We start from the raw sequence: 1153433 nt of genomic DNA, 5'->3' as shown, positions 1-1153433 counted from the left end.
GCATTCTGAAAATCGGCCCTCATTAACTCTGCTTTCTTTTATTTACACTGTCTCCTACCTATAAACTCATCCACACTCAGCAGTTCAACCATTGGGATGATTTAAGGTTCCTATCTGTAGGCAAGACCCATCTCCTGAATTTCAGCCCTGGATCACCTACTGGCCAGTTACATTTGGTTGCACCCCTTCATCTCAAACTGAGAATATCTAAATTAGAAATAATTCTCTTTCTCTGGCCCCTAAATTGACTCATCTTCCTATTTCTGTACTTCTGATAGGATTTTTATCATTATGCTTGATGCCAGGCTATCCAAAATGTCAGATTTTTGTGTGTCTCCATTTCTCTTTCTGTCCATATCACTTAGATCTCTTCTTTTTCAGTCTTACGGTGTCCAATATTGCTCATAACTTGACTTACCGTGCCTGGTTTGTTGCCTTAAACTCTTAAGCAAAAGCCCTAATCTACAACTTCTTTTTGTATCAAAATGCACTTGAAAACTGAGAAGATCCTAATTTTCTTACAGTAACACTTTTATCCCAAAACAAGCTCTTCTCAAAAAGAATGCATGGCTTCCTTATGGCGTGCACAGTAAACATCTCAAAGTCTTTGAATGACAGATAAAAAAAAATATGGGAATATTTTTAGGGGTCTTTATTTGGGAAGCTATGTAAAAATAATGAAGAATAAAAAATTAATTTTCTTAAAGTATATTTTGGTGGACGGGTTAGTAAGATTGAGGCAGGAATACCATTTGGGAGTTAAATAATCCTCAAATTAAGTGATGGATAAGAACTTAAAATGATATAGTGAAAAGACCAACTTAAGAGAGGAGAAATCATCTAGTGTTAAAGATTGATGTACGAGTTGTGAGGATGAGGGAAAGGAAAAAAAAAACTAGAAATAACTGCCAGTTTCAAGGATGGTGATGTGTAAAATGTGGGAAAATTAAATATATAGGAAAGTAGGAAAATAGAACGGTATGGGGACAGAGAGAGTTTGTGATTTCCATTTTAAATATATGGTGTTACTGATACTCTCAAGTAATATGTCAAACAGACAACCTGAGATATGTTAGGAACTTTTAAACATAGGATTCCTTCTCTGAGCAATTCTCATGGTTTTTCCTAAAAGGAAAGATCATAGAACCATATATGGATAATAGTCCTTTAAGCTTGAGAGGGTGTTCTGCCACTTTAGAGCGAGTAGGCCCTACAGATTTCAATCATACATCATGGTCAGAAAGAATAATCACATACAATAAATTATTGGAATTAAGATAAATATAAAAAAAGATTCCTTTATGCATGACCGTATTCCTATCTTGTTTCTTCCGGAGTCCATCAAGGAGGTGAGGAAAAAAGAGGAGCTATTAATTCATTCTCATTATTTATGTTCCAAGAAGTGTCAGTTGATGTTTTTTGTTTGTATGATGTTCACACTTACTACCCTTTCCAACTGCTAATTCATTTATTACTCCCCTGTTCACTTTATCTTTATTGGTATTGGAGTTTCAATCATGACTTTTTTTTTTAAAGCAATGTTTTTGCTAAGAAACACACACACACTCTGAACACCATCACCTCCATGCAAAGCTGCCACTCTGGCTTTATGTACCCCTTCAAAATTAGTTACTGTTTTTATAAGTAAAATTTCAACAATTTTATACCTGCCCAACTCAAGCATACTGGTTCCTATCTAGGCCTCAGAATTTCAGCCCAAGATCTAGGCAAAGAAAACGATTACAAATGTGAAAAAAAGCACATAATAGAAATTTAGAGTGGATGGGAAAAGAGTAAGAGACAGAACCCAGGCTCTTAGGCCAATATTAAACATCCCACTGCACAGGAAGCTCCCGAGCAGAACCTGAGTCCTATGAGACTGGTCCTCCAGCCTAGGACACACTTTAGGATAGACTGAGACACAAACCTGGTAACTTCAAGGCTCAAACATTTTCACTTCTAGGAAGTCGACTCCTTATTGGGAGCAGGACTTAGAAGGTTTCTAAGTGCCCAAATAGCTTCAGTAAGGCCATCACTTATCCTGCTGTTCAAAGTAGGGTTTCTATAAAAAATGTCTCTTTCTGGTCACCAACATTTGCCCAACTTCAGTGAAATGGCACAGAAAGTTGCTTGGAGACTTATATGCTCATGCCTCTAAGTGTAGATGTAGATATATGTGTGATCCCACACCTCACACACGGTATTTTTCGCCTCCTTCAAGTCGTGACTTTACTTCTTTATCATTCTATACTCTGCTTTCTGACAACAGCTACCTAGACTCTTTTGCATCTTACTGTATATGAAGGATAAAGATGCAAGAATTAATATGTTCCAACAGAAGTCACACTTCAATCTACACAAACTCATCCAAATGTCCAAAGAGGAAAAAACAATCTGGAAATGCAATCAGAGATTCAGCATAAGGTACAATTCTTCCTTATTGCTTTGGGCTTGCCTTCAACAAGATTAAACATTATGTACCCTCTGAACCTCCCTAAACTTTTCCCTCCCTGAAACATCACTGTTCTTTGTCCCATCTTTTGGGATTCAACTAATACAGTTACATAATAGCTAGCTAATAATCACTTTATATTTTAACCTTTAAAAACTGTATTTTCCATTTTAGGTAAGAGATCTTATTGTCTTAATTAATGAAATCAATATTATATATGTATGGGTTGTCACTAAAAATATTAGGTACAAAGGCCATAAATTCCTTTCAATTTACTCAAATGCTCCTAATATATCAGTTTTATAAATGGTATTGACCTTCTTAAAGAAGAAGGTCATCTTCTGGCCTTCTTTAAGAAGAAGAAGAAAGAAACATCTTCTGGCTGCCCTGATTTTTTTTCTATTAGTTTTCTCTTTTCTATTCGATTGGTATCTTCTCGGTTCTTCAAATATAGGTGGCCTCCTCCACCTACATTTAAGTGAGATTGTGCATTTGAAATGTTAAGTCCATAGCTCATGCTTGTACCACCAAATACCTCTCCACTAGACTAGCAGATAATGTGAACAAATACAAATATTAATATGAACACAACTGTATGGATAAAAGTTGATCAAAACAAGTAGTTCTTGAGCCTGCCTGTCCCCTCCAATTCACTTTATTTACCTTTTCCTCTAACAAACTGGGGAACTTTCAAATATGCCCATGAAAGACAAAAGGCTATACTACCTCTTTTCCTAGAGGTTGTGCAAAAAGTATTTCACTGTACCCAGATAAGAAAATGGGTTTCTGCACATTCTTTCCTGTGTCTGTGTTATTGACTTGGTGAACTTTGCTGTGGAAGTGAAGGCAACAACCGGATAAGCATAGTCTTACCTCTCCCTTTGGACAGCCAACAAGATTTCAAATTACAGCAAGGTCCCTCCAGGGTCAAGTTCAGCATCATTTCAAATGAAGTTGCAGGCCCCTTCCCTTCAAGTTGAATGAACAAAAAATGTCAACTTCAGATTATTGCTCAGCATCTTTTAAAGAACAAACATTAATTACATGCCTATTATGTGTCAGGTACTGCCCTAACCAGATGCATTATTCCTCCAATGTTCACTACTTTGGTGGGGGAGGTTGACTCATCGGGACCCACTTTCCATTGTCAAGGCAATTTGTGATCTTAGTAATTTAAAAAAAAAAAAAAGACCAACGTACCTAGAAATAACTCCGGAGGTTTATATTCTGTGAATAGCCAAAGAATTACATGGGAGGCTGTCAATGCAGATTTTAATAAGGCTTAGATACACCACAAAAACCCCTTCCTGTAGCAAAGCATTACTCAGACCTTTCCAATTTCAGCTCTTTGCCAAGACAACATCATAACCACCCACAGCATATGACAGGGGCTGGAGGGATTACCAGGAGAGACAGGTCAAATCACATGCCACTGCTCCATTTTTCTGCTAGGGGAAAGATGCTGGATCTTCATGTTGTGATTTCTTAACATTTCTGACACGTTTTACAAGACACTGTAGCACCTGTGTCTCTCCCAAAGCCCTCCTCAATTGATACAAATGTTCAGAACCACTAGATCCTACTTATTGAATATGTGAAAGGCAAAAAGAATTGTAAGACCAAATAGGAGTATAGACTACCAACAGAGGCCTTTAGTGAATGGTAAAGAAAAATAGAGGAATATACTATTGCTCAAACCAAAAAGGCAGGAATCCGAAATGTTGTTTAAACCCAGAACAGCAAAGATTCCAGACTCCCACTGCTTAAATGGGAAGCACAAAATATACCCTTAACTCTGATGCAGGCCCTTGAAATCTTACTTCAACTACTTTTACTATGACTATAAATGCTTACTATAATGATAAAAATTCATGCAATTTATTTCTAAACCATCAAGTGGAATTTTGCCCTAAAGGATGAAAGCTCCATTTCTGGGTAAGGACTCTCTCTCAGTGAACACTTTCCCTCATACAGAGTTTCACACTAAATCTCATTCTGAATTTCAGATTCATCTTGCATAAAATTTTTCTTAATGAATCTCTTTCTTTTATTGCAAGTGCAAACCCTAGAATTCTTGCCTAAACCTTTGTTGTCTTTCTCCAGAAAGCACCACTGTATACCTGGGATAACCTGATTTTAAATACTCATTTGACTCAGTGAGTGAGAACTTTGTGGAGAAAAATCTCACCAATTGCAGAAAATTTTTACATTTTTCTTCCACTTCCTGTGGTATCTTTGAAAATGGTTTTCTCCTCTAGCTTAAGAAATGAGTTTTAGAAGAATGAGGACAGTTCCAAGGACCTTTTATTTATATTACACATTTGCCCTGAGCTGGATATAAAGTGACAATCCCCAGCTCTATTTTCTCCTTTATAGAACTTTGGAATTGTTTCTTTTGAAAAAACAAAACAAAATAAAACAAAACAGATAAAACTCAGTTGAGCTTCTTCATCTGGGGCCTGTCCATAGGGGATATAAATTTCAGGATCTGAGTACGAGAAATAAGTTGCCTTACATCCAGTGTTCCAATCAAGGGAAAGTTATAAGTGGCAGGTTTTCTGTGTTGTTGGGATTTGTAGACACATAATTTCTGTTTACTTACAGAAAATAATTTGTTAAAAATGAAGAGAATGTTGTTTACAGTTTTGGCTTAAAAAAATAGAAGCACCTGTTGGAGAGTGAAATTCTACTCATAAGATAATCAGTGACCCTAATACAATCGACTATTTCCCTAATATCCTGAAAACGGAAATCTGGGATTTCCAACTGAAGTATTTTTTCTCAAATTTATCATATGCTTGATGAAATTAATGTATGTCTGGATATTATTAAAGAGATAATAGGATTATAGATCTTACCAGGCCTCTCCCTTGACTAGGTAGGTAAAGAAGACTGTGTTTTCTTTGTGTCTCCAGTTACAAGAGTTTATTAAAAGCTTCCTATAGAATATTGGGTAAGAACACTATGAACCTCCCAGAGGCCCTGAGTGTCGTGTTCGCTTTTGGATGCCCAGCACCTAGCACATTGCCTGACACAAAAAGACTACTTAGGGATGTTCTTTTAAACTGCTTTGGGACAGCTGAGAAGAAAAGAAGATTTCTTTCACTGAGTTTATAATCTTACTGAATACATTTAACATGCACAAAACAAAGAGTTTAAGAAAAATTACCAGGAATAAGGTAATCCTAACTGTAGAAAATGGCCAATCTCAAAGTTTAAAAGAAGTTGAGCAAATCGACTCTCCTTCTGTAGATCAAGTCCTGCTGTTCCTATATTTAAAAGTGAGCCTTGGGGCCCCTGGGTGGCTCCATCGTTTAAGTGTCTGACTCTTGATTTTGTCTCAGGTCATGATCTCAGGGTCATGGGGTGGAGCCCCATGATGGGCTCCACACTCAGTGAGGGAGTCTGCTTGAGATTCTTTCTCTCCCTCTTCCTCTGCCCCTCCCCTGCTTGCTCACTCTTTCAAATAAATAAATCTTTAAAAAATAATAATAAAAATCAATTTACCTGAGCCTCTAGAAAGATATCTCTAAATGGTTTGGGAACAGAACCACGTCAGAATTTTAACACTACAACCAAGATGTAAAGATCTTTCAAGAAAACAAACACATTACTGCTTTCTGGTAAATTAATGTATTTGAAGTGTCAATAGTAAACAAAATGAAGGGAGGAGGTAACATTTATCACTGACCTGGAAAAACATCCAAGAGTTTGCAGTTATCTTTTTTTTTTTTAAGATTTTATTTATTTTTTTGACCGAAGGAGAGAAAGAGCACAAAAGCAGGGGGAGCAGCAGAGGGAGGAGGGAGAAGCAGGCTCCCCACTGAGCAGGGAGCCCGATGCGGGGCACCATCCCATAACCCTGGAATCATGACCCGAGTCAAAGGCAGATGCTTAACAGACTGAGCCACCTAGGCACTCCATAGCTCATTATCTCTTAAAAGCTATTATTCCTTTGTTTTGGTGAACAAGAGCTTTTTCATGAAGTATCCAGGCTATCAAATTCCAGTGGCACTGAGTATTTCTCGAGAAATTTCAGGAGGTAAAAGGGGCTAGCAGATTAGACATTAAATATCTTGTTAGACTGAGGACTTCCAAAGAGAAAGAAGTTGAATATGGTAGCATTAAACAATACACATAAAGCAATACAAATGCCCAGAAATGATCTAACACAACCCTGAGACAAATCCCTTAAAATTACTTAAATGCCTTGGCTTTTTATAACAATGCATTTAATTAGATGCTATTTACTTAGGTTTATTAATTCATACAAGTAGCACAAAATTTTTAAAAGTTCAGTCTTCCTCACATCCTGGTATTCCAGAAGTGCCATCACCTTCCCCAGGTTTGTGGATCCTTCCAAAATATTCTACGCATACCTAAGCACATTTATATATGTATATGGTACATACAAATGCAGATATACACATATTTCTCTAATTTTAAAATTTTCTTTAAAACCTGAAATATTTCAAGTATACAGAAATTGCATAATATAGTACATAGCGTGTACTTAACACCTAGACTTTTTAAAGCTTAACATTTTTGTGATTTTTGTTTCAAATATAATTTTTTAAAGAAATAGGATGCTGGAGATACACAGCTGAATCCACCAATAACCCAGTTGTTTTTTTTTCCTTCCCTGAGGCTAACATTCCCTGAAATCAATGTGTATGCATGCTGTGGTGAAAGAGTTGACCAAATACTTCTCAAGTCTGTTGCTGTACAAGCACCAGATTATTATGATTCCCTGGTTGTTCTTTGATGACTTTAGCAAAGTATTACCAAAAAATGGAGAGGAGTTCAGGCAAGAATGGACTTTGTTTCAAAGGCCAGCTAAGAAATTTTTATTGAACGGAAATAAAGCTGGGACAAACATAAAATTAAGGGTATTGTCTTCCTACCCAAGCTTAATGTTTTAGGTGCTCTTAATCCAACACCACTATATGAGGGGGAGGGCAAGTAAAGCAAGTTTCTCTGGGAAATTGGGAGATGTGGAAGCTTTATGCCTTGGTGGAGGAGTATATTTTTATCACTGACAATGTTTAGAAATGTTGGGGCATGCAGGAAATAAATAGGGGCCCATCTTTTGGTCTACCATTGCTTTTAAATTTTCTACAGACTCATAGCTTCTACCCTGGTCAGACATTCCTGTTGCCTCCTCTCCTTTGGTGTGTCACTGGACCAAAAAGTTAGGAAATAAAAGAGGTAAAGTTTAAGAACCACATCCATAAAGAATTTTGAATGTGGGTCGGCGGAGAAGGTGGCGGAGGACTAGGAGACCTGGATTTCGTCTGGTCTCAGGAATTCAGCTGGTTAGGAATCAAACCATTCTGAACACCTACGAACTCAACAGGAGATCGAAGAGGGGAGTAGCAACAACTCTCTGAACAGAAAAGCGACCACTTACTGGAAGGTAGGACGTGCGGAGAAGTGAATCCCAGGCGATATTCGGGAGGATAGACGGCGGGGGAGGGGGCCTCCGTCGGCGCTTCTGGCAAGTGCTAGAGCCGCGGAGCACAAAATCGGACCTTTTAGAAGTCGGCTCCGCGGAGGGACGTCGCTCCAGTGGCTAAGCGGGGGGTGGAACCCTCGCGGGACAATGTGGTCTCAGGACCCTTGGGGTCACAGAAAGACCGGGGGTGCCTGAGTGCGGCAGAGCTCCCAGGGATCGGAGCGGGGAAGCCGGCTGCAGAGACGGAGCCGAGGCGCGGGCGCTCAACTCGGGATGGCCATAAACTGTGATCCGCGGCCCAGTCGGGCCACTGCTCCTCCAGCAGGGACCCAACAAGCGGCAGAGCCGGGGACACTCCCCTTCCTCCCCCGGGGAGGAGCGGCGCGGGAGCGCATCGCAGGGATCTGCTGGGTTTGGAGACTCCACACGGGGTCGGGTGCCAGACATAGAAACGCTCGGTCACAGGCCGGGTGAGCACGGAGTGCGGCCGGAGACCGGGGACACGGGAGTGACTGCTTTTCTCTGGGGGCGCACTGAGGAGTGGGGGCCCGAGTTCTCAGCTCCTCCGGGTGGAGATTAGGAGGCCACCATTTTCACCCTGGTCCTCCAAAGCTGTACCGAGAGCTTGCAGGGAACAAGAGCTCCTGAGAGCAAACCCGAGCAGCTTGCTTAGCCCAGACCGACAAGGGCGGGGCAATTCCGCCTCCGGCAAAGACATTTGGGAACCACGGCAACAGGCCCTTCCCCCAGAAGATCAGCACGAACAGCCAGCAAGCCAAGACCAAGTTTACCGATCAAGGAGAACGGAGAACTCCAGCGCTAGGGGAATACTGCACATAAAATTCATGGCTTTTTTTTACTATGATTCATTAGTTTTTCAAAGTTAATTTTTTAACTGTTTTTTTTATTTTTCTTTTTCCCTTTTTCAACCAACATCTTATCAATCCCCTTTTAAAAAAACATTTTTTATTTTTCATTTTTAGAGTCATATTTTATCCCTTCATAGTAGTTACCCTTATTTTTGGCATATATATATAAGTTGTTCTTTCTTTAAAATTTTAAGATACAGTTTCTTCTAACAGATCAAAATATACCCTAAATCACTAGTGTATGGCTTTGTTCTAGTCTCCTGCCTGATCACATTCTCTCCCTTTTTATTTCTTTTTTTTTTAATCTTCTTCTTTCTTTTTTCAAACAACTTCTTATCTTATCAATTCCTTTTATAAAATCTTTTGTAATTTTCATCTTTACAGTCATCTTCCATCCCTCCATTGTATCAACCCTTATTATGTACATATATGTCTTTCTTCCTTTAAAATTTTAGGTGGCACTTTTTTCTAAGAGACCAAAATATGCCTAAAATCTAGTGTGTGGCACTGATCTATACACTAGCCTGATCATATTTGATAATATTCTGTTTTTTTTGTATTGTTCTGTTTTAGTTTCTATCTTTTGTTTTTGTGGTTTTTTTTTTCTCTTTCTTTTTTCTTTCTTTCCCTTTCTTTTCCCCAGGTTTCAGGTCTTTTCTGATTTGTATAGAGTATATTTCCTGGGGGACATTGTTAACCTGTTAGCATTTCGTTCCCTTATTCATCTATTCTCCTCTGGACAAAATGACAAGACGAAAAAAATCACCTCAGCAAAAAGAACAAGAGGTGGTACCGTCAGCAGGGACATACTCAATACGGACATTAGTATGATGTCAGACCTAGAGTTCAGAATCATGACTTTAAAGATACTAGCTGGGCTTGAAAAAAGGGTGGAAGTTATTAGAGAAACCCTTTCTGGAGAAATAAAAGAACTAAAATCTAACCAAGTCAAAATCAAAAAGGCTATTGATGAGGTGCAATCAAAAATGGGGGCACTAACTGCTAGGATAAACGAGGCAGAAGAGAGAATCAGCAATATAGAAGACCAAATGATGGAAAATAAAGAGGCTGAGAAAAAGAGAGAGAAACAACTACAGGATTACAAGGGCAGAATTCTAGAGATAAGCAATACGATAAGACGAAACAACATTGGAATAATTGGGATCCCAGAAGAAGAAGAAAGAGAGAGAGGGGCAGAAGGTATATTGCAGCAAATAATAGCAGAGAACTTCCCTAATGTGGGGAAGGAAACAGGCATCAAAATCCAGGAGGCACAGAGAACCCCTATCTAAATCAATACAAATAGGTCAACACCCCAACATCTAATAGTAAAACTTACGATTCTCAGAGACAAAGAGAAAATCCTGAAAGCAGCTCGGGAGAAGAGATATGTAACCTACAATGGTAGAAATATTAGATTGCCAACAGACCTATCCACAAAGACCTGGAAGGCCAGAAAGGACTGGCATGAGATCTTCAGAGCACTAAACGAGAAAAATATGCAGCCAAGAATGCTATATCCAGCTAGGCTCTCATTGAAAATGGAAAGAGAGATAAAAAGCTTCCAGGACAAACAAAAACTAAAGGAATTTGCAAACACAAAACCAGACCTCCAAGAAATATTGAAAGGGGTCCTCTAAGCAAAGAGAGAGCCTAAAAGCAGCATAGATCAGAAAGGAACACAGACAATATACAGTAACAGTCACCTACAGGCTATACAAGGGCACTAAATTCATACCTTTCAATAGTTACCCTGAATGAAAATGGGCTCAATGCCCCAATCAAAAGACACAGGCTATCAGATTGGATTAAAAAACAAGACCCATCAATATGCTGTCTGCAAGAGACTCGCTTTAGACCCAAAGACACCCCCAGATTGAAAATGAGGGCGTGGAAAACCATTTACCATGCTAATGGACACCAAAAGAAAGCTGGGGTGGCAATCCTTATATCAGACAAATTAGATTTTAAAACAAAGACTGTAATAAGAGATGAAGGACACTATATCCTACTTAAAGGGTGTATCCAACAAGAAGATCTAACAATTGTAAATATCTATGCCCCTAACATGGGAGCAGCCAATTTTATAAGGCAATTAATAACCAAAGCGAAGAAACACATTGACAACAATACAATAAGAGTGGGGGACTTTAACACCACCCTGACTTAATGGACAGATCATCTAAGCAAAAGATCAACAAGGAAATAAAGACTTTAAAGGACACACTGGACCACATGGACTTCACAGACATATTCAGAACATTCCATCCCAAAGCAACGGAATACACATTCTTCTCTAGTGCCATTGGAACATTCTCCAGAATGGATCACATCCTAGGTCACAAATCAGGTCTCAACCAGTACCAAAAGATTGGGATCATTCCCTGCATATTTTCAGACCACAATGCTTTGAAACTAGAACTCAATCAGAAGAGGAAAGTCGGAAAGAACTCAAATACATGGAGCCAAAGAGCATCCGACTAAAGAGTGAATGGGTCAACCAGGAAATTAAAGAAGAATTAAAAAAATTCATGGAAACCAATGAAAATGAAAACACAACTGTTCAAAATTTTTGGGATACGGCAAAGGCAGTCCTGAGAGGAAAGTATATAGCAATAAAAGCCTTTCTCAAGAAACAAGAAAGTTCTCAAATACACAACCTAACCCTACACCTAAAGGAGCTAGAGAAAGAACAGCAAATAAAGCCTAAACCCAGCAGGGGAAGAGAAATCATAAAGATCAGAGCAGAAATCAATGAAATAGAAACGAGAAGAACAGTAGAACAGATCAATGAAACTAGGAGCTTGTTCTTTGAAAGAATTAACAAGATTGATAAACCCCTGGCCAGACTTATCAAAAAGAAAAGAGAAATGACCCAAATCAACAAAATCATGAATGAAAGAGGAGAGATCACAACCAACTCCAAAGAAATACAAACAATTATAAGAACATACTATGAGCAACTCTATGCCAGCAAATTAGAAACCTGGAAGAAATGGGTGCATTCCTAGAGTTGTATCAACTACCAAAATTGAACCAGGAAGAAATAGAAAACCTGAACAGATCTATAACCACTGAGGAAATTGAAGCTGTCATCAAAAATCTCCCCACAAACAAAAGCCCAGGGCCAGATGGCTTCCCAGGGGAATTCTATCAGACATTTAAAGAGGAATTAATACCTATTCTTCTGAAACTGTTCCAAAAAATAGAGATGGAAGAAAACTTCCAAACTCATTTTATGAGGCCAGCATTACCTTGATCCCAAAACCAGACAAAGACCCAATCAAAAAGGAGAATTACAGACCAATATCCTTGATGAACATGGATGCAAAAATTCTCACCAAAATACTAGCCAATAGGATCCAACAGTACATTAAAAGGATTATTCACCATGACCAAGTGGGATTTATCCCTGGACTGCAAGGATGGTTCAACATCCGCAAATCAAGCAACGTGATACAATACATTAACAAAAGAAAGAACAAGAATCATATGATCCTCTCAATAGATGCAGAAAAAGCATTTGACAAAGTACAGCAACCTTTCTTGATCAAAACTCTTCAGAGTATAGGGCTAGAGGGTCCATACCTCAACATCATAAAAGCTACCTATGAAAAACCTACAGCGAATATCATTCTCAATGGGGAAAAGCTGAGAGCGTCAGGAACACGGCAGGGATGTCCACTGTCACCACTGCTATTCAACATAGTATTAGAAATCCTAGGCACAGCAATCAGACAACAAAAAGCAATCAAAGGCATCCAAATCGGCAAAGAGGAAGTCAAACTCTCACTCTTTGCAGATGATATGATACTGTATGTGGAAAACCCAAAAGACTCCACCCCAAACTGCTAGAACTCATACAGGAATTCAGGAAAGTAGCAGGATATAAAATCAATGCACAGAAATCAGTGGCATTCCTATACACCAACAACAAGACAGAAGAGAGACAAATCAAGGAGTCGATCCCATTTACAATTGCACCCAAAACCATAAGATACCTAGGAATAAATCTAACCAAAGAGGCAAAGGATCTGTACTCAGAAAACTATAAAATACTCATGAAAGAAATTGAAGAAGACACAAAGAAATGGAAAAACGTTCCATGCTGATGGATTGGAAGAAGCAACATTGTGAAGATGTCAATGCTACCTAGAGCAATCTACACATTCAATGCAATCCCCATCAAAATACCTTCCACCTTTTTCAAAGAAATGGAACAAATAATCCTAAAATTTGTATGGAACCAGAAGAGACCCCGAATAGCCAGAAGAATGTTGAAAAAGAAAACCAAAGCTGGCGGCATCACAATTCCGGACTTCAAGTTCTATTACAAAACAGTCATCATCAAGACAGTATGGTACTGGCACAAAAACAGACACATAGATCAATGGAACAGAATCGAGAGCCCAGAAATGGACCCTCAACTCTATGGTCAACTCATCTTCAACAAAGCAGGAAAGAATGTCTAATGGAAAAAAGACAGTCTCTTCAACAAATGGTGTTGGGAAAATTGGACAGCCACATGCAGCAGAATGAAACTGGACCATTTCCTTACACCACACACAAAAATAGACTCCAAATGGTTGAAAGACCTAAACGTGAGACAGGAGTCCATCAAAATCCTAAAGGAGAACACAGGCAGCAACCTCTTTGACCTCAGATGCAGCAACTTCTTCCTAGAAACATCGCCAAAGGCAAGGGAAGCAAGGGCAAAAATGAACTGTTGGGATTTCATCCAGATAAAAAGCTTTTGCACAGCAAAAGAAACAGTCCACAAAACCAAAAGACAACTGACAGAATGGGAGAAGATATTTGCAAATGACATATCAGATAAAGGGCTAGTATCCAAAATCTATAAAGAACTTATCAAACTCAACATCCAAAGAACAAATAATCCAATCAAGAAGTGGGCAGAAGACATGAACAGACATTTTTCCAAAGAAGACATCCAAATGGCCAACAGACACATGAAAAAGTGCTCAACATCGCTCGGCATCAGGGAAATCCAAATCAAAACCTCACTGAGATACCACCTCACACCCGTCCGAATGGCTAAAATTAACAAGTCAGGAAACGACAGATGTTGGCGGGGATGCGGAGAAAGGGGAACCCTCCTGCACTGTTGGTGGGAATGCAAGCTGGTGCAGCCACTCTCAAAAACAGTATGGAGGTTCCTCAAAAAGTTGAAGATAGAACTACCCTACAACCCAGCTATTGCACTACTGTGTATTTACCCCAAAGATACAAATGTAGGGACCTGAAGGGGTACGTGCACCCCAATGTTTATAGCAGCAATGTCCACAATAGCCAAACTTTGGAAAGAGCCAAGATGTCCATTGACAGATGAATGGATAAAGAAGAGGTGGTATGTATACACAATGGAATATTATGCAGCCATCAAAAGGAATGAGATCTTGCCATTTGCAACGACGTTGATGGAACTGGAGGGTGTTATGCTGAGTGAAATAAGTCAATGAGAGAAAGACATGTATCATATGACCTCACTGATATGAGGAATTCTTAATCTCAGGAAACAAACTGAGGGTTGCTGGAGTGGGGGGGTGGGAGGGATGGGGTGGCTGGGTGATAGACATTGGGGAGGGTATGTGCTATGGTGAGCACTGTGAATTGTGCAAGACTGTTGAATCACAGATCTGTACTTCTGAAACAAATAATGCAACATATGTTAAGAAAAAAGAAAAAGAAGAAGATAGCAGGAGGGGAAGAATGAAGGGGAGTAAGTCGGATGGGGAGACGAACCATGAGAAACGATGGACTCTGAAAAACAAACTGAGGGTTCTAGAGGGGAGGGGGGTGGGGGGATGGGTTAGCCTGGTGATGGGTATTAAAGAGGGTACGTTCTGCGTGGAGCCCTGGGTGTTATGCACAAACAATGAATCATGGAACACTACATCAAAAACTAATGATGTAATGTATGGTGATTAACATAACAATAAAAAAATTTAAAAAAAAAGAATTTTGAATGTGGCTAATGGGACAAGAATTGGACAGGATGTAAACAGATTTAGCTTACACAAAATTCTTCAAAGAATTGTACTATCAAAAAATCCAAACTCTAACTCGCAAAATTCTCTGATTGTTTCACCCATGAAGTCCCCAAGAATGGTTTAATCTTGAGCACAAACACCCTCCTCAGATGTGTCCCAAAGTGAATGGACAAAAAAGAAATTCTTAGAGGGTAAGACAGGGACCACAAAAAAAACAAAAACAAAAACAAGGAAGTTACCCTAAGAAGCCAATGTAGACAGATTGGCAAAGCAAGGAACTTACTTCTCTGTCTGGGCGAGGAGTGTCTCTGATTACTGAGCATCAATGTTTGGTGACTTCTATGGATCACTGAATGGGGGGGGTGTTATTGCAGTTCTTCCTTCTTGCATTCTGGATTTGTCTATGTCATAGTGTAGGAGGGTGCATGGGCCACAACCTGTTTTCAGAAATGGCTAGACCGTGGAAAGATACGTCCAGACCTAATGGAGACAACCACATCTAGCCGAGAAATTTTGGCCAGTTGTTTGCCATACTGTCTGGAACTTTAAATCGTCTATCTTGTGAGGTGAGTGTTATATGGGAGAGAAGAAATGTGTCTAGAGATATTTGGGTGGCCAGTAGGAAAAAGTGAGTCACATTGTTGGTTGTGTGCCGAAATCCACTCTGGTCTTCCTCCCAAGGTTATACCTGTCCAGTGAGAGACTTCATTTCCCATCTCTAATGTAACTAAGGTTTTAGAATGCTAGCAGAAATGAGTAGAACTCCCTCTTACTTTCTTAAAAGGAAATGGCTACTCTATTCCTCTTTTCTCTTTCCCCAGCATTTGGTATATGATCTTGCTCATGACCCAGCTTTGATCATACAGATGAGTACAGGAAGGGCAAACCAAATGACAGAAGGAGCCTGAAATCCTGGAAGACAGATGTACCTCCACTCACTGGACTGATCACACAGACTGCTCCATAAGAAAGCAATGAACTTCCATGGTATTTAAGCCACAGAATTTTGGGTTCTCATTGTTAGAGCAGCTTGGTATTTACCCCTACCAGTGTAATATGCATAGTTCCAGTTCATTCATTTTAACTGTCCTAGAATATACCCAAATATATTTATATATTTCCTTATTTATGACCAGTTACAATTATTTCTAGCTTTTAGCTCCTGCAGCAAATGCAGAATTGAACATCTTTCTGTCTATGTCCTATGAGATTTTTCTAAGGCCATGTTGTCCAAGGTAATAGTCACTAGCCACATGCTTTAATTCAATTTAAATTATTTAAATATTAAATATTTATTTTCTCACACTAGCCACATTTTAAGTACCCATTATCCATATTAGTCACTTTCTGGGCTATGGCTACCATATTGGACAGTATGAATATAAGTCATTTCTGTCATCACAAAAAATTCTTCTGAACAGCATTGTTTAAGGACAAACCTAGTAGAAAGACTTCTAGGTTACAGAATTTGCACATCTTCAATGTTATTAGATAGTGTCAAATAACACATCAACCTGATTAGGACCATTTATAGTAGTTCATAAGAATTTTTATTTGCTGACATCCTCACCTAAACTTTATATTCTCAAAAATTTTAACTTTTGCTATGCTAGAGGTGGGTGGTATAACTGAGCAACTCTCCTTGTTCTAAATTTTCCATGACATTTACTCTATCTGTGCCCGTTATTCTATTACATGTTTTGGCGCTTTCTTAAATATTCCAAGAGTTCTTGTTATATTCTGGATACTAATCCTTGTTGGTTGTATGATCTGCAAACATCTTTTCTCCATATATGGCTTAGATTGCTTGCCAATTGCAATAACATGTATGGATCTAGGGAGTATAATGCTAAGTGAGATAAGTCAGAGGAAGACAAATACTACATAAATTCACTCGTGGAATTTAAGAAAAAAAAAAACAAAGAAAAAAGGGACCAAAAAAATCAGAGTCTTAGAGAAAAAAGTGGTGATTGCCAGAGGGGAGGGGGGTCAGGGGTTGGATAAAAAAGGTAATGGGGATTAAGAGTACACTTATCATGATGTGCACTGAGAAATGTATGGAATTGTTGAATCACTATACTGTACACCTTAAACTAAGATAACATTATATATTAATTATATTGGAATTAAAAAAATTAAAATTAAAAGACTACACTGAAACTTTTGTTACTGGTGTTTGGCTTTGAACCAAAGCAGTTTATAATTTTAATATAATTGCCTATCTCATTTTTATCCCTTAGGTATGTTATTTCATTTCTTAATTAAATAATCCTACCTTATATCAAGTTCATTAAGATATTTTCATATAAAAAAGTTTTGCTTTTAGGCGCCTGGGTGGCTCAGATGGTTAAGCGTCTGCCTTCGGCTCAGGTCATGATCCCAGAGTCCTGGGATCAAGTCCCGCATCAGGCTCCCTGCTCCTTGGGAGTCTGCTTCTCCCTCTGCCTCTCTCTCTCTCTCTGTCTCTCATGAATAAATAAATAAAATCTTAAAAAAAAAGTTTTGCTTTTAACACTGAGATCTTTAGCAGAAAGTTTCTGTATCATGTTGAGTAATTTAGTTTTAATTTCTATCTTATGGATAGTTAATTGTCTAAATATCATAAATTTAAATAATCCATCTTTCACACTTTGACATGTAATGCCAATTCTATTACATGCCAAATTCCCTTATCTTCCTGGGTCACTTTCAGAGCTGTCTATTGCACGTCATTAGTCTATGTGTCTATTCTACTAATAACATGACGTTTCATTTCTTAAAGATTATTGAAATGAGATTATCTTAGATCATTGAATCAGTGAACCCTCAATGTAATCATGGATCCTCATTAGAGAAGCAGAAGGAAATTTGCATGTGTGTGTGTGTGTGCGCACGCACACACACACACACACACACACACACACACAGAAGAATGTGATATGAAGGCAGAGCCAGATATTGGAGTGATGCGCCCACACACCAAGGAATAACATGAGGTAAGGAATGGATTCTCTCCCTGAGTGTATAGGAAAATAGCTTTGTTAACACCTTGATTTCAGCCCAGTGATACTGATTTTGGACTTCCAGAGTCCAGAACTTCTGCTGTTTTAAGCCACCAATATTGCAATAATTTGTTACATCTTCTACAGAAAACTAATTCAGATTTTGATACCTAGAAGAGATCCTTCTGGAATAAGTAATCAAATATGTGGAAGTGGCTTTGGACTTGGATAATGGAAATGGATAATGGTACAGATTGTTGTAGTGAATAGAAGGGGCCTCAATTGCCTTAAACAAACTGTTGGTAAAATATGGGTGTTAAAGGAGCTGTTGGTGAAGACACAGAAGGAAATGAAAAGCACAGTAGTAAAAATCTATGTCATCTGATAGAAAACACATCATCATAAACAGAATGTTTGTAGACATATGAATGCTAAAAGCAGTGCTTGTGAAGATTCATAAGGAAATAAGGAGAGTGTTATTGGAAAGAGGAAGAAAGATGCTCCTTGTTTCAGAGGGGCAGAAAATTTAGCCAAAGTGTGTTCTACCAAATAGAAGTCCAAATTTATGGCTATTCAACCTTTGTTAGTGCTGAAGACATTGGATACATGACTCATGGATTGCCTCAAACATCTCATCAGAAGCCAGGAATGGAGACGGGATTATCCATCAAAGATCTGTGAAGGTCCCACTTGTCTGGTGGTGTGAATGCCTGTGACATACACAAGGTTCCCTAGAGAAAAAAAAAAAAAAGAATAAGGAATTCATTCATGTGATTATATAGAAAGGCAAGTCCAAAATCTGCAGGGTAGGTCAGCAGGAGAGAGACCCAGAATAAGCCTATGTTACATGTCAAGTCCCAAATCCCTCTTCTGCAGAATTCCTTTTGCTCGGGGTGAAGGTCAGCCTTTTGGTCTTAGGCAAGACTTCAACTGATTAGGCAAGGCCCACCCACATTATAGAGAGTAATCTGCTTCACTTATTTTTTTTAACTAAAGTATAATTGATGTCTATTAGTTTCAGGGGTATTACACAGTGATTAAACAACTATATACATTACAAAATGCTCACCATGAGAAATATAATTACCATGCCTCACTACACAAAATTACTACAATATTATTGACTCTATTTTCTACGCTATGCTTTTTATCCCCATCTTATTTTATAACTGGAAGTTAGTACTTCTTAACCCCTTCATCTATTTTGCCTATCCTCCTACTCCTCTACCTCTGGCAACCACTCACTTGTTCTCTATGAATCTGTTTCTCTGTTGTTGTTTGTTTTGTTAGATTCTACATATAAATGAAGTCATATGGTATTTGTCTTTCTCCGTCTGACTTATTTCACTTCACATAATACACTCTAGTTAGATCCGTCCACGTCTGTTTCACTGATTTAAATGTTAATCTCATGCAAAAACACCCTCACAGAAAGACCCAGAATAATGTTTGACTATCTGGGCATCATGGCCCAGCCAAGTTGACACATAAAATTAACCATCATAATATTATCCCCGAGGAAACAACCTGGACTAAAAGCAACAGACACAGGACAAAATGAAAGAAGGTTTTCAGTCTCTCAATATTCAATAGGCTGGAGAAAGGCTGATAAAACTACTAAGCAGCAAAGAAATGCTGCCTTTCAAGAAAAAGGGAGGATGACCCTGAGAGCACAGCCTTGAACTCAGAGGCTGAAGCTGCAGGTGCAGAGGCATAGACCAGAGTCTCAAGCCCCAGAGACTTGAAACCTAATGGAGTTTCCCCCACCGGACTGAAAAATTGTCTAGGATTAGTGACCTCTTAATTCCTTCCATTTTCTACCTTTTGGAATGTATGTCTAAAATTAGTATATTACACTTGTCCCATCACTGTATTTTTAAAACAGGTAAGTTGTTTTCTATTTTCACAAGTCCAGTGGTGGCGGCAAATTCTGGACCAGGATGGATCAAAACCAGAGTCTCATCCATACCAGATTTATCTAAAGGATGAGACTTGGGAATGATGATAATTAGATGAAAGTTTGGACTTGAGTTGATGCTATAATGGGCTCAGACTCTTGGGTATGTTGGGATTCTCATGTGGGAAGAACATGAATCTTTGAGGGCCAGAAAATGGTCCCCACAAAAGACATTCAAACTGTAACTCCTGGAACCTGTGAATGTTATCTTATTGGAAAAAAGGGTCTATGTCATTATGATTAGGTTAAAAATCTTGAGAAAGGGAGGATTAACCACATGGTCCCTAAATACAATCCCACAAATTCTTATTAGAGAAGACAGGGGTATTTGAACACACACACACACACACACACACACACACACACACACACACACACACACACAATTCAAATAAAGATGGAGGTAGAGAACAGAGGAATACAGCCACAAGCCAAAGAAAGGGGGCAGCCAACAAGGAACAGATTCTTACCTAAAGTCCACCAGGAGTACAGCCTTGCCAACACCCTGATTTCAGCCCAGTGATACAGATTTTGACTGGTAACCTCCAGAACTCTGAGAAAAATTTTTATTGTTTAAGCCAAAAACTGTGATAATTTGTTACTGAATCCAGGGAAAACTAATAAATATATTTTTAGAATTTCACTGAATTTAGAAATTAATTTGTGGATCATTTTTGTATCTTCCCATCTGTCATCATGCATATACCAATCATTTTTTTTGATCTTCGCTTACATCCCTTAAGTTAAAAATTTTTCTTGCTAAAGGTCATGCGCATCTGTTGTTTGAGCTATTTCCTACAATTACTTACAGCAATTACAAATTACAGTATTTGTTGCTATTGTGAAGTGGATCCTTTTAGCATTATTATTACATTTTCTATTTATTACTCTTTGTGCCTATTGATTTTAGCATATCAGTATCATTTATCCAATCTACTCTAAAAAACTCATTTTTTCTATGAGTTTATAGACTTTTCTGGATTTCCTATCTAGAGAAGAATTTAATATGCAAATGGCAAGATTTTAGGATTCTTTTTATTCTTATTTCTATTTTTTTTTCTTCTTTAGAACAAGATAGAAGCACTACCTAAGACTGCCATGACTTTGTGGAACAGTCATGGTAATAGAAAATATCCTGTTCCCCCCCCACCTGCTGCTTATTTTAAAGAGACCATTTCTGTTTCACCATGAAATATGATATTTCCGTACACTTATGATGGGTACCTATTATCAATTAAGGGATTCTCTTTTATTCTTTTTTTTTTTTTACTGTGTTTACTAGGAGTTTTTTTCATGATTGGGTTGAGATCTATCAAATTATTTTTTTCTGCTTGGAATTAAGTTGTTATTTATTTATTTTAGGGGGTGGGGCAAAGGGAGAGGAAGAGAGAGAATCTTAGGCAGGCTCCATACCCAGCCCTGAGCCCAAAGCAGGGCTCAATCTCCTCTCTGACCCTGAAATCATGACCTGAGCTGAAATCAAGAGTTGGATGCTTAACTGACTGAGCCACCCAGGCAGCCCCATGTTATGTAAATAAATATTTACCATGCTTGGGGTTCTTAGGAGTCCTTGAAACTGTGGCCTGATGTCTTCCATCAGTTTGGAAAAATCCTCCACTATATAAGGTCTTCAACTGCTGCTTCTCTCTTCTCTCCTAGAGATTTCCCATACTCTAGACTTTCTCTACATATTCTCTACATCTTGCACCCGTTATTCTATTATTTTCCATCAGATTTTCTATGCTTCATTCTTCATGTATTTTTGTAAGCTGTCATCTAGTTCATCAGCTCTAATCTATTATTACAACCACTTAGCTCCGTCCATTTAGTCAACCCATCATTTCTGTTCTAGACTTCCCATTTTTTTAAAGATTTTATTTGTCAGATAGAGAGAGAGCGTGCACCTGAGTGCACAAGCAGGGGGAGTGGCAGGCAGAGAGAGAAGCAGGCTCCCTGCTAAGCAAGGAGCCCGATGAGAGGCTTGATCCTAGGACCCTGGGATCATGACCTGAGCCAAAGGCAGGTGCTTAACCAAATGAGCCACCCAGGCATCCCTAGACTTTCCATTTTTAATAGTTTCCAATTCTCTGCCCCAAATCTCAGTTTCTTATCTCTTTTAACAGCTACTCATTTAATCTTTTAAAGATTTATTTATTTGAAAGAGAGAGAGCATGCAAGTGGAGGGAGGGGCAAAGAGAGGGAGAAGCAGACTCCCCTGTGAGCACAGAGCCTGACACAGGGCTCCATCTCAGGACCCTGAGATCGTGAACTGAGCCTAAATCAAGAGTTGGACCCTTAAATGACTGGGCCACCCAGGCACCCCTACTCATTTAATCTTTTGAAACATATTTTACTGTCTCAAGTTTTTTCAAAAATTTTAGGCTGTGTTCATCTTATTTTCTCTATTATTTAAAGTCCTATATGTATTATTTCCTTCTTTTTACTTTCTTTGGGTTTACTGTATTATTTTATTAAAGTCTTGAGTTAAACACTTAGGGCATTCATTTTCCATCTTATCTTCTAATATAAATTTCCTAAATTTGCTTAAATATTATTATACATTATTTGCTATGTAATATATTCTTTATTTCGTTCTGACAGCTTTATTTTTTTCTCAGATCTTCCAGTTGCAGGTTTTTAAATTTTCAAAGGTATGATGTTTCAGATATCTTTTTATTAATTTCTTTTTTCTTTCTATTAACTTCTAAATTTTTTTTTACTATGGTCAATAATGTGTTCTAAATTACATTCTTTTCTATTGTTGAAACTTTGTTGATAGTCTAGTAGATGATTATTTACCATAAATGTCCCTTGTCCTTTAGAAGAATATATATTTATAGTGGAGGTTCTACATGAGTCTGTTGATGGTATTATCAGATACTGGTTCATTAATAATTTTTGGTGTCCTTGCCCTAAAAATTACTGAGACAGGTATGTTAAAATCTCCCATTTTGATTTAGGTTTGTTTCATGTGCTTTAAGACTATGTTTTGAGAGGCATACAAAATTACTTATAATGACTCCTTTATCTTTAAAATGTGTTTTGTTGTTCATTTTGTTTTGCTCTATTTTCTACTTTGCCTGATCTTAATAGTCCTACACACTATTATCCCATTCTGTGTGTACTGGCATCTTTTTCCATCTCTACTTTTTTTATCCCTTTACTTTTTAAAATAAAAAAAAAGTAGGCAATGCTGTTTAAAGAGGTACATCTAAATCTCTTTCTTTTGGCAAGTGAATCTGTGCGCATTTACTGTGATTACTAATATAGTTAAATTCATTTTGTGCCTTCTTTTTATCATGTCCCTTCTCCCCCAGTTTGCCATGATAATGATTAAGTTCTCTGTCTGCCTTTGGTGAGATGCAACTTCACTATGATGGTCTCAATGTAGATTTTTATTTAGCATACTCTTCCATTCCAAGTCAGGGCATTCTGCAATTCTGTGACTCTCTGTCATTGTGTCTTTCCCCCATGAGTTCTATTCTGTGTTTGGGGAACTTCTATCACTCAATCTTCCATGGCTCCTAACCATTTTTAAGGGCTGCATTCTGTATAATATCCTCTAATATATACCCCAATTTACCCATTCTTGTAAAATTATATCTCAACCACATTGTGAAAGCTTCTTCTATTCAATGGCTCATATAACATCCAGCATTCTCTGTTACTTCCAGTCTTGTCAAAGTACTTTAGTCTATCACTGAGGTTTTAGTTATACTTTCTTAATATCCTGAAGATTTTTAAATCTTTAAATTTTTCATCTGACTGTTCTCTTTTCTCAGGTTCTTGGGATGTTAACCCTCTTTGTTTTCAAAGTGGCTATGTCTGAGGGAGTACCTGATTTTCTGGGTTATGGGACTGTCCCCAAAGAGTGGTTTTACATATGCTTCTGTCAGCTGCCCTACAAAGTTCACTGGTTCAGCTTCCTTTATATGCTCACTTCTTGGCTTGAAATTTCTGAACTCCAAGGTCACTATAAATTCAAACTCCGCATCTGCATATGCCATCTGCTTGGGGTTTCAACTATTAAGACACTTCTATATTTCTATCTATAATCTTAAAGGCAACATTTCTGATTCTCTAATTTAAAGATTATAATCTCCTAGTCCCAAAGAGGCACCAGTTCTAAGATTATTGAAGGGATATCATGCCAGTTTATTGACTTGGAAGCTTAAGGCAATATTGCCTATCCTCACATTGTCATTAAGACTTTAGACCCACGTCCTTAAAGCCTATTGTTATGTCCACTACTCCCATGGATCATGGCAGCTTTCTCAGTTTCTGAGACTCGTAACTTGATTTCTATTCCATCTTAATTTCTAGCACCTGGGCTTTTTTTTCTTTCTTTTTTGAGCTTGCTATGTATAGAAAGCAATTATGGTTACTATATTTTATTCACCATTTCTATGTGTTTGGAGTGAGAAAGGAGTCAGTTTTACCTAAATATGCCTTGTTTTTAAGTTCTTATTCCTTAACATAGTCACACGCTCTTTTGTACCTTACTTTTTTCACCTAATAATCTTGCTATTAATCTCTATCAATACCTCTAAGTTGCTTTTGTCTCTGAATGGCTGCATAGTATCCCATTGTAATTATGCGGAATATTTATGTAACTAGACACTATTTGCAATATTTTTAAACAAAACATTTCCACTGCACAAGATGTGGAAAAGATAGAACACAGGTGTATGTTTCTAGCTCTTTTCCTTCCAGGTATAATTTTTATGTCTAAACATATGACTTGGTAACCTACACTATGATTTAAAAATACTGAGCACACTTTGATCTTTGATATTCCTTAAATGCTCTTCAGTAATTGCCATGACTATCTAGTAATATATTTAATTATTTAAATGTATATTTGTATATTAAAGTTGTTCCAAACTATTCACTAATATTAATGTCATAATGCCCATTATTACATATAAATATTTTTAGGTCTCATTATTACTGCTGATTTAGAATTACTGTAATGGATAGTCAGTTCTTAGGTATAAATATTTTTCTTTTGATACATATTATGAAATTGCCTTCTAAAATTGTATTCTAAATTGCCTGAAGTCCCTCCAAAAGAGTATAAGTGACTATTTCCTCATATTCTTTTCCATGTTTTCACATTTTTCCAATTTTTGCTGAAATGGTGGGCAAAAAGTTGGCATTTCTTTGTTTTAATTTACATTTACTTAGTGGAGCTAGGGATCTCTTCATATGTTTACTTTTGTTTCCTCAGTGAATTGCCTGTTTATCCTTTTACCCATTTTTCTATTGGAATATTTTTTCTTTGTCATATTCATCATTTGGTTGTCTACTACACCATATTTTCTGGAAGAGCACATAGGTGTTTCCTTATGACTCCTTGATTCCTTAGAATATCTTTCTATTTTTATTTTGCATGATTGACAATTTGCTTGGTATGTAATTCTTAGGTTCCATAGTGAAGCAAGAAAAGTCTTCCAGATTTCTCTGCTTCGGCTTTTCCACTTGTCAGGTAAATGTGTGCTCCCTGAATTCCCTCACAAAGCACATCCATTTGCACTTATCAACTGCCTTTGAGTCTTAAAATGCCAAGCTGATTAATGTAATTTTTAGTGAAGTCTTCACTTGGCTTGTATAACTATGGATAAAGCCTGCAATGTGAGTGCCCCAAGCAGAGGAATCCTATCTTGGAGCTGTTTTTCCTTCATGATTGTTATCAAGCAAAACTGTTGGGCTGGTGCTCAAAATTTTGCCTGGGCCCCCATGGTATCACTTCACACATCTTTACTGGAATGGTACTTTGTCTACCTGTCATGATACCCTCATGCACAATTAACCTTCCATGAGCCATCACCAAGAAAACCCAGGCTTCTCCATGTGCGTGTGGTTAGAATGCAACTTATCCAAAGTGGTAGACCAGATTTCACATCTTATATTCTGGTATCAACTTGCCCCCTGCCCCCCATGTCAGTGAATATTAGTGGAGCTCTGCTATGACTTTTTTCCCCTTACTCACCCTAAAACTGTACTGCTTTCTCTAGATGCTGAGAGGTCTAACACATCTTGCTTCACCATGTGTCATTTGCACAATATCTCACAACAATTCCTAGAAATTTTTGGCATAGGACTGACACCTTTCTCATTTTCCCATCTTGGGTTCACGTTTTGTTTTGTTTTAAGATAAACTTCTGATTTTCTTTTAAAGATTTGATTTATTTATTTGACAAACAGAGGGAGACAGCGAGAAAGGGAACACAAGCAGGGGGAGTGGAAGAGGGAGAAGCAGGCTTCCTGCAGAGCAGGGAGCCCAATTCGGGGCTCGATCCAGGAACCTGGGATTATGACCTGAGCTGAATGCAGATGCTTTGCTGACTGAGCCACCCAGGCACCCCCAGATTTTTAATTCTTTACTCCTTTGGTCATTTACTTAAAGATTTGAAAGGATGAGGTAGAATTCAGACAACGAATTTTATCATCTCACCAAGTGCAGAGTTTGACTTTTTGAAGTAAAGTACTGTGACTTTCAAACTTTGATGTGTACAGAAATTACCAGAGGTAATTATGTACAAAGGAGACCTCCAGAGATTCAGACTGAGTATCTCTAAGATGCACACAATAATCTTTATTTCTAATAAACTGCCCTTCCAGGTGATTCCAATATAGGCCCCACCACTGTTTAAGAAACCCCAAAATAAACAAAAAAGAATTAAACCAGTGGTTTTCCAAGCATGGGCCACAAATTGGTGAGTAACGCCTACAGATTAGTTTCTCCTGGGAACTTGTTTGGAAGGTAAAATTCTAGGCCTCAACCCATGAGAAACACTCTGGAGGTGGTGCCCAGTGATCTGTGCTTAGTCCTCCAGGAGTTTCTAATGCACACTCAATTCTGAGAACTGCTAAACTAGTGAGTCAGAAATCCCACCCACGTTCTAATCTGAGCTCTGTCTTTAGATAGCTTGGTGACCAGAGAAAAGTAATTCACTCTCTTTGGACCTCAACTTCTCTACTTAAAATATAAAGATGAGAGGCTAAGTATCTCCAAGGGTTTTTAAGGCTTAATCTCAAACTATTTTGTAGTACCTTATATATATTTATTTTTCATGAAATAAATTGTATACGATTGAGCCTTAAGTACTATTGTTTATAATACATAGGGAATACCCAGGATCCAACAGCATATATTTCCACAGAGCTAATCATTCAAGTCCAGAAAATTCAAAATACAGGTATAAACATTAATGATAATTCTGAAGGTGGATTGCCTACAAATATTCAGAGTAGTCCATTAGGAAATAGTTGTTTTTCTTCCCCCCATTTTTTTTAATATAAAAAGGCTGGGTTCCCTTGGCATGTGGTTCACCAGCTCATTTTCTTCATCTGGCTCCTTTGATCTTAATTACTAGGGCTAGTTCTTGAATTGCAGCAGCTTGTTTTAAGGAGTATATGGCAGAAGGTGCTAAGCACAGGCAGCAGACAATGTGTTACTAAAAGGAGAAGAAATTTTCCTTTACATAAGAAGCCATATGCAGTCCAAATTTATCCATACTGTATCACTGAAGTGTGTATTTTAAAACTTCATGTATGATTTTTCACAGGTATTGGTTTCATCCTTTGCATATTCAACATAGACCCTGTAAAGAACAGGCAAAGATTTTGAAAGAGTCCATTTCAAAACATGCCCAGATTGTTCCTATGACTAACATTAGAGACCACCATCCAATGCCTACTCTTGAAAGGTTTTGTTGAAAATCTAACACAATCCTAGGGCATCCTTCTTCCCACACCATCCTCACTCTTCAGGTCTCAAAATGGTCTTGATGTCAAGGTGCTCCATCCTTGAAAGCAGCTGAACTGTGAAAGTTGCCACACTCCTACTTTTCAAGAAAGGAAAGCAAAGAGTTGGCTCTTTCTCTCTGTCCTGACTCCTTTGTCTCTCAGTGAGAGACAGTGGGTCTCTGGAGCTTCTTTTTACACCTTAGAGAACACCTGTGAAGCATCAAAGCTGCAAAACATGGCAGAGTGCCAGCCATCTGAATGTGGCCTTCTGCAAATTTTCTTTATCAACATACTTCTCCATTGAAATCTTGTCTCAAACACTGCATCCCTTTCCCCCTCACCTGGTTTCATTTGCTGTCACCCTTACTCAGCAATAGACCTCTGAGGGCACACATTAGACACTCAGTCTTTACTGAGATTTTCTTTTACAACAACTGCTCTGTCTCATAATCATCCTTGGAGCTTTAGATTCCCAACTGTGGCACCTCCAAAATCTAATTGCTTGGCACCACATTTCTGACATCACAGTCTGTTGCCATGGAAAGTGCCACTAATTCAGCATGATGACTTCCCTGCCAGAAGGAGAGGATGCAGGGAGAAGGAGACAACATTTGTTTAAGCATAAATATCTTTGATATTTAGCAAAGAGGCAAGAGACTATATGGAAGACAACAGAGAAGGCAAAAATTCCAATTTATATGAGGCTTTGAATTCAGGGATCTTCTCTGGTAAAAGGCCTCAACTTTCTTGAGGTCTTCACATTGTACAAGAACTTCAAGGTGATTATTTCTGTGACTTTTGGGTTCATTGGGAGTAATACTGGAATGTGAAAACATTTAGAGTTTGAAAAGCATAATGTCCCTTCAAATGCTACATCTGCTTTTTTGTGTTGCAATCAGAGGATTATCTCGGTGAAAAGATGAGCATCACCCATTCTAAATAGCATTGCTCCTCTCAGCACAGCCCTTCCAGTGAAGCCAGTTTACAGACAATTGAACTTAACTTCTCCCTCCCTCATTTCTGCTAAGATGTGGGCCCTCACCTCTGCCAGGAATAAACCCTCCTAATAATGTCTACTGTTGATTTTACAGAGCTTCCATGAACAGTTTTTGCAAGGGCCTTGCCAAAACTCAAAATCTGCTCTTATGGCATAGATATAACTTAAGAACACTGTGTCTGGAAACTTATGAAATTTATAGTCTGGTTTTTACCATGATCTAATGGTACACCTCATAATTTGCTACTTAGGATTCTGTGTGAAAAAGCAAATTTGCATGCAGGTGCCTACCTCTCCTGTCCTTTTCTTAGATTCCTATGGAAATGGAATTTTTAAAAAGAAGAACTGCATTATTTGCTTGACATTAGAAACTCCAGATCTACATCAAGAACAGAGAAATTTCTGCAAATGGAACTGGATGGAAGACTAAGACTATCCTGATCCTCCACTGCCTGCATGAGAAGTAACAACGTGCCTTAGAGGCCCTCTGGTGGAATTCCACTAACACCCCTGAAGTTCAGGCAAAAGTTGTGCACAGGGTGGGCTATGGGTCGATCAGGAAGTTCCTCTCAGTTTCAGTAAGCATGAGAATGCACCAGACACTACAGGACATACCTAAAGGGAAGGCCAAAGTGATGCTTACTCAATTTTCATTTGTAGATGAGGTTCCTTCTGGCAAGTTATAGGGGCCCTGAAAGGCAAGTGGGTTGGGTAAAGACTATCAGCTGGAACGTCAAATATGGGGGGAGGGGGAAGCTTGAGGAGAGAGGGGAAACACTTGCTTGCAAATCTCTTACTTCTTACTCCTTCTTGTAAGTTGTTTGGATATCTGAAGGATTACACAACACAACAGTAAGCCCACAATTCCTCTCTCCCTTGGTCTACTAAGTCCCAAGTCTTCAAACAGGGGTCACAAATTCTGGGAGAAACCACACTGGGTGGCAATACTAACCATGGATATATCTTCCCCAATAAGGATTCAAGAACGGTAACGGTTTATGTGAAAAAGTACTCAAGTTCAAAGGCAAGAAACATGCTGAAGAATCAGCACAAAAGTCTTCTGGGAAATAGTTAATGCAGGAAACAAGAACAATTCAGAGGTATTCTAATTCACTTTTTCAAGAAAATCCAAGAGAACATATCATGTAATGTCAGGCAATGTAGAGGAATGGTTAAGAAGGGCTTTGATAAGTTCAAATCAAAGCTCTGCTACTTGTAAACTACTTAATATCATTGATCTAAAACTATCTTGTCTCAACTTTCCCATTTGTAGAGTGGAGTGGTAATAGTATTTACCTGGGGGAGGTGGTCCAAGATGGCGATATAAGAAGACCCTGAACTCATCTCCTCCCCAGAACAGACTGAAACTATACCTAGATACAGAGCAATTCCTCCTGAAGAAGAAATGAGGGCTGACTGAGCAACTCCTGCACAGCAAATAGTAGAGGGACCACATAAAAAAGGGTACAAAAAGACAAAGAGACACAATAAAAATGTGAACACTATCCCTGATGTGGTGACCTGCAGTAGGGAGGAATATCACTAAGGGGTTCACAGGCAGACTCATCCATCTTGGTGCACAGCAAAAAAGCAGCAGTTTTAAGGGCAATGAGACTATAAATGAAGGAAATCTCTACTAACCATGGAGAATTCACTGAATGGGCAGGTAACTGATTGAGTTCTGTCTGGGTCAGAGAAATGCAAACACCATTTTTTAAGTTTCCCTTCCACCTTAATAGTGCAGACAGGGGCAGGGTCCAGGCACATTAACAGGTCTCCTTGGGTCAGCCAAGCAAATCCCAGACCCTTGGTCCACTCCAGCTCCAGCTGTACCACCTGTGTGGCCCCAGCATGGCCCACCCTAGGACCCTTCTGGGCAATGCTTACTCTAATTCCAACCATCCACCAGAGCAGCCCTGGTGAGGGTGCTCTGGGATAGCTCCAGCCCATGCCCATTCCACCCACTGCTATGCCACCAAAGTGGCCTAGGTACAACAGCCCTGGGACAACACCCACAAGCCCCAACCATAGTGGTCCTCAGTAGAGCATGTTCCAAGACCCCAATGACATTTGCCTGACTTTAGCTGCCCCACTAAGGCAGCCCAGGTACACCCTGGTATTCCAAAGACTGTACCTGTTCTACTTCCACCATCTCACCAGGGCAGCACTGAGCTATACCAACACCGATTCCAGCTAACCTAAGCAATATGTATTGTAGGACACTCTAGCCAGTACCTACTCCAGTTCCAGCCATTCTATTAAGGCAACCCGAGGGAGTACACCCTGGGACTGCCTGGCCCATGCCCACTTCAGCTGCAGCCAGGCTTTGAAAGTCACTACTCATTTGCAGTCTACACAGGAGATGCTCCTACACAAGGTCATTCCTTCAACACTAGGATAGGTAGCTGTTGTGAACTCACAGAAATCAACACAGAGAGTAAAACAAAATGAGAGCCACAGGAATATGTTCCAAACAAAAGAACAAGATGAAACTTTGGGGGACAGAGGACAATAAAATGGAAGCAAGTAATTTCCCTGACAAGTGATTGAAAGTAATAGTCATAAAAGGGTTGCCTGGGTGGCTCAGTCAGATAAATGTTTGCCTTTGGCTCAAGTCATAATCCCAGGGTCCTGGGATCGAGCCCCAAGTCGGGTTCCCTGCTTAGTGTGGAATGTGCTTCTCCCTTTCCCTCTGGCCCTCCCCACTGCTCACACTTGTGCTCTCTCTTGCACGCACCCTCTCTCTCTCAAACAAGTAAATAAAATCTTTTTAAAAAGTAATAGTCATAAAGATGCTCATAGATTGGGAGCAAGATGGTGGAGGAGTAAGAGACCCGGATTTCGTTTGGTCCCAGGAATTCAGCTGGATAAGGATCAAACCATTCTGAACACCTACGAACTCAACAGGAGATTGAGGAGAAGAACAGCAACAACTCTCTGAACAGAAAAGCCACGACTTTCTGGAAGGTAGGACGTGCAGAGAAGTGAATCTGAGGTGATATTCAGGAGGACAGACGATGGGGGAGGGGGCCTCTGCCGGTCATTTCTGGCAAGTGTTAGAGCCGCGGAGCACAAAATCGGAACTTTTAGAAGTCGGCTCCGCTGAGGGACGTCGCTCCAGTGGCTAAGCAGGGGGTGGAACCCTCGCGGGACAGTGTGGTCTCAGGACCCTTGGGGTCACAGAAAGACCGGGGGTGCCTGAGTGTGGCAGAGCTCCCAGGTATCGGAGCGGGGAAGCTGGCTGCAGAGACAGAAGTTGAGAGGTGGGCTCTCAGTTCGGGGTTGCCATAAACCGTGATCCACAGCACAGTCGGGCCACTGCTCCTCCAGCAGGGACCCAACAAGCGGCAGATCCAGGGAGACTCCCCTTCCTCCCCCGGGAGGAGCGGCGCGGGAGTGCACCACAGGGATCTGCTGGGTTTGGAAACTCCACACCCAGTTGGGTGCCAGAGATAAACACTTGGTCACAGGCCGGGTGAGCACGGAGTGGGGCTGGAGACCGGGGAGATGGGAGTGACTGACTGCTTTTCTCTGGAGGCGCACTGAGGAGCGGGGCCCCAAGTTCTCAGCTCCTCTGGGGCAGAGATTGGGAGGCTGCCATTTTCACTCTCTTCCTCCAAAGCCGAACGGAAAGCTTGCAGGGAACAGAAGCTCCTGAGAACAAATCCGAACAGATTACTTAGCCCAGACCGACGAGGGTGGGGCAATTCCATCTCCAGCAAAGACATCTGAGAACTACAGCAACAGTCCCCTCCCCCAGAAGATAAGCAAGAAAAGCCAGCCAAGACCAAGTTTACCGATCAATGAGAAAGGCAGAACTGCAGTGCTAGGGGAATACTTCACATAGAATCCATGGCTTTTTTACCATAATTCTTTAGTCTTTCCAAGTTAATTTTTTTAACTGTCTTTTTTTTTTTAATTTTTCTTTTTCCCTTTTTCAACCAATATCTTATCAATCCCTTTTTTTTAAAGACTTTATTTATTTCAGAGAGAGAGAGAATGAGAGATAGAAAGCATGAGAGGGAAGAGGGTCAGAGAGAGAAGCAGACTCCCTGCTGAGCAGGAAGCCTGATGTGGGACTCAATGCCAGGACTCCAGGATCATGACCTGAGCCGAAGGCAGTCGCTTAACCAACTGAGCCACCCAGGCGCCCTATCAATCCCTTTTTTAAAAAAATCTTTTTTATTTTTCATTTTAAGAGTCATATTCTATCCCTTCATAGTAGTTACCCTTATTTTTGGCATATATATAAGTTGTTCTCTCTTTAAAATTTTGAGATACAGTTTCTTCTAAGAGATCAAAATATACCCTAAATCTCTAGTGCATGGCTTTGTTCTAGTCTCCTGCCTAATCACATTCTCTCCCTTTTTTTTAAATCCTCTTTTTTCTTTTTTCAACCAATTTCTTATCAATTCCTTTTATAAAATCTTTTATAATTTTCATCTTTACAGTCATATTCCATCCCTTCATTGTATTAACCTTTATACATATATAAGTTTTTCTTTCTTTAAAATTTTGGGAGGCACTTTCTCCTAAGAGACCAAAATACTCCCAAAACCTAGTGTGTGGCATTGATCTATGCATGAGCTTGATCATATTTTATCATATTCTGTATTTTTTGTTGTTTGTTATCTTTTCCTTTTTCTTTTTTCTTTTTTCCCTTTCTTCTCTCCAGTTTCAGGTCTTTTCTAATTTGTTTAGAGTATATTTTCTGGGGACATTGTTACCCTGTTAGCATTTTGTTCACTCATTCATCTATTCTCCTCTGGACAAAATGACAAGATGGAAAAAAAATCACCTCAACAAAAAGAACAAGAGGCAGTACTGACTGCCAGGGACCTACTCAATATAGACATTAGTACGATGTCAGAACTAGAGTTCAGAATGATGATTTTAAAGATACTAGCTGGGCTTGAGAAAAGCATGGAAGTTATTAGAGAAACCCCTTCTAGAGAAATAAAAGAAATAAAATCTAACCAAGTCGAAATCAAAAAGGCTATTAATGAGCAATCGAAAATGGGGGCACTAATTGCTAAGGTAAATGAGGCAGAAGAGAGAATAAGCGATAGAGAAGACCAAAGGAAGGAAAATAAAGAAGCTGAGAAAAAGAGAGAGAAACAACTACTGGATCACGAGGGCAGAATTTGAGAGATAAGCGATACCATAAGACAAAACAACATTAGAATAATTGGGATCCCAGAAGAAGAAGAAAGAGAGAGGGGCAGAAGGTATATTGGAGCAAATTATAGCAGAGAACTTCCCTAATTTGGGGAAGGAAACAGGCATCAAAATCCAGGAGGCACAGAGAACCCCTCTCAAAATCAATAAAAATAGGTCAACACCCCGACACCTAATAGTAACACTTACGAGTCTCAGAGACAAAGAGAAAATCCTGAAAGCAGCTCAGGAGAAGATCCGTAACCTACAATGGTAGAAACATTAGACTGGCAACAAACCTATCCACAGAGACCTGGCAGGCCAGAAAGGACTGGCAGGATATCTTCAGAGCACTAAATGGGAAAAATATGCAGCCAAGAATATTATATCCAGCTAGGCTGTCATTGAAAATAGAAGGAGAGATAAAAAGTTTCCAGGACAAACAAAAACTAAAGGAATTTGCAAACACAAAACCAGCCCTACAAGAAATATTGAAAGGGGTCCTCTAAGCAAAGAGAGAGCCTAAAAGCAGCATAGATCAGAAAGGAACAGAGACTATATACAGTAACAGTCACCTTACAGACAATAAAATGGCACTAAATTCATATCTTTCAATAGTTACCCTGATTGTAAATGGGCTCAATGCCCAAATCAAAAGACACACGGTATCATATTGGATTAAAAAGCAAGACCCATCAATATGCTGTCTGCAAGAGACTCATTTTAGATCCAAAGACACCCCCAGATTGAAAGTGAGGGGGTAGAAAACAATTCACCATGCTAATGGACACCAAAGGAAAGCTGGGGTGGCAATCCTTATATCAGACAAAAGAGATTTTGAAACAAAGACTGTAATAAGAGATGAGGAAGGATACTATATCCTACTTAAAGGGTCTACCCAACAAGACCTAACAATTGTAAATATCTATGCCCCTAACATGGGAGCAGCCAATTATATAAGGCGATTAATAACAAAAGCAAAGAAACACATCCACAACAATACAGTAATAGTGGGGGACGTTAACACTCCCCTCACTGAAATGGACAGATCATCTAAGCAAAAGATCAACAAGGAAATAAAGACTTTAAATGACACCCTGGACCTAATGGACTTCACAGATATATTCAGAACATTCCATCCCAAAGTAGCAGAATACACATTCTTCTCTAGTGCCCACAGAACATTCTCCAGAATAGATCACATCCTAGGTACCAAAAGATTGGGATCATTCCCTGCATATTTTCAGACCACAATGCTTTGAAACTAGAACTCAATCAGAAGAGGAAAGTTGGAAAGAACTCAAATACATGGAGGCTAAAGAGCATCCTACTAAAGAATGAATGGGTCAACCAGGAAATGAAAGAAGAATTTAAAAAAAAACTCACGGAAACCAATGAAAATGAAAACACAACTGTTCAAAATCCTTGGGATGTAGCCAAGGTAGTCCTAAGAGGAAAGTATATAGCAATACGAACCTTTCTTAAGAAACAAGAAAGGTTCCCAAATACACAACCTAACTCTACACCTAAAGGAGCTGGAGAAAGAACAGCAAATAAAGCCTAAACCCAGCAGAACAAGAGAAATTATAAAGATCAGAGCAGAAATCAATGAAATAAAAACCAAAAGAACAGAACAGATCTACAAAACTAGGAGCTGGTTCTTTGAAAGAATTAACAAGATTGATAAACCCCTGGCCAGACTTATCAAAAAGAAAAATGATCCAAATCAACAAAGTCATGAAAGAAAGAGGAGAGCTCACAACCAACACCAAAGAAATACAAACAATTCTAAGAACATATCATGAGCAACTCTATGCCAGCAAATTAGATAATCTGGAAGAAACGGATGCATTCCTAGAGATGTATCAACTACCAAAATTGAACCAGGAAGAAATAGAAAAACTGAACAGACCTATAACCACTAAGGAAATTGAAGCAGCCATCAGAAATCTCCCACCAATCAAGACCCCAGGGCCAGATGGCTTCCCAGGGGAATTCTACCAAACATTTAAAGAAGAGTTAATACCTGTTCTTCTGAAACTGTTCCAAAAAAATAGAAATGGAAAGAAAACTTCCAAACTCATTTTATGAGGACAGCATTACCTTCATCTCAAAATCAGACAAAGACACCATCAAAAAGGAGAATTACTGACCAATATCCCTGATGAACATGGATGCAAAAATTCTCACTAAATACTAGCCAGTAGGATCCAACAGTACATTAAAAGGATTATTCACCACAACCAAGTGGGATTTACCCCTGGGCTGCAAGGTTGGTTCAACATCCACAAATCAATCAATGTGATACAATACATAAACAAAAAAAAGAACAAGAACCATATGATCCTCTCAATAGATGCAGAAAAAGCATTTGACAAAGTACAGCATCCTTTCTTGATCAAAACTCTTCAGAGTATAGGGATAGAGGGTACATATCTCAAGATCATAAAAGCCATCTATGAAAAACCCACAGCAAATATCATTCTCAATGGGGAAAAACTGAGAGCTTTCTCCTGAAGGTCAGGAATGCCTGAGATATGTCCACTATCACCACTGCTATTTAACATAGTATTAGAAGTCCTAGCCACAGCAATCAGACAACAAAAAGAAATCAAAGGCATCCAAATCCGCAAAGAAGTCAAACTCTCACTGTTTGCAGATGATATGATACTTTATGTGGAAAACCCAAAAGACTCCACCCCAAAACTGCTAGAACTCATACAGGAATTCAGTAAAGAGGCAGGATATAAAATCAATGCACAGAAATCAGTGGCATTCCTATACACCACCACCAAGACAGAAGAAAAGAGAAATTAAGGAGTCAATCCCATTTACAATGGCACCCAAAACCATAAGATACCTAGGAATAAATCTAAACAAAGAGGCAAAGGATCTGTACTTGGAAAACTATAAAACACTCATGAATGAAATTGAAGAAGACACAAAGAAATGGAAAAGCATTCTATGCTCATGGATTGGAAGAACAAGTATTGTGAAGATGTCAATGCTACCTAGAGCAATCTACACATTCAATGCAATCCCCATCAAAATACCTTCCACTTTTTTCAAAGAAATGGAACAAATAATCCTAAAATTTATATGGAACCAGAAAAGACCCCAGATAGCCAGAGGAATGTTGAAAAAGAAAAAGAAAGCTGGCGGCATCACAATTCTGGACTTCCAGCTCTATTACAAAGCAGTCATCATCAAGACAGTATGGTACTGGCACAAAAACAGACACGTAGATCAATGGAACAGAATAGAGAGCCCAGAAATGGACCCTCAACTCTATGGTCAACTAATATTCGACAAAGCAGGAAAGAATGTCCAAAGGAAAAAAAGACAGTCTCTTCAACAAATGGTGTTGGGAAAATTGGATAGCCACATGCAGACAAATGAAACTGGTGTATTTCCAACACCACACATAAAAATAGACTCAAAAGGGATGAAAGACCTAAATGTGAGACAGGAGTCCATCAAAACCCTAAAGGAGAACACAGGCAGCAACCTCTTTGACCTCAGACGCAGCAACTTCTTCCTAGAAACATCACCAAAGGCAAGGGAATCAAGGGCAAAAATGAACTATTGGGACTTCATGAAGATAAAAAGCTTTTGCACGGCAAAAGAAACAGTCCACAAAACCAAAAGACAACTGACAGAATGGGAGAAGCTACTGCAAATGACATATCAGATAAGAGGCTAGTATCAAAATCTATAAAGAACTTCTTAAACTCAACACCCAAAGAACAAATGATCCAATCAAGAAATGGGCAGAAGACATGAACAGACATTTTTCCAAAGAAGACATCCACATGGCCAACAGACACATGAAAAAGTGTTCAACATCGCTCGGCATCAGGGAAATCCAAATCAAAACCTCAATGAGATATCACCTCACACCAGTTAGAATGGCTAAAATTAACAAGTCAGGAAACGACAGATCTGGCGAGGATGTGGAGAAACGGGAACCCTCCTACACTGTTGGTGGGAATGCAAGCTGGTGCAGCCACTCTGGAAAACAGTCTGGAGGTTCCTCAAAAAGTTGAAAATAGAGCTACTGTACTACCCAGCAATTGCACTACTGGGTATTTACCCCAAAGATACAAATGTAGGGATCTGAAGGGGTATGTGCACCCCAATGTTTATTGCAGCAATGTCCACAATAGTGAAACTGTGGAAAGAGCCAAGATGTCCATAGACAGATGAATGGATAAAGAAGTGTAAAGAATATGTATACCACATTGTATACACATACATATACAATGGAATATTATGCAGCCATCAAAAGGAATGAGAGCTTGCCATTTGCAACGATGTTGATGGAACTAGTGGGTATAATGCTAAGCGAATTAAGTCAATCAGAGAAAGACATGTATCATATTATCTCACTGATATGAGGAATTCTTAATCTCAGGAAACAAACTGAGGGTTTCTGGAGTGGTGGGGGGTGGGAGGGATGGGGTGGCTGGGTGATAGAGGTATGTGCTATGGTGAGTGCTGTGAATTGTCTAAGACTGATGAGTCACAGACCAGTACCTTTGAAACAAATAATACATTATATTTTTAAAAAAATATTAGGAAGGGAAAACTGAATGGGGGGAAATCAGAGGTGGAGACGAACCATGAGAGACTATGGACTCTGAGAAACAACCTGTGTTCTAGAGGGGAGGATGGTGGGAAGATGGGTTAACCTGGTGATGGGCGTTAAAGAGGGCATGTATTAAATGGAGCACTGGGTGTTATACGCAAACAATGAATCATGGAACACTACATCAAAAACTAATGATGTGATGTATGGTGATTAACATAACATAATAAAAAAAAAGAATCTCTTTCTTGGTTTGCCTATTTCCCCTCCCTGCTTCACCTGTTTTGTTTCTTAAATTTCACATGAGTGAGACCCTATGGTATTTGTTTTTCTCTGACTCACTTATTTTGCTTAGCATCATACACTCTAGCTCCATCCACATCATTGCAAATGGCAAGATTTCATTATTTTTTTATGGCTGAGTAATAGTCCATTGTGTGTGTGTGTGTGTGTGTGTGTGTGTGTGTATAAAACATCTTTATCCATTCATCAGTTGATGGACATTTTAGCTCTTTACATAATGTGGCTATTCTTGATAATGCTGCCAAAAATATGGAGGTGTGTGTATCCCTTCAAATCAGTATTTTTGTATCCTGTGAGTAAGTACCTAGTAGTGCAATTGCTGTGTTGAAGGGTAGTTCTATTTTTAACTTTTTGAGGAGACTCCATACTGTTTTCCAGAGTGGCTACAACAGTTTGTTTTCCCACCAATAGTGCAAGAGGGTTCCCCTTTCTCTGCCTCCTTGCTAACACCTGTTTTTTCCTGTGTTGATTTTTGTCATTCTGACAGGTGTGAGGTGAAATCTCTTTGTAGTTTTGATGTGTATTTCCCTGATGATGAGTATGCAGAGTCTTGATCAGAAGTTATATTTTTAAATAATTTATTTGTTAAGTGTTTTCTGTTTGCTATCTCTTCATCAGAGTGGTTCTTATATGATATATTTGGATCACCTTTTTAGTGATTATTGCATCACCTTTTTCATGATTTAAATAAATTCATCATTTTATTGTTTTTGTGAATTTCTCTAAATTTTGGAAAGAATTCTACCACTTGTTATCTAATTTACAACTCTGTTTCACATAGTATTCAATCTGCTGTTTCCTCTCTTTCTTATTTTTTAATGCAGCAATTGTGGTTATCTCTTGCTGTCTCTTCTGATTTTCAATGGCTTATTTCTGATTGCTCTATTTTCCTAATAATAGTTAATTTTATTGCATAATATATGTCACATATTTTTTCCAGTGTATAAATAATGTAAAATGCACAATAACACTTCTGGATAAATATTTTTTTATTGAACTATAACTGACCTACAATACCTTGTTAGCTTCAGGTATACAACATAATGATTCAATATTTTCATATATTATGAAATCCCTACAGTAAGTCTAGTTACTCTGTCACCATATAAAGTTAGTATAATATTGTTGACTGTATTCCCTATGCTGTACATTACTTTTCCATGACTTATTTTATAACTGAAACTTTGTACCTCTTAATCCTCTTCACCTATTTTTCTCACCCCCCAACTGCTCCTCTGTCTGGTAACCAACAGTTTGTTTCCTGTGTCTGTAAGTCTACAATTTTGTACATTTCTCAGTGCTCATCAAGATAAATATACCCTCAATCCCCTTTGTCTATTTCATCCATTCCTCCCTCCCACCATACCTCAAGCAACCACCAGTTTGTTCTCTGTATTTTGTCTGTTGTCTCTTTTTTATTTGTTCATTTGGGTTTTTTCTTAAATACTACATATAGTGAAATCATATTATATTTATATTTCTTTGGATTATTTTCCTTAGCATTATACCGTCTAGATGCATCTGTGTTGCAAATGGCAAATTTCATTCTTTTTTATGGATGAGTAATATTTATTGTATATACATACATACATACGTATATCACATCTTTTTTATCCTTTCATCTATTGATGGACACTTGATTTCTTCCATATCTTGGCTATTGTAAGTAATGCTGCAATAAACAGGGGTGCATATATCTTTTCAAATTAGTGTTTTCACTTTCTTTACATAAACAGTAGTGGAATTATTGGCTCATAAGGCATTTATTTATTTAATTTTTTGAGCAACCTCTCTACTGTTTTCCACAGTGGCTGCACCAACTTGCATTCCCGCCAACAGTGCACAAAGGTTCCTTATTTTTAATCTTTTTGATACTGCTCAGTCTGACAGATGTGAAGTAATATTGTGGTTTTGATTTACATTAGTAATGTCGAGAATCCCTATGTGCCTGTGCCTTTGTCTCTGTCTTTGGGAAAATGTCTATGCAGGTCTTCTGCACATTTTTAAATAGGTTATATTATTTTTGGTGTTGTTTTATGAGTTCTTTATATATTTCAGATAATAATGCTTTATCAAATAAATCACTTCCAAATATCCTCTTCCTTTTAGTAGGTTTTGCCTTTTAGGTTTGTTGATGGTTTCCTTAGCTTTGCAAAGCATTTTAGTTTAGCGTAGTCTCAATTGTTTATTTTTGCTTTTTTTCTCCTTGCTTGAGGAAACTGATCAAAAAAAAAATTGCAAAGTTGGATGTCCAAAGTTTACTGTCTGTTTTCTTCTCTGAGTTTTATGGTTTCACATCCTACATTTAGGTCTTTAATCCATTTTGAGTTAATGTTTGTTTATGGTGTAAAAAAGTGGTCCAGTTTTGTTATTTTGCATGTAGCTATCGAGTTTTCTCAACACCATTTGTTGAAGAGTCTTTTTTTTTTTTAAAGATCTTTTTGTTTATTGATTTGAGAGTGAGAGAGAGAGAGCACAAGCAGGGGCAGCAGTAAGTGGAGGGAGAGGGAGAAGCAGACTCCCTGCTGAGGAGGGAGCCCGATGCAGGGTTCAATTCCAGGACCCTGGGATCAAGACCTGAGCTGAAGGCAGACACTTAACTGACCGAGCCACCCAGAAGTCCCTGGAGCCTATCTTTTCTTCATGTAACTTTCTTGTCTCCTAATCTCCTCTTAGATTAATTGACCATGTAAGCGGGGGTTTATTTCCAGGCTTTAGACATTTTAATAATCTTCCAATCTTAGAGCATGAAAATATTTTTCCATTCATTTTTGACTACCTCAGTTTTTTTCATCAGTGTTTTGCAGTTCTGAATGCAAAGGATTTCACCTTCTTGATTAAATTTATTCCTAAGCATTTTATTAATTTTGATACAATTGTAGATGGGATTATTTTCTTAATTTTTCTTCCTTGTAGCTCATTATTAGTGTGTAGAAACACAACCGATCTTTATATGTTAATTTTGTCTTCTGCAACTTTAATTCATTTATTCTAAAAGTTTTTTGGTGGAGTTCTTAGGGTTTCTCTATATAAAGTATCATATCATCTGTAAGAAGTTACAGTTGTACTTCTTCCTTTCCAATTGTATGCCTCTTATTTCTTTTTCTTGCCTAATTGCTCTCACTTAGAACCTTCAGCTTTATGTTGACTAAAAACTGTGATTATGAGCATCCTTGTCTTGTTCTTGAGCTTAGAGGAGAAGCTTTCCAGTGTATAAGTTTTTCACTTTTAAGTATGATGTTAGGTATGGGTTTGTTATGTGTGATCTTTATTATGTTGAGGTAGGTCCCTTCTGTACCTATTTTGTTGAGAGTTTTTACTATAAATGGCTATTGAAGTTTATCAGATGCTTTTTCTGCAAATCCTAAGATGATTATATGATTTTTGTCTATGTTTTATTAATGTGGTATATCATGTGATTCTTTTGTGAATGTTGAACCATCCTTTCATCTTAAGAATAAATCCCACTTAGGGTGTATGCTCCCTTTAATTTATTGTTGAATTTGTTTTGCTATTTTGTTGAAATACTTGCATTTATGTTCATAACAGATATTGTTTTGGCTTTTTTTGTTTTGTTTTTGTTTTGTTTTGGTGTGTATGTCTTTGTTTGGTTTAGGTATCAGGATAATTCTATCATAAATGAGTTTGGAACTATTTTTTTCCCCTTCATTCTTTTTGAATAATTTGAGAAGGATAGGTACTAACTCTTTTTATATATTTGGTAAAATTTACCAGTCAAGGCATCTGGTCCTGGACCTACATTTCATGGGAGTTTTTAAATTACCGATTTAATTTCATTACTTATAACAGTCTATTCAGATTTTCTCATCATCTTGATTCCGTCTTAAAAGGTTGTGTGTTTCTAGGAGTTTTTCCTTTTTATTTTCCCTAGGCTTTCAAATTTATTGGCATATAATTGTAATAGTCTCTTTTAACTTTCATTTTTGTGATGTTGTCAGTTGTAACTTGTCTTTATTTTTTTCCTGATTTTATTTGTGACCTTTTTTTTCTTGATGAGTTTGGCTATAGGTTTATTGATTTTGTTGATCTTTTCAAAGAAACAGCATTTAATTCCATTGATTCTTGTTTTTAAGTTTCTATTCCTTTTATTTGCACTAGGAACTTTGTTCTTTTTCTAGCTCTTTTACGTCTACAGTTAGGTTGTTTATTTGAGATTTTGTGTATATCTTGAGGCAGGCCTGTATCACAGTGAATTTCCTTCTTAAAATTGCTTTTGTTGTGTTTTATAGATTTGGGAATGTTGTGTTCCATTTTCATTTGTCTCTATGTATTTTTCTATTTCTTCTTTGATTTCTTCATTGACTCTTTTGTTGGTTAGCCTTCACCTGTTTGTATTTTCTGTTTGTGTTTTTTCCATTTTTCTTGTAATTGATTTCCAGTTTCATACCATGGTTGTCATAAAAGGTGTTTAATATGACTTCAGTATGTTTTAATTTATTGAGACCTGTTTTGCGGCCTAACGCGATCGCTCCTGGGGAATGTTCCATCTACACTTCAAAAGAACTGTATGTTCTGCTTTTTTTTTTTTTTTAATAGAATGCTTTGTGTATATCTATTAAGTCTATCTGGCCTAAAGTGTCGTTTAATGCTGTTTCCTTGTTGATTTTCTGTCTAGATGATCTACCCATTGATATAAGTGAGGTGTTAAAATACCCTATTCTTATTTTATTACTGTCAATTTCTCTCTTTATATCTGTTAATATTTATATATTTACATGCCCCTATGTTGGGTACATAATTATTTACAGTTGTTACATTCTCTTGTTGGGTAGATCCCTTTACCACTGTGTAATGCCTTTTGTTTTTTATTAGTTTTTTTTCAATAATATATTTTGCGTGACAGTCCAGCTTTCTTTTTTCCATTTATATGTAATATCTTTTTCCATCCCTTCAATTTTACTCTGTAAGTGTCTTTAGATCTGAAGTGAGTCTCTTGTAGGCAGCATATAGATAGGTCTTTTTTCTTTTCTCCCTTCAGCCCCCTAGGTCTTTTGAGGGAGCATATAGTCCATTCACATTTAAAGTAATTATTGGTAGGCATACACTAATTGCCACTTGGCTCGTTGTTCTCTGATTGTTTTTGTAATCTGCTCCTTTTGTTTTGCTTGGTCTCTTCCTTTGTGGTTTGATGTTTTCTTTAGTGTTATGTTTTCATTTATTTTTCTTTTCATTTTCTTTTGTATTTATTATAGATTTTTATTTCTAATTACCATGAAGTTCATATATATTGACATATATATATTTATACACACATATACATGTGTATGTGTATGTTTAGCACCTTGCTTTAAGCTGATAGTTGTTTAAGGTTGAGTGCATTCTAAAAGCACTACATTGTTACTCTCCCTCTCCTCATGTTTTATGCTTTGATGTTATATTTTATATCTTTTAATTTTGTCTCTTGTGTACTTATTTTAGTTACAGTTTATTTTACTCTTTTTTGTCTTTTAACCCACATGCTAGCTTTTTCATTGGCTAATACTCTACCTTTACTCTTGCCTTTACCAGTTATTTTTTCTTTCATATACTTTCTTATTTCTAGTTATGGTCTTTTTTTCTGCTTTAAGAATACCCTTTAACATTTTTTGTAAGGCCAGGTTAGTGGTGATGAACTTCTTTTGTTTTTTGTTGTCTGGGAAACTCTTTAACTCTCTTTTAATTCTGAATAATAATCTTCCTGGGTAGAGTAATTTTGATTTTGAGTTTTTCCCTTTTGACATTTTAAATATATCCTGCTAATCACTTGAAGCCATAGAGTATTATGGGGTTTCCCTCATATGTGATTATTTGTATTTCTCTGGCTGCTTTTAAGATTCTTTATCTTTAATTTTTTGTCATTTTAATTTTATGTCTTGGTGTGGATCTCTTTGGATTCATCTTGCTTGGGACTCTCTGTGCTTTCTGAACATGGATGTCAGTCACCTTCCCCAGGTAGTAGATATTTTCGGCCATTATTTCTCTAATAAGTTTTCTGTCTTGTTATCTCTTTTCCTTCTTAGACCCCTATAATGTGAATGTTTTTCCACCTGAGGTTGTTCTAGAGATTTCTTAAGCTATATTTTCAAAAATTCTTTTTTCTTTTTGCCGGTCTTATTAGGTGATTTCCACTATTCTATTTTCCTTATTTCTGATCCATTCTTCTGTATATTTTAATATGCTGTTGATTTCTCCTCATGTATTTTTGATTTCAGTTTTTTGTATTCTTCAGCTTTGATGTTTCTTCCTTATATTTTTTATTTGTTAAAGTTCTTACTGTGTTCCTACCTTCTTCTCCCTAGTTTGGTGAGCATCTTTTCCTTTAAAAATTTTTTTATTGTTATGTTAATCACTATATATTACATCATTAGTTTTTCATGTAGTGTTCCATGATTCATTGTTTGTGTATAACACCCAGGGCTCCGTGCAGAACGTGCCCTCTTTAATACCCATCACCAGGCTAACACATCCTCCCACTCCCTCCCCTCTAGAACCCTCAGTTTGTTTTTCAGAGTCCATCGTCTGTCATGGTTCATCTCCCCCTCCAATTTCCACTCCTTCATTCTTCCCTTCCTGCTATCTTCTTCTTCTTCTTTTTTTCTTTTTAACATATATTGTATTATTTGTTTCAGAGGTACAGATCTGTGATTCAACAGTGTTGCGCAAATCACAGTGCTCACCATAGAACATACCCTCCCCAATGTCTATCACCCAGCCACCCCATCCCTCCCACCCCCCACCAGTCCAGCAACCCTCAGTTTGTTTCCTGAGATTAAGAATTCCTCCTATCAGTAAGATCATATGATACATGTCTTTCTCATATTGACTTTTTTCACTCAGCATAACACCCTCCAGTTCCATACACGTCGTTGCAAATGGCAAGCTCTCACTCCTTTTGATGGCTGCATAATATTCCATTGTATATATATATATCACCTCTTCTCTATCCATTCATCTGTCGATGGACATCTTGGCTCTTTCCATAGTTTGGCTATTGTGGACATTGCTGCTACAAACATTGGGGTGCACGTACCCCTTCGGATCCTTACATTTGTATCTTTGGGGTAAATACCCAGTAGTGCAGTTCCTGGATCATATGGTAGCTCTATTTTCAACTTTTTAAGGAACCTCCATACTGTTTTCGAGAGTAGCTGCACCAGCTTGCATTCCCATCAACAGTGTAGGAGGGTCCCCCTTTCTCCACATTCCCGCCAACATCTGTTGTTTCCTGACTGGTTAATTTTAGCCATTCTGACTGGTGAGGTGATATCTCTTTGAAGTTTTGATTTGGATTTCCCTGATGCTGAGCGATGTTGAGCACTTTTTCAGGTGTCTGTTGGCCATTTGGATGTCTTCTTTGGAAAAATGTCTGTTCATGTCTTCTGCCCATTTCTTGATTGGATCATTTGTTCTTTGGGTGTTGAGTTTAAGAAGTTCTTTATAGATTTTGATACTAGCCTCTTATCTGATATGTCATTTGCAGTAGCTTCTCCCATTCTGTCAGTTGTCTTTTGGTTTTGTGGACTGTTTCTTTTGCCGTGCAAAAGCTTTTTATCTTCATGAAGTCCCAATAGTTCATTTTTGCCCTTGATTCCCTTGCCTTTGGTGATGTTTCTAGGAAGAAGTTGCTGCGTCTGAGGTCAAAGAGGTTGCTGCCTGTGTTCTCCTTTAGGGTTTTGATGGACTCCTGTCTCACATTTAGGTCTTTCATCCCTTTTGAGTCTATTTTTATGTGTGGTGTTGGAAATACACCAGTTTCATTTGTCTGCATGTGGCTATCCAATTTTCCCAACACCATTTGTTGAAGAGACTGTCTTTTTTTCCTTTGGACATTCTTTCCTGCTTTGTCGAATATTAGTTGACCATAGAGTTGAGGGTCCATTTCTGGGCTCTCTATTCTGTTCCATTGATCTACGTGTCTGTTTTTGTGCCAGTACCATACTGTCTTGATGATGACTGCTTTGTAATAGAGCTGGAAGTCCAGAATTGTGATGCCGCCAGCTTTCTTTTTCTTTTTCAACATTCCTCTGGCTATCTGGGGTCTTTTCTGGTTCCATATAAATTTTAGGATTATTTGTTCCATTTCTTTGAAAAAAGTGGAAGGTATTTTGATGGGGATTGCATTGAATGTGTAGATTGCTCTAGGTAGCATTGACATCTTCACAATACTTGTTCTTCCAATCCATGAGCATAGAATGCTTTTCCATTTCTTTGTGTCTTCTTCAATTTCATTCATGAGTGTTTTATAGTTTTCCAAGTACAGATCCTTTGCCTCTTTGTTTAGATTTATTCCTAGGTATCTTATGGTTTTGGGTGCCATTGTAAATGGGATTGACTCCTTAATTTCTCTTTTCTTCTGTCTTGGTGGTGGTGTATAGGAATGCCACTGATTTCTGTGCATTGATTTTATATCCTGCCTCTTTACTGAATTCCTGTATGAGTTCTAGCAGTTTTGGGGTGGAGTCTTTTGGGTTTTCCACATAAAGTATCATATCATCTGCAAACAGTGAGAGTTTGACTTCTTTGCGGATTTGGATGCCTTTGATTTCTTTTTGTTGTCTGATTGCTGTGGCTAGGACTTCTAATACTATGTTAAATAGCAGTGGTGATAGTGGACATATCTCAGGCATTCCTGACCTTCAGGAGAAAGCTCTCAGTTTTTCCCCATTGAGAATGATATTTGCTGTGGGTTTTTCATAGATGGCTTTTATGATCTTGAGATATGTACCCTCTATCCCTATACTCTGAAGAGTTTTGATCAAGAAAGGATGCTGTACTTTGTCAAATGCTTTTTCTGCATCTATTGAGAGGATCATATGGTTCTTGTTCTTTTTTTTGTTTATGTATTGTATCACATTGATTGATTTGTGGATGTTGAACCAACCTTGCAGCCCAGGGGTAAATCCCACTTGGTTGTGGTGAATAATCCTTTTAATGTACTGTTGGATCCTACTGGCTAGTATTTAGTGAGAATTTTTGCATCCATGTTCATCAGGGATATTGGTCAGTAATTCTCCTTTTTGATGGTGTCTTTGTCTGATTTTGAGATGAAGGTAATGCTGTCCTCATAAAATGAGTTTGGAAGTTTTCTTTCCATTTCTATTTTTTTGGAACAGTTTCAGAAGAACAGGTATTAACTCTTCTTTAAATGTTTGGTAGAATTCCCCTGGGAAGCCATCTGGCCCTGGGGTCTTGATTGGTGGGAGATTTCTGATGGCTGCTTCAATTTCCTTAGTGGTTATAGGTCTGTTCAGTTTTTCTATTTCTTCCTGGTTCAATTTTGGTAGTTGATACATCTCTAGGAATGCATCCGTTTCTTCCAGATTATCTAATTTGCTGGCATAGAGTTGCTCATGATATGTTCTTAGAATTGTTTGTATTTCTTTGGTGTTGGTTGTAAGCTCTCCTCTTTCATTCATGATTTTATTTATTTGGGTCGTTTCTCTTTTTTTTTTTGATAAGTCTGGCCAGGGGTTTATCAATCTTGTTAATTCTTTCAAAGAACCAGCTCCTGGTTTCGTTGATCTGTTCTACTGTTCTTTTGGTTTCTATTTCATTGATTTCTGCTCTGATCTTTATGATTTCTCTTCCCCTGCTAGGCTTAGGCTTTATTTGCAGTTCTTTCTCCAGCTCCTTTAGGTGTAGGGTTAGGTTGTGTATTTGGGAACCTTTCCTGTTTCCTGAGAAAGGCTTGTATTGTTATATTCTTTCCTCTTAGGACTGCCTTTGCTGCATCCCAAAGATTTTGAACAGTTGTGTTTTCATTTTCCTTGGTTTCCATGCATTTTTTAAATTCTTCTTTAATTTCCTGGTTGACCCATTCATTCTTTAGTAGGATGCTTTTTAGCCTCCATGTATTTGAGTTCTTTCCGACTTTCCTCTTGTGATTGAGTTCTAGTTTCAAAGCATTGTGGTCTGAAAACGTGCAGGGAATGATCCCAATCTTTTGGTACCAGTTGAGACCTGATTTGTGACCCAGGATGTAATCTATTCTGGAGACTGTTCCCCGGGCACCAGAGAAAATGTGTATTTTGTTGCTTTGGGATGGAATATTCTGAACATATCTTTGAAGTCCATTTGGTCCAGAGTGTCATTTAAAGTCTTTATTTCCTTGTTGATCTTTTGCTTAGATGATCTGTCCATTTCAGTGAGGGGGATGTTAAATCCCCTACTATTATTGTATTGTTGTCAATGTGTTTCTTTGCTTTTGTTATTAATTGGCTTCCATGTTAGGGGCATAGATATTTACAATTGTTAGATCTTCTTGTTGGATAGACCCTTTAAGTAGGATATAGTGTCCTTCCTCATCTCTTATTATAGTCTTTGGTTTAAAATCTAATTTGTCTGATATAAGGATTGCCACCCCAGCTTTCTTTTGGTGTCCATGAGCATGGTAAATGGTTTTCCACCCCCTCAGTTTCAATCTGGAAGTGTCTTTGGGTCTAAAATAAGTCTTTTGCAGACAGCATATTGATAGGTCTTGTTTTTTTTATCCAATCTGATATGCTGTGTCTTTTGATTGGGGCATTTAGCCCATTTACGTTCAGAGTAACCATTCGAAAGATATGCATTTAGTGCCATTGTATTGCCTGTACGGTGATTATTACTGTATATTCTCTGTTCCTTTCTGATCTATGTTGCTTTTAGGCTCTCTCTTTGCTTAGAGGACCCCTTTCAATATTTCTTGTAGGGCTGGTTTCATGTTTGCAAATTCCTTTAGTTTTTGTTTGTCTTGGAAGCTGTTTATTTCTCCTATTTTCAATGACAACCTAGCTGGATATAGTATTCTTGGCTGCATATTTTTCTCATTTAGTGCTCTGAATATATCCTGCCAGTCCTTTCTGGCCTGCCAGGTCTCTGTGGATAGGTCTGTTGCCAGTCTAATGTTTCTACCATTGTAGGTTACAGATCTCTTCTCCTGAGCTGCTTTCAGGATTTTCTCTTTGTCTCTGAGACTCGTAAATGTTACTATTACATTTCGGGGTGTTGACCTATTTTTATTGATTTTGAGTGGGGTTCTCTGTGCCTCCTGGATTTTGATGCCTGTTTCCTTCCCCACATTAGGGCAGTTCTCTGCTATAATTTGCTCCAATATACCTTCTGCCCCTCTCTCTTTCTTCTTCTGGGATCCCAATTATTCTAATGTTGTTTTGTCTTATGGTATCGCTTATCTCTCGAATTCTGCCCTCGTGTTCCAGTAGTTGTTGATCTCTTTTTCTCAGCTTCTTTATTTTCTATCATTTGGTCTTCTCTATCACTAATTCTCTCTTCTGCCTCATTTATCCTAGCAGTTAGAGCCTCCATTTTTTATTGCAGCTCATTAATAGCCTTTTTTATTTCAACTTGATTAGATTTTATTTCTTTTATTTCTCCAGAAAGGGTTTCTCTAGTATCTCCCATGCTTTTTTCAAGCCCAGCTAGTATCTTTATAATCATCATTCTGAACTCTAGTTCTAACAGCTTACTAATGTCCATATTTTTATGTCCCTGGCAGTCAATACTGACTCTTGTTCTTTTTGTTGAGGTGATTTTTTTCCATCTTGTCATTTTGTCTAGAGGAGAATAGATGAATGAGAGAACTAAATGCTAACAGGGTAACAATGACCCCAGAAAAATATACACTAAACAAATCAGAAGAGATCTGAAACCAGGGAAAAAGAAAGGGAAAGAATGAAACAGAAGAAGAAAAAGAAAAAAAAAAGAATATGATCAAATATGATCAGGCCGGTGAGTAGATCAGTGCCACACATTAGATTTTGGGTGTATTTTGGTCTGTTAGAAGAAATTGCCTCCCGAAATTTTAAAGAAAGAAAAACTTACACATGTACAAATTAAGGGTAAATACAATAAATGGATAGAATACGACTGTAAAATGAAAATTATAAAGGATTTTATAAAAGGAATTGATAAGTTGGTTGAAAAGGAAGGAAGAGAAATTTAAAAAACAAAAGGAAGAGAATGTGATCAAGCAGGAGACTAGAACAAAGCCATACACGACAGATTTAGAGTATGTTTTGGTTGGTTAGAAGAAACTGTATCCCAAAATTTTAAAGAGAGAACAACTTATATATATACCAAAAATAAGGTTAACTACAATGAAGGGATTGAATATGACTCTTCCAGAAAGTGGTTGCTTTTCTGTTCAGCGAGTTGCTGCTATTCTTTTCTTGATCTCCTGTTGAGTTCATAGGAGTTCAGAATGGTTTGATACCTATCTAGCTGAATGCCTGGCACCAGAAGAAATTTAGGTCTCCTCCTCCTCCACCACCTTGCTTCTCCCCGCCCCCCCGAAACAGATCCTTAATTACAGAGAACTGAGGGTTGTGGAGGGTAGGTGGGAAGGGGGATGGGTTAAATGGGCAACAGGTATTAAGGAGAGCACTTGTTGTGATGACCACTGGGTGTTGTATGTAAGTGATGAAGCACTAAATTCCACACACCTGAAATTAATATTACACTGTATGTTAACTAACTGGAATTTAAACAAAACCTTGAAACTATAATACATACATACATACCTAAGTTTTATGGGGAAAGAAAGAATGAAGAAATTTTATGCTATATGCACTCCCCCTTTAAACACCAAAGAAAAAAAATAACAAGAAAAAAACAAATACATACATATATATATATATATATATATATATATATATATATATATATAGGTGGCACTGAAAATCTAGACAAATAGCTAAATGAACACCAAATAGAATAGAAATATTGTGTAAGTCTATGTTAAAAGCAGGTAGTAGAAACTGAGATGCACGTCCTGAAGAATAAAGGGAAATAAATGTATACCATTCAAGATGGAGAAAATTTATTCTTTCAACCCTCATCAACTATCCAGTGCACATGCAGGACTATTTTGACTACTGGATAGGAGGAAGAAGAAGAAACAACTAATAGGTTTTGGCAATATTATCATTCACAATTTAAGGAGAGATCAAGAGTTTTCCAGACAAAATTCAATGGAGTTCATCACCACCAAAGCAGCCCTACAAGAAATGTTGAAGAGAATTCTTAAGTGTAAGAAAAGGCCATAAATTGAAGAAATTATGAAAGGAAAATATTTCACAGGTAAATGCAAACATATAGTAAAGATAGTAGACTACTTAAAAAGCCAGTATGAAGGTGAAAACACAAAAGTAGCAAAACCAATTATATCTATAATAATTAGTCAAGGGACAAATTTTATTTTGCACAAAATAAAAAGATGTAAAATATGATATCACATACATAAAATGTGAGGGGGTAAAAATTTACTGCTCTTAGAGTGTGTTCAAACTTAAGCAACCATGAACTTAACATAGACTGCTATACACATAAGATGTTATGTGTGAACCCAGTGAAACCACAAAATCAAAAGCCTGTAATAAATACATAAAAAATAAAGAAAAAGGAATGTAAACATAACACCAAAGAGAGCCATCAAACCACAAGAGATGAGAGCAAAAGAACAGAGAAGAACAACAAAAACATCTAGAAAACAATGACCAAAATAGTAGTAAGTACATACCTATTGATAATTACTTTAAATGTAAATGAACTAAATGCTCTAATCAAAAGACATAGGATGACTAAGTAGATTAAAAAACAATGGTCAGAGGACCTGAATCAACCTGAATTTTCCCAAAGAAGACATACAGATGACCATCAGACACATGATAAGATGTTTAATATCACTAACCACGAGGGAAGTACAAATCAAAACCACAATGAAATACCAAATGAGACATCACCTCAGTAAGAATGGCTAGAATCAAAAACAGAAGAAATAACAAGTGTTGGTGAGGATGTGGAGAAAATGGAACCTTCATATGCTATTAGTAGGAATGTAAATTGATGCAACCACTGTGGGAAAACTTCACCTTTAAGGAATGAAGTTTCCTTACCAAGTTAAAAATAGAAATACCATACAATCCAATTAATTTCACTACCGGTATTTACCCCCAAAAAACCAAAACATTAATTCAAAAAGATACATGCACTCCTATGTTTATTGCAGCTTTATTTACAATAGCCAACATATGGAAGCAACCCAGGTGTTCACTGATAGATGAATGGATAAAGAAAATGTAGTGTGTATGTGTACACACACACACACACACACACACACACAAATGGAATATTACTCAGACATAAAAAATGAGATCTTGCCATTTGCAGCAGCATGGATGGACCTAAAGAATATTATGCTAAAGGATATAAGTCGGACAAAGGCAAATACTGTGTGATTTCACTTATATCTGGTATCTAAAAAACAAATAGACAAACAAAACAGTCTCACAAATACAAGAAAAAATTGATGGTTGCCAGAGGATAGTGAGTGGGAGGATAGGCCAAATCGGTTAAGAGAATTAAGAGATATAAACTTCCAGTTATACAACTATATTTCAATAATGTTTTTTAAAAAACTAAATGTTTGGTTCAGTATATGGATACAAGCCACAAGCATACAGTACCTCCTGTAAAGCTGTTGTCTTAACTGAGTGAAGCAATGGACTGTTGAGAGCACAGTGAGATGTCGTTTTAGAAACAATACCCTAAGAAGGGCACCAGGATGTGGTATACGCTCAAAATCAATGATTATTGCATGATTCTATGTCCCAATAGGTAGAAAATATGGGTTGAGGAACAATGGAGTGTAAGGAGTAGTCTGGCTTATCATCACTTCCAGTGACCCATTGAGAATATGGACTTTGTCCACACAATTCTGGCCTCTACAGATATAGAAGACCTGGTTCTCAAAGGAAGGCCCAGCTTCTCATACAAGTGACATCAAGTGTATCACTGAGCTTTAACTTATAGCAGCTACCTAAGTACTTTGGGCTTCTCATGCCAAGGAATGAACTGGCAAGAAGAGAAGTCAAAATCTTGGCAGCAGTAACTCACTGGGATCATCAGAAGATCCTTGATAAAATAAAACAAAGGAAAGGGTCTAAATATATCAGTAACAACAGTAATAGAAATAGAGTAAATTTATCTGCTGAAAGAGAGATTCTCAGGATAGATTTAAGAGCAAAAAAAGATATCTGCTGTTCTGAAGAGATACACCTAAATCAAAACTATAGCCACAAGTTCAAATAAATAAATACTGGTGAGACAGGGAAATCACTTCAATGGCTCAAATCTTCTGAAAAGATATCCAACTGAAAAATAACAAAATGCCAAATGAATTCTGACAAAGATATTGAATGTTGTGTTGTAGCATTCTCAAAAATCTAAGAAAAAAATATCCCGAGGATTAAAACAAAACAAATCACAATATCATCAAACCAGATTGATAAAAGATCTTGGAAAACAGTAATACTCAGAGTGAATGCCAGAATAAAATTTTAAAAATTCAGAGATTAGTATGCAGTGGGACAGAAGATGTGGCATTGAGCCCTTGCAAGGAAGGTACGTGAACTTGATACCTCTGCATAAAGCTGGGAACTTCAAATGAAAGAAATTCACCTCCTATAAAGAAACTGGACTGGGGGGTGAGGTGGGGGTGGAGTCTTCATGAGGGAAACAAGAACCTCTCTCTCTGACATAGTTCCAAAAGACAAGGAAGTTTCTTCTGAGAAGCTATAACCACTGGCTGTTCTCACACATATCTAGTTTCATATTTATACTTCCTATAAGGCCCAGGACACCTCAGAATAACTAAAGTAGTCCTCAATATTTGAAAATCAATGTGATTCACTGTATTAACAGACTAAAGAAAAAATGTAGGAAATGATCTTAAATCAGGAAAAACATTTGACAAAATTTGCATTATTTCAAGAAAAACTCTCAGAAACCTAGGAATAGAAATTACCTAACCTGATGAGAAACATTATTAAAAAAAAAATGACAGCTAATCTCAACCTTAATGGTGAAAGAATGAAGACTTTTCCATAATATAACAAGCCAAGGATGTTCTTATTCTTAACTACTATTCAAGATTGTACTGGAATTTTAGATAGTGCACCCACATCCAAAAGGAATAAATAAAAAGTCTTTATTCACAGATGATATGACTTTCTATGTAGAAAATCTGTAATAATCTACAAAAAGCTTCTAAAACAATAAGTGATTCATCAGTTCTCAGGACAAAAGGTCAATATGGAAACAGCTTATTGTAATTCTGTATATTGGCAATGAAAAATTGGCATTTGAAAAAAATTTTAAAGTACCATTTAAATGTCACCCAGAAAAAAAAAATCTTAGGTACAAACATAACAAAATATGTGTGAAGTATGTATATTAAAAACTATAAAAATCCATTAAATAAATCAGAGACCCTAATAAATTAAAAGATTTAGCATGTTCATGAAATAGACAACTCAATATTAAGAAATTAAGACTCCCCAAATTTATCTATATATTCGGTGCAATCTCAGCAAAAAGACCAGCAGAATTTTTTGTGGATAAAGAGATCCCAAAATTTCTATGAAGTGGAAAAGTAACTAAAATAGCCAAAATGATTTGGAAATTTAAGGATAAAGTTGGAGGACTCATGCTACCTCATTTCAATACTTACTATAAAATTACAGTATACAAGACATGGTGAACTTGGCAAATGGACACATAGATCAGTAGAACAAAATAGAGTCCAGAAATAGACCCACACAAATATAGTCAACTGATTTTTGACAAAGTTATCAAAAACAATTAAATGAAGATAGTCTTTTCAATAAGTGATACTAAAAACGATGGATTTTCATATGAAAAAGAAAAAAAAATCAACCTCCATCATATCTTATACAACAATTAACTCAAAACTGACCAAATGTAAAACATAGAAGTATAATCATTCCAGAAGAAAAATTCATTGAAAATCTTGTCAACTTGTGTTTGGCAAAAGATTTTTAGATATAACACCTGAATAACCATTTGTAAAAGAAAAATGTAGTAATTTGGACTTTATTAAAATTTAGGACTTTTCTTACTGTTGAGACTAAATAATCACGCTACAGATGGGGAGAATATATCTGCAAATTACATTTATGATGAGGGACTTGTAGCCGGAATACATAAAGAACTGTCAGAACTCAACAATAAGAAAACAAACAATATAATTCTTTTTTTTTTTAAGGGTAACTTCTGCCAAGATTAAAAATGGGAACCAGATGCATCTTCCCACAAGAAATTACAAAAACAAAAAAAAAAAAAAGAAAAAGAAAGAAAGAAAGAAAGAAGAAAAGAATATCTGAAATAATGGTTTTCAAAACATTGGATCTCAGTAAAAACAAAAACAAACAAACAAACAAAAAAAGAAATTCCTAAGTAATGAAAACAAAGTGAGCCCTATGATTGTCCAGCTTACTACTCTGAGAATTTCCTGGCAGCAGTGCAGGGAGGGAGAACACAGGTGGAGCTCATCAGACTCTTGATTTGGCACATGCCAGAAAATCCAGGGAGACAGAAGCCCTTACAGTTTGCAGGATAGAGTACCAAAGAAGAAAGAACTATACAGAGAAGAAACACAGAGGTGTGCTTAGGATCCCCCTTGAGTATTCTTCAGAGTGCTAATTAGTGTGTGTGCAAAAAGACACTCCTGGAGGCTGGAAGAAAAACGATCTACAAGGATTAGAGTTAGCAGTAGAACTCAGAAGACCTGGCTGGAATAGTGCCTGTTCCCACAAGCCAGACTGGAAAATCTAACCATCCATGGTGCACTGAGTATGGTACTCTGATGGGTAATGCCTCAGTAGTAGAGAATTAGCCATACACTACATCAGCTGCTATGGTCTCATCTAATGAATCTTCAAACCAAGACCCAGAATGATGGAGCTGTTTCCAAATAACTCAACTGCATGACAGGTCAATGTTCAAATATTTTTATAGGAATTCAAAAAATATAAGCCCTCCCCAAAATAAAATTCTCAGTGTTTTCATCCAATTAGAGATTATCAAGCAAGTAAGAGTCAGGAAAATATGACCTGTAATAAGGAGAAAAATTAATAAATAGAAACCAACCCAGAACTGATATGTTAGACTTATCATATGAGGACATTAAAATATTATTATACCTATATTCCATGTTCAAAGAAGAAAAAAGCATAACAAATATTCAAAATACAAAAATAGACAAACATATATACAGCAAAGATGACAAAAATAAGGAGAATGTGATGAAAAACGTGAAAAAAATCTGAATTTAACACAAATTTCTAGAAAAAATAAGGCTTTTAAAATGGAATCAAGAGGAAGTAGAATACTTTTGCACATTATATCATAGTAGCTAAATGTGCAGACTCTGAAAAAGATTACCTGAATTCAAATTCTGGTTCTACAACTATATCTGTGTGACCTTGGACAACTTAAAATTTCTATGCCTTGGTCTTTTCATTCTAAAATGTGGATGGTAAATAGTACTTACCTCACAGAGTTATTCTGACAGGTTAAATGAGTCTATATAGGTTCAGTATTTAGAATAAGGCCTAGCACATAGTAAGGACTATGTAAGGACTAGGTCCTTAATAATATTACTATCGAAGGTCATCATGCCTATTACAAGGAACTCCATTTCTCGGTATAAAGCCTAGAGAAACTCACCTGTGTACCAGAAGACAGAAAAATGAATATTCATTGTGGCATTAATTTATATTTGTAAAAATTTGGCAAATACCGAAATCTCCATCAACATAAAAATGGATAAATTAATGATTAAATTTACATAACTGTATGAGGCAGTACATTAAAATGAAAAGAAGAGAGCAGCAGCTATCATAGACAAGTGTCAAAAACAACATGGGTCAATGGAAAAAATAAGGTTCAGAAATATATATGTAATATGATTCCATAATATCTAAAGTCAGAAAATGCAAAATAACATGTATGTGAACTCATGTATACACATTATAGAGAAATGTATAAGAAAGATGGACACAAAAATCAGAATAGTGTTTACATTTAGGCTTCAAGGGGAATGGAACAGTGGAAGGACACACAAGAAATTTCAACTGTAGCTGTAAAATTTAGTTGTGGCATCCGTAGCAAACTATTACAATTTACTAAAACTTTGTGATTGATATAGGGGTATACATTTTAAGTATTTTATTCTTTTTTTCTTGTGTTTTGTTTTGTGATAAAAAAAATTTCTGACTGGAAGGAACAGTTGAGTAATAAAATGGAACGAGGTCAAGAGCTACAAACAAAATTAGAGAGGAGACAAACATTTAGACATACATTGATGAAATTTTTGAAATCAAGGATAAAGAATATTGGAACCATCCAGGCATAAAAAGTCTACCAACTAAGGAAAGAAAAATATCTTAGGGGACTACAAACAGCTCTGCAACACTAAATGGCAAAAGTCACAGGGCAAAGTCTACAGAGTTTTGAAGAGAGACTGAGTACAAGAATTTCATGTTCACATCAGCTGATGATTATGTGTAAGGTAACAAGGATATTCTTAGTCACTGAAGAACTCAAATTATACATGAATTCTTCCCGAAGTATTTACTAAAATACATCTCAGCTGACCAAGAAATCAATCCAGATAAGAAAACCTGTAAGTCATGGTATAAAAGAACTGAAGATGAACAATGTATGTAGTCTGTAAAACATAGTTAAAGCTAACTAATTATGGACAAAACTTAATACATTATCAGTAGTAACATTTGACAAATGGATCCATATTCTAAAAATGCAATAATCTTATAGGATCTAAACTCACAGTTTGAATCAACAAAAAGTATAAAAATGGGAAGAGCGAGATAATGCAATTTGGAGTTTCTTATATAGTAGGGAGAAAAGAGAAACTTTCATTTTCATCTGTTGTAGTTTATTTTTCTTAAATTTTTAATTCTCAGTAAAGAGAATGACTTCAAATATAACCAAAACTTCTGGTTTTGACTCTAATATGTAAACATTTTAGAAATCATTAATCCCATTCTTACAAGAAAAAGTTGGACAAACTCAAAGTTAATGCCTGTTCCTGTACCTATCAGAGAACTGAATTTGTAAGTCAAACTGATGCCTTAGAATCTGGAAAGATAGGTGAATCCTGAGTTGTAACCCAGACATGCCTAACTGGAGCAGAAGCCAATGGAGTTAAAAGTGGTAGGAACACTAAAATGGTCATTTGGAAAAATTCCTGAAGGCTGAGTGTTGACTAGCCCAAGTGTGAGAAACTCCTAGGGCTTCAGTCCTAGAGAAACCTCCACATTTCCTGGGCTTTTCCTTGAGGAACCCCACCAGACAGGGAAGATTGGAAAAAGAGCCATTTGTGGCTCTGGCAGGGGAAAGGGAAGAGTAAAGCTTATGAAATATGCCCTGAATTTTCTCAAAAAGAATGACCTACTCTCCAGGAGGAAAGAATTTACCATAGCCTTGTTCAAGCCATCGGGGAGGGCACTGATCTCATTCCAGCCTCCTTTCATGTAAGGGAAACAGCAGTAATCTATATGTTATGGGCTGAATTGTGTCCCCTTAAAATTTCTGTGAAGTCCTAACCCCTAGTACCTCAGAATATGACTGATTTTGGAGGTAGGGTCTTTGAAGAAGTAATTAAGTTCAAATGAGCTCATTAGAGTGGGCCCTAATTCAACAAGATTGGTTTTCCTATAAGAGGAGATTAGCACAAGACACACAGAGGGAAGAGCTCGGGAGAAGACTGCTAACTACAAGTCAAGGAGAGAGGCTTCACAAGAAACCAAGCCTGTAGACATCTTGATCGATTTCTAGCCCTCAGAATTGTGAGAAAGTAAATTTCTGTTGCTTAAACCCCCTAGTCTGTAGCACTTTGTTATGGCAGCCTTAGCAAACTAATACATTACCCAAACAATACTTCCTTGTGGAAATCATAGGTCAGAGACATTGGCCAACTCAAAGATTGAGATTTAAGTGGAAGTTCATAGAATCCCCTCCTTATAGCTTATCCCCACAGCCACAAGGACACAATTTAATAATAGTAGATTACAGCCACAAGAGTTTTAAGAGAGTCTCTCTGAGGAAGAATACTTAGGGATCCCCAAAGTTAAAAGGGGAAAAAAGGACACTAGAGGAATTTGAAATATCTAGTACATACCCCTAAAGAGAGCATGAGACAAAACCAACCTCCTAAGTAGAGGGACATAAAACTCACACTAGAAATCTATTTACCTCAATTCCTATTACACAATTCAGGTCCAGCTTTCCATCAAAAATTAAAAACATGCTAAAAGGCAAGAAAAAACACAATAGGAAGAGAAGAGGCAAACATCAGAATCAGACTCAGCTATGACACAAATTGTGGAATTACCAGGCAGCAAATTGAAAATGGCTATGATTTATATGTTAAGGGCTCTAATAGAAAAAGTAGGCAATAGGCAAAAACAGATAATATAAGCAAAGACATGGAAGTTCTGAGAAAAGAATCAAAAGGAAATACTAGAAATTAAATACATTGTAGCTGAAATGAAGAATGCTTTTTATAGGGTTTCTGGCAGACCCAACAGGCTAAGGAAAGAATTGGTGTGCTTGAGCACAGGTCAATAGAAACTTTGAGAACTGAAATGCAAATGAAATAAGAATGAAAGAATAGAATACTATACCCAAAAACAAAGGGACAAATTCAAAAGATGTAACATGTGCATAATTAGAATACTAGAAGAAAGAGAAAGGAGCAAAATAATTTTTGAAGTAATAATAGCTGAGAATTTTCAAAAAAGTAATGATGGACATCAAACCATAGATCCAAATATAGTTTAAAAAAACCTATATGTAGACATATTATACCATAACTGCAGGAAACCAAAGATAAAAATAAAGCTTGAAATAAGCCTTTGCCTGTAGAGAACAATACATTTTGCCTATAGAGGAACAGGGTAAGATTTACAGAAGTTCTCTTATCAGAAACCATGCAAGCAAGAAGAAAGTGGAAGGAAATATTAAATGTATTGAAAGAAAAAAAGAAATGCTCAACTAGAATTTTATCAAAATTCTATTTGAAAAGTGAAGGAAAAGTAGTCTTTCTCAGTCAGAAAAAGAAGTCATCTCCAGCAGGCCCACCCGGCAAGAAATGGGAAGAGATTTTCTTCATGTAGGAGGAAAATTATATATATATATATATATATATATATATATATATATATATATATGTATGTATGTATATATATATATATATAAAAATTTGGATATATCTAAAAAAGGAAGAGCATCAGAGAAGGAATAAAAGTAAAATAAAACCTTGTACTTTTCTTATTACTAACTAAAATAAAATGTAACTGTTTAAAGTACTAATAGTAATTATGGATTGGGTTATTATAGCATATTAGTAAAAGAAATGAACGACAGAATTGTCACAAGAAGCAGGAGAGAGGAATTAGTAATGCTCTATTAGAAGGCACCTGCACTGCACTTGAAACAACAGTGTCATTGAAAGTGACCTTACATTAATTAAATTTAAATATTTTAAACTCTAGAGAAACCATTAAAAGTATATATTCTTAAAAGTGTGACTGATATGCTTAAAAAGGGGATAAGATCATTTAAAATGTCCATATGAAACCAGAGAAAGCAGAAAAGAAGCCTTTGGCAATAAATACAAAACAATTACAAACATAATCGCTATTAACTCAAATATATCAGTAATCATTTAAACATGAATGGAGTAAAGATGCTAAATAAAAGATGGAAGCAGATAAAGGGGAACACTCTTATAGTGTTGGTTAGAATGCAAATTGGTGCAGCCACTCTTGAAAACAGTATGGAGGTTTCTCAAAAAGTTAAAACTAGAACTATCCTATGATCCAGAAATTGCACTCCTAGGTATTTACTCAAAGGATACAAAACTAATTTGAAGGGATACATGCACCCCCATGTTTATAGCATGGGGTATAGCAATATCCAAATTATGGAAGGAGACCAAATGTTCAACGACCGATGAATGAATAAAGAAGTTGTGGGGTGTGTGTGCAGGTGTTTACGTATATATAGGAATCTTATTCAGCCATCGACAAGAATGAAATCTTGCCATTTGCAATGACATGGATGGAACTAGTGAGTAGTATGCTAAGTGAAATATCAGTCAGAGAAAGACAAATACACGATTTCACTCGTATGTGGAATTTAAGAAAGAAACCAATGAACATGGGGGGTGCGAAAGAGAGAGACAAACCAAGAAACAGACTCTCAACTATAGAAAACAAACTGATTGTTACCAGAGGGGAGGTGGAGGTGGAGGAGAAATGAGTGAAATAGGTAATAGGGATTAAGGAGGACACTTGTCATGGTGATCACCAGAGGTTGTATCTAAGTTTTAAACCTTTCATTTCTACACCTGAAACTAACATCACACTGTAGGTTGACTAACTGGAATTTAAATAAAACTTGAAGAAAAAAAAAATCCAAGATGGAGATTGTGAAAGTAGTTTAAAAAACGAAAAGACAAAGCTCTCTTATTTGTAAAAAAAAACCCACTTTAAATATGGACAGGTTAAGGGGCGCCTGGATGGCTCAGTCGTTGGGTGTCTGCCTTCGGCTTGGGTCATGATCCCAGGGTCCTGGGATTGAACCCCGCATGGGGCTCCCTACTCCACGGGAAGCCTGCTTCTCCCTCTCCCACTCCCCCTGCTTGTGTTCCTGTTCTGTCTCTGTCAAATAAATAAATAAATCTTTAAACAAATATATGGACAGGTTAAGAGCAAAAGGAGAGCTACACCACGCTAACGGTAAAAAAGGTTGAAGTAGCTATATTAATTTCATACAAAGTAGATGTAGCAGTCCTAACCATGTATGCACATAACAATAGAGGAACAACAGTGAAACGAAAACTAATAGAACTGAAAGAAAAAAATAGACATATTCACTATTATAGAGACTTCAACACCTCCTGTCAGTACTTAATAGATCAAACAAGGAAAAACCAATGAGGATATAGTTAAGCTAAGCAACACTTATCAATCAACTTGAATTAACTGACAATTTCAGAATACTCCTTTCAAAGAAATGATCACTTCACAGTGATCACTTCACAGTATATATATCAAATCATTATGTTGTACCCCTGAAACTAATATGTTATGTCAGTTATATCTCAAAGAAAAGGGTAAGCAAACACACACACACACATACACACACACACACACACACACACACACACACATACACACAGCAGAATGAACAATCTTCTCAAATTCTTATGGAACTATCACCAAGACAGACCATATTCTGGGCCACAGAACACACTTAACAAATTTAAAAGAAAGAAATCATACAAAATATGTTCTCAGATCACAATGGAATAAAACTAGAAATCAGTAAAAGAGAGATAGCTGGAAAACCTCCAAATATTTGAAAATAAAGAATACACTTCAAATAAGACATGGATCAAAGAAGTCTCAAACATAAAAATTTTGTGAGCTAAATGGAAGCTGAATGCAAATTACCAAATTTCTGAGATGCAGCAAAAGTAGCGGTGTGAAGGAAATGTATGGCATTAAACACATAAATTATAAAAAGAATAACAACCTAAAATCAATAACCAAAACATCCAAATAGGGAAACTAAAGAAAGAAGAACAATTTAAACATAAAGCAAACACAAGAAAAGAAATAACCAAAATTAGAGAATATGGCAATGAAACTGAGAATGGGAAAATAGGTAAATTCAATAAAAATCAAACCTTATTTATTTAAGTGATTAATAAAACTGACAAACTTTTAGCTAACAAACAGAGCATATGTAAATCAGAATTGAAAGAGGGGCCAATGCCTACTAATCCCGTGGACATTAAAAAGATAATAAAAAACTGTAAAAAAAAACTCTACACCCATAAATTTGATAATTTACATGAAATGGACCAATTTCTTGAGAGATGCAAACTAGCAAAACACACAAGGAGAAAGAGATAACCTAAATACCCCTACATTTAGTAAAGACATTGAATCAGTAATTCTTAACCTTCAAAAAAGAGGAAAAAAAAAAAAAAAGACCAGGCCCAGATGGATTCATTGGTGATTTCTACCAAATATTTATGGAAACAATTATACTAATTCTTCACCATATTTTCCAGAAAATAGAAGCAAAGAGAACACTTCTTAACTTACTCTGTGAGGCCAGCATTTCCCTAACACCAAAACCAGAGGAAAAAAAAAAAACATTACAAGAAAGGAAAACCACAGACTAATACCTTTTATGAACATATGCATAAAATTACCACAAATTATTAGTAAATAGATTCCAACAATGTATAAAAACAATTATATATTATGACCAAGTATGGTTTATTCTAGGTATACAAATGTGGTTTAACAAAATCAATGTAATCCATTACGTAAACAGACTAAACAAGAAAAATTACGTTTCTATAAATTGACACAGAAAAAATTTTTTGACAAAACCAAACACCCATTCATGATTTTAAAAAAATGAAAAACTCTTAGCAAACTAGGAATAGAGAGAAACTTATCAGCTTGATAGATAATATATAAAAGAAAATCTGCTGACATCAAACTTAATGATGAAAAATTGGATGCTTTCCCCCTAAGATGAGGAATAACACAAGGAAGTCTCCTCTCACCACTCCTATTCAACACTGTACTGGAAAGACCTACTAGTGCAATAAAAAAATAAAAGAAACACTAACTGGGAAGGTAGAAATAGAAGTATATTTCTTCACAGATGACATGATTACCTATGTTAGAAAATCTAAAGACTCAACCACCCAAAAAAATCAGCTGGAACTAATAAGTGATTACAACATGGCTTCAAGGTACAAGGTACCTACAACAAATAATTGGAATTTGAAATTAAAAACAATACCATTTTAGTAGCCCCCAAAATTATTTATTTAGGTATGAATCTAACAAAAGATGTACAAGATCCATAAGCAGAAAACCAAAAAACTTAAAGACTTATGAAGATCTACATAAGTGGATACTTTTTGTTCTTGGATTGAAAGACAGTACTGTAAAGATGTTTATTTTTCCCAGTTAGACCTATAATTTCAATTTCAGCCCCAGCAAAATCTTAGCAGTCTCATTTGTAGATCTCAACAAATTGATCCTAACATTCATTGGGACTATCGAGGACTTAGAATAGCCAACACAGTGCTTAAGAAGAACGAATTTAGAAGACTCACAATACTTGATTTCAAGATAGCTTTAAGTCTACAGTAATCTAGACAGTGTTATATTGGTGAAAGAATGGGCATATAGATACATGCAACAGAATAGACTCACATGAACACCATCAACTGATTTTTGAGAAAAGGAACAAAGGCAGTTTGATGGAGAAAGAAGTCTTTTCGACAAAGACACTAGAACAATTGGATGTCCACATGCAAAAAAATAAAAGAATCTAGACACAAACCTCATACCTTATACATAATTAACTCCAAATGGATCACAGACCAAAATCTAGAATGGCAGTCCATAAAACTTCTTGGGGAAAAAAAACATGGGAGAAAATCTACATGACCTTAGATTTGGTGATGTATTTAAAAATATAACACCAATACCATTTGGGGAAAAAATTATGGATAGCAGAAATTGGGATGCAGGACTCTAGAGGTTGCTACGGGAGGTTACAGATAAGGTGGGGAGGTCGGCTAGAATGCTCCAGTGGTGATGGATTAGAGACATCAGTATGAACTCATATTTAGCTTTATACAGACACGAATGGTCACATACAGAAATATTTGCAGATATGTATACAAACCACCTAGGATAGTATACACACCTATTTCCTCGCTCTGGCCACTGAGGGGGCCTTAGAAGAATGCCACAGTAACAATGAGCACACCTGGCAGGCAGGTCTTGATTTCTAAATACTGTGTTCCAGTAAAACCAGTAAAAGGAACCCAGGCTCCTTGGAGAAACGGCTGGTTCTCAGACTGAGGCAGGAAATGTACAAGATAACTCTGGAGCATTTTATAATGCTGAAAAGTGAGAAAATACTAAGAAGTGGCACATAAAATGATGGAAGTGCCACAGAAGCCAACTGAAAGAGTTCCCAATGGCCAAAGCTGGAACAACTTAGCATCCAAAAAAAAAAAAAAAAAGAAAGAAAGAAAAAAAGCAAGTTAGTACTGGATTACAACCCAAAGTATAAATAAATATGTATGTATTCATACTGAGATGATTAAATAAGAAACTGAGACAGTAGACAAAGCACCTGTGCAGAAGAATTCAAAATAATTTCTGTAACTACTCCACACTTAAGGAGGTACAGCATAATTTCTTACTCCTTTTGTGTGGTCTGTGCATAGTGACTTCCTTTTTGAGTATAATATGGAAAGGAAGAAAGAGAAGAGTAGCTTTATAATAGAAAAAATAGACACTACTTTAACCAAATGATCAAGCTTAACCTCACCAGTAATAAATCCTACTGATAGTACACATTCTTTTTATGATGTGATGAGAATGGCATTTTACTTCCGTGATCTTCCTCCCCCAAACACATTACCCCGCCTCATCTTGAGAAAAACAGCAGACAAATCTCAACTAAGGGACATTCCATACAAAACCAGTACTTCTGAAAACCTTCAAGGGCGTCAAAAACATTGAAAGTCAGAGAAACTGTCACAGCCAAAAGGAGCCCAAGCAAATACGGTTAATGAATGCAATGTGGTACCTTGGATGACATCCAGGAACAGAAAATGGACATTAGGGGAAAACTGAGGAAATCGGAATAAAATATGAGCTTTAGTTTATTTCTTAGTAATGTGTCAGTATTGATTCATAAATTGTGGCAATGTACCATACTAACGTAGGATGTTCATAATAGGGAAAACTAAGTATGGGATATATTGCAAGTCTCTACACTTGTCTGAAATAATTCTGCAAATCTAAAATTATTCAAAAGTAAAAATTTTAAAAATATGTAAATATAAATATATAAAAGCATGTTTTTTTGTATTGTTTTTAAAAAGGCTAGTAACACCCAATCTCGGCAAGGAACATTCTTATTTTGCTGATGGGAATGTAAAATGGTACAACTTATTTATACAGTCTTTTTATTCTTATGAAATTTTCCAGGAGTGAAAAAAACATAGGACTACCAATAGGCTGGTGCAAGAATGTTCACAGCAACTTTATTCATAATAGCCAGAAGTTGGAAATAGTCAAATGTCCCTCAACAGGAAAATGAATAATTTATGGTATCTTCATACAACAGGAGATACTTAGTATTAAAAGATACTTTACATCCATCTCAAAAATATGGATGAATCTCAATACCTCCATTGAGAAAAGCAGCCAGACAGAAAAGAGTATACACTGTAGGATTCCATTTATATGAATTTCTAAAACAGGAAAAGAACTCTACAGTGAAAGCATTCACAAAAGCTTTGTCTGAGGAGGGGTTGACTTAAAAAGGCCCAAGGGAAATTTCTTGGGTAAAAGAACTGTTCTACATCTTAATAGGGGTATAGCCTACATGAGTATATACATTGTCAAAATTCACTGAGCTGTACACAAGATTTGTACATTTCACTCAATGTAAATTTTAACTTTAGAGGGAACTGTAAATACACAGGAAAAGCAAAGTCAATGTATCCATCTTGGTTCATCCTTAAAATAATGACCCCCCAACCATATTTTGATTGTCTCATTAATGTCATACTTGCTTCCAAATATGATTTATGATTTAGATTAAGTTGCAGATTTTTTTAAAGGTTTCATTTATTTATTTGACAGAGACAGAGAAAGCACAAGCAGAGGGAGCAGCAGGGAGAGGGGGGAGCAGCAGGGAGAGGGAGAAGCAGACTCCCCACTGAGCAAGGAGCCTGATGTGGGGCTCGATCCCAGGACTCTGGGATCATGACCTGAGCCAAAGGCAGACACTTAACTGACTGAGCCACCCAGGCACCCCTAAGTTGCAGATTGAAAGAATAATTTAAAATTTATTTCTTCCAGGTTGCTTAATTTATTGGCATATAGTTGTTGATAATAATTTCTAATAATTGTTTCTATTTCCTTAGTGTTAGTCATGATCTCTTCCCTTTCATCCATAATTTTATTAATTTGGGTCCTTTCTCTTTTCTTTTGGATAAGTCTGGCCAGTGGTTTATTGATCTTATTAATTCTTTCAAAGAACCAGCTTCTACTTTTGTTGATCTGCTCTACTGTATTTCTGGTTTCTAATTCATTGATCTCTGCTCCAATCTTATTTCTCTTCTAATGTGTGGCTTAGGCATCATTTGTTGTTTTTTGTCCAACATCTTTAAGGTGTAAAGTTAGTTGGTGAATTCGGGATTTTTCTATCTTTTTTTGAGTGAGGCTTGGATGGCTATGTATTTCCCCCTTAGGACCACCTTTCCAGTATTGCATAGGTTTTGGACCGATGTGTTTTCATTCTCATTGGTTTCCATGAATTGTTTAAGTTCTTCTTTGATTTCCTGGTTGACCCAAACATTCTTGAGCAGAGTGGTCTTTAGCTTCCAAGTGTTTGAATTTCTGCCAATTTTTTTCCTGTGATTGGGTTCCAGTTTTAAAGCATTAAGGTCTGAGAATATGCAGAGAATAATCTCAATCTTTTGGTATCAGTTGAGACCTGATTTGTGACCCAGTATGTGGTCTATTCTGGAGAAAGTTCCATGTGCACTGGAGAAGAATTAGTATTCTGTTGTTTTAAGGTGGAATGTTCTGTATATATCTATGAGGTCCATCTGGTCCAGTGTGTCATTCAAAGCTCTTGTTTCTTTGTTGATTTTCTGCTTAGATGATCTGTCTATTGCTGAGAGTGGAGTAACCAAAGAGGTAAAGGGTCCATATTCTAGGAACTACAGAACACTCATGAAAGACATTGAAGACACAAAAAGATGGAAAAGCATTCCATGCTCATGAATCGAAAGAATAAACATTATTAAAATGTCTATGCTGCCCAGAGCAATCTATAGCTTCAACGCCATCCTGATCAAAATACCAATAACATTTTTCAAAGTGCTAGAACAAACAATCCTAAAATTTATATGGAATTAGAAAAGACCCCAAATCGCCAAGGAAATGTTGAAAAAGAAAAAACAAAGCTGGGGGCATCACGTTGCCTGATCTCAAGCTATATTACAAAGCAGTGATCACCAAGACAGCATGGTACTGGCACAAAAACGGACCTATAGACCAATGGAACAGAACAGAGAACCCAGATATGGACCCTCAACTCTATGGTCAAACAATCTTCGACAAAGTAGGAAAAAATATGCAATGGAAAAAAGACAGTCTCTTCAATAAATGGTGCTGGGAAAATTGGACAGCTATATACAGAAGAATGAAAATCAACCATTCTCTTACACCATATACAAAGGTAAACTCAAAATGGATGAAAGACCTCAATGTGAGACAGGAATTCATTAAAATCCTAGAGGAGAACATAGGCAGTAACCTCTATGACATCGGCCACAGCAACTTTTTCAAGACACGTCTCCAATGGCAAGGGAAACAAAAGTGAAAATGAACTTTTGGGACTTCATCAAGATAAAAAGCTTCTGCACAGCAAAGGAAACAGTCAACAAAACAAAGAGGGAGCCCATGGAATGGGGAGATTTTTACAAATGACACTACAGACAAAGGACTGATATCCAAGATCTATAAAGAACTTCTCAAACTCAACACCCAAAAAACAAATAATCAAGTCAAAAAATGGGTAGAAGACATGAACGGCCATTTCTCCAAAGAGGACATACAAATGGCTAACAGACACATGAAAAAATGTTCATCATCATTGGCGATCAGGGAAATTCGAATCAAAACCACATTGAGATACCACCTTACACCAGTTAGAATGGCAAAAATGGACAAGTAAGAAACAACAAATGTTGGCGAGGTTGTGGAGAAAGGGGAACCCTCTTACACTGTTGGTGGGAATTCAATAATTAGCATTTTTGGTTTTTGAGGTTTTAAAAAAAATGTTTTGAGTACAGCTGACACACAATGTTACATTAGTTTCAGGTGTACAACATAGTGACTCCACTTCTCTATACATAATGCTCTGCTCACGACAAGTGTAGCTACCATCTGTCACCATACAACCCTATAATTAGCATGTTTAAATGTTTACTATGAATCATCACTGGAGCAAAACACCTCTGAAAAAATAATTATTGCCCACTTCACAGATGAGTCAATTAGGGCTCAGACAGAAAGGGGAACTTGTTCAAGATTACTCAGAACGGAGAGGAGTAAATTCCATGGACCACCAGTATCTTTGGGGCTTGCTATTAACCAGATGTGGGTAGGGGGGTAGTAAAAGCCAAGGTTAATAATGTAATTGAATAGTGAATTCAGCTGAGTTTCCAGGACTTCGGGGGGGAAAACCAACATGAAAATGAGATGTGGAGTTTTATTGCCTGATAGAAGGAATTAAAGTAGCTCACCAGGAGAAGCAAGTGTTTTTCTGACACTAAATTCAAAGAGGATTGTAGAACTCCATCCAGAAGTCCTTGTGTAAGAACTGGAGAACAGTATCATGCACAATGTATCAAGTAAGTAGCAGTTTTACAGAGCATGCAGACACCTTCTCCATCTTTCTCACCCTGATGTCCCACAAAAACCGAAAACCGGCTTTAGGGGTCTTGCTCTGCTAACAGCTTTACCTTTAGTATGGCCCACCTAGGAGCTCAATTCCAACACATCCTATTTCATTCAATGTGGCCTGCACTAATCAGCCTATTAGTAATCATGCTAATTGAACTATTTGTTGTGAGTTCAGTCTGATCTGCTACTGAGGAAAATAAACATCTTGGTTTATCCATGGCATGTGTTCTCAAGAAATGCTTCACTTAGCACCCAGCTGTAAATCTGAATAAAATTGAGAAGAGAAATTTCCACAGACAAATGTTTTGGCTAACCGTCTCCTATGGCATTTCAACTGAAATCTTCTCTTTAAAAAATATAGCTGCCATTTGAACCAATATTTCTTCAGTTTATTCCATTTCCAATTAGTGGCTCAGCTTTGCGTTGGCATTTCTGTTTTAGCAGTGTCAATGAAATCAATGGGCCAAATTCTGTCTCCCCCTTTTGCCTACATTGCCACTTCTACTGATACACACAGGCAGAGCACAAGGACCAGGGGGCAAAAGCTGGCCTAGAATAGCAACTGTCCTATTCATTAATGCCTCAAAGAGTCAATGACAGCAGAATTCAGTCAGATGTTTTCTGAAAAACATAAATAACTGTGCTTATGGCTCAAATGGAGGGTCTTATTTAAAAGCAAAAGGGTTATTAAAAGCAACCACACACCCTCAACTAGAGGGAGGAATATGCTTTCTTGCCTCCCAGTATCAAGAAACTGTGTCTCATAATAAATATAGTCCTATTACAGGAAAATTTGAGGACTACATTTTACGAACACACATTGAATCTATTTAGTAAGCATCTCTCAAGGAGAGACTCAGCGCCGGGCTAATCCTACAGGTGTTAATCAGAAGCAAAAGCAGTGATGGTAGAAATACTTGCAATGACTAGATTTTCAGAAGAAATGGAGTGAAGCCCTCAAGAGCAAGGGGCATGGCTTTTGCCCAAGGGCTTGAGCCACTGTTCTGTCCTTCAGATGCCTTTCTTTCCCACTTGAAAGTGCGAGGTTTATTCAGAGCATTTAGTTAACGACTGCAGAATAATTCTAGTCTGGGGATGGAGGGAGATGACTGTTGTTTTTTCTTCAGATAGGAGGGTATATGAATCCTTAAAAGTAACTTCAGCCCTCCACAGTGTGCTGTCCAATATGGTAGCCATCAGACAGATGTAGCGTAGTCAATTGAAATTGAAAAATAAAAAATTCAATTCCTTACTTGCACTAGTCACATTTCAAGTGCTTTGACAGCAAGAAATAGACCGTTTCCATCATCATTGCGAGTCTTATTGGATAACCCTACTCCACGTTAAGTGAAAAGGCTCCTGAAGTCACTGCTATAGACGATTCTGGTTGAATTCAAGATTCTCCCATTATAGAAGACCTTGATACATGACAGAGGCTTTCCATCTGACTGCAAACCCACTGATGCTTAAATGGGGGGGAGTTCCTACCAGTCACAGTCCCACCGTGACTAAATGCAAGATCACATTCAAAAGCAGCAGTGTGCTGGGAACTTGAAACTTGACCTCAGGAAGCTTACAACTGAAGACCTTTCTTCCTGCCTTTCTTGTCCTCTCCCTTTGTCCATGTACGTCTCCCTCGGTGTCACCTACCCTCCCTCTTTCTGATTGTCTTTTGCCTTGCCTACTCATTAAGGAAAGAACTCTAGGCTCATTTATGTCCTGGAAAATTAATGATTTAATATGAGAAGACTGGTTGCTAGGTTTGAAGACAAGCTTTTGACACCCTAAGTCTGCTTCTGAGTGACTTCTTTGCATATTATTATAAAAATATTTCCATTTCCCTTTGAGAACCAATGGCATCCACCAGGATACAGTGAAACCTGTGGGTATGCGGCAGTGCGTCTTGCCAGACGGATGAACTGGTAACTGTCCGGGCTTATCAAAATGCTATTGTGATGTCAAGACAGCTGCAAGGCTGTTTCCAGAGAGCCTAATTACAGTGGCTGGGAGATGAGCTCGAAAGGAGAAAATGCTGTCCCTAAGTAAGATAAGCAAGTGGAACTTTACAAATGTATATTCTCGTCTTCCTTGTCTCCTCTGTTGCCAACAGGCAGCCAAAAAGCCAGTGGGGTTCTTTCAAGGGCTGTCTTTCCATTAGGACTTCAGTGGCATTGGCGATAAAAGGTGAGACAGAAGGGCATGCAAAATGGAGCCGAATGCCACCCTGGAACCACGTTTATTATGCTGCAAACATACTTGTTGCTATGCTAATGGGACAGGATTCTATTTCTCTGACTATTTAAAATTTTCCAGCACAAATGAGGCAGTGTAGTGGGGCTGTTACATCATGTAGCTTCTCAAAGGGCTGATGGCTCCTCTCCATTTACACCTCCTCCTCTTGCACATGGCCCCCTTTCCTGGTGAGAAGATGCTTTTGCTTTTTACAAAGTGGTCTCATTTGCTTGGAAAACATCATGAGACTCACTTAGGATTCATAACAGCCAGATTTCATCAGGACTTCACAAAGGTAAGGATGTCTTGGCCATGTTCCAAATGTGTTCAAGTCCTCCTTCTACCTCTCACCCCTGATAGCTGTTCCACCAAAAAACGGCAACAAAAAAGAAATGGACCATTCAGCTGAAAAGAAGCATCAGAGTTTCAAAGGTTCGGTTTAGGTGTTTTTTCCCTTTCCCAAATTGGGTTCCACCATGTGGATAAGACAACAACAGCAAAGGAAGGTAAAACCAGGGGGAAAAGAAAGGGGAAGAAAAAATAAACTTGTGTTGGAGAAGTTTGTCCTTTATCGGGGATAAAGCTTAAAATCAGTGGAGAACATAAAGTGCCTAAAACAAAGAGTAACTCGAAACGAAAATGTATACCTTTGTGCCCCCCAACCCCGTCTGTCCCCTTGTCTTAATTACCACGACCAGCCTAATCTAAGCCAGCATCTTCCTGCAACTGGAGTCGATGGTCTCCCAACCCGTCCGCTGGTTCAGGCGCTCTTGCTTGGCTCCAATGAATTCATTCTCCTCCCTGTAGGCAGAGTGGTGTTTGAACTTCTGCTTAAGTATCCCTAATAGTCTGTAGTGCTTTTAACATAAAGGCAACCTTCCTTGACATGGTTTACGGGTTCTATAAACCCCAGCGCCTCCCCACCCCTCTGAGAAGCCCCAGCTCACTCTGCTATCATAGGCTTTCACGGCCATAGGCTTCCCTCAGTGTCCCTCAAGTATCATTACTTCAGCCAGTTTCCAGATATTCATATATACACCTGTTTCCTCTGTCTGGGACCCTCTTTCTTCCTCTCTTTACCTATGTAACTCCGATTTCACCGTCATTTCTCAGTCTGATAGATCCTTCCGTGACCTTCACCAGAAAGCCTTCTCCAACCTCACTAGGCAAGAAGCCTTGAATATACTGTGTTTTCTTTGTATTCTGCCTTTACCTTCGTAATTGTTACTGAGGTTTCATTTTCACATTCATTGTATGCATATTTAATTGCTTTTATTTCCCCCCACCTAGCTTTGTGACGTCAGGGAACAGGTCTTTCTTGCTTATAATTATATTCTTGGGACGATGCTGGCACCTGGCACTAAATGGTACCTCAAAATTATTTGAGGGACTAAGAAAGGAAGGAGGGAGGGACTTATCCAGACATAATACAATACATTCCCTGAAGGCATGTGACTGAGCCTATGACTGTTTGTGTCAACTTCTTGATGAATAATTGGTGCTTTATCTAAAGCGGTTAGCAATGATTGAGCAAAGGGTTAGGTAGAGTAGGAACTTTTCCTAGGTACAGCAAAGAGCACATCTAGGGGGAGAGAAGTACACATGTGATGTCTAGCCTGGATGTGTCTTTCCTTGATTTGGTGGCTTTCCTTGAGCCAGACTTAATGTGTTCTAAGACATACGGCCAAAGTCAATTGTAAACCCTTTCCTTTGAGGAAATGGACCTTGCTGAACTTGCTTTCATCAGACCCTGGAGGCAAAAGGACTCATAGCATCTGCCAAGCCCTCAGATCCCAAATCAAATTACACAAGCGTTACCAGTGAGTTTACGGAAGGGCCAGTTGGAGAGTGTTCAAAACCTTGTAAAAATTAGACAAAATAGGATATTGACTCTATGGTTATCTTTCCAAATGCAGAAATTTTAGCTCACCAACTAGGGTAAGTAGTCTATAAAAGACCCTAACACACTGCCTGGTATGCTATTATTTCATGATAATTAATTTTTATTCAATCTGGTACATATTATATAACGGTATTCTGTTTGGTATTTGCTGAACCTTAATAGCAGCTTTCCAAACATTCCTGTTAGGTCAGCCTGGACCTCCACCCAAATCCTAGCACTCTCTTTACAATATTCAACTTGTATTTGGGGATGTGTCCTCCTGTGTATTGTTGGAAGCTTTAGTGACTTCAAGTTCCTGATAAGATGGATGTTAACTTGTTCCACCTAGACACTGTGCTGAATGGCACATTTCTGTATTGTCAAGTTGTCATTTCTAAATTGTATGAGCCCAACAAAGATCAACAAAATTTTAACTGACAATGCTAAATCCATTATTACTCTTCCTTATTACAGCCCAGGGGCTAAGGCAAAAAAAAAAAAAAAAATGAATATAGAAAATTTAACAAAATTCATGTCTGTATGTTCCATTTCAATTCTGGCATTTAGCCAGGAATATTGAATATTCATGAATACTGTTAAATAAAATTTTCTATATCAGCTACATGCAAAAGAATGAAACTGGACCATTTTCTTACATCTTACACAAAAATAAACGCAAAATGGATTAAAGACCTAAATGTAAGACCTGAAACCATAGAAATTCTAAAAGGAAACAAGAAACTCTTGAACATCAGTTTTAGCAGTATTTTTTTGGCCCTGTCTCAGGCAAGGGCAACAAAAGCAAAACTAAGCAATCGTGACTACATCAAACTAAAAAACTTTTGCAGTGAAGGAAGCTGCCAACAAAACAAAAGGGCAACTTACTGAATGGAGAAGATACTTGAAATGATCAATAAGGGGTTAATGTCCAAAACACTTAAAGATCTCATTCCATTAAATACCAAAAAACCCCCACAAACAATTTGATTACAAATGGGCAGAGAACCTGAGTAGACATTTTTCCAAAGAAGACATACAGATGGCCAGCAGACACATGAAAAAATGCTCAATGTCACTCATTATCAGGGAAATGCAAATCCAAGCCACAATGAGATGTTACCTCAAACCTGTCAGAATAGCTAGTGTCCAAAAGACAAGAAATAATGAGTGTTGGTGAGGATGTGGAGAAAAGGGATCTGTTGAGCAGTGTTGGTGGGAATGTAAATTGGTGCAGCCTCTATGGACAACAGTATGGAGGTTTCTCAGGCAACTAATAGAACTACCATATGACCCAGCAATTATACTTCTCAGTATTTACCCAAAGAAAACGAAAACACTAATTTGAAAAGATATATGCAACCTGTGTTCATTGCAGCAGCATTTACAATAGCCAGGATAGGGAAGCAACCTAAATGGCTATCAAGAGATGAATGGATAAAGATGTGGCATGTATGTGCAATGGAATATTGCTCAACCATAATAAGAAATGAAATCTTGCCATTTATAATATGGATGGACCTAGAGGGCATTATGGTAAGTGAAATAAGTCAAAGAAAGACAGATATCATATGATTTCACTTATACGTGGAATCAAAACAAAACAAAACAAATGAACAAACAAAACAGAAACACTTATTAAGGGAACTGGTGGTTGCTAGGGGTAGCGGGATGGGGGATGGATGAAACAGGTAAAGGGGATTAAGAAGTATTAACTTGCAGTTATAAAAATAATCAAGGGGATGTAAAGTACAGCACAGGGAATATAATCAATAATATTGTAATAACTTCGTTTGGTGACAGATGAGAACTACAATGATTGTGGAAGACATTTCATAATGTATATTAATGTCGAATTGCTTTGTTGTACACCTGAAGGCAATATAATATTGTATGCCAACTATACTCCAAGAGAAAAAATTCTGGCATTCAGATACCGGATTTAATGAACGATTTTGTAAGTAAAGTTGTCTGAGTTAAGAAGGACTCTAATTTATTATATTCTTGATTTTTATTTAGCAATTTCATAAAAACATGAAAAAATAAAGAGATGTTCAGATTTGTTTCCATCATCCTTAGGTGATTAATTATAGTATGAACACCATGATTTTCTATACTGAAATAGAAAAAAAAAATCCTTAGAGACATGTTTAATCATTTGGATCTAGTAGTGCAGTGTTTATTCATTCATTTTGAGTCCATTAGAGTGTAAATTAGATTTGATTTGCTTGCTCTGATTGGCTTAATTGCCCCAGTTACAGCTGAAGTACAAATAAAATTGTAATAAATTGAACAGATGTTTAACCTACTCTACCAAGATCCTTAATAGTCAATTCCAATTGCAATTTACATTCAGCAATTTAACAAGACCCTTAGGAAACGTATTTGATTATTAAAACAAGCTATTTGTTTCTATGTGTGATGGAAACAAGACCATGGTGTCACATGTTTTGGCCTGATTCAATTCTTTTGTATTATTTAATTTTGTTTATCTCTTGTTAGAGGGAAACACACACACACACACACACACACACGCACAGACACACACACATGCAATGAATGCATGGCTTCAGAAGTTAGTTTGCCAGCTTGAAAAAAAATGGACACCACATTTGAAATGATGCTGGAAGAGAAATTTTACACATTATGAAATATTTTATAAAGAAACAATCCTATCACATTTTCCATAAGCATCTTCACCATTAGCTGTTTTTTATAGCCAATGGGAGAAACTCACCTTAAGTAAAGCATCAATTAGAAAACAAATAACCAATTCCATTATTTAGATTCTGCAGGTCATTCATCCACAACTCATGTAGAAATAAAAAAATACCCTTACAAAACACACATGGCATTGCATTGTCTTCTACAATGCTTTCACTTTAATTTAATGTGACTGTTAAGATACTGTATAACTTCTGTGTGATCTGTTCTTAAGAATGCTTGGCAGAAACTGGCACATTGCAGCTCTTGTATTTCCTCAGAAAGGAATTCAGGATGGATTTTATGTCTAGTTCTATAAATTTATAATGTGAACTTCCAAAGAGATTTCCAGTTATTATACACTGAGGCCATGTTTCAATAATAGGAAAGTTAGTTTACCAGGAAGATAAGCTTATAGTATGGATAAAGAATCACTCAATTGAAAACCAAATAAACATTAAGAATCAGCTAATCCTGGAGCCAAAATTCAAATGCCTACAAGAATCAGGTAAACAGCCTGAATGAGTGAAGCTCCCAGTAGGCACAATGGTGAACTGAAAGGGCCATCTTCTCTAAAGGGACTGACACACTCAGCTCTAGCCAATCACTGTGGTGATAGAATGCAAGCCAGGGATGACAGAGATTCTGAGTTTTCATGAAACATTCAGAATGCAGATTTTTGTAAAAACTCTCTTGATTAAAAAATTTGTAATTACTTCAAAAAGTTTTTTTTAATATTTTTCATGTTCAACAGCAACAACAAAAATTTGTGAACCAAGTACACTCCCAGTTTACATAATGCTGTTTACTCACTGATCTATCCAATCCCAACATTTATAATTGATGACAATAAGGTCCTGATAATTCAAGTGATCATTATATCTTAATGGTAAAACTATAAACTAGAACCACTTCTTCAGTAAGTAACAGGTTCAGATACTGATTATGGCCCAATGTAGCTATACAACCTTGAACAAATTACTTAATCTCTCAAATCCTCAGTTTTCCAATTAATAAAATAGAGGTAGTAAGGGTATCTATAGCACAAACTTGTTGAGAGAATAAAGTGAGATAATATGCAAAGAGCACTGGGCGCCTGGGTGGCTCAGTTGGTTAAGCAACTGCCTTCGGCTCAGGTCATGATCCTGGAGTCCCGGGATCGAGTCCCACATCCGGCTCCCTGCTCAGTGGGGAGTCTGCTTCTCCCTCTGACCCTCTTCCCTCTCATGTGCTCTCTCTCTCTCTCTCTCTCTCATTCTCTCTCTCAAATAAATAAATAAAATCTTAAAAAAAATATGCAAAGAGCACTTAGCAGGGTCCCTATTATCTGGTAAATATTCAATAAATGGAAATTATGATTACTGTCATCAGCATTATCATTCTAGATCTTTCTGAAAGAAAAAGGAAATATTAAAAACACATTTCAGATAGGAAACCATAAAATTCCTATAAAAAACATAGAATAAAACTTCTTAACATGGTTCTTGTCAATGACTTTTTGAATAGGACACTTAAAGCGCAAGCAACAAAATAAAAAATAAACAAGTAGGACTACAAACTAAAAAGATTCTGCATGACAAAAGAAATCATCAACAAAAAGAAAAGGCAACCTACTGAATAGGAGAAAATATTTGCAAATCAGATTACCTGAAAAGGAGTTCATATCCAAAATGTATAAAAATCTCATACAACTCAATAGGGAAAAAATGATTAAAAAATGGGCAAAAGACCTGAATAGACTTTTTTCCAAAGAAGGTATATGAATGCTCAACAGGTACATGAAAAGGTGCTCAACATCACTAAGTATAAGGGAAATGCAAATCAAAACTGCAACAATATACCACCTTCATACCTATTAGAAAGACTATTTTCAAAAAGGTAAGCGACAACAAATGTTGGTGAGGATGTAGAGAAAAGGTAACACTGTGTCCTGTTGATGGGAGTATAAGTTGGTACAACCGACATAAAAAACAGTATAGAGGTTACTCAAAAATTTTAAAACAGAACATATGATCAAGCAATTCCGTTCTGGGGAATATAGTCAAAGGAAATGAAACACTGTGTCAAAGAGCTATCGGCACTCCCATGTTCACAGTAGCATTATTCACAATATCCAAACTTGGCAACAACCTAAGCATCCATCAACAGATAAATGGATAAAAAGAAGGTGTGGTATGTATATGCAATGGAGTATTATTCAACCATAAAAAGGAAAAAAATTCTGCCATTTGTGACAACATGGATAGACCCTGAGGGCATTATGTTAAGTAAAATAAGCCCGAAAGACAAATACTGTATGATCTCACTTATAAGTGGAATCTAAAAAATTCATATAAAAAATAAAAACTAAATCCAAACTCATAGAAAAAGAGACCAGATTTGTGGTTACCAGAAGGGGCAGGAGAATTGGAAGAAAGCAGTCAAAGGTACAAACTTCCAGTTATAAGTACTGCGGTTGGAATGTACACCACGATGGCTATAACTAACACTGCTGTATGGTATATGTGAAAGTTGTTAAGAGAGTAGATCCTAAGAGTTCTCATCACAAGGCAACATTTTTCTTTTTTCTTTATTTTTTGTATCTACCGGAGATGATGGATGTTAATAAACTTACTGTGGGAATCATTTCAGAACATATATAAGTCAGATCATGACACTGTACACCTTAAACTTTCACAGTGCTTTATGTCAATTTTGTCTCAATAAAATGGGAAAAGTGTATCCCGAACTGTTAGAAGACAGGATACTAAGGAAATACCTCCATAGTCTCCATTTCTCTGTCAGAAGTTAAAGAAGTGGTATAAAAGAACATAAATGGAAAAGAGAAGCCAAGGAGATGTCCCTGAGAAGGACTGTATTCACAGACTACCTCAAGAACCTCACTTCCAGTAGACTTGGGGGCCTTGACCAAGCAGTACCTCCCCCCACCCAACCCTCGACATCTTTGAAAAAGATCATAACAAAGAACTACTAATTCAGAGGGAAAATGTTTTTCTTACTAGGTGTTTGTGTTCACCATTATGAGGCCAAGTGAAAACCAAAACATGAATAAAAAATCTTGTCAACTGTTTATTTGGAACCTGTTTAAATTAATGATGTCCTTTTATTTCATCTAATTGCACAGTGACATAACACTTACGGAACCTGCCTTCATTACAGAGGACTGTTTTTTTGATATCTGCTATGTAAATAGGACAATTTCTTGCCAATGTTTAAGCTACATAGCCCAGAAGTTATTTCCCAATTATACCATTCCAATCAAAGGAAAGGAAAAATGATATGCTTCTAACTGGAATATCAAGTATGATCTTTTGGTTATTTTCCACATGATCAAAAAAGAGGAGGTTTCAGTAAATGTGAAAATTTGCAAGAGGAGAAAAATACAGAGGGTATTGGGATATTACACAGCAAAACTCTCTTCACTGAAAGCCCTGTTAAAAATTCAGCTGAGCATTAATTGTGTTACGCCATAGTTAAAAATGGTGAAAATTATGTACAAAGTTTAAATCTGTGTGAGTTTTAAAAATAATTTTATCTTTTCTCATTAGAAGTGAAATATTTATGAAAATTGCAGCACTTTTGCAAATAATATCCTACGCTTAAAAAAATACTTACAGAAGGTATTTGCAAGTAATTCCCTTTGTTTGGTTTCACTATATAGTGAAATGAGCCAATAACCTCACACAATGACACTTAAGATGCAATTTTTGGCATGATCCTTGGCAGAGGAAGGCTCTGTTGACTTACATTAATAAGGAAGCATACGTTCCCCTGGTAGCCCACAAGGAATAGTTAAAAAATAAAGCAACTAAAGAGTTAAATCACACCCTGAGCAAGTAAGCTAGAAATTCACGAGATTTTTCCTAGCTCCCACATAAAAATTCCTTTAAGTAAAACTTGAAGTTATAAATGATACAGTTATTTTATAATACCAAGGGATGAAATTTTGGTGAAATAACTGAATTGTTCTCTTTTTTTCAGAAAAATGTGTTGGGAACCCTCTCATACCTAAAATTCCATATTAGTGAAAAGATTGCCAAGAACCATCTAATTGTGCTCAGTATTTTTGGCACCTTTCGACTCTAGAACACCCTACACAGGACAGTTGCAGGGAATGTGACAGTCTTTCTGTTATTAAGAGGATTCCACAAGGCCTTCTCTGTGGATTCAGGGCAAAACAGTCTGGCACCTCTAGATCTTCCCCAAAAGACCATCTGTTCTTTTCAGGTTAGCCATGTGTATCTAGATACCATTAATAAGTCCTTTTAAAAGGCTTCTCTACCCTCTTGTTCCAAATGAGCTTTTAATCTATTTCCATTCTTCTTCTAACACTCTGTCTTCTACTTCAACTTCTGGAAATGCGAACTCAAGATGGACAGGAAATATTTTGCCTCTGTGGCAAAAAAGCCCATTTGAAGATTTCCAGATATCCTTCACCTTGACACTAAAATAGTACATACCTGTTCCTCTGGATAGCTACACAAAGCTGAATCCTGTGTGGTATCCTTAGACAAATCTTTTAAGCCTAAAGTTCAATAGAAAAGACAAGGGGCAATTATGAAGGTCTGTGCCTGAATTACTTGAAGTAGTGAATCATTAAGCATTTATCAGAAAAGCATCCTAAAATGATCAGTTCCTTAGAAATTAAGGAACTACTTATACACTCCTCCCAACCTAAGTCAATTTACAAAAAAATCGAAAGTAGTTGTCAGTCTGCAAGAATTCCCAAAGCTTCTTGGAACGGAAATCTGCAGGGGCCAGGATGTGTACAGGTCTACAAGCATTCACACAATAGAGTAGGCAGAGTGGTGGGGCCCAGCACGTATTCTTTAATGCAGCCATATATTATGTTAGCCTATCAATAATGATGAATCCGCCACGTGGAGAATAGGTTTTAAAACTAATGAGAATGTTGTATTAGCTTCCTACTGCAGTTGTGACAAATTACCTCAAATTCAGTGGCTTAAAACAATACAAATTTATTATCTTAAAATTCTGCAGTCAAAAGTCTCATGGGGCTTAAAGTGTCAATAGGCCTGAATTTCTTCTGGAGTCTATAAGCCTATAAGGTGTTATTAAATGAATGTGGTCCCTTAAATTTCCTGTGTTGAAGCCCTAACCCCTCCCCATGTAGCTGTATTTGGAGATACTATCTTTAAGGAGATAATTAAGGTCAAATGAAGTCACAGAGGTGTAGCTCTGATCTGAAGGGACTGTGACTTTGTAAGAGGAGGAAGAGACACCAAAGATCTCTCTCCATGCATGCACAGAGCAATGATGAGAAAGCTGTTGTCTATAAGCCAGTAATAGTGACTAATTTTAGATTGCACCACCTCATGTTTATTAGCACCGACTCTCCATTTCTCCCTAATCCCTCAAGCCCTTGGCAACCACTAGTCTATTTTCTGTCTATAGATTTGACTATTACGGACCTTCTATATAAACGAAATCATAAGTATGTGATTTTTTGGGGGACTGGTTCCCTTCATTTAGCATAACATTTTCAAGGTTCATCAATGCTGTACTATGCTATTAGTACCTTATCCCTTTTTATTGCCAAATAATATTCCATTGTATAGATATACCACCTTTATCAGTAGATACACATTTTGGAAAATTTCTACTTTTGAGCTACTGTGAATAAATGCTTCTATGAATATTCATGTTTTATTCATTTTATTGTGGACCTATGTTTTCATTTCTAATGGCTCTATAACCACTAAGGATGAAATTGCTGGGTCATATATTAACTTTATGTCTCACCTTTTGATAAACTGTCAGATTCTCTTCCAAATAATCTACATCATTTTATATTCCCATCAGTGGTATATAGAAATTCTACTTTCTCCCCGACACTATTGTCCGTCTTTTTGACTATAGCTATCTTAGTGGGTGTCAAGCAGTATCTCACTGTGGTTCCGATTCACATTTCCTTAATGACCACTGGTGTGCATTTTGCCAATGTGCTTACTGACCTTATCTATTCAAATCCTTTGCCCATTTTTAATTAGGTTCTTTGTCTTGTTATTGTCCTAAGAGTTTTTACATATGCTAGATACAAGTCCCTTATTAGGTATACAATTTACAAATATTTTCTACCATTCTGTGGGGTGTTCCTTCACTTTTGTGACAGTGTCCTTTGAAGCACAAAGCTTTTATTTTGATGAAGTCAAATTTATCAATCTTTCTTTTGTTCTGTGCTTTTGGTGTCACATCCAAGAAACCATTGCCTAATCCAAGGTCATGAAGATATGGGTCTATCATTTCTTGTAAGATTTTTGTAGTTTTAACTATTATCTTTTTGACCCATTTTAGTTAATTTTTATGTTCAGTATGAGGTAGGGGTGCAACTTCATTCTTACAGGACCATTTGTTGAAGAAACTATTCTTCCTCCCATTAAATTTGTCTTGCCACCCTCCTTAAAAATCAATAGATGGGAAACTTAAGAGTTTGTTTCTTGACTCAATTCTGTTCCATTGGTATATCAGTTTATCCTTATGCCATAGTTAGTGTATGAATCTCTTTCACAGAAATCATAGTTCAGGGAAACAGTTCAGTATTTTAAACTAACACTACCACTAATAAACAAAATAAACAAAAAATCCAGACAGAATGTTTGCCATGATTCCTACTTTACACAACAGTAAATGAGTTGGAAGTACTAAGTGACTGCCTATATCCTGAAAATGGTGAAACTAAAGCAAGAAAGACACTCAGTAATTGCTACATCCTGGCTACCTGGTCTACAGATAATGAACTATTGCCTGCATGTGAGTTATTTTCACCTAATCATCATAGCAAATTGCTCTTAGTCATTAAAATCGGTGCTTATCATAAATTAGGTAAAAATATTAAAACCAATACAGAATCTAAATTCAAACATATAGAGAATAGTAAAAATTCTAGAGCGTATCATACTGAAAGGATCAAAATAACAAGCATTTATAATGAACCAGACATTCTACCAGCATTGCTGCATTTAATCATAATAATCCCATGATCCAGGTAAAAGGAACTGCCCAATTTATAGGAGACAAAAGTAAAGGTAAAGTTTGTTTCTCAACATCACAGAAGTAGTTGTGGACAGGTGGGGATTTGAGTCCGGATTAGTCGAAACTCAAGAGACTTGATAACAATTACACTTCTTTTTCAAGTCTCCAAGTCCAAGGGCTCCGTAATTGTTCAGCCCAATGGTTGAGATGCTTTGGATGACCATTTCCCAACTTCTCAGCTCCAAAGTTCTTCTCTTCACCGCTCAGTGAGGCAGCTTTTGTCTTCTACTTTTTCCCCTAACTACCATTCCAACCCAGCCTATTTTCTGTGACTTTCATGCTCAATAAGTGCTTGGTTCTTCTCTTTTGCTGACTTAACCCTCCAGCCAAAACACAAAAGGAAAACACCTGTAATGAAAGGTAACTCACTAAGTTGCCATCATACTTCTTATATTCAAAATGATGTATATGTTAGTCTCTCTCTGCCTTTAGCTCTGAAACTCAAAGCTAATTTTTAAGCTTTATTCTAACAAATGTTAAAATAGCCACTTTAACAAAGTTCTTTGCCTTCTGGAGTCATTTTGTTCTATTCAGTTTTTGGTAGACAAAAAAAAAGTGTCTTGCTTAAGAGTCTAGGTTTGTGTGCCTATGTAGGATATAAATTTAAAAATCAAACAAAGTTCATGGTATTTCTTTATCGATTCACAAAGATTCAAGAAAAACCCAAACTCTGTCATTTCTGCTTCTCTTGTAAACATAGTTAACTTATATTATTTTTTAATCACCAACTTGCCTGTGGGCATATTATTTCCATTAAGTCACTTTTGTATCAGAATCAAAACATAAGACATAACAACTAGCTCTTAACTTAGACGTTCAGTTGCCTTTCCACAGTTTTGAACTTCATTCTAAAATCTTCTGCATACCAGGTAATACCACTTTAAAAAGAAGCAAGCATTTTATTAAAGTGAGATTCCTACACATGGGGAACAACATGGTAAGCTGTGATCTGAGACGACAGTTGGTTTACTCTTACCATTTGATCACAAAATTTCTATGCCATCTGTGGGAAGCCACACAGGCAAATGTGTCATCACATCTAATAATGAAAAGAAAAAACAGACAGAACGTGCTGGAGAAACAGACTGCTTTAATTACCCCCTCACAATGCTCCTTGAGAATTTGGAAAAAAAGCATTGTACAGACAAGTCTTTATATAAAGAAGTAGCCAGTGCTAAAGATTAAAAAAAAAAAATCAGGATGAATGCCCTAATGTCAGGATGTCCAGTTGAGAGTGGAAAACAATGTGTGGTCAAGGTTGAGGGGAAATCTTGTAAAGAACAAACCTGCCAGGAAAATAAATAGTCTGATTACTGTCGACAGTCCACTATTTCTATGCTGAAATTTCAAAATTATATTCCTTTAACTAGAATATATCCTTACCACAGTTCTACAGTGGGAGTACAGGTGAAGACTGCTCCAAGACACAGGGATCTGACCTGCCCAACATCTAATGGTGATATTCATTAGCCTCCAAAAATCACCCTCTCTTCTTTCAAGCTTAGACCAGTGATCCACATTGAAATAGTGTTCTTAATCTCTCTATCACAGGTGTTCTCAGAAACAAAGGAAAGCACTGGGGTCTTTTCCTTTCTTTAAGAGCAATAGGAGTTGTGTCCTGGGCAGGTAAAAAAAAAAATAATGGGAAAGATGGAGTGACTCACTGACTTGACCCTTGTCAGTGCAACTACTGTAACTCAAGACAATTATAATCACTTATCATTTTTCACTCTGAGATTGGTACAAGTTATAGTTCCCTAAGCAAAAAAAGAACCATTGTATTTCTGCCCACTTTCCAGTCAATTTGTGTTCATTTTCCATTTTATTTCTGCTCATGTTTACCCCAGTTGTCTTTACACTTCCACTAACCGTCACCTCCTACCTCTCACCAGTCCAGTAATTTCTATGCTCAGCAAGGGACAAATCTGCTCAAGACCACATTTCCAACTGATATTGGGACTGTAGCATTGAAATGAACAAAGAGTTCACAGTAGACTGGGGAAGTGACTAATGAGAGACCTCTGGACACAGTGACAGAAGTGCAGTCAGACATTAGGCTTATAGCAAAGGTATCAGAGGGTAGCCTTGTGGCTCTGTGCCCTGGGAATTCATTCTCACACTAACTCATGTTGGCCCGCTCTGAAACTTTATCATTTATTCATTCAATAACTATTTTTGAGCATCAACAATGAGCCGAGTTCTAGCAGCACTAGAGAAACAAAGAAAAAAATGTTATGAATAAGTAGCATCAACCACAAAAAGTCACAGTCTAAAGACAAACATTACAACACACACTTTTCCTAGTTTTTTTCCCCGTTTGTTACACTTCGAAAGCAATATATAACACTATAAACTCCCACAAAGATGGTAATATAAAAATACGTATAAATATTAAAGATGGCAAATGATACACAATTGTGTCTGAGTAGAAAACGTTTCCTGCTAGATCAGTATATTTAAAAAATATTATGAAGTTATAACATTTTCAAAAATATATACTGAACACCTGCTAAAGGCCAGATGCTGTTCTAGGTACCATGGATACAATAGTGCATGTGACAGAGAAGATCCCGGCCCCGCTGGAGTTTATACTCTGGTAAGTTAGACAGATAATAAAATTTTTAAGTAAAATGTATAGTAGATAAGAGAGTGGAAAGTGCTAAGAAGAAACTAAACCATGGAAAGACAACTGGAGGAGGGACGGCAGGGCATGTCTTGCAATTTAAATTTGAGTGGTCAGAAAGCCCTCACTGTAAATGTGACTTTTGAGTAAAGACCTGGATTAAATCATGTAGCTACCTGGAAAAAAAAAAAGAAAATCAATAACATTCAAACTAAGTACAGATAAATTTTGACTTGTTTTCCATTTAACACATGGCACAAGTGTTTCATTTTACTTTAAATTTCCCAAGAAAAAGCATTATCTGTCAACACATACATTTAATTATGACAAGTTTGGTTTGAGAACATATATTAAAATGCAATATAAAATTTAACTAAATGGTAAACACTATTTAAAAAGGCAAAATTGTTTTCACCATCTTATACCCAATAGTTTTGCATTTTGTGCTTAAAAAAAAACAAAACAGGTTTCAGACTCCTATTTGCAAGTACATTTCTGTAAATAACATATTGTGAGTGGGGATAGTCTTAATTCCCAATAAATAAAAATCAAATTGGAAATAGTCATCACTATAGCTTCTCCTTTTTAACACTGGAATTTGGGGTATTGGTTTTTGTTGAAAGTTCAGTGTAAAACACTTGATCACATGAGTGTGATTAATGGCTCTGATAAAGTTTATGTTGAGGCAAATTTGTAGATGTCACATCATTTGTATCTCCCTGTTAATTTATTGGATTTTGAAACCAGGTTTCTTTGTATTCCATATAATTTATCAAGCCTGTTAAATGGATTTAAATTAAACAATATACAGCCTATCCTAACAAAAGCACATAATTTAGAGTTGTATAATGGTTATTACCACAAGGTGGGTAGTAGGGTTTGGCCGAATTCTAAAACATCCGAATTGGTCATGGTTACTGATCAGGAACTGCCTCTCTTGATCATCAATCCTCGGAAACTCTCTAATGAATCAGTTTTAAAGGAAAGAAAAAGCTTAGATAATTATTTTACTGTTTGACAGCTTAAATAATTATTTTATTGCTGAATGGACACCATTACTCTCTTGAACAGTCAGAATTGTCTGTGGTATTTTGGGGAAACATAAGTTGGGAAATACTGCAATTTGGCAACTTGGTCACAAAGAAAGAGCCAGAATGGAGGGGAATGCTCAGCCCAGTGGGGGCAGAGAGAGAGGACCCACACTCATTGAAGCCTTCTAAGAAGAGTTCCTCTGAACATTAAGTAGCAAATAGGCAGTGGAAGAAGAGGAAAGAACTTCCACACAAAGGCATAGAGACATAAAGGGGCTCAGTAGGTTTACAAACAGCCTGGGGTTCAGTGTGATGAGGCCAGATGTGAATGAAAGGAAGAAGTTGAGGGAAGAAGTCTGCGGACTAGAAGGGCCTTACACCACACACAAAGAAGTTTGGACTTTACCCTGAGGGAGTGGGGAGCCATCTAAGTGTTTTATAATGGAGATAAAGTATTCTAATTAGCATGATAGGAAGATCTTGGGTCTGTGGGGCCGGTAAGGATGAGATACCAGTAGGACCTTGCTTTTATTCTGACACCTAGGCTAAAGGACTTAAGCAATTTAAGATCAAGAGAAACCTTGCTTAAGTACTATCTTCTTCCTTTTCTTCTACCCTCTGATATATTCCAGTTAGAGGAATATTGTTCTCATGCATTCTTGGTTGAAAATCACTAAACTTACCAGTGTGGGACAGTAAGAGTTATTAGTTTTAAGTGTTTTATGGACTATTTTTTTCCTAGAGCAAAGAGAAGCCAGTGCGTTAGAGGTGAAGGACAGTTTTCAGAGGCTTGGTGGTGAGTAGCCTATCCCGGGTAAATTATTGGTCTTTTGAAGTCAGGAGAAAACAGGTGGTCTAGAATTTCTAGATGTACTAGAACAAGAAAAAAAGATGCAAAGGCAAGAAATTGAGGGAGGTGGGAAATTAGGGCTGGACGTGGTAAAACAAAAAGAATATAGGCCAAGAGTTTAGAATCTTGAGTTCTAGTTCTGGCCACCAGTGGATGGCAGCAACTGTGAAGGCCCTAAGATTCCACCCTATGTGCAAGCTAACAAGTTAATCTCCCACAATCTCAAGGAAGCTGCCAGAAGACACAAGACTTCTGGATTAGAGACAAAGGGCAACGTTTTACTAACAACAACACCTACAGTATCATCATTGTTTTGCCCCAGTTCCTCAACCCCCAGTTCCTATAGTGCAATACAAAAAGGTCTAAGCATACCTCTATGTGCTGACTTATGGGAGAGGGACCCTGAGCTTAGCAAACTCCAGTCTTTCACAATAAGGCGGCAAAGAAATTGTCCAACTTTTGCTCTGGAAGGAGATGTTGTCTGCCTGCCATTACAGTATCTTTGAAAAGATGGTCCAGAACAAAAGACTCTGTCTACAGCACGTGCAAAAATGCTAGATCCACGAAGAGTTGTCTCCCAATAGCATAACCCTAAATTCTTGATCAGGTTATTTCTCTTTACTGTGTTTGTGTCCTTATCAATAAAATGAGGAGATCATTACTCAGTTCATGAGAGAGTCTGAAATAAAATATCATTCCAAACTCAAAGAGCCAAAATGATGAGTACTTAACTTTTTGTTATGTTGTAGCATTTTCTGATAGCCCTGCTGAAAATGTAATTCTGCTACTATATATTGTACTAATATTCCACAGCTAATGAAAACACAGCTAATTCTAATCCAATAAAACTAAAGGGTAACGTCTGAAATTGGAAAGATGTAGAAAGTTAACTAATGGTTTATCTAATTTAGCAATTGTACTTGCAGAAACCTCTTCTGTCTTCACAAATCCCTTTTCCTAAAACATTCTTTTTTTTTTTAATTTTATTTATTTGTTCGACAGAGAGAGTAGTACAAGCAGGGTGAGCAGTAGAGGGAGAAGCAGGCTTCCCGCTGAGCAGGGAGCCTGATGCAGGGCTTGATCCCAAGGCCCTGAGATCGTGACCTGAGCCGAAGGTAGACGCTTAACCATCTGAGCCACCCAGGTACCCCCCTAAAACATTCTTTGAACCTGCTCTTTTGTCTTCTTACTGGTTGCCTCAGTAGGTAATTTAAAAATTTTATGAATGCTGGGCGCCTGGGTGGCTCAGTCGTTAAGTGTCTGCCTTCGGCTCAGGTCATGATCCCAGGGTCCTGGGATCGAGTCCCACATCGGGCTCCCTGCTCGGCAGGAAGCCTGCTTCTCCCTCTCCCACACCCCCTGCTTGTGTTCCTGCTCTCGCTATCTCTCTCTCTGTCAAATAAATAAATAAAAAACAATAAAAAATAAAAAAATAAAAATAAAAATAAAAATTTTATGAATGCTAACAAATAGGTTTTAAAAGTTTGTAAGTTTCATTAGGGGGTTAAATGAGATAATATAAATAACCATCTGAAGTTATCCAGAGCATACCAGGCATTCAATAAATATTAGTTCTTTCCTTTCACAGTTCTAACATTCTAGGATTTGAAGGCACTGAGAATAAATCATACCAAATTTATTATTTTGAAAGCTATATTGTTTACTAATAGTTTTAAAATAATGACCGTTTTCCCTGCTTGCCATATATTTTCAGAATCAACGAATTTTGATTGCATCTACTGCTGAAAAATGGTATTTAAATGCCTCTATTAGCTAAAACACATTTGTAACAGGAGCATTACTTTTAATTATCTCCCATTTCATGTTCCTTTACAGTAATCCGGTTTCTCTCTCCCCCAAATCAGTCTATCACTTTAGTTTCAGAAATGGAGGGAGAGAAGACATAATTCTAGAAGAGGGTGGATACTATTTAGGGAATTAGCCCACCCAGGCCAAAAGAGGAAGGTAAAAATGTCTGCCCCTCCCTTCCAGTTGTTAGCAGGAAGAAAAAGAGCAACAGAGTTAAGAGTGGAATGCAGGCAGACACAGGCTTTGGTATCTGCAGGGCAGGGCTGGAAACCCAGGCCTGAGGACATCAGTTACACTGGTTAAGAGCAACATGGAAGGCAGATGAGCCCTTTTCCAGTTCCCTCTCTGGTGGAAGCCTTGGAACAAAGGACTCTGAGCTCATTTCAGATGCCTTCGACATACCCAAGTGGGCATGGCCAGGAAAACTGAAGACGAAGTTTACTAATAGTTCTGTTTCTTGTAAGGCATGGGCATTAACGCAAAAGGCAGGGAGGTTGTTATGGAGCCCACCGTGGGCAAGGTAACCCCACAGCAGAGGCTTTGGGGTGGTCAGCATGACTGAGGGGCCCAATGATAGATATAGCAGTGACTCAAAGGAGTCTTCAAAATGGATGAAGTTTTACAGGAGGCTTAGTCATCAGAGAGAGTTTTCTAAAGTTCTGAGACCCTGAAAAACCATATATTGTGTATTTATACACCAAAGACATAAATAACAGATATCAACAGATTACCTAGGATCAGGCCTTGCTGGGTAGAATCATAATGGAGCTAAGTTGACATTAGTTATCACACCCACCCACCTTTCCCAGTTCCGCTGTCTTGTGGTCCCTGACTCATACCCTTGGCTGCCATCTGTTTTTCTCCTCTACCCAACAGATAGCCACTTGACAAGAAAGATCAGTGTAAGTACATTTGTGACCTGATTACATATTTTTTGCGCTGTTCAAACACTTTCCATTATTACTGGGGGTGGAAGCAGTTAGAGGAGGCTCAGAGTAACAGAGGAGCAGTCTTGAGTTTTGCTTTTTTTAGGATGTCAAACTCTGGTATTGTGTTATTTTTTCATACGTCAACTGTAATAGCTTTAGAGTGCAAAGTTATAACATTAAATAAAAAGAACCATGAGTAGCTGTACAAATTGCTCATTAGAGTTGATCACTTTTTTTTATGCCAGTAAAGCTCTGTAGACTAGAGAATAACCCAGCTGAAAATGTACAAGTGATGTTGTCCACAGCATGAAAAGACTGGTAAATACAGCCTTCAGCCTGTCAGCTAATAGCATCAACCTCATCCAAATCAGGTAAGTAAAAATTGCATCTGACTTATGAGTAATGCAAAGCACGGCTCTTGGAAAAATGGAAAGGTTTGTAGTGATTTAGAACCTGGTCATTTGAAAACTTGATTATAAAGTAAAATATGCAGAAGCTCTAAGAAAGGTATAAAAATGTCATGCAAATAGAGGAGCAGTCAGGGAAGAGCTCAGATCAAATAAAATTTTCTCATAAGGTGTGCCACTTTATTTTCGTGCACTGAGAGACCATCTATTGTGACAGTGAAGGGCGCAGGTCCAGATGCCAGCTTGCCTGGCCTTGAATCCTGCTCTGCCCCTTACTGACCTTCAAACAGTCACTCAACCTCACAGTGCCTGGGTTTGCTCACTTGTAAATAGATGATAAGAGTACTGGCTTCACTGGTTGTTGAGAACTGAGTGTTAATGTGTGTCCAGTGCTTACAAGAGTGCCTAGGACACAGCCAACTATGTAAATCTTAGCTGTCATTACCATGGTAAATAGCAACATTATTACAAGGACACCACATTAGTCTGTGTGGGGCATGGGGAGCAGAACTCCTGCCCTCCCAGAGCTTGCAGTCTTACACCTGGCGTGGATTAGACTCACCAACAGCCTTGGATGACTTCCAGTTAACAGATCAATAGGTTGTAACAAAAACATGAATTGCACTTTAAGTGTAAAGTGCAACATGTGTTGAGAACACTGAAAATTACTACAAAGTGGTTTTCAAATGGTCTTCTGAGAAGCCATGGGGTTTGAGTGTTGATTCTTCTAAGGGGAGAGCGATAAGAGAGAAAGATGAAGGAAGGAGACAATAAAGCTTACTGTATCTTTTTCAAGATCAACTGTCTTTTCACAGATTGGCAATCAACAAATAAGGTGTATCAGTAAACACATGGCAAGGGACATATATCTGTGTCTAAAAGTGCTTGGAAAATTGAAAATCTTACCTAGCTTAAGAATTATCCTTCTGCTCTCGCTATTAACACAATTAACAAACCATTTGGATTTTTTTTTAATTAATTTATTTATTTGACACAGAGAGAGAGTGTGTGCTCACAAGCAGGGGGTGTGGTAGGGCAGAGGGAGAGGGAGAAGCAGACTCCCCGCTGAGCAGGGAGCCCGACGCGGGGCTCCATCCCAGGACGCTGGGATCATGACCTGAGCCAAAGGCAGATGCTTAACCGACTGAGCCACCCAGGTGCCCCCAAACCATTTGGATCTTAAGACAAATAACAAGTTCAAACTGGCTCTTCTATTATTACAAATTCCTGAGATCAAATGTAATTATATTTGATCCAACAGCAATGGTCCAAAAATACATCTTTTGAGAGGTAGATTGGGGTATTCCATTTTTCAAAAAAAGAAAAATCAAATAATGGAGGTGATGTAAGAAACTTCTGTATCAAAATCTCTCTCCTTTAAGTGCTTTTTCCCGTAAGATTTTCTTTAGTCATTGGTGCCTATGACTGCTAACAAGTGGTAATAGAATTAAATCAATAAATAAGCAGTGAATCAAAGTTAACGAAAAGCCTGGTAGCTGATTGGGTTTGCTTATTTTCAGAGACTTGGACTATGAATTTGTAGAGCATATTACATTGTTCGCTTTTTCTTTCCAGTCCACTGGCAGAATTGCCCATGTCTGTTTGTGATGGAGTCCTCACACCCCCTAACTTTCAGGAGCTCATGCATCTAAAGGAACCTGAAATCACCATGGGACATGGTCTTAGAGCTTTAATACAATCTAACAGAGAACCTAAATTTTCACACCCAAGGGCTCTCATGCCAAACCTACAGGCTATTTGAGAAGCTGCAGGGTGATAAGCAACCATTAACATCAGCTGTGCTATTCTGTGATCCATAGCGACTCATCCACAGGGAACAGGACTGAGAACACTGCATCCTTCGTCTCCAAATGAACAGCAGTTTGATTTGACTACAAAGCATAATGGAAGAATTTGGAAAAGCATTTTGTAGCTTTAATTCCATGGAGCCTGTCCACCTTCCCAACACCGGTTTAATTATTAGGAAGGACGTACCACGTTGTAGGAGAGATCACATGGCACCTCAGGAGAAAAGGCTTACATCCCAAGACTGTTTTGTGACCTTGGGGAAATTACAAAACCGTACTCAGTCAAGGGGGAGTTGATAACAAGGCCTTTCCCAAACATACTGGAGAGGAATTAGGGGAAGAAGGAGGAAACTTTATCTACACCAAAAATCTCCTGCCTCAGCAGCCTGTAACAACAAAACAAGGTTATACTTCCTCATTTCCAGAAATTTGCTCACCTCAAAGAATTCCCGCAAATTTCTGGAGCATCTTCCAGGGAATCTTTCTCTTGTGTGCCTAGGAACCAGCCCCTCAGAGCTCTTCAATTCCCTTCTCTTGCTGTTGACTTGCAAGATACCACCTCCACACTACAAGGCTCCTGGTCTGTAATGACCCAGCAGCAAAGCCCGGACCAAGTTACGGTTTTTACCACAAATTTCCCAAAGTCAGGGAATCATTTAAAAGTGCTTTGCGAACCAGCTACTCAAACAGCCTACAGAAACAAACTGGCCTTGGGTGCTGTTTGGATCCCACTCACTGGTTCCAGCTATCCTGCTTCTCTGAACGTTTTCCTTTCTTCTCCTGAACTAGGAGTTAATGAGGGCCTCTTAAAGTGCCAACGTACAATTTATTTCTCAGAGCTTCCAGAAACTGGAAACCTTGAGTGTATGCACTACGAAGTCAAACTAAATGGGATACATTATTCATAAATGCATTTTAAAGTATGAGAGAGAGAAAAAGAGAGAGAGGGAGAATTATAGGCCTGTACCTATTTCTAAACAGTGTCCCACATGTAATATGTTTTTGAACATTCAGGAAACCTAAGGGACATTCACAGGCCCACTCAGTCTTCTCATGAACTTCTGATCTTTACAGTCTTTCCCAAGACCATAGCTGTGTAAATGCAGATTCTGCAATCTGAAAGTGCCAGGGTTATCCGGATCTCAAACTCAAGGCCAATTTACATGACACAACAAGATCTGCAGCTTGAGTTTCAGAAAGTGATGTGGGAATAAGAAAAGATTTCTAATGTGTGTGATTCACTCACAGAGCTTTGCATTTTAGAATTTTTAACATTTTTTGTGTGTTTCTTTATTGTCTGTCTCACTCACATTAAACTCTAAGCTCTTGGAAGAAAGAAAATACCATGATTTTGCTTATTAATTTAAACCCAGAAATTAGGTCCATCACCTAGTTTGCACTCAAAAAAAATATTACTGAAAAGACTAAGAGGGTGCTCAGTAAACCAGGTGATGGGTGGGCAAGCACAGGGCAGGTCCCCATTCTGTGACCAGTCCACTCAGGTAACAAGGTAATGACAGAGAGGGGAGAGACAGCTTGGGCAGGAGAAATTGGGAATTATAGAATGTCGTAGTCGAAAGGGATAGGAGATAAGCTTAGTGACTTTTCCGTGCTCGCAAAACCAGGTAGTAGCCAATTTAGGGGAGAATCCAGACTTCCTAACTCCTGGTTTTAAGTGCCATATTCTCTCAAGCAGTGGCTGCAAATGGAGGGATAGGAATGTCAGAATACGCTGGAGCTCCTGGCAATGGACCTGCCAGGCTTCTTGTACCGCCTATAGATAGATACAGTGGCCTCCTGTTCCAAAGACTCAATTTACAGGATTGAAAAGAGGCAAAATTTGCAGTTGATCCCTGAGCTGACCAAAGGCAAGAGAGGTTTGGGGGAAGATAGTGTCAGGGGACTGGTGAAGAGGGAGTGTGCCCAGGGTGCAGTTGGTGGGTTGTCAGGGAGGGTGGTGGGGGAAGGTTCTGGGCTTTGAGGAGCAGTGCACACACAGAGGGAGTACTGTGCTGTGTTGTTACAGTGGCATCTGGCAAGTGTGGGAGGGTGTAAAGAGATCACAGAGGGGGAGCTGTGGGAATCACAGCGGCAGAGAGAAGCCACTGTCCTCCATCTTCAAGCTCTTGACTGTTCAGCAGGGTGGTGGGTCTCCAGGCCCTGGGAGTCTCCCCCACCACCCCACTGGGCAGTCTCCAGTCAAGAGATCCGGGCTCCTGAGACTCTGCCCCTCTGTGTTAGGGCCGAGTGGATATTCCTGCTTCTCCCATGTCAGAAGCTGGTCCTCTCAGGGGCCCTTCACCCCATTTTCTCAGAAATCTAACTCAGACATCTGTTCACAATGTTGAATTTCTAACTCCAAAAGTTGAAAGGCTTCACACCCACTGCTTCTTCTAGTCTAACACTTGCTGTTTAACCTGAAGCCAGATAACTGTGCAGTGACAAGTACAGAACTTTCCTTATGTTTAAGAAAAATAAAAATTGGTCACAAAGTCCGTAAAATATAATGGTGAGCAAAGGGGACATTTCCACTGACTTAGCTTATACTTGCCCTGTGACAGCATGATCCTGCTAATCTAACTTTTAAGCTACAATTTCAACTTGCAAAGTGATTTGTAACCACCTTTGCAAACCTGATGGTGACAGTCTGGAAATGCAGCTGGATTCTGTGGTTACAAATAAGCTATCTCTGTGCACGTGGCTCTATGCTTTGACATTTGCTCTCCTTTGTAATCTGCACCAGTACGATCTCTACTAACACCTTGGATTTATCTGGTACTATTCTTCAGAAATACCTCAAGATGCTTTTCACAAATACCATTTCTTTATTCTTTCGGGACTCTCATTGAAAAGATGCTTAGAGGCAGGCATAAAATAAGAAAACCATTCTTTCCTTCAAGAGAGCTCTCTTGCCCATTTTCTACTTCAGCGAGCTTCTCTTCGCATTTACACATATTCTTCTTACCTTTCATGTCTGGGATTCTTCTCTTCAGACTTCTACCCGCACTCCCTGTTGTAAGCTTATTTGCTCTTGGGACTGTCACCTTTTTGGTTCCCTGGATCTCACCATCACCACCCCCTTGCCATGTTCTCCCCATTCTTTTTCTTTGCCTGAATAATATCAGGTGGAGAAGATTTCATTACATATTCTTTCCTCTGGTGTTTTTTGTTTGTTTATTTGTTTTGTTTTGTTTTTGGCCTTCTTCACTTTCTGAAAGCCAAGTTCTGAAAATAATGTAATTCCAAAGTGAACCCCTAGACTAATTTTTCAAAGCCAGTCACTGCGAGTTAGCTGGTCCAACGTTTTAAACACATTACGTTATTTCAGAAAAGCAAGCATAACTTCAGCAGGGAGGGCACACAGTTGCTTAGTATAATTTTTAAAATCAGACTTAAAACTGTGTGATGAGTCATATGTTGCACTACATGGATTAATGTTCTTTTTTTCTTTCTTTTTCATGCTCATCTCCAAATTCTTAGTGAGAGTCATGCTGTGTAGGTAGCAACAACCCAGTTAATAACAAGTTTAGGGGATTTCCTGGCTACAAAGAGTTTACAATCTAGTCAGCTACCTCGAACCTCTGTGGAAGTACTATCATCTTTTTCTTAATAAACACACATGCATCCATTCTTTGTATTCATATAACAAAAAAAAAAAAAATATGTGTTAACACCTACCGTATTCAAGGACAGTGCTAAAAGCTGGTAATAGGCTGGTAACCAAGCCATTCAGTCTTACTGTTTCCTCATAGGAGACTAATCTACTAGTTACACTTTTAAATCTGAAACTACAAACTGAGAGAAACACTCAAAAGGTAAGAGACAGGGCTCGCTCTAGGAGGTCATGGAACAAGGAGGCAAGACCTAAAATAGGGGCAGGTGGGAATCAGACAAAGTGTCACCAAAGAATAACACTCGACTATGATCAATATGCTGTGCATTCGATCTCTAGGACTTATATGTCTTCTAGTTGAAGTCTGTGCCCTTGAACAGTATTTCCCCGATTCCCCGATGCCCCAGCCCTTGTGGTTGAGCATCTTTTCATGCACTGGTTGGCCATTTGGATGTCTTTGGAAAAAATGTCTATTCGTGATTTCTAAGACACTAGATTGTAAATGTTCTCACCACAAAAAAAGAAATGATAATTATGTGATGTGATAAAGGCGTTAGCTAAGGTTATAGTGGTAATCATACTGCAATATATAAAAGTATCAAATCAACACGCTGTATACTTTAAACTTACATGACGTTATATGTAAGTTATCTCAGTAAAAAAAGAAAGAATTATATTTGACTTGAAATTTGTCAGAATGGGAAGGGGTTAAATAGGAGAGTGTAGGGGAGGAAGGTCTGGTCTGATAGAATGGCTCATATTAAATCCATAGTGTCAAGGGAAGTACTCTGACATTTTGAAGAAAAAAGGCAGTATGTCTAGACATGGAGAGTTAAGATGATCAAGCTTGAGGGGCCAATCCACAGAAGCAATGGAGAAGTTTTTCTGGTTTTTTTTGTTTGTTTGTTTTGTTTTTAGTTGTTGGGCCCTTGGGGTTCAATTATTTTTGCTGATGGGACAGGTGTTTCATTGGTGGGGTGAGGTTTATATTTTGGAAACACCCTGGATGCAGAATGGAGAAAACAATCAAGGTGGTCTAGAATAGGTGAGTGGAGATCTGTTAAAAAAATCTATTAGAAATCTAGGAAAATAAAGACAGTAACATCATTATGATGATTATAGTTGAGCTACAAAGCATTGGATTACTGTTATAAATGTGTAGAAGCTAAATTTGAGAAACTGGTAATGGATTGGACTTCAGAGTAAGAGGGAAGGAAGCATCAAGGATGGCATGTAAGTCTTAAGTTTTCACAATTAACAACTGGTGCCAGATTGGGGAAATGGGAATGTCACGGGTTTTAATTTGAAGAACCTGAATTTTTGTATTTTTTTGAGATAACTAAGAGGAGATATAGAATTGACAGTTCGATGAAAGCGTCTAGAGTTCAGAGAAGTCTGGGATAGAAATATAAATTTGGAAGTCATCAGTATGCAGGTATGATTGAAGTTCAGCCCTTGTTGAAGTTCCCTAGGAGAGAGTACTTAGGGAGAAGGAAAGATAAACTATTACAAAATGGTGAGAATATTCAACATTTAAAAATACAGGAGAATCAGAAAAAAAAATACTGGAAAGGACCATGTGGAGGGTCAAGAGGAAATGAGAAAGATGTGGTTTCCTGAAAGCCAGGGTAAGAGGATTTTTCAAGAATAATAGAGTCCCCTACCTCATATCATATATAAGAATTAACTAAGATTATGTCTAAGACCTAAATATTAGAGTTAAAATTATAAACCTCTTAAAAGAAAACACAGGAGTATATCTTCATGACCTTGGATTGGGCTATAGTTTCTAGATAGGATAGAAAAAGCACAAGCCACAACAACACCAAAATAGATAAATGGGACATAATCAAAATTAAAAAATCTTGTGCTTCAAAGGACACCATTCACAAAGTCAACCCATCGAATGTAAGACATTTTTTACACATCATATATTTGATAGAGAACTTACATTTATAATACATAAAGAATTTCTATGATTCAATAATAAAAACCAAATAACCTAATTAAAAAGTGGCAAATAATCTAAATAGATTTTCTGCAAAGAGGTTTTACAAATGACCAATAAGCACATAAAAGAGTTCCAACATTAGACATCAGAAAAATGTAAATCAAAACTGAAATGGCAGGACACCTCCCAGCAAGTATCCACTCCAGCCCTAGCTCTCCCAATAAGGCAGCCTCAGCATGACATGCCCTGAGACTCCTCCCAGCCTGGGTCCATCCCAGCTGCCCTGTCAAGGCAGCCATGGCACAGCATGCTCCAGGCTCCCCCAGCCTTTGCCTGCTCCAACTCCAGCCATCCCTTCAAAGTGGTCTCAGCATGGTACATCCTGAGACCCCACTGCCCACGTCCACCACAGGTCCAGCCAGCCTGCCAAGGCTACCAGGTAAACCCAGTCTATAATATTCTTAATGGAAATAGCTGTAAAAATCCTCAATACAATATTAGCAAACCAAAGTCAACAATACATCAAAAAGAGCATACACCACAATTAAGTTGAATTTATTTCAGGAATGCAAGGATGATTCAATGTCTGCAAATCAAACAACATTAACTAAATGAAGGATAAAAATCATGATTATCTCAATAGATGCAGAAAAAGCATTTGGCAAAATTCAAGGTCCATTTTGATTAAAACTTTGAACAAAGTGAATATAAAAGGAATGGACTTCAACATAATAAAGTCCATATATAACTAGCCTACAGCTAACATGATGGTCGATGTTGATAAGCTGAAAGCTTTTCCTCTAAGATCATAAATAAGGGTGTCCACTCATGTCGCTTTTATTCAAATAGCATTAGAAGTCCTAGCCACAGCAATTAGGCAGGAAAAAGAAATAAAAGACATCCAAATTCAAAAGAAGAGGTAAAACTGTCATTATTTGCAGATGACAGGGCACTGTATATAGAAAACCCTAAAGACTCTATCAAAAGTCTGTTAGAACTAATAAGTGAATTTAGTAAGTCACAGAATACAAAGCATACAAAAATTGTTTGGATTTCTATACCCTAATAACAAGCTATCAGAAAGAGAAAATAAGAAAATAATCCCATTTACAATTGCTTACAAAAAAATTAAATACCTAGGAATAAATTTAACTTAGGAGGTGAAAGACTATAAGACACTGATGAAGAATTAGAAGAATAAGACACTGAAGAAGGATTAGAAGAGCAAACATTGTTAAAATGTCCATGCAACACAAAGCTATCTACAATTCAGTCTAATTCCCATCAAAATACCAGTGACAGGGCACCTGGGTGGCTCAGTTGGTTAAGTGACTGCCTTCGGCTCAGGTCATGATTCCAGGGCCCTGGGATCAAACCCTGTGTCAGGCTCCCTGCTTAGCAGGGGAGTCTGTTTCTCCCCCTCCCCCTGCTCAGGTTCTCTGTCTCTCACTCGCTCAATCTCTCTCTTTCAAATAAATAAATAAAATCTTTTAAAAAAATACCAATGACATTTTCACAGAACTAGAACAAAGAATCCTAACATTTGTATGGAACCACAAAAGACCCCAAATAGCTAAATAATCTTGAGAAAGAACAAAGCTGGCAGTACCAAATTCCCAAATTTTAAACTTAATACAAAGCTACAGTAATCAAAACATGATGGTACTGGCACAAAAACAGACAATAGATCAATGGGATAGAGAGCCCAGACATAAATCCTTGCATATATGGTCAGTTAACCTATGACAAAAGAGGCAAGAGTATACAGTGGGGGAAGAACAGTCTCTTCAATGGGTGGTATTGGGAGAAGTAGAAGCAACATGCAGAGGAGTGAGGCTGGACCACTCTTACACCGTATAACAGGTGAATTCAGGGTAGATTGAAGACTTGATTATAGAACCTGGAACTGTGGGATTTCTGGAGAAAGGCACGGGTGGTGAGCTCTTTGACATCTGGGCAATATTGTTTTGGACTGCTCTCCTCAGGTAAGGGAAACAGGAATTAGGAAGGACAAGCGGGATCATATCAAACTGCGAAACTTTTGCACAGTGAAGGAAACCAAAAATAAACAAGATGGTAAGGCCACCTACTGAATGGGAGAAGATATTTGCTGATCATGCATTTCATGAGGGGTTAATACACAAAATGTGTGAAGAATTTACACAACTTACTATCAAAAAAACAACAACCCCAACTTTAAAATGGGCAGTGGACTTGAATGGACATTTTTCCAGTGAGGAAATGCAGATCAAAGCCACAGTCACATATCACCTCACACCTGTCAGATTGGCTATTATCAGGGAGACAAAAGGTAACAAGAGTTGGTGCGGATGTAGAGAAAAGGGAACCCTTGAGCACTGTTGGTGGGAATGTGAACTGCTACAGCTGTTGTTGAGGGCCATGTGGAGTTTCCTCAAAAAATTGGAAATTGACCTACTCTATGATCCAGGAGTTCCCCTTCTTGGCGTTTATCCATAGAAAGTGAAAACACCAATTTGAAGAGGTATATGCACCCCTATGTTCATTGCAGCATTATGGCGGCTGGTATATGGAAACAACCTAAGTGTCCATTGATAGATGGATGTATAAAAGAAGATAGGGTATATATATACAGTGAAATGTTACTTAGCTATGGAAGAGCATAAAAATCTTGCCACTTTCAATAACATGGATGGGCATGGAGGGTATTGTGTTGGGTGAAATGGGCCCAAGATACCATGTGATTTCACTTATATGTGGAATCTAAACAACAAAACAAATGAACAAACAAAACAGAAGCAGGCTCCTAGATATGGGAAGCAATCTATTGGTTGCCAGAGCAGGGAGCAGTAGGAGGATGGGCAAACTGGACAAAAGGGATTAGAAGGTACAAACTTCCAGGTATAAGAGGGGTAAGTCATAGGGATGTAATGTACAGCAGGGGGCATGTAGTCAATAATATTATAATAGCTCTGTAAAATGACAGATGGTAACTAGACTTATCATGGTGATCATTTCATAATATATAACAATACTGAATCTCTATCATGTACACCTATAAATAGGGGATAGCATGTCAATTATACTTCTGTTTAAAAATTAAAAGAGCTTAAAAACTGAAATGAGATACCACTACACAACTATCACGATGGCTAGAATCAAAAAGTCAGATAATCACACATGTGGAAAAATCAGAACTCTCATCCACTGTTGGTGGGGTTGTAAAATGGTGTAGCCTCTTAGGAAAACATTCTGCAGCTCCTCTAATAGTTAAAACACAGAGTTACCATATGGCTCAACAATTCCATTCCTAGATATAAACTCAAGAGAAATAAAAACATATGTCTACACAAAAACTTGTGCACAAATGTTTATAGCAGAATTATTCATAATAGCCAAAAAGTGGAAACAACCCAAATATCCATCAACTGATGAATGGACAAATAAAATATGGTCTATCCTTGCAGTGGAGTATTATTCGACAATAAAAAGGAATGAGGTATTGATATATGCTGCACTGTGGATGAACCTCGAAAACATTATGCTAAGTTGAAGAAGCCAGTCACAAAGGACCTCATATAGTATGGTTCCATTTACACGAAATGTCCATAATAGGCAAATGCACAGAGACGGAAAATAAGCTGATGGTTGCCCAAGGTTGGCAGTTTGGGGATAAGTGGGGGTGACTGCTAAAGGGCATGTTCTAAAATTGTTTTAGAACGACGTTCTAAACAGAAACTGTTCTAAAACTGATTGTAGTGATGTTTGCAAAACTCTTTGAAAATGCCAAAAAGCCACTGAATTTTACACTTTAAGTGAGTGAATTGTATGGTATATGAACTATCTCTAAATAAAGCTTTTCATTAATAAATAATCACCAAGAAAGTTAAGTTAAACACTGCAAAAAGCCCTTTGAATCTTGGGCACAGGCATCCGTGATGACCTTACTGAGAGTTATGTTGATTGCTAAATTCGTGGGGGTGTGGGATCCAGATTGGAGTGAGTGGGATTACTGAATGGAAGACGAAAAACTGAATGCAACAAATACAAAAAGTGTTCATTCACGAAATTTGGCTGTTAAAAAGAAACAGAGGGTGTTGGACAAAATGAGAGATCAATAAGAGCAATGGAAGACATGTGGGTATGTTTGAGGTTGATGGGAATGACTCGGATGAGAGGGAACGGTTGATTAAGCAAGGTATAGAAAGGATAGTTGTATTGTCACTTTCCTAAAAGGCAGTATAGTGTTTTTGTTACCAGGCTGCCAGGAATTAAAACCTGCCTCTACCAGTTCCTAGCTGGGTTACCTTGGACAAGTTATACAATCACTCTATGCCTCAGTTTCCTCATATGAAGCATGGGAGCAATTATGGGATTAATTCCTAGGATTGTTGAGAGTATTATGAGTAAAGTACGTTGAGCAAGGGCTAGCATATGGGGAGCACATAGTGTTCAGATGATCATGATTAGAAGCCAAAAGAGAGGTGGACAAACATGTCTTGTAAAGGAGGAGGGACACCCCTTCTAAAGCAACTGGAGTAAAGAAGAAAAAAGAGGGCACACGTCACTGGTGTGCATGATTAACTGTAGATGACTTTTTAAATGATGACTTCAATTCTTCCTGAGGAAGAAATGAAGCCAACTGACAAAAATGAGAAGCAGGCATGTTTATGAGTAAGGATGGTGGGGCATACACAGAGTGAGGCTGAAGTTGAGAATAAGTAGGAAGTTCGAAATGAGTGTCGTGGATCAAGGGAGCAAGTTGACCAAATACATGTACCAGGAATTGATTATTTGGTTTTTTTTGGGGGGGCGTTGAGTTTGAGAAGTTCTTTAGAGATCTTGGATACCAGCCCTTTATCTGTAGTGTCATTTGCAAATATCTTCTCCCATTCTGTGGGTTGCCTCTTTGTTTTGTTGACTGCTTCCTTCACAGTGCAGAAGCTTTTTATCTTGATGAAGTCTCAAAAATTCATTTTTGCTTTTGTTTCACTAGCCTTTGGAGATGTATCTGAAAGAAGTTGCTGTGGCCGATGTCAAAGAGGTTACTGCCTATGTTCTCCTCTAGGATTCTGATGGATTCCTGTCTCACATTGAGGTCTTTCATCCATTTTAAGTTTATCTTTGTGTATGGTGTTAGAGAATGGTCGAGTTTCAGTCTTCTGTCCAATTTTCCCAGCACCATTTATTGAAGAGACTGTCTTTTTTCCATTGCATATTTTTTCCTACACTGTCGAAGATTATTTGACCATAGAGTTGAGGGTCCATATCTGGGCTCTCTATTCTGTTCCATTGGTCTATATGTCTGTTTTTGTGCCAGTACCGTGCTGTCTTGGTGATCACTGCTTTGTAAGATAGCTTGAAATCAGGCAACGTGATGCCCCCAGCTTTGTTTTTCTTTTTCAACATTTCCCTGGTGATTCAGGGTCTTTTCTGATTCCATACAAATTTTAGGATTGTTTGTTCCAGCACCTTGAAAAATGTCATTGGAATTTGGATCAGGATGGTGTTGAAGGTATAGATTGCTGCGGGCAGCATAGACATTTTAACAATGTTTATTCTTTCGATCCATGAGCATGGAATGCTTTTCCATCTTTTTGTGTCTTCTTCAATTTCTTTCATGAGTGTTCTGTAGTTCCTAGAGTATAGATCCTTTACCTCTTTGGTTAGGTTTATTCCGAGGCATCTTACGGTTTTTGGTGCTATGTTAAGTGGATACATTTCTCTAATTTCTCTTTCTACAGTTGCATTGTTAGTGTATAAGAAAGCAACTGATTTCTGTGCATTGATTTTGTATCCTGCCACATTACTGAATTGCTGTATGAGTTCTAGTACTTTGGGGGGTGGAATCTTTAGGATTTTCCACATAAAGTGTCATGTCATCTGCAAAGAGAGAGAGTTTGACTTCTTCTTTGCCAATTTGAATACCTTTTATTTTTTGTTGTCTGATTGCTGTTGCTAGGACTTCTAGAACTATGTTGAACAATAATGGCGAGAGTGGGCATCCTTGTCGTGTTCCTGATCTTAAGGGAAAGGCTCTCAGCTTTTCCCCACTGAGAATGATACTTGCTGTGGGTTTTTCATAGAGAGGTTTTATGAACTTGAGGAATATTCCCTCTATCCCTATACTCTGAAGAGTTTTAATCAGGAAAAAATTGGACAGCTATATACGGAAGAATGAAGCTCAACCATTCTCTTACACCACACACAAAGATAAACTCAAAATGGATGAAAGACCTCAGTGTGAGACAGAATTCATCAAAATCCTAGAGGAGAACATAAGCAGTAACCTCTTTGACGTCGGCCACAGCAACTTCTTTCAATACACATCTCCAAGGGCAAGGGAAACAAAAGTGAAAATGAACTTTGGGGACTTCATCAAGATAAAAAGCTTCTGCACAGCAAAGGAAACAGTCAACGAAACAAAGAGGGAGCCCACAGGATGGGAGAAGATTTTTACAAATGACACTACAGACAAAGGGCTGGTATCCAAGATCTATAAAGAACTTCTCAAACACCCAAAAAACAAATAATAGTCAAAAAAAATTGGCAGAAGACATGAACAGACACTTCTCCAAAGAGGACATACAAATGGCTAACAGACACATGAAAAAATGTTCATCATCATTAGCCATCAGGGAAATTCAAATCAAAACAACAATGAGATACCACCTTATACCAGTTAGAATGACAAAAATTGACAAGGCAAGAAACAATAAGTGTTGGAGAGGTTGTGGAGACAGGGGAACCCTCTTACACTGTTGGTGGGAATGCAAGTTGGTACAGCCATTTTGGAAAACAGAGTGGAGGTACCTCAAAAAATTAAAAATAGAGCTACCCTATGACCCAGCAATTGCACTTCTGGGTATTCACCCCAAAGACACAGATGTAGTGAAAAGAAGAGCCGTATGCACCCCAATGTTCATAGCAGCAATGTCCACAATAGCCAAACTGTGGAAAGAGCCGAGATGCCCTTCAACAGATGAATGGATAAAGAAGATGTGGTCCATATATACAACGGAATATTACTCAGCCATCAGAAAGGATGAATACCCAACTTTTACATCCACATGGATGGGACTGGAGAAGATTATGCTAAGTGAGATAAGTCAAGCAGAGAAAGTCAATTATCATATGGTTTCACTTATTTGTGGAACATAAGGAATAGCAGGGAGGACATTAGGAGAAGGAAGGGGAAAATGAAGGGGGGAGAATCGGAGGGGGAGACAAACCATGAGAGACTATGGACTCTGGGAAACAGACTGAGGGTTGCAGAGGGGAGGGGGGTGGGGGGATGGGTTAGGCCGGTGATGGGTATTAAGGAGGGCACGTACTGCATGGAGCACTGGGTGTTATACGAAAACAATGAATCGTGGATCACTACATCAAAAACTGATGATGGTGACTAACATAACATGATACAATTAAATTAAATTTAAAAAGATACATGTAACAGGAATATTACGCAGCATGTGAGACATGCTTTAAAAATCATAAATATTAATGGTACTTACCTGCCATGTGTTGCAAACTTCTCCAGCAAGGCTCAGCTGGTCATGTACAGATGAAGGAAAATCAGTAAGACTTTTACAAGGTAAGTAGTACAAAAAGGAAATCAAGAGGCTTATTCACAAGATTGTTGCTGAAAGGCCAGATCTAGGAATCTCTTTGGTATAGAAGGGGAAAAAAAAAAGGCTGGCAAAGTGTAGAGGTCTCTCCACTGATTGGGGGTTCCACTAGACTGAAGAATAATCATAGTGGAAATAGCCTAACAAGTAGACTGGAAGAAGGGGGCACTGATGTCCAAAAGTGGGATGTTTGAATTGGTGACTGCAGAGGTGGAGCCGTTTCCGATGGCAGAGGACCTGGTGTGACTACTGGAATAAGCGGCTGTATAAATGTGAGGGCCCTTGGACATGACAATGACATGGAACTGAGAGACCAGGATTTTGGAAGGATCATCCACACGTTGGAGTCCTGCAGGATGGTGGTAGGTCTTGGGATGAAGAAGACGACTAAACCAACTGCCCGTCTTAGAGGAATGAAGGAGGGTCCATGGAGGCTGGTGAATGACCACAAGCCCAGAGTGGCAAGACTTTTTTCTCTTCCTCTTTCTCCTTCCTTTCCTCCCTCCCTTATTTTCTTGTCCTTTCCTTTCTTTTTCTTTTTCAAAGAAAGTTCAAAGAGAAGGAAACCCCCCCCAAAATTAATCCATTTCCAGAATTTAGAGTCCCAGGTAACCTTAAAGATGTTGGAAACAACCCCATGTAGATTGAGGTAAACATCCCCTCACCTCTATCTTAAGATACAGTTAATACATTTGGTGAATTTGGCTCCAATATCCACCTGTAATTTCCATATTGCCTTTTTACATATGCAGATTTTTATGTCTTTTCTTGTCTTCCTTTCATTTTTGCATCAATTCTAATAGTAATTACAATAGTAGTATGAAGAGATTTAATCAGTATTTTGGTTTTCTTGTGTGTACTATACTGATATTACATCTAGGAACGGATCCTGCATAATCGTCTACTGGATCTAGAAATGAAAGTCTGGACTCTTAGCCAAAAATAACTTGGATTTATATGGTATTTTTCCAACAAAAGAAAGAATTATCAGAGTAAAGATCATTGGTTTAATGTTTTATGTGCAAATAAATCATTATTGTTAACTTGTTTGTTATGGCCCATGTTTATTATTTGGCTCCACTACTAGCAAATAAACTCTACAAAGGCAGGAATCTTTGTCCATTCTCCTCATAGATATGTTACAAGCAGTAATAAGAATGTCTAACACATAGTAGTCACATAATAAGTATTTGTTGAGTGAACAAATAAGTTATTCTAAGTGGCAATCAATTGTTGAGTCCCTGCCTTTAACAATGCACTGAAATTGTCATGGGTAAACTTATGGTCTAATTAGAGAGACAGAACTTGCACACACAGAAGAATATTAGAAAATTCACGGGGCACCTGGGTAGCTCAGTCGGTATGCGACTGCCTTCAGCTCAGGTCATGATCCCAGTGTGCTGGGATCGAGCCCCACATCAGGCTCCCTGCTCTGCGGGAAGCCTGTTTCTCCCGCTCCCACTCGCACTGCTTATGTTCCCTCTCTCACTGTCTCTCTCTCTCTGTCAAATAAATAAATAAAATCTTAAAAAAAAAAAAGAAAATTCACAAAACAACAAGGCAATCTACTTGAGCTTCACACAATAAGAGTATGACACAACCTGCCAGAGAAAGCAAGAAAAAGGAAGGGGTGGAATTTAGTCCAGTAATCTTCTTACCAGGAGAGCAAAAATAAAGACCAGAGAAATAATGGAGCAGGTGCATACAGGTATTACATATGGTGTAGTATAGCAATTCCCAAAGTACCATATTTCAATACTAAATCTTATGAGAACGCTGGTCAGTCGAGTGAATTCATGGAAAGATGTTAATGGGATTTCAGGTTTCTTCCAGGAAAGCCTAGCTATAGGAAGTTGTAAGAAAGTGGGAGTAAGAAGAAAGAAGACATGATACATAGTATCCATGGGGAAATAAAGAGACCCACAAAATGGCAGCTTTCCCTGTCCACCCCACCATGCATGCATTTTCAGCTCAGCTCAAACTTCCCCTCGATCATGATTTTCCTCTCATTTCCCCATGGTTAGGAATGTATTGTCTAGTTAAGGTGGTATGACATGCATATGGATAACCATACAACACCCTTTGTATCAGTCTCAAGTCTGATTACTATACAGATCTCAAATTACAAGAGGAAAAATTTACCTAAGTTCCGTAAGAAGACCGCACACCCTTGCAGATGCAGTAAGATACAGGTTAACTTAGAAAACTAAGTTCTTAGGAGTGGCAACAGCAAGATGGTCGAATAGGGATTTTTAGCTGTCATTCCCCACAGCATCATCAATTTTGACAATTGTCAAATTGTCACATCAAATTGACAAATTGTCAAATTGACACAGCTAAGAGTACCTTTGTGGGATCTTGGGAGTCCAGTAGAGAAGCCCCAGGACCCTGTTAGAGCAAAAAGTCTGAGAATAAACACACTGAAGAGAGTAAGAATTACAGTTTAACCTTATCTGCATCACCACGTGTCCAAGGCAGCACAGCTCAGGGCCAAGAGAGACCTCTTCAGACTGACTTCTCCCACATGGGAAAGTGAGGAAATGTGAATGGGTACCTGATTTCCCCAGTGGTGTAGGACGCTGCTCAAGATGCCCAGTTTTTTCTGGAACAAGACAGGGATACCCACTCTTGACTCTTCTATTCAACGTAATACTGGAAGTCCTCGTCAGAAGGGAGGGAGGGAGGAAGAAATAGGAAAAAGGAAGGAAGGAAAGAAGGAAGGAAGGAAGGAGAATAAAAGGCATCCAAATCAGAAAGTAACTGAAATTTTTCTCTGGAAATAACCTGATTTACACATAGAAAATCCAAAACACTCCACCAAAAAACTGTTAGAATTAATAAGTGATTTCAGGAAAGTTGAGGATATGAAACTAACCTACAGCCATATATCATTTTATTGAGCTTCACCTTGTTGCTCTTCACAGATTTGTTTTCACAAACTGAAGTTTTGTAGTAACCCTGTGTCAATCAAATCAAGTCTATTGGCCCCATTTTCCCAACAGCATTTGTTGTTCATGTCTCTTCATGTCTCTGTCACTTTTTGGTAATTCTTGCAATATTTCAAGTTTTTTTATTATTATATTTGAATTGCTGCAATCTTATGATAAAACTTCAATGGATGATGAGTTACTTCTAATGAATGAGCAAAGAAAGTGATGGAGTGAAATCTTGAGATGGAATCTACTGTCGAAAATGCTGTGAAGACTGTTGAAATGACAACAAATGATTTAGAATATTACATTAACTTAGTTGAAAGAAGTTCTACTGTGGGTAAAAGGCTATCAAAGAGCATAACATGCTACAGAGAAATCACTGGGGAAAGGAAGTCAATTGATGTAGCAAACTTCATTGTTGTCTTATTTTAAGAAACTGCCACAGCCATCCCAATATTTAGCAATCACCACCCTGATTAGTCAGTATCCATCAACATCAAGACAAGACCCTCCACTTAAAAAAGATTATGACTCACTGAAAGCTTGATGATGGTTAGCATTTTTTAGCAATAAAGTGTTTTTTAAGGTACATAGATTTTTCTAGACTTATGCTTTTGTGTACAAAGCATAAATAATATACTATAATAGAGTATAAACCTAACTTTTATATACACTGTGAAACAATGATTCATTTGACTGGTTTATCATGATATTTGCTTTATCATAGTGGTGTGAAACCCACTCAAACTCACAATACCCTCGAGGTATGCCTGTACAAAAATCAGTTCTGCAGTTTTCCTAACATCATTTATTGAAGAGATTGTATATTATTGTCTCCTTTGTCATAGGTTAATTGATTATATAATTGGGTTTGTTTCTTGGCTCTTAATTTTGTCCTGTTGTTCTATGTTTTTTTTTTTTTTTTTTTGGCCAGTATCATACTTTTTTGAATACTATAGCTTTGTAATATAGTTTGAAATCTGGGATTATGATACTCCTAGCTTTGTTTTGTTTTGTTTTTTTCAAGAATGCTTTGACTATTCAGAGTCTTTTGTGGCTCCATACAAATTTTAGGACTTTTTGTTGTACTTCTGTGAAAAATGTTATTGGTATTTTTATAGGGATTTCACTGAATCTGTAGGATGCTTTGGGTAGTATGGACATTTTAACATTAATTCTTCTAACCCATGAGCATAAAACACCTCCCTTTGTGTCATCTTCATTTTCTTTCATCCATATCTTATAGTTCTCAGAGTACTGATCTTTCACCTCCTTGGTTAAATTTATTCTTAAGTATTTTATTCTTTCTGATGCACTTGTAAATGGGGTTGTTTTCTTACTTTCCCTTTCTATTTTGTTATTAGTATACAGAAATTCAACAGATTTCTGTACATTGATTTTGTATACTGCAACTTCACTGAATTCATTTATCAGTTCTAGTAGTTTTTGGGAGGAGTCTTTGGGGTTTTCTATATAGAGTGTCATGTCATCTGCAGTACTTCCAGTACTATGGTGAATAAAAGTAGTGAGAAAGGACATCCTTGTCTTGCTTTGGTCTTAGAGGGAAAACTTTTACTTTTTCCCCATTAAGTTTTATGTTAGCTGTGAGTTTGTCATATATGGCTTTATTATGTTGAGATATATTTCTTATATTGTATTGTTGAGAGTTTTTATCATGAATAAATCTTGAATTCGGTGAAAGGCTTTTCGGTCATCTATTGACATAATCATATTCCTCATTTTGTTAATGTGGTATATCTTACTGATTTGTATATACTGAACCATCCTTGCATCCCTGAAATAAATCCCACTTGACTGTGGACAGCTGCATGCAAAAGAATGAAACTGGACTACTTTCATACACATACACAAAAATAAACTCAAAATTGATTGAAGAACTAATGCAAAACATGAAACCATAAATCTCCTTAAAGAAAACTTGGGCAGTATGGGGTGCCTCGGTGGCTCAGTCTGTTAAGCGTCCAACTCTTGATTTCAGCTCAAGTCATGATGTCAGGATTGTGAGATTGAGCCCCACATTGCACTCCATGCTGGGCGGGGAGCCTGCTTAAGATTCTCTCTCTCTCTCCCTCTGCCCCACCCCAAACAACTTGTGCACCCGTGCATGAACATGCACTCTTGAAAGAAAGAAAGAAAGAAAGAAAGAAAGAAAGAAAGAAAGAAAGAAAGAAAGAAAGAAAGAAAGAAAGAAAGAAAGAAAGAAAGAAGAAAGGAAGGAAGGAAGGAAGGAAGGAAGGAAGGAAGGAAGGAAGGAAGGAAGGAAGAAAGAGAAAAAAAGAAAGACAGACGTAGACAGTAAAATAATGGATGTCAGCCTTAGCAATATTTTTCTGGGTATTTCTCCCTAGGCAAGAAAAACAAAAGGAAAAATAAACAATCAGGAGTACATCAAACTGAAAAGCTTTTTTACAATGAAGGAAACCACCACCAAAACAAAAAGGCAATCTAGTGGATGGGAAAAGATATTTGCAAATGATATATCTGATAAGGAGTTAATACTCAAAATATATAAAGAACCCATTACTCAATAGCAATAATAACAATAATAATTATCTGATTTAAAAAATGGGCAGACAACCTGAAATCGACATTTTTCCAAAGAAGACATATTGATGGTTAATTGGCACAAGAAAAGATGCTCAACATCACTAATCATCAGGGAAATGCAAATCCAAACTAAAGTATCACCTCATACCTGTCAGAATGGCTAGTATCAAAAGATAAGAAATAACAAGTATTGGGGGTGATGTGGAGAAAAGGGAACCCTTGTGCACTGTTGGTAGAAATATGATTGGAACAGATGCTGTGGAAAACAGTATGGAGGTTCCTCAAAAACTAAAATAGAAATACCATATGATCTAGCAATTATACTTTTGGGTATTTATCCAAAGAAAATGAAAATACTAATTTGAAAATTTATATGCATCCCATTGTTTATTGCAGCATTATTTCCCATACCCAAGATAGGGAAGCAACCTAAGTGCCCATCTATAGATAAATGGATAAAGAAGTCGTGGTATATTTACACAATGATATATTACTTAGCCATAAAAAAAAATGAAGTCTTGACATTCTCAACAGCACGGATGGACCTAGAGGGTATTATGCTAAGTGAAACAAGTCAGACAGAGAAACACAAATACCAAATGATTTCATTTATATCTGGAATCTTAAAAGCAAACAAACAGCAACAACAAAATAGAAACAGACTCATAGGTATAAAGAACTGATGGTTGCCAGAGGGGAAAGGGGTGGAGGGATAGGCAAAGCAGGTAAAGGGGATTAAGAGGTACAAACTTCCACTTATAAAATAAGTCATGGGGATGTAATGTACAGCATAGGGAAGACAGTAATAATATTGTAGTAATTTTATACAGTGACAGATGGCAACTACACTTATCATGGCAGGCATTTCATAACGTATGTAATTACTGATCACTATATTGTACACCTGAAACTAATATTTTGTGTCTACTATACCACAATTTAAAGTGGTCAGATGTGTTTCTATATACTAATAACAACATGACAAATAAATTAAGCAAACAATCCCATTTATAAAAGCATCAAAAGCACAAAACACCTAGGAATAAATTTGACCAAGGAGCTCAGCCATCTGGATTACAATCAACTGGGTGACTCTTCTGCTAGTGTCACCTGAAGTCACTCATGGGGCTGCACATGGGGAAGTCACACCTGAAGTCACTCAACTGGCAGTATAGGACTAGATAATTTGGTCTAAGGACCTCCTTTATATGTCTGATAGTTGGTTTTGGCTGTTGGCTGGAAGCCTCCACTCTCTTCCATGTGGCCCTTCCTTCTCCTTTCAATAGGACCAGCGCAGACTTCCTTACATGGTAATGTTCAGGCAACGTTCCACAAGAGTGAGAAGGGGAGCTGCACTACCCCTTAAAGCCTAGGTTCCGGGGCTTACATGATGTGAGCTGCCACATTCTCCTGGCTGAAGCAACTCAAAAGCCCAGCCCAGATTTAAGGAGAGGGGAAACAGACTGCACCCTTTATGGAAAGAGCAGTGAAGTCACACAGGAAAGAGCCCTGTGTACAGACATGGAGGATTATTGCATCCATCTCGACAAGCAGTCTATCAGAGATGTGTTAACTTCACTGTCCGACTGTTGGGTTTGATCTGCTATCACTACCCTGTGAGACCTAGAGCTGGTCAGAGTCATGTTTGCTCCCTATCTTTCTCATATTATAGAGCCCTGTTTCTTCTCTTCTAAGTTCCTTTCTCAGCTGGAAGTTATAGACTGGCGAGTGTGATTACTAGAGGAATTTCTCTCCACCTTGGAAACAGAGACTAGTTGTTTGTTTTTACTCACTCTTTTATCACCAGTACTTACACTGTTCATATAACATAATGGCCACTGAATAAATTCTGTTGAATTACTGAATAAATAAATGAATGAATGTCAAAGTTATGACAGTGGTAATACGTAAGCTGTATTTTGAAGGATTGCTTTGATTGCGTTAGCCAGAGAAGAGTCGATGAGTATACTAATTCATATGAAAGAAACAATGTGCAGAACACTAAATGGCTAAGATTTCAACATGAATTCCATTCAAAATCTTTTAAAAATGATAATTGGGTACAATCATTTTAATACTTTAACATAATGTACTAGAACTAACAGAAAGTTATTATAATAGACAAAATTAAATAACTTCTTAAAAGAGAAAATTATGAAGCATTAATGATAATTACATACATAAGAAAAGATATTAATAATATACTGTAATGCAATATATAACATACAAAGTGAACAAGCTGAAATATACATTTTTAAACTACAAGCATATATCAAAAAGGGAATCTACCATAGAAATAAAGAGGAATAAAATTATTCTATTAAAATATGTATCATGGAAAATATCTTGAGAAAATACATAAAGATCATCACAAATTATACCATTACATATTAACGTATTTGTAACAGCTATGTAAAAATTGTAAATGCCAGCAACTAGGCAGACAGGAACTTTGTTTCATAATTACTCTGCATGTAATATGCAAATACAGGGAAAATACTCCAGGATATACGGAAAAAACAAACAACTGTTCGTATTTCTCTCTTAAAGAAACTCTTATGAAGATTCTACCCAAAGAAATTCCAACAGAAAATCCCAATAACATTAAGGATATCTTTAGCTCCAAAATATATTGTCATGCTGGAATCTAAGAATATAGCTATCAATACATGTATGGATATTTTTTCATCCTCAGGGGGAAATATGCTACACAAAGGAAAAAGAGATGTGACAATTTTATTGAAATCTGGAATCCTATTTACAACATAATGGAAAATAAAAGTTTAGATTAATGGCACAGAAAGAAATAATACTCTCATAGATAGGTAAAAGATTGTTTTTAATTCCTTTTGGCTAGGATAAATAAAATCAGAGAAATACTGTAAGCAGCATCTTTAAAATAACTACATACACACGTGTATGTGCTCTAAGTTAATAAGAAGAGAAGACCCAGAAGCAGAACCATCTTTTACATTTGTGGGACTCAGGGCAAACTGAAAAATGGAGGCCCATATAATACATGGATATATTTGAAAATTACAAATCATGGTAACAAACCATTAAATAAGTTATTTCTATCTATTTACCTTGACAAAGTTTCCATTTTGATTCTGTGATTCCTCTGAACTCCACATCAGATCATGACCTACCTGTAACCCACACCCTTGGGGACTTTCTACTGCCAGCTCTATGGGACACTACAGGCACCTCACATACATGCAGGTCAATGCCCTGGCTCAGCTGTCACATTCATTCCATTCACATCCTCTCCAGGTACTATTTCTTGGCCACCCTTTGAGCCTAACGGCATGCATTCCAAAAAAAAAAAAGAACAGACCTGGGAAAGACACCTGCAGAGTTCCTGGAATCAGACATGGGGCAGACCAAGCAGATAACTTAAGATGGACCAGAAGGGGGCTGTGCAGGCTCAGAGTGAGCATCTGCCCCCAACCCCACACCGGCTCCATGGACTTCTCACCTTACTGAAAGGACATCACCACAGTAGGGCCAGAGCAGGGCACTGTCTCACCCAATTTAAGGTGGAACTAAGCAAAAGGAAAGCTGGGTCACCAATAAATGCTATGGAATCATGCAAAGAATGTTCTTGATTCTCACTACATCAATTTTTCACTTGGGTTTTATACTATTTAAACTTAATTTTAAGTCTTAGAATTTCTGAGGTTTAAAGATTTAATATGGAAAATATCTGATAATCCAATCCAATTCAAAAATATTGATGGTAGAAGATTGTGCCAGTCGCTAGAAGTGAATACATTACTCCTGCTTCAAGGATGAGTAATTTGGCACACAGACTGTCATATGCCTTCAATTCACCATAATAAAATGTTGTAACAGCAACAGAATTCATGTGAAATAGTGAAACTACATGATGTCCCATAATTTGAATGTGACCTCTACTGTGCTGGAGACTGTCCCATTTGTTAGCTGCTTTATATAGGCAGCGAACTAATACCTGTCCAAAGTAGGTGGTCAATAAATATTTGTTGATTGAGTGAAGGAAGGGGAAAGAGTGAATACCGAACATCTGCTATGTCTCAGGAACTTACATAAATCACAGTGGCTATTATCCCTATTTTGCAGATAAGGAACAGGTGACATAAAGAAGTAACATCCCTGAATTCCAAAAACTGGTAAATGGTGGAGACCATTCTAGAATCCAGATATGACCTCAAAGCTCCTGCTCTTTCCACCTCATCCATATCAGACCCAATGCTCTCTTTCTATAATAATTATTTGTAATATCTCCTTTATTGTCCTGCAATGAAATTCACAGACAATATATATTTGCCTGTACAAGTCCAGAAAAATCAGTGCTGTCACCTGATTGCAAAATAAAGAAGGAATAAAAGGAATGTAAGTTATGATAAAATAAAACACACTTAATAAGACAGACATCATAGACATAATAAAACAGATACTTGTCCCTCTACATAGGTTCTCCTTGACTGCAAAAATTACAAGTGCAGAATGAGAAAGAAGACAGGTATTGGCAGCTCAAATACCACAATTGGTGCTGCCATTGACTCAGTAACATTTCAAATGAAACAATGTGCAGTCTTCACTCAATTTACATGGCAGCTGAACTCTTAGAAAATCCACCGTACGTTAAAATTATGCAGAAATGCTGGACACAGAATACGTCTTTATTGTATGAAACCAGCTCCTACCAACTAAATGCCAACAGTGCCTGCTGTCACCCAACAAAAACTCCTCAAAGATTTCCAAAATGCCCTATAGAAGGCAGCACCACCTCCCAGGGAACACTACCTTGCTGGTCCTCTATAAAGAGCTATGAGAGCCCAAGGAGAGAGACTTTGACTCTACCTTGCCCAGCCTGGGCTGTGGAGGTCAGCAAAGTTTCACAGTGAAGGCAAAATATAAGGTGGGGCTTACCAACTGAGGACTTCTCCAGGCTAAGACCCTGGGAGTACTTTCCAAAGAAAACCTACAGAAAAGTCTCAGGCAGACCTCCCACCTCCCCAGTGAATACAATACAAAGCTCCAGGCTATTGTCAAGTTTGTGTGGGGAAAATGTAATTGTTAACTTGAATACATTTTAATGACCTCAGCAGGAACTAGGGAAGTCATATTCTTCCCCTAGAGCAGTACAAGGGTATTAGCAAGTGTATTCCATATAAACTTGGGGGCGGGGATGATGTTCTTTAAGTCTCCTTATCAAGCTCTTCAGTAATATAGTTCCTTGGTAACATTATGAGCACCAAGCTTACTAAGCTACAGGTTTAGAAAGAGAAGCATGACTGACTGTCCATGAGGACTGTGTTTTTTCTCTATGTGCTGGGTACTGTGTTCTCATATTTCTGGAACACAGTCTCAGTTCTGTGATACCTTGGGCATATCTTAATCATGATGCTATGCTTAATAAATGTCTCTGTTTGATTTGAAGTCTCATCTACTGTATTGAATCAACATAGCCCTGCATTTGTGCCTGCATGTGTTGGAGATGCTGTTCAAGCATCTGTCCAAATTAGCACACTTAGCTTCATTTCCTTCCTTGGGGGAATCCTGTAATTTTTCTGACTCTAGAGTTTTTAAAGAGGCCCTAATTGTTTATATTTCTTGTTGTGAATGAGTCCCTTGGAGCTGCTAACAAATGACTCATAATAAGTTGGACTCGATGATCTCTAAAATTCCCTCCTGGTTCCAACATTCTATGATTTTATAAGTTGTCCATTAATTTCCCTAATTTCTCAAGAACTCAAATATCATAGGTAGATATTGGGAATATAAAGTGACTCTTGGTGAACTGTCACATACTCGCACAATTTGAATACCTGGGAAGGGTGTTAAGGGACAAAGGAACTGCTTTAGGTTATTAGATCAGGGTAGTGTTTGAAAAGATTTCAGAGTAGGATTATCTATTAAATGTTCAGAGCAGGAAAGACCATCATGTATTGGCAAAGAGGCTTAAGGAAGCTCTACTGGAAAAGCAGAATGACATAAAAGGGAAAAAGAGAGTACAAAACAGAGACAATGGAGAGGTGAAGTTATAGATTTATGTAGCAGAGACCATGGACTCCGGGAAACAAACTGAGGGTTTTAGAGGGAAGGGGGGTGGGGGGGATAGGTTAGCCCAGTAATGGGGAGTAAGGAGGGCACGTATTGCATGGAGCACTGGGTATTATACCCAAACAATGAATCATGGAACACTACATCAAAAACTAATAATGTACTGTATGGTGACTAACACAATTAAAAAAAAAATTATGTAGCGGACATTGGCAATTGAACTCCAAAAGTAACTTTGTTTCAGCTCCAGTAATTTACATGTAAACAAACAAAGAAAACAGACAAACAAAAGCCACTTCAGATTGTTTCCAACTCTCCCATAGTGGGACTAGCTGCTAATAAATGCATCAAAGACCCTGCCACTGTCATTTTAGGATGATTTGCCTGCTCTATAGAAGATGACCATGTTTGGGGAGAGGCCCCATTTGTCACAATTTTGCCATTTTCTATTTTCACGAAACATATAAAGTGGTCTAAGTTACTTTGATTTTTATTATTGTTATTGGAAAATAGAACTATTTCCACCTATTTTTGTGGAATATATATATATACTAATTATATTTATATTTGCTGGTTTCACAGAGCTATTCTTTCCTCATTTCTGAGACCTTCATTTTTACCAGATCTTTCATTCCAAAGCAAATAAGTAATGAAAATTTACATCTATTTTTTTGATTAGGACATTATTCTCCAGTCCATTGACCGATCTTCATTGGATTTCTATATTTCTTCATTTCAGCTGCATTTTCAATTTTTATGCTATGTTCATCTTTTGTCCTGTATGTTTCTGAGATTTTCTTAAATGAACATTGGCTCATTCTGTTTCATACTTTGTCATTCACCTAAAACAATCTTCTTTTCCATGTTTTCATTATTTTTATAAACATTCCATTTGGGGAGGTGTGTCTTATTGGCTCTCCCACTGGCTTTTTATTTCAGGATCAGCCACATCTCTTCTCTGTCCTTCTGTGCCACTAGTTTACTCAAGGAGTTTTTCTTTTTTCTTTTTTTAATTTTTAAAAATATTTTATTTATTTATTTGAGAGAGAGTGTGTGTGAGAGAGAGAGAGAGCATGAGCAGGGGAGAGGGAGAAGCAGGCTCCCCGCTGAGCAGGGAGCCCCACGTAGGGCTTGATCCCAGGACCCTGGGATCATGACCTGAGCCAAAGGCAGACGACCAACTGACTGAGACACCCAGGTGCCTTTACTCAAGGAGTTTTTCATCTCATTTGGGTTTATGATGTTGTTTCCTTCTCAATAACCCCTTGCTGATATCCTCCCCCCCTCACTAATTCTTTCTCTGTCTCTACACACACACACACACACACACACACACACACACACACACACACACACACACAGAGCGTGGCTACCACCACCTGCATGTTCCTCTCTGCCATTCCCTTTGTGACTCAGGTCCATTTGCTACCCCAACGTCCGTATGTAAATTCTTCCTTCTTACTCCAGTTCCCCAATTTAACTCTCATCTCTCCTCCTCTCCTATAATCGAACTCCAGATTTGCAGCTCTTCCCCTGTCGAGAGATCATTTCAGTAGTGTTTATGAGAGCAGACATTTTATTTACCCCTTGGGTGAAAACAAAACCCCCTGAACAACAATTCAAAAATTAAGACACAAAATTGAGTAGAATGTACTTCTTCATTTAACAAGTATGTGCTGAGTATAGCATTGACCTAGCTCTGGCTTTGGGGCAGAGAATTACCAGACTTGACACCTACCCTCAAGGAACTCTCTGCTTTCTTATAAATCATAAAATCACAAACTAAACATGATTGCTCTAAAATGTCTGAAATTGGGGAGCTTGAGGTCTGAGCTCTCTGTCTTGTGAATGTTAAAGTATTTGAGACAGAGGAAACTTCCCTTGGCAAGTGGGAGTTTTCATTAAAGATGCAAATTGGTATTATGAATCTCTGAATGAAGTCACTGCAGACTGAAAAGGAATCCAAGTAGGATGGTAGGGAGAAATAATGTAGCTTTTAGGAAAAAAACTAAAATGCAAAAATGGAGTATTTTTGAAGATAAAGCAACATACCCAGAATGTACTGATTTAAAACAAAAGGGAAAGTTCAGTAATTATAGATGAAGAGGTTTTGAGAACCCTATTTGCTAAATCAGAGTAGCCAGCCATACCTCTTTAATGTTACGGCTCTCCATTCTTCAGAGGCTCTGCCAAGGAGAAAATGTGTTTCCTGGATTAGCCTCTAGGGGGCCAGTGTGACCTATCAGAACTGCCAGTTATTTACCATTATACCTGCCCTTCTTCCTACAGGACTTCAACCCACACACACACTCTTTTTACTAGTGAACTAGTTTCTGGAGGAGGGGGTAACATCATTGTCCAAATTAATAGCTGCAAGGTCATTACTTGAGAGAGTCTAGACATGATTTTCAAAGTCTGTGAAGTAGAACCCCATGAGCTCCCAGGCCAGAGCTCTGACCTGATCACAGATTAATTGGGTGTCTTGGAAGAAAAACACTTCCTGTCAATGGAAGGTTTTAAGCACATGGGGAATGATTGCTTGATAGGGATACTCTAAAAGGCATTCAGGCCTTGCCTAAGAGATTAATATAAATGACTTCCAGGGGAATTTGTAGAATTTTATTCTTTTCATTGAAATCTCAGCTTTTCTGATTTTATAGAATGAATCTAGGTAAGTTTATTAGGTACTTATTCTCTTATCTTCTTGAAAAGTCATTTTGCTTGTCTGTGAAATGGGAATATAATACTTATTTTATAGTTACATGGATTACTGAGAAAAGCGCCTCCTAGAGAGTCAATCATAGTCAATAATTGACATTTTCCTTGACTCTGAGCTTTGCATAGTGATGATTCTAATGTATATGAAGTAAAAGATTATTCATAAAATAAAACTCTGTGCTTCAAAAGGATTTTCAATAGGATTCATTTGGTAGAACACAGTTACATTTTATACCTGGCAAGAAAAGCAGGCAAAACTGAAAATTAGCTATAAAAAGAGATTTCTAGTAAAACACAGATAAAACCTTACAGAAACTAAGTTTTCTTTTCCAGAGTTCCCATGGCTCTGGGTTTCTTCTTGTTTTTTTGTTGCTGTTACTGAAAATTTGTTTCAATAAACCATCAATCATCAGATCTTATAGGAAGATTCTCACAATAAAAAATCTGTGAGTAGAAGTACCGTATACTCTGTTAACATTCTTTCACTGCAAGTGAGAAAATAGAAAATGTGGAATCCATGAAAAGAATCTGCAATATCAAAAAATTAGAACACTGTGCTGAGATAAAAAGAAAAAATTACATTTGAGAGAATTATGAGAGGAAATAGAAGCAAACTGCATGTGATGTGTCCCTTCAAGAAAAAACAAAGCTATGCCATTAAATAAGAGATGAAATATGCAATGATGAGATAATTAGTAACAGGGACAGGGAAGAAATGGTTATGAAGCAGGTAGGAATAAAAAGGAAGCAGAATGAGACAAGGAAGAAATGTGATGTGAAGGACAAGCTTGAGTCACTAGGCTAGAATGCAGCAAAAAAGAACATTGAATTCTCTCTGAATCAACATCACACTTTTAATTATTACAACTTTAGAACAAGCTTTAATATCTGGTTCAGTTATTCATCTTTCCATCTTCTTTTATAACACTTAGAAATATTTTCATATGTTCTTCGTTTTGATAGGATTTTTCAAGATCTAACAAAATCACTGCTGTAATTTTATGCAAGCAAAACACATATTAATTCGAAGAGAACTTGCATAGAGTCAATTTGCTGTCTCCATTTATTTAAATCTTATTTTTTATCCACTAACTAAATGGTATACCTTTTTTTCATGTAGCTACAACACATTTTTATTAAGTTTATGCCTATGTATTACAATTGTTTACCTAAATAAGGACTCTAAAACAACTCACTTGTAAAGGTGAATCACTGGGATTATTCAGGCAAATGTCAAAATGGCTTCATCATCTTTATAGTAAACACCAATTTAGAAATTTTATCCAATAAACTTAGACTTCTAAAAACCAGTGCAAGAAAAAAAAGCAGTGCAAGTATAAATACTTAAAATAACAAAAAATATTTATAATGAGTAGGTTCATGGAATTATACCTTCAGGAAAATCAACTCAAACTTACTATAACTAATATAAGAGGTTTTTTTCAGACGGTAAATTGCAACAGGATTAAATGAAATTATAGATATAAAGTTCTTGGAACAAAGAGCAATGTTCAATCTTTGTTAGTTTTTAATACTATTTTCTTTAGCTAGTAAAAAGTATGTTTATCTGCTACAAAAGCGGATATTTGGAAGAATGCCTTGATATGGCTAAAATAGGAATTCACAAGCCATAGACCATGCGTGTTTTCAACCTGACTGGATATTGACCAATGGCTTACTGGTTTACACTCCCACCAGTTTTTCATGTATTTTAAATAAATCAAGTGACACACTAATCTTTAAGATCCTATTACTCCCAAAAAGAGAGACACACCATTCTGCTACACTAGCAGTTGAGTACTTTAATAGAATTCTCAATTTATTTATTATTTTAAAAGATTTTATTTATTTATTTGAGAGAGAGAGGGTGAGTGGGAGATCACGAGCAAGGAGGGGTGGTTAGAGGGAGAAGCAGAATCCCTGCTGAGCAGGGAGCCTGATGCGGGACTCCATCCCAGGACCCTGGGATCATGACCTGAGCTGAAAGCAGATGTTTAACTGACTGAGCCACCCGGGTGCCCTAGAATTCTCTATTTAAACATAACTTTTTAACAAAGAAAGGTATACTAACTCTTCTATCAAAGATGAAAATGTATCAGTGTCCAGCCTGACTCAATTGAAGAATAACTGAAAAATACTAAAACTCATACATTTTCTTGTTGAGTCTATTCCAACTCATTAATACTAAAACATATTGAGTTCTATATGTTATATATATATAGTTCCATATATAAGACTATATATGGTCTTTTCTCATTTTTATGTACTTTGCTCATTTAGAAGCAGAGTATAAATTGAAGATTAAAGTTCAGAATTGCCATAACAATTGCGTGGGGAGAGAAAATACAGGAACAAATAGGAGGGACTAACTTATGAGATCATCAAGAAGGGAGAATATCATTCCCATCAATATTTTAGTGAAGAAACCATATATACTATAGAGGCAATAGAGAAATATGGAAAATCCTAACCTGGAAGTTGATTAAAATGGTGACTAAGAAGCCCAAAACTTTGTACACAATTTAAGTAATATAATAGTCCACTTAAAAGCACAACAAATGGAAATTCATTCTCTTTTCTGAAATGGAAGAAAATTTATCTCAGTGTCTTCCATAAGACCTTTGAGTTTTACTATATAGCATCTCAGGATTGAAACTGATTAATGTGAAACTAAACCTGGGACCTGCAGCAGTTATATAGAGTTTTTAGGTTGGAAAGTGCCCACACTGGAGTACTGTTTTTCCTTGCATTTGGAGCAAGCAGTGTGATAGTCTAGTTGGAGACATGGGTGGCTGGTAAGGAAGAGCAGAGCCTGGGAGAAGGGGTTCAGGAACCTATGGTTAGGATGAGTAAACCATGTTTGGAAGAAAAGGTAAAGATAATTGTGGGCAAAGGAGAGCTTCTCAGTTAACTAGAAGCACAGCCCAGGTCAGAACCTATGTTCCCAATTGCCACCGCAATGCCTTTTTATCTCCATGCTTGAAGTGAGGCTTAGTGAATGATTGGATATAGAGTCTGGGAAGAAAGAAGAATTAAAGATAACTCTGAGATTTGAAATTGGAAGAACCATGGTACCGCTCTCATATAATTATGAATATCAGGAGGTAGTCCTTCCTAGGGTTCCTTGGTGAGAAGGTTTAGCTTTCACTGGGGAGGGAGCAGGCTCAGATCTTAGAGAAGGGATTTGTCTGTGCCTGGGGCAAACTGGCTTTAAAGTTTATGAATCAGAGTGTAGGGATTGCTGGAATGTTGGTGAGCAAGTCTGTGCAGGTATTGGTAAGCCCACATAGAAGAAATACACAGAATGATTAGACCATTCTATAAGAAGCAAACTCTGTGAAAAAAAAAATCAGAGTGAAAAGTGCTGTTGAGAACATTATGGTGAATGTATAACATTTAATGAGAATGGTTATGGATAATTTCTGGGACATAAAGCAGTAATTTAGAATTCTTTTTTGTTCCAGTAAATAAAAGTACTGCTATTAAAATATACTGCTGGATCATTAGCAGAAATCAATTATTACCATGGCATAAGTAGCAGGGTGAGAACAAGTTACAAATTATAGGCAGAATGTGATCCCATAAGAGCAAGCAGATAAGAATTGGAGTGGTTTAAACACATATGAGGCCCTTTCCTATCATTACTGCAAAGTAGCTGTCAAATTACTTAAACTCTTCCAGCAAGAATGGTACAAAGCATAATTGACAAGAAAAGTGGAGGTGAGGAGGAGGAGCAAGATGGCGGAGGGGTAGGAGACCTGGGTTTCGTCTGGTCCAAGGATTTCAGCTGGATAGGGATCAAACCATTCTGAACACCTACGAACTCAACAGGAGATCGAAGAGAATAGCAGCAACTCTCTGAAGAGAAAAGTGACCACTTTCTGGAAGGTAGGACGTGTGGAGAAGTGAATCCGAGGCAATATTGGGAGGATAGATGGCGGGGGAAGGGGCCTCCATCGGCCGCTTTTGGCAAGAGGAGCATAAAATCGGAACTTTTAGAAGGCTGCTTCACCGAAGGACGTCCCTCCAGTGGCTAAGCGGGGGGGGGGGGGGGGGGGTACCCTCACGGGACAGTGTGGTCTCAGGACCCTCGGGGTCACAGGAAGACCAGGGGTGCCTGAGTGCAGCAGAGCTCCCAGGTGTCGGAGTGGGGAAGCCCGCCGCAGAGACAGAGTTGAGGCATGCGCTCTCAGCTCGGGGTGGCCATAAACCGTGATCCGCGGCCCAGTCGGGACACTGCTCTTCCAGCAGGGACCCAACAAGCGGCAGATCCGGGGAGACTCCCCTTCCTCCCCTGGGAGGAGCGGCGCAGGAGCGCACCGCAGGGATCTGCTGGGTTTGGAGACTCCACACAGGGTCGTGTGGCAGAGATAGAAATGCTCGGTCACAGGCCGGGTGAGCACGGAGTGCGGCCGGAGACCGGGGAGACGGGAGTGATTGACTGCTTTTCTCTGGGGGCGCACTGAGGAGCAGGGCTGTGAGTTCTCGATTCCTCTGGGTGGAGATTGGGAGGCCGCCATTTTCACTCTTGTCCTCCAAAGCTGTATGGAAGCGTGCAGGGAACAAAAGCTCCTGAGAGCAAACCCGAGCAGAGTACTTAGCCCAGACCAACAAGGGCGGGGCAATTCCGCCTCTGGCAAAGACATTTGGGAACGATGGCAACAGGCCCCTCCCCCAGAAGATCAGCACGAACAGCCAGCCAAGACCCAGTATACCCATCAATGTGAATGGCAGAACTCTAGCACTAGGGGAATATACCAAATAGAATTCATGGACTTTTCCCCCCTGATTCTTTAGTTAATTTTTTTAATTTTCTTTTTTTTACTTTTTCTATTTTTGGTATTTTTTTTTTAATTTTTCTTTTTCCCTTTTTCAACCAACCTCTTATCAATCCTTTTTTAAAAATCTTTTTTATTTTTCATTTTTACAGTCATATTCTATTCCTTCATAGTAGTTAACCTTTTTTGGTATATATATAAGTTGTTCTCTCTTTAAAATTTTGGGATACAATTGCTTCCAACGAACCAAAATATACCCTAAATCTCTAGTGTATGGCTTTGTTCTAGTCTCCTGACTGACCACATTCTCTCCCTTTTTCATTTTTTTAATTTCTCTTCTTTCTTTTTTCAACAAATTTCTTATGAATTCCTTTTATAAAATCTTTTATAATTTTCATCTTTATAGTCATATTCCATCCCTTCATCATATTTACCCTTATTTTTGTACATATAAAGGTTTTCTTTCTTTAAAATTTTGGGAGACACTTTCTTCTAACAGACCAAAATACACACAAAATCTAGTGTGTGGCACTGATCTATTCACCAGACCAATCATATATGATATTCTTTATTTTTAACTTTTTCTTTTACATTTTTTTTCTTTTTTCTTTCTTTCCCTTTCTTTTCCCCCGGTTTTAGGTCTCTTCTGCTTTGTTTAGTGTATTTTTTTCTAGGGACGTTGTTACCCTGTTAGCATTTTGTTCTCTCATTCATCTATTCTCCTCTGGACAAAATGACAAGATGAAAAAATCACCTCAACAAAAAGAACAAGAGGCAGTACCGACTACCAGGGACCTAATCAATACGGACATTAGTACCATGTAGGAATTAGAGTTCAGAAAGACGATTTTAAAGATACTAGCTGGGCTTGAAAAAAGCAAGGAAGATATTAGGGAAACCATTTCTGGAGAAATAAAAGAACTAAAATCTAACCAAGTCGAAATCAAAAAGGCTATTAATGAGGTGCAATCAAAAATGGAGGCTCTAACTGCTAGGCTAAATGAGGCAGAAGAGAGAATTAGTGATATAAACCACTATATCACTACATATATAGATATAAAAAGACCAAATGATGGAAAATAAAGAAGCTGAGAAAAAGAGAGATAAACAACTACAGGATCAGGAGGGCAGAATTCGAGAGATTAGTGATACCATAAGACAAAACAACATTAGAATAATTGGGATCCCAGAAGAAGAAGAAAGAGAGAGAGGGGCAGAAGGTATAAGGAGCAAATTATAACAGAGAACATCCCTAATGGGGGGAAGGAAACAGGCATCAAAATCCAGGAGGCACAGAGAACTCCCCTCAAAATCAATAAAAATAGGTCAACACACCGACATCTAATAGTAACACTTACGAGTCTCAGAGACAAAGAGAAAATCCTGAAAGCAGCTCGGGACAAGAGATCTGTAACCTACAATGGTAGAAACATTAGACTGGCAACAGACCTATCCACAGAGACCTGGCAAGCCAGAAAGGACTGGCAGGATATATCCAGAGCCCTAAATGGGAAAAATATGCAGACAAGAATACTATATCCAGCTAGGCTGTCACTGAAAATAGAAGGAGAGATAAAAAGCTTCCAGGACAAACAAATACTAAAGGAATTTGCAAACACGAAACCAGTTCTACAAGAAATATTGAAAGGGGTCCTCTAAGCAAAGAGAGAGCCTAAAAGTAACATAGACCAGAAAGGAACACAGACAAAATACAGTAACAGTCACCTTATAGGCAATACAATGGCACTAAATTCATATCTTTCAATAGTTACCCTGAATGTAAATAGGCTAAATGCCCCAACCAAAAGACAAAGGGTATCAGGTTGGATAAAAAAAAAAAAAAAAAAAAACAAGACCCATCAATATGTTGTCTGCAAGAGACTCATTTTAGATGTAAAGACACCTCCAGATTGAAAGTGAGGGGCTGGAAAACAATTTACCATGCTAATGGACAACAAAAGAAAGCTGGGGTTGCAATCCTTATATCAGACAAATTAGATTTTAAACCAAAGACTGTAATAAGAGATGAGGAAGGACACTATATCCTACTTGGAGGGTCTATCCAACAAGAAGATCTAACAACTGTAAATATCTATGCTCCTAACATGGGAGCAGCCAGTTATATAAAGCAATTAATAACAAAAGCAAAGAAACACATCAACAACAATACAGTAATAGTGGGGAACTTTAACACCTCCTCACCGAAATGGACAGATCATCTAAGCAAAACATCAACAAGGAAATAAACACTTTAACTGACACACTGGACCAAATGGAGTTCACAGATATATTCAGAACACTCCATCCCAAAGCAACAGAATATTCTTCTCTAGTGCCCATAGAACATTCTCCAGAATAGATCACATCCTAGGTCACAAATCATGTCTCAACCAGTACGAAAAGATTGGGATCATTCCCTGCATATTTTCAGACCACAATGCTTTGAAACTAGAGCTCAATCACAAGAGGAAAGTCAGAAAGAACTCAAATACATGGAGGCTAAAAAGCATCCTACTAAAGAATAAATGGGTCAACCAGGAAATTAAAGAAGAATTAAAAAAAATTCATGGAAACCAATGAAAATGAAAACACAACTGTTCAAAATCTTTGGGATGCAGCAAAGGCAGTTCTAAGAGGAAAGTATATAGCAATACAAGCCTTTCTCAAGAAACAAGAAACTCTCAAATATACAAACTAACCCTATGCCTAAAGGAGCTGGAGAAAGAACAGCAAATAAAGCCTAAACCGAGCAGGAGAAGAGAAATCATAAAGATCAGAGCAGAAATCAATGAAATAGAACCAAAAGAACAGAAGAACAGATCAACGAAACTAGGAGCTGGTTCTTTGAAAGAATTAACAAGATTGATAAACCTCTGACCAGACTTATCAAAAAGAGAAATGACCCAAATAAATAAAGTCATGAATGAAAGGAGGGAGCTCACAACCAACACCAAAGAAATAGAAACAATTATAGGAACACATTAAGAGCAACTCTAAGCCAGCAAATTAGATAATCTGGAAGAAATAGATGCATTCCTAGATATGTATCAACTACCAAAACTGAACCAGGAAGAAATAGAAAACCTGAACAGACCTATAACCACTAAGGAAATTGAAGCAGTCATCAAAAATCTCCCAACAAACAAAAGCCCAGGGCCAGATGGCTTCCCAGGGGAATCCTACCAAACATTTGAAGAAGAATTCATACCTATTCTTCTGAAACTGTTCCAAAAAATAGAAATGGAAGGAAAACTTCCAAACTCATTTTATGAGGCCACCATTACCTTGATCCCAAAACCAGACAAAGACCTCATCAAAAAGAATTAGAGACCAATATCCCTGATGAACATGGATGCAAAAATTCTCACCAAAATACTAGCCAGTAGGATCCAACAGTACATTAAAAGGATTATTCACCACGATGAGGTGGGATTTATCCCTGGGCTGCAAGGTTGGTCCAATATCCACAAATCAATCAATGTGATACAATACATTAATCCAAGAAAGAACAAGAACCATAGGATCCTCTCAATAGATGCAGAAAAACCATTTGACAAAGTACAGTATACTTTCTTGATCAAAACTCTTCAGAGTATAGGGATAGAGGGCACATATCTCAATATCATAAAAGCCATCTAGGAAAACCCTCAGCAAATATCATTTTCAATGGGGAAAAACTGAGAGCTTTCCCCCAAAGGTCAGGAACACGGCAGGGATGTCCACTCTCACCACTGCTAATCAACATAGTATTAGAAGTCCTAGCCACAGCAGTCAGACAACAAAAAGAAATAAAAGGCATCCAAATCGCCAAAGAAAAAGTCAAACTCTCACTCTTTGCAGATGATATGATTCTTTATGTGGAAAACCCAAAACACTCCACCCCAAAACTGCTAGAACTCATACAGGAATTCAGTAAAGTGGCAGGATATAAAATCCATGCACAGAAATCAGTGGCATTCGTATACACCACCAACAAGACAGAAGAAAGAGAAATTAAGGAGTCGATCCCATTTACAACTGCACCCAAAACCATAAGATACCTAGGAATAAATCTAACCAGAGGCAAAGAATCTGTACTCAGAAAACTCTAAAATCCTCATGAAAGAAATTGAAGAAGACACAAAGAAATGGAAAAACATTCCATGCTCATGGATTGGAAGAACAAACATTGTGAAGATGTCAATGCTACCTAGAGCAATCTACACATTTAATGCAATCCCCATCAAAATACCATCCACTTTTTTCAAAGAAATGGAACAAATAATCCCAAACTTGTATGGAACCGGAAAAGACCCCGAATAGCCAGAAGAATGTTGAAAAAGAAAAGAAAAGTTGGTGGCATCACAATTCCGGACATCCAGCTCTATTACAAAGCTGTCATCATCAAGACAGTATGGAACTGGCGCAAAAACAGACACATAGATCAGTGGAACAGAATAGAGAGCCTAGAAATGGACCCTCAACTCTATGGTCAACTAATCTTCGATAAAGCAGGAAAGAATCTCCAATGGAAAAAAGACAGTCTCTTCAACAAATGGTGTTCAGAAAATTGGACAGCCACATGCAGAAGAATGAAACTGGACCATTTCCTTACACCACACACAAAAATAGACTCAAAGTGAATGAAAGACCTCAATGTGAGACAGGAGTCCATCAGCATCCTAAAGGAGAACACAGGCAGCAACCTCTTCGACCTCAGCCTCAGCACCTTCTTCCTAGAAACATCGCCAACGGCAAGGGAAACAAGGACAAAAATGAACTATTGGGACTTCATCAAGATTAAAAGCTTTTGCACAGGAAAGGAAACAATCCATAAAACCAAAAGACAACCGACAGAATGGGAGAAGATATTTGCAAATGACATATCAGATAAAGGGCTAGTATCCAAAAATCTATAAAGAACTTATCAAACTCAACACCCAAAGAACAAATGATCCAATCAAGAAATTGGCAGAAGACATGAACAGACATTTTTCCAAAGAAGACATCCACATGGCCAACAGACACATGAAAAAGTGCTGAACATCGCTTGGCATCAGGGAAATCCAAATCAAAACCTCAATGAGATACCACCTCACATCAGTCAGAATGGCTAAATTAACAAGTCAGGAAATGACAGATGTTGGCGGGGATGCGGAGAAAGGTGAACCCTCCTACACTGTTGGTGGGAATGCAAGCTGGTGCAGCCACTCTGGAAAACAGTATAGAGGTTTCCTCAAACAGTTGAAAATAGAGCTACCCTACCACCCAGCAATTGCACTACTGGGTATTTATCCCAAAAATACAAATGTAGGGATCCAAAGGGGTACGTGCACCCCGATGTTTATAGCAGCAATGTTCACAATAGCCAAACTGTGGAAAGAGCCACGATGTCCATCAACAGAGGCATGGATAAAGAAGAGGTGGCATATATATATATATGCGCGCGCACACACACACACACACACACACACACAATGGAATATTATGCAGCCATCAAAAAAATACAACAAAATCTTGCCATTTCCAACAACGTGGATGGAACTAGAGGTTATTATGCTAAGAAAAATAAGTTAATCAGAGAAATATAAGTATCATATGACCTCACTGATATGTGGAATTCCTAATCTCAGGAAACAAACTGAGGGTTGCTGGAGTGGTGGGGGGTGGGAGGGATGGGGTGGCTGGGTTATGGATTCGGGAGGTTATGGGCTATGGTGAGCACTGTGAATTGTATAGGACTGTTGAATCACAGACCTGTACCTCTGAAACAAATAATGCAACATATGTTAAAAAAGAAAAAAGAAGAAGAAGATGGTAGGAAGGGAAAAATGAAGGTGGGGGGAATAAGAGGAAGACACAAACCATGAGAGACGATGGACTCTGAGAAACAAACTGAGGATTCTAGAGGGGAGGGGGGTGGGGAGATGGGTTAGCCTGGTGATGGGTATTAAAGAGGGCATGTATTAAATGGAGCACTGGGTGTTATATGCAAACAATGAATCGTGGAACACTACATCAAAAACTAATGATGTGATATATGGTGATTAACATAACATAATAAAATTAAATTAAAAGTAAAGAAAAGTGGAGGTGAGGGGAGGGGATGGACAAATTAATTAAAAAGGAATAATTAGAAGGAAGTTTTGGGGGGTAATTATTTGAGGTATATTCAAGATATCTAAATCAGATGTGTGATTAAAACCCAGAAAGGATCCTTCAGATATCTTTGTTTAACGCAAGGACTCAGAAAGCAGAAAAGTCCCCTAGACTGTAGGAATCCAGTGAAGCTGGATTCAGCAGCAAGTACACACGTCAGGTGTCTATGGTCAGACCATGCTGGGTTGTCTCAGTGCTGAGAGGCTCAAACAAAATGCTTCTATGGTCCTCTAGTCAGTGTCTAGCCCTATCTACAAAGTTATGCTGACTTCTATAAGGAAAAACACAGCAGCAATGATCAGAACTACACACTCTCTTAGGAACATGATCAGGAGTATACATGGAAATTAGTTACAAATACTTCCGGAATTTTTCAAAATTTAGGAGGACTGAAGAGGGTCAGCTTTGTGAATCATTAAAAGCACCTATGAATCTAGTTATCCAGGACAAATCCAAAGGCAAAATTAAATAATTATCCTTAACAGTTTGAAAATTAAATTAGATCCCAGAAAAGTGGGAAAAATGAAATGTTTGGTCTCTTGAGATTAAATAAATATAATAAAAATGGATTTTCCCTGGAATTTAATGTCTATCTCACAAATCTGTTAGAAAAATATCATTTGTTTCAAGAGAAAATAATAAACTCAAGAAGGAAGGAATAAAAACAAATGGAACTTTATTAAATATTTCAATGGATTTTAAAATCCTACAACTTTTCAATTCACAAAAACTACCATAACAGATCATAAATCAAATTAAAGGAACCCTAACTTGCGTCTGCATAGGGGAAGAACTCACAAAATCAAGCCACATATATTTGCTTATAGAAGAGCATTCTAAAAATTTCACCCTCGAAATACTGGAGCTCTTAACCAGATAACACAAATGTCAGCAATTACTCTATGTTATATTGCTTTGAATATTCTTTATATTAATATCACTTAAACATATTTCAGGGAATAGTGAATCTTCACATCCAAAAATTTGATAAGGATTTTAGAAATCACTGTATACTTTCCTTTTCCACTCTTCAAAAAAGTCATATTACAATATCTGATTCCAGTGATTGGAATCTGTGACCAAAAAATAAATAAAATAATAACAGAAGTCAAAAAACATAAATTTCATAAAAGATTTTCTTTTGACTTTGAAATTAGCCATTCCCCAACATGCAGAGTGTGAATCATGGGTCCCATAGAAAGGATGCTTGAGACATTATTTTGTAGTAGGCTCTTTAAAGATAGAAAGCTGCGTAAGCACTTCTACGTAAAGACAAAAGAAAAAGCACGATTTCAACAGTGACAGAAGCTTTCTAAATTATTCTGAACATAATCACTCACCAACTTATACCATAGGGTTTTCTTCAAGAGGTTAAAACACTGATCATTTCTGTGCTTTTGATAATCAGAATAGTATATAGAAGAATTTAGCTGATTGGGTCTTTTGAAAGTATTGGTAAAAAAAAATGAATATGGTTCACATGAAACAGTTTGGTGGACAAGGGCTATGTGGAAATAGCCATTAGTGTGGTGAAAATTAGATTCAAAATTAAATCAATTCAATTCAGCAAATGTTTGTTAGCTTTATATGTAAGGCTAGAGAGATGTCCTAAATTAGAAAGATACAGAGATGAATAAGACAAGTTTCTTTCTTTCAAAGTCTTCACAGCTTAGAGTTGAAGCCAGATATGTAAACTCGGTAACAAAGGCCTAAACCACAATGCTATAACAACAGACTTAAAATCCTTGGAAGAAATTTCCTATTGACTAGGAGATCTTTAGGGAGAAGAAGACCTCTAGGGGCAGTAAAATCGGAAAGAGATGAGAAAGAAAGAAAAGTGCAAGTGTGTTCTTGGAATGGCAGATATGCAAATGGGATGGACACAGATGGATGGCAGGGGACATAAGTCTGACCAGAATGCTTGGGGATATTTGTGTAGGGCCATTAAGCCCTAAGCCAAGCTCTGGCACATTGTTCTGTAGGCAACAAGGAGACAGCATAGTTTTTTGAGTAGAACAACATGATTAGATCTATATTTCAAGCCAAGCATTCACACAGCCCTATGTGGAGTGGATGGCAGCCAGAAGTGACATCCTCAGGAGGCCAGCTCCAGAGACTCTTGCAAGACTCTAGGTAAGAGGATATGAAAGCAAGCAGGAACAGTAAGTGGGGTATGGCCAGAGGGAAATGAAATGAGGCAATGGGTACAAAGTCAGATGACAAACTGAAACAACTGAACTTGTGATCCTATTAGCTTATAGGGATTAGAAGAAGGGGTAGAAGTGAAGATGCCTGACATTACTGCCTTTACTTATTTGGAAGTGATTTCATGCTTACAAAAGGTTATAAAAATTAATTTAAAGAATGTTTATGGCTTCTCACCCAGATTGCCCAAATGTTACATTTTATCATTTTTCCTTTTTCTCTCCCTCACACACATCACTATATTATTTTTCTGGAAAAAAAAAGTCCTTGGCTTCTAAATGCTGAACATATCTGAACTTCTGAGCTTTGAGGTATTAGAACACTTGTGACAACAATAACCTAGAGTGTGGGAATATGGAAGGTCAGGATGGACTGTGGACCACACAGTGCTAAGAGACTAGGAAAGAGCACAAAAATGCTCTACAAATGCTTTCTCCTCATGTTTACCTCACCAGTGGGTGTTCCTGTCTCTGACTAGAAAGTTTATCCTTTTCTAGCAAGTGTACAACTCTGAAAGGATCACAGTTAGAGCAGTAACTGAGGAGGGGCACTCACCTGTGCAGTTTAGCCAAATGCAATCTGGTGATCAGATATAGCATATCAAACTAGACATTATACTAGATCAGTCTTCTCCCCAACTCTGAATCTTTCATTTATTCAGCCACTCAACAAATAGTTATTAAGGGCTTAATATGCCAGGCACTCTTCTACACACTGGAAATTCAGCTATGAACAAAACAAAAATCCCTTGCTCTAATGAAACTTATAAGCCTAGTGGGGAGAAAGAGACAATAAAGAAATAGATATGCATCATGAGATAATAAGGACTATACAGAACAACTGAGCTAGATTAAAAAATAGTAACAAACCAAGTTAAGGCAGCCATCTTAATTAGGAGGTCAGGAAAGGCTTCTCTGATAAAGTGGTATTTGGACAGAGACTAAATGAAATCAGAGAGTGAACCACGTAGATATCTGCATAAGGAGAGCAGAGGAACAGAGAAAAATGGCACTGGACTGGGAGCATGTTTAGTAGGTCTTGAAACATCAAGAAGACTTCTATTAAATTGGATATATGTCTAAAACAACCACAAAACAACAAAATTAAGAATTACAATTAATAAGCTAACAAAGGAAATTAAATGAAACCATAACAAATCCTCAATCCCAAAGAAAGCAGAATAAGAGGAAAAGGGAAACAATGAATAAATATCACAAATAGAAAACAAAGAGTAAGATAATAATCTCAAACATAATCACATCAATAATTACATTAAACATGAATGGTCTAAACACCCAAGTAAAAGGCAGAGATTATTGAGAGGCAGGATCAAGATAGTACAGTAGCAAGTTCCCAAGCTCACTCCCTCCCACAGATAAAATAAATATTTTTTTATCAGAGAACAAAGGGTCTCTCCCTCCTCCCCACTCATATGCTCTCTCTCTCTGTCAAATAAATAAAATAGTTTTAAAAAACAGTATGTGCAAAATGCAATAAAGTGCAGTAAAGTGAGTTATGCCTATAAAGAAAAAGCCACATCAAGATGGTTAGGAGTGGGGAGACATGGTTTAGTTAGAAACCACAACTCCTTCATGGGTAGCCAATAAGCAGGAAGAATATCACAACCACAGAGGCACTCTCATGGGAACAAAGGGTCTGAATCCCCCATTGGTCTTCCCAGCCCAGGAACACAAGCACCCAAAACTACAACTATATATAGAACAACTATCTATGAGAACAAATTGAAGACTAGCAGAATAGACTTTACATAACTAAGGATATACAGGTAAACCTCAGAGATAATGCATTTCTGTTCCAGACCACTGAAATAAAGCAAATATCACAATGAATTGAGTCAAATGAAGTTTTTGGTTTCCAAGCGCATATGAGAGTTATGTTTATACTACATTGTAGTCTACTGAGAGTGCAATAGTATTATGTCTTTATAAAACAATGTATATAACTTAATTAAAAAATATTGCTAAAAATTGCTAGCCATTATCTAAGCTTTCAACAAATTGTAATCAGTGATCATAGATCATCATAACAAATATAATGAGAATGAAAAATATTGAAGTATTGATAGAATTACCCAAATGTGACACAGAAACACAAAGTGAGCAAGTGTTGGGAAAAATGACAATGACACCAACAGATTTGTTTGACGTAGTTGCCACAAACCTTCAGTTTACAAAAACCGGAGTGCCCGGGTGGCTCAGTCTGTTACGTGTCTGCCTTTGGCTCAGGTCATGATCCCAGAGTCCTGGGATCAAGCCCCACGGGGAGCCTGCTTCTCCCTCTCTTTCTCTCCCTGTCAAATAAATAAATAAAATATAAAAAAAAAAAAACAGTACCTGCTAAGTGCAATAAAGTGCAGTAAAGTGAGTTATTGCCTATAAAGAAAAATCCACATCAAGATGGATAGGAGCAGGGAGACATGGTTTAGTTAGAAACCACGACTCCTGCATGGGGTAACCAATAAGCAGGAAGAATATCACAACCACAGAGGCACTCTCATGGGAACAAAGGGCCTGAACCCCACATTGGGCTTCCCAGCCCAGGAACACAAGCACCCATAACGTCTGGTTTGGAAACCAGCAGGACTTATGTCTGAAAGAGCCAGAGGGCAATAGGAAACCAAGACTTTGCTCTCAAAGGGTGCACACAAATCCCACTCACTGAGTCCCAGTGCAGAGGCAGTAGTTTGAAAAGTGCCTGGGTTACATGTGAGAGATTCATTGACTAATTTTAGGGCATGTTCCAGAGGGACAGAGATTTGTTGGAATGTTTTCCAGAGACAGAAGTGCTGGCAGCCACTGTTGTTTTTTATACCCCTCTCTACAAAGCTGGCCCAATTGCTGGTCGAAGCCATTTCTGACATTCTCCATCTAATGTGCTAGCACTGTGCACCCTGCCTCAGCATTCCCTTGCAGATTCCCCAAACCAACCTGCCAACTGTGGCCAGGACCCCTCCCAAGCAATCTGCTCACCCCACCACACTCAGTGAGTGGCCTCACACTCACACCAAAGCAATCCAAAAGTGATTCCCTGCACACTAGCATGCTTGCAACACTTGAAGCTGAGCATCTCAGCCAGACAGGTTAGGGGGTCAACAATTCTCATCAGTGCATCCATAGCAGGCATGGCCAGGCTCAAAGACAACCACGTTAGGAGGGAGTCTTGAACATCAGTGAGTCCACACAAGCCCAACCATAATAGGGGATACATGCAGCTCACAAAGGAGACACCTCTGGGGAATCTGGCTTGGCTCACCAGGGGGATTTTTTCTATGGGACCCCACAGGACAACTTTTACATAAGCCACTGCTTCAAAACCAGGAGATGTAACTAATCTACCTAATACACTGGAACAAACACAGAGAGTCAGGCAAAATGCAGCGACAGAGGAATATGTTCCAAGTGAAAGAACAAGACAAACCTCAGAAAAAGAACTAGAAGAAAGAGAGATAAGCAATCTACCACATAAAGAGTTCAAAGTCATGGTCATAATGACTTTGCTTATCAAACTTGAGAAAAGAGTGGTTGAATTCAGTGAGAACTTCGATAAAGAGATACAAAATATTTAAAAGGAACCAGTTGGAGGTGAAGAATACAGTAACTGCAATGAAAACTACACTAGAGGAAATAACAGCAGATTAGATGATGCAGAAGAATGGATCAGCAGTCTGGAAGACAGGTAGTGGAAATCACTCAGTTGGAACAGAAAAAGAAAGAATTAAAATAAATGAGAATAGTTTAAGGGACCTCTGAGACAACATCAAGGATATTAACATCTATATTATAAGGGTTCTAGAATGAGAAGAACTAGAGAAGGGGACATAAAATCTATTTGAAGAAATAATAGCGAAAAACTTATTTAACCTAGCAAAGGAAACAGACATCCAAGTCCAGGAAGCACAGAATCCAAATAAGGAGAAATCAAGAAGAGCTACACCAAGATATATTAAAATCAAAGTGTCAACATTAAAGATAAAGAAAGAATCTCAAAAGTGGCAAGAGAAAAACAACTAGTTATGTACAAGGGACCTCCATAACGTTATTGGCTGATTTTTCAGTAGAAAGTTTGCAGGCCAGAAGGGAGTAGCAGGTATATTCAAAGTGCTAAAAGGAAAAGACTTACAACCAAGAATACTCTACCCAGCAAGGTGTACCCAAATCAAGAGATTAGCTCATCACCACCAAATTATTCTTCCAAGAAATGTTAAAGGGAATTCTTTAAATGAAAAAAAAAAGGACCAAAACTAAAAGTAAGAAAATTATGAAAGGAAAAATCTCATTGGTAAAGGTAAACATATAGTAAAGGTAGTGGCTCAACCACTTACATAGCCAGTATGAAGGTGAAAAAACAAATGTAGTAAAATAATACAGACCTATGATTATTAGTCAAGGGATACACAAAAGAATAAGATGTTAAATATGATGCTAAAAACACAAAAAGTAAAAAAGAAGTAAAAATGTACTGCTTTTAAAAAAGTTTGAACTTAAACAACCATCAACTTAAAATAGACTGCTTTATACATTGCATGTTATATAGACCTCATGGTGAACACAAACAAAATATAGATACCCAAGAAAAGCAAAATGAAGAGAAAAGAATATAAACATAACATTAAGGAGAATCACCAAATCACAAGGGAAGAAAGCAAGAGAAGAAGAAAGGAACCGAAAAGATCTACAAAAACAACCAGAAAAAAAATCAACAAAATGGCATATCTAGCAATAATTACTTTAAATTTAAATGGACTAAATGCTCCAGTCAAAAGACAAAGGGTGACTGAATGGATGAAAATACAAGACCCATCTACATGCTGCCTACAAGAGACTCATTTCAGTTCTAATGACACTTACAGACTGAAAGTGAAGGTATAGAAAAAGATGCTCCTTGCAAGTCTAAATGAAGAGAAATCTGAGGTAGAAATGTTTATATCAGTCAAAACAGACTTTAAACAAAGACTGTAATGAGAAAGAAAGGCATTATATGATTAATGATAAAAGAATCATTCCAACAAGAGGATGTAACACTTATTAATATCTAGGCCCCCCACATAGGGACCTAAATGCATACAGCAAATATTAAGAGACATAAAGGGAGAAATGGATAGTAAAAGGCATGCTAGGGGACTTTAACACCCCCTATATCGTAGGATAGATCATCCAGATGGAAAGAATAAACTAAGAATACATGGCTTTAAATGACATGTTGGAACAGATGGACTTAATTGAAATATACTGAGCATTCCATCCCCAAACAGCAGAATACACATTCTTTTCAAGTGCCCATGGAACATTCTCCAGGAGAGATTACATCAAAGTCAAAATCAATTCTCAGGGGAGGAGCAAGACGGCAGAGGACTAGAAAACCTAAATTTCGTCTGGTCCCAGGAATTCAGCTAGATAGCGATCAAACCATTCTGAACACCTATGAACTCAACAGGAGATAGAAAAAAAAGAATAGCAGCAACTCTCTGAACAGAAAAGTGACCACCTTCTGGAAGGTCTCTTCTGATTTGTTTACTGTATATTTTTCTGGGGACATTGTTACCCTGTTAGCATTTTGTTCTCTCATTCATCTATTCTTCTCTGGACAAAATGAGAAGATGGAAAAAAATCACCTCAAAAAGAAAAAAAGAACAAGAGGCAGTACCGACTGTCAGGGACCTAATCAATACGGACATTAGTAAGGTGTTGGAACTAGAGTTCAGAATGACGATTTTAAAGATACTAGCTGGGCTTGAAAAAAGCATGGAAGTTATTTGGAAAACCCTTTCTGGAGAAATAAAAGAACTAAAATCTAACCAAGTCGAAATCAAAAAGGCTATTAATGAGGTGCAATCAAAAATGGAGGCTCTAACTGCTAGGCTAAATGAGGCAGAAGAGAGAACTAGTGACATAGAAGACCAAATGATGGAAAATAAAGAAGCTGAGAAAAAGAGAGATAAACAACTACAGGATCAGGAGGGCAGAATTCGAGAGATTAGTGATACCATAAGACAAAACAACATTAGAATAATTGGGATCCCAGAAGAAGAAGAAAGAGAGAGAGGGGCAGAAGGTATATTGGAGTAAATTATAACAGAGAACTTCCCTAATGGGGGGAAGGAAACAGGCATGAAAATCCAGGAGGCACAGAGAACTCCCCTCAAAATCAATAAAAATAGGTCAACACACCGACATCTAATAGTAACACCTACGAGTCTCAGAGACAAAGAGAAAATCTTGAAAGCAGTTTGGGACAAGAGATCTGTAACCTACAATAGTAGAAACATTAGACTGGCAACAGACCTATCCACAGAGACCTGGCAGGCCAGAAAGGACTGGCAGATTATATCCAGAGCCCTAAATGGGAAAAATATGAAGACAAGAAAACTATATCCAGCTAGGCTGTCACTGAAAATAGAAGGAGAGATAAAAAGCTTCCAGGACAAACAAATACTAAAGGAATTTGCAAACACGAAAGCAGCCCTCCAAGAAATATTGAAAGGGGTCCTCTAAGCAAAGAGAGAGCCTAAAGTAACACAAACCAGAAAGGAACACAGACAAAATACAGTAACAGTCACCTTATAGGCAAAACAAGGGCACTAAATTCATATCTTTCAATAGTTACCCAGAATGTAAATAGGCTAAATGCTCCAATCAAAAGACACAGGGTGTCAGATTGGATAAAAAAAAAACAAGACCCATTGATACGCTGTCTGCAAGAGACTCATTTTAGACCCAAAGACACCCCCAGATTGAAAGTCAGGGGGTGGAAAATCATTTACCATGGTAATGGACACCAAAAAAAGCTGGGGTGGCAATCCTTATATCAGACAAATTAGATTTTAAAACAAAGACTGTAATAAGAGATGAAGAAGGACACTATATCCTACTTAAAGGATCTATCCAACAAGAAGATCTAACAATTGTAAATATCTATGCCCCTAACATGGGAGCAGCCAATTATATAAGGCAATTCATAACAAAAGCAAAGAAATACATTGACAACAATACAATAATAGTGGGGGACTTTAACAACCCCCTCACTGAAATGGACAGATCATCTAAGCAAAAGATCAACAAGGAAATAGAGACTTTAAATGACACACTGGACCAAATGGACTTCACAGACATATTCAGAACATTCCATCCCAAAGCAATGGAATACACATTCTTCTCCAGTGTCCATGGAACATTCTCCAGAATTGATCACATCCTAGGTCACAAATCAGGTCTCAACCGGTACCAAAAGTTTGGGATCATTCCCTGCATATTTTCAGACCACAATGCTTTGAAACTAGAACTCAATCACAAGAGGAAAGTTGGAAAGAACTCAAATACATGGAGGCTAAAGAGCATCCGACTAAAGAATGAATGGGTCAACCAGGAAATTAAAGAAGAATTTAAAAAATTCATGGAAACCAATGAAAATGAAAACACAACTGTTCAAAATCTTTGGGATGCAGCAAAGGCAGTCCTGAGAGGAAAGTATATAGCAATACAAGCCTTTTTCAAGAAACAAGAAAGGTCTCAAATACACAACCTATCCCTACACCTAAGAGCTGGAGAAAGAACAGCAAATAAAGCCTAAACCCAGCAGGAGAAGAGAAATAATAAAGATCAGAGCAGAAATCAATGAACTAGAAACCAAAAGAACAGTAGAACAGATCAACAAAACTAGGAGCTGGTTCTTTGAAAGAATTAACAAGATTGATAAACCCTGGCCAGACTTACCAAAAAGAAAAGAGAAATGACCCAAATCAACAAAATCGTGAATGAAAGAGGAGAGCTCACAACCAATACCAAAGAAATAAAAACAATTATAAGAACATATTATGAGCAAATCTATGCCAGCAAATTAGATAACCTGGAAGAAATGGGTGCATTCCTAGAGATGTATCAAGTACCAAAATAGAACCAGGAAGAAATAGAAAACCTGAACAGACCTATAGCCACTAAGGAAATTGAAGCAGTCATCAAAAATCTCCCAACCAACAAAAGCCCAGGGCCAGAGGGCCTCCCAGGGGAATTCCATCAGACATTTAAAGAAGAATTAATACCTATTCTCCTGAAACTCTTCCAAAAAATAGAAATGGAAGGAAAACTTCCAAACTCATTTTATGAGGCCACCATTACATTGATCCCAAAACCAGACAAAGACCTCATCAAAAAGGAGAATTACAGACCAATATCCTTGATGAACATGGATGCAAAAATTCTCACCAAAATACTAGCCAATAGGATCCAAGAGTACATTAAAAGGATTATTCACCATGACCAAGTGGGATTTATCCCTGGGCTGCAAGGTTGGTTCAAAATCCACAAATCAATCAAAATGATGCAATATATTAACAAAAGAAAGAACAAGAATCATATGATCCTCTCAATAGATGCAGAAAAAGCATTTCACAAAGTATAGCACCCTTTCTTGACCAAAACTCTTCAGAGTATAGGGATAGAGGGTACATACCTCAACATCATAAAAGCCATCTATGAAAACCCTACAGCGAATATCATTCTCAATGGGGAAAGGCTGAGAGCTTTTCCCCTAAGGTCAGGAACGCGGCAGGGATGTCCACTATCACCACTGCTATTCAACAGAGTATTAGAAGTCCTAGCCAAAGCAATCAGACAACAAAAAGAAATCAAAGGCATCCAAATTGGCAAAGAGGAAGTCAAACTCTCACTCTTTGCAGATGATATGATACTGTATGTGGAAAACCCAAAAGACTCCACCCCAAAACTGCTAGAACTCAGAGGAATTTAGTAAAGTAGCAGGATATAAAATCAATGCATAGAAATCAGTGGCATTCCTATACACCAACAACAAGACAGAAGAGAGACAAATCAAGGAGTCGATCCCATTTAAAACTGCACCCAAAACGATAAGATAACTAGGAATAAATTTAACTAAAGAGACAAAGGATCTGTACTCAGAAAACTCTAAAATCCTCATCAAAGAAATTGAAGAAGACACAAAGAAATGGAAAAACATTCCATGCTCATGGATTGGAAGAACAAACATTGTGAAGATGTCAATGCTACCTAGAGCAATCTACACATTCAATGCAATCCCCATCAAAATACCTTACACTTTTTTCAAAGAAATGGAACAAATAATCCTAGAATTTGTATGGAACCAGAGGAGACCCCGAATAGCCAAAGGAATGTTGAAAAAGAAAAGCAAAGCTGGTGGCATCACATTTCCGGACTTCCAGCTCTATTACAAAGCTGTCATCATCAAGATAGTATGGTACTGGCACAAAAACAGATGCATAGATCAGTGGAACAGAATAGAGAGCCTAGAAAAGGACCCTCAACTCTATGGTCAACTAATCTTCAACAAAGCAGGAAAGAATGTCCAATGGAAAAAGGACAGTCTCTTCAACAAATGGTGTTGGGAAAATTGGACAGCCACATGCAGAAGAATGAAACTGGACCATTTCCTTACACCACACACAAAAATAGACTCCAAATGGTTGAAAGATCTAAACGTGAGACAGGAGTCCATCAAAATCCTGAAGGAGAACACAGGCAGCATCCTCTTCGACCTCAGCCACAGCAATTTCTTCCCAGAAACATCGCCAAAGACAAGGGAAGCAAGGGCAAAAATGAACTATTGGGACTTCATCAAGATAAAAAGCTTTTGCACAGCAAAAGAAACAGTCCACAAAACCAAAAGACAACCGACAGAATGGGAGAAAATATTTGCAAATGATATATCAGATAAAGGGATAGTATCCAACATCTATAAAGAACTTATCAAACTCAATACCCAAAGAACAAATAATCCAATCAAGAAATGGGCAGAAGACATGAACAAACATTTTTCCAAAGAAGACATCCAAATGGCCAACAGACACCTGAAAAAGTGCTCAACATCACTCGGCATCAGGGAAATCCAAATGAAAACCTCAATGAGATACCACCTCACACCCGTCAGAATGGCTAAAATTAACAAGTCAGGAAATGACAGATGTTGGCGGGGATGTGGAGAAAGGGGAACCCTCCTACACTGTTGGTGGGAATGCAAGCTGGTTCAACCACTCTGGAAAACAGTATGGAGGTTCCTCAAATAGTTGAAAATAGAGATACCATACGATCCAGCAATTGCACTACTGGGTATTTACCACAAAGATACAAATGTAGGGATCTGAAGGGGTACGTGCACCCCGATGTTTATAGCAGTAATGCCCACAATAGCCAAACTGTGGAAAGCGCCAAGATGTCCATCAACAGATGAATGGATAAAGAAGAAGTGGTATATATACACAATGGAATATAATGCAGCCATCAAAAGGAATGAGATCTTGCCATTTGCAATGACGCGGATGGAACTGGAGGGTGTTATGCTGAGTGAAATAAGTCAATATCAGAGAAAGACATGTATCATATGACCTCACTGATATGAGGAATTCTTAATCTCAGGAAACAAACTGAGGGTTGCTGGAGGGGTGGGGGGTGGGAGAGAGGGGGTGGCTGGGTGATAGAGTTTGGGTAGGGTATGTGCTATGGTGAGCGCTGTGAATTGTGCAAGACTGTTGAATCACAGATCTGTACTTCTGAAACAAATAATGCAACATATGTTAAGAAAAAAGAAAAATAAGAAGATAGTACGAGGGGAAGAATGAAGGGGAGTAAGTCAGACGGGGAGACGAACCATGAGAGACGTTGGACTCTGAAAAACAAACTGAGGGTTCTAGAGGGGAGGAGGGTGGGGGGATGGGTTAGCCTGGTGATGGGTATTAAAGAGGGCACGTTCTGTGTGGAGCACTGGGTGTTATGAACAAACAATGAATCATGGAACACTACATCAAAAACTAATGATGTAATGTATGGTGATTAACATAACAATAAAAAATCCTAGTATAAAAAAAAAAAGACAGTATGGTACCTACACAAAAACAGACACATAGATCAATGGAACCGAACAGAGAGCCCAGAAATGGACCCTCAACTCTATGGTCAACTAATCTTCAACAAAGCAGGAAAGAATGTTCAATGGAAAAAAGACAGTCTCTTCAACAAATGGTGTTGGGAAAATTGGACAGCCACATGCAGAAAAATGAAACTGGACCATTTCCTTACACCACACACAAAAATAGACTCAAAATTGTTGAAAGACCTCAATGTGAGACAGGAGTCCATCAACATCCTAAAGGAGAACACAGGCAGCAACCTCTTCAACCTCAGCCTCAGCACCTTCTTCATAGGAATATCGCCAATGGCAAGGGAAACAAGGACAAAAATGAACTATTGGGACTTCATCAAGATTAAAAGCTTTTGCACAGGAAAGGAAACAGTCCACAAAACCAAAAGACAACCAACAGAATGGGAGAAGATATTTGCAAATGACATATCAGATAAAGGGCTAGTATCCAAAAATCTATAAAGAACTTATCAAACTCAACACCCAAAGAATAAATGATCCAATCAAGAAATTGGCAGAAGACATGAACAGACATTTTTCCAAAGAAGACATCCAAATGGCCAACAGACACCTGAAAAAGTGCTCAACATCACTCGGCATCAGGGAAATCCAAATGAAAACCTCAATGAGGTACCACCTCACACCAGTCAGAATGGCTAAAATTAACAAGTCAGGAAATGACAGATGTTGGCGGGGATGCGGAGAAAGGTGAACCCTCCTACACTGTTGGTGGGGATGCTTGGTGGGAATGCAAGCTGGTGCAGCCACTCTGGAAAACAGTATGGATGTTCCTCAAAAAGTTGAAAATAGAGCTACCATATGATCCAGCAATTGCACTACTGGGTATTTATCCCTAAGATACAAACGTAGGGATCCCAAGGGGTATGTGCACCCCGATGTTTATAGCAGCAATGTCCACAATAGCCAAACTGTGGAAAGAGCCAAGATGTCCATCGACAGATGAATGCATAAAGAGGTGGTATACACACACACACACACACACACACACACACACACACACACACACACACACACAATGGAATATTATGCAGCCATAAAAAGGAATGAAATCTTGCCACTTGCAATGACATGGATGGAACTGGAGGGTATTATGCTGAGTGAAATAAGTCAATCAGAGAAAGACGTGTATCATATGACCTCAGTGATAGGAGGAATTCTTAATATCAGGAAACAAACTGAGGGTTGCTGGAGTGGTGGGGGGTGGAAGCGATGGGGTGGCTGGGTGATAGACTATGGTGAGTGCTGTGAATTGTGTAGGACTGTTGAATCACAGACCTGTACCTCTGAAACAAATAATACATTACATGTTAAAAAAAAAAGAAGATAGCAGGAACGGAACTCCTACTGTTTTCCAGAGGGGCTGCACTAGTTTGCATTCCCACCAATAGTGCAAGAGCGTTCCTCTTTCTCCTCATACTCACCAACATCTGTTGTTTTGTGTGTTGTGTGTGAAGGGGGGAATCAGAGGGGGAGACGAACCATGAGCTACTGTGGACTCTGAGAAACAAACTGAGGGTTCTAGAGGGGAAGGGGGTGGGGGGATGGGTTAGCCTGGTGATGGGTATTGAGGAGGGCACGTATTGAATGGAGCACTGGGTGTTATATGCAAACAATGAATCATGGAACACTACTTCAAAAACTAATGATGTAATGTATGGTGATTGACATAATATAATAATAAAAAAAGGTGATATATATATCATGTATATATACATCACAATTATATGTGATGTGTATACACATACACAAGAAAAAGAAAGCTGGAGTGGCTACATTAATATCAAAGTAGATTCCAGAATACAGTTTATTTTATGGGAGAAAGAGCATCTTTTCATAAAGAGTAAAGGGTAAGGGATCATTTCATTGAAAAGACATAGTAATCCTAAATGTTTAGTCCTCTAACAACAGCTTCACAACCCCTGAAGCAAAAACTGATAGAACTGCAAAAAGAAATAGAGAAATTCGTGATATAATTATATATTTTAATACCCCTCTCTCAATAATTGTTTCAATAAGTACTGTGTTGAACAAAAACACAGTAGATTTGAATACCACCATCTAATTTGACTTATTTTTTTCTTTAAATTTTTATCTAAATTCTAGTTAGATACAGTGCAATATTCGTTTCAGGAGTAGAGTTCAGTGATTCATCACTTACATACAACACCTAGTGTTCAGCACAAGTGTCTTCCATAATACCCATCACCCATCTAGCCCATCCCCCACCAACATCCCTCCATCAACCCTCAGTTTGTTCTCTATCTTTAAGAGTTTCTTATGGTTTGTTTCCCTCTCTCTCTTTCTCCCCTCATATAGTTATTTCACTTAGCATAATACACTCTAGTTCCATCCACACTGTTGCAAATGGCAAGATGTTATTCTTTTTGATGGCTGAGTAATATTCCTTCGTGTATATATACCACATCTTCTTTACCTATTCATTGGTCAAAGGACATTTGGGCTCTTTCCATAGTTTGGCTATTGTTGATAATGCTTCTATGAACATCGGAGTTCATGTGCCCCTTTAAATCTGTATTTTTGTATCATTTGGGTAAATACTTAGTAGGGTAATTTCTGGATTATAAGGTAGATCTAGTTTTAAATTTTTGAGGAAACTCCATACTGTTTTCCAGAGGGGCTGCACTAGTTTGCATTCCCACCAAAAGTGCAAGACGGTTCCTCTTTCTCCGCATCCTCACCAACATCTGTTGTTTTGTGTGTTGTTAATTTTAGCCACTCTGACAGGTGTGAGGTGTTATCATTGTAGTTTTGATTTGTATTTCCCTGATGATGAGTGATGTTGAACATCTTTTCATGTGTCTGTTACCCATCTGGATGTCTTCTTTGGAAAAGTGTCTATTCATATCTTCTGCCCATTTCTTAACTGGATTATTTGGTTCTTGGGTGTTGAATTTAATAAGTTCTTTATAGATTTTGGATACTAGCCCTTTATCTGATATGTCATTTGCAAATATCTTCTCCCATTCCATAGGCTGCCTTTTAGTTTTATTGATTGTTTCCTTTGCTGTGCCAAAGTTTTTTATCTTGATGAAGTCCTAATAGTTCATTTTTTCCTGTTTCCCTTTCCTCTGGTGCCATGTCTAGTAAGAAGTTGCTATTGCCAAGGTCAAAGAGGTTGCTGCGTATGTTCTTCTCAAGGATTTTGACAATTTCCTGTCTCATATTTTGGTCTTCCAATGATTTTGAATTTATTTTTCTGTATGGTGTCAGAAAGTGGTCCATTTCCCAACACCATTTGCTGAAGAGACTATGTTTTTTCCATTGGATTTTCTTTCCTGCTTTGTCAAAGATTAGTTGACCATACAGTTGTGGATCCATTTCTGGGTTCTCTATTCTGTTCCATTGATCTATGCGTCTATTTTTGTGCTGATACCATACTGTCTTGATGACTACAGCTTTGTAATATAGCTTGAAGTCTGGAATTGTAATACCTCCAGCTTTGCTTTTCTTTTTCAGAATTGCTTTAGCTATCGAGGTCTTTTGTGTAAAATACAAATTTTAGGATTCTTTGTTCTAGCTCTGTGAAAAATGCTGGTGGTATTTTGATAGGAATTGCATTAAATGTTAGATTGCTTTGGCTAGTATAGACATTTTAACAATGTTTGCTCTTCCAATCCATGAACATGGAATGTTTTTCCATTTCTTTGTGTCTTCTTCAATTTCTTTCATAAGTGTTCTATAGTTTTCAGAGTACAGCTCTTTTACCTCTTTGGTTAGGCTTATTCCTAGGCATCTTATGGTTTTGGGTGCAATTGTAAATGGGATTGATTCCTTGATTTCTTTTTCTGTTGTTTCATTATTGGTTTATGGAAAAGCAACAGATTTCTGTATATTGATTTTATACCTTGTGACTTTGCTGAATTTGTGTATTAATTCCAGCAATTTTTTGGTGGAGTCTTTTGGGTTTTCTACATAGAGTATTGTCAACTACAAATAGTGCAAGTTTGACTTCTTCCTTGCTGATATGGATTCTTTTATTTTAAGATTTTTATTTATTTATTTGACAGAGAGAGTGAGACAGCACAAGCAGGGAGAACAGTAGAGGGAGAGAGAGAAGCAGGCTCCCCACCAAGCAGGGAGCTGATGCGGGGCTCCATCCCAGGACCCTGTGATCATTACCTGAGCTGACGATCAATGTTTAACCATCTGAGCCACCCAGGCACCCATCTCAGCCACCCAGGCACCCCTGGATTCTTTTCATTTCTTTTTTTGTCTGGTTGCTGAGGTTAAGACTTCCAGTACTATGTTAAATAGTAATGATGAAAGTGGACATCCCCATCTTGTTCCTGACCATAGAGGAAAAGCTCTGTTTTTCCCCATTGAGGATGATGTTAGCTGTGGGTTTTTTGTATATGGCCTTTAAGCTGTTGAGGTATGCTCCCTCTGTCCCTACTTTGTTGAGAGTTTTTATCAAGAATAGATCCTGTATTTTGTCAAATGCTTTTTCTGCATCTTTTGAGAGGATCATATGATTCCTATCTTTTCTTTTATTAACGTGGTATATCACTTTGATTGATTTGCAAATATTAAATCACCCTGCAGCCCAGGAATAAATCCCACTTGATCATGGTGAATGATTTTTTTAATGTACTGTTGGATTCAATTTGCTAGTATCTTGTTGAGACCTACTAACTTGAGTTAATTGACATTTAAGAGTAGTCTATGCAAACGCAGCATAACACATATTCTTCTTGAGTGACACAGAACATTTACCAAAACTGGATACATATCTCATTTCCATCACTCCAAGCAAGAGCATTGATCTATATGGTACCCTCCCCACCCTGGCTAATGGGGAGCCACATAACTTCTTATGTGTTCTTTTATTTTTTTTAATTTCATAGATAAAAACAAATACAACCACAAAGTTCTTTAAACAGTTACAATCACAAAGTTCCCATTCTGTTAAAAAAAAGTCTGTAGTCCAGAGCAAACCTATAGATAAGTCCACACATCTTATTCTCCTTGTCTGCTTTGTTTGGTCAGCCAACAAAACTGAACTCTACTTCTTCACTCTAAAGTGTGACAGTCACTCTTAAATCATTAACTTCCTCTAAGTTAAACTCTGAGTTTGCCCTTAATTGCTGTGCTTGAGGAATTTTCAGTATTCAGTACTATGGAGTTCCAATAGTCACCATACATTTGAAACAATCACATTTAACACCATCAAATTAGTGAAAATACCATCTAGATGTAGAGTTGCCAGATTTAGGAAATAAGAATACAGAACAGATGCCCAGTTACATGTGAATTTCAGATAAACAGTAAGTAATTTTTTAGTGTAGGTATGTCCCAAATATTGCATGGGGCCTATTATTTTCGATGATCACTTGGAAACAGCAGTTGAGGGCCACATGGTAAATTCTTAGGGTGGTGAATTAGAAGGCCATAGTGCCTATATGTGTCAGGGAAGTGAGTAACTAAGGGATCTAAAACAAAACCAACAGGACAGAGGGATGATCAGAAGCACAGAATCAGAGCCACCAATATGTGACACAGGAATAACCTCTGTGACTTTCCACAAAAGGTGGCCATTTGGCCCCAGCGTGAACACTGGTACAATTAGCCAGAGTGCAGCCCTTAAAGCCTACAATCTACAGTGCTGTATTTGTCTTGAATTTTTCTTATGCTTTTACATGCATTAATTAAAATAATGCTGTTACTGCTATTTTTATGGATGTATATTGCTCTGAGTTTCAAAATGAAAGCTTTAATCTATAATCACACACCAAGGCTCTTGAGCAAAGGATACAGTCTTTATTCATAAAACCATTCCCTCAAGTAACCACTCTGCATGGGTTAGATTAAGGGAGAGAGGAAAAGGAGGGGGACAAAGGAGGAGGAAGCAAGTGAGGAAATATGAATAAAATTGCTTTTGCTAATAATGAACTCGTAGTTCTAGGAGGCAAGGAAAATGGATATGCTTTAAGAATTCCTCGGGGCTAAAGCAATCGTTATTTTTACATTTTCAACCTCTAATTTGAGATCTTTCTTATAAAAAGAATAAAGCCGTGCAGTCTTAGAATAGTAGTAGGCTTATATAGCATTGAACACACTACATTGACTGCAACAGCGAAACCTTTTGAAAACAGAGACATCAAAACACCATTTGGTCCTCTATCTTCAGACAGGACTGTTCCGATATCACTCAGGCCAAAGAGAATTGATTCTAATTTGGGGGGAGGGACAGGAAAAACTCTTAGGTGAACAAGATCGTACATATTCTTCACTTAATTATTTTAGTCTTTCCTACCAAAAGAGTCAGGAAGTTTTTTTCTCATAACTCACCCCAATAACTCCTATTGTAGTTCAGGTTGACATCCTTTGAGATCTATTAATATATTCATTCCCTGGAGAGAAAGAACAGCTCGTTACTATCTTCTGGACAGTCCTCATTCAGGCACTGAAAAATCCTAACTAAATAATTCCATCAGCCTTCTCCTAGATTTAATTATTTCAGTTCTTGTAACCTTTGTTATTAAGTCCTATTTTTCAAGGCTTTGTTCATTTTTAATCATTAGTTACACCGTTGCATAAAGATCAGTGCATAAACCCTTTGAAAAAGTGAAAAATTCAAATAATTCATTCCAACAAATGAAATGCTAATGCTGTTGCTATGTAGCAACGCTAGGTTCATTAGATGCCTTTGCTCGGCATACCATCTGCAGATCTCCTTCTTTTATCCCACCAGCCTTGGAACATTTTAAAGGGTGGAATGTGTCATAACCCATTTATTTTGACTAAATACCAAATCACATCTCTGTTTTCTATAAGACAAAATGAAGCTTGTCACACTTGGACTAATAGTTCCTAATGAGGATTATGTTCTTTATCATTATTTTTTAACATTCTCCTAAGAGAGACATTTTCAATTTGAGTAATTGTTTAATTAATGGCTATAAAGCAATTTGATGAAACACAAATAGCATGTAGCACAAATTCTAAATAACTATGATGCTATTTTGAGCCAAATGGGCTGAATTTTCATTGCATGAGGCATGTCAATAAAATAATTTCTTGTAAGCCTCAACAAGACTCTGGGCAAACTTATGAAATAAAGTAAGCAAGTGAACGTCCTATTAGACTCACATTATTATTATTATTATTATTATTATTATTATTATTATTATTTTACCTGTATCTTCTCTCCTCACCCTCTGAACTGTGTCCTCCAACCCATTATAGGCACTCAAAGCTCTTCTGCCCCTTCTGAGTGACAGGACTGCTCCAACTGCACACTCTATCACTACCCTATCATCACCCCATGCCTGACATAGCCCATTCTGGGTCAGTGACCCAGATATTTGCCAAATCTACCCCTCCTCTAATTTATTTGCCAAAGACTCTTCTCTGCTCAATTTTGTATAACTAGTCCCGTAAATTTACCTGCTCTAGTGACAAAAAAAAATCTCTAAAAGAAAAAATTACAAACTGAGAAAATAATGTCAATGGGGGAAGCATCCCTTAACCATTTATAGAAACATTTGGGGCCATGCTTTTCTAACTCAACTCATGAATACACAAATTTTTCTGTATGTCCATATTTTCCATTGTTTCATCATACACTCCAGATATTACTCTAGCATTTTTTCAGAGTGGATTTACACACAGATAGACAAATTTCTTCTTCCTTTTGCTGGAGGTACTGTATTGTTGATTCATTAACACTGAACTCACAGCCAACACACCAACTCATGCCTTAATAAAGTATATGTAACAAACATTTTTCTTTGTAAGGTATATCACAACCTTCTTACACTTAGGAACTCTAGATAGCACTACAGCATTATACTTAGTGGCCATTTTAAACAGCAAAATCACCAAAAAAACACACACACACATTTTTGTGTTCTTGAGAACACACAGGCACAAAAATATGGAAATATTTGGCACTCAATGGACCAGAAAAGAACATTTGTTTATAGTATGAGAGCTGAAAAAGGAAGGTAGAGTGTTGCCTGGCTCAACCTCAGCTGGAGGGGAATGGGTGCATTAGGCAACTCATATTATTTGTAGCTCTGTGGTCTCAAAACCTCACAAGCACTGATTTTGGGGTAATATGCATCAAAAAGAATAAAATATTTAGACATAATTTAACCAAGAAGGTAATGGATCTACATACCAAAAACTATCAAACATTGGTGAGAGAAATTAAAGCAAACAAATATATGGGAAGATACTCAGTGCTCATGGACTAACAGACAATAGTGTTAGGGCACCTGGGTGGCTCAGTCAGTTGAGCATCCAATTCTTGATTTTGGCTCAGGGCATGACCTCAGGGTCCTGAGATGGAGCCCTGTGTCAGGCTCCCCACTCAGTGGGGAGTCTGCTTGAGGATTCTTTCTCCCTCTCCATCTGCCCCTCCTGCTGCTCACATTCTCTCTTTCTCTCTCTCTCTCTCTCAAGTAAATAAATAAATCTTTTTAAAAAAAGATAATATTCTTAAAATGTCCATACTACCCCAAAAATTCTACAGATTCAACACAATCTCTATCCCAATCCCAATGGCATTTTTCACAGAAATAGAAAAAACAATCTTAAAGCAATCTTGAGCAAGAAGAAGAAAACTCGATTTCATATCATATCACAAAGCTAAAGCAATCAAAACAATGTGGTACTGGTATGCAGACATATAGACAGATGAAACAGAATAGAAAGCCTAGAAATAAACATATACATAGATGGTCAATTAATTTTTGACAAGGGTCCCAAGAATGCACAATGGAGATAAGATAGTCTTCTCAACAAATGGTGCTGGGGAAACTGGATTCCAGATGCAAAAGAAAGAAACTGGACTTTTACCTTACACCATACAAAAGAAATCAATTCAAAATGGGTCAAAGACTTGAACTAAAGACCTGAAACCATAAAACTAGATGAAAACATAGGAGAAATCTCCATGACAGTTGTGTTAGCAATGGATGTGGCACCAAAGCACAGAAAACAAAAGCAAAATAAACAAGTAGGATTACCTCAAAATAAAAAGCCTCTGTACATGAGAAGAAACAATCAACAAAATGAAATGGCAACATGCAAAATAGGAGAAAATATTTGCAAACCACATATCTGACAAGAGGTTAATATTCAAAATATACAAGGAACTCATATGACTCTAGCAAGAAAACCCAAATAATCTGATTAAAAATGGGCAAAGGATCCAAACAGACATTTCTCAAAAGATATAGAAAGGGCAACAAGTGCATGAAAAGATACTCAACATCAGTAATCATCAGATAACTGTAAATCAAAATCACAGTGTTATATTACCTCACACCTATTAAGGTGGCCATTATTAAAAGAAAAAGATGGGGCACCTGGGTGGCTCAGTCATTAAGCGTCTGCCTTCAGTTCAGGTCATGATCCCAGGGTCCTGGGATCAAGCCCCACATCCGGCTCCCCGCTCAGTGGGAAGCCTACTTCTCCCTCTCTCACTCCCTTTGCTTATGTTCCCTCTCTCGCTGTGTCTCTCTCTGTCAAATAAATAAATAAAATCTTAAAAAAAAAAAGGAGAGAGAGAGATAACAAGTGTTAGCAAGGAAGTAGGGAAAAGGAAGTTCTTACACATTGTTGGTAGGAATGTAAATTGGTACAGCCATGATAGACAACACTAGGGAGTTTCCTCAAAAAGTTGAAAATACAACAACAATATGAACCAGCAATCCCACTCCTGGGTATATATCCAAAGGAACTGAAATCAGGATCTCTAAGAGATATCTGCAGTGCTATGTTTATTGCAACATTATTTATAATAGCCAAGATAGAGAAATAGCCTAAGTGTCCATCAATGAATGAATGGATAAAGAAATTTTGGTATATACATACAACAAAATATTACTGAGCCTTAAAAAAAAGAAGGAAATCCTGCCATTTGCAACAACATGAATGGACCTGGAGGACATTATATTCTGTGAAATAAGACAGACAGAAAGACAAATTCTATATGATCTCACTTTTATACAGAATCTAAAATCAACACTCATAGAAGAGAGCAGAATGATGGTTGCCAGGGGCTGGGGAAATGAGGAGGTGATGGATAAAAGGCAGAAGGTTTCAGTGCTACAAGATAAGTAAGTTCTGGAGATTTACTATACACCACAGTGCTAACAGCTAACAGTGCTGTACTGTATACTTAAAACTGCTAAGAAGGCATACCCTGCCTTGCATTAAAATAACAAGGCAATAGCTCTGGAAAGCAGTATGGAGGTTCCTCAAAAAGTTGAAAATAGAGCTACCCTACCACCCAGCAATTGCACTACTGGGTATTTACCCCAAAGATACAAATGTAGTGATCTGAAGGGGTATGTGCACCCCGATGTTTATAGCAGCAATGTCCACAATAACCAAACTATGGAAAGAGCCAAGATGTCCATCAACAGATGAATGGATAAAGAAGAGGTGGTATATATATACAATGGAATATTATGCAGCCATCAAAAGGAATGAGATCTTGCCATTTGCAACGATGTGGATGGAACTGGAGGGTATTATGCTGAGCAAAATAAGTCAATCAGAGAAAGACAAATATCATATGATCTCACTGATACGAGGAATTCTTAATCTCAGGAAACAAATTGAGGGTTGCTGCAGTGGTGGGGGGTGGGAGGGATGGGGTGGTTGAGTGATAGACACTGGGGGGGATATGGGCTGTGGTCAGCACTGTGAATTGTGTAGGACTGATGAATCACAGACCTGTACCTCTGAAACAAATAATACATTATATGTTAAAAAAAAATAAAAGAAGAAGATAGTAGGAAGGGAAAAATGAAGGGGGGGAGTTGGAGGGGGAGATGAACCATGAGAGACTATGGACTCTGAGAAACAAATTGAGGGTTCTAGGGGGGGATGGGTTAGCCTGGTGATGGGTATTAAAGACGGCACGTTCTGCATGGAGCACTGGGTGTTATATGCAAACAATGAATCATGGAACACTACATCAAAAACTAATGATGTAATGTATGGTGATTAACATAACATAATAAAATAAAATTTAAAAAAACAAATAAATAAGAAGGCGACGGTAACAATAATGAGGGTAGGAAGAAACTTTGGGGGATGATGGATATGTTTTTGTCCCAGTGATGGTTTCACAGGTGTATACTTGTCCCCAAACTCATCTAGGTATATGCAGTAATACGAACAGCTTTTTATACATTAATCATACCTCAAAAATGGTTTCAAAACACAAATTAGTGAGTACACAAATTTGGAAGTTGAGAATCCATGAATAATGAGGATTGACTATCTTATCTTCATTGTACAGATGTGGAAACAGAGTTAAACATGTAAATAATTTGCTTAAGGTTACCTAGGCAGGAAAAAAGTGGAAGTCCATTTCTAAAACTTTCTGGATCCAAATCCTATAAGCTATTATGCCACAATGCTTTCCATATGGGTTTCATCATTGTTACACAGTCCTATTGCATGACATCCTTTGTCTGGTCTTGGTGAAAAGTAAAAACAAGCATGGGATATCCCCAAGCTTTATATATCACAGAACAGTAATCTCGTCACTTAGAGATATATTCTAACCCCGTTTCTTCTCTGTGACAGAGGAAACCTGTCTTCTGATGAATGCACATTCCTGACAGTAAGTTCAGAGCTGGTGTTGCAATGAATTAAGGGTTTCGGAGTCACACATTTGATTTTTTTAAATCAGCTCTTCTCACACTAGTTATGTGAACCTAAAGATCTCATGTATCCTCAGAACAGGAATTGTAATGTTGATTTTATAGGATTATCCTGAAGATTAAATCAGATAGCTAGTGTAAGGAATCTAGCTCATAGTAAGTGCTTGAAAATTCGCATGTATTACTCTTCAGTATTTGTTCTTCCAGGGCCTCCCAGAACATATTCAACAAAGGGACTTTGCATCACTTGGTTTCTGCATACAGGCTTTTAAAAATCAAAAGTAGAAACAATTGTCGCTTCTACCATGACTATGATAATAACAGCCACATTGCTTTGCAAAACCCTACAGTTCAGCTGAAGCTATGCGCCCCTCTTTGTCAAGGGCAATATAGATGTGTATACTACATATATAGTAGCTCAAGGGTGGAGATTCCAATATTCCATCATCAAACATGGCTTGAAAACAAACCCTAACCCCCTTAGAATTAAAGCTAAGTCTGCCATGAACAGTTGTTTCTAAACTTCCACCTCTTTAAAAAGCACTGTGTTTTGATTTTCAATTCTAGTTCAGAAATCACTCCATCTGGCCTGGCCAATCAGGATGCACAAGAAGCACTGAATTTAGTTTATTTTATTTATATATATAATACCAGAGGATGTGTTAATGTAAAAATGAAACCAGGTTTGCAATAATGCTGGGGAAAAGATGGAAAGATTTCATGAACATTTCTCTAAACCCAGAGGGTTTGGTTAAGATGGGAGACTCGGGTGATTTCAAAAGGAAGACCACAAGAGCTTCTTAAGGTGATGTCCAAAAAAAATTTTAATTCATGGCTGGCAAGATTAAAAATAAGAATGACAATGCTGTTTTAAAGTATGAACTAACCACACAGGGAGAGGTACCTAGATCATCTGTTTTATCCACATATTCTGCATAATGGAAAGATCATTTTGGGTTTGAATTGCCACTCTTTTACTTAGTTTGTCACCTGTGCAAGTTACTTGATCTCACTGAACCAACAGTTTTCTTTATAAAAATGGTGGCAATAATATCACCCTCACATCATTGTTGCCAGAATTGAAGTTAGAAAATATATGTGAAATTTCCTACAACAGAGGTCTTAATAAATCTCAATTTTGTTCTTTAAAAATGAAGAAATTATTGACTGGCAATAAAGACTTGAGAGGAATTTTTTTCATCAAAATATTTCAATCATTTATTCAAGTTTTACTGACCTCTTGTGTGTGCCAGACAATGTTCTAAATCCTGAAAGTCAGAAATCCTTGCGTTTTGTGGGGGGGGGGGGGGGGGGGGGCAGGAGGGGAGTGGGTGTTGGTGGAGAAGGAACATGATACTATCTGTGGATGTCTCTTCAGAGATGTATAAATCTTATTCTTTTATGTACCATGAACTTGACATATTAGCAAGGACTCTACTCTTACAATAATCCCAAAAGGGGATTAAATGTTACTTCTACCATTAAACTTTTCCCCTCAACATTCCAAGCGAAGCAACCACCTTATATTCTAAGTTCTTATTATATCTTGCTTTTTCATTTAATAAGACTTAATATACTCAGTTTTTCATTTGATAAATATTTACTAGACTTGTCCTGTAGGTGAAACATGAAACAGACACCATGAAGAAACAGTATACCTCATATTACTTCTTGTCCTCATTCAGTAGGGCAATTAAGTGTCACCATTCGGTAGGGTAATTAAGATATACACACAAATAAATATTTTAATTCTACAAAAGCAGTATATAGTGCCATGAAGCTATAAAAGGGGAAAAGATCTCTTCTCAGCAGGATCAAAGGAGACTTCTTAGAGGATGGGCTTTAAAGGATGGATGGTATTTTGCTAAAGAGCCCAGAATAAGACAGGAAAACACAAGTTCTTTTGATTTCAGCAGAGACTAGTTAAGTATGGCCTTGTGTTGTTCATTATCTATTTATTTTCACATTTTATCTCCTCATCTACTTGACAGCCACAGAGACTGAGTTTAACCTTCTGTTACTCCCATATCACATGACACACAAGGTCGTATGTACATGTATCAAGTGGTTGAATTTGAGGTCCAGATTGTACTAGCTTACTGCAAAGAATACTGCAGGTAAGAATCTATTCTGCTTTCCAATATTCAGGGAAGGGAGCCCTATGATGCCTTCAAAGTCAAAGCATTTCTGTTAGGGTCCTACAGTTACCTCCAAATCCCAAAGAATTGAGTCACCAGTTATGACACGTCTGCATGCTGATACCAGAATATGTTCATGTCAAACATGTGATATGTGCCTCTTCTCATATTCTATTTTTCTTTGTGGCTTCTCCTTTCTCAAGTTTGACAAGATGCTTCAAAGGGATGTTGTCCATCCCTGGCCAGGAGATGGAGTCCTGGGCTTTAATACAGGCAGCACCATTTACCTTCTTTGTTAGAATTTGCTCAGAGGGTTCAGTTCAAACTCTGTTTCAGGGCTCACTTCATTTCTAAGGCAGTATCAAGTTATGAAGTTACTACAGTACTGAATTAGCATAAGCTGTTGCAATTTTTTGGCATGAACACAGTTTTTATGTAGTTAGAAAAGGTTATTACTATGGTTTTTGGAAGGGAAAAATAAATGGTTGGGGAAATAGATATGATATCATTTTTTCAAAAAATATACGTGTTCCAAATTCCCGGCACCTATCTCAGCCCAGAAAATATGGCCCTGAATTTTAATGCATTTTGGACAAGGGCCCCCAGCTCTCTGTGTATCAGCAGTCTTAATGTCACATCATGTATGAACTAGATGATGTGTTAAGAGAATTGGAAAATACTTTTCACTTCTGGAGATACTCTAGGATTGTTTTTGTTTTATTATTTTCACACTATCACATTGCTTTTTTGGTTTCTACTGGGGAGCCTGGAGATGAAAACTGATTCCTAAGCCTTGAAAATCTTTTATTATGGAGTACAAACCAGTCCCTTATTATGTCAATGGCATGTTCTGGTTTTAAGCAAAGGTACAATGATCTCACTGAATAAATGCAGACCAAGATTCTAGCAAAGTCAATGTAGGTCAATAGATAGGTTGCATAGGAAAACCTCATAGGTCAGAGTCAATGTAACCACTATTTTTGGTCCCGTAAATGTATCACCACAACTCTTGACTGTAATGTGTTACAGGTAGTATTGGAAAGATATCAGTACACGGTGGTCCTAAGTTTTGAAACTTTTCTACTGAAATCATAAGTGAATAACAGAAATTCTGGTCCTCTTTCAGAGGACTAGAATTTAAAATGTTTCCTTTACCCATGAAAATAATTACTGTCTGTCCGAGTTAGAAGAAAATTCAGAGTTTGGCTGGAACAATTCTTGCTTTCTCAAAGTCTCAGGGCTGGTTGGTGATGGAGGAGCTCTCAGAATTCACACTTTCTAATTTAAAGTCCCTGAACTCCTTGGTAATATTCTTTACCATGTCTCTGTGTTTGTGTAGTGACAGAAGCATAATGCTTGGTTTTATAGAGTTGCAACCACTCTGTAATATCAAGCTTTATCTATAGGCAGAATAATGGCCCCAAAGGAGTAAAATTCCTAGTCTCCAGAAACTGTGAAAACATTATGTTAAATGGCAAGGGCAGATTAAGGTTGCAGATGGAATTAAGGTTGGCAATCAGCTAGCCTGAGGCTTGGTAGAGTATCCTAGATTATCCAGGTGAGCAAATGTAACCACAAGTGTCTTTATAAATAAAATAGGAAGCATGAGAGTAGAGTCAGAGTGAAGATATGTGAGAAACATAGTGAATCTATGTTGGCTTTGAAGATGGAAGGGGGCCATGAACCAAAGATGTGGCACCTTCTGGAGGCTGGAAAAGACAGGAAGATGGTTTTTCTCCTAGAATTCTCAAAGGAACACAGCCATGCTGACATGTTAATTTTAGCCCAGTGAGACCCATTTTGTATTTTTTATTTCCAGAACTCTAAGATAATAAATTTGTGTTGTTTTAAGTCACTTAAGTTTGTGGTAGTTTTTTATAACAACAATAGGAAACTAATACACTGTTCAAGGCTATATTCAGTTTAATTTCCTTCTTAGCATACAGGAAGACACCAAATTTCCTTCCTCCTGCTAGGCACAGAGGAGAAAAACTCCCATCAATTATTTCCCCCAGCAAATACTCTGTGGAGCTCAACAAAATTGGTACTTAGGATATAAGACCCATCTAACTCCATTAGTTGCTCAGTGTCTCTGCACCCACCCTAAGCAGCATCGCACCCAAATAAAAGGTACAAACCACTCTGTATCAGTCAGCGGTGTAACAGGGAACAGATGGCTCCTTCAAAAAGAGTAGTTGAAGAGAGAATATTAAAATGGTTATTTGCAAAAGAGTAGGCAGAGTTAAAAGTAGTAGTAAAGAAGGGACGATAAAGCATCTAAGGAGGAGCAACAAAGAGAAACCAAACCTCGGACTAAAAGGGCAAGGCATGGGAGCCATTCCCAAAACTCAGGGAGACCTAATGCTGTACAGGGGAGACCTAATGCAGTAGCTGTAGGCTCTGATAGACAAATGGAGCTCTTGCCAACCTCAGACCATGGAGAGAGGATGCCAGGGGAATAAATACCTTGACCTTTCTTTCTTCCTACACTCTGATTTCAAACTAGTCCCTCCCATTGGCTGAAACCTAATGGAAGTCAGAAGGCAAGCAAGAGTTGTTGATGTAGTCAACAAATGTCCACTCTCCAGGGCACAGACCTGAGAAAAAAGGGAGAGGCATGAATCTAGAAGCCCAAAGAAATAGAACATCTACTTCCCAACTCAATAGACCCTTCTCCCCTTTCCATGATATGAGAGGTCAAACAGGCTTGCTATTATCTGTCTATCTATCTATCTATCATCTATCATCTATCTATCTATATAGTGGAATGATAGTGTGTGATGGGAAAATGAAAAACTATTTCAGGAGCATTTAGATTAAGCTCTTTCCACTGTTATCAATACATAATATGATTTCAGAAAAAGTAAATAGTAACACAACTTAAGTTAAAAATATTTTGGCACATTTGAGATCGGCTTAATAAAAGGGCACCACATTGCACTCTCCTCAAAAACTGTTGGTCAGAATCACCAAGGCCAAAGATAAGATGCTGGCTGGATGCACCATTAGTACAACCCAGCACACCATTTCTTACAGTGCTACATACAATTTATGGGATTATAATTTTTTGGCCGAGAAACAACAAAATATTTACTAAAATTTGTTTACATGGCCTTCTGATGTAGTAAGACAGATTTCCATGGACTTTTCCGTTATACTTACAGAAAATAAAAGATAGAGAATGAACTCGCCTAAAGATCAAGAATGAATCCAAGGAAGTAAGCTTAATGCATTTACTAGCATTCTTAAACTGACTAGAAGATATTTACCCTTCCTAAAAAAATAATAATAATAATTTAGACTTCTCTGTAGTCAAAAGTGCCATTGGTCTAAAGAGACTGTTCAACTTCTGACCAGCACTTCTGGGTTAGTAGATGCCAGGTCACAATATAGAGAGTCACTAAACTTGGAGTCATCTTAGACTTGTAATCCCATTGAATATGCTGGATTCCTTCCGCATTACTGACCTGCATAAAGAAAAGCTCAAGGGGTGGGAATGTGAAATCTGTACACACAATACCATCATGCTGAAACATGAACCCTGGATTGTAGTCCTTTCTACTTCAGCTACTGGATGAAAGCAGGAAGCTCTGCTGCCTTCAATCCCATCACTCAGCCCTTCCTAAGTGTTAATAAACACAAGAGAGAAGCAGCATTAAGATCAGCATGAGCCCTGAAATCCTGGAGGTCTTTCATCATCCAGTGGCGATGGTGATGAGTGAAGCCATGTCTCATAATGTGTGAAACCCCTGTGGGTTGCAGCCAGTGAAAATAAGTCATAGGCTTTGGGCCCGTGCAAGTTACCCTCCAGTTTTCTAGTAGTTATTCATGTCCTCGGTGTTAGAGGTTGGACATAGCCTAAGGTACATTTACACGTAGTAGCAAAGGACCCAGTTCTGATGGCAAAAATTGTGTAGGGTGTCAATGAGGACAGAAGTTGGCTTTGTATCAAACATGTACAAAGAGCCAAGTTTACCTATATTCAGTTTCCTAATTATCATTTGTTTCCAAATTGGCTGTATTCTTTTCATTCTGCCTTTCCAATTAGAAGAATCAATAATATTTATTATCATATAAATGCTACTTCTAACATCACTAAATTTTCTTCAAACTTTGATGTGACAATTCCACAAGATTTTAAATAATATCCAATACTTTGTAGAATGTTTGCATTTCCCATTGCCAAAATATTTGGGGATGATACTCCTATCCAAATATACAGCAGAGTAAATAAGGCAGAAAAGAATGTTTTTGTATTTAATACATAAGGTGATATTAACATTAATATGTTCTGAAGGCGTTTGGACCTTCACTTTCTCCCACACACATTGGCATAATTTCAGATAGAAAAACTTTTGACATTTAATCTACTTAGCAAAAATCTTAATTTCCTACTAAAGTCTTGGTAGTCATTAGTGCTAGTCACATGTATTTATAGTTTTCTTCATCCCTGGTACATGGCAGGCTACGTGTCCCCCTTGAAGTCAGATAAAACCATCTGACTTTCTTTAGCTACTGAAGAGTGAGTAGAACTACTGTGTATCAATTCTGGGCTGAAGCCTATAAGATGTATGCATGATCTGCTTTGTTCCCACGTCCCTGCCATAGGTATGAATGATATTCTAGAGGTTGGATCTCCCTCAATCTGGGGCCTCGGAGTGAGGACAATATGAAGAAGGGCCCCTGCTACTCTAAGATGAATGTGCAGAATGAGTAAGGACCCTCCTACATGCACTAGGCCTACCCTCTCTGCTCTCTCTGGAAATGACTAAACTTTTCACACAATCACACACATACACACAAATGCCCACATGGCCCTAAGGTCTAAACACTCTTTCACAGGTGTGCTCTATTTCACAGCCCACACTGGCATTTAAGATACTTGAAATTATTGGGGTTATTACCAAACACAGCCATGCCTCTCCTGATAGAAAAAAGATAACTTTAACCTTGCCACAATTTACATCTCTCACAACAAAGGGTCAATGAGAGTAAAGACAGTGTATTTGGGTAAAGGAAGCATGAGTTTTGTAGTCACCTTGATCTGGTTGAAGTAGAGGGTTCAGCACTTACAGCTCTATGATCTTACAAAGCCACTTAGTTCAAACAATTTACTTTTCTCATCCGTGAGATGAGATAATACTATGTCTTTTGCAGAATGCTATGAAGGATAAATGAGATAACTAATCTCAAGTAACTAGCTCAGGATAAGTAGTGACCATCAGTGTCTATTTTTTTCTTCCACTCTGATCCCTCCTGATAATGAAGTATCAGAAGAACGAACTGACAAGACCAGGGGTGGACAAATTATAGCCAACAGATCAAATTTGGCCTGCTGCCTGTTTTTGTAAAGAAGATTTTATACGATCACTACCACATTCATTCATTTATGAAATGTCTATGGTTTCTTTCGTACTACAAATGCAGAGCTGAGTAGCTGTAACAGAAACTGTACGGACCACAAACCCTAAAATATTTAGAATTCGGATTTTTTCAGAAAAAGTTTGCTGACCTCTGGACTAGATTCATTTATAACGTGGGCAACTCAATTTCTCATACAAATCTAGTCCTGGACTTATTTTCCCAGGACAGCTCAATATTGCGTTGTGTACTAGTTGTAGGTTACGGAAGATTGGGGTCAAATGATCACTGCCTGGTGTGTGACATTACCCAAGATTTTACAGTGAGTCATGAAGCATACTAAAGGGCAACCAAAAGGGATGCTCTAAGTTTACTTCTTTAATGTCCTAAATTAGCACTTGTGTTTTCACTTAATAATTTATTTCACAAGTATGTGTTTAAATGCCAGCTATATGCCAATGAACTATGTTAAACACTAAGGATATGAAGATAATTAAGGTACAGTGTTGCAATCCAGAAGCTCCTAGTCTAACAGAGTGGGAAATACATAAATAAATAAATAAATAGTTACAATTCAATGAGATAACAGCTAATAAATACATAAGCATACACACATAAGCAAACTAGAGCAAGGAGATGAAAGAAGGTGGTATCTGAGCAGAATATACCAGATTCCTTGACATAAAGCATCCCACAGTGAGAACCTCTGCCTATGAGCATGTGGAAGCAAAAACTAGCTGGAGCATCAAGGCACTAAGCAGACCCCAGGATAGATGGAGCGTGCACATGCCATAATCTTATTAGAGATTTCAGATAGTACCTTGATCTGGATCCTATTTGGTTCCCCAGCTTTCATTTCTGGGGAATGTCTTGTGACATTTCTCTTGACATCAGCTTTGGCACTTCAATATCACCACCACAATTTATTCTTTGTTAGACCTAACTTGGTTCTTGTTGCCTAGATCTGGACTTGCTCAGAGCCATAATGACTTTTTCATTTGGCTCAGAAACCTCACCCCGAGCTTTAGATCTTCTCTTACTGGCCCTAATATGCTCACTCCCTTACTCACTTCTGACCTAGATGTGCCAGTGAACTTTGCCCTTCTCCTACTATTACAATCCCAATTTGATTCTGTTGAGTGGAGTGTTATCAAAAAGAAAGATTTTTTTCCAAGGAGCCAATACAGACAGTTCTTACAGTTGCATGGGACATAACATTTAAAGTTACAGAGGTGTGAAAAAGTAAGGTGCGTTTAGTTACTCAAATAAATCTGATATAGATAGTGTATACTAAAGAACAAAGAGTGACAGAAGATTAAACTAAAAAATAGTCAAGAGCCAGATTGCGGAAGACCTGGGAAATCATGTAAAGGAACATGTCCTTCATTCTGTGGCTAGTCAAGAATCACTGTCAGATTTTAAACAGAGAGACATGTGATAATATTTGTGTCTTAAAATATTGCTCTGGAAACAATATGGTTTGTAATTGCAAGAAGAGCATAGAAGTCTTAAGAGAAAGAAAGTAGTTACCTAGCAGTTGTCATAAGCCAGGTAAGAAATGAGCGATATATTTGAGAAGGAACTGCAGAACTGATGCATATTTGGATAGGTGGTGAGGAGAAAAAAGCAGTCTAGAACAGTGCTTCTCAAACTATCTTAATCAAGTTCAATTTATAAAATTCATAGCCACTGAGGAGCAATACTTTTGTAAAATAAAACAAAAGAAAATGATCATGTGCTTGGATGTGGCAGAAATGTCAAACCGCTATAAAAGTTTCTAATGCTTACTTTCAATTTGTGTATTTATCATGCCACAGTGTAATCTGTGGTGCAACACTCATCCACAGACCACACTTTGAGTAGAACTGTGCTAGAAGGCCTCCAGGGTTTCTGGTTTGGATGACTAGATGGATGGAGTGGACGTTAGCCAACTTAAGGAACAGAGGGAAAGTGGATTTAAAGGTTGAGGATGAGTTTCATTTTAGATATGTTATTCTTGATGTCCCAGTGGAACACAGATGGAGAAATCCATGAGGTTGCTGGCAATTCAGCTTGTATGCGTTTCATTTGTAGAGAATGTCTCACATATGGTAAGTATTTAGTAAGGTTTTTTTAAATGCATAAATGGAAGCAAACTTCCCATTTAATTGTCTGCAAGGTAAGTACACTGTGCCTATTAGAACAAGCAAGACAGGATATTGGAATAAATATCATCTAATGATAGCATTCTAATATCAGACTTCTGTGATTACACCACAATCTGAAAATCTGAAAAAGAAGACCATTAAAACAGTTCATGACAAGAAAAGTTGACTTCCTGCACTAAGGAAAAATGGTATAAGGCCGTCATTTTTTTCTCTCTACTTTATTTATTCATTACCAGTAGCATACTTCATTTGTCTGCTACATGATATTTGACTAGATCCAAGTTTACCGAGGAATCACAGAAGTTGGCCAAGTTGTTTTGGTAGAAGGTACAAATCTCAGTCCACACAACTCAAGTGCACAAGGCATGTAATGTTTTCTGTATGTGATACTACTTTCATTTGTAACCCATATTCTGCCAGGAGAAGAATAATTAATCTGCCTTTTACCCAAAGTTGCATCTATATAACTATAGAGTGCTGGCATGGTGTGGGCTGTCTGATTGTGGGTGGCCAACACCATCTGATCTCTCCCTGCCTTTCACTCAGTTACTTCAACAACCCTCATTCTTTGGGTCCCCATCCCTGATCCACAGCATTCACTGCTGTGATATCCCCTGCGCTGACTTCACAATCTCTCAGCCATTTCTTAGTCCTCCTCCATGCCTCCCTGGTCAGGAAACTTCATGGGACTAAGACCTTCCACTACTATTGTGCTTTTACATGCTTGAGAAATCATTTGACTGCTTCCTACACTGTACTTTGAAGGAATTCATTCAACAATCTCTACTGGCAAGTATCTTCTGAGCTTGAGGATGAGTTTCATTTTGTTCCAGGCCCCTTTCTAGACTCTTGGGGTACTTCAGTGAGCAAAACTGACTAAAACTTCTGGCTTCGTGAAGGATGCATTCTAGGATGAGGAAATAAATGATAAATAATAAGCATAATAAATAAGTTTAATAACATAGTATGTTGGAAGTTGATTAAGTTATGGAATAAAGCAGAGCAGGGTAAAGAAGGTTTAGGAGTGCAGGCTAGGGGTCGTGGTTTGGATTTTTCAATAGGCTTGTCAGAATGGAGCTCACTGAGAAGGTAATATGTGAGCAGAGGAGAGAAGTGAAAAAGTTTGTCAAGGGGTAGTTAGGGAAAGGTCATTCCAGGCAGAGGGAAGAGCAGGGTGCAAAGGCTTGGGGATAGGAGTAAATCTCCTCAGGGAATAGCAAGGAGGTCACTGTGGCACAGTGAGCAAGGGTGAGAAAAGCAAGAGACACATTCAGAAAGGGAATTGGATGGGCTTTTACTCTGGGTGAAATGGGGAATTCATGGAGAGTTTTGAGCAGAAGAGTGACATAACCTGACTTAGGTCATCAAGGGACTGCTCTGGTTGTATGTTGAGAACACACTACAGAAGGAAGGTTGGAGCAAGGGGATGCATTTTAGTAGCAATGGAGGTGGGGTGAAGTTTTTGCTTCTGGATGTATTTTGAAGGTAGAGCCAACAGAATCTCTTATTGGATTGGATATAGGGTGTGAGAAGATGAGTCAAAAATGATGTCAAGGTTTTATCCTGAACACTGGAGGAATGAATTACCATCAGCCTGGCAGGGCAAACTGTGGACAAAAAGTTTTGTTGAACAGTATCAGGCCCTACACTTTTGCTCTTAGGCCATGTTTCTACACATTGGTATTCCCATTGCTAAATACAGTGCCTACCACTGGGTAAGCAGAAAAATACATGCTGAGTGGGCAAATGAGTGAATGGATAATTAAATACATTCCCCACAGGGCAGGCAACCTGAGGTCTTGCTGCTTTTTTGGGTAGTACCCAGGAAGCACAGGGCAAAATTACTCTCTGCTTGCGGATTCCTAAAAACCGTCTGAAGTTCTTTGACCCTCTTTCATTCCCATCCAGGGACCGTCAGTCTGGTAGAGTGGGAGAGTACCAGGTCCATTTGCTGAGACATAAATCTCAGCTCCCTTGCTTCCATTACAGCTATCCTTCCCCATCTACCAGTCTAGACAACTTTTATCTATTTCCAGGAAAAAAAAAAACACCTAATTGTATATATCCTCCAAATCCAAAGATTTTATCCTCGGGTTTCAGCTTTGAAAACACCAGAGTTAAGAATCATAATCTCAGAGCACCTGGCTGGCTCATTTGGTAGAGCATATGACCCTCGATCTCGGGGTTATAAGTTTGAGCCCCATGTTGGGTGAAGAGGTTACTTAAAAATAAAATCTTTAAAAAACAAAAAAGAATTGTACTCTTATTCCCTGAATTTAAATCAATTGATCTAAATGTGGCAGGATAAATATTTTAATGCATTAACCGGTGGCATGTCACTGATTGAAATGGGGAAAGGCAAGAGGCTCAAGGGAATGCCAGGAATGAAATACACCAGTTAATATATCAAATATTATGCTATTATTTTTTGATCATTTAGATGAAACAGATTTGCCCCCAGAATAGGCTCTGTCTGCACAATCATCTTGTAATTGTTATCAGCTTGCCCATTGATCCAGAGTAAATTAGCCTGATGGTATTTAAGTAAAACAGATTCTGTCCACGAAATTATGCAAAACATAACAGTGTTGACACTGGTCATACTGTGCAAGCTAATAATTAGACATTGTGTATTTCATTTTCTGAACTTTCAGAGAGAACATTAAACAGCAAGGCATTTGTTAATGGTAGAACATTTCCAAGGGAAAATGGCTGGCAGGAGAATTGAGGGGCAGAGATCAACAGTGCGCAGTGAGGAGAGTGAAATGTGAAGGGGGCTGAGGAAAGAGCAGAGAAATAGATCCTTCAACAACAGGACAGAGCATCCCCTACCTTCACATTCCGCCAGTGCTACCATCCTATCTAATTACTTCTTTTTTATAGGTTAATCTCTACCTCTTGTTTATGAAGATGCCAACTTCTTGTGCACTCATTAAACAAAAACAGATTCTTTAACTCATGAGGGAGAGTTTCTGAAACCCTTGAAAATCACAAATTCATAAAGATCACCATTATACATCATTTTCTCTATACAATGTAGTTTCACCTAACTGCAAAAGTATATGTAAATGATCCAACTCTCACTTGATGATCAGCTTCTGTCCTGGCTGCAAACACTTACTGAATTCATTTCACAAATCTTGCTTTTTATAATTTTCCTAAAGAACATATGGTTAGCTTGTTTCTATCATAGCTTCTAGTCACCAAGGAATTTAAGATTTCACTCTTAATCCAAAAGGTCTATTTTCTGGCGAAAAACTAATAATACTTTTTTTTAGTCTCCTTCAACTACCTTATCATTCTAGAAGTTGTTTTTATTTCAAGCAACATTTATAATATTCTCTTACAGAAGAAAAATATTTTCATACACACACAAGATTATAAGTTGAGCCCCACCCCATCCCCAAATGCACACATCCTGGGCTGCACCCTGGCTTCTGGCCACATTAGTCTCTAAGAAAGTGAGTCTTGTTCACCAACTTCTAGGATTCAAATTAATCTCTCAGCAAAATTGCAAATTATTTCACGTCATGAACTTATGCATTACCTGCAAAGAGACAACCACAAATGTTAAATTCATGAAGACAAAGGTTTTACTCTTATTTCTTTTGAAAATAGAGCAATTTATTTGAAGTGAGCTTATACAAAATCATAGTAGCACAGGCTAAATTTGAAGAGCTCTTCATTCATAGAACAAAAATCTAACATAATCTCTTAGGTACTATGAATCATGCAGAGATGATTCTCTTTTGGCCCCTGCCCCCAAAGAGCATATAGTCTGCCTTGAAATTTAACCACTCATTCAACAAATGTTTGTTGAGCAGCTGCTATGTCCCAATCACTCTCATAGGTACTAGGCATAGAGCAGTGAACAAGATAGGCAATGTTCCCACTCTACTGCAGGAAGATAAACAATTAATAAACAAACAAATAAAATTGTAGGTAGTGATAAGTGCTATGGTAAAAATATAGCAGGACATTGTAATCAAGAATGACCAGAGAAGGGTGCCTGGGTGGCTCAGTTGGTTAAGCAACTGCCTTCGGCTCAGGTCATGATCCCGGAGTCCCAGGATCAAGTCCCACATCGGGCTCCCTGCTCAGCAGGGAGTCTGCTTCTCCCTTTGACCCTACCCCGTCTTGTGCTCAATCTCTCTCACTCTCTCTCAAATAAATAAAATTAAAAAAAAAAACTAAAAACATTATTTAAAAAAAAAAAAGAATGACCAGAGAATCTTCTTTAAATTAAATCAGAGATCAGGCAAACTATGGTCTGTGCCAAATCCTGTCTGCCATCTTGTCTCTGTATGGCCCATGAGCTAAAAACAGTTCTCACATTTCTAAATGTAAAAAAAGATCATTGGTTTTCCATGAGAACAGTTGCTCAAGCATTGAAGGCATTGCATGTTGGCCTGCAGAGCCTACATGTTTCACTGTCTGGCCCTTTACCAGAAAAAGTTTGCAGACCCCCAGATTAGGTGACCAGGATAGGACTTTCTGTGGAGGAGATGTTCAAACTGAGAATTGAATGGCAAGGAAGAGTCAGCCATGGAGAGATATGGGGAGAAAAAATGCCAATACAAAGATCTCAAGGTGGAAATGGGATTGACATATTCCAAGAAGATAAAGAAAGCTAGTGTAGCTGGAGGGTAGGCAATGGAAGAGCTCAGAGATACAGTGGAGCTGGGGTGGGGAGGGGAGCTACACAGTACAAACCAGGCCTGAGTGAATAGGGATAATTCAATTTAAAATACTCAAGGATTGGAAATGGCAATCCTTGATGGCTGCATAGTACTTCATTATGTGGTTGTTTCCTGATTTTATTCTTTTCAATGGATGGTATTTCAGCTATTTCCAGATTTTCTAATTTATTGACAAAGTTTCTGTAAGCCCCATGTAAGTATCTTGACAAATTTTTGGAAGTAAATCAGCGAGGTAAATTCTTGGTAGTCAGTCAAATGCCACAGACATTTAAGAATTTGATAGCAAAGTGGGTATCATGGATCAGTTGGGAGTAGGGAAAGAGGAGGGCATTTGTAGTAAAAATGATGCAAGCAAAGGTTGGGAGTAGGAACCTCACTGACATGCATGAGACCGAGTGCCATCACTGGGTGGGCTAGAGCAAAGAAAGTGTAATTTAACTGGGAAAAGGGTAACGTAGATTTATAGAACATAGAGAAGATCCTGATATCCATGGATCCAGATAGAGTAGGATGGAGAACCATAATGCTTACATGTTCCCTGCTTCTGTGACTGATCTGAGATTAAGAGGGAAGAAAACATAGTTGTTCTTTTGGGTCTCCTGATGCTGCTCTTAAGAGTTGTCTTATCTTCAGAAGATGTGGACTGATGGTAGTGGGGGAAAATGGAAACTGCTCTGAGTAAAAGACCAAGTGGAAAGTGCCTAGACTGGTTATGTAAACTTAAATGATGACCTTCCTTGACTCTTGTCTTCCTCAACTTCCACAGTTTAGCTCACATGTGTTGAGCTTCTGTTGTGATGTGAAACTGAGAGTTCCAAAGAGAGGAAGGAAAATAAATTGAGCTGCTGCCCTCAGTGAGCTTCTATTCTAGTTGATTTCCACAGGAAGAGCTAAAGGCTTTCTTCTTGGTGGGGTTTCAGCCCATCTGTACCCCTCTGTCACAGCACTTCTCACACATATTTTATAACTAATTGTTCAGCAGATCACCCCCACTGTGAGCATCTACAGGGTACTAATTCCATCTTACATATATCCTCAGTACCATACCTAGTTGTTGCTACCTACAAGGTGGAAGGTACATATTTGATTGAATAAATGAACAAGCCAGTGATTAAATATGATCTCATTCAATAGAGGCCATAGGGAACACACACACACACACACACACTCTCGTTTCCTATCAATCTCTGGCTTTCAGGTGACAATAAAACAACCTGTCAATTCAGTTAATCCTGTACAGGCCAGGGGTACGGGGCAGGGATCAGTTCATTAAACTTGTCAAAGTGGATCAATCTCTCCTTTTAAACTGTGATTCTAGTTTCACCAGAAGATAAATCTCTCTGGGCTCCAGATTCTCATCCTGAGAAGCCCCACAAGCGGTCAGAATAGCAAACGTTGGGGAGCCAGCTAGCCAGCACTGTGAATGTCAGCCCCACCATTACTTTAGGCAGCTTTCTCTGTGCCTCAGTTCTTAAGTAAAACGAGAATAAAAACATCAGCCTCACAGAACTGTCTGGAATAAAGGAGACTATGATTAACTCAGAATCTAGAACATAGGAGATGTTGAGTATATACTTAGTGTGGATCATTTTCATACTCAGTATGTATGCCCTTCTCCATTTCTTAACTAGATTGGAAGCTCCTTGAAGGCAGAGCCCATGTATTAGAACTCTGTATCCTGCCTTGATTCATAGCGCAGGGAAGATGGTAGCAACTTGGTAAATATTTGCTGAATGGTTTGAAGAAAGGATTTCAATAAGCTAAAGAATTATTTGTACATTTCTTTCAGAAAATGGAATTTACTAATTATAAAAGTAATGTATGATCATTGTAGGTAATTTTTAAAATACAGAGAAGTATACAGAATTAAAATCATTCATTATCCCAAATAAGAAATAGAAATAATATCTGAAAATGTTTTGGTCTATTCACTTCCAGTCTTGTTTTTTTTCTATACACTTTATGTATGCACATTTTTTTCTTAAAAAAATAGACTGATACTGTCCCTATTGACTTGTAACCTGTTTTTATTTCTCTGCTTTGCAATGAATTATAAGTATCTTCAAACGGCTCTGTTTTTTGAAAAACATAATAAGGGGGTAATAATATTCTCTTGTACCATAAATCATTTACCATTTTCAATGGTTAGACATTTATGTTGTTTCTAATTTTTCACTATTTGAAATAATGCTAAGATGACTAAACTTGTACATAAATATTTAACCACATCTCTGATTATTCTGTGACATTTACACATTCCTGGGAGGCCATCTAGCATAGCAGTAAAAAAAAAAAAAAAATCCAGATTATGAAGACACCCTATCCTAAGTTAAAACCTGAGCTTTACTATTAACTATAGCTATGTGTCCCGAGGCAATTACTTAACCTTTCTGAGCCTCAAAAATGTATAAAAGGAGAAGTCATTTCTATATATGCTTATTTGTGAGTACAAGTTTACAATTGTGTGATATAATTAAATAGAGTGAATAGATCATGTCTACACAGATTATGTCTATATATGCACTCTATACCAGTGCACCTATTCTTAGTGCAGCTGAAACAAGTTAGGTACACATTCTAGGGTTTTAGACACTTTCTAATGTGACTATTGTTTATGTGTTCAAATAGATGAGTAAAGGTGAGAAACAAGTGCTATATTTCACTGAGTGCTGTTAATTGAGTGATTTTGCTAATTAATATACTACATCCTAACTGTGAATAGATAGAGATGTTAATTGTCTTCTTTATTACAAAGATGGAGTTAATGCCAAGGATTTGAGACAAATAGCACTTAACTCCCTGAACTCTGGATGAAGAGGGAGATGGATGTTTGCTTTTGATCACTCCAGTTTTTTCATGATCTGAATCAACAAGTACTCCTTATAGCTTTGAGTCATGGTTCTAATTAGTAGTTCTCCTGGTCCTGGTTTACAAAGTAAAATATAAATCAAAAGATTATTTGTAAATTCCAACAAGCTTTCTGGGCTCACGCCATCTTCATAAAATAGTTTAAATGCCACCCGCTTGTTAAAAATGCTTTCCCTATGCCAAAATATTTATACTAGTGAATTCAAATTACATTTAAAAGGAATGGGTATTTTAAAGCTATGGATGTATTACGTAATGCTTTCACAAATAATGGGGTATATGATAAGTAAGTTCATACCTAAATAGAGAAAATGTATTCATATATGTTAAGAACTTCAAAGCAAAAATTAATAGGAGAGTGTGATGATTATGAAAGGATCGTGTAGGTGGCATGTCTAATCCAGAAAAAAATATTCAGAGGAATTTTCACCCACAAAAATCCCTTGCTTTGCCAAGGTACAGAAATCAAAACATAGCAAAGTGAACATTGGCCCTGAGTTTTGCCCAAACATCTAAAATTAAAAAAAAAAATTAAAGGGAACATTTTATTCCAAAACTGTGAACTCCTTTATATGAAATAGAGGAGTCTATACCATATGTAGGGTTAGGTAGGAATCTATCCTTTGCCTGTGAAAGGTGGGTGAGATATTTGAATTGTAGATTAACAGTTCAGTTTAAGAATTGCCAATTCTCCATACCAGGTATAACCACAGTGCCTACTCAGTGTGCTACTTGAATGAGTCATTCATATCTTTAATTGGTTATTTGGTGTATTGTAGGGATTATCCCAGCCTCACTAGACCATCAGCATCATGGGAGCAGGGACAGGTCCTCCCCACTACCTCTGTAGCTTCAGCATGTGGAGCAGAGTACGTTCTCAGTGCATATATGTTGCATGAATGAATAAATGCATGAATGAGTTGGTGTGTGTCTTTCTTTCACCCTCCCTCCTGGTTAAGTCAGTGAGAAGATAACTTCTATTTCCTGTCTCTTGAAGTTTGCAGATTTAGATTCCTATTTTCTGAAACTGCCTCCTGTGTTTGCCCTAGTACTACCCCATTTTGTAATGGACCTGCAATCTGCTTCTGAATAGGAGTCACAGAAGGGGTCAAAATGATTGCTCCACAGTCACAAAGTTGTTTGTTTGTTTGTTTTTTAACAATATTAGTGTAGCACACTGTATTTGTAGTACCTGATATGAATATCACAATATTATATGCAAGTACACACATATGTGGTTGAACACAAATAACCTAACAATCCAATACAAACTATTAGTATCTTATGTTTTTCTGGTATCCAAAGTGAAGACTCTAGGTTTCTACGGCATCTTAAATTCCTACAAATTACTGAGTGCTGCCCCCTCCCCAAGTGAGAGATTTTCTCAGGAACAGGCACTACGTATCTACTCTTACCTGATTTGTGGCTCTGGAGGCCTAGGAGGGATCAACTGAATGGATGTTTAAGTCAGGAAGATTGAATGAGTTGGCTCCATGGCATTCCTAGAGTTGCACAAAGCCTAGAGGGAAACTCCAGGCTCCTCTTTAAAAAAGAAATCCAAGCCACTACCACTTTAGCAGCAACATATTTGCTTCACATTCCTCATAGTCTTTAACCTCTTATACTGAACAAGCAGAATAATGTGAACCCTAGCACAATAAAAATTATCATGTAAGCATAGGCATTTCTTTTCTTCCCTTCTCTTGTGTCATAGAGACTCACTTACTGTTATGATTATTTTGATATCTTTCCAAATGTGTTTTCGTTGTCCAAAACAATTATTCATAAATATCCACTGATTTTACTTTTTTAATTTTTTAAACTTTATCACTCACAAAGAAATTGCAATATTGCATTAGTTTGAAGTAAGGACCTGATAGGAATCCTTAGCTTCAACAGGGAGAACAATGGTTTCTTGGACTCAGGGTGGTAGGGAGTGTTACTGCGTTTATTCTTATTTCTCATTTTAATGTTCACCATGAAATAGCATATTGCAAAATCATTGCATTCCTTTGTATCTTAGTCTCACTACCTCTTAAATGAAAATGAGATTATTCCCACTTGTGTCACAAGGACAAGAGGGACTCTGGGAAGACTTAAACAGCCTCTAGAAAAGTCTCTCAAAAGACCACTTTTTGCCTCTGAAAGGCACACTGTAGCCTCATGGCCAATGAAGGTGCAGGACTGAAGAGTACAGCAAATTAAACTCAAGTTTTTGCAACTGTCCCACCTCCCACTCCTCACCTTCTCTCCAGTTTTGGAAATCTCTGGCTCTGTTGGCTCTGTCTGATCCTAACCTTAAAGCTCTCAACTTCAGTTTATTATGCAGGGGGGCTCAATAGCCTAGGTTTCAGAGTTAGCCAGCCCATGTTCAAATCCCTATTCCTCAATGCTTAGCTTATGGTGTTACTAAACAAATAACCAATCAAAACCTCAGCTTCCTCATCTGTTAAATGAGGCTGCTCATACCCAGAGGAGTAGAGTAATTACTCAATAAATGATAACAATATTAATATCCCTTAGCTAAGGGACCTGGGCATAAATTATCTAAATATTGTTGGGATAATGAAGGGTAAATGGAAGGCAGGTTTCTCACTACATGGGCACATGTATAAACAAGTATCCTACGTGAGTAGAAACAACTATATGATACACCAGTCCAAGTTAAAGTCAACAACAATGGAATAATTAAAACTGCAACCTATAACTAAAAGTAAGGGTCCTATTTTTTTCTCCCCTACTTTTTAAATAGTCTGGACCACTATCAGTTACATGTTGAATATCTATATGCTATCCTGCTGCCATGGTAACTGTAATAAAGAAACAGAAAATGGTATAAGGAGTTTCCCAAAAGGAGCAGATAAGAATGATACACATCAAATAATTAGAGAAAAATATAGCACCTACAATAAGGTGGCTAAGACTTTAGAACAAACTATATTAGATGGAAAGGACTTTTGGGTGTAAACTTGACCACAAATGGGGTCAGAGTGAACAAAAAAGGAGAAAGAGTATCTTTAGCAAAAAGAACATCATAACCAAAGATTGGAGAGAAACAGCAACATGAAATATTTTGGGACATAGTTTGGCGGAGGGTGCGATGCTGACTGTATGCAAACTGAAGGTGTGTTGCAAGGTTGTAGGCACCACACTTAGGTAAGTGGGCTAGGGCAGCACCATGGAGAGCACAATGCCTGCAGTTGGTGCACCATTCATTAAGAATAGGAAGCAAGAGAATAAGCAAGTGTTGTAAGAATTCCTCATTCGCACAATGGGATAGCAGCAGAAGAAGTGAAAAGTGGGAAGAGTCAGTTGTAGGGCTGCATTTTTCGCACTCATAACTCATATGCAGAAAAACTGTACCCCTAAATTGGTCTTTAATTAATTTGGCCTCTTTACACCTGCACATCAGTGAAGCAAAGATAAACTGAATGCCTAATCTGGTTTAAAACATTGTCCTATCTAATAACCATCTACACAGTCCTTCTATCTCTCGCTGAGTATCTCTTGGACAATGGCACTCAGTCTCTAAGAGCATCTCCATCTCCCCTTCTTTTCTAAGATGATGTTCAGGTGTATGAAGGGAAGAGGGTGACTTCTGTGTCTTCATGGACTTGGGGAAGAGGGAAAGGGCTTTGTGTTGGTCCTTGGGTGAGAACTGGCCTGCATCCACTGACCTCAGCCCTAAAGTCTTTTCCCTAAAATGTCACTTTCCCAGCTAGACTTGCAGGGGCAATCTCCCTTTTATGTGCCTTGTAATCTGATCTCTCTCAGTGTATCCAGAACTTGGGAAAACACCCCAGCTGACCTGGCCTCACTTTTTACTTACTCCAGCCACACACAGTGTTGCACCATCTACCAATCTACCTGCCCAGTGATCTGTCTCTAACCTCTGCTGTCAGCCCCTCTCCCTGCCATGCGGTGCCCAGTCGCAGGGTTTGAACCAGGCCAAAACTGAGAATGCCTATGGACAGACTATGGAAAAGCATGAGAACACTACAATGCAGATCCCACCTCTCTCTGATATGTTGTGCCCCCTAGTTTAATTTGCTGGGGCTGCACTCCAGGTTGACACATGGCAGCTCTGCCTGCTCTTGTTAGAACCTAAACTAGAGAAGAAAAAAATCTGGACTTCAGTTATTTTTTTAATGGAGAACCTTATAAAACTTTATTGTGTGACATTAAAGACAACCAGATAAATGGCACAATATACCATATTCATGGATTGGGAGACAATACCATAAAGGTATTATTGCTTAACTGTTTTGTATGTAAAATGCAATCAAAATCCAAATATAGCAATTATTTTCTGAAACTTAGCAAGCTCATTCTAAAATTAAATCATCAATGAGATTTCACCACAATCAACAAATTAGCTAAAATCAAGATGTCTGACAGTAATAAATATTGGAGAAGGTATGGAGAAATGCAGTCTCTCAAACACCATGGTGGCAGTGTAAATTGGCACAACAATTTTGGAAAATACTTTGGCCTTATCTACTAAAAGTAGATAAATACATGTTGTCGGTTGAATGGTATGCCCTAAAAAGATAAGTTCAAATCCTACCCCTGAGCATTTGTGAATGTGAACTTATTTGGAAATAGTATCTTTGCAAAGGTAATTAAGTTAAAATGAGGTCATACAAGATAAGAATGGCCCCTAATCCAATGGCTGATACCTGTGTAAGAGGAAGGAGAGAGGGTTTAGAGAAAGGCAGAGACCCAGGCACACAGGGAAGGTTAAGTGAAAATGGAAACAGATTGTTATGCTGCCACAAGCCAAAGGTTTCTGATGACCATGAGAAGCTAATAGAGCTAAGGAAGGCTTCTTCCCTAGGATCTTCAGGGGGAGCAGGGCTGTGATGACACCTTGATTTCAGACTTCTAGTCTCTAGACTGTGAATAAATAAATTTCTGTTGGCTTAAATTGTCCAGTTTGTGGTACTTTGTTATGGCAACCACAGGAAACTAATACAATAGGCACACCCTATGACCCAGCAACTCCACTCTTTGGATATACTGTATAGAACATACACATATAGATATACCATGTGTTACACATGTGGTCATGTGTAAAATTATATTTATAGCAATTTTTCATAACATTGAGCTAGAAATAACTCAAATGTTCATCAATAGTAAATGGATAAATTTTATTCATTCAACACTGTGCATGGAGTGCTTACTATACATTAAGCACTGTTCTAGTCCTTTGTGGAATTTATATTCCAATTGGAGAAGACAGATGATAAAAAATATAGAGGTATAGATCAAATTACCTGATAGAAACAGATCAGAGCTGTGGAAATAAAAATGTACAACAAGGTAACGGGGATTGGAAGTACCAGGTTGGTGTAAATTTCAACATTACATCAGGGGTCAGGTGTTGTGGACTGAATTGTGGTATCCCTAGATTCATATGCTGAAGTTCTAACACCCAATACCTTAGAATGTGACTATATTTGGAGATAGAGCCTTTAGAGAAAAAATTTTAAATGAGGTCCTTAGGGTAGACCCTAACCCAATCTGATTGGTGTCCTTATAAGAAGGGGAGATTAGGACACACAGAGAGACATCAGGGACATGCATGTGCAGAGAAAAGACCATGTGAGGACACAGTAAGGAGTGGCCATCTATAAGCAAGAAGAAATCAAACCTGCTGACACCTTGATCTTGGACTTCCAGTCTCCAGCACCGTGAGAAAATAGTTCTATTGTTGAAACCATTCAGTCTGTGATATTATTTTATTATGGCAGCCCAAGCAAACCAATGCATCAGGTTAGGCCTCACTATGATGAGATTTGCACAGATTTTTGTAGGAGAATCTGAGGGAAGAATGTTTGAAGCAGAGGAAACAGCCACAGTAAAGAATACTGAATCAGGAGCTTGCCTTATATATTTGAGGAGCAGCAAGGAAATCAAGTGTCTGAAGGAAAGCTAGAGTATGAAGTGGGTTGGAGGACATTAGAAAGAGTTGAAGAAACAGGGTGATGAGAAACAGTAAGTGGGGCATAGAATATTATTATGGGGACTTTGGCCTTTACTCTGAAGGGGATAGGAAGGCATTTCAGGAGGCTATGGAAGAATGAGATGCTTCATAAACTGCTAAAGGCAATGCAAATTGTACAACCATTTTGGTCAGACTTAGATTTCAAAACAATCATTCTTTTCTTCTTCTTTCCCCCCTTCCTAAACAATTTAATCCAAAAGCCATCTGGTAGCATAAGCAAGGGAGGCATCCATACCAGCAAAATGGAGGGATGGGGCCATGGTGACCCAGAATGGGTGTCAGACCCTAAGTGAAGTGAGAAGGACAGCCACACAGGAAGCCTGCCTAGCACAGGGTGTCAGACACCGAGCAGGGTAAGGAGAGCATCTATGTGGAGGACTGGCCGGACAAGAGTCCTGGAGCCCAAGCAGGAAGAGGAGAATCACCACAGGGGAGACCCGGTATGAAGAATCAGAGTCTGAGGGTCTGTAGAAGGCACTTCTACAGTGAGGTGGTTTGGTGTGGGAATTGAAGCATCTGTGTGTGGGAAGCGTGGGGTGCAGCCCAGAGAGTGCTATTACAGCCCAAGTTGGGTGAGGAGGGTGTCTATGCTAGAGAGCGGGTGGTGGTACAGATGGAATAGTGGTTACAAATAGTGAAATATATTAGAAATAACGGGAGCCAAGTTTTTCATGGTTACAGAAGGGAGTTATAAATATGAAGGGGAGAAAATCAGAGTAAACCCTGTGGTGTTGGAAGGTAATTGGTAAAAAACAAAATAAAACAAAAAACAAAAGAAAACAAAAACCTCTTGTTTTTCAGTACACACACATACATACATATACACTTATGAAAATAATCTAGATGTGCATATATGTGTATACACAAGCACACACACACACACACGTACACACCCATTCCCTAACTCTGCCCACTGAGAGGACTGGTAAAAATGATACCCCAACAGCAATGAGCACTTTTAGCACCCAAATCATGGCTTCTAAATGTTGTATTTCACTATAAGGAAGGTAGGGGTCCTTGGAGAAGTAGCTGATTCCAAACCCAGTGCAAGCAATGCATATGATGAGTCAGGGACATCTCCTTGTACTAGAAATCACAGAAGTATTAAAAGAATATGTTAAAAGGACACAGAGGTTAGCTTGAAGGGGTTGCCACCAGCCAAATATGTGGCAATGTGAGCATGATAATAATACAAACCAATTAGAACTCATTAAATAACATAGGAAATCATAAGTCCATACATTAAATTAAATAGCTGTAAAGTGTGAGGATAAATGAAATATTTACACAGTTTCAAAGAACCTCCTCCCTGCAAAATTCTTGGTAATTACAAATAGGTAAAGAGTACACACTACCAGCAGTTGATCATGTATCAACTGAGAGGACACAGTACTATTTCTATCATATCCCTGACCAAGATATATAATCTGATTCTAATCATGAGGAAACCTTAGACACTCTAAACTGAGGGACGTTCTAAGAAATCACCTGCCTATAATCTTCAAAAGTGTTAGGTAAGTCAAAGACAAAGGAACTATTTCAGACTAAAGACTCTAAAAAAGACATGACAACTAAATACAACACACAATTCTGCACTGAATCCTTTTGCCATAAAGGACATTATTAGGACAACTGGCAAAATTTGAGCGAGGTCTGAGGACTAGATGGTTGTAATGTATCAATTCTAGTGGTAGTGTTACTTAGAGGGCTATCCCTGTTTGTAGGAAATACATGCTTAGGTAATAAGGACAGCAACACACTTTCAAATGACTCAGGAAAAATGTCTTTTGTACTGTTCTTTTTAAAAGATTTTATTTATTTATTTATTTATTTATTTATTTATTTATTTATTTATTTGTCAGAGAGAGAGAGAGAGCACAAGCAGGGGGAGCAGAGGGAGAGGGAGAAGCAGCCTCTCTGCTGAGCAAGGAGCCTGACTGGGGACTCCATCCCAGGGCTAAGGATCATGACCTGAGCCAAAGGCAGATGCTCAACCGACTGAGCTACCCAGGTGTCCCTTTTGTACTGTTCTTGAACATTTCTATAAGTTTGTAGTTATTTCAATTTCTTTTGCTCTTTTTTAATTTAAATTCAATTAATTAACATATAGTGTATTATTAGCTTAAGAGGTAGAATTTAGTGATTCATCAGTTTCCTATAACACCCAGTGTTCATTATATCATGTGCCCTCCTTAAGGCGCATCACCCCGTTACCCCATCTGCCTTCCCCCCTCCCCTCCAGCAATCCTCAGTTTGTTTTCTACAGTTAAGAGTCTCTTATGGTTTGTCTCCCTCTCTGGTTTCATTTTACTTTATTTTTCCCTCTCTTCCCCTATGATCATCTGTTTTGTTTCTTAAATTCCACATATGAGTGCAATCATATGATAATTGCCTTTCTCTGATTGACTTATTTTGCTTAGCATAATTCCCTCAAAATTGTAAAACAATTAAAAATAAGAATTAAAAACAGGCACTCAAACAAATACTTGCTCACAAACATTCATAGCAGCACTATACACAAATGCTAGAAACAAACCAATGCCCATCTATGGATAAACTGATAAATAAAATGTGTTGTATACAATGGGGTATTATTCAACCATAAAAAGAAATGAAATACGGATACATGCTATACCTGGATGAAACTTGTAAATAGTATAAGTGAAGAAAGTCACAAAAGGTCACATATTGTATCATTCCATTTATATAAAATACCCAGAATAAGTAAAACCATAGAGACAGGGGGTAGAAGGAACAAGGAGAGTGATTGTTTAATGGGTATGGGGCTTTCTTTTGGGATGACGGACATGTTTTGAAACTTAATAAATGTGGTAGTTACAGAACATCATGAATGTACTACATGGCACTGAATTGTACACATTAAAATGTGTTTTATGTTAGCTTCACCCAAATAAAAAATATTAATCTCATTCTTAAAAAGATCATTCCAACTGCTATATTGAAAAAATTCTGTATAGTGGGGTATAAACTCCAATTAGCACCCTAAGGCAGAAAGCCAGTTTGAGTAGTAGAAATGGAGGTGGTAAGGGGCCTCTGGGTGGTACAGTCAGGGAAGTATTTGACTCCTGAGTTTGGCTCAGGTCATGAGCTCAGGGTCGTGAGATCAAGCCCCATGTTGGCTCCGGCTCAGCGTGGAGACTTCTAAATTTTTCTCTCCCTCTCCCTCTGCCCCTCCCTGTGCTCAGGGCTTGTGCTCTCTTTCTCTAAAATAAATAAATCTTAAAAAAAAGAAAAGAAAAGAAAAGAAAAGAAATGGAGGTGGTAAGAAGCAGTTAGATTCTGAGTGTATTTTGAAGGTAGAGCCAACAGAAATTCCCTCGGGATTAGATGTGAGGTGTGAAATATAGAAAGGAATCTCTAATAATTCCGAGGATTTGGGACTTAGCAAGTGAAAGAATATAGTTGCCTTCAATTAATATGGAAAGGCTGCAGCAGAGGCTGAATAATTAGAGTTTAGTTTTGACCAAGTTGAGTTTAAGATAAGATAACTGAGTAGAGATTTGAATAGGCATTTGGATGTACAAGTCTGGAATTTGAGAGAGAAATTCAGGCTGTAGATATAAGAGTTGGTAGTTATTACTGTAGTGATATTTAAAACTGTTACAGAGGATGAGAACATCGCTGAAGACCCAGAAAAGAAGAGGAACAGGGACTGAACCCTAAGACACGTCCATATTCAGGAGTATGAGGGAAGAGAAGTTCACAAAAAGGTACTGAAGTTATTAACATAAGAAGTATTAACCCATGGAAAACCATGAGAATGTTGTCCTGGAAGCTATGCGAAGAAGATATCAGGGAGGAATGTGTGATAGTTTGTGTCAAATCCTGCTAATATCTCTCATAAAACGACAGAGCTTTTTAAAGCTACATATTAGATGCAAACTCATTTGAGATCGTTATTGGTTTTTTAATGAAATTACCCTTTTATATTTTTGAAATGTCCTTCTTTACTTCTGATAAGGCTCTTTATCTTGAATTATATTGTCCGATATTAATGGAGCCACATCAGCTTTTTTTATAGTGTTTGCATAGTATAACTTTTTAAATCATTTTACTTTCAGCCTATCAGTGTCTTTATATGTAAAGTGTGTCTTTTCTAAACAGCACATAGTTGGATCTTGCTTTGTTATTCAGACAAAACAGAAATTGACAACAGAGTATTCATTCCTTTTGCATCTAATGCAATTACTGATATGATGGAAGTCTATGAGCTAACTAATCTCTAGTTGTCCCTGTCCTTAGTTCAAACTTCTCTGCCTTCCTTTCAACAAAAATTTTATTTTTTCATTTTAGTTCTTCTTTTTAACTATATACTTCTGTATTTTGTTCAGTGGTTACTCTTGACATTATTATATGTATATGTATATGCAACATTTTCAGTTTACTTTGAATTGTTCTGTTGCTTCACGTATAGGAACCTTACAAATTAAATTTCATTAACCCCTCCTATCCTTTGAGCTAGTTTTATCATTTTACTTTTACGTATGTTACAAAGTACATCAATAGAAAATATTCAAAAGCCTTCAGAATTACTTCTTATGTTACTCTTCATTTCTATAGATCTATTCCTCAATTTGGGAATATTTCTCCTTTAGCCTGACAATTTTTCTGTATTATTTCTTATAGTATCAGATCATCTCAACCTATGCTTATTAGAAAACACCTCTGTTAGCTTCATTTTTTGTCTATCTTTTTTATTATGTTCAGTTAGCCACTGTATAGTACATCATTAGTTTTTGATGTAGTGTTCAATGATTCATTAGTTACGTATAACACCCAGTGCACATCATAACACCTTATAAAGTTTATTTTTGCTGGTAGAGAATTCTAGTTGAACATATTTTTTACTCAGTACTCTAAACAAATCATGCCATAATATTCTGGCTTCCACTGTTTCTGACTAAAAGTCAATCTCATTTATTTGTTGTTCCCCTGAATATAATGTGTCTTTTACCCTTTGGCCGCTTTTAAGATTTTCTCTTATTCTTTGCTGTTCAACAATTTGACTATGATATGCCAGGATGTAAGCTTTCCTTGTATTTTTCCACATTGGAGTTTGATAATATTGAACCTGTAGGTTGAGATTTATTATCAATTTTAGGAAATTTTCAGCCATTCTCTCTTGAAATATTCATTCTGTCTCATTTTCTCTTCTCCTTCAGGGTTTCAAATCGCAACTATTAGAGCATTTGTAATTGTCCTTCATGTCACAAATGCTATTTTTTCTCCATTCTTTTTCACCCTCTATTTCAGTTTAAATCATTTCTATTCATCTTCACACTTACTGGTCCTTTTGTTGTGTCCAGTTGGTCATTAAGCGCACCTGGTGAATTTTCAACTTCAGGTATTGTATTTTTCAGTCCTATATTGTCAGTTTGGTTTCTCCATAGCATTTCATTGTTCTTTATAAAATTCTCCATCCTTTCATTGATTTTTCCTATTTTTCATGTATTTCTTTAAAAGAATCATAATGGTTGAAGTCTTTAATCTGTTCTTTCCAATATCTGAGTCATCCATGGGTCAGCTTCTTTTAACTATTTTTCCTCTTGGTTATTTTCTCATAATTGTTAGCATGCCTCATACTATTTTTACTGTATGTCAGGTATTCTGATAAAAGAACTGTAGAAACTGGAGGAAGTAGTGTTTGCCACCAGAGAGGAAATACAATTTCTTGTGCCTGACAACTAGTGTGAGTAACTGATTATCTTGATCCAAGCAGGAATAGCACTGGGTTGAAGCTGAGTTGCTCCATTAGTTTTGGTTCACTTCTGGTTTCAAATGTTTTGAAGGCAAGATCTGCTCCATGTGTATTGATCCCTCTCTGCTTCCTAGCTCCACCTTCAGCTTCCAACATCTACTGTGCTCAGCAAAATGCTAAAAAGATGTACAATAAGCAGGAATTAGGGAGAATGAGTACTGAATTTGAGGTAGCTCCAGGTTCCAATCTGTCACCGGATGGCTTAAAGTTCTGTTGGCCTCTCTTTACCCCAGAATGTCCATCTTCCTGTAGCAGACTCTGCTATATATAATTGTCTTGCCCATGTTCAGACATGACAATTTGCCCCTCAGATGAAATTGGCTTTACTCACTTAGGAAAGGTTCACCCTTTTCTGGAATGTATTTCCTTTATATTTCTTTGCATCTATAGCTCTCTACTAGCTTTAAAATATATAGAGATTTTATAGCTACTTATTCTATTATGGCAGGAGTAATGGTTTGTCATGTACTTTTGATCCTAGCTACAAGCTAAATTTTTGACCTTTATCTTATTTCACTTTCCTCCCTTTCTCTCCCAATTTCCTTCCCACAACCCAGGAAACAGAGGTGTTTTTATATACCTCCTTCTTTCCAATTCCAAATGGCTGCCTACGCATTAATTACAAATACTCATGTTTGTATATATTTTGAGCGTGTTCTATGACCTGATTTAGCAATTTATATGCCAAAATGTAGGGGGATTAGTGCAAAAATACTCTATTAAATTCCTTTTCAACTAAATAGATAGGCGTACAAGATAATTATCTTGGCTGCAAAGATGTATTTTGAATGTCGAAAGCTGACATTATTTCTATACCTGTAACAAATCCTAACCCCCAACTCCCACAACCAGGAGATGGATGTCCCAAACCAATTAGGGTCAATTTTGTGGACTTGAGAAAGAAAAAAAAAATTGGATTACACGTTTAAAAATATTAGTTTTGTACATTAGAGCCTTATATAGGGCAATAACAATGAGAATAAAAAAAAAGAGAGCAAATACAAAAGACTGCTTTAGTGGCAGATTCTTTAGGAAAGTGCAAACTTACTTTATTTCTTCCTTTTTACAAAACATGAATTTCTATTTATAGTCATACCTAGTTGAACAGTGTCCCCCCAAAATTCATGTCTGCCAAGAAGCCCAGAATATGACCTTATTTGAAAAGAGATTCTTTGTAGATGTAACCAAGTTGAGATGAGGTCATACTAGATTAGGATGGGCTCCAAATCCAATGACTGGTGTCCTTAGAAGGAGAGGGAGATTTGAAGGTGCCCAGAGACACAGAGGAGACACACAGGGAAGAAGGCCTTGCAAAGAAGAAGGCAGAGATTGGAGTGATAGAGATATTAGCCAAGGGATGTCAGGGACTGTTGGCAACCACCAGAAGCTAGAAGAGAGACATGAGGCAGACTCTTTGCGAGTCCCCAGAAGGAACCAACCTGGAAACACTTTGATATTGGACTTCTAGACGCTAGAATAAATTTCTGCTTTTTTCAAGCCACCCGGCTTATGGCAATTTGTTAAGGTAGCCCTAGGAAACTAATAACAGTTGCCAAATCTTTTAAAACAAACATTGGGGGAAAAATAAGACAAATTTCCGTTTTTTTTTTTTCTTTTGTTTTTCTGTCTGATATTGTTAATAATTTGCAGTATGGGGAAAGAATTATTTGTATATCTGTTTATCACATGGATCTATAAAGGACAATCAAATTTCTCACTATGAAAATAAAAATAAATAGGGGCAGAGCAAGATGGTGGAGGAAGGAGTAGGAGACCTGGATTTTTTCTGGTCTCAGGATTTCAGCTGGATAGGGATCAAACCATTCTGAACACCTACGAACTCAACAGGAGATTGAAGAGGAGAGTAGCAACAACTGAACAGAAAAGCAACCACTTTCTGGAAGGTAGGATGTGCGGAGAAGTGCATCTGAGGCGATATTCGGGAGGATAGACGGCGGGGAGGGGGCCTCCGCCGGCCGCTTCTGGCAAGTGCTAGAGCCGCGGAGCACAAAATCGGACCTTTTAGAAGTTGGCTCCACTGAGGGACGTCGCTCCAGTGGCTAAGCGGGGGGTGGAACCCTCGCGGGACAGTGTGGTCTCAGGACCCTCGGGGTCACAGAAAGACCGGGGGTGCCTGAGTGCGGCAGAGCTTCCAGGGATCGGAGCGGGGAAGCCGGCTGCAGAGACGGAGCCGAGGCGCGGGCTCTCAGCTCGGGGTGGCCATAAACTGTGATCTGCGGCACAGTCGGGGCATGGCTCCTGCAGCAGGGACCCAACAAGCAGCAGAGCCGGGGAGACTCCCCTCCCTCCCCCGGGAGGAGCGGCGCGGGAGCGCACCGCAGGGATCTGCTGGGTTTGGAGACTCCACACGGGGTCGGGGGCCAGAGATACAAACACTCGGTCACAGGCCGGGTGAGCACGGAGTGCGGCCGGAGACCGGGGACATGGGAGTGACTGCTTTTCTCTGGGGCCGCACTGAGGAGCGGGGCCCTGAGTTCTTGGCTCCTCCAGGCAGAGATTGGGAGGCCACCATTTTCACTCTGGTCCTCCAAAGCTGAACGGAAAGCTTGCAGGGAACAAAAGCTCCTGAGAGCAAACCGGAGCAGATTACATAGCCCTGACCGACAAGGGCGGGGCAATTCTGCCTCCGGCAAAGACATTTGGGAACCACGGCAACAGGCCCCTGCCCCAGAAGATCAGCAAGAACAGCCAGCAAGCCAAGACCAAGTTTACCGATCAAGGAGAACAGGAGAACTCCAGCGCTAGGGGAATACTGCACATAGAATTCATGACTTTTTTACCATGATTCATTAGTCTTTCAAAGTTAATTTTTTTAACTGTTTTTTTTTTGAATTTTTCTTTTTCCCTTTTTCAACCAACATCTTATCAATCCGTTTTTTTAAAAAAACATTTTTATTTTTCATTTTTAGAGCCATATTCTATCCCTTCATAGTAGTTACCCTTATTTTTGGCATATATATATATATATAAGTTGTTCTCTCTTTAAAATTTTGAGATACAGTTTCTTCTAACAGATCAAAATATACCCTAAATCTCTCGTATATGGCTTTGTTCTAGTCTCCTGCCTTATCACATTCTGTCCCCTTTTTTCTTTCTTTCTTTCCTTTTTTTAAATCCTCTTTTTTTCAAACATCTTCTTATCAATTCCATTTTTAAAATTTTTTATAATTTTCATCTTTACAGTCATATTCCATCCCTTCATCATATCAACCCTTATTTTGTACATATATGTCTTTCTTTCTTTAAAATTTTAGGAGGCACTTTCTTCTAACAGACCAAAATACACCCAAAATCTAGTGTGTGGCACTGATCTACGCACCAGCCTGATCATATTTGATCATATTTGATCATATTCTTGTTTTTTTTTGTTTTGTTCTGTTTTGGTCTGTTTTCATCTTCTTTTTTTTTTTCTCTTTCTTTTTTCTTCCTTTCCCTTTCTTTTACCCTGGTTTCAGGTCTTTCCTAATTTGATTAGAGTATATTTTCTGGGGACATTGTTAACCTGTTAGCATTTGGTTCTCTCATTCATCTATTCTCCTCTGGACAAAATGACAAGACGAAAAACATCACCTCAGCAAAAAGAACAAGAGGTAGTACCATCTGCCAGGGACCTACTCAATACGGACATTAGTACGATGTTGGACCTAGAGTTCAGAATCATGACTTTAAAGATACTAGCTGGGCTTGAAAAAGCATGGAAGTTATTATAGAAACCCTTCCTGGAGAAATAAAAGAACTAAAATCGAACCAAGTCAAAATCAAAAAGGCTATTAATGAGGTGCAATAAAAAATAGGGACACTAACTGCTAGGATAAATGAGCCAGAAGAGAGAATCAGCAATATAGAAGACCAAATGATGGAAAATAACGAAGCTGAGAAAAAGAGAGAGAAACAACTACTGGATCACGAGGGCAGAATTTGAGAGATAAGCAATACCATAAGATGAAACAACATTAAAATAATTGGGATCCCAGAAGAAGAAGAAAGAGAGACAGGGGCAGAAGGTATATTGGAGCAAATTATAGCAGAGAACTTCCCTAATGTGGGGAAGGAAACAGGCCTCAAAATCCAGGAGGCACAGAGAACCACTCTCTAAATCAATAAAAATAGGTCAAGACCCTGACATCTAATAGTAACACGAGTCTCAGAGACAAAGCGAAAATCCTGAAAGGAGCTCGGGATAAGAGACATGTAACCTATAATGGTAGAAACATTAGATTGGCAAGAGACCTATCCACAGAGACCTGGCAGGCCAGAAAGGACTGGCATGAGATCTTCAGAGCACTAAATGAGAAAAATATGCAGCCAAGAATGCTATATCCAGCTAGGCTCTCATTGAAAATGGAAAGAGAGATAAAAAGCTTCCAGGACAAACAAAAACTAAAGGAATTTGCAAACACGAAACCAGCCTTCCAAGAAATATTGAAAGGGGTCCTCTAAGCAAAGAGAGAGTCTAAAAGCAGCAAAGACCAGAAAGGAACAGAGACAATATACAGTAACAGTCACCTTACAGGCAATACAATGGCACTAAATTCATATCTTTCAATAGTTACCCGGAATGTAAACGGGCTAATTGCCCCAATCAAAAGACACAGGCTATCAGACTGGATTAAAAAACAAGACCCATCGATATGCTGTCTGCAAGAGACTCATTTTAGACACAAAGACATCCCCCATTGAAAGTGAAGGGGTGGAAAACCATTTACCATGCTAATGGACACCAAAAGAAAGCTGGGGTGGCAATCCTTATATCAGACAAATTAGATTTTAAAACAAAGACTGTAATAAGAGATGAAGAAGGACACTATATCCTACTTAAAGGGTCTATCCAACAAGAAGATCTAACAATTGTAAATATCTATGCCCCTAACATGGGAGCAGCCAATTATATAAGGCAATTCATAACAAAAGCAAAGAAACACATTGACAACCATACAATAATAGTGGGGGACTTTAACACCCCCCTGACTGAAATGGACAGATCTACTAAGCAAAAGATCAACAAGGAAATAAAGACTTTAAATGACACACTGGACCAAATGGACTTCACAGACATATTCAGAACATTCCATCGCAAAGCAACGGAATACACATTCTTCTCTAGTGCCCATGGAACATTCTCCAGAATTGATCACATCCTAGGTCACAAATCAGGTCTCAACCGGTACCAAAAGACTGGGATCATTCCCTGCATATTTTCAGACCACAATGCTTTGAAACTAGAACTCAATCACAAGAGGAAAGTCAGAAAGAACTCAAATACATGGAGGCTAAAGAACATCCGACTAAAGAATGAATGGGTCAATCAGGAAATTAAAGAAGAATTTAAAAAATTCACGGAAACCAATGAAAATGAAAACACAACTGTTCAAAATCTTTGGGATGCAGCCAAGGCAGTCCTAAGAGGAAAGTATATAGCAATACAAGCCTTTCTCAAGAAACAGGAAAGGTCTCAAATACACAACCTAACCCTACACCTACAGGAGCTGGAGAAAGAACAGCAAGTAAAGCCTAAAACCAGCAGGAGAAGAGAAATAATAAAGATCAGAGCAGAAATCAATGAAATAGAAACCAAAATAACAGTAGAACAGATCAATGAAACTAGGAACTGGTTCCTTGAAAGATTTAACAAGATTGATAAACCCCTGGCCAGACTTACCAAAAAGAAAAGAGAAATGACCCAAATCAACAAAATCATGAATGAAAGAGGAGAGATCATAACAAACACCAAAGAAATACAAACAATTATAAGAACATACTATGAGCAACTCTATGCCAGCAAATTAGATAACCTGGAAGAAATGGATGCATTCCTAGAGATGTATCAACTACCAAAAGTGAAGCAGGGAAGAAATAGAAAACTTGAACAGACCTATAACAACTAAGGAAATTGAAGAGTCATCAAAAATCTCCCCACAAACAAAAGCCCAGGGCCAGATGGCTTCCCAGGGGAATTCTACCAAACATTTAAAGAAGAATTAATACCTATTCTCCTGAAACTGTTCCAAAAAATAGAAAAGGAAGGAAAACTTCCAAACTCATTTTATGAGGCCACCATTACCTTGATCCCCAAAACAGGCCAAGACCCCATCAAAACGGAGAATTACAGACCACTCTCCTTGATGAACATGGATGCAAAAATTCTCACCAAAATAATAGCCAATAGGATCCAACAGTACATTAAAAGGATTATTCACCATGACCAAGTGGGATTTATCCCTGGGCTGCAAGGCTGGTTCAACATCCTCAAATCAATCAACGTGATACAATACATTAACAAAAGAAAGAACAAGAATCACATATATGATCCTCTCAATAGATGCAGAAAAAGCATTTGACAAAGTACAGCATCCTTTCTTGATCAAAACTCTTCAGAGTATTGGGATAGAGGGTACATACCTCAATATTATAAAAGACATCTATGAAAAACCTATAGCGAATATCATTCTCAATGGGGAAAACCTGAGAGCTTTCCCCCTAAGGTCAGGAACGCGGCAGGGATGTCCACTATCACCACTGCTATTCAACATAGTATTAAGTGTCCTAGCCAAAGCAATCAGACAACAAAAAGAAATCAAAGGCATCCAAATCAGCAAAGAAGAAGTCAAACTCTCACTGTTTGCAGATGATATGATACTTTATGTGGAAAACCCAAAAGACTCCACCCCAAAACTGCTAGAACTCATACAGGAATTCAGTAAAGTGGCAGGATATAAAATCAATGCACAGAAATCAGTGGCTTTCCTATACACCAACAACAAGACAGAAGAGAGAGAAATTAAGTAGTCGATCCCATTACAATTGCACCCAAAACCATAAGATACCTAGGAATAATTCTAACCAAAGAGGCAAAGGATCTGTACTCAGAAAACTACAAAATACTCATGAAAGTAATTGAAGAAGACACAAAGAAATGGAAAAACATTCCATGCTCATGGATTGGAAGAACAAACATTGTGAAGATGTCAATGCTACCTAGAGCAATCGACACATTCAATGCAATCCCTATCAAAATACCATCCACTTTTTTCAAAGAAATGGAACAAAGAATCCTAAAATTTGTATGGAACCAGAAAAGAGCCCCAATAGCCAGAGAAATGTTGAAAAAGAAAAGCAAAGCTGGTGGCATCACAATTCCGGACTTCCAGCTCTATTACAAAGCTGTCATCATCAAGACAGTATGGTACTGGCACAAAAACAGACACATAGATCAATGGAACTGAACAGAGAGCCCAGAAATGGACCCTCAACTCTATGGTCAACTTATCTTTGACAAAGAGGAAAGAATGTTCAATGGAAAAAAGACAGTCTCTTCAACAAATGGTGTTGGGAAAATTGGACAGCCACATGCAGAAGAATGAAACTGGACCATTTCCTTACACCACACACAAAAATAGACTCCAAATGGTTGAAAGACCTAAATGTGAGATAGGAGTCCATCAAAATCCCAAAGGAGAACACAGGCAGCATCCTCTTCGACCTTAGCCGCAGCAACTTCTTCCTAGAAACATCGCCTAAGGCAAGGGAAGCAAGGGTAAAAATGAACTATTGGGATTTCATCAAGATAAAAAGCTTTTGCACAGCAAAAGAAACAGTCCACAAAACCAAAAGACAACCGACAGAATGGGAGAAAATATTTGCAAATGACATATCAGATAAAGGGCTAGTATCCAAAATCTATAAAGAACTTATCAAACTCAACACCCAAAGAACAAATAATCCAATCAAGAAATGGGCAGAAGACATGAACAAACATTTTTCCAAAGAAGACATCCAAATGGCCAACAGACACATGAAAAGGTGCTCAATATCGCTCAGCATCAGGGAAATCGAAATCAAAACCTCAATGAGATACCACCTCACACCCGTCAGAATGGCTAAAATTAACAAGTCAGGAAACGACAGATGTTGGCGAGGATGTGGAGAAAGGGAAACCCTCCTACACCGTTGGTGGGAATGGAAGCTGGTGCAACCACTCTGGAAAACAATCTGGAGGTTCCTCAAAAAGTTCAGAATAGAGCTACCATACAATCCAGCAATTGCACTACTGGGTATTTACCACAAAGATACAAATGTAGGGATCGGAAGGGGTACGTGCACCCCAATGTTTATAGCAGCAATGTCCACAATAGCCAAGCTGTGGAAAGAGCCAAGATGTCCATCGACAGATGAATGGATAAAGGAGAAGTGGTATATATACACAATGGAATATTATGCAGCCATCAAAAGGAATGAGATCTTGCCATTTGCAATGACGCGGATGGAACTGGAGGGTGTTATGCTGAGTGAAATAAGTCAATCAGAGAAAGACACGTATGATATGACCTCACTGATATGAGGAATTCTTAATCCCAGGAAACAAACTGAGGTTTGCTGGAGTGTTGGGGGGTGGAAGGGAGGGGGTGGCTGGGTGATAGACATTGGGGAGGGTATGTGTTATGGTGAGGGCTGTGAATTGTGCAAGACTGTTGAATCACAGATCTGTACCTCTGAAACAAATAATTCAATATATGTTAAGAGAAATAAAATAAGAAGATAGCAGGAGAGGAAAATGAACGGGGGGAATTGGAGGGGGCGATGAACCATGAGAGACGATGGACTCTGAGAAACAAACTGAGGGTTCTAGAGGGGAGGGGGTGGGGGGATGGGTTAGCCTGGTGATGGGTATTAAGGAGGGCACGTTCTGCATGGAGCACTGGGTGTTACACGCAAACAATGAATCATGGAACACTACATCAAAAACTAATGATGTAATGTATGGTGATTAACATAACAATAAAAATGTAAAGATAAAAAAATTAAATAAATAAATAATAAAGAGTCAAAGGTGATACCACGTTGCTTGGCTGAAATACTAGTGACAATAAGAAAATATTCCCAAAATATTAGGTAAACGAAACTATCTGACAAATTAGCAGGTTGATGAATGCATCAGGTCTGAGAGAACAACATGAAGTCAAGTGAAGAAATTGTACAGGTAGTTAAAAATAACACAAATCCAAATTACTACTAATTACAATGGCACCACTTATTGAGAACTACTCCATACTCTGCTAATTGCTTTACATCATCTAATTGGAGAAAAAATCCTATATAGTAGATATTATGATCCCAATATTCAAATGACAAAAACTGAAGCTCTAAAAGTTTACCTTGCATTCCACACAGGCAACCCCAGGTTTTGAATTTCAAGTCTGTAGGATTAGAAAATCTTGGCTCCAAATCTTAGCTTCTGTTCTCTACTATCTCATTTCAGGGCAGGGGGACTTTTTTTCTAGGGTATTGGTTTAGATGGAAATTCGGATTCTTCTGATTTTCTTTGGAGAATATTATAAATGATTTATATGATCCTTCCCTAAATCTTTCCTGAAGCCATTTTTGACTTGATATTTGCTTTTTAACTTCTAATTCTCTTACAGAAAGAGAAACCTTTACTTATTATGGTGCATACTCAGAGGGCTTGATGGGTCCATTCATAAAAATAATTAGGCTGAGTGAAGCTTCTCTGGGTAAGTTAAGTGAGTACTGACAAACTGATATAATCCAGCATTTTATAACTCTATCTTTTCATCAGAGAGAAGTTTTGCAAGAAGCTGCAATGTTTGAAGGCAAGGGAAGACATTAATTAAAACTCAGTTGCAAAGCAGCAATTCCAAATAACCTATTAGTTTGGAAATCAGATATTCTCGCTAATCGATTTTCTTATTTGGCCTGAAAAGGAAAAATATGGAAGGGCTTATTTTGGGTTCCTTTAAATATTCTCATCCTTTTCAAAGCAGAAATATCCTTTCAAGTTGTACAAATTACAGAATGCAATTATGTATCTTTTCACCGAGTGTAAGACCTTCTTCTGTCTGCTGAGGATATCCCCCAGATGGCTATCATGACAGATTGTCAGTCACAAGCCCCGCCTGTACTGATTCAGCGCCTCAATTGACCAGACATTGTAACCTGCCACCATCCAGCTCTTTCAAAGAGAGATAAATAGCTGAGTGCGGTCAGTGAGCTGATGATTCCAGTGTCAACATTTCCTCATTTCTTGAGTGGTATCATAGCACATTTAACAGGAAAGATGGCTGGCAATGGATCCCCTGTGCTCTCACAGAGATAGAGCCCTCTAGATCAGAAATACCATTGCCAAATGTTATAGTATCCAATTATCTGGGGCACTTTCTCCAGAGTTGCTATTGCCGTGATACCTAAGCAATTAAGCAATTCTGTTGGCGTGGAGTTCTACCATCCTTCTTGTGCTTAAATAGATGACAGAATTGATTGTCTGAGGTCACATGTAAGGTCAGTACTCAACAATCACTACACAAATACTTGATGGTGTTTGTGATGAAGTCAAGTGAGGAACAAATTGAAGACTTACAAATCTCTGTCTGTCTTACGCTTTGCTTAGACTCAGACAGACTTCTAATGCAACCCTTCTCCCTGCAAGCACAGAATGAGAAATACAGCTCCAGACAATTAAAATAATAGTCATTGAATCTACAGTTATGTAACAGTTAAAAATTAATTTTAAAAAGATAATACTGCGGCCCCTTTTTTGTCACTGCTTGCTATATTGCTGTTTTGGTCGTTTGAAACTGCTAATCAATACTTTATTTCACTTTTTGCATTCTTATCTGTTCATTTGACATTTATTGCTGTTGATGTTAAAGATGTTTGAAAAATAGTACACGGTTGGTCTGCTTTATGGTTATTTATATTTCTAAGAAATCACTATACTGTAAAAGCAAAGAATGGCCACATAAAATGTTAGGTCAAAATGATATGGCTGATTATCAACTATTAATTCGTATTACATGCATTTTAATGTGTCCATGAATTAGTTAATGATTATAAGTGAAAGGTTTAGGATTAAGAAGAACACATTTTAAAAAGGCCACATCTTCCTATTACAATAGTACCATTAATTTTTGTTGAGTTTTATTTAGAATAAAATTCCTTCTATACTGGTCATTTAGGACACTTTCAGCTGCATTAAAGAAAAGGCAATTCAGAATAGCACAAACAATAAAGATATTCATTGCAATAATTAAAGTCCAGAGGTAGGTCTTTTGAAGAGTTGGCTAATGTGACAGCTAAATTATATCAGCAAAGACCCAACCATTTCTTTTCTAAGGTGATGAGCTTGTCCCAGTTTGCCTGGGACAATCCTGGTTTTAGTATTTAAAGCTCAGCATCCTGGAAACACCCTCAGTCCTGGACAAATGGGATGGTTTGTCACCCTATTAACTCCCCCCACTCTTAGAGTGTTAGCTTTAGTCCTCAGGCTGTACTTTTGTTCCTAAAAATGATTATATCAGCTCTAATTTTCCTCATCCAAATATGTTCAGAGACAGAAAAGAACAAGTCTCTCTCCTTGGCTCTATGTAAGAGCAAATGAACTCTTAGAACCTGTCCAACAGACTTCACCAACATCCCATCAGTCAAAACTCTTTGACATCCCCTTTCTTCAACCAGTCAATGGCAAAGGAAATGGAATTGGCATGATGGGCCTAAGCTAATCAAGATTTAGCCCCCTGGGGCTGGGAAGCCATCTTCTCAAAGCACAGTAATAAGGAAAACAAGGAAGAAAGGTACAGGGTGCTGATGGATTTGGGTTGTGTCTGTGCAGCGGGTATTACTGGATACCTGTGGATTTTATTTTTTTAATTTATGCCTGCCTCTCTACCCCTATAGATTCCTTGGAGCAAGGAGATCTCCTCCCCATCCACATTTTAGAATATTGGGAGAGGGAAGAAGTGGGACCTTCCTAGGTGATTCCAAGGCTCCTTCTCTCCTCTGCATTGTAATTAGAAGCCATAGCAATACAAGCTGGACCTCCATGACTCCAGACGAGTGGTGCCAGTGTGTTTAGTGTTGCCACACTCCAGGAAAATCAGCCTCCAGGATGAAGGCCCTTTCTAAAGGATTGCTTGTTTCTTTACATTGTACCCCCGTATTTTCATAGTGAATAGCATCATTACCCTTATCTATCATTAAAAGGTTGAAATGTCACCCTTTAATATGGCATCAGGGGCAGAGAAGCCATGTGGAGCGGAAGTAGGTCACGGGTCTTTCACATGATGTAGTGTTTCTTTGAGGAGCTACCTTAATGTTTGTATCATAGAAAGCTAGTCAATAAAAGGCTCACTAGTAGAACCATCAATTTATGTATAAAATATCCCTCAGCTGGAGGGAATGTCCTGCCTTTTCTTCCACAGCCAGCAACACTCATTTAGAATTCATTTTCAATTTTTTTCCCAGATTCTCCATAGCCAAAACATTGGATTTAAGCCTCAATGCTGTTTAGCTGTAGCATTTCAAAAAGGTAGACTGAAGTAGCACCTAAGTTACAGGTTAAAAAAAAAAATTTTAAACACCAAAGGTGTCAAACATTAAAGTAAGCCATTTTTCTGCCTAAACTGGTAGATATCTTTGTGAGATGTAAAAATGACTAAAGTAACACCTCCAGTATTTTCAATGAACTGCAATACAATGACCCTGTTAGTTGCTTTTTCAGAATGTCTGTGCTGAGGATTTCTATCTACACTAATTCTCCCTCCACAGAGGACCTGATATGCCACATCTGCCATATCACATCAACAGTAGTGAATGTCCTTTGCAAATGCAAATATTTGTAAAATATTCTCAGAGTGGGTGGGGCCAGAGTTCGCCGATAGTTTCAAATAATTAAATGGACTCCATGGGCAAATGTCAAAATAGAAAAAATTTAACAGAAAATGAAGCAAAGTGACAATACAAATGGCCAGATCTCCCTATTATCACTTGCTGTACATCTCACAAGACAGCTGATTCCCCGCTCTGTATGGGTTCCAGCATCCAGTGATTTATTGGGTAATTCAGTATTTGCCAGTATGTCTTGTGCTAATTAAATGCATCGCACTCTATTCAGAAATGTCACAATTGATTTGTCTTCTGCAAGCACTGACTTTATTTCAATCTTCTGAAAAAGATTTTATGAGCCCCAGATAACTTATCCTGGCACATTCATCTCCCAGGGTAGCTTCTGTGTGTGAGGGCAGTAAGAGAGGAAGCCCTCCATGAACATTCAATACAAATACATTCACAGACATCTTATTTATCTGTTATGTGCCACATATCTGAGAAATAGCATAGGTAGAATAAAATTACAAACTGCCCCATTAGCCTATAAAAGCATTTAAACATGACAGAAGTTAATGTAAAATGATATTGGCAGATCTTATTGGATGATGTTAGATCAATCCAAAAAAGATGCACTTTGAAAGTGTGTTATTTATTACAAGGTGTTTACTTACTCACAAATTGATTTTGACTGAACTTAGCTATTAACTAACTTGCATACAAGAGGAAATCACATAATATCATTTCAGGGGCAAGAAGAGAAAAGGAGAAAATGCAGTGTAGTGGAGTTTTTTAGGAGATGTAACACATCTCACTCATGTAGAGTAACAAAGGTGGATGACTGACTAGTCACCCTTATTTAATTCCAGGTAGGTTTCCCCACTGCACTCCACCCTCTGAATCCAGATACAGCCTCCATGTTCAGTGTCTTCATTGAGGATGAACCACTGGGAAAATACCTGGCTTATGGTCCAAGGGAAATAAAAATTCAGTCCCAAACAGTCATTGCTTACGAGTTGATAATCTGTGCCAAAGAAAAAGAAAGAAGGCCATGTATGTCTGATTGGAAAAGAACAATCACTGCATCTATGTGACAAGGAAAAGGTTATTCAAAGAAAAGACCCTATCCCATCTTTATAGCAAGAAAGTTTTAGAGGGCATTTTTCTGGAAATGAGTAACTCACTAACTTGTATTATTCCATTTTTTTTCCTTGTTTATATTAACATTTGGGTTTGGATACAAAAATGTATGACTGAATAGTAAAAATATCAACTTTCAGAGTTCATTTGCTCTTCTAGTAAAGACAGTCTCTTTTTTTGAAACTGAATGTAATGCTAATCCTTAGGACAGAGCTCTTTATGGGGTTCAAGTAGGTGCTCTATTGAAAAGTCCATTGTCTTTTAGCTTCTAGCTATTTTAGGGAAAGTTAAGTCTATGTGAAACTAATTTATTCAGAGGTCCTTATAATTAACCATTTTACCCTGCTTCTAAAATAGTGCAGCCAAATATTTTTAAGATTTTATTTATTTATTTATTTGAGAGAAAGAGAGAGCATGCATGAATGGGAGAGAGCTAGAGGGAGAGGGAGAGAATAAGAAGACTCTGCACTGAGCGTGGAGCCAATGTGGGGCTAGATCTCATGACTCTGAGATCATGACCTTAGCCAAAACCAAGAGTCAGATGCTTAACTGACTGAGCCACCCAGGAGCCCCATATTTTTAAAGTCACTCCATGGGAATGGGTTTGTAAATAGATAAAGTAAATCTGCAAATTACTACAGAACAAAAAGTTCTTCAGCAAAAACACAAAAGGAATGTATAATGTAGCAGTTTGCCAACAAATTTCTTATGCTTTTAAAATTTAAGATACAGAGTTGATCCTTGAAAAACATGGGGGTTAAGGGCACCCACCTCCCACACAGTCAAAATTCTGTGTATAACTTTTAATTCACCTGAAACTTAACTCCTAATAGTCTACTGTTGACTGGAAGCCTTACCGATAATATAAACTGTGGATTGACACATATTTTCTATCCTATATGTATTATATATTGTATTCCTATAATAAAGTAAGCCAGAAAAAAGAAAATGTTAAGAAAACCCAAAGGAAAAGAAAATACATTTACAGTACTGTACTACACTTATTGAAAAAAATCTGCATATAAGTAGACCTGCTCAGTTCAAGCCCATGTTGTTCAAGAGTCAACAGTATGATTCTTCTCATTGACTACAATAGGAAATTGAGATGCAGATTCCTTAAGTGACCCTCCTTACAAGTATACAAAGAGCTGCAAAATGGCAGAACCACAATCAAAAACAGCCTTCTCTATCCAAATTCCAACTCTTTCTATCATAGCACATCATAGTACAGTTGAACCTGTGTTGCAGGGCACTATATAAACAAAATGAAAACATTATCAAAGAAGATGGATGGACTGACCCAGGTCTAAATCATTTGGTTTAATATCATATTTTCTTAAGCACAGAACCATAGTGGATGTTCTGGTGTGCTGTCCAGGTCTCCCCTTCAGGATTGAGGTCCTCATTCCCCAGATGCCGGAAATACTGGTGACTGGATTCTTAGCTTGGTCCCTCTCCAGGAACTGCCATGAGTCCAAGGTCATGTGCCCTTCCAGAGGGAAGCCCATATCCAGTAACTGGCCCAGAGATGACTTATAAAATCAACCACTTGCCTTGAGATGAGAAGACTCTGAAGACCATTTCAGTCATAGAAATTCCTGTGGAAATCACTGAGGCCTCAGAGATGACATGAACAAATGAAAAGGTATTCCATGCTCATGGAATAGAAGGGTATTATTAAAATGTTCATAATACCCAAAGCAATCTACATGTTCAATGCAATCTCTAGCAAAATACCAATAACATTTTTCATAGACTAGAAAAAAGAATCCTAAAATTTGTATGGAACCACAAAACCCCAGAAGAGACAAAGCAATCTCAAGAAAGAAGAATAAAGCTAGAGGTATCATAATCCCAGATTTCAAGATATACTTCAAAGCTATAATAATCAAAACACCATAGTATGAGCACAAAAACAGACAAATATATCAATAGAACTAAGATAGCCCACAAATAAACCCATGTTTATATGGTCAAATAATCTATGGCAAAGAGGGCAAGAGCATACCATGGGGAAAAGACAACCTTTTCAATAAATGGTGCTGGGAAAATGGACAGCTACCTACAAAAGAATGAAACTGGACCACTTTATCACACCACACACAAAAAGAAACTCAAAATGGATTGAAGACCTAAATGTAAAACATGAGACCATAGAACTCCTAGAAGAAAACATAGGCAGTATTCTCTTTGACATCAGCCTTAGCAATATTTTTCTACCTGTGTCTCCTTGGGCAAAGGAAACAAAAGCATAAATAAACTATTAGGAATACACCAAAATAAAAAGCTTTTGCCCAGTGAGGGAAAATACCAACAAAACAAAAAAGCAACCCATTGAAACTATTTAGAAATGATATATCCCAAAAAAGAAATTATATATCCAACAAGGGGTTAATATCTAAATACATCAAGAACCTATACAATTCAACACCAAAAAACAATTCAACACCAAAAAACAATCCAATTAAAAAGTGGGCAGAGGACCTGAGTAGGCACTTCTCCAAAGAAGGCACAAAGATGGCCAAAAGACACATGAAAAGACACTCAACATCACTCATCATCAGAGAAATGCAAATCAAAACCACAATGAGATAGGACCTCACACCTGTCAGAATAGCTACTATCAAAAAGACAAGGGGTGCCTGGCTGGCTTAGCTGGAGGAGCACATGACTCTTGGTCTTGGGGTCATGAGTGGAAGCCCCACATTGGGTGTAGAGATTACTTAAATAAATAAAACTTTTTTAAAAAATTTTTTATTGTTATGTTAATCACCATATATTACATCATTTGTTTTGGCGTACTGTTCCATGATTCATTGTTTGTTCATAACACCCAGTGCTCCATGCAGAATGTGCCCTCTTTAATACCCATCGCCAGGCTAACCCATCCCCCTACCCTCCTCCCCTCTAGAACCCTCAGTTTGTTTTTCAGAGTCCATCATCTCTCATGGTTAGTCTCCCCTCCGACTTACTCCCCTTCATTCTTCCTCTCCTGCTATCTTCTTCTTTTTCTTTTTTCTTAAAATATGTTGCGTTATTTGTTTCAGAAGTACAGACCTGTGATTCAACAGTCTTGCACAATTCACAGCGCTCACCGTAGCACATACCCTCCCCAATGTCCATCACCCAGCCACCCCATTCCTCCCACCCCCAACCACTCCAGTAACACTCAGTTTGTTCCTGAGATTAAGAATTCCTCATATCAGTGAGGTCATATGATACATGTCTTTCTCTGATTGACTTATTTCACTAAGCATAAATAAAACTTTTTAAAAAGGCAAGAAAAGCAAGGGTTGGCCAGGATGGAGAAAAAGGAACCCTCATGCACTGTTGGTGGGAATGTAGCTTGGTGCAGGCATTGTGGAAAACAGTATTGAAGTTCCTCAAAAAGTTAAAAATAGAACTACCATATGATCAAATAATTCTACCACTAGGGATATATCCAAAGAAAACAAAAAATAATAATTTGAAAAGATATATGCACCCCTAAGTTTCTTGCAGCATTATTTAAAATAGTCAAGATATAGAAGCAATTTAAACACCCATAGATAGATATATGAATAAAGATTATATGGTATATATGTACAGTGGAATGTTACTCAGCCATAAAAAAGAATTAGATCTTGTATTTGAAATAACATGGATGGACCTAGAGGGTATTATGCTAAGTGAAATAAGTCAGGAAAAGACAAATACTATATGATTTTACTTATATGTGGAATCTAAAAAAACAAAACAAACAAACAAAGGCAAAAACAGATCCCTAAAGCAGAGAATAAACTGGTGGTTTCCAGAGGGAGGAAGGAAGAAGGGATAAGCAAAAAGGTGTGAAGGAGAATGGGAGGTCCAGGCTTCCACTTATAAATGAATAAGTCAGGCGGATGAAAAGTACAGCATAGGGAATACAGTCAACGGTATTATAACAAAAGTGTTGTATATTGACAGATGGTTGCTACACTTGTGAGCCTACCATCATTATACACTTGTCACATCACTATGTTGTACCTCTGAAACTAATGTAACATTGTATGTCAACTATATTTCAATAATAAAAGAGAAGAAAATCACTGAGGTGTCTGTTATAACTGCATTACACTCGGAATTCTCCATTGATCCATTTGACTTCCCTCCCTCCTTCACAGGTAAGGTTTATAATAAACCTCTGGCAATCTAATCTCCACTTCAAAGCCTGTTTATGAGGGAATGTGGCCTATGACAATAAGCATCAAATTGATCCCAAAGGTCATCAACAATTTTACATTTTGAGTGCCTAAGAACTAGCAATGTAGATATATGTTTTCGAAAGATCATTATTGCCAATTATTTCCCTCCTTTCAGTCACATATAGTTCACACTTATTTTGTTAGCTTTATTTGTTCTAAAATTGCATACAATCATTATTTGAGTTTTACACACAAATTTATTTGTGTTATTTCACAGGAAATAACACAACTCATACAGACTGTAACAGATTAAAAATGCAAGTAGTTCTGAGAGTTTAAACATGTTTTGGGGTATTTCCCATAAAAAGAGTAAGTGGTTTTAATCAGCTTATAAAAGTTATAAAATGTGAATTGAATAAACATACTTTTTTGTTGTTGTTTTTACTCAGACTATCAAGATAACGGGGTTTTTCAGAGGTTTGGGGGAAATATGCAAAAAAACAAAAAAAAGAAAACATCAAACTAAACTATCCAAGTGATGGTACAGTAAGAAAATAAAAGCATAGGTTATTAAAAAATTAATGAGTGTGCAAATAACAAATCTATAAAAAGTGACAGAGAGATAAACATCTAAGTAAGTTCCAAAAAAGCACTTGTGAAAAATGTAGCACTCATTCATGACAACAAAGAAACACTTAAAAGGTAAGAATAGAAAGGACTTCTCTAACCTAACAAGAACGTCTCCCCCAAATCCATATTTAACTGTGAAGTATGCAAGCCTTTCTCAAATTGGCAAAAAGACAAGGATGCCTGTTAATAATTCTATTTAAAATCATATAGTTCTAACCAGTGTGATAAGGCAAGAAAAAAAAAAAGCCTAAGAATTAGAAAGCAAGGAATAAGTGTTCATTGTTTGCAGTTAACACAATTTTTGCACATAGAAAATACAAAAGAAAATAAAACTATTAGAACTAGCCAGTAAATTCAGCAAAGTTGCTCGTTCCAAGGTCAATTTTTTTTAAGTTTCTAAAGATCTGCAACAAAAAATGGAATTTTAAAAATTATACCATTTACAACAGCATCACCAAACACAAAGTTGGAGTTAAAAGTATGCAAGGGTATGCAAGATTTCTACTCTGAAGACTATCAAAAATTACAGGGAGAAATTAAACAAGATTTAAATAAGTGGATAAATATGTTACATTTATGAATTATAAGAGCAATATTAAAAAGATGTCAGTTAATAAAGTGGAACATATACCTGCCCTGTAATTCAGCAATTCCACTCAGATATTTATACTCAAGAGAAATGAAAACAAATATCCACAAAAAAATCCAGTTATGTTTATACCATCTTTATTCATAATAGCCAAAATTGGAAATAATTCAATCCATTAATAGCAGAATGGATAAACAAATTGTGTTACACTTATATATTAAAATACTGCTTAGCAATAAAAAGAGAACAAACCACTGACAGACACAACAACATGGATGCATCCTGAAAGCATTATGATGAGTGGGAAAACAGACACAAGATTATATACTGTATATTTCCATTTATCTAAAACTCTACAAGGCAAAACTATTCTGTAGTGACAAAAAGTACATTGGTTTTTATCTAGGGTTGAAGTAGGGAAGAAACAGACTGGAAAGGGACACAGAGAACTTTTTGGTGTGATCAAAATGTTCTTTAACTTGATTGTTGGGGTAATTAGACAGGTATATACTTTTTTCCAAAACTCAAGCTGTACACTTAAAATGGGTGTGATAATTTTTTTTCAAAAGTCAAAATTAAATTGAATTAGTGTTTTTGTATTTTAATTTTATTTTATTATGTTATGTTAATTACCATACATTACATCATTAGTTTTTGTTGTTGTTTTTAATTTTTTTTATTTTATTTTATTATGTTAATCACCATACATTATATCATTAGTTTTTGATGTAGTGTTCCATGATTCATTGTTTGCATATAACACCCAAAAAAAAAAATACAAAAATACTAATTCAAAGGGATACATGTACCCCTGTTTACAGCAACATTATTTACAATACCCCAATTATGGAAGTAGCCCAAGCATCCATTGATAGATGAATGGAGAAATAAGATGTAGTATATCGTGTGTGTGTATACACACACACACACACACACACACACACACTGGAACATTATTCAACCAAAAAAAATGAAATCTTGCCATTTGCAACAACATGGATGGAGATAGAGAGTATAAGGCTAAGCAAATCAGAAAGACAAATACCACATGATTTCACTCATACATGGAATTTAAGAAACAAACAAAAAAAATGAGCAAAGGAAGAGAGAAAGAGAGAGAGAGAGAGAGAGAGAGAGAGAAACCAAGAAACACTCTTAACTATAGAGAACAAATTGACAGTTACCAAAGGGGAGATGGGTGAGACCATAGGGATTAAGGAGTGCACTTGTGATGAGCACTGGGTGATTATGAAACTGTGGAATCACTATACCATATACCTGAAACTCATATATCACTGTATGTTAACTATACCGATATTTAAAATAGAGTAAAATAAAAATAAAATAAAAAATAAAAAAGTACTCTACTAATACTAAAAAAAAAGTAAAAAATAAAAAAATCGCTAGCTACAACCATATACAGAATGAGAACTCATTCTAAATAAACTCAGTGTATTCATAAGATACATAGCAATGGGCTATCTCCAGGAACAAAGAGATTCTGCAACTCTTAGATGAATATTTTGAACTCCATATCGGGATTCCAGCAAAAGACATGACACATTCAGATAATCTAAGGACAATTTAATAAGAGAATTTATTATTAAATAAAATAACTATTTAAGATACATGGGCAGAGGGGTGCCTGTGTGGCTCAGTCAGTTAAGCGTCTACCTTCGGCTCAGGTCATGATCCCAGGGTCCTGGGATCGAGCCCCACATCGGGCTCCCTGCTCAGTGGGGGGTCTGATTCTCCCTCTCCCTCTGCCCTCCCCCCCCACTTGTTCTCTCTCTCTCTCAAATAAATAAAATCTTTAAATAAATAAATAAAAGACATGGGCAGATATAAAGAAACTGTAAGAGAAAGTGCAGTAATCCAGAGGGTTATCACCTTAAGACCAAAGGGACAAAGGTTTTCAGGACAGAGAAGAGACTCTTATGGAGAGTTTGACTTGACTGGACCTTCAGGAGGGAGGTCACCAGCTAGAAAAATCCTATAGGGAGGGATGTGTTGAGTAGGTGGGGGTGGGGAATGAATTCCCAGACTCCCCCTCCTTCTTCCTTCCTGTCTCCTTCTAGGGTCCCCCTTTGTTGAATACGTCTGGAAGCCAGAAGGCAATGGTGCTCAGTAATGTTTGTACAGAGCAGGGATGTGGAGAGGCAAATGGAACACATGTAGCATAATTTCCAAGTCCCCCGATCCTTCTCACTGCCCCTCACTTTTTATCTGGTAGGTTAATAATAGGCCCAGGAAGTTGAGTTTTTTAAAGCCCTACAGGTGATCCTGATGACTAGGAAGTGCTTGGATCACTTTACAAAACTACCTCTCTGCATTGATTATCAACACATAAAATTTATAATGCAGGCAAGACTCAAATTTCAGGGGCCACCTGTAATTATACTCATTTTTTAATACCGATTTGTAGGTTCCATTCACTTCAGAATGTAAAAAGGTACTGAATATTTATAAGGCACACTTATTATTATTCTGGGAGTCTGAAGAAACCAATACCACAAGCAAAAGTCACTTCAATGACTATCAGAAAATTCAAGTATTGAAGCTGGGACACCGGAATTAAGCTCCTCCTTCTCTGGGAGGAGGAGCATACTCTCTAGGAGCTAAGGAGCTTACTACTCGGGTCCTTACCCTTGATGCTTCCCGGAGGACAGCCCTGAAACATAAAAAACACAAGAAACATTAAAAAATCAGCAATGTCAAGCTATTCAACTGTTGAAGAGATAAAAATGATATAGTCATCAGATAGTCATGGGCAGGGATGTCTTCCAGAAAGGCAGCAGCTGTTGGGTGTAAGGAATCAGTTTCGCTCAGTCATCCTTTACTTATTTTTGCCTGGGGAAGTAGGGTGTCCAGGAATAACTAAGACAAGTCAACTCACTTTCCTGGGTTGTTCAACTCCACCTTCACTCTAAGCCTTTCTATAGAATGAGAGAAACCAAGAGGGAGGAGAGAAGGGCACTTGCTCTTAGGTGCTAGGCAGAAAAACTCAAAGATTTTGCCTAATGGCACGTCACATGGCCTGCACTTAGGACTCTCCAGATTAATTTCACTGACAGAATAGAGTAAGGTGAGAAAAAGTCAGCAAAATTCAACATCAGCACAGACAGTCACTTTTTCACAGATGTATTTTTTTGGTAATATAAAAATCTCTGTTTAAAGTACTTCAAAGGAAAAAAAACAGAACTGAAATTATAATATAAATTCTGTAAAGAACGATCTTTGAATATATTTTTCAGTATGATGCATACCTCATATGAGAAGACAGTTACTAATGCATCTACAATGCTTCCTTTTTCATTTAAATACCACAGTAAATAGATGCATAACGTTTTTGTATAGGCATAGTACATAAATACGTCATCCCCAAAATGACACAAAATGTAAGCATGATATTAGGTAAAATGATTCTTTTTAAGTGTTTCTGATTTTTCCCACAATAAGACATCAATTCTTTTAGAAGAGTGGGTATTATTAATTCCATGCTCTAATTTCTTTTTGTTCTCTAGATCTGTGTTTGACATAATTCTACTAGCAAAGGAACTGTTTCTATAGACAAAGGCTGGGAGATAAAGAGGGGCGGCTATAGAGATTTCTGAGATCAAAGAGCTTGAATATGGGACCACAATTAACTGACACAGAGGGATGCATGAGTCAGCTTCGAGGTAAGTATTGAGTGATTTGTGTGTGTCCATAAAAGTCATTTCTGGAAGTCATCTCTAGAACTCAGGAAGGGAATGAAAGTTATCATTTCCCTGTAGGTGTTCCACTCTGCTTCAGTAGAGACCCACCCTTAACATTTGCAGGATGGGGGTTAAAGATGACAAATGGAGACATAAATTTGTCTGAATATTTACATATTAAAAATTAGGTTAATAACTAGGAAATAAAATAGGTTCTACCACCTTAACAAGTATACCTTTTTGTAACAAAATGGAAAAATGCATACAAAGCTCTGACTTTTATAAAACTGAAAATCAGAAAAATAGCAAATGACTAAATTTATTTTTGTATATATCAGGATATTTTGTTGATATACAAGTGAGTAATAAGATAAAGACATTTTACACATAAACAATAATTCCATAAAATTTTTCTAATTGTCCTTTCTACAAATCAATAATTATGTTGTTATAATGAAGATATTCATATAATTTTTGTCAGTAATCACCTTAAGAATTGTTTACTGTAGTGATTTTCAGTGATAAAATTTGAATATGTTTTCATGTAATGTGTAAATTAATGTAAATGTAAAATATCCAAAGGCATTTTTCATATACTTTTTAAAATATATTTTTTCAATAACATTAATTAAAATAAAGGGAAAATTTAGAATACATTAATGTATAGAAACATTTTTATTTGATCAATTTAACTGAAATATTTAAGCAAAATTATTTAAACATTTATTTTTTGAAAATGTAAATCTCATTAAACATATTTATAAAAAATAAAACTATTTGTAATTTTAGGGTTCACAGTTCATCTAATTGCCATTGTAAAGAATTGCTATCATGCTTCACACACCTAGACTTACATATATACAAAAGTAAGAGTGGTCTGAACTATTTAATATCACAAAATATTCCTCTGCCAACAGCTGAAACTATTGTGAATATTATAAAACTGTGCATAAATCCAAAACCATGGGTTAGAAAAGAAAGGAAAGCAGAAAACTGTAGGTTCTACTGGTAAATTACATTTATGTGAGAATCTATTCGATTCATTCCATCTTAAAAGAAAGATTTGGTATTTAACTAATTTGGCTTTCCTTTAATTAAGCATTTCTATTCAAAGCCTACACCCAGCCCCCAGCCCATTCTGCAACCCAGCATTCCAAAGTCAGCAAACCCCAAAACCCTTGAGGGCATACAATATCACCTTTTGTTTGGAGGTCAAAGAGCAGGAAATACAGATACACTTTCCCTGGGACCTGAAGGGTGTGAGTCACAACAGCAGATGTTTCAGATTATGGATGAGCTGTGCCCATGCTGAGCACCAGCATTTACTCATGGTAGGTATTTGGGTATTTGCAATTACATGGGGTCCCCTAAAGTTCAGGGCTGGAATTTAACTACAACCCCATTACAACCCTCTCCACACACGCATCAAAAAAAACAAACTGATTGGTTTCACTCAATACACTATTTTTGTATGAGATCAGGGATTGGAGAAATATGGGAAGAGGGTGAAAGGTAACACAGTAAGAATGTTGGAGCCTGTTACAAACTAGAAAGATCATGCCTACCTAAAGGCATTTAAATTCAAAAGCTATTTGTAAACATTTTAGTGTAAATCTTTTGTTCTCAGCACACACACACAAATGGTAACTAAGTGAGGGGGTGGATATATAATTAACTTGAATGTGGTAAGCATTTCACAATGAATGCATTTATGAAATCATCACATCATATAGCTTATAAAAACACTTGGTACTCCCTAAATATATACAATTTTTGTCAATCATACTTCAATAAACCTGGAAAAACAAATAACCTGGCCAAATTGGGCTCTTGGCAGCAGGTTTGAGAGACCACAGTGATCCATCCTATGCGACTGTTACTGAATCATACAAAAGAATTTTCTTTACAATAACAAATCTGTATGTCACATATTTGATGTAATATAAGATGTAATACTTACAGGTGCTACTCAGGAAATAACTCCCATTTTCCTGTCTCAAGTGAAAAAACACAATTCAACCAATATATATACTTCCAGAAAAAAAATGGTGAATGTTTTTAATCACTCTATAAATTTGAGTTTTCAAAGATATTGCCCAGAGGCCATTACTTCTCATTGTCACTGCCCCTGAAATTCAGTAATGTTACTATCAGGTGGGCAATAATGCCCAGTTAATGACATCATATTCCAAACAGCTCAACAAAGCTAATATAAGATCTTTTTGAATATCAACTCTCCTACAGGTAAGCTTACATAGAAGGCACTATCTAATATGATATATTATTTGGCTAAGATTTAAATAAATTTAAAAATATCCCTTTGGACTATTATCAATTTCAGTTTATATTGACTCTGCTTATATTTCCAGATTAGGAAAACATCCCTTTATTTACTCTAAAACTTCTTTATTCAAGACTAATCAGTATTTAGCTTAGGTTAAATTTCACTTAGAGTCAATGAAAAATGGTGCTTCGGGGCACCTGGGTGGCTCACTTGTTAAGCGTCTGCCTTCGGCTCCGGTCATGATCCCAGGGTCCTGGGATCGAGCCCCACATCGGGCTCCCTGCTCCGCGGGAGCCCTGCTTCTCCCTCTCCCACTCCCCCTGCTAGTGTTCCCTCTCTCGCTGTGTCTCTCTCTGTCAAATAAATAGATAAAAAAATCTTAAAAAAAAAAAAGAAAAATGGTGCTTCCTATAGAGTTTTAGGACTGAGTTTTAACTATTACTTTTTTCCTCTAAATGTGGGAAGATCTTGAGTAATAGCCTCGACTCCTAATAAGCATTCTAAACAATCAAGAGACTTTCGTCTATATTTTAAACTTACATAAAAGCAGAGCATGAAAAATAACCCTCCCTCAAATAAAATCTTTAGTAATGCTATGTGCCGAGCACCCTCTTAAAATGCTTTATTCATTTATTCCTCAGAACCACCCTACAAAGTCTACGAAGTATTATCACCTTCATTTCACAGGCAAGAAGGACAAAGCAGAGTAGTTGACTGTCTTGTCCAGAGTCATGTAGCTCTTAAGTGGCTTAACCAAGTCTCCTGACAATGCTAGATTTCAGAGCTCATCCTCCTTATCTTCTGCCTTTTGGCTTGCAGGACATACCTGTGTCTCACTCCATTTCTGTTTCAACTGTTTCTCCATCCAAATTACGCTTTTTGTCATTTTTAACTTGAGTATAATGTTTGAACCTATCTATCAAACCAATATGGCCTCCTCTGATACAGATTCTTAAAAAAAAAAAATGAACTTTTTTCTACATCCTAACATTTTCGACATATTTCAATAGAAATTAACAAGGAATTTAAAGAGATATAAACATATTTCTCCACAGAGAAGAACTCATAACGATAGTTAATATCTCCTAAGATCAAGGAATGACTCGGAAGATTAATGGAATTAACTTTAAAAAGTGATGAAATTTTCATTAAGTGGAGATTCTCATAAGGTATAAAACAAACTTAAGTATGATTTAATGAATTATTAGAAGCAAAACTTCAGGGCTATCTGAAACTACCCTTAGTCCAAAGAATCCTTTGACAAAGAACTAGAAAGGTACATTAAAAGAAAACATTTACTGAGGAGTGCAAAGGTCAAGGACCACTGTAAAGTAATTTTTACTACATTGCTAATCTACTTTTTGACCTGTACATTACTTTCTGCAAGGTGACTCAACCAGTGATTTAACTCAGACCAAATGGTTGACCTTTACTTGAAAAGTAAATAATCATTTACCAGAAGTTCTTGATTCAGAGATGACCCACTGGTGACTGCTATCCATGAGCACTGTCCCATATGGATGGACATCTGCTTCATGATTAACCTCTGCTATGGGCTCAGTTGACTTGGATACTGAGCAAATGATTAATGAGTGAAAAATTTGTTTTTTTCCTCTGCTACTTATAGTGTCAGCACCAAGGGAGAATGCTATGGCAACCAGAATATAGAGAAGTGGTGGCAGGATGTTGCTGAGTGATGACAAAAGCATTTTGCAGGAAGTACTAAAGCTATGGGAAAATGAATATCAAATAGAAATTAAGTCTTAGGAAGGAAACAATAAAGATAAAATGAAAGGAGAGAAAAGAACTCAAGAAAGCTGGACCTTCAGGAGAAAGAATAAAACTTTACAGACATTAAACAAAATGAAAAGAAATTTCTGAATAACACAGAATAAGTAATAGCAATGAAATCCACAATTCAAGGAGTTTTGAGGCCATCAGCTAAAATTAGGTATTTTTTCAATCATATTTGAACAGGTGTGATTTGCTAACCGAATGTCATAAACCATCACCATCATTTTCCAGAAGGGTCTAGTAAATGTCAGTTGTGCATGACTGGTGAGATTTTGTGGTTTTTGCAAGAAAATTTCATATACTTAGTTTTTACCTAGGATGTCACTTTGGTACACATTAGGAGCACAATAATTTGCTAGTTGTTTCATTAGACAAAGATTATCGTATATAGGAATATAAAATAATCAGAAATGGTCCGAAATATATCACTGAGTAGTTACTCAAATGAATGCCTCTTGGCAACATAAACTAAGGCATATGTATGTAAGGAAGATGGCATCAAGCGAAGTAGCCACTAAGTTTAACATGCTCATTGTGAGGGGAAATGGTGAGCTCTATGTTCATGTCTGGGGACCCTGAAGAGAGGAGGGAATTCAAGAGCATTTTAGTGGTTGGGTGAAAGAGGAACAGTGCAGTGTCCTGGAGGAGAGAGAGAGCTCAAGGCAGGGCATCAGCCAGCTGAAGTAGGTGTGTGAATGACCGACCCTCCACACACATACCTGAGATAAGTGGTGGCCATAACTGGTGTCTGGGAAGATATTGGGGAAAATAGAGGTAGAACTATATCAACTACAAAAATCCACATGAGAGGCGGGGCTTTGGCACTGTGGATTAGAATCTTCCAGAATGTGATGCCCCTCTTCTTTGCTGACAATCTTATTTTCTTTTGGCATGGAAATCCCAGTAGGAGAAAAGCATTTGGACTTAGGGGTCAGCATAGTTGGGACAATTTCAGGCGAGCCCAATCCATACTAAAGTTGGAATATCTGAGCAGAAAAGAAGAGCAATCAAGGCTCATGGAATCTTGTGACCCTCAAGGGCATCTGGCTTAAGCCAAAAGACCATTAATACTAGGCTTAAAGCCATTCTCCAATTGTCTGTATGACCACTCAGGCCAAGTCACTGATGGTTTTTCCCTCGGGGCCTAAAAATACAGCCTAGGACAGCATGCACAGAATGGCAGAGAAACTGGGCATCCACCTAAGCTCTCATTAACAGCATAAGTATTCACCCAGAAATCACCATAAACTGCAGCAAGAGCGCTGTGGTATTCAAACCCATGATGGATTTTCTGGTAGCAGAGCAGGGTTGATTAGGTAATGCGTGCGAAGATAGGGGTGAGGTTCTCAAGGTTCAAAATGGTGCTCAGGAATGGCTAGTGCTCTGTGGCAGAATCTCAGCCGGAACAGAGGACGGAGGGAATGTGGTCTCCAGCTGGGCTGATGTCTAGTAATTGTGTCTAAGAAGCAACAATTACTTTTCAGGTGTCCTGTCAATGAAGACCTAAATACATGCTGTACTCTAAAAATTTCCCAACTATTTGTTATCTGCAAATCCATTACTTGAAAATAGCCTATAACTTTAGGCCCTGAAACATGAAGATTCACCTCCTTCCTGCTAAATATCTAAAAAGGGAAGAAAACGACAATGGAGCAGAATATGACTAGCCCATCAGTCAGGTCACTTCTGAGACTATTTGTGCAGACCCTTTGTCCTCTCTCAGTCAGTACTAACTATACAGTCCAATTAAACCTAGTGCTGGTTGCCCACAGGGATTCCTTTCATACAAAAATTCAATTCTCTCCAAGATTCTTGGCATTACCTAATGGCCTGCATAGAATCAGTGTGATGGTCTCCGGCTGGTTCCCGGGCGACAAATTGATCACCATGGCAATAATCAGAGGCTCTCACCCTATAGAGGGGCAAAGTAAAATCCACAGCACCATAGGGGAAGCTTATCTGATTATCTCAGAAGGGCTGTCTCTTTAGAGGGGCTGCTACTGCCGATTAGGCTATTCTATCTATGCAGGCCTGTGGGGCCCATGCCAGAGCGTGGAATGAGGCATATGGCTGGAGATTGAGGAGGGAAAACATGCCAACTTCTGATGCAGCCCAGCTGCCTCTGCTCAGGTGGTCTAGGTCAGTATTCTGTGAGTAAGACTTACTCAAGCCCCAGGAAAGGGTACCGATGGATACTTGCAAAAACACACCTGGACTTAAATCAGTCAACCACGTTGCTAGCAATATAGGAGGAAGACAATCCAGGAAAAACATGAGCCTACAGAAATGTCACAGAAAGTAATGGGAGCTTAACTGTGATTATAAACTGTCAGGTTTTATAATACTGAGACCCTAACTACTAAGGGAGGAACTATACCTAAGTATTTCTCCTTCTATATTGCCCCCAAATAGGTTTGTGACTTTTCTTTGGGACATCCTCTGACAAGAATTAGTAATTACAGAAATATAGACGAGGAGAGGAAATATATAAGAAAATATATATCTGTATTATATAATCTTGGTTGCATAATAAATGCCCAGGGTGCCAAACAAGACCAAAAATCTAGTTTGCTACTCCTGTGTGAAGTTGGTGTGTTCACACTATACAACAAGCTGGGGTAAAATTGTTCCAGGCAGAAGTTAATGTATGCATTGTAAGGCACATACATACTTCTCTTTATTACTCTACACATTCAAAGGCCTTCAAAGGATGTACTCACAAGGGTTACTTTTAGTGTTGAGAACAATCCAGGGACAGTTCTCTATAGATAAACAAGGGGGAAAAATATTTTCTAAGCCCTCATGGAAAGTTCCCACCCTCGGAAGGTCTGAGGCTGACATGGAGCCCCAGATGACAGAAAGACATGGACTAGCAGTCAGAACGCTTCTCAGGGAGAACTGCAGGCAATCAGTTCTGGCTGGAGACATGGTCCCTTACAGGACTTTAATGAGCTTACTGAAAATCACACTGAACCCAAACACCAAATGATTTCACAATTAGAAGTTGGAGTTGTCTATTCTTTTGCTTTTCTGTCATATTTTTGTACTGGGTGTTAATAGGTCCTTCAAACTCCTTTTAACTAACCTCTTAAATAGACTGCAATTAAAGAATTTCAACCATGCTGTACCATATAGGATAAATCATATTTCGTCTCTGAAAATAAAATTCATCTTCTTTTTTTCTTTTTCCCAAAACCACTAGCTTGTGTTAGATTAATTTGTATTAAAATGAATGTGGATTTGACATGGTGTTTTGTAGAAATTTTCTTTTTTTAAACTGCTGCCATTTAAAATAAATAGCAGCCTCTTCTTTGCTGCAATAGTAGTATAGATTTAATGTATTTACTTAATCTCTCAGTCTCGATTCCCTCAATCATTGAAGAAACAGATTTGTGTGTTTATCCCGGGGGTTCACAGTAAGGATTACATGCTCAGCATGTAATAGTTTCTCAAAAAATATGAGTTACCTCTCTTTCCTATTCACTAACGATCTTTTTGTCCAGACTTTGTTAAATATCTTTAAATAATAAAATTCCATTTCAGTTCTATTTGCTATTTCATGAACATAACGTATAAAAAAAAAGGAGTATTTAAATCTTTGGACTCGTAGTGAATCTTTGGGAGATTGATGAAAGGGACTGAGAGAGAACCATACCCATTTATGAACCTCATCAAAGACATAACTTCCTTCTACATCAACCAAATGTCCTTTCTCACTTCAGATTTCTTCATTCTTCTTCATCCTCAATTCAGGGTGTGTGGGGACATCTTAAAACAAGTTGCCACCAAAATCAACAGCAACTGGGAGCCATGGGCATCTTTCGTGTGAAGAGGTCCATTGTTACATGGGGGTTATAACCTTCAAAGTGAGGCGGGTCTGGGTTCAAATCCCTGTTCTACCGTAGCTGGCTGGGTGATCCCTGGCAAGGTGTTCAAACTAGCTGAGTCTCAGTTTTCTCAGTTGTACCATGAGCTATACACATCTCTCTCTTAGCATTGTTGGAGACCCTCAATTTGCAGTGGAGCTGAAGAAGCTTCGTCTTCAGGGCTGCTCACTTGCATGGGTCTGTTCCAGGCTCCACACCTAATACTGTATTTGGACTTGTTATTCCTTGCCCTAAAGAGAACTTCTCAACTTCAGGCCCCACAAATTTTGGCTCTACCCTTGTACGATGATTAAACATAATAAATAAATAATAAATAAAAGATAACTGGCCCATAGCAATTGTCCAATAAATGGTATTATTCTCACCGGACTCACAGGCCATATACTTGGATCTGGCATTAAATAAATGCAGAGAAGCCTACTACACAGCGGTATTGTTGGCAGGTTATACAGAGGTTAACCCTTCTTAAAATATGCCACACTGAAGCCTAGTGAGATGTGTGAACCAACCAAATGCAATATATTTGGCTTCAACCTTAATAGTAAATGTGTAACCATATTTGGTATATTAGAAAGGCTCTAAACAAATGCATCACAGGATGGGTCAAGAAAGAAAGAAGTGCAGAAGTCAAGAGCAAAGGAAGACATCTGCAAGCATCCCAAGGGTGGCGGGGGGTGGGGGCAGTCCTGGAGAGTATGGGAGAGATAATGAACAAAAGCCAAGATTGATGCTCTCCATGGTCTTAGTAGACACTATTTGTCCAAATACAGCTTGTCATCCATCTACATTAGAACCACCTAAGGAACCTCAATGAAAGCACAATTTCCTCCACTCTATGCCAGCCCACTGAATCAGGACATCTGGAGGTAGGGCCCAGGATTCTACCCCCAACTAGGTGATTCTGAATTCCATTTAGTCTAAGAACCTCTGCTTATAATTGAACCTGAAACTACTGATTGGGTATCTCTCAGGACTGCACATGTTTCTGCCTGTCTTAGAAGTCCAGTTTTCTACAATCCTTCCTTTCCACACTTAGAGGTGAGATCTGATTTGTACATTTTCTTACTTGATCGGTCTACTCCAATTATTAAGAGCATGCTGTTCAGGGGCGTCTGGGTGGCTCAGTTGGTTAAGCGACTGCCTTCGGGTCAGGTCATGATCCTGGAGTCCCAGGATCGAGTCCCACATCAGGCTCCCTGCTCAGCAGGGAGTCTGCTTCTCCCTCTGACCCTCTTCCCTCTCGTGCTCTCTATCTCTCATTCTCTCTCTCTCTCAAATAAATAAATAAAATCTTTAAAAAAAAAAAGAGCATGCTGTTCAGACACATATGTCACTTTTATCATGATTTCAGCAAGATCAGGTGTCTCTTTATATACTTGGGGATAAAATAGTTTAATGTTAGCTGAAATGGAGATGCCACTGGAAGCTTGAAACAAAGTTTCCAGTGGAAAGACAAAATGCTTGCTCTCTGGCTGTCCTGGTCAACCTTGTTATTATTAACTTGGATGGAAATTTAGGAAGCCTGCTTACAAATATGTAGATTATGCAAAACATGGAAGGAATAAATGCTCAGAAAAAGATAACAATCAAGCTACAAAGTAATCCCAACAACAGGTTGAAATGAGAATCAAGAATAAAAAAGATCATAGAGTCTATGGAAGCATGAGTGAAAAGAAAAAGTCAGAACTGCTTCAAAAAGGTATCATTAATACAAGTTTTATTTGAACAATAAAATACTGTTTAATACTGTTCCTGCTACCCTTACCCATACATTTTTTTTCTACTCTATTCTGTGCTGGTCAAACTGTATATATTTTTTTGGAACAGAGGCATTTTTGAGCATGACATTTTAAGAGAAGTCATTCTCAAACTACCATGCATCCAAAAGGGGATTGCTAGCACAGTGAGGAGTCTGCAAACTAACATAGACTGTCTGTGATAACATGGGGGGTTTGGGGGGAAGGATTTGTCTTTCTTCAAATAATGGATTGTCTGTAGACTTACATTGTTGGTGCTAGGCAAAACCCTAAGTATGTGATAACTGTAAGAAGGTGTATTAAGTTAACTATAAGACAATGAAACAGTGAAATAGCTCCAAAAATGCAATGGAGAATTGAGAATGGAAGTGAGCTCCCCAATGTGAAGGTCATCAAACACTAAGTAACGTCATGGTCAGAATCGCTACAAAATAGATTGTCTCTACTGAGATTTTTGGGAAAGGGTAGTTATAAATCGGAAATGCTTTCAACTCCAAAGAAAGGTTTCTGTGATTTGTTTTGTCTTAGCTAGCTCAGGGTTCTAGCAGCGAGCTGCAGCAGAAGAATGTGCAGAAATCAACCATGAGCAGAAAGGGAAAACCAAAAAGGGAATATGGACCCTCAGTGAATGCGTATGGAGCACATACTCTGTGCCAAATGCTATTCTAGGCACTGGGGATGCAGCAGGGGACAAGAACCCAACCCCACTCTCTGTCTTCATAGAGCCTATATTCTACCAGGAGACAATTATGAGAGGAGTTTTGGCAATTTCCTCACTATGAGAACACAGAAAAAAGTGAAAGGGGACGTTGGGAGTGAAAAGGAAGCATAATTGTGCCAAGGAGGACTTATTTGAATAAATACTTTTCAGTCTAAATAAATCCCAAGATTGCTTATCCATGAAATCACTCCATATTAATATTTCACTGGCTTCTCCAAAGCATTGCAGTCTATCCATATAGAGAGCACATTTTCTGGCCCCATCCCCCTTTTAAACATCCCCAAGTGACCATCTAACTCTAACAATATTGACTTCTTCACAGGAGGTCACCACTTATCAGATGTTACATCCATCACTGCAAACAACTTCCCTTTGACATATTGATTACTTCATTTTTCTTGTCTTTTGGCCAGCACCTCCTTTCCAATTAATTTATTGTTGGTGCTGCTGGTGTGTACATCTTTGATGTTCCCAAAACCAGACTGTCCACCTGAATCACATATCCAGCTGCTTAACTCACACAGGTACTGTTTCCTTTCTTTGACAAGATGATCTTCAACACCGGCTGTTTACCTTGCTTGAGGAAAACTTCGAACAACTTGCCAAATCTCAACTCCAGTATTGCATCAGTTTACACTTGTATCTTGTAAGGTAGACTATCCCTTCCATGCCCACAGGCATCTGACAGAGAATGCTCTAGTCTGAGTCATACAAAATCAGATCAACTCTTTCCTTTCTCTCTGCTTTTATTTCTGGTTTCTGCTAATTTCTGTTCACCTCCAGGAACAGAGTTGGGCTCTGGAGGTCAACCGGGAGGGTGTTGGAGTTAATAACCTCGGCAAGCTACTATGCATTGATCTCCAGTCTCCTCGTGCACTCATATTTCTCTCCCTGCGATTAGATGCTCAGCTATCTGCCAGGGCACCTCTTCCCAGACAGTCTCTGATTTGAACTATCTGAGGGCTCCTCATCAAGCTGTTATGGGAGACTAACAACCCACATAGCTCATGCTATGTACTCCACTCTTGGTGAAGGGCGCTGCATGCTTGCCAAGCAATCAAACCAATACCTCAGTCATAGAAGATTAATGTCCCTTTGCTTATATCCTTGAAGCAGAGAAATGGCTAATGCGACTCTCTCCTTCATAAAGGCTTCTATGCAGTAAGTGGCTGGGATTAAATTATACAATCACGTCATCTATCTGTTGGAAAGGCTGTCACCCTTACGCTGCATTTGCCAACTTGTCCCTTCAGCAGAGGGGCTCAGTACTGCGAGAAGTGGAAAACGGAGCATTATGATGCTGGCTAATATAATTCTAAATACCATCAAGGCCATAAAATGGGAAGTAAGTGATAAATAATTTATATTTATCAGAATGACTGGATCTTATTAAAAGTGCAGTAATATGATATCCTCTCATACAGCACAGACATGGATGGGGAAAGAGATCAGAATTTCAATGGTTGCTAGAGTTGGTTTGAATTCCTGTTTAAAGTCCTGTGAACCTGGTGTGAACCTCATATTTTTTTCACCAGTCCCTAGAAAAGAGAGTTCCATTCTTTTTTTTTTTAAGTTTTTTATTTATTTATTGAGAGAGATAGAGAATGGTAGAGAGAGAGCATGAGAGGGAGGAAGGTCAGAGGGAGAAGCAGACTCCCTGCTGAGCAGGGAGCCCAATGTGGGACTCGATCCTGGGACTCTAGGATCATGACCTGAGCCGAAGGCAGTCACTTAACCAACTGAGCCACCCAGGCACCTGAGAATTCCATTCTTTAGGAAGGGAGTAAGCAAGAGGAAAAAAGAAATCCAATTCAATAAAAACAGTTTGGAAAAGATAAGAAAATACGGCCATAAGCAACAGGGCCAAAATGCTATCATCGTTTCTGTTCTTTTCTCCATTCCAACTCTACCAACATAAAGCAGAAAAATCCACCCATTCATTTATTTTATTTTTTAAGATTTTTAAGTAATCTCTACACCCAACGCTGGGCTCAAACTCACAACCCTGAGATCAAAAGTCGCATGCTCCACTGACTAAGACAGTCAGGTGCCCCACCATTCATTTATCCTTAATTTATTTCTTCATTCCTCATTAATCGTCAAACACCTAGAGTGTGTAAGATACTATATTAGGAACTATGAAAGAACAATGAAGAATAGATAGGATCCTCACCTTCAAGTCGTTTACACTCAAATACAGTACACTGGAATTTCAACTTTGGTAAGCGTAACTCCAGCTTTATAAAAGAAAACTGAGCATCTGTCCAAGGGAAACACTAATGAATTTTCTTTTTCTTCATCTTCCTATTTTACTGCATATGTCTAAGTCAGAGCTATTCCCACTTGAAAATGCTGTCCTGGGACCACATCCCTGGTAGGAAATGCAGAAATTCAAAGCCCCTTTCATTTCCTAAATAGTATAACCGGAGAAAAGTCATTTCTCAAATGATCAATTAGACTTTACCCCATTTTTTATGATGGACACAGAAATAACCAATGATCAGAGAAGCATATCTTTCTGAAACAAACATACTTCTATACACATGACCAAAACTTTAGGTTGCCTTTTTATGACAGGATGCATGCTGCATGAGCACAGTGTAAGGTATTCAGTTATATTTAGTAACTATCTGATAATGTGTTCGATTAGAAACATAGACACCTTGGTGATGGGGCACTTCCGCAAAGATGGCGGCCGCTGTGGCAAGAGGCGCTTGGCTGGCGGCCTTGGGCAGAAGACCGCGGCGTGGGATCGCTGCCGGTCGGCGAGCTTGGCCCGGCCCCGGCCCCTTGACCACGGCAGTAGCCAGTGTGGCCCTGGCAGGCACAGGAGTGGCACGGTACCATGGCCGCTTGAATGTCGTGGCACCCGAGGGCAGCCTCACCGTCTTAGCACAGGAAAATGTTGACTCTGGAGAGATGGGAGAAAAACTGTCCCTTCGTAAACAGCGCTTCATGCAGTTTTCTTCACTGGAACATGAAGGAGAATATTATACGACACCACAAGACTTCCTCTTTTCAGTAATGTTTGACCAAATGGAACGTAAAACTTCAGTGAAGAAGCTGACAAAAAAGGATATCGAGGAGATACTGGCAGGAATCCAACCAGCTCGTTGTGGATCAACCTTTTTTAGAGACCGTGGCGATAAAGGACTAATTTCGTATACTGAGTATCTTTTCTTGCTTACAATCCTCACTAAACCTCATACTGGGTTTCATGTTGCTTTTAAAATGCTGGATGCAGATGGTAATGAGATGGTTGAGAAAAAGGAATTTTTTAAGCTACAGAAGATCATAAGTAAACAAGATGACTTGAAGACAACGATAGCTAATGAAACGGAAAGCCAGGAATCAACAGTGAAAGAACCTGAAATTACCACAACCCTTCAGATACATTTCTTTGGAAAAAGAGGAGAAAGAAAACTTCATTATTGGGAATTTCGAAGATTTATGGAGAATTTACAAACAGAGGTCCAAGAAATGGAATTCCTTCAGTTTTCTAAAGGTTTGAGTTTCATGAGAAAAGAAGACTTTGTAGAGTGGCTACTTTTCTTCACTGACACTGAAAATAAAGACATCTATTGGAAAAATGTAAGAGAGAAGTTGTCAGCAGGAGAGAGCATTAGTTTGGATGAGTTCAAGTCATTTTGTCACTTTATGACCCACTTGGAAGACTTTGTTATTGCTATGCAAATGTTCAGTTTAGCTCATCGTCCTGTCAGACTGGTGGAGTTTAAGAGGGCCATGAAAGTAGCAACAGGACAGGAGCTCTCAAACAATATTTTGGACACCGTCTTCAAGATCTTTGATGTGGATGGTGATGAATGTCTTAGTCATGGAGAGTTTCTCGGGGTTTTAAAAAACAGGATGCATCAAGGTCTATGGGTACCACAACAACAATGTGTACAGGAATACTGGAAATGTGTGAAAAGAGAAAGCATTAAAGGAGTAAAAGAAGTCTGGAAACAAGCTGGAAGAAATCTCTTTTAGAAAAAGATAATCTGGGAGTCATACTGCTCCAAATGTCAGAATTTGGAATTTGTTTAAAATACTAGATTTTTGTCTTCTTGGTTTTCTTTGTAATATAAAGATGGCTTGTATTTACTTTCTGAATCAATAGTTTCTTACTAAAATTTCATTAAAGAACTTAGTAAAAATAGATACATTCTGTCAGAGGGCCTAGAATTGAAGTAATGCTTTGTACTTTGATAAGATGGAAAACCTAGTTATTCACTGATTTCTTAGACACCGTAGTACAACGTGCTCTTTGGAAGGGTGTCAGCTAGTACTTACAGAAAAAAGTATTTGATATACAAGGCCAGTATCAAGTCCAGAAGTCCTGATGTTCCCAGTAGGGCAAATTAAATTAAAAACTTCTCAGGTTTTCTCATCTGTATCTCATAACTCATAAAGCTTCTTGTGTATTTTATTTCAGTTAGCTGTATATTAGTTGTCTTAAAAATAATGTGTAAATTTCAACATCCTCTGTAGAAACAGAATAAAGTATTTACACAGAAAAAAAAGAAAGAAACATAGACGCCTTTTCTGCTTAAGGGTCAGAGATCTGCTTTGAGCAACGTAATAATGTAGTTTAGCATGTGACCGCTCCCCCAGCACCTGGCTATCTTTTCTCTTAGAGTTTAGTTTTGGGTCCAAAAGAGTTTAGTCAATAAATTAGCACTAGAATCAGAATACACTTTTTGCAACATTTCTCCCCAGCCCTGCTGCTGCAAGCTGCCCTTGAGGGGCGACCAAGCTGGGAAGACAAAGGATCATAGCACAGCCCCCAGCTACTGAATTTCAGCAACAGTGAGCAGAGGGGCTGGGTTGGTCCCCTTTTCTGCAGCCATGACATTGAGAGCTTTGGGGCATATGAGAGAAGGGCATATCACTTTTCCACCACAGTAGCTTACAAATGTATCCCCTGCCTCGCCACACACATCCTACTTCATTCTTTCTCCAGAACCCTGCTTGAATAGAACTTTGTGTTCAATCAGCCAGTGAGTTAGCAAATTTCCCCACATTGCCCAGACACACCAAGCTCTTCATGTCTCCAACTCTGTTTTTGCACACTTGCCTTCCCCACCCCTCTTCTGCCTCCAGAACACTAAAGTGATCTTTTCAAAAGCCAGGGCAGGAACCACCTCCCCAAGATCCTTTCCGTGTCCCACCCCACCTGAGAGGAATGGACTCTTCCCCCAGTTGGCTTCCGGTTGCAGCTCTAACAAATTACAATACATTCAGTGACTTACCGCAACCCAAACACTATCTTAACGGTTCTGGGGGTCAGAAGTCCTAAAATCAAGGTGTCAGTAGGACTGTGCTTCTTCTGGAGACCACAGGGGACACTTTGTTTCCTTGCTTTGCCCATTTTCTGGAAGCAGCCTGCATTTCCTGGCTCATGACCTCTCCCTCAAATCACTCTGACCTCTGCTTCCCTCCCCTTCACAGACCCTCCCGCCTCCTTCTTTCCCTCATTAGGACCTTTCCAGTGACATTGGGTCCACCTGGCTAAATCCAGAGTAAGCTGCCCATCTCAAGATCCTTAAATGAATCACATCGGCAGAGTCCCTTTTGCATGTAAGGTAAAACATATTCCCAGGTTCTCTGGATCAGGACATAGGCTGCTTTGGTCAAGGGTGCATTATTCTATCTCCCACACCTCCTTTTTTTTTCCTTTAAGACTTTATTTATCTATTTTTGAGAGAGAGCGCACACATGCAAGTGAGAGTGGGGGGAGGGGCAGAGGGAGAGAGAATCCTAAGCGGATTCCATACCCAGCACAGAGCCTGAGGCAGGGTTGGATATCACATCCCTGAGATCATGACCTGAGCTGAAATCAAGACCAGATGCTTAATGGACTGAGCCCCTACCGCACCTCCTTTTGAAGCCCCATCCTCCTTTGTCAAATGTCCACACCAGCCGCATGACGCTCACATGTATTTCGTTTATAATACCCATTCTACAGGCTACTGTGTCCCAGAAGAAGATACTTTGAGTCTTTAAGTTATTTCTCCAGTGCCAAGAATTCTGCTTATGACTCAGCAGTTGTTCAATAAATCCAAATAAATGTTTGCGGGTAAGAAACTCAGGGGAAAAGAAAAACAGCAAGGACAACTTAACTGTAAGGCTATTATCTGACAATGAAGTATAATAAATGAAATTTTATACGCCAAAACCAATGGTTGGAAAAACAACCAAATTCAGCATTTTTGACATAATGTTTCATAGAACAACAAAATCCAGCTGGTCTAGATCAGGGGCCGGCAAACTACAGCCCGTGACCCCGTTTTTGTAAATAAAGCTTCATTGAACACAGCTGTATCCATGTGTTTCCATATTGGCTGTGGAAGCTGTTGTGTTTCAGTGGCAGAGTCGGGTAGTCACAACAGAGACTATATGCCCTGCAAGCCTAAAATATTTCCTACTTGGCCCTTTACATAAAACACTTGCTGACTCCTCGTCTAGAAAACAAAAAATCTTAAACCAGAATTTTGTCCCAGACAGGTTGGATGAACCATTCTGAAAGCTGAATTCACATACTTAACCATCATGGCAGCTGAACCCCCAACTATATAGCTGGGCTCCCTCCTACCTCTTGGGTGAGTAGGCTGGTATTCTAATCCAGTTATGAAATTATAAAGCTGGTCAGCTGATTTATTTTGAGCGTCTAAATGATGACAGATAAGATAGTGGTGTGTCCAATTTTTTATGCAGTGATCAAACTTCAAATCTCCTCACTCCTTCCTTATGATTATGAACCAAGAGTCATCTGGTCTAATCCCTAGAAAATTATTTCAGCGTTCAAGATGCGTCATTTTTACTTCCTACTTGCCTCTCTGAATGCATTCACAGATACTAGGGAGAAATAGCTTCTCAATTCTCCTAGTAGAAATTGACCTATTTGTAAGAGGAAATAAAATGAAGATGAGAAGAAAAGTCAGGAAGTAAAACAAAAAAAAATCTGAAATATTACCTTTTAACAAAGATGGCTTTGTAAGCTAAAAAAAAAGGAAAAAGAAAAGAAAAAGGAAAAAAACAAAAGCCATTATTTTGATATTTCCATGAACTCAGAACATTTAGTATGTCTGGTCTGAGAGAAAAATAATTCTTGGTCAAATCATTTTGGATGTACCATTTTAAACAATACCCCTTTAATTTTAAAAAATGTAAGAATGACCGTCAGAAACTGCTTTTATAAAACTCACATTTAACCTATCTTCTAATTCCCAAGAATTGAAATTAAAAGCCTCGGGTCCCAATTCCAGTTTTGCCACTGGACTTGCCATGTGAACTACAAGTCACATTTCTGTGGCCTCAATTTCCCCATATGTGAAATTCTTCTAACAGTATCTTCCTCGCCTAATTCACACTACTGCTGTTATGATGAAATGTGATCATGTTTGTGAATTTGTGCAAGCACTATACCAGTGAAAGATAGGATTTTCTGATTGTCGCCTTAACGTCTTCCCAAATTGTCTATGGCATTAAAAATGTTTGGTCATAAACATCTACAAATGCTCCACCATTGACTATGAAATTGTCCTTTGTGAATTCCATGGTTTAGATTTTATTTTGATGTAATAAACGAGCATAATTAACTTTTATTGCATGCATTATTTGTGGGAATGTTTGAACACGTTAAGTAAAGCCATCTATCTCAGCATTACACAAGGATTAGCAAACTGAGAAGTGCTATCTTTAAAAATGGGGTGATTTCATTTGGAGATTTGAGTTTGGTTTTATTGCCGAAATTAATAAAATGTTTCTGTTTAAAATGAAACTTTTTTTTTCCAGTACTTCATATTTTTGCTTGGTTAAAGAAACAGCAATAACATGATTAGATGTCAGTAATTAAATATCTTTGTGGAACAGTAACTTAATAGCATATATTTAGAACACAGCCATACCAAAAACATTCAATTACATAGATTCAGCTTTAATATTTAACAGCTTGTTTCTTAACTACCATCCTTCTGGTGAACTGATGTTGACTACACATAAAAGAAAGCAAGCAGCTTAGTGTCAAATTAGGAGAAGTAGAATATATTATAATGGTACGTTTTATGTTTTGCTATTCTCACATTCAGCCAAATATAATGTTTTTATTTAATCCGTTTAACTGTCGATTCATCTCTCTTATTTTTAGCAACAGGGGCTTTCAATTTTCTCTAAGCAAAATGAAGGTTTAACCAGGGACCAAAGAAGGAAAAAAAAAAAGTCACTCCACTTAAGCATCGTGGGAAAACAAACATGTAAGAAGCAATACACAGTAACCCGGCACCCCCCCACCCTGAATCCCAGAAAGTAAAATGTGGAAATCACTGAAAGACATCTCAGAAAGTGGAGAAGAGAGTGATCTCATACCTCTCTCTCAGAGACGGGAATAGCAAGAAAGCCAGGCTCCCGTCAGGAGCCCCTGTGTTCTGCTTTTACTTAAGTATGAGTTTGTAAATAAATGGAATTATCCCTAATTTCTTCATGGGTGCACTCTGTTTTTGAAAAGAACTCAACATTTTCCCCAAATTTTAATTTTGATTCCAGTTTCATGACTCCTTACTATAAGTCAGGGCTCGGTTCTTTTCACTAGAAAAATGATTCCATTCAGTACTGTTTAAGTAGAGTGACCTTCAACAGTCCATGAGGGAACAGATGTGGCTCATAGTATGTCTAGGTCCCTGTAGTGATAAGGACCAGGATGAGTTTGAGAGCAAGAGGTTCATCAAGTACAGATTCATTTCTCTGGTTGTGGGAGCATAAATAAAGCAGTCTGAGAAGACGCAACTGAGTCTGAAGTTAAATCACAGGTTGTCCAGGTATAGCGCCACCAGTTTCTCCCTGTGACCCCAGGCAAGTCACTAACTATTCCAAATTTAAGTCTCTTACCTATGAGATGAGAGCTAATAATAGCACTTCTTTTCTGGAAATGTCATAACGTTTAAGCCGAGTAGGCAATTAGTGCTCAATGAGTATTAAGAGGAAGAAAGGGGAGACATTGCTACAGAACAATCAAGCAAAGGGGCAGCATTCTATGGAGAGAGAGTGCCTGTTCGGATTAGAGCAGGTCTTTTGCGGGTAGGTGGATAGGAGGGAGATGTCACACAGAAGAGCAACGAGACAGAACCTCACGAGCAGGTCTGGCTCCCTCAGATCAGCTTTGGTTCACAGGGTTCCCCGGAAATGAAAAGTTTCTGACCTCAGGGCGATGTAGTTCCTCTTGACCTTTGATCCTTAAAATAGTTTTCACACCTTCCAGCCTTTTGAACTTAGTTATGGCAATAACAATGGGGCAGATCTGGAGCAAACCATGTCCTTTGCCTGTGAACCGTCGGGCACAATCCTCATGACTCTGCTCATTAGTGAACGCTTGATAAATATTTACTGAAAAGCTAGTTGATCTTCCTGACAGCCTTGTAGCTATTGCACACTATTATCTGCGGGGCAATCAAGCACCTGCTATAGCAATGGAGGAGGCCGGAGGGACTGCTCACGTCCCTTCTGGCCGATGAGGACATGGAGGCCCCCAGTGACACGCCACTAGGTGACTCTGCTTTGTGAAGGCGGCAGCTTGTCAGAGGGAAAATGAACAATGCATACGAGAACCGCCCCCTCCGTCCTTCTGCTCTATTCTCCACCCAAGATCATAATCAATATCCTTAAGCACCGAATGTCTATCAATGGCTGACATGGGGGAAAAAAAAAAACAAAATAAAACTTTATTTCTGTTCCATCTTTCAAGAACTCCAGAGGAGGGGATTTTGATAAGGAAGAGTGGCAAACATTCTCCGCGCTGGGGAGCTGAGCAAGGACAAACACTGCCTTCCTTCAATCTGTTAGGATGGGAACTAAAGCTTCACCGAAGAAGCAATATTTCTATGAAATCCTCCCTGATCATTTCCACCAGGGTCTGCCCAGCTTAAAAGCCACACTATTTAAAAAGAAATAAGAGCAGGTATTGCTATGAATAATGTGAGCATGTAAAGGGAAAAGCACAGGAGAGTAAGTCAGAGAGATAGCATTAAAATGCCTTTTCATATGCGACACAGAGGAAACCTTATCTTCAAAAAAAAATCTGATGAATATATGAGCTGCTAATACTCTGCTCTAAGATTCCATCTTGGAGGGAAAAGCAATGATTTCATTGTGGTGTTTTGAAAAGAAACCCACAGAGAATGAAGAGGAAGTGTCTCCGCTTAAAGATTGGATATCTTTATCTTTAAGTGTGATATCAGGTTCTGAGAAGCTGTCTCTTGTCACCAGCCAAAATAGCATCCCGGATTTCTATAGGATTCGACACAAACAGAAGACGGGGTGCAAAGAAGCACTTTTTTTTTTTTACCTCTGCTTTAAAAACAATGGCAAGAGTGGGGATGTTCTCTCCATCATAGACAAAGCTGAGTGCTCTTTTTAAGTTAGTAGTTACTTCAAAGTCATGAGAGTCAAAGAACATCGAGAGAAGATAGATTACTGAAGACTTTCTGTCTGTAGCATAATAGTGAATCAGCTAACAACCCTTTAGAAATGAACAAGCTGAAAATTGCTTCATTCATTTTGAAATAATTTAAATCCAACTCATTGAACATAATTAAGTGAAAACAGTTGGCCCCACAAAGAAAAGATCAGTGTAGTGAAATGGACCATATTGAAGCAATATTCTCCCACTCTGACACCTTCAAGTCACCCCAACCTGGGTTTTCTAGCTATTGACATCTGGGGCCAGAGCATTTTTTTGTTGGGGTGGGGGGACTATCCTGTGCATTGTAGGACATTTAGCTGCATCCCTGGCCTCTAACCACTAAGATGCTAGGACCACCAGCCTGAGTCGTGACAACCAAAAACGTCTCTAGACATTGCCAATGTTCCTGGGTGGGGGGAGGGGTGAATGCAAAATCACTCCCAGTGGAGAAGTGCTGCCCCAAACCCTACCTTGCTTTCCATTGATCTGCAGTCTGTTGTCCACTCAGATACCCAATGAGATTCATCTGACATCATCACCAACTTCTCAGATATCTCAGGCCTCTCCTCCAAAATGTGTTCATCCATTCTATCCTTGGCTACTCGCTCCTTACTTCCCCTTAGATGGTCCCTGTGCAGACCATTTTGCTTTCCTAGGCACTGGGCTGATAACTCCGCCAAGGTCTCTATCTAGAGGGTGTGGCCCAGGGAGAAAAGGGGGAGAGGACTCATTGCAAAGTTTGCTGGCCCAAGTTTCAAATCCTGCCTCTGTCACTGAGAAGCTATGAGAACCTTTAGGCAAGTCATTTTCTTTTCTGAATCTTGGCTTGAGAATAATTATATCTACTCTATAGCAGCGCTGCTGATTAAATATTATATGTAAAGTCCCTGTCAGCATCTGGAGGCACTTATTTCCTGATAGCTTATGAAATTGGAAATATATTGCTTAGACACTAAAGAAACAATTTGAGGCTAACAACAGGAGGTCCGTTAGAGCTGAAATAGTATTTGATCAGTTAGGGCAAGAATCAAACTCAGCAGTACTGGGAAAGAAGGGGTGGTCAGGAAAGATAGGCAGGAACACAGACAGATACAGATTCCCCGGGCATTTGCCAGCAGGTTGATGATTACGATGGCTGGGGCCAGGAAATACCAAATTATGGCAAACCAAGCTGGGAACAGAAATAGCTGATGTTGAGAGAAAACACTGACCTGTGCCTACGTTAGACACAATGGCATCAAGGGGCAGATTGCTGATCCATCCTTTTTGTTTGTTGGTTTCATTGTAACTATTTTGATCCTTTTTGTTTGTTGGTTTCATTGTAACTATTTTGATCGCATTGATGTTCTTGCTCCTTTTGTAAAAGACCTCCTTATTTCCTTCAGGTTAATTCATACCTGCTCAGTGTTTATCTGATTGGTTCATCACTTCAAAATCAAAACAAGTTATTGATGAAATGTAACATTTCTATAGCACCTATTTTTGTAATACATGCAAAAAAAAGTGCCTGAAAATGTCTCAGTCACACATAGTCATTCCAGCCTATGTATTTTTTTAAAGACTTATTTATTGGGGGCGCCTGGGTGGCTCAGTCGTTAAGCGTCTGCCTTTGGCTCAGGTCATGATCCCAGGACCCTGGGATCAAGCCCCGCATCAGGCTCCCTGCTTGGCCTGCTTCTCTCTCTCCCACTCCCCCTGCTTATGTTCTCTCTCTCGCTGTCTCTCTCTGTCAAATAAATAAATAAAATCTTTAAAAAAAAAAGACTTATTTATTTTAGAGAGACAGAGCATGGTGGGGAGGGGCAGAGGGAGAGGGAGAGAGAATCTTAAGCAGACTCCATGCTGAGCACGGAGCCTGATGCGGGGCTCCATCTCACGACCCCGAGATCATGACCTGAGATCATGACCAAAGCAGAAACCAAGACTTGGATGTTTAACCGGCTGCACCACCCAAGCGCCCCCATTCTGGTCTATATTTTTAAAGGGCAGGTAAGTATTAAATACCCAACAGGAATTAGATTTCAGAAAAATAATACAAAAGGCATTGCATTGTTCAATCCATTTCTAAAATGGATTTCTTTTGTTCAATCCATTTCTAAAATGGTTTAGAATAGTACACTAATGACAATCAGGTAGGTTTGGAAGATAAATGCGTTTGCAATCTTCCCTTTAAATCCGATATTAGTATAAAATTTCACTGTTGCTTAATTAGGAGCAGAGATAGAAGGCCAATATATCCTTTTATGTAACAACAGCTATGAGAGAAATTATTGTATAGCATCAAAATAATAAAGCACTAGCTGACAACTGCATTTTTCTATCAGAGGCATTCCTAATAGCACTACACAATCACTATTATACCAAGCCTCAGTGAGGAGTGTCAGGAAAATTAAAACAGACAGGCACCTCTTTAAGGCACTTGGTACAATTTAGTTTGACTTAATAGGGTCTCTCTTTGGGAGTCTGAAGAGAAATATAAGCAATTCCACCCAAATTTTCAGGTCTTATTTGTGTTAGAAATGCCAGCTGCTTTGGATTATGTTGATGATGGGGCCCTTTAATTGGACTTGTACATAAGGCTGGGCTCCTACAAGATATTATCTTGTTTCTCTACGCACTTAACTGTTTCTCTGCCTTCATTTTAGTGCAAACAAATGGATATCTGGTAATAACCCACCAAATTAGGAGGTTCCTCAAGTCGGGGTTCCACACACGTCTCTTCAGATGTGCGTCTTCAGTTGCTATGTATGTCTTCACATCCATTTTTAGGCATCATGTATGTTAGCTCTTTTATCACCCTATTTTTGAACAACTACAAAAAAGACCTTGCCTTCATAAAAATTATGAATGGAGAAAACTTATTTTCCATCTTAATAGAAGAGCAAACTTTTAAATTTTACCAGTAAATGCTACCTCTGTTTTAAGTGTTTAGAACAATGATGAATTTCACTTTTATTGCATTGTCTATTCCATTTTTGAAAACAGTTTAGGGTGCATATCCAGACTGTGAAACCTTCCATAGCAACAAGATATAAGAAAGGATATGGCTTTCTTTTGCATTTTCTAGGATAAACAGCTATGAGCTACTTTGATTTTTGCCTTTTAAATGCATTTCCATAGCATTCACAGATAGAACAAGCCCCAAAATCCATTGCGCGTCTCTCAAAAAGAGCTGAGTAAATTTCTATTTGTAACTACATCTTTAATTGTGACCTGTGTTAGATGCCGAATTTCAAGGAAGCAAAATTCTGGTGCTGTGCACTTACATGAGATATGAGATTATTTTCTTTATATATGATCTGGGGAATGGAGAAGTTAGACATGCTTAAGGAAGCCGATCTCTCTCCTTTGCCATCTCCCTCCATCTCTCCCCTCCCCTACCACACACACACACAGCTGTGTGATCTCCAGGATCTGAATCATGGCTGGGATTTAGTGAAGGAGGGAGTGCGGTGGAGTGTGTTCGCATGTTGGGGAACATGGTGGTCACGGTTGGTGGCGTTTAGCCTTGGGGGAAAGTTCACCAGATCTAAAATCTTGGACCTTGCGCTGTTTTGTTTCCTCTACCTCAGAAGACATTTTATCTCCTATGAGCTGAGAATCCTGGCCAACTTCAGTAAAGGGGCATGATGACTAATTTAGCATTTTCCAAAGCTGCAAAATCACTGATCTACCAGTGGGAGACTCCTGGGTTCAACAGTGTGGCCAAGAAATCCAGACTCAACATTCACACAACCTGGTGTTCTTTTGAAGAACAGTTCTTGCAAAGCAGTGTCTGGATAATGATATTTAAAAATGAATCATTGCATTTATGACCAAGGGGATGGGGAAGAATAAGCCATAATTTTTAATGTGAATAAAAGGAACTTGCGCTATTCAAATGGAAGGAGCTAATAATAGCTCTAGAGGACGATGCTCTGGAAACCTGGCACCAAATTTCTCTGTTTGCAGAAATGCATGCCTTACACAATCCGTGTTTATACAATTCTAGTTTACTTCAGCAAAGGTACCTGTTACATATTTGTTGATGTTCTCTTACCTTGTGTTGTTTTTATATGAAGAACTTCCAAAGTACAGGGTTCTGTTTTATGTTTCTCATGAAAGATCTATTTACTTAAACATGGAAGTCTGTAAAGAAATAGAGTAACAGCACAGAAATGCACACAATAGAGGAGAAAAATTTACTATCAAAATATGATATGTTCCTGACTTATTTTTGTTTTCATTAGAAACTGATTGGATACAAAAGAACAATTACAACATGCATATAAGGTATGATGAGTTACAGTAAAATTGACGACCATGAAACCACTGCCCAGGGTAAGAGATAGAGTGTTCTGGGCACCTCTGAGGGCCCCCATGTGCCACTCCATCATGTCATGGGGCTTCTCCCTAGAGAAAACCATGACCCTGACTTTTGGGTTGTCATTCCCTTGCTTTTCTTTGTAGTCTGGCACATATGTTGATATGTTCAAACAATGTGCAGTTGAATGTTTTGAGCTGATATAAATGGAATCCCTGAATTCTTCTGCAACTTGATTTTCTTCCCCTCAGTATTATTTCCTGAGATGTATCCAACTGGATGTGTATCTTATTCTTTTTCACCACTGTATGCTATTTTTACATCATTTATTTATTTTTTATTTTTTTATTATGTTATGTTAATCACCATACATTACATCATTAGTTTTTGATGTAGTGTTCCATGATTCATTGTTTGCGTATAACACCCAGTGCTCCATGCAGTATGTGCCCTCTTTAACATCCATCACCAGGCTAACCCATCCCCCTACCCCCTCCAAAAAAAATGTAAGAAGGAAAACTATCCATGAAGCACACAGCTTCAGTATTTGCTGTTTAAGGGAATTTCTACCTTCATTTCCATTTTCATCTTTCGGTTCGGCTTTATGCTTTCCCTGGTGAAGAAGAATGATATGTTGTTTATTAGTGCTCAAAGGGAACTAAGAGATTATTTGGCTCAATGGTGTATGAAGTACCTGAGACCTAGGGAAAGGAAGAGACCCATCCAAAGTTACAAAACAGTCATGTCTTTGGGCATCTAGTTCTTGTCTACATCTCACATCTTCTCAAAAGAAAGAGGGGCTCACCCTCTGTCAATCTCTTGTACCTTCTCTTTCCTTCAGGAATGATTCATCAAGATACTGAAAGAGAGACTATGTCTAGACTCACTTCAAAGTAACCACAGGTCCTGATATTTAGAAAAAAAAATACAAGGACTTGATTGTATAATGCATGTTGATACTCTTAAGCACTTGTTCCATTTTCTGCCATCTAGAACATAGGCTCTTTGTGGATTGCAAAGTTTTCTTTTCCCATTTGCAATAAAAGAAACTAGGGAGAAAAGTAAGTTAAAAAAATTAAGTAGCTCTCAAACTTTAGTACGCACAAGAATCTTCTGGAAATTCAGATTCTGAGGCCACACTCAGAAACACTGATACAGAAGGACTACAGAAGGGTCCGGAGATCTTTGCTTTTAACAAGCACCCAGATGATTGACATGGCCATCCAGTAACCTTGAGAAAATATATAAAAGGAATGAGCTTGTGCGCTATACTGGAAAATAGGCTGCCAAGAATATTCTTGGTTCCCATCAATAGAATAAAAAAAAAAAAATACAGAGAAGCAAAAATGGAAGTAATAGGAGCAATTAGAAGCTTGATTTCAGCAAATTATGGAAGAAGGATGGGGAATAGTGAGAGTGTAAAAAGCTATTATTTTCTTTTTTTAATTGAGGTATAATTGACATATAGCATTATATTAGTTTCAGGTGTACTATGTAATGATCCGATATTTGTATACATTGTGAAATGATCACCCAATAGGTCTAGTTAACACCCATAAACACATAGTTACAGATATTTTTTCCTGTGATGAGAAATTTTAAGATCTACTCTCTTAGCAATGTGCAAATATGCAATATAGTATTATCAATTATAGTAAACATGCCGTACATTATATCCCCATGATTTACTTATTTTATAACTGGAAATTTGTACCTTTTGACCACCTGCACCCATTTTGCCCACCCCCTATACCACAGCCTCTAGCAACCACCAATCTGTTCTCTGTATTTATGAGCTCATTTGGTTTTATTTTTTAGATTCCACATATAAGTGAGATCATATGGTATTTGTCTGTCTCATTTCACTTAGCATAATGCCCTCAAGTTCCCTCCGTGTCGTTGCAAATGGCAAAATTTCCTTCTCTTGTGCAGCCGAATAACATTTCATTTTATATATACCACATTTTCTTTATCCATTTATCTGTGGGGGGACACTTAGGCTGTTTCCATGTCTCGGTTCTTGGAAAGAATGCTGCAGTGGGGTCAGAGACTTCTGCAAGTCAGCAGTGTAGGAAGATCCTGAACTCACGTCCTCCCACGGACACACCAAATGCACAGCTCCAGCTCTGAAAAAGATCTGAAAACTAGATGAATTGCTTCTCCGCAGCAAAGGGTAGAAAGACCACATCCAGACAGGCAGGAGAGGCAGAGATATGGTCTCACCAAAAACCCCAGCCGTGGAGTGGCAACACACAACAGGGTTCGGTGACCCACATAAGGTACCCCAACTCCTGGGATCTGCACTGGAGACATGAGCCCCCAAAATGTCTGGCTTGGAAAACCAACAGGGCTGATGTCTAGAGGAAGCAGAGTACTATAGAAAACTGAGATTTCCCCTTTTAAAGGGCTCAAGTGAGGTCTCACTTGCCTTGAGACCCAGTGAAAAAATAGCAGTTGGAAAAGCACCTAGACTGTATGTAGAAGGCACTGGATGGATTGAAATGTGCTGGCATGGGAATGTGGTTTTGTCTTATCATGTTCTTCTAAATAGAATAGCTTGCTTTCTTAGAACTTTCCCTTAAAAGCAATTTGAATTATAATGATAGTAACTTTATCTGCTTAGTATTTTTCTGTTATAAAGTACTTTCACATTCTTATAACCCATGAAATTCTATGTCCAGTCTATAGTCCCTTTTACAGAGGGGTAAACTGAGACTCAGAGGAATTCATCAAAGCTATTGGTTAGTTGAGTACTATACATTTTTATTTTTATTTTTGTTTTTTAAAGATTTTATTTATTTGACAGAGAGAGATACAGCGAGGGAGGGAACACAAGTAGGGGGAGTGGGAGAGGGAGAAACAGGCTTCGTGCTGAGCAGGGAGCCCGATGCGGGGCTCCATCCCAGGACCCTGGGATCATGACCTGAGCTGAAGGCAGATGCTTAACGACTAAGCCACCCAGGTGCCCCGAGTACTATACATTTTAAAATTTATATGTAAAATTAAAAAATTTTTAAACTACATTTTTAAAAATTAAGCATTTTCTCTAATCTGCTTTCATGAGTCATGTTAGAAATCTCTGAGCAATATTTTTTAAAAATCCTGTTAAAGCTAGGGAAATGTAGGGCATCTGGGTGGCTCAGTTGGTTAAGCATCTGCCTTTGGCTCAGGTTGTGATCCCTCGGTCCAGGGATTGAGCCCTGCTAGGGTGCCCTGCTCAGCGGGGAGTCTGCTTCTCCCTCTCTCCCAGGCCCTCCCTCCCCCCACCCCCTGCTCATGTTCACTCTCTCTCAAATAAATAAATAAAATCTTACAAAAAAATAAATAAAGGTAAGGAAATGTAGACAAATACACCTTTTTTCATTGTTTTAGGACAAACTAAGATTCTAATATATCTTTTTCTCCAATTCTTGTTTGTTTTTAATTTGTTTTAGCTTTGGGCTGCTTTTGGAGAACAACATCTTCCCCTATAAATTATCAAATGATGCTTTAATGGACAAATTTTCCTTTTTTTTCTTAGAGCATTATTTTCTTTACAAAGCCGTGCATTCCACTTACTTTTCAACAAGAAATTATGCATCCTACAGTAGTTTCCACTGAGAGCATTTATGCTTCCCTTAATGTTCCTCTTTCCAACGTCCCTCCAACTTAACTTATAGAGAAAGGAAATGATTGAAGACATCACCAAGAAGGTTTGGCTTCACCAGGTGACACGAATCCCCGAGGTAAAGAGGTGGAGCACATTCCAGAGTTGCTGATGGGATAGTACCAACGCATGACCAGTGAAACGTCTGTTTCAGTTTTCTGCATGATGACAACGATCAATCGCTGGTCCTGCGGGATTTGATGTGGTGGGAATTACGCGCTCGCAGCAACGACCCTTAATATCACAGACTCCCTCTGCCAGGTGGAGAGAAATGTCGAAATTCGGCGGGAAGAATCAAGATAAGGCCTTTGTAGACAGAAAATACACACTTTCTTTGTGCGAAGCAATATGCGCTGCTTTTCTTGCACGAGCTGCTGAAGAGAACTTCAACCTCAAGGATGACGTCAAGAACAGGTGAATGATTCATTTACATAAAGTTACGACCGGAATTGATCAGACATTACAGTGAACTGGATAAGAAAGTCAAATACTCATAGGTGGAGGAGACAACTATCACACAGTGTGACTTTAGAAGAATTGAAAGACAATCTAAAACTCCAAAATGCTTACTCAAGGTGCCACCACGGTATCTGAAATTCACACTGTCGGACAAATCCCTACTTTGGAATAATGAAGTATATCTCTCAGTGTGTTCTCCATGGAACATTAATAGTTGTTATACTAAGGGAAAAAAAAACCAGACAGACAGATATGTTCGTTAGTGCTCATAGATTTGGGGAAAATCTCAGGTTTAAACAAATAGCTCTCTTTACTGTGGAACTTACCTGTGCTCGGAAAAACTACAAAGTGTTATGAATCTCCAATAACAGACTATACATATGGGGTTTTTCTAAACTTGATTGGCCATAAGAGACCCTTTTTTTTAAACAATATATCTTACCAAATTTTTAGGTTTTTCTAAGTTTAGAAAATGCGTCTTTCCCAGATGACACCCAATAGTATGCAAATGTCCTAACAAGATGGACAAGTCATGGACTTATATATCATTCATGATATATGTGCATGATATATGTGCAACAAAAAGCATGGCTTTTTGTTTTTTTCCATCAAAATAAGTAGCTTCAGAGAAGAGAAACTTGCAGCCACAAGGCATGTACGTTTGGACGTGAAAGAGAATGAGTGTTGGAGGGGGCTGGCGGGGGTGAGGAGGATTGCCCGGCAGGTGGACTCAAGTATAGCAGACTAAGAACTACTACCCCTCTCAGAGCGAGGAGAAAGTGCATAATGGGGAGTCCAGAGAACATGAGAGAATCACCAAACAGACCAGAATGGAAGTGAACAGGGGAAATGGACAGAGCCGTTAAAGGCAAGTTTTGTTCATGGAAATCTTTTGGTGCAGACTACTTTAACCAGGAGAAAAATTCACTATTTCTTATTTCCAGGGGCAGCCAGCCATTACAGCCCACCCTGCTTCAGAGTCCTCCAAATGTCATTCTTTCTGCGGTCAAACATACAGGAGTATGATTACGGTGTGCAAAATGGGGGAAGCCTCCAGCAATGCAAAGTTAATGCCTAACATACCATATAGTGTGACCCTCCAGTGCTCTGAACACCAGATACATTCAAACTCCTCCTTTGTTTTACAGAAAATGGGTTCATTTCACTCTTTTAAAACCATTACTCAGAACCATAGAATTTTTATAGGATTTCACTCATACGTCGAATTTAAGAAGCAAAACAAAGGAACTAAGGGGAAAAAAAGAGACAAACCAAAAAACAGACTCTTAATATAGAGAAGAAACATGGTTACCAGAGGGGAGGTGGGTGGGGAGGGTGGTAGGGGAAACAGGTGATGCGGATGAAGGAGGGCACTTGTTGTGATGAGCACCGAGTGATGTGTGGAAGTGCTGAATCACTATTTTATACACCTGAAACTAATACAACACTGTATGTTAACTTCACTGGAATTAAATTTTTAAAACATATATATAGAAAAAAAAGGGCATGAGTTAAAAATGTATATACAGCTTAGCTGGAAAAAAAACCCCACAATTTTTAATTCTGTATTTTGCATGTATTCTTGTGAGGAGAGTTTTAGATTCTACTCCTAGGGATATTAATTATACTGCATGAGATATTAATTTCTCCTGCATGAGATATTAATTTCTCCTGCAAAGTGAAGTTTTAGTCAATTTTAGTCAATTTTAAAATTAAAGTTCTCATATCTCAAAGGATTAGGGCTTCACTTAAACCTAAAAGCAACTTTTGTGCATTGCCTCTCATTATAGCTGAATATGGTTCGAAAGTGGTGACAGAGGTTCTATTTTGGGAGATAAGCACGTCAGCACCGTAATTCAATGAAGGCATGATACACGTGTGGACTGTTACTTTGAACTGATCCTTTCCCAACGGAAGGAAAAATGTGTCTTGCCACAGCAAGAGAATTTTTTTCCCTTCTTCCCACTTTAAGTCATGTTTTCCACCTTAATACATTCGATGAAATATTTTCATGTGAGGTTTCTACCACCTGTCAAAAGGCCCAATCTGCCTGTCATGTGATGTGCTAAGACATTTGTACTATAACTACTGTTAATTAGAGTGACGGCCTGCAAGTTCTATCTTTTTTTTAAATTTAGTGCAGCTCTTGGCATCTAGGCTTAGGTTAAAAGTGCAGGCTGACATAACTACTCTCCTTTTCCACTTACCCCATGTTCTCTGAGTGCTGACAGAAATATTTTTTATGCTGATAAGTCAGGCTGTCTTGTTATCTGAAAGAGGAAAGAAGGCAAGCAAAAAAATTAGGGAAATAAACATTTCCATGACTTCACCCATGCCAGAAGGAAAGTAATAATCCCACCTCTGAGAGGTCTAAGTGATATCTTATTCCTACATGATTTATTTTAAAATAATGAATTTGTCTGACGTTAAAAAAAATAGTATGTTGTTTTCTATGACCATAATCAGTGATGTGAGTTAAGAATAGCTTGTCCTTTTAAGTCCCTGATTAATCTCAAATCCTGTATCTTCCACCTTTTTTCCTCTCTACCTTTCTGTCTATCCCCCTGCCCCACCCCCACCCCCAACCTATTACAAAGTCATTTTCAAATAAAGCTGGTTGAGGATCACGAATCTGAGCCACAGGAATGACTCAGGGCAGGTACATCTGCAAAGTCAGGCATGAGCAATGAAGAGTCAGACTAGGTTTTCGTGCAATTCACCGGCAAGAGACAGACAAGGCAAAGGGACTTCTATCCACTCTGCTGATCAAGTAGAGGAATTTTATGGCACAGTCTCAATAGCACATGGCTGCTTTTAAACTAAGCCCAGCATAAATAGATGTCCACCGGCAACTCTGGTCTGAAAGCCTGGCCAGTGCCATCACTGAACATTGTTTCCAGAGCACACAACCAAAGGCACCTAGAAATGCACCAAGATTTGTTGCAAAGTAAGATACCACCAACATGACACGTCAGATCAATGATACCAAATACTGCTCCAATCAAAATAGTGAAGCAAGTTAGTTAACATCATTGCCTTTTGTTTGTTTTGAGCAAAAACAAAGCCAGCAGTTCCTTGCATGGTCTTCTCTACTCCACTGGCTGACAAAGTCACATGTGCCTTCCTATTTCAAATAATCATTGGCTCCAGGGCTCTGGTTACCAGGTGTCTTTCTGTTTAATGACCGGGTCAGAATGTTTAGTAGGGAAAGGCCAAGCAGAGTGGAGATGGAGTCCCTACCATCGGTGGTATTCCTGGGACACCGTGGAGTTGACCAAGGTCCAGCATGACCTGCCTTGGAAGTGAGTCCTTCCGGTGCCCCTCCAGGCTCAGGCTCTCCAGATCTGCCCCTGTCCTAATTCTAGCAGGGAAGCCAGTGAGGCCAGCCCTAATGCTACCAACTTACGCTGCTCCCCGCATCAATTTCCTCACCCCACACCACACGGATAAGGGGGAGAGGGGTCTTTGTGAGAAGTGTCACACAGTGTCTCACCAGGAAATGCTTCGGATCCCGATTTAAGAAGAGCAAGCTGGGGGACCTTCCTCTTCACCCCGAATCTGCCAAGTACAATTCAGCCTTTCTCACAAACACATATTTTACGACTTTGTTAAGCCTCTGTCTGTATACTCATGTTCTGGACATTATAGGATTTTGAGTATTAACGTTACAATAGTCTTCTCAATATTGGGGTGCCTGGGTGGCTCCGTCATTAAGTGTCTGCCTTCAGCTCAGGTCATGGTTCCAGGGTCCTGGGATCGAGCCCCGCATCGGGCTCCCTGTTCCAGTGAGCGTGCTTCTCCCTCTGCCACTCCCCCACTTGTGTTCCCTCTCTTGCTGTCTCTCTCTCTGTTAAATAAATAAATAAAATCTTAAAAAAAATAGTCTTCTCAATATGTACCTGTTGCAGACATTCCTTGGGGAATTGTAATCCCTTATTATAAGGCTGAGACCAAGTTAAGTTTATTCATTTGTTGTGGAATTTAACTTGCATCCTATGTGCTTAATTCTGTTGTGAGAGAAGTTTTATAAGTCACTTCTACCTTATTTTTTATGTCTCTGAGAAGTACTATCATTAGCTAATTTTTAAGACAAGTTAAATTTGGCAAAACTGTGTTAAGAAGTATGGCATTTGCTGTCACTCTGCAAGTCTGATTTATAACAGTAATACTTTCCCTACTCTTTGGAATCCTGCATCCAGGATGTGGTGTGGTGGTGCTGCCTGAAATACTGAAATACTGGATGTCTTAATAGTAGGAGAGTGGCTGCCTCTGGAGGGGGCAGGGGGTGGGTGGGTAATGAGACCAGAGAGGAGAGAGTGCTTGGGGGTGTTTATGGTATTGGTAGTGTTGGGTGGTGGGTTCACAGATGTTTATTTATTTTATATCCATAACATTCATTGAATATATTCTTCTGTATCAATTAAAAATACCATGTGCCTGGGGGGGTGCCTGGGTGGCTCAGTCCGCTAAGCATCCAACTCTTGATTTTGGCTCAGGTCATGATCTCAGGGTCTTGAGATCAAGCCCTATGGTGGGCTCCACGCTGGGTATGGAGGCTGCTTAAGATTCTCTCTCCCTCTCCCTCTGCCCCTCCCTCCCTCTCTAAAAAAATAAAAAATAAAAAAATACCATGTGCCTGATATTCAATAGGACTATCTGTTAAAGCTTCCACAAATTTATGCACCTAACGTTAAAAAAGATAGTTCTGTATTAAAATGACCACATCATCTTCACATCCTATTACCATGAAAACATCAGAATAATAAAATGCTCTATTTTAAGGAACTTTAAGAAAAGAATGCCAAAATCTAATATAGATGTTTTCCTATTACATCTGTTACTATTAACGCAAATTCTAACCTTAATCTCACACATATGCCACGATTATGGAGTGCTTTCTGACTCACTCACTCTGTTTCTCTGAAGTTAAAAACCTTTCTCTGGGACCTCAGATTCTTTGAGTTAAAAGCCCTTTTGAGTTTGCTTATTTCTCAGCGGTCGGTGATTTTTAAAAATCCCAGCAAATGTCCTTTGCCTCCTTCTGAGAGAAGAGAGTTGGATACTAGATTGTTTTTAAGATCTTCTTCTGACTCTAAAAATCTGATTCTGTGACAATACAGGAAAGTGTTAACCTGCCTTTCCAGCTTCCCTGTTCTCAAAGCATCTGGTTCCTTCTTTACACAACTGAAGATAAAAAAGAATGCAGGGAATCAGGAACTATTTTGCTCCCTGACTTCTCACTTCTTTACTTTTCAGTGAGAATCACCAGCTGAACACCTCCTATGTCGTCCCACCTCTGCTGCGCGTGCGTCTGCACACACACACACACACACACACACACACACACACACACACACACACACACGTACGCATGCACACACACACAGTATACAGGGAGCCTGGCCTCACGGAGTCTACGGCTTAGGTCTAATCTTGCTCCTGCTGATGTGTGCCAGATACTCACTCTCTTGTCTAGATCATAACAGCTAACATTTCTTTTTTTTAAAGATTTTATTTATTTACTTATTTGTCAGAGAGAGAGAGAGAGAGAGACGGCATAAGCAGGGGGAGCAGGCAGAGGGAGAAGCAAACTGCCTGCTGAGCAACGAGCCCGATGTGGGACTCGATCCCAGGACCCGGGGATCATGACCTGAGCCAAAAGCAGACACTTAACTGAGTGAGCCACCCAGGCATCCCACACCAAATGTTTCTTGATCTCTTTTCTATGTCCTGTGCTAAGCACTCAACTTGGATTACTGGGTCATTATTTCTTAGCATTTGGGTTTTGGAGTCAACCAGTCCTAGATTTCCATCTCAGGTTAGCCCTTTATCAGCTATGAAACCTTGAGCAAAAAGAATTCACATCTCTGAGCCTCAGTTTTCACATCTGTAAAATGGGGGATTATGTAAATATAAAATCTTAAAAATGTTGACAAAGGGCTACTAGAATAGAGACTGGCACACAGACTGTCATAAATGTAAAAAATGTTATTTGTTGTTATTATTATTAGCATTATTACCAGCACCACCACACTGACCAATATTCCTAAATCCTTGATTTAGGAATTGCCCACAGCTCTGATACTTGATTTTCTTGCCCCTAGCCTGGGTATCAGATCCCTTCTCCTGACCTTCTGGACCCTGGGGTCTTCACAGGGGAGAATCCTTAGAGTGCTGCACCCTGAGGCCCACCTACTCTTTTCACACTGTTGACTTTGTTCTATTGCTATATTTGACTTCTCTGTACCTAAATCCTCATCACGCCTCCTGCCTAGCACACTCCCCCAGCACTGTTCTGAAGACTCTAGATAAGACACTCGCAGAGCCCTCACACTTAACCCACACAAAAACCCTATGAAGATTTTTCTGCCATCCTCAACATACAAATTCCATCTCTGGTCCCAAGACAGCCCCTTCAATTCCTATCACCTCCCAGCCGGATGGAGCACGTATCAAACCTGCTAAGTCACGTGGCTATGCCTAGCTGCCAGAGAGGCTGCGAAGGGTGTATCTTGAACAGGGTGGCCATGAATCCTGGGGAATTATTAGTGTGAAAGCAAAGAAGAACAGATTTTCAGGACAGCCAACAAGCTGCCAGAGACAAGTCATAGTATTTTTATTTCACAGGTAATTGTATTTTCATTTCCCATGACTCAGGGAAATGAAGAGGTCCCACAGCCTGAAAGTCAAGGAGCCAGGAACTGAAGTCCGGTCTTTCAGACTCTGGAGCTAAGTCTGAAGGTACCTGTTGGTGCTGCCTGGTTCCCTGTGTTTGCTGGGAATGTAGCTTCGTCTGGCACCCTCTGTCAGGAGATTTGTGTCTGATTCCCACCCCCATTCTACCTGGAAGATTGAAGCAAACTCTTCTCTTTGATTATTTTAGCTACAACATGGTTTTTATATACTACAATTTTAGATGTCCCAGTATATTGTTACTTCTCTTAATATTTACTAAGTGACACAATCAAGCCAACTATTCACACAGAAGAATTCTTTAAGAACTAAGGTTGCAAAGGCTGTGTTCCTCACATAGTACAAAATATTGCAAACCATTATTTCAACCAGGTCTCTGAGGAGCAATTTAAACTAATTTCGCGAGGGAAAAAAATCACACACACACACAATCAAAAAAATATCCTGAAATGATAACAAGGAAATTACCCATATTACTTAAAAAGAGTCGAATTATTTGAATTATAAATTCAAGCCATCGCTTTAACGCTTGCTTCAAGTCCACATTGCTTTGTTTTTCAACACGGAGACAACGACTATTTGGTATTCTTCACAGACACATATGCCTGGGCTTAAAGTTAATGAATAGCTTCCCTGCTGACTTTTTTGGGTTTAATTTCATTCTGTTTCACTTAGCTCTCAACACTGTATTTATTAGAGATCAATAATCGCATTATTTTGTGCTAACAGATGCCTCTAACACTTAAATAATTCTCTCAAGGATTTGGGAAGCCATTTAATATTAGTTATTAATATTAGCTGGCTAAAGGTCGGTGGTTTTCAAGCAGCATCCGGAACCACCCAGTTCTCTTACCAGGACAATACCATATTAATCAGGGTCGACTATCTGCTGTAACAAATGATCCCCACATCTCAGCGGCTTAAGACAATAAGAGTAAATTTTTCAATCACATTTTCTCACAGTTAGGGTTGGTAGGCGGGCGTTCTGCTCCACGTCCCGTTCAAATACAGCCGGCTTCTCTCCCATGGCTCCATTTTCCAGGTTCTAGGCATTCTCTCCATCCTACCCATGAATGGAGAAAGAGTGGAGGATGCTGGGTGGGTGGGAGGTTTTCGGATGGGCCTTCTGGGTGTCACTTCTACCATATCCTATTGGCTGGCACCCAGTGGTAGACCACACGTGACTGCAAGGGAGGCTGGGAAGTAGCAGAGCTATGTGCCCAGGAGAAGGAGGAAATGGCTTTTGTGAGCACCTAGCCACCAAATAAAATTGAGTCTCTGCCACAAATGCCAAAACCGCTAGGCAAGAACAAATAATAGGATCAATTTAAAAGGTTTTTTTTTAAATTAATGATATAATTAAAAATTATGACCTCTTATGTATACTAGCCAATCTAGTGAGAGTAACAGGTGTTTTAAATTCATGTCCACTTTTTACAAGTTATTTACAAGCAGCTAAGGGCAAAATTTTTTTATGATGATAAAATATTCATAAAATAAAGTTTAACATTTTAACTCTTTTTAAGTGTAGAGTTCAACCACATTCAGTACTCTCACACTGCTGGGCAACGGTCATCACTGCCCACCTCCACACATCGAAACTCTGTACCTATTAAACACTTAACCCCTCATTCTCCCTCCCCTCAGTCTCTGGGAAGAACCATCTACTTTGTGTCTTTATGAATTTGACCATTTTTAGGCATTTCCTGTAAGTGAAATCATACAGCATGTGTCCTTTTGCGTCTGGTTTATTTCACTTAGCATAATGCCTTCAAAGCTCATCATCCGTGTTGTAGCATTATCAACATTCCCTTTAAAGCTGAATAATACTCCATTGTATGCATCTACCACATTTTATTTATCCATTCGTCTGCCAATGGGCCCTTGGCTTGTTGGCACCTTTTGTCTATTGTGAGTAATGCTGTTATGAACACAGGTGTACAAATATCTGTTCAAGTCCCTGCTTTCACCTTTTGGGGCTATATACCCAGAAGTGGAGTTGCCGGATCATTAGGCAATTCTGTGTTTAATTTTTTGAGGAGCTGCTCTACTGTTTTCCACAGTGGCTGTGAAAGTCAGAACAGCTCTGGAGACAAACTTGTAATTGGCTTCAACAAAAGGTTGTAAATGACTCATTTGTAAAGGTACAGTCCCCATTAAAAAGTTTCCCAAATTGGGGGACTATGTGTTTTCAATATAGCTCTGTAAGAACTAGAAAAGTTTTAATTTCATCTTTCCTTTGCCTTTAAGTGAAGTGATAAAATATACTGAGTAATTAGTTGTATTCCCTGGGAGGCATAAAGAAGAGGAATTTGATCGAAACATGTGTTGAAGGCTCTGTCCTAGCCCTCTCGTGACATTGGTATCTAATAGATTTCCTGGAAATGATGGGACTACTTTGTCATACTACGACTAAAAATTAAACCAAGAAAATCTCGGCAGCACGGTCAATTTTAACTTCCAATTAACAATGAAAACCTGACAGCCCACCATTTACCAACTGATATCTTCTGTGCTTTGTGTCTGCTGCTCATCTGATAATTATCTGGATTACTTCATATTTTGACCTCTTCGGATTTTTTTCCCCACAGACTATTTTTGTGTAAATATTTAAAACAACCAACTAGAGTGATGAAAACCTGAGTGCTTTCCAGAAGTTTCATCCAAACAGCGAGGGGTTTTGGATGTTTGGTTTTGATTTCATTCTCTCTGCCAATTTCAGGTTTCTGAGTACAAGTGCTGTCAAAATTCAAAGATACTATAAAAATGAAAAGCAGGTACTGTGGAAATGAGAGCACATTTGAACTAAACCCTTCTCTGACAGATTGATTTGGAAACCTTTGGTTCCTTAATAATATGATTTTTAACTTGGCTATTTCATCACAGGCGTATAGCAGTACATTGATATTCTAGGTTTCAAAAAATATCCCCAAGTTCAGCTTTTCCAGGACGAAAGGCTGAAAAATGAAGTTGGGCACAAGGTTTGATACCAGATTATCATTCTTGACGGCAGAACATCATAAAAGACCCCTTTTATCCATTCTTGTCTGAGTATCCCCAGGGCTAGCGGATATTGGGGGCCAGTCCTGGAGAATGCTTATTTTAATTATTTTTCAATAAGATAGCATTTGGTGCTTAACCAACGGTGGTGCTTAAATCACTTACGATGTGAAATGGAATTATACAGTATATACTCCATGCCACCAATACCGTATGCCACCAACATTTTTCACTGGATTTGCATGGATTTCTCTCCCCTTGTTTGAGCACATGTGCTCATGATAGTTTCATAAAGCTCCTGCTCTAAGACACCTACCTTATTAATTTGAAGTTTCTTTGAAGGTATTTCTTTCAAAGAGAAATAAAATCTAGACTACTTTCTCTTTAACACTATCTTTTAAGGAGTAAAGCCAAAGAAAGTAAGAGCCTGCATTTGAAATCTATCACAAATCTTGCACCAATGGGTGCAACAGGAGTAGTGGAGAATTTAGTAACTTCCATAAAGAAAAGCTGATGTCATTTTTAAACATGGATCTTGTGTCTAATTTCACATCTGGCAGTACGGACTAGCAAAATGCGTAGCATAATAAATAATGGACTTTTAGGTCTCTCCACAACCACTGTCAGGTACACATTTATATGGCTTCATGGTTGCAGCATGAACAAAGTGTTAGCCAGCACTGAAATCACTCTAGAAGCTTCCCTCGATTCATCTCTTCATTATATAATCTCAGGATGAGCCCCAGTGATATATAGTTCTCTCAATACTCATCCCTCCAGAGTTCTTAACCTCTACATTTATTCTTGTCTCTCCTCCTGTCAGACCCTATTTTTACCCCCTTCCCTGTTCCAGGATTTGAGGAGCCGCCATCCTTAAGGCATCCTTAAGGACCATTGGTCTCCTTCAGTTCTGTCACCCTGCCTAGCCTTTACCAACCAACTTCTCATAGTTTTACCCTCCTTAAAAAATGAACACACGCACGCGCAACTTCATTTCCTTTTCTCTTCTTTTTCTGACTTAAATAAATCAATTGATTACCAAGCCTCCTATCAAAGTGCCCTGCTCTCCACTAAGAAGGTGTGGTGTACTGACATCGACCAAAGTGGATTCTAGTCCTGGCCGGGCACAAGGTACTTCTCTCTCTGGATCTGTTTCCTCATCTGGAATTGGAGGAGACAATGATCCTACCACATGTAGGTTGTTCTAAAAATTAAGCAAGATAAGATACACGCATCACCTAGAGTAGCAGCATTGGCCTCAGGAAACTCTACCCATTATCATCATCGTCATCATCATTATTAAGGGTTTACCTTCCTTTCAGACGGCACCTGGAGATTCTTCCCATTTGAGTCACCATCCTCTTTTTTCCCAGAATTCAGGATAAAATGACTTGAATACAGTGTACTACTTAAAGGAATTACTCTGTATCACGACAACTGTTCCTAGCGCTGTTTTTGTGGACAGATGCCCTCACTGTGACTAAGCCAGCTGCTACAGGAGGTGCTAAGGCCAGTTCAAGCGCTACTCTTCCGTACAGACTCTGGAAAGATGAGAAACCTCAGGCCCAGGGACCTGAAACAGTGGAGAAACAAACCCAAAGTTGCTTTGTATTCAGAATGATGATCCAAATCCTGTTCGAGATACTAAATTGCCAGTGCAGCCCTCTGATGAGTAATCCTTGGAGAAAACTAAAATCGCTACTAAAGCCTCCATGTTCCAGGCTTTTCTGTAAGACCTGCGATCCTGGGGAAATGCAGCCGCTTCCTTTCCCCTTGGGGGATCTAGCCCCTAGTCCTTTTCCTGCCAGGACATTTGGGGGGTACCTACAATAGACTCTTACGCAGAGAAAGTGGGCTCCCAGCTCAGCCGCTGAACGGATGCTGCAGCTACCAGCTCTTTGCCCGCTCCAAGGTTAGGGCAGGCCAGGAGCCGGACGGCTTGCGGACTTGGCCTGGAGGCGGGCTGGGCGGGTCCTGGGCCCCGCTGGGTGTGGCGTAGGGCCAGATGGGGCGTGGCATCACGCAGGGCGTGACCTAGGGCTGGCTGGGGCGTGGCCCGGGCCCTGCGGAACTTGGCCCAGCGACCCCGGGGCGGGGAATAAACTAAGCCAGAGGGTGAAGGGGGAGGAGAGTGGGGGGACGTTGAAGGCCCGGCAAGCTGGCCCTGCTGAGGGTCCCGGGGAAGAAGGCTGCGCGCGGCGAGCGGAGGGAAGGTGCGCGGGAGCCGGAGCGGGCGCTGGAGCCGTGGGCAGGGTAGGAAGAGCGAGGTCCGCGAGGAGCCGCTGCGGCCGGGGTCCTTTCGCATTAATAATCCCTGCGGAGGGCCCCCGCAGAGGTGCCCCTGGGGAAGGGAGGTTTGGCAAGCTGCTGCGTTTCCCCCAGATGTGCAGGGGAAGCTGCAAAGACCGGGATCGCGAGGCCGCGCGAAGCCCAGGAGCCTGGCCTGGGCTTAGAAGCAGCTGGTAGCCCCAAAGTCTAAAGTCCAGCGAAGCCTGGCCTGAAACCTGAGGCCGAGAGTCCCGCGCGGAGCGAGGCCCGAGGGCCCTGCGTGGCGCGAGCTCAGTGTTGCTCGACAGAAATGCGCCGAAGTTGTTCTCCGGCAGCTGCGCTGGGCTGGGGGCTTCTCTTGCATATTCATTCTCCTTTGATAAGCTTTGAAGTCATACCTCTCAGCTTTGGGCCTCGGCCTTGCCCTTTATTTTACCGTCTCATGGTTCTTCTATCATAACGATACTCCAAACACACTTAGGTGCGCCTGCCTTGTGGGTAAGAGCGCAGTATTTACAGCCTCAGTTTTGTGATATTTGTGAAGATGCCTCGGGTGCAATGACACCTCCGAGGGGGACACACTTATAGAGAGGAGAGCTTCTGCAGCAGGGGTGTACAGCAGTTATCCTAAAGGCCTGATGTAGTTCTGGAAATAATAAACTCCCTTTAAAAAGAAATCTCCGTGCGCACTGCAAAGAAAAAGAGATTAGACAACTTGCACTTGATAGCAAGGCAGCAACTTAATTTTGAAGAGGATAAATCGAACACAAAATTCACAGCTTGCTACTTTATGAAATTATGTTTTTCATTTGTGGAGCCTAGATGTCTTATGGTTATAAAAGTTCCTAAAATATCTGTAATATAGATTTGGGGCATAAAAGAGCAAAATGCATTTTATTTCCATTCCTTGATCTCAGAGTCATAATAGGAATACCCAAACCTATGTGTGTGTGTGTGTGTGTGTGTGTGTGTGTGTGTGTGTGTGTGTATTTATGCCAGTTAGTAAAAGCAAATCACCAGGGGTCTTCTTTGAGCTCTGTGCACCCTAACACTGCTCTATGACAGTTCTAGTGTTACAGAGGGGGAAGGTAAGGCACAGAAGGGTAAGCCACACTGTTGGGAAATTTAGAAAAAAATTCATGTCTAACTCCAAAACCTGTGCTCTGACCACTTAGCCACCCTGTATTTGTGTTTTTCACAAGTCTGCCCCTGTCCTACAGGAACTAAAGGTACTCTGGTAGAGGGGGGCAGGAAGCAAGGTGGCTGGCTTAAAGAACTCTGAGGACCCATGAGTGGAACCTAATTCTGTTTCTGATTCCAGGTCTGCGACTTTGTACAAGTTCCTTATCTTTTCTGGCACATAAGAGTAATTGATCTCTAGGTCTCTACTACATCGAAAAACCTATAGATTTGTGAAAACAAGATTCTGCTTCTACCATTTAATGATATTTTTGGTTACACTTGGTGTCAAAATTACAGGGTGGTCAGGAAAGATTGGCTTATCCATTCAACAAATGTGTATTGTATAGCTGGACATGCACTGGGCCTGCTATGATACAGAACAGGACAGATGAGGATTCTAGCCTCTAGGAGTCTATATTCTGGTTGGAGGCAGAAACAAAGAAACAACCAACAAACTAATTAATTAACCAACAGCTACAACTTGTAAACAGAGGGCTGTGATAAAGGAAAATGGAGTAGGCGGGGGCGCGGCCCTTTGCCTGTGGTGGCAAAAAGGAGTCCTCACCAAGACCTTCTGATTTAGAAGGATGAGAAGGACCTGGTGATGTTCATTACTTTCAGTGGGACCTGCTTGGGCAATGGAGCCATGAAGGACCTTAGCATGTTCTAGAAGTTGCCAGAACGTCTTTGTGACTGGAGCTTGGGCGACTGGTTCAAGATGAAGTTGGAAGACAGGGTGGCACCAGGTCATGCAGGGCTTTGTGCAGCCTGGTAAGCTCTCCAGATTGTCATCTAACAGCAATGGGAAGCCCCTGAAGGGTTGTGGGCAGGGGAGCGCCATGGAGGTGGCTATGATGTAGCCCAGACGAAAGATGGTGGGAACTCAGGCTCAGGTAGCGGCGGTAGAGCCAGAGAATGTGGAATCTTCAACTGCCACTTTACCAGTTGGGCCTTCCTGACAACCATAGTTAAAATAACATTCTAACACCCCTCGAACCCCCTGGCATTCCCATCCTTCCATTCCTTTCGTTCTCCTGCATACAACTTATTCCCATATGACGTACTATATATTTTGTTTATGAATTCTTTACTCCTTCCTGTAAGAATGTCAACTACATGAGGGTGGGGTTGGCATATTTTATTTATCGCTGTTTCTCCAGCACCTGATGCTGTGCCTTATGCAAAGTGGGCTCTTAATCCATTTTGTTGTAGGGATGGATTTGATAAATGCTTTGGATTTTGATTCTGTAGAACTTGCTGATGAATGGGAGGTTGTAGTGAAAGATAAGGAGAAGCCAAGGATGTTTCTCAGGATGCTGGCTCAGAAACTGGGCAGATGTAGATGTTAATTAAGAAGAGGAAGGCCAGGGAAAGAACAAATTGGGAATTGGGGTAGGGGAGATGGAAATTTCCATTTGGTGCATTTTAAATCTGTGATGTGTGGAATAGTTACCTATTACCACATTTAAAGAATTACCCTAACATTTAGCAGATTAAAACAACAGCCATTTGTTATTTCAGTTTCTGTGGGTCTGGAATTTGGGCATGGCATGGTTGGGTTTGTTCTGGCTCAGAGTCTCTCATAATGTTACAGTCAACCCATCAGCCAGGGCTATGCTCATCTCAAGGCTTGACTGGAGCCCGCTTCTTCACATGGCTGTTGACAGATTTCAGCTGGCTGTTGGCCAGAGACTTCAGTTCCTTACCATATGGACCTCTCCATAGGGCTACTCATGATGTGGCTTCCCCCAGGGCAAATGTTCCAAGAGGGAAAGAGAACCCAAGGTAGAAGCCAGTCTTTTTAAAAAAAAAAAACTGATCTCAGAAGTAGCATACTGTCACTTCTGTTGTTTGCTCTTGATTACAAAGACCAACCCTGGTGCAGTGTGTGTGGGGGGGGCGGGGGGCAGGGAGGGGAACAACACAGGGGTGTGAATACCAGGAAGGATGGAGTTTTTGGGTGCCATTGTAGCATCTGCCTTACCCCAAGGTCTATGGGATGTTCAAGGGGAAATGTCATATAGGCTGGTGAGTATATTCTACTGCAGCTCACGGAGAGATCTGGGCTACAGATAATTACTGGGGAGTCGTTAATGACATATATGAAACTGTTGCAAGTGTATAACAGGACCCGGGGAGAGAATATAGGTAGAGACGGGCAGAGGAACCTGGACCCAGGACCCAAGAGCCCAATGCTTAGAGGTCAGTGGAGGAAGACCCAGCAATGGAGGATGGCCAGTGAGTGGCAAGAGAGCCGGCACAGTGTGCGGTCTGGGTGTGACGGAACTGAAGGTCAGATTTCACTGGGCAAGTTTCCCCTTCTTCATGTAGGGCAGAAAATAACTTGAATATGGCTGAAGGGAAAAGAGTTTCTGAAAAAAAAAAAATGCAATTTAATGTAGTTTGAAGTGTGAGTAGTTAAATTTTGACCCAGATAAGAACAGAGGAAAGGAGAACACATATATAGGTTAGAACATTTAGTCTTGAGAACTCTACATCTACATCCTCAGTGTCCTCTCGGTCTAGTATTATCGTTGGTAGAGAGCCCTAAGTAAGAATTTTAGAGGTCACTCTCGGAATTAAGCTTGAAGACAAAATAATGAACTGTATAACATAGGAAGAACTACCCACCTTGGAAAATGCCCATTCTTCCTTCCATATGCTTATAGCGTTTACCATATGAGGAGTCTTTCTCCTCAAATGTCTTAAATAGCCCAGTGAGCCATCCAGTAACAATGGGAGAATCAATGCCTTGTGTCCTGCTCAGTAGCCCTACGAACTTCACTGGTAATAGAAGGACCTACGATGGTTGAATATATTTTTTACACACCAAATGTTCTCTAGGGTATATTTTCAGTAGTCCAAGGTTTTCTAAAAAGACTTTCATTTTTTCTAAAAAAGCCTCTCATCCGTAGACATCCTCCCTCACTTTAAAATAAATAAATAAATAAAGGAAGAAGGAGAAAAATAAAATACCTGCTCCCACCTGGCCACCTGGCCTAAACTGGCTCTGTGGTTCTGAGCGCCCATTCGTGAAGCAGTATCTGCCTGAGTCCACATGCTTCTGCCTGCTCTGCATGGGAGTTGCGAGTCATATCCGTCTCTCTGTCCCTTTCCAGCGAGGCATGGCCATGTGACTTGCTTTGGCCAACGAAATGTAAGTGGAGTGACATGTCGCTTCTGAGTAGATGCTTTAAGAGCCAGTGAGAGATCTGTCACACTTTCTTTCCCTCCGCGACAGTGACCACCAATTTTCTAGATAGTGTCTGTTCTGTCAGCTTGGACGTGACAGGAGGACGTGGAGCAGTGCCCCCTGTTGACCTGTGTTAGGCAGGTAGTGAGAGCTAGAAATAAGCTTTTGTTATGTTTATGCCCCAAGATTTGGTTGATTTGTTTGTTACCACAGCAGAAACTAGCCTATCCTGACTATCGGACTCAGGTAAGAGCTGAGCCACATGTGTCCAGAGATTACTGATCTCCAGTTTACCAGACACCATGGAAGCCTAAGAGGGAAGGCTTGCTGTAGTGAGTAATGCTCCCCTTGCTGTTGGGGAGACAGCAGGCATACTTGTTTCCACAATGCTCAACTCAGCTTCATGATTTTAATCAAAGGGGGCAAAATGGCATTCAGGTGTTTAATTACACCCTGTAAGGGCAGCCATTGTTAAAATGTAAAATACAAAAAGGCTCAGTGCTGGGGTGCCTGAGTGGCCCAGTCAGGCAAGCATCTGCCTTCGGTTCAGGTCATGATACTGGGGTCCTGGGATCGAGCCCCACATCGGGCTCCCTGCTGAGCGGGGAGTCTGCTTCTCCCTCTCCCTCTGCCCCTCCCCCTGCTCATGCTCTCTCTCTCTCTCCAATAAATAAATAAAATCTTAAAAAAAAAAAGATGATGATGATTCTTCCCAAATGTGATTATCCATGGATGCATTTCAGAAATGATCTTGTCACCAAAGGGCATTTGAAATGTGTCATCCATAAGCATTTTTTTAAAGCAGCTTCGATGATTTTAAATATGGTTTCCTGGCTATCTTATTTTTGAGCTAAGAGCATTAGACCTAGGTTTTGCTCTGAATGTCCCGGAGGCAATGTGTTCACACTTCTACTCTGAATTAAACAGAAGCGAAGCACGGAACATTTTGCTTTGGGCAGAGCCATGCTGCATTCTTAGGGATGTTGGCTATAAATCCATTCTCCCTAGAGGTTAACAATCAAAGTTCTCCCCCTCTCTTACTCAGATGAGTGATATGATGATGATAAATTGCTTGGACATGACTGCCCCAAGCACCAGTGTGATGAATTATGTTGTTGAGGGCATGACCACAGATTCTCCATTGTCAGTCTGCAACATTGAATATTGGCAGGATTCATAAATAGCCTTCTGCCAATTTTGGTCATCGCTTTGCATATTAAGTTCTCTGTTTTCACGGTCATGGTTCTTAGTTCTTAATCAACTCTGTCTTTCCCTGAATTCACTTAACTAATCAACCTTTTGTCTTTTTTCTGTTCCCTACTCACTAAATGGATGGGGTGTTCTCATAGTTGTGTTCGGTAAACATTGAGACTTTCTTCACAGAAACTGTTAAAATAGTAATTATTAGTCCTTTTCACTAAATCCAGAGTAATAACAGCTTATCTTTCAGTGGCTTAATTGGGTAATTATTTAGTGTTTGAAAAGCACTTTGAGGAGAATATTGGTAAATGTTGTTGTGAATATAATGCTCCTTTGTGTAATTCCAAGTCCACTGCAACCAAAAACCCCTTAGTATTACTGTGTAGCGACAATGATTTCTTAATATGGCTTACTATTTTCAAAATTATATATGTACTGATTTTTTTTTTTTTTGAGAGAGAGAGAGAGAGAGAGCCTGGGCGAGGGGCAGAGGGAGATGAAGAGAGAGAGAATCTTAAGCAGGCTCCACTCCTGGTGTGGAGCCGGATGCGGGACTTGAACTCACGACCCTGAGATCATGACCTGAGCTAAAATCAAGAATCAGATGCTTAACTGACTGAGCCATGCAGGTGCCCCCTGATTTTTGAAATATTTAAATTATTTTCATAAGCTCAAGTTATCATGTTTATAATGTCACATTTCTACATGTCTTGTCTATTATATTCGTTATATATCTGAAAAGTTCGATGTTATTAGTCTTGCTCTCTAAGGTTTGGAGGAAATATAAAGCCCAGCCCCCAGTTCAGGGGTATTTCACATGATACACCTGCTACAACATCTTTGTGTGGTATCTGCTTAACTTTTTAGCAAGCTACCTATTATACCCTGACAAATAACTGAAATAAATATCTCTTGTTCATACACCTGATTGTCATCAGAATTTGTCACAAAGCATCAGATTGAATCATATATGCCTGGCCAGCCCTTTCAACAAAGTTTCTACTCTGTAGACCCAGATCCCCCCAGGTGTAATTAAAGGCCACCTCTGTAGCTTGGATTAGGCGACCTCCATTACTGATGGTATTAGTTTGCTAGGGTTGCCATAACAAAATATCACCAGCTGGGTGACTTAGACAACAGATACTTATTTTCTCACAATTCTGGAAGCTGAAAGACCAAGATCAAAGTGTTGGTAAATTTGGTCTCTTATGAGGCCTCTCTTGGCTTGCCGGTAGCTGGCTCCTCCGTGTGTCCTCCCATGGACTTCCCTTTGTCTGTGTTTCCTAATCTCTGCTCATAACTACATAATGTAGTTAATGTAATTACCTCTTTAAAGGCCTTATGTCCATACCCAGTTACATGCTGAGGTACTGGAGGTTAAGACTCCAACATATAAGGGGGGGGGGACACAATTCAGTCCATACTACTGAACTGTAATAATAATGGTCTCTGGAAACTACCAGTTTTGGAATTATTTTCATTGATTATCAAATTTGAGCAACCAAGTGATGACTACAAGTCTTTGGAGGGTCTACTCAGCCTAGGAACTTCTTAACATTACTTGGAGGAGAGCTTTCTGCTTGTGACTTAAAACAATGAAGTAATTAGATAAAAATTGTAGCAACATGATTACATGAATCCTATGTACTTTATTAAGTGGTTAACATAAAATATACATAATTAAGTATACCTTGCCATCTGAACTACCACCATCCAGATATTTGTTATAACTCACCAATATTTTTCCTCAGAATTTCCTCTTTGAACCAACAACTTGCTAATATCAGTCCACATATTGTGCCATCAAAAAGGGCAAGAGCACGTAGAGGACACTGTGGTCCTATAGCTCAGCTCTCCCCCCTAGAGGGCAACATCTTGTGCTCACATTGTTAAATGTGTTGCACATTGTTGCCTTCATGTCATCAACTGAAAATGTCTAAGAGAGATGATGAGCATAAGAAGCTAGTAAAGCTCTTATATTAGAAAAAATATTGGGAATGTGAAAGCATCCAATACCTCAGTTTGACTATCACCTGTCTACATCTACTGTGGGTCCTAGAGTTGTTTCTGGAAAGCTTTACAGTATGCCTTCAGAATAGAATAATTGTGTTTTTTTTTAATTCTAAAAAATGTCTTTTGCAGTTAATTAATTGCCAGAAATCCTTAGAAGATTGTTATATGGGTCATAAGAATATATTAGTAATATTTGGAATAACTGGTTGGTGGTTTTGAATGAGCTGTGAAACATTAATTTTCCCCTTAAAAACTTCTTTTATTGGAATCTATTGTTGAACCTGGGTGATAGATACCTAGAGGTTCATTATACTATTCTCTCCACATATGCAAGCTTTTGAAAATGCAGACATTAAAAGTTAAAATGAAATAACTAAAAAAAAAAAAAAAAAACGAATGTAATACATAACCTCCTGCAATGCAAACTTTGGTACCCATCATGTTTTCAGGGAGAAATTACATTTGAATAATGAGCTATGCATGCATATGTAAGACAATACATGTGTAAGTAGAGTGTGGTTTTTACTACCAATCACTCCATAGAAAAGTATTGTTGACACTCTTATCCAGAAAGGCTACAAGAGAGTCTTTGCTAATTTTGACCTAGATAATTTGACACGTTTTCATTTATCACTCCCTGGTGTATGGCATATCTATCACTTCATGAGTCTGCCTTTCTACAAGTCATAGAGCTGCTCAGGCTGCATTTTCTCCAAGTTGAGTCTTTAACTTCAGACACTTTCCATTTACAGTTGCACAAGTCCATTTCACACGCAAATTCAAGAAGAGGGTGCTGGCTTCCAATGCACCATGCCTGGTGAATGCCCTCTGCCTAGTACTTTCTATAAAAATGTCCTCTGCTACCGCAGGAAGGGTCTTTCCAGGTTGCCACTAGGCAAGAAAACATCTCTGCTGAGTGTACTTCACGGACTGTTACTCCAAAGCCCTGTCTCCATCCTGCCACTGCCATTGCCCATCCAAGTTCCTGAAGCTTCCACAGGTAGGATTAGGGACTGACCTGGGCCTCTCTCTCGAGTCTCACTCACATTTCTGCATAAGTCAAAGACCTGACATTGATTCCCTTTGGCTTCTGGGTTGCTTTGAACTTGCCCCCCCCCCCATGTTTTCATTCAGAGAGGTTCATCTTTAAGGTGTTCCTCTTTGTCCTATATAAATACTTTGGAACAGCTTAGGGTATTAGAAGTAAAGAATCTGCTGTTTTTAGCACTGACATTACTGAGCCTTTGACCTTACAGCCATATTTGATCTGGTGGGTGTTCCAGGGGGTGGGGGGGGTGGAGTTTCCTGCAACCTGCATTGCAGTGCCCCTTTTTCCCTTTTTGACATAAGTCATTCCTCCCACACATTCTTTTTTCACTTTTTGTTTATCAGTGTATTTCAGTAGAAAGACCAAAATATTTCAAGCTAAGAGATCCAGGTTTAAAATGATCTTTGTGAAGATTCTATATAGTTTATTTTTTGTCTATTGAATTTCATTTCATTGTTAGATTTAAAATGTATAAAAGAACATATACAGTTTCCAGCATTAGGGACACTTCCTGGACCTTTGCTACTACTTATTCTTGCTACGGTGATGTCAAAAGGATTAATTTCTAAATTCCTTTGCTTTTTGATAGACTAAATCAGAGTTGTAAAAGGTTTTGTTATATGGAATTTGCACAATGCGTTATGTAGGGATGATGTAGTTTTTTGTGAACCTGTTTTCACTTATTTACTTTTATCTTTGTGTTAGGAATACCTCGGTAAAATAAGTTTTCATTAATTATTCTTATATAATGTAATGATTTTTATAGCATTAGCAGAAAGGAAAGTTTCTTTATCTATATGCATTTCTATACGAAGAATGATGTATTCAACCTCAGAGTTTTATTGTATTAAAATTGGAGAACTTCCTCAGTAGCTGTACCATGTCTGACCATAATGTCTCCATCTATATTCTTGACACCACATTATCATATTTATTTAAAGATTTTACTTATTTAATTGAGAGAGAGTGTGGCAGAGGGAGAGGGAGAAGCAGACTCCCCGCTGAGCAGGGAGCCCGATATGGGGCTCGATCCCAGGATCCCGGGATCATGACCTGAGCCAAAAGCAGACGCCCAACCAACTGAGCCACCCAGGTGCCCTGACACCATATATCATATTCATATCTTTAAATCAACATCATTTAAAGTGACGTCAACAATTATAGGACCAACAAAAAGGTCTGAGAGTTAAAATTGGATGACAGCTTTCTCTGCCTAATTAGAAGTCATGATTATATTTCTGATGAGTTAGGAGGATGTTACCCCCAGACCAGGAGTTAGCTCTTTAATAGGCCAGAGAAAATAAATGTGTTACAAGATATTGTAGAGATGTTAAATGCCTTTTAATTTTCACAAATTCAGCATAATATTTATCAGAATGAAAGAATTCATCACTCATTAATATTTATCAAATTGTTCAAATTTGATTCATTCTCCTATCGTTTTTAAAGCATGTTTGCAGGGCTCCTGGGTGGCTCAGTTGGTGCTGGGATCGAGCCCCTCTTTGGGCTTCCTGCTCAGTGGGGAGTCTGCTTCTTCCTCTCCCACTGCCCCTCCACACCACTCGCGCGCTCTCTCTCTCTCTCAAATAAATAAATAAAATCTTAAAAAAAATAAAATAAAGCATGTTTGCTATGCCCAGGTACTACCTTTTCTAATTACTTAATATTTTTCTTTAAACCCACTTTTTTACTTAAGCTTCATCCTAAACAATAATATCCATAAAATCAGAGGCTTGCAACATTTATTACTTTTATTCTAAAACACATTAAAATAAATACGTGTTGGGCGCCTGGGTGGCTCAGTTGGTTAAGCGACTGCCTTCGGCTCAGGTCATGATCCTGGAGTCCTGGGATCGAGTCCCACATCGGGCTCCCTGCTCAGCAGGGGGTCTGCCTCTCCCTCTGACCCTCTTCCCTCTCATGCTCTCTGTCTCTCATTCTCTCTCTCACAAATAAATAAATAAAATCTTTAAAAAAAAATAAAATAAAATAAATACGTGTTTAAGACATCTTAAATGCCCATATATCACCTAAAATTGGTCTGAACCACCAGTGGGCTATATATCACACCTTCTCAAAACACTGACAAAAAAACTTTTTTTTTTTTACTTACCTCACTGTCCACTAAGACATAAAATGATTCTTGGCTGTAAAGTTGGCACAAAACAATTTTCAGAATAGTCTCTGTACTTGCACGCTGATAATTAGACAGTGAACACTGGATATGTATGTGTATAAGTATATATATATATATATATATACATATACACATATATGCACATAATGGATCATTTTAGCTGTTCTTTGGGAAATAGCTGAGAGTTTTCAGTTGCTTAGACACTCAGCGTCATTTATTTGAGGGCTAATAGAGCCGGGATTATTTTATTCTAGCCTCTATTTTAGTCATAAGCAGTATAGAGAGCAATAATAAAAAAAAGTCATAATATGGGTTGTGAGGTATTTTTATTTCATTCATCTGTTAGTAATAATCTGAAGTTTATAGTAAAGTAAATACTGTCATATAGTTTGTTCGAGAATGGTTCAGAAAAAGAATTAGAACAGTATCAATAGGTTTCTCGTTTCTTGTATAGAAATGTTCTGCCTGATTTTCTCCTACCTTAATATCCCCATTTATCTAATGTCTAAACAAGGTGAACTCATGGGGAGCCACTGCAGAGGTCGGTTAGAGGTCATTTACTGCCTTCTTGCCTAGAATCATGGAATTTGTATCTGGAAAGAACTTTGGCGATCACCTTGTTGAACTCCTTTGTTTTATCTGGGAGGAAGCTGAGGCTCACATGCTACGTTGGCCCAAAGACCCACTTTGGTCATATCAACTTTTTGAAACCTTTATGCTGTTGGTGAAGTGGTAGCATTTCTCCCTGTCGGGGAAATAGTGACGTGTTCATAAGAGCACTCTGTGGTCCCATCTGTGTGCATTCTTCCATTTTTGAAATATAGCAGTTCAGCGTTAATGTTTGGTGGCACTCCAGATATTAAATAGCTCCTGACTATTGTTTATATCAAATAAAAGATTAACCCTATTGAACATTATCAGGACTGTTTTCTGTTGCCTTTTAAAACATTTGAATGAGAGAGGGAAACGAGGACATTTTTCCAAGCAGTCTCAAGATATATTTTGCAAAATAAATAAAACTTGTATTCTTAGGGGGAGGACATTTGGATTTAAACATCCCATCCCTGATTTTTTGACTTTTCCTCTGTATGTCTAATGACAAAGCAAATAATAATAAACACTGGTAATCAAAGGCAATAAAAGTAAATTTTGATATCACTTCAGAATGGCAGATGTCACTGTGAAGAATGAGCTGGAAGAGTTTATAATTACATAGGATGCCTGAACAAGAACTCAAGGAAGAATAGGGTAGCAGGTGCCATAGACTTTACCTAAGAAATTAAAAATAACTTCTAAAGGAAGGACAGCTAATTTTGTTTATGTAATAAGTTTATATTGCTCCAGAGCTTGTTGGTAAAAGTCGTTTTGAGCACTTCGAGAGCAATCTTTACCCTCATTGTGTTCCAATTAAAAAGCAGTATTACTTCTTTTCGGAAACGGAGCCACTGAGTAGTTCTGAGATCTCCGAGGCCCACACGATTTAAGAAAAGGGCAATGAGCAACCATTACTCCTCCGAATGCTCAGGATCTACCAGAACCAGAAGGCAAGCAAGTCTTGAATAATACAAGAGACATTGCCAGTTGTGAATTCCTCCTCTGTTAGTGCTATCGGAACGGACGTAGCCCCCAGCAGACCCACGGCAGCTCTGAAGCCTGCGCGCTCCTTCCAGTCATATGAATTTCCTCAGCCATCCATCCCGAGCGCTTAGCCGGTGCACGCCATGGGCCCCGCAGGGTGCTGAATGCGGGCTGGGACGTCTGACCCTGAGGATTTAGACTCGCTTTAGACTCTGAAGGATTTCTTGAGAGTTAGGATCCTCCGTTTGCAGTTCTCCCGTGGTGTCCCCAGACAGTACCAGAGCATTAGAGGCCCCTCACGGGAACACAATACCCTGTCCGTCTCTGCAGCGTGTGCCATTTGTCAGTGACACAACGGAGCCGTTTTACACGGTGGCTTCGACCCAGAGAGAGTATTAGGGGGTAGGCGGTGCTTTTCTGAGCAGGCGTTTCCTTTTGCTGGCCCTCGATCTGATGCTTCGGTAGATGGTCTCTGCTTACTCTCTGCGCCATAAACAACAAGGTCCGGCTTCCACTCTCCCCCTCAAAGCCGGAGAGATGCGTGCCGACCAGGCACTTCTGGTCAGTCACCTGTGCTTTCTGCTTGCTCCGTGGGCTGGGGCTGGGGCTGCGTCCGTGTCCACGACTGGTGACTAAGTGGCCCTCCTGCGCAGGCTCAGTGACGACGAAGACGCCTGCCAGACTCTTGTGAACCCTGATAACGTGCGTTCGGTTTCTGCCGCACAGTCCTTCTGTTTTAATAGGTTCAACCCTTTATAATTATCAACCACGTCTCTGCAGGAACACCTTGTGTGGTTTGCTCTCACATCTGCTTCATGCCAGTTACCTGCAAGTACTTTGCTAATCCCGACGGTATTAATTGCTTCGACCTATATGCTGTATATAACTGGTTGCAAACCTGATTAAATTGTTAACTCCTTGAGGACAGGGACTACGGCTGTTTCTTTCTCTAGCACAAACTAACTGATGACTGTTAGTTTGAATCCTAAGCAAACAAGAAGAAAAACAGACCAAAACAAAACAAAAAAAAAATGTCCATGGTGTGGAAGGGCGTCTCTTCAATGAAGGGTGGTGTCACAAACCTTAGTGCAAAATGTAGTGACCTTTGGAAAAGTGAAATGCTTTATTGCTGAGCATCATCTTATTTTTTTTTTTTTTTAGGCTTTCATACCACAATTAATCTTATATGGTAATGCAGTGACAATGAGATGATTTCTCTGGAGAATCTCTGCTAATACTATTAAAATGCTCTTACAATGTCAAAATGATTGCAGTGGAGGCATGTGGAGACTGTGCTTATGTGATTATGATATTATAGTGATGGGCGATTACCATAGGAAACTACTAATTCAACCCTATAGGGACTTGCATTATGAAGCCATTATAACATGAGATTATAATGACACAATAACTTGCATGCACACTTGTGATGCGAAAACTAAAAGCTAATTTGAATGCGAGTAGTATTTCCATTAAATTGTAATTAAACACCGAAAGCAATGCTTGTTTAAATTTAAGACGGAGACCTACCATCCAGAAATGGAAATCGTGGCTAAAGGATGCATGCCAGGCAAGAGCTGAGGATGGCGAGAAACCATTCCCAACTCTGCCCTTCAGTCCTTCCTGGGTGTGGGAAGCTCACAGCAAAGTGGCCTCTCCAGACTTTCTCCGTGTGTGCTGGCTCTCGTTACCCAAAACCACTATCAGGACATGAGGACGGCGGGTCCCACCAGTTTTCTAGCAAGACCACCACTTCACATTGCAAGCCTTCCTGTTTCAGTCTTGAAGTGGGCATGATAGTCCCTCACTGCCTCCCCACAAGAGACTCCAGCATTTTTTTCCATTAAAAGTAACCTCTTAAAAAATACAACAAAATTAATTCATGTTCTAAAACAGAACATGAAGGAGAAAAGAAAAAGGAATGTTTTAAAATTCCGTCCCCTAGAAATGACCCGTATCAGTATCTTCGGGTATTTTCTTTCCGATTATTCTCTCTGCAAAGTAGATACATTTTCTTCTACAAAAATTTGTGTTATACAATGCTTTTCAAGCCTACTTATTCATTCTTTCTATCCCTCCCGGTTGCAAGATCTATTTTTTATCCAAGAGAATCTGGTTGATAAGTTTTTATTTGTCTTTTAAAGGTCAGCTCAGGCTGGATGATTTTACGTGTCACCCAGGAAAGGATATTTTATTGTGAGGGAATAGTATTTGGTAGGGTTTATACTCTGCATATATCAGTTACAGGATGATTCTATAGTAAAACTTTCTGATTCTGTTAGCCACACTGCAGGTAGTTTGTTAACACTTCTCTCTGTTAGGAAAGTGGTGCATTTCAGAAGTCAAAGATTTCTCGTTTATTCTCAACTAATAATTACTATCTGGCTTAGGTCCACATAGAGAAAGATTATGAAAAACTAGAAGCTACTGAACTTGTTAGATATACCCTTGCATTAGCTTGTTCAGATGTTATAAGGACACACAACAGCTAATATATCCCCCTCCTAATTACGACTAAAAGTGGTTATTACTCCTTGGTTTAAATATAGTGAAGATGAGTTTTTGCTATTAAGTATTTCGTTTGCACTTAGATATGCTGTATGCTTTAGAGTTATTTTTATTACTACTTATTGCAATAACCAATTTAAGTAGGGAAGTCTAAATTACTGGAGCCCTTATTTTTCTAATTAGGAAGAGGAAAGCTGCTGTACAATTAAATGGCTTGCTTGATGTCATCCAATCAACAGTGGAGTTGGGATAGGATTTTCTGGTCCTAGATAATTGTAGCTTCTTCCTTAGGCCAGTGAGTGATGTCACCTCTGAATAGTACTTCCACACTAAGTGACACAGGATAATGTAATGTGATGTTTATAGTAAATATCTGCATGGTTAAAGAAAAGAAATATTTGCCTGACAAGTTGGGAGACTGGTTCTAGTCTGGGCTGTCTGCCTTCAAAAGATCAAGCATTAGTGTTTGCAGCTAAAAATGAAGTCATCAAATTTGATGATCTCCATGGTCTCTTTCTGCTCAAAAATTCTGAGATCAAATAGCATTTAACATTAACTGAAATTTATATATGTTAATTAAAGATATTTGTTATAATATTTAATAAATTATTGATTTTACTTTAAAGCTATTATCTAAATTCAAAACTGTACCTTATTTAGGGGCACTTCGGTGGCTCAGGCTGTTAAGTGTCCGACTGTTGATCTCAGCTCAGGTCTCGATCTAAGGGTCATGAGTTCAAGCCTGGTGTTGGGCTCCTCAGTGGGCATGGAGCCTACTAAACAACAAAACAAAACAAAAGAAAAACAAAAAACCTGTACCTTATTTAGATGCATTTCATAATTTGATGTGTTTTAAAAAGCAGATTTGTAATTTGACTTAAAAATGTCTTTTTTATTTAGAGAACTTCTTGAAATTATTAAAGCTACAAATATAAATCTATCAAAAGAAGAGATTAAGATTATAGTCCTTTGGTACACTGGCAATATTATTAAAATAGGTCAGAACTGCAGTAAAAGGAAACTTTTGCTTCCATAACTGTAAATAAATACATAGATAAATACTTGTGTTGGATAATATTTAAAAGACATGCTTTCTGTGAATTCTTAGGAAGCAGGTGACAGTAATGATTGAGATGCCAAATTAAAATATAGTATTGGGGTGCCTGGGTGGGTCACTTGGTTAAGCGCGGGACTCTTGATTTTGGCTCCGGTCATGATCTCAAGGTCATGAGATTGGCGCCTCGTTGGGCTCCCCATTGGGCGTGGAGCCTGCTTAAGATTCTCTCTCTCCCTCTGTCCCCCAACCCCACTCATGCACACGCATGTACTCTCTCTCTAAAATAAAGATAAAGGGCGCCTGGGTGGCTCAGTTGGTTAAGCGACTGCCTTCGGCTCAGGTCATGATCCTGGAGTCCCGGGATCGAGTCTCACATCGGGCTCCCTGCTCAGCAGGGAGTCTGCTTCTCCCTCTGACCCTCCCTGCTCTCATGTGCTCTCTCTCTCTCATTCTCTCTCTCAAATAAAATAAATAAAATCTTTAAAAAAATAAAAAAAATAAAAAAGTAAAATAAAGATAAAAATAAATAAAAAATAAAATAAACTTCAAAAATATAGCACTAGACAAACCTTTCTAGATCTTTTAGGGCACCTTATTTTTAATGGGGAAAATACATAAGCAGTTACATTCCCTTTATATTTAAATACAGATATGTGACTAGGGATTGGTTAATTAAAAATGTGATGTTTGGCTATAGAGAATTTTCCTAATTTGGTGAGTCTTTTAATCTAGAGAATTCCATTAGAGCATTTTTCCCCCTGCCATTTCAAAGATTGGGAAGGAGAGATTATTGCTCTATGACCCATGAAGTTACTAGATTTGCCCTTGATCCCATTGTAGTAAATCTGCTTTCCGGAGTAGAACTAAGCCATTTATTATTCTATTTTTAGTACATCGAATACTAGTCTTCCCAAAAAAGAGGTTTCTGTGTCAGGTGCCAGACTTTTTTAGGACTAGGCAAAATTTGTCATCTTGCCTTCTTCCCTAGTTCCATTTAAAAAGGCTGTCTTTTAGAGACATTTTCCCCCAACTTGAGAGTCCACAGTTCTCATCAAAATTTTTGATTTTCCCTTTTCATTTTTATGAGAAACAAAACAATTTTAAGCATAGTCTGGATCAATATAACCATCTTACAACCAAATATTGCCATAGGATTTCATTATTCATATTTTCATTTGTTTTTAAGACCTCCGTGATATGAAATTATTGCCTAAAACAACAGCATTTACCTTTTTCATGACTTTTTTTTTTTTTTCAAACTGGGATTTCTGTTTTGGAGCCATGACTGCATTTCTGGGATGTCAGGAGGTGGTTAGATTGAGACAGTGGCATCATGTTTTGGTAAAGTGGCATGAGCCCTTTCATTTCCTTTATTAGAAGTGGAGTTGGTTTATAAACAAGATCCTATATGATAACTACATGCATGTTTGCTTTTCACCCTCTTGGGTTTTGAATCTATACCACTATCCTAAGGGTAGAACCAAGAGTCAGGACTTGCTCTGTTTTCTACTCTTTTCAATTTTGTCTAGCTCTGCAATTTGTACTGTGCCTTCAACCCAACCAGATCTACTCCCAGTATTACCTCCTAAAGACCAGTGCCCACTCTTCTTTCTCTTGTTGCCTGGGAAGCTTGGGGATATAGAGAAGGGAGCTATGGAAAGAACTTAGCTGAACTACTGGTCAACCAGTCCATTAAAGCTAAGAGATTATATGTCATGATAAATTGGGATCCTTGTCTTGTGTTATTTTGAAAGAAAGTAAGGGGCAATGTGTATTCTCTTTGGTGCACATTTTAGGTATTGATTAATAAATGTTGGTTGGCTCTCAAAGGAGGAACCTCAGAGGTCATGATTCTTGTACTATTTTTAAAGGTCTCCCAGCAATTGCTTACAGAGCCTAGAGCAGTGTATTTTGCCTTTAGTGAAAATGGAGGATAGCTCATCTTCCTTCTCTGAATAATAATTCCATTTCCTCATTGGTGAAATGGGAACAATAGTAATAAAAGTGGGTTTCACCTAAAAGTAGGTCCTCTGGTCCAGTCTTCTAGTTGGCTACTTTTCGATGACTCACCTTCTGCGGATCCCTTGCCAACTTCGCAAGGACATTAGGAGATTTAATTAAAGTATGTACAGTGCCTGAAGCTCTTCAGAGAAACACACAGCATTATTATTGTAGATAATACTTTTGATATTCCATAATTTCTTGAAGGTAATGAAACCAGCAATATAGAAAGCTAGGGCTTCAAAACAGTCAGAGTTTTATGAAGACCTTCCTACGATGTTTTATTAATCGTGGTCATCTTGTGGCTTCGAGAGTGCAGAGTTCAAATTACTGTGAACTTTCTAATTGCAAATATTTTGATTTAATGTTTTCCCACCAATAAATAACACATTTTGATAGGTCGAAAATTACTCAAGTCATGCTGTTTATAGTCCACTTTTAAGACTTTACTTTTTTTTCAACATTTTGTTTTATAGTATGATTATGAAGAGTACTTTACACTGCTACCATGGGAATATTTTTGGAAGTTGGGGGTGGGGGAGCGTGTTCTTCCAGGCTTCCTTTGCCCTGAAATGTGGTTCGCTGGCTCTTAAAATCCCCAAGGAACAATGAAAATTGCTTTAGTTTCCTAACTCCTCCCCTGGCCTCTTGTCTCCAGCATTCAGCCTATCCTCACACTGCCCATTTAATTACCATCCTAACACAGGTCTCTTCCTCTGGGCCCAGTGCATGCGTCGTGCTTTCACTGTGGACCTGCCATGCATCCTGTGTATGAACCTCTACAGTCTGCTTACAAATCCTAAAACAGGCCCTTCGTCGCCCATGCCACCGGGATGCTTCCTTGTAAAAATCTTCTTTCTGCAGCCTTGCCTAAATGCTACCTCCTCCAGAAAGCCCTCCCAGCACTTCCAGTACCGGTGAATGTTATCCAGATGCATCTTCCCAGAACATTTGCTTTGTACCTCTTTTCCAACATTATTGCATTCACTTTAATATCATAGGTGTCCCACCAATATATAAAAAATATCAACCCCTCCATTGAATGCTTACCATGTGCCAGGCACCGTGTTGGGGGCTCTTCAGCTTCCTGTGAAAAGATTATTCCTTTTTTATCTTTGTTTCTCATAGTATCCTCCTTTGGACTTACTAGATCCTTAGCAACTATTTGCCACATTGAAATGAAATGTCCTCAGGTGAAATTTCCAGATGCCTGGAAAGTAAATATCTTTATGTTACCTTCCTAGGCTCTGAGAATTTAAAGTCCAAGCTCTCCCCTCAAACCTATAAAAGTGGCTCTTCTTAATATTTCAAGGAGAATAACAATAGCTGGTCACAAGCCTGTAAAGAGGCCATGATGCTCATGAAGATATCAGAGGCTGATATCTTCATGATATTTTGGCTGACGTTGCATTTCATCAGTGTGGAATTGAAGGTGGATAGAACAAAAACTGTTCATGGGCTGAACAGACACTTACCGAGCCTTTACTTCTTGCCAGTTGCTCATGTCGCACAGTTGGTACCGACTTGTCCGTGTGTGGGGGTGGAATTGGAGAAGTTATCAAAACAGAAGCTCATTACATCTATGCCTCTCCTTTTCATCAAGCATGGCATGGCCTTTCTCATACAGCAGATCATGTTCCGGAAGTCACTAGACCAAGACAAGGTGGGCCAGAATCAGGCTCGCTCTCCTTGCAGTGGCTCTCAGCTCGTCCCGCATATCCTTTTTTTACACCAAACAGGCAAGGCCTGACAACGTGAAAGGACATACACAGAACTGATTCTTCGTAACTCTGAATTAGCCAAGCAGGGTGGTGAAAGGCATGTCTAAACGGGTCTACTGTGTGGTCTTCAAAATAAAGGACCTGAGGTGATTTTGTGGGAAACACCTTGTAGATACATATTGACTCATGCAACTGAAAAGCTCTCTGTAATTCAAGGAAAAGTGTTTTAAAATTAAACTGCCTTAAAAAGAAATTAGTGTGGAGAGTCGATATATTCGAAAAATTAGCCTTACGAGTCATCATCCAGTTTTACTCCTTGTAAAGAGCTACTGCCATGAATCACCTGTACTAATTTTACCAAGTGCTTTTAGTTTTCTGATTTATAATTGGCTTCTACCAGTTGAAATAGGAAATGTCCTTTAAGATAAAATTGCTTGCTGTTGTATTTATGTGCTCAAGAATCTTGCCCTGGGGTGCTTGGTTGGCTCAGTCGGTGGAGCGTGCAACTCCTGATCTCTGGGTTGTAAGTTCGAGCCTTACACTGGGTGTAGAGATTACTTAAAAAACAAAAACAAAAACAAAAAAAAAGTTAAAAAAAAAAGAATCTTGCCCTTATTAGTAAGGGAAAGTTAAAAACAAACAAACTTATGTATTCCTAGGTAGTATTGTGCTGGGTACAGAAGAATATGCGAAAATGGCATGTTCCCTATCTTCTGAGAGCTTGGCGTGCAAAAATAAAGGGAAAGTTGTAAAAAACAAACATGGCTTCAAAATCCCAAACCCAAAAACCTTCGGGAAACCATTTTCCATGCTTTTTAATAATACTTTTTAGCCGTTTTGATTTAGGGAAATAATGTGATGGGCCCTAAAAGGGGTGTGCTATGATCTCAGAATTATCTGTAGTCAGAAATTGATTAAATAAATATCCCAGGACAGGGGCGCCTGGGTGGCTCAGTCGTTAAGTGTCTGCCTTCAGCTCAGGTCATGATCCCAGGGTCCTGGGATTGAGCCCCGCCTCGGGCTCCCTGCTCAGCGGGAAGCCTGCTTCTCCCTCTCCCACTCCCCCTGCTTGTGTTCCTGCTCTCACTATCTCTCTCTGTCAAATAAATAAATTAAATATTTTTTTAAAAAAATAATAAAATAAATAAATAAATATCCCAGGACAATTTGTTTAGCCCTTTGCCAACAACTATTAACCTGTTCCTCCTTTCTGGTCCTTATTCTACTTTGATTTATAATTTCCTTGCTCCGGCTTTAATATTTTTTTTCTTCACTCTATGTGTCTTTTGTGCGAGTTCCCTGAAATGCTTTGCTGAAGAAGGCTGGCTCAAAACAAGCAAGCATATGAATGTTAATTAAGTACTAACCATGGGCCAGGCACAGTGGATGGCTGAGGACTGGCAGAGGAGTCATGGACTCTGCCCTCAAGGAGGGCAGAGTGTGAGGGAGGGACATGAACCATTAATATAGGAAGTGAGTTTCAAAGTAAAAGTCTGAGGGCTAGAAGAGAACCTAGAATCGGCATGTGACCCAGACTGCTTGGGCAACAAGGAAGAGCATCAGGAAAAGCTTCTCGTGATGCCAAAAGCTTCCCCCCCACCCCGACCCCGCCATTGCCCAGCAGAAGTTAGCCAGGACAGGAAAAGGGTATAGTGGATTGGGTTTGTAAGCGCAGGAAAAAGAGGCAGAGGCACATTCAAGGATCTCGAGACATGTGAACATGCTGAGCCCAGAGAAGGGCAGGCGGCTGAACATGGCCAGAGCAGAGTGGCTTCAGAGGGCTCTTCCAGGTTCCAGGTTCAGATTTGTTTCTAAAGATTGGAAGGATGACTCCAGGGGAGACTTATTTGAATCTGTGTTTTAGAAGGAACACTCTGGGGGCACCTGGGTGGCTCAGTCGGTTAGGCATCTGCCTTTGGCTCTGGTCAGGATCCCAGGGTCCTGGATTGAGCCCCTGCTCAGCAGGGAGCCTGCCTCTCCCTCTGCCCCTGCTCCTCCCCCTGCTCGTGTGCTCGCTCACTCTCTCTCTCTCTCTCTCTCTCTTCCTCTGTGCTGTCTCTCAAATAAATAAATAAAAATCTTAAAAAAAAAAGACAAAAAGACATAAAGAAAGAGGCTTAGTGAAGGCAGAGCTGACTGGCATGAAGACCAGGTTAGAAGCTCTTACTGTGATCCCCCTGAGAGAGGTTGGTGGTGGTTGCACTCAGGTGTGGCTTTGAGGATAAAGAGCTGGACAGGAGGCAGGAAGGAGCTGGTAAAGTGGTGGTGTTTACGGCATTTGGAAACCAAGTCCCTGTGGGTGAGGGGGAATCTGGGATGACCCTTGGGTTTTTGTTGTTGTTGTTGTTTTGGTTTTACCTAGATAGTTGGATAGATGTGGTGTTGGAGAGAATGTAGACGAGCAGACCTCTAAATTCTGCCCGAGGACTACGTATGCTTGGCATGTAGTAATCATCCAAGTAGGGTAGCTATCATTGTAATCATAGGCTAAACTCTTCTGCTTAATTCTAACAGAACTCTCTAGGAAGTGCTGTTCAAATATCATGATCAATATTTGGCATTCTCTAAGCAGACTGGTTCAAATCGCAACTTTTCAGCTCTATGACTTTAAGTGTCTTCACTTTTCTTGGCCTCACCTTCCTCCTATGTATCAACCCCGGCAGCGATTTAGCGAGAACCTGAGATAAGAGATTTTAAGGGCTTCGCGTGACACCTGATGCATAGTCAGCTTAGTGAATGAATGAAGGCATCACTGTTGCTTCGCAGCCTCCAAGTGAGGGTGGGGTTCTCTCTTATTGAGAGCACAGGGTCTTACACTTAATGGATGGCCAATAAATATTTATTGAATCTTTAATAATGCTATTTCATCTTTTCTGATTGTCTTTCTCCTAACCTGCCAGACGTTGTTAACCTTCTTTTAAAAAGGTTCTTTTTATGGTTTTGTCCTTGCGTGGTTTATCTTTACTTAAACCTTATTTCATTTGATCCCCCTTTTTCGCTTATAAATGACGACCCACATTTCATAATTTCTGACAGTTTCCTACAAAATGTCTCCTTGGCAATCCTCCATCTGCACGCCTAACCTCACACAAGAGTGTATTCGATAGTGGGATTTGGGTCCTTGTGTGACTGGACTTCGATAAGAATTACTCGGAGTGCTGAACCTTTTCCAAAATTCTCATTGGGCTCCAGGACTTCAGCTAGCAAAGATCAGTCCATTAAGGACTTGGTGAAACAGCTTGAATTCAATCAAAGTGGACCATAGTCACTGCAAAGACATGTAATTTGGTCAGAAATATTTGCACACGAACCTATCAATTCTAGGCATGACGGGAAATTAGCAACTCTGTGATAATAAAGAAGAATTTGAAATAACTCTTGAGTTCATGAGTCTTTGCCTGTCTGTGTGTTTTAGTTGGAGGATTCAAAATATATATTCTATTATTTTACATGTGGCATTAGTATAAGCCTTGGATAAGTTTATACTGGTATCATTGATCTTTTCCCATTTTACTCCCTTTTACTGGTTATAAATGAAAATAGATAAGCATAAAAAAAAAAAACCCAGAAATTTGCCCTGGAAAATACATTAAATTGTAACAAAGAAAAAAAATCATCTATTTTGGCTCCTTCTACCACCCAAAGACACACATAACATTTTAGTATTTTGAGTTAAGCTCTACCTATATGTAGATAAATGCGCTCTCCATAAAATTTATAGTACTTACAATACACTTTCATATTTTGCTTTTTCAGAAGTTATAATAAGAGCATTTTCCTGTGTCATTAGTCTTTGAAAGTAGAACTTGAACGCTTGCATAATTGTTCCATTATACATGTAAACTTTCCCATACTCTGAGATATTTTGGTTGCTAGTCCCAATAATGCCATAATGAAATCTTTGTGCAAAAATTTTACGTCTCTAAATATTTCCTTAAGACAGATCCCCAGCCGCAAAGTAACATTTTGAGACTCTAGATACATACTGTTAAACTGCTTTTCAGAAAAGTGTAGCGAATTTGCACTTTGGCCAGTGTTGTGTCTCGGCTGGTCACTGAATCACCCCTCACTATGATCTATCTGATTTTTCACAAACCAGACAGTGCACTGGTTGGTCAGATTTGTTTTAACTGCCTCCCAGGTGATACTTTCTATCCTATCCCCACAATGTGACTTTTGGACACTTTTAGGACTAACTTGCCATTTAAAGGGGAAAGCTTTTTTTCCTGAAGCGTAAAGCTAGATTTCTATTCATGAGAAATTTCAAATGGTTGTTTGATGTTTACAGTGTTGCAAGTTAAGTTCCTTAAACGTGGCATCCATTTTAAATGTTTTTATTATTTAGCACCCTTCACACAAAACTAAAATCAAGCATCCCTCTTCCCCACCGTGTTTGGGGGCTTATGTAGCAGCAGTAATTCCAAATAAATATCCCAGTTAGTTGATCCTTGGATGTTTGGACAGCTATTTGAAATCTGGGCAGTTTTCCATTATGTTGCACCTTCTGAAAATTATTTTTAAAAAATACATCATGCTTTAGTTTTAGTTTGTAGACATGAGAATTTTATGTATGTAGCCACTGCTTTCTTCATTTATCACTAAAAATATTTTATTTTTAAGATTTTATTTATCTATTTACAGAGAGAGAAACAGCGAGAGGGAACACAAGCAGGGGGAGTGAGAGAGGGAGAAGCAGGCTTCCCGCTGAGCAGGGAGCCCGATGCGGGGCTCGATCCAGGACGCTGGGATCATGACCTGAGCCGAAGGCAGACGCTTAGCGACTGAGCCACCCAAGCGCCCCTCATTCTTAAATAAGGCATAAATGAATTACTTTCTTTCTCTCTACTCAGTTCAGTTCAAGTTCACAGATGAAAACCAAATGCTAGATACTATGTAAGCACAAGGGACATGCGAACACACACACGCACACAGAACATAGTCAAACAGAGAGAGATCTCTTACCGGATCCATGCGGTACAATGTGACATGTGCTGGAACATACTTTTGATCACCTTGCATGATATACTCACTACGAGAGTCCCTTCCCCCAGTGAACAGGTTCCTCAGATAAACCACATCTGTGCTCTTAGGAACTGATCATTCGACAACCAGTTTCCATTCAAGCATTGCTATTTCCCCATGTGAATTTCTGGGCCTGCCTCGCATCTCAGCATCTTTTTCTTCATGTCTGTCTGGTGGTTGTTAATATTGGTAAATATCAAGAAATGTGATCCAAGTAGATTGCAAAGTAAAACTGAAAACCTTAAAAAAAAAAAAAAAGATGCAGTTGTCGTGAAGTTGATGAAAGTGATATTGGAACAAAGCTAAAGTTACCTACGGAGCCCCGTGAGGATGTGATAGAGTGAGAACCTTAACACAAGAGGAGAAACTGACACAGATAGTGCATCAGGATAAGTGCTTCACAAAAGAATAGGTTTGCATAACAGCTGCTTTTAGAGGACCTTGGTAAAAAATGATAAAGCCCTCAGAAACATTTTTGCAAAAATAACCTTTTACGCCACCAGGGTGCAAAAGTCAAGTGATGATGTCATATCACAAAATTTTGTCACTGCAAAATCCAACATTCAATTGTTCTAGAATTAGGGCATGTTTATAACTATGACTTATTTTTTAAATGATGACTTATTTTTATACTACTTATTTTATTTTCTAATTTGAAATCTTAAGTCCTTTAATATAACTTATCACTTGATGTTGCTCTCTGTATATTCAGTTATCTATTGTTGTGTAATAAGCCAGCCCAAACCTCAGGTTTCAAACAACCATTTTATTATGTCCCATAAGTCTTTGGGTTGGCCAACTTTTACACCAACATGGGTGGGACTGGAGGAGATTATGCTAAGTGAAATAAGTCAAGCAGAGAAAGTCAATTATCATACGGTTTCACTTATTCATGGAGCATAAGGAATAGCAGGGAGGACATTAGGAGAAGGAAGGGAAAAATGAAGGGGGGAATCGGAGGGGGAGACGAACCATGAGAGACTATGGACTCCGGGAAACAGACTGAAGGTTCTGGGGTGGGGGGGGATGGGTTAGCCTGGTGATGGGTATTAACGAGGGCACGTTCTGCATGGAGCACTGGGTGTTATATGCAAACAGTGAATTGTGGAACACTACATCAAAAACTAATGGTGTATTGTATGGTGACTAACGTAACATAACAACAACAAAAAAAAATTCTGCGGGTTGGCCAGATTCTACTTGGTTGGCTGTAGCTGGGCTTGCAGTCATGTGGGATCTTGGCTGGGTTAGAATGTTCAAGATGACTCACTCATTCATCTGGTACCTTCTCAGGGACAGCTGCAAGGCTGAGCTCAGGAGGGATGCTGGGTGACTGGCTCTTATGTTCCCCATGTGATCTGAGGGCCTCTCCTTCTCCACATGAGGGGTAGTGAGACTTCTTACATTACAGCTCAGGTTTCCCAGAAACACAAAAGCAGAAGCTACTTCTAAATACTTGGGTCCCAAACACATGGTGTCACTTCCACCACATACTATTGGTTCGATTGAGTCATGGGTCAGCTCGGCTTCCGCGTGGAAGGGGGTTGCACACAGATGTGAATATTGGAAGGCAGGGTTCACTGAAAGCCATCTATGGACGCCAGCGAACACACTGTATTGAGCGCATTCATTTAAAAAGGCATTTCCAGTACTAGTTACCCATGGAAAATGAGGAACCCCTAGAGCTGCAATCGCTTCAGTGGGTCATTTCCAAAAGCCTAATGAGCTGTGATGTCAATCGCCAATAGTCAGCCTACTTTTAAGAATCACAGGTCTCAAGCGAAGGAATTCATTTATAAGCAGATTACAGCCTCGGTTTGATTCATAAACTTCAGCCCCTTACTGTTAGATTTATGAAAGAACAAGTTTAGGCGTATTTGCCTAGGGATACTCAGCAAATGTTTGGAAAATAATTTAACGTTTGGTGTATAAGAATAATTTTGAACATTTGTATGTGCTTTATAATTTAGGTAGTGCTTTTAGGTATTACCTTATTTACTTTTCATTTCAAATCTTACATGGTCAATCAGGCAGATAGGATTCCCGTTTTCAAGTGAGGAAACTAACTCAAGGTAAATTTTAAATTTTTTAAAATGTGTAAATTTTTCAGTTACACAAGTAGGAAACATTGGACCCAGAACTCCAAGTTCAGGGTTCTTTCAAACCAGCTGTCCCTCCTAGGGTTCTTTCAAACTGAGAAGGATCTCAGACTGAAACCCATTCATTCTCTCTCCATGTACATGTGTGTTATGTATTCACAGGTATATAAACTGTATGTTAAAAACATTCTTAATAAGTACAGCCTTCACTGATAGGTAATGGATGAAATTCATTCTTATTACATATTTATGTATGCACACGGATATAAAATATACATTTTAAAGTACACCATTGATAAATGAATATTCTTCATTGAATGATCTTTAGAAGGTCATTAATATCCATTTCAAGCTAAAGAATATTACAGAACCATGAATGTCTTCTGGAAGTCATCTGGTCCAACCCATTCATTTCACAGATGGGAAAAGAGGCTCAGAGTGGTTAAGTTACTTGCCCCAAATCACACAGCTATTTAGTGGAAGAGCCAAGACTGAACCTACTGTTCTTGCAACTAAATCAAGCCACCTCAAGAATAGCCTTCCAAATGAAATTGTGTGAGGAACATGATACTTTATATGTTTAAAAAATTAACCTGCGATTCACCTGGAATTCAAAGTAACACAAATTGTAACTCTTTAAGTGACTAAAGGCAGTTAAGGACCAGCTGTGCAATTTGCTGGAAATACTGGTGTTTCTGCAAGATAGCCTAGTGCTAAGAATCCATGGAAGAGAAAAGCTGAGAACTAGCTTCAGTGTAGAGAGTTCTTCAGGAGGAAAAAGAAACCATAATCGTTGTATCCAATAACTTGTTCCATGTTCCACTGCGAGGATTATGTTAGTAGCAAAATCAAGGAATTTACATCAAACGGTCTCACAGAAGTGAGTGTGGAAACTTTTTCTGAGAATGAGGGGTTGAGATGAGCTAAATCTTGTTTTGTTTTGTTTTGTTTTTCAAATGAAAAAACTCCCATAAAGGTCAGTTCTGTAGACAGCATTTTGACAACATTGCACTTGTTCCAGCTCCAATGTTACTGTGACAAGTAGTGAGTAATGTTGCTTTTTGACCTGAATAGAGATCCAGGGCTTTTCTTCCCTTTCCCTCATCCTTTCCCTCCTTCGAATTCCCCTCCCTCCCTTTTTCTACTAAGGAGAAAATGTTTTCAATTTGTTAACTAAACAGATACATTCCAGAAGCCAGTCTTAATATTAGTAGTATTTACCAAAGTCCTAGTGTATGTGACTTTAAGAGCTGACCATTTAGCACGTGTTTGACTAAAGAGTCAACTTAAAAATGGGCCGAGGACCTGCACAGAATTTTTTCCGAAGAAGACATACAGATGGCCAACAGATGCATGAAGAGATGTGCAGTATCACTAATCATCAAGAAAAGGCAAACTGAAATGAGAATGAGATCCCCTTACACCTGCCACAATGGCTAGTACCAAAAAGACAAGAAATGACAAGTGTTGGCAAGGATGTAGAGCAAAGGGAACCCTTCCTCACTGTTGGGGGGGAATGTAAGTTGATGCAGCCACTATGAAAAACAGTATGGAAGGTTCCTCAGACAACTAAAAATAGAAATGTTATACAATCTAGCAATTACACTTGTAGGTGTTTACCAAAGAACACGAAAACACTAATCAAGAAAGACATATGCAGCCCCATGCTTACTGCAGCATTACTTACACTAGCCAGTTAGAGGAGCAATCCAAGTGTCCATCCATAGATGAATGGCCAAAGAAGATGAGGTACAATGGAATATTACTCAGCCATAAAAAAGAAGGAAATCTTGCCATTTACAAATAGATGGACCTAGAGGGCATTATGCTAAGTAAATAAGTCAGACAAAGACAAACACCATATGATTTCACTTATTCTGGAATCTAAGAAACAAACACAACCAGAAACAGACTCATAGATACAGAGAACAAACTGGTGGTTGCCAGAGGGGAGGCAGTGGGAGAATGGGCAAAATAGACAAAGGCCATTCAGAGGTACCAACTTCTAGCTATAAATCACAGGGATGAAAAGTACAGCATAAGGAACATAGTCAACAATATTGTAATAATTGTATGGTGACAGGTGGTAAGTAACTACACTTATCATGGCAAGCATTTCATAATGTATATAATTGTTGAATCACTAGGTTGGACACCTGAAACAATATAATATTGTACATCAACTGTACTTCAATTAAGAATAAAAAATTTTTAAACAAAGTCAATTAAGCTACAAGCTCCATCCCAACAGTTGAGCAGCCCAACGTGATTTCTGACTTGAGTAATTACTGGACTGAACTGATCTATCATTTTAGATGAACTGTTCACATCAAGCTGCTCAGGACCGGGAAGGCCTGAGCCAACCCAGGGGAAGGGACCTTTCCCAGGTCCACCCATTTGTCAATGCCTTTTTCGAGGAGTGTCAGTCACTTCCTAGGTACATCTTCATCACCATCTTCATATCTGTTATTTGGAATTTGGAAATATCCTCAGATGTCTCTCCAACTTCCTTAGTCAAATGGGGAAAAAAGGCTAAAAAAAAAAAAAAAAAGGCAACCCCCCCCAAAAAAAAACCCTTGGGAATGAAAGCCACATTTTCCTCTGAATACAAGAATCATGATGCTCATTTATATCTCTGAGTGGTTTTGTTTTATTTATGTCACTGTTTGAAGAACTTGCTGGGTCCCATTATTGTTCTGAAGTGGTCGGATTTCCTCCTCCTTATTCGGGCATGGCTATTGATTTTTTTGACAACGCTTAATAGGAAAAGTCATAAATCTCCATGCAGCAGAGCCATAGTATCCGGGCAAGTGGGCATGTGCTGGTTGTGAGGAGGAAATCTTGTGTCACCATTGTTCAGCCACCAGACCGATGCTGTCGGAGAGAAGACATGTCACAGGCTTGAACCTGCACATGGTCGAAGTATTCAAACAAGCTTTAAGAAATATTATGTGGTTTTAAAAATATTTTAGTCACAAATCAAATGTCAGCTCTAAGGGCAGTGTTTATAGAGTACTGCTGCTCTGTGTGATACAGCCCCATAAAAAGATAGAAGTGCCTGCATATTTGCACCAGAAGGCACTTTTTTCTTAGGAGCCCATTATTTGGGGGATACTTTTATAGCATCAGCAAGTCCAATTAGAAACTTCCAGTACTTCTTACTGCTTCTGCTTTCTCACCATCTCCACTGGTGTCCTCTCAGACCAAGCCACCACCTGATTTTTTTTTCCAGGTTCTAGCAACACCCCACTGCAGGTGCACTGGCCACCCCCTTCATCCATTCTCCATGAGACTGCTAGTTATTCAGTTCATATCTTGTCCTGCATAAAACTCTGAAATGCTTTCCCAATTTTTTCATCAGGTAGAGTTTGATCAGGGAAAGAAAACAGCTAGAGGTGAAATGGAACAAGGATTTAGTATAGAGATTCGAACTTCAGCAGTTCTTGGGGAAGTGAGCTGAAAATCAATTCACCCAACATCAACTTGCCAATTTGACCCCTGCATCTAAAATTGCAGAGCAGGTACCTTCAGCCAGGTCCAGGACCAGGTGTGACAGAGGCAGGGGCAGGAAAAGGGCATGAGTCTGTGAAATCCAGGAGGACACTCATTCGTATGTAAAATTTTCAGGAAGTTCTATCCTCTGAAATGTGAAATGTAACCGAAATGAATATTCAACTCAGGGAGACAGAAAAATCTTAAGCATAACGGCCTGAGTGAAATAACTGGCAAAATCTCGGGGAAGCAAAACGAAAATTGCCCCCCAAACTCCCCACCCACCACCAAATCTCTAACATCTTGGCAAATTTGCTCTATATTTTATAAAAGTTAATTTGTGCATGTATTTTCAAAAATGACACATCCTACATATTGTCTCTGGTTTCCAGCTCAACCCTATAGTACTGGTTCTCTTCTCTTGTCTTTTTTTTTTCTTTGAGGTGTGCTTCTATACACATTGGGGTTAGAAGTATTGTTTCCTTTGACCAGGCTTGTACCAGTAATTGCAGACTAGCCTCCGTGTCTCTGACTGCTCAGATTTCACATTTGAAGTACAACAAAGCTTTTGGCAACTGCATTTATAGCTCCGCTCTTTTCCCACTACCTTCTGTGGCAGGTGTGTGCAGTGCCGAAGCTTGCCATGGATACTCTGGAAAATGCCGGAAGCCTGCTTTTTTTGGTGCGGGTCACTCCTGTCTGTACACCAGCAGCTCTCATTGTCCATTACCCTCCTCCGTATTCTGTGAACTCTTCACTCTGTGGTGGATGGCCAATGGTAGCCCCTTGCCTATACAGCTTTCGGGCTGAATGTGGGTGAAAGAGCCATACAGGAACCGCACATAACCATGCAGGAACCGTGAGCGTTATATACATATTTTATTGCACTAAAAGACACATTCCAGCTTAGAGCAATGTCGGCTACAGTTTGTTCTTTCATCCTTTCTTATCCTTTAAGTGTGAGTTACATTGTTTGTGATCATAGGAAGCAGCAACTCGCTCTGCCTGAGGAATTTCCCAGGAGAGATGACATTTAAGTGTTTTTTTTTTTTTTTTTTTTAACAGATTCACAGGTTGTGAGCTTGCAACTTACTAACATTGCTCTTTCAAATCTGTATCAATTAACCAGGCAGTTTGGTACTTTTCTAGTAAAAGTGCTACTGCTGTTGGTTTGATTTTTTTTTTTCCTTTTTAAAAAATTGAAGCCTAGTTGACATGCAATGGTAGTGATAGTGTTTCATCAGTTTATCCAAGTTTCTGGGCCCCATCAGCCAAAAGGAAGGAAAGAACAAATTAATCCCTATGGAAGATTGAATCGATCATTAATGAACTGTGATTTTTGTCACCAGAAAGAACTAGCTACGTATTCCTTGCTCTCAGTAACAGGGAATAAGTCAATGAAGAGTGAAGTCCTAGACATCATCAAGGAAAATCATTGTCCTGTGCGGTGACCGGCAGGCACACGGCGACTCTCTAAACAGACACCGGCTTCTGTCACCATGTGAATTATTTAGATGATGGAAGCTTGGCTTGCAGAAGAGCACTACCAACCAAAAGCTAATGGCCGTGCTAGCCACAAGACCTACAGTTGTCTATCAAACCGTCGAAATCAATTATTTACACATTATGGGCCAATGCATATCAAACTTCTCAGTTCCAGATAATTGCAGTGGATTGATGTAAAACTGCCTTGGGCTCAGTGCTCCTTTCTCCCCAACCCTGGTCTCTTTTCCCCTTGTCTCTTGAATGTACCGCTGTGAATCATCCTCTACCTGACGCTCCCCCAAATGATCTCCTCTCTAACCAGACACTTCCTCTGGAAAAAAAAAAAAAAAAACTAATAACCACCTAGGGAATACATAGTAGTTCCACTGTAGCCGAAAAGAACAGAACTATCATTTGTTAACCAAGTGCTGTGTGCTTTGATACTTGGTAGCTCATTTCACTGAATGCCTAGGACAACATAGGAAATGTGCTTTTGTTATTCTAATTTACGAATAAGAAAACTGATGCTTAGAAGTTCAGGGATTTCAGAATGTCTTTAAGGAACAGCTTGAGAGCTTCAGAGGCATGTTCTTTTACCTGGTTCCCAATTTGTCAGCATCCTCCGAATGTATGCAGCTAGCACTCCGTGTAGACCACTGTTTCTGGCAGGGGTTTCACTCTTGGCCGCGAAGGTGTTTGTCTTCACGCTTTCAGTCGTGGCTTCTTTCCAAGAGAATCCCTTCATTGAGGAAACATACGGACGCATGAACACTCTGGAGCTGGGGTTCTTGTCAGTGATGGAAACTTGGTGAATACTTAGTATGTGTTACAAATGAAAATAAATAGGATAAATAGAGAGGTTTTTACTCTTTGGAGACAGCAAATTTCAGTTTCAAGTAAGTTATAGTCGCTTTCATTATAACAAAGTTTTCATTATAACTTCTTTTTTAAGATTTATTTATTTATTTGAGAGAACGTGCATGTGCCTGCTCTCGTAGGGCGGAAGGGCAGAGGGAGAGAGAGAATCTTCAAGCAGACTCTCCGCTGAGCACGGACCCCTTCACTCCTGACACAGGGATCAATCCCAGGACCCCAAGATCATGACTTGAGCCAAAACCAAGAGTCGGATGCTTAATCAACTGTGCCACCCAGGCGCCCTGGATTTTTGCTTTTAATGATTTTTGAAGTCTTTCTGACTATGTGCCCTAGACAAAAGAAAACATCTAGAGCAAGAGAGGTTTTTATTCTTGTCTTTTTATTATTAAATCTAGGCGTGCCCCCCCCAGTTGTTTTTTGGGGGAATAATCTGTGAAATAATCAAGGTCAAAGATTTTTGTCCTACGTGTATTTATATCTACAATTTCTGGCACATGATGGACCTTTCAACAGAATTTTTTTCACTTGGATAGTGAATGAGTAATGGAATGATCAGTAGCCTCAGTATATTTAATTTATTTGGGAAAATGACAAATGAAAAAGTTCTGATACAAGGCTGGTTTTGACATAAGTTATTGATTATGAGGTTTTTTTTTTTAATGGAAATTATTGTTGAATTAACCAAGGAAGTATAGCCATGACTAATGAGATAAAATTAAGCAAAAGGAAACTGTGAACTGAATACCAAGAAATATTTTCAGTAGATGAGGCTGGGATTAAGTCAGGCAAAGAAGTTCCAGTGGAAGTGGCCGGAGGACATCTAACACCATGCACGTCACTTAAGGCTGCAGTGAACTTCCACAATTTACTAGAGACTGACTCTGGCTTTGGCAGGATGCTAAGTGGGATCATATCTCTAATTTAATTGATTCTCTTTCTTACACAGGTGTACATTCGCAGCCTCCTATCCCCGATGGATGGAATTTATGGGTGTGTTAAATTTTCTGATTATAGTTTTCTTTTCTTTTTTTTCCAGAAAACACTCTTTTCAGAGCATCTCCTGGTATCACCAGAAATGTCTTCCTTAAGTGGGAAAGTCCAAACGGTTTTGGGCCCCGTGGAGCCCAGCAAACTGGGCCGTACTCTGACCCACGAACATCTGACAATGACCTTTGACCACTGTTACTACCCACCTCCTCCATGTCATGAAGCTGCCTCTCAGGAACCTATTATGATGAAAAACTTATTCTGGATTCAAAAAAACCCGTATTCCCATAAAGAGAATCTTTGGCTGAATCAGGAGACGGAAGCTGTAAGGGAAGAACTGTTGTATTTTAAAGCCAACGGTGGAGGGGCTCTGGTGGAGAACACAACTGTTGGAATTAGCCGAGACGTGAAGACTCTGAGGTGGCTGGCAGAGGAGACGGGCGTCCATATCATATCTGGAGCTGGGTTTTACGTGGAGGCAACTCACTCTCCGGAGACCAGAGCCATGTCAGTGGAGCAGGTGAGGAGCCCTGAGGACTTGAACAATATTTGCGTGTCAATTCAGAAAGGCCAGAACCTCAGACATTGGATTTTCCCTCTGTGCCATCTCCATTGGGGAATGTCACTGACTCAGAGGTAGCTGGGCATTGCTACAGAAATGTGCTAGCTAGCAATGACATCTGCCAGTGGGGACCCAAATTAGGAACATTTCGTCTCATAAAGAAAAAAGCATCGAGGGAGGAGAGCTTAACCCACTAGTCACTGAAAAATTCCAAGTGTTAACACTTAGATTTGGATATGTGGTATTCCTGCTCCATAGTGGTGGTACAGCCTGTTTGTAAACCTCATTTTCCCATTATAAACTGCAGTTATGTAACCTCGATTTTCTTTCTGGATTTTATAATAACCAGCAATAAAAATTTACTGTAGGGTGAGACTTGGCAGGCAGAGACTTGGCACACGGGCGGATATGTTTCCTTCTTTTACAAAACAGGAAGGGTGGAAGAAAATCCATTCCTGTTTTTGTTATCATATGATCTTAAGGAAGAATGGGCAGAAGGAAGGAAATCTTTCAGAGAGAAACAGAAAGAATTAGCCACAAAGCTTCTTGGCATATATATGTGCTCTCCTTCTGAACATGTCTGTGTGTGTTTATACATGTTTATACCTATTGGCTATATTTATATGTGTCATCCATTGCCTACTTGAAAGGCATAGCATGTCAGCTGCAGTCTTTGCAATGATTCAGTTAGTCATTAAAATCTTTGTATTGCAAAACTTTATCTGCATCATTTTCCAATCAGACCTTTACCTTTTTATATGCTTATATTATTTGAAGACTATCCTGAAGTCAGCCATTACATATTCTTCCAACCACTCTTAGTAGTAATATACATAGGAATCAAAAAATGTCATATTAGTATTGTGTGTTGTGAATATTCTATGCTGTATGGGGTTAAGCACTGCATAAATAAGGGAGAATTAAAGGATTAGTTGATACAGTTGATGTATGTTCAAGGGCAGTCTTTTTATGTTCTAGATGTTTCTCAGGTTAAATTATAGATTTTTTTTTCTCATCTGAATGTACTTTCATGAAGTCACCTTTTTTTCCCCTATAGCTTCCTAAAGCCACAAATTTCTTGTTAAATAATCACAGTAAGATATTATTGAATCTTTGATTTAGAATAACTTGTTGAATTTGAGATTTGGCCTTTCTCATTGACCCATACTAATTGAATGGATGGTGAATACATTCTTAAAAGAACGAATGGCTGAAGGAATAAATCCATTCACATACTGTGGCGACTCTGGGTTGATAAATTCCAGCCTACAGAATGTTTTCTTTCCTGCTCTTCCTTAGCTTACTGATGTCCTCATTCATGAAATTCTCCATGGGGCCAATGGAACGACTATCAAGTGTGGCGTCATCGGAGAAATTGGTTGCTCCTGGCCTCTGGCTGAGAATGAAAGGAAAGTTCTTCAAGCAACTGCTCATGCTCAGGCTCAGCTAGGCTGTCCTGTTATTATTCATCCGGGGAGGAATCCAAGTGCACCATTTCAGATCATCCGAGTGTTGCAAGAAGCAGGTGTAGACATCTCCAAAACAGTTATGTCTCACATCGATAGGTAAGCAGACTCTCTTCAAATTAGTTCAAGTCACCAGATGATTATGGATGATCAAATAAATAATATCAGATTGATGAAACGCTAATCACCTAGAGAAAACCACTAACTACCTGGATGACAATATTTTATAAGAGACATTCGTAAAAGTCAATGCTGCCTTTTCTGTGTCCTGAAAATGCAATTATAAAACATAATACTGGGGCATAAGCCTGGGTGGTTCACTCAGTTGAGCATCCGACTATTGATTTCAGCTCAGGTCGTGATCTCAGGGTCGTGAGATAGAGCCCTACGTGGGGCTCCGGGCTCCACACTGAGCCCGGAGTCTGCTTGAGATTCTCTCTCCCTCTCCTTCTGCCCCTCCCTTCCACTTCCACTCCCTCTCCCTCTCTCTCAAATAAATAAATCTTAAAAAAAAAAAACATAATAGAAATGGGTATATTATTTGTTTGGTAGTATTCTTAGTTTCCAGGGGCTACTATAACAAATTATAAGAAACTAGGTGGCTTAAAACAAGATATTTCTTTCTCACAGCTCTGGAGGCCTGAGCTGCACTTCCTCCAAAGGCTCTAGGGGAAAATCCTACCTTGTTTCTTCCATTGTCTGGTTTCCTTGGCTTGTGGCTACATAACTTCAGCTTCTGCCCTTTTCTTTACATGGCCCCCTCCTGTCTGTCTGTGTCTTCTCCTCTTCTGTTTCTTAGAAGGGCACATCATTAGATTGAGCATCCACTCACACAACCCAGAATGATCTCCTCTTGAGATCCTTAACGTCATCACAGCTGCAGACTCTTTTCCCAAATAGGGTCACTTTCAGAGGTTCAGAGGGTTAACACATGGACATATCTTTGTGGAGCTCACTGCTCAACCCCAACACATTATATTAGATGTGTAGGGGCCTGCAAAATAAGTGACTATTTGAACAGATGTTGGCTGCAGTTCATTTTATGAAGAAGCCTAACAGTATTGCAAAGGCTAGACACTGGCCTTCAGATGAAGTTGATTAAGGAATTAACACAGGAAAAATGAGACTAATAATACATTACGATTATTTCTATCTTGCATATTGGAGTAAAGCCACATTAACAGACCGGTAGCTCCTCATCGTCGCACCTGGCATTCTGCTATTTAATAAACTAACAGTCCTACAGAATGTATTGATAAAATGCTTCTACTTAATAGAAATATTATAAAATCCTGGGCTGAAAAGAAATTAAAAGTTATAATTGTGGCAGAATGGAGAAGGCGATATTAATGGAGAGACTGAGAACATCAAGGTAAAGGCAGTTTTCCTGGCAACTGGGTTGGTACCAAGATCAACACATGCCTATTTTCAAGATCTTCTGGTTGTACTGATAAAGTAGAGGGATGCTTCTAGATCCCCAGTAGTGTGTCCTAGTATGAAGAATAGAATCTTTGGACCCAGAGGACTCCTGATTTTACATCGTGACCCTACCATTTCCTGTGAGATCTGGGGTAAGTTCATATGAATTTAAAATAATGTATTTGATAATGTTACCTTGTATGATTTAGAACGTATGTAGCATCTGTAATCCAGAAGGATGATTCTTTAATACTTTTTAAACAGTCTGAAGTATGTCATGCAAGTGAGTAAGATAATATGTATTTTTAAATTTTATAAATATTTCTTGGGTTTTTGGAAACATTGTATTCTGCTGTTATTATGCTCTCTATAGGTCCATTAGACTACAGTTAGTAACCAGGTTCAAATATTCTATATTCTTGCTGACTTTGTGTCTGCTCAATCTATTGTTACCAAAAAAAAAAAAAAGAAGTATGTTAAAAATCTATTATGGTGGATTTTTAAATTTCTTTTTGTACATATTTCAAGTTTTTTCTTTATATATTTTGAAGCTATGCCATCACATGCATACAAGTTGTTTCACTTCCCTGGAGAACTGAAACTTATTTCAACATATATTGAACTGCCTTATCTCTAGTAATTTGAGTAATTCTTTTTGTTTTAAAGGCGGTTTCATCTGATATTAATGTGACTAACCTGATCTTTCTGTGTTGGTTTTATAATCTAGAGATGTCTTACACACACCCAGCACGTGACTGGGTTTTGGGTTTTATCCAGTCTCTTTTTCTAGATGAAAACTTCAGTTTTTTTACATTGACTATGTTTACTAAAATGTTTGTTCCCACTTTTTTTCTTAAGATTTTATTTATTTAACATTTATTTGAGAGAGAGAGAGCATGTGTGTGTGGGTGGGGGGGAGGGGTAGAGGCAGAAAATCTCAAGCCAACTCCTTGCTGAGCATGGAGCCCAAAGCAGGGCTCAATCTCAGGAGCCCAAGATGATGATGACCTGAGTCAAAACCAAGAGTTGGACGCTTAACCAACTGAACTATCCAGGCACCCCCCTCCCACTTTTTCTTTTGGTCATAGTTAATGTCATCCTTTCTTGATGTCTTTTATTGATTTTTTTCACCTTCTTATTTTATCTTTCCCCTTTAATACTTTGGAAGGCATCTATACTATTTCTATCCTATCAGTGGTTATAATAGGAAATGTAACATGTATATTTAACATATCACATTTTAAATATAATATTTTACCAACCTTCCTGGTAATACAAGGACCTTAGAATCCCTCGACTTCAATCATTTACCATCTGACTTACATACTATTATTTTTCCAGGATGGGTGTCTATTTTCCTTTTTATAATCCCAGTGATTAGACATTATCTTACTATTATAAAACATATAGATGGTCAATGTATATTTAGATTAGCCTTTCTGTTTCCTATTTTCTTTGCTTACCATTCCCTCTTCATCTCAGGTCTTTATCCTTGAATTTCCTAAGGTACATCATTTGAAGTTCCTTCGGTGTGTGTCTGTTTTGGTAATACATACTTAGTATGTATGTATGTATCTGAAAATGACTTCATTCCTTCATTCATAAGAGATAATTAAATAGGATACATGATTTACAATAATTACTTAAAGTAGACAATTCTACCTAAAAGTTATTTTTTCTAAGTGCTTTAAAGATATTCAATTTTCAACTGACATTCATTATTGCTGTTCATAAGTCAGCTGAACCTAATTATGCTTCCTTGGAAGTAACCTGCCTTTTCTTTCTGTTTTTAACATCTTTATCTCTGGGAGTCTATATCTGCACTACGATCTCTCTCAGTGTGAATTTCTTTTTATCATGTATGCTTGGGATTCCTGGATATGAAGATGTATTTTTTCATTTGTTTCTGGAAAACTTCAGCCATTGTCTCTTCAAATAGTGCTTCATCCATATCTTCTTATTTTCATCATAAACTCCAGTTTCAAATACGTAGGATCTGATGACCTGTCCTGCAGATTTCTTAACATCTCGTTCATTTTTCCATCCATTTGCATATTGGACCTAGTTTCTTAAAGTTCTTTCTTCCTATTTACTACTTCTCTCTCCAGCAAAATCAATCTGCTGCCTAATCTATCAATTTGGTTTATAATATTAAGAAACAGAAAACTTAAAACCATAGTCCTTTTAAAAAAATTTCTATAAATTCTATTTACTTTTTTAAAAGATTTATTTATTTATTTTGGCAGGGGAAGAGCGAGTAGGCGTGGGGGGTGGGGCAGAGGGAGAGAATCTCAAGCAGACTCTCTGCTGAGCATGGAGCCATCATGGGGCTCCATCTCTGCACCCAAGACATCATGACCTGAGCCTAAATCATGAGTCGGTTTTTAACTGACTGAGCCTCTCGGGCACCCCTCTATTTGTTTACTTTTTTCTTTAAGGTTTTAACATTCTTTATTTTAGACATTTAGATTTAAGGTGTTGAAACCTACTTGGTTTTGTGGGAAGGAGACCCTGACTGGCAATGTATTATGGAAAATCTAGCTGTAACTGACAAGAGGCTCTCTAGTAAACCAATGGGCATATAATTTGGATGAGGGTATAATGTTTTAGAGAAAGATAGTGCAAGTGAGAGCTAGCATGGGGGAAGGGGTAGGTGGGAAGGAGTAGAGAGAGAGAGAGATTCTTTAAGCAGACTCAGAACTCAGAGCAAGGAGCCCAACACAGAGCTCGATCCTACAACCCTGAGATCATGACCTGAGCCAAAATCAAGAATCAAACACTTAACTGACTGAGCCACCCAGGGGCCCCTATTTGTTTACTTTTTAATTCTGCTTGGTTAATTTTGATAATTTATTTTTCCTTCAGTATGTTTTCAGTTCAATCTTTAAAAAATATTAAACAAATATTTATCTTTGATTAATAAATCTAATTTCTAATGTCTTTCTCCCCGATTTTATTGTTTGTTGGTTCTTTGGGCTCTCATTCATGTGAGATTATTTTCTTGTATTAAAAAAATGTTATTATGATCTTGGATTCCTTGGAAATTATTATGAGTCCTAGGCTGGAGGAATTTTTCCCCCATTCATTTGTTGGTTTGTTTTGTTTACTTCTTGTAGGCAGTTAGAGGGCACCATCAATCTGGGACTACTTTAAACTCAATTTCTAAAAATTAAAAAAATTATTTATTTGTGGTAAAACAGTCATAAAATTTACCATCTTACATCCATTTTGAAGTATAAAATTCAATAGTGTTAAATACATCCACATTGTTGTGCAACCAAACTGCAGAACTCTTCATCTTGCAAAACTGAAACTGTCTACTCACTGAACAGCTCCCTACTCCCCCTCCCCACTGGCCAAGGCAACCACCATTCTGTTGTTCACCTCCAAGAATCTGACAACTCTAGGTACTTCATACAAGTGGAATCATACAGGATTTGGTTTTTTTGTGACTATTTTTTAAAAGATTTTTATTTATTTGAGAGAGAGAGAGAGAGAGTGAGCAGGAGGGAGAGGGAGAGAGAACCTGAAGCAGACTCCACGTTGAGTGTAGAACCCAACGTGGGGCTCAATCTCACGACCCGGAGATCATGACCTGAGCCAGTACCAAGAGTCGGACACTCAACCAACCGAGCCACCCAGGCACCCCCTTTTGTGGCTCTTTAAACTTTTGACTTGAGGGGTTTAAAACCACACAAGTGAATTCCGTCTCCTAAACTCAGTGAATAGCAGGCTTGCAGCTATGGATTCTTACTGGAGATGGTTTTTCTCACTCTGCTTCCTTTTCACCAGAAAACAAGACTGAGAAAGGCATATAATCTCCAAAGATTCCATCTGTGGACCAGGTTTTTCCTCCTCCTCCGCCCCCATGGGTGTTGTCTGGGATGAGGGAGCACTCCCTTTATGTGCTGATGGGAACTGTGTCTCCAGTTTACCTCCTAATTACCCAGGCTGGGCTCTGTCTCACTTTGGCCCATTAACGTACCCCCCACCCACCAGGCAAATGGGTGCTCTAGGTCTCCCCTTACCTCTCACCTTCTCTGCTCTCTTGTTTCTGCACCATGAGCAAGTCCTTTACTTCCCCACCAGCCTAACCAAGCATTTAAAAATAGGATTTTTTTCCCCTTTCATTTTATTCAGTATTTTGCATGCACTATGTAGGACAGGCTTTCTGTGAACATTTCATCTACCATACTGCTTGAACTGGCCCATGATGATTCTTAAAGAAGAATCTTTCTAATTCTCTGTATAGTTAGACATGTTGGTAAGTTAGAAGATTATGCTTGTAAAAACTAACGATGTAATGTATGGTGATTAACATAACATAATAAAATAAAATTAAAAAAATAAAGTAAACTTTTGTTGGAAATTGTGAAATAAATCTTAACTCAAGTACAGTAGAACATCCTTGTTCATAAAATCAAACAACATATATATTGTACACATATGTGTATTTTCTTTTAAATAACAAAGCTACATTGTCTGATTTTTCAGTGCCTCCCTCTAGAATGGCTCAGGATGGAACTGAGAGGTTGGCCTGACATCAGACAAATTCAGAGCATCCTGGGAAATCCTGAGACCATTTCTAGAGCATCCCACCCATTCGGTACCTCTATTAAGGACGATGCAGGGTTCCAGTGTCTGAAAAAGAAATACATAGAAGTAGGAACATTTCAGGGTAGAGGCAACTAGGCAAAATGGCTTCAGAAGAAAAGTAGTGCATTTGGAAAAACAAATGAAATAAAGTAACAGAAAAAAAAATACTCAGGGAGGCAGATGCAGGCAACTTTGGCCTTTTGATGTGGGTGTTCACAGCAAGACAGTCGCCAGGCAGAAGTGTGACTAGGTCAGCCTTTCACAGACTCCTGAGGTCTCCTGGGCTGCACACACACAATCTGATCTGTATTGAAAGGGCAAGGATTTCAGCTTTTATAATGGGGACAAATCACAAAAGGGCATGTATTTTGTGCAACAAAATACACAGACACCACACAAAAAGTAGAGCATTCTGAAAACAAGACCTCCAGGAAAACCAAACCAAACAAAGCACAGAGCCATTCGTTTCTCCTGCCATGCCTTTTTAGGCATCCAGGAGAAGGCTCTGAACCAAGGGGCTGTTGTGATTGCAAGGTGACAAGTCAAGGCGCTAACTCTGCCCTGCAGCTGCTTTTACAACACTGGGCTCTCTACCAGGACCTACGCTCAGCCTTGACTACCTATCAGATTGGTGCTTTTAACCCCTTGAAGGTAGGACTTCTATCATTTGAGAATACAAAATAAAATACTCCAGGATGTCCACAATCATGTTAAAGCAATGAAATATTTTGAAGGTATATAAATCTTCACTAGCATTCATGCATAAGGCATTTTCTCTTAAAATACATGCACATGCACACACACACACACACACACACACACACACACACACACACACACACACACCCCATAGCAACAAGAGCAAAACTGCTACCCACCGATCCAAAAGGAGCAACTGGGACACTGAGAGGGAAGAGTTAATGAATGGCGGCCACCTCAGGACACCTCTGAACCACATTGTTGGCATGTGACCACTTGTGACCTGCTTAAGGTCGTTTACCTGGAGATAGCAACCTTGACAAGATAAATCTGCTTCTGTGTCTAGGCCCTCCCCTAACCATCTGTTCTCTTTAAGAAATATGGGCCTGTGGACGTGCCTGTGGACAGCAGTGAATTTAGCCCCAGGGAACACTGTGGGGGCAGGGGGGGGGGGTGGGCTGCCCTTCACAGTTATAGCCACCCAAAGTCAACAGTTATTAGAAAATAACACCAGCCCTTAGGCATCCCTGTTTGGGTTGTTAATCCACAAAGGCTTTATGCCTTTTAATCATTTAGTATAATTTTACTACCTGTTAAAACTCTATCTCCATTTCCAGTTGGTGTAGAATCACAGCACTGTCTCTGCCCCCGGTCTAATACAGGGTGTGTGGGATTCGAGAAGATACCCCACGGATGGTCTTTTTGCAATTCATCTCCAAGGAAATTTTATCCGTCATGTACTAGAGAGGAGCTATAGGTATTTTTGTGACAATACGATTATTTTGTCACCAGTGAAAGCTGGGTAAAATGGCAGGGCTGGGAGGCATTGGGGTACTAACTATTTCCTGATTAAGTTTTGAGTCTCAGAGAGGGCCAAAGACAGGGGCTATGCCTCCATCTTTTTTCTACTTGGTTATCTATCTAACAAAGCATGGGGCTTTGATGGAAATCCAGGGCCTAGAGTTTGATGAGGGGCACAATAATGATTAGGTGCCGGAATATAGCCCACCTCTCTCTTTGAAAATCGCTCCCTGTAGAGGGCAGAATTTGACCCAAGGGTTTTGAAAGAGAAGTGAGAACACAAGGGATGGGCTAATAACCCATTTTATTCTCTGTACCACTGATTATTCATGCCAAATTCACCTGACTCTTTAAAGGATACAATTTTGATACATGTTTTTTCATGCTTTTAATTAGATGAAGCTAGAGGGTGGAATATTACTTCATTCATTCATTTATTCATTCATTCAACAAATATTTATTCAGTGCCTCATGGACCAGACACTGGGATATAGCAGGGAACACAACACATTCTCTGCCTTCAAACTGATGATTGAATTATCATTATGTGACTTTTAACCTTACAGTTGTCTTTAAAAAGCCACAAAAATGTTATTATCTGGTATCCTCGGAACTGCACCTTTTTAATTCCTATACTAGTGAATTAACGTGAAATCACTCAAACTCAATTCCAGGCAAATGTTTGGCAAACTTAAACTCTTCAAAACATCTTTATATACTCAAGTAGTATGGTAGGATTTTAAAGAAAGAACAGTTGGTATGTCATGCACATGCAATGGTTCATAACATCTAGAATCCTGTGTGTACAATGCAGTAGTTCTTAACACTTTATTATTAGCATTATGCATATGCATGCATTATGTGCATAAGTAGCGTATGCCTGAGAGGAATGAGTACACATTGTGAGTATATACATGGTGCACATTATTTATAGTAAAGACAACTTATTTAGTCATATTGGCTCAGATCCTACCATGGAGTGAAAAACTAAAGAAATCAGTTCAGGCAACAAAGTAGAGGCCTGATAAGCAAGTGAGAGTCTTTAAAAGAAAATATGTAGTAAGAACACTCCCTTTTTTAAATTTACTAATGTCTACTGACATTTCTTCTGCTATCGCTATGGCAGATGATAGGAAAGAAAAACTAGGGGAAAAAAAAGAGCCTAGATGCTTTTAAAAATGTCATTATGGCCGCTTGTCTGTAACTTGTCACACTGTGGCCAAATTTTATATAAAGATCTACGTAGGTTTGTAGAGAGTACTCACTGACATAGAAACACAAACTCTGAATACATTTAAGGTTAAAACTGTGTGATGACATTGGCAGGAGCTATTCCTTCATCAATGCAAGGTATATCCCTTCTGTGTATGTTCTATGCATGGGACGATGGAGAAACGGGGTGCTGGAGTCATGTTGCTTAATTTCTGGTTCTGACACCAGCACTTTTGTGTGATCTTGAACAAGTCACTTAAGCCTTCCTGCCCTTTGCTCATCTGTCAAAAGGGGTTAAGAAAAATTACTTCTAACCCTTAAAGCATTATGTGGATTTCCCCCCTATTATTGTCTACCATGGATTTCCTTTCATTGCAGGACCTATGTAATAAGAAAAAAAAAAGGGGGCGCCTGGGTGGCTCAGTTGGTTAAGCGACTGCCTTCGGCTCAGGTCATGATCCTGGAGTCCCGGGATCGAGTCCCGCATCGGGCTCCCTGCTCAGCGGGGAGTCTGCTTCTCCCTCTGACCCTCTTCCCTCTCGTGCTTTCTATCTCATTCTCTCTCTCTCTCAAATAAATAAATAAAATCTTTAAAAAAAAAAAAGTCCAGACAAACGTGTGACAAACTGAAAGATAGCAGAACATCTTAAAATACAGAAATAATGCCAAATAAAATGCAATTAATTTATGCTGATAATTGATATTTGTGGAGAATCCCGGATTGTCCTCTTTAACAGACATTTGGGCAGACCAGCCCATGTCGGGGCCAAAGAAGGTGCTGGTCAGGTATTCTCTCCTGTACATTATACCCTCCCAAACCTTCTACCAGTAATTTTCTTTCCCTAAAGCAATTTTTCATGACTCTGACACCATTCCCATGAAATGTGACATTTTAACAAATAGGAGTGCCATGTCTATGAGATTTATCTTCACTCTTCTCAATACCATCATTCCCTGAACTGTGTACCGCCTTACATGAGAAATGCAACCTCTTTTGTGCTATGTGGCAGCTGGAAAGTTCATATGGTAAAAAGCTCTTCCTAGGGTATACAAACTGTGAAATGTATTTTAAAATAAAGTTTTAATTACCCTTCGCAATTCAGAGCCAGCTTCTGGTTTTAGTCTAATTTAAACAGGGCTTTTCTCTCTGGCAGCCATCTGTTCCTTTTGCGTAAGCCTACACTTAAGTCATAATATTGAAACTGTGACATCATTCCTTCTATGATGTCATTAAATATATCTGTAAGGTGGGGACCTGTGTAGTCAGGGAAGTGAATAATGTAGGAGAAAGATGCTTGTTCAACTGTAGATAATGGGAAATACAATGAATACAGAAGGACCTGAATTATTTTTCTATTGCTTTTCATTCCCAATTATTTTCTCATGTTGAAAAGACTGTTCCATAAAAGTAATGCCTTAATACAGAAAGATAAATGAAGCTTTAAAATGCTTACGTATATGGAATAAACGAGCATGGTCATGTGAATGTACCATTCTAATTGCAGGTCTGACTTTGTGTGAAACCAAAGTTTCTGGGCGATATTTAATTGAAATAACAAGTTATGCTTTCTAACCATAGGCGATGTTTAGACCACACTTTAAGAACCAGGTTTATTCAGGGGGAGGCTGGGAAGATGACAGAGTAAGAGGACCCTAAGCTCGCCTTGTCCCACAAATACAACACAATAATGCATCAGTGTGAATGACCCAATGACTACCAGAACAAACTCGACCACTGAAAGCAGAGAAGAGGCCACATCAAAGAGGGCACAAAGGGCGGAGATGCAGTGTGGACAGTGTGGAGATAAATGGCCGTCCTTGGGGGATGGGGCAGCCTTGGGTGAGGAAAGGAGAGAGAAATAGACTAATACCGGGGGAAGGCTGCACAGGGAAGACGACTCTCCAGAACATTTGGCTTTGAAAGCATGAGAGGCCAAATTTTGTGAGTTCTTATCAGAACCTAACCAGAGGGACCTCAAGCCTGGAATTTTAAAAACTGGAGGGCTCAGTTCTGGTAAAGCCCAGAGTGGAATAAGAAGCTGAATTCCTGCCCTTAAGGAGACAGCACAACAAACAGCCCACAGAGATACAGCCCAGAAGCAGCAGTTTGAAAAACGTCTGGGGTATGTGGGAGAGAAAGCTATTTACTCATCTCAGAGCATGTCTGGAGGGGAGGGATCATTGGAAGACCCCTTCAGGAACAAATGAGCTGTCAGATGTCATCTTCCTCCCTTGCTTCTCAGCATAAACACACAGCCACCTGTAGGAACCAGCAGGGCACTGCCATCCACTACCTAACTTGTTTACACCAAGCCTCACTTACCTAGGCTTCAGTGGATCTGTTCAGAGGTCCATACCAAGACACATAGTAAAAATAATAAAAAGTACTGATTAAAAAAAAAAAATCTTAAGGGCCCCAAAGGGGGGCACTGGGTGGCTCAGTTGGTTGAGCTTCCAACTCTTGATTTCAGCTCAGGTCATGATCTCAGGGTCCTGGGATCAAGGCCCGTGCCAGGCTCTGTGCTCAGCGGGGAGGAGTCTGCTTGAGATTCTCTCGCTCCCTCTCCTTCTGCCCCTCCCCCTTCCCTGAAATAAATAAATTAGTTTTTTAAAAAAGCAGCAAAAGAAGACAGTTACATACAGGGGAAACCGCATAAGGCTACCAGCAGATTTTTCAACAGAAACTTTGTCAGTCCGAAAGGAGTGGCATGATCTATTCAAAGTGCTGACAGGAAAAAATCTGCAGCCAAAAGTACTCTACCCAGCAAGGCTATCATTCAGAATAGAAGGAGAAATAGAGTTTCTCAGACAAGCAAAAGGTAAGGAGTTCATGACCACTAAACCAGCCCTACAAGAAACATATAGGAGACTTTTTGAGTAGAAAAGAAACACCATAAGAGTAAGAAAAGTAGGAAACATAAAAGCAGTAACAGTAAGTATATCTGTAACAATCAGTCAAGGGATTCACAAAATAAAAGGATGTAAAATATGACACCATATAACTAAAACATGGGGTAGGAGGGAGAGGAGCAAAAAATGGGTTCAAACCATCAACTTAATATAGACTGCTATATGCAGAAGATGTTATATACAAACCTAATAGTAACCACAAATCAAAAACCAGTCATAGATATGCAAAGAGAAAGAGAAAGGAACCCAAGTATATCACTAAAGGAAGGCAGCCAACCATGAGAGAGCAAGAGAAGAAAGGATCAGAGAAAATCTACAGAAACAGCCACAAAACAAGTAACAAAATGGCAATAAATACACATCTATCAATAATTACTTTGAATATAAATGACCTAAATGCTCCAATCAAAAGACATAGGGTGACAGAATGGATAAAAAACCAAGACCCATCTACATGCTGCCTACAAGAGACTTATTTTAGACCTAAATACACGTGCAGATTGAAAGTAAGGGAATGGAGAAACATCATGGAAATGGATGTCAAAAGAAAGCTGGTAGAGCATTACTTATATTGGACAAAATGGACTTTAAAACAAAGACTGTAATAAAAGACAAAGAAGAACACTGTATAATAATAAAGGGGACAATCCAACAAGAAGATATAACAATCGTAAATACTCGTGCACCCAACATGGAAGCACCCAAATGCATAAAGTTATTATTAACAAACATAAAGGAAATAATCAATAGTAACACAATAATAGTAAGGGGCTTTAACATCCCACTTACATCAATGGGCAGATCATCCAAACAGAAAATCAATAAGGGAACAATGGCTTTGAATGACACACTGGACCAGATGCATCTAACAGATATAGTCAGAACATTCCATACTAAAACAGCAGAAGACACATTCTTTTCAAGTGCACATGGAACATTCTCCAGAATAGATCACATATTAGGCCACAAGACAAATCTCAACAAATCCAAAAAGGTTGAAGTCATACCATGCATCTTGTCTGACCACAACACTATGAAACTAAATCAACCACAAGAAAATATCTGGAAAGAGCACAAATACATGGAGGTTAAATAACATGCTACTAAGCAATGAACAGGTCAACTAAGAAATCAAAGGAGTCAAAAATTACATGGAAATGAAATTGAAAACACAACAGTCCAAACTCTTTGGGATGCAGTAAAAGCAGTTCTAAGAGGAGAGTATGTAGCAATACATCTATCTCAAAAAGCAAGAAAAATCTCAATTAGGCAACATAACCTTACACCTAAAGGAGCTAGAAAAAGAAGAACAAACAAAACAGGAAACCAGCAGAAGGAAGGAAATAATAAAAATTAGGGCAGAAATAAATGACCTCAAAACTAAAAAAGCAATAGAACAGATCAATGAAACCAGGGGCTGGTTCTTTGAAAAGATCAACAAAATTGATAAACCTCTAGCCAGACTCATCACAAAAAAAGGGGGGGGGGGAGAAAAGATTCAAATAAATAAAATCAGTAATGACAGAGGCAAAATCACAAACCAACATCACAGAAATAAAATGATTGTAAGAGAACAGTATGAAAAACTATGCCAACAAACTGGAAAACCTAGAAACATATAACCTACCAAAACTCAAACAGGAAAAAAAATAGAAAACTTTAACAGACCAATTACCATCAATGAAATTATATCATTCATCAAAAAATTATCAACAAACAAAAGTCCAGGACTGGATGGCCTCACAGGTGAATTCTACCAAACACTTAAAGAACAGCTAGTACCCATTCTTCTCAAACTATTCTAAAAAAAATAGAAGAGGAAGAAAAACTTCCAAATTCATTCTATGAGGCCAGCATTACCCATAAACCAGATAAAGATACCGCAAAAAAGGAGAACCACAGGACAGTATCTCTGATGAACCCAGATGCAAAAATCCTCCCCCAAAATATTAGGAAACCGAATCCAACAATACATTAAAAAAATCATTCACAACAATCACATGGAATTTATTCCTGGGATGCAAAGGTGGTTCAATATTCCCAAATCAATCAATTTGATATATCACATCAATAAGAAAAAGGACAAAAACTATATGATCAGTTCAATAGATGCAGAAAAAGCATTTAACAAAGTACAACATCCATTCATGATAAAAACACTCAACAATAAGGGTTAGAGAGAACATACCTCAACATAATAAAGGCCTTATATGAAAACCCCACAGCTAGCATCATACTCACTGGGGAAAAACTGAATGCTTTTCCCTTAAGGTCAGGAATAAGACAAAGATGTCCACTCTCACCATTTTTATTCAACATAGTACTGGAAGTCCTAGCCACGGCAATCAGACAAGAAAAAGAAATAGAAGTCATCCAAATTGGTAAGGAAGAAGCAAAACTGTCACTATTTGCAAATGACATGATACTGTATCTAGAAAATACTAAAGACTTCACCAAAAAACTATTAGAACTGATAAATGAATTCAGTAAGGTTGCAGGATACAAAATCAATATACAGAAATCCATAGCATTTCTATACACTAATAATGAAGCAGCAGGAAGAAATATTAAGAAAACAATCCCATTTACAATTGCACCAAAAATAATAAAATACCCAGGAATAAACTTAGCCAAAGAGGTGAAAGACCTGTACTCTGAAAACTATAAAACACTGATGAAAGAAATTGAGGACAACACAAATGGAAAGATATTCCATGATCATGGATTGGAAGAGCAAATACTGTTAAAATGTTCATACTATCCAAAGCAATCCACAGGTTTAATGCAATCCCTATCATAATACCAACAGCATTTTTCACAGAACCAGAATAAGCAATTCTAAAATTTGTATGGAACCAAAAAAAAAAAAAAAAAAAAAACCCTTAATAGCCAAAGCTGTTGACCTCTGAAAGTCGTGGACCTGGGGCAGCAAAGGAACTGAGAAAGACAGATGACAGTAAAGCGAAGCACAGGGGACCCCGAGTTAACAGTCCGAGGTCCCGAGGTTTATTTTCCATAATCTAATATACCTTCTACAATGACATAGATCTATAATGATTTACAGCAAGGGTTTAATAGGGCACATTCTTCCACGTACATGGGTTAGTCAAGTGAAGCAATGGGAGTGGAGAAGGAATAAAGAAATTTGTAACTGGCTGTGATCAATTAATTGTAAACACCATTGTACTCAGACCTTAACACAGGATAAAAGAACAAAGAAGGGAATGCACAGTGTGCTTTTTACAGCTGGCTTCCTATCTGCAAAACATCTTCTGCTGCGTATTTTAGAACAGACCACACACTTCCCAAGGGCATTTCACTCTGATCCTTTTGGGTTATTTTTAACCCCGTAATCTCGAGTTTTCTCAGAGATCTTGGAGTCGGAATGAATATGCACCAGTGGTCGTTGTGGCGTTCTGTTTCCCACACAAAGCAATCTTGAAAAAGAAAAACAAAACTGAAGGTATTAAATTCCAGATTTCATGTTATATTACAAAGTTGTAGTATTCAAAACAGTATGGTACTGGCACAAAAACAGACACATAGATCAGTGGAACAGAATAGAAAGCCCAGAAATAAGCCCACAATTATCTGGTCAATTCATCTTTGACAAAGGATAAAGAACATGCCGTGGGAAAAAAACAGTCTCTTTAACAAAGGATGTTAAGAAAACTGGACAGCTACATGCAAAAGAATGAAACTGGGCCACTCTCTTACACCATACATAAAAATAAACTCAAAATGGGTCAAGTACCTAAATGTGAGACCTGAAACCATAAAAATCCTAGAAAAGAGCACAAGCAGTGATTTCTCTGACATTGGTCATAGCAACATCTTTCTAGATATGTCTCCTGAGACAAGGGAAATAAAAGCAAAAATAAAACACTGGGACTACATCAAAATAAAAACTTCTGCACAGCAAAGGAAACAACCAGCAAAACTAAAAGACAACCTACTGAATGGGAAAAGATATTTGCAAATGAGGTATCTGATAAAGTTAGTATCCAAAATATATAGAGCTTACACAACTTAACACACACACACACACACACACACACACACACATCCAATTACAAGATAGGCAGAAGAAATGAACGGACCTTTCTCCAAAGAAGACATCCAATGGCCAACAGACACATGAAAAGATGCTCAACATCACTCAATCATTAGGGAAATGCAAATCAAAACCACAATGAGATACCACCTCGCAACTGTCAGAATGGCTAAAATCCAAAAAGTCAAGAAACAACAAGTGTTGGTGAGGATGTGGAGAAAAAGGAACTCTCGTGCACTGTTGGTGAGAATGCAAACTGGTGCAGTCACTGTGGAAGATTATGGAGTTTCCTCAAAAAATTAAAAATAGAACTACCCTACATTCCAAGAATCACACTAGTGGATATTTACCCAAAGAATACAAAAACACTAATTCGAAGGGATGTATGCATCCTTATGTTTATTGCAGCATTATTTATAATAGCCAAACTATGGAAGCCACCCCAGTGCCCATCAATAGATAAACGGGTAAAGAAAAAGTGGTGTATATATATATATATTCAGACCTAAAAAAGACCCTACAAAATCTTGCCATCTGTAACAACATGGGTAGATTTAGAGAGTATAATGCTAAGTGAAATAAGCCAGTCAGAGAAAGACAAATACCATATGACTTCACTCATATGTGGAATTTAAGAAACAAAACAAACAAACAATGGAAAAAAACAAGGGAGACACAACCAAAAAAAGAGACTCTTAATTAGAGAACCAACAGATGGTCACCAGAGGGGAGGTAGATGGGGAGGATGAGCGAAATAGGTTAAGGGGATTAAGGGCATACTTATCTTGTGAGCACTGAGTAATATATGGAACTGTTGAATCACTACATTGTACATCAGAAACTAATATAACACTGTATGTTAACCACACTGGAATTAAAATAAAAAAAAAGAAACAACTTGCCTCATTCTATTTAGTTTCTATTTTGGCATTAAAAATAAATTAATTGAAATTTATCAATTAAGAATTTTTCAGATTTATAAGGTGCAACTGCTATTAGCAATATAGTAATATATGTGAATAGTGTTTTAGAAAGAATTATATTAATATTGAATTTATTAGATTATAGTAATTTACATCTTAATTTCTTTGAAACATTCCATGATAAATATTTAAAGATTCATGGGTTATTACACGGATAGTTAGTTCTAGGTGAGCTTAGTAATTCTCTTAATTCTCTTAGTAATTCTCTTAAGTAATTCTCTCTTATAATTGTTGAAAAACTCCCGTAAAATAATAAAGAATCTCACATAACACTATCTGTACAAATATCCATTGGTTTTAAACTGAAGAATTCAGTGAGGAGAGAGACAAAGAGGTTTTTTTTTTTTTAATTACTTTGTGATAAATAATTTTAAAAAGAATCAGTCTTTGAAATTCAACGTTGTTTTTAATAAATCAGTTGTATACACATCCATTTATTATTGTATTTCTATGCCAACTCTAAAAAAACCACTTGGTCAAGTTCATTAGTTTTAGCATTGACTCTATCCTGTGCTTCTCTCTGTGTCAGGCCCTGAGCTAGTCTGATCTCAAATTAGTGCTGCTAAGTCATGGTGCTAAATCTCTAGGCCCAGGAATTTACAGATTGTAATGGCTAATGGATTACTGCACAGTCACAGTGCAGTGTAATGGAAAGTGCACTAGGAAAGGAGTAGGAATACCTGGGGTTTTGATCACTTAAAAGATCCAAGCTTTAGTTCCTTCATCGAGGCAATAATGATAATATGTGGCATAATTATTTCACCAGTGGACTGTGAGTTTCAGAACCGGCTCCTCCCACGCTCTTGGTATCATTTAATGACACCAACATCTATAATCAACTGCCCAAGGCAGGCCCTTGATTCTCCTTCTCCATCGCTGTCTCTATGGGGATAGTGACTCATCACTTACTCTTCCTGCTGATTGCCCTGTTCTTGGCAATGTCAGCATTATTCATCCAGACGTTAAATTCCACCCTTCCCTGCACCCTCACATGATGAAACCTGTCTACCTCACTAAGATCTCTAAATACGACCCCTCCTATCCAGTCCTCTGTTGTTAACTTAAGTCAGGCCCTCATCTTCATCCGAACCACTGTAATAGTCTCCAAACAGGAATTGCTCCCTTAGCTTTACCCATGTGGCCACCATTTTGATCTTTCCAAGGGAAAATTGTATTACATTCCTCAACCGTAACTTATGGCTCTTTAAGGACCCCTTCACCTTCAGCACAAAATCCAGACATCTTGGTCATCTGGTCTGCACCCATCCCTCCACCTCATCTCCCATTATCTCTAGCACAGGCACCAAATTTGGGCTAATGCCACATGGACTGTGATGCTGAGTGCCCCATGCTCGTTGTTCTTACATGCTTCTTACACAAGGTAGTCCCTCTGCTGTTAAGAATCCATTCTCCCTTATCTACTTGGCAGAGTCTTTCTTCAATCTGCAGCTCATGAGAGGTTGTCTTCTTTACAAAGCTTTTCCTGAACAAGCCAAGCAGGGTCTGTTATCTCTTTCTCTGAGCCAGCCCAGTTCCTAGCAGTACTTTTATTATTACACTCAGTAGGTCTGTAAAACAATTATTTGTTTCCATGTCTCTTTTTTCTAATAGACACTGAACTTCTTGAAGAATGGGACAGTATGTTATTTGTCTTTGTTTATCCAGATAACATCTCATACTATAAGTTGATGATCAATAATTTCTTATAGGTGGATGGATAGGTGGGTGGATGGACAGATGGATGGTTGCTTCTACCCTCATGCACCTTAGTTCTGATAATCACAGCTTCCTCTTCAGTAACAACAAGATTCTTTTTCTTCCCCCCCCAACAGGTGTTCTTCTTTATCATCCATCCCTCAACACCTGAACCCCACCAACCTTTCTCTGAATAGTCTTCTATTCAATAGACTCCACTCAAATGAGTTACTCCTTTCATTGTTCTTTCATAACACTTCGTATAGTTGTACTAAAAAAAAAGCTTTCAACACTTTTAATTGTAATTATTAGTTTAAATACCTATACCCTTCCCTTAGACTTTACATTCCTTAAGACAGCATCTCAAATTTCTTCCTCATATCTTTATTCCCAGGAGAGGCTAGCACAAGGTAGGTGATAGTACAAGATAGTAGGTGCTTGCTGAATTAATTCATAAAGGTGTGCCTGAATGTATGAAATGAAATAATGTATTTGAGAGTTCTTTGTAACTGGAAAGCCCAAGACAAATGTTAGATAGTTATCATCTTGATCACGCCCACGAATCATATCCTTTCCTCTGCTCCTTACTTCTTTCTACCTAGACAGCCCACAGACCCTCATCTAAATTATCACTTCACACAGATTCCCTTGCTCCCACTCAGAATGCATTTTGACATTAAACCAAACCCCTCAGCACTTGGATAAGATCTAGAATATAAAGAGGCTTGAAAAACAGAATCAACTCTCTTGCGATTTAGTACCAGCCTTAAAACGCTAGTAAATGATAACCATATTCTGAAAATGAAGATTGCCAGATCATTTTAGGTACCATTTTTTTTGGCTAATGGCAGTATATTTGTCCTAAATTTGTGCCTGTTCCTTATATAGAGAGAATTAGTTTATTAGTTAGGGAACAAAAGTATAAAACATGCAACAGAAGAAATTATATATATATATATAATTATTATATTATATTATATATAAATTATATATATATATATATATATGAATGATAAGAACAAATACTTGATACAAAAATTTCAACTTCTTCCCAGGAAATCCCAGGATATTTTATGAATGACCTTGCAATCACTTCATCCACCTTGAAGAAGGGACCTTCTCCAGTGTGAAAGGCAGTAGCCTCTTTGTATCTCAAAATCACTCCACTGCCTATTACGGCAAGAGGTGAAAAATACCTTAAAGTCTGGGGAAGATTGGAATAAGAAAGAAGATAATTTTCATGGATATAGAATATGGAATGAGCAGAGTTGACATCTCCACTTATATAAGAAGTGCTATGAGATCACTGATGACTGAGAGGGGCAGGACCTCTGCTAATCCTCATCTGGAAGACGTCAACAGAGTACATTTTCCCATGATACCATTCTGACATTTGGGGTCAATCCTTTCTCCAAGTGAAAAAAAGTCACTTGCATAAATGCAACTTCAGTAGCACCTTGACAGTCCTTGGAAGTCATCCAAATGAATGCCAATTTAATGTGGTGAAGTCACCTTGTTAGACATTTATGGTGCAGGGTTGCTCCAAGATGTCTTTGTGGTGGGGTGCACTACTCATAGTTGAGTGCTGGTGAGAAGTACGTGAGTGATGCTCCCATCACAGAACAAGCAGCATGGCCTAAGAACATGGCTTCTGAGATAAACACAGTCTGGCTTTATTCTCAATCTGTCATTTTGGAAGTCGAGTTACTTAGCTTTTTTGTGTCTTAGTTTCCTCATCTATGAAATGGGGATGATCATACCTTCCTCATACAGTTTTTGCAAGGATTAAATGAGATAGGGCTGTTTTAAATACCTGATGATTATTATGTGGGGTTTTTTTTTTTTTTTTTTTTGGCTTCCTCTCTCTCTCCCATCCTATCCCCCATTAACATCTCATACCAAACTCTGGGGTTTTTTTTTAGGACTTTCCTTTGAAAATTGTGCATGATCACTGACGCTATTTTTTCCCGCATGGATTTTGCACATCAGTAAGGAGAATGAAGATGAAATCATTTCTCAGTTTCCTTCACACTAATGTTCAGTTATCCAGAGGGTGTCATATCACCAAATGTCAGTAAAAATAATAATATATAATGCATAATATATAGTATGTAATATATAATATATGATTTCATCTATCTCCTGGGTTTTTAATGATAGCAAATTTGTCAGCTTCATTATTTAACTGCATTTTCCAAATGTCCAAAATATCAGCTTTTGCTCCTCTTCTGAAGCAATCCTCTCCTCTCCATGTGACTATGAAATTTTTAAAAGGACCATACCTCCCCCTGCCCCACCCAAATCATACTCCTTTCTATGTGCTATTCTACAGAATAAGAATTCCCAGGGGTTACTTTCGAAACTTACATGTGCTGATGAATCTTATTAAACACGTTCTCCTTCCTCTAGAAAGATATCTACATCTATGGTGATATTCTTCAGATAACATTTATAAGATAGGAAGCATTTATATAAAATTTACCTCTGGAGAATTGGGTCCCTACATTCCCCATTCCTCTCTTAGATGAGGCTGTTATAAGACCACATCAGAGGGATCACACATGGCCTCATGGGTCACTGCAAGGCCTTGGCTTTTTCTCTGAGGGAAATGGGAAGTCAGTGGTGAGTTTTGAGCACATGAGAAACCTAATCTGACTTAGTGGTGCTGATAGCGCTTTTGTCACTATATCTGAATAGACTGTAGTAGAGCAAAGGCAGAAAAGAGAGAAGAGAAGTTGAGAAGGAGATGGTGGTGATTTGGACCAGGAGGGTAGCAGGAGAGATGGTGACATGTCCAGATTCTGGTCCCATTTTGAAAGTCGAACCAAAAAGCTGTCCCAGTAGGCTGGATGTGTAGTGTGAGATGAAGAAAGCAGTCAAGGATGATTATAAGGTTCTTAGCCTCAGCAAATGGATAGATGGAGTTGCCATCAGCTCAGAGAGGGAAGGGTGTCAGAACAGCTGGTTTAGGGTGGTAGATGAGGGCTCTAGTTTGAGACATGTTAAGCTTGAGCTGTCTATTAGACATCCAAGTGGAGAAGGCAAACAGGCAATTAGAGATGCAATTTTGGACTACAGGAGAGAGGTCTGGTCTGGTGATAGAAGACCCTTAAGGGTGCCTGGGTGGCTCAGTCGTTAAGCGTCTGCCTTCAGCTCAGGTCATGATCCCAGGGTCCTGGGATCGAGCCCCGCATCGGGCTCCCTGCTCAGCGGGAGGCCTGCCTCTCTCTCTCTCCCACTCCCCCTGCTTGTGTTCCTGCTCTCACGCTCTCTCTCTCTGTCAAATTAATAAATAAAATCTTTAAAAAAAAAAGAAGACCCTTAATATGTGCCCCTTAATATTTGTAAGAGGCTTAACGCAATATCCGGTTCCTAGTAAGAAAGTAAGCAATGGTCATCATTAATATAATTCCTCTCCTCCTTTAACCATGTCATTCGAATTGTCCAATATAACTACTGCCTACTGTATGTGTTTATACTCTGAGCTAACAATTAAATTTACAAAGCAATCCTTTCTTACTTTTCAGGTTTATCACTGCCTTGTCCCCATGCTACCCTTTGATGGGAAATTCCCCATTTTTCAAGTGCATTTTGTGGGGAGGGCATTAAAGTTCAAAATAAAGATTAAAACAATACTATGTGTGCTATAGTCAGTATAATTCTGGACAATGTCCTTTGAGCACAAAATGTTTGGCAGTAGGAGAAGTCATATAGAATGATGGTTAAGATAGCTGATTCTAGCATTGAAATTAACTCATATTCTAAAACATCACTTTGAATAAGTTTCTAATGTCTCACTTCTCCAATTCTCCATCTGTAAAATTGAGATCTGTGGAATTATGGAGAATATGAAATGGGGTGATAGATATAAAGTGCTTAGCACAATGCCAGACACAAGTAAGTTCTTATAATTTTCAGCTATTATGATGATAAGCAACTTTACTTTTTGTTTTCAGTTGTAACTAAGACTAAAATCTCTCCTATGGCTTTTCATTTACCACAGACTTTTCATTGAATACCTATTTCAATACATCACTTAAAATTTACAAGACTTAGGGCTCCTGGGTGGCTCAGTTGGTTAAGCGACTGCCTTCGGCTCAGGTCATGATCCCGGAGTCCTGGGATCGAGTCCCACATTGGGCTCCCCCTTCTCTGTGGGGAGCCTGCTTCTCCCTCTGCCTCTGCCTGCCACTCCCTCTGCTTGTGCTCTCTCTATCTCTCTCTCTCTATGTCAAATAAATAAAAATAAAATCTTTAAAAAAAATTTACAAGACTTAGTCTCAAGGCATTAGGCCAAAGGAAAGAAAAAGACATTACGAGCAGAAATAGGAGTCTGATCCAACATGTTATTGGCACCTTCATCCCCTGCTTGTCTCCCTGCTCACCCCCAGCACCTTGCCCATATTGGTAATTAAACTGAAGGAACTGACTTAAAAGAAACACACTAAACTTCCCTCTTCCCTCTTATGTTATTTTAATTGTGTATATTTTGTTTTTAAGCATGGTTCTTTGGGGGAAAACACAATGTGTCTACTATAGAAAAACACATATTCTTTTAGGCAAGTAATTTTAGAAGCAAAAGACGGTCTCCAGGGTAAGAAGATGGAAAAGTAGTGGTATTAGCAGAAGATGGCACAGAACAAATGCACATTTTATAGTGTAAAAGAAAGATATTTTAGCCTCCCTGCCTAAAACAACACTTTGCACTATCAGTTATGCTGAATTGTTGAATAGAATAAAACAGAACCAGCTACAATATGACTGCTTAGAGTGAAAGTCAATAGTCAACTCCTAGGGAGCATCTCGCACTCATGACACACAGCGGCTTAATTGGTCTTCCTATGGTTTGGAAGAAAGGCCTTGAAAATAATTCTGACCTCTTTGAAGCAAATTTATAGACATATAACAGTGCTTTAATCCTTGCATCCTGGAATTGCCAAGGTAATAGAGTAGCAGTGGATAAAATCCTAGTAAGACAATGATCATCTGATATTCCAACTCTGTGCCAGGCCAATTTGGGATTTCAGTCATTTCCATTCTCTGCACCCTGAACTCCCTTCACACAATGTCTAAAGGGTATATTTTTCCTTCACATTTTTTTCCATATTGTCTCCTGATTTATTTCTTTTCTTTTTCTTTCTTTCTTTCTTTCTTTCTTTCTTTCTTTCTTTCTTTCTTTCTTTCTTTCTTTCTCTGTTCTTTCTTTCTTTCTTTCTTTCTTTCTTTCTTTCTTTCTTTCTTTCTTTTTCTTTCTTTCCTTCCTTCCTTCCTTCCTTCTTCCTTCCTTCCTTCCTTCCTTCCTTCCTCCTTCCTTCCTTCCTTCCTTCCTTCCTTCCTTTCTTTCTTTCTTTCTTTCTTTCTTTCTTTCTTTCTTTCTTTCTTTCTTTCTTTCTTTCTTTCTTTCTTTCTTTCTTTCTTTCCTTCCTTCCTTCCTTCCTTCCTTCCTTCCTTCCTTCCTTCCTTCCTTCCTTTCTCCTCTATGTGTCTGAATCTCTACCATGGTATTTTGGGGGTTAACTTCATGCATCCCTTTTTACTTGTTATGATCTAAATTTCTTGAGATCATCTCCTCTTGCTCTGGACTCTGTTTCACCCTCTGTAGCTGGTGCTTCTCTTATACACCTCTCTTTTCCTGTTCATTTACATAGTCTTACATCATCAAACAGTGCTATTCTTACTAAGATCTCTAAAGAAATGAGAAGACATCCATAAAAATTATCACAAAATGATAAATTCTATTTAAAAACTAGGCATGCCAGAACACAAATATCTGTAGGAGTGTTGCCCCTTTTTGAAAAGTTGCAGTGATATTCACAAATGATGATATATCCGAAAATGACATTGGAATTAATTTTGGAACTGGTTTACGATCTTCACAAGAAAATCGCCATATTACCTTACCTTAGCTTCATATTTTACCCAGATTAGTATTACTCACCTAATTCACCAGACTGATGCCAAATTCCCTTTGATAGCTTCCAGAGTTCATAGCCTTACCACTTCTGTGAAGGATTTTCAAAAGGAACATATCCTGAAGACAAGTCTGAAGGAGAATTACAAAATTGTTTTTGAGTAATGGAAGCATAATTAAAATGTCTTAGTTCCCAAGTACTTTAGAAGGGAAAACTCCCTTTTAGATAAGGGTAAATTCCCTTATTTCTGGTAACACATTGCATTTACTATTTTATAGTTACATCATAAGAGCCAACTCAAAAGTTCTGTTACTTTAATTATGTTTCAGTACACAGTGCACTTAGAACTTTTAATCTGTATATGTGGAAGATACACTCTTGATAATAACAATGTGTCTGTCTTATTGTCTCTAGGACTATACTTGATAAAAAGGAACTACTAGAGTTTGCTCAACTTGGCTGTTACTTGGAATATGATCTCTTTGGGACCGAACTCCTTCATTACCAATTCAACCCGGATATCGACATGCCCGATGATAATAAAAGAATCAGAAGGTAAATATGATGAAATCTCTGATAGCATTCCCTTTTACCAGCCCTTTTTGATTCATATCTGGGCGGGTATTAGCAAAGATTCAGAAAACAGTATGCAGGCGGAACCAGAGACTTGCAGAAAAAAAGTATCAATGCTGTTGCAGGCAGAAAATCTCTATATATTATTTCAAGAAGCAAATGAGTCATCCTAAGTAGGCAAAAGCTTAGCAGAGCCTTAGAAGTTCAGTGCAGATGGGCAGCTGACAAGAAACAGATAATACTTAACCCCTGCCATGACAATAAGAGAACAAAGATGTTTTCCTCTTTTTATCCTTAATCAAGTAAGCTGTTTCTTCCCCATGTTGCCCACACTGAAGCCCTCACCTCCTACAATGAATTTCTGAAATGCTTTATAAAAAATATTCACTACAGAGATGATTGAAACTTAAATGCTGTAAGTCGAATGTCTAAAGATGAAACATCATAGAAGATCTAACCCCTCAAAACTGTCTAAGCGAATAATTATACGAGTCATTCTCTGCAACCAAGTGGAAAATTTGGGGGGTCAATGGTGGATGGCTACCAGTTTGTCTTGGTTACATGGCGATGTGAACCCTGAATGCACCAAGTTAGGGAATCTGAGAGGAGAAACAGATTTGGGATTAACAAGGATGCCTGGTTTGGGAGCATCTAAGAGTTGCTATCCAGTGAAGCCATGGATAAGGGCATGAAGCTCAGGGCAGAGATCTGGACTCAGACATAAAAGTGGGCATCTTCGGTCTGTATGTCATGTTTGGCAGCATGGGAATGAATGAGATCACTCAGAGAAGACAATGAAGACAGAACCCTGGGGAACACTGATATTTAAGGAATGGACTCAGGAAGAGTCACTCAAGGACAGATTGAAAAGTTTTCAAAGTGAGAAGAATATCAGGGAAATGTGTTGTGGTGGGAGTCGGTGTGGGACAATGCTTAAAGCAGAAGGGCTTGGACACCTGAGAGGTGGCAGGCATCAAGTGAGGTAAAGGCTGAAAGTGTCCACTGGATTTCATAGGCTGGAGATTCTCTTGCACAGTCAGGAAGTACAGTCTCCATAGACAAGGCTTGAGGAGTAAGGAGGGGGTACGGAAGAGGAGAGAGAATGTGGAGGGTACTCTTTCAAGAAGCTTGGTAGTAAAGGGAAGCAGAAGTATAGGGCCAAACAGGAAGCCACGGCAGGATCAAGGGAAGGTTTTGTTAAGAGTTGAGCAATGTTTATGTGCCTGAGAGCAAAAGCAGAGAGACAGAGACAGAGGCAGAGACAAATCCCGGGAAGCAGTACTCATTCTACAGCGCTGTTATGGAATTTATATGAAATAAAGTATGCAGAGTTTTTATGTGAGTGTCTGGTGCAGAATATGAAAATAGTCAATCGATGCTAACTTAAAACAATCTGCAGAGAGGAGCTACAGAGCAAGGCTTCTAAGGAGACAAACAGATGGAATCTGAGAAGCAAGCAGAAAGTCGGTTGAAAGGGATAAGGCAAGCAATGGGGTGAATGCAGAGAGATGTCGTGGTGAGAACAGGAAACTGAGGACATATGGCCACCCATGTTCGGTAGTGTCCCTGTGAAGTAGACCTGGTTATCTTCTGAGAAGGAAGGCTCAGATTCAGGGCAGGACCTCATAGAAGAGGAGGGAGGCTGGGAATGGATGCTGAGGCAATGCGAGAGACACTGATAGGACGTGTCATGTGTGAGACCCACGTGAGGCTCAAGGTCATGACTGCATGACTGCACGGTGGCACCGATGCACATGATGTGGTGATTATTTCCACCCAAAATGTTGTGTATCTTGGTAGTAAGACCAAGGAAGCTTTGAGGAGAAGCAGAAAATGTCAACAGTTAGAGAGAGGGCTGGGATTCTGTCTCCGAAAACATGGCTGACAACTGGGGGAACAGGGGTGGGGTTGAGTGAGGGTCACGAGGTCCAAGATGGAGGAAAGAAGGCATAGAGAAAAATGGGAAGATACAGGAATAATATAGCTTGAGTGAAGTGGGAGAATGTATACAGAAGGAGGTGAGTGAAAAGGTAGAAGGATGTAACCTGGGGTTACATCCCCACACAGAGTGGGGAACTGAAGATCGAGATTTCAGAGAGGAAGTAGTCTTCTGTGATGACAAGGCCCAGAAAGTGGTTATGGGTGTAGAAAACCATTTGGAATACGAGTAAAGAAAACTGGCCTACAGAAGGGATGTCCAGAAACCGAGGCTCAAGCAGCAATAGTAGGACATATATACACACACGGGAGTTGAGGGAAAGGTCTAGAGCCGGTGGCCACAGTTGGGACAGCCTTCAGCTCTTACCCTGGGCAGTCAACCTTTACATCTGTGTGCCTTCTGCTGTCCCTGTGTATGGTCACGCCTCCTTGATGCTTCGAGTTTCATATCCTCAGGGAGAGCTAGCTGATCCGTGTAACTCTAGCTATGTCAATATGGAGATGCTCGCCTGTAGGTGAGAACTGACCTGACCAGTGAAGCTAGGGCTTTTAAAATTTTTTTTACACCACTGAAATCAGTTCTTTGATACACTGATTTATTGTTTCTTTTTTGTTTGTTCATTTTGTGTTATGATTTTAACTTATGTGCCCTAGGAGCACCATTCAGTAGAGGCAAACACGTGTCCCTTTGGCCCCTGTACCATACTCAGAGGTGAATATTCTCTGGAATTTAAAGTGGGCGGTGTTTTCTCATCTTTCTCATCTTTCATGATCTCAAAACCATGGTTTCCTGAGGAATGCCCTCAGTACATGTTTTATAATTCATCTTAGAAATAGGAAGTTTCCTTTTACGGCCTGCTTCCTTTTCCTAAGCCCCTTTGTGGCAGTGAGCTGTATCTTTGGTATCTTTAGAAGGAACCCTATGCCATCCATGAGGCTCCTGGACCTTGAATAAGGAGAGGGGGGTCTGCAGAGGGGTCTAGGAAGGAAGTATGGGGGGGAAGGACAACCGACACCTCATCTCATATTCCTTCTTAGCAACTTTTGGCTATTAATTCAAGAACAAGAATTTCATTCTGATCAGCTTTCCTTGAACCAAATGTAAACATTCCAGATTTATTTCTATACAACAAAATATATATGTAATATATGTGTGTTTATGTCTGTCTATGTATGTATATATACTTAATTGTCCTTAAATGAAAATCATGCATTAGGTCACTTGACTTAAGTCCAGCTCACGGTAATTACTGAATTAACTTTCGGGACGGGGTGTGCTCTGGTACCCCCCTGCCTCCCCTCCTTTGGGCACCTGATTTTCATCATCCATTGGCAGTCCTTTTCTGAGCCTTAGTCATCTTATAGCTCTGAACTCCAAGAACATAGAAGCACGCTTCTGCCTACCTCTGGTTTTCAGCACCAGAAATTCTGTGTCTAACACCTGTTTTCAATCTTATGCTCCATTTCTCAAATCTTATTATATCTCTGCCTTTTCACACTTTGTAGTCTCTCTCTAATATTTGTTTGCAAAACAGTAACTCATTTGTATTTCTATAATTACTGTCATATTTGTCTTCTCATCTACAGTGGTTCCTTCCTTTTGCCGGCATCTCTGGAACTACTGTTCTTCCATACAATGGCACAGCACAAGAGAGGAGCTTTTATTCTAAGAGTGGCCAAGCTAGGGCACCTGGGTGGCTCAGTCGGTTGGGCATCTGCCTTCAGCTCAGGTCATGATTGCACGGTCCTAGGATCACGTCTCATATCCGGCTCCCTGCTCAGCGGGAGTTTGCTTCTCCCTCTCCCTCTGCCCGTCCCCTCTGCTCATGCTCTCTCTCTCTCTCTCTCTCTCAAATAAATAAATCTTAAAAAAAAAAAACTCTTTAAAAAAAAAAGAATGGCCAAGTTATATCTTGATAGTCAGGAGGTCATTATGTTTGCAGCACCATGGCAGTAGCTTTCTCATGAGAGAACTAGTCTCCACATGCTTGACTTAATGAGTTCTAAGGGTTCTCCTTTTTCAATGAGTATCTTATCCATTACACTCTTTCCTTACTACTTCACATTTCGATAACTTTGGGTTTCAGGGTATGGCACGAGGCCACATATGGGAATTTGTTTATCCATCTGTAATAACGTGACATCATTTTTTTTTTTTACTCAGACAAGGAAAAGAGACAAAAACTTTGGGAAATGCTCAGAAAATAAAGGGGGGGGGAGGTGTACCCTAAAATTCCCGGGAATGTGATACTCCTTTTCAGTTGGTGATCAGGGTTTGTTAAACTAAGTTCCAGCAATGCGTATGCATTCTGTCAAATGTTCCTCTTTTTTCATACATGATGATATAACTCACTTAGAGCATTCCCTTAAGGAGAGTCTGTTCCAAAAGTAACGTCAGATCAGAGCTTTTGGACACTATACAAATTTTAAAGAGGTAAATATCCATGGCAGAACAAACAGAAGTCCAAGTACTTACAGGACACACGCGGGTACACGTTACATGAACACAGATTTCTAGACAAAAAGGCTCAGGGTGGCTTTTCTCTGGCACTTGCTTTCCTCTGATCTACAAACACAAGATCTCATCTTCAATTATAATTTTATTTTAAAATGTATGTTCTCGGAGGGCAAAGCTTTGTGCTTGAGGTTTTTGTGCAGTGGCCCACAATGTGCTTATTTTAGTCATTATTAAATATGACTCATGCACTGGATGGAAAGAAATGTCACAGAAACAAAAAGGATACCTTTTAAATAATTAGCCCTTGGAAGAAGGTGCTGTCCAACCATCTAGATTCATTTGGGAATCCAGAGACTGACAAGACTGTGTAGAGAATGCCAGAGAAAAGCATTGTCTCCAAGTTGCACCTCCTGCCATCAGCGACTGGTGGAAGTCACGACGGACAGTGCCCAGAGTCCAGACACACACAGATGGTAGCTGTCAGGAGGTGACTCACACTGTAGATTACAGCATTTAACAAAGCAAAGAGGACTAGATGTTTAGACAGAAGTGGGAAAGCCATTCTCTAGGCAACTGGCTATAAATTTAAAGGAACAGCTCAATATTTATAACAATCTTGTTGAGATAGAAGGAAGATAGAGTCAATTGTTGTTGGTTGATTTAATCCAATGCTCCAAGACGACTCCTAAGTCAAAATTCCCATAGACTTCGAAGGGACCAAATACCTCAAGATACAGAGGTACCTTTGCTGACCTTTTTAAAATGACCATCTAGCTGATCATATGCCCTTCACTTTCAAACCAACAGATTTTACTCTCAGAATGTCTTACTTGTACGAAGATTCCTTTTGCTTCCCTGTTTTAATCACAAATTGCCATTGATTGTATTTGCTAGAAGAAAGGGAAGAGAGACAGAGAAAGACACAGAGAGAATGGGATCTGGAAAATGGGTCCACTAAGAGAGGTATTTTAGAGCGGAGAGCTGGATACAAATCCAGAACAAAGTTACTCTGGGAAATGCCAAAGCGGCTGTTCATTCAGACTGCCTATTAGAAGCTGTTTTTAATGCAGTATTGCAGGCATTGTCATAAATACCACAAGCTAGAAATTTCTGTGTGCATGGAATAAGGATCAGGTTCCTACTAGGATGCAATACTATCTTTATCATCACCACGCAATATTAAGGGTCTCCCACTACACGTGCCATAGCGGAAGGCAGTATGAGTAAAACGTTTAAAGCACCCTGATAATTTTAAATGTGAGACCAATGCCATATAATGAGTCAACATTTTTCACAGAGTGCGTCTTCTGGTGGATGAGGGCTATGAAGATCGAATTCTGATGGCGCATGACATACATACAAAGCATCGACTAATGAAATATGGAGGTCACGGCTATTCTCATATACTTACCAACATTGTTCCTAAAATGTTGCTTAGAGGTATCACTGAGAATGCACTTGATAAGATACTAATAGAGAACCCTAAGCGATGGCTAACTTTCAAATAGGATGGTTGTTTATGAATTCACACCTTGAGCATAAAGCTTGCAAAGAACATTTTCCAGTGATTTCAAACCCACTGTGAGATATTAATCAGACCTCTCTGTAGGACTAATGGCAGGTCATTTCCGTTTTATGAGAATTAAAAGAGTTTTGCCTTCTCAGAAACCACTATTACCTCTGTACCTTTAGGAAATTACTGACCTAATTGAGCCCTATTGTTCTGCCTTCACATAATAAATACAGAAATATCTATTTCCAAACAGGGACTTACAGTCTGTATCCCCTTAGGGGAGTTTTGTTTTGTTTTGTTTTCTTAATCTATCAGCTGCACTACTTGAGAAAATTTAAAGTGTTTCTAGTTAAATTACCCCCTTCTGGAGCAATCTAATGTTTCTTGTAATATTGATGATCCTACTAATTATCCTGCTGTTCTTTAATTAATGCTTAATGAATAATACGGTACTTTAAAATAGCTTCAGCAGCAAGGGAAGTTAAATTTTGAGGCTTTTTTTTCCCAAAGGATACTGTAATACAATTACCAATTCACAATGGTAAAAAGATTGTGTAAGCTTAATTATATGCTGTCTACTTTATCTATATTTACTGATAATAAATCAGTTTTGTTGCCTGTGGCTTCCCAGTATCCATTTTTGCTATAAAACTTTGTTGTTTTAAAAAAATTGTATAAGGGAGCATGAACACATAATAGTGATTTATAAAAATTCAATCATAAAAGTCAAAATATATTACATAATATAGTTTAATGAATCATTACATTTATAATAACAAAGGCCACAGTTTAATTAATAATATATAATGCAAAAAAAAGAGAAATGTTTGCCTTATCTATATTCCCTTTATTTCCTTTACGTTTTGTTTTTCCTTGGGCCTAAACAGAGAAAATAATGCTTAGTTATCTGAAGAAAAGGTCAGATCTATTAGAAATGACATTCGGATTCTAGAGTCTACTCTTCAAAAGGTACCCAGCCCTGATGTTTGGTGTAAATAAAGCCTTTTTAAAACCCACAGAAGATGTGCACTGCTGTTTACAAATTAATTTTTTGGTTGATTCCTCATTATGCTATTTGTTACCTCCCCCCTCCCCCCAAAAATCTCCAAACCCTTGCTACCAATTCCTCTTTGATAAATATATATTGTTAAACAGAAACAAACCCATTGCAACTCCTTTATGAGTTATCCAACATATTAGAAAGGCCAAACAGAATTAGTCACTCTTCTTGATGAATGGGCTAAGTGTTTTTAATCATAAAAATCATGACAGTTACTCAGACCAAGGCATTTAAACCAAGTCAACAGCACCTTCAGATGGGAACACCATGCGTAACTCTTTTGGAAAGTTAGGGTTTTCTAAATACAAGATATTTCCGTGGATCAAAGGTGATCAAGCTTTCTGTGTATTAGAACAGAAAGTACCCAAGAGGGACAAGCCAGGAGAACAAACTAATTCCTTTCAATGAAAAAATGCAAATGTCCTTCACCAGTAAAACAAGCAGATTCTTAAATCCCCGTTTTTCAAATCTACTTGTTCAAAGAGTCTTCAAAGGCAACTGAGAGGGGGGACAGATTTTTCATTGTAACAGTGCAAGCTGTCTGATAGTTAGGATCTATTAACATGCATTTTTAACCCTTTTCTTAGATTAAAGAGGTGACTTTGGGCAGTGTATTTTAACCAGAGGGAAATGATTTGCACTACTCTCAGCATCTACTTTCCTGTCAGCTTTAATCCACCTGAGAAAAAAGAAAAAAATGGATAATTCAAGTGCATATAATTCATAAACATTGCAAAAGAGAGCCACTTTGTGTCTGCAGTCCTAATATTAACAGTCTGCCACAGAATGCAGTGCAAGTATTGATTGGCATATGGTAATAAAGAAGCCATAGGCTTAATTTACAGACCTGTGATGTATAGAGCATTTTAACCTAATAAAATTTAATTTTCTGGGTAACTCTTAAAAGAGAAATCACTTAAATTATTTTGGTATTCCATATACTTTTGTAATCCAAAATATATTTCGATCCAAAATAATTCAAATAATTTATGCGTGGTGTGTGAATATATACACACACTTTTTTTTTTAAATTAAATTTTTGAGGCTATACAGCCACTGTGCCTATGGTCTGAAGCCATAGGTATGTATATCTGAAGCCATATGTATATATTATATTTGATTTAACATGTGTGTGTGTGTACACACAAATACATGTATATGTAGCAAGTATTGGTATAAAATATATACACTTTGTTGTCTTATTGGTTGTATGTGAAATTGTTCATTTTGAAATAACCTCGGGCCACGACTCGTAGCAACTATTTGAAGGCCTTACTTAGTGTCCCCTTGGTGACTCATGCAGTAGCTCAAATTAAACCATTGTGCATTGGGTTATGAATAACCTTTTGTTCCAAAGAAGGCAAAAGCCTCAGTCTGATTTAACACCAAAGAATAAATTTCTCTGACTTTCTAAGTAAATCTAAACGCATTCTATTGACAAAATGGACACACGGGGGATTTTCTAAATACCATACATAATTACACATTTTCACACTTAGAGGGTAATCCTATGATACAATTTCAATCTCTATTTTTAAAGACTATCACCAGAAAAGAGAGAAAAGAAAACTCGTAAGAAAAAGAAAATGTGAAAATGATCATAGGCTTGGGAATTCCCTCAAATCCAGAAAATTCCAGGTTAAGGCTTGAAGTTGAATCATTCCCAGGACTAGCTCTAAAGTTAACAAAAGTACAAGGCAAACAATTTCTTTGGGGACAAGCAGCATTATTTCAATCAGACCTTCTCCTGCAGGGTAAAATCATCCTTCCCACACTGTGAATGGACTCCAAGTATCATAATAAGCAGGTGAACTCACAAGAACCAAAGCTGACATATGGATAAAAGCAGCAAGATCACAGTACACCAAAGTATCATATATATTGGAGAAATAATTCAGTGTCTTAGATTTTTCTATAAAAATTTGTGATCTATATAGGACTTCATTCACATGGACACTAACGATAAGGAGGAGTATTTGCTTTGGCGGTAGTGGATAACACATCTGCTTATCTTGCTTTTAATATTTTTTTTTTTACATAATGTTTCTGAGTATACAGATGTGAGTCAGGTAGCATTTGAATTCCCCACATATACACAACCGAGGTGCCCCGCAACCGGCATCCCCTGGGATCCTTGATTCACTGACGTTAGCCATCCGAATCCAGTGTCCAAACTCAGAATAATAAGCTTAGTTTCTGCGTTATCAGTCAGCGTAAATAATAAATCCAGAAAACGTGCTGTATTTGTTGTTATTCCCTCCGTGGGCTTTCCCGCCATCTAATTTGATGTACACTTCGTCTCCTGGCTCCAAATGAAGAACGACACTGTTACTGGCGTAGTCGTAATTCTGATCAGCGTCTTGGGCGATGGCGCTGGCTCGCACCTATGTGAAACAAACAAGAATTAGAACCTGTAGGAGACAACTCTCGGGTTGTCCTTGCTGCCATTCACACAGCATCGGAAGCCGACCTGTGCTGTGGCACGGAATTCGGCATGGGCGTCGGAGCTCCGGGAGGATATCTTTCTGAGAGTCTCATCTGCGTCGCTGGAAAGGAGCAGAAAGATTGTAAGGTGCTATGGCGAGGGTCGGTCCAGCAGCCTTCTCCTACTGTGTGCTGTAAACAGCGCACATCACGCTATCCCCTTCCTACATCAGCACTTTTTCGCATTCCTTGAATCTCTAGGCCCAATCACTTCTTGAAATGGAAATAAGGGTAACTTTTGTGCATTTCAATTTAAGCCAATTAGCAATATTCTAAGCAGCTGTTTACGAGGACAGAGGTTCAATCTGAACTTCAGCTGGGTCCCCACGCTTATTAGAAAATGGAGATCCTTGGCAGTTGAGACTCAGAGAAATAACATGACTCCAACTCTACTATATAGGGAGGGAAAAAAAAAAGAAGAAGAAGAAAGCCTTTTGATTTGGGGCTTTCGAAATCTAATTCAGGTAAAGCCGTTTTTTTTTTTGCCAGAAACCCCCGTTTAAAATGTCATCTAAGTTTGCAGGGTTCATTTTGTTATTTGTGCCTTTTTATTACTTACCTGTGATGTGTGCACTTAAATAAATTATTTAATTTTGACATATCTAAAAGTTATAGTAGGAACTAAGCTTTGAGGCCTCTAAAATTTCTAACATTTTTTAATGATGTGATTGAATACCCTTTTCCATTTAGGTGATTCTGAAAATGTGTGGTTTGCTTTGAGGATGGAAGTTGCCTATAATCCACTCGTGCTGAGCCTGTGATCTTATTAGCGGGTTGATAGACATTTGCAAACAGTCAATTTGCCTATCATTTCAAGTAATATGGACATTCTGTCACATCCTCAACTCAAATTAGGCTTCAGATTCATTTAGCTATATTTTGATTCTGCCTTGAAAAAAAATTTCAATAGGCACACTTGTATTTGATTTACTTCAGTAAAACATCTTCTACTTTGTGGCTTGTTCCTATTCTACTATAACGGTATTTCCCCAAATAACATAGCAAGTGATTTAGTGGTTTTGTAAACCTGCATTATGTAATAATGCATGACTTGGGGTACAATATGCTGGATGGATTTTATCACTTGGCAAAATGAGGGAAATGAGACATGTGAAGAATTTCCATGCATTTCTTTCAAAACTTAAATGATAGGTTTTCAAGTTAAATTTTCATGTGGTATGCTCTCACATTAATGCTGGAATGTTAAAAAGGGAGAAGGCTCTTTGACACTGCTGAACTTGTAAAGTAATTTGAGTAGTATTTTAAAAATTTCTTTCTGGATATTGTATAGCAGAAGGAGAAAGGGGCTTAAAGGATTTAGAATTGCTTAACACTGTGCTGACATTAATACAGTGAATGCAATATACCAGGCAATTAGGCTCTGAAACACTGACTCAAATATATACACCAATTCAATGAGGTGATCTGTTTGGACCGTTAAGTAATAATAGAATTTAATGATATAATACTTCCTAGAAATTAATCAGAAGTTTGTAGGAGTTGAGTGCTTTGATTCATTAATTTCATCTAGTCATTAATTCCCTGGGAAAAAAATCTACAAGGAGGATAGCGTTGTTATGACCTCACCTTTTTTTTTTTTTTAACACGTGGACTTCTAATGGGTGAGAAAAATTAAAATACAAATTAGTAATTAGCTATGTCAGTAATATATTAATTAATTAGCAATCCATAAATATGCTTTTCAGCTATTATTAATAAGCAGACACATTTTATTTAGTGCTTTAGGTATTTAATATATGCTCTATGGGTATTGTGCTGTAACACTGTTTTCTATATAAAGGCATTTGGGAACCAGTCCTCATTAAAATCCCTTGATTTAGAAACAATAGTCTTAAATATATATATGATGCAGTTTTGATTCTACAGGGTATAAGCAAAAAAATCATGTAAATGTGACCATTTTTATTCTGTAGGTACGACCACAAAAACTTACAAATGCATTAGTGTGATTCCACAGACTAGAAGGTTACCTTATGGTTTTTCACTTCCTTTGTTGTCTGATTGCTTTTTAATGAAAGTTATTCTCTTAAGATTTTAACCTATCCTGTACCATGAGACTTTCCCAATTAAATAACTGCCATACTCCAGTGTACTTTGCATGATTTTAGTATGCCTGCTCACCTGATCCTACTCTAAAGGTATAACGGAACTTGAAATTTCAGGCTCTAGTAATCAGCTTGGTGACTTCCAACAATTCTCCCTTTAAGCCATCAAACTACTGAGGAAGGTAATGCATCCACCTTGGAGACTATTTTCAGGTTCCTAAATGTACACCGATTTCAGCATTTTCTCCGGGACTATGATGCATCCTTTCCTTAGCCTGATATTTCTGCCTAAATGTACTCTACTATCTTTTCATATTATAAGTTAACTATTTAGATCCTGCTTGATCTGTAGTGTGTGTTTCACCGCTTTTAAAAAGATAATGTTAATTTGACATTTTGTTAATCTCGCTAATGAATGAATATCAACCCACAAACTATTGTTTCCAACATATCTCATGTTCATTGATGCTATAAGTAATTAATGCATTCTTAGAATAAAACCGGGTCTTTAATTATTTTATAGTTCTAATCTCGAGCCACTTTTAGCTTTTATTATAGTGGCTTGTTATAGTGGTATTACAGTGACTGTATTCACATAGCAATTTTTGAATTCAGGTTTTCTGCTACAGGTATACAAACACATTAAAATTATATTTCCTGTCTCTCTGTAAAGCCATCCGAGTCCAACTTTTACCTTTCATATGCACTGTCATGGGCTCTCAACAAATGGTATGATTAATTTTGGGTTGATGGTTTCAGGCAGAATATGAGAACTGTGATCCTTTTAGTGGCATGTTTGTGAGAACATAGGAGCTCGTGTGGCTTTAGCATTATCTTATTAAGGAGGGTTTATCATTAGAGACAATATTTATGGTAACATTTGCTAATTTAACTAATTGCTACTGGTGCTCTCATAATTTCATTTTCATTGTACTTCTGTGGAATCATAAACAAAAGGTTAAGTGGTGCATCAGGTTAATTTACTGGCCTTTGATGTTTCCATCTGTGATCCTGCATTCAACACAAAGCATAAATAAAATGGTTCTCATATGGTTACAGTCCAGAGGCATTCCTCTATCCTAGAGTAAACTGCATTTTTAGTTTAATTTTTGTGCTTCTCAAATCCACCTAATCCATTGAACATTACACTGACACGGATCTCTGAGTTTCTGTTTTATGAAAACAAATTAGGTCTGCTCAGGGGGGGAAACTGCCATTCTAAGAAGTGATCAGATAAGAACATTAACTGAAAATCACTGATAAACTATTTATTTAATATTAATAAAATAAACTTTATAAAATATTTCTCATTTGCAGCTGTCTACAGATCAGACTTTACAAAATTATTCTAAGGATAAAATTCCTTCACATTAATATTTTAATAACGATTTTCCAAAATAGTCCATGCTGAAGTTGAAAATATATTGTTTGCTGCTACATATATTTTTCTGAATTGCTTGTTGCACACCTTTTGAAGAAGTAACAGCTTAATAATGCCAATGGAGAGCTTTATACATGATAAGGTCAGCTGGTTTGCCTTATTTTTTTTCCTGGTCCTCAGAGAATGTGCATGCTAGGATGATACAAAGGAGCATTCTACTCTGCAAACAATGAAATAATTTTAAAAACAAAATGCACCTAGAACATGTACATAAAATGGTTTTCTTGGAATCAGTTCCATATACCTGGGCTCAGCAGTTGAGATAGCAACCTTTAAGCTAATTTAAATGTTTCATTCCCTGATTTTTCATGCAATTGAAATTTCCAGATATTTAAAGATGTGTTTTTATTCAGTGGCTGATAAAACTCGAATATTATTCCATCTTAATTAAAACCTCTAAAAACAATCCTTCAGCCTGACAGTATTTTCCAGACCTAACCTTTGAGTCAGAAGAGAGCCAATTTGTAAATAAATGGGTGCCGCATAGCTGTCTGCTAAGGGGCTTTTCAGAAACCATTTTGTAAACGTGATACAATAGCTCTATTTTGGCACAATGAGTCATGCCCTTTTTAGCCATTCCCCTATAACTATCTCACTGCTCTGTAAATAATTTTTCTTTATCTTAATATTATTTTTGTGCATAATAACTATCATAAACAACCCTGTCAGTGCCTCCTGGTGGCCATTTCCCCCCTCCTTTTTTTTTTTCTTTTGGTTCTACCTGTCCTGTGGGGTCCTTGAGCTATTTATTTCTAAATTCTTTTAGAAATGAGGGGTAGGAGGAGCGGGGAGGGACAGGATTTTTTTTGTCCTTTCCTTCTTATACATTTAGAATATTTGTCTTTCACTTTTTGAGAAAAAAAAAAAACTGATACTGAATTGGGTCTTTGGAAGAAATCCTGCCTTAATGCTGCTTAATAGAAACCTGGGTTGTAACTGAAAAGGCCTGAATTCAAGGGGCGCCTGACCTGAGCCCAGTAGCCCTCGTTAAAACTAAGTTGGCCATTCCCTGTGCCACCCAATAGGCGAAATTAAAGCCAGAGAACTCAGCCCAGACTGCAGGCTGCGGGTCGCAAGGCCTCGCCCAGAGCGCGGCTGCTGATTCAGCGCGAGCCTCAGGTCCGGTGACACTTTCCGGTAGTTACAAATACTATTTTCCTCCTCTAAGAGACCAGACACACTTTGGTTTTGCAGTGACCGCGAGTTTCTTAAGCAAGCGGTAAAGTGGCCGCAGCATAAACCTGCAGACCCATGGACCTAGTGGCAGAGCCGACCAGCCCAAGAGAGCAAGCCCAAGGGCTCAGGGCTAATCTGAGGCGAGTGCACAGTCAAGGCCAAGGCAACTGCCTTGTGAGAAGGCAGGGTTGGAAAGACCCTCACGCAGGCGGCCCAGGGGCTCCCTGACGGTGAGGCCCATCGCCCCGGGGCCGGCTCGGCCTCTGGCCCTCCTAGCCTCTGCCTGTGCAGCCTCCTACTCCAGCCAGTGGAGTCTGGGTTCTGTGTTTGGGTGCGTGTTTTGCTGAGTACACCCATGAGTCTCAACTTTCTCTTTTGTTATCAGCACTCATTACTTCTCCCCCTTGTTCTCCTTGAGCTGAAATCTAAACCGCGGTTTGTGCCTTGAATTTGACGGTATGCTTGTTTCCCGGGTCTGGGACGCCGCAGGGGCCTTGCGACCGCGAGTCCCCGGTCCCTCTTCGGCCCTGGACGCGCCACACTTGAACTCTTTCCTTCGGGTCCCTTCTTTCTCCCGCGGGCCCCTTTCTCCCCCGAGTTTGTCACCCTGGCACGCCCATTTCGGGGCTGCCCCAGCCCTCCTATTCCAGGCAAAGCCTGAGAGCGACCCCACGCCGCTGAGGATCCCACAGCCGGGGGTCGCCTCCTGGTGCACAAGCTGTCCAGGGGACCGAGCTCCTGGCTTCCCTACCCTCGAGGGTCGCGCTCACACTCGCGCGCTCTGGGTGCAGGTCCTAGCTTGGGAACCGCCCTCTCCAGGCCTCCGGGCACCCGCTTTGGCTCACGACCCCCGCCTCCCCAGGGAGTAATAGCCTCCCCTCAGCTCCGCGCCCGGGAGCCCGGCTGCCTTGCCCTTCCTCCGCGGGCTCCCACCCCCATTTCCGGGGTCTCCTCCCTCTTGCCTGCACCTTCCCGCGCTCCCTCCCCGCCCACCCCGCTGCCTGCCGGCGCTCACCTGGTTGTTTTTGCAGAGATCAGCCCACATGCTGGTGCCGTCCCCTCCGCGCATCAGGACGTGGTAGGTGAAGAAGTAGATGCCCGGGATAGAGCAGGTGAACTTGCCCGTGGTGGGATCGTAGTGGTTACCGAGGTTGGTGACCACGTCGTCGAACTTGAGCACCTCGTAGCCTTCGTGCTGCCGCTTGAGGCCGGCGTAGAAGGCGATCTTGGGCACCGTGCTGTAGGTGGCGGCACTGATGGCCCCGGCCGCATTCAGGCCGGGCGCCCCGGGCGGGCCCGGCAGGCCTTGGCGGCCGGGCTCGCCCTTCTCGCCCGGAGGGCCCACGGGACCCGGCGGCCCGGGCTCACCGGGGGGCCCACGCGGGCCCGCCTTCCCCGGCCTGCCGGCCTCGCCTTTGGGGCCCTGGATGAAGGTGGGCAGGGACTGCATGAGGCCGCGGTCGGGCGTGGCGGCGGTGCTGGGCGCCTTCGTGCCCCCATAGGGGTCGCAGACCATGCGGCAGGTGCCCAGCATCTCGTAGTGCGCCGACGTGCCGGCCGAGCTCACCAGCACCGGGATGAGGATGACCAGCAGCAGCACCATCACCACCCCCAGCGCCCCGGCGGCGATCAGGCGCCTCCTGCTGCCCACCAGCCGGCTCAGCGCGGGGCGATCCTCTTGTCTGCTTTTGGACAAAATTTTGAAGGTTGGGCGGGGACCTCCTCAGAGCCGAAAACAACCCCCTGCGAACCCCAACTCCCCTGGGCGGGCGCGCGCCGGCCGCTCCCCGCCTGCTCCCGCTCCTGCTCCCCCTGCTGAAGCTGCGGCTGGGGAGGGAGCTCGGACGCCAAGTGACTTGAGCTGAAGTCCCGGGCTGGGGGGTGGGGGCTGGGGGAGGGGTGCGCAGGGCGCCCTCTCGCCTCCCGCGAGCCCCTTCGCACCTGTGGCTGCCGCCGGCGCCGGCGCGGCCACCCGGAGGGCAGAGCCTGCCGCCGCCTCTCGTGCTGGCCCGGGCAGCTCACACTTTTATGCAGCCGCTGCCTGCGATCGACTTTTCCGTTTTTGCCGACTGCGCCAGTTCGCACCAACTTTCCGTCTGAAGTTGCCTTTTTCTGCCTCCTTCTTTCCTTCTTTCGCTTGCTCCGTTCGCCCTTCCACTGCCTTTCTCCCCCTCCTTTGCCACCACCACAACTCTAATAGATGCGCACCCCCAACGACCGGCGCTGGCCGCGAGGACTCGGGCCAGCCGCCCCCCGGGTGCGCGGAGCCGCGGCGGCGGGCACGGTCAGCTCGGCAAGGCTCCGGGCTGGAGCGGAGGAGCTAGCGAGCAGCGGCGAGCGCCTCGCCGCCGGGAGCGGAGCGAGAGAGACACTGAACGCAGAATTCTGCCTGGGTACCACCTGCCAGGAGAAGAGGAGGCTGACAAACGCGCGCCGGAGCAATTTATAGGCACCCAAGGCACAGAGGAAGGGGAGCCGCTTTGGCATCTCACTGTAGCATCTGCTCTGCTCATCCCACTCAGAGAGAGTTTGGCATTACTCTGACAATGTGGGATTTTTTTTCCCCCCCAGCCTCTCTTTTTTTTTTTTTTTTCCCTCTGCACATGGATGAACAGTGAGATCGTGAATACTCCCTTGCTGAACCCAGGTGATGGCAGCGCTCTCGCTGGACATACCTGGGGGTGAGGGAGACAGATGTGCAACAGCCTTGGGCACTCCAAGGTCACACCTAAGCCCTCTATTTCCCCAAGGCCGGCAACGCCAGTTGGAGGGTGGAAGTGAAGGTTGAAAAGAGGGTGGCTCGGTCGACAGTATTTCCCTGCTGGCTCACCCACAATCAACCGGTGCTTCAGGTGTTTTTTGAAATGCCACTTTTAACATCAGAAGGGCCCTTTAGAATTTTCCAGATGGGGTTTTTTTTTTTAACCTTATGGTTTTCCTCACCAGCCTTCTAAAATGAAGATGTTACCCAGAGAACAGTAAGGTGCGTTGAAAAGCCAAAGGAGGTTTTGAATGATTATGAATGAACAGGCCCACCACATAATGGGAGGGGGGGGGTTCTTTTAACAAATGCTGCAGATGGTGAGTATATACTCCGTTCTCTACTTACAGGATTACTGTTCTAGCTAACTATCTGGAGTTAGTGCCATTGGACCTGAAGTTGCACTACACGAATGAGAAATAATCACTTGTTCAAAATGTCTTTAAAAGTCTTAAGACAAACCAAGCAGCCTTTACAAAAGTCCTGGGGCAAGATCTTTTCCTAAGATATGGAAAGTGTCCTCTAGGCTTCACAGCACATTTCCTACACGTACATTGAAGCATGGGGCAAAAAAGGGGAAAAAAAAAAAAACATGAGAAAGAAGAGCCCCATTTGCAGTGGGAGAGCGGGAGAAGGAAAAGCGTGGTTTTGTAATATTAATGTAAAAAACCCCAGAGTAGATATTAGGCAAGTTATCTCACTAACAAATACATAAGACACACAAGAACAGCTTTAAATAAGCAAGTGGAATTGATTTGTAAATCATACTTTTGTATTCAGGAGCAATGGATGTCAATCAAACGCGGATGACATTTCCTTGTCAATACGGGGATGATGGCTGGGAAGATGGTGACTTATTAAACCAGGGTGAGAATCTGAAATGAGAAGCAAGAACAAATAAGACTACAGCAAGCAAACAATAACATCCCTGGGATCCTGTCTGGGGCCTCCACAGCACAAGCATTTCCTTGTCTGTTCCTTCTGCCTAACTTCCAGGCCACGCCAATTTAGTTCTTTCTTTCCTTCTTCTCTGTTTCAAAACGAAATAAGGTCAAATGAGCAGTCAGAAGAAAACCAAGATTCACTGATTCATTTAAGAGAAATGTCAGCAGTTCTTTTAGGTCTTTCCAGGGAGAATCAAGAGTGAGGCCCAGGGTCTCGGTATTTTCTCTCCCTTTGGCTGCAACTGGATGAGAATCCTTCCCACTCCTCAAACCTTTACCTTTTAGGGTAGTGGTTTCAGAAATGTGTGTCTATGTCTTGGGCGTAAGACTTTGGTTCACAGGAGGTACCTTATTTTCCTCTTTTTGAGTGGCAGACACATAGAAAGTTCTCCCCCGGCCACAATACCTATTTTCTTAGCACACCATGTGGGTTGCTTCTCAAAAGTCACCTTTCTTTTGGGGGACAAAATAGTAAAGGGTGGGAACGGCCATGAAGGTTAATGTGTTAATCAAACTCTTTTCCAATGCACCAAGTTATCAAAATTCATAAGATCTCATTGCTAAAGAGAGTCCAGTGGAGGATAAAAGGGGCATTTTTAAAAGGGTAGAGTTGAATAAATAAATTCTCATTGAAAACCTCAAGATATACTTCCATTGAAGACAGCTCATCTTAACAGAGGAAGCCAGTGAGGATACCATGAAATGGTAGAGCCGGAATGAATGCTAGAAAGCTCTTCAGTACCTGCTCACTTTCACGGATGGTAAGTGTGAGACACAGCTCTGAGCAGGAGAAAGGCCGCCCAGTGTGTGCTATTACACTCTCCTCTACACCGCAATCTCAGACCTCTGGGACAGGCCCTAGTAATGGAGGCATTTCTCTTTCCACCATCTCTAATGCTAAAGCACAGCTTGGTTTTACAAGCGAGGGCACCAACATCTTAAAGGTCTGCTGAGATATGGAAAAGTGCTCTGTAGGCATCATTCACAATGCAGGCAACATTTCCCAGGTCACATGGCTGACCCATTTTTCCAGTGAGTGCACAAACCCAGGTGGCGCTTGGACAGTTGGCTTTTGAGTGAAGTCAGTTTACATTATCGATCTCCTCCCTTTTCTCTAGAGGTGTCCCACCACGTGCTTTGGGAGAAATTTTTGTTGTTGTTGTTCAGGGATGACTGGGTAGTAGATGAACTAATGGCTGGTGGCTGCCACTTTCCACTGCTTGAATTTCTCAGAAGGTTCTCTGGAAAGTTACTCACGCTTCAGCCCTTATTCTGACAGTTTGAATAAGCCATCTGATGGCATATTACTCATCATCTCTATATGTATATAATAATAGAAAATGTGTCAATTAAAAAAAATATTTGATTCTCTTCATCCCTCATCAGAGAAGCAAGTTTTCTCTCAAAGTTGATATTAATCTTGGAAGCAAGCCCTGGGATCTAATTTTCCCAATCGTGTCTCAAGAAAACACAAGGCTCTATGTTCCCATTTCCTTCTGCACCTGTGCCTTCGTGACCATTCAGATCATAAAGTCCAATACAGAAACCCAGGATCTGGGTTGGATGATGATCCAGTAATTTTCATCTCCCCACCTCATTTCTGTCTCTTTCGGAGAACCGAGCAGATCCGAAGCCACATGACTCCCACACAGACCCGCACCACCATCCATTAATCTTTATTGAGTGCCCACGGGCAGCACCGCCCTACACTGGGCTCTTACTAGTCAAACAAATCTTTAGTCATGAGAATGATTTCCAAATCCAGCAGTACTTAACCAGAAATAGCATTTATAAGAGGAAAATAACATGTTAACAAACCCAAAGACTATCTACAGAAATAGAAATACAAAGAGTAAAAAAAAAACAATCAGACTGGGATCAGCTATTTACCTTTGCTTCCTGGATCTCCAAATTATAGTTCAGAACATACACTCCTTTGACTGAAGAGTTATAGATTTCTAGCCAGAAAGGGTCTCCCTGGAGTAATGTAGGGAAGTAGTATATCCTTATGGCTCTGGAATCAGATGGGTCTTAATTTGGATCCTGGTTTCCTCATTTAGTTGCTATGAAAGTTACTTAACCTCCCTGAGGCTTAATTCCCTTTTCTCTAAAATGGGAATAACACGAATACCTAACACTAATGTTGTGAAGACTGAGCGAGTTAATGCATATAATTACAATGATACCCAACTCAAAGCCAGAGCCCAATAAATGTCAACTTCCATGTTCATTTGTTGGACTGCTGAGTAGTGGGTGGGCATGTGGGCTGGATAGTCGAACACAGGCTTAGTAAAGGAAGCTAAAGGGTCAGACTTAAGACAGATGACATCAGATGGATACTAAATGTCATAGATTTAGACAAAATTAGAACACCCAAGTTCCCCAGGAGAGTTGCCTGTGTGTACTATTGTATAATATCAAAAGAAGTAAGACAAAACTCAACACAAGGATCCTTTCACCCTTCTCCAAAGTAAGAGGAAAAAAAGTTTTATAGCAAGATAATGTAATTCACTGCAGTTTGACAGACCAAGATTTTTGGATTTACAACCTAGTAGGAAGCATTAAAACGTGTTTTCCCCTGCTCTGGAAAGTTCCCCAAGTCAACAAGTTGCACGTATATTTAAAAATCACTGATAGTTACTCAGGAACTATTCCTGTGGATGATGATCCTCAAGAAAAAGTGAACATATGAGAGAGGGCTGCTTTAAGTTAGCCAGAAAAGCAATCACTCTGAAGGACACCTAAGTCATAACCACAGACAATAGGGAATTTTCAACAAAAAACTCTCTACGGGGGATAGTGAGTTGGAAAATTAGCTTGGCAAGTCTATTGTCAGAAAATTATTGAATAGCCAGAAGGAGAGATGGTAACCAGCACTGTACCTAAGGCTTGGTTACAATGTATGGCTTCAAATTGGTCTCAAATTCTTGCCATATCAATCAAGACAAGGATGGAATCTCTAGAATGGATATGATATTTTATACTTGCTTTTCATGGGTGGAATGTTCAGTCCCTAAGACCCTATTTGATGTAGAACTGAAGGAAAAGTTACCAAGAATGAAGTCTAAGGGGGTCAGCCAGTCTTCCCAAGGGACAGTCATGATACCTCAGCCATACAAGGAAGATGGGTGAATTCAGGAAACTAAACACAGCTGCCATTAGAGCACAGGGAATTTCAGGCAGAAAATACATCATAGGAACACAGCTGTGCAGCACACAGACCGACCAGGTAGGCACCGGTAAAAACTGGGGTCGTCTTATTGTTTTGTTTCTTTTGTTTTGTTTTAAAATTCTAAAGCATCATGAATCCTGAGAGGACTTACAGAGAACAACCGACAGAGCCAGACCTTGCCAAGAGCAGCTGATCTTCTAGAATATCCTAGAATCGGGCTCTGAGAGAAAGTGGGCTGGAGTTGATATGAATATCAAGGGAAGGTGCATTTGGCCCCACTCCTACATGGGTGTGACCCCAGAGCAACTCACCTTCAAATATGAACAATCTGTCCTGTGAATAAATACTGCATTCCTTGGGTATTTGTATGTGAATAGACATATCAGCTTTTCCCTAATTCAGGCAACCTCTTGGGGAAAGTCTTAAACCATACAAAAATAGGTACAATTTGAAACCATAATCCTAAAAATAAATTGCCAAGGTAGTTTAGATCTGTAATAAGCTGGAGGGGAAAAAAATGAGGGGGTTGTACGTTGACTATAAGTAGTTGTATATTTCAGTGTTGCCCACTGAAAGTAGTTGTAAACATTCATAATTTATTTTTCTAAAGATTTATTTATTTATTTGAGAGATAGAGACAGTGAGTGAGCATGTGTGGGGAGGGGCAGAGGGAGAGGGAGAGAATGACAAGCAGACTCCCCCCATGAGCATGGAGCCCGATGTGGGGCTCAATCTCAGGACCCCAAGATCATGCCCTGAGCCGAAATCAAGAGTCGGTTGCTTAACTGGCTGAGCCTCCCAGGCGCCCTGTAACAATTCATAATTTTATTAATTACTTTATCTTTGGCTCTGGAAAGTGGAAAAAGCCAGTAAAAGCTGGTGCTATGTAGTACATAGATGAGGGTTTGGTGTGTTTTTCTTTTGCCCGGAGAGTCCAAGATACAAGGGGCAATCTTCCCACTCTTCAAATATCTGCAAAGGTTCTCTGGCTTCACTCAGGCTTCTAAGACTCATCAGCACATGGAAGTATTCCGAATGCAAGCTGCTCCACAGATGCTTATCATTCTGGGTCTTTTAGCCTTTTATTGTCTGCTGCTGTCTTGTTTGGACAATTCCAGCAGGCTAGCAACTTCACAGGGGCAGGAGCAGAGGCAAAATGGTTCATTTCATTACCAATGGCTGCTTTTGTAAAAGAAAGTTCAAAACTGTTTGCTAAATTGAGGATTCCCTGAGCACGTCTATTATCCAGTAGCTGCCATCATGCATTTATATACGTATGTGTGTATATCTGCAATCACAGACATATGATTTCTTTGCATTTACTCTTCAGGATTTGTTTTTGTGGGTGGGCAGAAGGTCACAGGAGTTGGATAATGAGAGCCAGAAGTGGACTACCCATGATGGATTCTCTTAGTGAAAGCCCCATAACATGATTCCAGCACCCCAGTACACATGAACATTTGTTCTAGCATTACACAGACCACTGAAAGACCCTCTTTGCTCATTTTCCCCAGAGCTGAGAGTGGCATGGGCTTTTTTTTACAGAAGGCCTTGAATAGAAAAGAGAAAAAAAGGAGCTAATTAAAAGGAATTTTAGACATGTGGTTTTCAGATATAATCATGCATTAGGTCTAAACTACACAATTAACTTTTCCTTCAGAAATTCAGAACAAGCTCAGAAGGCCCTAATGTAATGTTTTATCCAGTGTTTGACTGTACTAGTTAGCATGAATTCTCTGGATAAGTCATTTCTATTATCTTCTCATTAATGTGTTCAATGTAATTGAATTAAACGGAGTTAAAACCCACAAGAACTGCGCTCTGCTGTCCATTTCCTCCTCCTGAAGCTTCTCCCATCACCAGCCAGCCTCTCGCTCGCATTTGCAGTGATCTGCCTTCAGCACCTGCTCAGTGCGTCCCCACTCTGCCCAGAAACAGTAACTTCCTCATCGTCCGCATGGCAGGAAAGTCCAACTACTTAAGCTCGGAGTGCCAGGCTCTTCAGAAATTGCCACAAGGCCTCTTTGCCTTCCCAGCCTTTCATACCTGGCCCCCTTGTTTAACCATTCTCTGGTTATTATTGGTTCATCACACCGGAAGTGCTCATTAATCTCACCGGAAGGGGTATTGTCATTTCCCACTTTGTCCTTGTCTTCTCCTTTACTCTGGCCACCAACTTCCTCCCTCTCCTCTTTCCTCTTCCCGGTATTATCCCTTTTTCAAACCCCCTGCCCCCCAGCTCCAAAGCCACCTCCTCCTTCATCCCTCCCCCTACTGGCTCCCACCCTGCACCTGCACTCACTTGTCCCCTGCCTCTCTGGTGCCTCCAGCGCCTGTGGCATGTCCTTCTCTCACTGTGCTTCCCTCCTGCTGCTTTGTTGGGGGATGGGGTAGAACTTGTCCCAGCTCTTGTGACTGAGAGAAATGCCAGGACTTTTCATCTTTAGGCCCTACCCCTTGCACAGGCCCTAAAGACATACTGACTGGGGGCTAAATGGGTTGTTTGTTGATTGGAATTGTTAAATTGGGATTGGACAGCATAGCTTTCAAAAGAACTTTGTAAGATTTAAGAAATCTGGATGTAGTGAACAGGACTGTACTGGAAATTAGATATTTCCAAGGACCAGACTTCTGTAAAAGACACAAAACTCTTCAACTGCCAAAAATGTTGGATTAAGAACCAGATTAGTATAATAACCTGTACAAGAATCAGAGTTAGAAATGGATTAGGGTGGGGGTGCCTGGGTGGCGTAGTCACTTAAGGGTCTGACTCTTGATTTCGGCTCAGGTCCTGATCTCAGGGTCATGAGATCTAGCCTGGTATCTAGCTCTGTGCTCAGTGGGGAGTCTGCGTGCTCTCTCTCTCTCTCTCTCTCTCTCGCCCTCTGCCCATTCCCCACCCCCCATACCCCCCCACAAATAAATAAATAAATAAATCTTTAAAAAAAAATGCACTGGGGCCTGAGATGTCATACCTAATGTGTGTTCATCTCCCAGAAGGGATACTTGCAGACCTGGTTCTAATAGTTGAAACCAGCGGTTAGATTTGTTTACTGTATTTTCAAAATGCCTCATAGCATGCTCCCTGTGGTGGGGAGCAAAAATTCACCTGTGATTACTGAAAAAGAACATGAATTCCTCAGGAATTCTGGCCCAAGAGGATGGCCATATGAAGCACCCAAACTATAGGTCCCAGTGGATCTCCTCTGGGCTTCTTCCCTTCATTTCTTCAGGATTCATGGGAAGGTTTCTGCCTATCCTCCATCTGCCATCAAGAAATGGGGCGCCCAGGTGGCTCAGTCGTTAAGCGTCTGCCTTCGGCTCAGGTCATGGTCCCAGGGTCCTGGGATCGAGCCCCGCATTGGGCTCCCTGCTCAGCGGGGAGTCTGCTTCTCCCTCTCCCACTCCCCCTGCTTGTGTTCCCTCTCTCGCTCTGTCTCTCTCTGTCAAATAAATAAATAAAATCTTTAAAAAAAAATAGAAATGGAGGCAATATATTTCTTCTAAAATACAGAACGATCATTTTAATTCTTTTAAACTTCACCGAGTTCCAAAGAAATATTTGACATTTCTAACAAGAAAAACACAAAATAGCTCCTGAAAAATCAAAACAAGGGAACTACAGTGAGGTGACAGAAAGAAAGGCTGGGGACTAGGGAGAAAGAATCGCACAGAGGTGTTACATCAAGGATGGTGACTGCTATATAGAAAATAGAATACTTCTGGGTTCCCCAAAAGCCAAGGCAAAAAGGGAAATGTCGTGGGTTATCTTCATTTTATGATTTATTAAGAGAAACAATTCAACATTCAGGAGAATCAGATTTTTTTATTATCAAATTCTAAGCATTTATTGAGGTATGAAACTGTATCATGAATAACAGTGAAAGACGGCTTCCCAGAAAATGAAGAAATGTTCCCCAGTGAGAAACAGAAGCAGCCCAAATCTAATTCAGCTTACCAACTCTAGTACATCTTGAAATTCATTCAAAGAAAGCTGACATGCTGAACAAGCAGCAAGCCGTACTCCCAGAGAAAACACAATTATCAAGAGCAGAATGAATAGGATGAAGAGCAGAGGGTGCAGTTTAAACCAGAAGGGGTGACGACTCATTTTCAAATAAAAATCAGAAGTCTAGTAAGTGCTATCATCAGAGTGACGAAGCTCCAGGGAGGGGGTGGGGAAACAAATGCAAGTAAATTCCACATTTCTGTTTCTTTTTAGTATGTAATTTGAGGAGACCAGTCAAATGTGACTAGCCACAGAAGAAAAGAGAAGAAGTTAAACCATTTGGCAGATCTGTTCCCAAGGCATGACTACAATATTTTGACCCATGAATTACTAGTGATATGAAAGAGTTACTACGTATATTATAAAAATACCACCGTGAGCAGATAGGGAGTTAACTAAATCACACCTAAGTGTTCAATTTTGAAAACAAAATGATTGCATATTCTATCTGATAACAATATTCATAAACACCAGGAACTAGGCATATAAAATACTGCCAACCCTATGCACCTCTGTGAACTGAAAGCATGAACTACTTACCGCAAATACAAAAATCACTTTTCTCCCTTCACATTGAATTGGTTACTTATAATTAAGAGTATTTATGTCAACCCTAGTAATGCCTTAATGAAGCCTGTACTAAGCCACTCGATATTTACTCACAATCTCTAAAATACAGATGCGTGTATGCAAGGTAACAGCACCTCAGTACTCCCGACACAGCTGATAAATTTTCTGAAGATTTTTGAGCATGCAGAATAGTAGGAATTTTAATGGTTTTCAGCTCCTCTTAGATCTACACACAGATATAGAAATATGTATTGTGAAATGCAAATGAACTTGAAATGGGTTCAGTGGATGGTAATGCCATCCCCATGATGGGCGAATTCATACCCAGGACCAGAAACCACTCAAAAGGTAACAGTCTCCCATCAGCAAAGGATAAAAGGCAAACTGCTCTTACAAAGCGATAAACAGTGCAAAATACAAAGGGGGGAAATAAATACTCTCTCATGACACAAAAGGGAACAGAGCCAGGGAGATAAAAAATGTGAGAATAAATATAGGTGGTTTAAACTAGTAAAGGGGAATCTGAATGAGAGAGGAAAATGACTTGCTGATTTTCTTTCTTTGAGGGTGTTACAGACCGGCTTTCTCTGAATAACTCAAACTTCAAATATGGCAGCACGTTTTAGTTCAGCGCTTACGGTTCGTCATGGTCACGGACAGATTTTGAAGCAATGTGAGCCTATCTAAAGAATTGGAATCCCTCTGAAATGACAATTATGCTATTATCAGTGCAATTGTAAATAAACAATAGGGAGCAAGGAGAGGAACAGTGAAGAATCACCATACCGGTGTCTGCCATTTCCTCTGACCAATTCCAAGTCCATGGACGTCCTTAGGGCTCTGGTGGCATGATAAACCATGCTCCTTCGTATTCATCAGGACTTGATGGATGTGCGCTATGAATGGCTAGCTGGGAGTAGAGCACCTCCAAATTAAAATCTTCACTGTTTTGTTGGCCTGGAGATTCATTTTTTTGCTGTCATCCACTCAATATACTCCTCCCTTTGTTTTCCGACTATTAATTTTGGAATCATTAGTGATTTAATTTTTTTATCCACAACTGCCATTATTTTAATGATTCATTTGTGTAATATTTTTTAATTGAAAGTAGGAGACAGTTCAATCTCAACTGAGTTCTCTGAAATGAAGTGGCCTCTTTACGGTAGACAGCATATTTTAAAAGGATTTGAAGTCTTTGTGTGGAATTTAACTGCAATCACAGAGCTCAGTGTCACAGGATGATTGAGGCATATGTACGCTGACTTAAATAAAATGTACAAGATTCAAGTCGGAAAACTCTTTTTGGGTGAACTATTCATGAAAGTGGAAAATTACAGGATTTTCCTCACTAACAGAAGTATGGGCTTTGGCAAGATGTCACTATAGTTGATCTTGGCAATCAGAACCGGTTAAAGTAAATGGGGTGGTTGCCTGGGAAGGAAGGTTTGAGGGTTTCTTGTGTATTTTGTATAATTTTTCATAGCGATGAAGCAGCAAAAGAATACAAATATTTATTAAGGTTGGGAAAGGATGGGGCAAAGAATCCAGTGAAACTAGCCTCCTAATCAGTTCCCAGATTATTCAGTTTTGTATAGAACAAGTTTCTATTAGGGGATGAGATATATTTTTAACAAAACATACCTTATTCCCTTTTATATCTCCCCTAGCATCTATATCAGCACCTGCGCACCAAGCAAGCCCTCCGTAAATATTTGTCAAAATAGGTAAAGGAAACCAACATGCTTGCTGCTTTCATCCTACAAAAAGTAAAGATCGAAGCACACACAATGCTGACTATGCAATGGAAGGCTCTGGATCAACCACTAAAGAGATATTTTATTTATCCGGAACAGTGCCCTAATCGAGGTGGTAGCTCCACTCACAGTGACTCCTTGTTCTTCGGTATTGAGAAGACACCAGGGTGGACATCCTGTGGCCATTTCGTCCTTTAGTGCCCTGTTGCCATATCTTTCTCAGTTTCACCTGGCCGAGTAGACTCTTGTCTCAAAATGGGCCACTCAGCTTCTCTTTCCTGATTTTTGAGATACTGCACAGAAAAATGTAGACATGGATAGCTCCGTAGAGGAAAGGCCCACAAAAGCCTACTGTCCAAGTCCTTGGAGCTGCCCTTGGTTCTTTCAACTGTCCTTCTGGTCCTGTGGGATATTTGATATTTCCCAGTAAGACCCACCACCACCTTCCTATCCCATTTTTTAAACCTTAGTCTACCAATAGTGAGTTTATGTTGCTTACACTAGAGAGAACCCTAATAAATACAACAGGTTGGGCTTTAAGGAAAGGTTAAGCTTTCTTCTACACCAGTGCTGTCCAGTACAATGTTCTGTGATAACAGAGATGTTCTATCTACGTGCTGTCTAATAGGGTGGTCACTAGTTACACGTGGCTACTGAGTACTTGAAATGTGGCTGGTGCTGGAGAAACTGAATTTTTAATTGTATTTAATTTTAATTGAGTTAAGTTTAAATAACCACAGGTGACTAGTGGCTAGGTATTGGATGAGGCAGCATGATGAAGATGATGGAACTCTTTTCCTCTGTTTATGGATAGAACCAGAGAAACTGGACTTAAAGTGAAGTAAGGAGGCTAAACATTGGCTGTACGCAAAACATGAGAAAAAGATGATGAAGGGAGGTTTCTGGAACTCTCAGGCATGCTCAGAAGTGGCCATCAGAACAGAATGATGGATTAGTTTGCTAGGCTGCTGTAGCGAAGTACCACAGACTGGGGCGCTTAAACAACAGAAATTTTTTGCCTCACTGTTCTGGAGGCTGGAAGTCCGAGATGAACATGTCGGCAAGACGGTTTCTTCTGAGGCCTCTCTTTTTGGCTTATAGATAGATGGCTGTCTTCTTGCTGTGTCCTCACATGGTCTTCCCTCATGCACCTGTCTGCTTCCTAATCTCTTTTTCATAAGGACACCAGTCATATTGCATTAGGGTCCACCCCAATGACCTCATTTTACCTTAATTACCTCCTTAAATACCCTGTCTCCAAGTACCACCATACTCTGAGGTAGTTGGGAGTTTAGACTTTAAAGTACGAATTTTGGGAGGACACAGTCCTACCCGTACCTAATGGTCTTGGTGTGGACATGGCTGAGAGACAAAGGCGTGATGAAAATCCCAACTGCTCGCCTGGCCAGGAGCCAGCCATCCCTTGAGCCTGGAGACCTGCTCAGCATTTCCAATCCAAGTTTGACTGCATTTTCTGCCTTTTAATTGCAGCAGCAGACGAACCATAGATATGGGCATAGCTCTACTCCAGGTAACCATTTCCAGGGAGTTTAATGAATATGACTTATTTCATGTAACTCACAGATTTGAATGCTGATTTTGACTCGGTGGATTCTTCCTTTAAAGTGATTCCCTGGCCTCCAGCCGGTCCCACTTCTCATTCAATCTACTTACTGAGTTTAGATTCTTCTTCCCAAGAGACCGTGTTCATGGTTCCTACTGTTTTCCTGGGATCTTCAAAGGACTCTCAACCTAGTTGTTTCAAGATAAATCCCAAATTCCTAACCTCAAGCTAAGTGTAATGTATCACCTCACTACATCCTGAGGATGACTCTGATTTCTAGTACTCCTGAAAAAAACTCCCTGAGTCCCCCCAGATTTCCTCACTTCACGCTGACATATCTCATACACACTCCATGCCCAACCCCTCGCTCCTGTTACCCCACCTGGAATGTCTTCAAAGGCCTTACTATTCATTAAAATAAAACTTGTATTCAAATTTTACCTCTTTGGAAATGTCTTCCCTGTCTAAAACAGTGTTCTATCCATCAAAACTCTCTAACCCTGCTTTGATTTTCCTGATGGTGCTGTTAGGGGCCTAAGTGTGTCTCCTCACCCCAAGTCCATATGTTGAAGTCCTAACCAGGACTCAGTCTCAGGACCTCAGAACATGACTGTATTTGGAGATAGGATCTTTAGAGATGTGATTCAGTTGAAATAAGGTCACTCGGGTGGGCCCTAGCCAAATGTGACTGGTGTCCTTATAAAAGATTAAGACAGAGTGAAGACCAAGTGAAGACACAAGAGAGAAGTCAGCCATCTGCAAGGCCAGGAGAGAAGCTTGGGATCGATCCTACCCTCACGGCTCTCGGAAGAAACGAGCCTCGCCAACACCTTGATCTCAGATTTCCAGCCTCTAGAACCGTCAGAAAATTAACTTGTTTTCAAAGCCACTTGGACTGTGGTACTTCATAATGGCAGCGCCAGCAGACCCATAAAGGTGTATATACCATCACCTTTTGTTGTTGTTGTTGTCGGTTTCTCCCCACTAGAAAGTCAAGTTCATAAGGGCAGAAACTTAATTTTGTTCCCTGCTATATCTCCATATCTAGAGCAGTGCCTGGTATATAGTAGGTGTTTAATACATGGAGTTTGGAATACCAGTCCATGTGCTTGGCTCCACCAATGTCTGCCTAATTCTGTGGTTTAGCAAAGAAAGCCCATTTAACTGCAGATAAAAAAACTGCCTCCCCCAACCCAGCCTTTATTGGTAATAAAGGCAGCACTTGGGTCTCTTCTGGCTTCATATTATTTCTCAGTGGGTTTAGAATTTGGACAAGGAGGGGGCAGCTAGTTACCCTTGCCCCCTAATGACCCGCAGTATCTCGTACATGGCAGGTACCCAATAAATATTTCATCCCAAAATGTCCTATTTGCATGTTGCCCGACAGTTTCCATATGTGCATATTTTTCTTCCCAGCTTCTAGAGGGCAGGAGTTGTCTTCAATGCCAGCAAGTCTGCGCTTTTGTAGGGGTGGCTCCATAAATTGTTAATGGATGGATGATGATCCTGCACACACTGTGGGGCTCTGGGGAACATCAATGCAGCTCCCAGCAACTCCCCTTCGCTCTTTCTCTCACTTCCCCAGCCTTCATTCCACTTCCACTATGGACAGAACACAGAGGTGAAAGTCAGTGTGTCCTGTGCGTCTCTCTCCTCTGCCCCTTGGCCACAGATGGACATGGTGCCACTAACATGACTTCTCCCAGGAACATGGATTGAGACTGAGACTCGGTGACAGCCTCCACGGGCGCGACACTTATATTTTCTATACTTAGGTGACGGAAGGAGGGTGACTGGTGCTCTCGTGGCCCAGAGAAGGAAGGGCAGTTCACACCGAAAGCGAAGGAGTGTGTAGTCAGGCAGAGAAGAGCCGAGACAGGGAGCCCTGAGGGCTTTCCAGGAGCTTCCTAAAGCCAGCTTCCATTTCTGCTCTTCATTTCCATGGCACCCCTCTGTCCCCTGTCATCAATGCCCTCTTGTTTGCTTCAGCTGGTTTGAGTTTGTTTCTGTTGTTTGCAAAACAAAACACACAAAGAAAACAAAACAAATAAAAAAAAAAAAAAAAACCAAACCATGAACTCATTCATGCCTGTGACCATTTTTGGAAAGAAAGAGGGGTCTTTCCCTTCAGGAAAAGAGGCATAAAAATCCCTGGCCCCACCCTCTACCTCTCAAATCTCCCACTGAAGCCCATTTACTTTGGGGTAAGTGAGGAGCTGTTGCCTGGCTAACATACAACGTTGGACCGCATTTCTTTGTGATTCTTTCCAAGTAGAAGAAAGTACACCTGTGCTCCAAAATCTACCAGGAACACTCAGTGTTTTTAAATCTTTTTCTAAATTGCCTCATCGATTCTCACTGCTCTCAGGATCACCTTTCTCAACTATACCAGCTGAGATTAACTCAGGTGGTTACCCTAACAGTTCCAAGATGTGAAATCTTAAATGCTAAACAAAGATCTTTGTGGGAAGAAGGGCATTCTTTCTTCTTTGTTTCCCCCTTGTGTTTACAGCTCTGCTGTTCAAGAGAAAAAGGTGGGAGGCGGGGAATCCTTGCGTATGAAATGAAATCCAGAACTGGCCGAAAAGGACCCAATTGTTGGAATCATCCTCAAGGATCGCACTCATCTTCATTTGTATCTTATTGATAACCGGTTAGGAGTCTGCTGCAATTGATCAGGTCAGAGGGCGGCTTGGGCCAGGTGGCCTCAGAGTCAGGGAGGACTCAGTGAGAACAAGACCCCGGGAGCAGAAAAGAAACAAACAGATCACAGACACAGAAATAAAACCTAGAAAGCAAGGATAAAATAAATGCAGGGGGATGGGACAGTGCTCTGTGGGCTCCCGTAGGTAAAGCAGTCAGGAAGGACTTCCCTGAGGAGGTGACGTGTACACTGAGAGCCAGAAAACCAGGGAAGGAAGAAAGAATCCAGGCTGAGGAAACACTAAGCAAAAGCCCCTCCAATGTGAACCAGATTGACATGCTCTAGAACCACAAGGAAGGTCAGTGTGGCTGGAACAGAGTGAAGCCAGGGGCAGAGGAGGTCAGAGATGCAGAAAGGGGGCAGCTCCTCATAGTATCTGGTAATGTGCAGCCATTTGAGGGGTCTTTTTTTTTAATGTTTATATAGGATTTGTCCTTTAAAAAAAAAAAGTAGCCTTTTTTTTTTTCCTAGAGAGGTTTTAGGTTTACCAAAACATACAGCACAAAGCACAGAGTTCCTCTGTAGCCCCCACCCCCACCACATACAGTTTCTCCTATAATTAACATCTTTGCATTAGTGCGGTGCATTTGCTACCAACTATTAACTGAAGCCCACAGTTTACTTTAGGGTTCACTCTTTCATTCAAGGGGCCTCAACGTAGGCAGGGGAATGGAATGGACATGGTCTGATTTACAATTCTGGAAGACTCAGCTTCACAAAGCTGTTGTTTTGGTTGAATTTTTTCCTTCCCCCAAATTCCTATGTTGAAATTCTAGCCCCGAGTGCCTCAGAAGGTGACTGTATTGGAGACAGAGTCTTTAAAAGGGCAGTTAAGGTAAAATGAGGTCCTCAGGGTGGGTGCTAATGCAATGTAACTACTGTAGTATCCTTTTTTAAAAAAAAAAAAAGATTTTTATTTATTTAACAGAGAGAGAGAGAGAGAGAGAGAGAGCGCACAAGTAGGCAGAGTGGCAGACAGAGGGAGAGGCAGAAGCAAGCTCTCCGCTCAGCAGGGAGCCCGATGCGGGGCTCGATCCCAGGACCCTGGGATCATGACCCGAGCCGAAGGCAGCCGCTTAACCGACTGAGCCACCCAGGCGCCCCACTACTGTAGTATCCTTACAAGACGAGGAGGTTAGAACACGGACACACACAGAGGGGAGACCATGTGAGGACACAGGGAGGGGACTGCCGTCTGCAAGCCCAAGGAGAGAGGCCTCAGAAGAAACAACCCTGCCCACACCTTGAGCTTGGACTTCCAGCCTCTAGACCGGTGACATGATAAATTTCTGTTGAAGCCCCCTAAACCTGTGGCACTTTGTTAGGGCAGCCCAAGCAAAGGAATACAGCTGTGAACACATGCTTTATGAAAACCTGCTTGATTTCATTCAACCAAGTATTTTCCAACACTTAATACCAGAGCACCCCTTTCTACTACTGACTACTGACCCTCCACAGACTAGCATTTTGTAGGTCGCACTTTGGGACAGCCTGAACTCGAATGTAAGTGTGAGGGCGGGGACTTTGTTCTCCGCACTGCGATAAAATCCCCAGCACCTGCAAGAGTGTCTGGAATTCAGTACATACTTGTTTGAATAAATGACCTCAGCACGTGAGTTTATGCTGTTCCATGTATATTTATCTCCTGTCCAAGTTCTACTCCGGGTTCTCTTTACAAATCTTGGTACCACTTGCCCTCAGGTTAAAGGTGAGATCTGCTTCACAGCTGTCCTTCACTTTCTATGAACAATTCATAGGAATGGGGGGCCATACCATCCCAACCAGTGCCTATATTAGTGCCTGTATGTTCCACAGGATTGAAAGATGTCACACACTCCCTGATGTTTCCTTTTCATCTAAATTTTATAATTTTTCTATTCATATTTTCTCCAGTGTTAAAAAAAATTAAAAAAAAGAAAAAAAACTAAGTGAAAGGGACAGCCATAAGGGAACAGATGGGACTTTTTCCTCACCATTTGCACCAGCGAAGTCTCTAGGGACCCCTGGTTCTCCAGGTGGTGTGACCAGGTAACTATATTCTCTGGAGGTCTGCTTAATTGCTGAACGCTGGTACAGCAGAAATACTCTCTTCCTAGACATCAAGTCTAGTTAGTACCAAGTGACCATGAAAATAGTGGTCATCTTTGTCCTACATAAGTTTACGAGTACATTTATGAAATATTCAAGAGTAACATCAATATCTATTCTGGGAATTAAATTAGGCTATTTAGAGTAGTCTATGGTAGTAGAAACTATAGTAGTAGCTGTGGTACTGGCGTAATTTTGAAAGAAGGAACAGGGCTCACTTCAGTAACTGAAGTAAAAGGGTGTGTATCATCAAAACACACACACAAACCATGGGAAAGCAAGAGGTCTTCAAAGACTGGCTTGAATTTCTAGTATCTATGTTCTCTCGTAAACATCCATTCTTGTTTTCCGGATTTTCTCTGTAAGTGGGCTCTGTGCTCCTCTAAATCCCAAATGACCATTCCATTATGTGTTCTCAGATTCTGGGGGGACTTAGTCTTCTTTGGTTAGTTGACAACCACAGTGGTTTTGGGCAGAGTCCCTCATAGGAGGCCACGTCAGGTCACTAAATGGACTCATGGCCGGGCTGCCCACAACCATCTCATAGGGCTCTGCAGGTTATGCACAGGGACTGTGAGGGCTGCCCGTGGGCCATGTGCACACCACCGGTCCAGAGTCCCCTCTTTCGGAAAGAACACTTGGAGTGTCTGTGACCATGACAGGCTTGTCCACAATGGCTTAATTTTACATCCTGTTCACTTGAATCTCGGTTGCCACCAAAGCTCTACTTTAAGGCTCACAGTCTGCAGTGGTTTATAAGGGCTGGACCGAAGCTTAAGATCACAATGATCATCTCTTTACTGGTTGTTTTCGTATCTATTAACTTTATTTAATTTACTTTGAGAATTGTAATTCATTTGCCCATAGCTAGGATACACAAACCCCAATCTTGTTTAAAAACCTCAAATATATCTTCACTTGGATGTGAAATCTTGAGGGCAATTTTTCAATATATCTCCTAAGTGGTAAATAGAAGCCCGATAGCCAATATAAAATGTGACAGTAAATACACGGTTCAAACACTGCCAGGTAAATAATGTTTTAAGAAGCTGACAATGAAAACTGACGTGTCTGTTTCCCTTGCCACCTAAGTCAGGGCAAGATATTGGCTCACGTGATGTGAGGAAAAGGCCGTTTCCAGCAACAGTGAGCATAACCCTCTGCCCCGCCATAGCTCTCTCAACTGAAGAAGGACACACTGTCATTACACCTCAGAGAAATGCCCTCATCCCAGTCCCTTGGCTTCATCTGAAGGTAGGTGAGGGAGGAAAGATTATCTCCTGAACAACAAGTTCTGAAGGTTCCCAAGATCATTTCAAAGAACCTAATTTATTTTCCAGCAACCCCTCACAAACCCGAGGGCTGCACGGATCTCAGTAAAAATGAAAGTTACTGCACAAGCCAAAGCATCGGGATAAAAAAAAAAAATTATAAAAACATTTAGTCATTAAAAAACATTAGGTAGTACTTTATAGATATATAAATATCTCATAGAAAATCTTCTTGGTTATTGGAAAGGAAAGAAGTGCCAAACCTGAAAATGGCAGCTTCCACCAAATGCGTGAACAGGGAGAAAAGCTGGTTTGTTTCTCACAGTCTTTGTGAATCCTGTTTTCCCTGGGAAAAGGCTGGCTGGCCTGTTTCTCCTTTCACTACACACTTAGCAGCTCTGCAGCCAGATTTCTTTGAGAGGAACGAGGGGAGATTGGTGAGAAGCGAAGCATGGGTTTTCCAGACATTTGGTTGGCACCATGCTTTTTACAATGGGTGATACCACTTTGGATTTCCCCAGAACCCCAAATCATCTATTTAAAAAGAAAGGATGATAAAGACAGCAATCAAGTGGGTTTATTTTTCCCCCCAAAAGGATACCAATAACAAGTAGCTGTTTTACATTTTACCTTGATCTTTGATAACTGAACTTCGATCTTAAATGTCCATTTAAATTTTCTAAAAAACGGCTCATATAAACTAGGAGTCATGTTTTTGCCTCTTCCTTTCTTTCCTGTTCAGCCTGGATCCCTTTGGCACGCATTTTTCTATTTCCCTTGGCTCGCGTGGCAACATACGCCCGCTACAGTGTCTCCTCCATACTTCTGGTTGTCAGAAGCCACGTTGGTAGACAGCATCTTCGAACATGAGCGTGCTGTTAAGGGAAAGGGTTGCTGAAGGCAAAAAAAGGAAGCTCCCTCTGCCGGTTGTGGGCTGCCTCTGCAGAAATAAGTGTCTGACTATCCATTAAGACGCTGGCTCCTTCATCTGGCCCCGCCATGAAAACCTTTCTCACACCTGAGGTGAAGAGCATTGGCGAATCAGGGAGCTCGGAGAGCCCGACAGACAAATGCTGGAGTGGGGCCCTCTGAGGATTCTCTCTGAGGTCTTACATGGAAAACCCGGGATCGTGGATGGCGTTAAATTATCAGTTTTATAACTCTGAAAGGGACAGACAGCAGACCTACCCTGAAATAGCTTTTTTGGAAAAGTAACACATGGTAAATTGCATTAATTGCAATCATCGCTTTTTACGCCTTGGTAAAAACTGGCAAAGATCTTCTCGTCATGGCAAATTAGCACAGCTCCCCTTCTTAGTGACAAGAGCCCGAGGGCGGTGGCTTTGGTTTCTGCTCAGAGCCTGAGGGGACTGAGTGAGTGAAAGAGATGGGCAGGGGAGGCCCTGGATATATAGACAAGCTAGGGAATGATCTCGTCCCATTTGGGGCCAGGTGGTTGGTATTTCTTGTAAGCCCATATTTGGTTAATTTAATAGGCACGGCACAGGAGGATTTGGAGAAGTTCCTCCCGTAGCATCTACTGAAGGAGAGGGTTATGCTGGTGTCACGGTTTCCTTCCCTTCAAACTCAGAGGATGAGGGGAAGGAGGTGGAGGGCAGCATTTCCTACAGTGCAACTGTATTTTCCTTCTGCTATTGAACTAACCATATAACTCAAGGAGAATTTCCATTATTTATCAAAAGCTTTCCAGTTTCCTCTTTTCTATTATTTCCATGAAGACTTTCTGTCATCGCTTTATTGCCCCTCTGTAAGTAAGCTGAGTCAAACTTCTGCTTTGTGCGTGGAATCAGTCAACGACTCTGGGTATTTTCCATTATTTTAATCTCCCAGGAGTATCTGTGTCTTTTTTTCTTCATTCACTCCTTACATATGCGAGAAACCTTTATGGAGAACGCCCTGGATATCAGGCACTCCACCAGTGTGGGCCACTTTAATGGCCCATGGGATACAAAGGTTTCTTACAGCTGAGATTTTGTGTTCCACGTGTTATTTGGAGCATTTTCTCATATCTTGCTTAATCCTCACTGCAACCCTGTGGGGCTGTTATCATCATCCCTGTTTTGCCCGTGAGAAACTGGAGGCCCAGCCCGATGAGGGGATTTTCTCAAAGTCACACAGCTCATAAATGGGAGAGCTGACACCTGAAACCAGGCCGTCCACCTGCGGAACCTGGGTTGTTCCCGGTCTATACTTCAAACGACTAAGATTGTGATGATCTGAGCAGACAAATTGGTAAGTAAGCAAAACGAGTCTCGTCCAGGATGTCAAGAGCCCTTCTTGACATATGCAAATTTCTTAGGGCAGGGGTCAGCAAACCTCCTGTCATGGGTTAGATAACGAACACGTAGGCTTGGCCTATCCTACCGTTTCTGTTGCAACAATTCAAGTCCACTGTCGGGCAAGAAAGCAGCTGTAGACAATATGTAAACAAATGAGGTGGCCGTGTTCCAATAAAACTTTATAAAAACAGTGACGGGCTGGATTTGACCCACAAGAGTGTAGTCTGCCAACCTCCATGCTCTGTGTTAGGGGATTACAAGAATCAAGTACCAATGCTGCCCACAGGGAAGAGGTAGACATTTGAGTCAAGCCTTGGCTGTCAGGCAACAAAGGGGGAGAAAGGCGTGCCCAGCAGACAGAAATGTGTCTGAGAACTGGGGGCATCTGCTGGAAAGCGGATATTTGGGAAAGATGTGAAATTGTGAGTGACAAGAGGTGTATAAGATGATGGCGGAGAACACGTTCGGGAAGGAGGATCTGAGCCTCTGTTAGAAATAGTTTATGGTCAAATAACAGCTAAGTTGTGGTTTATTTTATACCTTTGTGTGGGTTTTTGTTGGTTTGTTTTACTGTGTGAACAACATGTTTCTCTTCCCCTGATACAAGGTGGATATTTTCTTTTTAATTTGTAGCATGGAAAATGTCTTCATGTGCAATTTTGTCAGCGAAAGAGGAAGAAGAAAAATCATAGAGGGGGGCGCCTGGGTGGCTCGGTTGGTCAAGCGACTGCCTTCGGCTCAGGTCATGATCCTGGAGTCCCGGGATCGAGTCCCACATCGGGCTCCCTGCTCGGCGGGGAGTCTGCTTCTCCCTCTGACCCTCTTCCCTCTCGTGCTCTCTGGCTCTCATTCTCTCTCTCAAATAAATAAACAAAATCTTAAAAAAAAAATCATAGAGGGTATACCATCTACACGAAGGTACATATGGTCCAAGACACATGGTATCCCAGAGATGCTGGACTGACATATTCTAGGAGATATTCACAAAGAAGATGAGGACAAATTTTTGTCTTTTGTGAAACCCGATGGGTATAATTTTGCCATTAGTCGAGATGGATGTTTCAGTGTTGAGACATGAGAAATCTTTGAAACACCAACGGCATAACAAGAATGCTGCAGGGAAACAAAGTTGATTCCATCCATTTTCTTGGGCTGTAAGTCAGCCAAAGTTGCTTATGACAGCTTGCTGATGAAACATGATTTATAATGTTCACAGACACTTGTCCAAGTTATTAAGTTTATTAGAATTACTGCATAGGTCTGAAAGCTGTTGAGTATGGTGTTGGATTCTAGTCTCTAAAATCAAATGCTCTTCCCAGGAGTCTATCTGGGACAGATCCTCCCAGCACCTGAGTCTCTCTGTGGGAGAAAAAAGTGGGGGCTGGAAGATAGATCAGTTTCCCTTGAAACGTGGGTATGTTTGCTCTATGCAATCAGGGGATTCCCTTGATTTAAGATTCCCCATCTCAAAAAAATAACTTAAAGTTTCAACTGAAGCCCTGGGTTAATGAGATGATATTCCTATATCGGGTGCCAGGCCAAGATGTTAAGCTTTCCCAAAAGAGAAAACTGAAAAGTATTACATGATTTTTTAAGACCCTACCCACATCTAAGGAATAAAAGGGTATAAAAGAGAGCTATTAGGGTGCCTGAAGCCTCACTTCACCACACCCACCCAGGGGAGCAAGGTGGAGGGGCTATGCCCTGCACTTCAAGCCTAGTGGGGCTTCATCAGGACACCCCCCCCTCCCGCCACCCCAACTAGAATGACATGATGGGGCCCAGTGGACTGGTATCTGGCTCCTATTCCTAAAGATTGGGAAGTACGCTGTCTTGCGAAAGGAAGGTGGCTAAGCTGGGAATCACCCTGCCTGTGCGTTTGTCAGACAGAAAGATGCACCAGTGTCTCTCATAGGCTGGAAATAGGTTGTGTGGAAGAGAGGTGACAGGTGATAGTCTTAATCCATTGTACCATGACCACATAGCAGATGAAAGGATGTGAATGGAAAGAGGGCCGAGGTGAATCCAGCTTCACAGAAGGTGAGGAAAGAGCCTCAGAGACCTGCGGGAAGAGAGATTCATTCTCCCTCATCAAGGGACTACGGGTGGGACAGCCCTGAAGATGTCTTCAAAGAACACAGAGAAGCATCCACAAGAAAGTGTTCAACATCTGCCAGGCCCGAAAGCATGAAGTCAGCTTTGATAGGCCCAAATAAGAACTCTCCTACCTACCTTCCACCCTCACTTTGTGGCCCCTCCCTCCCCTCTGCTCCAATGGTGGGGTGTCAAAATGTGCACTTAGCAACATAGGGGAGAGGAGAAGATTAAAGTCAGGTAACAGAGCACAGAAACCCACCACACCATCTTCCCCCAAGGCAACTTCTGGCCTCCATTGTTGCGAGAAGGCCAAGTACCAACTCTGATCAACTTTAAAGTATTGACTCTTACTGGAAACTGGACATTGGCATCACTAAATTGACATGGTGTGTTATGACCTAAGAGTGTTGAGAAGTTTTGAGGTCTGCTAACATTTTCATCCAAGGTTAGCAATTAAGGAACCTCACTAAGGAAATTTAATCAAAGGGCAAATAACGTTGCTTTGATTTTGCATTTGTACTGGCCCTAGGCCTGGTTGCCCCCAGGGCCATTTTTTCCGCCTTCTTCCATTTTGTTGAGCATCTCAGAATTCCAAAATGGCCGTCAAATCTCCAACCACTGGTATATACACTCTCTACTATCTCCTTCCCCTGAATGGGAGTGGATTGGTCCTGTTGTAGGAGACTCTGCCTTAGCAGATGGGAGGGGGTCTCTCCTGCTGGCCTGCAAGAAGGAAGCTACCATGCTGGGAGGGCCGGATGTCTAGGGCCTGAGTGCTACTTCAAGGGGCCTTTTTAAAGTCCAAAGTGGGTGAGAAAACTCAGTCCCACAACCACAGGAGATTAATTCTGTCCACAACCTGAATGGGTATGGAAGAGGATCAGAGCCTCCCATAAGACCACAGCCCCAGCCAACACCCTGATTTCAACAAGCGAGACCCCGAGAGAAAGACCCAGCTAATCCATGCCTGGACTCTTACCCAGGGAAAGGATGACATAATAAAAATGCATTGTTTTAAGCTTCTAAGTTTATGGTAACATCTTACACAGGTATAGAAAATTAACATACGAGAGGTATATTTCTGGGAAGCTGGTCGCCTAGGCTCCCATACCAGCTGGGCTCTGGCAGGGTTCAGTCAGTGGGAAGGGCTGCAGAGAGATGGAGGTGGGGGGGAGGGGTGGGCAGCAAGAAACCAGGCTGTTTTCCCAGCCTCTCTGCCATGCCTGGCCTCTGGGGTAGTCACTACATTGCCTTAGTGGTTCCAGCTGCTATCAGGTGACCAGTCAGATAAGAACTGGTTTTGCCCAGCCCACATTACCCCCTCTTTCTTTTCCTTTCTGATGTTAGAGATGTCAGAAACTGCTATCAGCAAGATGGAGAAAGGAAGTTGAAAAATCAAAGAGTGGGAATAGAGAAAGAGCTCATTACACCTTCCCCTGCCTGCAGGCTCCAGAAATTCCACCTCTTCTCTATGCCCCCCTTGCTCCCTGATGTTGCCATTCTCTGGCTCATCTCACTGTACATACATCACTGAGCATCTCAGCAACTCCACACTTGCTTAACACACTCTTGACCCAGGAAGGCCCACAAAGGCCGTCTTTTTAAGAAACTCAAATGTTTTCTGATTCCTGGTTAGACCTCAAAGGCCCTCTTTTCTTAAACACACTCTTGACCCAGGAAGGGCCTCAAAGGCCCTCTTTTTAAGAAATTCAAATGTTTTTTGATTCCTGGTTAGACCCTGACTGATAAAGCATCCCATAAGTCATGTCTGTCTGTCTGTCTATCCATCCATCCTTGTATAGAGGTATATATATGTGTATACATATATAAATACATAGGCATACGTGTGAATTTTTTTTTTTGGTAGAAGAATGAGCCAAAGCAGATTCAACAGATTACCACCAAATGCTTTCAGGTTGGTAATAAACTTCGAAAAGAATACACATGTTTGCATTTAGTAAAATCGTTGAAGGCTTTCACAGATCTTTGATCTAACTGGGAATCCCAAGTCCAGCCTTGCCAACTAATCTATGACATCACTAATCTTTGGGCATCTTCAGTCTTCCGTACTAGAAGTGGAGCCAATTCCAGGGACTCTGAAGAAAAATTCTACCTCCTCCTCCACCCCAACATTTTCTAATACCTTCAGTATGAATTTGCATCACTGGCCTAAATCCATAAAGCCCAGAATTTACAAGCACTGGAACCAAGGACACCCAGGGTATCCTAGTCATTCAACAACAGATTTCATCTAAAGTCAAATAAGATGTTTCAGAAACCTACTCATTTGGTCGTGCTGACAAATTTGCTATAAAGTAGAAATACTTCCTCAAAGGGGTGAATTCTCAGACCCTTATTAAAATTTCAACTTTCTTGCCCCTTTGATGGCATGCCATTTATCGCTTAAATTTACAAAAAAAAAAAAAAAAGAAAGTTAAGAGAGGAAGGGACACTCAGATGCAAAGGCTCTGTGACCGAACAGAAGTGAAGTTGCTGCACCATCCCATCAGTTAACATTTGCACGTGTACTGAAAGGCCAGTCAGGGGTCTGGACTGTGGATTAGCGCTCCACATGGGCTCTCAGAGGTAAAACTGTTGCATGAATGCTGACTCAATCTCTCAACCTACCCAGATGTCTCACCCATCAGTAGCCCAAAGGTAGCATCAGAGAAGGAGAGAATGATTTATGCGACCTAACTCTTAACGGAGGATCAGCGTAGCCACCTCCTGCTGAGCACGTCTTATTTTATACTGGCCGGCCTACCAGGATGGCTAGGGAGAATCACTGACCCCAGTGTGTCAATCAGTTTCGCCATTAGCCACCTTGGGCCATGAAGAGATGCCCACGTGAGATGTTTGGTTACAAATCAACAGGCAGTGCAGAGCACTTGCCTTCTGACCTTTGATTTTGAGCTCACAGTGATGCTGTGGACAGGGAAAACCAACGACAATGGGTTCACACGTGGAATGATTATTTCTGCAGGATGCTTTTGTTGACTTTTTGATGAATTCTTGTGTTTGGAGCCAAGTTATGGTTGCAAATGATAAATGAGTGGAGTTTTGACATGAATGTTGGTTGACATTTTCATTTACGTTAATGAGTAAGAGGAAAGTGGAACAACGGAGAAGACATATGTTGGAATTTCACTCATTTGTCAATGACATGAGTGACTTCTTTGCTGAATCAGGTAATAATTCTTGAATACTAGAATACTGCCTCCATATTTTGTGCTACACAATAGAAGAGCTACAAACTCAAAAAATGTTTAAATTTAATCTGCGGGGTTAACGTTTTCTGTGTCACTTAAGTCTAGAAAATCAACAACACCATAAATCTAGTGTACATCTATGGTGCTCACCAATTTCTGTGGTGTAAATTTCAGTACGTAGGCCTCAAGTTTCCATCGCTAAGCTGAAAGCTTGAGGAGGCCAACACAGAACCTCATCTGCTGTGCTTAATGCTGCATCCCCAGGACTTTGTACAGTTCATGGCACATGGCAGGTGCTCAAAGGAGACTCCCTGAAAGAATGAGTAAGTCCTCTCTGCCTTCCTGTGAAATAAAGAGAAAATAGAAGCTTCTCCCATTTGTGGAGTTATTTTATTAAAATTCCTTGTTTTAAAGAGTTTCTAGTTGCTCTTGGTTCCCAACTTGTGACTGAGATCTGGCGATCCCAAGAGAGGCTCAAGGGTACCTTTCAAGATCTTTCCCTTCCTGGGTCAAGAACAGGGATGGTTGAAGGAAAGAAGTGAGTCTGAAGATCCAAATCACATTCCTGGCTCCTTTGTTGGGTATAAATTACTGGTTGAACTAGGACTTGTGTAATGAGGAAGAGATTAGTGATCTATTCTAAACTTACCTTCTTCTTCTCCATATTTGTATCAGTTACAGTTTTTCTTTCCCCCTTACTATCTCCATTCTGGTCCCAAGTGAATATTGCCTCCTTCAGGTGTTTTCTGAAATGCCACTCTGCTAGTAAAGTCTAGTAATAAGTTACTATATATATATATATTTTTCCCCCTAAAATACTCTACTTACTATATATGTTTACTCGTTCATTTTCTGCCTCCCCCACCAGAATGTAGTTTTCATAAGGATAGGGATTAAAAAATTTTTTGGGTCTGTTTTACTTATTGCTATGTCTCCAACTTCTCAAACCATTAATATTTGTTAACTAAATTAACAATTATAGTGAGCACCTATTTGGGGCTATAAATTGCACTAGGAGATATGTCACCACTATCATAAGACAGTCATGATTCTTATCCTTAAATTTTATATTGTCTAGGAAGACACACAGGAAGAAGTGTAAGTGCTAATTCCCTCATCTTTTGTAGCAAGGAGTAAGCAGATTCTGTTAAAATCAAAATATGTACTTAAAAATTCATAATGTGTTGTTTGTTTTCTTGAGTTTTGAGAGATTTTCTATATCCTGAATACAAATCTTTTATCAGTTATGTGATTTGCAAAGATCTTGACCTAGTCCGTGGCTCCTTTTGCATTCTCTGTTAATTTATTTTGAAGGGCACAAGTTTTACATCTTAAAATTCAATTTATAATTCTGGTAGCTTCAAATTGGAAAAAAACCCAAATGCCCATCCACAGGTAGTGATAAACAAATTGTGCTATATACATCCCATGGAATACGATGCAGCAATAAAAGGAAAGAGACTACTGATGTACACAGCAACACAGAGGAATCTCAAAGTAATTATGCTGAGTGAAAGAAGGCAGACAGAAAAGAGTAAAGACTATGTCTGCACTTAAAGAAGACGCTAGAACATTCAAACCCACGGATGTGAGAGAAAACAGATCCCTTTGACTGGGGAAGGGAGGCAGAGAGGGTTAAGGGAAGGGATTTCCAAAGGGTGAGCAGAAACTACAGAGGTGAAAAGTATGCACACAATCGTGAGTATGGTCATGCTTTCCTAGGTGCATATACATGTGCAACTTACCCAGTTGTACACTCAAGTATGTGTAGATTGTTGTGTGTCAATTATAGTTCAATTAAGTTGTTACAAAACAACGCTTCTGTTGTTATTTTGTGTTTCTGTTAACTTTAGAGGGGTTTTCTAGGAAGTCACATATTAGTTATGGCGGAAAAACCTTTATCTGCAGTTCAGCTCTTCTTTCAGTTTCCTTTCAGTTTCTTTTTATTTATTTTTAGAAATTCAAACAAATGTGAAACTTTTTTTTAAAAAGATTTTATTATTATTTTTAAAGTCATCTTACACCCAACGTGGGGCTCGAACTTATAACCTCGAGATCAAGAGTCACATGCTCCACTGACCCTGCCAGCCAGGCGCTCGAAATATAAAACTTTTAACTTAAAATACTGTGTGTAATGTAGTATAATCCCGTTTTAATAAAGTTTTAAGAAGCTATCCTGTCATTTGTGTAAAAATACACACGAAGTACATTTTACTTGTGCGTGTACATATGTTATGTCTAATGTATGTCGATATGTGTGTGTATATATATACATACATACAACACAGGCATATATATTTTTATATGTGTGTTTGAAATGAAGTTAAACGTGAATGACGTTTTTTAACGGTGGGTTAATTTAAAAAAAAAATTTTTTAGCGGTGGGTTAATTTAAAAAAAAAATTACATTTTGAACTTCACTGTATTGCCTGAGTTTATTTCAGGCATGTATACTTTTTTTGTAAACAAATATAGTTATGATGTTATTATGAAGAGGAAGGGGGGGTGAGGAAAGAGGTAGGAAGGGGGTCAACTAGACACGAGCGGCACCGTTCGCCGCCATGGGAGCACTCCGGGGACTAGCCCAGTTGGGGTGAAAACAAACAAACACAAAATGGAGCACGAGGGTGTGGCCAGAGATGAGATGAGGACAGAGAGAGATCCTGATTGTAGGACCCTGCAGGGGGCTTCAACGATTGAGGACTTTATCCAAGTTTGGAGCAGGGAAGCACGCTGAGATTTGTAAAATGAAAGGATCACCCTTTAAAAACCTACCCAGGTGGTTGCTGTTTTACGGAGGATTAATAATGGAAAATAATCATTGCTAGCAAACTTTAATTTAAAAGAAAAAAAATAGGGCGCCTGGGTGCCTCAGTTGGTTAAGCGACTGCCTTCAGCTCAGGTCATGATCCTGGAGTCCCGGGATCGAGTCCCGCATCGGGCTCCCTGCTTGGCGGGGAGTCTGCTGCTCCCTCTGACCCTCTTCCCTCTCCTGCTATCTCTCATTCTCTCTCTCTCTCAAATAAATAAATAAAATCTTTAAAAAAAAATTTAAAAAAAAATAAATAAATAAAAGCCAGAACGTATCAGCAGTTTCACCGGAAATGAGGTGAATTTTTTCAGTCCTACTTGACTGGTCTATGCAGTCAGCGAGCGTTTCTACTCTGACTGGGGCATCCATGGCTCTGAAGTAAGTTCTGGTTTTTGCTTTTGGTTCTACCAGCATCGGGAGATGACACAGATATAATCAAATATGTGTGTTCCTGCACAACAGAAAAATCAGCCTTTGATTCGTTATAAAAGGGGAGTTCCTCAGTTAAGACTGGCAGAGAGAGAGAGAGGGAGGGGTGGGGGGGAGGGAGAGGAGAAGAAAGGGAGGTAGAAAGAGCTGCAAAACTAAGGACAGCGGATGGAACACATAATGGAGCTGAAGGCAGAAAAAGAGAGGGCAAAAAAAAAAAAAAAAGGAAAAGAAGGAAGGGCTGGAGGGTGGAGAAAGAAAAGAAACAAAATAAAATGGAAAGAATCAATACCAGCAGATGTGGGTTGATCCCTTCAGGCCCTGGCCTTGCTGTAATTATTTAGCTCAATGGGTTTGGGTGCCAGGAGGTGGACCCCAAAGGGCTTGGATTGGACCCATCACTGTGATCAATTAGTTTCACTGCATTCCCTGCTCTGCCTCAGCCACTTTTCTTCACCTCGGGTCATGTACTTCACTTTTTCACACCTCAGACTATTTTTCTATGGGAGCAGCGATATTTTTTTCTACCTCCCAGGACTGCTTTAAAAAATTTGCATAACTTATTTGAAGGAAGCCAGAATGTCAATATTTAAAATAGAATTCTTGATTCAGAGCTAATGTTTTGGCTTTTCTCAGTTTGTCAATAAACAGACAGGCACTAAGGGACTACTTTTGTGTTTAAAAAGCTCTATTCGGAATTCAAAGCTGTGGAGGAGACAAGAGTAGGTGTTGAAAAGAGTCCTTTTTCATCAAAATTCACAACTTTTGGTCTTCAAATGACAATGTTAAGAAAATGAAAAAGGAAGCCACAGACTGCAGAAAATATCTGTCATATATATATATGTATATATGTGTGTATATATACACACACACACATATATATATGACAAGAGACTATATCTAAATATATATATAAAGAACTTTAAGATGAACAATCCAACTTCAAAAAGTGAGCTAAAGATATGAATAGACCTTCACAAGGAAAGATATATGCATGGCCAATAAGCACATGAAATGATGCTCAACATCATTAGTCATCACTCATAATTAGATATCACTACATACCCACTATAATTACCAAAATTAAGAAGACCCGCTAATAACAAATATTGACAAACATATGGAACAATGGTGGTAGGGATATAAAATTGTTCAGCCCCTCTTGAAAACAGTTTGACAGTTTTCTTCCATAGTTAAATACACACTTATTATGCATCCTACCGTATTACTACTGCATTTTTTTAAGATGTAAGACTTTTCTTTATTCATAGATGACATGATCTCCAATATAGGAAATCCTACAGTCTACAAAAAAGTCATTAGAACTAATAAGTGAGTGTAACTACTACTGCATATTTACCCAAAATAAATAAAATCATATGTTCACACAAAGACTTACTCATGAATATATAAAGCAGTTTCATTTATGATAACCAACAAGTAGAAACAAACTAAAGAATGGATACACTTGTGTGCTACTTTCACATAATGGAACACAAACAAACAAGAAAATAATGAATCCTGATACATGCAACGATGTGGATGAATTTCAAAAGCAGTACACTGAGTGAAAGAAGTCAGACACAAAATACCACACTCTGTGAGATTTGATTTATATAAAACTCTAGAAAAGACAAATCCAATCTATAGAGACAGAAAATAATTTAACAGTTGTCTAGGGCTGAAGAGGAGGAGAGGTGACTGGCAGGAGACAAAAGAGAAATTTGGGGTGATGAAAACATTCTATACCGTGATTGTGGAGTGGTTATATCAGTATATAAATTTGTCAAAACGCACTGAAATGTATTCTTGAAATGGGTGCATATATATATATATATATATATATATATATATATATATATAAAGTACACCTCAAAAGTTGATTAACTTTCTAAAGACAAGAAACAACGACTCCTTACACCAAAGGGCTTTCAGTCTAAGAAGCACCGTATCCTTAGGGCACTTTATTCCAAATTATATCATTTTGAGGAGGGGGAGAATTTTCTAGTGAGGGACCTTAAAGCCTGTTCTAATATTAACATACTTTCTATATTAATGATACCATCAATCATATCTCAATCTACAAAGTGACAACGATGCTAAGTAAATCAAGTAGCATAGTAACTCCCTCTACTGACATCGTGACTATCCTTTATAATGTCATCTGCCTTCAAACAAATCAAATTTTGTCCTAAGAGGTACTATTCATAATATTTGTGCCATCAGTTTTACACTTACTGTGCATACTGGCTAATAACAAGGTTTTTTAAGCTTAAGAGACTTCAGTGACATTTGAAAAATATCTGAGATGAAAAATACAGTAGATGAATAATTTCCTTAATCAGTATAATCTCCAACAAATTGATTATCAACCGTTTATAACTGGTGCATGGGAAAATTTTTAAAGTCTTGGACTACTGTCAAAATAAATGTGTTACAAATGATCATTTATATTATAAAAAGAGAATTAATAATAAAAAGCTACTTTTTCATATCACTTCTCCTTAAATTATTTCCAATTACTGTCACTCATTCTTTTGTGGAATTTCTTGCCATTACCTTTCCATGACAAGGCTGAGCTCTGGTGTATCCACAGAGATTTTTGTGCTACTGCAGAGAGCGCTGGTTACAGCAAAATAAGAGACTTCAGTTACCCAAGAATGACAACATTTCCTTGCTGCCTTAAACCTCTCAGCGTTCCTTTCCTGGTTCACTAAAGGTGCTGATCAGAACCCTGCCAAACAACTTGTGATGACATTGTCCCCCTTTGTCCCAAGCTACAATAGGTTGCAGTGTGGGGTGGCAGTGGGTGGGGGGGAGTGAATGCAGGGACCTCACTTTCTCTTTTGTTTTTATTTGCAGCCATGAAGGAACCTGAATGATAGGGATAAACTGAAAGTCTTCTAGAGTTCACCAACACCAAAACCCCACCTGATGTGGAAAATAGGATTTTTGGTCTGGCATCTACCCCTGGCATCTCTTTTGGTATCATATTCAGTAACAGACTTCATTCTTGCTTGAGTCACATTCATGACTCCCTTAAAGCGAACCAACAAGTGCCTATTCTTTGCTAGATGCTAGAGGAGGAGTTTTAATTTAATCCTCTGAACCTCTCTACAAAGTAGTCTTAATGGTTATTTTTTCCATTTTTGCATACAAGAAAACTGAGACTCAGACTGGTTATATAATTTCCCCCAAGGACACACAGCTAATAATTAGAGGAGGAAGGAGTCAAATGTAATCTATCCGACTCCAAAGTCACCAAGGCACAAGACTTTCTTATTGGGGAATTTGGTGGCTACTTATTCAGACACCAAGGACAGTCCGATCACGTTCAATGGGAGAGAGATTTTGCACAGAGAATATGAATAGACTCATACAAAATCTAAAAGTCAATCTGAGATATAGTTTTGACCTTGCAATATACTGCAAAGATATTAAAATAAGAATAGGATTTATATATATTCATCCTCCACTAAAACTCAACTAATTTATAAGGTTGATAAAATAAATTCATTATTTTAAGACCTAATTAGTAAATATTTTGGAGGGTAGAGTGGCAGTATCTAAAAAAGTTTAGACTATATTTTTTGGACTTAGCATTTCTATTTCTAGGATCTGTCTTATGGTAAAACTTGCATTAGTATTGAAATATACGTATATATATCGACAAAACCATTATTTGGAAAGGTGCTTGTAGGAGCAAAAATTGAAACAATCCAAGAAGCCATCACTGGGGACCAGTTTAAAGGGTTTTGCTGCATTTATTCAATTGCACTACCATGTAGGTTTAAAAGAAAGAGGTAGATTTACATGATGTGGGAGGTTATCCAAAATATATTAGGTAGAAACATATGTTGCATAACAATATGTATACTATTTTTATAAAAGTAAGAAGATATATATTTGTATATGAATAGAAAAATCTGGAAGGATACATGTTAATTGTTACCAGTGGTTATCCCTGTGGGAAAATATTGATAAGAAGGGAGAGGAATCTTTTGTCATCTTTGGAACTCCTAGATGTGTGCAATGAGTGTGTGTGTGTGTGTGTGTGTGTGTGTGTATGTTTAAACAGAAGTATTTGAATTTATATTGCTCTTTAATATATTCATATATATATATATATATATATATATATATATATATATATATCTCCATTAAAACACCTGAATAGATCAAAATGTTAACAATGGTTCTCTCTGGATGATAGGGCTAAGATTTCCTTTAGTTTTGTGCTCTATATATTTTTATACTTTAAAGAATGTATTAATTTTATAATCATAACAAATTGTTGAGTCCCTGGAGAGACATCCTTCTCTCTGGAATTTGGCTCTATCAGCCAGCCCAAATGGGTTAGCCTGAAAGAGTAGGATGTCCTTTACCTCATTAGGCAAAACAACACATTCTCAACATTTAGCCTGACAAAGCAGAGTGTTGTAGTTTACTGAGCATACACAGACACACTCTTCTGTCTCAGGGGGCTTGACAGTGTTTGGGACTATGATCATCCAATGAATCAACAGAGACTTCTTAGGCATTTTTTTTTAAAGATTTTATTTATTTATTTGAGAGAGAGAGAGACAGCGAGAGAGGGAACACAAGCAGGGGGAGTGGCAGAGGGAGAAGCAGGCTTCCCACGGAGCAGGGAGCCCGATGCGGGGCTTGATCCCAGGACCCTGGGATCATGACCCGAGCCGAAGGCAGACGCTTAACGACTGAGCCACCCAGGCGCCCCAACATTTGTTGCACTCAGTAGGCAAGGTGCTGCAGGGGAATGCAAGAATGAGACATGGTCCTCATTTTCAAGGTAAGGAGCAGGATCTAACTGAGCAAGAAATACCCATCCAAGAAACAGCAGACAATCTCCGACACATAATCTGAAGGTTTAAACTGTGTAGCGCAGATCGACAAGCATTATAGGCATTAGGAGGAGTCACAGGGGGTGCAAGGGTTCATGGCATTGTGGCCCACTTCCCTCATTTGACATGTGACATGCATCAGCCTCAGGGAGCTAACGGACGTTACCAGCAGAGCTCAGACTGACTTCTGTTCCTTGTGTGTCTTCTACTACTTTCTTAATCTTGGTCCTACTAACATTTTGGCCCAGTTATTCTTTGTTGTGAGAGGCTGTCCTGTGTTCTGCAGAATGTTTAGCAGCATCCCTGGGCCCGACATGCTAGTGAAACTCTGTTGCCTACTTCTAACAGTCAAGAATGTCATTGCCAAAAATCATCCCCAGTCAGGAACCAGGGTGCTTTTTTTATAGATTATGAGAAAAGAAGGAGCATTTAAGACAGGGAATGAGATGGTCAAATATGCCATCCATTTCGGGGGGTGGGCTATGCTCAGGAAATGAGACCGTCTGAGAGAACTCATGTGTATTAGTGACTAGTGGAAAATGTGGCTACATAGGCAAAGTAGGATAAGACTCTGGAAATAGAGATGTACCAAGACATCAAAGGAAATATAAGGCCATTGTGAAGTGTGAATAGGGAAACGTTATGATGAAATAATATTTAAGGAAGACTGGCTTGTGTGCAATATAAGGATAGATTTTACGGAGAACAGACTGGATTCGGGAAAACAAGTTGTGAACAAATAACAATATGCTTGGCAGCTAAGTGAGCGGAATTGGGGGGCTGCCAATGGTCACAGGAAGGGATGCTAATAGATTCAATATATCTTAAAGGGAATATGAACAGGGCTTGGTCTGATAAGGAAGGTGAAGAAGAGCAATGAATCAAAGATGATGAAGTTTTTGATGCTGCATGACCACAAGGATGAGGCGAAAGTGACAGATATGAAAGTCAAGAAAGGAAGTCAACTTCCATTCATCAGTGATCTGGAGTGTTTTCATGATTGGAAGAAATTAAAGCCACAATGAGACATCCAAACAGACATGACCATTAGACAACTGGAGATAGAGAGCAGAGTGTGAAGATCCTCACTCTACATTTACCAGTCTCAAGTGTGGAGACAGGATCCCCAAATGGTGAGACCAATTTTGTGGATGGCTTGTAGGTTTGCAAATCTCTCTCTCTCTCTCTCTCTTTTTTTTTTTTTTGCAAAGTTACAGAAAATATAAAGAACCTGAACTCACAAACTTAAACCAAACCAAACCAGAAAAACCACCTATAAGGCCCATTTTGTACCAGAGGTACAAAATGTTTCCAATCCTATTCATTTCTCATTTAGCCATTCCCTCCTGAAGAGCATATTGGATGCAGGCTGAGAAGACAAGATTATTTCTCTCGGGAGTTCACCTTATGTTTTCAGATATCATCAGCATCCACAGGGATTTATTTACTGCCAAATTAAATTGGAGCTATATCAGGTACTGAACAAAGATAATAATACAGATGTGGTCCCTGGCTTCTAGTCTTACTTATGCAAATAGGTATAGTATTTACAGATCAAATAAATTCTAAACAATGCAGAAATAGGAAATATGCACATTGGGTGTAAGTTGAAAGCACTGGAGAAGAAAGTGGTATTGAGGAAAGTATTTCATAATCATACAAAACAGTACCAAGGGCAATTTGGTGTAAAAATGAGGGGGTCAGGGGCCCCTGCCACCTCAATGAGTCATGGATTCATTCCATGATCTTCAGCAAATCAGTTCAATTCTCTCTATCTATTAAATGCTACTGATATTATCTGTTTGAGGGTACTTTCATCTATTTGCTTATTCAACAAACACTGATTGAATTTTACCTCCATATGCTGGCCTCTGCGGGTAGTTCTAGAAATGTAAAAATGAAAGCAACATAACACTTATCTTCAGAGGAAGTAGGTAAACTAACATATGGTAGGAGGGAATTGTATCAGTTAGGATGCTCTTGACTACAAGTAACAAAAGATCCAACAAAGTGTTGCTTAAATAGAAAAGATAACTCTCTCACACCAAAAAAAGCCTCAACATAGGGTTGGTTAATTCAGTTAACCAGTGTCATCAAGAAGGACCCAGGTAGTTTCTGCCTTTCTACTCTGACGTCCTCAGAATTTTGCTTTCAGTACTTAGGCTTGTCCTTATTCATGGATACAAGCAGCTGCCACAGCTCCAGGCATCACGTCCTGAGGCAACTGATATTGAAACTGTGAGGTCTAAGAGAAGCAATGCATACGTAATGCACAGGTCCTGGCACATAGAAATTGTTCAATGGATGTTAGCTATTATTATTTTTGGAATAATGTGATACTATTTAGCTCCTGAGAAACTGCTTGTATTAGTTTGCTAATACAAAGTATCACACTGAGTGGCTTCAATAACAGAAGTTTATTGTATCACAGTTCTGGAGGCTAGAAGGTTGCAGTCAAGGTGTCAGCAGGATTGGTTCTTTGTGAGGGAAGGGTCTGTTCCAACCTCTTCCCTTGGCTTGCAGATGCTCACTTCTCTCTTGGTCTCTCCACATTAACTTTTCTTTTTTAAAGTAGATTCTACACATAGCACAAAGCCCAACTCAGGGCTTGAACTCACGACCCTGAGAATGAGACCTGAGCTGAGATCAAGAGTCCGTGGCTTACCGACTGAGGCACCCAAGCGCCCCCACATTATCTTATTTCTTTGTGTGTCTTTCTCTCCGGTGGCATTCTTTTTGTTAGGACTCCAGTCATAGTGGATTAGGGGCTCATCCTATCCCAGTACTAACTGCATCCGATATGACCCAATTTCCAAATAATCTCCATTCAGAGGTACAGGAGGTTAGGCCTTCAACATATGGTGTTTTGGGGGGAACATATCAATGTGCATATCAATGTGCTTTAGTTTAGGTGTCTTCATTTACTAGTGCTTTAAAAAAGACTGTCTTAAAAGAGAGGAAATATTTCCACTTTAAGAGAGAGGAAATAAGTGGGGAAATCGGAATTTGGCTAAGCGTTCCATGTATCAGATCTCCTTTCTAGTTAGCAAATTCTCTTAACACATGAGTGGATTTATTATCCACTCGGAGGTAAAAGCATTGTGGGAAATTTTCCATAAACTGAGCTCTTTTTATAAAGAATTATGGAATCTTCCTCTGGTTTTATTTCCTTTACTCCTTTCCCCTCCAACTTCATCTCAATTATTTCCTTGTTCTTTCTAAGAAAAACAAAAAATCCTGTTTTGTTTATTTGCATTTCTTCCCCACATGGGGGAGAAACCTAATGGACTGTGCTTGGAATTTAGACCGCAAAAGCATAATACTTTTTTACCAATTTATATATTCTCCTGGGCGCGAGAAGAATTGGTAAGCTATTAAAAGTTGAGTGAGTGTTCTCAGCTGCTTGAGGGAAACCCCGAGACTGTCTGCATGGTCTGTCCTTCTTTCATCTGGGGACACAGCAACCCTGTCCTTGGCCTGGAGGGAAGACGGATGGATGAGAGCCCTGGGTTTCATTTCTGGAGAGAGGGAGAAGCTAAGAGGGGACCTAGCAGGGACTGCCCCTCCTGCTCCTCAGCAGGACCAGAGTCTTCTTCATTACACCAAGCTGAGAGGCAGTCTGGTCTCCGCTCCTTCCCCTAGCTACCCCTGGCTACATCCCTCTTCCTTCCCCTTTCTTTCCCACCAGACCTACAAGTGTTTGCGAAGCAGAGCTTTTTAATTTTCTAAATCTGAGCCACCCGACCCAGAGCTGCTTCCTCTAGTGCATTCCCTGGTTTGGTGAAATGAAGGGCTGGGCACTTGCCCTGTTACTCAATTAAAACAGTCAGGTTAGCTGATTGTAATTGCTCACAGATGCCTTATTCACACCTCTATAAGTACAATTTTTAATTTCAAGCAAAGCTTTCTTCTGAAAACCAAATTAAATACTTTTTCTTTCTTTTTTAATGCTTACCATTAATATTTTGTAAGGAGAAATGAAAAAAGTTTTAGCATCTCCAACAGTGTGTTCCATGAGTTTCCTGGTGGGAGGTGATAAAGGCATTTTTTTTAACTGACTAAAAATGGTTAGCCACAGCACCATGAAAATATCTCAGAATGTTTTAAAATGAAAAAAAAAATTCTGTGACATGGAAATAGCAATTTAGAGGGGGTCCAGGGTTCGTTGGCAGCTTTGAATGGCTGATTTTAGTCTTCTCCGGACCTCCCTCATGATTTCCACACCAATTTCCATCTACATCAAAAAAAAAAAAAAAAAAAAAAAAAAAAAAAAAAAAAACAAGCCTCCCGAGGTACAGAGGGGAAAAAGTATGGGACCATTTGTTATTTTGGACACAGATGATTCCAACTGAGGGAGGACATTAAAATGTTTCAAGAAACATAGCCTTTGAAATACAGCAATAGATTCACATCTATAACAGACTCTTCCGTAATATAAACCCCCTCAATGGAGTGCAAAACCCTTTTGTGACTTCTCTATGCTTCAGATCCCACCCCCTAGGCACCTTTTTAAGTCCTGGAATTTAGTTATAGCCTTTACTGATGCTTAACAACCACTTGCGCCACACTCAGATCGAGGCGTAAAATTATGGTAGACAACATCATTCTAAAAACTTCTGCCATTTTCAACTTTCTGGAAATCCAGTGCTTTGCTATCTATTCCCAGAGGAGGATTAACACCGCACTTGTAAAGTGCTTTGCGTCCCTTAACAGGAGGGTTGCGGGTGATGTGGCTGGAAACCAAAAATAATGTAACCTAATTTGCAGGTCCAGAAAGGAGGGGTGATGAAGGAGACTTAATTATTATTTACTGTTACTTCAAATAATACTGAATGAAAATGAAGATGCCAGGTACTAATTACCCAAATTATTTTGTTAATATGCGGGTTTTTCATGACCATCTCTCTGCCACCCTTGTCTCTCTCTCTCTCATTTTTTATTCTAGTAGTGCTAGGCTTCTCATGCCCACAAGCCAGCCTCCTCAACAGTTTCCACTGGAACATCTTTCTAGATGCTTATTCATTCTCGTCGCTCTTTATTTTCCATTTACTTCTGCTCCCCCTTACTTAGGAAGAGCTGCTCAGGGCTGGTAACCTTCTCTTGGAGGAGAGGGAGGGTGCCAAGGGCTGGGGGAGAGCACAGGAGAGGCAGGGCTAGAATAAGATGTATTTCAGCTAGGTCTAAGGTTTAGGCCATCCTGCAATGAAAAAAGAGCAATGAGCTGAGATAGGCAAACCTACCACTGAGCACTACCATAGTATGCTGGGATGACTTAAATCTAGGCAAAACAACACACAAAGATCCAGGCACTATTAGGCGCCTGGTAAAATGAGAGACAGTCCCCTGTGTCTTCAGGAAGTTAATCTCGTCCCGACATAAACAGGCTGGCCTCGAGAGATCTGCTGACAGTATGTGCCTCTGTGAAATTGGGTTAGATAGATGTTTACTCAAATATAGTTCTCTGCTTTAGGCAGTCTTCAAAATGTGTACGAAACCACCAGTTCCATTTCCCCAGTGCTTGATTGTACTTGATCTTTCTCTACATTTTTCCAACCAACCATGCTCATCTTTGGAAGAGATTGGCTCATTTTTCTCAGATCACTAAGGAAGGGAGTTTATTGTTGCTTTTTGGAGTTATCCCACCCTTGCCCCCAACAAATCTCTGGGATTATGCAAATACATACTGTTACATCATATTCCAGATATGGGGGCTTTTGCCACGTGACCTTTGAGCCAGCTGTGATTTGACCTGTGGAGTTTACCTCCGGATGTGGTGTGGCACTGAGTTTTGTAGTATGACAGAGTCAGCTGCTACATCACGTTCTTAGGCTACTGACGATTTGCCTTTGGTAACTCTAAGCACTGCGCATACATCGGAGTCCTAAATCACTCCATCATGCTCACTCTTTAGAAGAGAGGCGTGAGGGGTACTTATGTGTGGTGATTATGCAGTTTTTGTGGACAGACCACATTAGCACATTTTCTGTCAGTTTGTGTCTAGTCTTCTTTTTTCGTATTTTATTTCATGATCCCTGAATTATGTCTGGACGTCCAGATTCTTGTGCTGATTTGGCAGCTAATTTGCTGCAAGACTTGAATTTCCGGGGTCAATTGACTTCTCTAGGTTTCACTTTTGTCACCTGCCAAATGCAGGGGTTGGACAAGATGGTCTCCAAAAATTCAAATTCATTGCCTGAATGAGTCCTCCAAGGTTCTCTGACATCCTGTTTTCATGCTATGATTTTTTTTTTTTTTTTAAGAGGAGGGGGCATACAGATTAGATGGCAATATTTTATTTCCCAAAAGCTTTGATCAAACTAAGTCGGCTGAGCGAGGAACTGGTATCTCTCCACTCTTTTCTCCATATAAAATGGCATAAGTTGCTAACTATATGCAAGGAAGCATTTCTTGAGAAAATGTGAAAAATGTAAATGGGGTTAGAACTCTTTTACGATGCATACATATGATCTCTACTTTATAAAGTTGGTGATCTCTGTTCTCTTGCAGCCAGAAATCATCAAGAAAAAAAAAAAAAGTCAATGAGCAGCTAGAAGGGTTGTGATGGTGATCTTTGAGGAGTATAATGGCAAAAAGTTACAACAGAAATATCATTAATTGATTGAGGGTGAGTATTTGGTGCCTAGCCTTGTTCTGGTGTCATTATATAGCCCTGAGTTACGCCAGTTTGCTAAATGATGGTGCAATGGAAAAACCTAATTTGTGCTAATTGCTCTTCACGGCAAAATAAAGTTTATTTAAAGTTATTTAAAAGTGAGTGGTCAAAACAATCAGGTTCAATACCACCTTCTCAACTTTGGGTTTCCTATTAAAGACTTTTTCAGAATGGAAAATGGAATGGAATAGAATGGCTGCCATTTTGCTAAGACCAGCAAAATAAATATTGGTATTGTTAACCTCTGGCATCCACATAGCAAAGTGGCCGGATAAAGCTCATCACCCAGGTACTGCTGTGCCAACGCAGTCTGTTACATCTATTTTCCACTTTTCCAAAGTGGTCTTCTAAATATCTACATCAGGTCATATGAATTCTCTACTTCAAATCCTTCTATGGATTCCCTTTGGGCTCATAATGAAATAAACACCCCATAAGATGGTTGAAAACTCCCTGTGTTTATTTACTGCTGTGTTTCCAGTGCTGGGACAGTATAAGGCATATAGTATATATTTGATGAACATTTGCTGAATGAAAAGCCTGTGTGATCTGGTCCCTGTTCATTTCTCCTACCTCTTTGTTCATCTCCAGCCACTGTGGCCTTCCTAGAGTCTGAGAAATGTACCGAGTCCCTGTTCTGCACAAGGCTTCACCTTGAGCCCCCTTTCCTTTGTCTGGTTAAATTCTACCTTCTTCCAGATAAAACATCATTCTTTCAGGTTTTTGGTAATCTTATTTGGCCCCTTGTATTATTGTTTCTTATAGCACCAAATTTTTCTATTTCAGAGGATTATCAAGTTTCTAATTATATAATTATTTGTGTGAATATTAATTTATAATTTCTCCCATTAGACTCAATGATTAATTTCCAGGGATTGTGTCTGCATTAAAACTGTATATTCTATAACTAATACAGTCTATACATAATGCATGCCCAATAAATCCTCATTTTAAAACTTATTTTAGAGAAACCATTGGCATGTTAAAATTAAATTTTTATTTACTTATTCTAAATATTTAATACATGTAGATAGTTTTTTAAAAAGAGTAGACAGTGAAAAGGAAGTCCTCAGTTTCTATCCCCAGAGGTGACCTCTGCTATGTTTTATATATATCTCCCTCCAGAGATAATCTATGAGAATGAGCACATATTCCACATATATCCAATAAATGTCCTTTGAGGAATGAATTAATGAATCACTTCTATTATCACAAACCCGTTGTGAAAGTTTTTTAGGGTGAGAGCTTTTCATTCTGTGCATAAAACTATATTAAATAAGCCTCACCTAGGCAACAAAGAAAAAAATAATTTAGCCAGCTCAGAAAAAAACCTTTTCATATTGATTCTTTTTGTCTTTGTTTATAGCTCTGGATTAGAAAATAAGCAAGAATACAGAATGTCACCCAACACCTATAAAGAAACGAGATTTCTTTAATGAGGTAACCAAAAAAGTTTTCCTTTCCTCAAAAGAGATAATGGTATTTTTAGCCTTTTTTGCAGCAGTAAAAGCTACCTGATGAAACAGGAATCGCTCAGCTCCTTAATTGGGGAACTGGATGCACAGTCAGGAATGAGGTAAGGAGTCTCCCTAAAGCACTCCCGGGACTCGTAGTCAGGCTGATACCTAGACCCTACGATGTTGGCCACACCTAGTTCTGGGTCAGCCAACAATGGAATGAATACCACACACAGTCCTGGTTTGCTCTGGTTTCTCCATTCCTATCAGTGGGGCAATCGCTGCTGGCCTCACATTCTCTTCTCTGGTCCTCAGTGGCCTCTTCCAGAAAAGCAGCTCAGGTCTGTTCTGAGCTGGTTCCAGACACCTACATTCATTTCCTAGGCTGCTGCAGCAAAATGCCACCCACTCGGTGGCTTAAACCAACATAATCCGCTCTCCCACCCTTCTGGAGGTAAGAAGTCCAAAATCAAGGTGTCAGCAGGGCCACATGCCATCTGAAGGCTCTAGGGAACATTCCTTCCTCACCTTTTCCAGTTTTTGATGCAAGCCAAGGGATGCCGGCAATCCTTGGCATCCTTTGCCTTGCAGCTGATCACTCCCATCTCTGCCTCCATCGTCACGTGGCCTTTGCCCATGTATATCCCCTCCAGGGTCATTACATGGCTTTTTCATAAGGACACCATTGGATTTAGGGCACACCTACCTCATCTAGTAGGACTTCATTTTAACTTAATTACATCTGCAAAGGCTGTATTTCCAAATACGGTCACACTATAAAGTTCTAGGTGGACATGGATCTTTGGGGGGATACTCTACAATCCAGCTTAGTACCCAAGGCAGATGACCTGTGACCGAGGGTATCTGAAGCCAGTGCCCAAAGGACAAATATGGTGGCTCCCTCTGACCGCAGCTTCTTCCCAGCCCACGGAACCTGAGCTTCTTCATGCGTGTCCCCCACGCACCTACAATTGAAATCACCACATTCTCACACTGCTTATTTTTAGATCAAGTGTGGTTTTTACTGTCTTTCACCCAAATCTTTTCCATTGCTGATCCTTACAAAACGGCAACAGCAAAGCTTCATCCTACACTGGAGTTTTAAATGGTTGGACAATCTTGGAGCTAAGACCTCGTCTCTAAGCAGGGCCTCCCGTGATGGAAACATTGGTCTCGCACTGCATTGTGATTTAAGAAGTGGCTCTTTGTTAAAATCCTCGTTGCACAAGTGACAAATACAGCAGCCCACACAAGCAGTGAGACTGCCCGCCTGGGATGGCAGGGATATTTTGGGTGGTACTCTGGGGGAGTTATGAATGGATTGGGCTGCTTTCCCTACTTTCGATTGTTCGCCAGTGGAAGCCGCTTTCCTCCTGGGGCAAGAACGAACCAGTTTTGCTGACAACACTCGTACACAGGAAACACCAATTTCAGAGCACCAGCGGGCAGTAGAAGCATCAAGAAGACGGCACATCTGGAGACAGATCAAGCTGGTCCTGTGTATGTGCACACTGGGATGCTTCCTGAGGTGGGAGAGCAGAATCCCTGACCTCAAGGAGCCGTGTGTCCTGTCAGCTGCATAACCAACAGCTTGTTCCACTCTTATACGAGGCGCTGCCGTGATCTGTAAGTAGTAGGTAATGAGCAACTTTCCTAAGTAGATGCCTTTCCTGATAGCACTACATTCTTACCCAGCGCTGTTCCCTTCATTCTCTCCCAGTTGCTGGCCCTGCAAACTTATGAGACGTATTGCCTGATTCTTCAGAAAGTCTCTAAATATCCCATTATGAGACATGACCTCTCCATGTAAAAAATTAGTATAAAAGCTTACATAAAACAGCCACAAGCTGTTTGAACTATCCCCGTGGAAATAGCACTCATTCGTCCAGCAATATCTGAATGCCCAAGAGGCTCTAGGTCCTCTGCTAGGTAGGAGGGCAACAAGGTGAATGGGGGGGGGGGTCGCTCCTCAGTGTCTGAGCTGCTACAAAGGCACAGGGGCTCTGATCATGCCAGGCCAAAACTGCTTGAAAATGAAGCCCAAAGAAACTTGCCACCTATTTCAGGAGGGAATGCTCCTTGGATGTGTCATGGGAGAGAATCCCCTTTGGCGTAAACTAGTTCCTCAGGGAACAGTATGTGAAATGCTGCTTTTCTGGACGAGATAAGAAAAGGCGAGAGCTGTTCTCAGGAGTGGGGCTTATCTGTTTCGGTCAATACCTCTCTTGGCCAACAGAGAGATGCTGTCACCTTACTAAGCACGGAGAACAGAGGGAGTGGAAACCGAAAGTCAGCATTTAGAGGAGTGGGGTAGCACTTCACTAAACTTGCTGGCATCATGTTCTCACTTCAATGTGTTAATGAAATGACCATTTCAAGAAACCAAAAGCAGACATTCCAATCTGAGGGATGAGGTGAAGGCAAACCATTGCCTTTTAGAGAGACTAAAGGAATCTCGCTTGACAGCAGAGTGGTGACGTCAGATGGAGAAAGGGATGTCTGCTCTAGGAATCAAAAAAAAGAATCTTGTCCTACATCCTTGCTCCTTTAGGAAAGCGCGCTCGTTTCTCTGAGGTTACATTTCCTATAGCATGACATATCCAGTGAGTAAGAGTGAAACAACAAAACAAACCAAACCAAACCACAGTGTCCGAGACATGGAAAGCCCTCAGGAAATAAGTGCTAATAGTCACATAAAATAAATTCAGGAGGAAACCAGGCAATGGCAACTTACCACATTCTATTATGTATGAAATGGGCATGAGGTAAGAGGCGATGCCACCAAGAATTTATATGCAGTACTAATACAAATCTGACATTTCTAAAGACCACAGGGGTCTCCTATTGTTATTGACGGAATGAGGAATGACACACATCCGCATATATGCATTTTATATATATGTATATACACACATATGTATATGTAGATATATGTGTGTATATAAAGAGCAATGACACACATAGACTAAATGTACATACGTACACATATAGTATAATCTTATGATATTAGGGATGAAGAAATATACACATGAATGATTAATGCCTATGTTGAGGTCACAAAGTGTCCAGGATACAACAGAGACCAGTAGTACTTTGCCTGCTGGTTCTGCTGTCTTTAAACGTCCCTTCCCAGAGAAGTGTATTTGGATGAGCAACCACAGGTTCTTTTGAAATTGACTCACATTGACCAGAGCACTTGGATTTTGCTTCGGGGCCTTCCCTCCGGGTGTCTTAACAGGCAAATTAAATGTAAAGTCGTAACAGGATGCCCTTCTGGTTCAAGCTGCTACAGAAGAAATCGATGGTTATTTGAAGAAGGTTTTAAATAATCAAGTATGTAACAGTTGGGTCCTCACAAGAGAACCCAAAAATTCAGGTAAAACTTTAACTTCTACAGGGTTGAATAAAGTCTCACTATAGGGATTCAGAGATTATTTTTCTCTTATGCAAATTTGAGAAAAATAAATAAAATGGACTCAAAGTATGAAATAGAAAACTCTACAGGAATGTATAAGATTATTCCCTTCCTTCTTCCTTAGTGTTAGCTTTATATGATCCAAATGACAACAGTATTGAATTCAGTTAAACACTTACAGAGCTCCTAATGTATACCAGGCCATTGGGCTAAGTGCTGGGGATATAACAGCTAATGGAAAAACCAGGGGACCTTTTTGTGATGGGCTACAGAGTGAATATATTTGGCTTTTGTCACAACTGGCGAGCTTGGCTGTAGCAGCACAAAAGCAGCCTCATGGAGGCTGAGCAGGGAGTCTGCCCTGGAGATCATGACCCGAGCCGAAAGCAGATGCTTAATCGGCTGAGGCATCCAGGTGCCCCAAAATAAACTGCAATTCAAAACAGGGTGATCTGGGCGCCTGGGGTGGCTCAGATGGTTAAGCGTCTGCCTTCGGCTCAGGGCACGGTCCCAGGGTCCTGGGATCGAGTCCCGCCTCGGGCTCCCTGCTCCTTGGGAGCCTGCTTCTCCCTCTGCCTCTCTCTCTGTGTCTCTTTCTCTCATGAATAAATAAATAAAATCTTTAAAAAAAAAATTAAAATTAAAAAAAAATAAAAAAGGGTGATCAAAGCAGGCCTTACTGAGAAGGTGACTTTTTAATAAAGATTTAAAGTTGGTGAAAGAGTTATAACTGGGAGAACATTCTGGGAAAAAGATGGAAAGCACAAGAGCCCTCAAGTGAGAAGAACCTGGAGGCCAGGGAGGCTGGAATAAAGCAAGTGAGAAAAGTAGACGAGGAAAGGCAGATCACACATGGTCTTGCAGACCGTGCTTATTGGGAGACACCCAGGGAATATTCTGAGCAGAACGGTGTTCTGATTTCTGTGTCAAAAGGATCACTGCTGAACAGAACTTGTCAGAGAGCAAGAGCAAAAGCAGGGAGCCCAACTGGAGGATATTGTAATAATCCAGGTGAGAAGTCGCAGTACCTGGACCAGGGTGGAGGAAGATGCTGTGAAGTCTGCAGTTCTGGTTATATTTTGAGGGCAGGGCCCAGAACAATTTCTGAAGCATACATGTGGGATATTTTGATTATAAAGGTTGGTTGGAAACTTCACTGTTAGAAACTTACCTTGCAATTCAGTACAACAAACAAGTTATTTCATACATAAACATGAGTATAAGTAAATGTAAAAACATAGAAAGTTAGGGTTAACTTCTGTTCTATATTTCCAGCAATTAACAGTGACACAATGACTAAGAAAACCCAATTCCTCCTAGAGTCATATAATTTTCCTTCTATAGCTATTCCAAATTATCATGGTGAGGCTTCACCTATGTTAAGTGGTTTCTAAGTAGTGTCTATTCAACAGAGTAAATGGGATGTGACTCCAGGCCAGTTGCTTGATCCTACAGAGAATACAACTCAACATGAGTCCCACCCATTGTAAGTGTGGTGCCATGCTTAATGGAAAAGCGGTTCTGTGTCAAATGTCCCTGCATACCTTAGCTCCTTCTCAGAGATTCAAAGTGTACCGTAGGAGGGTCAAGTCTCTGTAACCCTGAAGGAAAAAAACTTCTTTAACCACGAATCTCTCTTCGACCCTATCCCTTTCTGCCTGCTTTCACCTTTTCTACTTGTTCCTATCTTAACCAGAAAAAAAAAAAAAATTCAGTGGACTCATGATACACAGAACATTTAACTTCTAGCCAAGAAAGAGAAACACGTCTCTTCTAGATCAAAGATTCGTTATACGACTTATTCCTAAACACTCCTGTCTTGCTTGTCTCACAAAGTAGCTGCAAGGACCAAATGCAATTACATACATTTTGCACACTACCTAAGATATCCAGTGCACGGCAAAAGAGAAGTCAAAGGAACGACATTTCAAACAATAATAATAAAAAAAAAAATCCATGGGTTCCCATACAGTCTTTACAGTATTGAAGTAGAGACTACCTTGAGAGACTGCGAGGCATTTCCCAGTGACAAGTAATCTCACCGTTGCACTAAAAGGGTCAGGTTATTTTTGTTAAAAAGCTACCTTTTGGGGAGACTGACATCACCAAGATGGCAATATAGATTGTTCCTGACACTGCTCCCCTTCACAAGAACAACTACTATTCCTGTACAAGATACCAGAGAGAAAACCCAAGAGCAGAGAAAATTGACTTTAAACTAAAAATGGTAAAAAGAGAGAAAAAATAAGTCATCATAATATTATAAAGGGGTCAATCCATCACAAAGTTTTAACAAATGTAAACATCTGTACACCCAACAATGGAGCACCTAAATATATAAAGCAAAAACTAACAGAGCTAAAAGGAAAAAGAAACAGCAGTACAATAATATTTGGGGATTTTAATACTGCACTCTTAACAATGGCTAGATCATTCAGACAGAATCAATAAGGTAACAGCAGGTTTGAACGATACTATAAACCAAATGGACCTAAAAAACATATACGGAACATTTTATCAGTCAACAGCAGAGTACACATTCTTCCTAAGTGCACATGGAACATTTTCTAGGATAAACCACGTGTTAGGCAACCAAAAAAAAAGTCTCAAGTCTTAGCAAATTAAAGAAGACTAAAATCATACCAATTATCTTCTCTGACCATAATGGTATGAAATTAGAACTAACAGGAAAACTGGGGAAACGCATATGTAAATGGAAGTTAAACAACACTCTCCTAAACAATTGATGGGTCAAAGGGGAAATAAAGTATTTTGAGACAAATGAAAATGGAAACACAACATACCAAAATTTATGAGATGCTGCAAAACAAGACCTAAGAGGGAAGTACCTAGAAATAAATGCCTACATTGAGAAAGATCTCAAATAAAGCACCTAACTCTATACCTCAAGGAACTAGAAAAACAAGAACTAATCCCAAGTTAGCAGAAGAAAGGAAATAATAAAGATTAGAGCAGAAATAAATGAAATATAGAGCAGGAGAGCAATAGAAAAAATAAACTTACAGTTAAAAAAAACAAACCCTAGAGTCGGTTCTTTGTAAAGATAAATTTGATAAACCTGTAGCTAGATAACCAGGAAAAACCAAAGAACCCAAATCAGCAAAATTGTAAATGAAAGAGACATTGCAACTGAAACCACAAAAATACAAAAGATCATAAGGAGCTACTACAAACTATATGCCAACAAATTAGACAACTTAGAAGAAATGGAAAAATTCTCAGAAAAATGCAGCCTTACCACGACTGAATCAGGAAGAAACAGAAAACCCAGAGAGACCAATTACTAGCAAGGAGATTGAATCAGTAATCAAAAATCTCACAAAGAAGGGATGCCTGGGTGGCTTAGTTGGTTAAGCATCTGCCTTTGGCTCAGGTCATGATTCCAGGGTCCAGGGATCGAGTCTTGCATCAGGCTCAGCGGGGAGCCTGCTTCTCCCTCTGCCTGCAGCTCCCCCTGCTTGTGCTCTCTCTCTCTCTCTCTGACAAATAAATAAATCTTTAAAAAAAAAAAAAAACTCACAAAGAAAAGTCCAAGACCTGATAGCTTTGCTGGTGAATTTTACCAAACACTTAAAGAATTAACACCAATCCTTCTCAAACTCTTCCAAAAAGTCAAAGAGGAGGGAGTACTCTCAAACTCATTTTACTAGGCCAGCAATACCCTGATAACAAAGCCAGAAAGGACACTACAAGAAAACTATAAGCCCCTATCTCTGGATGAAAATGGATGAAAAAATTCTCAATAAAATACTAGCAAACTAAATTCAGCTGCACATTAAAAGGATCAAGTGGGATATATCCTCGGGATGCCAGGATGGTTCAACATACACAAATCAATAAATAGATATTAATAGAATGAAAGAAAAAATATAATCATCTCAATAGACACAAAAAAAAGCATTTGACAAGATTCAATATCCAATCATGATAAAAATTAACAAATTACGTATAGAAAGAACGTACTCAACATAATAATGGGCATATATGAAAAACCTACAACTAACATCATACTCAGTGGTAGAAGGTTAAAAGCTTTTTCTCTAAGATTAAGAACAAGTCAGGTGTACCCACTCTTACCACTTACATTCAACATAGTACTGGAAGTCCTAGTCAGAGCAATCAGGCAAAAGAAATAAAAGGCATCAATATTGAAAAGGAAGAAGTAAAACTGGCTCTCGTCATAGATGACATGACTTTCTATATAGAAATCCCTAAAAACTTATCCAAAATACTATTAGTTCCAATCAATGAATTCAGTGAGGTTGAAGGATACAAAATTAACATGCAAAATCAGTCCTGTTTTTATACTCTAACAACAAATTTTCTGAAAAAAAATTAAAGATATTGATCCCATTTACAATAGCATCAAAAACGATACTAAGGAATAAATTTAACTAAGGGATATGAAACATTTCGACTCTGAAAACTACAAGACATTGAAGAAAAAAATCTAAGACACAGATAAATGTAAAAGTATCTCCTGTTCATGGACTGAAATAATTTTTATTGTTAAAATGTCCATACTACCAAAAGCCATCTATAGATTCAATGAAATTCCTATCAGGATTCCAAGGACATTTTTTACGGAAGCAGAAAAAAAAAATCCTAAAATATATATGGCACCACAAGACCCCAAGAGCTAAAGCAATCCTGAGAAAGAACAAAGTGGGAGGCATCATACATCCTGATTTCAAGCTGTATTAGAAAGTTAGTAAAAATATAAGCTATAGTGATCAAAACAGTATGGTACTCACAAAAAAACAGATACATAGACCAATGGAACAGAGTCAAGAGCCCAGAAATAAACCCATGCACATATGGTCAACTGATATTTGACCAGGGAGACAAGAACACCCAGTAGGAAAGAGATGTTCTCTTCAGTAAATGGTGCCGGGAAAAGTGGATATCCACATGTAAAATAATAAAACTAGACCCCTATCTTACACTACTCGAAAAGAATTAAAGACTTAAATGTAAGGCAGGAAACACTGAAACTCCTAGAAGAAAATATAGGAAAAAAAGCTTCCTGACATGGGCTTTGGCGATTATTTTTTGGATATGATGCCTAAAGCACAAGCCACAAAATTAAAAATATATGGAACTACATCAAACTAAAACACTTCTGAATAGCCTAAGAAACAATCAACAAAATGAAAAGACAACCTACAGAAAAAATATTTGCAAACTATATATCTGATGAGAGGTTAATATCCAAAATACATAAATAATTCATATAACTCAAGAGCAAAAACATAATCCAATTAAAAAATGGGCAAAGAACCTGAAGGGACATTTTTTCCAAAGAAGATGCACAAATGGCCAACACATGAAAAGATGCTCAACATCACTAACCAGTAGAGAAATACCAATCAAAACCACAATATCATCTCACACCTGTCAGAATGGCTATCACCAAAAAGGTAAGCAATAACAAACACTGGCAGGGAAGTGGAGAAAAGGAACCATCGTGCACTGTTGGTGAGAATATAAATTGGTGCAGCTACTATGGAGAACAGTATGGAGGTTCCTCAAAAAATTAAAAACAGAACCACCATATATCCATAGAACATGAAAACATTATGTTGAAGAGATATCGGTACCCCCTTGTTCACAGCAGCATTACTTCCAATAGCCAAGACATGAAAGTAACCTAAGTGTCCATTGATAGATGAATGGACAGAGAAGATGTGATTAGAAAATAAATAAAATAAAACTACACAGTGCTGTATGTTAGTTATATCTCAGTAAAACTGGGTAACAAAAACTACCTTTTTTTTTTTCAAAGGATTTTATTTATCTGACAGAAAGAGAGACAGTGAGAGAGGGAACACAAGCAGGGGCAGAGGGAGAGGGAGAGGCAGGCTTCCCACCGAGCAGGGAGCCCGAGGCGGGGCTCGATCCCAGGACCCTGGGATCATGACCTGAGCCGAAGGCAGATGCTTAATAACCGAGCCACCCAGGTGCCCCAAAACTACCTTTTGAACTGTGAATAAAATGTTAATCAGGGTACCAAATAACCGAAAAGTGTATGAGAACATGCAAAAAAACCCACTTTAGTGACAAAGAAAAAAACACCCTGAGATTTTATGCTTGAATTCAAATATATATTACTTTCTGGACTGCACAGTACACCCATTTAATTTGAAAACAAATACTTAATATTTTCTGATTACAAAAGTACACATGATCACTACAGAAAATTTAAAGTACAGAATAAGTATTTCAAATTTAAAAAAATAGGTGAAGGGGATTAAGAGCACACTTATCCAGATGAACACTGAGTAATGCACAGAACTGCTGAATTACTACATTGTACACCCGAAACTAATACAACACTCTACGTTAACTACACTGGAATTAAGATCGAAAACTTAATAAAAAAATAATAAAAGAAGACATGAAAAAAAAAGTTAAAAACAATCTTAACCCACCACAGAGAGAGAATTTATCAGCCATAAAATCCTCGTCCATTTGATTTTTCTGCACATACATATTACAAACAAAATTTCCTTTTCACATAGCTAGGACCAGATAGCTTTTTAAATTTTACTTTTTTACTTAACTGGAGGATAGGATTATCTCCCTTTGTCCTTAGATATTGTTCTGTAAGTTTCAACGTCTTCATAAAAGTTTGCCATGTGAACACACTGATGCTAACCATTCTTCCGTGGGTGGGCGTTTGCCTTCCCCCATGTTCCCACTGTGTAAAAAGCTATAAGGGCAATTTTCAAATATAGCTCTTCATGTGCATCTCTGATAATGTCCTCAGGATAAATACCTAGAAAGAAAACTTCTGGGTCGGAGTACACAATTTTAAGGTTTTGCTACATACTGTCAAATTGTTACCACCTTCCTGGAGAGAAATTTATATTCCCAATAGCAGTGTATAAGAATGTTTATCTCATGTTCCTCCCCACCACTAACTACTGCCTTAAAAAAAATATTTGCATTGTTACACATTTTTATTTTTGGTTTGATTTGTATTTTTTTGATTACTTGTGAGTCTGGACGTTTTTTCATATTCCTCAGAGATACTCCCTCTCTGTGAATTTACGTGTATTGCCCATATTTCTATGGAGAGCGTTCATCTTTTAAAAAAATTATTCCTAAGAGTATATTGTGATATTTTTACTAATGCTTTGTTGCTAGTTCAATTTTAGACAAAGTCCTTCCAATCAACAACAGCAGAGGCATTGCTCTTCCTGCAATTTCATGAGCTGAAAAACCAACTTAAAAAATTCAGGCTGAGGCAAATACTGCATCCAGAAAAATTAAGTCGACCCTAACCCCAAACAGGAGGTGGCACCGGGGGATTCCTTAGCCCACAGGAATGGTCTATCAGGAAGTTTTCCCAGAAACAGTAAGGTAATCTTGAACAGTGGTCTTTCTGATTCAAATGCAAAGTCCGTCTCCCACGTAAATCAGGAATTTTTTGGGTTGTGTTTTGATTCCGGCTTTTTCCATGTCCCAGTGGTCCTGGTTCTTGGGGGGGTTCCACTGTGAAACTGAACTGGGGGGAGACAGGGGTAGACACACCACAATCTGTCTGAGAGGGTTACGTCTTCACACTCCTTTTGTTTCAAGGTACTGGGTGTTGGCAGCCCTCTTAGTGCAAGGTTGCTGCTTGGGTTTACTTTCACTTACATCCGTATACCTGTTGGTAAGAACAAAGCTGCCTATCACAGAAGCTATACAATTGGTTGTTGATTGACCCTGCAGCTGCAGTTTCTACCCTGGGAGTGGGGTGGGGTGTGCACATTCACACAACTTTGTTGACACCATCAGAGACATGCAGAAGAATGCTCTGCCATGAGCAGATTTTCTGCAGTGACAAGAAACATACTTGAGTTTTTCTTTCTCCGTTTCACAACTTTTGTCTACCAGCCACTGGCAGAAGTCACCATTTCTTCAGCTAAGAAATGCTGCTTTCCAAAATCCTTTGGCAGAGTCTCCCAGAGATTTTTTTTCTGCTCCTTCCTAATTTAGAAACAGTCTTCAAAGGGAAAAAAACAAAACAAAACAAAACCCAAAAAACCACCTGACAAATCAATCTGAGAAGAAACCAACTCTGATGTAATTTTACATGTCTTTCCCGGAACGTTTCAGAGTTTACCATCTACAACCAATACAATTCGGATGGGATCATTTGGGGGGGAAAAAAAAATAAGCAAAGATGTGCATACCCTAAGATCAGACCATTCTTTATTCAAGAAGCAACATGTGATACAAATTCAAGATTTTATTAAAAATTATTTGTGATTTAACATAATATCTCGATGGTTACAGCTTTTAACAAGCTTTTAACAAAGCAAACTAATGAGTTATGTGAATAAACAGAAGAGTGAACGGTGTTAGCTGTGACATTTAAAGGATCACATGGTTTTAATTATTCTTTTGATAACACGCAACTTAGTGAACATCTATTCAAGGGACTGAACTCCGTGCCTACTATAGAATTTGCAGTTGAATTAGAGCTTTGTTTCCTGCCTTTGGCAGTTTTAAGCAAACAAATGGAAATGGTTTTAAGAATTTATAAAAATCTACCACCTACCAAAAACATTTAAAAGGTAAAGTGATAAGCTCTAGAAAGAGAAAAAAAACAACACATACACATGTATTTATTTGTGGGATACAGTAACAGAGAACAGAAGTCATAATGAAGGAAGCAACCAGAAGTTCAGCCCATGCCAACCCTTTATTTGTTCTTGGCTGTCAGGGGCTTCCGGCTGATCTTTTTCGATTTGTCATTATTTTTCTTCGGTGGTTCTGGGTTTGCCTGCATGTGTCTGCCGTAGAGGCTGAAAAGAGAGAGGGAGAAAGGGTGAGACCCACCTTGCCAACACAGGACCAGCTTTTATTGGGAGGGCTTGAAAGAACAGATTAATCTCCGGGAATGTTCAGGAAGCCAAAGAAAACTAAAAGATCACTTCTACTTGGTCTGGGTCAGACGTTTTGTTTAAGATTATAAAATTCTCTTACACTCACACACACACACACACACACACACACACACACACACACACAAAATACACTATGAGGTCAGTTCTGGACAAGTGTCCTGCAATTTCACACTCACTGGGCCGAGTGTGAAAACACCCAAGGAAGAGGGATCTGGGGCCGTGAGAATGGAAGATGCTCAGCCCACCTGTTCGAGAATGAAGCTCGAACGGCTGTGAGTGCGGAAGTCGACAATGACAAAAACCGGGTTGCACTGAAGAGACAGAGTGTCCATCGAGTGAAAAGTGAACATCACGCCTGGCCAGCAGAGCCCAGGGGCTGCATAGTGTGACAGAGAGCAATGGTGTCCAAGCCTGCTTTGGCTCCCCGCCCATGATTTATAGTGCTGCGACGGCGGCCACATATCAATGCCACGTTAATAAGTACCGTTGATTAAATGCTGACAAAGTACCCTACAATTACAGTGGTGGCATTCGTCACAGAGCGTAGCTCGCTTACGGCTGAGAGGATTGAACCCAACACAGCAGATAGTAATTAATTGATAATTTATGAGTAATTCTGATTAAACAAAATTAAAAGCCACCCTCAAATAAATACGGCTCCACCTTAACTGCCCTTATGGATAAAAGTGTGGCCCAGAGAGAGCCCACTGTGTGTGTCTCCGTTCCTCCAGAGGAAAGGCAACGCGTGATCTGCTTGTGGCAACTGCCTTGTGCCACGTGAATGGGGAAGGACACCGAGACTGACCTCCCGGTGCAAGGTGTCCCTTGTTCTAAAGTCCACTCAAGGAGCTGATACTCTCTTGATGCTTGCACCTTGCCAGGCAGACTGGTGACATGGACTGATGATGCTCTTGAGGACACAGACACCGCGGTTGGCGGGCCAAAGGACGGACCTCGCGCACAGAGCTGGCCAGCTGATGGAGTAATGAGGGAAAGGTGATAGGTGACAGTGTGGTCTGTCTTCTCAGAGGTTTCCAAGTGTCTCCCCAGAAGGGCTACGAGCAGCTTCCACCAGCACTGGCCATGAAGAGAGGTCTCCGCTCCCAAGGAGCTCAGAATGCAGAGTCTGGACCTGGTGGCACTGACCCACAAGCCGGAGGATGTACATCCAGCCTGGGGCTGGGAATGTCTCCAGGTAAAGCGGGGGACCGTCTCCCCATTTAGGTGGATCTTTAAATCCACCTAAGGCCCCTGCGCCCTACACTTTAAAAAGGGCCACTGATGCCCCTGCAGTCTATGTCATGGACACCAGGGGCCCTGGATCCCGGGAAAGGAACCACTGGTTTTGACAGGAAATTTCAGGCAGGCCAGCTGTACTGCTCTTGCCGCCCCAACCCCACTGATGTCCCTGTCCCAATCCCGGGAATTTGTGACTGTCCCCTTACACGGCCAAAGGGGCTCTGCAGAGATGATTAAGGATCTTGTAATGGATCTATTATCTGGAGACCCCCCTCCCTCACCCCTGTAGCATCTCTCCCAGAGGCATCAAACAGGTTAAAGAAGTAGCCAAAGTAGACTTCTCCATTACATTCCTCAGCTTTAGCAACACATACCCTGAAACATACATTTTCCTCTAGCAGGCCCGGCCCCTCCCCTCCTCCTAGGACACAGCTTTCTTCACACTCACACAGCAGGGTGGTGTCCCCAGAGGCCTCTGCGCTCCAAGCTCCTCTCGCCCCGCACACAGAAAAGGCCTGACTCTGGTCTGTGCATTCCTCGCTTCCTTCCGGCCTCATGTACCTCTCCTCTCTTTCCCAACCCTTACCCCCAGAAGGGAAAAAAATATCCCTGTTCTTACTCACAGAGAGCATTCAATTTTAAGGGTTACATAGCGCATGAGCTGGGAAATCCGGCAGGAGTGACACAAGGAAGATGTCAGAGGAGGGAAAAGATCTGACAAGGGCCCACGTGTCACGTCCTGAAGGAGTAAGAGCTGAGGTGGGCACGGAGGGCTTCCCGGAAGAGGTGGGGGTTTTGCTGGGCCTGACCGTGGTGATCCAGCAAAATTATCTCAGAAGGGGTTGCAAAAGTTGTTTGGAACTCAGCAAGGCTCCTTTTGTTAGGAAGAAACTAGAATGTTCCAACGTTCCAATGTCTGCCTTTTTTAGTCAGACCCCACTGCGCTTGGCCCTCCTGGGGCTACACAGCAAGTCACTACCTAGGGCCAGATCAGAGAGAGCATTCCCTGAGCTTGATGTTTAAATCCTCCTCTTGCGACTTACTAGCTGTGGACTCTGGGCAAAGGATTGGCACCCCCACAGCCCTCACTCACCATGCCTCAGCTTCTCCATCTGTAAAAAAATGCTGTGTTCAGAGTATGGTGGTAAAATGAGCCCAGTACCTGGTTCGTTTACTGGAAGTGGTCAGTGGATGCTTGCTGAAAAACATGACTGACATGGGGTTGTAGTTGGAAGGATTTAATAAAGATAATATGATTACTTCTTTAGGGCTTTTTCCTTTGAAAAAAAAAAAAAACATAACGGTATTTTCAATCAACGCCAAATCCCCAAGCATCTCTGGGAGAAAGGTTTTAATCCTCTTTGAAGAAAGCAACTAAGGTAGAGCTAAATGCATGCCCCCACTTCCTCAGTGAGTCACTGGCAACGCAGGGATGCTGCTGCGTCCTCCGCCTCATCTCTGACTCCTCCAGCTGCATGGGCAGACCAGACACATGGAGACATCACTGGGGTAGAGCAGTAATGACAAGCATCTGAGGGTCCGAAGTCTAGGGTTCCACTCCTGGCTCCAGCAGGGATTAGCCATGGGGTTTCCCTTTGGTTAGTCAGTGTGGTGGGCAGAATAATGCCCCCCACCCCCAAAATACTGACATTCTGACCCCTGAAACCTGTGAACATATTCTATCATAAAGGGACTCTATGGAGGTGATTAATTAAGGATCTTGGGCTGGGAAGATTAGCCTGCATTTTCTGGGTGGGCTCAGTGTAATCATAAGGGTCTTCTGACCTTCCCGAAGGTCAGAGCCAGAGAGATTTGAACATGTTACACTGCTGACTTTGAAGATGGAGGAAAGGGGCTCCCAGCAAGAAACACAGGCAGCCTCTAGAAACGAGAAAGGCAAAGAAGGGCATTCTCCCTGGGAGCCTCCAGAAGGACACAACCCTGCGGACACTTTGATTTCAGACTTCTGACCTCTGGAACTGTAAAAGGATCTATCTGCTTTGTTTGCAGGCACCAAGTTTGTGGTACTTTTTTACAACAACAGGGAACTAATGCAGTAAATGGGCCTTTCTGGGCCTGATAGGGCAGCCTAGAAGTGAGGTGTTTGCTTACCTTCAGCAGAAGAAAAACAGGAGACTTTCTGGGGGTAGCAGGTCATTGAAAAGAAAGAAAAGTTAAAAAACTAAGTTTCGAGAAGGGCAAAGGATGCCCCAAAGGAAAAAATGGGTTCTGTTTCTACCAGAAAAAGAGGGAACAGGTAAGCAAAGTGTCTCCTCTCTACTCTGAAGCTAACACCCTGATCCATGTTTTGAATGTACCCAGGATTTCACTTCTAGAGGTGGCTCAGTGAGACATGGAGAGGCCAACGCCATTGGATGAAGTTTCCCAAGAGGAGGGGGCATGCCATGCCACACAAAGCCACATGGGGAAGTGCCAGGGTTGGTGAGGAGGCAGAAGGAACAAAGCAGGGAGCAGGACTCCGTCCTTTATGGTGGTTCCACGGGAAGGAATGGGTGGGTTTGAGTGAATTTACGGGTGGACCTTTGGAATAATTTCCAGGTGCTCGGGGCTATCAGGCTGGCCTCCAGCTGTATGGTACTAGGACAGGGGAAATACTGGCTTGCTATGCGGGAGTTCCATGAAGGAGGTGGTCGAGGTGTTAGCTTTGGATTGGTTTGGTTGGTTTACGTATCAGAGACAACCTGGCAGATAAGCTGGTTGCTCTCTCTAGGAATTAAGCTCGCCCTGGAAAGGGCAGTCTCTCCCCCAGCCTGCAAGACCTCCGAGATGTCAAAACAGCATAAAAGATAGCGAATAAGAAACATGACTAATTCATACAATCACAGTCTCCTGGCCCCACACCCCCACTGCATGACATACTTTGCCCTTGGCCTTAGCGAGCGGCCTTAGCTTCTCTGACTCCACATGCTCCTTCTCCCTCCTCCACCTGGGAAAACCACAATCATCCCTGGGACCCTGGCACAAGGCACTACCCAAACCGGCGTATCTCCTTAGCGCTCTGCTCAGGTGGCACCTGTCCCGCCCTCCTGGAGCCCACGGCACCCTGCCCTGGGGATCCGCAGACCACAGGCCTGGGGCTTCACTCCCCTCTGCCTTTGTGCACCCTACTCACTCTCAATGACAGGTGACTCTGGGCAAGTGGCTCACCTGCCACAGTCGAAGCCTGTATCTGCAACCTGACGATGAACACTCCTAGCTACCTTGTAGGGCTTGGGCAAAGATTAAACCGGACCCGGGAAAGGTCTTGTCTGTGCAGGGACTCAGCAGACGTTCCAGAACGGCAGCTGACATCTTTGACCTCTCGCAAAGGTCCAAGACTCAGGCTGAGCCGGCCAGTTCCTCCCACCTGACATGTTGCCTGTGAGCACATAACAGAGCCAGGAATGTGACCTTGTCATTATGTGCCTTCAGAGGGAGGAGGCTTCCAGTGGGCACTGAAATCGGGCCAGCAGCTTGAGAGCGGCGACAGAGGGAGCCTGGCTCAAGGTCACCAACAGGACAGCAGCCGCTGGGGGACAAAATGTTCAAGCCCTAGAGCGGAGGGACCCGATGCCACAGAGTCTTAGAAAGTCCCCTCTCCCCCTGACGTGTGAGGTGGACAGAGGATAATTGAAAGGTGAGTAAGGAGTGGAAAAAAACCACCAAAGAACAATCCAAAGTGACAGGAAAGGTTCCATTGTGCACAGGAGTCTGATGAGCATGCTTCCGTCACTGAAGAGAACCTCAAAGGCGGGGGGCCTCCGGCTGCTCTCCGGCGCCGCTCAGCCCCCTCCTGGGTCTTTCTGTTCTCATCCGTGTGGGACTGGCCCTGCCCTGAGCAGCCACCTGCTGAATTCCTGCCGACGACCACCTCTGGAGGAATCCCTGGGAAAGGGTCCCATGGGCAGCTGGGGGCATCTGACGGATCACTTCAGATGCATCCGGTTAAAGCAGCCTGCACACAGGCCATCTGAAGCAACGGAACCCCACACTGATGGCTGGGACTGCAGCAACAAACTCCGGTCTGCCCGCATCAGAAGAGAGTTTGCACCTCATCGTAAGGATGAGGTATGCATGGTTTTCTATTACTGGTATCCAAATTTTACTGAATATGGGCAGTCTCACTGTGGAAAAAAATCCACAGGAGTCTTCTCGTCTCTTCCAGACCATCAACCCCTTCAGGGCTACAGCAGAAGACCACGGTGGGCCCACCCCATTCCTTGTGAAAATTCCCTCTCTTGGCTGCAGTGCACCACCTTGGTTCTTAGTCTCTCCTTTGGACGCTTCGGTCCTTTAGTTTCTGCTTTTACCTTTGTTTTCTCTTCCCTAGAAAGGACATCTCACTTAGCAGTCAGTGACTACCTCTGAGCAGCACACCCCACGTCCCCCCCCCCACCAAGCCACCGCCATCTTCAGCCCCTGCTGTGCCTGCCTTACTCCCACTTGGACACTGAGCTATTATATCCAACCAAAGCACAGAACAGTTCCCTACCCCGACTTCCACAGGTCTGTCCCTCTAGGTCTCCAGACCTTGAGGATCAAAACACAGAAGTCGCTTTGACATCTGCCTCTTCTTTTGGTGATCACGTAAATCAAGTTTGATTGGCACTTCCTCTGAAATTCTTAGCCTGGGAACGCGTGGGTGGCTCAGTCATTAAGCGTCTGCCTTCGACTCAGGTCATGGTCCCAGGGTCCTGGAATCGGGCCCCACATCGGGCTCCCTGCTCAGCGGGAAGCCTGCTTCTCCCTCTCCCACTCCCCCTGCTTGTGTTCCCTCTCTCGCTGTCTCTCTGTCAAAAAAAAAAAAAAAATCTTAAAAAAAAAAAATGAAATTCTTAGCCTGGGACCAGGGAAGTATCTAAAACTCCAAGCCAAGCTCTAGGTGCTTTTTCCAGCAGGAGGAGAACACAGCTTTCAACAGCTTCTCAAAAGGGTCATAACCCAGTGGATTTATTAGGCTCTTTAGGGTGCTTAGTCTGATTTTCATCAACCTATGATTTTTATCCATTCTTTTCCTCTGCCCTAACTTAGGCCCCATCATATGGTCATTAGACTATTATAATGGGTCCCTTCCCTCCTTCAGTGTGTCCTACACCTGGCAGAATCATCTCTCCCTGGTTCACGCACGGAAAACAGCCTCCACTGCTCACCAGGTCATGTACCCAGCCTGGTACGTGACATAAAGCAGCCACAGAACGTGTCATGTAATGCTGAACTCAACCACTTCCTCTCTCTGTCCTCTAGCGCACCTGAGCACAGGAAGGCTGGTCTGGAGGAAGGCAGTGTGGCGGACAGTCAAGAGAACCTGGGGGTGAGCCCTGCCACCTCGCACCTGTTAACCTCAGAATCCTCTCTCTTTCCAGAATATCTGCTACCTTCACCGGAAAATGGGATTATGTGCACACTGTCTACCTCGCAAGTGCTCTGGCAGCCAGACCGGCTTGGGCTCCTCCGTGTGTTTGAAAAATAAGATGGTGCTAAATCGATCTGAGCCCTGGCAGTAGCCCTTCCTGCCAGGCAGCAGTCCTTTTGGTCTGTTTCTTGCTGATCTGTGTTAACTACCATCTGGAATGTCTGCCTGGGTCCTGTTCCGCAATTCGGATCCCATCCATGTTTTTAGGCTTTTCAGGGCTTTCGCCCCCCTGCCCCAATTTCTGCCTTCATAGAACACTATGGGATTTATCGGGATTTCACCAACAAGTCCTTGATGGTACACAGGTCCCTGCTCTCGGCTTGTCGTTCTGAAGTCCCGGCAGTCCTGTGATTACGACACATCGCAGTTACGCCTACTAGACATTCGGCCCCCACTGTCACAACAATCCAGGGAAGAACGGGCTTTTCCTCATTTTTCGAAGGAGGAAACCGAGGCTTAGCAAGTTTAGGCCCAGATCAAACCCAGGCAGTTACTCCCAAGTTCAAACTCTGATGCGGGGCTTGATCCCAGGACCCTGGGATCATGACCTGAGCCGAGGGCAGATACTTAACCCATTGAGCCACCCAGGTGCCCCCCAAGTTCGAACTCTTAATGCACTGAATTATCTTATCTCCCATCTTCTTTAGATTTCTCAGATTTGTCTTAATAAGCCTACCGTTTTCTTGAGGGTGGGGACTGCAGAGTTCACTTCTTTTGTATTCTGTATATTCAAGGCACAGCTAGAAGCACATTGTGTGCTGTGTAAATATTGTGTTTCAGAATGCCAGGTATATGAGAGGTACAATATGCTGTTCTTAAGTCATTTGCTCATGTCATATGCCTCCCTCCTGTTGTTTTGGGTGTTTCCATGGAAAGTCCTCATACAGACCAAGAAAAGAACCAATCTGAAAATCCAAGTTATATGGCCGGTGACAATAACGGAGAGAAATAACTCTGTTTATAATCTATAATCTTATGGTGGGATGCTAAATTTAAAGTCTCTACAAATAAATCTGTGGACAAAGTGTGAAGCCTAGATTATTAATAAGCATTTTGCAATATCTTTATTTATCCTATCTAACAGCTATGAGGGACTGGTGACAGAACCTTAGCACAGAAATTGCTGAGTCTTAAAGAAGAAAAAAAAAATTAATAGTTACCATATCCCCAGGAGAAATCTCATTAATTCAAAAGGCAATGATTTTTTGAGATCAAACCTCCAAGAGATGGTTCCATGCAGCTCCCTAATGGCAGTCTGTCTTTCCCGCTTTTCTCCATTACAACCCTCGCACCTCTGCATCCCCAACACACAGGGTAAATCAAAGTATAAACATGCATTTTGAAATCCATGGAAATAGCCAAAAGGAATTCACAGATGGCCTAAAATGGATATTAAGCTATACAAAAATATAAAATATAAAGCAGATTTTAAAATACCCCCATACATTCTGGGCTCACTATCTGCCCCACTGGAGGGGAGAAATGAGGATTCTGGTATAGCAAAACTAACAATCTCGTGCACAAAAGATGCTCATTAAACTTCATCATCCTGTCTACTCTAATGATGCTTTTACTTAATAAAAATTCCCCGAGCAGTTGCAAGGATATTAGGCAAGGTCTTTGGTTATGTATCAGAGGTCTGAACTGTCACCAGCAAACATGCAGTTCAGGGAGTAGGTTCCCTGGGGAAGGAGCAAATCCAGCTTTCACGGAATACATGCAGAGAAAAATCAATAACTGCAACTTGCTTCCCCGCTTAAGCATTTAAGAAAATAGGTAATCCTTTTAAATTAAACTGTGAAGTGCTAAATGTTGCAATTTCCAGAATAAACTAAAAGGCAAGAGGAAACAAGTCTAAGGGCATTTGTAAGTTTCCCAAACAAGCTTCCTTAACAGACTTCATACTCGGCCTGAATATTTTTTATGAACAGAATTATTTTTTGATCTAGTACTTAACATTTGCAGAGATTAAAAAAGAGACATCTAACCATACACGCGTGTGTTAGTGGTACACACTTAGATATACAAACTTAACCATAAATACCAGGGAGTGAGGAATTCTTTTTATATGTGCAATCTGCCCCCTTCAAAAATTATTCTTAAAAAACACTACTGTTAAAATTCACTAAATTGAATCTGGCTCTCAAAAGCCAGATTCAATAAAGTAATTCTCTTAACAGATCCCTTAACATGGACAACTGGATATTAATGCTACGTAACCATAAATTACTTGTTGCAATTGTATAACCTACTTAAAATTTCACATCCTGCCAAACAGACTTGACTGGAGAGATTACTTCAGTTGAGGCAAGAGAGAGGCGCCACCCCAAACCGTGAATTTAAAGGCAGTAAGACCATCCGGCTACGTGTTCAGTGATACCACTGACACAAAGTGGATCAAAGCATCAACAGGAAAAGTCACCCTGAGTAACACCAGCTCAACTCCGAGGCAGTGGGTCTTGGCAGTAAGCTGACCGACGGTATTAACAAAGCTGGACAGAGATTCTGTGCCTCACAAGTGTCGGTCTTGGTCAGTGGTACAAACGATGGGGTAAATGTTGGCAGTGGGCATTGAAGCACCGCCCCCCGCCCCAGAAAGGTGGTGAGGACCCAGGCTGGGAGTCCCGTGTGCCTGTGCATGTCCTGCTAGCGTCATGTCTCTAAGAGGAAGCAGAGAAGACAAACATGGTTTGCTGCCCCAACCCTTCCAACTCTCCCCTCTTCCACCTCCCACCTCCCACTCCCAGCCCCCAGCATGTGGGCAAACATGTCAGGCCCTTGCCCACTTCTGAGATTTGTGCTTGCCATTTACTCTGCCTGGAGTGTTCTCTTGGCATCCCGGAGACAGGCATGATCACCATCTCCATCTTACAGATGAGGGTATGGACGCCCAGAGAGATTCCATGCCTCGGAGGTGAATGGCTATACTGCCTCCATTTTAGTGTCAAAACTCGGCTCAGTCTGAAACTGTTCCCTTTGCCCAAGGGGCACAATGACTAGTTCATACATGAGCCTGTGGTCAATTTGAGCCAACTAAAGAAAGACCTATGATCTTTGCTCAAGCCGTCGGGAAGACAAGTTCTTTGTTTTCCAGTGATTTCAGTGAGGAGCCCAGGTGTACTGTCAGCCATGTTGACATCTTGTTTAGAGAGCCTGCAGAGAGAAACCAGCCCCCTTCTGCATGAAGCTTCTATGGCATTTTCCATCTATCAACTCATTTAAACCTGAGGAAATATCACATGAATGAAAGAAGCCATGTGGCTCCAGATATAAGTGATATCGCAAATGAAGAGGTAATGTCACAGAACTAGGAAAGTTAGTGTCTAAACAGAGAAGCTTTGCTTTTTCTTGTTTTTCAGATAAAGACAAATAGTTAAAAGCATATTTAGAGATTATTATTCCTCCCACGCCTAACCCTCTTCCTCTTTGTGGCTAACCATTGGGAATCTCTGTTCCTGAGACTGCTCCTTCCTCAGTTTCTCTCTGTCCAGGTGGCTTGGTGATTTGACCATGGCAGGGGACTCATGGCCAGGTCAGTGGAAAGCTAGCCATCTCTTTAAATTTAAGTACAAGCCTATAGGTTCCCGAGGCAGGGCAAATAACACTTGAACTGGATTCAGAAGCCTTCGGAATTAATCTGGTATCTGGATAATCTGCTTCCCTAGACAGAAGATGGGGCGTTTGGACCTATATAGGGGCAGTAACTGTCTGGTCTGCACCCTGTCACACCCCTCACAGGATGACTGGGTGCTGCATGAGACAGTACCCTAACCCTGCAATCGTCCAGGCAATGGCTTGAACCCTGTAAGAGTTGGACATCTGGAGGCGGAGCAAGATGGCTGAGGAGTAGGAGACCTAGATTTCGTCTGGTCTCAGGAATTCAGCTGAATAGGAATCAAACCATTCTGAACACCTACAAACTCAACAGGAGATCGAACAGGAGAGTAGCAACAACTCTCTGAACAGAGAAGCGACCACTTACTGGAAGGTAGGACGTGCGGAGAAGTGAATCCGAGGCGATATTTGGGAGGATAGACGGCGGGGGAGGGGCCTCCGCCGGCCGCTTCTAGCAAGTGCTAGAGCCGCGGAGCACAAAATCGGACCTTTTAGAAGTTGGCTCCGCAGAGGGACATCGCTGCAGTGGCTAAGCGGGGGGTGGAATCCTCCCGGGACAGTGTGGTCTCAGGACCCTTGGGGTCACAGAGAGACCGGGGGTGCCTGAGTGCGCCAGAGCTCCCAGGTATCAGAGCGGGGAAGCCAGCTGCAGAGACAGAGCGGAGGCGCGGGCTCTCAGCTCGGGGTGGCCATAAACTGTGATCTGCGGCACAGTCGGGGCACGGCTCCCCCAGCAGGGACCCAACAAGCAGCAGATCCGGGGAGACTCCCCTTCCTTCCCGGGGAGGAGCGGTGCGGGAGCGCACTGCAGGGATCTGCTGGGTTTGGAGACTCCGCGCGGGGTCGGGTGCCAGAGATAGCAACGCTCGGTCACAGGCCGGGTGAGCACGGAGTGCGGCCGGAGACCGGGGACACGGAAGTGACTGCTTTTCTCTGGGGGCGCACTGAGGAGCGGGGCCCCGGGTTCTCAGCTCCTCCGAGTGGAGATTGGGAGGCCACCATTTCTGCCCTGGTCCTCTAAAGCTGTACCGAGAGCTTGCAGGGAACAAAAGCTCCTGAGGGCAAACCGGAGCAGCTTCCTTAGCCCGGACCGACAAGGGCGGGGCAATTCCGCCTCCGGCAAAGACATCTGGAAACCACAGCAACAGGCCCCTCCCCCAGAAGATCAGCACAAACAGCCAGCAAGCCAAGACCAAGTTGATCGATCAAGGAGAATAGGAGAACTCCAGCGCTAGGGGAATACTGCACATAGATTCATGGCTTTTTTTTTTTTTTTTTAACCATGATTCATTATTTCATCAAAGTTAATTTTTGTTGACTGTTTTTTTTTCATTTTTATTTTTCCCTTTTTCAACCAACATCTTATAAATCCCTTTTTTTAAAAAAAAAAAACCAAACATTTTTTATTTTTCATTTTTAGAGTCATATTTTATCCCTTCATAGTAGTTACCCTTATTTTTGGCATATATATATAAGTTGTTCTCTCTTTAAAATTTTGAGGTACACTTTCTTCTAACAGATCAAAATATACCCTAAATCACTAGTGTATGGCTTTGTTCTAGTCTCCTGCCTGATCACATTCTCTCCCTTTTTCCTTTTTTTTTTTTCTTAAATCTTCTTTCTTTTTTCAAACAACTTATCTTACCAAGTCCTTTTATAAAATCTTTTATAATTTTCATCTTTAAAGTCATCTTCCATCCCTTCATTGTATCAACCCTTATTTTGTACATATATGTCTTTCTTCCTTTAAAATTTTAGGAGGCACTTTTTTCTAACAGACCAAAATACGCCCAAAATCTAGTGTGTGGCACTGATCTATGCACTAGCCTGATCATATTTGATCATATTCTGCCTTTTTTGTATTGTTTTGTTTTTGTTTTTATCTTTTTTTTTCCTTTTTTTTTTCTCTTTCTTTTTTCTTTCTTTCCCTTTCTTTTCCCCTGGTTTCAGGTCTTTTCTGATTTGTATACAGTATATTTGCTGGGGACGTTGTAAACCTGTTAGCATTTTGTTCTCTCATTCATCTATTCTCCTCTGGACAAAATGACAAGACGAAAGAAATCACCTCAGCAAAAAGAACAAGAGGTAGTACCGTCAGCCAGGGACCTACTCAATATGGACATTAGTACGATGTCGGACCTAGAGTTCAGAATCATGACTTTAAAGATACTAGCTGGGCTTGAAAAAAGCGTGGAAGTTATTAGAGAAACCCTTTCTGGAGAAATAAAAGAACTAAAATCTAACCAAATCGAAATCAAAAAGGCTATTGATGAGGTGCAATCAAAAATGGGGGCACTAAATGCTAGGATAAATGAGGCAGAAGAGAGAATCAGCGATATAGAAGACCAAATGATGGAAAATAAAGAGACTGGGAAAAAGAGAGAGAAACAACTACAGGATCACGAGGGCAGAATTTGAGAGATAAGTGATACGATAAGACAAAACAACATTAGAATAATTGGGATCCCAGAAGAAGAAGAGAGAGAGAGAGGGGCAGAAGGTATACTGGAGCAAATTATAGCAGAGAACTTCCCTAATGTGAGGAAGGAAACAGGCATTAAAATCCAGGAGGCACAGAGAACCCCTCTCAAAATCAATAATAATAGGTCAACACCCCAACATCTAATAGTAAAACTTACGAGTCTCAGAGACAAAGAGAAAATCCTGAAAGCAGCTCGGGATAAGAGATATGTAACCTACAATGGTAGAAACATTAGATTGGCAACAGACCTATCCACAGAGACCTGGCAGGCCAGAAAGGACTGGCAAGATATCTTCAGAGCACTAAACGAGAAAAATATGCAGCCAAGAATACTATTATCCAGCTAGGCTATCATTGAAAATAGAAGGAGAGATAAAAAGCTTCCAGAACAAACAAAAACTAAAGGAATTTGCAAACACGAAACCAGCCCTCCAAGAAATATTGAGAGGGGTCCTCTAAGCAAAGAGAGAACCTAAAAGCAGCAAAGAGCAGAAACGAACACAGACAACAGACAGTTAACAGTCACCTTACAGGTAATACAATGGCACTAAATTCATACCTTTCAATAGTTACCCTGAATGTAAATGGGCTAAATGCCCCAATCAAAAGACACAGGCTATCAGATTGGATTAAAAAACAAGACCCATCAATATGCTGTCTGCAAGAGACTCATTTTACACCCAAAGACACCCCCAGGTTGAAAGTGAGGGGGTGGAAAACCATTTACCATGCTAATGGACACCAAAAGAAAGCTGGGGTGGCAATCCTTATATCAGACAAACTAGATTTTAAAACAAAGACTGTAATAAGAGATGAGGAAGGACACTATATCCTACTTAAAGGGTCTATCCAACAAGAAGATCTAACAATTGTAAATATCTATGCCCCGAACATGGGAGCAGCCAATTATATAAGGCAATTAATAACAAAAGCAAAGAAACACATTGACAACAATACAATAATAGTGGGGGACTTTAACACCCCCCTGACTGAAATGGACAGATCATCTAAGCAAAAGATCAACAAGGAAATAAAGACTTTAAATGACACACTGGACCAAATGGACTTCACAGACATATTCAGAACATTCCATCCCAAAGCAACGGAATACACATTCTTCTCTAGTGCCCATGGAACATTCTCCAGAATTGATCACATCCTAGGTCACAAATCAGGTCTCAATCGGTACCAAAAGATTGGGATCATTCCCTGCATATTTTCAGACCACAATGCTTTGAAACTAGAATTCAACCACAAGAGGAAAGTCGGAAAGAACTCAAATACATGGAGGCTGAAGAGCATCCTACTAAAGAATGAATGGGTCAACCAGGAAATTAAAGAAGAATTAAAAAAATTCATGGAAACCAATGAAAATGAAAACACAACTCTTCAAAATCTTTGGGATGCAGCAAAGGCAGTCCTGAGAGGAAAGTATATAGCAATACAAGCCTTTCTCAAGAAACAAGAAAGGTCTCAAATACACAACCTAACCCTACACCTAAAGGAGCTGGAGAAAGAACAGCAAATAAAGCCTAAACCCAGCAGGAGAAGAGAAATCATAAAGATCAGAGCAGAAATCAATGAACTAGAAACCAAAAGAACAGTAGAACAGATCAACGAAACTAGGAGCTGGTTCTTTGAAAGAATTAACAAGATTGATAAACCCCTGGCCAGACTTATCAAGAAGAAAAGAGAAATGACCCAAATCAACAAAATCATGAATGAAAGAGGAGAGATCACAACCAACACCAAAGAAATACAAACAATTATAAGAACATATTATGAGCAACTCTATGCCAGCAAATTAGATAACCTGGAAGAAATGGGTGCATTCCTAGAAATGTATCAACTACCAAAATTGAACCAGGAAGAAAGAGAAAACCTGAACAGACCTATAACCACTAAGGAAATTGAAACAATCATCAAAAATCTCCCAAGAAACAAAAGCCCAGGGCCAGATGGCTTCCCAGGGGAATTCTATCAGACATTTCAAGAAGAATTAATACCTATTCTCCTGAAACTGTTCCAAAAAATAGAAATGGAAGGGAAACTTCCAAACTCATTTTATGAGGCCACCATTACCTTGATCCCAAAACCAGACAAAGACCCCATCAAAAAAGAGAATTACAGACCAATATCCTTGATGAACATGGATGCAAAAATTCTCACCAAAATACTAGCCAATAGGATCCAACAGTACATTAAAAGGATTATTCACCAGGACCAAGTGGGATTTATTCCTGGGCTGCAAGGCTGGTTCAACATCCGCAAATCAATCAACGTGATACAATACATTAACAAAAGAAAGAGCAAGAATCATATGATCCTCTCAATAGATGCAGAAAAAGCATTTGACAAAGTACAACATCCTTTCTTGATCAAAACTCTTCAGAGTATAGGGATAGAGGGTACATACCTCAATATCATAAAAGCCATCTATGAAAAACCTACAGCGAATATCATTCTCAATGGGGAAAGGCTGAGAGCTTTTCCCCTAAGGTCAGGAACGCGGCAGGGATGTCCACTCTCACCACTGCTATTCAACATAGTATTAGAAGTCTTAGCCACAGCAATCAGACAACAAAAAGAAATCAAAGGCATCCAAATCGGCAAAGAGGAAGTCAAACTCTCACTCTTTGCAGATGATATGATACTGTATGTGGAAAACCCAAAAGACTCCACCCCAAAACTGCTAGAACTCATACAGGAATTCAGTAAAGTAGAAGGATACAAAATCAATGCACAGAAATCAGTGGCATTCCTATACACCAACAACAAGACAGAAGAGAGACAAATCAAGGAGTCGATCCCATTTACAATTGCACCCAAAACCATTAGATACCTAGGAATAAATCTAACCAAAGAGGCAAAGGATCTGTACTCAGAAAACTATAAAATACTCATGAAAGCAACTGAAGAAGACACAAAGAAATGGAAAAACGTTCCATACGCATGGATTGGGAGAATCAACATTGTGAAGATGTCAATGCTACCTAGAGCAATCTACACATTCAATGCAATCCCCATCAAAATACCATCCACTTTTTTCACAGAAATGGAACAAATAATCCTAAAATTTGTATGGAACCAGAAGAGACCCAGAATAGCCAGAGGAATACTGAAAAAGAAAAGCAAAGCTGGCGGCATCACAATTCCGGACTTCCAGCTCTATTACAAAGCTGTCATCATCAAGACAGTATGGTACTGGCACAAAAACAGACACATTGATCAATGGAACAGAATCGAGAGCCCAGAAATGGACCCTCAACTCTATGGTCAACTTATCTTTGACAAAGCAGGAAAGAATGTCCAATGGCAAAAAGACAGTCTCTTCAACAAATGGTGTTGGGAAAATTGGACAGCCACATGCAGAAGAATGAAACTGGACCATTTCCTTACACCACACACAAAAATAGACTCCAAATGGTTGAAAGACCTAAACGTGAGACAGGAGTCCATCAAAATCCTAAAGGAGAACACAGGTAGCAACCTTTTCGACCTTAGCCGCAGCAACTTCTTCCTAGAAACATCGCCAAAGGCACGGGAAGCCAGGGCAAAAATGAACTATTGGGATTTCATCAAGATAAAAAGCTTTTGCACAGCAAAAGAAACAGTCCACAAAACCAAAAGACAACCGACAGAATGGGAGAAAATATTTGCAAATGACATATCAGATAAAGGGCTAGTATCCAAAATCTATAAAGAACTTATCAAACTCAACACCCAAAGAACAAATAATCCAATCAAGAAATGGGCAGAAGACATGAACAGACATTTCTCCAAAGAAGACATCCAAATGGCCAACAGACACATGAAAAAGTGCTCCACATCGCTCGGCATCAGGGAAATCAAAATCAAAACCTCAATGAGATACCACCTCACACCCGTCAGAATGGCTAAAATTAACAAGTCAGGGAACGACAGATGTTGGCGGGGATGTGGAGAAAGGGGAACCCTCCTACACTGTTGGTGGGAATGCAAGCTAGTGCAACCCCTCTGGAAAACAGTATGGAGGTTCCTCAAACAGTTGAAATTAGAGCTACCGTTCGATCCAGCAATTGCACTACTGGGTATTTACCCCAAAGATACAAATGTAGGGACCCGAAGGGGTACGTGTACCCCAATGTTTATAGCAGCAATGTCCACCATAGCCAAACTGTGGAAAGAGCCAAGATGCCCACCGACAGATGAATGGATAAAGAAGATGTGGTATATATACACAATGGAATATTATGCAGCCATCAAAAGGAATGAGATCTTGCCATTTGCAACGACGTGGATGGAACTGGAGGGTGTTATGCTGAGTGAAATAAGTCAATCAGAAAAAGACATGTATCATATGACCTCACTGATATGAGGAATTCTTAATATCAGGAAAGAAACTGAGTGTTACTGGAGTGGTTGGGGGTGGGAGGGATGGGGTGGCTGGGTGATAGACATTGGGGAGGGTATGTGCTACGGTGAGTGCTGTGAATTGTGCAAGACTGTTGAATCACAGTTCTGTACTTCTGAAACAAATAACGCAACATATTTTAAGAAAAAAGAAAAAGAAGAAGATAACAGGAGAGGAAGAAAAGGGGAGTATGTCAGAGGGGGAGACGAACCATGAGAGATGATGGACTCTGAATAACAAACTGAGGGTTCTAGAGGGGAGGGGGGTAGGGGGATGGGTTAGCCTGGTGATGGGTATTGAGGAGGGCACGTTCTGCATGGAGCACTGGGTGTTATGAACAAACAATGAATCATGGAACACTGCACCAAAAACTAATGATGTAATATATGGTGATTAACATAACAATAAAAAAAAAAAGAGTTGGACATCTGAATGGAACTGGCCAACTTTACACATGAAGCTTGTGTAAGCACTCTGCTTTTATTAACTTGTCTAACCCCCAAGGAAAATCATGTTAAATGAAACCTTACAGGGCTCACCTCTCCAACGTTCCTTTTATGTTCAGGTCAGATTAAGGCATGATGCTTGCACCCTTACATAGCATTGTATTATGTGCCCCCCTTTTCTGTGAGGCGAGTCATGTTCCACTTAAAAAAATTGAAAAATAAAAACTTAAACACCAGAAAGCAACCATCTACATACAGGTGGACTTATGCACACAGTGCTTTATCTAGGAGGCTCTCTCTCACCAAGGGGAACTTCAGGAAGCGGCAGCTACAGACCACTAAACTACCCATTACTCCAGGCCATCTCCCTGGCAAAGCGGAATCCCCCCCCATGTAAACAGCTCTCTCTAAAGTGGGGAACCCCACTCCTGGAACATGGCCTATCAAGTTGAACTGTGCTTCTCATCCATTCCTGATACCAATCTTTGAACTCCTGGCCAAGAGTAAGGAAAGGCCAGCAGGAGGGGAGGAGATCAGCTTTTGGTAGCTATGAAACAAAGTGGTATTTGGGAACAAGCCAGCAACTGTTGAAAAGAATATGGACTCCCACGTATGGGAGCTGAACAGGAGACAAGCCTTTAGATTCCACCCTTCTTTGGTTACACATTCATGTTTCTGGGTTTTGTGGAGAAAACATACTCCACAAAGGAATGGGGCGTTTAAAAACTACTTTTAGCCTGAGATATTGAGCAGATTTCATATATGTCATCCACTCCCTTCTAGATTTTTAAGAGTCTCGGGGAAATTTATGGTCTTCAAGTGCAAAAAGGTTAGAAACGAAGGTGTTTGTGAGTTTATGCTTGATGTTAAGAAGCATCTCCTGGAGGACCCATGCACTAGCAATAAATCTGAGTGAGGACCCCGGGAACACATCAAGAAGAGGATAGGACTCTCCCCTGGGGCTCAAGCTTTATTGTTGGATGCCCCCAGCAGGCCCTGTCGACTCAGAGCAAAACTGTGGCCGTGGGTGGGGAGGGAAGAGCTCACGCTTGTCACAACAGACCTCATCCAAGAACCTCAAGTGTTTCATCTAGGAATCTCACCCACAACACACTCCTGGAAGGTGCGAGAGCATTCTAAATACAGATGGTGAAAGTCAGAGCAGGAGGTGCAGAAGCCAGAGGGCCAGGATATCTGTGGAACACCACCCCGGGCTGCTCTTTTCTTCCGGTTTCCAGGATAGGATATTGTGGTCATGATGTGGCCAGGAGGATGACAGCTGGGTGAAAAATGACGAAGAAATGCGTGCACAAGAGTTATTTCAAATACTGACAAACCGTGTTCTGCATCCACTGATTCAAAGGGACCCATGTTCTCAGGGAAAAATATTCATCCGCGAAGAGCTTCTCATCAAGATTTCTGCCCAATAGATGTCCCCCGGAATGGCCAAAGCCCCTCTTAGTCAGCAGTACTTGCTAAACTGAATCACTACAGGGAGTTAATTTTTCCCCTTGTCAATATTTCAGAAAGCTATTTTTAAAATCTTATTTTTAAACACATATTAGTACTTCTAATTGGTAGAGACAAACTCGATACTCAGATCTACAGAAGAGCTCTGTCCAAAACACAAAATTCACAAATACAACTTCCAATTTTCTAGGAGCCCCTTAAGAAAGTAAAAGTAAACAAATGAAATCAACCTTCATGTATTTTATTTATTTAACCCAATATATCTAAAATATGATTTCAACATGTAATCAATATAAACATTTGATTAATGATCTACGTTACCCTTAATTTAAAGACAAATGACTTAGGAAATATATCATGTAAGTTTAATGTTTTTGTTTTTGTTTTTGTTTTGTACTAAGTGTCTTTGAAATCTGCGGAGTATTTTTCAGCACATCCCAATCAGAATGCTATAATCCAACAGCTCAAGAGCCGCACACTGTGGTTACCGTGATACACAACACACACACACCATGTGAATATGGGGGAGTCGAGCCATTTCTTGTACTAAAGGCATTCTGAGAGCTGAGGGACTCTTTCTTGGCACTTGGTTTTTGCGCTTCAGAAAAAGGAACGATGGACGGACACGTGGACACACACATACACATACCCAGAGTATTTTTTTTAAAAGTAATCCCACTTAGCTAGAGGTTCTTCCACTACCTTTAATTATTTATAACAGTTCTCAGTATGAGCCTGGAAAAGTCTTCAGGCCAATATAAATAACTCCCAAAGCTCATGAACACTACTTGGTTGAAGAAAAGTGTAGTCAGTCCTCTTTCCCCAAAACAAGAAAACATAAACCCAGCTGTAAGAGCTGAAGGTCCTCAACTCATAGCCGACCAAGCTGCACTCTCTGCAAGGCCTCCACTAGGAGGGGCTCAAGAAGAAGCAGCTGCCGGCCACGAGCACTCACAGGGTTTGGCCATTTCACAAGCAAGCTGGACTTCCTCACTAAGCTGGGCTCCTTGTGAAGTGGCAAATACCAATTCTAGCCTCAGGCACTTCACCCTGCCCCATCTCCCTATTCGTCTCTGACTTCTGGGCCAGGTAGTCTGGGGGATGAGCCTCACTGCCAATGGTCACGAGGCAGGGCTTTCCCACTCGTGCATGTAATAAAGGAGAAAACTGAGTGCTTAGAAGAGATTGGGGACAAATAGTAAATCTGCTGGCTATCCCATGGCTAACAGTATTTTTAAATTCGCCATTCCTCACCAAAGTATTTTTTCCATAAAATTCAGCAGTAAGAAACTGAAAACTAAAGGAAGGGTGGGACCCAAAGACTTGTCTATTACTGAGCTTCCAGAGATGCCTTCACTATTCTTTTGACAGCTGTTGACTTGTTCCCAAATGCCACTTTGCTTCCTTCCTTGTAACGGTTACACAGCCCCTCACCCACTAGCCTCTTTGGGTTTCCTCGCTCTGCTTCTGCCTCCCATGTTACCTGGGGGCTGTCACTCTTGCCTCTGGCTAATACTGTTGGTGACCCTCTCTTATGGGGGGCACTTGACAGGGTTGACTTTGAAACTGCCCACAATGAGCCATGTAATACTGGCTGAACATGAAGGTTCTGGACAGACTTAGCAGCTATGCAGCCTGGACCACTCCAAGCCTCAGTTCTGCAATCTATAAAACAGACCTATGCTGCCCACAGTTTTGAGGAATGAATGAGGAAATCATGCAAAAAGCTTATGACCATGCATTAAACACGAACTCTTTTTGCATTACAACCACTCTTAGGAGATGGTAGGTCAGTTCTGCAGGATTTCTCACAAATGAAAAAGGAAGGGTCCAAGCCCTGATATGTCTGATTTCCAAATCCAGCCAAGTTTTCCAGAGAGAGAGAGAGAGAGAGAGAGAGAGAGAGAGAGAGAAAGGGTATCTTTCTCGGTGCTCAGCATTGATGGGGGAGTTAAAACATCTGGCACACTGTTAGACCTGGTTTTGAAGTTCATCTCTAACAGACAGCAGCTGGGTAACCTTGGCAAACTTACCTAACGTCTCTGAACATGCTTTCTCATCTGGAAAGTGGGAATGAGAGGAACAGTACATATCTCACAGGGTCACTAAGAGGATGAAATAACAAGGTGTTTAGCAGATACCACACAGGTGCTCAGTAAACCAAGGCTGTTACGTACTCTGTGCTCTGAATTGGGGCTGTCCATTCTAACCCTGGCTGAATCCAGAGCTGCAAACGCTCTTGGGTTGTGTGCTGAAAGTTTTACACAAAACACAGTTTCTTTCCAAAGAGATGTTTTTTAAAGTGCTGTAACATGCATGCTTGAGGAAAACAGCAAATGGCAAAGAACATCAGGTAAGGATCTTAAATATGAAACTACTAACAAGCTGGAACTCAGGCAGTTAAGCGTCTCTTGGTTTCGGCGCAGGTCACAATCTCCGGGTGGTGGGGCCAAGCCCCATGTCCAGCTCCACGCTCAGTGCAGAGTCTACTTGGCATTCTCTCTCTCCCTCTGCCCCTTCCCCCAACACACACACTCTCTCTCAAATAAATAAATAAATCTTAAAAAAAAAAGAAAACCTTAGTCACTTTCTGAGCCCGGTCTTCACTGAGTATAACATATAACCATGCTAGTCAAGGAGAATCATGGAGAATCTTCCTGCAAGGAGGTTCACCGGCTTTTGCTCTGTCCGTGGTTCTGAACGGGCAGCTCTCCAGAACAAAGTGAAGAAATGAATAAAGGTATCCAGTACATCATTGTCCTCCTCTGGCTCCAGCCCTCTCATTCACAGGCTGAGCTGTTCTCAGATCTATTCAGATGGGAACCATATTATGTAAGAGTCAATAATCTTTATGGTAACTCTGCAGTGAAAGTGTCATTTGTTGTAATGAACACTGATCATAAGTTAAGCCCCTAGCTACTCTCTCTGTTATTTTTCATTATTCTGTTCCTTGCTCTGTTATATTTCAGGAGTACTGAGGGAATTCATCCAACTATGTTCGCTAGTCAGCTCTTCGTTACTCAGATTAGATTCTGCTAAGATGCAACGAAGCAATTTGCAAACACACTGATTCTTAAGGAAATGCATCAGACGCTGGTTATACGTTCTCCTCGCGGATGCCAGTGTGCGCCCGCCCCTCCCTGGTTATTTGTCCCCCTTAATTTGCTATTTTCCTCTCTATTTATCTTCCACTCAATTCACAGTATGGTTCTCTGGGCCCAAATCCGAGAGACTATTAAAGTGTTTCTGGGTATTTTTTTCCTCCAGTAATGATTCTTTGTTCAATTCGACACCCAGAATAATGTTTCCAAAATCATCATTGCCTTTCACATAGCTCTCACTTGCAAACACCACTCTGCTTACATTACAGTCATACCCCCTCCGGCTGCTTTAAAGGGCACTAACTCCAAAAGGCACACCAGTGAGGGAGAACTGGAAGTTTTCCATTTCTTCAAAACCCAGTATGAAAAATTCATTTTGCATGTTGGTATATTAAGCTCGAGAGTGGAATTTCCATATGCCTCTGTGCTTCATGCTCTTGGACTTACTTGCTTACAAGCAGGGTGGGAGTCCTCAGAGAGCCCACGTCACTGCCAGGCCTCAGGGGTCACCAGCACAAAGGCATGGAGACTGCGTGGGCTGGATTTTCGGCCACCAACACTTGTGGGCTTTACTGCTCTTCCTGATTCTGACGCTTCAGTCCATCCTCCTCTGAGACTGGGCACCTTCCCTGTTCATTAGGCCATTATGTTTCATCGTGAGAATAATTTAAAACATTAAGAATGAAAAAAAAATGGCATGTGCAGGCACCAAAGTTCTGGGTTTGCCACCCTGCATATCTTTTTAGGGCAGACTTGGCTGGAAATGTTCCTTTTCCGGAGAAATCTAGCTCAATGAGCTGAAATATATTCAGATAGGCAGGCTAGAGTAATGCCGTGTTCTCTTTTACTGTATGTTCTCCTGATACACATCAGACAAAAGCCGAGAAGCAGCTTTGATTAAAATGTCTACAGCTCTTTAAAAATATTAAAACCTTTCTTTTCCAGACATGATCCAGTGCTTCTGGTGAGTGCAGATGCACGTGAAGATCACGTGTACTGTGAACATACGTCAAGCAATCCCACGCCAGGTCATGCTCCTTGGAAATTTTGTAGTTGTGGGGAGGGTGGGCAGAGAATTGGGGCCAAAAAAATAAGAGTTCAAGATACGGGTTAGGAGGTTAATTCCTTTAAAGTTGAGATGAGCCATATGTACGCTAACATTAGCAACAAGAAGGACAAAATTGGTAAACGAAGCTCCCCTGTACTTGAGGGAAATAATCACGCTGAGTAGTTAATTAACCCAAATCTCAGTTTCACATTAGGTGCAACACATGGAAACAGTAAACAAGCAAAAGCATCAGAAAATTTTAGCAGATATTAAATTAGGAAACATCTAGCATTTGACAAGTACACCTACACACACCAGAAGCTCAAAAGAGGCTCGCTAACGATGGTCTGATCGATTAACCCCCCATTCAAGAGGAATCACCAAGGAATACATCGCCATACAGAACCTGTCTGAGCCTCAGTTCACTCCTATGTGAAACAGGCATTCTCCATGCCACCTGAGAGCGTGAGTTATGAGGACCAAGCATCAGGTACTTGGCACCTGAACGTGGTTCTCCCTGAACATGCAAGGAAAAACTACCCAAAGAATCCATTCAAAGCGCACCTATCTGTTATCACATAGTAAGACATTAAGAATGAATGGAAGCACATAGATGGAAGGGTGTTGCAATGAAAATAATACGTGAGACAACACTTGTGTCGTTTCAAAACATGTTCTACGCAGGCTGCCGGCAAACCATTATCGACCTGGCTTATGTAGCCGGGCCAGCCATGTCTTTCCTTCACGGTCTTGCCGATCTGGTCCGGGTTACAAGTCCCCACTAGTGAAAAAGTTGGTGGTGACATGGTCCATTGTGAATTACCCTTCTGTGACATCAGGAGCCGCTGTCGCCGAGAGAGAACTACTCTAGGCCTGTGGCAAGTCCCCTGCCCTCTCCTCTCGCAGGAAAGGCTTCCCCTCATCCCAGATGCACTCGTATTAAGAAAGAAACAGTTAACGACAAATGAAGGGAGGAGTAGCCCCACTGCCTGTTTCCGTCAGTACGTACTTCTGCTGGGTACACCATGGCAATGTCCTGCATGTTTCCTTCAGCAAAAGGTGGCAGGCCAGACCTCCGCTCCAAGGTACAGCAAATCAGCTCGGAAAGACCGCCGACCCCAGATGCAGGGGCACACAGACATTTATTTGTAATGTGCCAAACATGGACGCTCCCTGGCTAGAAGTGGAGAGAGAAACTTAACTCTGACAGTAATCCCAGCTACATCTGCCTTCATTTTTAGCTTCCAAATTTCATTTCCAAAAGAAAAAGAAATACATTACAACCCATTTAGAAATCGGAACTGGGCTAAAAGGAAAACTGCCAGAAGTCTCCTACCTCAGCATAATTTCTACCAGCATTTTTGTAAATCTAAGTTTTCATCCAAAGTATTTTTTTAAATAGTAAGCATACTTTATGTTGTAATTAGGTTTGTACTTTTTTTATTTTTTTAAGATTTTTTTACTTTTGGGTAATCTCTACACCCAACGTGGGGCTCGAACTCACAACCCCGAGACCCAGAGTCACAGTCTCTACTGACTGAGCCAGTGGGGTGTCCCTAGGTTTGTTTGTTTGTTTATTTATTTATTAAAGATTTTATTTATTTATTTGACAGAGAGAGACAGCGAGAGAGGGAACACAAGCAGGGGGAGTGGGAGAGGGAGAAGCAGGCTCCCCACTGAGCAGGGAGCCCGATGTGGGGCTCGATCCCAGGACCCTGGGATCATGACCTGAGCCGAAGGCAGATGCTTAACGACTGAGCCACCCAGGCGCCCCCCCCCCCAGGTTTATTATTTTAAAAAGATGTTACTGCATCAGCAGTTGCCGCAAATAATAAACACAATCACTGACAGGCTACCTGTGAATCCATACTGCATTTCAACATTAAGGCAAATATTTCTTTGTTTTGGGGACAGATTGTTTCCAATACTCTGTTTTAACATAATAGCATCTTTAGCAATGTGGTTTTGGGCAAGCCACCTGACCTAGCTAAGCTTCAGTTTTTCTCAATGGGGAAAAAAAAGAGATAAATGATATTAAGCAGCATCATTACAGACTTTTGTTAAAGTTAAAGAGATCATACATTTAAAACAGTATCTCACAAAAATGTAGGCCTCTGCTGATGTGGTAACACAAGAAGTCACGTTCCATAATGAAGCGTATCTGCACGTAAGTCAGAAACACACGAGGAGGGAAAGGAAGATCTAGTCTTTCGTTCACCAAGAAGAGCCCTTGAGGAAGTGACAACCACTGGGGAGAGCCAACGTGCCCTTACAGAGAAAGGACTGTCAGGTGTGTCCCGAGCAGGTCTCAAGAGAGGCCAGGGCCACTTCCATTTGGGGGATAAGGGAGTTACGTGCGCAGTCACAAAAATGCTAAAACATGGTCTCAAAAATTGCAGTATCTTTTAAATATGCATACCTAACAGTGACAATTTAACACAATAACGACAACAAGGACAGTAAAAGCAACATGATGGCTTATATGTAAACACAGTGGTACTCGACCAGGCCTGATTTCCCCCTCCACCAAGGGTCTTTTTGGCAATGTCTAGAAACATCTTTGGTTGTCCCAGCTGGTGGTGGAGGGTGGGGTGGGGCTGGCATCTAGTGGCTAGAGGCCAGGGATGCTGCTAACCGTCCTACAACACACAAGACAGTCTCCAACAAAAAATTATCTAGCCCAAAAGTCAATTATTGAGGTTGAAAAATCCTGATGTAAACAAAACTTATAAGTAAAATTAAACCTGAACCTTCCTTAATATTAAAGCCAGGAAGAAGTGGGTCTGTTTCCCTGACCCCACCTCAGCCCCTTGGATACAACATCTTTCCCCCAAGTTATGTCTCTCAAAGGTGTTCTGAGAGAGGACTGCACATGTACACACACAAGCTTCAAATTTTAATCACTATGTACGTATTTTTATTAATTGTAAGTGATGCCAATGTATCATCTAGAATACTGCTAAACTGTTTCATTTAAAAATAAAGTTAAGAATGTGAATTGATTTAAGGAAAACCACTAAACCTTATAACAACTTAGGTGCTATCTGGATATGGCAAAAGTCACTCTCCTAGAGAACAGTGTTTCCGTACACATTATTCTTTGTACAGATTCCATTCGAGGCTGACACTGACGTGAGGTTAGTAAAATTCCCTGAGTTACGTAACGGAAAGAAAAACACAGACCTACTATTTCCAAAGTTTCTTTTTCTCTGAAGGGAACTGAGCTTTTAGTAATAATCAGAGATTTCGGAACCAGGCTATCGGGGCAGCGTTCCAAAGACAGGAACTGATCAGGAATTTACCAAAAGCAGCAGGTAGGATTCTGGAAAATGCCCCGTGAAAGAGTTTCTTAGTTGGGAAGAGGACTGTTCTGGATACCTGGGTGTAGAGAAAAAGGCTGTTTATAAACTAGGTCTAGAGAGAGTTCACACACACACACACACACGCAGGTGTGACCTGGATGGAAATTAGCACTCAGAAGAGATGTAAAACCTCCAAGTTCAATGGCTTAGTGTGAGGAGAGAGAAGCATACGTTACTCAGCCCCCTAGAGAGGAGTTCACATCTACAGAGAATAAGCCCTCCTCAGTGACCATGTGTCAGGCTCAGAGTTAAGGATTCTAGCCCGAGAGCTCTCTGTGGATCCTGCGAAGGAAGGGCTCCCCAAGAAAGTCAGTGAAGTGGGGTGGAGACTTGCAGATTTCTGCATTGGGAAGGCTGCAGCTGCCACAGCGCTAGGTCAGGTGCTTTCACGAAGGTGTCATGACAGTTTAACTGCAGATTCAACTCAGCAATCTGAATTTCTAGGTATGAAATGAAGAGAGAATTGCAAATTGAACTACAATTCGAGCTTGACAAAAAAAAAAAAAAAAACACTGCAAAAATTAACACTGTCAGGAAAGTCAAAAGAAAGCCCATTACAACTTAATCTTCATAAAATCCTTCCTCAATTGCTAGTGACGCAAGGAACTAGAATTCAATGGATATTAACACATCAATGTCAAAAGAGACTTAGAATGCAGACACAGGGCCAGAGATTTTGAGGTGCTTTCCATTAAGCCCCTTGTTCCAGGTACCATTTTATTAAGGAGCTGAGTGGTCACGCCAGGAACACACAGCGCACCGAGTCTCTGCTCCAACTGCCGCCCCTGCCCTTGCGCTCGGGGTACCAGGAATCCGCCGGAGGCCACGCTTGAGCGTGTGTGCAGGCGGAAGCAGCTCCAAGGGCATCACTCCTGCACCAGCTGGTGGACAGGCTAGGCACTGATGAGCTGGAGTGCATGTACCAGGGTGATGCCCAGGACTCCCCTTTCTGGTCCAGCCGGCCTGCTCCCTTTCCTTTCTCCTCTGGGGCTGCCCAGGGCTCCGTAACCATTGGAAATCGTCTACTCCTCTTCAGAGCCCAGCTGTAGCCCTCCGATTGCTACCCAGGACTGCTGCCTGACAGCCTGTCCTCAACCTTTTGGTCCACGCCACTGTACCTGGGGACATGATGCTCTCCCAGAGCTCACACTGGCTTGCCCCTGAGAACCCAGCAGGGGCGGGGCACTGCGTGGTTTGAAAAATCTCCCTCCCACCGCACTGTGGCCATCCCGTTCTACCTAGATACCCTCTGGGGCATTTGACTTCACGGTCCTGACACTGGCTCGACGCTGGTGCACACTCCTCGAACCAGTGGAGACCCGGAAGGCCAAGACGGTATCTTATAAATCTCTGTCCACATAGCCTGGTCCTGTATCCACAAAGTATACTTAACTACATAATTGCTCGTGTGCTGATTGATTAAAAGAGGCTCAGATTTACTCCCTTCCCAGGTTCCTAAGAAGAAATATACCATGAAACTGAAGGATACAGCTGGCTTCCTAATTAATATTAGTCACCTGGCAGTTCTTAATTAAGAACTCTAAAATAAAGACCCACCTTTCTACCATGCCAAGTAGATACCACCCTCATTAGTATTTAAGAGCTGTAACCAAGGCTTCATTTTTATGCTCTTTTCTCTGCCCTGCCAGATGGGAACATTAGCTGCATAGTATTTATTAATATAATAAACAAAGACAAGTGCAAAAGCTTGGGGGAAATTCAGGCAGAATTCGTCACTGTACTCCTTGAGCACAAGCTCTACGTGTAAGCGGAAGGAAGACTTCTCTTGTCCTGCTCCCAAGAAGGAGACAAGGCTCCCTACAGGAAGCAGCTCTCTGCCCCCGTCACCACCTACAAAGAGCTTCTGTCCCCTGCGGGTCCAGTGGAGGGTCCCCAGGCCTGCCCCTGGGGTTTCATGACATTCTGAGGGGCAACCCTTGCCTGTCCATACCTACTGTGGCTTGGAAAGGCTGGGATGCTGACTTTTTAAACTGGAAAAGATCTCAAAAGAGAAAAGGTACTGTCCCTTTCAAGACGGTCACACGGTCACTGTGGGCAGCAAAGCAGAGTTCCGGTGAGAAGAGAGACCCCAGTGTGTTCTGTCTGGGCAGCACACGACATTGTCTAGCTCTGTGTGTGTGATCATCAGGAATGAACTGGTGAGCGTTCCTTTTTTCCTGTCCCTCCAAGGGGGAACCACTGAGTGACCCACATCCGTGTCCTAGTATAACGGTGTCTGCTTTCACTCTCAAAAGTGGCCTCTTCTGGCCAATCAACTATTTGGTCACCTTATTTATCAGGTAATGAGAAAGTAAAAGGATGTCTGGAAGAGATGGGTGAATGGTAACAACAGGTTATACATGCTCCCTATTCCTGATGGCCCAGCTCTAAGAAGTAGGGGCAGGAGCCTGCTCTTTGAAGTCAAAATGAATGTGAAATCCAGTTTCTCATAGGCCGAGCAACCTTGGGGAAGAGGCTCAGACTCAAGCTTCCCAATTAGAGTTAAGGGAATAGACAGAATTACATGGCAGGTTTGTTGTGAACATTCGATCATGCATCAAAACACCTGGACACAGGAGATAGTCAGCAGGGGGTTTTCACTAAAACTCACGTCACAATTCTGAGAAATGACCCAGAAAGCCTACCTGTGTTTCAACATGGGTTAAATGCAAGGACTCTGGAGTCAAGGGGCATAGTCTAGATCCCAACTATACTATTTCCTGGCTATGTGCCTTTGGGAAAACTACTGAGTTTCAGTTGCCACATGTGAAAGACAAGAGTTGAAAGCAGGGTATCCTTCCCTCCTGGAGTGGCCATGACCCCTTGGAGACTTTCCAGAAATCGGTGGGGGTGTTTGTGGTTGTCCTAATGACTGGAGGGCTATAGTGGCATCTACTGGATGAAGGTTCAGGATGCCATGTCTTTCAATAGAGCCAGACCTGCTCCCTTTATAGAATGGTCTCCAGCATTACAGGAGTTCTCAATGTCCACAGGACATTTGTGTGGGTGGAAACCCTAGAACCGAAATTTGTCTTGTGGAGGAACACGAAGTATTTTCTGTCCAGGATCAATGTATACTCGACACTCCAGCAATGCAATTTTTGTGCAAATCGAGATGAGGCTGTATTTTGCTATAGTTTTAGAGCTTTGTTGAGAACTGTTCACCATCTTGGAAAGCCATGTCGCTGACATCGAGACCTCCGCAAGCACGTGAGTAGCTAGTCTGTCATAACTCTATCAGCCTGCCGTCAGAGCTGCCAAAGTCACAGAGAGGACTTCCATGCACAGGTGCAAACATCTGACTACTACTCCCCATCCTCTAGGGTAGCCAGGAGCGAGCATTTATATATTGAAGGTATTCAGTAATAAACCATACTCCTTTTATTTCTCCATTATGTGACAGTAGGAAAATGAGAATGACTTCTTAAAAGACGACACGTGTAGGTTATGAAAGATTTGAGAAATGGTGCTGTTTCTCGTAGGGCTGCCGTGAAGTTAAACGTGGTACTGGAATCAGAGCCCAGCATGGAGTAAATGCTCAAGAAACGGTAGCTACTTTTAATATTGTTTTTTTGTTTTGTTTTGTTTTTTATTTGCATTTATTCTGTGCAGAATTTACTCCCGGGCCCTAAGTTTTTGTTTCTTCAGTTTCTTCTGGGGTATCTTTTTCTTCTGTGCAACCTCCTCTTCTGGTTTAGGAACAATCTGCTCTTTTTCAGTAAGGATCATCTCAGTGTGGCTGGGAGAGCTCATGTATGGGTTAATCCGACCACGGGCCCTGTACGTTCTATGCCGCATCCTGGGGGCTTTGTTCACCGGGATGTGCTCAATGACCAGAGAATCAACATCTAAATCCTTAAGTTCAGCATTACTCTCTGCATTTTTAAGCATGTGCGGTAAAAATTCAGCAGTCTTCTTGGGCCACCGACCCTGTGTCCAGCCCCACTGTTTGGTCTGGGCACACCTACCAACTCCTCCACTGTAGCGATGAAATGGCACACACTGCTTCTGTAAAGTGACGTCTTTCAGATACTTGGTGGCTTTTTGGATACGCATACCCTTGATGGCCCGGGCAGTTTCACGTACATTCTTAAAGTGAACACAAAGATTTGAACCTCTTGATTTACATGATTTCGTAGGGTTTTCTGGGTCAAGTGAATAGCGAACCATTTTCAGAGGTCACCTCAGGCCACTTAGGGGAAGGGGAAGAGCAGTGGCTCCTGGGAGAATTCATGAGAACTCTTAATATTGTTAATGTTACCAGTAGCCCCGCTTTCCACCTAACTTCTGATTAACTGCTCCTAGAAAATGAAACTCACTTCCTGGTTCTCCAGCTACTCTATCCAGAGGTGAGACTGGTAGTGGTGAAGGGCATTCTTCCCTGCATCAGAGGGAGACTAGTAACACATGGCAAGATGCCCAGAAGGAAGAGAGACTTTTCCCAATAGCTCTGACACTCACAGGGGGTACTTCATTAGCCCGTCTATTACAAACCGCTTAAGACACATATTTATTGGCAGCAATCTGCCAATTGATTAAACATCTCAATATATGAAGCTGACTTTACATTAATTAGCAGTTTGGAGAACATGATCCTAGAAGTTACGATGGATAGCTTTGGAAATCCTTGCAACACTTCATTTACTTTAACCTTCTGTAAAATATCAACACACTATAAAAACAAGGAGTTAGTAATAATCTTCCTCCTCATCAGAACACATTATGTACACACACGTATTAACACACTTACATTCTCACATTTCACAATAGATTCGATTTATAGTATAATCCGTTTATGTTTTGTACGTAATACTTAATTTTTTCAATATAAATCTTAAAACCTCACTGAACACATCATATAACTGCCTCTAAATGAGCTAACCTTCAACTTTCACTTGTTAGGCAGAATCTAACAATCTAGATTGCAAGAAATTTTACATTTTTCTTGCACGTTCTATAAAATTTTGTGCATTTACAAAACAGCCACGAGAAGGTAGGAAAGGCATTCCTTGCTGCCTGCTGTGTATTTGTTCTTAATGATAAAGATGAGTAATTATTTTATAGGACACATGTGATTTTTCACTTTGGAGCTGTTTTATAAGAAGTATGAACTTTTAGGGGAAAGACAAAGGGGTCGGGAATCCCGCGATTAGCTCAAAATAATAACCTTGAGAAGTCTGGTTTGTAACTAAGTTTTAGGCTTCTCTCTTTTTATTAATTCTTACTTTTTACTAGTTGGACTTCACTGTTTGAACTTCTAAGCAACCGGGGATGGTTTTTTTCTAACGTAAAAACAAAAAAACCCTTTCTTCCTCCACCATATAAAAAGCAGGGTTCACGGAAAAAGATTTTTCTATTTACAGCTTCTCTTGCATTCGGGTCACGTTCATTCCCCCCTGAGTGTCCCGTTCTTCAGTACCTTACTTACACACACTCCTCAAATGCTTCACTCCTGGCCACAGCGCTATTAGCGTGGTCACCGTGACATGACAGTCAACTGTGTCCTTCGGCCAAGCAGCACAGGGTTCGCGAGGAGTCCTGCCAGGTGTGCAAAGCTCCCAAACTTCAGTGCGCACAGCAGTCACCTGGGGAACCAGTGCTTGTGCCGATTCTGATTCAGTGGGTCTGGGGTGGGGCCCAAGATCCTGCCTTTCGGACCAGTTACCAGGTGATGCCAATGCTGTTGTTCGGGAGACTACGCTTGTGTCCCAAGGGGCCAGAGATCAGGTCATTATTTAATTAGCAAGGGTTTAAAACAGGACCCATTGGCAGCACTGATCCAGGAACATGGCGGCCTCTGTGCACAGTGACATAAAATATTCAACAGCGGGAAATAGGGCTACCTGAGTACAGGTCTTCAAAGTGATCACATTAAAAGGTTCCATCCTATTCAACCCACCACGCATCCACCAATTACTGGACCCCTCCTTTGTGACAGGTGGTGTGGCCAGAAAGCTGATCAGAACATTAAGCGTGTCATACAGAAGCTCTGGATTCAAACCCCATCTTAACATTCACTGATGTGTACCCCAGACAAGTTACCTCGTCTCTCTGGGTCTCTATCTCCATATCTGCAAATAGGGACAGTACATACATCCTAAGGGTACAAGGAAACTAACAGAACCTCCCTCTTAAGGTTGTGAAGAATGAATGAGATCATGTAAGTTAGGCTGGACACATCTCATTACTCACTAGATGACAGCTATACTTAGAAATACTGCCTCTAACCTCAGGCAGCACAGATGATGGTATTTTTGAAATTCAACTTGTCCCAAATGGAAAAAAAATTTTTTTGTGTTTGGTCTCCCTTTCCATTTTAGTAACACCATTATTAGACTAATTAAATTTTTAAATCATTTTTTTACCCAATAAAATAAAATGAAATAGATTAAAAAAATGAGTATGGCCTTTGGTTAAACGTGTTGTTTCACAGATGAGAAACTGGGGTGTGGTTGAGGCAAATGAGTTGGCCAAGGTGACAGATGGTCGGTGGCAGAAATGTGCTCAAATCCTCCTTGAAGCCCGGGGGCCAGGCTCTTGTCAGTCCAACTGCCTCACCCTACCCAAAGTCACCCACAAGGTCTCAAACAAGTTGACAGAAGCTGGAGATACCCACCTGATTAAACTGCTGATATGAGTGTGTGATTTTCTAATAGTCAAAAACCAGGGTATGCAAAGTTATAATCTTTGTGTCCATTTAAAAAAGGAAGATGCCCAGCTGGAAATCCAGCTCTAGGGCTGTATTAACTTGGCTTCTGCACCCCCGGTAACAACGCAGAGTTGCTAGAATGCACAGTTGGGGACTGAACCCCAGCGTGGGGTCCATGCTTTCTGCACAAGGATGGGTGTGGTTCCCAGCATCCTAAAATACCCCGCAAGTTTCTGTGAACCAGTGAGTGAACGATCATGTGAATAAATGAATGAAGACACTCATGAACCAATCCAGGTGTTCATGCTGTTGGCTTGGTCCCTACCTTCTCCCCCGCTTCCGACAGAGCCAAACCGCCGATCTCTACCTGTGCTAGGTGGCGCTCAGCAACAGCACGGCTCCCCGTAAGTGGAACTGGGACACAGGGGAGGCTCTGAGTCGCTATAAACACAGAGGGCTTTCCTCTCTGACTCCTGAGAGGGAGAGCTGAGGTCACTGAATTGCTGCAATGTAAGAACTCAAATCATCAGGAAAAAGGTGGAAAAGGCAAAGAGAAATGAGATTTAATGAGTATAATTCCCTTAGACTTCCCATCCATCTTAATGTGGCATTTATATCTTGGAAGAAAAAGTTTCAGGAACTTCAACTGAGAATGTAAGTGGAGAAAAATTTCAGGGACTTTAAAACAGCCGCTTCTGACCCAGTCACGTCCTCAAGCACACCGTGTTCTGCTGGGAACAAAGTAGCTTATTTTTATGCACCTGTCTTTGCCTCTGTGTATATTTTCTGTGCTAAGAGTGGTTCATGAGTGGGGACTCACTGTACTGTTGCTTCCCCAAGTAAAACCTAAAGGAAAGTTTATGTTTCTGCCAGACAACCTTATCTGATGATTACCGACTGAGATGCAACATTAATTAGACAACATTTGTTTTTTATGTTGTCATTTTAGATCAGCCACCGAATTCAGCCAGAAATTATGAGTCACTCAACTTTCCTTGAGGAAAAGACCCCCTTACAATCGATGGGACCCCTAAAAGAGTATTTAGGGGTGTTCTTTGTTTACTTATTCATTAGAGATTATTTAAGAATGTATTGGAACACTGCCTGTCATATCAGCAGCCTCACTAAAGAAAGCCAGCTATTCACATACCTACATGAAATGATTAAAAAGTTTCCTGTTCTTATTTTCTCTTTCCCCACAAATCCTTGATTGCCCTATTACAATCTCCCAGTAGGTCATCATCCCCTTCCAGTGATCAAGGGTCTGTTGGCCTCCTCCTTGCTTGTCCCCAATGAGAGCTGGCGACAGCATCCATCCACCATGCGTCACACAGCTCCATGAAGTACGCACCTGCCTTCATGTCTACACCTCATTAACGTAACTGATGATGAGAGAGAATGAAAAGATACCCAAAGCCCATCTTAGCACAGGCCGACCCCCAAAACATCCCTTTGTGAGCTGGGCAGCTTTGTTCCCAACATGACCCTACGCCACAGGTGCGTTTCATGATTCTTTCTCCAGTGGTCATGATCCATTTAATTGAAAATAATTCTTCCCAGGTGGAACCTGCTAGAAAGATTTCACAAACCCAGGACACAGTGTGAAGTCAAATTGGATAATCAAACTTAGACATTCTGAGGACACCTCCCCAAATGTCACCTCAAATTTAATCAATGTCAGTTTTTGGCTTTGCATTGAAATATCCAATCTCCATCCCCTCTTTACCAGAAAGTGAACAATTAATTAACCACTTCTTCAATCCTTTCCTCACAACCACGGGGTGAGTAGCTGTAGCTCAGATCCCAGTTAACTCAAGCAAAGCTGCCTGGCCTGATCTGCCTTGCTGAGTTGTCCCCCCACCCCCCCAAAAAAGAAATCCTTTCATAGTTAATGGTTTTTCATTTTTACCACCAACAACAAACATCAGCAGATTTGGGTGGAAGGGCCCAGAGGTTCCAATCATAATTAGCATCCAACTGTCTGCCAACAAACCATTTCTGATAATTAATTTGGCCATCACAGAGAAAACTGTCATGTTCCATGGGAGAGGATCAGAAGACAAGCTTTTGCATGAGTGCTGCAATGCCATGATTGGCGGGGGGCAGTTCAGACCCCGTCTCCAGAGGGAAGAAGTCAGAGCCCTGAGATGATTCAAGCCGCAAACAAGCCCAGGGCGCACTGGTGCTGGGTCCTGCCTGCGCTGCGGGGAGCACTCACACTGTGGAGAGAACACTGCCCCAGCGGTGCACACTACTGGGCCTCGGTGGGCCCCATGTTTCCATGAGCCTCACAACAAAAGGAAACATAGGAGGGTGATTTTTTTTTTTTTTTACCATAACTAAAAAACACTACCAAAGGGAGGATTTCTACAGCACCTTCTGATTCCAAAGGGTCCACCACTCCTTCAACAACAGCTTACTAATCTTAGTTTTCCTTTAAAAAGTGAGAACAGTCATTCAAAGATCATGCTTACCGGCCAGAAGACAAAGACAACTTCACCAGGTGGGGTAACTCAGAATCCCACTGTCTCCGGCTTATTTCCCTGAGTTATATCCATTGTGGGCCCAGGGAACCCCTCCTTGATCCTACTGTTATGCCCCTAAGGAATGTATGCTTCCGGTTTCCATCCCTCTACCCCATACCTCCCACAGATAGTCCAGGGCACAGGGGGCACCCAGAAATGTTCATCCCCTCCAATTTCAAGTTTGGTTTGGATTGAGGCAAAGAGATGGGGGACAAGGGAGCCTGAACTGACACCCGTGCCCAGTGTGACAGGGCAGTGTGCTTCTGGAAGCCATCCAGAGAGGCACTGAAGCTCATCTAATTAGCGGCTGCCTTGACTGACAAGCTCTTCTGCGTCCTCTCTCAGCATGGCTTCTGCCCCAAAAAGGGTGGGTGGGAAATTATTCAATGCCCGTGTCTGTTCTACTCCTATTACACATCAAAACCCATGCTGATGTTGACTTTGCCTTCCCATGACAACGTGAAACACACACTCACATGATTTCCTTTCAAACCACTTTTCCTTCTGTGTCCCCTATCACACAAACAAAACCAGCGAAAAAAACCCACCACTGAATAATAAACGATACAACCTGGTGTATCGTTTATTATTAAACGGCAAACCGTTTTCTGAAATGTATGAAGAAACTCCTGAAAACACAAAGCCTTTTAAAAATCTCTTTGATCCTGACTGCTCACGCTTCTCTTAATTGGAGGTAACCTAGACATTCTTGGTTTATTAGTGGTAAGTTGGATGTATCTAAAAAAAAACAAACAAACCCCAAGAGGCCTTGTAAAATAAGTTCCTATTTACGATTCAAAGGTATCTTGCACTCTGAGTGAAGTTACAGACGAAACCAAGCGAACAATGATGCCAGCACCATGTTATAACCACCCCCCCCCCATGACGGATTCTCTATATGAATTCTTTCTATGGCCTACTGCTTGGTTTCCTACTCTAACTCTTCTGTAAGAGCCGTAAAGGATATAAATAAATGCAGAAGCTCTTCTGCTCATGAAATTAAAACCCTGGAGTCTCCCTAGATACTAGCAATGCTGTGTGCCCCAGCACAGAACCATCAACTGTGCAGGCTACCATGGGAAGGTGCCACTGGTTGGTTGGAACCAACGACCCCTTTAGACCAGAGTTTCTCAATCCCCCCGCAAAGACACTTTGGACTAGATAATTCTTTGTTGTGCAGGACCATCCAGTGCATTGTGGGATGTTTAGGAACATCCCTGGCCTCTCCTCAGTAGACACCAGTAGCATCCCCCACACTGGATGTGGCAACGGCGATGTCTCCAGGAATTGTTAAATGTCCCTTGGGGAACAAAAACCGCCCCAGTTGAAAATCACTGCTTTAGCATTACAAATACGTGGACTTTTCAACAGCTATGAAGAACATAAGCCCAAGGTGAGAAAGGAGTCATCTTTATACATCAATGTAAAGATAAATCAGGGCCACTTAAGATAACAATGGTCCCTGACTCGGGAAAAGATCGCTTGCTTGTGCTTCTTCAGATCCCCTAGAAAGAACAGAAGTAAAATGCCTGTTGTGCCCCCGATCCATTCCCACCCAGGGAGAGAAACACAACCAGCCAGAGCTGCCATCCTATGCGAGCTGTGCATATGCTTTTGTATTTTTTTTATAAGATTTTATTTATTTATTTGAGAAAGCGTGCGAGAGAGAAAGCACGAGAGGGGGGACGGTCAGGGAGCAGCAGACTCCCGTTGAGCAGGGAGCCTGATGCGGGACTCGATCCCGGGACCCCGGGAATCATGACCTGGGCCGAAGGCAGATGCTTAACCTACTGAGCCACCCAGGCGCCCTGCTTTTGTTTTTAGATTCTTTCCTCATGTCATGGAAGAAAGGTCCCATAGCACTGGCTCAGTAAGGTGGTACCCTATGGGATGTCCTGAAAAGCGCATGTGTTCTCCAGTAAATGTGCTGAGGGAGTGAGTTCCAGGTCACTCCAGGTATTCGAGGCAGAGGCTAGAATGCCAATCAGGCCAGGGATGCTGTGGAAGGTTCTCCGCATGTAACGAGAGTTTGGCCTGACCTCTAATGTTCAAATCCAAGATCCCCTATAAATGCCTTTCGATACTCAGACCCTTCAGAATCCCTTCTCAGAAAGCTGTGACAGGAAGAGGGGCATTCGTCCTGCCCTGAGTGGATGAGGGTCTCACAACGCCAGGATCCCGAGGGGGCACGGGCACCAACTGGTCATTTGCCTCTACAGCCAATCACAGCTTAGTCAAGACTCCCCACTAGCTTGGAGCTGCCTCCAACTGGTTTTCCCTCCCCACCACTAATTCTCATTAACCTGAAAGACAAATTACAGAAGTGTGCGATCTCACACTGATGTCCAATCTGTCTTTTCTAACATCCTCTATTTATCAGACATCTTCAAAGCATGTGAACCATGACTCCTCAGTCTTTGCCAAAGCGTACTCTTCACTGTGCAGAGCTGAAGGATGGGGACGGACAGCCAAGGTGGCTCGGAGATGGGCAGCCGTGGACACGCAGATCCATTTACGGACAAGACGGCCAAGGGGCTCTCTCTCCTGTCGCTGGCAGGAAACAGGAAAAACACGTTCTCTGCTCTTGGCTGGAGAGCACCCAGGTGAGCTGAACCCCTGTCCAGTGGTCCTGCAGTAGTAACAGGGGCCAATGTTGGGTTGCTCCCATTTCAAAGCACGCCACAGCAACCCACACAGTGCACATGTAAGCAGTCTGTTCTTCAACCCCCCAACTGCATCTCCCAATATATACATCCTAATAAAAACAAAATGGGAGCTATCCATAGGGACACAACTTTTTAATATAAATTTTTGAGCTGAATTCTCTATCACCTTACAATGTATTCTTTTAAGGAATATATCATTTTCATATGCAACTTGTGGGCTTCACAGGAGCCTAATCCTTTTGCCTCTGCACCTTATGTTCATGATTTTCTTCCTGTGTCCAGTACATGAAATGCAGCTTAACTCCCACAGAATAAAAATGTGCAGATATGTGGCTTTCTGTCTGTTTACAACCATGTGGTTGAATTTCAGGAAAATTCGCAGAATGTGGGATCTGAAAGGGACTCTGGAGATGACCTACTTTGTGTCCTCCACATAGCTTTTGGGGGAACGGGGTCTATAATAGTTCAATGACTGCTAAGATTCAGTAATGACTAAGCCAAGACAATGAATTTCTACTACCTTGCACTTTCCATTTACTATAAGCTTATTTTCTACCCAACAGGGTGAAGCACGTGCCTGCTTACTTTTGCAGAACCGCCACTTCAGAAAACTGGCAGTTTCTTACCAAGTTATATATATGTCTATTGCACGACCCAGTGCTTCTGCTTCTAGGAACCTACCCAGGGGAAATGAAAATATATGCCTGTATAAAAACTTGTACAAAAAAATGTTCATAGCAGCTGTATTCATAAAAACCCCACACTGGAAACAATATTAACATGCAATAATAGGTCAATAGATAAACAAATTGAGGTGTGTTTATACAATGGAATATTGGTTACTTTGGCAGATATCCTGGGCAAGTCGTCCCGATACAGCCCGCCGAAAGGGGAAGGTTCAATTCTCTTGGATGGTCCCCAGGCCCCTCTGGACTCTTGGCCATCTTGGCTCATCTCTTCAATACCTTCTTTCTCCCTCTGCTAGCCCATTTTATATCCTCTTCTCTCAAACCTCGAATACTATAATACTTCCTCATCCATCCTCCCTCCCAGCTGATCACCTTGTTCCCTATTTCACTGAGAACATGGAAGCATTCCAAAGAGAAGTTTGACCCAGTCCCAACACGAGCTGCCCAACCTGCTGCTGCTTGCACCACACCTGGTACCTCCTGTCCTTTCCTCTGCGGCATGTCCTGCCTGGACCCCGAGCCAAGGCCAACCCCTCCACTTCCATTCCAGAGCCCCATCCCTTCTACCTACACAATGACACTGCTCTAGCAACTGTCCCTTCTCCTCCACCATCAATTTCCCGAGCTCTGCCAGCCATTCACACTAACAGGAAACACACTTTACTCCTGCCTGTCTTGACCCAACATCCTTGGCCAGCAATGGCCGATCCCTGCCTTCACTTGGAGCAAACTCTCTCAAGATTTATCTGTGTTTAACCCATTCCAAGCTAAACTTCCTAAACAAGCTCCTAGCTTTGATAAGACCTCTGCATTGTTAACTCCAAAGGGCATTCTCAATATTATCTTATCCCAATTACCAATGGCAATGGGCACCTTCTTGAGACCATTAATTCGTGTGGTTTCTGGGACACTGTGCTCTGTTAACTCACTTTATGACTGAGGGCTCCCTCTCAGTTCCCCATACTGGTTTTTCCCCCCTCTTGCTGCCTCTTGAGAGCTTGTTTGGAGGTTCTAGCAGGGGAGCGCAGCTACTCGTATACCCTTGACCAAAGAATAGTCCTCTCCTCTATCGGGAAAGGTCGTCCTCTTCGACCGAGCGCGCAGCTTCGGGAGGGACGCATATGGAGCGGTGAGGGAGAAAGGGGACACCCGCCTAGGCAGCCAGATCGGCCGAATCAACCCTGGAGATCAATGGGGTGGCAGATGTCGCAGCCAGATCGCCCTCACATACCCTCTTGCTGCCTCTTAAACACTTGGGAGAGGGGGGAGGTGGGGCTCAGTCTCTGGACCGCTTCTCCTCATACTCCCTAGATGATCTCCTCCAGACTCCCGACTATCAGTCAGACTACACGCCCTGGACACTCATGCATGCAACTCCAGACAGATCACAGTCCTGTCTCTGGACTCTGATAGCCACCTGCCAACCACCCCCTCAACCCCACCCAAGCTGCCTTTCTCTCAAATCCACTCCACTCCCAGGATTCCATTTGAGCAACACCAACTTAATTCTTTCCATCCCACATCCGATTCAACAGAAAATTCTGTTAGCCTCTCCCCTTCAAATAAACATCTAACATGTTTCTCCTCAGTTCCATCTCAGTCAACCCACCACCACCTCCTGCTCAGGTTCCTGCAATTGCCTCCAAACTGTTTTCTCTGCTCCCCTCTTCACCCCCCCCCCCAGACCAGTGATCCTTCTAAAAGGTTAACCAGATCTTGTCACCCTTCTGCTCAAAACACACTCATGGCTTCCTGTCTCATTGAGAACAAAGGCCAAACTGTTGTCATCACTGGTATCTTCCTCACAGTGGCCTCGTTGTTTCTTCCTGGGCGGGTGCACCCATGGGTCCCCCGCCTGGACCACTGCTCTCAATTTCTGTACATCCTTCTGGTCTCTGGGGCCTTCTTTGACACCTTCCACCCTCAGCCTCTTGTCGCCATCTAACATTTGGTTCACTGCTTGTCGCTCCCCACTAGAATACAAATTTGTTTCTCCCCACTAGAATGCAAACTTCACCAGGACAGGGATTATATTTTATTCCCCGTTGGACCCAGGGCCAGTAATAGGCACCATAAATCTTCGTTGAGTGAATAAATGAATAACAAAAGAATACTACGCTTTGTATTGAGTGGAACATGTTCCTTCTACTTCCTGCAACTAAAGCATTATAAATAAATTACATTATCAACAAATTAGCTAGCTGAGACCATCAGAGCTCTGTTCTCCAAATCGCCATAAGAGAATCAATAGCACCGGATCAAACCATGAAGAAATTCAATCTTGCCTCCACATGAAATCAAAATAGCATTTATGGTACACAAAGTTACTTATTAATTCAATAAACATTTGCAAACATGCAACTGTGAGCATAAACTAGTTAAAGAGAAAAAAATCAGGCAGCTGGAGCCAGAAGCAGGTCTCTTGTAGTACAGACTGTCTACATATCTATGCAGCAAGGAATTTGCTGTGACTGTCACTCCCTTTCTTCCTTTCCCCCCGCCCCCTTTATTTGAAGTTTAGACCAATATGGAAAAGCTGAGTGTGGGAAACATACAGGTAATTACAGGGTTGCATTAATATGAAGAAAAGCCGTATTAGGCGTTATTAACAACTGACAGTGAACAGTCAGAAGACACTATAGACACAAGAAAAACCACTTATAATTAACAGATCATCAACCACACGCTAAAGGTCATTTTTTTTGCAAAAGTGATGTGGACCCTCAAACAAAGAAGAGATTTTCCCAGCACAGGAAAGAGTTGGGCAGGAAGAATAAAAAACACAAAGAACAGTATCCAGATCACTAGAATCTGAACAATTAAAGAATTTGGCATATCATTTCTCTGACACTCTATTTCTCTCAGATCAAAGGAGAAAAGCCAGCATAATCGGTCACATTTTTATGGTACTTCACAGCTTGAAAATCATATGACCATAGATTATTTCTTCCACCATGACAAAATTTATGTTGTGGACACAACAGTGTAACTAATGTTAAAACGAACACAAAAACAAAAACAGGCCTAAAATGGCATTACTTAGGTTAAGGCCCCCAAGTCAGCAAATCAAGACTTAACACCTAACCTAACTGCAGCTTCAACCTTCCAGGTATATAATGTTTATGGTCAATTTTCTGGTCAATACCTGGAAATTTACTGATAGACACCTTCTGCTCCCCGCAGGGGAGCATTGCCTCAACAATGCATTCCTTGCTAATAAATTCCTTTCCTCCTTCTCTTCTTTTTTTAATTCTCTCTGTGCTTTAAAAGTCTTAAAAAAAAAAAAAAAAGAAAAAGCTCAGAAGAGCTCCTACCTTCTATTTGCTAGATGGGACCCTGCCTGATTCACAAATGGTTTAATAAAACCAATTAGATCGTGAAATTTACTTGGTTGAATTTTAACTCTACATACTTTTTATATGTTTTATATACTTTGATTTATATACTTCATAGAGAAAGAAACTGAGGGTAAGACACTCTTCCAAAAACACTTTCTATGGTCAATTAAGTTTGGGAAATGCTGCACCTTCAATGCCCTCCCTGGACATTAAAGTTGGGCACCTGCGTATCGGCAAACGGTTTTCCCCAGTTTTCCAAGTTTATTTGAACCTAACACCCTTTTTGTGGGCCTATTAGTATCCTTGCAACATACACAGATCACCCTAGCCTGAAGATTCTCCAATATCACTCTGTGGCCTCTAAAGACTTTCCACCACTGAGGCCCCCAGTGGGTCTGTGATTTAAAATAAAATATTTTTTTTAAAGATTTTTATTTATCTATTCATGAGAGACAGAGAGAGAGAGAGAGGCAGAGGGAGAGGCAGGCTCCCAAGGAGCAGGGAGCCCGATGCGGGACTCGATCCCAGGACTCCGGGATCATGACCTGAGGTGAAGGCAGACGCTCAACCATCTGAGCCCTCTTGATGAAAATAACAAGCACAAACCAGCCCCTGCCTCCTGTAGTCAATCACTGAGTGTGAGTTTCCCCGCTTCTGTGCAAGGATAGGGGCCGGGGGTGTTCTCACGGGGGCTCTTTTGAGAGGCAGCTTTGGATGGGAGGAGACCACTTTCCCTGAGAGGACAGTGGATGCCCAGAGGCGAGGATGCAGGGAGGCTTTGCTCAAGGATGCCAGGCATGCCGTTAAGACACGCGCAGCTCAAAGCAGCCCATTTAATAGCTTCTGACGTGCACAGAAGCCGGGAGGAACCAGGGTGAAGGGGCAGTTGTTGGACAAGAGAATTCTATGATACAGCATGAATCCAATCCCTTTACGGTTTTTCCAACTGCAAGAATGGATGCAGACCTCACCGGATAATCATGCTTATTAAATACGTGTGAAATGATTGTGATTCATCTTTCCTCCTGTTTCTTAAATCACTTTGTGAAAGCCAGACTTGACATCCACAGAAATGACATAATGCCGTACAAAATGGTTTCATTATTAAAAGTACCCCTTTAACGTAAAATCATCTTGGATAGTTACTCGGTTGCAACCTTGCCAGACTCTGCTGTTGTTTATGCGTGTTAACGTATGGGGTAAATTATTTCTCTGATATCCCGCAAATGGAACTTCTGAAATCATTATGTATAAATTATTAAGTTATAAAACATGACTGCTAATAAAATTGTGGTTACAAGAAGTGTGATTAAAGTCATGTGACTGTGACCTATTAAACAATAATGTATTAATTCATAAAGCTGTACGCAGCTTATCCAGTTCCTATAATTAAAATATGCTTCATCACTAATTGCCTTACCAACCCTTCAATTTCCCTGAAACTATTCGTGAATGATGGCAAAACAGCAGCTCTTGCTATCAGACCTCTTCTGGTACTGGTAACTAAGAAAAGCCTCATAATAAAAAACTTTTTATCTCTGTTCTAATGCAATCTTATTGATTAGTCATAGACTTATGGCTGGGAGATATTTTGGTAAAATTAATGCATGTTTAAAGGTAGGGGGAAAAAAAAACCCAGGCACAGAAATTGAGGGGAATAACAATGTTTCACATATTTCTGCCAACATATTAACTAATACAGCAAAAAAGATCCTTGATATGTCATTTGCTGACTGATGCATGCACAGAGCTGAGGCTCAAGCACGGAATTTTATTGCTGAAGACATTTTCATCTGCAGCCAAATCACCAGGGAAACACTTTGTCAAACAACTTCATTCTGCATGGAGACTTTGTGACAATATTGGCATCCTAAGAATTTGCTCGGGTTTTTCCTATTGCATCTACCTGTCTATGCCTGGAAATATTTACAGCAACACTGCAATTCATGCAGACGTTTGGTTTTAGCACCTAGAAACAACCTAGCCAGCTCATGTTTTATATCGCCAGACAGTTTAAAGTAAGTGCTCCGGAGTTGTATGTCTTTAACATAAACGAGGTAATATATTTTAGGAAAAATTCATTATCAAACCCCCATTTCATATTAATAGGAAAAGATCTGGCATTGGGCATCTGCAAAGTTAGAACCCAAAGTTGCTTTCCAAGCAGCTAATCTTTGTGCCTGAGTTACAGTGGAAAGTTAAAAAATTATTAAAGAGGGAGAATGGGGGAGAGAGGGAGGGAAGGAGGAGGAAGGGGAGGGAGGGGGCAAGAACACAACACATGTGGCTTGTTGGATTCTGGATATTCTGAATGTACTTTTCATTTTAGGTCCTGAATTTATCTTGCCTGCAGTGAAAACACAACCCCTCAAAACAGCCCTGGACACTTCACCCCTCCTCCTATCCAATCTTCACATACATGCTCCTGAATTCTTCCCCTAAATAACTTTCTCAGCCTCTCCTTCACCCCCTCGTCCAAGCTACCATCCATGTCTCATTCCTAGGTCCCTGAGATGGCCCAGCAAGTGGTCTGCCTCCACTGGCCCCTTCACCTGTAGTCCAAAGTGACCTCTCCAAAGCAAACTGGATCACACTCCCACCCACTCACATTTGCCATTTCCCTTCACTCTGGGATGAAACTCCTCCAACGGAGCTACCAACTAGCATGGGGTTCCTGCCCAGCACTGACTTCACCTGGAACCACTCTCTTTGCTACAAGCACAGTGAATCCCTCAAACAAACCTTGCCCTCTGCTGCCACAGGGCCTTTGCATGTACAGCTTTTGCTGCTGGGAATGCCCTTCCATGCTTGCTGCTAGATCCACTTACCCTTCTCATCCCTTCATTTGTTAGCTCCTGCCACTTTTCAGTTTTGTTGGGCTATCAAGTCCCCTGGTACAAGCTCTTACAGCACAGTGTACTTCTCCTTTTCCAGACTTACTACATTTCCGAGACAGATTAGAGAGTGACTCCCCTACTGCACTGTACAGTTCATATGGGCAGGGGACGTATCTATCTTCACACTCGATCCCTCAGCAGAGGGCCCATCACGAATGGTCGAACAGGTGAGCAATCAATTCCCCTGAAGCAAGGGAGCTGAATGATGGGTCCCCTCGCTGCATTCATACCAAGCAAGAAGACTTCTACTGTCCTTCCCACCATTAAAAACAGGCCTCTGTAGAGCCACACGGGGTAACACCTGACAGGATGACCTGCCGCCAGCAAATTGTTTATGGTATTGAGTTTTCTCCTCCGAGCGGAGGGAAGAATTAAACAAGGCTACTCACCCTCACACACTCACACACACTCACACACACACACACACACACACAATCCTATATATGGTTTGGGCTGTTGTGAACACATCTTTACTAAGACAACATACAGCAAGGACTTAGGTCTGCATGGAGTTGCTCACGGGTATCAGCGTGATTTTACTCTAACTTTTACTCCCTCAAACATCTCACGTATTGCCTGGTGACAGAGAAGTATGCCGACATCCACTCTTTAATAAATTAGTTACAGAAAAAGCAGATAGAGTGCAAAGGCAGCAGGTAGAGGAGGAGGGGAAGAAGCAAAGGACAGGGTAACAGGTGGTTTGGAAAGCCAGTGCATAATCCAGAAGAGCCACAGAACAATCAGGTGCTACTCTGCAGAGATCCAGAGATCGGGAAAGAAACTGGTAGAAAAGGTAGGAACAGCACCAACACCAACCAGCCTCTGACCATGAACTCTGGTTGACAACAAAATCTATGACCAGCTAGAGCATCTGGGTCTCTTAACTTTTCTCATCAGTGATTCTTCACAGATTGTCTCTGTGTGCTGAGGAAGAGTACTTTCTTTCGTCTTAAATTTTCTGGCCATTAATTATATCCAGGATGGCTTGTTTTGTATAGTAATAAACAAAGAAACATCACGCCTGGCTTTGGAGGGATATCAGTGTTATGTAAAATTAGATTATCCTTAAAATCCATTCTGTAACATTCTTTTCTAATCCTACAGATAATCTCTTCAAGGACCCTGAAATAACAATTGATTATGTAAAAGCACTAACCTTAAGCCTACTTCCAAAAGACTAACTACCACAGAGCACAAAAGCCTTGTGAATTCTCCGTTTTGAATTTACATAGCATTCTTTGCTAGTCTCAAGATTTCAAATATTTATGCTTTTCTTTTCTTTTTAAAAGTCAAGTTTTTGGGATATAACAAATGCACAGCAAAATCTCATGCTTACTCTTGAAATAACAAGTGCAAACAAAAAATTCATCAATGTTCTAAAAGGTGAACAGGTAGAAAGTTCTTTTTGGTCAATACATATGTTTTGGCTCAATTTACTCAGGAGACAAAACAAAGGAAAAAAAAGCCTGAACAATATTTTCATAATGAAGGGATTTATAAACACAGGATGTTTATTCAGAGATACTACCACGAAGGATAGTGAAGGATCGTAAATCTTTATTTACGAATCAGAGTACAGTATGAGAAGCAAGTCCAGTAACATCCTGCCATGCGAATCATATAGATTTGTCTGGACAACATCAAACACATAACAATGATTTGTGGAAAAGGGTAACAGATGGGATCTGTTACCGAAAAGAGAAATAGCATGATTGCCTTAAAAATGACGGCCACCCTTTACTTCTGAGGGGCTTTAGTGTGGACACTTGAAGATGCAAAAATTACATTCATTATGTGAAAAATGCTAAATTCCTCTTACCTCACTCCACCTCCTTCCAAGAATTAAAGTGACAACTTCTGCATCATCATTCATGGTCAATCGGTAACATGATCCCCTGGTGCCACCTGTTAACCACATAACCTCGGGCAAGTCACCTACCGTCTCTGCCTGGATTTCCAAATCTGTACCACAGAGGTAACTCTGCCTCGGCTGTTCAGCTGAATTAGAAAACCCAAGTGCAGCTCATCACCTCCCACCACCTGCCCCCTAGCCGGGCCTCGCCCAGCCTCGCCCTCACTAAATAGGAGCTGTGGCAATTACCACCCACTCACCCACCGCGCACCTGGGGGAAGACAACTTCCAATTTACAGAGGAAGTTCATGTTTTCAAAGTAAGTTATCACCACAACAAACAAGTTTCTGGATGGTCTCAGGGATCGGAATGTAAACACTGGCCGGAAACCCGCTAAGGAGACTTTCACCGCGATGACAGCAATTGTAGGTTATAGGATCGGGGTGTCCCAGCTGCCGTCTGCTCTGTCCGGGGCTTGCCATGTGCGATCTTATTTATTCCTCATGGCAGTCCTGGGATGTAGGTATTATTTCCGGTTTTACATGTTGCAACAAAGGCACGGGCATGTAAGAGAAGTTAAAGGACAAGCTCGAGCAGTGACGCTAGGTCTGAACCAGACTCTGTGGGGCCCCGGGGCCCCAAGGCCTTGGGACTAACCACCACATGGAATGCAGAGTGCCAGTCTGTGCATGCTAACTGGGTCGGCAGAAAGAAGAAAAGGAGAAGGAATATTTATGGTACACTTGAGTAATATTCACAGCAGAAGGCACCAGGAATACAAGTTTCCTCATTGCTATTCATGGTGATTTTAAGCAAAATTATGTAATATATGTTTAATTATATTGAAGAAAACACTAGTACAAATAATTGAGCTTCAATTGTTTCACGGCATTTTTGTGATGGCCTGTTTTTCCATGAAAGCATTCCAGAAAATTCCCTGTTCCTGATCTCATTTTATCTGTAGGAAAATAAAATCAAGGAAATTGTGCGTCAATATTTAAATGCGCTGATTTCTCAGCACCCCTTTCAGAGGGGAATAAAGCAATGTTGGTAAGGTTCAGGACACAAATCTCTTTCTCCTTAAGCCATCAAACCTCAGAACCAATTGGCAAAAACATGTTATACGGCTTTCTAAAATAGCGTGTCAGAGTTGCAAATTTAGTAAACATAAATGAGGATTTGAGCTCATCAGGGATGCGGAGAGTCACTTCTCCTGTACATCTTTCGAAGACAATCTTGGAATATCTCTAAGAGGCAGAAAGTGTTCTAGATGAAATTTAGTACAGCGGCTGATCTTTTTCTCCAAAACCATTATAATTGCTATCAGAAAGAGAATGAAAAACAAAACAAACCCTGAAAATAAACATATAATCAGGGAAAATAGTAATATATTTTACCAAAAAAATGTTTTATACATGCAAAAGACCTAGGGAGGTCATTTGGTATTTCCTAAATTTAAGATTACAAATCACATTGTTTTCTAAAAGGACGTTCCCCCCCCCCCCCCCCCGATATCAATCAGGCACGAAAAGAAATCCTCATAGGCATTCAAAAACAACAACAATAACAAAAGCAGCTTCTGGACCAAATGGACACAGCTCTTGTTCAGCTGCTTAGTGATATCTTGCCCCGTCTTAACCGATACCAGGAAGCACTTTCCCCAATCATGAGGACTGTAGTAAAGGAGAAAGACACCAGCTCAGCAGTGCTTTATGAAACTATGGCCGGCAGCATTTCGACGGTCAAGAATCAAGATCCACAATGGCCACTGATGGCTCTTCACATCGTCAGGAGCTGTGCCTTTTCATCCTTAGAGCCCCCTTCTTGGTCCAACGCCCGAGACAGAACTGTTCACGTGCATAACCAATACTGCGGTTTTTCCCTCTTGATCAAACCCCTTCTCCCCAGAAGTAAACCCTTCCACCCCTTATGATCCCACTGTTCTCTGCCCACATCTCCTTTCATCATAGCTCCCCAAAGACTTCATTTCATGTATTTGTTAACAAGTTTTGTCCCTCCTTCTAGCCTGCATCCACCACAGCAGGCCCCAAAGCTCTTAGGACAGACACGGCACACATTCGTAGATACTTTGGGGGAGTAGTTTCATCAGGTACGATGGTAGTGAGCATCAGTTTGTGAGATCATGTAACTCAAACATGAAAGCCTGTGAATGAGCACATGAAAACATGCTCAACACCACAGCCATTATGGAAATCCAACTAAAACTGCTGTCCCATTTCACATCCACTGAGAAGGCTATAATCAACAACACACCTAACAGCATGTGACGGCCAGGACGTGGAGACCCTGGAGCCCTCCCACGGCCTGGCGGGAACGTAAAATGGTGCACACCCTTTGGAGAACGGTCTGGACGTAAACTGGATGAATATACTAGAAGTCACTGAATGGTACACTCTGAATGGGTGAGATGTATGGTTGGTGAATTCTCTCTCAATAAAGCCAGTAATGAAGCAACAGCATGTGAGCTCTTTGGCAGCTGACTAGTCTTTGACCCACACGTAAGCAGGAGCTGGACTGGCTACTAAGCTAAGGGCTTGCTTCTGACTGAAGTCTTCTCTGAATCGCTCCTTTCTTCAGTCTCTCAAAGGCTGATCATTTTTGGGAAACGAAGACAGTGTTAAAGACAGTTAAAACTCTCAAGGTCAGCTAATCTGATTTCTCAGATGCTCTACCAATTTGCTGACTCTCCGGATATACTGCTTTATTGCTTTTCTCCTTCATGCTGCTTGTGAGGAGATGTCAAAGCTTGTTATGAGCCTCTGACTGGAGCTACTTGGAGGAGCAGAAGCTGTAGTCTCCAATTAGTCAAGTTTTTAACTTGAGGAAGCAGGAAGGAGACAACAGTGAGGGAGGCAAGTATGCAGATGGCCAAAATAAACAGCAAATATCCATTTTTTTCTGAAATTAAATAGGAAATTCACTGATCCACTCTTAGACTTAAAAGCAATGGCTTACAGAGAATGAACTGTACCTGGATTCAGTATAAAAGATTTATAACAAGAGTTTCCATAATTACTGTTGAAAAGCAAGATGCTGATTTCTAATTACTAGCTTTGCTTAACCTAACTAGTAAAAACAGTAAACAATGGGGTAAAAAGAGTTGAGTCTGTCCAAGTCACAAAATATAAAAGCATTAGTGACGGCAGAGGACTTTTAGCTTCCATATATTTATGAGGAGGTGGTACACCCCTCTTCTTCTTTCTGCTACGTGTCCTATAAAATGAGATTCTGTCCTGAGACTTTTAAAGAGTTAAGGGAAATCCATTTAAATATTTCTTTAAAAAAAAAATACAAGAACCTTATGAACTTCCTAAATCAAAGACTTAAACAATCTCATTTTTATTTTTAATTTATTTTTTGAACCATCAATGCAGCTTTAACTTAAAAAGCTTTTTCACTCAAATTTATTCATAAGCAAGACAAACACCCTAACAGAATGGAGATTAGAAGGGGTCCTTGTGAATCACTAAGGCACCATATTCAGCATGTGTAAAAACTGGGAATTAAATCACTCTCCTTCCCTGAGATATGCATCTTATGCCTTCAGTATTCAAACACCTGGGATAACTTATTTATCCAAATCAATTAACAAAATTAAAAAGAAAAAGTACCTTCAAAGGGAAGAATCTTATCAGTATTTAAAAACCCTGAAAGAACCCAAGACAGAGCTCTGTAGATCCTAAAAGATACTTAAAACCAGAGCTAATAAAAGAAGACAAAAACAAAAATTTTAACTTTGCTACACAGTTGAGGCACAAAAAGAAAGAAAACTGAATCATAGGTTTTGTTACCACTATCTTGCAAATCAGGACAGAAAAAATGCCAAGGAGGAGAATTATCCTCTCCTCTCTTCCCTACCAAGTTCTTCATAGGCAAGTGACTTTTGTAGGGGGGTGGACAGACCACAACCAAATTCTTCACTGATCTCAGTATGAAAGTCCTCTGCAGAAAAAAAACACAACTCTCTTCACAAATCATTAATGTTTGCCTAGCAGCCCAATTTTACTGGAAATCACTCCTTAATCTTGATTGAAATGAAAATTTTTTTTAAGACATAAGGACATTTATTGGAAACAACAAACCCACTCACACACAGTGATAAAATAAATTCCCACCCTGACACCATCAAAAACTTTTTTTTTTTTTTAAGATTTTATTTATTTGACAGAGAGAGACACAGCGAGAGAGGGAACACAAGCAGGGGGAGTGGGAGGGGGGGAAGCAGACTTCCTGCGGAGCAGGGAGCCCAATGCGGGGCTCGATCCCAGGACCCTGGGATCATGACCTGAGCCGAAGGCAGATGCTTAATGACTGAGCCACCCAGGCGTCCCACCGTCAAAAACTTTTATAGTATTTAACACTATTTTAGGGCTTCTGTTTAAAAAACAAAACACATTCTGCTCTCGGAAACTCTTTCCAACTCCACTCCCTACAAAGGATGAATTAGGAGTAGGCATTTCTCATCACCGCATAACACACCTGTAGAATGCTTTGTCAAATTACATGTACGCAATTATCTCACTACCTGTGACAAAATTAACTTGCTCTTTCCCTCAGGCTCAACCTGTAATAATGGAATAACACTACTACCAAATTAAATTAAAACATGCAGGCACGTCCACTCTGTAAAAGGAGAGACCATCTCCTTTGCTCATTATGGTTATTTTAAAGATGCTCCGTATTTGCAGGCACATCACAAGGTTGACGGGATAATAAGCAGGCTCATAGTGTCTCATTAATCACCTTTCTGTTCCAATAGAGGTTTAGACAAAGACTGTACAGTAGCAGAGCGAAGCACGATTTTAACAATGTTTTTCCTCCTACTCAAAATACTGACCTACTGTCCATGCTTATCAAACATGGCACCCAGTAGGTGCTTCACAAATGTTCATTGCTGTTGATGACAATAATGATAAAGGTCTCTTTCGGGAAGAGACTTACAAACAGGTACAGAAAAGAAAGAGGCACGATGGCAAGAATTGAATTTAAATTTAACTGAAGATCAGCAACAAGAAAAAGTCCTGAAAGACTTTAACATTTTTATCTAAAAGAGAGAAAGCAGTGAATTTTTCATAATATATATTTCATTCATGTTTTTAATACTGATAACTGACACACATGATTTACAAACAAAAAATGTGAACCATGGAATTTATTTAGATTTGATTCACTTGAATCATCTTTATTAGATAAATTAATTTTTTATTGTCACATATCCAAGATGATACTCCGCACATGAATTTTTACTACGAAATAGTTTAAAAATTTAAATGCTATATGCGTTGAAGATTTTACTACTGCGCTATCCTGTTTCTTTTGATGTACTTCCAAATTTATTTTTCAAGCTTATGTCAAACAAAGCATATGTGATTGAATAAGTGATCTGAAATAGCCTCTTCACTCTTCCCTTTCTAGGTTAAAAAGGTGCTCTATTCTCTCTAGGTTAAAAAGGTGCTCTGTGTTTAGTGATGAAACTTACTCATTTATTTTGCCGAATTCTCATCTAAAATTTATTCGAGGAAGAGCCAGTTCAAATTTACATCATTTGAAGGAAAAATGCCAAATGCTCACCCTTCAAGATTACATATATATATATATATATATATATATTTTTTTTTTTTTTACCTTCCTTTAGCATAAGCAGATAAATTCTCCATGTCATGGCAGCTGAGTTTCCCTGCTATTTTTATTTTCTACTGACAGAATATTCAAAGCTGACAAATGTGGTAGGAACAGACATAGTTATTAAAAGCTTCAATTTACAGCAAATAGTGACAGTTTGCTTTTGCTACTCATAAAGCAAAATCGAGGAGGTGTAAATACACAGGGAAGGTAGAACAAACATGCTTTAGATCTTTTTAAAATAGTTCCAATAAGCAATGATCATTTGACATATTATTCCAAAAGTATTAGTTTAGTCACTGATTCAAAAAATAAAAACAGAATTATGGCTGGCGATTTTCAATAATACTTTAAAAACTTTACTTATGGTTATCCTTTGTGTATCTAAGGAAGGCTTTTAAAAAAAATCACAGATAATTAGGGGCGCCTGGGTGGCTCAGTCGTTAAGCGTCTGCCTTCGGCTCAGGTCATGGTCCCAGGGTCCTGGGATCGAGCCCCGCATCGGGCTCCCTGCTTAGTGGGAAGCCTGCTTCTCCCTCTCCCACTCCCCCTGCTTGTGTTCCCTCTCTCACTGTGTCTCTCTCTGTCAAATAAATAAAATCTTAAAAAAAAAAAAAATCACAGATAATTGACTTGAAACACAAGATGGAGAGTTCTGTACTAATTAAAGAATCATCAAGTATGTGCAGGAGGAAAAAAAATAAGCAAAATATTTCCACTGCATAGGAATAGCTCGTTTGTCACTGAGTTGAATTTCCTACAACTGACAATCTCCCAGACTTTTAATACATTCTACTAATTGCTGAAGTGGAGAAAGACTTGAATGCACAAGAACTATGTAAATTCTGAGTAATGGCAGGGGTCAGATAATGTCAGGGACAACACCGAAATGTCTGACATGAAACACTTCATAACCCTTACATGACCTCTTTGGAGGCTGAATCATAGTGGTGTTAAACCATAAAACATATTACCAGCGGAATTTAGTAATGGCAAGAGAGACATCAGGGGGGAAAAAACCAGGAAAATTCATACAGAAAAAGTAAACTGTCTCCCATTCAAAAAGCACGTCATCAGCGAAAGCGCCTCGTTTAGAAAGTCTGTTCCGAGGCAGAGACAATATGAGGAGGTGATGGCCCTGCTCCAAAGAAAGAAAATCAAGTCAGAATCTGGAGAAATGAACCATATCCAGAGACAAGCTTTTGCCAAATTTCCCAAGGTGACGGGAATGTTCTTTATCTTGACTGGGGTGCTCGATACATGGATATAGTCATTTCTCAAAACTGAGGGAACTACATGCTTACGGGATGCATGTTATATGTACATAACTTCTGAATTGAAAAAACTTATGTCTTCCAAACGTATTTATTTTATTGCATTAGATGCAAAATGGACAGTCTTCTGTTAATTTTCAAAAAAACTCCTTCTTAAAAAGCAGGAAAATACAAAAGGGAGAACTGAGAAAAATCTAGGGCACAAAATAGCAGTGGAGCAGAGAGACAAACCATTAAACTTCGAGTCGCCAATGGAAAAAAAAAAAAAATCTTTCCAAAGACTCAAATAGTGCCCACGGGGGCAAGTGAAAAAAGAGAAGGAATGATGCCTCATATTTGTATAACCTGACATATTAATATATTTAATAAATAAGCATTTGTTTAATAAACTAGGCCATGAACAGCATCTCCATTTCAAAAGCCGATGAGATATACAGAATAGTTCACTGATGCGCCTAAGGATACGCAACTAGAACAGAGCCAGGATGCAAATAGATCTCGCAGACTCCTACACATAACTCATCTCACAAAACAATACTCTGTGTGCATATTGTGTGTGTGGTGTGTAAAACATAAAAATAAGAACCACTGTTAGCTTCATATAGTAGTGATGAGGCTTTCCGCCTCGCCTCCACACAGGATGGGTGAGTATAAATGTGCTGGAAACTATGCGCATGAACTAAAACAATCGCGAGTTCTTTTTCTTAAATATTCATTCATTCAATGGCTTAAAAATCTGCAACATTATACTTGGGTATGCAAATATGTATCCGCTAAATGCTTAACAGCCTAAAGAGCTCTCTGACTAGATATGTTGAGTGTAATTTTATTCTCTTAGCCCAATTTTTTATTATGATTTGATTGAAGTTAGTTGTACTTGATTTCAGAAGAGCAGGCAGAAGATAATGCCAGACAAGACTGCATTTTCAGTGGATTAGTTACTGAGATGTGCTTTTGGAAATCTTATAGAGAGTGGGAAAGAACGGTACTCTTGAAGGGATGTCACAAAAGTTCACTGAGGCTCAAATGTGACACCAGAGCTGATGGGTGCCTTGGCTGGTCTTGGAAACAGTGTTCTCACATACACCTCGTCTTGGGTTCCTAAACTCATGAGATTCTGTGTTAGCAATGCCCTTCCTTCCATATGCCCTCTGGTAACGTCAGCTGTCCAGCCTCAGAGGGTCACAGCATGACCTTGTAGCACAAATGGTTTGCCCTGTGTGGCTCATTGTGCTTATTCCAAACTTCAAACACATACACACACATACACACCCCAAAATGAAGGAAATCTGTCAGTATATATTTCAAAATCACAATCATTGATACAACCCACATACACCTTTTCCTTCCTAAAAAGAAACATACATTTTGCATCATTCCATAAAATGTGCAAAATACAACCTAATCATTAGTCAATGGATATTTGAGAATATAATATAGGGGCGAACCACTCAATTCAATTGTAACAGTCCTTAAAATTTTCGCTCAAATGAAGTTTGTATCTTCTTCCACAGTGAGACATGGAAGACCAGTCATGGGATGATAAAGGCAAAAGCTTAAGAACATGGGCTGGGGTCTCAGATTCTGGTTCAAAGCTGGGCTCTGTCACTCAGTAGCTGCATTACTGAGGGCAAAAAAACTTAATTGGTTAAAGCGGGGATGATTATATTCTCCTTCAACTTCATAAATTATCCTGAGGAATCAATAAAAAAAACTTACATGAAGGGTTTAGTGGAATATGTGGCACACATGCTCAATAGTCCTATAATTATATATATAATTTTGTATATATGTATATATAATACATATGTAACAACTCTATAATAATCATTTTGAATAGTGCTATAATAACAAAAATACAGGAAGTATGTTTCCTTTTTTCCTTAATACTTTTATTTCTGAAATTTTATTAGAACATTTACATGTTGTTACTTAAAATGATGAATTAAGTTGCATGTAGTTAGAGAAATAGCAGGAAGGGATAGAAAGTGTAAAGAGCAATCCTACCAATTCACAACACTATTGATATTTATTTATTTATTTATTTATTTTTTAAAGATTTTATTTATTCATGAAAGACAGAGAGAGAGAGAGAGAGAGAGAGGCAGAGGGAGAAGCAGGCTCCCGCCGAGCAGGGAGCCCGACGCGGGACTCGACCCCAGGACCTCGGGATCATGACCTGAGCCGAAGGCAGATGCTTAACCATCTGAGCCACCCAGGCGCCCAACACTATTGATATTTAAAGTGTATCCTTCAAAACTTTTTTAAATACACATTTGCATTAAGTATAGGTATAGAGTCTTTTTAAATTTGTAATATATTACAAAAATTCCCCAAAGCCATTCCCCAATGCTTACACAGCATTAAATGGCTGTCTAGCACTCAATCATACTGCTGCATCATGACTTCCCCAATCATAGGCTGTGGGGCACTCTGGTATTTCCAATCACCGCTATTATGAATGAGGTTAAGTTTTTGTTTCATTGGTTATTTGTTAAGAGGATTATAATCATGTACAAAATAAAGCAAATAAGGTGAGCAAAAAGAACCCCATTTCTTTCAAGGCTCTGACCAGTAGCTGTCGGGTGGGGTTGTTATGAAATCGATGTGTTTCAACAAGTGATTTCTTGGTAACTCCAGAATTCCTTTCCATCATGCACCCTCAACCAACCAAGCATACATAGCATATGCCCAATCCTGTTCTTGAATTAACAGGGGGTAAAGCTGCAAGCGCTTACCTGACCTTACAGAATTAGCTTACGGTATACTTCCATAAACACATTATGTGATGCAAAAAGAAAAGCGGCTTTGACAAAAGTGACAAATTTTATTCAGGGCTTTTACCGAAAAAATTCTTGGAGATAGGTCATTTAATTAAAAAAAAATTCTCATTTCTTGCACTATTTAATCAACAAAATTAGAATCAGGAGAAACAAAATGTGAGCCAGACATGTTCATAGCTATCAATGATGTTTTTCAGTACCAAAAAATTAGAAGAAACAAACAGATAAATAGTGTTTCAAGGAAAAACACACTTCCCTTTAAATCCTGGAAATATGCAAATATAATATAGCTTCATACACTCAGGAAACTGGTTCTTTATTCCACAGAGATTTTTCTGTCAGTGTTACAAGCTAAAAACAAAATATGAATGACAAGTGCACATACTTAGCTGATGGAGAATACAGAGTCCAACACTAACCACATTAATCTCTCATAGAGGTTATGTGACTTCCAGGCAGAAATATTGATTCAGACCTAGTCTCCTGCCACCAAGTTTGACAAGTGTTCTAATCTGAGCTGGAAAATTTCTCCCCAAAGTGGTAACTTTCAGTACTTCCCAGAGCTCATCTGGCTAACCTGGTAACTAACTTGATTACCTAATTTAATTCATGCATTAAGAACTTTTTAATAAACAGGCTGCTGGATAACAGGAGTATATACACAGAGATCTCACTGGATACTGAAAGTTACTCAAAAGCTAATAACTGAAAGAACCAGTCAATGTTCTCCATGTAGTTATCCTAGGTTAGATTTTTAGCCTTATGGGGTTTTTTTGGGTCATTTTTTAATATTGCCACACTTTAATCATACTCAACAATAAGAACAATTCAGTAAACAATTTTAGCGCTTACTCTTCTCAATAAGATTTTTGTGTGTGCATGCATAACTGAGAGTTTGGAAAATTCTCATTCTTCTTCTCCCACAATTTCCTCCAGCTGCCCCGGGTCACCCCCCACAGACAGCTCCTGAACCTGTGATCATCAAAGTCGGCAGTCCTCCTTGGCTCACGCCAAGGCACAGCGTGATCGTCCACTGGATTCTTCTAGCGGATAATCGGGTATTGTGCTATCATTTCTCTTCATCTCAAACACAAGGAGTTTTAGCAGCTTCTGGCTCCTTTTCCTTTCCTCTAATCACTGTGCATCTTGGGTTTTTTTGATTTTTCATTTTGTATGCCAATTTGTCAACTTCAGTTACCACAGAAATAAAACCACAATATATGTGAGAAGACTCTTCCTTAACGTTGTCTTTTGAATTATCTACTCAACTTGGGGGTTGAGATTTAAAACAACAACAAAACTGGTGTCATCTGGTAATGCTGTAGATTTTTCTCAGCAGATCTTTCTTTCCCCTTGAAAATATAAACCAAGTCTGTCCCCATGTTCAAGATTTGATCAGAGAATATTTTGGCATCAAAGATAACTTGGTGTTTATTAAGAACGCAGAGTAACTTTTCAGTTAAGTTACTTTTCTCCTCACAGGTAATACAACACAAGGAATGTCGGACTTTATTTGGCTGCCCGGGTCTTCGAAGGGAATGAGATGATAAGTACATGAGAATGCCTGCTCTTCTCATCCTTCCCCACAAACAGTACTGTCCTAAATTTTAATCTTGCCAAACTGGTAGATATAAAATGGTATCACTGTGGTTTTAATCTGTAGTTCTCTGATCACTAATGAGGCTGACTGTGTTTCCTGTTTCTTCACCATTAATGTTTCCTTTTCATTGAAATGTTTATTCATACCTCTGACCTAGTGTTATTTTCTTCATATAATTTCTTTATCTGTTTTAGATACGAAACCATCCTCAGCGATATGTGCTGCAGATTACTTCTCCCCACTGTGGCTTGTCTTTTCAATTTGTTAAACATACCCTTTTGATAAAGTGAACATTTATTTTGATATAGTTGAATTTATCAATTTTTTTTTCCTTTGCACGGTTTGTGTTTTTTTGCGCTTGGTATAAGAAATGCTTCCCCCCCCCCTTTTTTTTTGCATTCTGGGTTTCTTTTATTTTATGAAAAAGCTAACTTCAAATCTACATTAAACGAAGTTGAATACAAAGTCTTTGTGCAGGAGGCCTGGTGGTCTCGTTTACAAAATCCTATGACCACTGGTCCTTAGGTCTTAAAGTTTCAGAAAGGATCCCTCGGATGGCTTTGCATTTGCATGTTTCAATGCCAGGGTGTAGGGACAGACACCGTGTCCATTGTAAGGCCTTTGTCAGCCCCCAGAGTACCAAGTCACCTCCGCGGTCACCCTCAGCTAAAGAAATTATGTCCACAAATTTTCCACTTCCCGTTTTTTTTTTAATAGTTAAGACATTTTATTCTAGTAGCTACAATTACAGTGCTTGTTTGCCGAAATGAAAACTGAAAACGAGTATACAAAACAGTTGATTATTAATCGTGTGTTGAAAGCTCCAGCTTCTCCAGTGTTTATCAAAATACAAAAGAAAACAGTAGAGGTCATTGTTTCGATGGCAAATCCGACCCTTGCAGGCTGAGGGAGTGAAAGCACATGTAGACAGGAGTTCCAGGGGCTGAGGCACTAGGGTGACTGGCCCGCGCCCCCGCACTCCTGCTGGTGAGACCCCAGGCAGCCCGGAGCAAGCCAGAGTGCCCACGCGGACCCAAGAGAAGGCTGGAGTCCCTCCAAGGGGTCCATGAGCGGTGGCCGCAGCCCCCAGCCTGTCTCCTGGGCGGCTGTGTGAGCACAAGTACAAGCACAAACCCTAGGGGATGCGGGATGACCCGAGACAGAGCAAATCACAGGGACCCTATCGTGACCATGCAGAATGGACTGTGGCTGGTTCTGCCCTGTCTCACGTTCCCGACGGGAAACGGATCACTGGTGGACTACACCCTGCCCGCCACTGCAGAACCGACACTAGGCACGCTTCTCCCGTCTGTGTGTTCAAGTGTTCTCATCTTGTATTTGTAACGATTTTAAAAATGCACTGAGTTCAGGTTAAAAACCAACCACCAAAATGGATCTCAACACAGACCTAATGCCCAGAGGAGGCTTGGCAGGCTGGTTGGACACAGTGACTCCTGGAGGCCCCGCGTGCCTAACATCCCTTTTCAGTATTGAACAGTGGGTTGATTCTCTTTTTACAATAAAAAAAAGCTGAGTAATATTGCATAGGAGTACCAGAAACTGCCTCGTTGGGAACAGAAACTATTTACATTAAATAAAAACCCGGCTGCAGGCTGCGTCTGCACATTTACAGCATGGTGAAGCACACTGTGACCAACCATGGAGACAGCTTCTGGCACTCCCACCACATGAGAGTAAAACAGGGTGGAAGGAGGGGCGGGGGCGTGGCTCACTTCTGGTTCCGGAGCTGATTGGACAGCCAGTCCAGTCCCTCATACAGCCCATCCCCACTGGTGGCACAGATGGCCTGAATGTACCAGTTCCTGTGGCGCAGGGACTGCGGCCCCAGCTTGTCTGTGATCTCAGCCGCGTTCATGCCGTTGGGGAGGTCCCGCTCGTTGGCGAACACCAGCAGGATGGCATCCCTAAGCTCATCTTCCGCCAGCATCCTCATGAGCTCCTCACGGGCCTCGTTCACACGCTCTCTGTCGTTGCTGTCCCCCACAAAGATGAGACCTTGTGTGTTCTGGAAGTAGTGATGCCACAGAGGTCGGATCTTGTCCTGGCCACCCACGTCCCACACAGTGAAGCTGATGTTCTTGTCCTCCACCGTCTCCATGTTGAAGCCTATGGTGGGAATGGTGGTCACGATCTCACCCAGCTTCAGTTTGTACAGGATGGTGGTCTTCCCTGCAGCATCCAGGCCCACCATGAGAAGGCACATTTCTTTTTTGCCAAAAAGGCCCTTGAAGAGGTTTGCGAAGATATTTCCCATGCTGTAGGCGGGTGGGAGCAACACTGGCCAGAGAAACCCTCGGCAGCAGCGGCAGTGGCGGCGGCGGCAAGGCTACTGCTCTGAGCCAGGTGTTGGTTTCGCTCCCACCTCCATTTCCCGGTTTTGCCTCAGGTCTTAAATTTGCAGCCTCATCTTCATCAACAGTTTCCATCATGATGTGTGTGATACAGTCTGATACACGTGCATCCACACATACAGCTAGAGAGCATTCAGCAACATCACCTTTGTTGTCAGTTTCTTCCTTCAGCTCCCAGAGAGGCTCTCTCTTGCTCACTCTCTTTTCTTTCCTTCTTTTTTATTTTTTGGTTCATTGAAAATTCCATAGTTTTGCTTTCCTTTTAAAAGTTGGTTTCATGATTTAAAGATTCAAATATTTAATCTACCTGGAACTGATTTTCTTTGTATGTCACAATCTGGTTTCATTTTTCTTCCTCCACGTGTATAATCCTGCAACTGCATTGCTAATGGGACAGTTCCTCCTCTTTCCACTGATCTGCAACATGCGTGCTGCCGTAAACCAAGTTTGCACGTGTGCATATATCATGTATGGGCTTTCTATACAGTTCCAGTGGTTTCTTTGTCTACACTAATACCCTAATTCCTCAGTCTTCATTACTCTAGGTTTATAACAGACCTTGGTCTCCATAAGGCAAGACCTCCTATCTCTCCTCTTCTGGTTCTTCCTTAGGAAGGTCTTGGTTATTTTTGACCCTTTGCTTTTCCAAACAAGAAACCAGAAGTAGCCTGTCAATTTGAACTATTTTTTCTCTCTGGTTGCTTTTAATGTCTCCTCTTTTGTCTTTAATGTCCTGCTGTCCCACCATGATATGTCTAAATATGTATTTGTGTTGCCTGGTATACAGTGTATTCCCTCTATATGAACATGCCAATCTTTCAACATTTCCGGAAAATTCTATCTTTACACCTTAAACAAACAACTTTACAAGGATGTCTGTATAGCAAACAACCTTAGAAGATAGAGTCTCCCCCTCTGGCACAGAGAGCAGATCTGTTTACTTTCCTGGAGATAAAATAATGTCTCTCTTTGATGGCCAAAGAGATTTGCTTACAGTCCATTTTAAAAGACTGGGGTCTCTGGATGTGCCTCAGACCTCCTGCACAACTCATTCTGCATCACGCCCATGTGACTTGGGGAGCATGGGGAACAGGCGTGAACATATAGCTCAGGATGCTTAATGCACTGTAATAAAGTCCTTTGTATCTGGCCCTGAAGTCTTGCATCTTCAAAGAGCATCTGTGAAACTGTAGCAAGCTTATTAAAATAAAAACAAAATTTTCATTATTTATTTATTTAATTGTTATTATGATGAAGTTTCAAGACCCTTCAATTCTTGACCATTCCCCCCATTTTCAATATTTTAACATTTGGAATTCCAAATTGACCTGTGTTCCATCCTTTCCTTCTCTCATCCCTACAACATCTTCCTCTGGACTATTTCTCACCTCCTTTGTCTCTCTGGGCTTCATGTGGGGTGATGTCTCTCGTGATCTTCCAATCCATTCATTCTCTCCTCAGCTGTGTGTGACCCTCTACTTAACCAATCTACTGAGTTTTTATTTCTGATGATTCTGTTTTTTTCCTTGTAATTCTATTCGCTTCCTTTTCAAATCTTCCCGAACATTTTGGGTGGTCTCTTATTCCCGTCTCGATTTCTTTCTTTATGTACTTCCCCTGCACGTGTTTCATATTAAAAATCAGCATTCCAGTGTCCTTAGGGCATTAGGGACCTAGTCTGTTCACTGTTTTTGTTGACTTTGGTGACCTATGGCTTGTGTTATTCCCCATTTGGTAATTCCTGGGTTGCTGTGTTGAGTATTTGGTATTTTTTATGGTAACCCTGCATACGCTAAATCTGGAGGAATTTTTGAGGGAACGGGACTGTTAATGCTTTCCTCCAGAGAGGACTTAATGCTTATATCTCACAGGTGCCAGAGAGTTCCGCCAACCTGGACGTTTGTTAAATTTTTTTTAGGTTAGGGTTTCCATGACCCTGCAAGAATTGTAAATTTATACCCCAGACTCATCCAAAAATAAGCCTGTAGTAGCAGACTGTCAGAGGAGATGATGAATACAATGAGAACTATTTTTCTTCCACTTAGAGCAACAGGAAAAACTGTTTTCCTCATCTACTCCCTTTCCTGGTAAGCTCGGTTTTTTTTCAGCTCTCACTTTCTCTGAGGGTATAGCTCCTTGTGAATATTCTCACTCTGTGAGAGTCTTTCAGGTTTGGGCTTCCAACATTACCCAGACCCCAGACCTCTTGATCTCTTTTTGCCCAAGGCAGTTAAGCTGTGAATTCCTTACACAGGTATGGCGAGTAGGGCAATCCTGGCCTTTTTTTTTTTTTTTTTCCTGGCCTTTTTACCACACCCCTTCGGTTTCCAATTACGATATAGACTTTTTGCCCCTTTGGAGATTTCCCTTACTCTCTTCCAAGTTCAACAAAACATCTTAAAAGTCAGTTTCTCTGACTTATTCTGCATCTAGTCTTTCATGGTGAAAGGGCTTTCAGATTATCTGATTTCCATACACAATCATTTCCATGTTTTCTTTTCTGTCCACACAGCCAGAAAATGGGCAACTTTTCCATTTTGCAAGTGCCTTTTACAGATGCTTAAACTGAGCTGACCATACAAGGAGGCAAGAGAGATTCTGAAATAACAGCTTTTCTGTAAACTTAAAATTTAAACCAAAAGCATTCTGCAGCACTCATACAGCTGCTATGATCTGATACTGGTATAACCTGATACTGCATTTATCAGACTGACATTTGTATGTTAACACGGTTAAGGCAAAGCATTTTCACTGACCATTTTACCACATGTACCCATAGTTAGCACTTTTCTTTGAGACATACTGGTGAATTTTTTTGAATGAATTTCTGATGGAACAAAAGACTAGAAATCCTTGTGTTCCAATATTTAAGAGACATGAACAACTACCACATACTTGAAAGAGAAGTTACCTTAAATTTTTGTTGAATAATATAGCTTAGCTTCTTACTGATTCACAAAGACTTCTCCATGTTCACTTTCCTAATAAAATTACACTGCCACTTTTTAAACCATCCTTCATGTATACATTCTAATCTGTCTTAACTCTCTCTTTTTCAAAGATTTTATTTATTTATTTGACAGAGAGCAGGAGAGAGAATGAGAGAAAGCACAAGCAGGGGGGAGTGGGAGAGGAAGCAGCAGACTCCCCACTGAGCAGGGAGCCTGATGTGGGGCTTGATCCCAGGACCCTGGGATCATGACCTGAGCCGAAGGCAGACGCTTAACTGACTGAGCCAACCAGGTGCCTGTAACCTGTCTTAACTCTTAACAGACTCTCAGGCATTTTAATTTTGGCAATTTTTTGGTCACAGTTTTAGAAGTATATTTTTGGTTATTTGACATTAAAAAAAAATCCGAGAATACAGAGAAGGAGAATCAATAAATGAAAATCCTGTTGAAACTCTGTGTATGTTTAAAGCAAAGAAGCTCCTAGACTTCAATTAGACTTTGAGATATTTCATATGCTAATTCCTACTTATTTTAATTAAAGAAAAAACTGGAAGCACTTTTTCTTGCCATTTTGAAATTAAAAGACAAAATAATCAAAGAAATCAAGCCGAAGACTATTCTGTGGAGTTACAGATAAGATTAAATTTGACGATAATCCATGACTAAGATGCTGGCTGTGGTGATAATTTGGGGCACATCTCCCTGCAATCCTTCAAAAACCCCTCTAAGTTTGAAAGGATGAAAGCATATTGACTCAGTATAAAAAAAATAAAGGAGCCAGAAACCATGATATAATGAAAAGCCCACTCAGGTTCCTTGGACTGTGGCCTGCACTTCACGTGGCCTAGACACCTGTAAGTATTTGCCAGCCACTGCGCTCTGTGCCATGACTAGGCTAGCAGACATGTTCACTATCCTTCTGAACAATTTAGTCAGGACAGTCCATTCAAAGTCACCCTGCTCTAAACAAGGGGCACTATGTGTTCACGTACAACGGGAGGAGAGAATCATTTCTAACAGTCTAGCTGGTTCTGCCCCTTTTCATGCCCTCAGAGAGAAGAGTCTTTATCTTGGGAAGATGAAGGGATTGAAAATAAAAACGGATTACTATTTCAGGTTATAATTTGTTTATTTGGGGATCTACTTTCTTAAATGGAAAGAGCGGCAAGCTGCATCAAGACTCTTTGAACATTTTCCTCCTGATGCTCTTGATAATGGGTTAAAAATATTCTTCAATTAAGCCTCCACACCGCTCTGCCAGAATCAGCGCGGGACCATTAGCTTTCCCACTGTGTGGCACTGGAGGCTGGTGGGCTGGGAGCTCCGCTGACAACCAGAAAAGTCACAGGAATCGCCACTCACCGAGCAGAACAACGACCTGTGTCATCGGCATGCAAAGGTCACCCGTTGGTCTTTCTTAGTCTCACGCAAGGTCTCTGTGAAAATACAGAAGGACCCCACAAACTGGTGTGCCAACAGCCTTTTTACTTGAAGCACACATACGAAAGTGCGCTTAGCCTGAAGGCGGTGGAGCCCCTAAACCCCTGCTGTTAACGAGGTGAAATCACCTCTTTTCATTTTCGCCTGTCATGAAGGGCTGGTCCCAGGGCCAGGGCGGGTAGGACCTCTAAGAAAAAGGACGCCCAGGTGGGCAGTGGGGTCGTTCTGGCAGGTGGTGGGCAGTGGGGGACTTTCGAAGAAGAGTAAGTTCGAGTACTATATACACTCCAGGAATCCCAAAAGGGACGGGGGGGGGGTGGTTAAATGTGCCTTCATGAACACTGTTTATGGTACAAACACTGACCTTTCCTTTATTGAGAATTTTATAGAACCCACTAAAATATAACAGCTCAGAAGCATCTCCTACATCTCCTTCAACACATGACTCTGATTTATAAGGAAGAAAGGATTCATTTTCATGCTAGAAGTTTATGAGATCTCCAGGGAAATTCTCCACAACTTCACAGACATTCCCTTTTCCCAGGGCTATAGCAACTGTCCCGTGGAGGCTTTCAGATAGAGCTGCTCATGCTCGCTGAACACGGTGCTAGCTTGGGGATGGTCAATTATTTTCTCCATGACTCTTGGGTATATGGCAAGCTATTCTAGAGGGTTAACAACAACTAGGATGCCAAACCAAGAGGAGCAAGGAGGTGCTATATACCGGATAAGAAGCCACATACATCATCAAACAATGACATCTAGGACAGGTTCAATGAATGTTCCTATGGATAAACCAGTGTTTTAAAACAGATGGAGCACTCAACTTCGAGCCAGAAGATGTGGCTAGAGTCTGCTATCCTAGCTGGGTAATCCTGGGGAGGTCACTTAACCTTTTACAGCTGTGCTTTCCACCCGTACAGAGAGGGGACTAAATTCAATTGTCTGAGGCTTCTCTGAACTCTAGTATAATTAATATTCTAATCTAAAAAGGCTTTATTCTTCTTTCCTAACATCATCTTCTAAGTTTTTACCAATTTAGAGACGTGTTATTGGAGACTAATATCTCTTTATGCACATTCTTGCTAAAACCACAGCCCACACTTCGTGGCATTCCATGATATGGTATTATGATTAACACTATTTATTCATTGACATTTATTGAGTGTTTACTATGTGTCCAACACAGTTCTCAGTACTCTACATGCATTATCTCATAGAAACTTCTTTAACAACCCTATTAGGCAGACACTATTATTCAACCTTCCAGAAGAGAGATAATCAGTGCTCCAAATTTTAATAAAATAAATAACAAGTGGTGATCTTAGGATATGAAATGAAGGCAGTCTGACTCCGGAATTCACCATCCCAACTACACGGTCACATTGACTGACCACAGCAACACCCTACTCGACAGATAATATCTAAAGCAAACACAGTTCTCCCTAAAATCTACATAAAGATTATGAACTTCTACTATTTCTCTACTATCCTGAAGAATTCACATCTTGTCCAAATTTTTAGGTAACAGGAACATTTTGATACCTAAAGATGGATGATACAGTACCTTTTCATATTAAATAAAGAATTCTGTCTGAAATATATCCCCTAAAGGAAAAAAACCTTGTAATTTTCCTTTGGAGATAGATGATTTCTTCTAAAGTTATGTAAAAGAACACATTAGGCAAAACAGAAATGATAAAATATGTATTTGGGAGATGCTGATACTGAAAATATTCCATGGACCATTCTAAAATTTAGACAAATTTCTATTACCATGCCATGATAAAATGGACAAGATAATATATCGAATCAAGGAACAAGAACTCAACAGTTCATCTGGGCAGCTACGCAGTTATGAATAATTGTAATAAATATGCAAAGCTGGTATTCTGCCACATAAAATAGCTAGTCAATTATGAATCTGAAATATATTTTTAGACTATAATGTGTCTGTCCTTGGAATTAAATTATTGATTGTCACTTTCATGAATACTACTATTTTTGATTTTAGGATATCTGCATTTTGTCTTGTGCTTTCTTAAGATTAATTCTGGTCTCTTCACCATTTTATCTGTGACTATTTTATAGATTAATTTTATAACTCGATTTTTATTCTACAGCTAGGTTCTTGCATACCAGAACACATTGCTGATCACTTGCCAAATGCATCTCTATACCCTAGAGATAACACTGCTGAACTAAGTTCAAGGATATAATTTGAAATAATAAATCCTACCTGCACCACACAAAATATATACAAGACGACATGGAATACATGTAGAAACAAATGCATCTTAAAGACCCACTCACCTCCTGCTGTAATTGAATAAGGACATTAAGAACAACACCTTCAAACTACATGTTAATTTGAAAATATTTACCTTAGCCTTTCCTAATGGTCCGTGCCCAAGAGACTAGTTCAGATAGTTATGTTAACTACCACAGTATCGTAAAGACACTGGATCTGTCTCGGTCTCAAGGATGAAACCAACACTTAGCAAGGATGAAGCTTATACTTCAGCTGTTTATCTAGCTAAGAAATCAGCACTGGAAAGCAGTAAATTTTCCCAGATTCGTTTTTCTAACTATATTCAGAATAGGTAACAAAAAGAAGTAAGGAATAGAAATTAAGAGCCTTAAATCACAGATGCCTTGTGGTCTTAAGTGACCTCTAAGCCTGTTTATTATAATTAAAGCCACTCCGTTAATGAGTACTTACCAGTGGACATGAACTAGTGTGCACCATGTGTGCATTCTCTCACAGTTCTTGTAACAGTGCAACTGTACTACAGTGCAGTGCAATAGTATAAAAATACTGTATTATTAACTCCACTTTACACAGGAAAAAATATATGCAATGAGCCTGCTTGATGTTAGGCACTTAGAAGCTAAGCAAAAATGATGAACCAAAAGACATGGGATCTCAGCCCTCCTGAAGGTTACCAATATAGTAGGAAAAAAATGTATTATATAATCCCACAAATAAACATAACATTACAAGAGCAGTAAGTGCCAAGATAGGCACAAGGTATCCTGATAATAAGTAAGGGTGGTGAGTTGAGCTCAGGTTTGGAGTAAGACTGTTTGAATTCTGGCTCTAGTTTATATAATTATATCCCTGGGCAAGTTAGCTAGTGTCCCTGTATTTCAGTTTCTCTCTCTGTAAAATGCAGATTATAGTACCTACCTCATAGAGTTGTAATGATTAAATAGTAAGTGTCCAATGAACAGTTGTAATTGCTTTTTGCTATTCTAATTATTTGACCTTATTGGGGTTGAGGGCAGTGGGGAAGGGAGACTCCTCAGATAAAGGAATCAATGACCTAAAATCTACAGAATAGAGGGAATTAACGAGTCAGTGGGGGAGAATGGGTGCTGGGTAAGAGAAATGTTTCAGGCGCTTGAAAAGGTTCAATAAACACACACTGATACTAACTAGCTAAGCTATCTTAGATCATTTAATCACTTGGGATTCAATTTCATCATCTGAAAAATAAGGAAGGGAAAGGAGATAATCACTCTGATTTCATAATCTTTATGTTTCTATAAAATTTGAACACAGCAAAGCAAAACATTGGAAATATATGTCAGCTGAACACATTTAACTCCTTTCCGTAGTAAGGAGTAGGGCCAAAAAGGCCTTAGATGTAAATTTTAAGAACAGTCCCACTTTATCTCCTTTCTACTCCCCTTCTTCTGATCTCCCTCATTATTAACTTTCCTACATCTGTAAATAAAAGGAAGCAGAGTGCAGTAACCTTGTTTCCACCTGTGAAGGTGGTTTACACTTCTCTAACTGTAATGTCAATTTTCTCTTTCAGGAGGATCATCCATCGACATGATTCCAGGCAGCTCTGTCTTATCAATAGGACTGCTGTATATAAATATGGCTGGATGTTTAAGTTTTAAGTTTATATTTACCAAACTGCTGATATAACATATATTTTTTTTTTGATATAACATATATTTATGACCAATTTTTCCTCCTTAGTTGGCAGGCTAGTGTCTATTTAAAGGAGGGGTCCAGGGAAGACTCAGCCAAAAGAAAGATGAACTGTAGCTCCAGCCTAAATTGGATTCCTAAATTCTAGGACCATAAAACCTCTTCCCTAATAGATCTCTCTCCATTTAGGGTTATCCAGAAACCTCAAAATCAGGGTACATAAGACCAAACTCATCTTTCACTTCCTCCTGCCTTGACTCTTACCCCTTTCCTCCATGTCCCCTTGGTCGGCCCATGGATAGCCCCGCAGGGACCTTTCATATCCAGACTGTGGACTGAAATGAAACAATCTTTTACATCTTAGCGGAAAACCTGGGATCAAGGGCATGGGATCTGAGCTATTTTTATTTTCTTTTTTAAGGTAAGTAATGTAATATGGAGCTTACCAGGCACTGTCTCCACAACAATACTATGATACAGGCACTCACAATTCTTTATTCTATTTAAAATATTTTCAACTTCATTTGGAAAAATTTTATCCATACTCAAGAGTCGAGAGAACAATGTAAGTTCCCATGTACCCACCCATCCAGCTTCAAAAACTGTCTACTGAGGGCATGTTCTGTTTCATTCATTTTCACTTCTACGTACCCCCTTCCAACTCCACCACATTATTCTGAGGCAAATGTGAGAAATTATATTAGTTCATTCATAAACATTTAAGTATGTAATCACCAACCATGACCAAACCTAAAAATTCCTTAGTATCATCAAATATCCAGTATTCAAATTTCCTGATAATCTAAAAAAAAAAAAAAATCTTTTCACATTTTGTTTGAATGAGATTTTGTAAAAACGTAAATGTTTTAATAAACTCTAGTTATTCTTACTGATATCCAAATTGTCCCAGATTTGGCCAATGGGAGGCTTGCCTCTTCAACCTGGCATCTTGAGTTCTTCTGACACAGTCTTTTATAGCTTCCTTGCTTTCTAGATTGACAGGATATTACAGCTCAGTTGTATATTCTTCTGATAAAGACCTGGAATTAGCCTTATTTTTTTTTTTAAGCTCCCAGAGTTCTTTTAGTGATGGTATTTAAAGATAATAATCCAGAGCCAAGAGTGGTATTGCTAGCACTTTGAAATCTGGATCAGGATGGCATTGAAGGTATAGCTTGCTCTGGGCAGCATAGACATTGTGACAATGTTTATTCTTCTGATCCATGAGCATGGAATATTTTTCCATCTCTTTGTGTCTTCTTCAATTTCTTTCATGAGTGTTCTGTAGTTCCTGGAGTATAGATCCTTCACCTTTTTGGTTAGGTTTATTCTGCGGTATCTTACGGTTTTTGGTGCTACTATAAATGGAATCATTTCTCTTAATTTCTCTTTCTACAGTTGCATTGTTAGTGTATAAGAAAGCAACTGATTTCTGTGCATTGATTTTGTATCCTGCCACATTACGGAGTTGCTGTATGAGTTCTAGTAATTTGGGGGTGGAGTCTTTTGGATTTTCCACATATAGTACCATGTCATCTGTGAAGAGACAGATTTTTCTTTGCCAATTTGAATACCTTTTATTTCTTTCTGTTGTCTGACTGCTGTTGCTAGGACTTCTAGTGCTATATTGAACAACAGTGGTGAGAGTGGGCATTCCTGACATCCTGATCTTATGGGAAAGGCTCTCAGCTTTTCCCCATTGACGATGATATTTGCTGTGGGTTTTTCATAGATGGATTTTATGAACTTGAGGAATAGTCCCTCTGTCCCTATACTCTTTGAAGAGTTTTAATCAGGAAAGGATGCTGTACTTTGTCAAATGCTTTTTCTGCATCAATTGAGAGGACCATATGGTTCTTCTCTTTCCTCTTACTGATGTGTTCTATCACACTGATGGATTTTCGAAAGTTGAACCACCCTTGCATCCCGGGGATAAATCCCACTTGGTCGTGGTGGATTATCTTTTTAATGTATTGTTGGATCCTATTAGCTAGGATTTTGTTGAGGATTTTGGAATCCAAGTTCACCAGGGATATTGGTCTGAAATTCTCCTTTTTGATGGGGTCTTTGCCTAATTTGGGGATTAAGGTAATGCTGGCCTCATAGAATGAGTCTGGAAGCTTTCTTTCTGCTTCTGTTTTTTGAAACAGCTTCAGGAGAAAAGGTATTACTTCTTTTTTGAATGTTTGGTAGAATTCCCCAGGGAATCCATCAGGCCTTGGACTCTTGTTTTTTGGGAGGTTTTTGATCACTGTTTCAATCTCCTTACTGGTCATTGGCCTATTCAGGTAGTCAGTTTCTTCCTGTTTCAGTCTTGTAGTTTACAGGTTTCTAGGAAGGCATCCACTTCTTCCAGGTTGCTTAATTTATTGGCATATAGTTGTTGATAATAATTTCTAATAATTGTTTTGATTTCCTTGGTGTTAGTCCTGATCTCTCCCCTTTCATTCAAACAATCCTAAAATTTGTATGGAATCAGAAAAGACCCTGAATTGCCACGGAAATGCTGAAAAAGAAAAACAAAGCTGGGGGCATCATGTTGCCCGATTTTAAGCTATATTACAAAGCAATGATCACCAAGACGGCATGGTACTGGCACAAAAACAGACATACAGACCAACGGAACAGAATAGAGAGCCCAGATATGGACCCTCATCTCTGTGATCAAATAATCTTCAACAAAGCAGGAAAAAATATGCAATGGAAAAAAGTCTCTTCAATAAATGGTGCTGGGAAAATTGGACAGCTACATACAGAAGAATGAAACTCAACTATTCTCTAACACCATACACAAAGATAAACTCAAAATGGATGAAAGACCTCAATGTGAGACAGGAATCCATCAAAATCCTAGAGGAGAACACAGGCAGTAACTTCTTTGACATCAGCCACAGCAACTTCTTTCAAGATACATCTCCAAAGGCAAGTGAAACAAAAGCAAAAATGAACTTTTGGGATTTCATCAAGATAAAATGCTTCTGCACAGCAAAGGAAACAGTCAACGAAACAAAGAGGCAACCCACAGAATGGGAGAAGATATTTGCAAATGATACTACAGATAAAGGGCTGGTATCCAAGATCTATAAAGAACCTCTCAAACTCAACACCCAAAAAACAAATAATCAAGTCAAAAAATGGGCAGAAGACATGAATGGACACTTCTCCAAAGAGGACATACAAATGGCCAACAGACACATGAAAAAATGTTCATCTTCATTACTCATCAGGGAAATTCAAATCAAAACCACACTGAGATACCACCTTACACCAGTTAGAATGGCAAAAATTGACAAGGCAAGAAACAACAAATGTTGGAGAGGTTGTGGAGAAAGGGGAACCCTCTTACACTGCTGGTGGGAATGCAAGTTGGTACAGCCACTTTGGAAAACAGTGTGGACGTTCCTCAAAAAATTAAAAATAGGGGTGCCTGGGTGGCTCAGATGGTTAAGCGTCTGCCTTCAGGTCAGGTCATGATCCCAGGGTCCTGGGATCGAGTCCCACATCGGGCTCCCTGCTCCTTGGGAGCCTGCTTCTCCCTCTGCTTCTCTCTCTCTCCCTCTGTCTCTCATGAATAAATAAATAAAATCTTAAAAAAAAAATTAAAAATAGAACTACCCTATGACCCAGCAATTGCACTACTGGGTATTTACCCCAAAGATACAGATGTAGTGAAAAGAAGGGCCATATGCACCCCAATGTTCATAGCAGCAATGTCCACAATAGCCAAACTGTGGAAAGAGCCGAGATGCCCTTCAACAGATGAATGGATAAAGAAGATGTGGCCCATACATACAATGGAATATTACTCAGCCATCAGAAAGGATGGATACCCAACTTTTACATCAATATGGATGGGACTGGAGATTATGCTTAGTGAAATAAGTCAAGCAGAGAAAATCAATTATCATATGGTTTCACTTATTTGTGGAACATAAGGAATACCATGGAGGACATTAGGAGAAGGAAGGGAAAAATGAAGGGGGGGACATCAGAGGGAGAGATGAGCCATGAGAGACTATGGACTCCGGGAAACAAACTGAGGGTTTTAGAGGGGGGATGGGTGAATCCGGTGATGGGTATTAAGGAGGGCACGTACTGCATGGAGCTCTGGGTGCTATACGAAAACAATGAGTCATGGAACACTTCATCAAAAACTAATGATGTACTGTAGGGTAACTGACATAACATAATAAAATTAAGTTAAAAAAAAGTGGTATTGCTAAACTGTGTTGGTCATTTTTTTTAGGTCTCTTTGGTGGGCAGAAGAAATATTTTTTTAAAGGGAAAAAATATAATGAGATTTTACTGTTAATTTCCAATTCTAACTTACGATTGTAGGATTTAACGTCTCTAATTTTTTACCTCCTTTCTCTTTTGCTGAATAGCATATTCCCTGATGACATTAACATAATTACTCTTTGCTTTCTCCTATAATAAATATAGAATCATGTCAAAAACAATGAAAATGTTATTACTAATAAGATATCTGAAAAGGTATCATTTTTTCCAGTTCTTTCAGTAACTGGAGTTTAATCCAATAGAATGTAAAACCAAATCACTGTATTTTCAAGTCATTTAAAACTATTGAAATAGAACTATTACCAAAATGTGTACAAAATATAACTCCATTAACAATGTAAGTTCATTTAACAAGAATTTAAAAATGAACAATCATGTCCCCATCACCCAGGATGAGAATGAAAACAAAGTAGAGCCACTCTCTGACTTTTGTAAGATATAAAAAAAAATCCAAATAATCATGAGATGAAAACTATAATGTATGAGACAATTATGGAATTTTAATTCAAAATAATAAAAAAGACATAACATTCAGAGAAAAACCAGGATTAAACAAATGAACAGAATATAAGTTAGTTGCAGAACAACTACAAGAGGCTAAAACATGTATAAATAGAGGCCCAAAAAGAGAGGCAAAGTTGGGGGACAAGGACAGGGAGGGAGAGTGCTTGGTAAAAATATTTGTAAAAATAATGGCTGAAAATTTTTAGATTTGATAAAAAGTATAAACCCACAAATCTAATAAGCTTAGCAAACCCCAAGCACCAAAAAAAAAAAAAAGTGAGGAAAACCACACTAAGGCACCTTAAAATCAAACTGCTCAAAACCAGTGATAAAAAGACAATCTTAAAAACAGCCAAGGTGGGGGTGGGGGGAGGGTTACATACACAGGAGCACGAGAAATACAGCAGACTTCTTTTCAGGAGCAATGCAAGTGAGAGACAGTGGAACAAAAACCTTTAAAGTACTGAGAGACAAAACCTCTCTATCCAAGATTCTACACCAGTGAAAATATCATTCAAAAAATAATGGGGAATAAAGAGTTTTCAAGATCTATGAAATGTAAAAGAATGCATACATGGCAAGTCCACATGGTAAGAAAAGCTAAGGGAAGCCCTTCTGAAAAAAGGAAAATCATACTAGATAGAAACACGGACCAAAGGAATGGAGGGCACTAAAAGTGGTAAATATGCCAGGGCGCCTGCGTGGCTCAGTTGTTAAGCGTCTGACTTCGGCTCAGGTCGTGATCCCGGGGTCCTGGGATCGAGTCCCACATCGGGCTCCCTGCTCGGCCAGCAGCCTGCTTCTCCCTCTCCTGCTCCCCCTGCTTGTGGTCCCTCTCTCGCTGTCTCTCTCTCTCTGTCAAATAAACAGATAAAATCTTAAAAAATAATAAATAATAAACAAATAAAAGTGATAAATACATAACAAAATGTAGAAGATGCTTTATTTCATTTAGATCGCTACAAAGGCTATTCTGGTAAAAATAATAAAAGTGTAATGTGGAGGTTCAGAACATTAGAAGTAAAGTGAATGGCAAAAGAAACGTAAAGCCTAGGAGATGAGAAATCAAAGTATATTACCATAAAGTTTCCCCCCTCTATGTGAAGAGATATAATGTCACTGTGAAATGTCAAAGATGTAAATTACAAACGCTAAAGCACACCCTAAAATTAAAGAATAAAAGATTATATCTAATAAGGCAACATAAACAAAATGATGTCCTAAAAAATATACAGTCCAAAGGCAAAAAATAAATAAAAGTAGGATAAACACAGATGGAATAGGAAAAAATATGTACACTAAGGGAAGATATTCAAAACTAATCATGTTAAGTATAAATGATTAACATACCCCGATTCAAAGACAGACTGTCAAATAAGATGAAAAAATGAGTCCAAACTACATGCTGCCTGTAAGAAACCCACTTTAAATATAAAGATATAAATAAGTTAACAAAAAAAGGAAAATGATATACCATGCCAACATAATCAAAGTAAAAATGGAGTAGCTACAGTATTATTTGACAAAGTCAATTTCTGGCCAAAGAATATTCGTATGGCTAAAGAATTTCACTTCATAATAAAAAAGGAGTCAATTAGTCAAGAGGATGTAAACAATCCTAAATATTTATAAATCTAATTACAGAACCTAAAACTACATGAAGCAAAACTGATAGGACTGAAAAGAGAAATAGAGAAATTCATAATTATAGTCTGAGACTTATACCCCTCTCTCCACAACTGACAGAACAAGTAGACAAGAATATGAAAAACCTAGAACGATCAACCCATCTGCACCCAAACAGTGCAGAAAGAATTGGATATCTATATGCAAAAATACGAACTTTCATCCACACCTCACACCCTATAAAAGATTAATTCAAAATGTATCACAGACCTAAATGCAAAACCTAAAATTATAATCTCCAGGAGATGGGGTAAAAGGAGGGACGGGCAAGAGGGAGAGGTAAGACAGGGGCACAAGCAAACTTCTGGATATGACATGTAGGTTCACCGTCCTGATTCCGGTGACTAATTTACACGTGTACACCCACGTCAAAATGTATTAAGTGATATACCTTACATATGTAGTTTATTGTATAACAACTGCCCTTCAATAAAGACATAAAATTAAAAAAAAAAATCCAATTGGCCCAGTGTCACAAAACTAGTGAAAGGTGTTAAGAGTGGGATTTGAACCCAGGGAGCCTGCCTTCAGAGCCTATGCTCCCACGCACTCTCCTGCATGCCTCCTGGAGCTAGCTTATTCTTCAGAGCTACACCTGCTTGATGCTGGGACTAAGCCCTCCTATTCGTGGGTTTCCTCCCAGGTAGGACCGAGGGACAGTTCACCATTTACTGACATTTCCTTTGGCGGGTATTTAGAAGCCGTTTGGGTTCGTGGAAATGCTTCCCCAGGGCCCCCAAGTTCCACTGGCACAAGGGTGCGCCTCCAGACGCTGGCGAGGCTCTGAGCCCAGAGGCTGGGGGAACCTGGCTGTGGTTCTATCAGCCGCTCTGACTGGTTCTCTTTTGTAATGGATGCAGCAACATTTATGTTCAAAAGCAGGAACTGGGGAATGATGTACAGAGAGTGGTCATAACTCTTCCATTCATTCATGCACTCTCTCCCTTATTTTTTGTGGTGCGCACAAAACGAAGTCACACTTAGGACAAACCCATAAAATGCCATCTTTTTGTCTTCGACACATTATTAACACTAAAAATTTGATCAGGAGAATTTTGTTTGAAATATACAGAATTAATGCAACCTGTGAGAAAACTGAATATCACATGTGGAGGCAGGGTATTGACGGGATCCTTCTGTGTGCAGACAAGCCAAATATTTCTTTAAGAACGCCACCACTCCTCGCCCTTGTTGTCAGTGGGTCAGTGACACAGGTGAGGGAGAGAAGCTACAGCAGGCAGCCTACTGCAGGATATGGCTGCTTCTCAGTGCAGCTGATGAGGACTCCTCTGGTTGTTCCCCCAAAGCGGAGTGCCTCCTGAGGGATTCCCTGTACCCTTTCATATCTAGGTTCTTAGGTTCAGAGACTGAGCTCTAAGTGGTTTTTCTGACTTGTCAACAAACCTTATTTTGAGGGTCGGGGGTGGGTGGGAACGGGGAGGAAGAACTATCTCGAATTCCCTCCCCCCTGCTTTGCTATTTATTTCTAAGCAATGACCCAAGTTCAAAACCTGCCAATTCACCTTCTACAGATTCTTTCACACCATCATGATGGAGGATGACAGCCACACCTGCATCGTGGGGTGATGCTCAGCGGCCGCTAGCTAGGTTTCCCCCGCCCCCACACCCAATCCCCACAGAGATATTTGTTAGAGGGTGGAGGCCGGCTGATTGAAAAACAGGAAGAAAAACAGGCTAACGGTCTGAGTCTAGGTCATTACCCCCTTAACGGCTCTGGTATTTTTCCCCCCGTATTACCCTCTAAAATTCCATGTGTGGGGTTTCTTTCTTTCAAAGCCTAGCTAAAAAGAGCTACTAGGTTCAATGGGAAAGAACTGGTCAGGGAAGGGTGCAGCCTTGGAAACATCACAGAAACATTTATGGTGACAGAAGCGACACTAATAATATCACGAAATCTTAACAACTCAGACATGAGGAGGAAAAGGGAAATACTTAAAAATGTGTGATGGATGTGCGACAGAAGGTTTTTTAAAAAAAGTTCCTCAAGCAGAAACGCTGAACCTGAAGGCCACAGCATATCCTTGAAAGAACAACTCTCATTCATCAACTATTTTGAGAGCTGAGCAGGGGCCAGGCACTGTCTGAGGTTCCTGGTGACACAGCAGTGCACAAAACAAAGTCCCAGCTCTCGGCGGAGCCCCCGTTCTGGAAGGGGGCAGATAAAATACAGGCAGGGGTGGATGGTGGAGTCTGTTTTAGATAGAGCGGCGTTAAGTGTTTTGTTGTGATGACATCTGAGCAAAAACTTGAATGGGATGGAGGACAGGCCAAATGTCATCTGGAAATTGAATACAAAGAGTAAAACTATTTGTGTTAAAAGACAAATAAACAAAGAGGGAACACACATTAACTTCAAAAGGTTGTACTGGTACATTTTCCCTGCTTCAGTGTTACAGTCTCCTAAGGGAATGGGATTCTATCTAGAAACCGGGAGATCTACACCTTTGTATTACTGAGTGGCCCCCACTTTTGGTTTCTTAAGTATAAAACCTAGAAGGAAGTTACAATTTCTTTTTCTTTTTAGGTGCTCTGTGAGAGTGACAAAATATCCTAAACTTACACACTTAGCAGTTAATTGCAGAACACGTGAGACCAGGGCCAGGAAGAAAAGAAAGTGAAGACATGCCAATGTGGGATCACCAGTCACGTGAACACATGCATGCTTTAGGATGTATAACTTGCTGGGGGGAGGGGGGGGAACTGGATTAACAAACTCCAATCATAGAGTAAAGCCGAAACAAACTTAATGATTCAGATAAACCGGAACCATCAACAAGAATGCATGCTCCTTTGAATATAGGTTATTTTTCTGCTTTGTGTCACCCCAGTGGCTGGCAGATCTCATGTCACTCTACCCTTGACATTTGTTTGGAAAATATGTACTTCTGGACCCTCAGTTTTTGCATGCTAATGTTATTTTCCACTTAAAAGAACCAAGACCCCTTGGAGAAAAGTCAGTTCTTTGTTGAGAATTATAACCTGGGACCAGAGCTACTAAGAAAACTAAGACACAAAGAAGAGATCATGGGGAAAACTTGGGAGGGTTCGTACAAGCCAATCTGATTTCAGTCACTGGTACGAGATGAGCTGAGAAAGGCAGGAGTCCACAGTGATGCCCAAAGAGATAAATAATATGAAGGGTGGTAGAGAGAGGCCTTTGAATAGGTATTAACTGACTAAAGTCCGACTACGGAACAATATAAACGTGTAGCCCACAGTAGATGAATACACACCCACTGAACCAGAGGGGGTAGCTGGCAAGAAGATGGATTTGTGTTTGTTGGGCCAGACCCATGCACACAAGTGGATGTTAGATCAGAATCAGGGTAGAAGGAGGAAGACAGGTTTTCAGGGATGCGGTTTCAGGACACCTGAATGTTGTTGCCTGTGCCTTCACCACAGGATGGGGATATGGCCCTAAAAGGGGCTGGGCTTGATTTAAGAACCAAAAAAGCCAAATGATATGACCGTACCACAAGGCATCAAACATTAACGCCCCTATGAGAATGTCAACATAATCTCAGCACTTCTTCTTTTTCTTCCTAGATATGACTCAAAAGCAACAAGGAGAATACAAGATTAGTATGCTTTTGAATAAGATGGACTGAGTTTGATTTCTGGCTTTACCACTCGAGTAAACCCTGGTCATTCTACTTCATCTGCAACTCTCTGTCTTCTCATCTGAAAGCCAGGTGAATACCTATGTCTCACTGAGTCATGAAATTATAGGAGATGAAGCCTATAAGGAACCCATCAGGACCTCAACCATAGCAAGCAGGAAGTCAGCGAATGTCAATTCTGTCTCCTCAGTGTAATGGAGGCAACTTCTCTCACTCACGAATCCACCTGGATGCTAGTCCATGAATAAAAGACATGGAAGGGGGGGTAAGGTACTGGACTTAATCATGTTCTGAATTTTTCTACAGAAGCTGCTCAAGATTCTTAGTATTTCAACCACAGTAAAACCAAAGTCGTTTTGTATAATGTATTCACATGGTGGTTTTGAATGAGCATCTTCCCGTGGGCCATTATTTCTTTTTCTAACCAGGTTTCAGTATCAAAATAATAAAGAATATTTTCATTCAATCAACCTAATGACCAGTAGTTTCCTTGTTGAGCTGTCTCAGTAATTCAACTTATTCAAAATAAAGAAGTCTGCTTCAGAAAACTAAAAATATAAATAAAAAATAAAAAAATACAGTTCTAAGATTTTAAGTAGTTCAAAACAAAAATTGTTATTAACAAAATTTACATTCCTTAGGAATTATCTAGAATTTAGTACCAAAATAAATTCGCTAGTTGAAAAACAGTCTATTAAAAGATTACCACTCAGGCAGTTTCTACTGAGAAAGCACAAGAACAGATTAAAAATGCTCATAATCTCACATAAACAGTCTGAAACACATAGGTCATCTTAGCTTACAGCCAAAAAAATAATTAAATGAGAAAAATTAAGACAACAAAAATCCATGTCTCTTGTATGGAAACCTGAAGCCCAATCTCATCCTCTCATACACAATGAACTCTTCCAACATCCATTCTTCCTCCTTTCAAACCCTCACGACCTTTCAAATATAGAAAACCTTACTTTCAATCACTTAAACTCTTAGGTGGGAAAATACACCTATTTGAAGATACTTAACACAAAAGTACATTTTGTTGTTTTTTCTTCCTTATTCTACTCTGTTACCTCTTTATGAATGACTACAGATTATAAAGGAAAAATGAATTGCTACAGATTCTTCCAAGGATACAGGAAAGCCTGATGTTATCTGAGACATATAAAAAATGTAAGATTTCACAATACTTAAGCCAAGAATGGGCATGATCACTGCATTAAGTGAGAAACCTTCTTTCAAGCTCTCATTTAGAGAGTCCCTTTCTAAGACTCAGGACCCTTTAAGAAGGTTTTGGCTATACTTGGTTAAACAGCATACCTGGTAAGAAGGCTTCCACTCAATCTCGGCAAATGAATGGAAAAGAGCCAACACAGGAGACAAAACCAACTATGGGCATACGTTCCTCGGACATACTGAGGGTTTGGATCCAGACCTCTATCATAAAGCAAATATTTATTTATTAATTTCAATAAAGTAAGTCACATGACGGTTGTGGTTTCCCAAAAGTTATGCTGACATTATACTGTAGTTTATTAAGTGTGCCACAGTATTATGTCTAAATAAATACATATTTTTGCTAAAAAATACTGACCTTCATGTGAGCTTTCAGCAAGTCATCATCTTCTGGCTGGTGGAGGGCCTTGCTCCAATGGTGATGGCTGCTGACTGGTCAATCAGGGTGGTGGCTGCTCAATATTGGGGTGACTGTGTCAATTTCTTTTGTTTTTTTAAAGATTTTATTTATTTATTTCACAGAGAGAGACAGCGAGAGAGGAAACACAAGCAGGGGGAGTGGGAGAGGGAGAAGCAGGCTTCCCACCGAGCAGGGAGCCCGATGTGGGGCTCGATCCCAGGACCCTGGGATCATGACCTGAGCCGAAGGCAGACGCTTAACGACTGAGCCACCCAGGCGCCCCTCAATTTCTTAAAATAAGACAGCAATGGGGGCACCTGGGTGGGTCAGTCAGTTAAGCATCCGACTCATGATTTTGGCTCCAGTCATGCTCTCAGGGTCATGAGATCAAGCCCTGTGTCGGGCTCTGTGCTCAGCACTGAGTCTGTTTGGTCTCCTTTCTCTCCCTCTCCCTCTGCCCCTCCCCCTGCTCTATTTCAAATAAATAAATAAAATCTTAAAAAAAAAAAAGACAGCAATGAAATTTGCCACTTCAACTGACTCCTCCTTTCTCAAACAACTTCTCTGGATCATGTGATGCTGTTCAGACTGTACCCAGAGGAGAACTTTGTTCAAAAGTTAAGTCAATCCTCTCAAACCCTGCAGCTGCTTTTATCCACTAAGTTTATGTAATACTCTAAATCCTTTGTTGTCCTTTCCGAAGTCTTCACTAGATTCCACCTCAAGAAACCACTTTCTTTGCTCATCCATAAGAAGCAACTCCTCATCCGTTCAAGTTTTTTCATGAGATTGCAGCAATCTAGTGCCATCTTTAGGCTCCACTTCTAATTCTAGTTCTCTTGCGATTTCTACCCCATCTGCAGCTGTGTCTCAGGAATGGGAGGCCTGAGCAGCAGGAGAGAGACAGGGCACTGGCCAGCCGGTTGGACCAGGCAGAGCACACAACGTCCGCCCATTACGTTTGTTGTCTTATTTGAGCACAATTACACTAGTAACATCAAATATCACTGATCACAGATCACCAGTAGAAATACACTAATAATGAAAGAGCTTGAAATATTGTGAGAAATACCAAAACGTGACACAGAGACAAGAAGTGAGCAAATGCTAGTGGAAAAATGACACCAGCAAACTAGGTCGACACACGCCTGCTACAAATCTTCAAAGTGTAAAAAAAAAAAAAAAAATGCATCATCGGGGCGCCTGGGTGGCTCCGTCGTTAAGCGTCTGCCTTCGGCTCAGGTCATGATCCCGGGGTCCTGGCATCGAGCCCCGCATCGGGCTCCCTGCTCCGCGGGAAGCCTGCTTCTCCCTCTCTCACTCCCCCCGCTTGTGTTCCCTCTCTCGCTGTGTCTTTCTCTGTCAAATAAATAAATAAAATCTTAAGGAAAAAAAAAAACAAAAAAACGCATCATCTGAGAAGCACAATGAAGCAAAGGGCAATAAAACGAGGTAGGCCTATGTACCGCTACAGCCTTTGTCGTTTCTTAACTTCAAGGGCCCTACAGGTTCTTCATTGGTTTTTAAACAATCTATTAAATAGTGAATATGTGTATAAAACAGAACATTCAACAGGTACCAAAGGGTAAATGGAGAGGGCAATATAGTCTGCCCTCCCAGCCTCTGGCCACCCAGTTTCCTTCCCTAGAGATAACCACCCACACCACTAACCCGAGTTTCTCTCAGAAAGAGTCCAAACATTTGTGACACAGTCCCACACTCCGGATGCCATGAAACACTCCCCCGACAAAGAGAAGGTGCACAAAATCACCACGGAGGCTGTGGATTCACAGAGAGGAAGGGCTCACTTTCAAACACAGCTCACTGACTTGTGGTTAAAAAACGATTTCATTTCTAATACGGAAGTAGAGTGGTAAAAAAAGAGATCTATACACACAGTGAAAGACTACTGTGAAGACTTCATCTTCACTTAATACTATATATGGAGAAGGCATTTAAATGTTTTGACTATTGTTTACCGGGCACGGCAAAAACAAAAAACCCTGTAACTTGGTCCATTCTAGAGGCTGGAATGGTTTTTGTTTTTTCTTTTGTGATTTCTTTCAGAAATCTGGGCAACTTGTCAGAGGCTACTCCGCCTGAGACAGGTCATTTATGTAAGACATTGAGGGCATGCCACATGCAAAGCTCAGGCTTGCAGGAATTTTGAGTATGGCTCTCAAAAAGATTACAGCCTCTTAAGGGAGAGAAAACATGTACTAAGCTCCCTCCCCTCCCCCACCAAATAAAGGTTAGTATTCACAGAAATAAATACTGTGTTATAAAATGATAAACAGCACTTGTAATGAGTTGAGCACGATGTCTGTCACATGGTCAATACTCAATAACTGATCACTATTATTATTATTTTTTAAAGATTTATTTATTTGAGAGAGAGAGAATGAGAGAGAGAGAGCACGAGAGGGAAGAGGGTCAGAGGGAGAAGCAGACTCCCCGCCGAAGCAGGGAGCCCGATGTGGGACTCGATCCCGGGACTCCAGGATCATGACCTGAGCCGCTTAACCAACGGAGCCACCCAGGCGCCCCACTGATCACTATTATTATTAAAACTGCTACTAAGGAAAAGTAAAGGCTCTGAAGAAAGAGGATAAAAGGGATTTGGAAGACACGGGCGAGGGGGAAATCTTCAGAAAAAAGGTCTCTCAGGAAGCAGTATTTGATACTTGAAGAACATGGGGCTTTCAATAGGTAAATACGGGAAGAAGGAACATTCCGGGCAGAGAAAACAGCACTTAAGGAGATGTGAGTGGGCAGCCGGTTGTATGTCTGATGGGAAATAACCCAGCTTTGTCTTTCGGGTCCATTCCCGGTGGATCTGTACAGAAGCTCCACAGTGGAAGCTCAGCCCTTTGTTGGCCCACCTCCGTGATCCTTCCGTCCTAGAGACTAGTGAGAGTCTGGGACACTCAGGCTCAGGGGATGGAAAAGCTCACCTCTAAACAGCTCATCTCACATGATGGAGATCCAAACCTTTTGTGATTCCTTCAGAATGGTGCCAGAAACTGTGCCAAGAACACAGTAGACATTCGCCTGCGTCTCATATCTCAGAGGGTACACACAGAGCCCATCCACAAGAGAGGTAGTTTGTCGACTGCTGTTTCCCCACGCCATTTCCAAGAGTTCAAGCTTAGCAATCTCGTCCCAAAGGAAAGGACAGAGCTTGCGGATTCTTAACTTTGGATGACAACTGTAACAGAATCCAAAGAAAATGTAGATCCTAGTTTAAAATGAATGCTACACGCTTCACATTCGAACATGAGGTTTCCTACCTTCTGTCTACGTAGCATCCTCGGTCTTACAGTTAAGACCCAACAAAATACTCTACTGGAGAAAAACAAAGAGAAGAGGTTTCACCTGAGAAGCTAACTAGCACCCTGCTGACCCTTTGCATGAAATTATGAGTAAGTTCTCTGATACAGGCTGTAAATATAACACACAACCGACAAAAAGCATAGTCTTAAACGATCTTTTACATGCCACTTTCTCTACCCTATTAAGATGCTCGTTGTTTCTTTGATTTATATGATAATAAATTTTTGATGACTGGTAAGTCTCATAAAATTGCTCTGGTGCTGACTACACTGATTAATAAGTCTGAAGAATCGAAAGTGTCAGGAATTCATGTGTATGAATAAGTTACTGCCAAACATATATTAGGTATTCCATAAGATATAGAATAAAAAGGTTGATCTGGTAATTTTATCTTGTATCCATTTTCCTGTAACAATTTATATTCAGGGTCATCATCATCTTTCGTTACCTTTAAAAAAAAAAAATCAATGAAGTAAGTCCATATGGAGGCAAATTCAGGAATTAAACTAAATTTTTAAAAAAATAATGAACTAACATAGACAATAAAACATGTTTCCCAGAAAAAAAAAAAAAATCAGAAGTGGAAATCATTCCTGGGGCAACTTTGAGATGATCTAGTTTGAATCACTCCCTTCGAGACGGGGAAGCCGAGCATGGGTGTGCAGAGGCCCTTTGCCACCGACAGAACTGAGACCAGAGGCCCACCTCTAGGACCAGTACATATGCTAAGAACAGACTTATTTCCCTTCTTTTTTCCTCAGAGCTTCACAGCACAGTATGCCTGTGTCTTGACACCATGGAGCATCACATGAAAATATGCACTCCGTCTCTGATGCCCCTCTCTCTGCTGGGAAAGCAAACCAGCTTAATTACATGAGAACAGAATTCCCTGCCCTGTTATTAGTAGACTCAATCTTGCCTGTTAAGACTCCAGAGATAAGGTAAGAAAAATGAAACAAAGTTATAAGGGCTCCCAATGTGGTTACTGGAACTCTGAGATGAGACAGGAAATCTCTGACCCCTTACTGAGTAACATGCCAGTAGCTACCAAAGTCCCAGGGAGAACAACCCATACCTGCTAGTGTGGGTTCCATGGCATATGAGTCAGACAGGAGGCACAAATGCCCTCTGTACAGCATCTTCCTTCTAGAAGATTCTTGGGGGAGAAACAGCATGGGGTCCAGCGGGTGGTGCTCTATATAACCCTCCCTTCTTGAATTCTCTAGCCAAATACGACAGAGCAGGGGGCTTTCTTAGGTGCCTTTCATTCCCAAGGGACCCTTAAATCCTAACCAGTCTCTGTTTTAACATGGTCCACTGTTAGAAGGTTCAAAATAAAAACACTGACTCCTCTGCCAGGCACAAGAGCCTATCCTGTGTCCCTAAAATGAAACCGGAGTGAATGTGCATGCTTTGGAGAAACACCAAACTCCAGAAGCCAGGCATATTAGGAGAGGCATGGGGGAGGGGGGTGGATCAAGTCTCACAGAGTCCTTCAAACATACTCGCTAATAGAGAAAACATGCCTCCTGTGAAGTTACGGGGCCTGTGGAGGAGAAGAGTAAAGAGGCGGAACACATGGATAGAGGGCTGAATGCTATTTCTGGGCATCCAAGTAACAGCCATGTTACAGGTTGAACTGTACCCCTATCCGCTCCCAAACTCACCTGTTGAAGCCTTAGCCCCCGGTACCTCAGAATGTGACCATATTTGTGGCCCTATAGAAACGGAAAATTTGGATGCAGGCAGCGATGCACAAGCAAGGAAGATGATGTGAAGGGACAGAAGAGGCAGAAAGGCCTGGAACAGATCCTTCTGTCAGAAAAAAAACCAACCCCATCGACTTCTTGATCTCAGACTTCCAGCCTCTAGAACTGTAAGACAATAAATTTCTGCTAAGTGGCTTAGACAACCAAATTTGGACAAAACCAGGTATCAGCAGGAAGAACAAGAAAAAGCCACGTGCTTACTTGGTAAACCTGAGATTTAAAACAGCCAAACCTCAACGATTATTTATTCTTTAAATATACATGATCTAGTTGGATGGAGAATCAAAAGTATGTACAACTTGAAGGTGATGGAACAGCATATGTTCCAAGTTTAAGATTACTTAAAAATTAACTATCAGAGTGGAAACAGTATTTCTTGACTGCAAACTTTTTATACCATGAGTCTTAAAAAATACATATGAAATAACACACTAACAAAACAGGATAAAATATGAAAAGTTGTTTCCTTAAGGGTTGGCAAATAAACTGGAACATCAACAGATGCCTATGAACATAACTCACAGTTAAGCTTTTTATCTGATAAAGCTGATTGAAACTCCTTTCATAGTACACATCCTAAGTCAGAATTTCTGATGGTACAGAAGAACCCTGAACTGCCAGAAATTACCAAAAACTCCCCTCAAAACCCTCTGCTAATCTCGACCAGAATAAAAAGCCAGCATGTAATAAAATAATATATTACTGTGTAGACAATAGAAATCACAGATTTTTTTTTATTATAAAAGCATCACTTACTAATTTATCTCTCAAATAAAAACTGCAAATGCAGGCAATAACTCATCTTAGCTGGATAGAAAGCTCAAGCATTTAACTTTAAGATTACTGAGAGTTAAAAAAAGGTTGTCAATATGCAGAGCTGATCAATTTCATTTCATTGAGGAGGTCAATACTTAATAGCTCAATGTGATTATATCAAGTAAATCTCATCTAAAAATGGAACTCTTAATAGCGCCTGAAGAGGAAGTAAGCTGACACATTTCCTTTTTAGAGTACAGGCTGAGTCTAGCTTATGTTGATTTTCTTCTGTCAAGTAGAACAAATTATCTATATTCTATTTACCTTAAATTGATACTATAACGAATCACGCAGTACATTACAGTCCAGCTATACAAGACAGCCTCAATGTAAGCCTGACAGTCAATATACAAGTTGAGATAAGGGGTGGGGAGGGAGGACATGATTGTTCTGCACTTTAAAATCATATTACATAAAAGTGCGAGGTTCAGAATAAACATCATTCTTCTCCTTTTGAGGCAGAAGTTGTAGTTTTTTTCCCCATTTACTGTAAATGTATTCACAACTTTTTAATGGTAAGTGTAGTTAGCCGCTGAATAAAATGCAGAAAGACTGACAGAGCTTCTGCTCGATGGTCAAACCTGACCGAGCCTGTCCCCACAGAGGTGGCAGGCCAGCAAGGTGTGGCTGGGGCATGACTACACTGGAGGACCACAGTGAACGTGGATATGCAAGGGAGACTTCCCCAAGTCTGCATGTGTAGCCAAGTCAGAGTAAAAAACATTCCAGAATATATATAAGATGGGGTTTCCTGGACGCCTCCAGGAATACCAAGTAGCCCCCTGAAGCTGGTTTTTAAACCCTGGCAGGGTTCACCCTAGACCTTTATAGGTTTAGGGGGCAGAGGTTCCCTACTGTGACTCTTCTGGAATCCAAGTACACTGGCAATGTCAAGCGGGATGCACCTTCCATTTAAAAAACTGAACTATTTTGCATGAGCTATAAAATTATAGAAAAATAAAGCTTCAAAGGGCAAATAAAAACTTCATGTATCGAAAAAATGGTGAACATGTACCAAGAAAACGGAAAAATACTAATTACCTCTAAAGTATACCTGAATAATAGTGCTCAACAAGTTAACAGCAGAAAAGCAAAGATCCTTTTAAATGTAAATTACATTAAGCAATCTATCAAAAAAACTTGGAAGAGAGACAAAATTGTTATGTACTCTTCCTCGCATGATCTGTTTTCCTCCTGTTACCTTAAGAGGGAGGTATTAATTTACCAAGGCAAGGAGCGGCTCATGGAGACAGAGCAACAGGTGAGTGACTGTGTCCAAGATCCACAGCTGGTATTACTGTCCTGACATGTCTGTTCAGGGGAATAAACATGTCTCAGCTCCCTTGTGCTGGTAACATACTATCTGGAGAAAAAGGAACACTTGCAATTTTACCAATCAAAGTCAGCATCAGATAAGGGATATGATACAATACCATCCAAAATATACCTTATGGGTTTCCCTTTCCTCTTTGCTATTTCTTAGCATGTTAGGTAAATGCAACATATTTGCATGCAAATAGATTCAGAGACATCAGAAGTTTGAATCGTATTTTTTGTATTATGGAAGAAATGTGATAATACATTTATTAACTTAAGAAAGAACCAAAATATATATATGTAACATCTATAAGGGAAATATAAATTACCAGGAACCCAATACACAGTCAACTTTTAAAAATAAAAACAATCTTTTATGTCCAAAGCTTTAGGAAAAAAAAAAAAAAAAAAACTGGTTCTTCATTTTCATGTCTACTCTAAAGAAATGTTTTTCTTCTCTGGCTTAATGTGAGCTATTTTCAGGTACAGTAATGAAAGAAAAGTCAACATTTTTCCTGCCTTCCTGTATCACTACGAAAAATTCACTAACTGCTAGAAAGGTCCTGGAAGTTTAACCCTCTCCTCCATCCTTCTGTGGTATTTATAAAACCATCTGCTAGTTCTGCGCATCCATTTATACTTCAGCAGAAACTAATAAGGTTTGGAGGGCTTTGTTAGAAGGGATTTCCTTCCGGAAAGGGCTGTCTCAAAATGAACAGGATCACTTACTAGGTTTGAAATGCTGGGGCCTTTTGATAGACGAGATAGATCTGTTATTAAAGGGTCTTCTAGGTCACTGACGTGGCATCCATTAGAGGATAGGCTAGTTGTTTAAAAAAAGCCCATTTACATCTGCCATAGCCTGTACACAGGTTTGCACGCAGCGCAGAAAAAAGAAAACATTTCTTAGTTTGAACTGTGCAAGCAAAATAAGTTCAGAGACAATAACCAGCAGATAAAAGTATTCCTCCTTACAAATCAAACAGGATGACTTATTTTGCTCGATTTCTAGTGAAAAGAAATTGCCGGCATTTTTCTCATCACTGCCCAACATTCACCAAGTGTTGCTTTGTGAAAATGTTTCCACTAACTGGCATGAATAATCGTAGGGCCAGTCGTCACTCAAGATTAAAGAAGAAAATAAAAATGTAAGTGAGTGTCGCGTCTCTCCCCAGAGACAAAAGCAAGTCACGGGGCAGGAAGAATGACGGGGAAGCATCCTCTGAGTGATGCCACTCTGGAAATGAGGCTTTAGGACCACCATACTTCGTAAAATGCAGCCTTCATGAGGATGCCTGTTTTCCAAATGCCTCTTTCAACCAACACATTTTCAGCCAAACATTTGTCAAACCTCTTCTTTTGTTAAGAGTTAACTTGTCAGCTTTTAAAATGGCTTGAGGTTCCTATCCACCTTCCTTGATGGAAATGTGAAAAGTGTGAGTTACTCCCTTTCACAAAGCATCTTGTCAAGGATCCTGACTCTAATCTGACTTCTCGGGGGGGGGGGGGGATCTACCTTCTGGAAACTTAACAAGTGGTGACTATTTGATCATAATTCTGCTTCGCAGAAATGAGAGGTCATGCAAGGAGAAAACCACTACCAAATACAGAGTTAAGGGGTGACCGGAGAGCTCGACCACAGCCGGAAAATGCTGATGCCCTCATAGGGTTTGCTCCTCAACAACCTGACCGAGCGAATGACTGTACTTGAACAGAGGGAGTAACACAATGAATGGGCACTGCGATGACACCAGCCAGCATGTTCCCTTTGCTGAACGTATGATAAATGGATAAAGAGCAGTCCCCACCTGAAAAATGATGAGGAGGACATGAGGGATGCCCAAAGTGTACTCAACAGAACAAGCTCCTGAAAACGACACCTCGACACACTCCTGGCCACACCTACCCACGGCTCCTCCCTGCTCAAGAAGTGCACAAGTTCCTATCTTCACCACGTTAAATCATCTCAGAGCATTTTCATTCTTCCTGCACACTGATTTCACTGTTTTGTTTCCAATGTCCATGTCCCCTCTTGGAGTCCATGAGAGCCTGGAAGTGGGATCATCTATCTCCTCTGCCTGTCGCTGCTCTAGACTCAGAAGGCCTCTGAGGATGTGCTTGGAACAGGAAGGTCGCTGTGAAAGTCAACCACGGACATGCATGGAAAGGAAACATGCCAGTAAGTTCTTCACTGATCTCGCTTAGGTAACGAGTCAATTGGTTAGAAAATTGGAAAAAAAGGGAAGGATCATCATCAGCGATTTAAGTGCCGAAGTAAAATTAAAATATGCTTTCTTGATAGTCTGAAGATCAATATATTAAAAAAAAAAAAGGATTTGTTATGGGAAGGGGTACATGTGACTTATAGAAAAAGACATAAGGAAGCAAAGAGTAGAAACTGCAGCTTTTAGAACAGAACGCCTAAGATGAAGGTGCTGAATGTGAAACTGGCTTTTTTCAGAAAAATGGGAGTGTAATGAATAAACTGCCTCCTCAAAAGTCAACAAAGGCACAGCTTTATGCTACAAGTCCTCCGATTAGGAAGTGGCTACTTAAAAAAAATTAAAGAATTAAGTCGGGTTCTAGTTATAGGAGGCTATAGCAATATACAGCTATTCACATAAAAGAGAACCTTACATGTTAAAACTCCGTGAAACATAATGGTGGCATTTCTGTGTAAGTATTTTTTTAAAAAAGACTAGGACTAAGAGTCTGACTTAGTGTCTTACCTAGTTAATAGTCCACGTGTTTGGCTAGTACGTTTGGTAATGGAGTGAGAACGGCCTCCATGGGAGGATGGGGAAGGACAGAAAGCTGAAACAGAGAACGGCCAACACTCTTCTCTTTCCCAAGGAGGAGAGAACTCCGAGGGAATTCACCAAGGGGCCCTGCCCTCGAGGAGGTCCCATCAAGTGTATACTCCCCACAGAGGCTCACAGAGACGCCTCTAGAAACACTGAACGGGGTACTAACCTGTCCCCCTAAAAGGGGTTAACAACGCTCCTATGCTTACTTAAGCTTTTGAACATGGGGAATGTTCATTTCACTGTGTAAAAGATAATATCATTCTCCATGAGGAAATCAAAAAGTAAGCTGGTAGGCAAATTGCTTAGATCACTCTGATCCTCAAAACCAGGATGCTGATAAGAGAGAAAGGGCCATACAGACAACAAACATGTTACCGATTAAAATGTCAGGCCGTATACTCCCTTTTGAATAACTGAACAATTAACTCAATGAAGGCAATGAATCTCATTCACCCGAAATCCTAACCATGTTCAAATAACCAGAAATAGTTTATAATATATAATAAATAGTGTATAATGGTGATTAGTTGTAATAATGATTAATAATGACTCTGAGGTAATACAATATTCATAAATTCACAACTTAATCTTTTAAAATGAAATTAAAATTAGAAGTGCTTTTATAGGCAATGTATTCTAATACGTTATACATTATAAATTAATGGATGATAAAACAAAAGATTGTTAGCCAGAATAAAAAACAGAGTATTTTTCCTAGTTCTCAGTCAAAAAAAAAGCTTGCCTGTAGATTTTTCTGCATGTTAAAAGGTATGCAAGGATTTTCTAAAAAGATAACCTACAAACCAAGATCTATGGAGACTGCCATTTACCAACAAAAAATCAGACATCCATCTAAAATTGATGATAGCAATGATTAACAATTTAAGAGGAACAAAATGAACAATAAGCTGCTAATGTGCAATTATATTTTCACACATTTTCATAATGAACTAATTACTAAGGCTGAGCTATATTCGTATTTAAAGAAACTATATATATAATTGCGCATAACTATGTGGCTCATGAAACCATAACACATATCTTATACTTCTCTCATTTTACTCTTATAGGTAAGGCTTCAGATATATTGCAAATGTCACAGAATTATCTTAAAAGAAATCTAAACCATGCTTTAAGCTGCTTTCATAGATGAGGATATGCTATCATGTCAGCAATTCTAGTCTATTTGGTCTTAACACCATTGTTCTTCACAGCTCATCCTCTTTGGGATTCTGCCCGATGGAAACAGGACTGTGACAAGTTCCGCATACAAGGGTACACAGGAAGGGAGCTCCGGAACTACAGCCCACCACGTATAGGCAGGGATTCTGCCCTGTTGGTTAATTCTGACCCACTGCCCCAGCATAGACTCAGCAAGGCCTGTGTTGAGTTGGGGGGGGGGGGGGGGGCATTGTTCTGATCCCATAATGCAAGCTCCTAACTGCATGTGACCCTTTATGATCCTCTAGCTCTTCTTGACTAGCTGGGATGTCAACTTCTCAGAGGTTGGGGCTGCACACAAAATCAGGTTAAACCGGACTACGGGTTTTTTTCCAAGTCTCTTCTATATTTGCTTCAAACTAGAGGAGATCAGCTTTCGGCATTAAGGATCATGAAAACACAGGGAAGAACGATCACTTCAACTTGGGGGTGGGGGTGGGATGAGGGGAATATAATGTCAGGAGATGTAACAACAACAGAGCAAGTAGGGGGTGCAAGAATTCCTATCGACCCTGACACAACGAGGAAGAACCAGGTTTGGAGGCCCGGCTCCTCACAAGCTGCCCTTGACCTAGGGCAAGGACTTGGGGGATTCTGATGCTGTGACTTAAGCTAGCTGATTCCTCCTCCTCTTTTTCAGCCTTTTCTTTTTCTCTTAGAGAGATTATCATCTTGCCAGTGTAAGAGCTTCTGAAGGATAGAATGATGCTTTCCTAACTGTCTCCCCTGATTCTGTAAATAAACTGCTTAACAATTTTGTTCATAACATTTGTTATTTTTTGCAAAGGAGAAAAAAGTATGTGATGATCTTAATGTGTCCGGTGAACTTCGTTAGTGCCTTTAATAGTCAACTAATTTAATACCTCAAAAAATTTTTTTAACAAATTTGGTACAAACTCCCTTTGAAAACGTCAATTAAAAACCATCTATAAAAAACAGAGACAGTTACTACATGTGGTTATTAATAAAACATTTAAAAATACTATAAGCTAACTGCCACCGATGTGACAATGTCATATGACAGTTTTTTAAAAATGGTGTAATTACAAACACTATAAAACAACAGTCTACTATTTTAGAGAATCGCAGTCTACTTACTATTTGTACGTCTCAGAACGGATATATTCAAAAACATGGGACACGCCAAGCTGGAATTGGTCAGCGATTGGGGTAACCCAGGGATTGTTCTCCGCTTTGAACACTTGCTTCTGACCCGTTAAATCCAAGTTTCCTGAAACGAGGCAAGGAAACAGGAAAAGGTGAAGTTCACTTCATCCAACACAAAATCAGGTCTAGGAAGTCCTGCCCAGCAACGACGGCACAACCCCAAGGATCTCCTGGATCATTCGATTTGATTTTTAAAGAATGTGTTACTTCAAGTTCTCACTGGTATGAAAGCATAGTCCTAGTACCCTGGCCCAAGAAATTAGGAAGGGAGAGAGGGAGGGAGGAAGGCAGCGGGGGAACGAGACAGAAAGGAAGTAAAATTGGAAGGCGTTCTTGCAAATGCAGCATATGCTTTATTTTTCTAGGTATCTGTTACAGAGAAGAAAACGACCTATCCAAGATCGAAAGAAACAACCCTATCAGAACCTCCTGAAATTCTACCTGACGATGTACATCACCACTTGTCAAATCTGATCTAAACCCAATCCAATCAACATCACTATTCATCAGAGTAGAACATGAGTGAAGGAAGAACACTGCCCAGGTAAAATTATTACTGCATTCCTCAGGTACCATAAGCACATCACAGAATCAGCACTAAATGAATCTCATGAACACGGTCATGCTAGAAATTCATATCTGTATTGTCCTTATCAGGTGACCGATTACCTTTAAACAGCATTTCTTCATTTGATTCTCCAGCAGTCCCTAAGGTCAGTCATTGACATCACTTCATAGGTGAAGAAATGGAACCGTGGCAAAATTAAGTACTATGTCCAAGATGAGAAAACTTAAGAATGGGGATTTGAACCCAAGGCTCTGATTCCAAATCTCATATTCTTTCTAGAATGTCTGGGGAAGCTATCAGGTTACATGTCCTAGATCAACCAAGGATGGGTTAAGGAAGGCAGCATAAAAAAACCCAGTAAGCGCCACCCATCCGAGTATCATCTGTTAGTAATCAGTTGCCTTTGTTTGTTTGTTTGTTTGGTATACTCAAACATGGAAAAGGCTATGTGTGAAAGAGCTTTCCATCACACGCCTGCCCTATGCAAGAGACGGGAACAGCGCAGCTACGGACTATGGAGCAGAGATGTATGCAGTCTACCTGGCAGGAGGCTCACCAAAGGCCTTTCCCTATAAGCCCGACTGAGGAAGCCCATTTTCAGACCCCCAGTCTACAGGCAGCCAAGGCTACGTAAACATAGACACCCAGCAACCATTCTTCCCAAAACACATCCAGAGTACCATGTTTGTCCTGTTTTGAAACTCTACTTGCCGATTTTGTCATAACTGATAACTCAAGATGAGGAGGACACATTCTGGGATGCAAGTATACCATGAAGCACATAATTTCCTTGCTGATCTGGGCTTTAGAAATGAACAAACATTTTTACCGGGAAGATGATGTGATATTTCTTCTTAAAACAAAAGAATTGAGAGTTTCAATCTTTTTTTTGTTAGATGAACTTTGTAACTATTCAGGAAAAAAAAACAGAAGACCAATATAAAAGTGATTACAATTTAATAAAATGCTTTTAAAGAAAACTGATATTACCAAATATTACCAGTGAGTGATTCATCATGATCTTTCCAACGCTACTTAGACTCTGTTGAAGTACAAAAATAAGCAGATAAATTTCTCTCCAAGATTATCAATATTGTATATTTCCTCATCTTAATGGTTAAACATCATTAGTCAGATATTAACTCATTTGGTAAATTAATGGGCTTTATTCTCTAAACCATGAGTCAGAAAACTGCCTAGGGCAAATGAAAATCCCAGAGCTGCACAAATTCTCTGGGGAGCTGGGTATCTTACTTCAGTGTGACCTTATAGGCAATGGGCTGTTTGTTTTTATCTTCACTTGGGGGGGGGCTTTTAGCTTTCCAAGAATAAAACTGATCTCTCCTTTCAATTCCTCTGTAATTCTTCTTTTAGGATCTCGTTTGCTATACTCTATGTCCTCATCCACTCTTCAATATTATTCTCTTATTACTTTTTTTTCCAATTTCCACTTTTCCTAAAAATGAATATAACGTCTGAAAAAAGTTTTCCATGTAAAAATTACTCTAAAAAAAAATTCTGTATTTCTTAAGTGTCCTGCGTTAAATGCACAGTGAATAGGTTGCCCACAGTTCTTAAGAAGCATGGTCATCGGGCACCTGGGTGGCTCAGTTGGTTAAGCGACTGCCTTCGGCTCAGGTCATGATCCTGGAGTCCTGGGATCGAGTCCCGCATCGGGCTCCCTGCTCGGCAGGGAGTCTGCTTCTCCCTCTGACCCTCTTCCCTCTCGTGCTCTCTATCTCAAATAAATAAATAAAATCTTTAAAAAAAAAAAAAAAAAGAAGAAGCATGGTCATCGAGGGAAGGGCCCACAAGCCAGACATGAGTAACCATGGTGTAGCAAGTCACTAAGAAGTTGAGGGCAGAGGCACTAGGAGACGAACACCTCTCTTAAAACATTCACCTAATAAACAAGCTGCCTTTACCTATCTTCCTGTCTCTTAAGGCCGGCCCACTGACATCAGCATGAAATCAACCATGAAGAAACAAAAACAACAGAGACACTTGGGAAAAAAAAAAAATGACATTCCAAAGTGGCTAAGCAAAGGAGGAGGAGAAGTCATGAAAAGCGTGAATTGCCTAAGGAGGCAAAGCAATTCCTAAGCAAAGGGATCCACTTGTTAGTGGCTACTCTGACCTAAAAATCGTTCCTCCCTGTTCCCCAAAATTGTTTATCCTACTGAGAAGCAGAGTCTGAATTTCTAATGGGTATAATTTGATCTGATGAACGTCCAGGACTCCCCGTCATTCAGATGTTACCGCAAATTAACTGGGGTCACGGGGACACTATTCTTTAGTTTGTGGAAGAAGAGCTGGGGGAGGAGGGAGGGAAGCAGGAGCCCAGAGCACTTCTCACCATGCTGCATTTCCAGGGCCCTGGGCCAGCGTGAGAGCACCGTGGGCCAGGGAAAGGCGCTCGGAAGGACCCACCCCGCCCCCAACAGGCAATCCTCAGTTATTCTAAATTTGCTCAGGGACGACGTCCATGGACAGTGAGAGGAAGAGAACTCTCTTCCTTCCTGGCCCGTATCATAAGCTCCCTTCCACCAAGGTCCAAGGGTTGCCCCAAGAATGCAAAAGTACAAGTATACTATAAGCAAAGCAAATTTTAATGGCTCAGCTTTGAACCTGAGGTCCAGATACATTATTTCTGTGGGAAAGATGAGCCTGCTTTCTACCACCTACAACCCACATACCCACTTGGGAATGTACACGGCCTCTTGTTAACTTATTAACAGCCTCTTGCGAAGCCAGCAGCCTTTTTAGTGAAAATCACGTACTAAAGTTCCATGCTCCCTGACTGCCACACATGGAAGACAGAGCTAGGCGAATAATGCCAAGAAAGGTCAGCCGTGTTCTCTGGGCCCTTTTGTCTGAAGCCTCTAACCCCCCGGAGATCTGTCAGTCCCTAGCAATGTCTCTATTTAAGTGCTGTCAATGGAGACAGAAGAGACAGAGGGGACTGCTAATGACGTCTGCTAAGTGGAGCTCGCAGGAGACACTGGAGGTAGGCTAGACACATACGCTTTGGGGAAAAGGAGTGTGAGAGTCGGGATACACACAAAGGATCACGGGACAGATCCGCACGAGCATTTCCGTTCCTCCCCCTTCACACTCACCTGTGCATTCCAGCTGGAGGCGGTGGGGGCCTGGGTTACCCTCCCCCGGCCCCATGTGTTTATTTTAGTATGGAACGACGCTACTGAATCAGGTGCCCAGGTCCTCCCAGGGCTACCGGGACTGGGAGGTCACTAAAAAAGAGCGATTCGGGTTCCCTGGGGAGACACCCCCCCCCCCCCCCCCCCCGGCAAAACAACAGCTTTGCGGTCGAAGCTGTGCTTTCTTTGTAACAAAGAACCCTGAAAACTATGCTTGGCGTCCACGGCCAACCTTAGAGCAGGCCACGGAGCTGGAAATGGCACGCACTGAGCCGGCACAGACTCTTCAGAGCGATAACCGGGCTTGGCGTTAGGAAGACGGTGCTTATTTTGTTTTTCAACTTTGTGTTACTGGCGGCGGCGGCAGCAGCGGCGAACACATTCCTTACCCCGGTGCAGCTGTAATCCTCCCAGCCCGCTCTCTGGCCCCCGCTCCCTTACCTCGCGGCGCGGCAGCCCGGAGGGCAGCAATTTCAGAAGGGGGTTAATGTAATTAGAGTAAAGCTGGGCCATGATACTGTGTGAAAAGATGACACCCGTCTCATATTGGCCAAGCAACAAGTTACCCTCGCCTCGGCAAAGCTCATCTGTCAGCTGTGGGAGGTAGGTTCCCTTTTAAGTAATAACATGCAGGAAGCACCTCACCCGGCTGTCAGGATGCAATCCCCCTCCACTGCCGCGCTGCACGCTTCGGTGCGTCTAGTTAGGCGCCCTCACCCAGCTCCTTTATTAGAAGCCTGAGCGGCGCGCTGGCAGTGTTCTAACAAGGATCAGGCAGCAGGATTAAGCACTGTGACAAAGAGGATCTAATAAGCTAGAAAGTGGTGCATCTACAGACACGCTGGCTGGCTCCCAGACATAGATTCACTCTGCTCCCTCTTCAGTGGGAAGGCCCAGGCCACAGGGGAAGCCAGCCAGCACCATGATTAGCGGTGACCCCCTGACCGATGCTGCTATGAAGATCATATATCACTCAGAGCCGTATTCTGCAATCGCAAATTGGATTTTCCATTTTATTACCTGCAAAAGACCCACATATGCTTCTTGCCGGAGCCTCTAGTACAGTAAGCTTTGCCGTGAGCCCATAATTTTGTAAACACTAAATCATGCAGAACAATCGGTCTCCTTGCTGGTTATAAATGGGATCGAATGCAATAGGCAATTGTGGTCCCATTAATAAACATGGTCATTTTCGCTTATGGAAACTGGTTATTTTCATAATCACCCTGTTAAGAATTCTTCCAGAGTATTCCAAATCCTGAAACATGTGGCCAGTAAACATTATTTATCATATATTAAGCAATCCAGAGGATATGGGCAAATTTTTCACGTCATCAAAGCAGCATTCCCTCCCTTCATAATTCCAAAATACCACAGAGTGCTTTTTAAATTAATGTACTCTCGAAGCCAGGTGCTCGCTCACAGAAATCTAAGGCCATGGTCTAACAAGGTAAAACTAGCAAACCATGGCTGATTGGGTAGTCTGTCATTAGTGTACTAGATTTGCTCAAACACAGGTAATTGATTTGCTGTGGAAGGGGTCTAGATGGGATATTACGACAGCTGAAAGATCACCTCTGCTCCTCAGTGAATGCACACACAGAAGCGAACCACAAATAACTCCAACACAAAATAAAAGCTACGTTTAGGACTGCTCCGTACATAAAGAGATATTCTACACATAAATCTCTGTAATTCTTATTACTACATACTACACCACTAATTACAGAAGTACATGATTACAGTTAACAACGGAAGATGGAAGGTTTCTGCTTTTCCACATTTTTAGCAAAACACTTTACTGCGTGGAAAAAATGGTCATAAGGATCATAAAATAATGCTGACATTGTAAATGTTTGTGGTAATAAAACACTGGAAACAAGCAGAATGTTCACCAACAGGTGAGGCAGAATAATGTATGTTCCAGCCCGACATTTATTCCATGAATGGAATAGATTTTTTTGCATGCATTGACATAGAAAGAGGTCTACAGTATAATTTTTAAAAAAATTAAGAGTATTCTAAGTTTGCTATGACTTATTTTTTGAAAAAAAATCCCATATATGCACATGAGTAATTGTTTATGTAAAAAGGAAAAGAAGACACAGACATCAAATTGTTAATGTGGGTTTCCTCAAAGAGGGGTAAATATTAATGCAGGACAGGGACTTGAACCAGCAGAACAAAGGGTAAACTATTCATTTTCTCTTTCGAGAATTCCATGTGCTTACAAGTACGGATGATTTTTATAATTATAAAAGAACAAAGTGCGCTGAAAGGAAATGCCAAAAACAAATACAAAATACGTGAGGCTCATTAATTAGCGCCAAGAAGCGCATCTTATTTAAAAGAGCATCGTCCTACTGCAGTGAACACCAAGCTTTATAGATGATGGTCTGTGAAGCCCTAACCGGATTGAGCATCTAGGTCTGAAGCTGTTTCCCTTTCTGCGCATCATCAATGCAATCAGAGTAAGCTGGGATGTCTCATGACAGCTCTCAAGTGTATTCTGTGGGGAATTCGAGGCCATCCTGTCATCCTGGCAATTGTCTGCTTAGCCTTTCCGGCAACACATTTTTAAAACAGGCATTCTGTTCATTTAATACACCCAATGCACTGTTGCTTTATGATACATACTTAAACAAACGGTTGCTCTTCCAATCTAGTCAGGGGAAGTGTACAATTCAAATAAAAAAAAAAAAAGAATAAAAACAATACCCTGCCAAGGGGCTCGAACGAAAGTGGCATCTGATTTATGTGTATGCCTGTGTAAAAGGGTTCAGAAGCCCTTTCCACCAACGAAGAAAAATAGCATTTTACACAGGTTTCCCTCTGATGCTCTTCTTGGCCATTGGATGTCTATGCTCCAGGGTCAGATGGAAACAAGGGGCCCTCGGTCACTCGTAAATGAGTACCCCCTGACAGAGCAGAGGTAACCCCAATGCACGCCACCATACTCGCATCAATCTTGCAAGTCTCCTTCTCTGGATGTTAAATAAATAATTCATGTTTTCAACCCGCTGATCACGTAGGATTTCCCAATCATTCTTTCAAATGTGGGAGGTTATCACATTTTTGCTTGCCAGATTTCCCTTTTATTATGTAATGCTATCAAGTGTAGACAAAAGCCCAGGAGATGTGGCCAGAAGACCAGGCTCCTGATTCCGAGTAACATTTCATCAACTTTTTTTTCCCTGAGCTTCGGTTTCCTCAGCTGCCCTATGGGGATAATAGTACCAATTGACAGGCCCCTGGACAGCAGGCAAAAAGTGTATAAAAGGGTTCTGTAAACTGGAAGTCACTACATAAGTATAAAATATTCTTCTCATTATTTTAGGTGAAATCTGCAAAGGAGTGAAAATGTACACTTCAAAACAATTTGCCTAAAATAGGTTTGCTCAAGGAATTTATAACCTCCCCAAACTGAATGCACAGTAAGTCAGTATTACTTACATGGTGACCCTCTTAGAGGAAGAGGCCCCTGTTCATAAGCTTCTCAAAGGTCTGGTATCAAAAGGAGGGTAAGATCAACTTTAGGGCCACTGATTTCTTTTCCTGGAAGACTGAAAGATCCCTACATGGCCGCGGTCTGAGGCACCCTCCTGATGTCAGTTCCCAGAGTGCCCTGGGACATTCACTGTCCTCTCCACCCTCAGCCTCTCAAGTTTCCTGGTTCAGGACACCCTTCTGACCACATGGGAAGCGGGAAATGTCAACACCAAGGGAGCCTCAGTCCCCCTGGAGACTCCAGAAGAAGTCACTGATTAATGTAACATAAACTAAAATAAATGTATGTTCAAAAGATTAAGTTTCAGTATTGTGACTTTTTATAGGATTGATAAAAGTATAACAAACTGGCTTTCACTAGAGCTGTGTAAGAGAAACGTACACAGAATGGCCACGGTACTGATTTTAAAGCATTTTTTCTGCCAGTTTAGCATTTACTCAACATTCTCTCTCAGATTCCTTCAACAATTCCCTCACTAGCAAGATTTAATATTAATAATATCATTATGTAATGGATTTGTGATACTACAGACAGAAACAATTTGTTGTTCTCTTCCTTAAAGGCCCTCTAGTCCCTAGCTACTCCCTAAAGCCCAGGGTACATGGGGCTCACCATCACATCCACGGGGCCCAGTTGCTTTTGCTCCAGAGCACATCTTTAGAAGAGCTACAACTCCCTTTCAATAAAACGTATGACGTCTTTAAGAAGTAAGGGGCAGACTGTTTAAGGAAAGTAAACTTTAGAAATTAACACCCTTAACATGTAAGAGACAAAATCCAAGATGGTATTTCCCGTTCACGCTGTTTTTTGTTTTTTTGTTAAGGATTTTGAGAGAAAGCACAGAAAGAGAGTGAGAGGGAGAAGCAGACTCCCTGCTGAGCAGAGCCCGACGTAGGGCTCGATCCCAGGACCCTGATATCAATGACCTGAGCAGAAGGCAGACGCTCAACCGACTGAGCCACCCAAGCATCCCTCCCGTTCATGCTTTTGAACACCAAAGTGTAAGGGAATGCAAAGACTAGAGAACAGCAGATTATATCCTGTTCACTTGCAGTTCGTAAGCATCCTTCTATCAAACTGGTACATATTCAAAAGGACTGTAATCCCCAGGGTTGGCCAAGGTTCAAGGATTAGACACTTCCCGACATGGTTGGTCTGAGGACAAAATGGCACCTCTTTACAGAAAGGTAATTTGGCAATATATAGTAGGAGCTATAAAAATGTTCATACTCTTAGACCCAGTAATTGCATCCTAGTAATAAATTTACGCTAAGGAAATGATCACAGATATTCCCAATGATTTATGAATACAAATTTTCAATTCAGTGTTGCTTATGTTCCTCCTCAACACCTGGAAACAGCTCAAATGTCTAAGGGGTTGGTTAATAAATTATAAGCACTCATATTATGTAGCCATATGATTAAAAATGTTTTCAAATAAAATTTAATAACATGGGGTAATGGTCATGACTTAATATTGAGATGAACACAATAGGCTATAAAACTCATAGTATGGCATGTTTTTAAAAAGCATAAGTATCTACATGTATACATAGGAAAAAGACTAGAAAAAAACACAGCTAAGTAGGTACACACAAGAATAGAGACAAGACAGGAGGGAAATACACTCAGAATCCTAACAGTGGTCATTTCTGAATGGGAGGATCAAGAGTTACGCTTTTCTGTGTTTCTCAGATTTTCTAAAGCAGTGGTTCTCAAACTTGAGTGTGCATCAAAATTTCCTGGAGGCCGTGTGAAAACTTACAGAATTTTTGATTTAGTAAGACTTGGGAGATACAAGAAACGACAGGTTGTTGGCAAGGATGTGGAGAAAGAGGAACTCTCATGCACTGTTGGTGGGAATGCAAACTGGTGCAGCCACAGAGGAAAACAGTGTGGAGGTTCCTTAAGAAGTTAAAAATAGAACTACCCTATGATCCCGTAATCACAGTACTGGGTATTTACCTAAGAATACTAAAACCCTAGGTCAAAAAGACAGATGCACCCTTATGTTTATTGCATTATTTTTAATAGCCAAGATACAGAAGCAGCCCAAGTGTCCACCAACAGATGAATGGATAAAAAAGATGTGGCGTAGATGTGTGTGTGTATAAAAATGGATAAATACATATAAATACATAAAAAAGAGTGAAATCTTGCCATTTATACCCACATGGATGGAGCCAGAGAGGATTATGCTAAGTAAAATAAAGTCAGTCAGAGAAAGACAAATACCATGATTTCACTCATATGTGGAATTTAAGAAACAAACGAACAAAGAAAAACAGAGACCAACCAAAAAGCCAACTTTTAACCATACAGAACAAACAGATGGCTACTGGAGGGGAGGCGGGTGGGGGATGTGTGAAATAGGTGAAGTGGATTAAGAGTACAAGCATCAAGGTGAACACTGAATAATGTACAGAATTACTGAATCACTACATTGATAGGTTTTTTAAATTTTAAAGAAAGCAAAAAAAAAATCTTGAGTATTGAAATCTGTTGAACTTTTACATATTATTACTAGTTCTATTGAAGATGTCAAAATAAGCCCCACAAATCAATGACTGCTTACCATTATCATAATCTTTGTCGTTGTAATTACAATCGCTATTATTTGCCAAGCACGAACCAATGTACCAGATGTACCAGACGTCGCTTCCAGACCTTTGAGCTTTGCACACATTACTCTAAGCAGTCACTACAATCTAGCATGTAAAGTATTATCATCTCATTTTTAAAAAGCAACCACTTGGGTGCCTGGGTGGCTCAGTCAGTTAAGTGACTGCCTCTGGCTCAGGTCATAATCCCAGGGTCCTGGGATGGAGTCCTGTATCAGGTTCCCTGCTCAGCGGGGAGTCTGCTTCTCCCTCTACCCCTCCCCCTGCTCATGATCTCTCTCTCTCTCTGATAAATAAAATACTAAAAAAAAAAAGCAACCACTAACATTCAGGGAGGTTAAGGTCATCCGACTAGTACAAGGCAAAGCTGGGATTCAAAGGCCAACTTATCTGGTTCTTACAAAGCCCTTGGTTTTTCCAGGACAGGACACGCATCTCCTCCTACTGTGAAATGGTATTGAGTGAGGTAGTGTTGGAATAGTCAGTAACTTGACAAGGTTTAAAGAGCCCCGGGAAGGTATATGCAGAAATACTCCTCCTTACCGCTCTTGTGGGTCCAGAATTCTATCATCAGAAACATTATCTTAAGGGTTGAAAGCCTAGTTGCCACCAGGTATTTTCTTTTTATATGAAAACACCCTGGCAGAGTAATGCATTAGGCTGATACACTTTCACTAACAGGACAGTGAGTACTTTTAACAGGCAGCACTAATACAGACACACACTCCCCTATTCACCCTTTTCAACCAACATCCGAAATGGTATTTTGAGGTTGCATGGGTTACACATATTCTAAATGTAACATTACTCAGAACCTGATCAAGAGTTAGATGTAAGTATAACTCCAGAGCCCATTAAGGGAAGTTTGGAGGGTGTGAGGGTCTTTGGGAATCGAGTCTTAAGCATATCTAGATTTCTATAGAATCTTATTTTCCAAATTATGTGAAAAGAGGAAATGACTTTTCAGATAACTTTATAGTAGCTAAAAGGCCAAACAAATATAAAATGATCCAATCAGTGTGAATATGATCCCATCTTAATAATAATAATTTTAATGACCCTCTCAAATGGCAACAACTTGTCTTTTTTAATGGCTAGCCTCAAAAATGGTTGCTTTTTTAACAAAACAAAAAAAAGTATGGCAATTTTTCAGCCAATAGGACTAATACTGAAGTTTAAATGTCATTGTAATATATTACCAGGTACTTGTTCATATGGAAGTATGAAATGAAATTAATTTTATTTTATTTATATATAAATTCCCTTGAACCCAACTTTATTAAAGGTTAAGTAAGGGATCAACCTACTACACAGAACCTAAACTTAAGTTCTATGTAAAAATGGCTTGTTTCGGCTTTGCTCCTCACTCTAGAGCTTACATTTTTATTACTTTGGTGCCATGTGTTACGCTCTCTGCAGAGGTTGTAGATGGTAAGAGTGCAGATATTATGTCATATAAAATATGTACTAAGATAATTAGGAATTGTGAGTGACACAAATGCTAAATCTATAAGAAAAACTGCAACAATTGTAACTTAATTTCCAGTGAATTCAAAATTATGCTAAAACAAATGCTAAATGTTCTTTAGGTAATGTACTAACAACCCATTTTAATGAGTTTTGATGAACTTCTGCTTATTTTCAAGTTTAACAATAATAGCTCAGAACCAAGATGCAATGGAAAGAAAACCACAACTATCTTTAAAGCAGGGTTCCCAGGCGTGTAAATACGCACATGCATGTGGACACCCACCTACACACTCACCCTGCCCCAGGACTTGAGAAATAAAATAAAAGCAAAAACTACATCCTATAGCAGAAAAACCATATAGTTGGGGAAAAAAAGTTCAAAAATCTGGTAAGTTTCTACTTTTACAGATAACTATATACTTTCTTTCAGCATAAGTGATATAAGGCAAATAAATACCCTGAACTAATAAAAATAAGAGGACCTTACTGTCTGGTGCTAATCTACAGTCAAGCAGAGGCCAAAGATAGAAGCTAATGAATATGTTTAAAAAATTTAACAAGGCTTAAGAAACACGAAAGCAAAATAAACACAACTCAAGGTAAAAAAAAAAAAAAGTCTGCCCCACTTCCCCAGGATCCACTTAGACAATTTACCATTCCTAACATATGAAGAAAGTATTAACTATAAATAACAGAGAGAAAACGGAGATCCACCACAACTTGGGATTTGGGTGAGGATGACTGCATCATGAATTTGTTTCCAGTATTTTTGGAAAGCCAACTGTCTTGGGTTAAAAATATGAAATACTGCCACAGTTAACAATAAAAAAGGAAAGTACTATGATACTCTACTCAAGGGAAAAAAAAACAATCAACAAACACAAATATAAGATTGTTTTCAATGTGTGAAGGTGCTTCAGAGACTCAATTTATTTACCAAAAAAACAGAGCTCACATTAGCCAAGTCCTGGCTTGACTCCAGGCCTTGGCACCTTAAAACGAGTTTTCTGACTATTACTGGCTTACACAGTGTGGTCAATCTCAAAACTCCAGCTTGCTACCATCAAATGTCAGACTCTCCTGATCCTCCTTAACCATTATCATCATAAAAACAGTTACCAGAAAAAAAAGAGAAATAGAATTTTCATGTGTTCTCAATGACAAGAACTGTTTAAAACACAAAATGACAACCTTAAGTAGTAAGTTATCTATATGTGATCTTCTATACACTATTTGCATTTATTATTTTATTTAATCTTTGCAACCTAGAGATCTAAAAGAGATGTTCACAAGGGAAAAATTTTTGCTTAGTAGTTAATTTGACATCAGCAGATATAAACAAACAGTGTCTACGGCCTCACCAAGAGCCAGGTCCCTGTATTCAGTAATGCAAATTTAAAATAGTAAAACGCTCAAGTCTAGGATAAAAAAAGTAGGCTCTGTACAGTGGTCAGGATGGTGGCTGCCATTTTAAGAAAGCTGTTCTTTAAAAATGCTATCGTGCAAAATCCTTCACAGGACGTCGACTCACCTTGCATCAGCAATGTGGAACTTACTTGAGACGACCACAGCCAAAAGTGGCATGGCCTTTTGCTTCTACACCTACCTACGTGCCTGCTCCCCTGTGCCTCCTGACAGAAAGTAACCCATTCAACGTCACCTCTTCACACAAGACTGCCTGCACATCTCCACAGAAATTTGATCCCTGTGATCTCTGTCTACCACAGAGACTATTTCTTTTGCAGTACTTTTTATATTTTATAATTTTGTTTGCTTGATGTTTTCCCTCTGGTCTGTTTCTCCCAACTCCACTGTGCCTTCCATGGGCCCAGAAGCAGTTAGGAACGGTCTTGCTCCACGTGGCGCCTGTATTTGCTCGTAGCAGCTCGTGTCTGTACTCCTATCGTGTAACACCACACTGGATTTGTGACCCAACTGTTTCCGTTCCCACGTCCCTCCCTATTAAAGAGGATGGGAATTTTGTCCTACACGTTTTTCTTCTCCTGGTGTCTTATCCGTGACGGTGATGTACTTCTCAAGTGGGATAAGAGGTTGGTCTCCGGAAGGGTGCCTTTCACAGGACTTGGAACAAAGTCTTAAGGGCAGCTACACACTTGTTTATCTACACCTCACCCCAGCCCCTGGGCTGATTGTGACCCCTCTGCTGTCCCATTTGACGGAAGTGACGGACACTGGCGAGGTCAGTGAGCTGGGCATGGAAAGACAGCAGGGGAGTGGAGGAGAAAGACTAACAGCATTGCAGCAAGCTCTCAAGGGTGTGTCTGATCGGCAGACTGTCATCAGTGTTTACTCTTCAGCACGCACGATTCCATGTCACCCCAACACAGAAAACAAAATGTACGGCATAAGTGATAAACAAATAATCTGAAAATGAGGAAAATGCTTTGTGTATTTATGTACCACTGACTAGCCCGGATGTCCTCTGTACATGATCTCAAAGGCACCTGAAAATGGAGAAGGGGCCTCCCAGTTAAGGAAAATGAGGTTTGGAGAGGATTTTGTCACTTTCCGAAGGCCAAGGAGCTAGCAAATGGTGGCGATGAGATTCACGCCAAGGTCTGCTCCTTAAATGCCACGCTAGGTTGTCAGAAAGGACCAGTTTGCCCGTTTGCTTATTCTTGCCCATTTTTCCTCCTTCCTCTCTCTTCCCTTTTCAAGAAAAAATGACAGCAACAATGGCAAACACTCTCTGAAGTGTGCTGGGGTCGGCGCAAAATGGTCGACTCTGCTTAAAACAGCACGTAACCTCGACTGTGGTATAAAACACAGATATAAAATATTCTAGACAGCAAATAAATATATATACTTCAGAAATACATCTACAAATATAATTACTAAATAAAAATCAAATAGAAAACAGAAATGCACAGATTCACCAAGTACAGACAGTAGCTGAACTGCACAGATGATCTTGATTTCATGATACAGAACAGTATGTTGGACACCAACAAGAATGTTTTGGGAATGAAAAAGTCGTATGAATTTCACAGTTAATTCAGGTTTGGAAGAAAACCCTCTTTGTTTCTTGCTAAAGATTTTCTCCTGTACTGGAGCTTCTCCTATTATTAAGTCTACCACATCAAAAATAAATTACTCCAAGGAGCACAATTCTTTTTCTTGTGTGTACATGTGCACACACACGACTTTAGACATCACGTAGGTTTTCGGAAGTTATTTTATGTGGCACCACGGTGGTGTGCTAGGGCTGCCATCTAAAATACCACAGACTAGGTGCCTTATGCAACAGAAGGTTATTTTCTCACCATTCTGGAGGCTGGAAGTCCAAGATCAAGGTGTTGGCAGATTTGGTTTTTCCTGAGGCCTCATTCCTTGGTTTGCAGATGGCCACCTTCTCACTAGGAGTTCACACAGTCTTTAGTCTGTGGGAGTGCAACCCTGCTGTCTGTATGTCCATATTTCCTCCTCTTAGACACCAAAGTGGATTAGAGCTCACCCTAAGGTCCTGGGGGTCAGGGCTTCGCACATGAATCTTAGCAGGGAGGTAGGAGGGTGGGGACCAGTTCTGCCTGTAACAGCCACTGTCTCCATTCTCCTGATAGTCAAGTAACTGGAGTTGCACAAAGTCTGCCCTACATATTGGTTTTTGATTAATCAAAGTACTTATCCATTCACAAACATGTTTAGTATAGTTTGTGTCACAAAGATAAAGGAGAAACTGCCCCCAAGGGGCTCGTGGTCTACTGGTTCAAATGAATACACACAACGGAGATCATGAGAACACAACAGGCACCCGATCCAGAATGGAGATGGAGGCAGAGGTTAGGAATAGGACTCTGGTGGGGGTGGGGGGTCTTAGTGGTCTAACTGGATCTTAGTGGAGTCTTCAGCAAAGGGGGGGAAATCACCAGGGGCAAAAAGCAGAAAGCACAAAGACAACAGGGAAGACAGGGAGCTGTGTCTGGAGAGACAAGAGGCGCTAGATCATCAGAAGCCGCATCAGTCATGCTGATGAGCTTGGGCTTTATGTGCAGGTGCATAAAACAACGGAAGGTTTAAAGCAGTAAAGCAACAGCTCAGACCTCCACAGATTGCACAGTCAAAACAATAAATAGTCTTTGCCGCAGAGGCACTTGGGTGCGTGGCAATGAGCCCCTAGCAGCTTCCCAAGCAATGTCCCAAGCGAATTTGTTACTACTACTGATAGCCGAATGATTTATGAAATGTTCTTTATTAATTAGGCTACATCCAAGACCAACTCTTTAACGTCAACATGTTCACACACACGGGTGAAAAAGGGGTGGAAGACAGTCGGTGTACCAGTAACTCCAATGGAGGAACAAGGCTCTGGCAAGCCTCATCCCTTTCCATAGATTTCCATTCAAATCCCAGATACATTTACTAAGACTTTGGGCAAGTCATGTACGCTCTTTGTATCTCAGCTGCATCGTCTGCAAGATGAGGAAAAGCAGCGTTTACCTCACAGGGTTACCAAGGGATCAGAACGGTTAATAAATGTAAAGCTTTCAGAACGGTGACTGGTACACAGCAAGCACAACAGAAATATACTCTATTACTACCACAGCGACTGCTACTCCTCGCCTGTTAAAGGAGAAAGAAGATGAGCACTTACGATCTAAGAAAATGGATTTGAAGAAGCATAAGAACTGATACCCAGGCTTTTCGGGGGCAAACACACGATGTGCGGTCGTCACCAACTTCCATACAGTTCAGGAAGAGAAGAGCGCAATTTCAGGCATGGCCAATGTGATGGACCCGTGGGACATCAAAGTGGAAACAGCCACTGGGCATCAGGGATATAGTCTGGATTCTCAGGTGAGACGATGAGCCAGGTTCAGGTTGAGATCATGAAGGTGGAACTCATAAGCAAAACAATTCACAATTAAAGTTAAGCGTCTTCGGGATGCCTGCGTGGCTCAGTCGGTTAAATGTCTGCCTTCTGCTCAGGTCATGATCCCAGGGTCCTGGGATCGAGTCCCACATCGGGCTCCTTGCTCAGCAGGGAGCCTGCTTCTCCCTCTGCCTGTGTTCCTCCGCTCGCTCTCTCTCTCTCTGGCAAATAAATAAAGTCTTTAAAAAAAATAAAATAAAGTTAAGCATCTTCAGGACACAGGCCCATCTAACATTTACAGAAGGGCCAAACAGATATTCCAGAAGACGGAGGTCAGGGGGGAAAAAAAAAAATCAAGCTTTCTGAAGAGCACACTACTTGTATATAATTCAAACCACTATATATTTATGTAAAATATTATGTAGCTTATTTCTATTAATTGACATAATGTGAGCTGAGGGAGTCAAGCGTGTGGCAATCTGATTTCACTACTCTTACTGACATTTCTAACTATGGGTACCATTTGGTGGATCAGAAACAGAAGGATGCAGTCAGACATGAAGGTTCAATTTCTCCTTGATTATACAATAGCCAGTATTTTTTCACCCTTTAGAAAAAAACACTTCCTCAAAGATGTTGCTGACGCTTTAAATCTTTAAACTCCATACATTTGTCAAAGAAGCGCTGCTCCTTTGTAAAAGTTATGGCTCTGTCTTCAGGGCGCTGCCATGTTGCTACCAAATTACACACAGCAGAACAAAAAGCACCTCGCTACAGCTCAGTGAGGCATAGAGGCAGGTTCCAGTGGCCCTTTTCAGGTGCTATTTGATGATGAACGATAATATTAAGCTCCTACTTGAAGGCAGCCTACAATAAGTCTCCATTACCTGATATTAAAAACCTGTAAAGGAACATAAAGCTGGCCTCCTACTATAATTTACCCCCACTGGTTAAAGCACTCTTCTGAGATAACCAGCCTCAACTACAGCAGGACAGGAAAGAGACGGGTTGGCAAGAGGCTGGACACAGAAGGGTGGAGGCCCAACGCCAGGGGAGGATGGAAGAAGGCCAATGAAGAGGGCACCGCAGGGGCACTGTTTTCCTGGACTGGTCAATCTGCACGATCAGCCTTCGATTTGATTCATTCATTTATTTATTTATTTTTAAGTCTATATTTTTTATTTAATTTTTTTTAAAGATTTTTTTTTATTTACTTGACAGAGAGAGACACAGCGAGAGAGGGAACACAAGCAGGGGGGAGTGGGAGAGGGAGAAGCAGGCTTCCCGCGGAGCAGGGAGCCCGATGTGGGGCTCGACCCCAGGACCCTGGGATCATGACCTGAGCCAAAGGCAGACACTTAACGACTGAGCCACCCAGGCGCCCCCAGCCTTAGATTTTAAATGTACTTATTCAAATCTACGGTAACTTAGGAGCCATCCAATTAACCGGGATGGCGTGAAAGCATTTCTCTGCATTCCCCTTCCTTAAAATCCATCAGGGGAAAGGAGAGAATGAGCTCTTAAGTGCAACAAGTAAAATGTCACCACCTCATATCACGAATTATCATCAACAGTAGCTGAATTCTGGGAAATTTCAATCAAAAAGAGGGGGCACGTTGGTAGCGGACATACAGCTCCTCAGAATTCAAACGTGGTAGATATTTTTGTAACAGTCCTACAAGCCCCCATCAAATGACCCTTTCGTTTGAAGTGCTGATACTTCAGTGTGAGGGTCTTCTAGAAGACAAGGGGAGCAGTGAATAATCCCAGAGAAACCCTGTTCCACAGCCAGCAGCCCAAAGGGAGCTGGTGGGCGACGTGCAAACAAGCATCTTCACTCCCTGAGGAAGGAGGGAGAGGAGCAACACTGTGAGAGCCTCTGATTCCACTGCTGGCCCCCAAGGGGCAAGGTCTAAAAAGTGGGAGAGATTCTTTTTTTTTTTAAGATTTTATTTATTTATTTGAGAGAGAGAGAATGAGAGATACAGAAGAGGGTCAGAGGGAGAAGCAGACTCCCTGCTGAGCAGGGAGCCCGAGCAGGGACTCGATCCTGGGACTCCAGGATCATGACCTGAGCCGAAGGCAGTCGCTTAACCAACCGAGCCACCCAGGAGCCCTGGAGAGATTCTGCCTTAAGCAAATACGTAGCTCAAATGAGAAATAGGACTGATGTCTGGATAACTCACATCCTGGGAGCGGTGAAATCAAACGAAATGCAGCTATATGCAACAATACAGATGAATCTCAAAACACAATGTCAAGTGAAAGAAGCCAGAATACATACTGATTGGTTCCCTTTATATAAAATTCAAGCACAGCAAAACTAAATAATAGTATCGGAAGTAAAGACTGTGGTTACCTTGGGGCAGAAAGAAAGGCCTTGCACTTGATCAGGAGGAGACCTGAGGGGGACTTCTGAGATGCTGTGGGTTTTCTATTTCTTGACCTGTGGAGCTGTTGCTTTAGTTTATACAGGGTGACAATTCACTAAGCTATAAGCTTATGTCCTGTGGACTTTTATCTATGTGTGTTATGTTTTAATATAGTGGAGAAAGAAGGAGAGAGAAAATAAATAAGTAATCCTACAGCTATCCTAAAAGAAAAAACAAGTCACTCAGTAAGTGAAAAAAATCAGACTGCCCTCTGATGTTGCCCTCATAACATTCAACGTCAAAAGACGATCCCTACAAAGTTCTAGGAAAAGCTGGGGTGCCTGGGTGGCTCAGTCGTTAAGCATCTGCCTTCGGCTCAGGTCATGATCCCAGGGTCCTGGGATCGAGCCCCACATCGGGCTCCCTGCTCCGCGGGAAGCCTGCTTCTCCCTCTCCCACTCCTCCTGCTTGTGTTCCCTCTCTCGCTGTGTCTCTCTCTGTCAAATAAATAAAATCTTTAAAAAATAAAAAATAAAAATATTAAAAAAAAGAAAAGAAAAAAAAAGTTCTAGGAAAAGAAAAGGTTACTCAGTATTTTTATACCCAAATTACTTATCAAATAAGAAAGGGCAGATATTCCCAAGTATGCAAGAACTGGGGACATAAAAGAGTCTCTCTGAAAAACAACTACCTAACAATCAAATCTAGCCAATTAAGCAAGAAGTCAAACAGCCATCAACCCATTTTGAAAAAAAAAGTTTAAAAAGATAGTTACATATATTTATGTATAAAACTTTGATATCTATCTATATATACAGATTGACAACTATGTATGAGACACCTCAATGTTATCCATAATTTTTGTTTGTTCTTCATTTGATTTTCCTTTCTTAAAGACAAATAAAATTTGGGGCGCCTGGGTGGCTCAGTCGTTAAGCGTCTGCCTTCAGCTCAGGTAATGATCCCAGGGTCCTGGGATCGAGCCCCACATCGGGCTCCCAGTTCGGTGGGAAGCCTGCTTCTCCCTCTCCCACTCCCCCTGCTTGTGTTCCCTCTCTTGCTGTGTCTCTCTCTGTCAAAAAAATAAATAAAATCCTTTTTAAAAAATACAAATAAAATTTAATATTTTAAAAAACACTGTTCTTTGGGGTGCGCGGGTGGCTCAGTCTGTTAAGTGTCCAACTCTCGATTTCAGCTCAGGTCATGATCTTGGGAGTTGCGAGACTGAGCCCCACGTCAGCCTCCATGCTGGGTGTGGAGTCTGCTTAAGATTCTCTCTCTTCCTATGTCCCTCCCCCATTAAATATATATATTTTTTACTTATATAGTTGCCTTTCTACCTCTTGACATACCCTTCTGTCCACGTCGAGACTCCTCTCAAATGATGGTCACTGAAATATAATAATTAAGTTGCTGAGATTTTGAGTGAATTTTTTGACCTTTTTGTTTTATTTAAAATAATGAACATAAATTACTGTGTAATAGCAATAGAGTGTATTATTTTCCAAACTGAATTAGCTGGTATCTCTTCATTCTGTCCCCCACCATCCTTAGCCCCACCAAAAAAAAAAAAAAAAAAAAAAGGCCCTAAATTTAATGTACCTAAAAACACAGACCTCATTATCTATAATCTGTATCTACTGGACCAAGTGAGCCATGGGGTTCAGGGAAGATCTCCTGCCTTTATGACAAAATAGGATCCTGCACAAGGAAAGGAACTGTACAGGATCTAACTGTTTTATAAACAGAGGACATATTCCGATGGCTAAACCTGCTTTCTTGTTAATCAAAACCAACACTCTGAACTCCAGGACATTTTCTCTAATAACTTACCTGGAGTTAACAAGGGAAGAGTTTCAAGCAACTAATTACTGCATATCCCAATGCAGGCTGCCAGTTGGCGGTGTCCACGGAGATGCCCACCAGTGAAGGAGCAGTTGCCACCCTCACCCCTGCAGTGACAGCCGCCGCTGACTTGAGAGTCAACATATCTGGGAGGCAAGAGCAAGGATGTTTCGCCTGGCTGCATCTTTTGTAATAATTATGTGGAGGAGATAAGTGGAATGGAGACAAATGGATACGAATCCTCCCAAAGCACCCAACTCAGTTTTTACATTAAACAAAAACAAACTCTACCTTTTCTGAGATGAGTGTTTCTGGTCAATTCATAATCACTGTGAAGGCCAATTAAAGTTCAAACATAAGCTAGCAAGAATTTTAGAAATCCTTTTCCTTAAACACAGTGGACGGCTGTTCAGCCGCGGATTACAGCCACAAACATCTAAGTATCACTAACCGTGCAGGGCAATCAGAGAGCTGGAAGTTCAAAGTTCACATCTCTCAAAAGACACAGTATGTCTAACTCAGGCCACTGTTTTTGGCACAAGTTTCAAGACTCTTAAGACTCTTCAAGACTCTTTAGGAGAACGTTTTGCATTTTTTTACTCCAGAACCATACTGGGAACCAGGCCCTGAAATTTCCAGTGGTGAAATGAGTAAACATTAACAGTAAAGTGATAAAATAAGAAAAATTTAAAAACAGTACTGAAGACACCTCTAGCCAAACGGCACCATGCTAATGACTTCTACTTTTAGATGACAAGTCATGCTATTTAAACAACCAAATTTCACCACAGACATCCTTCAGGAACAGGTCCGAAGGCAACCACACCGATGCCAGGCTGTGGAGAGCCATGGGGGAGGAAGAGCACCTTGATATATTGATAACGATCCAAAACACCGCCACAGACTTGAAAAATTATCTGAGGAGAAACTAAAAACTGGACCTAATTCACATCTGGCATCTCTGAAAAAGAAGTAACCTAGGACTCCCTGTCTTTAAAAACTTTGATATTTCAAAACTGTAAGTAAGGAAGATTCAAGTCTTCTGAATGAGATTATTTTAAAGACATTTTTGTGGTTGACATTTGAGTGATATTCCCGGACATGCCATCTTTGTTTGATTCCTCAGGTTTGGACTATTAAGCTGGTATCTGTAACTCACCCCCTCTGGATGTTGTCAAAATATATCATCAAACACTCTTACTTCAAAATAGTTTTGTGTTAAAAATTGTTAGTCATAATACCAATATGTAGAATGAGTGAAGCAAGCAATACAAACTTCATTTCTCCTCAATATGAGTAATGAAACTCAAGTCAGACACACACCTACGCCCATCATCAAATGCAGACTCAAATCCCAGTGAAATTAGGATCCGGAAGTCAACAGATACCATGCATACCAGCCAGGTTACATGATTCTGGAGGATGGGAGGTGGGTCCACCAAGAAGCATGGTAAAAAGAAATGATGTGCACAAACGTAGTTGCATGAGGAAGCTCGTGTGTCCATTACTATGTGTGATACAGAACAATGGCACCCCAAATATCTTCATGTCCCAATCCCTGGAACTTGTGAATGTCAGCTTATATGGCAAAAAGGACTCTGCAGATGTGATTAAGTTAAGGATTATAAAATGGGAAGATTACCTGGGTGGGCCTGATGTCATTGCAGTGGTCCTGCTAGGAGGGACGGGGAGCAATCAGTGGGAGGACCACAGACCAAAAAACGCAGCAAACACTAGAGGCTGAAAAAGGCAAGGAACTGGATTCTCCCATTGAGCCTTTTGAAGGAACCAGCTCTGCTGATACCGTGATTTTGGGTCCGTGAAATTGATTTCAGATGTCTGGCCTCTAGAACCATAAGAGAATACATTGGTATTGTTTCAAGCCACTAAATTTGTGGCGATCTACTATAGAGCCAACAGGAATCGAATACACTGTGGAAAAAATATTCCGGGTGCTTAACTACGTTAACTCTTTCAGCTATTCACATCACCTTTTTCAAAATGCCTCAAGAGACGAGTCATAAAATGTCTACGAACATCGTTAACTCTCTGTCACACAAAGTGAGAGTAACATATTACATTTTTACTTTGACACAGAAAATTTGCAAAATATGCCTTCATTCTTACAGAAGCTATAAAACATTAGTAACAGTATAAAAACAAATACGCCCTTCCTATCAGACCTGAGAAATAGGCATTCTTCTGTTAAACCTATTAATCTCCATGCCGCTCTATTCTGTTGGTTGTCTTGTGTGTGTGTGAGAAGTTTCAGGCAAAGAGAAAGAAAAATTATTGGCCAATCCCAAGCCCCCTGGCTACTCCTACTGGGGAAGGGAGTGGTGGGGGGACAGGAAGGCTGGAAAACCAGCGGAAAACTGCCTGTCAGTTATGTGCTCACTGCTCTCTTCCCTACTCTTCACGGCCACGAAGGAATACAAAGGAGATGTGTGATGTCATCAACATAAAGACACTATGACTCTCAGAGGCGGTCAAGTCAGGACATCAGGTTAGGAAGGGGTTTCTCATAATTTTTTTAAAATGGCATTTGCTTCGTGTTTATGCCAAAAATGGCTTGCAAAAACAGCTTTGTAATAATCCCCCCTGTGACCCTGCCCTTATTTCCTTTGCACAGTGATCCTGGGCTCAGTCTCATGACCTGCTTTGTGCAATGGGACATTAGCAAATGTGAACCAAGCAGAGACTTGGCAAGTGCTTGACTGCCAGCCTCCCAGCCCCCACACATGTAAGTGAGACCATCCTCAATCACCAACCCACTGCTGACCCCGGATCCATGAGAAGTAAATACCAGCTGAGACAGTCTGGACCAAGCAAAGCGGCAGCAAATAAAATGGCTCTGTTTTAATCCACTAGGTTTGGGGGCAGTTAGTTGTGCAGTGAAAGCTAACTTGATATAGTTAATAAAGCTAACACAAACACACCGTAAAAATTTTGAAGAATTAAAAAAAAAAGAGTAGAAAAATAGAAATAACCTAGAGTCCCAATATATAAAGGTATTAGTCAAAAATTTTTGATGAATTCATTTTAATGTAGCTATATAAACATACCCTATAATCAGAATCACACTGTAAATTCAACCTTACAGTGTGCGTTGTTAGCATTTCCCATGTCATTTTACATTCCATATTCTACCATAGTTTATTTAACCATTCTTTTATCGTTGGACTTTAAGGTGGCTTCAAACCTTTCCCTTTAAATACTGCTGCAATATATATATATATTTTTGTATAAACTTTTGACTGAGTTCTGGATTATTTCTTTAGGACAGATCCCCAGAAAGAAACATACTACAACAAAAGATGGGGCGCTTTCCCCAGTGCCTGACAGATACAGCTAAAATACAGTCTGGGACGACCACACTAATTTACCCTCCAACAGCAATGTATGAAAATGTTCATTTCACCAAACCCTCACCATCACTCTGTATTATTCTATTTTAATGTCTTCATTAACCAATATACTAAAAAATGGCAATACGATTTAACCTGCATTTCTCTGACTGATAATAAGGGTGATTAGTTTTTCATATGGTTCATATCATCTTATGAAACATGTGTTCTTGTGATAATCTTTCTTACTGAGAGATGAAAAGTACATGCCCTTTAATAGTAATTAAGTTGATAGGGTGAGGTCAGGGCAGAGATGTTTTAAAGATTTATTTGAGAGCGAGCGAGCATGGGAGTGAGCGAGCATGCAAGCAGGGGGAGGGGCAGAGGGAGAAAGAGAATCTCCAGCAGACTCCCTGCTGAGCAGAGTCTAACACGGGGCTCGATCTTAGGACCCTGAGCTCATGCCTTGAGCCGAAATCAAGAGTCAGACACCTAACCAACTGAGCCCCCCAGGTGTCCCCCTTTGCAGAGAGAGAGAAAGCGCGCACAGGGCAGATTTTTAACATCAGGTCCAACGGTCATGTATACACATTTTTTTTTCTAGAGAGAATCTACAGCCTTCATCAGCTTCCTTAAGTAGTGCATGATCTCATAAACTCTGAAAACCAGCTGACCTAAATGGTAAAGAACAGCATTAGCAGGTTCCACTGTTGGGATGCTCAAAGTTGTCCAACCAGTCACAGAATACATAACTAAATGAAAGGCAAGACAGGAGTTGTGTTTAGTGATGAAGGAAGGTATAAGAGGAGGTAAGAATGATGGCAAAATAATAGATAAAATGCGTATTTAAGTCAAGAAATGTAATAATTTAATATATATCATTGCATTTTTTTTAAAGGCCAGCTGAACTCTCATTTCCACTTGCTATAGGCTGACTGACTGTCCTGTTATTACTGAAGCCCTAACCATCAATGTAATGGTATTTGGAAGTGAGCTTCTGTCAAGTAATTAGGTCACAAGGGTAGATCCCTCATGAAGGAGATTAAGTGGCCTTATAAGAAGAGACATAAGAGAGAGAGATGACCGCTCTCTCTTCTAAGTGAAGACATGACAAGAAGATGTCTTTCTACAAACCAGGGAGAGGGGCCTCACTGGAAACCAAATCAGCCAGCACCGTGATCTTGGACTTTCCAGCCTCCAGAATGGTGAGAAATTTCTGTTGTTTAAGCCCCTTAGTCTATGATATGTTTTTTTATTTTTATTTTTTTCTATTAAGAGAATTATGTCATATTTATTTTCTTTATGTTATGTTAATCACCATGCATTACATCATTAGTTTTTGATGTAGTGTTCCATGATTCATTGTTTGCATATAACACCCAGTGCTCCATGCAGTACATGCCCTCTTTAATACCCATCACCAGGCTAACCCATCCCCCCACCCCCCTCCCCTCTAGAACCCTCAGTTTGTTTCTCAGAGTCCATCGTCTCTCATGGTTCGTCTCCCCCTCCGATTTCCCCCCCTTCATTTTTCCCTTCCTATCTTCTTCCCCCTTTTTTTTTTAACATATAATGTATTATTTGTTTCAAAAGTACAGATCTGTGATTCAACAGTCTTACACAATTCACAGCGCTCACCATAGCACATACCCTCCCCAATGTCTATCACCCAGCCACCCTATCCCTCCCACCCCCCACCACTCCAGCAACCCTCAGTTTGTTTCCTGAGATTAAGAATTCCTCGTATCAGTGAGGTCATATGATACATGTCTTTCTGTAATTGACTTATTTCGCTCAGCATAATAACCCTCCAGTTCCATTCACATCGTTGCAAATGGCAAGATTTCATTCCTTTTGATGACTGCATAATATTCCATTGTTAGACTATGTGAAGCCACAATGATATTTTTCCTACTGCAGTTATACTCGGTGTCCCAATTTAACAGTTTCTTAACTGTTCTTCAGGTTTCATTAGGTTATTGGCTCCATTAAAAAGGAACTGTGTCTTTCACAAGGCTTGGGAAGATATTAGAGAATGTGCACTTGATAAAAAGCATTTAATTGATTCCTAATCACTGCCACAGAGCATACATAATGGTTAAAAGCATGAGGTCTGACTCTGTCAAGTCACCTCCTCTTGCCTTTGGTTCCCTCATCTGTAAAATGGGCAGAACAGTCACTCCACCTCACGGGAATACCTTAGTTGGGAATAACTATCTGATTTAAAAGAGGCAAGTACTCATAAATGGTAGCTATTGGGATCACGATTATTATTAGTGACACATTTTCAAGGTCACACACTTAAAAAACTACTCAATTTAAGACAATGGAATGCCAACTTACAAAAATCGTAGCAACAGAGAAAATTCTTTGTTGTTCAAAGTGGTGTTTGCCACAGTTCATGCAGTCCAGAGGTTATGATTTGACAGAACAAAATCTGCTAGAATGAAGTAAGAAGAGAGTTGTGATACACTGAGGTTCAAAACAGTTTTAGGAAGGATTCAAAGACAGACCAGGAGATTTTTGTTAAAGAAGCAGGTGAACAGCTAAGGTTATCATAATAATAATAATAATAATAATAATGTTTTTTAAAAAAGTATACTGAGTGAACAAAAGTTCTGTATTATCTATTAAAAGCCATGAATAAAAAGAATAAACTTGATCTTCTGGTCACTGTCCTAAGAACATAGCTGAAAACTATTCTCCACATTGTTGTAAAGTTGGGCAACTCACTTTTCTGCATTCTTTTCCAGCAAATTATAGCTAGCAAAGTGTTTTGGATAGCAATTGCTTTTCCTTCGGTCAACTGAAATGACCAAACAATGAACCTTTAGCACCAACCATTGATCTTGCTAATTGCATCTGCCACTATATTTGCTTCTTTTGTTTCTAGTCAGTCCTCTTTTCCAACACCATTCCAACTGTTATATGGTCAGAACACACAAAGTGACAGATTTAGTGCTTCACTGGCAATCTATATAACTGACTGCAACGCTGTTGTTGTAGTGAATCATGATTTATTTCTCTCACACTGCAGCATATAACCTTTTTAAATGCAAGGGGGAAAAGCCAACATCTCCTTAAAGTTTATATATGACCATCTACCGCTATATCCTATGAACTGGATTTGAAAGACAGCTGACCACATGAGTGACAGATTTCTCTTTCTGCAGCTATAATTTTATGCACAATTCATTCATGTATCCTGGGCTCAATGTTCTTTATTTGCATGTGACTCAGAAGAAGATTTGGGATATACAGAAATGATGCCAAAACAGCTAACAGAACCAAGAATTGAAGGGTTAAAACAAGGAATACTTGGGGTGGGAACTCTACATTTAAGGGTCCATGGATGGATGTGGGGCATCTTAAAATTCCCCAAGTTATATGTAAAATTTCCTATATGAAAATACACATTTTGGGGAGAGTAGCTCTATAGGTTGCAGTGGTTTCTCAAAGGGGTCGGTGATTCTTGAAAAGATGAAAAATGATGGCTTAAGGGAACATGACCTATTGTTGCAAAATAAAAGGGATTAAAGGCGGGGTGCCTGGGTGGCTCAGTTGGTTAAGCATTGGACTCTTGATTGCAGCTCAGGTCATGATCTCAGGGTCTTGAGATCAAGCCCTACATCAGGCTCTGTGCTGGGCATGGAGCTTGTTTAGATCCTCTCTCCCTCTGCCCCTCCTCCCCTCTCTGAAAAAAAAAAAAAAAAACCTAAAGAAATATTTAAATAAAAATTAAAAGGGATTAAAGGCATAAATAAGCATGTGAACAATGAAATATCAAAGGACATCAAGTTTTACACCAATAAAGAGATGAGAGAAATGACTGATGCTATGGGCTGAATTGTTTCTTCTCCCCTAAAATTCATGAAGTCTTAACTCCAGATCCTCAGAATGATACTGTATTTGAAGATAGGGTCTTTACAGATGTCATTTGGCTAAAATTATGAGGTTATTGGGGGGGCGTCCTAATCCAATATGGCCAGTGTCCTTCTAGGAAGAGGAAATCTGAACATACAGAGTTATGTGTGTATGTGTGCAAAGAGGAACAACCATGAGGACACAGAGAGAAGGCAGCCATCTACAAGCCAAGGAGAGAGGTATGGAACAGACCTGTCCCATACAGCCCTCAGAAGGAATCAATTCGACCGGTATCATGATCTGGAACCTCTAGCCTCCACAAGTGGGGAGAAAATAAATTTCTGTTATTGAAGCTACCCACGCTGTGGCACTTTTTATGGCAGACTTCACAAACTTAATGGTCTTAACTGTAACAGTGGATTAAGAGATAATTCAAAAAGCAGTTAAGACCAGGGCACTTGGCTGGCTCTGTAGAACATGTGACTCTTGATCTCAGGGTCATCAGTCTGAGCCCCATGTTGGGCACAGAGTTCACTTAATAAATAATAATATGGAAGTAAGTAAGTAAGCAATTAAGACCAAGAGATTATTCTGTGGTTAAAAGCAGGGTAATACCAAGAATGAAAGGGGAAATGGTCTTGACATTTGCAAGTAATATGGAAGAGGACAACTGTAATACTTCCATGCCCGCTACAGCACCTAGCCAGTGAGTACAAGGTTGAGAGGATAAACAGTAAAAATAACTTCTTGAGACTGTGTAAACAGGCAAGAAAGAGGCAGAAAAATAATTATTTTCCATCTGTTCACACTGAAAATTATCAAAAATTAATCCAGACTTCTGCTTTTAGCCATGATAAAGTAACCAGAAAAAATGTACAATTGCTTCTAGACATTGGGCAAGAGACAGCGCCAGACTCATCCCTGAGAAAAGGGAAGTGAGCGTGTGGAACCCTATGATCACCCTAATTTTCCCCTGGAAGTGTTTCCAGATAGTCATGTAGGAAGTGGGAGATCAAAAAATATGGTGGCACGGCTGAGTGAAGGAGAGAGATCAGAGTTTGAGGCTACTAAGGCAGTAGGAATTAGTAGGGCAGGGTACTAGAAACAAAGAAGCTATAAAGAAAAAGAGCGCCAGATAACTGCACAGGGGTTCCCGTGTTGTCTTTGGCTTAATAATAACTGTAATGTCCAGGACAAGGCTAAGAAAGAAAGGAGGAAAAAAAAAAAAAAAACTAACAAGGGAAAAACTACAGAAGAGACAAAGCCAAACAATTACCGGAGTGTGCACAGGGCTAGGAAACATTCATTTCCAGATCAGCCAGAGAGGAGAGACTTCACTGAACACCCTGGTCATTCAACAGAGACGCCAGAGGTCTTAGGAAAGGACTAATCAAGTCCACAGATAAAGTCTAGTCTGGACCTTTTAACCAAGGTTAAAAGGAGGCCTTGAAAAAAAATCAAGCGGTCACAAAGACTTCTTTGTCTTAGCTGCTTCCCCCATGAAACTCAAAAGCCTACCAAAGGAGACAAGAATATCTACACATTCAAAAATATACTATTCATATCTACTATGACATTATAATAAAATATACTAGACATGCAGAGAAATAGGAAAAGGTGATCTATAAACAAGAGAAAAATCAGTCAACAGAAACAGATTAAGATATTACATCAGCAGACAAAAAATGTTAGAACACTTGTTTAAAATGTGTTCGAGAATTTAAAGGAAAATGTGAACATTATAAGGAAATAAATAGGAACTGTTTAATAGAGAAGTGGAATTATAAGAAGAACTATATGGATATACTTGAACTGAAAGACAGAAGATCTGAAATGAAAATTTCACTGAACAGGCTTATCAGGAGATTAGACACTGCAGAAAGATCAGTTAACTTGAAGACACAGAAAACAAAACAAAAAACCAACTACCCAAACTGAAGCACAAAGAGGGGGACAGGGTCTAAAGAGAAACAAAAAGAAAGTTTTATGCAGTTGACTTGTGGAAGATATCAGGCAGTCTACCATAAGTGGAATCTGACTTCCAGGAGAGGAAAGAGAAATGAAAGCTAGGTCCCTAATAGGTAATAAGTAGGTAAGTATATAAATATAGAAATATTGGCTAAAATTTTTCTAATTTGATGATTATTGTAAACCCATATATCAAAAAATTTCTATAAAACCCTCAAGAAGTAGAAACAAAGGAAACGACAGGAAGGGAAATAATTAAACTGCTGAAAACCAATGATGAACAGAAAATTTTAAGAGCAGTCATAGAAAAATAGACACAATACACAGACCAATGGTAAAAATGGCACCAAAACAATGCAAAGTAGAAGACAAAAGAACACTACCCTTAAAGTGCTGAAAGGAAAAAAAACAACACTGTCGATCTAAAATTTTATATCTAGAAAAAGATTCTTCAAAATGAAGGCAAAATAAAGATAATTCAGATGAAGAAAGTTGAGAAATCTGTGGTCAAGTGATACAACGAGAAATATAAAAGGAAATTCTTCAGGATGAAAGGAGTATGAAATGGAAGCTCAGATCTATATCAAGGGGTAAAAAGCACTAGAAATGGTATGTCTGTCAGTAAATACTAAAGATTTTTTCTTTTTTGTTAACTTATTTAAAAGATAGCTTACTTAAAGAAATTATAACATTTTTACTTGAGATTTTAACATATCAACCCATCTGACTTGACATTTGTAGAACACTACAGGATACATAACATTTTCATGTGTATATGGAAAATTCATCAATTCAGACAATATGCTGGGCCATAAAACAAGTCTATAAAACTTTTAAATAAGGAGAATCATACATATTATGATTTGTGATCATAATTAAATTATACATCAATAACAAAATGATTGCAAAATCTTCAAAAACAAATCATCTCTAAATAACCCACATGCCAAGGCACCTGGGTGGCTCAGTCAGTTAAGCATTTGACTCTTGGTTTGGGCTCAGGTCATGATCTCAGGGTCGTGAGATGGAGCCCTGCATTGGGCTCCATGTTCAGTGTGGAGTCTGCTTGAAATTCTATCCCTCTCCATGCCCCTCTCGCCACTCAAGCACACACTCTTTCTCTTTCTCTAAAATAAATAAAATCTTTACATAACCCAACGTGCCAAAGAAGAAATTACAAGGGAACTGGAAAATATTTTTAAATGAATGATAGTTATGAGCGCCTGGGTGGCTCAGTAGGTTAAGCATCTGCCTTCAGCTCAGATCATGATCCCAGAGTCTTGGGATCAAGTCCCTCATGGGGCTCCCTGCTTCTCCCACTCCCTCTGCTATTCCCCCTGCTTATACTCTGTCTCTCTCTCTCAAATGAATAAGTAAAATCTTTAAAAATAAATAAAAATAAATGAATGATAGTTAAAACATAAAAACGTGTGGGATGTAGCTCAAACAACCATTAGAGAGAAATACATTTCTATAGGTCTATAAATGCTCATATTAGGAAAGGAGAAAGACAAAATCAATGATCTAAGCTTTCCCCTAAAGAATTTAGAAAAATCAGAGCAAATTATTCTCAAAGTGAGCAAAGAAAAGCAAATCAATGAAATAACAAAACAAAGAATAAAGGAATTCAATCAACACCACCACCAGTTTTTTAAAAAGAGAAATAAAATTGATAAAGCCTAGGGAGACCAATTAAAAGCAAAGAGGAGAAACACAAATTACTAGCATCATAAATAAAAATGGGGATATCATCATAGATGCTACAGATCAAGTTAGAAGAAAGACAAAATTACCAATGCTCAAGGAAACAGAAAAAGCTAAGGAGTCTTATAACTATGAAAACAAAATTATGAATTATGAATTCATCATTCAAAACTTTTTCCACTAAGAAAACTCAAGACCCATAGGGCTTCACTAATAAATTCTTTCAAACATTTAAAAATATCAGTTTTACAAATTGTATCAGGACAGGATATTCCTAATACAAGAACTGCACATAGATACTATAAGAAAGGTAGAGAACAATATCCCTCATGAACTGAAGTAAAAAAATTTTCAAGAAAATATTAGCAAATCAAATCCAGAAATACATAAAAATAAAAATACAAAAATCAAAAACATATGATTATCTCCATAGGTGCAGAGAGAGCATTAAACAAAATCCAACACCCTTTCATGATGAAATCATCCTACAACAAGGAACAGAGGGCACTTCCTACACCTGACAAAGGTCATCTACAAATAACTCACAGAAAACACATTTAATGGGGAAAGACTGGAAGCTTTCTGTCCAAGATCAGGAATAGGATAAAGATGTCTGCTCTTGTCACTTCTATTCAACATTGTTCTAGAGGTTGCAGTTAAAGCACTTAGACAAGAAAATGGAATAAAAGGCATCTACATTAGAAGGGAGGAAGTATAACTATCTTTAATTGCAGATGACATGACCTTGTATAGAGAAAATTCTAAGGAATCCACTAAAAACTAAAACTAAGAAACGAGTTCACCGACATTAGAGGACATAAGATCAATATAAAAATCAATTGCATTTTATATACTAGCAATGAACAACCTGAAAATAAGTACAGAGAACAATTTTATTTACAATAACATCAAAAAGAATAAAATGTTTAGGAAATTTAACAAAGGAAGTGTAAAGCATATACTATGGAATTGACAAAATATTGTTGAAAGAAATTAAAGAAGATCTAAATAAGTGAAAAGACATTTTATGTTCATGGATCTCAAATTTAATATAAGACAGCAAGACTCTCCAAGATAATCTACAGATTCAATGCAATCCGTATCAGAAGACCAGCTGGCTTCTTTGTAGAAATTGATAAGCTGCTCCTAGAATTCATACGGAAAGTCAACGGACTGAAAACAGCCAAAATAATCTTATAAAAGGATAACAAAGTTGGAATTAATATGTCCCAATTTCAGAACTTAATACAAAGCAACAGTATTAAAGACAGTGTAGAACTTACATGGGATAGACGTATAGATCAATGGGACAGACTTGAGAGTCCAGAAATAAAATCATGTATCTATGGGCAAATAATTGTTAACAAGGGTGCCAAGGCCACTCAATGAGGAAAATACAGTCTTTTCAACAACTGGTGCTGGGACAACTGGATAGCCACATGCAAAACAATGAAATTGAACCTTTACTGAAGCACATACAAAAAGTAAATGGATCAAAAGGGATCAAAATTCTAAACATAAGAGCCAAACTTGGGGGAGACGGGGGAATTGTGGAATGATAGCTAATGGGTACAGAGTTTCTTTTTAAACTAATCAAAATGTTCTAAAACTGTGGTGATGGTTGTACAACTCTGAACATACTAAAAATGCTGAATTGTATACTTCAAATGTGTATATTATATGGTATGTGAATATTTCAATAAAGCTCTTACTAAAAAAAAAAAAAAGGTAATACAGTAATACCAAGTGGGCTTTAGTATAAAAATATGACACTGATTTAACATGTGAACAATGTAATTTGCCACACTGGCAAGTAAAGGAGATGTTCTAGTTAGCTACTGCTGTTTAACAGAATACTCCAAAAGTTGGAACTGAACACAAATAACATTTATTATCTTAACACTCTCCCAGGCTAGGAATCTGAGAGTGGCTTATCTGGGTAGTTCTGGATCAGAGTCTTTCAAGAAACAGTCGAGCTGCCAGTTTGGGGCTAGTCAATGACTGGGGCTGGATGATCCACTTGGCAAGTTCACTCAATAAGGTTGTTTGCAATATGACAACTAGCTTTCCCCAAGAGCAAGTGACTCAAGAGAGTGTGAAAGAGAGAAAGGGCAAGAGAGCCTACCCAAGGTGGAAGCTGCAGTGTCTTTTATAATTTAGTTTCACAAGTGACATGTTGTTATTTCTGCTGTATTCTACTGGTCACAGAGATCAATGGGAGCAGACTGCACAAGTGTATGAATACCAGGATACAGGGATCATTAGGAGACACCCTGGATGATGGCTACCAGAGGAGAAAAATCATATGATTACCTCAAGACAGGCAAAAAAACAAAACAAAACAAAAACAAAAAGAAACAAAACAACAACAACAAGAAAACCTTTTGGCAATATTTAATACCCATTCATAAAAACTTAAAGGAAGCTAAGAATAAAAGGAGACTTCCTCAACCTGATAAAAAAGTGTTTTCTAAAGACATATAACTAGTATCCATTTAACAATGAACAATAATACTGTCCCCCTAAGATCAAGATAAGGCAAGGATATTCCTTTTCACTGCTTCTATTCCATAGTGTAGTGGAAGGCCTAGCCAGTGTAGTAAGACAAGAAAAACAATAAAGAATAGTAATTGGAAAAAAAGAAATACAATGGTCTTTTTGGGGAGACAAGATGATTATGTATGTAAAAAATCTTAGGAAATAGGCCACAAAGAAAAAAAAGAAAGTCAAAACAAATAAGCCAACAAAAACCCTACCAGACCTAGACTTATAAGGGAATTAAGAAACACCATAGGAACCAAGGTCAATTTACACAAAGTTGTTGTATTTTGAAGTGCTAGCAATAATGAAAAATGAAATTTAAAAAATTCCACTCACAATAGCATCAAAAACCTAAAATACTTAAGGATAAATTTAACAAAATATATGCAAGTAAAAACTATAACATTGCCAAGAGAAATTTTAAAAACCTAAACAAATGGAGAAATATATCATGTTCACAGATTGGAAGGCTCTATATTGTTAAGATGCAAATTCTCTCCAAACTGATCTGTCACTTCAGTCAAATTCCAATCAAAACCCCAGCAGGCTGATTCTAAAATGTATATACATGTACAAAGGACATAGACTAGCCAAAACAATTTTGAAAAAATAATTTACGCTATGTGATTTCAAGACTTCTTCCAAAGCTACAGTCCTCAAGGCAACATGGTACTGCTGTAAAGGTACAACAAGGGAACATGATATACCTATATTTAAAGCGTAAATTAGCTTTTGACTAAACACCAAAGCAATTCTTTAGGAAAAAAAAAATTATTTTCTACTTATGGTGCTAAAAACATTACTTGTGTGGAAAAAAATTATGTCATACACATAATTTGAGCTGATCATAGATCCAAGCCTACACGAAAACAGGGTTTTTCTTTCCTCCCCCTCACCACCCACTGATACCTCCCAAGGGACTCAGAACAGCACATGACACAAGGTTGGTGCTGAATAAATATTTGGTGAATAAAAGAACTATGCATGAGAAAAACAACCTGCCACTGTAAAAATAACAGGAAGGGACCAGTGAGTGGGACAGGGAATGGTCAGGGAAGGGCTCCCTGAGAAAAAGTGTCATGTGAGTTGACAGCTGAAGGTACCACCTCTGCAACTAGTCGGGAGGTGACAATCCCAAGCAGAAAGCAAAGATCATGAAGAACTAAGAGGCAGACATTGAGAGCAGCCTGTGAGTGAGCGAGGGGCCAGAGCAGCACAAAAACATGGAGGCCAGATCATCTGGGGTCTTTCAGAGGGTGTGTTAAGGGTATGTTAAAGAATTCTAATCCTAGAAGTGATGTAGCCCACTGTGTGGTTTCATAAAAGCATCTTGAGTGCTGTGTGAAGAATGGATTGAATGGAGCGAGGTATGAAGCAGGGAAACCAGTTAGGAGGCTCCTGCAGCATCCCCGGTGAGCGGAGGGGTGGCACACTCCTTGCAGGATGGAAGTTCAAGTGTAACACTATACTGCTGGCATTCTAACAGATTTGGGGATCAGCTGTAATTTCCGTTTGTCATTTTCAGCTATTTGTTTTGTTGTTTCCTTCAAAGATTCCCTTTATGAGAGGAGGGACCCTGTCTATTTCATTTAGCACTGTGCCCCAAACCCAAACGCTTAAGGAATACACCGTAAGAAGCTGCAGGTCAGAATTCTGACATGATCAATAGGGGCTGTCCACGGAGAAGAGCCATTCTTCCTAGAATAGCAAATATAAAAGGCAACAGAGAGGTTACTGGGCTCTATTCAAATCACGAAACATATGTTGACAATGAGCATGGGGATGTTTGCTAAAATTAGAATGCGTGCTACTGCCTAAAAGTTTACGTAAGTACAAAGGGCACCATCAGATGCTTTCGCGCAGAGGGTGGTCATCTCACGGAAGTAATACTCAGTTGAAAACGTGAACAACTCGGAAAGGTCTAGATAAACATAAATAAGCAAAGCCACAATGAGTTGTGATAAAGCACAGTTTTGGGCTCTATCACTCAATTTCTGGTGTTGCCAGCGTAAAGGACACCATCCTCCACTTTACCCCTATCCCAGCCCTGGCCCTCCAAAACACACTCACACATACAATACCATTCAGGTCTAAGTTAGTATAATATGGCTTATTTTTTTTTTTTTTTTTTTAGTACAGGAATGCTATAATATCTAGGAGACGGCTTTGAGGGAAATGGTACATAAACGTAAGATATTATATACGTACTTAGATGGTAGGAACTATAGTTACAGATTTGCCTCTGGAATAAAAAAAAATGAAGTCTAGAATCTCAGTACTGCCGGCCTTTCTCCCAGGGCAAGAATACATTTAGTGTCCTATTAAATCAAAGAATGGTCCACTGCAAACAGTGGCATGCCTTACCAGTTGGTGTTAACACAGACTGATGCACATGTTCAATCACACTGAACCTGACAGTGGGCTTCCTGAAATTTACAATACAGAATGGAAACGTTTTATGTGTTGTAACTTCCCACCCCTTTTAAGGCAATAATTCACCAGGCAGAAATATAATTCACTGAAGATTTTTAAAATCCACACTTAGAGCATTTTCTGGGGTTAAAAATTCACTGAAATAAAATATATAAAATGGAACTTGTTAAAAAATACCATGTAGGAGACTGACGGGAATCATTTTTGATTATCAACTAAGACCATGGGAATCAAAGCATAGGAAATATTTCTTGTGAAGTATGTCAAAAGAATATTAACACAGAAATAAAACATATGAGCATGTAATAGAATTCCAGCCCAAACTGAAAGTTTGGTCAAGACTTCCTAGTCCTGGCATTTTCTTTATTTTTCACAGAATAAAAATTAAGGCATCTGTCTGGAATCACTCTAATCTGTCATCTAACAATAAATGATGTTTTTTAATTGTTTCAGTATTGCTATATTTATGGATATACTATTTAGGGGAATACTTTTTGGGGGGTGTTCTTTCAGCTTCCTTTTAAAAAAATTTTTTTTGAGTATAGTTGACACACAATGTTTCAGGAAATTTCAGGTGTAAAACACAGTGATTCAATATCTCTATCCATGATGCTGTGCTCACCACCAGCGTGGCTACCGTCTGTCACTCCAGGACACTTTACAGTCTGACCGACTACGTCCCCTTTTATCCCCATGACTTATTCATCCCCTAACTGGGAGCCTGTATCTCCCACTCCCCCTCCCCCAATTTTGCCCACCTCCCCACCCCCTTCCCTCTGGCAACCATCAGTCTATTCTGTGTAAATGATTCCACTTTCTGTTGATTTGCTTTGTTTTTTAGGTTCCACACATGAGTGAAATCACATGGTATGTGTCTTTCTCAATCTGACTCATTCCACATAATACTCTCTAGCACCAACCATGTTGTCACAAATGGGATGATTTCATCCTTTTTTATGGCTCTATGATACCCCACAGTATATATACACCACATCTTCTTCAGACGAACGCTTACTTTTGAAGTTAAAAGATCTGAACTAAAAATCTGATTTCGTCAGGATCAAGCCATGTCAGTAACGTAGCTTTGGTCAAGTCACAATCTCCCTATACACCTTGGTTTTGCCACCTTTAAAACGTGGCCAAAGAACTTTCCTTGCCTACATTATAGAACTGAGATTAAAGTCTAAGAAACTATTCAGTAAACTATATTTCATGTAAAAACTGAGGTATTTACGTAATTCCACCTAGCCTAAAAGTCACTTCAAAAACATGTTTATGATCAATGGCCAAATTCAATTTTGTACAAGTAGCATACTTCATAATTCCATGAAGTACTCACCACTCACTGCTCTATTAAACTGGTGTATCATGAAATTTGGCAACCATTTCACAGATGAACTATTATGCCTTTGGAGGTATGTATTTTTTTGAGTATTTAATCCAGAGAGCCTTTCCCCCCTATAAAATACTGTATTTTTATATTTTACTTTGTCCTACAATGGATGTAAAGCAAAATCATCCAAGGGGCACCTGGGGGGCGCAGTCGGTTAAGCGGCCAACTCTTGGTTTCAACTCAGGCTGTGATCTCAGGGCCCTGAGATCGAGCCCTGCATCAGGATCCACGCTCAGCGTGGAGTCTGTGGAAGATTCTCTCTCCCTCTGCCTCTGCCTCTGCCTCTCCCACTCCTGCTCTCTCTCGAAAATAAATAAATCTTAACAACAACAAAAAGCAGCCAGCGGTCCTACCCTTGGTTAGCCTGGTGTAGCTATCACAGATTGTGGCGGAGTTCGTCCCACCTTCCAGTGTAATTTGTGTAATTACAAGTTTATTATTAAAATTGTGACCCTGGAACTGAATGGACGGCACTGAAGCCCTAACTTCCTGCCAGGCCTCTCATGCACCCCGAGTGTTTGCCACGTGGAGCTGCTCCCCTGGGCCTTCAGTCTCCCGCTCCCCTGCTCTGCCCCTGTGCTGCTTCCCGCGGTCCACACAGGAAGCTCATGGACAGCCATTCTTCTACCCACAGGTTAAACCAACCCATCAATGTGCTCCGGAGACTGGCTTTCTGACCTTCTTCCTGTGAAACACGTGGGGCGCGGGCAACGGCTATGCTTAGACTGTTTGCGATGAGCCCCAGTTTCAGAAAACTGGCCCCTAGGGAGTCAAAATTTTATAGTATAAAATTCACCGTGTGTGTGTGTGTGTGTTACATGTACACAGACACACACACACCTGTGTACCTATGTTCATTGACCTCGTACTTACTGAGCAGTTGTACTTACTCCTGGAATGGGGCTAAGTTCCAGATGTGGATTATTCTTTAATCTTCAGAACAACACTATGACCAGGGACTACTACGAGCCCCATCCACATAAGGTGCAGAAGGTAGAATAACCTGTCCAAAGTCAGAGAGCACTGAACCCTAGCCTGGTGATGAAGAGGAAAGCCTCTACATCCTATAGTACACATTAAAACATGTGTTGTTGTTGTTTTTAAACCTCTGGTTAAGATACCTGGGAAGCAACTGAATAAAAATAACACCAAACACAATAAACAAGACACTTACAATCTGGGACTTGATTGATCAAAAAGAATACTGCATTTCCTTCTTGCCTGCCTCCATAAAGAAAGAATTCTTCTTTTGCTCCTCAACTCCCATAAAGAAAGGAATTAAGAGGTATAACACAAAGGGTTTTTTAGACTGGTATCTCCTTTCTTTCTTAATTCTGTTCATTCTACGCAATTATAACTGGAGGAAAATTCTCAATTCCTGACATCACTTACTCTTTGAATGGAATGAGTGTTTGTTTCCACTCTTCACAAATAGGCTAGAAAGGATACATATGCTTCTCCTATTTCTGTAATAAAAAATCCTATTGATTCCTGGCATACAAAGCAGGACACTCCGCCTGCTAGACCCAGGTGATGCAGCACTGCACACGTCCCTCCCACGGGCTGCTTAAATTGCTGTAGATAACGGTTCCAACGTCTAAACCCCTTTGCTTCACTGCATGCCTAGCTGACCGACTTCCTTCCCTTCTCCAAAGGCAATTACCTGGGGGACAAATGCAGGAGAAGAGGTCCCGGGACTGTCTAGAAGCCAAGAAACCAGAAATGATTCCAGCAAGAACAAGTCAGGGGACCCTGGACAATTTAGCAGAGACCATGCAAAGACATACACTGCCCATCTTCAGCTCAGAAGACAACAGCTGTCTTGTGCATGAGAGAAAAGGCAGAGCGGAAGAGAGGACAGCTCAGAGACCACCAGCTCTGACATCACCGTGAGGCTGCCGTCCACTCTGGCGTTCCGTCTACTTGGACGCCTGGTCAGGGCATGTGCCCTTCCTTCCTCCCTAGCAATGCAGGCCTTTTCTCCACTCCACTCACTCATTCTTCCACTAAATACAACAGGGTGAAACTTCACTTAGTCATTTCGCTGTTCTTTTGAAGAGACTGACTATTGGCTGCAAATACGGGTCCCAAAGAGACCTTCTTCGGATTCAGACAGACTCAGAGGAAGATCTCAGCTGTGTCTACTTCCTGCTTTCACTGGCAGAATTGAACTGCACGTGCCAGGAAAAACACTTGTCCTATGAAGCGAAGCATGCCCACTGCACGAGCATGGAGGAGTCACTGTGGGGCCAGCCGGGGGACCCACAGTCCCTGCGCTGGCCGCAGATACCTGCTTGGGAGCCAGGCTGACTCATCAAGGTCCCCAATCCTTCTGGCTTTAGTGTTTAGGAACTAGAGAGCTTCAAGGCTCTATCATCTATGGTCACACCCATGGAATCTCATCTACTCGGTGCCATTACATTTAGGCTGACAATGCCCCAAATTATGTATTAGCCCAGACCTCTCTTCCAACTCCAGACCCCACTATCCAGGTGCCCTCTCAATGAGACATCCGAAAGGCATCTCAAATTTAGGATATCCACAACTCAGCTCATGACCAGCTCCTCTCCCCCCCACATCTCCCCACCCCCTCCCATTATCTTCCCCACCCTTTTAGCTCCCCAGACGCAAAACCTCACAGTCAACCTCCACTCTCCCCCTCTCCCAAGTCATCACTAATTCCCATTTGTTCTGCCTTTGAAACAGACCCAGAATCTGACCATTATCACCATCTGAATGAAAGCAGAAGGGCTGCCTTCCTTCTGGAGGCTTCAAGAGGAAATCCATTTCCTTGCTTTTTTCAGCTTCTGGCTTCTGGAGGCTGCCCACATTCCTTGCCCCAGGGCCCCTTCCACAATGCATCACTTCAACCTCCTGACTCAATCACGGCATTTTCACCCACTATCTCTGACCCCCCTGCCTCCCTCCTCTAAAACTCATATGATTACACTGGGCTTACCTTGGTAATCCAAGGTAAGCTCTGCACCTCGACATTCTAAATCACGTCAGCCAAGTCCTTTTGCCATGCAAGACGACAAATGCCCAGGTTCCGGTGACTGGGGCAAGGGCGCCTCTGGGGGCCATTATTCAGCCTGCCGCACCACCTCACGCAGAGCAAAGCCCAAGTCCTTACAATGCCCACCAGTTCCCACGTGGTCTGGTCCCCACCTCCGAACTGAGCTCACCTCTTCTAACTCTCCCCTCGCTCACGGCATCCCAGCCATGTGAGTCACGCTGTTTCTCAACACCGGACCGTCTCAGGGCCTTTGCACGCGCTGTTTCCGCTGCCAGGAAAGCTCCCTCCCTCGTTCAGGTGTCTGCTCAAATGATACCAGCTTCTGAGTGAGGCTTTCTCTGCTGACTCTGTATAACAGAGGAATATCATCACCTTCCCACCAGTTGGGACACTCCCTTCCATGCTAATTTTTTTCACAGAGCATTATCACCTGATGTGCTATTCATCCGCGCATCTGTCCTCCCCCAAGGCAGGATCACAGGCGTGTCTGTCCCTTGTCATACCTCCAAGAAATAAGCATGAGGCTAGGGCCCAATAAACAGTTGATGAATAAATGAATTTTACTTTACTGGAGAGTAAGTTCCTTGAAGACAAGACCTGGCCTAAAGCAGGAACTTAATAAATGTCTGAATGAGTAAAAAAAAAATGAATGGGTGAATGACAAACCCAGTCTGCATCTAATTTGCTATAGGTATATGGACCAACATCAAATCAAATGCATTGCTGCTTAGCCATCAGGCACAACAGGTAAAATAACTTATTCAGGATTTGCAACAAAAGTAAAGTAATGTAATTACAAAGAAAAAATTCCAGCCAAGCCCCTAATTTTATTTTGCTGTGTCCCTGAACATTTTAGACCTGACACTTCAGAACTTATCTGGATTCCTGTGCTTGGTTCAAATACTCTTACCAATAAGGCTTCAAGTTGTTAGACAGAAATCCCAAAAGCACTTACTTCACTTATTCTGCTACATAAAATATGAACATACATAGGAACATATGATCATTATCCACATTTGAAGACGCACCCAGGAGCAAACCTGCAGCCAGGGGATGCTGTAGGGACACACAGAACCCACTTCAAGTTCATCGGTCCCTAGCTCAGTCATCAGCCAGCCAGGGCAGCTCCAGAGGCTCACCTCAGCCATCGAGGACAAGTCGAAAAAGACATTCCCGCTGTGGCTGGATGGCTAAGGGAGGGGCCAGGGCAGCGGGGGGAAGGGGGAGAACCCCACAGACAAAGCAACCGCCGGGGAACCGCCGAGCCAAACAGCACCTGTGTCACTGAGGGCACCTCTTCTGCTCCCTGCAGTGTCATTACGGTCCCGCTGCTGACACACCAGCCCGGCTGGACACGCTGGAGTGGCTCTTCCCCTGCTCCCCTGGGGAGGCGAGCCAGCACTGGGCTTGATTCACACTTGGAAACCGCTTTCTGGGAATCCTTTTGTGGGCACGAACGGAAACGAGAACACCACGGTGGTTAGGAATCCTGACCGGGAGAACAGGCCGACAGGGTTCGAATCAAGCCTCTGTGACTCACTAGCTGTGTCCCGATGGGTGTCCCTCGGCTCCCGTCTTTTTACCTCTAAAAAGTCGGCTTACGAGTCTTACAATTACGGGAGATAGAGCAAGAAAAGCACTCATCACAGAGCCCTTGGCACCGGAGACCTTCATATGTACTGGCTATTACAATAGCTATCATTATATTCCCATGTAGTATATTATTCTTGATTCTGAGAAAAAAAAATCGCCGTTCAGAAATAAAGAATACATCTGTCTTCATCTTTAAATTAGATTTGTAATAGCTACTCCCAGGAGTTTATCATTTATTTCCAGCTAAGTATTTGCCTGTAACTAGGGGAAGCTGCCACCAGGCAGAAGTTGAGATTAAGCTTGCCTAGGTGTGCCTTAAAAAATAAAGTCATTTAGTGACTTTCTCCTCAATTCTACTCTTGAATAAAAAAATAATAATAATTTGTTACTGGAGAGCTTAACAGAAATGTTAGATAAATATAACTAGATGCCATATTTAAATAGGATAAGCATTATGAGTTAAGATTTTTAAAATACAGAAGTACATAGGTGGGTGGTCATCTGGGTTTATTTTTCTAACAAAGTAGCATCTGATAGAAATCGCAAAAAAAAAAAAAAAAAATCACTGATTAATGCCCTACATTGCCTCTTGGCTTGAAAAATGAAACAAAAGAGTAACAAAATATACTTTAAAAAAAAATTTCTCTTAATCATAATAACCAAAGATGCACACCAGAAGCATGGAGTGAGCTTTTCGAAATTATGTAAGAATTAGTCTTGAGGTGCTTGGGTGGCTCAGTCAGTGAAGCGTCCAACTCTAGATTTCAGCTCAGGTCGTGATCTCGGGGTCATGAGATCGAGCCCCGTGTCAGGGTCAGCGCTCAGCACAGTGTCTGCTTGAGATTTTCTCTCTCCTTCTCTCTCTACCCCCTCTCCCTGCGCACATGTGCTCTCACTCTCAAATAAATAAAATCTTAAAAAAAAAAAGAATTAGTCTCACACATGGAGATTTTGATTTAGTAGTTCAGGGAAGAAGCAGGTATTTGTATTCTGCAACAGTCCCCCAGGTATTACTAATGCTATCCCCTATGGTTAACAATCACTGTACAAACTCTTTTCTTTTGACAACGAGTTTTTTGCCTTAAAAACTTTTGCAGAGATCTTTTCTTGATCTCCCGGCCTGTTCCTAAAGTAAGACGTGTCTACTTGTAACTCCGTGAAGAGAAGGTGTTGAGTTACTTATCAGCCCTTGAAATCAGTACAATTCCTCCAGACATTTTACAACAAAGCTGCTGAAGGAGATGGGGTATGGGGGGCTGAAACTCGACGTCTGTTCCATGAAATCATGTGAATGCTTTTCCTTTAGACCAGCACTGCCCCATGGAACATCCCGGCTGGCGGAAACATTGTGTACCTATGTTTTCCCACAGGGTAGCCATGGGCACTTAGAAGTGTGGCTTGTGGCTTCCATAACCGGAAGCACTGCTCTGGACAGACGTCAAACTCTGGCTGCGCATGGCCATCCAAGCGCCTTGCTAACTGAGGCCCTCCTCTGATTAACCTGTTCAGGACTCATTCCTTGAGCACCCACCTCAAGCCTAGCACCTGGCAGGCACGGGGGGAGAGAGAGCAGGGAGCAGAAACAAAACCCCAGCCCCCTCTCATGGAGCTTTCATTCCAATTTTTAGTAACTGGCCTCTTTCAAACCACCAAACTCATGTGAGGTAGTTGCTCCAAGAACTTTGGGTTAAATGTGTTTTTTAAAATGATGCTCTTTTGAAGCAGAAAGACAAATATTCATGGTTTGAGGAACAATAGAGTTCAATGGACGGAAGAAGTTAGAGGGCACAGACAGTCTGCACAAGCAGAGAGAAGTAAGCCCACGAAACCTTTCCAGAAGGGCAGAAGAGCCTCGGCCATGGGATAACACGCTTGAACGTTTTTCCGAGGAAGGTCCTAAGCCCACCCTGGGCCGGGTGACTGAGCAAGCAGAGTGTTAAGAGTCATCTGCCCCAGGAGCAGGACCAAAGGGTTCCCAGCTGGAACACATTTAACAATTCCCACTGGAGATGGATCAGAGGAGAACCAGATGCATGACTAGCAAAGGTATTTTCACGCAGCTGTAACAAATATTTTAGGTGCTACAAGTTTTCAAGGGACTGAAATTAAAAATTAAGAGATTAAAAAAAGTAAGAGTGATGGTTTGATTAGAAAATTTTTAAAATTTTCTTATCTAATTTCTAGCAAAGGAGGAGCCCCAGGCAAGCCCGTTACTACTAATCTTGGGCTCTGCCCCCCACCCCCACCCCCCACCCCGACACCGTGCAGGGGCTGAGCGGGCTGATCGCCCCTCAGCAGTTTCTCGGGCCCTGGGTGCCGTGTGGCTGCCTAACAAAGCAGCAGGACAGGTCAACCTGTAACAGCTGACCCCTGGGCAAGGACAAATGCTACTAGAAAGGATCAGAAAGGGCACCTCGGTGGAGGGTGCCTGCCAGGAAGAGCGAGGGTTGTTCCGAATTGCCGCACTTGGATCACTGTTATTAATTAAACCCCGAACTAAGATCATTCATCAGCAACCTTACCTAGTTCTGGGGGCAGAACGGTCAGGCGATTCCCCTGAATGTGGAGTTCCTTAAGCTGAGTGAGCTCCCCGATTTCTTTAGGCAGCGAGATCAGGTCGTTATCCCTAAGGCTGAGCTAAATATAAGAAAACAAGGAGTTGTCAAAAACAGTGTTCACGTAAAGAGGCGCTCAACAGCAACTCTCGTCCTTTCCCGTGCCCTCTCTCCTCTAAAGGCTCAATCCCCTCAATTTATTTACAAGTGCCTGCAGATGAACCAGAAACAGTAGCAGGAGGAGTGGTTGATTCCTGCAAAACAAACCGTACTCCTGCTCAAATTGACTTGATTCCACCCCTACAAGGGCTGCAGAAGTGAATTGATTTTCTAAGAATTTAGATAAATTACTTACTATCTGCAACTTTGTGAGCTTCCCAATATCTGGCGGCAGGATTTCAAAATCGTTGTCACTTAGATAGAGTGCACGCAGGGTGGCTGCAAATTAAACAGCAATATATAAACAGGGTGGCACGGAATCCAACCATTTGAGGTCTGATCAATACAAGGGAGTCAGCTTTGATTAATAACCCCAGCTCGGTGAAAAGCCTATGACACACCTAGGGCCCACAATAATAAGAAGCAGGTCAAACTTAGATTTACTGGCTTATTGTGGGGCTGGTGTGTTCAGGAAAACATCTATATCCAAGAGGACTGACACAATTAACAACTCTGGACAACAGCAGTTTTTGGCACAGGGTTGCAAGATGCTTTCAAAAAAGATAGCTATTTGTCTTCTGTTATTTCCAATACACATTTATGCTCTGCATCCAAAGGGTAACCAAGAAAACCAGTGTCACTTGTATCAACGCTGAGGACAAAAGAGCTCTATCATTGAAATGTGACTCTGTTAAAAATAAACAACTAAAAGGCTTTCTGGTGAGGAAGACCATAATCACAGTTTATTGTTTCCGTAATCAGACTAATTATTATTATTTCTCTAGCCTTAACAACAAAAACAAATGAAAACAAAGGAGCTGACATAATGACATGGAGCTTAAAACTAGAGAAACCCTAATTTAGGCAGAATATCGGTGATCAGAAACTTGTTCACAATATTACACAGTGATAACATGACCCCCAAACTATGGAAGGAGAACATTCTAAGGCATCTTTTTGATCCCTAACCAAAAAGGAGACGTATAATCAGATTTGTCTGTTTTGTTTGCTTACAGGTATTCAATTACATTCTAATGTTTTAAAATTCGACAGAACTCTATGTCAATATACACAACAAAATTTCCTTCATGGCCCAAGAAAATATTTTAGAATTGGCTTCATGTGCTTGACAAAGTCTGGGAATGAGAATATGCATAAGGTTATAAATGAAATTTTGGAGACGAGCTCAGAAAATTCAGAATCGCTGGATGCCATACGTGTTGTCACTATTTGGAGAAGCAGAACACTCATTTAAGGAAAGCAAATCTTTCCTAAATATTTTGTGAGTTCTCAGAAAAAAATCAGTTTTTCCTCATTTTTTATGAGTAACTGCAGCAAGAAATTTGTTTGCATAGAACACAGGTGAAAAGATAAGGTGTGTTTATCTGTGACAAACAATTTCTTCATGTTTGATTGCATACTACAGACAAAATAGACTACATCAATGAGATTACTTTTCAAAAGACTTAAAACAAGAATCCTGCTTGGAAGCGTCAAAAAATTCTGTTAGTGGTTTATTAAGGGTATTTTTATAAATAATTGGTTGGAATATCTTTGGGGACATAGCTTACAAATGGTTAACAGCAACACGGGAGGACACACACATTATCATTTTTTTTTTGGCATGCTCTTTAAAAAAGAAAAGTCAAGTTCTTTAGCTAAATGTGAGACTTGATCTCATTTAGGTACATAATCTCCATCCGGAAGTTAATATGACATTACTAAGTCCACTTGAGCACAATGGTGTCAGGTAACTATATATCAAATATACAGACTGCTGAGCTATGAAGGAATATTCAAAAGAAATGTGTGAAGAAAAAAATACATACGTCCAATAATTTCTCTTGGAGTTCGGGCCCTGGCAAATAAATTTCACTTTCAGAACGCAAAGTACCATTTTAAGGAGATTTATAGAATTAAAAGTTTCTTACTAAGGTAGAAGAAGTTTCCGGGAAGAGAATTTTCATTCAAGTTGTTGTAAGTCAAATCAAGGACCTCAAGAGCTGGGAGGGAGCCAAATCCTCGAGGCAAAGTGTTTAGTCTATTCATGCTGTGGTTGGGGGGAAAAAAAATCCAAGACGTCACACACAAAACATACATTCAGACAATGCTCACATCACCTCTGTGTCACAGGCCTACGAGCCGTATGTGAGAGACTGAAAGCTCAGAAGAGGCCATAATTCTGCCATCACTTTATGTTCTTTTAACCAACACAGTAATTGTAGTCAGAGAATCTCCATGGTCATGGAATATTTGAAAATGTCTCATTTTCTGCAATGGTGATGCTTACTGTGTTACAGAAAAATTTCAAATCATCACAAAGTATCTGTCCTTCTAGAGAAGAACTTCCTCATGTATGTAGCAATAATAATTCCTCAAAAGACACAGAGTAAGTTTGTAGTTTTTAGACTGTTGGCTTTATTTCATTTATTCGTCCCAATGGGAGGGAAAAAAGAACCACTTTTTTTGTTCTGCAACTACTAACGTTCAAAATGAGCCAGGGGCTGAGGGGGATGGAAACAGGGAGTTGTTGTTTAATGGATACAGAGTCCGTTTTGCATGACGAGAAACTTCTAGAGATTGGCTGCACAACGATGTGAATATACTTATTGCTATAGAATCGTACACTTAACAACGGTTAAGACAGCAAATTTTATGTCACGTGTATTTCATCATAACCGAAAATCAAAATATTATGTGTATCTCCAATGAAATCTATTTTCTTATTTTCTTCAAGACCCTTATTTTTTTTTTTAAAAGATTTTATTTATATGACAGGAGAGGGAGAGAGAGCATACACAGTGGGAGCGGCAGGCAGAGGGAGAGGGAGAAGCAGGCTCCCTGCTGAGCAGGGAGCCCGATGCGGGGCTTGACCCCAGGACCCTGAGATCATGACCTGAGCCGAAGGCAGATGCTTAACTGACTGAGCCACCCAGGCGCCCAAGACTCTTATTTTTCTTAATGTGGTTCCCTTTGAACATATTTAAAAGAGGATTTAAAAAGAAATTTTTTAAAGATTTTATTTATTTATTTGACAGAGAGAGACACAGCGAGAGCAAGAACACAAGCAGGGGGAGTGGGAGAGGGAGAAGCAGGCTTCCCGCGGAGCAGGGAGCCCGATGCAGGGCTCGATCCCAGGACCCTGAGATCATGACCTAAGCCGAAGGCAGACGCTTAATGACTGAGCCACCCAGGAGCCCCTAAAAAAATTTTTTTTTAAACTTTGCATTTTATTTCGGCACAGGGAATGATTGAGGTTTTAAAATTAACATATAATGTATTATTTGTTTCAGGGGTACAGGTTTGTGATTCATCAGTCTGAAACAATTCACAGCGCTCACCATTTTTTTTTTTTTAAATCTAATATAAGCTGAGATACTGAAAGGTCGGAGAGACTGTGATGCTAAAATAATTCTAGGCCTCGAGCCTTCTCACACTAGATATAATCCCGTCCACACCTGCCAACCACCCACCAGCCAGGCCAAACAAGAGCTGACAACACAAGAGGAAACCAAGAGAAAAGTGATTTCTACCTCTTGGGTAGAAAAGTCATTGGTTAACTTTACACTTAATAAAATGACCTCCATACAGGGCACCTGGGTGACTCAGTCAGTTGAGTGTCTGCCTTCAGCTCAGGTCATGATCCCAGGGTCCTGGGATCGAGCCCCGCATCGGGCTCCCTGCTCAGCGGGGAGGCTGCTTCTCCCTCTGCCTGCCATTCCCCCATTTGTGCGCGCTCCAGGCTCCCGGGAGAGCTTAGAGCAGAGGCAGGGGCAGAACAGAGCGAGGTGAGATGAGCAGTCTGGCTCTAGCGTTACTAGCCGGATGGCCTTGGGGAAGTGAGTCAGCTGCTCCGAGACCCAGTTTCTTCAACTGTAAAATGAGGACAGCCATACCTTCCTAGCAGGATGGGCAGGAGGATGAGAGCTGAAAAATCTGAAGCCCGTAGAAAGATCTGTGGCTCGCAAATCGTTCCCAAGAAACGAGAGCTGGAACCAGGTATTTTTCACCAAGTCATTCTTTGAGAAACGCTGTGCCTCAAACAGGTAAGCTCACCCTGGGAGAAGACCACTGCGGGCAGCCTGAGTTATCCAGTGTGGTTTTCCTGTTTGTGTCCTACCAGCGGACCCTCACATCACTTCAGTGTTCTCAAAGTTGCTTACGGCTCCTTCGCACCATAATGGTATAAATTCTTTTGATGGCCCCTGGACATTTTTCCCAGTGTGTTTTGGAAATGGCAAAGTGCCTGCATGTGATGTAGAAATTTGTAAAACCAGGTAGTTGAAGGCTGGTCAGCCTCTTTTTTCTTTCTCTTTTTCACAAGCTAGGAAGGCCCTTACTTAATGCTTCCCTTTCTAGAACGTCCCGACCTCCAGAGGTCCTCTCGCGTTCTTCTTGCTTCAATAAAACCTTCTTAGCTAAAGGTAACAATTTTTCGTATATCCACAGTGACCCGCTCACACACTCAGCCCAAAAAAAAAAAAAAAATCCAAATTTGTGAACACTCAACAACACGCTTGGTGAAAACTTCTAAGTTTCACAAGATGAGCTCCAGCATCTCACTGGGTCAAAAATTATTCCAGAGGAGTTGGGGATGGTGTCTCTGCAGTCAGATTATCCCAGAAATAATTACCGACAAGTAGCCAATGTGGCTTTATATTTTGTGGAAATTAACTCTGTAAAATGAACCACGTTTAAAGAATTAAAAACATAATACAACTTGACTTATTCACATGGCCTAAAAATCCTCTCAGGCCTTGCCATCATCAGAATAAACAGCAAATACTATATAAAATTTTAAAAGCAACTTCTGGTTGAGCATGCTGAACGAAATCTGCCTATGTGTGGCCTAAAGGCTCTGCTGTAGGGTCTCCTGTGTGTATATACATAATTTTTATTTTAATTCCAGTAGAGTGAACGTTCAGTGTTATATTAGTTTCACGTGTGCAATTTAGGCACTCAACACTTCCACATACATCACCCGATGCTCATCACCACAAATGCATTCCTTAATCCCCTTCACCTGTTTCACCCACCCCCACCCCCATTCTGCTCCCCTCTGGTAACCATCAGTTTGTTCTCTACAGTTAAGAGTCTGTTTTTTTGGTTGGTCTCTGTCTTTGTTCATTTGTTTCTTAAATTCCACAAATGAGTGAAATCATATGGTATTTGTCTTTCTCTGACTTACTTCACTTAGCATTATACTCTCTAGGTCCATCCATGCCGTTGCAAATGGCCAAGATTTCATTTTTTTATGGTTGAACAATATTCTAATGTGTGTATATACACCCCTCATTCTTCATTCATTTATCCACTGAAGGACACTTGGGTTACTTTCATATTTTGGCTATGGTAAATAATGACGTAATAAACATAGGGGTGCATAAATCTTTTCAAATTAGTGTTTTAGTTTTCTTTGGGTAAATACCCAGTAGTGCAATTGCTGGATCATAGGGTAGGTCTATTTTTAATTTTTTTAGGAACTTCCATACTGTCTTCCACAGAGGCTGCACCAGCTTGCCTTCCCACCAACAGTGATGAGGGTTCCTTTTTCTCCACCACCTCACCAACAGCTGTTGTTTCTTGTGTTGTTGATTTTAGCCATTCTGACAGATGTGAGGTGATATCTCATTGTGGTTTTGATTTGCATTTCCCTGATGATGAGTGATGCTGAGCATCTTTTCATGTGTCTGTTGGCTATTCTGGATGTCTTCTTCGGAGAAATGTCTGTTCATGTCTTCTGCCCATTTTTTAATTGGATTATTTGCTTTTTTGGCGTTGAGTTTTTTGGTGTGTATATTTTTATTTGAGCTGCTTACTCTAAGGAGTCCTCTATTTATGACTTGCCTTAAACAGGGCTATGTAGGTATAATTCTTTATGCCACTTGAGGACAGAAATATCCTTTACTGAAACTCACGTCAATTCCTCTCCCAGAGAACGAAGAATTTTTGTTCAAACTTTGACAACCCCATCTATACAGCTATGTAATTACAGAAAGCTTTACACAATCAATAGAATACCGAGAGCCCAAAAATGCAAACAGCTCTGAAAACAACAGAGGGAACTAAGATGCGTTTGATTAAAAAAAAAAAAAAAAAAAAAAAAAAAAAACCTTTGTAACTCTGTCCTAAGGTACCTCCAACCCAACCAAAAACCACCTGAGCTCATGATGTTCTTTCCACAACTGTCCCCGTCTTTACTTCCATTTCAGCTGCCCACGACAGACCCCCAGGCATCACCCCATCCCATCAGCTACTGTCTTGTCGGTTTTATCTCCTATTTGTCACCTAAAACCCCTCCCCCGCCTTCACTGTCACTGCCCAGTTCTCCTGGAATGCTAATCTCCCACATGCTTACGGGTCTCCTGACCTCTAAGGCTACTTACCCAACCCCCCCCCTCCACATGACCTTTCACATCCAAACCTTTTCTCATAGCTGCTAGTCGGCTGTAAAAACTCCTCCATGGTCAGCAGGACAAAATCAGAGCTCCTTTCCTTGGCACACAGGGCCCTTCATTAGCCTTTGCCTCCCTGCAGTTAGAGACCTGTGTTTACCGTCTGTTTCCCCACCTGTGATGTACGTGCCATAAAGGCTGGACAGCTACTACCCAGGACAGTGCTTGACCCTCCGCTGGGAGCTCAGGAAGTACTCAGTAAATAAACAGCAAGCATTCATGCTTCTTCGTCCGGCCTCCTCCCTTACCTTACCGCTCCCTGCCTCACACTTTACACTCAGCAACACTCAACGACCTGCAGCTCCTGGAACGTGCAGTACCCTGAGCTTTTGGTCCTGTCCTTCTCCCAGGCTGAGGCGCCTTCCCTCTGCTTCTGAGTCTGAGAAATTCGTTTCCCTGCATCAAGTTTCAGCTCAAATACTGCCCCCTGCAGGAATCCTTCTGACAGCTTCTGCTGTGGACTGACACCCTCGTCCCTGTCTCCACCACCTCGGGCGTGTCAGTGGCCCCACGGAGACTCCCACTGCTCCCCAACAGCCGGCTCTGCCCCATACTTAAGGCCAGGGACTGTGATTTTGACCACTGAGCCCCAACACGAGCAAGGTTCCTGACACAGATCACAGTCACGAAATAAACGAAATAATAAATAAAACGATGATGATGAGGATGGTGGTGGTGATAATAGCTAACATTTCCATGGTGCTTACTACCCGCCAGGTACTGCTCCTAGCGCCTTTTATGTGAAGAACTGGTTAAATACATGAATCAACAAATTAACAGTAAGAATGTATCAAATTTTTTTTTAAGACTTTATTTGAGAGAGAGAGAAGAGAGTGAGCATGAGCAGGGGGGAGAGGGGCAGAGAAAGAGGGACAAGCAGACTCCCCGCTGAGCAGGGAGCCCGATGCGGGACTCGATCCCAGGACCCTGGGATCACGACCTGAGCCGAAGGCAGAAGCTTAAGCAACTGAGCCACCCAGGGATCCCAAGAATGTATCTAGTTTTATGCGTCCAGTAAATACATCTAGTTTTAGCTTCTGGCTTACATACAAATTAAACATAGGACTTAATAATTTTCAAAACAAAGATATAAACAAAGGATCCTTTCTTTTCTGCTTTGCCAGATGGGTGTACAATCTCTGTATTTGTAGGGGGGAAAAAAGCCATCTGATTTAGTGACGCCCCCCCCCCCCCTTTAAGCGCTACTTCCCCTCAGACATCAGGAAAAAGAATGCTCATGGATCTTTCCAAGATTATCTAAACCAGAGCGAACATAAAATGAGTGTCTAATCACACTCCCCGTGGAAAGAATGAGCTCGACTAAAAATCATTCCATGAATAAGGTGTTTTTTTTCGTGATTGCTTCCTATTAAATTGATAAATACCTGGCCAGCTTCTATCACCATTCCATGTAAACCACTAACTAAACTAGAGCATTTAATGGTTATAATTTAATGAATATATTGCTTCACACGGCAGATGAAGCATGAATGGGTAGCTTCATCTAACAGCTACAACAGTGAAGCTGGAATTCGGGAGCCCAAGTTCTGGGGGCATCTGTGGTGTCTGATGGAGGGGCGTGGACCCTGGATAACGGGGTTCTCCGCCTAGCTCTGTCACGAAGCTCAGGGGCACCAGGAACAAGTCAACTGAAGCTCTCAGAAAGGGCTTGACTTCCTCTACACAAAATGAAAGCAGTACCGCCTGCCCTCCCTCCCTCATAATCGTTCAGAGGGTCAAACACCGGCATGAGGACTTTGAAAACTGTAAAGCAATAGATGGTATTATTATCATTCACTGCTGCCTGGTTCTGCCACCTCAGCTGAATCAAACCTCCTCTCTTCACCTTTGCATAAAGAAAGACAGAGGATTATAACCTCTGGGCTATATAAAAGAATTGTAAGAATCAATGAGGCAGTGTTCGGAAATGTATCCTCCCGCCCTCCATAGAAGGAAGGCGCTTTTGTAAGCAATTTCTACTAAACGCAGAGAGAATGATCAACCAGATTACAACTGCTCTGAACAGTTAATGCTATGCAAATAAGTCCCTTCCTGGTCCACGTTAACTGAAATAAAACTTAGTTGGAAACAAAATACGATAAAAAAAAAAAAAAAAACTCCCTTATGGTACAAACAATTAGCTTTTCAATGACTACTCAAATAGATATGCACTACTGCAGGCCATTGAAAAGAGGTATTAAAACAATAAAACTTTTGTTAAAAACCTGCAACACAGGAAAAAACTGGAGGTCAGTTCCCCCTGGGTGATTGCATACGCGCTCCCACTCGCCCCACAGCCTGCACCCCCCTTCCTTCCTCTTCCACCCATACTCACCCCAAGTTCAGGTGTTTGAGCTTTTGAAGGCTGCTGATCTGTGTGGGCAGCTCCTCAATCTGGTTATTAAAAAAGTTGAGCACTTCCAAATTCTTCAGTTCTGCTATGTTTGGCGGGACCACTACGGAAACAAAATCGCTGAGTGTGAATACGGAGCCCCGCTCCTCGCAAGGAATGCCAGCAACACATTTTGTTTTTCTTTCTCAGGAAAGAGAGATGAAACTCGAGTATGACCATCCGATTCACATATCCGTCTTATTTTTTTTGTAGGTTTTTCTTAGGTTAGTAACTCAGTAGAGTAGAAATGGAAATGTTCCCTCAAAGGGCAAAAGAGAATTTGAGAGTGCCATCAACAGCCCATAAAAGTGAGTATTCCCAAGCACAAACGCTTTTATAATTGTCATACAATGTCTCCTAAGTACAACTGTTGGCTTCCTTCGGGTTTTTTTGTTTTTCTTTTTTTTCACCTCCACCAGAAGAAAGATTGCAAACTCCAGATCCTTCCTGGGTGATGACAGATTCGTCAAGCTGTTTCAAGAGTCGGATATCTGAAGAGCTGTTCTCTTAACACTGCACTAAATCACACTGGAAGTTCAACCTTAAATGATGAACTATTCAACCTATCTCGTTTATGATTTTGGCTTCTGGCCTTTACACCTTGATCGATACACACACACACACACACACACAGTTTACATCAGATTAGCAACAGATCAATGAACTGTTATTACACAGAAATATGAAGAACCAACTCAGTAGCATGATATGAATACCAGCTGACAGATTAAAGGTTATAATAAACGAGTGAGGGCCTAAGAGTCTTCCTTCCCTGGAGTATATACTTGCAAATACCAAAGTAAAAGCCAAAGGCATCTTTACCTCAAAAGTATTAACTCTCCATTGGTAGCGGAAAGACTCCCCACAGATGATACCTTATCCGTGCCAGTCGCTGAGTCAGTCTTCTACAAACATTTGTCACTGGCCGTCAACTTGTCCACAGTTCATGTAAACTCTCACACGAAGACTATCCAGGCTCCTGACACCATGGACATGGGCCTTGGGTCCAGCACAAGAAAGTGTCATGTCTTATGTCAGTACATTTACTTCCCGTCCCAACGGCACCCTCCGGGAGGGGCGGACAGAAGGGTACTCCAGAAGACTGGGAAAAACCGGGAGCACCTTTGCTTAGAGCTACTACACAGGTATGCGTCAAATTCCAAACAGACACTGAAACTATTTCAGGAGGTACCCCCTGCAAGAACTCCAGTGTGTAAGTCCCAGCAGAACAAAAGTAAAGAGGACAGGCACACTGTTCATTACAGTTCTGAGTCCTCGATTTCGGCTCATAAAATGTCCAAGGCATCGGTGACCTGACTTCTTTTAGAGGGAAGGCGGCCTGGTAAAAAGGCAAGAGAAATGCCTTCACCAGAGGAAGGGACTGTGGAGAATGTGAGTCAGCCTGGATTCAGACACTTGGGAGGTGGCAGTGGTCCTGATGGAAAATGAGCAAGGCGTGGATTAGTTACTGAAGTGGCTGGTTGGGGCTGGAGATAAAAGGAGAGGTTTTAATGGGAAAACTCAGGCAGCCAGAAATCACTTCCAGAAACTGTACTCTTGGACACCAACCCGGACGCGTATGAGCCCTACCTGTACAATCTGGCCTCAAAAGCACACTCTCGAGGTGTGTAGTCAGTAGCACGCTCTCTGGTAAATGAACAGTATTCACTCTGAGTAAGTGATCACAAAGAAATTCCTCATGCCTGCTGAGTCCCTGGGTGCTGTCAGCTTACCTGTTCTCTCCCCAGAACGTGAAGTTGTGTGAGGCACAGCTCTTCGGTGACTACCAGCCTGCTCCGGGGGCCTCGCACTCACCCCCGCCCCCCGTCTCACCCTCCAGCTCCCCCTAAGCTTCTCTCACAGCATTCATCCGATTACTGTGAAGAGCAATAAAGAAAGTGCAACCAGGAGAAAGTGATGATCTCAATTTAGCCACAAACCAAGAATAATGCAGCCAGAATTACGGCCACCTCCCCAAAGTTACTTTGCCAATGCAATTAAATGCTGGTCTGGAGGTATCGCCTTTTGGACAGGATGAGAGATTATTTCACTCTCCTTGCTAAATCAGTCCAATTTAAGACCACAAATTATGCTAAATGTGATGTAGGGCTTTGTCTTGTGGACACAAACAATAATCCTACATTCAATTTACTAAACCTCACCCAGCCTTTCGTGTGCATGTGAATTTTGTGTTTAAGACTCCATTCAAGCAACAGGGGGAAAATATGACACAGCTCATATTCTCTCTCAACTACGGAATTCCCCCTACCTGGCCATAATAAAAACCAGAAGAAATTACTATTCAGACCTGACTGGATGGGATAGCATTCACTCTTTCAACCAGTATTCAGAGAATGCTGCTGATGTGTACTGAGCCCCACTTTTAACACCTAGCATTTCAATACTTCTGGGATAAAGTAAGAAAGGCAAGCTATTTAAACAAAGTAAGTTACAAAAAAAGGAGTATTAGAGTCGGTAAATGGAAACAGGTCTAGTGTTTGGAAAACAAATTCTAATAAAACTGTCCATAAAAAAAAAAATAACCAGTTAGCCAGATGAGCTATGTAATAATGAAATTATACACAAACGTGACGCGAACTAACTCAGCTGTTACGGACAAAAACGGGAGCAGTACGTCCCCAGGCAGAATACTCCGACAAAATTTTTCAAAGACCTCCACATGACGCATTTGCGTGAAGCAGTTTAAAATGTTAAGTGCACAGTCAGCCTCAAGATATTCCTTATTACGCCTTGGCAACATTCCTTTCCATCAATCTGTCCTGTTTGTGACTGTGACCCCAGTTGTATACATCCACACAGTCAACACACCACCAGCAGCTGAGCGCTCAAGGGAGACAGGGGGACAGCACAATGTGTGAACACAAGAGTCTGGGCTGCACCAGGACCCTTTCAAAGTCCGCTCCCACCTGGCTTTACCATTCTACGATTCTCAAAAGAGCTGGATGACGAAAATCAATGATATGGATTTAAAAATGCAACAAATGGAGCCCTCAATTAGGAAGCTCAGTCATGTAGAACTTTGCTTATGACAGAGAATTTAGTATCATTTTCTGTCAAAAACGACGGCTTTAATTTTGAAACTCCGGTTGCTACAGGTGAGAAAGGTCCCCGATCACTCTCAGGTGTCCCCTGGCTCCCAAATGCCTCATTCTGCTTTTGTCACAGGATCAGATGACCGCTGGGAACCCTCTCGGTCCAGAGCAGAGGTGACAGAGATGGGGTCCTGCCCCCCCAGGAGCTATGGCCAGAGACTGGTCTCACATTATCTTCTGGCAGTTACAACAATTCAGACTGACACGCCCCGCAGGACACTCTTTCCATTCAAGGCCTCCTAAATTGAGAGCCTGAACGTTATTCCAGTTTCGTGGGAGAAGCATGTCACAGCCAGACTTAGCAGTCAGCCCTTGCAGTTTGGGCACAGCCTCACAACAAGCAGCCCAAGTCCCTGGGCGGGCTCACGAGTCTGGGCCAGAAGCGGACTTGGCTAATTTCCTACATTAACAACCCTTGGACAGCAGCGCCCTCCGGCAGGAAGCCTCAGCACACACTCGCTGAACACACTCGGTAGACCAGAGCGTTCCGACTGTAAGAAACAGCTGACCCAGTAACCAGCAACAGTCACCGGCCTCCCCCAACAGAAAAATCTCAATAAACGATTGTTATAGCAACTGGACCTTCACTTTAGGAGCATTTTGTTCTGAGATATAAAACTCACAATTCCACAACCAGTAACTTATTTTTAAAAAAACTGTTAGTTTACACACACAATAATAAGCAGCAGGGTATGCTCTGGAGCTGGGCTGTCCAACGTGCAGTCACCAGGGAAAATTGCATGGAGGTTCCTCAAAAAAATTAAAACTAGAACTACCACATAACCTAGCAATTCCACTTCGGGGTATACATCCAGAGGAAATGAAACGAAATCACTGTCTCCAAGAAATATCTGCACCCATGTTCACTGCAGCATTACTCACAACAGACGAGACACAGAAGCAGTTTTAAGTGTCTACCAACAGATGGATGGGCAAGGAAAATGTGGTTTATGTAGCTACAGTGGAATACTACTCGGCCATAAAAAGGAAACCCTATTTGCAACAACATGGATGGATCTTAGAGTCATGCTAAGTGAAATAAGTCAGACAGGAAAAGACAAAACTGTATAATTTTATTTATACGTGGAAGCTTAAAACATACAGATACACACATACACACAAAAACTCATGGGAAAAGAGATCAGATTTATGATTTATGATTACCAGAGGCAGAGGATGGGGGCTGAGGGAACTAGATGAAACAGTTAAGACAGAAAAAAAAAGAAAAAGGAAGTAAACTTAAATCTAGATTAGTTGAAATTAAGTAAAATTAATAATTCAGTTTCTCGGTCACACAAGCCACATTTCAAGCGGTTAGTAGCTACCATATTGGACAGCACAGACAGAGAACATTCCCTTCACTGAAGAAAGTTCTAGATAGTGCTGCTCTAGGGCAGGGGGTCACAAACTTTCGAGTACATCAGAATTACTGGAGGGCTTGTTAAAACACAGGTTGGGAGGGGAGTGGAACATACCTCAGAGTTTCCGATTCAGTAGGTTTGGGATGGGGCCCGAGCTTCCGCATTTCCAAGTTCCCAGGGGATGCTGATGCTGCTGGTCCACAGACCACTTTGATGCAGAAAACTTAATTTATTGGTGACATCAAAATCATTAATCCAGTATATATGTCCCTTACCCCCACACAATAATGCTGAGAAAGATTATCCAAATTAAGACTTCTCTGTCACCTCAGTAAGTTGAGACTTGGGGTTGATGAAAAGTGGCAAAAAAAAAAAAAAAAAAAGGGAACTCTAAATGGCTGATCCACCCAACCTGCGGGCTGCAATCCAAACATTTGCAGTCAGCGTCTGCTTCCTCATGCAGCTGGCTCATCAGCACAGATGAACAAACAAACACTACAGGGCACACCATCCCCGGGCATGGCTGGGCCGGCCAGAGACACACAGACCCAGGCCCAAGAGGTAGGAATTCTTATCATTCAAGCCGACATTGTTAGTTTGAGCTCATACAGGCAGCTAACCAGCACATAAGCACCCTCAACACATAAGCACCAAATGCTAATGAAATCTCTAACGTGAAGAAAGAGATTTTTCAGACTCCAATTTCGAGATGGAACAGCCCTCCACGGGACCAGATGAAGCAGCATCAGGAGTGACTAAGCATATCTGTTAACATGACCTCACGGGCCTCCAATCTACAGCATCCACCTTCTCAGAAGACCCCTGCCTCAAATCTTGCCCTTAAAAATCCCCACTTGTAAGCTACCGGGGAGTTCGGGACTTTGGGGCATTAGCCCCCCATTCTCTTGGATGGCACCAGACGAACAAATAGCTTATCTTCCTGCACAGCAAAAGCTCACTGTCAGCTTTTACTGGTTGGCAGTACACTGGATGGACAAACTCTTGTTTGGTTCTGTTACACCCACACAGATCTTTACGGTGAAATCAGTGCAGAGTAGTATGAATGAGGTTCAAGGAGAAAAAGTCCTAATTCCCCAGTTCATCGAACTGAGTCACTTAGCAGCAACTTAATCATGACCAAGTGTGGTCCCATTGAAGAGCTGCCCCTTGCTAAGCTCCTGGCCATCGAAACACCGAGAAGTAAATGGAGAATGCTGGGTAGCCGCGACAGCACAGAAAGACCAGCTGGGGTGCAGTCGATCTAGGGGCTTCTCGAGCAAAACCATCATATGACGCCTGAGGCAAAGAAACAAAATCACGAAGAGTGACAGGCTCTGGGAGCAGCGGGCACTGTGCAAAACATAAGGACTGGCGCTTGGCAGTGTGCAGCCTACAGAAAGGCCGGTGGGTCACACATTGGTCTTTGGAGCCATATGGTTAGCACTGACAGCGGGTCCTCTTCAGCTACAAAAGGGCAGTAAGAGACCACGCACCACGTTACCACCCACGGCTGCCAGGAAGCCAGAAGCTGCTCAGAACACATGTACGTTTTCCTCATAAGCATGGGCATGAAATCCGGAGTCGTGAACCCTACCCACCATCTCCACCAAACTTCTGAGTAGTCAGAACTACACTGTGCCTAACTGTTTTTGCAGAAGCTCCCAGACTGTTTTTTGTTTTTTTTTAATCTGGAGATTCCTGCAAAGGGGAGGCCCTAGGCTATGGCATGAAGGCCAAGGGGATGCTGCCTGCATGCCTCTTTGAAAAACTGAATTCATGGTTCAGCCATTGCCCTTCATCATGGGAAACCAGGGAGGGACGGCAAACTGCCTCAAGTGTACAAAGAGGGAGACTCAGAGCGGGTGTCTAATAGGAACCACTGCCCATTAGGGCGAAGACTAGCACATGGCCCAGCAGTGGGCACGTTCCCTGCCCAGCAATGGGTAACATGCTACAATCTCGTGCCCCTTTGCAGTGCTACTGACCCAAGGGCCTCACAACACGTGAAGACACCACCCTATGGGATAAGGTAAAGCAAAAAAAAAAATCAGATAGCACTGCCTCCCCAAACCTGGCATATTTAGATTGAAAACAAGAGACTTGATTGCCATAACAAAGGAAAATGTTCGGTCAGATTTCTGTATGCTTCTGCTGCTTTCTAAGATTTCTTGAACGGAAAAGGATAAGGGAAGGTAGAAGATCACTCAACGAGGCCAGTCATTAGATCCCTTAGACACAGTGCTACAACAAAGTTATTAGAAAAAGGATGAAAACCATGAGAATACAGCCAAATAGTGGTGATAGCAAACATTTCTTTGCCTCAATATTGGATGAATACAATACTGGTTAACAACTGTCCCCCTATGCCCTGAGTGAGGCAAGGTGGGAAGAAGCCAAAACAACAGAAACTATGGGAAATATGAATTTGTGGCATTCCTGGTCAGAGTAAAAGGACAGCCCCTTTAATACCCAATTATACTAGCTGGAGACATTAGTCTATTCCTCCCACAGAGGTGATGTCTAGACTCATTATATAGATGCCAATTCTTTCAGCAAATTAGGAATCATAGCCTTGAATGCCAGTTCAATGATTACCTATAAAGAACAATCTCTTTAGTCATGCATACAAATAATTACACTCAAAATTTTATATGCAAAAAAGGTCATTTGTATTTATAGTGATTAATGACTTTTGTTTTCTGGCCCAAAACGCAAAGTGGATAATGAACTAATTATATCTTAGCACAAGAATGTGAAGTTCAAAAGTATACTAATGATAACTAGGCTTTACAGATTTTATGGGATTTTCCCCCAAAGCAGCTATTAAAACAGTGAATTACAGTAGTTACGGGTTATTTAAAAACATAAAGTTTATGAAACAGTAAAGCAGATTCTCATTTAAAAGGATCTATATGTTCCTCAAGGTAAAAATTAAATACCAAAATATCTAAACATCTACCCAATAAAGGCCAACATCCCCGAAAATCATTATTAGCTTTATAAATGACAATAGTAATGCTACATTCAGTTAAACAACAGTATTTACTGAGCACCCACACCTAGAGGTACATACTTGTTGTATCTCATTATGGGCCTCCTTAAGATTCTGCAGCTTAAGTAATTTTACTAACCAAAAATATCCTGACTTAACTCATTGAAAAAAAGCAAAGCAAAAAAAAAAAAGGCTCTACTCTTTCAGCAACAACGAGAATAATCAATTCGACAAAAATCAGGAAAAAAAGTTACAAGCAAGCATTAAGGCAGATTTTACAGTACAAAGTCAAACATGCAAAAATATATGTCCCCGGGCTATAAAAAACGTGTACGCAAGGCCAAACAGGCCAAACAAATCTCCTAAAAAGCTGACAAGTATGGATTTCTGCCCCTCTGAGGATGCAGAATTTACTTGATTTCTGAATCTTTTATTAATAGCCCAGAGAGAACCGAGGAATGGTCCACACAATCTTGAACCCTGAATTCTTTCAGGAACATACCTTTGAAACCATACTCCATTGCTGAGGTGTTACATGGGCAGCCCGGCAGTATGTCAATAACCAGCCTTAACCAGGGAGCTGGGTCAGAGAAGCAGCATTAAGACGAAAAGCAGTGGCATTCGGTGGTCAGGGAGGAAGTGACATCTAGTGAAGGGCAAGAAAAAGGGCAGAGGCTTCTCTGGAAAAAATGCCTAAGAAGTTTCGAGACATAGTAAGAAGGAAGAGGAGAACATCAAAACCAAAACCAAAACCCACTTCAATCATTGCAGAAAGCAAGCTCACATCCTAGAGCTATCCAGGCTCTTAAATATCATCAGAATGTATTATACACACATACACTCAATCCTTGATTATGAACATGAAGGAGACAGCAGACAAGTCAAATTCACATACACACACACACACACACACACACACACACCATGCTTTGCTAATAGTTCACATCTTCTTCTACAATTAAGAATGACCTCAGCAAGAGGCCACACTGGGTTACTTCTCTTCTTTCCTCATCTTGCATTTTAATGCTGAGGATGGAGGTAATTACCTGAGGAAGAAAAGGAGCAAGGGTAAATGCCCAGGGCCAGAAAAATCCCCAGGATCCACACGGGGCTTTGTGAATGCCCCCTCTATGTTAACAATTTTGCCTTTTAACCTTTGGAATTCTCCCTGCTTTTCTATCTGAACATGTCAAGAGCCACGGGCATGCCTCCTCCACCGAGCTCCTAGGTTTATGCGGGCGGGATATGTAAAGTGCACACATACATCCTTGGCAAGGCAGCTGGGCGATGGTGAGCACAGAAGCCTGGATGCCAAGAAAAGCCCCTCACCTTCCAGCTCTAGTTACTTGACCACTCAGGACTGTTGCTTCTACCAGATATAGAGAAGGGAGTCAATAAATGCCCTTCCTTTCATGCTCAAGTCATCATATACCATAAGGTTGGCCCTTCAGTCTCATAAACTCTGGACGGCCTTACTTTTATTCTCCACATAGTGCAGGTGGTGGACAGGCAGGCTTTGTGGGAAAAGAGAACTCATCCCAACTTTGTGAAGGATGAGCAAGATTTGGAGAGGGGCAGGGACTGCAGATAAGAATCAGGTGATCAGAGAAGAGTAAATATGGACAGGAGAAAAAAAAGCTAAAGGAACAGCAAAAAAAATGAGACAAGAGGGTTCAGACCGAAAACATCTGAAAAGGAGGTAGGTGAGTTTGTTAACTAGTGGTAGGTCAATCGCAGAGTGTTTTGTCCTATTAGGCCGACTGGCAAACAGAAGAAAAACTGAAATGGGAACAAGACAGTCTCCTAGGTTTTATGGAAAATGAAATATGTATATACGGTGAAAATTAAAAAAGGGAAACCGCACTCAAACGGATTTGGGAGGCCAGCAGGGGGAGCCCTCACGCTCGACCACTGGTAGTCAACTGGGGATCCAAGAGCAAAAGATGGACCCCGCCCACAGGTACTTTACTATCCCTGCAGGAGGAAGAAAGGCTTACCTCCTCACCCTGGCAAAAGCCCAGCCAATCAGAGACAGTCGCAACTTAGCCAATGAAAAGCCACCGTACTTCCAGCTCCCAGTTTACTCCAATGGGCTTTTTGTTTATAACAGCCTCCCCAACTTCCCCCGCTCCTCCACAGAAGAGCTCCCCCCGCTCCTTTGTCCTCCGGACGTGCCTGTGGTTTTGCCCCAGCTTGCTCGTCCCGAGCTGCAATTCTCTGCTATTCCCAAATAAATCCATTTTTGCTGGTAAAACAATGGGCAGTTTTATACTGAAGGCTAACAATACATACGCATTCTGCTCACGGTTACACATTCTTGTTTAACGAAATGTAAATTTCAGCAGCCAAAGTAGGTGGAGCTTTCGAACATTTTTAAAAAGCTATTAAGGGTGAATTTTACATTGCATCGAGTCATCCTTTTAGAGTTTTGTACAAATTTCCCGCGAACATCTCTTAAGAAAGCACCAGTTTATCCAGACCGCAAATACACTGCTATCTTTCCCCAACTCCAGGGTTTCTAAATCTGAGTTATATGCACCCCTGAAGAATTCATGGATGGTTTTTATGGGATCCACAAAACCTATGTGCCTTCTTCTAGGGATCACTGACACAGTTTCACCCCATTAAAAAAGGTCGATGGGTTATGAAATGTTAAGAACTTCTCCAAAAGAATGTATCAAGGAACTGCACCTCTTAAGAATATCCTCTCCTGCCCTCCACAACACCCACGTACCTACACACACACACACACGCACACCACACGTGTTACTTAGGCGTAACAGTCAACAGACGAATTATATACACATTTTTGCTATTAAGTCAATTCTGTTTGAGAATTATATTGTAAATAGTAAAACAAACACTTTTCAAGATCAGCTTCCCGAGAGGGGCTGGTTATGATTTGGAAAGGGACAGGTTAAAACTGCCCCCACGTTATTTTCTCCACAGCCTGCCAGCATTCTGAAATTCTCATAACTAAAGTAATTCCATTTAAAAATATAACATGGGGGCGCCTGGATGGCATAGTCAGTTAAGCCTCCGACTCTTCATTTCAGCTCAGGTCATGATCTCAGGGTCATGGGATGGAGCCCTGCATCAGGCTCCACACTGGGCGTGAAGTCTGCTTAAGATTCTCTCTCCCTCTCCCTCCCCCAATAAAAATAGTAATAATAATAAGAAATAAATAAAAAATACTGTGGAAGAATTAATACACTACAGTTTAGCTAGCTTCCTCTTAGCACAGAGCAAGACTCCAAGAAGAGAGGTTCTAGAACAAGTACATTTTGGTTGGTAGTGCTGGATCAGTGGGCCAGAGTCTCTGAGCTAAGGACACAATACCATCAAGAGACAGCTTCTCCAACTTCACCCACTGGCCTTGGACTACTGCTGGTTCTGGACTGTGGGGCCAACAGATTGTTCCACATGATGATCTAGCAGGTTTACTTACTAAAACCAAAATACCAACAAACTCCCAACTGTGGGTAAACTGTTTTATGGTAACCTAACCACTGGTATCATCGGATAGATACTAGTTAATAGCTGCCACACTCAAACATACTATGTATATAGTTTTTCACATCCAATCTTTCAAATGGTGGCATAGTAACAAACTGATAAATGTGCACTAATTAAAAAAATAAGCTATTGATCAAAGCCTCTGTATTATAAATACATTTACACTCTTTTAAAATGCAAACAGCAAGTTGTTTTGACATTGTCACAAGATAAATTCATGACACAGAGACCATTTATTTTGCATATTTCCCCTCAGTTTAATTTCATACAAGCCATGCACAGGAACTTTTGCATAAGGCATGACAAATAATCTATGAAAGAAGAAGTAGACACTTTAGAACAGAAAGGTGTTGAACCCCGGTGAAGGTCATTCTTATGAGTTGGAACAGTTGATTTTTCTCATTCATCTCAACAATCTATGAGCTCTGTAGAAAGCGGTTTAATTTATTATGCTTTTTAAAAAACTGCTTAATTTTCTTCATTATAATTGGATCTGCATATTTTGAGAACGTCATGTTTTCATGTGCAACATGCTCCTTAATTCATTTATAGTAACATTTATGGTAAATATCCTATCAATATATATACATCTACATAAAATTTTAAAACATTATATTGACTTCTATATATTTAGAACATTACCTTTGATAAATTATTGAAATCACTAATAAAGAAAATCCTAGCATTTCTTGTTTACTGTAATTTCAAATTCATACATAAGCTATAACTAATGGTAAATAGTCTGTTAAAAAAAAAAAACACGTTTCGCCATAAAACTTAGGTTTACTGCCTGACTAGCCATTTCCGATGCACTAAATGCCAAGATACGGTCACATTAAGGTCTCAAACTGCAGGCAAAACTCCTAAAACCTCAAAAAAAGGTTTTATATGACAGTTCAAAGTTCAAAGTATAAAACTGAACAATTACATCCAGAGACCCACACTTATGAAAGGTTTACACAGAGCTGGCTGCGCAATATTCACAAAAAGCGAAACAATATCCTTCATATTTTTTACACAAAATGATGAATGCTTAATCTTCAAAATGCATGGGTCACAAAATGAAAAACACGACTGTCATATTCAAGGTGCTAGCAATATCTGTATGTGGGTTTGGCTGTAAAAATAAAATTGTTTTCTAAAATTAAGAAAAGCTTCACATTAAAAAATTATGCCCAGAAACTGTTTTGGCTCCGACTCAGAGTGTAATTCATTTCATAAGGTTGAGCATCCTTCCCTTCACAGTGGTATTTAGTAGAAGAATCTATATAAGTCTGCACAAAATGCACATTTCCCTGAGATTTACATGGTTATTTTTTAATTAAAATCTGGTTACAGGGGCGCCTGGGTGGCTCAGTTGGTTAAACGACTGCCTTCAGCTCAGGTCATGATCCTGGAGTCCCTGAATGGAGTCCCGCGTCGGGCTCCCTGCTCAGCGGGGAGTCTGCTTCTCCCTCTGGCCCTCCCCCCTCTCTCTCTCACTCTCTCTCTCAAATAAATAAATAAAATCTTAAAAAAAAAATCTGGTTACATGCATACATATTTTCAACTTTCTTCCACAGGAATAAAATCTTACATATCCCCAATACAAACTACTACAGAGGCCAATAAAATTCTTCCAGTGTGAAGAAGTAAACTTTCTAACTTGAGAAAGTAGCCATAATAAACTAAAAAATGGTATGTGAGACAGAATGATAATTATAGGAGCAAAAGAGAAAATATATATCCTTATAGAGGATATAACTTAATTATGGCAAACTGCACCACGTAAATAGCAACAGCAACATACCCTCTTGGACAGAGCAGAATAGCTTGCAAAAAATTTAATCTGATGACACAAATTTGGTTTTTTAATCTTTTAGCCAAAAGACCCACGGGGGGGGGGGGGGAATAATACGTATCTCAACAGTGACCTCTAGTGGACAAGTCTTAAAATGACGGTCTCAAAATGAAATTCTCTAAGACTGAAAACAAGCAGGAAAACATTTACAAAGCTAACCCTCCCAAACCACCATAAAAACCAGGTATGAGCTTACGGGGCCAACTGAAAAGACTCAGCAAACACTGGCTCAAAAGGCAGAGTAATCACAAAGGCAAGCATTGGAGCAGGGGGGCAGACACACAGGAAAACAGTCTTTGAAATCACTGCTATGTTCCCTTCTTTCAAAACACTGAGAGCAAGCAAGCCCCTGGGTAGGTCATCTCCGTCTGCTCTGACTTAGCCCAACTCATCACCTGCCAGTGCATTAATCAACCTGTATTAACTGAGGGCCGAGGTGATGTTCAACATGCTCTTGGTACTTTTGGAGGTGCAGGATACTAAAGAGCTTCAGCCAGGGCTCCTGACCTCGAGGAAATTATAATGCAATTAATTGCATGAAGAAATCAGTAAATAACTGGGGATCTTAAATATACAAAACTAACTTGCAGTGGAAGAGTAACAGGCACGGAAGCTGTCACAGCTCTAAGAACGAAAGGAGGCTTTACGGAGACGTGACACTCAGACGAGCCCATCAGGGTTGCCGGGCAGAAGGAGCATCCACGGGTCATCCTGACACCAGCTCTCCCCACCTGTGGATGCTGAGCTGCACCGAGGGGTGCCATCCCAGCACATCACTCCTCACTATGAAAGGGACCCCACGACGAGGAACACGATGTGGACATCAATGCCCAGGACACCGGGAAATGCTTCTTTAGAGCACTCACAGTCTCCAGCATGTGTGACGTGAGTCCATGAGTAGGAAAGAGAAGTGTGTGGTGGCCACATCTACTCAGGTCCCTCTACCAGTTAATCCCGAAACTCCAGTTTCCACACAGATGGCTTCACCTCAGGCCAGCTGTGTCCTCTCAGGACCTCCCTGCCATCTATTGCTTTCTGTAGACAATTCCTGGGAAGCCACTATGTGCTCGGGAATAGGTGTTAAAGAAAAGTAAGAAATAAATGGTCCCCACTTTCAAGAAAGCTTAAGATCTACCTGGAGAGAGCGAGTAAACATAAAGCAGTAGGAGGACAAGCACATGCTTCTGCACTGGCGTTAAGGGTCTATGAACAATAGGAGTTTGGGGAAGAAAGATTTCCCCCTGGCCACAGCGGCCAGGGGAGCCTGGAGCAGAGGCCGAGGGGTGAGGCTGCATGGATGGAAGGGAGGAGGCAAGGGAGCACGGGTGCAGAGGCGGGGCTGGGCAGGAGGAGAGCCTGACCAATCTGTCGGAAGCAGCACGCAGGGAGGAAAAGCTAGCTGGGGGGGTGGGGGAGGTGCAGATGGGGCAGGTTCTGAAAGCCAGGCAAAGCGCACCTTCCACCAGATGCATGCAGTTATCGCAGGGCGAATGCCGTTTCAGATAGGACAGCCTAGTGGAAGAACCTCATCTTTACTCTGAAACCATTCCCTCCTGGGCCAGAAAGCCCCTCTGCTGGGTTGACCGCCAGCACCTGCCTCGTCAGAGCAGAAGGGAAGAAGGAAAAGATTCGCTCACTGCTCTGCCTTCCGCCTAAATACATCAGGGAGACACGTGCCCCTAGGGAAGTTGTTCCAGGCCCAGCAATGCCCCCCTCCCCTCACCCCTGCCTCCCCCTGCCCCAACTCTATCAAAACCCATGCACACTGCCCCAATCCCCCCTGGTTTAAATGTAAATAGTGCTGCTGTAGAATGATGAACCCCTAATAGCGACTGGCTTGACAATTTGGGAGTATTTTTTATGAACTCAAATACAGAAAGCTTTAAGGATTTCTGTTGGCAGAATCTTGGGGAACTGAAGGATCATCTGCCCACTTCCGGCTTCCTGTGGTCTCCCTTGTACTACGCCGAGAGCACCTGTCCACGTCAAAACCACCAGCAGGGAAAGGAAGCCCACTCGCTGCCCCACGGTCCCGATGGCCCTGCTGATACGGACTCCAGTGTGTGGAGTCCCACGGTGACCCCAAATCAAGTCCCAGTCTAAGCCGGCTAGCCATTCATTCCACGAGCACACAAGTGGGAATGTCAAACGGCAGTGTAATTGTCAGACTAAGAGAAAAACACAAGCACTTTCTGTAAGACAAAAGCAGGGCTGAGGGGTTTCACTTCTGAGTGCCACGGGTTTTAATGCAGCATTGTCAGCCAGGCCCTATTAAAAACCACAGAAAGTGAAAGACCCTGATTACCATACAAAGTGACAGGAGGGTGTGCTCAGCCACTTGCATTCAATGCATATTTATATTTCCATCAAATGGACATATTTACTATAAATACTTGAAAAACCATAGCGAAGTCATTCATTTAAATGCCAGAAAAATAGTAAAAGATGCTAATTTGACCTTAGTGGAACAGACCGAGTGTCACTGACACAACTCACAATGGCTTGAAACAGAATTTACCAAGACGATTAATTAGAATTTACTGGATTAGGTCAAGAATGTCTCAAATAGAAAAAGGAAAAAAAAAAGAAAGAAGAAAAAAACAGGGAAGGAAGAAATTTGAAGTTTGAATCCATTCACAGCCAACCTCTTTAATAGCAGACACAATTTAACTTCATTTTTATGCCTAAGTTAATCTCGTATTATATGCCTGGAGAAAGAAACTGATGCACTGATCCCTGAAATTTCTATCTTTGTGGACATGTGAAAAGAAATAAAAGACTGAAAAATCTGAAAGGCTTTTTTGTTTTGGTTTAGTTTTTTGTTTTAAAGAACAGATCAATTAGTGATGTAATATGAATGGAGCTTGTTTTGCTTCTTGTTTAAATGTACACTTTTTTCACTCTGCTGATGATGCAAATCTAACCACGGGAAGCTTGGTAATTAAATAGTTTTATGAACTGTGCAACAGCTTCAGGGACTTGTGCTCACAAAATCTTGGGGAATTCAGGGATCATGCTGTCCACCTTTCAAGACAAACTGCAAATCCCCTCTAAACTGGGATTATGGTCTCAGTGGACAAAAAGATCTTTTGTTATGAAAACCATGAAACTGGCAGCATGTCACCGGTTACGAAAACGATCACATGTGACCTCACTTTCCGCTTCTGTGACCACCATTACTCATACATGACGATCGTGCCACTCTGCCTTGGCCTTACAAATATGTGCTTTTAGTTAAAAATGAACTAAATCTGCCTGTTTCCCCACACACGAAGGGCCCTAACTGCCCTCTTAGTTCTCAATAATCAACAGCTCTGTGACACAGCCTCGAGCTGTATATAATGCACATACACACATAAATTCATGCGACAAATCCCTCAACATGACATTCAGCTCAATTTCACGGGACTCAGAAAGCGCCCTAACAAATTCTTGCCACATGATTAGAAAATCATTCAAGTCTGCAGGAAATATGGCAAGCACAAAAGAAGTGACAGTCAATTAGGAATGAGAAAGGAGAGTCGGTCCCTGTCATTAAAATCTTTAAAGTCATAGCTCTAGGGATAAAATGGCGTATTATCACTCACACGAGATATTTTCATAAAAACAACTATCAGTTCTCCTGTATGTTACCCATGCCATGACACCACCCAGGCTCCAGGGAATTCTTCTTGGGAACCAGACTCAAAAATGTGAAAAATGCAGATGCCAACTTACATAACTTCCATAATTTTGTGGGGGGTTTCCCCACCATCCGAGAAAGAGAGCAACAGTTAAATATTCTCCTTTGGGGGGAAGTACAGAGAAAGCCAGGAACTCTTACTCCAATATTTTTTAAGATTTTATTTATTTATTTGACAGAGACACAGCGAGAGAGGGAACACAAGCAGGGGGAGTGGGAGAGGGAGAAGCAGGCTTCCCGCCGAGCAGGGAGCCCGATGCAGGGCTCGATCCCAGGACCCTAGGATCATGACCTGAGCCGAAGGCAGAAGCTTAATGACTGAGCCACCTGGGCGCACCAACTCTAATATTTTTTAACAAGTTTTTATTTTTCCATGAAACACTTGTGAATCGCCTGGCAGTTGAGGTCACTGGAACACTTACCAGCCCTGAAAGGAACCATTTCCTGAGAAGCAACGTCATGTTCTTCCTTCAGTTTACACGTGAGGAAAGAATCATCAAAACAGAGCGAAGTAAAAAAAAAAAAAAAACAGAGCAAAGTACAAAATACAGGAGAAGATGCTCTCATGTATCGCACAGACATCAAAAAAGATTTTAGGTTTCCCCAAATAACACCTGTCATTAGCATCTTTAAAGGAAACAAAAGAATCAGCAGTATCACAATATTACCTACAAGTCAGAAACTGTGTAACCAACGGTAAAGTTAACTCACTTGTTAGCTTGTTGTGGCTGAGGACCAGCTGCGTGATGTGGGCTAAAGAGACTGCAAAAGAAAAAAAAAAAATCACACAGTCAGTAAATGTACCCAAATTATCCTCACACTCCTACAAGGTAAAGCATTAAATTATCTTCACAGGTTGAAGTGTTATTGCCCACAAAAAAAGAAGCAAGGTTTCATGTAACACTGTCTGTTAAATGTTAGGCCAAATTAAGAAAAGTTATGCAATTAGCACAGTGGGTTAGAGCTAATGGGATTAATGTCAGAGAATCAAACATTACAAAGGCCGGTTAGCTTTGTGCTGAGACCCGCACCACTGGCCTAGCCTGAGCGATCCGTCTCAGTAACGAGCGTGGAGAGGCACAGCGCCTCACCTGTCCCAAAGGGAACATCATATGAAGAAGGAAAGATCATGTCCCAGTAAACAGGGAGCACATCACTTCACCTGTGCCCACTGGCAACCCAGAAATTCTTCTACACGCTACCGAGTGATGAATAGGAAAAAACTTTCCCCTCGAATTATTTTGGTTGATGTTTCAAAGCACCGGCAGATTGCTCACCAGTTCCCAACAATCTCGTGGAGGTTTAAACGGAACAAGATGAGACTTGCTTAAAAGATGGTTTGTCCCAACTATAAAGAAAGACAGGACACATCCACAAGAAAGAAAAAAAAAAGTCCAAGAAAAAAGTGACCTGACTTCCATTTTGGGCTCTAAAACTTCGCAGGATGATCAGCATATGTTTTAAACAGTAAGTTTTAAATACATATTTTACATATTAAACAGATTTAGACATTTTTCCAATATTCTTTCTCTAAGAACATTATTATATTAATGCAGCAGAGTTTTTTCCCTAAGAAGTAAGAAGACAAAAATTTTTCTCAAGAAGGGTCTTTGGGTTGGATCCCAGCGTGTTGGGAAGAAAACGAGAATATCACCCTTGACCACAACTTTTGAGTAGGTTTCTTTTTTTTCCAGCCATCACAAAGTTATAGAAAATTCAAAATGCGGTACGGTACAGGCACCTGTTTTCCTGTCCCAACCTTTAGAGAGCACACGCTGGCCTGATGCCCCATAAAGTCAGAGTATTCCTCGGACGGCATCCTCCGACAGAACCCCAGCACGGCCACCCAAGCCAAGAACTTCCCGTCACACATCATCACCACCTACTCCTCAGCCCTCACCCCAGTTTCACCCGATGCCCCAATCACTTCTTGTAGAAAAAAACAATCCGGTTCACAATCCAGCTGCGTGCAGCTAAGGGGTCTCTCAGATCACCTCTCGTCCGCACTTCTCTTTCCCTGCGTTTCACGACCTTGGCAACTGGGAAGGCTGCCTGCAGGCCAAATTATTCTATATTATGACCTCCGTGCAGATTCGTCAATCTGTTTGTTCGCGGTTAGACTGCGGTTAAGCCTCTTTGGCAGGAATGTCAAGGAAACGTGGGGTTCTCCTCGACGTGTCCTCTCAAGTGGGCACAACTTCAGTTTGTCCTGTCGCTGACCATCTTCCCTTGATCTCTGACATATGCCAGGCTTCTCCACTGAACATGTATTCTTTTCCCCTTTGTAATTAATAAGCATTTGGAGAGAACGGGGGTTGAGGACGGGAGGGTACTTCAGAACTCTATAAATATCCGGCGCCACGTGTGGCTCACGATCCCCAACCACAGCAATCTTTACCCTCATGGTACCTTTGGCAATGTCCGGCAACATTTTTGATTCTAACAACCATGGCCACTAAAAACCTAAGTTTCCCACACTGTGTCTGTATGAAACAGCACTGGTCTGAGACAGAGGCACCCTGAGGGGAGGGGGCCTGGGATGCTGCCTCACATCCTCCAAGGCACGAGGCAGCCTGCTCGCTCCTCTGCAGGACGCTCCAGAGCGAGAAGCAGTCCAGGTGCTTCTGGAAGGAGAGTCGGGCAGGGCATAGTTTTAGCTCCTCAGGATCATCCAAAATGTCAAGACTGTTGCTGTTGAGAAACTGCAATTTATTTCTTTGTATCTGGATGGCCTTGTGGTTTCCTATTTCAGTCAGTGGATTATTATCTATCAGTCTTACTTATGTTGGTGTTCCAACTGCCTGATCTGGCGGGCCGGAGCCCATCCACGCCGGCCCTGAGCCTTCTGATGGTCCCCACTGCTCCCTGAGCACTTCGCCACTTCCTGGGACAAGATGTTCAGGCTCATCTTGTCCTTTTTCAGCCATAGCCCCGAAATCACCATTCCTCTAATGAGCTCTGGTTCCTTTTTGTGGAAACTGGTATTTATAAGACAAAATCTGAGCACCAGATGTGCTCATTGCTATTTGGAGCTCAGTATTCTCAGCTCCTCTCAGTGGACAGAGCTTGAGAATACACACACACACACACACACACACACTCTCTCTCTCTCTCTCTCTCTCTCTCTCTCTGTATGCTGATTTCGCTGTATTATTGAAAACCCTGAGTTCACAACAATATCTCCAGCTCCAATACAACATCATACGGTTCATTCCAGTTTCTTCCCTCTCTGTATTTGTGATTCCCTTCTCTAACAGAACTCTGGCTTCCGTTACCTCTAACCTACTTACTATGTAATCAATAACCCTATATATAACTGCATGGAATAGAGTTCTCTTACAGCTAGACCGAGACAGCTCTACGCTTATTTGCAGGGGCCCCTGGAAGTTTGGTACGGATTCTTGGTCAAGATCAAGATGAGGAGGCTCGCTAGCGATGTGTGATGTTCAGCTTAAAGTTGAAGACACCCAGGAAACCCCCAGGGCCAGCTTGTTTACACTGTTTAGGGCTGTGTAGACTGATGGCTTACACCTGGCTAAGTCGGGCATGAAAGACATTGCTGGACACTTCTGGCCAGGCTATCGGAAACTCACATTCCTCACACACATCTTGCTGGTTCATCATGTGGAGAGCAAACATGTCCTGAGCAAGGAAGAAACAACTCTGGGGAGCAGCCCCACAGAGCCTATGATGCCCCAGGGGCTCACCCAGGCTTCCTTAGGCCTGCTAAGCCAGATCCTGTGCCTTTAATAACTCCGTAAGTGGGTAGGGTCTGTGGAACTGGAGTCCTTTCAACCTCTCCAACTTCAAAATCAATGCAGTAACCCATCTCCCCCACACCCCTCCCTCCTGCCGGGATACCTTCTCACTCTGCTCAGACTCCCCTGCCCACCAGCCCCTCCAGAGCGACACCCTTCTTGTCCTGCTTGGGCTGGGACCTCGCAGGCCAGGCTCCCACACCTGCACAGATGCTCAACTCACCTCACTCGGGCCCCCACCCGAGTTCTAGGTCACCAGAGCTCCCGACCCTGACCGCCTCTCTTTCTGTCCCGCCCACTGGCCTTAGGACTGAACCATCGGGAAAGGGGAAGCGCAAGGCCATGGGGAAGGAGGAGAGTATTCTCCTGGTTTTCAACAGAGTCACAACGGCAGCTTCTCACACGACGTTTAAGATTTTAAACACTGCAAAAGATCTTGCATGTTTTTATTTGTAAGAGTTAAGATTCCTTGTCCACCAATTAAGTGTTCCTCTATCTCTGAAGCAGACGGTCTGAGATGGGGGAAAAAATATCTCAAAAGAGCTACCCTCCTCTGACACCAGATGAAAAAGATTCACAGATGTACCGGTTAAGATGTACAGTCACCATTCATGTGAGAACAAGACACAAGTTAACAGGGGTGCGCACAATGGCGGTCTCTCACTTACACACAGACAATCCAGAGATTCCCGGTACCTTGTTGCTCAACCATCCCCAACACGTGGCTCCCACCTCATGCTTCAAGATGGCTGCCTGAGCTTCGCCATTGTATCTGCACTCCCCTCAGGAAGACAGAAAAAAGAACGCTTCCAAGAAGCTGCACATGGTAATTCCACTTGCAATCAATTAATCACCATTTTATAATCCAGCGAGGCCTTGCTTTGCAAGGGAGGCAGGGAAATGGAGTCTATATTCCAGGTGACCAGGCGGCAGCTAAAAAGTAGGGGTTTTACTACTGAAACTGAAAGTGGCAGACAACGAGCAACCTCACACACTAGCCCACCACTCCCTCCGAGTGTCACAGAAATCAATCCTGATCACAAAAGAAAATGAACAATCCTCCCATCTCTGTCTTAAGTTTTCCTAAAATACCACAACTAACTCATTAGAAAAAAATTTTTTTGTTCTTTCTCCCAGCTACCATTCACGATGAAAGATTTAATTAGGGAAGGCTGGTTCTCTCCCACCGTTTCCTTGTATCCCTTCGACAAGCATTTGGCAGGAGAGAAAGTGACCAAGTTTCAAAGTTCTTTTTCTGTGTTGTTGCCTCACCTGATAACACTGCGAGAAGGCATTTTTCTTCCTCACTGTTGTTACGGAGCTACATGTTAAACGAGGTAAGAGGGAGAAAAAGTTCATAAAAGACCTCTGAGAAAATATTTAGGGCAACAAAGGACTCCAGGCTAGGTCTGCGGGGAGGGCAGTTAAGTTGGACAGAATCAAAATCACAAACTCAATCACAAAGCCTGGTAACAGGCAAAGGCTGAATTGCGACACATGTATTGATTGATACAACCCGCCACTCCCCTCCACTTGGCAATGGTGAGTTCATTGTGAGTCTTGTATGGAAACTGTGCTGTTAAAAAAGAAGGGAGAAAGTATCCACCAAAATAGAATGGATTATTTAAAAGCACAAAAGCTGCCATGGTCAAACGTGTTGGGAAAATGGAAGCAGGCTGTACCCACTGACCTGCCTTGCAAACCTTGATCACACACTGGGAGATCTTCCACCGTGGGAATAACATACTTTCAAGAATGAGCAGCACCAGAAACTGTCAGGAATGAGCAGCACCAGAACAGTGAGAACAAACTGTTATTAAAATTCCTCAAGCAATATTAAACTAGGCTTTGCGTAGGCATTTTCAAAGGAGAACACATTTCAGAAATCAACCAAATAACTAAGAAGTTAAAGGTTACAGCGCCACAGCTATCATTCTGCCTCTAGCCTTTAGAACTGGTCTTTGGGTGAACACGGTTTCAGGCCAAAATGAACAATGGGAAACCACATTGTTGGAAAGGAGGTGTTTGTGAGGGAAGGGGGGACAGGGTGAGGTTGCTGGCACTGTAACACAGGACTTAAGACTATTCTCCAGCCAAGAAGGGAATCAGCAGGAAAATGCTCAGAAAGGTACTAGCCGGTTCAATAATTTCACAAGAAACATAGTCAAAGACTCATGCAGGCACTCACCCCACTCAGAATGCCAACAGGCTCTACCTTGGAAATTCTCTAAGAAGGAATATCTACTGTACACCCTGGGGAGCCTGGGGAAAGTCTTGGATTATGCAGACTGTCCTCAAAACCATCCTGGTTTGGATGAAAACTACACAGTCACTCAATTTAGGGAACAGAGAACATGGACCAAAATGCTCAAATGTAAGGGATGAAAGGAACGTGGGCATAAGAGCAGTCTATCAGAAAGGACAGTGGGTAGTTCAGGAAATGTTACTTATTACGGGATGACACACCCAAAAATGCCTTAGGGCAGAGGGCACGCCATGCACAGTCGCTGGACCTGCAGGACGTGGAAACAGGAGGTTATGGAAACAATCCCAGGCTTCCCTGAGCAAACAGATGGAAAACACACTAAAGTACAGGACTGGAGGGGGTAGCCAGTATTTTAATGGAATAAATCCAGAAAACTCAAAGGACTAACTAAATATTCCTACGAAAAGAATCATAATTTCCAGATAACACATGGAAGCAGATATTATTTAAAATCAGCTTGGCTTTTTCCTCCTTTTCGGCATAAAGTGGGCAGCATAAGAAAAAAAATGCACGATGAGATCCACAGCACCCTAAGATGACATTACAGACTTGTTTTCAAAACAAACTGACATATCACAATGATGGGGCACACTGGAAATTGTCTCTATCATCACCTATTTGGCAAATGAGAAAGCAAATGATTCCTCTGGTAGCACCTCAGAGGTTAAAAAAAAAAAAAAAAAAAAAAAGTTCTAGCTTTGCAGAATGACATTTCCGTCCAGAGGGGAAAAAAACAGCCAGACAGAACCAAGGGGAATGAGGCCTGAAAACACGTCACATGATGTGGGACTTGAAGGTGTCTGTGATTTTGCCTTTGGTCAGAACTGGCCACGTCTGAGCACCAAAGGAAAGGTTCTGTAAGTGGTCACAGAAACTGGACTGTAACTTCTAGTCCATTTCACAGATGGAGCCCCAAATGGAAGCAGAGAGACACCGCTATCAGCAAAAGACAAATGGTTTACCCCTTTCGGGTAGCAAAGGTTGTAGCAGCAGATTGCCACGTTAGAAGAACCACCATACTTCTGGATGTTCAAAGAGGGCTGCCTATGGGCGCCTGGGTGGCTCAGTTGGTTAAGCGACTGCCTTCGGCTCAGGTCATGATCCTGGAGTCCCGGGATCGAGTCCCGTATCGGGCTCCCTGCTCAGCAAGGAGTCTGCTTCTCCCTCTGACCCTCCCCCCTCTCATGCTCTATCTCATTCTCTCTCTCTCAAATAAATAAATAAAATATTAAAACAAACAAACAAACAAACAGAGGGCTGCCTGGTTTGGCAACTCCAGGGGCATGATTCAAATTCTGGGCAATGACAGATTCCATCACAAATAGTATCCTCTACTAATTCAGTTCCTCCCAAAGTCATTGGCCAGAAAGAGGAATTGATTTGAATTTGAAATATAGGATGGTTCAAATGATTTTTCTACCCTGGCTCTCCCAGTAGGCTAGCACAACCCTGATTTGGAGACTCCACGGGAATGTGGAAGCCAGCCAGATGTCAGCATCCGAAAGCAATGCTGACCAATTTGCGTTCTGCGTCTCCATGATGCATGATTAAAATGCCTGCCTGTGTCACATGGCTGAAATTATTTCACCCTCGGTAGTAAGACACAGATTCAGATCTTAAATATGCAGCTTTTGCCGATATATCAAAGTGAAGACAGAAAATAAAATGTTCCATACCAAGATATAATACAAATATCATATTCATCAACACACCCAGAATCATAAAAACGTTTTTCTTTTGAATACTGTTCATAACTTAAAACTTTTTAAAAAGATTTTATTTATTTATTCATGAGAGACAGAAACAGAGAGAGGCAGAGGGAGAAGCAGGCTCCCAAGGAGCAGGGAGCCCGACGCGGGACTCGATCCCAGGACCCTGGGATCATGACCTGAGCCGAAGGCAGATGCTTAACCATCTGAGCCACCCAGGCGCCCCATAACTTAAAACTTGTAAAAAATCACCATGATATGAAAACTTTCCTTTACTTCACAATTAATTATTGCAGTGAGTTGAAAACTCTGTAGTAGCAAGTTTTCAAAATCAGTTATTTGACCGAATTATACTATTTGCAGATAAAGGGTCTAACAACCATAATTAACTGCTCTTTCATTCAACAGAAAGCAATTTAATATATGTGATGGCTGAAAAAAAAACGGGATACCTCTTTGGATACATAAATAAGAGCAGAGAAGTCACATGTGCTGAGAAGCCCAATGAGCTGGTCACTGACTAGGTGCTTTGTGCTCACCAGGATGTTAGGTCCAAAGACACCAGACCCAAGCCACTGTGTTATTAAAAATGTGGAGCCCACATCATTCCTGTTCAAACACATCACTTCAGAGTCTCTCCCTCAGGAAAAAAGACAAAGAAAAATATTTCCAAAGATGCCCAGGAGAATCAGAGAGAAAAATGCAGTAAGCCCCATATTAATTGCTCCAGAGGTGTAAGCAGGATGGTATTACCAAATGCTTCATCAGTTGGGTCTGTTTCGCAAGACCGAACGTAGGCATTGTGACAGGGATAGAATACGAGGGAGACACAGTCACTGCCCTCAACGAGATTACTCTGTAATAATAAGGGGATGCAGTAAAACACTCTGACACGTTATGGACTATAAGTGCCGTAAAGGAGATGAGATGATTTGAAACACCCATGAAGAGGGAAATGCTTGAAAGTTTTTTCAGGCTTAGTCACATCTTCAAGGTCCAGACTCAATTTTATTCTGTATCCACCTACCTACCTGTCTTCCTTTGTTTTGCTTATTTGTACTAATTCTTCTAGCATAAACTATGTTATTTGTGTAACACAAGAAGGTGTATTTTTAGAAATCAGTTATAGAATCCTAGAAATCAAAACGCGTAAGCCCCTCATTTTATAGATAAGGAAACTGTGGCCCAGAGTAGTGAAGTGGTTGTTCTCAAGTTCCACAAACCACCTGAATCAGACCTGAGACTACAATGGAGTTTTCCAGATTCCAGCTTGAGCTGCTCCTTTCCACGTCCACCCCTGGACGGGGCATGCTTTTCAAGATGGTGGAAATTCCAATCGTAATAAAAACTATGGAAAACTCTATTCTACCTTGAATAAAATATGACAGTTATGTAAAGTGACTCAAAGCAAAGAATACCCAGATTCAAGCAGTATGAGATCCAGATCCCAATCCCATGAGATCCTGAGAAAATCACTGGAATTCTCTAGAGCACACAATTTCTCATCTTGAAAATGAAAGGCTGAATTAAATTATTTGATTCTGTGAAACAAGAGAGAAAAGGTAAGAATGAACTAGTATTTATGTAATGCCTACTACATCAATGTGCTACGCGGGGCACTTTATAGCCACTCACTAGAATCAAAACTGTTAAAATAAGGGAATAACAACAAAAACTTAATGTTTGCCAAATGCTTAAGACGTGGCTGGCGCTATACTAGGAACTTTACCACCTCATCCACTCCTCACAGTGACCTTACCCAGCAGTACTATTATCCACACCACCCTCCCAATTCTAGATCAGAAAAATGGGGCAGAGGGAGGTTAAGCAACCTTGCCATGGTTTCAGAGCCAGTCAGCACAGACAACCCTTTAAAAGTTGTATCCACAATAGCCAAACTATGGAAAGAGCCTAGATGTCCATCAACAGATGAATGGATAAAGAAGATGTGGTATATATATATATATATATATATGTATACACACACACACACACACACACACACACACACACACACACACACACACACACTGGAATATTATGCAGCCATCAAAAAATGAAATCTTGCCATTTGCAACGACACAGATAGAACTAGAAGGTATTATGCTAAGTGAAATAAGTCAATAAAAGAAAGACAATTATCCTATGATCTCGCTGACATGAGGAATTTGAGAAACAAGACAGAGGATCATAGGGGAAGGGAGGGAAAAATGAAACAAGATGAAACCAGAGAGGGAGACAAACCATAAGAGACTCTTCATCTCAGGAAACAAACTGAGGGTTGCTGGAGTGGTGGGGGGTGGAAGGGATGGGGTGGGTGATGGACATTGGGGAGGGTATGTGCTATGGTGAGCGCTGCGAATTGTGTAAGACTGACGAATCACAGACCTGTACCCCTAAAACAAATACTACATTATATGTTAATAAATAAAAATTATAAAATAAAATTAAAAAAAAAAAGTTTGTTTCCAGACTAAAACCTGATTAATTCTCGCTCTGGTTTTTATTGGCCAAATAAAGCAAACACATGTCAACAAACAGCCAACTGTACATTTCCAGGCATCCGAAAGATAAATAAGAGGCTTAATCCATAGGTTCATTTTTTACCAAAATGAAGAACGGCTAAAATCAACAACACAAGAAACAACAGATGTTGGCAAGGATGTGGGGAAAAAAGGAAGCATCGTGCACTGTCGGTGGGAATGCAAACTGGTGCAGCCACTGTGGAAGACGGTATGGAGGTTCCTCAAAAAGTTAAAAACAGATCACAGATCTACCCTGTGATCCAGGAATTGCACTACTAGGTATTTACCCAAAGAATACAAACAAATACTAATTCAAATGGATACATGTACCCCAATGATTAGAGCAGCAGCATCTACAATAGCTGAATTACGGAAACAGATCAAATGTCCATCGACTGATGAATGAATAAAGAAAATGTGGTGTGTGTGTGGGTCTCTCTCTCTCTCTCTCTCTCTCTCTCTATATATATATGCAATGGAATATTACTCAGTCATAAAAAAGGAACGATATCTTGCCTTTTGTAAAGACATGGATGGATTCACAGAGCATGATGCTAAGCAAAAAAAGCCAAAGACAAATAACATATGATTTCACTTGTATGTGTAATTTAAGAAACAAAACAAACAAGGCGAAAAAAAAGAGAGAGGGGCAAATGAAGAAACAGACTCTTAACTACAGATGGTTCGCAGAGGGGAGGTGGGAGGGAGGATGGATGAAACAAGCGGAGGAGGTTAAGGAGGGCACTTGTCGTAATGAGCACTGAGTGTTACACTGAAGTGTTGAATCACTACGTTGTACACCTGAAACTAGTATTACACTGTCTGTTAACTAAATGGAATTTAAATAGTTTTTTTAAAGATTTTATTTTTATTTATTTGAGAGAGAATGAGAGAGAGAGAGAGCACATGAGAGGGAAGAGGGTCAGAGGGAGAAGCAGACTCCCCGCCGAGCAGGGAGCCCGATGCGGGACTCGATCCCGGGACTCCAGGATCATGACCCGAGCCGAAGGCAGTCGCTTAACCAACTGAGCCACCCAGGCGCCCTAAATATTTTTTTTTTAAATGAAGACATGGACAGTATCAAATGTGCATGCTTTCCATTTCAGACAAGATGGTACATTCTCAACTTTCATGTATCCCTGCAGGTAAACGGGTAGGGCAGAGGCTTGGTTTTTGTTCCTTCCTAGGGTCCAGTGGTAGATACTTCTCTCTGATTCCTCATTTCTCTGGTGGGGTAGTGGTTCTCTGCTTCCACTGACATTTCTCCAACACACACAGAGCAACTCTCTCTGAGAATGACATGAAGACTACAGCCATTCCACACCTAAAGCCATAAGGAAAAAGCCACATCAAGAAGGGAGAGGCAGGGACTCGGTCTGGTTGGGACCCACACCCCTGGCACAGCGACCCACAGGTGGGAGAGATATCACAGACAGAAAGATCCTCCCTGAGAAGCGAGAAGTTCAAGATCCCTCTCAGGCACCCTCTCCCGGGGCGTCTGCACTGGGAAGACAAGTCCACATAATGTCTGGCTTTGCAAATCAGGAGTGCTTAACTCAGGGAGAGCCCTCTAGGGCTGCAGGAAACCAAGACTCAGTTCCTAAAGGAGACACACACAGATTCACTCACTCTAAGATCCAGCAAAGAAGCAGCAGTTTGACAAGTACCTGGGCCAAATGTGAAGATTTATGACTAATTTTAGGGGGTATGCTGGAGAAACAGGGATCTAAGGGAACTTTCTCCAGGAATGGAAGTGCTGGTGGTTGCCATTTTTCTTACTCTCCTGCCTACCTGGCCGAGCACTGGCGGACGCCATTTCTGACACTATCCACCTACCTTGCTAGTACAACTTACTTTGCCTCAGGATTCCCCTACAGACCAGCCCCACCCAACCCACCTGCCTCTGCAGATACCCATTCAAAATAGTCCCTAACCTGCTACATCCACCCAGCAAGTGGCCTCTGTCTGAACCACTGCCCCACTCAAAGTGGCTGCCATTTGGGGCAGGGATCCCAAACACTCCAACCCGTGGACTCACAGCCAGCCACACTGGGAGCAAACCCCTAAACAGCATGCCCACTGACAGTCATGGTCCACACATAATAGAAGGGCACACACAGCCCACACAGGGGACATCCTAGGAAATCCTGGTTCTGGTAACCAAGGGAACTGCACGTCTGTGCCCAACATGACATCTTCGTCTTCTAAGAAGAGGCCACTCCTTCAAAAGAGGGAGATGTAAGTGATCAACCTAGTACAGGGAGACAATCAGAGTCAGGCAAAATGAAGAGGTGGAGGAATATGTTCCAAATGAAAGAATAACACAAAATCTTGGGAAAAGAACTAGACGAAAGGAAAATAAACAATCTACCTCATAAAGAGTTCAAAGTCATGTTTATAAAGAAAACCATCAAACTCGGGAGAAAAATGGATAAACACACTTTCTCACTTGAAGAAAAAGACAGAAAATATAAAAAAGAACCACTTAGAGCTGAAGAACACAATCACTGAAATGAAAAATATAGTAGGGGGAATCAACAGCAGAATTGAGGATGCAAAAGAACAGATCAGTGACCTAGAAGACAGGGTAGTGGAATCACCCAAGCTGAACAGGAAAAAAAAAATTTAAACAGAATAGTTTAAGAGACCTCTCTGTACAACATCATGCATACAACGTTCCATTTTAAGGGTCCCCAAAGTAGACAGAGAGAAAGGGAAAGAAAACTTACCTGAAGAATTAAGAGCTAAAAACTTCCTTAACCTAGGAAAGGAAAGAGACATCCAGTTCCAGGGATCACAAAAAGTCATAAACAAGATGAACCCAAAGAAACTCAGACCAAGACACGTAATTAAAATGTCATGGTTAAAGAGAAAGTTTGACTTCTTTGCCAATTCGGATGCCTTTTATTTCTTTTTGTTGTCTGACTGCTGTGGCTAGGACTTCTAGTACTATGTTGAATAGCAGTGGTGATAGTGGACATCCCTGCCGTGTTCCTGACCTTAGGGGGAAAGCTCTCAGTTTTTCCCCATTGAGAACACACAGAACAATGCAACAGAATAGAGAGCCCAGAAATGGACCCTCAACTCTATGGCCAACTAATCTTCAACAAAGCAGGAAAGAATGTCCAATGGAAAAAAAGAGTCTCTTCAACAAATGGTGTTGGGAAAATTGGACAGCCACATGCAGAAGAATGAAACTGGACCATTTCCTTACACCACACACAAAAATAGACTCCAAATGGTTGAAAGACCTAAACGTGAGACAGGAGTCCATCAAAATCCTAAAGGAGAACACAGGCAGCAACCTCTTCGACCTCAGACACAGCAACTTCTTCCTAGAAACATCGCCAAAGACAAGGGAAGCAAGGGCAAAAATGAACTATTGGGACTTCATCAAGATAAAAAGCTTTTGCACAGCAAAAGAAACAGTCAACAAAACCAAAAGACAACTGACAGAATGGGAGAAGATATTTGCAAATGACATATCAGATAAAGGGCGTACCCAAAATCAATAAAGAACTTATCAAACTCAACACCCAAAGAACAAATAATCCAATCAAGAAATGGGCAGAAGACATGAACAGACATTTTTCCAAAGAAGACATCCACATGGCCAACAGACACATGAAAAAAGGCTCAACATTGCTCAGCATCAGGGAAATCCAAATCAAAACCTCAATGAGATACCACCTCACACCAGTCGGAATGGCTAAAGTTAGCAAGTCAGGAAAAGACAGATGTTGGCGGGGATGCGGAGAAAGGGGAACCCTCCTACACTGTTGGTGGGAATGCAAGCTGGTGCAACCACTCTGGAAAACAGTATGGAGGCTCCTCAAAAAGTTGAAAATAGAGCTACCCTACGACCCAGCAATTGCACTACTGGGTATTTACCCCAAAGATACAAATGTAGTGATCCGAAGGGGCACGTGCACCCCAATGCTTAGAGCAGCAATGTCCACAATAGCCAAACTGTGGAAAGAGCCAAGATGTCCATCGACAGATGAATGGATAAAGAAGATGTGGTATATATATAAAATGGAATACTATGCAGCCATCAAAAGGAATGAACTCTTGCCATTTGCAACGATGTGGATGGAACTAGAGGGTATTATGCTGAGCAAAATAAGTCAATCAGAGAAAGACATGTATCATATGATCTCACTGATATGAGGAATTCTTAATCTCAGGAAACAAACTGAGGGTTGCTGGAGTGGTGGGGGGTGGGCGGGAGAGGGTGGCTGGGTGAGACACTGGGGAGGGTATGTGCTATGGTGAGCGCTGTGAATTGTATAAGACTGTTGAATCACAGACCTGTACCTCTGAAACAAATAATACATTATATGTTAAAAAAAAAAAAAAACGAAGAAGATAGTAAGGGTAAAATGAAGGGGGGGGAATCGGAGGGGAAGACAAACCATGAGAGACGATGGACTCTGAGAAACAAACTGAGGCTTCTAGAGGGGAGGGGGTGGGGGGATGGGTTGGCCTGGTGATGGGTATTAAAGAGGGCACGTATTGAATGGAGCACTGGGTGTTATACGCAAACAATGAATCATGGAACACTACAACAAAAACCAATGATGTAATGTATGGTGATTAACATAGTAACATTTTTTTTTAAAAAAAGAATTTTAAGAGCTACAAGATAGAAGCAAAAAGTTGAAAGGGAAACTATTAGGCCATCAGCTGATGTTTCAGCAGAAATTCTGCAGGCCAGAGAGAGTGGCATGATATAGTCAAAGTGCTGAAAGGAAAAAACCTATAGCCAAGAATATTCTATCTGACAAGGTTATCCTTCAGAATTGAAAGGGAGATAAAGAGTATCCCAGAAAAAACAAAAGTTAAAGGAGTTCATCACCAGGGCGCCTGGGTGGCTCAGTTGGTTAAGCGACTGCCTTCGGCTCAGGTCATGATCCTGGAGTCCCGGGATCGAGTCCCACATCGGGCTCCCTGCTCAGCGGGGAGTCTGCTTCTCCCTCTGACCCTCCCCGCTCTCATGCTCTCTCTCTCTCATTCTCCCTCTTAAATAAATAAATAAATCTTTAAAAAAAAAAAAAAAAAAAGGAGTTCATCACCACTAAACTAGTTTTACAAAATGTTAAAGGGATTTCATTAAGCAAAAAAGAAAAGGCCATAATTAAAATTAAGAAAATCATGAAAGAAAAAAATCTCACTGGTAAAGCAAACATATAATAAAGGCAGTGGATCAACCACATATAAAGCTTATGGTAAATAAAAGAAGTTATAAAATCAACTATATCTATAATAATTAGTTAAGAGTACACAAAATTTTAAAATGTAAAATATGACATCAAAAACAAAATCTGGAAGGGGGTTAAAAGCATAGTGCTTTTAGACTGTGTTCGAATTTACACCATCAACTTAAAACACATGGGGTATATACACAGGGTGTTACATACAGACCTCATGGTAACCACAAACCAAAACCTCTACTAGGTACACAAATAAAAAGAATCCAAACATAACACTAAAGAAAATCATCAGCTCACAAAGGAAGACAGTAAGAGAATAAAGGAACAGAACTACAAAACCAACCAGAAAATAATGAACAAAACGGCAATAAGTACATACCTATCAGAAATTACTTTAAATGTAAAAAGACTAAATGCTCCAGTCAAAAGACAAAGTGACTGAATGGATTAAAAAAAAAAAAAAAAAAAAGTGACCCAGTAATATGCTGCCTACAAAAGACTCATGTAAGACCTAAAGACATTCACAGACGGAAAGGGATGGAAAAAGATATTCCATTCAAATGGAAATGCAAAGAAAAGCATCGGTAGTAATACTTAGACTAAATAGACTAAAACAAACCCTGCAACAAGACACAAAGTAGGGCATTATATAATGAGAAAGGGATGAATCTGACAAGAGACTATAACAACTTTAAATATCTAGGGACCCAACGTGGCAGCACCTAAATATATAAAGCAAATATTAACGGACGTAAAGGCAAAAATTGACAGTAATAATAGTAGGGGACTTTAACACCCTACTTACATCAGTGGATAGATCATCCATACAGAAAATCAGTAAGGACACAGTGGCCTTACACATTAGATCAGATGGACTTACCAGATATGTACAGAATAATCCATCCAAAACCAGCAGAATACACGTTCTTTTCAAGTGCACATGGCACATTCTCCAGGACAGATCACATGTTAGGCCACAAAACAAATCTCAATAAATTTAAGAAAACTGAAATTCTATCAAGCATCCTTTCAAACCACAACAGTATAAAACTAGAAATCAATTACAAGAAAAGTGGAAAAAGCCAAACACGTGGAGGCTAAACATGTTACGAAACAAACAACAGGTCAACAAAGATATCTAAAAGGAAATCCAAAAATACCTTGACACAAATGAAAATGGACACATTCCAAAATCTACGGAAGACAGCAGAAGCAGTCTAACAGGGAAGCTTAACAGTAATACAGATGTACCTCAAGAAACAAGAAAAATCTCAAAACAATCTAACCTTACACCGAAAAAAACCAGAAAAACAAGCAAAACCCAAAGTTAGTAGAAAGAAGAAAATAATAAGGATCAGAGTGGAAATAAAGGAAATAGGAACCAAAAAAATAGAAAAGATGAGTAAAACGAAAAGCTGGTTTTTTTGAAAAGATTAAACTGATAAGCCTTTAGCCAGATTCATCAAGAAAAAAAAGACAGAGGGCTCAAATAAAATCAGAAATGAAAGAGAAGTTACAGCCAACCGCACAGAAATACAAAGGATTATGAAAGTCTCCTATGAACTAATATATGCAACAATTAGTGAACCTAGAAGAAATGGATAAATTCCTAGAAATATACAATCTTCAAAGACTGAATTAAAAAGAAATAGAAAATCTGAACAGACCAATAACTAGTAACAAAATCGTACTGGTAATCAAAAAACTCCCCTAAAGTCCAGGATCAAACAGCTTCACAGACAAATTCTACCAAACATTTAAAGAAGAGTTAGTAACTATCCTTCTCAAACTATTCCAAAAAACTGAAGAGAATACTTGCAAATTCATTTTACAAAGCCAGTATTACCAAAACCAAACTAGACAAAGATACTACAGAAAAAGAAAATCACTAGCCAATAACCCTGAGGAACACAGATCCAAAATTCTCCAATCATGTGTTACCAAACCAAATTCAAAATACAGTAAATGGATCATACACCATGATCAAGTGAGGTTTATTCCAGGCATGCCAGGATGGTTCAATATTTGCAAATTAATTGATATATATTAACAAAACAAAGGATAAAAAATCCTATCATTTCAACAGACGAAGAAAAACTATTTACCAAAATTCAACATCCACTCATGATAAAGACTCAACAAAATGGAAAGAGGCAACATATTTCAACATAATAAAGACCGTATATGACAAACCCACAGATAATAACATCATACTCAGTGGTGAAAATCTGAAAGCTTTTCTTCTAAGATCTGGAGCAAGACAAAACTGAAAAACTCCATGCAAAAAAAAAAAAAAAAAAAATTAAACTGAGGCACTTTCTTACACCACATAAAAAGTAGATTCAAAATGGATTAAAGACCTAAATGTAAGACATGAAACCATAAAACTCCTAAAATAAAACACAGTCAACTTTTGGATCTATCTCCTCAGGCAAGGGCAACAAAAGCAAAAATAAACTATTGGGACTACATCAAACTAAAAGGCTTTTGCAAAGAGAAGGAAGCCATCAGTGAAACAAAAAGGCAAGCTACTGACTGGGAGAAGATATCTGCAAACGTTATCCCCAATAAGGGGTTAATATCCAAAATATATACAGAACTCAAACAACTCAACACTGAAAACAAACTATCTGTGAGGCATCTGGGTGGCTCAGTCAACTGAGCATCTGCCTTCGGCTCAGGTCATGATCCCAGGGTCCTGGGATCAAGCCCCCCGTCAGGCTCCTTGCTCAGTGGGGAGTCTGCTTCTCCCTCTGCCCCCATGCCCCCCCACTTGTGTTCTCTCAAATAAATAAATAAAATCTTAAAACAAAACAAAACAAAAAAACCTCCAGGAAAGAAACTGTGAGTCTATAATCCAATAAAACTGACCTTTAAGTAAGAAGGGTACAAACACTTATCTATCATGAACATGCAAAAAACCCTGGAAATATTCATTTTTTGGCCCTTCCTACAAAATCTGTCACATATGGAGCTCAAGCAATCAAAATAACCAAAGAGACTGACTTCAGGGCCAGTGTAAATGGATGTAGGTATAAAATATAGAGATATCTGTAAAACTAAGGGTAGATGACAGTTAAACAGAGTATAATAATGGATATATGCACTAAAAGTTTAGATATGGCCCATGTATTAAAAAACACAGAACCATATTATAATTCTTTATGAGAGTTGTAGCTGGTTTCCAGCTAGCATCATTCCCATCCTCAGAACAAGAAAAACATTGATTAAACAGAATATAAGCAACCACTCTTCGATCCGAGAACTGAGGTCAGAGGGCAAACCGCCATACTGGAAAACGTAGAGACAGGTGGTTGAGAATCACAGCTTCCCAACAGCAGAAACAGCCACTAGAGCCAGCAACTGATAGGAATGCTTACAGGATAGCTGACTCATTTCTACAGAGTAAGCTATCAAATAGCTTGAGAGAAAAAAAACTCCTGGGGACCCAGGCTCTAGGAACCCCACCAGGTTCTCAGGGTGAAAAATCAATGAGAAAAATCCCTTGTTGCTTCTCGCAGTGGAAGGGAAGACACAACACAACCCTGAAGTGAGACAAAAACATTCTGCTCTCCTTAAAAAAGAAGAAATGATTTACTGGACCCCAACCAACATGGGAGAAGGTAATACCCAACTCCAGCCTCCTCTTACCTTCCTATTTCACGTAAGGAAAGAAAAATGCTGGAAAGCATTTTGGAAGGTCGTGGCCCAGGAGCCCAAGCTTACTAACAGAATTTTAGAAAACTTCTCCCCTTCCCACACCTCATCAATAGGGTTCCCACATGATAACAAGATTATAGCTAAACAACTACAATGATCAAACACTACTAAGAAGGAATCTCTAGGAAACCCAAAGACAACAGGAAAGACAAAAACAAGAATAGTGGAGGAAATTCTAGCCTATGAATCCTGTATGTACAGCAAACAAACCTCACATTAAAGGCCTTTTTACCTCAGTTCCTCTTCCCTAAGGCATCATGTCTGGCTTTCAACAAAATTACAAGGCAAACTAAAAGGCAAACACATAGTCTAAAGAGACAAGGCAAGCAACAGAACCAGACTCAGGACAAAGCCTCTGGAATTATCAGAATGAGGACAGAAGATGACTCTGGTTGACATGGGAAGGCTTCAGTGGAAAATAAGCCAACATGCAGGGACACCCCACATAATGTAAGCAGAAAGAAGGCAACTCTAAGAATCAAAAGGAAATGTTAGAAATCCAAACAGATCAATAAAGGTCTTGATGAGCATATCAGCAGATTTGGCACAGTCATGTGAGCTTGAAGACAAGTCAACATCAACTTGACAAACTGAAAAACAAAGAGAAAAAAAGAATTAAAATAATGGGAGAGAATATCCAAAAACGATGGGACAACTACTAGAGGTATAACATATACATAACAGGAATGCCAGAGCCAAAAAAAAAGAGAGAGAATGAAACAGAAGAAATACCTCAAGTTCTCGGAGAGCCTGGGTGGCTCCATCGCTAAGCATCTGCCTTCAGCTCAGGTCATGGTCCCAGGGTCCTGGGATCGAGCCCCGCATCGGGCTCCCTGCTCAGCGGGAAGCCTGCTTCTCCCTCTCCCACTCCCCCTGCTTGTGTTCCCTGTCTCGCTGTGTCTCTCTCTGTCAAATAAATAAAATCTTTAAAAAAAAAAAAAAAGAAGAAATACCTCAAGTTCTAATGGCTGAGAATTTTCCAAATTTAATGATAGACCCAAACCACCAAACCAACATATCCACCTTGAATATTTACCAAAGCTTAAGGATAGGATATTTACCTACAAAGATAATTAACAAAAAATTTACACCTAGGTATACCATATTCAAACTGAAGAAAATCAAAGAGTAAACATTTAAAGAATCCAGAGAGAAAAAAAGACAAAATACTACTTATATATGAACAAGACTAAAAACTACATTGGCCTTCTCTTCGAAAACCATGCATGGAAGAAGAGAATAGAAACAAATACTGAAGTGTTGAAGAAACAAACCCACCAGCCAGCAAGTCTACATCCAGCAAAATTATCCTTGACTTTCTCATACTAAGAAAAATTGAGGGAAACCGTTGCCAATGGATTTGCTTTGAGAAAAAATATTAAAAGAAGTTATTCAGGGGGTGTCTGAGTGGCTCAGTCGGTTAAGCATGAGTCTTGGTTCTGGCTCAGGTCATGAGCTTGCGGTCGTGAGATCAAGCCCTGCACCATGCTGAGTGTGGAGCCTGCTTAAGATTCATTCTCTCCCTCTGTCCCTTCCCCCAGCTCCCACTCACACATGCATGCATGCACGCGCTCTCTAAAAAAATAAAATAAAAAAGGCTCTTCAGAGGCAAATGGTAAACATCAGATAAAGGTCAGAAACTCAGAACTACATAAAGAAAGGTAGACAATTAGAAAAGGAATAAAAGTTATATAATATAAGTTATTAACTAGTCACAGAGATAACTTTATAATTATAGCAAACAATGTATTGATTATTGCTTATGGATATGAAAAATGAATGACAGCAATGTACTAAGTGACAAGAGGTAGGAATAAGGATACTGTTCACTAATTCAAAAAGATATATGCACCCCTATGTTTACTGCAGCATTAACAATAGTCAAGATATGGAAGCAGTCTAAGTGTCCATCAATGGATGAATGGGTAAGGAGGACCTGGTGTACATATATACACACCCACGTCCGTGAATTATTACAGAGCCATAAAAAAGGATGATGTTATGTCATTTGAGACAATATGAATGGACCTAAAGTGTATTATGCTAAGTGAAATAAGTCAGACTGGGAAAGACAAATTTTATATGATTCCACTCATAGGTGGAATCTAAAACATAATAATAAATGAACGAACAAAAAACAGAATCAGACCTATAAATACAGAGAACTGATGGTTGCCAGAAGGTAAGCATAAGTCACAGGAATAAAAGGCACATTGACTATAAGGAATATAGTCAATGATACTCTAAAAGTGATGTATCAGGACAGATAGTATCCACCTCGTGGTGAACACAGCATAATGTATAACTTTGTCAAATCACTACATTGTATACTTGAAACTGATGTAACACTGTGTGTCAACAACACTCAAATCAATCAATCCATCAATCATTCATTCATTAAATGACATTGTAAAAAAAAAAAAGAGAGAAAGAATACTGTTTATAGTGCCTGTACAATGAAGTAGTATAGTTGAAAAGTAGATTTAAATTAGCTGTAAAGGAGCGCCTAGGTGGCTCAGTCATTAAGCATCTGCCCCCAGCTCAGGTCATGATCCCAGGGTCCTGGGATTGAGCCCCACGTCTGGCTCCCTGCTCCCTGGGGAGCCTGCTTCTCCCTCTCTCACTCCCCCTGCTTGTATTCCCTCTCTCACTGTCTCTCTCTGTCAAATAAATAAATAAAATCTTTTAAAAAATTTAAAAATAAAAAAATAAATTAGCTGTAAAGTATACTGCAGACTCTTGGGCAACCACTAAAAAATTTAAAAAATATAACTGATATGCTAGGAGAGGTAAAAAAAAAAAATGAAAAATCTAATTCTCCACAAAAACCAGAAAAAGACAAAAAAGAACAAAGAGCTATGATAACAAATAGAAAAGCTATAAATAAGATAAAAATTCATCCAAGTATACTGATAATCATTTTAAATGTGAATGGTCTAAATATACCAATTAGAAGAGACTACCAGAGTAAATAAAAAATAAGATCTGATTCTATGTTGTCTGAAATAAACCCACTTTAAGTATGAAGCCACTGATAGTTTAAAAGTAACAGAACAGAGAAAGATATACCATGCTAACACTTAAAAACAAAAAGGAAAAGCCAGATAGGTATATAAATTCCAGACAGACTTTAGAGCAAAGAATATCATCAAGGATAAATAGGGGATTACATAATGATAAAGGGATCACTTATCCAAGGAGACTTAATAATCCTCACTGTTCGTGCACCTAACAATGGAGCATCAAAATACATAACGTAAAAGCTAACAGAACTGCAAGGAGAAACAGGCAAATGAACTATGGTAGTTGGACACTTCAACACCCCCCTATCAGTAATTGACGGGTCCAACAGGCAGAAAAACTACACATCAATCGTATTACCTGACACTTGTAAAATACTTCATCAGCAGAATACATCAACGATAGAATACACATTCTTCTCAGGCTCACATAGAGCATTCACCAAGACAGACCACATTCTGGATCGTACAACACACCTTAACAGATTTAAAATAACAGGAGCACCTGGGTGGCTCAGTCAGTTAAGCGGCAGGCTCTTGGTTTTGGCTCAGGTCACAATCTCAAGGTCCTGGGATCAAGCCCCATGTCGGGCTCTGGGCTTAGCAGGGAGTCTGATTGAAGATTCTCTCTCTCCCCCTCCCTCTGCCCCCCTGCTCCCACTGGAGCACTCTCTCACTCTCTTTTTCTCTCTCTAAAATAAATAATAAACATTTAAAAAAAATTTTTTTAAATAACAGATATCAGGGGCGGCTGGGTGGCTCAGTCGGTTAAGTGTCTGACTCTTGATCTCAGCTCAGGTCTCGATCTCTGGGTCGTTGGGCTCCATGCTGGGCCTGGAGCCTACTTAATTAAAAAACAAAAACAAAAACAAAACAGAAATCATGTATGCTTTCAAACCACAATGAAGTTGAATGAAAAAACAGTAATAGAAAAATACCCAGAAAATCCCAAAATATGTAGAGATTAACAACATACTTCTAAATAATACAGGGGTCAAAGAAGAAATCTCAAGAGAAATTTAAAATATTTTGAACTAAGTGAAAATGAACTACTATTTTAGTAAAATGTGTGGAATCCACGAAAAGCAGTGCTTATTAGGAAGCTTACAGCATTGATACATATATCAGAAAAGAATGAATATCTTTAAAACAAGTCATCTAAACTTTCATTTTAGGAAACCAGAAAAATGAGAACAAATTAAATCCAAAGCAAACAGAAGAAAAGATAATAAATACTAGAGCAGGAACCAAGAAACTGAAAACAGGAAATCAATAGAGAATATCAAGTTAGTTCTTTGAAAGATCAATAAAATTGATAAACCTGCAGCCAAGTTAACCAGGAAAAAAAAAAAAGCACGAATTACTAATATCAGACATAAAAGGAAGGTCATCATTACTGATCTCGTTAATGTTAAAATGGATAATAAAGGATTATGAAGAACTCTATATCCATAATCTACATATGCAATGTAACCCCAATTAAAATCCTAGCAAGTTTATTCTGTGGATGTCAATAAATTAAAGTTTATACTTTAATTTATTAAAGTAAGGCAAAAGACCCAGAATAGCCAATAAAATACTGAAGAAGAAAAACAAACTCAGAAAATTGACACTCCCCAACTTCAAAATTTACTATAAAGTCACTGTAATAAAGACAGTGTGGTACTGGTCAAAGAACAGAGAGATCAATGGAGCAGAAGAGTGCCTAGAAACAGACCCACGAGAATACAGTCAATTGATCTTTCACAAAGAAGCAAAAGTAATTCAGTGGAAAAAAGGTATCTTTTCAACAAGTGGTGCCTGGAGAATTAGACATCCACACGCCAAAAACAATCTAGACACAGAACTTACACCTTTCACAAAAATTAACTCAAAATGTATCACAGACTTAAATGTAAAATGCAAAACCTTAAGACTTCTAGCATACAACACAGGAGAAAATCAAGGTGGCCCCAGATTTGGAAATGACTTTTTAGATAGCACTAAACACACTATCCAGAAACAAAAAGGTAGTGAGACTTCACTAAAATTTAGAATTTCTCCTTTGTGAAAGATAATGGTAAGAAAATGAAAAGAGAAACGGACAAAATTTTTGCAAAACAAATATCTGACACAGGACTCCTATCTAATATACACAAATAATTTAAAACTCAACAAGAAAACAACCCAAATAAAAAAAGGGCCAAGGAACTTAACAGACACCTCAACAAAGAAGATCTACAAATGGCAAATAAGCATGTGAAAATCCTGTCTACATCATATGCCATTAAGGAATCAGAAATTAAAACAATGAGATACCACTACACGCCTATTAGAATGGTTAAAATCCAGAGCACTGACACCACCAAATTCTGGTCAGGAGAAACAGAAAGAACTCTCATGCATCACTTGAAGGAACACAAAATGGTAGAGCCACTTTGGGAGACATTTCGTCAGTTTCTTATTAAATGAACTATACTCTTACCATATGATCTAACAATTGTGTTCCTTGGTATTTATGCAAACGAGTTAAAAAACTATAACCACACAAAAATCTGTACATGGATGTTTACGGCAGCTTTATTCATAAGTGCGCAAACTTGGAAGCCACCAAGATGCCCTTCAGTGGGAGAATGGGTAAGTTAACTCTGGCACATCCAGAAAATGGAGCGTTATTCAATAATACAAAGATATGTAAAAAAACAGATGAATAAAAAAACAAAAAGCAGATCAGACTTGCAAATACAAAGAACAAACTGATGGTTGCCAGAGGGAAGAGGAGTAGGAGATTCAGACTTTCAATTATGGAGTAAGTCATGGGAATAAAAGGTACAGTATAGAGTGGGCGCCTGGGTGGCTTAGTCGGTTAAGCATCTGATTCTTGCTTTTGACTCAGGTCGCGATCTCAGGGCCATGAGATCGAGCCCCACATTGGGGCTCCACACTCATCGTGGAGCCTGCTTAAGATTCTCTCTCTCCCTCTGCCCGCCCCTGCCACCCTCCTCCCACTCTCTCTCTCTCCAAAAAAAAAAAAAGAAAGAGAAAAAGAAAAAAAAAAAAAAAGTACAACACAGGGAATACAGTCCGTGATACCATAATAGCACTGTATGGTGACAGAGGGTAGCTACACCTGTGGTGAGCACAGCATAAGGAAATCAGAAGTTTCATCACTATGTTGTACACCTGAAGCTAATATAACATTGTGTGTCAACTATTCTAACAAAAAATTTTTAAATAATAAAAAGATATGAGCCGTCAAGCCAAGAAAAGACACAGAAGAACCTTATATGCACATCGCTAAGTGAAAGAAGACTTTCTATAAAGATTACATACTATCGGATTTCAACTATATGACATCCTGGAAAAAACAAAACTACAGAGACATAAAATTCCCATGGTTGCCTGGGGTTTGCAGGGAGGTAATGAGGGAGGGAGAGAAAAGTAAGTGGAGTGCAGAGGATATTTAGGGCAGTGAAACCATCCTGTAAGAGGGTACGCATTTGTTAAAACCCAGACAATGTTACAACACGGAGGAAACTATGGACTACAGTTAATAATTTCTGGACACTGGCCCATCAATTTTAATAAATCACCACACTTACGTCAGATGTTAATGACAGGGGAAAATGCTTTAAAAAATAAAGTCCGATAAAAACAAAAACAGGAGGGGAGGGTATACACACAAAACAACGGTTTTCAGCGAGATCAGCGGGGATCTTAGTACTGACAATTGCATGTAACACACCAACATACCAAGTCAGAAACTCTGAGCCATTCTAGTTCTCTCGTTATTTGTATCCCCGAGAATCAGGATTCTCAGCATGGAAGACACACAACAGACGTGTAATGTAGAAGGAAAAGCCTTTGCAGTCCTATATTTGAACCAGAACTCACTAGATATTTTATCTTTAAAAACATGGTTTTAACTTAGCCCTATCCATTTAAAAAGTCCTACAAAACACGAACAGCCCAGCAGTGAGGAGTACCCTAGAGCCCAGATTGGGGCTAATATTTATACTTCCCTCTAAGACAGGCAAACAAAACAAGGTTTCTGTTTTTGTTTTGTTTAAGATTTTTTTATTTATTTACTTGACAGAGAGAGAAAGAAAGCACAAGCAGGGGGAGCAGAAGGCAGAGGCAGAGGCAGAGGCAGAGGGAGAAGCAGGCTCCCCGCTGAGCAGGGAGCCCGATGCGGGGCTCGATCCCAGGACCCTGGGATCATGACCTGAGCCGAAGGCAGACGCTTAACCTTTGTTAAGCAGACTGAGCCACCCAGGCGCCCCAACAGGGTTTCTTAGAGGACTGGCCGATTCTAGGTCTGGGGCTGGAATTTAGAAACATCGGGAACAGCCTGGTACTGCAGATGGCAAGGAAGCTGTCAGAAGACAGGCCTTCCAATGGAAAGACCAGGTCAAGTGGTTGGGAGAACCAACTAGAAGAGGCTCCCACGGGCCCAAAATGAACAAGAGGAGTTTGAACAGTGACTGCAGAACTATGGTGTGCAAGGAGGCAAACTCACTGGTTTAAGCAAAACTCTGACACCTGTTTCCACACTCAGAGCTTCTCCTTTAATCAGTCTCGGGTGTGGCCTAAGCATTAGGAAGTTGAAAAGTTCCCTCCTAGGTGGCCTAAGCATTAGGAAGTTGAAAAGTTCCCTCCTAGGTGGGTCTAATTTGCAGCCAAGCTGGCAAGCTAGTAGTGGAGAAGGTACTGACCGACAAACAAGGTATTTCTCAGAGACAGGCCTGAGGCGCAAACAAGCCCTCTGGGAAGAAGGCAACATACAGAACAAGCACCTGACCCAGCGAGCATGGGCTGCGAGATCTCATTACGCATTAACAACATTCACCCTTTGCCTGTCGTAGAAGTTTCAGGAGTCTTGCCCATTTTGGTGATTCTTGCCTTACATTTTTAAAAGTATGGAAGAGCACATTCCTGACCCAACAATTCCCATTCCTGGGTCCATAACCTACAGAAATGATTATGTGTGTTCACCCAAAGACCTGGGTTCGGAGGTTCAAAGCAGCACCATTCATGACTGCCCTCATCTGGAAATGACCCCAATGTCTGGCCACAGCAGAGTGAAGGAATGAACTGAGGCAGAACTCACACAGTGGACCTAAAGCCAACTTTATAGCATGAATGAACCTCACATGATGCCAAGCAAGAGAATCAGACACTCAAGAGTGAGCACATATAATCCCCTTTTATTTTTTTTAAAGATTTTATTTATTTGAGAGACAGAATGAGATCGAGAGAGAGCATGAGAGGGGAGAGGGTCAGAGGGAGAAGCAGACTCCCCGCCGAGCAGGGAGCCCGACGCGGGACTCGATCCCGGGACTCCAGGATCATGACCTGAGCCGAAGGCAGTCGCCCAACCGAGCCACCCAGGCGCCCTAATCCTCTTTTATTTAATGATGTACAAAAAGAGGCAAAACTATGCTTTCGGAGTCAGGACAGTGTGCATCCTTGAAGGGATAATGAGCGGGAGGTGCAAGGCTTCCCAGGCTGTTGGTTTAAAAATGTGTCACGCTGCACCGTGACTTATACACTGATCCAAATGAATGCTTCAATAAAGTGTTTCTAAGTGGATTTTTTTTTTTTAAGTATGTGTAAGTGTTTGAGAAAGAAGGTTCCTGTTTCCTTGGCCCAACTGGCATGTGCAGGTCAGCATCCCCGAATGCATTCCTACATTGATACAGAATTATCAGCCCACAGAGAGCAGGTACCACGGCTTCCAGAACAGGACTGGACTGTCAGTAGTCACTCAGTGTACACTTGCCGAGTTAGCTGTTTCATCTTTGTAGGTCCACGTGCCTGTCAAAAATGGTGTGACATGAGGCCAGACAGCAAAAGCCAAGAGCACAGTTTCTAAAGCCTGACTGCCTGGGTTCAAATCCTGGCTCTATTTCTTATCAGCTGTGTGGCTGGACGCAAGTTAACTTTAGTTCAGCTCTAAACTGGACGACGAGGATGACGACAACAATCATAATGAAACAGTGGATTTAAAAGAAATAATCAGTAAGGGGCGCCTGGGGGGGCTCAGTCAGTTAAGCGTCTGACTTTGGCTCAGGTCATGATGCTGGGGTCCTGGGATCGAGCCTCGTGTTGGGAAATCCATGCTCAGCGGGGAGTCTGCTTGAGATTCTCTCTCTCTCCTTCTCCTGCTACCCCTCCCCTGCTTGCATGCGTTCTCTCAAAAATAAATAAATCTTTAAAAAAAAGAATCCATAAGGAAAGCTTAGTACAATAACCTGGCACATGGTAAGCAATGTATTTGTGCATTTGTGTGGATTAAGATACTATGCATATATAGCATATTTGAATTATATTATCAATTATTTTGAAAGCTTCTGATAAAGAATGCACAACTGGAAGGATACAAATATATAATAAACAGGTATCTTCCTCATAACCTGAGGCCTTAAATATTTACAGCTCTGCAAAAAATCACTTGGCATATGAGTATCTGCAAAACAACCATTCATACACTGTGGCTGCAAAGCATGTTACCAGTCTCTGGTCTGAGAGGTCAAGACCCCTTCCCAATTACCCAGTGTGATGTGTGCCTTTCATTTGACTCACTTTAGCTGTAAAATTATAAACTATTCTGAGTCCAGAGAAATAATTAACAGGTATGAAGAGAAATACAGTAAATGAAAAGGTTCTTTATGAAGTACAGGTAGATTATAACTAAAGATAACATTTCACGTATTCAGGTTTATTCTGTTATAAGAACCAGTACTTCCCCAACAGAAGCTCTCCAGCACCATACTTCCCAGTGTTTTAAGCTAACGTTCTGTTTGAGGACAGAAAAAATGAATCCGTATATAGTAAAAAGATCTCACATCTGCTCATTAAATTCAGTTAAAATTAATGGTTTTTCAGAAAACCCTAAGGAAAGGAGGAGGGTCGCATTGACCAGATAAAAAAGTTGCTTCTAGTGTTTTCTTCAACCATTAAAGTTCATGATAAACCTACGCTTCCAAGCGGGTCGGGCTGGCTGAATGACACGTTTTATTTGCCTAGTACAGTGTTTTTAAAGAATTCTGAAACTGAAGGCCTTGAGGTCAGGCCTGTGGCGCCAGTCAGCCCCGAAAATCACCACTCTTTCGCATCCGAACCAGCCCCTGTTGCACTTCAGGGGTGCAAACAACACGGCACAGCGTATGGAACAAAGTGTCGGCCACGCTTCAGCGTGAACTCCCACTCCACTGCTACCTGTGTGGTGCTAGGGCTCCAGAGAACTTTCTGCTTCCCCAGCCTGTAAAACACGGACAATTATCACCTGCCCAGAAGGGTGATATTATAAAAGCATAAGCAACCTAAGCACTCACGCAGAGATCATTCAGCACCTCTCATGTAGATGCTATGAGCTGAACTGTGGCCCCCTAAACTTTGCATGCTGAAGCCCAACCCCCCAGTGTCTCAGAACGTGCCCTGATGTGGAGACAAGACTTGTAACGAGGTGATGGACGTTAACACGAGGCCATTCAAGTGGGTTGTAATCCAAGTGACCGGTGTCCTTCTGAGAAGAGGGAAGTGGACACACAGAGAAACACCACGGCCGTGGGTCCACAGGGGAAAGACCATGTGAGGGTACCGCCAGAGCTGAGGAGAGGGGCCTCAGGAAAACCCAGCCCTGCCAACGCTGTGGTCTCGGAACTCCCAGCCTCCAGCACTGTGAGAAGTAAATGCCTGTTCTTTAAGCCCCCCGGTCTGTGCTATTTTGGGTGGAAGCCCCTAGCAGACTAATAAAGTAGAGAATGTTACACCTTCCTGTGTCTTCCTGGTTTAACCAATACCTCAAATCCAAAATACCGTTCCACATTGTCAAGCAGCTCACCCTGGTGACATCTGCCCAAGGGGGGCCCTGCAGATTCCATTTCTCCCTCATGTTTCATGGGGCAAAAACACTGATGGGTCAGGACCTCTCCATTCAGAAGCCCCTGGGCCTCCAGGCCTTGCTTCGGGCCGGCAAGGTGGTTATGAAACACGCCAATACTACAGATACTCCAGATCAGACAGAACCTAACAGAGCTGAGGTTTCTTTGACTGTGAGTTTCATGCGTGAAGTACCATACAAGGGGCATGAGGAGGCATGAGGAGAAAGGAAGCAACTAGCCAGGTAGCAGTGGACGATGGGGCAGGAGACAGTGTGTAGGCTCCGGAGGAAGCTCCAAGCAAAACACAGAGGCTCAACACTGACCCCTGCCGGCCAGGCACTTTATCTCCACAGACTGCTCCTCGGCCACATCTTTATGCTCTTTTGCTTTAAAAAATAAAAAATAAACCAACCCGCGCAAACTTGCTATTCAAGGAAGCGAAGGTGAGAGAAATCATCTCTAGTTTTTGCTTGGTAACAGTGGATCTCATATATTGAGATCAAATTTCTTTGAACCAGGTTTGTGTAAATTTATGGAAAGAAGAGTGAGGATATGGCTCTCGATTATTATCCACACCAATTCTAGCACTGATTATCACAATGAAGAGCTGACGGTAATGGCAAAGCAGTGGGTGTTACGGTTTCTGACGATAAAAATCTAACTACCTCAGATTCATTAGACAGCTTAGTTTTCTTAGCGTAGCAAATACTCATTTACCAATGGACAATTAAAGATTCAACATGTAGGAAACTCCCAGAGACTTGGCTTGGATAGCACCCATCCTGGAAAAAAAAATGATAATAAATTCAATAAACAGCTATTGGAGGATATACGGCATTTTACTTATTAGTCGAAAAAATGGCTAACATTTTTTAATGCCTGTCATTCTCAAAAGCCACAAGCGCATCACAACTGAAATCCTGTGAAATGCCCCGCTGCCTCCCCAGACACCTCCCACGTTGTCCAGGGCTCAGAATTTGCCGGGTGAGGCCACTGTTTTCCTCCTGGCCCTGTCACACCAGACATGCCCATCTAACTTCTCGGGAATTCTCAAGCAGGTGAGCAATGAGGCACTGGGTGCCCAGACGTAATCAAACAGAGACAAGCAGGTGAAGATCACCGGAAAAAGCACGACTACTGAGAATTCTACAAACTAAAGAGACATGGTTTTCCATTTTTTACACACAGATAAAACAGATTTTTAAAATACCAGTAATAGGGGCACCTGGGTGGCTCAGTCGTTAAGCGTCTGCCTTCGGTTCAGGTCATGATCCCAGGGTCCTGGGATCAAGCCCTGAATCGGGCTCCCTGCTCAGCAGGAGACCTGCTTCTCCCTCTCCCACTCCCCCTGCTTGTGTTCCCTCTGTAGCTGTGTCTCTCTCTGTCAAATAAATAAATAAAATCTTTAAAAAATAAATAAATAAAAATAGTAAAATAAAATACCAGTAATAGTGCATATTAAGACTAATATGTGCCATGCTATTGAATGAAAGTTTGTGTCCCCCCAGAATTCATATACTGACACCTAACACCCATCTGTGATGGGATTAGGAGGTGGGGGGCCTTTGGGAGGCAACCAGGTCATAAGGGTGGAGCCCTCGGGAATGGGATTAGTGTCCTTATAAAAGACACCTGAGAGACGTCCCTTACCCCTTTCACCCTAGGACACTGAGGACACAGCGGTCTATGAGCCAGGAAGTAAATCCTCATCAAATACGGAACCTGCCGGTGCCTTGGTCTTGGACTTCCAGCCTCCAGAAATGTAAGAAATAAATTTCTGTGGCTTATCAGCCACCCGGCCTTGGTCCTGCTACAGGAGCCCAAGCAGACTGAGACAGGCCAGATTCCATACTAGCCACTTGACAGATGACAACTCACGGCAATTCTACAAGTCTACTAATTTTACTATTCCCATTTTATAGATGCGTGAGGCACTGAGAAGTTAAGCGACTTGCCCAAGGTTACACAACTAGGGGGCATAAAAGGCTGTTTACCAAAAAAGAGGCCATGACTGACATGTCCTATCATGGCTGAAATGTCAAAAGACTGAAAAATAGTAAAAGCTCGTTATTAGTTCAGTCACACCAAAAGGGGTCCCAATTATTCATAATTTATTTCCTGTCTGGCGGAGACATTTCAGTGTTTACACTGTCCTGAAATCAAAAATAAAACCGCGAGCAGTCTATATCTTGCTCCTGCTGGTTGGAACAGGCCCGCCCTCTGGAGAGTTGGGGCAGGGTCTGCGAAGGGCAGTCCGAGGATGTGTTCCTTCTCTGCTACGCTTTCTAGCCCAGCTCACCCCAACTCTTAACTGAGAGCAATCCTTTGTCAGTGAACTTTCTCCAAGCACTGGACAAGTGCACACCAGGCCCAGAAGAGCTACTGAAACCAGGCTGATGGAACGGTGGGTTAAAATGAACACCTGGGGAGCTTCTCAGAGGAGGTGACCCAAGACTGGGGCCATGTGGATGGACAGGTCATTCCTCCCTTCAGCAAGTCCTAACTGCCAAAGGGTGGAGGAGGCTGGCTGGGGAGGAAAGGGAAAAGGGCTTCCCAGGCCAAGATCCCGCAGGTTGAAAAATACAAAGATGGGCATATCTGAGCAACTTAGGAAAAAAAAAAAAAAAGGAAAGGTCTTACTAAAGATCACAGCTAACATGACATGGTCTTCTCAGCTCCTTTCTCTTTCCTCAGAGACAGCCTGCATTGATAAAAACTCCTAACAGGGTGACCACTTCCAGGTTTAACAGGGCTTTTGAAACAGCCCTTCCAGAAAAACCCGTGATTACGTTTGTTGATTATTTTGCATGGTTCTTTAGCAAGACGACTGCCTCAAAGGCAGGTTATTTTTCTTTTTATAATTATCTGAAAAATACTTTAGTCTAACCTAGGGGGGTGAAAAACCTGATAAAGGTTTGACCATCTAGAGGGCAATAAACTTGAAGAGAGGGGGAAAAAAAAGTCACAAAAGATTTAAATAAAAGAAATGAAAAAAGTCTCCCTGGCTACTAATGGGATTCTCTGCTCCCACGGAAGCTGATTACAGGAGCCTTCAAAAGCAGCTTTATCACCCAGGTGAGGACAGCCGCAGTGTGGCCGAGTTCCTCCGTGAGATCTCTTCAATAAAGAGAACAAAATTGCAACCATTACTCTTAGAAGCGTTAAGGAGAACGGGTGTGCAGATTTCATGCCGTGTGGGAGGAAAAAAATAGGAAGGAAAATAAAATGAAGGGGTAATTTCAAAGGAACAGCAATCTAAATCTTTAAGAATCCTGGGCAAAAGCGCCAAACGTTCCAGGATCTATTAAGCCACCAGAGAAAACATCAACATAGTACACAAAGGCCTGACCCAGACTCATTAGCCACGCTCTCCTTGGTCCAGTCCACGGGCTATGTCGGAACCGCTTACATCTGAGGCTTCCCCGGCTCTATCTGGATGTTCCTATCAGCGTTAACATTCAGTACGTGCTCACTCAGTACCAGGTTGGGCGCTAAGCGCTGGACATGCTTCAGTGCCCTTAAGCGCTGATCCAGTCCTAACAAGTGCGAACCTACATTTCCATGTGATGAAGAGGACTCGAGGCTCAGAAAGGTTAAGCAGCTTCTCCGAAGTTACATGGCACTACGCACAAGATGGAGAATCTGAGTCCAGCCTATGCAACTCCAAGGCCCCGCTCGTAAGCGCTGCCTCTCAGAGAGGGATCTGACCACATCGAGAATCCAGCTTGACGGAAAACTGTAGAATCTGTCTGATGTCTGTCTCCAGCCTATGAAGTTTTTCCCATCATAAAGCTTTTGGTACCTGAACTGCTGAAAACATCTTTTCAAGGCCCTTTACTGTCTCCAAGGAAGTAAAGTGCTGCATTTATATGACACAATTCTCCCAAGCAAAAAGACAGACAATTCATGTGCTTAGAGTAAGAACAAAACTCCCATTCTTATTTTCAAAACTTAATTCTTACCTTTTGAGAAACTCAACAAAGTAAGGATAAGGAAGGAAAAGCTTGAGACACAATAACCATTCTCTGTCCATGCGAGTGAACTGTTCCTTGTGTTTAATCTTCATAGTAAGACACAAAACCTCATGAATACAGTTAAAACTTTACTAGTAAAGAAATAAGGGAATTCTTACGCTATAGTTTATGCAACCATGTCAAATATTTTAATATATAAGATATTCAAATATATCCAGAAAGCATTATGTGCACCACCAATAAATGAGCCCCAGCTGACGAATGGGCCTCGGAAGGTATCCTGGAAACTTCCAGGCTCCACGAGTCCAGAGGTCAGGGAGTCTCGGCAGAAAGCAGCCACTCTTTGGGTCTACACACACCACAGAGGCTGGAGAAGGTCGAATCTCCAAATTCACTTCCACCGAACTCCCCAAGAAGCAGCCTTGTTCTTCCTCAAGCTACTTCTCTGGGAGAACAGAAGAAAGATCTTGCTTTTCACCACCTAATATTACACCGGAAACATCTTTTTCAGGAAGCAAGTGGCTATCTTTTTTTCTTCAGTACAAGGCAAGGCTTCAAAGAGATAATGCAAGTGAACCAAAATAGCTTTGCTGCTCTCCCTACTTATAAATATTACATAAAGAATCCTCTTCACAGCCAAGGGCTATAAAGTTCCCCTGCAGTGCTGAGGAACAGAGAGCCATGGGGCCAAAAGTACAGCGGAGCCGGGTCTCCTGCTTGTGCTCACCATCCTTTATTACAGCAGAGCCCCCCATGCTCACCACGACCTAGGCAGAGCTGGGAAGGGGCAGTGCAAGCACACATCCAGATCTGCCATGGCCAGTTCAGTCCCAGACACAGCGGCTCTGTTGCTGTCACCAAGAAGCCATCACCACTTGAGAGAGGCCAACTCATCTCAAGAGGCTAAGATGCTAATGAGTCCAAAAGCTAAAGCTCAGTGGCAGGAATCTTCCTGAGAGTTACCAAATGCAGACTGTCTATGACTTCCCATCCCCTGTCCTTTAGCAGAGATGTATCAAGAGCCCCAAACCCAACCTATTCTGGGCACAAACCATGGGCTCACAGTAAATCTGACTCTGCTCTCTCCATGCCTAACAAGCAATGCATCTTTTAGGGTCTCCTGGACTTCTCCCCTCCTTCTCCAATGTCACATCCTGGTCTGGATCTCATCAAACCTCAGGTCTAATCCATGAGGCTTTCCTTCATCCATCCAACATTCTGGAGCACCTACTGTGTTCCAGGCAGTATAAAGAAGGCAAATACGAGTAATGCACAGCAATATTCGCCCCGCTCTCCGATGTGGACGAGAGACATTTAGATTAAGAACACATCACAATCTCGTATAACAATAGCCAGGAAGCAAGGCATATCCACCTTCACAGAGGAGGGAATGACTGTTAGCTTGACACTGACAGAGAAGGCTTCACACAGGCTATGGCGTCTGGGCTGACTCCTGACAGGTAAGTGCGAGGATCTAGGGGGAAGAGGATACAATACTTCTAAGGCACAAGGACCTGAAAGAGTGTATCCTGGTTCAAGGAGGGCAATTTGTTCAGCATGGCGGGGACGACAAAGGCATGGAAGGGATAGGAACTAAGGTAGGTTTGGGTCACATTCAGAAAGGCTTTGCATGTCACGCCAAAGAACTTGGGGCATTACTGTCGGTAATGAAGAACCAGAAGCGTTTAAGGGAGAAGGTCCAAACTGAAGCCACAGTCAGCCTGAAGACGTGTTTTATTTCACCTATAAAGTACGTTTCAAATATCGGAATTAGTTGCCAACGTCTAAAAATTAGGGAATTTCATGTCAAAATCTGGACTCTTGTCTTCTTAACGACAACAACTATGGCAACACTAGGCCAACATCCCCAAGTGGTGACAATTGTTTGGATGTGAGTAGCAGATGTAGCAGCTGTCCCTCTTCCGACAGGATACCTTTTATGAAGTTCATGACCACCCTGACCTTGGCCCCAAAAGACATCTGAAGCTGCAATCTCTGGTTTAAAGGAGAGAGTTACTCGGTAAGATATGTTGCAGAAAAATAACACTAGAAAGCAATACAGTGAGTAAACCACAGGGTCAGCAAAACTGGAGGCAAGAGGCAAAGCACAAGGAGGAGGTAACAAACGCCTCAACTAAGGAGAAAAAAAGAGCCAGAAAAGGGCAAGGAGTCAAGAAAGGTTTAACATACTCCAGGCATAAGAACAGTTATCACAGAACTTGTGTGTGGCAATTGTTGAAGGGTCGGAGACTATATGAGGACAAAGGAGGCATGATTCAAAAGTGATTTTCAGTTAAAAATAAAGTGGGTTTTAAGTAAACTATGTGGGAAATCCACCCAAATGCCAACAATTCGCACAGACAACAGTGAGGTCCAGCCACAACCGTCTGTGATTCTTACGCTGGACTCTCAGGTTCGTCTTCCAGTCGGGACGGAACGTACGCTGATTGCTAACTTCCCGAGCCAAGCTCTCTCTCCACAGGTGATGCTTACAAGCAGGGCGTGGCGATGTGAATCATTACAACCTCTCATACCGCGGCCAGCAGCTACTGGGAAAACTTAAAAACCCTCCCGGTGCTGCAAGGGGAAGGCCCAGCCCCAGAACTTACACAAGCCGTTGACATCCAGCATGTTGGAGATGCCCCGGTCACTCATGTCCACTTCCGGCTGGTTCTTCTCCCGGCTCTCCTCCACCAACTTTTTCAGAGACTTGGACATATTCTGTACCAAACGACAACAACGAAGCACGTGGGCGACGGCTGGGGGGGGGGGGTGCAGGGATCGAAAGGGGAGACGCCCCGGGCTGGCACTGTCCAGTTTTCCCCTAGCCTTGGAAGGTGGGCATCAGGGGGCAGGGTCCCGGTGCAGGGAGGAGGAGGGGATGGGGCGGGGCAGCGGACTGGGAGGCGTCCGATACCGCTCCGGCGGCGCGCAGAGCGGCGAACCCAAGTGCGATGCCACACACACTCACCGCGGAGGGCAGCGCCTAACAGGCTGGGCGAGGGAAGCACAGGTTTCCGCAGGGCGCACCTCAGTGGCAAGAAAGGCACTTGGTCAGTGCAAAACGCAGACCGGAACGAGGAACACGCCCTGTCCCGGAGCTCGGCGCAGGCGCACACCCTGCGGCTCTCAGCTCCACGCCCCGCCCGCGCCTGACCCTTCCCAAATTAGGAGAACAGTTCACTAGACGTGGCTCGGGGGTGAGGCTCCGCCCACAAAGGAAAGTCTACCCCCGCGGCCGGCCAATCACATCCGTCATTTGGCCTCGAGACCCCGCCCGCCCCGAGGTTTATCCGTCCCCCTGGAATGCGCTCGGGTTTGCCATTCGGAGAGGACAGGGCTTGGCGCAAGCGCACTAGGATTGGCGCAGGCTCAGGTCATGGGCCGAAGCGCCGAGAGCTGTGGGCGGAAGCGGGAAAGTTTGGGGCGGGGCTGTGGAGTAAGAGGGTTGTAGCTGAACTTGGGGAGTGGGAAAGCGAAAAGTTGTCTCTCTGTGTCCTGCTTCTTTAACTGTGGTTCGATTTTCAGAAGTAGCTATCCTGAATCTCGTCCCCACAGTCGTGTCTCTGGCTGAATCATGAGCTTCTCCAGTACAAGAACCGCATCTGTATTCTCAGCACCCAGCTGGGAGTCACGGACCTCTGTGTCACGTGAAGGGGACTCTTCTCATACTGCACTCAAAATTATGCCATATTTTAGTTTGCATTCTGTTGAATGATGAATTTTTTTATACAATCTTCATTGTTTGGGTTTTTTTTTTTTTAACTAGACTTTCTGCTTTTCTTTTTCTTCCTGTGACTTCTTTACCTTATCTCTAAGAACATGCAGTTTTTCATGCCTTTCTGTTGCTTGAAATTCAATGGATTCTTTTTTAAAAAAGATTTTATTTATTTACTTATTTAAGAGAGAGAAGGAGAGCATGCACAAGCAGGGGGGAGAGGTAGAGATTCCCCACAGAGCAAGGGAGCCAGCCTGGTGGCTGAGATCTTGGACCCGGGACCCTGAGATCTTGACCTGAGCTGAAGGCAGCTGCTTAACCGACTGAGTCACCCAGGCGCCTCATCGATGAATTCGTTTTGAAGACTTTAGAAAGCTACTAACTTTCTGCTCTAACTTACTCTAATAATTTCTGGTCTTCCAGCTGAGAGGTGATCTGTAGTTTCTTTCACTTGGTTCCCGAGTTTAAACCGACCTTTCTTGTATACATCTTGCTGGGGTACCACTCTATAAAACGGTGGAGGCACAAATTCTGAGTAGTTGTAGTTGTATGTTTTAAAATGTGTCCTTTTGACCACACCTTTATAATTTGCCCAGCATGGAATTTTAGGTTCAGTATCAGTTTCTCTTTGATCTCAAAGGCATAGTTCCACTGACCTATGCTTCCAATATTGATGCTCAGAAATGTGTCATTCTCTTCACTTCTTTGCGGAGAACTGTTGTTTTCCCTTGGGAAGCATTTGTGATCTTTTAATTATTTACCATGTTCTGAAATATCACCATAATATTTCCAATTGGGGGTCTTTTTAAATTTAATCTGTTTTGCACCCATTTGGCCCTTTTTCAGCTGAAAATTCATTTCTCTCTTCCTCTCTGGAAATTGTTTCTGTTATTTCTCTGAAGTGTCTTTCCTGCCATTTTCTCTGATTTAGCATGTTCAGGAAATCCGTCAGGCAGATGGCAGCCTACTAGGACAATTTCCTTTAGTTATCTTTTTTCCCTCCTCATGTATTTTATTTATCTTCTTAACTTAATGTTTTGGGAGATATCTCAGTGTTATCTTCCAGAACTTCTATTAAAATTTTAAAGAGCAATTTTGGCTATTAACCAAAAATACTTTGTAAGACCTCTTTCTTGTTTAATCACACCAGGCTTTTGTTTCATGAGTGCACTGGTCAAATATCTCTGAGGATAACAATTTTTAAATGTCTCTTCTGTTGACAGAATTGTGTTCTTTGTGCCCTTTTCTGTTACTTTATCTAGTTCCTTCCCATTTGTACTGCTGTAATTCTTCCTGTCTGGTAATTCTTGGTTGTTTTTTCATAAATGATCATGAAGATCTGAGCTGATTTTTCTAGATAGCCGATGTGGTTTTCTCCTCTTCTATTTGTGATGTGTATTTGTTTCCCTCCTAGGTCAGCATTAATTTTCCCTGGGCTGTTGGTTAAATTTCTTCAGAGGTGAGATCCCAGTTTTATGCTTGCATGGAGTCACTAGGCTGATTTTGCTGGCAGAGGGAAATGGTGAATTGCAAGCACCAACTAATAGAGTTCTTATACCTCCTCGCACTGCACCTGCCAGCCCCAGATCCAGATAATGCCTGGAAAGTCCATTCGCAATTCTGCTGCATATTTGTCTTGAAATTGCTTTGGGCTGCAGATTCTCCGCCCCCCCCCCCCGTTTCATTTGTCAGCATGCTTTCATTCACTTCCTGTTTTCCAGAAATTTATTTTCATTTCTTTGTCATTCTCCTCTCATTCTCTTCACTGTTGCCAGTACAATTCTTAATAAAATGTGTCCCAACGTTCCAGATTTTCATAACATGGAAATGGGGCCAGCTTCCTGGGTATGTGACCTGTGCAGTAACACAAATTCCATGCTTAGCTGGGCCACGTGCTTGGTTTAATGCTCTGCTGTCACCATCTTGAAATGTTTAATAATTTTGGAACAAGGGGCCGTGAATTTTCCTTTTGCACTGGGCCCTGCAAGTTCTGTAGCCAGTCCTGCATGCAAAAGTTAATATTTATTAGAGCTTAAATCACTTCCACAGCTTCACTGCCAAGTGCTCTGTGCTTAAGTACAGTCTCTGCTATAATGCTTCCCATTAGGAGAAATGTACTACCCCCACCCCCAGCCCACAGAGCAGGCCAATCAAAGATAGAGTATGGAAGATGTCTGGTCCACATGAGGCACACCAGATTATGACAATTAAAGTAAATTAAGTAAACTTACGTAAATTATTGCATGTATCATTAATTTTAAAAATGCCTTTTTATTCTCTAAGCTGTATATAAATTTACATTTAGTTACCAAATTGAAATTTGAAAAGCAAATTTTTCATCAGATATCCAATAGTTATCATATCATTTTTCTTCCAGTGATTTCCCTCTTTAAATTGATAGTCATGGGGTGATCTGTGGTCCCAATAAGTAAAAAGTTTTTTCCATTATTTTTGATGCTGTTGTGTTATCTCTAAGTTTTTACTAAACTGACAGAAATGACATTAAAACATTTTTCTAGGTCTTATAACAGTGTCAATCTTTTTAAATAACTTTGATAGGTCTATGAAAATAGTTTATGATAAGTTGACATATTTAATAAGTCATATTTCATAAGTTCATACCTAGTCCTTCAGGCTGAATGGGAGGCACACTCCTGGGTGGTTGCCAAGGTTAAAATCATAGCTCTGTCACTCAAGTTTTATGTGTTTTCCTACCTCATTTTTCTCAACTGTAAAATGGGGGTGATGGTTCTTAGTATTCTAATTCAGTGAGTGATATATGAGAATAACACCTGACATAGGGTAAATGTTACATAGATATTAGTTCTAATTTTTCTTAATACAATTAATATTGTTAGTATTCCCTTGGTAAGTGGGTGGCAGATTTTTAACAAATTCCATCCATTAAATGGAGTTAAATGTAATAGAAAATTATGACAACTAGAACTCATATCCTGGGCATCTCCCAGCCCCAAACTGTCATTGGCCCCAACCATCCCCTAGGGCATTCTTCACAAGAATGCCTGGAATACAATATTCCACTGGGTCCAGAGAGAGCATGTGGTGGCCTCTTGCTGAGCCATCCCAAGGGTGACTCTTGCCAGTTATGGCTAAACTTACCCTGAAAACTAAAAGGAATGAGATCTGTTCTTCCTGCTAAGGTCCAGTTGTTTAGGGAGACAGAGAATCAAAAGGGAGAGAGATCAGGTGGTAGATGGAAGGCTGGCTCTCCCCAAACCTGGATTCCCAAACTATAAGCAGGGAGAGATAGGTATTCCCAGAAGAACTGAACCAGGAGTCCTAGTAAAGCCACCTTCTATGCCAAGCATTAGCCTTTTGGTTGCTGGATCATGGGGAGGCAGGAGGGACAGGTGGTGTTGGAGTTTGTCTCTTGTCCCCACCCTACCCTTCTCAAATCGATGTCTAGAATTCCCATTCTCACCTGGAATGGGATGGGCTTAAAAGGTGACCATGAGACTTTCTCCGTTCAGAAAATGATCAGTTGTGAACAAGAGTAATTTCCTTTTCTTTACGTTTGTGTTCCGTTGTATTCCTTCAGACCCACGTGGACTATCATTTTCCATTAACTTCCAAGTAAGACTTCCCCTCACCCACCCCTCAAACACATTCATTTTGCATTATAGTTTTTGGATTCCACTTAGGGCCTGAAAGCAGCATTTTGGTGTATCTCAGTATTCAACAACCAGGACGTCTGTACCAGTGTGAACTAGTTGATTGTTAGCTCTGTACAGGGGTGATGGCTCAGAATGAAGCCTCATGAAGATGCAATTTGGGAGCAAGGAAGTTATCACTTAGCCATTAGATTTGGGAAGCTGGCTTAATATAAATTTCATCAGATAAGGAAATTGAGAATTTTGCCTCAGGATACGAGACAAGATGGCCCTAGGAAATGGATTTTTTGAAGTAGGAAGACATCAGTTGATGTATGGCTGTCATGTCCCCCACTTTATCCTTGGTGTGCTTACTGCATGTCACATTGGAAATGTTAAATAAGCATGTATAAATGAGTGAATTAAATTAAAGCAGAACCGGAGGAAATGAGATGGGTCTTATTAGTGAGAGATGACATGAACTTAAAATCAAAAAAACTCTAAAGATTCCACTAAGAAAGAAAAAAACCATTAGAACTAATAAATGAATTTGGTAAAGCAGCAGGATACAAAATCAACGTATAGAAATCAGTCGCATTTCTCTTCACTAACAACAAACTATCTGAAAGAGAAATTAAAAAGCAATCCCAATTATAATTGCATCAAAAATGATAAAATACTTAGGAATAAATGTCACTAACTGAAAACTATAAGACACTGATAAAAGAGATTGAAGAAGACACAAATAAATGGAAAGATATCACAGGTTCTTGGATTGGAAGACTTAATATTGTGAAAATACATGTGCTACCCAAAGCGATCTAGAGATTCAAAGCAATCCCAATAAAAATTCCAATGGTATTTTTCATAAAATTACAAAAACAATCCCCAAATTAGTTTGAAACCAGAAAAGACTCTGCATAGCCAAAGCAATTCTGATTAAAAAAGGAGCAAAGCTGGGGGCATCACACTTCCTGAGTTCAAGCTAGATTACAAAGCCATCGTAATCAAAACAGTATGGTATTGGCATAAAAACAGGCACATAGATCAGTGGAACACAAGAGAGAGCCCAGATATAAGCCCTCATGTATATGGGCAGCTAGTATTTGACAAGGGTATCAAAAACACACGATGGGGAAAGGACAGTCTCTTCAATAAATGGTACTAGGAAAACTGGAATAGCCAGCCACATGCAAAAGAATGAAACTGGACCCCTATCTTATACTACTCACAAACATTAACTCAAAATGGATCAAAGATTTAAATGTAAAACCTGAAACTGTAAAAATGCTACAAGAAAATACAAGGGGAAAAGGTCCTTAACATCAGCCTTAGCAATGATTTCTTGGTTAAGTCGCCAAAAGCACAGGCAACAAAAACTAAAATAAACAAGTAAGATCACATTAAACTAAAGAGCTTCGGCACAACAAAGGAAACCAACAATAAATTGAAAAGACAACCTCCGGAATGGGAGAAATTATTTTTTTCCTGTTTTAAGTTTTCCGATTTAAAAAATACATTATAATATTGACTATGCTTTCTTGAAATTGGTATATATACCTCCTGGATATTCTCATATGCCTCCTAGGAAAGTGTATCTCTCTACTGAAATTGACTCTTGTTGATACCATTACTCTAATGATACAATCTGAGATCAAATCTTCTTTTACTCTTTGTCAGCTGCATTCATTAATCTTGCCTTCAGATGAAATTTCTGTCATTTCATATGTTACAGTCAAACTTTCTCCATTTCCTGTACCTTGGTGACTCATTTTTAGGTAAAAGAGCAAAATATTGTATCTCCCCCTATGAAATTTCATCTTGAGTTTTTTCCATTGCTCTGGCTTGTCAGGACCCTGTGGGTTGGATGGTGCTTTCATCACACGCACCATTCTTTCCCAGAGGGAGTCAGCTATAAAGTTGATGTATCTACCCATAACACAGAATTAAGGAAAGCAGGAATATTATTTTTTTAAAGATTTTATTTATTTATTTGAGAGAGAGAGAGAGAGCGCGCAAGCACGAGTAGGGGGGAGAGGCAGAGGAAGAGAGAGAAGCAGACTCCCCGCTGAGGGTGGAGCCTGACGTGGGGCTCGATCCCAGCCCCGCGAGATCATGACCTGAGCCAGTCGGACGCTTAACCAACTGAGCCACCCAGGTGCCCCAAGGAAGCAGGAATTTTAAAGGTGAGAATATTTTATTTATGTGGCTCTGTACTCTGTGCAGAATTAATTTTTCTGGCACTTGAGTATTCCAGTAAGATGAAGTAACACATTCCATAGCTTCTTTCATTCACTTTGTCCCATGTTGTTATTAAGACTTAACTTTGCATATTTAATATAGGCACTCTTGCTTTGATAAAGGCCGCAGGAAACTTTATAAAAGCGTGGCTAAGCAATTGATGACTCTAGAGACTGTGTTGGGAAACTAGGAGTAGACAGTGGTGGGACTTCTAGAAATGAAAGCGCAGAGAAGTTAAGGCAGAACTGAACGAGGAGTGCTAGAATGCAAATTCAGGCAGCGTGGTTTTAGAGTTCCTATTCTGAAGGATTTGCGTAGTTCATCAAAATGTAAAAATTCAACCTGAAAACTTACATAGACCTACTAGTGAAAGACGAAACTGTGATGAGTTACAAATTCATGCAGCATCATTATGTACCATTCAATCATGTTTATTACACCTCATTTGACATTCACAGGGAAAATCATACTATCTCAACATGAACTTTTGACAATTGACATCACATATGCCATCATTATTTCCAACTCTTTAAGGAATTTTAAAAAATGTTCAGCTTAAAAGTGTTACGAGTAAGGATGACATGCACAGCCAAGACTAAAGTAGCTACATTCTATATATTTTTTAAAATGTACAGACATTGATTCCACACATATTTTGGTGAAAGAGAAAGCTCAGGTAATTCCCAGTGGGCCAGGCAGAATGCCGTATCAGGATGGCAGACTTCTGTCCAATATTGTGTCAGTGGGCCCTGCAGGGGACGCAGCTAGCTGTCCCAAGTTAATCGGAACGCGGATGGATGCACTGCATACTCCGCATGAAATCTTATGAAGACCCGATGTGAGGATGCCGTAAAGGGAGCTATGTTGGTGTCCTAAAATTGAAAAGAAAAAAAAGGTAACAAATCATATATTTCACAAATTTGAACATTTTGCTGGAAATGTTAGCCTAGCAAAAAAGTACTACATAAAGAAACTTTATAGAATTTACAGTAACCCTGCATATTTTTCTAGAAGTAATCTTGCTAAGAATTAATATAGATACCTTACAAAAGAATATTGGTGGTGGGGAGGGAGACTGAGGGGAAATGGAGATTCACTGCTAGAGGATACAGAGTTTCTTCTTGGGATAATGAAATGTTCTAGAATTGATTGTGGTGTGAGCTACATAACTCTGAATCTACTAAAACCTACTGAATGTACACTTTAAGAAGATGAATTCTATGGTTTGTGAATATTATACCTCAATGAAATTATCATTAAAAATTCAACTTCTTACTGAAATTTTAATTTTTCTGATGGAAACACATACTTATTTTTGCCACTAAAATAATCATATCAGTAAAGTATACAACTTTCCCTCGTGAACATCTGTAGATTCTTTTAGAATTTATTTTCATATCCTTTCTGTCTTTAATAAATGGCACTGTGAAACAAGGATATCCACATACAAAGGAATGAAACTATGCCACGCACAAAAATCAACTCAAAATGAGTTAAAGACCTGAGACCATGAAACTCCTAGAAGAACACATGGGCAGTAAGCTCCTTGACATCGGTTTTGGCGATGATTTTTTGGACTTGATACCAAAAGCAAAGGCAACAAAAGCAAATATAAACAAGAGGAACTATATCAAACTAAAAACTCCTGTACAGCAAAGGAAACCATCAACAAAATGAAAAGGCAACCTACCGAGTGAGAGAAAATATTTGCAAGTTATGTATCTGATAAGGTGTTTACATCCAAAATATATAAAGAACTCACACAACTCAATAGCAAAAACAAACAGTCCAATTAAAAAATGGGCAAAGGACCTGACTGGACATTTTTCCAAAGAAGACGTGCAGATGGCCAACAAGTACATGAAAAGATGCTCAACATCACTAAACATCAGAGAATGCGAATCAAAACCACAATGAGATATCCCTTCCTACCTGTTAGAATGGCTATTATAAAAAATACGAGAAATAACAAGTGTTGGCAAGGATGTGGAGAAAACGGAATCTTCATCCATTGTTGGTGGGAATGTAAATTGGCGCAGCCACTGTGGAAAACATTATGGAAGTTGCTCAAAAAATTAAAAACAGGACTTCCATATGACCCAGAAATTCTCCTTCTGGGAATTTATCCAAAGAAAACAAAAACACCAACTTGAAAAGATATCTGTACCCCTATGTTCACTGCAGCATTATTAATGATAGCCAAGATGTAGAAGCAATTTAAGTGTCCCTCAACGGACAAAATGAATAAATATATGATATATATATCATATAATAATAACAATAATAATAATAATAATAATAATAATAATAATAAAGGAGTATTATCCAGCCATCTGGAAGGAAATCCTGCTGGTTGTGTCAACATGGAAGGTCCTCGAAGTCATTATGCTAAAGTGAAATAAGTTAGAAAGATAAATACTATGTGATCTCACTTATTTGTGAAAACTAACAAAACAAAACCAAACTCTCAGATACAGAGAACAGATTGATGGCTGCTAGGGGTGGGAGGTGGGAGTGGGTGAAACGGATGAAGGGTGTCTGTCAAAAGGTACAAACTCGCGGTTACAATTAAGTCCTAGGGATGTACTGTACAGCAGGGAGACTGTAGTTAGTAACACTGTAGTGTATATTTGAAAGTTGCTGAGAGAGTAGACCTTAAAAATTCTCATCACAAAAAAAATCCCAAATTTATGTTATGCACCTGAAATTAATATGTCAATTTTATCTTAACTTTAAAAAGCCAAACAAATCTTTAGATTTCTAGCTGCTGTAATTCCCTGTCCAGTTAATTAGAAAGCCCAACTAAGTAAAGAGCAGAACAGCAGGAAACAGACACGCTCTCCACAGCGCTCACATTTCCCTTCCTGGAAAGCCCTGCATCTGCTCACAAAATGAGAGGACGGTGAGGGCAGAGGCAAGCAATACTGAGTCACTGTCAGAACCCTCACTTGATGGGAAGATCTAGGACATCAGAACTTTACGAAAACAAACTGCTAGTCACGAGACCCATCTTCAATCTCCCTTTTTATTTTCTTCCAAGAATTCCTGCAATTTTCAACAAGAGGTAGATGAAATGGAGCCAAGTGTCCAAATTGTCCATAGTTGCCTTCATGGAGACAACAATATGGGTATTCAATCCTGGGCAGCACATTGAAATCATGTATGGAGCTTTTAAAAGACAACGTACAGCAGCCCGTGTCCCAGAAATTCTGAGTCAGCCGGTGCGAGTGAGCTCTGCCAAGTCTGGACCTCGAAACCCCCGCACACGCCATTCTGCTGGAGTCTGGGAACGAGTACTAGTAATTCCAAGAAATGCCCACTAGGTGGCACTCGTGCTCCCCAAATAGAAAGGAAAATAGGAAGCTGCTGAAATTTGTAAGAGGCTTGTGCTTTGTACTTTGCATGCGTCTGCCTTTAGAAGTATATACTGTTATTATTTAAAAATAATAAATGGAAATTTTAAAATGTTCGTTTTACTCACTGCCCCACAATATGGTCCAGAGGATGGAGAATTAGCATCCGGTCCACTGTAGAGGATGAGGTAGTTCTGGACACAGTCTCCGGGATCATCAATGCTGATAAAGTAGAAGCTGATGGTGACAGGTCTGCCAGCAGGTGCAATGATGGCCCATTCGCAGTGAGTGTTGTTTGGGTAAGTGCCTGGATAGCCGGGGCTGGTGAAGGAGCCACTGTCTCCATAAAGAGTCCCACCACAGCCTGCAAGGAAACCAACGCAGGACGTTTGACTGAACAAAGTGGAAACCATCCCCGTGTGAAGAAATAAGATGGTGGCTATTTTCTCAAAATGCTGAGACCCTCGGCAAGAATAGAGGAGGCAGAAACCCCTTTCCTGCTCTTTTTGTGGGCTATATCCCGCCCACCCCTCACCACGACCTCCTCCCACCCCCCGCCCCCTCCTTCCCCCATAGGTTCTGCTCCCTGCATCTCGTGACATGGGGGCCACTCCTTCCAGGACACTTCTTTGAAAACAGTGGGTTGAGAACACAATGGGAAAACCAAGAACCTGGTAGAGTAGCTATAGGAGAGAGTAATTAAAGTCGTTGTGTACTTTTGACAGTGTAGGGTGGGCCCTCCATATGCCCTCAGTGGATGATGGTGATGGGAGTGAAGTCAAATTAAAAGTGAAATTCCAGGGCTAAACCCAAAGAGTGTGTCATTGTAGGTTTCGACAAGAATTATTTTATTGTGTAAGTGACTTTCCCAAGCTTATAACACAGTGCCAAGATTGACTGTCTGCCAGAGTTCCGTGAGTATTAGTGTTAATTTGCGTATGAACGCTGTCATGATTTAGACCGGATACCCTGGGGACCCAGATATCCTGCTACGCACAGGAAGAAACCACACTGCACAGTAGTATTAAAAGGTGCTGAGCTGGGTGTCTGACCCCTGGAGGTATAGTGTTGCTTCTACCACAATCTAGCAGTGCATTCTGGAAAATTCATTAACCTCGTGTTTTATATCCTCCTCTGTAAAATCAGGGCTTTGGAGATCGTCTGCAAGCATCTTTAGCTGCCAAGATTTAAATTATTTCTTGTCCCTCAGTCTACTGAAAATAAGTCATTGTTATCATTCTTACTTGGAAAGTTTTTAGATATTTCTAAATACCTAAATGGGACATCTCCTAAAGATAGTCCTCCTCTCTTGAGTTAAATATATTGACATGACTTAAATTTCCTTCAGTTATTTGATAAACTACCAAACAAACACTCAGGAAGTTACTTACTGCCCTGAAAAAAAGCAATTAGCCTCCAGGACTGTGAAGAAATGACAGGCGCTGCAAGAGGAGAAGGTGCTTATTTATAGCCAAGTATGTGTTAGTGCCTTGGCTCTGGGTACACATGCGGTTTTTTAAAAAAATACAACAAAATCAGAAATTATAAAAAATTTTAAAATCTGTATCTTATCTATGCTTCATATGTACATATGTATGCACTCCTATATTTCCACATGTTACTAGATATATTTATCTATATGTGAGGGAAAAGCAGGCTTCCCACTGAGCAGGGAGCCCGATGCGGGGCTCGATCCCAGGACCCTGGATCATGACCTGAGCTGAAGGCAGACACTTAACCGACTGAGCCCCCAGGCATCCTGGTATGGTCACTTTTATTTATCTTTTCTTATTAGACCCCCTGGGTTTTTCTCACCTACATCAATTTCCCTTATAATGTGCAAGTGTCTTACCAGAGGGTGATGAGGTCCAGAGAATTTCATACCCATGGCTGGAAGTCACCCTGTCACTCTTAAACCGTAGGTATAGTTGATTGTTTTGAGAGAAGATGGGATTTGGCAGCAGAGTTCCACAGTACGTGCCAAGTAATGGTGAACTGCTGTCACTTCCATTTCTTACCTGGAAAAGGGAGCCATTAATTACTATACCTAAGCATATTATCCTTTCTTCTCTGGTTTTTCATTGCTACCCATTGACATATGAGAATCTGAATGACAACCTCTTTGGGAAAAGCTTTGTCTTTTTATGTGCTTAAGAATGAAGGGTTTTCTGAAAATACACCCAGAAGTCACGTTCTCTTGCAAAGGACAGAAACATCCAATTTGTAAATCAAAAACCATTTGTGTTTGAATTCAGAACTATCTGTGATTTTCAAAAAGATTGGAGGGGATATTGCCTCCTCCGTTTCCAGTCACTTCTATTATGCTTTATTCATTATACCGTGTGTGTTTTTTTTTTCCCCATACACTGGCTAAGAAGGGGCTATGAAAAAAAAAAAGCAATGTGCAAAGTATAATAAAGTTCACAACCAAAGGGATTTTGGGATGGGAAAAGGACAGAACTCAATAAATCTATGAAACGGACTGTTACGTAATCTTAAAAACACAGTCTGAAGCTGAATAGATTTTTTTTTAATTCATTGCTTAGAGTAGACGCATATAAAAACAGGAAATGAGTCAGTGGGTAAGTACGGGTAACCGCAGTGAACTCAGCCAACTTCTGCGCACTCTCAGCCCTCTGAGGAGGACTCTTGAGGAGTATTAAAGAAATGTTATCCAGACAACGTAGAGCTGGAACCGGCTCAACATGTATGAATGATGATTTTATTGACACATGTATTCAAATTCTTGGATGTTCCTCCGTTCCCTTTATAATTTCATCGTTTAACGTTTGGTTAATTGCTGGTTGTCTTGAGTCAGAGAGGTTCTTCAGAGGCACCATGGCTAGTCTAACTGGGTGGTGTTGACCTAGAGTGAGATGCTTTTTAGGTTGATGGAGTAGCAGTGGGAGACAACAGTGCCTTTCTGGTGCTTTTTGGCTTACTCTTCTAAGTGGCTTTGCGGTGGATGGAGCAGGCAGTGAGCCACCCGCCGACAGAGATGGCCACCATATTCAGGAACACTGGAGGGCCATACCCGCTCCCCCTCTTTCCCCTGGATCCTGTTTTAGAAAGCTCTGCTCTGAGAGGAGAAGTGGGGTATCATTTCCAGCTAGCATCCTCCCCATTTTTCTGGGCACAGGAAGAACGGATCAACAAGACCAATAAACATCTCTGAGCCATTAGAGGACCCTGAAAAGGGAGGCGAAGGCACGAAAAACAAACACGGATTCCAAATGTGATCCAGGACTTGGCTTTTGTGTGGTAGCAACACGGTCACAGTCCTCACCGAGAAATTTCTGTTCCTGGCATAGTTAACGTGAATGGAGGGGTGAGTTTTGCGCATAGGGCTGCCAGTAAACCATGCCAGTCCTCCTACCAAAAACCAGACGGGGCTGCACTTTACGGGCCTGACTTGTGGTTTCCTGTCTTTGCGTACTGGATAGGAAGTTTTGAACCACGTACTGAGGACTCTTGTGTACGTGTACTCTTGTGTACAAAGCTCATCCAGAGCGCGTCCGGTAAGGTTTACATTCAAATTTCATCCACAGAGAAATTCAGCATCTTTGGTGACACTGTCTCCAGTGACATTGCAGTTTACTGCCTAAGAATGAATACATTTCCAAAAGAGTTTGCAAAGGACACGCAAGTGAGCTCTGGGGTTTTCATGGTAAAATACAGGCACTGCGCTCCACACGGCGTCTGCCTCAGTTATGGGCTCATTCAGAACACCCTCCTGTGAGCGACAGTATAGTTTTTGCTTACACAGTGTAGGTGGTACAGAGCACAAAGGACGCAGAAGGGGCTCTTGTGGTGGGGCTGGAGACTCACAGAGGTGCAAGTGCTCCCAGAGCTTGGTTCTGCTTCTTCCAGGGCCCTGGATGGTTCTCTCTGAACCCACACATCACCTCCTTTGGGACGCTTCTCTGTCCCCAAAACTGAATTAGGTGCTTCTAATCATGCTGACTCTGTAGTGTGCATACTATTTCCTGTCTTTCTTATGGACTGTGAGCCTCCTGGGAGGGCCCTGACTATGTCTTGTTCCCTATTGCATTTCCAGTGCCTGGACCTGGAAGATGCTTGGTAAATATTTATGGCATGAAAAAATAATGAACAAATTATGAACAAGTAAGGGATCCATGATTAGAAGTAGCAGAGACAGAGGTGAAAAATCTTCCGTGATCCATCTTTTAAATAGTTCATCTATTTATTTTTTTAAATTATTTATTTATTTGAAAGAGAGAGAGCATGAGAGAGAGAGAGAGAGAGATCACTAGCAGGGGGGAGGAGCAGAGGGAGAGGGAGAAGCAGGCTTCCCGCCGAGCAGGGAGCTCCACATGGAGCTGGATCCCAGAACACCGGGATCATGACCTGAGCCCAAGGCAGACCTTAACTGATGGAGCCACCCAGGCGCCCCTTATACAGTTCATTTATATGATATCCAAACTATGTTACCTCCAAGAAATCGTGCGTGCATTCACTTGAGTCCTCGATGCCAAACGAATGAAAAAAGAGGGAAATAGTATGGTTCTGTGGGGCTGTGAGGATAACAGTGCAATCCAAGTTATTGTCGTAATTATCTGGCCATCCAGGGCTCTTCAGATTGCCAAATGCCTTGTTATAGTCTCTGTTGCAACCTTAGGGGAAAAAAATTTCACAATTAATGTATGCATCCCAATATTTCATGCTCTTTCAACCTGACGGAAAGAATTCAAAAAGATGATTAAATTTAAACAAACTTCAGAAAAAAGCTAATACCAGCCCTTTCACTTCCCTTTGAGATAAGTGAGGTCAGAGGAAGTAAGTTATGGCACAGAGAGCAAATGTAATTCAGTGTCTCCTTAACATAAAACATATTTCCCCACGGGAAATATGAAACGTGAGCCTTCTCCTTTGAAGAGGTATGTTCTAGCATTCTCTGCACTGTTCTGATCACACTGAGGTGGAGTGGGCTGACATCTAGACTCTTAAAGGCACAAAGTCTCTGCATCCAAGACAGACTTTTGTCTGAGGATTTCCATTTACATCCTCGGAGGAATTACTTGTTCTGATAGAATTGGTAAATTGCTGTTCTGTATCATTTTGGGTAAAAAATAGGTAAAACCATCCCAAATATTTCTGTTTGTTTGTTTTAATCAAAGGCAGCTTTGGTTTTAATCAAGCTGGAGATGAACATCAAATAATGTCTTCTAGAAATAAACTTCTTAGCTGTAATCATAATCAAATAACACTTTCAGGACTTCTTGGTTTTTACAAAATAACTTCCTAAGGTACAGTGAGTTCCATATGCAGTCAAGCGGATAATTAATAAGGCAACGGGTATATACTTAAATTAGCTCCCTGAACTTTGAAGAATATGCTGGTATTCTAAACATTTAAATTAGTATCATAGTCACTTTACCTCTTCAGAAACCAGCTTTAGTAATTTGCTCAAGTGGGCCTGGCTTCTAGTTAAAATTCTTACCTCACTGTGGGTGTGGTTCATGTTAACAGGCCCCCTCACGGGAGCGGATTCTGGCAGGAATGGTGACGCTTTCAGGGCTCACCTGCAATCTGATAGGTAAAACCCACTCTAGAGTTTCCGCTGAGGACTTCGGATTTGAAGATGACAATGGCCGTGCTCCCAGAAGAATAGAACGTTGGCGCCGCCGAAGCATTTCTGCCACAGACCAGAAGCCCTGGATTTGAGTGACTCTGAAATGAAATGGAAGCCATATCACACTAGATTTGGTCTCAAAAGAGAAGAGGCCGTAGTGGAAACTAAACTGCATATAAAAGTATGGCTTAAATATTCAGCCATGGGGGGACGCTTGGGTGGCTCAGTCGGTTAAACGCCCGCCTCTGGCTCAGGTCAGGATCTAGGGTCCTGGGATCGAGCCCTGCTTTGGGCTCTCTGCTCAGCGGGGAGTCTGCTACTCCTTCTCCCTCTGCCCCCCCCCACTCTCCCTCTGCCCCTCCCCCCACTTGTGCACTCTCTCTCTCTCTCTTCTCTCAAATAAATAAATAAATAAAATCTTTAAAAAAAATTCAGCCATGGAAACTGGTTACAGTGTTCGAAGCCCCCAGCAACCAGGGCTTGGAATGCACAAACGTCTCACACTCCCCAAGGGGCTGGAGGGCAAGGCCAAGTTTCTGCTGAAACCAGGAGACAGACACAGTGTGCGGATGAGACCCTTTCCCCCTCAGGCGGCTTCACAGCCAAAGGCCTGTGCAGTTGCTCTGAGCACATCCAGGCTGAGATGAACTGAGCTCAATACAGTTCCACTGGGTCTCCCTATAGTCCTGAACCCCAGAAGCCTAACTCGGCAGGGCTCCCAGCACTCCCCACCCCTGAGCTCATCTAACAGGACTTTGGCAACACTGGGAATCCCCCAAGGCAGCCCCTCCCTGCAATGAGGTACCCGTTTCCCCTTTGCGAAACCTGGGCAGCCCTCCTGACCTCTCAAGATAATAAGGTAATGGGGTCCAGCGCCTACCCAGCCTTGCTTAAAAACCACCGGCACCAAAGGTAAGACATTTGCTGTCTTTCACTCGTGGGCGCCTACTGACAGGCCCACTTCCCACCCGTGCTTGCGAGCTCCTGTTGCTGATGTCTGTTTCTGCCCCCCGCCCCCCAGCCTCCTGCTGCTGGTCCTTCCCTAACCTGGCCTGCAGCCTCCTCTGAACTTCCACTGCAGCGTTAACCGCCACGGTATACATCTGTACATAGCCTTTCCACTTTGGGGCCTTGAGTGAAGTTTGGGTCTCCTGCAGCCTCCTGGTGGAGGCCATTCTTGTCCCATAGTCCACAATTCCTTGAGTAGGAATAGCGGTGGGGGGCTGAGGGGTGGAGGGGTTCCGCAGGTCGCTCCCTGCAGTACCTAGCCTTGCATCAAAGCCAGTTTTCCTTGAGGGTCTCTATGTCTGGCCTAAGATTCCTCTGACCCTTCTCACCATTCCCACTTTCCCTCTGGTGACTTTCCTTCATTAAAGACTCGGGTCTTAGCTCGTCATCATCCCCGGCACCCCGCTTCCTTTCTCAACCCTCGGAGGTTTCGATGTTTTTATAGATGATCCACTAAACCCTAATCTGCATTCCTTACTGCCAATGACTTTCACCTCCACTCTCTGTGGTTGCCTATGCCAGCTGTTCATCAGCAATCATGCCTCCAACACATGATCCTCACATGAACTTCCAACTGTATCTTCTCCTCCTACTCTCGGACACCTGGAGAGTTCCAGTTTCTCCCAGTTATCAGTCAATTTCCCATCTTTCCTCCCAACCTACCCACGCTGAAACCCTCTGCTCTTTCCTTTATTCATTCAAAGGACATTATTCATTTATGACAAATACTAGGTCTTCCTTGAGGCCCATCCAGCTGTTGTTATGATTCAGAGCTGCCTTGTGCCCTGTGAGTAGCATTTCCCTACTCAGATGGGAGTCTGCTCTGATCCCCATCATCTCAGCTTTGGGAAGCAATGGGAAATTGAAAGAGCTTTAACCAAAGGGCATTGTTCTGCTTGGCTCTAAGACCTTCTAGGAAGGGTACCACCAGGGAATAGGAATCTCATTCTGAAAACCACTGCCAATGGATCATCTCACACCTTGGCCACGGTGGGAGCCTGGGGTATGTCTCAGTGCCTGAGCTTTCTGAAAATTCAACAAATATGGTGTCTGCCCAACTGCCAACTCCTCCCAGACCTCTCCAATTGGAGTCAGCCAAACCGGATTTTTTTACCACCAAGATCTATGCGTAAACTAGGGGACCCCAGATTTATAATAAGGAGGACCCCCAAAACTCAGGAAGGGATAGATTGGACCCTCTGCTATTGCCAGCCTGTGGGGGGTTGAATATGACGTCCTGGGAATGAATGGGGGCAGATTAGTTGCTCCTCAAACTGCTGAAAGACAATCCAGGGCCCCAGGGGTTTTCCCGGGGATCCACCCTCCAGTCATGACTCCACACTTTACACGGGCTCCGTGGAGAATCTCATGACTTGTGTTAATTTAGCTATTGACCCATGTAATGATGACACCCAGCTCTTCAGGCCTTCTGTTAGTATCACGCATCTACATCCGATTGTCTCCTCAAAGTCTCAGCCCACGGGCAATTCTCTTTCTCTGTGTAAAATCAAAACAGCTTTCTCTTTTTTTCTCTCTTACATGACCATGAATATAGTCCCACCGGACTGGTGCCAAATGGCCTCGTAACTGATTTCCCTGTGTCCCACGCTGACCCCTTCAGTTCCTCCTATCCACAGACCCCCCCCCCCCCGCCCTCAACTGCAGGAGCCTTGGTCCTTCAGTGGCAGAACACTGAAGTTGTTCATCAAAAATTTAGATGAATAGGTGCCATGTGGGGAACTCAGTATCGCAGGGTGGGGCCCTGGCGGATGCACTTTTATCTAGACACCCAGATGTTTCTTGTGCACAAGGAAGTTTGAGAGCTCCCCACCTACAAGACCAAGTGAAGGTTTCTTAATGCCGGAATAGAGGGTTTTGTATAGGGCTGTATATGTATGTTTTGGATATGTTAAGCTGGAGGTAAGTTTGAGAATCTATTTAATTATGCCCTCATTATTTCAAGTGTTTTGCAAATACTGGTGAACAAGATCATTAGATGGGACTGTCCTGCATCCTCTGATTGTTACCTCAGGCGAGTCCTGAAACTCGAAGTAATTCCGGTCACAGTCTTGGGAGAGCAGCCGCAGGGTCCACACTGTTATCTTGACCTGCTGATGTGGGGGAGCTTCGAGGACCCAAGTACACGTGGAAAATAGGATTTCTGAGTTTGATGAATTGGGTGATGAAACACTCTGCGGGGTCCAAGTTGCATTATACGTCCCACCACAAGGCACTGGAAAAAGAGAACAGCTTATAAGGCAAATTTTACTCATATGTCCACATAACACACAATGTTTAAAATTCAGCCTTCCCTACCCTTCCAGCCCAAAGAACTGTAGTTACATCATTCTATGAAGAAGGTAGGGTATTCTTCACTAAAAATCATACCAAATTTAGGGGCGCCTGGGTGGCTCAGTTGGTTAAGTGTCTGCCTTCGGCTCAGGTCATGATCCCGGGGTCCTGGGATCAAGTCCCATGTCGCGCTCCCTGCTCAGGGCTGGGGGGGGGTAGGGGAGTCGGCTTCCCCCTCTTTCTCTGCCCTCCCCCCCACCTGCTCATGCCCCTTCTCTCTCTCTCTTAAATAAATAAAAATCTTTAAAAAAAGGATCGTACCAAATTTGTATCACCAATTAAACAGAGTAATTAACATGGTATTTAGTAAGTGACATTGAGTTTAGATTGGAATTAACACTGAGTTTAGTAATTAACATTGAGTTGAGATAGAAGCATGGTGTTATTTTTTAGTGCATTAATACACATTTCATAAAACACAAAAATGTCTCCATTTACTCACTGTCCACAAGGGTGTACGTAGCATTAAATCCTTCCCTTTCTAAAGTTGCGTCACTGACAAACTGAACCGTCAGGAAGTTACCAGAAGAAATAAAGGGAGCAGGTATGGTGGAACCGCAAAATGTTCCAGCCAAGTTGGCATTTTCACTATCCCCGTCATATAACTGAAAAGAAACACAGTTCATTCGTTTTCCGTTACTCACAAAGAAGTTGCATATTTTACACTAAAATGGACGTGGAGTCACAACAGGTCATGATGAAGAAACTTACACTGATACTGTCAGAGCGAGTTTTAACCTAGAAACAGCTGCTATTGAATTGATGCTATTATAATGATTTCAAATAAAAACCTGGTATGATGCCTAGAAATCCTTTCTCACGAGGAAAGGCCTATCTGATTTAAAACGAGTGGGTCATCAGAGCCAGCCGATGCATCCCTGTCCTCGTCCCGCCTGCTCACATGGCCACACAGGTACAAGTCCCTGAGATCTCGTGCCTGGCTTCACACCGCTGACTCCCTGGTTCCGCTCTTGCCCCTCTTTGGCCTCTCCTCAGCAGGTGAGTCACAGGCTACAGTTAAAAACGCAGCTCAGACCAGGTCACTGCTCAGAGCCCTCGTAGCTGCTTCCCAGCCACTCGATAGAAAAGCTAAAGCCATAACAGTGGCCTTCAAAGGCTTGAGAGCACTGCTCTCCATGCCACCCCTGACTTTTCTCATCTGATACCTGCTGTCTCCACATTGTTCTCTCTGCTCCTCGAGCAAACCAGGCTCACTGCGGCTTTACAGTTCCCTCTGCTGGAACATTCCGCTCCTGTACATCCATATCTTTCGCCCCTCTCTGTTCCTTCAGGACTTGACTCAAACATCACCACCTCGCTAAAGCCATCCCCGACCACCTTCCTTACAATGTGAACTCTCTGCCAATTCCCTTTCTCCCTTCCTGCTTTGTTCTTTCTTTAGAGCATGCATTATCTTCACATATTACGTACATTACTTAATATTATTGTCTTCCACTCTGAAGACGGCTCTAGTTCCATGGAAACACAGATTGTGTTTTCTGTCCGATCTGTGCACTGGGTGTCCCCGGTTTTTAGAGGGCACACAAAAGGCACCCAGTACAGGTCTAATAAATGAGTAGTGTTTTGGTCCCTCTCTCCCACAACCCACCCCTCCCGGACCTAGTCTCCCCACGGCTTCCTGGTATCAATAATCCGCTCAAGCTGAAGACTTCAATCATCCCTGATTCCTCTCTCCCTCCCCACCGACCCCGCTTCTATTCTGCTCTACCTTCAGAATCTACCCCAGAGGGCTCCTCCCCATTGCTACCACCATCGTCCTCCACCCTGGTTACTGTAACATCTTCCTGAGACGTCTGTGTCCACAGAACAGCCATAGTCATTTCTGCAGAACTAATGGCCCAAGGGTTTGCAAACTTAACTCATGCTCCTGCTCAGCCTTAAATGCTCCAGTGGTTCCCACGGCGCCTGAAGTGACACCTGAATTCTTTATGGTGGCCTGCAAGCCCCCACCTGGTCTGGTCTGGGGCCTCTCCCCAGACCCCCCCCCCCCCACTGCCTTCCTCCCATACCTCGTCCTGCGGGGACTGTCCCCGCCAGGCCCCTGCACTGGCTATTCCTCCTGCAAGGGAGCAATTTCTCTCTCCCCAGCTCTTGAACGGGCCACTCCCCCTCGTCTCAGCTCAAATGTCACCTCCTCAGAGAGCCCAACCCTATGGTACATTGCAGGAACTCCAACATCTATTTTCTTACTACAATCAAAACACATCTCATTTGTTGCTTATTTACTTTTTCTTGTCTCTCTCCCAATAAAAATGTAAGTCCCCTGGGTGGGAAGACTGATTATTCACTGTGGTGTCATCAGCACCCAGAAAAACTCCCAGCCACAGGAACCTTCCACAGCTACCTGTCAAAATAGTGGACACCTGAATTTCTTTCAAGCATATTACCAGAACACAGATTTCTCCAGCTGAGTCATCTTCACGGTATTTCTAAAACAAGTATGTGTGCGTAGACCCAAACAACGAATTTATAACAGAACTATGGTGTGTTATAAACTTCAAAATAGCCATGACCACTGACATTATTCTAAAATGGCTAGGAATGTATAAAATAGAAATAGACATTTCAAAAATAAACAGAAAATTCAACTTACCACTAGGTGGCACTGTCTCTCCTGCTTACAAGGGATTTGAGTAACTTTGGAGCCAGAAGAGACTCCACAGAGTTGGATAATCTCATCCCCTTCATTTTATAGAAGAGAGGATTTGCCAAGTTTTAGGTAATATCCCTTCTTTGGTAAACAAGTTAAAACATTATGATAATGGCTGCCACCTGTATCATCAGATTCATACTGGCAAGCATTTTTATTTTTACTTATTTATTTTTATTCTCTGCCTCTGTGCTAGGTCCTGCGTATACAAGGATGTATCAGGCACTTTCCGTACATGCAAGACACTCCTTGGCACTAATTGGTGAGAGGGATCCATACATTAAATATACATATATATATTTGTGTGTGTGTCATTTATATATAAAATTTTAAAAAGTGAGTACTATAGTGAAGGATTTAAATGTAATAAGAGAACCCAGATGATGGAGTCAGGAAAGACCTCAGGCAGGCATTTGAAGAGGCGTTTAAAAGTAGGTAGAGACCTCCCAGACCTGAAGAGGAAGAGGGGCATCCCAACCTACAGAACATGGTGTGGACGGCTTCAGTAGAGTGTAAGAGGCATGTGAGAGTCTCCACAACTCACTTGGGGTGCCTGGCATTAGGGCGACAGGATGCAGGTGGGACAGAGCAAGCACCCCGGGACACGACCGTGAAGTTCCTCACGTCTCAGGAGAAAGACTTTGCGTCTTCTGTAGAAGTTCTAGGGCCTGATTTGGGTTCTGAATAGGTAACGAGTAAATGTGATGGACAGAAGTTACATAGTGCCTGGCCTCCCGCTGCTGTTTGCAAGAGTTCATTCACCGCCATGGGACGATTTCTCGTCATTGAGCTGAACTAGACAGCTGGTGGCCTCTGGACCACTGACACCGGCTCCCAGACTCCCGTGCAGCCAAAGCCAGTATTTCTCCACCTGCTCTCCCATCCCCTGATGATGCTAGACCTCCATGAAGGAGGGTAGCTCCAGGGTGTGCTGCAGGAGACACACTGTGCAATGCTGGAGATGGGGAGCATATTAGAATCTACTTAAGATCCTGAAGGAATTGCTTACATGAGTTGGGGGGAGAAAGCCTCTGAAAACGACTACTGCCAGATCCTGCACTTTATCCAGCTGTTAATTTGCAGGAGAAAGTGGGGAAGGCCATGTTGGGATTTTACTTTCTCTGAACTTTTAATGCAAAAGGGCATTAAGGCAATAAGGGCAATATTGGTGACTTGAATTCTTTTCAAATTTAACTTAATCATTTTAGACATTAATTCTCTCAGGACTTTATCTTTTACTATTTCCTTGGGAATTTGACAACAGCAGGATTTTTATACTCTTATTTGGAGCATCCCTATGCTGCATTTTAGAGTATCGCCATGAATTCTTTGACTTTATTGAGGAGGCTTGGTTAGGGTCTGCCGGACGTGCCGGTGTGTAATTTGGGATGGGAAAGAGAACAGACAGTGGTTTTTCAGATTTGGGGTTGAACTCTGACCCATTTCAGAATCTTATGGGGAAAAATGTCCTGTTGGTCCCAGTGGTCTCCGGAAGGGTCATGAGAAGCAGTGATTAGAATCAGGTCTGTAAATACAGGAGGTTTTATATATTATTAATTAATTAATTAATTGATTGATTTCTCTCATCTCTTCTTTTCCAGTGCCTAGACCAGTGTCTGGAATATAGGAGGTATTCATATAAACATTGAATGAATGAATGAACGAACGAATGGTAGGGACTAGCTCATGGAACCCAATGCCTTGATAGAGTGCAGATCTTCTCCTAACACTGACTGGCCCACAGACTGAACGGTTAAGCCCAGTGGGTTAAGACAGAGGTCCCCAAAGGGGGCAGGGTCACCTCCCAGAGAGCGTTTTGCAAGCATGTCGTGTTTTTTGGGTCACCACAATAATTTGGGGGCTATACCTGGCATTTAGCGTGTAGAAGCCACACTGCAGATCCTATCCTGCAATTCACAGGACAGTTCTGCAAAGTGAAGATTTATTCTGTCCCATGTAACTTTTCAGTGTCCAACCAGACATTTGTGTAATAAAAGTGTTCATTGTCGTGGGATCCCAGAACCTAAATCCATTCTCTCTAGAACACAAAAACATTTTGCATAGTTTTAAGAGGCACCACATTTCCGAGAATGCAGTTACTGTGTGAGTGGAAGGAAGACTGGACTTTGTTTTGTTTAGAACTATTTTTTTCGTTTTTTCACTATTTTGGAAGTTCATATTGCAGATGTTGAGGTTACTGGCATTTAAGTTGCAAATACAGCCTATCCATATTAGTTTAAATTGATACTTTTGGCTTTGCCACGATCCCACCTAGAGGAATCTGACTATTGTATCATAATACAGTTGTAGCAGATCACTTATTTATTTAGGTCTGCACTATTTCATATACTCTCCCTTTATTCCCCCTTTTCATTGCATTTAGTACATTATATTACATTTTTGAAGCTACGTATGAGGGTAGGCTGTAGCATAGATGACCTTCACTTCAGATAGTCAAGGAAGCACCATAAAATACTGGCTATTCAAGTGGGCACGGATTAGGTTGGGAAGATGCTGAGAAATGTTAGGAAGGAGCCATTTCCTTTCCACTAGTTCCATATTTCCCAGCAGAGGAACGTCAGTTAGGGGCACAGCCCTGAGCCCGTTCTGCCATTTCTCTCACTGCTCACCACAAGAAAACTGACTTTACGGCTGGCAGATTGGTGGGTCAAGAAGCCAGGCATACAATGTAGAGCTGCAAGTTCATCCTTCCCTCTTTCTCTCTGGCGGCCCCCCAGCAGGAAGTGCGCTTCTGCAATGTTCCTCCACAATCCAGCTCAGCCAAGCCATGGACAAAGCCTTTCCTGAACCCCCAAATGACTCAATTATACCTACTTCTCTACTTTTGTTCCTTGTTCATATTTATTGTTTTTGTCTGTTGTACAATAATTTATATGCTTATGTGTTGGCTTCCTCCACTTTGCTGACAGCAACTTGGGGAACCCTATCTTTAACCCTCTGTATCTATCCTGTGGGGTGCCTGGCACATCATCATACCACGTGACTCTTTATGGAGTGGATGTGATGTTCATTTCAACAGAAACACTCAGCAAAAACACACAATCATGATGTACTGCAGTTATCGTAGTAACTTTTCAGGTCAACCCTTTCAAAAATAAGAGATATAATTATGAATGAATGATGGTATTGCCATGTTTTCACCTGTATAATGACCTACAGAATTGAATTAAATTAGCTTTTCTAAAAAGTGACTTGATTATAATACCTAAGAAACACTCTATGAGGAATCAAATGTCCCATTTATCACAGAGAATCGCTTTAATACAGGTATCCCCAGGCTTCGCATTCCAAGGACAGTTCTTTGATCTGCCAGTTTGTTAAAAGCTGGAGAAGTTGCCAGTATAGAGAAACTGCTTTCCCAAGAAGGAAAACAAGAGTAGATCTGAACAGAATTTCTTTAGAAAGGAGGGGTGAGGCATTTTATATTTAAGCTAGATAATAACTCCTTCTTTTTGATATTGCTATTTTTGTCCCAAATGACTTGAAGAAATTCAGAAAATTGCTAGTTGCTTTAATAACAGTATCAAATCACACTCAGAAAAGGATGAGAATATCAATCAACCTTCCTCCTAGCAGGACCACACCCAAAACATCCGGCATGAATTTACTTTTATGATCATTTATCTGTAAATCAATTCTTTTTAATGTTTTAAGAAAAAGTGATCCTATAGCCAGCCTGCCCATCTGGCATTACACAAGGGTGGGGGGTGGGGAAATGGATTTGTTTTTAAATTGCATTTCAGGCCCAGTGCTGAACACTCAGGCATACATGATCTTTAACCACAAAACAGCCCTGCAAAGTAGGTACGAGTATGTGATTTTTTTCGTTTGTCTTTTTTTAGATGAAATGAGAAAGAATTGGGGTGGTGAGGAAATTTGTCTGGTGGCAACACTGGGCTAGAGTCCATATTACCAGCCTCTAGAGCTTACGACCCTCTTGTAAAACCGAGGCAGCTCTCACACAGTCTGGAATATCAGCTTTGCTACTGCTCTATTTCGTGTCATTTTAGAAAAGAATTCAACCTGAACCGAAATCCCTCGTTATGTCCAATCTTCCAGGAACTCCCTCTGATCTGGCTTCTGTGTCAATACTTTAGTTGAAAACGGTTGTCATCCAATCTGATGAGTTTTTCCTTCATCTTCACCTTTCTTGGCCTCTAATTTATAATTTGGTAACACTAACCACCCATCCTTGGTGAGAGACTCTTCTCCCTTGACTTTAGGGATCCTCCACTATGCCTGGCTTTTGTGTTTTTTCCACGACTTGTCTGATTCTCACCCTGCATCTTTTGTCCTCTCTGACTGCCTCACGGCAAACCTTGACCTTTGCCCAAGTGGCAAGGAAGCCTGGCTTTCTACCTCCGTGCTGCATTCCTGCAAGAAAACTGACTGCAGAAGTGCTCCTTTGCAGTCTCCTCCTGTTCATGCTGCTATGGGAGCCCTGATCCATCCTCCGCCCACCTGTCTGCCCTGCTGTCCCCCAAACTGAGCCCCCACCTTCCAAAGCATGGTCTCCTCCTAACAGTACTGACATTCTCCTGGTCTCCTGGGCTTGGAGCTTATGACAGTATACAATTAAGTGCTTGGTGCATCTATGACTTTTCATTCCCTTTTTTAAAAAAAAATAATTTCTTTAAAATTTAAAACACTTTTTTAAACTTAAAAGTTAGTCTTGCACTAGGCTTACCATCTCTATCTTTGTACCCTCCTTATGTAAAAGTAACCTCTTCCTCGGGGCGCCTGGGTGGCTCAGTTGGTTAAGCAACTGCCTTCGGCTCAGGTCACGATCCTGGAGTCCTGGGATCGAGTCCCGCATCGGGCTCCCTGCTCAGCAGGGAGTCTGCTTCTCCCTCTGACCCTCTTCACTCTCGTGCTCTCTGTCTCTCATTCTCTCTCTCTCTCAAATAAATAAATAAAATCTTTAAAATAAATAAATAAATAAAAGTAACCTCTTCCTGGGGTCCTGCCTCCAGACTTTCTGCTCACCACCCACCTGCAATGCTGATTCCATATTAGTCTTCTTTAAATACTGCCCTGATCATATCACTCATTGGAAAACCTTCAACTCCTCCTTATTGTCAACTGCATAAAAACTGAATTCATTAATTTGACTTTTTCTTTCTTTCTTTTTTTTCTTTCTTTCTTTCTTTTTCTTTCTTTTCTTTTTCTTTCTTTCTTCCTTCCTTTCCTTCCTTCCTTCCTTCCTTCCTTCCTTCCTTCCTTCCTTCCTTCCTTCCTTCCTTCCTTCCTTCCTTCCTTCCTTCCTTCCTTCTTTCTTTCTTTCTTTCTTTCTTTCTTTCTTTCTTTCTTTCTTTCTTTCTTTCTTTCTTTCTCATTTGACGTTTCAACATTCTTTGTGATCTGAGTATTTCTCCACCAATAATATTAGGCAATTTATTTCTTGCTACTTTTTGGAATATTCTGCTCCAGTAAAGTCAGTCCCTTCACTCTTTCAAGAACATTCATATGCCAACTTCTGTACCTCCCATCTTTTGATCTGCACCCTTGCCTGGAATGCCTTCTCTCCTGACTTGAATAAGTTCTCCTTCACTCTGTGAAGCCTTTCTTCTTCATGCCAGATCATCATGAACTTTCCTCCCTTTTAAATTTGCACATTGCTTTGAGCCTCTATCCAATGCATTAGCTGGCACTTCAATACTGACTATCCTGAACTGTTTATTGTTGATTTGCATACATCAACCATACTTTTACAATCAGATTTAAGCTCCTCATGGGCACAAATCTTGCCATGCTGGTTGTCCACCCCCCCCCAAAGTGTAGTAGTATATATTGGCTGATACTACTTGGAAGGTTTAATATGAATTCAGGGGCATCTGGCTGGCTCAGTTGGAGCAGCATGCAACTCTTGATCTCAGGGTCGTGGGTTCAAACCCCACACTGGGTATAGAGATTATTTAAATAAAAGAAAAAAACAACTTTGAATTCATACAGCCTTATAGGTACAATAACTTAATATTACTGAATCATTAAAAATTGAATGGAAAAGTTTCTTGAGCTCCTTTTAATGGGACTTCAGAATTAAGTTATTGTCTACATCTACAGGTAATATGGAAAGTAAATATACAAACTTCATTTTAGGATTTGCCAGAGGTCTTTCAAGTATCTCTTTCCATACAACCCATCTTTCCATAGATCATCTCTTGACAAAGCATGGATGAACAGGGAATCTTAAAGCTAATGTTAGAAGCCACATGACATTTCTGAGTCACCCATATTAAAGATTAACTTGATATGAAGACAGAGAATCTGTAATGATAAATATTATATCCTTGAAGATTATGTCATTTTAAAAATTAGCAGTACTCAAAATTTTCATGACTCCCTGAATGGCATAAACTGGAACACATCACATTAAAGTCTCGGTTAGAAGACTCCGTTAGGAAATAGGATAGCCTTACCTTTACATAATCATAGATGCATCTTTGCAAAATACTTTGTGCCTCCAGAGCAAATGTACTGAAGGTAAGTTTAATTAGTTTGTTTACAGGTGCAGTGATGAACCAGATGCAGTTTAAGTTCTTGTCATATCTTCCATTGGAGTCAGAATCAGGAGAGGCAAAGGTATTATTTGAACCTGTCAGATAACCACCACATCCTTGCCCAGGCCCTGCGTTAAAACAAAGACACATCACTAGGCAAACCAAAGAGAATAGATCTTAAATTTTACATGGAGGGTTTTAAACAATCACATAGTTTCTATTTTGGTAACACTTGCACAAAGAATGCTATCAGTTGGTGCACCGGGCTTCAGTGGGTTTGTGTGAGTGTTGCTCCCACTTGCATTAGCTTTTTTGTCACTTATTTCCTTTCTGCTCCTGTGAGTCCCCCTTCAGTCCACCTTCTAGTCACCTAGAAAAGTGGGGAGCCGTATTTAGTTTTACATGCATTTTTAGAACTGTTGATGGGATTTTTTAAAAAAGATTTTATTTATTTATTTGACACAGAGAGAGATAGCGACAGCAGGAACACAAGCAGGGGGAGTGGGCGAGGGAGAAGCAGGCTCCCCGCGGAGCAGGGAGCCCGATGCGGGGCTCCATCCCAGGACCCTGGGATCATGACCTGAGCCGAAGGCAGTCGCTTAACCGACTGAGCCACCCAGGCGCCTCTGTTGATGGGATTTATTGAAGCTTTTTCTATCTTTGAAAAACCTAGTTTACAAAATAAAAGTGTTTTGCATAACAAAACCTGTGGAAACCATGAAGATATTTTACTTTTAGGTTCTGCTTTTATGAACACTATCAGATTGAAAACTGAATTTATGAAGAATTTACCCAACACTCCAAGATAATTGGCTCCCAACAAATCTTTTATGTAAATAACCTTTTAGAAAGAGGCTGAGGGGCATTTAACACTACACACATGTAATACTACAGTCCAATTTATATTAAAACACACTCTATATTTGACTTTTTTTCCAAAAAGAAAGGGAAGCTGAAAAAGAACTTTACTGGTGAAAAAAAAAATTCTACTTTGATATAAAAATTTTGAGATTCATAATAAAAATAGAAAAGAGAGATAAACTCTCATGATGACAGAATGGTCAACTATAAAAAAAATATGGAACAAAATCCTCAGAACAGAGGACATAGTTTTGTTCATTTCACAGTCCGAGGCAATACTTCAGAAATGATGTGAGAAGAGCATAAAAGGAAGACAAACTTAATGACGATTTTGAAACCGTTAGCATGAACTAAATTCAAAATAACCCTAGTAGGAATAGGGATTAAGTAGGTGCTCAAAGTAATGTTCATAAAGCTTACATTCTGCACAAATATAGATCATTATTAATTCCAAAATTAAATCTCACTGACATTGGCCTTTATTTGTCTCATTGTATTTATCTGTTAAGGGTGGAAAGATTGCTTGCAACATTAGGGGGCGCTAAGAATTTTGGCCCTGGAGCTTGGCAGGAAATGGAAACAAGGATGGCCCTCCTCACAGGCAAAGGGTATCAAACTTGCCGTGTGGTTTTCAGTATAGATGCATTATTTAGTAGGTCAGGCTGCCCTGTCCATAGCTTCAAGGTCAGATAAAACAATAGATTATTTGCACAGTCAGACTTTTCCTGGAGTTGAAAAGTTTCCAAAGGCCCAGTCCCTGATAAATCCATAGATGGTATATAGGACAAAATTATTCTGAAACCAAAGCAATGCCCAGTGCTGAACCACATATTGCTAATGACTCTGCTCACATGAAATAAGCCTGCAGCCTAAAAAAAAGAACTGGAGTTTGCACTGCTTATATATCCAGTGTGGACTGATTGTTACTTAAGAAAACCACTTAACCTGATTGACGGGCAGATCCGGGAAGAACAATGACTCAGGTTACTAATAAATTGACAAACGTATTTATTTACTAAATATTCGGGGTTTTTTCTTCAAAAAAATTTTTTTAAAGATTTATTCATTTTAGAGAGAGCCGACAGGGGGTGAGGGGCCGAGGGAAAGAGAGAGAATCACAAGCAGAATCCCCATGAGTGCAGAGCCTGATGTGGGGCTCGATCTCACAACCCTGAGACCACGACCCGAGCTGAAACCAAGAGTCAGACACTTAACCAACTGAGCCATCCAGGTGCCCCATTAAATACTGTTTTAATAGTCAGAGAAACATATTTAGTATTGAGGTGGGAAAAGATAAATGGCAGTCCAACAGCAGTGATAAGACGTAGGTAAATAATAATAATACAATTTAGGGGAAAAAAAAAAAACAGGTACCATAAAAGAGGCAGGGAAGTCTTGTGAGTTTTGTAGGAAGGGAGAGATTACTTCAGGCTATGAGGATGTAGAATGTCCAAGGAAGAAGTGACATTTGATTCCGGTCTTTAAGGATAAACAGAACAAGACCATGTAGAAATGGGATCGGTATTGGCAATTCCAGGCGGAAAGAACCTCATAACCAAAGATGCAAGCGGACAAGAATTTACATTATATGCATAGGAAAGCATAATTCTGTTAGTGAACACTATAGAGTCCGTGAAGGGCAAGAAGATTGGGAAACAGGATCGGCTGTTCTGCAGAGGGCCTCATCTGTCAGATCATAGAACTGACCTTGAGATTTTATTCTGTGGATAATGGGGATTGACCTGAAAGGTTTTTGATTAGAAGAGTGATAGGGTCAGAATGCACTTTCTAAACAATTGTGATCTAAAAATGTATCTGGTAGTAGCATTACATGGAAGGGTATGGGACTGGAGGAGACGAGACCAGGAGAGAAGACATGGCCACAGTCTGGGCTGGAGGCAGCAAGGGCAGCAAAGAGTTGGAGGTTTGTATACCAGAAACTGGTATTGTTGGGCTTTAGTCTATGAATGCATCAGCTTTAAAAATTAAATGTTATTTTTAAAAGTTCAGACTACCTTATCACCACTTATTTATTAACTATTACTAATAAATTAATAAGGGCAAGATGACGATTGTATTTGGGTACAGTGACACCATTATACACACTTATTATCCAATTGCACTGCTACCATACTGATGTCATAAGGCACACACACCCTCCCTCCAGGGAACCCAAAAGCAAGAACCCAAAAGTCGTTGGTGTGTGCTGCCACAGACCGACTGGTAGGTTGGACGATCCTTGATTCTTTAGCCCCTCTCTTTGCAGTACATTAGAATAGACAGAGTATGCTTTTCTATCCACTTGATGTTACGCTTGGCCAAGTAACTGGCATGAGGTCTCAGAATATTAACGGTTTTGAAGTAGGAAGAGGTCTTAAAGGGGCTTTGTGTTTTTCGGCTCATGCTCCCATGCTCGATTCATCAAGAGCTCATGTCTTAGGTAGCTGCTGATGGAAGAGAAAGTGGATTCACACAGTGCAGATCTGGACCCAGCCTGAACTGTGAAATCAATCAACCCGTAGCCCAGAACAGGCAGACAAACCAGTCTGCCAATCCATCAGTGATAAAAATAAATGCTAGAGGGATAAGCCACTGAACTTCGGCTGGTTTGTTATACAACATTACTGTGGCCAAAGCCGATCAATACCCAAATAGCTTGTTTGAGTGATTAAACTATAATAGAGCACATTGCTTAATTCATAGAATATACACACGGAATAAAAAAAAAAGAGAATTAACATTATCATCAGACAATCCTGGCTAAAATATTCAAATATTTGAGGTAAGCATAACATTATGTGAATGAATTATATAATTCATATTATATTTGAATAATATTTATGAGTAATACACTATATGAGTGCATAGTCAAATAATTGATATAACATTATATGAGTAAACCCCTTTCAGTGTCTGTTTGGTGCAGGAAATGGTTATAATTGCTCTAATTCCCCCGCTTTAATATTTAAACATAGTGCAACTGCTCTTTGCTTCTGCTCCCCCTACAGCAAATGGAACCATAAATGTATCTCTTTGGGGAAAGACAGAGGTGAATATTAACAAAAGAAGGATCCTTTACCAAAAAGCACTTTGCCACTTTACTGGTTCTATATTTCTATATTTCAACAATAACAGGATATATCAGAAAGAATTCTGTGATCATGAAATAGTTTCATACCCAAGATACTAATATTCATTTGTTATATTGATATTTTTAAATTTCCCTACTGCCCTTTCTAACCAATATCAGCCCTTAACCTTGACATGTTTAGCACCATAAATCCATCATCTTCCTTGTTACTACACACATTCTACCATCCAGCAAACTCCCATCCATCAGCACCTCCTTCAGTCATGTTCTGTCATGACATCCTGTACCCGAGAACAAATGTCACTCTAACCTAGTCTTCCCTAAAATTGGAAACCCTTCTTACAAAAGAGCTACTTCTTTAGAGAAAGAAAATGTTTGGCTAAAGACGTGTTGGAAATATAAACCCATAGTAAGCAGTGAAATGTAGATCGAGTCTACTGAATTAAAAATCGGTAACTGAATCCTAAATTATTTCCCCCCAATAATTCAACTTCAGAGTGAAGCTCAAGCCAAGATAAATCTGACAAAGAAAAATAGTTCTATTATCTAAGAGAAAACATCTTGAAGCCTTTAGTGGAGACAGGTTCATTTCTAAATAGTTATTGGGAGAATGGACATTTTGTGGCTGTTTTATTGAAGTCTTCTAGATAGGATCTCTATCCGTGACTGGACAGTCACTACTTGGACACATGGTGAATGGCAAGCCATCCTTACAGATAAAGATTGGCCTGACTTCGGGCATTTTCCTGTTCCCCAGGGAGCCAGCTGGAGCTTTAGCAGGTAGTCGAAGGAAGCCGACCAAAGCACAGGGAACAGAACATAAACACATTTAAAGCTGGTGCTTTAAGGAAATGGGGGTGCACTCGGATAGCTTCCTTTCTACCACACAGGACACAGGGCTAGAGCGCCATAATCCTTTCTCTGAATAAATCTTGCTGTGATTTTCAAAGCTGCATTATTCAATTGCCCTACAGCCGAGAATTCATTTTTTTTTTAAATTCACCTACGTTAAAGATGAACATGCTCTGTCTTTTTCTCTAAAAGCAAATTGGATTTATTTTTCTACTCTCTAACCTCAAACATGTGTAACCTTTTAGGTATTTTATATATATATATATGTTATGCTAGAAAAACAACGTAATGGGTTTTGTAACATGAATTGCATGTTTTGTTCTTGTTTGTTTTTAGTAACATCACTCAATCTGACTCATTTAAAAAATCCTAATTTGAGGCCCAGCCTAATTTAACTTAGAGTGTGTGTTTAGTCTGGTAATATTTGGGAAGCATAAAACGAAAATACTAAGAGAAAGGTAATTCCAGCAACTAATCAGCAGCTATAGTCACTAGAAAAAGAGCAATATAGTGTATAACAAACTTAGGAGAATTTTATCATTATCTTTTTACTAATTTTGCATTATTTAGATATTACTTTATGTATGCATCATCAGTCCCAGGGCATTTCACTCGAATCATTCTCACTAACTTTGAAATTGTAAAAATGATTTGCTAAGCAAAATAATATGATCATATCAATTGATGCAGCAAAGGATTTAACAAGATCCAACATGCATTCATGATAAAAACTCTCAGCAAACTAGGAATAGAAAGGAATTTTCTCAACTTGATACAGAGCATTTACAAAAACCTACAGCTAACATGATATCTGATGGTGAAAAACTACATGTTTTCATCTTAAGATCAGGAACAAGGCAAGGATATTTTTTCTCACCACTCTTACTCAACACAGTATTGGAATTCTTGCCAGTTAATAGGCAAGAAAAATTATATACACAGACTGGAAAGGAAGAAATAAAATTGCCATTATTTTCAGATGTAGAAAATCCCAAGGAATCTACATAAAAATTCCTAAAACTAGTGAGTTCAACAGAACTCAAAATATAAGGACAATATGCAAAATCAGGCACACTTCTATATACTAATAAGGTGCATGTGGAAACCAAAATTAAAAATACAACTGCTACCCCCTGAAACCAATAGTACACTATAAGTTAACTAACTAGAATTTAAATAAAAAGTTAAAAAAATAAAAGTACAAATACAATTTCTCCAAAGAAAATGAAATCCTTAGGTACGTACTGCATGAAACATATACAGGATCTGTGTGCTAAAAATTACAAAATGTTGAAAGAAATCAGAGAAGACTTAACTAAATGGAGAGACATACATATTCATAGATTGGGAGACTTGACATAGTAAAGATGTCAATTATTCCTAAGGTGATGCATAGGTTTAATGCAATTCTTACCAAAACCCCAGCAAGATCTTTCTGTTTATATTAAAAAAATGCTTACTTTAAAATTTATATGGAAAAGTATAGGCCCTAGAATATTTAAAACAATCTTGACAAAGAAGAATAAATTTGGAGGAATCATTCCACCTGATATTGAGCCTTCCTATAGAGCTACAATAATCAAGACGGTATGACACTGGTGGAGATTTAGACACACAGATCAATGGAATAGAATAGAAAGCAAAAATAGGGACACTGGGTGGCTCAGTTGTTAAGCGTCTGCCTTCAGCTCAGGTAATGATCTTGGGGCCCTGGGATCGAGACCCTCTGGCAGCCTCTCTCTCCCTCTGCTCCTCCCCCCTGCTCATGTTCATGCTCTGGCTCACTCTCTCTCAAATGAATAAAAAAATCTTAAAAGAAAAAAAAAACACACACAGAAATAGACCCACACAAATATGCTCAACTGATTTTTTTTTTTTTTACAAAGCTGCAAACACAATTCAGTGGAGAAAGGATAGTCTTTTTAACAAATATTGCTAGAGCAATTGGACATTGAGAGGAAAAAAAAAACTAACTTCAATCTAAATGTCAGACCTTAAACAAAAATGAGTTCTAACTGGATGATAGACATAAATGAAAAATGTAAACCATAAAACTTTTAGAAGAAACCGTAGCAGAAAATCTTTAGGACCTCAGGATAGGCAAAGAGTTCTTAGAACCAAAAGCATGATATTTAAGAAGGAAAATTGATAAATTAAATTTTATAAAAGTTAAATACTTTACTCTAAGAAAGGTCTTGTTCAGAGTATGAAAAGGTAAGTTATGAACTGGGAAAAAATATTCACAAACCACATACCTTAGAAAGACTACTATGAGGATATATATAGAACTGTCAAAATCCAACAGTAGAAAAACAAATAGTCCAATTAGAAAATGGACAAAAGATATGAACAGATATTTCACCAAAAAGACACACACATGACCAAAAAAAAGCACACGAAAATTGTTCACCATTAGGGAAATGCCAATTGAAACCACAGTGAGATATTAATATACAGCTAGCAGAATGGCGAAAATTAACCCCCCCCACACACAGAGCTCACTATAGAGTACAGCACTCTACAATGGGATGATGGGGGGTAGGAGTGGCCCCAAAGTATGGGCACAGAGAAAGTACAATGACTTTCTAACTAAATGTTAGAAATCAGGTGAAAATGGAGGAGTAGCGTCTTAAATTGCTGAGTGAAAATAAATGCCACACTAGAATTCTACATTCAGAGAAAATATCCCACAAAATTTAAGACAGACTAACACCATTTTCAGGAAAACCAAAACTGAAAACGTTTTTACCAGAAGATTTCCAACAAATAAAAAATCACAAAAGAGAATTCTTCAAAAAGAAATAAATTGGTCCCATAGGAGGCAGAAAAATTGAGGAAGAAAAAAAAAAACAACAGCAATGATAATACACATAATTACTAATTGCATAAAGCAATAAAAATGTTTTGTTTTGTAGAGTTGAAACAACTGACATTAATAGCACAAAAGACAGGAAGTAGATAAATAGATTTAAAATGTTCTAAGGTCCTTATACTTATTATGAAGTGGTAAAAGGACTAATTTTAAATTAGATGCTAGTGAGTCAAGGATGAATGTTGTAATCTCTAAGGTAATCACTTAAAGACGAGGAACAGAATGTATAAGCAATGATTTAAAAAGGAGAACGACAGAAACTGATTAATTAAAGAAAAAAGCCAAAAAAGGATAAAGGAACGTAAGAACAGGTAGGACCAACAGAAAACAAATAACACAATGGGTCCATTTAAATCCAATAATGTTGGTGATTTCATTAGTTGAAAATATATGAAATTCTCAAATTGAAAGACAAAGCAAAACAGAACCTAAATATGTTCTTCATGATAGGAAAAGTTTGAAAGGTTGAAAACTATCCCAAGCAAACACGAACGAAAGAAAGCTAGGGAAGTGATACTAATTAGAAAAAGTAGACATTAAGACAAGAAGCATTTACAAAAAAATTGCATAATGATACAAGTCAGTTCACCAGGAATATATAATTTTAAGTGTGTATGCGCCACACTGCATTGCCTCAAGGTAAAAACAGGCAAAACTCTATCCCAGATATTTCTACTAAGCTTCTAATTCTTCTATCTGATGAACTACAGAAAATGAGCTGGATGTCTTAAATGCACCAAAATCTCCATACCCAAACCCAAAATTATTATGTTCTCCTACAAAACCTGATCCTTTCCTGGTAATTTTGTATTTGGATAGCGGTATCATCAGACAGCGGCAGTACCTTGTTCAAAGACCCCTGTGTCCCATTGATTCTACATCTCTCTACATTTTTTATTTTCACACTGCTCTCATCATCCCCTGCCAAAACAACTGTAATACTTTCCTAATTTTTCCCTGCATAAAATGCTGCCCTTACTTCAAAACACTGTCCATACAGGTGCTAGGATGTGCTCTTTCAAATGAACCTATTAGGGGCGCCTGGGTGGCTCAGTTGGTTAAGCGGCTGCCTTTGGCTCAGGTCATGAGCCCAGGGTCCTGGATCGAGCCCCACATCGGGCTCCCTGCTCAGCAGGAAGCCTGCTTCTCCCTCTCCCTCTGCTGCTTCCCCCTGCTTGTGCTTGCTCTCCCCCTCTCTCTGTGTGTGTGTCAAGTAAATAAAATCTTAAAAATAAATAAAATAAATAAATAAAATGAACCTATTAGATCATAGTACTCTCCAGCTCAAAACAATTCATGGTTCCCTTCTATGTGTACGGGGCCCTCTGCACGTAGCTTCTGTCTCTCTCTGCCGTCTCAGCTCCTACCATTCTCCACCTCATACCCCAAAGCATTATCAAATGATGTGCAGGTCAGTCTGCAGCCTCTGAAATGGGATGCACCTGCAACTTTGTACATGCTTTTTCTTCTCTACAGAATGTTTTCCCAATGAATGTCTTCTCATCTTTCCAAGTTACTACTCTTTATGGCTGAAATTTATGACATGCTTAATGAGTGCCAGGGAAATATTTTAGTTTAATCTCACCACAACCCTATCAGGTAGTCCCTATGAGTTTGTCCATTTCACAAAGGAGATCCTCAAGATGTAGAGAGGAAAAGTGAAGTGTCCAGGGTCAAACCTGTTGGGATGGACAAGAACTGGGTTTGTTCCTAAGAAGTCTTGCTCCAGAGCTTACACTCTTTTAACAATCGGACAATTCAGGATTTACACTCTCTGTGATGCTTTCTCTAACAATCCTGTGTCCTCTATACTCAACACCAAAGTATCACAGGTCCCTTCTTTTCTGCCTCCACTACCCTTTGCACATACTTCTGTCAAAAAGCATTTATTACACCAAATGTACAATTACTTACTAACTCATCTATGTGAATGAACCTCTCAAGAGTAGGGACCTTGTTCAGTTCATCTTTGTATTGCCAGGGAGAAGTTCATTGCCTGCACAGCAAGCAGCTGGTGAATATTGTTGAATAAAAAACGAAGGAATGAATAGAAAATGTAAATCATTATTAGATGGATCTCTGCATCTAGCATATGTTTACATGGGGATTTCTTGGAGTTAAATATATTTCTTGATTTGTAGAGTTGTTGTTATATTATGCACATATTATGTCTATGTACATGTACGTATGTACTTATATCTTTTTTAACAAAATAACATGTTTGTCCTATGAATTAACCTGTTTTTAAAGCTAAGTTAGTTGATTTTTAGCACATATTTGATTGCCAAGAAACAATTAGCAGGATAACAATAAAAATATCACTGAAAGATTTAAAACACTGCCTAAGAGGTAGTATTTTCATAGGAAAATGCTTCTTTAGCTAAAAATTTGCAATGATAAATGATGTTAGATCTATTAGTTAAGTAAATTTAATCTCTGAGTATTAGATTTCAGCAAGCAGAGCAAATTTAATCACTTGTAAAATACAGGATACATTCATGTGCCGGCTCCACTAATCTAAAAGAAGTATGACTTACACCCCATACCTATCAGAACGGCTATTATCAAAAAGACAGGAAAAAGTAAGTGTTGGCCAGGGTGTGGAGAAAATGCAAACTTCTTGCACTGTTGGTGGGAATGGAGATTGGTGCAGCCATTGTGGAAAACAGGAAATTTTTCCAAAGGTAAAAAATAGAACTACCACATGATCCACCAATTCCATTTCTAGGTATTTATCTAAAGAAAATGAATACACCAATTTGAAAAGACATGGACATTCCCATGTGCATTGCACCATTATTTACAATAGCCAAGATAGGGAATCAAAGTAAATGTCCAAAGATGGATGAATGGATCAAGATGATGTTACATACACAAATACATACATACATAGATCCACACAATGGAATATTATTTGGCCATAAAAAATGAAATCTTGCCATTTGCAACAACATGGATGGATCTAGAAGGTATAATGCTAAGTGAAATAAGTCAGAGAAAGACAAATATCATATGACTTCACTTCCATGTTGAATCTAAAATCATAATAAATGAACAAATGAAACCAAACAGACTTACAGAGAGCAAATGAATGGTTACAGGAGTGGGGGAATTGGACGAAATAGGTGAAGGGGATTAAGAGGTACAATCTGTCACTTATAAAATAAGTAAGACTTTGGGATATAATGCACAGCATAGGGAATATAGTCAATAACATTGTAATAACTTTGTTTTGTGACAGATGGTATCTAGACTTATTATGGTAAACATTTTGTAATGTATATAAATATTGAAACACAATGTTGTACACCTGAAACTAATGCAATATTTGTATGTCAATTATTCTTCAATAAAAAATAAAAGAAGTATGACTTTATTTACTTAACATTGACAATTACAAAATCAAAAGTTATAAATTTTTAAAAAAATGTTCTGCTTAGAGAAAGAAGCCTTAATAGCAACGTGCTCTTCAGTCATAAAATAGATTTCGATATAGAAGAGGGAGAATTCATAAAACCAGACCCAGATTCCCATAGCTTTTAATCTTTTTTTTTTTAAGATTTTATTTATTTATTTATTAGAGAGCAAGCGAGAGAGAAACAGCATGAGAGGGGAGAGGGTCAGAGGAAGAAGCAGTCTCCCCGCTAAGCCGGGAGCCCGATGTGGGACTCGATCCCAGGACTCCGGGATCGTGACCTGAGCCGAAGGCAGTCGCTTAACCAACTGAGCCACCCAGGTGCCCCCAGAATCCCATAGCTTTTAAATAAAAATTTAGGGGCATCTGAGTGGCTCAGACGTTAAGCGTCTGCCTTCCGCTCAGGTCACGATCCCGGAGTCCTGGGATCGAGCCCCGCATCGGGCTCCCTGCTCGGCGGGAAGCCTGCTTCTCCCTCTCCCACTCCCCCTGCTTGTGTTCCCTCTCTCGCTGTCTCTCTCTGTCAAATAAATAAATAAAATCTTTAAAAAAAAATAAAAAAATAATTTAAAGAGGGACACAGAACTATGTTTTTGTTCTTGCTGATATATTAATTTACACTTGTGCTATGGATATTTCAACTTTTATTACTTTGGTGGAGACAAAGTGGAGACAGGGATTCCTTTCCCAGTTCTGCTCAAGACTTGCTAAGTGACCTTGGCAAGTTACATAATGTATTTGTGACTTAGTTGCCCAATTCATAAACTAATCTTTATAAGAGAGTACCAATCAGGGTTATATCATAAAAATAAATGCCCAAATTCCTTCATTTTGTTAGAATCCTGTGGTGAGGAATTTTACTAAATTGGAAGCCATAATTTTGGACTAGAAGGTTTTATTTGTTATACAGAGATCTATTACCTTTACATTCTAAGGCAATTATATTCCACTTAACTGTGCTAATTCTTTATCAATATGCCATGCAAAGCCAATAAAACAGATGTGACATTTGTCTGATATTTGTCAACATGAGAAGGATATGTGATTTTATTGCATATATATTTTAGAATTACATTAATATATTATGTATTATGAGCTATAATATGCATATGTGTGTATTACGTATACATATATGTTACATATACATACACAGTATTTCATGTAAATATCAACACTATTTATAATATAAACACTATAGATATATATAAAATATACCATATATCTATATAAATATATACATATTACACAATATTTATATTATAAATATAACATGGCAGAATAATATAAATATAACTGTTTTATAATATAAAATTATGACAAATATTAATATTATAAGAGAACAGCAACTGCTGTACCATACACACTATTTTTGTAGTGGTAGCATATGAGCAAATACACTATTTGGAGCTAGGTACAAATTGGAATGCTGGTACTAGAAAGCAGGCAGTATCAAGGAGAAGATCAAAGTGGAGAAAAGTAGCTCTATCTAGGCCAAAAAGGAACTAAAGAAATGACCTGCCTTTCAGAAAACTCACCCCCACGATCCCTCTTCGTCCCTGGCTCCATTTACCGACTGCCCCAGAGGTGATGGGCGTTGATTAGGAAAAGGGTGAATCTGGGAGACAATCAAACCTGGCTCAAAGCTTGGCTTTGCCTCTTACACACTATTTGACCACAGACAAATTACTTAATCTCTCCACTTCTTATTTCTTCCTCTGTAAAATGGGACAATCCCTGTCTCATGGGCAGTTGTGAGGATTAGATGAGACCATCTAGGGAAAGCCTCTGTCCTACATCTAGCACATAGTGGGCGCTCAGGGACAGGCAGTCACTATCATTATGCCCTGGGACTTTGCGATGTCTTCATTTGGGAGTGAGCAGAAAGTACAACTACCACAAAATTAATAGATTTTTTGGATACCATGACAACAAGAAGAATAGAGTCCCACGGCCCTAATGATGTTTCATTTCTAAACAACTGATTTACAACCAAAGAATTTTTTTTTAATGTTTATTGCTAGCCAGAGATAGTTTGCATTTATGCTCCTGCAAACACTACATCAAAGTCAAGCTGATCCGAGTAAGGATAATAATTATTATTATAGGGAACCTGTGGTTACAAATAATTTAACTCAAAACACCTGGTTTTGAGAACATCTGCGATAAGACTAGATTCCATTTTGAGGAGGGCTGGTGTGGCCTAGGTTAATGCAGGATAATTACTTTCCAGCTCTTGTTCACCCGAATGTTTTCCAGTGTTAGCTTATGATTTACCACTAACTCAATTTTGTCACTCAGTTCGGTCTCCATAATACCATCTGGTTTTATTTTTCCCCAACAACAGCCCTACTCTTCAAACGGGTCATTCCAGGGGGGAGGGGGCATAGATTCTGACGTTGGAATATATTTTAATAAAAATCTTTCCTTTCCTTTTGCTGATCTGGAATTTTACTCCTGTCTACTTGTTTTTGTAAGGTTTTGGTGAACTAAGCATTGCTGTTTTCTTTACTGTAGCCCCACATTCTCTGCTCAGCAAAAAACCCTTTTCAATAAAACCCACAAAGAAGAAACTGCAGCTAACCTTGTCTTTGTATCTCTCAAGGGAAATCCGATCACCAGTGAAAGTTACAAGGCTTAAATAAGTGGGTGGAAATAAACTCAGTCTAGTTTTCTGCAAATGGGTGTACAATTTCAGCTCATCTCATTCTCAGACCTCATCAGAGGGAGCAAATGACATTAAGAGAACAAACACCATTGCTTTCAAGTAATCCCCCCGTTAGTGCTAAACTGAGAATTACTTGAGCAGTGATTTATAAAATTATTCAAGTTATAACTCGACGCTCTTACTGCACTCGTACTTTCAAGAGTAATATGGTTTGGCAGCTTTTATCAGGCTGTTAAGAAGCACACGGAAACATACACATATCAGTATTCAGAGTCCCTGAATGTTCTTAACTTTATTCTTTTACCATCTAGCTACAGAATTTTAGAATGCCTCTCAAAGTCCAAACATAACACCGAAACTGAAACTGAAAAAATAACTAGAAACCAGAGTCTGATTCTGACATGTTGTTATATTTTTCTCCATCTGTTTTGACCATATTTTCCACCGTTAGGGCCGCAGACTCCCACTGCCTTTGTCAGAGATCTCCCCTTTCCTTCTCTCGTCCCCTCTCACCAGCAAACTCAGGTTCAGCTCCCTCAGCTTCCTCCCACTGCTCCCAGGGCCTTCCTTTAGCATGCTGGAGAGACATTTTCCAGATGTTATGGCAGTGGGCAAAAATCCAAGGGCCAGACACACATGACCCAGAGGTTGAGTCTGATCTAATACTCCCAACCAATTCTCTGAGGGCGAAAGTGATCCAATTTACTACCCCGAGTCACAGCAGAACTATATGAACCATGATTGAGAAGGAGGTACATCTCGATACAATACAATGTATAGTATATCATTTATATTACATATAAGAGAATTAATTATTAAGTAGGTACAATGTGTCCACCTATTCTTTAATGCATTCACACAGCCTGTTAATATTGATGTAGTATCGATACGTGAAAAATTTAGCTTTTGATTTCAGATTTAGGTTATAAAACATACTTTAGGGTTTGCTGGTTAGACTTCAGTGCAAAGTGAGTAAGAATGAACAAAACAATCATTACTCCATGGAGGGGTCCTCTTGATGATAATGACCCCAGCTGTACATACTCCAGAGATAGGGTGGGGCAGGTCATGGAGCTTTACAGAAGCCCAAGACCACAGCATTATTTTCTGATAATGTAACAGTCTTCCTCTTGGACATCTAAGGAACTTTACAGGAATTAGCTACTTCATCCCCGTTGTATTCTTAAGAGAAAGATAGTGGTAATTTTTCAAACTGATCTTCTTTTTAGCAGATAAAAACTGAGCTCAAACATGCTAAAGGGCTTTTCTAAAAGCATCTTACCGGACAATGATGTAATGGGATGATTAGGTCATAGTCACCTGCTTTCTAGTCTACAGCCCCTCCCATATGGGCACGTTTCCATCCTTGTGGAGCACGATTTATTTTGTTCTTGTTAAACACGTACTTTGGTATTTTTGCCTTTGCCTCACAGCAAGGTCTGTGAGTCTAATTGTACTGCCACCTGACTTGTTCCCTATATGGCACTTACCCGAGGAAGGGACAGGCAGTGGCCCTCATCCTCCGCACATGGACTGTGGACAAGAGGGAGCTGGGAGCTTTAGTCACACGTTCAGTGTCTCCAGTCTCTAGTCACTGACACCCCCTGTCATGATATTGCCATAGTCTCCGGGTGACATCACGTCCTTGTCCTTCTAGGAAATGTCATCCTTAAGGGTCACTCTTTACTCTCTCCTTGGCTACTCACTGATCCAAAGGCCTACCAATTTCATACCTAATCAGGCCAGGGTCAGTTTCTGACCCTGACATTTTGCTAAAGTGTTATAAACACATTACTTTAAAAAACAAATGGAATTACCACGGTACTACACAAATTATGTACTTTAAATCCCCGATCTAATCAAATAGCTAGAAGCTTGGTGTCTAATGTGATGAGCGTGTCATGACTAAGACTGACTGAGCAGCACTCTGACATGAGACCAGGACAGGAAGAAGCAACAGAGGCTGTGGAAGTTTAAAAACATGTTTGCAAGTCTGAAATGCTTCACAAGACACACATGTAAGCACAATCATGGCCAAAGTAGCCCCTGGGGATCAAGGAGGGGCAAAAACTCAACGAGCAGAAATTAATAGAACAAAGGGTACTTATAAATGTCAATTCTGCACTAGACAGTGTTCCCATTTCAGCCAAATCCACAGGACTGATGGCTTTTTAAACTTTCTTAGATCCTCGATACCACTGACAATCAGACAAATCTCACTCTCTTGAGAAAAACACTCAGATAATTTCAGAGTTTCACAGATCCCTAATGCCTGGCATGATCACTTTGCTGGTCATCTTCTCTCAGGATCAATTATTCATAGAATGCTGGAGTGCAGGGGGAAAGGAGATTCACTTTATAGTTAGATATTAGCCCCTGTAAAGGGCCTGCCTTGCTTTCTCTGGGCCTTACATCCTACGCATTATGGTTCTTTAATACAGAAGTATTAAAGAAAGGACGAAACTTGAAAGGACGAAACTTAATTTCGTCCATGAAATTAAAGGACGAAATTTAATTTCCCTACATATTTACTAATTAACAACAAACCATGGGATATTTGCCCCAAATTTGTTCGGACCCATTAGCAATACAAATGAAGAAGGAGTTCACCTCAAAATCACATAGTTACATGAGTGGGCTCTCCACTGACTTCTGAAAAACTGAAGCAGATGTATATAAAGTATTGTCAAATGTATCATCTAAAAGGCAAATTTGCAAAACTCTAGTGTGTTAGTCAAGATGAACTAAACTGGAATGTCACAGACTAAAATGGTCTCTTCACAGCAATTATTTGCTCTGTGAAAATACTGTTTTCCAGGCTGAACTGACAGTTTTGGACATCCACTGTCGAAAATTCATGTGACTATTGAAAACTCACTGTCGGGTCCACAGAGGTGCTCTCCCCTTTCTATGGGAAAGTGCAGTGGTTTTAAATGGATAAGACAGAAGTGAAAGGTGCATCCAAGTGGTCAAGTCTAAGCTGTTGTTTTTTTAAATCCAGATCTATAACTAAAAGAATTCAATCTACTCTTAATTGCTCTTTCCCCTACTTCCTTACCATAAACAAACAAAAAAAACAAACAAAATTGAAAAGTTTTACAGAATGACCAGTAAACTTATATGTGTGGCTTATATGTGTGGTCTTGAAGGCTTTGTGAGACCAAAGCAATATAAAAAGGCAACACCTAGGTTTTCAGCAAAAAAAATTACCGTTAAAGATTACTCAAAATCCCTTTTGAGGGATTTTGAGATATTTTCAAGTGTCTGAGAGCATTTATAGAGATGAAAAAGAGGCAAAAGTCGTCATCATGAAATGCAGTGATCACACCACTCTTGACAATCAATGACATTCCATTTCTGCTCCTTGCACTTGAACCCTTCCTAGAACTGTGACCAGAGGAAAACAGTAATTGACCGAAAGAGCCCAGTGCTCATACATGAACAATGCATTTGACAATATAAGAATTTCCCTTCTGTGCCACTTTAGTTCAGTAAAATTATAATAAGTCCAAATGCCTTCTTTGTAGCTCAGAAAAACAGTAATTAATGAGGCTAGGGAACGCTGACTGACTCACTCGGGAAGCTTCATGCAGATGACAACAGTGGAGAGCATAAGACTATTTCAATGGTCATGTGAGAATATATTAGGAAAAAGAAAAACAACTTGAAAGCAGGTAACAAGAGCAAATGCAAATATATGTCATTTGATTCTAAAGTCTGTGCTAAAGGCAAGAATGTATGGGTTCTTTTGTGCAAAAATCTCCAAAGGAAAATGAATTTTTCTTTCAAAATAGCTTCTGTGTTTTGTACGCCACCTCACTTAGGCAAATTCTATTGAGGCAGCACTCCTGTCTGCCCCTGAGACGTGCTTTCAAGTGATGTTGATATAGCTAAGTAGGATAGGTGGCAGGGTGGTTTTCTGATACAATTTGCCATGATGTCTATGTTTTATCGGGAAGCTTTCACAATACAAATGTCTAATTGCTTCCCTTAGAAAAATGCACAAAAAAGTAAAACATCAAATGTAAAGAAAGCTTAAGGTAAGCTTGGCTTTGGATCAGAGGGATGAGGGTGATCTACAGCATTCTACTTTCTCAGTTTCTCTTAGATGCTTACCTTTCCTTCTGTTTCTACTCTCACTGTGTCAGTTTGAACCTTCAACCTTTGCCATCCGGAATTCTGTAATGAGCTTCTTCTCAAGTCATAGGGTCCCCCTGCCCCAACCTTCCTCCACCCTGCTACCACTATCATCTTTCCAGAAGCCATGAAGTTTTTACTTAAAATTTTCCCAAGGCTCCTCATCATTTTAAGGACAAAGTCAACACAGGTCATGAGGCCTTCTCTCTTGATGGGGCCCTTGCCTGCTTTTAGGCTAAACTGTCGTTTCTGTCAGTGGTAAAATGAAGTTCAGGTCTCATTAGAGATGGTTGTGTAGGGAGACTTTACCTTTGTATACCAGAGAGGTATATTAGGTGAGTGATATTTTTAAATCAAAATATATCATATATAATTTTTAAAACCAAAACTTTATGTGACATATTCTTTGAAATTTAAATGAAAAGCAACTTTAGTCAGGTGAAAAAAAAATAAGTAAAGCAGAAAAGTAACAGTCATGAAAAATAGATTTACATATCCCAAATTCTTACCCAGTGTCTGCCGGAAAGATACTTTCCAACCTCTTGCCGTTTGAAATGAATCAGTCTTGAATACCAGAAGCAAACTATGATTGCTGCTCCTAACATTTGGTGGAAGCTCGGAACCACAGAATTTGCCGAGAAGGGGATCACTGATGTTAGAACCATCATAAATTGCCAGGTAGTCTTGGGAGCAAAATGTGGAAGGAACCACATCAAAGTCACTAAACCTGTAGAATGAACCTTGTTAATACTGATGTTCTCCATTTGAATTTCCATTACATTATACCCTTCATTCTTGTAAAAACAAAAACAAAACAAACGAGACAAGACAAAGGCTAGAAGCAGAACATCCATGCTTTACTTGATAGCAAATACTAGAAACAATATGCTATTTTACTGATTTGATGGCTATAAGCAAAAATTCACATTTAAGGTTGTTGTAGTTGTTACAGGAACTTCACCACATATCTCCAGCACTCTGCTTTCCTGATATTTGAGAGAATTGCCCTTCTGTGCACACTCTGAGGTTCTACATGGCCTTAAGACTTGTTTGGCCATAGAAATATAAGCAGGAGTGATACCTATCCCTTTTTGGAAGACATTTTTAAAAAATTACTACTCAGTTTGCCTTCCCACTGCAGTGATGGATCACAGATTCAAATGTAGAAATGAAGCTTCCATCAGCCTGGGCTGCTAAGTGACCAGGCCACACTGGACATACTCATACAGGTGAGAAATAAACTCACTAAGCTACTGTGCCTTGGGCATGTTTGTTACCACTTGTAACTATCCTGACAGATACATCCTTAACTTCACTTTTCTGGCCTGAGATAATACTTTAATCTAAGGCCTATGCTCTGTTATGTCAAGTAACTATTCCCAGAGTTCCCAAACAAGCAAGGCTTTCTACATGGTTTATCTTTAGGGCTTTAGGATGGGTTTATGATAAATTATTTTTTCTTAAACCTGTTTAAATTATTTGATATCCTGCCCTCATTTTTGTAGGTTCTTCTGCTTTCTCAGTTGTTTTTTCCTTTTTGCTAGCAGCTACAATAATAACATATAATACAGAATAATTTGTGGGGCTCCTGGGTGGCTCAGTCAGTTAAGTGTCCGGCTCTTGATTTCAGCTCAGGTCATGATCTCAGGGTCGGGAGATAGGGCTCTGCGCTCAGCACGGAGTCTGCTTGCCCCTCTCCTTCTGCTCCTTCTTGCACTCTCTGTCTCTCTCTCTCTGTCTCTGTCTCTCTCTCTCTCTCAAATAAAATTTAATACAGAATAATTTGAAAATATCTAATTTGAAAATTCCTTCTAAGAGCCTTGAGGAAAAAAAGGATCTGCAAAATTTTTATAAAGCTTTAATTAGTTCAATTTTTTCAAACTGATGGTTAAGAACAAGACGAAAAATTCTTTATTTTCTTCAACCACATGTAATATTTAATGCTCTTGTAAAAGAAGATGACAGGACAGTAGCTAGATAATTTCCAAAAATACTACATCCATTTTTTATTCTCCTTGGGTAACACATTTATTTTCTACAACATGAATCCATAAAGAAAGATAAAGATTTGCATTTCCAAGAGGACTCAAAGCTGTTTTGGCTTTTTATTTTTTATCATTTTTCTAGAGCACAGAAGATTATCTGGAAAAGCCCATTGATAGGAAAGCTTATGTTGCCAGTATACTTTGAGAACACTGGTAGAAGAATTCATGTTTTACTAATGTCTACAATTTCTGTAAAGCCTGGGATAATATCTGTTTTATAGAATGTAGGTTCTTAGAAAGAGTATAATAAATTTTCCAAACATGCTGATATGAACTTTGACTATGATGAGCCCAGGGTCCACATAGGAAACAGAAATACATGTTATCAAAACATACAGTATATATATCACCTATAATCCTACACATGTAGAAGCAAATCCTGTGCCACCATGGCACGTGACAAGAATGACCTCTTATACTGCCATTCTAGGCAGGTGATCCCTTCATAGGCCTCCTGCTCTGGACCATCTGGCATTTTTTGTTTATTCTTTTATCCCTTGGACTTAAAGGACTTTTTGGCCCTTGGGGCACAGCTTCCTTACAAATAGTCCCGGGGGAGATCTGCAGATTTCTTCAAGGTCCAGCCTCTAGACCGCTTACTGTCTGGTACAGGAACCCAATCAGGCTGGATGAGACTTTAACAGTCCAAAGACCCATTTGACATATGAGGTTTCTAGAGACAAACAGTGGAGAGTATACAATTTTTACGGATGAAAGTGATCCCCATTTAGTGGGGAGGTAGGTAAGAAAGATTCTAGCCCATCTCGACCTTCTATAAAAAATTCTAGATTGCTGTGAGCTACATGAAATTTCGGAGTCTTCTGCCATATGCTGTATATCACTGAAACACAAGAGTTACAAATACATCATCTCAGATGAATGTGGTTTTGACCTTTATCACTGATAATGGAGGTTATATTCCCTTAATCAATACTGTGGGGAGTAGGTAGGATTAGGGGAGAGTTTTACTGATGATGTAAGCAATATCGTCTAGCACTAGTTTAGAGGGGTTCTGATATATGAACAAATACATTCCTTAAGTAGTCAGGAAACACTTGCCCTTCAAGAGATAGCATAGGGAAATATTAAGGACATGGCTTTGGGATAAAATACGATGTGAATTCAGATTCTGACTCTTCATTTAATAGCATATCACATTGAGAAAGTAATTTGACCCATCTGAGCTTCAATTTTCTCATCAGTAAAATGGGTTTAATAATATATGCCTCATACAACTGTTTAAAGAATGAAAGAGAATTATGGAAAGTACCAATTAAAGTTCCTTGTACATAATAAGTGCCCAAAAAAATCAAATACTTTCTCTTGCTGTTCCCAAGACAGGCTTATAATTTTACAACCCATTATACAAAGCTCCTTTGAAACTGTTGGAAAATTAAAACTCTCATTTTCACCGATAGAGTGCCTGTTTTTCCCCTTAATCCCTATTGGCCTGTATGGAGGGCAGGACACCTGGATTTATACTACCAAACAAGAACTTCCCTCTCCCTTCCTCGAGGTTCTCTTATATACCTCCTGCAAGAATCAGTGTTCTTTATTGTAAAGGAATATCTTTTCTGTAAGTGGAGCTGAATCGACCGTAAAGAAGGTACATTTGTTTTACATACTTGAGCTGAAGCACTCTGTCATCTCTACCAATGATGGTGTACGAACAGTGTATGTTGTTAGGGTAGTCCGAATATGAATAGGCGGGGCTCTTGATGACCCCAGTGGAGAAGTTGAATACTCCACCACAGGCTGCAACAGAAGACAGAAAACAATTATTACTCCAAGTGTAAAAAAATAATTTTGAGATATTCATTACTATTGTACCTTTTTCCCTAAGAGAGATACCAACCATTTGTCTTAAAGAACTTAAATCTCCCTTCATCATTGTTTACAAATAATATTGATTTTTCCACTAAGGTCGGGGGGAAGAGACAGTAAGAGAGTAGAAGCAGCAGAGAATATTTTAAGGAACATCTTGCAATGGAATAAGTCTGGGTCAAATTAATGACCAGAATGAAAACAATGAGAGAGAACATTTCATGTGTGGGGGTGTAACTGTCCATTCCCTATATTTAACTGACAGGTTGAGAGAGATGACAGAGATAACTGGAAGCTGAGAAAGGCACACAGAATCCAAGGCAAGTTGTGAGCATCTGGGCCCAGGAAGGACTGTGATCTGGAAATCTTTAATATAGATTAAAAATCTTAAATATAGAGTTTCCTCTGTCAAGACAGAGTATTATAATGTGAAGTGTTGGAAATAGTTTTTGGAACTTTCAAGTTTAATTCCCTTTGTGGGCTCAAATGCATAGCTTTGGGGTCCTTTGTATTTCCGTTTAGTTGTGAGCCTGGTAAGGACTCTATTTGCCCAAATTTGTATTACTGGTCCTCAGCAAGCCCAAGGAAGCTAGTCCCACCCCCCGCCCTGACTCCAGCAATCAACGGCCCAGAGCCATTAGTTGTTTCTATTAGTCAATAAAACCACAGCCATAAAATGACAATAAGACCCCATTATAAAAAATGTAAAATTAGGATTATCTTTGCTTGGCTTTACATATAAGGAGGATGAGACTATGCCACACAATGATGGAAAGCACCCCACTCATTGCGGTGAGAAAAGCTTCTATTTATTTTATGATTCTAAAATTATAATGTTAGTATATTTTGATGATATTTCTATGGTTTATACACTGTCAGTGGACATATTCCATTTACATCTCTTAAAAATGATAAACAAATTGTGGCTACCATTTAAGGTTGTTTGTAGTTTGTTTATATTCCCTCAGGTAAGCCCACATTTCGAGGAAGGCTCTTCTCTATACACCCATAAGTATTCATGTGCTCAGACCCCTGGGGACAACTGTAGAGAATTAAAAGTTAGATTTGTGTAGCCATTATTCTATTTCAGCTTACACACAATTATGTGGTCTCTGAAAGCTTATCATTGCCCAAGTAACTTCCAAATTTGTATATTGTCAGGATTTGAAATCTTAATGTCAACACTCTTTAAATGGCATTCTCATTGTAGATATGGTAAACCTTACATACAGTATTTTGGGAAAATGAGAGATTAAAGAGTAGAAGATCATAAAGCAGCATGCAAGTCTCCAAAACACCAGTGGTACCAAAAGAATAAAACAAACCAATGCTCTTCTTTATTTAACAAGACAACCAGGGGAAGGAACATTCACTGTGCCCAAATCTCTTCTGTTTGTGCCCACAGACCTATGGAGCCACACACAATCACACTTTCTAAATGGGGTCAGGACTCAGGTAACAGCTAACGTGAATGAAGTATAAAGGCCTTTTTCATGAATAAATAGTTTCAAGTCTTCTTTGTGGATGGGAACAGTAATTTATTTGAAAGAAAATGATTTAACTTTAGTAAGTGACTTTGGTCAAGTAAAGACAAAACAAAACAAAGCTTTTGTCAGATGTGTGTGCCCATTTCACTGAAACTGGGATGATGTGGTAAAAATGGTCAGTAAGCTAACCACGCTTATTGCAGGAGAGGAAAAGATTACTGAAAATAGGGAAATATAATCTATGATTTTCAAATACACAATTAAATGGTCTACAGAGAATGAAAAGATCCTAGTAACTACAAAGGCTTTTGCTCAATCCAAGACTTGTCCTCTCATTTTGCCTTTGAAATAGAAAAGTAGTAAATTATAACATAGCTGAATACATTAATCTTTTCTTTTCCTTTAGACCTTGTGCTTTGTGTATATTATCAAAAAGTCCTTTCCTACCAGAAGATTATAAAGATATTATTTTCCATTTTTTTCTAAATTTATAAGATACTGCTTTTCACATTAGCAAAGTGACTTGGAGAAATGAGACAGGCATCTGGATAGTCCAGGCCAAAAAGATACCTTTACATAACGTACTACCAACTAAAGACAGTAGGAACATTCATTCTAACTTAAATTATCAACATAAATCTCAATCTTCCATTTGATTTTCAAGGAGTAGTTCTAGCTAAAGTTCATGAAGAAGATCTTCCCCATTTTTTTTTTTTTAAAGAAAATGCCTGAGTATTTTGGGACCATGCATCTATTTGATCATTTTTCCCCTTAAAGTGCCCAAGTCTTAAAGCTGGTGATGTACGAATCACAATTAAAACTCCTTATGGGAATTACTCAAGACAAGAAGTAAATTCCAGACTCTATCATTGTGGTTACTCACGGGTGATCTTATAGTTAAACTTGAATCCGAGGTCTGTGGTGTGAGCATTAGAGTAGAAGTTGAGCAGCACGGGACCTAGGATGGTGACAGGAGACAGGATCTCATCGCCACATATGGTGGCAAAAGGCATGGAAGAGAAGTTGGTACCCCTGATAAGGTGAACACCATCATTGGCACAGCTTCCAGTTATGGCTGAGCGAGCTGAATGGAGCATGGAAAGACCAGCATTATAATCAAGAGCAACACAAGTGATCAGTGCTATACATATTCAGACAAAAAAAATGTAATGAAGATTCATGCAATTTACATAGAAATTAAAATGAGAGTCAAGAGCTCTTTTGCTAAGTTGCTATTTAACTTGGTGTCCTGATGAAACAGTGTTTACCCTAGTTATAAATCAAGCGTGGGTCTGAGAAAACAGGTAGAACTTCACAATAGATAAATCCTGCTTTCAAATAATCCAGAATTTTCTTCCTTTATAAGATGGCTCCTTTAATTCAGTGATATATAAATGTCCTGCCAGGGAATTTGGTGCTATGTGAAGACAAGATTTTGTTGTAACATTGGAATGTACTGGTGGCATGGAGTGGGGATGGGGGCAGAGGCCGCTAAATACGCTCCTCTGCTCAGGGCAACCCCACACCTCCCTGTCTGTCCTCCCACCACCACAAAAATCACCCAGCCCAAAATGTCAACAGCACTGCTTTGGCAAAACCCTGCCTTAACTTAACACTTATATACAGATAAGGGACTCCTACCATGGAGAGAGAATTAGAAATTCCTCAATGTTTACTGAACAATATTTTTAAATGTTCACACAAACAACATTAGCTTGAGTTTAGTGACCGTTCAATATTCATCATTGTTTTGTCTTCTGATTATATATGTACAGAAATATATACTCCAACCCATTCCAAAGAGAAATACAAAACACAATAAACCAAAAATTAAAAAGACTTAGCACTGCACCTTATGCAGCCGTTTTTACAGGTTAATTATACTGTGAAAACATTAATTGGGGTCATACTATGCATCATCTTTTGTAACTTAATTTTTTATTAACATAAAATAACATAACCATGTATTTTATGCGATTATTCTTTTAAAACATTAAATTAAGTGCACACATAAAATTCTAACGTATAGATGCACCATATTAAGTTCAATTAATCCCCTATTGCTTGCTAATTCTATCTTGTCCATCTTATTTTGATTAAAACTACTGTTGAAACATTCTTGTATATAGATATTTGCTGAAGTTTCTCATTTCATTAGGATACATTTTTATTTATTTATTTATTTTTTTAAAGATTTTATTTATTTATTTGACAGAGAGAGACACAGTGAGAGAGGGAACACAAGCAGGGAGAGTGGGAGAGGGAGAAGCAGGCTTCCTGTGGAGCAGAGAGCCCGATGCGGGGCTCGATCCCAGGACCCTGGGACCATGACCTGAGCCGAAGGCAGACACTTAACGACTGAGCCACCCAGGCGCCCCTAGGATACACTTTCAGAAGCTGAGTTACTGGTACTAAGGTAAGATTCTTTTTCAGGTTTATCAAATGGCCTTTGGAAAGGTGTTTTTCGATTCACCAAGTGCCAGGACACTTGGGGTATCTGACATTTTCTCCAATTCTACATTTTCAGCCCCCTGGGGACAAATCCTGCCTCATTAACAATCACGCCCCATTTAGTCCTCTCTCTTTACTGCTCTCCCAGCCCTCGGCAACCACTAACCTACTTTCAATCTTTATGGATTTGTCCATTCTGGGCATCTCATATAAACAGAATCATATAATATGCAGTCTTTTGTGACTGGCTGCTTTTACTTAACATGATGTTTTTGAGGTTCATCCATGTTGTAGCATGCATCAGTACTTCATTCCTTCCAAGGCTGAATGGTATTCCATTGTGTGGACAGACCACAGTTTGTTTATCCATTCAGCAATTAATGGACATTTGGTTCATTTCTACCTTTTGGCTATTACAAATAATGTTGCAATGTTCACGTACAAGGTTTTGTGTGGATATACGCCTTCGGTTCTCTTGGGTACCTAAGCAGGAGTGGAATTGATGATTCATATGGCAACTCTATGTTTAACATTTTGAGGACATATCTGACTATTTTCCAAAGAGACTGTACCATTTTACCGCCTCACCAGCACCACAGGAGGGTTCCAATTTCCCACATCATCACCAACACTTGTTATTATCTGTCTTTATTTAGCTATCTTAGTGGGTATGAAGTGATAGCTCATTATGGTCTTAATTTGCATTTCCCTATGACTAATGATATTAAGCATCTTTTCATGTGCTTATTGGCCATTTGCATATCCTCTCTGAAGAAATGTCTATTCAGACATTTTAACATTAGGTTATACATCTTTGTGTATGTGTAAAATGGCTCTTGCCATTTTAACATTAGGTTATACATCTTTTATTGTTGAGTTGTAAGAGTTCTTTTATATTCTGGACAGTCGCATGGGCATAAATTTCTATTTCTCTTGGGTAAATACCTAAGAGTAGAATTGCTGGGCCAGAAATTATAATTCTATGGATGGCCATAATCATAGTCATTGTTGTGATTTTTTATAGAACCCCACTATCCTAAGCACTGTTGATAGACTTATTGATTACTTCAAGATAGGATGTAGGACCCAATCTAAGCCAATCAGATGTGTTCAAACTATAACTAAGAGGGAGTCAATACAAGAAGCCAGAGATGTTCAACTTGGAAAACATCAGCAGCTGTCCCCTGACATGTGAAGGAAGCCAGGCTGTAGAAAGTTGTCATGCAGAAAGCAACAAAAAGAGAAGGGGGAAGGAAAGACAGCATTCTAAAGGATTCTTGTTCCTGCTTCCACTTGTTCTGGAAGCCCATGACCCCTTCTTGTTTTTAAACCTTCCATTAATGAGATAAGATAACCCAGTATTCTTTTTATAAACTCTATTTTGTATCAAAGCTAACCTGAAGATAATCTATCACTTTTAACTGAAAGAATCTTGATGAAAACATTTTATTTTCTTAACATATCTGTACCTTAAAAATTCCCTTCTCTTTTTTGGATATATTATCTTAGAGAAAATCTTAGGAAGGCATTTGGCTCCTTAGCTAAGCTTTTTTTTTTTTTAAGGTTTTATTTATTTTTTGACAGAGAGAGAGACAGCGAGAGAGGGAACACAAGCAGGGGGAGCAGCAGAGGGAGAGGGAGAAGCAGGCTTCCCGCTGAGCAGGGAGCCCGATGCGGGACTCGATCCCAGGACCCCGGGATCAAGACCTGAGCCGAAGGCAGATGCTCAACCGATTGAGCCACCCAGGCGCCCCCTTAGCTAAGTTTCTATCCAACATAAATCTTAAGTATCAATTCAAGATATACTCATGAAATTCACCTCAAAGAATTTCTTCATTTTGAAAATCCTGGAATAGAAATGCTTCTAATTGGGCATGAATCTCCAAGTTACAAATGTGAAACACTTACCTTCAATGACCATACCATATAAACAGAAGCAATAGTTGTTGGCAAAATAGGACAGAAAAGAAATACATTAAACTCAGATTCATGGTTTGGATTCTGTCAAATTATGTACCTTAATTATAATCTCTGAACTTGTCCTCTAGACAACAAAAGTTTTACTGGAATTTTAAAAAATTCAGGGTAAGTGAGTCTGAGAATCAAAAAATATTATGCATTAGCCATAAAAATATCTTTAGCTAGTAACAATAATATAAAATTGTAACAGCAAAATCACAGAATAAAAGGAAATATTGCTGATGCTAGATAAAAAGCTTGGTTCCACTTTGATCAAATGGTTTGCTATGCAGATATCCATTAAGTATTAGAGAGTTAGTTTTTAAGTTGTTGACATAATGACATAGACTATCACAGTGGTGGTTTTCTTAGGAAATTATGGAAAGGTTGTGAACCATAAGGTAAAGTGTGTCATATACTTGATCATGTTTCCAAAATATTAATTAAAGGAACTAGTCCAGTTCTAGAAAGATCATGAGATAGCAGTGGTATATCTATATCAACACAACCAAAACTCATTAAGTGTTCACAAAAGATCCGTATTCAACAATAAGGAAGTTGGGCGGGGAGAGGCAGAAGAAGTTGAGAGGGGATTTTATCTCTCTCTCTCTCTTTTTTTGTTGTATATAGCAAGAGAGTATCAAATCACTACACCAATCAAAATGATCTGCTCATTCACAAAGCCTGACTCAATAAATTGTGAATGTTATGATATTTGGCAAGTTGCTTGATGGATTAAGACATTCCTATACCCTTTCCAACAGTCATTTCTTTAAAGTAGGATGTCCTTCCAGATTTTGTCCATAAAAAGTCAAGTATTACATAATATCAGAATTTGTAAAATTACCTGAAGTCTAAGACCATAAAATTATCTGAAGTCTAAGAATCAAAGTTTAGCATAAACAAGGTAATATGCAATATAACTATGTCAGCAGGCATAAAGTAATTCACACATATATATCTTTTTCTCAAGCTCTGTTTATCACATCACAAAGAGATCAGCGTGATTCTTCAATGACAAGATACTTGGTGACAAAGACCAGAGTCATCAGAAAATAATGATATTAAACACTTTTCCATAATCGTAGGGGGAACCAATTGAATACATGATCAAAATATACACAAAACTCTCAAGTAGAATATAATTAAATGCAACTAGCATGATTGCCTTCTAGGGAGAAAAAAGAACTTAGTCAAGATTTGAAAAAGTTCTTCAAGGATGGAGATAAATATTAAAGTTGAGTTTATGGCAGAGAGGTAATAGCTATTAGACATATGAGAACCTGTCAGGAAGAGAAGCAACCTGAGACTGAATGATACATTCTCCTTGGACTAGAGCCCATGTCATGAGAAAAGGAACTCCAGTCATTCTTAATTCTATCTTCAGTAAGTAATTTGATGTATATTTACCACTGAAATCTCTGAGGTATGAAGCTACCCTCCGGATTTGTTTTTATGATTATTTTCCATCCTTCTAAAAAACTTTAAGAGATGTTTATTGTTTGAAATGGGTAAGGCTCTATCTAGTGTACTGAAATATAATTTTTATCATATTCCTCTAGTCTTTATTACAGAGCAATGTTCAATTCTGAATTCCATCACGATTCTAAGAACTTAGAACTGAAAGGAAACCAAGAATGAGTAACTCAGCAAATAATATAAACTTGTCAAATTTAGGTTCAGAGTACAATTTTTCTCTAGAGCCATAGATAGAGAGGCAGAGATATCAGAGAGGACTAAGAGATAGGGGGAAATCATTTGGGTTGGAACATTTTAATAGTGTAGATAAGATAAAGTCTTTTCAGTAAAGCAGCGAAGGGCTCTAGGGAGAGGTACAGGAATTAGGGGGCAGCAATGCCTAATTAACAGTAGCTTGGAGACTGGATTGCTCAATGGAGGAATGACTGACTGGGATGGGGAAGACTGTGCCAGTGTAGAACTAAGCTCCAGAGGCTGTGCAGACCAAAGTCTCATAACACAGGCAAGCGAGGAATCCACATAACTAAACTGTCTCCTCTAGTGCTTGACCAATTTGAATAAATAAATCATCAATAGGAACTATTTCAAAAGCAGCACTGCCCGATGCTTTCTAAAATAATAAATTGTGAAATGTGCCTACATTCTTATTTCTTTACAAACAGTTAAGTAAAGCAAAGAGAAGAAATGGTAAGTAGCTAGGTAATGCCATTAAAAAAAAAAAAACAGATTTCATGGTAGGGGGAATGTAAACTAAGACAACTGACAAAACCTCATTCTTGGTGGGGAAAAGAGCAAAAGGAAAATTCTAAAGCTGAATTTTCTTTTCTTTTCCAGCTATAATAGCTTTATAGTAGGTATAACCTCTAAACCAGGACTTCTGAGTAAATTTTTTAAAAGTCAGGCGAATATTACCAAGGACTTCCCCTCTGGCTGCTCTGTTAATCTAGCCCTATTTTTCTTGGGAGCTTCTGAGGCCATCTCTAGAGGACAGTGAGCAAAAGCATTTGTCCGTTTCTGTCCACTGTCTGTGCCAAGGTGCTACTCTACTACTCAATTCTTATCAAGAGATACTCTGGATCTGAGAGAAACTGAGTTTAGAATTTGCCTAGATGTAGGATTTTTTAGTTAAGAATTTCTAAACTTTTCACTGTCACCAAGATGAATCAATGGTATAACTGAATTTTAATGACAGAAGAATCGAGATAGAGAAGGCAATCACTTGCCATAGGGTACCTCATCTGCTAAGTGGTTTATCTATAAAGTAAACAATAAAAATAAATGGCCTATAATCTTCCCAGCAACTTCAAGGCATCTACTTGGGCACATGAATAATGAAAACACAAAAATACACTTTTCAACTATTCAATATTTGGGAAAATTAAATAAGTATTTATTTAATAACCTCTGATTCCAAAATAAGTACAAACATTGACAGTTTCTCTCTTATGCTTTGTAGTTAGCTTCTGTCTGTTTCTGGTGTTTCATTTTTGACCAAAAGAAACATTTTAAATTTGTTAATTCTCTATTCTATTTTAGAAATTGTGAAGCCACTTTTAAGAATACCAAGAGCCATTTCAATCTGGAGATGACATCCAGAATAAAAATTTTAAAAGTTGCCTTGTAAATGCTCAAATGGAAATTTCTTCCATGACTTTTGATTGATTTCACTGGAATTTTTATACTTCATTAGTGAAAATGTAGAAAAGATGAGAAGTCCATAGTTCGTTCATACAATGACTAGCATTGGAATAATAATGATGAGAAACTCAGGCCAACAAAAAATATCATAACATACTTTCAGAGCAACTTACTTTAGTGGAATGTAGGTCACTGAACCTCAGTAATCTTCCCATGGTGAAAACACCAGCCTGTAGTCGAATAATCAGTATGGTGGCCTGACTAGTAAAACCTTTCCTAACCAGTTGTTAGTGTTTGGGAGACACAATGTATGAACAAGTCTATGTTCCCATTGTATTCTGTAGTGGGGGATAGCCCATCTTTTTATTGCCAGATCTACCTTTCGTGCTAATGGCTCACGAAAAGAACAGATCTAGAACTCATCTCTGCCAAGGTCGACGCTGGCTCTGTTGGCATGCTCGGCTCAGAAATGCCATGTGGAGAGAGTCTTTTAGAAATAGTTCGTATGGCCTAGGGAAGCTAGAAAGGCCAAGGCTCCTGCAAAAAAACCGAGTTTTTCTTGGGAGCAATTTTCAGTCTTATTACAATATCCTGAACATGAATTCCTCAGGCTCACATTAGAAGGGGCAGAAGGTTATTTTTACTGCAGCAAATAAATCCCTAGTTTGTTAATGGTATTTAATGAACATCAGCATTGGTCTGATTAGTGATAAGAATCTAATTATAAGATAAATCTGATTACTGTTGTCCTTTTCGAGAATCATCGTAATCCAATTAATCTATAGCCAGAAATTACTCACTTAAACATGCTGAGTACCTATAACACTGGAAATGTCACAAGACATTATCAGAAGGCTATCATCTTATAAAAAAAAATCAACTCTTCAATTGAGTGAGGGTTAGCCAATAACTTAATCTGGAAAAACCAAGCACCTGTTCACAGGCAACATAAGTAAGGGTGTGTCTGGAGATCCTGACTGGTGGCAGCAAAAATAGCAAAACAGTGGGCACTCTGATGAATGATAGTTCACAGAATAGGCTTCTACAAGCATGATCTGACTTTTATAACTACTATAACTACTATTTCGTATTTTAAAAAATTAAAGTGATTGTGAAAGATTAATTTGCACAGTCACATGACTAGTACATGGCTGACCTGGTGTCAAAACCCATCCTAAAATGCTGTGCTCTCCCCCACCACTCGCCACACCCAGTGTTCCAGAGTATGCTTGCCCCTTAATCCCACCTGGTCAACTGAACTCAGGAGCTACTGTTTGGGGTCAGTATAGGTTCCTTTGTAATAATACATACACCACTGATATTGGCAATGTTTTTTGTAGCTATGTTATATAGTATATTTACCAACGTCTCCTTTTTTAGTCTAAATGATATTGACATATGACATTCTTGTGTTTATGCAATTTAATGAGAACAAATGCACAATCCAAGCCACATGCTTTCTTCCTGTTATTAAAATAACTTTTCCCTGATTAAAAAGATAATAGAAGAGGTATAAAAATACATATCCCTTATAAATCTATGTACAGTGGTAACAATTCTTAAAGTACTGCTTAATAGTCTTATGCATATGTTATTCTTAAATACAACATTGGGTCATTTTAGATAAACTGTTTTACCTTCCCCTAAAACTTTATATATTGTGAATGCATTTTTATATTACTGGGATTTTGTGCTAGCAAAAGCTGAAAAGATATATTTTACTTAATGTTCCATTTTTACAGTGACATACATCAATTCATACTTGGCATTCTAGCAAACACATGTGCCAAAATTTACAACTTGTAGAAATGTAGGAAAAGGAGGTCATAGAAAAAGGAAGACGTGAGAGAGGCTTTGTATAATTTATCAATGTATGAGTGCTGACATGTCATTCTTATTTTCATGAAACATAAATTTCCTGAATGCTGAATATTGTAGGACATTTTCCTAACTAACTTTTCACTGGCAAGGGAAACCAACCCAAACAGAAAGAAATTTTGATTATGCAGAGGTAGCTTGACAAGTTTACAGACTAAGTGTAATTTAGAAATGGAAAGTTAATTTGTAAAAAATATTAATATGACTGAATGGTTAAAAATACCCATCTTCTTGAAGAGATCATTTTTCTAAATTGTGTCCCAGCAACTACAAAACAAAAGTTGTGTCTATTGTGCCCAGAGCCAGCCCAAATAAACAGGCCTACTGTCCCCTTTGCCAACAGCCTATTTCCTGGAGCTGTGGAGTGAACCCAAAGGAGTACTTGTGGTTAGGGAGTTCACAATCCCTATGGGATTGTTGAAGATCAAAGACAGAAAGGAGATGAAAGGGGTCCCATGATAGTATTGAATCAAACAGAGTGCAAACATTTATTAATTATAATCATTTATTCACTCTTCCAACATTTATTGAGCACCTACTTTGACTCAGTAAGATAGTTTCTCTTGCTAGTTAGTATTTGGTGTGTACATGCATGTGGGTGTGTGTGTATGCACAAAGCACAAATGAATACATTAAAAACAATTATTAACATGTAATACCTTCCAGACTTTTTTTCTTTAAGCAGTTTACATGATGCTTGTGTCTTAAAGTGCTGACGTTACTTTCTCATTTCTGGATGGAATATGTAGAATGGTACATGTGTTTTTATTTGGATGATATTGACATGTTTTTAATTGGATGAAATTTTAATCAAATGTACATCAAAAATATTGTGACATTTTAAATACATCCTTCAAATGGTGATTTTTACACTACCTCTGCCTCATTTATCACTCATTCATTCATTAAGAATCAATTGTAGGAGTGCCTGGGTGGCACAGTCCATTGAGCATCCGACTCTTGATTTCAGCTCGGGTCATGATCTCAGGGTCGTGAGACCGAGCCCCACGTCAGGATGTGTGCCCAGTGTGGGGTCTTTGAGATTCTCTCTCCTCTCCTCCCTCCTGCTCACGCTCTCTCTCTAATTCAAATAAACAAATTTGTTTGAGAGAGAGAATTAGAGAGAGAGAGAGAGCACATGAAAGGGAAGAGGGTCAGAGGGAGAAGCAGACTCCCCGCCGAGCAGGGAGCCCGATGTGGGACTCGATCCGGAAACTCCAGGATCATGACCTGAGCCAAAGGCAGTCGCTTAACCAACTGAGCCACCCAGGCACCCACAGATAAATAAATCTTAAAACAAAACAAAACAAAAGAATCAATTGTAATTTACATAAGAATAAACTTACCTTCCAAATGGAAAGACACAAAAGTCAGGAAGACCAGGGACAAAGGATCAGCCTTTATGATGTAGGTGCAATTCATGTTGTTGTCATATTGCTTTGGGTAGTTTGGAGAAAGGATGTAACCCGAACGGTTCGTGAAATTACCTCCACATCCTATGTGGGAAGAAAAAGGCATTATCAGAACAATTGTTCTCAAGTGTAATTATCTTCTTATCAATCAGTGAGGGAAAGACTCAAATCCTCTAGAGACATATTCCCTGAGCTACTCCAAATGGAAGAAACAATAACTAAGGGGATGGAGCTCTAATTTTAAAATAAATATACATGCAAAATGAGGACATTCTATATGTTTTAGAATATGCTGCAGAGTTTTGGGCTAAGTAGTAGAAATTTTACCACAAATTCATTGCCACTCACTTAATTTGAAGATAATATGGAAAGGAAAACTGAGCAAAGACTGAATATGGTTCATGTAGATAAAGAGAGAAAACAGATGAAGTGATTTGTTTCTGATGAGTACCACTTAATGGGTTTTTGTTTTTGTTTTTAAGTAGGCTCCATGCCCAATGTGGGGCCTGAAATCGGACCCCAAGATCAAGAGCTGCATGCTGTACTGACTGAGCCAGGCCGGCGCCTGCCACTTAATGGCTTTAAACTATGTATTTTCATTAGTATTGTAATCTGGCCATAAAAACAATATCTGCTTTAAAAAGTGTTGAATTTACTAATGCTAACTCTTATCAAATTCTCACAGGAATGATTCCCTGGTGTCAGAAATAGAGAATCATCCTCTTACTGATGTGGAGAACAAAGGCAAAAGAAATGTACTAAAAAATGAAACTTCCTTCCAACTTGCAGCCCACTGACAAGTGCTTGAGACAGAATGACCTTCCTCCAGGAACTCAGCTGCCTCAATGTTAATACTTTGCTAGAGGCAAAAGACAACCTTAGTTTGACATTAGCTGGCCCTCCGGGATCCTGTTAAGTCTTCTTTAATACATGAAAATCCATTTGGAAACATCCTTTATCTCTCCCCATCCCCAAAGATATATATTAGCAATCATCCTCCAAGCATATGGCCCACTGATATACATATCTGAAGGGTCTCATGACTAAGGTTTTACTAGACAGTAGTAAATGACCCCTTAAGATCCTGGAAACCTTGCTTCCAAATTCCTTAAAGACTTCTGCTCTCCTTAACCCCCTCCCAACTTGCAATTACATAACTGGTCACTCCTCACAACCTCAGTGCGTCTCTTTCTGCGCACGGGTCCTGTCTCCTTGCCTTAATAAAACCACCTTTTTTTCACTGAAGATATCTCAAGAATTCTTTCTTGACCATTAGCTCCCAAACGCCAACATTTCACATCATTACCACTAAAATGACATTTGTTTTCATATAACCACTACCTAGTTAATCCACATCGCTCCCTGACCTATCACAGAGGAAAATATCAGTATCCTCCTAAACTGGTATCAGAACACGCAGTTATGAACACATACACATGCACAGGAACCCAGCGAGGGAGGACCTGGCATTAGGCCTGGGCTGGCCTTTCCTTCCTCCCTTTCCACCACCCTGTCCTTCATTCCATCCTGAAATACCAATTCACTGCATCACTCTCTCTAATTCCTTTCATTAGACTTTTTCCTAAACAGCAGTTTGCAAATGAGTGGCTACTCGACTGAACGCAGCCAATAGGCACCCATCTTTGCTTCTAAGACTTGAAACCTGCTACATTTCCCACGAATCTAGTCTGTGAGCAGTAACTGGAGAAGGAAGAGAAAATCCTGGAGAAAGTGGCTCCTAAAGTCTACTAACTTTGCGAATCGTCTGGGTGGAAGGCTCCACCCGGGGAAACTGGGAGTTCAGGTGGGTCGAGCGAGACCTGACAAGCAATCGGTGGGTTCTGAAAACCCCGGTGATTTCAATGCGGGAAGTCAAGGTGTTGCTCACCAGGCACGCTGATCATCTACTAATTAGCAGCCTCTTGGGCTTCTGCCTAACTACTGTCCACTCCGGGTTTTAGGCTTAGTTTTAGATGTCAACCAGTGGCACTCAGGCCCTCTCCGTCATCTCTCAATTGCCCTACCATTGAATTCGGTTCCACTCTCACTGCTTTTTGAAGGAAGGGTGTACTCTCGGGATCAGGTGACCGGCCCCCACTCTCCCCCCACCCCGGGGACCCCCGGTTCCAGTCAACCTTGGTGAAGCCCCCCCCCGCTCTGCTGCAAGCCTGCCTGTGGGAGCCCCACACTCTCAAGGACATCCCGGTCTGTTTTGGGGGGCTACTTACGGCTCACAAAGGATGCAGAGAAGCCCTGAGCTGGGGTTTCCTGAGACTGGAACACAGCTGTGAACGCATTTCTTGGTGTGAGGATGGAAGCCGGAGCCACGTTCCCACAGCTTGTGGCTAACAGGGCTTTGTCGACTTCCTCAGTCCCTGCCCACACCTAGCAGAGCCATAAACATGACTTAATGCTTGAGGTTTCCCCCTGTCCACAGCTTAATGTGCTTAGGCTGGAACATAACAGAACTCGGGTGTATATAGACCTAAACACAATAGTAAATAAAACGCATGCAAATCGGTAATATTTTCTTTTGAGACTAGTGTGTTTAAGCTGCTTTTTAACAGCATCTCCCATTCTTGACCCTTCCAAGGAGACTGTGTTCATTTTTGTGTAACTAGGCAGTGATTTCGAAGAGAAATCAACTACCACTCATTTTCCTCTTACTTTCTCCTACTTGGCCGGATCTAACTAAGATTACTAGGCGTCAAGGGAGGCAGAAAGCAGCGATGTGAGGCTCACCCTTTGTCCCCCGGGTGGGTGGCACATTGTGGGTTGTAAGTGGACAACATTTACCAAGAAGAAGCCCGTGGAAATCAACTTACTTGTAGAGCATGAGGAAAATGGACATGAATTCCAAGTAGATATGTAATTAGCATGAATTGGAATAAATCACACAAGACCTCCTGGCAGTGTTCATTTTGAAGAAAGGATGAGATTTGGCCACGATGTGCTATTTACTAAAAACTGGGTTGGCAACTCCCAAATTAGAATTAGGCTGTCATTTAATTGGTCCGGCCGCTTTAAAAGAAGTAATTCATAAACCCATTTGAAAAGCAGTTGCTGAGGAATAAACCGTGAGCGTTAGAATTCCACAGCAAGCCAATCCTAACCAGCCTAACCAGAGAGAAAAATATTACTCGCAGAATCACAAATTTAAATGCAAAGTTCCAACTATGAAAGGAGCCGTATTGGAGCTATTGAGAGTACACAACAGGGGGCTTGACCTGGTCTGGGGAGGGCGTGCCTGCCTGAGGAGGCCCCTGTGGCAGGAAGGGGCGCAGCTACTGCAAAAGGATGGAGTGGAACTGAGTTAAAGTTGCCAGTTGCGAAGGAGGTTGCAGAGTCCCTGTGAGCCTCGGAGCATGTTGGAGATCTGACCACTGTCCTAAAATGGCGAGGGGCCACTGGAAAACTTAGGGCTCTAGGACACTTGGTTTTTGGAAATCATTACAACGTGGAAAATAGAAGGAAGAGAGGATGCCGGGAGATCAGCCAGGAGAATTTTGCAGTCATTCAGGCACGAGATCACGGCATCTAAAATGTGGAGTCACTCAAGGAAAATATTGAGAGTATGTAACACATACACATTACTGGGGAAAAGAGACCATTCAACAGGTTTAATCAGGGAAGACCCACCTAGCTGAGTGAGTCTCAACCAGGAGCAATTGTGCCTTCCCCAGGGGACATTTGGCAATGTCTGAGGCATTTTTGATGGCAGTATCTGGTGTGTGGGGTGGCGTGTAGTGGGTAGCGGCCAAGGAAACTCTGAACATCCTATAATGCACAGGACAAGCTCCATCCCCACCCCTGAGAATTATCTAGCCCAAGAAGATTAAATGGGTTTGGCCTAGTCTTACTTGACTATTCAACATTTCTTCACATCAAATTCTATTAAATTACTCATTTGAACATATCACCTTCAAGAATATTCCTCAAAGAAAGCAATAAAATAGCAAGCCACTAAAAACATTTCTGTGGGCAGATCAGTCCATCGGAAAAGGTGTGAGATAGCACTGATTCATAGTGCTGATTTACTATTTCTCAGTTCTTTAAAGCCGTATCATTTCCAATGATTTTCAAACACTGAGTATCCAGCTCTTAGTTATATTACTGAAGTCGAATGATGTTTGTCATTTATTAGATACAGGAGGGGTCTGTCATGGGAGCTACAAGGAACAAAGGCACAGATATCCTGCCAAATACCTAAATTCAAAAAAGTGTCAGGAAAGAAACACACACTTCCAAATTTCTATAAAATCCCCATTAAGTCCCCCACCACCACCACCTTAACTATCCAGGAAAATAGTTTACAGAAATTTTCTATTCAGATTTTTAAAAATTATACATATGCCTTACTGAGAGATAGATATCTATTTTTACATTACCAAAAAGGCAAAGTGACAGCTAAAACTTTTCATAAAGAATCTCAAGTGCTTTAATTAAGAACTTGAACGATCAAGAATGATCAAGTGCTTATACTTTCCTGAAGTCTTTAATTATGGATCTGACATCCTGCCTTTTGGCCCAGGAACCTAAGTGTTGTAATGATAATAATGGTAAAGAGTTAGTCAATATTCACTGCTGCCTTGTCAGCCAAGAGCTCGTTTCATTGCCTATATAACCCAGGACTCATCAAAACCATATTGGACCTATAGAATGTCATGAAGCTGTCATTAAGTCAAAAGCTTTCTGACTTTTCTTAAGGTTTTGCATAATTTAGCCTGGCTGCACATGGTATTTTATTATTAAATTTTTTTAAAAAATTATTGCTTATTAAGATACCTACAGATTCACATGCAGTTGTAAGGTATCATCTAGAGAAATCCCTTGTACACATTTCCCAGTGTCCCCCAAAATTGACATCTTGCAAAATTATAGTATAATAACATAACCAGAATGTTGGCATTGATGTAGTCCACCGATCTTAATCACTTTCTCAGTTTTACTTGTACTTGCACATGTGTGTGTGTGTATTTAGTTATGTACCACCATGTTCAAGATGATGAAGAGTCCCAACACCATAAGGGTCCCTAGAGTTGCCCCTTTATAATCATACACAACTCACTCCCACACCCCCATCTTCCTAACCTATGGCTGTCCTCCATTTCTAACTATTGTGATTTCAAACATGTTACGTAAATGGAACAAGAGACTATGTAACCTTTGGGTATTGGCTGTTTTCATTTGGCGTGATTCCCTGGTGATTTATCCAAATGGTTGGTCTGTCAATGGTTGGTTTGTTTTTACTGAGGACTTACATTCCCTGGTAGCTATGTGCTAGTTAGTTTAACCATTCACCTGTTGAAGGACATGTACACTGAATTCAATTTTGGGCTATTAACAAATAAAGTTGCTATCAATATTTGTAGATGGGTTTTTACGTCAACATAATTTTCATTGCTCTGGGATAAATGTCCAAGAGGGCAATTGCTGGATCTTATGGCAAGTGCATATTTAGTTTTGGAAGAAACTGCTGAACCATTTTCAGAGTGGCTGTTTACATTCCCATTAGCAACGAGTAAGTGATACAGCTTCTCTACAACCTTGCCAGGATTTGGTCTTGTCACTATTCTTTATTTTAGGAATTCTGAGAGGTGTGTAGTGATCTCTAATTGTGGTTTTAAGTCTCAGTTTTCCTAATGGCTAGTATGTTGAACATCTTTCCATTGTCTATTTACCATCCATATATCCTCTTTGGTGAAACATCTGTTCAAATCTTTTCCCCATATTCTAGTTGGATTCTTTGTATTTTTACTGTTGGGTTTGACTGTTCTGTATATATTCTAGATCGTGGTCTATTGTCAGATAGGTGGTTTGTTCATCTTTTCTCCTAGTCTGTGGCTCGCCTTTCCATCCTCTTCACACAGGCTTTCACAGAGCAAAAGATTTTTAATTTTGATGAAGTAAGGTTTGTCAATTCTTCTTTTTCTACATCATTCTTAGATGTTTAGTCTAAGAAATGTTCACCTATCTCTAGGTTTTGACAGCTTTAGGCTGTTTTTTTCCCCCTAAAAGCATATAGCTACATATCTTACATTTTAGGGTGTGGTCTATTTTGAGTTAATTTTTGTATAAGGTGTGAGGTTAAGGGCTGCTTGCTGGAGCTGGTCCCTCTTATTGGTTCTGCCCTCTTCAGTGTCTCCTGGCAGAATCAGGAGGCTCAGGCCTGGCAGGGGAAGAGGGATTCCCAGGCCATTTAGTTTGGGCAGGGCTCCAAATGGATCCCACCTGCCAGTGGTGTTGGCTTTGCCAGATGTCAGAGGGATTTCCACTTGATCAAGAGGAGAAATGGGCCTAAATAACTTCTCAGATTCCATTTGTACAACTGATGAACTTGCAAGGCTTTGTATATATCTATACATTTGAAGTTTACTCAGTCCATGAGAAAGTTCATTTGCTTTATGAGAAAAGCAATTAAGAAAAGTTGTATTAGATGTGTTCTGTTATACACATATTTTATAAAAGTATGGGATTTTTATTTAACCAGTAAGCATAGATCAGTTAGATATAAAACATAATTTGAAAGATGATATAAAATAATAACATCAACAGTAAAATGCCACTACTATTCATTAGGTGGTTTCACATTCCAAATACTGAGCACTATTTGCGTTATTATATCATATTACCTCTAATGGCTAAAACAGTCCTACCAAAGGACAAATTGTTCTCTTTATTTTATGGTTGAGAAATTAAATCCAAATATTCAATTAGCTCACAGAGGAATATGCAGGTGGTAAATGCAAGAGATATGAATGGAGTCCAGGCAATGTGAACTTAAGGCCAATGTCTTTTCCACTAAAAGGCGGAAAGATAGAGATAGGAAAGAGATAGGAAAGATTAGAGATAAAGGAGAAAAAGAGCCTTACTGACTGCCCCATTGCCATAATTTTACATGAGTAAAACGTTCTTTTCAGCTTGCAGGCTCTTGAGGCCCACTGTGGAGGCTGGCACTAACCACATCTCTAGCCTTCTGTAATTTTCATAGCATACTTTAAATGTTGCCTGTAATGGGGCCTTACATTCATTTTGTCCTTGAAGATCTACTAGAAAAGAAAAAAGAAAGGAAGGAAGGAAGGAAGGAAACAACAAAAAAAATCTGGCCTTCTCTCTTCAGTTTCCACAGAAAGAACCCTAAGTGTGCATGACAATTTAATAAGGCCAGAAAACAATCTCCTTAATTAAGTTACTTTGCCTACACACTAACAAATGAAAAGTCACAGGGCAATATGTGTGTTGTGGTTCACATTTTAACTCCTAATAATTGAGATTTCTCACATTTTTTATTCAAGAAATCCAAGCAAGAAAAATGCCCTTTTCTTACTTTGAGGGCAATGAGTCATTTCTGGTCTAAGTGTTTATGCTCACGAAACCAGCTCAGCTCCAATTAAATAAACAAGCGCACTCACCTTCACAAAGCTGGTCTGACACTGTCCATCACTGCTGGGGATTAGGAAGTTGTTGTCAAAGATGATCTCCAACTGTTTGCTTTCGTGAGTAATGACCGTCCAGGAACATCTGCTGTTCTCAGGAAAATTCTGAGGCCAGTGAGGGGATCTGATTGTACCATTATCTGAATGAAGTATTCCCCCACAACCTGAGAAATTGTCATGGAAAAGTCATTAATCTGACAGGAAAATAACCACTTTCATAGCCCAAGACTTTCAAAGGAGACACATTTCTAAATGTGAGATTTCAGGTTCTCTTTCCTTACATATGAGTCACTGGCCTTTGGGGCAGGTATGCGACAAGAACTCTCAATAAGCGTAAGGTGAACTGAATCCAGAGGAAGCTTCAGCTGTTACTGTTTTGTTACATTTATATTGAACTCACCTGAGGCCACTAATCTTTGCCATAAAGAGGATAGACTTCTATTCTGTTTTCAAACAATGGCAATATTTTTTACTCCCCTTGAAGCTATATAGTATTTGTGAACCAGCAATCCCAAATTCTGTATTTTATTTTACCGTGAACACATGAGAATACAAGTCTACACTCACTGGTAATTTTACTCTACCATACAGGACTAGAGAAAATGATTTTGAGGAGAAGAAAATTCTTCCATTAAGCAATCTGGTTCGTTCATATTGAAACGCTGATGAATGAAAATAAATGACATAAATTTAAAGAAAGAAAATATCAAATTATTTTATACTATTAAAATATATACTTAAGAGATGACAAAAGGAAAAATATGAACTCAAAACAAAATGAAGTTAAATTAAAGAGCTTTCCTGTACCTTTTGCTTTTAAACCCCCGGAAAACCAATGGTGCGCCTAAAATTCCCCTGTGACTTCAATAGCAACCAGTGGTTTAATGAGAGAAAGTTTGATTTGTTCCACAAAAACCTTCGTAATAACTCGGACTCTCCTAGAAAGAATTGCCCTGTGTGATACTGCAAATCCTGACTGAAGTATCCAATGCAAATTCTTTTTTTTAAGATTTTATTCATTTATTTGAGAGAGAGCACGCATGCGCTCATGCACGAGGAGGGGGAGGGGCAAAGGGAGAGGGGGAAGCGGGCTCCCCACTGAGCAGGGAGCACGATGGGGGGGGTGGCCTGATCCCAGGATACTGGGATCATGACCTGAGCCTGAAGGCAGACACTTTGACTGGGCCACCCAGGCACCCCTCTAATGCAAATTCTTATGTTTTCTGGGAATTTCCGCGAAGTTCATATTTTAGAGGTACAAAAGCTACCCTTTTGAAGTCAAATCTATTATACTTTGCCACACACAGAGCATTCATTCTAAATCACAAATCTTGTCGCTTTGCTGCTCAAAACTCTTCAATGGCTCCCCACTGCTCGAGGGATAGTATTGAAGACAAGGCTCTTCATGATGTGGACCACTTAACTTCCTATTCTCAGCTTACCACTCAGCATTCTGCCTCCAAGCTCTGAATATTCTGAACTACTTGTGATTCTGACACATATTTTCTATTATTTTTGATTCTCTGGTTATGCCATACTCTTTTGCCTATGTAGGCAACATGGTGAGGTGTGAAGATCAGAGTTTCTGGGCCCCACTATTTTTATTCAAATCCTGACTCTATCAATTATTAGCTCCATGACCGGGAAAACTATCAACCGATTTGTCCCCAGTTTCCACCCACAGAAAATGGAGAATTTTATGGATATTGCGTCTTCCTTATGAAGTTGCTACATGAGATGACATGTGTAAACAGTCCCAGTTCAGTCTGACAGAGAGCAGATATAAAATGCATACTTATTAAATTATCTAATAAATTTTAAAAACACATCAATTTAAAAAGTGCAGAGAATGTTTCTTTTACCCAATGTCTGTGTGTTCCATGTGGCATAAAATCCACCATTTTGCACCGAATGGTCTGAGTTAAAAATCACCACCAGCTGGTTGGAACCAGACTGGATTGTCCTGGGGTTTGAACTTCCACAGTATTGTCCTATTATGGGTGACCCAGGAGAACCACCATTCCTGACAGTGACAGAGTCCCAAACACAGGTTGCATGGACTTCAACATCAAAGTCACTAAATGTAAGCTGCAGGAGAAAAAAGAAATAATGAGGTGCTCTGAGTTGTAAGTGAGATTAGCTACCTAAAGTTAGATAAGGTCCTCACAAACCCTTTTATTTTGTTTTAATTTATATAATTTTATATTTATGTCTCTTATTTAACTCTACCCTCCCCTCCTCTCTTTTTCCTTATTGGAGGTTCTACTGGAAATTTCTCCTGGAACTGGAGTCACTAGGGGGACCTCTTCAGTCCAGTGGGCTGGGATGGTAACTCATATCAAGAACGTGATTACACTTCTCTCCTGGATGGGAATATCTTTTGTATATACATCTATCTATCTATCTATCTATCTATCTATCTATCTATCTAGATCTTCTCCTATGCTTTCAAAAGAGATTTCTTCGGTCACTGGATACTTGCAGATGTCTGTACTCCAATGAGATTTTGGGGAGAAAATTAACTGATTGCAGAATCAAAGCCTATTCTAATTGCTTGCTTATTAAAAGAACTCTGTTTCCATACAGGACATGGTATTTTTGTTCTAGAACAAAATCAGAACTCACAGTGATGGTATGGCCTTGTGGGGCTTCCAACAACCAGGAACAATGGGTCAGGCTGTCATAAGAAGCTGGATAGTTGGGGCTTGAGATCACTCCACTCTCACCCAGCTGTATTCCACCACAGTCTGAAATTAGATTTGTAACCTTCTAAATAAGATATAAGAAAACAAACAAACAAACAGACAAAAAACCCCTGCAAAGCCAAAGGAAGTAGGTCTTACAGCCATCATACTTTATGAATTTAAAAAAGCAATCAGTGAATAAATAGATGAAAGTGGATAAAGGCAAAGTAAAACTGTGTAGAAGATTAGAAATAAACAGAATCTTATATAGTGTGAATTAAAAAGAATCACACAGGGAAGATAGGATCATGTTTAGGACAAAGGAGAAGGAAGATAATCTGTACCACAAATGGAGAATAATTAGATGTGCATATAACTGACACTCTGACTAGGTACAAAGTAAATAACACTGCCTTTCTTGAAAAAAAAAAAAAAAAAAAACAGGCCAGTAAAAATAAATACAAACTTGAAGAATATGATCTATACCATAACCAAAGAATTTGTCATTTGATGAGAAGGACTTATGTCTGTAGTCAGCTATCAAAGTACACTTTAGCATAGCAAGTTGAAGAACAGATATATCTTTAAAGCATAAGATTGTCTGATTTTCCACATGAATAATACTGCTTCCTGAAACCTGGCTCTCTTCTTTCAATCCAATAAAGAAAAATCAACTGGCGAGATGGTTGATCAGTCTTACTCCCTCTCCCAATCAACCATTTGATTATAACACAAAGAAATGTCAGATAAAACTATAACCAAAACATATATTGATTCTTAGCCAAACTTCATAGAAAAAAAAGAGGCTTTCCAAAATCTAAAAAAAATAATTATGTTCTGAGGGGTAATCTCAAACTGAGAATATGTCAGTCTGAAAGGATCTAGAACCAAGATGTGGGCCCCAGAGGTCAGGATCTGAGGTCTTGATGACCATGCAGGAGAACATATGGCCTTGGATCGGCACAAAAGGAAGGGATGGAGTTGAGACTTTTACATAATGTTGAGAGTCTAAAAGAACTGTCATATTAGTGAAAGGGACTAGAAAAATTCTGATGGTCCAGAGAAGCAGCAAAGAGCAGTGCTGTCTGTCTTGGACTGCATTTTCAGAAAAAAACTGAATGTCACAGATACAAATCCAAAATGAAACATTAGCAAATAATACCTAGTAATATTTTCAAAACACACAGCATAACCAAGTAGGGTTTATCCCGGAAATTAAAAGATGGCTTAACAGAGAAGTCTTTCAATATATAATTTATCTTATATTAAAGGAGGAAAACAGAATCATCTCAACTGATGGACAGAAATCATTTGATATAATCTTACATCCATTCAGAATACAAAAAATTGTACACTAACAATTGAAGGGATTTCTTTAATCTGATAAGAAGTATTTATTGAAAACCCTAAGAGAAATCAATATATTTGACAATGAAGGGTCACAGGCATTCACATGAAGGTCATCTCTTCCATTTAACATGACGGTGGCCTAGCCAGTGAAACAAGACAAGAAAAAGAAATGAAGTTTTGAGGCTGAAAGAAAAAAAATATTATCATTTGCAGAAGATAGGATTGTTTATGCAGAAAAACCAAAGATAATCTACAGACAAAATACCAAAACTAATAATAGTATAGCAAAATCTCTGGGCTAGAGGTCAATGTATAAAAATTTAAAAATTCCTGGATATCGGCAACAACCAATTAGAAGATGTAATTTAAACACCTCCTTGACATTAGCAACAAATTTAATAGCTACCTAGAAGTGAATCTCACAAAATACATGTGAGATCTTTATGGAAAAAATTATCATCTATGATATTTCCAGAGTTTGAGCGTTTAGTCACAAATCTTACCTGTAAAAGAATACTTTGCATGGAATCCAACATGTTCTACACGTTCATTGGTGACAAAGTGTATCCATACTTGAGGATAAGGTGTAACCAGTGGCACTGTAGGTTTTGAAGGTCCACAAAGTCTCCACATCAGAGGCCCATCAGCATTACCTGAACAAAATAACAGGCCAAATGCCATTATTTATATAGCTTTTGAGAAATATATTCAATGAATTCAGTAGGAACAAATAATAAAGAACATTTCAAGGTATTTATGGACACACATTGAAATTCTGATTTAGTAGGAGATGTTTCACAAAGTTCCTTTCTATCTTTGTCAACTGCAAAAGAAAGAGTTCCTCTAACAGGGTAAAAAACAAACAAACAAAAAATCCCCATGCTTTTTTAGTATAGGCGTCTTTCTCTATTGTGGGTGCCATTTTGTTCCAAGTTTTGTTTTCATAATTATTTTAGCATACTAAACAGAGATAAAATTAATTTTAAAAAACATTTGGATGTGCCTTTTTTTAGGGAGTAAAAACTATAATGCCAACAGTGACAATATATATCATCAAGATAAAAATGATAATTATCTAAAATTTTAATGATTTCTTCACTGCATTTAATTAAAATGAATAGGATATTCAGTACTTAGGCTAAGAATTATCAGATTTGGAGTTGAGTATTTTTATGAAGATGACTTCACAGTAATTTGATTAACCTTTATAGAACACCTACGAGAGCTCACAATTAATCTGCTCTTTATTTATTCTGTCAGACTAACATCGTTGATTTTATAAGTCAACAAAATATAGTACTTTAACTCTCTCTGAAATGGGGGAATAGGGAGAAGATTGCATTTAACTGACTGAAATTTGATATGCAGCTGCTCGGCTTAATTCAATAAGCCAATGTTTGGGGTTTTTTTTTTATTGAAATTTAAGTTAATTAACAAATAGTATAGTACTGGTTTCAGGAGTAGCATTTAGAGATTCAGCAGTTGCATATAATACCCAGTGCTCTTTACATCAAGTGCCCTCCTTAATGCCCATCACCCATTTAGCCCATCCCTCAACCCACCTCCCCTCCAGCAGACTTCAGTTTACTCTCTATAGTTAGGAGTCTCTTATGCTTTGCCTCCCTCTCTGTTTTTATCTTATACTCTTTTTCCTTCCCTTCCCCTATGTTCATCTGTTTTGGTTCTTAAATTCCATATATGAGTGAAATCATGACATTTGCTTTTCTCTGGCTGACTTATATCCCTTAGCATAATACACTCTAGTTTCATCTACATTTTGCAAATGGCAAGATTTCATTCTTTTTGGTGGCCGAGTAATATTCCGTTGTATATATACCCTACATCTTCTTTTTTTTTTTTAAGATTTTATTTATTTGAGAGAGAGAATGAGATAGAGAGAGAGAGCATGAGAGGGGGGAGGGTCCAAGAGAGAAGCAGACTCCTTGCTGAGCAGGGAGCCCAATGCGGGACTCGATTCCGGGACTCCAGGATCATGACCTGAGCCGAAGGCAGTTGCTTAACCAACTGAGCCACCCAGGCGCCCCTACCCTACATCTTCTTTATCCATTCATCAGTAGATGGACATTTTAAGCCAGTGGTTTTGAACCAGGTGGCAGTCATAAGGGTTTATCAGAATCATATGGAGAACATTCTCAAACTACAACTTCCATTTCCTTCATAAGTCTTCTTTAGATTCATCTACTTAGGAGGGCCCACATGATTCTCCTGCTGATTCCCTTGGTCTGTGACCACAGACTTTATCAAATTCTCCTTGAAAATTCTGTCTACCATGTTCTCAAAGTCAGCATTGATTTCAATAGCTGCCCTAGAACATTGTCACCAATGTTAGTTACATTGGTGTAATATTGCCACTCACTGTGTTAGTTTCTCCTGCTTTCAGCCTCCTTTAAAATAAAGTTTTTCAGGGGCGCCTGGGTGGCTCAGTTGGTTGAGCATCTACCTTCAGCTCAGGTCATGATCCCCGCATCGGGCTCCCTGCTCGGCGGGAAGCCTGCTTCTCCCTCTCCCACTCCCCCTGCTTGTGTTCCCTCTCTCGCTGTGTCTCCCTCTGTCAAATAAATAAAATCTTTAAAAATAAATAAATAAATAAAGTTTTTCAGTGACATGGAACTCAGTGAACCTTAAATAGCACAGATGACCCACAATGTTATTTCTCTTTTTCAAACCAGGTAAAGAGTGCCAATGTAACAATGGAGGCAGTTTGATGGATTGCCCACAACTCAAGAAAGAACTAAAATGGATTCATCTTTTATGAAGGGAGATTTTTAAAAAATTCTTAAGATAACTGTGGGTTACCAAGCAGACCTCAGTCCATTTCTATCATGAAAACAAAGGCAAACTTGACTCTTTTGGGGTAATTCCCCAAGTAGCTTCCATATTCTTCTCCATCTGTTACATTGCAAACTTCTTTTGATTTCTAAGTAGAATTCCTGTAAATTCAGGAAATCGCCGATACAATTCTGACCATGCTAATTTCCATTCCGTGAGGAAAGAAGTCTTGCGTAGTAAGAGATCACTGAAGGGACCACGTGAACTCATCAAGAGAACACAGACGAGGGGCACCTGGGTGGCACAGTCAGTTAAGTTTCCGACTCTTGGTTTTGGCTCAGGTCATGATCTCAGGGTCATAGAATTGAGCCCTGTGTCAGGCTCTGTGTTCAGTATGGAGTCTGCTTAGGATTCTCTCTCTCTCTCTCTCTCCCTCTGTCCCTCGTGCCCACATGCTCTCTCACTCTCTCTCTCTCAAATAAATAAATCTTTAAAAAAAGAGAGAGAACATAGATAAGCTGAATCTCTCTTGGGTAAGCCTCACCTTAATTGAAACATAGAGTCTACTTGCAAACTCTGATCCATCTCATTCACCGTTTATAGGGCATGTTACCTCAGCTGGGTACACACAGAAATATAGCTTTTTCTGACCAAAGTTCTTTAGGATTCTATGTACATATATTATAGCCACGTGAGTCCCTTCATTATTGGTGGCCTCCAGGCATAAGAACAATACTGTGGATAAATAAAATAGTACAAGTTCCTTGACTGAACTCACCTGCTCGGAACTCAAGGACATCAAACTGACAGTCTTGGTGACTTTCCAGGTAAAAATCCTCAAAATGAATGTAAATAGATGAATTTCCCTGATTTGGATTGCTGAGAGTCCATTCACAGTTTAAGTTTCTTGAGTAATTACTGACTCCATTATAGCCAGGAGAAGTAAAGTTTCCTTCAGGGAAATGTGTAAGGGACCCACCACACACTAAGAAAACAAAAGGCAACAGAGAAAGTAAGAGTGAAATTCACGCCATAACAGAACATACAGGTAATGCAATAACAACAAAAATAACAACAGCAAGATTTTTATTGCTTTGATTTGTTTTTCTAGGTGAAGTGAAGATTGTGGGTGAAGGGCTGGCTTATGTATGCAGACTATGGAAGAAATTTCTGTGAGTTTGGAAATATGTATAAAAATAAACAGCTTTTTTATTTTCCTGTAGGGTAGATTAGGTGGATTTAGGGGTTTGGCTATGCACCAGTTTCTCCCGACTTAAGCCTATTGTTCATTAATACTTCATTTAGAGAAATATCTAACTTCCAGTGGTGGCCTCAGTGGCTTCTCATTAGCAATTCTCCACTTGACCCAAGAATTTAATTGGATCAAACAGATAACACAACACCAGAGTGCCAGTGAACTTGGCCCTTTTCATATGGTAATGAATGTTCCTTGTATCAATGAAAAAACTTAAAAGGTTTTTTAAATATTCAGTTCTACTCTTTCTAAAATTTAAAACTCTTAGGTAATGGCACCAATCCAGAAAATAAGAGAATAGTTAGACCAGAAAGGCCATCTTGCTTAACTTTTAAATACTGTGCCTCAAGTGTGAACCCTCATTCATTTACACTGGAAAAATATGTATATGGATGGATGACTAAGAAACAATAAAATCTGGCTATCTTCAATTAAATGAGTTACTTCTGGGGAATCAGTTACCTTCTAAGTTGAAGGTCTCATTCAGCACAAAATAAGTGACCAAAGACTATGGAATGGGCAACCAAAATAATGGCAGCTTTGCATTGGAATTGAGCTAGAAGCCCTGCCAAAAGCATTTTTAAACGTTTTTAACTCACAATAGCAGCTTTCTTTCTGAACCCAGAACATTTTTTTTTCCTGCCTGGGATGCCTTTTCTACCTGGTTATGTATGTTTGCTTTATGAGGAAGGTCCCAGGTGTAATTCTGATCTCTGAAGGGAAATAGATGGCTCCTTGCTGTTGGTAGTATAGCTTTGGGACCCCTGCAGTGCTCACAATTTTAACATCTTCCATTACCTGCATCTTCGTTGGATGTGTAGGAAGCACTGAAGCCTCCATATGGCCTGGATCCATCAGTGAAAAACACGACTTTCATTGTATTTCCTGAAGATCTGATTGCGTCACTTATGTTCACATTACTACACAGTTTCTCTAGCTGGGGTGAGTTACTTCTAATGCCATTGAATATCTGTCGGAAAAACAGTTTAACCTTTAGTCGCACTGTCCATCTGACAGGGGATTTCCTAGAAGATTATATTCACAGCCCGGATACACTTCCTTAGAAGGAAACTCTGTGCTAAAATGAATTACTTAACAGAATGGGCTCCTTGCTCAGTGCCACAAGCCACTATGTTACCCAGAGCACATTCTGTGGCCTCAGCATCATTTCACTAAAATGAAAGTACTACAGTAATGCCCTCCTGCCATGTGGTGACAAATGAAAAACTGCAGTACTGTCTGCAACTGGAAACCATGTTCGAAATGTAAATTAGGCCAACACACTTTACATCTTAGTTCACAGAGTTCACTGATGGACCATTTTTCATAACAATGTATCAGGACCTTTGATATTTGGAATGAAGGCTTAAATGTTAGTCTCTGATGACTAGAAGCATATAGTAACTCAAATATTTTAAAATGCCTTGAAAAGTAACTTTAAAAAATCAATCTCAATATCAATATAATAGTTCTTTCCTAAGTACTTATGGACCCAAAGCCTCAATTTTCTTATTAGTTTGAATTAAAAAAAAAATGGATTAGAGTAGTGCTGGCTCCAAAATATTAAACAATAATTATTCCACTTCAGTGCAAAACCAAGGGAGTTTCAGCATGCCTGGTTGTCACAGTTCAGGAAAGATCCAGAAGTAACTAAACAATAATTGGCTGATTGAGTAACTGATATTCCTTTTTTAAAATTGTTTATTGTTATGTTAATCGCCATACATTACATCATCAGTTTTTGATGTAGTGTTCCATGATTCATTGTTTGCGTATAACACCCAGCATTCCACGCAGACCGTGCCCTCGTTAATACCCGTCACCAGGCTAACCCATCCCCCCACCCCCTCCCCTCTAGAACCCTCAGTTTGTTGTTCAGAGTCCATCTTCTCTCATGGTTCGTCTCCCCATCTGATTTCCCCCCCTTCATTCTTCCTCTCCTGCTATCTTCTTCTTTTCCCCTCTTCTTTAAAAAAGAATTTGAATCACTCACAATTAGAAATAATGATTCCGAGTCTAACACTAAGAGATACAGAGGAGAAGAATGCACTCCATAACAAAGATGTGAGCTATTTAATTTACTATAACTGATCATTAAATTGAGCTCTGTGAGGGCTTCTGGTTTCAAGTGTCTTCTGACTCACAGGACCAGACACAGTGTTTCCTATCACTTAGCGAGCACCAAGAAAATGCCAGGCTCTGCTAATAGCCTACTTGTATTACTTTATTCAATTAGCACAATACCCTTTCAGACATATAATATTATCCCTGTTTTCCAGATTAAGACAGTAGAATTCAGAAAGGTTATGCAATTTGCTTCAGTTCAAAGAACTAGTGATAATAAAATTAGATTTAAAATCTGATTCCAGGGGCGCCTGGGTGGCTCAGTCGTTAAGCGTCTGCCTTCGGCTCAGGTCATGATCCCAGGGCAGGGGATCGAGCCCCACACTGGGCTCCCTGCTCAGCAGGAAGCCTGCTTCTCCCTCTCCCACTCCCCCTGCTTGTGTTTCTGCTCTCACTATCTCTCTCTCTGTCAAATAAATAAATAAAATATTTTTTAAAAAATCTGATTCCAAACCATGAAATAATGTATAAGAAAACAGAAGATGACAAAATTTCAATAATACTGAAAACAGGAATGGGCAACATATTGCCAGAATCAAAAGGGATTATCAGCAACTGCAGGCTAATGGAACATGTCAGAAACCCTGATCAATGGCGGTTATCCTTGCACCAATGTCTCCCCTGAGCTTAGAATCACAATGACTAACAATTGTTCGGACAGCCGTTTATCACATGAACTCCTGCTTTTTGAGGCAACCAAAGTGCTGTTTCCACTCTCCTCCTCCACTCATGTTTGTACTCAGAAACTACAACTCCCAGAAAACAATGGGATAGGAAGTAGGCATTTGAGATTCAGGACAAGCTCTGAAATTTGCTACATGCAGGAATAAAATCAGGCATATATCCCATAGTAGTGCATGCTGGAGGGTGTACCTTTGCCTCTTCTCCTTCTGGACAGAGTCAGATAAGCAGCTAGGTTTGGAGGAACTGTATGCTCAGGCAGCTGGAGAAGGTATTAATCTAGAGGCAGTGCACTTAAAGCTGCCTTCACTCAACCTGTAGATCTCAGGAAGTTTCCCTTCTCTCTCCCTCCCTTCCTCTTTTCTTTTCTTTTCTCTTCTCTTTTCTTTTTTATCTCTCTCTCTTCCTGTCTCTCTGTTTCTTTCTGCCTCTCTTTCTCTTTTTCCTTCTTTCTCTCTTTCTCCACCCCCCACTCTGCTTTTTTGTCAGAAGTTCTCAGAGTGATGAAGTGTGGGCAAAGGGCAAGCCACATCCCCTTATTTACAGCAGAGTGAAGAAGAAACAAAACATTGAACCTATAAAAATATATTTCAAAGAAAAAGAATGTGGACATGATATTAAAGATTCATAAAAGAAATTTATTGTTGGAGCTTTAGCCTCCCGAGGAGAAAAGACCTGTAGATAGGACATTTGTAGTTTCTCCTAATTAAATGGTCAAGTACCCCCAACCCAGTGAATACCGTAAGTTGACAATCCCATGCACACAGAGCTTCCAAGCAGCATTTTAGTACTTCATTCTTAAATATGAATAAACAGCCAAGGGTCATTAGACATTTCCTTAAATGTCTAATGTAAAAGGCAGAGACCAATCAATATACATAGGAAACAGGAAACTGAAGGAAATGGATCTCAAAAGAAGCAACATAAAACTTCAAAATTATGATTAATATATTTATACATGTATGTGAATATATCAAATACATACAATATTTTAATATATATAGTATATTCAAAGAACAATGGTAAAATAAGGATAATTCCAGGTATACATCTTCTCATAAACCTTATCATCCATGCCCACTTCCTTATGGAAATACAAGAACAAATGCCTCACCAGAAAAGGAAATGAACCAAGACAGGATAATGCACCTGTCATGGAGTCAGGTGTCCAGCCCAGGAGAGGAATGAAGGAGCGTGCAAAGTTGACGGGGAAGGGAATGCCCCACATGACAGTAGGCATCACTCTTGCAGCTGATGGAAAAGGGCTCAAGGAAGGGTACTGCTAAGGAAAATGAAGGAACTGGTAGATGTACTTTACAAGGTGGGGATGTACCCCTGGAGTGAAAGTGTGTGGAAGAATTAGTGGTATGTTCATAAAAAAAACTCAGGGTAGAAAAGGACACGATTATTGCTATTAATCAGAAAAACAAAAGCAAATGCTACCATAGCACACTACGTGGTGAGGTGGGGAATGACAGCTGTAAAATCATGGTAATGTAAACATTGAAGAGCAATTTAAACAAAATCTGTGACGTATGTATTTTGGGAGGAAGTTGGGGGAGTCTGAGCTATGCATAGCCCTGTGGTGTGTATGTGGTGGGAGTGGCTTGTGAAGAGAGCTAAACCCTCATCTCTCAGAGTTGAACGTAGGTAGATGATGCCTAAGACCAAAAAACAAAGAAGTAGTAGAATAGGAATATTATTTTGAAATAATGACAGACACACCATGAGAAGTAGCTAAAAGAGTTGAAAGTAGATGCCTTTGGCGTCTATGATTCAGAGATGGGAAAATGACAAGTACGACGTGATTTAAAATGTGTGGTTGTCGCTGTAAATTTTATTTTATTATTTGAGTTCTGAAACTATGACTGTTCATACTATCTTTCCTGACGGGCATGTGAAAATTCTACTGGTAAGATTCCAAATAATCATTATATTCAATACAATTTCAATTATGGAAAGAATTTCAAAGGGAAATAATCAGTTGTATACATCAAAATTTTAGCAATGGGTAAGTAGAATTTCAAGTATTTTTTATATTTTTTATTTTGTGAACTCTCCAAAATCTGTTCGATAGGCATCCATTATGTTTATAATCAGAAAAACAGATTAAAATTAGTGTGCAAATAAATTTATGCCACATTATTACAACTGCATAATATATTCATTGCCAAGGAAAGATAAGAAAATGTATCAAAATATGGTATACTGGGAGTGGTTAATTTTTTTCTACTTCATCTTTGTCTCTATGTATTCAGTGGAGGGGGCCTGGGTGGCTCAGTCAGTTACACGTCCAGCTCTTGCTTTCGGCTCAGGTCATGATCTCAGATACATATATCTACAGATATATATATAATACATTCAGGTATTAGAACTTGGGGGCATATTGTGAAGTTTGAATATGGTCATTTTAGGGCAATACAAAGAATTACACTAACATACAAAGATGTTTTGTTTTGTGAAATTCACTACGCAACAGGAGACAATTAAATTGAAAACAAAAGGGTCTTTTTTTTTAAGATTTTATGTATTTATTTGCCACAGAGAGAGAGCACAAGCAGGGGGAGAGGCAGAGGCAGAGGGAGAAGCAGGCTCGCCGCTGAGCAGGGGGCCCAATGTGGGGCTCCACCCCAGGACCCTGGGATCATGACCTGAGCCGAAGGCAGACATTTAACCGACTGAGCCACCCAGGTGCCCCATAAGTATCTTGTTTTTAAAACAGGATAATGAGGGACACCTGGGTGGCTCATTCATTAAGCGTCTGCCTTCAGCTCAGGCTGTGGTCCCAGAATCCTGGGATTGAGCCCCACGTCTGCTTCTCCCTCTCCCTCTGCCCCAGCCCCTGCTCGTGCTCTCTCTTCCTCACTCTCTCTCAGATAGATAAATAAAAATCTTAAAAAAAAAAAGAATAATGATAGTACTTCTGCTATTCACTCATTCAATTATTACTGTTTCTACTGGGGATTTAGCAGTGAATGAAACACAGAGTGTGTCCTAATGGAGCTTACATTTCTGGTGGTGGGAGCAGACAAGACACAGACAAACAAATAAATACATGGGATGTCAGTTGGTGTGAAGGGCTGTGAAAGCAATAATGCAGGGAACAGGATGGGTCAGGGTGGAATCTATTTAACGTAGGGTCTCAGGTACCAGATCATTTGAAGAGCCAGGAATAAAGAGAGAGAGTGGACCAGGCGACCACTGGGGAGGCGCAGTCCAGAGGCCACAGGACAGGTGAAGTGGGTTTTCAAACATTTTAGCAGATTCAAGGACCCAAAAGGAAGCCAGTGAGACTGGATCCTAGTGAGCAAAAGAGCAGGGGAGTTTGAAACAAGATGCAGATACCATAGGGCCAGTTGGGCCACTGTAAAGATTTGGGATTTCCCTCTGAGTGAGATGATGAGGCCAAGAGAGGATTTTCAAGGACAGCAGCATGATGTGATTTACATTTAAACCCATCACGCTGGCCGCTGCACCCAGCAGGGGGGCCAGGGCGGGTAGGGAGACCAGCCGGAAGTCATTAAATTAAGTCTGAGCCAGTGGTGGCGGCAGTAGCCATGGATCTGGTGAAAAGTAGTTAGATTCGGGATCTCTTTAAAGATCCAGCCAGTGGGACTTGATTATGGATGCAACATAAGGTGGGAGGGAATGAACTCCAAAACAGACACTGAAGTTTTTGACCCGAGCATCCAGAAGTTTGGAATTGTTATTGACTGAGGTGACAAGGACGGAAGGAAGGCTGAGTTGGGTAGAGAAATACATTAATATTAATGTATAATTAATCCAGTATATATATATATATACATATATAGCTGTCATTTCAGTTAACAATCTTCTTTCCCACTCATGGCTCTCCTTTGCTTTCCTTTGCTAAGGGAAGGTAAGAATGCTGACGGCATCTCCCAAAGCACTTGACCTTGGCAACACTGAGGGCAGGCAGCCCATGCTCTTCCAAAGGAGTCACTCAGCACCTCTGGCAGAGAACAGTAACTATACAGGACCACACAACTGCTTAAAACTTTTGGTGGTGACTGTTCTGTGACTTTGGTCCTATTTAACTATGTGCTACCCACGGGCTTAACTATCCTCCGTTTACCCACTTTTGCCATGGGTAATGATCATTTGCTCTCAAAATTTATCCCACCTATGACCCTGATGTATGTTGCAACAACGAATAGACTCTTAAAACAGGTTTTACAAATAACATGGCAGTTCACTGGGCTTTTGTTCTATCGAAAATACTTCAGATTTGTTTGAGGCATGGATGGGAATATTCACGACCTAGTTTTCTGACTATGATTTATAGGTCAATAAACTCCTTCAACAACGGAATGTAATATCCCTGACTGCACGGGACACTTACCGTCACACGCTCACTGCTGCAGGATGGACGAGCTTCCAGACTCAGGTTGGTAAAAGTCAGGGTGATCCGCCTTCCTTCCCGCACTGTGATTCTCCACTCACAGACCCGGCCATGAGGATTCGGGTTCGGGTAGTTGGGAGAGGTGAATGTTCCCGTAGGGCCCTGTAGATCCCCACCACACTCTGAAGGGGAAGAAACCCAAGAAAACTGCCAATCCAATCAAAATGATCCCTTCCACAAGAAGTGTTCTCTAAAGTATTTTCTTTACTATCACATTGGACAAAATTATTGCTCTTATTTATCGCTAGGTGTATATGAGGACTTATAGAGAATGTTTGTATCCACTTCCTGTCTCTAATATTTAATATTTAATCCATGTTTCTATGGATTGTATCATCATGGCCCAAGAAATATGGGGGACCAATGGATGGAGTAATCTCCATCCAGTTTCTTCAGATAAAATCTGTATTTCACCAATGTCAGGGTATTTGGAATGCCGATTCTGACAGCTGTGGGGCTAATGCATAGTTTGCTTAAGATGAGGAATGTGTACAGCTCTCGCCCATAACATCATCCAAAGCACTTTCTTCGGTGGCCTGTCTCACAGCTGTGGTGTGACTATTTGATTAATGTCTGCTTCTCCACTAAAGTGTGAGGTCCAAGAAGACAGGGGTCATTTTGGTTGAACAACTATCGTACCACCAGTGCCTTGCAGGGTGTCTAGCCAATGTAGGTGCTCAATAATATATAAATAGTTAACACATCAGTGAACTTACCTTCCATGCTGGATTCAAACTGGAGTCTGAATCCTGAGGCAGTAAGAGAGCCATCTGTGACAAACCTCACCAAAGCGACATTGCTAGAAGTGTCTATGCTGTCCGGAATGGTGTTTCCACAGTATCTGCCCAATAAACTTCCTGTGAGAGGCAAATAATTAAGTATGTCTATGTCCAAGTGATTGATTTCATTTCACCTCTACTTGAGGTATTCTACAAGTACAAAGAAAATAATAAAAGACAAGACCCTGCCCAGGAAGAAATGTTAACCTCTGTTAAGAGAAGGAAGACAAACATGAACAAAATCAACATATTCATATAGATGAAGAGGTGTAACAAAAGCTGCCACCAATTAGGGCAAGGACATCTCAGCACAATGAGGGACCTGTTCCAGGCAACAGAGTGATGAGTGTCCAACTCACGTGATTTCTAGATACATTACCCTCTCTCTCCTTACTTGACAGGATGCTCCTCAAATAACTAACTGCATATGGCACTGGAAGGTCTCAACGGCAAAGAACAGATGCCATTTTACCTTTGTTGAAGTGAGGACACTTCAGAGGCTGAATGAGGAAAATAAACATCCCCAAAAGACAGCAGACATATTGCACTGACCAGAGGTATGGTTTTCCCAGATCTCCACAAAGTCCTTTTCACAGCCAGAGGAATTCTGAAGGTTAAAGTCTTCAAAATGGATGGTAAGATAGTGTCCTGAGGGACCCTCAAGATGCCACTCACAGAATAAATTGTCTCTATATGGAAGTGTTGGATATCCGCTGCTTTCAATGACACCACTTTGCCCTGTCACTCTTCCCCCACAGTGGGCTGCAGAAAAAAGCAATATTCTGTTACAAGATTTTTCTTTTCTTTTTTTTAAATTTAACCAGCACATTCAAAAACTTTTAGGTGCCAATTGAATATTAACGTTTTAAAAATTCTGAAAATGTTTACTTAGTTAGTGTTCCCCTTATTATTTGAAATCTACTATTGATGTAAAGAGAAATGATACCACAAGTCCAGTTCAATAATGGGAAGTGGAAACTGAAAGGCATATTCTATAACATCACATTAATGGTCCTGGGACACCTTGTAAGAGCTATTAGTTGCAAGGAAGTTTCCTTTCAAGAACCAACTGAGGGCACCTGGGTGGCTCAGTCGTTAAGCATCTGCCTTCGGCTCAGGTCATGATCCCAGGGTCCTGGGATCGAGTCCCATATCGGGCTCCTTGCTCCGCGGGAAGCCTGCTTCTCCCTCTCCCACTCCCCCTGCTTCTGTTCCCTCTCTGGCTGTGTTTCTCTCTGTCAAATAAATAAATAAAATCTTTAAAAAAAAAAAAAAAAGAACCAACTGATACATTGGTAGGGCCTGCCTACTACCCTGAGTCTGTGATTCTGAAGACGGAGGGCTGGCTTAGCTGGAAGGGGTGCAGTGGTCATTAGTGATGCTTGGCCTTCCTGGTTTAACTATCAAATGAACGTTTCACTGCAGTAACTGGTATCTCGGGGCCTGGCAAACTACCGCTCAATTCTTCCTTACCAGCTGGATGTGATAGATTGACTTATAGTTTGCCTCGGGCTACAAAACAACCTGTGGTGTAGGTTTAATGTTGTTACCAGTAGGCTTTCCAACTTTTGACTGTATTAAATACGTTTGGTTAGTGTTCAGACCCACCAGATACTAAATTCTATGTAATTGTGACCATAAAACAATAAATCTTCAGGATGCATATGTATTGCTCATTTTTTAAAGTAAGGAAATCAAAACACTGAGGAGACACACTTGTTTCTGTCTACTGACTGATTTGGCACTAGAGACATAAAGGAAAAACATTATCCACTAATGATGAGTTCAAAGTTACCATTCTGTATATAGTTATTTGATTATGTTTGAATAGTAAACCATTTTACTAGTTAAGGTGATATTATAGAGATTTCATGATAAGAGAAAGAAACAAAAATTTGATTTAACTGAATATGTTTTCACAAACAAGTTAGGAAAAAATACAAAATATTCAAGTTTACTAAAAAGAGTGGTTTAAAATGGAAAGCAAAATAAAATGTTAAATTGATAAATGACTTTGGTTTTAAACATTTACATTCCTTACTTATTTCTATCACTGAAACAATCGTTACAATAAGGCAGATAGAAAGACTTCTCTAAAAATGGTATGATTTTTTAAAGTTTTATTATAGTCTGTCATAACTTTCTTATTAAATACAAAAAAAAAATGTTGTTACCTATAGCATACTTGATCTTGAACCCCACCTGAGCGGGGCTGTTGTCAGATCGGAATCTCAAATACATTACGTCTCCTGAGGACAACTGGCTCCTGGGCAAAGATCTCCCACAAACCTTAGAAAGCACTGGTGCATTTGAATCAGCCCCATCTCGCAACTCAAGGTAATTGGATGTGCAGCTAAAGAGGAAAGAAAATTCCATTTAATATAAAAAAGTCCATCACTTTGACGTATTTTCAAAATAAAGACTTCACCAACTTTCTCCAAGAGCAATATTAAATCATTTTTGTAGCAGAAGACACTATGACCGTCGTTTTAAGTGGTGTGTCGCTTGAGAATGCTACATAATATTTTTCTAATCATAATATGTTCTTTCATTAGTGGCTCCAAAAGGCAGGTGTTATATGGACCACATCAAAGAATGCTGGGGCGCCTGGGTGGCTCGGTCATTAGGCGTCTGCCTTCGGCTCAGGCCATGATCCCAAGGTCCTGGGATCGAGCCCCACATCGGGCTCCCTGCTCTGCGGGAAGCCTGCTTCTCCCTCTCCCACTCCCCCTGCTTGTGTTCCCTCTCTCACTGTGTCTCTCTCTGTCAAATAAATAAATTAAAAATCTTAAAAAAAAAAAGAATGTTTTCTTGTCTTCCCTCCATATTCGTTTGACAAATACACAAGTCATTCTCAAATTAGCGCCTAGGAATTTCAAGAAAACAAGTACTTTGATTCACGTGGTGATAGGGCACATCTCTTGTGACAAAGACAAGCTCTCTCTTGACAGCCCTGCCACCCAGGCTAGTGGAGAGTCTCAGCTGGAATGTTCTGTGTCCATAAGAGTGAGCGAGTATTTACCCAGTATTTCTTAAGAAAGTCAATCAGCCATTTAATGCTCACTGAGTGGGACCGTGGCATTATATCAGGTGCCCGTAAATAGTAAGCAAAAACTCTTGTACTAAGTTTTGTACCATACACATATTCTTGCAAATGTATACATACTTTTGTTAAATGCAGAGAAAAATTCAGGGGTTTCTTTTCAGTCAGTATGGTTATTCTTTTTGTGTTCAACGCAGTTAAGGCTTACTCCCTGGTTTGTAATCCCGTAGGAATTCTCATTAAAGAGAGGTTGGGAAATTGTACGGTACTTGCCTTAGTCCTTTCTCTGACACTGGTGACCCCTAGTGTCACGTAACACGAATTTCCGTTTGTTAAACAGATACTTTATTACTTATGACATTGAGTATGAGGCTGGGAAAATAAATATTCATCTACCAGAGACACTATATTTTTCCTGTTGGAGGAAGAATGGATAACATAAATCTCAAAGAACCATCCTCAGTGTCTCTTGGAGGATGTGCGTGGTGTCAGGAGGGACAATGTCCGTGTACATAACCTGCTCAGCTAATTCAAGAGTGGCCGGCAGGCAATGTTTTCAGGCTCAAGGTGTAATGCGTGTCCCTTCCCCATTTTTTAGATTTCCTATGCTGAGAAAAATTATTCTCAAACATGACAGCTAGAGAATACTAAGTCTGAGTAGGAGAAAAAGGAAATGGAAGTGACCTACTTGGGTGTTTCTCCAATATTGAATTGATCTTCAAACTGCAGCCTTATGAGCTTTCCAGGAGGAGCAGCTAGGAGCCAAGTGCAATCAGCGTGCTGGGGGTAATTGTCAGGGTGGCCGGGGGAGGTCACATACCCCGCAGAATCCACATCGTGGATGTAGATATTGCCCCCACAGGCTGGTGAGAAACACAGTGAAATCAACCGACAGCCTGGGAAAGAGGACGCAATGCCACTATCTTTTTGTTTGTTTGTTTGCACTGTCTTATGTCTTTTTTTTTTGTAATTGAAATATAGTCGACACTCAATGCCACATTAGTTTCAGGCATACAACATAGTGATTTGACAAGTCTACATGATTTCACATATATGTGGAATCTAAAACACACACACACACACACACACACACACACACACACACACACACACACACACACACACACACACCAAAAGCAGAAACAGACCCATAAATACAGAGGACACACTAGGGGTTGCCAAAGGGGAGGGGAGTGGGGGGAAGGGCCAGATGGGTGAAGGGAAGTGGGAGGTCCAGGCTTCCAGTTAGGGAAGGAATGAGTCATGGGGATAAAAGGTACAGCATGGGGAATACAGCCAAGCGTATCGTAAGAGCCTTGTACGGAGCCAAGGGTGGTTATACCTGTGGTGAGCACAGCATCACGTCTAGACTTCCCACTGGCATTTTTTAAAGTCTCTTTATCTGTATTTCCAACCTCAATTTCCTTTCATCTGGATTTACCCTCGTTCTCTTTTTAAGCAAAAAGGTTCTGAATTTGCGGTCAGGGGAGCTACCAAGTGTGTCACTTTCTAATTTGCCCAACTGTAAATTCTCTTAGAAAATTTCTCTCTTCCTTAAAGGCAACAAAATGCTTCTGGTGCACAGCGCATGCAGTAGAACATCATGGAAGCATTAGTATACATTTGCCACAGAGATAAGCACGTGAATGCAGTAGCATTTATAACTTCCCACTGACTGGGCAGTTCAACAGAAAGATGCGGAGATGGGATCTTGAGGTTTAAAAGACTAAGCAGATATATATTTGCACAGCTCTGTGGGCGTTCGCTCATTATGTTTCTTCAGGATTGAGATGCGTTTGAAGAGCAAGAGATGACTGGGGTGAGAGAATTTATTAGCCAGTTTCTGGAAGAAGATAAATGGGTTTTTTACACTTCTTTTCTAAAAAACCAAAGTATGTAAAAATACAGTCCAGGCCAGAGTAAACTGGGTACTTACAACACCAATGAAATGAACCTAATAAGTTAGCCTCACAGATACATGGCTCTGCTAAACTCTCTTGACATTTATTTTTGCTGTCATTCAGTCACTTATGGTCTTGAATTTTGCCATTACTCAGATTGCTTCTTGTCTCTGAACCCCTAAACTGCAGACTCTTCTGACTGCCTTTAACTCCCTTGCTCTCGGCTCTTCCTTTAGACTCACCTTGCAAAAAAACCCAATATCAAGACTGTATGCGATTCAAACCATTTGCGGAAACCAAGGCCTCCAAATGCGTGCTCTCCACTCTCAACACTGCAAGCAACCCTACTTTGTCACAGAAATATAACAGCTCTGTGGGACTTGACTCTCTGCCCTCAACCCTTCTTCTCCCCACTCTTTCTGGAGCCTCACCACGCCACTTCGGGTTCTTCAGAGCACGATGGAAGAAATCAGATAAGGACACCCCCTCAATTGGTTACCGCCCTTAAGAAATGTATCTGCATCTCTGCCTCCTTTGTCTTCCCCTGCACACCGTCTTCCTGTGCATCGGGTCGGCCTCCCACTCCACTGTCTCCTCAGGGACCGTGCTCTACGGAGGCCCTCCCTTTACCCTGTGTGCGCTCGCGCTCTCTCTCTCTCTCTTTCTCTCTCAATCCTGGTCCCCGCCCCCCTCCGTCTTGCTCCTCACATCCTCCCACTCATCACATGCTCAAGTCAGTTACACTCACCTCTGCTCTCACCACCCTTTCCTCCTTCCCCCTTCGCTTTTCAACCCCATCAAAGCACTCTGGTTGCCTCACAGTCCTGTACCCAAGCATCTATTTCATCTTTATTTTATGTCCACAGCATTTAACCTGGTTGATCACATCTCTCTCTCCTTTCAATTTTTGTCCCCCAGCTGTTTGGACACTGAGCTCCTCCTCCTTTCATCTCACACCATTCCTCCTTTGGTCCCTGGGCGCCTCTTTCCAGGTGTTTTCCAGACACTGGAAGTTTGTAACTCTTCCCCCCCATCGTCTATTTCATCCATCTCCCCACCCCCTCCCCTTTGGCAACCACCCGTTGGTTCTCTATATTTAAGAGTCTGTTTGTTTGTTTGTTTTTTAGATTCTACATATAAGTGAAATCAAATGGTATTTATCTTTCTATGACTGGCTTATTTCACTTAGCAGAATAATCTCTAGGTCCATCCATGTTGTCCCAAATGGCAAGAGTTCACTCTGTTTTCAAGGCTGAATAATACTCCATTGTGTGTGTATGTATATATATATATATATATATGCACACCACATCTTCTTTATCCACTCATCTGTGAATGGACAATAGGTTTTGAAATCAAAAGAACTTTAAGTCTAATAGTAAAGGCAGAAAGATGGGGAGCAGGTAATGGCCATACCATTCCTATATAAAAAGAGGGTCCACAAAGGAATAAAAGAATCATAGCGTTTATAAATAAACCCTTAGTGTACCTGAATTATCACCAAATATTGACTTTAAAAACGTAACTCAAGACTCTATCATGGGAAAGTAGAGTTCTGTGGGACCAGCTGATGTCTACTCACTAGACACAAGGCACTGTTCACTCTACGAAGCCTCAATGCCCAGTGACATTCTGCCCAGGCAGGATTCAGCAGCCGAGCTCAGCAGAGAGATAGAGAGGGGTAACAAACTCTCAACCTATAAAGTAATGGTGCTGGCATTCACAGAGCTGTCTTTCAAGGCTCCTTCCAAATGCCAGAGCTGTATGTAGTGGGAAGTAACAGAAGTACATTCCCCGTAATCATGGAACCTACCCAAGCTATTAGATGATTTTCTGTGTCATTTGGTAGACCTTTATTTCTTCTCCTCTTCCAGAATAAACAAATTATGCTGACATTTTAAAATCTCATATTTTAGAGAATATGCAGTAAAATATCAATATAAAAATTAGATTATTTTTTATTAGATTATATTAGATATTATATAGATACATAAAATTTAGATTAATATGTTTTTTAAAATATACTCAGGAATCTGGGATTGTGGTCAGATGATTATCCTGAAATCCATATTATCTAATTTGGGGGGGAAAAGCAAAGATCTGTTCTCTGCTAACATTACTCTCTCTTTTGAAACTATGCTTATTTACTTATTCAATTAAACATTATATAAAAATAAATGTCATAAAATTAAGTCGTTACAGCAGAATTAAATATAATTTTAATCAAGTATAATTAAGCAAAGGTAATTAAAGATCACTGTAATATATAATTAAGTGGGTAATAACAGAATCAAAGGAATATGTGTTCATTTTAAAAGAAAGCATACAAATGATTATAAAACAATGTAATTATCATTCTTACAATGTTTCCATAACTGAGTGTAACTTATAATTAGACATGGTATAATAGAAAGGACTAAGAAATATCAGGATATCTGTAAGATCAGTTTAATTTATACTTATGGAGAATTTTACTTTGTTCATTCTCTTGATAAGTATGCTTGGAAAAAATCTAAGCCTCATTTTACTTATCTGTAGAACGGAAATGATACCTTCCTTAAAAAGTAGCCATGATGAGATACTGAATGTATCAGGAATATAGTAAAGTACCTGAAAACAGGTCGCTATTCTTGTTAAATTATTATTCTTACTTTAGAAAAGAAAACTTCACGCATTTTTTCCTCAGATCTATTTAAACAAGGAAGACCAAGCAACTGCAGGAAAAATATGGGCGTTATGCTTTGTGAAAATACTTACCTAAACTCTTTGCCTCATATCTGATCTTAAATCCTTGCCCTCCATTACTAGCATCAGAAATAAACTGAACAAACATTTGATTATCTGAGGTGAACAGAGTGGATGAAGGATGACTGCCACAAAAATGACCATTTCCTCCATGGAGTCCCAAGGGTGGAGAATAGGTATCAGGTCCATTTTTCAGCTAGGAACACAAATTAAAATTGCATAAATTCCTTCATATTGAGAGAGATGGAGTGCCCAAGTCCTATCAATTTATGTCCCAGGAGAGAAGAATCACCGTTTTGTTTTTTGAATGAAGACTGCAAAGATAATAATTAGAAAAGGTAGCAAGCATGACCTACCACCAAGTAGTCCCCCTGACTGCAAGAAGAATCTCCATTTGGAATCTGGAAGGGCTGTTCAAAATGGACAGCAATGGTCAGACCACTCTGAACCAGAATGTGCCAAGAGCAGTTGAGGTTGGGACTGTAGGTCTCCGGATACCGAGGGGATGTGATAATCCCTCTGTCTGCATGCAAATATCCACCACAACCTTTCCAAGAAGAAACAAAGGTAATTTACTTAAGTGACATTTACAATGGGATTTTTATGCTTTCCTGTTTTTCTTGAGGATTTTTAAAGTGTAGGCAATAGAAATGTGGTTTGAAACTAACTGGGACCAAAGTATAAGAAATGATTACCCCAACAAGCATTTGCTGAGCACAGATGACAGGGTACTCATCTTGTGGTTTCTCCTAAGATTAGGATACGGAAATAAGCAACAGAGACAAATTACTTTCAGAAGCTTACTTTATAGACGAGTAAGACATACAATAAACACATATATAATATGTGGGATGGGGATAAACTCTACAAAGAAAAGTTAATAGGGGGAGGGAGAATGGCATAGTATTGTCTGGGGAAGTTAGAGAAGGCCACGGTGTTACGGTATCACCTGAACAGAGACCTGAAGAAATGAGGGATCAAGCCATACGGCTTTGGAGAGAAGAGGGTTCCAGTTCAGAAAACACTTGGTGTAAAGGCTTGAGTGGTACATCATGCAAATCAGAATTAATGAGACAACAGTGAGTGATCCCAAAGAAAGCAGGGCTAAGTCATTCAGGAAACTGAAAGGACTTATTTTAAGTAAAAGAGGAAGACATTCAAGGGTTTTGAGCATCAGAATGGCACGACCTGACGTAGACTTTAAAAGCATAGCTCTGTCTGCGATACTTGGACTGTAAGGGGGGCAGGCAGGGAAACGCACAGGCAGGGTGTCCGATAAGGGGATGACTGCCTGAGTCCAAGGAGAGATGATAGATAGGGCCTGGACTAGGGTGGTAGCAGGAGAAAGGTGGGGAGTGGCTGGGCTCTAGATATACTGGGAAGGTAGAATCATTGTGATTTGTTGATGGTTAGGACATGGGGTGTGAGAGAAAGAGAAGGATCAAGAATGACATCAAGATTTTTGGCTTAAGCAACTAGAAAGAATACACTCTCCATTTATCAAGATGGTGAAGAGTGTGGAATGAGCAGGTTTGGCGGGCGGAAGGGGGTGGGAAAGCAAGAGTTCAGGTTTCACATGTTAAATTGGAAACACCTTCCAGACATGCAGCCGTCCAGCGTGTGGGTGTGCACGCGCACACACACACACCTATGTACATTTATACGTGCACACGTACATCTGTCATACCCATGAACAGGAGAGAGAGAGAGGTTGGAAGAGGAAGAAGAGAGTGGATGGAGGGAGCAGGCATTAATTTGCCCATTGTCAGGGGCTGAGCAACTCAACGAGGGAGGGCAGCGAGTTCACACAACCACTTAAATCACAGGTGGAAATTTATCATAGGTCTAATTTCGAAGCCCATTCTCTTAAACCACTATGCAGTCTGCTTCCGTGAGTGTGAAGAAGGTAATTTATCTTCCATTGCTCCCTACTCTCTAAAAGACATATATAACAGTGCAGGAAAATATTAGATAAATTTTTAATGTTTATATCGAGAGTCTACTTTAAAATTATGTTTTTTGCTTAAAAGCACGAGCGTCTTTCGATGTTCCATATTTCATGGACTACTTCTTTAATTTTAATCTTATTTGGCTTTAAACTTATTATTGGACTTCCCATTTTATCAAGGTTTGAAAGTCTCGGTCATACTGCACATGATCGCCACCCATGTATTGTGCACATTCTCTGACTCATCAAACTTATATTTCAAGAGAAAAAAATTCTTCCAGCCAACCCTCCAATGAGTGGTTTAAACCAAGAGCTTTCTGAAGGTATCTTGTTTTCCTTTGTCTATTTCTTAGACTGAAGATTACTCTGACATCGTTCCTTCGATGTGTTATGGATAAGTGCTGTCTAGTTCTGTTCTAGCTGAAGCCCTCGGCTAGGCTGAAAAATTGTTTTAAAGATCTCATTCTTGGGCCTACCAGAACACAACTCCTTTTTTTGGGTGGTGGGGGGGAAGATGTCCCACCCAGAGACCTGAAGGCAGGGGATCCTTATGGACCACTCAGCCACCGTTTTTTGGATCGGACTCAGTAGCTGACACAGGATAGCCATCCAGAGGCTGGGCAGAGAACCATGTAAAAAATAAGCAGAGTATACTAGAGAAAGAGAGAGAGAGATGATGAGGTGAGATGACATGACATGACATAAAAAAAACGAGCATATTACTTTTGTGAAAGGATGCATTGAAGCCCGCTCCAGTTATACTGAAGTCCGAGGTAAGCCGGATGAACATGTACTCTCCAGTGGACCGGATGGGTCCAGGGATCTCTCTGCCACAGAGAACTGCAAGCTGCGGGGCCAGGTTACTGTCTCCTACGCCAAAGAAAGGAAATGTCAGCAGCAGAATGCGGTGTCTTCAGAATCTCCTCCACCATCCTTTGCAACCCAGACAAAGCAGCTCACACATTTTTCTCAGAACATCACCCATCCTAGGAGATCATGAGGTTCTCAAATAAAAGGACACTCCAGGAGTTACATCATTCTGGCTCCAGCTCCTAATCCTGCTGCCTACCTTTTGCTTTACCTTTTATGTTAAAATCTCCTTTGACAGTTCCCACTGTCTTTTTAAAAACTGGGTGACAGTTTTCCCTGGCACTAAAACTCAAAATCAGGGTACATGGAGGTTGGGAAATTATGGAGGAGCAGTGCTGACATGTATGTTAGAGACTCAGCTAAATCACTCTGATTGCTGAAGGTCAAGTATCTAAAAGAGAACTTCAGCCTCAGATCCTACACTAATGTTGTAAAGCCATTTGCCAAGAGGTGTGCTATGTTTATATGACCCTCTCTTCAGCTCCAGAGGGTTTTTTAGTTGTGACTATGTTTTTGTGGGTTTTTTAAACTTTCCATTTGTTTGATGTGGTTTATTCCTTTTGCTATTAAAAGAACATATTTATGTCCACTGTGTGGAGGATGAAAAAAGACAGTTTCAGCAAGTGTGCCCTCCAGGGAGAGAAGCAAAGGACAACTGGGTCACCTCATGGTTCTTTTTCCTTTTTACTACTCTTGGATATAAGCAACTTGGAACAAAGCCACAATCAAAGCCAGAGTAGAGCAAAGGAAATTATAAAATATTTGGATTCCTTGGCTGGGAAAATACATGGTTTTCTTCTCCCTCTAAGGAAAATAATTAATAAACTTCAAGCTTATAAAAACCAAAAAACAGAATAGGAGACATGAGGAAATTTGCCCCTTTAACGCAACCAGCAAAATGAATCCCTTTGACATTGATTACCGTCTAAAACTCACTCATTATTAATTACTTCAGAAAACAGGGTATTGTCTGGGATTACAAATTCAATGGCATAGCTATATGAAGGAGATGCTTGAAAGGTATTCTTTGCAGGGTTTCTGGCCTCTGGAAATTTTTGTGTTTTTTACAATTCAAAAGTTTCTCTCTGTAACTCCTTTTGCACTGGCTATTTTCACTGGGATATTTTGCTACACATTTTGCCCCAAATTGTTTCTGTTGACTTATTCTCTGTCTATATCACAAAATGTTGAAGTTTATTGTACATTGGTATTTATATCATAGGTGCATATTTTCTCTCTCAGTGAGACGGGGTAGGGTCTACTGATTTTTATTTCTTTTCTAAACTTCACCTCAGACTGTCTGATGAAACAATGCTTATCTCTAAATAATTACTTATTGGTTGCCTAACTGATGAGTTGGTAGATAACCCAATAACCATCTGATGGTTTGTTTCTCCCCCCAGTATCCATAGTAAATACTGAGGTATTTCTAGAACCTTCTACAACTTTACCATATGGATTGTGGCAGGGATGAACCTGATTTTTAAAGAGAGGGGAAAATCAAATGTAAAGAACCAGGGCTACAGGGTAGTCTGGTGATTCTCTTTCTACTCGAGACCCCTCATTTTAGAGATGTGGAAACCGAGGCCAAGATTACCAATAGCTGACATTTATCAAGCAATTACTATTACTACTTTGAGTGCTTTACATGTAATATCAAACTGTATCTTCACAATAACACTATTAGGTAGGTATTTTTATTATCTCAATTTTGTAAGGAAACAGTCTTAGGAAAGATATATAATTTGCCCAAGGGCACAGACTATAGAAGTCAACAGGGATTTAAAACCCTCGCTAAATAACTCCAGATGCTCAAACTATGCTATTAGATTTCTCTAGGATCACAAAGGAAGTACATTTTATATCTATAAGTAATAGAAGGATTACTGGTTTTTGACAAAAGTATTTTTTTGCCTTCCCCCCCTTTTTCTTTTCTTTTTTTTTTTCCCTAGGGCCAATGTAGTTTCACAGAACCTCAATTAGGGGGAATCTTAGGTATGTAAAATTTGTTGGTACGTGGTCTGGAAAAAATGGATTCAGTCTTGAACCATCACAATCCTGTCAAAAAAATGAGTAAGCAGGTGACAGAGTGCCTCAGGTCTCCCAGGAAGGTGCAGGGCCCTCTCTGGGGTGGCCCAGGAAAGTCCACAGCCCGCTTGGGGCCAACAGCCACAGGCTGAAGGCCTGTGATGACTGGTCAGTGGCACAAGTGGCCTCTAAGTATTATTGCTTGTGGTCAATGGCTTTAGATATTTGCTTCAGAATGTGATATGCCACTGCTACTCAGAAGCAAAAAAAAAAAAAAAACCCTGTCTGAATGAAAAACGAACAATTGGAGTGGGACTTGAAATTTCATTCTAAATGTAGACTAAACACTGCAAATGAACAAAATACCCACCAACCGCTACAGTCGGCACTCAATAGCTACTTCTTGAATGAGTAAAGAAACATATGAGGAACTAATGAGCCTATTCAGTACCTACTCCTGTTGTGAATAAAAATTTCTTTCGATAGGTCACACTCCAATTTAAAACACTGTCATTGTTTTGGCATATAAGTCAATTTGCTGAGCTCCCAAGCTCTATGTCTCAGTAGGAACACTTCCAGTCTATAAAATTTATGATGAAACCTATTTTAAAAATATCTCTAGCAAAGTAAATGGAAATCTAAATTAAACAATTCTGAATTCCACATCTATAAAATGCCAGGACTTTTGCTGGGAATTTTGCATGTATTATGTTCCCTGATATAACAATTCCAAGAAGTAGATATTGGTCTCTCTTTCACAAACAATAAAACAGACTTGGAGACATTTAGTATTTTGTGCAAGGTCACACAGAAGAAGAAGAAAACAACTCTCAGGCTTCAGGCTTCTAAGAAAAACTATTGGTGAAACAAAAAGCAACTCAATAGAAAGTGAATGTTAAAAGAGTAACCATAATTTACTTCATTACTGGAGTTACCTACTGAAGATATTTTTTTAAAGTTTCTACTTGATTCTACTTGAACACTCAGAATATGTGTGCAAGGACACACTCATTTCATTACATGAAAAGTTTTAAATTTTAACATCCACAGGAATGCCTTGATGTGAGAAAAGATGATAATTTCTCTGGGCAATGTGCTAATAGCTGATGGTTGATAGGAAAAAGGGGAAAAGTGAAGATTTATCATCTTATCTCATTTGTATGTTTGATTTGAGTCTTTGTGCCCAGCCTCAACAAAAGGAAAATAAAGCACTTCTGCCATTTCCTAACTGTACTTCATGAGAGTCTAGGGTTGAGGGGATGAGGGAGATAAGAACTTGCATACGAGTAACCTCTGGGCAAAAAGCAAACACATGTTTGGTCCACAATATGCTCTGAAGCATTTTTCATTAATTTCCAAAATCTAACAATTGGGAAATTCATAGAAAATTCTGTATCTTTCATATCTCTTAGAAGACAGGAAGCTAAGCCTGCCTTCTTAGCAGCTGCTCCTTTAACGCTGTTCTCCAGTTTAACACTTCCCTAGTTATGTTCCCTGTTGTCTAGGTAGGCATGTGAGGTCTTAATGTCTTTATCATGGTGGGTAGTGGTTCTCAAACTTTAGAGACTATCAGTATCATCTGGAGGCAGGGACAAGGGTCAGGCAAGTGAAGTACTCGCATCACGGGCAACATTCAGGGAGGGGCCAAAGACCTTAGAAATCAAGATAAATAATATTTTAGTGCAATATTTTAAAAATTAAAATTTAATGTAAAATGGACAAAATACCAAAATTTTAAACCAAGGTAGAATCTGACCCTGCAGTTTGCACAATTCTGCCTTACTTTCCTCACCCTAAACACGGCCCGCCTGGAAGGTTTTTTAAATCACAGATCTAGGACCCATCCGGAGAGTTTCTACTTTAGTAGGTCTGGGGTGTGGCTGAAAGATTTGCATTTCTAACAAGTTCCCTGGTAACACTGATTCTGCGGGGGCCGGGTCTGAGGACCACAATGTGAGAAACACTGATCAGAGGATGGGGCTTTCCTCTTCTCCAGCCATGTGAATTGTGAAGCACAATTTTGTACATGTTGCATCTTAGTATTATGCCACTAATCGCATTGCAACACCACACCTGTGCATAGAAGAAAAGATGAAAAATGTTAGCCCTTAATTCTGCCTATTCTACCCAAAAATTCAGTAGACAAAGAGAATGGAATATATTGCAATTATTTGCAACTTTTTCACACTTGGATCTGAAAGCCATAGGTCTAAAATATCAAAATTTATCTCCAAGACCTTTCATCAAGAAAGCAGCACCACCTGGAAACTCAGACCATTACTTCCTACTTAAGCTAAAGGTAGGGCTTTTTCTTAGGAATGTAATGCTGTCCCTGACATAGTATGTGCATTCGTTTGTTACAGAACATTTAATACTATCCTTACATTCTTTAGAGATTGTAGCCAACTCTGGTACTGGGTGCCTTCACTGACCATGGTATCTGGGAACTTCCGTATAAAACGGATGGAGACAGCGAACAAGTATTATCATAATTGAATGTAACTAAATATGTGTTAGGGCTGAAACTTGGCCTTTTTGTTTTGTTTAAATGTTTCTCACCATCTTTTATCACAAGGTTGTCATAGTCACAAGTTCTGTGAGCTTCGATGTCCAGGGAAAGGATGTTGAGTTCCACAGTAGAATCTGGAGCCTGAATAAGCCACATGCAGTCAACATTGTTACTGTAGCTTTCGGGCCACCCTGGGGAGAAGAGAAAGACTGGCGCATCTCCTGTCCTCAGGAAGCCACCACAAGCACCTGTTGAAGAAAAAATACCACCTATGAAATACCTCCCACGGGAGAGAATGTAGCACGTTCATTTTAAAGTGGCGGCCCTGAACCTAGGGGAAACAACCAATTAAAACAGGGTTCTCAAAGAAATCTAGAAAGATTTTCTTAAACCTGCTGACTCACCCAGCTGTGATTTCCCTTAATTGATTTTTTTGTGTGGGGAAAAACACACTTTATTCTGCTTTTCTCACCATAGTTTTGTCACACAGCCCATTTATTGATTAGTGTCTGTTTTGTTGAGCATGAAGTTAGTTCATGTAGAAGACCCTATTATGATTCTTTGTTACTATTATTTATGTTTCCTCTGGACTTCAATCTTCATTTTTTCAGCATAGCTATTCACCATGTAATTTATATCTGGGCAACCATGAAATAGTTTTCAATTTGGTAAAATGTATAACAACAGCTTTTATTTCTGACTCAGTTTGTTTAAAATTAGCTTTATTGAACTATTCTGTAGATCTCATAAAACTTACCCTTTTAAAATATACAATTCAGTGGGTTTTAGTATATTCACAAAGTTCTGTAACCATCACTGATCATTTTAGAGCACTTTCACCATTCCAAAAGACACTTCAAACCCATTAACACTGATAGCTTGCCTGTTTTCCACTCTAGCAGTCCATGGGAACCACTAATTGGCTTTCTGACTCTCTCTATGGATTTGCCTGTTCTTGACATTTCATGTATATATATTCATACAATATGTGATTAGCTTTTGTGGTGAGCTTCATTCACTTAGCATCATGTTTTAAAGTTCATTCGTATTGCAGCAGGCATCACATCAGTATTTCCTTCATTTCCCTTCATTCGCTCATTTCCTTTTTTAAGGCTGACTAGTACACCACTGTGTGGATATACCGCACTAAATTTTATCAGCTGTTTGACATTTGGGTTGTTTCTGCTTTTTCACTATTCTGAATAATGCCTCTATGGACATTCGGTGTATAAATTTTTGTGTGGACATATGTTTTAATGCCATTAGGTATACGACTAGGAATTTAATTGCTGGATCATATGGTCACCCTGTGTTTCCATTTTTTTTTAAAGATTTTATTTATTTATTTGAGAGAGAGAGAATGGGAGATAGAGAGCACGAGAGGGAAGAGGGTCAGAGGGAGAAGCAGACTCCCTGCTGAGCAGGGAGCCCGATGTGGGACTCGATCCTGGGACTCCAGGATCATGACCTGAGCCAAAGGCAGTTGCTTAACCAACTGAGTCACCCAGGCACCCTGTGTTTCCATTTTTGAGCAACTGCTAAACTGTTTTCCAAAATGGTTATACCTTTTTATATTTTTACCAGCAATACACAGGGTTCCAATTTCTCCACATCCTTGCCAACACTTGTTATTGTTTGTCTTATTGATTATAACCGTCCTAGTGAGTGTTAAATATATGTTTTCTAGTATACCACTTTAATTCACTCATTCTTCTTTTTACTATATATTTTTTAAGTTATTTTCTCAGTGGTTGTCTCAGGATTACAATTAGCCTTTTAATTTGAATCAGTGTAGTTTGGATTAATATTAATTTAGTAGTTTGAATAGTATACAAAACTTTGCTCAAATATGATTCCATTCCAACCCTCCCATCCTTTGATGCTATTATTATCATAAAAATTATATATTTAAACATTACAAACCCATCAACATAGTTTTATAGTCATTGCTTGATGTCTTTGAATCAGACAGAAGAAAAGATCTACAAACAAAAGTACATTTATAACATCTTCATATTTACTTACGGCATTACTTTACTGTTTAGTAGTAGTGAAAACACGCTATAGTACTTTCATTTCAGCCTGAAGACCTCCCACTAGAATTTCTTGTATAGTAGATCTGCTAGCAATAAATTCTCTGAATTTTCAATTTATCTGGGAGTGTTTTAATTTCTCCTTAGTTTGGAGGATAAATTTGCTAGATAAGGATTTTTTTTTTATTAAAGATTTTATTTATTTATTTATTTGAGAGAGAGAATGCGAGACAGAGAGCACGAGAGGGAAGAGGGTCAGAGTGAGAAGCAGACTCCCCGCTGAGCAGGGAGCCCGATGTGGGACTCGATCCCGGGACTCCGGGATCATGACCCGAGCCGAAGGCAGTTGCCTAACCAACTGAGCCACCCAGGCACCCTAGATAAGGATTTTTAATCAACAGTCTTTTTATTTCAGCACTTTGAATATGTCATTACACTGACTTCTGGCCTTCACGGTCTCTGATGAGAAGGGAGGTAGTAATCTCATTGAGGACTCCTTTTCTTTGATAGGTCACTTTCTCTTGGTCTTTTGAGGACGATCACTTTTTCTCCAGCTTTGATATTTTGTGATGTGTCTAGATGTGGATCTCAGTGAGTTTATCCTATTTGGAATTTACTGAACTTCTTGGATGTTGGAGATTGGATGTGTAGATTAATATTTTTTTATCAATATTTGGACACTATTTCTTCAAATATTCTTTGTTCCGCTTTCTCTCCCTCTTCTTCTGGGATTCTCATTGTACATATGTTAGTATAACTGATAGTTTCTGAGGTTCTGTACAGTTTTTTCAGTCTTTTTCTTGCTTTCTAGCAGACAGGCTAATCTCAATTGATCTATCTTCAAGTTCACTGATTCTTTCTTCTGCCTGCTCAAAGCTGTCCTTGAGCTTCCCCAGGGATTTTTTTTTTTTTCCAATTATGATACATTTCAATTCTAGAATTTCTAATTGGTTGGGTTTTTTTCTTTTAATAATTTCTATCACTTTATTGATATTTTCTATTTGGTGATACATTATTCCCATATTTTCCTTTAATTCTTTAGACATGGTTCCTTTTAACTTTTTAACGTATTTATAATAGCAAATTCAAAATCTGTGTGTGTTGGAATATGTCTTTAAGGCTCTAGCAGGCAGTTTACAACTCTGCCTTAGACTTTGTTTCCTGCTTACACAGATCCTCAAGATCATATAGAGGTAAGAGTTTAGGGCTTTCTTGTGTCTTTTCTTGGACATGGGTACAGCCCTGCACATGTGTGTGGCTTTCTAGTTTCCCAGATGTATGTCAGAGTTTTCCAAAGCTCCCTATGAATATCTCATTCCCCAGGTTTTTCCTTTTACAGTTTTATTCAGTCTCTTGTTAGCTGCAGCTGGTATCACTGCCACATGCAATTGTGATGTTAAACAATTGCCACTGATTGTTTTCCACAAACACACTGGGGATAGGGCTATTGGCACTGAGCAACCTCTGAGGCAGGTCAAATGAAGACAAGTCCTGAGAATGCAGCTCTCCTAGGAAGTTGCCAGATAGGTCAGATTATGTTAATTCCTAGGAAATAGGGTGTTTTCTATAGCTCCAAACCTGTTCTACCCCTTCTAATAGTTCCTAGGCTGCTGGTTTTCACAGCTACCATACTTGTGAGGATACTGAAAGGCAACTACAAAGCTGAGGCAAGGGGAGAGATGGAAATAGGGAGAATTAAGATGCCAGAAAGTTGACTCTTTCACTGAGATTTGGCCATCATGCTTGAATAAACACTCTTTAGACTGTAGCAAGTTTTGATTAATTTCCAGAGTTCTCAAAAGTTGATTTTGACAATGTTCTCATTGTTTTTACACAGGAATGGATTTTCAGAGATCCTTACTCCACCATTCCAGAGGTTTATTACTTTTATATCAGTACATGTTCGAATCTTACTAGGACCACCAGGAAGTGAGTGTAAAATTTTATAGGACTACATCCTAATTCCTTTATCCTATTACTACATAGGCTACAGAAGTAAAGAAAAAAGAGACAAATGAGAGCAATTTTCAAGTGAAAGGCTGACTATTACTCAGTGTCTTCAAATGTTAAGATTTTCCTCTATGTGAAATATTTCTTATCTTGAATTTATAAAAGGCAGTTGTCGCACTAACTATGGGTCATTAGTCTTTTTGATCAAATATTCATTTATCCTCATTTCCAAACATGTGGTGAAATTACACATCCTGATACTTTTGTGGTTGAATGAGGTCATTTGACCAGTTTGAGCCAATGACTTACGAGCAAAATGACTTGTGTCACTTTTAAGATGAGCACTTTTACACTGAGATGTGCCAGGGCTCTCTGTCCTCCTGCCATGATCACAGTCAATGCCCCAGACAAAGTCAGATCCTGTGTTATGGAATGATACTGATGACAAGGCACCTAGTTAATCTAAAAGGGATGTTTAGCACAAACCAGAAAGAAACTATTATTTTTCAGCAACTCAGAGTTTGGAATTGTTTGTTACTGCAGCATAACTGAACATGTTCTGACTGGTATGCCAACTAACGTTTTCCTACTTGACAGGTTTATTTCCCTTCAGATGATCCTAGGTCACATTAAGCTCAGTTTCCTTTGCTTGCTTTTCTTCTGCCTGTACCACCTGCTTTGTCATTAAATAATTTAATTACTATATTGTTATTTAACAGACATATGAATACTTTGTTTTTCCCAATTATTTTTAAGCTCCTGGAGTGTTGAGATCATATCTTTGTTTCTTTACTTAGTCATCTTGGTACATCTATAACAAATCCTCAATAAATGTTTATTGAATTAAACTAAACCTATGTATGTGTAAGAAATGCTGATGGTACAATGTTCAATATATTAATACATTTTAAAATGTTGTTTTTTTAGTTTTAATGACTCAGAATGTTCTAGATACCTAGTAAATTATAAAATTCTCTTACCTTTCACTTTACTTTTCCCCTGTTTTTTTTTTTTAAGATTTTATTTATTTATTTGACAGAGAGAGACACAGCAAGAGAGGGAACACAAGCAGAGGGAGTGGGAGAGAGAGAAGCAGGCTTCCTACAGAGCAGGGAGCCCAATGTGGGGCTCGATCCCAGGACCCTGGGATCATGACCTGAGCCGAAGGCAGATGCTTAACGACTGAGCCACCCAGGCACCCCTTCTTTTCCCCTGTTCTTGATTGAGGAAAATGAGATTTATGATACTATATTTGCTTATCCACTTAAATCATATAATTACAGAGCATAAGTATGAGAAAAGAATTTTTCATTTTTTGAGTACTAAATTATATTTGTTTATATAATATTTTGCATGAATAAGTGATTCCTTTTCTAACTTGAGATTTGTGGATACAAAAAAAGCTTAGCTCAAGTTTACTTACGAGAGATTTCCAGAATTAAATGGATAGCTCTAAATTACATTTGGCAATCTTGTTGATGGTTCTTTGCTCTTAGATAAGTAGGTTAATATTTTAGGAAAGAAACTCATATTCAATGTTATGGTAGCATCTTGTAAGGGAGGTGAAAATAACATCTCAGAACAGAATACTCTAGGGGCATTAAATAAAAACAAGTATGAATTATACCTTTAACATTTTTCTCTGCCAATACAAATTCCCAAGAAGCTAGAAAAAAATAGACTCTAATCTTTTAGGATTTGTGTAGTCTTAGAACAAGTTCAAAGTTTGAATATTCTTCAATGAGAACCTATGATAACGTGTCTCAATCAGGTATAGTTGATTGCGGGTGAGGGGTTTAGGTGTGCCAACCATGTAACTTTTTTTTAAGTACGCTACATGCCCAATGTGGACTTGAGCTCATGGCCCTGAGATTAAGAGCTATGTACTCTACCAACTGAGCCAGCCAGGCACCCCAAAAATCCATGTAACTTTTGACTGCCCAAGAACTTAATTACTAATAGCCTACTGTTGACCAGAAGTTTTACTGATGACATAGTCAATTAACACATATTTTGTATGTTATGTGTATTATATGCTGTATTCTTACAATAAAGTAAGCTAGAGAAAAGAAAATGCTAAGAAAATCACCAGAAAGAGAAAACACATTTACAGCCCTGGACGACTGTGTTTATTGAAAAAAATTCTCATATAAGTGGATTTTTTTAATCCCATGCAGTTTTAAACCTGTGTTGTTCAAGGGTCAACTGTATACCAAGGACTGACAATATCCTCCAAGAAATGTCTGTCAAACTTCTATGTCACCCCATAAAAGCCATTCAAAATTGTTTAAACAAATTATTAAGGAAAAATTAGTCTCCCCAAACACTGCTTCCTGAGGGGATTAAGGAGGTCTTAAACATAGTAAAATAGAACTTTAACAATTAGGCTAATTTTACATGAAACATGAAGGTTTGCAACCAACTAAGGAGAAAGTGAAGCATTTCTAAAAGTACATTTAAAATAAAATATAGAGAAAACACAGCTACTTCTCCCTACTAGTTGATTCATAATGTTGTATGTGTGTGAGCATGCACAGTATTTACAAATCAAATTTTCAGAGATATCTAAAAGGATCTCTAGAAATGATAAGCAGGAGCATCTGGGTGGCTCAGTCGGTTAAACGTCTGACTCTTGATTTCGGCTCAGGTCATGATGTCAGGGTCATGAGATCCAGCCCTGCATCTGACTCCATGCTGAGTATATTGGGCTCAGCACTGAGTGTGGAGCCTGTTTAAGATTCTCCCTCTCCCTCTGCCCTTCCAACCCCCTGGTGTGCCCTCTCTATCTAAAAGAAAGAAAGAAAGGAAGGAAGGAAGGAAGGAAGGAAGGAAGGAAGGAAGGAAGAAAGAAAAATTATAAATAGAATGCCTCATGGATATCAAACCCTTAATTAAAATAAAAACATATAATGGGAAACCAGTATTTTTAAAAAGCAAATGTACAGTTTTTAAAAAATGCAGTATTTATGAAATTAAGAGAACACCTGAACATATGGAGGAAGGGCTTTAGGGCTGTACTTACTTTTCTTAGTCATTTATGTATTTGGCTTCTGTTATGGTAAGACCATTTGAACGACTAGCCCAAACATATCAGCCCCTAAGCAGAATTTTGTTTATTACCAAACACACCTGTAGCAATAGTAGGTAAAGGTCCAACAGAGACATTCACGGCAAACCACTCCAGAAAGAATCCTTTCCCTGTGACTGAAGAATCGGAAGAAAACTGAAATGTCAAAGAATTTCTAGAGGAGCTAAAAGTTGCGGTCTGGGTACCACAATAAGTTCCAATTAGACGGGAATGAACACCAAGGCCATCATAAATCTGCATGTAAAAGAAAAAAAAGAAAGAAAGAAAAACTGATAATAGAGCACTGAATTTAGGGAACTACCTCTATTTTTCTTCATAAAAAAGAAAACTGAAAGGTTGCTTTATGTTATTATAATTTCATCATAATAGGAAAAAATAAGTAAACATTTTATGTATCAGTCCAAAGAGGAAGCACCATTAAACATAAAATATGATTACAAAAAATTTAAGGTGTTTTAAAATAATTTTATCTTTGCTGCAGAATTGTGTTAATACACAAGCTCTGTGTGATATAGTTCGTTATTTGATTTACAGTAAAATTTGGGGGTGGGAAAGTAGGAACCGAGATGGTTCCACAACAGTAGATCTTACTGAATGCTTTGGAGCCTCAAGGGAAGGAATTAGAAAGAAAGGGAGAAAACAAGAAGAAAGAGGAAAGGTTTAATTAAAGTGGACAGATAACTGAAAGCAGAATTAATGACAACAAAATTACAGCTTGCAAGGGATCAACACACATTCAAAGCACTCAATAAATTTTACTCATTTGGTCTAAAATATTAAATTACGTATTCAGAGACACATTTTGATCATTACAAACACATAGCATGGAGCACATTTTTTTTCAGCACATGTGGATGAATGCTATCCAACCACACTTCCTATCCCTTCCTTTATCTTCTAAATAATTTGGAACAAGTTCATTATAATTGTTATAAATTTCTCTACTGAAGTTACTATATAAGCTAAGTTTTTCACTCCATATAATAATGATTTCCACACATACTGAGCATCTATTAGGTACTTAATTCTATGTGAGGCACTGTAGACCCAAGATGAATACGACAGAATCCTGCCTTTTGAGAATCTGATAAAATTGTTGAACTCATAGAAGGAGAAAGTAGAATGATGGTTGCCGGGGATGGGGAGAGAGGGAAATAGGGAGATGTTGGTCAAGGTTACAAAGTTTCAGTGATGCACGATGAGTAATTCTGGAGCACTAATGTGCAGCAATGTGACTATAGCTAATACTGTAATATGTAATACTTTCTGTATTATATACTTGAAATTTGCTAAGAGGGTATATCTTAACTATTTTTACCACACACACACCACACACACACACACACACACACACACACACACACACACTTCAAATGATAACCATGCAAGGTGGCAGATATATTAATTAGCTTGATTGTGGTGATTATTTCACAATGGATACATATATTGCAACATCAAGTTGTACATCTTATATATATATATATATATATATATATATATACACAATACTTATTTGTCAAATATACCTGAATAAGGCTAAAAAAAAAAAAGAATGTGATAGTGTTTCTGAAATTGATGCAACGACCAATGTCTGGATGGCAATAACCACCACAATTATTTATTCATTTATTTTAAAATGATCCTTCAAACTTTTAACACTGTAACATAAGAATACACAAGAAAATGGGATATAAGGTAGAATAAATACTTAATAAATATTTAAGATACACACATGTGCATAGACAAAGCCCAACAGGTAAATTACAACAATGCTAAAACAAACTTAGATATAGAATCCAAAGATAATAAATATAATACCAGAATTACCTTTTCATCAGTAACCTAGACAGGGCAATCATGATTTAGGGAAGACCATTTCGTGTGATTTACAAATGCGTGAATAGACAGTAACTTGGGTTTATTTTTGCAAATAGAAATTCACCAAAATTTATAAACACTGATTGTAGTTAGAAACTCACCCTTAATTTGTCATAATAGCAGTTAGGTGCTGCTTCAATGTCTATCTCCAAGATTCTACCATGGATAACTTGAGATGCATTCACATTTACTATCCATTGGTAATTGGAGTTGTGGGGGTAACGTCCAGGCCATAAGGGAGAAGCAACTTTCCCATGAGTTCCCACAATATTATCATTGCCAAATACTAGGAGGAAAAACAGAGTAGTAAATCAGATGTACTTAGAACAGCTCTTTAATCAAGAAACTTTGATTCTTTGAAAGAAACAAAAGGCAAGGGGTGTTGAAAAGGATAGACTTTTAATTGACTGTGATTTCTATTCTGAACACTGAAAGAAATATTGCTTCCCTTTTGGTTTCTGTACTATCTATTAATTCCTTGGAGAACAGTGATTTTGTGAATGGAATTCCATCTCCTAAGAAGGTTGCATGGTGTGAAAAGAGATAACTTCCCATGTGAAAAGGGGTTCCCAGCCCCCAGGGGACTTGAGGACATACGAAGGGGTATTACCAGGCTCCTTCTCTAATTTTTACCTATTTTACTTTTTTTTTTTTACAAAAGAATGGGACATGTTTTTTAAAATTTTATAAGGGAAATTGACATATTGGAACCACATGAAGAATAGCTAGTTATGGAAAAGTCAAGTTAGAAAATAAAAATATTTCATGTTTTATTCTATTAGAAGAAAACCCTGTTATATCTGAGCACTTAATTTGACCCTAAAATAATACTAAATGTTTTGAATTTGAAGAATATAGAGTTGATGAGAACAAATGAAATACAGTTGATATCAATATACTAAACCTGAGTTACAATGCATCAGAAGCCTCTAAAAAATATCATACAAAAAGTTTAATATAACATTAGGTAGAAACTAGGGCTTAAAGAGAATACTAGAGTCATTGAGAATGCTCTCCCTTGCTCTTAGTGGGCCATTCATATATAATTTAGTTTTTATAATAAATTTCAAAATCAAGTAATTCCACAAATACAATAAAATTAAGAGAACAGAGTTCAGGATTATTCTTAACTTTGTGTGTTACTAAGAAATTTGTTATCCTTTCTAGTTCATAAGATGTCTTCTGGAAGACATCAATAAAAAAGAAGCAACTTACTTTTAGTAAATGTGGCTTGGAAGCCTGTGCCACTGCCTGAGCCATCTGAGACAAATCGGATCCACAGGATATGTCCAACAATGGATGAATAATTGAGGGGGAGGACATTTCCACAGTATCGCCCCACCAAGGGACCGGTGGCATTTCCTTCACGGACCTCCACAAAATCTCTGCTACAGTCCCGAGACTCCTCCAACTGGAAAGTTCTAATTTGGGGGGGAAAAAAAGAGTTTAGAAAGATTAAATTGATAGAATAAGCTTTGGGATTATCCTGAAACATTTGCTGGGTTAAACTGTTCTTTATAAAACTTTCTTTAGCTTTCACTACAATATCTTTGAGCCAACTCAGAATATTTCTTTCAGTCAAATTTGTTGAAATGCCTATTAAAGAACTACAAAGACAATTCATTCACTGCCTTTGAGGAGTTTTCTTTCTAGGGGGAAAGATGGGGCATTCTAGAATATAGGAAAAAAATATATCTTATAAGGCATAATATCTTAAGTGCCCTCAGATCTAAAAGTGTTATAAGATTTTGAGGCAGAGGTATCATATCTGATTGTGAGGCTCAGTGCTAGCTTGATGGAGAGATTTTTTTTGAGATGGAAATATAAACATCAACTGGGTTTAAGGCAGAAAGGGTGAGCTGAAAATGCATGTCAGTAAAAGCACACACACACACACACACACATACACAGGTGGGGCATATTTAGAAATCTGTGGGAGGTCTAGTTTGGTTAGAACACTGGGTACCTTTAGGAAAACATGAGAAGACCTAGCTGAAGCAGTATGATGGGCTAATTTTGCCAGAGCTTAAGTGCCAATCAAAGGTATCTGTACTTCATTTCTGAAAAGGCAGAATAAATATGGGATTTGTAATTACACAGGCTAGTATTTAGAAATGTGGCCTATTCAACTTGTATTATATTCTGCAGTTATGATGACATGGGGGATTGAAAGATAGTAAATAATATCTATTTCATGATTATCACTAGTAACATATAGAGTGTGGAACATGTAGGTGCTAAATGAATGCTTTCAGAACTTGGCCTTAGTGTTTTATAAACTTGGATATATAAATATACAGTCAATACAACCCAATCCACACTGCCAAGACAATTCAATGGGGAAAATAAAATCATTCTAACAGATGGTGCTTCAGTAACTGAATATCCTTATGGAGGGGAAAAAAAACCCTCAACCTCTGCCTCTCTCCATACATAGAAAATAATTTAATATTCCTTATAGATGTAAACATAAGATCCAGAAACATAAAGCTCCTAGAAGAAAACAGAGAATGTCTTTACAACCTTGGGGAAGGCAAATATTTCTTAGATTGAATGCAAAAGGCATTAACCATAAGATTAAAAAAATTAATAAATTCAACTTCATAAAAAATTAAAACTTCTCCTCATTAAAGACATGACTAAGAAAATGAATAGGCAAGTTACAGACTGTGAAGGGGGAGAAGAAGAGATAATTACAAAGCATATATCTAACGAGGGACTCGTATCTGAAATATGAAAGGAAATCCTACAAATAAACTACGAAGAAACAAATAACCAAGTTAATAATGACAAAAGGTCTGGACAGACTCTTAAAAGAAATTGAGTGAATAGCCAGTGAGAATGTCCAAAGTACTCTGTGTCATTAGGCATCAGAACAGTGTAAATTAAATATCACTGTAAGTTATCATTTCATACCCATCAGAATGGCTAAAATGAAAAAGACTGACAAGATCAAAGGTTAGCAAGCACATTAGAAGTCTCATATATTTCTGTTTGAATAATTATTTGGCAGTTTCTTATGAAATGTAATACACATCCAATTAATGGCCTAGAAGTTCCTCTCCAAGATAACTACCCAAGAGAAATAAAGAAAAGGATAGTAGTGATGGTTGCCCAGAATTGTAAATGTATGTAATGCCACTGAATTGTGTACATAAAAATAGGTAAAATGCTATTTTTTATGTTATATATCTTTTACCATATTAAAAAAAGTTTGAATTTTAAGTGGTAAAATTAGATCACCACAGATCTGCTTGAGAAAATTACTCTGCAGTAACATATAATGGCAATATAATATAACAATATAGTAACTGGGGACAGCAGAAAAATCTATTTTTGTTTTTAGATACGCTGAATCTAACATAATGGTGTATTACCAAGGTGGAACTATCTGTTGGAGCTAATATGTAGTTTGGACTTCAGAAGATATGCTGGGGCTATACTTGGAAATCATCTGTGTGTATATGATAAAAGCTGAAAGCATGGCTAGACTGGGGGTTTAGAAATGAACACGTGGGAGATAATTAATAGAAAGAGAATGAGAGAAGAGATGACAGCAGAAGCTTAGGGGAACACCTGCATTTTGAGTATATTAAGAGGAAGGGGAAACAGCAAACACAGGAGTAAGTGTGAAAAAAAGGACGAAAAACAAGTTCAATGTCATGTCATAAAAGCCAAGAGAGAAAATGAAACAGAGGGTGATACAGAGTGATGATGAGTGTCAAATGATGCACAGATCTGAGACTAACAATAGGCTATACGATTTGGTTGCTAAAAATAAATTAGTAACTTTTAAAGGAGCAGTTTCTGACTATAGAATTATTTTTCAAACACACTAAGGACTAAAACAGATGATTTTTGTGATTTCCACAAGATGGTGAATTACAATAACAGCAACAACAAAGCTTTCTATAACTCCCAGTAATTTGAATTTACAAATTCTCTACAATTATTCTTTTCATGTTCCCATTAACATGTCTAAAAATGTATAGATGTTGTTGGCCACAAATTAAGTCTCAGAAAATATTAAAACTATTAAAAACCATGTTCTCTGACCACTATAGAATAAAATTAGAATAGAGTAACAAAGAGATAACAAAATGTCCCATAATTTGGAACCAAAATGTCTTTCTATATAAACCATGTGTTAAATAAGAAATCAAAATGGAAATTAGACTATATTTAGGACTGAATGAGAGTAAAAACATTGTGTATTAAAATTTATAGAGTAGGAAGCTTGCGTGGCTCAGTCAGTTAAGCATCTGCTTTCAGTTCAGGTCCTGATCCCAGGGTCCTGGGATCGAGTCCTGCATCGGGCTCCCTGCTCCGTGGGAAGCCTGCTTGTCCCTCTGCCTACTGCTTCCCCTGTTTGTGGGTGCACTCTCTCTCTTTTTCTTTCTCTGATAAATAAATAAATGAATAAATAAATAAATAAATAAATAAATAAATAAATAAAATCCTTAAAAACCGTATTAAATAAAGTACAGTCAAAGCAATATTTAGAGGGAAATTAATAGCTTTAAATGTTTATAAAAGAAAAGAACAAATATTAAGAAAAATGAGCTAGGTGTCTAATCTTAAAAGTTAAAAAATCAAAGCAGAAAAAAACAAAAGGGAAGTAAAGAAACAACAAAACATCTGAAATTAATGAAATAGAAATGTAGAAAGTACTAGAAAAGATAAAAATATCAAAAGCTATTACTTTGACAAGACTAATAAAGTATAAACTTCTGATAAAACTGATCAGTAATAAAAGAAAGCTTAAATGAGCAATATAACTAATAAGAAAAGGACTTAATTTCAGATACATTAAGTTTTTTTTAAATTTTAATGATATCCCTTAAAAACCTTATGCCATAAATTTGAACTCTTAGTTTTCTATAAAAATATAATAATATACTTGGGGTTGAAGAAAGAAATGAAAAACCTTAAAAAATCCATTAAATCAAACAAAAATCAGTATTTAAAGTTGTGCACAGACAAAACAAAACCAAAATATGAGCCCAGATGATTTCATAGGGGAACTCTACCAAAGCTTCAATGAATCAGTAGCCCAACTTCAATCTTATGCAAACTGCAACAAAAAGTAGAAAAGAGGGTGAGTCTCCAGCATGTTGAGGTTAGCATAATCTTGACAGCAAAGCCAGTCAAAGAATGTCAAAGAAAGAAAAAGTGTAGGTCAACCTAACTTAACAATATATATGAAAAATCCTGAATAAAATATAAGCAAAATGGATCCATAAATTTGTAAAATCTAATCAAGTTGTACTAACAAAGCTTTAAGAACAGAAGATCAATAAGAAAATTCAACACACACACGCACTTGTACACACAACTAACAGAAAAAGATAGATGCAAAATACACTAAGAGAAAATCAATGACAATTGCAGAAAAAGCATTTGATAAAACTCAACACCCACTCATCGTAAATACTCTTAGAAAATTAGGAATAGAAGGAAATTTTCTTAATGGGATGAGAAATGCCTACAAAACACCTACAGCAAATATACTTAGAGGTAAAAATTTTAAAGCATTTCCTTTGAATCAAAAACAACACAGGGAGCCTGCTCTCATCACTTTGTTTCACATTACAGTGAAGCATTTTCCAGGGAAACAAGACAAGAAAAAGAGGGAAAGATTGTAAGGACTGGAAAGAAGAGCTGTAAATTAATATTCAGGAGGGTTCATTCATTGACAAATATTTATTGTGCACTTTAATGTGTCAGGTCCCCTTCTAGGCACTAAAGATACAGCAGTAGAAAAGAGAAAAACATCTTTGTCATTCTAGAGAATACAATGGCTGCTGGATAAGATATGCAAAAATAAATCGGGTTTCCCTAAACCTGCAAACAAAAATTTAGAAACTGCAACTTAGTCAACGTTTACTCAACAAACAATTTTTACTCTCTTCTATATTGCCCGACACTGTCATGGGGGTTGGACAATGCAGAACATAGAGAATGTTCCTCCCTTTCAGGATCTTCTATTCAAGAAGGAAAGATAGATAATAAATAAGTAGACATAAAATGAGGTAGTGATCAGAGGAAAAAATAATTTAAGGGGGTATTATTTTTGGTAAGGTGGCCAGGTCACATAAATGGATGCCATTTTCCAACAGCAACAACCGAAAAAAGGTGTCTAGCTATAAGACCTCTATTTAAAAAATGTGAAAGTTTAACAAAGGACATAAAAGAGGACCAAAATAAATGCAGAGATATTCCAAATTCAAGAATATGAAGAGTCAATAAAGATCCTTCTAAAAATTAATGTATAAATTCAATGTAATTCCCATCCAATCCATAAGTATGATTCCATTTACATAAAACACAAAACAAAAAGCAATACTATGTAGTGTACATGGAGGTGTATAGATATAGATGTTATCCATATTATACACATATAGTATATATAGTAAAATGATAAAAACATTTATGGAAGTGATACACGTGCAATTCAAGATACAGGTTAACTCTGTGTTGAACAAGTAAGGGGGACTTTTGCTGCCCTGTAACATTTTATTAATTTAAAATTAATTTTTAAAGAAACAATAATGTAATGGTTAAAAAAAGAAACATAGAGAAAGCATATGCAAACTATTCCTTTTCCAGAAGTAATTGGAGGGAGTTTTCGCTGAGAAGAGGCAAGACAAGATAAAAAGGAGAAAGAATGACCTAGAAAGACCATAGAGAAGAAAATGTCAGAAAGGGGGGGGGGGGGGAAGTCTCGAGAAGAGAAAACTTAACTTCTCTACTGAGTGTATTTTTCAGTCAATGCTCAACATTGTGATTTCACATGATAAGTAAGTAGAGTGCTCTCCTGAGGCTCTGTCTCAGCTAATGAATTAGGATGACAGACCACCAGTCTGGAGGTTCTGGGCACCTCAAGCCCCTCTATGGGACGAATGTATCAGGCACACTTCCAAGCATTCACTGCCAAGCATAGGGCTGGAACAAACAAGTCATACTTGCTCTACCATTGCTTCTCGAGCCAGATACTAGCTTTGGTAGGTCTCTAGCCAAACAGTGAGTCTGTGGCTCTCATGATCCCAACAAGGTGAGTTACTACAATATAGATTGTCTGTATCGATAGTCTAGACACAGCTTTAGCAGCAAGCTATGATCAGAAACTTAGTAGCAGAAGAAATCAGGAAAAATCCTCCAGATTTTTCTAAGCAGACCACACATTTGTTCTTACCCCCCATTGTCTTCCTTGACAATTTACTCTTTATAATACAAAGTTTCTATCGACAATCACTTCTGGCAAGCAATTGTTATGAATCCATATTTAGGATGACTGCCACGTTTAGCACTTAAATTCAATCTTGGTTTCATTATCCATAACATTATCAATAAGGTGAGATATGCTGAAATTGCTTTGTTTTGGTTTGGTTTTGTTTCTCAGAAAGTAGGAAGGGAAGAAAGGGAGATCATTTGCCTCCGCGGGTGATTTACATGAAATCAAATCTAAATCTTTCTGCTCAAAAGTACAATACGTGGTCCAGCAGCATCAACACGGCCTGAGAGCTTTTTTAAATGAAGAATCAAGACCCACCAACCAATTAAATCAGAATGTAGATTTTAGCAAGATCCCATATGATCAGTATGTACATTTAAGTTCAGTCCAATGGTCCAGAAGATTACTAAGTGAAGGTCTTTTCTGTTTGAGTACTGCACTGGTATAAACCAGTGCCAAATCACAGAAAAGACATTTTATTAAAAAACGAGGGTAGGATGATACTTACAAGAATCAAATTAAACTTTCTGAAAAGCTTATTGTTTTCTTGGAAGTCTTTGTTTTAGGCCAGTACATTTTATAAGCAAATCTACCCTCTTTCCAAATACTTTGGCTGAGATCTCTTAGTAAAAATATGATGGGGAACAAAAATAGTACAATCACTGTTTCTCATTATCTCATTTTGATTCTTGAACCAAGATCAATCACTTTCGAAAAGCACTCTGCAAGCATAAAATATATTTTCTGTTAATCCCTTTAAATATCTATTTTACAAAAAACTCCTTTTTAGATTCTATTTCTCCCCCCTCCTTTTTGTTACAGATTCAATCATAATTTCTCCAGTTTTTCTCCTTACTCAATTTCACCACAGTGTCCACAATTCAAACCCCATGGTTTTGAACTTGACGTATTCCATATGCTCCTCACACAACCCAGGGGCATGTTTCCAAGCACCCATCTGGATACAGTTTAGACCAGGGCAGAAATAACTCACAGGCCTTGCCATAAACCCCTTCTCATTATCCTCTACATAAAGAGGAACATCTTGCATTCTACAAAATTTATTTTAAAAATAAAAATCAAGCAAGTAACACAAAATAATCAAAATTAACTTCTTATGGACAAGAAAGGAAAAAGCTGAGTCGTTAAGATTTGTCTATATGATAATTAGGATTTAGTGTCCGTTAAACAGTAAAATGAACGAAACTAGCTTTTTGTGTTTATCTCCTATCTTCTAGAAAGAGCTCAGCATCATCCATTTGGATTTAACCGTGAACTGCCACACAAGGTATTTTAGAAACGGCAGGGTGAGGTAATTTAACATTCACTGACCATCTGGTATGCATCAACCTTGTGCTATGCATTTTACATCTGATATCCTAAACTCTAATGGTGGCCCTTACATGTATATGATTATCCCCTATAGATGGAATGAATCTCTAGGTTTTAAATAAATAGCTTCTTGGCATTAATTTATTAGTAACTCGTCAACAAATGGGATGTCTGTCTTAAACATTCCCTGTACCTGGCTCGGTTCCTGTCACTCACTGAACATCAAATTAGTCAACAATGTAAATGTGGTAGAGACTAGAAAAAGACCAAGAAAGAAGCCTTGTTATTTGGCAGTTAGGAGTCCTCGTAAGCCACCTGAAGGACTTTGAACTTTGTCGTAAGAACAATAATCCTGTTTTATTCATTCATATTATCATTATATATAAAGCATCCGGCCTGGGAGTCACGTGTGCTGACTATGTGAGCACACAGTAGGGGCTTAAAAATACTTATTGGATAAAAGAAGACATATATATCAGGTGAAACTTATATATATATATAGATAGATAGATTTCTTCCCATACAGAACTTTAAGCTTCTAGTTAAGACAAAAATGAACAGAAACTTCTTTCTCATGTGGCAGCTTAACCTTGCATTGCCTTCCAGGCACTCAGAGGGTGTCTTTGTGTTAACACAATACCACTTGCACCCTGAAGAGGCACTGTCTGATTGATGGACTGAAAAAAAGCGACTTCAGATGTTTGCACGGGGTCCACGAATGGGACTGTTCTTGCATTTTTTAAAATCCTTTCTTAAATAAATAAATAAAAATAAAATCCTTTCTTGATGCACAGAATGGCATGTCTAGGAGAAGAGCAAGACTTTTTTGAATAAGGCCGGTGTCCTCAAAATAACCCTCTTGTCTCAAAGGTAAGTTATGTATTCTATTTCTTCAAAAACAGAATTAGAATCCAAAATGATGCCCAATAATATGTGATATGATATAATAAGTGACTTTTAATTTAAAATGGCAATTTAAATACCAAAATCATTTAACTCCATATTCGTTAAGTGTCTTGCACCAGTACAGTATATCACAGGGGACCTCTCCACTGACTCATCAAAAAGACTCATGTCACTTACCATGTGCTTTTCACTACCTACTTCTCGAAAAACACATTATTGTTGTTAATATTTATTCTAGACCACTCTGAATGTGGCAGGATTCTACTACTGATTCCATATCCATAGTCCATATTCAAAAGGTCTTACAGTTCAATTAGGAACATACCAGTGATTTTACAAACCAACCATTAAGCTCCTGAAAACTTCCAGAATCATTGTTCTGGAGGTAGAGCAGAAGGTAAGGTGGATTGGGGTATAGGGGAAAGGAAGGCTTCATCGTGATGGGGATTTCTGCTGGAAGAAAGAATGTTCGTATTTCTCTGGAAGACTCTAAATGTGTCTAGTTCAAAAAAAGATACAGTTACTGTTCTCTGAAAATAAACATTCCACAAATTAATGCAAAGAGCCTAGGCATATCTTCCTCATAATGTTAGGCAGGGCTCTAGAACCATTCTCAAGAGAATTTTAATGCCATTTATAACCCAAACTATGACTAAACAGAGGAAATTTGGAAACAGACTTCCTAAAGTTCCCACCAGGTTCTCTAACAGTTGCTTGGACACACATGCTGTTAGTTGTCCATTCTATTAGTAACCGTGCTTCCTTCCTGCAGACTCATTCACACTGAAACAATACACCATAAAAAAAAAAAAGGATTTACATAAAAGACAGCTGGAGCTGGTTGCCAGGGGAACTGACAATGTTCCAGACACATTCCACATTAGAGGGATAAACTTCCGGGTAGCCAGGGCTGTTGAAGATGCCTTCAGCCATGTGGAAGGTTCCACCACAAGCTGGAAGAAAAAAGAAACAAAGTGAGTGCCAGAGCAAAGACCGAATGCAAGATACAGTAAGATGAAGGAGAAAGAACACGGGAGGAGCTGTTAGCAGCAGCAAGATATCCTATTTCCTTTTCCAATTAAAAAAAAAAAAATCCATGTCATATATCATCAGGAAAAGATTCTGAAGACTGAAAACTGTAAGCCACAGGATATGGTAGGTCAGAAGGAACCTCTGTAGTTTCTCTTCTAAAAGCCTTTTCTTGCCATGAACTATAACTTTATGTAATAAAAGACATATTTTAATCCCACAACCGCTCAGTATTTCTGCTCAGGATGATTTTCGACGCTAGCCTCAAACTGAAGGCAGTATTCCAGCTTTTCCCTCTCCAGAGAACACCGAAATGCAGACACAGAAATTCCAGGTGTCCTGTGCTTTTAACTGCTAATAACGAGGAGCCGGCAGCTGACCAACAGCACAGCTCCGTCTGGCAGAGCCGGCGCTGGGTGGCTTCTCTCTCGCCTCCTGCCTACATGCCACCATCCATCCTGCCACAGGTGACAACACCCAGACCTGCCTGAGCCCAGCGGGGAGGCCAGGGAGATGGGAGAACAGTGCTGTCCATTCATAAGAGATGCCAATGGACACTGTCGGTCAGGGGCTGCCTTAACAGACGCGTCATGAAGGAGACCGCTGATTGTTCCAAGATCATCCCAACCAATTCTCCCTCCTTCCAGAGCTCACTATTAGCAGCATGAGGCAGAAGAGCCAAGGTATGGAAATACCCCAAGCGTCCGTCAGTAGATGAAGGGACAAGGAAGATGTGGTACAGAGTTTACTACTGCTAGAATTTATAACAAGTAGGTGAATCTAAATTGGAAGACAGTAAGGTTAGTCAGAGAGGTGATCTCAGGAAACTAGCTCCCAATTCTGAAGGTGTAACAGTCCCAAATAACAAACCAAGGCTGTCTACCACGTTTCCCTTAATCTGGTAGCACCATTGGCTACCTTATCTTACCGGATGATGATGCAGCATATGTGGCATGGAAACCTTCGGAATTCACTCGAGAATCAGAGACGAACCTCAGCGTCAGAGCATGGCTGAAGGAAGTGATGGGATGGGGCATGGAGGTGCCACAGTAGCGGCCTAAATGAGATCATGACAAGGAGAGTGAACGCCACATGGCACAGGCTACTGTTTCTAGTAACCACAAGAGACCAAAGCTAAGAAGAAGAAATCACTACTCGGAGAATTTAAATCAGGGCTGGTGTTTGAGACAATGCCTGAGAATTAAATATAAATTATAAATACAAGTATAGGAGAGATGATTTATAAACATGTTGAAGAGCATTAGAGGGAGGTAAGAAAAATGTAGCTCCAAATGTAACTAATGCTAAAAACTCCAGCACAGTAGGGTCCTGCACAAAGAAATGCGCTAACACTTAAAAGCAATGTCTTATAGCTTAAAAAAAAAAAAAAAAAGTGTGGATGCTGGAGCCAGAATACATGGGTTCAACTCCTAGCTCGGCCATTTGCTAGCTGCACGACCTGAAACAAGTCGCCTAAGTTCTCTGTGCCTCAGTTTCCCCACTGGAGAAAAGAGACTATCAATGATAATGAAACCTCTATCATAAGGGTATGAGGATTAACGGGGTTACTATTTATAAAGTTCTTAGAATAGTACCCAGCACAAGTTAAGTGGTAAGTAAGTGTTTGTTAAATAATATACCCTCATCCTTGGTCAAGTGCTCACAGAAAAATACGCCAAGTCATACAATCAGGAGTGCACAGAGCAGAAAGTATTCAAGTGCCCACTATTGTCTCTGGCACTGTTCTGGCCACTGGGAATAAAGCAGTGAGCAAAACAAAGTCCCTCCTCTGATGGAGTTTGTGCAGGATAAGAAACTTGTATGATGAAGTTCGAATACGAGTCACTCATGAGAAAGTTTAAATAACCTGAGAGCCTTTTACTTGAAGATATTTCAGAAACTAGATAGCGGCAATCTTTAATTTTACGGGGATGCCCTACAATCAGAATTCCAGTGTGTGTGTGTGTTTGTTGCTTTATTTTTTGCTTTGTTTATTTATTGTTTCATTCATTCATTCATTCCTCTGTTGCTTCTACTGAGGACAAAACCAGAAGAAACACTCAATCTGAATATAAGAACTGGTCATATATTAACAAGAAATTTCTCACAGAATGCTATCGAATGCCAGTGACTACATTTCACTGCTATCTGAAGCAGCTGCAATTTTCAAATTAAAAGACAAACACATAAACCATTCACGTCCTTGAATATGAACAAGCTGTGTTTCTTGAACCCCACATTAAATCCTGCTTTCTTACTCTCTAATTATTTTTACTTGGCTTATGCTGCCCTTGGTATCTACTGGAAACGTTCTAACCTGGAAAGACAGCATATGCATATGTCAATCTATAAATAAAACCCAGCCAGGGCCACGGAGAAGGGGTAAGAGCTGCCGTACCTCGGAGGGGCGCATCGTCATAATCACCATCCAAAATTTCTATAAAGTCTTTTGTACACGTTGTGCTGCTTTCGAGTCCAAAGTGGTCAAAGGAGAGGGTAATGTGGTTGACTGTAGGAAAAGGAGAAGAGACTAGTATAAAGTCCTGACAAAAAAAAAAAAAAAAACATTCAGGGAGAGAGATTTTACCTCTGATCATTTACTATGCTGGTTCTCCAGCAGGGAAGCATTGCTTTTGGTTCCTCTGAAGGATGACAGAATCAACGTTTTTTGAAAATGCCTGTAGAGTTTGAAATGCTGATAGTGGTAAATAAAAGGGCCCTTGGGTATTATGTTCCTTCCACGGAGACCACAGGGAGTGTCTTGTTGGAATATATGGTCTTTACACCTTTTATATCAGCCATTGCTGGGTTCCTCTCGGAAGCACTTTTCTCAATAGATTAGTCTGCTGACTTGTAAATGAGACACTCTTAGCTCCCTGGCATGCAGAGCCTCGCTCTCTTCGCTCTCTTTGGTTCACTTGAAGGCCAAAGCCAGGGCCCTAGAGGTTTGTAGTCATTTAGAAAGAAAGTTTTGAATTCCTTGCAGAATGGCAAGTGCCTGGGTGCGTTTTTCTTTTGCTCTTCTTCCAAAGTCCCTAATCTTCAGAATAGGATCTTTTCCTACTAATGTCTTTGAACCAGTGAGACCTTTCATCTAAATGCTTTACAACTCATTAGAAATTATCCTTACATGCAAAACTGCTCAGCTCAAGGCAGGGGGCTTCTTTATGGAAGGCTTAGTTTCTGGCTGGCTGGCAACTTTCTTTGGCTAAGGATTACTTCACCATCCCCCAGATCATATGCATGTCAATAAAGACATTCTTTTGTTAACTCTTAACATCCCTAGGAGAAGTGGTAGAGAATATTTCACTCAAATTCTTCATTTTTTAGATTAGCTAAATGGGGCCTCATTAGCTTAAGTGATTCGCTTATTGTCACAAAGGTCATTGTAATTATAAAGAACTTAATGCCTTTCCTACATTATGTCTGAAATCATAAATTTTTCCTGAAAAACTGAAGGAAAGGCAGGACTCATCTGAAACAGGATTCATATGGCCCCAGGGTCACCCTCTTTGCAAGGTATTTTACTCTGAGTCCTTACGGGGTCTCCTCATTTTCTCTGTCTCTAAAGTGTGGACAGTAATACTTACCACCAGGTTGTTACCAGGTCAAAAAATAAGATTCTATAATTTTTATTTTTATTTTTATTTTTAAAGATTTTTATTTATTTATTTGACAGAGAGAGAGACACAGTGAGAGCAGGAACACAAGCAGGGGGAGTGGGAGGGGGAGAAGCAGGCTTCCCGCTGAGCAGGGAGCCCGATGTGGGGCTCGAACCCAGGACCCTGGGATCATGACCTGAGCCGAAGGCAGACGCTTAACGACTGAGCCACCCAGGCGCCCAAGATTCTATAATTTTTAAAAGAAAATAATGTAAGCACTTTTAAAATGTTTCTTCCAGGCTTGTGCTAGAATTTTTTTTAATACAGGCATTACACCAGAGACCAGGTTTTACAATTAGCTTCCACTTAGACCGAAGATCAACATGCTCATGGCACTGCACTCCCAAACTATGAGTTATTAATTTTTCAGTCTATGGCTCTTAGTATTCATTTGGTCATTTAGCAACTGTCCTGAGCGTCCACCACACTCAAGTCACAGGTGTCAAAAACTATTTATCAATTATTTTTGCTCACTCCCAATTTCGCATGCCTGTCAATACAGCAAGGTTGTAAGAGGTGTTTTCCCCCCTTTGTTAGGCCTTGAACCTTAATTTTTTTAATTAAGAATAAAAGGTAAAAATTACTTTTCTACCAGATTAGGAAATGCTTATTTCACTTGCACATCAAGAATGGGAACTTCCATGAAAAGAAGAGGAAGCCCATCAATTGTTAGCACCAAGGAGATAAGAACATGAGTCATAGACGGACTTTCCCACAGACACCATCCATCCCGGATTCCTTTTCTTTTTTTCTTTTTGTTACTTACATGGAGGTTGAGCTTGAATTATCCAGCTGCAGTTCTGATTGTTTGGATACTTGGCAGGGAACAATGGAGAGGATATAGTATCAAATGAGTTGGTGAGGATGTAGCTTCCACAGGCTGAGAAACGCACAAACACACACACACACACACACACACGTCAGGTACTTTTGATATCTACAGACTGTACAAAACAATGATTTGATGAGTAAAAACATAAATGATTTTCTCCTATTTCTGAAATGCATGCCAAGGAAGTACTCTGCCAAGGAAGCTGCACATAAACCATGAGAAAGTAGAAATGCGCTGTACATTTATAACAATATCCTTCAATTGCAGGAAGTGGGGAGTGGCAGAGAACAACAGATTAAATGGCTATGAATTGCCTGAATCATTCAAACAAGACTCTATTATCGATTCACTTACTCTGCCCACTCATAAATTATAGGGATAACCTCTTTATGAGCACGTTCTTTTTTTTTTTTTTTTTTAGGAAAATAAATAGTCAATTGAACAAGACTGCCTAAGGATGGCTATGTATTATCAGAGAAGTACAAAGCTTTCACCAGCGTAGAAAAGAGAGTCTGTGGCCGGCTGGAGAGAATAAGGGCTGTCTCACAGACAGGATGGTAGCTGAAGGAGGAACCGGGGCTGGGGAAGAGTAGTCCAGACAGCCGGTGGCCTGGGCTGAGACACAGACGAGGGTCAGGCCTGCGACGACACAGACTTGGCTGAAGTGTGGCTCTCCTGAGGGCTGTTGGAAGTGATGCCGGAAAAAGGACTGGGGCAGGTTCCAGGGCCCTTAGGTAACATCTGAAGGAAATGGGGCTCCATTCTCTAGGCAGTACGGAGCCAGGACAGATCAATGGAGCGCTCAAAGGCATGACCACAGTGCAGCTTTTGTGAGCTGACTTTGGAGGAAGATGGGGAAAGGGTGGGTGAGTTGGAGGAGGCTTTATAATAATCCAGTGGAGACCTACTGAGGACATTGTTTACTCTGAAGCAAACCATAAGTAATTAATTAAATGAAAAATGAAATTTGTTCAGAAACTATTCATTTCTTCAGGGAGTGACTGATTTATGCATTCTGTCTTGTTCCAAAGTCTACAATGCATCTTTGGGACACCTCGATCCAGAAACCATCCCTAGGCAGGGCTCTTTACTATAGGATACAAGCAATCCCCAAATAGACTAAGTGACTAAATGGCCCACACTTATTTGAAATGACAAGGACCAGCTGAGTAAAACTCAGAGGCACATTGAAACCAACCAACAACTCCTCCCGCTCTAGGTTCCATCTCTGACAGTGGGATAAAGCGTCCATCTCTAAGAATAGCCAGATGAAAGGCAATGGGTGAAAAGGTGGAGTACGATGAACTGAGAAGTGGTGATTTAATAATGAAAACAATGGAAAACAACACTGGTTCCTCAGGTGGACAAGGGCAGGACTCAGAAATGAGGGCACCAGGGACCTCGAGGGATAGAATATGACTCTACATTACAAGCAAGTCTTGTCATTTATGATGGAGTATCTCCTCCCAGCATAAAATCTTGGATAAATGCTAGTTTATCTACTAATAAATGAATTTGGACACTTTTTTTACAGTGACTCTCGTATTAAAAATACTTTTGAAGTATTATTCTGAAAGCTTGCTTGAGAGATACACAGATCCAAAGGAAGTTAGCATCATCTGTTAGCCCCGAGTAAGTGTAAAGGATGAAGAGCTGGATAGTTCCTTTGTTCTATTTAAATAGAACTGTCAAGGAGAAAGTGGGGACCAGTTTCTGAGGCCTCGCCTCATGTCACTGTAGCACTAAAAAGGACCTCCGGAGCAGATGGCTGGTGCCTCAAGGAGACACACAGATACACGAGGCACCTGCCTTGCCTGAAGTGAGCTCGGAAGCCCCTGCTCTGTCTGGAAGGGCCGGACTGAAATCGCAGAAAGAGGCTGTTTCCCGAAGAGGTGATGGGGTTAGCCAGCAGCTGTCTTCCACACACACGGGCAAGGCGGGTAGTCGTGGTGCTTAAACCATCGTATGCCTACGAAGAAAAACAACAGGGAAAATAGTGATTCAGAGAACTTCAGATTTACATCTAGGAGGCCCATATTCCATGGGCCATCGACACATGGGTGAATTAGTGGAAAACAACACATTCACTGGATCTTTAGGTCACCATTACATCCCTGGATATTTTTATTTGTTTATTTATTTAAGATTTTATTTATTTTTTGAGAGAGCGAGCGCGTGCACACATGCACGCGCACATGAGCAGGGAGGTGGTGCAGAGGGAGAGAATCTTCAAGCAGACCCCTCACTGAGCATAGGGCCGGACTTAGGGCTCAATCTCACCACCCTGAGATCACCACCTGAGCCAAAGCCAAGAGGAGGACGCTTAACTGACTGCGCTACCCCAGCGCCCCGTCCCTGGATATTTTTATAAATGCCTTCACTTTCACAGCCCTCTTTCCTCCCCTGACCCCACTGCCTCACATCAAGGGCCATCCCCACAACATGAAATGTCTGATGCAAGAATGAATATAGGAACCAATAGACGAGAAATAAGGAGGAGTAACCATTTGTTTTCAGAAACCCAACATTTGCTGGAACTTACTGCTTTTCATAGGGTAGTGGTCAAGAAGGAAGAGGAATGGCAGAATTCTTTCAAATGATACAGTGATGTGAGCCTAACTTAGAAAATTATCTAAATAATAATAAAAAAAAGTATTAGGCTCTATGTCTGCCCAGTGCAATGTTGGGGCTTAAGCTGACCCTCCATAGGTACTAATGGAATAGAGTTGACATTACATGTACCCAAATCACTGTACTGGTTTGTGAAATTGAAGCTTGATTTCCTCAGAGCTCAGTGGTCTGCTGTGAAGTTTTTGACACTCTTATGTGTAAATGGGGGAGTTCCTTTTCTTTGGATGATAACAATAATGTCAACCATTCATTAAGTGCTTACTACCTGCTGGAAACTGGTTCAGCCTTTCATATACACTATCCCATTTTCTTCTCCCCAAATGCCTTCCATTTTTAAGAAGACAATTGCTACATATAAAGAGCAAATTGTGTGGCCGACTTACACAATTCTTAAGAGGGAGGAGGTCATGTTGAACCAGACAGCTAGATCCTAAAGTCCAGAACTGAAACTCTCATATTGTCTAATGCAAGGTCTCAATTAAGCAATATAGATGCATCAACTGGTAACCAGCAGAGTGGGATTAAAATACAAAGTTAGAATATGGCTGTTTCACTCAAGATAAATTGTCATTTATATTTCATAAGAAAGTCTTGGGAAAAAATAGAAAGTTCAGGGATTTGATACAGGGAAGTCTCACACAAATTACTTTAAAATATCTAGGGATGATTAAAATCAGTGTTCTCCTTAGCACACAAGTATGATTGGGAGGCAATGCTCAGTGTAGTTCATATAAGCACATGAACCAAGCATCAATAAGATGTTTAACTGTCTACTGAGGAACTAAAACTTTCACAATAATGAATTTTAAATAAATGTGGTTCTGAAACATCACCTCTCTTTTTTTCTTTTTCTTTGTCTTATTTAATGTTCAAGCTTTAAACAAATAAATAAAACTTTAAAACTGATTTTTATTCAAATTTAAAAACTGATTCAAAACTCTGGGGCACCTGGGTGGTTCAGCGGGTTAAGTGTCTGACTTTTGATCTCAGCTCAGGTCTTGACCTCAGGGTTGTGAGTTCAAGCCCCACACTGGAGGCTGGGTATAGAGCCTATTTAAAAAAAAATTGATTTAAAACTCAATTGCATTTTCATAACCAAGTCAAATTACAGTTTCCAATCTGGTATGACTACTCCTTTTAAACATGTTGAACACCATCAATAGTACTCAAAACAACATATAAGTCATCCTTACAAAACCTCTCACTACATTTATACTTTAACCTACTCTCAAATGTTACCACTTGGTTTAATACAAAACTTTATTATTTCTATACTTGGCTTTATACTTTCCTAAGCTTATGCAGATATAACATCCTAAGATTTCAGTAATGTTATATTAATACTGTCTTGCTTTAAAGAATACCTTCTAGAATGCCTTATAAGTCTGGAGAATATGCCAATTCACTCTTGGTCAGGACTACCTGCATACATCTTTTTGCTTCTCTCGTGGTGATTTGTTTGTTTAGCACAGCATGTCTCATACTTTAGTGGAATACTGGGGTTCTGTGAGGTTTATAGACTCCCCTACCAAAAAAAACCACTACCAACAGAAAACAACACACACTCTGAGGATTTTTACAAGTCCATATACTCACAAAAGCAAGACTCTTCTAGTCTCCTTTCTTTCTCCCCAAGTTCAGAGGCCTAGTGAGTAAGTAGGTATTGTTCCTTCCTTTTCTAAATGGCTGTAATCCTCTTAAGGCAAAACAGTCAGGTAGAAATGTAAGGCTAGAAGGTTCAGAGAGTCACATGAATGAGCCATTTCCCTGGGGATTACATCTTCCAGGGGGTCTCCGTGTTTCCCAACTTCCCCGCACCCCCCCCAACCCCAATCTTGGAATCAAAGGGTCTTGGCTGCACTTCATATGCCTGGGGCTTTGCTTTGCAGGAAAGGGATCTGAGGCAGAAGGTTTCCAAATGTCCCTGAATCAAATTATATACCAGTGACACCCTACATTTGAGTAGCACGTTGTAATTTTATAAGCACCATCACAAACATCCTAACCTCATCCTCAACACCATCTGATTTTTTTTTTAATGAAGAAAGTGAGGCTTAACAAGTATGCTAGCTATTAAAGTGTTGCCTCATCCAATATAAGCTAGTAACTCATCCAAGATCATACAGATAGTGAGGAGTAGAGTCAGGAACTTATTTCTTCTCTTCCCAAATTCTATGTTATATTACGTCACTTCTCTTTAAAATGCTCATGATAGTTATTAAGTTATATATACCGAATTGTCACTTTATGAAAGTATAAGACCTCAGATTTTCAAAGAAACAATTGATTTTTTGAAAAGTTTAGAATAGCAATTCTTTTATTTGAGACTATTCCTAACACTTGTAATATCAAATAAATTTAAGTTTTAATTAATAAAATTATAAGAAAAAACTGCAAGGGAAAAAATATGAGAAACCTTGCTCCCATATATGTAAAATTCTAAAGTCATGAAAATTATCAATATGCAATTACTTCCATTTAGTTCCCAAGGCAGAACTCGCAAATTATATTACTATTGGCTACACATATAACATAGTCGCATAATTTATAGATATATAATTCTTATTGAAGTCTATGGCCAAAAGTTTTCTAGACCTAAGAATTGGGTTTCTGATCTGTTGTTCCAGTGGTAAAAGTCAGAGAAATACACAAAAACAAAACCCCAAAAACCTGTACATTTCTATTAATTCTTCTCTAGATGACAATAGTAAAATTTTGAAGTTGAATCCACAAAAGAAAAAGTGGCCACCATCCCTGAAAGTTCCAACTACAGGGGCTCTAAAAACAAAGGCATATCTGGTTAAGTGGTAATTCCTACAAGAAGTTAATCAGTGTCTTTACAAAGTATTCAGAGTTTTGTCAAGTTTCCAGATACCAACACATACCTTCAAAATACCTAAACTTGGGGCACCTGGGTGGCATGGTTGGTTAAATGACCAACTCTTGGTTTTGGTTCAGTCTTGATCTCAGGGTCATCATAAGAAATGTGTTGGGCTCTGTGCTCAGTGGGGAGTCTGCTTGAATATTCTCTCCCTCTGCCCACACCCCTCCTCCCTCTCTCTAAAATAAATAAATAAATCTTTTTTAAAAAAAATACGTAAACATATTTATCACATGAAAATAGGAGACTTGCTAAAAGAGTAGAATCTGGCACATAACAGAAAATAAATGTTTGATGTACAGATGAGTTCCATATATAAGAGTATATGGGCCTCTAAGAATAGAGGACTAAAAATAAGGGAAAGCCCAGAGTTAAGAACTAACTCTCCTCTCTCTCTCATGGATTGGAATGTAGAAATGCATAGCAGGCATGACAGTGGGTAAAAGAGGCTATTCACAGTGGGAAAGAGGTCAATTGGGGCTGCTTTCTGGGCAGGCTTTTTACATTCCGGGCCCCAGTGGCAGTGGAGGAGGGTCTGATCACAGGGCACTGGCCACACCACACACACAGCTCCTGGTGCCCTTCTTACTGGCTGTGCCAACCTGTTGCCAACACAGCCAGAGCACACAGAGGCAGAAGGTGAGCCAAGGACATCAGACCTGTCCCCAAAGCCCAGAGTATTCAGGACACATGACATTATGGCACTATGGGAATCCTCCATACTCTAAGTTCTACCCAGAAGTTAGAACTGAGCCAAACATTTATGAATTTTAATAGCTGATGCTTTAATATCTTAAGGAGATTTGGGGAATATCAACCCTGTTTTGAAGGCAAGTGTCAACTCCAGCATTAGGTGACACTGGGGTGAGGAGCCATTCAGGTATGAGACTAGCATCCCTTTATGATGCCACGTATAGAAGCCTGGGGTCAGAGTCCTAAGCGCTGGTAATCTGAGAAAATAAAGGGAACTTTGGCCTTCCCAGATACTTACTGATGATAGAAATATGTGTGACTGACACGAGGAGATAACTCATATTGCTCATCAGAATTAAATGAGTGCAAAGATACAAAGTACTTACAATGCTTCCTGGCACATAGCAAGTACTCGAGAGATATTAGTCTCTATTATGAAAGTGAGACAAAGAGAAAGTTAAATCGCTGTTTAAGACATGAATAAAAGTAGGAAGCTATGGAAGCAAAAATGAAAAGAGGTCTGAGGGTGGGGGTTTGTCCACTAATATGAATGAGGTTGGAGCCTGGGCAGGGCACATAATCCATGGAGATTACCTAATGGGGACTGTGGGGGTGGGAGGTGGGGGTATCTTTTGATCTGGCTCCAAGTGATTCATGCCCTTGTGTAATCTCCTCCCTTTCCCAGAATATGGGCTAGACCCACTGACTTGCTTCTAATAAATAGATAAGTGTCCAAAGTGATGGGATGTCACGTCCATGACTAGGTTACAAAAGATCGACTCTTCCATCTTGTCAGCTCTCCCTCTTGCTGGCCCTCTCTGAAGCAAGCTCCTATGCTGTAAGACACCCAGCAGAGAGGCCTGCCCGGTGAGGAGCTGAGGGAGGCCTACAGCCCGTTATCTGCCATGAGCCAAATCCACTGAATCCTGCCAACAACCCTGTGAGTGAGCTAGGAAAGAGCCAGGTAAGGAGCACTGGCATTCCTAACCCACAGAAAGTATCAATGCTATTGTTTTAAGGCATTAGGTTTTGGGGAAATTTGTTATTCAGCAATAGATAACTAATGCAGGAGGTGTGAAACGAAGGAGTAAGGAAGGAATGAACAGTGGAGTCTTCAGGATAAGGATGTCTAATATCACGTTAGATCTTCGTTGCTGTGCTGCTCTTTGCAGTAATCACCTGCCAGTCTTGAAATAGTTAGTCAAAGTCTACTACACAAAAGAACCTCAAGTTTGTGGTATTTTGGAGAAATAAAGAAAAAAACTGTAAATTCCAACATTCTCTCACAAGGGAGAGAGAGAAAGCAAAAGGCCATAAGAAGAAAGAGAGGGCTTGAAAAGTGAACAGTGGCAAGAGATGGCCATCAGGGTGACCTCCTCTCTTCTCTATGCAGAAATTCTGAAAAATATTATAGAGAATAATGGGTTTCCTGAGTCTCCTTTTCCACACCTGGAGTGATCAACCACTGAAAACTCTACTGAAAGAAGCAAAAATTACTCATGAACTTAGTGACTTGGAGGTCACTGGAGGTCTAATGAGTTGCCAGGGCGTGATGATGGGCAGACACTGAGTGCACTGAGCTGTGTGTGCAAAAGGGAGAAATGAAGACAGTGTGACACCTTCACTTCCCTTTTAATAGTTGGTTCTCCCAGGGATGGAGGGAGGAGTCACTGAAGTAACACGCGCTGCCTGGCACATGAGAAACATTCAGGGAATCCAGTTGCCCTTCGGGGGAATCCCACCCTTTTCTTTCTTTGTTTCTGCCTTTGTTCTTTGGAAAGTAAGGCTATCACAAATTGTTCAAGAATTTATAGGATCCATTAATGTATCAGTTGAGTATCCAGCCTAGTTCAGGAAAGGCAGTGATTTTAAATCTATGTTCCTCCCCAAGGTCCCCAGGTCATGATCTCAGGGTCACGGGGTTGAGCCCTGCATTGGGGCTCTGTGCTCAGTGGAGAGTCTGCTTGGGACTTTCTCTCCTTCTCCCTCTGCCCCTCACCCACCAAAATAAATAAATATTTTTTTAAAGGGTGTAGATATCCATGGTTAGCTCAAACCACACTGTTCATGTCCTTTCAGTTGCATGACTTTTGCTGACAGGCAATGCACAGATTCTGGCCCATCTGACATTTTCCATCAGAACAAGTAAGGCCCAGGGGGCAGTGCACTGATCTTAGATTCAGAACACGTGGGAAGCACAGAGACCTTATGGTCAGAACACCTGGAAGCATTCTGTTCTTAGAGCCTGGACACCTAGACTTGAGAGCTGGGTTGACCTCTGGTATTAGTTTCCTTGCCAAGGCACTTTAGAAGCTTGTGGTTATCATTTCATCATCTTAAAAATGGAGGTAGAGAATTCCTCCCTGCCTCATCATTGTAAAGCTCAAATAGGACATTGTGCTGAAAGTTCAGTGGAAATTATATAGTATGGATGGGAAGGTGAGTTTCTCCAATTCATTATAGGAATTATCATACATTCATTTTGAGTGGAATTTGGCAACATAGGGTAAATGTAAAAGCTAGCACTTTAACTTCAACGTGTCTCCCCGAGGGAAACTCTTGCATTATTGCATTCAGAAATTTGTATAAAAATGTCCATAGCTGTAAGAGTTGCAACAGCCAAATATTGGAAGCAATCTGATTGTACATTAATGGCAAAAAGTGTATGTGATTTGTGGTATACTCATGAAATTGAATATTATAGGGTGGCAAAAAGAATGCATTAGGTCTGAACGCATTACAGCATAGGCAAATGTTAAAAATGGAACTTTGAGTGCAAAGAGCAAATGGAAGGATATTGTATTGTGTGCTATTATTTTCATTAACTTTTGAAACATGCAAAATAATATTGTATACTGTATATGAAAAAGTATAAAAAATGAAAAAGTATAAAAATAGCCATGGGAATAATAAACCCAAATTCCATAAGTGGTTTCCTCCAAGATAAGAATAGGGAGAAGTATCAGTGTGTGGGCTATACACGGAACTTCACTGTCTCCTGAGTAATTCATTTGTTTTGGGAAGAAAAAGAACTTGAAGCAGATATGACAAAATATTACAACTTGGCAAGTCTGGACAGTGAAATGATTTTGTTCATTATATACTCTCCATGCAGTATACAATCCATGCTTTCCAAATACTTAAAATATTTCATAACAGAGTGTTCAGTAAAGAAAAGAGCATTTATATCAAGGAAATAATATTTTCACATATAAATGTGCTCTTCATAGCATTATTATAATAAAAAAAGAAGTAATCAAAATGGTCAATAATAAGCCAGTGGTTAAATGAGTTCTAGTATGTCCGTATAATTGATTATCTACCCAAATAAACTATTTTTAAGGAGAAACATATTAAATAATGGTAAGTGAAAAAAGTAGGATTCAAAATGAAGTGTGGTGTTACCTTAACTGTCTATGTTTATGTGTGCATAAGCATGCATGTGTATGTTTGGATAGGTATGTTTGTGTAGGAAATAAGCCAAAATGTTTAACAGTTTGTCCTTATACTGCAATATTACAGATGGCATTAATTTCTTTTTTCTTCTTTTCTGTATTTCAGAAATTTAATATGAGGAACATATAAAACCTTTAAATACCATACATATTTAAAATATTTAAGTGTGTGCCAGTCAGACATGTAAATAAATGATTCTGTACAAAGACAAGAAAGTACGCCATTCCTCCAACAGTACCGTGCTAGCTAAGCCAGATGGTTACTAATGCCACTTAATCTGGCCTTTTGCTGCCTGACAGGAATGTAGTCATTCCTGATATGGGTTCTGTTCTAAGAGCTCCACGACAGTTGTTGGTTGGCTGATATCTCCGACTGTACCACAGACCCCTCTCCAGGCTGTAGGCTTATCTATCCCGTGGCATTCCAAGTCATCACTGCTTGGATGGCCCCACAAACCTTGAACGTCAGTGTCTCAGACTGAAGTCATCTTCCCTCCCCTAATTCCTCCTTCACCTCATTTCTTGCCTCAGACCTCTCCCGTATCCCCCAAATCCAGGGGATCTTTACGTTCTGTCAATTCTCTCTCCAAGGTCTCTCCTGGGTCCCTCCGGCCACTCCCCGCTCCCCCCCCATCGTGGGGCCTTCTCTGGGTGAGGGACCTCACCACCTCCCACCTTGGTCACCACGGCAGGCTGAAGTTTTCCGTGCCTAAATTTGTGTCTCCTTTAACTTGGGTTCCCAACAACGGCACTGCAGTGCACTTTTTATAAAATGTAAAATGTGATACAAGAAAGCCGAGGTTCCCCATCCTGTAAAATATTGCACCAGGTAAAGATAAGCTTTGGTTAGAGTGAAAGAGCAAGTGTCTGACCCGGATGCAGCGCACAGCACCGAGCCCGAAGCCCCCTGCCCACTGATCTGATCCACACGCTGGCTGACCCAGTGACTCATGATCACCTCACTGAGATCGTCAGCACTCACAGTCCGAAGCATATGACTGAGCGGGGGAAAATGAATGTTAGTTTCCTCAGTAATATTTGCATTTTCTATTCCTTCAGATCATGTTGGAGAGTAGGAAGTAGGAAAGCATTTCTATGGCCTCTCCTACTTTCTGGCTTTACGAAATTGCATCTCTCTCAGGGAGGAAATAAACCCACTGAATGTGTGGGTTAAAATCTATTACAAGCCAGAGTAAGAGGAAAGTCTTTTAATTCAAAGGCAAAACACACAGCATGTTTTATAATCCTTCAAAGTACGACAGTGTTTGGCCTGAGCTTCAGAGTTGAGCTTTCCACGCAAACAAATCGTGAATGTATACGAATAGATATGTGTGTATGACTATCCTCTTGTTTTCATTTTCTGCTCTACTATTTTTTTCCTTCTGAACTCATCTGTGAATCTTCTGGAAGGTATTAAAATAACACATTTATGAGGTGACACAATTCACTGAGATGACAGAGTGGAGAATGTGTGAAAAAATTATAATAGTTTAAGATTTTAAAGAATATTAAGGTAAGATAAAATGAGTCTGTTCATAACTAATAAGGATAGTTAGCAATGAACTTTGGATTATGGATCCAGTTCTGTGTACCTATGGTTCACAGTTTTTAAAAAGATAAGACCTTTAATGTAGTATTAGTAGTAATAGAAGCAGTAGGAGTAGTAATAGAAAAATGAGGAGTAACAATTAACATTTATCTGTACAAGACACTGTGCTAAATGCTTTATTTTTAAAAAAATTCAATTCTTCTTCCAATTCCACTTTATAGTTGGTAAAATTGAGACTCAGAAAGCAGAACTTGCTTAGTCACACACTAAGCAGTGTAGAGCCAGTATATGAATCCCATCTGTGGGACATCTGAGCAATTATCATGAAACCAACTGAAAAGATAAAATCCAGTTTTATTCATTGAGAATAGACTATTGAGAGATCATGATTCTCTGAAGGTAAGCGTTATGTCCATGATCTCCGAGAAAGATAATCATGGGAGCTCAGGAAATAGAATGGAAATGTCTCATTTATTTAGACCTGCAATAAAGCATCCTCAGTGGCACTGGGGAAAGTCTTATTTGGGGCCCCCATGGATTTCAGAGCAGTTGGCACCTGTCATGCATTCCATCCCACTGAACATGCATGGGATTCCTAGCATGGCTAATTCAGCAGACTGTGTAACAAAGGACACAATGTCCAGGACCAATAAATAAACCTAAAATGTATATCCCTGATCCCTAAACTCGGTTTTCCAATTTGATTCAGATATAAATCCACTTCTTGTCCTTTTCTGGTCTAAAAAACCACAACCTGTCTGGTCTAGTATGGCCTCCTCTCTCACCTGGGCCTGGCTTTATTTGGTTTTCAACCCAGTCTTTACCTTTTATTTCATTTTTAACTCCCTGCAACATATGTCTACTGCTTTGGATTGCCTTAAAGATGATCAGGGGGAAGGATAAGATATGTGGGGTACAGAAGAGATCATTTACATAGGGGTAAAATGTCAATTTGGCGGATGAGAGTCTCTAAAATATTTTCACGCGCTACACGTGGTGGTGTAGCTGTTAATGGAATTCCCATTTGGAATGGGAACGTCTCCAAGATAGAGGAAATATTAAGTGATAGGGAGGGGGAATCCCTTAGGAAAATATCCAAGCTGTTAAAGTCATAAGTGTATGTGAGGAAGGAAATGAAAATATTACTCATTATAGCAGCTTTTCTTGGGGGGGGGAGGGGGAGGAAGTGTGGGGTTCCTCAGTGGGTGATGGTTGCCGGCTCCACACCTCTGAGATTAAACACCAGGTTAGGGGCGCCTAGGTGGCTCAGCTGTTAAGCGTCTGACTTTGGTTCAGGTCATGATCCCAGGGTCCGGGGATCCATCCCCCACATCGATCCCCCACATCGATCCCTCACATCGATCCTCCGCATGGATCCCCCGCATCAGCCTCCCTGTTCTGCAGGAAGCCTGCTTCTCCCTCTCCCACTCCCCCTGCTTGTGTTCCTGCTCTCACTCTCTCTCTCTCTGTCAAATAAATAAATAAAATCGTTAAAAAATAAAAACAAAAAATAAATAAACACCAGGTTAAATACACAGCCGCCATGCATCTCACCTCAGGACTTTGTCACCCCTATTCCTTTGTTGTACATTAGTGCCCTTGGTCTTCAATTTTTACAGATTATAACCTCTAGTAATTTGTCATTGTTGCAAGCAATAATTCAAAGATTACTGGAAATGTTGATAGGAAAAGACATCCCAGAAGCTCATTTTGTTTTCACAAATAAACAAGCGTTTAGGGAGACTGTGAGCTGAAATGCAAACAAAACCAAACAAAGCCTGTGCCCGCAGATCCAGAACTGTGGCTTCAAACTCAGTTATGCTTTGCTTTGGGGATGTAGAACATTGGCACAGTTTTTGGTGACTAATTTGGCACTGCAAGGGCAAAATGGCTAGGCAGCTTATCAAAAGCAAGTCACAGAACAAAACGTTTTAAAGAAATCATCGGAGATTGTCCTCCAGTAGCAAATGGAAACTAAACTTTCTGTGGGGAAAAGTGAGGGAGAAAGGGAAGAAATGGAGGCAGGGAGAGACTGATTTTTTGTCATGGATTTATTTGTAAAACAATAACTATTTAAAGAACCGCTTCCATTGTCTCTTTGAAGCACTGAGTTCTATTATTCCTGTGTCTATTTGCTCTGTTTTGGAAAAGATCTATGTTTTAAAAGAAAACATATCATGGGTAGTGTCCAAAAAATAAAAAATAAAACAAAATATGGATTCCGTGTTCTGTGTTTGCCCTGCTCCGCCCTGTGCCTTACTGTCAAATTATGTGAACAACAGCAGACTCCTTGGCTTTGGGTGGGAGTAGGGGGTCTGGTCTTCTTCACTTCAAATCATACACTTTGTTTTCTTTCTCCTCCATCGGCACACAAAGCTTCAGAAAGAAAACAGTTACTCACCAAGTGCCCCCATTTTTTTGTACTAGGCTCTGTTAGCCCTAATATATATTTTCTCCAAACAAGAGGCTGGATCTGGACTGTGTTCTGCTTCTTTTATCTGCTTCTGACTGATTCTCACAAGGCAGACATTCCATTGTGCTGAGCAAAAAGGATGCTGAAATCGGAGGGCAGGAGTCTCCAGGGCCCCCACTAGAGCACCAGAACCGACCTCTCCCGCCCTCACACTGAGCTACCACCAGCATTTCTCAGAGATCGATAAGAGCTTGCAGAGCTACATGGATTTAAGGCTCGGAAGAGAGACTCTAATTAAGCAATTAAACTGTCAGTCGGAGGTCACTTTAATACTCAGCCTTCATGAAAGGCAACATAATGGAGCCATTTTCGTGCTGACCATACAGAGTCATGCCCAACCAGTGGGTTCCACTACTGCCTTAGCAAGAAATACTCACAATGTGTCATTCAGGAGAGCCTGAGGTTAATTACACTAGCCACTCAAAAGGGACTGAGCAGAAAGTGCAAACATATTACCAAATTAGTTGCGACCTAAGCACCAGTTGAGCTTTCTGATTAGCTCCCCACAATGCCATCACCATTTCAATATAAGTCAGAAAATTCGGTTTCTCTCTCTTTTTTCATTACAGCTGCATGAAATTCTAGAAAACACACTTCTGGGATGTTATCTAAGTTCTCATATGGCTCAAAATAGTGAGACTGTGTATCAATAACTGTGCCAGGGAGTGAACTCAGCACAGCACATTCCCAAATGTGTCATCTGCAATTTTCCACTGAAGCACTGATTACTGCAGGAGAAGAGACTACAGAATTCACTTATTCATGTATTCAGCCATGCATCTATCAGTAATTCGTGCACCAGATTTCTGTCTTTGGGATACAAAGACTACTGCTGTTGGTTATATGAAAGGAGATGGAGGCTGTACATTTCTGTTCCATTTTAAAATTTTCATCCATTTCTTCTTCTTGCTAAATGTTACCTCCACAAGGCCAAGAGAGATGGCTTGAGGTTCCCTGTAGGCTTACTCTGCCGCCACTTAGGACTGCTGGGGACCGGACCTGCTACAGGAAGAGCTCTCTTCTGCAGGGCAAGTGGAGTGTGGAGATGACATCTTACCCAAGGCCGATCCTGCATCCCAGAGCAGAAATCGAAGCTTAGCAAGTCTCTGCGAGTCTGACTGTGACCTCTGGAGTGAATCCACACTGATGTCACCAGACCCCCACTGTCTGTTTCTTCACGTCCCACCTGGTGCTTCTCTTCCCACCCACAGATACAACTCCTAACTGGATCCTTTTCGTGGGTTCACCAGGCACTCGATTTTATAAATGAGCCATCTCAGATCCCCCAGCCATGCTGAGAGCGAGCGGTGGAGCCATGCCCAGACACTAGTGCCTAGCGGGGTTTGGCGTGTAGTTGACACCACAGATTGAATAGGTGTACGGAGCCCAGACTACCTGACTTCAAGGCAAAGACATCTTCCACCTCATATCTGGAATCCTAACACTCTTACTTATATTGATAAATGAAGTCTGGGTTCATCCAAAAGAGAATTCAAAATGGTTCCAAGGGAACCCTAGTTTTATTTCTCCCCCTATTTTTTCAGTTGTCCTCTATTCTGCAATTCAGTTCCTTGCATGTACACTGTATTTTTTTTTAAAGATTTTATTTATTCATGAGAGACAGAGAGAGAGAGGAGAGGGAGAAGCAGGCTCCCCGCTGAGCAGGGAGCCCGATGCGGGATTCAATCCCAGGACCCCGGGATCATGACCTAAGCCAAAGGCAGATGCTTAACCGACTGAGCCACCCAGGTGTCCTGTACACTGTGATTTTTATATTTGATCAGAATACTTACTCTTACTTTAGGCTTGCTTATGTTTTAGTCCTGGCTGCTATTAATTTTTACCTGGTCTTGATCCTGACCCTCTGGACTTCAATGTTCTTATTTTTAAAATAAGACTACTATCCAAAAAAAATCAGCATATGACAGTAAATTATCTCTAATGTCTCCTCTTGCAACCTTAACATCCTATGTACCTATGTGTTTGTATTAGCCATGTCTGTTAAAATTAATATTTCCAATTCTGATAATCCAAACTGTTACAGGAGTTGTAAAAAACATGATTGCTGGTCGCATCCAGCCATAATTGACCTTGATATTTAATAGTACACTTGAGCTCTATTAAAAATCCCATGAACACAAATATTAACTGGCAGTATCATTGGCAGCTGAATATTTTTCTCTTTGCTAATGACTCTAAGCAACAGGACCAAGAAATTAACTTGAATGTCTCCAGAATGAATGATTGGCTTTGTAGGAACTTAAACTGCAGAGATGTTATGTAAGATATTGGACTGTAGGGTACATTTCACATCCAGTGTCCATCTAACTGTAAAGGATAGATGGTTGGTACCTCAATGCTTGCCTTCATGAACCCCTGGACAATTAACTGTAGCTTGGAGCCAAGCTTCCAGCCTCGCCAGGACACTGCCCGACTAGTTCCAAGCTCTGCCAGCTTCCCATCCTATAACTGGGTCCACTTGGCAACTACACATAGCAGATCTCTACCCTAGTTTACCAGAATAGTCCTTCTTCACATTACTTTATCTATTTGTAAAGGTAATTTATAAATTGTACAAACAAAAATGACTTAGCTTATGTGTGATTTCTGTAATTCTCAATTTAAATAAATTTGCAAATCGAAGAAAACTATATATCTTGGGGTTAGCCATGTGTTTTAATTTCTCATCCTGAAAATATGAAATTTATAGGACCAATCCATCTCCAGATCTCTGCCTTGAACATGACTTCATCAGTTATTCCATTTATGCCTTAAATTCAGTTGCTCTTTTCTACCAGCACCATGCCTTCTCCACATGCTCAAGCTTCTCCATCATTAAAACAAACAAGGGCGCCCGGGTGGCTCAGTCATAAAGCATCTGCCCTTGGCTCAGGTCATGATCCCAGGGTCCTGGGATCGAGTCCCACATCCGGCTCCCTGCTCAGTGGGAAGCCTGCTTCTCCCTCTCCCACTCGCCCTGCTTGTGTTCCCTCTCTTGCTCTCTCTCTCTCTGTTAACAAATAAATAAAATCTTTAAAACAAACAAACAAACAAAAAACCAACTTTCCATTGGTCTTGTCTTACCCATAGGTTATAGTGTTTTATCACCGTATACCATTCACAGCCATAACTCTAGGAAAAAAACTAAGAAGCTCCTGCCCCTCCTAACCCATCGTGATCTAGTGTCTTCCACTACTACCCACACCCACCCTATTCCTTACAAGGTCATCAAAGACTGAATCCAGTGGCCTTGCTTCAATCCCTTTCCTAGCTAACCTCTGCTGGATTTGATACCTTCGATACCTTTGATCACCCACTCTTAAAATTGGCTTCACTCCTCATTTCTATACTAACACTCTCTCTGGTTCTTCACCTACTTCTGAGTGCCTTTTCTTAGTCCTCTCTTCCTCTGTTCCTCCATTTGCCCCTCAAATGGTGGTACTTCCCAAAGAGTTTACTTGGCCCTTTTCTCTTTAGAAAATGCTATTATAAGTGATCACACCTACTTCTGTGGCTTTAACAACTACCCAGATATACAGAAATATCCTCAAGTGTACATGTCCAGCTCAGATGCCATCCTGGGCACTAAACTCCTACGTCAAACTCTATAAGGGCCATAGTATGGACCTTTAAGCTGAAAAGTTCCCAAAAATCAAACACATGGTATCTACCCCTTTACTCACTTAACTTCGTAGCATCATCACTCACTCATTCTTCAAGTGAATAGATTTAACTCCCTCATCTCTATCACCCACCTCACCCTTTACCACGTAATTAGTCTCTAAATTTTGGTGATGGTACAACCACAATGAGTTCTCCAATACATCTCTTTCTTGCCACACCCAAGGCCACTGCCCAAGGTTTTTCCACAGCTTCCCAAACAGCCTTCATGCTACCTTTCTCTTTCTCTGCCAACCCAGTCCTCACTTGGCTGCCTCTTATCATTATAAAATACAGTTTTGAGTATGTGATTCCTCTGTTTTACAGAGAACCTCCCATACTCTCTATAGGATAATTTCAGATTCAGAAAGCATGAGAGAGTTTGTCCAATTCTGAGGCCACTCAGAATGTCTTCTATAGACTCTTGGTCTCTACATGCTCACCCACGCATAGCCACACTCCAGTACATCTTTCCTATTCCCACATGTCTGTGCATAGTCATACCTCGGTGCACAATTTCCCCTATTCTTTTCCCAGAGCCTCCTCTCTTGGCCTCACTACCACATTTCTACTGGTGAAATTCTGCCACTCAAATGTCATTTCCAAAGTGAAACCCTCTCTGGCTTCCAGATCCAAATGAATCGCTCCTTCTCTTTTCTCATAATGATTACTACAGCTATGGCATCCTAGGTACATGAGATGCTAGGCCCTGTGCCATGAGAAAGGTTCTTAAGCAGGTTCTTCTTTCACTGATGTCCTTGAGGCCCATGATCACAGATGGGGAGCCTTCTTCACAGATCTTCAGCGCATTGCTCCTTTTAGTATTCCGTGCTGCCCCCTTTCCCAGGGCTCATTGAACATGCCTCTCAGAGGGCACTCACCATCAGCATCGTTATGATTATGGCTAGCATGAATCAATACCTTTCTACATGAAAAGCAGGTGACTTACATCATCTCAAATATCCCAACAACAAATCTGACACAGGTACTCTTATTCTCCCCATTTCACAGTTAAAGAAACTGCAGCTGAAAAGTTAACTTTCTCCAAGGCAACACAGCCTGAAAATGGCAGAATTCAGGCTCAGCCCCAGGTCTTCCCCACCACAGGGCTAGATTTCTTAACCATGGCACCATGCGATTAATGTAATTCACTTTTTATATCAAAGTCTTGCTCAAGTGCTTGGTGGCATCTGTTTCTGAATGCCCCATCTGCCCACAAGCAGGGATACTCCAACTACTTCGTACGGGATTCCCTTTTTCCAACAACTTGTTTGGACTATTACATTTTATATTTTATCTCATCTGCTAGACTGAACTCCTCCCAGCACCTGTCTTTGGGTTTATTTTCCTGTCTCCATGCCTATGACCAGATCATATTTGAGGCTTCACTTCCTCCTATCTGTTGCCTCCAGCTAAGTTTGTTAAGTCAAGCCCAGCTGCAGGCTGAGATACGGCAGTGGTTCATAGCAAACCCTGTCTGTATATTTATATCTCATGTAGGTGGAAAGCTCTACTCATGAACACAGGAGGGGAAAAATGCAGCCATGCTGGGTGTGCCTTTCACCTAGGCTTTGTTTTGTTCACACACTTTTGAATTCTATGGGTTACAGACTTTACCAGAGAGAAGAGAAGATACCATACCTGGCACCATACCAACTGGGAGAGGGGAGCAAATGGTGGAGAATTGCCCACTGCAGGCAAATCTACAAGGTAAACAATTTGTTTCTGGCCCATTTGAACTTCTCTTGAAGACTCCTTTTCTGTTTCAATGCTTTATTTCACCTTCATTCTTAAAGACTATTATATTAGGAGAGTACCGAGTCCCTGGTTGGTAGTTATTTTCTTTCTTTAGACTGAAGACACCATTCCATTGTCTTTTCTCCTTCTAATCATCACTGCTGAAACTCAGGGTTCAGTCTGCCACTTCTTAAAAGGCAATCTCTTCCCCTAACCACTCCCCTGACTGATTGTAATATTTTCCCTTTATCTTTCATTTTTTTAGATTAGTATATCTTTCTATTTATTTCTCTTTCTATTTCTACTCACTTAGTTGTTTGGGTTCCTTGGGATTCTTGTTTTTGTAAATGTGATGTCTTTCATCAGTTTTAGAAAGGTCTTAGTCATTAGCTTTTCAAATATTGCTTCTGTTCCCATTTATCTCTCACTTTTCCTTCTGAGATTACAATTAAATGTATGTTATATCTTTTACAAGCCTCCTCTATGTGTCTTAACTTCTCTTCTATATTTTCTATCCTTTTGCTTTTCCATGCTTTTTCCCCAGATAGATTCTTCTGACTTATCTTCCAATTCACTGTTTCTCTCGTCATCTCTGTCTAATTTGTCTAAAATACAAAAAAAAAAAAAAGCTTTGACTAGATCTTAAGTTCAGCTATTATATTTTATCTAGTTCTAAAAATTTTAATTGGTTCTCATTCATATTTGCAGTGTCACTTTTTATAGTTTGCAGTTCCTTGCTGAGAGTTTAAAGTTTGACTTTTATCTCCACGAGCTTAGTAATCATAATTGTTTACCAATCTGCCATATTAGTGTGTTTATTTCCATTGTCTGTTATTCATATTGTATCTCATTTATGTTATATTGTCTCCTTAGGTACATGCATATCTTTTATAATGTGCTGGCTATTGTCCATGAAAAATTATTAGTAGAAATGAGATCTAGAATGAATTTATCTCCCTTTGAAGAAGATTCTAAATTGCTTTTGTCAGATGTCCAAAGGTATATTAACAGTACAGAGTGTCCTCTCATTATTCCGTGGCTTCAGATTTTGGGGGCCGCTCAGATGACTCAAAGCTGGGATGCAGTCTCTGTGAAGTCTGTTTTATTTTCCTTATACCTAGGATAATGGGATGGTTTGGAAGGACTATTCCATCTCTGAACTCAAACTTTGCTTCTCTTTGTCCTGAGAGGCTCACAGAGGTGCTTCTAACCCCTTCTGGATCAGCAAATGCCCTATAGGTAAAAGCGATCTCAAATACTAGACTCACATCTTTCAAATATTAACTCAGAAATTTCACACTATCTTGTGAGTTCTTTGCTACATTTAGGAAGGTGTTTTTTAATATCACCTAAAATGTTTAAATTGTCTTTGTCAGGAAAGTTGGTCTGAGTCACTGTTATGGCACCTGTATACTTTGCTCTATACCTTAAGTTTGTACAATGCTTTGCCAAGTTAGACTCTGAAGATTAATTTAGAAGACTAATACATAGTCATAAATCAACTGATCTTTTAAGTAGATTACTGATTTTATCTTGTAAAACAGTATTTGAAATTATACCATTTGACTGGACTATTTTGAAAAATGTGAAACAACTTTTGAGTTTTTCTAAGTTAAGTCTGAAAGCTAGCCAGTTGGAGTTTGTGTAAGAAACTGTCAGAAAACTAAAATAGAAAGATCCATTAGCCAAGAGAATCTGGTTTATATTTGAATGAAATGTCTCTAAATACAAATGAAAGATGGAAAATCTTTGGTTAAAAAAAAATCAGGTAACCAAAATAAATAAATAAATAAATGAAAAACAAAAAGAAAATCTCAAAATACGTCCTCATTCACTCTTGCATTAAGGATAAAGCATTAGTTTCAGGTGAGAATGTATTTAAGTGGAAGGTAGTGACAGAAACTTTGGTCATCTAACCAACGAATAGGCATCTCTCTTTCTTCCACCTCCATCCCCTAATTTATTCTGTCCTATCAGACACTGATTTGTTCAAGTAGCAGATTGAGATATCCTGATCTCAAGAAAAGTAGAACCCATGAAAACCCTCAGAGGCTTAATAATAATTGATTTGAAGTAGTTATCGATAAATTCGTTCCACTAAAAGTTCCCTATTCTCTCTTGCAGGTAATTCTGACCAATGATTATGTAAGGGGACTTGTGTGAAAATTTTGCTTCCTTGATTCAAAAAATACAAAATAGAAACAAATAGCATTATTCCTTCTCCCTTTCTCTGCATCTGTACTCAGGCAGGATGTTCAGAGCTACTGCAGCCATTTTTTGACCATGAGGAAACAAACACAAAATGACAAATCAACACACTAACAATGGTAGAATAGAAACTGAGTTGCTAAACAAACCCTGCGATCAACTACCTGTTGATTTGTATTTAGGTAAAAAGGTAAATGTCCTTATATTTTAAGTTGCCAATAGCTGGGTTGCCCATGATTTGACACTGAAAACATCCATAACTAATGCATTTATTAAATATCCTCACAAAGCAATGTTCTGACCCAGGTTTGACTAGAGATGGTGCTTGAAATTTGTGTCACCTACCGTAATACAAGAGTCCTGAGGCTCAAGGTCAAAATCAGTGAAGTTCAAGAGAACACGGTGATTTCTTTCTACCCGAATGACCCAGGAGCAGTCAGTGTTACGCCTATAAGGACTGGGGTAATTTGGAGAATGAATCTCTCCATTGGGAGCCTGGAAAATCCCGCCACAACCTGTAAGTAGGAAACCCAATTCAAAAATGAGAGGAATCCCTGATGCATAAAACTTTGCCCCATGACCTGATTGCACAGAACAATATGCTGCTTTGTTCAACCACCTGTTTTATGTAGTTGGTGCTAAACATTGTGCAGAACTGAATATCCACCATTAATTCATGCATCCCAACAAAAAGACGGATGACTAAGAAAACCTCTCAAATAATTTATGACAATGACAAAAATAATTTTTAAAAAATTTTTTAAATACTGAAAAGTGCAAATAAAATCATGTTCTCATAAAGCCATAAAATGCCTCTTCTTTGTTCTCTAAAGATATAATATACTGTAAGAATAACACATCTCCTATGAATTTTGATAGCTTAGTAGTGTATGTTTTTAATAATTTAATATCTGCCTTTTAAAATTTAATATTCTGGACCTGGTACAGTTATTCAGTCTTTTTATTCCTATGATATTATCAAATACCTATCAATGCCTATCTCTATGACATCATATCTTGGAGTTATGATAATACAAACCTATAATAGAAAAATGTAGTATTATTTTCTAATAGTTGACAATCATTTTGGGTAATCTAAACACTATGTATACATAATCATATATATATTCCTCATTAAATTCAGGCATCATTAACTTTAGGGAAGATCCAACACACTTACTATACCACGTTAGGGTTCCAAAAGTGGGGCCATGAGGTAGCCTGGGGTCACATCTCTACTTTGGCATTTCCTAGCTACGTGACTTTGGCTAAGTACTAACTTCTCTAAGTTTCAACTTCCTCATTAGTAAGGTGAGGATTTGAAATTATCTTCCCTCATAGGGTGGTTGTAAGAGATGAAATGAGATCGTTCTCATAGAACAGTTAGAATAGATGCCTGGTACATAGTAAGCTGCCAACAAACATGTTTTTATGAGTAGTTGTATAGGTTAACATCTGCTCGAATATTTTGTACATTCATTTTTTATTTAAAAAAAATCTGCAACAGGTAAATATTTTTAGAAAGCCTGAGATCCTAGGCAGAAAGTCACTATATAATACAATTCCTTGGAATTCACAAATTTAACATTTATAATTTGGGCATCTGCCAAGCATCCAAAGATCTATACCGTGGCGTGAAGTAATTCACCACTTTGCTGTAATTTACCCCAAAATAATTTACCCCAAGTAATTTACCCCAAATTTGAGGCCAGTAACAAGGCCCGAGGCCCTTGGAGAGTAAGTTAATCTAACCAATTTCGCCACTTCTGCTTTCACCATGGACTTGTATACTTGCATGCCCTAGTTTTCACATATTTTAACTCCGGAAGTTAAATTCTATCACATTTTTGGGGCACCTGGGTGGCTCAGTCGGCTAAGCAGCTGCCTTGGGCTCAGGTCATGATCCCAGGATCCTGGGATCGAGCCCCGCATCAGGCTCCCTGCTCAGTGGGGAGCCTGCTTCTCCCTCTCCCACTTCCCCTGCTTGTGTTCCCTCTCTCGCTGTCTCTCTGTCAAATAAATAAATAAAATCTTTTTAAAAAAATTCTAACTCATTTTTTTTAGGGAAGAGTATATGCCAAAGCAACATTTGCCATTTGAGGAGTCACTAAGTTGTCACTATGTTAGGCTTCATACCTCTCTCTCCAATCATTTCATAAAATTTATAAGGGCTCAGCTTAAGTATTTTGAGACACCTCCTTGGTTCACTCACCTCCGGGGACTGCTTGCCATGAAGCATTGAAGCCTCTCCCATTTACAGAGCTGTCGGTCTTGAAGCGGATGGCTAGCTCATTTCCAGTGCTGGAGACCTGCATGGGATTCTCAGATGATCTTTGGGCACATAGCTGGGTTATTCGGGGAGAGTGGAAATCAGGGCCTCCATAGATCTAAGATGGAATGTAGAAGAAAGGACTGAAATTAAGAGATATATTTAAGCAATGACAGCCCTTCCCCTGTCCTCGTTTTACCACCAGCTCTTGGATTCTATTATCATGAGAGACTGAAATCTCAGCCTTCCTGGATGGGTAAACTTGAGCTGGAGTTTTCAAAGGCACTCCCTCAGCCCTAGGAACACAGAAATTCAACCACCCACAAAATGCCTGCTTATTCTATCAGTCAGAATTGTACAGCTGAACTGAACAGATTATTCCAGAATCTTCCCTATCTCCCCTTTTCCTCTTTCCATGGTCTTCATAGGATTTCCTGCTTTCTTTGGCAGAGGCATTGCCGATAAAACAGTATCAAGTCTGATTTTCTAACTCTTCTAGGCACATGGAATAGTCTTAGCATAAACCCATGTTGTTTGTGAAAGTCAGTTCACTGAAAGCTGTTGATCTCCCAGTTGGATTTTTTATGATCTTCTACTTTGCAATCTGAATACTTTATAAGATTAGGCATTTAATATAATATTTTACTCCTTCAGAGAGAGTGAAAATACAACCTCTGTATCAGTGTGTTCTGTGGTATCCTTTAAGGAGGACTCCCCCAGATTCTCGCTGAACTTACTCCCAGAATCCTATGGGTGGGAACATGACGAAGAGCAGTCGACTTCCTCTGGGAAACTGCCCTGGACTCTGCCCATATCTGGACGGCTCCCTCTAGATCCATCTCAAGTGTTCTCAGATCTCCTAGGCTCCTCGGATTGCAACCATCTACCTGACTAGGACCCAGTGCCCCAGGGACACATTCCTCCCAGCAAGTGCCCCCCACCCCCACCCTGGTATCTCAGAGTCACATCTTTCTGGCAGATGTGCCCAGCCCAGGGCAGGTCTCTAACCCCTCACACGTTGATTTCTCAGTTGGGGGTGGGGGGGGATGGAGCATAGGGGAAAGGGGGTGGGAAGATAAGAATCAAACAAAAGGTACTGAACCCCTACCTCCAAGTCTTGCCCAACTCGAATTTGTAGCAGAAAGACCATTTTTGGTGACAGTTTTCAGGCATAATGGTATCTGGGTCCTTCCCTCTCCCCCACATGTCTATACTCATAATTCCGGGGCTCCAGGGCGGAACCGGAACCGGGAAAGCAGCGCTTGGGGAGATGTGTGCGCAGGGCCCTCCCACTCCTGGCACCTGTGCCGCTCTCTCCCCATTCCTCCTCGCAACCCCAGGCCCTCGCCCACGCTCAGGGCAGCTGTTGACAGATAGGGGGAATCACTCAAGTGTTCTCTGAGGGGAGAGAGCGAGAACAAGAAGCCTACTTTTGGCGAGGCCTGTGTGATTGGAATCTATAATGATTTCTTTGTCTGACTAATTCCCCCCAGCCATGCGGCAAGGGCCAAATGAATGAAGCTGCTGTTCACAGAGGGCTGAGCACAAGGACTTTAATTGCAAAGGAATGAAGCAGGCGGATGGCTTCAAGCTTATTTTCATAGGAGGAGCGATGTTTGTGTGGCCCCCTAAGTCCCATCAAAAGCAGGACTTCAGGAGGAGCCCTGTGTGACCCTTTACACGTACACATGTGCAAATGGAAGGAGCAGATCGCTTCTGGCTTACGGTGTCCTTTCCTCATTTCAAGATTTGCCTGCCCGCCCGCACCACCCCCCCACCCCCCGAACACAGGCCTCAGAGCATGAAACTGACAGCATGAGCTGTCTGAGCCCAAGAAACAGCACACATTTGGAGAGAACACTGAGCACAAGGCTTTAGTTCTGACAAAGAAAACTTGCACTTCGGCAAAATAGTCTTTGTTTTCCCTGCTCGGGGTCCCCTTAAGACCACAAACATAACGGGTATGAGGGTATGAGTCCGCTGGGCCTAGAAGCCTCCAGGAGAATCAACACTGCTGCTTTTGACCTTTTTCGCTCCCCCTCTTATGGGGCTGGGCTCACGACAGACCATCACAGAGAGACCAGAGGGAGTAAACTGCCCACACCAAGCGATTGTCTTGATTTATTGCCCCAAGGAGTGGATTTCCTTTTCTGCTTCATGCGGGTTCAGGCTCCTTTCTCAAGAGACTGAAGTAAAATCAGCCAGAGTGTTTCCATGACCCAAACAATAGAACGGTACTTTTGGCTTCCACAAATAACACCAATAGTTAACGCATGACTCTTCAAAAGAGGAAAAAGATGGAAAGAATTTCAGGGTGTGGTTCATTCGACTACAACATATGACTAAACTTTGGGGGGAAAAAACGAGTCTGATGATGGGAGATTAAAAAATGTGTTTTTAGCAAATGCTCAGGATATAGAACATTTCAAAGCCTATGGTTTTAATCTGTTTTGAACATTTCTTTCTGCTCTGTTAGCTCCATTTATTGTTACAATCAAGTCAGCATTCCAGGGTTATGAGTAACCGAATGGCTGTTGCTTAATGCGAGTGGCCACTTTCTGGACACTGATTTTTCAGGGAAAAAAAATATTGGCTCCTGGTAAAATCTGGTGAAACCCAGGTAGGCCCCATACCTGGTGACAGAGAGGTCCTACGTGGCTGTGCTCAGAACAGGAAAGGATAATGCGCAGTCTCAGAACAGGTGGGTCAAGAAAGTCAGCAGTGTCTCAAGGCCATGTAGCCACCCCGGGTAACATTTTAAAGCCTATTGCTAGCATGTTATCAGCAGCTATGGTATGAGGGATGGAAAAAATCATTTTATCATCATTAGTGCACATTTATTACAGCACCTTCCACCTGACAGGAGCATTCGCTAAGATGTCAAACAAGGTTTTGGAACAAAAAGTAAGGGGGTTACTCATTTCAGCCTTAAGAAGTAAGCTTTCCCAAAATACTTAAGGGGTTTGAAATATTCCCCCCAAACCCTGATTTTGACGGAACATGGGAGACAAACTTGTCCTAACAAAAGCCCCAAGCTGACCATAGCCTCTCCTCAGAGTGCTTTCTGGGCAGGCACGGGACCCGCCTAAATGCCACTGCCTGGAGACCCTGCCTTTTCCCCTGACCCCTGAACCGCTTGCAGGGAACAGCCCTAGTCTGCTTTCTCATGTAATGGGTGTGACAAAACCCACAGCACAATGAACCCATTTACATTTTGCCAAGTGGGCAACAATCACATGCGCTTTGGAATATGAAAATAAAGGGTTCGGAACACTTCACATTACTGTGGAAAAGTCTGCTGCCAACCCTTTGTAAGTGTTAAGGGGTTTTATGCCACTGAAAAATATCCTTGCTGGCAAGAAAGACCATTTGAACTTCCACATGCGAGTGTTACTCCGACTCATACTCTGAGTGTGAATTTCGGGAGTCACCTTATTCTTTCTTCCTAAAAACCTTTCCTCTTCTGAGATGGAGTCATGACTTGGCAACAACCAGGACCGACATGAAGACAAGGGTTGAGGTTTTAACCCGACAGCTTACCCAGCTCGTCTCTGATTTCACTTACTGCAGCATTATCCTCCTTTAGAGAGCCCAGAGCTGCTCAATACAATTCTGTGATTCTGCAGCCACTCAGTGAGGGCATGATTTGAGAACCCCATTTCTTTTCAAAGAAAGAACTTTTTGGGACACCTGGGTGGCTCAGTAGGTTAAACGTCTGCCTTTGGCTTAGGTCATGATCTCAGGGTCCTGGGATCGAGCTCCACTTTGGGCTCCCTGCTCAGCGGGGGGAGTCTGCTTCTCCCTCTCTCCCTGCCCTTCCCGGCACGCGTGAGCATGCTCTCTCGCTCTCTCACACACACACAAATAAAAAAATAAAATCTTTAAAAAAAAAAAAGAACTTGTTTTGTAGTTAAATGATGTTTTAAGTATTAAAGTTTCCTCTAAAGTCCATGCCGCTCATGTGAACATCTTGAGCACCACCCACATCTATCTATATTTTTGTACTGGCTTATGTGGAGTGTGGAGCAGTGGATGGATTCAGTTCTGAGTTCTTCTATTCACTGTCCTCGTGCACATGGAAAAACCCATCAACATTTTTGAGCCTCTGTTTTGACGATGGTAAAATGGGGACAAAATTCCCTTTGTAGCTTACAGGACTATTTAACATTCAAATGGGAAAATGGATGTCAAAATCTCTTTGCAAACCACCAACAATGTGCATTATTATGGTGTGTCAATCAGAGATATATATGCTTTCATTCATTCCACAAATATATATCAAGTGTTCTACTATTTGCCAAGCACTTTGCAGCAGGTATAGCAGTAAAGCAAAACCAAAACAAACAAATACCCAGCCCTTGGTGGAGTTGAAGTTCTAGTAGATACAGAACCCTTGTCAGGAAACACTATGGCCATCTCTAGAGCTGAGGTGGTAGGAGCTTTGTGTGTAGGAAGCCACTAAATTTTGCAGACAGGTTCTGTTCCTAAGGACTAGATCCCTGATTATAATAGAGTCTCAAAGGTCATCTCAATTATCTGAGGTAAACCCTGTGCAGTGGTGTCACACTTTGTACCCTGCACCATGGGGACCCCCCTCAGATGGCAGCAGCAGCTCACCCCAAGATCACCCCTTCTCTACACTCTGCCTCCCCACTGTCTTCCCTAAGGGAGTTTCTCAGACTAAAGTGTGGGGCAGTAACAACCCCAAGTACAATCCATCAATGGCGACAGGAGTTGGGGGACCAGTGCCTCAGACTCGCACCCTTACAGGGATGGTTCTGATGAGCAGTCCTCATAGCATCTCAGAAGGTCCCAGTGGGATTAAACCCAAGGGACTCCCAGGGGCTCCCCTCACTGGCTCTTCCTCCTTCACCCTCCCTCCTGCTGTCCCCTCACTCCTGCTTCCTGGTACCATCTCCAAGTCAAATTGCCTGCCACCAAGTTCTTCAGGCACTGCTTTTAGGGAAACCCAAACTGAGATATTAATCCCATTTGTTCATCAACATCACTCACAAAGAACTGAGACTCATCAAAATGTCTGGACATAGAACACTGCTGGCCATTGGAAATAATTTAGGGAGTTTTGCAGAGAGATCTCCAGTTCTACACCAAATTTGGAATGGCTGATAAGCAATCTAAATTCCTACCTCCAGGACGTCGAAGTCGCACCTTACATGATACTCCACATCAAAGTCGTGGATGGTGAGCTGAATGCTACTCCCAGGGGCTGTGGTAATATACCAGAGGCATTCCTTGTTGGGGGGATATGTGTTGGGGTACCCGGGGCTGCTGAAGGAGCCCATGGTCCCAGACAACTCCCCACCGCAACCTGTTGAAACAGCAAGGCTCAGTCAATTCAAAGTGGGCATCGACCCCTGGGAGAAGTTCAAAAATCCAACCAACCAAAAGATAATTGAAAACATACAATGCCTAATTTAGGGGAAAACTCACAAAGTTATAATAAAGTTATAATTAAGCAGTTATAAAACAATGAGAAAAAAATCATGGCTACAACTTATTAAATGTATTCTTAAAAAACATTGATTACATCATTTGGTACAATAATTCTCAGCCCTTATTCTCACCACATCAAATCCTTGGTAATATATTTTAAATGTCATTCTAATTTTTAGATTTTCTTCATTTTATTTAGGAAAGAATTTCATAGTAGGAAGTACAATGAACTAAATGAAAAGTGTTAGTGAATACCATGTCTCTCAGTCTTCAGTTTCCTTGTATGTAATACATTATTTTTAATTCCTTATCAGATCTAAGATCTAGAATACTAAGGGCTAAAAATCATTACCTTTGTATGAGAGACTATAGGAAATTAAAAAAATATATATATGTCCATAGCAGCTTCATTCATAACTGCCAGAACCTGGAAACAACCAAGATGTCCTTCTGTAGCTAAAAGCTAAAATTGTGGTACATCCAGACAATGGAATATTATTCAACGCTAAGAACAAATGAGCTATCAAGCCAGAAAAAGACATGAAGGAAATGCATATACATATTCATTAAGGAAAGAAACCAGTCTGAAAAGGCTCCATACTATAGGATTCCGAGGGTATGGCATTCTTGAAAAGGCAAAATTATGTAGACAGTCAAAAAGATAAGTGGTTGCCAGGGGCTAGAGCAGAGGAGGGATAAAAAGGCTGAGCACAGGTTTTTAGGGCGGTAAACCTACTCTGTATGATACTATAATGGTGGCAATATGTCATTATACATTTGTCAGTCGTTGAATGCCCAATGCCAAGAGTGAACCCTAATGTAAACTATGGACTCTGGGTGAATGAAGTGTCAATGTAGGTTGATCAGTTGTAACAAAGGTCCCACTCTGGTTGGGGTTGGGTGGGGAGAGGCTGTGTATGTGTGGGGACAGGGGTAAATAAATGGGAACTCTACCTCTCACTCAATTTTGCTGTGAACTTAAAACTCTTCTAAAAAATCAAGTCTGTTACAAACAAAAACAGTAAATGATACAGGTCCTGACCCAGAAAACTTATATCTAAACACCAACTAAACAAACAAAAACTGGATATATAAAACCCAAGCATGGAAAACCCAAACATGAAGCTTATGTTTTAGGTGTATATATTATGCCCTAGAAAGTAATTAAGGCAAATCATTACAAGAAACAATCAGATATTGCACCATGTGATATATAGTAAGAGAAACTGCCACTAAGTGCTTAGATGTGCTTTACATTTTTTTTCATATTTGAATACTCATAATAACCACATGAAACAAGTACTACTATTACCTGCATTTCTCAAGTGATCAAATCAATGCAAACAGAGGTCAAGTGGCTTGCTCAAGGTTACCGGTCTTATAAGTGGTGGAGCAGAACATCAATACAAGCAATCTGATCGTGCCCAAATACTTAATTCCTGAATTCTACAGACTCACGTAGTTTGTAGGAATTCAGAGATTTGAGAAGGGAGAGGCAGAGAAAACTTTGTGAAAGAAGTAAAAACCTTGAGGAAGGCTCAGATTTTAAAGACAAAATTAGAAAAAAAGAAAGATAAAATTAGGAAAAAAGATAAATCAGCCTTTTTTCCAATAACAATTTTTGGTGATTAAAAAACATTGCTTAGGGCACCTGGGTGGCTCAGTTGGTTAGGCATCTGACTCCTGGTTTCCACTCAGGTCATGCTCTCAGGGTCCTGAGATCAAGTCCTGTCAGGGCCCCATGCTCAGTGAGGAGTCTGCTTGAGATTCTCTTTCTCCCTCTCCCTACTCGCGCATGTGCATGTGCGCGCTCTCTCTCTCAAATAAATAATAAATAAAATCTTCTTAAAAAAACAAACATTGTTTGCTCTGTCAACATATCTAAGCCACCTTTTCTATTTTTTCAGAATATTCTTTATTAGTTGGCAAAGTCTTCCATGTATCCCCCCTCATTCTGCATCAAGACTTTTCTTGATAATACCTCCTCACTCCATGAACGTATGTGCATTGTCACATGAGTGCAATTAAACTGCCATGACTTCAGACAAGCTTCTAAAGCGGAGGTCATGTCTCCTGTCCACGCTCTACAAACGTGCCTTATACAGTGAGTTAGAAAAAGGTTTTATAGGGTGCCTGGGTGGCTCAGTCGTTAAGCGTCTGCCTTCGGCTCAGGTCATGATCCCAGGGTCCTGGGATCAAGTCCCACATCGGGCTCCCTGCTCCGTGGGAAGCCTGCTTCTCCCTCTCCCACTCCCCCTGCTTGTGTTCCCTCTCTCACTGTGTCTCTCTCTGTCAAATAAATAAATAAAATTAAAAAAAAAAAAGATTTTATAAGGGTTCAGAAGAAATACTCCCCATACAAAATCTCCACTTAACTGAAAATGGCTGAGGAGAATTCTAAGAAGAATCTTGATTCAGTAAAGAAATCTGATTCTAGCCCAATATGCCACTATCTTCTAGAGTTGCCTCCTCCTTCCCTTTGAAAACCCCGTGTTTTCAGATTTAAAGTGTCACACAGGGCAGTACCTTTCCTACGGCCTATAAAGCTCCTAACCTTCATTTCTGGCTAAAGCCCTGTGAAAAAGCTGTTTAAAATTAGCCATGCTGATATTGTTTATAGACTGAGGTGGATGTTAAAAAAACAGGAATGCCATGAAAGATTAGAAAATATTTTTCCTCCTAGAACAACACATGGAAAACATTCCTGAAGCCAAAATCAGCACAGTTTACGAAGCCCCACTGCACAACCACAGGGGGCACTGGTCACAGAATATGCCATCAAATGATGCCCCCTGGAGTCTTGCAACATAGTGACCCATATAAATCATCTGAAGATGCAGCACCTTCTACTAAAGTACATCATAGGGAAGCAAAAGCATTCTGTTACCCTGCCCCCCCCCCGTTTTTTTCAACCTACATTTTTCAGGTCCTGTGGTTCTTGGTATCAATTGTATCAGATTAAAAAAAATCAAATGAAAAAAAGTCTTTGGAGGAGAATAACTTCATGGCCACATCATATAAAAGAGAACAGGAGATGGAAGCTTGGATATCTCATCTTTGCATTTCTTGACTTCACTTCAGTGCACCAGACAAACTAATTCTATTTTTTTTTTTATCATAGTTGATTCATCTAAAAATCTGCAGGACATTTTCCATTGTCTTTTCCAATGGTTTTAGGTTTCCTTGTAAATTCTTTTGTGAATAACAGAATACGAATACCCTTAAACTGGTCAGTGTAAGCTGGAATGATAATATTAGATTCTTGGCATTCAGTGATGCTTTGAAAAATTACAGTGTTTATTTTATTTACCCACTTACAGCTCTGGAGGCCCACAGTGTACTTTTCCCTAAGATCTAAAACAAACATAAACAAAGTTTACAAAACACAAAGCCAAACTGTATAAAAGTACAGTTTGAGTGTGTGTCTTTTAAGGAGAAATTCCAATATTCCTATTGTACATTCATTTGGTGGTATTTTATGGTAAAACTATAAAGTACTGGAAAGTGAAGTTAATTCTGATCATATGGTAGAAATTTCGCTCTATTTCTACATTCTGAAAAGAGATAGATATAACTTTCCAGTTCCCATTCATTCATTCAATAAGTATTTATTGAGCATATACAACACTTTAAGCCATGTTATAGAAGCCAGGTGTATTTAATGCCTCTGGAAAAAAATCCACTTATAGATTTAAAATGTGCTCTCCCCACCTGCCCCTCTCTAAGTTATTAAACTCCTTTTGCTGTTCCTTCAGTTTGCAAAGAGTAACTTCAGTTAAGTTTTGATTTGGAAAAAACAGTGAATTCTGTTTTATCCTTTACAAGTTAATTGGTGGTAAGTTATAAATAAGAATAAATAAATGGTCATGTTGAGCTGCTAAAAGATATTTTTAAAAAGTTGTTAGTTTTGATAGTACTGTGTTAGCATAATTCTCTTTTGGTACTTATTTCCAGGCCACAGATGAGAGATTTTAATCAACATTTAGCCAGTTATGCTTCACTCTCTTGGGTATCATCACTTTTTCCCTGATTTTGGTATTTTTTGACAAATGTGTAGATGGTATCAGGCAAAAGAAAATATGTCGAAATACACATTTTAAAAACTGAAAAAATGAATGATGTCTGTTTTTTTTTTCCTATGCTCTCTTTTAGTGGTAAGGGAAAACATATTCACAAAAAATTATGAAAATTTCTATTAACCAAAAAGTTAAATATGTAATGAATTTAATTTGATACTTTGTTTCATAAATTCAAGCTATCTTTCGGCTAACAGTGAAACATTAAAACAGGAATTTGGAATTATATAATTATGGATAAAAATGAAAAATTATGAAGTGACACCAAGAGCTGAACTTTTTAAATTACAAATGAAAGCAAATGACAATTATAATTCACAATAAATAGTGGATTTTTTAAAGAATGTATAATGTGAGTCTTCCGAATTTTATTTATGCATCATTTTCCACTTAATTAGCTCTGGAAAAGGGAGTCAGTTCCAATACCAGAAATATGATTTAGAACCATATCAACATATACTAGCCCATCATCAATCAAAAGAAATATGAAGATAATCCAAAACTCCCATTGTGTATAATTCTGAAAAAGAGAGAATGTGTTCCAAATGCTGAAATGAATCAAAAGCTAAGTTTAATTCTGCCTCATCAACAATGTCTTACTCATATTGGATAGCACAGCTGTTTGTTTTATTTGATTTACTATTTCTGCACCTCTTGTGAAAGACACAAGGTGTGTTTTGTTTTGTTTTTAATAAAATTGTGGAATTAAAAAATATATCTATTTGAGAAGGTGCTTTACCTCCACAGTTGCTATCAGTGTTCCTAATGTCCAATACTAAAAACTTTCTACATAAACAAGTATCCTCATTTTACTTTCTTGTTAAATTTAAATTTGGGGAGGGGGAAATTTTTTTAAAAAATTAAAAATTAATTAAAAATTAATTAATTAAAAATAAAAAATAAATTGGGGCATGTGGGTGGCTCAGCTGGTTAAGCATCTGACTCTTGATTTCAGCTCAGGTCATGATCTCTGGTCGTGGGATTGAGCCCTGAGTTGGGCTCTGTGCTGGGCATGGAGCCTGCTTAAGATTCTCTTTCCCTTTCCATCTGCTCCTCCCCTTCCCACCCTGCTCTCTCTCTCTCACTCTCTCTCTCTCAATAAATAAATAGATAATAAGATAAAATAAAATAAATTTGATGGGGGAGAACAGGAGGGAAAACGTGTTTTGTTCACTGCACTATTTTGTTTGGTGTAGGGTTTAGGATTTGACAATCTCTTGTTAAACTACACTTTCTCCTGAATGAATCACAGAAGGGAACATCTTTCTAAATCCACCCACCCATTTTGGAGATGGAAACAACAAGGCTTCTGGAAAATCACAGGTATCAACATCTCAGAGTAGAAATAATGGTACAGACACGTGTGAATATTACAACTAACGAAACGGCTGAGAAAGCACACAGTTATGTGTGGCTATGCAATAATCTAAAAATCATGTGGTTGTTAGTCATGCCCGTGACTTTGGGTGGGTGACAAGGGGGTCACAGGAAGGGGAAGGATAGAGAGGTGGAGGTTGGAGATGAAGGAGGTTACATCAACCAATTGTTATCAGGAAACAACATAGGAGGTGATGTTTAGACTTCCAGTATCCTCTCCATCATCATGTTACCTGCCCAGTCAAATGAATAATAAAATGTAAAAGAAATAGAGAAGTTTTCTATAGCTGGGCTTCAGGAATCTAAAATAGAGGAGAGTGACTTAGGAAAGCATTTCAGGGGTTGCCATACGGAAAATGATTAAGTGAGGAAAAGACTAACCAAGGAGCATACAATGGAGTGAATACAGGGTTTTGAGAGAGACATTTTTGGAAGAAATAGAGTTAGAGTAGCTCTTTATAGCCAGTTAGTAAGAGATTTTCATGGAAGAGACAACATAAGTTCAGAGTTGCCTAATTTGCATGTTAGGTTGCAAAACTTTTGAAAATATAATATTCCAAGTAAAGCACAGGCTGGGTTCCAACCTTGGCTGTGTTACTACTTGCATAACTAATTTAACCTTTCTCATCCTCAATTTCTTCATCTGTACCAGCATTAATCCTTCACCTCATAGGGTTGTTGTACAGATTAAATGAAATAACCAAAGTAAGGTTTTTCATTTAAGTTGTTCACTAAGCTACAGTAAAGATAGTTCATATTTGCATGGGAGCTCATAGTTTTTCAAAGCACTTTTAATAAACACATTATCTTATTTGAAATTCCTAACAACTCTATGCAACAGTCAAGAATGATCGTATCAGATCGTATCAATACGGATTCTTCCAGTGGGGCAGGTATGATGCAAAATGGCAACTAGCTCCAGAGGGCTGGTGGGCTTGCAGCTCACATTGTTGAATGCACATCTGGGGCCACCCGTCATCTCTGCCCAGCCCCCCAACCCCCTATTCCCAATTCTGTGTTCTCTCCACTATGACTTGTTGGGCACTTGAGCCCAAAAGCACTGGAATGGCAGTGTTGAACATTGCCGTCATTACTGTTCTGTCTGTCTACTGAGGGGAAAATCACCACAGCAACCCGAAAAAAATAAATAAAGCAAAACCCTTTTCATTTAATGTGAGGCAAATCTGACAAAATCTAATATATTAATATCATTAGACAACAGCTGAGCTGGAATAGAATAAGGTCCTACAGAGAATCACATGTTTTTCAGTTTTAATTAGTTAATCTTTATAAAACTTTTAGTACTGGTGACTGATAATCTATTTGATTTCTTTACCTCCGAACTCCTAGTCATCAGCTGAAAGGAAGTGCTTACCTTATCAGCAGGAAGCACATTGATCTACTGAACTCATAACAAGGAAAAATTAAAAGCTGTTGCTAGATTTGCTTACTTGTGAAGATAGTTTAAATCTTTTTCATAAAAGGACTTTGCTAACACTGTTTTTTGTTTTGTTTTGTTTTCTTGGTCTAAAACAAGCAAGCTATAAAATTTCAGAATGCACATACAAAAATTAAGCATAATCTGTGTATGTTCTCTCCTCAAGGTTTTGGGTTGTTGGTATCGTTTTAAATAAAAGAGTTAGAATAAAAGCAAACCAGCAAGGAAACAGCTAAACGGAATCACAGCCTCCAAGTATTAAAAGTGCTTTATGTAGTTCCCTACAATTGCTCAAATGCAGTCTCTTCTTTACACTTGGCAGTTTCTTGAAACTATGCTCCACAAACCAGTAGTACTGGGAGGGCGGCCAGCATGGAACCGGCATGGCCAAAGCGCACCGAGGCTGGAAGAAAAGGAACCGAGAACAAACCCAAACAGGACATCTTCACATCCTCACCCTTTAACTTCCAAAGGAAACACCTGAGAAATCAGCAGCCATGTCAAAAAAGGAGGTGAAAAGCCAAAGTACAGTAAAAGAATAAATTTTAAACACAATAAATCATGATGCTCACACACTTCATTAAAATGTTACCAGATGGTAATTGTTTTTCTATTATTCTAAATCAAAAATGTTCTCTCCTATAATACCTTGAGAGGTGCCTCACTGCTTAGCCCACTTTCCCCCTGACATGCTAGGGGGCAGCATGTGGAAGCAGTGGGGTGGCTGGAAGACGTTGTCAATACGGATTCTTCCAGTGGGGCAGGTATGATGCAAAATGGCAACTAGGAGCTCCGAAGTGGGGGATGGTCCAACCCAAGGCAAGGTTGAACTATTTCCTGGAGTACAGAGGCCTCACTTCTGTTTCATCTATGAGATACGCAAATAATATAGGTAAAGCAATTTTGAAAAGAGAAATTTAAGGATGGGGGTAGAAGGTGGAGGTAGAGAAAAATGTGAGCTCCCTAAAATGGCCAAAGTTGTCCAAAGGTGACTGTAGCATGTAGAAGAACCACAAAAAGTCAGCAATTTTACCTGTTAATTCTGATTTTACCAGTTAATTCCCCAACAGTCTAAAAATGGATGCTGCTCTCCTGGGATGCAGGAGAAAGGCAGATGGTAGGTATCTATCCTACTAAGAGAAAATATGAAAATCAGATCACTAGACTCTGGAGATAAAACCAAGGGTAGAGCCTGCAGAATCCATCTGATTTCAAGGATATGATCTGATCTTAAGGATTTGCAGATTAATTTTCTGGGGTATTTTGTGGGTTAGCACAAGCTAGAGCAATCACAGATAAAATCAGAGAAGAAGATCATATAATAAAAAGACCAAGGAATGTGAAATTCTCCTGAGAATAAAGGAAGAAGAAAGAAGACAAAGCAGGGTGACCCCAAGAGAGGAGAAAGTTCTCAAAAGCTGCAGACGCTCCTGTATTAGGGTGAATAGTGTCCCCCAGAAATCACATCCACCTGGAATCTGTGAATGTGACCATATTTGGATACAGGGTCTTGCAGATGTTACCAAGGTAAGATGAGGTCACACTGGATTAGAGTGGGGGTGATCCAATATAATAGGTGTCCTCATAGGAAGAGGGAAATCTGGACATAGACACACAGAAGGAGGAAGGCCACTGATGATGGAGACAGAGATTGGAATTATGCTTCTAGAAGCCAAAGAAAGCCAAGGATTGCCAGCAACCAGCAGAAGCTAGAAGAGGTAAGGAAGGATTCTTCCCGAGAGCCTTTGGAGGAATGGCCCTGCTGACACCTGGAATTTGGACTTTAGCCTTCGGAACTTTGAAAATAAATTTCTGTTGTTTTAATCCTCCCAGTTTGTGGTATTTTGTTACAGCAGCCTTAGGGAAGCTAATGTACCCCCATTCTTTTCTTGATAGACAGGGTGGCCAAACCTGAAGACAGACACAAAACTATAGCCACTTTGAGTGTAATATCTGAAGGAGTTGGGGTGTGTAAGCTCTCCCTACTCTTTCTTGTGTTAATTACTTCCTATTTATCACACTGAGATTGAGATAATGGTTGGTTAAGGATAAGGTTAGAAGATAGAGAAAGTTGGGTTCAGTCCTTTTGGGCTGCTATAACAAAATACCACAGACTGATAGCTTATACACATCAGGAATTTATTTCTCAAGGTTCTGGAGGCTGGAGGACCGAGCTCAGGGTGCCCACATGATTGGTGAAGACCTTCTTCTGGGTCACAAACCTCATGTTGGCAGAGGGATCTCTGGGGCCTCTTTTGTTAAGGGCCTAAGCCCAGAGCCCTCATCACCTTATCACCTCCCAAATGCCCCACCTCCTAATACCATCACCTTTGGGGTTAGGTTCAACACATGAGTTTTGGGGAGACACCAACATTCAGACGCAGCAAAGTCGACGGTTGAGAAAGCTACAGACAGACTTAGGGTCGGTAGCACAATAGGAGAAACACAAACCCAAGAATTAAGGATAATGATTTTTAGCACTGAGTAACCAGTAAGGGTTTAAAAAGTTTCCTCTTCCATGAGGACCTCATCTCAGGCCCAGACTTTCAGAAAATCACTTGTCTGACTGATTTCCATACAGTAATGGATATGGAGTAGAGTCGTCTCTTTTCAATGGTAGCAACAAAAAAGAGAAAGAATAAGGCCATACCATGAAGTTAATGACTTGGAAAATAGAGGCGAGGAGCTCAAAATCGATTCTGTCCATAGTTACAAAATGACTTTTATATGACTATATAAGATGTCATAGAAATATTCAAAATTAAGATTATCATAGCTATCTGACTCTCTGAGATATCCTGAAGCTGACTATTGAAGTATTTCACCTTAGTACACCATTTAAAGAGAAATGAACCCAATGGAGCCATATTTGGAACTTTTCACATAGTATAAATTTTAATTTCCTGTATATGAAAGGATAACAATCTTTCATTTTGACCCAGAGAAGTATAGCCAATCGCATCATCTTTTCATTTTGATTAACTATGTCCTTTCTCTTCCTCCTCTACTCATTCTGGCCAAATTAAACAATGGTTCCTCAGTAGCAATTCTTTGCTTATAATTCAGAGGTCAATCAATCACTCAATCTCTTTCTCTTATGCATTTTTTAAATTATCTAAGAGTTCTGAACAAAACAGATGAAAATTGTATAAATATATCTTCCAAGGAAATGAAATGAGACCAAGGCAACTGGACTAATTTCCCCCCAAAAATACATGCCTAGTCCTGCCTAAGGCCACTAATAGCTCCTTCATGAAATCCCCCAAATAGGCAAAGACTGAGGAAATGTGTTCTCTTGATGCGATTTCCAAGGTCAACACTCATACTTCTATTTAAAAGTATGCATTCTAACCCTGCTTTCTTTTGATTTGTTTTGGCCCGCAGTATCCTTACAGGGAAAGGCTCATGAACCTCCCCGCATGGCTCTGCAGCATGCCCCACCACCGTTTCCTTCTCTCTCCTTCCCCAACTCACAACCTTTCCTCCACAGCCAGGGTGCTCCATATCAACAAATGGACAGATGTGGGAGGGATATGACCTTGTCAACGGTCATATCCTCTAACCATCCAAGCTCTGTCCAAGCCTGAGACACAGGATCATTTTCTGTGATGATATCAGGGGTGCAGGCCACTTACAGGGCAAAGGCTACAGGCATCAAGCCTGCGAGGTCATTTCCTTGGAGAGGGGCAAATGTTTCTGGGGCAGAGCTTCTAAATTAACCCCATCGAGTGCTGCACTCTGTCCCTTATTGCTGATTTCCAGTCAAGCCAATCTATTTTGGGGGTGGCTATCCTTTCACTCTTCACTGTAATAAAACTCCTGTAAACTAGTTTCAGTAACTAAACCATGATAACAGATTAGATGACCTCTGTGGTCTATCCTAGCTCAGAAGCTTAGGATTCCATCAACCCTAGGTAGCAACTCCCAAAGAGGAGCACTTTATAAATGAGTAACAGAGCAGATACCATGTTGAAGGACAAATAACATCAGCTATTTTGAACTAGTCCTTTGCTAAGTAATGTGCTTCCCCCCATTATTGCTACTTGAACCTGAAGAAAGGAGGAATTGTGTAATTCAGTGGGGAGACCTTGGAACCTGAATATTATTTACTTGGGAAAGACTGCATATGTTCATTTTCAAACATTCCCATCCTCAATGGGAATTTAATTACAAAATTACCTACTATAAACTCCAACCATCTCTGCATTGCAATATAGCTTAATCTCTCTTGCAATGAATAGTTGTGAGGAAAACGTACTTGCTTTTAGGCAGAGTGCAGCTCTTCAAAACAGAGGCTTTGGAGTTCTATACCACACCTTGGTTTTGTGTGCTGATTCTATCACTCTCTGGATTTGTAAGTTTGGGGAGGTTATTTAACTTCTCTAAGACTCCTTCCTCAGTGTTCTTATCTGTAATGTGGGGATGATGACGCTTACTTCAGCGCATTATTGGACAAAACATGAGGCAATATTTAAAGCACTAACCAAAGGGCTCAGCACACGGCAAGTATCACTTTTTTAAGATGATAATATCAAACATTTTTTGATATTATCAAACATTTTTTAAATAATTCTTTGGTCCAGTGATAATAAATGAGAATCAATTAACTTAATGCACCAAGCATTTAAATCGTATTTTCATTTTCATTTCGTTTCATTCACTCTTTATATGACAGTTCATTTTTATCACAATATCTTAAAATAAATTTAAAGTTACATTTAAGTACTAAAATCTCTATCACGTAGGTTGTAAATAGTCTGTAGGTATAATGAGGAGAAAAAAAATCAGGGACAAATATATTAATATCATTACTTATATAGAGAATGTGAAATTCTATTAAATCTTCTAGAATGTAGTTGCTATCCTACCTCAGAGATTCACTCTTTGTTGTGTGAGTCAATGACACTGAAGGCTGGCATTCATTTCTCTGAGTACACAGGGGCACATAAAGAAATCAAGTCTTGGATAAATAATGCCACAGAAAAATATGGCAATATATAAGTGAATGCTCAAAAAGAGAAACCTCTGGGGACAAGAATTAATGTTCTACCCTGAACATTGTGTTTGTTCTGCATTGGTTTAGTCATTTTTGGCTGCCACAAAATTTGAAACTATGAGAAAAAAAAGCGTGGTTTCTTTTTTTCATGTTGTATGAAAGAGTGTGGAATCCCCTGGAAAGTACGTGTAATATCTATCAGGGATATTGTTGCTAGGGAACAAGAACACAAACAGAAGATTCAAGAAAGCCCTTCATTTGGCCCAAATCTCAAGGACTATTACAAATTGCACAATATATGATTTGGGAAGGTCATAGTTGCTTGGGAGTTATTTTTTTTTCTTTTTATAACTGTTTCAAAGAGAAGCAACGGAAATAGAACTCAAACTTTTTCAAATAGTAGCAACATGGGAATTGGGACGTAAGACTCCTGAAAGGCCCTCACTTGGTTGCAAGAGTTAGAGCCAACATTAAGTGAAGGTCAACTGTGTGTATGTGTATTTTTGGTTGTCAAGGAGGCAAATTATGTCAGGAGTTAGCTTTCCCACTCATTCTGAAAGGTCTGCATATGTTTAATGCTGCTTCTGATTACTAGGACCTCGCTGGAAAGGTTCTGAAGACGATGCAAAAAGAGGTGCATGATTTTCTTAGTAAATTATTATCTCAATCTTACAAAAGTGAGTTAATTTATAAACAGATTGTTTATAATTACCATCTTCCATTAAGAGCTTCTTTGCAAAAAAGATATAAGTGAGAATTTGCCATAAATAAAAATCAGACACAGTATCACAATGTAGCAATCTATGCTTTGGTTCTACACGAAGACTGTGTTCATTCAGTCTCAGGCTTAAAGGTTTGCTGTGAGTATCACAAAGACAAAAGTTCAAAATATCAAATAGGCTGAAGAGGCCAGGATAGGGAGGATTGGGTGGGTATAACATGTGTAAATGTGAAAGAAAGCCTAGTCGGTGTTTAGGGAAATAACTTTGAACTTAAACACAACTGATTTTCCTAAAAACTTCTCTTTTACTTGAATTTCTATCCAAATGGGACAGAATTTCTTTATCTTATATCCCACCCGAAAGAATAAAATAATCACAGGAGTCCATGTTTTTACACATTTATCTTCACCAAGAGATTGCTTATTGACTTACTGAACAGAAGGCACCTTCTTGATTGTCAAGGAGGCTCCTTTAAAGGCAGATAGGACAGCTGTTTTAACACTTTTCTCTCTGTGACATTTTATCTATCACTGCCCAGCAGGAAGTGACTATGAAAGCAATTCGTCACCAGCAAGAGAAGGGCCTCTGTCTGACACGAGGACCAGAAGGTGTGATTCACATCCCAGCCTGGTGAGCGTGCCCTGAATCTTTGCTGACCACAATTCATAAAATCACTTTCACGGCGAACATCATACATCCAGATTGTTGTGAATTTTTGCATCATGCAGAGGCAAGGCTCAGGACAGGCAACAGGAAATAAAATCCAAGTTCTTGCAATGGTTCTGACCAATTGATCTCTGACAACCTGTCCTGCCACAACTCCCTCATTCCCTGGAGCTCAGTGTTTCCCAGCTGTTTGGTCATTATTGTCTTTCTAGGGAAACTTCCTAGATATATTTTCCCAAGTTCTCTTCCATGGGATGTTAACATTACACATATACTATATGTTATGTATGATATACATCTGTGCTTTATCCATTAAATACAAGATTTTTTTTTCACTCTCCCAAGAACCAATTTTCATGCCCTTTGGGTTGACATTAAGAACATGTGCTCCAGCTGAAATCCTTGCCCATTACAAAATTTGGGTGGTATATCCCAAGCCTCCTTGCTTCTACTTAGAAATGCCTCCCTCTCCTAGATATTTGTCTGACTGATCAATTCTTGTTCATTCTTTAAAACTCAGCGCAAGTATCAAAGCTGTCTGGAGAGACTCTCAAAGTCCCTCAGGCTACCGTCCATCCCCTCTGCTCCCACAGCATCATGGATTATGGACTTATTTCTACAGTTGGTTTACTTGTCTGTCTGTCTCCCCTGTTAGATGACTAACTCCCTAAAGTCAAGGATGCTGTCTCTTTCTCTGTTATGGGCTGAGTTGTTTCTGCTAAAATTCATATATTGATGCCCTAAGCCCCAGTACCTAGAATGTGACCGTATTTGGACATAGGGCCATTATAGAGGTGATTACGTCAAAATGAGGCCCCCAGGGTGGGCCCAGAATCCAATCTGACTGGTGCCCTTTTATGAAGAGGAAATTGGGATATGTGAAAACACCAGGATGTGTGCTCACAGAGAAAAGGTCATGTGAGGACATACAGCAGGGAGGCTACTATCTGCAAGCAACCAGAGAGGCCTCAGGAGAAACCAAATCTGCCAACACCTTGATCTTGGACTTCAGGCCTCCAGAACAGTGAGAAATAAATATCCGTTGTTTAAGCCACCCAGTCTGCTGCATGTTCTTATGGCTACTTGAGCAAACTAATACACTCTCTATATTCTCAACACCAAGCCCAGAACCTGGTAGTGGAAAAATAAATATGCTGGTTGGTTGGTTGGTAGGTTGAACAAATGAAAAATATGTTCTTTTTTCTTTTTTAAGATTTTATTTATTTATTTGAGAGAGATAGTGAGAGAGAGAGAGCACACGAGAGGGGGGAGGGTCAGAGGGAGAAGCAGACTCCCTGCCGAGCAGGCAGCCCGATGCGGGACTCGATTCCAGGACTCCAGGATCATGACCTGAGCCGAAGACAGTCGCTTAACCAACTGAGCCACCCAGGCGCACTGAAAAATACGTTCTTGATAAATTCCTGCTTCCAGAGGCTACATGCAGTCACTATAACATGATGCACAATTGCAAACGATCTGTTCTGTGGAGAGCAGGCCCAGACCACCCCCAAAGGGCCAAGTTTATTCACCCTCACACGGGAAGAGGGATGAGCCAGCATTCACATATAAGGCAAATGGATAATGTTATTACAAAAGATAAAACCTTTGTCCTCAAAGGGTGAACCTCTCAGAAACCCCAGCACATATACTCTAAGTCGCAAAAGGAATAGAAATTACCAATGAGAAGGAATTCCCCTGAAAGACCAAAAGGAAACAAAGACAACTGAGAAGACCATGTGAGGGAAAGAGAAGTAGATGGAAGGTCTAAAAGAAACACTGCTGACCTCATGGAGGTTCTTTGTCAGGGCTCTAAAATTATATTTTTTAAAAGCCCTTTCATATGGTGCTACATGTCCATAAGTACTCAAGAGGGGACTGGCTCATGTTCAAACCAAGCCAGCCATGGAGGAAGGGAGCCATGTTCTCCCCAGCTGATTCCCCTCAAGGCTTGAGAAATCTCGTTAACAGCTAAAAAGAAGGCAAAATGGAACCAGCCCCCATTCAAGAGGCTGATGTCATCTATCTCCCCAAAGAAAAGGCCACACTTTCCTTTGTGAAAACTCAGGGTGACATCACCTCCCGATCACATGCCACTTAGCCCTTCCCCGGCTATTCCCAGCTCAGGGGTGCTCTCCCTTTGCAAATGTCACTCTTTCACTCACAAAGCTCCTTGACCTTGTTTGTATGCTGGATCCCACTGCCTATAAAAGAGGGCCTCTGGGAGGGACGGCCAGAAGAGGCGAGGGGTGTGCACAGCCAACCGGGAGGGAGGTCTCTATTCACACAGCTTGCAGAGAGTTCTCTATTCCCTTCAGCAACCCAGATGGAGGCCCCCAAGGCTGAATTCAGCCCCTGGACAATGCTGTCAACACTGAATACTGTGAACCCTTTAGCCAGGCAGGGCAACTGTGGCCATTTCTTTCTTTCCAGAGTGGGATTCTCTTTGATGGTTTTCATAAAGGCGAGGCAGTGCGGTTTAATCTCACATCTACAGAGCCTCTTTAAAAATGGGCCCACAAATAAAGCCTGATTGTACATCCATGTTCTCAAAGCAAATAGAAGATTTGTGCAGTTGACAAAGAAGCACATTTTGAAAACAGGCTTATTTATTAATTGGCAAAATAAATGAAGTGGCGGGGGGGTGGCGCGGGGGTGTGGATTCTCCCTCAGCAGCAATGCTCAGGAAATGATACCAGTGAAGATTCTGAATTCTCAGTGAAGGGCTTCTTGGAGTTCTCACTGCACAGTTTGGAAAAGAGCTAGGGGGCAGGGGATGAGCACCTGAAATGAGTTATCTCGAATGAAAAGACGCTACAGGTTTAAAGGTGCTTCCTTCCGGCTAGGGAAAGAAAAGCAGCATCAGTGCTAGAGTCAGGCTGGGTGTCCTGGGCCCTGGCCTGGAGGGTCTGTGCAAAGATGAGCTTCTTGAAATACCTTCACCTACACATGTGCACAAACACGTGTACTCAACAATATGCCTACTATACTGTCACACGGAGACCAGTTGTTTAATGTGTTTTGGATTTGTCTTTGCTTGTTTTGTATTTATTTACATTTTGTGTGTTAGTTTGTATTTTGAATCCCACCACATGGCATGTGGCTTCAGTGCTTTAAAGTCCTTCTAGAACTGCTCTCCTTGAAATCTCAAGGGTTTAGGTGAAAGAGAGGGTGTGGCCCCTATCCCTGCCTGAGCCCCTAACTGTGAGTGACCTGAGTGACCAGAACACTCTGGCTACAGCTCAGCTCGCTAGCCCCTCCAGCACTCCCCCCTCTGACCTTAGACCCCAGCCACACTGGGTTTGGGGTGCCTCATACTTACCCTGCTGTCTCCCACCACAGGGACCTTCTTCTACAGGGAATCCTTCTCCTTCTCCTATTTGCCTATGTAATTCCCGCCTATTCCTAGATTTTAGTTCAAAGGTTCTATTCTCATGCAGGACTTCTCTGACCTCCTGTCTAGATCAAATTCCCTTTTATGAGCTTCCATGGTCCTTATCACACTTCTGACTATAATATGTTGACTTGTGAGCATATTGCTTGGTGGCTATTTCTCAAAGACACCCAGCGGAGCTCTATAAAACCAGGAACCGGGCTTGTGGGTGGGAGTCACACCCTGGCCCCAGCCCTAGCACAGTACCCAGCCCTAAACAACTCCTCAGTATCTGTGGAATGAACACACAGGTGACTATGAAATCAGATTTATGTCTTCGGTCCATCTCTGCTGGGTAAGAAGTGGGAGAACCTCTCCCATCAAAGACCTCTTCTCTGACCCTAGTCTTTTCTGTTGGCCCCACTCCCCAGACTACCTCAAGTTAAAGATCAAGTCAAAATGCAGAGTAGAAACTCTGTGTACATGAAGCATTGCATAACTGCAGTATATGATACTTAATTTTGCACAGATCTACACCACTAACAATCCCCTTCCAGAAGGTTCTTCCCAAGTGTAATTTACATATAGTGGGTAGCACTATATGTAGGTAGAGTTAAAAAAACGTTCTGGTCCCATTTGGCAAAATTTTGTTTTACAACTCTGATTCCAAGCTTAGCAAGTTTTCAGCAGTTGGGAGAAAGTTGTGAAATAGTAAACAGGAAAAGAGAACAGACAGAGAGTGTCTTTGACCCTCCCAAAGAAAGACAGATTCCAAATAGAACTGGTAGAAAAATATTTTCCCAAAACAAACTCAGAGCTCTCAGCAGAGGATTCAGCCACGTCTAGCATGTTGGTTGAAAGAATCTAGTGATAGAGTAATCCAGTTTAGCCAATAATGACCAAAAAATCGTACTCCTTAGTGTGGCCTTGCATGTAGGATAACTAGAACAGCCTGGAAGGGAGAGGAAGGAACCCACCGAGAGGAAAGGTATTAACCAGCAACAGCAAAATCACTGCTCCTAAAACCCTCCATCTTAAACACATGGCAGAATTACTTAGGGAGATTTTTTTTTAATTAGCCATTGTCAAGGTCCCACCGAGGACGAACTGAATCCTATCTCTGAAGGTTGAACCCGGTACATGGGTTCTCTTTACAACTCCCACGCAATTCCAATGTGTATCTAGGCCTGGGGACCTCCTCCCTAGACCCTGAGTCTCCACCTCCTGGTTAGCATTTCTTCCTTTCCATCCTTCTGTCTCTCGTGAAAGCTTTCCTCCCCTTTGGATCTTTCTGAAGCAATAAAGTTCTTTCTTACAGGAGCCCCAGCTCGTATCCTCCTGACATCAAAAGATTGTACTAAGATTATTCTGCTCTTAGTACAGTGAGCCCTTGGAGCACCTTAGAAGCTTTCTCTAGTCTCCAGAGATGTTGTCTTTCTACTATTTTATGTCTTCAGCCTTAACATCTGCTCTCGCCTTGCTCCTCAAAGTGTGGCCTACAGAGTTGCACCATCAGCAATCCCTGGGAACTTTTTAGAAATTCATTTAGGATTCATGGGCCTTACCTCAGGCCCCTGTATCAGACTCTGCATTTTAACATGCGGTGATTCACATGCATGTGAAAGTCTGAGGAATGCTGTTCTGGAAAATATCCAGAGCCCTTGAAAATCTGGGTCATTTCTCAAGATGTTCCTGTGTCTTCTAGGTTTTTTCGCACTCTTCTCTGGTTGCCTTAGAATCACGCCATCTCTGAATCACAGAATACTAGAGATGGACTGTATTATACAGATAAATCAATCCAGTCCCTTCACTTAACAAGTCAATAAATTTACATTTCAAGGTTAAATCCACCCCCTTGGTGAAGCGAACAGGCCAGAACTCCCACAGGCTTAATTATCATAGCTTGTTCACTTTGGGAATTCCTAATCTGTATTTCAAGCTATAAGTAGCTCTGTGGATTACCACTGAATATTTTTAAATACTGAAGGCCCCATACTTGCATTTTAACAGAAATACACCCTGTCTCCAGCTCATGTTAACAGAACATCTAACACTCTTAAGTATACAGTAAGGGTATTCACTTCTGTACAGTGCTAAGTTTCATATAATAAACGGACTATGATTTTAACAACCCTCAAGAGTCAACCACAATCCACATTTATGTGTGCTCACCCCTGATTCGACAGTAGGGCTAATGTTCGACAGTAAACTAATGTTTCGCTATCTGTGTGTGATGATATTCCAATTCCACTTCTCTTTCAAATTGATTGAAGCAGACCAGCGAGTCCTAAGACCTTGGTTGAGAACTGCTATGATGATAGTCACAAGGACTGTATTTGTTAGGTGTGGATCCCTCTGGGAGAGTGGTTCTCAAACTTGAATCACCAGGGAGACTAGTTAAGATGTGGATTCTCAGGCTTCCGTAGGTCTGGGAGGGGGCCCCAGAATGTGCACTTCTCACAAGTTCCGGGGGATGTTGATACTGCTCTTGGGTGACCGTATTTTGAGAACCACTGCTCTGGGGCCTCCTCTCATTAGACTGGGCCACATGAGGTCAATCTCCAAGTTCCGGAACTCTCATTAAACATGAATGCTCATCCTCAGCGGAATGCTTATCTCTACGTGCTTTCTGAACCACCCGTTCATAGGTAGGTGCTGACATGCCCCAACTCTGTTGGGCAGGTACAGCACATGCCCCGGCGGAGTGTGAGTTCTCTACTCCTAACCCCCTCTCAGCCCAGTGCCCCCCCCCCCAGAGTGACTCCCATCCTTGCCCTTTTATCTTTTCAGCCCTCCCCCCCCCATTCCTTCTCTGCTATGTCAGAATAAGCCTTGAATCTCATTCCACTCCACTCCCCCTGGGAGACTCTCATGCCACCTAGCTTGCCACATCCAGCTGTAGGTTTTACCCCACTAGAAACTTCACTCCGTTCCTTGGCAATTTATTGTTCTCTTTGGCAATTTATTGTTGCAAAGACTTCAGCAGCTATTCACGGCCCATCCTCTCTTAACCCTACCCGGATTAGCTCTCCCAGAGCCACCAGTGACTGAGGAAACAGTCCAAGGCCTAGCACCAGCTTACTGCCCATGTTCCAGTATTCGTAGATGGGATTGGTTCCAAAGAGAGAATTGGGAAAGGAATAATTCTTACTCAAACAGCAACTATCAAATACGAGGAAGATCAGCACGGGGCTTACCGTGAATGAACCACTGCATCTGAAATCCTTTCTCATGGTGACCGACCCCATCCGTGTAGAACAGCACTTGAAGCTTGGAGCCTGTGGTGCTCCCTGGGGGCGGCGTATCTGCTCCACAGTAGCGCCCAATCCGCCGGGGGCCGTCATGGAGCTGAAATCAAGGAGAAACTTCCCAATGTGAGAAACTTCACATGGCTTGTCACATGGAAAATAGCAAAGTCTGCTCATGTAGCAAAAGCTGCTTCTTGGCTGAAAGGTTGAGGGTAAATCTGCTGAGATGGTTTGAGCACAGGAAGCTTCACATAAGCATTAAAAATGGACAAATATATAGAGAGAGTTTTATGGGTGATTCCTAAGCCCAATAAAGCCAGAAATCCAAATATTAATGTTTGGTTTTAGGTCAGCCTATTAAGTTCCCTCGAAAGTGTAAATCCAGGCACAGAATAAGGAAATGGTGGCCCGGATGAGATGTGTTCACACGTTAATGACTCATGAGAGACGCTCAGCGAATATCAGTCTTATAGTTGTAAGATGTATAAATTTTTAAATAAATGCTAACTATAAAAATTTAGACATTTTAGAAAGCTATGGAAAAGGTAAATACGAAAATTAATCCCACTGAAGATAACCACTCTTAATATTTTGTTAATACCAGAAGTTTCTCTTGCCAACATTTTTTTTCGTTTGCTTATATATATACATATACACACATGTGTCCAGGTGTGTATGTGTGTGTATAAATTCAGGCTACACATTTAATTGTGTTCCCAGTTTTTCTCTAAGTATGTCACTCAATAGTCTATGTAAACATTTTTAATGGTGGCATAAAATGCTACTAATACTGTGTTGTAGTTCACTGAGGACATTTCCAATTTTTTTGCCAATATGAGTATTTGTTTGATATTTTAAATGCCCCTCAGGAAAGATTCCTGTAAGGGGAATGAATCAGAGAGTATCATCTTTTATGGCTCTTGAGATATATCATTAAATCTCTTACCAGAAAGTTTATACCAATGTACCCCCACTAGTACTTTACTGAAATGGTTCTTACAGGGGACCTTGGCAATCACGACTGCTATTATTTTTAAAGCTGGTGCTGATAGGAAAAATTTTTTGGTTTTATAATTGTCTTAATTTATGTTACTTTGAGGTTGAAGGTTTTTCATGCTCACTAGGCATTTATATTTCTTCCCCTGGAAGTTTTCTGCTGAGGTCTTTGCCCACTTTCCCACTAAACTATTTGTACATCCTGTCATGTACCCTTTATCTGCCTCATTAATTTCATCAGATACATACCTCTAAACTAAATAATAATAATAATAATAAGCTTCTCTGCCATATCTCTCCAATCAAGAAAGATAATGATAGTTGAAAAAGATTGGATTCTCGTGACTCAAGCCATTGTATTTTCTTTTAATCCACTAATGTCTACATTGCTGTCTACTTTGTTGTAGTTACCCTTGGAATGAACAGTCCATCACAACAAAATTGAAAATAATCAATTGTAGACTTATGGATTTCCTTGATCATTCTCTTATAGAGTATACATATGTAAGAATATGTGTGAGTGCATGTGTTTGCATGTGTCTGTAGGTAAATGTATAATCTGGTTTCAATACATTCCAAATTGACAAAATTATTATTATTTTAAAGATCTATTCATTTAATTTGAGAGAGAGCGTGCATGTGAGTGGGGGTGGGTAGAGGGAGAGGGAGAGACAGAGAAGGAGAGAAGCAGACTCCCCGCTGAGAGCTGGACCCAGGGCTGGATCCCTGGATCCCAGGATGCTGAGATAATGACCTGAGCCAAAATTAAGAGCGAGACACTTAACTGACCAAGCCACCCAGGTGCCCCAACCAAATTGTTTTTATTTACTGAAATATTATGATATAAAATAGTGTTTTAAACATAATGGTTGAAGCATGGAAAAAAACTTTATCATCAAATTCTACGAAGTACCCCCATGGGGCCTTCCCTAATCCCTATAGCCAGTCATAAATTAGTTTTCCTTTGAAACCCCTCCACTTTTTACCTGTGCTTCTTTGTAGAAATGGTCACATTCCTTTGTATTCTAGTTACAGGCATGTGTGTCTTATCTCCCCTACTGATTATGAGTTTCCTTAGAGCCTGGACCACCTCTCCCAGTCTCTTCTGCCTCGTAAGTCAAGGGCAGATTCCCAGTACATCTTCAATGAATGAACACAATGGTTTCCACTACAACTGCATTTATTTTGATGGGACTTAATCTGCACTATTACTTGAATCTTGCATAGTTAGATACATATTAAGGTCTTACAGTCCTAAATTTCGGCATGTTCCTTTTAGGCAACAAAGAGTCTGGATCTTTTGTGGCTGCTCTGTAGAAGGGGGGGGCGGGGATCAGGCAGGGCCTTGTTCAAGGTCATAATAAATTACAGATTTCTAAATCTTGGCCTGTCTTATTGAGTTCTCAAAACTAGCTGCTCATCAGGTATCCATGTTTATGATACTTGGGGGAAGGTCATCAGAGACTTAAAGCGGGAAACTCAGAAGTCCGTTATATAACTCACCCTTAGGCAGTAAACCTCAGCATTTTAAGCGAATGAATAAAGAGGAAGTTTATTTTTCAGGATTATCACTTGAGCTTCCTTTTGATTTTTTACTACTACTGCTACTTTGACGAGGTATATTTATTAGCAAGTGTCTGTGTAGATAGTTGACAGAAGCCAGAATGAGGCAGCAAAAATGAGGGAAAGAACAAAGCAACACAGAGAGAAAACGGGACAACAAAAAATCCTTCCCTTCTGATGGCAGGTCCCCCCATCTCAGGCAGGGGGTGGACGTGGGGGGAGGAGGGCCATGCTGCACTCTGTGTACTCCTAAGTTACCGCATCGCCTTAGGATATTTATCGTAGCTTCAGAGTTTTGTTTTGTTTTGTTTTGTTTTTTTATTAAATCCAGTGTACCAATTCCAATTCAAAACTAATTAATACAAAAATAAACATACTGTTCCCAAGCAGAGGTATAATAAGCAAGAAACACTTCTACTATTTTTCACTCCAGAAGGCTCATTCTTAACTTTGGGATGTAGTTCAGTGACCAAAACTTGAATTATTTCATCTTTATGCAACAAAACACAAGGTAAGATTTCTCTATAACCATAATTGCTCTAAGCCTGATGGATCTTCTGAAACGGTTGTAGTGACATTTTGAGGAACTGTCTTCTAGATTCTACACAAGGTCATAAGCAGTACAGTATTTTTGCCTCCCCAGCTCAGCAAGGTTAAGAAACCTGACATTTTCACATGACTTGGAGGGGATTTTTTTTTTTTTTTCTTCCTTCCGGATAGGATTACCTCATTGAAGGAGAGTTCCTGAATCCCAGTCTTTCTTAAATAACACATTGTGAATGGGATGGGGGCTGGGGCAGGGGCAAAGGGAGCGGGTTTGGGGGGAACACTGATGAATGACAATTAGTTTCTTTTAGCCTTTGGAGGGGAGAGAGTGATGCATTGAAATAAACATCAAATAGACATTGATGAAAATGTTTAAATATGTCAAATAAATGAATTAATTAATTAGTGTAGAACAAAAAACCTCTACACAAAAACACCCCAACCCCCAATTTCATGTCCTTCTAAAGTTTACACTTAATTAAATTAGGTTTTTTTTTGTTTGTTTGTATTCACACAGATGGCTAACGTCACCTCTACAATTTGTTCCCGCGTAAATTTACCACACAAAAAGGAACAGTCATTTTTCAAAGTACACAAATACTGGTCGCCATGGAAACCAGTAGGCCCCCTGCTACTCCTGAGCCTCTTGTCAGAGCAGAATGCTAACCACAGGACGCTCCAGCTGTGACTCAGGGCGACTGCTGGCAAGCATGCTGACTTGGTCCTGCTACGGGTATGATTTCCCCTGCTTTTAGAAAGCCTAAAGATCCACTCGGTCTGAACAATACTCGAGCTTGGAAAACAGTCCACAAAAGGAAACTAGCAGAAATTAAGAAAAAGAAAAGTCGAGACTCTCACTTTAAATATGCAGATCTAATTTGTACAACTGTATTGAGGGGTGGTTTTTCGTTAAATATTTGAGACGCTGCATCCACCTTCTGGCTGGCCATTAAATGTATCTTCGAATGTAAATATGTTGTATACATACAACCTCCTGTGTAGAATCTTTTCAGTTATTCTCTTAAGGAGACTATGCATTTAGGACTGATGTGGTTTAGGTCTCCCCACCCCCCACTCCACCCTGAAATATCTCAACCACTCTTCGGACACTCAAAGAGGAAGGAAATCTCTTGCCTAAGCCACATTTACCAATTTCTATCTACTTCCTTTGCCTGGGTTTGATAATTTGGCACACGCACAGTTTATGAGGCCATTAGTGACTTCAGACTCCAGGTGCAATATGAAAGGATCCGTGGATCCCTTCTAACTATTAAGAACCATAACATACAAGGCAGAAGCTATAAAACTGAGGATACATCACTGACAGAGCGAGGTGAATTTTTCTAAGAGTAAGGGTTCTGTAGGTACTTTACGAATCACTGAAACTCAAGCCTGGAGGAACCCAGAGTCAGCTAATGTGTACTTCAATCTGTTCCCTCTATGGGAATCAACTTTATGAACTGCAAGAACTCTCAGAACAGAAATGTGCTTTTCAAGGTCTTCTTTGCTGCTCAATTGTTTTTATGATTTTTGAAAATTTACGACTTTAATGAATGAAATTATAATTAATTGTTTCATATATATGAGCATGGGATGTATAGATGACTTCTTTTCTACACCCATTTTGGAATTGCAGTAACAACCAGAACTCCGCCCTTTCTATTTTAGATGAGCATCTAATTCATACTTATTCTAATTCATACTTTTTCTTATTTCCTTGAAATTTTTCTGATATAAAGCATTTTTATAGTGGATGACTAATTTTAAGAATTAAATATAGTCCAAATAGAGAAATAAAATCAAGAGTCTCTTTGGGATGATATTATTAAAATACAGAGAAACTTCGGGAAAAAATTTTGGGGCCCATTTTCTATTATAAATCTTTAAAAACTTTAAAAAAGTTATCCTTTAGAGTTTAACATGTATTGAAATAATTTGCCTGCCATGAGGGAGAATTCTAGGTGTAGCAGAGAAACTCCTAATATTTATAGAGAATTAAAATTCTAGTCGGTGTAAAGAACATAGTTAAAATTTCTGAGAACTATACTCAATGAGTTCATAGATTAGCATTGCAAAGTCAGTGTCACTAACAGATTATATCCAACTTCAAGCAGGAAGGTAATTTCCCTAGAAGAGCATACTAAGAGTATATTAATTTTGATCAGGTTGTAGGTATACAGTCCAGTCTAGCTCTAAACTTTGTTTAGAATATAATCTCGTGAAAATTACTTCCTTTTCCTAGCTAAAATTTCTTTATAAATTTGGCATCATAATAGCACTTATCTCATAAGTACTATTGTAAACAGCAAATGAGACAGACCACGTAATAGGTTGAGTGTGAGACCTGGCATATGGAATGTGCTTAAATTGTTATTTTAACTCTTGGTCAGAGGCAAAGGGGAACCAAGATTTTTTTCCAAAGAAACCATTCTAGAAATAGCTTTGAGAGAAAAATATGATGGGTATAGAGAACTTGAGCTGACTCACGTAAGACATTTTGCAGAAATCATCCCTGGCAGATCAGACAGGCAAGCAGTGAATCAATGAATCACTTGTGAGGAGATGGTCAGCCCTTGCTTGCAGCATGTTGCTATGACAATGTGGTTCTGTGTGGACACTGAGGCCATTGCCCATGTGCAGGGCGCATAGCCCAGAGCAAACCATACTGTGGGGAGGAGCGTAAGCATGGTGTGCCTGTTGGGGTGGAGGGAGATGGTGGATCATAACGGGCTGGTGGCAAAGAGTGCATTAGGAAATCAGTCAAGGCTTCCCTGGGGAGCTGGAGAAGGGAGGGACAGATGGTAGGGAAAGTGGCTCTGCACGTGTTTCTTCTTGTTGCTGCCTCCTCACCTGTGGCTGTCCAGCCAGCCTGCAGCTCTAGCTGTGTCGCCACTGGCCCTCCAAAGGGGTGGGAGCTGGTGAATTCTTGGGGCATTTCTTCAGATTTTCCCCTATCCGCCCCCCCCAAAAAAAAAAACAACTATAACGGGACCTATGAGAACTGCCTCATGAAAGTAGTTACTAGGAATGTTGATGCCAAAGTTTACACACATATCTCCTGGATAAAACTGGAACTTTCAGCTTTTACTTTAAATTTGAAGGTCTTCGAAATGTTCCTGTAACAACAGTAGAAATTGCCAAACAAGATTCATAGAGTAGGGTAAAAGTCTCCCATTGTGGATGAGAAAAGCCTAAGGGGGTAAAAACTTAATTCAATTGTGGAGGGTAAATTAGGCAGATGTTAAAGATGAAAGCTAATAGAGCGTGGTAGACTCTGGTTGGCCCCTCGATGGCCCCAGGAGGCAGGGTCCTCCATCAGACACGTGGCTGTGCACAGTGCTCTCTGATACACAGGCACACATCTTCCCCCATGGCACAGGAAAAGCCATGCTTCCATGTGCTGACAGGGTGGGACAGGAAATATGAAATACCCATCTAAAATTAAACAATTACTCATAATGCTGGGCTTTGCATGACAGCAAGAAACCCATCGAAGACCACATTCTGAGTTATTCTGTGTCACTCTGAATTAGATGTCTGTCTCACACACAGATGAGATGGTGTCCTTACCATGTGGCAGCTTGCTGCTATTCCCTTTTAATAGCCCACTGACATTTTTATTTCTGCTTTCTGTATATTTCTCGTGTTAGAAGCCACAAAGCCTGGTTTGTTTTTTTCACTTTTTAAATCATTGTCTAATCACGGATGTGTGCAAAGATTTAACTACAAGAATGTTTATCTCAGCATTGTTTATAATAGTGGATATTTGACAAAGATTCTAAATGTTCCACATGAATAAGTGGCCATATTGGGATGGTGGAATGCGCCATGTTGTAAATGATGTGGCTTCATAAATAACTTGGAAAAATATTCACAAGCTATTGTTACCTGGAAAAAAGTCATTATAGGACAGTCTGTATAGAATGATCCCCTTTGAATATTAAAATAAAATATATAAGGCTTGACTATAGGAAATAAATACCACCAAAAATTATTAGTAGGGATATAATTTAGGTTATTTTTATTTTATCTAGGTTTTTCTATATTTTCCAAATGTCCTGCAATGACTATGTATTCCTGTGTGATCAGATAAGTTTATTTTTTCAAGCATTATCTTTGCGGACCTATTGACACAGCATGTAGATATGCATTGGTAATGCTTTTCCATTCTCAGAATTCCATACTCTTTTAGGTTCTCAGCTACCCAGCTGGTCTACTAAAAATATTATACTGTCTATCTCCATAGTCTTTTACACATATCTCAGATTATATGTAAAAATTAGTCCATTAAAATGTTATTATATAAGGTAATCTCCTTCCGCATTAATTTAAAACCATATTTTGTCCCTAATGCTTCTTTTTTTTATCATAAGTAGGTTTTGATTATTAATTAGACTAATTCTCTATTTTAAAAGAATTCCTTCAGATGCTCAGGGACTAAAGACTTCTCACAAACTAAGTTCTGATAGTTGCTGATGGAGCCCTAAATGCCTAATTCCCTCCCTAGTGGTAAGTGAGCTGCACTGAAAGCCAAGCCTACTCTCCCGTGGGAACATGAGCATTTAATTCCAAGAACCGCAGCATTCCCTCTGCCAACTATACCACCACAGCAAAACACTAAGCATCTTTAAAAAATTATTCTGCCTCCTAAAAGCCTCACCATCTGCTAGAGGTGGACTCAGAAACAGGGAGAAATCTGCTTCACAGAACAACAGGAACTCATTAAACCTGGAGCTGGAAGGACCTAGGTTACTGCCATGCAGACTCTTCCCCAAGTGAGGGAAGAAGTGGGGGAAAGCCTATTAAATAAATAGCAAATGTAAGTACTGAAGAGTCAACACTTTTTTTTTAATTCTGAAATGTTGCAGTTGGAAATCTTTCCTAATTTAAAAAGGAGACAACCAAGATAATTAACCCAAACCACAACAATGATTCCTAATTTTAAAACTTAGCATTCTGAGCTCTGTGTTCTTATTCAAGCCAAGTGCCTGTTAGTTGCTAGAAGGGACCCTCCATGCGCTTGCTGACTCTGGCCGCCCTGAGGAGAGAGCGAGGTGAGGACCACCAGGGAAGGAAGTGTGGATAGAGAGCAATTTCAAGTTTTGAGCCTCTAATGTGATTTCTACTGTCTTCAGGGTAGGATGGAAGCTATCTGTGGGTCTGATTATCATTCATCCTCATTCTGTCTTTCATGTTTGAGAGACTGGTGAGAGGGGAAACACACAGAGTTTCTTTTGAACCCAAGAGCAAAGGCTATCTTTTGAAGGCTACTGTGTCTGCCTCACTAACTGCAGCAAATTAATGCAATCACATGAAAATTCTTCATTGCGAGGGATGGCCAGGAAAGATCGGCGTTTCCTTTTGAGGAAAGGGATTTTGATTACACTGAGATAAATATCTCTCCTTTTAATTTTTTATGATTAAAAAAACACACTCTACTTCGGCAACCCTGGAGTATTAAATTTCTTATAAAATGCTTCTTGTTACTCTTAATGCTAATATGAAGTATTTGGCTTAATTAATCAATAGATATACTTCATTCTAAACTTTTGAATCCAGATCATGATTAAGTACAATCCTAGACTCATATCTGGTATAGAGACATAAACTGAATTGTTTTGGTGTATTGTTGTCCCTTTCTATGAGTGTTTCTGGATAGCAGTTGTCCTCAGAATTAAAATAGCTTATCTCTGAATTCTAAGCAAAGTGGCAGGCGTCCTAGAAGCAAAGCAGGAAGCATGACTCATCTGCCCGGGGAAGTGTTTAAGGAGGTGCCATATGATGAAAAGTCAGCTCAGACCCTTTGCTGCTAAGACGTAAAAATCTCATCTTTAGAATCTGCTTTTCTCCAACTGGCAAATGGGATTTTAACCACCACGCTTCTTAGATTCAGATATAGAATCCCCGTGGCTTTGGTTGTAGGAAAACTGAGATGCCAGGGGACAGAAGCCCTGCTTTCATTACATGGGGCCAATCTATGTTCATCACAACTGGAAAGGCTGTTTTGGAAACTATAGCTCTCCATTGACTGCAAAATATTTTAGAGAGCAAAAATTAATCCATCAAATTGTGTTTATATTGAAACAATCATAAATAATGTTTATGAGCATTTAATAAATAATATTTATTAGCTGAATATTATTCTAAGCCCTTCATATATGTTACCTAATTTTAAAATTCCTAGCAGCTCCATACAGCAGGTACCATTGTTATCCCCACTTTACAGTTCTGGAAACCGAGGAATGTAGAAGTTTAGTAATTAAACTCCTCAAGAATAATTTCTTCATTGTTCCCTTCATTGATAATTCTATTTTTAAAATAGGACTTGTTAAATTCAAGGATGCACTAAAGTCCTTATTCTCCATAATAATGGAGAAAAAATAACTTCTAAATTGTAATGATCATATGCAAAACTCCTGTTAGTCAATGGAATCAATATATTCTTCATTATATTTAACAGAGCTTCGAGTGAACTAAGTGACTAAAATGTTAGCTTTATCATTTATCCTTGTCAAATGCATCAGTGAAGCAGGCTGCAGACAGAAAGCAAGAGGGAAATTAGATGTCTTAAGAAATGAACCATTAGGGGCACCTGGATGGTGCGGTCAGCTGGGTGTCCCAACTCTTGGTTTTGGCTCGGCTTGTGATCTCAGGGTCATGGGATCAAGCCCTGCGTAGAGCTCTGCACTGGGCGTGGAGTCTGCCTGAGATTCTCCCTCTCCCTCTCTCTCTGCACCTCCCCCCACTCCCTCTCAAAAAGAAAAAATGAACCATTAATTATGTCTCAGCTTTTTCTTTACCACCTGACCACCCCTACGCCCATCTAATCGTTAGTCCACTTCTGCTGATTTTACCTCCTAAGTGCTCTTGAATCCTCAGCATGCGAGGAACTGGTGTCTCTCTCACCTGGACCGCAGCAACCCCCTTACTGGATCTCCACCGTTACTTTGACCTCCCTTCAATTTTCTCCGGAAGCCAGAGTTTTTAAGGGTGCCAATCTGAGCATGCCATTTCCCCGCTCACACTCCTGAAAAATCTCTTGCTGCTCTAAGGGCGGTCCCTGAAACGCCTCACACACCCTCAGTGCTGTGCTACGCTTGCAGACTCTGGCCTGCCCAGCAGCCCCACCCTGGGCCTTGGCCACCCTGGACTTTCCACGGTTCTAACAAGGATTTTCTCCTCCGGTGGACTCAAGCCAGGCTCCTCTGAAACTTCTTCCTGACTACGCCTCGACCTTTGCTGATAAAAAACGCAGACTCTCGGCACACATGATTTCATCCACTCATTCCCCCCCTTACCCAAATTGAAAGACTTAAACAAACACTAACGTAGTTTCTAACAAGCTCACACCACTAGGAAGAAGACCCCAGCCCCCATTAAAGTGCCTGCTTGAGAAAGCTCAATGCTGCCAAGAGAATTTACGTTTTGTTCCAGCCAATACCTGAGGATAGGCCCCCGACCCCCCTTTCCTAGAGCATTTACTAAGAAAGGTTTACAATCCTGAGTCCTTCCTTTGTCGTTTTGAGATGTATGTGTGTCTCCTACAACTCAGGAGTGCCTTTCTCTAGGATCTGAGAAGCATGCCTTTGAAATGGAATCATCAGGAAGGCGAGGACGCTGGTCTCCCAGTCTGTGTGGGAGGGTAGAATCCCAGCTTCCATCACTGCTGGCCTCACCACACTGACACTGACTAACCTTTGGTCATTTCTCACTTCCCTGACTGCTCCAGCTGCTGGTCCCCTCCCGACACCCTCGTTCTGCCTTTAAAATGTCCAGTCACCTCTGTACAAACTGAAATGGAGTGCAGTTCATGCTGGATCCTACCGCAGGAGTGTTTTACTGATTAAAACCTATCTTCACCACTTTACTAGTGTCCAGCTTTATCTGTGACAGTTCCTCGACCACAACTTCCCTTGGTGAAACTTTCAGCTTCCTTTGAACTTGTTAAGTTACTCTTCCTCAGGGAAGCCTTCTCTGACCCACAGATGAGCTCGGTCCTCCCATTTCACGTCTTTGGAGAACCCAATAATATTCCCTGATAGCACTTAACACAGCTTGTAATTAAATTTGTATTGTGTGCTAAATTGATTACCATCTGTCTCCTCAGTGAAGAAAGGAAAACTGATGCGAAAACAGTTATATTTCCACAGTCTACGTGTCTAAGATGTATTTGGATGACCAAATGAATGGATACATGAATGAACAATGCATATTTAGGGTACTAACAGCTTGAGGAAATACCACAGCAAAAACTAAACAAAACACTGTACGCTGTTTAACTATGTTTAATTCAGCATTTCTCAAAACTTGTTAGAATTTAGTTCTCTTTATTTGGGAAACATCTATCAACATTTGTAGCAGAGAGAGTTACGTGGTTTCCCCAAGTCGACTTCCCCTTTGTCTGGGTTCCTGAATCACCATGTGGAAGGCAAGGAACACCAGCATCGGTCTCTAACATGACTGAGAAATATATCAAGCATCCGAGAATTTGAGTCTTGCATAACAACAACAGCTCGAGTTACCTTAACTAATCACAATATCACACGGGCCTGATGGAAAATGTTGCTCAGGCTGCAGACCTGGAAAATACGAGTACAGGACTGGAAGCCTCTGTTTTGGTCCATTCTTTCATTTGAAATGCATGATTTTGTAATTGGAAGAGAACATGGGAGTGTAATAAATAATGAAATAAACATCTGGTGGACAAGATGACCTCAGAAGGAGGATTTGGCAAGAGATAAAACGAATCTTACAAAGACTGGAGGGAAATGCATTTGACAGAAGTCACTGGCGTCATGAAGAGGAAAGCTTGTGAAGCGGAAGGCCTAGAAAGGTATACAGAATGGACTGGAAGATGATAGTGGCCAAGGTGCCAACTAAAGATGGGGGGAGAAAGTTGAGAATCCCAACACAAAAATCACAAAGTAAATCTGATATTTTTACATAATGAGATAAACATCATGACTGTATCACCAGGCCTTGGTGGGACAAAGACATGATTCACCTGTAGCAATGGAAAAGTGAGACTTATCGAAAAGGAAATCTTTACTAGCACTCAAAGGTACATATTAAGAAGACACATATTAAAATAGTTATGACTTCCCAGGAGAGAGCTTTGAAGAGAGCGTAAAACGTGCTGTCAGAGTAGAAGTGGGCTGCAGACAGTGGTCTCAAGTGGGGCCCAAGGGCTTGCGGGGACTGTCTCTACTGAGATTCCTAGAGACTTTGATTGAGTACGTCTGGGCTGAGGTCTAGGAATATGTTTTTCTAACAAGATCTCCAGGTGACTCTGGAATGCAGCCAGTTATAGGGGCTTCATCCTCCCCCATCGGCTTCTTCCTCAGTAGAGACTACAGTTTTTTACAAAGGAAATATGTCGACACTAGTGTAGCACAAAGAGACACGTGGGGGTGGCAAAGGGGAAATAATTTCAACCATCTGGACATCTCTCATATGTCTAAACGGAAAAAAAAAAAGCATGGCATTTGATAAATTCTTCAAACGCTCTCCTCTCTCAAAAAGTAAAGAAAACAGTGAAAAAAGTACTAGTCTGGACTAATTCTGGACAGCAAAGAAGTGGTTGTTATTGTAGAACAAAACATTAGGAGACAGTGATCAATGTCCCTAGAGCCTGCGATACTAGACATGCCAGTCATGGGCCTGAGGTATTAGGGAGTCAGACTTCAAAAGGAGATATGAGCCCATGGACCAAAACAATTAACAATTAAAGAAAAAAGAGAAGCAGTAGAGAAAAGAAAGAAAATTCAAGAAACATGACAAATTCTAATAAAATTAAATTCTGTCCAGAAAAGCTAGGAAAAACTTTGGGGGCAATAAAAGGGGAAACCTCTGAAGAAATCAAGTAAGAAGGAACCATGGGGCTACATAAAAACTTTCTGACCATTTTATGAGCATTCAGCATTTCTCAAAACTTATTAGAATTTAGTTCTCTTTATTTGTGAAACATCTATCAACATTTGTGGCAGAGAGAGTTATGTGGTTTCCCCAAGTCGACTTCCCCTTTGTCTGGGTTCCTGAATCACCATGTGGAAGGCAAGGAACACCAGCAACACCAACACCAGCAAGACAAATTAGCTAAACTCTGGGAAACAGCACAGTTAGAAAAAAAAAATATATCTATTTTTTTAAGCTATGATTAGGGCAAATGAAAGATCAAAATATGGACACTTGCAGAAGAGAGCACAATGTGATAAAGGGAAAACAGAAACATGCCTAGAATTCTGAAACTAGAAGAGACATCGAAATCCAACTTACAAAATCAAGACAGGCAATTCCTTCAAATGAATTTTTGGGGCTTAAGTGAATTACATCCTACAGTACTAAAAGGTACAGTCCCTACAGAACAAATCGTGTAATCTTGCTGAATTCATGAATGTTGAAGAAAGGTTTTAGCATGCCAGCAGAACCAAACTCAAAGATTCTGCCTCTGCCCCGACACACCGTCTATGAGCAATGCTGGCCAGAGGCTGGACTTCACTGCTCCTGGCCAGAGCCAGTCATATTGCCCAGAGGAGCATCTATCCATAAGTGGGCTAGATACATGCCTTTGCTGTCAGGCTCAAACAGATGAGCCCCCTGTGCTAGGAATTTGTGGCCAAGGGAGGCCTCATTTGTTGCAAGAGCTTGGGGCAAATGGACACGCGGAGTCATGGCGGGGTGGGGGTGGGGTATATGGAAGCTAAAATGGTGAGGCTGTAGAAATGTAGAGAGAGATGGGAATGGCATATTCACATGCAGGGAGAAGCCACTAAGTGCCTTTGTTCCTGCCTTTTCCCAACTTTTTAGTTTATTGTGTGTGTCATAAGGCTTCTTACTTTCCTCAGAGTAGAGCCCTTTCACAAAACTAATGGTTTAGTTTGAGTGTGTACCTGCAACCAAGAGTATAAGGCACAACACTGAAAAGTAAGAGGACAGCCAGAAGGCTCAAGGGAAGACGTTTCAACTTCCAAACTCTAGGAAAGCTTTGTTCTGGAATCTCACAGGTGAATAAGATTGATAGTCATTTTCGGAAAAATTCTAAGTTGGACACTAAAAATAATTTGTCACAATGTAGCAAAGAAAAGCGTGATTATAATAATAAATGACCACTATTTATCTATGAAGAAGTATGCTATAATAACATGGACAGTGACAGTATCCCTAGGATGGTAGATCCAACGGCTCATGGACACTCCCTCATGTCACCTCTGAGGAGGACAGAGAATTGTGAGTATATACATAGAGGATGTGTGGTGTCATGGCTAAAAGCATTGGCCCAGTGCCACAGGGCCTTGTAGAAAGCCTGGCTTTGACACCTCTAATGTTTGTGACTGGGGACAACTTGTATTTGCCTCAACTGTTTCACCTGTCAAATGGGGTAATATTTCTTACATTACAGGGTTGCTGTAACAATTACCTAGCAAATAATAAGTGTTCAATAAAGATCAGCTATTATTATTGCCAAGATGTTTGAATAGTGCTATCCCTGAAGTCTTTAATAATAGATCATTTTAGAGGTATCTGGGTGGCTTAGTCAGTTGGCCGTCTGACTTGATTTTGGCTCAAGTCATGATCTCAGGGTCCTGGGATGGAGCCCTGTGTCAGGCTCCACGCTCAGTGGGGAATCTGCTTAAGGATTTTCTCTCTCCTTCTCCCTCTGCCCCTCCCCTTGCTTAAACACTCTCTCTCTAAAATAAATAAATAAATCTTAAAAAAAAATAGACCATTTTAACCAAAGAAACATCCCATTTTGGAGTATTTGAAACCTTGTCTGATATTTTTATCAATTATTTTTGAAGAAGTAGTAGGCCAATGCCAGTAAGTCTATATGAAAATAAATAATGTTCTACAGACCAAAGAATCAGGGCTTAGAAGGATCATGATGGGTTTGAATTCTCAGGCAAAACAGTCAAATATAACTTACTAGGAATAATTTCCTCTGTATGGCTATGAAGCCATTACAGTTCCTATAGATGTGACCTGGAGAATACAAGTATTAATATAGTCCAGCATTATGACTTGACTAACAATAAGCCCATATAACCTCAGCCTATGATACCAGAAGTATCTGAGCCAGATGCTATAGTTCCAGCATACTTGGCCCTAGTTGGCTTCATTGGAGTGTTGAATCCAAACCTGGGCCACATTTTAAGAAACACTGACATACAAGAGGTCATGCAGAGAGAGTGTCCCCTGAGAGCGTGCCTCGTGAGGACCAGCTAGGGAAATGCAAGACGAGGACCGGAGGAAAGAAGCTCTGACTTCATGCTATTCCCTCGGGAATAGAGAACTCGGCGAATTCGTGGACTTAAACTTCCATCTACACTCACTCTCAGACCTTTGTGCTTCCTCACACTGTGGTCTCACTCCTGCTCCTACTACCCTTCAAACACCCAGAGTCTGCCCAGAATCGCACTGATCTCCAAGGGACTCTTCTTAACCCTGAGATTCCTCTTGATCCCCTGGGAGCCTCGCACCTTGTTGATCACAGTCACCTTCTATGATACTCTCTGCCCTCGGCATCCGTGACACAACAACCTCAGGGTTTTCCTCCTTCCTCTTCCCACCACACACCTGTTCCCGGTTGACCTGATATATGCTCTGGCCTCCCTGTACACCTCTGTGCTGATTTCTCCCAAATCCATCACTTTCATTTGCATACTCAATCACCTATTAAGTCTCTTCTTTTGTGCAGAGACTCAGACTCAAAGTAAAAATTAAAAATTTGAAATGCAGTTGTAGGATACGCAAAGAATCCTTAAGGTTGACGTCTCATAACTGCACGGGCAATATGGTCTTACTCCTTCAGGCAAGTGACCCTTCCTCCCATTGAATTTAATTTCCAAATTGGAATCATTTTGTTTTGCCCAGAGGACAAATAATAAAGGGTGGATTCGCTTCCCCATGGGATCCCTACCAACCCACACCCCTCAGCAAGGTTGGGTACAATTCTGACCAGCACCTAATCAAGTCCTTTCACAATTTCAGCTTTATTAATTCAAAATAACTCAATTCTGGCTGCAATGACAGTCACTCAACAGGGACCTACTTGAAAAACCCTTCAACTACAAGTTATAAAAATAATGGAAACTAGATTTTGTGCTTGTGGCTTTTCTCTTCTTAAGTAGTTATTTGTGCTTTTAAAATTTTCATCATAGACCAGCCATTGTCGCAACTGCTCTGGCCTTGCCCCTTGGCTTACAGAAATGGAAAAAAATCTCCTCCCTCTGGCAACAGTGTCATTCTTTAGAAGGCTTTGCTGAACTTTTCTGTAATTTTGCTGCTTTCACCATCAATATTGCACAAGATAAATGGCATGTCTCTAACGTCATCTATGAAGGGCCTCTAATGAGCTGCTCTGCGGTTGCTGGAATAAGTATTTTCAATTGACAGTTTTCAAACACCTCCAAAAAAATTATCTGATGGGCCTTTTGCTACTCTTCCAAGTAAGTCCAAAGAGGTGGAAATCAGTCCCTGGAAAAGTTCCATCTCATTTCCTCCCCCACTCTTTCTTCCAAAGCCTCCTGAAAGTCCAGGTCCAAAGCTTCCTCCCTTCTGCAGCTTTCTCTGCTGTACTTTCATCAAATCACTCTCATGGTGCCTGGCATATCGTTATACATGCAACGCTCTGCAAGGCCTTGAGTTTTCTTTTTGTTTGTGTTCAAAGGGGTAGAATTGCAGTGAATGCATAGGAATTATACAAAACTGTCAGTTTGGAAATCAGTTCTTTCTCATTAATTAACATCTATCATTAGGCTGATGCTAAAAATATGGCTGTGAGAGTCAATTTATCCTGAACTCACTGAATTCCTATAAGATCCCAACTCTATAATCAATGCCTGGGTCACAAATTCAGTAGGAGACAACTCACACCTTCAAAAGGCTCACAGTCCAGTAGGGCATGTGGGCACAATCACAACTGGCAAAAATGCAATAAGATAAATTGCTGTGTTTGTGCTATGAACAAGGGGTTTTGAAATCAACTCTTCCATTTCCTCTAAAGAATGAACAAGATCATATCATATGAAGAAAAGAAAAGGATGTCTACTCCAGGTAAATTCAATGAGACAAGCATGCCAGTATGAAGCTTGTGAAGACCATCTCAACACTAGATCAAGAAAAATGGACTTTAAAACCATTGTCAAGTTCATGCTTGTAAGTTTGTTTGATGTTGTGTCTTATTTTCTTTGAATACTAGTAAATATCACTTTCTAATGGGTAAACCCTATGGCTACTATTTCTATAATATTGAACTTCTCTAAATACAAAGAAAGATTTCACCCAAAAAAATTATCCCTCAGAAACAAGAGACTCCATATATTCAGGACCTCCCAAGTCTCTCAAAGTACAAGAAATTTCTCTTCGTTTTAAAAAACAAAAGGGCTATTTGGAAAAGATAGGTTAACCTCAAACAGCCTCAATCAATGTTCAGTTTTTTAAAGAATTGGTAAAAAGGTTAAGAAAATTTTACAAGGATAACGGATTTTTTTCTGAAGGATTCGTCCTTAAAGTTACAAGTGCTGGATGTTGGAAGTCTTTGTAAGCAAGACTTCTAAAAATCACTGATCACCTTAAGAAGAAACCCACTAGGGGCGCTTGGGTGGCTCAGTCGGTTAAGCGACTGCCTTCGGCTCAGGTCATGATCCTGGAGTCCCGGGATCGGGTCCCGCATCGGGCTCCCTGCTCGGCAGGGGGCCTGCTTCTCCCTCTAATCCTCCCCCCTCTCATGTACTCTCTCTCTCTCTCATTCTCGCTCTCTCAAATAAATAAATAAATCTTAAAAAAAAAAAAGAAGAAGAAGAGACCCACTAAATCACTGTGTTGTAGATAGGTGGCATGGGCTGGGGGAGATGTCCTAATGCTACAGAGGGGGTACTTGTCACCTCAGAAAAGATTTTTAGTGAAAACATCCTATGTGGATTTAAAAGTATTATATATGAACAATGTAAAAAAATACAGGAATGGTATGTTAGATGGACTTAAAAAGTGATTTTATTAATGATGAGAACTTGATGTCAAAATATTTTAAGTGGTTTCAGTAAAATTGTTTTATGGAGTGTGAAAGTGGAAATCATAATTTCTAAATTAATGTAATAGCTTATAAACCATTTAATTTTATATTTGAATGCATAATTACATTCATGAAGTAAGCAAAATAAGTAGTTGCCTAACTTTTCAATCTATAGCCCTAAAAAGTCATACATGAAAGTTAGCAATAAAGCTTTTAGGAGTAAAGTATCTTATTGTAAAAATAGGAGAGTACTTGATATTTTGGGCTACCTAGCTCTCAAGCAATTTTCATTGAATAGCATTGTATACAGAGAGTTGAATAAATGCTACAGGTGATCATTATCAGAACAAATAGAAATTTCCGTTTTACTGAAATGAGCTTAAATTTAAAAATAAAAACAAGACTCAAAATCATGATTTCTAGTATCAGGCAAATTAGGTATTAAATAAAGCCAGGTACCCAAACATTTTTTGATATCCTGTTTATAGAGAACAAACATAAAAACAAGTAACAAAAAGTAGAAGTTATTCCTTTACTCCTGGATTATTTAAATAATATGAGGTCAATCAGTCCAGAAGTCATACTGAAACCTAAAAACATAGACAATTCTTTGTGTATACAATTTAGTGGATTAAATATCCTTCATATTAATATGATGCAGTGAAAGAGACACAAAATATACCTGTTCAAATACCATGAGTAGCTGTCGTATTATAGATGCAGAGAGCCACAGAGATTCAGTTCTACAGAGCAACGATGATTTCTAGTTTGGCTTGCCTAACTTGATCTGAAAATGCAGTGATTTATTTAGTTTCAGAATACATACCTCTAAATAGTCTGTGGAGCAGTTTATGTGATTTTCCAATTCAAATGCTAAAAATGTGTAATTCACTGTGTTGCCAGTAGTTGCCTGGATGGTCCAGTTGCAACGCTGATTGTCAGAATAGGGACCTGGATAATGTATGCTCTCTAAGATGCCATAGGTTCGGTTCACAATCACCACGTTCCTACATGCTGAAAAAAATAACCAGGATTATTGAGAACCACTATCATATATTTCGTAGTTGCTCCAAGATGGGTGAGATTTTCCTTTAAGAAAACATCTAGATTAAAATATGTACATATTTTATATATTATATATGTGTATATATTATGTATGTACATACATATATATAGTATATCTGTGTGTGTGTGTGTATATATATATGTACATAGTATAACATTTTCATAGTGAAAGGGTCTCCATTTAGAACAAATGTAAAATAATACTTCAGCAAACTCATAAACTGTAAGGTGTCATGAAAATTTCCTATTAGGCATCAAATTCCTGTGAACTGGTGGAGAGCAGACTCACTCAGCACTACCTAGAGAGCAATCTGATTTGTTTATTTACAAAAGTGCATTAAATATTCTATGCTTCTGTTTTTCTAACTTTAACGTTTGGAAGGAACAGAAATCCTGACCTTTAAATTCAACAGCTTAAAAACACGAAGTTCTATGTGAATGCTAAAAAGGAATAACAGCATGGCTTTGTTGAACATTCAAAAGTCAGCATGAAATTCACAATAAAGGCTCCGTTATTCCTCTAGTTAGTCATCAGGAAGTACCAGATGAATGGAGGGAATGTAAAGGATTTGAAGAAGAAATGAAAATCTTAAATTTTGAAGAGAGTCTTCCATCCACTGGTGGCATTTCCCTCAGCTGAGTTTGCAACAAAACTATACTACGTACCTCAAGGCGTGTCTAGCCCTGGGAGTTAGTGCCACATTCAACCCAAACTAAGGACTTGAACAAGGCATACATATGCCTTTTCTCAAACCTTGTCCATATTGTCTGTACCATGTGTGATAAAAGAGAATGACAAAATAAACATTATATTGAAAAAACTGGTCTCTGAAAAATGTGGTTCATAGATGCATTTCTACTACTATACTCTTCCTGACAGGTGACTAGAACATCATATATATATATATACAACCTTTGGTATGGAAAAGTATACCTTTGTAGCTCTCCAGAGACTTCCTTTGCTGGAGCGGGGGAATACTCAAACTATTTCTCTTTAGGTCACCTTTTTGTCCACAAAGGAATTCTAAAGGATAATTCTGTGGTCTTAAAAGCCTGTGAGAAGCTACAGCTATGAGGCAGAGGGGCAGCATTTGCCACAATGGCTACAAGTCAGGGCAGAGGAAAATATATTCCATTAAACCATATGGGCTGCTCTTGGTGCTCAGAAATTCTTCCATCGGCAAACCTCTAATTTCATATGGCAAATTTTACAGAAAATCTCACTGGTTAGCTCTGATCTTTGCCTTTAAGGCCCTATATCCCATGTGCACTAAGTTATTCCTTCAGTGTTCTGAAATTATGAGAGAAAAAATAATCACAAGAATAAAAGGGAAGAATCCTTATTAAGCAATCTGACTATAACCAAGAAACAAATTAGCACAGCAATAATAAAATTAGAGAAATGTTCAACCAAAAAGATATATCCCTGAGAGAATGGGAGAACTTTTCATACACTATGATGAACTTCTGAAGAATAAAGCATTCTATCATTAAAGCTCAGTATTCAAAACTATCTACAATTCAGCCTAACCCTCAAATGTAAGTGAATGTGAATATTTGCAAATTCATACATAGTCAAGGTCAAACATTAATAGGCTTTCAGCTAATTCAAAGGGATTTTGTGTGTTCAGTTTATGATCTTGTGACTTTCAATTCTATTTTTAGGTAACTGTGTCAAAATATGGATAAATTTAGGTGTAGTGGGCAAGGAACTGTACTTTCAAAACCACAAGTGTTTATTAAATAATATAAATTGAAGGAAGCCTTGTTTTCTTTAAATGTCCATTTTGAAACTAACATTAGAAAGTATTTAATTCTAGGGGTGCCTGGGTGGCTCAGTTGGTTGTGCGACCAACTCTTGATTTCAGCTCAGGTCATGATCTCAGGGTCTTGAGATGGAGCCCTGCCTCTGCTCTGCGCTAAGCATGGAGCCTGCTTGGGATTCTCTCTTCCCCTCTCCCTCTGCCCTGCTCACCCCCCATCCCCCACCACTTGCATGTGCACATGGGTGTGCACACGGGTGCACTCTCTCTCTCTCAAAAAAAAAAAAAAAAAGGTATTTAATTCTAGACCTAGAGGGAGCTTTCATGGTGGCCTTGTTTACTCTCTTTTTTTAAGAGAAGAAGTCATGGAACCTCAGAGAAGAAAAGTGATCTCAGAGATCAGGGGCCAGGATAAACTCCTGGGTCCCTTGACTCTTCGTACAATATTCCTTTAATTCTACCATGTGGCCTCATAGGAAAGTAGAAAATGACATCTGTACAATAACCAGATTTTTCTGCAATAAAGAATGTGCTAGGGGCCTGGGTGGCTCAGTCAGTTGAGCCTCCACTCAGGTCTCAGGTCATGATCTCAGGGTCCTGGATCCGCTCCCCCTGGGGCTCTGTGCTCAGCAGGAAGTCTGCTTCAGGATGCTTCCTCTCCCTCTGCCCCTCCCCCCACTTGCTCATTTTCTCTCTCTCTCACACACACTCTAAAATAAATAAATAAATCTTGAAGAAAAAAAAAAGAATATGCTGACTTTACATCTGATTTATAAGAATGTAGTCTCCCTTAATAAAAATTGAGGTACAAGACCAAAAAAAAAAAAATAGTGTGGGAGATACTATGTGCAATGGAATAATGTCTAATTAGAAGATTGTAATGTTTGATACAAATGAAAACCCATTCGCTGTTAACCTGCTACGCTGATTTTTAGCCAAATGGCAACTATCCCAGCATATTAAATACTCCATTTTGTATAGCTGACCACATGCTTTAGTTGTATGGCGTTAAATTTAATGCTAAGCATTTTTCTCTCAAATAAAATTAAGTCTTTCTCATAAGAGCAAAGATTTATTTCAATTGTTCAAACCAATGGGTTATACTTATTTCTGTTTGTTTCATTATCAGGAGATTGAAGACCCACCAAAGGCATGGAGCAGCCAGCATGCATACTTACTTTGCCGGTATTTGGCTAGGAAGCCACCTCCTTGTTGACCTTCATCTGTCCTGAATTTTAAAAACATGCTGTCTCCACTAGAACGGATGAGAGGCGGTTTTTCATTCCCACAAAGCTGACTTAGCAAATGAGAGCTGGTACTTGGGCCATCATATACCTTTAATGAAACATTTTAAATGTCAGATGATTGTGGCCATAAACATTATTTAAAGGTCTCTAATGCTTAAGAAGTGGGATAATACACAAAATACATGACATAACAAAAGAAGAGCCCTGAATCAAAATATCTTTAAAAATTATATTTAAATATCTAAAAACGTAGGTAGTGAACTTGGGCCATTTAACCATGGCTGTGTATAGTCGTAAGGGTGTAAACCCAGGCTGAAATCTGAAGATTAAAAATGAAAGACTAATACATATTTTGGAGACCATAGCTATTTTCAGTAGTTCTCCTTGTTTTTGATTTCAGAGTTTATAATTTATGACATTCTAATACATTTTTTATTTAGATTTTTTTTAATGGACAAGGATGGATTGGTGCTACTTATAAAGTCCTACCTGGATGGCTTCAATTATCTTCTCTAATTCACCAATATAGTCCTCTACATTGTTATTTTTTAAAGAATATGTAGAAATTACCCCTTTGGGAGATTTTAACCATATCTTAACAGCCCATATTCAATATATTTTAAAAACTTAGTGTACCAATCCGTTCAACAATACATGTCATACTTAAAAGGCTGTCATTTGCATCACATTTTTTTTCTTTTGTTTGAATTTTTTATGTGGATATTTTGCCGAAGTGTTCCCCTTTCCCAAATTTCAAAGATAAAAATAAGTGCATTGATGTGTGTGAGTGAGATGAGAGTAGTGGAGAAGAACCACTGAACTTCATACATACAGCCAGATAATCTGACATGCAGTTTGGGTGATGCTCCAAGTGGAAGTCTTCAAATTCCAGTTCAAATGGGCTGCCGTGGCTGGATTTCAACCTCCAATAGCATTCGGAGCTGTGGTAGTAGGGCATCGGGTAGTTGGGAGAAGTGAACATGCCAGTGGGAGTTGTGAGATTGCCCCCACAACCTACAGGAGAAAGAGATGAGATGACCCATATCTTTTTCTTCATGGTAAAATGGAATTCTCTTGCCCATATCAAACTGTGGTTACTGTGACTGTCCTTTGTTACAGAACAAAACTGCATCTCCACATGCAGTTTTGTTTAGTAGCTAGCCTATGTCCATGTCCTTTCCTTCGGCTAACCAAGATGACCAGCTTGAGGAAATACACCGTGGAACCAGGACATTTCCCTTTATTCTGTCCTCGAAAACAAAACCAAAACAGCTGCTGTTAACTCAGAAATATTTGCAGTGTTGAAGTTTAGTACAGATAGTAATGACAAAACACAGCTGAAATAAACTGGATGAGAGTATGGCAGTCTAAGAATCAAGAAACCAATCCGACTGGACTCTCTAAGAAAAGACAGCTCTTTGCCATTTACCTGTCAATGATCCATCCCAGTAAACTGAGAATCCAGGCCCCGAGCCAAGGAAGTCACTCTTAAATTGTAACCATAGTTTGTTACTGTGAGAGATGATTCTTGGAGGTGGATTTGAGCCACAGTATGTTCCCAGGGGTGGCGAACTTTCATAGCCTCCATCTCTGTGACAAAACAGAGATGTGATCATTTATTGGTTATTGATCATATTACTGTATAAATATTTAATATTATTTGAACTCTGAGATTGCAAACAGATCAGTTTATGTCAGTCAACGTTTCTTAAGAATACTCTAAGTCACAATTTCAAGTTTTCAATTTTTCACTTTATTAAACAGTGAATAGCTTAATAAGGAACATCATTTTTGGTTCGTGGGACATTTTATATAACCAATTTCAAGCTGAGAGAAAGAGTTTAATCTTTACCCTCTCAAACGAAGCATCTGGCAAATGTGTCAGAGAACACAGAGAATGAATATGTAGAAATTACATAGATAATATGTAATGGGATAAAGAAACCATAATTATTAACAGTATAAACAAATATTGCTTAATTTTACAGAGAAAACTGAAATGTTTTCCTTCTAATTTGAATTTTTCAAAATTTAATGTTATATTTGACCTATTTAGCAAAATTTTGAAAATGATTCTTCCCCAAGAATTTTTGGGGGTCTTATATCTACTTTGTAGCTTTTTCAAGTCAAAAATAAAAGGGGGGATTCACTCAATATTAAAATCTAATGATTAATTATTATAAATTAAGAAATTTATGTTATTTGGGCATGATATGATACAATTGTGATTTATTATTTTAGTATCTCACTTTACATCATAGAATAAAATTTATTGTAAAAAAATATAATATTCTAGGCTTTTGAAAGGCCAAATAAAAAATTTAACCAAATACACACCAAGCTGATTAGCCTGATTTAATTCAGTGTTATAATCTGGGTAGATAGCAATATATAAGTTAACTTACTTTTACTGCAAATATAACTTTTAAAACTCATTCTCTCTAAATACCAAAGAAGTAAAGAAAAAAAGGTCTCACACTAAAATTCACAAGCCTAGACTTTTATTATTTGAACACAAAAAACTTTGTACAAATTTTAAGGTTGTTATCTTACCATCATTTTTGTGATATAATTAGACCAAATGGATAATGAACAGCCTAAAATTTAAACTGATTTTCCATAAAGTAGGTTTTCAATAATTGCAAGTATCTAATTTCAGAGTAGTAGTACATCTGTTTAATCTGTTCAAATAAAATCTGGAGTTTATTTTCAAATATTCTCAATAAAATAATCACTTCAAAACAACCACTGAATCTTATGCAATTTTCCGGTTTTCTTCTGTTAAATCAGGCTCCACATGGCAAGCTTTGTATCTTGCAAGAAAGAGCACAACAGAGGGCTTTACAGAGAATTTGCATGTGTTTTCCTTAACCTTTCCAGGAAAGATTATGAATGAAAACCAATAATGAAAAAGATGATGAAATAAAGGTGCTTACCTGATTTCCACAAAATCTCCTATACAGTGTCCACCAATGGCCTCCTCCAAAGAGAAATTTGTGAAGTGCAATGCAATCTGTTGGCTGGTTTCCACCGTGATCCTATAAATGCATTTCAAATTGTTGGGGTAATTATCAGGGAAGTTTGGAGAAGTAAAAGTCCCAGATTCTTCTGTATAGTCTTCCATGCATGCTATGGAAAGAAATAGAGCATAAGAGAGAAAAGAGAAAATATCATGCTACATTTATAAGACATTCAGTAATACATATTTCATTGATTTATGCCAATGTACTTGATTTTCAATAGGCCATTCTGGAATGTTAAAGGATAATTTCCGTTCAAAACAAAGATTTTTTTTTTTAATCTCAAAGGCAAAAATAATTATTAATAGTAAGCCTAAGCTATGTAGTAGAAATTGTTACATACATCACAACTTTTTAGATCTTGGAAGTGTTATAATTTTTTCATCCATGAACACTACCCTGAACATTAAACATTAGACTCAACCATGGAAATCATAGAGGGGTGCTAGAAATAATTCAGTTCTGTTCTTTTTATAACCTTCCTTTAAAATGTTTTTCATCAAAGCATGCATTTATGAGAAATGACAAAGCAAGTACCTCAGCCATGTGAAGAATAGAAAGTGTCAGGAATCAGACTGATCTTGAATCAATGCCTAGCTCACACACTGACAATCTATGCAACCTTGGGTAAATTACTTCACCTCTCTGAGCCTCATCTCCCAAATGGGGATGGTAACTATCTTTGACTATACACATAAGTGTTAGAGATAATGCAATTAAATGGCTTGGCACATGGTATGTGCTCAATAAATGGTAGCAATCATCATTATGTTTCAAAATAGTTCAGAAAAGTGTAGAAAAAGTAGAGCATAAATGATGAGGAATAAATTAGATCATTCACATAAAACATGAAGATGGTACTTGGAGGGGTGCCTTGGTGGCTCAGTCGGTTAAATGTCCAACTCCTGATTTCGGTTCAGGTCATGATCTCAGGGTCATGGGATCGAGTCCTGCATCTAGCCTGCTGAAAATTCTCCCTCTCTCTCTCTCTCTGTCTCTCTCTCTCTTAAATAAATAAATAAATAAATAAATAAATAAATAAATAAATAAATCTTCAAAAAATAGTACTTAGACAATTTCATGTTGTAATTCAATTTTAACTGTTCTACTTTAAGAATTTTAACTTTACCTACTCAGTCCATTAAGCTCTATATTTACTAACCAACCCACTCAATCTCCTATGCCCTTCAAATCTGAGATATTTCCCAAAGAAAATCCAGTTTCAATGCATTTTTAATGTACCTTCAATTATATCTAATAATAACATAAATCCGGGGTCCAGGAGTAGACACAGCCCTCCTATTAAAAGGTTTTGAGGGAGAATAAACTATTATACTATATTATGGGTGAAAAAAAGAAAATGAGGATGTTTTTTGATGTGTAATTTCCCATTTGCTGCTATATAATCATACTCAGAAGAGAGGAGCCACTGATATTGAGAGTACAGAGATGCACAGAAAATATTACAAGTTCTACTACCTATATGTAACCCTCAGTGTAACAGGCATTCATCAAATATTTGGCTTACTCTATTTTAAATAACAAGCCAGCAAGGCTTTACTTTATTGAAAAAACATCATTTAACTTCAAATATGAATACTGTATACTTTTCTACAGTCTGCCAAGAAACATTTCTTCAAGGATGAAGGAAGGAAGGAAGGAAGGAAGGAAGGAAGGAAGAAGGAAGGAAGGAAGGAAGGAAGGAAGGAAGGAAGGAAGGAAGAGAGGGAAAGGGCAGGAAGAAGGCAGGGTTGGGGGAGAGAGGGGCAGACAGAAGGGGATTGTAGAAGTGGTCTATTAAGTATTTCATATCAGTAATGAATATTACTAAGATAAAAATTCGTAGATCAAATGGACATTAAATGAAGGTTATGACCCAGTCTCCCTGAGCTGACAGAACTGGCAGACTCATTGACCACCCCCACATTCAGATAGATTTAGCCAATCAATCCAATATCCAGAGCAAATCTGTTTAAGTCATTTCCTTGCTTACCCACTCTACTCCCAAAAGGGAAATACAATTGTATTGAATATTTCTAATGCAACTTGCAATTAGTCTGCCAGAGAATGGTTTGTATAAGCGGGATCTCATGTAAAGGAACCAGTTCAACAAATATTTGAGAAGTAACGATGACTTATTTCCCTGTACCTTGTCCATATGCCAGTGACGATTGTGGAACAATTGGTGGTTGTTTTTTAATCCCTACTGAGATTTTGACTTACTCATTAAGCTTTTTTTCTGGCACAAAGTTAAACATAGCCCCTTATGTCTTCAAATGGTCCTCACACTGTTCACTTTGAAATGCTTTCTCTAACAACTTCCCCTTCTACCCCAACACACCATTAAACAAATAAACTCATACACCATTTAAGGTCAACGTCAAACATCACTTCCTCTGTGCAACTTCTTCAGATCAAGCAGAGTTAATTTTGTTGCGCTCAATAAAACTTTATTCGAATAGCAATTTGAGCCCCCCAAATACGGTATTGTGATTGTTTTTATGGGAGTACATTTCCTCCACTACGCCTGGAAATATAAACAGGACCTTATTAATAATTGTTAACTGTCACTAGATTATCTGGCCCAGATTACCTTTCATAAATATTTGTTAACAATTTATTACGTAATGTATTGAAAACTGAGAGGGTGGGACAAGTATCGAATTTCTTCCCACTCTCTCTATCCCCATCATATGAACCCCTCCACTCTTCTTACTCATGTTCCTGCTCTCTCTCCTGAGGAAGCTGAGATTCTTTAATATTTCGTCATGTTTATTCAACCTAAACTATAGAAATCTCTGCTTCCAGCCATGACAAATAATTAGTACTAAACTAGCCCCTCTCCATAACAACTATGAAACTGGACAAAATATATGAGGCACTGGGCAATGGGCAGTTCAAGATTGTGATCCTTGACAGGCAGAAAATTCAGGAGGTGGGACTCTATTTCCTTGGCTCTTTATGCAGAATTTTCTGATCGCAGCTGTTTGCTGAAGTCCAAGTAGTAAATGACAGCTCTATTGAGCTGAGGAAGCAGGGATCTGAATTTAGGGATGTCAAAGGAGCTGGAACTGCAGGAAAATGCTCCAGTAAGGAGTAACTATACAGAGAGGAGGACCAGCCATCTACATAAAGTCCCGTATGTATTCTTGCCTGAGCCTGGGCTGGGCATACATAAGATGAGTTCAAAAGGCATGCCAGAGAGCAGCTGCTACCAGGCTGGAAGCCAGAGGCCAGGAAATGCCGGGAGACTATGGAGTTCTCCCCCTCATCAGAATCCCCTCATTTACATGCCAAAAACCCACTTGAGAACCACAAAGGCCACACCTTAGAAATGAAGACCACGACCAAGAGTAAGGCTTTCCTAGAGTTTCCCTACTAAAGTATAAGTCTTGAAAAGACCTGCAGGAGCAATGAAACTCAGAGGTTGAGACCTACGTAGTTAGAAGGGCTTAGGAAACACCTGGGGATGTTCACAAATATGCCTTAACAAATAAAAAACACAAATCTATACAAGATAATCAGCTAAATATTGACCTGCCATAAAGCTTCAGAGAAAGGGAAGAGAAAGCAGAGTCTCTACACATATCATTCACCATATCCAGTATAAAACTCAAAAACTGCTACTAATACAAATAAACAGAGAAATATAAATCATAGTCAAGAAAAAAATGTGACCTTGTGACTTAAGGATGGCCCAGATATTAGATTAGCAGACAAAAACTTAAATGCAACTACTAGAAATATGCTCAAAGACTTAAAGAAAAATATAGCCTCAATGGTAAAGAGATAAAGAATTTTAGCAATACAAAGGAAACTATTAAAAGAATCATATGGAAATTCTATAACTTAAAAGTATACCAACTGACCTGAAACTAAGATAATACTGTATGTTATCTCTACTGAAATTAAAAAAAAAAAAGTATACTAACTGAGACTTAAAAATTCATGGATGGGCTTAATAGAAACTTTGAGGAAGAAGAAAAAGAATCATTGAATTTGAAGGTTTATCCATAGAAATGATTTAATCTGAAGAAAAAAGAGGAAAAATGTGCAGAAAAATGAACAGATTCTCAAAACCTAGGAAAAAAATACCAAGTAGTCTAGCACACATATAATTGAAGACCCAGAAGGAGAAGATAATGAAAATAGGTAAAAAAGAAAAATATAGTGGCTAAATTCTCCCAAATTTGGCTTAAAAAATCAAATTACCTTCAAGGAGTTTAGTTAATCCTAGGCAAGATAAATAAAAGAAAATCACACTTGGGTACCTTAAACTATTGACAAAAAAATACAAGAAAAATAAAGGAGCTAGAGGAAATATGACACATTATATACAGGAAAACCATGGTATGAATAGGAGCTGGATTCTAATTAGAAATAATGGAGGCAAGGAAGAGGCAAGGAGGCAAGAAGAAAATGGAATACATTTTTAAGGTGTTGACAGGAAAAAAAGTTTAATTATCCAGAAAAAGTTTCTCTTTTTTAAAAATTACTGTTAAAATTTATTTATTTGAGAGAAAGAGAAAGGATGAGTGGGAGTGGCAGCTGGAGAGGAAAAAAGAATCTCAAGCAGACCCAACGCTGAGCATGGTGCCCAACTAGGGCTCCATCCCATGACCCTGAGATCATGACCTGAGCCGAAACCAAGAGTCAGAAGTTTAACCAACTGTGCCATCCAGGTACCCCCAGAAAAAGTTTTTCAAAATAAAGGACATTTTTAGACAAACAGAAGCTGAGAGATTCATCACTAGAAGACCTATACTACATGAAAAACTGGCAATGCCTGTCATGCCAAAGACAAATTACACCAAACAGAAACATGTATCTGAAGAAAACCAGAAATGTTAAACAATTGGATAAATATAAAGATTGCTTTTCTTCTCATTATTTCTTTAAAAGACAACTAATCATGTAAAGCAAAAATAATAGTAAGGTGGAGTTTATAATATAAGTAGAATTAAAAGATACAATTAAAGTAGCATAAAGAAGAGGCAGACAGAATTATATACTGTTGTGAGGTTATTACATTTGAGAAGTGAGAAGTGTATGAAATATAGTGTCAGCTATAAAATATAAGGTGCGAAGTGTAAAGTAGTGGCATATTAACTCTAAGCAGACTTACTGATAAGCTAAGAAAGCATTTTGTTATCCCTTGAGCAAATACATAAAAAAGAGGTACAATTTAAAAAGTCAATGAGAGGGGCACCTGGGTGGCTCAGTCCGTTAAGCGTCAGACTCTTGATATCAGCTCAGATCATGATCTCAGGGTCATAAGATGGAGATCCATGTCAGTCTCCATGCTCAGAGAGGAGTCTGCTTGAGATTCTCTCTCCCTCTCCTTCTGCCCCTCCCCCTGCTCATGCTCTAAATAAATAAATAAATAAAATCTTTTCTTAAAAAGTCAATGAAGGCAATAAAATGGAGTATTAAAAATATTCTGTAAGCTGAAAAGAAAAGAGAACAGTAGCAAAAGAAGGGCATCTATGAAAAACCCAAAGCTAACATGACACTTAAGGAATAAAGGATTAAATGCTTTCCAGTTAAGATTAAGAACAAGGCCAATATGTTCAGTTTCATCTTTTCTATTCAACATAATACAGAATACAGAAGTCGCTCACCATCATAATAAGGCAGAGAGAGAGAGAGATTGGAAAGGAAAAAATATAGCTGTTCTTATTGTCAGATATGATCATCTACATTGAATATACTAAGTAAACTACTAAAAAGTTACTAGAATAACTGGGTTTAACAAAGTTACAGGATAAAGGTAAATATACAAAAATCAATTTAACTTGCAAATATGAGCCAAAGAACTGAAAAATTAAATTTAAAATATCATTTATAATAGTATAAAAACATAAAGCACTTAATAATAAGTTTAACGGAAATATGTAAAAACTCTATAGTGAAAACTTTAAAACATTGCTGACAGAAATTTAAAAATATTTGAATAAATGGAGAAGTAAAATATGTTTATGGATTGGCAGACTCAATTTAAGATGCCCTTTGACACCACATTGATCTATAAATTCAATATATTCTCCATCAAATTCCCAATTTTTGTTTAGGTTTGGTTTGGTGTGGTTTTTTAAGTAAAAATTGAAAAGCTTTGTAAAAGATATATAGAAATGTAAAGGATCTAGGATAACCAAAACAACTTTGAAAAATCTGGAGGACTTATACTTCCTGATTTTAAGATACACTATACAATTACATAATATTGTAATATAGTGTCCTATGGGATAGAATGGAGATTCCAGAAGCAGACCCAAACATGCATGGGCAATCCATTTGCAACAAGAATGTAAATGCAATTCAGTGAAAAAAGGAGAATCTTCACAACAAATAGTGTTTGAACAATTAAATACCATTTGTTAACTTGGACACATAATTCACATCTGATATAGAAAAATTAGCTCAAATGGATCATAAGCATAAATGTGAAACTTCGAACTATAAAGCTTGTAGAAGAATGCACAGGAAAAAAATCCTCACAACTTTAGCAGGCACAGATTTCTTAGACAATATACAAAAAAACAGTAACCAGAAAAGGAAAAAAGGACATATTATACTTCTGCCCTTCAAACAATACCGTTAAGGGAAGGAAGAAAAAAAAGGCTAGCTTCACACAAAGAGAAAATATTTGCAATGCATTTATCTGACAAGGGACATACCTGTTTCCAGAATATATAATTTAAGACAATAATAAGACAAATTACACAAATAAAAATGAACCAAATTATTTAATGTGCACCTCATAAAAGAAGATGTATAAATGGTCAATAAGCATGTGAAAAGGTCCTCAGCACTATTAGTCATCACAGACATGCGAATTAAAACAACAATGAGGCACTACTACACAACTACTAGAAGCTAAACATGAAAGATTGGCAATACCAAGTGTTGACAAAGAGGTGGAGAGAGGGTAATTCTCCTTCATTGCAGGTGAGAATATAAAATGGCATAATCACTTTAGAAAAAAAGCCTGGCAGTTTTTCATAAAATGAAACATAGAATTACCATATGACCCAGAAATTCTACTTTTAGGTATTTATCTAAGAGAACTGATGACCCAAATCCACAAAAAAAACTGTACATCAATGTTCACAGCAGGTTTTTTTCATAATAGCTAAGAACTGGAAACAATCCAACTATCCAAAAATAGGTGAATGGATAACCAAATTATGATATAGCCATACAATGGAAGGCAATTCAGCAATTAAACAAAAAGTACTACTTATAAATAGAACAATATGAACAAATTTCAGAAGCATTATGATAAATGAAAGAAGCCAGATATAAAAGGGTATATACTGCATGCTCCCACTCATATTTGCTTTCTGAACAGAAAAAAAACTAATTCATAGTGATAAGAACCAGGTCTGCAGTTGTTGAGATGGAGGATGTAGAAGGATCGATCAAAAGGATACAAAGATACCTTCTGGGGTGATAAAATTGTTCTATATCTTGAATGGAGAAGTGATTACATGCATACACATATTTGTTGAATCTACAGGTGAATTTTACTTTATGAAATTATGAAATAAAAATCTCTGTTATATTAAAAGTTTGAAGGTTCCATGCAAAGACAGGTTGAGTTCTCTAGAGTAAAGCCAATAAATAATTCAGCTATCCAATGAATAATAAATGAAACTAAAATAGAGAAATAAAAAATATTTTGAAGGTATATCTGCTATAAATATTAAATAGAATATTTAATATTAAAATTTGACTGTAGTTTTATGAGATTCACATGTCTGGTTTTGTGGAGAGAAAAACAGTGGTTTTCTGAACTTACTGCATCTATTTCTGGAGAGGTTAGTAACTCCTCTTATCTAACACTGAAGTCTGTAGAAAGTTTATGTTCTCTTCCCTTCACAGTATAAATGGCTCTTTCGAGAATAATATTAATACTGAGACATATTAATGCTAGGCTTTGGTTTTCTCTTCTGCTTTGCAATAAAGCACAAATAATTAAAATTGGATATAATTCCACAAAAGGAAATTCATGTGTTGCCTGATGTTTGTTATACATATACAAAATGTAACATAAAAATGCTTTTCTTTCTTTTTTTTTTTTTCTTTTTTAGAGAGAGAGAGAGCGCTGTGCGTGCATGCGATCTTGCATGCAGGGTGGGGGACTTGGGGGAGGAAGGGATGAGAGAGAGGGAGAGAGAATTGCAAGCAGGCTCCACATTCCACATGGAGTCCAATGTGGGGCTCAATCTCATGACCCTGAGATCATGACCTGAGCTGAAATCAAGAGTCAGATGCTTAACTAACTGAGCCACCCAGGCGCCCCTAAAAATGCCTTTTCTTTATATCTCATCTTGCTAAAGGAAAACTCAGATCCAATGACAGTTTGCTTTTTATGATGGTCTAACATTTACAAAGTGAAGAAGGAGAAAAATACATTTCTTCCATCCATTATATTCAGCTGAACTAGCAAAGGAAAAGCACCTCTCTGAAGATCAAAAACAACTATTAGTACGCCTCATATCTCTCTCTTTCTGACCAACCCCAACAACCAAATAAAGTAAAGAAAGGAAAGAGAAAATATACAAATGTCCTCTGTGAACCCTTACAAAATCACAAAACTGTATCTTTCTAAAAACGTATCTCTCCCTCCACTAAACATTTTCAAATAAGTTTTAATAACATAGCATTCAGTTCATTATCAAAAAGGAAAATCTCAAACATAGATAATCCTTAATCCACAAAGCAGTGATGATGACATCAGTCCCATATGATCTGGGAGACAGGAAGGGGATGAACTGATCCACAGAAGACTGCGTCACCTTGTGAGATCACGGGTAGATCACGGGTAACTGCTCCACCACCTCCCTGCTTTGCCATTTGTGATAACCTATGTGATTATCCAATTACATTAGAGATCAATCCATAGGTAGTGCTTTCTGATTTCATTTATGAAACTTCCATGTCTGCATAAATCCATATGATCTCAGACTTCCTGAAAATTTATTGAATAGTCAACCCAGGAACCATCACCTGCTTCAGCGGGCATATTTGGTTAACATTCTTCAAAGGGAAGACTTTAGAGAAGATGAAATTTCAGCTTCAGATTCTCTTTTAGGAAAAAAGACTCTTCCTTAACCAAAATCTAACATTTTGCCACAATTCACTGCTAGGCGGTCATGGCCATGGCTTTCTCCTTCCCCTCACAGGTGACTAATTGATTATGAATATAAGTTAACTCACCAACGCAGCTATTGTGAAATTGTACCTGGACCTCAGTAATTCCATTTTAAACCTGGAATAGTCATGGTGGTTTACAGCTATTATATAATTTTCACATAGAATATCTCATTTAATCTTCCCCAACTATGTGAAACAGCCACTTGTCACAATGTCCACTTTTTAGAGAGGTATAGATGAGGGATCTCAGACTCCTGGAGGTTAAGTTCTGAGCATCACTTAGTTCAGGCATGACAAAGATAAAATTCAAACTAAAGTCCTCTCGTTTCCAAATCCTGTGCTTTTTAACAATCCCTGGTTCTTCCATGCAGAGAATGTCAATTTAGAAATGAAGGTGAGCAGAAGACTAGGAATATCACAAATGTTTCATTTAGCACCTTCATTCTAAGGATGAAGAAATGTAATAAATTAAATAGGACAAATCTACTGACCTGTGAAGTGGTAGGATACCCATATATACAAAAATAGGAGAACATACTGACCAAGGAGAAAGTAAACCTTTAAAAGATCAATAGACTAACTAAAAACCTTTCCCAGAAGGAAAATATCTGAATATCTCATAACAGAAAATATAGAGTTCAAAGTGGATGAAAAGAATGAAGGAGCTTGGTACTTCTCCAAGGTAGTGTCAGGGCTGGCCTACGAACCAAAACTTGTGACTTAGCCATCAGCCTTTCAGTAACATGGAAAATACTTTCCGGCATGACCAGTTAAAGTCTAATTCCCCATTACACCTTACTTGTAATTCAATAGCAATTTATGTGCTAAGACTTAACTCCCAGAATCTCTGAGGAACTGCAAAGTTTCATTAGATCCATTTGAATTGGTGAAAACCCACCCTAGACATATTTGAATCTGAATTTCTGGGTGGGGACCTGATACCTGAATTTGTAACAAGAAAATCCCACCCCAAGTTTCTTATAAACGCTAGAGTTTGAGAACACTGCTCTCCCAGACTGAAGTTTGAAAATAGAAACAGTATTCCCTATTCATTTCTTCTAAAGAAACCCTCTTTTGCCCTTTTTGTAATCACTTAACTTCTCACTCTTAGGTGCCTCTTCTGGGCTCATTCCAGGGTAACTGATGAAATACAGACTATGCGGTAGGTGGGAACTCTGAACTGGGAATGGGGGGGGGTTGGGAAAGCCCACTGCCACCCACTTTTAATCCTATATTGATGTGGGTCTGACACTTCCTTACCATTTCCCCAGACAACTATAAAGCCCCCGCCTTTTTTTGCAGAAAATAGGGAAAAGTTCATTATGGTCGTTTCATACTCTTAAAAGTTGTATGTTACCAGCCACACCAAGTACATTTAATCTGGAGCATTTCTAAGAGCTCACCTGGACAGGATGAAACAAATAGATTAGATGTTGGGACAGGATTGTTTTGGTTTAGCTTCTAAACCGACTAGCTGTGCATTCTTTTTATTTTTTTTTTATTTTTTTTTTTATTTTTTTAAAGATTTTATTTATTTATTTGACAGAGAGATAGAGAGCACAAGTAGGCAGAGTGGCAGGCAGAGGGAGAGGGAGAAGCAGGCTCTCCGCTGAGCAGGGAGCCGGACATGGGGCTCGATCCCAGGACCCTGGGATCATGACCTGAGCCGAAGGCAGCCGCTTAACCGACTGAGCCACCCAGGCGCCCCCTAGCTGTGCATTCTTGAGAGGAAAATTCAATGGTGGTCTTCACTTTCCCCCATTAAAAAAGTAAGTAATTAAATCAGATTTGTGTTTTGAACTTTCTGACACACCACAAAAATTTACATTTACATTTACATCAATCATGCACATACATGAATATTGCAAACAGGTTTCATGAGGTAACACCAAACTTTGTATGATAAACTGATACTTTCTATTCTATTCTTTTTTCTGTTCCATACTTTGAACAAATGCAGATAACAACCTAGTAAGTTGTTAGGTTGACCTTACTAATGAGGCATGAATGTTGCAATGTTTGAAAAACATTGGACTGAGCGTTATATGGGTTTTCGTCTAATAGTAAAATAGAAAGGCATCATTTCTTTATCTCTCTATTCTTTCTTATACCTTTAAAGTCTCCTCTTGGTAAGATTATTTTAATACATATGCAGGAGATGCTAATAGGATATAAAATTGCAATTTAAAATAGTAAGATTAGTAAGCTAATCAACTATATTCTTTCAAAATTCAAATATTTTGTACTTTAGATAAGCAAACATGTAAAACCTAGTTTCATAATGTTACTAAAAAACTCTTCAGAATTTCTACCCAGAAACATTTCACTGGTTAGTTTTTTGTTTCTATTTCCCCAGGCACATCTGGACGCAGGGAGAAAAAGATGAGGGAGGGAGTCAAGTAACGACCAGAAACTGATCTCTTTCCTTCCAAACACATATTTGGGAGCTGACATCATAACCCTATGGCATGAAATACAGATGGAAAAGTAATTGGATTCAAGTCAGGAAATTTAACCTTTATCAGATAAAGACAGGAAAGACTTCAGCAGAGAAACACATCTGCTGTGAACTAGAAATCACCAACTGAATATTGTCATTATTGCTCCGAAAATAACTTCTGCTAGAGGAATAAAATAGGATGAGGGCCAATGATTAAACTTCCATTGGGGCTTTTTCCTGAGACTGTTTTCTGAGGAAAATACAAAAAATAAGGTGACATCTGAAAACAAAGCATCCCCACACCTTCTATTTATTTCCAGGTGGGCAGCCCCCTAGAACTCAGACTGCCTGGAAGGTTAGCCCACTGGCTGGCAGTTGCCTGCACAACCCGCACATCAGACCCTCCCTGAACCGTCCTGCAAGGCCACCCTCAACAATTCATGACAGCCAATTCATTCACGTCCTGCCCAATGGGAAACTGAGACAGGCTCCAAAATGGTAAGTTGAGTGTGCCATATAGCTTCCTGGGTCTGTCATCTGATTGCTGGTTAGAATATTGGGCTATTAGTCAGACCGATGAGTTCACCCAGCAAAGGGCAGGAGCACAGTGGTCAGCCAGGCTTGGCCAAAGATGGAAAGTGAACACTCCCTTGTCTGTGATTTCAGCCCTGTCTGGACCAGACAGAAGCCAAAGTGATGATTATCACCCAAGGAGGCAGATCGAAGAGTCAGAGTTTGCCATCTCAGGATTCCCTTCTCTTTTTGTCAAATATCTTCTCTTGTGTTGTCTTTCTTTTTATTTATTTATTTGTTTGTTTGTTTGTTTGTTTGTTTATTTGAGGGGAGAGAGAGCAGGAGGGACAGAGGGAGAAGCAGACTCCCCACTGAGCAGGGAGCCCGATGCGGGGCTCGATCCCAGGACCCTGAGATCATGACCTGAGCCGAAGGCAGACGCTTAACCGACTGAGCCCCCCAGGCGCCCCTGTTTACCATTTTTTAAAAGTAGGTGGAAGAGGTAAAAATATTAAAAAGTAAAAAATCAGATAACATTTTACAGCAACATAAACTTAACTGACTGAGCCCCCCAGGCGCCCCATGTTGCCTTTCTTTATCAGCTTCTTTTTCTCTCCAGTTTTGCTTCTTTCCTTTTCCTCACCTTTCTTTTATTTTACCTGCATCTTATCTTTCTGAAAACCTTCTTTTACAATTAAAATTTAACTTTAATATCCTTCCTGCCAGATTATTTGGGTTGCTCTTGGCTCTTACTGCACTTGCTATGGCCTTGTAAGCTAGCGTGGTTATTAGTGGAGCTGCTTTAGTCATTACAGAGCTATGTCTTACTTTGCACATTGTTACAAAGATTTCCATAATATTTTCAGCAGGCCCCACCAGCATGTATGTTTTCTAAGACACAGCCAGTTGATTCATGCAGCAAATTAAACTTGTGTTCATAGTTGATTGGAGCCAGAAGACATCTCAAAGATTATCAAATCCAACTCCTTAATTTTACAGATGAGAAAACTGTGGCCCAAAGAGTTCAAGGGACTTGCTTCAAATCCTAATCTAATATTCAGTGTGGTTTGGGCCAAATATATGAGGCAGATAAAACTACAGAAGTATGGAAAATTGTGTGCACACTGTAATTTCTTAAAAAGCCAATTTTGGTCATTGGATGTTAAACACCTGGACGAAGTCCAGTAAATACGTCAGCTGTTTAACATAAACTATTGTAATTGCTGGGGATTCAATTTCCCATGTGCTTGAGCTGGATAATAAACTGTCTCATGGAATGGGGCCCTCAGGAAAGAAAAGTGCATGAATCACTCACACTCAGGATTCTGGAGAAATCTAAAGTCATACTACCCAAACACAGAACTTAAACTGCTGGAACACAGCAGTTTTGCATAAAATAAAGTATAGTGGCCAGGTACTCTGAGAAGAAATAAATGAGAAATTGGGAAGGGATTCTGAGTGGAAGTTTTTAATAAACAAATTAATTAATTATAATATTATATAAAATTATTTATTTATTTATTTATTTATGGGGGTGGGGGCTTTAAAAGATAAGCATCTAGGAAATCTTTCTCTAATTTCTTAAAATTAGTATTCAGTCTCATAAGTAACTTTTTATTTTGATAGAATTTTAAACTTGAAAAGTTGTAAGAACTAGCTCCCAAATTCTTTTTACCTAGATTTACTACTTATTTGTGTTTTGTCCTCATTGCTTTATCTCTGTCTTTTTTTCTAACTTACTCATTCACTTATTATCTGAACCAAGTGAGAATATTTTAGAGACATGGCATGTCTTTACCCCTAAAAACATCAATGTATCATTCCTAAGAATAAAAACATTCTCTTACAGAACACTTACAATTATGTTAATTTGAAAATTTAACATTGATACAATACTGCAGTCTAATTATTATTTTTAATAAGGAAGGCACTGAAGTCACTATACTCTTTTCTAAATTAGCTTTCATTATGTGCCACGGGCTTAGGGATGAAGTATTCTCATAGTACTATGTTGTAATGGAGTGAGTGAAACCAAGTATACAATGTTGTGTTACCTGCTGATGCATCAGTTGCTTCATAGTCTATTAAAAAGCCTTCATAAGCAAGATCAGAGTCAGCCACAAATATAAGCATTAATGAGTTGGTACTACTGGTAAGAGAGGGCGGGATTGATTTTCCACAATATCTGTTTGAAACCAAGAAAGAACACAGATTTAAAAACTTTTAGTATACTTGAAATGGTGTACCAAAAATTAGGACATGTAAAGATAAAAATAAAAAATAATACCCCCTATTAACCTTTAAAAACAAATATATTTCAAGCACAAAACACTTACAAAGTTGCTGAAGATCATCCTATTCATGGTTACTTCCCTGAAATGGTTATATGTGTGTACCTAGCTGTGTGGCTTTTCATGCATAAGAAGTTTAATGAAACAAGAAATTGCAAGCTATACTAAGTCACTGTATAGCATATTAATGAACTTATTAATAAAAATATGTAAACTTACACAATAAAGGGAAAGTATATACCATAAACTCATAGAACACTGATTCTAGAGTCAACTCCATCACTTGGAGGCATTATGACTTTATATTTTTAAAATATTTTATTTATTTACTTATTTGACAGAAAGTACAAGCAGGGGGAGCAGCAGAGGGAGAGGGAGAAGCAGGCTCCCTGCTGAGCAGAGAACCCAGCGTGGGGCTCGATCCCAGGACCCTGGGATCATGACCTGAGCTGAAGCAGATGCTTAACCGACTGAGCCACCCAGGCACTCTGGAGGCATTATGACTTTAAGCAGATCACTCAACCTTGATACCTCAGTTTTCCCATCTCTCAAATGGGTATCATGATAGCACCGACTTCATAGAATTGTTTTGAGAATTTTATGAGTTCATATATTGTATATAAGAGGATGAGAACAGTGCCTAGAATAAGGGGCCCTATAGAGGTGGACTCTATTATCTTTAAACAGCTGGCCTATGCAGAAGTAAAAGTTTGGTTACCAAGCCATGTTAAATTTTTGCTAAATAGAACCAATTTTACTCAGAAGAAGAAAGTTTTAAAAATAAAAGATTAGGAGTAAGAGAAAAAATAAAGAGGGAGAATAATACTAGGAGATGAAATAAATTTAAGAAAATAATGAATAAAGGGAAAATGTTTAAAATGGATGAGAAAAAAAAAGAAAATGAAAGTAAGAAGAAATAAAAAAGAAATCAAGAGATTTCCATTTCCAACAAAGATGTAATAACGGGGCTGGATATAACCTTTCACCTGAAACAACTGAAAATCTGGTCTGGACAAAAAGATATAAATCAGTGGATCTCAAGATACTGGATATCAAGCAATGAAGGACAATGATTCTTCAGAGACAATAAATGAGTTTAAAAGCAAAACCGGAAATGATCAAGCTGTTTCCAAGAGCTTTAATGCATTTCTAAAACAAAGTTCAACATATGTGGAATTTAAGAAACAAACGAGCAAAGGAGAAAAGAGAGAGAGAGAGGGAGAGAGACAAACCAAGAAATAGACTCTTAATTATTACAAACTGATGATTACCAGAAGGGAAGGGGAGCAGGGGGATGTATTAAACAGGTGATGGGAATTAAGAAGTGCACTTGTGATGAGCACCGGGTGTTATATGGAAGGGTTGAATCACTATACTGCACAACTGAAACTAATATTACACTGTATCTTCACTAACTGGAAATCAAATTTAAAAAAACCCACAAAGCTCAAAAACACATACAGAAATGCAATAATGTCCACTGCACAAAAACGCAAAATTGAAAATGTCTGGCATCCTATCAAATATTACCAAGCATGAAAAGGAGGAAAGTAGAACCCATAATGAGAAGAAAAACTGATCAATCAGAACACACCAAGAAATGACACAGATGACTGAATTAGCAGATAAAAACATTAAAACAGTCATAACTGTATCACAGAGATTTAAGAAGCTAAAGGAAAAAAATATGTAAAGTAGAGACATGGAAGATATAAAAGATGATTCAAATTGAACTTCCAGAAATGAAAATTATAATATCTAAGATGAAAAATACACTTGGTAGAATTTATAGCAGAATAGACATTGCAGAAAAAAAGATTAGTGCACTCAAATACACAGAAACAGAAACTTTCCAAAATGAAACACACAGAGAACAAAAAACTCAAAATCAAATGAGCAGAGTTCATCAGTAAGCTGTGGGACAATATCAAATGGCCTAAGATACTTGTAATCAGAGTCCCCAAAGGGGAGAAGAGACAGATAAATTATTCCAAGAAAAAACAACCAAAAAATTTTCAGTTTGATGAAACTGTAAACCCTCAGATCCAAGAAGCTCAACAACACCAACAAAAAATTATGCTAAGAAAAGCCAGACAAAAAAAGAGTACATACAATATAATCCCATTTTTATACAATTCTAGAATATACAAATTAATTTACAGTGATAGAAAAGGTTGGTGGTTTCCTGGGGATGGGAATGAGGGACAGAAGTGAGGAATTATAATAGGAGTAATAGACATGTACATTATCTTGATTTTGGTAATGCTTTCATGGGTATACACATATGCCAAAACTTAATTACTGAAGACCAATTTCTACTGACATAGAAACGGTCATTGAGGAGTGGGTTGATCTCAACTGGTTTTTATAACACAACATGGTAGATTTTAACATCCTTCACTGCAGTAGGAAAGCAAGAAAGCAGAAAGGTTTTTTTTAGTTAAAATACACATATATATTTTTACCTCCCAAGAGATGTCTCAGAACCAGTGTCATAAACTTCCAAATAGTCATTTGTGCAATTATAATGAAACTCCAGATGAAACACCCTGAATATCAGATGAATCAGGTGGCCAGGTTGGACTAATATATGCCAGGTACAATTGATGCCATGAGGGTAGATATTTGGATGGCCAGGACTTTGAATGATTCCTGTTGACTCTGTCAGAATTTTTCCACATGCTGTTGAAATAAAAATGATAATCATTATTAGAATAACTAACCAACAAGCTACCTGGAATTCAAAGTAAAATAATCTGATCATAACCTCTTAGAAGCTGAAAAAGAAACATGTTCCTCATATGCCACTTAAGAAAACCTAGTTTTCCTCTTATTAATAGAAATCGGTTAACTATTGATATATACTGATTAGGAAATATATTTTTTCTTTGCCTTTGAATGTACTTTAAAACTTTTATAATGTCGATAACTACACATCTACAGTATAGATGAATTTTCTATAATAATTTATTTCTGCTGTTTACTTTTTCGGCCCAAATGCAAAGCAGGAGAAACTGTCAGTATCTTACCCAAGTCTGCAGAACTGAATTTAGCCATGAAACCACGATTTTCAGTAGAAGAACTTTTCACGAATATGACATAAAGAAAATTGTACACAGATGTTATAAATGAAGGTATGTCTGTGCCACAATATTTCTTATTTTCAGGAGAATCCAAAATGGAACTGCTACCAATCTAAGTAAAAAAAAAATTTTTTTAAGTATATTCAAGTTTATTTTGTTAGATATTATTTTGGAAAACTGCTTTTTTAATTTAAATTCAATTAATTAACATATAATATATTGTTTGTTTCAGGGGTACAGGTCTGTGATTCATCTGTCTTATATAATACCCAGTGCAACTGTTCTTAAGAATAATTATTTCTGGGGGCGCCTGGGTGGCTCAGTCACTAAGCGTCTGCCTTCAGCTTGGGTCATGATGCCAGAGTCCTGGGATTGAGTCCCACATCGGGCTCCCTGCTCAGCGGGAAGCCTGCTTCTCCCTCTCCCACTCCCCCTGCTTGTGTTCCCGTTCTCGCTGTCTCTCTCTCTGTCAAACAAATAAATAAAATCTTTTAAAAAAAAAGACTAATTATTTCTGAAAGATTTTATTAATGTCATAAAAATAAATTTTAGTCACCCCTAAAGAAACTCCATACCTATTAGCATTTATTCCCCATTTCCCTCAAACCCCAGGCTCAGATTGTCCATGCTGGACATTCAAATAAATAAAATCACGCACTACATGGTCTTGTGTGACTAGCTGCTTTCATTTAACCTGTTTTCAAATTTCATCCATGTAACGTGTCATTTCTTCATTCCTTTTTAATGCCATATAATATTCCATTGTATGGATATACCACTTTTTAATAATCCATTCATCAGTTGATGGATATTTATATTGTTTCTACTTTTTGGCTACCAAGAATAATGATTGTAATCATTTATGTACAAATTTTTGTGTGGACACATATTTTCATTTCCTTTGGACATACACGTAGGAATGGAATTGCTGGGTCAAATGATAAATGGTAATCGCTGGATCAAATGTTTAACTTCTTGTGGAATTTGCAACTGTGTTCTGAAGTGGCTGTACCATTATATATGCTCACTAGCAGCGTATAACTGTAAGAAGTTTCCAATTTTTCTATGTCCTTGCCAACACTCGCTATGTTGTGACTTCTGAGTTATAGCCATCCTAGTGCTTGTGAAGCAGTATCTCATCATGGTTTGATTTGTATTCTCTGAAGATTAGTGATAATCAGCATCTTTTCATGTGCTTATTGGCTATTTGTGTATATTCTTTGAAGAAATATGTATTTAGATTCTTTGCCCACTTTAAAAATTAGATTGTTTTTAATTTTGATGAAGTCCAATTTTCTCTTTTTTCTTTTGTCATATCTAGGAAGTCTTTGCCTAACCTAGGTCACAAATATGCCTATGTTTTCTTCTAAAAGTTTCACTGTTTCAGCTCCCACACTTAGGTCTATGATCCATTTTTAATTAATTTCTGTGTATGGTGTAAGGAAAGGGCCTACTTTCACAATTTTGCACAATTTTCCCTTCTATTCCTAGTTTGGTGAGTGTTTTTATCATGAAAAGATGTTGGATTTTGGCAAAATGCTTTTTCTACATCTATTGAGGTAATCATGTGGGAGATTTTTTCCTTTATTTTATTTTACTTTTTTTTTCATCCAATGTTTTAATGGTGAAAATTATATTTATACCCCCCAAACTGAATTCAATTTTTGGCAAAATGATTTCAGGAAAAATAAGAAATTATGTTATAAATACAATTGGTGAAATCATGTGTAGAGATTTTGAAAATCTTTTTTTTTCCTTTTTTTAATTTTTATTTATTTATTTTTATTTTATGTTAGTTACTATACAGTACATCATTAGTTTTCTATGTAGTGTTCCATGATTCATAGTTTGCATACAACACCCAGTGCTCCATGCAATAGTGCCCTCTTTAATATCCATCACCAGGCCAACCCAACCCCCATCCCCCTCCCCTCTAAAACCCTCAGTTTGGGGCGCCTGGGTGGCTCAGTTGGTTAAGCGACTGCCTTCGGCTCAGGTCATGATCCTGGAGTCCCTGGATCGAGTCCCACATCGGGCTCCCTCCTCGGCAGGGAGCCTGCTTCTCCCTCTGACCCTCTCCCCTCTCATGTGCTCTCTCTCTCTTTCTCATTCTCTCTGTCTCAAATAAATAAAATCTTAAAAAATAATAAAATAAAAAGAAAATAAATAAAACCCTCATTCTGTTTCCCGGAGTCCATAGTCTCTCATGGTTCACCTCTCCCTCTGATTTCCCCCCCCCCTTCATTTTTCCCTTCCTTCTCCTAATGTCCTCCCTGCTATTCCTTATGTTCCACAAATAAGTGAAACCATATAATTGACTTTCTCTGCTTGACTTATTTCACTTAGCATAATCTCCTCCAGTCCCATCCACGTGGATGCAAAATTTGGGTATTCATCCTTTCTGATGGCTGAGTAATATTCCATTGTATATATGGACCACATCTTCTTTATCCATTCGTCTGTTGAAGGGCATCTCGGCTCTTTCCACAGTTTGGCTATTGTGGACATTGCTGGTATGAACATTGGGGTGCATGTGGCCCTTCTTTTCACTACATCTGTATCTTTGGGGTAAATGCCCAATTGTGCAATTGCTGGGTCATAGGGTAGCTCTACTTTTAACTTTTTGAGGAACCTCTACACTGTTTTCCAAAGTGGCTGTACCAACTTGCATTCCCACCAACAGTGTAAGAGGGTTCCCTTTTCTCCACAACCTCTCCAACATTTGTTGTTTCTTGCCTTGTCAATTTTTGCCATTCTAACTGGTGTAAGGTGGTATCTCAGGGTGGTTTTGATTTGAATTTCCCTGATGGCTAGTGAGGATGATCATTTTTTCATATGCCTGTTAGCCATCTGTATGTCTTCTTTGGAGAAGTGTCTGTTCATGTCTTCTGCCCATTTTTTGACTTGATTATTTGTTTTTTGGATGTTGAGTTTGAGAAGTTTTTTATAGAGCTTGGATACCAGCCCTTTATCTGTAGTGTCATTTGCAAATATCTTCTCCCATTTCGTGGATTGCCTCTTTGTTTTGTTGACTGTTTCCTTTGCTGTGTCAAGCTTTTTATCTTGATGAAGTCCCAAAAGTTCATTTTCGCTTTTGTTTCCCTTGCCTTTGGAGACATGTCTTGAAAGTTGTTGTGGCCAATGTCAAGGAGGTTACTGCCTATGTTCTCCTCTAGGATTTTGATGGATTCCTGTCTCACTTTGAGGTCTTTCATCCATTTAGAGTTTATCTTTGTGTATGGTGTAAAAGAATAGTCAAGTTTCATTCTTCTGTATATAGCTGTCCAATTTTCCCAGCAACATTTATTGAAGACACTGTCTTTTGTCCATTGGATATTTTTTCCTGCTTTGTCAAACATTAGTTACCATAGAGTTGAGGGTCCATATTTGGGCTCCCTATTCTGTTCCATTGGTCTATGTGTATGTTTTTGTGCCAGTACCATGCTGTCTTGGTGATCACAGCTTTGTAATAGAGCTTGAAATCAGGCAACATGATGCCCTCAGTTTTGTTTTTCTTTTTCAACATTTCCTTGGCAATTCAGGGTCTTTTCTGGTTCCAAACAAATTTTAGGACTGTTTGTTCCAGCACTTCGAAAAATACCATTGGAATTTTGATCAGGGTGGTGTTGAAAGTATAGATTGCTCTGGGCAGCATAGACATTTAGCTGATTTTTGAATGTATACCACCTTTGAATTCCTCGGGAAAAATCCCACTTGGTCATGGTGTATATTCCTCCTTATATGCTGTTGAATTCAGTTAGCTAGTATTTTGTTGAGAATTTTTGAATCTATAGAGATATTGGTCTTTACAAACTAGTTGCATGTAGCTGATCTGAGGATAATGTACATAATATTTTTAATAATATTCAACCAAATACAAGTATTCAAAGATGTTTTACTCTTACCTCAATATAATCTGTATCACAGTGGGCAGAACTTTCAATTTCAAAGGCCGTGAAGTTGAGAATAACTACTTGGCTTTGGGGCTGGTGGATGGTCCACCTGCATATCCTTTCTCCTGGATACACATTAGGATAAAAAGGTGAGCGAATGACCCCTTCTCCAGTTAATTCTCCTCCACAAGCTGTAAATATGAAAATGATAGTAGTGTTCATTCAGAGATAAATGATTCTTGCCTTCACTTTTATTGCAAAGTTTAGTTCTGCATAGGAATATACAGGAATGTGATATTACTCTTAGAATTTTTTCCTTGCTACTAAAGGACATAAAATGACTAAATTATTTCAAGAAATTAAAATGTTACAATCACACAAATTAAACACTTAAAAATTAAGGCATAAATTTTCTTACCGACTTGATAAACAGCTCTGAAACTAGCTCTTACAACAGAAGCATCTATTTTAAGCCTGATCCAGATACTATTAGTAATGGATTTAATGTGAGAGATGGTTTCGTTGCCACAGACTTTTCCAAGTAAGGTTTGATCATCTCGAACCTAAATAGAAAAACAAAATAGATCTGTAACCCTAATCAACAAAATTACTTTGGCGATGGTGGATTATTTGGAGATGAGAAAACGGCAGATTCAGAATAAATCATAATCTAATTTGGGTTACATATGTGGACATTTTTCAGCACAATAAAATAACACTAAATATTGATACAAAATCTTAAGCCAAATAAAATCCAAAAGCATAAGAATATGTAAAACATTCTCCTACTAATTTCTATAATGTGAAAGGGGAGATAAACTTAAATTTTGGATTATTTAGAAAACAGCAAAATATGATAACATGATATATCAAAATATGCAAGTTTCAGCCAAATCTGTAATCAAAGGAAGTCCTAGACTAAACTGCTTTATTATTAGGGTGCCTGGGTGGCTCAGTCGTTAAGTGTCTGCCTTCAGCTCAGGTCATGATCCCAGGGTCCTGGGATCAAGCCCCACATTGGGCTCCCTGCTTCACGGGAAGCCTGCTTCTCCCTCTCCCACTCCCCCTGCTTGTGTTCCCTCTCTCTCTGTCTCTCTCTCTGTCAAATAAATAAAATCTTTAAAAATAAATAAATAAATAAACTGCTTTATTATTGAAAGAAACAGAAAAGTAGATAACAGAAAGAATTTAAAAAGTCAACTTAAAAAAATTGGAAAAAGGTATTACAATGAGGGATAATAAAGTAAAACTAAAAGTAAAACCTAATAATAAAATACAAAATAATGTTAAATTTAAGAATACATTCAAGAATTGTTTTTTGGGAGTAGGTTGGGGGATAGGGATATTTAAGACATATCTTTGTCAATAAAGATAAAAGAAAATAAAAAGAAAACTAAAACAAGATTAAACACAGATAGACAAACCAAAAATGAGAAAAATGCAACAAATACACAGATACTGATACATTCATTTCATATGAATGATAATTCTTTGTACAACTCTATGCTAATATAGCTGAATGTTTGAAATGGTTATTTCCAGAAAAAATATAAATCACTAAAATTATCTCAAGGAGAAGGGAAATAAAATCTGAATAGACAATAAACCATGGATAAAATTGAAAACATTATCAAATAATTACTTCCCCTCCCAAAACTCCCAGAAAATGTTCTACCTCATCAATTATTTCAAACTTTCTTTTAAGATTTTACTTAGAGAGAGAGAGAGAGACATGCACGAGTAGGAAGAGGGGCAGAGGGAGAGAGTCTCAAGCAGACTCCCTGCTGAGCATGGAGCCTGATGCAGGGCTCAATCTCATGACCCTGAGATCAGGACCTGAGCCGAAATCAAGAGTCTGACACCTAACCAACTCAGCCACCCAGGTGCCCCAATTATTTCAAACTTTTAAGGAACAAATGATTGCCATAGATAATTTGTTCTAAGGTACCCTGAAACATGGAAGAATCTCCAACTAATTTTTCTCAGAACTATCTTCCTAAATTCCAATATGGATAATACAGATGAAACTATGGATTGATCTCACCTATTTATATAGATACAAAAATCTTAAACACAGTTCTAGAAAAACAAATTTACTTCATCACTAGGCTTATAAACCAATCAAATATGAGAACTTGAATAATGCAAGGTTATTTGAAATTACAAATTATAAATTACACTCCTCAGTGGATCCAATAAGATAAACCATGTATTTCCATAGATGTCAAAAAAAAAAAAATGGTCAGTATTCTGACTCTTAGAAAGTTAAGAGCAGAAGAAAATTGCCTTCATACAATAAAGACCACCTGTTTTAAATCAACAGTCAACGTCTTATAAGGGCCAGGAGCACAGTCCATGGAGTCACACAGTCCTGGCCAGAGCCCCTGCACTTCTGAGCAAGTTACTAAATCTAAGCCTGGCTCATGGGGTTGTTGAAGCAAATAGATGATACAATAGTGTGAATTCCTCAGCAAAATGCCTAGTCATAAAAAATGTGAACTAAAGAATAGCTATTGCAATTCTTGACATTTTGAAAGGTGAAACGCTAGAGGTTTCTCACAAAATCGGGAATGATTCCATGCATATAGATACTACTCCTGTTATATAGAATTATTTTGGAAGATCTAGCTATCCAAATATTAATTCATTTTCTCAACTAACATTATCAAGGCATCAGTAAGTGCCAGGGCCTGGGTGGGTCAGTCACTGCTTACAAGGACCCTACAACAAGCAAGCATATTTTTCCAAAAGCATGAGTGCTATGTTTGGGAAAGTATGGGGTGCTATATTATTACTTAACACAATGGTTCTCAATAGGTATCACAACTACACATTTTTTTTAAAGATTTTATTTACTTATTTGAGAGAGAGAGCACACAAGCTGGAGGAGCAGCTGAGCAGGGAGCCCAATGCGGGGCTTGATCCCAGGACCCAGAGATCATGACCTGAGCTGAAGGCAGACACCTAACTGACTGAGCCACCCAGGCACCTCATAAGTAGACATTTTGGAAATCCCTGAAGACATTTTTTGTTTTTGTTTTAATCAACTAACACAGTAGTGGCTAGGCACTATTGGCTTTTAGTGACTGGGGACCGAAGACACTAAACACCCTGAAATGTGAGAGATAATTTTGTGTCACACACAAAAATTATCCTATATCCCATGTGACACTCATATAAGGGACAGTTCTATTACTAAGTGTAAAATCTAGCTCTGTTTTATAGACCAAACCCAAAATATTTCTGCCCAATTTTAATAAACACTGAATATTCCAAGATTATAAATAGAGTACAAATCAAAGGAAGATTTTTGTGGGTTTTTTTTTCCTGGAAATCTGACAAGAGTTGGTAACCATTTCAGAAAATTTGTTACCAACCTACACAGCCACGTCAGCGTGGGTCTGTACTGTGGCATTCACAGTGATTCAAAGAGAAAATAGCTTAAGGTTTCATTTTGTCTTCAAGTCTAGCTTGCCCGGGCTTATAACATAATGCAATAAATAAATATGTACATTTTTTACTTTATTTCTCCTAAATCTTATATTTCCAACTTTATTTTTTTATATTATATGTGTGTTGAGGTTATATCATCTTATGAATTTCATTTCAGAATAGAAAAAGGGTGATATAAAAAGGCCTTAAAGGAAACTGACTTCACCCCAAAACCCTGAACTCAAACAGGGGATTATGGAATATTTGTCAGTGGAAATAACCTTTAAATTGAGCCTTGAAGGATTATCCATCCAGGCCAAGGGAAATGGGCAATAAAGGGAAGATTTTAAAAGTTCTGATACTTAAAGCTGGCAGGGATATGGTAACACAGTTGCTCCCATTCACAACTGGTGGAAGCATATACAAATTTCTGGGAAATAATTTGACAGTATGCATCAGGAGTCTTCAAAATGTTCAGTTTTGGACCAGGTAACTTCACTCCTAACACTCTACCATAAGGAAATCATTTGAGATACAGGCAAAGACACACAAGGGTTCACATCAGAGTGGATCTATAATTACAAGAACTGAAAATATTCCAAGTGTCTAATAATAGGAGAGTGATTAAATAAATTAGGGTACAGCCATATGATTGACTGTTACACAGACCTTAAAAATCACATGCCTCTCCACTGACTCATGCCAAACCAGTTTCTTTCTAAGAGCTGTAACACGAATTTCACATATTGTCTTAAAGTTATGCTAAATATCTCTCTAACCAAACAGCAAATCTTTGAAGGAGGAGAAAATGTCTGTCACGCCTTTAGCATCTAACATAGAACTTTGCAAATAGGTATTTGACAAATGCTCGTTGATTCATTAATTTTAAGGCATTCTTTGATGGTTCAATTTTTGTTAGCAACACAAACATACTAGCTCTTGGAAACCAGGAAGCAGGAAACACAGAGTAAGATATCACCCTGCTCTCTGATCCTCCAGGGCTCCACACTCCTCTGCTAAGACTGTAGTCTCTCTTTCGTATTTTGCCCATTAGAAGATGACAAGAAGGAAGAAAAACAGCCAAATAGCATCAGAGCAAGCTAAAGTGGGCCATTCCCCAGGGCCTCGCTAATGAAATTCAAGGATTTTAGCAAGGAGAAAGGCAGCTGCAGTCCAAATGTTTTAAGAGGAACTTATAGGGCTCAAGGGCCCTAAACCTAGAAAGTACAATTGATTTTGGCTGTGTTTCTTTGTCTCTGTGGAACTGAAACCTTATTAAATCTGAAAGCCTGTATTCTCTCTGGATCCTGGACATGACAATACCTTAACCACAAATCCTTTGAAAGAGACAAATAAAGTTCATCAAATGCTCTAAAGTGATCTCAAATATTGTTGCAGCCCATTCCGCATTCAATATGTATTGTAGGACTTGTGAATTTTCACCTCCCCCACAACAATAACAACCCCTTTTTCTTTTGTGCTTATGCACTAGGACAGACTGTATTATTTTTCCTAATTATTTAAATCCCTCCCTGTAATGGGATCTAACATCTCTGCTCATTGCCATGTGACTTACAATGCCTCCCCATGAAAAATTAATAATTATTCTTCCCATTGCCTGGGCTTCCATAGGGTTTGCTTTACCAACATAACGTGAGCAGAAGTGATATGCCATCTCCAGGGAGAAGCTTTGGGGGCCACTGCAGGATTCAACCATCTTTTACTTTCTTTTCTTACAAGATCAAGAGCCTGGGTCCCAGGGACAGATGGGACAAGGTAAGCAGATCGGCAGAACTGCCAGTGACCCCAAACCAATATGTTTACATGAGCAAAGAATAAATGTATACTATTGTAAGCCACAGACATTTTTTTGTTTGTTATTGTTTTTGATTTGTTGTACTGCTATTGACTGTTTGTTATTACAGTATAACCTACAGAAAGATGATTTGTATTTAAGCCTGGTTTATATGAACAAGGAGTTTTTCTTAACAGGTCAGGTGAAGCCATACCAGAGTCACTTATAAAGGCATGACATCAAATTCATTCTCTATACTGGATCACATTTGCAAAGAAATGACTAGGGCCAGTTCAGAATTCCAGTGTTCTGCGGGCCAGGCCCAGATTTCTCATTGATTGCCTTATTAATCCAGCTAACACTGATTGTTTCAGGCCCAGAGATGCAGTATATAGCCTGTGACCCACAATCAGTAGCCTGTGGAACACCCAAATGACTTCTGATTTTTGCGCTCATCAGACTGAACTAATTCTTGAAAAGAAACTACTCATTAAAACAAAAACAACAAAAACAGAGTTCTTACAAAGGAATGATTTCCTGTAGAGAAAGCTAAAATAAACAGGGCCAAAAAACACAGTTCATATGAAATTTAAGTGTGAGCTCTAGAGCCCAGTCAGCAGTAAGCTTTAACATCTGGAATGGATCAGGTCCCAAAGCCCCATCTTAATGCATGTGCTCGTTTGTTTGTATTTGCTATGTATCCAGATTTGTTTTTATATAACAATTCCAAAAATCTATTTAAAGTATTAAACGTTAATTCAAAGCAAACCAAATATGCTGGCGCATAGGTTTGGTCCAACCAAGAGCTGAAGACAGAATCCTCCCATGCAGCAGTGTTTAACATGGGGCTTTCTGTGAGGTGAGCTTCAGGTGGAAATGCCCCTTAGCTAAATAAAGACTTGATCCAGCAGACCAGTCTTGGGTTAATTTAGGCACATAGGAGGGGATGTGGCCCTATTTCAAATAAGACAATAAACAGTGAGTGATAAGAAATGAGAGAAGCCATACAGGGATTAAAAAATTATTTCCTTGGGGTGCCTGGGTGACTCAGTCAGTTGAGCATCCAACTCTTGATTTCGGCTCAGGTTATGATTTCAGGGTCATGAGATAGAGCACCACATTGGGCTCCTCGCTGAGCACAGTCTGCTTGAGATTCTTTCTCTCCCTCTCCCCGTCTCCCCCTGCTCAGGCTCTCTCTCTCTTTCTCTAAATAAATAAAAAAATAAATAAAATCTTTAAAAATTGTTTTAAAATTATTTCCTTATGTTTTTGTTATTATGTTTCATGATTTCATAGCGTTTTATGCCTCATGAAACGTGTCTCTTCTGATATCTCCATCAGTAAACTTATCCTTTATCTAATTCTTTTAAAAATCTGCTTTTCCAAAATCAGGAATACTTGTCTAGTTTCACCTAGAAGTGTGAACCTACATGATTGCAAACTCCATCATGTCACATTCTCCTCCTTTTCTCATCTCCCCAACATCACCGTCAGAATCATCCTCAGGTTAACTTTTAGTAACCACTCACTTGTGCTCCGGGCTCTGTGCTAAGAACATTCTAATTGTTCCCCTTTGCACTGAGCATGTCTGGGTTCTTCATCTCCATCTACAAAGCCATTTCAAGGTCAAGCTTCTGCCTAACTCTTGTTTCTCTCTTCCTCTCCTTTGCGATTCCAGCCACACTAGGCTCTTCACAATTCTTTGAGTTTGTCGAGATTTTTTCTTCTCAATTCAGTCTCTAAAGCTACATTAGCACTCCCAACTGGAATCCTCCTTCTCTGGACTCTCCATTGCTAACTCCCTCTCATCCTCAGACCCAAAATGTGCCATCCTTGGGGAAGCTACCTCTGACCATCCAACTAACGTCATTAGCCCTGTTATTTTCTCCCATAGGACTGTTTCTTACCCTCAAGACACATTTCCCAACTTGAAATTACACAGTTGCATGCTTGCTTGTTTAATATCTATTTTATATACCCATCCCCTAGCATAGTGCCTGGCATCGAAATTGTTCAATAAATATTTAGAGAATGAATAGACAAATAAGTGGATGATCCCTTTTAATCCTTTTGAGAAGACTAATATTACTACTCCTATTACAGATTAGGGAAATTGCCGCTTACTGGTGTTAAATATCTTGCCCTTAATATAAGAGAGAGTTGAAGTCCTTTCTCCTGTTTCCCTGCAATATTGTGTTCATAGCAGAGAGAGCTGGCCATCCTCTTGATTCCTCTGAATAGCTTGTAGCACTCTTGATAGATGCCCTTACCTATAGCCTCTGCGTCTCACTTGTCCCATTGGGTTTATAGTCTCCCCGTGAGCATGCAACTCCTTTACATATGGCAAGGATCTGTTCTGTAAATCTCTCACACCTCCACAACTAAGCAGGGCTACCATCTCAGTCTTTTCCCTGGCTCCCACTACACCAACCAATAGTATTATTTCACCTGGAGCAATGGCATGTTTTGTCACTCCATTACAAAAGTTCAGGATGGCCAAGCAATTGTGGAAAGACCTGTGTTGACAACAGAGCTAAGAAACCAACCAAATGTTTCTAACCTCTGCCGAAACTCCAAATCCAATATGCTAAAGAATGCAAACTATTGAACATCACTCCATTTCCCCTTCTTCCTGCCATCTCTAGAAACATCTTTCTCTGAACTCAAATTAATTTCAACATGTGCTTAACTGGAAATACTCCTCAGCCTAAGCTAGTGTGTTTGCTTGCTGCAGTTACATTCCAGTTTCAGCTGTCAGAGGTTTTATTTCTTTCTCTGCCATTTGGGTTTTATTCTTAAGAACTATTCAGTGAGTCACAGCCATGAGACTAACCAGCATATCCCCTTGAGGATAACAAGTATATTCAGGCAGAACAAAAGTCATAGCCCCCTCAACCCCACCAATCCCAAGGCTGGAGCTGAATAGCTTCAAAGCCTAAAAAAACAAAAGGAAATCTTTTGTGAATTTGATTCCATCTAAAGATGTGTGGAGATGTGGGAATGCTTGGCAAGGCCAGCTGGGTGGGCTAGGGTGGAGAGTACCGGGAAGAGGAGAGGGAGGTGATAGAAGGTTCAGAGGGAAGAAAGATCTCCAGTGTTTCAGCTTGTTGTACTTCCCTACATTTCCAATGTTTAGTTCCTTCTTTAAGATTTTGAAGATTTTACCTGGAAGTTGAGTTTCATCATGTCTCACAGATTTTGATATCTATCTAGCATTTCCTCTTTGTTATTTTCTACATGGTCTTTCATTTAATTTTCTATTTCCTTCCTTAATCCAGTAACTATTTAAAAGAGAGTTTATAAATTTCCAAGTATTTGGACATTAAAAAAATTTGGGGGGGGGGGCGCCTGGGTGGCTCAGTCATTAAGCGTCTGCCTTCAGCTCAGGTCATGATCCCAGGGTCCTGGGACCAAGCCCCGCATCGGGCTCCTCTGCAGGAAGCCTGCTTCTCCCTCTCCCACTTCCCCTGCTTGTGTTCCCTCTCTCACTGTGCCTCTCTCTGCCAAATAAATAAATAAAATTTAAAAAAAAATTTTTTTATCACTAACTTCCAGTTTCATTACATTGTAAAGAGATAGGTATGTAATTTCTGCTTTGTGAATTTGCTTGGATTAGCAAGAAGTCATTTGTCATTCAATGCCACTTGCAGAATAGGTACCCACGCCCCACATTTCAGACACCAAATTTAATGTAGCTTACTTTTCTATGCCATTTATTTTTGTTTGCTTTCCACTTCTAAGAAGGAACAACTTTGCCAGAAGCCCTCCTACTTCCACAGAAGGCACTTCTCCTTCCCCTTCTCTTATGTGGTTCCCTTCCACTGACCAGAAGTCTTAGTGGGGAAAGGTCAGATGATTCAGGATTGGTTAAGGAGATTCTATTCATTTCTTTCTACATCTCATTTCGAGCCCTGGCCTTAGCATCATATAGGCTTCTAAAATAATTATTCAGCCTACTACTTGGATTCTCTGGGATTAAAAATTAAACTTTCATTACTTTTTTATGTGTCCTTCACTTAGAGTTCTGAGGGCTTAAGTCACTTATGAAATATTAATGAGAGGTGCTGCTTTTTATTCTGGAAAGATGCTTCTGCCCCATTCATTGATTTGTTCTATTCAATTTAAAAGTTCTCTTAGACAAAAACAGATGAACTAACAGTTGATCTGTTCTTGCTACACTCATTCTTTTGTTACTAGCCACATTACATCACCCATGGGCAATGTGTGTTCTAGAAGTAGAAATTTTAATTGAGAGAGATATATAAATCCAAGCATTAATGCATAAATGTGTGCTTCTTATTAAAAAAAAAAGAAAAATATAGATATGCTACACTGGGTCTGACCAATACCACATTTATTATCTTCCATAGTTAAGTTTTATTCTCAAACAAAATGTTTACAGAGCTCTCTTACTGTGCAAAAGCAAGTCTTTCAAAACTATACTACAGATGAAAAAGATATACTAGGCAATAACATCTTTATTTAAATATCTTCATTTAAAGGATATATTCACATGGCAACAAGACAACTGGAACCACATAATGAGAAGATCTAGGATTTTTAGAAGTGCATCTATTCATTCAAAAGAAAATTTCTTGTTATTATTCTCCTAGATGTCTCTAGAATTCCCTCTCAGCTTTTCATTCTTTCTAAAATTTTGGGTGGTCTTTTCTCTCTTATAAATAGAGTTAGTAAATGGCAAAGTCATCTGCTTTCTAAACCACCAATGTATCTGAAATACCATTATTTTTTTTTATTCCTTTGCTTAAATATTCACTTTTTTCCCTTTTAAAAATGAAATCACCATTTCAGGGAGCAATATATTGAGTCATAATAATGCCATTTGAATATGATTCCAGAATCACTTTCTTCCATACCCACTGTCTGAAGGACATGAAAAGAAGTAGATGTACTTTAAAAAAAATGGGCTTAGTTCACAAACCATCCCAATAGATAGATATGATGTATTAGCAAGAAATTGGTGGAAGTCAGCATATGTCTATCTAGAATCCCATGTAGGTACATCTAAATCCTATTCTGACAAAAACTAGAGTTTGATCTTTGTGACCTCAATTTCCTCATTTGTAAAAATTAAGGATTTAAATTAGACAACCTCTCAGGCCCTTGTTGGTGCTAAAATTCTGCAAATTGATTGTATTCCTTTTAGGATGGTCAAGGACCTAATAGAAAATCGTTTCAATTATTCTAATCACTATATATGTCCTGTCCTTCTAATAGAGCTCTTATATTTTCTCCATCAACAACCCCTGAGGGAAATTTGATAAAGATTTTATGGGTGTGTGTGCACATCAGAATGTCAATACTTCAATGGCCAACTTCAAGGCAGAAGTTGGATATTTGGCCTAGGAAAACCTTGCATTTTTATAATGTTTTTAATTCTTCAAGCTTCTTTTATCATTCACTGCCTTGATTTACATTCACAAAGTTTGAAGGAATAGGTAGGGCATCTTGTGGAAGAAGGAACTGAAGCATCCAGATAAAAAACTGTCCAAGGTTATACAGTCATTAAATGACTGGACAAAAATAAGCAATAATAAATTAACAACAATAAATTAACTCAAATCCCATTCTGGCCACATAACATTCTTCCACTCTGTTTCACAAAATTAAATGTTTCAATGCTTTTTTATTATTTTTTAATAATAATATTTCACAATGATTCAGAGTTCATGTAACTTCTTATTGAAATTCAATTAGAATGTAGTTCAAGGGCAGAGAGGGAATATCATTCCAGATGCTTTGATGACACCTTGGAGCCATTAGAACCCCACATAGCACCTAATAGAAAGGTACTCAGATTTCCCTAAAAATTAGAGTTACAGTTTTGCCTGTCTGAGAAAAGCATTGTGCCTGGTTCCATGCTATAGTCCTGTGACCAGGGAGCCAGATATGGAATTGGGAAACTCACAAGAGCTTCTTTCCTATGGAAGGTGAGCCACCTTTTGTGGTCATAGCTACACAATTGTGTTTCTGTTCTTATCAGAGAACAGTACAACTGGAATTTCCAGCTCCCCTACTCCCCAAACATGTAACCACAGGCAAGTGACAATTTCTCTGGGCCTCAGTTTCCTCATATCAAAATAGGAATAATAATGGTTTTTGTGAAGATTCAATGAACTAACTCATGTCAAACATGTACTACATCCAACAGACAGTAGAAAGACAGTAATCGTTAACTACTTAATGTATTACAGTATTTTAAAGTCTTAGAATAGCACCTGGTGCATAGTAAGTACTCTCTAAGTGTGAGCTATTTTTTTACTGTTCTTAAAGTAAAAAAATAGATGTTGGAAATTAAATTTTTATTTACATAAAAATATCTAAATTGCTCCATAGTATAAAACTTTAATGTATTTTGTGGGATATTTTGGAAAACATAAACTGAATGAATATACACATTAACCTCACCATCTGAGACAAAAATCTCTGGATTGGGTGATGGGTATTAAAGAGAGCACGTTCTGCCTGGAGCACTGGGTGTTATACGCAAACAATGAATCATGGAACACTACATCAAAAACTAATGATGTATGGTGATTAACGTAACATAATAATAAAAAAAATATATATTGCTGAATCCAGAGAGGCAGTTCAAGATGACAACATAGCAAGATCCTGAACTTAACTCTTCCTATGAACACAACAAATCTACAGCTACATATAGAAAAATTCCCTCTGAAAAAGACCTGAAAACTACCTGCACAAGCTTCTCCACAACAAAGGATAAAAGGGCCACACCAAAATGGGAAGGAGAGGCAGAGATTCATTTGCTGATCTTAAAGCATCTGCCAGAAGAGTAGGAACCTATAGGGATTCCCTCTGGGGATGGAGACACTGGCAGTTACCATTTTGGCATTCTCCCTCTAACCTGCTAGTGGTGGCAGGCATGCCCAGCTTTTATGTGCTGTACTCCATGACCCCATCTAAGCTGGCCAAGCAAGTACCCCATTCCTATGCACCTCTACACTGCAGCCCACCAGCTGGGAGAGCACCCCACCTCCATGTGCCACTCCACCTTAACCTTGCCAGTGACAACCTAGTGAGTGCCCCAGCCCTGCATGCTGCTTCACAGTGGCACCACCAAAGCCAGCCAGCCAACACAGTCTACACAAAGAATGCCCTGTGAGCATCTGGTTCTGGGGGCCAAGGAGGATTATGCCTGCATCCTATGGGTCTGAAACAAATGGAGAGAAAATTCTTGGCAGGCTACCACCCCCAGGGTACTGCACAGACAGCAAACTAGAACACATTCCCAGTCTTGCTGTGGAAAAGTCCTATCTACCTGACATGGAGTTTTGGCCTGGGGAGCAGACTTCAGGATAACCACATATGTAAAGGCTATAGAAGTGCTGTCAGGAAGCATAAGGTGGGGGATACCATCTTTCTTACTTGATCTTGCTATAGCTCACCCATACCTCTCAGAAAAAAGTTCATACACTCGTCTGAAGCCTTGACATTTGCAACTGTTGCTAAGGGGACACATCTAGATCACTTGGACTAGAGCCAGCAGTGTCCAAGGTCCCACAGGACTGTATATATTTGCATACCTTAAAAGCTGCTGGCTGAGGGTCTAGCTTCTAATTAGGCTGAAACTAGGTGCTGACTGAGATCCACCCCCTCTGGAACACTCACAGGTCTTGGCACACCCTCAACACCTGGGACCTACCAAGAAAAAGTCAGGCTGCTTAGCCAATCACAAAGGTTTAAAAGACAACAATGGCTTAGGGCAAGGTTAAATGATAAGGTTTATCTCCTACACAAGATCACCCATCCAAGACTGGGAAAACAGCTGTTATACCTTATACATAGAAAGAAACACAGAGAGATAAGCAAAATGAGGAGACAGAAGGATATGTTTCAAATGAAAGAATAAGATAAAACTCCAGGAGGGGAAATACCTTAAAAAAACAAAGATAAATAATTTACCTGATACAGAGTTCAAAGTATGGCCCTCTGAAGAAGAATGAATGAACATAATGCAAACTTCAACAAAGATATAGAAAATATGGGGAGAAAGTACCAAACTGAAGCCACAGAAATGAAAAACATAATAACTGTTCTGAAAAATATACTAGGAGGGTTCAACAGCAGATGAGATCAAGCAAAAGACAGAATCAGTGAGCTGGAAGACAGGGCAGTGGAACTCATCCAAACAGAGCAGCAAAAAGAAAAAAAAATTAATAATAAAGATAGCTTAAGGAGCATATAGGACATCATCAAACAGAATAACATTCACATTATAGAGGTTCCACAGGGAGGAGAGAGAGAGAGAAAAGAGCAGAAAACTTCTTTTCAGAAATAATGGCTGAAAAATCCCTAACTGGGGATCCCTAACCAGATCCAGGAAGCCCAGAGAGTTCCATAGAAAATGAGCTCAGAGAGATCCACACTAACATACTTTATAATTAAAATGTCAAAAAATAAAGAGATTAAAAGCAGCAAGAGAAAACCAACTTGTTATGTACAAGAAAACAACCATAAGACTACTAGCAGATTTCTCAGCAAAAACTTTGCAAGCAACAATAAAAGGCATGATATGTCCAAAATGCTAAAAGCAAACAACTTCCAACCAAAAATACTTTACCCAGCAAGGTTATCATTCAACAAAGAACTTTCCAGATAAACAAAAGCTAAAGGAGTTGACTGACACTAAGCCAGTTTACAAGAAATATTAAAGTGACTTCTTTAAGCTAAAAAAAGGGCACTTATCAGTTACCAGAAAAAATTATGCAAAACCTCACTGGTAAAGGTAAATATACAGTAAAGGTAGTAGACTAATCACTTATAAAACTAGTGAGAAGATTAAAAGACAAAAGTAATAAAAAAACAACTACAATAATTATTGAAGGGATACACAAAATAAAAAGATGTAAAATCAAAAACATAGAATGACATCAAAACATCAAAAACATAAAATGTAGTGGGGTAGTAAAAATGTAGAATTTTAGAATGTGCTACCAACTTAAATTGTTATAAATATAGGCTGTTATATATGAGCCTCATAGTAACCACAAAGCAAAACCCTATACTAGATACACAAAAGGTAGTGGGAAAGGAATCTAAGCATAACACTATAGAAAGTCATCAAACCACGAGGAAAAAAGGATATAAGGAAAAACCAATAGAAGGAAAGAGGAACAGAGAGGAACTACAAAACACACAGAAAACAATAAATAAAGTGACAATAAGTACGTACTTACCAATAATTACTTTAAATGTAAATATACTAAATTCTCCAATCAAAAGACATTGAGGGGCTGAATGCATTAAAAAAAAAAAAGACCCATCTATATGCTACCTACAAGATGTAAGGACACACATGGATTGCAAGTGAAGTGATGGAAAAAGATATTTCATACAAATGGAAACCAAACAAAAGCTGAGGTAGCTATACTGATGAAATAAAAGATATCCAAATTGGAAAGGAAGAAGTAAAACAGCCACTATTTGCAGAAGACATGATTTTATATAGAGAAAATTCTATATGTTACACCAAAAAACTGTTAGAGCTAATAAATTCAGTAAAGCTGTAGGGTGCAAAATCAATATACAAAAATATGTTGCATTTTTATACACTAATAACAAATAATCAGAAAGGGAAATTAAGAAAACAATACCTGGTACAATTGCATCAAAAAGAATAAAATACCTAGGAAAGAATTTAACCAAGTAAAAGACCTATACATTGAAAACTATAAGACATTGATGAAAGAAATTGAAGGAGACACAAATAAATGGAAAGATATTCTGTGCTCATAGGTTGGGAAACTTAATATTGTTAAATTGTCCAGGTTACCCAAAGCAATCTACAGATTCAATGCAACCCCTATCAAAATTCCAATGGCATTTTTCATAATTTGTAGGGAACCACAAAAGATTCTGTATAGCCAAAGCCATCCTGTGAAAGAAGAAAGCTGTAGACTCCCCTATTTCAAACTACACTACAAAGCTAGAGTAATCAAAACAGCATAGTATTACAATAGAAACAGACACACAGATCAATGAAAAAGAACAGAAAACTCAGAGATAAACCCAACTACATATGGTCAGTTAATTTACAATGAAGGAGGAAAGAATATACAATGGGGAAAGGAAATCTCTTCAATAAATGGCGTTGAGAAAACTGGACAATCCCATGCAAAAGAATAGAACTAGATCACTATCTTACACCATACACAAAATTAACTCAAAATGGATTAAAGACTTGGTGTAAGACCAGAAACCACACAGACTAGAAGAAAACATAGGAAGAAAGCTCTTTGACATTGGTGTTAGCAATAACTTTTTGGATCTGACTCCAGAAGCAATGGCAGCAAAAGCAAAAATTAACAAATGAGACTACATCAAACTAAAAAGTTTCTGCGAAGTGAAGGAAACCATCAACACAACAAAAAGGCAACATGATGAATGGGAGAAGATATTTGCAAATCATACATTAAATAAATAGTTAACATCCAAAATATACAAAGAAATCATACAACTCAATAGCAACAAAAAACAATCCAATTTAAAAATGGGCAGAGGATCTGAGTAGACATTTTTCCAAAGAAAATATACGGATGGCCAACAGGCACATGATAAGATGCTCAACATCTCTAATATGAGGGTGATGCAAATCAAAACCATGAGATATCACCTCACACCCGTGGGAATAGCTATTGTCAAAAAGACAAAAAATAACAAATTTGGCAAAGATTTGGTTAAAAGGGAACCCTTGTGCACTGTTGGTGGGCGTGTAACCACTATTGAAAACTATATGAAAGTTCCTCAAAAAATTGAAAATAAAACTACAATATGATCCAGCAATTCCACTTCTTACTATTTAACCAAAGAAAAAGAAACCACTAATTTAAAAAGATATATGCACTCCTATGTTCATTGCAGCATTATTTACAATACCCAAGATATGGAAACAACCTACGTATCCACTGATCAATGAATGGATAAAGATGTGTTATGTGTGTATATATAATGGAATATTACACAGCTATGAAAAAAGAATGAAATCTTGCTATCTGCAACATGGATGGACCTCATGAGGGTTATGCTACAAACTTTCAGTCATAAAATAAATAAGTCATGGGGATGCAATGTACAACATGGGGTCTATAATCAACAATTCTGTATTGCAAATTTACAAGTTGCTATAAAGGTAAATCTTAGAAGTTCTCATCACAAGAAAAAAATTGTTACTTTGTATGGCTACAAATCAGTAAATACACTTAATGTGGTGATCATTATGCAATGTATACAAATGTTGAATCATAATGTTGTACACTTGAAACCAATGTAATGTGTATCTCAACTAAGCTAAATATTAATAAATATTACTGTGGCCCCATGGTCAATGTACTTCATTTTTCAGCTAAGTCCAGATCTTACACTAAAATTCTTTGTTTCTCCACTATATATATATCAAGGAGGGAAGAGGGCAAGAGGCTACATAGGTTTTTCCTGGAAAAATAAATTAGGTCTAACTCACATGAACAAACAAAATTGTCAATGCCTCTCTGAGTTTATATAAAATGACTGCACCCAACAAAAAGTGTTTTGTCTCTCTTGCTCAACACTTTAATTTGTGGCTTGACCAATAATTAAGCAAAAGAAATACCAAGCCAGACAGACAAAACTGCCTTTTTGTTTCAGATATTCTTCATTTTACAATCATTACACACATTTAAATCAGAGTTAAAATTTTTGAAAGAGAGCAAGCAGGGCTAATGAAAGAAAAAAACCTATACTCCAAAACAATAGTCATCCAATGCTTTATCTTAATTCTCTGCCACTGAATAGCAAATCCTTTTACTTTTCTGGGCTGAGTTTTCTGGACAATCTATGAAAACTATGTCTTATTAGTAAATTTTATTAGTCTTACTTATTTGCATTCACCTCAGTTATTAAGGATCGGTTTCATAGCTTGTGATTTAGCATTATTATGAGTTCCTAGCCTCAGCTTTCATTTTTGTCCTTTGCTATTTCATTACCAATCTCCTGTATCACCATCTATAGATCTATTTTTGGCAAATTCTTTCATGCTCTCTAGAACAGTTGTTCTCAGACTCTAGCCTGAGTCAGAATGACCCAGGGGAGGAAAGGGGCTTGTTAAAACACAGGTTGCTGAGCATACCTCCAGAGGTTCTGATGCAGTAGGTCTGGGATAGGGTACAGAACTGTATTTCTAATACCCAGATCATCCAGGAAATCCACATGCTGCTGGCCCTACAACGACTACACTATAGAATATAAAAATGTTGATTAACGTCATGTAAGGGTATAGTCAAAGTTCGAGTAGTCAAAGTTACCTCCATGTAACTCTGGGAACAGCCGCTCTGGCCTTCCAGCTCCACATGGGTGAAGTTGACCTGTATTTGTTCTCCCAGGGGCTGTGTTATAAGATAGATACACTGTCTGCTATGAGTGAAAGGTCCGGACAAGTCAGAGGAGAGAAGACCCTCTGGGTCTGTGTAGTTTCCTCCACAATGCAGGTCCGCTAAAGAGAACAGGGAAGTGAAGGGAAAGGTCCTGTGAATGGCCATTCCTGTGACCCTCAGGCATTAAATACAATTTTTAAAAGTTGACACATATACACATACAATCATATACCCACTTTATGCACCCTGTACAGACTTATGTCTCTAAGTATATTTTCAGGTTGATGTGTGCTTGTGGACATCCATGTAGTGCCTAAAGAAATAGATTCAGACATGTGTGATCTAACTTCCCATCTAACATCATCTTCTACAAATTGCTTTTTAAAAACCTTTATGCTCGGGGCGCCTGGGTGGCTCAGTCGTTAAGCGTCTGCCTTCGGCTCAGGTCATGATCCCAGGGTCCTGGGATCGAGCCCCGCATCGGGATCCCTGCTCCGCGGGAAGCCTGCTTCTCCCTCTCCCACTCCCCCTGCTTGTGTTCCCCCTCTCGCTGTGTCTCTCTCTGTCAAATAAATAAATAAAATCTTTAAAAACCTTTATGCTCTCCTTCATTCCAAAAAAGATTTGAAGCAGCTTATGAAATACATGTGACAAAATAAAATATATAACTAGGAAAAGGAATCTAACTAAAGGATGAACATAGAATAGCGGGATGTGCTCAAGGGAAAGTTGACATGCACAGAAAACGGGTTTGGACTCCACAGTCTACAAGAAGGTTGGCTCTAGATTCAGCCTGAAGCCAGGGTAAATGAAGAAAAGGGACCTGTGAAAAGATGTTCATGGTTACTTTTCCTGATATTGAGACCTGAAAGGTGTTTTTCCTGTGAATTCTCATCAGGGCCCAATGATGTATGTTTAGAACAAAAGCCCTAAAGTAAAAATCATAGAGTATTTTATTGTTTATCATTGGTCTGTTGGTTTGTTTTAAGGTGTCAATACAGGCTATAAGCATAAAGGCATGGCAGTGTCCTTCACATTCATATGCTGCTCTCAACGATCAGGTTACTTACACGGTGATGTTAAGTAGGTGACATGGAAGCCGTGGTCGTTAATCTGGTTGTCAGAATGAAAATGAACTCTGGCAAAGGGGCCTGTAGTCTGGAATGGTGGGACAGAAAGAGTGGTACAGAATTTCCCAAGAACCGGGTCCTGATACAAAGGACCATCTCGAATCTAAAACAAAAAAAAAGAGAATCATTAAGCCCAGAATGGTCAGATTTTGACAAACCCACTCATTTTGTATATTAACTTCAGAAAACTGATCATTTCAAACTGATGGCTCTCAGAGGTTTTCCCATCACATACAGATCCAATACTCAGTCAGCATTCACTGAAGGGGAAGTCACCTTCTCCCATCATCCCTGATGCCTTGTCTTCTGTCTAAATTTTAATGCCAAGGCTAGATGTATACTTTGAAATTTTCTCATGAATCTTTCTCAATGTTTTCTTTCCTTGGTTTCCACCCCCCCCCAGATGTTTGTTTTGAAATAATAAATTCCTAGTAATTGAGATGGAGAAAATGAATATATGCAAAGAAAATGCAAGAAGGAATACCAGCAATGTCGACTGATTCACAACTTGGTCCAGGTATTCAGAAGGATCAGAGGTGGAAAGGAAGTGAAGTCAGGGTGACACAACATAGAGACAGTTTAATGTGTTTTAGAAGTGCAATCCTAATAGTAACTAAGTACCGTGATAATGACCATATGACCTAAGAAATCCTTTTTAATTGTTGGTTTTTAATCTCTTAATCACGTTAACCTCTCTGTGATTCTGTTGTAACTACAAATTCTATACTACATAGAACACCAAACATCAGTGAACAAAGTACTATTTAACATGGCCAATTTGGTCCACTCAAATTACTTTTTCTATTGGCAGCAAAGTTACAGGACAGCATTTCTTTATTCCTATATTTAACTAGTTCCTTGAAATATTGTTGAGAAATGAGAGGCATTTCAATATTATCAGAATGATTGATACTTTCTATTTTACATATACCCAGGAATTATGTAGGAATGAAAAAAAAGCCTCTAATTTAAATTTGATGGAACTCATTGAAATTAATTTCAAAAAAAAAAAATCCATGCTACTGGCAACATTTAAGAGATTATGTTGCTGAGATTTTCCAGGGAGAGGTAGATTTTTCCAGTCATTCCCAAAGGTTTCGAATCCATTACAACTGCTAAATTACTAATGACTTTAACTTGTGGGGATCCCTGTTTGACAGCCGCACCTTTCTATCCTTTATGAATAATTCCATAGCACTCCATTCTTCTCTAATGGACTTGGAAAAGCATATTGTCTTTTATCACTACTGCAAGGACTACTAAGATTTATGGTGACAAACAAGACAGGAGCAACATAAGAACTCAATCTTCTCAATGATCTTTTCAGTCTACAAATGCAGAGCAACATTTCTGATATACCTATATGCTCATGGCCTTTGAATATAACAGCCTTTTTTTCTTCCTCTATATTTTAATCTTTTACTAATGGTAAGCAAGAGGGGCATAGATTGACCCTCTTCTCCCAATGACAATTATCAATATATTCTAAGTTCACCCTCTAGCAATCCATTTCAACACAATTGCTATTATTTTTCTTCATGGAGCACTGTAGTTAGCTTGTGAAATAATGGGTCAGGTTATCATAGACAACTGAAGCCTTGATTCTGCATTGGAAAAGATAACCATTACTGAGTGTTTCTTTTGTTAATTCTTTCCTTCCCTCCTTAGGGGACTGGGCTCCAGGAAATGACAGGGAACAGTAAGGCGGTCTATTTCCCAGCTTCAGACGAAACCCAGAAGAAGCAACAAGCTGGCACAATTAAGAATAAAGAATTAGCAAGACTTAAGACAACAGCTACCTATTAAAGACTATATCTAACTGTTGCTAGGAAATTGTAGTCATACACAGGTATCATCAAACCATAGTTCCCTGAGTTCTAATCATATCATGGTATGTTCTATCTAAATATGATTGCTTACCTCAAGATAATCTTTGCTGCAATCAACATGGTGCTCCAGACTCAAGGTCCCAAAAGTAAATGTTAACAAGAGTCCAGGACTGGTTATTACTTTCCAGATACAATCTCTTCCTGGAGGATAGTTTCCAGGATATCCCGGAGACTTAATAGAACCATACGTACCTGTCAGTACACCTCCACACTCTAAAATAAGAGGAAAAAATAACTTTACATTTGTATACAAGTTATAATTTATGTAGAGTTATCATAGCTTTTACTGCCAGAGGACAAGCTTTGTTGGAATAAATGTGTACAGTATGGGATGCCCTCATAGACTAAACAAGGCTTTCAGTTTTCCAGTCTGACACCGTTCTAAATCTAGGAATATTAGTAGATAAATAAATGAGTCACTCATGCATTGAGCTCTGTGCTTATCAGCTATCACATAGTGATAATGATTTTAAAACACAGTGCTGAACTGTCTGAGGGATGAGATAATAGATATATTTTTTTCACTTTGAAAGAGATTAATTTCTGAATAACTTTTTTAAACTTCTGGTTCTTAAAAAGTTCTTCTTAACTCTTAAAAAGTTCTGGAACTTCTGTTACCCTTATGTCTTTCAACGAACCAGATTATTTTATACATTAGAATAGTTAAGTGCTACATAATTCATTTGAGAAGATTTTTCAACGCTATGATATAGTTAAACTCTTCATTTTATAAGTGAATAAATTCAAATGTCTATGGGTGGTTGAGCCACTTGCCCTGCCCAGGAATGGAGTGAGGGAAAGGCAGAGCCAGGCTTTGTGACACCCACTCCACTACCACTCCATTAATTACTCCCCACCGGCCCCCTAAAGTTGTATATCAGTGACTGAAAGAATCTTTTCTTTAATGATATTCACATTTATTTAACAAAGAAGCTGTGATGGGTTATAAGAAACACTATCCAACATCACTCATCGTCAGGGAAATACAAATCAAAACCACAATGAGATACCACCTCACACCTGTCAGAATGGCTAAAATTAACAATACAAGAAACAAGAGGTGCTGGTGAGGATGCAGAGAAAGGGGAACGCTCTTACACTGTTGGTGGGAACACAAACTGGTACAGCCACTCTGGAGAATAATATGGAGGTCCCACAAAAAGTTAAAAATAGAACTACCCTACAATCCAGCAATTGCACTACTATTTACCCAAAGGGTACAAAAATACAGATTCAAAGGGGTACATGCACCTGATGTTTATAGCAGCATTATCAACAATAGCCAAACTATGAAAAGAGCCCAAATGTCCATCAACTGATGAATGGATAAAAAATGTAGTATATATACACAATGGAATACTTAGCCATCCAAAAGAATGAAATCTTGCCATTTGTGATGATGTGGATAGAGCTAGAGTGTATTATGCTAAGTGAAATAAGTCAGTCAGAGAAAGACAAATACCTTATGATTTCACTCATGTGGAATTTAAGAAACAAAATAGATGAACGTATGGGAAGGGGAAAAAAGAAAAAAAAAAAAAAAAAGGGAGAGAGAGGGAAACAAACCATAAGAGACACTTAAAGATAGAGAACAAGCTAAGGGTTGATGGAGGGAGGTGGGTGGGGGATGGGCTAGATGGGGGATGGGTATGAAGGAGGGCACTTGTTGTGATGAGCACTGGGTGTTGTATGTAAGTGATGAATCACTGAATTCTACTCCATAAACCAATACTGCACTGTATATTAACTAATTAGAATTTAAATAAAAACTTTGAAAAAGAAATACTACTGTAAAGTTGAAAAATAGAGATGCTAAATAAAAATCTAGGCTGAACTGAATATAAATTAGAAAAAAATAAAATAAGGTGACATTTCAGATATGCAAGATATATGATTTACATAGCTATGCAGGTTGCTTAGACAAGTCTTTCTGCCAAGGTAGAAAGTGAAACAAATTAGTAACATGATTTTCACTGTTCCTAATAAGAAAACATCTCTGTTGCTCAGAGGAAGAGAAGTTTCATAAAATTTAGTAGTTAAATTATTATATGGATAAAAAAATTACAATACCATAAACAAAGTAAAATGTTAATGATGAGCTGGGAAAAAAATTCAATACATAATACAAAGAATTAACACCTCTGATATATGAAGAGCTTCTAAAAAATAGAGACATAAACAAAGAGTTCACTGGAAGAAATTCAAATGTCCTTTATACTTGGAAAAGATGTTCAGTCTCACTCATAACAAGGGGCATACAAATAAAAACTTTGCTGAGATACCATTTCTTCCTCTCAGAATGATACATATCCAGAATACTGAAAACAAGTGATCAGTGGTGCTGTGGAGAAATAGGCACTCTCATATATCGCTGATGGAAATACAAGGTAGTACAACTCTTACAGAAGAGATTATGGCAATGTCTAGCAAAAACGTAGACATTTATTTTTTGACCAAGTAATCACACTTTTAGAAATCTATCCCAAAGATACATTGGCAAAAATGCAATAAGACAAATTCTCAAGGACTCTGTTGTAGTACAATTTGGAATTCCAAAAGACTGAAAACAAGCCAAATACTTATCAAGAGAGGACTGAGTGAAAAGACAATGAATGAGATATCCACGTAATGCACGCTATGCTTTAGTCATGGAGAAGTCTCTAGGATATATCAAGTGAAAAAGCAAACTACAAAGCAGTACGTATTATATCCTACCTTTTTTTAAAAAGCGGGAAATATGATCATATGTGATTATCTGCTTATATTTTTTAAATGGAAGGGTAAATCAAAAACGAATAAAAATTGTTTCCTTTGGGAGAAGAAAGGAACAAGACAGAAGGGACAGGGATGAAAGTTAGACTTCTCCAAATTTACCATGAATTTTGATATGGCTTTGGAACTATGAATATGTTTTACATAATTTAAAGCAAAATTCAGTAAAAATGAAAAAGTGAAACCTTTGAAATCACAAGCAAAATGAAACAAAATGAAATAACTGTTGAGCTAACAGTTCAAACATGGAGAGGAGAAATACTCCAGGATGCTTTAAAACACTGTAAAATTTGATTACAGAGCTCGAGTGAAACATACATTAAGTACGAAAAGAATAGCCAAGGAATACTAAATGGATTTCAGTTATTATATTATTAGTAATAATATTGGTATTGTTATTTTGAAAATTCATACAGTAGGATTAAGTACATAAGGTAATAGGTTAATGTCACTAGGAACCAGGATTTTTCATGAAATGAGAAGAGGTACAAATATCAAATTTAAAACCTTTAATTTCAATATGCAAATATATTGGAATATCACTAAGAATACATGATATACTTTTTCTTCAAAACTAATAAAAATAGGGGTGCCTGGGTGGCTTAGTTGGTTGAGTGTCTGACTCTTGATCTCAGCTCAGGTCTTAATCTCAGGGTTGTGAGTTTGAGCCGCACACTGGGCTCCATGCTGGGCATGGAGCCTACTTAAAAAATAATAATATTTAAAAAAAAATTCTAGTTCCTTCCACTGAAAGATCTAGAGACTTTCTTCAACCTAGTAGCAATAACCACTCCTACCAGCCAGATTATGGAATCTAAATACAATTTCCCATTAGAGGAGTATGAACTCCTGGAATATCCTTCAGAGCAGAAAGTGAGGAAGTTTCCAAAGGTAACCAGAATTGAGTCAAAGAGGCTCAGAAACTAACTTGAAGAGTTTTCCCACTAGCCAAATATGGAACATTTTAACATAAAAAAAGCCTAGAATCGATTATATCAAATATGATAAAATATGAGTTCATTTTTGGTGCTAAAACCAAAACAAAATAAAAAGAGTAATAAGTAATTGTTCATTCTGGAGAAAACTAGAAAATCAAGTCATTAATTTGAATACTGGAGAAAAATAGGGGGAAGAATCAAGCATTTATCCTACCTTTCCTAACTGATCTCTATGTGAGAGTAACCAAATAGTTGACATGGGAAAGGTCTACTCCACTGAAGAACACCAGAGAGTAAATAAAGAATAACTGATAAAATTCAACTTTCATCACCTTGAAAACCCCACTTAATCTAAACAATGAACCTATGGGTTGCTAAGACCATTAGAGAAAGGGCAAAAGAGAAGCTTTTTAATGGAAAGATTAACCTGAAAAAATCAAAACACTCTCATCAATGTTGCAGTCATTATAGGGAGGCAAACAGACATCAAGTACCTCCTAATGTGATCATTTTTGTCCCCCTAAACATAAAACTGAATTTGATCAAACCATTCTAGCAAAATCTAGAATATGGGATAATCTATAAGATACACAACAGTGTCTGTAACAAATGTGAGCAATGGCTGATATTTTGTAATAATAAGGAATTATTGTTTGTATAGTTTTTATTGTCTCCAGGCATTGAGAAGCAAACAGTGAAGGACTGTGATCCTTGAGGGGAGGGAAGCACACGTGGTGAGTCCCATGTTCAGCCAAGTATATTCTCCCTATGTGCCTTTCCCAAATTGCAGTGCAGGGCAGTAGAGTCCAAGGAGCAGCAATACTCCTGCTGGGTGAAAGAAACAAAACTCAGAATTTTGGGGCTCCTAGAGTGGTTGGGACTTTGGAATAAAGGTACTATAGTGAAGACAGGTACATGGCCATAACACCCAAAAAATTCGTAAGAGGTTCCTTGGGCCCTTAGCTGAGTCTTAAGCTGCATGTACCCAGGGTAAGACTACATTATAAAGTATGAGAGCTATGAGACATAGTCAAAATCTCCAACATATGTATAATCTGAGCTCCAGAGGGAGAGGAGAAAGGAAAAATGACAGAAGCAGAGGAGGAAAACCATGAGATAATCTCAATAGATTTAGAAAAAGTATTTAATATATTTCAACATTCATTCATGATAAAAATTCTTGACAAGCTAGGAATAAAAGGTGAGATGGTTTAAAAACATTCATAAAATCTTTGATACTTCTTCAATTGAGGTGGGGTCTGTGTCTCCTCCCCTTGAATCTGGGTGGGTTTAAGAGTGCTTCAACCAAATAAAAGTATGGCAGAAATAACACAACATGACTTCCAAGGATAGGTCCAAAAAAGCCATGCAGCATCTGCCTGGGTCTGTTGTAAGGCTTATTCTAAGAAAAAAACCAAGTGCCATGAAAGAAGATCCACTACCCTAAGACCACCATCAGAGAGGGGCTACATGGAAGCATTCAGGTCAACAGCCTGGTTCAACTCTAATCCAAAGGCCAGCATCAACTGAGTGAGTCATCTTGGGTTTCCAGCCTAGCTGAGCCTATAGATGACTACAGTTCCAGCCAACATCTGATTGTAACTGCTTGACAGATCAAACGATAATTGGGCCCTTTCCAAATTCCTGGTCCACAAAATCAGAAACATAATAAAATGATTAATGTTCTACAACACTAAATTTGTGGGTAATCTGTATACAGCAATAGTAATTTGGAGTGAACTTCCTTCATCTGATAAGAGTTATCTACAAAAATTTATATCTAAAAATTATATTCAATGGTTAAATACTGAACGAAATGTCCCCATGAGGTTGGGAACAAGAAAACGATGCCCACTCCACCACTTTTGTTCAGCATGGTACTGGATGTCCTAGCCAGGCAATAAATAAGTTGAGGAAAAGAAAGAAATGATAGTTACAAAGATTGGAAAGGAAGATGTTAAAAGGAAAACCACAGGCCCCAAACAGTGTCACTTAGGCCAAGTCCCCAAATATGGGCTTAATACCTAATCTAATTGTACTTTCAACCTCCCCCAGAAATGTAATCTTAACCTGTTAGTCAGGAATTTTCCATTTAGGGCCAATGAGTCTGCCACATGGGCTCTCTCCATCCCCCAAAAGAAGATGAGGTAATCTACAGGATTAGACCCCTCTCTCTTCCCCTTAAGGGAAGACCTTGGCTGGAACAATCTTTTGTGGGGCAATAATTTCTTGCCCCACCCTCCTTCCTATAAAAACTTTTCATTTCATACAACTCCTCAGGGCTCCCCTCTGTTTGCTAGATGGGATGTTGCCCCATTAATGTGTTGTTTAATAAAACCAATTAGATGTTCAAATTTACTCCATTAAATTTTGTTTCTTAAAAAAGAAAAGCAAGCTTTACTCACAGATAACATAACTGTGGATGTAGAGAAATCCAAAAGAATCTACCCAAAAAAAGCTATTAGAATTGATTAATGATTTTAGCAATGTGGTTGGATTCAAAATCAAATATTTTTTAAATATGTCATATTTCTATATACTAACAACACATAAAAATGACATTTTAGAAAAATAATATCATTTACATTGTACAAAATATCAAATATCTAGAAAAAACAACAAAATATGTAGAATAAACACTGGAATATATAAATCATTGTTAAGATAAATTAAAAGAGAGCTAAATAAATACAGAGATAGTCCATGTTCATAAATTGACAGGGCCAATATTTTTAAGAAGTCATTTCTTCCCAAGTTAGAGATTCAAGACAATGCCAACAAAATCCCAGCAGATTTTGGGGGGAAATTAAGAAACTGATTCTAAAATTTATAAGAAAATGTAAAGGATCTAGCATATTTTAAAAGATCCAAGTTACAGGATTTACACAACCAGATTTCAAGCTTCAGTAGTTAGTTAAGCCAATGCAGCACAAGGACAGATAAATAACCAATAGAAAAGCAGAGAAATTCTAGAAATAGATGCACAGATTTATTGATGAATGAATTGGAGGTTCAGTACTGTTCTATCTGCTTTTTTACCTGTTTAAAAATTGTATAGTAAAAAGCCAAAAAAAATAAAAGTAGAGCCCCACAAGACCAAATAACAACAAAAGAACAAATTATCAAATGGTCATTAAGATAAGGAATACTAATGAAGGAACAACAATGTAGTCAACAACATCCCTGCAGTAATTTATTAGTAGAGTTTATAAGAATGCTGTTTGGTAATTTCATAAGGGATCCATTAAGACTCATGGTTTTTAATCTTTTTTGTTCATCCAAATTTTGTTATCTCCGAACACAAAATGGAATTCCAATTCATTTTAGATTTATTTGATATTTAAAGAATTACAAAAGTATGATATAATCCCTGGATCTCAAAACATTTAATGTTATCCACAAGTCTAACATTAATGAAGAAAACTTAATAATCTCAAGATTTTGCTTGATTTTTCTTCATGTTTACACGTACCTGGTTGCTGTGTTTCCCATCTTATTGTAAAGCCTCTCTCACTTCTGAAATGTTCAGAATGGAGATGAAAATAGAGGGCATTGTCACTACTGAGGAGTTCATGAGGGAGAATGGAGCCACAGAATCTTCCAAGTTGGAGCGCTGCAGAGGAATCTCCATCATGAATCTGAAGAAACTCGTGTGGACAATTGCTCACTGATTCTAACCGGAAAAAAGTGAAAGTGATACGCAGCACCTAAAAATGTAAAGGTCACAACATATTGTTTTTCATTTCCATATTAATTCTAAAGCGTTTCTCCCACTAATTAGGAAGCATTCATAGTAAGTCACCTTTCAAGAGGCATATCTATAATTTCCCAGTTATCCACAAATACATATGACAAATCTACATCTTCAATAACTTGTGTTAAAAATTGCTTAGGCTTCAGCTAATATCAAAATATATCAAAAACCTTAATGTTAATGAAATAGATTTTTAACAGCTTTATTGAGGTGTAATTGGTATACAAAGAACTGAACATATTAAATGTGTACGAATTGATGAGTTTTTGGACGTATGCTAACACCTCTGATGTCATTATCACCATCAGTGTAATAGGCATATCCAACAGCTCCCAGAATTTCCTTGCGTCTCTCTTTTCTTCTTTTAGTGGTAAGAATACAACATGCGATCACTGTCTTAACAAATGTTGAAGTGCACCATACCATGCTATTAGAGGCACAATTTTGTATATCAGATCTCTAGAACTTACACATCTGGCATAACTGAAACTTTATACCCATTGAGTTGTTACTGAATGGGTTAATGAAATATATTTAACTAGATTTCATTAAACTGTCAAGTCCATTAAATAAAGGCACTTCAAATGTATAGTTAACAATGCTTCCACATCAGTAAAATACATTGGACGTTTGAAAAATCTACCTGGAATTATATGTAACTGACAAATAATACCGTTCACAAGAATTTATACCCTGGTCACCTGAATAACCTGCAGTGTGTAGCATACCCACAAATGTTCACTGACCCCCAGAGATGCTGATTCCTGAGGGTTCTCTGAACCTTTGAACAAGATACTAACAGATTGACAAGCTCAGGTATAGACTGAGTAGGCATGGTGTACGCGTGTGTAAGGTCGGCAAGTCCTCAGGGGTTGGATATTATTAAGAGATGAGTAATACCAAGAGTGGGGAAGAGGGAAAAAGTAATCTGAGGTGTTCTGGGCATACAAGTAGAAAAGAATAAACAGAAAAATACATTTCCAAGTTAAAATGTTAGAATGTACAAACTTAAATATAATAATACAATTAATAAAATAAAAAAGATTTTGTACAGATAACATCACTTAAAAGAGCCAAACTACTAAAAGGAGGCTGTCAAATTTGATTTCCCTTATGATCTAAACCACGACAGCATTTAGCTAATGAGAAAAGATATCAGGATATTTTTGAAATTCTATGCTAGGGTATTTTTAAGATCTGTTCCCCAACATTGCATCATTTTTGTCCTTGAAGCAATTTCAATAAAACTCAAATAAATGTTCATGAATTGAACTATCCTGATTTCCATAAAATTTCTACTATATTATGTAAATTGTGGGGATAAGAAGATATGAAATCACAATAATCAAGAAAAAGAGCATGATTCTTTTTTACAAATAGATAATAAAAGTATTAAAATTTTTTCACAAAATGACTTTTCTTGAAAGAAAAATGTTTTCAATGTCAGGAAATAGAATTCATGAACGCTAAATGGGAGGAAGGAAATTCACATAACATACCCACTGGGAAATCGATTTTGGAGTTGATGCTATTGTGGGGTCACCAGGCCCCAAAGAATCCTCCCATCTCAAGGGAAAAAATATGTTGTGACCATTGTACAATGACCTCTGTAACATTAGTTTGCTGGAAAAAGTTCACAGAGTTTCAAGGGAAAACCTTATCTATTCAGACATACAAACTTCATTTTAATGAGTCTAGGAGTTGGTTGAGAAATAAATATTTGGAAAAGTCTGAGTAATGAATGCTGGGGATAAAAGCACGAAAAACCTCAGGGTCAGATCTTAATTTGAAGAGTGTTCATGCAGGGTTCAGAGTCATTGGAGTGGAACGGCCTGGGCTTGGGTCAGGGCTTGCTACTTACAAACCATGTGACCTTGAACAAATTCCTCAGCTGCTCCAGGCTCCCTTTCCACAGATGTAAATTGAGAATAACAATTCTTATCTTTCAGGGTAGGGTTACAAGAGTTAAAATACAATGACACAATGTATACAAAGCAATTAACACAGCACAGCGGCACAGAGAAGGCTCCAATAAGAAAACCATTTTCATAGTTGTCCCCATTTTGCGTAATAATCAACAGAACACTGATTGGTCATCTTCAAACAAGACTGTTTTGGGAACAATAGGACTACAAATTCCCAGCTTGCAGTTGGCCACTCCCTTTGGAGAATCATCTCTACTGGAGAAAACATGGACTTGGAATCAGACAAACCTGACTTTGAAATCCAACTCATCTAATTACCAGCTAAAAGGTGTTTTTTTAAAAAATGACTTAAGGGCACCTGGGTGGCTCAGATGCTTAAGCGTCTGCCTTTGGCTCAGGTCACGATCCCAGGGTCCTGGGATCGAGTCCCGCATCGGGCTCCCTGCTCCTTGGGAGCCTGCTTCTCCCTCTGCCTCTCTCTCTCTCTCTCTCTCTGTCTCTCATGAATAAATAAAATCTTTAAAAAAATAAATAAATAAAATAAAATAAAAAATGACTTAGCTTCTCTTAGTTTCCATTATCTCGTTTATAAAATGAGGATACAATCACCTATTTCAAAGAGTTAGTGGAAGGCTTGAGAAAGGTGCATAAACTATCTAGCCCAGAGCCTGACACCTAGCAGGTCCTCAATATATGGTGGTTGGATTACCACTATATGTATTTTATGTAATATATACACATATTGCATATTCATGTATACAAATGAAAGGCACATTTGGGCAGGAGATACTACATTTACCTTTCCCTCTTCAGTTCGGATAACCCAGAAGCAGTTGACATCATGTACATAACCAACATCAGGGCTCATGTAGCTGAAACTTCCACTCATCCCTGAGAGGGACCCTCCACACACTGCAAAGGGAAAGAGGATGAATTCTGCTTTACAGAGACTCTGAAAAGGAAGAGGCTCGGCAGCTCTAACCCTGCTGCTGAAATATTAGAGAAATCTGATAATTAACCCTGGAGACAAATGCCCTGCCACTCTTTCCCCTCCCGGCCCTCTTTTTCCTCGGACACCCGCCTAAGTAAGTCCCACCTGTTGTTCGAAGTCCACCTGATATCTCCTTGTCACGACCGCGTACCTTCCTGCCTCTTGTTGTTTTCCCTGGCTCCCAGTCTCTCTGCCTCCGTGATACTTGACTTGAACCCACACAACTTAGCTCTAATCTTTAGCTCTTGTCTCCTCTCTGCCATTTTGTATTAGACTCATCTCCCTCAACCAGAAGATAAACAGATAATATGAGGATAGTATTTTATGCTTATCTCTCCACAGCATCTACCAGAGTCCTAAACACATAGTAAAGTCTCAATAAATGTGCTGATTCCGAATCAAGAGTTATACAAGAGGGCTGGAGTAGTCAGAAGAAGCTTGAGGAAGGAGATTGAGGCTTGAAGGTGAAGGACTCCTGAGGGACAGATATATTCAGATGTGAAGCAAAGGAAGAATTTGGAGATATCTGGGGAGAAAAATATCCCAGATAAAGGAACACAGCATGGTGGTACAAGGGGTCAGGTGATAAGAAAAGACGTCTGGCTTGGAAAGGGAGTATTATTAGGGACCTAGTGAAAAATAAGGTTAATTGGATATGGTAAGGCCAAGTTAAAGAGAATAATTGGAAACAGTCCCAATTTTTATTTAACAGGTGGACAATGGGGAGTGACTGTGTGTTCTAGAGCAGGAGACTGACATGATTTAGTGTAATGTTATAGGGAAATGAAACAGCTGCTGTAGAGAAAACTCTCCCTAGAGAACTATACTACCGTAGCAAATTTTATTTTCAGAACAGACATAATAAAAATGGCAAATACTAACTTAATTCTTCCTTTGAAGGAAGGTTCTTCTGGCTTAAACCGAGAGAGATATTTACCTTGTAAATTCTAGACTACAGCTGCAAGGGAAGGCTTAGTTACAAGAAAGAAGAATCCACGGCAGGACTCATTAAGGGATGATCCTTCCATGCTGTGAGCATCTGTGAGAAAAGAAATGCTGAGCGTACCTTGCTGGGGAATCTGACAGAGGAGTCCAGTCCAGAAACGTGTACATTCACAACTAAAAGCATTAACGCTATCCACACAAGTTCCCCCATTCAAGCAGGGGTTGCTCAGACATTCATTTATATTTTCTGTACAGTTGATGCCAGCCCAACCTGATTCACACTTACAAAGATAACCAGAGACTGTTTCCTAAGGAAAGAAAAACATAACGCCATAATGATAAACATGAATCAACTCAAATAACAAAGACTATTAGTGTTACATGATGTATGTAGCAGGTGTTGAGCCACAAACATCTTCTGGTAGCCTAACCTGTAATAATTCGTTGAAATGGTAATTGCTAAGTAAGGAAGAATAAAGGACTCACAATGCACTGTCCATTTAAACAGGGGTGGCTCTGGCAAATATTACTGAGTTGCACACATCCATTTGGCCCATAACCATTTCCAGTATACCCCGGGAGACAAGTGCAGAGAGGTAAGGAACCTGTTTAGAAATCAAAATGGAAATATAAATACAGATCTCCTTGATTCAGACCCAGTAACAAAACTCAGGCCCTGTTGTCTAGATGAGAAATTGCCGAAGTCAAGTCTGCATATCTCTCAGAGCAGAAACACCAGGCATAAAGAGAAAATAATAGAATCTTTTTCTATTTTTATCTTAAAAATAAGAAAGGCATTATGCATTTCCGATACTTTATATACAAATTGGCACAGGAGCTGTCAGTCCATATGTCATGGTCCTGAGTTGTGGACAAGTGTGAGGTACGCCAAGGGAAAGGGGAGTTTCTCATGGAGGGGTTGACAGCAGAAAAGGCTATTCTCATTCAGATGGTATCTGTTGCAAGCACTGTACCCATATTGACTATAAATAGGTACTGTTTTAATCCCCATTTACAGATAAAGACAAAACACAGAAAGATTAAGCGCCTTGACAAAGGACACACGGCTAGATTATGATGGAACCAAGGAGAAAATCAAAATCTAAGCAGTATTTTTCTAGAATCCATGTTCCTAACTACTTCAGTATGCTGTTAATTATTTAATAAACATTTAATAGTCACAGTATATACATATATAAGTTCTATGTATATATTATACACATACATATATACACATATGTTTTTTTTATATATGTGAATAGATATATTATGTCAGTAAAAATAAAAGTGGTACTTGGAAATAGCAAGAGTTATGATATGTTATTCAATAAATGAAGTTGGAGCCATACATTTGAACAAAAATATCAAGCTAAATGTCTATTTGATACTATAGATAAAAACAAATCCCCAAAAGATCAAGATCTTAATGTTAAAAATAAATGAAAGTACAAAAGAGCAAGCACTTGACTATTTTTAGAGTTCTGTAGGAAAGGCCTAATTCCAAGAAGAGAAAATCCTATAAGAAGAGATTTATCTTTTTGATAGCATAGAAATTTTAAACTTCTAAATAGAAAATACCACCACAAAATTAAAATAAAAATAATGTGCCAGGGAAAATACATGTAAAACATAAGACAGATAATGAGATAATATCCTTAGTACATAATGAAAATTTACAAATCAGTGAGAAAGCAGATGAACAAAGGACATGAACAAATAGAAAAAAAAAATAAAGCCAGTAAATATGTAAAAAGTATTAATTATTGGGGTGCCTGGATGGCTCAGGTGGTTAAGCGTCTGCCTTCAGCTCAGGTCATGCTCCCAGGGTCCTGGGATCGAGCCCCACATCGGGCTCCCTGCTCAGCCGGGAGTCTGCTTTTCCCTCTGCCTCTGCCTCTCTCCCTTTGCTTGTGCTCTCTCTCTCTCTCTCTGTCAAATAAATAAAATCTTTAAAAATAAAATAAAGCATTAATTATTCATGATCAAAAATGAATTTTGATATGGTCAAAATTAAAATAATGGGAAGGCAATTTTTACCTATAAAATTGACCAAAATGAGAAATAACAATAGTATCCATTATTGTCAAGGGTGGGATACATGTATACTTTCATGCACTGTTGGTAAGTATAAATTGATACATTTCTGGAAGAAAATTTAGCAATATATATTTTTTAAATTATAGGAGGTGAAACTCCTCTTACACAGCATTGCAGACACTGTTGGTTATTGCCCTAGATCCACTTTTCCATTTTTTAGTAGTGAATTCTTTATTTTAACTGGGGGCATAAGCACCTGAAATAAACTACATTTCCCAGCCTCCCTTGCAGCCAAGGTTAGCAACAGGGCTCAGTCCTGGCCAATGACATAGAAAAGAGAGTTGACAATGGTCCTTCCTCCTTTTCTCCTTGCTGTTTTCTCGAATACAGTCAAAATTACTTTGCTGGCTTGATTATCTTGGGAAATAATTGCTAATTTTTTTTAATAATTGCTAATTTAAGGCAGACCAGAGAAGAGCATAATCTATTACATTAAAAAATCCAAACGTATAATTTTAAAACAAGGATTACTTTTTGGTTTGAAGATCAAAATAAGAATTTTGAGGATAGGGGATTTTGTTTTTAAGATGTTGATTTGTTTTAGAGGGTCATATTCAAATACCACAAACCAGAGGGAGAGTCATCACCTAGAACGGAGGAGCATGATGCATCTGGGTGGCAGCCTCCATTATTGACTGAGCAGATGTCAATGAGTGTGCACACTCTTCCATCACCTTGATACCCTGATGACAGCAAGAGCAGGGCATAACAAACAACATTTAGAATACGGAAGAATCCCAATCCAAGAACCAAATATCATGAACCAGGCTAACCAGAGATATTCTATCATCAGAACAGGAAAGGTAAATATGAAGCATCATACACAAATTCCTATCATTAAGAAAAAACGACAACAAGAATTGGGAGCCTGATGGCAGAAACAATGTTCTGGGTTGTTTCTAATGACAAAGATAAAAAATAAATAAAATAAAAAGATGCATGAAACTACTGGTAGACTTAGAAAGTGCTGATACTAAGCAAATTGACATTTTCTAATTACAGTGACTTTAATGATCTGAGAGCTAAATTATCGTATAAGTCCAAAGTACTGTTGTTTCACATTAATAAAACATATAGGGTTTCAATATATCCCTTAGAACTCCCTGAACTTCTTGGGCAGTCACTCAGTTGAGATCACAGAATAGCAGTAATGACTTCTTTCCAGAAGAGAAAGGAAAATAACATACATTATATGCTTACTAGTGTGCCTGTTATTTAGTTAACTTTATATATAAAACATCTCATCTCATGACTACATTGTATTAAAAATTATTTGTGGAAACAATGGAGCTATAGATCTGTGATCCACAGAGAAAATGTTTCAAATTCTGCATTTTCTCCCCACGCTGTTTCACAATTTGTAAAGGTTTGTTGTTTTCCATTGATATTAAAAATATTTTGTATTGCTTTCCATAATATAGCTTGAACTAACGTGCCCTGAATCCATAAGTTATATAAAACTTTTGGCACTACTCATATATCTCCTTAGAAAGAGTCATATTTAAAACAGCACAAGCAGGGTGCCTGGGTGGCTCAGTCAGTTAAGTGCCCGACTCTTGATTTCAGCTTAGGCTATGATCTCAGGGTCATGAGATCGGGTCCCACATTGTGTTCAGCACTGGGTGTGGAGCCTGCTTAAGATCCTTTCTCTCTCTCTCTCTCCCCCTGCCCCTCCCCCTCCCTCTCTCTCTCTCCCTCCCTAAAAAAACTAAAACTAAAATAAATAAAATGGAGCACGAGACCCCGTTTCCAAATGTATGTTTTGCCTGTAATGGTGTCAGGAAACTTGGTGTAGCACCTGGTGGACAGGCTTCACAGTGGTAAGACCCAAATGTATTCACACAGGTGACAGGTGGAGCCACGGAACAACCACCATTATTTATCTCACATTCATTGATATCTTGGCAACTGTATCCATTTCCTTGCCAGCCTAGAAAGATCAGAAGATTTGAAAAGTTAGCTCTATAGACAAGTTGACAACAAAGAAATGCAAATTGTCAAAAATACATAAAAACCCGCTTCACTCTAAGAAACTATAGATTAAAATGAGGAAGACTCTACCTTTCAGGTTGGCAAAAAATTGTTTTAAATTCTCAAAAACAAATTCTGGCAAAGTGGTGGGCATATGAGGTACTCTTAGATGCTTTTAGTCAGAAGTTTAATTAGTAAAACCTACTTGGAAATAGATTTAGCAATATTCACTAAAATTTTTAAAATATATACCTGTGGACTAACAATTCCACTTCTTAAAAACAGTTTCTGCAGTGATAAAAATGGCAGTATCTACAGACATAGGTAAGCAGATGTCTACTGCAGAATTGTTTAATGGGGGGGAAAAAAAAACAAAACCTCTCAGTGATCAGTAGCAGCAGAGCTGAATCTATTACGACTCATCTACACCACTGATATGAAAAGCTATTTTTAATGACATGCACACACACATATTAAAAAACTTCCCCATATACACTTTAACTAATAATATAAATTTTAGAATAATATGCGGAGTCTAATCCCAATTTGGGGAAGAAATTTTTTTAAACCTGCATATGTGTCTACGTGTTTGTATGAGCAAAGGAAAATGAAGAAGAGGAGAGAGAACAATTGTTAACAGTAGTCTCATTAGGAGGATAAGACTGAAGGTGAAGAAGGAGGGGCTTTTCCTCCAGATGTTTCTGTTTAAATCAATTGTTACAGTGAGTTTTATTACTCTTACAATTCAAATGACTAAAATTATGATAAGAATGTTTAAAACCTTCTAAATTTTACTTCTTTTATTTGATCCAAGTGGAGTCCCTTCTAAAATTCTACCTATGGAAATTACATATTGTGGGTGAAGAATGTGCAGAAGAGAGCTGGAAGGAAATATGCCCCAATGTCAATGGTGGTCCTCCGAGTGATAAGACTATGGGCATTTTTTGCCATCTTATTTTTATATTTTTATAGTTTCTTTATATTTTATAAGTAGCATGTATTTATTTTGACATGAAGGAAAAAAATAATGTGATTAACAGGAAAACAAAAAGTTTTGTTTCTCTTTTTTTTTCTCCAACGATAAATAAAAGAATCCTATAGTTCAAATCATTTATTTTTCTGATTTCTAGTTTTTAAAGACTGTTGCTGGCAAATTGTCTTCAAGAATGTGGTTGTTTTCAAATGTTTTTGCCCCTGAGAACTAAGAGGGAAAAACTTTTTACATGTTTTTTTTTCAATTTCTTCCTAGTTATACAAGATCTAAGCAGGTAACATGAAGAAAGTCACTAAACCAAAAGTCACAGGAAGCAATAGGTGTGTGGGTTCCTCGATGAGAAGGATCAATGAAGTATTCAGCAGCCCAACTCAAATCCACAGTCAGGCAGACCTAGGTTTGACTCCTGACTGCTTATAAGCTATGTGATCTTGGGCAAGTTATTTACCTTCTCCAAGCCTCATGGTCTTATATTTTAAAGTGGGAATAAAACTAATTCCTAACGTTTCTTGATTTTTGTCATAGTTGCAAGAATTAAAAATTGCCCCAGCACAGTATCTCAATGAAGTTTCATAAAATAATTATTTTCTTATATGCTGTATCTCCTAACAACACACGAGGAGTGCCCAGGGGCCTTGTAGACTCCCTGAGGCCTGGTTAATTGCTTCCCAGTGCACCCAGCAAAATGCTTTGCTCATAGTGGGAGCTCTACAAATACGCGTTGATTGGATGATGATGGTCTCATATAGTGAGAGATGAAGCACAGACTGAAACCCAGGCAGCCTCTGAGCCCAGAGTCTACATTTTCCTTGACTCAGCGTGTGACCTGACCTGGAGATTCGGTCTCTCTGGGTCTGAGATGAAGCCAGATATCCCTATTTACAGCAAGACCACAGGGTTTCCCAGTGACACACACAGGTGAGGACTACTGGACTCCAGCGGTGACACTAAGAGGTGAAATCATCTGCCCAAGTTTGCAAACATCTGGCTAGGAAGGGAGGTGGGGCTGGAATAAATCCGAGTCAGCTGCCGGCCACAGCAAGCAGGTGCTTGACCCTGCCCTCCTGCATTTGGCTCGGGCCCTCTGCTTTCTGCCGCTGAATTATTACAGCAGAAAGATGGGCCTATGGTGGGAAATACTTGTGAAAATAGGACATGCAATGGGACTGGAAGTCTTCCTGAGCTTTCGGCAGGGGAAGGAAATCTGTTCTGGCACCTTGCCCGGCTGGGTGTGGACGAGCCCCTGTACCTGCTGGGCAGGCCCCGCAGTAGAAAGAGCCTGGTGTGTTGAAGCACTGCGCGAGTGTTGAGCACGGTGAGTGCTGGAGGCTGCACTCATCTATGTCCAGCACACAGGCCGGGCCGTTCAGTGGGGACGTCCACCCCGCATCGCAGATGCAGCTGTACTTGGGCTGGCAGAACAACAAGAGTGTGATTCAAGGCAATCAAGAAAATGAGCAAGAAAAGCCTTTGAAAATCTCACCAAGTCCCCAACTGTTGATCCTCTAGCGTTCGTTTCCATAAGGCCAATTGAGTGGCTTCTCTTCTTCTTCCCATATAATTAAGCATTTAGACCAGACCACGCAAAAAGAGAAACATCTTTATTTCGGAGTAAGGAAAACCTATAATTTGTCCCAAAGATGCCAGGGAAAGAGCAACCACAATCAAGAAATGTAAGTCAATATAATTAAAGTCAGTGCACTCAGCCTGATGTGTTTGTAGAGGGAAAAACACCCATAGAGGCACAGACCTTGGAAAATCCATTCTGTTTGTTTCCTTTTTGAAAATCTCTCCTTCCCCTCCCACCCACTCTCTCCTCCCACCATCACTGGAAGGGAACCGTTTTCCATCACAAGGGTAGAAAAAAAAATTGAACTAAAAATAAAGACCCGAAGGTCTCATACAAGGCCAAGTGGGCCAGGTCTGGGTGATCTTGAAGGTCAGGAGTCAAGGTTGTCAGGATCCAGAGCACAGGGGCCACTCAGGGAGGTGGCTCAGAGTCTGCAGGGCCAGAAACAATCCAGACTCCTTAGAAGGGGATGTTGCCCGCAAAAGTGGGCCTTTGGTGTTTCCATGTCTCATCACTGTTCCAACTCATGAGGCCACGAGAGGGTCATGTCTCAGAGACAGGTGGACGAAGGAATAACAAAAATGGTAGTAATTTCTATAATGATACCACCTCTGGGTCCAGTTTTCTGTTTATTTATGGACATCTCTCATCTCTCTCCTCACCTGCGCCCCACTTCAGAGCACGAAGTGACTTCCTCTCTGTTGCTCTGCCAATGCCCTGCTCATACGCAGACATGCCACGTGCTGTGGGGGACTCACCTGGTCCGCCTGCACGCGGACTAGATCCTCGCAGATGCCGTGGACACAGAGCTCCTTGGAGCCCCCTTCACAGTCATCATATCTGGATGCACATTGGGGGCCATGTGTCTCAGGTGAGCAGAGACAACTGTGGGTTACACAAGAGCATAACATCAGGGCAAGTGCCAGTTTCTTAGCAACAATTAAGAAAATAATAATTCCAACTGTAAGTCATTGACATTCACGTGGAATCCTAAACCAGAAAACCAGATTTATTGGCTGGAGTCTTGAAAGAAAATTACTCAAGTTGTAGACCGAGTACTCGTGTTATCTCTCAAATACAGTCTGAGAGGGGCACAATGTACTATCTGGGCATGACTACCACTATAAATTCTTCTGGTATCAGGTCATCAAACAGCACTTTCAAAGGTCAGACATCCATAAACGAAGGGGGATGGAGTTCATTCGGGATGGTTAAAGGGAGAGATCAAGTCCATTCATTGTCCCTCCAACTGGACCCACCAGTAAGCACAGGTGACCTTGACTGAGCTGATATATTCCCAAATGTTCTCTGGAATCGTATAACCCCACAGGCGTGGTATAGCCACATCTCAGGGAATACAGTAATTATTATCATATTACAAAGGGCACTACTTCTATCCATAAGAGATGCAATTAACATAGTAACATTTCTTTCATAGCCACATTTTAACTCGCAAATGCAATTTTACGTAATAACCAAGCTCGCGGGCGGTGGGTGTTTTGTCATGAGAAGATTTCAGCTCGATAATAATCAGATGAGCAAAGTTGTTTTAAACCACTGCAATCCTTAAAGTTGCTGCGTTAGCTTTCTATCTGTGTTCAGCTTCAGAGGGAATGTGGAAGATGTGAGAATGGCAAGCTGGGGCAGGGAAGCAGGTGAAGGGGTCACAGAGCCTAAGCTTCTTTATTTTCACATGTTTGAGCACTTCTGCTGGAGTGGAGAGCCAGGCCCAGAGGTCACCATTTGCCTGCCCTTGAGCAGCACTGGCCCTCACAGAAGCCGCTGACCATGGGGGTCAAGGGTCAGAGACAAGGAACGGGGAGGACCTGGCTGGCCAGGAACTACTTTCTCAGTGTTCTGGAAAGGGGCCATTCTATAAGGTAAAGAAGCTCTTTTAACAATCCTTGTTGATGAGGCACAAGGAGCTCAGCTGATGTCAGAAGAGGAATACAAATGTGTGACTGATGTGTGGGAGAGGAGAGTCTGGAGAGCAAGAGCCACGCTCTGGGCACAGAACAGGGTATACCCACAGAAGGCCCCAGAAACATCTGTTGGGGGGGCACCTTTCTGTGGGTTCTAAGGAAGAAGAGATCACTGAGCATGGCCAGAGATGGAGAGGAACACTACTGTGAGTATCATCCAGGCACTTACACGTAGAGCGGCCAGACATGGCAAATAAAGACACAGGATACCCAACTACACTGGAATTTCAGATAAATGAATACTTTTTTTTTGGTATAATTATGTCCCGGTGCAATTTTTAACACCAATATATAATTGTGTAAAATCTGCTTGTTAATAAATTACATATATGATCATTCCAAGGTTGCCTTTCTCATTAAGACAAGGTCATAGATTAATAGCAATAGAAGAGTAAACTTTAAAAAAATTTTCAATTATTCATTCTCTGCCCATAACTATCTTCTCATCTCTCTCTTTCCATACTCTCCCTCTCATATCCTCTCCCATCCTTACACAGAATACTCTTTTAGGATATTTCATTAGACTCTTGGAGACTATAGAACTTTACACTATTTCACATACATACATGAGCCCTGAACCCAGGTGGCTTCCATGCTAAAAGTATATTTTACCACCATTTCCACCCATCAAAAAGAACTTTTTCGAATCTTTAAACCAGCTTCCCTAGGTTTCTGAGCTTATCCTGTATAAGAGGTCTGAGTATTCTTACCCCATGGGACAAGACTGCCCCAGTTTTAAATCCTGATACTACCTAGTAACTGTTCACCTTAGACAATATAATAACTCCCTCTGCCCCTGTTTCTTGTAACATAATAGTGCCAATCCATGAGCACTAGTTTCACCTTGGGGTCTCAAGACATTTTCCCATAGGAAGCACTCAGGAAATTGTGTTTATCTTATCACTAAGTGCTTTGCTATAGGAAAATGACTTAAGATTTGAGAGGAGATTCTGGTTCATGGACCTGCAGTTAAACCCCCTCTATCTCTCTCCTCCTTCTTATTTGGAGATGAGTGAATTTTCATCCTACACTTTTCTCTAAAGAACTACAAAGTAGACTTCTTTCATTTAAATGTAGCTTCATGTGAGGAACAGAGGAAGGAAGGCAGCCAAGTGTACCCCTAGCTTCCTTGCTATGATCCTCAAAGACAAGTATTAATTCCATTTCACTGGCTAGGTTCACATTGCCCAAGGCCACAGGATTAGGAATTGGCAGAAGATGAATTAAAACCTAGGTCTGTGTTACTCTTGCACCCATGCTCTTCTACGTCACATCCCCATATTCTGAAAGGTAGTTAGTTGAAGACTTTTCTTTTTTCTTTTTTTTTTTTAATTTGTTTAAGTAATCTCTACACCCAACAAGGGGCTCGAGGTCACCACCCCAAGATGAAGAGCCACATGCTCTTCCGACTGAGCCAACCAGGTGCCCCGAAGACTTTACATTTTTATGTGTCTTTTTAAGCTAACAGTGTTTGCATGCAAAATATATTCTTAAGGTATCTGGATATGTCCTTTAAAGAAAAAGAGTGATAAATTATATACGTCCCAGCAGAAGTCACCACTGTAAGGACTTTCTATTGCTGGTTTGGTTCTGGGCTTTTCAGTGTTCAAGAACACTGCAAGTGCATTTGGCAATTGAAAAGAGGTCAAATACACTTTCATAGTCATAGTTTAACTTATGTTAGAGTCCATAGTTCAATATTAACATAACTGACTAACTGAAATAGGTAATAAGCTTAATACCTAACTACCACTGACCTAAAACCAGATTATCCTCATCGTTCAACCTCTGCATGTTTTAAAAACCCACCAGTGATGACAGTGGAAAGAAATAAAATAAAATATGCGAACCGTCATTGTGCTCTTGGAGGAAAAAAAACCAAACTCAACTTTTTTTTCTAGAAAGCCTTCTAGATCTGAGCCCAAAGTATATGATATACACCATCCATACATGGCAAATTTGCATCCCAAGGTCTGTCTTAATCCAAAGTAAGCAGGAGAACAATACGCATCAATTCTTCAGAATAAAGAGGCATTAACAGCATCAGAAGTGGCAAAATATTATCTGGTGGCTGTGTGAAGCAGTTAGGGGCGGGACCTCCAGCCACAGGAATCAGTGGAAATAGACAATGGTCTCCTTGCTGTAGTTTCATTACTCGAAAAAAAGTTTTTACCCGAAAGTTTCCTATGAAACAGGGCTTCCAATTAATTAGTATCTGCACAGTGCTTTATCTTTCAGAGGTCTTTATAATTAGGAATTATTATCCCTTTAAATAAAGACTCCTTTGTGTTCCCAAGTAAACGGGTTCCAAGAGTTAAAGGCTGAATGAGGCCCCAACCCAGAGCAAACCCTTTGTTGTGATCACATTTCTCCAGGTCCAGATTATTCAACAGTGGCTCATTTTCCTTTAGCAAATGTCCGTACAAGTTTCCCGAAGAGGTTTTGAGCCTCAGGGAAGCTACTGATTAACGGGCATTTAATCTCACATAATTAATAGAACACAAGAAAGTATCTAAATGTTCTCTTTTTCATTACACAGATTCCACAAAGCAAGCATATAGTCTTATGCTCAGGCACCTTTTTCTATTTTCTGTTATTCCTCCCAAAAGTCTCCATCAAATGCCTGAATTAGAGTGTTTAGTTCATAGCTATCAATTGGAATTCATGGGGCTTCATAAACTATCCTCATATCAAGAGGAAAAAAAAATTGACTTAAATGTTCGTTCTTAACTGTCCTCCAGCAAATCTATGAAGGACACAGACTAGAAACCAAAACCATTTCCAGAGTCACCACAATGAGTCCTTGGGTTGTTTTTTTTTGGGGGGGGGGTTGTTTTTTTGTTTGTTTGTTTGTTTATAGGAAGGTACAAGAGAATGCAATATTGCTCATATAAAGTTGAATCTGTCATTTAGGCAGCTCCCAACAAATAAAAATGGTTCTCTCTTCCTCTTTCTCTCTTGTGATTATACGTGGAAAAAAGAACTCTAATCTCTGACATGCAGCAAATAGTTACATTAATTTTTTTTCTTTTCCATTTTGCAGGAGTAAAAATAATGTGCTGGGGGGAGACAAAAATCAATTTTGCCTGGATCTTTGAGTCCTATCCCACCTGCTGCAAATCTTTGGTATTGGTCTGCAAGACCCCAGAGGACAGTGATACTAAAGGAAGACCAGGAGTGAGATCTAATCTCCAGGACATTCCTGGATATCAGAAAGGCAAGAAAGTGTTTGCACTAGGAGTCATTTTCCTCCAGTATCTCTGAGCAGCAATTCTCATTGATAAGTGCCTATAAACAGAGATCAGGAGATAATGCTTTCAAGGGAATGAAAGATTAGACCTGCATTTTGGATCCAGCCCAAGCTTGAATGCTCATAAAAGCAGGCAGGGATCAGGGAGTTCATTAAAATGAGATACAAAGTCCTGAAAGCAGAAGTCTCTTCAATAACATAATACTTAATTTAAGTCAGAGGTGATTGATTTGGGTTTCGCACGATGATGAAGCTCATGAAAATATCTATCAGAAGTTTGAATGAATTCACTTTGTGACTTGGAATGAGCAAAAATTTTTAAGATCAGATCAAAGAACAAAAGGATCAATTACACGAAAAAGAGAAGGATTGTGACTGCTTTTTGAGAAAACAGTGTGTTAACAGATGACAAGGAAATGACAAAATTACTGCACTCAGTTTTGCTGGAAAGAATAAAATGGTTATTGTTACAAGGGAATGGGAGAACAAGATAGCAGAGACATTAGTAAGAAAGCAAGTAATTGTTCTTAACTCCAGTGAGATTATACCGCTGTGTATTGAAAAAATTTGTTCATGTTATAACAGAATAAACTTTTTTACCTTTTAATAATCACAGAATATAGAAGACCAACCAAAAAAATGGGGAAAGATAATGTCTAGAGTGTTTTTTTTAAGTGATTTTAAGGAACTATACAAAAGTAGGTTTGATGTTGATCTGCCATAAATTTCTAGATTTGATTTTTTTAAAGATTTATTTATTTAAGAGAGAGAGCACAAGTGGATGACAGGGCAAAGGGAGAGAGAGAAGCTCAAGCAGACTCCATGTTGAGCATGGAGCCTGACAAGGAGCTCAGTCTCACAACCCTAAGATCATGACCTGAGTCTAAACCAAGAGTCGGAGGCTTAACAGACTGTGCCACCCAAGTGCCCCAGACTTGATTATTTTAAAAGCTGATGTGTCAGCCACTATAGCTTTAATAACCAATACTCTTACAGTTTGATGGCAACATGGAGGTGTTGGGATGCTTAACTCAACTTAGTAAGGAAAAGGAAGTTTTCTTGGAGAGGGTGATGGCTGAGCTGAGCAGGAGGATGCTGTAGACAAGCCACTTGACAGAGTAGGTTGGAAGAGAAGATAGGAGATGTGTGATGATTGTGGTAAGGGGCCTCATGGCTAATTGAGGAAAGGCAGTGAGAGTTAACTATGTGGAGAAAACCACAGTTTAGTCTCTCATCTTGTTATGGTTAACATTTTCCATAGCACTTGAATGAAGACATCCTTACTAAAGCTATCAGCTCACTTCTCTAATGAATGGGTGTGGCATGCGCTCACGGGTATGGTGGGGCAGCCCTCTTCTGCTTAAGGCTCTTCAACAGCAGCCCCTTCAGTGCTCTGACTCTCACTAACCCATGCTCTCTATGGAAGCCACCAGGGCCTTCTGGTTCCTCAGGGACTCCAGAGAAAGACTTTCTTTATGGGGTAAGAGTTGAGGACGCACAAGCTTTTCTTCATCTAAATAAATAGCTACACATCATTAAATAAGAGCTATATATTGCTCCAAGGAGTACCTATTGCTGCTAATACTGGTAATTAATCATGGATGCTCTTAACTATGCGATGTTTCAGTCCTTCAAAAATGTATTTAATGAAAGAAAGAAAGAAAGAAGGAAAGAAGAAAGAAAGAAGGAAAGAAGAAAGAAAAGAAAGAAAGAAAGAGAAAGAAAAAGAAAGAAAGAAAGAAAAGAAAGAAAAAAGAAAAAAGAAAGAAAGAAAGAAAAGAAAGAAAAAAGAAAGAAAGAAAGAAAGAAAAGAAAGAAAAAAGAAAAAAGAAAGAAAGAAAGAAAGAAAAAAGAAAGGAAAGAGAAAAGAAAAGAGAAACATTACCTGTAACTCCCTGCTGTATTTTCACATGTGGCTCCATTCTGGCATCCCAAGGGTGTTCCTGAGTAAATCTCACATTCATTCACATCAACTGAGCACAGAGGACCCTGCATTCATATAAAGAACAAAGTCAGGTGCTATGGGTCACAGAAGCATCTGGGGCCAATATTCCTATGATATGCTCAAGGATTTATATATGCACAATAAAGAAGTCTTCAGTTAAGTGAGATACAATCACACTAATACTAATATCCAGTTATCCTTCCTCTTGAACTCAGATTTGGCCTAAGGGAGCCAAAGAGCTCTTGGTAAAATCACGCCAATCACACAAGAAGAATCCTTATACTAACTAATCCTCATGTTACTATGAGGCTATGCCTGGGAATAGTTACTTAATTTTTTTAATGCGCATGTTCAGGAACATTTTCACCATTAATGGAAAAGGGCAAGAAAATTTACATGGCTACGTCAAGATTCATTTAGTACTTTTAGCGCTGAACAATTTAAATTGACGCTAGCCTAGATATCGTGCCCTTCCACGTAGTTATGCAGTCAAGGGGGTTGACTCCTTAAGATGGCTCAGTGGGTTATGCAGTCATGCTTGCCATTGTTTGGATTTTGGCATACATGGTGTAATTCATCCTGATCTGGGAGACCGCAGAATTCTAGAAATTTTGGATGGAGAATCAAATATATCCGAATGATTCCAAAGAAACCGCTGATGCTGACTCATTGTCATTTTTAACCAAAGACCAAGTGACTTACCTTCCACTGGGAGGGACAGATACAGTAAAAGGAATCATGGAGATTGAGGCAAGTTCCCCCATTTTGGCAGGGATTGCTGCTGCAGACCTTGCTGTCAACCGTCTGAAACAAAGACAGGGCAGTCAGCAAGACCATCGTACTTTCAGCAGGCAGCAAAGGAAGGCATGTTTCAGGGCAGGGGCACATGTGAAACTACATTTTACTCCTGGCCAAGGGAGGGTCCTCCTCCAGACTTTAAATCCATTACTGAAAGTTCTTCTTCAAATCAACTCTCCCATGGAAAAAACAAAGTGTTTTACATGATCAGTCCTATGCATTTTCCTTCACCAGGGATGAGGCACAAGGGGAGAAGATACTCTATTTTTTGGAAAAGCATTGTTCACCTCAGAAAGAGACGCTGGTGGACAAGAGTGAAGATTTCAGGTTGGGAATAATAATGGGCATGCCTATTGTACTAAGAAAACAAAGTGGGAATTCCGGTTCTTTGGTTGCTATTCTTCTCTTGGGTCCTTCCAGATAAGCATTTGAAATCTGATCATCTTTTGCTGCCACCCCTCCTCCTGTGGGTTAAGATGACTGAACTCTTTTCACTCCAAGTCAGTCCCTTTGTCCGAGATGTGGGCTTAAATACACCCTCTACTCCCGCGCTCACATGACTACTTTCAGACCAGAGTCACGAACAGACCTGCCTTTGTCTAAACAACCTGGGGAATCTCACCATATGTCAGCTACTAGTTCCAATCTCATAAGGTTTGTAATGCCTTTGGGGGGCAGAAAACTTTAGAGAAGAGGAGTGGTTATGCAAGAAAAGTTATTTTATTAACTTCACCTATTCGTAGCCTAATTCTCTGTGTCAAAAATTAAAATAGGGCTAAAAAATAAAATTAAAAAAAAATTAAAATTAAAATAGGGGCAAATTATTCATGACTTTTTTTTTTTTTATCCAGTGACTCACAAAGACAGTCATGTCTGTTCCCTTCATTTTACAGATGAAACAGAGCCAGAGGGTAGCCAACTAACTGACTAAGCACCATTTCTTGCCAAACCCATCTCTCCCCTCCTTTGTCAAAAGCAAGGTGACCTCGCATGTGGGGGTCTCTTTCTGGACTCTGTTTTCTTCCATGATCCCATCTATCTTTGTGCCCTGTACCACAAATAGGCCTGTTCATCAGAGGACACGATTATGGAAATTAACCACAAACTCATTAGAAGTCCTCTGGCACACAGGGGCGCCTGTGTGGCTCAGTCGTTAAGCGTCTGCCTTCGGCTCAGGTCATGATCCCAGGGCCCTGGAATCGAGCTCCACATCGGGCTCCCTGCTCTGCGGGAAGCCTGCTTCTCCCTCTCCCACTCCCCCTGCTTGTGTTCCCTCTCTCGCTGTGTCTCTCTCTGTCAAATAAATAAATAAAATCTTTAAAAAAAAAAAAAAAGAAGAAGAAGAAGAAGTTCTCTGGCACACAAAAGCAACGTTGTCTGGTGCTTTAAAACTTGAAAGCCTATGGAGCCCCAGCAGGAAATGGAATCAGTAAGCAATCAGAGGAAGATATTGGGAAATGATGGTGCCTATAGTACCAGAGAGCACTTGCCCTATTGGAATGCATAAAAGGCACTTATATCCAAAATCATTAAAAAATTCTTCCTGGGGGGTGGGGGGAGGGAGAGTCTGGGGTCATCTGACCATGGTCTCCAGCTTCTGACCTCTGGTAGCAATAATGAAACACTCTAGGAGACTGGAGGTTATAGTACTGTGCCGTGCTCCAGAGGTATGATTCTTTGCACATTTTCATTCATTCAACTACTCCCTGAAAAAGATAAAGGCTGAGGAGCAATTTATTATCAAAGGCAGGAAAGGGCATATATACATGAATTTGCTCACCAAGTTTAAAACACCAAAATGGAGGACCATACTTGAAGCATAATCACAACAGATCCAGAATATGAGAACAGGGATTTTCAGCCTGGAATCTCCTAATTTTTATTCAGAAATTTTAATATGGGGACATTCTGTGCATTTCTCTGGGTAAAAGGTTATAGCTTCCATGAAAACCTTAAAAACATCAGCCAACTTCAAAACAGATGAGAGGTCTAAAATTACAAGGACAAGTTTATAAGCGTGTACTTATAAAGTTATGGAAGGTTTACTCTAAGAGACCTCTCAAATTTAATTACCAGCAAATGTACTTTTAAGGAATTTTGAAATATTTTGTGGGACGCCTGGCTGGCTCAGTCTGTTAAGTGTCTGCCTTCAGCTCAGGTCATGATCCCAGGGTCCTAGGATCAAGCCCTGTATCGGGCTCCCTGCTCAGTGAGGAGTCTGCTTCTCCCTCTCCCTCTGCCTGCCGCTCCCCCTGCTTGTGCTCTCTCTCTCTCTCTCTCTCTCCCACTCTCTATTTCTGTCATATGTCAAATAAATAAATAAATAAATACTTAAAAAAAATATTTTTGTGAATACCCCAAGCCTTTGAGTTTAATGTAGAAGATGCATGGCCTTTCTTTTTTCTTTTTTTTTTAAGATTTATTTATTTATTTTAGGAAGGGGATGGGGAGAGACAGAGGGAGAGGGAAAGAATCCTCAAGCAGACTGCCCACTGAGCACAGAGCCCGACGTGGGGCTTGATCCCAGAACCCCGAGATCATGACCTGAGCCAAAATCAAGTCAACTCTACTGACTGAGCCACCCAGGCACCCTGATGCATGGCCTTTCAATACTCAGTCCTAGATGCCAGAATCAGCAAGTTGGGGGGTCACTAGCTGACAGGTTTAGTTCACATGCTTCACAAGCCCAATGACCTGGGACTGGTTACTTTATCTGAGACTCAGGTTCCTCATCCGTATCTTGGGAAGCATGAACTGTGCTGAGAATTAAATTATAGGAAAAAGCGAAGTCCTTGGTATGGATTATCCATCTACCTTAAGAATGCAAGCCCCATCAATGATTCTAGTGTATTTTCAGTGAAAGATGTCAGATAAGTAGTAGTTATGGGACCTACCTGCTGTAAGCTTTGAAATTTTCTCTCCATATCCACAAGCTAAGTAGTAGGGAAGAGAAAGCATCAGTTAGCATTTCATATGTGATATTGCCCCTTGGCATATTTTCCTAAAATTTCCCCTCTGCTGGGGACTCACTTTGCCTGTTGATTCCTTTTTTACTGCTTTTTCCCTCCTCATTCCTCTTCCCTTCAGGCTCCCCTTCCTTCCTACTCCCTTCCATCATATAGATTTTTTTTTTTTTAAGGCGTTGATAAGTTGACTCATTGCTTCTCTACACACAGCAACTCTGGAATTTTCATAAATGACAGTGGTTCACCCACTTCACCAATAAGAAGGTTCTATCAGAACGTGGGCAAGACCTACTTATGCAATAAGCTCTTGTCACAGCATTACAACCTTCTGCCCATCACTACCTCTGCATCCCCTATTAGGCCTATGTCATCTAACTGAAAAGTCCATAATTACAATGCTAAATTTCTAAAGAGGATGAAAAGTTACTATGTCTTCTGCAAAATGGTTACTTACAAAGTTGAATTAGGAAAACCCATTTGTGCTAACGATGCGGATGTCAGACTTACCTTAGAATTCAGCTGATGGATTTGACTGGAAATATTTTGAGGTAGACCGACTGCACTCCTTTTTAAATCTATAATATCATCTTTGTTTCTCTGGATCTAATTTCAAAAAGGTAAAGGAGGAGGAGAAAGCTAGTGAAAAAGTCATGCGTCTGTTATAGATACAAAATATTTTTTAAAGTCGAGTCCTGTTCTTTTTTAAGCACCAAGATCTTGCCCATTATTGTAAAAATCAACACAATGCCATGTATAATAAACATCGGACTAAAATAGCCATGGCATAATTCTCTTCGCCCTTTTCAGTAACAACACATCAAGCTACTTTCCATTTGCATTTTTTCTCATAACAGTTGGGAGTGCTCGTTGAGAGGCCTGGCCTGGAGACCGACTGCTTGGGGTTTAGATCCTGGCTCAGCCATTTCCTGGGGGTCCTTGGGCGAGCTGTTGTACTGCTGCATGTTTCCTTTACCTCCCTTACAAACAGGGTGATAATAAAGCCAAGCTCACGGGACAATTGTGGGGGTTCGATGGGATAACGCACAGCAAGTGTGGAGCACACTGGATAGCCCCTAGGAAGCTCTAAATAATGCTAGCTTCTAACATTACAACTGATACACCAGTGTGATACCGGAACTAATGGACACTGAAAACACTCAGGAAGGCAGGAGAATAATTGGCCAAACCTGTTCTCTGGCACAAGTAAACTGGTCACATTTCATCTTTCTCTGGCCCCTCTCCTTCCTTCTCCTCTTGGGAAGGAGTCCCAATATGACCCTGGGGCCCTTCTTTGGGTTAGATGGATTAGAGGACATAAGCCCCCACCACGAGCCACTTCCCACTAGAACTTCTCCTTCTGCCCATCATTAACCCTGGGGCATTGTTCTTTATAGGACTTTCCTCACCTCCAGTTAGGTTCCCCGGGCTAAAGATTTAAGGTATGGATTCATATAGACCTCTTGAATTAAATGACTCTAAATGGATATACAAAATTACTTCAATATATTTCCATTGTATTACCTGATGTAAACATTCACCAAGGTCTTCCTCATTTAATTTGATTTTTCCCAGGGATCCAGTTCTGAATTCAATGTTCTGAGCAGACCCAGCAAGAAACACTAAATTTCCCCTCTCTGCAGCCATCCGAGGCCTATATAAGTCAAACCAGAGGATGCATCAATGATGAGCACATGTAATTTTTAAACAACGTTTCTCACTGAATATCTGTAGACTGCTTACACCTTCGCTCTGTGGTCAGCTCAACCAAATTCTCCCTGCTAATCTGCCCTTTCTTCCCTGCAGATTTCCTAGAGATGGCTCCTAGTAATTGCATACTCGCCTTATTTGCAAAATGGTCAGTGAATAATTTAAGTAGAAGATAATCCCCTACATCAATCTAAATGTTCTTCCCTATCTATCTTCAACATCATTGTTTTCTTGAAGAAAAATTACACCTTTGCTTCTCTGGCTATTTGTGGAAACTAATGACCATCTGCCCTCGACCCTCAGCAGCAATAATCCGTATGTCTACTTACTGCTGGAGCTCAGTACTTCTCTTCTGTCTCTGCAGCTCAAGTTCACCAGTTCCACCATTTGATTCAGCAAATGTCAACAAAATAACCAAACTCCAAAGAAAAGATGATAACATGTTCCTCAGCCACCCTCCTCCGTTGTCAGGAAGAAGGAAGCCCTCCAGCCGAGTGTGGGATTTGAGAGAAAGCAAATCAGGCAGATGTACTTTGGCCTGTGAAATATCCTGCAACTTTTCAGTTCGCTCTTCTTTGCCCTTGACGGCTATGTTATTTTTCCTTCCCAAGGGGTGTAAATGATCTTAGATCTTCAACTTGTGAGAGGTCAAAATCTACCTTTAAGTGATGCACAACTTAATCATTACCTCTCTGACCTTTGAAATAGTAACAAACTGCTTTGGAAACATCCACGAAAACAATCCTTGCTTAAGAAGTAGCCACCTTTCAGCAAATGATACTAGAAAAACTGGATACTCACATGCAAAAAAAAAAAAAAGAAAAGAAAAGAAAAAGAATCTGGACCTTACTTTACACCACATACAAAAAAATTAACTCAAAATGAACCAAATATCTAAAAATGGGAGCTAACACTCTTTAGAAGAAAACAAAGGAGGAAAGGCTTGTGACAGTGCACTTGGCAATGATTTTTTGGATATGACACCAAAAGCATCGGCAACAATAACAAAATAACGGATACATTGGACGATTTGCAAATGAAAAAACGTTTGTATACCAAAAGACACCATCAACACAGTGAAAGACAACTCAGAGAATGCGAAAAAAATTCACTAATTATATATATGATAAGAGGTTAATATCCAGAATACATAAAGAACTCCCATAACTCACCAACAATAAAAAAAAGAGCCCCTTTTTAACGTGGGCAAAGAAAATAGGCATTTTTCCAAAGAAGATGTACAAATTGCCAAAAAACACATGAAAAGATGCTCATCTTCACTATTCATTAGGAAAACAAATCAAAACCACAATGAGATACCACTTCACACCCATTAGGATGGCTACTATCAAAACAAACAAACAAAACCCAGAAAAGAACAGGTGTTGGTGAGGATGTGGAGAAACTGGAGCCCTTGTGTACTCTTTGTGAGAAAGTAAAATGTTGCAGCCGTTACAAAACAGTATGGCAGTTCCTTAAAAAATTAAGCAGAATTGCCATGGGATCCAGCAATTGCACATCTGGATATATACCCAAGAGACCTGAAAAAAAGAGACTCAGATAGGTATTTGTACAACCATGTTCACAGCAGCATTATTCACAATCGCCAAAATATGGAACCAATCCCAATGTCCATTGACAGATATGAATGGATAAACAAAATATGTTACATGCATACAGTGGAATATTATTCAGCCTTAACATGGAAATTCTGGCACCTGCTACAACATGGATAAACCTTGAAGACATTATGCTGAGTGAAATAAGTCAGACACAAAAGGCCAAATACTGTATGCTTCCACTTATATGAAGAACCTAAAGTAGTCAAACTCACAGAGACAGAAGGTAGCATTGGTTTCCTGGGCTGGGGGAAGGGAGAATAGGGAGTTCTTGTTTAATGAACAAGAGGTTCACTTCGGAGAGATGAAAAAAGTTCCGGAGATGAATGGTGGTGACGGTTACACAACAACGAGAAAGGAAAGTATGTAATCCCACCGACCATTAAAAATGTTTAAAATTAGAGACACCTGCATCGCTCATTAGGTTAAGCGTCAAACTCTTGGTTTCAGCTCAGATCGTGAGCCTCGCGTTGGGCTCCATGCTCAGCGTGGAGTTGGCTTAGGATCTCTCTCCCTCTCTCTCTCTCTCCCTCTGCCCCTCCCCTTGTTCTCTAAATAAATAAATAAATACATACATACATACGTACATAAAAACTTTTAAAAAACGACTAAAATTATAAATTTTATGTTAGGTATAGTTTACAATTAAAAAAAATTGAAACCAGAGTTAGAAAGATGGGATGGGAACTAGTTGCTATGGGAAACCCTTTGAAGAAATAAAAGGATGCTTTGCATGTAGACTCATTGTTTTCAAAGATTTAGAAAAAATAGGCTGTGAAAAACTTGGAAGTGCCATCAAAAATTTTAGAGAGTATCTACATAAAATTACCCCCTTAAATAAAGCAGTACAGTTTGATATGGAGAAATATAACACCATTTTACACATGTTCTATTAAAAAATAGCAAGAAAAATAGCTGGCAAGTTGCTGTTTACTTGAGGTGATACTGAGGTTAAGTAATGAGGTTTTTTTGTTATGTTGTTGTCTGTTTTAAGAAATGGGCATAATGCAATAAATGGTATCTCCAGATGAATATATTTCTTTAAACTTACAGTTGCCCAAGTTTTGTTTAAGAGCTTAACAACCTGGGGTGGGGATGGGGGAAAAGCTTGACATGGTGAACTATTTGTCAACTTAGAACTGGACGAAATAGGATGGGGTAGAATCTTCCAACACAAAGGACAATTCTATCCCTCTGAGCTATGACCATAACTATTTTCATGATTATACTTTCTTAAGGTATATGAATGTACTCAGCAAATCTTTTTGTGCAGTAGAAGAGGTCTCCAGCGTGATCTCAATAAGAACTTCCTGTTTTACTAATGTGCTTATTATTAAACAAAGTAGAGATAATTTCTTTGCTCCTAATCTAGGCATACAATTCTTAATTGTCCCTCACATTAGAAAAAAAAAAAAAAACAAGAAAGAAATATCCTTTCAAGGTCTAACTGACTTTTGGTGAGTTGAGGAATTTTACCTCCAGCTCACCTACTCAACTCTAGCTGACATCAATAGACAAGTCAGGCCGTGTGCTTATGATGACTTGGTGGAAGCAATATAAAAATCAATTGCTGTTTCCATGGCATTATCATGAATTCTGTTTATCTGCCTTATTTGGAATTTCTTCAGCAAAGAGAAATTTAAAAAGTCTTAGAATCCATGACCTTCAGACTTTGAAGGTGAATAATCACCCATCTTCCCGCCCCCAAGGTAAACTTTCTACTGACCTGAAACCCTGTCTTTCATTGACTAGCAAATCTCCCATTTCCTCCCTAATCCAGAATGCATTCCACAAATATCCTGCGTGTGCCCTTTCCGTATTAGCCCTTTACGCTGCAAAATGGCAGGAATACAAATGAAATACACTGTAGATTTTTCCCTTCGAAGTCATGTCTAGGGGACACCACATGGTTGAAGGGTTATGAACATGGAGTCTGAAGCTCATGCATCCGGGTTCAAACTCCAGCTCCATCACTTCCTAACCCTGTGGCCCTATTTTTTCATCAGCAGAAAGATAATAACAGCACTGAAGGTGTATACAATGTTTAGCACATTTGGTCTCTGGCACATAAGTGCCCACTAAATAGAAACTCTTATTACCATGTGAATAAATATCATAATACTTCTCCTTCCTCTCCCACCACTTGGGTTTGGGTTCCTTAAAGCAAGAAATGATAAAAGAATTCACAGTTGATTTTGAAATCTTGGGTACAAGGAAAATCAGTGGGGTCTCATCTCTCCTCTTTTGGAAGAGGATTCCAGAACATAGACATGTACTGGGGACTTTGAGTGAGCTATATGCAATCAGGGTGGTATCCCTCCCTCCAGATCTGTGTGTCAGTGAGCTGCTAATCAACAACTCATGACTTCTGCTCCCAGTCCTGCCTCATGCTCTCACTTCCCTACCTCTCCCCACGGCTCCACAGCAAAGCTCAGAGAAGTCTCAGCTCCCTTCTCTCCGGCCTTTGCCCCTTACAAAACCACCAGCCTGCAGTTGTAAGAACCAGAACTGTCTTCTCCTTTCTTCTTCCTTTAACTTCTCCAAGATGTCTTTGTAAAACCTCTGCTCTTTCTGTGTCATATCCACTTCACCTCCTTTTTCTAGTCTGAATCCTGAATCCTCACCCTTCTTAATAATTACCAGCACAATGCACAAATGAAAATCCTGTGGCCATCAAAAATGTACATGGGAGGAAATCCCAATATACCAGAATTTCACATGAGGAAAACTGCTGGTTAAGAAGGGATCACTGTAGTCAAAACACTGATAAGGACACAAGAGAAGAAAGAAAATAAAGAAAAAAAGGAAAACACTGATAAGGAATAGAATTAACTCTGCCTCAGAGGAGCAATGGCTTCCCTGGAGACCAGCAGCGTCCTACAGAACGAATACTTCTCCAGGCAAAGTAGAGGGATTGGGAATTCCAGAGAAAATGGCGCACGTGAAGCTTTCCAGTTAGAAAAGAAGTCCACATGGCCCAAGCAGTGCGTGTTTGTGGGAAATGAAATTTCTAAAATAGACAAGAAGTCAGATCCAGAAGGACCTTGAAATGTGATTGTAATGAGCTTAGGTTTTATTTTAAATAATAGAGAATTATGAGAGTATTGTAGGCAGGAGATTAACATGGTCATGTTTGTGTCCGACAAGCATTCCTGCAGAGCCCAAGCTCAGACCCAGAGTTGGTAAGGAGGCTGGACTACAGTGAAAGAGATGTGAACTGGGACGCTCCTTCCTCTCCCCCGTGAAGGCAGTGGCAGAGAGAGCAGGAAACAGGAAATGGTGAGAAATATTCAGGAAATGGGATCTACCAAAGTATTTGGGCAGTTAAAGGGGGGATGGGTTGATGTTCAGGTTCCTTGTTTGAGAAAATGGAAGGATAGAGGTGGTGATAATTGAATAAGAGAGACTAATCAGGGGAATGAGGTTTGGGGGAAAAAACCCTGAGTTCAGATTTGGCTCCAGAGATCTGAGGGTCACTGACCACCCACTGCAGCCTCACGGCCTCACTCTCGAGTGGTTTAGTCATCGATGATGGGTGCAGGGAAGGTCTGAGATGGCCCAAACTACAGCCTTGCTGCTTACTCAAAGTGTGGTCCACAGACCCAGCACAGGCGTCATGCGGGAGTTTGTCAGAAATGTAAGAATCTCAGGTTCATTCTCGAACTCACTGAATCTGAATCTGCATTTTACAAAGACCCTCCTTCCCTGCCCCAGGGTGGGAGAGCATCTTCACTCAGGAAGAGAGGCATATGGTTGCCACGGTCTGCATCCCTATTTCCATTTCTCTATTTTTCTGAGATTGATCTATTTTTTCATAGCTTTCTTTTCTGTTTTCTACTTCCTTATCTTCTTTGGTTCTACCGTATGAAAAGTTCTTCGTATTTATCTTTTAGGTTTTTCATTTAAAAAACTTTCCTATTTTTAAGTTCCAAAACGTTTTCTTGTTCTCATTTCATGGTTGTAACATCCCCTGTTATTCAAAAAATATTAGAGTTGCTTTTTGAAGCTTTCTTCTGTTTACTGCATGGTCTCTGCTTTCTCTAAGCTCTTTTTCTCCTATTTGCTTGTTGGTTCTTTCTATTCCATGTTCGTGGCTTTCCTCAAATACCTATTGATCCTTAGGGGTTCATTTACATTTAAGAAGAAAACATTAAAGACTGGATGATAAGCTCTGTGTGCGTGGATGGTTATGAACATAGTAAGTTTTATCATGGGGTTACAGAAGGGCAACCTGGCAGTTTCACTGGGGAACCCCAAATGTTCATTTTTGAAGGTATTTCTCCCCTGGGGACGTTCACTTTCTTCAGAAAATAGGCCTCTAGTTTTCGACCTGGATGAGAAAAATTTGCTGGGTATTTTATTACTAAGTATATAGACTTTATTTAGGCCCTAGTTTTCCATCTTCCCACCAAATTCTTGGAGAGTGCCTCAACACTATCAGATTTAGTATAAATCTGATAACTGTTACTTTATATACTGAGGCTCATTTCTCATTCCCACTAGCTTCCTCCAAATTCCACTGTTTTATAGTCTTAATAAACATTTATTGCAGATATTATGACATCCTTAACATTGAGGAAAATTCAAAAGAAGTAAAGACCATGACATTCTGTGGATTGCAATCAAGTTATACGTACTTGTGAAGAGCTGTAATAGCACATCATAAAGATGGATATGACAACATGGGACCAATGTGCCATCAGGAAAACAGCATGTACCAAACTGAAAAAGAGGTCCTCAACCCAGTCTGGGTAGACTTTAGACACAGTGGCTCTGTAAGTCCAGGAGGGTCATTCTGGAGAAAGGTGGTTGGGTCACATCGGGGGCACTGATTGAGGGCCTTCAGTGGCAGGTTGAAGAATTTTGATTGGACCTGCTCTTATATCTTGAGTGAGATAAACCTGGTGGGCTATTTCTGGTAGGCCAGCTGGACTTACCTGATGAAGGGACTGGATCAGTGTGGGAGTAAGGAGAGGGTGGAAAAGCAGAGGTGTTTTGGAGGAAGAACATCAAGATTCTCACACCCTGTATCTAGCTCCCATCTCTTTTTTAAAGCTCCCCCAATCTGGCTTTGGGGCTTTCCTTGGTCCCTTTTAATTTTCATATCAGTTTAAAGGAGAACACTCTAGAATTAATCTGCGTTTTTAGCCATTAATGGAAACATTGGTGAATATAATGATCTCTTATAACCTTTATGACACTAAGCTCATTCTCTTTTTCAGGGACATAACATTGCTTAAAAGGTACATTTACATATGCTAGTTTTGTGATTTCCGACAAAATTTTGAGGCAATACAATATCGTTCCAATTGTCTGTTCACTTTTCATGAAGGATTACATAAAATAATTACGGAAATTGGTGTAAGTTTAAAACCATTCATTTGCTCATTTTACGGAAATGCATTACCTCCTAGGAAATTAGCACATCCACTACTGCGATGAACTGATCTCTGTGAATGCAGTGTGGTCTTGACTGAGGGAACATAATCCAGGCATTTGTTCTCCATGCTCATTACAACAATGATTGCAATTATCCTTGAGCAGAATGGAAAAGAATTATGAGTTAACCATTACCATTTGAATAATTGAGGTTTGGCAGAGATTTTCCTGAGAAGGTAGATTTGTACATTATTGAGAGTTTGGAGGACTTTTCTGGGATTTTTTTTTTTTTCAGATTTTTTTTAAAGTATGATAATCCCTACATAAACAGAGAGAATATAATCAGAAAGTTCATATTCAGAGGAAGGACTGTAATACAGGACTAGGGTTTCAGATAAGGAGCACTGGGTTGCTAAGGGCACATGCAGACACACACGTACCATCTACATGTTAAACTCATGTCACAGATTCTAGAAAACATAAAATATGGACTGGGGGCTCTTGTGTCATTGTGGGACAGGGACTGGTCCAGGATAGGGCACATACCAGAGGAAACATAAATTGCTAGACTCCGAAATTAATGGCTCCGCAAGCCAGTGAGGAAACACAGCACAGCCTTCTCTACCTCCAAAAGCTCTTGATACCAGGATTTCAGCACTTCCACCGGATTCATCTGAGCTTAATTTCTATGGAGCTGTGAGGCAGTGAAGTTGAGGTTATCTTTGGGGAGTGCCATGGGTAAACCCTCCTGACACTCCTTTGCAAGGTAACCTAAAAACAAAATAAGTTTTCGACCTGGAGACTCCTGGAATTCCCTGAATAAGGCAATGAAGTGCACGATTCAGAACACGGTGATTCATACCACAGTCAAAGGAAAACGCCAGAATGCACTAACACTGAATGTGAGGGGCTGAGAAGTGTAGGTGGCAAACAATAGCAACTTGTAGTGGACCGCATCTTTTGAAAAGGGAGAAATGCATTTCTGTAACAATATTTTGCGTATGATAGAGGAAGAGAGCAAGTGAGGTGAGCCTGTCCCCACTGAGCAGGGGCGGGGGGAGGGGAGAAGAGTTTAGGGATATTTGGCACACTACAGAACTCTGCCTCTTGTATTTTTAATTGGGAAGCTACAGACAGGAGCAGCACACAGAAGCATCTTTATCTGGCAATGGGAGGCTTTGCTTCATTGATGTGATTTATGATGGGAGGAGTGTTCTCACAAGGCTGATGCCTTACAAAGCACCATCATTCCCAGGGGATCCGTTAATTGAAGTGCCACACAGATCTGTGGGAAGATAGAAGGTGTTGTCATCAGGGCAGGAAGAAGGATGAGATGACCTCAGCTCTCGCTCTTTTTCAGTGCCCTTATTCCAAGATCTGTAAAAACCGAAGCCTTTGTCCCTTTGCATTTTTTTTTATATAGGAGCTCGGGCTATATTATTACAGAAGTCCTGCTAAATCAAGCTTCGTCAAAAACTCCTAGACTATGTTTATAGGAGGCATAAACAATCCCGTAGGCATTACACACAATTCTGGTATTAAATACTTTTCCCCATAAAACCTAATGTGTTTTTCTTCTTTAAGTTGACTGATAGAATTATTCCAACAATTCCCCAAGTCGTCAAAGACCATAATGATTCGGCTACAAAACTCAGCATGCTCATATTCAAGTCAGATTAACTGGACAATTATTTATTAAGTACCCACCTTTTGTCAGCCTCTGAGAGAGGTGCTGAGCAGACAGAACTGGGTAAGATGCAGCCTCTGTCTTGAGGGGAAAACGTCTGGGGAGGAGACTGTATTACATGCCATCAGAATGCAAAGGAAGCAGTGACTTTGAAGATAGTTTAAAATAATCAGACTCCATGGTAGAGACTTGGAATAGAATATTAGTTTTGAATGAAAGAATGTTTTAATGATAAAAGAAATGTAACTGTACTATATTCAATTTGCAGAGTATAAACAAGAAAACTTAGAATTACTCTAAAGTAACCCTTATCTATTATTTTATTCCAATCTACTTACAGATGAATAATTTCAGTTATAATCATAGGATATACATGTATACAATTATGTCTCCTCCTCTCTATTTTCACATGAACCTAATTCAATGTCACCACCTAGTCTCCTTGACAATAATTATATTGTTATATACAATAAAGTTTATATACTCATATATTATTCATATACCAAATTTATAACACCATAAATTTCATCCTACTTAAGTGTACAATTAAATGCTTTTTAGTATTTTCAGAGCTTACCACCATCACCACTAATCCCAGAACATTCCCATCACCTCAAAAAGAAATTCTGTACCTCTCAATTCCCCTCTTTCCCCTTCCTCTGGAAATCACTGATCAACCTTGCCTATTCTGGACATTTCATATAAAATGAAATTATGTAATCTGTGCTCTTTTGCGTCTGGCTTCTCTCACTTAGCATCGTTTCCAAGGTCCATCCATGTTTTAGCATGTGTCAGGACTTCATTCCTTTTTATGGCTGAATCCAGTGTACAGATATATACACTTTGTTTTCTTGTTCGTCAGTTGGTAAACATAATAGTCCTTTCCACTTTTCGGCCATTATGAATAATGCTGCTGTGAACATTCATGTACAAGTCTGTGTGTGGATATATGTTTTCAATTCTCTTGGGCACACACCTAAGAGTAGAATTGCTGGGTCATATGGTAACTCAAGTTTTTGAGGAACTGCCAAACTGTTTTTCAAAGGGGCTGCATCACTGCATAGCATTTTGATTGGTTTCCTAATCACTTATTTCACTATTGTCTCACTGAAGGACATTTAATATGCTTCCAGTTTTTCTATGTTTCATATTTTCATTTCTATAACCTTTTGTCCTTTTGAATTATATCATCATGGTATATTTCCCTTGTGGCTCTTGTTTGTACCATCATGTTTACATTTTTTTTTAAGATTTTATTTATTTGTTTGACAGAGAGACACAGAGCGAGAGAGGGAACACAAGCAGTTGGAGAAGGAGAGGGAGAAGCAGGCTTTCCGCTGAGCAGGGAGCCCGATGCAGGGCTCGATCCCAGGACCCTGCGATCGTGACCTGAGCCGAAGGCAGACGCTTTAACAACTGAGCCACCCAGGCGCCCCCATCATGTTTACTTTCAACCCACCTGCATTATTTAATTTGAAGTGAGTTTCTTGTAAATAGCATGTAATTAAATAATGTTTTTCACCCACTCTGCCAATATCTGTATTTTAATTAGTGTATTTTCATCAATTATATTTAAGATAATTATTGATGTGATAGAGCTTGTGTGTGTACCATTTAGTCGTTTGTTTTCTGCTTGTTTCCTCCACTCCTCCGTCTTGTTCCCCTTTTCTTGCCTTCCAACTTGATTTATTTATAGAGTTTTGAGTGCATTTCTTTGTATAGTTTTTGCAGTGGTTGCTCTGGGTATTACAATATACATTTATGACTTATCACAGTCTCCTGGTATCAGCATTTTACCACTTCACAGGAAAAGAAGTTGCACTTCCATTTAGGTCCCTTTACCTTCCCTACTTTTAAATATCATTGTCTTGAGCATCAGATGAAATTACAATTTTGGTCTCAATCATCAAATGGGATTCATGAAAGTCACGAGGACCCTGTTTATTGTATGCATCCCTAATTCTATTCTTTCCATTGTTCTTCCTTTCTGATGCTCCAAGATGCCTTTTATCATTTCATTTCTGTTTGAGGAACTTCCATTAGGCATTCTTTTGGAGTAGGTTTGCTAGCAACACACACTTTCAGTTTTGCTTCATTTGAAAATATCACTATTTCTCCTTCAGTCCTGCAGGATAGTTTGGAGTAGTACAGAATTTGCAATTAACAGTTCTTTTCTTTCAGCCCTTGAAAATGTTGTGCCATACCTTTCTGGCCCCCGTGGTTTCTGATGAAAATCTGCTGTCATTTAAATTGTGCTCCCCTCTAAGATTGTGTCATTTTCTCTGGCTGCTTTTGATGTCTTTTTCTTTGTTTTTAATTTTCATATTTAATTATGATGTATCTTTTGGATATCCTATTTGTGGTTCACTCAGCTTTTTGAACCTGCATGATTGTATCTTTTGCTAAATGTAAAACGTTTCCATCCATTATTTTTTTTCTATTAAGATTTTATTTATTTGAGAGAGAGAGAATGAGAGATAGAGAGCACGAGAGGGAAGAGGGTCAGAGGGAGAAGCAGACTCCCCGCTGAGCAGGGAGCCCGATGCGGGACTCGATCCCAGGACTCCAGGATCATGACCTGAGCCGAAGGCAGTCGTCCAACCAACTGAGCCACCCAGGCGCCCTCCATCCGTTATTTCTTTGCATATTCTCCCGGCTCTATTCTATTTTTCTCCTCTACTTCTGGGACTTCAAATACATGAATATTGGCACTCTTGTTATTGTCCCACAGATCACTGACATTCATTTTTTCCCCAATCTTTCTTCTGTTATTGAGATTGCATAAACTCTATTGGTTTACTTTCAAGTTACTGATTTAATCTTCCGTCATTTCCACTGTAGCATTCATTAAGTTTATTTTGGTTATTGTATTTTTCAGTTAATTACCATTATTTATTTTTCTAAAAATTGGGATATAATGCACACACCACAGTGATTTTTTTAACTTTTTAAAACTTTGTTACCTATTTCTTTGCTGAGGCTTTCTAATTTTTGTTCCAACAGAATTTGTAATTATTTGCAGAGGCATTTTTACGATGGCTGCTTTAAAATCCTTGTCAGATAATTCCAGTATCTGGTTCATTTTGGTGGCATCATCAGTTGACTATCTTTTCTCATTCAAGTTGTGGTTTTCTTGGTTCTCGGTATGACAAGTAATTTTAGATTGTATCCTGGATGTTAGGAGGCTCTGGGTCTTATTTTAATCTTTTATTTTAGCAAGTAGTCATTCTATGTTTAGCATTCAGACCCTGGCCTGCTTTTTGGTTTGTGATTCCAGTGGCAGTTTTGGTCTGGTTGGTTTATCTGGTACTGCTGGGGTTGCATATGGTCCTTGATGGTGCTACTTTAGGGGGAACTGGTTTTCCCCTGGCACCTATAGATTGGGGTAAGGAACCTCCTATCCATGGTGAAGAAGCAGCTTCCTGGATCAGGCCTTTTGTGGTAGGATCCCCTTGCCTCTGTTCTCTGGCTGTCCAGCGTTCTCAGCAAGTGAGAGGAGTCTCAGGCCTTGCAGAAGAGTGCTTCCCCTAGACACTTGTCAAGGGGGAGCCCTGTATATTGCCCTTGCTGGTGGTATCAGACTCATCTTGTGTCAGTCAGCAGGACTCCAGTTCCATCTGGGATAGGAATGAGCCATGCTGGGCTCCCTTATCTTGTGAGGTTGGGAGTCAGGAAACACCAAACATGGGTCACCTTCTTCTGTTGGGTGGGAGCTTGTAAGACATTCTGCAACCATGTTCCCCTTCCAGTCTTGGGATTACCTAGGTGTTTTCCTCTTCCCACCTTTCAGAGTCCTCTTTTTGATGTCTTTTGCATTATCTTATAATCATACTTACCCAGAATGGATAATTGTACTTAGAAGGAACAAAGAGAAATGAGCCTGCCCTCATGTCCAGGCAAGAGGTCAGAATGCAATATTTTTAACAATTTCTATCTGCACAACTTCCTCAGCCAAAAGATCAAGCCCTATCCTAGAACTGTTTTTTAAATCATGTGTTCTAAACTTGAGTAAATTTGGCTATTCGGAAGTGACAGTAACATAAATAGTTCTCAGGAGAGTGACTTAAAGATACTGTTTAAATTCCACAGGATATTTATGGCCTTTAGGCAGCTTCTATATTGATCCAGTATGGAGACTATAGTCACTCATCTAACAAGTATTTACTAAGGGCTCATTATGGGCCAGGTACTGTTTTAGTCCTTGGAAAGGTAGCAGTGAAAAAAAAATTAAATATCCCTGCCCTCTTGGAAGTTTACATTCTCCAAAATACGGGATGTTTTTCACTCAAAACGAATTCAAATCAGCTATCAAGCTCATTGTCTAATCATCCATAGCATTAGCTTTTCAAACAGCAAACTCAACTTAAATCTACTACACAAAGACTATCACATTCCATTAGGTATCTTCAATCATTTGTGTGTGTGAGACATTTAATTGTACCTGTGTAAGGAAATAGCTAAGTGAGTAGAATAACAACTATCTGAGTAAAAATGATACTCATGCTAGATTAAATTCAGAAGGCTGAAATTTGTTCGATGTCCGTATGTTCAGCCAAGCATACAAATCTGGTTGGAAATGGACATGTATGTCTTGAGGTTTCAAAGTGACATTTTCTGTTTTCCTAACATGAATCATTGTTCAGGGAAGGCTTTCTAGGGAAAACCACTTTATTAACAGAAGCTTTTAAATGGAATTAGAGTGAGAAAGAAGGTGACAATGATCTTGAGTGACGGGGTTTAAACTTGGGAGAATGGGAGAGAAGCAGTATCATGAAGAGAAGTATTGAAGTTAATCGTGAGTGGAACTGATTTTTTAAAAGTAAGTTTTTAAGATTGTATTTATTTATTTGAGAGAGAGAGAGCAGGGGGAGGAGCAGAGGGAGAGGGACAAGTGGACTCCATGCTGAGTGTGTGGAGTCTGACACGGGGCTCAATTCTACAACCCTGAGATCACGACCTGAGCGAAAACCAAGAGTCGGACGCTTAACTGATGGAGCCACCCAGGTGCCCCAAGAGGGACTGATTTTTAAGTGGAGGATGATTTACTTGTTTTTAAATATGCTAAGTTTGATGTGACAGGAAGATATTCAAGTTAAAGATGTCCCAGCCTAAACCTTCTAGAATAGGGCTTTGGAAAAATATTGGATCTGGAATTATCTGGGTATCCCGGGCAAACGAAGTTGTAGGAAAGGGTGAGACCTTAGAAAAATGGCTTGGAGAGTAAAGGGTAAAGAGAACTGAGGGCTGAATCTTCAGTAATGGATGAGCTCCACCCCAGACCTCTGCTCTCCACTCTCTCTCTTTAGACTCTTCAGGTGATCTCATCTGATTATAGAGCCAACTTGGCTAAATAAACATGTTCCCTACTTACACTCTTATAATTTAAATCTGCACTGATATGAATAGACATAAAGGTGCAAACAAAATAAAATATAGAGCAAATGCTTGAAGTAAACAATGGAACTGTGGTATGTACAAGCAAAGAAAGGAGAACATTCCAGAGCTATGGTGAAGAGTTCTACGGGAAAATTAACTTCCTATCTTCTAGTTTGGGAAAACTTCTATCTAGATTCCTATTTATAGGATAAAGAAGTTTTTGAAAGCTTTAGGAATCAGGTATAGTGTACTTGAGGGAGAGCTGTAGGTGTTGGATGTAGCTGAAAATAAGACTCAGAAAACAAATTTGAGTATTTCAGAACCAGAAGCCAAAAAAGTTCTCTGCGCATGTTCATATTTATTGAACAAATAAATTTTAAAAGGAATAAACTCACAAGTCAAGACAAAAATAGTGAAATAGTTTGAGTCATGGTTGCAAAAGATTTTGAAGAGCATGAGTATCTTAGTGTAAAATATTCTTAGAAGTCCTAAAGAGAGAAACAGACATAGAGGCTAGGAAAATAGATTAAAAAAAAAAAACTGAAGTTTTAAAATTTTAGTAGCAAAGTAAGGGAATGATAAGAGAGGAAAAATAGTGCTGACAGGTTGGCTGATATAAATTAAAGTTGAGGAACACATCTAGGATTCTTACTGCCTTTTAATAAAATGTGCAAAGGGGCATTCCTAAATGCAGTATTAAAAGCATATCGAGATATCTTGGTATGATGAATGGAGGAAGAAGTGGCTGGATTGGATGTAGATCAAAAAAATAAATGAATATCAGGAAATTGATAGGATAGTTGTATGCAGCACACTTTGACATTAGAAGTTGAAAGGAAGAGTTCTAGTACAGGGAGGTTCAAAGGCTGTGTTGAAAAATTACATAATGAGTTCAACTAGAGGCTATGAGAAAACTGCTAGGACCGTATGACCCTCACTCAAGTTCAAAGTCCAAAGCTATTTGTAAACCAGTCTGTAACTTGTGACCTAAAATAGTCATAGTTCCAAGTTGTGGACCAAATAATAAAAAGTTAGCCTTCTTTTCAATAAAATAACCACCTGAGGAAAACATGCTTTAACTACTTTGTCTAAATGGGCTTAAAGTTAGATCCTTATTATGTTATCTTGGTTTATTTGGGAACCTCTTGATTCTAAATTCTGATTTTATTTTTTTTAAGATTTTATATATTCATTTCAGAGAGAGCGAGCGAGCACGAGCAGGGGGAGAAATAGAAGCAGACTCCCCACTGAGCAGGGAGCCAGACCTGGGGCTCAATCCCAAGACCCAGAGATCATGACCTGAGCCGAAGCAGATGCATAACTATCTGAGCCACCAAGGTGCCCCTAAATTCTCATTTTAAACTATAAAGTTACCTCCCTTCCCCAAAAAAGGCACCCAGAGCCACTTTAGTTTGGATGTATCTGTCAGCATGTGCTTGAGTTTGGGCCGACACGGCAGTTGCTTTTTCATTCTGCACTGCTGTCACTGGAATTAACCAGTTTTATGTGTCCTTAGCTTCATTTCTCCAACCTCAGAAGCCTCCAGTTTAATAACTTCTGACCCGAACCATACTGAGATTGAACCAGAGGACAGACTGGGATTTTTGTTAAGGAATCCTACCCTCTACCCACAATTTTTAAAAAGTGTTGCATAGTCCTGACTTTCAGTTTCCACTCCTGGTTTTGTCCCTTGAAAAGGCTCTAATCTTGAGAAGGGGAGCAAGTGGGCTGGTAGTCAGAGGTATTATCTCACTTTTCATGGGCACCGCCCCTGGTGTGGGTCTGATTGAAGAGCCAAAACGAAACATGCAGGGTGCTCTGAAGGTCAACTGATCCCTTAGTTACAGGGTGATTCACGCCCTCCCTCTGGTCACTTGGCTCTACTGCGTCGTAAGACTGTCGAGCTCCAGATCTTTCTCCTACGATGACTACCCATCTCCTTCTCAAAAAAATTTTCCAATATGATTCATCTTGTTTGTATTCATTCATCTGGTTATCTCTTGTTTGTTATTTTTGGATCCAAAAAAAGTTACCAAAAGTATGAGGCAGGGTAAGAACTTAAAATTATTTGGCAAGCAATTAGAAAGAGCACCAAAAGGAATGATATAAAAAGGAGGATAAAAGATCAGTTTACTCTTAGAAACGGCAAAGATTTCATTGCATACAGTTCTTTTCAGAAGAGGCTCTAGTTTCCAAAATACTGCATAAGTTAACAGTAAGTCCAAACATCAGAAAATAGGATTTCTAGAACAAATGTTAGGATATTTATTACCAATAACATAGAATAGGCATTCAATAAAATAACATTTTTAAGATTAATTTTCCATGTACATATAAACGAAATAAATCACCCTGTTAAATATGTCCTCATTAAGGTGTGAGTTTTATGCTTGCTCCTTTTTTATTTTCAAGGGCAAGAATCATTATGCCTATGAATATATTTCAATAATTAAAAAAAATTCACAAAGCAAAATTCTGTCTTCTAGTTAGGAAGAAAACACTCTACAGAGCTTTCCTGGGTTTGTAGTTGGTGCACTGGACTCAGCACTTATTTTGTGTAACATTGCTCAATGGGGCATAGGACACTATAATTATAGCTTAATCATAGTAAAACTCTGAACCTTTTTATTAGTAAGATTCTTTCAGCAGTGAAGAGAACCTAGTGAAAGTGTGCCAAAGTAATTTCAGATTGTTGTATACTAAAATTTATGAGACTTGTAATAAAGTTTGTCTTTAAACATCATACACAAAATGTAGATATGATAATTGATACATATATGCATTGGCCTACAGCTTCCCTATATCCATATTTATCTATGAGTTTTTCTGAAAAAACTGTGGTGGGAATGATTGTTTTTTGTTAAATTGTGGTAAAATGTATATAACATAAAACTTGTCATTTTAAGGACTGCTAAGTATACAGTTCAGTGGCATTAAGTATTTACACTGCTGTGCAACCATCACCATCTATCCCCACAACTTTTTCAACACCCCAAACAGAAACTCATTAAACCCATTAAACACGAACTCCCATTACCCAGGTGCCCTAAGCCCTGGTAATGCCTAGTCTACTTTCTGCCTCTATGAACTTGATGCTTTCACATACCCCATATAAGTGGAATTATAGAAAATTTGTCCTCTTGTGTCTGGCTTATTTTACTGATCATAATATCCTCAAGGGGCATCCATGTTGTTGCATGTGTCAGAATTTCTTTCTGTTCATGGTTGAATAATATTCCACTGGATGTATACACCACATTTTGTTTATCCATTCATCCATTGATGGACACTTCCATCGTTTCCACTTTTTGGCTATTGTGAATAATGCTGATATGAACATTACTGTACAAATATCTGTTCAAGTCCTTTCTTTTTTTCTTTTTTTTTTTTTAAGATTTTATTTATTTATTTGACAGAGAGAGACACAGCGAAGAGAAGGAACACAAGCAGGGGGAGTGGGAGAAGGAGAAGCAGGCTTCCCGCTGAGCAGGGAGCCCGATGCAGGGCTCAGTCCCAGGACCCTGGGATCATGACCTGAGCCGAAGGCAGACGCTTAATGACTGAGCCACCCAGGCACCCCGCAAGTCCTTACTTTCAATCCTTTTGGGTAAATACCCAGAAGTGGAATTGCTGGATCATATGGTAATTGTATGTTTAATTTTTCTTAAGGAATCATCATCTATTTTCTGCAGTGGCTGCACCATTTTGTATTTCCACCAGCAGTGCACAGGGTTCCAATTTCTCCACATCAAAATGATTCTTTTAAGAATAAAAATATCATTTTTATTTTGTGATACAATTTCTGGTCTTATTTCTTCTCAATTTTCTTCTTTTTGTCACTTGCTTTTATAACTGAAATCAAAATCACAGGATTTATGATACAAGAGTCTGATTAGAAACCCTAATTCCAAGAACTCTACTGAGAGAGAAAGCGAAAGTTTAAAAAGCTAAGTCACAGAACAGTCATATGAATTGGGGTCAGAGGGCAGATATTCCTCCCTAAAATCTGAATGTCATGCTACATCCTTAGAAGGTGATGGAAAATTTAAGTTACAAGAAGTGCACAAGGAAGACAAAAGCAAGCTCTGATGATAGCAAACTGAAGGAAAGTTATTTACAAATGAAGAAGGGACAGTGAAGTTTCACAGCTCAGATGGAGATAGAATTAAAGATAATCAGATAATGTGTACCTACATCTTCTGTAGCTTCCAATGGAGAGGTAATCAAGAAATTAGGATTATTTTTCTGACATTTTCTTCAGACTGTTGTATAAATGCTGAATGATGACAATTTGTTTTAAAATATTATATGCATTTGTTTAGATGCAATTAAGAAATGTTTAAAGGATTGGAATTAAGTAAAACATTCAATGTTTGAAACAGGCCAGAATTAGAATCATCATTTTAGAATGAGGAATTAATCATCTACCAAAAAAATGATAGGATTCATAAAGCAATTTGTTTAATTAACATACAAAAACATAATATCTCAGGTTCACTATACTATGCCTGTCATGACACTTCATAAGATACTCATGTAGACAAACTCCAATGTTCCTAAATTTGTCGATACCATAATATTAAAAAGAATATTTTATGTGTACATTTAGCAACTTCATATGAAAATATATTCTCCTAAAGCATAATAATAATTTCTGCTTTATAAAATATAGCAATATAAATTCAGGAAAAAAACTGTCATTTTTATGATAAATCCAAATTTCTTTTTAAAGAGATAAAGGTAGTTGGGTTGAATTTCATCAAAATCAATGCAAAATAGAATTTCAGAATTACCATCTGGATATGAAGAAATAATGTGCCCATCTTTCAGAGTCATTTTAAATTATTCATATAGGATTTTGATTAGTTTAGCTACTATATGCACATTGAGACTATTTCCAAGTAGACGATAACGCTGTTTCACTGTTATCTTCTCAGGAAATCCTAGAAAAGAGAGATAATAATTTACAATACAATCATTTAAAATATTAACTTCCAGAGATAAAAGGATGATGTAACCTTTAGTAAGAACAGAGTGGTCATTCACATAAATAAGTCCCTAAGATCTCCATGAAATTCAATTAACAAATGAGAATTTGAAGCCAAAAATATAAGATTATATTGTCTACACAATGTGATATTATCATATCACATAACATATTATGCTCAGTGTACACATAAGTGCACCCATAACATCCATGAAACTCATTGAAATCTGTATTTTAAAGCATTTTAGGAAAAGTAGTGGCTACCATTATTTCACAGTTGTTTTCCTTTACTTAACAGCTTTATGGAGATAAAGTTCACCCTTTTAAAATGTACAATTCAGTGGTTTTTAGAACAGTCAGAGTTTTGCATGCATCTCCACTATTCAACTCCAGAACATTTTTATTACCTCAAAAAGAAAGCTGGCCCACATCTAACAACATACTCAAAAATAAAAAGCTAAAAATTTTCCTCTAAGATCAGTAACAAGACAAGGATGCCCACTCTTGCCACTTTTATTCAACATAGTATTGGAAGTCTTACCCAGAGCAATTAGGCAAAGAAAGAGATCACAGGAATCCAAAGTGGAAAGGAAAAAGCAAAACTGTCACAATTTGCTGATGACATGATATTATATATATATAAACCCCCCAAAGACTCCACCAAAAAAAAACCTGTCAGAACTAATAAATGAATTCAGTGAAGTTTCAGGATACAAAATTAATATATAAAGATCTGTTGGGTTTCTAGACACTGACAACAAACTATCAGAAAGAGAAATTAAGAAAACAATCCCATTTACAACTCCATCAAAAAGAATAAAATACCTAGGAATAAATTTAATCAAGGAGGTAAAAGATCTGTACACTAAAAATTGTAAGGCACTGATAAAAGAAATGAAAGAAGACACAAATGGAAAGACAGTCTGTGCTCATGGGTTGGAAGAATTGTTAGTAAAATGTCCACTATCCAAAGCAGTCTACATATTCAAGGCAATACCTATCAACATTCCAATGGCATTTTTGACAGAAGTGGAATACACAATCCTAGAATTCATACGGAATCACAAAGGACCTAAATAGCCAAAGCAATCTTGTGAAAGAACAAAGCTGGAAGTTCTGCTCTGATACACAAATATTAACTCAAAATGGATTAAAGACTAGAATGTAAGACCTGAAGCCATCAACTCCTAAAAGAAAACACAGGCAGTAAAGTAAGCTCCTTGACATCAGTCTTGGCAACAATTTTTTGGATCTGACTCCAAAACCAAAGGCAAAAAAAAAGTAAAAATAAACAAGTGGGACTACATCAAACTAAAAAGCTTTTGCACAACAAAGCAAAGAAAACCATCAACAAAATGAAAATGCAATCTACTGAATGGGAGAGAATATTTACAAATCATATATCTAATTAGGAGTTAATATGCAAAATATATTGAGGGACTATACATTGGTGCAGCCACTATGGAAAACAGTATGGTTTCCCAACAAATTAAAAATAGAACTATGATATGATCCAGTAATTTCACTTCTGGGTATTTATGAGGTAAAAATGAAAACACTAATTTGAAAAGATACATGCACCCCATGTTCATTGCATTATTTACAATAGCCAAGATATGAAAACAATCTACACACACACACACACACACACACACACACACACACACACACACACTGGAATACTATTCAGTCATAAAAAAGAATGAAATCTTGCCATTTGCAACAATACAGATGGACCCTGAGGGCATTTATACTATGTGAAGTAAGTCAGAGAAAAAAGGACAAATTCACTTATATGTGGAATCTAAGAAGCAAAGCAACTTGATATACCAATACTCCCTCCTCTTTATAACTAAATAGTATTGTTTTGCATGGATATACCACATTTTATTTATCCATTTATCTGCTGATAAAACTGAGTTGTTTCTACTTTTTGATTATGAATGACGTTGTTATAAGCATTACATATACATTTTTGTGTGGACGTTTTCAGCTCTCTTGGATATATTCCTGGGGGTGAAAATGCTGATTCATACAGTAACTCCACATCTAACATTTGAGGAACTGCAAAACTGTTCTCCAAAGTAGCTGCACCATTTTATACTCGACCAGCAATGTCTAAGGGATCTGATTTCTCCACATCTTCGTCAACACTGTTATTGTTTGTCTTTTTGTAAAGTGGTAGCTTCTTGTGGTTTTGATTTACATTTCCCTAATAACTAATGACGAAGACATCTTTTCATGTGCTTATTGGCCATTTGTCTATCTTCTTTGGAAAATATCTATTCAAATCTTTTGCCCATTTTTAATTGAACTATTTTTCTTTTTATTGTTGAGTTGTGAGAATTCTTTACATATTTTGGATACAAGTTTCTCACAGTTGTTTTTTATATTCCATTTCCACAAATGTGCTTTTTCATATTGGACTTCCATTTGCTATACTGTTTTTCAAAACAAAATGGCCCACAGATACAAAATTTGCTAGGACAAAGCCTTGCAAATAGCAACATAAAAGACTGTCCATGAAGTATATACTATAATGTTAGTTACAATTTTCATATTCAGTATCCTTGACATAGCAATTAAAGGAAAATTTATATAATAAAATGAAGGAAATAATTAAAAAGTATTAAGAAAAGCAAATTATATATTTTGTGAGGACCAGAAGGAAGAGTTGATTATGATAAAGTTGCTTCATCAACACTTGACATTATACTTACTGCAATAAAATTAGTGATTACATAATAAAATTATATTTGCAATTGAGCAAGATCATAAAATTGCTATTATAAAGATACTATGTCTTGCAAGCACATTAGTCATCTAAAAAATTATTTCATTCAAATTAGAAAGAGATACAAATAGATCACAGACTTTTAGAATATTCCGGGATGACCTTTTGTAATATTGCGATTACATCTCAGGGTAAGAAAGGTTTGAAAGCAAACAAGTCAGATTTGTAAAAATTATATATATGTGTGGGTGCTTGTGTATTTTATGTACAGATATAACTTTTTAAATTAAAAGGTGACTTTTTAAAAACTTAGGTACATTAAAAATCATAATAATCTTCAAAAACAAAGAAAGGTAGCATTAACAAGGTCAAGATAGCAGCTTTCATTCTGTAAGTGTAGCTTAGTGGCCTCTTCCAAAGCCTGCTATCTCACGAATGCATGCCACTAGCCACAAAAAGAACCAGCACAAAATGTATGAAAGGATCGATGCAAATCCATCATTGACAGTGGACATGCAGCTCAAACAATGCCCATTCCAGATTCAGAGTCAATAATGCCCATAAGAAGGACAGTTCTGTCACAGTGCTGCTCAGTGGTGACATCAGTCAAGTCTGATTATACAAATATATCACATATTTTAAAAGAAGGCTAAGCAATTAAAAACCCTTTCTTGTATGTATTATACATATATTTTTCAGAGAGCTGTGAAAAATCCTAATTTACCTATGTAAAATTTTTAAATGATGAAAAAAACTACTTATGAAGTAAAGGCTATAAAAGCAAATAAATGTTCGTCATTTAAAAATAAAAGCTGGGGCACCTGGGTGGCTTAGCCAGTTAAGCGTCTGCCTTTGGCTCAGGTCATTATCTCAGGGTCCTGGGATTGAGCCCTGCATCAGGCTCCCTGCTCTGCGTGGAGTCTGCTTCTCCCTCTGCCTCTACCCCTCCCCCCTACCCGTACTCACATGCGCTCTCTCTCTCTCTCTCTCTCTCTCCCTATCGCTCTCTCTCTCACTCTCTCTCAAATAAATAAACAAGTAAATCTTTCAAAAAATAAAAATAAAAGCTGACATTTAAATTTTATATTGTGTGACAGCGTTGTAAACATTTTATATATGTTAACTCACCTAATGGTCACAACGACCCTGTGAAGTTGGTGTTGTGATTACCCCCATTCTACAGAGGTGTAAACTAAAGCAGAGGGGTTAAGGTGCTGCTAGGATTCAAACTCACTCAGTCTGACTCTGGGGTCCATGCTAAGTGTCAGTATTTCTGCAGTGACTACCACTGCTTGAAGAAATACACACTCAAAATGTAGGAATTAGTTATTAGACAGTAAATCTCTTCTCTAGTGCTATGGAAAGTACCTTTGATTGCTCATCCTAAAAGAGGAAAAAAAAATAGTAAGCAAAAAGGCAGACTGGGAATTAAATTCCTGAGTCCAATTCTCAGCTCTTTATTTGTTTTATGATGTTCTCACTCATTTTGTGACATAGAGTAAGACAAGGGAAGTTTGTGTTTTTCTTAAATAACACTCCCCAGGATATTTGTGACTGAATGAGATCACCAAGAAAAAGGCAGAGAGTTACAAAATAAACCTGGTTGCTGTGACTACACTCAGAGAACCAAATACCAAGAGGACAGTCAAATTATAGTCAGTTTACTCCCAGTGTACAAAAGGATGTGTGCCAAAACCTCATCTGTAAATCCATTATTTAGAATTTAAAACATGATCTATTTAACCCATTATCTGCTTCAAAAATAGTACTGTATTAATATTACAACAATATTGGATTTAGAAAAATTTGGCTTTTCTGCATTCAAACCCCCAAGTTATCAAAAATACATTTCCTGTTTGCATAGTCCTGGAAGCACGTTAGGGAGGTCTGTCTTTCCCCAGTCACCACCAGCCAGGTACTGGCCACACACCTACCCCAGCCTACGAAACTGATGACATCAGGATCACGGAGAGCACAGGCGCCAGGAAGGAGAGATCAGGGATGGGACAGGGTGCTCTACAAGGCAAGGGCCATGTGTCCAATCTCTTAATGGCAACAATCCCTAGATTTCCCCCACTGCAAAGGAGTTAGGACTGAGTCTTTCTCCATCTGCAACTGTATCTTCATTTTAGTTCTTGAGATTCCCTGCCTCAGACTCCATAATCTTTTGTCCATTCTGGCATCTGTGCTCTGAGTCACCCTCTCTTTCCATTAGGAAAACTTTCCTAGACCACCTCCCCACCTTCTCTTTTCTCCACTTATAGGAAGTATGACACATACTGATAAGTATGTGTCTTAGAAGAAAATAAATACAAATACACTCACCACCAAAAAAATAAATTAATTCCTCAACTACCTTGTAATTTCCTCATAAAAAGGACAATTCTGGCATTCTTTCATAAGATCTAGTGTGGGATTTTTAGAACAGGACTTATGGAATCAAGAAAATAAAGCTGGAGACAGACATGCTATTAATATCCATCTGTGGGGAGAGGTGACAAATTGTGGGTTTGGCTCTCCTTCCCTGAAAACCACTCAGGACCATTACTGGAGTGAAGGGAGAGAGCATTGAGGCTGAAGGGAATGGACTTAGGTTATGAACAAAAACAGAAAGAGGAGGAAGGAAAATGTCAAAAATGGCATGATCAGGAAAGGAAGAAGTTTTCTTACATCCATCTTTCTGGTCAAGGGTTTATTCAAAAAATACATGAGTATGAGTCCCTATTGAACTCTAGGACCTTTAATAAACGAAAGCTGGGGTCTGCGTGTATTCCACATACCGAAATCTGAAGGAAATCCAAGGAGATTTGCTATTTCTTTAGGAGTGAAATATCGAAGTTTAAGCATTAACAATTTTGTTATCTTTTCTTCTTGTGACAAATTGGTAAGGGATTTGTAGATATCCTCAATCTGTAAGAAAACAGCCAAGATAACTGATAAAGTAGCGTGCAAGTAGATTTGTTAAGATAAGATCGTCTCTTGTGAGACACTTTACAAAGGACGAACGTAGAGTGTGCTATGATACCCGGTAGCAAAATGCACAGGGTAGAATGTCTCTTGCAATGAACTCTATAATAGGTTGATCAATGGCAATATAAACTTTGAAAATGAAATGTCTGAAAATGAGAAGCTTGATGTTGAACAAATCAGGAAGCTTTGATCCCTCAATTAAATCACAAAAAATAAGCAATGGCAATATGACATAAAAGAAGTGCAGTGAAAGATATGAAAAAGAAACCTGAACAACCAATGAAATCAACTTCACAATGCGAACAAGTAGATCGTGAAAATGTTTACTGTTTGTGATCAATTTCATCAAATTATTTTCTTAAAATGATAAAATACATTTGGTAAATATAAATTCTCAAATCCATTTCCCTCTAATAGGATTTTTACCATGGGTAAATTTTACTAATGGTAAGAGTTTAATTCAGTATAAAAGGAGGTAACATGATTTCACTTCGAAATTATTCAAAAGTATAGAATATTTTTGCAGTATATCAAGCTTCTTTTCAACTACGGTGCCATGAAGAGTTTACAATTGAAGTATTATTAATAAAGAGCCTTGCTAAGGTGTAGATTTCTTTCCCTAAAAGGCAGTTTTACAGTGTGTGATCCCAAAGGAATAGTAAGAGATTTGTGCATAATTTTAGAGAACATTAACTATTGTATGCTGCATTTCAATTTACTCCTTATGGAATAAAAAGAATACCAAAGGTGAGAATAAGAAAAGAGAAAGTGAAACAGAAAATATTCTTTGTACATAAACTCATCCAGCAACAAGAAACAAAAAGGTTTATTCTATAGTAAAGAATTATTATATATATTACATATATGAGTAATATGTATATCCACTCCCAATTAAACATGTAAAATTATTTTAATATTCTCGAATTTTAAGTATTAAATAGGTTTATTTAAAATAATTTTCAAATATTTTAGTTCTAAAGCATATACAGTACCTGCACATCCTCTGTCGTCTGTAACACAGATCCCGTCCCTTCTATATAGCTTCCATAACTGAAAGATTAACATGTGTATTAGGCAGCATCTAATGTTTTTGTTAATGTGAAATTCCTTAAATATTTCTTGAACGAATTAATCAATCTACATAGTTACATCCTTCTATAATAGTCTGAAACACATAAATATGCTCTGTAAGTGAAAAATTACTGGGTGAAAGACATAAGATCATTCTATTTAAACTTCTCAGACACTAAACTTGGCATAGTGTTTTGAATTGTGTAAAACCCACTTTGATCATGCATTATTAATTATCATTTCTTTGTATTAATTGTCAGTTTCTTGATGTTCATCACTAGAAAGCATGCACTTCTTAAGACTTTATATCCAAATGCTATTCAATTTTGGCATCCCTGCTACATTAAACCAAATGTTATTCAGGTGAAAATAAATTGCTACTATTTTTTATAATGACTGAACCATCAATTCTCCTCATGAACTGAAAATGAAAAGCCCACTCTCCAGTACTGTGACAAACACGGGCCCGCTGAACGTGCGTCTGCCTCCTACCGTGATGCAGTGTTTTCACTCCTCTTCATACAACAAAGAGACCATTGTATAAAAAACTGTATTAAAAGTATAAAAAGCTACAGAAATACAAGGTATTAGTAGTATTTCTTCCCCTAAGATCACTGCCAAGCTAGCTGTTCCACATATTATCATAATTTCTTTTCCCAAAAAGATCAATTTAAAATATAAAGACACACCAGGGAAAAATACTTTTGTAAATCTGTTTTCTCATATGTGTGTGTGTGTGCCTGTTTATATTATCTACACTAAAATAGACTTTTCTAGTAAGGCTTCCTTTATACCATCTTTATAATTACAAAAGAATTTCAAGGTTGTTTTTTATTACCAAACTGATAAGTCTTGTCTTATCAGACTTGGAAACAGACAACAGTTGAGTAAAGTCTTTTAAGGCAATGGAAAGCAATAAACCAGTTGCCCTGGAAGTACAAGGGCAGAAGATGCAAAATCAGAATAAATCTGGTATGGTTGCGTCGGGACACAGCATGCGTGAAAACTAGTGGGTGAAAAGAGAAAGCCTGAAGTTTCAAATCATACAGTTACTCATCAAATGAGGTTGAGTGGCATTAACAAAGCAGAGATAGGGATCTTCTACAAAATTTTCTGGAAAGGTCTAATTTTCCCCTACTTTATAGGTTTAAAAAAAATTGATGAAAAACATATTAACATTCAAAAATAACCCAAAAGTAACCAATAAAAGACATTATGATATACCATGAGAATGGAAAAGTTCTTTATGTACTTATATGTAATAATATCCAATTTATATTGTAAAATGAAAAAAGTACATAATAACAGATACAGTATATTACCATTTACTTAAAAAGGGGGGTAAAATATACATGTATATTTAAATACACCCTCACACATAATACCTTCGGAAGATTAGACAGTAAATTGAAATCTCTGGTTGCATGTGGGCAGGAAAATTGGATGAGCAAGAGACAGACAGGGAAAGGAGGCTCACAGTCTTTGTACCTTTGAATTTTGAACCATAAAAATATATTACTTATTTAAAAAACTGAATAAAATTTAAATATGCTTTAACAGCCGCCAGATGATTTAACTTTATTTCTTGATATTAAAATTTAATTTCTTCTTATACATTGATCATGAGAGTGGACATAAATTTTTGAGGTCTGATGTGCCATGAAAAGAAAGGTGTTAAAAAGTAGCAATTCAGTATCTACAGAAACCATGTTTCCACCACGGGTAATTAAGCTCTTATGAAGGTCACCAAACAAACGGCATTGTGTTTTACGAGCACTTTTGTGGGTTGTGCACATAATGTTCTGCCAGAAGGAATTTTCACTTGTGCATTCTATTGAACACGAAAGCAGGCAATTAAGGGCAAAAAAAAAAAAAAAAAAAAGAAAAGAAAGAAAAAGAAATCATTCTAGCAGAAACACTTTGTAAAATCCTCCTTGTTTTGAGAAGAACTGAAAGAAACAATAGTCATAAAAACCTGGCTATTTTGAATATCCCATTCTAAGAGCTTTTTAAAACCTACCCTTTGGTAAAGCATGTGGACCTTCGGCAAGTGGGCTTAACAATGTCTAACAAAAGAGCGTATCGCAGCAACGACTTTGGCGGTAAAAAATACTGATTCACGTCAATATCATCTTCAAGAAAATCTTTTAGCATCTGCACAGAGAGATCACTGTCCTGGTGATGTTTCCGGTCAATTTCTTCTACAGTTTCAAGCTTAAATAGAATGGCCTCTTTTCCAGAACGTTGTCTGCTCTTATCAAAGCAAATACTAGGTTCAATTTTCTTTCTTTCAATTTTATTTTCTGTAACTATTGTATTTCTTTCTGGATGTTCAGATTCAATTTTGGGAAACTCCATCAGTACCTGGCATTAAGTGAAAATACACACCTGTTCAAAGCTTTATTAAAAATAAATGACAAATTAATAATGTCTAGTCAACATTATGCAAAAAATGTCTTTAGGCTTAGAGAGTTGTCATTAAAAGACAGAGGAATTGTGATTTACGTGTATGTATACAAGTTATTGCAAGGTCTTCATCACATAGCTATAGTGTCATCAGGCTACAACTGATTTATTTCATGGAGTTACTGATTGCTGTATAGGAAGTATGCGGAATATAGATACAGTATTATATTTAAAAAAGAAGTTTAGAAAGCAACATTAGTTATGGAAAGAATAAGTCATGGGACTAAAAAGCACAGCATTTAAAAAAAAGAAAGAAAAGAAAGTAACATTAACATTTCCAGAAAATGTGTATTCAGTCAAAGTTTGCTATACCCCTTCATAAAAAAGGAAAAACTGGAACATACCCATGATCTAAAGGAAAACTAGTAATTAAAAAAGGGAAAGCATTTTTTCCCCTGAAAGGTATTTCTACTCATGAGTCCCGTAGGAAAACCTTTTTCCTGCAAAACATGTAATCATGCATAATGAATGCCCTATGATGTAAAAGAAAAATAGTTCCAGGAATTTTTAATGCTGATGTCTTTGTTAATATAGTTTATATATTATTTTTGGAATTGACCACCATGGAAGGGGAGATGTATTGGTATTGTATGGCAGGGGATCCAAATGACACGACTGACCCCCATTAGACTTTTGAGTTTTTACCTGTGACTATTAAGGAGAGCTTCACTGAATCACTGAAACTCTGTTTTCCACAGCAATTTTGACAGAAAGATGTACAGTTGCTTGTTTAATTAGAGATCCTATCTACAGCAATTGAGCATTTTATTCTAGTTTGTACTAATCACTACATTTTAATCCATTAAGGCTAAACAGCACTGACTTCAAAGAAAATGCAACCAATGTGTTAAAATACTGTTAAGCAATTTTTAAGATAGTATAACTGAATTTTATCAAAAATAATCAATGGCTTCTACTGGGGGAAAATGACAGATACAAAATAGTCAATGGTCAAAAGGGAAATGAGAGGGAGAAAGAAGGTAACAGCACTGATGTTAGTTTTTTTTAACTTTTAACTTATATTTTTTTCTAATAATGAAAGAAAAGTTTTGTCTTGTTTAAAACAATAAAAACAGCAACAGGAGAGGAAAAAGCCCTAGGAAATAGACCTAGGTCATGGTCTATATAGTAGGCTCAGGAGGAAACATATAAGCTTCCACAAAGTAGTTCTTGAAATAAATTAGCAGACTGAGATATACTTAAAATATAATAATAATAATAATAATAATAACAACAACAATAATACCTGACCAGGGACTTGAAAAGGTAATGGTTCTGACTGAAGCTTTGCAATAAGGAAATACCGGAGCCTTGAATTTGGAATGCCAAGCTGGAGTAAAGCAGAGCAGTTAGTTAATATAGGAAATTAAAGAGCTCTATATCAACTGTTGCACCTAACAAAAAACTCATACAGGTATGCATTTAGTTTCTGACAAAAAAAATTCTGTTATTGATATGTGGAAGACTTTTTTGTAGCAAATTCTTAAACCTTTTAAATTGGTGCTTTGTACTTTTATTTGAATGAACAGCGATTGAATCTGATGAGTCATATGTCTTTGAGTCACTTTCATTTTCTATTTCCCAGATAAGAAGTTATATAGACATTCTCACATTCATTATTAATAATAATCATAAAAAATAAAATTCAAATATACCTATTGGCTATTTATTGCCTCACTTTATTAAAAAAGGAGGATGCACTAAATTTTAAAAGTTAGGAGGCAATAAATATGAAATAAACTTAATGAGATCAGACATAATGCCAATTTCCATAGTACATGCACATCTAATTTTTGAAACAGGTTTTCTTTTAATTTCAGGGTAAATAACTGTATAATAGGCTAAAGATAATAAGAGGCTAACAAACACAATGATAAAAGAAAAAATAGATAGTGATACTTGTAATATAAAAGATCTACCAAATATCATAACCACTTACTTCAATTTCATATTCATGAAATAGAAGCAATGTTTGCATTTTATCTTATTTTATTTTAATTCCAGTAGAGTTAACACACAGTGTTATGTTAGTTTCAGGCGTAGAATTTAGTTATTTGTCACTTACATACAATACCCAGTGCTCGTCACCAGGGCACTCCTTAAGCCCCATTCCCTGTTTAACCCATCCCCCACCATACCCCCTGTAACCATCAGTTTGTTCTCTATAGTTCTTGATTTGTCTCTCTTTTTTCTCCTTTGCTCATCTGTTTTGTTTCTTAAACTCCACATATGAGTAAAATCATGACTTTTGTCTTTCTCTGGATGACCTATTTTGCTTAGCATTATACCCTCTAGCTCCATCCACGTCATTGCAAATGGCAGGATTTCATAGTGTTTGCATTTTTAATGGTATGTCCCAAAACAACTAATTAGAAAACTATCATATGTTCATTTTGTTTTCTATTTTGGATGATTTTGAAGCATTACCAAACTACAGAACACCTGATTTGGAAATACCAAAAGTCACAGATTTTCAAAACACATTATCCTTTATTTTCTGTGAAAAGAAATTTATATTCTCAGGACCCCTGGGTGGCATAGTCGGTTAAGCATCTGCCTTCGACTCAGGTCATGATCCCAGGGTCCCAGCCCCATGTCAGGCTCCCTGCTCACTGGGGAGCCTGCTTCTCCCTCTGCCTGCCCTCCCCCCTGCTTGTGCTCTCTCTCTCTGTCAAATAAATAAATAAAATCTTTAAAAAAAAAAACAGAAAGAAATGTATATTCTCTCTTCAAGCTATATAATATTTCCCATAAAATATGTGTAAATAAATCTATATGCCTGTACAATATTCTTTAGAGAGTAAGACCCATGCCTGAACTAATTTCAAGATTTAAGTATAATATTATTCAAAACAGATCTATTCTTTTTATTGAGTCAAATTCCCTTTAGGAAAATTTATAGGAATGTTGATAATTGTGGTACCTACAGAGGTCGGAGATAATAGAAATTCTTGGTACTGAAAACCGCAATTTTCTAATGCTTGTATTAACAGGTCTCTGAAAAGAAAGAATAAGAGAAAAAAGAAAAACTTTCACCCTATAGTTGGAAATGGGGTTCTTATATAAAAAAATTATACATAAACTTCATTTTATGTGAAAACTGTTCCTCCACCGAAGTTGTTTAGAAAGTGAATGATCCTAGGTCATAATTATTAAGTCCAGTACTTGAGAAATTGCATTTCTCAAAAAAAGAGATGATTTCTATTATAAATAAATAAATAAAGCTGCCAGATAATTTATCCCAACTGGGGCTATATTCTATCCAGAGTTAGAATCACTAGTCTACTGACGATAAATCTGCTATTGGGATGAACTCTATCTGTAGCAAATCAGATGGGGGAGCACTGGTCAGACAGCAGCCGGTTCGAGGACACGGATACTTTCTGGCTGGGCTACCATCTGAAAGGGCTCTGATCCAGGGCTTGCTTCTCCTAACTGCGGGTCAGAAAATGCTTATGAAGAGGAACGTTTCTTACTGAGAATATTACTGCTTCTAAAGAAATCGGCAACAATGTAAGCAGCTAAAATTGAGGAATACCATTCTCATTAAAATATGTACTCATTCTGCAAAAATTCAAACATACCAAAATGGGAGAGAGTCAGGTAAACCTAACTTTGTGAAACTTTATATTATTAATTAGTCAAAATCAGTATTAATGGATAAAATATATAATATATATAAAATGTCAGGATGTATGGGTTTATTTTTAAGATTTTATTTCCAAATGGCTCTTACAATATACCAAGTCTACGATGAACACATCTTATATATTTTACCTTGTAGAAGATACTTCAAAGCCTTTAACATTTTCTAAAAGAATATATTTCGGTAATTTTTGTAATCTAAAACAAAACAAAAACAAATGGAATTCTAAACATGTCATTACTAAGAAGTAAGAAGTAAAGAAAATCCTTACTTGTGGGAGATTTGAGGTAAGTAATTTTCTGAACTCTTTTTATAAAAGGACTTCATAGAGGCTAGAGACAACTTATATTTTATTCATTTTCCCCATAAAAATGGCATAGCTAATGAAGTTAACATTTGAAATGTTATTTTCCATTGAACTTTATCAGAAAATATGGGTTCACACAGAGGCTCTGAACTGCACAACTCAAAGGGCTGCCATTTATATAGGATGGCAGCTTCTAGGGTTAGCACAAGTTTCCAGGCTTTGGGCAACAGCATTCACTAACATTAGCATCATTAATATTGTAAGGAGAGGCAGTAGAATTTAGCTATTAGACTGTAATTCCCTGTCACTCACTATAGTGGCAACCGCGGAATGGCAAACATTTGCAGTTATTCTATCAGTCATGGCAGAAGAAGATAAATGACATGCTCAGTATCTGAAAGCTGCATGTATAAGCTGCTAACTGCTATAAAATGACAAATATTACATTCTTCCAGATCCAAAGTTTTAAATTTAAGGGAAGCTTGTATAAAAAAATCTAAGTTTTTACCTTGGGAGAATACCTAGAACATATAAGAGGCTATTCGTCCTTGGATCAGTCACATCACCTTGCAGGCCAATTCTAAAGGATAAAAAAAGGTACAAATAAAATTCACCAAGAATCTTCCTTACAGAAAGATACCAAATCACTTTTAAAATATCAAAACTGAGAGAAGTGAAATTAGTTGGTCTTCACAAAAAATATGATCATCTTTGTTGCTATAGAGAACAAAATGTATTTATTCACTTAATAAAAATGAAAAAACACTCGCCTATCTAATAAGTATGCTTATTATAAAACAATATGCCAAATGACTTACATGAGGCAAAGAAGAGAACAAAGAAGAACAAATAGTCAATAGAGACTAAAATCAATTACTCTCTTAAAATCACTTTGTTTAGGAAAGACACACAAACACACAAACACACAACTGGTTGATGACACCTTTTGCTCTGTCCCAGATGAGACAACAAAAGTTCAGATGAATGAGCTGGTTGGGCAGGGTGGCAACACAGAGTAATGACACTGATAACTAATCACCATCTAAGCAGACCACAGTAGGTAAGACTAAGACAATTTTGTCCAATGTAAAAGTAGAGACTTAACCTGAATGCTTGATTCTACAAGCAGCAGTTACAACTTGGTTAGACTAACTAGGTCAGAACAGGACATGTAAACAGGCAGTATTTCTGTATTTGGACTAGCAATTAGATCTTACAAGTAAGATTCAATGTGATCAAGAATCAAGCAGAAATGAAGACTTGGATTGGGCCTGGGTAGTAGGAACAGAGGACCAGGGTTTAAGACTTGGGTACTTACTAGCTTCACTGCCTCAGATGAGTTACTTGACATCACTTGTCAGTTCCCTCATACCTTCCAGCAGGGCCAGAACTATCTGTGGATCTGAGGCTCAGATAGACACTTAGAGTGGACTTGAAGAGATACCTCAGAAATCTTGGGTTCTTCTCACCGTGTCCCTTTCCTCTCGGTGTTGCAATGATGACAGTATTACAGAATCAGTTACTGCTGCCATCAGCAGCTGGAGTTGGGCTGCTGGTAGTAGGGAAGACACAGCAGGCCCCACGCAGTAATGGATGAGGCTACACGGTGCTGGGGCTGCATTCTGTTCTGTACATCCTACTTACTGTAGTTAAACGGGCCATATGCTTACATATGTTTGGAGGCATCTTCACATGGAATGCCCTCTGCTTTCAGACACAGTTCAGATACTGCCTCTCAAAGAACTCCTGTGTCCTGGCATGCAGCAAGCCACTTTCTCCTCTGTGCTCTCATGGCACTTCCAGCATTCATTTATTATATAGCTTATATCACATTATATGATAATTATTTGTCAGTCATTCCCTTAAACTATAAGCTCCTTGAGGATGGGAACTACAGTATCAAAAGCAATGCCTGGCTTATAAGTGCACAATAAATCTTTGGGGAATTAATTTCCTAGAGAGTTGTTTAAATAAAGCAAAACTTAAATGGAAATTAAGCATGAGAATATTCATTTAAATTAGAATATTTATTACATGTGATACCCCACTTAAAATCATCTTATACATTTAAGTAGGAATGTATAAAATAATTGATAAATCCTGGCTCTAACATTTTCTAATTGTATGGCCTTAAAAATATTAACACCTATCCCATAGGCTTGTTAAATTAAATGGCATTCTCCACGTAAGACAGAGGATTGTTACGATTATTTAAAATAATTAAAAATATCTAAATGAAGATGGATTAGTCAAGATTTCACCTAAGATATAATTCACTGAAACACACAGCCAAATAAATACTACATAATAAAAAAATGAATTGCAAATAGCTATAAAAAGTCAGAAATACTCGATGTACATATGAATTCTGAGAAACATAAAATTCACAAACGCATTCTCGATTAGATTTAAATTTTACAGTTAAGTAATTTAGGAATTTAATATTATGAAAATTTACTAATCAGTTAAAAAGATAACTCCTGAATACTCATTAGTTTAATTAATCTGAGGTAACTTAGGCCAGAAATAAATATTGTATCTTAGGTAGGTATAAAAGAGGTCCCATACAGTCTCTGCATATCTTTTATTGACCAAACTGCTTTGCTCATTTGGTAGTAATTGCTATTTCCTTTATGATTAAAGCTGAATTATAAATATGAGTAAAGGGAATTATTTATGAAAATTGTCAAAATTATGAAAATGCAGCTAATAGTCTTCAAAGTGTCCATGCTTGAAACTATGGTTTAATTCCCTCGAAAGTACTCTTCCTCAACAGAAAAATATTTATTATACATACCTGGTGAATGGTTGACAGGGAGGGCTCATTAAAATCATATTGAAAGACAATTTGTCAAACTCCTCTAGCGTAATGCCCTAAGGAATGAACATTTGGGGGAAAAATATAAAAAGATGCATAGAATAGGGAAGAAGGAAAAATGCTAATTGTAACTGAATATATCAGAAATTATAACCCTTAATAGTTTCATTTATAATACTCAAAACTTTATATAAACACTTAACAAATTAACTTCAGTTAAACTAACTTTCCAAAGCAATCTTACAAAGGAAGTTGGAGAAGTAAATCAAAGCTATGAAAAACTAAGTGACTTCCCCCAAGACTCAGAGCTGGCCAAAGCAGAGCAGGAACGCTAATTTCCTGAATCCTAAGTGTTTCACGCCTCTGTGACACCTCAAGTCTAACACCACTGTGTTTCTGGCGTCAAACATAGAGAACTTCATTTTATAATTAATGAATTTTTAGCATAGGACCTAAGAAAAAATTTTAACACCTCTCTATCAATAATATTTTTTATTTAGGAAATGTGATATACTGACCAGTCACCATCCCTTCCATGTAGGTCTCTGTTAAAATATCACCAAATGAAAAAAGGTCCTGTTTTCAGATATCCACAATAATTATACTGTTTTACAGTTGTGTGTAGTCAAAAAACTTCCAAAGGTAACAGATAAGATTAATCAATATAATTCCTACTGGGCTAAGCAGTTGAAAAATATGCTATTTTGCTTCTCTTTTATATATCAGAAGATAAATACAGTACAGTGGTCCTTCCCTTATGTGTGGTCTCACTTCCCAGTTTCAGTCAACCCCAGCCAATCAGGGTCCAGAAACAAATGACCCTCCTTCTGACTTATGGTCAGATCATCAGTAGTCTAACCCTAACGTCACCATGCTTACGTCATCCACCTCACCTCATCTCATCATGTAGGCATCTTGTCATCTTACACTACCACAATAAGAAGGGTGAGTACAATATATTTTGAGAGAGAGAGACTGCAATCACAACACTTTTACTAAAGTATATTGTTACAATTGTTCTATTTTATCATGATTGTTAATCTCTTACTGTGCCTAATTTATAAACTGCCTTTATCATAGGTATGTATGTACAGGAATAAACATGGTATATACACAGAATTCAGTACCAACTGAGGGTTCAGGCATCCACTGGGGGCCCTGGAATGTAGTCCCACGTGGATAAGGGGGTCTGCTGTACACAGAAACAAGTCATGGGTTTTCCAATTCTCATTAAGCACTCTTAGTATAAATCCTTAGCCAGAAACAAGCAACCAGACTAGAATTACAACTTTCCTAATTATGACACATTTTTAAGAAGTTCAATGACATGAATAAGGCAGGACAAGCTTTATTCTGAGTTCTGTAAAGAGTGAATTAACCTGGGGAACACATCGGTTGTCTCTGTTGTATTAAAAGTTTGAATGTATGTGTCTATCATTTTTAAACCACAGGCTTTGAAGTAGTTTAAGGTGTGTATGTAACCTAAGAACAAAATAAAATATTGAAAAGTTCCTACTGCACCTCTGAATCCCGGGGTTCTCAGGAAAACAATGTGAAAATCATGCACTGACCAGTCTTGTCAGAAAACATGGGGCAAAGCAGTACAATCAGACAGCACATCCTACCAAGTTAGAGAGCCTGTCAGCACAGGGCTATTGTGATAAGCAACTTACTGATGTCCTAACTGAATATGGATTGATTAAAGCTACATTTCTAAAACTAAAGTAAAAACAAAACAATGATCTTTTACATCGGGAGCATCCTATGTCTAGAATCTGAAGGAAGTAAACAGTTACTGCCTCCAATACAGGTTGGCATAAAAAATAACAATTTTAAAGGATTCTTCAAAATAGTGATTTTTTAAAAAATCAAATGATAGGGCAGTTATGCAAGAAATAATTAGTCAAACCATTCACAACTTTATTTAACCTGGCATTGGAAGGCATTAAAATGTGTTGAAATTCAAGAAAGTAGTTACGGAGATACACAAATTATCTTTAATAAGTTGGTATTTGCAACCTAACAGAAATCTATTCTTTTTTGATAACCTGGCCATACAAGTCATAAAAACACCTTTGCTTTCAGAGAACATTAGGTCAGCTCAGTGTGGTAGCACTGTTCATCACATGTTGATGAGCAGTTTTATTGGTCTTCTTACTAGCTTTATTACTTGTTTTTGCAGAAAGTCTCCTGGCTATGCTCATACGTAATTATCATTTAAACTTTAGGAAAAACTTGGTAGGTTAGAAAACAACTTTTGACAATTTTGGTAAGTTTTAGTTAATCTAAAGAGAACTGACATTTGTACAATATTCAGTCATACTTCCAATTTTCAAGTATCTTTTATTCCACATGGGTCATGCAGATTTCTTGTTACTTATTTCTCAGTGTTTGTAAGTTTCTTGTTACTACTATACATAGAAACTTTCTTCTATTATATTTTCTAACAGGCCTTTGTTTGCATATATAGTAAGCTACTGGTTATCATATTTTTGTAAACAGCGTCCTTAAATGCACTAGTTGTTCCTCACACTATTTTTAGGACAGTACGTTGTTTGTTTTCCAGGCCTATACAATTATTCTTTAGAATCCTCCTTAATATTTATCTGCTATTTCTCCTGCATGAGTACTTTACCTAACAGTCCACAACAACATTAAATAACAGTGCCAAAGGTAGACATCCTTGTTTTATTCATTATTTTAGTGAGAATGTTTTTCAAGTTTTACCATGTAGCATGCTACTGGAGTGGGAGATATATGTGCATGTTTGTGTTTAAACAGAAATATAAACACACATACACACAAAGCCAGTAAATGACATACACATCTCTAGTAGAATGCATTTGTCCTAATTTTATTGAGAGATTAAACTTATTGGAAAACCCTGCAATTTGTCAAATATTTTCTAATACATAGTTTTGCTCTTTCCAATTATTAACATGTTGAATAATAGTAATAGAATTCCTAAGTACTGAATTACTATTATACTTTCCAAAACAAAATCCATTTTAGTTATGCTACATTATTCTTTTGATGTGCTCTTGATTATTTGGTCATATTTTACTTAGAATTACTGAGTTCATATTCATAAGATAATGATTTTCCTATTTTGTGGCTTATAGTAAGTATCCAATAAAAACTGAGTGGATATTTCCTACCATTTCCTGCTCTATGAACTCTGATGTTATCTTGTGCATAAATACGACAATCAGATCTTTATTGAGGACTATATTAATCATTATTATAAAGTAACTTTCTATGACTCTTAAATGCTCTTGCCTTGAAATCCATTCTAACTAATATCTATTCTGAAACTGTTATCATTTGTGACCATTTGCCTGGTATCTGTCCATTTTTTAGCTACAATATGTTGTTCATTCAACAACATTCAGAAAGTGATCCACCAACATTGTTGTCTGTGACAACAATGAACCAAGACACAAGGTTTCTGCTCACGTGAAGTTTATATAGTAGTGACTAGTAATTCCTCATTTTCTACCTAGATGAATTACAGACTTTAGTTTTATTTTGCTAGCTATTTTATACCCAAGGAGTTCTGCTCCTGGTTATAACCCTCTCTGTGATTTTTCAGGCCTGACTGTGGGCAGTTACAAAGGCTTCATCCCACAGGCCTTGAGGGAAAGCTGCCCTTCCCACTCCAGAACTAGAACACGGTCAGCACATCAAGTCTCTGCAGGCCCTTAGGGTCAAGGATTCAGACGCCCTGGCTAGCACATTCTTCATATATTTGCATGTCTAGTTCTCTTTATCTGTGGCCTTGGCCAGAGGTCCACTGCACGCAGCTCTGCCAAGACCTCCTTATGGGAGAAGGTGGTGGAAACCTGGAAGACACTTCTCCCTACTCTGGCTGGTACTCAGCACTTTCCCTTCCTAGCCCTCCTCCCTTACAATTTCCCCTAAGGCCAGGACTCCCCAACATCTGTGCTGACCCACCTGCTCTCCCCCAGTGCGCTGCGGCGTGTGGAAATGGAGCAGGGGGCCCTGGCGTTTTCTCTTATTTTACAGATATGCTTATATCACCACAGGAAGTGATAAAGGCTTTACTCTTTTATTTTTGTCTTGCTGCTTTAATTAGCTACTCTGTTCTTCCCAGCTCAGCTAAGCTCCTAGTGACATTAAAGAATGTCCTAAAAATCCATAGCTTCATTTATCTTTCAAATACACATACTTTTCTGAGTCTCACTTTCTTCTCCTACATCAGTCACGTTATTATTTCTACACTGCAAAGATTCACAACATTTTTACCCAGTTTTCTAACCATAATTTCTTTCCTGACATGGTAGCTTTATTCCTGCGCTCTCTTCTTGGATTCATCTCTTGCTTAGTTAGATTAAGTGAATGGGTCATTTTTTCAATAAGGGCCCACGAGTACTACAGTTCATGAATTGTTGTAGGTTTTATTTTAGGAACTTCTTCCCTCTATTTCTGTTAATATTTTTGTTCCATTTATTTTATTGTCTTTGCCAGAGATACTAATTATTTTTACTGTAGATCATTTTTGTCTTCAGTAGTTATCATTTATTCTGCAACATTTGATCTGTATTTCTTTTCCGTTTTATTTTGCTTTCTTTTTCTCAAGCTCTGTCCTTTATGATTGTTTGCAGCACTGTCCACTTTACTTTTTGCTATGCTGACCTGACTTCCATTTCTATAATGGTTTTATTTTTCTCCTCTTTCTTTTTTCCCTGACCACTGATATTTTTCCAGTCCAATCACTGTCTTATCATTGCTTTTGAGCTGGTGTATCTATTTATTTGAGTTCTTGTTTTGAAGATACCATGTTTTATTTAATGCCTGAAGCTCATGGAGGCATGTATGTTTGAAATTTTCTTCGGCTTCTTAACATAATTTTCTGTTGTATATTTTGCTTTTTGTTTACATTTCGTACCTTATTTTTAAAGTACAATATTAGTATAGCCTCAAACTGGTTCCTTTCTCATTATTATTCATTTTTTAATGGAGGCCACTTGAATCAAGGAGTTTGCTGAAAGATGAGGTGCAATAGGTACTTTGTGGCCACACTGTTTCTGGGAAGGACCTGCACTAGCTTTTAACCTAAGAGCACGCTTCTGTCCCTAACCCATGATCTTGCATTCAGGGCGAGCAGGAAGTCTGTTGCAGTTGCAATGGCACTTTCAGCTCAGGGATCTGGATTTTTCAAATCTCTCTTCTCCTGACTTAGAACAAACAACTGCCAGGTGTATTTGGTCTTCTCCCTTGCCATTTTCTCCTTCTTGATTCTGCACAAAATATGTAGAGGTTTGCCTGTGATTTTGCCATCCTCATTCAGTTCTGTCCCATTTCCACTGCATTGGACACTATTCTTCATAATTTTCTTTGTTGTTTTGGCTTATCTCTAAATCCTATTTTTATTAATGATGGTTTTCCATCCTCCCTTCCCTTCTTTTCTTATTTCTATTAGGAAAAAGGATAGAGTTTTGGAATAGAAGTATCTTTTTTTATGCCACATTCGGTCAGAAATCCCAAAGAAAACTGTTTACAAGCATATTGTAAACCCTAGAGTAGCCGCTAAGAAAATAAAACAAATATAAATAAGGTATACCTAATAAGCCATTAGTAGAGAATAATAAAGTATTAATATATCAAAAGGCAGAAAAAGAGGGATAAACAAAAAACAGACTGGAAAAATAGAAAACAAGTAACAAGGGAGTAGAATTAAATCCAAAAATATTAATAACAAGATTAAATGTAAATGGTAAAACACTCCAATTAAAAGGTAGACTCTGTCAGCCTGAATAAAAAAGCAACACCCAACTATACACTGTCTACTATAAATCTAATTTAAATACAAAGATACAAATAGGATAAAATTTAAAGGATGGAAAAACATAAACATGTAAACATTAATCATAAGAAAGCAGAGTAGCCATATTAATATCAGGAAAAGTAGAGTTCAGAACAAGAAATACTTCCTGGAGTTAAAAAGGGACATTAAGGAGCATTATCAACAATAGCCAAAATATGGAAAGAGCCCAAGTGCCCATCAACTGATGAATGGATAAAGACGATCACACACACACTCACTCACACACACACACACACACACAATGGAGTATCACTCAGCCATCGAGAAGAATGAAATGTTGCCATTTGCAACGATGTAGCTAGAACCAGAGTGTATTATACTAAGCGAAATAAGTCAGAGAAAGACAAATAACATGATTTCACTCATATGTGGAATTTAAGAAACAAGAACGAGTGTATTATACCAAGCAAAATAAGTCAGTCAGAGAAAGACAAATAACATGATTTCACTCTTATGTGGAATTTAAGAAACAAAACAGAAGAACATATGGGAGGTGGGAAAAGAGAGAGAGGACAACAAACCATAAGAGACTCTTAAAATAGAGAACAAACCTAGGGTTGATGGAGGGAGGTGGGCAGGAAATGGGCTAGAGGGGTGATGTGTATTAAGGTGGGCACTTGTTATGATGAGCATGGGGTGTTGTGATGAACCATTGAATTCTACTCCTGAAACCAGTATTATTCTGTATGTTAACTAACTAGAATTTAAATAAAATCTGGGGAAAAAAGGGACATTATAATGATAAAGGGGTCATTCAATCAAAAACATTATAAAGTGTAAACATTTAATAACAGAACTTTAAGATAAAATGGAGCAAAAACTGACAACACTGAAGGAAGACACATTCACGACTATGGTTGGAAATTACAGCACCCTTCTCTCAGCAACTGATAGAAAAAATCAGTAAGGATACAGAAAAATTATTACATTTTTAAATTTGTAATTAAATTATTTACATTTGTAAATAATTACAAAAAAATACAAAAAATATCAACCAATTTGACCCGACTGACATTTACAGAGCATTCCACCCCATAAAAAAAGAATATATTCTTTTCAATACCATATAGAACATTCACTAGACAAATTGAATTATGGGCCATAACACAAGTCTCAACAATTTAAAATAACTGAAATTATACACAGTATGACCAAAATAAAACAGAAATGAGAAATCAGTAACAGAAAGATATCTGGAAAATATTATGAATATTTGGAAATTGAAACCCATACTTATAAATAACACATGGGCCAAAGAAGAAATCAGAAGGGAAATTGGAAAATATTTCAAACTATATGAAATCAACACAACATATGAAAATTTGTGGAATGTAGCCAAAACTTAGGAAAATCTACAGCATTAAATGTTTATATGAAGAAAAAGGAAACAATATCAAGTAACTCATCTAAAGTCCCACTGCAAAAAGTATTAAAAAACATAAATTAAATGCAAAGTAGAAAGAAATAATAAAGATGAGCAGAAATTAGTGAAATAGTAAACAAATGGACAATAGATAGTATCAATTGCATCCAAAGCTATTTACTTGAAAAGACCAATAAAATTGGTAAGCTTCCAGCTTCACTAGCATTTTACAAATTACTAACATCAGGAATGACCTATGGTACATCTATAGAGTTCACATATAGAAAATGGATATAAGGAAATATGAAAAAATCAAGCAAATACATTTGACAAATTAGATAAAATGGATTTCTTCAAAGATCACAAATTTCTAAAACTAAATAAAAAATAAATAGGAAGCTTCACTAGTCTTTTAGCAATTAAATAAATTAAATTCATAGTTTAAAACCTTCCCACAAAGAAAACTTCAGGCCCAGATAGCCTCATTAACTAAATTCTATCAAACATTTATAGAGGAACTAATACTTGTTTTTCAAACTCTTCCAAAAAATGTAAGGTTAATATAACCCTAATACTGAAACCATACTAAAACACTGAGGAGAAATAACAAATCACCTATGAAGCTAAATGTAAAATACTTAACAAAATATTAGCAAATTGAAACCAGCATTACATAAAATAGGTAATAGATCATTACCAAGTAGAATTTATCCTGGGAAGGCAATATTGACTTAACTTTCAAAAACAGAAATTGATATAATCACCATATTAAAAGAATAAACGGGGAATGACATAATCATGTCAAAAGATGCAAGAAAGATAGCATTTGATGAAATTCAAAACCCATTCATTATAAAAATTCTCAGAAAATGTAATTAAAGGAAATTTCCTCAACTTGATAAAATATATCTATAAAAAATCTACTAACTAACATCATCCCAAATGGTAAATGACCGAATGTTCTGCCTCTAAGAAGTGGAAGAAGGCAAGAATATCCAGTGTAATCCTATTTAATCGACACTGTATAGAAGGTCTTAGACAATGCAATAAGACAAGAAAAAAAGTCACACTGATTGGAAGGGAAAAGTAAAACTCTTTATTCTCAGACAATATGATTGTGTATGTAGAAAAAAATCCTAAAAAAATCAAAGCTATCAGAATAAGTCAATATAACAAAGTCACAAAATAGAAGGTCAAGGTGGATAAACAAAAATAAGTGTATTCCTATATGCTAGCAATAGGAAATAGTAGTATTTTAAAAATACCACTTACAATAGCATCAAAACCCACAAATATTTAGGGAAAAATTAATTAACATATGTGCAAGATTTGTACAACAAATATTACAAAATATTACTCATATAAATTAAAGACTACCTAAATAAATGAAGAGAGATACCATGTTCATGGCCTGAAAAGACTCAATTTTATTAAGATACCAATTCTTTTAAAACCAATCAGAATTCCAATCAAAATACCTTTTTGTAGAAATTGGCAAGGTTATTCTGAAATTTACACAGACATGTAAATGAGTGTAGCCAAAATAATCTTGAAAGAAAAAACAACAGCAATTTGAGAACTTATGGTACCCGAATTCAATACGTATTATAAAGCTATAATAATCAAAAGAGTGTGCTACTGGTCTAAGGGAAAACATTCAGATACTACTGAAGAGAGGATCCAGAAATAGACACACATTTATGACCTATTTTTTTTATAAAGGTGTCAAGGAAATTGAGGAAAGGATAGTCATTTCAGAAAATGGTAAAAGAAAAACAAGAAAGAAAGAAAGAAAATGGTGCCAGGACAATGCTCTATGCACTTAGAAAAAAAAATAAATGACTGCTACTTCAAACTACACCAAAAAGTAACTTCAAATGGGTCATCAACCTAAATGGAAAAGCCAAAACTATAAAATTCTAGAAGGGGGGGGAAATGGGGTAAACAAAAATTTTTTTGGAACACACAGAAATGTGATCAAAAAACAAAGAAAGATAAATAACTTCTGCATTTTGATGAACACAGTTAAGGAAATGAAAAGACAAATTACTGAACTGGAGAAAATATTTGTTATATACATTTCTGAGAGATAACTTGAATCCAGAAAACTTAAACAAGTCTTACAATGAAATGATGATATTACAAGTACACCAAATAATAAAAATTGGGCAAAAAATTTCATTACAGAAGAAGACACAGAAATGCACAACATTTTTAGCCATCAGGAAAATGCAAATTAGAATCATCACACACAAAAGAATCACAACAGCATGACAGGCTCACTAGAATGGCTAAAATTTAAGAAATTAACAATATCAAGTGCTGGTAACGATGTGAAACAACTGAAACATTTAAACATTGATTATGCAAATGTGAAATGGTACAAACACTCTGGAAAACAGGATTTTCTCATAAAATTAAAGAAACCTACTATATGACCCAGCAATTCCAATTCTAGGTATTCATCTACAAGAAATGAAAACAAAAGGTCCACACAAAAACCTGTACATGAATGTTCACAGCAACATTTTTGTATAGTCAAAAACTGGAAATAACCTAAATGTCTAACATCATGTGACTGGATATATACATTATAGTACATAATATTTCACTGTATAGAACATTACTCAGCAATAACAACAAAGAACAGACTACTGATATGCACAACGACATGCATGAATTCAAAAAACATTATGCTAAATGAGCAAGTTACATTCATGATTTTATTTGTGATATACTGGAAATGGAAAATTTAATCTGTAATGACAGAAAGCAGATCAGTCGTTGCCTGGGCATGGGACACTAAGGAACACCAGAGGGGATAGATGTTCTAAGTCTTGACTGTGGTGGTTACACACTTGTAGTCAAAACTCAAACTACACACAAATGAGTGCAGTTTACTGTATATAAATTATAGTTTCATGAGAAATTTGCTGTAAAATTTTTCACAAGAAAATGGAGAAAAACACAATTTCATATTATTTAAAAAATAACAATGTACATCAGTGTTAAATACTTCTGCAGAGTTCATCAATGTTACTTTTAACCTGTAATTTTGACAGGCTTGCTAAAATAAGAAGCATTCAATAAGTAATAGTCAGTGACTGCCTCTCTTGTTTTTACTCCTGTTATATATATATGTATTGTGCATGACTATTGTTTGAAAGTAAAGAATTAAACAGTTTAATATTATTACAGAACCATGCATTTAGAAGTCAAGCATATTTTTACATTTCAGTCCTTTGTCTCGGAGACCAAAATACTGACCTCTCTCATTCTCATTCTCTCAAACTGAAAATTAAAAATAAATAAGGGCCAAAAAGAGCATGTAATCTTCTTATAGATTATAAAATGTTGATTCCCTTCTAAACTTTCTCATTTATATATGATTTATCCTCCAATGAAGACACCACAAATCAGTATCTTACAGTGTTTTTCAATCACACTTTCCTTGCCATATACTTATTAAAACAATAAGCAACATTACTCACTTCAATTGTCTTGGCCAGTAACTGTGTGTGAGGAAAATTATACTTGTATACTTCATTAGCGACAGTGTTCACATCAATGGCAGCCACCACTCGTGCAGGTATACAGCTTTCTGTAATGATAAGTGGAATACCTTAAAATGTGAAGTCCTTAATATCAACTTGATCACTTTACAGAAAAGTCAAAATCCAGAATTTTGTAGTACACTTCCTCACTTCCTCAATTATCTAGCTAGATCTCAGATTTCCAATGGACAACCAGGCCAGGGAGTTAGGCATGAAATGGAATATCTGCATATTTCTGGTTCATCTCTCTAAATAGCATTCTGATGCTAAAAATAAGATTTAAATGTTTTAGTCATTATCTCTTATATTTGCCTTCCTCGCTCCATTAAGATGTACACTTATGAGTTAAATAGAAAGTTTCCTAAGTTAAAACAAACCAAAAATAGAAAAGGGAAGTATCTTTTTAAAAACCATATCACTTGGAACTCTACATAAATCAACTACCATTTGCTCCTCACCTTCTAACATTAATACAAAGCTGCTTCCCAATATCACTAAAAATGCTTTCACATAAATTTTGGAAGGTTTTTAACAACAGTTTTATTGAGATATAATTCACATACCACAAAATTCACTTGTTTAAGGTTTAGGTAAGTTTTTAACTAAAATGAACAATTAATTGGTGTCCAAATATAAAAACTACATAGACTAAAAATTAAAAATCTTAACAGACCAGCACAGAAAGGAGTAAGGGAAATAATTTCAAGAGCATGCCCTCACTGCCCTTCTCTCTTGCTGCTAAAAAAAAAATAATTTTGGGGGCACCTCAGTCATTAAGCGTCTGCCTTCAGCTCAGGTCATGATCCCAGGGTCCTGGGATCGAGTTCCCACATTGGGCTCTCTGTTCAGCAGGTAACCTGCTTCTCCCTCCGCCTGCCGCTCCCCCTGCCTGTGCTCTCTCTTTCTCTCTCTCTCTCTCTGTCAAGTAAATAAATAAAGTCTTAAAAAAAAAAAGAATTTAGATATAAGGAGCTAGGGCTCATGTAGCAGGCACCAGAACTAAAACTCAGATCTCAGAAGATGGGGTAAACACACACACTCAGAAAATAATCACAACCATACACTGAGGCCTAAAAGAGATGATGTCCAAGACAAAACAAGGGCATAAATATCTCTAAGTAAATATTTGCTGAATGTCTACTAGGCTCAAGACACTCAGCCAGAACCAGTTATCTCCTAGGTACCCTGCTGCCTTGTATGCAGGTCACTGGAAACTCTGAGGTCCAGTCAGTAATATCATAGATAGCTGCCTCCAACTGAGTTTAGAATCAATAACTAGTTATTTGCCTTAGTATAAAGTTATAAATAATACCTTTGTCAAAGGTATCAGAGAAATCTGGAAACATAAATCAAGAAGGCTTTTAAACAAATAAAAAAATTAGTACATAAGGATTATTTTGCAAAATATCAAACCTGTTATAATTCAAATCAAGAACTAAGTTACTACTAAGCATTGTATGAGAGCTCAGAATTACATAAACTTCATTGAATTATTTTACTGTTTTGTTAAATAAGATATCTTGTCATTAGCATGATGAAGCCTGCTTGCATTTCCACTATATATGCAGCAATCTGGGACTGCCTGTAGTTGGTTAATATGACTTTTCTCTTTTTTCAGGCTGACTGACAATACACAGTGATGTGCCGAATCTGTACCACAATCAACAATTAATTTTATGTTCTTGTATTTTGTGCCTGAAAGACATAAATACTTACATAAAGCAACTGCCAAGTAAATGTTTTTTGTGGCTATCCAAGAACCGATGAACCAAAAATTCTTTCTCAGAAAACAACAGATTTTAAAAGTCAGTAAGCAAAAGCACTGTTGTTTATTGCATTATTTTAGAGTGTTATTAAATTAGGATCCAGTGCATGGCCTAAAAAGTTATTTCTGTGATGAGAAATGAATGTACTAAGATATTACAATAATTCAACTTGCCTTTTCAAAACAGAATTGTTCTGGTGTACGGATGTGTTTCTAAGGAAAAAGTTAGATTTATAAATGACCATTTTAAAAAAGCGAATCTGGTTGTATGTAAGTGATGAGTCACTGAATTCTACTCCAGAAACCAATATTGTACTGTATGTTAACTGACGAAAATTTAAATAAAATGAATAAATAAGTAAATAAGCAAACCTGTCAATTCTGTCGAAATCTGAAATTGAGATCCAAAGACAAGTTGTCTTGATATTTTCTACTGTATACTTCAAATCTACAGCCTCCAAAACTCTTTGTCAAGCCATGTACACATATTTTGAAAATGTTTAACTAAAAATACCAACTCAATAGAATTTTGCATAAGTGAGCTCTATTACTTAAATCATGCAAGAGAGGTAATTCTTGCAGGGGAGAGGGAATCCATCAGGATCTTTTAGTAGCATGGAGGGTAGGGATATGTTTTCAGCACCCTGATCTACTGCTCTCCCTGGATATTATTCATGATATTTCAGTTATTACTCTCATTGCATATTTATCAACAGGAAGCGTGGGTATAAAAGGTACAACACTCTAGTTAGAGAAATGCATATAAATGATGTTAAAAGATTGTCAGATTGGATCTACAAGGAAAAGACAAGGGGTATCATACTCCTGTTTACATGAGGACTGAATTTAAAAAGGCAGAGTTAGTTATACTAAGAGAGACCTTCTAGGGAGATGCAAGAAATGTCACCAGCAATACATGCATAATTCCTGCTCTCATGTATGTCTCTTATTGAAGTAGGCAAGAATCAAACACACACACACATACCACATTTGAATAGCAATAATTTTCCTTCTTTTTCTGATCACTCTTTCTGGAAAAGTTGAAGGGAAGAACTTCTGGTTGGTAGTAGTGAAAGGGTACAAGTTTACACTCTTATCTGCCTTTCCTAACCAAATAAATCAGAAGGTTTAATTGTGCATAGTTATTAAGGTGGGGAAAAATTCAATTTTTAAAAATGTAAATATAAAATTAACCAACCCATTTTGAAATAAGGAAAGTAGCTTATTTTTTTCCTTCTTTTTCTTCTTTATCATTTATTTTCTGATTTGTATCTCAGATAGGTGAGTAATTACTTGAATGAGCTCATTATGATCATACCTGAGATACCTAATCAGGTATGTTAACACTGACATCTAGTTGTGAAATGGAAGATCAGTGGATCATAACCCATGTCTATTTTCCTTCATTCAAAATGACAGCTTAAGAATAAAAGTACTAAGCAAAAGCAGATCTGAAAGGATTCTGAATTTAAAGTGATTGCTAAATGTTTTATCCCTATTGGCAAAGTATATTTCTTATTTCTCTTTAAAGATTCTTGCTTTTCAAAACTTGCAAATAAATTATTTCTCTGAATTAAATAAAATTTAAAATAAGCTTCAAAATTCACCCAATTTCCTTAGAAAATCTCCTTAGAAGTTTAGCTAACAGTAAACAACAAAAAACTTACTTTGGGTCAAGACATACACTAGATCGTTGTTTCTAAGATCTAACTAAATACAAGGGCCCATCAACCAGAGAGTGGACAGGAACCACTTGAGATATGTGCACAGACCAGAGCTGGGGAAGTGGCACCAGAGAAAAAGGTATCAAATTAATGTTTAAAAAGGAGCACACTGAATTTACATGGAAAGGAAAATAAAGATCCTATGCCAGATAATACAATGCAATTTGGAGAAGAGGAGGATTGTCTCCTCCATTTTGAAAAGGACATTGAGAAAGAACAAAGGTATAAGAAAGAAGAAGAACATGATAGTTTGTGCTTTCTGGCCTTTTTACTATGGTTTGTTTCTACTATTGAAAAAGAAACATAATGGCTGGCACTCTAATCACCATGTCAGTCCATGAAGAGAAGGGCCACTTTACAGAGCTGGCGAAGCAAAGAACTGGAAGGAGTTGAGGTCCTGAAGGATTTCATGGAGTCACCATAGCAGCCCTAGATTACTATGTCTAGACTCACTTTTTTTTTTTAAGATTTATTTATTTATTTGAGAGAGAGAGAGAGGGAGAGGATCTCAAACAGACTCACCGCTGACCCCAGAGCCCTACACGGGGCTCGATCTCAAGACCCTGAGATCATGACCTGAGCTGAAATCAGAGCCACCAAGCGCTCCTAGACTTACTTTATGTGAGAAACAAACTTCTACCTTCTTTAGTCACTATTATTTTGGATGTCTCTATTACTGACATTTGACATTGGATGTCTCTATTATTGACATTTGAACCTAATGCTAACAGATGCATGAACCTGATCCTAACAGTTCCTCAGTTGTTTAGATGGCTGTGTGTGTGTGTGTGTGTGTGTGTGTGTGTGTGTGTGTGTGTGTGTGTGTGTGTGTGTGTGTGTGTGTCTGTGCAGGTGGTGAGAAGAGAATTTCAGGTTCAATTCCTGTTTAGACCGGATCAATATAACTCAAAAAACATTTATTGAGTAATGTGTGCCAAGCATTTTGCTAGACCCACAGGGATAGATATATAAAGTTTATATTTATGGAGTTCAGGGGAGTTTTAAAATTAAATCAACACTGTTTTTCTCTAAGGTACAAGAATTCCTCCTTTAATATAAAAGGTGAAAAAAATATATAAAAGGTGATGTCCCCCCAAATTTTCCTTATGAAGTGAATTTCTACCAAGCAAATACTTTCTTCATTATTTTTTAATTTTTATTATTGAATATAGTTGACATACAATATTAGCTTCAGGTGTATAACATAGTGATTCAACAATTCTATACATTACTCAGTGCTCACCACGATGTGTCGTCACCATTTGTCACCATATAATGTTATTTCTTCATCATTTTTTAAAAGTCACATCTATGTTACCCTGAGGAGAAAAACTCTGGAAGCTTGATTTAAGAGAATATAAAAATTTTGGAAAACCAATCAAAATCATATATTCAACAAACAACTCAAAAATCTAATATGAGGGGCGCCTGGGTGGCTCAGTCGTTAAGTGTCTGCCTTCAGCTCAGGTCATGATCCCAGGGTCCTGGGATCGAGCCCCGCATCGGGCTCCCCGCTCCGCGGAAAGCCTGCTGCTTCTCCCTCCCCCACTCCCGCTGCTTCTGTTCCCTCTCTTGCTGTATCTCTCTCTGTCAAATAAATAAATAAAATCTAAAAAAAAAAAAATCTAATATGAATAATATTAATAGAAATACCAGCACTAATAACACCACCATGGTACGTACACTCAGAATCTCAAAAGCAAAACCACTGAAACTCTGGAACAGTGATAATCAGCCTCACATATTTCCTAACCCCAGTAATCTCTTGTTAAATATTTTTGCACAGCGAGACTTCCTCAGATGATTTATCATAATACTGATTAGAAGGTGACATGAAGATACCACTAAGGAAGCTCTGGTTTCCCTTTGGAATGATGGCTGAAGTGTTACCCAAAAGCCTCTGTGGTTCTTGACATAAAACAAAGGTCAAACTATAAATATTGATAATGATTACTAAAGAGAGGACAAAACCTTAACTTCTCAGGCTTTCATGCAACAGATCTTCTAATGATTACTAAGCGTTCATAAGCCCTTTTTATAAAAGGTGCTTGGTGTTTTAAAATGATTTATTGTCCTAAGATAAAGAATGTCTCCTTCCATCAAGTTTTGATAAGTTTTAAGGCTTGGAAAGCGATATTAGATGGCTTATTTTTAAATTCTACTTTGTTTGAAGGAAAGATAAACCTTCAGCTACTACAGCCTTCTTGATGCAGTAAGGGGAGAGTGTATTAAAATGCACCCATGGGGGATGCCTGGGTGGCTCAGTTGGTTAAGCCTCTGCCCTCGGCTCAGGTCATGATCGCAGAGTCTCAGGATCAAGCCTCATGTTGGGCCCCCTGCTCAGTGGGGAATCGGTTTCTCCCTCTCCCTCTGCCCCTCTCCCCTGCTCATGCTTGCTCTCTCTCTAATAAATAAATAAAATCTTCTTAAAAAAACGCACCCAATCCAGAAAGAACAAAACTGAGACAGATACAGAGAGAAAGAAAACTGGTTCCTGGTAACACAATTTGAGCCCCTTTAAGCTGTACCCCAAACCGAGCCTATATTTGATCTTAGTCATTACATGAGTATTTACAACTTTTATGTAAACCAGTTTGGATTGTTTTCTGTAACTTGGAAATAACAGTTCGAATAGGCATTTAAGAGAACACACACTTAAATATCATTTGTCACTAAGAGGAAATGCATTTCAAATTCCAACTTGGCAAGCAAAACAACATGAACATCAAAAGCCTTGTGAATAAGAAATTAATTCACTATATAGCTACAAAACAGAAACACTTCTCTTGATCAAACACTCCCCAAGTGTCCTAAATTGAAGCAATATTTGCAGGAGTCCCAACCTGGGAGTCAAGGACTTCATTACGGGTCTACCTAACTATTTTATCCTATACATGTATTCTAAATACAACAAATATGCAGACAGCCTTCTGTAAGCTGTATCCCCAATGTCTTTTTTTTTTTTTTAAGATTTTATTTATTTAATTGACAGAGAGAGACAGAGAGAGAGGGAACACAAGCAGGGGGAGTGGGAGAGGGAGAAGCAGGCTTCCCGCCGAGCAGGGAGCCCGATGCGGGGCTCGATCCCAGGACCCTGGGACCATGACCAGAGCTGAAGGCAGTTGCTTAACCAACTGAGCCACCCAGGCGCCCCGCCCCAATGTCTTTTTAAGGAGCATATAGTATTTTCAGCTGAATGATCTTATTAATTCTTAAAAAATTCAAGTTCTAAAAGTAAAAATGGTCAAAATGGAAATTTCAATGACAGGCAATTCAAAATAAAGAATTCCATATGATCAATTAACATAAAATGATGCTGCATTTCACCAATAATGATAGAAATCCACATTAATCAGTTTTACTTATCAGACTAGGAAAGCTTTTGTAAGATGAACACTGTCTAGTACGAGCAAGGGCTTGAAAAAATGAGCCCTCCTTCATGTTGGCTGTAGTGTATACAGATTCAGCTCCTCTATCATTCATCCAACTATTCCACTTGTGACAACTTATGCTAAGGAGATAGTTGGACAATGTAAGTGTAAGACTGTCATATTAAAAATGATACCCATATATACTGATGTAGAGTGATACAGATTTTTTAACCACACACACAAAAAAAGTCACTAACTATCTTGTTCAGTAATAATCCAAGTTTTGTATAGTGTTATGTGTCTGTACCCATATTAAGGGAAAAAAACCAGCAAATTTGACAGGGGCTATCTCTTGGCGGTAAAAGGAATTTAGAAGTAATTTTTTTTCTTTCTTTAAACTTTTTTGATTACTTGGGTCTTTTTCTTAACAATAAGAATGGAATGCTTTTAAAATCAGTGAAAAGCAAACAAACATAAAATTATTTTTATCTTGGAACAAAAGAATTCAATATTTCTCTTGGTCGTGACCCTGAGAAATCACAAAGGGAAAGTATCAAGGACAGATAAGAAAGGTTTGGATACATTCTCAAAACATGCCCATTAAACTGTAATACCACACACACACACACACACACACACACACACACACATACACACACACACACACACCAGTAAACAGTTATAATTCAATGCATTATTTTATCCTACCAACTCAGTAACAGTCAAGAGAATAAAAAACAAGAATTAAATTGCTAGGGGCGCCTGGGTGGCTCAGTTGGTTAAACGGCTGCCTTCAGCTCAGGTCATGATCTCAGGGTCCTGGGATCGAGCCCCACATAAGGCTCCCTGCTCCTCAGAAAGCCTGCTTCTCCCTCTCCCACTCCCCCTGCTTGTGTTCCCTCTCTGGCTGTCTCTCTCTGTCAAATAAATAAAATCTTTAAAAAAAAAAAAAAGAATTAAATTGCTATAGTTCTTTAGAGATCAACAAATATGGCCTATGGCCAAAAATGTAATGAGTTGAAAGCTACCTATTTACATACTTAGAATTCAAAGGATATAAATCTGTCTTCTCCATTTTTCCCATGACATTTAAGACCTTCCTCTTAATCTCTTAAAGGCACTACCAGTGATTAAAAACATTTATTTAAATGGTTTAAGAAATAAGCAATATAAACACATGTGATCCAGCCTATTACAGGTTTAAACAACAAAGACTTTGTTTTACATAAATTTGCTTTGAATGAACGAACATCTATGAATGGTTCATCACTATAAATATATCAAAACATTCTTTGTTGATATTTTCTTTTAATTTAAAAGATGATCATTTTTTTTAAAGACGATCATTTCTGATATACTCATGGAAATCAATGAAGAAATGATATAAGCATTAGTACTATGTATCTAATCACTATGAATGAAAAAAGACTTGTAAAAATAGAATTATGTTATCAAACATAAAGATCCCAAAAATTAAACTAAAAACTCCTCTCTAAATTTGTCCTGCCATTCTGAGTCCCTCTTTGCTTTATATATAGTAAACCTTCCTTAAAGCTTATTATTTTCATCATTATTGACTTCATAAAGTTTTAAACCCTATCCCGAATTTCTGCTACAGAAATTAAGAATTAAGTTTAGGGGCACCTGGGTGGCTCAGTCAGTTAAACGTCTGCCTGCCTGTGGCTCAGGTCATAATCCCGGAGTTGGGCCCCACATCAGGCTCTCTGCTCAGCTGGGAGTCTGCTTCTCCTTCCCCCTCTGCCCCTCCCCTTGCTCATGCTCTCTCGCTCTCGCTTGCTCTCTCTCTCAAATAAATAAAATATTTTTAAAAAATAAAAATAAAAAAGAATTAAGTTTACAATTTTGAACTGAACCAGAAAGTAAAATCTGTCCTAAGACCCTAGAGTAAAAAGCACTTCAATTACTTCATTCCTTATTTTTTCTCAGTCTCCTCCCGATTATATATTTCTCTGCAAATCTTTTGCCATTAAGCCACATGGTATTCAACACATATTAGCTGTCACTGTTTTTTTTAATCAAACCAATCATAGGCACACCCTACAGAGATTCTTTATTCAGTATGTGTGTGTGTGCGTGTGTGCACGTGTGTGTGTATTCACAGGTCCTCAGAAAGATTTAGGATATGGATATCTAGCTATCTAGCTCTTTCTCTGCCTGTTTGAAGTTTCGCTCCACGATTTCCAGCTGTGTGACTTAGGCAAGTCACCTGACTTCATTAAGCCTCAGTGTCTTTATCTGTAAAAGTGAGAGAACAGAGATAATAAACTACCTATGTCATAAGGTTTTCTGAGGATTAAATTAGCTAATACCTATAAAGTTTACATTTGTGCTGGCCATATACTAATTACTCAATAAATTTTTGCTGTGATTATTATCAGAAGTCCAAAGACTTTTTAAACTAAGAATAGCAAATGCTAGAACGGACCGGGGTGACAGGAACCCTCACTGCAGGTGTATCAGTGGAGGATTCAGTGTTTGAGAGAGCAGTTTGGCAGTATCTAAAGCCCCCAAAACTGCTTGGACTTAGCAATTTTATACTTGGGCACATATTCTAAGGTGTGGTAGGCAGAACAGTGAGCTCCCCCCGCCCCCACCAAAAACTATTCCCATCCTAATCCATGAAACCTGCAACAACGTTACCTTACCTGGCAACAGATATGATTAAAGATCTTAAAAAGAGGGGATTATCCCAGGTTATGCAGGTAAGGCCCAGTGTGATCACAAGAAGGATAGAGGAGGGTTAGAGTCAGAGAAGGAGAAGGGATGAAAGAAGCAGAGGTCAGAGAGAAAGACTGGAAGATGCTGCACTTCCAGCTTTGAAGACGGAGGAAGAAGTCACAAGCCAAGAAACACAGGTGACCTCTAGAAGCTGGAAAAGGCAAAGAAACGCACTGTCCCCTTGAGCTTCCAGAAGGAAATACATCGGGCAAAACCTTGATTTTAAGACTTCTGATCTCCAGCATTATAAGATAATAAATTTGTGTTCCTTTAAGCCATTAAGTTTGTGGTAATGTGTTATAGCAGCAATAGGAAACCAATATATAAGGCAATAACAAAGATGTGAAGAAAAGATTTATATGAAGGATAAATGCTATTTTATTTATAATAGTGAGAAATCATAAGCAACCTAAATATCCCAAAATAGTTGATTGCTTTGAACAAGTGGAACTTCCATAAAATGGAGTATCACACGATTAAAAACCAAGTTTACAAATATATTTAATAACAAGGCAAACTTCAAAATATTCTCAGTGAAAAAAGAAAGCTATAATTTATTTTAATGTTAATGAACACCTGTCAAATAAAGATTGAAAGATATAATACAAATTCTCAACAGTGTTTATCCCTGCATGAACAGTATGTATAATTTTTATTTTGAAATTTTCTTCATTTGTGTAGCATCACTATTTTCCCAGTAAACTATAATCTCAAGGAAAAGAATATAGCTGTCTTGTTACTGCTGTATCCCCATTGTGCAACAAAGTAACTGACACAGAAACCATGCCAAAATTATGTGCTGAATGAATAACCGAATATGTTTTCAGTATTTCCTAATGTTTTCCACCCTTGGGACTTCTGGCATTCCAGCAGAGTTATGGTTCCCAAGTTCAAATGGTCCCCTTTAATACAGTGAGAGATAAAGCTTGGCAAATTCACTATAAATGTCTTGATGATTAATGTGCGCAATCATGCTGTTGGATTGGATGGATGGGGGGACAGCTTAAAAGTGCAACATTACTCTAATAATCAGGTGAGATGACAAAGCATTTCCTAATTTTTAAACAAATATATAGTTAAAAATAAAAAGAACAGTAAGTGTAAAAATACTTTTAAATATTCAGCTTCACTAGTAATAAAATTAAAATAACAATTTCACGTAGTAAACTATATAGTTTTAAATATTATATTGGTATATTTATGGTCACACAAACATTACTGGATATAAACTGGTATATCCTTTTAAAAGTAACTTGAGGGGTGCCTGGGTGGTGCAGTCAGTTAAGAATCCAACTCTTGATTTTGGCTCAGATCATGATCTCAGGATGAGATCAAGCCCCCCATCAGGCTCTACGCTCGGTGTGGAGTCTGCTTGAGATTCTCTCTCCCTCTGCCTCTGCCCCTCCACCTTGAGTTCTCTCTCACTCTCTCAAGTAAATAAATCTTTAAAAAAATAAAAATAAAAAGTAACTTGACAATATCATCAGTCTTTAAAATGTTCATGCTCTAGAACTTATTCACTCATTCAACAAATACTGAGCATCTACGATGCAACAAGTACCATTCTAGGTGCCAAGGGTATAACAGTGAACAAAATAGAATGAAACCAAAAAAAAAAAAATCCCTACCCTCATGGAGCTTACATTTTAGAAGGGGAGACAGTCATTTTAAAACATAAACAAGCGGCGTCTGGGTGGCTGTCGGTTAAGTGGCAGACTCTTGATTTCAGCTGAGGTCATGATCTCAGAGTCATGAGATCAAGCCCCACATCAGGCTCCATGGGGAGTTGGCTTGAGGAATCTCTCCTTCTCCTTCTGCCCCTGCCCCTGCTCACTTTCTCTCTCTCTCTCTAAAATAACTAAATCTTAAAAAAAACATAAACAAGTAAAATATTTAGTATGGTAGGCAGTATAAGTGCTGAGGGGAAGAATAAATCAGGAAGGAGGATAGGGAGGCAGAGTAGAGACAGTAATTTTTGATAGTGGCCAAGGAAGCCCTGAGAAGGTGACATTTGAATAAAGACCAGGGACTAGTCATGTGTCTATATGGGGGACAGCATTCCAGACAGAGGAAACAGCAAATGCAATGGCACTAAAGCAGGAATGTTCTTGGTGTGTTTAAGGATAGCAAGGAGCTCGCTATCCCTACTCCTTCCGCAGGAGCTAACACTGATAACAGGACAATGTGCATCCTTGCTGGCCCTTTCCTATGTCCAAACTCATATATGTTATACACAACACACACACATCCTGTATATATACAATGTATATATAAATGTACATTGTATATTTGACAAATATAAGACAACTAGAATGAAAATTAATACCCGGTTCTCTGCAGGAGAATATCCAAAATTAGATGTATGGTCATTTTCATTACATAGATGATGAAAAGGTATAGCTGAAATATTCAAATGACTTCATATTATATACTTTCTTAACTTAGTTATACAAATATATTTTAAATAGCACTATCTTACTATGTCCATCTAGAAATACTGCTTTTTCCACTCAAATTTCATGGAATAACTTTATCCGAGTTTCTCACATGCATCTTTGAAGTCAAAGTTTTTATCATCAATAGTCACCTTTTAAGTCATCTAACACAGTTTTCAAGATCCCATCAACTTCCCTTCAGTCAAAGTTACTTTAGAGCTAGCACTTTTTGAGTTTGCAAATGATGGTATCACTGGAAACATTATACCAACCACAAATGCCCATTAACTATTTGTGATCTCCACAAAGTAACCCCCTTCAGTATTACTCTGTAATTTCCAGAAGGTTTATTTACAATGATATCTAACCCCTGTAACTGCAAGGTCATCCCTCTAAAAATTATTTCTAAATTTTTAAATTCATCTGTTATGCTTTCTCATCAATTCCATCAAGTGACCTTAATAAGCACCCAACACTGGTATTACATTCTTCCAGGCTAACGTAACTTATCTAAGCAATATTTTACTACTTTGCTGTTCAAAATATAGTAAATTGAGGACTATGAAGATCCTTCATGAAAATTAAAATATAGGCTATAGTCTCTTTTCAAAGTATAACTTGTTTGGGAAAAATGAATATATTGTATTGAAGAATGTATGACAAATATGTCTATAAAGGCATATGTATATATATTTGGGCTTTGTTTTTTATTTTCTTTTAAATAATGGAATCAAAAACCCTTTGATTTTTACAATCACAGGAGAAATGTAAAAGACAATCTCTTCACAGAAGCAGAACTCTAGATTTTATGTATGTTTCCCTTGCCAAATCCTAAAAGTGCCAACCCATGAAACAACCTAGAAAAACGATAGATTCACATCTTTTCCCCCCAAGCCATGGTCACCAACATTCTGACATTTCAAAATTAACTGAGAGAAACCTCACTGGATGGAGAGCAAGGTACAGATAAATGGTCAGTATTACGTCAAATCAATAAAGACTGCCATTAAGTCTAAACAGTCAAAGGATATAATTTAAACAATTGACCCAGCAACAATAACCACAAGAGTAAACTAAAGCCACAGAAATAAAATGCCTTCTGAAGAAGCACAGAAATTACTCTGGTACTTTATTATCATGTAAATCTCCGGGTTTTCAGGAAAAATGTAAGCAAGGCAAAACTACTTACTTAGTATCTCTAATTTGATCTATGAAAGTTCAAAGCCTAACTAGATTGTGCAACTATAAATTATGGGTTCTTCCTGGACCAAAAGTCTCCTATAATTAAGGAATGTGCCAAAGCCTATAAGGGTCGTGTATATACTAAAAGACTCAGGCACTTGTTTCTTAAATTAAGTCTCACTCATTAAGTACTAAGGGATTATTAAGTTCACTATTGTGTTTGAACAAAAACTACCTAATGGATGCTAAAGAGATACTATGACTAACTCTCTGATGGGGCTGTTTTGCTTTAGTCCAAGGGTTTTTGCTCAGTTTGTGGTGATTTAAAGTCCTAGAATGAAAAGAATTAGTGGATAACAGTAAAAGAAACTATTGGTCCAGGTAAAGTAATGGTATTTGTAGTATTTTTTTATTATTTTATTATTTTTTTTAAAGATTTTATTTATTTATTTGACAGAGAGAGAGAGACAGCGAGAGCAGGAACACGAGCAGGGGAGTGGGAGAGGGAGAAGCAGGCTTCCCGCTGAGCAGGGAGCCTGATGTGGGACTCGATCCCAGGACCCTGGGATCACGACCTGAGCCGAAGGCAGATGCTTAACAACTGAGCCACCCAGGCGTCCTATAGTATTTTTTTTTTTTTAAATCTCAACTACATTCTACCTATTTTCCAAAACTGAGATGCATTTTTTTTGCTTTTAGGCAGGGTGAGAGCTGATTGGCACTATTTTTGAAAAGCACTTTTTAGGGAATATTCCTGATAATCTTCCATGGGCAAAGCAAAAGGCTAAAAGAAATCCTAAACAGGCTCTAGACACCAACAAATACCAAATTCTACATGTAACCTTCATCTCCCTATTTAATGTAATAATCCTTCTGTAATTACTTACAGATTTGCTATTATATATCAACCTCTTTTCAATTTTCCACACAAAGAGGTAATATTTCTTGAGAGGAATAAGAGTAAAAAATAAAACACTTGAACTTCATTATTTTCACCATAGCTCATTTTAACATATGATTAAACTTCTACACTGAGTTAAAACCAACCTATTCCCAATACACTTGATTATTTTGAGAAAATTTCACGTTTTATCATGCAGCACAAAAAAAATCTGTTATCTATTAAAATGTCACATATAATCACACATACAAAAACCCTCCATGATTCTACTTATTTGGCCACTCTCCAACACACACACACACACACACACACACACACACACACAGACATGGACACATACACATACATACATACATGTTTATCTCTTACTTGATACCTATTAACATCCTTCAAAACACTACCCATGGACCACACTTTGGGAAACGCTGACTTAGCTCATTCCCCCAAAGAAAAATGATCTTTGTGATTCAGACTTAATAACTAAATTTTAAACTTATCACAGTACAATGGTATCTACTTCAAGCTATACATGTTTCATAGCAAAAATGACCCTAGTTCATTTATTCACTTGTACATTCATCCAACAAATATGTATAAGCAATGTTCTAGACAAAGTTTATCTTATTATGGAACTTATATCCTAGTGGGGCAGCAGGGGGAGAGAAACAATAAATAAATAAGTACATATTATGTCTAACGAGGAAAAGTATTATGGGAAAAAACCAAAACAGAGTAAGTCAGATAGTGTAGGAGAAGGGATTGGTTCTATTTTTGTACAGGTTGTTTAGAGAATGTCTCAATAGCAAAAACCTGAAGGAAATGAAGGAGCAGGTAGATATCTGGAAGAACTTTCTACAACAGAAGGAAAAGACCCTGCAAAGGCCCAGAGATGGGAGCATGCTTATTTTGTAGGAGGAACAACAAGGAGACTGGTATTATAGACTGAATGTGCCCCCCCAAATTCTTATGTTGAAATTCTACCTCCCAATGCACTGGGAGACAGGGCCTTTGTGAGGTAACTGGGATTAGAATCAGATGAAGTCATGAAGATGGAGTCCTGATGAATAGGATGAGTGCCCTTCTAAGAGTCATGAGAGAGCTTACCTCCCCTCTCTGCTCTCAGCTATGTGAAGACAAAGGCGAAGTCAGCACTCTGAAATCTGGAACAGGGCCCTCACCAGAATTCAACCACACTGCCATCCTGATCTCGAACTTCCCAGCCTCCAGAACTGTGAGAAATAAATGTCTGGGGTTTATAAGCCCCCCAGCCTATGGTACTCTGTTACAGCAGCACAAACTTACTGAGACAGCCAGCAAGCCTGGAATGAAAAAAGCAAAAAGACAGCACAAGAAATGTGCTCGGAGAGGGAAAGGGGCTGGCTCTGGCCCAAGGAGGATTGGGGCTGGAGGACTTAAGCTTTCACTGAGTGATATGAGAAACCTCTCAGAAGTTTTAATCAGAGGAAGGACTTACCTAATACATTTCTAAAGCATCACGCTGACACCAGAGGAGTCAAAATAAACTAGAGGAGACAGAGCAGAAGCAAGGAGACCAGTAAAAAGGCTGCTGCAATAATCCTTTGCCCAGGTCTTCTAAGAAAGAACCCAAGGCAAAGCTTAGCTGCAGATACTCTTTCTGGGAGGCAAAACCCCAAAGCAGCAAGAGTAAGGGGTAGTGAGGCAAAGAGGAGGGAAAGCAAACAAAAGGCAGTGCATTACTAACCTGGTCACAGCTTCACAAGGAAACCCAGCTAACTGCTGTCATGGATGGACCACACTCCTCACAGTGGCAGGAGGGGGGGATGTATCGAAGGTGACAGAAGCCCTGCAGTAATGACACTATTTGATCTTAAGGCAACACTTCCCACATCCCCATATGCACTTGAGCAGGGAACACTGGTAGGGAGAGGAAGAGAGAGGATATGTTTGCTGACTCCTTCCTCATCGTGTTTCTTCCTGATCAGAAGTCATCCCCTAAGACATGTGTAGGAAAACACTCCTGTGGTTCTCTTTTACACACTACTATACTACATACTCACAACACTTCTGACACCAGATGGATGTCCACAGTTCACTTTAATTCTGATGCTAACTAGAGTTCGCCAAAACCCCTTAAGAGCTCAGACCCATAAGACTGCCCCCAAGTCTGACACGAGTTCCAAGTAATACCTACATGCTCCAGGTTACCTACAACTTCTGTCTGACTGGGCTACAAATCAAAGGTTCCCACAACCCCCTCCTTGGGTTCCATCATTTGCTACATCAGCTCACAGAACTCATAGCAACACTTATGTTTGACAGTTTATTATATAGTAAAGGACACATACGAACAGCCAGATGAAGAGATACATAGGGCAATGTCTGGAAGAGTCCTGAGCACAGAAGCTTCTGTCCCCATGGAGCTCGGGTGCACCATCCTTACGGCATGTGGATGTGTTTACCAACCCAGTTGTTCTCTGAGCCCTAGGCTTTTAGGATTTTTATGGAGGTTTCATCACATAAGCATGATCAATCATCAACTTAATCTCCAGCTCCTCTCCTTCCCAGAGGATAAGGGGTGGGGCTGAAAGTTCCAAGCCTCTAATTACCCTCAGTCTGTCTAGTGACCAGCCCTCATTAGAACAAAAGACACTCCTGCCACCTAGAAAATTCCAAGGGATTTAGAAGCTCTGTGTCAGGAAGCAGGGTCAAAGACCACATCTGAGAACAAAAGAGGCCCCCACTGCTCTTATCACTTAGGAAATTATAAGGGTTTTAGGAGCTCTGTGCCAGGAACTGGGGGCAGAGATCAATATATGTGTATTTTCTATTATTGCGCAGGCATGACCCTTCCTCTCCTCTCCACCTAGGGTTGTGTTAGCCAACCCCTCCAGACAGCCTCTGCAGCCACCTTTCAGTCCGGACACTGGCGGTAGCCGGAGCGTGTTACAAGGCATGGACTGGCGGTGTTACGGAATAAGGCAACAACAGCAGAGTTGGGGGACTACACAGAACAAGCAGCTCAGGGCCCGGGAGGCAGGCGGAGACAAGTGAATCTGGGGTGGCACATAAATTAAGTCTGACAAAACAGGAGCGAGATTATGGATGAGGTGGTAAAGATGAGGAGAGAGAGGAATGATAGAATTATAAAGAGAGTTTGAAAGGCGATCCCGTGGAATTTTCTGAAGTGAGTAAGAGAAGAAATATCAATGACTCAAGACTTGGGGGTGGGCCCCTGGAAGAATGGAGACACCTGTTGCTGGGAGGGGGCAGGCTGCAAGAGCATTAAGTTTTGAAGGGGTAAGGAGAACCAGAAGTTCGGTTTTGTACACCTCTAGAGAAAAACAGAGATAAGGAGAACATGAACCAATCTGGCCTTATAGAAAAACTACTGAGAAGCTTACTCTGGAGCTGGTCAGCGCTGTCAGCATCATTGGAGGCGACGCACACCGGTCCACGCGCAGAGCCCTGGCACTCCCTCGCACTCGCCCACTCACTGACCCCGGCCCTTCCCCCTGTTGCCCAGCAGGCATTTCCCAACACATGCTCCAAGGAACATTATTTTACAGGATGCTAATAAGTGTAATCCCCTTCCCCACTCAAAAAAAGCGTACTCATTGCTCAGATACATATGGGAAGTGCGGATTTAAACCACACAGCACCCTTTTTGCAGGGCTTCTCACCACTTTTGGTATATTATGTGGCCTGAGACTCTCATGGGACAATATCATGTGAAGAGTTTCCGAAACTTATTTGACCATCAAGGCCAACTTATTAATACCCCTGAGAAGACTATTACGTAGGATACCAGCCAGGAAATGGCAACTAACTCAAGAATTCATTGTAGTCCTTAGTTCACTTGGTTTGTAATATCAGATCACTCCTTGAAATCCTCTCCTCCCTTTATCTTCATGGCACAGTGTTCTTTTGGTTCTCCTTGCTCTCTAATTTTTCCTGCTCAGTTTCCCTCTGTAAATACTATTTCTCTACCCAGCCCCACAATGTCGCTGTTCCTCAGTATTCCCTCCTGTTGGTCCTCTTCTCTACACTCAACACATATATAGAAACAAAAGTTTATCTCTAATCCCATCGATCCCCCAGACCAAAATGCACAAGCAGCTGCCTATCTGGCATTTCTACAGGTCGTACAGACAACTCAAACTCTGTGACTCTAAAATGGAACCTATTATTTCTCCCCTACCTTGATTTAGGACTCGCCCATTGGATAAATGACCCACGTCAGAAAGGACTACCAGGTTTTGCTGATTTTTAGATCCTGTATATAACCTGAGTCACCTCCTCCATTCATTGGCTCTGCCTAAATTCATTATCTCTGAACAATAATCTTCTGCCCACCATGTCTCTCTACCCTACTCCCCACCACTACCACCTTTTGGGCACACGGGTACAATTTCTAGAACCTAACTGATAGGTTCTTTAACTTTCATTTGCTAACTAGACCTAGGAGATAAAAATCCAAGCACGTTATCAGATTGTATGGCATTTCGTGATTTGGTACTTCATAAACATCTACTTTTTTGTAGCACTTATATTGCAGTAATATTTTAATACTTGTAGCTCTCCATGTTTGTAGAGACCATGCTCTTTCATGTCTGTATGTGCACAGGAAGTTCCTTTCTGTCTGGTATAATCTTTCCCTTCTTAATTATCTGAAAAAGTCTATCATCTTCCAAAATCCTGCATGGAAAAAAATACCGTAACAAAATTGAACAGCAAATCACCAATTATAAAAAAGAATATGCCAATGACAACATGAACAAGTCACAAAATAAATACAAATAAATATATGAAAATGTTCAACTTCTTAAGTAACACCAGCAGTATTACTTATACACTATACACTAGGAACTACACTAGCTCTTTGTATACAGTTTCATTAACCCTCCTAGCAAGCCTGTTAGGTTACTAGTAGTACCCCAATTTTATCAATAAGGACATCCCATACAATTAAGTGAGGAAAGCTAGTTACAAAACAACGTGAGGAAAAAGAAAAGGAGCTAAGATTTACCGAGTACCTACGCTGTATTTCATACATCAACTGTTTCAGTTAACATTCACAACACCTTATGAGTTTATTACAGTATCCGTCTCACAGATAGGGTATCTGGGCTCAGAAAGTCAAATAGCTTTCTAGTACTCACACAGCTAATATTTGCCAGTCCTGCCTTACTCCTAAATAATGGTATTAATTTTATCACTCAGAGAAATAGATGGAGCAATTCCAAAATCACTGAATAGGAGGCCAGGGAAATGAACACAAAGTAGATCCAGGTTAGGAAATTTATTCCCTCGTAGATAAGTAAGCTTTCTAGAGAATCAAGAGGGCAAAATAGAATTTTCTACTCTCTTCGCTGACCTTCTCTTTTACCTCTTCATATTCATTCCCTATCATCTTCTGTGGTTATAAATAATTCTTTCCTTCACTGATCTATTCCTGCGTAATTCAAATCTAGTCTGAAAGCTGTTTGACAACTTCGAATATTTAAAATTCTACCTGAATAAATGCTTCAAGCAGAAGTTTTTTGGGTTTTTTTTTAAGATTTTATTTATTTATTTGACAGAGAGAGACACAGCAAGAGAGGGAACACAAGCAGCGGGGGGAGTGGGAGAGGGAGAAGCCTGATGCGGGACTCGATCCCAGGACTCTGGGATCATGACCTGAGCTGACAGCAGACGCTTAACGACGGAGCCACCCAGGCGCCCGACAACTTCGAATATTTAATCATTTACATTAGTTTTTACAATGATTACAATCATTGTAATCATTTTAAATGATTTAAAAATGATTTAAATCAAATGATTTTGATTTAAAATCAAAAATTTTAAATGATTACAATCATTTAATCATTAGTTTCTTCTAAAGCCATTTTTAAACAACATGCAATAACTTTCTATAACTTTAAGTAATTTTTGATTCAAGCTGCCCATATTTACTGAGCACTTACCACACTCCAAGCACTATTGACATGCTTTATTTTTATTTATTTATAATTTTCACACTTCCCCTTCGAGATAAGTACTAATATAGAAAAGGAAACTGAGGCACAGGAAGTTTATTTTTTGCCCAAGTTCACAAAGCTAGGAAGTACCAAGGCCTTCTGATAATAAAACCGTGCTCTTAACTGGGAGATGAAATGACCTCTCCCTGAAACCGTCCTATAAACACTGTCTGCTGTTACTATCTCATAGTGCTACAAACAATGATTTAAGACCAACCTACTATGAAAACAAACCATCGTATTTCAAATTATTCGGCAGTACCAAATGATTGTCAGAGGCAGTTTAAGTATCAAATATTAAAAGAATGAGATAGCATTTGCAAAAGCGAAAACCGGTGACATCTGAAAGATTCCTAAAAGCATTTGGCATGTGAGTGTATGTGTTCCCCCTACTGATGTTTTTTCCAAGTGAGTGGTTTCTATTCATTTAAACTCCTCACACAGCCTATCTTTTTACTTCTTCCATGGAAGGCAGAATGACTTCTCTAATCGGCTAATTTGTGAAAAACAAACTGGGCGCGCCTGCTCAGCTCCCCCAGTCCTCCTCTGGGGATAAGCTACCCACAGGCAACATGCGTTCTGCTTGCGTCTCCAGCTGTGCCTAAAAGGTAGCTGCCTAATTGTCTGGTTGAATATTAGCCGACCCATCGGGTCCTCTCACTAAGCTACATCCTCCAACTCAGCCTTTACTAGTAATAAAAATTATACAAATTTGTATTTCCTATTTGCCTTACTCTTCTGTTTTCTTTCTCTCTTTGTTCAGAATTATAAAGAAGGGTACTATTTATTGAGCCCCCAAAAGTCCCAATACATAGGTCATAATACAAATTAAACTGGTCATCTACACATTAGGACAGGGTAAGTAATCTGATCTATGAAAAACAGTAATACTCTGCAGTGAGGTAAGCATTTCCATCACAGAAAAGATAGGTAATTCTATCATCCAATGGAAAGTAAGGGTTTTCCTTGGCTGAATATACAAAATTCATCCTACTAATTTCATCTTTGCATTTCAAGTTTGGAAAAAATAATCTAATAACTCCTGTGGCTAACAGAGAACAAAGGATACATATTTTCAAACGGGACAAATTTTTACCTCACTTCACTTTAAACCTGGCAACAAGTCATATAAGAATAACTATGGGAAAAGAGGCATGAAGAGGACATTTTTACAATCCCAAAGAAAATTAAAAAAAAAAAATTTAGCAGTTCAAATTCTAGCTCCTTACAACCGATGTTCCAAACACATCCCCAGGTGACATTCAGACCTATATTTACTCATCATATACTTGCCTGACTCAGTTATAAGCACACCTAATTACAAAGTGGTTCAGTAGGGTCTCAAGTTGGCATGTAAGTCATTGAGAAATAAAGATAAAAGAAATTCAGAAAATAATGAGTGACAAATTGCTTGACATTTTAACAGAAAATATTAAGGCTGAGTAATTCCTACTAAATATGATTGTTATGTGACTAACACTCAAAATCAACACCTTAAAAGACCTTTAGAAATTATTTGATAGGGCAGGCCTTTTTACTTTTAAGGATGTCTCAGTAGCTGACCATATATATGATAGTAATCAGCTAGAGCTTTCTTTATTCACTACCTTACATCACATTTTAGTCTTTCTGTGATATTATACTTTATGAGAAAAACAAAATCTTATTTGCTACCCATTAAATTTGCAGGTGCCTTACAGGCCCCACCAATATATAACTCATGAAACTACTTCTACTATTTTCTGAAAGGAGATATTTGCACTTGGAAGATTCTCATTAGCCAAGACTTTATAGACTGTGCAGGCATAAATAATATCAAAGAAGTAGTAAGTGCGTCCTATACAGGGGAACATGTATTAAATAATGTGAAAGGTATTTGTTATACTTGTGGCCATTTAGAATCTTTGCCCGTGTTTTCTATATTTGAAAATTTTGGCATATTTTGAGTCCCTTCTTTCCAAAACAGGAGCCAGAACTCACTTTCCCAGCTTCCTTCGCTGGCAGTGAGATCCAAAGCCCACCAATTAATTGCATCCATATACTACTTTCATTCAGAAGTAGCAACATGAGGTAGCAAATGAAAAACCCATCATTTTCACGACAGAGATGGGAGAAGCATCCACCCTTCAGAGGAAAACAGGGATGGCACTTCTCACATCTGCCCTCAGCATCACTGGTGAAAGCTGTGAAGTCAGTATGAAGCTTTGTGGGGGCAGGGCCCAGAGTGTGGTTTGAGCAGTGTTCCTATTCACCTAACCTGTTTGTTGGGTGTCCTATAGATTCTGTGAGCTTCCAAAAGTCCTTTGCTATATATATATATATATATATATATATTTTTTTTTTCCTGCTTAGGTTCGCCAGAGAATAGATTATTGGTTTGCAACTAAGAGTTTTGTATTATAGGGCGCCTGGGTGGCTCAGTTGGTTAAGCAACTGCCTTCGGCTCAGGTCATGATCCTGGAGTCCCAGGATCGAGTCCCACATCGGGCTCCCTGCTCAGCAAGGAGTCTGCTTCTCCCTCTGACCCTCCCCCCTCTCATGTGCTCTCTCTCTCTCTCTCATTCTCTCTCTCTCAAATAAATAAATAAAATCTTTAAAAAAAAAAAAAAAAAAAAAAAAAAAAAAAAAAAAAAGAGTTTTGTATTATATAAAAATCGGAGCTGAGCAAACTATGCTTTTATCAACATAATGGTAGAATGATTACCAATCAGCAGTCATCTACAGACTGCCTGTCACAAGTGCGGTACTGTGCTAGAAGCTGTACAGGAACAAAAAGGAAGGGAAGGAAAGGCAGCAGAGACCAGATCTCCCAGGCAGAGTAAGAAGATGGGACTGTGACTCCAACCTCAAAAAGAAGCCACTTAAGCAGGGAAGTGAGTGACATGATCCAGTTTACTGTGCAAAAGATCATTCTCTTTCTATGTGGAGAAAGGGTGGAGCAGGAAAGCAAAGTAGAAACAGGGGAGCAATTGGGAAACTATTTTAATAAAGTTCAGATTCAGGATGTAGCAGTGGCAACAGAAATATATGCGCAGAAATTCAGGCTGCATTGGCTGATAGGAGAGAAGACACTTAACTGTTTCATTAACCAAAAAAATGCAAGTTAAAATTACACAATTACCCCAGTCAAATCAGCAAAGGTTAAAAATGGCTAATACAAATCCTGATGAATACGTAGTTGAGGGAGGTACTCATAAACCTCTGAAAAGCAATCTGCTATATTATCTATCAAGTCTTAAAAAATTATCCTAATTTTTCACTTAATAACTAGCTCATAGTCTCAGATTGTTAAATGAATTAATTCAACTTTTAGAAAACACCAGTTAAAGAGAAAATTAGTATTTATGTTCAAGGCTGTAATTGTAGCACATTTATACTTGCAAAAAATTGGGGTATAATCTAATGTTCAACCCTTAAGGAGTGGTTGAATTCATAGCTTACGATAAAGTCCTACGCAAATTTTAAAATCACGTTCATTAAGGGGTTTCAAGATACGGGAAAACATGCTGACATTATAAAATCTTACAAAGTTAACAAAGAACAAAGAGTACTAGAATTTTTTTTTCTTTTTTTAAAGTTTAATTTATTTATTTAAGTAATCTCTACACCCAACATGGGCCTGGAACCCATGACCCTGAAATCAAGAGTCCCTTGCTCTTCCGACTGGGCCAGCCAGGCCGGCGCCCCTAGAATTTTCTTTTGTTTTCTTGCTGGTTAAGTTTTGATAAGAGAACTGAATGTAGAGAGCCAGCAAATAATTGGTAATAAAACTATAATAATCACTACTCTAGTCTACAATCAAAACTCAATACATAACGCTCAGAATACTTATGTGCAATTCATTATATATTTTTTGTATCCTACACTATTCGTTTTTTGTTGCCCTTGGTACTAAAAAAAGGAAGCAGGCAAGTTTCGGTGTTGTGGTTGTCATAGTAATTTAAGAATAAACACGCATGTTGAAAGTCTGTCACTCTGTATCTCCAGCACCTAGACAGTACCTGGAACAGAACAGGAGTTCAAGAAATATTTTTGAGAGAACCATCACCGAAAATAAATCTTTCAGTTCCAGCTTATCACCTCAAAATGAAAGAGGTACATAAAACAGTAATAGTCATAATTTATAATGTTTTGAGTGGCTACAAGGTACGAGGCACTATGAAACATTTTACCCGCCTTATCTTTGATCCTAATAATCCTCCTCTGAAAAATTTACTTTTCCCACTTTAAAACCAAGAAACAGGTTCAAAGATGTTAAGGAACTAGCCCAAGGTCACAACTAAGCTTCAACTCAGCTCTTCTGGCGCCTAAATATATCTAGACAAGACACGCTGTTTCTTTTCAATGATCAGAAAGGGACAGGATTTTCCTCAATGTTTTCTCTCCACAGTTCATTTAGGCTTCCCTGACTTCTACCCTGCCCTGCAACTACCCCTGGGAAGATCCAATCCTCACCGGCCAAGCCCCCCAGCAACCTCCCCTCCCCGCCGCGACTTCCTCGAGGGTAAAGCAGCAGGTGTCCACGCCTCTAGGTGGCAGCCACACTTAGAAGTGGGGCCCGGCCCCCACCAGGGGCTCGCCCATCCCCCTTCGCCGGTACCATCTTGGTTTGACTTTCCGGCCTCGCCTCGCGGATCAGGACTCACGAACTGAGTCCACACAAACTCCGCGTCCGCCCTTCGGGCAAGCCTCGGGGCTGCAGGAAAAGGAGTCTCCGCCCGGAGCGGCCGAGCGGAGACTGCGCGCTAGGGCGGTTTCCAAGACAACCGAGAGCGGGCCGCCCCCTCCCCCCCCCCCCCCCCCCCCGCCCAACACACACACCCTGAGCTCCTGTCTCCGCCCCCGGCGCCTCGCCGCTTCGCCCCTCCCCCGCGCCCAAGCTGGGACCAGCCCTTCGGCGGGAACGGAGAGAGAGAGATGGGGTGTGCTCTCTCACCTCTCAGCGCCTGATGCATGCCTCCAATGCCGCTGTACAGCTCCAGGACGCGCAGGGCCTCCATGCCCACGCCGCCGCCGCCGCCGCCTCGGAGCTAGGCCTGCCGGTTCCCATCTCGTCCTTCCTCCGCCCGCCCTGCTCCCTCGCCTCTGGTTCCGCGGCTTTTCGGTTCCCCCTCGCCGGCTGCTCCGGCTCCGAGAGCTTCTAGCAGCGCGAGGCCCCCGGGGGCTGGCAGGGGTCAGCGGGGGGACAATGGGCACAAAACAATACGGCCTCCCAAGTGAATAGCAGCCCGATTTACGCTCCATCTACCTTCTAGAGTGCATTCAGGGACCTTTGTTGTCCGAAGCTCAGGAGACGAAATCTACCTTTGCCCCAAAGTGCATTCACACGGGTTAGACGCCAGAAAAAGTCGTTTCCCAGGCATACTGCTTTTCCGTCACTTGGAGCCTTAAGTGTCCAAACTTTACTAGCGTTAGTAACGTACCACGTGCCAGGTGTTGTGTCTGCTGGGGTTGCCGAGATAAGTCAGCCTTCTGCGAGCAGGTCCTGGAGTTCCAAGTACAGAAACCGGCGCCCGTGCAGCCGAGCCCCTGTGCCGGCCAGTTTCGGGGGACGCCTGCTGTCATTGCTAGTGGACTTCACTGTGTTTTAGCTTGGAAAATAGCCCCAACACAGGATCTACTGTTACTATAATGTAGAAGTACTTAGGCCCCTCCAAGTGCTAGGGCCTTGCTTCTCCAAGATGTTCCAGTGACCAAGTTTGTTAGAAGCTGGATCACAAAGTAAAAAATGGCCATAGGCACGAGAGGAAATGATCTCATTGTGCGGCGTTCTATTGTTCCCATTACCACCACACGTTAACTTGTGTTAGGAAAAATTGGAGAGTACCACTTGTAATAAGTTAATAACTGGTTTGTTAGAAACTTTCCACCTGTGCTAATGTAATACTATAAACAAAAGTAGGACTACCCTATCTGGATTATGGAAGGGATCCATTTTTCATCAGTTTCCTATGAAATTTTTTCCTTGTAAATGTGTATTGGTCTCTAAATGGTTTGTTTTTATTGGTCACTTACAGATAAGAAGGGTGGCAGAAAGATAACAGAAAACAGAATCTTAGCTCTGGCATTGCCAATGACTTTGCACTGAGCCTGGTTTCCCCTTCCTCAAATAAAAGGGAAGGAAGAAGGAGAAATGATTGCTGAGGGCCGACAGCTCTAAGATTCTATAGCTGAATTCCTTTCTGCAAAAGTTGAGTCCTGATTTGGCCACATGTTAGTTACCTGCTCAACCTGAAATTGTCTAGGGGCGACTGGGTGGCTCAGTCCTTAAGCATCTGCCTTCAGCTCAGGTCATGATCCCAGTGTCTAGGCTCAAGCCCTGCATCAGACTCCCTGCTCAGCGGGAAGCCTGCTTCTCCCTCTCCCACACCCGCTTGTGTTCCCTCTCTCTCTATCTCTCTCTGTCAAATAAATAAAATCTTTAAAAAAAAATTGTCTAGAAGACATTTTTAAAATCTGCTTTAAGCAAATGTACTCTTAAACCAATTCCATTTCTAACATCACACATATAATGCATGAAACAAACTTTTCGAGTATTTATTACATATTAGTACAATAAATACATCAGTACATATAAAGGGGGCTATATGGGGCGCCTGGGTAGCTCAGTCATTAAGCGTCTGCCTTCAGCTCAGGTCATGATCCCAGGGTCCTGGGATAGAGCCCCACATCAGGCTCCCTGCTCCGTGGGAAGCCTGCTTCTCCCTCTCCCACTCCCCCTGCTTGTGTTCCCTCTCTCGCTGTGTCTCTCTCTGTCAAATAAATAAATAAAATCTTAAAAAAAAATAAAGAGGGCTATATAGTCACAGTGATTTATATGCAGTCAACAACCTATATATATATATATATATATATATATATATAACATACCTAGACTCTGTTTAGCATTTACTATAAATCAAAATAAATATGAGCAAGGATCTTACCCTGTAGGGGAGAGACAGGCCAAAAATATGTGGAAGAGTTCATGGAAAATAGCAATCTCCTGAGAGGAAGGGATATAGATCCCCATCCCCACACAAGCTGATGACAAACTGTTCACGCTGATACTTAAGGGTCTTCACAATACAGCCCCAGACTTACTTTTCTTTGTGAACTCTGTTTCCTCCCATTCTTCAGCTCTGCTGCAAACTGAAATGGTCGGCATTCCCCTCCTTCATGCCTCAGTTTCCCTGCTTATGTTGCTTCTTCACGTTCCTTACGTTGCCCAGAAATCCTAGCCTTCTTCTAGACCCACCTGGTGCAACCTTCCTTCTAGACTCCCAGGCTAGAAATCCCGACTTGTTTGATTCCCCAGTCCACGCCCTGCCAGTGTTCTGTATTTCAGAACACTGGCACTAAATCCACCTGTTCCTATCACGAAATCCTTTCAGTTCTTCCCAGCCCAGTTTTTGCCTTATACACATCATCTCTTTGCCTAGTATTTCCTCTGTAAGGCTTATCCCATGTGATAATCATTTCAAGAATGAAAACTTTCTCCATAATCATAATGTATGACCATCTCCATGGGAGCATCTATAGATGTCAGGCCCCCTCGAATGAGGTGTACATTCGCTTCCAAACCCTGGCACAAGTTGCCAGAGCTGGGAATGCCACCATCAGGAGTAGTTGAGCAGGAAGGTAGGATGAGCACATATAGAGAACGTGAAGATATGTATTGATTACTCTTTCCCATAGTGAATCCCAAATGTTCTTACAGGTGAAAAAACAGCTTTCCAATCTTATAATTTCCCATAAAGTTATCCTCGATGGCATTTCCAATAGAGTTATATTCTAATCACACTCAACGCTCTTTTTGAAAATACAAATATTTTTAGGATATTCAGTGTATTTTCCCTCAAAACACAGAAAATGCACTTGCGAAGAAATCCAAAATGCTAGTCAACACCTGGCACCTACAACGCATATCAGAAATAATTAAGGAGCACAATGTAACACTAAAGGTATATTAGAATAACAAAAGCGTATCTCCATGATTTTAGAGCTCATTGTATAACTTGAAATCTAATGATATTGTATTCTTCCTCTCCTGGCTGTCATGTCACTGATCATTAATATCTAACAGAACTAAACAAAGCCTGCCAAATGTTTAAAATACTTTTGGCAATCACCTTTTAGTTTCCATGATCCGGGCCATTCTTTATTCCCCAGTGAAACGTGATGTGGATTCTTACACAGGCTTGCTGAAGAGAGAGAATACCCTGTTTATGCAAATTTGAGTGATGAATAAATTACATCCTGGTTTCACACAGAAAAAGAAGGGTCTTTATGAATTGCATGGAAAATAAAAAAGTAGTCATATGGGAATAAATTGGCAGTAAATGTCCTCAAGAAAGGAAATCATATTCAGAAGAAATTTGAATCAGAAAGGCCCTGAGAGTTCATCTATCACTCGTGAGCTCCCACTTATTCAAGAAGGCCTTTTACCACCGTCCTGATGCACCAGCATGAGGCCCCAGCTATGAGCTCCTCCGGGGCACAGCGTGCTTCACAGAGCCAGGTGTTTGTGGTGAAGAGCTTGAATTAGAAGAAAATCCTTCTTTATAGTCCCACCAAATCCAGTTCCTTTTAGATTTGCCCTCTGCATTGATTTGGAAGAACTGTCCCTCTTGAATAATGAATTTCCTTGTGGTTAAAACTGTGAGCCTGAGAGCCAGAGAGTGTAAACAGGAATGGTATATCTGCAGCCTCCTAGCCGTGTGACTTTGGGGAAGTCACTTACCCTCTCTGAGCCTACGCACACATCTAAAATGTGTAAAAATAGGACATGTGGTTGCTACAAAGATTCAGTGAGAATTTAAAACACTTAGCCCCATGCCTGGCACAACATAAAAGCATGTTTAATAAACAGTATCCATCTAATGACATTCTCTAAGTGATGCATTCTCAGTCCCTTCAACTGTGTCCAATGGCGTGATTCTGACCCCTGGAATTGCTCATGCTCCAGATTGGTGATGCTGGTGTTAGGAGCCATAACTGAACACTGGGCCCTAAATGAGGTCAGGTCAGCATGCTCCGGAGTGGTGTTTATAGCCATAGACCTCTAAGGACCCTAGGGGAGTTTGTGGGAGGTGTCCGGGAGTAGCCTGGGCTGGGTGTCTGCAAGCCAGAGGCATGACTAAGGGGCTGCTGAGCCTAGAAGCCCTGGCAGTAAGAAAAAAGACAGCAGCATACATAGATAGCACCTCACTCAGAACTCCCACAGAGACCAGGGAAGCTTGAAAGGTGAGTCTACGGGTCTGGCAATCTTACAGGAAACTTGTGAGGGACCTCACCCAGGATGCACAGGATGCCTGAGTCGCTGTGACTAGGGGTAGAGTAGGGAGAAACCTATTAAAACCATCCCATCACTCATTGACTCCTTATGTGCCAAGCAGTGAAGAAATACTTAATTTAAAATGGTTTATATGTGTAAAAATCTGTAATCTAAGCCATTCAAGTGCCAATAATAAAGAACAACTTGATGCCTTCTATCCCCTGAATGTAAGATGATTTTACCAGTTCTATTGATTCTCCAGAGCTACACTGTCCAGTAGGGTCACCACCAGCCACATCTGCCGATTTAAGTTTAAAGTAGCTTACTTAACACTGAAAACTCAGTTCATTAGTCATGCTAGGCATGTTTCAAGTGCTCAGTAGCCACGTGTGGCTGGTGGCTTCAGTATTGCTCAGCAAAGAGAGGGCATTTCCATCATCATAGAATGTTCTATTGGACAGAGCTGCTTGAAAATCAGCCTCTTGGGTGCCTGAGTGGCTCAGTTGGTTAAGCGACTGCCTTCGGCTCGGGTCATGATCCTGGAGTCCCGGGATCGAGTCCCACGTCGGGCTCCCTGCTCAGCAGGGAGTCTGCTTCTCCCTCTGACCCTCTTCCCTCTCGTGCTCTCTATCTCTCATCCTCTCTCTCTCAAATAAATAAATAAAATCTTTAAAAAAAAAAAAAAGAAAAGAAAATCAGCCTCTTGAAGTCATGACCTTAATGGGTAGCCCATCAATAAATGAAATGTTGAAGTGTGCAGTAAGTGCTTAATTATTGTACTTGGAACACTGATTTTAAATAAGTGCCACAAAGATTTAGAGTAAAAGGAACTCCCACAAAAGCAAACCTTGTAGCCCAACACTTCTGTTCTTCCTCTGGTGTCCGGTCACCTTATTCACAGACTGTCACAAAAGAAAAGATGCAGGAAACAGCAGGTGTGTTCTATTAATGGCATAACAAGCTTCCAAGAGAAAAAGAACAGATGGAAAATGATGAACTTCACGATGTCTTGAAGGAATGGTACTTTTGTGAAGCATATTCTAGTGACTTCCGATTGTAAATATTATCTTACACTTACCTCAGAAGAATAAAGATTTTTCTGCTGAAAAGCATAGAAACCGTGCAGTTTGCCTTATAGTTTGCCCTCTCAAAGTACTCAGTCACAGATTTTGACTTTGAATTTTCTCTTTCAGATTTTTTCTGAAATTTCTAATTTAAAGATGTTTGGCAGTAAATTTTAAAGATTAGATTTTAGTTCAATTAAAGATAGTGGGATTGTCTATCTTTAAAATGGCTCTCCTACACCCATGGAAATTTAGAGCTCAAAGAAATCTTAAGGACTGTTTCCCAGTGTTTTCCCTATATTTTTAAATATAGAACCTTTTCTTCAAACAAAATCTCATCGAGAATCAGGGCAGAGGGTGAGGTAGAGTGTGTGTGTGCACGCACACACACACACACACACACACACACATACGTGCACACAGATGTTCTGTTGCTGAAGCATGGATAGTAGGGGGCCCAGAAGAACACCAGATCATCTCCCCTGCCCTCACCCACCCCTGTCGCTGCCTCTAAGTGACCCCAGGCGACACTGATTTCACCCAATCTTAGTTTGACAGGTGAAGACACTGTTGAGATTCAGAAAGTTGAGGTAATTTGCCCCAGCCCACAACTAGGTGGAGAACAGGGAATTTTTACTCAGGGATCCTCCAAAGGCCTTTATAGCACTAGCTCTACCATAACTTAGTACAGAAGATACTTGGCAGGTTGAGCTTTCCCATGCCTGCTGGGCCTCTACACCCGGAGTGAAAGCCAAGGGTCCAAACTAGAGCAGCCCTGGTCACTAGAATATATTACTTCCTGAGAACAGGTTGGCCTGAGGAATGAAGGTAACTTTTGAGCTCAAAGAAGGTAACATGAACTGCTCTGACAATGTGTTTTGTAAAGGCTAGACAAAAAGGTTAATTCTGCTTCACAAAAGGGAGACAACTTCAAAGACTCACAAATAAAACTTACAATTGATTGTCAGCCCAGTTACTCCTACAAAGACACCTTGATGCTGTTCAAGGAACATACAGTTCTTAGAATAAACGAGGCAATATGAATCCCGCTTCTAATACTTTCTTCATCTATGAAACAAGGGTATTATTTGCCAGCAAGGTAACTGGCTGTATTTAATCAATAATTAATTGATATATATGGAGAGAGAAAGAGAGACACAGAGAGAGAAACTCGGTGGTGTGCCTAGAATAATAAATAACTGGTTTCTTTCCCTATCTCAGCAACTTCCCTATCTGAACAACTCATAATGGAAGATAAGATCCATTCTTTTCTAACAATCACATACAGAGAATTATTTTCCTGGGATGCTTTCAAAAAGGGTATATTACCAAGAGACTAATTTGCATATTCTCTAATAAGATGTCTTTCCTTATTGTTTTCTATTACAGCCTTCATTTTTTCAGGCGGGAAAACAAGACCCATGATGGGAATAGAGGAGATAAAAATGAAAGAGAGCTGTTATTACTTTGCTCCTGTTCTCTGCTAATTCACCAATCATTCAGAACTGTTTGAGGTAACTAAATCCCCCTAACCAGATCCAGCAAGGCCAGGAAGAGGGAAACACACGTGCGTGCACACACATTCACATACACCTTACAGACACCACACACAAACACACATGCTCCATAAAACCCCCCATTCTTCTTCATAAACTTTTTTAATTGCTACAGTTGTCAGTACCAACAAACTAAAATGCAGAGAAAAATCAAATAAAAGGATTTTTTCACCCTACCCTTGCTAGTCAGGTACTAGTCTAGTTACCAACAATATCACTTAGGCATTCTTATAGGATCCAATAGTGATAAAAATAACCGAAATGTAATAACATTATTACTAGGTCTATTCACTCCATAAGAAAACAATGCAACTTCATGTTTACTTAAAATTGTTGAAATTGTCCTTACAATCTTTCAAAGTCACTCCAGTAAACATTATACAACGTAAGTACCACTGATCCCCGCAAACGTTCTATTTACACTGGGAATGCCCCAGAGGCCATTAACCCTGCTATTACAGAGTTACCCTGATTCCTGAAGATCAAGACTGAGTCTTTCATTCCCATCTAAGGTAATCACTGCGGAGTTAAAATATAGTACAAGTCTCAAAGGGATTTGTTCTATGTTTAGTCATTCAGAGAATACAGAATGACCAAAATAGACTATATTTCAGTGGATGGCAAAGTATGTTTTAGTAATAGGACAGTATCAATCATAAATGATAATGTAGGCCTGTAAGTTTCAAAGAGCTTTATGAATGTTTAAAATGCTCATAAACCCATTTAGGCCCTATCAGTTTTTCTTTTTTAATATTCAGGTTTTGTTTTTGTTTTTCTTACAAAGAATCAAAAGGGGAACATTTCATGTGATGAGCTGTCACATAAATCAATATTCTCCAGGTGAATAGATTTATTTACAAGTCACAGAAGCACTTTTTTAAAAGAAATCAGGAGAGAGCACCAATTTAAAAAAATCTGGAAGGTATCAAAGAATAAATGAAAGGGAGAGTTGGTATCTATTTTGAGGGGGAAAAAAATCACATTAGGAGTTAAAAATCATTCTGGTTAGGAAAGAATGTCAGGAATCTGCATGGCCTATCCCTTTTACTCCTTTTACTGCAGGGCTCACTCCAAGAATAGGGTGGGAAAAGAATGCAACCCAGGGTAGTATTTACGTCTCCTTGCAGAGTTCACAGTTTGCAAACCCAAAAACTTCAGACTGCAGTTCCCTCATATTACTTGTTCCCTATAGAGGTGAGACAGTACTTTTTGAAAAACAATGTTTTTATTATCACCAAAAGTCAAAGAGACCTGATAAACATAACATCAGAAATGCCCAGAATGGGCGCCTGGGTGGCTCAGTCGTTAAGCGTCTGCCTTTGGCTCGGGTCATGATCCCAGGGTCCTGGGATGCCTGCTTCTCCCCCTCCCACTCCCCCTGCTTGTGTTCCTGCTCTCACTGTCTCTGTCTCTGTCAAATAAATATCTTAAAAAAAAAGAAATGCCCAGAGTAGTGAAAGCCCAATCCAACTCTAAGAGGACCATTCTTTCCCTTTTTGCACAACTAATAAAATATTTATGCCCATCACACATAATCTGGAAAATGGGAAAATATATTTTAAAAGAAAATCTTAGGGGTGCCTGGGTGGCTCAGTCGTTAAACGTCTGCCTTCAGCTCAGGTCATGATCCCAGGGTCCTGGGATCAAGCCCCACATCGGGCTCCCTGCTCAGCAGGAAACCTGCTTCTCCCTCTCTCACTCTCCGAGCTTGTGTTCCCTCTCTCGCTGTGTCTCTCTCTGTCAAATAAATAAAATCTTTAAAAAGAAAAGAAAAGAAAAGAAAATCTTAAAAATCCAAAGAGATAACCATAGCTAATATTTTAGTATCTCTCTCTAGTCTATGCACTAACTATATTTTACCAAAATCATAATCTTATTGCATTTATGTTTTATACTCTGGTTTTTTTCCCATCTGACATTTTATCATGACCAGTTCTGCATTTCTATCAAAGGGATATATCACTTTTCACATGTCATCTTCACCTTTTCCTGAATTTTCTAAATAATGCATGCTAATTTGGAGGGGTAAAGCAAATTACAAAAGTAAAAAAAAAAAGATACAGCTTCCAAAAAACCTTGATTCCACCCTCATCCTTAAAAATCATCCATATTCAACGGTTCGCTGGATATCTTTCCTGCCTTAGTAGTTTCTGTAGTACATAAACAACCACAATTTCTTTTTCTAGTCTCTCAGTATTGAACATTTGAGAGGATTCAGATTTTTTTGCCACATGAACAGTGCAATGAAATTCTTGCATATGCAAATGCTCTGATGTTGTCATGAGCTAGATAGAGTCTAGAAGTGGGTATTACTAGGTAAGAGACATAATTATTACCTAAGTTCTTGCATTTCCAAAACGATTACGAGCCCACCAGCAGTGGCTGAGAAGGCTCACCTTCTGTATCCTCATGAACAAGTGTTGTCACTTGAAATTTTTGTCTATCTTATAGGCCAAAAAATTAGTGTGTTATTTTTTTTTATTAACATCAAGGGTGAATTATCACATGTTTATGGGACATCTGTAATTTTTTCTTTTGTTAGTTATTTGTCATATTTGTCCTTTTGCTACTGGGATAATATGAGTTTCTGACTGCATTACTGCAATTTTATTTTTGTTGCTATAAAGCTGTCAACCATGTGTGTTGTAAAAATGCCTCCCAGTTCATCAGTTTCCACTGGATTTGGTTTATAATATTTCATGACACAAACGTATTTAATTTTCTGCAGTCAAATATACACAGTTTTCCTTTGTCATTTATCCGATGCCTTTTTAAGCCTAGGAAGTCCTATACTTAGAAAAAAAAATGAGCTAAATTCACCTGTATGTTATTCTCTTCCTTTATATTTCATTTTTTAAATCTATTTTGATATGTTATGCAAGGTGAGGTTTTAAACCCAACTTTTCCATAAATACCTAGATTCCCTTCCACAGTGGAAGGGAATACTTCCTCGTTCACACAGTATATTCTAAGGTAGCATCATCCCCATGGCGGCTAGCCCTTCTTGGGGTATGTCTGCTCTTCCTGCTGGCGAACCACATAGGCAAATACTGGAACTTGTAATACATTTTCACACCTACTAGGAACCTCCAGAATTCCTCTTCTTTTGCAAACATTTCTTGGCTATTCCTTCCAGTTCTAAGCTCATTTGGATATTTGTCCCTGATTTGGTACCAGTTACCCCTCCCACCTTCTTTTATTGTAAGAGTAACAGAACATTAGATATTCCACAGAACTAGCTTTAGAAAGAGTGATACCAGGGGCAGTCTAGACTCTTTCAGCTTTAGAAGGGAGCTTTTTAAAGTTCAAGTTCATCTTGATGCTTCCTTTCTTTTTTGCTTCCAATTTATTTTTGCGTTATTTTTTTAAATAAGCTCGACGCCCAAGGTGGGGCTTGAACCCAAGGTCAAGAGTTGCAGGCTCTTCTGATGGAGCCAGCCAGGTACCCCTTGATGCCTCAGATTTAATAAAGCCTTTTTAAACCTTGATAACACACACACACACACACACACACACACACAAACACACACACACACACACTCTTTGCTTTGTCTGAAGTAGAGCTCATTGCTCATTTCCCTCCTTTCCAGACCTCCTTCCAGTTTACCATCTTTGCATCCACTTTGATACACCATGCAGCCTGTTGCCACACTAAATCCTGTTTAAATTACAGTGTTGCACAAAATTTAGAAGTCTCTTTCTTTCTTTCCTTAATTGGCTCAAAGTTTACAGGTTCAGGTCATCTTTCCAAGTATCATCATCTCCTCTGAGCACATCCCCAGCTATCTGGAAAGAAAAAGAAAGAAAGAGACAAGGAGAACAGGGAAGACAAAATGAGAGTAGAGGAAAGAAAAGAACACTAAGGTATAAGGCACCTGGCTTGCCTCATACCTTATTGTTCCCATGTATTTATTTTAAAAGTCATCAAATAGAAAGTATTTCAAGAGTAAAAAGTAAAATATTCCTCTCGTTTTTCACAATTAGGAACCAAAATACAGACCTTGTTTTTTTTTTTTTAATTCAGATTAGTGCCAATGTTTTATTATGATGATGACTTATTTTTAACCATGGGCAATTGTAGTACAAAATTCTAATATTTTAGAAGCCCCCCTTGGGTGGATGGATGCATAGATGGGCATTTAGTCATTATCTCAAGGTTTCACTACCCTAACTCCACCATGCCAATCAAGCATAGTTGAAAAAAATAACCAAGGGCACCTGGGTGGCTCAGTTGGTTGGACGACTGCCTTCAGCTCAGGTCATGATCCTGGAGTCCTGGGATCGAGTCCCACCCACATTGGGCTCCCTGCTCAGTGGGGAGTCTGCTTCTCCCTCTGACCCTCCCCCTCTTGGGCTCACTCTCTCCCTCTCTCTCAAATAAATAAATAAAATCTTTAAAAAATATAACCAAATTGATATTAAGTTATTAGACAAATATACCTAACATACCCAATTTTCAAATTCCCAGCAATTTTTCAGAGGTCCATGTAATTTTCACAATAGTATCTAATATCTACAAAAACGCCAAAAAAAGAGGCTTACAGGACATTTCAAGTCCAAGCCCATATTCGTAGTGTACTTAGATACCTACCTCCAGAACTACCACAAGGCAATCACAGACATTTTGGGCCTGAGTTCAGAGCTGCAACAACTTATACACATGCACCCACATGTGAGATTTCACATTAGAAAATGTTATGCCTGAAATGCAAATATGATAACGATAATTTAAAAAATTTAAACACAATACATAACATATTTAATTTGTCTCAAGACAAGTTTATTTAAATACAAGTGGGAGTTTAGGATCAGATTACAACTGGTAAAAGTTAACAGTTTTCCAACTTCATCTGAACACCATTTTTAAACACATTTTAGCTCCCAAAACAATAACATAAGTCAGCCCCAAGACTGATAATGTAAGTCACAAATAATGCAAGTTAGTCACTTTAAAAAACAAAAGCTGCCTATGAGGAAATGATTAAATATGAACATCTGAAAAAACACTCGCTCACACTGAAAGCTTTACTCTGTGATTTGGGCACTCATGAGGGTCAAACCATTGACCCTCATGCATGGACAAACCCATTTTCTCCTTGGCAGCAACAACAGCTTGGGGGTGGTGGTCTAAGAAGTCAGGGCATCCCCAAGTCAGGGCATCCCCAAAATGATCCTTTCCTCTTTCCTTTAATAGGAGTTAAAATACAAGTTTCAGCTCATGCAGCACACAATAGAAACCACATTCTGAAGTGAAATACAACACTATAATGCAAAGTTTTCAAAGGAAGGGCTCCAGAAAGTGTTACATAACTTTTACAACCATCTCTCTATCCATGTTGAGGGTATAAATGAGTTAGAGATTATTGAAGAGGAAAGTTTTTTTTTTTTTTAAGATTTATTTTATTTTAGGGAGGGGAAGAAACAGAACACACATGCACGAGCATGGGGTGGGGAATAAGGGAGAGAGGAAGCAGACTCCCCGCTGAGGGGGGAGCCCAATGGAGGGCTTGATCTCATGACCCTAAGATCATGACCTGAGCGGAAACCAAGAGTTGGACACTTAACCAACTGAGCCACCCAGGCGCCCAGAAGAGGAAGTTTTTGGAGAAAGTTGTCAGCATGCTGTGTGGATTGACCTTTTCCCCAGAAGGTCTGTGGAGCTGTTTGCTAGTCACCTCAGGCCCAACACAAAAAGCTTCAAAGGACCACCCTGGGAGTTTACAACTGTACCCATCCTCTAGCCTCTGAGTTCTAGAAAGTAAAGTCCCTTGGACCAGATCTGAACCATATAAGGGAGAGCTCGCTGTTTTTAGATCTTGTGGAGAGGATGAGCCCCTGGAAAGAAATTACCACAGCAAAAAAGAAGCAAAGAGTATGGGGCGCCTGGGTGGCTCAGTCGTTCAGCGTCTGCCTTCGGCTCGGGTCATGATCCCAGGGTCCTGGGATCGAGCCCCGCATCGGGCTCCCTGCTCCGCGGGAAGGCCGCTTCTCCCTCTCCCTCTCCCCCTGCTTGTGTTCCCTCTCTCGCTGTGTCTCCCTCTGTCAAATAATTTTAAAAAGTATATATAAAAAAAGAAGCAAAGAGTATACTTCTGAATGACTTCTAGGGACTGTGGAAGACTAAATATGAATGCACCTCTGCATGTTAAAGACACGTTGAAAGAGCCATCCCAATGATGAGAAGTCCCCAAAGAAGCACCTGTTAGAAAAAGGGCCAGTTTTAGACACATGCCAAATGGAGACGTGTAAACTAAATCACCAACAGTACATGTCAAGAAAGAACTTTCTTATCTCCCTCACCTCTCCTCAATGAGACCTAATCCTGAAGCAGCAAGAGACCTTAGTTAGCAAGATGGGAAAGGGGGAGAAGCACTTAGTAAAGAGAAATCTAGTACTCCTATTCCCTTGCATCCAGCACTCTCAGGCCTGGAGAGGGAAGACGTGTAACTTTAAAGCAAGATTGAAATTTTGATTATTAGGTAGACATGCAGATTATAAATCACTATGATTAATTTTCTCTATTAGAAACAACATTGTTTAATTTAGTAAGAGTCACCAGGAAAGCCATAGGACCTGCTTGAATTTTCATTGCAAAATTTCATTTGCAAAGACAGCCATTTCATAAGCTGTCCCCTTGTCTTCTTATTTTCTCCTGCCCTTGACTTTTCAGACGCATTGCCCCACTTCATGCTATAGTTTAATAACAACCCACATTACTGGGTGCTTACCCTGTGCCCCTCTACTATGTATTTTATATTCATTTCTCACTTCACCTTCATACAGCTCTGTATGATTAACACCTCCTTTTTATATACAAGGAAACTGAGGTTTATGCAGAACTTGGGAATTTACCCAGGTAGCCTGACTCCCCAATCTGTCATCTTTCCCTGAAAGAATGAGTGAAATGTAGTCTCTCGGTTCAAAGGATAGAAAATATCAGGCTTGCTTTCTTTAATAAAACATATGTGGATCTCCCTCATTTCACGGGAAAATGAAAACATTCCACTGGAGGAGAATTAGTAGAAAAGCAAACATAGCTATTTTTTGTAATCATAAAATCTGCTGATGTACACATTTATTCCAAACTCCTGGATGTCATTATGACAACAATCACAAAGCTTCCTCAGCCCAGACATAAAATAACAACAATCCTAACAACAATATCTAAAATGTGTAATGTTTGACCTTTACAAGCTGCATTTTTATATTTTAATCTAATTTTTTTTCTCACAACAGTCCTCTGAGTAGGTATCATTGATGCTATATTTTTGTTGAGGAAACTAAGGTGAAAAGCTCTGAAAAACTGTGATTTACTTAACATCAAAAACTAATACACGACAGAGCCGGGACTAAAGGCGGTATGCGTCAAAGGGAAGTTGAAATCGCCACCCACTTCTGTATCACCTTCTAAGCCCCTCTTTACTGTCAATATCGATATTATTTTTCCTCCTTACGCTTCACATTTTTCAGTAATCAAATCACTTCACAAATCCTCTTACATATCCTGAATCTCTGACTTCATTCTGATGAGACCATTTGTGGCAAGTAACAACGCAGATGGTTTTCAGATGCAGAAACAGGGGCCTCAAGATGCAAATGAGTTGGTGAAGCCAATGGAACATGAGAGTCTTAAAGGATTTTACAAACCTGAGTTGAATGTATGTCCTCCTATGGAAAGACATGCCTTTTCTCGCAAGAGATTATTCGAGAATTTCAGAACCATGCCAATATAGTTCACAGTACCCCACTCATCCGGATTGCCCTTCTCTGGGTTCTTGCAAGCAATCAATCCTCCTCATTAAGTTCCAGACTTTTTATTTTTTGAATTCTAAAGTTAAAACATTCTTTTCTATCTATTCTTCATTTCCTCATCAACAGACTCATAAACATCCCCACTCTCCAACCAGTATATTTTTCATACTCTTCATGGCCACAGATACTAACAATTTGTGGTTCTCAGACTTCAGCACTCCTTGGAATCATCTGGAAGTCTTATTAAAAACCAGAATGGTGGGTTCTGACTCAGTCAGTCTGAGGTTAGTGTCGCCAACAAACACCAGGTTATGCTGATGTTGCCGGTCTGGGTACCACACTTTGAGAACCACTGGACTAGCCCCTTCTCCCATGTTCCCTTAAAGGGGGCCCAAAGAAAAGGGCTCGGCTGCTAAGGCTCATGAATCGCATAAATGGTGCTCCGTGCCCTGGCCTCAGACTGAAGGTTTCTATCTGGAAGAAAAAGAAATGGTTGTCATGACTCATTGCCTTTTTCAAGCTTTTCCAGCCACAAAATTAAAAACAGAAAAGGGCCAAATTAAAAGCAAAATGAAAACAGCTACATTTTTGAGACTTACGGCACAATTTCTGGAGTTAGAACAAAAGATATAAAGACAATCCGGGGTGAGCCCTATGCTGGCCACACTAAACACTGGTATCGAGAAGGTTACCAGGCGAACCCAGAGCCTCTGTAACCAACCCCAAGAGCCCAAACACTTGGGCTTGGCTCCCAGTTTTCTTTGTCAGTAGTAAGTCCTTCCATAATTCTCCAAACACATTAACGGCCTATCACTCTTTGAATTAACTCACTTCTCCTACAACTTCTCTACTATTTTTTAACACAGAAAAATATCAGTTGTCAGTAAATACTATTAGAACAGCAAGCAGGTAGACAGATAATCTGAAGAGAGAAGCCGGCAGCGGAGTTCCCTTCTGGTTCCTTTATTTTTGTAATTATCACCTCCAGACAGCTCTCCATGGACAATTTTAATTCCATTTTTCATCTCCTTGGGGGAAAACTAAGGCATTTTAGGTTATGGTATAAAGTCCTTTAATGTGACCAGTATTTCCAATGGCAGTATTGTTACATTAAATAACAAAAAGTAACTGACAAGAAACATTGTTAATATAAGACATAACACTTCTGCTTAAAAAATAATCTTAGTTCTACATTTAATATAGCAATGCAGGGCAAGAACTACTGACCTTTTACTCTGATCACCACGAGTCCATTAAATTTCAAAACATGGGGCAGCCAGTGAATAATATGCTACTAAGTAATAAACCCGTGCCATCCAAAGGTAGCTTTTTTCTGTCCCAGTCCAAAGAAAAAGGAAAACAGAAGCTTAATGGTAAAGTCATCAAATACACAGATCTTGAAAGAAGTCATTCTGGATGAGCATGAGTCACCAAAACTACTTCCTTAGTGATAAAAGTTGCCTAAGTAACTCAGATGCCTTTCTATGCTAAGAAGTACATGGGCCGTGTGTTGAGTTTCAAACCCACTAGTCATTTCCTTTACTTAATTGCTAACTGCTCTTCCTGGCTACATTTGGGGCCTGTGTTTTATGCAGTAACCCAGCAACTAGTTATTATGCTATATTTTATCAGGGAGAGCAAAACAGTAAACTTCACATTTCCATGGATTTCAGGGTAAAAGTCACCAAGGCACTACGACTTTAGCCAGTGAGAGAAGGGGGCATTATGAAACTACTGAACTAGATCACAATGTGGCAGCAGGATCATGCAAGATCAGAGACAAAAAGATTTAGCAGAGAAGAGAGAAGTAGATTAGGTGCCCTCTGAGTGCAAGGAAGGTGCTTATTCATTTCTGCGTTCTTAGGACACCACCGGGAGCCTGGTGCACACTACAACTCAAAATACACTGACTGAAGAGGGTCACTGTTTCTCTCCCGAATAATCCAATCTACTAAGGAACTGGGCCACTACTAATTTAGGATTTCATCAGGCTCTTTAACACTTTTGTGCCTTCTTTTCCCCCTCAGATCTATAATGGGACTGTGATATTTGTTGTCTCACCCTTGTATACGTGTGCAGTGCTTTAAGGAGGCTCTGTTTTAAAACAGAGCCGGTGTTGATGAGCATTACTTGGAAAAATCTGATACACAAAGCAATGAGATGATTAGTGCACAAGAAATGTTTTAACTGGGTAGTAAACATGTATGTATTCTCAGTAACATTGTTTAGTTTGGCCTTGAGAATCCTGGCTGTCATGTGATTCACTGTATCTCTCATATCACAGAACTCTCCCATTAGTTTTGGCCCATGCACTGTTAGTACCCTGAACATTAATGAATCTCTCTAAAATTCAAACTAATAGAGAATGAGTAGAAGATGTTCTTACTTACAGAGGCTATGCATTCCAAAAATGTTAGTTTATTTCTTTTCCACCAGCGAATGCGGTTGAGGATTTTCATTCGTGTAATTGGTGTAAGTCACACACCATCACTATCAAATCATTCTGGTGGGTTGAGTCAGAATTCAGAAATGAGATAAAAGAAAGAAAGAAGAAAGAAAGAAAGAAAGAAAGAAGGAAGGAAAGAAAGAAAGAAAGAAAAAGAAAGAAAGAAAGAAAGAAAGAAAGAAAGAAAGAAAGAAAGAAAGAAAGAAAGAAAGAAAGAAAGAAAGAAAGAAAGAAAGAAAGAAAGAAAGAAAGAAAGAAAGGAAGGAAGGAAGGAAGGAAGGAAGATCTTTATAGAAAACCCCTGAAATTGTCATGGACATCTTGATGATTCATTAAGGGCACCATATTCTCTGAATCAAAAAAGGGTCCTGTTGCTGCATCAGAACAGGGAGAGGAAAAAAAAAGTCCAAAGATATAGATAGATACCATGATAAGAATGCCAAAGAGACTTGGGGATGTCACCAACAGTGGCACAAAAATACCACAACATGTGAGGTATCACTGTACAGTGAAGTTTCGAGTGTGGAGCCAGAAGTCCTGGATTCAAATCCCAGGTCTGCCACGTCCTGGCTGTGTGAGCTTGAGTAAGTTACTTAACTTCTCTGTGTCTCAGTTTCTTCGTATGTATAATAGGGCTGTTGTGAGTATTAAATAAGTTAATTTGTGGCAAATAGGTTCATACGTGGCATACAGTAGGCACTCAATACATGCAAGGTCTCATTATGCTTACCATTAGGTTTCCCATCTGGGCCAGAGTCCAGTTTTAGTCATGATATCATGGTATGCCTGGTTACCATTATCATTGTTTAGAGCTCACAAATCACGGACTGTGAAAACCAACCCAGAGTCAGCAAAATGAAAACCTTGATCCTGACATGCAAGTCACACATGTCTAAACTCCTAAAGTTCTGGAGATGCCAGATGAATGCATTACAGCACTGTATCAGAACAATTTTTCACAGTTTATGATATGGAGAAAACATATTTCATCTATATTAAGCTCAAGTTCCATAATATTTTTGTAGTTACTCCATATATCCATATGAGTCACATTAGAGGGCATATTTCTAGGACTTAGCTAATGAGAAATACAAAACCTTACTCAGTATTTTAGAAATCACTGCAGGAGAACTACAGAGTGCTGCCAATCCCTTTATTCTGCTACAGTACCTCAAAATGGTCTTTCCTAGTTATTTCTCATAATTGTAATGAATTTTCTCAATCTTTTGCCTTGCATAGTTTTATCATTATGCCATCTTATATTTCCTTCCATTTGCATTTAGGGTCACTTTGACTTATACACTTATTATTTTTCTGATACTTTGTCTTTTGATTTTCATTTCTAACCTCTACACATCATAATGATCTTTGTCAGCATACACGAGACCAAAGTTTGATGGGGTATATTTTAAACACTGAGTTTATCAAACATATCCAAAACTAAATGTAACATCCAAGGTTGTGAAGAAACTCATTTTCACTGGCTAAACGAACATGATATGCCAGAGCTAAAACATCTCCACATTTTTTTTTGAAAGATCAGTTAATTCTTTAATCAGTTTGGAGGTAAGTAGGATAGAGTTCTTTTATTTGTCCCAAATATACAGGAAAGACATTATGGCTATATATATATATAATCAGTATATTTCCATTCCAACTTTACAGGTCACCATAAAGAAAAATCAGAATTTTAAAAAAATTTCTTCAGTTCTTTAAAAGAAAACTGTGCTATTAAACAGTTATTATCATTAGGCCCATTACCAAAATATCTCCTGAAAAAAACTTCCACCACTCAGGAACTAGGGGACCTCCTCAAGATAGGCAGAGTCAATTTCCAGGATGTCAATGCCCTTGGGCAAATTTTCTTACAGTGGCATGACCTTCTCTATCCTGAAACATGGTAAAAACAACATTAGAGGCCACGAGCTTATTTTCTTGTAGTAATCTCACTTGGCCAATAACTAAACTCTGACAGTATCATTTAGGTCACTTTCAAATAAGGTCTGGTTTTTATAACTGGGCTGGTTTCGTTTTGTGTTTTGCATCCAGTAAACCAATACTGAAAATTTAGCTTCACATCTGTCTGACATCAACTTGAAATTTTTTGCACTAGGTTTTCCCTCCATATGTTGATGAACATCTCCTTTTCCCTCCTACATACTGACCACCTTCTCTTTCCTCTGTCATAGACTGTACATTAGACGTAGATGAAATTATAAATAATAAATAGTTCTACAGGGAACTATGATCTGCTTTTATTTCCCCCAAAAAGATTCAAAGAGATTTCCAGGAATTCATCTTTAAGCATTTTCTCTGAACTTTAGAAACTGTTCTAGAAGATACTGCAGAAGTCCCCAAGTTTACACCAGCTATGGAAACCAGACCATCACAAGGCTGTTGATATTAATTCATGTGAACATTCTGGAGAAGTGCCATAAAAGGCAGAACTGCATGATCCAGCTTATACCTCACCCACCTTATGAGGTTTCACTGTATATAGACTACAGAAGGGAAGATACTTCCAGGTAGGAGGATTTGAATGAATCTCTTTCACCCCAAATTAATTTCCCACCTAAAAATTTTTCTTCTATGTACACCACCTCCATTCTCTCAGTTCCTATCCAGAAAGCTTTGAGCACTTTGACTTGCTTGTCTTCTAACTTCATGGCCTGTAACAATCATCCCTCTGTGCTATCACTGGACCCCCACCCCTCCATTCACCTGATCTACTGCAAATAGCCCTCAAATCGGTCTCCTCAATTCATCCCCCACAAAATGCCAGAACAGTCTTCCTAAGGCACAGCCACAAACATGTCTTTCTCCCAGTCACAAATGACAGTGAAATCCCACTGCCCACCACATTACTTATAAACTCCTCTCCCTGGCATTTCGCCCTCCAACGCATGGCCCCATATTAGCATCCGCTCCCCCTTCTCCCCTAGCGCTGCTCCACAGTCCAGCCATACTGGGATTCCTGCTAGCCCCAAATGCCCCCCAGAACCCTGCCATCTATGTGATTTTTGCTCAGACTCTTCCATCAGTTTCAAACCTTCTTTCTCTACCACGATAAGCTATAAAAAGTGTCCCCAAGCCTCGAGTACCACCTTTTCTAAATATATTTTCTGGTCTCCCCCAAGTGGCTATGGATCATTTTCCATCTAAACGCACTAGTATTTCATTCATATCTCCGTCGGAGCACTCACCACATTCCACCCTGTAGTACAGCACTTTCTGTGGTTCCTGATCCTTTTACAAGGCTGGGAGCTCCCGGGAGGCATGAACACTTTCTTACTTACCTAAACTAACAAGCATTGCAGGCCGGTGCAGAAAATGAGGATACCTATCTGCTGAACGGAATATGAGAAAAGACCTGAGTGCGGGAAAATATGGATTCTTCACCGAACAGAGAGAAACTTAGGGCCCCCCTGAAACTGTGGTCTGGTGAGGAGCAGCAGGAGGGATGGTTGGGCATGCTTGGCCTGGCTTTCAAAGGCCATGTTTGAGTGTCATGAGCCTCAACCTCTTTTGCAGCAAAACTTCTGTTTCCTTCACCATCTTTCTTACAAATTATGATTCCTTTGTTTGTTCCTTTACCGGAGTATTGTCCCTCTGAATCACGTATGTGCACATACAACTCAAGTCTATATTCCAAGAGCACACGCCTTGTTCACTCCCCCCGCCCACAGAGTCTAGCGGAGTGCCTGGCACATGGTAAATATGCAATAAACATATTTTGAGTCAGTGAATGCAACTTGTGGATCGTAATGCCCTGAAGAGATTAAATGCAGTCACCCCTAAAGGGACTAGCACAAGGCTCGCACATAATGGCGCTAGAAATATTCGCCTCCTCCCTCCCTTTTTCTCTCCTTCCTTCCTTCTTCTATGAATTATTCATGCATCAATCTATACATTCAAGAAATGTGCCAGGCTTCTCTAGGCACATTGAGGATAGGACAGTGAACAAAAAAGAAAAAAAAAAAATCCCTGCCCTCATGGACCTTAACATTCTTTCTCTTTTTATGGAGCTTACATCCTAATGAAGCAATGAGGGATTTGCTTTGGATCTTCGGGGAAGTCTTAAGAATGTGGTCATTAAGAAAAAGAGGTTGTGGCTCTGAGGAGTGGACACAGGAGACAATGATCCAGGACGGCCCCTGGATCTGAGTGACCGAAGAGGAAGGAGTGGCCATGGTGATGAAGGTTTGTCATCTTGGTAGTGTGCTGGTTGCCCTGAACAGACAGGGAAGTTGGGAGGGGAAGCCCCTGGGGTTGGTGGGTTTTAGGGTGTGAGACGAACTACACCCAATTTTGGAGATGATGCCTCTGAAGAGACGGAAAGAAATCTAGGTGAAAGGTTTAACTCTCCAAGGAACAATTTAGGGAGCAAGTGAAAACCAAACTCCTGGGCACCTGGGTGGCTCAGCTGGCTAAGCATCTGCCTTCGGCTCAGGTCATGATCCTGGAGTCCTGGGATGGAGCCCTGCATCCAGCTCCCTGCTCAGTGGGGAAACTGTTTCTCTCTTCCCTTCTGCCCCTCCCCCCCCCGCCTGTGTGCTCTCTCTCTCCATCCAGGCTACCTCTCTCTATCTCTCTCTCTCTCCCAAATAAATAAAATCTTAAAAAAAAAAAACAAATCCCCTCCATATCTACTATGAGTCACTGTTACATCCTCTGAATAACATAAAACATGATAGTCTAAGCATCTGCCAAACTCCATTCAGAGTCTGTTCCTTCGCAACATAATCCGATAATGAACCAGTCTCTGCAGTTCCTGAAACACAGTAGGCCCTAAATAATATTTGCAAATGGTATTGGTTGACAGTGAGCAAAATTTCATCATCAAGGAAGGCAAAGAGAAAAGAAAAGTGCATTTGGAGTCAGAAAAGCCTCAACTGAAAATCTTGCCCCCTTCTTCCCTCCTCTCCTAGTCATCAGACCATGATGAGTAAACTGTAAGCCAGCATCTCAGACCCCTTCGCTGTGAAATGGACAATCAAATGCCCCTTGCAAGATGCTATGAGAGCATTCGGTAAAACGCATGCAAACTTCCTGTCATCCAATAGGTACAAAAACTAAAGCACTGCTGATACGAGTGATTATTCTCTTTATGACCACATCTTCGGGTGTAGTCATGCTTCTCACATCTCACTTTTATCCACCTTCTCATTTCTCCCATTCCATCCGGGCTGTCCTGCTAGAAGCTGTCCTCTTGGTGTGGCCTCCTGCCAACCGGCTTTCCTAAAGCCCCCACCGGCCGCTAAGCTCCTCTGTACATGGCTGGCTGCTCCGTCAGTTCAAATCACCCCATTCAACTGACATCACCACAGCTTGCAAATTCCCAAATCCCTGTTAGGACTTTAGATTTGGTCATGTTTACGCCTGGCCTACGAGTCGGACCGCCGTGTCCGTACTAGTCATACCCCACACCATGCCGTGTTTGAAACGGCTTCCCAGTCCAGCATTTAAAAATACCTCCGAGGGCGCCTGGGTGGCTCAGTTGGTTGAGCAACTGCCTTCCGCTCAGGTCATGATCCCGGAGTCCCAGGATCGAGTCCCGCACGGGGCTCCCGGCTCGGTGGGGAGTCTGCTTCTCCCTCTGACCCTCCCCCTTCTCCTGCTGCTCTCTCTCTCAGATGAATAAATAAAATCTTAAAAAAATAAATAAATAAAATAAAAATACCTCCGAGCTAGGTTTTCACGGCACTCAAAAAAACAAACAGGAAAACCGAGAAAGCTAGGTCTCCACACTGTTGACTCTCAAAGGTAACTAAGAACATGCGGCACAGATAGAGCAGGATTAATGATCACACTCAAAGATGTTAGTTCAGGCATAATGATTTCCCACGCTGATGACCACTGCCCATTGGCTGAGGCCCTGTGCTAGGCACATCTATCTCTGAATGAAGTTAATTCTGTACAAAGTCTTACACATTCTACATGAATGAGTAAGAGTGTTTTTGTAACCTCCAGTTTTTTATGCTGTATAGTCCACAGCTAGCTATGGTCATTGCTAAGAGGAAGGACACCCTGGATACTCTGTGTGTGTGTGTGTGTGTGTGTGTGTGTGTGTGTGTTTGCACTGTATGGCAAGTGCTATGGGTGGAAAGTTTGTGTCCCACCCCACCCCCCAGCTCCAAATTCCTATCTTGGAACCCTAATCTCCAATGCTTCCATATATGGAGATGGAGCCTTTGGGTGGTAATTAGGTTTAGATGAGGTGTTGACAGTAGAGCCTCCATTAGGGGATTCCTGTACTTATAAGAAAAGGAAGAGACTACAGTTAGCTCTGTCTCCCCCATCTGAGGACACAGCGAGAAGGTGACTGTCTGCATGCCAGAAAGCAGGTCCTTATCTGACACTGAATCTGCCGGCACCTTGATCTTGGGCTTCCTGCCTCCAGAGCTTTGGGAAATGAATGTCTGTTGGTTAACCCACACGGTGCATGGTGTTTTGTTATACCCAAGACAGCAAGTGAACATACCACAGCCCTGCCTGACAATACAGACCACGGACGAGTTAGAAAGGAGGGATACCCCTGAGATGATGAGGAAGGCCAGAGTCCATCCCAGAGGAAGTCATCATAGCCCTGAGGAATTTGCTGTGGTCACCAACAGGGCACCCTGCCACATCACACCAGAGCCTTGCCCTCACTTTCCGTGGTGAGTTAGTCAGCAAGCATCCCCTGACAGCACCACTTCATTGCCCTGGGATCAGCACTTTGGGTGGGAATAGGGTCCATCCTCTCTTCCTCCCTCCCCATTGGGAGATGGCTTTTTTTTTTTTTGTCTCATCCTAAAAATTCCAGGTACACTCACAATGGTGGCATTTGCCGGGCAGTGGCTTGAATAAAGAGCTCTCAGGGAGCAAGATGGCAACGTGGAGCACAAACTAGTCTGCCAGGGCATCAAGCCCCAGGAATGCTCCCTGGGAGCACCCCACGGCCCGCCAGCACAGGAGAGAAGAAAGGAAACACAGGGTAGGGGAGCTGTGCAGCAAAGGCCCTGCAGCTTGACTTTGGCAGTGCCATTTGCCAGAGCTGTCTGAAGTGAGGTAAATATAATATTGCCTAGACGAGGCTTGCACCAAGAAGCTAGGATAAACCCTTCATTTGGTTCTACACTATTTTTCTTAAATGCCAGGCAACGTCCAGTACCACTCCCACAGTAACCCCCACTCCAAAAAAAAAAAAAAAGAGGGAAGGATTTTACCTTTTTTCTCTTAACTATTCACTCTAGATTTTTACAGTGGTTTTGGAGTTAATCCATCCGGTACTCAATAGGTCTTCTAAATACTCAAAAAAAAAAAAAAAACCACGATTTTTAAATTGCTCCTTAATGACAATAAGGCTGGCTTGCCTTTGCTCCCTTCATCTCCCTTTTGGGTGTAGCACTTACTAATGTTGCAACAATAGCCCTTGAGTTGAGTGATTTACCCTAGATGGGTTTTGGTGGTGGAGTCTGAACACTCCCTGATGCTCAAGACCAGAAGTTTTCTCTGTGTTTGTTCTGCGGATAGTTTTATCTCCTTCACTGTAAGACCAATTGCATGAATTCTTCTAGAAAAGAGGCCGAAAGGACCTGTGACATTTCCCAGACAAGTCACCAGAATCCTGCAATGTGCCTCGCTGAACCAAAATGAACACATAAATCTATTTCCCCCCAAACATTCTGTCATTTGCGTTATATAATTGCCTTTCATTAATCAAATTGGGGTTTTAAAGCAACGCTTAATTAATTCTATAATTGGCACAGATTATACCTTTAATGACTTCCACTATAGCAGAAAAACCAGTGATCACTCGATTTGATTTTGAAACTACGGACGCTGGGTTTCCTCTTTCACCCAGAACTTGCAGATCGTGTTAAAAGTCGGGTGTGGTTCCATGGGGGCGGTGGGGGCGGGGGCACTGAGAGGAGCCCAGAGGGAAGGATGGGAGGGAACTTTGCAAGAAAACCCTTCCCGGAGTGCGTTCATGCTGGAGACCCGAGTTCGGCAGCTATCCGGCCTCTGCCGAAGTTTCTTGCTAATGGGAAGTCCTCACATTCGGAGCAAAACCAGGCTTTGGAGAGTCCTTAAGAATGCAGGGGTGCTCTAGCATCTCCGCAGGCGAACCGCACAGAAGAAAGGGGAGGCTCGACTCGAAGTTAGGTGAAACTTAAGACAGTGCGCGCGCGGCCCGGGAAATCTGGAATCAGTCTCGTCTAACGGTTTCCGAACCGCTAGAAGCCCTCAACCCCGGAGGACAGCAGAGCTCAGTGACTCACTGCCTGTGACTCAGTGACCCCACCCCTCTCCCCCGGGCTTTCCCCGGCCGCCGCCTCGAAGCTCGCGCCGTCCAAAGCCACCGAGCCCGTTAGGTCCCTGAACAGGAACCCCCCCAAGACAAGAGGTTGAAAAGATTCGTGGGCCAGAGTGGGCGGTGCGCCAGGCTGCGCGGGGCCCCAGCTCTGCGTCGCCGGCCGTGCACGCCCCCACCTCGCGCTCCAATCTCAGGCACTCTTTGTTTCTTTCTTCCGATTCTCTGGATCCCTGACTCCCCCCTCTTCCTGCTTCTTGCCCGCGGGGCTCCCCACCCACACGCCCCTAACCGACCACAGCCCTGCAGCCGAGTGCCCCTCCCACCCGCCCGCCTCCTCCCAGGACTCTACCGCGCGGTGCCCGCGACCCCTCTGGTCCAGTCCCGGGCAGGGTCCCCCACCACCGCGCGACCCCGCCTTTTTCAGCACCCAGTGGGGAGCAGAGCTCAGGCCATCATCAGGAAAGCCCCCGAAAGTCCCAGCCCAACCAAAAAGTAACGGGACGGTGCGCAGTCCCGGGCTGCAGAGGAGCCGGGAGGAAGGCTCGAGGGCGCCCCCGCCCACCCTCCCCTCTTCTTGTCGGTCCCCATTGGCTGGCGCGGTGTGCGGCTGGGATGGCAGTGGGAGGGGACCCTCTTTCCTAACGGCTTATAAAAACTGCGCCCTCGGAGGGGTCCGGTCCTCTGCCACTCTCGCTTCGGGATCCCCCGCGCCAGAGACGCAGCAGCGCTCCCACCGCCCACACCCACTGCGCCCTCGCTCGCCTGTCCTCCCCGAGCCGGTCCGTGCCGCCGCAGCCGCCCGGCCCACCGCCACCCTCTGCAGCCATGTCCACCAGGTCCGTGTCCTCGTCCTCCTACCGCAGGATGTTCGGCGGCCCCGGCACCGGGAGCCGGCCGAGCTCCACACGGAGCTACGTGACCACGTCCACCCGCACCTACAACCTGGGCAGCGCGTTGCGCCCCAGCACCAGCCGCAGCCTCTATGCCTCGTCCCCCGGAGGCGCGTACGCCACGCGCTCCTCCGCCGTGCGCCTGCGGAGCAGTGTGCCCGGCGTGCGCCTGCTGCAGGACTCGGTGGACTTCTCGCTGGCCGACGCCATCAACACCGAGTTCAAGAACACCCGCACCAACGAGAAAGTGGAGCTGCAGGAGCTGAATGACCGTTTTGCCAACTACATCGACAAGGTGCGCTTCCTGGAGCAGCAGAACAAAATCCTGCTAGCCGAGCTCGAGCAGCTCAAGGGCCAGGGCAAGTCGCGCCTGGGGGACCTCTACGAGGAGGAGATGCGGGAGCTGCGCCGGCAGGTGGACCACCTTACCAACGACAAGGTCCGCATCGAGTTGGAGCGCGACAACCTGGCCGAGGACATCATGCGGCTCCGGGAGAAGTAAGGCGGCGCCCACGCGGGGCTGCGGGAGGGAAGGGAGAAGGGAACAGGGCCTCCGCGAGAAGCTGCCACGCCCTTGGGAATGTGGCTGGGGTGGTGGCTGCCTGGGGGACAGCGGGTGAGCGGGGCTGTGGGTGCGGCGGCGCAGCCCCGCCCTGAACCCAGACCTTGCAGTTAGCATTTCCCCTCCACCCCCACTGGTTGCCCAAAAATACCCCACTTCAGGTTACAGATTTCTTAAAACTACCACTGTGTCTGCAGCCGAAGGCCCTTACAAGCAATGAGCGCCATTTCCCCGAACTTTTAGAAAGTTTCCGGGCCGCTTCCGGCGGGCTGCCAGCATGGGGCGGGAGGAGGGAAGAGAGGAGGGAAGTGGCGGAAGCGAGACAAAGGGATTGCAGAGCTTCCTCGGGGGCGGAGTGGCGGCGGTCGCCTTGCAGGTTCCGGTGGCGACCGTGATTGCTTTTGCACGCTGCCGCCGAGGACCCGCTAAAACGTACGGAGGGCAGCAGTTCTAAAATCCGCAGTTCTTGGCTGCCCGCGGAGGTGGCGCAGCAGCTCCTGTCGCGAGGTGCAGCGACGTGGTGGTTGGGTGTGGCCGCCCCGCCCCTGGCGGTTTCCCAGTTCCCTTTTGGTTAATGTGCGACTGTTTCAGGTTGCAAGAGGAGATGCTTCAGAGAGAGGAAGCCGAGAGCACCCTGCAGTCTTTCAGACAGGTTTGTAGATTCTGTTCCCGCTTGCAGCCACCGGACCGCACCCGATCGACCGGCAGCAATTCTCAAAAGTTACTTACCCCGCGTCTAGATAGTGCAAAACTTCACGTCTTTGCGCAAAGCCCCCTAGTGGCAGAAAGAGCACAGTTCTTCCAATGAAAGCTTCTCCCAATGAAAACCCTTGAATGAGTGAAGCCGTGCCTTAGGACAGAAAAACTTTTAACTTTTTACTTTGTTTCGAGATTTTTTTCAAAGAAACATTTTTTTTCCGTTTTGTTTTTGCAACACATTGACATTCTGATTCTGAACGGTTACAGTTTGATGTAGATTAAGGCTTACTAAAGTCAAGTTGGCTAACTTTTACAAGGCCACGAAAAGCACAGTTATGCCCCGTAGTTTGAAACGTAAACGTGTTGGAGGATAAGAAACTTAGTTTAACTGGACTTAAGCCAGCAAGTTTCTTTTCTTCCCTGCAAGTTCCACTGTGGCATTAAAGTTATATGGTAGTATCACTAGGCACAACTATTTTGTGATCTAATAAGGATGAAAAGGAGCCATCTGTCCCCTGGGCTGAAAGGTATTAATGGTTTCTACGGGCTTCACGATGGAATGTAGATACAGACATTCTGGCAAGTGTGGTGGCTCTGGACAGAAATAATAGGAGTCTTTGTGTTCCCAGAGAAGCTTTGCAACAGGCTACATTCTTATTGAATATGTAATGATGTAAGTGCAGTTCTAATTGGACACAGTATTTGCTAACATCCGTTATCTAATATCTGGTCCAGACTTGTGAAGTATGTGATGGGAAAAGTTCTTAAAGCTACAATCATACCTCACATTTTGAAAGGGCTTTCTTTATTTGGTTTCTTTATTCTTTAGCACTTTCTCCTTAAATGAAGAACGAACCTAGGGCCCAAGAATGGATTTTTTAAGTAAAGGACTTTTTGCTCCAAAGCTAGATAGACTTCAAGGATTTTTAGTTTGAAATTGGAATTCAAAAGCAGGAAGAGCCGCTAGCATAGTTTTATTCTCCTGAACACTTACTGGGATGGCTATCTAAGCTCTCAGATGCGTAGTCCAGAATAACATTTTGAAGCAGAAATACATTTACCAAATTAAGTTAAGCACTGCAATGTGTGGCCCATTTTAGTAACTGAGCATTTGTGATCATCATATCTGTAATGTTTTCTGCAGCGTAGTGCATTAATATAAAACAAGATTGATATCAATGATCTCCTCTTTAGGGATTCAGTAAAATCCCTGATATTTTCTTCAAGGAAGTAGAAATGTCACAATGGGACGTAATTATCTTCCGCATCTTTTTTTAGGGCTTAACAAGCAAAAGTGAATTTTTCCCAAGCCAGATTTTTTTTTTTTTAAATTATCACTCATTCCTCATTCACATTTCCATGAAGGTGAGAGAGGTCTCTCAACATTTTAAGACTTCAGTGCTATCAAGTGTACTCCACATACAATTGCTGACAAGATAAGAGGTATAAAAATTCTTATAACATTTCCCTGAGGGGAAATAAAATCTTTGGGACATAGCAGTTTGCAAGTGATGGAAACACAGGAGAGCTTGAGCAGCAAGGATTCTGCATATAGTTTCATTACATGCATTTTGACCAGTCATTCTGAAACAAGCTAAGTAACTGAATTTACAAAGTGCTAAGTGAAAAGGATGGACACACCTTTGCAGGATGCAATGGGAGTTTTAAGAGAAAATTCTACCAGATTTGGAAGCAAAGAAAATACAGTGCAGAATTACATTTCTTTTCCTTATGTGCCTGAACTGCATCTTTGCCAGTCAGTTTCAGTACAAATTGAACTGGAGTATAAATCTAGCCTTGCTAGATTGCTACATACTTGCTTTGCATTCTAAGGATACATTTGGCTCAGTCAGTTAAGCCTCCGACTCTTGATCTCAGCTCAGGTTTTGATCTCCGTCATGAGTTCAAGTCCCATCGTCGTGGAGCCCACTTTAAAAAACAAAAAGATTGCAATAGAGAATAGAAGAGCTCAGATATGCACTGAAACTTTTGAAGCACAAATTTCTGTTTTACGTGTGCTCGAGTATACACAAAATGAAATCTGGTCAACCCTATTACGTTATTTCATGACATTCTAAAAAAGATATCTTAAAAATGCGGTGACATTGATTTTTCTAGGTTTAAAAAAATAATAAAATCAAGTCAGGGAAAGACAAATACCATATGATTTTACTCATGTGGAATTTAAGAAACAAAACAGATGCACAAAGATAAAGACAAATCAAAAAACAGATTCTTAGCTACAGAGAACAGGCTGAGGGCCACCAGAGGGGAGGTGGGTGGTGAAATCGGAGATGGGGATTAAGAGCACAAGCACTGGGATGCACACCGAGTATTGTACAGTGTTGCTGAATCACTATATCGTGTACCCGAAACTAATATAATATGTTAGTATCATATGGTATGTCAGTTACACTGGAATTGAAATTTTAAAAATAATGAAAAACTTCACTAGTGTAATGGAGATTCAGAGTGCAGTTTAACATTTACTTGTTTTTAAATTGCTTATTAGCCATCTGAATACAATACAGTGGGTCACAATTCAAATTTATTAGTGAAGAGAAGAAAGTATAGTATATTATCATACTGGGTGCTTCATAGACTTATTCAAAGGTCATAAAAGCTCTCAACAACCTTTTCATAGTAAAGAGACTAAGCTCATATGGTTCATTTAAAATGAATAAAGGAGATAAGCCATCGACTTCAGCACCCTCCCATCTGCCCTGTCTTTTCTCTTTTCACCAAACCAGGATGTTGACAATGCTTCTTTGGCACGTCTTGACCTTGAGCGTAAAGTGGAATCCTTGCAAGAAGAGATTGCCTTTTTGAAGAAACTGCATGATGAGGCAAGTGGAGCCACGTTTCGTGAATGAATGTGGGTGGAGTTGCCCCCATCCTGGGCATGGCTGACCTTCTGTCTGTTCTTTCTGCAGGAAATCCAGGAGCTGCAGGCCCAGATTCAGGACCAGCATGTCCAAATCGATATGGATGTTTCCAAGCCTGACCTCACGGCTGCCCTGCGCGACGTACGCCAGCAGTATGAAAGCGTGGCTGCCAAGAACCTTCAGGAGGCCGAGGAATGGTACAAGTCCAAGGTATGAAAGCAATCAGTGTGGCTAGAACAAGAGCAGAGCATTTTGTTCTGGAAACGCTCGTACCTGCCTGTGATCCCTGCACACCCTTTAGCTCCAGTCAGAAAGTTGGCCTGAACTTCTTAAACTTGAACTTCTCATTCCAGTTGTATTTATTGCTACGGCCTCCCTATCGCTCACCCCTTCTTTCCACTCCCTTCTGAACCCTACTTCCAAGGCAATCCCAGTGCCACGCCCATGACTTCCACCCTTGAATGAGGGTAATGTATCGAATTTCTACTCGAAAACATCAACGTCAGCATTCTGCCACTCTTCCTTCGCTGTTCAGAACAGAAATGTAGACGTAGTCTGGAGGACGTGGAGCTTTGCACTTAAGATACAAAATTTGGTTTGGATCATGTGCTATGTATTTATTTGTTTGCCTACCATCTTGAAGCTTTCCCCTTTTCCCAGGCAAGGGAGAATCTTAGGGAATCTTAGGGGACCAAGTCACGTGGGTGGTCCACATTTTGTCATTTCTTTCCGGCAGTTTGCCGACCTCTCTGAGGCTGCTAACCGGAACAACGATGCTCTGCGCCAGGCGAAGCAGGAGTCAAATGAGTACCGGAGACAGGTGCAGTCCCTCACCTGCGAAGTGGACGCCCTCAAAGGGACTGTGAGTATCACACCCCACTAAAAAACGGACCATAACCCGCTTGCATCATGCACATTGACCAAGCTAATGGTGCTATCTGAACAAAACTTCAAATGAAGACAAATTTATGTTTTAATCCAAAGAAAATGAGCTGTCAGGATAGATTCAAAGAGCACTTCGAGATGTAAAAGTTTTAGCTTACCACCTACACACTTGCTTCTAACGCTTGATGCTTGTATCCTTCACCTGAAGTTGGAGTGCTGCTCCTCCTCTTTGCCACTAGGGGAGCAGATTGTGGGTCTGGGGATAGCAGGGGGTTTCCTGGGAAGTAACATCGGAAGCCTCTCTTACCTCCTGCAGAACGAGTCTCTGGAACGCCAGATGCGTGAAATGGAAGAGAACTTCGCCGTCGAAGCTGCTAACTACCAAGATACTATTGGCCGCCTGCAGGATGAGATTCAGAACATGAAGGAAGAGATGGCCCGTCACCTTCGGGAATACCAGGACCTGCTGAATGTCAAGATGGCTCTCGACATTGAGATTGCCACCTACAGGAAGCTGCTGGAAGGCGAGGAGAGCAGGTGCGGCACAAGGGCTTATGCACGTGTGTGAATAGCTACCCTTTGTTAGGAATTACGCCCTTTGCTTTACCTACGTGCGTTACCTCTTCATCTTTAGAACATTTCTTCAACGTAGCTGCTGACCACTTCTTATAGATGTGGAACCTTAGGTTTGGGAGATTTGGTAACTTGCCCTAATCGGTGTTAATCAGTAGCAGAGCTGGGATTTGAACTCACAACTCTGGGAGCGCCAACACTTTTCCCACTCTGCAGTGCTCAGAGAAAACACTCAAAGGAAAAGATTTTAAATGTACTAATGAGACCAGTCGTAGGTAAATACTTCGGAGGCAAATCCCTCACTTAATGAACTACAAGAATACATTCTCTTATTTGATGAAAACAAGAAGTTGAGGAAATTCGTTCCTTATTGTTTGAGTCGTTTAACAAAAATTTTACTGTTCTTCTTTATCCCTATATAGGATTGCTCTGCCTCTTCCAAACTTTTCTTCCCTGAACCTGAGGGGTAAGCATTTGATCTCCCCTTATGAAAAATTTCAGCAGCTTGTAACCAGTCCGTTTATGATAAAGCACTAATTTGCTAAATGATTTTTTGAAAATGCCATACAAGATAAACTCCTGTAAAACATCCATAATTTTTAGACCCAAGTACTGTCTTACAATCTGTGCTGCCAGTTAAAATTTCAACTCCCTTGGACTTCTTCCTTTGGAGTATGCACTGAAATAGTCCATCCTGATGCTACCGCGTTACCAGGCCCTGGTAAAGTCTTAAGTCTTGAGAATTATTTTGGGAGGAGCGCTTTCGACAGTCGTGAACAACGATCATAATTCTTTAGGCAAAATAGTTACTTGTCTTTTTTAAAATTTCACTTTTACTAATTTGGGGCGATTTTTCTTTATTCAGAAACCAATCTGGATTCCCTCCCTCTGGTTGACACTCACTCAAAAAGGACACTTCTGATTAAGACGGTTGAGACTAGAGATGGACAGGTTGGTATCTTTCAGTCAAAACGCACAATCTCAGGCGGACATCGATAGCCTTGTGAATCAATAAGTCTCTATCTCAGGTAATACCTGGCTCATTGGGGAGGTTTTGGTTTCACTCATGACCCCTCAAAAGAGAATAGGCCTTTTTTCCCGGCACGACACACAGCCAACTGTTTGCCTCCTGAATATGAAGGTGACATAGCAGTCTTCCCACTGTCCAAAATAAGTGATTGTTTTTCTACGCTCCTTAATTTAAGATCGGCGCACAGCTTCCTTAAGTTACTTCCTAGACTCATTCCATGAGCTACTTCAGGAGACTCCCTCAATAGCAGAAATGTTTTGATCCTGGACATACGGCCTTCCCTACTGACTGCCACCTGAATACTCTTAGGCCCTTTGACATAGCGCAAGGACATGCCGGATAATCAGTTCGTTTCTTGTTACTTCTCTACGCCAGGAAAGAAATGGCCGAAATCTGTTGCAATCTTCGTGGAATCTTCCCTTGCACATACACTTAAAATGCACTTGACTGTACAGTTTAGTCCGTCTTCAGGGCTTTTAAACTTTGCTGCATAGGATTATCACAGCATCCTTCATACACAGTTTTAAGTTTTCTTTTTTTAAGTGCTAACATTCCATAGGATGCTTCTTTTGCATGTAGGTGAAGAGCGTCTTACACACGTATCTGTCCCTCCTAGCTGTGAGCTTGGCCATGCACAGCTAACGTAACTTGCCTATTTTCACCATCAATGATACCTACTTAGGAGGGTTTTCCTTTGTCATGCTTATCGGGGTAATTTCATCTTCAGCAGGTATTCTATTTGATTCGAATTTTTTTGTTAACAGGTTATCAATGAAACTTCTCAGCATCACGATGACCTTGAGTAAAGAGGGCACAGAGTCGATGCAGCAATACTACCAGCAAGAATAAAAAAAGAAATCCGTATCTTAAAGAAACAGCTTTCAAGTGCCTTTCTGCAGTTTTTCAGGAGCGCAAGATAGATTTGGAGTAGGAATAATCTCTAGTTCTTAAGAACCAACACTCTTAAAAGATTTAGGAGAAAGTTTACAACATAATCTAGTTTACGAAGAAAACTTGTGCTAGAATACTTTTTAAAAAGTATTTTTGAATACCATTAAAACTGCTTTTTTTCCAACAAGTATCTGACCAACTTGTTTCTGCTTCAATAAATCTTTGGAAAACTCTTTTGGTGTGTTACTTATTTGTTTCTATCGAAACAGTTCTCTAAACTTTATGAGAATCTGTGTGTCAGTGACTTTTTTTATTTTTTGGTCCTAAACTGGTGAATTTGCCACAAAAATCAAGTTTCAGTTAACTGGATAAATTCAACTTATTTCTGCTTCAGATATCATTCTTACTTTGCCCATTGTAGGTATACTTCACTTTTTTTTTTTTTAAAGATTTTTTATTTATTTGACAGAGCACAAGTAGGCAGAGGGAGAGGGAAAAGCAGGCTCCCCGCTGAGCAAGGAGCCCATTGTGGGGCTCGATCCTGGTACCCTGGGATCATGACCTGAGCGAAGGCAGATGCTCAAATGACTGGGCCACCCAGGTGCCCTGACTTCACTTTTTTTCAATGAAGTTCTTTAAATTTACAAATAGCTGGCCTAGAATAGAATAACTTACACAAAAATGCTGATAGGTCTTTATACAAAATGAGTTCATCTGGGGCCATGCCCCTGTGTGATTTCAATTCTAACAAATACACTTCCTAAAATTAAAGACTTTGGCTAAAGGGAACTTCTGGGGGCACATGCAGCAGGTGGAATAGCCCAGAGTCCACTGTGGGAGTTAGAACATGGGGCAACGGCAGGATAGAGGGGCTGTGGCGTCCTCAGCAAGATGCGGAGAAGGGACAAGTCCATCAAGCTTGCAAAACCTGGAGCAGTGAGAATGAGTGATAAAGCCCTGAAAACCTTCAGGCCTCTGGAGGTTGTATAGAGTTAAGATAAATAGGGGAGGGAGGATATTGCCCAGAGGCCATAGAGTTGTCACTGGTTGGTAGCGTGTGTGTTCTGAGGGATACGCCTTTGGGCAAAACCCTGGACTTCTTGACGTCCCAATTTCCCATATAACTACTACCCCCTCTCCTCCAGGACAGAGGTGGTAGGCTTTTGCCATCATTTTTAGGTGCTCGCTTCTGCCTCGCTTGAGTTGCTGAGGGGAGTGGTAGGTGGTTAATGGAAAGCCCACCTAAGGGCCAGACATTAAGTGCTAACTAACACTGGCTGAGATGTTCATAATTTTTGTTCCGGGGGCAGTGCAGGAGTAAAGAAGGGATTGGCTGCATTACTTAGTAATAGTGCCCCCTTTAGGCTCATAATTGTACTTGTTTGGACAATAGATTATAACTGGTCATCTGACCCTCAGTATAATCTTACAGGAAAGGGTGTTTATCCTGAGAGTCCTTGAGTGTGCCTGCTCCCTTCCCCCCCCCCGCCCCCATATTTGAACAACTGGTGTGTTAAATGGTGCAATCAGCATTACCACAGCAAACATCCAATACTCGGGGCCCTAATAGACATTTTCTATTTGATTTTTGGTTATCTTTTCTGTCCGTTAGCCATTCCTACCACCATCCCCACCAACCCTACTTTTCCTGCCTCCTCTGCCATTTCCATTCCACCTCTGGCTTAGGAGGATTATCCAGGGAAGACAAGAGCTCCATGTTGGTTTTCTTCAAACATGTGACCTTTCATTATTTAAAAAAAAAAAAAAAATCAAAATACATTTTTTTTTCCAGGAAGAAAGGAACCAGGATAACAAGGAGTTCCACCCCTGTACTCTGAGACTGGTGGGTTCCCCAGCCTTCAAAGTCCCTTACAGCTCTTTCTAAAATCACCTCCCCAAATTGGCAAAGATGAGCCAGCCTCCCTTATCTGTGACTGTCAGAAATTAGCCCTTCCTGAAAAGCCTCGTAGGGGCTCACCTCATAGGAATTTAAATCTCTTTAAGTCTTTTTTATTTTTATCTTTAATTATACTTCTAGCATTTTCCTTATCTTCCACTTTGAAAAACTGTTAAAAAGAAACTATGTTCTCACCACCTATGGTGAAACAAAGATTAACGCTTGGTTCTTTTATATATAACATTAATCCAAGACTAAAGGAGATAAAAAAAAAAAAATAGGAGGTAGAGTGAAGGAAATGATGACTTAAAGTGATGGCTGGAAAAAGTTACCACAGGGACTGTGAGCTCCAGAGAAATAATGTGAAAATTGAGTGTGGCTCAATTTTCTCCCAGTAGTGACAGATGGAGGAGGGGGCTGGGAATGAGACAAATGTTGGACTTAGTTACAACATACCTGATGGAGGATTCACCTTCCCACCACCAGCCTCCGACAAAGGCACTGGGACAAACGAAATCTTTCTTTCCTGATTGTAGGGAGGGGTGAATGTTGGGGAGGGGGGGGGAGGGAAGGGAAGGTGGGTGCACAGCGGCTTCCCCTCCTGTTTTCCTGAAGAAAGCAAGGAAAGAGCAAACACTATGGCTGCAAGAAGGCTTTCTCTCCAACCTGCCAGGCTTCAGCTAAATGAAGGGTCTGTATCAGTCTCTTGTGGCGGCCATAACAAAATAACACAGCCCGGGTCTTAAACAACAGAAATGCATTGCCTCACAGTTCTGGAGACTGGAAGTCCAAGATCGAGGTGTTGGCAAGGCGGGTTTGTTCTGAGTCTCCTCTCCTTAACTAATCTCTTCCTATAAGTAAACAAGTCACACTGAAATAGGGGCCACCTATAGGACCTCATTTTATCTTAATTACCTCTTGAAAGACCTTATCTCTAAATACATTTACTTTCTGAGGTATGAGGGGTTAGGACTTCAACGTGTGACTATGGGGCTGTGGGGGAGGGGACACAATTCCGCCCCTACCAGGGTCACAGTTAAACATTTGGAGAACATTCTTGTCTGTATTCGATAGAGATTTTCAAAAGGGCATAATTAATTTAAAAAAAAAGAAAGAAAAGTGATATGGTGTTGAGACTATCTGATGGTATACCCAGTTAAGACTAATAAACGTTTAAAATTTGACAGGCATATGTGGAGACCTACTCCTCTCATGGCCACCAAGACAAGCCTCATATATAAGTTGCCTTGCTTGTTAAAACTACTATCTACCAACCTACCAGCCAGCCTCTTTCTTTGGTCTTTCCCTGCTCGCCACATGCAGGTGCTGGTTTCAGATTTCACTCAGGTGGCTTGCTAAGCAATGTAAGGAGAGATGCCACCATTGTATACCCAAAGCTTTTTCTGAAGGCTTTTTGTAATATGGACCCAGTATTCTCTTTCGGCCACCTTCTCGCTGACCTTGAAGCAATGTGTACCTCTTTGAGAAAAAGATGATGAGTGATGGTTTTAATGTCCTTTTACGTCTTGCCAAAGACAATTCCATACCTAATCGTTCAACATCTATGAACAACATTAATTTTATATAATAGTCTGACATTAACTCCAGGAAGCCTACATTATGTTTGACAGTCTCAAAAGCGTTTCTCTTCCTATTCACTGTCTATTTCGCCACACCACAACAAACCCCATCTTTCCATTTCCAACTAAATATGGATAATATAAGCTACCTCCGTATAATCTCCTAGGTGCAGGGTTATGAGCTCAGTCAGACACTTGAATGTTCTCCTTACCACCTCCAGATAAACTCTTTTCCCCTGTCTCCAGGTGGTAGATAGGATGAACTGCTCATGAAACAACGCAGTCAGGTCCAGGCCGAATACATTTCAAAATGTTTCTCCCTACGGGGTTTGACAGAAACAGGCAATTTTTGTTCTCCTTGCCATGCACTTCAGCAAATCATCCTGGCTCTTCTGAGTACTCACCTTTCAAGCCCACGAGTTTCCATCTGAGTTCTTTTGCTTCAAACTGACAGGGTAATGCTGAAGCAGAATGTCATCCGTCAAGTTCCAGGCTGTTTTAGTCGAGAATCAGATACACCCAGACCCATGCTGGCTTTCAGTACCATGGGGTAATGACATTTTTTGGCTCGACCATAAAGTCCTCTTGACCATACTGGGTTGAGGAAAATTTTATGGTTTTCACTAAAATCAATAAAGAACAAGTGAGATTTTGTGAGGGAAAGAACCATCTAAAATGGTTGATCAGAAAAACTACGAAGTCGGGGTGGCTGGGTGGCTCAGTTGGTTAAGCGTCTGCCTTCAGCTCAGGTCATGATCCCAGGGTCCTGGGATGGAGCCCCACATCGGGCTCCCTGCTCAGCGGGAAGCCTGCTTCTCCCTCTCCCACTCCCCCTGCTTGTGTTCCCTCTCTCGCTGTCTCTCTCTCTGTCAGATAAATAAAATCTTAAAAAAAAAAAAAAGAAAGAAAAAGAAAAACTATGAAGTCGCTATTCCAAAGCAACTCTGCATTCACACGATTTGGCTAAGGGGCCTTCTTTTAAATAGACCTCTGTGGATAAAGTTTGGGTTCACAAAATTGGATCTACCATAATGATGCAAAGTTGAATTTCAAATAAGGCCAAAGCTTGAGAAGATGAAGTATAGCATTCAACCATCTACCCAGAAGAGAGAGAGGCATGCATTTTAAGGATATAGGATCCCCAAAGCTATCACATGACCCAGGGGCAGGCAGGCTTTCTTGATGTACTAATCAGATTCAGCAATAGCTAGACTGTCTTTGGGGAAGGTACCCATGCAAGTACGCCCCCGTGTGGCCGTCAACCTGCCATTCTGGCAGCTCTGTTCATATGCCCATTGTTCCAGTCCCAGCGTGGTCAGTAACCACGCTGGCCAGTGTCAAATGGGCCGAATCATTTTGTCTACTTCATTGGTCGGTGTCTCGTGGTGAGATGCTTTTTGGTAGGCATTAATATGTGCTACAAAAATCGTCACACTTTCCCAGCCCTCCTTGGGTCTAATTGTCCAGACCTTTTCTTTCTATGCCCTTGGCCAGCCAACTAGGTGATTGGTCTCAGCCTCTAGAGTTGATGTGTTCTAGGTCTGAACATTGGCTCAGTGTGAGAACTGAGCAAGGCATCACAACATGATTGGGTGATTGCCTTCTGTTCCTCCACCTTTGCCTCCCTCAGGTTATAAAAATTGAGAGGTACCTTGTTGGCTATTTTGCCTATAAGGAAGCCAGGGTCTATTAACCATTTCCACAACTTCCTGTGGGTCAAGCCATCTTGGTTGCCCTTCCAACTTTGCCAGTCATGGTAATTGCGACTCCTTGGCTTCTAATGGTTAAGAGACCCCTCATGGCCCCATCTTTTTTTCAACATCCCATATTAAAGGCCTGTTAACAAAGCCAGCTCTGTGTCTGTCTCACCTACCATCAGTCCTAGCCTGGAGAATTCATCTTACCACCTGTTTTCCCTATTTCTGCTTCCAACTGTGTGTGTTCAGGTCTTCCATGAAGTAGAAGCCAAGACAAGATTAGGCTGGTAATAGCCTACTGGCAGCAGTGATTAAGAAGGAAGACAGAGGTGGGTCCTGAAGTGTGACAGTCTGAGGCACAGAATCAGCAATGTTCCGTAGCAGTTTCTCTCTCTCTTTTCATTTTTTTAATCTAAATTCAATTAATTAACATATAATGTATTATTGGTTTCAGAGTTAGAGGTCAGTGATTCATCAATCTTATATAACATCCAGTGCTCATTATATCCCGTGCCCTCCTTAATGTCCATCCCCCATCTACCCCATCCCCCTCCCCTCCAGCAACCCTCAGTTTTTTTCTTATGATTAAGAGTCTCTTACAGTTTTTCTCCTTCTCTGGTTTCATCTTGTTTCATTTTTCCCCCTCTCTTCCCCTATGATCCTCTGCCTTGTTTCTTAAATTCCTCATATCAGTGAGATCATATGATAATTGTCTTTCTCTGATTGACTTATTTCACTCAGCATAATACCCTCTAGTTCCAACCACATCGTTGCAAATGGCAAGATTTCATTTTTTCGATGGCTGAATAGTATTCCATTGCATATGTATACCACATCTTCTTTATCCATTCATTTGTCGATAAACATCTGGGCTCTTTCCATAATTTGGCTATTGTGGACATTGCTGCATAGCAGGTTCTCTTGAGGGGAGTTCTGAACCTCCATGGTCACCTCACCCAGGACCACACAATAGTTCTTGTCAAAGAAAACATTTCTTTAGATGCAGCAGAATCTGCAGAGATTCTTCTGATCCTCCAAGGAGAGGAAAATATTCCATGATGAACCTGAGCGGTGCCTGCTACTTTTTCATTCTCTTGTTTTCTCAGACTGGACCCTGGCTGTATCTGTGTTTGAGAGAAGAAATCCATCACTTACCCACCCATCTCGTGATGGCCTCTCTTTAGCTACTTGGAAACCCTGCTATAGTCTTGAAATAATCATTTTCCTTTAATATCACCTTCTTGAAGAGACTTCCCATGACTTTTTCCTTTCCTCTCTTTTTCTTTACCTTATTTTTCTCCAACATACTTATTACTGTCTGTGTGATGTTATTACATACTTGAGTGTTTGTCTACTTGCTCATTTTTCCGTGTCTCCTCTTAGAATATAAATTCCATGACAGGTGGGACCTCCTTTGCCTTGTTCATTGCTCTATCTTCAGTGTTCAGCACGCACATGCCTGACACACACAGTATGTGCTTAATATATGATTATTGAATGAGTACATCAATTATTAGGCAGGCCAGCCTCCCCCACACATAGCTAAAACCAGCCCCGGGAGAAGGGAATGAGGACAGAGAAAAGATGTTTTTCTAGTTCCTTTATGGATACCTCTGAAGGATCCTATAAATCAAGCATTATAATGCCCATTTTGCAGATGACTAAACTGAGGTTCGTAGGCATAATGTTTACAAAGCCACCCAGTTGGTAAATAATGGAGCTGAGATTTGAATCCAGACCCAAAGTGGATGCTCTCAACCACTACAGGATGCTAATAAGAACAACAAGAACAACAAAACCCCCAAACCTAGCTTCTAAATTGATGAGTTCTGCCAAACAATAAACTAGGTCTGTCTCCAGACTTCTTGAGTGGGATGACTCTCACTATCAATCTACATAATTGCTAAATTACAAAACAGGCATCGTGAATAACCCTAAAGCGCTTCTAAATTTTCCAGCCAACAACTGCTTACATCTTCTCCTGCGAAGTGAAGTAAAACTGTTTGCTAATCAGGCCTCAGGAGGGCTTAACTGTTTCCACACAGAATATCAGAAATCTAGAGAATCATTAAGTCATTACCTAGTGCCAAATTGAATGCTACAGTGTATTTTTCTGGGATTTTAACCTGTCTAGCATCTAATGACTCAGAAAGTGTGTCTCTTATTTAATCCCTCTCAAGATTTGTTTCTCACCAAGAAGCTACTAATGACCTCCCTTGTCAGGGAAGTTAGTCCCTTCAGATACCTGTCAAATAATTTTATGTAGTTATCCTAAAGCAAAGGTAAAAAAAAAAAAAGTAGCTGAATGATTCTGGAAAGCAAACAAGTCAAAGCTCTCAGCTGGGAAGAGTCTAATTGTTATTAGCACCTCCCCTGATGGTGGGGGCATGAAAAGCCACACAAATCAAACACCAGAGTCTAAAATCAAATTCACGTCAACTTAAATCCTAGTCTTCCATTAACCTGGTAAATTATTCAACCTTCTTACACATTTAATAAAACTCTGAAACAGGCTCCAGAAAATATTTGCATATAAAATATTATTTGAGAAATAAATAAAGCCTTAGTAGAAGGCTATGGTCTTACCCAGCCAACTCTGATAACAAAGTACCCAAAGCAAGCTGCCTGTCCTGCAGATTTCTGAGTCACTTCCTTCAAAGGGCAATTCCTTTTGGATTGCTGTTTATTAGCGTGGTAGTTGCTTAATTCCTGGTGAGTGGGGTCAGCTTGATTGACCAACCAGAGGTCTTGACAAAATCTGGCTTAAGTATCCTCAAATGTCTTTTCCCCAACCTCTGCACAGACAAATCTCCTCGGGAGAAAATCCTTTGTTTGAATCTTTCCCCTAAAAGTGTGTGTGTGTGTGTGTGTGTGTGAGAGAGAGAGAGAGAGAGAGAGAGAGAGAGAGAGAGAGAGAGAGAGAGATTCACAGAGAAACAGAGACAGAGAGACAGAGAAACAGAAAAAGATACAAAAGATCACGTTTGGGTCATTGAAGATACCCGTCCAAGAAGATTCCTCCAACCAAGTGAAATGTAGAAGAAACCTCTGGACATTCTTCAAAGACAATTGACTGCTTGACAAAGAACGAATGGTGAGGCAAAACCTGAGGTCATTGCGGTGTCCAAAGAAATACTGACATCTACCGGTGGGTCTAGAAGTCACAGGACTTTTCCAAGGGCCACATTAAACTGTATGCAACTGGAGGGATTAAAATCCAACAGACACAATTCAGGACTCTTTTAAGTAAGAAATGATTTTCTTATGACCATGAAGACTATTTTTGAACATTTCTATTATGTATTATAGTCCTTTTACGGCAAGATAGATAACTAATCATTGACTAAATCCCTACATCTGCGACATTTAGCCTGCGAGAAGCACAGTGAAGGCAAGAGTAAAATAAACCAAATTCCTTTCTAACTTTTTTGTGACCCCCAAAACATACCTCTTAAAAACAGTGCTTTAAAAAAAAGCAAGAACAATAGGAAGTAGTACTGCTTCATCAAAAGATCGACCTGTATTTCAATCTCAAAACCTCCATTTGGCTTTGTAATTTCTACCAAATTACTCAATCTCTCTAAATCTCAGTCTTCGCAACTGAAAAAGAGGTTTAAGAATACATTCCCCCAAATGATAATTTGAGGCGATTAACACAAAATGGTTTGCTCACCTTAAATACTCCATGGAGTTGTTAACATGTTTAAAAACACAGGAAAGAAAATGGGACCATTTGGTTCATGATGACCAAGCTGTGATTTAGGAGATTGCCTCCCAAACTTTAAGTGGCACACAAATCACCAGGGAATCTTGTTAAAATGAAGGTTCTGATGCAGTCAGTCAGGGACGGGGCTTACAAACGGAATTTCTAGCAAGCTCCCAAGTGAAGCAGCCGTTCCTGAGGGACCACTGTGAGTAACAAGGATGTATGGGTCCACTGCCCTCTGGTGGTCAGGACTGTTGCGATGGCCTTGAGCCACTGCCTTCTGCTCCCCAGGGGATTTTTGACAGGCGGGTCAATAGCTCTGAAAATCTCAGTCATTCCAATACATGGATGAAGAGAGCGCAAGAAAGCTCTGCGCAAAGATGAATCTGTTGAAAAATGGAAAACCTCCTTCTCGGGCCTTTCCGATTTATGGATTCACCTTCTTCTAAGAGAGACAGGTATTTGGGTTCTGAATCGAAACGAGCCCCATAAGAGGGGTTCAGGGAATTAGAGCCCAGCAGTGAATTTATTGTTACAGCTCTAGGCTTTCGGCAGGCTCTGGCAATGGGGAGCGATTAAGATCGTGGGCTTCAGAGTCACAGGTGAGTGTGCATCTTGGCTTTGCCACCCGCCATCAGCAAGGTCTGGGGCCAGTTCCTTAACTTGTCTAGGCCTTAGATTTCTCCGACTATACTGGGAAAGCTAAGCGAGATAACACAAAGAAGGCCTTAGCCCACATACTGCTCAATAAATGATAGTATTATTATTGTTCTCAGGACAAAACAGCCCAACTCCTGTTTCCCTTGGTGTTTTTGTTTGTTTGTTTTGAATCTAGTGCTGCCACTTTGGGGAAGGGTGTGTTAGAACAGGCAGTGGGACATCAAAGAATCCGGTTTTGGAGGAAGCAAGATTCGGGTTCAAATTCTGGTTCCGCCACTAGAGGGGATCAGTCCCAGCAAAGTGCTATAGCATCTCTGAGCTTCCAGGTCCAACTGCACAATAGGGGAAGGGTAACTTACCCCATGGTGTGAGGATTAGAAATGATAGTTTCTAACTATTATTAGAAATGTTAGTTTTGGGGGCGGAGCAAGATGGCGGAGGAATAGGAGACCTGGATTTTTTCTGGTCTCAGGAATTCAGCTGAATAGGGATCAAACCAATCTGAACACCTACGAACTCAACAGGAGATCGAAGAGAAGAAGAGTAACAACTCTCTGAACAGAGAAGCGACCACTTTCTGGAAGGTAGGACGTGCGGAGAAGTGAATCCGAGGCGATATTCGGGAGGATAGACGGCGGGGGAGGGGCCTCCGTCGGCGCTTCTGGCAAGTGCTAGAGCCGCGGAGCACAAAATCGGTCTTTTAGAAGTCGGCTCCGCTGAGGGACGTCGCTCCAGTGGCTAAGCGGGGGGTGGAACCCTCGCGGGACAGTGTGGTCTCAGGACCCTCGGGGTCACAGAAAGACCGGGGGTGCCTGAGTGCGGCAGAGCTCCCAGGGATCGGAGCGGGGAAGCCGGCTGCAGAGACGGAGCCGAGGCGCGGGCTCTCAGCTCGGGGTGGCCATAAACTGTGATCCGCGGCCCAGTCGGGCCACTGCTCCTCCAGCAGGGACCCAACAAGCAGCAGAGCCGGGGAGACTCCCCTTCCTCCCCTGGGAGGAGCGGCGCGGGAGCGCACCGCAGGGATCTGCTGGGTTTGGAGACTCCACACGGGGATGGGTGCCGGAGATAGAAACGCTCGGTCACAGGCCGGGTGAGCACGGAGTGCGGCCGGAGACCGGGGACACGGGAGTGACTGGCTGCTTTTCTCTGGGGGCGCACTGAGGAGCGGGGCCCCGAGTTCTTGGCTCCTCAGGGGTGGTGATTGGGAGGCCACCATTTTCACTCTGGTCCTCCAAAGCTGTACCGAGAGCTTGCAGGGAACAAAAGCTCCTGAGAGCAAACCCGAGCAGACTGCTTAGCCCGGACCGACAAGGGTGGGGCAATTCAGCCTCCGGCAAAGACATTTGGGAACCACGGCAACAGGCCCCTCCCCCAAAAGATCAGCCCGAACAGCCAGCAAGCCAAGACCAAGTTTACCGATCAAGGAGAACGGGAGAACTCCAGGGCTAGGGGAATACTGCACATAGAATTCATGGCTTTTTTTTTTTATCCATGATTCATTAGTTTTTCAAAGTTAATTTTTTTACCTGTTTTTCTTTTTAATTTTTCTTTTTCCCTTTTTCAACCAACATCTTATCAATCCCTTTTTAAAAAAAACATTTTTTATTTTTCATTTTTAGAGTCATATTTTATCCCTTCATAGTAGTTACCCTTTTTTTGGCATATATATATAAGTTGTTCTCTCTTTAAAATTTTGAGATACAGTTTCACCTAACAGATCAAAATATACCCTAAATCACTAGTGTATGGCTTTGTTCTACTCTCCTGCCTGATCACATTCTCTCCCTTTTCTTTTTTCATCTTTTTTTTAAAAATCTTTCTTTTTTCAAACAACTTCTTATCAATTCCTTTTATAAAATCTTTTATAATTTTCATCTTTACAATCATCTTCCATCCCTTCATTGTATCAACCCTTATTTTGTACATATATAAGTCTTTCTTCCTTTAAAGTTTTAGGAGGCACTTTTTTCTAACAGACCAAACTACACCCAAAATCTAGTGTGTGGCACAGATCTATCCACTAGCCTGATCATATTTGATCATATTCGGTTTTTTTTGTATTGTTCTGCTTTGTTTTTATCTTTTTCTTTTTTTTTTTTTCCTCTTTCTTTTTTCTTTCTTTCCCTTTCTTTTCCCCTGGTTTCAGGTCTTTTCTGATTTGTATAGAGTATATTTCCTGGGGACGTTGTTAACCTGTTAGCATTTTGTTCTCTCATTCATCTATTCTCCTCTGGACAAAATGACAAGACAAAAAAAATCACCTCAGCAAAAAGAACAAGAGGTAGTACCATCTGCCAGGGACCTACTCAATACGGACGTTAGTACAATGTCGGGCCTAGAGTTCAGAATCATGACTTTAAAGATACTAGCTGGGCTTGAAAAAATCGTGGAAGTTATTAGAGAAACCCTTTCTGGAGAAATAAAAGAACTAAAATCTAACCAAGTCGAAATCAAAAAGGCTATCAATGAGGTGCAATCAAAAATGGGGGCACTAACTGCTAGGATAAATGAGGCAGAAGAGAGAATCAGCGATATAGAAGACGAAATGATGGAAAATAAAGAGGCTGAGAAAGAGAGAGAGAAACAAATACAGGATCACGAGGTCAGAATTCGAGAGATAAGCGATACGATAAGATGAAACAACATTAGAATAATTGGGATCCCAGAAGAAGAAGAAAGAGAGAGAGGGGCAGAAGGTATATTGGAGCAAATAATAGCAGAGAACTTCCCTAATGTGAGGAAGGAAACAGGCATCAAAATCCAGGAGGCACAGAGAACCCCTCTCAAAATCAATAAAAATAGGTCAACACCCCGACATCTAATAGTAAAACTTACGAGTCTCAGAGACACAGAGAAAATACTGAAAGCAGCTCGGGAGAAGAGATATGTAACCTACAATGGTAGAAATATTAGATTGGCAACAGACCTATCCACAGAGACCTGGCAGGCCAGAAAGGACTGGCATGATATCTTCAGAGCACTAAACGAGAAAAATATGCAGCTAAGAATACTATATCCAGCTAGGCTGTCATTGAAAATAGAAGGAGAGATCAAAAGCTTCCAGGACAAACAAAAACTAAAGGAATTGGCAAACACGAAACCAGCCCTCCAAGAAATATTGAAAGGGGTCCTCTAAGCAAAGAGAGAGCCTAAAAGCAGCATAGAGCAGAAAGGAACACAGACAATATACAGTAACAGTCACCTTACAGGCAATACAATGGCACTAAATTCATACCTTTCAATAGTTACCCTGAATGTAAATGGGCTCAATGCCCCAATCAAAAGATAGAGGCTATCAGATTGGATTAAAAAACAAGACCCATCAATATGCTGTCTGCAAGAGACTCATTTTAGACCCAAAGACACCCCCAGATTGAAAGTGAGGGGGTGGAAAACCATTTACCATGCTAATGGACACCAAAAGAAAGCTGGGGTGGCAATCCTTATATCAGACAAATTAGATTTTAAAACAAAGACTGTAATAAGAGATGAAGAAGGACACTATATCCTACTTAAAGGGTCTATCCAACAAGAAGATCTAACAATTGTAAATATCTATGCCCCTAACATGGGAGCAGCCAATTATATAAGGCAATTAATAACAAAAGCAAAGAAACACATTGACAACAATGCAATAATAATGGGGGACTTTAACACCCCCCCGACCGAAATGGACAGATCATCTAAGCAAAAGATCAACAAGGAAATAAAGACTTTAAATGACACACTGGACCAAATGGACTTCACAGACATATTCAGAACATTCCATCCCAAAGCAACGGAATACACATTCTTCTCTAGTGCCCATGGAACATTCTCCAGATTTGATCACATCCTACATCACAAATCAGGTCTCAACTGGTACCAAAAGATTGGGATTATTCCCTGCATATTTTCAGACCACAATGCTTTGAAACTAGAACTCAAGCACAAGAGGAAAGTCGGAAAGAACTCAAATACATGGAGGCTAAAGAGCATCCTACTAAAGAATGAATGGGTCAACCAGGAAATTAAAGAAGAATTAAAAAATTCATGGAAACCAATGAAAATGAAAACACAACTGTTCAAAATCTTTGGGATACAGCAAAGGCAGTCCTGAGAGGAAAGTATATAGCAATACAAGCCTTTCTCAAGAAACAGGAAAGGTCTCAAATACACAACCTAACCCTACACCTAAAGGAGCTGGAGAAAGAACAGCAAATAAAGCCTAAACCCAGCAGGAGAAGAGAAATAATAAAGATCAGAGCAGAAATCAATGAACTAGAAACCAAAAGAACAGTAGAACAGATCAACGAAACTAGGAGCTGGTTCTTTGAAAGAATTAATGCGATTGATAAACCCCTGGCCAGACTTATCAAAAAGAAAAGAGAAATGACCCAAATCAACAAAAACATGAATGAAAGAGGAGAGATCACAACCAACACCAAAGAAATACAAATAATTGTAAGAACATATTATGAGCAACTCTATGCCAGCAAATTAGATAACCTGGAAGAAATGGATGCATTCCTAGAGATGTATCAACTACCAAAATTGAACCAGGAAGAAATAGAAAACCTGAACAGACCTATAACCACTAAGAAATTGAAGCAGTCATCAAAAATCTCCCAACAAACAAAAGCCCAGGGCCAGATGGCTTCCCAGGGGAATTCCATCAGACATTTAAAGAAGAATTAATACCTATTCTCCTGAAACTGTTCCAAAAAATAGAAATGGAAGGAAAACTTCCAAACTCATTTTATGAGGCCACCATTACCTTGATCCCAAAACCAGACAAAGACCCCATCAAAAAGGAGAATTACAGACCAATATCCTTGAGGAACATGGATGCAAAAATTCTCACCAAAATACTAGCCAACAGGATCCAACAGTACATTAAAAGGATTATTCACCATGACCAAGTGGGATTTATCCCATTTGGATAAATGGATGGATTTGAATGGATTTACCCCATTTATCTCTCCTCTTATCATTTATCCCACCCAGTATTAATTAAATACTGGGTATTTACCACAAGCTGCAAGGTTGGTTTAACATCCGCAAATCAATCAACGTGATACAATATATTAAGAAAAGAAAGAACAAGAATCATATGATCCTCTCAATAGATGCAGAAAAAGCATTTGACAAAGTACAGCATCCTTTCTTGATCAAAACTCTTCAGAGTATAGGGATAGAGGGTACATACCTCAACATCATAAAAGCCATCTATGAAAAACCTACAGCAAATATCATTCTCAATGGAGAAAAGCTGAGAGCTTTTCCCCTAAGGTTGGGAACGCGGCAGGGATGTCCACTACCACCACTGCTATTCAACATAGTATTAGAAGTCCTAGCCACAGCAATCAGACAACAAAAAGAAATCAAAGCCATCCAAATTGGCAAAGAGGAAGTCAAACTCTCACTCTTTGAAGATGATATGATACTGTATGTGGAAAACCCAAAAGACTCCACCCCAAAACCGCTAGAACTCATACAGGAATTCAGTAAAGTAGCAGGATATAAAATCAATGCGCAGAAATCAGTGGCATTCCTATACACCAACAACAAGACAGAAGAGAGACAAATCAAGGAGTCGATCCCATTTACAATTGCACCCAAAACCATAAGATACCTAGGAATAAATTTATTCAAAGAGGCAAAGAATCTGTACTCAGAAAACCATAAAATACTCATGAAAGAAGTTGAAGAAGACACAAAGAAATGGAAAAACGTTCCATGCTCATGGATTGGAAGATCAAACATTGTGACGATGTCAATGCTATCTACAGCAACCTACACATTCAATGCAATCCCCATCGAAATACCATCCACTTTTTTCAAAGAAATGGAACAAATAATCCCAAAATTTGTATGGAACCAGAAGAGACCCCGAATAGCCAGAGGAATATTGAAAAAGAAAAGCAAAGCTGGCGGCATCACCATTCCGGACTTCCAGCTCTATTACAAAGCTGTCATCATCAAGACAGTATGGTACTGGCACAAAAACAGACCCATAGATCAATGGAACAGAATCGAGAGCCCAGAAATGGACCCTCAACTCTATGGTCAACTCATCTTTGACAAAGCAGGAAAGAATGTCCAATGGAAAAAAGACAGTCTCTTTAACAAATGGTGTTGGGAAAATTGGACAGTCACATGCAGAAGAATGAAACTGGACCATTTCCTTACACCACACACAAAAATAGACTCCAAATGGTTGAAAGACCTAAATGTGAGACAGGAGTCCATCAAAATCCTAAAGGAGAACACAGGTAGCAACCTCTTTGACCTCAGCCACAGCAACTGCTTCCTAGAAACATTGACAAAGGCAAGGGAAGCAAGGGCAAAAATGAACTATTGGGACTTCATCAAGATAAAAAGCTTTTGCACAGCAAAAGAAACAGTCCACAAAACCAAAAGACAACAGACAGAATGGGAGAAGATATTTGCAAATGACATATCAGATAAAGGGCTAGTATCGAAAATCTATAAAGAACTTATCAAACTCAACACCCAAAGAACAAATGATCCAATCAAGAAATCGGCAGAAGACATGAACAGACATTTTTCCAAAGAAGACATCCAAATGGCCAACAAACACATGAAAAAGTGCTCAATATCGTTTGGCATCAGGGAAATCCAAATCAAAACCTCAATGAGATACCACCTCACACCAGTCAGAATGCCTAAAATTAACAAGTCAGGAAAAGACAGATGTTGACGGGGATGCGGAGAAAGGGGAACCCTCCTACACTGTTGGTGGGAATGCAAGCTGGTGCAACCACTCTGGAAAACAGTATGGAGGTTCCTCAAACAGTTGAAAATAGAGCTACCATACGATCCAGCAATTGCACTACTCGGTATTTACCACAAAGATACAAATGTAGGGATCCGAAGGGGTACATGCACCCCGATGTTTATAGCAGCAATGTCCACAATAGCCAAACTGTGGAAAGAGCCAAGATGTCCATCGACAGATGAATGGATAAAGAAGAAGTGGTATATATACACAATGGAATATTATGCAGCCATCAAAAGGAATGAGATCTTGCCATTTGCAATGACATGGATGGAACTGGAGGGTGTTATGCTGAGTGAAATAAGTCAATCAGAGAAAGACATGTATCATATGACTTCACTGATATGAGGAATTCTTAATCTCAGGAAACAACCTGAGGGTTGCTGGAGTGGTGGGCGGAGGGAGGGATGGGGTGGCTGGGTGATAGGCATTGGGGAAGGTATGTGCTATGGTGAGCGCTGTGAATTGTGCAAGACTGTTGAATCACAGATCTGTACCTCTGAAACAAATAATGCAAGATATGTTAAGAAAAAAGAAAAAGAAGAAGATAGCAGGAGGGGAAGAATGAAGGGGAGTAAGTCAGAGGGGGAGACGAACCATGAAAGACGATGGACTCTGAAAAACAAACTGGGGGTTCTGGAGGGGAGGAGTGTGGGGGGATGGGTTAGCCTGGTGATGGGTATTAAAGAGGGCACATTCTGCGTGGGGCACTGGGTGTTATGCACAAAGAATGAATCATGGAACACTACATCAAAAACTAATGATGTAATGTATGGTGATTAACATAACAATAAAAATAAAAAAAGAAATGTTAGTTATTTTTAGTGCTGACACCTATTAAGCCCATGAAATCAGTTGCTATTAATACCAATGGGAAAAAACCCTGTGTTCTGGATCAGACTTGAGTGGAAGCTCTTCATCCTCCTGGCATGTCTACCTCCAGACGGCCCCCTACTTACAATTCGACTGATGATTTTTTGACTTTAGGATGGTGCGAAAGCGATACACCTTTAGTAGAAACTATACTTCAAATTTTGAATTTGGATCTTTTCCTGGGCGAGTGATATGTGGGAGGAACCTCTCTCTAGTGATGCCCGGCAGCACCAGCGAGCCACAGTTCAGAGCCACCTACCATGAGGGTAAACCCACCGATCCACTTACAACCAATCTGCATCCATACAACCGTTCTGTCTTTCACTTTCAGTACGGTGTTCAATACATTACACAAGCTAGTCAACCCTTTATTACAAAATAGGCTCTGTGTTAGATGACTTTGCCCAAATGTAGGCTGATGGCCAGTGTTCTGAGCATGGTTAGGGGAGTCTGGGCTAAGCTCTGATGTTCAGTAGGTTAGGTACAGTAACTACTCAACTTAGGCTATTTTCAACTTAGGATGGGTTTATCGGACATGACCGCATCATAAGCGGAGGAAGATCTGTAGATACACAACATCTTAAGCAAATCAATCAATATTACTGGACTAGTGAGCTACAAATGGAGGCAGGAATTGTGGTCCTACCTGTTGGTCACAGGGTAACCCTCAAAATCAGGTTTTTACAACTCATTATTATTGTAACCAATTAATTAATGTAACCAATGAAATTGTATTTTACATTATTTTTAATCATATGCAATTTTTAAAGTACAACAGAATGCTTTCTTTATGTATTATCACAATTATTCTGTACAACAATTCATAAGGTAGGAAGTATGGGTATATTTGCATTTTTTTTGCAGATAAAGTAACAGAGGTTCAGAGAGATTAAGCAACTTGTTTAAGACCATGGAGGTGGCAAAAAAAAAAAAAAAAAAATCCAGGTGTCCTTACCCTCTCAGAAATTGTGATAGAGATTTGTGGAGCTAAATAAAAAATGTTCCATGTTTTCATTACTAAAATTGCAACCTCACATTGAATGACTGTGACTTGATCAGCATGACCAATAGATAAAGGCATTGTTTGTGGGCTTGGAAGACAGGGGTTCAATTCCTGACACTGCTACTTTTTAGGGGTGATGCTGGCTGGGCAAGCCACACTTTCCCAGAACCTCACTTTAACTATAAAAGGGCAGCTATGAACTAGATCATATCCAGGAGTATTCTTTTCTTTTAATTGGGCGCAAGGGTGGTGGTCACTGCCCAAGGAAAAGAGGGAAGATGAAATGTGAGAATATATTACAGTCTCCATTATAGATAAGCTTGTCCTTGAATGTTGGGGAACATATGCCAGTCAGGGGTTGTCCAACATCCAAACTATGCTTTTACTAAGTCCGTTTTAGGAAACCTCTCATACTATGGAAATTTTTCTACTGAAGTCACATACCCAGATCTTTCCTCTCACTACCACGGAACCAAGACTCTGCTTGGACATTAGGTCCTCAGTGAATGGTAGGGAAAGCAGAGGGATGTGGGAGCCCAATAGGCATGACCTCATCATTGATGACTGTGGGCCAGACAACAGTGTGACCTCATGTACGGTTCCTGCTGCCTGGTTGTCTCATGCTTCTGGGTTTTGTGGTTATTTTCCAAGCCTGGTTCTCTAGCCCTTCTCGAATTCCCCTAAGTTCCCTTTACATTTAAGATAGCCAGAGCCGGCTTCTATTGTTTGCCACTAAGATCCAGACTAACCATCTAAGAGATTAGCATCTGTTTGCTCTTTCTTCTTTGCTAAAGCTACTGCCAACATTCTGGTGCCGAGCTGAGCGAACACAATTCAAACCATAGTTAATAATGGTGTGATGTACATGATGACTAAGAAAGGCAGGGTAAGGAATTAAAAAGCAGTTATCCTTCCTTTAAAATGTTTAATTTGAATCTCACTTCACTCTCCATGAATCAGGCATTAATGTCCCTTTCTAAAAACGTACTGCGTTAATAAATGAAATTCTGCTCCATAAGATATATTTATGTACATGACTGGCACCTTGCAATACTATGAGTGTGGCTGAAAAGTGCTATGTGCCTCGTGAATTTAGAACTGCATTTCCTAAATGTCAAGTGTTTATTACCTGGAAAAAAGAAAGGAAAAACAACTCTACATTTTAAAAATGTTCTGCGGCTTCCTTGATGAGACATTTTAAGGACCATTAGCTGTCTCAATAGAAATTGTATTTTAGAGAGGGGAAGAATGTGAAAGATTGTTTTCTAGTTTAAGATTATACCCTCTACCTTGCAATGCAGCTGTAAACTCAAGCAGGCATTTTGCACCCTGGTTATTCCAAGTCATCTTTCTTTGCTCTCGCCTTTAAGCCTCTTTCTTCGCTTGAAAGACAAATGCGTATGAAAGCATTCAGCCCAGGGCCAGTCTCAAGTGAGACCTGAGGAAATGGGATTCCTACTCCTCTTCTTTCACTTAACACGCGGAGTAAATGCTGTGACTATGATCTAAGGGTTAAAAAAGTTCATCTCTGGATTTCATGAATGTGACAGATCTTATACATGTCTTATGTGGTTCCTGGAAATGGATTTTGCCAGAGGGGAATGATCAGTTTGAAAAAAAAAATTTTCTGCTCAAGATTTTCAGAAAGGATAATAAAATAAAAAAATATGGGTTTGTTTTTTTTTTATCTCTGGCAAACTAGCAAACTGTTCTTCATCCGATTTCTTTTCCTTCCTTTCTGCTTTAATTTAGAACCCTGGGAAATATAAGCATCTAATTGTCAAGAGTTCAGCTTCAGAGTATCCAGGCGTCAGAAAAGTTCAGTTGGTTTTTTGCATGACGGTTTATGCTAATGGATTCTTCAAGAAACTCTTTCATCAGTTACCTCCTTCATTTTTATTTTGTTTTGTTCTGTGGAATCCGGGGTGTAAGTAGGCTCAGAGCTAATATTTCCTAGAAATTAATGTCAAGATGTTAATTCTGTAAGATGTGCTTTCACAAGTGAAAAACAAAACATCAAGGAGAGTCTCTAATGGATGCATGCTTTGTTGTGAGAACACTCATGGCTAAGTAAACAAATAATCCTTTTGGAAGAAGAAAGCAGTTTGAACAAGCTTCTCTTCACCTGACTTTTGTAGACTGCAGAGTTGATTTCGGAGCGCTCCCTCTAAATCTCTGAAACTTTTCTTAAATTGGTGCTTGCCACGAGGAACTGGAAAGTCTTAGATTAATTGCCACTAGACAATATTTCTTACACATACTATATGTGAAAAGCAACAGAAGAGTGTGGAGAACTTGACAATAGTGATGCACGTTTTCAAAAAAATGCACAGTTTGACACAGGCAAAGTGTGCTGTGTCACAGCAAATGAGAAAGAGATAGATTAGTGGCAGGGGACAGGGTATCTCTTTAATGGGACTATCAAGCCCAGAAGGGCACCGCATTAGCCAGCCGCATCCCCAGAGGAAATGGTTCATCCCTGCACTGGGAGAAATGGCAGACTCTTGAAGCAGGAGGATAGAGACTAGCCAACCGGTGAGGGACTTGGTCTCCAGTGGTTCATCACTGGAGACTTAACTGGCTTACCACCTGTGGTAGTTTGAAGGTCAGCAAATTGTGCCCTTATCTGTCCACATCAAGCTAATCTCTTGGGCTTAAAGAATTTAGGAGCTTCTGGAGAATTTCTGGTGTGAAGACTTCTAGTTCCCAGACCATACTGGGAGATGAAATAGAACCCTCTTGTATGATATAGCAGTACTCCTTTAGAGCAAATGCTTCTAGAAAGTTGAAGCTTTAGTCTTACATCTATGGTAATGAGCATAGATTATTATTGCTGGCATTTTAAATGGATAGCCATTGTAAATGTAAAAACCCAAGATGTGGAATAAAGTAACTCTATGAGCCTCAAGGTCAGAAGTCTACACTGGTCTTGGTTCTGCCATTCACCAGCTGTGGGGCTGACGTGGGGGTCGCTGAACCTTATTGAGCTCCAGCTTACCCCTCTATAACATGGAGAAGGGCACCCCAGTGGGCTATATGAGGCAGTGATATATGTGAAACCACTATGAAAACAACAGTCCACCCACTGATCAATGTCTCATTTATTGATGACCAATAAACTGGAAAGAACAGACTCTGTTATATGATCCACTGAAGAGTGAAAACTCAGAAGGAAATTAATGGGGAATAAAGTTCTAAATAATCAAGGATGGAGAGATTTGCCAGTGCAGGCAAACTTTTATATTCCTTTCAGGTTCTGTGTGATTGCAATATATAAAGCACCCCAGAAATGAGAAAAAATCCATTTCGCTGGGGTGGTATGCAGGAAGGGCAATATTTCCTATCAAATGCACATGACAAAACTGAGCAGCTTCATTTCCAATCAGAACACACTGCTGCTCTATTAGCTGGATTAATTAAAAAGAATTCTATATCAAGACATTCCCAACATAAAAAAATGAAGCAAGCATGTTTTATTATGATGGTGCAGGCCTAATTGCATGGGTAAAGAAGGATCAATATGAATTCTCCTTTCTTCAGGAATAAAAGAGTTTCATTTTAACCTGAGAAATAAAAACCATGTTACCATATAATCTATAGTTAGCATATCAAGAACTCCATAAAAACATTCAATGTTTTGAAAAAATCTTTAAAGCATACTGCCTAATTAACCTCATTGCCAGAAGATTAAATCCAAATTATAGCATTATTCAGAAACTGCCTCAGTCAAAATAGCTATTTCCTGCCTATCCTCCAAACTCTCTAATTGCCCCCTTAACCTTGAGCTCCGTTTGATTTATGATTTTTTTAAGTTTGTAAAACATGAATTTTGAAGTTTGAATCAGATGATCTTACAATTCCTTCCAACTCTTCATTTTTGCAGGAGAAAGCCCAGTATCTTGATAGGATTCAAATTCCCACTCTACTTTGGAATTTTTAAAAGATTTTATTTATTTGAGGGAAAGAGAGAGAGAGCATGAGCTGGGGGGGGATGTGTGAGAGGGGAGGGGCAGAGGGAGAGGGAGAAGCAGATTCCCCAATGAGTGATCCTGAAGCAGGGCTTGATCCCAGGACCCTGAGATCATGACCTGAGCCAAAGACAGATGTTTAAACGAGGTGCCCCAATTCCCACTCTATTTTGATACCCCAAGAAGAGCTGAGTTGGAGATGATCAAATAGAAACAAAGTAAAATGACAGTTAACCTTGTTTACTTAGAAATGTAATCATTTTATAACTTTTTTATTAAAGGAAATGAACATTTTTATCCTGTTCTTTAAAATTTATCCTAAAATTCATCCCATTTGTCTCCAATTTAATGTTGAAGCCATATTTTATTCTTATTTTTGTTGATTTCCTAATCTGTGGTCATACCCACTCATTGATCTAAAAATAAGACACAGCAGGGGCACCTGAGTTAGCTTAGTCAGTTAGGCATCTGACTCTTGATTTCAGCTCAGGTCTTGATCTCAAGGTCATGAGTTCAAGCCCTGTATTGGGCTCCATGATGGTCATGGAGCCTACTTAAAAAAATAAATAAAAATAAGACACAACCATCCCATTCTTGTTCCTTCTAGCTAACCTGAGCCACAAATGTAAAGATCTCAGGTTGATAGGTGTCTCGGATTTGGAGGTAAATTAGCACTGCATGTGACTGAAATAATTTTGCTTCTGCATGCTCAGCCATGGAACACATCATTTCTCCAACAGAACCCTAAAATACCTATGACTGTAGTAGATCAAAATTATGCAGTCTATTTACATTCTTGCATTTACTTCAAATCCATTCAAAACAACTTAAAAAATATGAAAGGTTGCCCTATTTCGCTTACCAGACAGGATCACAATACTTCTAATATGCTAACCTCATTATAGGTTCCACTTTTACATACTTATTTCCTATTAGAGAAAAATGAATCATGGGGAAGTTTCCTTGGAAGCTTGAAAAAAGTTGCTTTTCAGGACCTCATTCCCAAAACTTCTATAAATGCCCTCAAGGGTGTTACTTACTCTCTTTTTATACCAGATCCTTCCTGTGTAAATTAAGGGATATGTTGTAGTTGTTGTTGCTTATTTTTCCCTAACTAAGCAGTAACTACTCAAACCTCATGGGCTCTCCTGTGAAAATAAACACTGGAAATGGTATCTTTGAATTGATAAAGCAAAATGAATACAAATAAGATGAAACATAATAAAGAAAGGGAAGTAAATGAAAGCTTTATTGAGACATCAGATTTATAGCGTCTCCTCCCTTCTTGTTTTATTAGCATCTGAAACTTGATATGCATATTAATATCCAGCAAGGAGTTCTCTGTGGTTGCAGGAAAACATTAGAAAATCAAAATATGTGACTCAAAATATTAAAGTTATAGCAAGAAAGTCACAAGAGAAAAGAATCCATGACTAAAAATAAAAAATACTTCATCCCTATCATGTGCCTGACAGTATTTTAAGTGCTAGGGACACACAGTGAGCAAGACAAAGACCCTGCCTGCTACGCTTACATAATATTGCTAATAGAAACTCAAAAAATATTTTATTCTTACTTTTTCCTTTCTTAGACTATAGGCTTAAGGGAACATTTGGAAAAATACATTTATGGACGTGGACAGAAAAAATATTCCAGTTCTCACAAATGAAGTACTAATCTCCTTCCTCTGGTATTGAAATCTTTTCTCTATATTAACCACCTGCACCGGCATTACTCACGTTGGTTAAATGCTCATCTGTGAGGCTTCTGTGATTAATTGCAATTAACCAATTCATCGAGTGCCATACGAAAGATACCGTCAGACGCTAGAGCAGATGCATTCAACATGAGATAGGACAGAATCCCCAGGTTTTAAGGCACTTGGAATTTACATGTATGAAAAACAAACAAGTCTAGAGCAGATCAAGATACAAACCCCGAGTATCTTTCAGAATCATGTGAAGCAGACGGTCTGCTTTGCGGATGAAGGATGTATTTTGACTTAAAAGTTTCTGTTTGCCTGGTCCAGTTGAAGGTAAACATGCCAGCACTTTATAAAATTATGTCTCCAAAACTTCTCTCCCTGGACCCCATCTCTGTCTTCAGCTGCCTTGAGAAAACTCTGTGGTGTTCTACTTTTCAGGCACCCAGAATGCTGTTGTTTTTTTCATTCCCTCCCCACTACCCAAATGGGGAAGGTTTCAACTCAAAGTAGAGACTCAGGCAGAGAGCAATTCATTCTAAAATGTTCGCTCACCCCAATACTGCATTTTTCTTTAATTTTCTCATCTCCTATGTCTCCCCCAACCCACATCTCCCTTCCATTCTCCCCACCCCAAACGTCCAACAAAAAAGCTAGAACATTTTCAGGATCCAAGGGACTCCTGAAATCCCATCAAGGCCTTTTCAGGGGGTCTCTAGAAAAACCTGATGTCAGCTTTTTGACCGAGGAAGAGAGAGCCCAACGGGCAACCTCAGGATATGTCCCCATCAGAACTGAAGGAGGCTAGCTTGTGTTGCTAAAAGAGAAAGGTGCTGGGTCTCTTCATCACTGACACCTTTAAAACCCTAAAAAAAAAAAATAATAATTCCCCAAACCCTTAGCACAGCCTTCTCTAGGTAAGCAGTTTTCAAATTTGTCTTTTCAACTGATCCTCATGATAGAGATGAGCTGTGTCCATAACCCACCTCCCTCTCAGGGTTACTTGGGAAACACAAATTCTGCTTGATAGTCATAACCGTCTCTTTCCGCAAGAAAGCATGACAGACCTCTTCCTGGGAATGGTCTTGAATCCACTCCATTTTATTTTTGAGAAGGTAAATCATTTGTGAACTTGGGCAATTTAACTGGTATGAGTTACAACTGAATCAGAATGTACCTCACAGCTAATCTCAATATTTCTATTGGGAGCTGCTACCTCTAATCAAGGGTTCAGCAAACTTCTGTAAAGGGCTAGATTGTAAATACTTTCACCTTTGTGGATCATACAGTTTTGGGGGCAACTATTCAACTCTGCCATTGAGGCATAAAATGCCCATAGATGATACCTAAATGAATGAGCGTGCGGTGTTCGAGCAAGACTTTATTTACAATAACAAGCAGGCTGGACTGGGCCCGGGGGCCATAGTTTGCTGGCGCTGCCCTATCCAGCCCTGCCCCCTGTACAGGCTCCAACAGGACCCTGCCCCAGAGTCTTGGCCCATCTTTGGTGACCTTTATGTGATACATTATCCTCTCCCCTCCCAACAAGACTTCTTAATACATATTTTATTCTTTCTTGAACATTTGATGTGATTTTATTTATATTTCTTAAACAGCTGTGTTCCTTCCATCCCATATCCTGAAACATAGTCCCATGCCTTCTATTTTATTTCTGTCCAGCTAATATATAGTTTTGACAGAGAAGTACATTTCTTTCATTAAATGAAAGTGCATTTCCTCCCTTAAAAAAAAAAGAGCACTACTGCATTTATAAATTTTCCAGTCGGCAATAATTATTGCCAAAGAGAGCAAGGCTTCTAATTAACAAAAAAATTCCAAATTCTAAATGGTGTGCTAGATTACTCAATTTTTTATCTGTTGCCTTTTAATGCCCTCACTGGAAGTCTCAGGCTTGGCTTTATCCCCATCGTCACTTCTTGTCTTTAGCCTGGTCTCGGTTGTACTCTAGGTCATGTTAATTATCTCCGATAATCTGTGTGTTTACCTCAGGTAGAGGACCTCATAGTGCATAGAGTTCAGGAAATGTCAGAATTTCTGTGACCACAGTTCCACTAGTGTTACCTCCCAGGCAACAAGCAACACCTGACTAGGGCTTCGTTTGTTTTTCTGGTTTCATTCTTTTCCCTCTCCCTCTCTCTCTCTCTGCCTGCAATCTCTACATTTATAACCCAATAGAACACTAAAATTCAAACACAGAAGAATAGTAAGCACCGCGGTTTTATTAGAGAATGAAGTCCAGACAGAAGGTGAAGGTATTGTGCTAGAGAATAGGAGGTACAAGGTTGAAAAGGTAAGTGATGAGGAGTTTAGCAAGATGGCGCCCGCCTTCCTGATGTCCTCACCTCTTGACTCCATCTTCCAGCTGTTTCTGCACAGCCTGGCACTGTTAGCTTTGAGCAGGCCTGGAAGACACGTGCAAAGTCTCTGTGCGGGCCAATAAGAGAAAGCTTAAGCAGGACTTTTCTTTTCTGGGTGCCAGACCAACTGTATTAGTTTCTTGTTATTGCTGTAACAAATTATCACAAACTTAGTGATTATAGCAGCATAAACGTATTATCTTACAGTTCCAGAAGTCAGAAGTCCCAAGTGGGTGTCACTGGGCAAAAATCAAGTGGTCAACAGAGCTGAATTCCTTTGGGAGGCTTTAGGGGAGAATGTGTTTCCATTCTTCTCCAGCTTTGAGAGCCCACGGCCTTCTTTGGCTCCTGGCCCCTTCCCCCATCTTCAGAGCATCACAACGCAATCTTTAATCTTTATCTGACTCTGACCTTCCTGCCTCCCTCTTTCATGTATGAGAACCTTTGTGATAACACTGGGCCCGCTCAGATAATCCCGAACAATCTCCCCATCTTGAGGTAAATTGATTAGTAGCCTTAATTCCATCCACAGTCTAATCCTCCCTTTGTGTAATAACATAACATATTCATAGGTTTGAGGGATTAAGACGTCTTTGACAGCTTGGTGTTCTGCTTGACATGTTAACGGAGTCTGGAGTTCAACAAATGAGAATTCTGGATGCATCCCTGTGCATATCCTGTCAAATTTTCAGAATCTAAAACTAAAAATAAATTTTGACAAGATTTCAGAGAGAAAATATAGTAATTTACATACATGCCCCTATCAGACTGACATTAAGTTCATCTGTTGAGTGAACATGGAAGATGATGGACATCTGCAGACTTCTGGGGTAAAGAACACCCATGCAATCCAAGAAATGTGTATCCATCTAAGATATCATTCACTCCTCCAGGAAGGTAAAGATATTTGTTTATGAATATGCAAGGATTCCAAAAATATATTCCACGAGCCTCATCCAAGGACAGTATTATTCAAGGCAAAAACTTTTAGCCAAACAACAAAATACTCACAGCAGAGCTCAGAAGACAGAGAAAGATGGAAAGAGAAAACAGTGGTCAGTAAGGAGCCCTGAAATTTACAAATCATTAAATCTAAATGAAGAATGGTCAAATCTGAAGATTAGAAATCAGAGGCTTGAGGTGTCTGGGTGGTGTAGTTGGTTAAGGATCTCCTTCGGCTCAGGTCATGATACTGGGGTCCTGGGATCGAGCCTTACATCAGTCTCCTTGCTCAGCAGGGAGTCTGCTTGACCCTCTTCCTCTCCCTCTGCCCTTCCCCTGTTTGTTCTTTTCCTCTCTCTCAAATAAATAAATAAGTAAAATCTTTAAAAAAAGAAATTAAAGGCTTAATATATTTGACTGGCCTTAGTGACAAAAATATAATTTACAGTTTTAATTGATGAGAAGCCTTGAGAGAAAAAGTAGTCTTGATGACATAGGTCTTCAAGGATTGTGTTGATATTGCTTTTCTTAGCAAGAAAGAGAACAAAGAAAAATATTTCCATCCTGGTGACTACTACAGTACTCTAAACAAACAAACAAACAAACAAACAAACAGTGCTGGAAACTACCTACAAGGGTCCACAGTATTTGAGATTTGAGATTAAACTAACTCAGAGATACTGTCCTTGAATTTACTGATAGTTTTAAGAAAAAGCAAGACTTGTTGAGAAATACAAGTATTTGACAATCAGGCCTGTAAATATAATGGTTTAACCACTAAGCTTGAAAACAGTGTTATGGGAAATTGATTTTATTCACTTCAGCTGTAAATTAACTCATCAGACTTGTGATAAATAACCTACCACTCAGAATGTGAACTTTCTGGTCTTGCAAAAATGAATCCACCACACTGCACGCTCTATTTTCTTTTTAACCAGTTCTCCTCTTCCCAACAGCTATTCAATAGAAGATAACTAATTCAAGCTGCCTCTGGTAGATCTGATCGGGCATTCACAAAACAATCACACTGTTAGCCTAAAGTATCTGATTAAGCTGGTAACACGTGACCCAAGGCCTCAGGCATGCAAAAATACTCGGAACAGGCAGAATACTCTAAGGGCTGAAAGTTCATGTCCCAGGGGTCTGCAAAGGGCCAATCCTGAAGACAGGTCTTCCCTGGCAATGAGCAGCTTGAGCAGCCAAACCTGCTGAGCTAGCACTTTCCTGCACATACACCATCATGATTATAGAAAACAAAATTGAAAAATGTCATGCTAGTTTTAAGAAATTAGAAACAAAATTAAAAATACAAAACAGCAGAAAAAGGAACTAAAATAGCAAAAAGAAATAGAAAAAAACCCCACAAAAATAGACGGGATGTATCCCAAAGCCAATTTCTACCAAAAGACTAATAAAATAGACAAACTCTCATTAGCTCAATCAAGAAAGAGAACATACATTATAACTGATGTCACAGAAATAAAAGGATCATGGGGCTATCGTGAACAATTATATGCCAACAAATTGGATAACATAGAAGAAATGGGTAAATTCCTAGAAACATACAACCTACACCAAAACTGAATCATGAAGAAATAGAAAACTTGAACAGACCAATAACTAGTAAGAGGACTGAATCAGTAATAAAAAAACAACCTTCCAACAAAGAAAAGACCAGATGGCTTCCTTGGTCAATGCTACTAAAGAATTTCTTCTTCCTTAAATAGAATAAATACCAATACTTCTTAAACTCTTCCCAAAAAATTGAAGAAGAGGGAACATTTCCAAATTCATTTTATGAGGCCAGCATTACTCTGACACCAAAACCACACAAAGACACTACAAGGAAAGAAAACTACAGGCCAATATTCCTGATGATGAACATAGATGCAAAAATCCTCAAAAAAAAAAAAATACTAGCAAAGTGAATTCAACAGCACATTAATAGGATCATACATCATGACCAATTGGGATTTATCTCTGAGATGCAAAGATGGTTCAACATATGCAAATCACTGAACAGATTGAAAGATAAAAATCACATGATCATCCACCGAGATATGCAGGAAAAGCATCTGACAAAATTCAACATCCTTTAATGATAAAAACTCTCAATAAACTAGGTGTAGAAAGAATGTACCTCAACACAATAAAGGCCTTGTGAACAGCCTAAAGCTATTATCATACTCATCAGTGAAAAACTGAAAGCTTTCCCTCTAAGATCTGGAACAAGTTGAGAATGCCCACTCTTGCTACTTCTATTCAACGTACTATTGAAGTCCTAACCACAACAGTGGGGGGGGGGAGAAAAAAAGGGACTAAAAGGCATTGAAGTTGGAAAGAAGAAATAAAATTATTTCTATTTGTAGATGACATGATCATATATAGAGAAAAAATCCTAAAGATTCCACCAAAATATAAGTTACTAAAACTTAGAACTAAATAAACAAATACAGTAAAGTTTCAGGATACAAAATCAACATACAAAAACACACCAACAACAAACTATCTGAAAAGGAAAATAAGAAAACAATCCCATCTACAATAGCATCAAAAGTAATAAAATACTTAGGAATAAACTTAACAAAGGAGGTGAAAGTTTTAAACCAGAAACTACAAATCAGTGATGAAAGAAATTAAAAAAGACAAGTAAGTGGAGAGACATCCTGTGTTTTGGACTAAAGACTTAATATTGTTAAAATGTCCATACCATGCAAAGTGATCTACAGATTCAGTGCAATCCCTAGTAAAATACCCCTGGCATTTTTTACCAGAAAAAGCAATCCCAAAATTCCTATGCAACCACAAAAGACTACAGCTAGCCAAAGCAATCTTGAGAAAGAACAAAACTGGAGGCATCACACTTCCTGATTTCAAAATATATATTACAAAGCTATAGTAATTAAAACAGTAGGACCAGAAATTAATATAACACTATACGTTAACTGTACTGAAATTAAAAGAAAAAATAAAAAAATAAAAACGGTATGTTACTGGCATAAAAATAGACATAGACACCAATGGAACAGAATTTAGAGTCCAGAAAAAAAGCCATGCATATTCAGTCAACTGATCTTTAACAAGGGTGCCGAGAATACACAACAGAGAAGGCCAGTGTTCTCAACCAATGGTGCTGGGATAATTGGAAAGTCCCGTGCAAAAGAATGAAATTGGATCCTTATCTTACACTATACACAAATATCAACACAAAATGGATTAAAGACATAAATGTAAGACCTAAAACTCTAAAATTCCTAGAAGAAAACAGGTGAAAAACTTCATGAATTTGGTCTTTGCAATGATTTCTTGGATATGACACTAAAGCATAAGCAACAAAAGCAAAATCAAGCATGTGGGACTACATCAAATTAAGACCTCTGCACAGCACAGGAAACAATCACCAGAGTGAAAAGACAACCTATGGAATGGGAAAAAATATTTGCAAACCTTATAACTGATGAGATTAATATCCGAAATATATGAGGACTTCCTACAAACTCAACAGCAAAAAACCAAATAGCCCATTAAAAAAAAAAAATGGGCAAAGGAACAAATAGACATTTCTCCAAAGGAGACATACACTTGGCCAAAAGGTATCTAAAAGATGCTCAACATCACTACTCATCAGGGAACAGTAAATCAAAACCATAATAAGCAATCACCTCACACCTGTTAGGATGGCTATTATTTAAAAAAAGATAAGAAATGCTGGTGAGGATGAGAGGAAATTTGAACCCTTGTAACATTCTCATTGGGAATAGAAGGTGGTATCCCTGGTATGGCAAGCAGTATGGTAGTTAAATTAAAAATACAACTATATCAAATCCAGCAATCCCACTTTTGGGGTAGTTATTCAAAAGAATTGAAATCAGTACCTCAAAGAGATATTAGCACTCTCATGTTCATTGCAGCACTGATTCACACAAGAGCAAGATATGGAAACAAACTAAATGTCCAGTGATGGACGAATGGATAAAGAAGATGTGGTATATACATACAATGGAATATTATTCAACCTTCAAAAGAAGGAGATCCTGCCACATGCAACAACATGGATGGACCTGGAGGACATTATGCTAATGGAAATAAGCCAGTCATGGAAAGGCAAGTGCTACATGATCTAAAACAGTCAAACTCACACAAGCAGAAAGTAGATTGGTGGTTACCAGGAACTTGGGGGGCAGGGGGATGGGTAGTTGTTGTTCAATGGGTAGAAAGTTTCAGTTATGCAAGATGAGTAAGTTCTAGAGATCTGTGGCACAACCTAGTGTCTATAGTTAACAATGTTGTATTGTATACTGGAAAGTTTAAGAGAGTAGTTCTCAAGTGGTTTCATCACAAAAAAGATGAGGTGGGGGTAAAAGGAAATTAGTGGATGTGATGAAGATGTTTATTACCTTGACAGTGGTGATGGTTTCAGAGGTGTATGTATATGTTCAAGCTCATTAAGTGTATACATTAAATATGTGCATTTTTTGGGTAGGTCAAGTATATCACCATAAAGTTGTTTTAAAAATCAAATCAAGAACTTCCAAGAAAAAGAAAGAGAACAAAAATGTACAAAATTAGGATTAAGAACGAAAATATGAAAAACAGATAACGAAGATGAAGTAATTTTAAGAAAATCCTAGATATAATTCACAGCAATCAAGTTCAAAACCTAAAGAAAATGTATATGTTTTGAGTCAATGTAAACTGATAACACTGATCCCAGAAGATGTGAATAGCACAGATAAACAAATTTCTATAAAAGAGATTGCAAAGATGATTAAAGATTTACCATAGAAGAAAGAACAGCACCAGATATTGTCCCAACTGAGTTCCAGAAATAAAAAGTTTAATTTTGGTGTTATTTAAACAATTCTAGACCAGAAGGAAATATTAAAAGCTTCCAAAATCATTTTATGAACCTATCCTAACCAGTACTTAAAAACTGATGAAGGTGATATAAAAAGAAAAAGAAATATCTTTCATAAATATAACCAATCTTGCATAAATATAAATGCAAAACATTCTACTAGAAAATATAATCTAGCAAACTTTTCAAAGGAATAATACATTATAATCAAGCCAGATTTGTTTCATAAATTCATGGATATTTTACTATTATAATATCTGTCAACATAATTCATTATATTAACAAATTAGAGGAGAAAAAGCATCTATCATGACAATGGATGATGAAAAGTCAGTTGATAAAACAACTTAGTCTAATAAAATTCTAAATAATGTATGAATAGAAGAGAACTATATAAGTAAGATAAATTCTGTTTACAAAAAGCAATATGAAACATCATCCTAAATGAGGTAGTGCTAAGGCCATTTTCATTAAAATCAGGAATACTGTGAGGATACCCGTTATTCATATTAATCCGGAATGTTGCTTTAGAAGTCCTGATAAATAGAAAAATACTAGAAAAACAAACTGGTAATGTATCTGAAAACAAGAGAGAAAAGTTTTTGCTGTTGACAACACTGCATACCTGGAAAACCCAAAACCCCTAGTTGAAAAAAAAATCTGGTGGATTAATAAGGGAATTGGGTAAGGCGTATACATAGAAAAAAAATATACAAAAATCCCTATAGTAATAATTATGTCTAGACAGGTGGAAATTGAGATAGGGAAAACTGCGTTCACAATCGAATCAAAATTCATATTGAAAATATGTAGAATAAACGTATTCTAACAAAGAACCTATAATAAAAACTGTGAAGTTTTATTGAAAGATGTAAAGCTAAAACACAAACTAAAGATATCAGAAGACATGAAAATGTCACCTCTCAATTAATTTATAATCACAATTCTCATGGGTATCACATTTTATATTTAATTTAGATAAATAACCTAAAGTTTACATGAAAGAACAAGTGTTTGAGACTAGGAGAAAGATTATTAAAAAGAAGAGATGAAACTCGACGAAGTATTGTAAAGTTGCAATCAAAACGTTATTTGCATCTGATGAGACAGATCCGTGAAACAGAATAGATTTCCCAGATATATATCTCATGGGGTAGGATATGTGGGAGTTTACTATAACATTCAATTCACTGGAGGGAAAATATGAGTTAATAAATAATAACATAACTGGCTCTCCATAATTTTGGCCATGTGTCAGTTCTGGGTTGGTTTGGTCTCAGATTCATTCCTTGTCGTTCGGCTAACTCCGCTTTGAATAGCAGGGGCTGAGACCTGCAGGCTGCATTTTCCTGTCTCCCTTGACAAATGGTCTGGCTGGGTCCCAGTCAGTGGTAAGCTTATCTGGAAATCAGGGGGGTATTTGGAAATCAAGACGAAAGGAAAAGACAAGGCATTTCTCTGCCTCCGGCGGCAACCCCAGGAGCAGCCCTGTCTTTTCCTCTTTGATAGCTTCAGCTCCTGTATGACAGGTCTGGGGAATCAAGCTTCAATCAAGAAAACGTATCCACAGACAATTCCTAGAAGACAATACAAATGACTACCTTTTAGGCCAGGTTCCCCTAGACACAGACTCTGAGACAAAGACTGAAGTACAAATGGCTTATTTGGGAGTGAGAAAGTAAGACAGGGAAGTTAAGGAGCCAAAAAAGGGTACACAATTAAGTACATCGCCATTTTTAGAAGCTGGAGCTTAATGTTGCTGGGGGACTCTGGGGAAGCATCGTCGACACAGACTTCAGAGTTATCCTGCTCGTTATCTCATCAGTCACTGGTGGAGGATGGCTTCCAGTGAACATTAATTCCCCAGCTTTTTGGTTTGTCTTGTGTATGGGCTTCCTGGATCCTGGCAGCCCAACAAAGCCCTTTCTCAAAGAAATGCAGGTGTTGGCAGCTGAAGATCCAGCTGGCGTTCCCAGAGAAGGTGAAGAGTGAGGACATAGGTCAGGACACGAATATTCTCTGCTACAACCATGAAACAAAAAATCTCTCCCATTGTCCTGGTAGACAGGAAAATGCAAATTAAAACAATAGATATCATTGGACCCCATAATATGGGCAACTACAAGGAGGAATAACAGACACCTACAGCTGGTGGCCCACAGGGGAAAGAGTTTTCTTTTGCTTGGTAGTGAGAAGTATGAATTGTTGCAATCTTTTGAAAAGCAATCTACAGCATCCATTAAAATTCAGTGTGTGTGTATAAATTTGTGTGTATACATAATTTTTATGTATATAAATAGTTTTGGCATTCCCAATCCTGGACTCCATCTTGGCCATCTTGTAGGAATAAGTGCCATACTCTAGAGGAATACATGTTCAGAATTATTTTTTAAGACTTTTTTAAAGATTTTATTTATTTATTTGAGAGAGAGAGAGAGCTCGCACGAGAACATGAGCAGGGGGAGGAGCAGAGGGAGAGGGAGAAGCAGACTCCCCCCTGAGCTGGGAGCCCAACATGGGGCTAGATCCCAAGATACTGAGATCATGACTTGAGCCAAAGCCAGACACTTAACCGACTGAGCCACCCAGGTGCCCCATATGTTCAGAGTTATTTTAAAGCAATCAAAGAGGTTTAAAAAAAAAGTAGTGTCCATCAAAAGGGAAATGGTTAAAGAAATATTGACACCTCCATGCCAACTACCCTTTGCAGCCATTTAAAAATGGTAGCAGGAGGATCGACTCAGAAGGAGTCTCTCAGTGTGTTCAGTGTGAAAGGTAAGATCTGGAGAAGCATGAATGATATCATTCTCCATTTAGTAAAAAGCAAATTTAAACATTTGTGTATGTTTATACAAAAGCATGGAGAAAGGTACAGAACATTATACAGCAGGTTGTTATGATAGTTACCCATAAGCTGGTAGTGGGGAGAAATGGGAACAACACCAATATTTGGGAGGGAGGAAAGACAGAGAGAAAGAAAGAGAGTGAGAGAGTGAGAGAGAGAGAGAGAGAGAGAGAGAGAGAAGGAGGTGCCCGTGATTTAACATTTAACTCTATTTAAACATGTGACATTTATGTATTGATCTATAAATGTTATGGGTATATATGGACCTTTGAAAGGAAAGTCTCCGAAATTAAATGGTGTAAGTTGATTTTAAGAGAGGGCTCTCCCTTACATTTTTCAGTATAAATTCTAATTAATGTGTATTGTACACATGTTGTATGATTAGAATAAAACAAAAATGTTTTAGAAATAAAGGAAAAACAAATATATACATCTCTGTATTTCTATATAGGGCCATGCAGTAAATCTCACCTTCTTCTCTAAGCCAGAATTTCTCAAAAAAGACTAATTCCGTGAGGCATTTATTGGTGTAGCTGAATTAAGAACTCCCTGATCAAGGACGTTTAGGAAACACCAAAATAAATGAAGTTGAATGTCTTTCTGTGGCACTTTCAAAGCCTTCCACGTGCTAATGCTCATGGTAAGTCCCCAGTGTAGGAGAAGGTGCAAAATGTTTGTTGATCTTGTTTAACCACACAACTCCCTGCCATTTTGGGAGTAAGGAGCACTTTGAGACTTCAATATTCCCTGGACCTTCTCTAGAAAAGGGAAAGCCATGGCAGTTTTTTGAACAAGTGAGTAAATGTTTCAGGAAAATTAATGTAGAGTGATGTGCTAGACATTAATGGTTTCTCTTCTCAAAGACATAAATCCCAGCCTGGTAGCTGAATATTTCACAGGCTGAGATCATTACTGGAACATTTTTTTCTTCACTTTGTCACTTGGCTGCCCCCAGTAATTTACGTAACTTCACAACCTTGTAGTTTCCTTATCTGTGGAATAGAGAGAAGAGGAGGAAAGAGGTTAATATAAACTAGCTGCCAGACTACCTGGCGGGAAGGAGACATCCTGGAATCTCCCTGATGAATTTTGCTATAATTGGTATTGAAATAAATGGAGCATCACTAGAGCAGTCTTAATGAATGATATTAGCATTCATTATTATAAACCATTCATACTTTTTTTAAAAAAAGATTTATTTGAGAGAGAGAGAGGGGGGGGGGGGGAGGGCCGAGGGAGAGAGAGAATCTCAAGCACACTCTGCACTGAGCGCGGAGCCTGATGTGGGGTTCGATCTCACTACCCTGAGATCATGACCTGAGCCGAAACCAAGAGTTGGACACTTAACCGACTGAGCCTCCCAGGCGCCCCATTCATAACTTAATTTTAATTATGCAGAACTTTATTATTACTAATCTCTATCTCATAGAGGCCCAATGCAAATGGTCCCTTATCTCTGTAAGGGATTCCCTAATCCCTACAAATGAATGGACGGATGTCTTTTCTGAATCTTCAAAGTACTTTAGCTTTAGATATCAGTTCTGGCCCAGGAAAGATAAAATTAGAAATGCAAACAATTTAGAAGGAGAATCACCTGTGAAAGGTAAGGAGGTGGGGGCAGGAGTCGGCAGAGAATTCGGAGGGCCCCGTGAGTCTGGTATCTGTGAAAGGATAGGCAGGAGGACTGGATAGAAGAACCTCAGCCTCCAGGGCAGCTCTGTGAAAGTGTCACCAGGTGGGTGAGCCCTAGAGCAAAGATGGTCTGTTCGGGTCCGGCACTGGGCAGGACGGGCTTTGCTCCAGGATCCCATCCTTCTGGTGGCGCACTGGCCAGGGAAGGCATGGCCTCTGTGAGCAGTCTGCAGTGGGTTCCAGAAGGCATGGCAGCTGCAGCTGCATCCCATTAGCTAACTGCACTCCCCTGCTGCAGATTCCTTCCAGAAGGAAGAGCTCCGCAGCACGCCATGGCCAACGCACTCCATATTTCACATGCCATGTCTCACTTCTAGTCTTTGTTCAAGTTATTAACTATGTATCTCACTTCCCTAACTAGCTTGTTAGGTTCTTGAGCGTAAGGTCTCCATCTGATTTTTTCTTGGAAATGTGCCAAACTATGGCATGCTTGGAAGGGCTGGGAGACTTGTAACAGGAGACAAATCATCAGTAATTTATTTCTGTAGTAGTACTCATTTGTCTAATACATAATGCCTCATGGCGTGAAGTCAAGGCTTCCCGAGCTACTGTAATTATTCAATTGGTTGCCCTTGGCACATTTTGAGTATAACAGTTTACTGTCCTCACAGCACTCTCTTATTTATTCAGGAGTTCAAGTTTTCACCTGTTTCCCAAATACCTTTCCTTCTTTGAGAGCGGTGGGAGGTTAAGCTAGTCCAGTAATCTGTAGTAGTGTGGACTTAGTCCACACCACGTTTCCAATCCACTCGGCACAGCACTCCCTTTGACGCCATGCTTGTATAACATTCTTTGTATATATTTACCAAATTTACCGTGCACCTGGTACGAGTTCAAGTTCGATGTACAGTTGGTACCGACCATAGAAGGCACTCGATAAATATTTCTACTTTGAATAAACCAAATTCAACTCTTCCTTCTCCTCTCATGGCAGGGGCATTATACAAATTGGCAAAAAGAGACTGCTAGGCAGGTCCAAATTCTCTTCCTCTTCAACAATGCTTTTGAAAAAAAAAAAAAACAAAAAACACGGGGTCAGTACTGCTGGGGTGTGTCGTTGGTTTTTTCCCTTTTAAATCAAAATATAAACATTATTCTTTAACGACTGATTAAGAGCCACCACCTTGAAGAAGTCATAGAAAAAATGAAAAGGGTAAGAAGTCTTAATTCTTTTTTATATATTACTCACTCTGGTCAAATGGCTCTTTGTAGCACTTCTCTTACTGTTTTGCTAGTAACAGACTCAGCTAAAAAATAACAGAAGGAGGCTTACATACACCCAAACATACATATAAGCAGACAAAGATTTCCTTTGAGCTACTATATTTCAGAATGACAGGAGCACCATTGGGATTAACGTCTAGCCTGAGAAAGGACGGAAGAACTACCTGTTTCCTGAGCGCTATTTTATTTAAAAAGAAACACTTTTTCCTTTCCCCCAGTTGCTTGCATCACATTATGAATCAATAAATATTTTTTAGTTGCCACTAAATCATTTATAACACAGAGGTCCCACTTCATAAAGGAGATCCAGGCTCGAATTTTTTAAATTGCCTCCAATAAAGATCCCAGAGCTGAAATTTATGAATACCTGAGGCTTTACAAGCTGAAGCTGGAGCAAGGGAGTCGAAGAATCTCTTCCATTGCACGTTTATTTGAGGGTGTAAAATTCCCCCACATTGAGGAGGTGAGAATTTCATTCCCCTATGAAACAAAGAGGATCGAGCCCAAAGCCAACCAATGGATCCTCAGAAAGCTTTGAAAGTCAGAAGCGGCAGATTCCCACTCCCTCCCCCCACCTCCCCGAGGCACCATGTAGCCATCGGAGAGCTTGGTTTAATCCTTCATGAGTCCCTTTATGGCGATTTCAGGAGCCGCGGCACCAATTCTTAGACAGCCCAGAGTTCATGGCTCGTGAGAGGCGTTCTGGGTGTGAGAAGGGAGGAGAGGCCAGAGCAGAGCTGTCAGCATTTGGCTTTCCACTGGACACCTCTGCGTGTGTCCCCACCGTGCCCGTCGCTCTCACCTCTCGGAAACTGCAGGGAAGAGAAGCTCCCTGCAAACTGCCATTGTGGCACCTGCAATTCTACCAATCCTTCATTTCAGGAGAAGAGCAGATCTGGTTTAGCCACGATACAAGTCATTAGGGGAGAGTGGTGATTATAGAAACTTCGGTCCCCTGAGAGCGACCCTCAGCTTAAACAAAACAAAACAAAAACAAAAACAACCCCTTAAGAAAATATGACTGTGCCTCCTTCCTTCATCCCCCAAGTGTTTGTTCTGCACCTAGTGAATGAAGTCAAATAACATATTGGCGAAAATCTCTTGAAGGCAAGATTGAGCTGTACACCTGTGTGGCCTGAGACATTATCATTTCACCTCTCGTTCTGGGGTCTGATTGAAATGAGCTTTGGAGATTGCCGTGCGGTCCCTAGAGGGCCCTACAGGATAGTAAATCTATATCACAAAGCCATTGCATGTATGAGTTCGTGCTGATTTTATGGGCCAGCCTGTTTCCATTTAGATGGGTTCAAGCACCACAGAGCAGAATCACTTCTTTCCTCCTTGTCAGATCACGAGTAGAACAATTTTTGAATACAGTCCTCCACTGGTATACCCCTTATTCCTTTTGTTTCCCCCAAATTATAAAATCTTTGTTTCCTGGTGACAGCAAACATTTCACTCTCCGTTCACCTTCACTTCTCCTTGCAGAAAAGAAGTGTCTTAGCTAAGTAGGCAGCTGGCTCAAAGCACGTTCCTTCATTTTGGTTATAAAGGAGAATTACAAGGCTCCGACAATGAATAACCAGCCTCCAGAGTGTCATCTCATGAGGAACTGTATCATCTACTCAATGGGCCTCACGTTTCTGCCAATCAATGAATTAAACATTTTTTTTGTATTTAATTTCTGGGAAATCCAAATGGATTTAATGGGAAAATAAATGAAAAGAAAGGCTTTGAAGTCTTATTTCTTTGGTGTGTGTTAGTGTGGGAGAAATCCTAAAGGAGAAGATTAGTTTGTTGGAAATTTATTAAAATCTCTAATAATTATTATGACAACGATTATGACAGTAAGGGCTTAACTATTCATTTAGGACTTATGCACACCTGAACCCAGGTAGTGAAAGTAGAAGGCGGTGATTCAAGGAACTGCTGATTGGTACTCTCAACAGTAAGCTGGGTAGCAAAATTCAGCATTATGGGTTTGGGATCCACACAGACCAGATTCAAAATCCTGCTGGCTTCTTCTCTTATTAAGGGTTTGGCTACATTACTTACCTTCTCAATGTGTCTCCTTATTTTTGGAATGATGGCTGAGGTATATATCTTTTAGGGTGTCTGTTGAGCCCACAGTAGTGCCCTTTCTCTGAGTATTCTCCTCCTCAGATTAGGGAGGAAGTGGGCGCGCTTTGGGCGATCGCCTGGAATGGACGCTTGACCCAAACCAGGATCATCAGATTTCCTCCCTGAAAGTTATCACTGAGATGGAGTAGTAGACGCAGGGTCTCTGCTTGTGGCTGGAACTGGAGAATGGTAGAATGGGATGGGTAGCATGTGTAAAGAGAGACGGAGAAAGACAGCAAAGAGAAAGGACTCTAGGAGCCAGATGTGGAAATAAAAGCCAGTGTGGTTCAGAAACATGGAGCAGTGACTGAAGAAGCAGCTGTCTTGGTTCTGAGGGCTTTCCATTCCTCAGCTGAGCTCACCTATGAGGCCAAATTGTGCTTACATTTAGTAAATTTCCTTTTTTGTTTTACATGGTGAATTTCCTGCAAATAGAAATCAAAATAACCAGAGTGCCTGGGTGGCTCTGTGGGTTAAGCCTCAGACTCTTGATCTTAGCTCAGGTCTTGATTTCAGGGTTGTGAGTTCAAGCCCCGCCTTCGGCTCCACGCTGGGCATAGAGACTATTTGAAAAAAAAAAAAAAAAATCTAATCATTCCAGAGCCCTGGGTGGCCCAGTTGGTTAAGCATCTGACTCTTAGTTTTGGCTTAGTTCGTGATCTCATGGGTGGTGGGATTGAGCCCCACACTGGGCTCCATGCTCAGCAGGGAGTCTGCTTGAAGATTCTCTCCGTCTGCTCCTTCCCCTACTCACAGGCTCTCTCTCTCACAAGTAAATAAATAAATCTTTAAAAAAACCCAAAATAACCATGCCAACTACAAAAATAATTGTACCTGAGGATAAGGACAATTGTGAATGCTAAATATGATAGAAGATGGTAGCTCAGTTACATTCAGTAAATGGGAGCTATTGTTATGAAGTCGCTCTTCCTATGAGTACAATGAGAACACAAAATGAAGCCCAATATTACAGAGAGATTTTAAAGTATGTTAATGGAGAAAAACAGTAAGTTGGTAGAAAACGTAATTGTTATAATTTATGCTAACATACTTCCCCAGTAACCCAGACAGGAAGTTTCTGTCCTCTTTCTCAGTGGCTCTGCTAATGGGCCACAGGGTTCTTCCTTGTGTGTGTGTGTGTGTGTGTGTGTGTGTGTGTGTGTGTGCGCGTGCACACACGTGTGTGTGTGTGTGTGTGGTTGCTTGTAAACGTGCACGTACTGGGTACACACACACATGTATGTGTGTATTTGTAGACAAAGATAATGTATCTATCACATATTGAATTCATGATTACTATTACAGGGGCATTGAATATCACCTAATGACAATTACATTAGATTCCATTACATGCTTATTCTATTTATACAATCATTAAATAAACTGGCAAGCTATATTTATGAGTACTAAAAATGTCAAGAAACACTAAATAGTAGCATTTAATACTTTTAAATCCTGTTTGGTCAGTGACAGTCTTAGAAGAAACATTTTTTTGGTCTTACCTCTTCCAGCCTAGGGTCCAAAAGGAGGAACTTTTCCACATTTTGAGTCACCAGATTTATGATCTCACTCAACTCCCTTCCATCTCTGTCTCAAACCAGCCCATTCTTGCCTGAGCTCATCTCTTTCTTGTAATACTTTCCTAAGCATAAGTGTTAACAACTAACATTTCCTAATGGGTTCCCCAAGTTCTTGCCTTCAAGCTAGAGTTTCAGTGGTCACCTTTTCTCTGCCAAATTTTATTACATATATTTGGCAAGAAAAGACCTCCTAGAAGGCTGAGTTAGGGGTCATTTTTTTTTCTTTAGATTTTTTATTGTTATGTTAATCACCATACATTACATCTGAGTTAGGGGTCATTAACAAGAGAATTCTTCAACAAGTTGCATCACAGATTAACATAGAAATTCACCTCTTTCCAAGAAAAGGACCTCTCTGCCTGTCCAATGCCATAAGATTTCATCACTGCTTTGGAGCAGTGACTCTTCTGTTGTCTCATTCTTTTTTTTTTTTTTTTTTCTCTTTCAGAGATTTCATTACTTTTATTCTGACCCTAAGGATGGGGAGTTGCAGATAACTCGCCTTTTAATTCATAGATCCCCAAAATGCTAAGAGCTGCAACTGAGCCTTCGGGAGAAGACTGCTCACCACCCAGAAACTCTGGTCTCTAAGCTCTGTTCGGTGACTGGATGAGATTTTGGATTGTCCTTCTGTGGGGTGAGAATATGTTCTATGTGTGGAGAAAGCGTGCAAAAGAGATGTCTTATTTCAAGAGATTTCCTGCTGTTCATCTAAACCTGCTTCCTCTCCTTTCTCTACACAAAGATCACATTTCTTACCCTTCTGTGCTGTAGGTATGGCCACGGGACTCTGCCAATGACATGTGAGTCCAAGCATGAGGTACCATATTCAGACCTGGCCCATAGGAAGCACTCAGATCTGTTTGTTCTCTTTCTGTTGGATAGATGTAAATGGACAAATTTTAGAAATCACGTGTCAAAGACAGCCGAATACAAAGTACATGTCAGAGCCTCAGAATGACTGCTTGAAGGTTGACTCCCAATCGGAAACTCCTCCTGAATTTACAAAACTTAGAAATAAACATCAACACCATTTGAAACACTACATCTTGAGGTTGGTTGGCTATGCTTGCTAGCCCTACCCTAAGCCACACTTTAATATTTCCAATTCATTGAACATCTTGATAAAACTTCCTGATAAAAGTAAATGTGTAAATTCAGAAATTTCCTGAAATGCAGATGGCGAGAGAGTTGTGTATCCTGCCTAGCAACAGCCCATGAAATTAAATATCTGGAGACATTCATTAGATAAATGCTGTTTTAGAATTTACATTAATGAAAGCACAGAAGCATGTTCAGCATGTCTTTATTATTCTGAAACATAAATACTAAAATATCAATAATAGGTACACAGTCCTAAGGAAATGATCAATAATAAACAAAATGCATTTTTATAGCTCTTCAAGGATTTAAGCACAAAGCATAGTCACTGAAATATCTTAATGCTATATTTATATTTTAATGGCAAGCATGAATGCATTAATTTTGCCTTTTTTGAATATTAATATTTTAAAAACCTAGCCATTCTAGTCTGTCTTTGAAGCCAGCTACTATTAATTTACTTTGAAAAATACAATTCAGTTATAGATTTCTAAAACTATGGGAAGTTACTATTAGAGTCCATTGCATTGTAACAAAAAATGATGTAGAAACACAGGGGACCTCCTAAAATCCCTCCTTCAGAAATAAAAAAGACAATCATTTATATGCCCCCCCAAAGTATAAGACACTTTACAATGTTGTCTTGATTAACTGCAATGTATACAGCAGAGAAAGTCTCTTTAAATATATAATATTGACTTTATTTCATTAGAAGTTACATTTGCTTATCACTAGTTTCCAGGATTTTCTGACATTGAAAAGATACAAAAAGAATTTATATGAGATAATCATCATCCTCGTCCTCATCACCCTAAGAGCAATTGGCTGCAAGCACTGAATCCTTACGTACTTACCACGTTACGTGGAGCTTCAATCTTCCACATAGCCCTTAAGGGTAGGTACTGTTAATGGCTGCACAACTCCAGGGGGCGCCACTCATATATTGGTCTATATAAATGGTGCCTCTTGGAGTCGTGTAGTGCACAGCCTCCAAGGCCATTTGTGGCGGTCTTGGCTTTTATTACTCTCACGTTAGAGACGAGAAAACTGAGAGTCATAAGGAGAGAGGAGAAAAAAAATGAAAGAAAATGAAATCCATACCAGAGGCTTTCTTTGCTTTAGGAGTAAGATTAAAATTAATTCATTTTGAATAGACAACGCTTGTGCTGCTAATAAGTATTAGAGCAATGAAATTAAGTTTGGCAAGAGTCTATAATCCCTGCCTATTCCTGGGTCTCTGCCCTTAAATGAATGGTAAAACCGTCTACTAACCAGCAACCAGGCAGAGTTAGGGCCTCTCTTCTGCATTCCTCTAGCTGTCTGTGGATTTCGCTCTGATCACATCAGTGCATTGTACTGTTACTCTTTAACATACTAGTTCTCTCCCTGGAATCTGGGTTCCTTATGAGTAAACTGTCCCACATTTATATCTCTAGAAACAAGTGCATGATAGACATTCTATTGGTTTTTGGAGCATTAATGAAGGGGACATTAGTTTTCATATACAACTGAATGCTAGATTTTTACAATTGGTTTTCCATCCATCACATTTGAGAACGAAAACCTCAACACATTTCAGCAATCAAGCTGAAAGGAAATGGAGGAAAATGTTATTTGACAATCAAAGGCAGCTTTCTAAAAGAATTTCCTTATTGTGAAATCCCAGGAGTTGAACTATGGATGGTATTTGGCAAAAAAAATCATGTCTTGTATGAAGACAATTTTTTTAAAGATTTTATTTGAGAGTGAGCAAGAGAGAGAGGGGCCATGAGCAGGGGGAGGGGGAGAGAGAGAGAGAGGAAGAGAGAGAAGCAGACTCCCCCCTGAGCATGGAGCCCATCGCGGGGCTTGATCCCAGGACCCTGGGACCATGACCTGAGCCGAAGGCAGATGCTTAACTGACTGAGCCACCCAGGTGCCCTCATATGAAGACAGTTTTAACAGTAACAAAAATAATATGTTCTCTTCTAGAGTTCCAACAGTTCATTTCCTCAAGTTTGGACTAATTCGAGCTCTTAGATTATTTAACGTTGAAGAAAAAAAATTTATTTACAGTTTAGAGTCACCTACTTCCAAAAGTTTTACAGGCAACTTGAAGAAATCATTAGTGTATTTAAAATTATTTCAAGTGCTATTTTGCTGCTAGGGTATCCTTTTTCTGATTCGTTTGTTCTTATCTTGGACAAAATACTTTCCACTGGTTTGTTGATTTTTTTGAATGAAGTAAAGAACTTCAGGGATGAGGACAATAAGCACCAAAAAAAAACAAAACAAAACAACAACAACAAAAATAAAACCATGCATCCCTGACACCTCTTCTAAGTTACCTGGCAGATGGTGCAACAGAGGGAGTGAGTCATTCTCAGAAATTTGCTGGATCGGATACAGAGAGGAGACTTTGGAAACTTAAAGAAGAGGGCAGCTTTAAGCTTTGAGATATTAGATGAAAAACAAAACTAGAATATCACTGTCTACTCAGGAACCTATTATATGAACTGTCTGAGGCAAAACAGTGGTGATATTTAGTGTCAAATGTCATTTCCCACCGCTCATGATTAAACAAAAGTGCAATCTCATGTCTCGGAGATTAACAAGTCGTACTTCCAAGTGTCTACTATTTTACGCACACTGTTACTGTCTATCTACCGAGGAACATGAATTAAAAGTCAAATTTGTCACTTGTGATGGATAATAATAATGCAGAGAGGTTGGTTTGTTTTTATCTCGCCTTGGAAAGGTGCTGGTGGTTAGAGATCACAAAATGCTAGCAGGTGCGTGGCTGAACTCAGGAAATTTTATGAAGTCAGGAAGGTCAGAATTCACTGGTTCCAACACATGTTATGAAGAGGAAAGGAAAACTTCCTTAGAATATGTGCTTAGGAGCTTCCAGAGTTCCCTGCTCAAGGAAATATTTAAGGCAGTCTCGACATTGTGTTGGAAGGCCGGGGCGTGAAGATGGGGGAACCATAAAGATTCTGGTCTTTAGTCATAACCCTTAGAACGTTTGCGACAAAATATACAACCTTAAGGTTTTCCTAAGGCATACAGAAATCAGAGACTTTGGAAGACCCAAGGATTCTGTTTTGTTTGAGTCACCGCAGTAACTCATTGAATGAGAGTGTGGAAGAGGAGACCTGCTGACTATCATTTCTTACTCAGTTTCCTAATTTTTATCCAGAGGCCATCCAGGCTGTTACAAAGCTGGCTCAAAATGAGTTGTAATAATGAGAATTTTGTGAACTGTTTTCAGACGGCATTCACCGACAACTCAAAATAGCACTTGCTGGTTGATTACAAATATGCCAAAGTACAGTAAAAACTAGAAAACAGTATTGTCAGGAACAAGATCAATGCACAGACTCAAGGCTTATATATGTAACTAACAGTCTTGCTCTTCATCTAGATTAGGGAAACAATCTAGCATATCTGTTGAGAAGAAAATTTGCTTCCTGAAATCCCTAACTATATTGTGCTTGTGTAAGAGAATAACCTTGTTCCTACACAGTACACGCTGATTTAGGGTAAAGGACCATGATACCTTCATTGTACCCTCAATGGTTGATCCTACATAGTCAAAGATCAGGTACTCATTATACTATTCTTGCTAATTTTCCTTAAGTTTGAAACATTTAAAAATAAAAAAAGTTTTTAAAAATGCAATTTCTCCCTTCTTTCATTTCTCAGCGGTGTAATCTGGTTCAAGTTCCTCGCTGTTTTGAAATTTCAGTGTTCTCTACAAAATGAGAATAATACTGGTGATGACCTCAACGAATTCAATGAAATAATCCATAACTCAAAAGAAGCTAGTGATAATTTACTACAAATCTGAAAAATTATTTTCTACTTATGCTTGATTATGCATTTTGGTTTGGGCCGATTAGAAATAGCTTAGTACCTACAGGATATCCACTATGATAATAAAATATGCTGATATGATCTTTATTAAATGACCATCAGTGCTTAATGATATTCAGGCTTTGTAAATGCAAACCTTCTAAAGCAGCCTATTATTTCAGTGCTCTGTTTAATTATAAAACAAGTATATACATCCAAGGAATCTACCTGAAGTTACACTTTCTTTAGAAACAGTGTGGAATTTTGAGCAGGTTCTCAAAAAATAGAAGAGAGACAAAAATACAGGAAACAAATGTTTCCTTCAGTTTTTCTGAAGGCAGTCAAAATGTTAATCATTATTTTTGTCATCTAGAGACAATGAAGTCACTTGCTGTTATCAGTGTGTCATGGTGGTAGGAGAAATATTTTATCAACAGAGAAAATAAATATCAACACCTCCTCTTGAGTAAGTGGATGCCAGCTTTATAATTAGGACCAATGCTGTTTTTCACACAATGGACTATATTTCTGATCCTGAGAGCTATAATTACCCTAACAACTCCAATGTCTAACTTTAATTCTACTTAGAAATATTTTGACAAACTGACAATAGTTAAATATGTTACAACAGTGAATATGATAGGTTGATTTTGCCTTTATTATGCTGAATGTATTACTCTGTGAAGATATTCTGTGGGGCAGGCACCTCTACCATATTTCTTAGCATAGGAAAAGGAGATTAAATATATTCAGCCCCAAAAGGAAGCTAGTAATAGAGCGGACTAGGGGAGGACTGGAGCTGACCACACAGCCTTTTAATCTGTGCCCTTTCGAGAGCTACACATGCCGAAAACAAAATCCATTCACTGTGGAGATAGAGGACATTCAAAATCCAAGCCAATCCTCATAATTTATTCTCCAATGAGACTAGGTACTGATGTTCTCTTGACTCTCAAAAGAGGTGAGAATATTACATCTCAGGCTAAGAGTGTTTAAAGCCCAAACTTTAAGCTTTTGACTGAGTTATATGGGACAGCCCCACTGAATCCTTTTTACGAAATTCTAATTTCAAAGAAACTGGGGGATCACACATGTTTGGACTGGATATTTCTGAGAATAAAAGGGGACAAACTAGTAGGACTGTGTGGGTAAAACAGGACATAAATATTTGATAAACTATTGCCTTGCTGATGCAAAATGGAAGGAAGCATTCTCTTCAGAAATGTTTATTACTAGAGGACCAGCCATTCCTCTATGACCAGAACTAGCATGGCGCAGCTCATATACAGGGAGTTTTATGATTCTCAGAAGAGCAACTTTGGTAAATACATAATGAGAAGGGTACCATTCTGGGAAGCCATCAGCACTGGGTACTTAAGGCAAAGTTGTTAAAATATCACTGTGTTTATTCAAAGATCAGTAAGCCCAGAAAGTCTACTATAAGGTAAAAGTCTTAATAGCTTATTCCTAAGACTTCACACATGAGCGAACATTTCATTTCACATATTTGATGAAAATTAGTCAAGGCACTGTCTTACAAGTAAAATAAATAAGACTATGGGATCCTACATATCACATTTTGATTAATACCAAAGAAGGATCAGTGCCCAAAATGAAAATGTAAAAGGTATCATTTCTATAAGAATTACTTCTGGAGTTAATGCATTTAATATCTAGTAACTAATTTTATGGGAAAAAAATTAAAGGCCACATAGTGTATTTTCTCTGTAATCAACAGGACGGCATTACTGAAAAGCTTCAGGGTTTGCAAGAATTTCGACCATGAGATTTGGAGTCAGAACTACTTGGGTTCAAACTCTACTTCAATCACTTGGTAGGTGAGTGACATGGAAAATTACTTGTAGCAGTTATGGTTGGATATCCACCCAAAGTCTCTTCTTCCCTTCCTCCTTCTCAACAGAAACCTAAATTTGTTCAGGCACACAATAATTCCCCTTGAAGCCTATTATCCCAGGGGTAGGATTAAGTGTAAAATTGGCTCCATATTCCCTTTGCCAATGATTGGTTTAGGAATGTTCATGTGACCAATGTGAACCAATGAGAAAGAATGAAAGATTTGATGGGGCTTTGGGGAAAGCTCTTTCTCCTTCTTCTGGGATAGCATCAAGAAGTGGCTCTCAATTCTTAAATTCTACACAATTTAAGCCAGTTTGATGGAGATTTCTGATATTTTGGCTGAAGGTACTCTGACCCTCCTGAGTCATTTTCTCATCTGAGAAAATCAAATTGACTGCTACATTGCAATCTTTCAAGAATTCATGATAATATACGTAAAGTATTATGCATAGTCCTTGGTGCAAAGGAACTTTCAATAAATGGTATCAGGTTTGCTTGTTGCCTGGCACACTGAGTACTTGCTATTAACTTGGCTCAAAATGATCTTTGGCAAATCTTTAACAGATTTCTGATTGCTCACATTTCCATATCAGATGAGACTGGTGATATTAGTCTCCAAAGAATACTCTGTAATAGCTGAAGCAAGGATTTCGAATCTCTTTGAGGTCTTCAAAAGGCAAGGGATACGATAATGTGTTGGTATTTTATTGAATATCATACACACACATACACACACACCTTAAAACAAATAAAATAGTATCAGGCTAAGAAAAGAAATTAATCTATCCCATTAAATGCTCATTTCGAAAGAACTCAGGAGAATACAACATATTGGAAACTTACAAAATTAATTAAACTTTAGAGTGAATATAGTAAGATATATAAAAATGTATTGTGCAAGCTTAAATCATCATTCCTTAATTTAGAAAAGTTAAAATTTGGAACTTACCAAGAGGACTAAGGCAACTAAAGAAATAAAAACCCAAAGTGATAAGGATGTAATTCTAAAATTTAAACATTTTTAGATAACGTTATTTTCCTACACAAAGCAACACACACAACGATAACACTAAAGAGAGAATAAAATATTGATGAAGCACACCAGCTTTAGGCATACAACCTGAATTTGAAACCTGATTTTGACACTTGCATGCTATATAACCTTGGGCAAGTTTTTTAGCCTCTCTTAGCTGGTTTTCTCATATATAAAAATAGAGATAATCAAATCTACCCCTTAGACTTAGGTTTAAATAAGATAAAATAATGTAAGCCAAGTTCTTGTACAGGTGCCAAGTGTATAGCAAGCACTTAATAAAATATTTTTACTATGTTCTTATAACAAAGTGGGTCCCATGGGATCCCACTGACTTCTGGTAGTCTATCATAGAACCTGGGATTAAAAAAAAAAAAAAAAAAAAACAGGCCAAATTTCAGATGGGCCAAGGAAATTGCCAGAAGATATTTCCAGCAACCCCAAAACAGGTGACAAACACTACAAAAATCAAATCATAGGGGAATTTCTCCTTCTGGATAAGGTAGAGTAGCAGGGACTAGGTTTTACCTGCTGCCCAAAACAACTAAAAACAGACAAAATACATGAAACAATGGTTTGCAGACATTGGACATTAGGCAACTCAGGAAGGCAATGCTTGAGAAAAAGGACCCAGGCTAGTGGAGTCCCACAGTTGCCCTAGCTTACTGCTTAGATGGTTGCTAGGCCACAGCACAGGAGCGGAAGCTCAAGCAGAGTCCCGTGGTCTCTCCAAGTAGATATTATAGAATTAGGAGTCAGGGAATGCCCATGTAGATCTAGAGTGGAGAGGGCCGTCTAGACAGAAATCTCCTCTAGCCTTCAGCTGAGTATTGACCAGCACATGTGAGGAAAATGTCTAAATCTGGGAAAAGAATCACCCAGATGAAACAACTCCTCGAAGTTAAAAAGGATAGAATAATTCACGTTCTTCTCAGATAGAAAAGAAAATCTTGGGGCTCTCAGTAGGACACTTATGAGGGTATTGTCTCAGTGTGAGAAAAAAATTTTCCCTAGAATAAACACTGCTATGGGTTTAAATAACACAGACTAAAAGTAAGCCTCGAAAAGGAATGAACTGTTTACAAGTCACTTGATTTCACCCAGAACAAATCTTCACATATTTTGGAACACCAAAATATTCAACAGCCACCAAAGTAAAATTCACAATATCTGGCATTCAATAAAAAACGCTCAGACTTTCAAAGAAGCAGGAAAATACAACTCATATTGAGAAGAAAAATCTATCAGTGGTAACAGATCCAGGAATTACAGAGATGATAGAATAAAAAAGGACACTGAAAGGGTTACAAGTCTATTCCATATGTTCAAGAAGGTAGAGGAGTGAACAAGCATGTTAAATGCAGACATGGAAGATATAAAAAGGCACAAATCGAACATCTACAATGTTTGAAATGAAAAACATATTATATGGGATTGACACCAGATTAGACACTGGAAAAGAAAATATTAGTCAAGTTGAAGATACAGGGATAGGAACTATCCAAAATGAAAGACAAAAAAAAAAAAAAAAAGGAAGAATGAATAGATGACAGAGTCTGTGAGCTAGAGAACAAATTTCAAGAAGTTTCATGTATATTAACTGGTGTCCCTAAAAAGGGAGAAGGAAAAGGGACAGAAAAAGTATGTGAAAATATTATCTTTTCTCCATATGTAAGCAATGTATCTTTATAATATATCACTCGCATTTTTCTGATTAAAAGAAGAATGCTCTTAGAAGACTGATGACCCAGATAAGAGAAGATGGGCAAAAGAACTATTCCTGTTCATCCATCTTCAGGAGAGGAATTGTGAGTTTCACTATGGAGTCAGCCTTCTGAAGTCATATGCAAATAGGAAACCTTGAAATTACCCAGTGGAGTTTTTAAAAATCAAAAATAAAATAATCTTATTAGGTCAAGTGCTTCAGATACTTCATGTGACTCTCTGAAATTCCTTCAGTGTTTACTGGCATAACAATATATTCTCATGTCATGTTACAAAAATAAAATGTTTTGAATGTCATAACTATACTACACATTGCATCTTAACAGTACTTCTAAGGTAGTTATTTAGTATGTGAGCAGATCTGTTATCTCTAAGATTTTCCAATTTTCCCAAAGCTTCCTGAAATTCATGGAATGATTTAGGGTGTATGACATAATGTAGTATTGAACTGGTACATTTTTTTGTAAGAAGAAACCTAGCCTCAAACAGGTCTGATTTATGGGTTAATTCAGTATTCTATACATAGAAAGTCCTCCAAAAAAAAAAAAAAAAAAAAGTCCTTGGCTGATTACCTGGCTGAAAACCCACATATTTACATGCAAAAGGAAATCTTCTTTCATGAGAGTCATGATCTATGTGCCTTTCCCTTTTGTTAGGAGAAAAAAATCAGAGACTTCAAGGACTATTATACTGTGTAATGTTAAACTCTATATGATTGTTCATAGACTTCTTTCCAGGGATGACACAGCAGCAAGTGCTATGTGCTTACATGAACATTTTTGCCTAACCTTCAGATTTAGATGAAAATTCTTTTAGAATTTTGCTATTTGGTTACATTGCCCAGGGATGCTGAACAAGGAAAAAATGGAATCAAGCAAACAATTATTTCCCCTAGAAACTGATGATATGTGGTACTATGAGCTGGAGTCCCCATTAAAGTTTCGTACTGTCTAGCAGCAGTACTCAGACTTTCTATTTTCAATGCCCATGGATGTACTTCAAGTTTAAGAGCAGAAGATCAAATCCAATCCATCAACATTTAAGCAATGCTCATTATGCCCACAGATTGTTGAGAGTGTCACAGTCAGACTTGGTGGATAATCTATAAATCTATATGATGGAGTTCATAGTTTTTCTTTTTGTTTTGATCTTAGTGTAAAACTTGTAATAATTTACCATTATAGAACAAAAAGAACTGTGGCTTATGATTTATAACTCACATAGCTGATATGTTATATTATCAAAATGTATGTTCTGTTGTATTTTACAAAGTTTAAAAAGTTCTCCTTTGGAACAAAAGGACATTATTGACACATCATTAATGGGACATGGGGAAGGTCGTCCTCTGCCAAAGAGGAAAGGTTAGGATATGAATGAGGCCTCCCACAGATTTCACAACAGTCACGGATCAACTTGGGAAAGAGACACAAAGAATGCACATGTTCTTTTCGACCAAAGACTTTTGGTTAACAGGTGACCCTAGCTGGGAATGCTGCAAAATTTCAACATGCTTTTAGGATGGCAGTACAAGTGTTTAGCAGAAAACCAACTTCAGTTATGTCTCTTGTAGAAAGGCCTACCATTTTCTCCACAACTTTTTTTTTTATATTGAACTTTTAGTGGAACATGGGTATCATTAGGACACTGCTTCTTGATCTCACAGTGTGGGAGAGGTCATCGAGAGGATATGACAGCCGGTTGATCCATGAGCTGGACCCTAGCAACTGGAGGCTCCTTTTCCCTCCCCCATCCCTGGCAAGTGCATTCTATTTGTCTTCCCTGATCCCAGAAGCTGCCCCAAGGACATAGCTTTGAGACAGTGACGTGGTATTGAGACCATCTGGACAATACACATATCTGAACCCAGTTAAGGCCTCTCCATAAACTTTAAAGTTTACCAGACAAATGTGGAATCTACTAGTCTTACAGCCACCCAAGAGGATCCATACACAAGGTCCCCTGCTTATTAAAATTACCACCTACCAAATCTGGAGTGGTCTTCCTCTTTCTTTGGTCTCTCGCTGTGTTCGGTGTATAGGGACCAGTTTTAGATTACACCTGGGAAGCCCCCGAGAAGTTTGTGAACCAACACATACCATTTTGAATACTTCCAAAATTTGTGTCGGTGACATTAAAGATTCTATTTTGATACTCCCAAGAAAATTTCCAAAGTTAAAAGAGGAAGTTATATGGGAAAAACTTAAGTTCTGTGCTAATCATATGTAATTTTTATTAAACCAATGTATAAAATCTCCATATGTATATTTAATGATTGATTTCAATATATTCTATAACTTTTACTCCTTAATCATCTATTTCCAATATCATCAAAAATAAAAGCTTAAGGTTCTACTCCCCAGAAAACATTTTAAGGGAAGCATTTTGTTAACTATAAAATATTAGAATGTTCTATTTTTAATAATCCACCGTTAGTAACATGATAGACATTACTCATACTGCTAGCAGAGTTTTAAAAACAAATTAAATCCATTAGAAGCAATAGAAAACAGCCACTTACTCATTAGCACAGAAAGAAAGATAAATAGACTTCATGTAACTAAAAGCATGCTCCTTTTGGAAAATATTTATATATGAACTTTTAAGCAATTTATGGAGCTAATAGGTTTCATCTGTGATAGAAGAATAAAATGTGAACAAAGAATGGCATAAAAAAATATCAACCACAATGAAAGGAATGAGGTACTTTGCCAAAATAAGCGACTGACAGCAGAATGGTCTTAAAAGGGACATTTAGTAAAACAATCATCTGGCTAAGGTAAGAATTCAGAATTTTATTTGTAATTAATTCAGCATGCTGACAAGTCGGCTCCACCCCAATTTCTGCCCTCCTCATGATGGTACGAAGACAAACAGGCAAAGTAGAAATGTAGTCACTTAGTTAAGTCATCAAAGAACTTATTCAGTAGATGAAGGGACGACCTACATTAACAGGTATCATCATAATGAAGGGAGTGGTGTGAAAATGGTAATATTCAATACAACTTAAGCTTTGATACTGATGTTTAAATTACTTGTCCTATTTCTCATGTAAATATATACTTGGTGTGTTTTAATCCTTACCGTTTTCCTGTGAAATTTATCAGGTCACGATGACTCCCGTTTCAGAGGTGGGCCCAAGCCACCATCCTCATGTGCTACAACCTCTGTTCAAGTGACAGTTCTTGGGGCAAAGACCATGATTTACCTTCAAATATCCTCATTTTGGTGACTGAGAATCAAGGGGACCGCTTTTTCCCCCATCATATTCCCTCTACCTAGAATCTTCTTCATTTATTAAAATCTTACTCACTTTCTAGGTTTTATTTGGCAATTACCTCTTCTCCGAAACAGAGTCCACTGAAATAGATTGAATTACTCCTGCCTCTGGTCCTCATAGTACTTTCTTTATAGCTGTCATAACAACAGTTGGTCATATGCACGTCCGTTTCCTCCTGCAGGACGTGGTCACCTTTAGGTCCCTCTCACAGAGATTGCTACAGGGCCTGGCATGAAGTAGCTGTTGGATAATTTGTTTACAAAATAGACTGAAAATGTGACTCCACAGACACCAGGTAAGAAAAACTGGCTATTGTAACTCTTCATGCTCTTAAAATAGTTCCTGTGACTGGGAGTGGAAAAGGCTTAAGAGGAAGGCAGGAAGTTAATATAAATTATGAAGAATGATTTAAAAATATAAATAAAGGAGGAAAACAATTGGCCTAAATCCAGCCGGACACATCACTGCAGCTAATGACCCTAGTGAAGGTAATCAGAAGCAGGCACATTACTACCCAAAGAGGAGGATTTCATTCCTGAATCACCAAGGGTTTGCTGTAATTTCTTAGATGCACTCTTTAGGACAGGAAGGAGGATGAGAAGGATATTATTGATAATAGAGAGGCCTGCTTGAAAAAGAACCCCAGTGAAAACTGGCAATTCAGCAGTTCTCTCCAGGAAGGGTCTTCAAAACAGCATGCCTTTTATTATCAGTCTACTGAGAGTGGAAACGGCAGTTCTAGAGAGCAACAAGGAAATATTCATGGAGTCCCTACCTCACGCCAATCTTTTGCCAAGAGTTTTCATAGATTATTAGATAGAGTTAGATATCAGGGTCCCCAAGTTACAGGGAGGAAAACTGAAGATCAGGACAACTGCATGAGCTGCCGAGGTTGCAAGCTCAGTGGGGAGCTTTGATCAAACCAAGTTTTGGGGCTCTTCCTATCAGCCCTACACCCAATGCTTGTAGCATTGGGAAACACCGTTACTCACCTACGGCATTCTATTACAACGATTACCATTTAAAGAACTATGCTTAAGCTATTTCACATTTGCTAAATTGTAATTTGAGGATTCCTTTCAAGTGAAGTTGGAGAATTCGTCTATATTCCTTAGGCATCTCATGAAAACCACGTTTAGGTAAGTTATTGTCGTAGTAGTGATGGCTGACAGGTGTGTCTTTAACCGTTCTAGAGAAGGGCCAAAATCCGTACAGCTTCACGTGCTCACACAGTTCCACTGCCACACTTGTGATCATCAAGCCAGAGGACAGGCGAAACTCCGTCACACCTTCAGTTCTCCAGAAAAGGGCAAGATTTCTCAGGTACTTGGGATGGAAAAATAGAACCTTCTGTCTTGCTTGAGACTCCTTTAGGGTGTCATACACTTTGAAAGAGGCAATCGTGTTGGCCCTGAAAGAAAACGCTGGCAGAAGAAGGAACGCGTCTCCATAGGTTGCAATGTCCTCCAGAAATATTTCTTTCTTTTTCCTTAAGTTCCCGTATCTGCCAAATTAAAAAACAAAACAAAACAAAACAAAACAACCACATCATCATCATTATAAGCAAAGTAGCAGTTTGGGTTACATACGGCTGAATTTACCACTGCCGAGCCATTGAACTTTTTATATCACTGCTGTATATAAGAGACAAGCAGTGGACTCAGAGTTCAAGTACAAGTAAGCCTCCTATAAACATCAAAGGCTAGGTCTTCATTGATCTTTCATGGTGTCCCAAAGCTTTCATCTATATTATATTTTCTTACTGGGCTATATCCTTACTGGACACACATTTCTTAGATTATTTTATCTTCCAACTCAGTAATTTTTTCTCTAAGATAGCTTTTTGATACAGAAATACCTTCCAATTTAATAATGACTGATGTTTTCTCAAACATAGGACACTCTTAAAATGTCTATACATTAAAAAAATTCACTGAGCTGTACACTGGTGATCTGTGTATCTTTTTGTATATGTGATCACAAAATAAAAGTTTCCTATAAAGAACCTAAAATATCTATATTCATACACACACACACATATTTTAAATTTCCCTTATGTATTGTGATAGCTTTGTGTGTTTGATTTAAATAATACCTTAGTAAATATACTAATATGCATGATTGTGTTTAGAAAGTAAACTTTTGGGATGCAGGTACAATATTTCACATTATCCTAAGAGATACTAGAACTAGATGAGTATATCGTGTATTTTATTAGTAATGATTATTAGTCAATTTTGATGAAAACAATGGAGTAAAACTATGGATGGGATTTTTATTAACTAGGAACATTTTGTAGTGGCTACACTGTGAAAAATGAAATATGGGAATTAGTTTTTGGTAATAAACTATCCATAGTAAAAACTTTTTTTTCTTTTTTTGGCCTAAGACTCATTCTCTGAAGTTTCTAAATAAACTGTTCTATCAAGAAACTGCTCCCAAAAGAGTAATGCTAAAATTCTGAAAGAAAATTCTCAAAAGTAACTTCACTATTGTTAAAAAAGATGAAGAAATAAATGAGTTCTCACTTGATTAGTAATGTTCAGCTTACGACATTAGAAGTACAATTGGTTGGTATACCTGGCTAGCTCAGTGGTAGAGCATACAACTCGATTTCAGGGCTGTAAGTTCAAGCCCCACACTGGGTGTAGAGATTACTTTAAAAAATAAAGAATGAGGTCTTTAAAATAAAATAAGATGGTTTTCTTAAAAAAAAAAAAAGAGGTCATACCTCTTATAACCTACAACCTTGAGAGAAAGTAAAAAATTATGAATATATTCTTCTATCTTTTCCCCAAACATCATTCTAGCTGTGTTGCAAGTCATTCCAGCAATAAGATGGTGTTCAAACTAAGAAATATGTTAAATAATAAAACAAATGTTCTCAAACAGTTATGTAAGTTGGAGGTACTTACTTTAGTTTTATGATACTGGGATTTACAGTCACAACATTGGTTTTACTGCCAACATCTTTACTAACATTTCCCGTGATTGGGGGGAGGTTACACCTGAAATTTGAAAAAAAAAGTATTTTCAAAATGCAACTTATAAAAAAAAAGCACATACACATACATGTACACATATGATTACTGTCATTTTATCAAAGAAAATCATGGCTGTTCAGGAGTTCTAAATTGATCTGATTTCCACTTAAAACTTCAGTGAGTACTGAACTCTTAATTGGCACTTCAACATTGCATGAAATATACAAATTTGATAAATGCTTTCAATATTAAGACCCTAAACATATCAAAATGAGAAATGACAACTACCTTGCCTAGCTTCTGAAGAGTTCATAATCCTTTTATTAAAATTGTTTCTATTGATTATATTCCCACAGTGGTATGATCATCAATTTACAGATTTTTAAAAAAAGGGGGCATTGCACTTAAGGTTACAGAATCTGCCAGAAGCAAAGACAAAATAAAAAAACAAACAAACAAACCTGAAATTTCCTGATTCCCATATGGATAGTTTTTCTAGCAAATTATGCTGTTAATAAATAAAACCCTAATGTTCCTATAATGATGTTTTCATATAAATGTTCTCTTCCTCTTTTGAGTACTAATTTGTTTTTAGTACTCAAAACAAATTAAGAATTGTAATTTTGAGTAATTATATTCCTTTCACAAAAAAGGGAAAGTTGGTTATGACTCCCTAAGTATTGTTTACAGAATTTCAAGTAGACCATTTCTTTAAAGCTATACATACAAAGGGAGTTTCTCTGGGTGTGTCCTAAGGAAAGCTGTTTCAAGGTGATGTGTTCTGCAGGGACTGAAGTTGAAACAGCATTCCACACTCTATGAAACATAAAATCAAATGGACCATGTACATCTCTCATTGATAAAAAAGACATGTCAGAAAATAATTAAATATGTCACCTTGCAAAAAATAAATATCAATCACAGATAATACAGAAATGCCTTCATTAATGGACATCCTGTGATAACAAATCTACCTTCTAATACAGTCCCAAATTCTTTTTTAATATTAAAGGTGAAGGGACAAATGAAGGGGGGGGAAATTGGAGGGGGAGACGAACCATGAGAGACTGTGGACCTTGAGAAACAAACTGAGGGTTCTAGAGGGGAGGGGGCAGGGGGATGGGTTAGCCTGGTGATGGGTATTAAAGAGGGCACGTTCTGCATGGAGCACTGTCTCGGAAACATCCCCGGCAGCAAAGGTAGGATCCAGAAATATGCATACTTACTGTAGAGTTCAAAATTAAGTAGTTGCTAAGATGTTTGTTTTTCTTTTTTAAACTTCAGCTTTTTTTTAAGATTTTATTTATTTGACAGAGAGACAGGGAGAACAGGAACACAAGCAGGGGGAGTGGGAGAGGGAGAAGCAGGCTCCCCGCTGAGCAGGGAGCCCGATGCGGGGCTCGATCCCAGGACCCTGGGACCATGACCTGAGCCGAAGGCAGACGCTTAACGACTGAGCCACCCAGGCGCCCCTAAACCTCAACTTGTATTTCGTGTGTCTGCCATAAGCTAAAATGGATGCGTAGCCATACGACTCCCCACAGATGTTTTGAGAATTTTAAGTCTATAAGAAGTCTATTACAAGAACAATTATTTAGCTTCATTATGGCTTTTTTACAGCGAGTGCTTTAACTAAATGGCCAAATCATTCAGGTATTGGTCATTTTATCATGAATCATGAGGAGCACATTCAATGACCTGATGGACTGTCAGGTCTACTGTTCTGTCATTACCTGTAGCAATAAGAACTTTAAATGAGATTCAAGTAAAACAGTAGGTTGGGGAGGGGAGCTACTGACTGAAAATCCTGCTTCCTTTTCAGTTGCTATAAAGGGCAGCATTAAATCAATAAGGATCAAAGGCTCTCCTCTGATGTAGGAAATCAGTGCCCCTGAAATAGGAAGAAACAGATTTTGAACTTACTTTTTAAAAAGGTGCGTTTCAATTGAAATCCATCCTCACAGGGATGAATCACCTTTCCATCATATTTGGAAAGCGCAGAAACTCTGCAGCTTGGCTTATTAGCACAGGCACACAGAGAAACAAACCACTTTTGCTTCTGTGTTTGCAAGCTAGCTGCTACTGAGATATAAACACTTTAAAAGACCAGAATTTAGAAGCTCCACAATTTCTTTTTTTAATTTCAAGCCTGAAAACTAAACAATGATGTTGCATGGCAATACAAGGCTTAGGTCAGCATTTTCTCGAGTATTATCTGAGAACAAAAGTTTCTTGAAATGCTCTGTTAATATATATATATATATATTTTTTTTTCTTTTTTCCAGGTGAACCTGGGAAATGTTGTTCTCCACAGTCCTTCTGAAGGAGCCATGATATCAATACACTGAAGGCTCTGACAAGTCCTGCAGTGAAGACCCTCTTTCACCATGATTTCAAGCAGAGTTTCTGCAATGTGGCCATCGCAGTTTTATCCTTCTGGTATTAACATTCTGAGGAACTCGTGATCCATTTAACACTTCAGGAAAGGCTACCTAGATAATTTGTAGACTTAAGCAACACAGCTCAAAGGTCGAAATTTACATGGAGTATCTTTACAGCACCTCTTTGAAATATCCAACTGACCTTTGGTTTCAAGGAAACCAATCTGACAGGTCTTACCTAAAAACGAAGTCGGATTTGTCTATTTCAGCTCCACAAAGAGACTTATTCAGAATTCCCCCGTTTCCAACCACTGCGCACTGATTGTAGGGGTACTCCATGAAAGGCTGAGACTAGCAGGAGGAAGTGAAAAACTATCACAAAATAGCTTTAGTTTCAGAACCACAAACATCACCAGCTTAATGTGAGCAGCTACATTTTTTATACATGCTAAGGAAAGAAAAACAGCAAGGAAAAAAAGCAGAAGTAATGATGCCATAGCATGTTGATCAACTTATGACTTACAATAAAAAAATCCTGTAATCCTGCCTTTCATTTCTCTTGAGAAGAATATACAGTGTATCACATACCCTATCATGTAATAATCTAAAATATAATACATTTGTTTATAAAATGTAACTTAATGTATCTTACATCATATAATTAAGTACATAGCATTAGACTGGCAAAATCCCACACTAGACCCTTCCAACAAACAGGAACGTTTTCAGCAAAATAGAGGAAATAAAGCAATTAGAAAGTATCACGAAATCCTCTATTCTTGGGCATAAAATGAATAGGTAATTTAGTGAAAGTTTCCTGTGCTTCTTAAATAGTTAGACCTGCAGGCTCAGTGATGACATGAGATTTATGCCTGTCATCTCTGCAAATGACCGGCCACAGAGCTGCAGGGATGCCTACTAACTCCGTGCTGACATATTTCAAATGAATTTCCAAGGCCTGAATCTTTTATATTTCCTCCAAGCACCCGACTTGTCTACCCCCAAAAGATTTCCCCCTTTTCCCAAGTCCTTCCCAGTCTGAAACGTAACTTCTCAATTCAATGGTGCACTTCTTTGCTGGTCTCTTTCCCTGACGTAATGACAGGACCCTGAGCAGCACCAAGGGGGCCCAGCTCAGACTCCAGAGTGACATCGTCCTGAGCCACCTCTTACGTCTTCAGAATTCAAGTGGAGGTCCTCAAGGGCAGAGAGTGTGTTTATGACTTTTAGCTTCCCCTCATCTTTCACCGTAGACCTTGCATGTTGTAATGTACACAGTGGCGTTTCAATAAAGGCTTGCTGGCCCAAGGGCCTGCCCTGCAAAAAACCTCCAATGTTGAGCTGGGACCCACCTGGACCAGGGTGTGGGAGCCAGCGGGTAAATATTCAGGAATTTTGTGAACTGTCGGGAAGCCACTGGTAAATTTAAATCTGCCACCCCAGGGGTACATACACCACTAAAATCGGCCAACACTACAAATCAGGGCAGCCTACTGCCCAAAGCCAGTTTACCAGTACCAATGGCAACACCTCAGGGCCAGTGTGGTTCTGAGAAGCCCAAAGAACTGCTGAATCTGTGACTGTTAGGTGCTTCATTCGGGAGATGCCAAACAAGCAGAAAGAACTCTGGTTCAGCACCTAGGTTTGTCTCTAACCATTAAGAATCATATTGTGCTTATTAGACGAGAGACACTGTTCCAAGTGCCTGACTTATTAACACATGTGATCCTTATGAGCATTTTACAGGCAGGAAATAAAAGCATGGGTTTAAATAGTGGCTAGCAAGTGTCAGAGCTGGGATTCAAACCCCTGAAGGAGGCCATGCTCTTATTCACTACAGTTACACAGCTTCTCACATTCAATGAATACAGTGTTAATTATGTACCTTTTTCTCTTTTTGTATCTGCAATGCCTAGCAGAGGACCTGGCTCTGAAGTTAATGGTTCCCAAATACCTCAGGTGATTTCAAGTCTGCTGTACTTCTAGCTCAAGATGTCTTCAACCTGTGTTTACTAAATGGTGCCACGATAAATTTTGAATTTTACAGATTGGATAGAACGCAAATATACTCTTAATGGTACAACAGAAAAGATGACTGAAGGAAACTTGTCTCCTATTAAAATAGCACTCAAAATAACACATGTTTTCTCTGGTTTCTTGGTCAGCTGGGAGGAAAAGCCCATATGCTTTGGGATCTCATGTTCAGTAAGAGTAACCTCTGAATTACAAACTCCAATGTTTCTTAAAATAAAGCTCCTAAGAAAGTGGAAGATTTGTGCTATGTTGAGCAAGGCCTGCTCATTGCTCACTCTGGTGGAAAACCAACCTTGTTTTCTTTTCAAGTAACTTAGCAAAGTGTTTGGAGGAAATGACTTCACAACATTCATTAAAAGTATCTATTGTGATCTGCTTGCTGGTGCCCCACAGTTTTCTAGCAGAACAGAACAGGGGGATGCAGGAAGCAGGGAGGGAAGGAGGCCGGCTCCCTTAGATGTCTCCTCCACAGAAAGGGAGTGTTGAAGCAACACAGAAAAGTGGCCTAGCTCTGCAACTGTTACTGAAGTCAGAATTACCTCCCCGCCCCCCACCCTAATTTTGAAAAATTAGTGCAAATTTGGGAAATGGATGCTGTTGTTAATTGCATATAAAATTATCAAGCCTAGGTTATTCTTTTCAAGGTGCCAATTAGAAGCCAAAAAAAATCTCGGCTGCCCCTCTGTTCTGATCAGTCTAAAGCAAGGAAAACAGTAGAAAAAATTGCAAGGGTGAAAGTTCATTGTGAAACTCTCCCAGGACTTCTTTGGGAATATAAATATTCTGTACTTACTAACTTTTCAATTATTGGTAATTTCAATGTATCATGAGGGCATTTTTAGAATGCTTTATGAATCATTTTTTGTCCCCTTTTCCTTCCAGAAAATTTGTAATATTTTTTCTGTATCATTTTCTATTCATTTTGCAATCATTCTCAGCTAGTTAGTCTTCCTTTGAATTATAATAGTAAAAGAAAAACCGTAACAACTTACATGACCAATAAATTAGTTATAAGAAGTCAAAGGTCCAACAAAAGGGAATTGCAAGAACTGAATAGTCTACAGTTGGTAAACTGCATATATAAGGTCATCCCATTTTTGACCATATTGACTTAGCTTAATTGCTTTTAATCAAATCATGAAAAGATGACTGAGGGTGTACGTTTATAAGCAATAGGCTGTTCTTCATGACAAAAATTCTCCCCAAGTTTAGATTTATATTAAAGAAGTTTCTTCTTATAATGAAACTGTATCATTACTCATTAGTTTACTTAATGAATATGTAATGAATGCATATATGCACTGGGGAATGTTCTGGAGCTTGGGATACATCAATGAACACACCGCACAGAAATCCCTGAACGTGAGGTTATGTTCACTGACCACAAATTCTTTTTTTTTTTCGTTTTAAGATTTATGTATTTATTTTAGAGAGACAAAGCACAGTGGGGGGGGGGTAGAAGGACAGGGAGAGAGAATCTGAAGCAGACTCTGCACTGAGCCCCTGATCCGGGGCTCGATCTCATGACCCTGAGATCATGACCTGAGCTGAAACCAAGAGTCAGATGCTTAACCAACTACACCACCCAGGCGCCCCCACTGACCACAAATTCTTAACAAGTTTACTTCCCAAAGATTAGCTACATAAACCCACAGCTCTTTGTGAAGGAATTGATTCAGTCACCAAAACTGACAACTGGAAGAATCTTATTCCAGGTGAAAAATGGTCCTCTTCCCAAGACCCAGTAATTACTATGCAGAAAGCCCAAGTAGCTCATCTCATGCAAGGATGAGTCATGAAGACTCAAGGACTCGGAGAGTTTATCATGTAAGATATAAATACCATTCCCTGCAGAGCCACTTGCACTCAAAATTGTCTTTTTAAAAGGGACCACTATCACCATCTTTTACATCAAAACAACATATGGTATTTTAATTCTAAGTTAACTCCTCCATTAGTGTAAGTTACAGTGTAACGTGGGAGAAAAGTCACCTGCAATGGCGACACAAATCAACCACAACAAATCTCTACTCACCACTGGAAACATATTAAAAATGTTCTCTCTAATTAGGATTTCGTTTTTGCTTTCCACCTCATAGCTCATGTTGGTCCCGGCTGGAGTGTTATTCTGAGAAACAATGAAGTTTTGAGCAGCATCACAACAGGAAGCAAGTTTTGCTCTGCGAAGGAGAAGAATAAAAGTGAACCACGGAACGAGATTAAGAAACCAGAAATAGAGGATACAGTGGAAAATGCAAGAGGATTTTTGCCATATTGACTTTCAGAAAGAGGAGAAATCGTTCACCAAGATGACATTTTTATCTCTTTCCACCCTAACTGGTCTAGATGATGGAATGATAACCTGGCAGGATCAAAAAGCGAAGAATGTGAAACATACTTACGCTCAGGTAGGGACCCGCTCACCGACAGAAAACACTCGTGAACATAATGGTTCACATTTAAAAATGTCCTCCTAATGATAATGTTATAACATTAAAGAGAAAAATGACAGGTTATACTGTAATTATTTTTAAATAATTATAAAGTAGAGAAACTAAGAACAGTATTACAAACTGTCACCAAAGCAACACGTAGTCATTTACTAGGAGACAAGTCTAATGAAAAGAAGAATCATTCAATACAGGGATTTGTTTTTAGCTTTACTGATATAATTCATGAACACAAATGATTTATATTTACGGTGTTCAACTTGTTTTGCTAATATTTCTACATTGTGGAATAATCACCACCACAATCAAGCTAATTGACATATCCATCACCTCACATAATTATCATTGATTTCTTTTCTTTTTGTGTGTGTGTGTGTGTGTGTGTGTGTGTTGAGAACAGTTGATATTTACCCCTTTAGCAAATTTCAAGTATACAATATGGTATTGCTATCCACAGTCACACTGCTGTAAATTAACACGGGGAATTTCTGAGGGAAGCAAATTTAAAGTTGCCATTCCTTAGAGAAAGAATATAATTTAGTATCAAGCTGTTTCAAAACTCTTACTGTGGAGTGAAACATTATTAATGGAATGTAGACCCAGTTAGGTCCTCCCAAGGATCATCAGGGCTTGCCCCCAACCTCTGGCAGGTCAATCTAGATCCACTCAGAATTTATATTTTGTTTATATAATTCTCCAGGGATGCAGAATCCACAGCATCACTTGATAATTATTCCAGAGTTTAATCAACCTTGAAGTCAAGAGATCCTTCCATTTGTACAATGCAACTATCCCTTAACTTAAATCCATTTCCCTTGTTCGTTTTTCATAGAATCTCTCCATAAAAACACTTCATGTAATTGAAAATGGTAATAAACAAGGGGAACTTGAACCTTTTCAATCCGGAAGCATTTAGAGAAATTCCTCTTCTCTCAGATTTTCCTCCTAGGACCAGTTTTTCATTATTTTAGTCATCTTGTTCCTCTTTAAACCTTTACTTATTTCTCCGTATTACTTAAAAATACCTATCAAACAGACTCTTAACTACAGAGAACAGAAGTTTGCTGGAAGGGAGGTGGGTGGGGGGATGGGTTAAATGGGTGATGGGGATTAAGGAGGGCACTTGTGATGAGCACGGGGGGGTTGTATCTAAGTGGTAAATCACAAAATTCTACTACTGAAACTAATAGTACACTATACATTAACTAACTGGAATTTATATAAAAACTTAGAAAAAAAATATGTACCAAAGCTGGATCCAATCATAGCACAGAGGACAGTGAATATTCAGTGAACAAGGCTGACATGGTCATTGCTGACATCCTAGATTCATAACTGGTCCTTCCCCATTTATTGATTTTGGTCCTGAAGGGTATACTTTTATACAAGTTCCCATTGAATTTTGCCCTTTTGACAAAAATAAAATGCTCTAATCTGTCAGGGGCATTTTGAGTTATATTCCAGTCTTTCCAAATTTCAGTAATTCTCAGGGTATGAAAGGGCAATGCTGTGATGTTACTTGTACCCTAAAAATCAATATTTTCAATAATACTTATTAGTTAATTTATATCATTAAAATAGTACCTTCTTCTTAATTGAATTCTATCACCTGCTTATTATCCCTCTTTGGATTTCAGAACCTACCATGTCTTAAAGATAGTTCATGGAGATTAACAAAAGGAAAAATTGAAAATGAAATGACGTGTAGTCAAAAACATGATACTAAGTAGTTTTTTAATTATAAATTTAATCTCATAACAATTCAATGTGGCATATTTCAAATTCATAAACCCTTGTGTGTTTATCATTTTAAATATCTCTTTTATGCAACATTTTGAGCAAAGGTAATGGAATAAATTCTCATTTACTAGTAGCTTGATTTCTCTAAGGATATTCAGTGTTTAAGAGAATATTGCATCACCAAAAAACACTAACCATTGTGCCCTTTGTGTTTTTTTATATTAATAGTTTTTTTCTGAAATTATATATATTTTTTAATTTTTATTTATCTGACAGAGAGAGAGAGAGGAAACACAAGCAGGGGGAGGGGGAGAGGGAGAAGCAGGTTCCCCACGAACAGGGAGCCTGATGCGGGGCTCAATCCCAGGACCCTGGGATCACAACCTGAGCCGGAGGCAGATGCTTAACAACTGAGCCACCCAGGTACACCTGAAATTACATTCTTAACATTTTATTATAACATTCTCAAACCTACAGGAAAATGCGAAGAATTGGACAATGAGAACTTGAATAACTACCAGCTAGATTCTATAATTAAGGTTTTACATTTGCCTTATTGTGCATCCATCAATCCATTTTTATTGTGGTGGTGATTACAAATCAAAGTCAATACAGAGATCAGTACACTTAGTCCTAAACACCTCAACATGTATATCATCATTTTGTTTATATTTTTGGGTAAAATTTACATAAAATAAAATCATAAGCACATTTGAGGAGTGTTGAAAAGTGTGCACACCCTTGTACCCCAATCTCCTAACGAGAATTCCCTCATATCCCTTCCCAGCCTGTCTCCAGCCCTCCCTACTTTTGTGATTAGTTTTTAATCAAAGATCAGTTTTGCCTGTTCTAGAATCCATATAAACAGAATCATATAGTACATATGCTTTTGTGTAAGACAACTTTGTCTCAGCATAAATGCTCTTACGATTCATCTATGTTTCTATGTGTATTAGTAACTTGCTTTTTTTCATTGCTGGAGTAGTATTTCACTGTACGAATGTGTTGGAATCTGTTTAGACATGGCCTTCGCACTTAAGAAAAAAAAATCACTATCAAAAATCAACGTGAAACACCTAATCACTCGTGATAACCTCCCAGGAAAAATATCAGAATAATTATCCAAAATTTCATTTCTGGAGCTTGTCTTTACTGACCAATGGGACTTTTTAAGCCTTTCTATTCAGTGGCAGAATTATAAATTTATGTCATTACTTCCCAGCTCATCCATGTGGTAGACACCCCTGTAACAGCCAGTGTCCGTATAAAGCTGACGTGCGTAATACAAACAGAACAAAACGTAATTTTATCTCTGCTATCCCATTTCCCATCATCCTAAACAGTCACTTCTGATCTTTGATGACTCTAAAGTCAACTAGGTGTGTTCACAATAATGGGCACACAGCACTTTTCCCCTTCTTTTACAGAAAGAGCAGAAAACATTAAAATAAAAATGGACACTATTGGTATGTGATGGTTAACTTTACATGTCAGTTTGGGCCAAGTCAATGCCAAGGTCTGATAAAACACTATTTCTGGGTCTGTGAGAGTGTTTCCAGAAGAGATGAGCATTTGAATTGCTGAACTGAGTAAAGAAGATCGTCCTGCCCAGTGCAGGTGGGCATCATCCAATCTATTGATGGCCCAAGTACAAGAAAAGATGGACGAGGGGCACCTGGGTGGCTCAATCGTTTGGCGTCTGCCGTGGACTCAGGTCATGATCCCAGGGTCCTGGGATCGAGCCCCGCATCGGGCTCCCTGCTCAGCGGAAAGCCTGCTTCTCCCTGTGCCTCTCCCTCTCTATCTGCTTGTGTTCCCTCTCTCGCTGTGTCTCTCTCTCTCTGTCAAAGAAATAAATAAAATCTTTAAAAAAAAAAAAAAGAAAAGATGGACGAAGGCAAATTGGCTCTCTGCTGGAGTGGGTACATCCAACTTGTCTTGTTATTAGACATCGGTGCTCCTGGTTCTCAGACCTTCAGACTCAGATGAGAACTTACACCCCCACACCTTCTCCCCCAGTTCTTGGGCCTTGGAACTCAGACTGGAACTCACCCCATTGGCTTCTCTGGCTCTCAGGCCTTCAGGTTTGGACTGGAACAACACCATCATCTTTTCTGGGTCTCCAGCTTGCAGACAGCAGGCAATGGGACTTCTCAGCCTCCAGAATTGTGTGAGCCCATCCCTCAAAATAAATCTCTTTCTATATATGTAGATATATCCTATTGGTTCTGTGTCTCTAGAAAACCCCAATACAGATACTGGTACCGAGAAGGGGGGGGTGGGGGGGCGAAGTGCTCCGGTAACAAATACCTAAAAATGTACAAATGGCTGAGGACCTGGATAATGGGAAGTGTTTTAAGCTCATGCTAGAAAAGGCTTAGAGTTCCATGAAGAGAACTTTAAAGGTGACTCTGTTAAGAGCTCAGGAAGAAAAGACGAGAGTTACAGACGAAGCTTCCATCTTCTTAGAGAATAGCTAACTAATCACGAGCAGAATACTGGTACGTAATACAGAAGTTACATAAAGGCCATTCTGAGGAGCTCTCAGATAGAAAGGAGGGACATGTTACTATGAAAGGACAATGGAGAAAAGGCGATCCTTGTTATAAACTGGCAAAGAACTTGGCTCCGAACTGTGTTTGAGCTCTAGTGTTTTGTGGAAGGTAGGTGCTGAAACTGGATATTTAACTGAGGAGATTTCTAAGCAAAATATTGAAGGAGCGGCTTAGTTCCTCCTGACTGCTGCTCATAAAATGCAAGAAGAGAGAGATAACTTGAAGACAGAATTATAGTCAAAAGAGAAGCAGGACTTAAAGATCTGGAAACTTCTCAGCCTGTCCACAATGCAAAAAAAAAAAACACAAAAACAAAAAACCGGAGAAGGCATTGTTCAGGAGAGAACGCTAGGAGTGAGGCCAAGCATCTGTTTGATAAGGAGATTAGTGTGGGTGTGAGCCACAGACTTAATCAGCCCCCCAGCAGGAAAACTACCAGTCTGACTGAAGAGGAAGGAGACGGCAAGCAGCAAAGGCTGTTGGACGGAGATTTTACAGGAGGGGACCACAAGCGCTGCAACAAACACGCACTATTCTTCTAGATAAGGGAAGGATGACCCCAGAGGTGATTCAGGCTGCAGGGATGTGTCCTTGGTTTCAAAAAGGGAAGACTGCTTTCAACTGGCCAGATGGCCTCTGCTCAAAGCTGTGGGGGGTCGCCTGGGGACGCAGTCGCTGCCTGCAGAGCCTGGGGGCAGGACCCCCCCCCCCCCCCCCCCCCGCAGTGGGCCTGGCGGGCAGCTCCTGGAGGATTGTCTTGAACCTGAGAGCTCACGAAGTTTGTCTTGCTAAGTTTTGTACTTGCTTGGGACCTGTCATTCTCTCCTTTCCCAGTTCTCCCTTTTGGAATGGGAATGTCTACCCCCTGCCCGTCCCACCAGGGTATTCTGGAGGCACTTGACTTGTCTGGTTTCACAGGTTCACAGCTGGAGAGAAATTTTGCTTCAGGATGAAATGTACCTCGAGCTCACCCATATCTGATATAGAGGATATTTAGAGGAGACTTTGGACTTTAGAGTGGACGCTGGAACCAGTAAAGACTTTGGGGGCTGTTGGGATGGAATGGATTCATTTTGCATATGAGAAGGACATGAATTTTGGGGGACAGTGGGCAGAATATCACGGACTGAACACTTGTGTTCTCTCCAAACTCCTGTATAGACATCCTACCCCCCATGTGATGGTGTTAGGATATGGGGACTTTGGGAGGTGGTTAGGGTTTAAATGAGGTCATGAGGGTGGAGCCCTCGAGATGGATGAGTGCCCTTCCACGGGTTCTTGGAGAGCCTGCTTCTACTCTACACATGAAGACACAACAAGAAGGCTCTCAGTGTGCAAGCAGTAATAGGCTCCTCGCCAGAACTCAACCTTGCTGGCACCCTGATCTCAGACTTCCAGCCTCCAGAACCGGGAGAAATAAATGTCTGGTGTTTACTAGCCACCTGGTCTATGGTACTTTGTTAGAACAGTCAAAACTGACTAAGACACTAGAAAGCATGCTCTTACCAGGACACCTACATTGTCTGTAATGAGTCATTCCACATTCCACAATAGTAAATGCCCCCCAGTTCAGCACGCACAAACCACACGTGTCAAGTACCACACACATCCCAAAACATTTTCACGCCCAGATGTCCTCTGATTCCCATGACCACCAGACAGCCAGAAAAGATTATTCCGACTTCAGAGATGAGAAAACAAGAGTCAAGAGAAGTGACTTGACCAAGACACCCAGGTTGTAAGTGACACCAACCTATGTCTTTTGACATTCAATTCTCTGTGATTGACACTAGAGTAGGTTGTAATTGGGGGGTAGTACTCTCATTTGAGCTTCTTCCTTCAGGATGTTTTCCATGAAGGCACCACCACAACACAGGGCTTCCCACAATAATGTTGGTCGCACCCCACTGAAAACCTGCCCATTCGCCACTCCAAGGCGGCAAGAAATCTACAGATACATGCTTCAAACCCTACATATAACTGAGACGTTAAAGCTCTTGTTTTATGTGACATCCAGGGTCCCCCACGGGATCAAGGTTCAAGTGGTCCAGCCAATGTGCCCCAGTGTCAAAGAGAAAAGAAAGCCCCAGCTTGACGATGATCTCACACTTGCTGCATCGTACCTTCAGCAAGTTCCTCCACACAATCCAGTTTCCAGAAGCGAAGATGCTCCCCTCCATGCGCAGGAAAGAACAGAGACCCTTTGTACCGCAGCAAGTTCCAGAACTGAAAAGAATTTACATACTTTCAAAAGTGCTTAGCTCTCAAGAAGCAGGTTGGTCCTGAAAGCACTGGGCTTACCACTTTTAGCCTTAATGGTATAAAGACGGCATCGGAAAATGTGCAAATCACCTTTGCATCACAGCTAGTCCGGCAGATATACTTCTGAGAAAGGGATTTTTCTTAAAATTGCAGAAATTCCTTTTTCTTTCACAGTGCAGGTGCTGAGTGTCTCCTTGGATTATTTTATTATTATTATTATTATTGTTTTGTTTTGTTTCTCCTATTCGTTTTAGGTCTCAGGTCAAAATTCTTCTTCAGTTCTAACTGGGACATTTCCTGGATTTCCATGAAATGTTAATGAGTGCTTCAGGCTGACTGCGTGCCAGGCTTTAGAGTCCACTCTGAATACTAACGACCTAATGCCCTAGCTCAGAGCTCCCGGGCAGCTCTTCTGTTTATCAAACTCCCAAAAACTCTTCGATATGATGTGGGACAGGTAGGGTGAGACAGAGGGTACAGGCCCTTTCTGAGTATTAATAAAGAGTTACCTTCTTCTGAGATCCATTCTCTGAAATTCTAATGAGGGTCTGGGGAAAAGGAGTTTTAAAACCTAAGTGTCTATACCACTTCCAGGGACGTATTTACCATCCTAAGCAGTTCTCAAACAGTCACATTTCTTTTCCATGTCCAAAGCCACAAGATACTTGGGCCAAGCAATACACCAACTGCCTCTATTCTGTTGCTGTCCCCCTTTCTTTCCACCTTTCTTCTGTTTCTACCCTACATCATATAACTCACTGATTGACCACTAATAATAATAATATCAGACATTTAGGGCATTCTCACTATGTGCTAAGTGTTTCAGATACTATCTCAGCAAGCCCTACAATAACCCTGCCAGATAGGTAGAGTTGATTCATTTTACCTTTGAGGACAATCCAGCCTTATAAAAGGTAACTAACTAGGTCACATATCACATATTCATTCATATTTACTTAGCACCTAGGTAGTTATTAAGATGCACTGTCTACACACTGGTGAAGAAAACAAACACTGCCTCTGTCTTAATGGTATGTATGATCTAGGAAGGAAGAAAATAAAAAAGGCTTACGAGGATACATTTGAAGGGTAGCAGGTTATGACACCTACCCCCAAATAGGCTGCTTTGGTACATTGTTTTGAGATGCAGGCACTTGATAAACAGCAAATGCAGGAAGTTTTCTTTGAACTCCCCTTGTCTGCCCGAAGGGGCTCAATGGTCATAAATCCCCTGCTGGACAGTTCCACCGAGGAGGGAAGATGGATTCTTCCTACAGGAGAGGAAGCTAGACCACGCTCAGAAAGACTTTGTCCTAAACGATCCCACCTTCCAACCAGTGTTCTACAAGCTCTCAACTTTCCTGAAAATCACTTACTCTCCCCTAAGAGGCCTACCTCCCCCGACCCTTCCCCATGAGGACGGGATCTGGGCCTGAATTCTAAGTCACCTCGGGGAGATACTCATCTTTCCCTGGGTGTCTCCCATGGGGTCTACATGTCAATCAACTTCTGTTTGTTTTTCTTGTTCATCTCTCTTCTATTACATGGGTCTCAGCCAAGAACTCAGAAAGGTAAAGGGAAAACCCTTTCTCCTCCCCTACAAATTGCAAAACAGTAAGTGGTAAAGCCAAGATTCAAACCTCGAATTCAAACCCTTATTATAAAGCCCGCCTTCAGGCAATGGCCTACAAAGTGCAATGCTCCCAACAAAGGAATTAGGGGACATCAAGTAAGTAAAATGTGCTTGTTTGAACTACCATATTTTATTAGCCCGTAGATTTTTCTAGAATCTTCAAATTCATAATTGGAAGCACACTGTAAAAAAAAGCAGAGAGCACTATGGACTCAAAGGACCTTTTAGATCGTGTAGCTGCTAACGTCACATGATGAGACATCCCGGCCCAGCCTCCACACACATCGTCATGCCCTTGTGGCCACACTGGAGGGTGTTTGTGTGTGGGCCTGTGCATGCAGCACTGTGGTGTGGGGGCATAGGGAAGGTGAGAGAAAGAAAAATTTGGTATGAGAGGGTCAGAATAAGTCACCCCTGGTCCGAGGCCTTTGAGGAATGAATAAGATTTGCAGGTTTTTTTTTTTTTTTTTACTATAAAGATTTATTTATTTTAGAGAGAAAGAGTGTGAGCAGGGGGAGGGGCAGAGGGGGAGAGAGAGAGAGAGAGAGAGAGAGAGAGAGAGAGAGAGAGAGAGAGAAGCAGACTCCCTGCTGAGCACAGAACCGAACAAGGGGCTTGATCCCAGGACTCCAAGATCATGACCTGAGCCGAAATCAAGAGTAAGACACAACCGACTCAGTAGCCCAGGCGCCCCTAAGATTTGCAGGTTTTAGGCTAACTTGTGAGAACAGCAGTGTGTAGCAGCTTACTAAAATTCAAATGTGACGTGAACAACATAATTCAAGAACAGTGGCTAGAAGAAGAGGGGAGAGACGCACTGCACTCGTGATGCTCAAAGCATACTCGGTGTGCTTGGGTCTGTTGCATAATCTCTGCTTTCAAAGCCACGCTGAGAAGCCAGGGCCTGGCTGGAGGGAGCAGCTCTGCTGATGGAGGAACTGAAATTCATGACAGGTGAGAAACTAACAACGTCCAGATTAGAGAAGGACAGATGTGGGGGATTTAATAGCTGCCTGCCCATATTCTGTGGACTCAGAAGCAATCGGATTTAATGTGTGCAAGTGTATGATCCAGAATTAGGACCCACGCACAGAACAATCCAGTGCATATTCACCAGGGGCTCATCAGGCGACGGTCATGAGCATTACAACATACAAATCATTAAGTACAAATAGGAGTAAAACATGGATGGGCCCTCCCTCTGGGACCTTACTTACATTAGGAGGGACAGACACAAAACATAACTGGTATTTTGATATCATTTCAATATCATACAGGTTGACATAAGGTGAGGTTATGATAAGCGCACAGAGGGATGGCATCGCGGCTAAGCTGGGGGAAAGGGGAAGATGGTGTGAAGATGTTAGGACAGCACCCAGCACATGGGGGACCCAGGGAACAGAGCTGTTCAATGAATGAATAAATCTGTGTTTGTGAGGATGGACGGCAGGGCCAAGGGGCCAGAGTGGAAGGCCGACTGGAGGTAACCAGGGTCTATGACTAGAGTTTGCTTAACTAGAGATTAAAAGGGCCTCCCCTGAGCAAGTGATTTTGGAGTGCAAAGGGGCGGGGTGGGGGAAGATGTGAGATCTACTTACTGGGTGAGAGAACATGGGTGACAGACAGACCAAGGCAGCCAGGAGAAAAGACAGTGGTTCCACAAGAAATCGTGCCAAATTCAATGTCATAAAGATTTTCCCCCGTTTTTGCCTAAGAATTTTATGGGTTTTGTCCTTAAGTTTAGGTCTTTGATCCATTGTGTGTTAATTTTTGTGTATGACATGAGGAAAGAGGTCCAACTTCTTTTCTATGTACAAGGATATTCAGTTTTTTCTGCATCATTTTTTGAACATATTGTCCTTTTCCCATTGAATGGTCTTGGCACCCTTGTCCGAAATCAATTGGCCATATATGTGAGGTTTATTTCTGGCTCTCTATTCTGTTTGTCTATATGGCTGCCCTCATGCTGGGAACACAGTAAATGCATTTTATACATTACATGTAATCCTCACAATATTCTTTTGAAAGTAGAGATTCTTACTTTCATTTTATAATTGAGGAAACGACCTCAGAAAAATTAATTCCCCGGAGGAATCACAGCTAGTAACTGGGAGACTAGGTATTGAAACCCATCTAATTCCAAACACTGGAAAGAAAATCAGTTCCTAGAAAGACGTATCTCCCTGGGGAATTGAACCCAGATAGTTAAAAAGCACTGAAACAAAATAAACTGACAATTCTGCAGAGTTGGAAATCATTAAATATAAAGAAAAACAAGACAGTAGCTCCATGACATGGTGCTCATCGAAATCTTCCCGGACTCTTGACATTCCCTCATGGAATTCCTTCATCTCCCAAATATTTGTCAAGAACATCCTGTGCTCCTGGCACCATGCTGGACCCTGAGAACATGTTGAGGAGTAAAAAATACTCTGTCCTTTCCCTTGTCTCGTACCTGGGGACGGTACAGTTTAGGAGAGAGGCAGAAAATGGAAGAAGGCTTCCCAGCAAAGCAATAAAAGCGACTAACAGTTTGCCCACTATGTTCCAGAAGCAAAAAAAAGCCCACCAAACAAAACCCACCAAACCCCAGGAATCTCTTTTGTAGAAAGCATCACTGTACCACGAGGGAAGAAAATCCAGAGGAGGTTGTAGGAGCAAAGAACAAGAGAAATATTGTATTCGTAAGCTGCTTAAAGTGTTCTCAAGAAGAGGAAATGAACTAATTCAGAAAATATTTTTTAACTTTCAGTTTGTACCTGACGGATAACAGCAGAGGACAAGAGAGAGGCAAGAGAGAAAGCACAGACCAAAACTGGAGAGAAACCAAGATAATGAAACGAGACACGCAAGGGTGCCCCGGTGGCGCAGTCAGTTAAGCGTCTGACTCTTTGGCTCCGATCACAATCTCAGGGTCGTAGGATCGAGCCCCACATCGGGCTCCACACTGGGCGGCGAGTCTGTTTAAGACTCTCTCTCTCTCCCTGTGCTTCTGCCCCTCCCCCTGCTTGTGCCCCCCCCCCAAATAAAAATAAAAGAGACACATTAAAGTGAAACAGAGTTAGAAAACCCTCAAAAAAGCAGAGCTAAGAGAGTCACACAAACGACCAGGACAGAGAGACCCAGACCCATCAATTATCCAGAGAGAAATGCAAATATTCACATGATCTCACGGAAACACAGGCTTAGGCAGACAGAACATTTGACAGGAAGGGGCCAGAAAGACAGCCGTGACACAGAGGTCCCACTAGGGACATTAAAATCAAAACGTGAGTTTGGGGCTCAGGCACGTTCATGCATGAATCCTAACAGTCAACTCCTACGTGGCTCCTACGAGGTCCCAGACATTCTTCCAAGCCCTGCACCATAGAAACTTAATCCATTCTCATTACGGCCCTATGAGGGGATAATGGCAACACTATTATCATTCCAATTGTTCTCCCCATTTTCCAGATGTGGAAACTGAGACACAGAGAGGCTAAGTTTCTTGTTTGAGGTCGCACGATGAGGACTCAGATTTGAACCCGAGTCAACATCTGTGTGCTCTTTCCCACTGCCCTGCCCTTCCTCTAAATACTGCTTTACGTGACACAAATCAACCATATCAGAGACACACAGAGGGAGAGAGTCACTGGCCAGCCCACAGAGCCACTGTTGTAAGACCTGCAGATAAAAGCTCTGACCATCAGGAAAATATCTGCATCTTGAGGCGTTTGGTAAATTGTGATTAAATATTCAAACCGTGCTGAATCTTCATGACTATATGCAGAAGAGAGCAAAACAAGGCAGTAAAACAGTCCAAATCCTTCCCTTGGGGAACCAGCCCAAACGGATACAGGTCACAAGGCTGAGTGTGGCAAACTGGTGGTCACAGGGTCAAGGCCAATGCTGAAAATTCTTGTCCTGGCAACCAATTTCCTGGGGCGGGGAATGAAGACAGAGCTCTTAACAAGAAGAAAGGGTCTGACACCGAGGAGAACAAATATGAACAGCCAGCACCAAGAGGGCAGAGGCAGGGGTCAAGTATAGGGACATGGAGCAGTATTCAGGGTAAACTTATTTATTCATTCATTTATGTGTACATTTATTCAGCAAATCAAGATCGTAGTACTGTTCTCAGTACCAGGGATATATTAAAAAAAAAGAGTGAATGCCAATGGAAAGCTTGTGGTCTAATAGGAGAGAGACCATGGCAAAAACTTACATCATGCCCTCAGACCTATGCGCAGGGGCTGGGTGAGGCTTGTGCCAGGCCTGCTGCATACAACTAATGTGGAAGAACCTGGAAGGGGGACCCGACAGTCCAAAAGGAACTTCCTTTTGTGATATGGGGTGGGTTTTTGAGACTGACATGTTGCCAGTGTGAGGTATGGAGTCCACCATTTGGGGTCTGGGCTCCTTCCTTACCCCACAAGCACTCCATAAACCACAGAAAACTTAGGTGCTGCTCTGAGTGGAATAATCCACCTGCTTGAGTCCTTAATCTTGTGTTGACGTTTTGCTGGTTCAATAATAAAGCAAAGCAAAAGCAAGTTTAACAGAGTCCAACCGCATCTGCACATAAACCCAAGGACCTGGGCCAGCCCTTGAACAGGAGCACATAGGAAGGTATCCAAACTGAAGCTGGGGTGCCAGGGCTCAGTACCCCAGAAGAAGCAGAGCTTAAGTTGAAAGTCAAAAGATGAGCAGAAGTCAGCCAGGCAAGGCAAGAGAAAGAGATGGAGGGGCAAAGAATGTTTGAGAAACAGCAAATAGGGAGTGTGAGAGCCTGCAGGAGAGAAAGAGAGATCATGGAACATGCAAAATCCTGAATGAAATTCCATCTGGCTTGGGAGACAGGGTACTAGGTGGGGAACACTGCAGAACTATATCACGAAACATCTTATAAAAGAGACAAGGTGAACAATTTGGTCTTCTTCTATGGGAAAGGGCAAATCACTGCAGGCCTTATGTAAGGCAGTGACACTAGGACATAAGCATTTTCAGAGTCCTTGAGGAGGACAGATTGGAGGTCTGGACAAAGGTGATGGGGTCAAGCGGGAGGATATGGCAGTGGCCAGTACTGTAGGTAGTCTCCAAAGATGGCCACCCTTGGCTCGTCCTCATGCTACACGGACATGTTACCCTCACATCAAGAAGTGGAACCTAAGCTCCTCCCCTTGAATCTGGGCTGGACTTCTGACTACTCTCACCAAGAGAATGCCACAGACGTGGCATTCTGGGACTCCTGAAGCTAGGTCCTAAACAGTCTTGTGGCTTCTGCCTGAGTCTCTTGGAACGTCCACTCTCTGAACACTTCCTGAGGGAACCCAGCCATCACGCTGTAAGAAGCTCAAGTCACATGCAGGGGCTCCTTTGAAGGTGGTAGAGATAGTGGGCCTTGCTGAACTCTTCTGAAAGCCCGTATCAAGCACCAGCTGTAGGAGTGAGCCAGCTCAGATGACTCCAGCACCAGCCACCTTAAGACAGCGAGCCTATGGCTGAGACTTGACTGAGACTGAGAGCCTCCCAGCTGAGCCCAGTCAGCCCATGAAACCAAAACCGGGAGAGACTATCAAGTCACTGTTTCCAGCCATCCCAAGTTCTGGAGCAGTTGATGATGCAACAACAGATAGCCAGAACAGCAGGTAAGAGATAACTAGACAATAGTTAAAAGATAATTAGAGAAGCTGTATCAGTTAGTGCTCTCCAGAGAAACAGAACCATTCATCTGTCTGTCCATCCATGTATCTACCTATGTCCGTACATATGTATGTATGTTTGTATGTATCTAAAGAAGTTTATTTTAAGGAATTGGCCCACACAGTTGTGGGGGCTGGCAAGTAATTTGTAGGGCAGGACCCAGGCTGGTGATTCAGGCATGAGTGGAGACTGCAGTCTTGAAGGAGAATCTCTTCTTTCCTGGGAAACCTATTTTTGCTCTTCAGGACCGAATGAGGCCTGCCCGCACGATCGAGGGTACTCTTTACTTGAAGTCAACGTATCGTAGGTGTCAACCACATCCACGAGCTACCCTCGCAGCAACACCCAGACTAGCATTTGATTAAACAGCTGAACCGTGAAGCCTAGCCAAGTGGACACATAAAAGGAACCACTGCGGTAACTCAGATCAGAGTGATGGTGGGCAACAGAGAAAAGCAGATCGGTTTGACACACGTCAGAGGTGAAACTGTTGAAGTTGGCTGATTGACTAGAAAGGAGCCGGAAAGAACAAGACATCAAGGGTAACACGCAGGTTTCTGATACAGGCCGCTGGGAGCAGCATGGTGCTTTCCCCAACACGGGGAGGGCCCCAGCCTTTTCTTAGTGAAGCGGCGACCTTTCATTGTGTTCATTCACCGTCAGGCTCATTAAGGGAAGATGGGATCACACTGCAGCCGTAGAACTGGTAGAACGAATCTAGAAGTTAGATGGTGAAAAAGCAGGGTTGTGAAGACTATGAAAACAGGAGAGACCTTCCAGCATCCAGCTGGCTGCCCTTCGGGAGGAGGTCTAACCAGTGACCCGACTGACCTTTCAAGGCCCCTGCTAGGGTGCTAGTCGCATGACTGGTCCCTGCCTTTTATAAATCATCAGGTTTAAAGTCAATTGCGAATTACATAAGCGTGGAGAACACAAGTTCTAAAAATACGAAATCAACTGTTAAGACGAATGTTAAGATTTCTGAATATATTTTACTTTGTAGCCAAAAAAGAATAAAAAAAAAAAAATCCAGGTCACTGCCCTTATGGTTCCATGCGTGAGGAGAATATAAAGAAGTCTTAATTTAACCCAAACCATTGGTGACAGAATTTATAATTCTCCTTGGTCAGATATGTTGAAGGGGGGAGAAAGGGAGGGTAAGAAACCTTTATTTTCTTTCTTTTTTTCTGGCAACATAGTTAAGATCCTGAATGAATACTCTGAGCCCTGTGAAAACCGAGTTTTATCATCATAATGGGAATCAGTGTTACGTGTAAGAGAGCACTCACGTGCTATTATTCTGTGAAGGACTTCCTCAGGAAAGCCTTCTCAGTCTGTTCTGTTTATACCACTTTCTTTCCTAAAAGGTCTCATGATTTCATAATCTTTATGAAGCCAAATCCTAATTGTATGATTCAGTGAAAAGCAATGCACGTGTGTCCCAAAGGGCTCCTTCTGGGCGCAGGACGGAGATGGAAGGAGAGGTAAGGGGCCTAAGGGGCCGGCTCAGCTCACAGTCCTGTAATAAGCCTGGTTCAGATGCACAAATGGGCCCTAAGTGCTCCTGGAGAGCCACTAAAGGCCAACCCACCTCTCAGGCGCCCCTCCAGGATAGCACTCAGGGCTCATGGTGGAATCCATCCCCTTGTGCTTTCTGTCTTCAGCCCCAAACTCAGCTTCTGTTTCTGCCTGGCCTTGGGGAACTGTGCACTCATTTTCTTGCTTTCTTGCGGCTTTTCCCCACGTTCTGACCTTCCATCTCTGCCCTCTGGCTTCACCCAACAGGTAAGAATTATTCAGTCCCACCCTGAGCTCGTTACCCTTATTCAGTCCCAATCGGGGGGCTAAGTAATCTGGAGGAAGGGCAGAATGTGTAACTCTGCTCTGCCTATCATCAGGCTGATTAATTCTCAGGCAACTCAGTCCTTCCTGGTGAGACATCAGAGGATGTTACCACGTTACCAAAGAGAGGGAGACACGCCACGGACTGTTCATTCAAAAGTAAGTCCTTTTCGGGCGCCTGGGTGGCTCAGATGGTTAAGCATCTGCCTTCGGCTCAGGTCATGATCCCAGAGTCCTGGGATCGAGTCCTGCATTGGGCTCCCTGCTCCTTGGGAGCCTGCTTCTCCCTCTGCCTCTCTTTCTCTCATGAATAAACAAATAAAATCTTTAAAAAAAAAAAGTAAGTCCTTTTCTGCTGCAAATAATGCACAGGAAGATTATAACCTACAAAGTTGAGGCTTAATATTTTCTGCTCTGTGTGACCTATTTTCCATCATGAAAAGATCAAAGAAAGTTCAAATAGAATAAACTAAATAGTAAATGCTGGTCCTTATCAAACGCAGGGGATATCCACATGAAATGCATCACAAGAGTGAAACTGAGGCTTAGAAATGTTTACATGTCTCCGTAGGCAGAGGATTGGAACTGTGACTATTCCAGCTTTATTGCTACTCGTGGACTTGTTGTAGGTATTACAAATGGCAAGAGCTTAAGCTATTTTTAGTAGAATATTAATTGTAAGCTAGACAGATATTAAACTGAAAATAATAATAGCTATCATGTACTGAGACTTTAATATATCACAGACTCTGTATTTTGCATGCTGAATATTCATAAAAACTCACAGAGGAAGGCATTTTCCCCATTTTACTGATTAAGAGACTGGCTGGGAGAAGTGGCTTAGCCTAAGAGTGATAGTGCTGATACCACCCACAGCAAACTGCTCTAATAGCCCCTGTCAAAGGCGCCTTTAAGATATTCTAGTGGGGACTCGGCCATTCACAGGGGAGACTGGATTTCAAATAAAATGAAAGGCTGTGGGAAACAAACAGGAAAGGTCAATGATAAGATACATGGAGCCAGCCTGAAGTGGAGCATGGGCTTCTGAGCTCAGGAACCTGACGATGCTTTCCAATCCCTACTTCCTATACTGAGCCTTGACCCAGTTTTAGAACCATCTAGAAAGCCTCTTGGTTCCTCCTGATGAAAATATTTTCCAAGATGATTACTTTGTACTTTATAAAATACATGGATGATGGATTAGCCAGGTCTACAAAGTAATCACACACACACACAAAATGGAAACTCCTACTTGGGATCAAGGCTACGGAGGAGAATGCATTATAGGACGGACAGCAACAATGATCTCATCAGCTTGTTCAGGGAAGGAGCTTCCTGAGGAAGGGATGACTGGTGGGGAATCTGAAAAATGAGTACACACGAACTGGGGGAGGCTAGGGAGGCAGAAGGGATGGCGCTGGAAGGGCTCTGTGGCTGAAGGCACGTGTGAGGTAGTAAAAGGCCAACGAAGGTGGAACAAGATGGGTGAGAAGAAATGCGGTGTGCAGGGAGGCTGGAGGAGTGGGTAATGGTCTTGCAACACAGGGCCTTGAGGGACCTCAGTTTTTGTTTTGAAAGCAATTAAAAAAAAAAAAATCACCAACAGATTCCAAACTGGGGAGGGGAGCGGTGAGCATGGCAGAGGCAAGCTGTGACCACAGACCCTAGTCCCATTCAGAAGACTCCATCTGGCTCTGTGTAGAGAGTGGTCCTCAGGAGGGGCAATGATGAAGCCCGAAGAGCACACCCAGCCAGGGTCAGTGCTGCAATGCCTGCCATGGGCCAGTATGGGGGGGGGCCCACGGTCTAGAGCGAGATCCCTAAAATACAATGGGGTGGATGGATAGGGGGATGAGGAGCAAGGAGTGGAGAGAACAAACGGAGTGGCACAGAAATCAAGTATGAGACTCTTTCAAGGGATGGTCTAGAAAGTCAGAAGATTGGTAAGAGGTGAGAGGTCAAGCAAAACGGGGATGGAAAATGCCTTGTGGGTTTGGCAGTGTGGGGGTTGCTGCTGACCACAGGTGAGATGGGGTAGTTAAAGGCAAGCCAGTACAGCTCACACTTTCCAGGGTTTGGAGGAGAAAGAGTCTTTGTGTGAGAAGGGAAATGAAAAACAAAATCGAGATGGCCCGCAAAAGTACTGAACAGTACATCAAAAACTACTGATGTACTGTATGGTGACTAATGTAACATAATAAAAATAAAGGAAAAAAAAAACAAAACTAATGATGTACTATACAGGAGCTAACTGAACATAATAAAATAAAATAAAGTAAAATACTGTGATTTTAGAATCAACTGGCTCACAATGAATGTCGGTTTTAAACTGAAAGAATAATTTGTATCATTAAAAATACAATGATCTAAGAATTCCAGTGATTCACAGGGCTTCCAAAGGCCTTAAAACATTCCATTTCAGCCCCAGCAGATCAGAAGAATTAAGGGCTTCAAACAGTCCTTCTTTCTAGCAACATGTCTATATGTGAATTAAAATAGAGCTATCCATGAGATTGAACTCGCTGCCCGGAGCACTAGGACAAATTCCAGAAGCCCAGAGGGTATCTGCTGTTAGTTGGTGTGGTTATCAGACTGAAAGGTATGATGGGGGTATTGATAGTTACCCCTGCTTCGGACTGACACTGATCACACAGAGGAGTTTTGTCTTCAAATCCCCAGCTCTCTTACACAATTAAAAACGTGCAGTGGACTCTACATTTGGAATTAGAAAATCAGACATTGATGGTCGTCCTTAATGAATCCAGTTAGATACAGAATAGAAGGCAAGGGGTTCAGAAAAGCCCATCCACTAATCATTCACACCTTAGCATGAATTCGTGCATGACATTTCAGTGGCGATCTCGCACAGAGAAAATGGAGTTTTGAGGAAGGATGAGGGAGACAAGATTTGGGAACGTGGAAACCTGATACTGCACGGTGCATCTGAACCCCGGAGGCATTGCACTGAAAAGTAGAGAGAAGCAAAGAAGCTTTACAGAATATCAGAAAAGGGAGGTGGGGGAAACTCGGGCCCCTGACGCAGAGGGGAGGTTCAATACATTCTGAAATATATATGATATGTAAAATGAATGAACGCTTCCCATACTTGGCCATTTTGCTGAAGGTTCATCCTAGCTCTACCTCAGCCCTCTCAAAGTACTGCTTCATAACCTGGCAGCTGGAGAAAAAGCCGATAGGATATGTGATCCAATGTTCAATATGGGATCAATATGAGTCTCAGGCTAAGGAAGAGAATAAATAAAGACGAAATTCAATCGGCAACTCAGACGACTGAGTTTTTCTCTTACTAGCTAATGTGTGCCCTGATATGTTTAAGCTGATGAAAGACCAGACCATTTATTTGAGTAGAATAGAGGAACCAAATATAAAAGAATATGATTACCAAAGCCCATGACAGGAAGACAACTGAAACTCGGAAGTAAAGGAGTGCTGTTGGAACACTGGAGAAATATCTATTTACTGGGACATCATACTAGAGTTTAAACAATGTAAAGAACCAACGAAGACAGTGTAAGCAGTGTAATAAGGAACAGAGGGTTTGAAAGGCGCGGCAGCCTAAAAGGATGCTTATCTGACTCGGGCTTAGAAAGCAATATGGTTGATATTGAGTACAACTTGAAAGGTAAGTTTTGAAGTAAAATTTAGAAGATCAGTGAATCTTACGTGGGTTTGATGCCTTTTTACAGCAAGGTTTATATTCTGAAAACTAAGACAGGAACTACTCCCTAAATGTTTAAGAGCCAGTTTCTATTGTTAAATACGGCAGGTATAATGACACAGAGTGGTTTTTTGTTGCTTCTCTAAATGCACGGGCACGTTGTATGGCATGACAAATAGAAAATGAGGTGACAGGATATTAACGGTGAAAAATGTTCCCAATGCAGAGGAAACGAGAAAAAGAAGCTTTTTCAATCTGACAACTGACCCAAAACACCTATCATAAAGTGCACACATCTTCTTAAATTTAAAAAAAATAAAATATGTATTGCTTTGAGTTGTCCTCACAGTCACCCTGTATGAATCATAAACGGCATGCCTTTGAGGGGCATGAGGAGGAGGAATAGTGGCTCAGAGAAATGAACATGGCTTTGTATAATCAAAAGAACCCCTAATACAGAAGGCTCCTGGTTCTCTCCACGAAATCTGTGCTACAAAACAAAATGCCTGGGATAGAAGAACATTCAGTAAATGAAGAAAAAAAAAAGACTAAATGGAAAAAAAAAGTGTAAGCTTGTGACATACTGACCAAAATCAAACCATAACCATTGCTTTTGGAGAAATATTTCAGAAATTAGCTGGAAGCTTTGTTGGTTAAACTAAGTCTGGTTGCTCAGTCCTATGATTTCTCAAAAAACATTGATTAATTTATCCATCTATTCATCTGAAGAATCTATATCCTTTCACAAAACTAAATCTTTAAATGGCACTGTTTCAGCCATGTAATTATCATGTAGTAAAAAATATTAACATGAGATATAAGGTAAGTTGATTTTGTTCATCGCTCTATTTTTGTCCAAGGAACTCTAATAAAAATGAAAGTAACACATTGGCTGATATTTTAGAAAACTCAATAAATCTACTAACACAACATCAGAACCTTTTCTTATATATCACACACACACACACACACACACACACACACACACACACAAAAACAAAGGAGTAACTTTCAAGAAATTTTAATCTAATCAAACCAGAGGGGATAATTCCAGATTTAAGAATATTGCTACCAGGCGATAGTTATCTGTAACAAAGTAATCAGACACAAAATAACCTGTTTTACAAGTAACCTGAAAGGCATCTCATTTGCATGAATCTTAAAATAAACATGTGCATTTACATAATAGCACTGTTTTCTGCCACTAAATTTTCAGTAAATATGTGACTGATAATATTCAGTCATTTTGGTTTCAAACTCACACCCATGAAACCCGGGGACATTTAAAGAAATCAAAGGGCATTAGAGGATCCGAAAGAAACTAAAAACAAAATAACAAATACCATGAGTATTTATGGCAGTGGGGGAGGGAAGTAAAATGAAAATTCAACATTGTTGCTTTGTGTAGCTATTAGTTTTCCATACTTGATTATACAAATGAATACAGATCTTTTAAGTAAGAAGACAGTTCATGAAAGCTAATGCAGTAATGACCACACCAGTTCCCAGGGAATCTAGTATTAATTAGTGAAGCTAATTAGTGAAGCTTAATTAGTGAAGCTAAAAGGGATAAAACCTGCCTACCAAAAGTTCCCAGAGCTTTGCAAAGGAGTTTTCAAGGGTGAAGTAGAGGAAGTAAAGAAAGAGGAGTAGGGAGCATTTCATATTATCATGTTTAATTTGGATTTAAGCATGTTGGTATGATTCTCAAATATGTGAGTATCCTGCTGAAGCACAGGATTATCCATCAGTTTCTAAAAATGCCAGGGAGAGAATGTGAAGAGCAGTAATTCCTCAAACTGAAATCCAGGTTTGATTTTCCACAAATTTATTATATGTGTATTGACTCATGCTTGGGGGAAAAATGTAAGTGGAGGATCAATTGATTTTAAAAGCAGAAGGCAGACAGCTCAACATTCTTAACTCTGTACAGCTCTTTGTAAATGAAATTAGATGCCAAGAGAAAGACAGAAGGTAGGACATCTTCAACTCTTGCTCATGAAATCCCTCTTTAGGTTCAACTAGGATCTTGCAGAAATGCAATTCATAACTGAAACTGAGAATGTCCAGATGACAGGCAGGGATACATCTGCACTAGGGCCACACCGAAGCTTATGGTCATCACATTTACAGGGAAGATGAAACAAGCCATATAATCCCGAAGCGAACAGAGCCTCAGGTCTGGAAGTGTTCTTAGAAATACTGTAGTCCGTTCTGGGGGTCCTAGACTCCTTGAGAAGCAGATGGAAATCAGGGATCTTTTTTCCTGGAAACATGTACAAAATTTCAGATACAGCTTCAAGAACTTCAAGGAACCACTCACATGGATCTCAGATGTTTTTCTAAGAAAGGCAGAGAGAAGCCAGGGACTTGAACCCGAGGCTACAAGTTCTTAGAATCATGATGAAGTGCTGAGTGAGAAAAGGCTTAGAAATCAATAAAAGGACAAACACTGGCAAGTGGAGGAAGGGAGAGTGCTGAGAAGATAGGCTTTTCGAGGGCCTCATTTTTTACTAAGTTTTTAAATCTACTATAGTTAACATAGTGTTATATTTATTTCTGGTGTACAACATATTGATTCAATAATTCTATACATTACTCACTGCTCCTCAAAATAAATTTACTCCTTAATTCTAATCACCTACTGCCCCCCCTTGCCTCCCCTCTAGTAACCGTCAGTTTATTCTCTATAGTTAAGAGTCTGGTTTAGGGGTTGTCTTTTTTCCCCTTTCTTTGTTTTGTTTCTTAAATTCCACATATGAGTGAAATCATATGGTACTTGTCCTTCTCTGACTGACTTATTTCACTTAGCATTATACTCTCTAGCTCCATCCATGTTGTTGCAAATGGCAAGATTCCATTTTTCTTTATAGATGAATAATATTCCATTGTAATATATATGTATACCACTTCTTTATCAATTCATCAGTTGACGGAGACTGGGTTGCTTCCATCATTTGGCTGTTATAAAGAATGCTGCAATAAACATAGGGTTGTATATATCCTTTTGAACTAGTATTTTCATATTCTTCGGTGTGATTACTAGATCACAAGGTAGTTCTATTTTTAGCTTTTTGAGGAACCTCCTTACTGGGTGGCTCAGTCATTCCACAGTGGCTGCACCAGTTTGGATTCCCACCAATGATGCACAAGAGTTCCTTTTTCTCCACATCCTCTTGTGTTTTTTATTTTAGCCATTCTGACAGGTGTGAGGTGATATCTCTGTAGTTCTGATTTGCATTTTCCCTGATGGTGAGTGATGCTGAGCATCTTTTCATGTGTCTGCTGGCCATCTGGATGTCTTCTTTGGAGAAATGTCTATTCATGTCTTCTGCCCATTTTTTAATTGGATTATTCATTTTTTGGGTGTTAAGTTGTATCAGTTCTTTAAATATTTTGGATACTAATCCTTTATTGAATATGTCATTTGCAAATACCTTCTCCCATTCTGTAGGTTGCCTTTTAGTTTTGTTGATTATTTACTTTGATATGCACAAGCTTTTTATTTTGATGACATCCCAATAGTTTATTTTTTACTTTGTTTCCTTTGCTTCAGGAGACATTATCTAAAAAGAAGTTGTGAAGTTGCTACCACCACTGTCAAACAGGTTACTGCCTGTGTTCTCCTCCAGGATTTTTATGGTTTCAGGTCTCACATTTAGGTTTTTAGTACATTTTCAGTTTATTTTTTGTGTATGGTGTAAGAAAGTGGTTCAGTTCATTCTTTTGCATGTAGCTGTCCCGTTTTCCCAAAACCATTTGTTGAAGAGACTTTTTCCCATTGCATATTCTTGCCCCTTTTGTCGAAGATTAACTGACCATATACTTTTGGGTTCATTTCTGGGCTTTCTATCTTGTTCCACTAATGTGTGTGTCTATTTTTATGCCAATACCATACTGTTTTGTTTGCTACAGCTTCGTAGTATACCTTAAAATCTGGGATCATGATACCTCCAGCTTTGTTTTTCTTTTTCAAGATTGTTTTGGCTAGGGGCGCCTGGGTGGCTCAGTCATTAAGCATCTGCCTTCAGCTCAGGTCATGATCCTGGTGTCCTGGGATCGAGCCCCGCATCAAGCTCCCTGCTCGGCAGGAAGCCTGCTTCTCCCTCTCCCACTACCCCTGCTTGTGTTCCCTCTCTCACTGTGTCTCTCTCTGTCAAATAAATAAAATCTTTAAAAAAAAGATCATTTTGGCTATTTAGGGTCTTTTGTGATTCCATATAAATTTTAGAATTGTTTGTTCTAGTTCTGTGAAAAATGCACTTGGTATTTTGATAGGGATTGCACTGAATCTGTAGATTGCTTTGGGTAGTACGGACATTTTAAAAATATTTGTTGTTCCAATCCATGAACATGGAATATCTTTCCATTTGCTTGCATTGTCTTCAATTTCTTTCATCAGTGTTTTATAGTTTTCAGAGTACAGATCTTTCACCTCTTTGGTTAGGTTTATTCCCAGGTATTTTATTATTTTTGGTGCAACTGTAAGGGGAACCTTCCTAATTTCTCTTTCTTTTGCTTATTAGTGTATAGAAATGCAATGGATTTCTATACATTGATTTTATATCCTGTGACCTTACTGAATTCTAGTAGTTTTTGGTAAAGTCTTTAGCGTTTTCCATATGTAGTATCATGTCATCTGCATATAGTGAAAGTTTTACCTCTTCCAAATCAGTAAATCTGGATGCCTTTTATTTCTTTTTGTTGTCTGATTGCTGTGGCTAGGACTTCTAGTACTATGTCAAATGTCAAATAAAAGTGGTGAGAGTGGACATTCTTGTCTTGTTCCTGACCTTGGAGGAAAAGCTCTGTTTTTTACCATTGAGCAGGATGTCTGCTGTGGGTTTTTCATGCACGACCTTTATTATGTTGAGGTATGTTCTCTCTAAACCTACATTGTTGAGGTTTTTATCATGAATGGATGTTGTACTTTGTCAAATACTTTTTCTGCATCTATTGAAATGATCATATGGTTTTTATACTTTCTCTTATTGATGTGATATATATCACATTAACTGATTTGCAAATATTGAACCATCCTTGTAACCCAGGAATAAGCCCCACTTGATCATGATGAATGATGTTTTTTTAAAATGTATTGTCGGATTCAGTTTGTTAGAATTTTGTTGAGGATTTTTGCATCTACGTTCCTCAGGGATACTGGTCTGTAGTTCTCTCTCTCTCTCTTTTTTAGTGTTTCTATCTGATTTTGGTATCAGGGTAATGCTGGCCTCATAGAGTGAATTTGGAAGTTTTCCTTTCTCTTCTATTTTTTAGAATACCTTGAGAAGAATAGGTATTAACTCTTCTTTAAATGTTTGGTAGAATTCACCTGTGAAGCCATCTGGTCCTGGACTTTGTTTATTGGAAGTTTTTTGATTACATTCAATTTCATTGCTGGTAATTTGTCTGTTCAAATTTTCTATTTCTTCTGATTCCATTTTGGGAGGTTATATGTTTCTAGAAATTTATCCAATTGTTCTAGATTGTCTAATTTCTTGGCATAAAATTTTTCATAATATTCCCTTACAATTCTTTGTATTTCTGTGGTGTGGTAGTTATTTCTCTTCTTTCGTTTCTGATTTTGTCTATTTGAGTCCTCTTTCTTTGTTTGTTTTATGAGTTTGGCTAAAAGTTTGTTTTGTTGATCTTTTCAAAGAATCAGCTCCTGGTTTTATTGATCTGTTCTACTGTGTGTGTGGTTTTTGTTTTGTTTTGTTTTGTTTCTACTTGATTTATTTCTGCTCTATTTTTATTATTTCCTTCCTTCTTCTACTGCTTTTGGGTTTTGTTTGTTGTTCCTTTTCTAGCTCCTTTAGGTGTATGGTTAGATAGTTTGAGATTTCTCTTGCTTCTTAAAGTAGGCCTACAGTGCTCTAAACTTCCCTCTTAGAACAGCTTTTGCTGCATCCCAAAGATTTTGGACTGTTGTGTTTTCATTTGTCTCCATGTATTTTTTTATTTCCTTTTTGATTTCTTGGTTGACCCATTCATTGTTTAGTAGCATGTTATTTAGCCTCCATGTATATGTCCTCTTTCCAGATTTATTCTTGTGGTTGATTTCTAGTTTCATAGCAGTGTGCTCAGAAAAGATGCACAGTGTGACTTCAATCTTTTTTGAATTTGTTGAGGCTTGTTTTGTGGCCTAATATGTGATCTCTTCTGGAGAATGTTCCATGTGCACTTGAAAAGAATGTGTATTCTACTGTTTTAGGATGGCATGTTCTGAATATATCTGTTAAATCCATCTGGTCCAGTGTGTGATTCAAAGCCACTGTTTCCTTCTTCATTTTCTGTTTGGATTATCTGTCCATTGATGTAAGTGGGGTGTTAAAGTTCCCTACTATTATTGTATTACTATCAATTACTTCCTCTATGTTTGTTACTAACTGCTTTAAGTATTTGTGTGCTCCTATGTTGGGTTCATACATATTTACAACTGTTACAACTTCTTGTTGGATTGTCTGTCCCCTTAATGATTATATGGTGTCATTCTTGGTCTCTTGTTATAGTCTTTGTTTTAAAATCATTTTATCTGATATAAGTATCAGTACCCTGGCTTTCTTTTCAAATCCATTTGCATGATAAATGCTTCCCCATCCCTTCACTTACAATGTGCATGTGTCTTTAGGTCTGAAATGATTCTCTTATAGGCAGCATATCGATAGGTCTTGTTTTTCTATTTAGTTACCCTTTGCCTTTTGATTGGAGCATTTAGTCCATTTATATTCAAAGTAGTTAATGATAGGTATGTATTATTGCCATTTTGTTACTTGCTTTGTGGTTGGCTTTCTTTAATGATAGACTTGGATCCCTTTCTCTTTATTTTTTTGCACATCTATTACTTGTTTTTGATTTCTGATTACCATTCGGTTTGCATATAACATGTTCTGTACATAGTATATTAAGTTGATGGTTACTTATGTTTGAACCCATCATTTACTCCTCTCTCCCCACACTAGGTATATGATGTCATACTTCACATCCTTTTATTGTGTGAGTGACTGATCTTTATGGATACAATTTTTCTTACTGTTTTTATGCTTCCTACTTCCCTTACTCTTGCTTGTGGTCTTTCCTTTCCATTCAAAGGGTCCCCTTTAACACTTCTTGTAGGGCTACTTTAGTGGTTATGAATTCCTTTACCTTTAGTTTGGGAAACTCTATCTCTCCTTCTATTCTGACTGATAGCTTTGCTGGATAGAATATTCTTGGTTTCAGATTTTTTCCTGTCAGCACTTTGAATACATCATGCCACTCCCTTCCATACAGGGCCATAGTTCTTACAGAAGCCAGTTCTAGGCTACGCTCACCTTTTTTTCTTCAGGAGAGTCCAATTTCTCTTAACAGTTATAGTAAGGAAATGTCTTCTACATCTGGCTGTCCCGGTGTCTGCTCGAATGCAGCCTGCTCAACATGGACTTATCTTCCCAAAAGCAATCTCCCTTTGAAGTCTGTTTGCTTTTCACTAGCACTACTATTATCCCAATCAGACTCAAAATCTCACATTTGTCTTCAATTCTCTTTTTCTTCTTCCATTTGAAACCTAGGAATCAAAAAGCAACCAAGTCCTGCCAATGATTCTGTCATGTCTACTGCACCCATTTATTGGGTTTCCTCTTTGTGATGGGCACTGGAGATACAAAGATAAGGAAGACACACCATGCTGCCAAAGAGCTCACTGTCAAGTGTCTCTTCCTTGATATTTTTATAGCTACCACTGATGTTCTAGATGTTCATCATTCTACAGTACCTTTCCACAGCCAGGCCCTGACTGCTCTGGCTTTCTTCAGTCTATTCACTCCCTCCTAAGACTCCAATTCACATAACATTTTTCTGACCAGATACATTCCCTGAAATGATAAATTCATCATGTAATACCCTTGCGAGGAATATCTCCACGGGGTTCTAGTATCTACAGGAAATCTGTTGTCTCTACTCAGATCATCAGAGCTCTGTGTGTCCCGGGCTCATCCCTGTCTACCTGCATGTCTTCCCTTTAACCCAAGTACCCTTCAGTACAGGTCCCCTGCTCCAGTGAGGCTGGTCCTGAAACTGACTAATGTTTACTCTGGGCCCCATCACCCCTCCCTTTCTACTCATCCTCCAAGTCACGGTTCAAGTCCTGTCTCTTTCCACAAAATGTTTCAAGAAATTTTATATCCCACACTGACTGTGCATTGATATATTACAGTATTTATATAAATCACTCATTTTGACACTAAATCATAAGTATTCATAGTTTTATTTTTTGTCTTTCCAAACACTACAATTTCTTTGAGGTTGGTAAGAAAACTTTGTGTTTTTCTTATGTACTTTCAGATGTCCATTCATTTGAAATATATTTACTGAAGTCCTACGTTTGTGCCCTGCACTATACCAGGCTGAGAGGGTCTACTGTGCTTTAATGTAGTAAAACCCTAAACAGATACTTGTTGATAAACAAAATTCATCCCCTCTGCTAGCAAGCGGCATATTTATTTAAGAAAAATAACTCTTAAAAGCTGTCTTATTTTTAGATCATGTGGCCAAAGAAGTCCCATAATTTCCCACTAGCCCCTCAGTGTCAACTGTTGGGAGTTTAAACAATCAGGCTGGAGGAGGATTTAGAATATACTCACTTGCTCATATTCGTCAGAATTTAATGCACCTTTTGTAATTCCTGTTAAAAGGATATGATCACCTTTTTAAGGATCACATTTTGCTCTTCTTCAACTTGGCATAAAATGTTCACATAAAGAAAATGGAGAATTTGCCATCTTTAATAACAGGAAATGTTTCTATACTGCCAGTTTTATAAATAAGCCAGAAACTCCCCAGATTTAGCCAGCTGTATTAGTAAAAATTTAGGAAAGTGGGCAGTTTATTATTATTTAATAGCACAGACTTCTCTTGAGGGTGTACCTAATTTAGTTTACAAATATGACCATAAAAAGAACATTCCAATATAATAAATATTCAAGTCAATAAATAAATGTCACCATGACTGTTCTCTTCCATGACAACAAACATTAAGTGCTATAGTCCCAGATGTTTACTTAAATTGGCCCTGGAGGGATAGATAGGCCATAGGTAATCATCATGGTTACTGATGTACTTTTTATACTGACATGGTACTAAGGAGAAAATGGCCATTCTCTCTGCATAATATCCATCTCTACGGCTTCTATGCAGCATAATTTGCAGCAGTGACTCTCAAGCAGCTTTGTATTTGAAGAGACTCCTGATTTTTATCACAAAAAAAAGGAAAGAAAAAAGGAAAAAAGAACTTTAAAGAGAATTTTTTTTTTTAATTGAACCAGACGCTGTGTAAAAATCTGCAGAGATCGTGTAAGGCTGAGCATGAGGTTACCTTCTTCAAGAAAGGATTTGCTTTTGCTTCTATCAGACATCTGGGCTTAGGGTAGATCTGAATCCAATTGAGGATGGAAATGATTCAAATCTGGGCTTCACTCATTGAGAGAACTCATCTTTTTTAGGGATTGCTGGAAGCTCTGCTCAGCCTCTCTGCCTGTCAGCCATGCTTTTGCATTCAGCAAGTTTCTTGTGAGAAAAAGCAGCCTCAAATGCAGGGCTCACCTTCCTTGGCTTCCTTCTTCTTCTGGATTTTAGTCCTGAAAATTTTCCATGCCTTGGTAGCTTGCCAGTGCCCTCAAACAGTGCACTTTGCTTAGTATACTTTGCTTATTTAGTATACTTTGTTTTCCTCGTATTATTTGCAGGAGGTCTGAGCTAAGGCGATTTCACAGCTGGAAGGAAAACCTCCTTTGGTGATTGGTGTCACCCTACTTTGGTGATTGGTGTCACTACTCATTACACTTTCTAGCTGATTATCTTGGACTGATCTTTAATAGCTCAATACTTCAATATCTCCCTCTTCCTCTTTTGTCTCTCCTGTGAATGTAGAAAAATCTCTCTAAACCACACTCTTTGGCCACTTGTTGACCCTGTGATCATTTAAGTTACAACTGCCCATGAACTTTCTACCCAGTCTCCTGGTCATGGGGATCTCTCAAGTCTAGTCTTGAGTAAGACTATGTCTTAGTCCATCTGAGCTGCCATAACAGAACAGTAACAACGGGGATTGTTACAAACAACAGTTTATTTTCACAGTTCTGCAGGCTGGGAAGTCCAAGATCAAGGTGCCGGCACATTAGTTGTCTGGTGAGAGGCCACTTTCTGGTTCTTAGATGGCCATCTCTTAACGTGTCCTCACATAGTGTAAGGGGCACAAGGACAGTCCGGGATGTCTTACAAGGTCATCAGTCCCATTCATGAGGGCTCAGCCCTCATAACCTACTTACCTCCCAAAGGCTCCATCTCTAAACACCATCCCATTAGGAATTAGGTTTTGAATTTATGACTTTTGAGGGGACACATTCTGTCTATATCAGATGATGTAGCATAAAATATCCTGAAAATTAAATACACAAGGATCCCTAACTGAAAGGTCAGTTAGGAACGATGCTTAATGGTATCCTACAGGAAGTCAACACATCCATGAGTCTACCCGACAGAAGGAAAATACCTACTTTGAGCTCTAACCCAGTCAGGAAGTTCCTCTTTCACTCACCAGGAGCTGGCCTGAACCCCTCTCAAATTGGCAGCAGAATTAAAAGGCAGCTGGTCCACTGACCGGAGCATAAAGTGACCAAAGGTGAGACAAGCAGAGCCACAGCACTGTGTAAATAAGAGCTGCCCTCCCACCGTAAAGAAAGACAAGGAGCAGATACTTCTTAGAGAATCTCCAGGGAAAGCAGGCTCTTTAAGAAGGTCTTCAAAAGACTTGAGGCTTAAAGTCTGAAAATCCGAACCAGTAAAGATAAAAATATATTTCCAGACTGTAACATCATAAAATAATTTGGCACTGGACAAAACACGTGTTGAATGCCTGGCAAAGAATGAGAATACGGGCCAAGAGAAGCAGAGCAGTGTGGACCACGCAAGCACAGAGACAACTGGCCTGCTGTACGATACGACTGGGAGGAAGGGGTCCCAGAGAAGTTTCCACGCACCCCTGCAGAACAGTGTTGGGACACAATTTCTTTCTGTCCAGGTGGGCTCCACATTATGCAAGGAGGGGACAACTCTGTAATTATCAACTGATAACCTGGTCTTGTCAGGTTGACGGCTCCTCCCCAGGTTACTAGCTGTAGCAACTCACACTTCTGAAGGTGGCTGGTGTTTAAGAGCTGACAAGAAACACTGGAAGGGAAAACACAGGAAGGAGCACAGTCTTTGTTTGGAAGCGATGGGACCTTGGATGACATTTTCCATGTTTTCCAAACGTTCCAGAATGCGATCATATTTTATTTACAAACTAAATAAATAGCAAATACAAATGGTATAAAGAAGCAGCAATACCCTCTAAAATTTCTTTTTTCAACTCAAGATTTTCTGTAGTGAATCCCAGTAACAGAATTAAGTTTCTATATAAGGGATGGGGAGGGAGCGCCATGTGCCTCAGGAGGGGGTCTGAGGATTAAGTCAATCTGATTGTCAGCTGGTCTCTTCTACTTTCCTTCAAACAACATGTTACTTCCCATACAAAGCAAATATACAAGACATTTTTCAATCTCATAATATTTATGAGGAAATTCTTTACCTAAAATTCTCATATTCTTCTTCTTGTCGTTTCCACGGACAGCTCTGTATATTTCTGATAATCTGAAGATAGTCACTCTCTAAATACCTAAAAGTCAAACGTCAATAAAATTAGAAAACAGAGATCCCACATATTGCTAAACACACATATAAATGTCCTAAAGGGCACTTTGAGAATCTGCTCATTTTAGCTCTCTAAATCTTTTCTGAAATAAGGTAATGTAGGAATGAGTTAATACCATACCCATTTCCAAACCGCTAGGAACATAAATTTGGAAAGAATTATTATGTTGATTTAGGAATGTGTAATTTGCATATATAAGTCAAGTCTAATATTACAGATAAATCATGACAGCACCTCAATTCACATTCATAGCTTATAGCCATTTCATTTTGCTATAACTCACTGACAAACGTATTTTATAGATGTTTACCATAAATATATAATTTATCATTTTTTATACTCTAAGTTGACTGATTTACCTTTGGAAATGTAGATAAAATTTCCCTAAAATAATCATCTTAAATTTTAACTCTGAATGGTACACTAAAAAAAAAAAAAAAAAACAGATTAAGTTAAGAGAGATGCTTATATATTGGCATAAAAAATCTATAGGCTCAGCAGTACAATTTTGCGGGATCCCAGTCCCCAGTAAATCTCCTTTTACCTGAAATTTCATCAGTAAGTATTAATTCCTTTAATCATAGAATAGCCTTTAGTCTTTAAGGGTTATTATTTCAAATGCAAGTACTGGGGCCCCTGGATGGCTTAGTTGGTTAAGCGTCTGCCTTCGGCTCAGGTCATGATCCCAGGGTCCTGAGATCAAGCCCTACATCGGGCTCCCTGCTCTGTGGGAAGCCTGCTTCTCCCTCTCCCTCTGCCCCACCCACCCCCTACAGCTTGTGCTTTCTCTCAAATAAATAAAATTTTTTAAAAAATTAAAAAATAATAAAGTGCAAGTACCCCTTTGTGTGAATAAAAAAAAAAAACCCTTAAATTTTCTTTCAATTAATATCTTAGTCATTAGTTGCCTACCACTTGAGATGAAGGCTCTGCACTAAGGAGATGGAGTATGTGCAGTGGGTAGGTGGAGAAGGGAGAGGGCCATGAAAAATCCTGTCAGAAACCACTCCCCCATCTCCAACCAGCAAAATGAAGAGCCTCCAAAGCTTCACTCTGAAAGAGCTATTTGTTATAGGTGGGGAAGGTCATCATCCAAGCAACTCCTCTCCCTCTGAAGTTTACCTATCTTTTGGTTATCTCTGTCTTCAATGTGCCACCACAAATAAAAAAAATATATATATATATTTTTTTCCCTTGGCTGCTGTTGGCCCAGCTAAGAAAATCTGAAAATCCTGAAAGACTGTTAATATACTAAAGGAGAAGCAAAGCAAAAAGCTATCACAGGAGAGGTTAAAAATAGTTGTACTTGTACACAGGCTTCCAACCTTAACAGATTTACCTCATTCCCATGGGTGCTAAGACTTGTCCGAGTGTGCCAAGGAGCCTGAGAAATCTATATCCTCTACCCCCAAAGCTTTATCTAAATGTGACACTTCCCAGCTGGAGTAAATATTACCTGTCTCCACATGGTAGGGGAAACCCAGAGACTCTGCAAGTATTAAGCTCAAAAAAAAGAAAAAGAAGAAAGGAAAGGAGAGGAGAGGAGAGGAGAGGAGAGGAAAGGAAGAAGGAAGGAAGGAAGGAACGAAGGAAGGATGGAAGGACGAAAGAAAGAGAAAGAAAGAGAATGCACATTCAGCAACCTACCCAAGGCTCTCTTAATTTCTGGCTCTTCAGCAGAGACATGACATGGTGCCTATGCTCTCATGTCTGGAGAGTCTTGTCTACCACCATGGCATGGTTTTTAGTCATTTCATCATATTCAAAACAGGACACTATATGTATCAGTATTTCTCAAAGTAACAAAAGAATTGCTATCTTGTAAGAAGGGAAAAATGAAGGGGGGGGAATCGGAGGGGGAGATAAACCATGAGAGACGATGGACTCTGAGAAACAAACTGAGGGTTCTAGAGGGGAGGGGGGTGGGGGGATGGGTTAGCCTGGTGATGGGTATTAAGGAGGGCACGTTCTGCATGGAGCACTGGGTGTTATACGCAAACAATGAATCATGGAACACTACATCAAAAACTAATGATGTAATGTATGGTGATTAACATAACATAATAAAATTAAAAAAAAACTAAAGATGTAATGTATAATGACTAACATAATAAAATTAAAAAAAGAATTGCTATCTCACAAAGCTGATTGAAAGAGAAAATGAAAAGAGAGAAGCCAAATACAAATATCTTCTCATTAAATCAATGAGAATTGCAACTGTATGTGAAGTCATCAAGATAAAGTATAACATAAAAAGTAGAGGAAGTATGAAATTACTATCCTCTCCTAAAAACTAAATGTGTCAGAGTTTGAAGTTTTTTTTAAATGCCATTTGTTGGGTGAAAAAGAAATTAAATTTCTCATGATGTACAGCTAAAATAGGTTAGTGTACTTGAAGACAGAGCAGTAGAAACTATTGAAAATGAGACATAAAAGGAAACAAAAGATTGAGTGGAAAAGTTACAATCACACAGCTCTGAGACAACCTTGGATGGCCTAATATATGGGAAATTATGACCGTAGAAAGCCAGAAAAGACAATTTTTTTTCCAAAAAATTATGGTGGCAAATTTTCCAAATGAGAACTATAAACCCACAGATCCAAAAAAAGCTCGACAAACTGAAAATACAAGAGACGTTTAAAAAAAAAACAAAACAAAAACACTAGAGGTGCCTGGGTGGTTCAATCAGTTAAGCACCCGACTTAGGATTTCTGTTTAGGTCATAATCTCAGGGTCAGGAGATTGAGCCCAGAGTAGAACTCCATGCTCAGTGGGGAGTCTGCTTGAGGATTTCTCTCTCTCTCCTTCTTCCTCTGCCCCGCCCCCACTTGTGCAAGTCTGCTCTCTAAATGCATAAATAAATAAATAAATCTTAAAAAAAAACTACACAAGACACACAATAATAAAATTTCTTTAAACCAGTGATAAAGAGAAAATCTTAAAAGTAGTTAGAGAAAAGACGGGTGCCTGGGTGGCTCAGTCAGTTAAGCATCTGCCTTCGGCTCAGGTCATGATCCCGTGGTCCTGGGATTGAGCTCCACGTAGGGCTCCCTGCTCAGGAGGCGTCTGCTTCTCCCTCTCCCTCTGCCCTCCCCTCCCCCCCTGCTCAAGTTCACTCTCTCTCTCAAATAAATAAATAATCTTTTTTAAAAAAGTAGTTAGAGAAAAGAAACATACATATATAGAAACAAACTAAGATTACAGCAGAGTTGTCAGAAACAATGCAAATCAGAAGGCATGGAACAATACCATTAAAATAAAGAACATCATTTAGGGGGATTGTCAACCTAGATTTCTACAGTCAGCAAACCTTTCAAAAAATGAGGGCAAAACAGGGACTTTTTCAGACATACAAAGGCTGAAAGAAATCATACCAGCAAACCTGCAGGAGAAGGAATGCTAACGGAGTCCTTCAGGCAGAAGAAAAAGGAAACCGGAATAACTCTGGCTTGATACAAAGTAACAAAGAACACTAGAAATGGTAAATATGTATATATTTACAAAAGACTTTTTCTTCTTTTTCTACATCTCTTTAAAAAATAATTGACGGTTTAAGGTAAATATAATAATAATATATTGGGGAGTTTATAACATATGTAGAAATCAATGCCTGACAACTATAGAACAAAGGCCAGAAAGGGGGATGATATAAATCACTTTGAAAGCAGATTGTGATGACAAAAAGATGTATGCAGTTGACCTTTAAATAACCCAGGGGTTAGTGTTCTTGACCCCCTGTGCAGTCAAAAATCCACAGATAACTTTTGACTGAAAAAATGTAATTACCAATAGTCTACTATTGACCAGAAAGAAGCCTTACCAATAACATAAACAGCCAATTAACACGTATTTTGTATGTTAATTTGTATGTATTATATATTGTATTCTTACAATAAGGTAAGCTAGAGAAAAGACAAAGTTATTCAGAAAATCATAAGGAAGAGAAAATACATTTATAGTACCATACTATAAAAACTCCATGTGTAAGTGGACCCATGCAGTTCAAACCTATTTTGTTTAAGGGAAAACTATACTGTTCACTAAAAGCAATCAGTAAAAACAAAGCCATGAAGAGTGAGGATGTAATCATAAAATACTCAACCAAAAGAATGCAGGAAAAGGGAAAGGAACAAAGAGCAGGCAAATAGAAAACAAACAACATGATGGTAGATTTAAACCCAACCATACGAATAATCCCATGAAATGTAAATAATGTAAACATACCAGTTAAAAGGCAGAGAATGTCATCTTGGATTTTAAATAAGCAAGAACCAATCACATATTATTTACAAAATGAGCATTTCATATAAGTAAATAGGTTAAAAGTAAAAAGGTGAGAAAAGATACACCATAGTAGAACTAATTAAAACAAAGCTGTTTTGTTTTAAAAATAAAGTTGATAAACTTATTGTCACATTGCTCAGGTGAAAAACAGACACACATGACCAAGATGAGACCCATGTTGGAGACTGCAGCACTAACGGTCCTACAGACATAAAAGTATAATAACTTTATGCCAAAAATTTGACAACTTAGACACAATGGACATATTTGTTGAAAGACACAAACTACAAAAGCTCTCTCAAGAAGAAAGAGAGGTCAGAATCAGAGGGAGATGTAAGTAACCACAGAAAAGTGTTCAGAGAGATGCAACATTGCTAGCTTTGAAGGTGGAGTTAAAATAGAGAACAGTTCCAGTTCAAGATGGTGACAGAGAAAGATCCTGAACTCATCTCGCACAAAGAGTCTACAGCTACATATGCAACAATTTCCTCTTAAAACAAAAAAATACAAAACTAAATGTTGGCTGAGTAACAACTACACATTGTGGGGCACCTGGGTGACTCAGTCAGTTGGGTGTCTGCCTTCAGCTAGGGTCATGATTCCAGGGGATCGAGCCTTGCATCAGGCTCCCTGCTCAGTGGGAAGCCCGCTTCTCCCTCTGCCCCTCCCCTTGCTCGTGCTTTCTCTCTCTCTCTCTCTAATAGATGGATGGAATCTTTAAAACAACAACAATACACATTGAGGGAAACCACGTCAAAGTAGGTAGGAAAGGCTGGGATGCAACCTCACCATAAACCCCATTCCCAAAGCAGTGACCCACAACTAGCAACTAGCTAGCAATGAACTCAAAACCCAGAGATTCTCCCTGAGGAGCAAAGGGTTTGAATCCCATGTTGTGCATTTCACCTTTAAGACATCCCCTTGACAGATGAGCCCTCAAAACACCTAACTTTAAAAACCAGTGGGGCTCACGTCCCAAGACCCAAAAAATGGAAGCAATCTGAGAAACTGCTCTTCAAGTGCTTGTGTGCTTGAACTCACCCACCCCAGGATCCAGCTCAATGGCAGCTGATTGCCCCAGACTTAAAGTGAAGGAGGCTCACCTACTTATATAAAAGCACTAGGCCAAGGAGGCAGGCATCTAATTTAACACACACATCTAGGAGCCTACAGGACCATTCTCCAGGGATGGAGATTGATACATGCCATCTTCATGCTCCTTCTGCTGTGCTCCAGAGCAGCAGTATATCCCAGAAGGAGCTTTCATACACCTGGTGCCCTGATTTCTGCCGCCGCCACCTTGACTACCCAGCTCTAGAAGCCAGGGAAGCTTACAGTCCTGGTTCCATGGGACTGTAACAACAAGTGTCAGCCAGAAAGGAGCTCATATCCCTGCCTGGCACCCCAATGCTTGTGACTGCTGTTAGGGGATACCTCTACATGACCTGGCTCTGGTGACCAGTGGGGTCACTCATGGATCCCACAGGACTGTAACCAACAGAAAAAGAACTCGTAAGCAGTGACTATCCTCAGGACGCAGCAAGAGGCAACAGGCCCAGGAACTTGGACTTTAGTGAAGGAGACCTATTAGCTAATCATCATAACTGTGGCCTGAGAGGCAGGCTTCTAACTGAACATGCAGCTGGGGGCTGACTACAATCCTTTCCAGAGTCCTTGAGGGGAGGTACTGTCTTCACACCCAGACTTTGCTGTGCTCCAGAGTGCCAGCATCTTTTGGAGGGAATTTTCCATGTCTGGTACCCTGGTTAATATGGCTGGTACCCCTGGTATTTGTGGCTGCCACTCAGGTGACACCTCTTGATCACCTGATTCTGGTGGCTGGCAGGGCTTAGGCTTAAAGTCCCACAGGACTGTATATATTGGTACACTTTAAAAAGATGATGCCTGAGGTTCTGGCCTCCAGTGAGAATCTAGGTGTTGAGATCCTCCCCTTTGGGATACTGACAAGTACTGGCACATACTTAACTACTGGAGGTGATGAAAACTATAACAGTCTGCTTGGACAAGACAACGGTTTGAGATACAATGAAGAGCTGGGGCAGGGTTGAGTCACAAGGTTCATATCCTACACAAGGCCACTCCTTTAAGACTGGGCAAGGTGGCTGTTTCATCTACTTTACAGAAACCAACAGAGTCAAGCAAAACTAAGAAACAGAGGAATGTGTTCCACATGAAAGAAGAACAAAACCTCAGAAAAAAATCTTAATGAAATGGAGCTAAGTAATTTACATGATAAAGAGTTGAAAGTAATGTGTCATAAAGATGCTCAAAGAACTGGGGAAATGAATGGATAGTCATAGCAAGAACTTCAAAAAAGAGAGAAAATATAAGAAAGTCCTAAGTGGAAGTCATGGAGCTGTAGAATATAATAACTGGACAGAACAATATACTAGATGGGTTCCACAGTAGACTAGATGAAGCAGAAGAAAGGATCATCCAACTCAGAGACAGGCAGTGGAACTCACCCAATCAGAGCAGCAAAAAGAATAAAGGATAAAAAAAAGAAAAGAAAAGTGAACACAGCTTAAGGGAATGATGCAACAACATCAAATGGACTACCGTTCATATCATTTGGCTCCCAGAAGGAAAAGAGAGAAAGGGGCAGAAAAAAATATTGGTTAGAAACTTATTATTCAAAAAAATAATGACTAAAAACTTCCCTAACCCAGGCAACAAAACAAATATACAGATCCAAGATGCCTGGAGACTTCCAAAAAAGAGGAACCTAACGAAATCCATATTGAGACATATTATAATTAAAGTGTCAAAAGTTAAAGACAAGGAAAGAATATTAAAAGCAGCAAGAAAATAATTTTTATGTACAAGGGAACCCACGTAAGACTATAAGCAGAATTTTTAGCATAAACTTTGCAGACCAGAAGAAGGTGGCATGATATAAAGTGCTGAAAGACAAAGAACTTCCAACCAAGAGTATTCTATCCAGAAAAGTTATCGTTCAAACTTGAAAAAAAGAGTTTTACAGAAAAGCAAAAGTTAAAGAAGTTCACCACCATTAAATCAGTGTTAAAAGAAATGTTAGAGGGATTAAACATCGAAAAAAGAAGCATGAATTAGTAACAAGAACAAATATTAATAAATCTCACTGGAAAGGTAAATATAGAGTAAAGATAGTAGATTAATCACTTATGAAGCTAGTATGAAAGTTAAAGGAGAAAAAAAACTATGATTACAATAATTAAAGGATATATAATATAAAAGAAAGATGTAAAATGTCCATGAGGAACATAAGATATGGAGGGGGGAGAATAACAATATTGAGCTTTATAATAGGATAAAACTTAAGTTGTTATCAATTTAAGTTAGTCTTCTGGATGTAAGTTTTTATATATAAGCCTCATGGTAACCATAAAGCAAAAATCTACAGTAAATGTACAAAAGAGAAAGAATTAAAGCATATCACTAAAGAAAGTCATCAAACCACAAAGGAAGAGAGCAAAAGAAACAGAGAGAAACTATTAAAAACCGCCAGAAAATAATGAACAAAATGGCAATAAGTACATACTTTAAATGTAAATGGAATAAATTCTCTAATTAAAAGACACAGAGTGGCTGAATGTATAAAAAAACAAGAGGTATCTATATGTTGTCTACAAAAGACTCACTTTAGAGGTAAGGAACCACACAGACTGAAAGTGAAAGGGATGGAAAAACAGACTGAAAGTGAAAGGGATGGAAAAAGGTATTCCATGCAAATGTAAACCAAAAGGAAGGTGGAATAGCTTATATCAGACAAAGGGGGCTTTAAAACAAAGACTGTAGTAAGAGACAAACAAGAGCACTGAATAATAATAAAGGGGTGAATCCAAAAGAAGATAAAACATTTCTAAATATTTATACAACCAACATAGAAGCACCTGAATATATAAAGCAAATATTAACATACCTAATGGGAGAAATAAACAGCAATACAATAATAGTAAGGGACTTTAATAATGGATAGATCATCCAGATAGAAAATCATCAAGGAAACATAAGCATTAAATAACACATTAGACCAGACGGTTTTAACAGAAATTTACAGAACATTCCATCCCAAAGTAGCAGATTATACATTCTTCTCAAGTACATTTAGAACATTTTCCAAGATACATAATGCTAGGCCGGAAAACAAGTCCTAATAGATTTGATTTCTTCTTTGACCCATTGGTTGTTCAAGTAGCATACTGATTAATATTCACGTATCTGTGAATTTTCCAGGTTTCTTCATGTAATTAATATCAAGTTTTATACTATCATGGTCAGAAAAGATACTTAGTATGATCAAATTTTTTAAATTGTTAAACCAGTGGTAGCTTGAAATTGGCCAAGGTTGGAGTGTTTACACCACAGGCATTGGCAAATGTGACAAATCAGGGCTTCCTCTCCCTTGAGCAAGTTGTTGAAGTTGTATACTTCACCGCAATTAGACAACCTGTTGGCCCGGCTCAAAACTTTTCACTCCCTCCCCACCCCAGTTTGAGGTTTACTGAGGCCTGTTGAGAAGGCCAAATGAGATTTTGCTGTCACATCTTTTTTTTTTTTTTTTTTTAAGATTTTGTTTATTTGAGAGAGAGAGATACACAGCAAGAGAGAGAACACAAGCAGGGGGAGTGGGAGAGGGAGAAGCAGGCTTCCCGCAGAGCGGGGAGCCAGATGTGGGGCTTGATCCCAAGACCCTGGGATTATGACCTAAGCCTAAGGCAGACACTTAATGACTGAGCCACCCAGGTGCCACCACACACCTCACTCTTTAAGCAAGACTGATCCACAATGGTCCCAAGCTTCAGGGAAACAAAACTATCACATTCAATCAAATAGCAACTGTTATCTTGGAAATTAAAGTTGATTTTATCCCCACCAAGATTTTGAGCAAATTCTTATGAAAGAAAAAATACATTATACTTTTACTTTGAATTCCTTGAAAAACAGAGTTTGTGTCATTTTGAAATCATTCTTGCCTTTCTATCAAGCTTAAGTTAGAACATTAAAATTACCATCCATTGCCAATTAGGATAAAGGTGCATTATAAAATACACAGGGCCTTTAAAACATTTTTGTTTTAGTGACATACATCCTCCAACAAATTGTAGCTGGCTCCAATTTAACTTAATATTGAAAGATGTCAATCATAATGTATCTAATTTTACTAGGAAGTTAGCTGCATAGAAAGGCTTCTGACTTTATAGTCACTGATATTTAAAACTAAATAAACACATTATAGCAGACCTACTTATTACAAAGGAAATGTTCCCAGCCATTTTATAATCAGAAGACAGTACTCAAGCTATTTACTTCCTGAGGTTGCTGTGTTTAGGGAATCTTTTGCATGTTGACTCTAGAAATGAAGCATCATCGTCTAACATTACAAAGGGAAGACTAAAGAATAAGGAATATGAAAAGAAGCATTTTTTTCTACATACTTGCTCTTTCCTACTGAAGAACAAATCACCAACCAGATTTTTTAGAAAATTAAAATTACCATTACGATTTATAAAATGGGAGCAGGGCTGGAGCAGAAAACCATCTGAGAAGGTAAAAATCACACGTATGCCACAAGTGTGGGCTAACTTATGAGAGAAATGCGTCTCTGTAAACCTTTCTTGTTAAGTAAAATGCTCTAAATCACATCATACTTTCTGCAAATTTACATTTATACTTGGTTTTCAGTTACAAAGGATAGCCCCCACTCTTGAAAGATAACTGTCTCTATGATATTACTCCATTTTAATGGATGGCACAACTAAAAAATTCTGAGAAGATGAACAGCTTGCTCAATATTGTATTGTAAGTGGATGAGCTAAGAATTAAACACATGACTTTTGATTCACAGTCTGGGTCTCTTTCCAATGTATCACACTGCATCTCATCTATTTTCATAATGAAGTTGAAATTAATCCCGTCAGAAACATTTGCTGGTCCCAGGACATACAATAAATCATACTAAATAATGCAGCAAGTTATTTTCCAAAGAATAAATAATGTCTATTTAAATCATTATCAATAACACTCGAAATAAAATACAAATTATAAATAACATTTGAAATGACACTGAGTAAATATATTAAAATTGAAAATATTCTAGAAACTTCTCTTTGGAGATAAAGACCCACATGCTATGATTAGTTTTATCTCAGTTAAGATATAAATAGGGCTTCTTAAAAGCCCTATATAACTTCCGGTTAATTCATGTAATCATTAAATACTTATTGGGTACTTATTAGACACCTAGAAGTTATCTTGAAGATATTCATCTATTAATCCCATTTAAGCTGCTGAGATACTGATTTAGTTTCCTATAACATCACTTCATTGTGAAAGCCAACCTTTTTGTCTGTGGAAATGCGTGGGGAAACCCCAATAATATTAAGTCAGTAGGTTTCTTCTTTTTTTTTTAGGAATTTATTTATTTATTTTAGAGATAGAGAAAAAGAGTGCACATGCAAGTAGGGATAGGGACAGAGGGAGAGAGTGAATCTCAAGCAGACTCCTCACCGTGCAGGGAGCCCAACGCATGAAACCCCTGATTTCATGACCCTGAAATCATGACCTGAGTTGAAATCAAGAGTCAGTCACTTAACCGACTGGCCACCCAGGCGCCCCCTAAGTCAGTAGAGGTTTCTAAGTGGTGTTCCGTATAGATCAGTTTTTTGTAGCTAGTTTCTACCAAACCCTTGAAGAGCTCAGGTCTACAAGAAACCAAATGCTGCAAATAAGTATAATGCTATAAGATTTTCAGTTAAAACAGCTAATCATTTTTACAGGGCAAAACTTTTTAAAGAAATGGATGATGAATGTATGACAGCTAACAAAAAAAGTATACAGAAGGTAGATTGAGTTGAGCTATGAATAATACAGATATATTGTAATGACATTTGATCCACTAAAGGTAGAAGAATTCAATTTACATTGTTTTCAACTCTACATGATAGTAGCTTCAGTTTAGAATGCTGTGGCTATTGTCAATTGGCATAGGAGAAAGGGATCTTAAACTTTTACTTTCTCCATACACTCCATACACAGCCAAGTTAAATATTCTAAAAAGCCTCCAGAATTAATTCCTAAAAATGCCAATGTTCTTCTTCACGGCTCCAGTGAAATCTCCAAACTGCCATATGTGAAAAAGTCAGATAGGAACACTTTCTCTGCCCTAGGCAATTAACTTTTGGAGTTTTGATATTAATTACATGTGTAAGACACATGCTTAGGAAAGCCTGCAACAGTGACTGACGTTAGACAACCAAGAGGGAATGGGGTGTCTATTTACAAAGGGGTGGGGCGTGGCATAGGAAAAGGGACTCAGATTGGTGAAGCCCACTCTAAGGCCAGCAACAGGGATGGAGTAGGAAAGCTGTCACCACCCAAAGTCTATAGGCTGCCCGGAAAGCGCTGTAGCTGGAGGTACAGAAGAGGACCACTGGACAAAGGTGATGGCCTTTGATAGAGGATGTGTCATCTCTAAACCAAGCCCACAGAGAGCAACTGAAAGAACAAACACTCCAAATTTTCTCTCCTCCCACTTTCCACTCTCCTGCCAGTGATTTGCATAGACTAATCCTAACCAGAAGCCAAAGGTTATGAGAGTCCAACTAATGTAGCCCAAGGAAGTCAGCCTTGTGGAGCATGCAGCAAGAATAAAAAAGAGTAGCGAGTAGATCTGGAAGGTTAAAAAGGAATTTTATAGCACGAACGAAAATTCATTCATGATGTTATTTTCAGAATTATTTTGGGGTATGTGAATTTACTTTGTTACTCTAGTTTGATATAATGCCCAAATCAAGCAGTACCTCATAGAAAAACAAAAACCATAATTTTCAGTACCTCCTTTATGAACATCTGCAACATGCAAACACAGCACCAGGACAGAAAGAATGAATAAACAAAGAAGGAAACTGCTCTTTAAGATTTTCCTATTTCCTCTCAAAACAAAATCACAAGACTTTTGAAGATGAAAAAATGATGATCTACTTTCCAAGTTCATAGAAAGAAATCTCCAGACATATACGGGAATTGCCAAAGATGAAAAAAACAGTTCAGTGACTTTATACGACCAATTTTTGAACTAGAATTCCATATATTGCAAGGGATCTAAGAGAACCAATAAATTCAGTGTCTCCATCTCTTAAGAGTTCCATTCTATAGTTAGAGTGAGTTACAACAGTGAGGGAGCTAACATGGATAGTATACCTGGTAAGATTTTTAAGCCATATATGAATGACTATTAACATTTTGCCTTTAAATTCTTCTGACTCACATAAGCAACCACCCTGTGTCTAGTATATATCTCTACAGCACTACTTTTATTTTCATATATTTACTCAGTAAATACCTATAGGGAATCTCCTATCCGTGAGGTACTGTTCTGGGACCAATAATACAATAGTGAACAAAATAAGATAGTTTTTAAAAAATCTATGTTCTCAGGAAATTTATATTGTAATAGGGGATGACAGACAATAAACCAAATGTATGAGCTGAATTATGTTCCCCATAATCCATATGTTGAAACCCTAACACCCAGTACCTTAGAATTGGATTGTATTTGGAAATAAAGCCTTTACATGGGGGATTAAATTAAAACGAGGCCATTAGGGTGGCCCTAACCCAATCTGACTGGTGTTCTTACCACAAAAGGAAAGTTGTATATACAGAGAGACACCAGGAATGGGGCGTGCATAGCAAAAAGACCACATGAGGACACAGCAAGAAGGTAATTGTCTGCTAGCCAGGGAGAGAGGCCTTAGGAAAAAACCAAACCTACTGACACCTTGATCTTGGACTTCCAGCCTCCAGAACTGTGCAAAAATTCATTTCTGTTGTAAACTGAAGCCCCAGTCTATGGCAACTTGTTACGGCAGCCCTAGCAAACTAACACAACAAATAACATGTAAATTAATAGCATGTTGAAGAACTATGTACTTGGTACCATGAGGAAAAATACTGCAGGAAAGGAGGGAAAGTGTGTGAAACAGGGTTGCAGTTTAGGTAGGTAAGAGTTGGGCAAAGACTTCAAGAAGTGATAAGGGAAGCCATGCACGTACATGGGTTGGAAATAGGAAGAACATTCTAGGCAAAGGGAATGACAAGTGCAAAGGCCAGAGGGAAAGGCAGGCATGGTATGTTTGAGGAACAAGATGTACAGGGTGGCTGGAAATCACCCATGAGTCATGCAGGAATCCACTTATGGGTGGCAAGAGATGAGGTCAGAAAGGTAACAAGAAATCTGATGGTAGAGGCCTTTCTATTCAAAGTATGGACCTCAGACTAGCAGTACTGGCATTACATGGTTAAGATTGTTAGAAATGCAGAATCTCAGGCCCTATCCCAGACCTACAGAATCAGAATATATTTTAAAATAAAATCCACAGGGCACCTGGGTGGCTCAGTTCATTAAGCGACTGCCTTCCGCTCGGGTCATGATCCCGGAATCCTGGGATCGAGTCCCACATCGGGCTCTTGGCTCAGTAGGGAGCCTGCTTCTCCCTCTGACCCTCTCCCCCCTCATGCTGTTTCTCTCTCTCTCTCTCTCTACTAAATAAATAAAGTCTTAAAAAAAGTTAAAAAAAAAATAAAATCCACAAGTGATTTGTAGGCACATTAAAATTTTTAACAGCTTTATGGAGGTACACAGTTGACCCCTGAACAACACAGGTTTGAACTGTGCAGGTCCACCTATACATGGACTTTTTTTCAATACAGAACAATACGGTAAGTGTATTTTCTCTTTCTTATGATTTCTTAACATTTTCTTTTGTCTAGCTTATTGTATTGTAAGAATACAGTATATTAAATATATAACATATAATATATGTGTTAACCAACTGTTTATGGCATCAGTAAAGCTTCTGGTCAATGGTAGTCTATTAGTAGCTAAGTTTTGGGGGAATCAAAAGTTATGCATGGATTTTCAACTGCACAGGGAGGGGGATCAGTGCTCCTAATCCCATGTTGTTCAAGGGTCAACTGTAATTCATATACCATATAATTCACCTACTTAAAGGGTACAAACCATTGGTTTTTAAAGAATATTCACAGATACATACAACCATCACTACAGTCAATTTTAGAACATACTATCACCTCAAAATGAAATTTGGTACACTCTGGTTATCACCCCCAGCAACTCATAAATTTTTATATACTGTGTCTTTATTTTCATTCATCTTGAAGTATTTTCTGATTTTGCTTTATATTACTTTGTGGACCCAGTGCATAGTTAGGAGAATTATCTAATTTCCACATATTTATGAGTTTCTCTCAAATTTTTCCTGAATATTGATTTCAAATTTCATTACAGTGTAGTCAGAAAACATACTTTGTATTAATTCTATCCTTTTAAATTTATTTTAGGTTTTATAGCCTAGCATATGATTTATCCTGGAGAATATTTTGTATTGAGAAGAATGTACATTCTGTTGTTGTTGGGTGGTGTATTCAACAGAAGTTTGTTAGGTCTCATTTGGTGTACAGTGTCATTCAAGTCTTCCATTTCTTGTTGATATTCTGTCTGGTTGTTCTACTGACTATTAAAAATAGGGAAAATAGGGTACTGAAGTCACCAATTATTATTGAACTGTTTATTTCTCCCTTTATTTCTGTCAGTTTTTGCTCTGTGTATTTTGGTGCTCTGTTATTAAGTTTATAATTATTAAATCTTCCCACTGAATTGCTCTTTTTAGGATTATAGTCCTCTTTATTGCTATTAATATTTTTTCTTTTAAAAGTCTATTTTGTCTGATATCAGTTTAGCCACTCCAGCTTTCTTGTGGCTGCTCTTTGCATGCTTTATATTTCTTCATCCTTTTACTTTCAATCTATTTGTAAATTTGAATCCAAAGTATATCTTCTGTAGATAGTACATGGTTGAATCCTATTTTTTAATCTGGTCTGATAATCTCTGCCTTTTGATTACATGATTTAACCCATTTATACTTAATGTTATTGTTGATATAGTTAGACTTACCGCTGTCATTTAACTCTTCGTTTTTATGTTTCATGTATTTTCTGTTCCTCTACTTCTTCTTTATAGCATTCTTCTGCCTTAAGTGAATATTTTATAAAATAATGTTTTAATAAGTTTTATCTTTTAGTGGTTGTTCTAGGGCTTACCATACACATCTTACCTTGTCAGAATCAGCTTCCAATTTATACTACCTTAACTGCACTGATATATAAAATATTAATTATAGTTTATAGCTCTATTCCCTTTCCCCACCTTTTGTGGAAATTTTGTTATAAAATATTACATTTATTCATGTTATAAACCCACCTGCACATTGTTATAATTATTACTTTACCATCTGTTGTCATTTCCTTGGCCCAATAACAGCTTTGTTCCCCCTGACCTCCTTTGTGCTGTTATTGGCAAATATAATACATATCTGTGTGAGAACTGCTTTTAAGGGCCTTGAAGGCTGCTGTAATAATTTTGCCCTTAATGCTGAGTGAAATGGGAAGACACTGGGGTAGAGAAGTGACTTGATTGGACTTATATTTTAAAAAGGTTTCTTCTGTATACTCTGTTGAGAAAAGCCTCTTAGAGAGCGAGCAGGAGACCAATTAAGATATGTTTGCCATAATCCAGGAGTGGAATAAAGATGGCTTGGACCAGGGTGGAATTGGCAGAATTAGTAAGAAATGATCAGCTTCTACAAATGATTTGAAGGTAGCCAATGATATTTAATGACAGATAATGAGAGGACTTGAGAATAACTCTGAGCATTTAGGCCTGAGCACTGGAAGAACAGACCTAGCATTAACTGAAGTTGAGAAAAGTGCTGGAGTACAAAGTATTTCCCTTTGGGAGAAAGTCCAGGAGATCCTGCAAGATGTCTAAGGTTTGAAATACCTTACAGACATCTCAGGGACGTGTTGACTGGGCAAAGGAACATTCAAATCTGGGAAGAGGTTCAGACAGGAAATATAAACTTGGAAATCATCAGTATGTACATGGCATTTAAACCCAAGAGACTAAATATGGTCTTTGAGGATTGAGCATGAAGAGAAATGAGGCCTAAGGACTGAGTTCTGGGGCACTCCAGTGTCAAAAGTGAGAGGAGATGAGGAATCCGCAAAGAAGAATGAGAAGCCAGTGTATTCTGACTTTCTTAATATGTCTGACTTTCTTAATATACTGTGAGCTGCTATTATCATCATGTTTCTTGTGCAAGAGTTCTCAACCACACATCCTTTGAAAATGTTCACCTCTAGGTTGAGAGAAACTGTCACTGTACCTGTCCAGTGCTGAGCACAAAGAAGCTGTTGTGTGTTTCTGAAACTGAAATTTAATATGTGATTAGAACACAGAAACACCCAAAGGTTTCAGATATTAATTCTGAACTATGCCAATAATTAACCATCAGCCATGCTCTTACCAAGAGAAGCCAGACTGACTCCAAACTTGCAATTAGGGTACCTGCTGTGCAAGATAATGCCACATTAACACTATTTACATTTCAGAAGCTTAAGTAAAGTAAGTATCAAAAATTGAAGAAAGTGTATAGTATTTTCGAGATGGATTGCTTTTGAGGAGCTGCTTATTATAAAGTCAAATGTTTTATATTATAAAGTCTTATATTTGAGACTGTTAATCCTGCTCTCATTAAGAGTAGTACCATAGGGTACTGAAAACAAAGTAGTCAAAATTTCATCCAAATCCTAGTTCTGCCATTTGTAACTGTCTGATGTGCTATAAGCCCTTCAAACCCTCTGGGCTCATTTTTTTCACTTGTGTAATTAGAATAATGTAACCTACTCTGAAAAAATAAACTGCAAGGACTATGGATGCATTTAAATTACCCTGCATATAGAAGGCTCACAAAAGTCGTAGTTGTTAAATTATCACTGTTTAATAACTTTGGCAATAACAATAGTCATTATGATAAAATATAATCATGCAAAGGATTATGAATTGAATAGTATATTAGTTATCTGTGGACATATAAGAAGTTACTCCTAAACTTACTGACTTAAAAAAATAATCAACATTTATTATTAAACAGTTTCTGAAGATCAGGAATTCATCAGCAGCTTAGCTGAGTGGTTTTGGCCCAGCAGTCCTCATTTAAGCTGCAAAGTCAAGAGGTTGGTCAGGGCTGAAGGATCTACCTCTAAGAAAGCTCACCTCACATGACTGACAAGCTGGGGCTAGCTGTTGGCAGACCTTAGTTCCTTGACACGTGGACCTCTCCATATCCTCAAGACACAGTAGCTGGCTTCCCCCAGAGCAAACAATCTTAGATGGTAAGGCAGAACTATCAAATTCTTTCATGACCTGTCCTTGAAAGTCAGACTCTGTTACTTCTGCTGTACTGTTACACTGTTAACTGGTTACACAGGGCAGCCCCCTTCAGTGAGGTAGGGGAAAGTGTGTGGATACCAAGAGACCATCGCTGGGCACCATCTTGGGAGTTTGGCTACTGTAAATAGTAAATAAACTACACTTTTAACATTACCTGCTATATTTTTGAAAATGTTGGACAAAAGTAATAGATTTGCTTTCTTTCTCCGACCACCTCTAAAACTAGAAATAATTTCAATTAGTTAATAACCTTAAATAAGTTTGATTATTTTTATTGTCATTGTCTATTAAAGGTTCCTTTCAAATGACTAGTTATTTGAGCAAGTATAATGAAGGCTTCTGATGTGAATACGTAATCAACATTGTAGCATAACTAGAAAGTCAGCATTTTAATTTTCCTCTGAGGGCAAATTCAGCTTTGTTTCCACTGGTAAATACTTACAATAAAACAACACACTATTTCAACCTTCAGCATGGCAAAAAAGATTTACTAAGCAACTCTTACCAAGTATTAATTAAGGAATTCAGATCAGGATTATGCTAATTATTTTCCAGCATCAACACCCCCCATCCACACACACAATCTTTTATTTTCCCACCCTTTCATTAACTGGTTGCCTAACATTAAACAAGTAATTGTCCCACTGTTTAATCTTTAAACCGAGACAATAGATTTTGTAGAGAAATAAAAGTCATACATGTTTTTGGTAAGAACAGAAAAAAGTATATGGATTTGAAGAATCTGAGACTATTCCCTCAATTTCTTAAACTGTATGATTGTTATTTCTTATATACTCTCTGAGGTACAGAATGATGGTTAAATCACCTTTTAATAGACCTGGCCTAATTGTTTGGCCTAAATGTAAAAAAAGTTTCACAGACTTCTTTCAAAGCCGTGATATTAGCTCATCTGCCCCAACTTTAAATCTTATGTCAACAAACAGAGCACTGCTTTAGTTACCAAGAGAAATTTCCTAAGATATTAAAAATGTACCATGTTGGTACAAATGGCTGTTTTGTGTTAACTTCTTTCTGATCTTCATACCAACGAAAGAAAAAAGTGCTAGATTTTGGAGCCCTTAAATCTGATCTAAAAAGGCAAGTTAAAGGGTCAGAGGTGAAAAGACAAATAAAAGTGTGTGTATCATTTTAAGAAGCAATGAAAGCACCACAGATTTAAAGCTGAGCAGAAACCAGTCATACATACATCATCCTATGCCAAGAAAATCTTGCACATGACCAAAAATCATCTTTCCTGTTAGACAACATGAAACTTAGGAATACTTGCTTTGTTAGTAAACTGTCAAGTGATATGCTCACATTCGGGTTTTTTGAGGTTTGATCTACCATAATTTTTACCTCTTCTTTTCAAACTGCAATTCAGGTCATGTTGTACTCTCCAAGGTAATAAATAGTGAAGAACATCCTGGGCCAGTCTTCAACTCACTTTGCCATTCACCCTGCAAAACGGTGCTTTCTAACTAGCATCTTTATGGTGCCCCATTGAGATGATACCTTTCAGAAAATTCTCTTGTTGTCAGTTATTTTAAATGGTACTGTATGATATAGCTCATCAAACGTACACACTCACCATGCTTAGCCTATGCAAGGAAGTGTTGTTCCAAATCTTAATTCTGAGAGTTTGAATCTTACCCCCAAAAAAGCTCTGAATGAAAGTGAATATTTCATGCCTCTGATGGCACAGGAAGTTGCAAGGCAATGGCTTACATTCAGTTCCTGAAAAGATCTCTAAATCTCTCCTTTCAATAGAGACATTATATAAACTACTCAAGTTCAAGAGATGTAAGAGACTGCTGTTGTTTTTTTAAAAAATCTTTTCTTCTAACTTTAAGAAACACCTTAGAGGCCAAGAGCCAAGAGAATGATGAGAATAATAGAGCCATTTAATATATATGTGGCAGAAACATCTGGTTGACCACCATGGATTGGTATTTCCTTTCTACAGCATATAACTGGTGCTGCAAGCAGGTTCCCAGCCAGGTAATACAGACCTGATGCCTACCATGTACCAACACCACTCATGGGTCAAAACTAGTTGCATGACCTCAAACATGGAGGTGGGCCCAGTTCCAGCCGATAAGATGTTACTAGATGTGATGTCTGTCCCCTCCAAGTCATGGATACTTTCTCCATAGCATCTTCTTCAACAGCAAGCCTGGGATCATCTATTGAAGATGGCTACATCATAAGATGGAAGGAGCCAGAATCCCTGAGTCAGTACTCAAAGGAAAAGTTGCCTGATCAAGAAGGAGTACCTACATTGAACACTGTATAAAAAAGAATAAAATTTTGTGTTGCAGTGTTGCGTTTTTGGGAGGTTTTGTTAGAACAGTTCATCTACCCTAACTGAAAAACCCAGAGAAATATTCAAGGGAAAAGGATGAGGTAAGGAAAAATGGAAAAACAGAGATTCAAATTAAGAGAAAGAGAAAAATAACGTTGGTTTCAAAAGGAGATGAAGTTATGGATCTATGGCTAATTTTTTCAGAGCTAGAAATTAAAGGTGGTAGACAAAATATATTTCTTCGAAGACCTAAGAGATATATTTATTTATTCATTCATTCATTCATTCATTCATTCACCAAATATTCACTGAGCAACTATTTTGTGCTGAGGCCTGTGATAGGCACTAGAGACAAAACTGTGAACAAGCTCTCTGGAGCTTTCTTTTTTTTATTGAGGTATAAATGACATACAATATTATGTCAGTTTCAGGTGTACAACATAGCAATTCAACACTTGTATACACTGAGAAATGATCACTACAATAAGTCGAGATATCATCTATCACCAAAGTTAATATATTATCTACCGTATTCCCCATACCATACACTATACCCTGTGTCTTATTTATTTTATAACTGAAACTTTGTACTTCTTGACCCCTTCACCCATTTCAACCTAACCCCCCCTCCCCTCTGACAACCGCCAATCTGTTCTCTACATCTATGTCTCTGGGTTTTCTTCTGTTTTGTTTTTCATACATAAGTGAAATCATGTGATATTTGTCTATTTCTGACTTATTTTGGAGCATAATACCCTCAAGGCCCATCCATGTTGTTGCAAATGGCAACGTTTCATTCCTTTTTATGTCTGTGTAGTATCCAGTGTGAGTATGTGTGCACACATATGGGTGTCTGTGTGTGTGTGTAGCACACTTTATCCATTCACCCACTGATGGACACTTAGGTTGTTTCCATGTCTTGCCTACTAGAAATAATGCTGTGAAGTACATAGGGGTGCATGTATCTTTTAGAATTAGTGTTTTCATTTTCTTCAGATACATACCCAATAGTGTAACTGCTCAATCATATGGTAGTTCTATTTTGCATTTTTTGAGGAATCTCCATACTGTTTTCTACAGCTGCTGGATCAATATACGTTCCCACCAATGGTGCCCAAAGGTTCCCTTTTCTACATATGTGGCCAAAGCTTCTTTCTTGTCTTTTTGATAATAGCCATTCTGACAGGTGTAACGTGGTATCTCACTGTGGCTTTGATTTGCATTTTTCTGATTAGTGATGTTGAGCATCTTTTCCTATACCTATTAGCCATCTAGAAGTTTTTTTTTGGAAAAATGTCTATTCAGATCCTGACCATTTTTAAATTGGATTTTCTTTTTGTTATTGAGCAGCATGAATTCTTTATCTACTTTGGATATCAACCCTTAGTGGATATATGATTTGCAAATATCTTCTCCTGTTCAACAGGTTGCCTTTTTATTTTGATGAGGACTTCCTCTGCTACACAGAAGCTTAATGTAGCCCCATCTGTTCATTGTTGCTTTTGTTTTTGTTGCTTTTATAGAGTCAGATTCAAAAAAACATTGCCAAGACTAATTTCAAAGAGCTACCACTTGTTTTCCTGTAGCAGTTTTGTGGTTTCGGGTCTTATATTCAAAACTTCAATCCATTTGAGTCCATTTTTGTGTGTGATGTAAGATAGTATCCAGCTTCATTCTTGTGTGTAAGCTGTCCAGTTTTCTCAACACCATTTGTTGAAGAGACAGTCCTTTCCCCATTGTATATTCTTGCCTTCTTTGTGGAAATTGGTTGACTACATATACATGGATTTATTTCTGGGCTCTCTATTCTATTCCATTGATCTATATGTCTGTTTTTATGCCAAAATCACAATATTTTAATTACTAAAGCTCTGTAGTATAGTTTGAAATCAGGGAGCATGATACCTCTGGCTTTATTCTTTCCCTAGATTGTTTTGGCTATTTGTGGTCTTTTGTACTTCCATATAAATTCTAGAATTATTTGTTCTAGTTCTGTGAAAAATGCCACTGGAACTTTGATAAAGATTATGACGAATCTATACTTTGAGTAGTATGGACATTTTAAATATTAACTTCCAATTCAGGGATACAAAATATCTTCCCACTTATTTTTGTCTTCTTCAATTTCTTTCATCAATGTCTTATAGTTTTCAGAATATAGGTCATTCACCTCCGTAGTTAAATTCATTTATATGTATTTCACTCTTTTTGGTGCAATTGTAAATGGGATTGTTTTCTTGGTATCTCCTTCTGATTGTTCATTATTAGTGTATAGAAACACAACAGATTTTTGTGTATTAATCTTGTATCCTGCAACTTTACTGGATTTATTTATTAGTTCTAATAGTTTTTTGGTGAAGTCCTTAGGGTTTTCTATATATAGTATCATGTCATCTGCAAACAGTGACTGTTTTAATGACCTCTTCCTTCCAATTTAGATGCCTTCTATTTCTTTTTCTTGCCTAACTGCTGTGGCTAAAACTCCCAAGACTACGCTGAATAGAATTGGGGAGAGTGGGCATCCTTGTCTTATTACTGATCTTAGAGGAAAAGCTTTCAGGCTTTCACTCTTGAGTATGATAATAGCTGTGGGCTTGTCATATATGGCCTTTATTATGTTGAGGTATATTTTCTCTATATCCTCTCTGCTATGAGTTTTTAACATAAATGGACGTTGAATTTTGTCAAAAGCTTTTCTCATATTTATTGAGATATCATGTGATTTTTATTGTTCATTTTGTTAATGTAGTGTATCACATTGGTTGATTTGCAGATAATTGAACAATTCTTGCATCCCTGGAATAAATCCCACTTGATCATGGTGTATAATCCTCTTAATGTATTTCTGAATTTGGTTTGCTAGTATTTTTTTGAAGATTTTTGCATCCAAGTTCATCAGGAATATTGCCTGTAATTTTCTTTCTTCTGTTTTGGGGCTGTCCTTGCCTGGTCTGGCATTAAGGTCTCATAAAATGAGTTTGGAAGTGTTCCCTCCTCTTCAATTTTTTGGAAGAGTCCAAAAAGAATAGGTATTAAATCTTCTTTAAATGTTTGGTAGAATTCACCCAGTGAAGCTGTCTGGCCCTGGACTTTGTTGCAAGGTTTTTGTTTACCGATCCCATCCCCTTACTAGTGATTGGTGTATGCAGATCTTCTATTTTTCTCATCATGCACTCTTGGAAGACTGTAAGCTTCTAGGAATTTAGCTATTTCTTCTAGATTGTCCTGTTTGTTGGCATATAACCTTTCACAGTAGTCTCAAAATCCTGTGTATTTCTATGGTATCAGTTGTAACTTCTCTTTAATTTCTGATCTTATTAGAGCCTTCTCTCTTTGTTCTTGATGAGACTAGCTAAAGGCTTGTCTTTTTTTATCTTTTCAAAGAACCAGCTCGGTTTCATTGATCTTTTCTGTCTTTTTAGTCTCTGTTTCATTTGCTTCCAGTTTGATCTTTAATCATTTCAATCCTTCTATTAAATTTGGGCTTCATTTTTTCTTCTTTTTCTAGCTCCTTTACATATAAAGTTCAATTATTTATTTGAGATTTCTCTTGTTTCTTGAGGTAGGCTTATGAACGTCCCCCTTAGAACCACTTTTGTTGCATCCCATAGGATTTTGTATGTCATAATTCTGTTTTTATTTGATTCTAGGTATTTTTAAAATCTCTCCTCTGATTTCTTCTATGACCCAATAGTTGTTTAGTAACATGATGATCTCCATGTATTTGTAGTTTTTGCAGTTTTCTTCTTGTTAATTGATTCCTAGTTTCATACCACTGTGGTCAAAAAAGATGCTTGATATTATTTCAGTCTTCTTGAGTTTATTGAGACTTGTTTTGTGTCCTAATATGTAATTTACCCTGAAGAATGCTCCCGGTGCATCTGAGAAGAATCTGTATATTGCTGGTTTTGGATGGGATGTTCTGTATATATCTAAGTTCATTTAGTGTAATGTGTCATTTAAGGCCACTGTTTTCTTATTGATTTTCTGTCTGGATGATCTATCCACTGATGTACATGGGGTGCTAACGTCCCATATTAGTATTGTATTACTGTCAATTTCTCCATTTAGGTCTGTTAATATTTGCTTTATATATTTTGGTGCTCCTATGTTGGGTGTACATATATATTTATGTATGTTATATCTTGCTGCATTGACCCCTTTAGCATTATATAGTGCCTCTCTATGTTTTTTAATACAGCCTTTGTTGTAAAGTCTACTTTGTCTGATATGAATATAGTTATACCAGATTTCTTTTCATTTCTATTTGCATGAAATATATTTTCCATCCCTTCCTTTTAAGTTTACCTGTGGCCTTCCTTCTAAAGTGAGTCTCTTATAGGCACTATATACATGTGTCTTTTCCTTTTTTTATCCCTTCGGCCACTCTACGTCTTTTGATTGGTGATTTTAAACCATTTACATTTAAAGTAAATATTGGTAGGTTGTACTTACTGTCATTTTGTTCATTGTTTTCTGGTTGTTTTTGTGGTTCCTCTCTGTTCCTTTCTTCTTCTCTTTCTCTCTTCCCCTGTGGTTTGATGACTTTCTTTAGTGTTACATTTAAATTCCTTTCTCATTTTCTTTTATATATTTACCATAATTTTTGCTTTGCGATCACCATTAGGTTCATATATATCTCATATATATGTTATATATATAACATCTTATGTATGTATCATCTTATGTGTGTGTTTTAAAGTTGACAGCAGCTTAAATTTGAACACATTCTAAAACTCTACACATTTACTCCATGACCACCATGTTTTATGTTTTTGATGTCACATTTTACTTTTTTTATTTTATGTATCCCTTAACTAATTATTGGAGTTTGAATTTTTACTACGTTTGTCTTTTAACCTTCATAGTAGTTTTTTAAGTGATTAACCCACTACCTTCACTGTATATTTACTTTTTCCAGTGAGATTTTTACTTTCATGTTTTCTTGTTATTAATTAGTGCCATTTCTTTTCAGCTTAAAAAAGTCCCTTTAATGGGGCGCCCGGGTGGCTCAGTTGGTTAAGTGACTGCCTTTGGCTCAGGTCATGATCCTGGAGTCTCAGGATCAAGTCCCACATTGGGCTCCCTGTTCAGCGGGGAGTCTGCTTCTCCCTCTGACCCTGCCCCTTCTCGTGCTCTCTCATTCTCTAATAAATAAATACAATCTTTAAAAAAAAGTCCCTTTAACATTTCTTACAAGGCTGCTTTAATAGTAGTAGGCCTTTAGCTTCTGTGTTCTAGAAAGCTCTACCTCTCCTTCAATTCTGAATGATAACCTTGTTAGGTAGAGTATTCTTGGTTGGAAGATTTTTTTCCTTTCAGCACTTTGAATATGTCCTGCCACTCCCTTCTGGCCCAGCATAATTTCTGCTGAGAAATCTGTTGATAGCCTTATGGGGTTTCCCTTGTATGTAACAATGGGAAATTGCTTTTCTCTTGCTTCCTTTAAGATTTTTCTCTTTAACTTTTGACATTTAATTATAATGTGTCTTGGTGTGGATCTCTTTGGACTCATCTTATTTTGTAATTTCTGGGTTCTTAAACCTGGATGTCTGTTTCCTTCACCAGGTTAGGAAAATTATCAGCCATTATTTCTTCAAATAAGTATTCTGCCCCTTTCTCTCTCTCTCTTCTCCTTCTGGGACCCGTATAATGTAAATGCTATTCCACTGGATGTTGTCTCATAGGTCTCTTAAGTTTTCTTCATTTCTTTCTGCTGCTCTGTTGGGGTGAACTCCATTGCTGATCCATTCTTCTGCTTCATTCCTCTACTGTTGAACCCCTCTAGTGTATTTTTCAGTTCAGTTATTATATTTTTCAGCTCCGAGACTACTGTTTGGTACTTTCTCATATTTTCAGACTCTTTGTTAGACTTCTCACTGTGTTTGTCCCAAGTTCAGTAAGAAACTTTATGACCATGACTTTGAGTTCTTTACCAGGTAAATTACTTATCTGTATATCATTAAGGTCTTTTCTGAGGTTTTGTCTTATTCATTCATTAGGAACATACTTCTTTGTTTCCTCAGTTTGCTTGACTGTGTGTGTTTGTTTCTGTGTATTAGATGAAGCAACTACCTCTCTGTCTTAAGAAGTGGCCTTGTGTAGGTGATGAACATTCTTGTTTGACCTTGTCCTAGCTCCTGGTTTTCTCTTGAGCCTTTGTGATTGTCTAACCCACACGCTTTATTCTTGATATGTCCCTGTCTTTAAGAGTGTGCCAAGAACTGTGAATGTTCCAAGGGGAGGAATCTCATTTAGCACTACTTTCAGGCTGACTGGAAAACAGGCCCTCAGGCAGCAGCTTCTAAAGTATGCAAATATATACACCCCTATAGGGCCACAACCATAATCTCTGCTGGCCTCCAGACCAGGGGCTCCAGAGGTGTCCTGTGGACACGAGTGCAAAAACTGGGGCTCCAGACAAGCGCATAACCTCTTCTATGGGAGGTCTCATCAAGCTGTAGTGAGGCCAGGGTGGTGCACAAGGATAGTGTCTCCCTGCTTACATTCCCTGGGAGTACCTCCTCAGCATCCAGATGTGTGGGAAATCGAAAGCCTGTCCCTCAGGCTGAAGCTCCAGGCTAAGTAAATAGGCCTGTTTCAGAGGAAGACAGGTTGTGTTTCAGTCTGCTGTCTGTGAACTGCCCTGGGTGTAGTGGCCTGCCAATAACGGTTCTTTGAATTGTTACCTTTCCAGGACATTTAGGAACTCCAGCCCCCTTGGCTACCTTGACCAGGCAATCAAAGGGTGTTCCCTATGTGGACTGCACATGCCCACTGGACAGCTAGTGCTGGGGGTGGGCATACTCACTGACTTCAGAAAGGCAGCAGGAAAATGTTTTGACAACGTGTGCCCACAAGTTTCAGAAATAGTGGGACAGTGCCTTGTCTGTGAGTGCATGCTAGCTTTTGGCTGGGTGCAGGAGAATATGGTGGCCACTCACGCTCACCTGCTCCAGCCAGGGAACAGGAGAGTACTGCAACCACCTACACTCTCCGGCTTCAGCAAGGCAATGGGATAGGGCCACGTCCATGGAGCTCATAGTCTTAGACATAAAGAATTGTGATCCCAGAACCCTAGCCTGCTGTCCTCCAAATGGCAATGGTTTAATTTTCTTTTATTTAAAAATGTACTAAAGACCGGGGCGCCTGGGTGGCTCAGTTGGTTAAGCCACTGCCTTCGGCTCAGGTCATGATCCTGGAGTCCCAGGATCGAGTCCCGCATCGGGCTCCCTGCTCGGCAGGGAGTCTGCTTCTCCCTCTGACCCTCTCCCCTCTCATGTGCTCTCTCTCTCTTTCTCTCAAATAAATAAATAAAATCTTTAAAAATAAATAAATAAATAAATAAATAAATAAAATAAAAATGTACTAAAGACCAAAGGAAAAAAAGAGCAGTTTCCCTCCACTCTAACTGTGTCTTCCTAGATACTATTTTAGCAAACCGAAAGGGACAAATTGGCTGAAGAAAGAGAAAATTCTAAGTCTTTACCAGACCATGACAAAAACAGAGCTAAATAATTATTTCTAAGAAAATGAAATTACTTTTTATCACCACATACTGAATGGCTTTCCCGACCATCCCCTGTAAGTCTGTAAGAGCACTGAGTCGCAGAACACACAACTCCTGACAATAGACTATACAACTGAAAAAATTAATCTCCTGTGTGCAAAATAACACTTTCATAACAATGGACAATTCATGCTTGCTCTCTCTAGACCTTTGCAAACAGAATACCAGCGCAGGCTAATTATGTGAGCTAGTTGAAAATTGTGTGCATAATGGAAATGCAACCCCCTAAAGAAGAGCCAAGAAGAGGTCTCAGCACCAAATCCAAAACAACAGAAAAAAAGTGCGAGAGCAAACATGAGGGCATAGGCACAGACATTCTCATTAGCACACGGCAGCTAACCATTTTTGTTGATGCCTGTAATAAAGTTGTTAAATTCTGTCCTTGGGGGGAAAAAAAAAAAGACTTTCCACGATTAAAGAATTCTCTCCCATGCTGACTCAAGGGCTTTGCTCCAAAGTACAGCTATGGATCATCCTTACATTGAAGACTTTTGTCACTTCGGGGAGCAAAAGCAGTTCATGTCAGGGAGAACGCTGAAGGCAACTTTCACGTGCGGAGTCTCACGTCAGGCAAGGAGTCCCACCAGCTTGTCACAGGGTATGGTGGAGCAAGGACCAATTTTGCCAAGTTTTATTTTTCACACGTCATTGTGCCATGTCTGATACAGGGAACCTGCAGTAGGTTTGGGATTCGAGATCCCTGGGGAAAGTTTCTGAGAAAGACCTGTAGCCCCCACACCCAACAAACAAAACATCAGCTACCCCATGATCAAAATAGATGTGTTGCACCATCTGTAATGTGTGAACTACTTTAAGTCCACCCCAAAGTTCAATGAACTTATCATGCAAGGAGAGACGCATTTGCAAGAGTTTCTTCTAGCCAATCTATGGTAAGCACGGGTCCTGGCAGGAATGATACCCCACTCAGTTGTGTCTTTTAAGAAGCGCTTCACAAAGGAACTTTTTCAAAAGGCCTGGGCTGGATGTAGTGGAATCCAAGTTCAATGTCAGGGGACTGTTAACAGCTTATTCCTGAGCTGAAGGGTCCAGGGAGAGAATGAAGGCAGAGGGAAGGAGAGAAAGAGATGCCGAACAAAAGTCATGACCTTCATTTAAGATGCAGCACTTTCCTTTGGTCAAGGAGGTAGTTAACGTACAGCACCAGCACAAAGAAAGATCCTTTGCCTTCCCCCTCATTCTGTTCTCCTTCTGGTGTTCCCCTCTGGCTCAAATCCAAACAAAACTAGATGACAAAAGAGCAAGGAGTGTACTGATGAAGGCCTCGGGGGTCAACATTCCAGGGCAAGGCAAGGCACAGACTAAACTGTAGCGAAGGGAGAGAAGTAGATCAGGTGTGGTGGACGGAAGGCACACAGCACGGTGGATTTCTCTGACAAGCATAAGGGTCCTTCAGTTGGAATTTAAGGAAAAGAAAACCAAAATTTTATTAGGGCTATCCTTTTGTAATAAACTGGGCTAACATACAAGATTGGATGGTCAAACCAGATGAACTCAAATCAGAGATCGTACTCAATATCAGGCTTCCCTAATAATTTCAAGGAGCCAGGCAGTCAAGAGGCTCAGACAAAGCAGAGGTGCCCAGGACGTCAGGGGTGGTCACCCTGGTACTGTCTTCCCGCACTGGACATGCATCTCTGGCCCAGAATAGCAGCTGAGGTCTCCAAGTGAGAGCCGTGGGGTTCCTTACACAGTAGAAACCTTTATACTATAAGACGTTTCCCTTTTATGCCCCAAAAGTTGGATAATCTATGTGCTCCTCTCTGGGGAGACCCGCCTCGCAGATCCTGGGTTACAAGGTCTGAGTATAATTCATACTAAATGCAACTCAGCTTAGTTCCTTTGAGGAAGATGACAGGTGTAATCACAGCCCCCCCGCCCCGCCCCGGCCTACACGCACACCCTTCGTCCAGCACTGTCAGACTCCACTCTCCCAGGTAAGTCAAGGCAGTACCACTCCCATCCAGGGGCTCTTCCATGTGTCAAGCCTGGAGCTTTTCGATTTCCCTCGCTAGTATGAAGAAGATGGTACAGGGATCACTCTAAAATACAGGATTGGAAGCTGGTGGGGGGCGGGGAGTGGAAGATGAGCCACAGCTAGAACTAGGGGTGAATCTGCTACCCTTCCAGAATTATAAGCGATTCAGTACAAGTGTACATTTTTCTAGGATAGCATCGAGAATGCTTCCAGGCTCCTCAAAAAGACTAAAGGCCTATAAAAGTCTAGCCAGTAAAACTACACGGAGTTTTCAGTGAATGCGGATCCAAGGACAGATAAACTGAGTCCCTACGGGTCCTGGTCTGCACTGTGCACCCCTCCTCTACCCTCCTCACCACAGAAAGCTTCTCAGAGCCCAAGGTGAAACCTGAGCGTGAACACAGTCTCATTTTCCAAAAGGTTTCAAAGTAAAATATTTTGAATACAAAACACTTCTTTTAAAAATGAAATTAAATGTAGTAAGTAGAACTGACCTTTTTAGTTTGCTAGATAAAGTCTGAAAGCCGTCTTGCAGTCTGTTGCATGTTTCTGTCAGCTGGAGCGACTTCTCAAACAGGTATGTGCTGTTCCATGAAAGAGATTTTAAAAAGATTGATTCAAAATGAGAGGTATAAGATAACGTTAACAACATTCAGATTTAATTGATAAAGCGTGCCCAAATGAAGTCTGATTTTCATTCTATTATTGGATTTCTCCATGGAAAAGGAAATTGATATTTTCACCTCTGACAGGTCTAAATTAAAAAAAAAAAACAAAAAAAAAAACAGTTTGCACCGTAAAGTCAAACAGGAAAGAACTCTCGATGGAAGACTTCGTATTTTCAGGTTTTCATATTCTGTTAGTATTTACAGTGAACACATCACTGAACAGGTGTAATCATTCCATACGTAAGCGCTTCATTTTTAAGAGATGCTGTCTCTGGCAGGAAGCATGCAGACCCAAGAGATCAATACGTCTCTCCAAAAAGAAAGCAAGATAAATCCGGCCCTTGATTATTATAACAGCTATGATATAAGAGCTTGTTGCTGTTGTTTCATGAACTTGGAAAACTGGAGTTGGAAAGAAACCAAATTAAAAAGCAAGTTAAGGAAATGGATCATGGAGTCGGGCAGCCTCCTGAGCCTCAAAGACACACATGGGCTTCTTCATCCCACTCCAGACATGAGCTTCCACATCTCAAGTGTGACCTCATACTGCTATTGTTGTGATATATACATGATAGAGAAAACAATGTGAAGCACCTGGCCCCTTGGCTGACACCACAAATCCTCAAAACAATATCCACTGTCACTTTCCTTAGACTCCAAAAATATGCATATAATCTTGACTTAACGTTAAATGCATTTATTTAATCATCCTGAAGGTATTTGCTGAGAACCTAGTATGGGCTAGGGGTCAGGCCCAGGATGCTTAGGAAAATCAAACAGACACAGGGTCCTTTCCCTGGTGAAGCATGCAGTCTGGTGGGGGAGAAAGCTATTCCTCAAACAAAGAACCATGCAAATGAATACAGAATGATGAACTGTGATTGGGATCATTAAAACAGCAGCGGGTGCCACAGCGGAGTGTATAACAGGGAGACCTCTGCAACCTGAGGGGGCCTCTGAGCCAGTGTTGTGAAGGTCAGAGACCGCAAAGATAATCTGAGGGAGCTAGGTGAACTTTGGGAATTGGGGGAAGGTCCCAGGCAGAGGAAAAAGCAGGTGCAAAGGCCCCAGGAGGGGGGCAGCCCAGAGTGTCTGAGGAACTAAAAGAAGGAGTAGCAAGTAGGGGTCTGAGCACACCGGCCTGCTAAAGCATGTCGAGAATCCATCCTAATAACAAGGGGAAGCAGGAGAGTCATGTGACCCTTATGTACATTTGAAGAGCTTCACTTTGCTGAGAAATGAAATGAAGCGAGGCAGGGCTGCTGAAAAGGTGGGCTGGTTAGGAGAGAGATGAAGGCAGTGTGTTTTCCCAGCCAGGCGATAATGGAACATGATGTGACAACAACACACCGTCGGCAGGTGCTTTACAGAACAGGGTCTGCGCCCTGCTTGGGAGACGCCCCCTGCACAGCTGGCTGGCTTTCCTGGGCAGCTGCGCTCCCTGCAATTTAGGGATCCAGACAGCTTCGGTCTCGCGGCACCTTCGTTCCGACAACCTGCTTCCGTACCTGCCTGGTAGGAGAAGAAGGCGCGGGAAAGCACGACCCTCTATCTGCGTGCGTCAGCCCAGCCAGAACCAGGCACAGGCCCAACCCGATTGCAAAGTGGGAGTCAGAAGCTGACAGACAGTGAGATCTGTTCTGCAGGTAAGACTGACAGGACTTCGTAATAAATTAGGTATAGGAAGCGAGGGAGCAAGAGGTGCGAAGGTAAAGACAGACACAAGACAGCTTCGTAATTAGTCCTCCGATACTTCTCAGACACGCTTTCTAAAAGCACTGTCCATGGAGCACCTATAGGCTCACAAAAATCCCTCTTTATCCTGATTGGATTGCTCACAAAAATCCCTCTTTATCCTGATTGGATTGTTCCCCTCCCTCCTCACCCTCTCCTTCCTCCTTCTGCCTCCTCTGCCTTCAGGCCTGACCTTCTGTGCTTTCTGAATATATTGTTGTACCTTCCAAGGATTTGTTTATTTCTAATTCGCTTTGTGTTTTATTCAGGCAGCACCATTAATGAAGTGAATTACCAAGCCGACGGTGCTTTGAATTATGATGGCTTTGCAATACTGAATTGTGCAACTGTGGCAAGCAGGTACCAATAGGATTCAGTGTCCCACAACTTTCCTGAAATTGGAGAGTATCTTTGTTAATAAAAAGTCAGAACTGTTTTGCCCAACTGAAGTCACAGAAGATCCACGGAAAGCAAATGAGAGTAACTGCTGTAAAGTGAAGATGAGAGCCTGAAGTCATGGGGAAAAACAGGGTCTGAGGTTTCAGCAGGGCCAGCCTTTAGAGTTTCCTTTTTAAAAATCTTTACTCGATAAAGTAGTTAAAGGGATGCTATAGATTGAATGTTTATGCCCCCGTAGAATCTGTATGTTGAAATTCTGACCTCCAAAGTGATGGCATGAGGAGGTGGGATGCTTGGGAGGTAATGAAGACACGACCGGGGGGTGGGGCGGGGGAGGGAGGTTCATGAATGAAATTAGTGCCCTTATAAAATCGGCCTGAGAGTCCCCACCCCCTTCTGCTGTGTGAGTTTACCAAGAGAGAGGGCCTCCTCTGAGGAAGTGGGCCCACACCCAATCTGATGGTACCATGATCTTGGACTTCCAGCCTCCAGAACAGAGAAATGCACTTATGGTTGTTTGTAAACCGCTTGATCTCCGGTATTCTGTTCTAGCAGGGGCCGAACGGACTAAGACAAGGGGGTACACAGGATGTATACAAAAACACTTAGCACACAGAAGTCCCCAAACCCGTGTTAGGTTTTTATTCCCCTAACGTGTCATAGTATTCCTTCCTCAAACCAGTCACGGTCATTAACACAGGGGTCCGAAACTTGTCCCACCCCTAGAAGCTACTTCACCATGAAAGGCGACAGAAAAAGAAGCCCCTCGGCTTCTCTTTGCTTTCTGTTTCTCTCCCGTCTCCTTTCATTCAGAGTCTTCATACTTTTCTTCCTTTTGTCTAATGTCCTTAAAACCTGCCAAGGAAAATAGTAAGATACTCACACGCAGAATCCGTAAACTTCAGATGTTTTTCTGCATTAGGCATCTGATCAATGTAGACCATTTCACTGCCCTCCAGGGAAGTCTCTCCATTCATGCTGTTTTCAACTGTGTTTGTTATTCAAAGTGACAGACGTACACCTTAACAATGTAACTGCTATGTTTTTTAATAAGTCTTTTTCTTTTTAGATTATTTATTTATTTGTCAGAGAGAGAGAGAGCACAAGCAGGGGGAGTGGCAGACAGAGGCAGAGGGAGAAGCAGGCTCCCCACTGAGCAGGGAGCCCGATGTGGGACTCGATCTCAGGACTCTGGGATCATGACCTGAGCCTAAGGCAGATGCTTAACTGACTGAGCCACCCAGGCGCCCCTGTAACAGCCATGTTTTTAAATGCTTGAATACCTGAGACCTTGAGAGACACCAGGAGTCCTGGGGGACACAGAGAGCATTAGTCCTTGGGGGGAGAAGGTGAGATGGCTTGGTGAGGTTAGCTCATCAGACCTCTGTGCTGTGCAAGTAAGTGAGAATTGGATGTTGCTTGGATCTGAGTGCTCTCGGAGGACCACAAGGGAGTTACTTGCTCTTGGAAGAGAAAAAGAAGAAACCCTGTCAGTTCTGATTTGAGAGAAGACATGACCTGTGGATAGATCCTATTTAAGAAGCTGGCACTCACCGCTGATGAAGACGTTCGAGTCCTCCCTAACTTCTGATTTGGGGACATCTCCTAGACAGGTCAAAAGAGAGAAAGTAGGAAATAACGAAGGTGCAAGTAGGAATTCTAAAGACCCGGAGTTAGAGGCAAGCTGGTGGAACAAGAGATTGCCACCAGGCAAGCGTGGGCTGATTTGTAACCCAGAAGGATTCTTGGGGATCAGTTGCAATGGCTCATCTGAAAGGACCAGGGGGCAGGGAGAACTTGAAATGGTAAAAGCAGCTACAGAGGTGTCTCACGGTCAGGTGGAAGTCCAGGATATCAATGGGGACCCCCCTAAAACTAACTCAAGTTAGTGGTCTGAACAGTTGGGTCTATGGACAGAAAAAGCACAGGACTCAGAAGGGCTGCCAGATACGCTCTAATAACCAAATATTGCAGGACCAGACTTTCTTGGGCTCAAAATAAGAATTCTGTTTCTGTCAACTCTGAGAGTTTTAATTTTTATTTCAATTTTCTAGAGAAGGCCCTTCTAAAATACTTTTACCAGAATTAGGTAAAAAAAAGGATCAGGCGACATATGATCCACCAAGCTACACAGCTGGGGATGCCCTCAAGACGAGTCATGAAAGAGACAGTGGCCATCGTCTTGGAGATGCACAAGGCCTTGGACCGACATAGAGCTTGAAGCCTCCCAGACCAGAGAGCAGAGATGGCTCTAACTACCCAGCGGATGCCTCTTTCATCACCCCATGATACGAGCACGACCTCTGCTCACGGGTCGCTGTTTAAGACTGCCCACCTGCTCACGTGTGACGTTCATGGCATCTTCAGAGTGCTCTCAATTCCCTGCTCCCTTTGCAAAGCTGCAGCAATGGAGAAAGACAGCTCCCGGCACCATACATACCTGACCCCTGGGGACCACACAGGCAGATGGTTGGTGCCTGGATACATTCATGGCGCCCAGTTTGCTTGGTCTTTGTTCCACCTTGATGATTCCATTCCATGTCACCAGATAACCTCTCCCCCTCCCGTTTTCCTCAATGGCTACCTACCCATTCACCAGTATCTGCCCTCCAAACTTCTCCTGTAATCATGTGTCCTATCTCAGAGGAAAACGACGCCGCCAGGTGTGAACTGATCTTTCGGGATCAGCCATCCCTACTTTCCATCTAAGAGGAAAAAGGCCTCTCTGCCCAACAAAAGGATAATGTACCTGCCATCCCATCCCTGCCCGTCTCCTTTGAGATCTGGGCCCATCCCTTCATTTTGTTCTCCTGCCCTCCCACCGTCCCCTCCTCCTCATGCTCAACTCTCTCCCAACTCAAGGTCAAAACCAAACAAAGCTCATTCTGCTCTTCTCCTTTACCTACTGCCTTGTCTCTCAGATGGCACCCTGCTACTGTCACTTTTCTTTTCCTACAAATCCACTCAACAATTCTTGGAGAGCATCACCAAAGCCGGGGGGTGCTTTAGTCCTCCTACTTTACCTCCCAGGAGCTGAACTGCAGACCCCCACTCTGCACCTGGTCCCCATCACAGTCCTCTCTCCCTGGTCTTCTACCCTGCTCCCCGGGGTTCTTCTTGTTTTGCCAGTTACTTTTATGCACCTGGCTGGTGTTCGGCGACAGCGTTCCCCAGGACTCCCGCCAGATCTCCTGTCTTCTCAGCCTGCTTGTTTTCTCGAAACATCTCCACCAACCTCCCTTCCCTTCTGCTCCATGCTCGCTGCCCCCTGGGGGGTGGCTACACGTGTACATTTGATCCTGTCATTTCCCTGTGCAAAGCCCTTCCATGAACCCCACCACCCTTGGGACACGCTCCCCACTCCATGACTGGACATACAGAGCCCTGTAGGACCCGGCCCCTAAGATTCCACTCTCATCTTTCACTGACAGTTTGCTAACTGCTCAGTGGTACAAATTCCTCTTTCTCCATTCCTTGCAAATCTTGCATTACAGATTCTGACTGCTTTTATTATTTAATTATAGAATTTATTTGTTTGGAGCTGGCAAGCAAGCCTTCAGGCACATTTTCATCACTTCACTGTGTCAGGGGGAGAAAATCTTTAATAAGATTTGGGGGAAAACATACACAAAAACAAGCATTTCTGCTATCATTATCTGTGTGGCTGATCTGCTTTTTAGAAATGCTGTCTTTTTAAGTCAGTCTTGAGTTGAAAGCGATCACTTTACAAAGCCACCTGGCAAAATGTTGCAGAATAGCGAGAAGCTTGAGGACTACACAGCTCCTGCAAAAGGATAAAAATTAGGCCTCTGATGGTGCAAAGAATATCTCTTTAAAAAAAAAAAACAAGTGATTCAATCCCTACAAGAGAATGTCACCAGTACTTAGTGGGCATCCACAAGGGCCTCTAAAACAGACTTGAAGTCACCTCCTAAGCTTGACTTGTAATTGATGCCGTCACGCAATCGGTCCCCTGGAGAAAAGTAATCTGACTGCAGGTGACTGAGGACTTTCTAGAACACCCAAATTCTATTTACGGTGGCCATAAAGGGGGCAAAACTACAGTGTGAATCTAAATGAAAAGCTTAAAACCTAATCAATTGTAGTCTCTCTGAAGAAATGATGTTTTAACAGATGGAGAATGCAGCCTAATAATGGAAAACCCAAGACCAAGGAGTCTTCCATTGACTTTTCATGCTTCTTCCCCACTCCTGGGAAGAGGAGCCGAATGAGTCAATAGGACCTCCTAACAACCCGCAGAAACCCCCTGCAGAGAGGGGTAAGAGGAGATAGGGACCACCTGGGCTCTGACTTGTTGAAGTTGTCAAGCAAAATTCTCCTTACAATGTGCCACCACCCCACCCCATAGTTTCCCTGAAGGACATGGGCAAGTACCCAGCCCACTGTAGAGTTTGACTGTTCTCTGAGTTTGGTTAACCCAAGTCTGCCTTTGAAACACCAATCATACACAGGAACTGACAAAACCAGGTCTTGGTGCTGACAGAGACGAGGGACAGGCGCTGGCCTGCCTGTCCGTTCAGTCGTTCGCCATGGGATCAAAGGAGCCCAAAGCTTGTGCCACTGAGGATGGCGGCTACTGGAGAAAGGACAGTGAACAGGACAGTGTCCCTGCTGCCTTTGAGCAAGGAATCCCGTGAGGGGGACAGACAGGTAAGTGCACGCTTGCCAGGCCAACTTCGCAGAACGAATGCTGGCTATTTTCTATAATCATATTAATTTCAAGGAACCATCAATCTGTGTTTTGGTGGATGTCATTCAATTCAAAGTAACAACAAGTGCTTTTCAAACAACCCCAAAGACCTTCACTCTTTTATCCACGAACACGGCAGCCAACTGAGATTGCAGAAATTTCTGCAAACAATCTCTGCTGACTTGCTTTTACCTTAATGCTTGCCTGTCTTTGGTTACCCTTGGCAAAGATTAATTAGGTAGCTCTTTACACTACTAAATCAGGAACCATAATGTATTCTGGCCCCCCACCCAGCTGAAGGATAGTTTTCAAAAACGTACAATCATAAATCTCATACAGATAGAACATGAACACGTGTTAAAGATTTTATTCTATTCATAATGAGAAAATCAGTTCAAAGAAGAATCCACAGTACAGACACATTTATAGATCAGGAATATTGAGATGAATGCGCTAATGGGGGCCAAACAGGTGGAGAGGGGCGGGGAAGTCAACTGGACCTCTACCAGGTAGGACATAATTTGCATATTTATAGAAAGACTGATTTTGCATTGCTAACTTACAGAGTTGTAAAATTGCTCCCAAGGGATCAGAAATCAGATAACTCAGAGGTGTGTGATCTGAACAAGGCAAATTTATCCACTGAAGCACAACATTTTCCCTAGAGCATTAACAGCATCGCTGCCCATCACTACAATGTTGAAGGAAAGATCCGTAGGAATGAACCTAATAGACTCCCGCTTCTGCTAAATTTCAGCCCTTCCACTCCCACCGCTTGCCCCAAGGGGAACAGGTGGGCCAGGCTCAGGTGTGAGGCCTTTGGGGCAGACAGGGAAACATGGACTCACCTGCAAAGGTTGAAGTGATTTAGCAAAAGGGCAAGTGTGATATGGAGATTAATTAAAACTTCAAATCCAGATGAACAACAGGAGGGAACAAAACAAAGATGAGAGAAAATAGCACAATGGGAACAAACGGGCAAAGACAAGTGACAAGCGCTGGAGCATCCGTGTCTCATCTCACAGTCCTCCAGTGGGCGATCCTTGGGGACTTGAGAGAAACTCAAACGTGTAGGGTTGGGGTGGATTTTGTCCACAGTGAAGCGTTTCTAAGTATTTTTTTAACCCACCTCCAACAGTATCTTCTTGCTCAATTTAGCCAAAATTGTTTTGACTTTTCCTGAATGTGCTTTGAGTTTGAAATTCTTGGATAAACCCAGTATACTTTTAATACTAATATCCATATTCCTTGAGGCAAAAATTCTGAACTGTCCTCCTGGTTAAGCATGAAGATCGTAAAAGCAGCATTTACTGCATGGTCACTAGGTGCCAGGTGCTATTTGAAACACGTTATACATGTGGCACCTCATTTATTCCTTGCAATGAATATACAAAGTAGGCCCTGTGTCCATTTTACAGATGAGAAAAACAGAGCCCAGGAAGATTAAAGAATATACCTAAAATCTCTCTGCTAGTTAGAACTGGAGTGGGTTCACTATGGTTTGAGCCCAGATGCTATGGTTCTGTGTTCTTAACCACTATACTATTCTACCTCCACTAATAGGAGGGAAAATCTGTTCTTCAATGGAGAGCTACTCACTGTTTATAGCAACACCTGTCCCGACCGCCAGGTGACCTGATTCTGAATCTATCGGGGCTGACGAAGACCCTCTCCTTGACCAAACTCTAGTCAGGCTCCTCTGAGCTTTTTCAACTAGACCCCCATCCTTGGGCATGTCCTTAGGAATTCAATTTTAGCAAGAATTCTGCTAAGTCAGTTCAGCAAGAAACCTTCACCCTCCACATGAGATCATCCTGAATATCTGACCAAATTCCTCATCTACCGTCCCACAGGTGGTATCTGACCACCGTGGCCTGCCTTCAGTGAGAATCCTGCCAGGCCGGTTCGGCCAGAATGCCCCCTTACCCTGATGCCTCCTCTTAGTAATTTTCCATCCACTAACCCCTGCCCTCTCGTGCTCCTTGGCTATAAATTCCCCCATTTCCTTGTGGTCCTCCGAGTTGAGCCCAATCTCTCTCCCCTACTTAAAACTCCACTGCAGTGGTTCCTCATACCTATCTCGATTGAACTGAATACAATCTGTCTTTCCATTTTAAGATGGGTCATGAATAAGTTTTTCTTTAACAGAGCTATTTTGCAATTCTATAAATTGTAGCTAGCTGACAGCAATGGAAAATAATTCTTGCCGATAGGCATACAAATGAATTATGTCCAGTGGAGAGACAACTTTCTCCCACAGTGGGAAAATTAGGTTTGCCTCCATTTGCACATTCATCTCAATATTCCTGATCTAGAAGTGTGTTTGTTCCTTTGAACTGGTTGTTAATACCTTACCAGTTTCTTTACAGATGAGATAAACAAAATATTTCAAAAGTGTTCATTTTCATATCTGTATGAGAGGCATGTTTTTACCTTTTCAATAAATCTTTTTTTTTTTTTTTTGTAAAACTATCTTTCAGCACTCTGAATGAGAGTGCTGAAAACATTTCCGAATTGAATAAACAGATTACCCTGATCAAGAAGATAAACACTAGTGGCAAGCTAACCATAGTTCGGATCTGTTGCACACTAGATGCTTAGTTCCAAGAAAGTTATTTAACGACTCTGTGCTTTCAGCTTTGTGGGCAAAATGGGGTTAATACTACCTCTTTGACAGATATGATGCCGTTTCTAAGAGATAATGCATGGACACACTCAGCACAGTGGCTGGAACAGAAAGCTCACTTAAGAAGGGCTCAGCAGGAGTCCTCAAGGTGCTGGTCACTATGGAGGGTGCCCCTCAAAGCAATGCTTCTCAAATTACAATGTGCTTCTGAATCACCTATGAGATTTATTAAGACGCAGATTCTGGGTCAGGAGGTCTGGGATTGGGCCTAATATTCTGCATTTCCAACAAGCTCCCAGGTGATGCCAATCCTACTGGACTGAGCATCACGCTTTGAGTGAAGTCTTAAAAGAACTTGATCACTGGTCGACCTGATCATCAAACATCTACCCTGATAGCTTTTCATAACAGCCTAGAGTAAGACTTTCAAGAAATGTAGGACTGTCTTACAGCCAGAAGCATTAGTGGGAAAAAACAGTGAAACAACTAGAAAAATTACCAGAGTAAAATGAGTTAAGTGACCATGTCACTATCAAGAGTTCGTTGCTGTTTTTAGATTTTCAGATGAAAAGCTCAACACAGGAAATAATGTAAGAGGAGATTTATGGTACTGAGAACATTTAACATAATTGCTTTCCTAAGTCAAGATGTAGGGCTCATCTTCCCGGGACCTGTGCTATAGAGAACACACAGCTAGCCTCCAGGGTCACTAAAACCTCTACTCAGCCTCACCAGCCCAACAAACACAACCCTCCAATGGGGATTGTTCCAGCAAACTGGATGGTGATTGAAGGATAAGACCTTTTCTCTGAAAGGACATGAGTTGGAAATGTCTCTAAAATGTCAGTTAGAATCCATGTTTAAGTGCCCACATTAGCTATGCAATCCCTACCAAAGTTCTTCATCCCACCCCCCCAAAAAAGAAAAAAACATTTCTGTCAGTTAAGTATTTCCTCAATAAAACACAGAGAAGTGAATTCTGAGATAAAAATTTAAATGAGAAAATAACTTTTATCTATATTCCATGCTGAGCCTATAGTGGCGTTTGAGGTAGCCCTATAGCCACTGGATAACATTTAAGAATCTCTTTTTGAGAGACAGGGCTCCCTTGCAAGCAGAGGTGGGGGGCGGGGTGTAAGGGGAGGGGCAGGGGAAGAGAGAGAATCTTGAGCAGGCTCCATGCCCAGCAGCAGAGCCCAACTCGGGGCTCCATCCCACGACCCTGAGATCATGACCCGAGCCAAAATCAAGAGTCTTATGCTTAACCGACTAAGCCACCCAGGCGCCCCAGGATAACACGTAAGAATTTAAAACTATGTAAATATTTGAACCATAGCTACAATTTTAAAATAAGCTGAGTCATCAAAGAGTGAAAACAGTCTTATAACCTGGAAGTCCATAGTGCATTTTTACATAATCATATTTCATACTCATTTTCAGGAAAACACTAGGGTCAGGGAAGACGATTTCGTGCAATCTTCTTTCAAAAACAAAACGAACAAAGTTAAACAGGGTGGTGCAATAGTTTCTGATCATCAGAGAAAGGAAAAGTCAAAGCAATGCAAACTGCTGCCAAGACTGGGAGCCAGTGTGGAAAAGCTGTCTAATCAATGTGGAAGCTCCAGGGAAATTATATGCTATTAAAACATAAACAATCCAAGAGCTAGGCATTGAACACATTTGAGCAGTGAGCAAAATCCCAATTTACTAGCTTACCATTCCTAAGTAGTGGATGGTGATCTATCCTGTAAAGGCTACTTATGTTTACTTGTGGAATTAAAGGTTAGCGTCACCAGAACGATAATCAGGGCAAAAAATCGTTCATGAATCATGTGTGAACATTTGGGGGGCACCTTCGGTATGAAATAAAATGATATGTCATAATAGTGTAAAAGTAGCCAGTGGAACATTTCCTCTCACTGTGGCAATTTTATAAATGTGAAATGAGGCAAGCTCTGTCAGAATGATGATGATTTTCAAAATTTTGAGACTACTTCATTTTAATAGGAAGTATCCCAGAAGCTCCCTATCTGTGAAGCTTTTTTTTCTATGACCCATGTTTTTAAGACAGGGATGAAAAACAATAAACTAAAATTTGTTCAAAAAGCAACTTCTAGAATTTGCCCTTGTTTCACTGTTAAACATTTCTACACCTGCCTTGACATGATTGTGTCTTCCTCATCTCTTAGGGGCCCTTTTAATAAACCTGAACAAGTGAGCAAATGGATAAATGATAACTAAACCTAAGGTACTGCAAGACTGTAACTCATTGAGCAGGGAAAAAAAAAAGATTTTGGAGTCATTCAGCCTGAAAAGTCAGAGAAAATGCTAGAAAAAAAATTAACAGGAAGAATTAGAACAAAAAGGGTATTCTGATTAACCCACAGCTAATTATAAGATTTAACTATCCAGGGGATGCCTGGGTGGCTCAGTCGGTTGGGCCTCTGCCTTCGGGTCAGGTCATGATCCCAGGGTCCTGGGATAGAGTCCTGCATCGGGCTCCTTGACCAGCGGGGAGTCTGCTTCTCCCTCTCCCTCTGCCCGCAGTTCCCCCTTCTTGTGCTTGCTCTCTCGCTCTGACGAAAAATAACAAAATCTTTAAAAAAAAAAAGATTTAATTACCCAGAAGAACCCACTCCCTGTTCATTTATTTTACTGTACTTAAAATGATGTTGTCCAAATGTCCTTATTCATATTGAATGAAAGTGTAAGAGAATTGGCTAACCGAATTGACTGAGCTTAGGTAAACCGTAATTAAGAAGCATGAGGAGAGCATCCTAAGAGACCTATCCATCTCAAAATGGAGAGATATAATCACAGATGAAATTCAACAAGGAAACAGCACAACATAATAATCCTTGAAAAGATGAAACACAATTACTAGAATGTGGTGTTGGGTTTTGAGCAGCACAATCACATCTCATTTCAAGCCAACTCCAGAGCAATAACCCTACTCAACACAACTCAACTCCTGATTATATTAAAGGCTATTAATCTCCCAACTGCCAGTCACAATTTCCTATCTGATCAAATGTCCCGCTGTTATTACACTTAAAATTTGGAATAATCTGACTCTAGTTCAATCAGAGCTACTGCGTCTGGTTATGGATTTTTTTTTTTTTTTTTTTTTTTGGTTTGGCTGTTTGCTTTTTGCTTTGCTCCGTCATGTGGGAACTTGGCAAAACCCCACATGATCTGTCTCCTTTTGGGACAAGACCTCTTTTCCTGGATGGCTCAGGTTCTCCTTATAAGTGCCTTTCCTCTGGAGGATATCCCTTCTTGCTCTTTAGCTAATTCCTAGTCCCATTTCCCGCTCATCTGAGAAACTAGTCTCTGGGAGTAGGATCATACACGGTAATGAGTTCTAACGAGTTTTTAATGTATTGCACTTCACAAGGAACATATTTGCATTAAAAAATAGGCTTTTAAGGATGTTTTTCTGTCCTCCTGCACAGCCCCATTTGCAAAGAAAGCTCCCCTCTGGTCTAGGCTGCGAATTGCAATCACTTTGAGGCTCCAGGAGTGCTCCTGCCCTCAGGCCTTCACAGTCCCTGCCTACCTCTACCCAAGTCTCAACTTCCTGCCCCACTCCCATTGGACAGATTTGCCTTTTCCGGTTTTCACCTTGGGGATCTCTCTCTGCCATGGGCAGCAATCACTGTGACCACCCTCACATCACTGCCATCTGGCTCCCGTTGCCCTGGACAACACCTCCCCTCACCCTACCGCCAGCTCTGGCCTCCCAGAGCCTCACCCCAACCCACCAACCCAACACTGGCCAAACCAGCCTCAGCTCCTCTTGACTGAGGCTCAGAGAAATTAGTAATCCAATCAAAGGCCCTAAAGTAGGGATTCAGACTCCGAAATAGCCCCAAACGTTGGAAAAATGTTGGGCAGAGAGGAGCTCAAGCCATACCATGGGAGCCCCCATTCCTACATTAAGTGTCAAGCAACAGGCCTGACCGGGTCATGCACAGGGATGACCCTCAGCGGAGACCAATTTGCTATGAATTCCTCCCGCGAGCCTAGGGGATCGATCCATCCACAGCTCCATCAAATGGCTGCATCAGTCTGAAAATGCATGTTCCTGAGACACAGGCCTTTTAGGTACTTTGTCTACAAGAACTTTACAGGAATGCGTCTGTAATCAATGTAAGTGCATATTAACATAAGAGAATCAAGGAGAAGTTGAGATAAAGGCACACAGTGCTAGCATTTCGTTATCTAACACGCCTCTTTTTCAATTCTATCAAAAATGGAATCTGTTCTATTGTATTCATTGAATGCATTTTTTTAAATTCAGAAATACAATATTCAAAATGATTACTTTTATTGCAGCTGTGGGTTTTTCCGTAGGCAATGAATGATTCCATCTAATTCAATTGCTTATTATCTTTTCTTTCTCAACTCTAATATTTCTTTCCCAGTAATAACATATATTTTCTCAACTTTTAAAATCTCTTTATTAGACACAATTGAATGTAATTTGGGATTTACAAGTCTTACCACATTCTGATCCTGCCTGAGCAATTCTGAACACAAAAAGTACAGACTGCATATAATTTCTTCAGAGTTCCTGTAACATTCTGCTTGAGGTTCGTGAAATAAAAATTATGGTTCTTTGACATCTTTTCCATCTAGTCATTGCTGGAATGTGGAAAACACCAGAAGCCTTACTTGTCCAGTGTCCCACTCTGAAACTTCTCACTTACGGGGTTGTTTGAAATGGAAGTAATGACCATTTTCCCAAGGGGGTTGGCCAAAGAGCTAAAACTAAGCAGAACCAGTCCTTTTTGATGCAATTATCTAGCCATTCATAAATCTATTTTATGTGCTATCACCTACATATTACGATTTTGTTCCTGGGTGTGACAGCTATGGTAGAATGCCTCAAGGAAATCAAAAGATATTATATCTTATTGCATTACTTTAGTTTACTGGGCTGATACCTCAACTTAAAGTTTACCAAGTATCTCTATTTGATACTCGGAATAATCCTGTGAAGTGAGTCCTTCTATCACCAATGTCATGTACCAAATATAATTTCTTAGTGCTAATTTAGATGTTCTACGTGTCCAGCTCACCGAAGCTAGTATTCTCCCTGCAGTAATTCCTCAATTATACGGAGACTTCCCTCCAATACACACACCTGCCTTCATTTCTTTCCGTTCCCAACACATGCCCCCCAAAACATGAATCCCCTCGCCTGGAAAATTCAGAGCTATGAAAATACCCAACTCCTGCCATCCAGGCCTACCCCCAACTGGCCAAATATTGCTGGAGAAAAAGCGCACACTTCTGCTGAATGACTGCACTTTAAATTCGGCTCTACAAACTTCAAATGGACATTTAATGATACCTGGCAATCCTCCAGTTTCCCACAGAAAGTTTAATCTCTCTCCAAATCATTCCTTCATTTCTTTTCTTCTCTGCTCCCACCTTCCCCACCTCTACCCTCCCGTCAGTGGACAGCCTTACCTCGTACTCTACTGAGCGAACAGAAGCGCACAGAGGGGTAACGCGTTCGTACGCCCTCTGCTACATCTAAAACCTCTGGGTCTCCTTGCCTCTCTCGGTCGCTCGGGCTGCCAGCACAAAATACCACATGCTGGGTGGTTTAACCCACGCATTTTGTTTTTTCCCAGTTCCAGAAGCTGAAAATCCAAGATCAAAGAGCCATCGGGGTTGGTTTCTTCTATACAACCAGTGTCCCTCTCTTCCCCGGGGTTATTCTTGCAAGCATTCAGAGGTGCTCCTCCCTCACTCCACAATCCTCTTCCGCCTCCCTTCAAAACGGTTCTCTAAAGCACTACGTCACTGCCTCCCCCTTAAAAACTTTTTTCACTCATGAGATCACTCAAATCTGCTTGCCTCCAAAGCTCCTCAACGTCCCAACATGCTCCAAATTTAACGGGTGCTTCTTCTAATTTTACTCAGTTTTTCTGCAACATTTGATCCAGTACACCACTCTCTTCCCTGAAAATTCTCCCCTTACTGGAGCCATGATGGCATATTCTTCTGGGTCTTTCTGCTTGCTTCTACTCCTTTTTCAAACCTCTAGATCTTGGAATGCCCTAGAACTTGCTCCTGTATCTTCTGGAATCATTTTCTCTTCTCTGGCTGTTTCCAATGCTAAGTGATCTCACCCTATTTCCCGGCTTTGCCTGTCCCTCTGGCAGTGACACCCAAATTAATATGTGCAGCTCTGACCTCCCCCCTGATCTCCAGACTCATTTATACAGTCCAAGCGCCTGACAGCTCCTCTTGGATGTCTAAGAGTCTTGTCAAATGTAGTGTATACAAAACATAACCCTTGACTTCCTCTCCCTCTTCCAGACTTTCCCGTCTCAGTGGATGGCAGTGAACTGCTCAAACCAAAACTTTCATCACCCTTGACTTCCCCCCCCCTTCTCTTATCTCCTACACCCAGTCCTTTAGCAAGTCTGCCTCAAATGCAACTTCATCTCTACTTCTAGCTCTCCAGCCCAAGGCACCTCACCTCTCCCCTGGACTGCTACCATGGTGTCCTCACTAGCCTTTCTGCTTCCCTTGTTGCCCCACTGCCATCCATTCTCTATGTAGCTACTGGAAGAATCTTTTAAAAACTTAAATCACATATTTTGTCTTTCCCTTACACAAAACCCCTCTGTGATTTCACCTATCATTAGAACGAAAGGCAGAATCATCTCCCAGGCTTGCGTCCTGTATTATCTGATTGACCAGACCTCTCTTCCTACTCTGGCCCCTGCCCCCCCCACCCCAGCCCCCAACTCTCTATGCTTCATTCTTTCTGTTTCTCAGACAGGCCAAGTGCAGGGTCTATGTACCCACTGCTCCCTCTGCCTTGAAAATTCTTTCTCCTCGTTCAGGTCTTCACTCAAATGTCGGCCCCTCACTTTTCCTACTCCCTGTGTAAAGCAGACCCTCACTGGTCCTCAGCACTGACTTTCTATTTCCTTCATATTGCTTATCACGGCGAACTCCGAGAGGCCCGAGCTTTGGTCTGCCATGCTCCGCTCCCTGCTCTCTCTCCAGCAGCGAGGGCACACCTGGCACACAACGAAAACTCAGTGAGAGAATACAACTGGTCACACTCTCTCTCCCTCCTCCGGGGAGCCAAGGGAAGCCCACAGTTGCCTGCCCTAGTCCTCCATTTGTCCCCACACCATCTATCTAAGGACAGCTGTCTCAGCCAGACTGGTCCTGGGCCCTTCGTATATCAGAGTCAGAGAGTTGACAGAGAATTCATAGGAGAAGATAGAACCCGAAAGGCTTAGGAAGGGAACGACTTGGAGAAATCGGCTGTCCGTTAAAAATAATAAAGAACAGAGGTCTGAGTGAGGGGGCGGGGGGTGGGGCGGGAAGGGGAGAAAAAAAAAAATCCATGTGGTCTAGACGTAAGTGCGAGAGTTCTTTCCGCACTTGTCTGAGTTGCGTCTCTGGAGGGGGTGGGAGAGAAAAAATGGAGAAGACAGCTGAGGATTCTGAACGGAATCCCTTTTTATGTATTTCAGGAGAAAGGAAAATAAGAACGTAATTTTTTCTTTTCCACGTTGAGTTGTGCTTCCTCAAATACCAGCCTGGCGTTGAGCCACAAGGGCCCATGATTTCAATGAACCACATGACTGATCAGGTGACATGACCACAGCCGTTCAGTTAACAGGGGTGAAGTGAGGGAGCCAGGGCTTCTGCCTCTGGGGCCGGGGTTCCTGTGCCTGTCACCTCAGTCCTTCCCAAACAAGAGACGCCATTAACTGCGTACGTCTTACTCCTCATCCACAATGTGGCCTCCTTTTGTTGCCATTTTCCCTTCTCAGTGCTCCCCATGACTTAAGTCATGCTCTCCAATTCATGGTTTCCAAGACATCTTTATCACCCTTCCAAATATCGAAATAGCATTTGTTCCATTTTTTTTTTTCTATCACTTCTCCTCTTCTCTGTGACTCCTGGACCATTACCAGTAGCAGGTATCCAATTCCACGTTTTGTGAACACTTAGTTCTTGGCAGATAATCTGTCTACATCCAGAGAGGGGAATTATTTAAAGCGACAAGGTGATCTCAGATGGGCTCTTCACCTGTCCTGGGCTCCCGCTCATCTTTTCCGTGAGATGTTTCCTATTAGAAGATTATTGCTCTTGAAAGAAGTGAGAAATAACAGTGGAATAAGGAGGTTCTTATTTCCCCAACTTCAGGGAACAGCATGCAGTCGGTCCCAAGCACGGAGTATATCCCTTCCTCATTTTTGCTGGGAATACGGCTATGGAAACACATCAGAGGTCATCAGAGGTCACCGTCCTCCAGGCTTCTCACGACCTTGCCCCAGCGCATCCTTGTGGGATGGATGCCCTCACTTCATCCTCCCACCCAGCTTCCCTGAAGCTGATGCCGTGCGCACCTCCCAATTCTGTCATTTGCATTTACATCTTCAGAATGTTATTTTTTTAGTAGCTTTCCCACAAGGCAATCCTAGACACAGGCATGAGGTGGTAACATGATAACTATGATATAATTTTTAAAAAATTATTATGCCAAAGATCGAGAACTCTGAAAGGCTTTGTAAAAGAGAGAGCATACTTTTCTATGATGGTGAAGTCATGGGAATGCTGATACCACTGGTGATAATCCCCAGAACCCTGAGGGTCACCCCAAGAACATGTGTGCTCTGATGAATACCTCTCTGAGCCATTAAGTGCTTCCACAGTCAAGTGCCATGAAATTAGTGCTCACCCAGGTAGAGGATGCTATGGATGGCACACAATCCTTCCTTTGGGATGGCAACATTCATCTCTCCAGCTGGTGGGACTGGTGTCTGCCGGATCCTCCCCCAGAAGCCACACTCAGGGAAAGGAGCTGCTTCTGCAAGGTCATATGCCCTGGAAGGCAGATGTCTCCTAGGACTGATCAATGCCCTACTCTGAACCTCAATGCAGAGGGGCCAGCTTGTGGCCAAGGCTTCCGTGGCAACTGCATTAGGATCCAACTCCTCCCACAGCTCCATTCTGCTTCCCTCACACCCTCACTGGCGGGGTTCCTGAGAGCGCTTCCTAATAAACTCCCTGCACACAAATCTCCATCCCAGAGTCTACTTTTCGGGGAACCCAATGTCCAACAATCCCTAATACAATAGAAATCATGGAGTATGTACTTTAATTCACATGTGCTTCTAATTGGTATGCAAAAAAATATCATACATATAAACTCTCCAATTAACTCTATGAGCAAGACCCAAGAATTAAAAAGATGCATAACAAAGTTAAACAAGTCTTTTTTTTTTTTAAAGATTTCATTTATTTATTTGAGAGAGCACTAGAGTGGGGGAGGGACAGAGGCAGAGGGAGATGGACAAGTAGACTCCCCACTGAGCACAGAGCCCAATGTGGGACTCAATCCCAGGACCCTGAGATCATGACCTGAGCTGAAGGCAGACAATTTACTGACTGAATCATCCAGGTGCCCAAAGTTAGAACAAGTCTTAAACTGAATTGTATTTCCCTTCTGGGGTATTTTCCATAGATATAACTGCCAGAAAGTAAAAAACAAAACAAAACAAAACAAAAACCACTTTGGAAGAAAGCTTACATTTGTAATGGTCAACTATTCTAGGGGCGCCTGAGTGGCTCAGTCAGTTAAGTGTCTGACTCTTGATTTCAGCTTAGGTCATGATCTCAGGGTCGTGAGATCGAGCCCCATGTCGGGCTCCACACTCAGCACAGAGTCTGCTTGAGATGCTCTCTCTCGCTCTCCCTCAGCCCATTCCCCCACTCACGCTCACACACGTTCTCTCTCTCTCAAATAAATAAACCTTAAAAATAAAAAAAAAAAAAAGAAACGGTCCACTATTGTAAAGCTTTTGCGAATTATCCTTTTTAACCTCCAGTCTGTGTTCTGGGTTATCATTTTGCCCCACAAGTAGTGACTAAGAGTTTTTTTATGGGCCAGAATTTAGACAGTCAGGAGCAATTACCTAGATTCGGAAAGACAAACTTCAGATATCACTTGCTGTCTTCCTACAACACTGGTCTCCTCTTCACCAAATGGTAGCCAACAGCTACTTTCACCATTAACTGCAGAGAATGTACCATTCCACGGCAAACACAGCCTTCCATAATTCTGTTCCTCCTTTGCCGCCATCCCCAGGCTCAAGTGAAAATGCATTGATGTCGTTATGGCTCTCGACACATTGATTAATCAGGTAATACACATTCTAAACACTTAGTGAAATGGACTGTAAAAAAACTATTTTACTGACTCTCGGGGTCAACGATTTATCTTCTCTCGCGTTAATGGGCAGTGTTTTATCTATGTCCTTGCAGTCTGGTGGTACTTAAAAATCATCTGAAAATGCCTGGGTTTTGTGGATTCAGCATCATTTAAAGTTCACCGAATTTGGCTAAAATTTTCAAAACAATTAAACAAACAATACGAAGCATGCTAAGACACAGAGACAGGAATGACAGGAAATATTAGAAGCTGTTTCATGCTATGGACCAGCCAGGGCGATGGACAGCGTTAATTTCACTTTGAACAGAGCCAACTGGAAAGATGATGAAAATCCCTTTCAACACAACAAGAAATAAACGCGCACGGAAGCCATTCTTAACAGAATATTGTTGCCATTCATTTGGCAGTACCAGAGCCAACAAGACACTCGGAGAGCATTTGTTAACAAAAAATATGTGCCTGATATATTATGCAGCCAAATTCGCAAGTAATTAGATAGAAATATTGAAACTACCCCAGAAGCAGCAGCAACCCCACAAATTCTGACTGTATGAAACAAGTAAGCAGAAGCTTGTGAACGGTACTGAATTTACAATGGCTAGTTCCTGTTTTCCAACTCCTAATAATAATCTCCCCGGGGAAATCTTTTCAAATCTTACAGAAAGCGTCCCCTCATTATATGTTTGCACAGCACCTTATTTCTTTTTTCTTCATAAAACTTGATATTGTCGGGTTCTGTGATTAATGTTTCCCTCCCCCCCCCCCCGACTACAGTGGCAGCTCTGTGAGGGCCAGAGACCCCAGGACTGGTTCCCTGAGTGCCTAATGCCGTGTATGATCCATGACAGGGGCACCAAGTATCCTTTTTGAATGAATAAATGAGATTATTGACACATCCGTGATTTTCTCCATTCTCCAGTCTCTTTTTGTTTGTTACATGCATTTCTCTAGACGCTGTGACTTTCTCTTCTGTTACCATTCTAATGAGAATACAAGAGCAGACAACATCCCTAGGACAATGTGACATTTACAGGAAAAAGACACATCCCTCCTACCCCTTTGTTCTAGGCACATTAGAACAGATCACTTGTTCAAGTGCATTTAGGTACCCACGATGGGTCCCGAAATGTATAAGCAATAATCTCAAAGGAAATTTTACATCTTGGTCTGAAGTCATCTTCGGAACAATACTCCGTATCTTCTACCAAGTCCTTTATAAGATAAGCAGAAATCACAGGTATTGAGTATTATATTATAATCTCAGGTACTAATTAACTCACACCATGTACCACTTATTTAAAAAATTATGCAACATCAAGAACATGAAGAACCACCTCGCACAGGATTTTGTCCAGCTATGGTTATTCCCACACTTTTCAGCTTCTGGCTTTGGAGCACCATTCCCTCCAACCGCCCCACCTTGAACAACTTTGACAGCATTATTCCCAAGTTCTGCTTTTGCTGACCCGTCTCTGTGACAGACACCACATTTCAACCCTGCCTGCACTCCCCAAATAGTGTGTATGTGTGAAGCCTATCATATTTTAATGTATTTAAGATTTTGACCTTATTGTCAATTATAGAAGCAGAAAAATTGCATTTTGATTAGATATTTCCTTAGACATTTCAACAGGTCTTAAGAGATTTCCTCTCATTCCATTTATTCATAGTTATTTCAGTATCTCCAGTTTTTACTTATGGGTTTGTATTCATCGAACACTGATCAAAATTTTTTCTGCTTTTCTTTTAGAAAGAAATAATATCTAAACATCACCACTGTGGGAATCTAAAGAACTCCCACCAGTTATTTGAGATTCAAAATGAGGGCGACCACCTGGGAATAAAAACAGAATGACTCTGAGAAATTGCACGAGTTACAGATCTGCACGGAAGTGCACCGGTGGCGGGCCTGGCCCGTGTGACTACAAACGTGCTTGGTTGGTGGTCTTAGCTCGGGTTCCCCGGAAGGAGACCATGAGACAAGGATTCAGATGTGAAAAGCCTGCTGGAAAGGGGGCCTCGGGCAAGACGGGAGGGGAGTGAGATACTGTGGCATAAGGCCCACGATTAAGGCCTCATGTTATGTGGGCCTTGACATCTGGGGGAAACCAGGAGGGCCTTGAATGGCCAAAGCTTAAGTTCCCCCCCCAGCTCCGCTCCCACAGATCAGCCCCCCCCGCCCCCGACCAAAGAGCCCTCCGGGTCCCAGGCCCTGACGCAGTCCCTGTCTATCCCTCAGTAGTGGGCTTCAATTCTCCACCAGCCCACAGAATCATGCAAACAAACAAATCACATCCTCCTGCAAGAACCAACAGGCGCCTCACCCTCTTGATACTACAAAGCATGCCACCCACAGCCCTGCACTTTCTGTTCCCAAGTGCGATCTCGGCGGGGCTCCGTCAGGCAGGCAGTGTCCCACTCCAACGTTCTGAGTCTATGTAACTAATGAACTGCTGTTGGTCTTGATTATCCATGTCAGCGTCATGTGTCTGGGCATCTCCAGAACCCTGTGGCAGGAATCCCTCCCTCACCAGCGGGACAAATAGGAGAAAATTAAAAAAGATACAGAAGGAAATGTATCTAATAAAACATGCATTATCAAGCAGGTTACTACTACAACCCCTGGGTAACTGAGCTAAGATCCTCTGGAGAGTTCTCTGGGCCAGTGTAGAAATACTGTCCCCATATGGTAAAAGAGCTGACTCTCGTCAGGCATCAGCTGGGGGTGCCCCTGGGAGCATTCATTCTCCCACATTCTGGAAGTGGGCAAGGAGCTCAGCCTGCCAGAGATGCAGAAGCAAGCAGATGGGGCTGGTCTGCAAGCAGTACAGCTGTGAGGCCTGAGAGGACATGGGCAGAGCCTCCCTACCACCATAGGAAAGAGCAATGGTCCATCTTGCCAAAAATCCTGCTAGTTCCCAAGTTTCCCCCCCCCAAAATTCACTAATCCACTCATGAAAAGACTCCATCTTTCAGTTCCGATAAAGCTCTATGGATGAAGAGGATTATTTGTTTGCTTGTTTTCTTAAAGATTATTTGAGAGAGAGAGAGCACGTGCGTGCACACACACGAGTGGGGACGGGCAGAGGGAGAGAATATCCAGCAGACTCCATGCTGAGCACAGAGCCTGACGCAGGACTTGATCTCATGACTGTAAGATCATGACCTGAGCCGAAATCAAGAGTCGGACGCCTCATCGACTGAGCCACCCAGATGCTCCTGAAAAGAGGATTGTTAATGGGGAAAAAAAGAAAATTGTTGATGGTTTGATAAAGTAGAGTTGCTAATTCATTTCTCTACCCTCTAGCATTTAGGAATGAGCTATTATTCTTGGTTGGTGGGTTCTCAGACTTCAGCACATGTCAAAATCACATGGGAAGGCTTAGGTCTCAACTCTGGAGTCTCTCATTAAGCAGCCTGGGGTGAGGCCTGAGAATGTAGATTTCTGATAAGTCCCCTGGGGGTGCTGCTGCTGATGGTCCTAGGCCAAGGCTCTGCCACCAAGGGTCTTCCAACATGGAGTTATGGAGACCCATAATTAGTGATACGGATGCGGGAGAGTCAAAATGACAGCAGTGCAGGACTCCTCAACAGAGGATGGGACCAGCAAAGCATAAGGCTAAATAAAAGAAGAAAAATCAGTAGCTTTGTCTTTGCAGTACTGTAATTTGAGCAGACAAGGAGATTTCCTTAATAGAGATGAAGGTGAAGGAGACAGTCCAGGTAAGAGCAGGTAAGGATGGGAGCCACGCCTGCGTTCACCCCAGGTGCTGGTGCACATGGACCTTTTCTCCATGACAGGGTGACACAGCGTTCCCAGAAGAGAGGGCACCGAGATCCGGAGTCAGGATCATTCTTCCCTGGGCAACAAGTGGGAACTTACCTGTCGATAAGGGGATGTCTTGTCTGTGTTTTTATCCCTTTAGTCCAACAAGAGTCTGGCTTTGCCTTTGGAAACAGTCCAGTGTCTTGATCTCATGGAAACCCACTTGCTCGTGAAAAGAGAACCACCCTGACTAGCCCTTTACCTTCTGCCTCTGAATTCAAGTGTTCCTGATGCTATGACCAGAGCACTTATTACTTGGAAAGAAAGAGGAGGAAAACCCCGACATCACACTGTCAGGTGACTTAGGAAAGCCCATCACAGAGCTCTCACGGAGATGTGAGAGAGCATACTGATACAAGGCAGAAGGAAGTCTTCCCTCCCCAAAGTCCCTACTGAAACACATTCCACCCCCAGCAGAAGTTCCCCTCAGCATTCCCCAGCCATTATCACAAGGGCCAGGCTCATCAATCATACAATTTTCATTTTCACAGGTTTATTGAGTGCCTTCTGTGTGATATGTAATGTGCATTCTACAAAAGCATCTTCATAACGCAGTCTGACAGGTGTAAGAGGCTCTCGCGAAGGCCTAGGTATCCAAGTAGATCCATCCCACGTTTGAAGTCCCACGATATCAGATCCTTTCCTTCCTAGGGAGGCACAGGTTCTAGAAGAGAGTTCCGATGACCTATAATACACCTGGTGAGTACCCCACTACTGACCTAGAATCCTACAGAAGCACCTCAGTGGAAACTAACAGAGGATCCTGCTGGCCACATGACATACGGCTCTGCACGGAACCGAATGTTGTATGACGTGGAAAAGGAAATCTGGTGGCGGGGAGCATGGGGTATAAAATATGAGAAGCAGAGACGAATCAGCATGAGGGTTCTGCTTCCCTGCAGAACCTGAAAAACCAGTGGGAAACAGTAAAACCGAGAGGTGGTGGGCGACCCACAGAGCCCTGGGTGCTCGAGGCAAGAAAGGAAGGCTCTGGACGGTCTATTTCACAATTCTGCTTATACATCTAGGGTGAGGCCGCATTCCCACGTGTGCATCTTCCTGCTGCCCATCCCTCTGGAGGCACAGCCAGACACCTTCCAGGAGGTCAGTCCAAAGGAAAGACAGACCCAAAGAGGAAAGGAATGAACAGGAAGGGTTTTCTCTATACCTTGCATGAGGAGAAGAAACAAGGTCATTTTGTTTATTGTCAGTGTTTCGAGGCGTTGTTTTGACTTGATTTTCAGCTCTATTAACTTTTAGGATTATCCCTACAAGTTTTCTCACTTCCTCGCTGAGTGACTAAACCTCTCTGAATGCCCATTTCTTTAAACACTCTAACACCAATCCTGCAGCAGGTATTCCAGAGAGGGTTGTGTTGACAGAGCAAACAGTACCCATTAATTGTCGCGCTGGGCCCGCCTCCCTGTGGCTGAGCGTGACCTGCCATCATCCCTGTCCTTCCCCTCTCACGCTGGCCCCCTCATTAGCAGTCGTGATAACTGTTTTCTCTCTGGAGTCCAGAGAGCATTATAAGATTTTATTTATTTATTCATGAGAGAGAGAGAGAGAGGCAGAGGGAGAAGCAGGCTCCCCGCGGAGCAGGGAGCCTGACGCGGGACTCGATCCCAGGACCCTGGGATCATGACCTGAGCCGAAGGCAGATGCTTAACCATCTGAGCCACCCAGGCGCCCCAGAGAGCATTATAAATCCTAATACTTCCATTCATTCATTCCACAAATATTTGTTTTTATTTGTGATACAACACTCGGTAAATGCCGCAGATATAAAAATGACAGGCAGCGCCTGCTCACGCAGAGCTCTCTGTCTCCCCAGGGGATGGCAAATAAAGAGTCAATTTGCCAGCATGCGATAATGAGCTATTCCAGAGAAATGCAGAGGCAGGGAGTTAGAATCAGGAGGCAAGGCAGTTGGGAGCAGCCCCAGGGGAGAGGCAGCTGAGCTAGATCTCCAGGGAAGAGCTAAGGCATCAGACAGGTAGACAAGGGAGCGAAAGAAACAGCAAACGTGAGGGGCTGGGGAGGCAACAGTGAATGACAGGAACAGAAGAACAGCCCAAACACTGGCACCACGGGAGTCAAGGGAGACAACCACTCAGAGAAGAATGGAGTAGTCCAATCTGAGGAAGCAAGAAATACAGGGACCAAGTGTTCGTTGGCTATGTTGCAGATAATCTCAGCACGAAGAGTGGGAGAGCCGCAGGGGCAGAAGTCAGTCCACTATCACTTGGGGAGGGACACGGAGTTGGACGTAAACACACCACAGGGCTTTTGTGGCCCGAATTGCAAACACCGCCCCCCCCCACCTGCCTGCTGTGTTGGGGGCGTCGACCAAAAGTTCCACCAAAGTAACAAGCAGAAGGGTGTGCCCCTACTGGCTTAGGGCCGGTGTTTGCAAACAAAAAAGTCTCTCTCCATCCGTATTTCATATTCTGAAGTACATCTCTCGCCCTTCCAGTTTAGGACCCCTCACACATTTATACAGCCAGTCTTTTCCCTTGAGAGATATATACACCATTACCACCACTGACCCCACTACCGATACCTCCATGTACTCCCGTGTGCTCATTCCACTTTAATCTGGACCTCACATTTTATGGTGTGGGGCTTCATTTAGCATCTTGTACTTGATTCTGGTACATTCGCCCCTCCTCTTCCAGGGATCTATATTCTTTATAACAGGGTTACACAAAACACTTGCTCAATGGGACTGAGGGCTCCCCCTTGTGGCAGAGAGCGGACTGACAGCCCCAAAGCCATTGGCAAAGCCCCTTTGCGTTCCTCTAGTACTCAGGTGGGAAAGCTAGAACTTTTAGAAAGCTAGGTTTATCTTTCTAGACTTCCTTGCAACCAGGCTGGGCATGCGACGATTATGGCCCAAAATACTGAGGCAGAAATCTCTGGGTAGGGATTTTCTTTCCAAGTGTACAGGCAATGCCTCATTAGGACAAAGCTCTTTGCCCTCGACCCTTCCCTCTTCCTCCTGATGGCCATTTGCAGACATGAGAGTGAGGACCACACATACTGAGAATGATGGAGAGGACAGATTAAGGAACTTGGGATTCTGATGACACTGGGGAACTGCTACACCAGTCTGTTCTGCTACCTAAAGTCTCTTACTAAGCGAGAAGCATAAACCCCTGTTACTTATTGCTAAAGATGATTTACTCCTAGGTGAGTCACTCATGGAAGCATCCGAAGCAGGCACTTGGTTGGTGGCCACTGTTCTGTGTGGCTCCTTGAAACTGGAGAGCCCTCCCACCTCCATGCTACTCTGGAATGATCCATTGTTTGGCAGCTCCAAGTATAAACAAATGAAACTTTCACCTCCTTGTTTGCTGCCTCTAGTACACCCACAGCTTCTGCCCGGGAGACCTCCTATTGGATACCGTGAAGTCTGATTTGGAGGGTTTCTGGATAGTCCTGACAAAAACAAAATGAAACAAAACAAAACAAAACAAAACAAAACAAAACAAAACACAGAAGGACCCAGAAACTTGCCTGGGTAAGAAAGTATAAAGAAACACGGATCACACCTACAAAAGTGGGCCTACCCCCCCAGCCCGGTGATAGAACATTAGTGAAGGAGGAGACAAGTGAGGCAGGAGGAAGGGACAAGAAGAAGGTCTAGTGGTGGACAGTGAAGAGCAGGCGGGGTCCTGAGGCTGGATCACAGGGGAGCAGCCTGGGAGTGCATGAGCGGGGTATATGTTGAGATCAAGACCAGGACATACAAGGGTGGATGAGATGCCACAAGGTTCCTTTGGAAATGCATATTCCTGCGACCCAGCCTCAGGGAATCTGATGCCACAGGTCCGAAGTGGGCCCCAGGAATTCTCACTTCCAATGAGCATCTCAAGTGGCAATCATGCATGTGGTTCTCAACTTTGAAACTCTGCTAAACGCTCTAAAACCATGAGCCAGGGAAGGGAAGCCTGGACTAAGAGCTAGAGAAGCTTGTTGAGTAAGTAGCTTCTCTGGGCCTCAGCTGTAAAATGACTAAACAAACGGTTCTCAAACTCTTGCCATGGAACACCCCCTTTTTTTTTTTTACTACCGAGATTTAATACGAAAACTGAACATATCAAATTCATGAAACAGATGCTTCTCTGACTGAAGCAAAGTGGGAAACCTCAAGGGCCACCCGATCCCCCATCACCCTGTCACGTTCCTCTGAGGAAGCCCGAGGCTCTCAGCATCTCTGCGCCAAGTGGCCTCCTGAGTTCACGCCAGTGAGGACATGTGACTTAACAGAATGTCACATAAATCAGGGGAACTCTTTGTGGTCCTTGTCTTGAAGGTCAAGTAGATTCCATCCTGAGATGGAGGATAAAGAAAAGAAAGCCAGGAGCAACTATCTTAAACCACATTTATAACCTTTACATAAAAGGATTTCTTCCCAGTGCTGTGTTAAAGGTATTTTAAGCACATCACTTCAAGATGTGACCAGAATAATGACACACTCATTTGAAAGTGGTCATTTTAGTAAAGCAATGAAAGTTTAAAGGGGGGAGGGCACTGGCAATTGTGATTTGTTTCGATTTTTGAAAAAGATAGGCTATCCAGGGTGCGATGAAGAAAGCATAAACAGAAACCACAAGAACAGCAGAGCCCACAGTTAAAAACAGAGGAGGAATTCGCAAAGCCAGCACTGATACCCTTTCCGCCGTAAAGTCATCCCCGGAGGAAGGAGTCCTGGCTCAAGTCCCAAGTCTTACACCTGCTACCTATGCGTCAGGCAAATCATTTCAATTCTTTGTGCCACATTTTCTTCATTTATAAAACAGGAATGAATTTGTTTATTCTGTTTCCACTCTGTGGGAGGTATTGTTCCAGCCGTAAGGGCAACAGGCAAAGATCCCTACCCACATGAAGCTGACTTCCAAGCAAGGCTGGGGGTGGGGGGGTGGGGCAAGAAGGGTGGGCGTGAAACAGACGTTGGGTTATAAGGAGAATGGTGGTACAGAAAACAATTGGGCAGGGAGAAGGTAACCAGATAGGATAGGAAGTGGGGTGAAGAGGGATACCTCAGTAACCTGACAAGTTGGAAAAAGGCCTCCATGGAAGAAGGAACAGGCGGATATTTGGGGGTGAGAGTTGGGGATCAGTGGTCTGAGAAAAGGCACCAGAGCATAGCATGTTCCAGAAACACGTAGACCCTGTGGGCAGCTGGAGAACAGGGAGCAAGGAGGAGACTTGAATGGGATGAAGTCATCCAGAGTTTATAATGACTCATAGGCCATTGAAAGGACTCTGGTTTTTGCTCCCAGCAACACAGGAAGTTGCGAGAAGCCAGTGATGTAATGGGGTTTATGTTTAGAAGGACCATTCAGCTCATCGTTTTGAGAATTTTGAGGATCCCCTCTAGAAGGACACCAGTTTGGAGGCCATTATAAGAGTCCAGGCGGGCGGGTGGATACGTGCCTTTTCTGCCCCACCGACGAGCCACGATGTCATGCGTATAAAGATAAGCTTCAAAACACTGCATGCATTTGAGGCTTGTGATTTTTGTCATTTTACAACCTTTATGCTAAAAAACACGCTAGAGGGAAAAAATACAGCCAACAAATACAGTTTTGTATGATAAGCTTGCAGGCGATGATGAAGATGCACTTTTCAGCTTGTCAAGGAATCACCACCAGATTGGTGTCCTATTTAGAGCCTGTGTAATGGCCCAAAGAAGCAGACGTGTGAGACTGCGGACGGAACACATCCCAACCTGTCTGGCTTCACAGGACTCAAGAAACTAACAAACATTCAACATCTGGAAACAAATAAAATCCTCTAACTTTCCTCAATGGGACAACAACACATTCCACATCAATTTGTCAAACACATGTGCACACAAACCCTTGCTTTACTAACTGCTAAACACCAAAGCAAAAATATCATCAGGCATCATTAACTCATGCATGAGTTAGATGAATTCTGAGATACAGCTATAAGACTCAACTACTAATTATCAGAGATTCTAATGAAAGAGATGCCATTTTCACCCATCAGATACATGTCATTATACATTTGTCCAAACCTACAGAGCATACAACACCAAGAGGAAACCCTAATGTAAATTATGGACTTTGCGAGATGATAATGTGTCCATGTAGGTTCATCAAATGATACAAATGTCCACTCTGATGGGCGATGTTGACAATGGGGAGGCTGTACCTTCCTCTCAATTTTGCTATGAATCTAAAACTGCTCTAAAAAAAAAAAAAGGAAATATTCAAGAAAAATAAACACAAGGAGAACAAAAAGGAGATGTAATCACAATCCAGGATAAAGCTCAGCTGTGAGCAACATTTACAAACTGTTGATAATGTGAACTTAATATAGAATTAATTTAAAAATTAACAGAACTATATTAGGAAGGTGGAGGGAATAAGGTGTGAAGAAGTGTGTGTGTCTGTCTTTTGAGGTGGGGGATAGAGAATAAGGAGACTAATTCCATTTCTGCCATAAACAGCTTCAAAATTTAAAAATTCAATTATAAAACTAAACTTTATAAATTAATTAAATTTTATAAATCAAGAAGCAGAAGCACATTATTGAGAAATATGGAGGTAAACAGAAAAATAGTTAATGGGGTTGGAAGTTATCACTGCAGGGGTGGGGGACAAAAAGGCAGGAATTGCTAATTTTCATTATGTCTTTTAGTCCTAATCAATGACATTTACAGAGCTGCCAGGTTCTAACATGGATCTAAGCCACATATATAACTTTTCTAGAAGAAAATATTTAATAAAACTCTTTGGCTTTTTAACTATTCAATACACTACTTAGAAAACAACGGAAATTGACTTAAAAATAGGGCACAGTGACTCTCAAATGATGTAGTTTAATTACAGGACTTAGGTGCTTCTAAATTATAAAGTTCAATGCTTATTCAGTATACACCATTTGTGATCTGCTACACCACAGACAGACAGACAGCATGGCACAAGGCAAGCATTTGCTTTGAGAGTTCTACGGTGATGGGAGATTACTGCGGGCCTCACAGATCGGTATCTCCTCCCTGCCAAGCTCTGATCAAACACAGAAGAATAAATGCATGAACCGAGTGCATTACAATATCTCACATAAACCCTCCCACCACTTGGAGAGGCAGACATCGGCTGTCAACGAGAAAGTGGGCAAAGGTCCCAAGGGCACAGTTAGGGTGGTGCTATGGACTGAATGTCTGTGTCCCCCCTCTGTCTCTGTACCTCTACCTCTAGTTCTGTCTCTGTACCTCTATCTCTAGTTCTGTCTCTGTCTCTAGCTCTGTGTCTGTCTCTGTCTGCACCTCCCTCTCTTTCTCTCTCTGTCGTGAGAGCACATGGCAAGAAGGCAGCCAACTACAAGCCAGGAAGACAGCCTTGACCAGAACCCAACCATGCTGGCACCCTGATCTTGAACTTCCAGCCTCCAGAACATTAAGAAATAAATGTTCATTGTGTAAACCACCCAGTCTGTGGTATTTTGTTATGGCAGCCTGACCACAGACCAATGGACTGAGCCAAGATGAGAATTTAGGTTCGTCTGACCCCACCCTACCTCATAAGCCATTTCATCTCTTTGCTCAAAATAATCCTTCACACATACACACACACACACACACACACACACACACACACACACACACACACATCATTCAGAGCTCCAACCTCTAGGCGGTGACCACTCCAGCACTCCAGAAATACCCTACGGAAACCCACTGACACTCAGCTAGTCTCTCCCAGACATCAGCTATGAGAAACCAAAGGAACTGCACCCACCTTGAGAAAATGTGAATTTCCAGAACTCTGTTAAGATCTGCCGCCTCAACCTAGTTCGTGCGATTTCTTCTGGTGAAAATTGCCCTCCCACCTTACAAATAACACACATCAATTCAGGCAACCCTCATTAGATGATTCCTCAGAATGATCAACTTTAACTGGCTCACCGATTTTGTTGATGTCTCCATGTTATGGGCAGAACTGTGTCCCCACCTTTCACCCCCAAAATTCCCATGCTGAAGTCCTAACCCCCAGTACCTCAGAATGTTGCCTGACTTAGAGATAAAGCCTTTAAAGAGATCATTAAGTGAAAATGAGGGAACTGGAACATAGGCATGCATGCAGGGAGAAGGCAGCTACCTACAAACCCAGGAGAGAGGCCTCAAACGGACCCCTCCCTCCCAGCCTCAGAAGGAACCAACCCTGCCCACACCTTAATTCAGATGTCTTGCCTCCAGAACTAAATTCAATAAAAATTAACGAGGAAATAAATTTCTGCTGTTTAAGCTTGCCGACCTGGGGTAGTTTGTTACAACAGGTATGGCAAACGAATACAGTCCATTAGTGCACACACCCGTGACCTCGCTCAGGCTCTTTCCACCCCCCAATTCCACTCAATCGCAAAGACTCAAGGATTAGGCTCCTCATGTTCTTCCTTACACTCCCATCCACTCCCATCACGTGGGTTTTAACTCAGGCCCAGCCTAGTTTCCGGCCGGGATGGCCTCCTAACTGGTTTCTCAGCTCTTTCCCTTTCTTTCTTTTTTAAAGATTTATTTATCTATTTTGAGAGAGAGAGACAGAGACAGCATAAGCAGGAGGGACAGAAGGAGAGGGAAAGAAAATCTCAAGCAGACTCCCCGTTGAGCACAGAGCCCGACATGGAGCTCGATCCCAGGACCCTGACATCATGACCTGAGCTGAAACCAAGAGTCGGATGCTTAACTGACCGAACTACCCAGGTGCATCCTTTCCCCTTTCAATCCATCATCTGCACAGGGTGGATGTTCACAACAGACCCCAACCGCACAGAAACAGACGCCAGGCGCATGGTGCCAAGCAAGGTACCCATCATGCAAGGCCCCTGCTCAACCAGGTCACCACCTCTGGTGTCCCTAGGAGGAGGGGCAGGGGCCAAGGCAGCCACTCTCTCACTACTGCCCTAGCGGGTATGGCCATCTGGGCTGAACCTCAGTCCTGCCCTACATCTGCTCCAGAGTCAGCTTTCCAAATTACAAAGCTTAGCACATCGCTCCTCCTGAAAGCCCTTCAGTGGGTCCCCCGCACTGTGTTACCTGGTGAGGAGCATACCTTTGCTCGGCAGTCACCTGTCCAGCATCCTCCACTACCCACCCCCCCGGGGCTCCAGCCACTCTGAACAGAGTCTCGGCTTCACCAGCTCATCTTGTTCATACGTTTCCAAGCCTTTGTACACGTCAAGAATGTCTGCCTCCTTCTCCCTAGCTCGGAATTTCTACTTCTGCACCATCCCCTGTCCGGCCTCCCCCGGGCTGCCCACCCCTGTCCTGGACATGTTTCCATGACAACACTTGCACTGGATGGACACCATGAGTGTCTGGTGCTCCCTCTCTAGGCTGGGGACTCCTCCAAGGCAGTGTCAGATGCTTTTTCGGGGCTGTCACCGATCCAGGACCTCTGGCTGACAACAGTGGGGCCTCAGAAAATGCCTGGAGACTACAGATTGATGTGCTTGGCCACAAACACTGAGCTGGACTTCGCAACTGCCTCCCTAAGGAAAGAAGCCTGTTTTTACCCAAATCAAATTAGGCACCAGCTGCATATCCACCCTCCTGGAGCCCAGCTCGAAGGTAGGAGCACAGGCTTCCCGCAGCATAAATATCCACTGAACGGATGAATGAAGCCATTAATAACCTTTGACTATGTACCGGGATCGGTACCGCCGGGAAGAATATTTGCAAAAGAAAAGAAAATCGGCTTTTTGAGTGAATTGTTTAGATACAGATATATTTCTTTCTTAGGGTGAGTGTGGTGGATGTATGTTTGTATTTCTTGGACCTTCCCCAAAACACAGTACGATGTCCCCAAACCTGGCCCGCGGAGTGGGAACGGAGAGAGAATTCAGGGCTCTGTTGGGGGTTGGGGGGCAGCACGCACATGCGCACACATACGTGCGTGTGCACACACGCGCGCATTCAATAAAGCTAGGGAGAGCTAAGCGGTGTGCGCTGGTTAGTTCGGGCTCGGGTAAAGGAAATAATGGGGTCTCAGTGCAATTCCTCGGGCACGGTCTGTGGTTTGCCTGTAATCTGAGAGGGCTACTTTCTGGAGGTGGGCATCAGACCGCCGGCCCACAAAGACTGGGGCAGCTCTACTCCAGCCCCACCGCGAGCTCAGGAGGGGGGGCGGGGGAGCCACCTGAGTCCTCCCTCTCCAGGCGTGGTCTCGTCTGCATCCTCCTTGCTGCTGCACACCTGACTTCACCTAGTCTCACTCTGTAGTCTGAAGGAAATCAGAGCTCTCCCCTAGGTTGGTCCCCTGCCTTCCGGGGCTACGTAGGCTCCAGGGCTCTCACCCGCACGTGTCCATCCTACCAACAAGTCTCAGTCATTCGTGACCACTCCCTGCCATTCTCTCCCACTGCCCCCGAAATGTCCGGAAAAATCACCTGCGTTAACAGGGCCACAGTGTGACTTACCCCTGTTTCTCCATCTGGAGGACAGCCTTGGAAGTGAGTCAGCTGCCCCTTCCAGCTGTGTGGCCTGGGACACCTGACTAAACCCTCAGGGTCTCGGTTTCTCCTTCTGTACAATAGGAATAGTAATAGTCCTGCAGAACAGTGTTGCTGGGAGAAGTGAAGTCAGACTCAAAGCTGCTAAGTCTGGGGCATGGTAACAGCCCCGTAACTGCTAAAGCTCCTGGATTTTGTCCAGCTTGACACCATGCCTTATGCATCATAGACACCCACATCTGGGTGATTATTCTCTATCTTAAATAAACAGCATTTCAAACCTGACTTGAACTGTGTAGAAAACATGAAAAAAAATGCAAGAAATCTGCATGTTAAAGGGGAACCTGACACATTTCGTCTATTCCTCCCCTCACAATATTGTGGATAACTATGGGGACTACCTAAGACGACTTTTTAAATTTGGTGCTTTTCAGAAATACTTAAATCCTCTGCATATCCCAATAACACAGCACTTACATACTTTGGCCTTGTATATTTAACCCCCCCCACATATGCACACACACGACATAAAGCTTACACAGTTCACAGAGGCCACACACGTGTATTTCCTCACAAAATTTCCTGCACATAAAAAATTCAAGTGCACAATTTAATGATATTTAGTGACTTTATAGAGTTATCCAACCACCAGTTGCATCACAGCCAAATTTTAGAATATTTTCTATCACCCAGAAGAGATCCTCCCTCCTAATTTCTACCCCAACCCCATTCCCTCAGGCAACCACTGATCTGCGGTTTACCTCTGTCTCGTATAGTATTTTGTGTCTGGTTTCTCTCACTGGGCATAATGTTTTCTTTGGTGTTGCAGGGTGTTCCTATTTCATGCTTTTTTGTTACTAAATAGCATTTCATATCTAGATATACCACATTTTGTTTATCCACTCACTAGCTGATGAATGTCTGGATAGTTTCCATTGTCTGGATATTACAAATAATGTTGCTATAAACATTCACATACAAGTCATTTGCCTGGACACATGTTTTTATTTATCTTGGGGTAGATATCTAGGAAATGCCTCTGGGTCATATGACAAGTTTACGTTCCACTCTAAGAAACCTTCACTTTTCCAAAGTGCTTACACTTGGACTTCTGTTGATGATTGAGTGCCAGCAACCTCTCAGATTCTCACCGGTGTCTTGCACAATCCTAACAGCTCCCTCCCACACCACCTTCACTCCAGTGTGTCCATGGAGGTGTCAGGTGAATAGTGAAGTGGAGCCATCTCCATGTGAACTGAAGCTCGCCTCCTGAGGGAGGATGGTTAATTAGAACACAGAGAGCACCAAATATCTCAGCAGCTCCTCCTGCCTTTGCATTGCTATAAAGATTCTGGTCTTTAGGGTTACAGATGGACTCACACTTGGCGCCTGGAAGCTAAAGCCCAGATGCTCACCAGCCCTAAACGCTTTATCTCCTCACCTCCTAAGGATCTCCAGGAAACTAATGAGCTCTTCAACCAATATAAAGGTCACAGCAAAGATTACGAATCCTCCTTAGTTCTCCAGCATTTTAACAAATGCCCAAGAGTGACAAACCCCAACAAGTGACACTGAGACTCCTTAGGCATGAAAGCTTATAAATATCATCAAGGGGATGATACATTCCCGGAGGTAGACCCTTGGAGTGAGTGATCTAGTTAATATATTTGATTCTGTCTCCGTTTCTCCAGCATCACAGCCACCTTTGCATTCACCTTTGAGGTGTCCCCACGTCCCTTCACTAAATTACCTACGGGGTATGCCATCTCCACACCATTTATGCAGACAGCATCTTCGCAGGCTTGCTTTGTTCTGAAGCACCCAGGTCTGGCCTTATACTTACAACATCCTACTGAGGGGAGAGACTCATGAAGCTACTGCACAAGACATTTGAAATGTGGTCCACACTCAGCCTAGCCTCACTGCATCCCAAAAGATACAAGACTCCACTACCTCAGTTAGATTTAGGGGCATCATATGGTCCCCAGAAGACCACAACCATACCAGATCCGGTCAAGAATGCTATCCCAGCACTCTCAAACAAGCCCAACAGCTACTTGCCTACTTAGCTTCTAGAAGCACTATCTTCCCACCTACACTTTTCATTAAACCTATTAAGGCGATCACAAGAAAATCAGCCGAATTTGAATGGTGGCCACCCCAACAAATGGCCCTGGAAGCCACCCCAAATGCCATCCAACTAAGAATGCCACTAGCCCCATCTGATGGTTCCTTTCTTGTGGAAGCCCTAGCCACTAATTCTCATGTTTCTGGAATCTCCTTGCCCAGGTCCATGCATGTAAGAAAGATCGCCCCTTTCCTGGTCTTCTTGGCCATTTGCAGGGTCTCAAGTCCAGGAGAAAGGAATCCATTTATTTTATGGACCAAAGCACCACCATCGGATGTGACGGAACCCGCTGGAGACCTGCTTCTTTCCATCCCATTGCCAAGGCACAGCTGATAAAGGAGGGGACCCAACCGTTGGCCACTTTGGCACTAGAGGATTCCCTCAATAAAGGTGTGTTCATTTTATCCATATTTTTACAGACTCTTGGGTAGTAGCTAATGGCCCCCACTGTTAGGTCTCATCAACAGGCACAAAGTAGATTTCACATTCAGGACTGTTCCCTATGGGGCCTTCCGTATTGGAATCGTACTTCTCCTCACACCTCACATGTTACAATTAAAGTCTCCCACGTCTCAGCTAATACTAAAGGTCCCATGGAGAAGGCTCCTTATAATGCTATAGCTGACCAGCTAGCTCACATTTCTTCCAGAAATTCATATAGCACCCCCATTACCTTGGCCTAAAGGCCCAGTCGGTGTGGCTTTTCAACTTTTAAACATGAGCCTGAATGACATGGCATTTCCATGTCACTAGGTTTAGCTGAACCACTAGCCTCCCAATGTGCTTCTCGTGCCCTGTTCTGTCCTGGCATCGTGGCCGATGAGGATTACACCAAGAAGCAAACGCCCCTCCGCTCATTAGCAAATTGATTTTATTGGGCTTTTGCCCCAGTCTGCAGGCACAAATCACTATGCCCTCACGATGATTAACAGTTATGTGGGCTTACTTTGGGCTTATTCTTTCTAGCATGCTACTGCTGACACCACTATTGTAAGTCTCACCAAAACCCTGTTAGTTCCCTTTGGGCCCCCACATAGGATCCAATCTGGTTGGGATACACACCATCCATTCAATGTAGGCATGGGTCTTAAATCAAGGCATTATTGGGACTTTCCTTTTTCCTACTGTCCACAGGCAAGAGCCCCAGTAAAAGTCCTAATAAAGAGACAAAATAGCCTACTCAAAGATACTCTGAAAATTACAAAATGGACAGCGTTTCCAAATGGATCTCTCTTTTCCCTTCTGCCTTAGTTACCTTCAACTCCTGATTTTTAGGTCTTAGGACATGCTACCAGACTGCAAGTAGGGTCCCTCTACTCCTCATTCTAGCCACAAAAGGGACCACTTCCCACCTACAGATCTACAATACCCAAATAGAATTCCCCTTCCCACTTAACAACTCCCCATTCTGCCGTCCGTTCTCAAACCTGGTGGCCACACTGGGACCGATGATACAATGGGAACCACTGAAAATGTGGGCCCTGATGCTCAAACAGGCTACCTACATGCCAAATCGTGTTGCCCCCATAATGACAGTTTTAAGGGTCCCGACTGACTAGAGAACCATCTCTGGAGGAAAAAGAAGTCCTGGCACCCTCTTTTAAACTCTAACTGTGGGTCTCATCACAATCTTTGGTATAACGGACACATATTTAGTTATTTTCAATTGTGTAACACAGACTCACTATCCCCTATAACTAGGTGGACCTCTCAATGAAGAAAGACCTTAAATTAGTTCTCAGTGTTAACATTCTTAAATAGGTTGCCCGCTCTGGCTCCACCCCATTATGGCAGTTAGAATGAGGGCTTACCACAAGATTCAGGATTGCAATGCCCATGGCTTTCATAGTAATACAAAATAAGAGGGGAGCGGGGCGGGGGATGGGTCGGCCTGGTGGTGGGTATTAGGGGGCACGTTCTGCGCGGAGCACTGGGTGTTATGCACAAACAACGAATTGTGGATCACTACATCCAAAACTAAGGATGTAATGTACGGTGATTAACATAACAATAAAAAATTAAAAAAAAAAAGAAAATAAGAAATGACCCCACAACTCCCAGAGCCAAAAAGATACTACATTTCAGTCATTCTTGTCATAATTTCTTAAATGTAAAAACTTTGCCTCACGGTCTTAGGGTTCCACACAGACTCATAAGGCGTCTGCAAAACTCCTGTGTCTTCACCACTCATGCTCTTTGTTCCCGAACTTTTCCTGGAGAGCCATCCTCCCCTCCTCCAACTTGGGACTACCCTGCTTTGTGATTAATAAATGTTTCTTTGGTCATACCAAATGACTGCCATCATAAGCTTCAATGGTAGACCCTAACGCTGGGAGGGAAGGGAGCTGTACCCATGCCGTGGTGGCATTGTGACAAAAGGCATTATAGAAGGTGTGGAAGGTTATCTCACTCAGATTTTCCCTAATGACTAATAATGTCATTTTTTTTTCAAATGCTTATTAGCCATCTCTGTATCTTCTTTGATAAAATGTCTATTCTAATCTTCTGCCCATTTTTAAATTGGGTTGTTTGTCTTCTTGTTATTGAGTATATATTCTGAATACAACTCTTTTACCAAACAGATAATTCACAAATATGCTCTCCCAGTCTGTGACTCATCTTTTCCTATCTCAATGGAGTATGTGGAAGCAGAAAAGTTTTTAATTTTGATAAAGTATAATTTATCAATTTTTCCTCTATTGATTACACATTTCGTGTTGTAATGTGTAATCACATTTTTGCTGATCCAAGGCCATGAAAATTTTCTGTTTCCTTCTAGAAGGCTTATAGTTTTACCTCTCAGGTCTATGACCCACGTTGAGATAATTTTTTTTGTATGGTGTGAGGCGAGACTCTAAACTTATCTTTTTACACGTAGAGATCCAATTACGCGTAGAAACTATCCTCACTTTACCATCTGGAAGCCCCACCTCCAAATCTGTAAATTAAGTAAGTTTCATTTTACATAATTTGTCATGCTGAATAGAACTACATTTATTTAAAAACAAACTTACCTGAAAATTCCAAACTTGCAACTATCCCCAAACAGCAGCTCTATTCTGATTTTTATTCTTTTCAGAGCAAAGGTGATATAAAACAATCTTTTAAACGTGATACATGTCTTATTGTCAATCACTCTTATGGAAAATGGAGGAAATATTACCCTGTTCAAAATTGTGTAAAATCCAGATTTTTTTCAGATTGTTAGAACTTTTCTAAGAAACCAGCCCACAGTTTACATTCATTTGTAATTAACATATAATCAAATTTCTTATGTGGAAACTTCCTAGTTTAGAATCTTGGCTTAAAAGGATCTTCCAGCAGAAGCCCAGTATAAACCTGAGTAATGCTGAATTTTTGCTTTGAACATGCATTTTTTAAATCATTATGTATGAAATGTACATTTCTATAAAAAGTTTCCAATGCTCTGTGGCTTTACAAAGAGTTTTCAAAGCCCCACAAAAGCAGGGGGTTCTAAGATAGACTATAGAAATATGTGGTTATTGATTTCTAAATTTCTATTAGAAAAATTCTTCTAAGTACAAATATCATAAGGCAATGTCTGTTTATTAAAATTCTATGTTAATATAAGTTTTCCCTTTAAGAAATGATTATAGATCTGAGTTTTCAATTCTCCAGGCTCAATCCATCCTCCTCTAATCACAAAATTTTATTTTATCTACTTATCCACAAGCACACAACTATAAAATTAGGTTTTATCACTGATATTTTACCATGTAAAACTATGTGTCTCACAATGCAGTATGATAAAGTGTACCCCTCAAAACCTAGTACCGTTATTTAGACAGGGCAAAAAGACTCAAATCCCAACGTGTTGGGCTTCCAGATTATGGTGGGGATACCATGGTGAAAGAAACAGACAAGGCACAGACCTCAATGAATTTCAATCCATTGCGTGAGTAATATTCCCAGACAAGAAAACATGAGTACCTTAGTAACTCCAAATGAATGGGGAGTGTCGGATGGATGCCAAATCAAAAACACAAAAATCTATCCACAAACTTAATGCACAAACAATAAAGCTATGCTGACAAATACAGACATATAAAATATGGGTGGTTTCCCTGGAATAATAAAGTAGCAAATATATTATAAAATACATACCAAAGCATTAGAAGATACATTCCAAACACAAAGCATTAGGATCACACATTATATTCTACAGAGTAAGGCAATGATGAGATATAATCTCTTAAAGAATACAGCTGACCCTTGAACCAAACAAGGGTTAGGGGCACCAACCCCTGTGTACTCAAAAATCCATGTATAACTTTTGAGTCTCCAAAAACATAACTACTAATAGCCTAGTGTTGACCAGAAGTCTTACGGATAACAGTCGAGTAACAGATATAATTTGCACTGAGCAAAAATTAACAAAGGGAAACCACATTAGAATGGAGATGGGAGGCGGGCAGTGGGAGCTCTTCATGCCCCACAACTCCCGGTCAATTGTGGCTCCACAGGAAAGAGATGGACCTTGCACTTGGATACCCCTTCACCAGTGCTCCGGGAAAAGAAAGGCTTAACTCCTCCCACTGGCAATGAGAGACCATCACAATTCAGCCAATGAAAAGCCACTATACTTCCAGCTCCCAGTTAACTCCTATGGGCTACCCTCTCCTCTACAAAAGGGCATTCTTCTCCTTTGTTCAGTGCACTCACCTAAGCTTTGCCATGGCTTGCTTGTCCTTGATTGCAATTCTCGGCTCTTCCTGAATAAACCCATTTTTGGTGATAAAATAACTGACAGTTTTATTTTTAAAGTTACCAACTGCATTCTTACAGTACAGCAAGCTAAAGAAAATGTTAAGAAAATCATAAGGAAGAGAAAATATACTTACAGTACTATACTGTATTTATCGGGAAAAAAAAATGTGCATATAAGGGGACCCAGACAGTTCAAATCCATGCTATTCAAGGATCAACTGACTGTATATGGCACTTGAATATATCCTCCAAAGGCAGTGGTGTAAAGGTACCACTTCGTTCCAACTGAGATTCCCACGAGAGAATTTAACCATTTTCAAAATGAACTGTCTTTGCAACCTACAACTCCAATTTCTGGAATACTAGTTAAAAATTATATGTTCGAGAATCGCAGTGCTTTTACAATAACTTATAACAATAACAAGATAATGGAAATGATTTTACAATAATTTCAAAAGCACAGGTTATGGCCCTATAAAATTGTCTTTAGAAATAATTATGCCCATGGATATGAATGTTCTCAAGAATTACTGGCTGATTATCTTTAGCATGCACAAATCATTCTTCATACTTTGTGACACAAAGTTTTTCAAATTTGTGAATGGGAGCAAATTTTGCCACTCCAAGATATGCCTCTTTCGCATACTGATTATTTTAAGCTGGTTATTTTTAAGAAATGGCAAGACTCAGGGGAAGCTCTGAAAACTGAATACAAGTTACCCATTTGCAAGAGACATTTACATTTATAAGGGAAATCTCCCTTTTTACGGGTGTCTCCCTCCCTGTAGCAGGAAAAGAGGAATAACTCAATCTCTAGAAACTCTTACCAATGAAGAAGGAAGCAACTTAAATCTGCACAACCTTACCCTTGTTTAAGGTGCATTTCCTGGTACCCTCCCATACCAACTCCTCACCCCACATCTTTTGTCTTTAGTTGAAGACGGTATTTAAAAGAATTGGTATTAAAGTGGCTTTGGCCACTTTGGAGGGTTACTCAGCCTCTGCCATATACATGCTACCAAACTTTTGCTTTTATCCTATTAACCTGTTGTATATCGATTTAATTATTTGACCAAACAAAAAACCTAGAAGGGAGGGGGGCGGAGCAAGATGGCAGAGGAGTAGGAGACCTAGATTTCGACTGGTCTCAGGAATTCAGCTGAATAGGGATCAAACCATTCTGAACACCTACGAACTCAACAGCAGATCGAAGAGGAGAGTAGCAACAACTCTCTGAACAGAGAAGCGACCACTTTCTGGAAGGTAGGACGTGCGGAGAAGTGAATCCGAGGCGATAGTCGGGAGGATAGACGGCGGGGGAGGGGGCCTCCGTGGGCCGCTTCTGGCAAGTGCTAGAGCCACGGAGCACAAAATCGGAACTTTTAGAAGTCGGCTCCGCGGAGGGACGTCGCTCCAGTGGCTAAGCGGGGGGTGGAATCCTCCCGGGACAGTGTGGTCTCAGGACCCCTGGGGTAACAGAAAGACCGGGGGTGCCTGAGTGTGGCAGAGCTCCCAGGTATCGGAGCGGGGAAGCCAGCTGCAGAGACAGAGCGGAGGCGCGGGCTCTCAGCTCGGGGTGGCCATAAACTGTGATCCACGGCCCAGTGGGGCCACTGCTCCTCCAGCAGGGACCCAGTGAGCAGCAGAGTTGGGGAGACTCCCCTTCCTCCCCCAGGAGGAGCGGCGCGGGAGCGCACCGCAGGGATCTGCTGGGTTTGGAGACTCCACAGGGGGTCGGGTGCCAGAGATAGCAACGCTCGGTCACAGGCCGGGTGAGCACGGAGTGCGGCCGGAGACTGGGGAGACGGGAGTGACTGCTTTTCTCTGGGGACACACTGAGGAGCGGGGCCCCGAGTTCTCTGGTCCTCCAAAGCTGTACCGAGAGCTTGCAGGGAACAAAAGCTCCTGAGAGCAAACCCCAGCAGCTTGCTTAGCCCTGACCGACAAGGGCGGGGCAATTCCGCCTCCGGCAAAGACATTTGGAAACCCCGGCAACAGGCCCCTCCCCCAGAAGATCAGCACGAACAACCAGCAAGCCAAGACCAAGTTTACCAATCAAGGAGAACGGGAGAACTCCAGCGCTAGGGGAATACTGCACATAGAATTCATGGCATTTTTTTACGATAATTCATTAGTTCAAAGTTAATTTTTTTAACTGTTTTTTTTTTTTAATTTTTCTTTTTCCCTTTTTCAACCAACGTCTTATCAATCCCTTTTTAAAAAAAAACATTTTTTATTTTTCATTTTTGGAGTTATATCCCTTCATAGTAGTTACCCTTATTTTTGGCATATATATATATATATATAAGTTGTTCTCTCTTTAAAATTTTGAGATACAGTTTCTTCTAACAGATCAAAATATACCCTAAATCACTACTGTATGGGTTTGTTCTAGTCTCCTGCCTGATCACATTCTATCCCCTTTTTTTTTTTAAATCTTCTTTCTTTCTTCAAATGACTTATCAATTCCCTTTATAAAATCTTTTATAATTTTCATCTTTACAGTCATCTTCCATCCCTTCATTGTATCAACCCTTATTTTGTACATATATGTCTTTCTGCGTTTAAAATTTTAGGAGGCACTGTTTTCTAACAGACCAAAATATGCCCAAAATCTAGTCTGTGGCACTGATCTATGCACTAGCCTGATCGTATCTGATCATATTCTGCTTTTTTTGTATTGTTCTGTTTTTGTTTTTATCTTTTTTTTTTCTTTCTTTCTTCTTCTTTCCCTTTCTTTTCCCCTGGTTTCAGGTCTTTTCTGATTTGTATACAGTATATTTGCTGGGGATGTTGTTAACCTGTTAGCATTTTGTTCTCTCATTCATCTATTCTCCTCTGGACAAAATGACAAGACGAAAAAAATCACCTCAGCAAAAAGAACAAGAGGTAGTACCTCAGCCAGGGACCTACTCAATACGGACATTAGTACAATGTCGGACTTAGAGTTCAGAATCATGACTTTAAAGATACTAGCTGGGCTTGAAAAAAGCATGGAAGTTATTAGAGAATCCCTTTCTGGAGAAATAAAAGAACTAAAATCAAACCAAGTCGAAATGAAAAAGGCTATTGATGAGGTGCAATCAAAAATGGGGGCACTAACTGCTAGGATAAATGAGGCAGAAGAGAGAATCAGTGATATAGAAGACCAAATGATGGAAAATAAAGAGGTTGAGAAAAAGAGAGATAAACAACTACAGGATCACGAGGGCAGAATTCGAGAGATAAGCAATACGATAAGACAAAACAACATTAGAATAATTGGGATCCCAGAAGACGAAGAAAGAGAGAGAGGGGCAGAAGGTATATTGGAGCAAATAATAGCAGAGAACTTCCCTAATGTGAGGAAGGAAACAGGCATCAAAATCCAGGAGGCACAGAGAACCCCTCTCAAAATCAATAATAGGTCAACACCCCGACATCTAATAGTAAAACTCATGAGTCTCAGAGACAAAGAGAAAATCCTGAAAGCAGCTCGGGAGAAGAGATATGTAACCTACAATGGTAGAAATATTAGATTGGCAACAGACCTATCCACAGACACCTGGCAGGCCAGAAAGGACTGACGTGATATCTTCAGAGCACTAAACGAGAAAAATATGCAGCCAAGAATACTATATCCAGCTAGGCTGTCATTGAAAATGGAAGGAGAGATAAAAAGCTTCCAGGACAAACAAAAACTAAAGGAATTTGCAAACACGAAACCAGCCCTCCAAGAAATATTGAAAGGGGTCCTCTAAGCAAAGAGAGAGCCTAAAAGCAGCATAGAGCAGAAAGGCACAGAGACAATATACAGTAACAGTCACCTTACAGGCAATACAATGGCACTAAATTCATACCTTCCAATAGTTACCCTGAATGTAAATGGGCTAAATGCCCCAATCAAAAGACACAGGCTATCAGATTGGATTCAAAAACAAGACCCATCCGTATGCTGTCTGCAAGAGACCCATTTTAGACCCAAAGACACCCCCAGATTGAAAGTGAGGGGGTGGAAAACAATTTACCATGCTAATGGACACCAAAAGAAAGCTGGGGTGGCAATCTTTACATCAAACAAATTAGATTTTAAAACAAAGACTGTAATAAGAGATGAGGAAGGACACTATATCCTAATTAAAGGGTCTATCCAACAAGAAGATCTAACAATTGTAAATATCTATGCCCCTCACATGGGAGCAGCCAATTATATAAGGCAATTAATAACAAAAGCAAAGAAACACATTGACAACAATGCAATAATAGTGGGGGACTTTAACACCCCCTGACCGAAATGGACAGATCATCTAAGCCAAAGATCAACAAGGAAATAAAGACTTTAAATGACACACTGGACCAAATGGACTTCACAGACATATTCAGAACATTCCATCCCAAAGCAACAGAACACACATTCTTCTCTAGTGCCCATGGAACATTCTCCAGAATTGATCACATCCTAGGTCACAAATCAGGTCTCAACCGGTACCAAAAGATTGGGATCATTCCCTGCATATTTTCAGACCACAATGCTTTGAAACTAGAACTCAGTCACAAGAGGAAAGTCAGAAAGAACTCAAATACATGGAGGCTAAAGAGCATCCTAGTAAAGAATGAATGGGTCAACCAGGACATTAAAGAAGAATTAAAAAAATTCATGGAAACCAATGAAAATGAAAACACAACTGTTCAAAATCTTTGGGATACAGCAAAGGCAGTCCTGAGAGGAAAGTGTATAGCAATACAAAACTTTCTAAAGAAACAAGAAAGGTCTCAAATACACAACCTAACCCTACACCTAAAGGAGCAGGGGAAAGAACAGCAAATAAAGCCTAAACCCAGCAGGAGAAGAGAAATAATAAAGATCAGAGCAGAAATCAATGAACTAGAAACCAAAAGAACAGTAGAACAGATCAATGAAACTAGGAGCTGGTTCTTTGAAAGACTGACAAACCCCTGACCAGACTTATCAAAAAAGAAAAGAGAAATGACCCAAATAAACAAAATCACGAATGAAAGAGGAGACATCACAACCAACACCAAAGAAATACAAACAATTATAAGAACATATTATGAGCAACTCTATGCCAGCAAATTAGATAACCTGGAAGAAATGAGTGCATTCCTAGAGATGTATCAACTACCAAAATTGAACCGGGAGGAAATAGAAAACCTGAACAGACCTATAGCCACTAAGGAAATTGAAGCAGTCATCAAAAATCTCCCAACAAACAAAAGCCCAGGGCCAGATGGCTTCCCAGGGGAATTCTATCAGACATTTAAAGAAGAATTAATACCTATTCTCCTGAAACTGTTCCAAAAAATAGAAATGGAAGGAAAAACTTCCAAACTCATTTTATGAGGCCACCATTACCTTGATCCCAAAACCAGACAAAAACCCCATCAAAAAGGAGAATTACAGACCAATATCCTTGATGAACATGGATGCAAAGATTCTCACCAAAATACTAGCCAATAGGATCCAACAGTACATTAAAAGGATTATTCACCATGACCAAGTGGGATTTATCCCTGGGCTGCAAGGCTGGTTCAACATCTGCAAATCAATCAACGTGATACATTAAGAAAAGAAAGAACAAGAATCATATGATCCTCTCAATAGATGCAGAAAAAGCATTTGACAAAGTACAGCATCCTTTCTTGATCAAAACTCTTCAGAGTATAGGGATAGAGGGTACATACCTCAATATCATAAAAGCCATCTATGAAAAACCTGCAGCGAATATCATTCTCAATGGGGAAAAGCTGAGAGCTTTTCCCCTAAGGTCAGGAACGCGGCAGGGATGTCCACTCTCACCACTCCTAGTCAACATAGCATTAGAAGTCCTAGCCACAGCAATCAGACAACAAAAATAAATCAAAGGCATCCAAATCGGCAAGCAGGAAGTCAAACTCTCACTCTTGCAGATGATATGATACTGTATGTGGAAAACCCAAAAGACTCCACCCCAAAACCGCTAGAACTCATACAGGAATTCAGTAAAGTAGCAGGATATAAAATGAATGCACAGAAATCAGTGGCATTCCTATACACCAACAACAAGACAGAAGAGAGACAAATCAAGGAGTCGATCCCATTTACAATGGCACCCAAAACCATAAGATACCTAGGAATAAATTTAACCAAAGAGGCAAAGGATCTGTACTCAGAAAACTATAAAATACTCATGAAAGAAATTGACAAAGACACAAAGAAATAGAAAAATGTTCCATGCTCATGGATTGGAAGAACCAACACTGTGAAGATGTCAATGCTACCTAGAGCAATCTACACATTCAATGCAATCCCCATCAAAATACCATCCACTTTTTTCAAAGAAATGGAACAAATAATCCCAAAATTTCTATGGAACCAGAAGAGACCCCGAATAGCCAGAAGAATATTGAAAAAGAAAAGCAAAGCTGGCGGCATCACCATTCCGGACTTCCAGCTCCTTTACAAAGCTGTCATCATCAAGACAGTATGGTACTGGCACAAAAACAGACCCATAGATCAATGGAACAGAATAGAGAGCCCAGAAATGGACCCTCAACTCTATGGTCAACTCATCTTTGACAAAGCAGGGAAGAATATCCAATGGCAAAAAGACAGTCTCTTCAACAAATGGTGTTGGGAAAATTGGACAGCCACATGCAGAAGAATGAAACTGGACCATTTCCTTACACCACACACAAAAATAGACTCCAAATGGTTGGAAGACCTAAACGTGAGACACGAGTCCATCAACATCCTAAAGGAGAACACTGGTAGCAACCTCTTCGACCTCAGCCACAGCAACTTCTTCCTAGAAACATCGCCAAAGGCAAGGGAAGCAAGGGCAAAAATGAACTATTGGGATTTCATCAAGATAAAAAGCTTTTGCACAGCAAAAGAAACAGTCTACAAAACCAAAAGACAACCAACAGAATGGGAGAAGATATTTGCAAATGACCTATCAGATAAAGGGCTAGTATCCAAAATCTATAAAGAACTTACCAAACTCAACACCCAAAGAACAAATGATCCAATCAAGAAATCGGCAGAAGACATGAACAGACACTTTTCCAAAGAAGACATCCAAATGGCCAACAGACACATGAAAACGTGCTCAACATCGCTCGGCATCAGGGAAATCCAAATCAAAACCTCCATGAGATACCACCTCACACCAGTCAGAATGGCTAAAATGAACAAGTCAGGAAACGACAGATGTTGGCGGGGATGTGGAGAAAGGGGAACCCTCCTACACTGTTGGTGGGAATGCAAGCTGGTGCAACCCCTCTGGAAAACAGTATGGAGGTTCCTCAAACAGTTGAAAATAGAGCTACCCTACGATCTAGCAATTGCACTACTGGGTATTTACCACAAAGATACAAATGTAGGGATCCGAAGGGGTACGTGCACCCCAATGTTTACAGCAGTAATGTCCACAATAGCCAAACTGTGGAAAGCACCAAGATGTCCATCGACAGATGAATGGATAAAGAAGAAGTGGTATATATACACAATGGAATATTATGCAGCCATCAAAAGGAATGAGATCTTGCCATTTGCAACGACGTGGTTGGAACTGGAGCGTGTTATGCTGAGTGAAATAAGTCAATCAGAGAAAGGTATGTATCATATGACCTCACTGATATGAGGAATTCTTAATCTCAGGAAACAAACTGAGGGTTGCTGGAGTGGTGAGTGATGGGAGGGATGGGGTGGCTGGGTGAGACATTGGGTAGGGTATATGCTATGGTGAGCACTGTGAATTGTGCAAGTGAATTGTACACAGATCTGTACTTCTGAAACAAATAATGCAACATATGTCAAGAAAAAAGAAAAAGAAGAAGATAGCAGGAGGGGACGAATGAAGGGGAGTAAGTCAGAGGGGGAGGCGAACCATGAGAGATGATGGACTCTGAAGAACAAACTGAGGGTTCTAGAGGGGAGGAGGGTAGGGGGATGGGTTAGCCTGGTGATGGGCATTAAAGAGGGCACATTCTGCATGGAGCACTGGGTGTCATGCACAAACAATGAATCATGGAACACTACACCAAAAACTAATGATATAATATATGGTGATTAACATAACAATAAAAAATTAAAAAAAAAACTAGAAGAGAAGAAAGGAGAACTTTTCCACTTCTTTCTTTGAGAATAGAAACAAGATAGATCTAAGTGTCCCTACCGAGAGCAAGATGGAGTCACTCCTGTCAAGCAGTGACGTAAGCAGCCAAGGGCATTACAGCTAGGACCAGATTTCACAAAACCAACCGAGAACTGATAACCAGCAGAACCAGAAGAGGCCTGCCAAGGCCCATGATTCATTAAACTCCTTTAAAAGGGGAGGACTTTTGTAGCCTACCGTCAGGCTCTCCAGACATTGACCCTTTCACGTCTGACCACATTGAAAAGGCAACTGCCACCGAAGGCTCAGTCCATTGATCTCTGAACATAACAGAGATCGTCCACTGCTTGAACACAATAAGCAGAAAGCTCCAAGGGCTGACCCGGACCACACCAAGTCCTCATTCAACTGCGCGCTCATGGATTGACTCCGTGTCTGGTTTGTGAAATTCTTACCCTTGTTGTACTTTCTTTGTTGTGTGCCGTAGAACTGTGCTTTGCTTTGTGTGACGTGGATGAAGCCAAGTTACATGCATAGCGAAATGGAATCCTGAACCTGTTTTACGATGTTAACCTTGCTTTATGGCTGAATAAAGCTGACACTGTGGAAAGACACAACTCATGTATGCGCCTTCATAGCCTACGACTAGTGTCAGACCTGGACTGGCTAACTTCCAAAGTGTGTACAGCTAAATCTACCAGAGCAATAATCATCTTCTTAATGGTAAAAGCAGCTGTAAATCCAGACATCCCTGGGACGCAGGAACACTTTTCTCAAGTTTACTCATGGCATTCAGTAGCTCTTTCAAGGGATTCTTTTTCTGCCCCCCAAAGAGAGGCTGTGGAACCTTTGCACCCTGGAACTACAGAGCAGCTAATATTAGTGACTCTAAAAAGAATCTGTGCACCTGTCCAAGGAGGAGATATATTTATTTCCTTTTCTTCTCTTTATGTCCCTTCTGCTGTGTGCAGGCCTCTCCTCCCTCTATTCCTCTGTTAGCCCTCATCTCTCAAAATGTTTGGGTTTCTCTGTAATTCCTGAAAAAAGCTTCATTCCTATGACCAGGCAGTCAGAGGACTTCTGTTTCACTTTCACCCCAATGCCTGTGGGCTCAAGGAAACCGTCTATTAAGGGCACACTGAATTAGTACACAAGGCCAGGCAGTGCTCAGGCAGCCCTGCCTGGTGTCGCAACAAACCACCTCTGCTGTGACACCCACGCGTGAACAGTCCTGTCTGAGGCACGTCACTTTTCCAGCCATGAGAAGGAGCGCCCAGCCTCCTTGGGGAGAGAGGCCTGCAAAGGAAGTCGTGGAGTCATAGGAACCTCTAATAGAACATAAAAAACCACCCCCGACCACCTCTAAGGCGACAGGTGGACAGTGAGACACCATTTCTTCCCGAACGCCGGATCTCCTCATCCACCTACTCCACAAAGCCAGGGAACGGGCAGGACATTTCTGCGTGTCCCTCAGGCCCGGCCTGGCTTGCCCACCCACGTGTCTGTGAGCCTATGGAAGCCCAGCAGTGCCTGTAGCCCCGGCCTGGGCCCGCTCCACCTGCCACCACCCCCCGGCCCCGACACGCGTGTCCTGCAGCTCCCACCAGACCTCAGGAAAACCAGGACCCAGGTGATCCCCATCACAGTGGACGTGGAGAACTCCGTGCAAGCCTGAAAAAAGGAAGGCTCCAATGAAGACACAGGATGGGAAGCCGAAAAAGAGGCAGAATCCAAGATTTAAAGCCTCTTTTCAAATTATTTCAGAAACCAGAGCTCAAAGCAACTTGAAAGCATACTGAATGTTGAAAATCAAGGCATGTATGGTATTCTTACTCCTAAAAAGCAAAGAAGTAAAGATATCAAAGTGAAATATATTGTTCTCAAAAATACAGTCTGATGGCCGTCATGTATTTGGAGGGTGGGGTGGAGAGGAAAGGTGTCAAAGAGTGTGAAAAGCAGCTGTGGCAGAGTTATGCTTAGCTATGCGGCCCTTTTACAAGCTCTAGTTCACACTCGTCTTGAAATTCCGAAGCTCACAATTATGATCCCAGTGTGAATATAGACAACAAGAAAATGTCAAATGAAACATGATTACAACTTTCAGTATAACAGCGCCTGGTTCTCTCCCTTCCAGACTATTCACATTCTTATGAAAGTATACAGGTCTAACTCAAGATGACAACCACACATTTCGATGGCAACAGATGAGTGCTTCAGAAATGTGTCAGATGCAGGGAAGAAATGCTGTTACCAAGAGGGCATATGGAACCCTGCGGAGAAATCACTCGCAGCTGATGAAGCAGCAGGTCCAGGGAGAAAAAAATTAGGGGGGCTTTGACTGTCCTCCCACTGTCTGCCTTTCTTTTTTTTTTTTAATTTTATTATGTTATGTTAATCACCATACATTACATCATTAGCTTTTGAGGTAGTGTTCCATGATTCATTGTTTGCGTATAACACCCAGTGCTCCATGCAGAACATGCCCTCTTTAATACCCATCACCAGGCTAACCCATCCCCCACCCCCCAAGAACCCTCAGTTTGTGTCTCAGAATCCATAGTCTCTCATGGTTCATCTTCCCCTCTTATTTCCCCCCCTTCATCTTTCCCTTTCTACTATCTTTTTTTTTTTTTAACATATAATGTATTATTTGTTTCAGAGGTACAGGTCTGTGATTCATCAGTCTTACACAATTCACAGCGCTCACCGTAGCACATACCCTCCCCAATGTCTATCACCCAGCCACCCCATCCCTCCCACCCCCCCACCACTCCAGCAACCCTCAGTTTGTTTCCTGAGATTAAGAATTCCTCATATCAGTGAGGTCATATGACACTTGTCTTTCTCTGACTGACTTATTTCTCTCAGCATAATACCTGTCTGCCTTTCTTTACCTGACCAGAGAGCACCTGCCCCAACCAGAAGGTCAGGTGGCTATTCCCACACAGGAGGGACCGGCTTCCCAAGGCAGTTGTTGTGCCAGGTCCTCGTTTATGGCTCCCTTTCTGCATTCTCCTGAGACTCTGTCTATGCAGAGTGTATTATATTATATTACATTATATTGTAAAACAAGACTGAAGGAATGGAAGGGGACGGGACAGGGCTTCGGTCTTCACGCCCTGGGATGTAAAGGGGGTGGCAGCTATGCAGAGAGCCCCAGGGCCCCAGCCCCGGGTTTCAGGTGACATTTGTCATGCATCACTGCTGGCAGCAACCGAAGTCCAGGCCGATTAGGACAACCCAGCAATACGTGTCCATTCTGGCACTTCTGAGATCAACACGTGGGAGCGAGAGACAGATTTGCGGTCAAGTCTTTAAAAAAGTAAATTAGTAAATTTTATGTTACCTGTAATTCACAATTTTTTTTAAATCAGATTTTAAAAATTCAAGTATTTGTTGATAGGCTCTATGGCTCAGCGTCCCCTCTGGTGTGTGCTCTGAGAAGGGGAATGTTTCGGCCCCTGCTGGGAGCCACAAGGAGTGTCTGAGGTGCACAAGGCTAGAGCGAGGCCTCCACCTGTAGAGGTGTCTATATTTAAAAGAGGCTAAAAAAACCCCATACATAAAACGTGTTAAAAGATTCTCTAACTGGATCCCTCTGTGTTACACGATCTTTGTCCCCTTAGTGCCCACAGTTCTTGGTCATGCTGCTTCAAAGAATGAAGAGGTAGACCAGACGAAGAGTGGTGGGCAGCAAGTCAAAGTTGATTGAGCAAGAGTACAAAGCTCCTGGAGAGGGAGGGGGGCCCGAGAGGGCTGCCTTCAGGGTGTCTAAGTTTAGGGGGTTTTATGAGCTCTTTTGTGGAACTATCTTAAGCAATCAGGGTGTGCTGAGTCATGCTAATCAGGGCTTTGGTCATGTATCTATCTACCTATTAGGTTAATATCTCTGTGCTGACAGTCTTTTTTTGCTAACATCTGGGGGCTTTTGTCTTAACTGCCCCTGCCTGTGATATTGACAAATGTTTTGTGGTCCATTGTCTTACTTGAGGATGTTTTGCAGAAGTCATTTCTGCAAGGGCTGCAAAACAGAATGCTAGTGTGGTCTTGTCTACACTCCAGAACAGGATGTCAGTGCTGTTTTATTTTAGCTGTCCTGACTCCATATTTTCTTGTTGGGGACCCTGGCCCTATTACCTAACTGTGCAACTCACTCCTAACATCTGGAAGATGGGGGCAGAGTACAAAGACCCTAGGCTCGCCTCATCCTATGAACACAACCAGATAACTACCAAGTCATTCTGAATACCCCAGAAGTTGGCCTGAAGTTTGACAGAACAAAGTCCACAACTAAAGGGAGAGAAGAGGCCACATGAAGAAGGTAGGAAGTGTGGAGACATGGTTTAGTAGAGAAACAGATAGTGAGTTCTGCAGAGGCGAGGGAGCCATTGTCGTGGAGAAGGGAAAGAGAGAGAGAGAGAGAGACGCACAAAGGGGAACTCACAAGGAGAATGTTTCCCCAAAGCCGCAAATGGGGGAGAAAATGAGAAGGACTGAATTTCATGAGTTCCTGCAACCAGTGTGGCTTAAAGCCTGGGGTTGTAAAAAGTCAGCAGGCTAGGCTGGGATAGAGCCTGGAGGACACTGCACTGCTCCTGCGGAGAAGGCAGGCAAACAAGGCCGGGGGGGGGGGGGGCGCAGTGCAGATGGCATGGAAACAGTGATCTGAAAGAACACAGAGGGAAGATTATACACTAGTCTCAGAGAGCAGCCCTGGGAGGCAACAAAGGAGCTAGCTGGCACCATTTCCCTCCCCTGCCCCTCAGCAGAAACACAGAGCCACCTGCAGGAAACAGCACAGCACCAACACTGGCTGCCTAACTTGCTTAATCCAAGTCCCACACCCTCGCGCTTTGGTGGGATTGCCCTTCTCAGTCAAGCTTGCCTCAGTTCCAGTGTGGCAGGCCCCTTCTCCAGAAGAGCAGTAGAAACCCCTGCCCACACCAAGTCTCCCAACCAGAGAGGTCTGCAGGGCCTCAGTTCTAGTGGAAGTAGCATCAGGTCTCATTTCACAAGCAGACCAGAGCACGCCTCATTAAAACTCACCACACTCAGGCCAAGGACCCAACACTGCCCACAGCCGGCCAGAAGAGCCTCTGCAGACCACTGGCCTGAAGGACAGAGCAGCCAGAACACAATAGCAGAGCATGCAAAACACACCAGAGACACTCCCTGAAGTGTCAGGCCCTGGGTACTTTATGACCCCTTCTTCATAAAGCCATTACTTTCAGGAACAGAAAACATAACTGGCTTTTCTAACACAGAGAAGAAGGCAGAGACTCAGATAAAACACCAAGACAGAGGAATTCATCCCAAATGAAAGAACAAGATAGGGCCAGAGTCAGAGATCTAAGTGAAACAGATAGAAATAACATACCTGATGGAAAACTTAAAGCAGTAATCATAAGGATACTCACTGGGCTTGAGAAAACAATAGAAAACATCAGGGAGACCCTTACCACAGAGATAAAAGAGTTAAAAAAGAATCAATCAGAAATTAAGTATGCAATAAATGAGACTGGAAACAGATCTGATGCAATGAATAGCAGATGGAAGAAGCAGAGTGATGAATTTGTGACCTAGAAGACAAAATGATGGAAAATAATGAAGCTGAATAAAAGAGATGATGGAACATGAGAAAAGACTTAGGGAACTCAGTGACTCCATCAAGCATAATAACATTCATATCATAGGAGTCCCAGAAGAAGATGAAGAGAGAGAAAAGGGGACAGAAAATTTACTTGAGGAAATAATAGATGAAAACTTCCCTAATCTGGGGAAGAAAACAGACATCCAGATCCAGGAGACACAGAGAACACTCAACAAAAGCAGGCCAACACCAGGACATATTATAATTAAATTTGCAAAATATCGTGATAAAGAAAAAATCTTAAAAGCAGCAAGACAGGGGCGCCTGGGTGGTGCCGTTGGTTAAGGAGCCAACTCTTGATTTCTGCTCAGGTCATGAACTCAGGGTCCTGGGATTGAGTCCTATGTCAGGCTCCCTGCTCAGCAGGGATTCTGCTTCAGGATATTGTCTCTCTCTATCTGACCCTTCCCCTGCTTGTGCATACTCTCTCTCTCTCACATAAATAAATAAATCTTTAAAAAAAAAAAAGCAGCAGGACAAACGAAGTCCTTAACTTACAAGGGAAAACCCATAAAGCTAGCTGGAGATTTCTCAACACAAACTTGGCAAGCATGATATATTCAAAGTGCTGAATGGGAAAAATCTGCAGCCCAGAATACTCTATCCAGCAAGGCTATGATTCAGAATAGGAGGAATAAAGAGTTTCCAAGACAAAAACTAAAGGAGTTCATGACAACTAAATCAGCCCCATAAGAAATATTAAAGAGAACTCTTCGAGTGGAATGGAAAGACCAAAAGTGACAAAGACAAGAAAGGATCAGGGAAAATCTCCAGAAACAACAACAAAACAAGAAATAAAATGGCAAGAAATACATATCTGTCAATAATTACTCTGAATGTAAGTGGACAAAATACTCCAGTCAAAAGACACAGGGTATCAGAATGCATAAAAAACAAGACCCGTCTATATGCTACCTACAAGAGATTCGTTTTAGACCTAAAGATACCTGCAGATTGAAAGTGAGGGGACGGAGAAACATTTATCATGCAAATGGATTTGAAAAGAAAGCCGGGGTAGCAAGACTTCTATCAGACAAAAATTGACTTTAAAACAAAGACTGTAACAAGAAACAAAGAAGGACACATCTTATAATACAGGAAACAATCCAACAATAAGATCTAACAGTTGTAATAATTTATGTACCCAACATGGGAGCACATGAATATATAAAATTATAATAAACATAAAGAAACTAAACGATTATAATACAATAATGGTAGGGGACTTTAACATCCCACCTACATGAGCAGACAGACCATCTAAACAGAAAATGATGTACTATACAGTGGCCAATTGAACATAATAAAAATAAACAAACAAACAAACAGAAAATCAACAAGGAAACACTGGCTTTGAATGACACACTGGACCAGATGGACTTAACAGATATATTCAGAACATTCTATCCTAAAACAGCAGACTACACATTCTTTTCAAGTGCACATGGGACATTTTCCAGAACAGATCACATATTAGGTCACAATCAAGCCTCAACAAATACAAAAAGACTGAGATCATACCATGCATCTTTTCTGACCAGAAAGCTATGAAACCCGAAGTCAACCAGAAGAAAAAATTTGGAAAGACCACAAATACATGGGGGTTAAATAACATGCTACTAAACAATGAATGGGTCAAGCAAGAAATCAAAGAAGAAATTAAAAAATACATGGAGGGGTGCCTGGGTGGCCCAGTAGGTTAAGCATCTGACTCTTGATTTCATCTCAGGTCATGAGATCGAGCCCCATGTTGGGCTCACTCTGGGTGTGGAGCCTGCATAAGAGTTTCTCTCTCTCCCTCTCCCTCCCCCAGCCCTGCTGCCTTGAATGCACTCTCTAAAAATATAAGAATAAAAAAAAATTTTAAATACATGACAACAAAAGAAAAAACACAACAGTTCAAAACCTTTGGGATGCAACAAAAGTGGTCCTAAGAGAGAATATATAGCAATACAGGCCTACCTCAAGAAGCAAGAAAAACCTCAAACAACCTAACTTTACACCTAAAGGAGCTCAAAAAATAAAAAACAAAACAAAAAAAGCAAGCAAAGCCTAAAGCCAGAAGAAGGAAATAATAAAGATCAGAGCATAAATAAATGATATAGAAACTAAAAAACAATAGAACAGATCAATGAAATCAGGAGCTGGTTCTTTGAAAAAATTAATAAAATTGATAAATCCCTAACCAGACTTATCAAAAAGAAAAGAGATCACAGTGACTGGATGGCTCAGTTGGTTAAGTGTCTGACTCTTAGTTTCCACTCAAGTCATGATCACAGAGCAGTGATTGAGCCCCACGTCAGGCTCCACACTGGGCATGAAGCCTGCTTAAGATTCTCTCACTCCCACTCTCTCCTCTCCTTTGCTCTCTGCCCCTCTCTCAATCACATTCTCTCTCAAAAAAAAAAAAAGAAAGAAAGAAAGAAAGAAAAAGAGAAAGGACCCAATAAAATCACAAATGAGAGAGGAGAAATAACACCAACAGCACAGAAATACAAACAATTATCAGAGATTACAAAAAACTATATGCCAACAAATTGGACAAACTGGAAGAAATGGATAAATTCCCAGAAACATACAAACTACCAAAACTGAAATAAGAAGAAATAGAACAGACTGATAACCAGCAAAGAAATTGAATCAGTAATAAAAAAATCTCCCAAGAAACAAAAGTCCAGGGCCAGATGTCTTCACAGGAAAATTCTACCAAATATTTAAAGAAGAGTTAATACCTAAGATTCTCAAGCTATCCCAAAAAGTAGAAAAGGGAGGAAAACTTCCAAATTCATTCTATGAGACCAGCATTACCCTGATACTAAAACCAAACAAAGACTCCACTAAAAATAAAAGTACAAGCCAATATCCCTGATAAAAATGGATGTAAAAATTCTCAATAAAATACTAGCAAACCGAATCCAGTAAAACATTAAAAGAATCATTCAGGGGCACCTGGGTGGCTCAGTCATTGAGCATCTACCTTTGGCTCGGGTCGTGGTCCCGGGGTCCTGGGATTGAGCCCCGCATCGCACTCTCTGCTCGGCGGGAAGCCTGTTTCTCCCTCTCCCACTCCCCCTGCTTGTGTTCCCTCTCTCGCTGAGTCTCTCTTTGTCAAATAAATAAATACAATCTTTAAGAAAAAAAAAAAGGATTACTCACCACAGTCAAGTGGGATTTATCCCCAGGTTGCAAGTACGGTTCAATAGTCACAAATTAATCAACATGATACACCACATTAAAAAAAAGAAAGGATAAGAACCACATGATCCTCTCAATAAATGCAGAAAAAGCATTTGACAAAGTGCAACATCCACTCATGATAAGAAACCTCAACAAAGTTGGTTTAGAGGGAACATACCTCAATATAATCAATATAAGAAAAACCCACAGCTAATATCATCCTCAACGGGAAAAAACTGAGAGCTTTTCCTCTATGGTCAGAAACAAGACAGGAATGTCCACTCTCACCCATTATTCAACATAGTACTAGAAGTCCTAGCTACAGCAATCAGATAACAAAAAAAAAGAAATAAAAGGCATCCAAATTGGCAAGGAAGAAGTAAAATTTTCACTATTTGCAGGTAACATGATACAGGTAACTTTCAGGAAAACCTGAAAGACTCCACCAAAAATTTGCTGGAACTGATACATAAATTCAGTAAAGTTGCAGGATGCAAGATCAATGTACAGAAATCTATTTCATTTCTGTACACCAATTATGAAGCAGCAGAAAGATAAATTAAGGAATTGATCCCATTTACAACTGCACCAAAAACCGCAAGATACCTAGCAATAAACCTAACCAAAGAAGTAAAAGACCTGAACTCTGAAAACCATAAAACACTGATGAAAGAAACTGAAGAGAATGCAAAGAAATGGAAAGACATTCCATGCTCATGGATCAGAAGAACAAATATTGTTAAAATACTATACTACCCAAAGCAATCTACACATTTAATGTACTCCCTATCAAAATGCTAACAGCATTATTCACAGAACTAGAACAAAATTTATATATACAAAAACCCTGAATAGCCAAAGCAACCTTGAAAAAGAAAAGCGAAGCTGGAGACATCACAATTCCAGACAACAAGTTATATTACAAAGCTGTAGTGATCAAAACAGTACGGTATTGGCATAAAAATAGACACATGGGGGTGCCTGTGTGGCTCAGATGGTTAAGCATCTGCCTTCGGCTCAGGTCATGATCCCAGGGTCCTGGGATCGAGTCCCGCATCGGGCTCCCTGCTAGGTGGGGAGCCTGCTTCTCCCTCTGCCTCTGCCTCTCTCTCTCTCTCTCTCTGACTCTCATGAATAAATAAATAAAACATGTAAAAAAAATAGACACACAGATCAACAGAAAATAGAAAACTCAGAAATGAACCCACACCTATACAGTCAATTAATCTTTGACAAAGCAGAAAAGAATACCCAATGGGAAAAAGACAGTCTCTTCAACAAATGGTGTTGAGAAAACTGGACAGCAACATGCAAAAGAATGAAACTGGACTACTTTCTTACACCATACACAAAAATAAATTCAAAATAAAGACATAAATGTGAGACATGAAACCATTAAAATCCTAAAGGAGAACACAGGCAGTAACCTCTCTAACATTGGCTGTAGCAAATTCTTACTTGATACATCTCCTGAGGCAAGGGAAGCAAAATCAAAAATAAACTATTAGAACTACATCAAAATACAAAGCTTCTACACAATGAAGGAAATAATCACCAAAACCAAAAGGCAACCCATGGAATGAGAGAAATATTTGCAAATGACATAACTGATAGAGGGTTAATATCCAAAATATATAAAGAACTTATAAAACTAAACACTCTGGGCCCCTGGGTGGCTCAGTCGGCTAAGCAGTTGCCTTGGGCTCAGGTCATGATCCCAGGGTCCTGGGATCAAGCCCCACATCAGGCTCTCTGCTCAGCGGGGAGCCTGCTTCTCCCTTTTCCTCTGCCTGCCACCCCCCCCCGCTTGTGCGCTTGCTCTGTCAAATAAATAAATAAAATCTTTAAAAAGAACTCAACACCCCCAAAACCAATAAAAAATGGACAGAAGCCATGAATAGACATTTTTTTTAAAGAAGATACACAGATGGCCAACAGACACATGAAAAGATGCTCAACATCACTGATCAGGTGATGTACGGAAGTGCTGAATCACTAAATTGTACACCTTAAACTAATATTACACTGTATGTTACCTAACTGGAATTTAAATAAAAATTAAAAAAAAAAAGATTCTCTAACTTGGGAGAACACTGTTCTCAAGGTGTAAGGAAAAATACTTTTGAACAATATTTACTATAAGGAACAGAAGAAATCCTTTTTTTAAAGATTTTATTTCTTTATTTATTTGAGAGAGAGAGAGCGTGAGAGGGGGGAGGGTCAGAGGGAGAAGCAGACTCCCTGCCGAGCAGGGAGCCCGATGCGGGACTCGATCCCGGGACTCCAGGATCATGACCTGAGCCGAAGGCAGTCACTTAACCAACTGAGCCACCCAGGCTCCCAGAAACAGGAGAAATCTTTTCAAAGCATTTGGTTTGCATTCTCAATAAAATACAAGAAAACCTGAAGTAAGAAATGAAGGGTGAGGTGTATTAAAAGCATACTTACATGCTTCCTAGGATGTAAACTGACGTGATAAGGTGCAGGCTGAGACAAGAAAAAAAATTGTAAAGAATAAAAATGGAATAGATGTACTATTTTAGACAGGGCAAAACAGAGAACTGACACTACAGAAAAATCATTCAGAAATGTAGAGGACAGATCTGAGAGGCCCTCCAGAGGGCAGAGGGAAAAGACAACGAGAAAACTGAAGTCAGAAAAAGAAATAAAATTGTTCTCATGGAAAGGCAACGGTGGCGAAGAGGTTCAGCACTGGAAGGCAGAAAACGAAGAACCACTTCACAGAATAGAACCAGAATGTGCGGAACACATCACATAATCCATGACAGGATACCAAATAGAATAAATAGAAACAAAATAGAATAACTGGGCCAGTGGATTAAAAAGGCTTACAGACAAAGTTAACCCAAAGAGGTCACTGAAAAGACATACTGCTGTAAATTCAACAGCAAGAAAGAAAAAAGAGAACATTCTTCTCAGGATCTATAACACAAAAAACCAAACAGGTTACTTTTGAAAAAATAAGATTACTCTTATTTGTTTTTCAGGGCCCTGAAAGGTAGAAAACAGAAGAACAGAAATCTTACAAAAATTTTAAGACCAAAAAAAAAGTGGAGTCATGAGGCAATAATTCAGTACTCATACGTGAAAAATAAGAATTGCACCTTTAAATATGTGAAGTTTCAGAAACACCTTCATCCACGTTCCAAGGCTAAAATGCTCCAAGATTTATGCCAGCTGGCCAAGAAAGCAATGGAAACAAAGACCGGAAGAAGCGGGGAGGGGCTCATCTACGATGGCCCGGAGCACGGAACGTTTACGATGGCCTGGAGTGGGGAGGGGCTCATCTACGATGGCCCGGAGCACGGAATGTTTACGATGGCCTGGAGCACTGAACAACAGAAAAGAGAATCTAAACAGCATTTCAAGATTTGTTGGGGTTCTTTAAGATTTTATTTATTTATTTGAGAGAGAGAGAGTGAACGTGAGAGAGAGAGAGTAGGAGGTGGGGGCACAGGCAGAGAAAGAGGGAGAAGCCAGCTCCCTGCTGAGCTGAGCAGGGAGCCAGACAGGGGCTCCATCCCAGGGCCCCGGGATCATGACCTGAACCAAAAGCAGACACTTAACCAACTGAGCCACCCAGATGCCCTAGTATTTCTAAATTTGTAAGCAAGAGCTTAATTCAAATTAAAAAAAAAAAAAAAAGAATTCTCAAAGGCAAAATACACGATAGAATAATAAGTTAAAAGTCCACCCCTTTTGCCACATGCTAAAAGAAGTTCTAGAAGGAGTAAAGGTTTAAATATTTAAAAATGCACTTAAAATGTACACTTATCTCAGCATAGCAAATACATCAATAAATGAACTGTAAGTTTATCAATTCAGAAGCAGAAGTGGGAAAGAAAAGCAGATATAAATGACAGAATACAGAAAGGTTGAAAACTTGCACAGATTAAATAACCACAGACATAGGGGCGCCTGGGTGGCTCAGTTGGTTAAGCGTCTGCCTTCGGTTCAGGTCATGATCCCAGGGTCCTGGGATCAAGCCCCGCATTGGGCTCCCTGCTCGGCAGGAAGCCTGCTTCTCCCTCTCCCACTCCCCCTGCTTGTGTTCCCTCTCTCGCTGTCTCTCTCTGTCAAATAAATAAATGAAATCTTTAAAATAAATAAATAAAATAAATAAATAACCACAGACATAAATAAATGTTAACTAAATTAGAAAATCTATTTAAATGCATGGTAAAGAAAAGTTTTACACTTTTGATATTTGTAAACCTCTTGTAAATCTGTAAGAAAATAGAATATCTTTTTTTTAAGATTTTAGTTATTTATTTTAGAGAGAGAGAGAAATAGCACATGTGCATGTGCAAGCAGGAGGAGGGGCAGAGGGAGAGAATCTCAAGCAGAGATTCTCTCTGCTCTGAGCAGGGCACTTGGAGCCTGAGGCGGGACTCAATCTCAGGACCCTGAGATGATAATCTGAGCAGAAACCAAGAGTCAGACACTTAACCAACTGAGCCACCCAGACGCCCCAGAAAACAGAGTATCTTGAGAGAAAGTTAAGAGTATGAGGAGCCAACTTAGAAAGTAAAATTTAAAAAATATCTTAAAAATTAAACACACCGGTGAACAAATAAATACAAATTAAGATATCAATAAAATATTATCTCTTGAGAATAAAACTAAAAAAATGAAAAGAAATTCTAATACACAGAACTGTCAGGAGTTTGAGTCAATGATCACTCTCATACTAACAAGAGTATAAATTGAAACAACTATTGTTGCTGGACAAGTCATAGCAACATTTTAAAAGTTTCTTATATTCTTTGATCTAGCCCCCCCACTTCTATGAATTTATCTGAATAATCAAGAATATGTGCAAAGGTATAAAGTTGTTCATATTAAAGTATAAACCAAAATCAAAAATAATACATAACACAAGTGTACAAAAGGCAAGAATAAATTATGGTATGTGCACACATTTAAACACCGTGTTCTAAAAATTATGTTGGGGCACCTGGGTGGCTCAGATGGTTAAGCGTCTGCCTTTGGCTCAGGTCATAGTCTCAGGGTCCTGAGATCGAGTCCCACATCCGGCTCCTTGCTTAGCAAGGAGCCTGCTTTTCCCTCTGCCTGCCACTCCCCCCCTCTTTCTCTGTGGCAAATAAATAAATAAAATCTTTAAAAATTATGTTGCAGAAAGAAGACTAATAACATGAAGAAAAGTTCAGATGTTAAAAAAGTTTTACTAACCCATACCAAAATATGCATAGCAAAATTGCCAGATATGTGCATACAAAGTTACTGAAACATAAATAGTACCCATCTTTCAGACACTGAAATAACAGGCAGTTTTCTTTCTCTTTGTGTTCACCTAAAAAACACACGGTAAAGTCTCCGCAGTAGCACTCACTACTATAATGAGTTGGGATGTAACACAACTGACTTTCGATATCTGCCCTCCATGGAAGCCCAGGTCTCAAACAGGGAAAAGTCAAAGTTGTACTGCAGGGAGAAAGGGTGACAGGGAGCAGAAAGACAGCCCACTCCGGAAAATAGCAGGTAAACCTCTCTAGGGAAGAAGAGAAGAGGAAGTACGGTCCCCAGATCTCTGGAAAACTCATAGTCCGGTCATCCCAGGTGAAGCAATGAAATGGGCAACCACTATGAGGACATTCAAAGCACAGCTGCTGCTATGCTGTGGCCACAGATCCTGAATCATCACCACAGATGTTAAAGCCAGAATGGACGCTGCCACTAATAGGCGCCAAGCCACAACCAGGACCTGGACACTTCCATGGAAGGACCCTGGAATTCCAAGCCAGCTAGTTATACAGACTTGCTCCAGCCACGTGATTAACATCACTGATAGCCCAATGTCTCATTTCTAATGACTGAATATTTGAGAACTAACTTATGACATTATAGCAGATTTTACTGATTTCTTTTATAATCAAAAATTAAATCAAAAATGAAATTAATAGAAAGAATATTCGATTAGTTTTTTAATTCCAACCACGTGGAAATTTAAAAGTACTCTCCTAAATCACTATGGAGATAAAAATTACTTAAAATTATAGCGTAATTATAAGGGCACCTGGTTGGCCCAGTCAGTGGAGCATGCAACTCTTGATCTCAGGGTTGTGAGTTTGAGCCCCACACTGGGTGTACTTAAAAAAAAAATCTTTTAAAAAATTAATGTAATTATAAACAGTTTAGAATATATTTTTAAAAATCAGAACACTATGCATCCAAACTTAAGGAACAGATCCAAAGCTGCATTCAAAGGAAAATTCATAGTAGTAAACATTCTCTTACAAAGAAAAACAGAAAAATAAATAAAGCATTCACTTCAAGGAATTAAGTTGGAGAAAAGGAATGATGTTAAAAGATAAAGGTAACACAAAGGAAATAACATGGAAAACATATCAGAATTGAGAAATAACTCCAAGAGCTGGTTGTATGAAAACAAACCCATGACAGACTTTGACAAAGCTTATTAGAAAGAGAAAGCATCCACTGTAATGGGGTTATATTTTGAAAATTATTATTGATTTTTTTCTCTTTTGTCTTTCTGACCATGACATGAATTTTCCTGCTGTCATTTTAAAGCATCCTTTCGGGGATTCTGGAGAGAGAAAGACTTGTTACTGAAAAAAGGCAAAGAGAAAGGATAAGGTGATACTCAGCTTTAGCCAAGCAAAACAAGATATGCTACGGCCCCAAGAAGAGATTTCCAAATTCTTCTCATTCTCCCTCTTTAGCACATTAACCGCCTTACTTGGAAGACACAGCTCCTGGAGCTTTCTCAGTCTTTTCACTCCTGGTCCCCATGAATTACCATTAAAGCTTAGGTTTGAATTAGGCCTGGAGGTTTGAGTCAGGACAGAAGAAAATATGAGGGACAGGGGTAGCCTGCCCATTCCCAGCTGGGAGTAGAGGTGGAAAGAAGACAGAGAAAGGAAAAGAAGAACTCTGGCTTGGGGACAGGAAGGTAAGGGTAACCACAAGAGTAGAGGGACGCTGGCCTCCTCCCCCAGCTAGGACTCTGAAAAGAGATCACCTCTTGGACAGCCTGCCATCCTGACATTACCTTAGAGTAGGGTCACATGTCTTTCATGGGGCAAGTAGAGGGAGGCCCTATATTTAATTTCCTGAACCAGCCTCAGTTCTTATATGTTTAGATGGGTCCCAGAAATAGCTGGGAGACTGGCTGTGGAGCTAGCTAGCCAGAGCTGGGTGAGACAGCATCAGAGCAAATGTTGCAGAGTGACAACACAGGAGAGGACTAAAAGATAATCTTCACCAGATCCCAGAGAGGTAGCAGCAGGTGGGAGCCCCGTGAGGAAGATAGAGTGGGGGGACCAATAAGGTAGAATACCCGAGGAAAAAGAATGAGCAACAAACTGCAATTTCCTAACTGGCTATCAGCAGGGTAGTACTCAGCCATCAGGTGGAAAATGGACAACATCCCTCTGGAGATTAGAGGAGTTTCAAGGGATACCATGATCATGAACCCCAACTCTGAACTCTACCAACACATCATCTAAGCCCACCTCCCCCTTGTATATGGGTGTCATCTTTAAGTAAGAAGAAATGGTGAAAACAATATGAAAGATGGAGCATTTGCTCCCAGAAAGAATAAATGTTACCAAAAGGAGTTGCTTAAATTGTCACATCTGACTAAGCTTTAACCTTACACACATACACCCCATCTTGCCCAGCACCTAAGAAAGGCTACACAGCAGGGACATTAAGAGTGTGGGATTCTGGATCCACGTGGCCTGGGTGTGACTCCAGGATCCACAATTTGCCAACCCTGTGACTCTGGATGATTTACTACAACACTCTGTGCCTCAGTTTCCTCAACTATGAAACGAAGATAATCATAGTTTCTCTTAGTAGTTTTTAAGGATTAAGTGAGCTAATAAATGTAAAGTGCTTAGATCAATACCTGGCCCATAAAAACAGTCACTAAGTGTTGTCTATCTTTATTACTATTAGCATTATTATTATTACTTTTACCTATTACCTACAGTATGGGGCTCATGAAGGCAAGATCAGATCAGCTAGAGAAAAATTAAGAAATTATAATTTCCTGGGGTGCCTGGGTGGTACAGTCAGTTAAGTGTCCAACTCTTGGTTTTGGCTCAGGTCCTGATCTCAGGGTCATGGGATCGAGCCCCACTTAGGGCTCTGAGCTCAGCAGGGAGTCTGCTTGAGAATCTTTCTCCCTCTGCCTCTGTCCCTCCCGCTCGTGCCCTCTCTCTTTCTCTCTCTCTAAAATAAATAAATAAATCTTTAAAAGAAATTATAATCTCTCCCCATAATCAAGTAGTATAGATTAAAATTTGTACCATTACATAATTAAAATCATAAATGATAAAGGGGACGTAAAATAAATCAGACAGGTTTTAAAAAACATACCAGAATGGTATAAAAAAAAATCTTTAAATCAGATTCAGAAAAACATATGAATCACCTATATTAGCTCAAGAAGTATGCAAAGTAGAAAAGAAGTATGCCAAAAGAAGCTAAAAAATTCATCAAAGAATTACCTCAAAAAGGCCTAGGACCGGCTAATTCAATTAGTGCATTCTTTCAAAATTTCCCCAAGGGGCAACGCCAAAACGAATAACAAACAGTACCAAGGCCTGGAAAAAGATGGAATGCTCCCCAGATCACTGGAAAGCTACACTACCTACACTATACAAACCTGCATCACATAAAACTAGAGGCCACTATTTTTCTCAAAAGCTTTGTTGCTCTAGGATTTCTTAGGGCCTCTAACAGGCTGTAAAATCCTAATAGGAGGATTGTGGGAGATTATTCCTGCACTTCAAGATTTCTTCCAGGCTCCCCCAGACCTTTCTTAGGACTATGCCATACAGGAACCTGGGATCGTGCAGTCGGTAGATTAAGAAGGTCCAAGAGCCAAGAGTATACAGAAGGAAGCATAGAAAAAAGGATTCACAAGAGATAAGCAGAGGAAAAGAGACAGTACACAAAATTGCAGTAATAATAGCATTGCTGAGGCATGAAACGGTACATTCTTCTGGTGAAAATGTAAATTCAATCAACAGTTCCAGGATGTAATTGGCCCTATGTGTTTGGAACCTAGTATATACTCTTCAACCTAATAATATGACTTCTATCACTCCATCCTGGAGAATTCATTTAATAGGAAGATAAGGATTTACATACAAGGATGTGCTTAGTAGAATTATTAACAGGGGCGCCTGGGTGGCTCAGTTGGTTAAATATCTGCCTTCGGCTCAGGTCATGATCCCAGGGTCCTGGGATCGAGCCCCACATCAGGCTCCCTGCTCCACGGGAGGCCTGGCTTCTCACTCTCCCACTCCCCCTGCTTGTGTTCCCTCTCTCACTGTGTCTCTCTCTGTCAAATAAATAAAATCTTAAAAAAAAAAAAAGAATTATTAACTGCAAATAAAACAAAAACCAAACAGGAAACAGTCTAAATGTCTAGAGCTACAGTTAAATAGATGGCACATTCATATGATGAATTATCCAACAATTAAAAGTAACGTTTGGGGGGGGGTTAATGACATGTATTTGTTTAATTTTTTAGAAAAAAAGTTAGACCACAAACTACAAAGTATAATCTTAAGTATATTTTTAAAATATATGTAGGTCGGAAAAACTACTGGACGAATATAGACCAAAGCCTTAATATGATCTGTGGGTGGTAGAGCTCTGAGTGAATATTTTTTAATACATTTCTCATATTATCTAACTTTCTTCAACAAGCACGTATTACTTTTATAATCCGAAAGATAAAAACCAAATAATTATTGCACATGGATAAACACTCCTATGAGTGAAAAAGAACAGTTTTTAAATCTCCATTCACTAAGGACAAAAAGAATCTCAACGTTGTGCACAGAATTCTCCGAAACGTGAATCTTGCACGGGTGCACTGTAAAGCATGAAGACAAAAAGCAAACCAACTGAATCCCTCTGCAGACAGGCTGAGCTGTCTCTCTCAGGGGTTTTCAACACACGGTTACTGAGAAGGGGCCTCAGCACCCATTTTTTTTGCAAAGTGCAGCTGTTTGAGTATCTCCCTTGGTTTGAAGAACCTCTACGTGGAGGTATGGGCTTTACAAGGGAGGTTGAAGCAGTGTGAGGAGTTACACACAGTGTTACACACACACACGCAGTGTGAGGAGTTACACACACACACCACTCCCACCCCACTCACACACACGCAGTGTGAGGACACACACACACACACACACCACTCCCACCCCACTCACACACACGCAGTGTGAGGACACGGACACACACACCCCACTCCCACCCCACTCACACACACGCAGTGTGAGGACACACACACACATCACTCCCACCCCACTCACACACACGCAGTGTGGACGAACACACACACACACCACTCCCACCCCACTCCCACACACGCAATGTGAGGACACACACACACACCACTCCCACCCCACTCCCACACACGCAGTGTGACGACACACACACGCAATGTGAACGAACACACACACACACACACGACACACACACACACCACTCCCACACACGCAATGTGAGGACACACACACACACCACTCCCACCCCACTCCCACACACGTAGTGTGACGACACACACGCAATGTGAACGAACACACACACACACACACACACACACACACACACACACACACACACACACACACCACACACACACACACACCACACACACACACACACACCACACACACACACACACACAACACACACCACACACACACACACACACACACACACACCCCCGCCCCGGCGCACTCAATCGTGCGGTCCAGCCCTGCGGCGGCAGCCGCGCCCCACCCGCGCCCCGCAGCCGCCGAGCCCCCTCCCGCCTGCCGCCGCGGATACCTGTTCGTGGGGCGCGGTAGCTGGGTCGCCGGGCTCCGCAGCGTCCTCAGCGCGGCGGGGGTGCCGCGCGCGGTGTCCCTGCTCTCCTCCACCAGGAGCCTGCGCCGCCAGGAAGAAAACTAAGTTGTTACACCTGGCTGGCAGGCTCGGCAGCGGCAGCGCGCTCGCACCTGGCCAGGGCGTCCTCGCGCGCCCCGGCGCCCCCCGGCAGCTCCCAAACCCCGGAGTTTGAAGCCGCTTAGGGCGGGAAGGAAGGGAAAGCGTGGGCCAGAACGGCGAGCCCGGGAGACCGCCGGGGACCCGACGGCGGGTCCCGCTCCGCAGCGACGCCCGCCGGAGCCCTCACAACCCCTCTCCGCCGCAGCCGCTGCCCACCCGGTCCCAGCGTCGCCCCTCGGGCACCCCAGCCCCGGCCAGTCCTGCCTCCCGGACGCCCCCTTCCCGGCCCGCCCTCGTGCGACCGCCGCCCGTCGGCTTCCCTTCGCCGCGGCCCCAAAGTCGGCGCCGGGAGTGGGGCGGCCGGGCGGCGGGGGAGCCCCGGGGCGCGCGCGGCGGGTGGGTTACCTGGAGCGGGCGGGCGCGTCGATGGAGCACCAGAGCAGGCGCAGCAGCAGCAGCAGCAGCAGGCTGGCGAGCAGGGCGAGCAGCGCGCCCCCCGGCCGCATCCTGAGCCCCGCGCACGGCCGCCGCCGCCGCCGCCGCCGCCCCGGCGAAGCGCAGCCCGGGCCGGCCCGACTCGCCGCTCCCGCCGCCGCCGCAGCCACGCGCACCTCCAGTGTTCAAAGGCGGCGGGGAAGGGCGACGACGGCGCGCGGCGCGGGCCCGCACTCCCGGGCGCCCCGGGCCAGCCTCGCACGGTGTGCGGCGGGCAAAGGGAGAAGGCGCGGGCCGGCTCTCGCCTTCTCGCGCCCGGCCCCGGACCGCTCAGCTCGGCGCTCGGGTCGGCCGTGACGATTCGCCGAGCTCGCCTCCTCTCCTTCCGGAGGCGCTCCGAGCTGCTGCGGGCTCTGGTCGCCGCCGCCGCCGCCGCCGCCGCCGCCGCCGCGCCGCCGCCGCCGCCGCCGCCGCCGCGCCGCCGCCGCCGCCGCCGCCGCCGCGCTGGGTCACCTGAAGGTTGGGACTCGCGAGCTGCATGCACTCGGTGCTGATTGGGCTCCAACTTTTGGGCGCCCTCGCCTTCTCCGGAGTGCGCGCGGGCTCTTCCCCGGAGCCCACGCAGCTCACCCAAGCACACCACAACTCCTTCCGCGTCCCTGCGGTGGACAGCAAGAACTCGGAGGGGTGGAAGAGGGGAGAAGAAAGGGCCCACTTCAAAACTTTTT

At 39.9% G+C, this 1153433-nt stretch overlaps 9 protein-coding genes and 2 long non-coding RNA genes across 28 annotated transcripts; 4 read left to right on the top strand and 7 right to left on the bottom strand.

The window, feature by feature from the left end:
• The first annotated feature begins 221411 nt into the window (after positions 1-221411).
• Positions 221412-222788, top strand: LOC113922191 (calcium uptake protein 2, mitochondrial-like). The gene has a single exon (XM_035729306.1). The coding sequence runs from the start codon at positions 221415-221417 to the stop codon at positions 222714-222716; it is 1302 nt and encodes a 433-aa protein (XP_035585199.1). The 5' UTR covers positions 221412-221414; the 3' UTR covers positions 222717-222788.
• A 26615-nt stretch (positions 222789-249403) lies between these two features.
• Positions 249404-337359, top strand: PTER (phosphotriesterase related). 3 transcript variants are annotated; one of them, XM_027594840.2, is made up of 5 exons: positions 249404-249496; positions 283200-283670; positions 285012-285277; positions 309874-310014; positions 315726-316526. In XM_027594840.2, exons 2-5 carry the CDS (start codon positions 283239-283241, stop codon positions 315934-315936), a joined length of 1050 nt encoding a protein of 349 aa, XP_027450641.1. In that variant the 5' UTR covers positions 249404-249496; positions 283200-283238; the 3' UTR covers positions 315937-316526. The 3 variants fall into 3 exon arrangements, with proteins under 3 accessions (XP_027450641.1, XP_027450642.1, XP_027450640.1); XM_027594841.1 differs by lacking the exon at positions 315726-316526 and adding an exon at positions 337292-337359 and having other exon boundaries at positions 249416-249536; XM_027594839.2 differs by having other exon boundaries at positions 249416-249536.
• Positions 278963-295057, bottom strand: LOC113922668. The gene is made up of 4 exons (XR_003520032.1): positions 294995-295057; positions 281885-282026; positions 279836-279950; positions 278963-279184 (listed from the first exon to the last, which is right to left on the bottom strand). It is a non-coding gene; the product is annotated as an uncharacterized LOC113922668 (long non-coding RNA).
• On the bottom strand, positions 316676-326561 carry C1QL3 (complement C1q like 3). The gene is made up of 2 exons (XM_027594843.2): positions 325184-326561; positions 316676-319385 (listed from the first exon to the last, which is right to left on the bottom strand). Exons 1-2 carry the CDS (start codon positions 325769-325771, stop codon positions 319206-319208), a joined length of 768 nt encoding a protein of 255 aa, XP_027450644.1. The 5' UTR covers positions 325772-326561; the 3' UTR covers positions 316676-319205.
• Positions 337360-380465: 43106 nt separating the features above from the next.
• Positions 380466-582069, bottom strand: RSU1 (Ras suppressor protein 1). Of its 2 annotated transcripts, XM_027594154.2 has the most exons (10): positions 581886-582069; positions 581524-581635; positions 545576-545626; positions 528304-528424; positions 521445-521563; positions 519710-519792; positions 519322-519436; positions 474499-474631; positions 465092-465345; positions 380466-381078 (listed from the first exon to the last, which is right to left on the bottom strand). In XM_027594154.2, exons 2-9 carry the CDS (start codon positions 581630-581632, stop codon positions 465108-465110), a joined length of 969 nt encoding a protein of 322 aa, XP_027449955.1. In that variant the 5' UTR covers positions 581633-581635; positions 581886-582069; the 3' UTR covers positions 380466-381078; positions 465092-465107. The 2 variants fall into 2 exon arrangements, with proteins under 2 accessions (XP_027449955.1, XP_027449956.1); XM_027594155.2 differs by lacking the exon at positions 465092-465345 and having other exon boundaries at positions 581886-582059.
• LOC113922211 (ADP-ribosylation factor 1-like) lies at positions 440909-442609 on the bottom strand. Its single transcript, XM_035721843.1, has one exon. It carries the CDS (start codon positions 441938-441940, stop codon positions 441395-441397), a length of 546 nt encoding a protein of 181 aa, XP_035577736.1. The 5' UTR covers positions 441941-442609; the 3' UTR covers positions 440909-441394.
• A 6600-nt stretch (positions 582070-588669) lies between the features above and the next one.
• CUBN (cubilin) lies at positions 588670-853801 on the bottom strand. The gene is made up of 67 exons (XM_027595548.2): positions 853623-853801; positions 853108-853237; positions 852094-852189; positions 851515-851553; positions 848525-848626; positions 847763-847866; positions 841404-841530; positions 840325-840487; positions 837909-838040; positions 836698-836793; positions 834500-834618; positions 834135-834321; positions 832877-832989; positions 829871-830105; positions 822720-822901; positions 820740-820902; positions 819601-819788; positions 802469-802613; positions 802063-802241; positions 798104-798269; positions 797540-797756; positions 794838-794968; positions 780588-780780; positions 779081-779241; positions 778484-778665; positions 777583-777739; positions 774403-774590; positions 755411-755561; positions 735262-735443; positions 730058-730232; positions 728191-728360; positions 708368-708527; positions 706493-706606; positions 704463-704573; positions 702993-703121; positions 701856-701988; positions 692779-692984; positions 691665-691849; positions 689727-689919; positions 682665-682862; positions 677931-678077; positions 675616-675806; positions 675272-675455; positions 671302-671476; positions 669745-669923; positions 668123-668332; positions 667508-667648; positions 666732-666913; positions 660362-660533; positions 659087-659293; positions 656022-656171; positions 654110-654231; positions 653347-653572; positions 651461-651648; positions 646277-646433; positions 643983-644132; positions 634115-634315; positions 631546-631675; positions 628385-628602; positions 609902-610110; positions 601233-601395; positions 600466-600671; positions 597381-597528; positions 596290-596471; positions 593690-593855; positions 591966-592201; positions 588670-589356 (listed from the first exon to the last, which is right to left on the bottom strand). The coding sequence occupies exons 1-67, from the start codon at positions 853733-853735 to the stop codon at positions 589249-589251; spliced, it is 10863 nt and encodes a 3620-aa protein (XP_027451349.2). The 5' UTR covers positions 853736-853801; the 3' UTR covers positions 588670-589248.
• On the top strand, positions 763236-777671 carry LOC113923047. The gene is made up of 3 exons (XR_003520155.1): positions 763236-763385; positions 772569-772720; positions 777534-777671. It is a non-coding gene; the product is annotated as an uncharacterized LOC113923047 (long non-coding RNA).
• A 17225-nt stretch (positions 853802-871026) lies between the features above and the next one.
• Positions 871027-927395, bottom strand: TRDMT1 (tRNA aspartic acid methyltransferase 1). 15 transcript variants are annotated; one of them, XM_027595215.2, is made up of 12 exons: positions 924658-924913; positions 899056-899165; positions 888333-888409; positions 886044-886115; positions 885360-885425; positions 884510-884579; positions 882829-882912; positions 881137-881480; positions 879038-879095; positions 877856-877985; positions 872148-872297; positions 871027-871206 (listed from the first exon to the last, which is right to left on the bottom strand). In XM_027595215.2, the coding sequence occupies exons 1-11, from the start codon at positions 924797-924799 to the stop codon at positions 872197-872199; spliced, it is 1254 nt and encodes a 417-aa protein (XP_027451016.1). In that variant the 5' UTR covers positions 924800-924913; the 3' UTR covers positions 871027-871206; positions 872148-872196. The 15 variants fall into 15 exon arrangements, with proteins under 15 accessions (XP_027451016.1, XP_027451029.1, XP_027451015.1 ...); XM_027595216.2 differs by having other exon boundaries at positions 871058-871113; XM_027595228.2 differs by lacking the exon at positions 924658-924913 and adding an exon at positions 927346-927390 and having other exon boundaries at positions 871027-872297.
• A 22828-nt stretch (positions 927396-950223) lies between these two features.
• VIM (vimentin) lies at positions 950224-958255 on the top strand. Its single transcript, XM_027593295.1, has 9 exons — positions 950224-950995; positions 951651-951711; positions 954509-954604; positions 954692-954853; positions 955380-955505; positions 955845-956065; positions 956524-956567; positions 956967-957052; positions 957896-958255. The coding sequence occupies exons 1-9, from the start codon at positions 950433-950435 to the stop codon at positions 957935-957937; spliced, it is 1401 nt and encodes a 466-aa protein (XP_027449096.1). The 5' UTR covers positions 950224-950432; the 3' UTR covers positions 957938-958255.
• A 53253-nt stretch (positions 958256-1011508) lies between these two features.
• On the bottom strand, positions 1011509-1152776 carry ST8SIA6 (ST8 alpha-N-acetyl-neuraminide alpha-2,8-sialyltransferase 6). The gene is made up of 8 exons (XM_027594585.2): positions 1152676-1152776; positions 1152112-1152210; positions 1083296-1083385; positions 1053205-1053291; positions 1021791-1021935; positions 1017960-1018072; positions 1015272-1015364; positions 1011509-1013860 (listed from the first exon to the last, which is right to left on the bottom strand). The coding sequence occupies exons 1-8, from the start codon at positions 1152774-1152776 to the stop codon at positions 1013392-1013394; spliced, it is 1197 nt and encodes a 398-aa protein (XP_027450386.1). The 3' UTR covers positions 1011509-1013391.
• Positions 1152777-1153433: the final 657 nt, after the last annotated feature.

The sequence above is a fragment of the Zalophus californianus genome, chromosome 9, assembly GCF_009762305.2.
Source record: "Zalophus californianus isolate mZalCal1 chromosome 9, mZalCal1.pri.v2, whole genome shotgun sequence".
Taxonomy (NCBI): domain Eukaryota; kingdom Metazoa; phylum Chordata; class Mammalia; order Carnivora; family Otariidae; genus Zalophus; species Zalophus californianus.
The sequence above is the reverse complement of the archived record's forward strand: the minus strand, read 5'-3'. Positions and strand labels throughout refer to the sequence as shown.

What these genes read in the sequence shown, in the direction of transcription:
- VIM (XM_027593295.1), top strand. Translation starts at nt 950,433, where the DNA reads ATGTCCACCAGGTCCGTGTCCTCGTCCTCCTACCGCAGGATGTTCGGC. An exon ending in ATCATGCGGCTCCGGGAGAA is followed by an intron (nt 950,996 to 951,650) that starts GTAAGGCGGCGC and finishes CGACTGTTTCAG; the next exon opens with GTTGCAAGAGGAGATGCTTC. An exon ending in CCCTGCAGTCTTTCAGACAG is followed by an intron (nt 951,712 to 954,508) that starts GTTTGTAGATTC and finishes TCACCAAACCAG; the next exon opens with GATGTTGACAATGCTTCTTT.
- PTER (XM_027594840.2), top strand. Translation starts at nt 283,239, where the DNA reads ATGTCTTCCTTAAGTGGGAAAGTCCAAACGGTTTTGGGCCCCGTGGAG. An exon ending in GTTATGTCTCACATCGATAG is followed by an intron (nt 285,278 to 309,873) that starts GTAAGCAGACTC and finishes TATTGTCTCTAG; the next exon opens with GACTATACTTGATAAAAAGG. An exon ending in GATAATAAAAGAATCAGAAG is followed by an intron (nt 310,015 to 315,725) that starts GTAAATATGATG and finishes CATTTTTCACAG; the next exon opens with AGTGCGTCTTCTGGTGGATG.
- RSU1 (XM_027594154.2), bottom strand. Translation starts at nt 581,632, where the DNA reads ATGTCCAAGTCTCTGAAAAAGTTGGTGGAGGAGAGCCGGGAGAAGAAC. An exon ending in GCTGGATGTCAACGGCTTGT is followed by an intron (nt 545,627 to 581,523) that starts GTAAGTTCTGGG and finishes TTTCTTTTGCAG; the next exon opens with TCTCTTTAGCCCACATCACG. An exon ending in CGTTCTGAGACGTACAAATA is followed by an intron (nt 465,346 to 474,498) that starts GTAAGTAGACTG and finishes ATTCTGTTACAG; the next exon opens with TTGTCATCCAAAGTTAAGAA.
- C1QL3 (XM_027594843.2), bottom strand. Translation starts at nt 325,771, where the DNA reads ATGGTGCTGCTGCTGGTCATCCTCATCCCGGTGCTGGTGAGCTCGGCC. An exon ending in ATCTCTGCAAAAACAACCAG is followed by an intron (nt 319,386 to 325,183) that starts GTGAGCGCCGGC and finishes TGTTTCACATAG; the next exon opens with GTGCGAGCCAGCGCCATCGC.
- CUBN (XM_027595548.2), bottom strand. Translation starts at nt 853,735, where the DNA reads ATGTTATCATCTTTTCTTTGGAGTTTGGTTATTTTGTTGACATTTGCT. An exon ending in TCTGTCCCTCCCAGTGGAAG is followed by an intron (nt 847,867 to 848,524) that starts GTAAGTCACTTG and finishes ATATGAATGCAG; the next exon opens with GGTCCTCTGTGCTCAGTTGA. An exon ending in TCCGAACTGAAGAGGGAAAG is followed by an intron (nt 830,106 to 832,876) that starts GTAAATGTAGTA and finishes TTACATTTTTAG; the next exon opens with GTGCTGCGTATCACTTTCAC.
- TRDMT1 (XM_027595215.2), bottom strand. Translation starts at nt 924,799, where the DNA reads ATGACAGCAGGCGTCCCCCGAAACTGGCCGGCACAGGGGCTCGGCTGC. An exon ending in TACTGGCCAAGACAATTGAA is followed by an intron (nt 888,410 to 899,055) that starts GTGAGTAATGTT and finishes TTCATTCCTTAG; the next exon opens with GGCATTACGCTAGAGGAGTT. An exon ending in CTTTTCAAGTCCCTGGTCAG is followed by an intron (nt 881,481 to 882,828) that starts GTATTATTGTTG and finishes ACTTAATGCCAG; the next exon opens with GTACTGATGGAGTTTCCCAA.
- LOC113922211 (XM_035721843.1), bottom strand. Translation starts at nt 441,940, where the DNA reads ATGGGAAATATCTTCGCAAACCTCTTCAAGGGCCTTTTTGGCAAAAAA.
- ST8SIA6 (XM_027594585.2), bottom strand. Translation starts at nt 1,152,776, where the DNA reads ATGCGGCCGGGGGGCGCGCTGCTCGCCCTGCTCGCCAGCCTGCTGCTG. An exon ending in TTATCTAGCAAACTAAAAAG is followed by an intron (nt 1,053,292 to 1,083,295) that starts GTCAGTTCTACT and finishes TTTGACTTTTAG; the next exon opens with GTATTTAGAGAGTGACTATC. An exon ending in AAATCCGACTTCGTTTTTAG is followed by an intron (nt 1,015,365 to 1,017,959) that starts GTAAGACCTGTC and finishes TTCAAATTTCAG; the next exon opens with GTGTAACCTCCCCCCAATCA.
- LOC113922191 (XM_035729306.1), top strand. Translation starts at nt 221,415, where the DNA reads ATGGCGGCCGCTGTGGCAAGAGGCGCTTGGCTGGCGGCCTTGGGCAGA.